This window comes from Gopherus evgoodei, chromosome 10, assembly GCF_007399415.2.
Source record: "Gopherus evgoodei ecotype Sinaloan lineage chromosome 10, rGopEvg1_v1.p, whole genome shotgun sequence".
Taxonomy (NCBI): Eukaryota; Metazoa; Chordata; order Testudines; family Testudinidae; genus Gopherus; species Gopherus evgoodei.
Genome location: NC_044331.1, coordinates 74,023,692 through 75,153,264, shown reverse-complemented (window position 1 = coordinate 75,153,264; position 1,129,573 = coordinate 74,023,692). Strand labels below are relative to the sequence as shown.

Genomic DNA, 1,129,573 nt, shown 5'->3' with positions numbered 1-1,129,573 from the left:
TCTGAGGAGTCTTTACAGACACAAAATGGTCCTGTGGCCTGTGAAGCAGGTGAGGGAATGTACAGGGATCGCTGCCCCCGCAACTGACATGCAGCTATGTTCCACTGCTTGGGCAGCTACTGTTGATGGGTGTAATAGCTGTTTAGAGCAGGAAGTAAATACCATGTCCCAGTGCTCTTGCAGTGGGACTGGAAGTAGGTGGGGTTTCATTACCCAAGCTAAAATATGGTCAAAACAAAGCTATTAACAATAGAGCTGGATTGGAAAAAATAAATACTAATCTGGAAATCTATACCAAAAAAAAAACAACTTTTCCCAAAACCTTTCAAGGGGCTTTTTGGTGGCGGGGGGAAATGAAGGCTGAAAATGCTGCTTCAGGGGCTGATAGTTCAGCTGTCTTGTCTCTATTCTCTAGGGGCTGGGTTCCCTGGCTCCATTACATCTTCCATGATGTACCATGTTCTGTATGCTGGGTGACATGCTGTGGTGAGGCCAATTGGAGAACCTGGCCATTAGAGTAGAGAACTCTGATACCACACCATGGAGGCCTTTCTCAACTGAAGTTCATGGTGTAGGCTAAAATTTTTCAGATGTTTGTTTTCCAGTTTTCCACAGAAAGCAGCCATTTTTCATAAATCCATTGAATAAAATTTCTGCAGCTTCTCATTATTACTCTTGTTCTAACCAATAGTGCTGCACTATCTAAATGCATAGAAGTTGTCAGAGCACAGTTCTGCCTTTTGCCCAAAAGACATGCTGATTCTGCAGCTGATCCAGAGTGCTGATTGCAGCCAACTGAATAATCAACGCCACTGCCTGGAAAGGTGAAGCCTTCTTGTTTAAGTAGTGACCTTGCCTAACCTTGCTTACCTTATGGAAGCTGACAGGAATTGCAGCACAAACTCCCAGGGTTGCAGGCACATCAAACCATTTTACTTAAGGGAAGGCTAGTACCTTGCAATACACATGGGCCATAGGAATTATTCCCATCTTGCCTCACCCCTGTTTCTGGGGACAGGAGAAGGGGTGGTGAACTTGGTAGACCAATAGTGGCGAAAGGCTTAGGCATCCACTACCTGAACTTCTGTGGCTGGAGACGTCTGTGTTTCTGTTCAGCCATTCACTGATCTAGAAAGTGACATCAGTAGGGGGGTATGAGCTGGGTTTGGAAAGAGTTCTAGCCAATGGAAATGTCTGGGCAACGTGTTGGAGGGAGAACATGATGGCCATGAAACCCTTGTAATAAAGAGAAATGAAGAAGGAGCCTAAATCCTAGTATGGAACAGGTGCCATATGCTCAAGAAATGACTCCATCCATGTGCCACTAATCCTCTGACTTCAGAATTAAGGCAGTATATTTTGAACTAGACTGTTTTACAAGTCCCTGGGGTAAGTCATGAGGAGTCTGGCTATTTCATGGTGGTTGTCCCTGAATAAATATCAGGATTTGGAGGGTAAGAAGGGTCACTCCTACATCTGAAGATATTACCTCTGTGCTGGTGTGTATCTCATAGAAAGCAGCAGTCACACGCTGTGCTTGGCCTGAAAGCTATTTGGCACTCTTGAACACTGCTCTGCTGTTGGGAGACTTCTTTGGAATTAGGATAATTTCTATGAAGGGGGTAGATGTTTTGCTTTTCCTGGTGTCAGTCTGAAGCTGGATGAGGATGTGAACTTTCTTTTTATAGTTCTTGTTAATATCACTGAAATCTGTATCCTTGTACTTGGGTCTCAGCTAGGAATAATCTTATAAGGAGAGCAGTGTGAGCTGAGACAGCATTAATGAGAGTGCTATGGCTTTATAGTGCAACTCTTCCAGAAGACCACCATCCCTAGCTGTATCAATTCACAGGTACAGTGTCGACTTCCCTATGTTGCCTTGCCAATAATGTGGCAGGACTAGTCTCTAGGCAAGGCCACCTTCCCTCCCTTCCCCCATAACTGCCAACTTTGCTTGATTTCATCTCATTGTGGGCCCTTGGGAAAGCACTGGTTTTATTGGAGATGAAGTGCCTTTGTTCTATACTTCCTTCCCCCCAGCCCCACCCCAATCTTCTGAGATGATTAAACCTGAGCTCATCTTAGAGAGAGTGAGAGAGTCTCTGGCTTCCAATGGAAAGTGTGAGGAACAATCATTGACGAGAGGGAGTGCCTGTCCCCTTCACTAAGTAAATATTTTACCAGGTTTGTCTCCCACCAGGGCTCAGAAAGTGAGAATGCAACCTGCGCCATGACCTTTAACAAAGCTATACCTCTCCAATCGTGCTGCCCTGCCCTTTCCCACCAGGGAGGGCTTGAATCCTTGATCCACACTTCTACACTGTCTACTCACGCACCAATGTGCAAAACGCAGCTCTATGCTCAGGAACAATCCCCTGGGAGAACTGTACAGCAAGGGTTAAGTATTTGTCAGAATAAAGCATTGTAGATGGAGAAGCTCAGTAGGAAGGAACAATTCTAAGTACTTTTTGGCAAAGGGAGGGGGTAGCTGTGATGGGGGGCGGTGAAGGGAGGTACATGGCCATGTTTTCAAAAGCATCTCCTACCTTTCGTGTGCCCCACTTGTCAGTTGAAGTTAGTGGCACTTGCAGGTGCTCTGAAAATTGGACTCAGAGGCTCAAGTTAGGCACCTAAAATTTGTGGATGTTGCAGACTTTGAAAGTGACTTGTTCTAAGTCACACACTAGCTCAGGGGCCATTATGTATCGCTCTTGGCTGTCTCCAATTACAGAAGAGGAGGGACAGGAGACATCCCCTGGCAAACATCTAATCAGAGGGGCAAAAAGCTATTTCTGTGGAGCAGGGGTCTCCAACCTCTTTCCTCCCAACACAAAATGTGGAGTATGACTCAGTTTTCTTGTCTGCCTGAATGCACGGGGCCTGAGCATGCAGCTGTGCCAGGGAGAAGGGATGGATAAGTTAGAGTCCAGGCTGTCTTCTAGAGGCCATTACACCACTTTAAAGAGAAGTCTGAAGAGAGCAGTTGGATTTGTTTGACCACAGGGTGATGCTGAAGCCCCACCGTGGAGAATGAGAAAAGTCTGAAAAGTGAGATGCCCTGAGTACAAGCCAACAGAGGCACAGTGTCACTCCCCAGTGGCTCGTCTGGTAAAAGGTTCTTTTGCTGGGGTCTCTCTCTAGGCCCAGCAGCTTGGGGCATTGCATACAGGAGTGGTAGCACAGCTACATGTTTCATTATGCTCTGCAGCACACTCCCGTTCACAAACTGGCCCTGACTCTGTGGTTTGGTCATCTGCCTCCAACCATAGGGTCCTGGCCTACAACCCTTTCTGCACTGCAGGGCTATGGTAGGTTAAGGCTGAGCAGCTAGTGGGATGCCCCACCCCACCCAATGTCTTAATTCATTACTGTTCAAACCCTTGGAACAAGGAACTGGAAGGAAGCAAAATCCCTGGTGGATAACTTCTCCAGCATCCATCTGGCATGATTCCCCTGAGCCAGCTCTAGCCCCTCAACCAGAAGGGGGCTCTATAAAACCAAGTGGTGGTGGTGGTTCAGTAAGTGCTGTCCTGGGCCTGGGCATGTCATACTGGAGGACAGCTGGGGTCCCTGCCCTGTATGCATGATGTAAATGGGTTGACAAGATCCTGTCTGACCTGAGGAAGGCTAGTGAGTGGTAGATGCTGTACTCTAGTGGCAGGGCCTGGCACAAGAAAGAGCAGGTGCCAGGCTGGTCACTGCACTATGAAATAGGACTGGCCAGGAAGCTCTCTCAGGAGCTCCTGTGCTCAGACAACCTTGACTTACATCCCACCCCCCAGGCAGGGCATGGAGCTTGGCTCCCTCCTTGGCTAGCCAGCTAATAACTGCTCAGAGCACCCTGCCCAGCATGTCTTCTCTGGCTGCAGCCCGGACCTGCCTCCAGGCTTTAGGTAGTGGCTAGGCAAAAGGGCTGTGTGTGCTAAAGGAGAACCTCTGAGTCTCCACAGGAGAGAATGAAGCTGCACGAGGACTTTTCAGAGTGCCTCCACCCCCCACGGGCTTGTAACACCACAGTGACTGTGAAGCGTGGCAGTGACACTCTGAAGTGTCACATCCTTGGCTGTCAAAGGGAGAGGAGAGCTTCTGCCTCCTTGAGTGACAGCCCCCCTGGCTGTTTGCCATGGGAGTGACGCAGGGGAGTGGGAGAGGGACCCTAGCCATGGAGCTGGACAACATCCTTTGTTCCCTGATAGGTGGGGTGGCCTGGGCCGGGCCTGCCACACCCCTGTTTCAGGGATTGCGATCCTAGTGGGGGGGGAGGGTGAGGAGAGCAGCTGCTCTGGGGCCTGACTGTATAATGATAGGCTCAGATGTAAAGAAGCGAAAATGCTTTCCATGGAGGGACTTTCTCTGCTGTGTCCAGTTTCATCTGCTCTCTGTTTTCAATTACACAAGCATTTACACTGCATTTCCCATGGCCGGTGTGGGATCCCTGTGCTGGGACTGGGCCAGTAGGGAAGTCTCCCTTTGATTGGACCAATTAAGATCAGGGTGTTCCTCACCAGCTCAATCCAGTTTAGAGACAAAAGCCCCAATTGTTCCCATTTAAGTCCCTATATAACTCAGTTTGCCTTCAGGCTGTGCCCCAAAGCTTGGTGAGGGTAGCGTCCTGAGTGCTGTACCCATGGGAGCCCCTCCCATGGCCGGTTGTGCCAGCCATGCAGTGTGAATGCTTTCTGTTAGGCTATGGGCCTGATTCAAGGCCAGGGGATGCCCCTAGTGTCCCTTTGTAATGAGTTTTCCCTACTCCTATTCAAAGATTTCTGCTTGGTTGGAAAGGGAGCCCTGTTTTTTTACACACTGCAACCAGCCTGACTTCATAAACACAGTTTATCGCACTGTCATAACTATAAAGGGAAGGGAACAGCCCTCCTGGCCAGAGACACCAAAATCCTTTTACCTGTAAAGGGTTAAGAAGCTGAGGTAACCTGGCTGACACCTGACCCAAAGGACCAATAAGGGGACAAGATACTTTCAAATCTTGGGGGGGGGGGGAGGCTTTTGTTTGTGTGCTCTTTGTTTTTGGGGTTGTTCGCTCTTGGGACTAAGAGGGACAGGACATCAATCCAGGCTCTCCAAATCTTTCTGAACCAGTGTCTCATATTTCAAACTTGTAAGTAACAGCCAGGCAAGGTGTGTTAGTTTTATCTTTGTTTTCTCAACTTGTAAATGTTACTTTTTGCTAAGAGGGTTTATCTCTGTTTGCTGTAACTCTGAACCTAAGGCTAGAGGGGGTTCCTCCGGGCTCTATGAATCTGATGACCCTGTAAAGTTATTTTCCATCCTGATTTTACAGAGATGATTTTTACCTTTTCTTTCTTTAATTAAAAGCCTTCTTTTTAAAAAGGTGTTTGATTTTTTCCTTGTTTTAAAATCCAGGGGAGTTGGATCGGCACTCACCAGGAATTGGTGGAGGGGGGAAGGAGGGTGGGTGGTTAATTTCTCCCTTTTTTTTTTTTTTTTTTTTTTTTTTTTTAAGATCCAGGGGTTTGGATCTGTGTTCACCAGGAACTTGGTGGAGAAGTCTCTCAAGGCTACTGGGAGGGAGATAGGTGGGGGCGAGGGGGAGAAGGTAGACAGAGTTTCCCAAATAACTCTTAAAGGATTTGGGTGGTGGCAGTAAAACCAGATCGAAGCTGGTAACTAAGCTTAGAGGTTCTCATGCAGGTCCCTACATCTGTACCCTAGATTCAGAGGGGGGAAGAAACCTTGACATGCACTGAGGGCTGATCAGCTGCCTCAGCCACTGCTCCCCACCAGCTGAGTGAGGCTCTGCAGTCATTTCTGAAACAGTTAAAACACAACCTCCGGCTCCTGTACAAACTGAACTCTTCTAGGCCCTGGGGTTCTTCCAGATCAATCACTTTCTCCTTTAGATTGTACCCTATTCAGAATACATACAGCTCCTTGCGCGGGTGGGCGGGCCGCTGTTTGTCATGATGATCTGCTGTACAAGACAGAGCAGTAGGGAAGGGTGTGGGGGAGACTTGCTGGTTTTCCTCTGGGCCAGCTAGCTGCAGGTCCATTTGCTATACAGCAGCAGGATTGCCAACTTCAAGAGATAAAAAATCTTGAGCTGGACTCTTAAAACTCATAAGATTTCAAAAGTGTGTGTGTGTGTGTGTGGTCAGTCTCTTGATGTTTGAACTCCCCTGCCCATCCCCAGGGCGTGTGCATGTGACAATGATTTTTACCCTCCCTCCCACCTGTACCGGATGGAGAGTTCCTGCAGCAGGGGCCAAACTCACCTTCTCTCCCAGCAATTAATCCTGTCCCTTAGTGCCCCATCAGTTCTGTCCCCTTCCTTCCCCCCTCTCAGTTCAGTCCCTCTGCCCCCATCATCACCACCCCATCCACTCCTGCTGCCCTCAGTTCACCCTCCCAGCACTCACCCCATCGGCTCAGATCCCACCTCCACCCTATCACACTCCCCCTCCTCACTTCAGTCCTCCTGCTTCCCTCTGGCCATAGTTCAACCCTCCCCCCCTTTCACCCCTGCTCCTCTTACGGTTTTTCAAAAAAACCAACCCAGGCCTAGGGGGGCTTCAGTGGTTTCCCCCCTCCCACTTCCCAGGCTGGAACCCCCAGAAGAAAAATCCTGACATTTGAGAGTTCTATTGTGAGATCATGAGTCAGGCTTAGTTTTACTCAGCAGTCACGTCTCTCCAGATGAATGTGTGAGTTGGCATGGCTGCTGCAATGTCCCTGTCCAAGCTCCCCCATACCCTGGCCTCCCTTGTCCTCGCACTTCCATGCTGCCTGGGCCTGGGTTTTGTAAATCTGTTGCTGGATTTAGGGAGCCCGCTTTTCAGCTGTGGGTGCCTGACATTGGGTAGGTGCTTCGAGGGCTCCTGTAATAATAGAGATTGTTGCTGATTTGTCTCAGGAGCTGGGTGAGGAGGCAGTTGTAGGTACCGGCAGTACAAAGCAGCTGAGTGTTTGAGCTAAACCCAGTGGTGACTGGATGGTGATTTCTAAAAGAAAGTTTTGCAGTTAAGATGTAGCTATCCTCCCCCCCAACCCAGTAATCAGAAACAAAAGAGAGAAGCCTAACTGGGCTGACAGGTTTCTAGGTCAGCAGAATATCCTGTTTCCCTAAATAATATGTTTACAAAGGATGCCCCATGCTGTGCCTGCCAGGGATTGCTGAATGGGCTGATTTGCATTCATATTTACCATGCAGAACACTGATTGGGCTCAGGCCAGTTTTTCCTGTGTGAGCTGGTGTCTGCTGCCGTTTGGGCTGCTGCTAGAAAACTCTTCCCATGGAGCCACTTGTCTCAGAATCCTAGCGGTTAAAAGGAGCTGGTGCTTAATGTTACTGCCAAAATAAGGAGCATAAAGGAAGTACTTTCTCCTGTGCTCTAGGGTGTGATTAATACTTAGCTTTAGTACAGAGTCTTTCATAGGCAACTCGCCACATGCTTTACAGCACTGATCAATCCCACAACACTCCTGGGAAACTCTTCTGCATAGGCAACTGACACAGAAAGGGATTTGATCATGGTAGGTCAGTAGGAAAGCTAGAAATACAGCCCACGTGGACTAACTGCTGACCCATGTGCCAACCACTGGACCATGCTGCCTCTAGATGTGCTTTTATATACTTAGTGTTTATAGCACCTTTCAGTCATACATCTAAATCTGTTCTAGGATGGAGGGTAAATACTATCATTTTTGCAAATGGGGCAACTCAGTAGGGTGATCATATGTCCCGTTTTGCCCAGGACAGTCCCTTTTTTAAGCCTTGTCCTGATTTTTTTGATCAGTTGGCAAGAGCAAATGGGACAAATGCCTACTTTTGTCAAAAAAGGGGGGTGCAGTACAGAGGAACATGTGGGGAGGGGGAAGCGAGCGGTGATGCCAGCCCCACACAGAGGGAGAGGCAGGGCTCAGGTGAGCAACACCACCAGCCCCAGCCTCGTGCAGGGAGCAGGAAAGGGGAGCGGGGGGGGGGTGCCTTTGAGCCAGTCCTGTGTGATGTCCCATTTTCCCTTTGGTCACCCTACAACTGAGGCGCAGAGAATTTGTGACTTGAGCCCGTCCCAGGCATAGAATCCATGAAACTGGACACCCAGCCCCTGTCCTGTCAACTGGACAATGTGGAGAAGGAAGTTCCAGCTTCACATCCCTGTAATGGGCTCTCTGGGAGGTGATGCATCTGAGACAGTGTGGGGAGACTGCACTGCAGGGGATGCCAGTGCTATTGGTTAAACCCTCCCAAAAGACAGGCTGTTCTTACACTGAGGAATCATAAATGCAGCAAGGCCAAAGGTCATAAGCCCTGCGAGGTGCTAGGGCTGGGGTGGCTAGGAAGGGCTTCTCAGTGTAGGACAGAAAGGGAAAAGCATCTCTAAAATAGAAGCAGCAGGTTTATGTAGGACATTCAGTTAGTATTAGAGGTGACCCTTCTCTGGTTTCAGCCATCAGTTGTTGTCAGGCGGCCTCTCAGAGTCTGGAGCAATAGTGCAAATAGCAATTTAAAATGTTGACATGTGCTGGTAAATTCATTGCCTCCACACCATCTCGTTGGCCTGCCTGTGTGCACACATAACCTCCCAAGGCACACTGCACCCGCTAGGATCGCCCAAGGGCCCATGACACTAGATAGCGATACGTAGCAAAGAGCAGAACGAAAAGAACCTGCCACAAGGAAAGTAACCCGCTCCACCCCCTGCCCCCCTCACAAAATTCCAGTATGTCTGCCCTGGGCCAATGCCTTGCAGCTGGCAGTCTTAACGTCTAATGCTGGAGGGGGGGGGGGTTCGGTTTGTGAATGGGCTGAAGATCTGGACAGTAAGGCCATCATCCCACTTTGGAAGCACATATGCACGCTTCAGCTTGCCAGAGGAAACTTTGATCTTTGCCCTCCTCACAAAATGCCCAGTGCAAGCTGTAATCACCAGTAGTCTATGCCTGGGAGAGCGCAGGGGTGGGGCTGGGGATGAGGGCTGTAGGAGGGGGCTCCAGGATGGGGGTGCGGGCTCTGGGGTGGGGCTGGGGATGAATGGTTTGGGGTGCAGGACGTTGGGGTGCAGGGAAGGTGTGGGGTCCCGGCATCACTGTGCTTCCAGGGAAGCAGCCACCAGGTCCCTGCAGCCCCTAGATGCATGGTCAGCCAGGCAGCTCTGTGTGGTGCATGCTGCCTTTGCGCCCCCCCCAGGCACTGCCCCCTGCAGCTCCCATCACAGTTCTCAGCCAATGGAAGCTGGCAGTGGGGGGGGCAGCGCGTGGCGCCTCTCTGGCCACCCCAGTGCCTAGGGTCCGCAGGGAGCTGATAGCAGCTTTCGTGAGCTGCACAGAGCTAGGAAAGGCAGGGAGCCTGCCTTAGCGCAAAGCCTCCGACCGGACTTTTTACAGCCCAGTCGGCACTTCGGTGCCAACTGGACCCACCAGGGTCCCTTTCGACTGGGCATTCTGGTCGAAACCCAGACGCCTGCCAACCTGAAGTTTAGCTTATCTCACGTCCAAAGCACCATGCGCTACAGGGGAACAAGCCCTCCTATGCCAGACTACGAATGGCCACGTGAGCATTATACCAGGTTAACTGCACTGCTCCAATGACACGGGTCAAAGTCCCCGTGTCGCCAAGCCCAAGAACTGCCCATCGCTGTGCAGGTTCCAGGAAGGACGAGCGAGGAGCTGGTCAAAAAGAGCTGGATTTTGCCCCATTGTCCCCCCACCCTGCTCTTAGTAACAGCCCAGTGACTCCCTTACACAGAACTGTGGGGGAAACGTTAAAAAAAAAAAAACCAAACCTCTGTGAAAGAAGAGAAAGCACGAATCCCGCCCAAGCACCCCCTTTTCTGAGATGTGTCACCATGGCAACACCTCCCGCTCACAATGTCTCCCCATTGCTACTTGGCCCAGGCTGTTAGGGGAGCTTTCTTTTTTTGCTCCCCTTCTAAGGGGCCAGTGATGGGTGAATAAAACCAACCTGGCACAGACATGCACAAACTAAACAGCGTTCCCAAGTCAAAAATCCACGTTGCATTCACAGAGGAGGCACTGCCCTTCCCAGCCCCTTGACTGGTTCTGTGGGAGGGTGTGGGTGGGGAGAATGGGATGGTTGTATAAAGTGTCTCCGGTTGGCGCTTGTGTGTGTGGGTTATTTGTTCTCCATGAACAGAACAATGGGGAATGTTTCCAGCTGTTTTAAGATGCTGCATTCAGCTCCTTTTCTCATCCCCCGCTCACTGCCTGCCAAATGGCAGCAAGCACTAAAACCTTCCTGCTGTGGTGATGAGGTCAGCCCACCGTGGATGGGTGCTGGGAACCCACCGGATGCAGGAGGGCAGTCTGTCATTCCAGTGAATGTCAGGGTACTCTTAAAATTCAAGGGGGGGAATTGTTCCCACCTAAAAGGAATGGGGGGGCATGAAAGAGGAAGTTGGAGAGGCTGGTGGGAATGTGTGCTCTGTGCAGGCATGGGAAAGCCTGGATTTGCTACATCAGCCAAGCCCCCTTGCTTGGTGTACCAGCAGGGGCTGAGAGGGAGAGGAAAGCCTCACGTGGCTAGTCAGCCCCCGAATTGGTTAAGCAGCAGCAGTGAGAAGCCTTCCCACCAGTCCCCCTTGAACTGAACAAAAGGAGCCCTTCAAAGGCACTAGGCTAAAATGTGTGTATGAGATGGAGCAAGGAAGGGGACCTGTGGGACCCGTGACACCCTGTCTGCAGGGCTTTGGGAAGTGCCTCCAGGGGAGCGAGGGTACCAGGTGAAGGGCTTAGTGGGACTGTGACTGGGCTTTCACCTTTGGCTACAGGGCTGGTCCAGTAATGTTGCATGTAATCTGATTGCTATACAGTGCAAATCATAGTTCAGAATGGTCTCAGTTTACTGTTCCTGGCAGCCCTCTCATTCCTGCTCGAAGAGTCAGCAATGAGATCACGGTCCAACCCCCACCCTCCTGCACAACACAGAGAAGGATCAAAAGGTCTGAGTAACTACTTACCTTGAGAGAGGCAGCAGTGTTATGGAATGGATTTCCTCGCTGCTCCCATCAACAACAACCTGGGTTCTGAAGTCAACGCATCCTTAGGTTGCAACGGAAATGAGTTTAGTGGCACCTGTATGGATTTGGGGGGGGGGTGTTGGAAGCTTTGTGCAGTGCATATGTGTATATTGTCTCCCTTCCCATGAAGCACAAAGGTGCCTGTTCAGGTGCTGATGACCAGCCTACTTCATTGGGTTTGAATAGGTACTTTGATGGCCTGGGTTGCCTGTGTTCTGGTTTCCATAGCACCAGGGCTTGCTTTGGAAGCACGCATACAGGTGTGCCTTTGAAAATGCATTTGCTTTCATTGCATGGGCCCTTTTGTATTCATTTCCCAAGCATAGTCTAGGGCCCAAGTTTATGGGCCAGAATGGCTGTGGAAACAGGAATTTCTAAGTAAATGTGTGAGAATACGCGTACGAAGTGATTTTTTTTTTCTTGTACTTGCAAATATTTTCACTGGCAAGCTGATGTAACCGGGAGTTATGCTCTGCCCATCAGGGAATGACAGCAAGGCCCCAATCAAAGATAACGAGCACAGCTCAGATATCACATATGCATAATAAACAGCATGTGAGCAATGGACCAGAAAGGAATTAGTTCCCAAACGTAAGGGGTGAATATTAACTCCCTAACTGCAAAGAGATAAAAATTAAGCAATTTATTTCCCCAATTTCCTTTGTTATTAAGCTTTCCTACTCTAACACTGTTATTTCCAACCTCAGCATGCGCAGCGGATAGCATACCCCCTCCCTACTATGCCCCCACCCCCCGCATGTCCCCTCCTGCAGTTCGGAGCGCTTTACCTTGGCCCAGACTGGCTGGGTTGGGTGGCCTGCCACCTGCAGGGAGTCGGTGGCTGACACTGGTGCCAGACGCGTGCATGCACGTGCGTTTGGGGAGGGGGCGGTGCTAGCAATCCTGCACACCAGGGCGGGGGGGGGGTGCTGTGACCATGCCTCTCGGTGCTGGGACTGGGGGCCATGATGGGGGTGCCCTAGGCTCCGGGGAGGGACGGGACCTTGGACCCAAGGGGAGGAACTGCTGAGTCACCAGCCACCCATGAACCTCAGTAAAGCCCATTTTAAGTTCCTCAGTGAGTGCAGTCTGAGCTCAGCCACAGAGTGAATGAGGAAGTCCTGTTGCGGTTATGGCGCCAGATAGTTGCTTGGCCACAGCAGTGGCCTAATAGCAGGCGTTCCAACAGAATGGAGCCTCTTTTAGCCAAGTTCCCAGGCACCTACCCGAAACACATGCATGTGTCCAAAAGGTACATGTTATCAGAGACAAAAATCTTTCTGTCTCCGTTGAGCCAATTAGTGTAAACAGGATGTCCGGCAGAAGAGAACAGGGGACCAGATGAAAGTGGTTGGGGCAGACACACAAGACAAGTATTTTAAAACTGCAGGCTTTATGCATGCAGAAAGCCTGGGTCAGACACTTAGGACCATAGGTCTAATCAGAAAATTGAACAGATTTTCATGGCTGTCATGAACAGCATGTCTGTGTGAACATATGAATGTGTGTGTTCATTGTGCAGCTCTGAATGTGCAGGTATAGGGTGAATGCATGTTTAGAGAAGGGTGGCTTGCTAAGGGATTTTGCAAGCTCTCCCCCCCCCCCACACAGTGCTTGCGCCCATCCTGTTTTTCCCAGCCTTTTCACACTGCATTATGCCCTGTGACGCTTTACCCTGTCAGGGGACTAGGATGAAAGGACTCGGAGCTTTGTAACTGGCTTGATGCACCATGCCCGGTACCAGTGGGAGTTGCTTTGCCTTGTTTTCTGACTGTGCACCAAATAAACCTTCAACACAGGGGCGATGCAAAGCCTACATCACATCTTTGCCCCCGAGTGGCATTTCGTGATAGAGCATACCACTGGCTAATCCCTGCAAAGCAGCATGTGGGCTGCCGGGGGTGGGGAACGAACGAACACACACACACTCTCTCTCTCTCTTTCTCCCTCCCCCACCAGGCTTTGGCAACTGGGCAAGGAGACTGGTGCTGCATAGGAGTCACTCTGGTCCATGCCTGGGTGCTGCAGGTAGATCTCAAAACCATTTATGCAACTGGTCTGCTAGTGCCCTAATTGGGGGGGGGGTGTGTGTGCACGCATGTGTGCACATTTACTGGCTCAATCTGAGAGCCTTTTGTTGCACCCAAGCATTTACACAGGGACACACCTGAGGAGACTGCAGACCTGAGGCCTGGCTAAGCCAGCTATTTGGGGGCGCGCGCGCATGGGGCCATAAGATGCAACATTTCACAACTGAGTCTAGTCTCACTGTACACACTCCTTGAAGTCTTAAACACAGTCCTGGAGAGGTGACACCTCTGCCCTGCGTACATTGATGGAGACATGATTTGTAATAGCAGCAGCATGGAGAAAAGAACGAGGCCCAGAGAGGTGTGCCAGACGTTGAGTACAAACCACACAGAGTTGAGTTAATGACTGGCACAGTGAGTGTGGCCTGTCTAAATCACACTGGCAGGATCCACTGGAAGTTTTAAAGCATATTGACTTGCCTAGTCTTGCTCTTCTGCTTGCTATTTCTGCCTGATTGAAATTTACACCTAAGCAGTTTTTGGTGGGCATGCAAGGTAGCTTCTGCAATATGTACCCCTGAGCTGAGCAGCTGGTACGCTGGGCTGTTGAAGCTGGCTAAAGTCTGTATTTCCCCCCAGCCAATGAAAAATTTTCTTCAGATGGCAAATGCCCAAACCTCACTGCTGATGGTGCTGCCAGCCACATCAATACTGATTTGGGTCACTGAGGCATTGCAAGCTTTTCACGTGAGCTACTGCACTTCAGTTTCCCAGCAGAGTCTGGGCCAGTGTTCTTACGTGTTGAGCCCTGACGAAACCACAACAGAGCGAGCAATAGGAAAATATGCAGGCAAATATAGCCTGGTATCATTTCCCAAGGATGCCATGGGTCTTTCTGGAGCCTGGAACTAGCGAACGGCTCAGGAAGACCTTGCTGCACCCACCCTGGGGGATCATTTTGATGCTCTCAAATGTGATTCATGTTCCAATAGTGCTTCTGAAGTCTGTTTCACTTGACCTTTTTTCTCCCTGTGGGTGGGTAGTGCTGTGCCCGCTTGCAGTTGGTGCTGGGTGACTCATTGCTCGGAAGGCAGGCTGGTGGAACGTGAGATAACGGAGGAGCGCGTGCAGAAAGCAAGTGCCAAAGCACCAGCCACCAGAGTGCTTTTTTTTGTTTGTTTGGGTTTTTTTTTTTTGCTTTGACACATGCTAACTTCCTGTTCGGTTTGCAGCTTAAAAATACACCCCAGGATACGCAAGAAATTCAAGTGAAACTGGAATTGACTGTGTCAGATGAAAAGTCTGACACTTGCCTCACAAGTCCGCCTGGGGTTTGGGGGCAGGGCGGGCCTGGTGAAGTTTCACTCTGAGCCCAGGGTTAACAAATGTTTCTTACTACCGGGATGTGTGTGTGTGAGAGACGTTGCTGATGGAACCAAGCTGGAGGGTTGGGGGAGGAGGCCAGCAGGGACACTACAGCTCAGAAGCTCTAGAGAGCTTTTTTTAAACAGAGGGTTGTTGGCCAACTTGATGTAGGCTCAGGGGTTATTGGTGAGTCCAAGTGCGTGTTCCCAGAGAGCAGGAGCTTTCCGCCTGTCCTTGTTCATTAGGTTGAAGTACCAGGGGTTAGCAGCTCTGCAGCAAGCCCCCTACCAAAAAGGGGTGTATGGCTGTGCCTGCTTGCCGGTTGTACACAGACTGGCAGGAACGTGCATAGAGGTGTAGGGAGGAGGGAAGCGGGACCATGGGCCTCCCCCGTAATCAGTGGGGGCACAGTACTCCTCCGACTCTAGGGCCATGGCATGGCAGGCAGTGAGCAGAGAGCGCTTCCTGGCCCTGGGGCCACAGCAAAGCCCCTGCAAAGGCAGTCAAACAAATTCCTATGCACACCCCTGCAGACTGTCCTAGTTTTGAGGCTCTTAAATGTAAGATTAGCACTAGAGTTTGCACAGCCCCCGTGCAAAGTATGGCATGCAGGGTCCCATTCCACTGCTTCCTTACTTGTAAACCAACCCTCCCTTCCCCTTGCCAGCTCCCCACAGACACTTTTTGAGAACAGCCTTCCTTCCCCTTTCTGAGGTGCTAGGAGCCAGCCTCAGCTCTGCTCATGCTGCAGCATCCTATCCCCTGCAGTTTGGAGGAGCTACAGTTCAGCTGGTGTGGTCCTAACTCCTTCACAGCACAACCAAGTTCTCCACAGGCATGAGAGAAGAGAGGGCTGTACGCTGAAACAGGACTGTCTGGACAGTCGGTCACTCGTGGGGAAAAGGGACAAGCAAACCTGCCCCCTGAGTGATGATGGGAGTTTGGCTGCATAGGAATCTCCCTGTATTTTTGGCAGTCACTGCAGGTGCAGGCTTTTGGAAGAGGGCTCCATTAGACAAGCCTCTTCTTGAGAGTTGGATGTAGGTCCAGGGTGGAGAGAATGCAACGTTGGCTCAGGTTAGTCTGTAGCCTGTGGGGCATGTTCACAGAACAGCCTTGTTGGAGTTTGTTGTTGGTCTGTCGTGTCAGAGGGGTATGGGCTGCAGAACCTTCAGCCCTAGCCATCCTTGAGGACATTTATGCAGGAAATGGTCTGCGGTACCTCTTTGTACGGGAGTGATGCCAAATACCCAGGTTGCAGTTCAAACTAGAGACAATAACCATGTGCCAGTGATCAGCAAATAAGCTGCTTTATTGAAAGCAAAGAATGATGGCTACCACAGGGTTTCCATGGTAACTATCAGGTTTAATTCCCTGAGAACACGTCATTTCTTTTCCAATCTATTTCTTTTAAACACATACTAGTTATGAAAAGCAGAGTGTGACGTTCCAGATACTGGAACACATAAATTAAGGTAAGTGAGCGTTATAAGACATTTCAATTTCATTTTCAAACAGATTTCTCAGAAGGTTTTGGTTTTTTTCCGATCCACAGAAAATGTATAAAAAAAATTTCAACCCTAGATCATTCTCAATTAAAAAAAACAGCACAGTAAAAAAAAATTACTGTCGCAATAAGATATTTACAGACGCACCCATTATGGGCCATTTTCACTCAGCCTCTCATTGGAAACATACAGTGCTGCCTCTGCCCACTTATCCATGCAGAGCACAATTAGCCCTCACCCCCTGGGCGAGGAAGGTTTAGGTCAATGTTAGTGCAGGAGCAGGGGATTTGCAGAGCCAGGAGCATCTGTCCACTGGAGCAGGTTATGCAGCGAACTACAGTTGTCTCCCTTCAGCTGCGGATCTTCCATTGACCAGAGGGGGCACTGTTGAGCAGCGCAAGGTGCTCCTTTTCCCAGATGCTAAGTACAGAGCTTCCACAGCGCTAGGACCCAGATCCTCACGGATTCAGGCTTCTGACTCCCATTGCGTTCAGCAGCTCAGCAACCATGATCCAGCATCTATCTTGAGTCTCCACCAGGCCCCTAGCTACTGGGCCAGCCCAGACATGGTGCCTGGGAGAAAGGGGTGTTTCTTGACAGCAGCTTGCCCAACTTCTCTCCTCCCCTCGAGCTCCGTGGTGAATGGGACCAATAGCTGTGGCAGAGACTTACGCATTCAGGGGCTAAGGCTGATCTCACAATACCGACGGGACTAATTCCATTGTAGCCAGCGGAATTGCACCAATGGGACACCCAAATTGGACCCTTAGTGGCAATCCTCCCAATACTCTTTATTCCCCCTACGCATGAGCATCTAATGCCCCCGGACAGACCCAGCCTGAATGTTTTCACTCCACTGAACCTGAAGTATTCATTGGTATACACAGTGCATTCTACGTACGTTAATAATTGGCCCTGATGGCTGCTAGTGTTAGGGACAAAACATTTGTAGCACTTTTCCCCCTCCGCGAAGATGCTCCAGAGGCAAGAGTAAGTGGGCAGAAACTTTGCACTGAAGGGAAACGTTATGTCTCCACATAAATATAGCATAAACATGGACACAGCATGTATGCATCTCTTTGCAACCCTCCCCCACCCTCTTTATAAATGTCTTTAAATTATCCTATATAAATACTGCATAGCTTTATAGTACTGAAAATAGTTCAGCGAGGCATAGGGAACTCCAGTGAACAGAGTCAACATTGATTCTCGGCTTCCACCACCAACCCCTCTCCTTGCTCCTCTTCCCCCAGCCTGTCTCCCTTCAGTGCTACAGTGAGCTCGGATTCTGAGAGTCCAGCTCTAAACACGACAAAGTACAAAATTCCTCCAGGGCATTTCCTGGACTCAGATCCACTGTGTCCAAAGAACTGCTCCTTGAGCCAGCAAACTTCCCCTGCTCCCCCCAGCATTGGAGGGAGACAAGAAAGGGGAGCAGAGGGGACGTATTAACCCCCCCTCCCGCCACAACTATTATCAACGAACCTTCATCTGAAACAGTATCCGGAGCCGAAGGATGAAGGGTTGGGGGAGGCAAGTGAAGGGGGTGGGTAGGTAGTGGAATAAAGCAGGTTTGGCTTTCTGGGAAGCGGGAAGAGAAGGGAGCGAGGGTTGGGCAGAATGGGATAGAGAGAACATTTAAAAGTAAAATTCCAGCAGAAAAAGAAAGCCATGGCAGTAAAGAGCTGGCCCAGGGCACACACTTATTCCACATACATTCTATGAGAATTGCAAACACTGCAAAGCAACATGTAGACCCACGCAGGCTGATGTTCAGGACAAACCCTTCACAAGCCAGCCTGACCCCTGGGCCACACGTGTAAGTGCTCAGGGCCGAGCTTTTCCCACCTACCCTCGGCCTGTCAGAGGAGGCGGCAGACAGCACCACAAAAATCTGCTCTCTCCGCCTGCAGGGGAGATGAGGGGCCGCACAGCAGCCTATAAACCACACACACTGTGCATTATCACAGCAATAATAACCATTCGCCTCGCAGCAGGGAAATCACATGCACACATACAGGTCCCACAAGCCCTTCGGATACCAGGGAAACTTGGGACGAGGTTGACGGGGACATGCGTCTCCTAGTACACCACATTCGGGGGGCACCATGGTGTGTCTGGGTACAGCAAGCAGTGAATGGAGCGGAACCTGCAAGAGAGGGAAAAGACAGCGATCAGCACCCGAGCCAAGATCTGCTCACAACACTTAGACCTCCTTCCCATAGCTGCATGCAGCAGCCGGGTGAAGGCTAGTTCTTTGAGGGTCTGTCTACACTGCAGCTCCGAAGTGGGACTGCAGCACGTGTAGACAAACCCGCACTAGAGCAAAGCTAGCTTGAGTAACAATCGCAGCGAAGCTGCACCAGCATGGGTGGTGGCCATGTGAGTATGGACCCAGGATCCTAGACAGGCAGCTTACAGCTAGCTCAGGTACATCTACAAGTACTGCAGTCCCACCTCCTGATTGCCTGAAGGTCATTTCAATTGCTCTTTGCCTGTCTTTAAACCCCAGGCTTCCTTGTTGTACGGGGGTAAAAGGAGGAACGCATCTGGTTGCACAAGAATGTTGGGGGTTTGAGGAAGATGCAGCTCACCTGGATGGATCCTCATCGGCAGAGAAAGCTCCTTTCATATGGATGGAATTCCTCTTGTTTTCAAACATGCCATAGCTCAGCGTCACCTGGAGAGCACAAAGGTGAAGGTGTTGCTAGGACAAGACGCTGCTCTTGACAGAGGGGTAGCATGGCCCAGTGATTAGGGCACTAGCCGGGACCTTGGAGACCTGGGTTCCAGATCGTGCTCTGCCACAGACTTCCTGTGTGACCTTGGGCAAGCCACTGAGTCTCTCTGTGCCCTATCCGTACAATGGGGATAACAGCTTTGCCCTGCCTCACAGGCAGGGTAGGAGGGCAAATACAGTAACGACTGCAAGGCACTCAGACACTGTGATGAGGTCCAGTAGCGAGGTCGCTGTCTCGTTTACAGTACTAGGAGAGGTCTAGCAGAGATAACCCAGGGGTTTGGAGCCTCCTTCCTGCTGAGGTGGTGTCACTTTTGGTTCAATCCCAGGTTCTCAAGAGTAATTTCCTACGTTTCTGGCCTATTGTGCACTGGGGTAAGAGGCCTGCTGCTCATTGCACACAGCTATCCTGGTTCTGTGCTCATGCAGGAAGGGGTGAGAACAGAAATAACCCCACTCTCCTGTTCTACCTGTGATCATTACCAGGGCTCTAGGATCTGTCTTGGCCTTTGCACTAACTCTAAAGTGCTTCTTGGATGAGGCCAGGTTTACCTGTTTGTGAATCTCTGTCTTGGGCACCTGGTGGAGGTTCTCCAGGTGGGAGTGGAAGAGATTACTCCGGATAAGCTTCACTCCTAGCACAGACTCTATGATGTACCCGATGGTGCAGTCATCTGGCAGGCGGATCTTCTCAGCTGTGCTCATGAAATGACCCCCACTGTAGGAGACAGAAGGGAGCATGTGAGTTCGCCCTGCACCGAGTTAACTATCCTCAACGTTGCGCCAACGGGTCCCAACCCAGAGTTGGAGACATGCCCTACCTCCTGATGGGGCAGGGGTGGGAGGAATTCAGCCTCTCTGCCCTTTCAAATGACCTCAACCCTGGCTTACAGAGAGAAATGTCTTTAGGACTAGAGCAATTTAGTCTCCCTCCTAACTTCTTCGTGGGTCTCTTCTGAACACCCAGTCGGATGATGTGGACTTCAGTCCCCTAGATGTTGGGATGGAATCAACGAAGTCCACAAAGAGTTGGACTTCAGGATGCAGTTGAATTTCAAGTCACCAGTGATCTCTGATCTCCTGTGTCCTCCCCCATCCTGACCTGCACAGAGGTAATCCAGGACTTTCTAGAAGTTTTATGAAACATCAGTGCCAAGTGCTGATTCCCTTACCTCGCCCATGGGCTCATCTTCAGCGCCAGCCCACGACTAATACAGAAACCTGCTCCCCCAGTGGCAAACCAGAAATGAACAGGATGCTGCGAAAAAGACGAGAAGCAAAACAGTGAGGCTTAAGATCGGTCCTTTTCCCTGTCTCCTCGTGGACTTCTTACTAACTTAGGCAACACAAAGAGAATTCTCCCAATTGTCGCGGCTGCTCCTGGGTGGACTGAACTGACCAAAACCTCCATCTGCACACAGGAGGCACATCCAAGCCTGGTGCTGAGGAGTGGGTCCCTGTTCAAGTCCATCTCCATTCCGAAATGATGACATTTTTCAACATATCACCAGCTCCGCGAAAGCTGGAAACCCCCCACTTTGGGCTCAGTTGGCTGCTGGACTTTTGCCTCCTGTTAGCCCAAGTAAACCCACTGTCCTACTTTCTTACCATTTTGTTCTCACTGATCCTCTCTGTGGCTTGAATGGGTCGGTCCAGACTAGGTTTGCCGATGTAGATGTCCTGTGTGTGGGGGTAGCCAGATAGCAACTTCACCAGGGTCTGGACATTCACATAGTTATCATCATCCACATGGCAAAACCACCTGGAGCAACAGAAGCAACTCAATTAGTCCGGTAATATTCAGCACTCCCAGAGCTCCTTCCAGCAGAGCGCTTTACAACGCAACCGTAGGTAGCTGTTATCCCCATTCAGCACAGGGAAAATAAGGTGCAGAGAGTCCGAGTGATTTAATCAAGGCCACGCAAGCAGAACCCGCTCCTAACCCCCTGCACCAGTCACTAGCCCATCCTGGGGAAAGGCCTGTCCATGGAAACTGAAAGAATCAGGCCGCCACATTGTAGCTGGTCACCAGAAGGTTCTGCAGCTTGAGTCCTCCCCTGCATTCCCAGCACTTTCACCTGGCCACACATGTGGTCTCGTGTGTACATACTGGCATGCATATGGACACACCCCACACACTCGCTCACTGTCTTTCTCTGAACATTAATTTCCTTCTTACTTTCTCCCGGACTCGATGAACTTGTCGTACTCCACGGCCATCTTGCAAGACAAAGCCTGGCGGCTGTGGGCGGCGGAACAGTTGGTGTTGATGACATTGGCTGCGGTGGGAAAAGGGTGGGGGAGAGAGAAGGGACAGTCAGTCCGATGAGTCTCTCTTTCGCTCCAAAACCACAATCAAGCTGCTTGAATGAATGAAACTGCCTGTCCATCAGCCAAGGCTGCCCAGGAAGCAGAGGTGGCAGGGAACAGCCCCCTCACTGAGTGCAGGGTTCACAGGCAGCAGCAGGGGCAGCTACTTTCCTCGCACATAAAAGGGAAGGGCAGGGCAGAATGAAGACAGTCCTGTTATCCTCTCTGCAGCTGGCCCAGGAAGGCCAAGACCCCCCTAACCTACAGCATGGCACGGCCGGGAATCTCGGACCCTAATGAAAAGAATACGACCGTATTTCACAGGCCTAGTCCAAGACACTGCAGTGTTCTGTACTGGGACTGCATATCCTTGTAAAAGGCTTGGCACGGCCCCTGTCTAAAGTATACAGCAGAGAGCGTCCTAGGGGGCAAATGGAATTGTTTCCAAGGCTGTGTGAGATAAAGTGAACTTAAGAGTTCTTACAAAGGAGTGTTGCTGAGTCACGAAAAGGAGAAGAAGGGATCGGCCCTATCTCAGCATTACCGTGCTAAGCACACATTTGGCCACCACATCCCTGCATTGCAAGGCTGTGCACTCAGCCCCCAGAAAGGGGGTGGGTGGAGCCTGTGAACTGGATCCTCTAGCCCCTCTGCTCAGGTCCGTTAGCCAGAAGCCTGGCCTATTCATGTTGCATTTTCCCAGCACTGGCCACCTGTTATTTGCTAGGCCATCTCAAAGGGAATTGATTCAGGGCCTGAAAGGGAATCATTTACATCAGAAGAATAGGGAGGGCCTGCCCCAGACTCGAGGGAAGGGGCTGCTGAATAAACACTCACTGAGTAAGTCCCTTTCCCGCCCTCTGGTGAAAGCTGCTTGGGTTCCAGTTAATCACAGGGCTCTGATGGGAAAAATCCCTAGAAAGGCACCTTGTTGCTCTCCCCTGCCTCAGAAGGGAGACACAGATCAAACCGCTGCAGGGCAGATGGCTGCACTGACTGCTTTACCAAGGGCAGGTGGGGGGAAGGGATGGTGGCAGTGTTGTTTGTGACCTCCATTATCTCGGACAGGGGAATCTCAGCTGGGTATCTTCCCCAGAGGCCAGCACTGTAACAAGCCGCCTCGTCCTCACCCTGAGATCCTCAAGGGGGCGCCACCACCGCATTCAATTTCTGCCCCGGCCTCGAAAGCCACCTCCTGAGTCCTGGCTTGGAGTAAGACCAGGCCAAAGGGCACAAATCGGGGTACTGTGAATTAGTAAAGGGGACAGCCAATGATTTCAGTGGTGTCACACTGACGTCACAGAGGGCCAGTCAGCCACAAGTGCCCACACCCACCAGCTCCCTTTGTGACCAGCTTTTTCAGAACAGGTGAGCACCCAAACTGCTCAGCTGGCTTGAAAATCTGGCTGCCTGTTTTGCGCCTAAATGCTGCTTCAAAAATCTGGTGCCAGCTGTGGGCACCTCTGAAAATTCCAGCCCAAGGGCAAAAGTTCGCCCCTTTTAACTATTTAAGAAAAGTTTTCTACCATCTAAAGCTCCCCCACCCCACCCCCCCAGATTGTTTAGTCCCCTCGTTCCTGAAATCATGGAGCGAGAGGGAGGGAAGTAACTTGGGAGGCCGAACTACTCCAGCCTCAGAGGGCAACAACACGTTCATCTTGCACTTACTGCTGGATTCAAAGAGCCCACTGAGGTGCCTAAACTTCTACCAAGCTCGTGCCAGCCAGAAAGGAGACCAGCATGGGACTGGTTGACTCACCTGTGCGTTTCTTCAGTTCCTCATCCTCCCCATCGGTGAAGATGAAGGTCTGAAAGAGACGATAACACGTGATTAGAGTGACCGCAGGCCTGCAGCTTCGTGCCTTTCCCCTGGGGGAATCTACTTCTGCTGCATTCCATTTTCCAAAGTTTTCCAGGCAGCAGGTGCTGCTGGAGGAAAAGGGCCGGCTACTGACCATGGCTATTGCCCGATCGCCCTAACTGCAGGATAGGAAAGAGCAGAAAGTGACTTCAGCACGATCAAGGCCTGCTGAAAGGTGGTGTTGATCAAGCTTTTTGTAATAGTTCTGTCTTAGCTGCACTAGAGGCTAAACGATTCTATACCAATCAAGGGATCGCGGGAGTGGGTGCTTGTCACTCATTTCTTCTTAAGGCCCAAACCTTAACCCTAGATCCAAGCACCCCTGAACTTGGAGGCAATCTGGAGGCCAGCTCTGAGCTCTGTGGCTCCAGCCTGTCTTTGCTTCTCTTTAAGGAAGCTATTGGGTTAAAAATCTCAGCCTAATGAACATATTGATCACAGCCCATCACAGAGCTAGGATAACAATCAATACACTCATTGGAAGTGGGGAAGAGGGTGGGCTCCAGGGCTGTGAGCTGGGATCGCTGGACTGAAGGAAATTTTGGAAAACGGAAGGATTTGAAGGATCTCACTGAAACACATATAGCAAACTCCTCCCTGACAAGAGGGAAAGGTGCCTAAGGTTTCACCCTGAAAGCAGGTGTTTTCCCTTAAAAGTAGGAAAAGGTGCACACCCGCTGCGCCTTCCTCTGCAGGGAGCCATGTGTCTTCATTTTAATCCCCATCTCTGCCCACCCCCTGTAAAAAAATAAACAGCACAGAAGGCCTGACAGGGAAGCAAAGGGTTAACGCTTTCCTTGCCTCAGGGGAGAGAAAATGAAAACAGTGTCTGTACCCTCTGCTTCCCAACCTCCTCTGTGGTGGAGGGCCTTCCCACCCCCGTTTGAGCTGCAGTCAGTTACTTGGGTTTTACTGTGTGTGTCTGCCCACATCTCTGGAACGTCATTTCACTGCCAGGGCCCAAGTATGTAACAACATGGGCCTTCAGCACAAAGCCACAGGGCAAGGGGCACAACCTAAGAATGCAGCGGAGGCAGCCGCTTGCAAAGCGGAGACCGTAGGTTCTTTAATTGTATTGAGTTTTCCAGGATCTTGCTGTTATTCACAGCATATGCTGTCAATAAGCACCAGTACCAGGCAGTGGGATTGCACCAGACAGATGTGGGGTGGAGAGGAATGTGGGGCTGAGTGGAGGGACCTACAGTCACATGCAATGAGATGCAGCTGCGCTGTGGCCTCGCTTAGCGAGACAACATGCTAAGGAACCACTCTTGCTCCCATTGAAATCAGTGGGGTTTTGTCACTGACTTCAGTGCTGGCTCAGGCCCTGAGGCTCATGAGTGGAACTGTGTCTTTCCAAAGGCTTGCTCTGGTCAGCCCACCTGGCTCTGCTAAATACTGTATGTATGGGCCTCTGCATGGCTATAAGCAGGTGTGTTTGCACTGCTTGTCCATGGTGTGCGGAGGCAGCCTGCTGGCTTCATCCCACACCTGTGTCAACAGCATGCACCCACTTGGCTCTGTCCCAGCACTCTGAGCTAGCACCCCCCTTCTGCAGCCTCCACGCCCATCTCAGAGCCTTTGTTTATTGAGCTGGAGGTCAGGTGGCAGCAGCTGCTTAGCTCTGGCACGAGCCCGGCTTCGCCCAGCTTGCTGGGGCCAGGGTGTCAGCCTTGATCAATGCAGCTCCCTGCACCTGTCTGTGCGCTCCTGTGTGCAGAGCGGGGCGCACCTCCACCCCTGCACTCAGCCAGCTTCCCAGGTAACTGAATCGCCTTCAACTGCCGCTTGGACTGGTGCCCAACGGCAAACTCCACACACACGCACCCCAATTACCTGAGCCACCTGCCTGGCCGCACTCCCTTATTTACATAGCTAATTCTCAGCGTATGTTGGCTGGCTCCAGGGGACCATCTTACTGGTTTACCCTGGACTTTTTGGGGGGGGACTGGGGGGGGAGGGAGGCAATGGAGGGGGAGGGAGGGGTGAGAAAGCAATCTCAATCAATCAGCGTGTAGCAAACAAAGCCAGAGAGAGAGAGAAGAAACCACAACCAGCTGCCAAGCGCTGTAAAAACCAGACATGCACAAAAGCGCAAAGGAAGAAAGACAAAGAGAAATTGGAAGGGGGGGGCAGAGGCCTGGGAACGATGAATTACAAGTGAACTGGAAATTCGTTGCCACTCAACAGTCAGTCCAGCCCCGCCGTGGGCTTTTTTTTGTTCCAGGAGAAGGGGACAATAGCTTAAATGCATCTGCCTGACTTTACTCAGTCCAGGAGAGTTAAGCAGCAATGTCTTTGCTCCCCCATTAGCATACAGCTGGGCTAGTTAACGGGGGAGAGAGAGGGGAAGCCAAGTTTGTTTGCTCAGGTCCCTGGGGTAGGGAAGTGGCTGGGAAGAACAGACACTGCAGGGCTCCTGAATGGAAGGACGGGGCTGGGCCCTGGACTCACTAGGGGCGGGGGGTTGCAAGTGGCCTTTTTGGTCTAAGAGAACAGAGCTGACCTGCGGCATGAAAGCCAATCTATCAACAAGGGCATGTAGCCATCGCCCAATTGCATATTTGCCAATGCTTCCAGGAAAGGCACAAGATGGCTTGGACAGACAGCACCTGAGATGGGGGGGGGGTCGAGGGCAAGAGTGCACATGGGCTCTGCTCCTTCCCTGAGAAAGGGGATCCCACATGGGGGGAACCTCAAACAAAGGGCTGGGTAGTGTTACAACACCTAAGAAGAGTTTGTTACGCAAAGCAAAATAAGGAGGCTCAACTCTCAGGCTTCACGGCATTAGCTGCTCAGTTACAGGGCCCATGGAGGAATGCCCCCCCTCATAACATGGGCTAACAGGCATGGAGCAGTAAGTTGGAGGGAGTGTCATGGAGGGCAGGGCATAGGCATCACCTAGCTGTCAGTGTCAGGAGCAGGATGCTGCACTAGCAGTGGTAGGGCCCGTGCTAGGTTCAGGGCTGGGGAACGGGACAGAATGGCTTGATCCTCCCTGGGGCACAACGGAGATCGCTCACCTGGCCTTGGGGGTGTGGAGGGAGAGGGTAGGAGAGAGAGAGAGAGATAGATACACACCCTGACTGGGATTGGGGCCTTCTCCTGACTGAAGGAGTCTATAAAGCCGCCCCAAGGAGGGACAAGGCCTGTAGCTGTGACTGCATTCTGAGATGAGTTGGTTTGGTCTCAGTCACGGTGACTGCCAATGGTGTGTATCCTCCCCCTCCGCCCACTGTCCATTTAATCAATCTCTTTGGAATGTGTCAAAGGGGGCCAGCAGACGGGGGTGGAAGACCAGAACCCTTGCAGGATGCCCACGGGGGATTTAATACAGAGGAAAATGTTTGCTTGATTAGATCAGGAATGATGTCTCCTGCAACTGTGTCTTTGCCTGCTCCAAAAATAACCCCCCAACTAATCCTCTAGCTCAGCTGCTATAAATAGACTGAAGTGGACATTTGTGTATTATTAGCCAGCATTGAAAGTTGTTATTCTGATGATGCCGCCCCTCCCACACACTGGAGACAATAACTATCTCCCAGCCTCTCAGAGGAGCACTCTGTCACTAGTCCTCACAGGCAGGGAACTGCGTGGCCCCTTGGAAGGAAACTCAGGAAAGTCAGCCTGCCCGCCTGTCTCCCTGCTGCCTGGGCAGGAAGGGTAGAGCCTGCACCCAGCCCTACGTGATACCTCGGAGGGACTATCTCGCCTTTGCAGCTTCACTGCCTCTCACCCCCTTCCTGCATCTCCGCAAAGCAGGAACCCAGCCAGAAGGTTCAATTAAAACCAAAACACTGACAGCCTCTCTCTCTTTTTTAATTAGCTTGTCTACATTTCTTGTAGATGAGATCTCCCGTTTCTGTGACCTCCCCCCCTCAAGGGCAGGTTTCCAGGATCCGCTATAGGACACAGCGCCCTATAGGCAGGTCAGTGGGAGGAAAGATGTCTGGGGAGAATAGAAGGGAGGAAATAGACCAGAAGAGAAGAGAAGTGGAAAAGAAAGGCAGATGGGGGGGGGGGGTGTTCCCTGCCAGGATTACAACAAGGCCAGGGGATTTGCTGCCTCTCAGCCACACAGTTCAGCCTGGAGAGTCCCCTCTTTCAGGCAGTTATGGTCTCAGATCTGCTATGTGGTTAGATATTCAATGGATGCAGAGCCCCATCCTTAATCCTCCCCTTCGATTTAGATCAGGGGTTCTCAGACTTTTGTACTGGTGACCCCTTTCATACAGCAAGCCCCTGAGTGCGACCCACCCTTAAATATATTTAAAAAAGTGTTTTTAATGTATAACACCATTATAAATGCTGGAGCAAAAGCAGAGTTTGGGGTGGAGGCTGACAACTTGTGACCCCCCCATATAATAACCTCACAACCCCCGAGGGGTCCTGACCCCCAGTTTGAGAACCCCTGATTTGGAGCCTCTGCTCCTTGTGGCTGCTGGAAGGTCGCTTCATTGGAAGGAGACTGGGGCAGGGAGGGTGGAGGCTGGGCATAGGGAGAACTGTGCCCACTACATTCAACTGCTAACTTACATTAAAAGCTTTTCTATTCTCTCTCTGCACATCCCAGATACCCAAATCTCCAGCTGTGATGCTCAGTTCACCCTCACAGGAACGGAGCCAGGGCATATGCACAGCTGAAGCGCTCTTGCTAAACCACAACAACAGAACCTTGCACATTCCCACTGATGACTTGAGACTCAATATGTATTTCGAAGCTGCTAGGAGATGGATACAATGAAAAGCCAGGACAGTGCCCCCCAACATGGTCTTCGTTCGTTGGGAAGCCTCATCTAACACTTGAAGAGCCATCATGGGGATCCCAGCAAATACACAGCAGCAGTGTATTGTGTAAATGCCAGTGTCCCAGTCAGAGGGAGCTCACTACAGCCTCTGCAAGGAAATCTTTGGTGATAGGTGGGGAAATGGTTGATTTTTAGTGTAAACTGTAAGCTGCGAGGATTAACCTGTGCACATGTACACACGCAGTGCATCTATCAGCTCTGAGCCTGATTCCTCTCTCCCCTCAGGGAAACTCCCCTGACTTCAGTGCAAGATGCTGGACCTGAGCAAAGTTACTCCTGATTGACAGTTGTATAAATGGAAGGTGAATCAGGCTCCCTAGCCCTCTGCTCAGTCGTGAGTTGCACCATCCCAGATCTGGGATTCAGTTCCATAAATGTCTGGAGGGCCAAAGCACAGGCCAGGCTGCTGTTAGCAGGCAGAGGTGCTCTGGGCTCTGTGAACGCTCTCCCTTCCCCTCTCATTCAGAGTCTCTCGCTTGGCATTGGTTAGAGTTACTTCTGCTTTAGGAGTGCAAGGAGTTACATTGCTCTTTTCTCCCCCACGCTTAAGTCCCCTTGTCTCTGCTTGCTCAGTGGCTGCATTGTCTGGCCAGGGACCCTGACTCGGGACACACAGGAAGCCTCATTGTTCTAAAAGCTGCAATTTAAAGAAACACAGGATGCCAAATCCTTCTCCAACAATAGCGGCCACCGAAGAATAAGGCTGGGACAATGCACTTTACCCCGCCAGGTTCCTTAAACTGCGGCATAATGGGGCTTGGAGAGAGACATCAGGCCACTGGCATGCACCCCCGCCCCCACTCCCCGCATTCTGTACCATAGGGATTTGCTAGAGGAACTCAGCTCCCAGCACAGGGTGCTCTCCCAGCCTGGCCCAGCTCCCTGCATGGGGGAAAGAGAGACTGCCAGTCCAGACTGTCACATGGGGGAAAGGTTTTTCCTCCATTTCTCTTTTCTTAGTGACTCACTTCCCCTTACTGGCAGTGAAATCCTAGCTCAGCCCTTGCAGTTGCTCACAGCTCCCCAGCTGATCTTACTTGGTGATGAACAACAGCATGGCTGGCAGGATCCAGCCATGAGGCTCCTATTCCACCCACCCAGCAACCAGGGAAAACTGGTCCCAACCATATCTACTCTTGTCCTTTGTCCAAAAGCAAATCTCAGTTTTGTTGCATCTTAAAAATGCACCAGAAATACCTTCAGGGATGACACACTCTCAGGAGACAAACGGCTGTGTCTTTCTGCTGACCCTCTCCTCACCCACTCCTGCATCAATTGCATTGAAAACAGGAACCAACATGATGCATGTTGCACAAAGGACCTCATGACCATGCATTGCATAAGTCTCATTCTTCCCTTTCCCGGTACTGGTGTCATTTCCCCTCCATCATGTGACACACTTGGCCTGATCTGGTAAGGGGCCTGCACCTTCAGCTCTCATTGAGCCCAAGAAGAGCTCAGGTGAATACAGCTTCTGGGGCCCAGGCTGGGGTCCTGGGAGCAGGGGCTTGCCAGAGTTGTGTCTAAAGCACCATGCTCTCCTGCAAGAAAGAATGCAATGACTTTAACCTGGAAGACAGTGCCTAAAAGTAGACAGCCCTCCCTGGCCCTAGGATGTTTGGGGGGGTGGGGGTGGGAGAGACACCTGTGCGCATTGGCTCATCTGTCAGGTGGCAACTGTGTCATTTTGAAATTGGCAGGGGGAAGATCGCAGCAGGTTTGGCTGGATGGTTCCAGTTCATTGCTGTATCCTCCAGATGGAAAAGTCACTACTCGGGGGAGGAAGGAGGAGAGAATTAGCAGCTGGAACAGGTTCCTGCCTGGCTTTTGTCCCCTTGCAGCACATGTTTACTGCAAACAAACACAGCTCAAGCCCTGATGGGCCAAATAGCAAGTACAAAGCTAAACAAAAAAAAAAAAAGGCAGCTGGGGAGAAAGTCACCAGCTCATTTCAATGATTAGTTTGATGGTCCTGGTCTCTTTCTTGCCTAGCTGTCTGAGCTGTGACTTTTCCCTGCTGCGGGGCTGTGGCTGGCACAGAGACCCCTAATCTCAGAACATGATCCTTTTAACCAACAGGAGCACATGAATCCTGAGGTTATAAGGCATCCCCAAACAGGAGCTGCGCTCGCTCTCGCCCCTTCGCTTTTCAGTAACAGGAAGAGTCCTCTTCTCTGTAATTTAAAATGCTATTATTTTTAATAATCCCCCTTTGAACAATGAGCTCCTTGTGCAATGAGGGACTCACCCCTCTCTCCCCCTACTTCACACTCTACACGTGTCTTTTGCAGACTTATATTTCAAGTGCTTTTATTGAAGTCTGAGTAGAAATACCTCATTGCTTGGGGCATGCAATTAACAGCATTACACTCCCCCAGATCATCGGGTGTCCAAGGATAACCCTGCCCTCCATTTAAAACAAATACCATCTCCCATAGAATACACCTCTGCCTGGAAGATCTGCCTTCATACAGGCCTCAGGAATGAGCATTTACAAGAGCTGTAGATGTCAGCTGGTGTTGCAGGGGGCTTAGCACCTCCCAGATTCAGGCCCCATGTGTGTTTGACTTTAACCTGCCCAGGTTTGAAGGGAGAGGAGCTGTGCACTTAACCCAGGGAGCTGTCATTCCCCTCTGGACAGGAACTGCAGTGGAGTGGCCAGAACAGGCTTGGCATAGCTCCGCACAGCCAAGTTCCACCTGCTGGGTTGGACAGAGCCCACACCTGTGTTTGGAGTGTAAACAGGACACAGAGCTATACTTGCTGTGTACACATGAATGCATAAGGCCCATTGGGAGCATGTCAGCACACAGCACACCCCAGCAGGCCGTTACCCCGGAGGACAGGGATTCTGGCCAAGGTGCTAGGAAAATTTGGGAACTGCCTGTGCTTTCTGGAAGGTAAACACATTCCTCTTGAGTAAACTAGCTGGAATAGGTATCAGGACCTGCAATTATCTGCCAGACTTCTGGAAATGAGAATATCCTTGCAACAGAGTTAATCACGTTGCTCTTCCACGCATCTCCTGGGAGCAAGCCCACCAAGCTGCTTGAAGAACATTCACTCCGGGCCCTGTACAAGGAGCATGGTCCTTGTGCAGTCCTGTCACTGCAACTCCGCAGCCTCAGCAGGAATTTAGGGGGTAGGAGGGCTGGATGAACTTGCATTTATGATTTTTTCACAATTTTGGGGCTTTTTTTAAGTGCAAACACTCCCCAGACCACTCTGTTGCATGCAAAGTATTCAAGTGCTGCGTCAGCCACAGCTGCAAACTCTCTTCAAAAGATGCTGGCGAGGAGGAAACAACCTCTCTCCAAAAAAACAGCCTGTCTGGGCTAGCTCATTTGAAGCAGGGGACTAGGCGCAGGATTGGGGAACAGGGGTGAAGCCAAGGCCTATCCACTCTGCTCAGATAAAAGGGGGAGGGGTCCCTACCACATGATATCATTGCAATATCTTGGATCAGACAGAACACAGGAAACCGGGGCTATTGTATGTTGAACAAAGAGTACCCATGAAGACAACACAATAGCAGTTCCCCCTTCCTATCATCTCTCCAAACTGGAACCACCTGGCAGATTTAACCCCTTCTCCCCTATTTTACTTAACTCTTTAGCCATTCATTTAAAAACAAACATGACCCTGAGTGTAATTACAAAAAGGAAGGTTCCAATCTTGATTCACAAGGGGAAAGGGGGATGGACGAACCGACAGATAGGGTTGTTCTCTGCTTTGGCAGAACTACATGTGTTTATTAGCCAAAGGGGATTCTGGGCGAGTCTCTAAGAATTTCCACTCTTGCCCTGCAGCCAGGGTGCAGAGTAGCATGAACGCTGGGAAGGTGCTGGCAAAACAAAAAAGAGAGCTGCTCCAGGACCCAGAGAAGGGAGGCCTGACTCAGATTGAGAGCCATACTTTTAGCACAGGCAACTCCTCAGCCGAAAACCCCCTTAACTAATCCAGAGCATTCTTTGTATGAAGCCCAGAGCTTCAGCCAGCTCTCACAAGCAGAAGCTTCCAGCAAAAGCACAGAGCTTACCCAAGGGCAGGAACTCACCACTATACCACCCACATCTCTAGCCGCCGCCCCCCCCACAGACACTACACGAAGGTGCACAGATAGATCATAAGCGAAAGCAAAAGAGGAACTAACGGCTCGGGAAGCCAGGGGGCCCCGAAGTTGCTGTTGCAGGGCTTCTTCGTAAGAGAAGGTCTCGGAGAGGAAACTGTGCAGGCAAGAGACAGATTCGCTTCCCCACGGCCTCTCTAGAAGGGGCAACAAAAGCTGTCAGGCCCGTTGAGATGGAGGGTCAGTTTCCTGGTTACAGCAGCCAGGCCAATGTGGAAAGACTGGGACACATTCCCACCCTGCCAGCTCGCTGTCCTTCTGCCTGCAGGAGTTTTCAGTAACTTCAACTCTCTCTCCAAGGCTTGACCCTCAAGTGCTGTACAAGAGCATCACTCAGCAGCTTGTCAGTTGGGCACCTCTCTGAGCTGCAGCCCGCCTGGCTTCCTGGCCCTCATCTCTAGGCAACCTGACCTGGACACGGCAAGCTCCAGCTCCCCGGTTCCCATGGAAAGCACCACACAAGAGGCTGTGAAGCCTTTTCTCTGCGCTAGGGAGAAAAGAGGCTTTGTTAGCTTGCCCAGGGGGACAGCGTGAGAGCTGAGACTCAGGACTCTGGGAATCCAAACGGACAAACGAAACAAAACAAAAACCCAGAAGAAAGCCAGAGCCCATGAGAAAAAGAGAACAGCCATTCCCAGGATCGTCTGTAGGTACTCAGGGCATTTCTCCACCTCCAGCCCACCCCCCTTCTCAGAGGCTACAGAACATAAAAGAGCAGCTAAGAGTTTCCACTAACTAACCATGGCAGGGAGAAAGAAGCAGAGCCACTGCCAGGCCTTTGAGATCTCCTGAGTAAAGGAGCAGGTCCACTCCCATAGAAGCCAGTGGCACTCAGAGACCTTACAGCTTGTCAGCAGCTATGTGTGACTGAAGTGTCCAATGGAAGTGATGCCGCAAGTCGGCTGCAAATTATTCCTGAGTGAGAAACATAAGTCCACCTCACCGCATGGCAGGCCCAGAGAGAGCCCATAAGGAAATGGGTGGCAATGGAAGGGGATGAATTGGGGAGAGAAAATGGGAAAGGCTCATTCTGTTAGGAACAGGCATAATCTGCTTGGGAAGCTGTTTGATGATCAAAATAATTCCAGAGTAAGGAGAGCAAATGGCAAAAGCAAGTTTCCTAAGGAAACAAGTGGATTTACCTTTTTTTTTTTTTTTTTTTTTTTTAAAGTACTAGAATAATGGACAAGACACTGGTGGAGAGTGAGAGACGATTGCTCATGAATACAGGGGGCTTGGGGGGAGAGGGAGAACAGATCAGGCTGGTAATTAATTCTCTTAGCCGAAGTATGTACTGGTGGCCAGATAAGATGACTAATAATGGTCTCTTCTGGCCTTAAACTCTACAAAATGCCACAGTATTTCTGGTTACCAAAATTTCCACCCAAACTTGACTGTATTCCATAGCGCTCTCAGCCCCAGAACCCGGGGTCAGCTGATCTCTCCCTCTGTCTGTGCATTTTGAGCACACCCACCACTGCAGTATCTGGGTACCAGAAATCTACCCAGTGCTCTGCAAATGATGTCGTAATTCAGACTTGGCCTCGCACTGAAGTATCTAAGTACATGCCTGGCTTGTGAGTGGCTACCACAAGAGGAAAGACATCTCCTTAGGCATCAGAGCCAAGGTGCTACAGTCTACAGATGATGGGTTCTATTTCTGGCTCTGCTGTTGCAACTTTGTGTGTTACTGCAAGACTGGGATAATGTTAGTCACCGTGGTAAAGTGCTTTGAGACCCACTGGTGAAAAGAGCTATACGGCTTTATTATTACTGCTTAGGCTCCATATTGAGGTATGGGCCACACGGTGCCCTCTGAAACAGAAATGCTATTTCCCGCCATGCATGCTGCTAAGACAGCCTTGTGTACAGGCTTTTAGTGAAGGTGACACGTCTCTGAAAATGGAGCTTAATTCTTTCTTTAAATAGTGAGCTGACAGCCTAGACATGGATGCTCCAGACGAAGAAAAGGGGTTTGATGTTTGCAGGGTCCCCCTCAGCAGTCTCTAAACAACCCTGAGAACTCTCAGTCCCCTCCCCTTTTCTTTATGTTAAAGAGCTCTGGACTTCAGCCCCTGTTTTACATCTGAAAAATCCAGGCTAGTGACACAAATTGCATTTCATGCTTCTCATGCCCAGTCTCCAGGGGGTGGCAGGCAGAGGCAGTGAGAGGGGGAGGAATAAACAGGCACCTGAGCACTGAATGCAAGGTCTCATTAAAGATCTCTGCTGCTGAGAGAACAAAACAGCTACGCTTCAGAGGCACTTTAACCAAAAGTGTGTAGAGCCCAGGCCCAAGATAGGAACCTGTTTCAGAGCAGATTGTGCCTATCAGCTGTGCAGGGACACTGAGTCTGTCAGGATGCACCTGAATCCTCCAGCTAGGGGAAGCAGAGGGCCCCTGCTGAAAAGAGATTAAACTTTTTTTTTTTTTTTAATACTTATCTCATAGAACTAGAAGGGACTCTGAAAGGTCATCATGTCTAGCCCCCTGCCTTCACTAGCAGGACCATGTACTGATTTTTGCCCCAGATCCCTAAGTGGCCCCCTCAAGGATTGAACTCACAACCCCAGGTTTAGCAGGCCAATGCTCAAACTACTCAGCTATCTCTCCCCCGCCTCTGCTTCAGGTTAACTCCCTGGCAGCCCGGGCTGAGGGTGGGGTGGGGAGGGGAAGAGATGATCCTCCCAAAGCCCCCCCCCCCTCTCACCCAGGTTTGTCAGTAAAGCTCAATAGCAATGGAGGAAGAGGGGGAGGCGTCATTGTTGGACTGTGCCTCAATTTCCCTTCCCCGGGTCAAGGGCAGGAGGCTCTGGCTGGAGGCGCTTGGGCGTGCAGGCACTAGCCAGATCATTCGTGCCTCCCAGCGTGGCCGGGCACGGCTCCCTGCTGCCCCCAGGCCGGGGGCTCACCTGCCGAAGGCTGGAGAGCAAGCCCCGGCCGCAGGCAGGCTGCAAATCCCCCCGCCTCACTGGCCCCGGCCCCGCCACTCACCAGGTCTCTGTTCCGGGAGATCCAGGTGTCCAGCAGCAGCTCCAGCCTGGCCTTGTGGAACTTCTTGGTGGTCTTCACCGCGATGAAGACATCCTGGGCGGTGATGTCCTCCAGGGCCGGCCTCGGGGTCCCCTCCCGGCGCGGGGCCAGGCTGCCGGCTCCCTGCGCCTCCCGCCTGCCCCGGCTCAGCTTGCTGAAGTAATCGGTGAAGCTCTTCACCTCTGGGGGGGCCAAGCCGGGCTCGCCCTCCTGCAGCTGCGGCTGGCGGGGCAGGCCCTGCGGCTCGCCCGGGCTCGCCAAGCTCTGCAGAGCTCGCCTGCCCCCTTCTCCTCCCAGGTCCCCCACCTGCCGCTTCTGTTGATCCGCCATCAGGACCAAGAGGCAGGTGAACATGCACCCGACCAGGAACAAGAGCAGTTTCCTTCCGCAGCTCTTCAGCATCTTACCAACCCCCTTTACTCGGCTCAAGGCAACGCTGGCTGCACACAGCTGGGCTGAAGCGACTCCGCCAATGCAGATCAGCTGCGCCGCTAATTCCTGGCAGGTGTCAGCCAGCGCCCGGCCCTCCGGCCCCGCTCTCTCAGCAGCGACTGCTCCAGTCCGCCCGCAGCTCAGCGGCAGCAGCAATTTAAAAACTCCTCTCCCCACGCCCCCCGTCCGAACTCCTATGCCAGGCTGCCGTGGAGGGGCGGGGCTCGCCCAGGCCTCGCCCCTAAAGGGGCGGGCTCAGAACGTAGCCGCAGTCCTTTGGGCGGGGCTTCACCCGTTCTGCTTTGGCGGCGAGTCTCCCACGTGGGCGCGCTGCCGGGGACTGGGAGCAGACGCCGCCACGGTACTAGCGCGGCCACTGCCAAGTTCTCCCTTGTACATCAGGCAGGTTGGGGGGCTGGTCCGTGACAGCCTCTCTTGAGACAAAGCAGGAGTGAGTGTTTACAGACCAGCGCCGAGGTTGTTGCAAGAGCTTTTTCTCTCCTGGCAATGCCATTTTAAGGCAGAGTATTTCAGGGGCATGGTCCAGAAACTCCAGTCCTATGCACAGTGCTTGTACATACATGTCCCCTAATGCAAGGAGTGTTATACACCCCGAAGAAGTGAGTCAAATAATAAGCATAATGATTATTAATAAACTACTTTCAACTGTAGCCTCAATATATGCAAACGTCTACCCTAAATCACCATGCAATCTTCTTACTGTAATCCTTATCCTTCCCCACCCCATCCCTTCCCTGCTTGTCACATCACTAACACTAGCTCAGATCTACTCTCACAGACCCCTCTTCCCCCATCCCCGACCTGGGTGGAGCAGAGCCCACCTTTCTGCACTCACAGATCCAATTGCAGGATCAGGGCCTTAGGGAGTAAACTCCTTGGGGTGTCAACTATGTCTTTCTATTTGTTCTGTAACATTCCTAGCACTCATGTAGCAATGAGCATGTGCCAAATCCCCAGATTTGAGCACCCCTGAATGTTGGAGGTTTTAAAAATGTAAACTTGGAGCCAGATCTAAATTTTGCAAATGGATTCTCTCTTTAAATGGGCTAAACCAAACTCCTGCTCTGAATACCTTTGAAATGTAGAGCTTTCAAAGTCCAGATTCAAATGTTGCTGCCGGAGCTCATCTCTAATGGTTATACATTTGCAGAAGAAAGGTGTGAAAATCAGTCTCGGAGCCAGCTGTATTGCCCAATCGACTTAGCTTTGTCAACTGAGCTCAGGAATTATGTAATATTATCATAGGGGGCATTTCTTAAAGTTCCTAGACACATTATTCCATTGAGGCTAGGGTGACCAGATGTCCCAATTTTATAGGGAACAGTCCTGATATTTGGGGCTTTGTCTTATATAGATGCCTATTTACCCCCCATCCCCTGTCCCGATTTTTCACACTTGCTGTCTGGTCACCCTAGTTGAGGCATCTCAGGGAAGGCCGTGAAGAAATTGCCTTCTCTACTTTGCATGTGGTACACCAATGCAGTCTTATTGAACCAAACAGTCTCTGTCTGAGCAATCCCCTTGCCTCCCACTTTCAGCTGTCTCTATCTAGCCTCCAGTGATTCTTTCCCGTTGCCTCTATACTTGCTGTTATCTCACAAAGGTACCTTCATCCTCATGATCTCTGTGGTGATGGTTGAATAGTGTCTGTACAGCCCTATTCAGTCCCTCCGTATCCCAGACTCACCATCCTTCTCCACTCACGCATGGTGATATCTTTAACTGAATGGAAGCTCAGTCTACAGTATCTTTCTCTGTGGAACTGTTCCCTGTTTCCTTGTGCAGGAGTTGTCAGCATTGCCTGCCCTGGCTTCTGTCCAGCTATTGCTGGCCCCAGACCCTGAGAATCTAAAGCTGTGTGTTGATCTGGGACATCTACATGGCTGTGTAGTGTGACCAAACCAAACAGGGAACAATCTTGTTATAAATTGAATTACCTCTTTGGTTTCTATTTCCCCCACTTTTCAATTTCTGCCTGATTTATTATGGCAGGCAGAACAGTCAATGCACAGGGACACTGATTAGCAGAGACCAAAGCAGGACTGGGCACAGTGGGGCTTTCTCACAACTGTATCCAAGAGGTTACCATGAAGCGGACCACCCAGATCACATACCCAATTCATACTGTAAAGTTTCTCACCAGCCTCTTCTAAGGCTGGTAGTACTAAACCTTCCCTACCCCCACTCCCAACACCACTTAATTTCATATTGATCAAACAGAGAATCAGGAGTTTGTTCCCATTCTTGTCTATGGGAGCCTGGGAAAAATCACAGATTAACCTCTCTGGATCCTGTCTGTACAGTACTAGGATATTTGCTGTCATTCCCCACTGTCTCAGCTTCACTTTACTGTAGGAGAGCTAGGATAGATGGTGCCCACTGGCATTTTAACCATGTCATGTTCTCCTGCTCTGAGCAACGATAGATGACCTGGTACTTTAAACACCAGCTGCCACCTGGTGCTCTGCATACACAGTGGATGGTGGGACATTTTAGCAAACATATTCCAATGCAGCTATGTGCTTTCATTTCCCCATCTGGACAACAATGCTGATCCTTCTTTGTGAAGCTCTTTGAGATCTATGGATGAAAAGTGCCATGTAAGTGCAAAGTATTGTTACTGGTGTTTAGTTATCATAATCCTCCCTGGAACTATTACTGGAATCTGTTGCTGGGTAGATAGGCAGGGTGATCCAGTGACTCGGATGTTGGCTGGCTGCATGGGATTGTTTCTTAGTGTATTTGCACTGTGCCTAGCACCAGGGGACTGAATTGGCCTGGGGTTTGTAGGCACCACCATAATAGAAATAATAATGGACTATAGCTCTTTGGGGAACGGACCTTGTCCCGTTCATTCACTGTTTTGTGCCATGTTCATCTCTGATGCCGTATAAACAATGCTACTGATATCAACAGTGACAAAGACAGGGAGAATATTTTCCAAGGCAAGCATGTCTGTCTGCATTTTCCCATATTTATGATATTCATTGCACTGCTCAACCCTTTAATCATGTTCCTGGTGTAGGGGATGCACAGGAAGCCTTTAGACATGGGTTTGTTTTGCATGGCACAGAGAGAGTCTGAGGAGGGAGCCATCAAAAAAACCCTCAGAGAAGCCTTATTTTAATACACATCAAACCAAACAAATACAGTAACCGAATCCCAAACTCATGACTAAACATTATTTCTGCAGCTTGGGGTTTTGATGAATTTTTTGGGTCTCTGAGTTGATTGCACAGAAACCTCTTGTCAAGAGGCTGCAGAAAAGCACCATCGGCAAGATCCTGAATAAAAACAGAGCCCCTTTCTAAAGGAGCCAAAAGGGAGGAAATGTGCTTTCTCCTCAGTCAGCTGCTCATCCATTCTCAAGGTCTCGGAAGTGACTGAGAATCAGCGCTGCAGACAGATGTTCAGGTCCCTGGCAGGCCAGCTGCTGCACGGCTGCCAGCCTGCCGTCCATGCCAGCAGTCGCTGCACAATGACAGGAACAATAATGAGTCTGTCTGCTGCTGGGCTCCGAATGATGTGTCGGGAGTCTGTGGAGTCTCAACACTGCAAACATCCAGACAAGGCTCCCAGTCTTCAGGGCACCATGTAAACTGATTACTGGAGCCCCCCGTCCTTGTTCGCTGCAGGCAAGTAGCTGGAGGTTTCAGCTGTATGCAGAATAGAACCTTTCCACCGAGGGTTAGTGGTCAGCCAGCTGATGCCAACTGCCTGGCAGAGGAGACGCCTGACTTTCTTTTTCATTGTTCCCTTCTTCTCTGGGGAATATGCTGAACTGCAGCTGCATGTGCACAGACTTCCTTTTCAGGCATCTCTCTTCTGATTCCATCCTCACCCACAGTAGATAAGTCTTCTGTGAGGGACCTGTTTCCCCATCTCAGCTCAGGAAGGTCTAGCCGATGGAACAGCCTCTGGGAGATTCTTCTCCTCCCACCACATTCTGCACCTGCTTGTGCCCATCCCAAGATCAACATGATACCATCCAGGCCTTGGAAGCAGGAGACTGGTGTTCGTGATAAGCTCTAAGTTAATTCTTTCCTGCCCTGTTCATTTCTGTGTAGCCCCCATGGAGTTTGGCATTCAATAGCATTAACCTGTCTCCACGTATTCTCTGTTTCCTGGTAATCAGGGAGAGGCTAGCATTGCTAACGTGCCAGCTAAATGCATGCCTTAAAGGAGAAGAAAGGAGTATTGCTTATTTGTCTAGCACCAGCCACTACAGTGCCCCTTTCTTTTGACCTGTCCTGACCAGGAAAACATGCTAGACAGACAACCTTGGAGACTGGACTCTCCTCTCTATACTCAAAACAGGTCCAGCACAGGAAGCTGGACTGCAAGTTACACACACACAGAGCCTCACCAATGTATCCCAGCCCTGATCTAGGGGAACCACCTCTTGGAGGAGAGGGGAATTTGGGTTCTATGATGTCAGCATTTCTTCTTCTGGGTTCTTGCAAGCATGATGCCATTTATGTCCTTGGTCTCCTGCACAGTCACAGCTTCCAAGCTCTCTCTTGAATACGTCAGTCACTCTATTATTTATTATTATTTTTATATGTAACCACTCCTGGAGGCCCTGGCCTCACTGGCCTAGGCTCTAACACATTAAAAGTTGGCCCCTGGAGAGGTTATAATCTAAGTATAAGACAAGAAACAACAGGTGGATACATCAACCAGGAGAGGGGAGCACAAGGTAGCAATGAGATGCAGTTTCAGGTATAGCCTTCTTCCTCCTTGGGTAATGATCTTTTTCGTCTTCTCATAGCACAAGAGACATTGCATTAATTACTGTTAGAAAAAATGGTGGTACCATATTTACCCTTCTGCACTTTCCACTCTTGATTTTAGTTAACTTCTCATCATCACTTTCTTGCTGTAGCACAATCAGGACTCCTGGGTTCTATTTCCAGCTTTGTCACTAATGTGATGTGTGACCTCGGGCAAGTTGGATTGGCCTCAATTGGGTTCAGGCCCTGCCGGTCTCAGCTTCACACATCCGTCTAATGGGACCAGTAACGCTTACCCCACAGGGGTTTCGTGTGGCGAGCTCCACATAAAGCGCTTTGAGATCCCAGGAGGGAGGCGGCTATAGAAATGCAAAGCGTTATTATTTCATCAGGCTGAAGACGAAGCCTGAGAAAAGTTGAGCAAAAGACACAGTGAGAGGAGGAACAGCAGGGGATTTAGCTACTGAAAAGAAGTTGTGGAAAAAAGCAGAAGAGTCTCATTGTGTGTTGGGCAGAGGGGGTCACAAGCAAGTTAAACTGGTTAATGTGTTGGAGCGGTTTCCTCAGCACTGCTGTAAGAAAGCGAAGCAGCACGACAAAAGGCCCAGGGAGCATTCTTGTGGTGAAAGTGGGCTCTCTTTAAAGGGATTTGATTTCTTTTCTGTCAGTTGAATGGAATTTAGTGGTGACTCCTTCAGGTCTAAGAATTTTTTTTCTTTGGTGATGGCAGGGGTGGGAGGGGATGATTTCTGCCCGCCTTCCCCCTCCCCTCTGCATTCTTCTCTGTGTGGGGACGTTTACAACCCCTTTGCCCTGAGATTATAGCCCTCATTGTTGCTGAGGGAGATTGGCTCAGGGAACACAAATGGTCCCGCCAAAACGCTGATCCCAAAAGAAAGCGAGGGGCACAGGGCCATCCCCGCTTGGCCTGGTTTCTCATGCTCACTATTCAGCCCGATTTTGGCGCGGGAGGGAAGTTAAATAGGGTGAAAGGGGAAGAAAAGAAGGTGTTAGAACATCTCCAGCTGATTAAAGGCTGCTTTCCAGCTCTCTTCAAGGCAAGGCCAAGATTGCTTCTCAAGGTCTTTGCCAGCACAAGTGTGTGTGTGTGTGTGTGTGTGTATCTGCTTTCCTTTCTTGGGGAAACTAATTTTTAATTTTAAAAATATGATTCAAGCTAAAAAAGAAGGAGGAAGGAGGGGAAGCCACCTGCAAGAACCATATGGGCATCACTAATCCAGCATTCACAGATTGTGCATTTATACCATTCCCAACAGTGACTCTGGCTGGGAGAGGCTGGAACGGACTGTCCACGGCCCTCCACACAGCATTCATTCAGCACACCAATAAAGGCTGGGGTTAGACAGAGCCAGCATTCCTGTATCATTCCCAGCAATGATACCTATTGGGAGAGGATGGGACTGGAGGAGCTGTGAGACATCAGACTGCATGCATCTTGCATCTCACTGGCAATATCTTTTTATCTCAGCTGACAGCAGATAAGTGAGGCTGGGCATGTTTTTGGGATGGAGTGTTCTAAGCCATAGCATTACCATGACAGAGTGAAATTGAAAGGCAAAGCACATTTTAAGCCAATAAAAAAGAATTGTTAATTTCACAAAGCTTAATTTACTTGTGGGACTCCCTGCCACAAGATATTAATGATACCAAGATTTTAGTAGGATTCAGAGTGGGATTAGAGATTGAGACTGGGATTTTCAGAAAAGCCTATGAGAGTTAGGCATCCAAATCTCATTGCATTTCTGGGGGATTTGGACACCTAACTCCCTTAAGCTCCTTTGAAAATCCCACCTTTCTGAATAACATGAACAGCTGCAGTTACCTGAAAAGGGTAAATGTCGAGAAGGGATTAAAATGTCCATGCTTTAGGACATACACTGATAAGTAACTGCAGGATGTTAATAAAAGAACTTCCCCAATGGGCTCCTATTAGAGCCTACTTATCCATTATAGGGGTTTACGCTTTCTCTACAGCGCCAGCACCGGCCACGATCGGACTCAGGGTCCTGGACTGGGGTGGACTGTTGATCTGACCTGTTAGAGCAGTTCCTAGGATCCCATACAGCACAGTGCTGACATTGTCCTGATAGTTCAATGGTCTAGGATTAGAGTACAGAACTGTGAGTGAGAGATGCCCAGATCTTCCACTGAGCAGGCCCAACTCACACAGCCAGTCTGTGCCTCAGTTTACTGATCTGTAAATCAAATGCAATTACAAATGTCCAGTGGAACAACCTCATTAATGCTTGCCCAGGGCTTCGAATATTTCAGATTGAAACGCTGATATTACTAATGGCTGAACTTATTTACTAATGAGGCCAACTAGACATCCCCAGAGAGCTGGAGGGGCACAAACTCTGCTTGCACACTGCATTTAGGCCACGGATTTGCTCGTGTAAAAGGCAGGGCAAAAGTGCTGCATGATGACATCGCAGTTTATGGCATTGAGCGTGGAGGATGGCCTCATTGTCATGAGAGTAATCGGCCCTTGTAACCAATGATGGGAGTCAGGAGACTTTCACTGTTGATTCCATTCAGTGCTGACTTCCCTAAATGGGGAGCCCTGGATTCCAGTTCTTCTCTGTCCTCTGCCGGACCGGTTCCCCTCCCTACTGCTTTTCCAGAGTGGAGTCAGGAGTAGGGAGCAGGGGGGCTGAGTCAGGCAGGCTGGGGGCAGGGGTCCCAGTGGGAGCTCGGGCATGTTGGCTCTTCTTCCTCTCAGCCTACTGCACCTGTCAATGACCAAATCCCTTTCTCCGCCTTCTCATTGCATCCCTGCTCAGCTCCACAATAAACATTTAAGGAAGCAGCTGGTTCCCAGGTGACGTTCACCAGTCCCCAAAGGATTAAAGGATTTGATGGCATGTGCTATAGCATGGATACCAACCTGTTGGGGTGATGCCACACTTTTGGATGCAAGTGTTAAGGTTGGGAACCTGCTGGGAATGAGTTCCCCAGCCCATTACGGACAAGGCAGAGGTAGAAGTAGCAAGAAATGGCATCTGGTAGGTTTCTGATGCCCTGAGTCCTGGACAAATGGACCCAGGAAGGGCAGGACCAGGACATAAGGGAGGGATGAAGTGGAAGCAGGTGAAGGTGCTGTGACACCACAGGCGGAGTCAGACTATTGGCCTTAGACACTCCACACTTCACCCACATGTGCTGACTGAGTGGAAGTCACAGACACCCCATGGCTGCCTGCCCTCTCCCACCCCCTTTTCTGTCAGGATGTGACATGAACTCAAGGGGTGAGGGAAGCACCATGGCCCCAAGGTCCTTCCTGGGTCCTGCACAGAGAGCAGGTGGCCCATCAGATGGGCTCAGCTGTGCCCAGGCAGCCTGCAGCTCACTGCCACATGGAAGACTCCGTTCCATCATAGGCCTGGGTCTCAAGGATCCTGCCACAATAATTTCCTTAGCAGCTACAGGCAGGGACATTGTAGGGCCCCAGCACCCTTTTGCTTTAAGGCCCAGATGTTCCTGTAGATTCACATGTGATGCAGTTGCTAGGCCAGCTCCTGCCCTCATCTACGTGCATGCGACTGAAAGCAGAATTGGTTATGCACTCAGTACAGTCCCGGTTTTGGGTATTTGCTTTGTTTCTTGGTACAGACACCATGCGCGGTCACTGAGCCAGGCTGTGTGCTGGGGTTATTTAATGGCTCTGGTCACTGGAGATGCTTTCTTGGTACAGTCACTTCCAGTCTGTCTGTGCGATTAATGGGCACAGCTTCTGTGTGTGGTTTCCAAATGCAGCTCGCAGCGTCTCCAGCGTCTCCTTCGTCACTTTCATTGGCTTCCTCTCCATCTCCAGAACTAATTCAAAATTACCCTTCTGCTTTCCAGAGCTCTCCACAAACCAGTGCTGCTCTCTCTCTTTGGCCTCACCCACCCACACCCCTGGGCACCCCCCTACCTCTTCTCTGCCACTTGCCTGCAGCTCTTGGCAGAGAGAGGCTGGTGTCCCCTTCCTACTGACCTCCAGCCCCCTGCCCTGCAGTGACCTGGAACTGAAGCCAGAGTCTCTTTAAATGCTTTAAATACTTTTGTCTCTTCAAACCCTTCCAGGAGAAAGAGGAGGCCAAGAAGATGGACAGGTCATGTTCAGACCTCAGCCTTGATTTTGCTGGGGTTGCATGTGTTTCACTGGGGTTGCATTGGGTTGCAATGGAGGTTAGAAGTCCATGGACATACAAAATAGAAGCCATGCAGATTCAATTCCAGCCTCCCTCCGGTGAACAGCACTGGCCCACTGACGCACTACCCCTACAGAAGTCCCCAGTGCAGGGGACATTTTGGGCAAGACAGGGGCATACTGCCAGAGGGAAGAGTGAGTTGAGGCATGGCTGGGGTAGTTCTGCACCACAAGCCCCACAAGGACAGTGAGAGGTAGAAGTTAGGCCACCTTAGCCTCTGCCCTGGCAGCTCCTAAATAGGGGAGACGCACACTGTCACCCTGCAGTCCTCGTGCCAGCCCTAGTGCTGGTGCAGGAATGAACTGGGCTGAAAAAATAATGGGAATCCCACTCCCAGCTCTTCCTCCTTTGAAATAAGCCTCAGTGTCTCTCCCCTTAGTGCTGTCCCACAGGGATGTGCACCTCCAGCCTGCTCCTTATGCACTGTACAGCTGCAGGGAGCTGAGAGAATCCCAAGTCTCTACTCCAGATTGCCCAAGAGTTCCTGAGTTGCCACTCTAAAGGCCCCATTCTTTGTGCTGCGATCAGGTGGGGATACTGAGTAGGCCCATGGCAGTCCTACCCTCTACAATCGCGAGTGCCATATGTATGTCACTGAGGCTTCATTATGCTCTTGACAAGCTACATCTAAATGTTGGATTCTCCCAGGCCCCTGGGATAAGTGGCTTTTCTCTGGCCCCCATAGTTCTCGGCTTCTTCCAGACTTCCAGGTCCCCAGATGGGCAGTCTGTGATTTGTCAAAGGACTGAAAATAGGTGAATTGGTGAGGTGACATTTAGTCCGAACTTTCCCCTGCTGTTCCTTTGTGGTCCCAGCAAGACCCTTCTCTGCTGCAAACCACGGAATTTGCCTGCCCCTTTCCCATTCCCCTTGCAAAGGGCCATAAAGTAACTTCATTTTTCATTGGATGTTAGTTTAAACAGGCATCTAAGTGCTCAGACTTTGCATGATTTCAGGGAGTGCTTTACTGGAATAGAAGAGAGGCTGATAATGCTTTGTGATGGGGGTAGCAGTTGTGGGTGGAAGACAGGATTAAAACAACTCATTAGAATTTCTGGTTTTGGAAAGCTCACAAAAATGTTGTATGTAGCATGACTAACGCAGTGCAAATGTCAGCCCTGCTCTGTGATTAGGGGCTCTCCCTCTGCTAGCAGCAAGCTGGCCCCCTTTTAAGGCAACAAGATACAATGAGAGGCACAATGCAGGAATTCCAATGTGGAATGCTAATTGTTCCCCATTCACTGCTGTTAATTGCTCGGCTGAAATGATTCAGTGCACTGGGCTGGAGCCCACATGTTTTTCAAATTTAACCGGAAATTAAAAGCTGACACCAGAAAATAGAACGAGCTAATAGAACCAGGAGTCGAGAACCCAACCGGAGAGAGAGGGATACTGCATCAGCCTTCCAACCTGGTCTGCAAGGGACTCTCTGAAGCTAGTAGCTGGCTAGAAAGGGACAGCAACTTTCAACATGCTAGATTTCGTGGTATGGAAGCTGTTTAGCCCCAGTGGGAGAGAGCAGAGGGTTGAGGTGCCTTACCCATTGCAGGACAGAAGGAATGGGAGAGGCTAAATGGAGACATGCTCCCTCTAACCAGAAACAGTTGAAAGAGATCAGACATTTTCTTCCAGCTGTCCTGATGACCACTATGAGGGTAACACACAGTTGAAACCTGTTTAACTCTTCACCTTAGTCCATGACTAGCAGATGCTGAGCTGTAGCAGACAGCAGGTACAATAGCCCCATCACCCCATGGAAATGGGATAAGGAGGGAAGTATGGGAAGTGGCTTAGTTTAAAGGATCTGTTTGTCTAACTGCTCACCATTTTGTACCTTCTCGGGACACTGGAAGTTTAACTATATTCTTCCTCTTGCAGGTATTCATGTAAAACAGCTTCATCAGATTAATGCACGTGGACACTTTGACCTTTGCTGCATTGGACTCCAGTGTGTGTGTGTGCTTCCTTTTTAAAGAGATCAGGGTGAGCAGATGATTGAGATGGAGACTGCATTCACCCACATTTCCTCAGAGCAGGTCCCAGGCGCCTCCCAGGGCTTCCTGGGAGTAGTCTATACATACAGTTGCCTCTGTATCCTTTGAGGTATATTTGTGGAGCTCCATCGACCGCAATGCCAATTTACACCCAGAGGAAATTTGACCTGTGTGTGAAATCCTGGCTCCATTGGAATCAGTGGGAGTTTTAGCCAGGATTTCACCCTACATGTCCAAAGCCCCAATCCACACAGGGCGAAAAGAGACTGCTGCTGAGCAGGAAAACTACCAGGCAAGGGATGGAGTTAACAACCTATCCCCTGTAGAAGAATATGGTTTCTTATCAGTACCACTGGGGAACTGTGTCCTCCCAAACTCAGTGGAAAGCCGCTTGACTATGTTTACACTCCTGCTTTTGTGATCAAAGCACAGGATCGTCTTGGGAACTTCACAGAAGCCACTCATCTCCTCCATGCAAGCAGGGTTTACTACTGACTCCCTGTCTTTCCTCCCCATCCTTCCTGAGGATAGATCCTTCCGCATCCCCCAAATATCCATGCCCCCTGGTAAGCCTGCATCCAGTCTGTGCAGTTATCTAGAGCAGAAAAAACAGCTAGTATAGAGGAGTCACTTTGCCCATCACTGAAGTGCTGCCATCTCTGGAGTGACTACAAGGTATCTCTTTATAAAGGCAAATAGGGTGGCTCCAGTAGCTGAGAATTCCTTCCATGGGGTTCATAGCTCACCTTACGTGACACCCCAGGATTACTGTTGCCTGCCTTGCCTATGCCAGAGAAACTTGATTTACCATTCGCAGTTTGGTGCCTCTTGCATGCATGTAACCCACTATTTTTCCATGTGCATAATGTTCCCAGTGGTGCACACAGGCAACCATTCAACTCTTTAGATGAGCCTTGCCCTAATCAAAACTAACTGCTGTGTGGTTCTCCCATGTGGCAGTCTCCCCGGTGCAGAGCCAGCTCTTCTCCTAGGCAGCGTTATTGTGCCAGGTCTGGGGACTAAGCTCAATCATTCAAGTGTGACACAGAAGTATTGTGGTGCTGCTCTAAATGCGAACCTCAGTGCAACCTAAACTGCAGTGGTGCTACTGACACCTCCATAATATATGTGCTTGGATGGCACCTTTCATCTGGATGCACTTTATGGAGTGATTGCACATGATATAGGCAGCATAATTCTTCCCTCTGCAACCTAGTGAGGTATCACCTGTGGCTGGCTCCACCTTCTCCTTTGGGGTGATGTGTGTGGCCCTTGCACAAGTTTTCGGGGGGCAGATGGCTCCTTCCTTCCCACCTAGCTTCCCACAAGGGCCACTGACATTCTTGCATATGGTATATAGGACTCACTTTGCCCATCACTAAAATGCAGCCGCCTCTGGAGTGAAAGCCAGCAATAGCTTCACACCACACAGCAATGTTATGAGTAGGGTGACTAGATAGAAAGTGTGAAAAATCAGGACAGGGGATGGGGAGTAATAGATGCCTATATCATAAAAAGCCCCAAATATTGGGACTGTCCCTATAAAATTGGGACATCTGGTCACTCTAGTTAGGAGGCAGTTTAGGACGTGAAGAACAGGTTATCCATTTGAAACTAGCAATGCAGAACAGACCAGAGAATAAAGTCGCAGGCTGGGCGTAAGGGAGCCTACAGGTGCGAGAAGGGCATACTTTCCTGTTCTGCAGCACTTGGCTGCAGCAGTGAATGTTTGTATACTTTGGAAGAAGGGTGGTGAAAGCAAGATCAGATGGGTGAGTGCATCTCACTGGGCATATCCGTGTTACTTATGATTGTCTCTAGACTGGATAATTGAGGCCATTAATGGAACTTACCCTGTGGTCAGATACTCCATTTTAGCCAATTACAGTCCCGACTGTGTGTGCATCCTACCAGCCAAGTAGGGCTGCCAGTTTTGGTTGGAGGTATTCCTGGAGGTTTCATCACAAGGCGAAATTCTAATTAGAGATTAATATGTAATTCCTGGAGACTCCAGGGCAATCCTGGATGATTGGCAACCCTACAACCAAGATTAAAACCAAGACTCTGATGGGTCACTGAGAGCTGCTATACCAGGTGGAAGTCTTCATGGAAACTCAGCTGGTAGGAAGTGTGCTAAATATCACTTTGCTGGAAGCTAATCTTGCATTTATCAGAGACAGAGGAAGGCAGAACACAGATCATGTTTGAGCGTATATGATCATCGGTGAATACAGTGGATATGACCGCGGAGAAATCCCAAGAAAAACCATTCATTTCTGGCTATGTGGGAATGCAGGTGATGGCAAATTCCCTTCCACATTTGTACTGTAACAAGGGTGAGCAAGTCCCTACAGTCATTAAAAGGAGCACACCCATTCCTTAACTCAATTCTACTCACCAATATGCTGTTTGCATTATAAAGGGATTTATTCCAAAGAAAGGTTCCAGAGTGGAAAAGTACTGCTGCGTGTCTCTTTTTAAAAAAAAATTCTTTGTAAATGCAAATTGAACGCTTGTAAGTCAATATCTGCTCTTGTGATATTGGCATGCACTGAAATAGTTTCTCAACAGAAACATATTGTAACGCAGCTGCTCCTGGATCTGGCTAGTTGAGAAGTACTCAGCTCCAATTGTGAAACTCCATTAAAACTGTATTCGTTTAAAGCCCTCAGGGAGTCGAAGTCTTTTACGACAAGTCCTTCTCTCCGTTCAAATCCATCAGTTAACTCAGAATAGAAGAGCCCCTTGGGGAAGGGGTTTCAGAGTAGCAGCCGTGTTAGTCTGTATCTGCAAAAAGAAAGCTTTTGCTCAAATACATTTGTTAGTCTCTAAGCGGTCCAGACTAACCCGCGGCATCGGCGGGTTAAAATCGATTGCTCGGGGATCGATATATCGCGTCTAGTCTGGACGTGATGTATCGATCCCCGAGCGCGCTTACATCGATTCTGGAACTCCATCAACCCGAACGGAGTTCCGGAATCGACACGGAGAGCCGCGGACATCGATGCAGCGCCGTCCAGACGGGTGAGTACCTCGATTTTAGAAATTCGACTTCAGCTACGTTATTCCCGTAGCTGAAGTTGCGTATCTAAAATCGATTTTAATACCTAGTCTGGACGTGGCCTAAGGTGCCACAAGTACTCCTGTTCTTTTTGGGGAAGGGGATAGTTTGAGCCCCAAACACACACAACTCAGAACAAATCTGCACAGCAACAAGATGAACTTTCAGAAAATTCCCTCAGAAAATGGATGCTTTTTGAAGAGTAGCCAAATTGAACACCCCAGAGGAAATGGGCTTGAATATTGTCTCTTGTACCTGCAGATTCCTAGGCCAAAATGTTCAACCATGAACACTGATTTGAGGTGGCTATGTTTCTGCTTGCTCTTCACCACCTAGAGGGCCCAACTGAGATCGGGGCCCCATTGTGCCAGGTGCTGTACATACATATGGTAAAATACAGTCTTGGCCCAAACAGATTCTAATCTAATCAGACAAGTGGAAGCCAGTGGGCCAGTCTGTTGGCCAGGGAAAGTAAACTAAAGCTCCAAACACCGATTCAGGCCAAGACCCTTTCCCCAGGACTAGCTTTATTTGCAAACAGTAGTACAAGTAGGGTGCATGCAGTACCGGCAAGAGATTTTTAGGGGGCACAGGGTACTGGAAAGACTTGGGGCTAGCACCGCCTTCCAGGGGAAGGGTGCGGCTGCATTCTGCTTCTTAAAGGAACAGAACACAGCTAGGAAGGGCATTAATTCTTTTATATGGCTTTAACAGCACAATGCATGTTGTTTAAGTCTTTGTTTAAGTTTGTTAGCATATGTATTGTGCTGTTAAATTGGTCAAGAGTCCTCAATGGTGTGTGTGTGGGGGGGGAGCCTGAAGATGTTTAAACAGTTTTTTTGATTCTGTTTCTCCCCATTGGTCTGAATTATCCACAACATTCATACTGCATCACATCAAGTCCAAACCATTAGAGGAATGCCTCTGCTTGCACTGACCAGAGGATGTTTGGATTCTGATGTCAGCCCAGTTCTGCAGCCTGACAGGAATCAGGTGTTGTCCCCAGTGTACATAGAATTCTTCCTTGCAGCCAAACTAGTTTAACATGAATTTTGCTAACTGGAACTGGAGAAGCAAAACAGAGAAAACAAATGCCTCATTTTCCAGCTTTGTGGGTGAGAGAACTATAAGTGACGATTATAATGCCGAACACTGATGGCCTTAAACCAGCTGCCTCAGGAATCGGCCAAGAACTTTGCTGAAAATATGTCCCTCATCTTAGCAATGGAGCATCAGCCCACCTTTATTCGATCTGACAGCTCCTTGTGATCTGATAGCTCAGGCATTGTCAGTTTCACCTAGAACAATTTACAAATTTGGAACCTAATCCTGTAAACTCTTAATCATTTGATCAATCCCACTGAAGACAATGGGACTATTTGTATGTCTATGGACCACTTTTGTGGTAAGGGTTTCAGGAGTCTGTTCTGTTCCTATAAAGGAAGTTGAATCTCCCATTGAAATACAATGTTTGGGTCCAATATCATAAAGCAGTTTAGGATACAGTTCTACTTAAAATTTGTCTTTTAATAAGTCATACATATTCTGAAATGACTCCTCACCCAGCTCCAATATTCCATATAAACAGACTGAAATACTACATATCTCGGGGGCAAGTGAGCAGATAAGCATGTTGATGTCTGTATAAGCAAACACCCATTTCATCACTGTACTGGAAAATGTAGCTGAACTTAATTTTCTGTGGAATGTGAAGAAAGTTTAACAGCACCAATTGTTTTCTGTGGTAATCAGTGTGAACCTGAAAAAAATTACCTGCCTTCTAAGAGCGAAGAATCAGTCCATACTTACTGAAAAAAAATTCTTTCCAACTGGTGTTCAGAAGTGTGCTACAAGACACACACATAACCTCATGCACAGAGGGTGGAGAGGAGACCCTCCCACATTATGACCAGCAAAAAAAAAAAAAAAAAGAAATAATCAAATCCCAAAGAGGCAGAGGTTCACAGATTTGCAAACCTGAAAACCTGTGTTACGCTTTAAACCACCTCAGCACGTACCAGGTTTATGGACATTAAAAATTAACGGCAAAGGAACACGGAAGCCCATTAACCTGAATGTGTGCCAGCCAGTATGCCCTCACGGACTAAAGGTGCTGTCACACCTGAACAGCTAAAAATTAACCTTCCCCTTTTCAGCTAAACAGAGTCATGTCACTGGCTCCCTCTCTATCATTACATAACAGATAACAAAACTCCAGTGAGGCATGGTGCTGGCAGATAGGGTCTCAGGTACTTAGTGTGATTTTTCAGAATCTCTTTTGGGAATGTAGTCAGGTAGGTGAAACAGCTGGTACTTATGATTATGCTATTTCTATGCATGTTTATTCATCTTGGTATCTAAAGTTATGAATATTAGCTCTGTTTACTACGTTTGCTCCTGTGGTAATGCCCACAAGGTATTTAGCCAGAACATGGAGGGATATGTCAAGTTGAATGGCCCATGAAGGAACACTTAGCTCACAGTGGACCTTGGAAAATGCCTGTCTACACTTAATGGACTTTTTGTGAATGTTCTAACTAGAACATGGGTGGGGGTGATGGACATGTAACTTGCCCATGTGACTCCAAACACCTCTTCCACAGTAAGAACAGATTTCCCTTTACTTGGCCCTTGGCAGCAGCTAAAAGATCCTGGCCTGGAAACATATCCATTGTGCCTCTTTCCTGCTCCAGCCTCTGGACTATGAACATCTACTAATGGGAGCATTCTAACCAAGGGACTGAGGACTTCAAGGTAATCTGAAGCCTTCGTATTTTCTTGATCCTTTGCAGATGGACTTATGAGTTGGATATGGGACTGAAACTGTTCCAGCCTCATTGATTGCTGATTTCTCCCTTACAATGGACGAAGATCAGATGTCTGCTGACTTTCTCATATGAATCAGCAGCCTTAGATACCTGTGGTATGAGCAACGCAGCCCTTGCTTGAGTGGTTTTGCTCTTTCCTCTCCAAATGTTAAAGCCCAAAATCCTTTTGATCTTAATGGGAACAGGATTTGGCCCCAAGAGATCAGAGAATGTGATTTTGATCAATTGCTTATCGGTCCAGAGACAGTTCTCATGCATGTTCTGCCAGGCTGATTTCGATTGCCTCTCCTCCATGTCATGCTGAGGAAAATAATTAAACAGTGTGGGCTGTAGTTCTATCAAGATGCACATGGCGCAGACAGTTCTATGCCTCTTTTCCATCAAACCCAGATGGTGCAGCATCTTTGCTTTCCTAGTGCTTGGCGGAGAGCGATATTTAGATAAAGGCAAGCTGGCAGAAGCTTAGTTTGGACATAAGGGAGGCACTGATAGTGTGTTAAGGGAAAGTGGGGTGATTGCCCTTCCTATCCTTCTTTTATTTACGAAGTTTTCAGTTTGGGGTGCTGCTGGATCCTCAATGACACCTGGAAGTACAGGGGGCTCCCGGGGCCCAAAGCAACATTTTACAACTGCATCTGTTACAACTGCAGTTGTAAAATTTTAGCCAGGTAAGGAGGGTGTTGGATAGGACAGAGAGAGCGTGGCGGCCCCTTATTGTCCTTGGACGAGAGAAAGAAAGAGCATCAATGTGGAATTCACAGCAAAGAGCTCAGGAGAACAGGGCAGCAGAGAAACCAGGCCCTTCTGCTTCCTTCTTGATTTCACCCAAATAATACTTGACATTAACATGAGGGATTTGTGCTTAAAACACACAGTCATACCCACTTGACAGATTCATGTCAGAAGGCTGGGCGGGAGAGCTGTGCACGAAGGAAGGATTGGTATAGTTTAGATGAGAGATTTTCAGCCTGGGACTTGCAAACCCACGAGGAGTCAGACAGGTGACAGTGGGTCATAGTCACACTCCCTTCCCTTACTGCTAACTAAGAGGGAGGATCCTGTCTATCCTTGCTATAGAAAAGGTAGGAAACCACTGGTTCAGGTCCACACCACCTCCTGCAATGGATGATGATGGTCAATTTACAACTCTCAGGGTTGACAGGACAAGCAACTCTGGTTACTTTCAGAAACTCGGGAGTGTTGTCTACCCTTCCCCAGGCTGACCCATCACAATGGCACAAAGTAGCAACAGGTACAAATAAGAAACATAGAGGACCATCGATGATAAACCTTCCCAAGATGGCTGCCATCATGCTCTGTCCGTGGGCTGCCCCTCATTCCAGTCCTCTCAGTTTAAGCTTCTGATGTCTCAGTCCCTTCTGGTGTGTGTGGAATGCACTCCTGTTAACTCTGGCCATCCAGTCCATTCATAGGGTTCCTGCACAATCTCTCAAGGGCGACAGAGGGTGTTTCTCCTCTTTTCACTTCAAGGAAACTTGTAAACTGGTTTCACATTTGTTTTTGTTTTAAACTTGAGGCTTTGCAGATATTAAAATATAATCCAGGAGAATTTGCTTTGTGAGGGAACCATGTGGGATTATTTTGGGGAAGGAGGTCAATCAGGGGGCTGATGGGGGAGGGAGGAGAGATTTTCATTTCCCCTCGGTGTCCCTTTGGGATCCATGTTTATTCTTGCCTAGAAACAATAGCAGCTGGTATGGGAACAAAGTCGGAGACATTCAAAATATTCCAGCTTTCACAGAGCCTCCTGAGCAGAGTGTGAAGCAGAAACACTAGCCCATGTCATCTGGGAGACCAGGGCTGGGAAAAGAAAAAGGAGATGGATGTTGGGGAGAAGCAACACAGGAATATCAAAGCTGTTTAGACCAGGCTGCTATTTCACAGATGACAGGGCAATAGGGACCCGGGGAAAAAAAGCATTAAAACAAAAATTGCTTCTGCTATTGGGTGCTTGAACCTGGTATAAAGAGTTAGTACTCTGTGTTATAGGTGAAGAGAGGAACATAACACTGGGTATAGGAAGCCATGAGCCCTCGCCAAATCCAGAGACATGTTTAGGAGATAAACAAAAATTCTAGAAATGTAGAGAGGCTTAAGGTGATTACCCAACACATGAGGAAATAAGGGCAAAAACCAGATTGCAGTGACAGAGGAAGCACTAAAAGGGCAGGCTGATAAGAGCAGTGAGGTCATCACAGCAGAAGTATTGTAGTAAGACTTTCCAAACATAGCTAGAAGACCAAGTTACTCTTACACCCAGCTACATCAGAAGCTGTGTCCTGTTTTTTCAGTGATATGCGGGCAGTGAAGGTCTTATTAGCCCAATATTTATATTTGATATGAACAGAGGGTCAGATTCAGCCCTGATGTGATTACACTGAAATCAGTGGAGTCATGCCAGGGTTGATCACTTGACCTAAGATCCTACTGTACAGCTCTAAGCATTTTGCTTATTTTAAAGGGAAATGGTTAGTTTGATAAAAAACAATTAAGTATTGGGTGGTGCAAGCTATTCCCTGGGTTTCAGAATGTGAGTGGCCCTGACTCGTAAATTCTTATAGTTTGCATATGGACCTTACACCATGTTGGGCAACCCATTTAATGGAAACAGCAGGATCTAGGAGCTTTGGCTACACTGTATTAATAGAGGCCCTTATACACTACACTTTTAGAAAGTGCAAGCCGCAGCCTTAGCAGACATCAAACTGTGTAGCTCTGCTGACTTCAGTACAGAGATACTGAGTGATAGCCACTAAGGGTCTCAACCCTTGGGAATGTGGATTTGAAGCCATTCAAAACAGCCATTTCTCTTGACTGAATATCAGTACGGGACATGGACCAGAGTCAGAATGAATTTGAGAAAGACAAGCTGCCATCCTGGCTGTGAATTTAAGTATGACCCACAACATATGGTGAGATCAGAGTTTCTGCTATGCTAAATATCTATTAGGACTTCAAGGCACACTAGTGGGATGGTCTCCAATCCACTCTAAAGCCAAATGAGTTTGGGTCAGATGTTTTTTTTTGGGTTCCTGATATTCCAGAGAATCAGGTTTGCTATTTATTTTGGATTCATCTAAGGTTGGCAGTTAGGATGCATTCTGCCCTTGTTGTCTGGTCAGTAGCAGTTGTATGTTCAGACTGCTCTTTCTCTGCTAAGTCAAGAAGCATCCATAAATCTCTGTGTGAAGCACAAGTTCAAGGCTAAATACACTATTGTCCCATAGTCCTCTGAGCTACCACTTTGGCCATTTGAACCTCCACTGACATTAGTAAACACAGAAGTCCTAAGTACAAAATCCAATAAGACAGCCAAAATAAATGTAATGATATTGTAAGAAGGGTCAAAATTTTCTTTGTGGTTGTTACTGAAACATTTTGGCAAAGGACAAGGGGTTTTCTTGGGTTGTCATTTCTTTGCCGGAAGTCGTCCATCAACAGCAACAACGTAACGGCCAATACTTGGCTCAGCAATGCTGTTTCAGCACTTAGCTCTGCAGTAGCCTATTTGAGTAGTCACAGCACAGTCGACGGGTTTTCTATCACAGTCCACTCTAGCCACAAGAGCGATTCATCATGGTCCCTTTCCAAAGAAGCATCCTGGAATGCCACCACCATTACCTCATTGGCAGTCTCACTACCACGTAGAATTCCATTGGGTAAATACTTCCCGAGCGCCTTTGTCTTGGGGTTTGCTACTCTGCGTTTGGCATCATTTCAGAAGTTCCCCTTATGAAGCTAGTAGAGAACAACTATATCTTTTCCTTGCAGTTATATTAGACCCATCGTCCCTCTTGGATCACATGCCAGAAAACCAGATTGAGCTTCTCAAGACTTATTCATTTTCCTTTTCAGTGAGCTGTAGGAAGAGGAATCTGATTCAGGAGGAGACTGTGTGCATTATGATTGTTTGTGCTGATTACTGCTTGATCAGATTTGCTCTTCCTCCTTTTGTGCTAGATGAATCGCTAGAGCCCTCCACCGAATGGTACTTTTTCCAGTGGTTATTTAAAAGCCCTTGAAATCAATGGAAAGACCAGCATTGACTCCAGTGAGCCTTGAATCAGACCCTGTAGCTAGTAGAAAATCCTTAGTTCTTGCCTCTTCTGAATGCTGTTGAAAGGGCTGAGCTGACCTGGGCACAAGCTCAGTACTGCTTCCCAGGAAGCATTGGGAGAACAGAGGTAAAGAGGACCACGTGTGAATGGACACATGGAACTGATCTGCTTTTCTCCACTTGGACTGAGGAGTGGGCGGTGAGGAGGACTGGATTCTCCAAGGCTGTTTGAAGCTGATAATAGCTGCACACATTAAAGTGTTTGTTTGGATTTCCAGAAAGCCTTTGATAGAGTTCCACATGGCAGGCCCCTGCTGGAACTATACAAGCTCCAGGAATCATGGGAACAGGAAGAACCATCTGTCCATCCGTGAGAGGACTCGAGACAGAGACTGACCAGCCAAACATCCACGTGACTCATTTAGCTAATCACAGATCCCTCCACCAGGAATAAGGAAGGAGTGAACAGAAGAGAAACCAAAGTGTAGCCCTATAAGAGGTGTAAGAGTTAAAGCAGCCCCCTGAGCGAGGACAAGACTGAAACAGGAGGACTGAGAAGAAAAAGAAGATTTTTCCCTGCTTATGTCCTACGGTGAGCAGATGTCCTGATTTTATAGGGACAGTCCTGATTTTTGGGTCCTTTTCTTATATAGGCTCCTATTACCCCTCACCCCCGTCCTGATTTTTCACACTTGCTATCTGGTGACCCTATTATGTCCAGGCATTATGAGAGAAGCAGAACTGAGAGCTCCACATGCATTATGCCTGGGTAGGATTGGTAGACTGAGTTTGGCAGGAAGTCAGGAGAGGGAGATAGAAGGTGAACCTGTGCCCTTGGAGAATCCTGTAAACCCTTTCACAGTCACTGTGGCAAGCTGCCCTTTATTTCCTCTCTGGCTGCTGGGTGAAGAATATTTGCTCAGTAACAGATCCAAAGAAACCAGTTATGATCCATTACTCTCAAGCCACTGGTCTAATCTTGTAGCTGCACCCATTGCTGGGCCCTGTGAGGATATCTTACCTAAGATGTCTCCTGTGTATTCCTATCATCTGCCTTCCTATTCCCTTCATCCAGGCCAGTGCAAACATTTAGAAACACCTCTCTTCATGCAGATTCGGCCTGTCATGCCTACACCCACAGAGAGCCCTCTCTGCATTCCTAGGCTGTTAGGTAATCCAGGGGATCATTCCTGACATAGAGCACCCCATTACAAATCCCTGCCTTCACAGTTCCAACCTGTTATGCACCCAGTGTTACACATTTCCAGCCCATTAGGTGTGGAGGGTGATCATCCTCTACCATCCCAAAGAGGGGCACCACTATACATGATTTTGTATAGACTGTATGCATTGCACTGTACACGCAGGGGGAGTCACTCTTCACTGAGAAGATGTTTAGACTCATTGACTTTAAGGTCAGAAGGAACCATCGTGATCATCTAGTCTGACCTTCTGTACATCGCAAGCCACAGAACCTCGCCCACCCGCTCCTGTAATAGACCCCTAACCTCTGGCTGAGTTACTCTGAAGTTCTCAAATCATGGTTTAAAGACTTCAAATTACAGAGACTCTGCCATTTACACTAGTTTAAACCCATGCCCCATGCTGCAGAAGAAGGCAACCCCCCCTCCCCCGTCTCTGCCAATCTGACCCATGGGAAAATTCCTTCCTGGCCCCAAATATGGTGATCACTTAGACCCTGAGCATGCGGGCAAGACCCACCAGGCAGATACCTGGGAAAGAATTCTCTGTAGTAACTCAGAGCCCTCCCCTTTTAGCATCCCATCAGTGGTTGTTGGAGATATTTACTGCTAGCAATTGTAGATTGGCTACATGCCATTGCAGGCAGTCCCATCATACCATTCCCTCCATAAACGTATCCCGCTCAGTCTTGAAGCCAGCTAGGTTTTTTTTGCCCCCACTGCTGCTCTTGGAAGGCTGTTCTAGACCTTCACTCCTCTGATAGAAAACTCTGTCTAATTTCAAACCTAAACTTGTTGATGGCCAGTTTATATCCATTTGTTCTTCTGTCCACATTGGTACGGAACTTAAATAACTCCTTTCCCTCCCTGGCATGTATCCCTCTGATGTAGTCATAGAGAGCAATCAGCCTTCTCTTGGTTAGGCTAAACAAGCCAAGCTCTTTGAGTCTCTTCTCATAAGGTAGGTTTTCCATTCCTTGGATCCTCCTAGTAGCCCTTCTCTGCACCTGTTCCAGTTTGAATTCATCTACTTAAACATGGGAGACCAGAACTACACACAGTATTCCAGATGAGGTCTCACCAGTGCCTTGTACAATGGTACTAATACTTCCCTATCTCTACTAGACATACCTTGCCTGATGCATCCTAGGGCTGCATTAGCCTTTTTCACAGCCCCATCACATGGCCAGCTCATTGTTATCCTTTGATCAACTAATACACCCAGGTCTTCCTTCTCTTGTCATTTTGAACCGATATGTCCCCAGCTTGTAGCAAAAATTATTGTTGTCACTCCCTAAATGCATGTATTTGTAGGGCCCAGGTCATAAATCCACCGGTTAATGGTCTGAATTGGATTTAGTGGCTGGGGTGGGCAGTATCTATGCTCACTGTGAAATATGTTTTCCATGCAAGAATGATCAGTTCAGCCACCCATGCTCATTTGTTTTCTCCCCACTGTACCCATAGCCCCCCTTCACACCCCCCGTGTCCCACCCCCTACTAAACAAAACGGGAACAGACGTATAGCAGTACTGGAGAAATAGGGCCTTAGGTAGATTAACCCTTTCACTGCCACGCCCTGTGTGCAAATCGGCTGTATTCTGTGACTTACAAAAGGAAGTGAGCAACTGCAGGCTGTCTGCACGAGGACCTCTAGGGGACTTGGCCTACATTGAGCTCCCCCAGGAACATCACAGGAGTCACAAAGACACATCGGCAGCCTCAGGCCCCAAATCAGACCTGAATAAAGGGGGTTCAGAGCCAGGACCAGGTGCCTTTAAATAGGGCAATAGCGAGCAGCCATAAGGCAGCATTGGAAGGCAGTAGCAGCAAAGAGAAGTGAATACAGCCTTGTTCTTCCTCTTTTGGCAGCCTCTGATAACCGCACTCATGTATTTCCCCTTCCCTGACATGCAGACAGGGTTGCTCACCTATCCTACAGCCGGGGTCAAACAGCTGGTGGGGAAGACATACACCACAGCCACCCCAAAGTACACCGTGTCCCTTCTGAGTGTCACTAGAGCCGTGACCCAGTTTCACTGCGGCATGTCACAACCACAAGTTTTTTCCTTTTCATACTTCCTCCCCTCCCCTCCCCACCCCCTTCACCGGCATTTTACTTTTCTCCTCTAATGCTGACAATCAGGTCTGGAGAGAAAGAGCTCACCAGGGCCTTGTGTCCTCCCAGCCTTTCCCCACCCCATTGCACCCCCCCCCCGGCATTTGGAACAAGTGTGACATTCAGAATATGCCTTCCTGACAGGAATAATACCTCAGGCAAGTATATCGGGTCTCAGCCGGCGCAGGGCACCCGGTGGCTTTTCACTGTGTCTTTTTTAGGAAGAACTTTCCCAGTCTCAGTACCTCTCAGATTAGGTTTTATCCCCAGAGAAACTTGCTGGGTCTCCATTGTATGGCAGCTGTGGGAATGCAGAGTTACAGGTTTTGATTGGATGGTTAAGACAATGGAGAATATCATCAGCATCTTTACTTTGCCAGAGATAACTCTCTTCTTTTAACCCAGATGGCCTGCTGCTCTCCCGCCTCTCACACACACACACATACACTATAAATGTAGAGATGTATCAAGATCTGCTTCTTCCTGTTCTCTTTTCTGTATATGTAAGACACACAGATTCAAACAGTTATGTACACATGCAAGCAGGAGTGCTGGAACAATTTGTATAGTGGGGGTGCTGGGAGCCATTGAACCAAATTGTAAATCTTGTATAAAAATGTGTATTACTTCCAGCCAGGGGATGTGGCAGCACCCCCACCACCTATGCATGCAAGCACACAATGCCACATGCAAGCATATACACACACATCCAGCACATGCACACACCAAGGGCGAGTCTGCCATAGACACATTCTATGTTTGCTTATAAAAAGAGAAATAATTATACTCCACAAACCAATGTTGGGTTTGAGGATGCTTAGCCCAGCAGGGTTTTATAAGGGGGAAGAGAACACCTGGAGGACAACATTTCACTCTTTGCACTCCCACTGCCCTGAGATGCTAGGAACTCTAGTGCTGACAGTGGCGCTACTGACCCCACAAAGGGCAGGGAAGGATGTGGCTCGCTCAGGATCCTGCCTCCCAGGGTGTCAGTCACATTTTTAATTTCCATAGGCCCTGATCCAGCCAAGCATTTAAGCACATGCTTAGCTTCACTTCAATGGGGCTATCCATGTGCTTACAGTTAAACCCGTGTTCAAGTATCTGGATGATCAGAACCTTAATCTTTCTGCATAGCCTGCACTCTCCAAACCTTTTGCCATCCTGGCTATTCTTCTTAGCATCTTCCCCAGTTTCTCCCCTCTATAACCAGCGCCCCAGAGAATATATAGTTCTCTATATGTGGCCTAACTGGCTTTGTGTGAGAGGGGAAAATTACCTCCTTGTATATGAGGAACCTGTTTGTGTGTCCCCAGGCTGCATTTGCCTTTTTAGCCATAGACTCACACTGAACACCCAGCTTTCTTTTCCCATCAGCCTTTCTTCCCAGAGCTGTTCCTGCATCACAGCTGTTAGCCAATGAGTTCCCCGTGTTGTGCTTATCATCATGGTTCTCCTTTCCGATTGCACTTCCCCTTTTTACAGTTCACATTACTCTCCTTTCATTTATTCAGACCAAGCTGGAGTGTTGCTGTATGTTCAAGAATGATCAGATAGTCTCACCGCACCCACACCTCACACCCAGGCACACTTTTATGTTAGTACAGGACCCAGCGGGGGGAGGCGGGCGGGAATTTGGTGAATTAAGCATTTTGAGCCATATTCAGGCTTAGTGGGGAAACTGGGAGCACACACACTCTGGGGAGGGAGCAGGCTCCCAGTGGGACCTCTGTCCTGGCACTATTGTCTTCCAGAAGTGATAGGTCTGAAGGAGTTATCATGGCTCAGAGTCAAAGGGTCGGCAATCCCATCTCGGGGTGCGGGGGGGGAAGCTGTGCCTATGCTAGTAGAAGAGGGAGATCAATCTGCAATTCTACCCTATTCTGGAATATTTCAGGGGAGGGGAGGAGACTGGATGAAGCTTGTGGTTCTGCTCCATAAGAAGCTGCTCTTTTTGGCTCAGAAGTGCCTCCTGCTCACAGCTGCCAACTTGCATGTGAGTGTGTGGTCACAGGGCAGATGTAGACCTGACACAGGGGTTTGGGAGCTGGTCCTGACTCATGCAAACTGGGCCAGCTCCTGTGCTGACATCCTCAGTGCAAGAAAAAAGGCTCCTTGGCAGAGATATGCATACGTGCCCAATGGGCAGGTCCCTGGATAAAGCCACTTCCCTCCGGCTCCAACACATCTGGAAAATTGATCCCATTTTCTGGCAAACAGACTTTCAGAGGAGGGACTGGGCTAGCAGTGTCCTCCCTTTAGAGCCAAGGTAGGAAAAAACACACTGCGAGTGGAGGATAAAGCTGTTCCTACTGTAACGCCTGCTAAATATTTACACTGCAAGCAAGGGGACCTGATGAGGAAGGGTTATGAAGGGCGTTGTCAGAACCACTGATTCCAGTGAACTTTCTTCACACTTACGAAAAGGACCCAAGGAAGAAGCTGTTTCCTAAACAGAGAGAAACTCAAAGCAAGAAAGGAATTGGGACAAAAGTGCTTGACATGAAAGGGAGGCGGGTAGGATATTAGGGAGAGATGCAGGGACTGGACCCAGGAAGGAAGACGAATCTCTGCAAACAGAAAGGAAAAGGGCTGAGGATTTCCCTGTACCCTAATCACAGCTCCAGGATGAGCAATGGCACAGAATGTGTTTAACCACAAGCTGAGGGAAATGCCAGGAAAAAGGAAGAAAGAGAGAGAGAATGGAACTAGGTGGCTAAAGATTGTTAATGAGGGGAGTTGGTCAGGAATTTCCCTCAAAATGGTTTTTGATGGAAAGTAGTTTCTAAAAAACTGAAGTTTTCCTGGGGGAGGGGGAGGGATTGGATTTCACCAAAATGTTTCAATTTTCCATTGGGAAAAATAAAAACAAAACATTCCATTCTGGGTGTCATTGACTCAGGTGGAAACATTTTGGATTGTCAAACTGAACTGCGATGACAAACAGACGCAAAGAAGCATTTGGTGGCTGTGCAGTGAGGTATGTGGAGTGAGTCTCCTCCTCGCCTTTGTTTCTAGTGGACATGTGTCCACATTGGCAAACCATTCCATTCGCTCAACACATGGAAGCTTCTGTCTCAGCCCTCCAGGCCCGCCCCACCCCCAGATCAAGTATGAAGCACATTGGTGTGGCCATCTATAGGGGAGGCTTGCCTGGCTAATGTCCCCCCTTGTGTAGAGAGAAGGCAGCAGGTCTCCAGGTGTGTCAATCTAACACTCTTTATGACCACCAAATTCAGACTCAACATTGTTTAGGATTTTTTTCAAAGCATATTCACAATAGATGGAGAAAAAGAAAGAAGGTTAGCATATAGCCTGGTGCCTGCCGCTATAATGCACCAACTGTATGCAAGCCAATGCAACAGGGACATGGAAAGAAGAAAAATTAGCTTGTTACAGAGTTGCCCATTCTCACAAGGAGAATTGGTGAGAGCGTGGTTTACTCTACACAGAGACAGTGGGGATTTGCTTAAATCCCTGGTAATAATAATTCCATTGCAGCTGCCGGGGAGGAGGCCCACAGCTATTTTGTTAGCAATTGAAAGCCCAGCTCTGGATAAATAAGGAAGCTCGAATCTCTCTCTAGAGAGGGATAAGAAAATAGCTTATTCTCCAGCTTCAGGAGACAGCTAGCCCTTCTTGCTTGACTGAGGTTCAACTCCAGGGAGGATGCTGGGAATGAATTGGCACCTTTTGTCTCAAATTCTTTGTGTTGGCCTGGAATTCTCCCTTGTGCCCCAACCCCATCAAAGCTGAAAGTGCTGCCATTTTATTGTTAATCAGCCAGAGGGCCTCTTGCAAATTACACCGGCTCCTTTGTCTCAGTCGCCTTTGGGAGATCTGCTGTACAAGGCTCTGGAATGCTGGGACAATGGGACCGGTCAGTTCTTAATTAGACTGGATGCAGAAGAGAGCTGGCCCAGAGCACTGATGTGTCCCAATCCCCTGGGAGGTATTGGGGCAAGAGGAATGTATGCTGGGAACTGGTGAGCAATCCCGGGGAAAAAAGCCAGTGAAGGGGCATGAGAGCGCATGCTGATGAAAGGAGATGTGCAAATGGGAACATGTTTGTTTCCTTTTCATGCTGGAAATGCTTCTTACAAAGGACCTAGAGTCAGTTATATCTAAGAGCTACTTGGGGGTGGGAGGCTGCAGCTCATGAAGGGTAATTTTTACATCTTGTTTTCCGTAAGGGATTGAACTACCTGCTACCTGGGGATCCAGCCAGTGTGTCATCTTCATTAGAAAACAGGGGGAGTCTTTTGAGTAATGGGGCACGAAACAGCTCGTGATTGAACATAAGAACGGCTGTACTGGGTCTGACCAAAGGTCCATCTAGCCCAGTATCCTGTTTTCTGACTGTAGCCAATGTCAGGAGCTTCAGAGGGAAGGAACGGAACAGGTAATCATCAAGTGATCCACCCCCTGTCATCCATCCCCAGGTCTTATCCGTTCTTTAGTGTCTCATAGCAAGGCTCTGCACAATGAAGACAGAGATGAATTCAGAGGTTTTGCAGGGTTATGTAGTCTGGTCTGGTCCAGTCCAGGGTACAGATGCTTAAGAACACCATGCAATGTACAGTAAACACATGCTTGATTAACCCTGCAGTGAACAGGAACATCATGGTGATGTCTTGGTGTGACATACTGCCTTTCTAGGGGCTACCAGCCCAGGAGCCTCTCTTTACAGCAAAGAGAATCCTTCGATAAAATCCAGGAGTCACCCTGGCTGTGCTCTGACCTGATGAGTTCAGCTCCAGTCCCAGCAATACAGCATCATGCCATAAATCTTTCTGCAGCATCACATAGACCTTTATTGACATGCATGGACCATACTCACACGGCCAAGGGCGCAGACGGTTCCGTGTGTCTAAGACATGCCCAAGGGAGTGAGCTCATGGAGAACAGGCTTTTCTCAGGGGAATCAGCCGATAGGATTGGGCTTTCCAGAGGAGCCTGAGGGGCAGGGTCAGCGTCTCCAGAGGAGTCTGAGGGTGCCATGCCCCCTCCGATGACAAGGTGTTATCTAGAACCTGCTGGGCACGTACAGCACTCCAGAGCCAGGATCTCAGCTCTCTGCAGTCAGAGTCACACGATCTGAGCATTTCCAGACAGCACAGCTGTGATTTACTGTTAACCATAAGAAAAAGGGACTGTGACAAGCACTAGCATGATGAGTCAGATGCATGAATAGTCAGTGGCTGGAGCAGCTGGCAGCAGGGCTGCCTCCCAGTGAGACGGGAGCTCACCCCACTGGGGCAGCCCGGAGCCCAAAGGACTTTTAAAAATATACTTTGAAAGGTTTTTAAAATGGGGGTTTGAAGCCTCCCCACCTCTCCCAGTTCAGGCCCAGCAGCGTCTCCTGTGGAAACTCTTAACAAAGGCCTTAGTTCAGCGTCAGTTAAAATGCACCACCAGAGCCTCCCCCCATCTTGCCACATGGAAGGAGGACAGGACCATCTGCTCTGGGGAGATGCACAGGGTTCCCAGGCTCCTGTGTAGAGTACCAGCAGGTTGGGGGAAGGGCTGCTTAAACAGCAATGAATCCTAAGACCAGATGCTCTGATTTGCTAAGGGGGCTGAAGAAACCCTGGCCCCAGTTCGTGGGAACGCTCCCTTCCCCACCACATGCACATTAACCTCTTCACTGCCACTGCTCGCTGCATGTGGCTCCACAGCCATCCTTAATGCCATGCCCAGAGAGGAAGGAGGGCCTTATGGTTAAGGCATAGGCCTGGGAGGCAGGAGACCTGACTTATATTCAGGGTTATGCCACACACTTCCAGCATGACCATGGGCCAGATACTTAACAGTGCCGTGCCTCAGTTTCCCCACTTATAAAATATGGATAATACTAATCCCCTACCTCAGCATGAGGCTAAACTCAGCATGGGATCTTCAGATTGAAGGTGCTATGGTCCTGCAAGGCATCATTGTTAGTGGCTACCTTTATTATCCATTCATTTGACTGAACCACTGGGATACAGGCGCCCAATTGTTCAAGAGGGGAAAGGATCTAAAGCCAATACAGTACAGCAGGAGATGGAGGAAGATAGGAAAGGGGCATTGTAACATGGGATTTCACTTTAGTGGTGGCTCACTAAAAAATAAAGCTGACTCACTCCTACTCCCCTCACAGGTTGATTTCCAAGAGGTGGTGCAGCTCCTTCTGCCCGGGCCTTTATTCAAGGATTCTGCAACACAATCAGAACATGCAGTGGGGAGGCAGAACCAGAACCTTCATCCTCCAGCTCCAAAAACAGGTCCCTTCACTTAAACTGCAGGAAAAGCCATGTAGAACATCCCATTAGTAGCGCCCATAGCCTCTGTGTGCAATTCATAAACACTCACTCAAAGAGAGCCAGTACATGACACAGTGCCCTTTATCATCTGAATTTGGGCACAGCTGGGGTGAGTGAGAGGTGGGAGGCCCTGCTGTAACCATACATGGCAAATCACTTAGCATTCCGGGCACCTTGTTACCCGCCAAGTCCTGATGAATTGGAAAGGGAGCTATTCCCCATCCCATGCAAAGCTGCATCGTAAAACCTGGAAATGCAACGAGGATTATGACGCCAGGTGTTTCCGATCTGATGGGGGAGGAGATGAGCCTGGTTGCTGTGGTAATTTCTCTGCTGCTCTGGTGTCCAGCCCAATCTGTCTGCTTGTTACCATCCCCTGCCTATTGTTCAGGGTCACCCGTACCCTAGAGAGTACAGCCAGCAGCTCTGCTCCAATTAGTGAGAGCTGGAAACAATGAAGTCTGGCGTGGGGGCGCTGGGTGCTGGTTTGGCCTCATTTGATTTCCCCATGGATCCACACTCTGGATGGGAGTTTGTCTCTGCGACCTTTCACATTCGCTGTCTTTCTCACAGGCACCTGCCATACACAAAAACACACTGAACATGTCAGCTGCCTGCTTGCTGCCTGGGGGACCAAGGGGGTTCTATCTGGGCCAGCAAAGACTTTGAAGGGGTATGTGAAAATCCCAGCTTGATGGAATGTCTCCCTGTGATACAGGAGCTGCCTCTCTCTCCTTGTGTCCTTCCTGTCACCATGCACGATGAGTGACCCTTACAAACCACTGCAAGGGACTCCCTCTCCTCTTACAAGGCCAGATCCTGCCATCCCACTGGGTCTGATTCTCCACGGCCTTGCCCCGTATGGAGCCATTTACACCTGCATAAAATGCTACAATTCTGATGCACTCGCATCTACGTTGCACAGGTAGAAACAATAATACAAAGTAAGGCATGGGGTAATCAAGCCCATTGACTTCAATGGTGCTACTTGCCTGAGCAGAGGCTACTCCTGTGAGCAAAGGTTTGCAGGATTGATTAGTTTCACTAGTAAGCCTACATTCACCAGGATCTTCCCTTTACCTGCAGCCCTAGAAGCTCCCTTACCTGAGATGAACACTGAACAGCATGGCAGTGTTACTTTATACAGCCTGAAGTAGCAAACAGCTATTCCCCTGCAAAGCAGATCTTCAGTATGTAGCAAATAGCTGTGTCCTATCAAACTGATATTACTGGTTCACAAGAGTTAAGGTTGGGGCTAGTTTACTGTTCAACAGCTGATTTTTCTAAGTTATACATCCTGGCTCCCAAGCATGTATTAGCAAAGCTGTATCTGGCACATACTATGCGAACATATCCATTAGCCCTTGTAGATGCGGCAAAAGACAGCAGGGTCTTGTGGACTGACGATGTGACTTGGAACCAGAACTGCTGAGACTGAATATTGGCTGTGCCACTGATGAGCTGAGTAGCTTTGAGCAAGACACTTAACCTTGTTGTGTCTCAGGTTTTCCCCACCCCCGTCAGCAAAGTAGGTGTAATACCACTAAAGTGCCTGTCTGAGGAGGGTGTAGTGAGGATTAGTTAACTATACGTGCTATAATTATTGACTGTGGTAGGCAAGATTTAGGTTTTTTTCTTTTGTGCCAGAGGGACCATTTAGGGGTAGGGGACATATATGGCTGGGACCTCCAACTCATGTCAAATTGGCACTAAGTATTTACCAGGGAGTTGGAAACTTTTGACTGCTCCTGAGCTGGTTTGAATTCAAACCAGTAACCTACAGGTGAAAGGCTTTTAATTCCTTTATGCAGCCCCCTAGCCAACCAGGCAGCCCTCTTTAGTAGCTCTATTACTCTCTCTCGTTTGCTTCTTTCCCCTCTAAATTCCTTTTCACCAGATAACAAAGTCCCTCTAAGGCCTTTGCGGTCCCAAGTCTCACTCCAGGGGACCTTACAGGTGGGACGTGAGCCCCTCAGGCTCAGGGTCCTGTTTGAAAAGGCCTTGACTACTGAACCCTGAAAAATCTCACCCTTTCTGCCGGCTCCTTCCATGCTGCTGGTTCCCACACAGTTCTCCAGCAGACATGTGCCTCCTGGAGAGTCACATGATCTCCCTTCTGTCTAGCTTGGTGTTGTGGGAATCCGATTAGCAAACAGCACTGCATTGGGCAAAGTTGGGCAAGAAAAGGGCTAGTTCCGGGGAAGTGTTTTCCCACAGTCTGTTCCCCCATTGCAGTGACTGCAGAGGAAATCGTCCATATCTAAATGTGTCCTGATAGCTGCACTAATCTAAGACTCAATATGCAGCTTGTGGTGGGCTTGTTGGCAGTGAATAGGGTATTAGTGGAACACATGGCCTGCATTCAAGATAAAACAATGGGATGTATTCTCTTTGCGCTGTCCCCCTCCCCAGCTCTTGCCTGGCCTATTCAGACTTTAACTTCTCAAGTGGAAACACTGAGCCGAGATCTCCATGGAAGAGGGAAGAGGAGAAATCACTGAGAAATGGGGCCGTGAGATCTGGGGCTGCCAGGCGTAACATTCCAACGTCAGGCGTCTCTTCTTATCTTGAAGCTTCAGGGAGCTTCCTCTGCCCATGCACACCTTCCATTACTGATATCACGGGGCCTCACAAGAGCCTTACTCACAGGCATGGACGCTGTGGCTCAGAGAGGGCAAGGCCAATGTGTTCAACAAGTGGCCACTGAGCTGGAGTTCCACAGTTTCTGGGAGCCCAGATTGAGACACTGGGGGTCTGTCAAAGGTGCTGAGTCCCCCAAACTCAGTCAAAGTCAATGGGAGCTGTGAGTGCTCAGAATCAGGCCCCAGAGAGTCTCAGGCTGGACACCCAATGTAAGAAGGTGCTTCCAGAAACTGCGTGCTAAGTGACCTGCCTGGAGTCCATTCTGCTGTCCAAGGCATCTCATAACCCTGCCCTGGGCTCTGTTCTCCACCTGTCACCCCCAAGACCTCTCCCTAGAGGTCCTTTTGCTTCCATTGCCAGTCTTCATGCCTGGAACATCCTCCCATCTAAGGGCTGTCACTGTCACAGCCTGTCAGGTCCCACCCTTACCTTTCTTCTGCAAACTCACCTGTTCTGCTGGGTTTTAGTGACTGCACCTTGTTGTCAAGGGCCTGTCTACTCCCTGACAAGTTGGAGCTGACTGCTTTGGTGGGGGGCCGCTTCTGGGCTGACTGGAAATGCCACAATACCTTCATCTGAATTTTGAAAATGGAGGTGTTTAATTAATTAGAGGTGAAAACGAATCACACACTCAGCACAGCACCCCCTGGCTTGTTTATTGTGAGGTTACATTCAATTTGTTTCAGTTTTCAGTGCCATAGATCATAGAATCATAGAATATTAGGGTTGGAAGAGACCTCAGGAGGTCATCTAGTCCAATCCCCTGCTCAAAGCAGGACCGACATCAGCTAAATCATCCCAGCCAGGGCTTTGTCAAGATGGGCCTTAAAAACCTCTAAGGATGGAGATTCTACCACCTCCCTAAATAACCCATTCCGGTGCATCACCACCCTCCTAGTGAAATAGTTTTTCCTAGTATCCAACCTCGACCTCCCCACTACAACTTGAGACCATTGCTTCTTGTTCTGTCATCTGCCACCACCGAGAACAGCCAAACTCCATCCTCTTTGGAATCGCCCTTCAGGTAGTTGAAGGGTGCTATCAAATCCCCCCTCACTCTTCTCTTCTGCAGACTAAATAACCCCAGTTCCCTCAGCCTCTCCTCATAAATCATGTGCCCCACCCCCTAACCTTTTTCGTTGCCCTCTGCTGGACTTTTTCCAGTTTGTCCACATCCCTTCTGTAGTGGGGGGATGAAAACTGGACTCAATACTCCAGGTGCGGACTCACCAGTGTCGAATAAAGGGGAATAATCACTTCCCTCGATCTGTTGGCAACACTCCTACTAATACAGCCCAATATGCCATTGGCTTTCTTGGCAACGAGGGCACACTGCTGACTCATATCCAGCTTCTCATCCACTGTAATCCCCAGGTCCTTTTCTGCAGAACTGCTGCTTAGCCAGTTGGTTCCCAGCCTGTAGCAGTGCATGGGATTCCTTCTTCCTAAGTGCACTTGTTTGCATAATGTTTGTATTGGCAGCACACTGCTACACTGGAGAAATTGTTCTGGATGAAGCTGGAAGGTTTGGCAGCAGGGTAGGGGCAGCTGGAGTTTCTGGAGTAATAGGAGGCAATTTGGAATTGTGCAGAAACAGATTAGCTGGGTGCTTCTGCCAAAATGATCAGCAGTGAAGTAGTTAACAATGTTGCCATGGTGAGTAACATCTTTCAGTTTCAGGGTTAACACCCATTTGAGACCATTGGGCCGTTTGCACTTGTGCGAGAGCTATTGTTTCCAGCTGTCTGCAGACTCAGGCAGACATCACTGCATCTGTTTGCATTCATGGCATGTTTTCAAGGTTCACTTTACAACCATAAGGACTAGAGACAATGTGGTTTGTTTTAAAATGAAAGCGTGGACAGCAGAGCACTGCTCTGTGTGCAGGGCTGGGCTTTGCAATACATCCCAATACACCCCCATACTGTATCCCCCTGTGCCAATGGAGACAAATCCTGTGGTCTGTACACAGGTAAAATTCCCATCCCATGCTCATCCCAGGAAGGGGACCCATGCAGTACAGGTCTGAGTCCTGGCTCCGATCCATGGGTGACCTCTGTACATAGATCGGGGAAGGGAGTAGGCCCATAGCATATATATGGCAAAGTCAGGGATGGAATCCTGCTCTCTCCTCTAAGCTCTTTTTAAGTAGCATTAGCAGCAAAGTGCTGTTGCCCGCTCTCAGCGAGAGCACTGTTGATACCACTCCCTCAGCAATACCCCCTTGTCTCTACTCCTGGCACCCTTCCCCACCCACACCCAGCCTCAGTCCCAGCTGTGTGAAATCCCTTCTGCCCACCTTCCCAACAGAGCCTGGTGGGCGTGAGCCAAGCAGGTACACATAGGGGATGGAGCCACTGATTTAATCAGTGGAAATGAAATGATCATCTCAGGATTCAGTCAGTGTTGTTAAGGGCAGGGGAAGACAGCAGGTTGGCCGGATGGTGAATTCTTCAGCATCATCCTCCTGGGCCCTGTTGAAATTCGCCTGTTTTAACTTGTCTGTATGCCTCATTGGGGAGATGTACTGGAAAACACAAGGCAGATCCAAACAGCTTTCTTCACAGGAAAAGCTTTCATCACATAATAGTCTGAGGCTTGTTTGATGCCTGGTTTGAAATGCAACTGAATAAAAACAGAGAAGGAGTTTGAATACTAATGGGCAGCTGGAATGACAAGAGGCTTTTTCTTCCCTCTCCTGCTGTAGAAAATACCACAGACATTTTGTGGGGGGCGGGGTGGGGAGGGGGGGGGTGTTGATTCACAGTTAATCTTAAGACTATGGCTTCCACTGTAAATGAAAGTAAGCACTCATATTCCAGCCTTGTTGCCATGGAGAGAGCAGTTTAATTAACCACAACCCTGATGCCCTTCATGCCACAAAAGTGTCCAGGAAAATATTACGGAATTCTCTATGAGATGCTTCCATTCTGTCATTATTTTCTTGGTTTTTGCTTAGTGCCAGAATTTGCTAGAAGTCCTTCAAGTACTTAGTACAACACAGTGCAACACAGCTTTGCTGTACATGTAAACTGAGCTGGGAGGCTATTGCAAGAAACGTGGCATAAGGGCCTGGGTTAAACAGAAAAAGAATTACATTTAGACTAAATAAATAAGACCAGTTTCCCTGGCAGAATCTCTACACTGGCTGTGGAACTTGCTTACTGATGGGGCATTCCCAAGGAGAGAGAACCTGTCCCTCTAAGCCCCCCTTTATGTTGCATTAGGACAATGCAGAATTGGACTTGTAATCTCTTTATTTGAAAGTACGCATGTGGTATAAATGTATTTGGTCTCAGCTAAATTACCTGTGGCCAGTGGAATCCATTTAACTAATCTTATGGACTATGGCTTAAACAGGACAGAGTGCTGGGGGTTCCAGCTCTTTGGAGCAACCTCCCTTCGCCTTGCATGGCCTGCACATCAAGGCAGGATGTACATCTCTGGCAGTACCCAAGACTTTACTCAAACACAGACTCTTCATCCTGAGCACAGCAGCAGAGAGACTCTAGCCTAGCGATTGCATGGAGGGGTCTGAGGCTGCCAACAACGCTGAGGTGGGAGACCTGGCACAGGCACAGGAAATACAGCTGTCAGGAAGACTCCAGCATGCTCACCCATCCCTGCCCTGCAGCTCCCCTTTTTGAAGAGGAGAAGTGCTGTTTGTGTTTTAGACTGTGCTGATCCTGTTGACCAGCCTCTACCTGCCAGCGTCTGTCAGACACTGCAATAAAGAATAACCCCGGGGCATGAACAGCCCGCCACAGGGACCCCACCCACAGAAACCTCTCCTTCCCCAGTGATGCAATGCCGTGCTAACCCAGCTGCTCTCCTTCACACCAGCAGCCCCAGGGCTCTGCTTTATAATAGCTGTCGGAGTGCTCTCCTTCATAATAAGTAAGAGCTTGGCAGATCCTCAAACATTTGCTCAATCCCAACCTTGAAACTGAATCCAAACACAATCTAAGCAAAGCCTCCACCTCATCAGCCCCAAGGAAACATACCAGGGTGAGGAGCCACATTCCACTCTGCACTGCAGCCCCTCACAGCAGGTCCGGTCATAGCACAGCACAAGAGCTGGCCGTTACTTCCTTGCAGGAAGGCTGGTCAGCGGTTAGGACGCTAGCCTGGGGTTTGGAGTTCCTGAGGGCTCAGTTGTTCCCTGTTCTGCTGGCTGCCACAGACTCCTTGTGATATCTTGGCCCAGTAACAATGTCACTGTACCTGAGCTCCCTGTGTGGCACTGCTCTGCTGCATGAAGATAGCTACATTAAAGGTTGTGAAGTGCTCAGGCACTATGGTGATGGTGGCCATAGACGTACTAATAAAGCTCTTAAAGGAAAACTCTGCTTGACCCTAATCTTCATTGCATGCTGCCATTACAGAGGAACTTTCAACTGAGGATCTGATTTAGGAAGGTACCAGAAGAGCTAGCCTTTCTGAAGGCTTGCAATTACAGCCCTGGCCCTCTGCTGCTCAGGTCCTGGACTCTTGGGACCTGTCCTAGTCTGACGGCCATAAGCCAGGTAAGATGTGCAGTAGCAAAGGCTCCCAGCCAGATGGGATAGAGAGGGTAGTGGGATTAAGCAGCAAGGGGCTGAATTTATGGCACCTTCTGGCCAGAAAGCTCTGTGTTTGCCACAGACCCAAAAGCTATTGGCTTGGAGACGATGAAAGGCTCAAGGATGATTATCCCCAGGGGCGACCGAGACTCAAGGCTGTTAAGCAGCTTGCTCAGGGTCACATGGAAAATCAGTAGCAGAACCAGGAACAGAACCCAGTTTTCCTGGCTCCCCTCCCCTCCCCTGTTTTAACCTGTGCACACACTTGTGAGTGTGGGAGCACTGCTACTAAACAGAAGAGAAGTCAACTCTCTCTCTCAGAGTGTGGGGCCTTCCTACGCCACTCGTGCCATTGTGCTTTTTAACAGTGATAGAACACTGCAGTGCTGCACAATTCTGATCGCTGGAACCTGGAGAGCTAGGGAACATACAGCCACGGAGAGCTACCGTGCAGGTCAAACCAGGAGCGGGCACAACTGGTGCTGCCCAGGCACACCTAAAACAGGTGTCAATAAACAGGGCTGTGTGCAGTCACTGGGAGCTCACAGGCACAATGGCAAAATGAAACCTGCCTGGTTGGCTGTGCTCTGCCTCCGCCACAGGAAGCAATGAGGCCAGTTCTTCTCTGACACTGGTTAGGAGTAATGCCACTGAAGCCATCGGTGTGAAAGAGAAGAACAATGGGCCCAGAAAGCCAAGCTGGCTCACTTCTAACTGGATTTCAATCTGAAGATTGAGCCCTGGTGGTGAACTAGGTAGGAGAGCCTCCCTCCACACAGCAGGAATGAGGAGAGCCCATGTTGTGTGGGTTTGACCTTTCAGTGCCGTGGGATGGCACATCCAAGAGCTCAATAGGATTAAATCAGCCAGATCATGCTCAGGGGCATCAAAACCCAGTGCTATTGCCAAAAAAAAAAATTGCCTGGTACAGTGAGGTTCTACAGGCAAGGTTTTATCAGCCAGATCCTGATCTCAGTTACTCCGGTGTAAATTTGGAGCAACTCCACTGAAATGCGCTTAAGGCAATAGAGTCGATAGACATAAGTGGGTTTATTGGAGATTTACCTCAGTGTGCCTGAGAGCTGCCTTTGGCACAGAATCCTGAGGAGAAAACTGGGGTAGCTGGCAGATGAGATGAGAGATACAGTATAAAACAGGATCCCTAGTGGGAGAAACTTGAGGTATTGCAGATGAGGAAGGGCCAGCTGGCAGCTCAGCATTTTCAGATCATCTTGACCTTGTCTGAAGGGACTCACTTCTCTACCTCAGTACGGGGGGGGGGGGGGGTAATTTTTCCCTTGGTGCTTCCCTAATTTAGAACTTCATTTCCATGCTTGCGCTCTCTTGAGAGCCTGAGGATTCCTTCACTGATTTTACAGTTTGTGCTGCTTTCTCTCTCTCTCTGTTTGCCTTTTCCTCTCACCAGTGACACGAAACTGAATTAAATCCTGTTGGGGGACAGGGGAGGGAGGGGAGACAAAGCATCTCCTGGGCTTTGTGGCTTCTTTAAATTTTCCAGAGATATAGACATGATTCAAAATGCCCCTTGAGGTGTTAGACTGAGTGGCTCAAGGGGGTTTGTCGTAAGGCCAGGAATGGGTGGCTGCAGAATTAATAATACTCTTCATTATTTCATGCCATGGGGTTCTCAGTTCTTTTGGTCAGGTTCTGATCTGATTCTGCCTGCAGCCCCTGCTGAGGGAGTGAGATGCTGGCATTGGTAGAATTACCGTTCGGCGCTCATGCTGCCAGTACCCTCCAGGTACAGGAAAGAGGCGCTGAGTTTGTCTGTAGTAGCCTAGGGTGAGCTGGTGAGACAATAGATCAGCAGGTCCAGTGCTACTGTCAGGTGAGCCAAGCAGATGGGGAGTCTATGACATTGGCATCAATGAGATGGATGCTGGCTGAGCCAGCTCTGTGGTGGGCTTGTTGTACATTTGTGCAATGGTCTGTTACCTGCACATTGTAGGGCACGCACCTTTACCCAGTTCCTAGGGCTCAAGGCATAACCTGGTTGAGGGCTTAGGCCAGTGCCACCCATACCCAATTCCTAGGGCTCAGGGTGTAATCTGGTTAATTTAATTACCCACAGATACCCAGTTCTTAGGCTCAGGGAGTGTTCTTCTGGAGGTTTGCAGGGCCTTTTACCAGTGAAAGAGCCTTACACAGTCATATCCTTAATCTCTATTTATTAACAATTACCAAAACAGAAAGCACACCCTAAGCACACAATGCTCACCCCTCCCAATAAGGCAGACAAATGTTTCCTGATGGACAGTTGGGGTCAGGTCATCCTAAGACTCCAGCTTCTGCACAGTGTGGTTGGCAGGGTGTTGCGGTCAAGCAGCTCTGATCTTGGGGCTGTGTCCTGAAGCTGGTTCCAAAGAACTTGCTTTTGGACCCCAGTTTATACAGTGAAATTTGAGTCCTGCATCATTTTACTAAAGTCTTACAAAATAATTCTTTGATCAATCCTGACATATTGTGAAACAATTCTTTACCCAGTCATACCCCACCTTAGTTGATTTACACCTTGCAAAATTAATTATGTAACAATCAGAAACCAGACAGATGAACAATAGAGAAGTAGGGACCATAAAGGTAAAAAAATAAAGTAGCTCTTTCACACTCAGAACTGTTGACCAGTGATTCCTTTCCGGACAAACTGCTATCAAGCGAAGCTTTCTTTAAACATCTTAAGAGATTCCTTTCTTATCTGGTGATGGTGGGTACTATTAGGCGGGGTAGCTTCTTAACAGCTCCATATTACATTGTTTTGATATAATTTAGATGGAATGTGAGGATGTGATTTTTCTGCCTTTCGGCTCATGGCTGCTGCTGTCCTAATGTGGCTGCAGGCCTCAGACCTTACAGGTCAGAGTATTCAATGCCTTGCGGGTGCTGCTTACCCTAGAACTGGCTAGCTTGTCTCATGTTGCTCTTGTGGTGGCCACCATCTTGGCTGACACACTTGGGACTGAAGTCAGGAGCTCCAGCAGATCAGCTAGAGCTAGACAGCCCAGCTCTGTAGCTGAGGGCTGAAACAGACTCAGATTGTCTGCGGATCAGCAAAGAATAGGACAAGCAATTCACAATGACCGGTCTTACACTCTCATGCGTGTATGTTAATGTGGTGTTTGATGTGCCGCCATTCTGTCTCGTTGAAAGCATGCATCTCTTTCCAGTGAGGTTGGCATGGAGATAGCTTGAAGACTGCGTATACAGTATTGCATGAGGAAGTTTGCATGGTAAGAGTCCCCTCTTCCTTGCCTCATTCACTAGCTCAGGGACATGGTGGGGGGGAGAACACTCTTGGGAACTGTCCTAGTTTGAGGACCATAAACCGTGGACAATGTGTAGTAACCAAGGGGTGGTGGGCTAAGTGGGATAATGCAGAGAGGGCTGAATTTATGGCACCCTCTGGTTCCTTTAGAGATTACCTCATTTGACAGAGTACTAAAAGCAACTGACTTGGAAGGGGAAGGATGAAAGGCTAAGAGAAAAGAAAGGATTAACTTTTTTTTTCCTTTCGTTTTTTTTTTTTTAAGCAGCAGAGGAAAAGAAGAAACCATAGCAACAGTGGGGGTCCTTTGGACTTAACACTCCACAGACAAGGCCTTGATGTTAACATTCTGCCTGCACTCAGTTTGGACAATCCTCAGTAAATCTTGTTAAGAGTCCCAGTTTCCCCCCGGCTTCCCCTCGGCCCAAGCTCCACACACCCACACACCCCTTCTGTTCCCTGACCTGCAGTTAGAAAAGTGGTTTCCAGAAGATGGAATCAGTCACAGTCCTGTGTTCCCATCTTCTCTGTGCAAAGGAAGAGGTGGTGGTGAAGGGCGGGGGCTGAGGGCGAGGGGGCAATCCTGTTAACAAACCTTGGCTAAACAGGCTGCCTCAGGCCTTCCACACAGAGTCTGTTCCCCTGCATTGATATTGAAATAAGGTGCAATCCATCACGCTAGGAACAGGCCCCTTTCACAGAGGCTGAAAAGAGCCACTATCAAAAGGAGGGAGAAAAACTTGTTAAGGGGAAGGCCAGACTAAAGCATGGCAGGTGTGTTATGGAGAGGGAGCCTGTTGGAATGAGAGGGTGATTCATTGCCCTTGTCAGGGGAACAGCTTCATGATCTTGCCAGGAAGGGCTCTGTCAGGCAGCAGCAGAGCCCTGTATGCAGCTCCAAGGTGGTGGCGAGGTGCCCCTTGGTATCGGGAAGGCAACAGGAGAATGATCAGATGCAGAGGAATGGGGAGACAGCTGGCTCTGTGCAGGCCCAGAGAGAGCACTGGCATGTGGGATGGAAAATCGCCTTTTTTTGTTCATATTTATGGGAATCCCCTTTCTGTAGGCGTCTAAGTAATTTGGAGAGTGAGATTGGGGAATTCTTGTACATTTGAAAAGGTGATGGGGACAAACATCTACTGAGCAGGGCTAGACAGAGCCCCCCAAACTCCTTTCACTTGTAACCAGAGCCCAGGCCTCAAGAGGCAGCTTTGTGTGTTCACTCACTGCACCTCCTGGAGCCACATAAGAGCGAGACCTTGGATTAATGGGCACTAGCAAATGCTACTGTGCGATCCCATCACCAAATCAACCAGTTCTAATCCCCACCCTAAATCCCGTTTTAATCCATGTTCCTGCAGTTCGCTTGGGACCACTTGGTCACCTCCTGTGTTCAAGCTCCACGTGGCATTAGGCTGGTACCCAGTGCTGGCGCAGCAGTCAGGGAGGTGCTGCACTCGACGCTTGGTGACACACTCACCCTGTGCTGATGGCTGGGCAGGAAGAAGTTGAAGATCACATAGCACTTTTTGAAAAGCTTTGCAAACCCTATGAAATAAATGACTTGAGCAATGCCATAGACAGTGGTAGAATTAGAACCCAGGAGCTGATGTTGCTAAACTCTGGGCTCGAACTGCTAAACCACTGTGTAGAGTCTAAAACACCTAGTATATCTTAGAGTCCATTCCCCTAATAAGGGTGGGCTATATCAGACAATCAGTGGTCTCTACAAAACAGATCCTAACATCCAATGCTATGTACAACACGAGCCACTGCTAACCACACAAAGGCAATGGCATTGCCATATGCAGTCACTGCACTCCCAGTGTCTAACTACCTGAAACCAGGTGCAATGGGAAACTTTAAGCCCTAGCAAACTAGAGATAGGCCTGAACCAAAACACCCGGATGGGAAAACCAACACAGTTTGGGGGAGCAGGGCGGTCTCTGACTCCAGATCCAGAGCTGAAATTCCTAGCAAGCCCTTTGCCTACTATGGGCTGAACTCAAACCTAGGACTCAAACACTCTTGAACTTTGGAGTATTCAAGACCCAGGTCTCAGTTTGGTAGGTCTGGCCCACCTTTGTAAAAAAAACAATAGAATTTGTTCTACGCCACTAAGGGCCAGGTCTTGCTCTGAGTAACACTGGGGTCACTCCAGAGTAACTCCATTTCTGTCAGCATAGTTACTCCAGACTCACACCAGGTTTGTTCCCAAGTCTCTATATTCAATGAACACTTGGCCTCAGTTCTACCCGCCTGGATGCCATCAATGAGCCTTCCTGAGAATGCTGAATGACCATTGAGATCCAATTATATCCAATCCACCAGCAGCTGCTGTTTATTTACTAGGCTGCTTCCTACCTATGAAAGACAGAGCAAGGGGACGACGTGCTTCTCATATCCGTTGAAGGTGCAGCTAACAAGGAGATGTGGTGCACTGGCAGGGCCATTGTTCTGAAGCTAACAGAACTGACTGTGACACTGGATATTTCCTCCTCTAAGCTGTAAACATTGTCAGGCCCTCGCTGCAGCAGGTTTGGCCTTTCCCACAGCAGACAATGCTGATATGTGGGCTAGGGCCCTGGGGAAGCCCACATCTGCCGGCAGAGGAGGGCCGCCAGCTAGAGTGTCCTGTGGGAGAGGGGGCTGGAGGAAGGAAAGCAGGAGGCTTGCAGAACTGCACTAGCCCAGGGGAGGCTGGGGGAGGGGGAATTTATTGGTTTATTTATTTAAAGAAAATCATATAAACCTTGTCATTAATTAAGCAACAAACTGAGACACTGAGATCCTCTGGCTTGCAGCTATGAGAGCATTTCTGCTTCAATGGAAAAATCACTCCTCTTCTGATAGTCTTTGTCATGCTGGTGCCATGTTCCAAATTCAGCCTGGGTCTCTCCACGCAGCAGGCAAGGATTGCAAAACACCCTCCAGAACAGGATGGATGTAGCCTCCCCATTCAAAGGGGGCAGTATGGAATGCTCTTCTTCCACACAAGGTTGTGTTGTACTCCAGGGAGCAGAGATCACTCCCAGCAGCTCCCTTCCCCCATCCCTAATTCTGGCCCACTGTGGAAGGGGGTGGGAGGAGGGACTGGAGAGTGAACCTGCCCTGTACTCACCCAGTGGTGGCTCCTGTCCTGCTGGAGTGGGCCCTGCTCCTTGCTCTGGGGGTTGTGACCTGGCGCACAGGGTCAGAGCACCACTCAGGTTTGTCCAGGCACCCCTCCGTCATGATGGAGGGGCAGCTGGGCCAAATTTGAGAGAATGCCATTGCAACCTGGCACCTGGCAGCCCCACTCAGGTTTCTCTGGGTATGACTGACTCATGAACCCATGTCGGTGCTGCCCCTGCTCCAGAACGTGTCCCATTTCACCCCTTCCTCAAACCTGCACTTTCTTCAGCCGGCACCCAGGATCTGTGTGAAATCTACTCCTAGAGCAAAGTCCCTGGGCTAGATCCCCAGCCCACACAAACAGATGTCGCGCTATTGATTTCAGTGGTGTGGTCTTAAGTTGTGCTAGCAGAGGATCTAGCTGCCTGTACAGCATATACCCAAGTGTCTCCCACCCTTTGTTCGTCTTGTCTGTTTAAATTGTGAGCTCTTTGGGACAGGGCCTGTGCGTGCAGAGCACCTAGCTCTAAGCTCTACTATCACAATAATACTAAATCCAATGAGAAGAGTCAACTGAGGGATGTAACAAGACAGGGGAGTCTGTGGAAGGAATCGTCAGCTACCACATCTTACCGGAATTAGGACATTTATATTAGGACTAGAGCTGTGCAAATAATTGCTTTTTCATTTCCCTGCCTGAAGCGAAGGACCATTTTTACACAATTCACCTGGGCTGGACCTGAAGCAAAATATTTGACCTTTTCCTTGCAAACTGAAAAATGTTGAAAAAAATGTAGTTTTGGGGCCAACAAACCATTTTTTTTACCCCAAAACAAAATGTTTCATTTGCTTTTTGCCTTTTTATAACCCTGTTAACCAACTTTAATGAAACAGAAGCAAATTTCAAAAGGCAGAGTCATTTCGACTCGAAAAATCAAAGTGTTTCGTTTCAAAATGTTGACACAAACTTTTTGTTTTTTTGGAGCATTTTCCCCTTTGACTGAAACCATCTGGTGAATTCAGTGCATAGTCTCAAAGAGTTTTGGTGGCCTCTAATTTGCATTCTTCAGTGAAAAAAGTTTCCATTCGAAAAATTTCACCCAGCTCTAATTAGGACATAGGAGCTGTCATAGTAGGCCATCAGGTCTGGTACATTCCTGCCTTAGCATCTTTCAGAGGAAGGAAAATGACCCCATAATGCCTCTGTGCCATTCTGAACATTGAAGGGGCTGGAAAATTCAGATGACACCCTGAAACTTGAGATTTGATACCCCTTATTTAGCATGAATAATTAAAAATTCTTATTAGCTATATTATCCATTCCCTTTTAAGACACAGTGCAATGTTTAGCTCTGTGACCTCCTCCTTACTGTTACATATCACTGAGCAACTCTATGTTCCCACAAGTGCTTTACCAATCACTTGAGGGTTTCACAGCAGTACCACGAGTTCATTCTTGTTCCCCACATGTCCATTTTATTGGAATATTTGACAAATGCCTTTTGATTATCTGCCTGTAGACACTACATCATCCTTTATGGCTAAGATGCGGCTTGGTGGGTGGGAGAGGGAAAGAGAGATGGGGGGGAAAGGCAAATGCCCTCTTTGCTTCTCCCTAGAGCTTGCTGCAGCTGCTGAAACACAGCATATCACACTTCTGTGACAGCAATTCCCTATGTACTGGTGGCCGTTGGAACATATCAACAGACCACTCAGGAGAAAGAGGACATTTCCAATCCATTCCCATACACAGCAATGTGCAGCCTCCTTTAATCCCTGCTGCGTGTGTGTGGCAGAGGTTGCAGGAGAAAGAGGTCACAGATGGGGTGTCCATTGCTACCATGAACCTGTGAAGCCCATTTCCTTGCTGAACTTCACAGAATGTTCCCAGGCCAGGGAAAGTCTGGCTGTGGAACAGAGGCTCCCTGCCCTGGGAATAAGCTGCATGATCTAGACAAAGAAGTATGAATGCCTCTGTACCGCATCCTGCCAATGGAGCAGACCTAGAGAAAATGAGCTGATTCTACTGTGTTAGACAAATAAACACAGATCTCTGCGCTCACTGGGTTTTGAAGGCAGTGACCGATGGCAGTTTAACAGGTCACCGGGCCTCTGCAGCTACCATCTGCTACTGCAACCTGAGGGTCCCTGAAGAAAGCAGCGGAGGAATGTGAGCCGGAATTATGAGTATCTGATCCATCCGCTTGAAGGGAGAGGAGCTTGCCCTCGTGGCCTCAGCAAGTCAACGTACAGACACAGCACGAGAGCCTCTCAGTGAAATCCTCGGTGTGCAGACAAGAGGGCAAGGAGAGTGCCAGCCCCTAGTGGTCGGGAGAGGGCACAGAGGCTGTGATGGGAGGGAAATGGGACAAGGCAGAAGGGACAGATGAAGAGAGGAATGGTAACAGGAAAGAGCGATAGAAGGGGAAAGAGGGACGGAGAAGAGAAGAGAAACCACTCGATTTATCTGGAAAGCCAGTGCTGTCCTGAGGCTTTCAGAGACAGTGTGAAAATGGACTGCACAATGGGGTGATTTCTTTTCCTCTCTGTGGTGTATTGAGGACAGAGTAGGAATAGCAAGCTGTCACTTTAACTTTGTGTGTGTGGGGGGGTGGAGGTTCTGGTGCTGCTTGGAGGCTAGGAGACTCTGTAGGGAAGTGTACAATCAATTTGTCTGCAGAGAGCCAGCAGAAAGCAAGGTGGGGTGAATTGTACTTCTTTGCTTCTTTATGGAGCAGCCTGCTTTGTCTTTCTCTGGTTTTAGTTACTGTGTGTTTTCATACTGGAGTCTAAGAATAAAAGTAGTGTTATGTTGCAGCCTTCCAAAAGAGTTATATTTGTATCTAACTTTTCTGTGAGTATGCAGAACAATAAAACTCTCCAGCTCCCTGTCCTGCTGTTCTCCCTATACGTTTTCACATCCTTGAGGAGAAAAGGATGCAGAATCCTGCGATTGGTTTCCTTTCTCCTTCCACAGCAAGTTCATCCTTGCCTGCAAAGCTCTGCTCCCACTTGTATTTCTTCCCTCTTTCCCTTTGCTCTGGGACTGCACTTCTCAGCCCCTGTCCTGCCTTTCCTCTTTGTGCCTTCTACCTTGCTGTCCTGCCACACCTGGCTCTCCCTCCAGTCCCAGCCTGCCTGGCTCTCCCTTCAGTCCCAGTCTGCCTGGCACTCTTCCTCTTGTTTTCAAATACCTTCTCAAAGCTCATGTTGGGCCTGATCCAAAGTCCACTGAAGTCATTAAGAGTTTTTCCATTGACTTCAATGGCCTTTGGGTTGGGGGCTTTGTCTTTGAGATCCACAGACATTAGCTCACCTACACATTATACTCCATGGACACTTTCTACCCCCAAAGAAGTGCTGTAGACCAGACCCCTCTTCTGAGTCTGCCAGTCACTTGGTGCCCGCTTTGTGTTTTCTGTCATTCACACTGCAGGCTGCTCAGGCCAGGAGTTGCGTCTGCTTCTGTTTCCTGAAGAGTGAGGTGATCACTGTCTGTGTCTAACAAATAGCACAGAGCAAGAGTGAAGGAAAAACGCACTGATTTCATTCCCAGGCCCATCCCCATCGCATCAGGGGGCCACTGACAAAGGGGTGCCATTGTGGTTACACTGCTTGCCCATACTTAGTATCAGCTCTGAACTGCAAGATTCAGAACCCGAATCTTTGTCCCCGGAGCTCGCTGGGGATTCACCTCTCACCCGTGTGCATAAAGCCACCAAGACTTGGGAAGGACTCCAGTGTTAGTTATGTGAGGGTAGAGAAATAAAATGCCCTATAACTGAGTAAATTATAGTGAGTGATTCCCAGCCTTGAGACTAGAAAGACTCTTACAAGGACCCAGGGTCAAAATGACCCAGAGCAAAACAGTAGTTAGCACATTTTGGACTGTGCAGAGGGACAAGGGTTTCGATAAACTGACACAAACCATTGTTTATCTCCAGAAGAACTTCTGACAAGGTAAACACACATGGAGCCATAAATTACCTGGGAAAAATCCCACTGTGTAAGAAGTGGTGCATAAAACACAACCGCAACTCACCGTTAATAATTCAAGGAAAGCCACTCTGGAGTTTTCTTTCCCTTTTGACATACAGTGCAGCTACAAGAATGCCTCATTCCTGATTCTAATGCGAGACAATCATATCCTCTCAGCCCTCAAAGCTGCAGAGGGGACCCACAGAGATCAATGGCTGAGTCACACAGTGATAAACACGTCAAGAGAATGAAAACTACAGCTTTCTTTAAAAACAAAGGTCCAGATACTCCCCTGGTGTAAAGCATCATGGCTCACTGAAGTCAATGGAGCTGCACCAGTTCACACCAGTTGAGGATCTGGCCCCGCCACACAGAGTGTGATGAAATGGTACCTGGCAATCAGATTTTCAGTGTGATCGGAAAGGTCGTTCTTTGGCGGCGTAAGCCAAATTCTCATGTTTCCTTATCCAAAATAAACTGTTTGGTGACTGTTATGGATGGGAGGGATTTAGGGAAGGCTTGAAGGCAGATAAGCTGTAGGCATATGTAAAAGGAGACCTGAATTTCAGTGATGTAGGCAAGGGAGAAGGGATGAGTTTCTAGCTGAGATCTGACAAGAGATGGAGGGTGGGTGCAGACTGCCCAATAGAACAGCAGAAGCCGCAAAGAAGAAGGCTCCTGCCAAGCAGAGAGCTAGCATGAGCTCCCAAATGCAGCTCTGCCTGCACTGTACCTCTCCCTGGACTCAGTCCAAAATTGCTGTATCATCCCCCTGTTCTTCCAGGCCTGGACTCCAACATGGCTTTGCCAAGCAAGGCTATTCTGACCTGACCCATCCCAGCTATTCCAGCCCGGGGCCCCTCTTGAGGAGACGCTGCCAATGTCGTTGAGTTGTAATGTGGAAAAATGTCTCCTGGGAGCTCGGCTGCATCAGCAGCTCCTCTAACGGGTGGCCCAAGTGGTATCTGAACCCACATCTCCAGAGGAGAAAAGCTAGCGAAATCCTTTAATAACATCTTTAACTGTTAGCCTGTTGCCCTACAGGCCTCTCTTCCTAGGCTTAGCAGCGCAGAGCTGGGCCTAGTGGAGACTGTGTGTGGGTCCATGGAACTAAGCACTCAGCACTGTCCTTCATGTTGAGTAGGAGTTAGACCAAAGCCCTTGCTACACATACTCTCTCCAGCTCAAGATCAGGCTGGGTAACAATGGAGTGAGGCATGGGCACAGTTTGTGTGGGAGGACTGGAGGGAGACAAATGCTAAACGTGATCCTCTGTTAGCAAAGGAGGCGCTTAGCTAAGTTTTCCCCTCCTAGGCCTCAGGCTGCTCAGCAGCACCCTAGTTAATGGGGGATCCTTTTGTTCCGATTCAAGCCGAAATCCAGCTCTGCATAAAATCTACAAAATGAAAAGAGGACTGGGTGTCCGAGCATGGGGTGAGACATATCCAGGAGGGTGTCTGTCGGGTGTGTACATATGTGTTTGGACTGCCCCTCAGGGTGTCTTGTGAGGGTGCGCCAGTTTTCCATGTGGAAGAAGAAGAGATGCAGAACTCCAGCCTTGTTGAAATGATCAGGGGCAGGACAGGGGAAGTAGGAGGCTGGCGGTCACCTCCTTTGCAAGATAAACTTCCCAAGCAAACAGCCTCTTTGCTCCCCATTACAGAAGCCGCTTGCACCGCTGACAAGCTGATCAGCTGCTTTCCTGTGTGCTCATGGCACTGTCGTAAGATGGGAGATTCAGTGATGACCCCCGTCAGCAGGAGCATGTGTATGTGGGATGGGGGCGGGCAGCAGTATTATCCTCAAAGATGCCCCCAGCACATTGCCTGGGTAAAGCACAGATGTCAGCTGGAAAGCTGCTGAAGAAAATGTTGTCCTCAGTCCTCTCCCCATGGCCCTGAGATGAAAGCAGCTAGCAGGCACTCAGGGCTACGGACTAGTCACTGATTAACCAGTGCTGATGGGTTATGGCTCTGTGCAGCCTGGCAGGAATTCCAGGGACAGAGAGACATCCCCTTTTATCGTATTTGCACAACAACTGGTTTACTATTCCCCTCTCCGCAGCAGATGTTTCAGCCACACTAGGCCAAGACTGGGGGACTTGGCTGGGGAAAAAACTCAAGAGACAAAAACAATCTCCCTCGCCTTCCTCCCTGTCTCCCCCGCTCCCCAATTTCCTCATTCTCTCTCTTTTCCTCTCTTTCTTCTCCCTTCCTCCCTGTTGCTTCATGGCTTTGTCTACTCCTCACCGTATCCTACATGATCTTAAGCCTTGGCATCACGGAAGGGTTTAGCTGAAAGACATGCCAGAGGGGACAAGTCAATGCACTGCAAACACACAAACGCACTAATAAGACATCACAGCGAAGTGTGTTCCAACAGCCCTGTTTTATAACTTGTTGTCCTCTATGCAGTACACTCAGTGAAACATGCAACAAACACATTAGTTATCTGCCCAGGCAGAAGGAAAGTGACAGGAAGGTTACAAGAGAGATAAATATGAGGAAAAAAGGGAAGGAAGAGGAAAAAATAAATATCCCACCAGTTGTTTAGGTAAGACACAAGACACCAGTCTCCAGCAACCACCTAGGGGGAGAGAAAATAGACAGTTGCTGGAATCAGGGGCAGTCAGATTTTTCCCTCCCTTTTATATTTTCAATTAACTTTCATTTTGTTTGTGGATTCTTTTCCTGTCCAGAGGCTGCTGCCAAGTGCTTCAGTCTCAAGGAATTCCACCGGTGCGGAGAGTGCTCAGCAACTCGCAGGATCAGGCCAGTGAAACACATCGAACAACAGATTGAGAACCATGTGCTGCGCTTTCTCCTCCCACAACTGTTTGAACAGAGCTGACTTCCACACACAGACTCCAGCCTGCAAGAGCCCATAAACATAGATTAGTTCTTATCTCTGGCACGCAGCAGCATCGTAGGCACAAGCTCGGTGGTAGGGGGGGGCTGAGGCGTGGCCCCGGGTGTTCTTGCTGGGCGAAGAAAATTCATTTGAAGACTGTAAGACAAACGAGCTGGGGGCAACGTTTCCTGGGAGAGGAACCCTAAAAAAATGATCAAACCAGAAAGTCCTCTGCTGAAAAGCAGCCCCCAGAGCTCTGGGAAGAGAAGGCAGGCAGGAGATGAAGCAGGGATTAAAAAGCCTGTGCAGTCAGGAGGCAAGAAGTGTGATCAGAGGAAAATATTTGACTGTTTTACCATTCTTGATAATCAGCTGACAGATCATCCACAGAGGAGGTACCAGTCCCTTTCTGTGGTCTCACTACTCCACATGCCCTGGCTGGGCCCACACCGTGATGTGCTGCCCTGCCTGTACCGCCCATATGGGCACACAGGACTGCTCTGTATCCATCTAGTCTTTGCACATGAAGTGCTGCTCGGTGTCCACCCTGTCATACACGATGCATGCAACACTGCTCTGCATTATATTATTTGTATTGCAGTAGTGTCCAGGAGCCCTAGACATAGACTGGGACCCCCGTCGTGCTAGGTGCTGTACGAACACAGAACAAAAAGATGGTCCTTATGCCATGAGCGGGCAGCTATCCTTTAGGGAGACGTTGCTCTGTAACCACTATGAGCTCCTCAATGAAACACACCTTTGTAGACCTCCACGCAATGTACATTTGCTGTTTATACACCCCAGGGGACACACATGCTACACTGAGCCAGTCTGGATCCAGCTGCTGAATGTGTATGCAATGTTCTGCACCTGCTCCTATGTGCAAAATGCAGGCACCACCCGTGTATGGTCCTCCAAAAGGAGAATTTCTAGCTTCCTAGAAAGAGGCATGTGACACAGCTCTGCTCTGTGCCCATAGAATGCAGTTATATCATCCAGAGTTCATCCTTTGCTATGATTTCTACCAGTCAACAGAACAGGCAAAAACACACACACACACACACACACACACACACACACACACATCTCTAACTGTTTCTGTGCAATACAGGGAGAGTGCAGGAAGAACCATTGCTTGGGACATCTAAAAACTAAAATAGCTAAAGCACTAGAAGATGCACACCAGAAAGCAATCCTACATTGACCTGGGAGAGACTAGAAATCCCAGCCATTTCTTCCATCAAGTGCCGTTCACCAAACCTAGCATCTCAGGCTTGCCCACCAGTCCCTTGCCAAGCCCTACACTCTCCACCCTGCCCCTAGACCAGCCCCAGGAGCCTGAGGACCATCCACCCAACATCATAGTTTCTTGCTGTAAACTTAACCTCATCATCCTTTGTGATGTCAAAAGGACTATGAGACTGAGTTTGGGGTTCTGGGTGGGGAAAATTGAGAACTAGGGGACAAGATGGCCACTTCCAATGTTCTATGACTCTCATCATCCATCTCTGCATCTCTATCCATGTTTGTATTTCACAATGTTGCAAGATGGAGTTGCAATAACTCTGTCAGGGCTGTGGACAGCTAACAAAGAACCAGAAGAGGTTGTCGTGGGCTATCCCTTTATTAGTCTACATAAAAGTAACATGAGCAAGCTTTTTGGAGTCCCACTCTCTTTATCAGGGCATCAATAGGACGTTGCTCTGGTTTCTAGTCCCTAAAGAAAAGAGGGCAATGATACAGGCAAGCACCTTCACTGATTTTGAGCCGTGCGAGGATTGGTGTATGGTTTGTTTAAATCCAGGCAGGAGGGAGGTTCTAGGTGGAGAAGCAGAGAGAGGTTCTGTTCAAATAAAGCTCTTTGTGCAGTGCTAGAAGAAAGCAACACAGTGATTCTCTACCATTATCACACAACAGATGGATTACTCATGCCAGTTGCCTTTGCACTTGGGAGTGAAGTCAAAGAGCCTATTTGCATGAGCAAGGGCTGGTCATGGGTGTAAATCAGGCTCCTGCTTTTAGTGAGTCCACGGAAAGGTACCACCTAGGAAATCCTTTGTTTTTATGTCTCAGCCAATTAACACTCGTTGTGCCGCAGTTATAGAAGCCTGAGTGCTGGAAGATCACTGAAGCCAGCCTAGTGTGCAAACCTGGTACAGATCACACAGATGGACAGGGGAGCCGTAAGCACAGTTAAGAACACAGGGCCAACTTTGACGGTCATTCACAGCAAAACACACTTGCTGAGCCCCTATTCTCCTTGCTTACATCAGGTTATGCCAGTGTAAGCAAGAACAGAGTTGGGCCCTCAGCAAGCCACAGATCAGAGAAGAGAGAAAGAAAGATCTTTTTGGAAAGCCCTAAACCTTTCTCTTTATCTCTCTAATCTGTATTTCCCCCTAAAGTCCCTTTCTGTGCAGGATGAAAGCGGATTCTCCCCATTATTTTCGTTTTCTGTGCCCTTTAGGAAGGCACTTGCTTGAGACTAATTGAATTTTCTGCCCATGGATAGAAAGACACGATGTGGAGTGAGTTAAAATCTGACGTCAGGATGGAGCGAAGAAGCTGTATTAACTGGTGTGGGGACAGCCCCTAACTTAACAAAAGCATTTGATTCTGTCCCCTCTTGTTAAGAAGGAGGGGATATTTATTCTGTTTCTTTCTCAAGGTTTTTCCTTTCAGGTCACAAAGTGCCCCACCATCACCAACCCACAGGCCCCACCCCTCCTTCTCCTCTTTTGTGCCAGAGGCAGCTGGTAGGTTGCAAAGGGGACAGCTTTTGTCTCTGGACACACTTTAACATTTCTTTACAGAACCAGGGAAAACCTCTTCCCTCCCCCCCTCATTCATTTTGTTGTGGGAGGAGGGAGGTAGTAGGCAAGTTGAGGCAAAGGAATGAGAAGGGATGAAATGTCACAATAGAGCCCAGGATCCAGAGCTTTAAAGTAGGGGGAAAGAGGAAATACCTAGCTTTGGTGAGCAGATGGTGCTGTGGGATGGGGGACATTACGGAATTCAGAGGAGGCTTGTGTTGAGCAGCCAGCTGAAAAAAAAAAAGAAAGAAAGAAAGACATGAAAAAGGCCAGAGCCCAATAAAAGGGGAGTTCAGGGGCAGTTTCTTAGCAAATCCAACAAAGAAACCTCTTATTTTCAATCATTACCATCCCGGGAACAGGCCCCAATTAATCTCCCGGCTGCGACATGTGGGGGATTCGCTCGGTTTGTGCTACAAGCCTGTAGGCGAGCCCTTTTTCCTGTAAAAATCACCATCAAGCCACTAGGGAAGGCGATGCAAGCCCCGGAGTCATCCTGGAGCTTCCAAAGTTATTCCAGGTGCAGGTGGCTCACTCTCTGGGCGGGAAACTGTTACAGCAAGGCGTGAACTGGGTCATTTTACAAGCATGGGCGAGATGTAGCATTGCGGTACTCCAGCTTTACGCCAAGGTAACTGTTGATTTCAGTAACTCGGTGGAGAAACTCAGTGATGGAGCAACCAGGGAGTAACACGATGGTGGAGGAACCCTGGAATAACAGGTAGATGGGGCCCATTCATTTTCTCCAGATGTCTCTGCCTGAATTCATTGTTCAGCAGCCTGAGGAACTGACAGAAAGGGAGGGATAAATTAAATACAGAGATATCTGCTTGGCTCACTGATTGAAAAAGGAAGGAGAATGATGGTCCAGTCATTAGAGTCGTAACTTCAGACTTAGGAAACATGGGTTCACATCCTGCTCTGCTACTGATTCCCCGTGCGACCTTAGTTAAGTCCTTGTGCTTCTCTGTGCCTCACTTCCCCATCTACAAAGCGAGAATAATACTACTTCCCTCCCTCGCTGTGGGGTTGTGAAAATAACTGTGTTAAAGCTTGTGAGGTGCTCCGATGCTATGGCAATAGTGGCCATAAAAGTACCTGAGCTAGTCAGGAGATTAATTTAAGAGAGCAGGGGGCAGATTCTCAGCCATGCCAGTGGATATATATTTACCTCAGTGGTCTTGTCTTCTCTGGGGAAAAAAGATGTATTTTTAATTTAGATTTGCTAACGTGAGGTAAAACCCCAATGAAAAGAAAGCAGTTGGTAACAGTCTCCTCCATAGCCTTTAACTTCGCTTTCTAACTCATGTGAAAGCTGCAAACTGCCTTGTGGTCACTGGGACTTTCCCTCAGGTTAGGTAACTCGAGTTATGAACACATCTTTATTTCATAGTGAAGATGATGCCCCAGGAGCCTGATTATAATTATTACATAGTTACATTATGGTAGCAGCTGAAGGCCTCAAATGGGACCAAGGCTCAAGGCGTGTTGGGTGCTATATGAACACAGAAGAGAGACTCTCCATGCCCTGAAGAGTTTGCAGTGTAAAGGCATGCAAGATGAAATGTGCAGACGGGGATACAGCAAATGAGCCATTCTGCTCCCAGATTAGGAGTAACACCATTAGGAGTAGTGCCATTAGGGCTTATGCTGGCCTAAAGCTGGTGTGAGTGAGGACAGCTGCAGGTCCTGGGTTTCAAAGTGCAACCTTTGTCATGCACTGGACATTTCCAAAGTGCTTTGAGAAACATCTGGTTCCCACAGGAGTTGGCTGCCTGGCCCTCAGGAAAATCCCTAGTACACAGAAATGTACATTAGCCAGATTCTCTCACTTCTGTGGTGACGCTTGCTCGAGTTAACCCACTTTGGAAGATGCCCTCACAGCTTCATAACACACCAAAGATAAATATTGAGAGAACACATGGAGCAGAAAACCACCTTTTAGCGCACCTGAAATAGCTGCTGTGTCTTGAACTACCCATGAATCAAGGTGTTTATGGCTAATTAGGCCAAAGGGGGGAATTGCCTTCTGAATGGGGAAGAATGTCTTACGTCAAAGGCATCATCACAGCCCTGCCAAAACAGATCACTTATGGAGCCTATGTGGTCGCTTTCATTTCTGCCTTCATGAAGGATTTGTAACTACTCAACCCTGGTTACTAGGACTCACGGTTGCATTTAGTCTAAGATGGCATTATTCACTTTCACATTTATATAGAAATCCCCCAGTGATGTGTCCCATGTTCCCCTGTGCAGCCCAAGTGCTAAACTAGGTCCACTTGTAAATATTTGTCTAAACTATTATTAGAACAGGAGCGTCCACCCAGACAGCAACATTTTACACGCATGACTCCGCTGAAACACACACCTTTGGAAACGGTGGTGGAGTCCTGCCATTGTTCTGCAGCATAAGTCTATAGCTTTGGTTTTCCAACTGTGGGGTGCACCCTCCATGGGAGGGCATGATGAGGTTATTAAGGGTGGTGAGGTGGGGCATGGGGCTGTGGATGGCCAGGGCAGGACAGCAGCAGAGGGCTGTGCAGGGGGTCCTTAGTGTTTGGGGGGCAGGGAGCACACCCCTGCCTTGACAGCAGCCTCTTCCCTTCCCTGATCATTGGGGACTTCCTGAGCACTCTCACAGCTGCAGCCCTGCCCAAGCCCAGAAACCCAGATAGCCACATCCCTGCATATTTTAAACCCTCCAGATCCTAAAGGAGCGAGAGGGTCTGGGCAAGAGGGAAGGAAGAGAAAAACTCTGGTCCACTCTGCCATGGGTTTCTCCAGGGACTGATCCACCTGGGTCCTGGCCCGCCCACACCCTGGGGTGTCACTTTCTGCCCTGGATAGGCAGGAGCTGAGGGTGGGGGTGTTATGTGACTCCCAGAGAGAAAAGAGGCTCAGCAAAAGTTAGGGAACTCTGGAGTGCTCATACAACCGGGCAGATGGTACAGTAAGTATCTGACAAAGGGCCTTTCAGCATCTTCCTTCAGTAAGTAGGTAGTTTTATACAGAAGTGTTGGGAATTATATGGGCAGATAAATCTATAGGTTAGCCCTGCATGCAGGGGAGTAAGCAGCATGGGCAGGTCTACATTCTTCACAGGCCCAGGTGAAAATATTTAAAAATGATTGAAATGTCTCTTGTATAGACCGTGGCCCAAACTCATTAGTGGAGCAAACAGGAGCAGCTCTATTAAACCCAGTTTTCGCTAGCGGTGAATCCGACCTCTGTTTGCTCAGAGGCACTCATTAGGCCAAAATCTGCTCTCACATACACCAGTGTAAATCAGCTTCATCAGCAAGGGAGAGCAGAATTCTCCCCAGTGTGTAGTGTTTGTGCACATCCTTAAGGACTCACCAGTGCCTCTCTCTCACCCTAGGAATGCACAAGGAGCTGCCTTTACAACCAGGCAGCAAACTAACCACAGGACCTCTATAAACTTCAGCAGAACAAGTTTCCCTTTTATTTGGGGGCTGATTTTTTTATTCATGTGAAGTTCAGATTATTATGATCTATTTTAGGCGAGTGCCTGGAAGCCCCAGCTACAATCTGGGCCTTATTATGGAGGTCGCTATAAAAATATAGTAAAAGACAGGCCTTGCCTGGAAGCACTTACTATCTAAAGAAGTGCTAATTTGCCTCTTCTGCACCTTGCAGACCCAAAGCTGGGGAATTTGCAGGGTGGTTAGCTCTCTGAAGCATCTCAGAGACAAGCTGGGGTTAGATTCCCTGACAGGGTCTATTTTTTCCATACTGACTCATGTTTGAGAAGTTAAATATTTACAATAGCTGTTAAATATTTATACTGAGCTGCCCCTCAAGTAAGAAGCCACCCTGTTGTGGGCTTCCTTGGGTCTGCCACCATGTCAGTCAGATGTCTGCACTCGGCCCATCTTGGTATGGCTCCCAAGTGCAAAAATGGATGGATTTCATTGGACTGCTTCTGGAGAGTGCTCCATAGTGATGGGATGAAGGGTGGACGGTTCCTAGGGTGGAAGAAGGGAAAAGGAGGAGTCACAAACTTCAGTACAGTAAAGCCACCAAATAACCAGAAGGCCAATTATTTAAGTTCACAGAGCATGAAAAGGACTTGAGGAATAAGAGTCGGGGGAGGAAAGAGAATCTCACAGGACAGTTGCCGAAAGAAAGAACCAAAGGCTTTCAGGCTTACAGCTGCTGGGGAGCGAGTCTTTCATTCCAGGCCCCACATGAACCAGTCTGTGTTTCACAGAGAGAACTGCATGCCTTGGTTCATATATTGGAGTGCTTCAGCCGGTCTGGCTAAGAGAGCCACGTGAAACTGAGTCATGGGGAAGGCGTGTGCGCCACAGAGCAGGACTGACCTGCATCGGTGGGTGGACGTGGGTGTGGGAAGGTGGAGGAAGACAGCATGTCTGCTTAGGGGACGCTGGGTTTGGTCCTGTGTCTGTGAAAGACAGAAGCATGTTCCTGTCTTGGGAATCTTTGCCCATTTCCATTTGCAGCAGATGCCAGCTGCACCTTTGTCTTCGTTTCCTGATCTGTCCAGCAAGCTACATCCCGGCAAAGCCAGCTTAGGTCAATTCGCCCGATTCCCCAGAATCAGGCCCCGTGTCTAAGAGGGCCCTACGCCTGAGGCGCCTTTAAAATTTTTTTTTACTCACCCCAGCCGCAGTCTGCTCCGCTGGGGTCTTCGGCGGCCCTGCTCCTCTGGCCAGAGCATGGCAAGCCCCGCGGCCCTGCTCTCCTGGCTGGAGCTCCAGCTGGAATGCGGCAGTCCCACGGTCCTGCGACCCCGGCCAGAGCGCAGCAGCCCCACAGCCCCGCAATTGTGGCTAGAGCGCGACAGCCCCATAGCCCCTCAACTGTGGCTGGAGCTCTGGCTGGAGCGCTGCATCCTACGGCCCTGTGACCCCAGCTGGAGCTCTGGCTGGAGCGTGGCATCCCCACGGCCCTGTGACCCCAGCTGGAGCTCCAGCTGGAGCGTGGTGGCCCTGTGACTCCGACAGGAGTGCGGCAAGCCCCTCAGCTCCCCTCCCCGGCCTGCAATCTAAAGTGCTGCTGAAGACTGGGAGCGCTGCCCGGTAAGTACAAACCCCACCCCCAAGAATCGGGCCCCGCACTTGCTAAAGCCGGCCCTGCATCCCAGTGCAAAGATTAGGCTGCACAGCAGCACAGCTTTTCCCTACAGGAAATCTCCCTGTACGCTTTCTAGATCAGCGGTTCTCAAACTGTGCATCAGGACCCCAAAGTGGGTCGGGACCCCTTTTAATGGGATTGCCAGGGCCAACATTAGGCTTACTGTGACCCCGGGGCTGAAGCTGAAGCCCGAGCTCCATCACCACTCAGGGTGGCAGGGCTCAGGCTCCAGCCCCTCTCCCCACAGCTGGGTTCAGACTCCCTCTCTCCCTACCCAAGGCAGCAGGACTTGGGCTGTGGTCTGATCCCCACGGGTAATGTGACTTTATTGTCAGAAGGGGGTCATAGTGCAATGAAGTTTGAGAACCCCTGTTCTAGACAACCAGTGCATGGCTCCTTAATGAGACCAAGGGGCTCGGTGCAGATGCTTGGTATGACCAACAGTAGCTTCTCTGTTTGGCTACACTTTGGATTGCCTGAAATCTGGATCCTCAGGTAGGAGGATGCTGCAGGCATCTCGGTATTGCAGTGCAGATTACGCCAGTTGGAGAATGGCAGGGCATGCGGCATGGCAAACCTTCATCATTCTCCTGATTGCTGGGCTCTGAGCAGCATGTGGGAATACACCAAATGCTTAAGGCTGGTGCAAACATAGGGATCCTCATCAGTCTCACAGACCTCTTTACATGACACGCAGCCTGGGCGTGGCACGCAAATAGTTGCTTTTCATGCAGGGAGTGTGGATGTGAGGACGCCAAAGCTGCTTGCTAGGAAAATCCTTATCATGCTGCTCTACTAAGTGCAAGCAATTCCCAGCGCTTCTGGGAGAAACCTGCTTGACCCAGCACGGAGCGAACACCAGCCGCTGGAGTTTGTTTCACTCCCGTCTTCTAAATCTGGCCTCTCTGGGGTTAATGTCTGTTCCAGCCAAAGTGCAGTCTCTCTGCTGGAACAGGGCCAGGGGAAAAGGGCCTCCATAGTTCCCCTGTTTGCTTGGAAAACAGGCCCGATGTTTTCTCCAAAGGGCAGGAGGGATGGCGGCAGAGCATTGTTTATCTTGGGCCGGATTCAATGCAGTCTCATCACCCCTGACTCCTCTGCCCCTTGCTTCATCCTGCCCTGGATCAGAAGGGAGGAGGAGAGGCAAAACCTCTCCAAGGAGCACACAGTGTCAGGCATCTCCACCCCATGCCGGGGTCAACCTTCTGAGGGCGTCTGCCTTGTGTGAGCCCTCGAAGTGCGCTCTGCACTGCCCTTCCTGTTCCTGGCCCTTTCCTTTCCTCTCTGTTCCAGCAGCAGGCTCAGGGCTGGGCCCGCCCTTTCCTGCTTGGCATCCCGCTTGTCGGGGACAGAGAGGATGCCTGTCTAAAGCCAGCACATTATTCCTGCCCTCTTCCTCCCGCCTACCACAGGATCCTACCTCCCCAGCATCGTCCCCAGGACATTTAGATTAAAGGACATTTAGGAAACTCTGGCTTTTATAAATCAGTCATTGCTACTGATCTGCCCAATTCTATCCCTAAACCTACCACTGCTGCAGGATGCAAGGTGTGTGTGTGTGTGTGTGTGTGTGCGCATGTGTGCATGTGTGTGTGTGTGTGTGTGTGTGGTTTTTTCTTGCTCCCACTGCTGCAGGATGCAAGGTGTGTGTGTTTGGAGGGTGGGGGTTGCTCGTGTGTGTGTGTGTGTGTGTGTAGTTTTTTTCTTGCTCTCCTTACCCACGCAAACCTACCACTAGTTTGAGAGTTTTGCCTGAATGAGGACATCATGGTCTGGCTTTTTCAGTTCACTATATCGACCTCTGTACCACGCACTCAGCCTGGTGGGGAGGGGAAAGGAAGATGCATATTTTGGCTCAAGCTTCCTGAAGAGACAGGGGAGAGAAAACACACACATATTTGGCTAACTTTCTAGCCAGCGATTTTCCCAGCGGAGAGATAAAACAAGACAGCAAGAGAAATATCACAAATGCAGATCTTCTCAGCTGATCAGAAGTTGTCTTTGGGCCTGGAGGGGCAGCGGGGGAAAGGAAAGCTCCACAGGGACATTTTTCAAAAATAGAGTCATTCTGGTGCAACTCCAGCAGCACTATCCATCAGACATGACATTACTGCTGCCCCCGCTGCCGAAGTAAAGCTGTGAGGAGTCCTGACCCGGCTGAGCTTGTAGCTTGTAGCTCCTTGAACACCCCCTCCCCCTTGGGGTCTGTGAGAGCTCTCAGGATGAACAGGAGCACACATATTCAGGCACAGAGCAGCCTGGGAGCCCTACAGCAGAAACGGATTGACCAGTTCACTTCTCTAATGGCCCAGCAGTCGTCTCCTCTTGCTCATCTCTCCTCTCACTAAACATGCCCGTTTCTCCCCCAGCATGGCAGTGTGCAGCTCCTGCCTCTGAGTCCTCCTCCAGAGGGCACCCTGTCTGGGCACTCCGCGGCCTGGTCCGCTGGCACGGGCAGAGGCCTGCTAGTCATCTTTGCACCAGGATGTTCCCCACACTTGAGCTATGGCTCTGAGAGCCAGGCAGCACAGAATGCTCTGGGAGAGCTCGCTAGCCAGGAGTCAGGGTTACAAGAGGTGTGAGGCAGCACTGGCAGGAACCTGCCCTCTCATCCCCTCCTCCCAGCATGCACCTATCATGACCTCTCTGGTTATGACTCTACCGCTTTGAAAGGTCATCTTGGCCACCCAACCCTTTCTGGACCCAACCCATGATCCAGGGAGGAGCTGAGACCCTCCATCAGTCCTTAAAGACAGAACTAAGATTCAGTCTTCCATGCCATCTACTGATCCCCTCCATCTCCATCCACAGTGACAAGTATCTTGATTCTCCCTCCCCAAGGGTGAGCTCCCCACCACCACTTAGCACCAACCTCTACCTACACACATTACATGGGCCCCACAAAGACTAGGGCCAAACTCCAATGGTTTCAAACACTGGCCCCCCCTAAACTGACAGCTCCCCTCTTGGGGCTTTTCTCAACCCAGGCAAATGTCCTGGAATGCTATTCACGTGGCTCAGTCTAGCACAAACCAGAAAGGGAGGAGGGACCGGTAAGCTCCACGAGAAACACCAAAACGCCTGGTGATTTCTTCTTTCCCGGGGAAATATGATGTTGAATGTTCTCTTGCTCAAGGGATAGGGTGCAACTTGGCAGCGTGACTGTGAGCCCGAGTCCAAAAAGGGCTGCTTAAAAATAACTGGGGGGGGGGGGTAACAAAGCAGAGAGGTGAGGGGAAGTAGGGGCACGAGGGAGAGAAAAAGAAGAATAAATCAGTCACTAACTGAATAATAATTAATGAAGAAAGAGAGAAAGCAGTGTGGAGAAGAACGTGTGAGTAGAGTTGCCCTTTGCGTATAGACAAGCAGAGATGAACTGCTGTTGATGTGGTAGGAGCAGAGATGGTGCGGTGCCCTCTCTGTCACACACACATATATCATGCAGGGCTAAGGAAACCCAAGGCGTCAGATGGCTTGGAGCTGGACCAGCCAAACTGCTCCGGGGCACTTCCTTTCAGGCCCAACTTCCTTATAATAATAATTTTCAAAAATCAAGAGGGGATTATGATGATTATCATCCTCATTAACCTCCTTTCATCAATGAAATTAAGCCACCCAATAATCCCCTGATAGCAGCTCCAGTAGGGAGAGATAAGCAGCAATAACAAAAGGAAATCAACCTCTCCACACTAACCTTTAAAGGGATGAGGGTCAGCATGCACTCCCAGCCTAATACAGGCAGATATTCCTGGCTATTATGCCAAAGAGAAACAGCTCCTCACGTACCTTTCCAGCTTGCTCAGCTCCCACAGCCAGTACAGTGGGATGAACATTCCTACATTACCCCCTGATGTGAGGAACTGGGACTGGAGCAGCTGGGACTCCCACTAATCCTGCCCCACCCCACCAGCCAGCACTTCTGTACAGTTTCCTACTGGGAATAGAAGAGCTCCCCACTAACCAGCACTCTTAGGCCATTCCCTGTGGTGACTCTTGTTAGGAGAAGCAAGAACTGAAAAAGTTGTAGACACCCAACAGCCAGCACACCCTACAGTCACCCCCTGTTGGGAGCCGTTGGGACTGGAGTACCCTGAGCTCCCCCACACTTGGTACTCTTGGGCCATGCCCAATAGTGCCTCCTGCTGGGCAAAATAGGAGCGGAACATCTGTGAGCTGCCCACTACCCAGTTTTCCCCATACCAGCCCTCCCTAGAATGTCTCCTGCTGGGAGAAAAGGAGACTACAACAGCTCACAGTTAGTGCTCCTGCACTATTCCCAACAGTGCCTCCTGCTGGTGCTGGCAGGGACTGAGCTCGCTGCAATTCTCCCCACAGCCATGGCCTTGACAACATTTTCTCCAGTGCCCCCTGTTGGAAGAGGCTGTGACTGGAGTGAATTCCTACTGGGTTACCTTCTTATACCCCTCGTGCTCCTAAAATTGTTCAGTGCTACCCGCACCTTATAGTCTTTCAGAATCCACATAATGAGCATCATGCGAGAGGAAGGAAAGATATTAAGGGAAGAGGAAAAGGAAGGGAGTAAACAAAGATATTTAATTAGTCCATGTCAGAGCCTACATGGGTGAACTCAGCAAATGTTACCAAGACATATTCACAACATTGACATGACAATGATATGCCAAGATCAATGTGCCTTGAATAGGTTTCAGAAAACATGTATCATCTACCCCATCTCTCTTGCCTCCTCTGCCTTCATTTGCTCTGTTTCAGCTCCTCTCTCCCCTTTCTAAGTGTGGTGCAGTGGGAAGGAAAGGTTATATACAGCAGGCATGAATCTAGCACTCAAACTGGGGTCTAGGAGGAGAACCCTCTCCAGTCCCAGCCACCCACTGCCACCCAGGTGTGATGATACTGGGGCTCTCTCAGAAATCCTATCTCCGGACTGGGCCACCTCACACTAGAGTGAGTTGGAGATCAGCCTCCCAGCAGAGGGACTCACAATGAGGTAGGACTCACAGCCCTTGGGAGAGGTTTCTGTTTTGAGGGAAGGAGGAAAGAAACAGATGAGGCCACAGGGGACAGCCTTGCTAATAGAAACCCTCTGTGTAAACAGGGAGAGGATCCGACAGAGATCAGAGATGGTTTTTCTTTCAAGAAAATTAAACATTTAAAAAATTTGAGAACACACGCCCTCACCCCCTGGACAGTAATTAACTTCTTCCTGTGCAGAATATGGAGCAGTTTCCAAAAACAGAGCTAGATGGATTATTTTTCAAAGGAAATGTTATTGAAAGAATCTTCTGTTATGTCCTAAAGTGGGGAAACAGTCACAGTGACCTAGGAAGAGCGGTCTTGATACACGTGCAGCCACTCTGGATACCCAAGAACACGGTGGCACTCATGGGGACCGAGTCTAGTGCAAGCTGGGGAGGCTCCAATTTTGTGCATTTGGTGTCTAGCCAGTGAATATGCAGCTGTTCTGCAATGACTAATTGGAAAGTCCTTGTTGAATCGTTACAAGACTGTACAAATGGATGCACGGAAAGCTCGTGGACAAAAATCAGTGTGGCTGTGGAGAAGCTCCATTGCTGGTGACTATGGGCTTGGCTACACTGGAGAGTTGCAGCGCTGGTGGTGGGTTTACAGCGCTGCAACTTACTCACTGTCCACACTTGCAAGGCACATACAGCACTCCATGTCCCTGGCTGCAGCGCTGGCTGTACTCCTGCTCGGCCTGGGGTATAACAATTGCAGCACTGGTGATGCAGCGCTGCTCCGCCAGTGTGGCCACCAAAAGCGCTGTAATTGTCCTCCAGAGGTATTCGGAGGTATCCCAGAATGCCTGTTCAGCCACTTCCAACAGCGCTGCAAATGCTGCAAATGTGGCCACACTGCAGCGCTTTCCCTACACAGCTGTACGAAGACAGCCGTAACTCCCAGTGCTGTACAGCTGCAAGTGTAGCCATACCCTATGTTTGCAGAAAATAAAATTCCATAAGAAGAAGGTTCCATTGTGCTCCTGAAAGTCAAAACAAAGGGGAGAGACTGAGAGCAACACAATTAAACCCAAGGGATGGAATCTTCAATAGAACTGGCAGGGGGATAATTCCGTGTCACGACAACTTTTGAGGTTTTGACATTTGTTTTCATTCCTCACTGGAACAAAAGCAAAATCTCTCCGATGTTTTCGCAAACCAGACTTGTGTTGAAACAGCAGTTTCCCTATCATAGCTCTTCTCCTTACCAAAAGCCCGATTGCTCCTGCAGTTCCTTTATGTGGATGTTGTCCAAACTCGGTTTAAGCATCACTTTAAGCAATGGCACAATCTAAGCCCTGGTCTACACTATGAATTTATGTCAGTATAACTAAGTCGCTCCGGGGTGTGGAAAACCGAACTCCCAGTGTGGACAGAGCTATGTGGATGGGAGAGCTTCTCCCAGGGATATAGCTACTGCCTCTCGGGAAGGTGGAGTATCTATGCCAATGGGAGAAGCACTCTTCACTAAGCACTACAGTAGCGCAGCTGCAGCGCTGTAAGTGTAGACAAGCCCTAACAGATTTCACTCCTTCAAAGCTTTTCTTGACATACAGCTTGAATTCTTCTCTTTCATCATTTGTCCTATTACTCCTCATTACAATCCTGCTGATGCTAAATAATTCCCAGCTCTTTCAGATATCTATATACTGCTATTTGCCACCTCAGTCTCAGTCCAATAAAAGATATTACCTCATCCATTTTGTCTCTCTAATATCCTGAGACCGACATGGCTACAACATCGCATACTTCAGCCTTTACTTAGCCAAGCTAGAGAGATTTAACTCTCATAATCTTCCTCTTAAAACAATCCCTACAGCCTGCTGATCGTTTTTTGGTGCCTTTCTGTGAACAGCTTCACAACTGGTCAATATCATGCTGGTAATTCGGTGCCTAGACCCCAGCTCCAAAGAATCATTTCAAACACTATGCATGTAGGTGGAAGAACAGGGAATAATGATTCAGAGAAGAGAGATTCTCCGTTGGGATTGGGACCAGGTGCATTGAGGGAGAGACTATAAGAAAGAAAGAAAGAAAGAAAGAAAGAAAGAAAGAAAGAAAGAAAGAAAGAAAGAAAGAAGGAAAGATAGATCCATTTTGTTAAGGTACAAGGTTGCTCTGTGCCTGTGAGTCTATGGAGCACAAAGGAAGGGGAATGTGCATTGTTGTCTCCAAAAGTGTTGCAAGCCAATCACCTTTGGCTCTTTGTTCTCTGCTCCCTCCCTGGGTATTATGTTCCCAATGCCTTCAGGCAACTCACTCTCAGGCTCTCTCTCCCCACCATCTGCCACTGCAAATTCCATCAAGCTTCTACTCTCCAGGAATAGAGTTTCAGGCTATTGTAGAAGTAAGTGTGAGAGAAATCCAACCTGAACAGAGCTCTACTGTATTCTGGTATATTTCCATCTCACACACAGGAGACATGTGAGTTTAGGAAGCAGAACTCCCCATTCTTTCCCAGAAGGTGGAAGGGTAGTAGCCAAGCTACCAGCAGGTGCCATGGAGCTGTGGGGTCCCCTGGCCTAAGGCCTTTGCACCTGGACTCACTGTGCCAGTCTCTTCAGTGAATGTCCTTTCTCGCTGGACCCAGGCTGACAGGCAGACGTGGAATGTCAGCCTGTGCCTGCAGCATGATCCCACTGTCTTGTACGGCTGGAGCCATTGGCCACACAGTCAATGCTAATCCCACTGTTTCGAATTACAAAGCCGCCAGAATCCCACGGAGCCACCTCCGATCAGAGGTCAGCGCTGCTGGGCTGCTTTGAAATCTAGACAGGGGTATCTCCTCCAGCAGGCAGCTTTTAAAACAACAGCTGGAATCCTTCCCAGCGGGGGACAGCGTTGGATGTTGGGGATGGGGATTTGGGACATGGAGCCAAACCCCCTGGTTTGGGCTCATCCATAGGTATAGCCATCAGTGTCAACAACAGAGTCAGCATCTTACCCCCTCCTCATTCAGTAGCATTCAGTGTTGCTGCTAGAAGCAAACACCCAAAGCCTGTTTCATTAGCTGAGATGATATCTGAGTTTCCAACATCAGATGTTACATCAGTTGTCCTGCTATGACAGGCAGAATAGTGCTGATAGGAGGCTGTATTAATTCAGCTGCAGTGGCACTGCCATATCTGTTTCTCTAAACTGGGTTTCAAATATCCCAAAGTGTGAGAGGTTCTGATCAGACTTTTGGTTTCACCTAGAGGCTATAGTAGCTACCAACCAAATTCAGATCCGTATGCCGAACCCCACTGAAGTTTGAGGGTGTTTGTAGCCAGGAATTTGATTTAGCCAGATCTCTAGTAATAGCAACTATCATTCACAACTTAATAACTAAGTCAGACCAGATCCTCTGCATAGATGTTCTGCCATTGTGCCTTAGCGAGGTTGTTTCTGGATCCAACTCCTCCAGATATTCCCTGCACATTTAGGACTGGGTACATCATAAGGAACCAGGCCCTGGCTCTGTCTGTTAGTGCCTCCTATTAGCTTCTTATGGACCTTGGTGTGTCTATTTCCCTCCTTTGGAGCCACTTGGATTGCCAGTGGTAGGCATCTTGCAGGGCACAGTGGCGCTGGGAAACCGGCAGGCTGATCCAATTCTTCATGCATTGTAACTCCTCTAGATGGGGGTCTGAGGATGAGAGTGCAGGATCATCAGTGGGACAAACTTGGTCATGCCCGGTAACATTCCTGCCTTCAAAAGGCCCCTGGGTGCAGGGATCTCAGTGGACAACAGCCTAAGAAGATCACTTTACTCAGGGGCCTTTGTGTATTTAACAGCCATGACAGAGCAGCAAAAAACTATTGGAGTGTGTGTGACTGAGCGGGAGGGTCAGATGAGAAACGATCCTGCAGTGCTCAGTCCAGCTTTAATACTTCTTACAGATTAATGACACTTACTGCTTTGAAGAAGAGAAAAAGGAGAGGGGAGACTAATTGGAAAGTGATGCAGGGGAAAGCCTGAACCTAAGCCCCATTTCCTTCAGCCAGGCCTCAGGGGAATGACTTCTTTCCCTCTGTGTCTCTGGTCCCTTATGCTGATCTCCAGTCAGCCCAATGCTAGATGAGTGTCTCGAATATCAACAGCAGTGGATTTCCGAATGCTTCATTGCTACTCACTCACCTAAACGTGTTCTCAAGAGAAAACAGACTCATTTCTTGGGTGCTGGGAATCCCTCTGAGCTTGCTGGCTGGGCCACCAAATCTCCAGCTGTGTCAGACCCAGTACGAAGAGCCAAAACATTCCTCCACTGGGATGATATTACAGACCCAAATATCTGGAAGGGTACGTGCGAGAACAGAAGGCTACAGTGTCCCTGACTGAGAAGAATCCAGATACCCCAGAGTGCAGGATGCCTGAATACAGTGAGATAAGGGCCTGGGTGAGAATTTTAGCTTGATTGCCCAGAGAAAAGGTTGGCTCTGAGAGACATTGTGCTGGAAGCAAAGGTAAGATTTGGGCACAGCCTGAATGTTAGGAGCAGGTGAGAGGGATGAGTTCAAGCCAGCCTGCAGGTTATAGACCTCGGGGATGGAGAGAATGGTGGGATTTGAGAATGAGAGGTTGGGGAGCATCTGTGAGGCAGGATAAGGAGTTCTGCTTTGGATACGTTGTTTTTAAGCATCCAGAAGGAGATGTTGAAGACACAGGTGGAGATATGGGTCAGGACGGAGAACAAGAGCTCCCGAGCGGAGAGGTAGGTTTGAGAGGGGCCGATGTAGAGGTGGTAGTTAAAATGGTGTGAGTGGATGAGATCACTCAGTAGTCAGGTGGAGAGAGAGAAAAGGAATGGCCAGAGTAGTAGGCCCACCAGGAAAGGACTGTGCGGCACCAGCCAGTGGCGGACAAGCTGTTGAGTAGGAGGGCCTGATCAGTACTGTCAAACACAACGAAGAGGCAAAGGAGGAGGAGATGGAGTGCAGACTCGGACATCTGACCAGTAAAGACCTCCCTTCAGGAGTGTGAATAGGATGGAAGTGTTGGGTCTAAACTTTTGGTGAACTTTGGAGCCAAAAAACACCCAGACTGGCCGTCTCTGCATAATCCTTTCTGAACCTTTTTTGAACAAAGCACTGACCTGCAAACTACTCATGACACCCCCTTCCTCAAGTAGCCATTAGCCTTTATCTCTATGCATTTACTTGTTAAACTTGCTCTTCCTGTAAAATCTTGATTGATTATGCATGACCATTATCTTTTGTTAATCACTTTGTTTACTTCTGTGTATAAATATTGATGCCCACCCCTAATAAAGGGGCCACACTTATTCTAAAGCTTTTGGGGTAGTGTGTGCCCGTTGATCAACGCATTTGTGTCTGGTCTCTGACAGAATTGTGGGCCCATATTCCAACTCCGCAGCAACCTCGGGTGTTGGAGAGGTGAGTGAGGACTTGCTTTATTACCTAACAATTTGGGGGCTCGTCCGGGATTCCTTCTGGTGCGGTACCTCTGTCCAGTGGTCAGACCACTCATATATGAATTGGCAAGGCGCCACAGGAGATTTCTCCTAGCCAATTCAATATTGAGAGGTCGTGTATTGGACAGCAGGGTAAACGCCAGTTGGAGGGCTCCTGTCAGACACCATGGGTCAAGGGACTAGCGTGCCTCTTGAGAGTCCGTTGGGGATTGTAAATAAGTTATGGAATGAAGGGAAACTCCCAGTACAGACAGGAATGTCTAGGAAGAAGTTGTACACACTATGTGTAAGGAATTGGACTGGGTATACCGCGGTATTGGCCGACTCGGAGATGAGGTGGCCTTCGTATGGCTCTTTCGAGCAGGCTGCCTTAAGAGGAGTAAAGAGCCAGATCGAAAAAGACCATCCGGGACAGTTATGTTACTGGTTTTGTTGGGACACAGCAGCAGAGCTGTGGAAATCTTTAAAAATTATGGCAGTCAGGTACTCTCCCGAGAGTGAACCCCCTCCAGGTTATTTCGATGAAGGGTGTAGACCTCGGCGTGTTTTGACTCGTCAGCTGGTCCCCTCTGCACCTGCCCCTATTCCTCCTCCGCAGGGGAACTCTCTCCTTGTAGCAGAGGGGAATCTGCAGGATCCCAGATTGGAATTTGTGCAGAAGGATGAGGAGGAATTGGAGGGGCCAACCTCGGGAGGAGTAGTTACTAGGCTTAGGTCCAAGCAGGTACAGCAGGGTGCATGCCCCCCCCCTGAGGATAGCCTAGAGGATGTCTCTGTCAAATCTCTTGCGAATAATAAAAGTATGGTTATAGAGATGCCTTTACAGGTGCACGATCAACCTTATATGAGCAATGATGGACAATTGCAACATGCTAGTATTGTGGAATATAAAGGATGGCTAGAATGGGATTTGAAAGAGTGGGGACAGTTGTCAGGGTCTTTTGGGGAAAATCCCCGAAAGATCATAGAACTTCTAGAAAGATTGTTTTTAAGTTATAATCCTACTTATACGGATGTGGATCAGTTGTTAAGTAGAGTTTTGACTGGAGAAGAACGTAGTAGATTGTGGATGGCAGAAAGGACATGGGGAGATAGCAATGCAGCTAATGTTACTTGGATGGATAGGCGGGATCTGGCCGCTGGCTGGAATCCCCTAGACTGGACTCAGCTAAGGCTGACTCAGCTGCGAACAGATAGAGAGCGATTGTTAGAGAGACTCAAGGAAATGGCTCGCCGCTCGCCTAATCAGGCTAAGTTCATGCAGATTCGGCAGGAATCTGATGAGCCGCCCAGAAAGTTCTGGTCGAGGCTATTGGAGGGGGCCCGAATGTTCACTCAGATGGATCCTGAGAGAGAAGCAGACCACCCTACTCTTATTTCATTTTTTGTGAATCAGTCGGTGCCCCCTGTAAGGGATTACTTCTTAAAGTTTCGCCCTGGTTGGGGAGGTGAGTCAGTCACTTCAGTGTTGGAAGTAGCTGATTTTGCCTGGGAGAAAGAAAGGGAAAGTAGTAAAAAGAAAGAGAAAAAGGAAGAATATAAGCTGATGGCTTTAGCTTTTCACGGTGGTGTTCGAGGCAAAGGCCGTGGCCGTGGCAGGGGATTCCAGGGTGCCCGGGGAAGAGGGTCCTGGCGACCCCAGCCATCAGGAAATTGTTTTCAGTGCGGACAGCCTGGTCACTTTAAACGTGAATGCCCCTGGGGACGCCCAGAAGGTCTGGCTGCATCCGCAGATGCTTACACAAGTGAGGAATACACCCCTGCACCACCAGCTCAGCCCATCCCCCAGGCCTGGATCAACTATGGAAAACAGCAGCAGCCGCAGCAAACTCAGCCTCCTCAATGACGGTACCCCGGGGGCGAAGGCAAACAATGTGATGGTCTTATTTCCTTAATGTCTTTAGCCGGCTCCTTTCTCACTTTCTCTCCTCCCAGCGAAGAGCCTCGTTTAACCCTTTCAGTCCAGGGACTGCCTGTCTCTTTCCTCATTGATACTGGGGCTACTTTCTCTCTTTTAAATCATGCCCCCTCTCCCTGGCTATCCTCTGAGGTTAAAACTGCGACTGGGGTGGAGGGCAACCCACAGTCTCTGGGACTCACTTTGCCTTTGAATGTTATTTATGCTGATAAATGTTTTTCTCACCGTTTTCTTTTTTCCCCAGCTTGTCCGATCCCTTTGATGGGCCGGGATTTACTCTGTAAGCTTGAGGCTACTTTAACCTGCACTCCTGAAGGGGTAGGATTATTGATGACAGTGTTAGGAGATTCGGCCCCTACTCAGGGTAATTGGGAAACACCCCCCTCTCTCTCCCCTGACCTCACTGACTTGCCTTCAACCCTCTGGGGAATTTCTGACACTGATGTTGGCCTGCTCCTTTCGGCAGAGCCCGTAAGGATTCAGGTAAAGCCTTCCTTAACCCCCCCGTCAGTCCCTCAATACCCCCTGTCGCTGGAAGCCCGGGAGGGCATCCGCCCCATTATTGAGGGATTCATTGCACAAAAGCTAGTCCGCCCTCAGCGCACTCCCTGTAACACCCCTATACTGCCTGTCAAAAAGCCTCCTAAAAAGGACGGAGACCCTGTTCGTTGGCGCTTTGTACAGGATCTACGAGTTGTTAATCAGTATGTGGTCCCTCTTCATGCAGTAGTTCCTGACCCAGCTACTATCATCAGCCAAATCCCCTGGGATGCTGAGTGGTTCACTGTTATTGACTTAAAATCAGCTTTTTTCAGCATTCCTGTGCACCCAGACTCTCAGTATCTCTTTGGTTTCACCTGGGAGGGACAAAGTTATGTCTGGCAACGACTTCCTCAAGGCTACAGAGACAGCCCCACGATTTTCAGCCAGTGCCTCCGCCACGACTTGGAAGGTTTCACCAGTCCGCAGGGATCCACATTGGTCCTATACGTAGATGACATCCTATTAGGTAATCGCGAAGAAGCTGCCCTCCGCATCGATGGTAAGGCACTTTTATTATACCTACACACCAGAGGCCACAAGGTAGACCCTAAAAAGATTCAGTGGGTCTCACAGAAGGTCCGATATCTGGGCTTCCTGTTAACCCCAGAAGGAAGACAGATGGACCCAGCCCGCATAAAGACTATTCAAAACTGCCCTCTACCGAACACCAAGAAACAACTTCGAGGTTTCTTAGGATTAATTGGCTTCTGTCGCCCCTGGTTGCCGTCCTGCGGGGAGTTAAGCAAACCGCTCCACCGACTCACTGCTAACCTTGCTCCTGACCCTTTGCAGTGGTCCCCGGACACTATTCAAGCCTTTCAGTTACTCAAGGACAGTGTGGCCTCCTCCATGTCTCTCCGCCCCCCCAATTACAGCAAACCCTTTCACCTTTTTGTCCACGAGAGAGGCGGAATTGCTAGTGGTGTCCTTACCCAGCTGAGCGGGCCCCACCATTTCCCGCTTGCTTTTTACTCTCAGCAAATCGACCCTGTCGCTCAGGGAACCCCATCCTGCACCCGGACTCTGGCAGCAGCTGCCCTGCTGATCACAAAGGCAAAGAGCCTAACCCTGGGTCATTTTACCACGGTTTGGACCTCTCATGCCTTGTCAGCCCTTCTGCGTAGGGGCACAACCCAAGTCTTTTCGGCCCATCGTCAGCAACAGCTAGAGGCCGAACTCTTAGAAGACACTAACCTAATTTTTGAAAGGTGTGGACCCCTTAATCCAGCTACCTTGCTTCCTGACCTGCCAGTCCCCCAGGACCAGCACGACTGTGTGGAAGTAGTTTCCAGCATCTTACAGATAAGAGACAACCTGTTTGACGTGCCACTGGACAACCCCGATTGCATCCTCTTCTCGGACGGAAGCTCCTTCTATGTTGATGGCAAGCGTTTCACTGGTTATGCTGTCACCTCTGAATGGGACATTCAAGAGGCCGCCTCACTGCCAGGCAACTGGGGAGCCCAAGCCGCTGAACTCTATGCCCTGGCCCGAGCTTGCCAGTTGGCCGCTGGTAAGACCGTTACCATTTTTACTGATAGCAAATATGCTTTTGGAGTTGTGCATTGTCATATCCACCTCTGGAAGTTTCGAGGTTTCCAGACAGCTGCCGGTAAACCCATTCAGCACCTCCCCCTCATCCACAAGCTTTTGGACGCCCTCCAAAAACCCTCCGTCCTGGCTGTAGTTCACTGCCGGGCCCATACTAAAGATAGCAGCCCCGTTACCCGTGGGAATGCCCTGGCTGACGCCTCCGCCAAGAAGGCTGCCACCTTACCTTTAGCCATGCCCACATTGGCTATTGCAACCTCCTCCTTTACTCCACCGCACCCCGTACCAGTACCCGCTGCTGAACTAAAATCATGGGAAAGCCTCGGGGCCACTCTGGTCAAAGGGACCTGGCTTATGCCAGATGGCCGAGCCTGCCTCCCTCGCTCCACATACCCTGTGGCAGTTCGCTGGCACCATGATAAAGGGGGTCACTACGGCACGCACGCCCTCGTGGACACTATCGCTCGCTTTTGGTATTCTCCAGGCATTCAACCCTATTGCCTATCAATAGTGAAAGCATGCAGCACATGTCAGCGTAATGGACCTGCTCCACCTCTTAACAAAATTAAGGGTGGAAGACCTCCGCCTGCTGCTCCATTTCAACATCTTCAAATTGATTTTGCAGATATGCCAAAGGCTTTTGGAAAAAAGCACCTCCTTGTTTTGGTTTGCCCTCTGACTTCCTGGGTCGAAGCTTTTCCTACTGCTAATTGTACTGCTGCCACAGTGGCGAAGATTCTCCTTAGAGATATTGTACGCCGTTTTGGCATCCCTCTTGTGCTCGACTCAGATCGCGGACCTCACTTTACTGGTCATGTCCTTGGCCATTTAGAACAAGGACTGGGCATTTCACACTCCTTTCATACACCCTACCACCCCCAGTCTAGCGGGAAAGTTGAGCGTATGAATAGGGAACTTAAGTTTACATTGGCTAAATACTGTCAGGAAACAGGATTAAAGCGGCCTCAGGTACTTCCCTTGGTCCTGTTTCACCTTCGTACTCGCCCAACCCGCGCATTGGGATTATCCCCCTTTGAACTGCTCTATGGACACCCCCCTTTCAAAGGCGGGGCGCTACCACGTGCTGATGTTTCACTATTGGGAGGGGATCATATGACTGCGTGTCAGTTTCTCTCCCTACAGGCTCGCCTCCGTACCCTTTGGAAAGCCTCGCAGTTTTCCCAGACCGTGCCGCTGGAGGAACAAATCCACCCGTTCCAACCAGGGGACTTCGTCTGGGCCAAAAAGTTCGTTCGTGACGACACCCTCCAGCCAAGGTTTACTGGACCCCACCAGGTTCTTTTGACAACCCAGACTGCAGTGTTCCTGGAAGGACGCAAATCTTGGATCCACCACTCCCACGTCAAGCCAGCCGTAGTGGACCACAGTGACGGACCAGCAGCTCTTGTCACCACTGAGGACACTGCCTTCGACCAGTGGACCAGCTTACCTCTCTCAGACATTAGACTTAAATTAACTCGAAAAAAATGAGAGGACCCTTTATTTTGACAACTGTATGTTTTTTATGCTTTTTCAGTTTATTTTCTGCTTATGAAGATAATGCTTTTATTAGATATTCCCATGAGGTTAAAACTCGTATTTTAGGAAATAGAAGTGATTGCTGGGTATGTACTCAATTTCCAGTAAATGCAGCACAGGGACTCCCCTTCACACCCATTCCCCTAACCACTGCTAATATGACTTGGATGCCACCGACTAGAATAAAAGATCCAGTCCAACCCAATCTTACATGGGACAAAACAGAAGTGCCAATTAACAAATATCTCAGGGTAACCAATCAAACAGGATCACTGTGTTTTGTTAAAGAAAAAGGGTCAACTTTTGTGGGAACAAGTAAATGCAACATATATTTTAATGGCACCGCCTTTAGTAAAAATCTTGGCTTCAAGCCTTGCGCATCCCACTTATCCCATATGTGGATCCCTCACCCCGATCCAACCTTTTCAACTTTTTCATGGAGGGGCAGGTTTTCAGAGTCAGTTTTTAAAAAGCCCTGCTCAGAGCTCGAGGGTGTCCAACTAATTGTTAAAGGATACACAATTGCCTTCTACAACTGCTCAAGCAGTACTACACTGCCCTTTGAGGACAACACTACCAAATTGTGCCTCTGCAGTTCACACAACGACCCCTCTGCGTTACCAGGGGAACAGTGGTACAACGGGCGGTGGGTTACCTCCTACTTTGAGAAATGGAATACCCAAAACGCATTATATGGAACATACTGGGTGTGCGGGCCCAAGGCTTATTATTTCCTCTCCCCTGATTGGGCAGGGTCATGTTATTTGGCATGGCTAGCACCGCCTTCTCGGATCTCCCTCACCCCCCCTCATTTTCCCCACGTTCGTAACATCCGTGAAACTGACAGAGATATTAATCTCCGTGATGGTTTGTCCTGGCAGCGGTGGGCTGGTCACACTAGCTTGAAGGGTGCTATCATCCGTCTACAGGGACTATTAGAATCTTTGACCAATGAAACTGCAACCCTATTTGAAAACCAGGCCGGGGAAATGTCCCAGCTGCGCCAGTTGGCTTTGCAAAACAGAATGGCTTTAGATATGATGTTAGCAGCCCAGGGAGGAACTTGCGCCCTCATAAATGAAGAATGCTGTGTTTTTGTAAATGACACCTACTCTGACACTTTTCAACGTACCAAACACCTAAGGGAAATGGCTAAAAACTACTCCTCTGGCCAGCCACCTTATGATTGGTGGGGAGCCTTATGGAATTGGCTGCCCGGATTTGGGTGGGTTAAAAACCTCTTGGTGGGTGTTGTTGGGGCCATGGTAGTCCTTATAATACTGTGTTGCTGTATTCAGTGTGTCCCCTCCCTCATAAACTCATGTAAGTCAGTTTATTCTTTTCCCACTTCAGCTAAAAGCCTTACTCTCTTCGAATTGGCCCAGGCTGAAATTGCCAAGCGGCCCTTGAGATCTTGAAATAGGGTGTAGCTTTTTGATTAATAGTTATCTCAAAGCTACAAATGGAGGAATGTTGGGTCTAAACTTTTGGTGAACTTTGGAGCCAAAAAACACCCAGACTGGCCGTCTCTGCATAATCCTTTCTGAACCTTTTTTGAACAAAGCACTGACCTGCAAACTACTCATGACACCCCCTTCCTCAAGTAGCCATTAGCCTTTATCTCTATGCATTTACTTGTTAAACTTGCTCTTCCTGTAAAATCTTGATTGATTATGCATGACCATTATCTTTTGTTAATCACTTTGTTTACTTCTGTGTATAAATATTGATGCCCACCCCTAATAAAGGGGCCACACTTATTCTAAAGCTTTTGGGGTAGTGTGTGCCCGTTGATCAACGCATTTGTGTCTGGTCTCTGACAGAATTGTGGGCCCATATTCCAACTCCGCAGCAACCTCGGGTGTTGGAGAGGTGAGTGAGGACTTGCTTTATTACCTAACAGAAGCTGGGATGAACTGGAGGAGAGGAATTCAAGGCAGTGGTTGGCTCTTTCAGAGATTCTAAGGCCAGGAGGAGGGACCATTGTGTTCCTCTAGTCTGACTTCCTGTATAGCACAGGTCATGGAACTCCTTTACAATAATTCCCAGAGCAGATCTTTATACACACCCACTGCACTGGCAAGTCCCAAATGCCCACTTGCATGGCCGGCTCCATCAGAGAGTGCAGGCCTGATCCCACAGATAATGCTGCCGCACAGCCTGCATACCCAATGCACCCTTTGACATTCCAGCATCAGAGGCACCCCAGTGCCAGTGGCTAAATTCAGAGCTTGAACATGTTCCCTAAGCCCTGGTACACTCAGGCCTCAGAACCAAGTGCTGCCTGGATAAACTCTGCCTGTTTGCTCAGTGGCTGGAGGTATGTTGGCCACCAGCCAGCTTATCTGGGACCCGACTGTCTCTCCTCCACCCACTGGATAAGACACACTCAGCCTGGGAGGGAGTGACAAGCAGGTGACTCGCTTCGCAGGTTTCTCATTCCTCTTGCCAGCTCCAGTGGCACCACTGGCCTGAGTCAGCCTCCCTGCCCCCACGTGCTTTGCTCACTCCCGATGTCCGTCGGCACGTTGCTGATGCAGCGCTGAAGAAGACAAAAAGCACAGCGGGACTGAGTCTGCGGAGGATTCGGCACCTCTTTCAGGATGCTGACACCACTCAGTTCCCCGCTGCCCGCTCTCCAAAGGAGGAGCACCATTTGCAGGGGGCAGGAATTCCCTCCTTCCTAGCCTTGAGTTTGCCCTGGAAGAGTTGCCATCTTGGCTGGCCTGGCACCAAGGGATTGAACTGGGTCCCATCAGAGCTCAAGGCATGGATTTCTTCCACCTAAAGTGCTGAAACAGCCCCATATCCTCCGTGGCTGAAGTACGCAGATGCCAGGGGGACACTCCCATATGCAAAGCTTGAAAGGCACTAAAGGATTATCTTTTGCCCACTCTTCAGCTGTATTTGTTTTTCCCCTGTCTGCAGCCACAAACATCCCCAGAGCTAGAGCTGCTGAAGCCATGTGCTGCTCCTGAAGAGGGACTAAAGGTCAATTTACTCCTGCCCTTTACAGCAGGAGAAGCACTTAAGCCTTCTGAGCTATATCTGGGCCACTGTGGGCAGGAAAGGAAAATAAACAGGCAGGGGAGCTCTGGGCATCTCTTCCTCATGAAAAAGTCAGAGGGTCAAATCTTCCAGTCCTTAATCAGGTAAAACTTCTATTGCCGTCAGCGCCTCCACTCGTAGGTATAAACATGTGCTCAATAACTATCCACTTCATGCTTAAAATATCTGAGCCCTCTTAACCAGGGCTGCACATCCTATGTGCATTGGCTCAGGATCTGCATTTTCTGGCATATGCTGAACAGTGTTCTGCACACAGATGGTGCCCAGTGAATAATACAGATGAGGACAATAAGCATTGACTTTATGGACTCTGTGGATGCAATTTCTGTTCTTTGTTCTGGATTTGGCATGGATACAGCTGAAATCTGAAGAGTTTGAGGCATAAACACATCTGATACTCAGACGACATTCTCTCATTTCTTCCTTTTCTCAAACTCAGAACAAAAAACAAAAAAAACCAACATGTTTTTCAGTTAAAACGTAACATTGCACATCAGCCATTGCCCTACACACAGCATGGGGCAGAACCTGCCACTCCTAGGGAGTTAATTGATCTCCTGTCATCTGATTCACGTTCTCTCTTTCTGCATCTTTCTTCAACTTTGTGCTGCTTTTCATGCTGTTAACCACAGGAGCACTCAAGGGGAAAAATAGTGGATGCTGAGCACCCACCATTTGCCTCCCATCAGCTCCCCCCACCCTCACAGCACCTCCCACCCACCGATCAGCACCTCCCACTCCCTCGCAGAACCTGTTTTGTGGAGTGCAGACAGGAGGCTTTGAGGGGAAAGGGAAGGAGTGAGGACAAGGCAGGCTCGGGGAGGGGGGTGGAACTGGATGGGAAGAGGCGGGGCGGGATGGGGCCTTGGGGGAAGAGGTGGAGTGGGGGTGGAGCCTGGGGCACAGCTGGGGGTCAAGCAACTCCGGGCACGTTCAAAAGTCGGCTCCTGTGCTGTCAACCATGACACCTTTCCCAATCGCCTGGGACCAGTTGCTGGAGTCTCTGAGACTTGGCCTTCTTGGTTTTGCTTCCATCTGTCAGAGTCCTCTCTTTTCTCAGCAGGCAGCAGAGAGATAGGCTGGTTGGGTGTATAGGGTGCTAGCCCTGAGAGACCTGGGTTCATTTCCTTAGTGCCCCTAGGGACTTCCTATACAACCACAGGCCAGTGTCTTAGGGACAGAGTTTCAAAGGTTTTCAGACATCTAGTGGGGTTTATGAAGAACCTGATCTTCTAGGCACTTTTGAAAATCCTACTAGCTGCCTAAATACCTTTGAAAATCTGGCCCTTAGTCTCTCTGTGCCTGAGGGCCCCCCCCCCCGTACAATGGGGATAACAGCAAAGCTCTACCTCACAGAGGGGCTGTGAGGAGAGCGAGGCACTCAGATACAATGGTGATGAGGCCACATAAATACAACAGGTAGAGTGGAAACTTCTCTATACCACTGTTCTCCCTTCTCCAGGTATTTTTGGCCCTTTCTTTTCTCCTATCCCCCTCACAGCTCCCTCCCTTCTGAATGCAACCTTGGCAGTATTTCTTCTATGCTAATATTATTAATCCCCTGAGGTCTCTCTTCAATACCCCTGTGCAGAGTGATTCCTGTTTTACAGATCTAGGAACTAGAGCGCCTGGCAATGCTTTCAGGTTCATCTAATGACTTCCAGATCCTTAATTTAATTTAATTACCAGGCCTTTCTTATCTTAATCACCCTGCCTCTGTTTATAAACAAAATACTGCCTCCCTGCCCTGGGGGCTGCAAGCTGGGAGCAGCACCTCTCCTCTGCAGAACTCATTACATTCCACACTCTGCTCATTGCCTTTGCCAGATGTCTGCATAGAAAGTCACGCAAGCTGGGACTGGAAATCCCACCCAGTAATGAATGTATACTGGCAGCTTTGCTGCCTCGGCCTAAATGTTCAAAAGTGGCTTCGTATGTTGGGTGCTTCCATTTTTGGATGCCCGAATTGAGACACATCCTTCTCCCTCCTGAACCTTGGGCCCTCACACAGCAACAGTGATATGGCTGTCACTGTGACGATTGATGATAAGACAATCCCTGTCCCAAGGAATCTAGGGCTCCATTTTCAAAATTTCTCATTACCCAGACTCTTGTATTGTTTTCCCTGGAAGATTCAGGGCGTTGAGTTCTTTTGAAAATCTGGCCCTTCCAGGCTAAACAATCCTGTCATGATGCACCCTGGCTATTTCAGTCTTAGGCCTCTTCTGAGCAGAAGTTTGGAATCCTTCCAATGTGGTGGGTTTTTTGGGAGGGTGATTTTTGTCCCCCTGTGAATCTAATTCTAATCTGGTCAAAAGTTGCTAACTCAACCACTGCCTCTATAGAATTAAAATAAATGTCCACAACCTGGAGTTAAAGAGAGAGAGACCTGGAATCAGCAGAAGACAAATCTGCATGAGGCAGAAATGGAAGCCAGCTTTGGAGTGTACGTCAAAAGCTTTCAATAAAAAAAGCACCGACAACATCTGTGCATGTGTAAATGCAGGTTTGTCCATGTGCAAATGGCTGCTGCTGTCAGTTCGGTGTGTGCATTTGTGGAAGCGATTGGAAGTTTTATTTCTAAGTTATTCAATGAGAACAAACCCAGATAAATGCTCCCTGCTCCCTGACAGCAATGCATTGCTCCAGAACCTGACCGTTCCTCTGGAAACAGAGGTGTACGGGGCTGCATGGGATGGAGGGAGACTCCCGTTGGTGGGGAGGGGAGCTGAGGAGTTTAACATCCTGCTTTTATTTTCCACCATCTAGAACCCTCTGCAGTATCTGCTTTGTTACATACGCTTCCCTTATGAATCTGCCCTTCCAAATGCCATTTACACTAGAGAGGCGACATAGTTGTCCCCTGACCTTATTACAACAAGGTATAAAGTAGACAGGAGCTAACTGTGACGTAACTGGGGTGGGTAACCAGGCTAAAGTCTCGGACATGCCCTGATTGCTCCCTGGAGAGGTCCCATCCACACTACAGCCTGCAACTGTGCTGTCACTGGATCCCTGGGCATAGCTGTATATGAAGTGCAGACTGAATCCCTTGCGGATTGTCACCAGCACACTTTCTTTGTAGCCATTGGCCAGAAATGTAAGGGAGCAGCTGGCCCCTTCTTATGGAGAACATTAACTTTTGGTTGTTTTGTTTTCCTGAAATGCTGATCTCTATTAACCTCGCCTTTCCAATCGAGAGCTCATTTTACAGAAAGTCCTGGGTCACAGATTGCCATGATTCCTTTGCATCATGCTGGGTGAGAGACGGTGATGCCTGAAGCCCAGATACTGCAGCCCAAGGGACAGGTACAGACCAGACATCACCAGACCGCAGCTGGATGACACAGCAATTACCCTGCACCAGGCTAATGCCAGTTAGATGATAGCTGGGGAAATATGAGCATATGCACTGGTAACCACTAATTCAGGAGAAAAGGAAATTCAAATGGAGACAAGGACATACGAAGTCCAGAGTGTCCATTTGTATAAAACTTTTCCATAATGCTCACATTCCAGCTCTGAGGGCTTGTCTACATCAGAAAGTTGCAGCGCTGGTGAGGGAGTTACAGCGCTGCAACTTTGAAGGTGTACACATCTGCAGGGCACCACCAGCGCTGCAACTCCCTGTTTGCAGCGCTGGCCGTACTCCCGTTTTGTCTCGGGTGTAGAGGATCCAGCGCTGGTGATCCAGCGCTGGTAATCCAATGTAGACAGTTACCAGCGCTTTTCTTGACCTCCGTGGAAGGAGGAAGCCTCTGGTAATCAAGCTGGTTTCCTTTCCCGGTTTGCTCTCTCGGTCCCGGAGCCACCCAGCAAACCGCAGGGAAGGAGACCTGCTTGCTCGGGGTTCCGGGACCGAGAGAGCAAACCAGGAAAGGAGACCAGCTTCGCCGCGGTTTGCTCTCGCGTTCCCGGAGCCACCCAGCAAACCGCAGGGAAGGAGACCTGCTTGCTCGGGGTTCCGGGACCGAGAGAGGAAACCGGGAACGCCGCGGTTTGCTCTCTCGGTCCCGGAGCCAGCCAGCAAACCGCAGGGAAGGAGACCTGCTTGCTCGGGGTTCCGGGACCGAGAGAGCAAACCGCGGCGTTCCCGGTTTGCTCTCTCGGTCCCGGAACCCCGAGCAAGCAGGTCTCCTTCCCTGCGGTTTGCTGGCTGGCTCCGGGACCGAGAGAGCAAACCGCGGCGTTCCCGGTTTGCTCTCTCGGTCCCGGAACCCCGAGCAAGCAGGTCTCCTTCCCTGCGGTTTGCTGGCTGGCTCCGGGACCGAGAGAGCAAACCGCGGCGTTCCCGGTTTGCTCTCTCGGTCCCGGAACCCCGAGCAAGCAGGTCTCCTTCCCTGCGGTTTGCTGGGTGGCTCCGGGACCGAGAGAGCAAACCGCGGCGTTCCCGGTTTGCTCTCTCGGTCCCGGAACCCCGAGCAAGCAGGTCTCCTTCCCTGCGGTTTGCTGGCTGGCTCCGGGACCGAGAGAGCAAACCGCGGGGAAGCTGGTTTCCTTTCCCGGTTTGCTCTCTCGTCCCGGAACCCCCCTTGAAGCCGCCCAACAGCGCTGCAGTGTGGCCACATCTAACACCACTTGCAGCGCTGGTTGCTGTAAGTGTGGCCACTCTGCAGCGCTGGCCCTATACAGCTGTACTAATACAGCTGTAACAACCAGCGCTGCAAAATTTTAGATGTAGACATGGCCTGAATTTCAGAGAGGATCATCCCAGATCTCTGCAGCGAGAAGACTTTCAGAGTTAGGATTGCTCCAGATATCTGGAAAGAGATCACCAGCTCTTGGAATCACAGTAAGGTTAAACCACATTCAGAAGAGAACCACCATTCCTCAAAGCTTTGGAGAGAACCTTCTGCTCCCTACAGGGCATTCAAAGGGCTGGAGTAGCAGCCAGAGGGCAAGAATATTCTGAACCACAAGTGGGGCGTTTTCCTTCCTGCGGTGCTACTGCTGGTTTGAGGATGCAGAGGTTTGTGAACAGCCATAGAAGAGGCTGTGTGAAAAGCCCCTTTGTGTTTGAGGTGAAATCCCATAGAAACTGCTCGGGATAATTCAGGTTGTTCAGCAGATCCCCTCTGAATGAGAGCAGAGTGGGGAAGGAGCATGGCAGAGGAATTCATATCTAGCCCCGTCACCAGTAGGTCACAGGTGGCACACAGGTTTTTCTTATGATAGCTTTGCCCTGGTACCAATCAAGCCTCTTTAATCACTGTTCATCACACACACAGACTCACAAAGGCACACGCAGAGCAAACGTTCAGAGACAGCCGGCACCTAGCAAAATCATTACTTGCCACTTTAGTTTATTTCAGAGCTGACAAAAAAAACCCAAAACTCACACAATAGTAAAACTTCATAGGCCACGATTAAAGTGTGCAGAGGTCAGCCGCTTTAAACAGATTCCAACCACCTTCTCCCCATAACCTTCCAGCAAAACAAACCCTGCAGCACAGGTCAGAATTTATAACACTCTACACTCCCCTCGCTCCTTGCAGCCAAGAATCGTAAAGGGTCTCACAACTCAGTAATGAATTAAGCCTTAAAGAACCTCTGCAATGTGGATAATTCTCCCCATTTTTCAGATGGAGAAACTGAGGCACAGGGCAGGCAAATGACTTGCCCCAGACTGCACATCAAAGTCAGTGGTTGAGCCAGGAGTATAACCCCATAGTCCTCACTTATAGGCCTCTGCTCCAACAACTAGAGAACGCTGATACCAAGTATATAGTGGGAGCAGACAGCTTCTCGGAGCTGGGAGGCATCTCATACCAGCATCATTCCACCTGTACAATTATATCACTATAACCCCCCACACGGAGGCTCTAATAAGAGGCCTTTTCTCAGTTTAGCTTATGTCGCTTTGGAAGTGATATTTACTAAACTGGAAAAAGGCCCTCCCATTCCAGAATACAAGTTCACAGGTGGGCCATTATAGGAGTATAATTGTACCCGGTGCTCTGACGGCCTGCTTCACCACAGCACTGGAGCGCCTAACAATTACTTCTGGATTTGATTCTTTCAACAGCCCTGTGAGGCAGAGAAGTATTGTTTCCACTGTACAGATGGGGGCCTGGAGCATAGGGTAGATGGAGTGACATCTGCAAGGTCGCACAAAAAGTCTTTGGCTGATCTGGAAGTGGGTCCCAGTTCTCTCAAGTCCAAGTGAGGAGGCCTGGCTAACGCTCCTTCCCATGCTTCTCATCCCTTATTCTACAGCTGCCACTAGAAACAGAGAGAAAAGCATCCATGCACAGAACACATTTTGCATGGGATAATCACAACCTCTCCACTCAGTGCTACATGGTGTAAACCTGGGGCAGGAGAACAGGGCCGGCTCTACCATTTTTGCCACACCAAGCAAAAAAAATTCTAAAAAAAGCCACCCGAACTGCCGAAGCAAAAAATGACAGAATGCCGCCCTGTAGCATGGCCTCCCCAGGCACGTGCTTGCTCTGCTGGTGCCTGGAGTCAGCCCTGCAGGAGAAGGCCATGACTGCTCAGTCCAGGGTGGAGACAGACTCCCTACCCCCAATGCCCGCACCCCTTGGCACAAAGCGACAAGCAAGAGGGAAACTCAGCCTATGTCTGCCATCTCCCCCAGTTGGAGCCCGCAATGATGGGGGCCATGAAAAGGGAAAACAGTCAGACAACATCCCCTCCACCTCCGCCATCCCTGCCCCATTACCCAGAAGACCCATAAACCAGACTGGCAGCAATAAAAGCTTATCAATTTGTAAAACACCCCCCCACACACCCCAGCACATATCCTGGGGCAGCTCTGTGATAAGAGATTCAAATGCAGGAAACAGGAGTGAAAACACAATACAGCGGGCTCCATAACTAGGTTCTTACATAAACAATGGCTGGTCTGCGTGTTAATAAAGGGAAGGCGTATACAGCACCCAGTTCATTAGCTGGTGTGTGTGTGTGTGTGTGTGTGTGTGTGTGTGTGTGTGTGTGTGTGTGTGTGTGTGTGTGTGTGTGTGTGTGCGCGCGTGTGTGTGTGCGCGCGCGCGTGTTCTGCACTAGCACAGTAGCTGGCACAGAGAGCCTCTTTATTGACTGCTTAGTTCTCAGCATCTGGCTTGATTTCACCCTTAATTCTATGTTCTCAGCCCCTCCTGGCCACCTAGAACCAAACTGAGCCCTGCAGTAGTGAATGCAGCTCTCACTGAAGTCAATGAAAGTTGTGCCAGGGCTGACCTTGTCCCCAAATGTTTATGCCCAAAATGTCAGCTGCTAATGGGAAGGTTAATTGAGGGTACAAAAAGGCCCCGTCTGCCTCGGAGAGTCAGGACACCGCACCCAGTAACTGTTATTTAAATATTTGCAAAGGCAGTCTGGTGTGATTAAATCTGACCTCGGCTTCGTCATGTCATTTCTCCTTGGACAGATAGACTGATTTGGAAGTAAAACATTTCATTGGCAACTCATTCAAGACTTTGTTTTTTCCCCCATGGATCAGAGAGCTGTAGGTTGAAGTCTTTCATCAGGCCTGAGGCTCACACTCAGCGTTGACACTGCAGGGCAGCACTGGTAGACGTGCCAGCCTTCAGCTGGGATATTTAACCCAGGTGCCTCTTACCAGCTCCAAAAGCTGCCCAGGTAGAAGTTAAAGACTCCCTGGTACTCACTGGACAAGTGCAGGATGTGCTGGTCAGTAAAACAGTTTGCATTCTTCAAGAATGCGTGCAAACTGTTGACAAGCTGGAGCAAATTAACAGGTATATGAAAATGATTCAGGCTGCAAGGGCATGGGCAGCTGGTTTTCTTCTGAGACACTCTCACTGCTTCACAGAATGGGAGCAGCCCCTGGATCTAGGACACCAAAGTCTCCACCCTGCCATTTACAGCCCAACTCCACATACAGGTGTGAACATGACTTAGTGTTCGTTAGAGCCAGGTATGGTATAAGCTAGATGCTCTCCAAGCTTTTCACAGAACTCTGCCAAAGCACCTGGATCCTAACCTCTAGACTCTCCTGCTGTTGCAGTCCTCATCCACCACAGGGCTGTGCACTTTAATCTTGTCTTGCAGCTGCACAGCGGTTCCAGGCCAGGCATCTGGGGAGCAGAGACTGCCAATCATACTTAGGGCTTGTCTACATCAGAAAGTTGCAGCGCTGGTGAGGGAGTTACAGCGCTGCAACTTTGAAGGTGTACACATCTGCAGGGCATCACCAGCGCTGCAACTCCCTGTTTGCAGCGCTGGCCGTACTCCCGTTTTGTCTCGGGTGTAGAGGATCCAGCGCTGGTGATCCAGCGCTGGTAATCCAATGTAGACACTTACCAGCGCTTTTCTTGACCTCCGTGGAAGGAGGAAGCCTCTGGTAATCAAGCTGGTCTCCTTTCCCGGTTTGCAGGGTGGTTCGGGGAACGCGAGCGCAAACCGCGGCGAAGCTGGTCTCCTTTCCCGGTTTGCTCTCTCGTTCCCGGAACCCCGAGCAAGCAGGTCTCCTTCCCTGCGGTTTGCTGGGTGGCTCCGGGAACGCGAGAGCAAACCGCGGCGAAGCTGGTCTCCTTTCCCGGTTTGCTCTCTCGTTCCTGGAACCCCGAGCAAGCAGGTCTCCTTCCCTGCGGTTTGCTGGGTGGCTCCGGGAACGCGAGAGCAAACCGCGGCGAAGCTGGTCTCCTTTCCCGGTTTGCTCTCTCGTTCCCGGAACCCCGAGCAAGCAGGTCTCCTTCCCTGCGGTTTGCTGGGTGGCTCCGGGAACGCGAGAGCAAACCGCGGCGAAGCTGGTCTCCTTTCCCGGTTTGCTCTCGCGTTCCCGGAACCCCCCTTGAAGCCGCCCAACAGCGCTGCAGTGTGGCCACATCTAACACCACTTGCAGCGCTGGTTGCTGTAAGTGTGGCCACTCTGCAGCGCTGGCCCTATACAGCTGTACTAATACAGCTGTAACAACCAGCGCTGCAAAATTTTAGATGTAGACATCGCCTAAGTTGGGCAGTGGTTTTGTCACATGGACAAATGGCCCCTGGGAGTAGCATGGAATCTTCAAACCCATTTCATATGTGAGCTGAGTTAGACCTTGAACTTAGGTCTCCAAAGGCGATGGTCTAGTGCATTAACCCAGCTCGGGCCCCGTTTCCACTGGAAGGAACAGATTCCACTCCAGCTCCACGAGCTGTTCCAGATGTTTTGGAAACCTCTTTGCTATTCAGTAAGAGCTCCAGAAAAATGTCTTAAAGCAGCCCAATTTAAAAAAAGAGAAAAAGAGGCTATGAAGAGCACAACCAAACCCTGGGAGCCTGGAACCTGTCCCCAGGCTGAAATCTGCCTAAAATGCAAAACAGAAGACGGGGAGTGCAGGCAGCACATACAAGCTAGAAAAAGGTTCTTAGAGGCCAAAGAGAACATACAGAGCTTTGCCATTGCTTTCAGGCCAGGATTTCACCCACACTCTTTCTCAAGGGACTGTCCCACGCATTGCTGGGTTAGAATCCTAGATATCAGTCTGGACCGAAGGCCAGAAGATGTGTTCTAGCGGAAGCAACAGGCTTGATCCCCCCACAAGGAAGGTGACCGCTGCGCTTAACTTCAACTTCCCCTGTTTGTTGGCTAGAGAGCAACATTAATAATAGCCTTGAAAATGCTGGGTTTCAACCTCCCAGATGAGTAAACCACAATGTGGTGAATGTGGGGTGGGAGGGGTAAGAAGGGAGACTGCAACATCCAAAGGGTAAAAAGAAGCACTAGTGAAGCTACCCTATACATGCCAAATAAGGACTATAACAGAGTCCTTTTTCTTTTAAATAGCCAAGGCCTGGGTTTTGTGAATTTCACAGCCCACCTTGGGCTTCTCTCTCTGGAAATAGAGGAACTAGCTCCCACTGGAGGAGAAAGCTTTAATTGCTGGAGCTTTTTGAACAATCCAAACCCTGTCCCATCAGCCACATCTCTGTGCAAGGAGACAAAGGATGGAACAGAAGGTCACCAGTGTGTGGTAGTGTAGTCAAGTGAAAGCCAAACAGCTGGAACTGCAGAATCTAGCACCAGGAGGCTCTTTTGACTTGTTTATTTTTTAGCATAACTGAAATGTAGCAAGTACAGAGCAGGGGCTTGAGTCATGGCTCACAGATTATACACCGCAGCGTATTCATTCCTGCTTGATGCAAACACAGATTCCCTTAGCTAATATTGCTCCAGGAGCAGCAAAAACTCAGGCTAGGATTTTGATTGCCTCTGAAGGAATCTGTTTGTGGCCCCTTACTGAGCTAGTCTCAGACATCCAAATCCCAAATGTGCCTCTGAACTGACCTATTTCCTCCCAGTTTCCATTGCTTCCTTTCTGTCTGAAATCCTGGTCTAGTAAGTGGTTGATTTATAAAACACCCCTTTTTGCCACCACCTCCAGCCAAAGGGCTTGGGTGCTGCACAGCAGTATCAAAAACAATGCAATCAAACACCAGAAAGCGAGAGAGACCCAAACAACACCCTGGATCCAAACACCACCAAACTCTAGAGACGTTCACAGCCAGATCTGCACTTCTTTTCAGCAATAAAATAAATAAGAAGCCAATACTCCAAGGTGCTAATGCAATGCAAATAAATAAATAAATACATAACAATACTCAGAAAAAAGTGGAGGGGCCTATGCTGGACGAAGAGAGATTAAAACCATTGAACACATGTGGAAAAAACAGTGTGTTCCAGATGTTTTTAAATTCGGAGAAGAATGATCAGAGGTGGACAGGTGGCTGCAGCTCAGCCAGAACCCCAGTGCCAGGCCTTTGACTCAAGCCATCTTTTAGCTTGCACAAAATGAGGAAAATGTCTGGGTTGCCATCCATTGAGGAGCTCCATCTTTCAAGAAAAAATGACCTACTCTTGCTCCAGGATTTGAGAAGTTGAATTTTAATAAGTCAGCGCTGAGTCACTTCATGTTGAGTCACCCAAGTCATATCAGGAAACATATGAATTCAGTTCCCTAAATAAAAGGAGATCTTTGCTAACTTTTTCTTTTTTCCAGTTTTGTTCTTTGTCAACCAAAAACAAAAAACTGAAGCTCCATCTGCCCTAAAAAGGTCAGATCCACGTCTCTCCCTAGCAACTGTTTATAGATATAAAGTCTCCAAACCTGCTGCAGAAGTTGCCTGAGCTAAGAAGCTGGATCTGACCCTCCCCAAAGTCCCAGGGCATTTGGATTTCATGCCCTGGGTCAAGCATGTCTTTAAGTGGGGTGGGGGGAGGTGTCACATGGCTACCGGTGCACTTTGAGTGGTATAACGGGGCCAGTCTCATACAATATGGAGCCTCTGGCAAGGGCAGGGCTAAAGCTGCTGGGAAAGAAAAATTAGGCCATGATTTGCCTCCTTGTGCATTGATCTTACTGCCAAGGGATGGGGAGTGTCTGATGGTGAGTTTTTGCCTGCTGTGTTCCGGTGCCAATAACTGAGAGGTAGGTAGAGCTGGTCAGTAAACGGCAGAACCTGAATGGGATACAGAACTCCCAAATGAGGGGCCCCTGACTGTGTGGCCATCTGCTTTACTAGTTGCTTAAGGCTGACCTGGTGTTTCAAGGCATTTAACTCCCAATACTAGTGCCTGTCCTAGGCTTCACAGAGCCCTATGCAGCGTAACACTTGCATCATCCCATCAAGTTTCCAGCTCACATGTGGCTAGGTGCTGCTACCGCTATGGGCTTACACCCACAGAGGTCACCTTCTGCAGGCCCGCTCTCATGGGCTTGTGAGTCTCCATGGCTTTGGTAACCCTCCAGCAACCCCACACCTCCCAGGAGAGTCTGTAGGTGTAGTCAAAGCATCACTTTACAGAGGATGAGGAGAGTGGGGTTTAGGAAAGCGTGGATCTGATTCCAAAGTGTATCTCTCAGGCCTCGTTCTGTGCTGCGCCATCTTTGTACCTCCTGAATTCCTTCTGCAGGCTGGAGCAGTTCCTGGGGTGAGTTGAAGCAACCTCAAGGGGCTGATGTAAATCAGAGCAATCCCCAGGGGCTGCTCCAATTTATGGCAGCCTTATTCCAGGCTGCCTCTGGGTTAATCAACACCCAGAATAGCTGCAGCAAAAAATGCTCCAACTATTTCACCTCCAGCTCCATCCTTGCACTAGGGGCTGTGAACAGGATGAAGCGTAGGATTGCATATGGTGACTCTATACCACAGCAGTGCCAGGAAAATTCCCCTAGAGCCATTGTGGTCCCTTGATACCACCACAGCTGATTAAAGAGGCCTCTGTTGGGTTGGAATCCAGCCTGTAATATCTGTTGCAGCCTGCAGGTGGGATCAGAGGTGGTGCTATGGGTGGGGACAAGGGGAAGAAGGAATAGAGTATGGACCTTCTGGAGGAGGATTGGTTCCCAAACCCAATTATAGCAAGATCTAAGGCTGCCGTTGCAAAAAAACACCAGTGTGCACCAGTAGCCAAGCAGCGGCTTATTGCTTAGTTCCCAGATGCTTTTCTCTTCCAGAGACCAGAGCTCATCCTCTGCTGAGCTCTGTAAGCCCTTGATGTCACTGAGTTCCTTTGTTCTTCAGATCTGGGCAGGGCTCATGCATCTGTCACCATCAGCACGACTAACAAGTCCATAACCTAAGCCACATCCTATTGTGTCCCAGGACTATCCACCGTTGATCTGCCCCAAGGCAAAACCGCACATCCTGGTCTCCATGCAGGAGGCAGGTAAATGAGAACGACTTTGTTGGAATGACAGACCTTGCCAGCAGCTCTGACCCCTCCTAGGCTGTGTGTTTGCTGGGATATTGTTATGTCAGAAGCAGCCAGGGCTCACACACCTTTCTAGTGGGTAAAGACCATTTGCATGCTGGGATGTGTGGGAAAGGCCAGTCAGGATTAGGATGAGGCTGGCATCTGATTTAATGGTGCTGGAAACCTTATGAACTAGTTATTCATATAAGGGATCAGCCTCAAATGGTGGAAGCCTCTCAAGACTTTTTCCCATCTCTCCCTTTTGGATCTGACCCAGAATCAATGCTGTAGGGCAGTTATTCTCAGCTATACCAGGGCTCCGGCTCCCAGCTAGCCAGTGTCCCTCCAACACACACACACACTTTAGTGATATCGGAAGGATAGTGTGGTCACAACCCGCTGTTGCTCGTGCTTGTAACAGCTAGGTCAATAACCAGTTGCTCTAGAAACAGATTTCTCTATCTAAGGTACTTAGATGGCCCCTTTACAGTGGTATCTGAGCACCACGCAATCTTTGTTTAAATATATTTCTCCTCACAATACCACTGCAAGGCAGGGCAGTAATTTATCCCCATTTTACAGATGGGGAACTGAGGCACAAAGAGCCTAAGTGACTTACTTAAGAAGTCTATGGCAGAGCAGACTCAAACACGTGCCCTCCCATTCCTTAGGCTAGCACTCTCACCACTGGACCATCCTCCCTCTCTGGAACCTCAATGACATAGTCAAGGTAAGAGGGACTGAGAACCTGCTCTGTTTGGGGACTTGTGTTCTAACTCACTGGGCTTCAAGCAGATGTTCAGCCATTGACATCCCAGCCACATTCCACTAGAAATGAAGAAGCCCCTTTGGCTGCAGACTCACAGAGGAGCTGAGCCTACAGAACAGCTACTTGCTTAAAGCAGGGCTCTGTGGGGGAAGGAGCGGGAAGCAGGAGCATACCGTGTAAGGAGAGACAGCAGGTACTGATACACCCCCCATTCTTGTGAGACAACATCACTGGGGTCAAAAGGGGTGTGGACAATGCCCCTCACCTCAATGGAGGAAAGAGGGCACTCTGGGCTTTGGGGCTGTACCAGATGCTGTCTGAAGAACAACCTTGCCAATGCGTCGGGGTACAGAGACAGCCCTCTCTCCATGTGGGACAGAGTGTGCTCCCCATGTGGGAAGAGGTTCTAAGAGGCTGCTCCAAGTGAATTATGTTTCACTTGAGCACTCTGTCTGTTCCACTTGCCTTTCTTGTTCTCATTCCCAGCTGCTGAATCACTAAAAGCTGCGTCCCACCTTGCACTACAGGTTCTTACAGCTCCCAGGAGTAATGAGAACAGCTGGTAGGAAAACAGCACTGGCTTAGTCATCTGTAACTTCAGAAATCCTGAAGTTACAGATGACACTTTCCATCTAATAACCTTCAGCATGATCCTTGTTGAGTGGCGAGGGGAGGGGTCCTGTCACCCAAAATACACCAGCTAGTTCCAGTACAACAGCACTTCATTCATGAATACTTTGAACCCATAGTCACATGGTCTGGTCACTTATTCCTCCCACCTTCTGACTTCCTGCTTCATCCTAAACCCACTTGCCCCAGAGACGAGGCAGGTGCAATGTATCCACTACTGCTGGGGCAGTGACCAAACAGGGACCGGACCATAGATGAATCAAACCCTTGAAAGGGTGGAGTTTAGTGTTCACAACACCCTTATGCCTGGTGCCATACGGAAAGTCAAGTTCTTTGGAGAGGTTTCCATGTTCAAGGTAAATTACACAAAAGCTGCAGGAGATCAAGTTAGCTAGAGATTGACATGCCATTATTTGTACCCACAGCTGATGGCAGGAGCAAAACTGGAGGCCAAGCCAAGGCCCGTCTGGAAATGTGCCCTTTGCCTTTTAGGTGGGGGTAAAAAACAGGATTAGTTACTAAGGGCTGCAGATCCCCTCACATTCAATATAGTCTCTCACATGCTAAATACACTAGGAGTTGTGGGGTGCCTTATCCTGAAGGGACAGGACCTATCGACTAACTCTGGCTACATACCAGTGGGAACCCAATTACCTGCCCTAGTAGCCAGGTACCACAGAGACCCTGGATAAATAGTGAACAGAGTGAATTGCCACATGGTCTCCCTCCTTTCCCAGGATCTGTCATTGTTTTAGCTCTAAGCCAGTGACCACCATGAATGGGCACATAGCACACACCCACGTGCAGCCTCAGGAACATGGCAAGGGCCAAAGCCAGCCCTGAGATGTCTCCATTACCCCTAGTTAGGAAAGACACAAACACCTCCCTAGGAGCAGCAGGAGAAATCAGGCCTGCAGGTAATAGGGCAATTATTTCAGGTCGAACAACTGTTGGCTATAGAAACCCTTTGCAATAAATGTCATTTCATCCCAGTCCCACTGTTGACTTTTCTCCAGTTCAAGCCTAACACCTTGAGCCATCAGGCTGCAAAAGGATTTCAGAAACAGCAGTAATGGCAATGCTCCAAACCCTCAGATCTACAGGACTGATTTCCAGATTATGCAAGGAGTCACCCAAATTGGGACTAGAACCTACACCTACTTGTATGAAATGATCAGAGATCCCTTGATGAAGATATGCCTCTCTAGCCTCTAACATCCTCCCCCTGTGTAACTAACAGGAGAATCACTGGTGATCCAAGGGGCCTCACCTCTTAAGAAAATATAAACAGATCATTTATCTCACTGATGTAACCCACTGACTAGAGGATTCGTGTAACAGGTCCTGTCTGTGCTGATCTGCAGAGGGCATGAATTGTTACAGCCCCAGCTTCAGAGTCCTGTCGCTTTAGCTCAAGCTGTAACAGCTGATGATTTTAGCTCCGGAGGTCCCTGTGTTTCAGCCATGAGAGTGGCCGTCACACTGACATGTTGGTAGGGATGAGGCAGAAGGGTCACTTTACCCACACTTAGGGGGAATCCTCATATGAGAGTATACATTTCCTAATCTGCCCATGGGGGGTGGAGTGGCACAGTCTTCCTTTAAGGGGAAGCTTGTCTTAAAAGAGAAACACTTTGTATTTCTCTAGCGCCTTCCATCCAAGGATCTCAAAGCATTTTAAAACACAGCTCCTGGTCAGTGAAGGGGAGTTTTACCATTTCCCTTCAGTGGGTCCCAGCTGATTTAGGATTGTGGGACTCAGGCTGCTGGGCTAAAAATTGCAGTGTAGATGTTTGGGTGCAGGCTGGAGCCCAGGCTGTGAAGGGGGATGGGTCTCAGAAGCTAGGCTCCAGCCCAAGCCTGAATGTCTACACTGCAGTTTTTAGTCTTGCAGCCTGAGCCCTGAAAGCGGAGTCAATTGACCTGGGCTCTGAGACTCTGTGCCACAGGTTTTTATTGCAGTGTACATGTACCCTCTGATCCCTAGTCACTTGTCTGAAAACAATCTTTCCTTCTTCCAGCATAAACGGAACTTCACATTCAGTGGCTTCAGCAAAGATGCAGCCTGGATGAGCCTTGGGGAAAAACAGAGCCCTTGGCTGCTGTTGCCTAACTGAGAACTCCGTGGGACACTGTAATGACAGCCTAAATAATGGAAAAGCTGACAAAACAAACGAGCAAAACCTCAACTGATGAAGCAATTTCCCATGGTTGGGCTGCCCCTTGTGGACTATGACAAAACGGACACGTTAACAACATGTTTGAAACTCCATCAATATATTTTAATATGAAGCTTGACAGATACAGGGCGGGCCTATGGGTGTTAACTCTTGCTGCTTCTCTTGCTACGTTGCATGACGCACTATTTATATGGGATTCTACTGGTCTGTATCTTAATTATGGCAACAAGCTGTCTCATTTGAAGAGAGAGAGAGACTGTTGCACACTAAGGGGCTGATCCAAATCCCATCAAAGCCAATTAGGGTAACCAGACAGCAAGTGTGAAAAATCAGGACAGGAGGTGTGGGGTAATAGGATCCTATATAAGAAAAGGACCCAAAATTGGGACTGTCCCTATAAAATCATGACATCTGGTCACTCTAAAGCCAATAGGAGTCTTTCCATTGGACCAAATCGGCATTACATTTGGCCCTTACAGCACTAGCTCTGTGTAGTATTTTTATTACTAATATTTTTTGCATTAGGATAATGCCTAGAGTCCCACCTTAGACCAAGGCCCCATTGCATTAAGCACTGTGTAAGCACATAGGATGATACAATCCCTGCCCTGAGGAGCTTGCAAACTAAAGTGACAAGACAGACAAAGACTGGGAAGTGAAAGAGAGGCAAATTGACTTGCTAGTGATCATGCAGTAGATGAATGGCAGAGCTAGGAACAGAACAGAGTTCCCCTTTGCCCCTCTGCAGCAGCTGATGAACCAGGCCATACTGCGTGAATACCTGCAGAGGAGTAGCATGTAGAGTGACTTTTTATTCTTGTTTTACTCAGTTGTATGTGTGATCACCCTGTTGCACAGGGCCCCAAATAAGATACATAAAGTAAGATCTTAATAATGCGCATGCCCTCAAATAAGGGAGTCAGGGTGCTTCATTAATGTATTATTAATAATGATCAGTGTGAATATATTGATGAGGCTATGCAGTATAAACTTGTGTGATGGGGACTGTGGTAGACTCTCCTGTACTCATGTGATACACACTCAGTGTCCTTGGAAACAGTGCAGGAAGCTTTAAGACAGTCCAAGCTAACCACCTGATTCCCACATCCCTCTATCCACAAAACCTTTAAACATATTTACACTCTCCTCCCCTAGTGGTTAAACAAACAGTTGTTAAGATTAGTTGTGCATAGGGACACAGAAGGAAGAATACAGGAAGGTAAATAAAGGCACGCCTGTCAAACTGGTCTCTGGTTAAGCATCTTTTACAGGTCAGGTGAATGGTGTTTGCTTTCTTCCCCAGGACACATCACTCACAGCAGCAGTTTGCCTGCAGAACAACAGAGACCTTTTCTTCCATTGATCTTGTCGCACAAGGTGGGGCCTGCTGGGCAGTAAATGCTGAACCACCCACCCTCTGCCTTTCAGGCCCCTTCAAGGTGTCTCAAGCTGGGTGCCCAAAAATCCGTTTAGGCTGCAACTTGGTGGATGTGTTGACTCCCAATTTCCCACTGTTGCTACTCCTCATGCACTGGGACGACAATGGTGAGCACATGAGCATAATCCCACTCCATGTTGTAACTCCCATGCCCTTTAACCCTGCTCAGAACAAGCACAGAGGACACGTTAGATTACAGCCCCAGTGAGCCGCCTGAGCCAGCTCTCCTGCCATTTCCAGCCCTCACAGAGCTTCTAGGGATTAAATGGAAAATGGCAGAATTGGCAAAGCTACCATCTGAGTCGGGAGCTTCTGCGTGCCCATGTTTTGTGTGCTAGAACTAGACTGGGATTTGATCCTTCCAAGACAGGCCTTTTGCCTGTTATCTAAACAGGAATCTATAAAGGCCTCTGATTCCAAAAAGAGGCTGCAACAGCTTGGGGCTGTGTGCAGAGAGATAGAGGTGTAGTGCCCATATGGCTGTAATGAGACTTAAATATGGCACCTCCATATGTAGTAAGAGATAGTTTCCACCATAGACACTTCCTCTGTCCCTAAAACAGGCTCTGCTAAAACCCAGCACAATGGCCTCCTTTGTTTTTAGTCTGGCCTTTTCACAGGAGAACCAGACTGAGAAGGGACTAGCTGGGACCTTTTGGAATGAGACCTGTAAGTCCCCACCAGCGGGAAAGCAGGACAAAGAGTGAATCTTATCGAGTGTATAGTCCAGCGCCTCTTCTGGAAACCAATAGGAATTATTCTGAACTGCGTGTGAATAGCAACAGGCCAGTTCACAGGCTGCGAGGAATGGACAGGGTCTGAATTTGGTAACCAGTATAGCATTGTCTTTGATACTTTGAGCTTTGCCTCATGACTCCCTCCCCTGAAGCGGTCTCAAATTCCTGCCTCTATTGTGTTGCCCGATGCTGCCATCCGTAGCACAGAACTGGTATTACTGCTCCAGTACATTTGTTTATTGTGAACATTGCCGGCATCTTGTCACAATGTGTGTATTTCTCACTGCCACCTAATGGTGAGGTGAATGGAGTCTGTTGAATAAAGATCTCTAACTATATACACACACAAGACTGTGGGGCTTGTTTCCGATCCCTAGTCCGTTCACGCATCCGGGCAGAGTTTCTCTGGGTGGCATCCACTGGCTCCCTTGACGCCTTCGAGGAGCAGTAGGCGCTGTCTGAGGTTCTCTGCTCGGTGTCCCTGTCAGGCTCCCTTCTTATGACCCTCTGACCGCACTCCTGTCCCTGTTCTTTTATTAGTTGTCCCCCAAAATCAGTTGGGTTCTGAGGTCCTGTAGATCCTTCTCTTAGGCTGGGAGGGGGGATCTGTTAGCAGTGGGAGGGCGGAAGTTCCCAGAAACCCAATAGGTACACGCAAGTCTCATTTTAGGTGGGGGTTCGGTTCCGAGGTTATCGTGTAAAGGAAAACCGCATATAGCCAAAATTATATCCCCAAGCCCTTTAAACCCCACCCGCAGCTCCTGCAGCCGGGGGGTGGGGAAGGCATTTAAAGGGCTCCATCGGGCTCCCAGCCACCCTTTAAATGCTGGCCCCGGCCCTGCCGCCAGAGCTGTGGCTGGGGTTTAAAGGGCTCTGCTGGGCTTCCCGCCGCTGTGGGGAGCCCTTAGGAACCCTTTAAATCCCTCCCGCAGCTTTGGCAGCCTGGTTGGAGCTGGCATTTAAAGGGCCCAGAGCTCCACGGTGGCTGGAGCCTCGGACCCTTTAGTTCGCCACAGGGGCTACCAGCAACCTCTGCAGCTGGGAGCTCCCTAGGTGATTTAAAGGCAGGTGCCCCAGGACCTTTAAATCTTGAGGCCACGCCCCTCACTTGAGGCCACGCCTCCCACTCCGGCCGTACACGTATAGTTGAAATCGCGCATGTTAAATGCACATAAGTTGCAAGGGACCTGTAGCTGTTTTCATACTTGCTCATGTCTCTCCCGCCAGTCACCTGGTACTCTGTATTGCTTTTCCCTGACTCCCTCCTGCCTCTTGGAGTCTTTCTTACCATGTGCTCTACAAGGGGCCGTGTCTTAAATCAACTTGGAAACCACAGCTGGAGCAAAAGACCTACTTCTTAAGTGTTATGTGACACCAGTGCTCTGGAATCTGCACTGGCTGCTTCTTGGTTGAGTCAAATGATTTTGACCTATAAAGCCCTAAATGGTCTGGGATCTCCTCCCTAAGACCTCCTCCATGCTATGCAACACTTGACCTCAGAGGGGTGAGTGCTTGAGCTGAACCCCCTGTGGTGAGAAAGGAATGAGCTGGTAGCAGGGTTCTCTCTGGAGGTGGCATTGAGCTCCCCAACTGGTCTAAAATAGCCTGAACCTGTGGGCCTATTTGGGGAGGCCTGAAATCTGCAGAGTGGGGGAGGTTTGGTTGAGGGTGTAGAGGGGACTTTTAGCTGAGGGGGTTAGGGTTTTGTGGTAGCTCTGGAGAGCACATCTCAGGTTTGTAGCTTGCCTTCTTTAGCACCGAGAAAGGTTGTTGGTTTGTCTCTCTGGTTGGATTACGTTTTTAACAATCTGTTCAGGGCACCAGAGCCTGGGATAGAAGCTCTCTTTATCTACGGGAATCAAAACAAATACATTAAACATCAGCGTTGAGGCACTGCATGCATGCAAGGAAAAAGACACCATACAGTTAGGTCATTCTAGACACAACCTGTGAATTCCTGCCAAATCAATCAAGGAACATCCCAGGCTACCGCTGCGGAAATATAGCACATGTTTCTTATGCATTTGCACCATTAAAAGAGGGCAATGCACAGCAGCCAGACACTAGCAACCCCAGCAATTGAAAGGACTTGGGGAAAGAGCAAGATGGCACAAGGCATCCCTCAGCTGACATGGAAAACCCTTCCCCTGGCATGGAAAGATCATCCACCTGGAAGGGAGGAAATTTTCAGCTGGCAGAGGGGAACCCTGCAGGTGGTATGGCAAATCCTTCCAAGTGGTTCAAGGAGGTCACCAGAAGACATAAGGAAATCCCTCACGGTGGCCCAGTTAAACATCACTGGTGCGGGAAACCCAACACCTGGCATTACTAATCCAGTTATCTAATATAGGAAGCCCATCTGAAACAGGGAAACCTTCCAGTAAGCAGAGGTAGGAGAACCCATCCGGCAGGGGAAACCTAGCCCCAGTAAAATCCCATCATGTAGCACAATATGATCCATCCTCAGTCACAGGGAACCCAGGGACTTGCAGAAAACAGCAGCCTCCCATATGGCACAAGTTACAACCCATCTGGTTGCGATGATCCCTCTGGTTTATCTGAGGTTTCCCTACCACCGGCATTGGGAACATGCAGTAGGCATGCACAGAAAGATTCCTCCAACCCCCATCTTGGCACAGGGAGTATCTGGCATAGGAGTCTAGCTGGTGTTGGGGAAAGAGGCATCTATTTGCTTTCTCCCTTTTGGGCAGGGGTGGTGGAGGCATACATCTGTGGGTTGTGCTGGTGGTGGTGGATGTTTGAATTCCTCATTTCTTACTCCAACTACCCTTGATAGCAACCAGCTGCCTCAGTGAACCACCCCATATCTGCCAGTGCTGCAGCAGCAATGACGGATAAGCAGGGGGGCTAGATAACCGTGCTTGAAGGATCACTGGTGAAATATTTAATGTTAATATTAAATGTTTTTGTTAAATGTGTTCATTCATATCATGCTGAAGTTAATGAAAACAGTTCACACATCTCTCAGCTATTGTTTCAGGCTGACTGCAGACTCAGGCAGATATCAGGCAGTACACTCTAACTGGGGGGAGCGGTGTGGCCTAGTAAACAGAGCACTGGCCTGGGATTGAGGAAAACTGGGTTTTATTCCCAGCTTCACTGCTGGGTACCTACCTATTGTTGCCTCAATTTCCCCATCTGCAAAACAGGAATAATGAAACCAACCTCCTTTGTAAAGGACTTTGAGATCTACTGATGAATAGTGCTTTATAAGAGTCAGGTATTATTATTAGTGTCATTGCATCTAGTTACCTTCTGTTCACATTTTTACGTTTATCGTTGCAACCACAAGAGCTAGGAGCTTATGTTGTAAACTTAAATACAGGAGTACATTTATGCAGTCACTTAAAAAACCCTGCAATATGCAGCTGTTATGCATGACAACCTAATCACCTTATAGACACAGGGGTATCTATTTTGGGGGACACGGCGGCAGTCCTACCTGAAATTTGGCCTGTGTAGAGGTATTCCCTGGTTGAAGTTAATTCATCTGGAGAGGTATGTTAAATAGGCAATACCTCATCATGCTTCCAGCTGAGAGAAATTGATATTACAACAGGTCAGAGGTACTGGAACTAGGGGTGCTGCCGCATCCTCTGCTTGATGGAATAATAACACCCCAAATACATGGTTTCTGCCTTCAGCACCCCCAACTATAAAAATTGTTCCTGCGCCACTGCAGCAGCCATGGGATTCCCCACAGCCAGTGCTCTGCAGCAGTGCTGCGCAATACGAATGCCCCACATCCAGCACTTCTGCGCCATTCGGAACCGTTCCCTACAGCGGCATTTCCAAAACACTGGAAAGCTGAGCCCCCGCCCCCCCAGGAAAAGAAAACCAGTTGCGCCCTATCTTAGCAGGGCAGCATGGGAAAAGCTTTCACTGCCACTCTTCACTCCCCTCCAGAGTGATGCATTCCACATGCTGGGGCAGGCTGCTCTGCAGTGACTCCTGCTAAGGGAGGCGGGGATAGGAATAGTTCTGATTCTCCCATACACACACACACACACACACACACACACACACACTCATGTACATAATACTGAACTCATGCATCATTCCCTATAGTGACCCCTGCTGTGAGACGCAGAACTGGAATTGCTGTTGGAGAGACCCTTGCAGCCAACCACACTCTAACACCAATCTCTGTAGTGGCTCTTAGTTTTCATTTCATTGTTGTCCTTTGCTTGGTGCCTTTCAGCTCTGGGAAATATCTGCTCAGCCCCAAAATACATGGATTGCACCATGCAAAGAGAAGGGTCAATGCAACGTGCTGTTACCAGCAGAGTGTTAAATCCTAATGCGCTGCTGACAATCCAGGCTTTGTCCAGTTCTGCCTATCGGAAGCAGCAAAGGGGCTGTGAGGCGGAAAAGCGGCTGTGACAGAGCTCAAATCAGCTGATTCTAAGACAGGATTACAAATGACAAAGAATGAGAAAAAAACAAATGGGCAAAATTCCTGCCACATACACAGAAATCTTCCTCCTCTGGCGGGGGCAACACAGAGGAGGGGGAAGAGGAAAAGAGGCATGGTTACTATTTTCCCCAGAGTAGCTATGTGAATCAAGAAGTCTAATATTCTCCCCAATCATGTCTCCCTCTGCAATTCAATCCTGCTCAGGGCGTGGACCACTGGTATAATCAAACTCCTCCCCCTCCAGGTAACTTTTCCCCAGGAGTCTTGTTCTAGCCTGTGGCAGAATCTCCCAGGGGATTAATCTGCAGGGATTTCTTCCACACCATCTCCCCGTCAGGAGACCCATCCTAACTAAATGGAGGCCTTGTGCAATAAAGACCAGGTGTTATCTGGGTTTGCAATTCAAACTCTCTACCCTTGCTTCACTGTAATAAAATGATGCCACCATGTCCCCATTCTGGATTGTTTTGTTGCTTTTGCTATTGTAAGCAAGAACACAAGGTCTGGATTAGTGCTGAGAGAATGAACAGTCTGACTTTGCAAGGCAGGCAGGGAGTGGATTTTTCCATTCTTCTCTTCCCATCAAGGGTCAGGAGGCTAGCTCGCTCCTCTGTCTCTGATAATTCCGCCCCCAAACACACACACACACGTGGTCAGCAGCCCTTATATCAGGCCTTGCTGGCTGCACATCCAGCTGTGGATCGGTCTGACAGTGGAAAGGCAGGCGAGCAAGATGGTACTGCGGGTAAGGGAGAGGGACCAGCAGCTGGCATAACTCACCAGCTCAAACTAGTGCTCAGTGTCTGGGGTTCTGCTAATTCAAGCACAGGATAGATAAAGAAAGAGCATTGCAGCTGGGGAGAAAACCCAGAAATCTGGCCAGAGCAAAGCTAGAAACCAACAGGTTCATGAGGATTCTGCTTATAGGTCTGCCCTTCTGTCTCAGTGATGAGCCTCAAGATGTATCTCTTTTATAATCGAGCACAGAAGGACGTTTTAGGGCAACTGGCCAGATTGTGGTCTCAGTTAGACTGGTGTAAATCCAGACTAACACCGCTGACTTCACTGCTGTTATTCCAGAATTACAGTGTTGTGCTGAGATCAGAATCTGGCCCAGTGTCTAGTGGAGCAACCTGAGCAGGTGTCTTTCTTTTGTAGGTTAAAAAAATCTCTCCCGGGACAACCAGTATCAGAGACAGAGTTGCTGTTGTGGGGATGTGGAGCACCTTTCGTTGTATGTGCTCTAGTGGCTTTAGGGTGAGATCCAAGTGAAGCCCAGATTGGGATCCAGCATGACTTTCACCCCACTTAGACCTTACAATCAGCTTTGCATGACCCAAGTGTTTCTAAGGGGGCAAAATGTGTGTGTGTGTGTGTGTGTGTGTGTGTGTGTGTGTGTGTGTGTGTGTGTGTGTGTGTGTGTTTCTAAGGGGGCAAACTGTGTGTGTGTGTGTTTCTAAGGGGGCAAAATGTGTGTGTGTGTGTGTGTGTGGCCAACCACCAGCATGAGAATGGCGGGAAAGTGTTTAGTGGGCTCCGTCTTTAGAAGTGGCAAGAAAGGAGGCTGGAGATTAACAGTGGAGCTGTCTCAGATGATTGTGTCTCAGCTCTTGCCCTAAGGACATGTGTGTCCGGGAGACGCTAGGCATGGTTTGAATGGAATCCAGTGGCAGAGTAAAGGGACTGGATAAGTGAAGCCCCGGAGAGACTGAATGCTCTACATGACTGGGAGTGAAAACTGGGAATGGAGCAGAACTCCAGGGTGTCTACCAAAACCAGGAGTGATTTCTCCCAGCTATGGAGATGAGCATCATTCAGTGCAGGAAAGGAGGTTGTATAAAAAGGGACCATGAGAGTTTGTTATTATTTATTATTTGTGCTGTGGTAGCACCTAAGACCCACAGCAACAGACCAAGATCCCTCTCTGCTAGGCACTTGACAAACACAGATGGTCAGTGGTGGGTAGCGTGGGAATACCGCTAGCGAAGAGAAGCAGGTGTCATTCCCCATGGAGTATGGGGAAGAGAGCGAGCTGTTTCACTTGAATTCATCACTTATTTCAGCTCCCTGTTCCAAATCCTTATGAGGAAAGTACACTGAGCCCCAAGCACTTCACTGGGTGAGGATCTTACTAGGGAGATTGTGACACCTCAGGTCCCATCTGCTCAGCATGGACATGACAGATCCCAGGGTATTTTCCAGAAGAACAGTGGTTTGACTAATTTTTCATAGCCAGAATTCCTCTTTTCTCCATTGTGTTGTGCTGAGCTTTGGGCCCCTTTGCTCCTGCCTCCACCCTTAGTAGGGCCGGCTGCATTTCAGTGGTGCTGCTTCTGTGTAAGGCACAGGAGGCAGAGTCGGCTCATAGGAGCATCAGAAAAGGGAGGAAATGTCAAGCCTTTCTTATGAAAAATGGGTTGTTCAACAGAAACATGAATTATTGAGAAATGAACCTGCTCTTTTGTCTTTTACATGAGTTTAACTCCTGAGACCAGACAAAGATCCCAGCCTGGAAAGCATGAGGTGCATAACAGTGAGTGAGGTGGCGCTTATCCAGCTGCCCATGTTCCACTGACTTGAAGAAAGCTGTGAACAAATAGGAAAAAGTCCAGAGGAGAGCAACAAAAATTATAAGAGGTTTGAAAAATATGACCTCTTAAGAAAGGTTGAAAGAACTGGGCACCTTTAGTCTACGGAAGGGAAGGCTGCAGGGAAACAGTTTTCAAATATGAAAAAGATTTTTATAAAGAGGATGATCATCAGTTGTTCTCCATGTTCATCAAGGCCAGGAGGAGAAGCAATCAACTTAGTTTGCAGCACAGGGAAATTTAGGTTGGATAATTGGAAAAACTTTCTAACCATAAGGAAAGTTAAGCACATAACCAGGTTGCCAAGAGAGGCTGTGGAATCTTCCTTAGTACAGGCTTTTAAGAACAGGTTAGACAACCATCTGTCTGGGATGGGCTAGGTATGCTTAATCCTTCCTTAATACGGAGGGATGGACTAGGTGACCTCTAGATGGCCCATGTCTATGATTCACTATTCCCCTCTGATCAGTTCCTGCCATTCCAGCCATCCCTCAAAGCACCTCAAAGTCTCATGCTCAGGACTCTGAAGATTTTGCACTGTTGAGGATGAGGAGGGGAAGAAGGATTTCCTTGATTTCATAACAAACAGGATTTTATGAAGGTTTTTTGCAGCAAGAGCCCTGGCATTTCTCTGCCAGTTGGTGCAGAGCAGTGATTTCTCAGCCATCAGCAGATGAAATGGGATTGGCCACCCCAAAACATCTTGGAGAGAAAGGAGAATTCTGAAAGCAAAAAAGGCTGAGCTGCTTTATGGTTATTTTATGGCATTGCTGAGTGACAAAGAGGTGGAGGGAGAGAGGAAGAGGAAGACAAGAGAAAAGAGGAAGAGAAGATGGGAAAGAGAGAGAGGATGAAAAGTGACCCAGTAATAAAGCTGTGGAGGGAATGGGAAAGGAGAGAGAGGGCAGGGGAGAACGCTGAGATATGTTTCTTTATTGCTGGAAAGCTTGTCTCTCTCACCCACAGAAGTTGGTCCAATAAAAGATATTATCTCCCTCACCTTGCCTCTCTTCATTGCTGAGTATCACTGACTTGGTTTTTCCCATTCACAGTTCGAGGCATCGTACCCAGAGGGGCTGTGTCCTGGCTGGAGCGTGATAGTTAAAGGTGAAACAAACTCCAATGCAAATATGTAAGGGTATTATCTGCAGCCATTTTTCAGAGCATCATGGTGTCTCATGGGACCCAGCTGCCAGGCTTCATGGGTTTGAATCACTCATTTCTCTCATTTTTTAGGTTTGAAATTAATTTCCTCTGCAATGCAGGAGACCAAATCGCTTTCCACTTTAACCCTTGCTTCGCTGACTCCAAAATCATCTGCAACTCCTTCCTATCCAACCGCTGGGGGCCGGAAGAAGTAACTGACACCTTCCCCCTAAAAGCAAAGGAACCTTTCCAGGTAATTCAATATCAACCCACAAATCTGCTGGGAGAGACACATGACTGCCAGCCCTGGAGCTGGGACCAGCAGTACAAATCACTCAGTCCTTCCTTCAATGCACAGTTCTGCTCAGTTTCACTGTTGTAAACCTGGAGTAACTCCACCGACTTCATTAACTCCAATGACAAAATAGGAGAACAGAAATTTGACCTAGTTAGCACTCTGGGCCATATCCAGCCTGGAGTAAAGATGCAGGTATAACTCCCTGGGCTCCGTTTAGCAGGGATGTAAATGGTAAGGTCAACTGCACATCAGTTATAAGATGACTATAAACAGATGTAAGCAGTTAAGTGGTGTGACTTGCACTGCCATGCTATACAGGTGCTGTGCAAAGCAAGTGTAACGTACAAGGCAAGTGGATGGATTAAGAGTATGTGTGATTAGCAGGAAAATCAATTAACAAGAGGTGGTCAGACAAAGCATGCCCCCCTTCATACACACACTTTAAATTATACTCACAATGCCTATGGGGAACTGCAGACCTGATTTATCCCCCCAGAACACCAAAAATCAATGTAAGCCAGTGATTCTCAACCTTCCCACACTACTGTACCCCTTTCAGGAGGCTGATTTGTCTTGCGTACCCCCAAGTTTCACCTCACTTAAAAACTACTTGCTTACAAAATCAGACATAAAAACACAAAAATGACACAGCACACTATTACTGAAAAATTGCTGACTTTCTCGTTTTACCATATAATTATAAAATAAATCAATTGGACTATAAATATTGTACTTACATTTCAGTGTGTAGTATACAGAGCAGTATAAACAAGTCATTGTTTCTATGAAATTTTAGTTTATATTGACTTTGCTAGTGCTTTTTATGTAGCCTGTTGTAAAACTAGGCAAATATCTAGATGAGTTGATGTACCCCCCTGGAAGACCTCTGCACATCCCCAGGGGTACATGTACCCTGGCTGAGAACCACTGGTGTAAGCTACATTTGTTTTGCATGCTCCCTGGATGCCAAATGGATGCTAGTTATTCTGCTTTGCCATTTCTCATCTCCATCAATGAATCCAAAGGCCCTGTGTTTGCATTCAGTCTAGTCTCTGGGCCGTGGTTTCAGCTATCATAAACAAAGGGGTGTTATCATTGTTCCCTTAGTTAGCCTGAATGGAAGGTGGCTAGCACACTCATCGGTGTCCTAGAGGATTGTCACTGACCACAGATCAGACGTGCTTTCATTTGTGCTGGATCAGCTTCTCCGGTGATGTTTCAGACCAATTCCTGGAGATCCTAACTCTCACTCTCTCTCTCTTTCAGATCGAAATCTACTCTGACCCAGACTATTTCCATGTTTCCATTGATGAAAACAAAATCCTCCAGTACAAGCATCGGCAGAAACAGCTCTCGGCTATCACCAAACTGCAGGTCGTGAATGATGTCAGAATTTCTTCAATGGAAATCACCAAACGTGGTCTTTATTAGGCACTAAAGCTGAGACAGGCTGTCCAGCCTAAACACCCTTAAGATCCCTGTCCCAGTAGGCAACTGGTTACCCTCTCTCCTCTCTCTTCCACCCATCATCTGTTGTCTCCAGCAGGAAGGATGTTGCTGGAGAAAACTATAGCACAGAGTTGTCATGCCCATGATGTACTGTATCCTAGCAATACAATGGCAATACACAGCTAGCTTGTTAATGTCAGTCAGTCCAGAGCCCTAGAGTCATTCTGACGCCATGTGCCCTACGGTGGAGAATTGGTAGTCTGGGCATTTTCATCCTTGTTTGTTGTAATGAACAATGGTCTTCCACACAGCAGTTTGTTGTGTGTGGCAGTTTGCACTGAAGGGAAAGAACATTCGAATTTTATCTGAGAAAATATTCCTACTCCGGAATAGGGTATGGACTAGTTACACTTCTCAGATGTGGAGGTATTGATCTAGGGGATGTATAAGAATGATGCCAGCAGAGAGGGGCATATGCCTACTGGAGCTTGGTACAATATCAACATGATCACCAATAAAATCTGAAAAATGGCACTGTGTGAAGTGGCTTCTACATTTGTCACATAACTAATTTTGCAAGATTTCTCGGAATAATTTTGTCCACACTGCAATGATATGCATATCTGCTCTGCTCTAACTCTGCCAACTCTCCTGTTATGATACAGATCCCAAGAGTGATTTTGTGGTCAAAAAGGGGAGGGGCTTAAAGGAGCACTGAGCCAAGGTGATTTCGTCAGAAAGCAAGGCAGACACAACTAGAGTCCATGCCAAGGGATCCTAGAAGGACCGAGTTCCAGCAATTATATTTTTCAGGATAAGCACAAGGTGCCATATTTTTAGTGGCTAGACTCAATCTCTCTCTCCTTTTCCTTCTTCCTCCCTTCTCAATCCAATGGAATCAACACAAACTCACTTGTTCTCCTGTTTCTCCTTCCCCTTTTCCTCTCTGACATTGTCCGCCTCCTTCTCCTCTTTTTGGGGTATTATGTGTATAACCCCTTGACTGCACTCCAGCAGGGGAAGGGCTGCTAACGGACAAGCTTGCATACAGTGACATAAAAATGTCACCATTGTTAAATATAAATGTGAATTAATTCAAAAGGGCACGTACAGTGCCCTCAAATCATCCCCTTGCTCCCCAGGGGTTAGAGTGTATTCCTAATGGCAAGCCATACAGGAAGAGGACAAATGGCTGCTACCTGCTATTGCTGCCAAGAGGATACACTATGTACTCATCACAGCTCCTGTACAATCTCTGGTCATTGGAAGGAGTCATTGGAATTGTTATCTTTCCACTGAAAAGTCAAAATTTTGCTCTGGCCTTTTCAGAACTCTTTAGTTTGATTGGCTGAGGTCATTCTCCTTTCCTTCTATTTATAGTCTTAATGACCTAAGAGGAAGAGGTGAACAGTCTGCCAATCACAACACAAAATACTGCAAAATCTACGAGTCTTAATAGTGTAAGATATTTCCAGACTAAAACTCGAGGACATTATGTTCTCATTGTAAAGACTGTACTGGGAACACAGGAAGGCCCAGAATAGATGTGGTCACATTAAACAGAATAGAAAATATGTTTTGTAAATGGCAACCATGCCGGTTACAAAACAGAAGGTGGAAATTGTGATAGATGTACCTGGGTGACAGGAGTCAGCACTTAGTCTCCTTGTTCATCAAGTCCTTACCACACACCAAGTTGCATCTTGACCTGGAGAATCCCTCTTTTTGGAAGTGAAACTCTCTTTCACTTTCCCTGTTCATTTCTTTTTGGAGCTTCCAACCGCTCTGAAGTAAAACAACCACTCCTGGGTCCCATTGCCCAGCTGGGGGTCAGTCTCAGAGGAGCGGGCTTGTTTCCAGAGGAGTTGCATTCATAGTCTGATCCAGATCCAAGTGACAGTGGTCAAAACCCACAGTTAACTCTGCTGAAGTCAGTGCAGTTACATGGGCATAAAACAATGCAAGTGCAATCAGACATAGGACCTTTGTGGCATAAAATTCGCCCTGTCTCTGAGAATGCTTAACTACATTTGGAAGAAAGTGCTCTTTTTATTTGTCCCTGGAGGGAAGTTCCATGATACTGATTATGCTTCATGGGGGAAAACTGACGAGGGAATTCATAACAATAATACCTTGCGCTAAGCCCCATCTGTGTCCCACCACTATATAAATATTCCATTATTCCAATTATTTCAGTCATTGAGCCTGGATGAACAGGGCCAACATATTTCAGGTACAAATAAATAAAAAGAGGTGCCATAAAAAATTAGCCAGCAACATCCGATTGCATCATGTCTCTTCTAACAAACAGGCTCCCTCAGCCGGCCCAGGAGCTAATTAGCTGATCTTACTCGTTCATCATCTGCATAGGGAAACAGAGTGCAAACTTTCCTGACACATCCGTGGAGCTGCTGTTGGGGTAGAAATGTTAACCACTTTACCCTCACACTGAAACTTTTGCTTCCCTGGCAATGAAAGGTACTTGATGACTCCTAGTTGTACCATGTCTCATTCTTGCAGATAGAAATGATGATATGGAGCAACTAATAGCCACAGAGGATCCCTGGAGGCAAGACATACACCATAGCTCAATAGGGTGACCAGATGTCCCGATTTTATAGGGACAGTCCTGATATTTGGGGCTTTTTTTATATGGGCTCCTATTACTCCCCACCCCCATCCCGATTTTTCACACTTGCTGTCTGGTCACCCTAGGCTCAGTGTTATGGAGTTGTCTCTCTCACGGCTCCACTGGAACTGGGACGTACCCTCTGGCTCAGAGTAACCCTCTTCTGCCATTTGTTCATCACTACATTTGAGAAAGAGCTTGAGAAAAAAAATTAAGCAGCCGGATGTTGATGGTGATTTAGGCTTCCTTTGTTGGCCTGCCACTACCTGCATCAGGCCTCTGGAGCAGTGTCATCTACTGCTGCTCAGGTTAGCCTGAGAGGTTTGCTGAGCCCCAGGAGTCCTTCTCAGAAGAGGATGAGGCATGCTGATGGTGGCAGGAGGCTGCTGATTACTGGTCTTTTGGCTACAAGAAAAAGAAACGAGGCCTCTTCCCCCAGCTTTAAACAGGCTTCATATTAATGGTTAGGGAGCTGAAACAGGTGGGAGCTGATGAACAGGACGCTCCCCGACAGATATATATGAATCCCTTGGAGAGTTTAAAGCCCAGTTAGAAGATAGAGGAGCACATTCAGCATATGTTCTGCAGCCCTGATGGAGATTAATTCACCCCCAGTGAACACCCCTAGTCTTATGCACCCCCCAAGCCATAGCTTCATTATGTCCCATTTAAAATGACTGCACACAAGAGCTGGAGCCATGCTTAGAAGCATCATAGAATGCTTCCAGCTCCTGGATATGTGGGGAGAGGCTATCTGTTCTTAAGCCTCCTTGGTGGGGTAACGCATGACTGTAGTTATAAAAACAGAAGCTGCTGCTGTTACTGGTTTATGTAAAAGAGAGAGAGGAAACCTAAAAGAGATGCTCAGCTCCTGCCCTAGAACAGCAAGAGAGAGGAAGATTTACAGGCTAGAAGAGACCATGTGTCTGACAATAGCTGAGACCCCATAATTTCCAGTCTGAAGAAGTCCTCTCCCTGCCTGATGCATGTTCAGACCGATTTAGCAAGAGTTTCTGGCCTGTAACTGTCTCAGGCTAGAGTTTCTTGCCCAGGAGTTTCCTTACTAGGAGGGAATGCTGAATCTCAATGTACTTAAACAGGTCGATGAGTGTCTTTTTACTGACAGTGTATTTTGTCCCTAGTTGTTGTTACCTGGGGCAATAGAGAAGAAGTCCTTATAGCTGTAGCAGGGCCTGATCTTCCTGTCATTTATACTGGTTTTACATCATAGCTCCAGCATCCCTGATCCTTGTAATGGATTCTGTGCCTGCTCTGCTCCTCTGCGGTGACCCGCTGGATCAGGGCCCCGCAGGGCTTCGCTGAGTCAGGCAGCATCACAGAAAGGAGCCCCGCAGGTGCCTGAAGGACATGGTGTCCGCTGATGCCTGTGACATTCAGTCTGGTCATGACTCAGACACTCTTAATAATTGTCACATTTCTCTGCAAACAAGCTCTGGCAGCTCCCCCACAGCCAGATGAGCACCCTGGCTCACTAATCAGTGGCAGTCACGTCCAATCAGCAGAGCATGCTGTCCAGTGACATCAGACTAAGTGGTGTTCTCTCTGCCAGCCTTAACAATGGGCTCTTCTCTGACCACATGGGTTGCTGGTTCTAGGGTGACCAGATGTCCTGATTTTGTAGGGACAGTCCTGATTTTTGGGTCTCTTTCTTATATAGGCTCCTATTACCCCCCCCCCCCCCCCCCACACACACACACACACCCCACCACCACCATCACCCCATCTCAATTTTTCACATTTGCTGTCTGGTCACCCTAGCTAGGTCCTACCTTGGGAAAGCTAGTGCAGGATGCAGGAGGAATGGGAGAAGTGGCTCACTGCCAGTGCTGACCCATTTGAAAGGTGGAGATGCAGAGCCAGCATGAGGTTTGCAGCCTTGAACAAGACTGATTTACCCCCACTGCCACTGTAATCCCTTAGCCTTGTTACTAATTCTCCAGTGATCAACTTCCATTCTGCCTTTTTTCATTCTCTGGGCAGTGACTCCTGCTGGAGAAAGCAGAGCTGACTGCAGCAGGCCACTGAACTTTAGCCAGCAATTTTCTGTGAACGTCAGCCCGTGTTTCTAAATTACTCCCTGGGCCATCGTTCTAAAACACTTGTAATTCCCCTGCTCTTCCCTCCCCGCCACACCAGTGTCACTGAACCTGGTGCTGGGGAGAGCAGAGCTGATTAGCAATAGGCATCTTCCTCACCCACCACCACTCTGATCTCATCTCAGGATCTAGCAGACTCCAGCCTGGGTTTCTCATTTACTGCCCAGGCCTCAAAGCCCCATAAATCCACAGGATTTGTGGTTTCTTTGTGAGGGAACTGAAGGAAATGTGCCTTCTTTCCAAGAAACTGGGTGGGGGGATGGAGAAATAATTCACTATTCTAGGGTGAGACAGTTCCTAGTGCTACCAGCCAGGCCCAGCTGCATGAAGTCTGCCACAGTTTGGATTAGTGAGTCTCAGTGGAGACTGTGCTGGAAAGGGGGTAGATGCTTTTTCTTATGGAGTTTGTGGGGAAGGGGATTTCTTAAAAACACAGGACAAAGCCTGAAGCATTTAAATCATTTCAACTTGGATGAGACTCTCCAGTCTCACGACTGTGGGGCTAGGGGTGAGGGCAGGTACCATCCTCAGACATTTGCTGCCTGGTGGTTCTGGAGATTAAAAGCAGGTTTAAGAGAGATTATCTGAAATCAATAGACATAATACAAAGGGAAGGGTATTGGAAGCTGAAGTCCTCAGATTATTTGACAATTGTACTATTATATAATACCAGTGACCTCGGAAATGTTATTTATTAGCCTATCAGGATCCAAGTTTATGACACACTCCAGTTCTTGTGGTCTGCTCAGAACCCTCCCCCTTCAGTGTATTTGGATGCAGCACCACATCACCTATAGGCAATAAAGCTAATCAAATCTCTTGCTTCATCAGAGCAGAAGATGATTGCTTGTTGAGACCAGGAATTAGTTCTCCATCCCATCCCCTGTAATAATAAAAATACTTAGCTCCTATATAGCACTTTTCATCGCTCTACCGCAAAATGCTTTGCAAAGAGAGGGCAGCATCATCACCTCATTTTACAGGTGGAGGACCTAAAGCACACAAAGGGGAAGTGACTTGGCCAAAGTCACAGAAGAGGTCAGGTCAGTGGCAGAACCTGAAATAGAACCCAGTTCTCCTCAGTGTCCAACCCATGGGAATACACTACCTGCCTGCAGCCTTGTTCTTCATGGCCTTACTCTGAAATCCTGGCTATCTCCTACCAGCATTTATGGACTAATACACTGGCTTTCAACCTTCCCAGATGACTGCACCCCTTTCAGGAGGCTGATTTGTCTTGCGTACCCCCAAGTTTCACCTCACTTAAAAACTACTTGCTTACAAAATCAGACATAAAAACACAAAAATGACACAGCACACTATTACTGAAAAATTGCTGACTTTCTCATTTTTACCATATAATTATAAAATAAATCAATTGGAATATAAATATTGTACTTACATGTCAGCGTATAGTACATAGAGCAGTATAAACAAGTCATTGTATGAAATTTTAGTTTGTACTGACTTTGCTAGTGCTTTTTATGTAACCTGTTGTAATACTAGGCAAATATCTAGATGAGTTGATGTACTTCCCTGGAAGACCTCTGGGTACCCACGGTGGTATGCCTACCCCTGGTTGAGAGCCACAGGACCAATATACAGACCCAGGATTGCAAACCCAATGGGCAAGATCCCATTAAGTGTGTTTTGCACCACTCAGCAAGCCAGGTCCCACACACTGTGTGTTATGCTGGACCACCAAAGTTAGAGAAGGGGCCTAAGCCTGTGAGCAGTGAATTAACCTAAGGTGCATTATCTTCTGCTGCTACCAGCTTTTCTTTCTATGCTTGGGGCTATAGTTATCCTGTCTCCTACTTCCTTTGCTGATCTAAGTGCCATGCATATCCCTGTTTACTTTCCTCACCATTAACACAACACCCTATCCCAAAAATAAGATGTCTGGGTGATTTACAGCACCAGCTGCCCCTTGGCTGTCAAAAACAGGAATAAAACAGGCTCAGCCATTTTCAGCATTTAACCTTGGCCTTTGCCTTAAGCTTTAGCTGCAGTGCTAGCACATCTTGGCTGCCACACTAAGCCCAGAGGTTGCTGCCTCCCAGAGGCCCAGCAGTAGATGACCAGCTATAGCTTCTGTAAATTACCTGGGGTGCTTGTAAGAGAACCACTTCACTAATATAGATTATGTATTATTACTACAGAGAAAAGGCAATCTCCACAGGGGATCCTTTTCTTACCAAGGACTGAAAAATGTAGATTTTGAACCTCTCAGAATGCAGGAGAGTTTGGTTCAGCCTATTAGAGAAAGCAGAAATATTCAGAACCAAAAGCTGGGTACTCAGATTCCAGGTATGTATCCCTTTGTTACCCTCCTAAAGGCTGCAGAGCAGGAATCCTCATGATTTCCTGCATTTGTACAGAAAACACATCAGGTTTTATTTGTAATACATGTCATTTGATCTCCAGACATTGTTACAAAAATGGCCCTACCACAGCAACTCTAGCTAACCTAAACCATATAAACCCCAGCAGCTCCAAGCAGAAGCAAATAGAGTCAGGGTCAAAATGTCCCCTGGGAGATAGACTTACTCTCTCCCTTTGTATTTTACTTGCTCTATTCTCCCTGAAACCATTTACTGGCAATAACATTTTTATTCTAATAGCTCTTTTCCCTCTGCCTTGCCTTTTCTTCCTGTTTCTACTCCACTTCCCTCTGTGCCTGCAGCTGGGAGTGGGTAAACCACACTGTCAAATTTAAAGCCTTTGTCATATGATGCCCCCAATTAGCAGTCAGCTGATCCAACTGAAAATCCTTTGTCATGTGATGACCTGGTAGTCAGTTGCTCATGCTTCTAGGTGCAAACAGAGGAAGTCTGTTAGAGTTTTGTAAGCCTGGAAGTGTTTAGGTAGACTGAGATGCATGTAGTGCCTTGGTGATTGGGAAACTGATGGTCTCTGGATAATCTAGTAGCTCTTTGCCATCCTGGGCTCTTCTCAGTTGTACTGGTATTATTCAGGTGTAATGCCACTGATGTGAAACCAGTGTAGCTGAGAGGAGAAGCAAAACCACCTGACTGCTGTGGTTCACTAGGTCTTGTTTATTTGGGCTTCATTTTCAGGCAGGTTCTAAGTATTCTCCCTGGTGATGAAGGAATGTGTGTTTTACTAAGAGAGTGGATGTGTCACTGGTCATCTAAAAAGAGACAGAAAAACAAACCTTCACTTCATTAGACTGACCTTAGCTGTAGCCCGGAAGAGAGAAGGTGCAAGATGCTAGTACTGCCTGTTGCTTTCCTGCTGGGATAGGAGGGACATATAGATTAATGCAACCCTTTGGGGAAATATATTTGTCCTTGAAATTAACAGGAGCTACAGAATCACAGCCCCTCGGGAAACTTGCACATAAGGTCTGAAATCGTTGACTTTCTCGGCAGGAGGGAATCTCAAAAATATCATCATCTGATTTTCATGAGCACCAAATTCACCTCCTCCTCCATGCCCCAAAAAATCCTGAGTGAAATAGGCAGTGGCAGCAAGGCTGGTCTTTGCCTGAGTGTTTGTTCCTCTGGTTTTCCCTTTCCTTCCTAGACACCTCAGTGCATTGCGGTGAGAAATTCACGGCTCCCCTTTGAAAAGCCCATCATGTTATAAAACATATTGATCTTTTGGATGGGGTCAATTTCATGAGAGAGGGGTCTGACTGAATGTGAGCTCAAGATCACTTGACAATCTTGCTTGTGTATTTGCACTGTAAGTTAGATACATACAGTATTGATTTCTACTGGCAACTAGTTTCAGAGCTAGTACAGAGTTGCTGTTTATATTCACTGGCTCGCTTTTTAATGAGGTTGGGTCAAATCCTCCCCCTCCCTCACCCCACGTATATGACTCCATTCATTTAAATAGAGGTCCTACAGGAGTGAATATGGCCCAGTATTTATCACTCCACAGATTTCTATGTGCTTTCCCTCCTCCTCAATCCAACAACAAACTATCTGGGGGGAAATCACTGTTTCAATCACACTAATGGCAACATGACACGTTGTTTGGCCTTGACTCAATTAACACTCAGTCAGACCGAGTTATATTTTTATTCCAGCCATTGCGTTTCTCCTTGATAACAAGAGTGGTAGCTGCAGAACATGGCTTACATGTATGTATGAAAACAGGCATCCAGGCAATTCACAGTCATATTGGCCATTTAAAGTACTCAAAAGGACACTCAAAAACTTAAAATTAGTCATTCTTTGATGCTTGTAATTATTCTTAGGAAATTGAAAAAAATGTGGCTTAATATTGTTCTCTTCCATTTATCAAACACTGATTTCCCATTTGTTTGTTTTTAAATAGATCTGAAATGTACTTAGCTGGATTGGTGTATTATCTTTAAATGATATAACAGAGGCGAGTCTGACCTCATGCTAGATTTACACTGATGTCAATCCATTAACTTTGGTGGAGTAACTCCTGATCAACACTGATGTGAATGCAGAATCAGGCCCACGATGTCTTATGCCAAAAAATCTTTGTGCACCAACAGCATCCATCACGCCAGAACATTTCTGGAAATGGATCATGTTTGATTAGCCAGCAGAAGGAGCAACAAACCCTAGTTTAGTAGGTCTCAGAACGATGGTTCTTTGTTTTTTTGATGGCTTGGTTATGACTTAGTATGGACTTTTTGAATAATAAGGTACTGAGACCTCAGAGGACTTACCCTGTCAGGGTAACTTTGGAGGAGGGTAACATTTAAAGCTAAAATACTGTAACATCCTCCTTAAGGCAAGATATCAGTCCATACACACACACAGAGAGAGGTCTCTATTATTTTGTTGCTGCCATTGTTCACTTTGCTTGTGTGTTCTATCCCTTCCTCCACCCTGTGTTTGTCTTGCCAAATGGATATAAACTGGACACTAGGAAGTTTAGACTTGAAATTAGATGAAGGTTTCTAACCATTAGAGGAGTGAAGTTCTGGAATAGCCTTCCAAGGGGAGTAGTGGGAGCAAAAGACATATCTGGCTTTAAGACTAAGCTTGGTAAGTTTATGGAAGGGATGGTATGATGGGATAGCCTAATTTTGGCAATTAATTTGGCAACTGATCTTTGATTATCAGCAGGTAAGTATGCCCAGTGGTCTGTGATAGGATGTTAGATGGGATGGGATCTGAGTTACTACAGAGAATTCTTTCCTGGGTGCTGGCTGGTGAGTCTTGCCCACGTGCTCAGGTTTTAACTGATCGTCATATTTGGGGTCAGGAAGGAATTTTCCTCCAGGGCAGATTGGCAGAGGCCCTGGAGGTTTTTCACCTTCTTCTGCAGCATGTGGAATGGGTCACTTGCCGGACGATTCTCTGAAGCTTGAGGTCTTCAAACCACAATTTGAGGACTTCAATAACTCAGACATAGGTTAGGGGTTTGTTATAGAAGTGGATGGGTGAGATTCTGTGGTCTGCATTGTGCAGGAGGTCAGACTACATGATCATAATGGTCCCTTCTGACCTTAAAGTCTATGAGTTTATGAGTCTATTTACATTATAAGATCTTTGGGGGAGGGACTTTCTACGCCTCTGTTTGTACAGCACCTAGCACAAAGGGGGTGCCACTGATGGTTAGACTTAGGCTCACCATAATACTAATAATTTGTATGGTATTTAACAGAGCTAAAAGAGCACATGGACCCTGCCCATAGGGTAAAAGGAAAATAGCAGCATGAACTAGATTCAGGCCAGGGCATGGAACTGAAACGACATTAGTGACACTGATGGATGATCTCCTTCTTTCAGTGGATAGAGGGTCCACATCCAATTTCAGCCTCCTGGATCGCTCTGCAGAATTCAGTACTGTAGACCATGAGACTCTTCTGTCATGCCCGAGAGAGATGGCAGGGGTCCAGGGGAATGCACTAAAATGAGCTGAATCCTTCCTGGAGGAATGCACCCAACCACTACTGATGGGAAACTGCCCTTCCACTACTAGATCTCTCACTTCTGGAGTCCACAAGGACCAACTCTCTCTCCAGACCTTTTCAACATCTACATGCAAACACTAGGTGAAGGATCAGACAGTAAGGACTCAAGTGCCAGCAATATGCAGGTGACACATATCTCTACCTACCCTTTACCATATACAACCACACCACTGCCACCAAGATGGCCTGGTGCTTGGATGAGATCAGCTCATGGGTAAAGAATGGCTGACTAAAGCTGAACCCAAGCAAACCAGAGATGTTGCAGATGGGCAAAGGAAAGCATCTGGAAGAACTTGCAGCCATGGTGCTGTCTCCTTTTATGGAAGGTACACAACTATAGTTAGTCAATTCAGTCCTCAGCTTGAGAGTTCTCCTAGATTCTTCACTGATGCTAAACTTTCATGTAGCATCTGCATGTAACGCTCTCTATCACCTCTGGCTGGCTAGGAATCTCCATCCCATCCTGGCAGATGATGATCTGGCCTCAGCTATTCATGCCTTTGTCACCTCTCAGCTGGACTACAGCAATGTGACAGACCTGGCCATGAAGACTTCAGCACTTAGGAAACTCCAACTAGTTCAGAATGCTGTAGTGAGTCTTGTCAGCAACATAGGCCACTGTGAACATACCATGCCTGACCTCCGCTCTCTGCACTGGCTTCCCATAGAATTTCAAACTAAGATTGGGGCCCTTGTCTTCAAAGCGCTTCATGGCCTGGGTATCTAAAAGACACCTAAAGCCCTGGAATGAAGACTGTGGTTGACAACTCAGCTCTCATGGCACAATAGAGCTTGCTACACTAAGAGAAAGCTCTTCTGTGTCAGAGATAGAACTTTCTGGGGGACCAGTCAAATCTGTGCAATGAACTCCCCCAAGAAGTAAGGACCACTCCAAACCTCACTACCTTCTGCCCCAAGTGTAAGGTGCATTTCCTTTACCTTGCCTTCTCGAACACAAATACATAGCAACATGTAAATTTAAAAAAAACACCTAAAGCCCTACCAAAAGAAGACACTCCACTGCACGCTCTTCTTCCCCCTGGACAGTGGATGAGAGGAAAAACAAAACTTGACAGATGTGTAGTCAAGTTGTTTAATGCACTGGAAGGCACTCAGACACTATGGTGATAAGCATGGTATAAGAACCCTATAGAATAAGGGCTTGTCTACATGCAGGGTGAAAACCTGGTCCCATTGAAGTCCATGGGAATTTTGTCATTGACTTCAAAATAGCCAAGATTTTACCCACAAACTTTAAGTTAATTCATTACTGACATAAGATAAAGAAATATAAGCTATTTCTTAACCATTTTACAGAGTGTCCACTCATGGGTTTGCAACAATTTAACTAAACTGGTGCAAGTTTGTGAGACAAGCCCTAACTAAACCTCACATCACTGCTGTGAGGCAGGCAAGGACCATCCTGTCTATTTTCCAGATCAACTCAGAGGATCCAACTGTCTATTTTCCAACTCAACTCAGCTGAGAATAACACTTAATACCCTTATATTTGAAGAGGAGAAAAGTTTAATTGTGGGGTGTCATCAACTGAGTGGTTTGCTGTAACTGTATGCTGAACCGAAGGAGCTACTCCTCTGTTGCACTCCCAAGTCTAGAAGTAGGTAGGAGTCACATTGGCCACTGGCATAAACTAGGGAAGCCTCAAGGCTTCTCTAACCTATGCTGATTACAATGGGTTTTAGGATTGCCACAGCAAATCCCATTCCAGCCACATAACTCCCCACTCTACCACACAGCCCTGGAGCACTCCTACACTATTGTGTCAGGAAAAGGTGGCATTGAGCTAGTTATGCTGCCCTTGCCCTACCCAAGGATTCCTTATGCAGCTGATCCAAAGGCACAGTTCAGGTTTGAGCATTTGTATTATGTTTACATTATATAGGGAACTACTTACTATGAGCTCTTCTGAAATGCTGGCAAAGCCCCAAAGTGGCTGAATTGACCTGGTTCTCTTTTCACACCAATCTTGCACAACTGTAATTCCGTTGGCTTTAATGGAGTTACTTCTGAATCATGCCTTTGAGAGACCAGAGTGAGACCCATAATATGCAGAGGTGAAGAATGGACTCCTGTATATTTGATTTGGCTTTCATAAACCAGGAACAGTTCCACTGAAGGCCAACTGGTGTGAGAGGAGAGAGAATTTGATGCTCAGTGTGTTCTCTTCATTGGGATGCTCTAGCAACTTCCTTCTGGCTGCATGCCACATCTTGAATTATTTGGTGATTCTAAACTTGTTATCAATATCCTTGTTCCCCTCTCACCATTATATATTCCTCCCCCCCCCCCCCGTTGATAATGTGTCCCCCTGGTCCATGAGTTAGAGATGATTAGGCACTTGTGCATCATGCCAATGCAGTACTAAGTTAGATTCACTGCCAATATCTTATTTATATTGCACCACTGATCACCTTAAAATGTTTTTTGAGATTTTAAACTTTAGATTTTTCAGGTTTCTTGACAGTGGGCCATGTAAGGTGCAGTGGAGTCTATGGCAGTTACTACAACTAAATTCATTAGTTTGGGCTTTTGGAATCCTTTAGTGTATGAATATAGGCAGACATGGTCCACGATCTATGTTTAACATCTCTTAAGGGGCACTGGCACATCTCTTTGTTCTTCACCTGGCTTTTTATTAACACCTTGCTAGAGTTGTATGTCTACTTGCCTCTGCAGTGTTAATGTTGAGTACAATGACATGTCTACCCTGGGAAAATATGTGATGTGTGAGCGAGGCCTGGGGGCGATGCACATTTCAAATGACTAGCTCTGGCCTGTTCTTGTGAACTGCCCGTTAGTGATGTAGCCGTTTGCTTTTGGCGTAGGTATGAAATTATAGCAGATGTCAGGGATCGGAAAGGGTATTTGTGTATTTCACTAGGAGGGCTGGGGGACTATAGTGTGTGTCTTGCGCTTTGAGGAAAATAGCAGAGTTCGTTTGTAGGAAGTTGTTTGTCTCTGGTGTCCTACAAATACAGGTATGTGAAACGGAGGAGAAAAGGATTTTCACATGACCAGAGCAAACACTGTTCTAAGGCATGCCAAGCGATTTATACCCAGATCACATTTCCCCCTCAGACTGGAGGTTCTACTGCTGATTTTTATTTCATTTCATGGCAGGCAGACTGGAAATATTTCCCTTTCCCTTCACAAAAATAGATGAAAATAGATGGAGGTTTTTCCACTGAGTTCAAGGGCATTTACAATTCATTGACAAACAGCTTCCACCTGTCAAAAGGGAACCTCAAAACCAGGACTGGATTATCATTCTCGCCAGCCTTCTCTTCCTCCCATGTGCAGCCTATGGGGAGAATTCATACTTTTTTTTCCTCTGGGGAGGCAAAAGGAAGAGAATAAAGACTAAACCCCCCCATGTTTTTAATTGCCTCTCTCCCCATGCCACCATTTCAACTTTACTCCGTGATAGAAACCTCACACTTTTTAGTGACTTTATTCCTTGATTTAAGCCTATGTCTTAGGGCTTGTCTACACTTGCATAGGTACAGAAGTAGGTAAAGCAATCCCTTCAAAGTCTTCAAAGTTTTGTTCAGGCAAGGACAAGATTCATCCATCCATCTACGGTGTTTCTACAGGGCCTATTTGCCATCACCCTATTTGCATGTCTGTTTATTGATCTGAATTAACCACAAAGATAGGAGTAACCCTAGTGTACAGTACAATTAAGCAATAAGCTTCCCAAGTCTCTCCCACAGGGGGCAGGGCTGCGGCTGAGCCCAGATAATCAACCATACCCTGGGCCGGTGCAACCATTTAGGCGGACTAGGCGGTTGCCTAAGGCGCCAAGATTTGGGAGCACCAAAAAGTGGCGCCCCCCAATTTTTTTTAAATGGTTGAGCAGCCGCTGCTGCTGGGACAGAGAGGGAGTCTGAGCTGCCGGCGGCCCAGGGGGTCCCCTGGGTCAGCGCACCGCTGAGGCAGCCGGCAGCCCAGGGCCCCCGCAGGTCAGTGCGCCTCCGTGGAAGCCGGCAGCCCAGGGCCCCCCCTGGGTCAGGGCACTATCGCGGCAGCCGGCAGGCCAGGGGGGTCCCCTGGGTCAGTGCGCCACCGCGGCAGCCTGCAGCCCAGGGCCCCACCTGGCTCAGGGCGCCGCCGCGGCAGCTGGCAGCCCAGGGGGTCCCCTGGGTTAGCACGCCGCCACGGCAGCCGGCAGCCCAGGGCCCCCCCGGGTCAGGGCGCCACCGTGGCAGCCCAGATGTTCGGGCTGCCCGTGGCACGCTGACCCAGGGGAATCCCTGGGCTGCAGGCAGAAGCTCAGAATCCCTCTCCCTCCCAGAGCAGGGGCTCCAGCCGATGCCATTTTTCTCGTTGCCGGCGGAGGCACCGGTGGCTGGGCAGAGCTGTGCAGCTCTGCTTAGGGCATGTGGCAGGAGCCCTGCGAGGGCAGCGTGACACCAGGGCTTCTGGAGGAAAGCGGGGGCTGCCCCCTGGCTCAGCCTCCACGTCAGCCCCAGCAAGGGGCATGGAGAAGAAAAGAGCCTCAGCGGTGGTCTGGTGGAGTGGAGGAAGAAAGAGGACCCCAACGCTCATGTGTTGGGCAAGGTAAGCAAGTGCTTCCCCTCAGCTTGGCCTCAGGTGCCTGTGCTCCTGTCCCCTTGGTCCTTGGCTGGTCCCTGCTGCTGCTCCCCTTGTGCCTGGATGGCTGGAGAGAACAGCAGTCTGCAGAGCTGAGCTTCCCCAGTGCCCCCAGGCACCCCCCTGACCCCACCCCCCCCACAGCCCTGACCCCCAGCTCCAAGCCCAGTCCCTCTGAGCTGGAAACCCCCTCACCCCATCCTCCCCACAGCCCTGACCTCCAGCTCCTAGCCCAGTCCCTCTGAGCTGGAAACCCCCTGACCCCATCCCCCCCACAGCCCTGACCTCCAGCTCCAAGCCCAGTCTCTCTGAGCTGGAAACCCCTCACCCCATCCCCCCCACAGCCCTGACCCCCAGCTCCGAGCCTAGTCCCTCTGAGCTGGAAACCCCCTCACCCCATTCCCACCACAGCCCTGACCCCCAGCTCCAATCCCAGTGCCTCTGAGCTGGAAACCCCCTGACCTCATCCCCCCCACAGCCCTCACCCCCAGCTCCAAGCCCAGTGCCTCTGAGCTGGAAACCCCCTCACCCCATCCCCCCCACAGCCCTGACCTCCAGCTCCTAGCCCAGTCTCTTTGAGCTGGAAACCCCCTCACCCCATCCTCCCCACAGCCCTGACCCCCAGCTGACAGATAGTGTCCCTTACACAGTTATTGCTCTTCACATCGTCTTGACTCTCCCAGTTTCTGTGGCCAGTGGTGAGCGAAGCTTCTGAAAGCTCAAGTTTATAAAAACATACATGCGAATATCAATGTTGCAACAAAGACTTGTTGAGCTATCTACCTTGTCACTAGAACATGACATTGCTCCCGGCATTGACTTGGAGGAACTTGTTTCTAAATTTGCTAAACTTAAAGCGCGGAAACATAAATTCTAAATTATAACATGTTACTCTGTGACCGTGTATTGTGTATAATGTATGTGATTTTGGGGGGGGGGGCGCAAGATGGAAGTTTCGCCTAGGGCGCAAAATATCCTCGCACCGGCCCTGACCATACCTGAAGAGTACGGGAAGAGGGTAGGTTTAGAAGAGAAAATAAGGAAAGAGCAAGTAAAAAATCACTTAGAAAAGTTAGATGCCTGAAAGTCACCAGGGCCTGATGAAATGCATCCTAGAATACTCAAGGAGTTAATGGAAGAGGTATCTGAGCCTCTAGCTATTATCTTTGGGAAATCATGGGAGACGGGGGAGATTCCAGAAGACTGGAAGGGGGCAAATATAGTGCCCATCTATAAAAAGGGAAATAAAAACAACCCAGGAAACTACAGACCAGTTAGTTTAACTTCTGTGCCAGGGAAGATAATGGAGCAGGTAATCAAAGAAATCATCTGCAAACACTTGGAAGGTGGTAAGGTGATAGGGAAGAGCCAGCATGGATTTGTAAAGAACAAATCGTGTCAAACTAATCTGATAGTGTTCTTTGATAGGATAACGAGCCTTGTGGATAAGGGAGAAGCGGTAGATGTGATATACCTAGACTTTAGTAAGGCATTTGATACAGTCTCGCATGATATTCTTATAGATAAACTAGGAAAGTACAATTTAGATGGGGCTACTATAAGGTGGGTGCATAACTGGCTGGATAACCATACTCAGAGAGTAGTTGTTAATGGCTCCCAATCCTGCTGGAAAGGTATAACAAGTGGGGTTCCGCAGGGTTCTGTTTTGGTACCGGTTCTGTTCAATATCTTCATCAACGATTTAGATGTTGACATAGAAAGTACGCTTATTAAGTTTGCAGATGATACCAAACTGGGAGGGATTGCAACTGCTTTGGAGGACAGGGTCAAAATTCAAAATGATCTGGACAAATTGGAGAAATGGTCTGAGGTAAACAGGATGAAGTTCAATAAAGATAAATGCAAAGTGCTCCACTTAGGAAGGAACAATCAGTTTCACACATACAGAATGGGAAGAGACTGTCTAGGAAGGAGTATGGCAGAAAGAGATCTAGGGGTCATAGTGGACCACAAGCTTAATATGAGTCAACAGTGTGATACTGTTGCAAAAAAAGCAAACATGATTCTGGGATGCATTAACAGGTGTGTTGTAAACAAGACACGAGAAGTCATTCTTCCGCTTTACTCTGCACTGGTTAGGCCTCAACTGGAGTATTGTGTCCAGTTCTGGGCACTGCATTTCAAGAAAGATGTGGAGAAATTGGAGAGGGTCCAGAGAAGAGCAACAAGAATGATTAAAGGTCTTGAAAACATGACCTATGAAGGAAGGCTGAAGGAATTGGATTTGTTTAGTTTGGAAAAGAGAAGACTGAGAGGGGACATGATAGCAGTTTTCAGGTATCTAAAAGGGTGTCATCAGGAGGAGGGAGAAAACTTGTTCACCTTAGCCTCCAATGATAGAACAAGAAGCAATGGGCTTAAACTGCAGCAAGGGAGATTTAGGTTGGACATTAGGAAAAAGTTCCTAACTGTCAGGGTAGTTAAACACTGGAATAGATTGCCTAGGGAAGTTGTGGAATCTCCATCTCTGGAGATATTTAAGAGTAGGTTAGATAAATGTCTTTTAGGGATGGTCTAGACAGTATTTGGTCCTGCCATGAGGGCAGGGGACTGGACTCGATGACCTCTCGAGGTCCCTTCCAGTCCTAGAGTCTATGAGTCTATGAAGCTCCCCAGCTGTCATTCGTTTCTGATCCATTAGCTAGTTATTAAACCTCTTTATCTCTTATTACTGATCGAAGATCCACTGCCAAACAAGCTTAACTCAGTTAGCTTAAAAGGGAGCATAGTTCGGCTTTATTAAACTCCCCTTTCCTGCCCTGATGGCTTGGAGTCAATGGCTTTTAATAGACCAGCATGAGAAGGTGCTTCAAATCGGGGGGGGGCTATTTTCCCCCCAAATGTAAAGCAAGTAAGGGATTTCCTCTTGGCGGGGGGTGGGGGAATCTAACCCCAACGAGGCACAGTCTCAACCAATCATTGAAGAGCAGGACTGGAGCCAAAGAAGCCAGTGTCCTAGAGGCAAAGCTTTGGGCACTGACTGGAGACATTTGGCAGCTCTTTCAAACCACTGAATTGTCTCCAGCAGCGAACTGATCCCTTTCCTTCCCTGCTCTGGCTCTAAACAATCTTCGCTCGCAGCGGCGCTCCCAGGTGCGCGCTGGCTGGAGGAGTAAGGGGCAGAAGGCAGCCTTGCCTGGGGCAGAGGTTGCGGCTCCTGAGCAGAGCCCAGTGAAGTAACACCGAGAGGGACAGAAGACGGAGGCTCTCAGCGGCAAGCTGGCAAGCCCTGGCTCCAGGGCCAGGGGGCAGGAGTCCCAGGGACTCAGCGCCCGAAGCAGCCCAGGCGCTGGAGCAAGTGGGCAGCAGTGGGGAGAGCTCGGGGCTGAGGGCCGGATCGGCTCCGGGGCGGGAGAAGGGGCAGCCGGGAGGAGACAATCAGCAGCAACCCACTGCCGCCAGGCGGGGCGAGCCGCAGGAGCGGATTGGCTGGAGCCAGGGGCTGGGCGAGGAACATGCCCGAGCTGCTGCCAGCCTGAGCCACGCCAGGTTCCAGGCTGCCCCGCCGGGTTCAGGGCTCACTCGGCCACTGCAGCCGGGCACGGAGCCCGGGCAGCCGGGGCGCAGAGCGAGCCCTGGCCGCTCCGCTCTTGGAGCTGTCCGTTCAGCACCACGGGGATGCGCCTGACCCTCCGCTAGCAGCCGGCCACTCCAGCCGCCAGCCGGCCGGCTGAGCCGGGGGCCGGGTCGCTGCCACCGGCTGGGGCTTTTCATGGGCAGCCCCAAACTTTCCTGCTCGGCGCCTGAGACGCCCCAGGGGTGCAGGAAGCAGCAGATCCCAGCCGGGCAGCCAGCGCAGGGACTGGGGCAATAGGGAGCCAGGCACAGAGCCGGGTGTGTGTAGGGAAGGAAGTGTGAGTGTGTGTGTGCGCGAGAGAGTGCAGGGGGTGTGTGTCTGTGTGTAGACGGTGCTGTGTGTTTGGGCGCAGAGGGGAGCGCGTGTGCATGCCGTGAAGTGTGTCTGTGTGTGAAAGAGAGTGCGGTGGGGGGGTCTGTGTGTAGACGGCACTCTGTGTTTGGGCGCAGAGGGGAGCGTGTGTGAATGCCCTGAAGTGTGCCTGTGTGTGTGAGAGAGTGCAGTGTGTGTGTAAGTGCAGGGGGAGTGTACCTGTGTGGGGGAGAGAGTGCAGGGTGTGTGTGTCAGTGTGTAGACAGCACTGTGTGTTTGGGAGCAGAGGGGAGCGCGTGTGCATGCCGTGAAGTGTGTCTGTGTGTGAAAGAGAGTGCGGTGGGGGGGGGTGTCTGTGTGTAGACGGCACTCTGTGTTTGGGCGCAGAGGGGAGCGTGTGTGCATGCCCTGAAGTGTGCCTGTGTGTGTGAGAGAGTGCAGTGTGTGTGTAAGTGCAGGGGGAGTGTGTCTGTGTGGGAGAGAGAGTGCAGGGTGCGTGTGTCAGTGTGCAGACGGCACTGTGTGTTTGGGAGCAGAGGGGAGCGTGTGTGCATGCCCTGAAGTGTGCCTGTGTGTGTGAGAGAGAGTGCAGTGTGTGTGTAAGTGCAGGGGGAGTGTGTCTGTGTGGGAGAGAGAGTGCAGAGTGTGTGTGTCAGTGTGTAGACAGCACTGTGTATTTGGGAGCAGAGGGGAGCGTGTGTGCATGCTGTGAAGTGTGTCCGATCGCGTGTGGGAGCGGGCAGGGGCGTAACAGGTCTGCGAGTCAATGGGAACAACTCTCAGGGCCACCCCAGGGTTGGACCCACCGGTCCGGTTCGCCGCTCTCCGCGGCCAGGCTCGCTGAGCTCTGCACGCAGCGTCGGGCATCAGTCCATCAGCCGAAGCCGTTCGGCCCCGCTCCCGTGTCCCAGCCGCTCTCTGCGCCAGGTGAGTGCCTTTACTGCGCCGGGACGGGGGACGGGGGACGTGGACTGCGCTGTGCGGACCGGGGAGCGGGGCTTGCCCAGAGAAGGCAGGGCTGCTGGGCACGGGCCAGGGGAGCTGGCTGCTCAGCACCGCACCTAGGGCCATGCGGAAATTCATCCGGCACCTCAAGCTGTAAGTCCAGCTGTGACACAAGGGCAGGTGGAGGCTTTTCCTCCCTCCAGGGGCATCCCCCCAGCGAGTGGGGCTGACAAACCTGGGCTCTAGTTAGGACAGGCATGGCTCTGGGCTTCTGCTTGCTCCTATTTCTGGGCAATGCGGGAGGACCCGTTTTTCCAGGGATGCAGTGTCTAGAGATAACCACAGACTCCTACAAGCAATGACAGTGTTGTCCAGGGGTCAGAGCCTGAGGCTTCTGCCCTGCATTTACTCAAGTACTTTCTATGGGAGGACATCAGCCAGCCTGTGAATACCTGGGCTGAAATGAAACCTTTCTCTAGTGGCAGATTATTCCATCGCATGCAGGTTCTTACACCTTCCTCTGAAGCATCTGGTGCCACCCATTGTCACAGCAGGATAATGGACTAGATGGACTATGGGTCTGAGCCAATCTGACAATTCCTATGTTCCTAAGGAATTAAAGGCATTGCCCTATGCACGGAGCTGATAAATTCACGGGGAATCCATTTCTGACTATGTACAATTCCCCACACATGACTGAGCAACAATTAAGAAAGGAAAATATTTACAGTAGAACATTCTGACCCTTCTTCATTTACTCTCTTTCCCAGGCTTGTATGAGTCCATCAAAACATGCTAGAACTGCTCGAGGTCCAGTGGTGACAAAGGAGCTTCCAGGTCATAGCACCATAGAGTTCAAAACCAGAAGAGACCACCAGTCTACCCCGAGAGGTGGTGTTTCCCTGGCTGCTTCTGTGTGGCTTCTAAGGAGCAACAATGAATTCCTCTTTCCCTTTCCCAGAGAGCCACCTCAGCCTGCTGGAGCTTTTGAAAGGGGAGAACGTGTCCCTGCCTGGAGTATGGAATGGGAGCCAGGGGCTGGACTGGGAGGAGCTGGAAAAGATGCTCTTCCTGTTTGCAGAGGAGCCTGTCACCATCAGCCTGACCATCCTGTACCTGGTCTCTTTTGTGGTGGGATTTGTTGGGAACATCATGTCCATCAAAGTGCTCACCAGGAAACGTAGCAGCCGGATGCCCAGTCTGAGTGCCACCAGGAGCCTCCTTATCAACCTGGCCATCTGCGACTTGATGGTGGTGTGCGTCTGCATGCCCATCACGGTGGGGAACTTGATATACAAAGCCTGGGTGTACGGGGACTTCCTGTGCAGGGCTGTGCCATTCGTCCAGGCCGTGTCTGTCTCAGCCAGTGTGCTCAGCCTCACGGTTATAAGTGTGAACAGGTATTACAGTGTTCACAACCCTCTGAATGCCAGGTCCTTCTTCACCCAGAGGAAGATCCTCAGCACCATCCTGGTGGTGTGGGTCCTGTCCTCTGGGATCTGCATGCCCCTTATATTCATGAACAAAAGGGATGAGATTGGGGTGGTGGAGGGACTGCCATTGGTGTTCCCAATCTGCAGAGAAATATGGCCTCAAGAGAAGCTCAAGCAAGCCTACAACTTCCTCCTCTTCTGTGCCCTCTACTGCCTGCCCGTGCTATTCAATATGGTCATCTGCTTCCTGACCGTGCGAAGGCTGTGGAGCTGCACCAGCCAGTTGAAGGAGTGCAACTCACTGAACCGATCCCTGCCAGCCTCCAGGCTGAAGATCCGCAAGAAGGTGGCCCAGATGGTGGTGGCCCTGGTCCTGCTGTTTGCCATCTCCTGGCTGCCCGTCTACATGATGGACATCTGGATTGACTTCAACATCCCCAACTCTTTGCAGGATGTGACTCCATCTCCCTGGGTCCTGCAGCTCAGACCTTTTGCTCAGTGGCTAGGCCTCACCAACTCCAGCCTCAACCCCATATGCTATTGCTTTGTTGGGAACCTCTATAGGTCAGCCAAAGAAATGAAGAGCAAATACCATCAGAGGATGGTCTCCCTTTTTAACTTCTCTCTGTCTGAAGGGACTGCACTTTCTTCTGTGCCTGAGCTGCTCTCTTACAGGAACTCCATGGAGTCTGCAAGGAAAGAGTCCAGCTGCACCCTAGCAATGGGAAAGAGGTGTCAGGGGGACTCTGACCCTAAGAACAACTGTGAAACTCTACTAATGTCCGGCCAGCCTCTGTCTCTAAACACCATGTCTAGTGAAAAGACTTTTCTATAATCCTGTTCAGAAAGAACACCTATTAATACATTCATCCTTACTAAGAGATGTATCAGACACAGCTGATGGCCATGTAGTAGGTTTTTCTGAATCTGATATTCTAAAAAAGGAGAAGAAACCTAGCATGCCCTCTCCCCACCTCCCCCACCCCCAAACAAAGACAGAGGAAGGAAAGAGAGATAAAGAGAAAAAATGCGGAGAAAAAGATTATTTTTCTCTTTAAACTGAGATGAACTTACCAAAAAAGACAAATTATCTCTATCAGAGACACCTGGACACAAGAAATGCACAATCCTCTCTCGTATTAAAAGCTTTCACACTAAATAGATAAATTTCCAATCAGATGTTCTCCTGCAGTTCCATCTCTGCAGAGATGCAGGTTTGATACATTAGCAATTGTACTTTGACCGCTTGCTGCTGCTTACCTTGAGCTGATAAAGTCCAAATGGAACAAGCTCTCTTGGCTCCAAATCACATCAATTGTTGTTGCAAGCAGTAAAGAAACTCTAGAAACCATATAACATAAATAGTATTAGCAGAAAATTTCACAGGCTCTGCCACTTGAGACGTCATTGTCTGATTCGTAACACACCAAGCTGCCATACAAACAAATACTACCAAAGTGAGTTGTCTGTGACATAACCATTACAGTTCTGTATTTGGAAATTCAGAAGCGATAATGTGGCCTCAGAGCCCCTCTGAGAAGTGCAGTAGGAAAATGGGCTCTTTTGGATGGGGAACGTTTTCCTTCTGGTGGTTTGGATATAACTGGATTTCTGTTAAAACATTTTACATTCAGAAAGTCAGCTCGCCCACCGCTCTACCTGTACAAAGCAAAGACAATGGCATGTGAAAAGAAAAGTAAAAGGTGTTTTATAACAATAAAATCAGAACCAAACCGTCATCTGTAGTCTTGTTATATTTCTCTGGGGAGGAGAGATTCAAAGTGCTTTTATTTTCCTAAAGAGGACATGCAGGTTAAACTGTAAGCTATTCGCACTTCTAAAGGAGTCTTTGCTAAGTAAATAGTCATGATTGTTTATTTGTACTATAGTAGTGCCTAGAACAGAGGTGGGCAAACTACGGGCCCGTGGGACCATCCTGCCTGGCCCCTGAACTCCTGGCCCAGGAGGCTAGCCCCCGGCCCCTCCCCTGCTGTCCCCCTCCCCCACAGCCTCAGCTCACTCGCTCCACCGCTGACACAGTGCTGTGGGCGACAGGGCTGTGAGCTCCTGAGGCAGCGCAACTGAAGAGCCCGGCCTGACCCGGTGCTCTGTGCTGCACGGTGGCAGTGGCGGCATGGCCCGGCTCCAGTTGGGCAGCACGGCTGTAGTGCTGCCAGCCACCGGTGCTCCAGGCAGTGCGATAAGGGGGCAGGGAGCAGACAGGGGTTCAATACAGGACAGGGGAGTTCAGGGTGCTGGTCAGGGGATGAGGGTGTGGATAGGGGTTGGGGCTGTCAGGGGAGAACAGGGGGTTGAATGGGGGCAGGGGTTCTGGGGGGGCAGTCAGGAAGAAGGGGGGGTTGGATGGGATGACAGGGGGCAGTCAGGCGCAGGGGTTCCGGGGGCAGTCAGAGGACAGGGAGAAGGGGTGGTTGATGGGGCAGGAGTCCCGGTGGGGGGGTAGATAGGAGGTGGGGGCCTCCTCTAACCGGCCCTCCATACAATTTACGAATCCTGATGCGGCCTTCAGGCCAAAAAGTTTACCCACCCTGGCCTAGAGACCCAGGCCCAAATTGTGATTTCATTGTGCTATGCAGGGGTTCTCAAACTTCATTGCACCATGACCCCCATCTGCCAACAAAAATTGCTACACAACCCCAGGAGTGGGGAGTGAAGCCTGAGTCTACCTGAGCCCTACTGCCCTGGACAGGAGAGGGTCAAATCCCCAGGGCTTCAGTCCCAGGTGGGGGGGGGCCTATAACCTGAGCTCTGCCACCCAGGCCTGAAGCCTTTGGTCTTCGGCTTTGTTCTTGGGTGATGGGGCTCGGTTTTCAGCTTCAGCCCTGGGCTAAAGCAAGTCTAATGCCAGCCATGGTGACACCATTAAAACGGGGTCACAACCCACTTTGGGGTCCAGAACCACTGTTTGAGAACAGCTCTGCTAGGGATTCTCAAACTGGGGGACATGACCCCTCAAGGGGTCATGAGGTGGTTACATGGGGGCTGCAAGCTGTCAGCCCCATAGGGCTGACAGGCCTGAACCTGGCCATGCATGGGGCTGACAGGCCCAAGCTCCCATTAAATTAAATTAATATTCAATTAAACTAACTTCCCCATGTTTAATTTCTGAGGGAGAGTCACAGTCAGAGGTTTGCTCTGAGAAAGAGGTCACCAATAGAAAAAGTTTGAGACTCACAGGTATATATTAATAATAAAAGACCCAGTCTCTTCCAATGATCTGACAGTCTGAATAGACACAACAGGTAAAGGGTGAGAGAGAAAGATACAACATACAAGTAGAAGATTGGGATGAAAGTCCAGGACCACCTCTTACAATATGTCTGCAGAGGGCCTACCACAATGGGGCCCCAAATCTGGCTGTGGCCTCCTGGTGCTACCACAATGCTTTGTTCTCTGCTTACTCACTCAGCAGCGCTTCGGAGAGTAGGGGCATTGTGTCAGAGAGCATCAAAATGCAGGAAGCAGCGTTTGTGGCAAAGGATTTCACATACTGTGAAACCTAAACTTTGGAAGACTAGAAGCAATCTTATTAGAGAGCAGGGGACTCAGTGTTCTGGGGGAACACACGATTCAAGTAACATCCCACTGCCTCCCAGGGAGCCTTTTGCTATGAGAGTTCAGAGAAAGCCAGACCAAAATAGCCATCTGTCCCAGCAGGATTTCCACCTTTTTAATGATCATTAAAGAACATTTCATATTACTAATGATCTGCCTGGAAAACAAAAGATTGTCTCCTAACAGACATTTGCATCCAGAGTCTGTTTTCCCTTCTTTGTGTTAAATGGGCACAAAAACCACAATTAAGCATTTTTTCAGCGAGTGATAAATGTCTCCTGACTGCTGCGCTCAGTGTGAAAATGCCATTTGCATTTCTGCAGGTCATAACTCAGGGGACATGGACAGCGCCTGTTGCCTGGTACACGAAAATCTGCCTTTTAATATCCTTCAGGGGAACATTTGCAGTGATTTGATTTTTTCTTTCAAAGCATATGTTAGTGTTGATGAGGCTGCCAGGTTGAGGGGCAGTAGGGGCTTAATCCAAAACCCAATGAAGTCAGGGGGCTTTGGATCAGGCCCTGTAAATTGAAATCCTCTACCCACAGACCAGGTGCAGCACAGCACTGCAAAACTCCCCTCATGTTGCCTTGATAAATGTATTCAATCTTGTTCTGAAGGATTTGTCTCTAGGGAAATGAGGGGAATATAGGAGTTGCCATATCAGATCCATCTGGTCCAGTATCCATCTTTGAGAATGGCCAGTGGTGGATGATGCAGACAATGGTACAAGGACTCCACAGTGAACAATTATGTTATGACCTTCCCATGGGAGAAGTTTCTTCCTGACTCCATCATTTATTGGGTTTATTTGTGCCCTGAAGTATGAGGCTTTATGTATCCCTTAACAAAGTCTTTAGAATCCTATTGAATGAAACTGTGGGTGTTGCCATTATTGATAAACATTTCTAACCCTTTCATGACTCCTACAAAGCTCTTTGCCTCAGTGATATCTTGTGGCAATGAGTGCCACAGGCCAATCATCCCTGCCTAAAAATATTTCTTTCTATCACTTTCAAATGCATTGCCTTTCAATTTTATTGAACATCCTCTTGTTCCTGTGTAAAAATATGAGTGTCCAGTTTAACTTCTCTGTACTATTCATTACTTTGTCCGCCTCAAGAGGAGAGGAATAAGAGGGAACATCATCAATTAGAGCCTCGGTCTTTCCACAGAGCAATCTCTCCTTGCTTCTTATCATCATTACTGGTACTGGAATCTCCTTCCCACTCCATATCCATTCACTCCTTGACCTCTCTGCTGAAACTACCTAGAGGCCTATTAATTATCCTGGCTTGTTTACATGCACAGCTGTTTACCACTGAGAACATCAATTTATTTTACTCAGTCTACCCAACAACTGCTAAATAGTAATGATTTTCATTCACTATCACCCCAGGGCAGATTTGAATCAGTGATGTAAGCGTGAAAGTCTCTGTGTCCCATGAGACACCCTGTCCCTCAACAGGTCTAGGTTATTCAGCCGTGTCTGTGTGACACACGCAAGCTCGCCGAGGCACAACCGCAGCATTTGGGAAGGTGGCTTTTTTCCTCCCTGCTCTCTGATAAGACACAGCTATTTATAGCAGACCAGATCCTTGGGGTCCCGCAATTTCCTTGTTTCTAATGCCTGACAACCTGACGGGTGTCTAAATGTCATTAATGCTTCAGGCCCTGTGAGGAATACACAAGAGACACATCTTTGTATACTGAACACAGGTGAATTCCCTGCAAGGAGCCAAAGCTAAAGGTCTTGCTCATGGTGTGTAGATTAGCAAACATCTTTCTCTGTACACATTGGTCAGTGGGGGCTGGATAGTCTGGGAAAATGCATTTTAAAGATACTGAATCTTTTCCTAGGAAAGCCCCAAGAAGTCCAAAGGAAATGTTGTAACTATCTAATAATCATTAGAGAGTCCCAGGAGAAAATGGGCCCAGTTTAAAAAGCTCTGGAAAGAAAATGCAGCCAACAGTCATCATGGTTTCACAGTCTTTGTTTCTCTTTATCCCCATCAGTCCTTGTTTGCCTCTGCTGAATCCCTCTCGCTGGGAGCAGTAGGACAGGACAATGATGACCAGAGGATGGCATTGCTGGGAAGCTGAGTTGGCCTTCCTCGTTCCTAAGGCCCGTGGGCCTTGCTGAGTCCAAACACATGAAGGCTTTGGCCCTGGACCATAAGAACAGCAGCACAGGATGCATTTTGGCTTCTTGATTAAAAGATGACTCAAGATAACCACGACCAAACTTTCTTCTGTTCCTCCCTAGGGCTCGTGGACAATTACTGCCCAAGGGTGGATTTCATCAACTGAAAACACATCCACGCTTGGATCTTTGTGCTGCATTTAGTGAAAGGCGAAAGGCTCAGAGGTTCAGCTTGAGGTTTGGGGTTCTTCTTATTTGAGCTAAATTCATTGCTGGTCCCTAGTTACTAACCTCCCATCACATCACATAGCAACTACCCAGGACATGTGGGCTTTGTGAAAGGGAAAATCTAATTATCCAAGCAGTATAACTACTAACTGTTTCCACAGGAAACAGACAGTGAAATAGGTTAAGGGCATTGACTCATTTTCCATAAACAATGTGGTTAATACACCCCATCTCCACTGTTTACCCTCCAGGACCTCACCCTATTTTGAGCTTTGTCAGACTGGCTGCAATTTTGCCATTTGAATCAATATGGGCAAATATGCTGCAAGGTGGGTGGGTTTAAAGTAACTTTATCTGAATCTCTTTGCTGCTGCAGGAAATCACAGATGGTTGCTCTGTGGTGCCTGGACTGTCTTACTGTCTCTTCCTCTGCCAGCAGTCCTGTGCTCTCAGTTTTGTCTCAAAGCCTTCAGCACCTGGGGATGTATTTTCTGCCAGTGAATCACTGAGGAGACACAAAGCTTTCACAGTAATCTTATTCCAGAGACACTGGTTCTTTCTCACTCCTATTCATAAAGACATGGGGGGCTGAATTCAGACCTGGTGTAACTCTATTAAAGGCAGAACTTTATGGGTTACATGGAACATGGACTCTCTCCTTGCCGGTTGAAATAACTGTACATTAACGGGGACACAGCAGAGACTGGGGAAAGCTCTTTCATTCATTGACAAAACAAGCGAGTGCTACTGGAGATGCTGCAGGGGAGCCCCCCCTGCTTTCCTCCCTTCACACCATTTCCTTCACTGCTCCCTCAACTCTCACCCATTCCCTCCGCTCCCTCGGTTTCTCCTCCATCATATGCCCCTCTATTCCCTTTCTCCATCCTCTTCCCCAATTCTCCATCACTGCTCATCACTGTATTATTATTTATTCCTCACAAGTATTAGTACTGATTATTAATAATAAGAAGTGTGTATATTTGAGTCACTGATGTGCATAGCCATGAGCAGAGACATTTAATATTCTGGTCTCACTTACACTGCTGTAAATCAGGAGTGATTCCTTTGGAAGCCAAAGATGTTATGTGGGTGTAAATGAGAACAGAACTGGGCCCATGATCCTGCCCCAGAAGTTTGTAATTTACTTGGATTTCCTTCAGCCTTCACCGCTTTGATTTTACCCCATAGCTGGTCTCCAGCTGCAGGCCCAGATCCTCAGCTGTGCCAGAGCACCCAGGTTGCAGACGAGGACAGCGGAGGAAGCACACATCACTGTCAGCCATCTTTCTACTCCCCTGAACTTGGGACATCTAAGAACCAGTTGAACCTCCGGCATAAATTAGCGCAGCCTCAGGAATCCCCCGCTGCCTGGTTTAAAGTTGCTGTGCTGCGGGCACAAAGCAGCCTTAGCAGAGGTCAGGATCTGACCCTGTCTTAGTATTCTCCACCACTTACTCCTCAAGAATCTCCGAGGGCCTGCCCCATGCTTGGAATAATCCAGAGCAGGGCAAGAAGAGGGTTTTGCATATTTACTTAACTAACCCCTGTCCCTCCCCAGAGATGGAAATATCAGGCAGATTAAATGCAAAGCCAACAGCACAGGGATCAGCTTTGGGTTTCTCCTTCAAAGCTCTTTTGCTCTGGTAGTAAGTCCACCACCCAGACACTTGACATACTCTAAAAGTAAATCAATAGGAACAGCAATGCCACAGGCTGGCTGTGGCCTTCTACCTTTTCTTATGTCCCATATGGTGAAGAAGGAGGAAATTCTTAGGAATATCATCTCAGTTTTCCCATTTCATATTATTCTCCTGACTGCATGGAATTAAATCAAAGGAGGCTGTTGGGAGGAAACAAACAGGAAATGAACCAATGACAAAGATATGGGACAGCCATAGCTTAAGGAATACTCAGGGCCCTTAAGGAAACAATGAGGGGAAGCTATTAATTAGGAAGTGCTCACCTGCCTGGTTCCATCCCGACTTGCATGTTAATTTTTCCCAGGCCTGAGCCTAGGATCCAGGGGACACCAGACCATTAAAGACCTCTGTCTAGAGAGGAAGTGGGGTGAGCAGGCAGCAGCGGCTGGAGATGAGTCGCTAACAGAGATAAACACTCAGAGAACCCCTGTCTCTCCCAGGTGCAGAGGGCTGGGCTGAATGGAACTTACCCAAAGCTTGCAAGGTAAGAACAAAAGTTAGGTCTGACCCACGCAGATAGGCCTTTTGCTGTTTTATCCCTATGCTCTGAATGCGATATACCTGTGAGTAATAAACAATATTTTGCATTGAAGAAGCTGTTTGAGTCACTTTAATCAGCTGCTGTCACAAGCTCCCCGACAAAGGGGTTAAACATAGTTGGGTCTGTCACCTTATCATGGTTGGTAACCAGGGTGACTGCAGCCCTAAGACCCAGCCTAGGACCACGGGGCTCTATCCAGAGAGAGGTGAAGGTACCACAACCTGGCACTAACGAGATGCACTAAAAAAGGTCTAAAGTGCAACTCTCCCTGTAACCACAATCTGTGTTGTTAGTGAAATCCTTAAATCAAGCCTTTGGATTCAGTGGTAAAGTATCATGATGCAGTGTTCTTATAACAGCGAATGCATAGCCAAAGTTCTTTCCCAGCATGCACTGGGCTCACTATAAAATCTGGGATGGACACCGTCAGAGGGAGCCTCATCTTTTATTGGTCTAGAGTCCTGGTCAGGCATGTGGAAGGGGTCCCCCGCACATTACATTCATCTCTCCATTATGCACCTTTTTGGGGGGCATTCATAGGGGACATACTTCTAAACTAACAAGTGGGGCTGTTCCTTATACTTGCATATCTCCTGCACTCCACTCCAGCCAGCAGGTGTCCCAACAGTCCCTTTGCCTTCCCTAGCAAGGATGATGCCTCCAGATTCCCTTACAGGGCAATCCAGGATTCAATTCTCTGCTTTCTTAGCAAGTCACTTAGTGTCTCAATGCCTCAGTTTCCCATCTGTAAAATGGGAGGAATGGTACTCCCCTGCCCGCAGGTGTCTTTTAAGGATAAGTACACTAGAGACTCTGAGGTGCTCAGATTCTACAGTAGTACGGCCCATATAAGTACCTAGATAGATTTAACGCTTGCAAACCAACATTTTTCCAAGTGAAGTGTCTCCAAATCAAACTCCTTCTGCTTGGTGCCCTGTGCTGATTGCAAGAAGCAGCCTGAAGAAATCAATGCCTGGAGCATTACAGTAAAGAAATGGTCTGGTGCTGGCAGGATTCAGGGGCTGGTTAGTTTGTCATCATTATCACTGAATGGGGGAGGGGAGTTTTCAGGGAGCTGAAGTGTAACCTTTGATTTTGCATGTTTTCAGTGCAGCAGCCTGTTCCCGTTGCACAGCTCCATGTTAGCCAACACACTGCATTTTGGCAGATCAATTTAAAAAAAAAGGCAAGTACAGTTCAAATATCTTTTATGGGAGATGTTTCCCGAACTCTGAAAATACTCAGGAGGTGGGAAGCCTTGATCCCTTCCATACAAGCATACAGACAAGAAACAGATAGGAGTGCACTGTTCCCACAGAACTCTTCCATGGAGAATTGTTTTATAATAGGGAAGCAGTTATCATTGGGCCTGACCTTCAGAGGTGCTGAGTTTCCATTGACTTTGGCTGGGTTTGTGAGCATTTAACACCTTTAAAAATGAGGTCTTTATTATTTATAAATGCCTCTGTGCTCACTGTGCAGTGGCTTCCTGGGTCTAAAATGGGTGTTTCTTCGTGTATGTCCAAATATGATCAGCTGTGTTTCTGATATGCAAATCTTTGCGAATCCTCTTCTGAACATAAACTGATCCCCGTCCATCTCAGGTGCAGTTAGCTCCATACAAAGTTCTCTAGCTTGACTTCCCTTCCCCATGCTGTGCAGCCCAGAATTTTGTCACCCATAGCCAGTGCAGGTTGGTGAGGCAGTGAGGCTATTAGTCATTTCTGATTACCTTAGCAAAGCTGAACTTGCGAGGGATGGTCATCCCTGAAAGCACCTTTCAGAGGATCTCCACGGCTGCCTATTGACTATGAGTCAGAGATCTACTATCTGTCTCCGACTCCTGCGTCAGATATGGATTACACATCAAATGCATCCAACTTGGGTGTTGCATAATCCATTTTCCACTTGAGGGTTTTTTATTCAATTCCCAGGGTTTTTTTTTCTCAGCTATTTGTTGCAGAAAAGTGTGGCGGCTTATGCAGGATGTGAATAAAAAAAAGAATATGATGAATGTATTGTTTAGGCAGATTTATCCCATTATCTAGCATTCACAGGCTAAGGAGTTGTTATTTCTCAGGGCAGTGAAGGAAAGTGTAATACACTATATGGAAAATAAAAGAAAGAAAGAAAAAAGAAAGGAAAGATCTAGACAGTGAAGTGAAACCATCTTAAACTAGTTACTGGCAAAAAATAGAACTGCCAATAATATTAAAGCTGACAAGTACCTGCTAGTACATTACGATAAAGATCTGGACAGTTAAACTAATAAAGCTATGATATCTGCAACAACCACACAGCCTGAAGATCTCAGAAAGCCGTTAACTCTCAGAAGAGGCCTTTCCATTTCCAGAGAGATAAGGACATCTCCAGATATTAACACGCATAAGCAGCAACAGGTAGATGGTACGTGAAGCCCAGATGACAATATCAACCTAATCCCCTGAAGCTCCAATATCTCTTTAATTGTCTTGACTTCCTCCAAAGAAGTTTGCAGGTTGACGCATGTCAAACGTATTACTAGTGATGGGTCCAAAGCACCTCCTTGCCTTCCTTCTTGTCTCTCACGACAAGTTTCATTATTTCGTTACTTCTGCCTAGTGCACAGGGATCTTTCTGCAGTTCAGAGTATACTCTGCATAATAACTAGCATGGAACCTGCTATTTTACAGGCTAACTGCCTAGATACCTAAATGGCACCATTATTGTAATTCCTCAGTGCTTTATGATCATTAATAAATTTATCCTCTTTGTGACATAGGAAATTAGAATTATCCCCATTTTACAGACAAGAAACAGAGATGCAGCGACTGGTCTAATGTCACACATGGGGTCTCTGGCAGAGCACGGAAATGAACCCATCTTTCCTTTGTCCCAGCCCAGTGCTTTAATCACAAGACATCCTTCTTCTAGACTCTCTAGGCTCTTTTGGGAGAACACAGCATTTATAAGAAGAACTGACAGGTTCCTTTACAGCTCCATAGTGCAGCTCAATAGTCAAAGCTGGAGTGGCTCACAGAAGCTCATCTGGGGATGGGGAGTATCACGTAAAAACTGATGGTACAATATGGCAGATGAGCATCAGGGAGAAGATATGCTACAAAGACAGGAAAGGCAAAAATTCTCCTCCTAGAGCCACCTTGCCAGTAGCCAGCTTTGGTATTCTGCTCTTCCTACGCATGGAAACCTGCACATGCAAGGATAGCAGCACTGCAAAGTCAAGCCTTAGCAGGAGGTTTGTCCTTTATGGGATGGTAGGTGTCCTCTTGAGAACTAGAGGTTCTTCAAGTGAAGTTGCAGGCAGAGGAGTAGCTCTATAAGGATAACAGGTTGGCCTCCAGGATTATATGTTCTCAGGAATTTGCAAACCACTTTGTTCGGCGTATAGATCAAGCAATGATTTTTCTGACTGCCAGCTCTGTAAGCTCCAACTCCGATCTGAACATCAAACAGGGATCTGTCTGCCTCCCACACCAGCATCATCAGGAATGAATATAGTCGAGCATTTTATTGATGCTCAGTACAGAAGAGAACCCAGCCTGCTTTCCCATGCCAGTGTTGGTTCTGCAGTGCTAACAGTAGCAAAAACTCAGTAAACAGATGTAATTCAGTGACTGAAAACACATAGGGCTTGAGTCTCCTGCACTCATTCTGCACCAGTGTAACCTGTTGACTTTGGTATACTTATTTCTATTAGTGTGAGATTGGAACAAGGTCAGCAGGGAACAAAATACAGTAGATGCAAAGTTTCTGTCATACTAGTTGCTGTAATTCCATTGACTTAATGTGGTTACTTCTGATTTACAAGTCAGAGCTGGATCAGGCACCAGAGGCAGAGTAAGAAGGTGCCATTTTTATATTGTCAAATTTACTTCTGAGAACAAACACCAAAACAGCACTTCCTAAGGGTTCCTAGCTTCAATGTGCTCATTATTCTGCCTATGAAAGGATGGAATTCTCATTAATGCTCTCAGGTAACCCTGAAGTCTCAATGTCTGATGGTTTGCAGCCATCCATCTGCTCTGCATGTGCCCTCAGGGACTGACAGGGGCAATCGCATCTTTAAATAAATCTTTAGGTAATTTGTGGCATTGGGTATTGAGTTGCCCTCCTGTTGTCTGGTATTTCCGGAGAACAATGTAGTGGCATGATGAGCCCCGTACAGTGATAATTCCGATAATAAAGAAAGAGAGAGATTTTCATCCAAATGGGCTTTTGTTGGAACTTTCAGGAATCTGATCCCAGCTAATAATGACCTCTACATCTCAAGTTCCAAACAGCCCCGTTCTGCCCAATTCAGTGAACACCTGCCTGACTGCAGACTCTGCAAACAAGTAGCATTTAATGGGCTATACCAGCCACACACCATAAACCAATAATCCAGCACCAAGTCGGAGCAAAGCTACTGCCTCCACACAGCTCCCTCCTTTTTAATGCCCCAATAAGGAGTATCTGGTCATAGGACACAGAAATAAACCATTGTCCTGCTGGCTACGACGCCAAGTGTGAAGCCAGTATCATAATCCCTGCACTGAACCAGTACTAGACAATTATCATGCAGAAGTAAAATGCCCATCCACATTGCCGGGGTATATACACTGCTATGAAAATGCTCCCACTGGTGGGGACATAGATGACAAAAAGACATCGGAGTGAAGCACCTCACACTGGTGGTACCCCAGCCATTAGCAGAGGCGCATACCAGATCATAATAACTCCACCAGAGAGGTCCTTTGGGGGCCATCTGCCTGTCCCAAGTCAGGATAAAGGAGGAGGGTTGGGCGTGGGGCTAGCAACTTCACCTCGTAAAAAATCAACCTGCTACAGAAATGCCAACAATAGAGACAACAGAGACTTTTACCCTGGAAAAAGAACAGTCTTCAACTCAAAGATGCATGACGCTGGGTGGTAAAAGCCGTGAGGAAGCCACTAAGCCGATTACCCATCTTGCAACCAGGAGGATTACCATAGGCACATGGAACGTGAGGACCATGTACGAGTCAGGAAAGACGGTGCAGGTCGCAGCAGAGATGAGGAAAAAAGAGGCCGTCCAAGAAACACCTGGCGACGCGACCTTCAGGCTGATAGCAAAAAAATGGGCTATACCTGGAACCAGCTAGAGCGAATGGCCCAGGATAGAGGACTCTGGAGATCTGTGGTTGGCGGCCCATACCCCAATTGGGGTGACGGGCATGAGTGAGTGAGTGAGTGATACCAGATCATAGCTGTTAGGGCAGAGAACTTCTGAGGAACATATGCTGCTTAGGGCCTCTCTAGATGCACATATAATCCAGTCTATTTCAAGTATTGCTAGGAGACCCACTACAGGAGTACCCAAGCACCCTACACACGTATTACATTTCTCATACAGATGTTTGCCTTGGGCATTGGGATGTATGCTCTTATGAGTGGAGTTAAACTGAAAAGGGGGGACTTTGCAAAATAACTAGACACCATGTCCTGGAGAAACCCATTCTACAGTAGGTAACAAGCAGATGTATTGCAGTAACTCCTCAAACAGGGACTTTTCCTTGCTGTTAAGGTAAAGAACAGTTAGTTCTCTTGGCCCCTGTCATGCGGTTCACTACCCAGATGCCTCTTTATGGCCATACCTTGGGAGTAGCTCTTGACCACTCTGACGCCCCTTCCTTTGGTTGCTCACTCTATCTCTCTCCCTCTCTGGACTCAGTTGCTCCCTTTACATGGCTTGGCCCTTTGAACAGGTCACTATAATTTTCCCCTTACAGGATACCAAAGGTCCACTGGACAATCTGTCTCAGGCAGTCTTCCGTTCCACTGCCCAGACCATGCCACATCCCTAAGGGCTGGCAGGGGAACCCGGGCCTGCCCACTACTCTAGGTTCCAGCACAGCAACCTTGGTCTACCCAATCTCAGACCTATTGCTGTTCCTTTGGGCTCTTCCTTTCTTCGTCTACTGGCCCACCACCCAGGTTACCACTGGAGCCTCCTATGGTTACTTCACCCTCTCTCAGGTTCTTGCCAGCTTCTGTATTCTGAGGCAGAATCCCAGGGCTTATGCTACCCCTAGACCTGCTCTTTGTCTCTAGCCCACTCCCCTCCGGTCTCGGAAGTGACTAAGAGTTCCTTCCTGTACCACCAATTTCCTCTCTCTATGTCTCTCCCAGCTCTTCCCCCAGCTGGGCCTCACTAGCCATTAAGCCCAGCCAGCCCTGACTCTCCTCCAGGTGCAGCCTGTGACAGGGCTAACTGGCCCTTTTTATCTGCTCACGCCTTGTCCTGTTGGGTAGACCCCCCCAACCACTGTGCCGTCCACAACATTTCCTGTCTCAAGTCCATGAAGGAGCGCTCAGAAGCCAGAAGACTGATATAACTGTCAGGCAGGCAGTAAAGTGGTTCCTTCCAGGGACTAGAGTAACTGAGCTTCCCCTCCACACCAGCATCAGCTACTTAGGTAAGGAAAACAAGAGATGATTCTGAGTCTCATCCATTCCCATTGCCTTCAGGATGTCTGGCCTCTTGTAGCTAGTAATGTTACATGGTTCTGAATACACTTCTACTGGCCACTGAGTTGTGGCAAAAATAAACTGCCTTTCAGTGCAGAGTCAGCTGGCTGTAATATGGGCAACATGACTGAATGGCAAAGACCAGAAAACTGATAAACTGATCATGTACCAAAAAAGCTTAAACAACGAGCTGTAGGCAGGAAAGTGTTACAGGAAAGTAACATCAAACAGCAGAAGTTCTTTGTCTGACTCAGGTCTATATCCTGCTTCAAGACAGCAAAGTTCTGTCAGTAAGACGGACAGAAAGGAAGTGAGAAAGAGAAAAACCACAGTGTTTCATTTATAACTCTCCATTTTCTGCATATGCTGATGAACCCAAGCATGTTCGATCAAGAGGCTTTTGTCCCCAGTGGGTGTGTTCTGATAGATTGTTTTCTCAAGTCCTTCCTCAGCTGAGAGAAAAGTTAAGAACTTTCTTTCAATATCTTGGCATTCTGTGCTGTACAAGAGAATTCTGCAACTAAATTGGTTCAGTGGGTGCTGTGTTTCCAGACACACAGACCCAAACATGCACTATGAGTCTAAAATGACTGATTGCAGATTAAGGAAAACTAGCAGCAAGAAAGAACAAATGTAACACCTCCCGGAGAGAGCACAGTTTATGCTTCTCCTCTGTTAGTAGCTGCAGCCACTCTAAGAACAAGATGGCTGAGGGAAATTCACCTGCAGAGGGCTAGTGCAATGTCTACGCATTGGGGTGAATATCCTACCCCATAGGGAGCTTGTTTGGGTAGGAGAACTCTTTTCTTAGGCTGGGTTAGCAGGTCAGCAGCATAATGTAACAGCTGCATCTTCATAAGATATAAATGCAATGTTGGAAAAAAATTAAAGCTGAAAACACGCAGATTAGAGCAGAAGTGAAGGCAAGGCCACAGAGTGGCAGGGTTGTTTTTTGCATGCTTGTGATTTTCTCCCATTCCTGCATATACAGCTGACGGTGGGTCTATTAACGATTATTAATAATGAGCATTAGGCTAGAATGGTCGCTTTACCACCAGCCCTGGCAAAGGGCAGTGCTTACTGTGCTGCCTCTGGAGCAGAGTGACATGTTACCCAGTGCACTGGGACGCCAGGGCAGAGCTCAGATCCTGTCCCTTCCCCACCGGCCACCTGCACGGTAGGGAAGGGCATAGTGGCTCTGAATTAGCTGCTCTTTTTCATGCTGCAACCTGGCACAGGTAGTGAAGGACGCCTTCCACTCCCGTATGCCGCCGGGCCATGAGTTAGTCCTTATGTAGCACTTTGAAAGGGGCTTTACAGAGATATCTAAGATGTACGGTTCCCAGCCTGAAGGGGATTGCAATCAAAAGCCTCAACCTGGCAAAGAGTGGACTGGGGCCATGCAGATCCCACTGCAGGATTAGGGCTTCTATTAATGGATGGTTGTTCACATATATTTGCAAGCATTGCTGTTCATCGTTTCCTTTCTTTTTTTCTCTCCTTTTATTGCCAGTTCTTTAAATGACAGAAATGAGATCTCCTCTGGTCTCTTGTCCATGGATCCATTAAACAAAGCATTCAAGCAATCCATATCTATTAAATAAAACAGTAAGAAAAGATAAACACATTGAAACTGCCATCCATTAATGCCTGCTGTTCCGAGGCAGACATAAGGATCAAATTAAAGTGGAAAAGCAAGAGGGGAGGCGAAGACAGTTACTTCAATATGTCCCAGTGGCATTCTCCGATAAGTGCGATAAGAGAATTAAGCATCATTTCAATATTCTCTGCAGATTTATGAGGTGTTTGCACTGCACAAAGTCACTAAGCAAAGTAAAAGAGAGAGAAGAAGAAGAAGAAAAACAATTAAGTAAATCCAGGCATCCAGGTGACTACGCAGTTCACAGCAGCATCCCTAAGTGCAGGGTCAGAACCCAGACCTCCTCTGGCTATTCTCTGTGCTCCTAGGGCCAAATCTTGTAAGGTGCTGAGAGCCTTCTGCAAAATGCTCAGTGGCTTCAACTCCCATTCATTTCACTGGGGAGCTGAAGGCACTCAGCACCTGACAGAATTAGACCGCTAAGAAAAGACTTAATGGGCCAGATTCTGATCCTGACTCCAGCCCCTTTGCACCTCTCTGGCAGGGAAAGGGAGATGGAAAGGTGAGGAGGAATCCCGAGCAGGCTCTTCCAGGTCTATGAAATGTGAATGACAGAGGGCACAAAAGAGGATGGGAATTCCAGAGATGGGAGAGGAGCTGGAGTGATCGTCAGCTTTCCGCATGGCCCTTGGGGGCAGGTACAAGTTGCCAGCACATGTTGCATCCCTGAGGAGCTTTGGAGCAGCTGAGGGTCCAGCCCTAAACTATCATCAGATTGACGGAATATATATAACCCCTTTGTATATCAACTGTAACTTTGCCTCCTGGGGCCTAGTTCCCCCCTCCCATCCCCCTTGCACCAATTTAACACTAGTGTAACTTCATTTCCCACAATGGAGCTGGTCCTGATTTATCCCAGCAAGAGGAGACTCAGACCCTATGCATTTATGCTTTTAACACAGTCCTTCATGGAGGACAAACATCTTCCTTCTATTCTGAGTATCATTCTATTTAGACGTGCAAAATATTAAACTCGCTGACCCTGGAAATTTCCTCCTTCCACATGCCGAAGCTGATCCTTCCCAATAATGGAAGAAAAATAATTAATGCAGCACCAGTAGCAGGTTACAAATCCAAGGTTATTTCCTCCAAGTTACTGGCTGGCATATAAAGGTAACTTTCCCTGACTGAATTATGAGTTTATTAGGCATGTGAGACATTCCGGCAGCGTGCATAGGCGACACGAAATGCAGACACAAACCCTAGGCCGGCGATTGTTCAGCTTAATTGATCCCTCTCCTGTCCAATTGTCAGCCCAAGATTTGTACAGTACATAGCTGCTACTTCGAATCAGAGTTTCTACAAGTTCAGACTCCTATCTCCCCCATTCATCTATTTCCCTTGTTTAGCTATTTATAAATCACCTCAGAACCTCCACTTAGTTCGTTCCTATTAAATAAAATATTTTCTTTGATGAAGATATTCTGAAATAGCCCTGATTGCAGGGCTCCCAAGAGTGAATAGAGGAAAAGGTTCCCCAAAGTATCAGGGCAAGTCGACACTTAAAACGCTGCATCGGCGCAGCTGCACCAATGCAGGTGCAGTGTTTTAATGAAGACACTCTAGGCCGATGGGAGAGAGTTCTCCAGTTGGTGTGGTTAACCCACCTTCCCGAGAGGAAGAAGCTACGTCAGTGGAAGAAGTCTCCCACCAGCATAGCACTGTCTACTCGGGGGGCTGGCTGGTATAACTGCATCGCTCAGGGGTGTGTGGATTTTTCACACCCCTGAGTGACCTAGCAATACAGATACAGGTCTGTAGCATAGACCAGACCTCAGATTCGGTGGATGTGACATCCATTCTCTCCTCTAATCCTTGGAACCTTAAAGCAAGAGTCACCTTCCTGCTCCACCAATAAATGGCTCTGCTTTTTAAAAAGACCCCGCACCCCAGCTTCCCATGTAGTGCCTGCGGTTCTGACCCCTCAGATGACTACTGGAGTGATTGATTGTATGCAGCCAGCTGCCTCCATGACTTGTGGGGACCAACCATATAGTCAGGCAGCACCTGCACACGTAGTTAATTGTGTTGCAAAACCACTTTCATATTCACAGAGAATTTCAGGCCCTTAACATCAATTAATCACGTTGTTAAATTTGCTGCTTTATATGCTGATAGGACTGGCTGCCTGGTCAGTGTGAGGTGTATAGAGGTCAAATATGCCCTGAATATATATTGTTAATAAGTTTCTATAACTCCCTTTCTGCTTCAATCAGGAAGCAATCAGTCTATTCCTTACTCCATGACAAGCAGGATTTAAGCAATCACCTCTTCACCTTAGTCAGGAATAATTGAGCGTCCTGATTTGAAAAATACTGTCCAAAGTAAAAGTAGAAAAGAACCTGGGGTTAAAATTAGCAAGCTAATGCTCCTGAACTCAAGAAAAATGATCATCACCTTTTTGGCAAATCTGAGAGGGACATGACCTCCTTGCAAATCAAGCACCAGCTGTACTGATCTCTGGTAAGGAGCTTAAGATGGTCTGATTGTATATTAAGTTTCTGTTCATCACTGTCAATCTTCTCCTGTTATTACAGCTTTTGGTGGCCACATGATCATGGGCCATGTAGAGGCATTAGGGTCACCAGATGTCCCAATAAAATCGGGACAGTCCCAATATTTAGGTGTTTGTCCCGCGTCCCAACCGATCTGTGGTCAGGAGGCAATTTGTCCCAATATTTCGCTCCGCCAGCAGCACTCAGCTTTTTTTTTTTTCTCCTCTGGCGGATCCCCCAGCCCCACATGTCCCGATATTTTCTTCCTCTCATCTGATCACCCTAAGTGGCATTCCTTGGTACACACGCTTCGGAATTCTTTGGTCTTCCTTTCTTATATGTCTCTACCAAGTGAGCCAATAAAATCAACCACATAAGGTCTTTAAAACATCTAAAACTGTCTTTCACCCATTAAATGGGATTGGCTTTTTAAAAATTCTGTACTGAAGTTCAGGGCTGGCCTCTCAGTCTGATACGGTCAAATTTTCAAAAGTGCCATAGGAGCCCAAGGCCCATTTTCAAATGTATCATAGGCACTTCAGGGGCCAGATTTTCAAAGGTATATAGACAGCTGAAAAAGCAGACACCCAGTGAGATTTTCAATAGTGTTTAACCAGCTCGGGTGTTTCTTTGAAAATCCTGCTAGGCACCTATCTGCTATTCTGACACCTAAATACCTTTGAAAATCTAGAGCCTAAAAAACCGAAGTCTTACTGAACATCAATGGGACTTAGGGTCCTGAAGGTAAAATTTTAAAAAGCATCTAAGCGTAGAAGTTTAAGTCCCATTTTCAAAAGTGACTTAGGAACATAGGATCCAAATACCTACTGATTTTCAATTAGCTCGTAATGCCCAGATTTGTAAAGGTATTAAGGTATTTAGGCATTTCTGTGGTCAGCATTGAAATTCCTAACTGATTTAGAAGCCTAAATATAATTTTCAAGAGGGTTGGAGACATTTAAGACCCTAAATCAAATTCACAGTCAATGATATTAAAAGGAGACTTAGGTTCCTAAATCAGTTAGGTGTTGCAGTACTGAGAGCCGTAAAGCCTAAATACCTTTTAAAATCTGGGCCTATGTGCTTTTGAAAATTTTGCCCCAAGTCTCTTTTGAAAATAGGTCTTAGGCTCTTTTGAAAATATTATCCCTAGTAGCTTATTTTCTCAAACTGACGCAAAATTTACCACAGGGCTTGTCTACATGAACACTTAGTTTGCGGCAAGCTGGGTGGTAAACCTACCCCGCACTAGCTTGCCATGCTCTAAGTGTCTGGGTGGACTCTGCTGCTGTACGCTAAGAGTTCCCTAGTGTGCTTTCCTATTCCTGTTTCAAAACAGGGTTTCAAACCCACTGTAATGGGTCCTTCAAATGCTTTGGCTGATTCTGCATTAGCAACTAACCCATTTTCTACACCATTTGAGGAAGCACTGGAATCCTGGTTAACACCTGTTGTCAGACATGGGTCCGTTTTCCTAGAGTAGCTGGTCAAACACTGAGGTCTGTACTTTGCTCTGTCATCTTGGTCACCCTGACTGGTAATAATGTGGCCGTGGAAGCATTTTGTTACCCTTACTAAGCCACTGCTATGCCTCTCCTTACCCAAAAGCAGTGGGGGTGCCGGAGTCTGGAAGGCAGAAGTTCTCTTGCTCTGATGCTGGCACTGGTGTCCTTTCAGTCTCTGCTGCCCAGGTTTTATTTTCACCTGCTCAGATGTAAGGAGGGAGGGGGTTGTGCAGAGCTGGCTGTCAAATGCAGGAATGAGATGGGAAGCATTTGAAATGGTTTGGGTCTCGGTGACTGGCGGGGCAGGCTCACAGCCATCCTCCTGCTGCTCTCTTAACAAGCCAGAACTCAAGCTAGACATCTCTAATGGCAGGAAAGGGATCGGCAGGCTGGATTCCAAAAGCCAGGAATAAAACACTTTCTTGAAAGCCCATCAGACGGCAGGGCACATCCCTCAGGCTTCTGCCTCTCCCAAACCAGCCCCTTTCCCAGCTGCCTTAGTACTTAATTGCTCCTGTGAATGAATTACTTTGACCTAAACTGTTGGTACCGACTGCAGACACAACACTGGGCCATAAACTGGCCAAGGTAGACCTGGGGTGCCTATGGAGTGGAATCAATGGGGACTGGAAGGGGGTCCCTGCTGGGAGGGCAGGGCCTGGAACTTGCCCCATTCACAAAATATCTGAACTGGCACCACTGCTTCCTCTGTTGTAAGGTTTTGTGCCTCAATCCCTGAGCTTTGCAGGATTCAAACAAAACACCGACAACGATTTAGTAGTGATGGTGTGATGCTCAGGGGGGCTTAATCCTAAACCAACTGACACCAGTGGAAAGACTTCACTGATTTCAGTAGGCCTTACATCAGGCCATTAATGGTCAAGTTTTATTGCCTCTGTATATCTGAGATGAGTCAAAAGGTGCATTGATTGCTGCTGCATCTTGGGTTTAGTGGGAATGTGACAGGGTGGTTGCATCATGCTGGGGACAGGGGTGAAAATCATAGAAATGATGGCCAGATGGCTTGGTAGTGGTGATGGAATTTGTGTACCCCGGGGGGTCATGGGCATGGTGATGTGTTGTTTGTTTGTGTGAGGAGGGTGGTGGTGGTGGGTCTGATGAGGTGTAACTAAAAGGTGCAATTTGAAACATGTTTAATTAAACCAGTGCAAACTCCAGTGTGGACATTTGAAATTTGATTTAAACCTAGCTCCCAGCTGTTTCACTTAGTTCTGCTGGCAAATTTACAGGCACAAGCTCACCCAAGAGAATTGATTCTAAACCCAGCTTTGTGTCGCCCTACAATGGTTTTGTGTTGATTTAAGCGCATCTTCGGTGTGTGCACATGGCTCAGGGGCGTCCATAATTCTGCCAATGCAGAGAGTGTTTTGATTTTGTGTTACGGGGACATTTTGGAGACTGTGTGATGTATGCACTTGGAATGTCACTGATCTCCTGTAAGTTCCATTTTCACTGCAGTGACCCAAAAGTTAGCAGCTGCCCAGCAACTCGGATGCTTTAGGCCTACGTCAAGGAAGAGAGATGTCAGGGCTCTAGCTGTAACTTCACTGATTATGTGAAGAAGAGACTATAACCTTCATTCAGATTTCCTTAGCAAAATTAATCCATGTTCCTTATACTATGGTTGGCAGTAACATAGAGTAACCCCAAGGCCCTAGCAGGGAGGGGACAGTAATTCACTGTGACCATTCAGCTTTCCTTATACATTATGTTAATCCAAATCTGACTGGAAGTTCTGAAACTGACCGACAGCCCCAGGCGCTCAATCAGGAACTCCACATTGCTTCTGCAACAGGCTGCATAAAACACTGCAGAGTACCTATCCGCTAGTCCTGCCTGGGTATGTGCAAAGCACCCTATCACTGTGCAGGAGGTCATACTAGATGATCAAAATGGTCCCTTCTGACCTTGAAGTCTATGAGTCTACGAGTCTCATTTGGAGCACCCTAAATAATTCCCTCCTCTAACCTTTCACATACTTGCAGGGCCGGCTTTAGCCATTTCGCCGCCCCAAGCACGCGCTTGGCGCACTGGGGCCTGGAGCCAGCCCTGCATACTTGCACTCCTGGGGCAAATCCTGGCCCCACTGAAGTCAATGGAAACATTGCCCATTTTGAAGTCAGTGGGGCCTGATCTTTAGGGAAAAGAAGGTGCTGAGGGTGTGTGGGCTGGTTTAACACAGGTTGCCTTTGCCAGGAATGGAGTCCGGAGCTGCTGCTGGGGTAGGGGTAGCCCTGTTACCCAAATTGAAAGAAGTGAAGCATCCCCATCTACTCAGCTCTTGGCCACTGTTTTTCCCCTCCCTGCGTTTGCCGTTTTCTTATTCCCCTGGAATCAGCCCCTCAGTGTGATTGGTGGATCTGGCAGTTTCAGCTTTTAATACATCCTCAATCACTTCTGGCTTCCCTTCCCTGACAAAAGCGCTCCCTCACTTGGCCATAAAACATTGCATAAAGCATTTCCACTCATAGCCTGGCTGAAGTGAACTGGAACAAACCACTGGAAATTTCATCCTGCAGGCTGTTTTCTTTAACCCTGAGCATGCCACATTCCCCAAGTGTGTCCATGTAACAATCATTCTTTGCACTTATAAAGCCCCTTTATTGGATGTCTCAGAGCACTTTATCCCCATTTTACAGATGGGGAAACTGAGGCACAAGCAAGGTAGGTGACCTTGCCCAAGGTCGGTGGCAGTGAGGACAATGGTCAGGTCTCCTGACTCCCATTGCCACCTAGTCTATTCACCAGAATACGCTACCCTCCTGGTAGTATCCATGGAGGTAACTGTGGGCCACAGGGCTGCCCTGCTGCTGGCCATTTATAATAATAACAAGTGACAGTAGTGCAAGGGGCAAATGGGTTGGGCTGGAAGGATGGCAGCTCACATATGCATCCTCAAGGACAGTAGACTTGAGAACAGGGTGAAATTAGAGGCAAAGTATCCTCACAGCTGTGTCAGGGATGCAGGAGATTCTGGAATCACTTACTCCCGAATCCATGCTGCATGACTGGAAGCCATTCAACCCTACCTGAGATGATTACAGGGGGTAGTGCTATCCATTTCACAGGTGGGCATATTGAGGCTCAGAGAGGCCACGTGGCTGAGTGAGTCCTGGGCAGAGCCAGGACCACAGCTCAGGCCCTGCACTCATTCCTTCAGGCCAGACTGCTATCAGGGAAGTTAAATTAAAAGCAAACAAAGCCATTGTCCCTTAGAGCTGGGGGGAGGAAGGGAATAATTTCACAAGGAGACTCGTTGGCCAATAGAACACTGCCTGGAACTCCCACCCCAACACATGCATGGGGAGGAAGCTCTCATCCCTGCTCTCCCCAGCTCCCGGATTATCTTGGCTGCACAGTCAATTAACCACACAGGAAGGTGAAAGTCAGGAATCATTTTGAATATCTCCCCGCTCCAACCCAGACTGGTTCTCGTTCTGAACCCAAACCTTGCGAAGTCAGAGAAAGCAGCTCCCCCCCTAGAAACCAGAGACAGGCACAGAGGTTTGGTTACTCCACATCTCTTGGCATCGAGCCAGCAGGTATATCGACTGCACTACAAACAAGGAAATGAGCTGTAATTTTCCAGCCCTACTACTGCAGCTGCTGTGAGTGCTCGATCTATGCCAGTGGGCACTTTGCACTGCGCCAACCACTTGCAGGGCCGTGTAGCCGCAGGGCAGGCAAAGCCATCTTCACCTGGAAAGATCTGTAATGCAGACACAGGAAAAGTAGTTCTGTACAGCACGAGTATTTTCGGGAGACCAACGGCACCACCCAATTCAACATGGTGTTTGGAGTGGGAGAGGCACCACTCCTCATTCCTGAAACTTTATTGGCTGTCTTGAATGAAACTCTGGCAGAGATGAAGAGAGACCTGTACTTTTGGGGTGGGCTTTGGAGACCCAATTTCCAATATAATTAGTGGGAGCTGGGTGCCCAGGTTCTCTGGGTGGCTTTGAAAAGCTCCATCTTTTTGCTTTTCTAATGACGTGCACAAAGTCACAAACAACTGTTGGGAGGGAGAATCCCTGCAACCTCTTACAAGGGCTTTAGCTCCCCTCCCCACACCACTTACTCATACAAAATTCAAGCACTGGTTTTGGGGGTTTGTCCATCGCTGGACATTTTTATGTTAATAGAACCCTTGCCGGAGCACCTGTCTCCAGAGAAATGTACCTCTCCACAGTCTAATCCAAATGATTAAGAACATCCATTGTGCCTGGGTGTAATCTGCCTCTGAGTCACCCTGGAGAAGGATCTTTGGCTTCACAGGGATCAGTGGAATCTGATAACCTTCATCCTGCATATAGATCAGGACAATAGACGTACTGCTTCTTCACCGGTAGGTACCAACCCTCTCATCACCAAGCAGAGAACAACTGACGCATGTAGCAGGTAACAGGACAACGCATAGGAGTTGGTTCTTTGTCACAAGGGGAACCAAGAAGGGCTGAGGTGAAGGAGTTTGCAATGCTGGATTTCTAACTGGCCCTGAAGCAAAGAAGCCTCTTGAATTGGCAAAGGCAGATACTATAAAGGACACTATTGGCATTGGGCACAGCTGCATTCTTTTACTACTTCTTTTATGTTTTGGTTGAATCCTGCAAAGCTCAGGGATTGAGGCACAAAAACTCACAGCACAGGAAGCAGTGGTGCCAATTCAGATATTTCTTGAACGGGGCAAATTCCAGTCCCTGCCCTCCCAGCAGGGACCCCCTTGCAGTTCCCACTGATTCCACTCCATAGGCACCCCAGGTCTACCTTGGCCATGGAGTATCCCCTCTCTCTGGTACCATGAGCTGGTACCATCAGGTGTCAAGTTCTTGACGTACAGGAACAGACTCCCTGTGCACCAGGTTCCCATACCATTTGGCCCAGGCGCTCCTCCAGCTGGACGGAGGGGCAGCCAGGCCTAACTTGACTGGCATTGCAAACCTATGTGCCACTCACTGAAATATGGCGTGCTTGTAAACTCTCTTGCTTGAATATTCAGAGAAAGTGAATCAGATACCAAGATGGGTGCTGAGAAGATTGGGTTGCCAACTCTCCAGGATTGGCCAGGAGTCTCCAGGAATCAAAGATTATGTTATGTGATGACATCTCCAGGAACTTGTCCAACCAAAGTTGGCAACCCTATGAGAAGCCCCTAAACGCATGCATGCACGCACGCACCCTAAGAGATACAGGCCCCTGCCTAGGGGACTGAGATGCATTACACGTTGCAAACCTGACAATGTCCTCAGCCCACCATCTTGCTTACCGCTAAACATCAATTCAGTGAAACACCCAAAGACACAGCTCAGACAGAAGAGGGATCTCAGCGAAGAATGATCAGACAGGGACAGGAAAGTGACAGCAGCCAGGCGGACTAGAGGAAATGGTAAGGGGGATGGGGGTGGCTCTGGCTTGCTTGGTTTCTGAGACAATTCTGCCCTCTGCTGGTCCACATCGACAGTAGTGGAGAGCAAAGATGCAGAACTTTCCTCTGGGCACGTTTCCTGTAGTAACTCTGCCAGGTTCAGTGCTTTGGGTCTAGCTTGTTTGCCATGACGAGATGCTGTGATGGACAGTGGTACATTGAATGCTCATAGGTTCAGAGGCCAGAAAAGGATCATTGTGATCATCCTGTTTGACCTCCTGCATAACACAGGACATAGCACTTTCCCTAAATCAGTGGTTCCCAAACTTTAACAGCCCATGAACCCCTTTCACTAAATTGTGAAATCTCAGGAACCCCCTCCTAAAAACGAATATTTCCAGGGATTTAAGTTTACATTTCTTCAGTGTGGTGGATGCGCTTGCTTTGCTCTGCATAGCTCTTGGAAGTCCGGAACCATTGCCGGCTTCCCCGCTGATGGGGGCAGGGCTTGGACTGCCAGCCCCAAATGCCTGGCCCCACTCTTCCTGCCACTCAGGCTGTCTGCCCTGCAACCGGGTCCCACCTGCTGCCTCCAGTGCCCAGGGTCCTCTGGCCACCATTAGTGAAAATTTTCTGGCGAACTCCCTGTAAGTTCTGCAAACCCCCAGGGGTTTGTGAACCCCACTTTGGGAACCACTGCCCTAAATGATTCCTGTGTGAACTACAGTTTCCTACCTCACTGCTGCTGCTTCTGTCATTCTGTCTCTGAAGGGCCTGGACCAACCTCAGGTGAGTTTTCAAGAGCAGAGGGGTGTGCACTTGTGACTGGTGAAGCAAGAGATACTGGATGTCTTCCTAGAGTATATTGCTGGGAAACGGTCAGCCAGCCCTGCATGTTAACATAGGTGTTTTAAAGGAAAAGAGAGAGACTTGGATCATTTTCACAATTCGGGTTTGCACAGCACTTTGAAAGTGCACAGTATCATTGGGCTGGATGCTGCTGTCCTTGCTCAGACAAACTTCCCCCTGAAGTCATGACATATTATTATTTTAACTGGGCAAATGAGAGACAGGAGAGGAACACCACTCACTGAGAGCTGCCATGAAATTATTTCATGCTCCTGGGTTTTAAATAATCCCCCTTCTATTCTCCCTCTTGACACCATTAGGGGCTACTGTGAATTTACCACATCTTCGTATAACTTTTCTGCTACTTCTCTTTCCAACACAGACCCCATCCCCATCCCCACTCCCTACTTTATCAGCTCCAACATCATATTACCTGGTAGCAGAGTACATAGGGTGACCAGAAAGCAAGTGTGAAAAAATTGGGACTGGGGTGAGGGTAATAGGAGCCTATATAAGAAAAAGACCCCAAAATCGGGACTGTTCCTATAAAATTGGGACATCTGGTGATTCTGGTCACCCTATGGGTACATGGCATTAATCTAATCCAGTCTTTCTGCCTCTTTTATCCTGGAGAGATTGTGCTTCTTGCTGTTTCCAGAGCCCTGTCAACTTATCAGAGTTCACATTGCAATGAGGCAATGATTTTAGATCTCCAACTGTTTTTACAGCTGAGGAAACGGAAACAACAACAGGTTAAGTGACTTTGCTGAAGATCAGAGCATGAGCCAATGGCAGAGCTAGGAACAGAACCCCAGGCTCCTGCTTCCTTAATCATATGCCCCGGCCGCTGAAAAACAGCCACATTCCTAATGCTCTGTAAAAGGGTAGATGAGCAGGGCCGTCCTTAGGCATAGGCAACATAGGCAGCTGCGTAGGGCACCTGAAAATTTGGGGCACCACTGGGTCTTAGTGTCCACCCTCTTATTTTCCTATCCCTGTTCTGACCCTTCCTGCAGGCTCCCACAGATGGCTGCTCTAGCCTGGTGAGTCTTCCTTGGGAGGGAATCTAGTAGTTAAAAGTGAAAAAACCTCCAGCCTGCCAGACCTATTAGCACAACATTGAAACTGTTAAAGAGACATTAAAGGGGTAATAAAGCCATTTAACAGGCATTTGCCAACCCCAAGGTATATACTGACAGGTTTCAGAGTGGTAGTCCTGTTAGTCTGTATCAGCAAAAACAAGGACGAGTCCTTGTGTCACCTCAAAGACTAACAAATTATTTGGGCATAAGCTTTTGTGGACTAGAACCCATTTCATCAGATGTCCACGAAAGCTTATGCCCAAATAAATTTTTATACTGTCAGTTTCTGACTTTACTGACAAAAACAGTTGTGCATTAATGTAATATTTACACAGAACATGTCAGTCTACAGGACCTTAGTTTAAAATTTGCTTTAAAAATATTTCATTAGTGAGCTGGTGAAGATTATAAAATCACATTTCTAAAAAATGCTTGCATAGAGTTTTAGATGCACAATCATCTTTAGCCTTAAATGTGTGGATCTTCACACATAGTTTTTTAAATAAATCCTTCAAAAGACCTCCCTTATCTAAAATACACAGTTAAATTACTATAGTTAAAAAAAATAGTGCTTCCAAGTCTTCCTGTCCTTTCTGTCCATCCCTTCACCACCTCTCCCCCCACTCCCCACTGAAGAGAGCCCTTAAAGGGACAACAGTCCTTCCCTTCCAGATAGCTGGACAAAGAGTTCCCTTTCTTTACTTCTGACTATCCGACAAACTAGTTTTAAAAGAACCCTCAAGCAAAATCAGTACCATAGTAAGATAAAATCCTTGTTATACCTAAAATCTTTGGAAACATATTTTTTAAAGTTGGTGAAATTTCATAACCATGTCTCTTGTTATGGAGATCACACAAAGTAAATTACTGTTCCCTTTTTCTAAAAGCAATGAACATTGTTATGAACACAGTAAACCTCTCTGATTAATTTAAAAGAATGTCTTTGTTTCAGTGAGTTAAATAGGTAGTAATCGGGAATGCTGGCTTAAGATTTGAGTACATTTAAAGTATAAATTCAACTTAGAAATACTGATGAAGAAAATGTAAAACAGAGAAGAGCTGCATCATGTATTCCATTATATGTAATGTTGTATTCAGCAGGAGAGCTGACTCACCCTTACTATGAAGTTTTTGCAAATAAATCTCTGACAAACTTCAGGGCATATCAAAAAACCTGTGACTGACATTTTTTATTCCCAAATTTTAGTGCTTTTAATTAGGTACTTTCTTCATGTCCATTCTGCATGAGGGAGAGTGCATGGAAGTCTCTGCGGGGAACTGTGACTCTCCGCCACCATGAGGCAGTCTGGGCATCTCATTATCCTTTGCTGTCAAGTCCCTCCTCTCCCTCCCCCATCAGGCTGTGAGCTTGGGCTGCCATCCGGCATAGGGGCACCAGTTTAATAATACTGCATAGGACCCCATAAATCCTAAGGACGGCCCTGTAGATGAGTGTGATTCCAATACACTAACACCAATGTGGGGTTTATTAGTCATAAACTGCCAGTTCAACAGCACAGGAAGGTGACTCAAGTTTCCTCTCACTTCATTTTTTCACTTAGCACGTTACAAGATTTCTCTCTGTTTACAGGGAACATCTCCCAGATGAGGATGAGAAATGTTATTCAGGGGAACAGAACCTTTACAAGTCAACAGGCTGCCAGTTAACCCATTGACTGCGAGCATTTTCCATCTTGCCAGCCCAAGGAGAGCAGAGGATAACGGACAATGTATGTCTGCATATATTTCTGAGGGGATACTTGCAACATCTTTCCAAACTGAGTTCCTGATAAGACCTTGCTTCATAGTGATAAGGAAACTATGTTACTGTTAGGAAGACTGCCTCCTAATCTGTCTCTCTTACAGCAACAATTACAGACGCCAAGTTGCTAGGGGGCTCTCATCTCAGGGCTGAACTCTGCAGACTCACCTAGTAAAACCCACGTGTGCTGACTTGTTCTCAATTCTTAGCCCAGGGTAAAGTGAAGGTTCGTTCTTTTTTAATTCTTTGTGCCTCTGAAACAAAATAATAAAAAACAAATCACCTCACTGTGACTTTATGGATGAAAGGTTACACACGGAAGACTCACGAAAGTCAAGGTTAGCCACCGCAACTCTGTTCAGGCCCCTTGCCTGGTGTTTTCTAAAGTTATGTAGAGTAAGGAATAAAAGTTAGATGCAGTGTAGCAGTTACGGTTACCATGGGAACCATAACTGGTGTGTGTGAAAATTCCACACCAATCGTTTGCATCGAAACAGTTTCTTGCATTTAAAACAACAGGAGTGAATGACCATCAACCAAAACTACAAGCCTGGCCCTACAAAGAGCTGATTTGCCTAAGGCCGGGGCTCACAAACGAGGGGTTGGGACCCCTCGGGGGTCACAAGGTTCTTACAGGGGGGGTCACGAGCTGTCAGCCTCCAACTCAAGTCCCACTTTGCCTCTAGCATTTATAATGCTGTTAAATATGTAAACAAGTGTTTTTAATTTATAAGGCGTGGTCACACTCAGAGGTGAAAGGGGTCACCAGTACAAAAGTTTGAGAACCACTGGCCTAAGGTCACCCCAAGCTAGGAGCACTGAACCCATGATACAGATTTTACTAGCCATGTTTTAATCACTGAGACATGCTTAAGAACATAAGAATGGCCACATTTGGTCAGACAAATGGTCTGTCTAACCCAGAATCCTCTCTCCCAACAGTGGTCAGGTCCAGATGCTTCAGAGGGAATTAACAGAAGAGAACAATTTCCAGTGAGCCATCCCCTGTTGGCCAGTATCAGCTTCTGGCAGTCAGCGATTTAGTGACACCCATAGCATGGGGTTTGTGACACAGCATGGCCAGAGGGCAGCAGGAGAGTGTTAGCAGGGAGCCTTATTCCCTGCAAGGGGAGGAAGGTTTGCTATAGATTAACTAGAGCACCTGGAGCCAATTAGAGCACTAGCAGTCAGTCATGTGATAAACCCCCCCCTGCTTCAGTTGGACAGTGTGGGAGTTGGAGCAGGAAGGTTTAGTTGGAGCAGAGAGCAGTTTGAAGAAGTTGGAGCAGAGAACAGTTTTGAAGAGAGACAAAAGGAAAGTTTGGAGGAGTGCTGCGGTGGGCTGAGAAATCCAAAAGAAACCCCAGGTAAGGGGCATCTGGCTTGTGTAGAAGGAGGGCAGGAAGCCCCTTCCCAAGCTGAAGGGCAGGAGAGGGAAGTAGCCCAGGGGAAGGAACTGCTAGTTCAAGTGGTTCACCACAAACCTCAGGGCCCCTGGGTTGGGACCTGGAGAAGAGAGTGGGCCCAGGTCCCTCCCTCTCCACTCCCCTCCTCCAGGACACTAGTGGGGTAATTAAAATACCAGTTCAGACGCAAGCAATGGTGCCCTGAACCTTCCCCAAAGAAGAGAGAATGTGAGACCCAGCATAACAGTACTGGCAATTTGCCACAGGTTGTGTCCCTGACCATCTTGGCTAATAGCCATAGATGGATCTATCCTCTGTGAACTTAATTCTCTTTTGAACCCAGTTATAGTTCTGGCCTTCACAACATCCTCTGGCAACAAGTTCCACAGGTTGACTGTGTGTTATGTGAAGAAGAAGTACTTTCTGTTTTTTATTTAAAACCTGCTGCCCAGGAATTTCACTGGGTAATCCCTGGTTCTTGTGTTGTGTGAAGACTCTGGTTTTGAGTTGTGGGAGGTGCAGAGTCTCTCTTTATTTTCCACTTCTGAAATCAGAAGCATCCTACGTGCAAAAAAGCAGCCAAATATTTGTTTAAAGTATGAATGAAGCAGCCGTTTTCCTCTCCATACTCTTTCTCCCACCCCAAACTAACTGTTGCTGATCTTCCTGGGGAAAATATTTTCTTTGGGTTTAGACCACGCAAGAAAAAAATTTCAGCCTGAGGGTTAATCTTTGTGGATACGTCTAAAAAAGGCTTAAAGGACAAAGCTTCCAGCTTTGACCTCAGCACAATGCAGTCAAACTGCTGCTGTCAAAAAGGCTGTCCCGAATCCAAAACTCTCTAGGTAGCCTCCTTTTCTAGGGCTCTGCTTATAGGCTCAGGACTGAGCCCAGAGAGAGAAACAAAGATGCAAAGTCACCAAATGAGATCCTGGGCAGCATCAAGCAGTCAGAATTGTAACGATAGAGACTGATTCCAGCTTTGTCAAAAGAAACCCCTGCAAGAAATACTTGGAGCTCAGTGTGACAGATGGCAATTTCCCAGCAATATCCTGGACAAACCTCACTGAATGAAGCTGAAGTATTTTGGGGTCCATTGTATTAAAACCACAATTGTTCGTGTGTTATGGTGAGACTGTATGTTATTTCGCTGGGATGAGGGGGGTCCTCCACTGAGCAGCTCTTTGAAGCTTCACCCGGGGGAGTGGGCCCATTGTCTGGCTGATTACCTATTCAACATCTGTTCAAAGGTTCAGACTGGATTCTCTGGAGACTAGCAGACAAAGAAAGGATGTTGGGATAAAGAACCTGGTGGCGAATTGACGCAAGGCTTTTGTTCTTATGCAGCCAGGCCCTCTGGTCCACAGAGGGCCCCAATCTTTAGGGAAGGCTTGGAAAGACTTTGACTGATGAAGGCCCCTTACGACTGGGTTCTCATTTTGAGCAAAAAGTGCGATGAACTTGAAAACCCAGGGGAAATCCCTGTGGGGGAAGAGGGACGTTTTGAAGGGCTGCTCCTGCCAGAGCCCTTGTCAGAGAGGGATGGTCTCTAGTAAGCTTATTCGCATGCACATAGGTTCTTTTATTGTTTCTAATATGTTTTCTCTGTAGTGCTTTTACCTTATGAATAAAATAGGCTTGCTTGGAAAGAACAGTGTGGTCACTTATAACTGGGGCAATTATCCCGTGTATCCTTTCTGAGGGGAGAGGCGAAGCAGGCCCACTTAGGCAGACTGTCTTTTGCTGGGAATTACACAGTGATGGCAGGGACCTGTTCAACCTGGAAATACCCCTGTCATAAGGGAGAAAGACACAGGCTTCCACCCAAGAGAGGTGATGGCTGGGAAGCCAGAAGTCTGCAGTGGGTGATGCCTTTAAGGACATAAGAAGGGCCATACTTTGTCAGACCAATAGTTCATCTAGCCCAGTATCCTATCCTCCAATACTGGGCCCTTTGCTGGACCTCTGAGGGGAAATAAAGGTGCAGTTGCCTACAACTGTGACACTCAGTGTTTAAAAAACAAGTCAATGGCCATTTGTTCCTCCAGGCAGAGGATAACATCATCAAACAATCAACTGTTTTAACCAAACTGGATCAATAGAGAAATTACATTTGGCAACTGCTCTATGCTGGAAATTCTCTCCCAGTCCCTGTCCTTCCAGAAGTCTTAAGTCTTTTTCAATATCTCTTGTAGAAAGAAGCCAACACTTTCAGCATCTACAACGGAGACAAAATTAGAGATGAACATCCCAGCTCAGAGGTAAACTTTGCAGCTGGGCCGTATTGCTACAAGCTGGACTAAAACCCTGGATATAAAAAAAAGGCTAACTTTCTGAAAGTTCAGAATTGTAGGCAAACCTAATGACCCTTCCCCAAGAGGAAAAAAAAACACCTATGTAACAAATAAAAACTGGGACACCTTTTGGAAACTGCTTGAATTCATATTCACACTTGCTGAGGACTGAAGCTCAGCATCATCTTCATACAAATTCACTCTCTCAGATACTGAAGTCATGTCTGCACTATAAACTGCTGTGCTACGGGAAAGCAGTTCAGCATGGTCAGCAATGGTATGGTGGTGCAATATGAGAGGCCTAAACTGTATGCTAAGATACATGTCTAATCCATGATGCATCCCTGCTAAGTGCGAGGCTGCAGTATGGATCAGCCACATGTCTGGGTTCTAACATCAATGCTGCAAGATGTTTTACTGTGTAACAACCTAGGCCCCTATGACTCTAGTTTCTACAGCAGAGGGAGAGCCCAAATGTGCAGACAATGTAAAACGAATACTGAGGAGAGATCGATACTCTGATCTGGAGGTATTAGTGGAGTTACACCAGGGATGATATTGGCCCACTGTAGAATGTATTCTTTGTCCAGCTACATGCGATGGTGATGGCTATTACAACTTGATGGGTGAATACAAGAAAAGGATGCAAGAAGAAACAGATGGAGAAGAGGAGAGACTGAGGTCTGACTCCAATATGATTTCAGCTTCAGCATTCTGAGCCAGGGACTGGCTCCAATCGCTAAAACTAGGACTTGCAGCAATACCTAAGTCCCTGAAAGAGAAATCTTATCGTGGGCTCTGCAGCCACCTACTATGGATGTTTGGTTTAATGTTTGGCTGCTAATGCTGGCTCGGTTTCAATCGGGAAAAACACAGCCAGGCTGTAAGGCCATGGCCGGAGAAATGTCCACACCCACTTATAAATACAGCTTTGACTCTCCCACACTCATTGCAATAACAGCTTGCAGCTTATGGTTACCGAATCTGAACATTTCCAGGACATGAGTATTTTTATATACAAGGGGACTCGTTTGGAGAGCGCATGCAGAAAAGTGAAACTCCCTTAGTAGAAATGTAGAAGGAAAGTCCTCATTTGTCAGTGCACTGCAATATACTAATTGCAACCCTAGATCCTACTTACAGTGATGTTATTTTGGGTGAGGGAGTGAACAGCTTTGGAGTCCAGGTGAAATTCACTCCTGCACAGAAGCTAAACCAAGGCTTGTCTATGACCCAGGCAATTTGTTGAGAGATTCTCAGGCCTAAATTGTGTTTGCCTTTTGCATAGGCATGAATTTCACTCTTTACGAAGTTCCGCTGTATCTGGTCAGGCATTTCTGACATGCCTGTTACAGTGGGATCCGAGCACTCTGTTACTCTGCATGTGTCTCTGCACAAGGCAAAAATACATATAAAGACAAATGACAACAAAGAGAAGGATGTTAATGACAAAGCAAGACACACTGGTCTAGGATTAATTAAACCAGTCTGTAATGTTTATGTAGGACAATGTAATCTGGGATATCCATGGGGAACACAAACCAGGATCTGTGATGTATTTGTATTATCAAGATTGAGGTCCCATTGTGGGAGGCACTGTACAAATACACAGGAGATGCCTACACCTTTTGAGTTAACTGATTGCTAATTAACTCAAGGGAGTTAAAGCCTTTGTAAAAGTCAGTCAGGACACTTCCAGAACATTTGTTTTGGGCTACAAATGTTTGTGATTTACACTAGAGATCAGCCTACCCCAAAGAAACACAGACCAGATAGACAAAGGTTGTGTGACATACTCATGGTTACACAGTATGTCTGTGGCACACCATACAATCAACTCCAGCTCTCCGGCACCCTTACTCTAACCGATCACCATGCTGAACCACCCTAAAATATACTACTTTTAACAAGGTGCCCGGGGAGCACACAGCTCACTACAAACTGGCTTGATTTTTTCTTTTAATATTTTTCTGTGCCATTTTCATTCCTATCAAAGGTGCTGGGTTAAACAGGCTCATCCCCTGCTTGGACTTGGAACTTGCAGAGAAGTTTCAGAATTAGCCTAGGACCTCACAGCAACTCCTAGACCAGCAGACCAGTGCCACAAACACTGTGCTTACTGCAGGTTGGGCTGGAGAAGCTGGGCTGTCAGAGGGAACCTTCTGATTCCAGTGTGGGTGAGAAACGCCCTCGACTTGCTGGCAGAGTAAATTGCTTTTTGCAGAACTGCTCTTCACTTCCAAGATCTGGAAGCCCCAGCCATCTCTGCTAAAGCAATCACTATTTCAACGGCTGGCTGCCCCAAATCCTCAGCTTTTGTGCAGTATGTTTTGGCAAACTCCAACCCAGGTCAAATTAATTAGTTAATTTCTATGCTATTTCCTTATCTGCCCTTGGCTCCCTGCTCTTAAAAAGCACAAGCCTTGATGCTATTCGAGATTCTATATGCTTTCTTGATATTCCCTCTTGCTCATCTAAGGCCTAGTCTACACTACAAACTTATGTTGGTAAAACTACGATCCTTAGGGGTGTGGAAAATCCACACTCCTGAGCAACAGTTATACCAAGCTAACCCTCAGTGTAGACAGAGCTATGTCTATGGGAGGGCATCTCCCATCAACATAGCTACCATGGGGAAGTGAAGTACCTACACTCAGGGCCACTGAAAGCGGGTTCGGGCCCCGGTGAAAAAAATTTTTCAGCTCCCCCAGCCAGGGCAGACCAGCTAAACAGGGCCGGGGAAGCCGGGCCCCAGGCCCTCTTCCGGACCGCCGACTCCCAGTAATTTGTACCGGTTTCCCCCCTTTCTCGTCGGCCCTGCCTACACTGACAGAAGCTCTGCTGTTGGCATAGGTAGCATCCTCACTAAGCATTACTACAGCGCGGTGTAAAAGTGTTTATCCATCGAGCTGTAACCCTGTTTTTAACAGCCCTCTTCATTTTCCTCCTCACCAGCCTCCTGTCAACCTCCCACAACCCCAGCCCCACTCCACTCCCTGCTGAACACTCTGTTGGCTGCTGGCCTCCTTTTGACACATTGGTTTTATTGCCTCTTCGCTATCCCCAGAGCCCCTCCTGTTTTTCCACAGAGAACTGTCCGGGGTCCAAACAAAACAAGACTCTTTTCCAATCTCATTTTCTTCCCTCCATTTTGAATTCCTGCAACCCAGGGAAATAAACACTGACACTGGGGCTTCTTTGCTGCAAAGAGCAGCTCTCTGAGCCTGTGCGTTATTCATCTGCTTGGCAAGTAAAAAGACAAGTCAAGTCACTGCACTGCGACTTTCTCATCTGCCAAGCATTCCAATCTGACTTGGGGTGAAAAGACATTAGATGCCGACACGTTTTGGCACCAGGATCCTGCCTAGATCTGATCATTTTAGTGACAAGGGTCTGAGATAAAATATGGAAATATTAAAGACTAAAAGGAATGGCCTCTTACAGTGATCAGTAATGTCTGTAGCAGGATTAGTCCCTCTGCCTTTCCCTGCAGCACTGGGGAAAAGGCAGAGCTTTGCAGCATTTCCCCGCCTTTCCCAAAGGGTGGGAGAGGGATTGGTTGCTAAGATGAAGCCTGGAAACTCATTTTTGCTGCTTAAACATCTGGGGTAGCTTGGAAGCCATCCCAGATGTGGAGTGCTAAATAAAACTCTGACCCACACATTTCCCAGTCTGCTGCTTCTCTGGGGACAGCACAAGCACTTGAGATCTTCGTGGGGCAGGCCCTTCTGCATCCGAAAGCCTGTATGTTAGACTCTCATGCGAACAGCCTTCCAAGTTCGCTCTTTGGTAAAGGAAGTCTTAACTGAGTGGTGTTGCTGCACTTTACGTAAGACCAACCCTGTTTCACTATCGCTTGCACCAACATAAAGAAGGGAATAATATAACCCCCACAGTGCTCTCTACACATTCATGAATCACACCCTACAACCCCCCATGAGGCAGGCAGTATCTCACCCCCTTTTACAGATGGGGAAACAGCACTGCACAGTTCAGTGCCTTGCTCAAGGGGAACAGCAGAGCTTGGAATATGAACAAGGCCTTCTAAGTCCCTGGTCCTGTGCTTTCACAGCTAACCCCTGGTCCTTCTCAGACAGAGAGACTCACACTAGTGTGCTAAAAAGAGCTGTGTAGACAGCGCTTTGACGTTCCAGTCTGGTGCTGAAGCGAGCCTCCCAAGCCGGAGTTCCAGCTGGAGCTGGAACGTCTACACAGCTGTTTCTAACACACTAGTGAGAGCCTGTGAACCCAGGGTGGGAGTCTTGTTCCCAGATACAGTGTACACATACCCCTTAGGACCTACTGCTGGGCAAACCAGATGTCCACATTAGGAATGTCTGGGCTTGTACTCAGCTGTGTTTGCACCAGCAGCTTCTGCTGTCGCACTCTGCCAACTAAGCCTGGGTTCAGCTCCCCATTCTCAGAAGCAAAGCTCCCCATATGCATCAACAAGGAAGATGGCTGGTGAGAGCCTATATACAGTGGAATGAACAGGGTCAGAGTTGGATAGGGGAGCACTTATCGCTCTTGACTACCCAGTTACATATTTCCCCCCCTCCCATGAAATTCTATTAGACTCTTACTCAGAGATGAAACCAACAGGGTTCTACAGAAATTACTCTACGAAACCCAGAGATATGAATAGCAATCTCCTTTCCATAGGCTTTTTGGATCCATCCTGCAGAATTCTGTAGCAGGGGTGTGGTTCTCACCTCAGGCTGACAGGATGGTTCAAACAAGCCGCCAGAAAGACCATCATTCTGTGCTAAGTGCTACAGCAGCTTTCCACAGCCTGAGTGCACTAGCTTCTCCCACACCCCACTCACTGCTCCCCACCAGGAGAGAATGAATCGTGACACTGAGGCAACAGAAAACAGGATTTATTCTGTAGAAAAGGAACTGTCAATTGCACAAAGCCACTTTTTCCTCTGCCAACTGCGCTGGCACCCTCCTGTTGGGTCTTTGGCACACTCATGGGCCTTAGCTGCAGGTCATCACCTCGGGCATACAGCACTGCTCCTTCGAGTTTAGCGGTACCTTTGCATTTGGGGAAACTGTGTTCTCTGGGCACTGGGGAGCTGGGCCTTCATAGTGTGGCTGAGTGTTAAACTACGTAGGTTTTATTTAGGGTGGAAACATTCAGCTCCATAGCTATAGGAAATGCCATGTTTTCAAAGGAGACCTGACTCTGCCAGAACCTTGTGACAGCCTCAGTGGAATTCTCTCCCCACACAACTAGAATGGCTTTCCACGTGGAGAATTCTCTCTCTTGTGGCTTTTTTAAGGCCAGGGCACCAGATCTAACATTTCCCTCACAGCAAAAATCACACACCAGTCTTGATACTTGTATGATCCTGCTGCTATGCCTGTCCACTTACATTTACTATATCATGGAATAAGGAAAGGAACCTGCTGCAAAAGCAAAGCCGAAGCAGAAAAGAGCCCCCTTCCTCCCAAGAAAGGATTAACCAAAGTGTCCTGTTAGAACTGGCACTTCCCTTAGCTCTTTGAAGGGTTTCCAGCGTAAATCCAGTGTGAGCAGATGATTAAGCAGAGGCCGCAGGGCTAGTGTGACATCAGGTCTCTATAACAAGCATTGTAACAAAGGAGGCGACCCCACCTAAGGTACCAGAGGCTGCACTGACGGAGCACTTGGGAAGTTTGTACTAGTCGGGAAGGAACTAACACCAAGTAGGTATTGGGGGGCCTTTAGCTCCTACAAAGACAAAGATGACCAGGGGCCCAATTCTCAGCTACATCCTGCAGGGATGGGAGGCACTAAATGGGGGGTGAACATAGCTTTAAACCACCATTGCATTCCCATATTTGGAACTTTATGGCAGCTTTAATTTGTGCTCTGCTTCCCACTGCTCCCGGGAAACACGAACTAGTCATAGTGCAGTGCACTCTGAGCCACCTCAGTAACGGGGGCAGAGGACAGGGAGCCTTCAGGCCAGCCAGGTACTGCCCCCTGAACAGGAGGTAGTTTCCACTCACTTCGAGGCTCCTATATGCTGCTAGAATTGCGCAAGAGGTCTTCATGCAATGAAGAATTCGACCTCAATTTCTAATAACGTCCTTGTATTCCAGAGGCACACTGCAGCGGCAATGGCAGTCTGGTGCAGACATCGTGGAGTGGGAGCAAATCTCCTACCCACTTGGATAACAGACTCTTCCCCACACTTCACAGGTGCCAGGCTGGAAGAGACCCTCCTAACCCTTTCATCCTTGAAGGCCAGCTTCAAAGTCCAGCATTATCTTTGCAGATACATGCACAGGGCTCCCCCCATCTCTGGTAGGCCTTTATTGCTCTCTAAGGCCTTATGTTACTAGTAACATCTGGTAACAGCAGTGTGCCCAAATAAAACTCCCTTGAACATTTCATCCTTAGTTCAAGGCAGAGCTTTGTTTTCTTTGGTAGTTTAACTAGCTTCAGGCTTCTCACTCTGAGAGGATGGGGAGGGGCTGCACTGCCCCATTGTAGAGCAGGGACCTAAAGTGCAGGGTGGAATGGTCAGAGCCTTGTTCAAGCAGCCACGTGTCCCTGAAAGAAGATGTTTGAGATGTACCCATTCAGGGACTCGCGCTCCGGGGAAAGCGAAGCTGTGGATAGCTCTTGGTGGGAAACAGGACTGCGAGCAGCCAGTTTATTGTGCCTGAGCCATCACCTGGCACTGGTTTTCTATCCCTGCTGCCCTGGCCCACACTGGGACCAAAGGCGAGAGGATCTGCAGCCCACATCCGCTGTCCTGAACCGTGCATTCCCCTTCCAGTTATCTGCTATCAGACTGCAGCATCTCATTACAAACCGACCAATTTAGCTGCGGCTCCCAGCAAGGTCTCACACAAAGAAATCTCTCTTCTGACTGTTCCCAATCCCATCAAGCTGTTCTGAGGACAAACCTTGCACCCCCATAATAGGAACTGCATCCTTAATCTACACATTGACTTAATTCTCTTTGTGGTTAAATTACAAGTGCGCCGCTCACCTTTTGGTCTCTCAGATACACATGATCCTCCCCTCTCCTCACTCACCCAGGATTCTCCATTCATTGTTTTCCTTGGCTGGAGAGTTTCCTAGGGGAAATAATGTGGACAAGCCTTTTAAACTAGTCACATGATCAGTTTCCAGTCACCACACACAACCACCTCCCCAGTTTCATCTCGTGTCCTGTCTGTATCTCGTGCTGCTGAGGTACGAGATGTATCTGGTAACTGCGGCAAAGGTTCTGCTTAGGCAAGAAGAACCCCCCTTCCCCTACATTCTTGGCTTCAGTACTGGCTTTCCTCCTCGGCTGATGCTCATTCTGAACCCCACCATCAGGAATTCAAGGGCACGGTCACAATCTTGTGTTTCGCAGTCTCATGTTTGTCAGCAGATCTACCCCACCTTTGTCCTTTGCTATCAGGATGGCTACTCTGCCCTCCTCCCCCTAACTCAGCAGCTGGGTAAATCTTAAATGGTTAAAGCAGCTGCCAAGTGAGATACAGACATAATCCACACATCAAGCCGGGATTTATACAGACACAACCTGTGAGGCAAATGCCTGCACAACTTCACAAACGTGGGTCTAGCCCTGCCGTTCTTACCTAGACCTTCCAATGATTTCAAGGGGAGCGCTAGGTAGGTAAGGACTGCAGGATCAGACTGTCCCCATCACGCTGCAGCAGTGCACGATACATTATGGTGCCTGCAACTGCATGGTTGCATGGAACACATCAGCTGAGATGCTAAACTGACACCGTGTATGGTCTCAGTTACACACGTCTTGGAATTCTTCAGTTAGACTGTTCCTTACAAAATCCCTGTATGTTCATGCATCTACTCACAGGCTCAGTCCAATTAGAAATGCAGCCCAGCTTCGGGCAGGTGAGCAAGCATGGTCAAACCTTACTTTAGACATGGAGTGCATCTGACAAAGCCAACTTTATTCATACATTTGAACGGGGTGGCCTGGAGGCACCCAATATTCCCCAGGAAATTAGTACTGCCATCACAGCTGTCTCAGGCACTGCAGTCGGCCAAGGTTTTAGCCCCTCTGTTGGTTACAATATCAGTACAGGTGCTCAAAAAGATTTCTTCCCCTTCCAATCAATCCTTTTCCACTTGCCAGGCCTGGCTTCCCTGGGTTTCTAATGGAGCTGAAATTAACATGCCTGGCTGTACTCCCCACAGCCCCCGTGTGCATCATCAGAACAGTCCAAGAAGCGTGTGGCTTAAACTCACATCCACCCACAAAGCAGGAGGGTCCACATCTCGGCTCTGGGAACACAGTTGTGTCACCCCAAGGTTCTTGGCGCTGTCCATATAATCCTGGGCTTTTTAACCATAATTTCTCAGCAGCAGAGCAGGAGAGGCAAAACAGCAGCAATGAACAGACATTTTGAAACTGGAGGCCATTTCCTGCCAGATGAATGTTCTACGGAAGGTCAAATGTCAAATTTTATTGTTCTACCCCGTAAGGTCCTAAGCACCCTAAACTCCCATTGGTACACAGGCCTGTGGCTATGTCTACACTACAAGCTAGGGGGCTGATTCCCAGCTCATCAGATAGGCTCACATTGAGCTGGCATGTTAAGAATAGTGTAGCCACTGTAGCACGGGCTAGTTGTGCCTGAAGCCCATGAATGAGTACTCAGCATGGCTAGCTGTGCCACCGCTCCCCTACTACTGTTTTTGGCGCACTAGCTCGAGGTCTAGCATGTCTATGTGAGATGGGAATCACGCCTCTTGTGCCAAGTGTAGACGTCCCCCTCAGTCCCAACTGGGACAGTCATCCTGCTACTTACTTGGCTTTTCCAACTCCAAGGACCTTTCACGCAGTTAGAATGGAATTAACCATAGCCACATCCTAGACTTATGGAGTGGGAGATGCGGGAATTCTTTCTCCAGCAGGCACAGCAGAAAATAAACAGCCCAGGGTGGCAAGGCAAAGGAGTCTCCGTGCCACCCTTGTGTCATTCTGGGCTGCTGCTGAGGCCACCAGCATAAACTGGAGAGCCTCATGCTGCTCTCATTTGCAGCAGCCTTCCAAGAGCTGCTAAATAACTTGGAGCAGCACAGAATCTCCTTAGCATGCCACACTATGGTGACTCCCCTGGCATCCTCCTCTCGCTCTGGGGCTTGAGGGAGGGGTGGAGAGGCAGTGTGGCGATGACTAAGCACCAAGGATAATCTCCCCTGGCCAGCTGTGCCTCCGGAATGGGGCACAGAGGTTGTAGTGGAGGGGAGAACCTCTCCCCATCTCTCTGGGGAAATACCACTTGGCTCTGAGTGGGAGGAGTAGTTTGCCATTCTAATCTTGCTGAACGTCAGCAACGTGGGGTTTGCAACTGTTTCATGAGCTCCCTGCCAATTGCAAAACCAGCCCACTGCCATCGAACGTGACACTGCACTAACGAAAACAGTCGCAACAGCAACCGCCTAGCAACCCATTCCTACTCTGTCTGTATCAAGCAATGTGCCTCTGGTGATCTTAGCTGAGACCCCAGTGGACTGTGTGGGGGAAGTAGGAGGAAATTCGTATGGCACATGTTGTCTGTGGTATGTTTGGCACTAAGTCTGCATTACATTCCCGGCCTCTCATGTTCACAAATATTTAACACCCATTAAATTCACCAGGGTAAAAAAATAATTGCCCAGAAGATGGATGAAAACATCCAAAATGTATTTTTAAAAAGCAGGGTTGACCGACTCTAGCCACCCCGCCCTCCAGAAATTAAGGAGCTAGGAATCATCAAGAGACCCCCATTACTACTCATTAAGAGAGATGAGACTCTTGAGCATCTTTCAACTTCACAGCAATTTGCTGGGGATTGAAAAAATTAACAAGTGATGAAGTCAGACTTGATTTTTAAAAAAAAAAAAAAAAGCTTGGAAACGGTGGCTTCCCTTTAACCCTTCCTTTTCGGTTCACTCTCAAACACTCCAATGCAATGGAGGGCTGAAAAACACTCTGAGGACCTGATTCTGGTCTCCCACTGGTGTAACTACACAGGCAGGATCAGAATCAGACCTTCCATTTCTAGTCTGGCCATGAGGTTTTAACCTTTCATTGGCAGGTGACACGTTTACTGCAGTGGCTGAGTATTTATCAAGAACTGGAGCCAGGAGCATATCTAGCAGAATGGAGGGGAGGGCAGGCAATAGCAGAAAATCTGGGAGGCAGCAACAGGAGAGAAGAATATGTAAGGAGGCTGGAGAGAGCCAGAGAAGACGGAAGGAGAGATCCCTGCCTGCAGACGCCCCTGGAAGGAAAATGAATAAAGGTAAGAAATAAGGTAAGATCATGAGGCCAGGCACGGTGGTAGCATCTGAGGAGCTAAGCAACAGTTGTTACCAGTATCTCTCACAGGCCTGTGAAAGGGTTAAATATTGTAGCCCATAAAACGTTTGCCAGCCTATCCAGATTGCTGGATGGCAAGTCCTTATTTAGTAAGAGCGATCAAAGAAAGATTCAGCCAGAGACTAGAATATTTCTAAAAGCATAAATGTCCTTTGGGAACAGCCCACATGCCTCTGGCATGGCAAGCAATCATCCCTCCCTGCAGCGGTGTCCATCAAAGCAGATGATTAAACCCACATCAATCATTTGGTGTAAACAGAGAGTCAGGGGACTAGGCCATCATGTCATGAGCAATGGCAACACACCTCTCTGCTTTGCTTTAACACTCATCTGGCAGCAAGCATCCCAGCCATGCACCCCAGCCAAGTTCTCTTAATGAGTTTGGGGCTGTGAACGTGTCACATCTCTAGAGATTGCATGTGTTGAATTAGAGGCCAGTGATAGGGTCAAGCGGCTTGGCCCTAAAAATAAACACCCGGACTTAGATGGATGGATGCTCCCAGGTGGCTGTTCTCTGTTAGCTGCTTTTTGTTCATTTGAAACCCGGTTGCTGATATCTGCAGATGGCGTCATCCAGGAGCAAGCTCAGCACACAAGCGCGTGGACAGGTAGGAATGACCACATAAAAGAGAAGAGTAAAGCCTCAGAGCACTGACAATGGCAGATATGAGATAACAGCCCACTCCCACGCGGCTACCACAGAACAGGATGCTGTTAACACAGCCGTACCATGCACACAGTTTGACTGAACTGCCATGCTACCGCTGAGGAAAAAGGCTTTATAAGTTATCTGGACTTCCTATGGGTGAAACTCCCGCCGATGCCTATACACTCACACAGGCCCAGGGAGAATTTCTTCCTGAAACAAGAAAGGGTCTTTAACTCTTGGGCACCAAGTGTCCCATCCCCACTTCCGGATCCGCTCTCTTTCCCCGACGTGCCTTTGCCAGTTCACCAGTCACCTGCTCTGGTCCCCATGCACCATCCTGTCATTGCTTGCACTCCAGCTGTGCAACGTCGTGCTCAATCTAACCTACTGGGGGCCAAATTCAGACCCGGCATAAGCAGGGACAAGTGCCCTAAGATCAATGGGGCAGTGCCTGCACACACCAGCTCTGAGTTTAGCCTCGAGTGTTTTGTAAACCCCAGGCACTCCTGGGAGCAGTGCCTCCACAGCACACAACAGCACTGAGACAACACACAAAGGCAGGGACTTTTTTTTTTACTCCATCTCTTCCTTCACCACAACACGCAATTTGTATTAAATATTTTAAATATATTAATTTTAAAAAAGTATCAATAAAAAGGGACCGAAGGACACAGCCGACAGAGTGAACGAGGAAGTCTTCTGATTGCAAAGGGAGGGGGGAGGGTCTTCTGGTGATGCACAGCTGGCTGGAGTATCCTGGATTCCTGCAAATTTGGAAGGAGATGAGTAGAAAAAATATACTTAATTTTATCTTCCTGGGTTGGGAGAGTAAGAGGGGGATACTGTGAAGTTTTAAATATTTTTGGTAAGCCCCCTCCCCCCATTTCCAATTGCTTTTAGTCTTTAAGCAAACTTTCTGGCTTGGGGTAGCCAAAGAGTACAAAATCAGCCTCGTAAAGTTTGTAGAGCTGCTGCCTCCAGGCCAGAGGGATTTTGGCAAACCAGTCCTCCTCCCAGCTGCTGGCAGTCCTGTTCCGGTAGCTGGGGGGGAAGTGGAGGAGCCTGTCCACATTGAGAAGCTGCAGCAGATGAGCCGCGTCTTCGTTGAGGGTCTCCAGCTTCCCAACAAAGTCATAGTCTATCTGGCATGGATGGCACAAGCGGTAAACCTGCCTCCAGTGCTCATTGAAAGGGGCCATCTTCTCTGTCCGGGGGTCCAGTAAGTACTGGATGAAGTCAGGGAAGGAGACTTTGAGGCCCGCCCTGAAGGCCTCGCTAACAGAGGTGGGGAGGTTGGTGTGGTTGGAGTAGAGCTTCAGCATGGGTATGGCAAAGCGCCGGTAGAACTCTTCATTCTCCAGCTCAAACTTGCTGCGGAAGGCAGAGATGAGCCGCACGAAGGGATCACGTACAAAGAGGAACTTGGTGTATTTCTTCAGCTTGATCTTCATGAGGTGGCGGGAGAACTTCCCGTACCGGCGCCAGAACTTGTTGAAAGTCAGGTGGGTGCTGGAGTTGTGGACGTGCTCTCGGGGAATGTCCAGGGGGTCCCGGTAGGGGACACCCTGATCCAGCAGGCTCTCACTCAGCACGATCATCACCCGCTTCCAGTTGGTGCAGGCCACTTTGGGAACATAGCAATAGATGATGCCGTGGCGGTCATCCACGATCAGGTGGTTCAGCTCGTAGTTGGGAATGTCGTCAAAGGAACGCTCCTTAGCAGGGAAGGCGAAACTGGAATTGGCGCAGAACTCACGCAGTGTCCTCCGACGCTCAGCCTGCAGCTTCTCCTGGTCCAGACTCACTCTGGCAATGCGGGTGGACCAGTCATAGCCTCTCACATTCTCCTCCATGTTGCCCAAGACGGGCCTGCTGGAGCCCTGAAGTGGGGCCTGCTCCATCTTTCTGTTCAAGGGGCCATTCTGCCTCAGGCCAGAACTCAGTAGCTTCTCTAAAAACTCATCCACGTCCAACAAGCCTTCGCGATCTTCATCCTGAGCAGCGGTGGGTGGAGTGCCCAGGGCATGAGGCCTGGAGAAGGACGTGTGCAGGTAGAAATGAGCCGTCCCCACGTTGTCCCAGTACACGATAATCAGCAGGATCATGAAGACGGAACCTAGCACCACCGAGAGGCGGAACAGCCGTGCTTTGGTCATCCTGGCTGTTGCTACGGTGGTCTCTTTCTCCTGAGTTCACCTCAGCCACACACAGTGGTGCTTGAGAAACCACATTGTGCTTCTGACAAGGAGCCTGGAAGGGTACAAAAAACAAAGTTAGTCAGTCTCCTGAACACTCTGATGTAGTGTGACTCTGCAGGGTAACGGCTTCCATGCAGCCATACGTACTCCTCACCGTAAGGTTTTGTATGACAGGTGCTGTATGAAACATCCTGTTCCCACCCAACTACACAGACCACTGGCCCTCGTGGGGTTAAATGCAGGCCTTCCCCCTTGATGTGGCCCAGCATCAGACATACAAGTCGATAGCATAACCAGTTGCTGCCACCCCACTTATTGAGTTGCAGGCGGTTGGGGATCAGAAAGTGAAAGTAACTGAGTTCTTAGGCACGGTGCTGCATGCAGACAGGTTAGTGCGGACAGGCCCTGCCAAGAGGGGGCTCTGGCTACATTACAGGATTGTTGGAGTCAAAGTCAGTTGTCATCTCCTGAAGTTTTATTGTGAGTGTTACAACAGTCGGTATTTTTCTTAAGGACTCCTGCTCCGAGAGTCATGTGATTACTTGAGACTCTCCACTTCCATTACAAAAAAATAAAAATAAGATTCCAGCCCTCATAAGAGAAGCTTGTAAACATGAACCATTAAGTCTCAAAAAGCAGGAAGAACATAAAAATTAGACAGAATTTATTTTTTAAACTCATTTTTTAAACCCATATAATTCATGTTGGGGGCCTGCCTCATGATTTTTGAACATTTGACGTAAGCAATCCCATAATGTGGTCTGACCTCCTTCATTCAGATGCTCCTAAAGTCACAATACTGTGTGGAAAATAGAGATTCTATCAGGGAACGGGCATGAAGGGTGTCATTGCTGGGGACATCAGAGGTCAAAATTCATCTCTCTCTATGGACTGTGAGTTGGCCCAGTGCTATGCTTTATTTAATCTCTGTTTGAATGTATCCCACAGATGATAACTCAGTGACCTCTCTTGGCAGTTATTCCCCTATTTGCTTTTGCCACAAGGAGTTTTTCCTATGATTTAATCCAAACTTGCCTCTAATTTATAAATGGACCTGGCCCCGATAAAAATCCTATTTAACATTCTTCAGGGTTTTACATTGGCTGTATGACTACTGAGCTCATGCAGCTTCAGGGTTGCTCCAGCCAAGATAAACCTGTCCTGCTTTTCTGGAATGTGTTGAGCAGGGGGGCCTCTTGTCTGGCCCAACATATTTTGCATTTCTGATAGCATCCAAGCCATATTAGCTAAGCCTCACACACTCCTTGGCAGGCGGTGCTATTCAGTTACAGATAGAGAAATTGAAGCACAGAGGTTAAAATATTCGCTCAATGTCTGTCACCATAGATTGTGTCAGAGTATGGAACAGAACCCAGATTTCCTAACTTCCCCTCACTAGCTGCACACATGGTCCCAGAGGGAGGTTTGTGGAAGGGAAACAGCTGTATACTCCACTCCCAAGCACAGATGCATTTTTTCTAATCAGGGTATACATGCAAGGTGAGGGCTGGAGAGCCAAGCAAGCTGAATGCAGTGGCCTCAGCTCCTACTCAATTTAGCTCTTCCTTTAGTCAGACCCGCAGTGGGGAAAAAGCTTGAGAGCTCAGGACTGTCCCACAAGCAAAGCCTCTCCAGTGGCTTAATGGAAGGTAAGAGGGAGCAAGGAACAGACAGAGGGTCAGAGCAGCATGGCCCAGTGGACAGGACACTGGACTGGGACTCAGGTTCTCCATGGTCTATTCCCACCTCTGCCACTGATCCACTGTGTGACCCTGACAGGTCACTTCACCTCCCTGGGCCTCTGTTCCCCCTCCCGTCGACTCTCTGTCTGTTTTGACTACAGAATCATTACAGCAGGGGCTCTCTCTTATAATGGGTTTGTACAGTGCCTAGCGCAAATGGGCCCTATCTCACTTGGGGCCTCTAGATGCTACTGTAATACAAATAATCAATAATAATATGCAAGAGGGGAGAGAGACACCGAGTTGCCTTTTTGCACCTCATTCAGTGTGGACGGGGAAACTGGCCAGCTCTGTTTATTGTCAATTTCACGTCTTGGTTGTGATGCCGGAGCCGGATTCTGCAGCATTCAGCTCTCACAAAACCCAAACTGTTTGCACTGAAACCAATGTATTTATTTACTTTTAAGTTTCACGATTTCCCTCCTCCCCCTAAAATTCTATTTATTTTCTGTAAACAAAACCAAGGTTTTGGGGATTAGTGTCGCTCAAAGGTCATCACTCCTGATCTTCCCCTTGCCCCCCCATCAACTGCAAATAAGTCTTCTCCTTGCCCTCTTGCAGTATATCAAGACTATTCAGCCACTCCCTCTGCTCCTTAAAGGACCTTAGAAGCATTTTAGACAGTGCTCCTTTCATGAAGGTCAACTCAGACTAGTGAGGGCAGGACAATAGTTCAAATAACTGAGCTGGGACTAAGTTGGTGACATAAGTTCAGTTCATAACCCCCAAGCAATTAGTATTATTCTTTGAATTGCTGTAGCACCTAGGAGCCCTAGTCATGGCAAGGAGCCCATGCTAGTAGGAGCTGCACAAACCCTGAACAAAATAGATGATCCCTGCCCCAAAGAGCTTACAAGTAGCGGTAACACTGTGAGCATTTGTGCACAAGTTAACTTCCTGCAAAATACACGTGATGCGTCCCCCTCATTGATATTAATAGCACTACACGCACATGTACAAAGAAAACAATTTGGAAGATAACTGAGCAGAGTCATGTTTGCAGCCAACAGGACAGCAATGCAAGTTGTTTGGCTCAGCAGCCAAGGGAAAAATGGTCTTGCAGTTAAAGGCCAGGAGTTAGGAGATCCAGAGTCTATTCCCAGCTCCCTGTGGGAACTTGGGCCAGTCACTTGCAGCCAAATTTTCAAAAGTGGCCTCTGATTTTAGAAGCTCAATTCAAGGCACCTTGAGTGCTCTCAGCGCCCACTGACTTCCAACGGGCGCCGTAGGCACTCAGCACTTATGGAAACCGGCCTCTTGTGGGGTTCCCAAAAACTGACCTACCCAAAATAAGTGACCACTCTTGAAAATGTTGGTCTTGGCCTCCCTGTCTCAGTTTCCCCACCTGTAAAATAGGTGCAATGTAGGTGAGTATTATGACAGGGTAATTATGCTGTTTAGTTCATTAATCTTTGTAAAGCCCTTTGAGATCATTGGATGGATGGCAGGCAGGGGCCAGAGAAGTGCAACTCATTAGAGTGGTTAGAAGGTTCCCAGTATTTTCAGAGAAAATAATCATTTTTCTATTTTAAAACCTCTCTCTTGGATGAGATGTTACTTAGGAAGGTGAATAAAAAGGTGTTAACTGCACAATCTCACTCCCGAGGAGCATTTAGACTATCAACAGAGAAAAGCACCAATTAAAAAACCAAAACTTCTAAAACACAAAAGCAACCCTTTCTGCTGACATCTCCATTCTGTTTAACAGCCTCAAAACAAACCATATCCATATCAGTTATGAAAACAAAACCATTTGTGCACATTAAGTAGCTCTGAAAGGAGCCTTTTCAAAACCAGCGCTGGGTTTCTTTCCTCCCAAAATGCTGAGGCTGTTTGCCAGCTAGTTCACACACACATGGCCTCTCAGGGCAGCAACAATTCCACATCGTAAAGGGAGAGAAATTAAAAATAAAGAGCATCGGCCAAATCCAACCAGCGCCTGGCAACAGTACATTTGATTTAAAATACAACATCTGAAGCGTATTGGGACTCATGGCTAGGAGGGGATTCTTCATGGAACCTCATGCGCAGCACCACACCCAATGGGCACAGAGACTGGGATTGGTTAGACAAACTCTGGCCTGGTCTACACTACGCGTTTAAACTGAATTTATCAGCGTTAAACCGATTTAACCCTGCACCCGTCCACACAACGAGGCCCTTTATATCGATAGTGAATTTTCTCTACAAATGGGAAATTTGCAGGGAAGGGAAGAATCTAAAGAAGCCAAGAGTGAGGCCGTGGGATTGTTGGCATGCAAAGTCAGCACCTGCTTTGAGACACTGCTCTCCATCCAGATGAATCAGGATAAACAAAAAACAGCAAGCAAACCCCTCCCCAGGTTGTAAACTAAACAAAAATGGCGCAGCGGGAAAACTCCACAACGAAGTGCAGTAACACAGCTCTGGATACATATGCCCTGGAGACAAGCACACTTCCCTCTTTCCCACATGCGAGCCAAAGCAGCACAGAATCATAGAACTGGAAGGGACCTCGCGAGGTCATCTAGTCCAGTCCCCTGCACTCATGGCAGGACTAAAGTATTATCTAGCCCATCCCTGATAGGTATTTGTCTAACCTGCTCTTAAAAATCTTCAATGATGGAGACTCCACAACCTCCCTAGGCCATTTATTCCAGTGCTTAACCATCCTGACAGTTAGGAAGTTTTCCTAATGTCCAACCTAAACCTCCCTTGCTGCAATTTACGCCCATTGCTTCTTGCCCTATCCTCAGAGGTTAAGAAAAACAATTTTTCTTCCTCCTCCTTGTAACAACCTTTTACATACTTGAAAACTGTTATGTCCCCTCTCAGTCTTCTCTTTTCCAAACTAAACAAACCCAGTTTTTTCAATCTTCCCTCCTGGGTCATGTTTTCTTGACCTTTAATCATTTGTTGCTCTTTTCTGGACTCTCTCCAATTTGTCCACATCCTTCCTGAAATGTGGTGCCCAGAACTGGACACAATACTCCAGCTGAGGCCTAATCAGCACAGAATAGAGGGGAAGAATTACTTTTCCTGTCTTGTTTACAACACTCCTGCTAATACATCCTAGAATGATCACTTTTTTTTGCAACAGTGTTGCACTGTTGACTCATATTTAGCTTGTGGTCCACTATGACCCCCAAATCCCTTTCTGCAGTACTCCTTCCTAGGCAATCATTTCACATTTTATATGTGTGCAACTGATTGTTCCTTCCTAAATGGAGTACTTTACATTTATCCTTATTGAATTTCATCCCATTTACTTCAGACCATTTCTGTAGTTTGTCCAGATCATTTTGAATTATAATCCTATCCCTCAAAGCACTTGCCACCCCTCCCAGCTTGGTATTGTCCGCAAACTTTATAAGTGTACTCTGTATGCCATTATCTAAATCATTGATGAAGATATTGAACAGAACTGGACCCAGAACTGATCCCTGCAGGACACCACTCATTATGCCCTTCCAGCATGACTGTGAACCACTGATAACTACTCTCTGGGAACGGTTTTCCAACCAGTTTTGCATCCACCTTACAGTAGCTCCATCTAGGTTGCATTTCCCTAGTTTGTTTATGAGGTCACGCGAGACAGTGTCAAAAGCTTTACTAAAGTCAAGATATACCACGTCTATCGCTCCTCCCATCCACCAGGCTTGTTACCCCTTCAAAGAAAGTTATCAGGTCGGTTTGACACAATTTGTTTTTGACAAATCCATGTGACTGTTACTTATCACCTTATTGTCTTCTAGATGTTTGCAAATTGATGGCTTAATTATTTGCTCCATTGTCTTTCCGGGTACAGAAGTTAAGTTGACTGGTCTGTAAGTCCCTGGCTTGTCCTTTTCTCCTTTTTTTTTTTAATAGATGGACACTATATTTGCCCTTTTCCAGTCTTTTGGAATCTCTCCCGTCTTCCATGACTTTTCAAAGATAATCGCTAACGGCTCAGATAGCTCCTCAGTCAGCTCCTTGAGTACTCTAGGGGCTTGGCTACACTGGAGAGTTGCAGCGCTGGTGGTGGGTTTACAGCGCTGCAACTTAGTAACTGTCCACACCTGCAAGGCACATCCAGCGCTGCAACTCCCTGGCTGCAGCGCTGGCTGTACACCTGGGCTGCTTGGGGTGTAGCGATTGCAGCGCTGGTGATGCAGCGCTGCTCATCAAGTATGGCCACCAAAAATGCTGTTATTGGCCTCCAGGGTATTAGGAGGTATCCCAGAATTCCTGTCCACAACAAACCGGAAGAATGGCTGAACATCGAGCTCCCCGGAGCTTCTTATCTAAAAAACAAACACAGCTGCTCTTTGCTCCAGCTAGCGACGAGTGGAGGCAGGGGAATTGCTTTGGAATGTTCACAGCTGTTTGCTTGAGGAGAGAGGGGAGTCCGTGTTGAGCAGCTGCTTATGTGGTCTGAAGGCTATTTAGGAGTGCATAATTTGCATTTAGTGAATAAGAGAGGGGTGGGGGAAGGGGTCAATACTTTTAAAATGATTAAAGGTTGGTGCTGTGTATCTTCCAGTCCTTAGAACTTGCAAGGCAGGGAGCTGAGAACAGTGTCAGCTCCCAAAATCCAATCTCTCTGTCTCCCCCACGCTCCCTGTCACACTGCACCCCACCCCCATTTTGAAAAGCACGTTGCAGCCACTTGAATGCTGGGATAGCTGCCCACAGTGCACCACTCCCAACAGCGCTGCAAATGCTGCAAATGTGGCCACACTGCAGCTCTGGTAAGCTGTCAGTGTGGCCACACTGCAGCACTTTCCCTACACAGCTGTACAAAGACAGCTGTAACTCCCAGCGCTGTACAACTGTAAGTGTAGCCATACCCTGTAGCCATACCCCCGGATGCATTTCATCAGGCCCGGCTGACTTGAAGACATCTAATTTGTCCAAGTAATTTTTAACTTGTTCTTTCACTATTTTAGCCTCTTCTGATCCTACATCGTTTTCACTGGCATTCACTACGTTAGACGTCCAATCACCACCAACCTTCTTGGTGAAAACCGAAACAAAAAGGCATTAAGCACCTCTGCCATTTCCACATTTTCTGTTATTATTCCCCCCACCACCCTTATTGAGTAACGGGTCTACCTTGTCCTTGGTCTTCCTCTTGCTTCTAATGTATTTGCAGAGTGTTTTCTTGAAACCTTTAATGTGTTTTCTTGAAACCTTTAAGGTGGCACAGTGGGTCAGTGACAGAATGGGATTAGAACGCAGGAATCTCATTACCTAGCCCCTGGATCTAACCACTGGGTTACCCCATTAGGACTAGGCTAAATACGTGCTAATAAACAGAAGAGCAGTGAAAGATTAGAGCTCTGAATCAGCGTTTTAGCTCAGTTTGTCCAAACATACTTAAAATGCACAATTTTGGGATTTTTTTAAAATGCATTTGCTTGCACTGATGAGGTATGAAAAGGCCAATGACCAAGAGTGGCTGGTGATCTATCGCTTTGCACTGCAGTACCAAGCATTGAGATATGGGTCTTGGACTCAGCCTCTTGTTCTGTACGTCAGCAAGGACTGGAAGAGGACAGAATACATTCCACTCTGAAGAGTAAGGCGGCAGGTATTACTCAGCAATTTTTCTCTAGGCAAGGTCAGTTAAGATGAGGACTGACTGGATCTAAGAGATGCCTAGGAAGATGCAAAGGGGTAAACGGTAATGTGTGTGTATGCAGGGCTGCTGGAATTAGGGGTGCTGGGCGCATGGCAGCATGCCCTGGCTTGAAGTAGTTTCCATCCTATACAGGGTTTACAGTTTGGTTCAATGGCTCTCAGCGCCCTCACTATACAAATTGTTCCAATGCCACTATGTGGATATTTATATGCCAATACTTAGGCTTGCAGTCTCAGCCCATTCATGGGAGATTTGGAATGCTGCTGCTTGGCAAATTGCATTTTTTTTTGTTTGTCTGTATCTGTTGGCCTAGCTTGTCGGTAGGTCTGTGAATTCTTTGCAGAAGGGACTGTTTTCTATTCTGGATGTGTACAGTGCCCAGAATAGTGGGTTCCCCCAATCCTGGCTGGAGGCATTAGACGCTACTGGGATGCAATTAAATAATAATAATAATGTTTCAAAGAGAATCATTCACTTGCAAACTCTACACCAATCACTCTCCATAACCTGGTGCAGACACAGCAGCCTGCCAGCACTACAGTGAAATCTCCCACGCCAGGACGCCCTCTCTCAAGTAACGGAAGTGTTAGCCTTACCAAAACACAGCGTTTAGCATTGTAACAAACACTCGCAGCCCTCTGATCATTGGAAGTATGTTCATTTTGAAAGCCACTGAATCCATGCAGCTTTACCCACCCCACCCCAAGGGCTCAAGCCTGCTTTCCAGGGTACAGCACACCATCTACCAGAGCACAGACTGATTTTCCAAGATACATAGCAATAATCAATGGAGGATCAAACCAAATCCTCTCCTGTTAACTCCGTCAGTGCCCACATTCACTGATGGGATTTCTATCAGAAACTCTTAATGAGACTTAGTTAAACTAAGCCAACTAATGCAGGGGGAAAAACAAAGACATTCTGTCAATTCTTATTTTCTCTCTTTTTCAGTGTCAGTGTGATTTTAGTACTAATAAAAGATGCCAGGCTGAAAGCATTGGAGACTAAAGGTATCTGTATATACACACAGAGAACAGGGATCTGAGACAGGTGCCTGAGCCATAACCAGAAGAGACAACCTCTACAGGTGAGTAGGGAGTTTGCACTATATGGCCCGTGCAGCCCTTGGTCTCAAAGCTGAGAATGCCAGGAAGAACATCCTTCGATGCCAGTTAAGGGGGTGGTATTTGTGACGTGGATGCCTGTCAAGTGGGACCCGGGCTGAGCACCAAACTCATTTCATACAGGCCAGTTAACAGCCATTGGATGGTAATAACTTTTAGCTACAACTGACCTGGCCTGGATTGGAACCAGTGACTGGCTCTCCCTCTCATTAGTAAGCATGGCTATTTATCTCAGGTGACAACAGTCACAGATGCCACAGTAACCACCAGAGATAGCGGCTCCTAACCTCTGGCACAGAGCCAGGGTGTTTGTCATAGGGGTCGGTGCCCACTGACTCCAGCGGTTATTATTGCAATGGATTCCAAGACCCCCTCTTCCCCACGCCTAGGACTTCTGGCTACACTTTCTCCTCCAGAGAAGCTGAAGATGCAGGCCAGGCCCTCACCAATGAGGCTTAAGAGCTTTTGCTATGACTGATTTTCTTCTGTTCCTGGTCCTTTAACATATTTTTTTGGCAGGGGGAAGGGGCTTGCATGATATAACAGGACATGAGACTTTAGAAAAATTTGTCGCTCACATTTTTTGCCAAGACTTACCACATTTTTCCCCCATGACTGCCAGGGAACTCTACTGTCCATCACCTGAGCCATCCAGCCCCGACTCATAAATCACCAAATCTCCAGTGGGATATGTTTAGTCAAGCACACTTCGGGTTTTTATTTCAATATATGGTGTAAAATGTTTGAGACCAACTCAGTGCTGAGGATCTGCTTTCTGCAAGAGGGGAAACTCAGCAGATTCTGACATCAGAGTCAGAGCAGGACTGTGCTGACTCAGCCAAAACCAAGAAAGAATTTTGCTTATTTTCCCAACATTCAAACTAAACTGCTTCTCCCACACACTGCAAAAATGTAAAGGTTTGTCTAGACAAGATAAATTTGCATCTGTGTAATTACATCAGTGTAGTCATACTGATACAAACCCCAGTGCAGAGACAAATCAGGCTTACGCTAGTGCAGCCGTTCTCAAACTGTGGGCTGACCTCAAAGTGGGTCGCAACCCTGTTTTAATGGGGTCGCCAGGGCTGGCTTAGACTTGCTGGGGCCAGGGGCCAAAGCCTGAGCCCCAATGTCTGGGGCCGAAGCTGAAGGGCTTCAGCTTTGGGCAGTGGGGCTGAGATTACAGGCCCCCTGTCTGTGGCTGAAGCCCTTGGGCTTCAGCTTTTATTATCCCCCCGGGGCAGTGGGGCTTTGCCCCTGCTACCACACCTCCCCCAGGGTGGCAGGGATTGGGCGGGCTCAGGCTTCGGTCCCCACTCCTGGGGTCATGTAGTAAGTTATTTTGCTATTGCATCTTAGCACAGTGTGGGCTATATACCTGGAGGGGGTGGGGGGAAGGAAGCGTTGCAGAAGGCTGCAATTCATATTGTCTGAATTTACACTAGAAATCCCTTTTGTATGGCCAATTTTCAATTGTTTATTGCTTTAGCATTTATAATTTACAGCTGTGATATTTTACTCCATACTGAGACTTTGCCTATTGGGTTTCAGAGCAATTAATAAACTGCTTTATAGCTTAGTAGCTTTATAGCTTAGTAATTAAGTGGGTTATCAAAGAGCAAGTTCTGATGGCAACACTAGCTTGCAGCAGCCCACATATTTATGAAACAAAGATTTCCCAGGAAAATGGTAATTTACCATTTTTCTGTCTGTCGTATCTGATCAAAGTCTGCTGTTCTCTGGTCTTTAGAGGCCAGGAGAGGGGGCACAGACCTCAGGCTATTTAATACCCTGTCCCAACTCAATAGTGAAAACTTTTTAAAATGTCAGATGGCCTATTTTAAAATTATAACCCTAAGAGTCAGAGAGAAAAAGAAAAGCATAAAAACACCAGAGTGGGGATTTCCCCATCCATTCACCACACCACAAACTCGTGAAGATCTATTAGGGACTGCCAGTTTCCAAAGCCATGGAAATGACCTGGGCTAATACAGGAAACACACAACTGAGTTACAAAACCCATTACACAGTGTATTGAAACAAACGTGTTATTCGGCTGCACGTAAAAGTGCGGAGTTCCAACACGCCCCAGCCAGCCAGGGCTAGGACTATGGAGGAAGATGACTGCACCACTGAGGTATCCTCTAAGACAGTGGTTCTCAAACTCTTTTTTCCACAGACCACTTGAAAATTGCTGAGGGTCTCAGTGGACCACTTTAATGATCTTTCCAAATGCTCTTTGTACCGTTAGCTTTGGATAAAAACACTACATAAAAAAAACCCCTTAATAATAAACTTTTTTTTGTTCTACAAATAAAAGCACACAACTCATATTTTAATATCAGTAGTCTTACCTTTCTAATGCGATTGATGTGCTCTCTCTACCCCGCCACAGCAGCCCCTGAGCTGGGAAGGAGCGGGTGGTGGGGTGGGGAAGGGCGTCTCTCTCTCTCTTCCCCACCACAGCAGCCCCCAAATTGGGACTGGGATGGAGGGGGGGTCTCTCCCTCTCTCCAACAGCCTCCTCGCTGGGAATGGGATGGAGGGGGGGTCTCTCCCTCTCTCCAACAGCCCCCTCGCTGGGACTGGGATGGAGGGGGGGTCTCTCCCTCTCTCCAACAGCCCCCTCGCTGGGACTGGGATGGAGGGGTGTCTCTCCCTCTCTCCCTCGCCCTGGCAGCTCTGAGCTGGGACTGGGATGGAGGGGTGTCTCTCCCTCTCTCCAACAGCTCCCTCGCTGGGACTAGGATGGAGGGGGGTGTCTCTCTCCCCCTCACCCCGGCAGCCCCGAGCTAGGGCTGGGAAGGAGGGCCGTCTCTCCCCAGCAGCCCTGGAGCTGGGGAAAGTCGCCACTTTCTCTGGCCGCTGCAGCCCTGCAGATCCCAAATGCCCCCCACCCCCTCTTCTCACCCTACTGCCCCCACCCACCTACCCCCTATTCCCCCCAAGGCCACCACCTCACCTTACCTGCACATCTTCTCCAGGGTCCAGGCACCTAATTAGTGGAGCCAAGCCTGCGTGGCTCCACTAATTAGGTGGGTGGCCCTTCATTTTCTTGCGTGCGGCCGCCCAGGCGCACACCTTAGAGGGAACTATCTACGGACCACCTGAAAGGAGCTTGTGGACCACTGGTGGTCCGCAGACCACAGTTTGAGAACCTCTGCTCTAGGAGTTACCAGCCCTTTTAGGCATAGTATACCTTCTGCTGATCCACTGGTGAAGGGGTGGGCTACATAAAGGTCTCATCATGCAGGCCTAGATGCATGAAAAGAAGATACATGACCTACTACAAATAGCAGTTGATACAGATTATCTTTTATCAGATTTCTGCTGCCTTCTCAATTTCCATGCTAAACCCATGCAGTTATTTAAAGACCTAATATTACAGATCTGTTGTCCCAACTGTAGCCAGACTTGCAAATATCTCATTTCATTAGCCTGATATAGGGTAGTGAGGCACTGAGCTAACCCTCTGACGGCTGCAGTATAAATACAGAGTCTCTCCACACCGGTTTGGAACCAGAATAACTTCACTGACTTCAGCTGAGTCACCTGATTTACAGCAGTCTAATGAGTGGCGAATCAAGTCCAAAGATTAGACTGGGCTAGACTCAGGGCCACAGATTCCCACATCATAAGACTAGGGCCTTACCCATCAAGGACAAAACATAAAACCCAGTCTCCACATAGGCACTTCCACTCCCTCCCCAGCTATTACTCTGAAATCTTGCTTCTATTTCTAGCTTCCACTGATTTCCGTTCAGATCCAAGCAAAGAAGGAAAAAGGCAAACGGATGAATACACATGAAGGGTGGGGAATATAGCAGGTCCAAAGTGATAAAGTACAGCTGGACTACATAAAGGGAAAATTCCCCACCTCGCACCCATATCTGTATCAAGCAAGTCCAGTCACAAGTGTAAAAGTTGCTTTAATGCCACCAACTTCCAACATCTGGGTTTGACAGAGATCAACAGAGACTCCCCATGGTCCCCATTCCTGACAGCCAGCTGCTTCCAGCACCCTTGATAGCCACAGCACTATCTCCCTCCCGACTCTCTGTCAGGTAATATCAGGATCCCCGGCTGGACTCAGGCTCCGATACTGCCCAGAGTCCCCTGGAACCATGGCCAGCAGCATTCCTAGCCCGTTCTGTGCTTTCCCAGGGGCACCCCGGGCTACACAGAGCCCTCTGAAAGCCTCACCCACAGCACCTGGCTTTCTGCCTTGAGTGCGGCTGCAGGCACAACAAGTCACCCCCGCACTGCCATCCCTCTGCACATATGCTGGCCACAAAGATCAATGACAGGAAGCTGGGCAGCTGGAGAAGGAACTGAACTGGTAGATCTGAGCTTCCCCGTTAGTATTCACATTAACAAAACCGACCCAGCATTAAATGCATGGAAATAAACCTGGGGTCGGCAGCACTGATGGCCAGCTGTGCCTAGAGGGGAGGGTCAGGTGTGCTGCACCCCAGAGGTAGCAGGAAGCCAGCCTGTGGCCTGGTGGAAGGGGCAAACCATATACCGTGGGCCAACTGTGCCCGGAAAAGAGGGGCCGTTGCACTCCGGGAATGGAGGCGGGAACCCAGCATCACTGGCCAACTGTGCCCGGAAGGGAGTCACTGCATCCTGGGGATGGAGAGGGGAATCCAGCACCAGTTACCAGCTGTGCCTGGAAGGGAGGAGGTGTTGCACCCTGGGAATGGAGGAGGGAACCCAGCACCCCTGGCCAGCTGAGCCCGCAGGGAAATGGAGGGGAGGGGCTGTTGCACCACGGGGAGGGACGGGGGGGGGAACCCAGCACCCCTGCCCAGCTGTGCCCGAAGGGGAGGAGCTACATCCTGGCGATGGAGAGTGGAACCCAGCACCCTTGGCCAGCTGTGCCCGGAAAGGAGGGGCCGTTGCACCCCGGGGATGGAGAGGGGAACCCAGCACCCCTGGCCAGCTGTGCCCGGAAGGGAGGGGCCGTTGCACCCCAGGGATGGAGAGGGGACCCGGCACTCCTGGCCAGCTGCGCCTGGGAGAGAGGGGCCGTTGCACCCCGGGGATGGAGAGGGGAACCCAGCACCCCTGGCCAGCTGTGCCCGGAAGGGAGGGGCCATTGCACCCCGGGGATGGAGAGGGGACCCGGCACCCCAGGCCAGCTCTGCCCGGAAGGGAGGGGCCGTTGCACCCCGGGGATGGAGAGGGGACCCGGCACCCCAGGCCAGCTGTGCCCGGAAGGGAGGGGCCGTTGCACCCCGGGGATGGAGAGGGGACCCGGCACCCCTGGCCAGCTGTGCCCGGAAGGGAGGGGCCGTTGCACCCCGGGGATGGAGAGGGGACCCGGCACCCCTGGCCAGCTGTGCCCGGAAGGGAGGGGCGGTTGCACCCCGGGGATGGAGAGGGGACCCGGCACCCCTGGCCAGCTGTGCCCGGAAGGGAGTGGGACGTTGCGGACCCCTCGCACCTGACTAGGGAGTCACGGCTCCATCCCAGCGCCCGGCCGGAGCCCCCGCCTCCGGGTCCCGCTCTCACCTCCGCCCGGAGCCGCTCGGCGAGCGGAGCCTCCAGCAGCGGCTGCAGCCCCGACTCCTCCCCCTGAGCCGCCGCCTCTCGCGAGAAGCCGGCCGGGGGGGTCCGGCCAGCGGGGCCGCAGCGCAGGCGCCGCTCCGTCCAGCTGCTGGCCTGTGCCCCCGTCCAGCCCCGCGCCGGCCGCTCGCTCCCCGGCTCGCCGGGGCCGTTGCATGCGGGGCTGGAGCGGAGCCGGGGCGCGCAGACCCTGCTCGGCTCCCCCCGCCAGTGCCGGGAGCCCCGAGCGAGGTTCGGCCCCAGCCCCGGGCTCTCAGGGCGCCCGCCCGGCAGCGGGACCGCTCCCCCGTGGCCGCTCCGGCGGGTAAGAGTCAGGGCGCGCCGCAGGGGTGAACTCTTCCCGGGCATCCGCGTGTTCACACCTGGGAATGACTCTCTGGGCTCAGCTCGGTTCACATTCTGCAGCTGGATGGAAGTTGCAAGAGCTGCCGCGCCCCCTTCTCCCACCATAGCGGCTCTGCTTGCAGGGGACCCTGGGGACCCTTCTCCCGGTATAGCGGCACTGCTTGCAGGGGACCCTGGGGACCCTTCTCCCGCCATAGCGGCACTGCTTGCAGGGGACCCTGGGGACCCTTCTCCCGCCATAGCGGCACTGCTTGCAGGGGACCCTGGAGATCCTTCTCCCGCCATAGCGGCACTGCTTGCAGGGGACCCTGGGGACCCTTCTCCTGCCATAGCGGCACTGCTTGCAGGGGACCCTGGGGACCCTTCTCCCGCCATAGCGGCTCTGCTTGCAGGGGACCCTGGGGACCCTTCTCCCGGTATAGCGGCACTGCTTGCGGGGGACCCTTCTCCTGCCATAGCGGCACTGCTTGCGGGGGACCCTGGGGACCCTTCTCCCGGTATAGCGGTTCTGCTTGCAGGGGACCCTGGGGACCCTTCTCCCGCCATAGCGGCACTGCTTGCAGGGGACCCTGGGGATCATTCTCCCGCCATAGCGGCACTGCTTGCAGGGGACCCTGGGGATCATTCTCCCGGTATAGTGGCACTGCTTGCAGGGGACCCTGGGGACCCTTCTCCTGCCATAGCGGCACTGCTTGCAGGGGACCCTGGGGACCCTTCTCCTGCCATAGCGGCACTGCTTGCAGGGGACCCTGGGGACCCTTCTCCCGGTATAGCGGTTCTGCTTGCAAGGGACCCTGGGGACCCTTCTCCCGCCATAGCAGCACTGCTTGCGGGGGACCCTTCTCCTGCCATAGCGGCACTGCTTGCGGGGGACCCTGGGGACCCTTCTCCCGGTATAGCGGTTCTGCTTGCAGGGGACCCTGGGGACCCTTCTCCCGCCATAGCGGCACTGCTTGCAGGGGACCCTGGGGACCCTTCTCCCGCCATAGCGGCACTGCTTGCAGGGGACCCTGGAGATCCTTCTCCCGCCATAGCGGCACTGCTTGCAGGGGACCCTGGGGATCATTCTCCCGGTATAGCGGCACTGCTTGCAGGGGACCCTGGGGACCCTTCTCCTGCCATAGCGGCACTGCTTGCAGGGGACCCTGGGGACCCTTCTCCCGGTATAGCGGTTCTGCTTGCAGGGGACCCTGGGGACCCTTCTCCCGCCATAGCGGCACTGCTTGCAGGGGACCCTAGGGATCATTCTCCCGCCATAGCGGCACTGCTTGCAGGGGACCCTGGGGATCATTCTCCCGGTATAGTGGCACTGCTTGCAGGGGACCCTGGGGACCCTTCTCCTGCCATAGCGGCACTGCTTGCAGGGGACCCTGGGGACCCTTCTCCTGCCATAGCGGCACTGCTTGCAGGGGACCCTGGGGACCCTTCTCCCGGTATAGCGGTTCTGCTTGCAAGGGACCCTGGGGACCCTTCTCCCGCCATAGCAGCACTGCTTGCGGGGGACCCTTCTCCTGCCATAGCGGCACTGCTTGCGGGGGACCCTGGGGACCCTTCTCCCGGTATAGCGGTTCTGCTTGCAGGGGACCCTGGGGACCCTTCTCCCGCCATAGCGGCACTGCTTGCAGGGGACCCTGGGGACCCTTCTCCCGCCATAGCGGCACTGCTTGCAGGGGACCCCGGGGACCCTTCTCCTGCCATAGCGGCACTACTTGCAGGGGACCCTGGGGACCCTTCTCCCGGTATAGCGGCTCTGCTTGCAGGGGACCCTGGGGACCCTTCTCCAGCCATAGTGGCACTGCTTGCAGGGGACCCTGGGGACCCTTCTCCCGGTATAGCGGTTCTGCTTGCAGGGGACCCTGGGGACCCTTCTCCCGCCATAGCGGCACTGCTTGCAGGGGACCCTGGGGACCCTTCTCCCGCCATAGCGGCACTGCTTGCAGGGGACCCTGGGGACCCTTCTCCCGCCATAGCGGCTCTGCTTGCAGGGGACCCTGGGGTCCTTCTCCCGGTATAGCGGTTCTGCTTGCAGGGGACCCTTCTCCCGCCATAGCGGCTCTGCTTGCAGGGGACCCTTCTCCCGCCATAGCGGCTCTGCTTGCAGGGGACCCTGGGGATCCTTCTCCCGCCATAGCGGCTCTGCTTGCAGGGGACCCTGGGGACCCTTCTCCCACCATAGCAGCACTGCTTGCAGGGGACCCTGGGGACCCTTCTCCCGCCATAGCGGCACTGCTTGCAGGGGACCCTGGGGACCCTTCTCCCGCCATAGCGGCTCTGCTTGCAGGGGACCCTGGGGTCCTTCTCCCGGTATAGCGGTTCTGCTTGCAGGGGACCCTTCTCCCGCCATAGCGGCTCTGCTTGCAGGGGCCCTTCTCCCGCCATAGCGGCTCTGCTTGCAGGGGACCCTGGGGATCCTTCTCCCGCCATAGCGGCTCTGCTTGCAGGGGACCCTGGGGATCCTTCTCCCGCCATAGCAGCACTGCTTGCAGGGGACCCTGGGGACCCTTCTCCCGCCATAGCGGCTCTGCTTGCAGGGGACCCTGGGGACCCTTCTCCCGCCATAGCGGCACTGCTTGCAGGGGACCCTGGGGACCCTTCTCCCGCCATAGCGGCACTGCTTGCAGGGGACCCTGGGGACTCTTCTCCCGCCATAGCGGCACTGCTTGCAGGGGACTCTTCTCCCACCATAGCGGCACTGCTTGCAGGGGACCCTTCTCCCACCATAGCGGCACTGCTTGCAGGGGACCATGGGGATCCAATCCACGGGGAGCAACACGGTGGGGGAGAGGGAGAACTGACTTCTAGTCCCCACTCTGCCACTGACCTGCTATTCATCCGTGGTCAAGCTGCTTAACTTCCATGCCTCAGTTTCCCTGTTTGTAAGATCTGGGCAGTACCAGCCTCTGTAAAGCACCTCGAGGCTCATGTGAAAGGCATGCTATAAATGCAAAGTATGGATCCAGGCAGAAGGGCCCAGAGTATTTGGAGTTCATCCATCCAGGCTGAACGGCCTCTCTGTTTAGTCTCTTTCACTGAGTGATCTATTCATACTGCCTTAAAGCCACTCTCTGCCAAGTCCCTCACCCCTGCATTGCCTACTGGGACAGCTCTGCTCCCTTCTCTGGGACTTTTCCATGTCTCTTTCAGGGTGCAAATATTTCCTAACGGAACTAAATTGTTTATCCCTGTGGGTGGCGCTCTCTCACATATTCATTTGCATCCTAATAGCAAACAAAACTTCCCCCTCTGCACTGGACTGGAGTCAGCAGGACAGTTTGTATGTTGCATCTGAGCTGAAGGGCTGTCAGTCAAGCAGCAATGGCAAGCCTGCAAAAATGCTATACAACTTCCCCTCTGTAAACCAGGCCAGAGACTGAGGGATTATAGTTGGCATCAGATTAGAAGGCAGTTTCCATGAATATGATCTGTTGCTTGTGGCTCACGTGCCAATAGCAACAGGTACTCAAAATAATTTGTGGAAAATGGGAAGCCAAAGATTGCTCATATTCTCCTCTCAAGCAGACAAAGCTAGACGAATATGGGTATAACAATTAAAAGAGAATCTTAGCTCTCTTAAAAGACATATGGGAAACCCATTGCACTGTAAAACTATATTCCAACCAGTTACTGGTAGTAGGAAAACTTAGTAGGAGTTGTATTAACCTAAAAATCATTGTTGAATTGGTTATTGATTTTGTAACCATCTTGAAGGAGAAAAAATAACTTAGGCAAGTTTATTTTGTGCAAATATTTAGTTTTGTGTGGATTGTGGAATGCCGGGTGCCTTGAGATGAACTGACAGGAAAGACCGGTCGTGCAGCAGGGTATCTTTCTGTTGCAGGCTGGTGCTTTGGTTCTGTGCTTTGGGGGAGAGAGGCCACTTAGAAATGACCTGCTCAGAGGTAGGCATCTCGGCTGTGCAAATTTGCATGGTGAGACCTGTGATCTCTGCCTGCTGCACCTCCTGTGAAGATGAAGGCAGCTACAAGCTATCCCATTTGTGCAAATTCGGTGCAGCCCTTGGGCTTCCAACAAGTTGTCAATTATGTGAACCTTAGGTGGGTGAAGTTTGAGCTCCCCTAATTTAACACACCTAAAAGTTATCACACAAAAGGCCTAGAGGAGTTTAAATTCTTGTCTCTTTCCTCATACTTAAAAGGCAAGAACAAGAGTCCGTCATTCCAGGTCACTGGCAATGTCCTTCATCTGCGTTCTGAGCATTAGTGCCCTCTCCCTCTCCCCTATGATGCAGACACTCCGCTTTAAGAGATGGGAGACTGACTCTTTGGAGTGCAGAGCAGCAACACCGAGTTACTGACTTCAAGTGTCTGAGGTCGTCTTTCTCAAATCTCTACATTCATATTTTTTTAACTTGCGGATTTTAAATATAGGAAAATGATTAAAAAACATTGCATACAATGGCTCCGATTCATCTTCAGCTGGGTGGTGTCCCTGGAAAATTAACATCAGGTTCCATTTGTTTCCAAATGCGAAACCTCCAGTCTGAGTTAAGTCCACAAACCAGTGCCTTAGTGTCAGGATTCAAAGTAGCAGCCTGGGAGGGGAATAGGATCTAGCTTCTGAACACTGACTTTTCAGAGTGAATCAGCCCAAAGGTATTTAGCAGCGATGTACACATTTGGAACACATTCATGGTATTCCATCACAGTAACTTTCTTGCTCTCATCTGGTTCATATGGTGTCCTGTAAATAGAAGACTGGCTCAAGGCCTGCTGGAATGGGTTTATTTTCACATGGTCTGGGCTTATTTTATCTAGGTGTGCTTTTTATTTCTTTGCAAGTTCTCCTGGCTTCTCTTGTCTACAGTGTGACTCATCAGGCTTTCTGCTCTTTAGCAGAACTCAAAGAGGAGTGTCCATCAGCCCTTATTACATTCTGTTGAAATAGTGAATAATTCTTCATAATACATACTTTGCACTTGTATTGCATTCCATTCAAGAATCTCAAATCAAGCCTCCCAATCCAAGGTGAAGTAGTGGATTGTTACTATCCCTAATGGACAGATGTGGAAACAGAGGGCCAGAGTGGTTAAGTAACATGCCTAATGTTGCACAGTAAATTAGTGGTCGAATTGGGGACGGTATCTAAGCATCCTGACTCCACTGTCCTGTGCTTTAGCTGCACAAAGACCCTTCACAATTTACGTCCCCCTTGAAACTGAATGAAGTCATAAAGATGACATTTCCTTACATGCTTGCACTGACTACCAAGCAGGTGGCAAAGTGGGTGTGGAGAGAAGCTATTCATATTGGGGAAATAAAGGCAACATTTATTCAATGGAATGGCCACCCTGTGCCACTTTATTTGCAACGTGAAGAAAATAACAGGGCCAAGAAAGGAAAATGGTAAGTCTAGTATTGATTTACAAAATGCATGTCCCTCCAAGAAACCAGAGGGAGAACTGCTGGAAAGAGGGGTTTGGTTTTTAAGAAGAAAAACACATTGCCTTTGTTCACCTCCAACCCAGCTCATAACAAAGTCTCTGCCAGCCACCAAACCTCTTTTTCACACTCCTATCAGATGTGAAATGCTCTGCACGTGGCCAAGCGCTTAGAATGCCGCTGGCTGCTCCCACTGCCAAACATCCGCTCAGCTGAGCAGCATTCCAGATAGGCTTCACCTTTTCCAGCTCCAAGACAATGTGTATAAACCTCGGAGAAGGGGGCAGGGGCTACTTCAAAAGAGTGTGCAATTTCTTTTAATAATTAAATAGCCTCCCACACCCCCCCACATGTGTGGGAGCTTTCCACAGAAAAGAGAGGATGTGCTGCATGCAGAATCCCACATGGTGGACTCCATACTGCTGTCTCCTGGACTAAGAGTGCTGATGGACAAATGGAGTTTCCTTTTCTTTTGCATGTTATTAACAAAAGAATCCACAGTTCATCTTAAAGGAAACTAACAGCTGGAGCACAGTGCAAAAAAAAAAAAAGAAAAAGAAAAAAAAACCTGTAGAGAGGCTGTGGAGAAAGCACCAATGCAGTGTGCACACCTCCCCTTCCACTTCCCAGCCTCAGAGCATACTGCTTAAAATGCGTCTTAAGAAAAAGCCTCCCTACTTTTTAGTACTCCTGTAGTCCTGGTCCCTCGAGAACAGATGGAATCTTGCTCTCCCTGGTGATTTTATTTTGACCTCGGCAGGTTCTTGAAGTTCTTCGGCTGGTTGCTGGCACCATCTATGGGCCCTACGTGCGAAGGAAGATTGAGATGTTTTTTATCATCATATTATAGGAGAAGTGTCTTGCCTCAGTCAGTGTCCCAGAGTAAAGGAAGCACTAAACCTTGAGCTTCACTGATCGGCACGAGGCACTCTCAGAATTGGTCAGAGCTGGAAAAAGATACAGGTAGTTTTGGGGCCAGATGGAAAGCCAGCTTTTCATTCACTTCCTTAAGCGCTTGAGAGAATCTTAGTGCAAGGCATTAAATAGCAGGAGCACATTCTCATACAGCTAGTTCATATTACTGCAGTGCTTCCTACATGGATCAGACGGGGATTGTGAACTCATCTGAAAATGTTCTCTTCTCCCCGCAAAGGAGTTAGTTTTGGCCAAAGGGAAGGAGGAATGTAACTGAGATGTTTGGAATGTTGTGAGTTATCCGCTGAAGCGTGTGGCTTAAAAGTTTGGCTGTAAGAGACATACCCACAGGATTGCATTTCCAAGCATGCAGCTTGTGTGGCACCTACAATGCATTCAGCTAGGCCTACTACAGAGCAAGCGTCATAAGGAAGTATTTAATAGCGGAATATTGATGTCTTCCATACTGACCTTTGACCCGCTTTTGTAGGACCTGGCCTCTGGTCTGACCTGCATTGCTCTGCTGAACGGTGCTTGGGGGAGTGTTGCTTATTTCCAGCACCTGTAATGGATTCTCTTCTTGATAGCATGAGAGAGAGACAGAGACCTTTACTAGAAACAGTGGGAAAGGAACATAGCTTATGTAGCAAGCAATGACCATTCAGTATAGAATTCACTAATGCACCAGCTGAAATAAATGAAAGGGCTGCAAATGAAAGGTTAACAGTATCTATCTTTGGGAAACAGACTTAAAAAGGAAAGAATTTAAACAGTGGTGGAAGGGACCAGGGTGGGGATTGAAACTTTCAAAGTCTCCACAGGGATCTGAATGCCTTACTCCAGTTAGAATTTAATGGAAATTGGGCATCCAGTTCCCCTAACCAACTTTGAAAATCTCACCCTGAAGTCCTCTGTGTTCAGCCACAGATTGGGTGTAGCAGTCCGAGCACAATGTGCCTCAAGACTGACCTGGACTGGCTAGCCCTTGGGCTGTGAGATGGTTATACAACAGGCTTATTCAGTCTTTGGCCTCTGCGGAGGATGCCAAAATGGAGGCCAGCCAGTTCCAGTTGTGGACACCTGTCTGCTGGGCACTGATCAGAAACCAATAACTTGTTTCATATATGACACTGAACAGAAGTGAGATGATAACTTTTGGTCACTATGGTATAGGGACATATTTGAGCCAGCTACTTCCAGAGGAAATGCTTCCGAAATCCCATTACTCATCAGGAGCCATCAAGTCTACCTGAAACACGGTTTTTGTGCGTAAGTATAAGGCTCCTTAGATAAGTTCATTTTCAGCATAAATGTCTGCTGTGCCTTGTTTCTCAGAGACTAAGCCACATGTTGCAGCCGTACAGATGGAGTCACATCAGGAACTTTGGGTCCTACCTGTATGGTGACTGGTGGGGAATTTGACCTTTGTGGCGGCAGGAGTGCCATGGGATAAATTGCTCATGATCTTCAACGGCTGGAAAAGTTTAGCTCGGGGCAGCTGGTCCTCAGAAACATTGTCCATATTGTGGCTCGAGGGAGTCCGATGCTTTGCTTTCGAGATCTGAAAGACACCATCAAGGATGCTGTTGACTTAAACCTTCCAATTCAGGAGATTCTATTCTCTGACCATGGGCCACATTACACCAAAACAGGTTCCCTCACTCCCTTGTCAGTCTCTTTGGCTCAGGCTGCCCTTTAGGAAGGGGACAGAAGTGGTGTTGGGAACGTGTGATGTGTCAGCGTGAGTTATTCAAAACATTATCTGTGTTATAGCTCAGTGCTCCCTCCATCCTTGGACATAGCTTTATCCTCTGGCACTACTGTATGTGGCCTGTTTCCCCACCCACCTTTGTCTGCTGCTGCACCTATCCCCAATGGCTTCCTTTCACTACTGCCTCCAAAACCACCTCTGCTAAGTCCTCCACCTGGTCTCTACCTCCTGATCTACTCATCTCCCCGAAGGAACATACAAAGTGTCTACCTTTTGCGAGGTTGGTTCAAGGGAACGAGATCTTTTCTTCCTGGCTTTCCTCTCAACTGAGTTCTCTCGTTCTTGATCCTTCTTCAGTTCTCTCCTGGCTGTGTAGTGCAGCTGCTCCTTTCTCTGAGACTCTGCTGAGAGGCTCTCAATACTCACAGTGCCTTTCACATGAGGCTCTGGAGTGAAGCTGGACTGCAGATATTTCGGCTCCAATATATCCTCCTCAAAGAAATGCCCTGAGGTGAGTTCACTCCCATGGTCTCTATGTCGGGCTCTGGAACGCCGACTGGCTGCAATGCGGGAGATGCTTTTGGTGCTAACAGCAATCTCTGTCAGGGCCTCCAGACTCAGTGGCGCAAGAGCGATCTCTGCAGCTGACTTTCTCCTATTTAAGTCCAGGGAAGTGGGGGAACATAGCTTGGAGGTCATCTTTCCTACAGCAACACCAGTTGATTTCTGCTAAAAATCAAAGCCATGGAATGAGACAACTCAGGATTTGCTTTTTACTTAACACTTAAGGCGTTTTTCATCTTCCAAGCATGTTAGAAACATTAATCAATCACTATCACACTCTAGACAAGATGGTAGATGTCAGTTTATCCATTTTTGCAGACAGGGAAACTGAGGTAGAGAGAGTAAGGGAAATACTCAACGTTACAAAATGAGTCAGCCTTGGAATTAGAACCAGGAGTAACTGCTTCTTGGTCCTATGCTCAGGTATTAGGCCATGTCATAGTCTCTCCCAAAGTGTCCACAAATTAGCCCCAAAGGAATCATATGTGATTAGATTCTTAAAAGAATTTTACAAAGGCATCATTACATGAGATGGCACCAGAAAATACCAAACTCCATCCAGCTTCAGCTTTTGTGGGGAACAAGCAACATTCCTGGGGTGAGTATTGCAACGTGTCATCAACACAAATGTCAGAGAAGTTTGACACCCGAGCAAGAGTCACTTCATCATCTTCCTCCCTCCAGACAGACACGGGTACAAATATTACTTTGGGCCTTTGATGCGCTGAGTAGAAAATACATTGGTCTAGGGGAACTGGCTATTGATCTAGAGGCATCTGTCATATCAATTCCATGTCCCAAAATTGATGATGTATCTATCAGGGTATTTATATGACTCTCATCGCAGGAGTAACTGAGCAGTCCACGAACATTCATTTATCCTTCCCACCTGTGTGGTAGGGATTACTACTGTCCCTGTTGTACAGATAGAGAGAGCAGGGGATTTGCCTAGAGATCAGATGATTTGCCTAAGTCTATCGTGGAGGTGGGAGTAGAACCCATGGCACTTGAGTCCCTGCCTGTGCCTTATTCCTTATCTTCCTCATCTAGAAAACTAGTCTTGGATTCCTCAGTGCATCACACAACTTGCAGCCACGACTGCGCCGTGCACCCTGCTCTTGCCAGAGGAAAGTGCTCTCTGTGGTAGCTAGACCTTGAACTCTGTGCCTGCCAGTACTGACCTGGTGCAGTGGGGTTCTTGGCAAGCGAAAGAATGTAGGGCTGAGATGGGTATCTGGGTTCCCCAGTTTCCTAGTAGGTGTTGTTTTAGATGATCTGTAGCTGTCACTGTGAAAAACACACACACGGAGGCGTGAATAGATTGAATTGCATGTACAAGAGCCAGGCACTGGACCCTTTAGAGAGAGAGGGGAAAGCTAGTCAGCCCTTCTGGAGTGTTTGGAGACACCTGTTTGGATTAACTCCTCCAAAATGTAGGGGAAACCTGGACTGATTTAAAAGCAGGGGTGGGGAGGGAAGATCCAGGGTGGAAAAAGAACTTCAGAACCCAGGGAAACAGAGAGGACCCTGACCCCACTTAAAAGAGCTTCATTAACATACATTGGTTAAACTCTTTCCCACTGATTGGTTTAGAATCGAAGTCCACCCCACCCCACCCCACCCACTCACTCCCTGGAGAAAATTCTAAAACACAGAGCTACCTACCAATTGCACAATACAACAGGGACTTCTTTCCTATTGGCTCCCTTTTCTGGGGATTCCTTTAACATGGTCACTTGTTTGGGGATCTGGCCTCTAGGAACCAAGTCTGGCTTGGGACTCACATTGGAGCGACTTTGGGGGGCTCTACATCATTGGGCAATGTTCACCTTAGAGGTATGTTACTACAACATCTTGGTTTCCCTTTTTCTCTGCCTTGCCCAGCCCCCATAAAAAGCTCAATGCAAGCAGCTGGCTGTTCGTACTGTCTGTCAAGTCACCTCTCACTCCTGTTTTATTCTGTCATTAGTTTGATCTCCGCATAATAAATTGCAATTTTATATTTTCCATGTCAGACGATACCTTCCTGGGCCTGATCCTGCTCATATTGAAATCAGTAGGGGTTTTGCCACTTAGTTCAATGGGATCAGAATTAGGCCCTTCATGGAACATCTGTGTTATCGAACCCGCAAAGGACTAAATTGGACAGGATGTGCGCAGAGGTTTCCGAAAGGCTACAAGATTTTTCACCTCTGTGCTTAGCAAATGGCATGTTTGGAAAGTCCAGGACTAGGGCAGGATATGAAAAGACTGCAGAGTTCAAACCAATACCAAACCCCTGTGGCACATGAGATTCACATCCCTAATTCACATGCATCCGACGAAGTGGGTATTCACCCACGAAAGCTCATGCTCCCATATGTCTGTTAGTCTACAAGGTGCCACAGGACTCTGCTGCTTTTACATCCCTAGTTATGTGTGGCAGACAGATATTCGTTTCAACCCACCAACAACAGCAGACAGTTGGTGCTTTAGCCACATTCAAAATATAACCTCAGTCTCTACACTAGCCAAACACAATCCAACTCAGAAAAGATAAGGGGCAAGTTCCATAGTATAAAATGACAGTGCCAACAGACCTCTAGCCATAGCAGCACAGGAGCACTCTGAAATTAACTGCTGAGCTGGAAGGCCCGGGAGAATGGGCCTGATTGGCACCTGTACAGAAAAGATGGAAATGCATTCACCTGTCTGACTCCAAGACAACAGACGGAAGCTCAAACTTTGCTCCAGAAGGAAGACCCTTCCTGTTGCCAGACAGCCCTTTTCTGGCCTCTTTGTTTAGGTCCAGCTGCTGAGCTATATTCAGAGCAGAGCCACCCTGGGGTCACAGAAAAAAAGGGAGGTTGGTGGGACTGTAGGCAGACACAGCATAGATTTTTTTTCAGTACAAATCCCTCTTCACTCTGTCGGCTTCTTTACACACAGATCTCCTAATGCAATAGCCACCTGCCCTCTCTCTTGAATCTCTCGTTACAACCTGTGTTTTATTTTCAGTTTGAGACATAGCTTTGGCCTGGCACTGAAGGAGCGAAGAGAAAAATCTGAAAGCAAGGGGCATGTAAGAGGATTTCCCCACTTCATCTGCATCTGTAAACCCTCCAGCCCACAAACCTAATGGGCTTTGTTTGGCTCAAAAGGCACCAATCCACAGCACAGCACAGCTTCCTACACATGCCCACTTACTGTTGGAGCCTTTGCAACAGATATAGCCTACTAATCAAATGCAGGGAAGTTGGCTGATGAAGCATGTGTGGTTTCCTTCTTCGGGATTCAAAGCCACAACCTGCCATCACCCATCAACATTAAAGAGAGTGTCTGGAATAATTTTGGTTTCTGTATATCAACAAGACTGACAGCAAGTTTATTATTCTGAGTGAAAACCAATTCTGTGTCAGGCTTATTAGAGACAAGTCATAATAAAAGTGAGGAGCTGCCACTGGGGAGTCCCACCTGTATTACAAGACATTAAGGAGTTGTCAGTAAAATATCACTATCGCAAGAAATACTCACAAAATCTGCAAAATGAGCAGAGACTGGCAATGTCTTCCCTTTTCCTTCTGACCAGGAGTTCCTAGGGGTTTGAATGCTGGCTGTGTTTTAGGCCACAGGGACGCCTTTAGAGGTGATGGACACCTTTGGTTATCGGGGAAGCAGGTTTACTCACAGTAACCCTGGTTCTCCAAACGTATTGTCTCCACAGAGCTCTGCTGTAGGAACTGACTGCCTGGCCACAGAATCTTCTGAGTCGTAGTTGTCAGTGAAGGGGGGCATACATATCCCTCAAACCCAACATGATAGGGACTGAGGGGAATACCCTGCCCCTTCCAGCTGTCTCTTGGTTCTTCTCTACCTCCAGAAGGCCTAGGCCTTAAGCTCTGAGACAAACAAGAGAGTGTAGCCACTAAATAACAAGAGTATCTCCACTTAAGTAACACCTGAACACTAGCCATTCCTCAGGAAGTGGGCTGAAGAGGACCATCTGCTGAACGGTGACTGACCTATTATATTCCCCAAATCAGCATGCGATGTGCTATTGAGGCTCCAAGCCAGAAAAGCCCTTTAGCCTGGCACTGAATGGAATTCGCTGAGCTGGGTTCAGCTCTGCCTTACCCTCAGCGTGCTGGACATTACGGAGTGAAGCAGGAGCAGGCGGGTCAGGGTCCCCTCCTCTAGTTCACGGCAGTGCAGTTGATACAGCGTCCCCAGCGTCTCTGGGACAGGGATGTCACGGCCTGGAGTGTAGGGGTGGGAAGGGAGAACGTTAGGGATCATGGCAGAAGGAACAGCTGGCTTGATTTTTCAAATGTGCTGAGCACCTGCCGCTTACATGAAAGCCAAGGGAGGACAGTGCAGAATTTGGCCCCTGAGCAGGAAGGCCTCTGGATGGAATTATTTTTAATATTCCCCATTTGTCATCAGCTGCTGTCACTCCAGAGCAGGAGTGGTGCTGGAATTTTACCTTTGATCAGCATTTGCTGCTGCTGAATGATTTCCTCGCAGAGCAGTCCGTGCTGCTGCTGCCGCTGGATGACAAAATCCTTTTGGCACAGCAAATTCTCCTTGTACAAGGCATTTGCCTGCAACTCCGTGTTCCCCACCTCCAGCTCATGAGCCTTGCAGAGAAGCCTCAGCACCTCTCGCTGGTCCTCACTGGTGATTTGTTTGGGTAACAGCTTCTCCATCTGGGAGGCTTTTTTCTTGGCATTGGCTAAGCGCTGCTCCAGCTCCGACTGAAAAGGAAAATGAGGTTTTGTGTGCACCAGTGGGTCTGCATTGAGGTTTGGTAACATTTATTTATTAAATGCTCAAGATTCAGCTCTGGTATCTGATCCGGTCCAGCTATCTGCAGCAAGAGATTACACTTCCCTCTTCCTGGAAATGGGACCTAGGCGCATTTTGCTTAGCAGTGATGGTGAAGATCATACGTATTCTGGTATTGCTCACAATGTGGCTAGGTAATGTGCAAGGACACAAGAAGAGACAGTCCCCAGCCTGAAGAATTTACCAATGTGAAATGCTGTTTAAGCATAAAGAATTACTGGAGTACCCTAGAAACACCAGCTAATGAATCCACGTAGCACCCCTGCGAAGGAGGTACAGAAACATGATCATCCTCATTTTACAGATGGGGAAAAGGAGATAGAGAGAGTTTGTGACTTGCCCAAGTAAGAAGAACTCAGTGACAGAACCAGGATTAGAACTCAATAATTCCTAGCCCCTACCTCCACTCACTATCCATGTTATCCATATTTAAGTTCCTGTAAACACCTCTGCATGACCATCTTAAATACTGGTGTGGTAATTTCCCAAAGCAACACTCCTCAATGACTCATAACAAATATCCCTCTGCTTCCCAGGGGGAAATACAGGTACAATCTCTTCCCCTTGGTTTTATCACAGTAAGTGCAGCAGTGTCCCAAAAGCCTGTGATATAGAGCCATCTGAATACTGATACCATATTCTCAATCTCTCAGCTTCAGCCTGCAGACAGGGCTCCCAACATCCATCAGAACTAGGGTTATATGCTGAGTGGCCAAAGGGTACTAGAGGACCTCTGCACGGAGTTGACTGCTCATGTGCACTTTCTGTTTCCTCTTTCAGGTCCTCTAGCGTCTGCAGTGCTGGCTCTGCCTCCATGTGATGGCCCACTATGCTGCTAACATCACTTCCACCCTGGGACTCCAGCTGGAGCATGGAACCAGGCTGTGGAGAGGTCAGGTAAGTGCTTTATGCTTGCTCTCTCACCTTTAAGGTTGCTGTTTTTCGCAGCTCTGCCAACAGCATGTTGATCTCCTCTCTTGCTACAGTGACTTCATGAGGTTCAGGGGAACTTGGCCCCTCTACTTCTCTGTCTGCCTCCTCCATGTTTTCATCTTCCTTTCCATTCACCAGCTTGTTATAACACTTCCGAGCATGCTGAGTCTTCTCTCGTTCCCAGCTGCCAGCAAAAATACAAGAGTCAAAACCACTAGGGGCCCAGCAACTGTCACTCAAACACTAGCTAGCCCATGACTCAATGCCATATTTGCCCAGTCTTCTGGTGCTTTCCCCATTTCTGCTGGCATGGCAACAACTGAACTAACTACACTAAGCCTGACAGCACCATGGTCAAGAACATCACGTATAGTAGCCTGCAAACAACCTCCTAGTTTCTGGGGTGGATATAAAGAGAGTCTCCAAAGGGAGCGCTGCCTCTGCCATCACTACAAGCTGCTGTAGCAGCAGCTGCATAGAGATATTTACTGGATGTACGTAATCTAATGGAGATTGTTTTTCTGAAACTTACCTGAATTTTATAGTGCTATAAAAATGTACAGAGGTGTTGAATAGACTGGCAAATAAGCACCGTACTCAGAACTTACCACAACTCATAGTTTGTCCAGTGGCAAAGACTGGTTTAGCTCTATTTACAATGGGAACGTGCACAGCTGCAGTATGGGAAGGTGGAGAGAACACAGCAGAAGTACAGGGCGAGATACCCCAGAGTTGAGGATGTTAAGGCCAACAATCCAGGTTTGCCATGATGAGATAACATAGATTTAAATGAAAATTCAAGTCCAGGATAGTGATCAGACAAAGGGTTTTTTGTTTGTTTGCTTGTTTGTTCTCGGTGGGGAATCTACCATTTGCACTCTCAGTTTTGGCTCTAAACTTTATGCTGGAGAAAACTGGCAGAACTACCTGCTCAGGGTAGTATCATTACTTTGTATCAATGATACCTTTGACCACAAGCAGCCTCTATGAATGAAGAACTAGTCTAACTCTTCACTTACATTTCACAATGGCAGCTAAAAGCCACAGAATTTCCCATGCTGGAGATCCAGTCCCTTTGGAAAGGCACCATCTTACGTTTCTACATATTGATGTTGCAACTGTAACTGATAATTGCAGTGTGTTGAAACCAGACCTGAACCGTGCTATCTCGCTCCCGAAGCGCTAGGAGGGATCTGGTGCTTGTGTCCAGATAGCAGAATCTCCCTTCTATCATAGTGCAGCATTAAATCACTATGCCTCTAGTAGGTTATTCTGCCCGGTGGTCTGAGACTTTCCTGCCTCAAGACCATGTTGAACTACCGTGGATGTTTTATCCCTTTTATCTAGAAAAGTCTTGTGTCCAAACAAACTCAGATACAGATGTATATATTTTTAAAGGAGTCTCTTACCCCTGCAGAGCCCTGAAATAGTGAAAGCCACCAAATTCTTGCTCTGCAGAACCCCCTCCCCACCCTGGGGAATGAACACAGGCAGGATATAAAGGGAACACTTGACTTCTTGTAGGATAAGATGCATTGTTTACAGGCTCCATTTGTAACAACCCAGTGCTGCAGTAGGGATTGAGGGCACTTTGCTGGAGATGCTCATGTCTGTGCATAATCAGGCTCGAAGGTTGTTCTCACCTTGTTAGTTCAATCTCTCTTGTGCACAGACTTCCTCTAACCACTAGTACAATTGCCAAAGGGACAGTCGTGTGTTGTTCTGTATGCATATGTATGAGACTGGTGTGTTGCATGCAGTGAACCCAAAAACCAGATCTGCAACACTGTTTCTTACTGAAAACATAGGCTACGTCTACACTGCAATTGGGAGGCAGGATTGCAGCACATGTAGACATCCCTGAGCTAGCTTTGATCGAGCTAGCTCACTACAAATAGCAATGTAGCTTTGGTGGCATGGATAGTGGCACAGGCTGCCTGCCTGAGTATGTCCTCAGGGTCCCAAGCCAGACTGTACTCAGGTGGCTAACTTTTATCGCCAACAGTGCACTGCTATATTTAGCAAGCTGGATCCATCCAAGCTAGCTTGGGTACGCTTGCACCTGCTGTAGTCACCCCTCCTGACTGCTGTGTAGACACACTCTGTGTGCCTTTGGCAGGGAGCTGCAGCTATGTTACATTAGAGTTTCTCATAGGGATGGCAGGGATCTGCATATTAACTTGGTGTTTATCAGTAAGAACCCAGCTATGCAGTGCTCATACTCACTCGGCAATCGTTAGCAAATGCCTGGAGGTATCAATGTGTAGCTCAGTGTTGGTGTTCTCCAGCTCCATGAGGCTGCGGCGCATCTCCATTTGCTCCTTGAAAGCCCCTATCAACTGCTCCCGTAACTTGTTCATCTCTTGCTGGCTGTACGCCTCCGAATCCTGATGTGCCTCCACTGGGGGAGAAAACAACATCTCTTCTGTTTCCAATCTGCCAGCATCTCAGAACAACCCCCTGGGACCGCTAAGGCCCAGAAGAGATTCCTTTGGGGGCTATCACCCATTCCATGTGTTATAAGGCATGGCTGATACGAACCTTTGTTATTCGGCACTCCAGTGGGTCAGTGGTAGCGTTGTACTTTGAAGCCAATGGGACTATTAACTTTCAACATGTACTTCAGTGCTATGTTGTATCATGGCCACTTTGCCCAAAATAGTTTTCATCGGTGCTGCTTGGGAGGGAGTGGTGAGAAGAAGCCTGCATTGCAGGGGCACTTACCTCACTCCCAGGGAGGGAAAATCAGAATCTGCTGCATTGTTTTCCCCTTCCTTGTTACCTGGGAGCTGTTTTCTCTGAAAATGGTCCAGAATATTTCTGGCTGAGATCCACTAGCCTTTGGGGGAAAGGGGGCTTGTCTATCAGACACCTTTACTATTTTCTGTTATTGGAAGGAACATTCCCCACGGTGAGATCAATTGAAAAATTACTCTGAAAACAAAAGTACTCCAGGAACTGAAATAAAGCTCTCTGACCTGACACAGTTAGTATCAGAGCCTGGAGTTGTGCGGGCAGCAAAATAATAATTACATGATATCATTTGCCCTTATATGTAGACTGTTGTCACGGGATCTCAAAGCACTTTTCAAAGGCAGATAAACCTCATTTTCCAGTTGAGGAAATTAAGACACAGAGAGGCTAAGTGTCTGCCCAGAGTCACACAGCAAGTCAGTAGTAAAGATTGGAATGGAATCCAGGTTTCCTGAGTGCTAGTTCTCTGCTCGGACCACTAGACATTGCTGCCTTTTCCACCTTTTTAAAAGCACCATATAAATGTAAATGTATGCAGCTCTGTAAATGTAAAAATGGGACAAGGGAAAAGACTTGAAAAACCCTCTGTAAAAGAGACAAAGACCACTCAGATGTGATAAAGGGACACTAGAGGGGAGAGTTTGATGAACCCATACTATCATAAGTGTATTAAAAAAAAAAAAAAAGGTTTGCTACAAATATATGATCAGCATGTGGAAAAGCTAGAGCCCGTCTGCAAGAAAGCCTTTAAAGGACACATGAAAGGGACACTATGGAGGGTGTATGATAATCACTCATCAACAAGATGATTACGAAGAGGCACAACAGATAGAAATGGAACCTTGACAAGACCAGCATCTGCTCCCAGCTCTACCTTGTACATCCCTGAGGCCAGAGCTGACGGCACTCTTCTCCTTTTCCTGATTTTCAATCTTTGCCTTCAGACCCTCAATCTCCCTGCGTAAATCTGAAATGATGCTGGTGTACTGTGCAATGTGATAGGAGACATTCAGCAGGTTGCGTTTTACCTGGTGGGTGAGAACACACATGGTCATTAATCCCACAGCCTGCTTTGTCACTTCGGGGCAGTGAGGGATTAAGTAACCCTCATTCTATGGGATAATTGTTTGTAGATCGTTATCTATCCACCTTCTCCGCACAGGCCTTTCCTTCTGCCACACTCATCAGCCTTCCATTTTCTCTGTCTCCATTCACTCCTTTCCCTCTCAGCCATTATAGTATCTGCCTTCTTCTTCTTGCCATGCGCATTGCTGTCTTCCTTCCACCACACCCCGTACACTGTACGTTGTCCTCTCGCTTTCCATTACACTTGCTTCCCCATCCTTTTGCCATGTTACTAACTCCTCACCTCATTGTAAGGCCTTCTCCCCACTGCTCTCTTCTGTGTTCTTCACCTTCAACCAGGCGGCCTTTGTTCTCTCTCCCATCAAGCCTTCCAACACGCATGCTGTGCAAACCACTTGCCCTTTCTCTCCCCTGCCATACACTGTATCCTCCTTTCCCAGCTCGGTTTCCCTCCAGCATACCTTTCTTTTCCCCGGGCATGCTTTTAGTCTACCCAGTTTAGCTATTGGATTGCCTGCTTGCTTACCCTTGTCTTGATGTTTTTTGCTCGATAAGCATAGATCAAGGTTGTTCGCGATTCTTCAAAGTAGATGCTGGCAGGACTGATGTGGGCAATCATAACTGTCCTGCTGTTCCCCCCTAATGAGTCCTAAAGGAATGCAACATTTCCACTGTTTAGCTTTAAAAGAATAGAGGCCAGGTGTGTTTGAAGAAACAGGCAACACATAATAAGTGAAAACATACAGACCTAAAGAAACACTCATTAAGATGCTCATTTAGATTCCAATGGAGGATATCAACTAAAGGCTATAGGAAAAGCTGGTCAAAACATTTTCAACAAACAGCTTTTTTTGACTACCTGGGATTTTTGCTGGAAAATCTCCGTTTCCATCAAAACACCAAAAATGTTTCACATTTTTTATTTTAAAAGTCTACACATTATTTTAAATGTTATTTGTTTGTTTGTTTTCAATATTGTGTGTGTGTTTAAATATATTTTTCAACCAGCTATAGCAGTAAGATCAACACGACGTACTTGGGCTGAGATTCATACCGAAAGCAATGAAAGCACTCTAGGATCCATAACCAAATACACCAAATAGCCATGGTTACGCAAGTCACCGCTGAAGTTCACCATGTTACCAGTAACAGCGCACTAGCACAGTCCAGGACTTCCAAACCTTGACTTTTTATTTATGTGGTCACAATAAATTACTGGGTGGGTTTGAAATCCCACACAAGATCCTGGAGTGATTTCCTAAACTTAGGAAGATAAAGGGGTCAGGACATGAGGATCAGCTCTCAAGGGCCATCTGACTTGTGCACCAATACAAGCCAGCAACCCAACGTGTCGATTCCCTTCCTAACCAGTTGCATACAGTACCTTCAACAAGCGTGTCAGTTTGCTGTCTCGAAAATTGACATACTGGGCCCGACTTCCTCCCTTCTCGCTCAAGGCACTGATGCAGTTCCCCAGAGCTAGCAGCGAGCGGTTGATATGAGCTCCCTCCTTCATTCTCTTGCCTCGGTTCCGAGTCTGCTTGGAGAGGGAGAGAAGTCATTTCAGAAAGGCAGAGTTGTACTGTGGGAATGGATTCACCCATGCAACCTTAACATCGGGATCTGCATTTCAAAGCATGAGCTTCTCTCACAAATCTACATGGAAACCAGGACTAGTCAGCTCTGACATAAGTGGGTACAGTGTCCATTGAAATCTCACAACAGAACTGAATCTGACCCACAGTCTTCATTAGAGGTTTTGCAGTAAACTAAAAATCACCCTCCGATGACTTGTTTTCTGCAATTGGGGTTGCAGAACATAGAAGATCTAACATCTTTCTGTGGAAACATCCTTCCATCCATTCATTACGATACTGGTCTTCTACTGCCAATCACTTCTGTGTATCTCTGTTAATATATTATAATAATGCCTAACTTATATGGCATTTGTCATCAGTAGATCTCAAAGCGCTTTACAAAAGAGGTCAACATCACGCTACTGATTTTACAGATGGGGAAACTAAGGCACAAAGAGGTGAAGTGACTTGTCCAAGGTCACCAGCAGGCCAGTGGGTGAGCCAAGAATAGAATCCAGGTCTCCTGAGTCCAACCAAGTATAGTGCCCTGACGGCATCCAGCCATCTGCTTATCCCACCCTTCTTGTTATTGACCCTCCCACTGATTCGTAAATTCTTCCTTCCACCAAGAGGAATCCATGACCTGGATGCTGCTGGAGTCCTTGGAGTCTTAAGCCAACGCCCATCACCAGCATCATCACACATTTTCAGGGTGAGAACAAAGCTAACAATTTGTAGATTTTTACTGCTGATTAATTCAAATAACAACAGATTTATATTAATCTTTCAGGAAGCCACAGGCAAATGCCATGGTGCGTAGTGTGTTGTGTACATCCTACCAATTGCACAGCTTGTTATACGTCTAGTTATTTTCTGTTTTAAAATTTCATGTACATTTACATGCATGTTTAGTGCAGTCCTTGGGCTCTTGGCAGATTGTCATGGTGGCCTTTAGTACTGCGAAGTGTCAGTACTTTGCTCTAACCACTGATCTGGCCACCTCTCCTTCAGTATCTCCTTCCATCCATCTAAATATCACTTATCCCCATCAAGTGGTAAAGAAGAGTACCAAGAAGTGGCAATCAAAGCCTTCAATTCTCCTGCCTGCTTGTCCACCTCTTTCCCACTCAGTTCTGTATTCAATCAATTCATTTTCACTTTCCTTTTGACATCCATCTACCATTCTGAGCCCTTTGCCTAAGAGTCCATCCGTCTTTTCAGACAGACTGCATACCAGTCTTGTGCATCCATCCTTTCTGTCTTACAGCATCTGTCCATGCAGTATTCAACATGTCTAACCTTCCAGTGATTCATTGTCTTCTATCCTCTTTTCTATCTTCTCTTCCTTCCTGCAATCCAATGTTCCACATAGGTTCTATTTATTCTAGTTTCCATCCCTTTGTCCTTCCAGCCACCTAATTATCCATACTCTCTTCATCAATGATACCAATCTACCATTTCTCCACTTTCCAAAGAACCACCACTTTTTTTAGGTATCATTTTCAAATTCTCACATTTTGCAGTGAATCATGCACATTTTGCAGATGAAACATTCTGGCTCTGATCTCCTGCATTTCTTATCTGTATTTCCTCTACGCAGTCTATGAAAAAATATTCACAGCTGTCTTTGTACGGGCCTACATGTCAACAACACACAAAGGACAATACATTTAGTTTATTCCTGCACTAAAGAATACATGGCCCACATCACCTGAATTAAAATGTTGTTGTCTCACAGGTTTTAAAATGTCAAATACTCATGCAGTCATCTTTTCCAGGAGAGTAAAACACACTTATGCTCTCTCTCTCTCTCTCTCTCTCTCTCTCTCTCTCTCTCTCTCTCTCACACACACACACACACACACACACACACACACACACACACACACACACACACACAGTTTGAGAGCTCTTTCATATCTACTCATTTCATGACATGCCAAAGAATTAAGACTTGTCTTGTGAAAGGCTGATGAACTACAAGTTATACCTGGGCTGCTCTCTCAGACCCTGCCAAGTCAACCATGAAAAGCCTTCCCACTCGCACTTCCTCATTAATATTCTTCACCCGACTCTTCTGTTTCACTGTGACCTGGAGGACTGCATGTGAGCGGGAAGATGTCTTGTTGGCAGCAGTGGGTTCCTGAGTGCGTTCTTTGTTTCCTTTTGTTAACAGCTGCATGATCTAAACAATGCAGAAAATTTAAAGATCTTCTCAGGTAATAGCATGACTCTCTCCTTCAATGACAGCCTCCTAGAGGTGTGACAATGAGTAAGCAAACAAGATAAACCATCCTGTGTGTTTGCCAGCATTGGATCAAGTTCGTGTCTCACTGAAGTCGATGGGAGTTTTGCCTTTGACCTCACTGGGACCATGACTTGGCTCATTGACTACTAATTGTATAATTATTGGGGTTTCACTTTAGGAGACTTTACAATGGGCTAAGATACGTTACCCTGGGATGCACAGGGCCTTGGCATGTTGTCTCACGTTCAACGCAAGGCAACACTGCATGACACAATAGAATACAATAACATGATGCTCCCTACCCTGGTAGCATGGCATAACCTTAGAAAAACTGCAAATCAAAAGTCAGGTTAAAGTCCTAGCATAACTACCTCACAGTACACATCAGTGAATTACAAAAGCATGTTTCAGTTATCTCCTCTCTACCTACAAAAGTTTTGTTTGATAGGGCTTGTGAACATAGGCCTTGGCCTTCCTATCCTTCCAGAAAACTGGCAATCACTTAGGGTATGTCTACACAGCAACGAAACACCCACGACTGGCCCATGCTAGCTGACTCAGGCTTGTGGGGCTTGGGCTGTTGGGGTTGTTTTATTGCCATGTAGATGTCTGTGCTCAGGCTGGAGCCTGGGCTCTAGGACCCTGTGGGGTGAGAGGGTCCCAGAGCTCAGAAGTCTAAACAGCAATGGAACAGCCCCACAGACCAAGCCCTGCAGCCCGAGTCAGCTGGCATGGGTCAGACGTGGGTTTTTCTTTTCTGTGTAAACATACCCGTAGCCTATTACTGACCCATATAGCCGATCTTGACTGCTTAGCTACGGATTTCATCCTGGTTTCTACTATTCTTGTGCCTGCCTGATTAATCCTTTCTGAGCAACTCACTTCATTAAGTAAGTCCCCATAGGATCCTGTTACATGAGATGGCTTACATCAAGGAAGGCTATGCTAATCTGTAGATGTGAGAGCCTCTTAAAACATCATTATTCTAGCGCACTGAACACCTCCCTCCCCCTGGAATTTCTTTCAGATTTACCTCCGGCGCATTTGTAGTGGAGACTTCAGTAATTCCTGCTATCTGGATGCTACCCCTAGCATCCTCTCTGAGGTCTAGGAATCCAGAGGATGGATTCAGGAGGTCACGGATCACTTCGTTATAAATCTGAATGGAAGAGAAAGGCAAAGGAAGTTTGTATGTTTGCACTGCTTTGTCCCTAGGTCAATAATAAGGTTGTTGTGCTATTTAAAATATATTGTGCGTTACATTGTCTTGGTAGAGAAGAAGAGGAGAGGCAAGCCGAGCCCCACTCCAATGCATGGCTGATACAGGAGATAACAGAGATAACATGAATGGATGATTGAGGAAATGCCTGTTACTACTGAGAGCTGTCAGAAATAATGGCAGATATACCACTTCTGCTTTACATTTTTGTTATAGGGAGTCCGAGGCAAAAAGCCATTCATCAACTCCTTTATGTATCTTAAATTATACCCAGGGTGAGTGCAATGCATTTGTCACTGTCCCCAATTGTGAGTCACCAGTAGGGAATGAGCCTGGGATTATCAGCACCAGAAGCGTAGGCTTTTACCACTTAAACCAGAGGCATAATTATTAGCGGGTAAAAGTAGTAGGTTCTTATTCTCTACGTGAACCAGCCTCTCTAGGGAGAAATGTCACATTTAGCAGCATGTTATGCATTAGAATAAAAGAAAAAAAAGAAACAAGAATTCTAGACTCAAGGTAGGAGTCACCAGTGGTGAGCTCCAGCCGGTTCACACTGGTTCGCAGGAACCGGTTGTTAAATGTAGAAGTCTTTTTAGAACCGGTTGTTCCAGGACAACCAGTTCTAAAGAAGCTTTTAAATTTAACAAAGGCTCAGGCAGCTATCTACCTGGCCTCCGGCCCCAGCTCACCTCCCCCTCTCTCCTGAATGCTCCGCCCTCCTTCTCCTCCCCCTCCCCTGCTTTCCGCAAATCAAATGTTTGCGGGAGGCCTAAAACGAGCAGGCAGGTAAGCCGGGCGGGGGCTCCAGGGAGGCATGGCGTGCGCAGCCCAGTCTGGCTCCCCCTGGCCGGTCCCAGCCGAGCGGCTCCGGCCTGGCCCGGCTCAGGGAGTCGGGCCCCGCGGCGCCGGCCTGGCCCGGCTCAGGGAGTCGGGCCCCGGAGCGCTGGTCGCAGTCCCAGCAGAGTGGACCCGGTCCAGGCCCCAGGCAGTGTGGTAAGGGGGCAGGGAGGGGGTGTTTGGTGGGTTGTGGGGGGGGGTGGATAGGGGTCGAGGCGGTCAGAGCGCAGGGAACAGGGGGATTGAAGGGGGGCAAGGGTCCCTGGGGGCAGTCAGGAAGGAGCCGGGGTTGGATGAGGTGGTGGTGGGCAGTCAGGCACAGAGAGAAGGGGTGGTTGGATGGGGCAGGGGTCCCAGGGGGCCATCAAGAATGAGAGGAGGGATTGGATGGGGCAGCAGGGGGCAGTCAGGGGACAGGGAAGGGGGGGATGGGTCAGGGGTCCCGGGGGCGGGTGTCAAGGAACATGGGGGGGTTGGATGGGGCACAACCCCTTGGTGAGGTGAGGAGAGGAGGAGGGAACCTGTTAATATTTTGGCAGCTCATCACTGGGAGTCACCACAGGGGAACCCTGGCTCTGGATTCCCAGGTTCTAGACTTATAGCTTCTCCCAGCAGGATTGTCTCTGCACTATTCTTTCAAAGCATCTTCTACACAGAATTGGTTCATATGACAAAACAAAGACACCTCACCTCTAGGTACGACATGGAGACGGTATAATCCATGTTGTCACTGGTTGCCTCAATGGCTTTAAAGAGGTCATTTAGGGTGCGGATGTAGATCCCAGGATCACAGTCTGTCCCTAGCATAGTGTAGGTTTTCCCTGCCCCTGTGAAAAATACAGGGAAGAGCAGCACAGATCAACTTCCAGAGAAAAAACATCTTCTAATACAATCCACAGCAATTTATCAGCAGCCGAATCTGCCCTTCTGTGTGATCATCACGCAGACTCAGCTTTACACAGAGAAGCCCTCCTTTCCCTCACCCTTTTTTGAAAGGAAAGATTTCTCTCCAATGTTAAATCTATTTTCAAAGTTACTACAGCTTTGCTGTTGCTTTAACTTTTAAACTAAAGATTCACATCTCGCAGCCAGAATGGTATTTTTGCTGCCCTGCTCTGAAGCGATCAATTAATTGGCCTTGTTACAGGGACTTGATCTGAAGTAATTATCACTCCCCAACCCTGGCTCCAAATCCAGTCCCTGCAGCTATTACTCCGCCTGTGGTATAATATTTTATTTATGTTACCTGTTGGGCCATATGCAAAAATGGTTGCATTGTATCCAGAAATGACTCCTTCCACCAAGTTTTTGGTCGTGGACACGTACACCTCCTCCTAGCCAGTCAGAAAGAGCGTAGGTCTTAGGTCAGGCATAATAACATTTTCCAGCTGACACAAGTATCCAGTGTCTAAACTTATCACAACATCCCTTGCTCGTTCTCTGCGGTTCACTCAGCACATTCATTTTCTCTTTACAAAGTCTGTGGGCTCCAAAACCATTTCTGGCTTCACAGAACAAAATGATTTTGCCAAATCATCAAAACAACTAACGAGGTGGAGGTCTTGCTGAAGTATCTAAAGATGCGTGCGGCATGTCAGGGTCCAAAAATAAAGTTTGATTATTTTGTTAGATATTGAATTGGGAACGTTTCATTACAGTCCTCAGTCCACCACAGACACTTTTTAAAAAAGATACTTTATTATAATATAACCACAGATGTGGAAGTTACATACAACAGAGAGAATAGATGAAGACACACACACTGCATTCTCTCTTTCACACATACACATAATATATTTTCATAAATATACAGTATACTAATTGTAATATCACGTAAGGCAGCGTTTCTCAAACTGGGGTCCACAGATCCCTGGGGTCCGCAAGGGTAACACCAAGAGGTTGCCAGCCCCACTGATCAACTCCTCCCCCTTCCTCTCAGTGCCTCCTGCACACCGGGGAACATATTCAGTGGTGTACAGGAGGCGCTGGGAGGGACTGGATGCGCTCGGGGTAGGGGGTTGGAAGAGGAGGGCCAGGGGTGGGGCCTTAGGGGAAGGAGTGGAGTGGGGGTGGAGCCTGGGGCTGAGCAGGGGGCTTGAGGGTCTGTAAAAAAATTTAAATCAAAATGGGAGTCCTTGGCTTGCTAACGTTTGAGAACCGCTGATCTAAAGGAATACTCTGTGGGGAAATATAAAGGGTCTGTCGCCACTCATCTGAGATGATTGCATTACTCACAAGAACTGCGGCCATGTGTGTAATACAGACCATCCTGAATAAGTGCCGATAAAGTCTTCATATCGCACCATAGCGTAGATGCCAAATACAGCATATCACAACATAATCATTAGCTATATGTTAAATATGTTAAGGAAAATTTATTTATAAAAATGCATTGGAACTCTTTCTTGTATCCCTCTGCCTGTAAAGCCAGGCACCTTAGCAGGAATTGGCTGTGCTGGGCTCAGAGGGAGAGAAAAATTAAAATTCATAAATGTAAAATCTTCAAAAAAAGACCCAATATAGATTTGCTTTACATAATATCACTGTTCTAAAGTCCAGTACCCCAGGCCCTTCCAGGGCTAGAAGCAGGGTCTGTGACCCACTGGAAAGCTGGAATTACCCCCTCCCAATAGTATAGAGCTCCCATTCTCCTATTTCTCTTCCCACGGGACCGTGAGTTATTGGAATTTAATGCAGCGACATTTTTATTTTAAAGCTGCGGACTGAATCTTGTCCATCCTGGACTTCAGACGAAGATTATTCTACATGCAAGGGTAGCCCTTAGGGAACCTTGTCTGGCAGGTTCTTCTAAAAGAATGAAGTTCATAGCTCCATTGCCTCCAACAGAGCCGTGACTATTTATACCAGCTGTGGATCTTCCCCAAAGTGTCTGCGTGAAGCTGCTAACAGGTTTGGAATATTTAAATAAGTCCCAGGGAGATGGATGAACAGGTGTTGCAGTCATAGACCCATGATAAACTTCACCAGGCATGTCACCTCTTCATGCACATGCGATATTTTCAAGGGGGTGTAAGTCTGGAATGGGCTATCAGTAAGAGGGACCAGTAAGCCGGACCCTGGCCATCTTCAGAACATGCTGTGATACTCACCTAATTAACAAGCCTTTTAGGGCATATCATGTGTCAGGGATACACCGACATGAGAGGGAATAAAGAATTACTCTAGAAGACTCCCTAGAACCTCCACTATGCAGTCAATTCTGAACCACATATTGTGGAGATTAAATACTTGTTGGTTGCTTAGAAGATATTATGATGACAGGCTCTACAGTAAATCCTTAGATAAATAAACTGTGATGTCTTGATATCCCTGTGATAGACCTGTTAGACATTTGCCTATAGGCAGAACAAGTAACTTCCCATGAGTCCATTATTTCATGCATTAATCAGTTTCTCAGCTCATCACACCCCGTTTATTGCAGCACACAGCTTTGTGCATCAGTCCTGCCTAACTGGACTTCGGCTCAAGAACATGCCTCCTTTTACAGAGCCTTGTCCATAAAAAACAACAGAGAAAGACGAGAGGAGCACACACAACAGAAGGACCCAAACCAGATAACTATGACCTCATTCACCAGAGGCCCCAGGAGTTCTGGCTCTCAGTTACAGAACTCTGCTTATAGTGTAGAGCTGGGTGATTCTGTCCCTAGGGAGGGAGACAGAAACAGTGAGTTGTATACTGCAGATCACAATAAAGAGAAGAGAGCCTTTGCTGCCTGCTTCTACTTAGCACTACTGCCTTTTCACTGGACACCACGTAGATTCTGGAATGCACATTATTACTCACATTGTCAAACCAAATATCCATGGGAAGGAAAGATTCCCAACTGTAAACCACACCACAAACCTTTTGGAAAGGGAGGGAATGTTACCTGGGTCGCTTTGTGATCAAAAACCACATCAAATATAAATGTCTTCTCTCGGGATCGATTGGCTCGCAAGATGTCGTCTGAATCTTCACTTGGGTCCATCAGAACCACCATCTGTGACATAATAAAGATGGAGAGAAAATCTTTATATCCTTAACTGGGTCTGTCACGGAAACCAAGTGGAAGCTGCAGTCAAGAAAAGCCAGTGGTTCTCCCAGTTATCTATCTCAGGATCTTCTATAACGTCAATCATTAGTATTTACGAATCATCCCAGAAGTGTTGCATTATGGCAATAAGTGGGAAAAAACCACATACATGCATAATACCAAGTCTGAGATGCTTTGGGGCCTAATTTAGTCACCCCGAAGCCCTACAACTCATCTGATCACCGGATGAGGTCACATGGGTAACTAGCAATTATGGCAGAAGACCACCCTTTACTGTACATAAGAGGAGAATTGGCCCCTTCCATTTTTATTGTTAGGCAACAGGGTGGGAATTGGAATATTCCCAACTGACAAGGGAACCAATAAAGAAACAAATTAAGTTCACTGGGATCAAATTGCATGAGGAAAACCCCCCCAAACCTTTCCTGTGTAGGGATCACTGGAAGTATCAGCTCTACTCAAAGCCAGAAACTTGCTCCTTTGGTGACTTTTATTAGGAAAAAAAGGGGGGAAAACAAAAGAAAAATATTTTAGGGCAGGTTAGAAAACAGGTTTTGTTTTTCCTGATTCCCTTGGGACCAATTTTGCTCACTCACATAAATACATAATTATCGTGGAAAAAGTGTTTTCCTTCCCCTCTGCTGGAACAGCTCATAAGAGGTGTTCTGGCCTCAAGGGGAATTAGAGGGGAAACTATGCACCATATCCTCCCCAGGAGCTTTTGCCATCTCTCAGATAAATACCTAATTAAGTGTTTACAGTGCAGATCATCAACCACCTGATCTACAAAATAGTTACAGCGTGTGGTTGCTAATCTGTAGTAAAATCATGTAACTAGATATGAAAGATGTAGGGCAAATCCCCAGCAGCTGATCTGGAAACTTGAAGAGCTTGGCGGGGTTTTCTGTTCCTCTGCCCCAGCCTAAAATTCCAAAAGTATCCAGTAACCATCCCAGGCTAATTACTTGCACAATTTCACTTGCTAGAGAAAAGCAATTTTTTCTGAGCTATGCAGATGAAAAAGAATTGAAAACAGTAACTATCTAGGGGCAAATGCCCAAAAGACCCTCTTGATTTATGCCCACAATCTGTAGTTGCACATGCAAAATGGGTAAGTGCATAAGCATCTGTCTGTGTGATTTAACATTAGATTCCACCCGTGCAACTGGGCACAGAGAATTTACATTAGGCGTTTTCTTTGGAAATGTGAGCTGTAATACGTTTAGGCCCTGATCCTGCGACTGATTTCATGTGGGGTCAGGATCAGTGGGATTGTATATTCCACCTCACTTTAAAGTTTATTTTTCATTAGATAGCAAAATCAAAGTTAGTTTCATTTGTCCAGGGTTAATGCCTTGTTTGACTGACAGGCACTGTGAAAACGTACACAAAATTATAAACCATTCACTAGTGGACTGAACTGCTGTGGCTTAAGACTCAGTTTTGTTTTATGCATCAATGAAGGGGTGTAAATGGCTCCAAGTAAACTATACTTAAGATCAGAACAGTAATGTTAGCTACGAAAACACCAAGGATATTCAACTGCCAAAGAACCCATGTTCACTTCATTTGTTACAGTCATTTTCATGGCTAAGAGAGAGAGATTCTCCAGGGTAAAAATTATCCTTAAACCAATGCAATATCTGAATCCTTCCCTGTCCACTGGAGGAAAATAGAGCTCAGCACTGGTGAAGGGGACTCTAAATAAGCTTTACAAAAATAAAGTTTGTGATCAAGCCAGCTTGATGGCCTTTAACGAATGATGTCTCACAAATAACTCAGTAAATGGAAACCATACTTGTAAGATAATTTGTACAGGGAAAAATAGATTTGTTCCCTTTTCACTTCTTTATGATGTAAAAGGCAGCCTGGATGTTTCACAGCAGCTCCTAGTTCCCACATAACACAGCCCTAAGGTCTACTCAGCTGGAATACTGTGTGCAGTACGGTACTGGTCACCTCATCTCAGTGAGGCTATTGCAGAATTAGAGGGAGTTCGGAGAAAGCTGATGAAACTGATTAGAGACCTGGAGAAAATGTCATACGAAGAGAGATTGAAAAGAATGGGATTGTTTGCCTTAGAAAGGTGATGATGAATAAGAGGACATGATGAAAGTCTGTATAATAATGAATAATCTAGAGAAGGTAGATGGGGAGCTTCTGTTCTCCCTTCTCATAACACATGAACCTACCTTCCTCTTGGCTCCCAGCCCTGGGAATCTGGGGACTTCTCAGGATTCTGCAAATTTTGTAGCTGCCCTAACAATCACTGCCCAGGTTTGCAGAACTTTTAACACCTCATAACCCTTTCCATGTTCAAGTGAGTCACTGTGTTTGTTCTCCATCATCACAGAGGCACCAGCACTTTAGCCCGTGGGTTCTCCTTCCAAGAAACCATCAGCTACCAGCTCAGCTGTAAACTCACCCATGCTGCTCTGCTCGAACCTCACCTGGTCACCCACTCTGTGGGCTATGATAGCAGCAGTTTCCTCCAGCTCAGCTTCATTGATTGGACGTATCCGAAGAGCCACCTGCACACATACACAGGAATTGCGCTGGTTATAAATACTCCCTCAGCCAGCTCAGACTGATCCATCACTGAGTCATTCTCTCTGTTCAAGTGACATGATTACCTACGTAGAATAACTTTATATTGATTTTTTTATTCTCCAGGATTTTTTAACCCACCAGAGAAGCTTAAAATATTTAATTCCCCAATAATTTTCATTCTTTTTTGACGAGTGATAATTCCCTACTCCCTCTCTGTTTCTAAAGTAACAGAACCCAAGACTATTCCGTTTTGCTTCCTTCTCTGCCCACCAGCTCCATTCCCATTCACAGATGTGGGAGTGTTTCTGGGGGCTCCAGAGCTATTAGACACATTCTGTTTCTATTGTGTCCCCAAAACACTGATTACAATTATGTTATTTACTTCTTGGTTTCAGAGTAGTGGAACTGAAGTTGAGTGAGCACCCAGATTTGAAGATTTTGACCTTAGAATTTGATCATAAGAAAATTCTCATCACTTAATATGTTAAAAGGACTAAAACCTAAAACCAACATTAGATTTTGTAGGTCTAATAAATTTGTTGTTGTGGCCTGCAAATGGCTTCCTATGTGCAGCTTTTTACATCAGCTCTTAAACTATACTACACAAAATACGTTTATTGTACCAAATTTACTGCCAGAAGAACACAATACCCAGTTGCTTATCCCTGTGTAACAATCACTAGGATGAGTTCTCAGTGGTTCTCAAATTTTGTACTGGGACCCCTTTCACATAGAAAGACTCTTGAGTGTGCCCTCACCTTATAAATTAAAAACACTTTTTTATATATTTAACAGCATTATAAATGCTGGAGGCTAAGCAGGGTTTAGGGTGGAGGCTGATGGCTCATGACCCCCCATGTAAGAATTTTGTGACCCCCTGAGGGGTCCTGACCCACAGTTTGAGAAACCTTGGTATAGATTGACCCCTAATCTGTGCAGAACCCCACTGAAGTCAATGGAATTCCACCAGATTTGGAGTTCATTTAAAACAGTCTTGCTATAAGGGCCCAATAGTCACATACAAAGAGTTTCTATAGAAACCAAATCCATTTCCACAATAACAAGTCTAGTCAAGTGCTGATTTAATGAGTTTCCAGAGGCAGCTTTAGGTACCATCCAGAATCACCCATACACACCACTTTAAACTCTAGCAATAAGAAAGTGAGGCTGACTTTTGGATGAGTATTAACAGGATAGAAGGAGTCACTCCCTAAGTCTGTGGGATCTTTAATATTCATAGAGCCCCTGGAATAGATTGTTCCCTTATCATCAAGTCTAAAAGACTTTGGGTAAAATTTTAGAAGCTCCTATGTGACTTTGTAGATTAAGTCTTGTGAGACCGAGCAGGGAGGGCTGTCCCTATGGGGGTGTGGGGCCCAGGACAAATCAGCCTCCCTGCTAGTCTCCTCGCCGGCCACCCAGCCGCCACTCGCCATGTGACCCCACCCCACCGGCTAGCCAGTGCACCCCCCATCCGCTCGACAGCTGTTCTCACCATGTGCCCACCCACCTGCCTCCTCACCCCCCCTCCCACCTGCTGCTTGGCTCCTTACCCGTCTTCCCGCTAGTCTCCTCACTGTCTGTCCTGTGTGCCCCCCCAACCGCCCACCCACTGCTCTCCTCCTCACCATCCGCCCGCTTGCCTCCTCACCCCTCTCCCGCCTGCCGCTCACCTCCCCATTCGCCTCCTCACCCTGCCCACCTGCCGGCCTCACTGTCCCTGAATATCGGGACAAATAGTGTCCTGATGGTCGGGATGCGGGACAAAGGGCTAAATATCAGGACAGTCCCAATTTTATCGAAGCACGGGGTCCAGGCTGGTCTCCCCGATTCACCCTACGCAAGGGTGGCTCTGGGACTGAGGCACTTTTGAAAATATTACCCTCTCTATAGCAGTTCCTCCTCATGCAGAGCGTGCAATGGTGTTAAGACTGACAAGCCTCTCTTGCATGTCTGTAACTGCTCACATCCCAAAGCAAGTAAATACAAATAATTATTTATAGCCACCAAGGGAAGACAAGAAAGCATGTGGCAAAGGATCAGACTCAGTATTAAGGACTTACTGGCAGTAAAGGGAACTCAAAATATTTTACATGCTATTAGACATTATTACAGAAGCGATTCCTGTGACGTGCGATAGTTACTATATGGTTTAGAGCTCAAAGCAAAGATTTCTGCAGATGGAAGGTCATGGCAAAAATAAGTGAATGAGAGATTTTTGTAAATTATATATATAACACACACACACTTGGGAGCAGGATTAATTAAAGAACTGTCTCTGTGCACAATCCTTACGGAAGAAACAGCAAATGATCCACACAGAGAAATGTCAAAATCTTGGAACTCTGCTGAGTGCAACCTACCTCCTTTCTGCAACAGACAATTTCAATTCAGATGGAAAAGCTCAGACGCTCAGTTGCCTTGGAAAAGTCTTATCCCAGGACTTCCAGAAGGAAACACAGGGCAAACCTGCTAGCGAATCCTACCCATCCTCTACCGCTACAGGTCTGTCCCCTGCAGGGTGCTTTCAGCCCTCCGAGGCACCAGGGCTGGAGCGGAGCTGCACGGGGCTCGCGGAAGGGGTCTGCGGGTGCAGCCGGGGATTGCATAGTAGACGGGAAGGCGGGTGCCTGGCTGCGCCCAAAGCAACCTGAATGCCCGGGGGCAGCCGGACTCACCGTGAGCTGCTGCTCCACGCTCGGATCCTTCCTGGCCGAGCTGGGGCTCGGAGCCAGGCCTCCTGCTCCTGTCCGCCTCTGCCCCGCGCTGAGAGGGCTGCCCAGGGGGGAAGCCATTGGGCTGGGCCCCGCCAGCGGGCTGCAGGAGACAGGGAGAGCCGTTCGCAGCCGCAGCCCCAGCCCCAGCCCCGGGGAGGAGACCTGCGATCCCCGGGCGGCAGGTGACATCAGCGCGCGGCTATAGCAGCACGAGGCGGCGGCGAGCAGTTTCGAGCTGCACCAGCCCCAGGGAGCCACCGGGCGGTGGAGGATGCAGGGTTTCGGCCCGACTCCCGCACGCCCCATCAGTGCCACCCCCTGCTGAGGCCGGGTACGGGACCGGCCCAGAGATGCTCAGCACGTGGGTGCGGCCCACAGCGCCACTGGGCTGTAGGGGGGGCCGTGCCTGGTCAGCGCCTGCAGCTCCAGCGCTGCCTGCTTTTACCGCAGTGAAACCCGGACTCGGCCTGGAGCTGGCGCCCTAGCAGCACAGAGCTACTCGCCTCTGCCTCACCGTGAAGACAGGGCAACTCCTCTGCCTCCAGCCCATCAGCGCCTGGGGCATGGCAGGCTCCGCTTCTGCCCCAGCTCCTCCTAGCACTGCAGCTGGGGAAGAACAACGTTCAGGGGGCCGGAACACCAGGAGCCCTGCTGGTCCCTGGGAATTATTTGAGATGCAGGGAAAATGAACCCAATCGCTAGCTGCATGGGGCTCCTTCAGCAAGTCAGGGACAGCATGGTTGAAGATGCCTGTTTTCCCAGGCATGTTCCCTACCCGCTCCCCCCGCCCCCGCATACTTAAGCACTAACCCCGCAGTTGTAGCAGTTATTGATGGTTGAGGTACAACCCCTTAGTGAACTAGCTAAGTTCAAGAGGCTATTGTCCTTGTTCCTAGTCCAAGATAGAGTGCTTAACACTGGCAGCTGAGAGGGGTAGACTTCGCGGCTCTTGGATTTCCTGCTACAGCTTGCTACACAGTGAAAAACAAGGAATGTGTGTTCTATTTTAATTACTTGGGTTTATTAGCATAGCGAATTATACCAAGCAAGCCTGAACTGGATGAAACACTAGAGCTTTAAGTTAGAGGGCTCAAGCCTAGGCCTAGCCGTAAGAGACAACCTCTAAGGTTACTTAAGAAGAAAACAAAACTTGGAATCAACTACTTCCATTTACAGCAGGGAGAAGGAAGATGGATTATTTAAAGAAAGAAAAACATTTCAGGAGAAAGTCATTTCATTTTTTATCTAAACAAAGAACTTGACTAATTTTTAATATAATAGGCCCTGAGCTGTTTGTCTTATTTTAACAGTGGTGGGACTAAAAGTATTTCAGAAGTCAGAAAAAACAACATTAACTGACTGAGGCATACACACTTTAAAACACAAAACAGGATAGAGCAATTACTAGATAAGGGGAGTCTTCATCCCAGTACAACTCTTTTAGTTGTCTAGTGCTCTGTCAGATGGAAAATATTGGGGACTGATCACACACTAAGCACACTGGACCAGGACACTCTTGAAGGAGAGGCAGGAACTACAGGAATGTAGCTGTTTCCCCTCTAGATAGAAACATTGCAAATGGTCATAGCCTCTCTCTTTAATTAAAGATTCAATGACATTTCTCAAACAAAAAAGTGTTAGCAGCACTGTTCCAGGTAAAATGACTATAGGAAAATTCAAAGCACGTGTCCAGTAATGTTGCTCTACCACATTACTGAACAGCTGCATTTCAGTGGCAGGCAGAGAGATTGCAAACTGTGTAGTGTAGTAAAAACACTTAAGGTAAGTGCTACAAAAAAGAAACCCCTCTAGAGCAGCAGCATGAATCACTAGTGACATCAGTCAATACTGAAGTTAAAAAACCCAACTAATGATTTGTTGAAGGAGTACTGACTGGACTTCCAATAAATCATACACCATGAGCATAAGTGGCAGACTTTACTACATCATAAATATTTAAAAAATACACTCCTTGTTCACTAGTGACCTGGAGAAATAAGTAGTTAATATTTTTCATCCTGAAGGAGCCCAAGGTTCTTTACAACTTATATAAAAAACTGTAGTATATAAAGGTCTCACTTCATGCATCAGATGTGTGCTCTGAGAGGGATAAGGACTAAAGAATAATAAATCCACTTAAAACCAGAAAGGAAATACAGTAGACAGGATTTTTTGGCTTGTGATTGTATAAAACAGACACTTGATATTATTTGCATTAGTCTAGTGCAGTGGTTCTCAATCCTTGGCCTGCAGTCTGCTTGCTGCCTAATCAGCACACAGTTGCAGCCCATGTGACATCCTCTGGGTGTGTGTCTCCCCTCCCCCCCAGCAGGATCATGATGCTTTAGGTTACTATATCCAAACACGTGTCCAGCAGATCTGTCTCTAGTAGTTTCACTGCTCATTATTGCCAAGTAGTATAGAATATCCTGTACCAAAAGGTATATGCATCACTGAAAAACTAGAAGGCATATTGGACAAGACTAAACTTATTCTCCAAACCCCAACAATTAAACAGAAATTCAGATCACAACAATGTGTTATGGGAGAATATTTCCCTCTTCAGAAATACTCAGAACACTTACCTAACTGTCAAAATGGCAGACAGTTTGACATTTTGCAGTAATGCGCTTCACAAGCTGAGTTCTAGGACTGTTGATGGGTAGAGGACAAAATCACCCCCACTACAGGAATTACTTCAGTCCCATAATAAATCCTGTATGCCAACCATGAACAAAATATCTTATTGGCAACCGATCTCTGTTTTCCACAAGACAGTTTCTCACTACTGAAGTGATATTAAAATGACTTCTTTTATTTAAAAAGTTAAAGTATTCCTTCAACATGCTATAACCTTGCAGAATCACTTCTGAAAGATTTAAAAAAAAATAAGATTAAGGGATAAACTTCATTATGGATTATCTAAAAAAAGTGATTATCTACATTCAGTGTGGGTATCTGGAATTCTGTTTACATCGCCCATGATAAATATTAATTGCTTATTTTTCTGAAGGATGAAAGTTGGTGGTACAAGACAGACAGTATTGATTTGTATTTTCGCCATAAAACATGCTCATTTAAGAGCTCTTATCTGCTAAGAACTAGATTCTTAAGGTTTATTTGGTTTTGCTGCTGCTGCATGGAAGTCTGCTCAAGAGGAGTTGATCCAGAAGTTAAGTACTCTGTACTTTCTTCACCACAAGGCATAGGGCTCCAGACATCAGAATATAGGCTTCCTTGTATATCCAAAGGCACACATGGAGTGTGCTCCTCTGAACAGATTTTCAACCAAAGCTTGCAAATAAAACCCAGGAAATCTCCCATAATCCTGCTGTTGCCAATAGCTGCATCTTGTAAGTGGGTCTCAGAAATTCACACACTGATCTTCAAATCATTGCACTATAGTTATTAAAAACATGTAAGCCAGTCTGCCACCTAATACACCATGGACTAAATAAAGATCAGTGCAGCCATGAAGGAACTGGGATACAAAAAACCAAATGCAGTTGCAAATTCTGAACCCTGACAGATTGATATTCAGATAACGATCAACTCTGGTCATTCAGGGGAAGATTTCTACAGAACACACGGACGGCCTGTTTTAGGTATAGGTCTGCTTTTATTTCCATGTTCAACCTGTTGAATCCTGTCACAATCTGAATGGAGGAGGGTACAGCCCACTGTAGTGCTGCTTCAGCACACTAACATACATCATAGGAAAAATGGTTCTCCTGCTGATCTTTCCCCATACAAAACAAACACCTGTCCATGCACCTGGGACATAAAAAGAGTCCTCTGCAAACAGAAGCATTGTGAGCGTGCAAGACACTGGAAGGTGCATGGATAATGCTCACCTACTGGCAACAGTTCAAAATTGCCACCTGGTAAGCAATGTACAGGAGTCAAGACAGCAAATACTGGTGGTGGATTTTAAAAAAAAAAATAAGACAACCCCCTCCCAAATGAATAAAAATTTAAAAGCAGTGCCTTTCAAATATCCCCACTGCTGACAGTGAGGTTTAAAGGCACTACAATATGTCAAAATGGAGAGAACCTGGTGCATTCACCATCCAGAGAGAGAATATGGATTAAAAATTCCGAAGATGGTGTAGACTTTCTGAAAATAAATGAACCTCTTTTCAATACAAGATATGGCGGTGCTGCAGAGAAGGGGAAAAAAAGGAAAAAGTCAAAGTCACACAAAAAAATTAGAACTCTCACAGCTGCTAACAAGGGAAAGGTAGTTCTCTAACTGCACTCCACTTACCCTTTGCTGTTGTGCTGTCCCAGTAACTCATTAGCTGAAGCCTATTTAATCCAGAAGACTGCTTCTCCCCCTTTCTTACCTCCACTCTTCCACATCCCCCAAATACTGGCAAGAGGACATACCTGGCCACTGGAACTAAAAACATATTTAGAGGGTTTAAGCGACATCTGTGCATTTTTGGATGGGTGAGGGAGTTTTAGTATTCATCCCTTACACTGTTGGGGCCGCTGCCTTAATTCCAGTCACTATGTGGTTAAGTGACTTGCCCATGGTCAGACAGAAGTCTGAGAAGGTACAGGGAACTAAACCCAGATACCTTGAGTCCTGGGCTAGTGCCATAACCACCGAACAATATTTCCCCTCTAACACAAAAGCGATTTAAGCCTTCTAAGTACACGTTTCTCAGATCTAACAACTAGGGCTATCCTCTTGTGACGATCTGGGGAATCTCTCTGTATGATTTAGGAACTCAGATTATGAATTCTATGCAACTTTATCGAGCTGTAAACTCTATTCTGAATGGTTTGCCCTTTCATTTCTCTGCCATTTTATTACCTCCATGTTGGACTGAAATTCCAAGATGTGGTGGCACAGGGCTAACAGTCTTGATAGTTCTCTATTGAAAAAACAGCATCCTGAGACAAAAGTCTGGCTCTTACCCAGGAAAAATGTCAGGGGAGATGTCGCCTCGCAACAAAGTTACCTGGAGGGGTCTGTAATCACCTGAGGAAGCTGATCAGAGGTAACTTCACAGAGGAGACTAGAAAGTTAGAGGGCAGGAGCTGCTATACGTGGGGTCTTTCTTCAGCCATTTCCCCCTCAGTTTGAGCTGGTGAAGCTGCTGAAGAAGCCAGATGAGGCAGGAGGGAATTCTACCTATCTGAACAGAGATTGTCCCTCAAAGTAAAGATGTGCTAGAGCAAAGGGTAATGCATTCAGGGTGATATCTTCTAAGTGATCAGTGCTTTCTTGCTGAAGTAAAAAGCCATGGTGTCTTCAGAATCGCACGCAAAGTCTGTGTGTTTTGTGCTACACCTCATGTTCCCCTGAAGAGTTAACTTGAAACTAGAGCACCCACTATGGCTGGAATTCTGGGAGAGGTGTGTTTAAGCTACAAGGGACCCTGAGCAGTCATCACTGGTCCCACTTGGCTCTCAGGAGGGGGTGCTAGAAAGAGGAACTGCATCCTAACAGTGTGCCTAGACACACCAAGCCAGACAAGTGCTCTGTTCAGATTCCAGAGGCCTACAGTGGGATTCAGGGTTTGGATCTCCTTCACAACAGTCTGGAAAGTATCCAAGAAGGAAAGTTCCACTAGATCTGGAACACCTATTGCCAATATTTGGGGGATATATTGGAGTATGCAGCAAAGTAAGCAGCCTTCTGGATTAAAACAGGCTTCAAATAAATGCTTATAATGAATAAGCACTTTCAGTAACACGTAATAAACACTTGTATTTAATGTTGAAATCTCAGTGGCATTTTTAGGACGAGGTAGCAGAATGCATGAGGACTTTTGTCAATTCAAGAGCAATACCTGACTTAAGAGTATGCAAATTTGTTCAGTAATTAAAACCTTCTTAGACAGTGCATGAGAACATTGTTTACACCAATTCAAGGTTATATGGTTCCAACAACCAGAACACAAAGTTTACCTCTCCTCTAGCATAATTATAAACATTTCTCATAATGCATAGGCGCTTTCATCAAGTGCCTGCAATGCATTATGTTTAAGAATTGGCTCAGATTCTCAATCTTTGAAAGGATCAAGAAGAGAAGGATGGACTCTGCAAAGTGACAGTAGATTTACAAGCGGACCTAACCATTCACTTCGAAGAAAGAAAGCCTTTATCATTTCTGGCCACTAGCACAACAACTACCAAGTACGAAAGCCAAGTCAAAGGTATAGTAACATTCATTTTTGCACTCTATAAGCCTTAAGCTTTCCTATAAAAAGTGCTTTTATGCAGGTTGGAGGTATGCTGCAACAGCTGATAGGAAAGATATTTCTCAACTGAAAGGCAATCTGTCTTACCACAGTTTTATTGGACTACTCTGGTTCTGCAATGGTAATAATTTCTTCATTGATAAAAAATTCAACAGTCTCCTCTTCCCAGTCATCTACATTGCTGTCCAGTTCATCTGTGTCCACCCCTGGAGGAAAAGAAGAGGCATTAGTCCTGAATACCTCCACCAAGGCGGCAAAAATGCCTAATGTATTTCCACAAAAGGAAAATACACATCACTGGCCTCCAGCACGTTATGTGTAAAACCATCAGTACTGACCACACTGGGCAGCAACAGTAGCCTTCTCCCTACTCACCACCTCAAGATAGATGGAAAAAAACAAAAGGATGGGAAAGAGAATAGCCGAGGAGTGAGCAAACCTGCTAGGGCATGGGTCAAGGAATTATTTTTGGCAGGAGGGGGAATGTTAAAAAGGGACCCCAACCCACCACAAAGAGCAGGTTTTTGACTCCCAAACATTGATCCACTACCAAAGACTGCTTCTATAGCCTGAGTGATGTTTGTTTGGTGTGTAAAAAAATAAACTGATAAAGTCACATCTTTACAATGCTGCCAGTGACTGGTTTACCTCCTCGCAGCTCTAAACGCTCATTCTTCTGTTCCAAATACAATTCTTGTGCCATCTTGCGGTATTTCCTGAACTCCTCCATCATTGTACGTCTTCTTTCTACGAGCTCCTACAGAAGCAAAACAAGAGGTTAATAAGCCCATCAGTAAATAAGCCCATCCTCGTGGGATGCATTTGGAAGTGATCTAGGGGTTTTTTGCTTATGAATGCAGCTACTGACAGATAATCATCAGCGTTTAAGACACCTTTTTCCAGCATGGCAAGATGGGTTTATGGTTTTTGTGTAATTTTTATGCTAAAACTGGCTAACAGGCAGCCACCAGGAACCCACAAGTCCCAGCCAAGATTACTCAAGTATCTTTACTTAACAGAAATTCTTCCCGATTCCTCCTCCAACATATATCAGTAACACCATGCCTCAGTTTCTTCAAGTGAAGAACCAGCAAATTCTGCCTTACTGCCTTCCCTACACATATGCTTGTGTTCATAATATTCCTGGCTGGGTCATGTGGGGACTGAATCTGAGAAACCTGGACCTAAAATACAATGGCCTCTCCTACTTGACAAAACGGACAATGTCTATTAAAATGGAGGCGGCAGCAGACTCAAAACTATATGGCTCAGTCAGTGAAATGAGACAAAGACACACTAGATTAGTATGGATTACAAGTGCATCAGCTGCCTTTCATCGATTGTGTCCCAGAAGCTTCTTACTTTTGAGGCTTTGGTTTGGCTTAGACGATCCTTCTGTTCAAAAATCTTGGAGTACCTCTTCAGGTCCTTCTTAATTTGCTGCAACAGAGAATTTATGTCAACCAGTACTAGAGACCACCATAATGTATAAGAGAGTGCCACTTCAGGCATGCTTTGGCATACCCAGCATTTTTGCAAGTTTCCTTATGTCTATTAAAAAAACCTCTCCTCTATCATTTATAGTTTCTCTTCCTGCTTAGGCCTATAGATACTTCCAGTATTTCTGTACATGCGCAACCACTGGAGTTTGGATAGCCAAAGTCTGCTCCTTATCCAAGTTTTCAACAGCCCTCTCTGCTCCTATTACCTTTCCTTCTAGTTTCCTCAGAACGTTCTCCTCCCCACCCCCCACACAAAAACAAGTTTGTAATAGGAAAAGAGACAACTCAAACTGAGTACTGTTACATACACAGAACCGTTTCGACATACAGATTCCCCCAATGAATTTGTGAAGAGCTCTCACATTGCCTTACCACTAAGCACAGAGAGAAAACTCTACAGCAGGTTTTCCATTCCCCAGTTTAAACCACATCCTTGTGACTCGACCACTCCTGAATTCTCTACACCAATGCCCACACCAGAAGAGTTAAACCGAGATACAACACCTTTATCTGATCCTGGCTGAGCAAGGTTGGAGGTCGGGGTCTCCACAGTAGCTGGCAGAACCGGTCTTTATTGTTTTTCTGAAGGAGACGACCCTGGAAGGTCCACAGCCAGTAGGCATTGTCCACCTGGAAAACAGTAAGTGAGAAATCTCACTCATGTCTAAGGGTTTTATACTGTGCTACCCCATTGCCATATATTTGAATGCATTCCATGGAAAAAATCAACAGGAAAGTCCCTAGTGGGACTCGAGTCTCTGGAACTTCTACCTTTTCAGAGTGAACACACTGCTTGGGGTAAGTTTGGTGTTTTGGTCCCCCCCCACCTTTCTTATTTTAAATTTTAAGTTGAAGTAATGTTCCTCCAACAAACAAACAAAAAGTTATGCTGCTTCAAAAACGAAGCACCTATGAAGTATCCAAAGCAGAGGTATCCACCAGCACTTCCAAGATATCTGAACTGCAGCAAGAAAGCTCCTGAACTAATCCCAAAGACTAAAAACCTTGTACTTGCATATAGAAAAGATACAGTACACTGACTGGAACAACAAAGAAGTAGTTCATTGACACAGGAAAGCAATGAGTTGGTATGTGGAATAGGCATGCAAGAGATTACACCAGGAGCTACTACCCACGGACAGAAATAAGCAATGCCACACACACACACACAAAAAGCCAGATTGACCCCCTTAAATACCCAGGGAGACATCACAGCAGAAACTTTAGTACCTTGTGGCTCCACCAGGACACAGATGTCACAACGTATCGGCCTGTAGGATCCCACTCTACATCCGAGGCTGTATAGTGTTCAGCAATATTCATCACGGTGCAGTCTGATGTATCAACAAATGTTAAGGCACCATTCATGCTGCAAAGGCAAACAATGAGGAACAAGATGGAAAAGTGATCCATGCCTGCTGACACTTTCCTCCGCCCCCCCCCCCCAAATAGAGGGATCTATACTAGGAGGTGACAGTCCTTATGAACACACCCACAAAATCCCATCAATATTAACAAGATTACCATTTTTTCATTGCTGGTGTTTAAATGGGTTCTCTCAAGGTTTTTAAAAATCACAGCTATTTCTTCATATTTTTGTGAACAAACAATGGGCAATAGTTTTAAACCCTTGTATCTTTCTAGGCTTAAAGTTCCTTAAAATGTTTTTTCCTCCCTCCAAAGTCATAACATTATGAATGCACTTGGGGTACAGCCAAAATTTCACAACCATGGTGTAAATATGGCTATTTCTGTAGCAAAGACAAAGTCAAAAATAAAACACATTTCCAAAGGAGAAGCAGGGCTTTTCCATTAACATGTGTAAAACGCAGTAGTACACAGAATAACCACATGGGTTTTCATAGATTCCAAGGCCAGAAGGCCATTATGGGTCATCTAGTCTGATCTCCTCTATACAGGCCATAGAACTTCCCCAAAATAATTCCTAGAGCATGTATTTTAGAAAAAAATCTTAAATCTTGACTTAAAAATAGTCAGAGATGGAGAATCCACCACAAACTGTTCCAATGGTTAATTACTTTCACTGTTAATTTTTTTTTTTTACATTGAATTGTGTTAAACCTGTTAAGACTGAAGAACCCATTGTTAAATATTTGTTCCCCATGTAGGTCCTTATAGACTGTAATCAAGTCACTCCATAACTTTTTATTTGTTAAGCTAAATAGACTACACTCCCTAAGTCTATCACTATCATAGCCGAGTGGCAGACCCACCACCGATATGGTCGATTTAGTGTACCCTCTCTACACACATGCACATCATTTGAAAGCTTATGATGTCTACATTATCTTAAAGTATGATAGAACTCTCATGTGGTGCTATTACCACAGAAACAAAGAAACAATGACACCATCAACAGGTTGAAACGACCACTTTGAAAAACGTGTGTGTTATGATCCTATGTATTATTTCAAGGCATAAAATTGAATTTCTTTGAGATTTCACAGCATCACAACAATCTAAAAGGATAAAACAAAATAATCAATTTGTACAGGTGTCACTAAAATGTAACACTGTTGGTCACATTTCTAGTCAACATTATCATCTTGTCCAGAACAAAGTGTTGAGAGCACATGGATTACCAATCTTCACTGCCTGCACAGTTCTGTGCAGGGAAGATTGTTCTGACTAAAGACAGCTGATTTTGCAGTGACCCTTTACTAGTAATGGCACAAATAAGGTTTTGTAGAAGCTTAGATGCCACTGAGCCCTTGAACAAAATGGAAGTAGTTCATCCACATTTTTCCATCCATGTTGCAATGGTGATCCAATATTTGGTTTACCTATGCACAAAGACATCCAAATCTTTGTTTGCCAAGATGCTCTGCTGACATACTCTTCAAAACCATCCTCACACAGTGGGAGTTTGGCCAGTGACTTGCCCTTTTTGATGGCTAAGCTGAAATACAAGCAATTCAGGTCTCTGTGAGTCTCCTTTTCTCTGTCTTGTAATGCAGCACTGCTACCAGATTCCTTGCTGCAGAAACTGTCACTGGTCAGTCACCGCTTCAGAGATCTCGCCAAATGGAGAGTAAGTTCCCTATGTTTCTACAACATTAAATTCAGATTCTTTCCGCAATATCAGCTAGAGAGAACAGCCACAGCCTATTAATGCATGGACAGCAGGAAATATGTTGCAGAAGTCAGGAGGGAGTGCATCTAATTGTATGCACAGGTATGAAGTGATGCTTCTCAGTGGTGCTGGTAATAATGCCAGTTTCAATCCATATGTCATCTGCATGTTCCATTTTTGGAAAGTAATGAACAGCAAGGACCAAAACATGTGTATCAATATGGTTCCTTTGACATCCAGAGACCCAAAAGCCGTACCTGGTACATAACAGCATTCAGAAGCATCGTTGTCTCTGCTTCCTCGAGTACTGTGCTAGTCTGAGCTTCTTTCAACACCTCTACTGGTGATGTATTTTACTACTTCCCCAGTGGAAAAGCCTCCAGCAAGAAGATGTGTTTGTACCCTGGTTGCTCCTACACTGGTGCATTTTGAACCATATATCCACAGAGGAATTTTACAAGTGACTGCTTTTTGGACACCAAATTTAGAATCTCTCCATATGGAAGCAGACGGCATCCAATTACTTGGTATTTCTTGCATCCCACTTTGGTACCTGCCCAGCGTGATCTGAATGAGTGAAATTTGTCTCCAGCCATCATTTGTATGACTGTCATTGTACCTCTAACGTACACTGTGAAAAACAATTTTTGGACTAATAGCTGCTCTGATGGTTGCTCCGTTTCCAGGCTTAAATTTGGTGGTCTTGGCCATGTCAGTAAATGTCTTAATGCCAGATTTCTTGACTGGGCTGAAGCTGTTTCTCCGATCACAATAAAATGCACCTCTCACAAGTCTTCCAATTTGTTTAACAACATCTGTTTTAAGTAGAGACTCTTTTATATCTCATGTTACATGCAGTTCAGTAGATATGTTGAAAAGCACCTCCAGATTCAGGGTCAAAAGGGTGTGTCATATTGTTGGTAAGAGCTGTAACCCATCTCCAGTACAGAGGCAATGACTTTGTTTTCACTATTTTTTTTTTGGTTAAATCACTTCTCTCATTGCTTTTGCATATTCATAATCTGAAGCTGTAGGTTGTCCTCTCTGACACTGACATGTGCATTGTCACTGAATTAAAAAGCTAGTTTCTATACTATTTCAAAGGTTAGTACTGCATGGACAGGCAATTTCAAACTAAAACCTTCTACCAGGCAGACTCAGTGCTATACAGTAGACACAAAAGCTTACAAATGGAGAAGCATTACATTAGGAATTCATATGCATTTCTATCTACCCACTATGCAGCACAAACTGTAGGCATGCAATCTACTCCTGCTGGTGCACAATCTTCAGTGAGACTGATCTGGTCAGTAAGTTTCAACTGAAAATACAGAAAACTATGATAATCACTTGAGAGATATTTTGACAATTAAGAACATGTGATGTGAGAACATTTCATGTTAGTATATTGCGAAATACCGATATTCACCATTTTTGCCACATCCTAAAAAGCTTAATTTTTTCTGGAGAAAAAAAAATACTACTCATGCAAATCCAATGACAGTCTTAATACATTTTCATTTGGTAGCTTTGACCAATAGACACTACATTAAGGTGTTGAATTTAACAGACATTAAAAGCTGTAGTCAATCATGTTGCAATGTTTCTGGAACTATGCACAGGATGACGACACTCACTTTGGATTCCATTGTTTCACCTTGCCTAAGGCTTACAGCACCACTTGACACCTCCATTTCATACCTCAGCTAAACGTACATAGCATAAGCTTTGAAATGACATATGATGTGGGTGTATGTAAGATGGGTACATTAAACTCTAAAAATATAGCTTTTTGGAGAATTGCTGCATGCATACAAGGCAAATTTTCTAATCCTTCTCATGGCTCTTCTCTCAACCCTCTCCAGTTTTTCCAACATCCTTCCTGAACTGTGGATATCATAACTGGACACTGTATTCCAGTCACACCAGTGTCAAATACAGACATGATAAAACATCCTTACTCCTACTAGAGATTCCCATTTATACATCCAAGGATTTTAAACAACTGGCTAAAAGAATGGTCTAAGAAAGTTACAACTAACATTAGTATAGTTAATGAAAAGGAAAAATGGTATGTACAGGGCATTTATAAGGACATACAAGAAATCTTTACCTTAAGAAGCCATGACCTGAATGCAATCCCTAACTTTGAGATCTTATATGACAGGAAGACAGACTTAAGGAAAAAGTGATTGCTCCCTTCAGTATCAGTTATACTTAGGCCCCTCACAAATTCACAGCCATGAAAACACACACCTCAGACTGTGAAATTGACTGTTGTAGGAGAGTCATGGTATTGCCATCCTTACTTCTGTGCTGCCTTCAGAGCATGGTGGCCAAAGAGTGGCAGCTGCTGGCCGTGAGCCCAGCTCTGAAGGCAGCGCGGCCGTCAGCAGCAGCACAGAAGTGATAGCGGCATATGGTATTGCCACCCTTACTTCTCCACTGCTGTCTGTGAAGGCAGCAGAGAAGGTGGCAATATTGATCACCCCCTCTCCCCACAGCTTTTCAACCCTATTTTGGGTCAGACCCCCAGTTTGAGAAATGCTGACATAAGGGCATTACATGTTTTAAATACATATTCATGATTTATGACAAAGACATTTAATATTTAAATAATATTTGTAACCATGAAATTCAAGATTTTAAAATGCTATGACTGATTTACCAAAATTGACAGGGCCTCCTAGTTATATTTAAGCCACAAAAAGTCCTGTTATTTTACCTGAGATTTTGAAAATGCTTATAAAATAAGTATTTGTATTGCTGCCGGGGGGGGGGGGGGGGGGCGGGGGGAGAGAAATCTGAGGGGCTCCCTGAATAAGTACATCTTTATATTTAAGCTAAGGAAGTAAACAGCTGAAGTGAATTCTAAAGTTAGCCAAGAGAACAACACGGTGGGCGAGATTAAAATAACCTCATTCCTCATCTTATATGATGGCAGAAGAGATAGCCAATATAAACACAGGCATCTCATTAGTTGTTTTTATAGACTAAATAAAAATGGATTTTCCGTTAGCCACAGAACAAAAGGCGTTATCTTATCTACTGCACTACCTATCTTTGCTATAAGGAGGCCAGCTACTTCAGGAAATTAAATTTCAGGCAGAAGAGGGCAAGATGCATATGAAAATAGGTAGACGTTACAAACAGGTAAATTTATCTTCAAGAAAAACCTCAATCACTTGCAAAAAAATTGAAATCCATGTAGACCTTGGAAAGGCCAACTGACAGATTACTGTATGTCAAAATTAGATTGTTCCAAACAAAGATAATCCTCTTAATACAAGCAGGTTTTTACCATAGAACTGACAGATGGTTAAGATTTTGGTTATTTGTCTTACAGATGTCTTTACATTGTAGTGTGAAGACAACCTTTTTTTTTTTTTTCCTTTTTTTTTTTTTTTAAAAGATCTTTGAGACATTACACGGACTTAAAATGAGCTCACTCAGAATGTCAAGTAGTGATACCCACCTTCTCAGGCCAGCCAATACTAAAAACTGCCCTTGCGGACTCCAGAATATCGTATTTGCTTGCTGCTTGTCAAACATTTCTGAAAGGAAACAGAATTTGTATTTATGCCAACATAAAAAGAATGGAAGTCTCCACCCAATGGTATCAAGAAGCTTACTAGCAACTACACTGACAGGCATTCCAGAGAGTCCACAAAAAAGCACCTCTGAGCTCTGCAATTAACAAGCAACATATCTACTATAGTAGTATTTTAACTGGAAGGATGAAATCCAACATGGATCTGCTCTCACTGATTAAATTGAAAACAATGGGATGATCAAACATTCAAAAAAGTGCATGTGCAGACAGGGAGAATCAGGAATCCTCAAAGCCTTAGCAGACAAATTGTACCAATTTAACTAAAATTGTTTAGAAATGGATGTAGTTAAATTGGTTCAACCCCTTATGTGGATACCTCTTTTGGCATAAAAGAGTGCTTTTTCACAATTTAGTTTAAGCTGATTCCTTGCAGACTTAAGTTAAATCAATATAAGGCATTCTTAAATGAAAATGGAGGGCAGGGAGAAGGAGAGAAATGTCCAAACTGAGAAAGGGAGGAAATCCTTAAGATACTGGGAAGGAAGTATAGAGGTAGTGAATTAATGGAGAGAGGAAAGGAAGTTTCAAAAATGCATTTTTTGCCTTGTCACAGAAAGGTGGTATTTAACTTTGCCAGCAAAAGGGGAACATTCTGCAGTCAGGCAAGGCTGTAAGATTAATATTTTACCAGTGAACTTTTCAATCCCAACCCCCAGACTCTGAATAAAATGGTAATTTGGCCCTCACTACAGAATAAATTGACACCCCTGCCCTCAGGGCTGTTCTCCCAGCCCAAGACAGGTGGAGTGCAGCATGCTCAAGACATGTTCCCTCCCATGCCCTCTGCCAGGGCCCAGAAGTATCATAATCTGTCTATGAAAAAGCAACTGTAAGAAGTCTACAGGGTAAACAGGTTGATACTATCATGTAAAGTGCTTAATGCCTAGATTCTTCCACCTGTACTTCTGCTGTCAACTCTACTTACTGATAAGCTCTATTTTCCCATTGTTTTTGACATGATAAAAGGAGATAGAAATTCTGGGAGGTTCTCCATGCAATACAGCAAACTTGCTTCCATTTGGTTCCCAGGCAAAGGCTATAATACTTTCTGTAACAGATGTAAAGAAGTGTCAAAACCCAACACTGTACAAAGAGAAAATTCTTGAGTTAAGTCAGTCATGCTCTACACAACTTCACTTCCAAGCAGTTACTGTATACAGGACTGAAGAAATCCTGGATGCAAAAAAGAGAACATCCACTATGATGAGCAATTTGGTATTAAGATTTCTACTGTTTTGCTTCTAGTGAGCCAACCAGACAAATGCTTATGGGGTGTTCAAAATCACATACCCCAGCTTTTCTCCAGCCTGGTACAGAATATCCTTAGACAGAAAGGTAAATATCAAACTTAGTCACCAGTCTTCCACTAGGGAAGCTTCTCTTTTGTTGTTAAAGTACAGCAACTGAAGCAGAAAGACAGTCTGCCGGGCAATCTTTTTAGATTAAGAAATAGCTGGGCAAAGAAAGAGAATTTTGCCACCCAGTTGTCCTTCATCTATTAAGAGCCATTAGTTGTAGCACTTTACACAATATTGTGTCAGTTTATTCATTGATGAAAACTGTACGTATAAATACACAACATCAGCAAAATAGCTAGCACATGTATCTCTAGGTCCATGATTTACCTTTCATTTCTACCACATCCACAGGGACCTGCTTCTCTCTCATTCGGAAGATCTCAAAGTTGGTCACCACACCCTGTGAAAGTCAAAGGTCAAGTATCTAGTATAATAATTGTACAGAAAGTCTTTTAAATACAGGACTAAGAGGAAGACTACGCAACTAGTCTAGTTTAGTACTTCAAGATAATAAATCTAGACTCTTTGGTGCTCATTTCCTTAGAGGGTGGAAGATAACACGGAAAGATCACTTATTTCTAAACAGCACCTTTATTAAAATAGGATTTTCTTCAGCAAGTTGTGTGTTAACAAAAAAGGCTCTCTCTGGTACAGAAGTTGAGACTATTTCAAGAGGACTGAAACGTATGGTAGCTCATGCAGCGTCACCTGTGGGACCAAAACCAGCTGAAACAAATACAACAAATGCTGAAAGAAGGGGGTCCGAAATAAGACAGGCATACTTTAATTGATCTTGCAGAACCTTGATGGATAGTGATGTCAAGTCCAATGCTCATTAAGTGCCCATGGCACCTCACACATAGCCCTTAAAAACCTAACTGAAAAAAATGAAAGGGTTTTGACACCAAGTAATTAATTTACACATTTCTATCAATCCATATTGAAATGCAAAAACCAAAGCAGAGACAGAAGCAGTTTTATGAATACACCTAGGAAGCACATACCTGTGTACCTTTAGGAGTCCTGTCTACTTTCACACACAGATAATCTCCATTCTTTTGCCAATGCAGCTTGCAATCCACCACATTGAACAGATTCCGCACACGGATTTCTTGTCTGGAGGGGAGCTGCATCAGTGTCACCCTTGCTGGGATATCTTTGTCTTCAGGCACCCAAAACGCAATTATGTTACCCCCTGGAGACCACGAGAAATCCCTACAGGATTGAGAAGAAGGAGACAAGATTTCATTAAAAAAAAGTCCAATTTAGTAATCAGTTAAAGATATGTTGCAAACAACATAAGGAACAGCATTCTGCATTGAATTTGATACGTTATGGTGAATCAATCAGTTCCCAGGTAGCTTGATACTAAAGCTAGGCTACAGACAGGAATTCCAGCTCTAAATTCAAGTGCAATGAGAATGATTAAAAATAAATTTACCAGGACCAGTTTGGTGACCCTGCAGAAAACCCAGGTTTGATTTGCCATTCACAGCTGGACAAGGAGTGATGCAGAAGCAATACATTTACAACTAGGAAAGGCAGAAAGAATACCTCATCTCATACTGCAGAATCCCAAGTGATTTGGGAGACAGGTTAATAAAATGAGTTACAAAAAGACAACCCATTAAACTATGTAAGAGAGAAGTGTACTTTTAACAATTTCTAGCTCCCTTGTTCTGGAAGCTACTTCACAGGTCCCCATTCTCTGAGAAGCCTTTTGGAACCCTGGAAAGGTGAAAAAAGGTCAGTCGTTTCTTTAGGAATTATGATGAGAATCATATAGAGAATTATACAATAAGCCTAGCTACCGCAGTGCCAGCAGGTAAAGTATAGTGCACTCTTACTTAAGACTATGGAAGGCCAAATATCAGACAAGATATCCCCTTATTGATGTAATATCCTTAACTTGAGTTAAATGCATTTTGGTTCATCAGGGAGTACCATTTTGCCAACAGTAGCAGGAACATCAAAAGTTAGGTCCTTAGATCATCAAGCAATTAGATATTTCAGGCATCATTGCTAAGTTCACAAACTGTCACCAATGCATGGAAAGAGAGAAGTAGTAACAAACAGATGTCTTTACTTCTTCCCCATAGGTAGTTTCTCCTCAGACGCAGAACACACAACAGGATCATCATCAAGGAAAGTATAAACATTGACAAGAAACATGCTATCCTATTGAAATTCTAAGTATTAGTTCTATTACTGCACCAAATGTGTAAGAGTTGAAGAGTAATATTATTCTAGTTGACTGATAGCCACCACACACTGACATAGGCATCTTCCTAAGCAAAAGACAGATTAACGACTCCTACTGCTGACCACCAATATAGGAAGCAGATGGTTCTGGACTAGATATTAATTCTTCATTGTGTAACCACTACACAAATGCAAAGTTTTCGGTGCAAATAGGTATCAGGCTGAAAGGCTGATCCATGACCTAAGAAGAGGGGATGTTCTGGGAAACAGCATTTAACACTCTCCACCCAGAACATCATCTTATAATGAGAAAAACTGAAATAGCTCAGTCTGCTTTTCTTTGAGAGGCAAATTGATTACACTGTATAAGTATATTCATGGGGAGAAAATACTGGGTACCAATAGGCTCTTCAATCTAGTGGAGAAAGGACCAACAAGAACCAAATGACCAGAAGCTGAAGTAAAAACATTTTAATTAGAAATAAGGCACACAGATATGGTTTATTTTAACAGTGAGGGTGATTACCAGTGGACAAACCATCAAGGGAAGTGGATTATCTTTCTTTTGATGTCTTCAAGTCAAGACTACATGCCTTTCTGGGTGATATGTTTTAGTCAGACCCAAGTTGTTGGCCTCAATAGAGGGATAGCCAGGTGAAATGCAATGGCTTGCAATAGATAGGAAGTCATGATCTAATGGTCTCTTCTGGCCTTGAACTCCATGATACTAGAATCCTAACACAATAATATCTCAAGAATAAAACAAAAGAAAGCAGAACGCTTCACAAGAGAATAAACTTACTTTATCCCATTGATTTTCAAACTTTTCTTGTCCAGCAAACCCATGGACTGCAAAAAGAGAAAAATCTCAAATTTGCACGTTAGAAATACTTACATAGGTAGGTTATTTAAATTAACACCCTTAGGGAGGTAGGGAAATGTCCCCATTTCATCACTATCTGGATATATAGTATAAAACACTTGTCACTCATCCCCATAATCCTAATTCTTGCATTACCCACCTAGTCACCATAACCTTACAAATTAAAAATATGCAATAGGATGAGGCGGCATACTGGAAAATGGAAAGACTGTTGCTTACAGCCTGTTCTATTAATGGATTTAGGGGGGTTTTCTGATAGTGATCTGCTGACAAGAGTTAGGAAGTAATAAACAACTATGATACTGTAAGGCTATATTTTCTATGCTCTATTAAAAAAATTAAGTTGCTCTCCTCATCTACTTCCTTCCAACCTTAACTACCCCAGTGGAAAATTAAGGAAGGGGGGGAAAAAAACAAAAAAACCAAAAAAACACAAAACCAAACCACCACACCACAACCCCTGAACAGTGGGGATGTTGGAGCCCAAGGAAAGAGCAAGACGAGAGGGTGGGTTTCTCATCCTTTAATAGGTATTTACTGGAGAGTCAGATATTTCTTTTAAACAAATTTTAGCAGTAACTAGCTTCAAAATAAAAAAAAGCAGTACTTCAGGTACAGCTGACATAAAGCAGGTTTTATGTCAAAATGCACTTACAGGAGTTTCATAGATGCTGAGGGTGTCTGATGTCATTCGAGCAAAAAATTTACCATCATGACTCCACCTGAACAAATAAGAGGAAGACGAAGCATCAGATCTATCATGTTACCCCTCTAGTAAGAAGAGGCTAGTCATTTAGTGTGCTCTGTCCTCTACTACTGTTACACAACCTACTTAAAAATGGGCCAATGAGCTGAGCTTTCACAGTGGAACCCTCGCTTCTTCTGTCCAGTTAGGGTATCCCAGATGATTATGGCCTGAGGGTCATCTTGTGTGTCCATTAAAGGGCTGAAGGTCACTAAATACCTACAAAAAGGGAAGAGGGAAAATGACTAGCTTCACTTTTCACATGGTGTAATGATCATTTCAGCACAAATATGCTTTCGTCTAATTGTGAGAAGAATCTGCTAAGCAAAGTTCAAGAGGCATACACTGAAAGAGGACACAGTCAGAACTGGGGAACGGGTAGAGTACACTTTTCTCCAATCTACCCCTACACAAAACTAGTGAGGGAGTTGAGGGATGGCTTGAGTATTAGATAGCCACCCATATACCCCTTTTTAATCGAGGGGAAACTCTCTAAGAGTAGAGTAGTGGAGAGCCTTATTCACCCACCTCATGAACCAGCATTTACTATGGAGATGTGGAGCAGTACCACAGTGTAACTGTGTTCCTGCATGTTCTAGGAGGACAGAGTCTTCTCTCTTTCAAAAGCTAGAGGGGATGAAGCTTTGCCAGCATTTAGATAGACTGTTTGATTATATCAGTGTTCCCAGGCAGGGTCCAGCATTCTTTCCAGTACCTAGATGTGTCAGGGGTGGTGTTAGGCATCCAAACTATGGTATTGCCTCTGGATTCCTCTGGCCAAAAAACCACCCAATTCAAGCAAGAAACCCACCACACCTGGGTGTTGTAAAGGGGAAACATCATCAATGTATGACAACTAATGAGGTACAGGGTATAAAACATGATGGCCTGGAAACAAGAATTTACCAGATGGGAGCTTTCAGGACAGGAACATGTTTTCCTATTAAGAGCCCAGGCACGTTCACTACAATAAAAATCTAAAACCAAAATACTCCCAACAAGTCAATCTTTTCATTCATAAACACAAGACAGAAGTTTAAGCTTCACAAGAGATAAAAATAGGTGAAGGCTTCACAAAACCATTTGCCTGACAATCTCCACAGATGCCATCATAAAACAAAAAAGCATGAAGAACTATTCATCTGAAAATTACAACCCCTGAAGATGCTGAAAGACCAGAACTCAACTCACAGGCATCGCTGACTGAGTTCAAAGATACCATCTGTGTGTGTATGAAGGTGCTTGTACCAGACAAACTGAAGTCAATGGGGAAGATTTTACTAAAAGTCATGTCAAACAGAATTATGGATACACACAAACATTCTAAAAATATTTAATGAAAAAAAGGTAGCAATTCCAAAGAGCAGAGAAATGAAGATTGAAAACCCATGATACTTAAAAGTAGGTAAGGCAGAATAAACATGCTTTGTGTTCTGTTCCCTAAGGCGTGCTCTCAAACTGCTTTTATACCGTACCTTTCACAAGGTGAGAAGTCGATAAGCTGTACGCCCTGGTGACTGAACCTCTGAATCTGTTTGAACTTCTCTCCTCCCCATAGAGCAATGCCTCTCTGATGGAATGTAGCCAGGTAAGTACCTTTTGGAGACCAGCGCACATAGGTTTCCGTCCACCGCTGCAGGTAAAGTGTACAGTATACACCAGAGCTGAATTACATTCAGAAGACTCTCAGTATGTGCAGTTTGTAGCTGCACTCCCCCCTCAAGTAATCCAGCAGCCACCATTTACACAAGCTTAAACATGACTGGAGTGCAGTTCTTATTTCCTTAGTCTGAATGTTTCCTGGAAAACACCTTTGAATGAAACTTCAAGTTTCAAAACACTCACTAACCAGAAGAATAGAACTAGTGAGCTAGAGGTGGATGGTAGTGGGAAGCCTTCAGCTGTGTCCAGAGCTAATGAGAAGCTCAGCATGCCACTTGCTCTCTGACTACTGGGAAGGGTGTGTTTTAATCTTCCTAACAAAACATAGCTCCTGATCCTCACCTAGTGTGAGGGAAAAGGCATCTTCTATATGAACCTTGGTTAATAAGCATCTGATGATTTGGAATAATGTTCACCACCCCCAAAATCAATTTCTCCTTACTTCTTGCCTTCCCCTAAACCATAACAGAGGAGCTCCTTGTCCTCAGAAAAATCATGTTGAGGTCTTCCCTGGGCTTGAGAGCAGATGACACGTGAGCTGCTGGTGATGGACTGCCTCCAGTACTGAGCCTACCACAAATCTTCAGTGCTCCTTCTCTCAGCAGACACACAATAAAGAGGAGCTAGGGAGTAGCATGCACTTGACAGCAGTAAACTCCCACTCACTACTGATGAGCAGAGATCTGTCAAACTCTGATTTTGCACATCTAGGTCTTTTGATTCAAACATCTTAGTCTGATGATAATCATCCCTAATTTAGGGATAGGAAGGTTAACTGAAATCAAAGCAAGGTAGTAGTAGACCAACTCAGTTCACATTCAACTTTATTTCCTTTGTAAAACAGGTAACCCTGCCTCTAAAATGAATGACATTATCTCCTTTAGAAGATTAAAAAAAAAAAAATACTCTGAACAGGAGGAAATGGAGAAGTTGTTTTTAATCAAAGAAAATGAGTGTTATAACTCTATTCTGCACATCCCAGCACACAACAATTGAACAAGATCATCATCATCTCACTACTACCCTGTTTCCTGAGTTCACCACTTTTTCAGACCCTTAATGACCATACTGCATTTGGAATATGCAACTGTTCTTTCAGGGACACTCACTGGTCTTTCTTCAATTGCGACTGGTTCCTTTGCATCATTCCAATAGATGCAAGTGCGGTCTCCTGACTCAAAGATGACACTGTATTGATCCCTACAGTCTGGGTCCTCCAACCAGTAGCGAAGATTCCCCTTAAAGAAAAAAAAAAAAAAAAAAAAAAAAAAAAAAAAAAAAAAAAAAAGAGTCAGGAGCTAAGGAAGCAAAATTCTCATAAATACCATATTCATGCTCCAAGATAAAAATTCTACTTTATGAGCACATGCTAAAAAACCAAAGATAATTAAAAGCCACAAGTCAGATTTCAGAAATTTAATTCTCTAGCTATTTTAGCTTAAACTTTGGAAAAAACACATTAGCAATTTGAAATATCTGGACCTCACTTCCCCTCTTTGCCCAAGAACTATGGAAAGTTCTTTGGATGAGCTGCAGCTCTCCATCAAGGGGAAGATAATTCTTATACAGTAGCAGCAGTCATTATGAAAGCAACATAGCTTTGTTCTGTATTTTTTGTATGAATGCCACAGCAATAAAGAGTTTTAGAACGTGGAATATTTTAATTCAAAGCTTCACATAACATATGCCTTTAATCTTTCAAATAAACAAAAGAAACATACCAAGTCTTTAAATGGCTGTTTCTCTGGGATGTCCCATTCTTCACTGATTGTCATGTATCTAGAAGAGTGATTTGATCAGTTACACATATTACAGATGCCTTTGATCAGAAGTAGGCCACAACATGGTCTTTATGAATAAAGACAAGAGAACATGATGGCTACACTCACTTGTCAAAATCTGTGAAAAGGTTGACTCTGAAAGTATGCTGCTTGTCCAACTTGTATCCATCTGCATTTTTCACAGCATCCACTGCATGTGCTGGGGACATGTACTCCAGGAAAATATACCTAAAATAAATGAGATAAGTGTGATTACTCAGTAGCAACCTGCCTATATAGTCAGCAGCAGCCATTCGGTGGGTGAATTAACTGAAAAGCTGGTACTCAATCCAGAAGGCAAGATTGAAGAAGTTGCCATTTCTGGTAAAAGAGAAGGCAATTAATCTCCACTTTGCTCAGATAAGTATTTTTCTGAATCATATATACATGATTTGGAACAAATTTTTCTCTGCCTTCTTGAAACCGCATGGAACAGATTCTGAAGGCATATTCACACACAGCAGAATTGCAATAAGTGCTACCATCAGGTGGATGGGTAAGCAGCTCTTCCCATTAGAATGGCAGGACATGTTTGAGAAGTGAGCAAATTCAGAGTGCTACATAAAACTTTTTATTCAGATGTTCTGGGCCTACAACTACTACTCTTCACCAATGTTCCCTCTAATTTTTTATATCCATGTGCGGAATTAATTTTGTCATGTGCAGCAATATGGAGGTGATGTGTTGCAGAGGTGGGGCTGAAGGGTTCAGAGTATGGGAGGGGGCTCAGGGCTAGGGCAGAGGGTTGGGGTGTGGGCTCCGGCTGGGGGTGTGGTCTCTGGGGTGGGGCCAAAGATGACAGATTTGGGGTGCAGGCTGCCCCAGGGCCAGGGGAGAGGTGTCTCCCCCTGGCCGTGGCCCTGCATACCCTCTACCTCTCTCTTCTCCAGTCAAAGCCCCTGTGGCTGCACAGCCCATGATAGCCTGCTGTGTGGCCATGCATCTTAGAGGGAATTTAGCTCTCCACTTAAACAAAATTATAATCAAACTCCTCCTTTCCAAGTGGAGTCAAGTCTGTAACTTAGAAAAAGCCAGAATTCATGGAACAGTGGACGTAGGACCTAGTAATTCCCACAGAAAATCATTTTCAAGGTACCTGGATTTGTTATGTAATGTTTATTCTGACTGAGCTGAAAGCCCTCCAGCCCTACGGAATTATTCCAGCCCTACAACTCTAAGAAGCATATACTGAATAATCTGACAACAAATTACATTCTCTGATCTGCCATATTAGGTCTCCAAACCCCAAAGAGAAATATGCTACTCTCCAGGCACCTTAACAGTCTCATTGAGCTGAAAACTGGGACAGTGATAATCAGAAGAGGAAAAAATAGTAAGCCCACAAATGTTTGTCTATCAGCATTCAAACGTTTCAATCCCATTTACAACAGGAGTTCTCATTACTCACCCCTTTGTCTTCCCATCTGCTTCTGGGTAAAATTCATTGGTAATTTTCCCAAACTTGGAAAAGATTTTGTGAATAACATTCTTCAGTTTCTCAAGACGGTCTGGTCCAACCTGGGGAACGTTATCCACTACAATTACTGAATCAATTCCATCTGCCTCCTGTGGCTGATCTTTTAGCACATCACCGAGTAATTCTACAAAGAGAAAAAGGAAAAAAACTCAGCACCAATCTCTGGATTGAATGGGGAAGGGAGGAAAGAGATGAGAATTCAATAGCTAGTTACCTACACCCTTCTCAAACACCTTTAAAAAGTTCAGGAGTAACAAAGCTGTATGGAACACTGAGCTTGACTGAGTTAAGTAAAACATTACCAAAATCCCCCCTGACCACGCTATTTTAACATAACGGTAATCTACCAGGACATGCTCGCTATAGGGCAATTTCCTGAAGATCACAGATGCTACCTTGACATGACAGACCATGTTCCATTGTTTCTCTGGGAAAGATCTCAACACTTTATATTTAAAGACACTGTCCTATGAGTCCCACAAATTGCTCTCGAATCAGAGCAGTACAACAGTTACCCACAAACCCACACTGAACTAAATGTTGACATCAAGAATTTTGACATCACCTTTCCTTCCACATCAAAAAAGCCTTAGCATGATTCTCCATTGGAAGCCCTGTATGTTGTAACATCACTGTAATTATGGTTGGGAAGTCATGCTCATTCTAAGCCTTTAATTAGAACTTTGGAGATGATGCATGGGGGGAGGAGGAGGGAAGAGAAGCACGTATGTCCCATCCCCGCCAAGATTTCTGCCAAGGAGGGTTCACACCAGAAGGTGGCCAGCAGCAGCCTTTCAGCACTGTGCTGGCAGGAAAAGATGGGAGCTGCTTCCAGCCATGATGAGGGAGGGGAAGAGGAGAAGGGGGGGGGAGGAAGAACTGGCCCATGTCTTTGCAGAGCTCATTCCTTCCCCAGTCCTTGCAGCTTGGGCTGGAAATTGCTTACCCTCCCAATTCCAGCACTTATCTGAGGGATGGAGAGGCTCCCCTGTGCTTGGGCTCCAGGAGGCATTGGCACATGCAGGGCTCGACTCCTCTTGGGCAGCTCCCTGGACATCGACTCGGACAGAGGGAGCAGGGGAGGAAGGAACATGCCAGGCAGGCTGCAGGTGTGTTGGGCACCCGCCAGGGGCTGGCCCTCCACACAGCACTGGAAGCAGAATATGCCCTGGCAGGGGTTTATGGAGGAGCAGCAGGGCTGGTAGGGGGCAAAGTGGGGACAGGACAGCAAGTAGGGGAGCATGTAAAGGGCAGATGGGTGGGCAACAGAGGTGACATGTGGGGTGATCACATGACCCCCTCAACCTTAATATTATTCCCCCATTATTGGGAGTTACAAGTTGCCTATGGAAGTAGGGTTGCCAACTTTCTAATTGCACAAAACTGCACCCTAGCCCCGCCCCTTCCCCAAGGCCCCACCCCCACTCACTACATTTCCCCCTCCCTCAGTGGCTTGCTCTTCCCCACTCTCACTAAGTTTCACTGGGATGGGGCATGAGGGTGGGTGCTGGCTCTAACTGGGGGTGCAGGCTCCATGGTGGGGCCAGAAATGAAGGGTTATGGGTGTGAGAGGGAGAGGGCTCTGGGCTGAGCAGGGAGTTAGATGCGGGAGTGGCTGAAGGCTCTGGGGTGGGACTAGGGATAAGGGGTTTGGGGTGCCAGAGGGGGTTCCATGCTAGGGGGTGGGGCTGAGGCAGTGGGCTGGGGGGTGTGTGGGGGGCGGTTTGGAGTACAGGAGGGGGCTCCAGGCTAGGGCCAAGCAATTCAGAATGCAGGAGGAGGTGAGGGCTCTGGGGTGGGGCTGAGGATGAAGGGGCTCTGAGTTTGGAAAGGTAGGAGGTTGGGGCACAGGCTTAACTCGGACAGCTCCCAGTCAGCAGCGCACTGGGACTAAAGCAGGCTGCCTGCCCTGGCACCGTCCACGCTGGGCCCCAGAAGCGACCAGCAGATCCAGCACCTAGGTGGGGGAAGGAGGCACCACATGCTGCTCTCGCCCACTGGCCCCCGCCCCCACAGCTTCCATTGGCCGAAATGTGGAGCCGATGCTCGGGGCAGCGCCAGTGTGTGGATCCCCATGCCCCCCCCATCCCCCAGGAACTGTACCTACTGGTCACTTCTGGAGTGCAGCCTGGTGCCAGAACAGGTAGGGACTAGCCTGCCTTAGCACTACCGACCAGACTTTTAACGTCCCGGGGTGGGGGGGTGGAGAAACCTCCCACCGCCAGGGTTCCGTTTCAACCAGGTGTTCCAGTTGAAAAGCAGATACCTGGTCACCCTATATGGAAGTGGGGAAATTTGTTAAGCCATTTTAAGCACGTGGCAACTGAATGTGTCTTCTCAACCCTTCTGACATTCTGACAGGTCATCAGTATCCTGCAAACCCTCCTAGCCTCTCTCCTACAACACCCTTTAAATTGCCTGAGAAAAAAGATTAGCTGGTAGGATGATACAAACAAACTTGAAGCACAGGCTCATTGTAAGAGGAAGTTAAAAGCAAAATAGTCTTACTCTAATATTATGGTTGAGGTTTTACATACACAGAACTCAGGAAATTCAGAGGTATAGTTTCTACAGAACATACACTACAAATTAAGTTCTCACGAGGGAGACAGTGGTAGTTCAAGCTATAACTGAACATCTATTCTAATCCTCCATTTTCACACACATATATTAAGGCATAAACATTATGTATGTGCAATGTATCCAAGGTACAATTGCTCTGGAACCATAACTTTCACATGCACATAAGTCACAGAGCTTCAACAACGTTGCATTTGTGTAGTTTTTCCATTTCATATAATGCAGGTCAGATTTCTGGGTATCTCCAATTCTAGGAGTATCTAGTGACAGCCCCCCCAAGATGAGAAATTGACAGACTCCAAACTAATCCCCAACATCAGTATTAAGACATGCACTGACATCAGATCCATTAATCAAAATGACATCACCCGGACGTGTATAGAAACAAGGATTACGTGCCAACTTTATATCTGCTTTATCTAGCAAAGCCCAAGATTTATAAACAGTGCATGCCATTACCTCGTTGCACTATAAGACTAAAAAACCTTTCAGTTTTACCAAGGGTTCTAGTTATGCTACCTATCTGAGCGGAACAAAGTCTATTGATGAAAAGGCTAAATAGAGGCAGGAAAAGGAGATCTGGAAAAAAACAGCAGAGCAGAAATAATTCTGACAATCCTGGTTCCTTCACATACTCAAATGATTATCTGAATTCAATCAATTTATGCCTGTAATTTCTAAAAAAGATGAATCATTGCAAACTAAAAAATTTAGCTCATACAGAAAGAGAGGTGGCATTTCACTTTTGAAATGCAATTTAAAGATGCAGTCTGGAGAGTCAGACTGTGTAGACAGCATTCAGAGATCAGGAAGATTTAATAAGCACCATGAAAACACTTAAATACCAGAAAATGTTACAAGGTGTTGGCAGTGCTTAGAGCTTTAACCACCAGTTTTTGCCAGTTGTCTAGTAACTGATGTGATCAGAATTTTTGAATTATTTACCCAGAGGCTGAAACTGGCAAAGAAAAGGACAGTGTTGGGAAATATCTGGCATTGATAAATGCTTACTCAATTTCAACCAATCAGAAAACAGAAAATTAGGCCTTGTGTTATTTTTAATTCAGTGAATATACAAGTTGTCTGTTAAGCCTGCTATAGTTTGTTCCAAACTGTTCAGGTTTATGCATAACATTACCAAGGTTACACAGGACTGACAGTTACTATACAGTTTTTGGCAAACTGTGTTAGCACCACCGTATTATTATAATGAACGGTTGATAAACACAAGGGCTTTTTTTTGCTTCTTTATGATGCAAGAAGTCTATCAACTCAGATTCTAAGGCCAAAAGGGACCATTGTGATCATCTAGTCTGCCCTCCTGTACAATACAGGACACAAAACTACCCTAAAATAATTCTTAAAGCATATCTTTTTGAAAAACATCCAATCTGGATTCAAAATTCACTTGCAATGGAGAATCCACCATGACCCTTGGTAAATTGTTCCAATAGTAGAGTACCCTCCCTGTCAAAAATGTACACAATGTTTTCAATCTGAATTTGTCTAGCTTCAATTTACCACCACTGGATATTATATCTTTCTTTCTCTGTTAGATTGAAGAGCCCATTATTAAATATTTGTTCCACATATAGATACTTATAGACCAACCAATTAACCCCTTAACCTTCCCTTTGTTAAATTAGACTCAAAAAGCTCAATCTATTTATCACTAAAAGGCACATTTTCTTATTCATTAATAATTTTTGTGGCTTTTCTCAGGACCCTCGCCAATTTATCAACATCCTTCTTGAATTGTGGGCACCTGAACCAGACAGTACTCCTGCAGCAGTCACACCAGTGCCAAATACAGAGATAAAATAACCTCTCTAGTCCTACTTGACATTCCTGTTGATCCATTCTAGGATCACATTAACTTTTTGACCACAGTGCAGTCTTGGGGGAATTCTGCACCACTGCGTTCGCGCAGAATTCGTATCCCTCAGCAGAATTTCTTTACTTCCCCACAGAACATGCTGGGGAAGCAAAGGGAAGCCACACAGAGTCATGGGAAGGGCTAGTGATGCCCATGCACATAGCTTTTTGGGGGGAGAGACTGCCCCTCAAATAAAGGCAAAGCATGGGGTGGGGGGAAATCATGAGGGGTCATGTGCCACTGCTCCCGCCATTTCTGTGAGTGCAGAGCTGCCCAGCTGAAGGAATGTGCAGCTCAGCTCTGCAGCTGGATGCCACCTCCTGTGTCCTAGTGCCGGTCATGCTCCCTTTGTGTGTGCTGGGAGCCATCCTATTATCTGTACAAAAGTGAGGGCCTGCAGTGGGGCAGGGCAAGAAGGGGGTGGGGGGAAATGGGGGAAGGAGGATGAGATGTGGAAGAGAAAGGGATGTGGGAGCCTAGCATGTGGCATTCTCCTGGCAGCAGCTGCTGGGGATCCCGTTAAGCAGGCCCATCAAACCCCAGTTACCCCTGCACCTGGACCACCTCAATGAACCCCCTGCATCTGGACTCCCACCCCACTGAGTCCCAAGCAGCTACATCTGGATCCCCACTCCCCCAGCACCTGGCCCGTTCCTGTGAAGCCCCCTCCTCCCATGCCTAGACCCCTGCCCCCAATGAGCCCCAACCACCTGCACCCAGAACTCCCCTCAATGAGTGTGTCTGGATGCCCTACTGAACTGCCTTCACTCAAATTTCCCCATACAGAATCCTCTCATCCCACACCTGGATCCCCCCCCCGACATTTGGGTCTTGCTGGGCTGAGCCTGCCTGCCCGCACCTGGAGTGGAGGGGCAGGCCCATCCCTTGTGCTACGTTAGGGTCAGGTGCAGCAGGGTGATCTCCCACCTCCATGCAGCCAGTGGCCTGTGCTCCCCCACTGCCATGCTGGAGCCTCCACATTTATGTATTGACAACATTTGTAGAATTTTAAAATATTGTGCACAGAAATTTTATTTTGTTGGCACAGAATTCCCTCAGGAGTAATAGTGTCACATTGGGAGCTCATGTTCAGTTGATTATGCCCCACAGCCCTCAAATCCTTTTCAGTCATTTCTTCCCAAGACAGAGTCCCCCATCCTGTACGTATGGCCTGTATTCTCTGATCCTAGCTGTATACCATTTACATTTAGCTGTATTAAAATGCACATTATTTGCTTGCACTCCGTTTATCAAGCAATCCATGTGTCACCAGATTCAGAGCACTATTTACCACTCCCCAATTTGTGTGTCTTCTGCACACTTCATCACTGAGGATTTTATGTTTTCTTCCACCTCATTTATAAAATTGTAAATAGCATAAGGCCAAAAACTGATCCCTGTAGGACCCCGCTGGGAAAAAAAACAACACTCACTTGATCACTACCTGAGGATTCCCACTTTATAAAAACATTTTGAGATCTATCAGTCAGTTTTTAATCCATTTAATGAGAGCCATGGTAATTTTATATCATTCTAGTTTTTGGTTTTTTTAAATCAAAATGTCATGTGGTAACAAGAACATAAGAACAACCATACTGGGTCATACAAGTGGTCCATCCATCCCAGTATCCTTTCTTCCAACAGTGGCCAATGCCAGGTGCTTCAGAATGAACAAAACAGGTAATGGTCAAGTGATTGATCCCCTCTTGCCCATTCCCATCTTCTGGCAAAGAGAAGCTAGGGACACTTCAGAGCATGGTTTTTTATCCCTGCCCATGCTGGCTAACAGCCACTGATGGACCTATCCTCCATGAACTTGTCTAGTTATTTTTTGAAAAAAAGTCATACACCATTGATTTTGGATAAAGAGTGCATTTGTTAAAAGATTAGACACATATGTCCCCTACAATTCAGGGGTTAGAGGTCACAAAACAATCCTGAGACCCTGCAGAGGTCCTCCAGTGGAACCTGGGAAGATTAGACAACATTAAAATAGGTAACCTTCATTTTTTTGGGGGAAAAAAATTATCTACTATACAAGTAACAACTAGTATAAGCGAGGAAAGGTTAGAGAGCAACCCCACCTCCCCTTTCCCATTTTGTTGTCTTTGCACACTTGACAGCAGTATGCATAGTCTATGTCACTGTTTCTGCTGCATAGTCAGTTTCTCCTGTTTGGTGTTGGGATTTTAAAAATAGAGGAAAAATTCAAAATACACACAACTGTAAAACCATAAATTGCCAGGAGGAATCACAGCATAGGTGAACTACATTAAAACTATTTCTAAATAATTGTTGAAACCAACTACAGTCAAGTTGATGGCACCTATTTAAAAATGACAAAATTATATATTTTACAAATTTCAGGATCTCTCAAATATGCGTACTACCCATATTACTATACATGTCAGAAACCTGGACCCTGCTACAGGCAGACTTGGAGCCGCTAGAGGCATCCTATATGGGCTGTCAGTACCGAATCCTGAGTAAAAAAAATGGTTTGACTTAGTGCAAGATGTCACAATCTCACAAAGACCTAACCTCCCTTCAGTCACTCACCATATCCAAAAGTGGCATTGCATGGTTCTCAGCCATGTCACCAGGATGAACAAAAGCATCCCAGGACACCGTGCGCTCTCCAATTTCCACTGACGTGAGAAGGGGTGCACGCACTGACCCGACCTGGCATTGCCTGTGGTGCCACCCCAGAGATAACAGTCCTTAGTAGACCGTGCATTGCATTAATTAGAATGACCATGGGCGATGGCATAGCGAATTTCTCAGAGCTTAATCCTGTGACTCAATGAATTTCTGGGACAGCATGTAACAGAACATATTAGCATTGTGAACACTGACAAGAAGAGAAACAGTACGTCACAAGTCTCTTGTCAAGTCACTACATGGTAGGTCTTTAGGACCTTTAACTTACTAGGAAAAGATCAATCAAAATTTATTTATGCGGTCTTATCCTGCTGATAGCCCACAGCTGACACAGAAGCATGTTTAGCAGTTAATTCCTCTACACATAGAGGTCTGGGGCAGTGACCATCTTTTTGTTGTGTTTGTGCAATGCATAGTACAGTGGGATCTTGATCCATGACCAGCGCTCCTAAACACCATCACCACCAGTTTGACTGCTACTTGCTTTTAAGGTAGCATTTACATTAAGAAAGTGGCCTACTGTATTGCTGACAATGGCGATTAGCAACAGGTCCCCTATGATGGGCCAGTTGCTAAAACTGATTTAACTGCCATTGAGTCAATCAAGATCACCCTCCACTGACTCTCAAAACACATTTTCTGCAGTGGTGTTGAAAATAGGTTCACCTAGTTCACATTACCTCTTAGTTCAGGACAAACTGATGCAGATGACTACTGTCAGAAACAAATTCATTTTCTACTGCATACAGGGCTCTCAGGATGCACATCCAGAGTTTGCAATACCATTCTCCTAGTAACCAAGACAGCAAAATACATGGAAGTGTAATCACTCTTGTCTGGGATTTAGGTGTTGGTAGTTTAGTTTGTATATGCAATAGACACTTCAGGCCCCAGAGTGAAAGAAGGAATTTTGAAATCTCTGCAGGGACATGACAGCTACCCAGAGAGGAGGAATTTTAATCAAACATCAATATGTTATTTTACAGTATTTTTCCTTGCCTTAGCAAGAATTAAAAAGATTTTCATATCTATAACAGATAGAAATGGAAGCATTTCCCAACAAGTAGTGACAGACCAAAGGCCAAAGAGGAGAAACTCCACGGAGAAGAAATGCAACACATGTTTATGATCGGACAGAACCACTGCCTGTATAAGGAAATCTCACAGTTAAGATTTCTGAATGTCAAAATCTTTTGCATAATCAAGTTCCCAGACATCTAGACAGACCGAGTAATGCATATTTAAATTTGTTTTCGGTAGATTCTGCCTGCTGTACTATATACACATAAACACAGCTTTACCTCGATTGAATTAGGGTTGCACTGCAGGAAAGACCTACCAGACCAGGTTCCTTGGCCTGCTCCCCTCATGAGGCTCCTAGCTAGCAATAGCTCATAGGGCACAGAGCTAGTACAGCCAGTATGTGTACTCCACCCTACAGTGCAGACAATCATGTCGGGCAGGGAGAGAGTGCTGTGCTCCTGGAATCTTCAAGTGGCAGGTATTCCCTTGGGGACCATTACCAGCTGATCTAAACTAGGGAGGACATGCAGACATTAGGAAGCCATAACTGGCTCCCTGATGTACCCCCTCCCTCAAGATACCTGACATTGCAGTGAACCAAATCCTCTGCTAAGTAAAAGGAATTAATTTACCTGCATAGTCACAATCAGTGACGTGTCAGTGGATCAGAGTGGAAAGGATGGGGACTAAAGATATTACAGAAAAAAGGCTAGCCTTTCCAATGACTTTACACAAGCACAAGATTATTCTTAGTTCAATGACTGAGTTGGACATATTACTTCCTTTTTCCTTCAAAAATAGATCATCAAGAGAAAGGGAGAACAGTTCAAGAAGCAGTGAGCAAAGATGGAAGTGCCAGGTTAGCTGGACAATAGCAAGAATTAGATTAAAATCCTGTAACCAGGTTACTTATATGACATTACCTAAACACCAGGAAGAGTTTAACCCTTAATAATGAAGTGGGAAGGGAGAGCCTACCTGGTTCTGGAATGGAAAGAAGATAAAAATTAACATAGTCATGCCAAACTCAGCACAGCATATGTATACTCCACAGTTTAAAAACTCACAGCAGTTGACTTCGGCTCACAGGGCTTAGGCTAAGGGGCTGTTAACTACCTCATAGGATCCTAGAACCCAGGCTCCAGCAGGAATGTCTATATCCCAATTAAGCAGCCCCTTATCCTGCACGACCAGCCAAAGATGTCTAATTGCAGTGTAGACATACCTAAAGGGTGTCTCCCAAGATGGGATTACAAAAAATCTAACCCAGCAGTTTTCACTGTCTGCTTCAACTACTGCAAAAGTTTAGAAAAAAAACAAAAAACATATAAATAAGTTTGTTAATCTAAAGCAATTTTTGTACAGTTTTAGAGTTTAACTGTTCTAATGCGGTAAAATAACATCTCACTGCCATGCAATATACACACCATACATGTATAGTTTACTAGTGGAAATGACTGATTTTCTTATTTCATTTATATGCAAATCAGTCACTGCACTTAGTAACTATAGGCTCTCATAATGTCTTTCTGTTTCAATACAGTAAATACAGGTACAGCACAACAGTGCTTAAAAGATTCCACTGTGTGCAGGTTCAGCTGGTTTACCAAGGTCTCACTATAGTAAAGACATGGTTTTTCAGTAGTTTCTCCACCCCTGACCACAACACAACAAATTATATGCATCTCTAGATAATTACACAGGATAGCATTCAACTATATTTTCCACATAGCCACACAGCTTGGATTCACTAGTACTACAAAAATTGCTCTTCAGCCATTGCATTCTGAAGATCACATAAGAACAACCCTATCTATCCACTCACTGATGCAATGACCCTTCTCCACCCATCTCAAAACTTTTCACTCCACCAATCACTGGTGTTTGACAGGCTAGTCTGAAAATTCTTGTGCTAGATAATGCAAAATAACTAAAGGATGCGATCTGGGAATGATCAAGTGAATTACTTCATTGTCCTAGGCTGGCAAATATGCAGATACTTGCAAATGTTAGTGGGTTTAAGAATAAAAGGCAATTAAGTGTATCAAGTATTTTATGGTGCATTAATATGAAAGGTACTTAAAAGGTTTGGTTTGAATAAGTTTTATATGATAATAAAAACACTTCTTTAACATACTTCTTGTTTAAGTGTACTCGAAATACAGCAGTACTAATACACTGTACTAATATGGAAGAGGCTCTCTACTGCTCACACAGGTACAGAAGCCATCTGCTAACACTGTGAACCCTTCATGATAGAGACTCTATCCCCACTGTGCATTTGTATGCATAACAAAGTGAGGACCCTATCCTGAAGGGGATTCTGAATATGGTGCTGTCATAGAAACACCACATAGTAACAGCGTGGCTAGCATATGCTGGATGTAAGAGACGCCTGCTCCGGGACCCCCGGTTCGAATGCCAAGTAACACTACACACTGCGCAGCAGATCACAGGGGCTTGTGATAGCATCAGCTCGAGTTGTACTCCCTCCCTCCCCTCAGTGCAATCGGACCAACGGGCACGGGGGGAACCTGGGGTCTTGAGGACACGGAGCCTCCCCCGCCCCCTCAGCGGCTCACCAGCAAGAGGACCAGGATACGCGGCCCCTATGGAGCCGCTTCAATGGTGCCCCAGCCTTGCTCTTCTCAGCAAAGGGAGCGCCCGGCGAGCCGGGCCCAGCGATCCCCGTCGGGCCGCCCACGGGCGAGACTTGGGGCAGGACACGGGCGGTCGCCTCCCTCGCGCGGCGCCGGGGACAAGGGAGGACGGGAATCCAGCGGCCAGCACAGCACGGCCCAGCTTGCGGACTCTACGCCCCCGCACCGAGGCCTGGGCAGGCACCCACGGCCCCGGTCTCTAAAGCTTCCACAGACCCGTGGGCTCTGCAGCTCGCCCCTTCCCGCCTGTCCAGTTCTGCGCGGCTCCGGCTGCCTCGGGAGGCCCAGGCCCACCCCCGGCGCCTGGAGGCCAGGCCCAGCCTGACCAGGCCGAGGCCCCCGGCGGCCCAGCCACGCAGCCCCGGCCTCCGCACCTTCCTCGCTGATGTCATCCACGAAGTCCTCGGGGTCGCTGAAGGAGATGTCGTCCTCGGGCTCGGGCTCGGCCTCCTCCCGGTCCCCGGCCTCCACCTTCTCCTGGGGGGTCTGCTGGCCGGGCGGCTCCTCCCGGCTGACGCCGCCGCCGTCCTCCGCGGCCGCGGGCGGCTCCTCCTGCGAAGTGGGCGATGGCGGCGCCGGCTGCTCCTCCTGGGAGCCGGGCGATGATGGCGGCGGCGAAGACGCTTCCTCCCGCTGCGGGGGACCGTCCGGCTGCTCGGGCTCGTCCCCGGACCCCTCGGCTCCGGCCGCCGCGGGCGCCTGGCTCTCCTCCGTCTCCTGCATGGGGAGGGGGTCGCTGCTGGGCCGGCCGCGCTCCGTCAGGCTCTCCGGGGAAAAGCAGGGGGGAGGGGAGTCTCCTACTGCTGGGCCATGTGCGCGAGACCCGGCGGGCATGGCGAAGCAGAACACACCAACTCCTAGTGTGGGGGTGTAATTTTTCACTCAGCACCTTCCTCTCGCCACACGCTCTATAATCACCCGGCCCTCTTCTCCCTCCTGTTCCCTACAGCGCCAGTCGCGACTTCAGTCCCTACCTCCCATCAAAACCAATTCTCCCTTTTTTCATACACCCGTTTGGTTTAGTCCAACATGGCAGCCCTCGTCATCAGCCCTAGGTGAGGCCTGACTGAACCATCTTGGAAGGTGGAAAGGGAGAGATACCAAATATCCCTCTCTGTATAGGTTAAAATAAAATGCACCCTGGGTATCAGATACAGCAGCATATTTAAGACAAGGGGGTAAAGTGAGAAAACGGTATAATAATGGGATAATATATCCCTGGTACTCCTACAAATGTTGTGTAGTGGACTTGTCCAAGGCGTGGACGCTACCAACGCCAATCGAAGGGAGAGTAATATGGGGCGGTAAAATTAGAAAGATTCTTTGAACCCCCAGTAAGAAGGGGTCACATTCAGGGTGGTACGGTCCAACCAGGGCCGCCACATCAGCTCGCTCTCTCTCTCTCTTTCACGTGGTCGGAAGAGCACTTCCGAGGGAGGTTTCCAGGCGCTGGGAAGAGGGATGTGTGACCGCCATGACACTAGAGGCAAAGTAGGAGCTTGAAGTGACCCTGGTGTACCAGGGTTATGATGAAACTCGGATTTCTGTCTGGGGCAGGGACCTTGGGAAAAGGGGTACGGACTTGCTCACCTCTAGGGAGTCCTCATCCCATTGCTGCACCTGAAAGGGGCTAGGGTATGGGATACAGAAGAATGAAGCGTTAGTGCATCATCTGCAATCTAGCCACAGCCTAAATAAAGTATGGGATGATGTGCTGTGCACATGGGGCCCCATGTGCAGTGAAGCCTTAGATGGATGGACATGGGGGAGTCACCGCCTCATCAGAAGCAGTAGAAACGGGACACAGAACTGTTTTCTCTGTTACTTGTGCCTGGATAAAGAGTGGCTAAAGGTACCATTTGCTGATGCAATGAGAGATAGTGACTGCTTCAAAACTATTTATTTAGAAGGACATCATCAGCTTGAAATCTAGTCATTTTGTAAATATTACAAAAGTCATTTCGGGTGACTACATCAGTTGCTCTGCCAATTTTTGTGATTTTATAATCAATCACATTTTCAGCCCTTTAAAAATATCTCCCCTGCCACCAGCAAGGATGCTGTCTGATGAAATGACAATTCAGGAGAAACACTGAATATAATTCTATGTAAAGTGCAGTCAAAGTCAGAACATAAAACTGGAAAATTAGAGAAAAACAATTTTTCTCTAAGCTCTTTTCCGTGCTCTTTAAGTGTCATTTGTAACAATATTGGGTTTTAAATTTCAGTGTGTTGCCCCTTTAATTCCCACATTTCCTACAGAGGCAATCAGCAAATGATTTTCTGAGCAAGCCCACCTATTATTTATGGGTGCATTACCTGCCAAGAAGACATGTAAATTCTGGTAGGAACTCTTCAGGCCTAAGACCAAAGGAAAAAAAATGTAAAATACCGTTTGATGTTTGTGACACGGTATGATGTATTCAGAGTGGGATATATAAGTCAGGATGTGAACATAGGCCTTAGAGTTGATTGTGGATATCTTCTCAATTTTAAAGTGACATTTAGGAGAAGAAACTTGAGGGGGAAAAATCAGGAAATCCAGATTTGTTATTTTGCAAACTAGTCACAAGATGTCACTCTAACTCCTCTCTAATCTAGTTGACTTGGTGTACAGTAACTCCTCATTTAATGTTGTAGTTATGTTCCTGAAAAATGCGACTTTAAGCGAAATAATGTTAAGCGAATTCAATTTCCTCGTAAGAATTAATGTAAATGAGGGGGTTAGGTTCCAGGGAATTTTTTTTCAACAGACAAGACATTATTTTTATATATATATATATATACACACACACAAGATAAGTTTTAAACAAGCAATTTAATACTGGTTGAGGTTTGGTTGAGGTGGAGGAGTCAGAGGGTGGGATATTTCCCTTACTGCTAAATTATGAACTAGCAATTGGCTGAGCGCTCAAGGGTTAACTCTCTCACTACAAGGCAGCAGGAATAGAGGGTGTGTGTGTGTGTGTGTGAGTGAGTGAGAGAGATGTGCATTTCCCCTTTAAGTACACTGCCTTGTTAATTAGATCAGATTGCTGAGACTAGCTGCTGCAAGCTCCCTCTGTCCTGAGCCTTGGTGTGTCCTCTCCTGCTCTATGGAAGATGGGGTAAGTGGGGTGCAGGGAGGAAGGGGACAGCCTGATATTAGACCCCCTCTTCCTTCCCCTGCCCCCCCCCCAAAGCAAGCAGGAGTCTCAGGGAGCAGCTCCAAGACAGAGGGCAGGAGCAGTACATGGCAATGGGGAAAGGAACAGCTATAATTGCTGCTGGGTGGCTGCAGCACAGGAAACTTAGGGGAGTGGGGAGCTGATGAGGGAGTTGCTGATCCACTCTGATTCCAAGCCCCCATCAACTAGCTGCAAGGGGCAGCTCTTCCTGCAAGCACTAGACAAAGCAGGTGGCTGCCAAATGAACTTAGAAGGGAGCATTGCACAGCTTTAAATGAGCATGTTCCCTAATTGATCAGCAAGGTAACAGTGAAACAACATTAACTGGGATGACTTTAAGTGAGGAGTTACAGTATTTATTTGGCAGTTACATATTCTCCCCTGGGCCCCAATCCTCAATGGTATTTAGGCATGTAAATAATAACTTTGAGGATCTAGGCCCTGAAGCTCTTAAAGAAGGAAATTTAGAATGGGCTATTTTTATGCAATGAGGGATCCAATAATAGATTTTTTTTTCAGTTAAATTGTTGATTTGCATATCAGGATCTTGACTTTAGTTTGCAGCAACATTAAGTGAAGGTGCTGGGGATGGAGCAGAGCTATCTTCAAACTAACCATTCTTTCTTTTGTTACCACTTGGATTAAACACGTGACCTTTTCCCCCTCTCTTTGCCTCTAAGTCCTCCTTCATTTGCAATAACTTTCAGCTTCTCTTCTTTTTTATGTCTTTTAATTTCTATTGAAACTACGCTGCCCATATGCCAGCAGTTTTTCACTTCTTTTTCATTGTCTCTCTTTCCATCCTTAATCAGCAGTTTCAGGATTGGGTGGGTGTGACAGAATGTACTCCTGTGTCCACACCCTACACACTGTTGTAATAATCTTTGTATAAAATGCCTTGTGAGGTATGATCTGAAAACTCATAATTTGCTGGTCCATAGTGTCCTGATAAAATGCATGTGGCAACATTGTATCTGAAGTTATAAGATTTCCCTGTATAATGTTATTAACATGTTCCAAACCTGGCAAACAGGTCTGTCTCAAACAAAGGATTTTGTGATCTGCTTAATTTACATTTCACTAGCAAACAACATCATCAGGCAGGAAGGGTAGACAAAGAAACCTCAAACAGGTGAGGAAAAGCAGCAGGGAACATCCTTCTCCATAGACTGTCTGTGTCTTGAATCTCAGCCAGGATGTTTTCCAAGAGGGGAACTGACACTATAAAAAGAAGGAACAAATGCTCCAATGTGCCCTCCCTCTCTCTATTTGTCCATTGATTCACTGCACCAGAGCAGATAAAGAAAGCAGCTAGTGAACTGCAGAAAGGGTCCTGAGATAAGAAGTTTAGTTAATAAGACTGTTGAGAACATGTGGTGAGAAAACTTTGCCTTTAATTTAACATAATTTGTTAAGTTGAGGACCAGTTGCATTTTATCTTTATTTTTTTTAACCATTTCTGACTTATTCCTCATTACTTGTAGTCCCTTAAAGCCTATCTCTTTGTACTTAATAAACTTGTTTTATCTAATGCAGTGTGTTTAAACTGAAGCGTTTGGGAAACTGTTTGGAACGTCAAGTATGTGCATATTATTTCTATTAAAGCAATAACACAAACATACAACCTGAATTGTCCAGGAGAAGGCTGGGTAGTACAGGACATACGTTTATTGGGGAGGGAGGGGGAAATCTAAGAGTGAGTTGGGGTCACCCTGAGTATAACTGAGGTTGGTATGAGCCAAGGTATGGTTGGCTAGCTACAGCACACACAGAGACATAGCCGGGAGTAATTTGCCTGCTGGAAGCTGTTTATGAGCAGTCCAGACTGGGCTAAAGCAGCAAAGCATTGTAAAGGGTACCCCAGGTTAGAGAGAAGGGATGACACAGCTACTCATTAGTCTGGATTGTACACTGGTATGTCACAGTGGGGAAGTTTCTAATGCTCAAGGTTTTAAGTACTGACAGTTGGGGCTGATCATGTAAACTCTCTGCATACAGGAAAATGTAGGTAAATACCGACTATGTTTGTAGCATTGAGCTCATTGGCCCCTGCCATCTCCATGGTGCAGATGACCCAAATCGTTTTTTCCCCTCTCTCTAACAATTATTATTATTTATATTACACTAATGCCTAGCAGTGTCCTATCCACTAGTCCATGTTGCCTCTTATTGCGTTTATCATAAAAATGAAGGGTCAATGGCTTATGCTAAAGAAGACCTTTTAAACCCTATTCAGATACCATTTCTGCAGTTGGATTACGTTTTTCCACAATATTTTTCTGCGTGACTACACCTATAGTGTGCAAAAGCAATTCTAAATGCAGAATGTCATATTTGTATTTGGGCATAACAATAGTTTACAAAGATAAATACAATCCAAGACTTATGGCTAAATGATTCTGCTATACATTTTGTTTCCAAATTATACTGTATATCTACACAGAAAAGAGCATGGGGCTTGATTTTTAGAAGTGCTGAACATTCACAACTCCCTCTTCCCTTCCTGTCTATGAAAAGTACAAATGGCCTACTAGCTCAGATATCCTCAACCAATTCCTATCACCCTGTACAGAAAAAGGCTTATCAGCTTCAAGATAATTCTACTGGTTTATTAAGAAGATGGAGTATCTGTGCTGTATTCTTTTAATTGAATAGTCAGTTTTACTCTGCTTCCTATTTTATTGGGGGAGAACAGCATAAGAAGGGCTAGGGCAAGAAGGATAAGGATAAGGAGAATTTTTGGGTCACTCACATCTTTTGGGTGGGGAAGCAGCATGAAAACAATCCAAGGGAGAGTAGCATGCTCATGATTATCGAGGTCTACAAGTCTCCCTTAGTAAAGTATCTTTCTGTGTCTCAGTTTCCCTCTGTAATAATGGGGATACTAATTACCTATCTTGCAGACGTAAAATGAAGATTAATTAGTGAATGTATGTACAGTGGTTTGTAAATTAAAAGTGAGAAGTATTACTGTACTGTAGGTTGGTAGCATTGTACTGAGAAGATTCAGAATTCATAAACATTAAATTTTACATTCCCTCTGCTTTCTTGGATGTGTTTTCACAAAGACCATTATGCAATATGTCTTATTTATTTATACTAGAATCAGCCATATAGTTCCAGACTGAGAAAGAGCTATTAGTAAAATAAGATGAAGTTATGCATGTCTGAAATCCTCATCTGATATACCTTTAGAAAATACATCTGTATGACAAGTTTCTCATGTTTGTATGCTTTATGATGCATGAAGCATACAAACAGTCTCTACTGTATTAGAATTAAAACTATATAACTATTGATACAATATTTTCCCAATACCTTTGGAAAAGACATTATTTATTTCAGTTTGTTGTTTACAGTGGTGTTGCATAGAAGTTGACATGCATCATAGGTTTTCAGTGGCTAGAAAGCAAAACTTTTTATTGAAAATGTTTAATTTTAGGGACATTGGGGAACTTTCTGATTGTGTGATCAGACAGCAACAAAACTTCTATGCCATTAACAAAAATGTAGACTCTGCAACAACAACAAAAACCAAAAGTTTTCCTGCAGTCTCTCAAAGGGCAAGGCTGTTGACATAAGAAATTTATCCCACTTTGACATCAATTACAGGTACGGACAGCACTGAAGGGGCTGAACTTTTCAGTTCATTATTGATACCAACGTATTTGTCTGCTTAATTTGTTTCTCATAGTATGTGTGGTGATATCTGCAAGGAAGTTTATATCTCCAGTAGCCATTCTGGAGACCAACCACTTTATACACCTCTACCCCAATATAATGCAACCTGATATAACACAAATTCGGCTATAACGTGATAAAGCAGCGCTCGGGGGGGACAGGGCTTCGCACTTTGGCAGTTCAAAGAAGTTTGATATAATGCCGTTTCACCTATAACACAGTAAGATGTTTTTGGCTCCTGAGGACAGCATTATATTGGGGTAGAGGTATAGTATCCCCTTCTGGTTTCCAGTACAATGTTGGTTCTACCTTCTCTGTCAGGTAACTGGTTGTTGGACTGGTCACCTACATGTTTTTTCTACCTTTATGATGTCTTATTTATTATGAATCAATATTAAAATTTAACTGCTTTTACAGTACTCCAAGACCCTCAGTCAGCAGACAGAGGTTACCACCTGTTCTAGTACTTTTGAATTTAACAAAGTTGACTGTAAGAAAGTTGATGAGTCCCAAAATTATCTTGAAGCCATGAAATGTAAGTGGGTGTGTTAAGTGCTTTGTTAAACCAGGGCCATTGTCACGTTGTGATAGGATGGCATTTAGCTGGAATACAGTGATGTCGGGATGTGATGTGCTCTTGCCAGAACATCACAATGTTGTGTTGTGGCAGGACCACGCACCATAATGGTGTTGCATCAGAAAGCCGTGGTATGGGTGTCCCCATCCCCCCTCTCTGGGCCCCCTCCCTGCCTGGGAACCCCCCCGTGCCCCTTCACTTCTCAACCCGCAGGGCCCAGCAGCCCCGGACGCCTCCCCTCAGCCCGACCCAGGGCAGGCGGAGTCGGACTCGGACTCTCCGGCCTCCGCTCCGCTCCGCCCCCTCAGACGGGCGGGCGCTGAGGAGGAAGGGGAGGGAGGCCGCTGGGATCCTGGGCTCACATGACCGCTGGCGAGATGGACGGGGAGGTGCCCGCAGGCTCGGGGGGAGCTGGCACAGGTACGGGACAGGGGGGTGGGCTGGGGGGCTGTGAGGGCTGCTTCGCCCCGGGAGCTGGGGCTGTCTCTCCGCCTCTCCCCGCCACCGCCATCCACGGGCGCAGGAGGAGGGGCTGTCGGGGTCTGTCTCTCTTCCCCCCCAAGACCCAAGGGTGCCAGGCGCAGGAGGAGGGGGTGTCGGGGTCTGTCTTCCCCACCACCACCCAAGGGAGCCGGGCGCAGGAGGAGGGGCTGTCGGGGTCTGTCTCTCTTCCCCGCCCCAAGACCCAAGGGTGCCAGGCGCAGGAGGAGGGGGTGTCGGGGTCTGTCTTCCCCACCACCACCCAAGGGAGCTGGGTGCAGGAGGAGGGGCTGTCGGGGTCTGTCTCTCTTTCCCCCCCAAGACCCAAGGGTGCCAGGCGCAGGAGGAGGGGATGTCGGGGTCTGTCTTCCCTACCACCACCCAAGGGAGCCAGGCGCAGGAGGAGAGGGTGTTGGGGTCTGTCTTCCCTACCATCACCCAAGGGAGCTGGGCGCAGGAGGAGGGGGTGTCGGGGTCTGTCTCTCTTCCCCTCTAGACCCAAGGGAGCTGGGTGCAGGAGGAGGAGGTGGCGGGGTCTGTCTTCCCCACCACCACCCAAGGGAGCAGGGTGCAGGAGGATAGCATGTGTCAGGGCTGTCTCTGCACCTCTTCCCCCACCTAAGGGTTCTGGGCAGGGAAGGATGGGGTGTCAGAATCTTTCTTTCCAAGGGAGCTGGGTGCAGGAGAAGGGGGTGTCGGGGTCTGTCTTTCCCTAGGGCCGGGTTTCCAATTAGGCACAGTAGACACGCGCTAAGGGCACTGGTATTTTAGGGATGCCTTGCCTCTCTCAAACTGTGTGCAAGAAGATGATCAGCTGAAGATGCTGTGCCTAGGGGCACGTAAGGTGTAAATCTGGCCCTGTCTCTTCCCCACCCAAGGGAGCCGGATACAAGAGGAGGGGGTGTCAGGGCTGTTTCTTCCTTCTCTCCACCAACTGGGAGATGGACATAGGTGGTGGCAGGTTTCAGGGCTGTCTTTCTCTTTCAGTTTAACTGGGAGCATCAGGGATGCCTTGCTCCTCCCCGCCTCCCCAGATGAGTTAGGCAGGGGAGGGTGTTTGTCAGGGCTGCCTTCTCCGCTGCCCTCACCCCTGACAAAATGCTGAGGAGGAGGCATGTAAGAGCTGCCTCTCCCTCAGGAGAGCTGGGCAGGGGCCATATGGTGGCGTGTACCAGGGCTGCCCCACTCCACCCATTTCCAAAGAGAACTAGACTCACAGTGTTGGTCTGCAGGGATGCCTCGGCCAGTTCCATTCCCCAGGGACTTGGGCTGAGGGGTATTGATGTGCCCTCCCCATATCTTGGTGATGACCAAGCCACAAAGAGGCAAACTGACTTGCCCAGTGACTCTGTGGATCATGGGCTCTGTTAGTACCTGGTTTACTGAACTAGTCTTTCCAAGGTTTTGATCTAGGTATGAGTCGAGTCCATTCTCATCTTGTGTTTAGCCTGCCTTCTTGTGTAGGGAGAGAGTTGGTAGTGAACTCATGTATCTTGGCTGAGGTTGGTGCCTGCCTGTAAGGGAAGCTGTTACCACTGGAGGGTAGAGAGAGTTAATGGATTGCAAAATCAAATGGTTTTTATACTGAATGAATTGTGAACAAGATCGCAGTATGTTCATGGCACTATTTGCATTTGTTAAAGATGTGGATACGTTTTTAATGGTTCCCTTCTCCATAATTTAATCTGAAAACTGAATAGTCTAGCAAACTGTGAAACACTCTCACTGGGAGTTAGAGTGGACACTTTCAAACCTGCTAAAATGAATACTTTTCAGTGTTTTGTTTTACTGTGGCTATGTAAGTGGATTCTGTGACATTTTAAACACTTGGTGAAATTTATGATGCAGTCTGCTAGGTACTGTCACCATAGACAGTCTGAGCAGACTCTTCACGATGTGGAACTTCTCCTTTCCCTATTGACGCAAGCCAAAAATAAATCCTAACTTGAAAAAGACATTCAGCTGCATTTTCTTAAAACTTCAGCATTGGGAGCTGCTCTTAAGATCATGACCTTGGGTGAAACTTGCAGCACTTTCTGCCAGTGTTGGTTATGCAATGAGAAAGGGAGGGAGCTTCTGATGTCTTATTTATTTATTTTTAATATATGTTTTTTAATTCACTAGACTCCTGGTAATTAAAGATGGGATGGGGGAGGGACAGTTGTATGATCGTCTCCATCTCTCTGAAAGGCAGGGTACGCCGCCCTAAAAGCTGATCTATTGGATATTAATCAGATATCAATTGCAGAAGGACACTTTTCTGCCAATGTTATCTTTGAGGGAGGAAAGAGAGACAGTTAATCAGAGCAGCTTTAGACAGCTGATCACTAATTATTGTTCTGTGGGTAGTGTTTTGTGTCCACTTGACAACACGCAAAGGTAGAGTTAACAAAAAGTAAGTTTTTGTGCATGAAAGAAATAATAAGTTTGGTAGGATTGCTTCCAGCATCAGGTATGTGCGTCCTTTTGTTAACCCTACAGATATGGGGTTACTGGATTTCTCCTCCTTGGTCATGTTTGTAAAATAAATCTGGGCTGTTGCTGCCAGGGACCAGTGTAAGAGATTAGAAGTGTCTTTGTGAGATGGTGTTCTATAGTACCAGAGAGCAGGCTTGGTTAGGTGTGTCTGTTGTGAAAAGTTCTGATCTGGTTGCTTTAGGAGGCTTATAATGATGGAACAGTGATGGTGTTTTGGCATAGCCTGTTTCTAATCTGATTTTCTGTCTAGTACTTCTGTAACTGACTGACTTGCTCATCTTCATTGGTCTTCCTCTGACAAATATTGTATTGTAAACTGTGGGAGTGAATCCTTATTGGGTTTTAGTGAAGGAAGCCTTGGCTGTGGAAGGGAGGGAGACTAGATGAACTTGCAAGGTTACTTTTATCTCTAGCATTGTGGTGTGGGTTTTATGGTCCCTGTTTTAGTCTGAGATGGTTGAGCTCCTCTTCCGTAAACCACCACAGTTTACATGGCTGCTTATGCTCTAGGAAGGCCAAAGTCTTCTCTTCTCTACAATAGTGAGGCTTCAGACAGGCTGTTGAGGGATTTTCTGTAGCAGGACAGGTGGACTACTAATCTATTTGCCTTTCTTTGTCCCTAGAATGAAAGGTACTTTTTAACAGAATCTAATTATAGAAGGTTAAAAAGTAACATATTATTTATGCAAGTCACTCTTTCAGAAAATAGCTGGCACTAGTAAGTTAACTTTTTGGTTGTTTATGCCTGTACTGCAGCTGTTTGGAGCTGATGATTATTATGGCTAGTCCTGAAAGCCAAGTGCACTGCTAATTCCAGCTGTTTATTTTTCTCTAGTGGTAAATCTTTAACTGTCTGTGCAGACCTTGTGCACCAGAGAGGAGAGAATTTTACTGGTTGCAGGCAAGTGGAATTTACAGTCCCCACTCCCCCTGAAGCTTTCAGTTCTGAACATAAGGTCTGTAAATGCATTGGCTAGGAATTCTACTCTTCAATAATATTTGGAAGGGGGATGAGAGATTGGTTTAATTGGTGTTGTCACCAAACTGGTCTTTTGCCAATGCACTTGTTTTACTGCATGATAAATGTATAGTTAAAATACTTTGTCCCTAGTTTTTGTCTTAGATAGCTGCTTCACGTGCAAGGGAGGAAAAAAATGATAGTAGAGCAGGATAGTTGTTTCCTTTGGATGGGGTTCTTCAGGCCTGAGTAAATAAGGCAGGGGGACTGCAGAAGCTTGACAGTTTCTAATTTTAGAACTTCTCATGGAATGTACCTAATGCAGTTTCATCTTGCTGGGGGATTCTAGCAAGGCTGCTGTGGCTTATGACTTCCTGAAAACCATCTTCAAACAGGAAAGTCTTTTGGACAGCAGTTACACGCCTAGTCATTAAGCTCAGGTTATCTTTTGAGTTTAGGGGCTAAGCTTTGTTTCAGTTACTATTTACTTTTTATCTCTTGTCTCACCCGTATGTTAAGAGCAACAGTTTATTGATCTTGAATTGAGGATTGAAATCTGCACTGGCCATGACTTTGCTCTCTCTGTAGTCCATGGGAATATTCCTCAATGGATTTTTTTCCTATAATCCTGCTATTTCTTCAATTTGTAGCTGTATCTCACTTAATTATTATTATTATTATTTGCATTATTGTAGCTGCACATTGGGACTATGATATTCTGCCTAGTTTGTGGATGGAATATGCTCTGTGTACAGTATAAGGACTCCTTGTCTTATCGAAACTTGGAAAATCACTTGGTGAACAAGTAGCATGGTTGACACAAGGCTGGGACTCAGGAGGCTTGGGATCAATTCCTTCTTCTCACACACAATCACTGTGTGAGATTAGACAAATAATTTGGACACAGGTTTCCCTTCTGTAAAATGGGGATAATGATACTTATCTTTTTTTGTGAAGCATTTTGAAGTCTGTGACTGAAAGATGCTATAGAAATGCTAATTGTCATTGTTTTATTAAACAGTCTTCAGGTAACATAGTACCCGAATGTTTTGAGTGGTGCCATTAACTCCCTGCCTGATCCACAGAATCGGAAGTGAAGGCTGGAGCAGCCCTTGCAGGTGGTGAAGCTCCAAGACACATGCTTGAGACTAAAAAGGTCATCACTAGGAATGCTTGGGTTGGACAGACATGAAAAGTGAAGAGCAAGATCTTTCTAGTCCCCACATCATCATGCTTTGTAATTATCTATTATGGAATTGAATAGGTGTCCTTTTTGGGTGTGTGGAAGGCTGGTGTGGGGTGGAGGTTGCAGGCAGCTGTAGGTTGGCGAGAAGGGAGGAGCAAATATAGTATAATTCATGAGCCCTCCGCTAACAGAAGTTACAGCTGAAGGGAAACCTAATGGATAGCTTACTTTGAACCTGGTCAGAAGAATGCCTTCTCTTTCATGTTGAACACAGACCTGCATAGTAAATAGAAGACTCTCCTGGACAAAGTGGACTGGATTCTCCTGGGTCTCACCCTGGTAGATCAGATGAATTTACAGGAGATTTAAAAACAAGAAAAACTCCTGACAGCTGAATACCAAAAGCATCCTAGGCCCCATGATGGGGAAAGGAAGGGCTTCCTTACAACACACTTTTAGAGTTACTGTTTTTTTTTCTCTTTGAGATTTCAACATAAGATGAGGGAAGGAAAACAAATTGAATTTTCAGTTGGGGGACAAGCCAGATGTTCAAGGAAGGTTGGTATGGACAAGAAAAGTGGGGAATTAAGAGGTGAAGGGATTGAGAGGGGTTAACTGATATAGTAAATAGATTATATGTTTAATCTGTAACTCCTGAGGTTTTGGTGGAAGGGAAAGGGAAATGCTGATGAATGATACTTATGTTACTGTTTCAATGCTCCTGGCTCAGAAGTGTAACTGAAACATCTGTTTTTGCCAAGGGGAAATCTGAGGTCTCCTCATGCATAAACGTACAGCTCTGGCTTCCCTCTTCTGAGATGTGAAGCCACCTCTTCTCCCTGAGGCTCTGACCTGTGATAGTGATGAGGAAATTTCAGCTTCCTTTCCTGAAGGGTTAGCTTTGTTGCTTCCAGAAATTTTTTGTCTTCTTGTAGAAAATCTGCTGTTGCTAACATAATAACTACTTCTATGGCACCTTATATTGGATGCCTGAGCCCTTTAAAACCATCAATTAATTCAGCCTCAAAACCCACTAGTGAGGTAGGGAGTTGTTAGTTTTTATCCATCTGTAAAATGGGGATAACAAAGTTTGGAGAGTTTGACTTGACAGAACTTGACCAGGAATAAAACTCCTACTCCTTGATTCTATGTCCTGTGCCTTAACCACTAGACCAGGGATTGTCAGCCTTTGGCACTGGGCCTGTCACGGAAATCTGCTGGTGGGCTGGGACTGTTTGTTTACCTACAGCACCCGCAGGTTCGGCCGATCGCAGCTCCCGCTGGCCGTGGTTCACCATTCCAGGCCATTGGAGGCTGTGAGAAGTGGTCGCCATCACATCCCTCAGCAGCACATTAACTGCGGATGCTGCAGGTAAACAAACAGTCCTGGCCCACCAGTGGCTTTCCCTGACGGGCCGCGTGCCAAAGGTTGCTGATCGCTGCACTAGACAAACCTTCCTCTTTTTAAAGTAAATGTGCATACATGCATGCATACAAAATTGATGTAGTGTAGCAAAGAGACCTGTACTGGCAGGTGAAATCTGCACAATATGGATTGCAGGTCTTGTGATCCTATGGATGACCAGTTATAGAGAGTGCAAATTGAGTCTTCCTGTCTTGTTGAACTAGGTGCATGCATGCAGGAATTTATCAGTGACTTGCCATTACTGCAATGGATGGATGGTATCCATGACTATTTTTACCCATATTTGTGTATCCTGACATAAGAGTGCAAAAAGAGCAGCTTCCTTTGAGTTATTCTCTAGGTAAAGGGATGGATTGCAGAAGGTAGCTAAATTCCTTCTGTTTGTTACTAACACTCCCTTATACTGCCATGGAGCACTTCATACCTGATATCTCTGGCATATATGCGGTCCCATATATGTAAACCTTACTATATGGTGGTCTGCTGAAATAAAGGGAATATTTTCACAGGTGTAGCTGTGCAGTTCTATACAGGGCATACATAACAAGAAGGGTTAAATATTTTATTATTTCGAAGGGGATACTTTTAACTTCTATGAGTTGGCTGAATGCAGCTTCTCGTACCAATGAATTCACACCATTATTCACTAGTTCAGGCCAAGAATCTTGGGTCTGTTCCTAAACTGGTTTCTTTGTCAGTAGAGTGAAAAATGTTGAACAGCTTTAGAGTGTATTGTTCTTTAGGGTTAATACTAATTCCCTAGTAGTGTTTTTCCCAAAATAGTGGCAGCTGTTCTGAAGTTATCCTTTTGTGTCTCTGACTGTTGGTCTGAGAACACAAGCAGCACAAGTGCAAGTTTAACCTGCTTGGTCACCCAGGTTGTATTACACATGCTGATGTTTGGAACAATTATTGTTAATACGAGGGCTGTCAAGTGATAAAAAAAAAAATTAATTGCACGATTAATTGCACTGTTAATAATAGAATACCATTTATTTAAATGTTTTTGGATATTTTCTACATTTTCAAATATATTGATTTCAGTTACCACATAAATTACAAGGTGTACAGTACTCACTTTATATTTATTTTTGATTACAAGTATTTGCACTGTAAAAAAAACAAAAGAAATAGTATTTTTCAGTTCACCTAGTACAAGTACTGTAGTGCAATCACTTTATCTTGAAAGTTGAACTTACAAATGTAGAATTATGTACAAAAATAACTGTTTTATTTTTGAATGCAATGTAAAATTTTAGAGCCTGCAGGTCCACTCAGTCCTACTTCTTGTTCAGCCAATTGCTCAGACAAGCAAGTTTGTTTACATTTGCAGGAGATAATGCTACCTGCTTCTTCTTTACAATGTCACCTGAAAGCAGAACAGGCGTTCTCATGGCACCGTTGTAGTCGGCTTCGCAAGATATGTATGTGCCAGATGCACTAAAGATTCATATGTCCCTTCGTGCTTCAATCACCATTCCAGGGGACACGCATCCATGGTGACTCACCCATTCTGGGGTTCTGCTCGATAACAATCCAAAGCAGTGCAGACTGATGCATGTTCATTTTTGTTATCTGAGTCAGCTGCCATCAGCAGAAGGTTGATTTTTCCTTTTTGGTGGTTTGGGTTCTGTAGTTTCCTCATCGGAGTGTTGCTTTTCTAAGAGTTCTGAAAGCATGCTCCACACCTCAGATTTTGGAAGGCACTTCAGATTCTTAAACCTTGGGCTGAGTACTGTAGCTATCTTTAGAGATTTCAGGGGAACCTGAAGTACCTTCTTTGCGTTTTGTCACATCTGCAGTGAAAGTGTTCTTAAAATGAACAACATGTGCTGGGTCATCATCCGAGACTGCTATAACATGAAATATATGGCAGAATGTGGGTAAAATAGAGCAAAGGACATACAGTTCTCCCGCAAGGAGTTCAGTCACAAATTTAATTAACACTTTTTTTTTTTTTTAACAAGCATCATCAGCATGGGGGCATGTCTTCTGGAATGTGGCTGAAGCATGAAGGGGCATATGAATATTTAGCATATCTGGCACATAAATCCCTTGCAGTGCTGCTACAAAAGTGCCATGCACATGCCTGTTCCCACTTCCTGGTGACATTGTAAATAGGAAGAGGGCAGCATTATTTCCTATTAATGTAAACAAACTTGTTTGTCTTAGCGATTGGCTGAACAAGAAGCAGGACTAAGTGAAACTGCAGGCTCTGAAGTTTTACATTGTTTTATTTTTGAGTGCAGTTATGTAACCAAAAAACCCTACATTTGTAAGTTGCACTTTCACCACAAAGAGATTGCAGTGCAGTATTTGTATGAGGTAAATTGAAAAATACTATTTCTTTTGTTTATCATTTTTACAGTGCAAATATTTTTAATAAAAAATAATATACACCAATTTCAATTACAACACAGAATACAATATATATGAAAATGTAGAAAAAATGTCCAAAATATTTAATAAATTTCAGTTGTTGTTTAACAGTGCCATTAAAACTGCAATGAACTGCGATTAAAATTTGTAATCATTATTAATTTTTTTAGTAAATTGCATGAGTTAACTGCGATTAATCAACAGCCCTAGTTACCACAAACATAAATGTGTATTATCATAATTGATGCATGCATGCATGCATGCATAGACATGCATGCATCGACAGTTTTGCAATTTAAACAAGCTACAAAACATTTCAGGAGAGATTGGGTCTGGGGATTATTGATGAGGAGAAGGGATTCTTTGAAGAGGTGGGTGTTAGGCAGGGGACTAGGAAAATAAGGGGGTGCTTGATAATAGATGAAGACAGGAAGAGTATTGCAGGTTTTGGGAGTAGCATGCTAAAATTGTGATGGGTAACACATGTCTGGCAGAGATCCTCAGGATGGGCTTTCATTCTGCATTTTTTCCCTGAGTGTGCAGTGTGATCTCTAAACCTCATGAGGAATCCAAGGCCATTCACATTATTAACCCTTTGGAAGCTGAATAATTTTCATAGGGTTGCTCTGAACATTAATTTGGGTGGATTTATGCCAGCGTTCTGAGGATTACAGCTAAATGTTGGAGGATTCAAGATTCCGCCTGCCGGTTCTTTTCCCCGTGGTCCTCAAATTTTGGATGCCTATCTTTCCTCTCCTGTCTGTTTCTAAGGATTGCCATTTCTTGCTGAACCTCTGGTTTGGAGGAGTGCAAGTGTCTTATTGTGGAATTTTTATTTTATTTTATATGTCAGCAAATAGGGTGATGGGGAGTGAATACTGGCATACAGAGGAGGGGGTTTTACATTAGTGTTGGTTGACCCTGTCCTCTCAGGAAATGGGTCGGTCACATTTTAACCAGTCCCTGGTTAGAAGATTGTTTTCCTGTCTTTCCTCCTCTGAACGCGAGTTACTCACATGACAACGCAGAGAACCACGGAGTTCTATGTGAGGTGCTCAGATAGCCCTGAGTCCACACGTGAAATAAGTTATTAAATACCTGAAGGTGGAAAAGGGTACTCTCTGTGAATTGGGTTTAGGAATGGGGCGGGGATAAGATAAGTCCTCTCCACAATGGGATGTTCAATTGCATGTTTTTATAGATTCACAGATTTTTATTACCAGAAAGGACCATTAGATCATCTTGTGTCATTGCCCTGTGTATCATAGGCTACTAAATTTCACCCAGTTATCCATGTATTAACTTGTGTTTGGCTAAAGGATATTTTTCAGAAAGGCATCCAATCTCCATCAAGAGATGAAGAATCCACTTACCGTAGGACAAGGGCTGAAATGCTATATTCTGCATCTGGAGACAGTTACTTTAAGCAGGCCCTTGCGCCAGGCCTCCTTACTCTGTAATTTGGAACAAGCATTAGGGTATTTGTTATGTAAATGGTGCTGCCTATATATGCTGCACTGGGAGAACTCTGCCAAATAGAAAACCGGTCTGTGTCCCAAGGAGTTTCCAGGCTAAATGCATGAGAGGGTACAAATCAAGAGAACAGACTCAAGCTGTCCCAGTATGGTCCCTATTGCTAGAATGCTTCATGGGAATAGGTGGATATTCAGAAGCCTTTTGGTGGTGGTGGTGAGTTTGGTGTGCTTCAGAAGGCTGCTACAGATGTCTGAGGCAGCATGGAAGAAGGCCTGAAGTCAGAAGTGGCTGAAGTTGCTGAAGAGTGGTTAGGAGAGAAGCTTGGATGGCTCAGAGGGTCTGTGGGGTGTGGAAGGAGAAGAAATACCCAGCCTTTTACACTCAAAGAGCTTCTGAAGCTGATCTAACTAGTGATTAGTCTCCTTGATGAGACAGCATCTCTGTGAAAGAAGCTGTGGCCCCAAATTGTACACCTCCTAAGAAGGCAACCAAGTCAGTAATTTAAAATCCCTCTTGGTGTTGGATTAGGAAAGGAGAAATCATCTCTTTCAGGGGCTCTTCTGGTTGTAGGAATGTGAATTCTGTGGATTGATTTTAACATTATGGGATGATTTGTGTCAGTTGGGTACTGTTGACTGAAGTGCTGCCTTATCAAAGATGAATGGGGGAGGCTTCTTCTACTGCATTAAAGAACTTGCCTTTTACCTCACTACCTTTGTCCTGACCTCACTGTTTTCTGCCTCTCCTTCCCTCTTTCCTAGTCCAGTAGAAGCCTTTGTAGCATCTGTCTCTTGGCTGGAAGGACAGATATGTTGCAATGTCATCCAGGAGTAAACAATATTAACATTAAATCAGATTGCACTGATTTCTTCCAAGTTACTGGCATGTAAATCTTCTAGAAGCTATTATATAGGCAGTTGCCAGGTGATTTGTTTGAGCAATGCTGAGGTTTCAAGGCTCGCTTCTTTGAGTCACATTAACAGGAATCTGAGGACTAACTAGATTTGTAGGGTATGGTCATTTGTCCTGGATTTGGTTTGCTTTACTTAACAAAAGTCAAATATCTGTGGAAAACTGAACAAACTGCCTGATCTCTATGTCCTGAAGCAGTGTGTCGGTGGAATTTCAGATGGACTAGTTTTCTGCTTTATCTGGACTTACAGCAAACAGGATATAAAACCTTATCATAAGGACAGGGCTTTCAGGTTAAGAAAAGGAACCTTTGATTCTGCCTTCTATGAATGAATTTCCTTTTCCATACCCTAGTGTTATACCCTATTCTGGGCCCTTCTGTTGAGCTGTTGCTTGAAGCCTCTATGTCGTGTCATTGGAGGATGTTAACATCTATTGATCCTAAACCAGCCAGATCTTTTCTGCTTACAAATGTTTAGCACAGTTCAGCCAGGTGGTCCAGTTCCTGCCTGCTTGGAAGGATAGCATGGTTATAGCTTCCTTTTACAGTGGGATTGGAAACAGGAAAGGAATCTCTATTTCCCATGATCTGGGAAGCACTTATATGAATTTACCTGTTGTATAGTATGTGTAGTTATGCAGTAAAGGCAAGGTGTGTAGCTGAGCTGCAGTATGTCTAGTAAGGGAGTACCCCAGATTATCACCCCCTTTCTGTATTAGTTTGTTCCCTCAGGAAGTGGTCTGTATTTCAGAGCCATTCCGAGTCACTGATAATGTATTGCTTAGAATTGTTGGGGAACCTGTCTGTCCAAGCTGCACAGCTGGGTGCTTGATTTCATTGTAAGAAGCCTCACCACCTAGGATGCATGACCCTTCCTTTGTGAAGTTGGAATCTTATCCAGAGCTTGCTCTGAGTGAAAATTTGCCCAGTTGGCTGCCCTATTCAAGAAGCCTCTTATCTGGAGCTTCAGTGGATGGAGGTGCTAAAGTTATTAATGGAGCTAATTAATTCTCACATACGCCACTATACTATCATAGAGATTAATTAAGTTCTGTCAAGTGAAGTGCCTCCTTTCTTTCTAAGGCAGGGAAAAGCAAACTTTTTGGCCTTAGAGCCACATCGAGATTCCAAAATTATCTGGAGGGCTGGTTAGGGGAGGCTATGTCTCCCCAAGCAGCAAGGCGTGGCCCGGCTCCCGCCTTCTATCTGACCCCTGATGGCTCCCACAGGACTCTTGCCCCATCCAACCACCCCTTCTCCCTGTCCCCTGACCATCCCTGGAATCCCTGCTCCGATGCTCTCTGCCACCTCATCCAACCCTCCCTGACCCCCTACCCCCATTCAACCCCCTTGTTCCCTGCCCTCTGACCGCCCTGACGCCTATCCACACCTCTGCCCCCTGACCACCCTGCCCCCAACTCCCGTGCCCTCTATCCAACCCCCCCACTCCCTGACCCCTTACTATGCTGCCTGGAGTGCTGGTGGCTGGCAGCGCTACAGCCGTGCCACCCAGAGCACTGGGTCAGGCCGTGGCTCTGCACTGGCTGCCCAGAGCATTGTACCTGTGGTATGGCATGCTTGAGGCTGCAGGGGACGGTCTGGGGACTAGCCTCCTGGCCCGGGAGTTCAGGGCCCGGGCAGGAGGGTCTCGTGGGCCACATGTGGCCCACAAGCCACAGTTTGCCCACTTCTGTTCTAAGGACATGTGAAAGTAATATATTAATTCCTACTCTGCAGTTTAAAATAACAGCTTCTTTCCTTCCACAATTTGTTCTAGACAGGATCCAAGAGTGCTGAGCGAGGTATTCACATAGCTTGGCAGATTCTGCTGTGGTGGGAGCTGCACAGACAGGAAATGCAGGCCTCACAGCTGATTCACAGAACAAATCTGGCCTGTAACAGAGAAGCAGAGCTGGTTTCATGACTAAGTGTAATAGGCGATGCTCAGGGTGTTGTGGAGAGGGAGGTACCAAGTACGCTAAGAGTGGGAGAGGTAGTTAAATGGGCAGAGCCTCTTGTGGAAGGAGTGCCTTGGTTGCTCTTCTGACTTGTGTTGAGGTGCTGTGAGAGGACGTAGCAGAGGAACAGGATATTTTAAGACCACGACTCCTTTCACTCAGTTTTTCTTTCAAAATCTGCAGTTTTCTCTTCTTTCTTTTAGACTTGGCAAAGCCTCCAGTAATTGAGCCAAAGGATCCGGAACAGCTGCTAATGCAGACACCCCGGGGAAACCCGCTGCTGCTCTCCCACACCCTACAAGAGCTGTTGAGCAAGGACACTGTGCAGGTGGAACTTATACCTGAGAAGAAGGGCCTCTTTCTGAAACATGTGGAGTATGAAGTTTCCAGCAAGGTAATGTGGGAGAACACTGGTGTCTGTGGGAGAACATGTTCCCGTAGGAGTTTCCATGTAATTGTTTAACCTGTATTCAAAAGCCAGATACTTTTTTTTGAATTTTGTTCAATGTATTGGTGATGCTGGTTTGAGTCAGGCATTCATGTAGGTATCTTTTACAGTTTTGCCACTGCAGCTTAATCCTAACCTCTGCTTTTCCGATACTGGGCCTCTCCAAAGAAGGGGCTAACAAACACTGTTGCTGTTTTGTAAGGTGAATGGTCATCTTCTGAGGACTAGAGTGTAGCTACCAAACTCACTTGAAGACTAGACTGATTATGCATGCACATACGGCACAGCCAGCAGCAATGCAGGTTCTCCCATGGCACTCCCAATTCACTTCCCCAATCCTGACTGTAGGGGCCACCTTTGGAGCAAGAGGGGAATTCGGTTTCTATGTCCCATTCAGTTTTTAGCCCCTTTGTGAGACTGCTCACTAGTGTCTTTTGTGATGGGGTGGTTTGGTTTTTTTTGTTTTTTGATAAGGCTATCTGTCCCATAAGAACTGGCCCAAGAGCACCAGCTCACTCCACATAGGTCACCAAAGAAGGAACTGTCTGATAGTGTAGCAATTTTCAGTGACCTACTGTCCTTAGCTAGAGTCGCCTTCGGATCACAGCTTTGAGAGACTTCTTATCCCATTACCAATTCCCTGAACCATCATTCTTCCAACAGTTCTCTTTCTGTGTAATGAGATTCTTCATAAAGAGGCAGTAGCTGCACCTTGGGCACCAGCTCAAATCTGCAAGAACAAATCAGACTGCTGACTGCAGATCGGATATGAGGAAGCCCTAAGAGCTGTATCCATTATGCTCCAGTTATTTGTCCCTTTGGGTTATTTCTGAAATTGCACAGCTCTGCAATAAGAACTAGCAGTGTACAATGCAAATGTAATGTGGATTGATGTGATGACTTTTAGTCTTTTCAACATGCTATTCCATCAGCCAAATGTGTTTTTTAAATGACTTGCCAACGTGCCTTTCAAGTGTTTTCTTTATGTGCTACATCACTCATTTTGGACTCAAATTAATCTCCAAAACCTGGGTGTTCTCACTGTTCATTCCTGCACCTGACATCAGAAATGCAAAAATCTTGAAACTAAGGTTATAAAGAACTTTCAAGTTGTTTTAGGAATCCTACAACCAGTGGCGGCTCCAGACACCAGCGCTCCAAGCTGGTCCCTGCGAGGGGGCAGTCAGAATTCGGCGGTGGGTACACCAAAGCCGTGGGGACCAGGGACCTCTCACAGGTGCGCTGCTGGCAAAAAGCTGGAGCCGCCCCTGCCCACAACAATTCTCCACTTTCTCATCATTCTACTGCATGACTCATTGAAAAAGGTCAAACAACTCGGTTTTGGAGGGCTGAGAATTATGTTTGCTTAAAGCTATTTTGTTTTCCCTGGCATTACACCTGGTTTGGTGAATGTTACCAGGAACTGGAATCGTGACTGGAGTACATCAGCATTGAAATGCTCCTTTATGATGATAGGGTGCTCACTGCAATTGTATTGTTCCTTTGTCTTTGTGTGATGCAGAAGAGACACTGGTTTGGTGGAGGAATTATGTGGAATCACAGCAAGTTTAGGGACATCTATCACCCTCTTCCAGTAACCCACAAAAGACATCTCCTCTTTCCTTTATAAAATGTCTTTGCCCCATGTTTTGTGTGAATGGAATTTGAAATGTACCCTTTGCTGAAACTCTTGTTCCCAAAGGGACCTAACCCACCAGCAAGATATCCAATGTATATTATGCAATCCAAGTGCATAATTGAGAGGTGGCTGAGGGTTCTGAGTGACTGTTTGTTTTTTTTTTAAACTGTTAACTTAAAGCAAGTGGTCTGCAAATCCAAGAAATGTACCAGCCACTCTCTTAAGTCCCACATGTGGCTTTAACTTTACTGAAATGCTGCTATTGTTGCTATCTGAGTGTTGAGGTTTCTTTCTCTCTTGCAGCGCTTCAAGTGCTCTGTGTACAGGCGATACAATGACTTTGTGGTATTCCAGGAGATGCTGCTTCAGAAGTTCCCATATCGTATGGTGCCTGCACTTCCTCCAAAGAGAATGCTGGGAGGTAAACCTGGGTCTTCCTAGTGACTGGATGGGCTCTGGTATGAATGTGCTCATGAGAATGCAGTCAAGAATGTATGTGTCTCCAAGAATCCATAGCATTTGTTGTTCTCTGGTTCAAAAAGCAGTGCTGCCAGTGTAGTGCATACGTTGGGGAGGCCAGCACTGCATTGCTGGAAGTCCTTTTCAGATAAGACATTAATGTAAAGTTCCACTGCTGACTCTCCAGGTGTAAGCTGAAAATCCTATGGCATTCATGAAAAGAGTAAGGCTAGTGCTAGAGTGAGGGATAGACCTAGAATAGGGTAGAGTTTCAGCCCTTTCTTCCCTAGTAAAGTAGGTTATAGTGTCGGTGGTGCTGACGCAGAATGGCTACTGTACCATTAAGCAGTTGCAGTATGTGCTGTAGCACATTGCTTTGTGAAGTGCTCTGAGTATGAAAGATGCTTTAGATACCCCTTCTCTCTTCTGTGGTGGGAGAACCATAGAGATGGAAAGTGGGGAAAATTATTTGCATATGAAAAGGTTTAAACACCCCAGGAGAAATTAGTGTATAAAAAATGTTCACATCCCTGAGAGTGTGGCTTACTCCAACTTTTCTTTCTTCAAGCTTATGGCCTTTATTTACAAGCACGGAGACTGTAAATAAATAGCTTCTCCAGGCTGTGTCATCTCTCCCGGAAATCTTTCTATACCAATATTGCCCACATGAATAAAGTAACTGTCCATATATAAAAGGTATCTTCCTATTGGAGAGATTCTTGTTCTTCTCTTACAAAAATCACCTATTTTGGGAGTAGCTTTTTTCTTGTTCTGCTTTTAAAAACAGATTGTCTAGTTATGTAGAGTCAAAATAGAAACTAAAAAGGTGAATGATGGGTTTGGAATCAGACTGTCATTTCCGTCATATTCTTACGGTTACAATGTACTTGTGGATAGTTAAATACTCCAAGCTTGACTACCCATCAAATCTACTTTGCATACATTTTTCTCTAATCTGAAATCTTGACACAGTTTTTTTAGTTTTATTTTTATTATTTAATACATTACATAAGTCTTTTATACAGTTTTGTTTTGCTTCTGCTTTATCTGCTAAAGAACAAGCCTTTCACTGTCTTGTCTTCTGCCCATATTGCCAAGCTTAACATTTCACAATAAATTATTTGTTTAATTTAAGGAGTCCACATTATGCCATAGAAAAAGAAGAATCAGAAATTAGTGAACGGTTCTGGTGCAGGGTTTAAAGTGAACCAGAACAGGCAGAATGATAATTCTGGAGCTACTCTGGTAGTGTTGTCAATCTTTGCAGAATGTAAGATGTCAGGGGCATGGGTTTTAAAAAAAATATAACTCTTGAGGTTTCAAAAATAATTGTTGAATATCATCTAATGCAGTGCAGTCTGTGAGAATTTGAAGACCGACTGCCTGAAACAATACCTGTGAGAAGAGTGACCTGCTCCTGTTAATATTAGTGGAGAGTTGACGCTTTAACCTAACAATAACTAATGGCAACAGTACTGAATGTCAACACTATTTCACTGCTGATTATTTTATTTAAGAGTATTTATCAGTGAGTACAGATATAGAAGTCAGAGATGCAAAACATCTATGAAGTTATTGTTTTCCAGCCCCATATTAGTACTGGATTATTCTCTACTGTGTATCTTCCATTCCTTTATTCTGTGAGTTTCTAAATAATCCACATGTTGGCGCTTCCATCACTTCCCATGGGAGACTATTCTGTACTCCAACAGATCTCACATTTAGGAAGTAATTTGCCTTCTGATTTTTCTCCCCCCCCCATCTTAATTTTTCCTTTTAAAAAAAAAATCTCCTTGTTGCTAGTTCTCTCCAGAGTTGTGTATGAGCCATAAAGAAAGGGAGTGACAGCAGCCACTAGATGGAAGCAATTGGAACAGAGCAGAGTTTCACCACTCTCTCCTTCCCTTCCATGCCCTTTGACTTGAGTTTGTCTTTCCATGCATGGTAGTAAGTCCTGATGACCTAGAAAACTTTACAAGAAACAGAACTACTGTTAAAATTCATCCTGGTAATTGCTGTTTCACTGCATGTTATTAGTGGGTGGCTATGTCTAGTTAGATTATTAAAACAAGGAAGCAGAATTGCAGAGCACAAAGTTTTAGTGGACTTGTGACTCGAGCAACTGAAAATCACTTGGAAGTTAAGGATCATTATGGGACTGCTGATGGCCAATAAACTCAAGTTAAAGTTGAACTGGGAGGCAAAAGACTGTGATGTCCTTCACTTGTCCCTTTATGATGTGAAAATGTTGCCAGGGACAATTCTAATAAGTTGTGGTGTGGGGTCACTAGGCTATTTGTGTACTTAGAAGGCTGCATGGTTTTCTTTGCAACCCTTTCTTCGCCCTTAAAAAAATAAAAAGTTGCTACTTTTTTGTTTTTGTTTTTGTTTAACTTTACAAATATCAGCTCTGGCCTTCACTTCTTCTTGGAAGAATTTTTTTAGCATGATGTTTTGAATTACTTGGATAAGGACATGACAGTAGTCTGAAATCTGAGCCCCTCTCATTTGCGAGAGGATGAGTTGCTGAACTTCTTGTAGCCTGACAATTAAGATCTCGGAGAACTGCACCTTAGGGTTTAGTTTATTGTGAATTGTCCTCCAAAGGTCTCAGCAAAGTCTTCCATAGAAAAGAGGAAAACCAGTTTTAACAAAACAAAAAACGCCAAAGCAAAACAAAGAAAAAAATCCCAACCCAAACAATGTATGGGGCAAGGGAACTTCTGGGGGAAATATTTTGAAGGCATCTTTCCACAACGTAAAGGAGCAAAAAAGGGTACAAATGTTAATTTTGCTTTGCACATCATCTATTAAAGATATGGGATAACTTACTTGTCATTGGACCAGAATTTGTAGCTGGTGCTTATAAAAATTATCTGTATTGCAGTAGTGCCTGAATGCGCCACACAGGATAAGAATCCCATTGTGCCAGACGCAGCATAAAAATTAATGAAGAGGAACTCTGGCTATGTCTACACTATAGACTTTGCAGCGGCGGCAGATGCGCTGCTGTAAGATCTCCCATGTCGCCGCTCTTTGCCAACGGGAGAGAGCTCTCCTGTCAGCATAATAGGATTTATTAAACCACCCACAATGAGCGGCGGTAGCTATGCCAGCGAGAGTCGCTCTCTCGCCAGCATTGCGCCGTCCACATCGGGTCGGTCAGGAGTGTGTGTTTTCAAACACCTGACTGACAAACGTTTTACTGACAAAAGTGCTAGTGTAGACATAACTGTACACAAGAACTTGCAAACTAAGGTTCCAATCCTGCAAATTCACATGTGCTTAACTTGACTCACCCGGGTAGTCCTGTTGAGGTAAATAGGTGCAGAAGGGATTGTGGAACCTAAGACCAGCTGTAACAAACCATTTGAGGGAGTAGGGGTTTGCAGTGTTCTGCTAATCAATGGCTAGAGCAGTGAACCCAGCAGACCTGTTGCATGGAGCTGCCAGAAGGCACAGGTAGTACTGTTCTTGGGTTTTGCTGCAGATGTAGATGCAAGGGAGCAGCTGGACTTGATGCTGCCTTTCCCTCTTTCTGAGCCTGTTGCAATGCCTGATACATTAACACTAATGTAGTGTTCCCTCTTTTAGCTGACCGAGAATTCATAGAGTCTAGGCGGCGGGCTCTGAAGCGTTTCATTAATCTGGTGGCTCGACATCCCCCTTTCTCAGAAGATGTGCTCCTGAAGCTCTTTCTCTCCTTTAGTGGCTCGGTGAGTACTTGTTGGTGATGATGTGTTTGCATATCCTCCTATGCACTGGGAAACAGTTACCGAGTTTAGAGCTGCCTATTGTCTGCACATTTGTCATCCCCACAATTGTGATCCTGGCTTCAAGGGGCTAGTGGAGCATATCGTCCGCACTAGGTGCCTCTGCTACCGGACAGTGAGATGTGTCATCTCTGCAATGCTGTAGGCATGATCTCTTGAAAATAATGCCCTTTCCTGTGGCAATATATGTCACACCGCTCCTTATCTCTGATACTCCCCAGAAAGGTATTTGACCAGGGGAGAGCTAAGAAACGTTGTTGTTCTAGGACTTCTGAATCTCCTAATGCAGACTTTTAGCACAGGAAGAACTTTCTCCTCAGATGAATGCAGCATTTGAGGTGGAGGATTAACATTTGTATGTGTTTAAATTTTAGGGGAAGGGGATGATACAGGAGTTGGACATACATAGAGAGAGATGGGTCAAGGCCTACAAATGGGCTCAGTATATGGAATCACTTTTTTCTGTGCCGCTTTGGCATGAGAAGTTGATTTTTTTTTTTTTTTTCCCCCTCCAGGAGGAAGGGTTAAATGCCATGAAAAGGTGGACCCTTTCCGTGTGTAATAAAAGCAACCATCAACTGTGGATTGTTGCTTTAGTGCATGAGGCGGCCCAGGTTTTAACAGGATTGAAATTGACTTTCATCGTTACTGTGAGAATTGCCAGATGGGTTTAATTGGTTGGTTGGTTTCTTTTGCTTTTCCAGGATGTGCAGAACAAGCTGAGGGAGTTGGTCCAAGGAGTGGGAGACGAGTTCATGATTTGCCAACTAGCCCCCAGGGCCAAGGTATTTTTCTTTATGGTGCATAATTGCAATCTTAATCCTGGTAGCCCATGTGCACAAGGTCTTGTATCTGTTGGGTAAAAGAGAGGGGCTATCATTGAAGAGGAAAGGAACAATTTCCACAGAGAACTATAAGGGAACTTCTTTTGACTTGATCTTCTGTTTTCTTCATCACAAAACATATAGTTGGTTATATCCAGGCCCAGAATGTCCAGCCTGGATCTGCTTAGTAAAATGGTATAAAATTAGTGTGAGAGGAGTTTTTGTCCAAATGCTCATTCTTTCAGTAACTATAAATAACCTACACAGTTTGAACATTCATCCTGTCGCTTGCTATTCCTTTGTTTCACAACCCCTCTATGTCTATGAGAGAAGCTCTGAATCTCACCATAGTTTGTTTGTCTGGGGAAGGCTGCTGTACCCTAGTTGTGTATCTTGCTTGCTGAACCTGACATCACTGCTCCCCTGAGTTGCTTGCTTTTATGGAAGTTCACCCTGGGGTAAGGGGAAAATACAGCAGCCAGTGAAGGGTTAAATGTTGCTTATGGGTTTTGTTTTTTTTAAAATAAGGCCTTTACAGCACTTAGCATAATGGGGCACTGGTCTGTGACTGGGCTCGTAAGTGCTGTCACAATACAAATTAATAATAAAGATGGTCCCTTTATTACTCAGCAGTCCTGCCCCCTCTGTGTGTATTATTATTCACAGTGCTTGACACTAGGGACTATTCAAACTTTTACTGATGTCAGCTATGGGAGACTGAGGTGGATCCTATTGTGGCCCATGTGTCACCAGTGGAATTGTTAACTAAGCTCTGGTTGCACAGTCTTTAACTGATGAGGTACAAGCCAGAAGCAGCTCAAATCAGGTTGTAATACCTGACTAAGTTTGCAGGGCTGCAGTTAAGAGTTCTGACCTGGAGTCACTGATAGGCCTGGAACATCATAATGCCATTTTCAATGGCTCCTCTCAGAGCATAAAATCATTTTCAGTATCACCAAGTTAATACTCCTAATCTCTCTGTGATTTATCATGCAATTGAGTCCATTACTAAGCTTTCTTTTGCTGCCTCAGGACTTCCTTCCAGCCGACATCCAGGCCCAATTTGCTGCCAGTCGAGAGCTTATCCGAAACATCTACAACAGCTTCTACAAACTGCGGGACCGTGCGGAAAGAATAGCTTCCCGAGCCATTGATAATGCCTCAGATCTTCTCATATTTGGAAAGGAACTAAGGTAGATTAGCATGTGAGGACTCCCTCTAGAGCACACTTCTGTGAAGGGTCTTGAGTTTTAAAGAGAGCAAGAGGTGTACCAGCAGAATGTCTATGGGGATGAGGCATGTATTTCTGAAGACGCAGGGCACAAACCAGGTTCACTTTTTCCTGTTGCAGAGAGAAGAAAACATAGTGGGTGTGTTCCCCAGGGTAAGGGAGAGAAAACAGCATTGACATTCTGGATCTGATTTACATTTGCATGAAATGGTACAGCCCCCAAGTACATGGGTGTGTGGTCGTGCACATTCATAGACCCTTTTACATGCTGTATATGTTCACACACTCCGCATTTTTGTTTTAAATTGAAAACGCTTAATGGGCTTGCTAGTGCACAGTTCCTTTCATTTTCTCTCGTGTGTGTGTGTGTACACACTCACCCACATATACATGTCCCAACCTGCTATCACTGCACTTTGCTGCTAACTTGACCCTTCTTGGGGAGTAGATAAAAACTTATTGCCAGCTGATTCCTAGGGGGACTCTATTTCCCCAGAGCCTACTAGTGACTTTTGAGGGGGGACTTCCAGTAACTGCTGGGATGGGTAAATCATCAGACCGACCTAGCTGCTTAGTGGGATCTGACTCCCTGCCTCTTCTTTCCTCTCCCAGTGCTTTGGGCTCAGACACTACACCACTTCCCTCCTGGGCTGCTCTCAACAATAGCACGTGGGAGACTCTGAAACAGGCCTTGAAAGGCTTGTCTGTTGAATTTGCGCTGTTGGCCGATAAGGCTGTACAGCAGGTGAGTTCCTCTGCCATTTTCTTCTCCTATATAATTGCAATTGCTGCATTGAGAGAGGTGTGTTTTGCCTAGTGTCACCTCTTGATTCAAAGGCCTAGGCATGGGTGCCCCAGAAATTACTCCGCCTTTCTTAGCAGCTATGCAGGCATCAGTCTAAAGCCATGTCCAACTGGTATGCTACTGGGCTACGTGTTCTGACTGGTGGAATTAAAAAACTCAAAGGTGTTCAATGAGGAGGGGAAAAGTGGGGGGGAACCTTTTAAACAGGCTTAAAGAATAAAGTAAATAGTGACTGTTCCAAGCTGTTCAAGAATCCTGCACTCTGCCTGGCTAAGATCATATGGTGAATATAGTCCAGCAAAACCTGTTTCTGTATCCAGTTGTGACCTTCACCACTTGTTAAACACTACATGAAACTCATTCAGACAGAACACAAGAGGTCCTATTGCTGTTGAAACGGCACGATGTGATGATGAATAACACGAGCACATGACAATCCAGAAAGACGAGTGATCGTTTCTCTTCATTGCAACCATCACTTCATGCTGCTAAAGATGTTCTGGGTGCTTTACAGATAAATAAAACCAGTTTCCTGCACCAAGGAGCCCAAGTTCTAGAGAGCCACATTGGTGACACCAGACATAGGAAGGGAAAAGGGGCATAAGAAACAAACAGGCAAGTGCTGAAGTTTAGCTTGTGAGCTCTGCTTTTTGTTTCATTAAGTCTTCTAAGGAGGAAGTGTTGGTGTTTATAGGTCACCTGGAATAAGTGTGTCTTAAGGAGGGAAGATGAAAACCTGGTGGATTCTATGAGTGCAGGAGTTCATGGAAAGCCTCAGAGGACTCTTGATGCCAACTTCTTGTTGCAGTGATCAGGCAATCCGAATGCTGTTCCTACTCCAGTTAGTTCTGTGTTCATTCTGCTGTCCAAGCTTAAGATCTCCAGTCCCATTGTGACTGGTGTGTCCTGGAGATTACTGTGGAGGGTCAACATACTGGGTGAGTTTGAGGAGCTGTGATGTGAGCTCTTGCCAGGCTTAAATGAAATGTACTTGTCTCTTGTTTTCTAGGGAAAACAGGAAGAGAGTGATGTGGTGGAGAAGCTGAACCTTTTCCTGGATTTACTCCAGTCCTATAAAGTGAGTGCTGCTGTTTCTCTGCCAGTGAGACAGTTGTTTAGAACAGTTTTGTGCTTTTTAGAGGGTGTAACACCAAGTGAATGGAAAACTGGCTGGACAGTCAGTTCAGAGGCAAACTGGCATCATGTAGAGTGAGGGGAGTGATTCTCACCCTTGGCTAGCTCTGAAGTGTTACTGATCTGCTCTTGGATCATGAAAAGTTTTATGGACACCAAACCTTGCAAGGAGTTGAAGATATCCATCTGCTTCACTTGTAGGAATCTGCTAATCTTTTTAATAAGTCAGTTATTTGGGGGGCAGGGAAAGAGAATGAATTAGTGGACCTGCCTTTTACATGTCAAGACATTAATTCAATTACAAGTGAAATGAGTTTTACGATCTCAGCCTACTCCTTCATGGACACCCTGCAAAAAGTATCTAAATATAGTTCAACACAGTTGGCAGCCTTCCTGAAGACGGGCCCTGTCCAGGATTGGAAGTCCCAGAACCCTTGGGCACTGCAAGCTAACCCAGGGTTAATTAGCAATGTTTAATATTGAAAAGGGATACACAGACAGGAAGTTTGGTGTTGGTAAAGTACAAGGCACATTTGACAGAGATGCAGTTTCAGATCACCTGCTGTACCCTCTGTTTTGGCTCGGAGCAGTTCTGTTTCTCATTTAAAAAAAAAAAGGCTTTATTTGAAATACTCCACAGTTTAGAAGTTTCATGGGACACCTTTCATGCCCTCAGCTGTGTACCTCCCAGATGTGCATGTTCTCTTTTCCCCACCCTCTCCCATGGCTCGCTTGCCTGTATCTAGGCTCTGATATGGGGTGAGTACTAATTGTTTCCCTTCTTCCTGAAGGATCTGTGTGAGAGGCATGAGAAGGGAGTATTGCACAAACACCAGCGAGCTTTGCACAAGTACAGCATGATGAAGAAGCAGATGATGAGTGCCACTGTGCAGAACAAGGAGCCAGAGTCCGTGGAACAGCTGGAGTCACGAATTGTGGAGGTAGGGCAGATGTTTCTGTGTGTGTGGGAGTAATGGGTAGCATGTGTGTTGGATGGAAACCTCTTCCTAATACTGCCATAATGTGGCTTATCAGTGTTTTTGGAACAGGCAGAAAGGATCACCCATAGATCTTAGTTTTATTCAAATTAATTGCAGTTCTGTAAGGAAAATGCATTTGTTCTACTGACACTTACTGCTGGTGTTTGGTGTCAAAAACAAGGTGGTCCAATATAGCTGCCTGTAGGAGGTGCAGAAATGCACAGTCTGCATGGTGGAAAGTGCTCGCTGTGTGACCTCTCCAGTTGCTGCCAAGCAAAATGGGCACAGGACTGTGTTTTTGATTTTTGGTAAGTGCTTGAGTTACAGGGTAGAGAGGAGAACTTGCGCTCTGCTGGTGTGAGTGGACACTGAGGATGATGCATTTCTTCCGGCCGCTCTTGCACCACCCTTCTGGGCAACGAGGTTAATTGGTTTTTTGGTCTCTCAGCAAGAGAATGCCATCATGACCATGGAGCTGCGGAATTACTTTTCTTTGTACTGCTTGCACCAGGAGACACAGCTAATCCATATCTACCTGCCTCTCACTTCCCACATCTTGGGAGCTTTTGTCAACTCCCAGATCCAGGGCCATAAAGAGGTAAGTTCTTCAGTCATCTTGCCTCCCTTTCCCCAGTTGAAAATACGTATTTGAGCTGTTTGTTTTTCCCTCTTTCCCAAAGAGTGGGGCTGTGCTTTGAAAGGTGGTGCTGACAAACCCAGGGGAAGTGTAAGTGTGTGTGTTTTTTCCAGTCCCTGCACTTCTCAGGGTGACTTTAGCTTTGGAGCTGTCTGAGAGAATCATCTGTGGAGTACTGGGTTATTCAATTGCAGATGCTGTATATTTGCTACATGGATTTGCTTTTTTGCTTTGTGTTAAACAGAAATTATGTAGCAAGAAAAAGAACCTAACACAGGGGTAGACAAGCTACAGCCCGTGGGCCGCATCTGGCCCATCAGAGCTTTTAATCTGGCCCTCGAGCTTCATTGCCCCACTCTGGCTAGGGAGCAGAGTTTGGGGCTTGCTCTGCTCCGGTGCCCTGATCCTGCTCCCCAGCAGGAGCGTGGGCTGGCAGGGGGAGTGGGGCAAGCCTCTGACCCCGCTCCCCAGCTGGAGCAGTGGGTGGTGGAGTGGGGCAAGTAATGGGGTGGACCTGCCCTGGATGATAAGTGTGTGGACCATGGCCCACCCAGACCCACCTGTGGCTACGTCCTGGCACAGCATGTCTTTTTGGATTAAAAAAAAAAACATTGTCATCACAGCTCTTCATTCATGGCCTGCCATACAATTTCCATACCCAGATGTGGCCCTCAGGTCAAAAAGTTCCCCGTGTCTGTTCCCCTCACCTCCTGCTCTAACAGGTTGTCTTGTTATGTGTTTAAATAAATCATTCAGCATTTCCTAGGTTCAGACTTCTTTCCATGCATTGCTTCATGGAAATGTGTGTTAGGGGAAATAGTTTCAGTGGAGGGCTCTAACCAAGCCTTCAAAACTCTGTCTCTTCCCTGCCTGCCTATTTTGGTAAGGATGACAGAATCTTCAGAGAGCTGCATTAGAGCACCAATTTGGAGGGGTGCTCTGAACTTACTGATTTTCCATATAACATTTCTGCAAATGCATTGGCTTTTGACGAACCACCAACACAGCTTACTGCTGCCATGAACTCAGACCTTTGAGTGTGCTGTGTGACAAGGTGATGACCCACTAATCGGTTTTGCTTTCTCATCTCCAGATGAGTAAAGTTTGGAATGAACTGAAGCCAAAGTTGAGCTGCCTGTTTGTGGGACCCCACAACATGCCAACACCACCACTGTCACCCCCAGAGGGCAACTTTTTTGCCAATTAATGCTCTGAGATCTGACATTGACCAAGTCAAAGTGCGGTCACGAGAGGGGTATGACCTCTATCTCCAGATATTAAAAGGAATCCTCCAAACAGCTATTTTTATACTGCTGCTTTGAGCTGCTCTCTGACTTATGGACAGACTGGAAACAGAAGCACATACCAGAGAGAGAGACAATCTCCTGATTTTTTGTTCTTTATTTTGAAGTGCCCTGGGGCACGACTGAGATTCATTGCCCCAGACGCCCTCTGCCTAAGGACTGGAAGTGGCTTGGTACATCACGTGCTGCAGTTCAGCTGTTGCTGAAGTCCCATGCTGCTCATACTAACTGCCCTTTTACAGCTATCAACACATATACTGCCAATGTGTAAAGTGCTGAGACGCACAGGATGTCTGAAGCATTCCTTGCTATTTAAGCTTGGGCCCCAATCTAGAGGCATATGTGGGTAAGAATTGCTGAAGGCTAGCCTCCCTTTCTCCCTAAGTTCATTGGTTAGGTGTTTGATTTCACATTGCTAGATCCACATGCAAAACAGGGGAAAGCTTCTGGTTGGAGGATATGATGTTTCCCAGTGTGGGAGTTGAACTCATGTCTCAGGAGAGCATAGGGCAGTAGTAATGTGTGGCCAAAGAGGACCTTGTTGAACAGCATTTCTTATGGGAGTCTGCCGGTCACGTGTAGAAAATAGCTGATTGAAACTATGATACATCCCTTAGAAAGGGATAACTTTTCATACTGTTGAAGCAGGACAGCTCTAGGGTGATCAACTTTCCTGGGAAGAGCTGGAGTCTTCACTCCTGGGTGTCTGTGTTACATGCTGGTATCCTCAGAGGACGGCTGCCTGTAAGAGCCCGACCTGGCTAAGGCTGGTGTTCCCTCTGATCTACTATCAATTGTTAACCTAACCAGGACAGGACTGAAAATGTTCAGTTCATCAGCAAGAGTCAGTATTTATCATGGTGATGCTGCCACTCTTTTTTTTCTGGCAGTACCACCATGATCGTCACCTCTTGAAGATGAAGACAAACACCTTGAGGTGAAGGAGGCAGTAAGCTTCAAGTGAGTAAAAAGGAAACACACTTAACTAGGAAGAATGAGCTGTCAAATTTGGACCATAATTATTTCCCTATTCTAGGTAACTTGCCCATTAAGGGGGAGAGGGGGCGGTATATTCAATTTTTCTAATTCGAGAATTCTGATTCTTATAGCGATGGCTAGTTTCTGCTGCAAGAGGAGCTATGATTGAAATAACCAAAGTTACTTGACATATGTCAATAAGCTAATCAGTGTTCTAGTGTCTGGGACAGGCAGGGCCCTTCCAACTTTGAGAAACCACCACTGTGGGACAGGGGCTACACTAGATTGTCCTACAAAGGACACTGAGTTTGTCTACACTGCAATCATCAGATGTGACTACAGCATGTGTAGGCATAGCCAAGCTCGCTTTACCCTACCTAGCTCAGCTACTGGGAGCAGTGAAGCCCTGGCAGTGCACAATTCAGCGCTGACTGTACAAATGTGTCCAGAACCTGGGTGATTACTTGGAATGACTAGCCCCTGCTGAAACTCATGCTGCCAGGGCCAGTGCAACCATTTAGGCAGACTAGGCGGTTGCCTAGGGGGCCGAGATTTGAGGGCGCCAAAAAGCACCCCCCAATTTTTTTTTAAATAGTTGAGCAGCCGCTGCTGCTGGGACAGAGAGGGAGTCTGAGCTGCCAGCGGTAGCCGGCAGCCCAGGGTGTCCCCCGGGTCAGGGCGCCGCCGCGGCAGCCCAGGGTGTCCCCTGGGTCAGGGCACCACTGCGGCAGCCAGCAGTCATGCCTGCGGACGGTTGTTCGCACGGCTCCGGTGGACCTCGCACAGACACAACTGCGGCAGCTCCACTGGAGCTGCGGGACCAGCGCACAGGGCGGCAAAATTGCAGTCCGCCTAGGGCACTCAAAACTCTAGCGCCGGTTGTGCATGCTGCTATTGCTTCACTCCTTCTCACACACAACCTAGCTTGATTAAACTAGCTATGTGAACTCCAGCCACACACTATTAATGCAGTGTAAACATGCCCGGTGTGTCTTTTGGTGCTGGGGCTAGGGAGAGCCATGGCTTTTGACACTCTTAAAGGGGTGAATGTAAAAACAGATTTTACACAGAATGCATTGCTTATGTGTTAGCAGCTTATGTGCTAACTCTTTCTAACGCTTGCTCAGAATATTTCCCTTGCAATTAATCTGTCGTGCTTTGCAAGAGCCTGAGAGAGATGCTAGTGACTCTTTGGCAGAGGATACAAAACAATACAGAAGAGATTCTATTCACAAACCAGGACAAATTGCTAAGACCATAAATGTATGTACAGTGTAATAATAAACCACCATCTTGAGTGGTAGACAGGAAACATTTCTCCATTTGATCTTGTTTAGACTAGGAAGATAGGTTGCTTTATGTTAGCTTACATTTGAATGTGATTTTAAACACCTAGTGCAGACAGTATCAATGCTTTAAAAAATGTGTTGCCTGGTTGTGGTCAACCCCAGCTCCCGCGCCCCCATCATAAATCTTTTTATTTGTTTTGGTAATCAAAGAGTAGCGTGTCTACTGTTAAATTAAACAATCAAAATAAGAAAATACTGTGCACAGTCTTGGAAAAGTTTGGATCTCCCATATAATGGGGAGCTGCATTGCCTGCATCAGTTGTCTGATTGATAGAGGGTGATCGTTAGCACAGCAAAGAGTTGGCTCTAGTAGAAAGAAACTTCACCCTTTTCAGAGTTATAAAAAGCCTGAAAGTGTAACAACAATTTCTAAACTGCTAAGCTCATATTAAAGTTAGCTGTCCAAGGGATAACTGCTCATTGCTGTTCTTTGAGCAGCAGCCCTTACAGGCTCTGCCTGTGGAATTCAGTAGGATAATCAGGTTAAGCCTGTGACATATATAAATGTTTCATTGGAGTGGCTGAGTGAGAATACATCCATTCATGCAGTCGCCTTGTTCTAGCCCTTGAATGAAGACAGGGATGAGCATACACTGCTTCAGTGAGGACTGCAGTTGCCATTCAACAACATCTGCTAAGTGTTGGGCAGCTTTCAAGAGAGAATGAGTGCCTCGTGTTCATATACCTGATACAGCCAATGCCACATCCTGGGGGACTGCCCTGGTTACTACTCCCTCTGTAAGCATCTTCCTTTCATACTAGGGTTCATACAAGCTTTAACGTGCAAACCTATTTTTATAGACTTAGCTATTCTGGTCTGAAATCCAAATGGTGGTGGCATGACTACTTCCAGCAGCAGAGAAGGGGCTTCTGCACTTGTATTCTCCTCTCAGTTTAAGGTCAATGCAGTTTGCAGAGACAGCGTCTATTACAACTTCTCTGCTGTGGGCGAGTGCTGGGTAGAAAAGTCAAACTGACTTCAGTTCTCTGTGTGCGCCATATGCAAGTGGAGAAAGCAGAACCAGCTGCTTCCATGGTCCATGCTATGTTCAGACTAACAAACAAAAACAGTGAAAACAAAACATAATGCATTGAATAAGCAGTTCCCAACACCAGAGCTGGTAGTGCATTAGCTTGCCAAATTTTCTCTGATGACTGGAATTAGTTTTGAATTGATGTGAAGCACAACATGAAATGAGTTGAACAGGGCATGCCAGTTAGCCAAGACCTGCTGCTGCTGTGAGCTCTAGAACCAAAGAGTTAATGTGCCTTTCTGAATGGAAGCTTTCTCTGCACATATTGACCTCATGGGGGCTTCCACCCATCTGCGATGTGACTTTGTAGATAAGGCATCCAGACTTATAATCTTCAGTGCAAGTGTGTCTGCACCAGAATGTCTTGAAGAAGCCAGGTCTGTAGATGAATATGAAGCCAGAGAGGAGAACCTGACTCTTCAGTACCGAAATTGGTCTCCTTTCCACCAAAAGAGCCATGTAGCCTGCCTCTCCTATTGCCACTGCTGTTTCTAACGGGAAGGGGACAACATGTGGTGCTACTCTGACCAGTCGCACAGAAGGTGTTTACAGATGGGGAAACTTTCCAAAATATCACTCTCCGCTCTCCTCCCACCCCTTACCTGTGACTTGCTGATGGGATCACTATGTTTAAACAGGGCCTTGCTCTCTTCTTGTCTCTGCTCCATCTGCTCTTTCTTTTTGATCACTCATGGAAGTCACTGCTGAATTTGTAACAGGCTAGCTATACAAGTTCAAGACTGTGACTTTACTCAAAGATGAAGCAGCAGCTCAGGTGAGGACAGAATTCAAAATACTGGTCTCCGCAATAGTAGCAGAGGCAATAGAGTGTTTGTAATACTGAATGAATGGCAAGGATACAAGGCACTAACTCTTATCCTTTGCCTTCAAGCCAAGGCTTGCCATGTGCATGAGGAATGGCACTTTGACCAGTACAGACTATTCAGAGCAGCTGGATGGAGATAGGAAGAGGCAGGCTTGGTTGGAGGATGTGAATTTTACCTGCTTGGGAAAATCTTGTATCTTTGCTTTGCTCAAATAGTCTTATGTATGAAGCACTTTATCAAACTGCAGGAATTAAAAAAACTATTACTACAGCTGATAGACTGGAATTGTTTACAGATTATATTACATTCCAAGATTCTATCTCCAACTGTTTAAAAAATATGTATTTATAAGACAAAAAAATACTTGTATAAGAACTTAAGAGTGGCTTTATTATTTCTGGTATGGACTGATTAAACTCACGGCCCTGCATGCTGAGTTGGGAGCAGACCCAAGCCCTGTACAACTCACCTGCTGCTGTCCTGGGATGAAACCTATTAGAAAGCCCCTGCTGAAGGTTCTGAGCTTTATAGCACATGTTCACTTGTCAGCATGAACAGCTGAGCAGGAGGGACAGTTAATAACCATTTAAACAGTGAATGAATAGTTAAGAGAAATGAGAACCTGGGCAAAGCCTAAGCAATGCTATGCAACCACATTGCTTTATTTTACCCATTGCCACAACCTCCTGCTGCTTCGAGAGGAAAAGAACTAGAGCCATGCACAGGTCCATGCCCAGCTGGCCCTGAATAAGAGGAAGCAACAGACTATCCCAGTTTGCAGGATGGGTGGGGAAGAAATTAAGGGGAGTGCTAGTTCCAGTGCTGTAGCCTGTGAAGAAAGTGGTTAACTATTACGCTCCAGTCTCTATGCTGCCTGGGGGCAGGTCTCCTGCTTCTGGGCTATTTTGAAGGGCCTTTCAGAAATCATCTTGTCACTTCCCTGGAACATGAATCAGACCATGAATGCTATATTCATTTTAGTATTTTAATGTAAAAGAGGACCATCTGAGAAGGAACAGATTATTGAGCTAACTGTTAAAGGAGAAGGGATACCATTGAATTATGGGAGCCGTTACCAAGCCATAACTGAAACACCCCACACCTTGGAACTGCACCAGCACAAGCACTGCTGTCTTTTATTCTCCCTCAAGAGAAAAACCACTTTTTCTCCATCCATCCATCGATCCAGTAAATAAGTCTCCTCTGCTGAGAAAGGAGAGCACTGCATAAAGTGATCACTACTATGGCAGGTTAACACCCAATAGTTGGGGCCTGGCCCAATATGGGCAATGATGTATTTGGTGAGGGCGGAATGCTGCTGTTTCCTCTTAAACCTCCTCCACCTGTCTCAGCGTGTACTCCTGAATAGTGTCTAGACCCTGGAACTTAAAATAGCCCCGGAACAACTTCTTTTGGAGCAGTAGTGGGAACCAGTAGACATCATCTGGCCACATGTGACTGAAAGGCACCTGATCCAGTTGAAACCACTGCGGACGCATTTCTAAAATAGGAAGGATAAAGAGGTTTGGGTAAACTTACTTCACTACTCTTTTGTTTTGATGCTGGGTGTGCTAGGAGGGAAGGAAAGCACTCCAACAACTATGATCCATAGGCCTGCACAGCTAGCTGGCTTCCTGATGGAGGGATTGTAGGGGGAAATTGTCCAGAGGAAGAAGCAGGACTCAGGGAGGCAACGGGCTGCTAATGTTGCTCAGACAACATAGCCCTACTCAGCCACCACCTGCTTTCTAGTAAACCCTGGCAGGAAGCTTCTGGTCAGGAGAAAGAGGGCTGAGAGTCCAAAATTGATATTGAGGGTAGGGGGGAAGAGAAATTCAATGTGCATCACAGAGGCCCACATAAGCATGGGACCAGCATCACCCCTTCTCCACATAAGCTTTTAAGTATTAGGAAATAGGGGCAAACAAATCTTCTTTCTGCTGCCACTTGCCCCGTGCTCCTACCATCACTTTCTGTTGGCTCTCCATGAAAGGTGTCCGCCCGGAAGATGTGGACTTCCATGAGCTCAGAGTTACCAACAAACTCAAAGGTGATCTGACCCATCTTCTGCAAGTTGTCTACGGTCAATCCGCTCTCTTCCAGCAGCTCCCTGCAAGAGGGACAGATATCTTTGCATGAGGGTGAGCAGTTGGAAAACAGAAACTCAACACTCAACATCTGCACACACATCACTTTAGGGTGAAGGCAGAGAGACAGCCTGCATCTTTTGCACAAATGTGGACAGAGACATTGAGGGGGGAAGTTGACAACTTTAAGACAGGAGTGCCTAAAACTTCCTCAGCTTATGATCACATTTGGCAACTTGTCAGGAATGTGGAGGGTGCACCTGCCAGTGTAAGATGAGAGCAAAATGTAACTTATAAAGTGCATAGGTCCCAGCAATTAATGGTCCAGCATGAATTCCAAATTGCCAGCCTACTTGGACCAAGATGGCTCGGAGCATGCTGGGATCTGCAATCTGCTGGGACCACGCAGCTGCGTTAGATGAGAACTATTAGAGCAAGGACTAATGAGCCATTCCTAAATGATACATCATGAAATCCAGAAAGCAGGGAATTGTTAAAACTTTGTGTGTGTGTGTGAATGTTGCTGATTGGATAATGATGGCGTATTCCAGAATCTACATGGGAGGACTGGCAGAAAATGGCACCCTGTGTGTAGAGATCTCAGTGGGTTTAGGACAAGCCTACTGCCCATTGCCGGAAGCAGGCTTATTAAAAATGTTGTATATACTTGTTATAAGAAAAAAACCAAGATTTAAAAAAAGGGACATTCTGGAGAAATTAGGTAGAGGAAAGATTAGGTTTAGCCTTTTGGAGTTGAACTCTGTACTTTTGTACTAAGTCAAGTTATTCAGACATTACTCCTCTTGCAAGGGGCAGATCCTTTTTAAGATACACTACAGCTGGGTGAAAACTCTCAGCATCTCCAGCCTCACTTTTAATACTGAGCAGCTCTATGGGATCCTTCCCCAAGGCAGCACACAGTGCTTTGCAAATATCAGTTAAGCTTTTAGATATCTTGGTGAGGAAGGTAAGATATATAGGGATGTCTGCATTTACCAGTGGAGTACAGCTATTGCTGAGGCTGAATGAAACTGCTGTTTAATAGTACAGGATACAAGGTAATGGTTTGAAACAAGAAGTCAATACTATATCCAGCTGAAATGCAGGGGGGATTTTGGAAGGTTGGATGCAATGATCAAAGCTGAAATTTGTTCAGAACTGTTGGGTTAGTATGCCTACTGTTATGAAAAGTGTCAATTTCTTCTCTGATGAGCACAAATAGCCACATTTACATCTTATCTGAAAACATCATGCTAGGGGCCATGCCACTGACCCAGAGAAGAGTGTTACTTTTGACTTGTCATCTCTGCTTCCAATGCGCACCTAAGGACCACAAAAGGTCTCTCATTTAAGTATTGATCTGGCTCCCCTTTTAATTCAGATATTCTGAATCTTCAGCAGTATTTTATTGGTCAAATATGTAACAGCTTTCATTTGCAGGTCTGAACTGCCAGTACAAAAACCTGTAGTGAACTGTGTTCAGAGGACAGAACTGCTGGGCTTCATTCCAATACTGATGCAGGATATCATCACAATCCATGTGATGCCAAATATTTTACTTCTTATTTAGACCAGTGTAAATAGTGTCACCATTACAAAAAAGCAGTGACTACAGTGAACTTGCTGTGTACACACTATGTGAAAGCATTAGAGGCTAAAGGATATACTTAAAATTCTGCTATGTCTTCTCTGAAGTTGCCAGCCCGCCAGTTCCCCACTTCATCACACTGGGCTTGGGCCACTTGGGGAAAAAATAGATTAATTTCTTTATTTACATAAAGGCACTTTTTAGGCAGTTTTTTGCCTGCCCCTGACAGACTAGGTATGGAACCGTGAGCGTATTCCAGGGCTCTTCCAATGTACAGCAATAACTAATAGTTCAAAAGATACTGTATATTCAGCTGCAGTATTTAATTAAAGTTAGACCTGACTTTAAAATAAATGTGCAGTTGGATTTTATTATTATTTTTGGCAGGGCAGCAACTCTCAAGTGTAATGGGAACCCTCCGTAAGGTATCAACCTCTGTCTGGCATCAATCCCATTTTAGAATTACACACTGATTTCATGGTTTGACTAGTTTTAGTTGATCTTCGTGGAATAGATAATTGTGTTTAAAATAGATGTTTTCTCAGCAATAGAACTTAAAGCTTCATTTCACAGGCTTCATTTCACGGGGTGTAACACTGCTATGGCTTTCTAAGCAGTTTAATACATCTGTGTACAGTCCAGTTCCCTATACCGTGGCTGGAAACATAATGGGTAAAAAATTAAACTAGAAATAATGAACCAATTCAATGCTCCCTTAATAAGATATGACATGATGAACAATGGTGGGCGTTTGCGGGCTCTGGGGGATTCTGTGTATCAAGTGAGGTACAGTAGCTGTTGAAGCAGGAAACATAATTTGATACACATCTCAGATTAACAGTTAGTCATTATGTATGCTAAGCCCCAACCCAGAGATGGGATGGCACGAGAGAGAGCCAGATCCAACAGGCTGGTGGTGCAATTGGTGGCTGAGCTAGTTCCCCAGAGTGCCACTGCTGCCAGCTCTGATGAGCTGCCACATGATGGCTCCAGCTCAAACTGCTACATACGGTCCAGAGCAACATCCTTTGTCAGGGTGCTGACCACGCTGCTTGTGATCGCTGAAACATTCCAAGTATGGCTAAAAACTCCTACATGTTAAAGCCAGAGCTTCTAAATCCAAAATGGTGCAAGTGGCCAGTGTACACCTATGAAATATGACATGTTGGTCTAGTAACTTTAAAACCTCAGTGCCAGTGTGAGGCTTAGTGTGTGCAGTACTTTGAGAACTTTACAAGTACTTATTTAATGTTAAATTATTCAAAGCATCTCATCGACCCTATTTTCAGCAGTAGCAAGAGCCTAACAAACTAACAGCATGCTGAAGAAAGGAGGCTCATCTTCCTCCCTCCAGAAACTATCAGTAACTTATCTGAAAGGCTATTATATAAAATGCAGCTGAAGAAGCTCTGTGAGAGACCAGTTCTCTGCAAAGTAAACTACTCTATGCAGAAGGGAGCTTTGGAATACCCAGAAACAAGCAAAAATAGCCAGTGTAACATACCCAGAGATTTACTGTAGCAATGCCAAACTCCCTGCCATTCCGAAGGAAAATTCAGGCATTTGTGAAAGGGCCGGGAGGTTGGGAGACATGGGCTTATGTCAGAAGAACTCTTCTATAGGAAGCTGACATTAATTTTTATATGAAACTACTGATTCAGCTGTCATCTGCCATGTCACTTTCTGCTGCAATCCCAACAGATCTGAAGAGAAATAGGAGTGGGCTGGTTCAATCAATAATTGGAGGGAGACCGAAGTGCTGCAGAAAGTCAGTACTGTATTGATGACTCAGTAGCTGGCACTCTTCCTTTGAGCCCTTACTGAAACAATCCTGCAACACAGCCAAAGCAACTCTGTGCTGCTTATCTTTTGGATGAAACTGAAAACAGGTTTACCAGAGAGTCTCTGGCACTTTTAGTAAAACAGAGATATTAACTTGGTATCCTGGCCAAATTACAACTCATGTAATTACATTGTTTAGCACACTATTCATCAGTCACATCCTCAACTCGTGCATAGAGACTATTGCAATAGGTCTGACTTACAGCTCAAGGCATTTTCAATGATGGGTGGAGTGATTCTCTATATAAGCCTTAGCAACCTGCCATACTTAATTAGTGTATAAAGTGCTTGGTGATCTTCCCACAAAAGGCCCTACAGACTTGCCACATAATATTTAATTGGGCTGAGGCTTTTGTAATAAATTATGTAAGGGGGGGGGGAAATCACCTGATCGGTGCTGCCAACTCTTGTGATTTTATCACAAGTCTCCTGATATTTGATGCTTCTCTTAAAGCTTCAGTTTTCATTTTTCAAAGAAAGTTTCCAGCCCTCAACATTGAAGATAAAAAACTTGAAAAACATGAACGGGAAAGATTCAAAACCCAAATGGCAAATAAAACCCCCCAGTGTTTTTGTTTTAAATTATAATTTTTAAAGCCATCTCATGATTTTTTTAAAAGGGAGGCTGACTCATGGTTTCTAAATGCTAGAAGTTAGTGATAGTCTCTTGTTACGCACCTAACTTCGAGATGCCTGGCCAAATGACAGTTTGAATAGTTCAGAGACGGGGATCACCCAGTCTGCCTGCCCCTTTTGGTTGAGTAAGGCGCCACCAACTGACCCAGCAGCGCCCCATCTGGTCTTGCCTCCTCCACCCACATGGCACACATGTGCCCATGCAGTGCCCCACCCATCTCACCTGTGGGCTGCCTGCTCTATGGTCTCACCCGCTTGCACTTTGCCCCCGAATCCATTCCAGCGGCCAGCCCCGAATCCACGTTTCTTCATGCCCAGCAACACCTGCTGGGGCTGCACCACCAGCACCAGTGTGAAGAGCTTGCTTGTGAACATCACCGTGTCTGTGCAAAGGGGAGATGGGTCTGAGCCGGGCACTCCTCAGAGTGTGATCACATACCGTAGCCTGCGCCCACAGCGCATGGGATACACAGGCCGGGGTGCAAGAACAATTTGTATAGTGGGGGAGCTGAGAGCCATTAGCCTAAACTATAAACCCTGTGTGTGATGGAAAACACTTCAAACCAGGTTGCGCGGTAGCACCCCCATTTCCAGCACCTATGTACACAGACTGCGTGAGGAGAAAGGGCACTAGTCAGTGGGTCATGCCCATGCCCAGTCCTGCCCCCTACTTAGCCCCGGAGATTGCTGATTAAAGCCAATCCCTCCCCCCCACCCCTTCAGCGCCCAGCCCATCACTGACGTATCCGTTCTCGGCCTGGCTGCTCTGCCCGCCCCCCACATCACTAAGATGGCTCGGCCTGGCCTGTCTTGTCCGCCATGACTAACCTGGTCCACTCTGCCCTGCTCTCATCATTAACCTGGCCCGCCCGGCCTGTCCCATCCCACATCAGTAACCTGGCCCAGCAGGGCTCCCCCCATCACTGCCCTGGCCTGTCCCCCATCAATAACCTGGCCCAGCAGCACTCCCCCCCATCACTGGCCTGGCCCGCCCCCATCAGTAACCTGGCCCAGCAGGGCTCCCCCCCATCACTGGCCTGGCCCGTTCCACATCACTGACCTGGCCCAGCAGGGCTCCCCCATCACTGGCCTGGCCCGTCCCCCATCAGTAACCTGGCCCAGCAGCACTCCCCCCCATCACTGGCCTGGCCCGTCCCCCATCAGTAACCTGGCCCAGCAGGGCTCCCCCCATCACTGCCCTGGCCTGTTCCCCATCAGTAACCTGGCCCAGCAGCACTCCCCCCCATCACTGGCCTGGCCCGCCCCCATCAGTAACCTGGCCCAGCAGCACTCCCACCCATCACTGGCCTGGCCCGTTCCACATCACTGACCTGGCCCAGCAGGGCTCCCCCATCACTGGCCTGGCCCGCCCCCATCAGTAACCTGGCCCAGCAGCACTCCCCCCCATCACTGGCCTGGCCCGTCCCCCATCAGTAACCTGGCCCAGCAGGGCTCCCCCCATCACTGACCTGGCCCGTCCCCCATCAGTAACCTGGCCCAGCAGGGCTCCCCCCATCACTGGCCTGGCCCGTCCCCCATCAGTAACCTGGCCCAGCAGGGCTCCCCCATCACTGCCCTGGCCCGTTCCACATCACTGACCTGGCCCAGCAGCACTCCCCGCCATCACTGGCCTGGCCCGTCCCCCATCAGTAACCTGGCCCAGCAGGGCTCCCCCCATCACTGCCCTGGCCTGTTCCCCATCAGTAACCTGGCCCAGCAGCACTCCCCCCCATCACTGGCCTGGCCCGCCCCCATCAGTAACCTGGCCCAGCAGCACTCCCCCCCATCACTGGCCTGGCCCGTTCCACATCACTGACCTGGCCCAGCAGGGCTCCCCCATCACTGGCCTGGCCCGCCCCCATCAGTAACCTGGCCCAGCAGCACTCCCCCCCATCACTGGCCTGGCCCGTCCCCCATCAGTAACCTGGCCCAGCAGGGCTCCCCCCATCACTGACCTGGCCCGTCCCCCATCAGTAACCTGGCCCAGCAGGGCTCCCCCCATCACTGGCCTGGCCCGTCCCCCATCAGTAACCTGGCCCAGCAGGGCTCCCCCCATCACTGGCCTGGCCCGTCCCCATCAGTAACCTGGCCCAGCAGGGCTCCCCCCATCACTGGCCTGGCCCGCCCCCATCAGTAATCTGGCCCAGCAGCACTCCCCCCCATCACTGGCCTGGCCCGCCCCCATCAGTAACCTGGCCCAGCAGGGCTCCCCCCCATCACTGGCCTGGCCCGTCCCCCATCAGTAACCTGGCCCAGCAGGGCTCCCCCCATCACTGGCCTGGCCCGTCCCCCATCAGTAACCTGGCCCAGCAGGGCTCCCCCAATCACTAATCAGTCCTGTCCCCCATCAGTAACCTGGCCCAGCAGCACTCCCCCCCATCACTGGCCTGGCCCGTCCCCCATCAGTAACCTGGCCCAGCAGCACTCCCCCCCATCACTGGCCTGGCCCGCCCCCATCAGTAACCTGGCCCAGCAGGGCTCCCCCCATCACTGGCCTGGCCCGTCCCCCATCAGTAACCTGGCCCAGCAGGGCTCCCCCCATCACTGGCCTGGCCCGTCCCCCATCAGTAACCTGGCCCAGCAGGGCTCCCCCCATCACTGGCCTGGCCCGTCCCCCATCAGTAACCTGGCCCAGCAGGGCTCCCCCCATCACTGGCCTGGCCCGTCCCCCATCAGTAACCTGGCCCAGCAGGGCTCCCCCCCATCACTGGCCTGGCCCGTTCCACATCACTGACCTGGCCCAGCAGGGCTCCCCCATCACTGGCTTGGCCCGCCCCCATCAGTAACCTGGCCCAGCAGGGCTCCCCCCATCACTGGCCTGGCCCGTCCCCCATCAGTAACCTGGCCCAGCAGGGCTCCCCCATCACTGGCCTGGCCCGTCCCCCATCAGTAACCTGGCCCAGCAGGGCTCCCCCCATCACTGGCCTGGCCCGTCCCCATCAGTAACCTGGCCCAGCAGGGCTCCCCCCATCACTGGCCTGGCCCGCCCCCATCAGTAACCTGGCCCAGCAGCACTCCCCCCCATCACTGGCCTGGCCCGTCCCCCATCAGTAACCTGGCCCAGCAGCACTCCCCCCCATCACTGGCCTGGCCCGCCCCCACCAGTAACCTAGCCCAGCAGGGCTCCCCCCATCACTGGCCTGGCCCGCCCCCATCAGTAACCTGGCCCAGCAGCACTCCCCCCCATCACTGGCCTGGCCCGTCCACCATCTGTAACCTGGCCCAGCAGCACTCCCCCCCATCACTGGCCTGGCCCGCCCCCACCAGTAACCTAGCCCAGCAGGGCTCCCCCCATCACTAATCAGTCCTGTCCCACACCAGTAACCTGGCCCAGCAGGGCTCCCCCCATCACTGGCCTGGCCCGTCCCCCATCAGTAACCTGGCCCAGCAGGGCTCCCCCCATCACTGGCCTGGCCCGTCCCCATCAGTAACCTGGCCCAGCAGGGCTCCCCCCATCACTGGCCTGGCCCGTCCCCCATCAGTAACCTGGCCCAGCAGGGCTCCCCCATCACTGGCCTGGCCCGTCCCCCATCAGTAACCTGGCCCAGCAGGGCTCCCCCAATCACTAATCAGTCCTGTCCCCCATCAGTAACCTGGCCCAGCAGGGCTCCCCCCCATCACTGGCCTGGCCCGTTCCACATCACTGACCTGGCCCAGCAGGGCTCCCCCATCACTGGCTTGGCCCGCCCCCATCAGTAACCTGGCCCAGCAGGGCTCCCCCCATCACTGACCTGGCCCGTCCCCCATCAGTAACCTGGCCCAGAAGGGCTCCCCCCATCACTGGCCTGGCCCGCCCCCATCAGTAACCTGGCCCAGCAGCACTCCCCCCCATCACTGGCCTGGCCCGTCCCCCATCAGTAACCTGGCCCAGCAGCACTCCCCCCCATCACTGGCCTGGCCCGCCCCCACCAGTAACCTAGCCCAGCAGGGCTCCCCCCATCACTAATCAGTCCTGTCCCACACCAGTAACCTGGCCCAGCAGGGCTCCCCCCATCACTGGCCTGGCCCGTCCCCCATCAGTAACCTGGCCCAGCAGGGCTCCCCCCATCACTGGCCTGGCCCGTCCCCATCAGTAACCTGGCCCAGCAGGGCTCCCCCCATCACTGGCCTGGCCCGCCCCCATCAGTAATCTGGCCCAGCAGCACTCCCCCCCATCACTGGCCTGGCCCGCCCCCATCAGTAACCTGGCCCAGCAGGGCTCCCCCCATCACTGGCCTGGCCCGTCCCCCATCAGTAACCTGGCCCAGCAGGGCTCCCCCCATCACTGGCCTGGCCCGTCCCCCATCAGTAACCTGGCCCAGCAGGGCTCCCCCAATCACTAATCAGTCCTGTCCCCCATCAGTAACCTGGCCCAGCAGCACTCCCCCCCCATCACTGGCCTGGCCCATCCCCCATCAGTAACCTGGCCCAGCAGCACTCCCCCCCATCACTGGCCTGGCCCGCCCCCATCAGTAACCTGGCCCAGCAGGGCTCCCCCCATCACTGGCCTGGCCCGTCCCCCATCAGTAACCTGGCCCAGCAGGGCTCCCCCCATCACTGGCCTGGCCCGTCCCCCATCAGTACCCTGGCCCAGCAGGGCTCCCCCCATCACTGGCCTGGCCCGTCCCCCATCAGTAACCTGGCCCAGCAGGGCTCCCCCCATCACTGGCCTGGCCCGTCCCCCATCAGTAACCTGGCCCAGCAGGGCTCCCCCCCATCACTGGCCTGGCCCGCCCCCATCAGTAACCTGGCCCAGCAGCACTCCCTCCCATCACTGGCCTGGCCTGTTCCACATCACTGACCTGGCCCAGCAGGGCTCCCCCATCACTGGCTTGGCCCGCCCCCATCAGTAACCTGGCCCAGCAGGGCTCCCCCCATCACTGACCTGGCCCGTCCCCCATCAGTAACCTGGCCCAGCAGGGCTCCCCCCATCACTGGCCTGGCCCGTCCCCCATCAGTAACCTGGCCCAGCAGGGCTCCCCCCATCACTGGCCTGGCCCGTCCCCATCAGTAACCTGGCCCAGCAGGGCTCCCCCCATCACTGGCCTGGCCCGCCCCCATCAGTAACCTGGCCCAGCAGCACTCCCCCCCATCACTGGCCTGGCCCGTCCCCCATCAGTAACCTGGCCCAGCAGCACTCCCCCCCATCACTGGCCTGGCCCGCCCCCACCAGTAACCTAGCCCAGCAGGTCTCCCCCCATCACTGGCCTGGCCCGCCCCCATCAGTAACCTGGCCCAGCAGCACTCCCCCCCATCACTGGCCTGGCCCGTCCCCCATCAGTAACCTGGCCCAGCAGCACTCCCCCCCATCACTGGCCTGGCCCGCCCCCACCAGTAACCTGGCCCAGCAGGGCTCCCCCCATCACTGGCCTGGTCCGTCCCCCATCAGTAACCTGGCCCAGCAGGGCTCCCCCCATCACTAATCAGTCCTGTCCCCCATCAGTAACCTGGCCCAGCAGGGCTCCCCCCATCACTGGCCTGGCCCGCCCCCATCAGTAACCTGGCCCAGCAGCACTCCCCCCCATCACTGGCCTGGCCCGCCCCCATCAGTAACCTGGCCCAGCAGCACTCCCCCCCATCACTGGCCTGGCCCGTTCCACATCACTGACCTGGCCCAGCAGGGCTCCCCCATCACTGGCCTGGCCCGCCCCCATCAGTAACCTGGCCCAGCAGCACTCCCCCCCATCACTGGCCTGGCCCGTCCCCCATCAGTAACCTGGCCCAGCAGGGCTCCCCCCATCACTGACCTGGCCCGTCCCCCATCAGTAACCTGGCCCAGCAGGGCTCCCCCCATCACTGGCCTGGCCCGTCCCCCATCAGTAACCTGGCCCAGCAGGGCTCCCCCCATCACTGGCCTGGCCCGTCCCCATCAGTAACCTGGCCCAGCAGGGCTCCCCCCATCACTGGCCTGGCCCGCCCCCATCAGTAATCTGGCCCAGCAGCACTCCCCCCCATCACTGGCCTGGCCCGCCCCCATCAGTAACCTGGCCCAGCAGGGCTCCCCCCATCACTGGCCTGGCCCGTCCCCCATCAGTAACCTGGCCCAGCAGGGCTCCCCCCATCACTGGCCTGGCCCGTCCCCCATCAGTAACCTGGCCCAGCAGGGCTCCCCCAATCACTAATCAGTCCTGTCCCCCATCAGTAACCTGGCCCAGCAGCACTCCCCCCCATCACTGGCCTGGCCCGTCCCCCATCAGTAACCTGGCCCAGCAGCACTCCCCCCCATCACTGGCCTGGCCCGCCCCCATCAGTAACCTGGCCCAGCAGGGCTCCCCCCATCACTGGCCTGGCCCGTCCCCCATCAGTAACCTGGCCCAGCAGGGCTCCCCCCATCACTGGCCTGGCCCGTCCCCCATCAGTAACCTGGCCCAGCAGGGCTCCCCTCATCACTGGCCTGGCCCGTCCCCCATCAGTAACCTGGCCCAGCAGGGCTCCCCCCATCACTGGCCTGGCCCGTCCCCCATCAGTAACCTGGCCCAGCAGGGCTCCCCCCCATCACTGGCCTGGCCCGTTCCACATCACTGACCTGGCCCAGCAGGGCTCCCCCATCACTGGCTTGGCCCGCCCCCATCAGTAACCTGGCCCAGCAGGGCTCCCCCCATCACTGACCTGGCCCGTCCCCCATCAGTAACCTGGCCCAGCAGGGCTCCCCCCATCACTGGCCTGGCCCGTCCCCCATCAGTAACCTGGCCCAGCAGGGCTCCCCCCATCACTGGCCTGGCCCGTCCCCATCAGTAACCTGGCCCAGCAGGGCTCCCCCCATCACTGGCCTGGCCCGCCCCCATCAGTAACCTGGCCCAGCAGCACTCCCCCCCATCACTGGCCTGGCCCGTCCCCCATCAGTAACCTGGCCCAGCAGCACTCCCCCCCATCACTGGCCTGGCCCGCCCCCACCAGTAACCTAGCCCAGCAGGGCTCCCCCCATCACTGGCCTGGCCCGCCCCCATCAGTAACCTGGCCCAGCAGCACTCCCCCCCATCACTGGCCTGGCCCGTCCCCCATCAGTAACCTGGCCCAGCAGCACTCCCCCCCATCACTGGCCTGGCCCGCCCCCACCAGTAACCTAGCCCAGCAGGGCTCCCCCCATCACTAATCAGTCCTGTCCCACACCAGTAACCTGGCCCAGCAGGGCTCCCCCCATCACTGGCCTGGCCCGTCCCCCATCAGTAACCTGGCCCAGCAGGGCTCCCCCCATCACTGGCCTGGCCCGTCCCCATCAGTAACCTGGCCCAGCAGGGCTCCCCCCATCACTGGCCTGGCCCGCCCCCATCAGTAATCTGGCCCAGCAGCACTCCCCCCCATCACTGGCCTGGCCCGCCCCCATCAGTAACCTGGCCCAGCAGGGCTCCCCCCATCACTGGCCTGGCCCGTCCCCCATCAGTAACCTGGCCCAGCAGGGCTCCCCCCATCACTGGCCTGGCCCGTCCCCCATCAGTAACCTGGCCCAGCAGGGCTCCCCCAATCACTAATCAGTCCTGTCCCCCATCAGTAACCTGGCCCAGCAGGGCTCCCCCCCATCACTGGCCTGGCCCGTTCCACATCACTGACCTGGCCCAGCAGGGCTCCCCCATCACTGGCTTGGCCCGCCCCCATCAGTAACCTGGCCCAGCAGGGCTCCCCCCATCACTGGCCTGGCCCGCCCCCACCAGTAACCTAGCCCAGCAGGGCTCCCCCCATCACTAATCAGTCCTGTCCCACACCAGTAACCTGGCCCAGCAGGGCTCCCCCCATCACTGGCCTGGCCCGTCCCCCATCAGTAACCTGGCCCAGCAGGGCTCCCCCCATCACTGGCCTGGCCCGTCCCCCATCAGTAACCTGGCCCAGCAGGGCTCCCCCCATCACTGGCCTGGCCCGCCCCCATCAGTAATCTGGCCCAGCAGCACTCCCCCCCATCACTGGCCTGGCCCGCCCCCATCAGTAACCTGGCCCAGCAGGGCTCCCCCCATCACTGGCCTGGCCCGTCCCCCATCAGTAACCTGGCCCAGCAGGGCTCCCCCCATCACTGGCCTGGCCCGTCCCCCATCAGTAACCTGGCCCAGCAGGGCTCCCCCAATCACTAATCAGTCCTGTCCCCCATCAGTAACCTGGCCCAGCAGCACTCCCCCCCCATCACTGGCCTGGCCCATCCCCCATCAGTAACCTGGCCCAGCAGCACTCCCCCCCATCACTGGCCTGGCCCGCCCCCATCAGTAACCTGGCCCAGCAGGGCTCCCCCCATCACTGGCCTGGCCCGTCCCCCATCAGTAACCTGGCCCAGCAGGGCTCCCCCCATCACTGGCCTGGCCCGTCCCCCATCAGTAACCTGGCCCAGCAGGGCTCCCCCCATCACTGGCCTGGCCCGTCCCCCATCAGTAACCTGGCCCAGCAGGGCTCCCCCCATCACTGGCCTGGCCCGTCCCCCATCAGTAACCTGGCCCAGCAGGGCTCCCCCCCATCACTGGCCTGGCCCGCCCCCATCAGTAACCTGGCCCAGCAGCACTCCCTCCCATCACTGGCCTGGCCTGTTCCACATCACTGACCTGGCCCAGCAGGGCTCCCCCATCACTGGCTTGGCCCGCCCCCATCAGTAACCTGGCCCAGCAGGGCTCCCCCCATCACTGACCTGGCCCGTCCCCCATCAGTAACCTGGCCCAGCAGGGCTCCCCCCATCACTGGCCTGGCCCGTCCCCCATCAGTAACCTGGCCCAGCAGGGCTCCCCCCATCACTGGCCTGGCCCGTCCCCATCAGTAACCTGGCCCAGCAGGGCTCCCCCCATCACTGGCCTGGCCCGCCCCCATCAGTAACCTGGCCCAGCAGCACTCCCCCCCATCACTGGCCTGGCCCGTCCCCCATCAGTAACCTGGCCCAGCAGCACTTCCCCCCATCACTGGCCTGGCCCGCCCCCACCAGTAACCTAGCCCAGCAGGTCTCCCCCCATCACTGGCCTGGCCCGCCCCCATCAGTAACCTGGCCCAGCAGCACTCCCCCCATCACTGGCCTGGCCCGTCCCCCATCAGTAACCTGGCCCAGCAGCACTCCCCCCCATCACTGGCCTGGCCCGCCCCCACCAGTAACCTGGCCCAGCAGGGCTCCCCCCATCACTGGCCTGGTCCGTCCCCCATCAGTAACCTGGCCCAGCAGGGCTCCCCCCATCACTAATCAGTCCTGTCCCCCATCAGTAACCTGGCCCAGCAGGGCTCCCCCCATCACTGGCCTGGCCCGCCCCCATCAGTAACCTGGCCCAGCAGCACTCCCCCCCATCACTGGCCTGGCCCGTCCCCCATCAGTAATCTGGCCCAGCAGCACTCCCCCCCATCACTGGCCTGGCCCGCCCCCACCAGTAACCTAGCCCAGCAGGGCTCCCCCCATCACTGGCCTGGCCCGCCCCCATCAGTAACCTGGCCCAGCAGCACTCCCCCCCATCACTGGCCTGGCCCGTCCCCCATCAGTAACCTGGCCCAGCAGCACTCCCCCCCATCACTGGCCTGGCCCGTCCCCCATCAGTAACCTGGCCCAGCAGGGCTCCCCCCATCACTGGCCTGGCCCGTCCCCATCAGTAACCTGGCCCAGCAGGGCTCCCCCATCACTGGCCTGGCCCGTCCCCCATCAGTAACCTGGCCCAGCAGGGCTCCCCCCATCACTGGCCTGGCCCGCCCCCATCAGTAACCTGGCCCAGCAGGACTCCCCCCATCACTGCCCTGGCCCGTCCCCCATCAGTAACCTGGCCCAGCAGGGCTCCCCCCATCACTGGCCTGGCCCGCCCCCATCAGTAACCTGGCCCAGCAGGGCTCCCCCCATCACTGGCCTGGCCCGCCCCCATCAGTAACCTGGCCCAGCAGGGCTCCCCCCATCACTGGCCTGGCCCGTCCCCATCAGTAACCTGGCCCAGCAGGGCCCCCCCCATCACTGGCCTGGCCCGCCCCCATCACTGACCTGGCCCAGCAGCACTCCCCCCCATCACTGGCCTGGCCCGTCCCCCATCAGTAACCTGGCCCAGCAGGGCTCCCCCCATCACTGGCCTGGCCCGCCCCCACCAGTAACCTGGCCCAGCAGGGCTCCCCCCATCACTGGCCTGGCCCGCCCCCACCAGTAACCTGGCCCATCAGGGCTCCCCCCCATCACTGGCCTGGCCCGTTCCACATCAGTAACCTGGCCGCCCCCGGCTCGGGCCGCTCCGACCCCCATCACTCACCTGGTCGGCTCCGCCCCCCGGAGAACCCGCCCGGCGGCCCCACGTGCAGCGGCCCCGCGGCGGCGGTTGCTCCGTCGAAAAGGGCCCGACCGGAAGCAGGAGCCATAACGGGCGCCCGAGACGGGCTGCGGCGCGCAGAGCCGGAAAGCCGCTTTCTCCCACCCCTGGGCGGGGAGGCCGCGGAGGAGACAGCGGGAGCCGGGCGGGGGCAGCGGAGGCGCTGGGCTGCGGGCCGGAGCCATGAGCCGGTGGGGGGCCCGGTGGGGGGCTCTGGTGCTACCGCCCGGGGTGGGGGAGGGATCGGGGTCTCAGCCCTGGGGTCCCTGCGCGGTTTGATCGCGTTGTTCTTCCCGCGGGAGGTGGGAGCGGGCGGGCAGGGGGCACAGCGGGGAGCAGGGAATGGGATCAAGGGCCAGCCCGGTCTGGAGACGCTGTGACTAGCCGCAGCACCGTCCCCTGGAGAGGGGTCTCTGCTGCTGAGCACAGGGTGCTGCCTGCCTGCCTGCCCCTCGTGCATTACAGGGGGCGGGGTGTGACTCCCCAGTGCTAGAATAAGACTCATTCCATATCCCTTGTTCTGTTCTTCGCTTTTCCCAGCGAGCCCCTATTTGGGCCTGGAAGAGCTGTGTGCCCGCAAACACCCTTTCCCCAAGGCCTGTCGCATCAGATAGGGCAGGGTACCACTTTTGTTGCTTTAAAGGAAAAACTTCAGACTTGTTCATATTTGAAATCTAGAACTGGGGACAGTTGGGGAGATAAAAGGTGGGGTGCAGTTGCTGAGCTCACTCAATAAACTTGATTTGAAATCTCTGGAACTGAAAGAAATTTTTGGTAGAGATGCAGAGGATTAACTGTTGTATGATAAAACAATTATGGCTGTCCCAAATGGGGAAATCAGTATGTTATGGAGATGAAATTCTACCACGAGTCTGACACTGTGATGTTGAGCTGATACATTCCTTTGCAGAATCATTACATACCATGTGACAATGGGTTATGGCCCCTGACTAATGTGATACAATAATGTGACAACGAGCAACGTCATCGAGAGGTGTCACCGCCGAAATGCCACTGAATTTTGGTGGCATTTCGGCGGATGCTCGACGGCCGCCATGGTCCTTTGTCTGGCGTCTGCCAGACGAAAAGGTTGGGGACCACTGCTTTAGAGACATATGGTTGTCAAGTGCACAGTGGTTATGCAGAAACAGATTAACTTACCTTTGTTTTTTATAGTTATCAGAGGTTGGTGAGCACTTCCCTTCAGTGCCAACGGTTCCACACTGCAGCAGGACGTCTAAAGAGCAAAACGGGGGCAGAGCACCGCTGGCTGGAGCGACATCTTAAGGATCCATTTGTGAGGGCAGCAAAACAGCATAATTATCGTTGCAGGAGTGCTTTCAAACTGCTGGAGATAGATGACAAACATAAGGTTCTTCATCCAGGGCTCTCTGTGATAGACTGTGGGGCAGCTCCTGGAGCTTGGAGTCAGGTTGCTGTACAGCGAGTTAATGCTTTGGGCACTGGTGAGTGCACATGCTTCGCATCCAGAGGAACTAGACAATGCTGACGCAACCTGCAGTCTGTGAGGGGTGTCTTCTGCGCTACTAATAGAGTTAGCTGTGCTGAAGACTGCTGAATGTGGGTGTGTGCTTACATTCAGCACAGTCATTAATAGCTGTATAAAGTTTAAAGTATGTGGAGCTTTTTGTAACCATGATGGTCATAAAGAGGAGCAATTCCTATGGGGTGAAGAGGCCATTTTTAGGGAGTACGCAGCATTTCTCAAATACGGCCACCTAGGCATTTCTTGCGACCACAGCCTCCTGGACAGTGATGGGAGTGGGAGGGGGGTAAAGCAGTGGCCCCTCCACCGGGACTGACAGCAGTGGTTGGGCCCTGCTCCCCTCTGGAGACACACAAGCTGGAGGAGCAGGTGCCTAGTGAGTTTCCCACCTTCCCAGGGGCAGTGGGGTCAGGCTTCATCCCTAGGGTGGTGGGTGGCAGGCTCCAGCCACAGGGCTTTGAGCTTCATACCCTGGCCAGGTGGTGGTGGGCTCTAGCTCTGAGTTCCTCCCCGCATCACCCTGGCTCTCGCTGCCTCCCCCAGTGCCCCTCTGCCCTGGCCCCCTCTGCCTCCAAACCCACCACCCCATCCAGGGCTTGCCAGGTGGCTGAGTAAGTCTGCTGTGAAAAGTGATATTTGTATGTTTGTTAATATCACTTTTCACACTTTTCAATATCTAGCATGTCTTTAAAAAAAATAAAAAGCAACCAAAAAAGCAAAAGAAACAACAAGAAAAAAGACAAGAATGTGCAAAGCACCTTATTTATGTTTCTCTTCTGTTTAGGTCCAGTAAAGAATAGAGACAACTGTACATTATTTTTATTCTTGAGTTTGCAAAAAAAAACCTACATAAAAATAAATTACAATGATTTGGACATGTATATGCATAGACGCCAATTTCCTCTTTACCCTGGAGAGTGCTCAACCGCCATTCTGCCCCAGACCCGCCCCCACTCCACATCTTCTCCCAAGCACCCGCTCTGCCCCAAGTCCCGACTGAACTCCACCCGAAGGCCCTGTCCCACCACTTCCTGCCTCTGCTCTGCCCCTAGCCCGATCCCCCACTCCACCCCTTACCTCAAGGCCTTATCTCTGTCCCACCTCTGCTCCGCCACCGCCCCATCTCTTCCCGCCCCCTCCCCTGAGCATCCCCCATCCCTGCTCCTCTCCTCTCTCCCAGCGCTTCCTGCATGCCGTGGAACAGCTGATTGTAGTGGGCTGGGAGGTGCTGGGAGGGAGGGGGAGGAATTGATCAGTGGGGCTGCCTGCAGGCGGGTGGGAGGCACTGTGGGGGAGCTTGGCTGCCAGTTGGTGCTAATCAACTGCCAATTTTTTTCCATGGGTGTTCCAGGGCTGGAGCACCCAGAGTTGGCGCCAATGCTTATATGTGCATACACCTCTACCTTGATATAACACTGTCCTCGTGAGCCAAAAAATCTTACTGCATTATAGGTGAAACCGCGTTATAGCGAACCTGCTTTAATCCGCCAGAGTGCACAGCCCTGCGTCCCCGGAGCACTACTTTACCGCGTTATATCCGAATTTGTGTTATATCGGGTTGTGTTGTATCGGGATAGAAGTGTATTTATTTGTTTTTTCCTGAAGTTAATTAAGTCTTTTAGGAAAAACTGCTAGAGTGGCCACCAGCAAGAGTTGGTGGTCACACTGTGAGGCCACCAAAAATGTGTTATGAGAACCCAGGAGATACCTGATCTATTGTAGAAGTGGCTAAAGCTCTTACATTGAGCTACTCTATGGGGTATTATAGAGGGTTGGGCATAGGGGAAGAGGGGGTCTGTCCCCATCTCTGCCACTAACTTAGGATATGTCTATGCTAGAAACATGCTACAGTGATGGAAGAGGTTGCTCCATCACTGTAGTAAATCCACTTCTTCGAGACTAGCTCTTAGTGGGTAACCTTAGGCAAGAAGCTTAGCTTCTCTGTATCTTAATTTCCCTTTCTGTAAACGTGGTGGTAACATTGACCTAGAGGTGTTGTGTTTTAATTCATTAATGTTTGTAAGGTGCTGTATACCAGGGAAAAGTACTGTTATTACTGGCTGACTCCGGCACAGTCTTACTGTTGACACACTGGGTAGAGATGGATGAAGAGGCATTCTGGAATATCAATCTTTAAAGAAAGCTTTGCTTTTAATTTTTTAAATTTGCTAAAAGTAACTAGAGTGAGATGAACATCGTAAATGAGCATCCTGCATATAGGAGGGCTAGATGGCACTTTGTCAATATGTGGTATAGGTTTGTGTATTGAATTCTGAGGAAACGCATGAATATGACTTTTGTATTGTTAGCAGCTCTTGTAATAAGAGTGATTAATTTGGAGGTAAGGAGGTGTCTTGCATCTTCCATTCTTGCATTAACTCTTTCTTTCCTAGATCCTAATGCCCCTGTTGGTTTTGTGCTTGGAGTTGACCTTCTTCATATTTCCCCCCTGGAAGGAGCAGTCTTCCTTCCCAATGCTGATATTACAGATCCAGTTACGCTTAAGAAGATCCAGGAGCTCCTTCCTACAGAGAGGGCAGATGTTATCTTGAGTGACATGGCACCTAATGCCACAGGGATCCGAGAGCTTGATCATCAGAAGTTGATTAACTTGTGCTTGTCCCTTTTGGATCTCTCCCAAAGTATCTTGCGGCCAAGGGGAACCATCCTCTGTAAATTCTGGGATGGACGGGAAGCCCATCTGCTCCAAAACAGACTAACGGAGCATTTCCAAGATGTGAGAACTATAAAGCCTCAGTCCAGCCGGAAAGAGTCAGCAGAGATCTATTACTTGGCAAAACTGTACAACCATGGAGTGAAACATCAGAAACACAGATGATTGTGTCTGCCCTTATTGCAGTGGTTGTCAGTCACTGACTGGATGCCTTGATCTGAAGTGTACTTGAAAAAAAAAAAATCACAGCGCTGAAACTCTGAAATTGAATTGCATTATTTTTAAGCCTAATTTGGTGAACTCTGTCATTTATGTAACACCATAGGTGTCCATCATGGTTTATAGATACAAAATAAAACAAGGTCGTTCCCCACTGAGTTTATAATCTAATTAGGCAAGTAAGGACATCCAATCTAACTCCCCACCTGGGAAGAAAGCTCTTGAAATTATATAAAACTTGCCTGTGGAGGATGGAAATACAAATAAAACACTAGTTATAGATTTGTTTACATGTGTATGTTTATTTCAAATTGCTACTCTGCGACTGTAGTCATGCTTTGGACAAAACGTAAGGCAGTTGTCAATCTGAGAGTGAAGAGTAGGGAACTCTGAGTCAGTTTTACTTCCTCTGCATTTTTCATAAAAGTTAGTGCAATGTATTAATACACTCTTTGCCAAATAATCACATGGGCTGAATATTTTCATGTCAGCTGTTTTCTGGAAAACTTCAGCCAAAATGATTAAGCTGTTTCTAAGAAAGAGGCTAAGAAAAATGCATGTTTTACCTGTATTAAAAACTTCAGGTGATTTTTTTTTGAGAAGGTCTGTTGTGCCCAGGCTTTGGAGCAGAGTCTTGAAGCTTGGAAGAGGAGTGGCCTTTTTGTCATGGCTGTGCCTTTTGTTGTCCCCAAGACAACCTAACCACATTTAACCAGCTTACAAGCCTCTGAAAAATCAGTTTTTACATGTGCTCAAATTGAGTCCTGTTAAAGCTTAGTAACTAAATTCCCTAAAGAGTCTGTTTTAATTTGGCATGCTCTAGCCCTGGGCTGAGCAGGATTTTCCCTGCAATTACAGCTCTAGCCTGCTGAGCCCCAAAGTCATAGAAAGCAAAGTGCTGGAGGCTGTCGCATGCAGCCTCAGGAAAGAGCTGGTCAGAGTCACTTGTGCACATAGTGGAAGCATAGGTGGGAATCCCAGTTTAGCAGTGTAAGGAGGTTTACAAAGTTCACAGTTTAGTTACTGTGATTTATTTTGGATTTCTGTTTAAACACTTGGTTTGATTAAACTGCACCCTCCCTTGAGAGTGGGTTGGGCATGAACGGCTGAAGCTAACAGAAGGCATCCTTAGGGCTAATGCTGGAGAGGGGAGACTGGGATGTGAATTGCTGAGTTTCTCAGCCTTGTACCCATCATTTCTAGGCAGAGGGGGCAAAGGTGCAATTGCATACCAAAAAAGAGTGAGGAAGGAAAGTGGGAGTGAGAATTCATTAATTCTTTTATCTACTTGCAGAGGGACAGCAACTGGATATTAAAAAAGGATACAACTCTTCATTCCCTCAGGCCTCTTCCAGTGCCAACAGTGCACTTTGGGCATATTCTTCTACTCCTGACAGCACTAATGCCGGTCACTGATGTGATTCCAAATCCAATGCATGCACAGTTATATTGCTACTAATGTTTTTTGTCCAGGTTACTCATTTATTTTGCTCACTTTGTAAGCTCTTGATCTCTTCTGGGAAGGAAGCAAAGAACATGCTCAGTAGAGGACAGAATGTGATCAGGTCTGGCTGGCCGGAAGTGGTGCCCGTGGGGGGGTGTATGATCCTAGGAGTCCCTCCTGTGCTTCTGTCTATGAAGAAGTGGCAGGGGAAGGTTCTCTGCAGGGGTCCGGTCCAATCTGATAGCAAAGCTGCATGGTTCAAAGGATGGAATGCAGGCATTGTTGTCATGGTGGTCAGGAGTTGTGAAGATCTGGGTGGGCTAGGTGGGTTACTCTCCCTGTGGCATGCTGGCAGCACAACTCCCGTAGCATGGTGCCTTCTGCCTCGTTGGAGGAGGGATGGTCACCTGCAGTGGGGCCTCATGCCCTTTCTGGAAAGGCTGTGTGTTTGTCCCCTACTAGCAGGGGCGGCTCTAGGGATTTTGCCACCCCAAGCACTTCAGGCAGGCTGCCTCTGGTGGTTTGCCTGCAGGGGGTCCTCTGGTCCCGTGGCTTTGGCCGCAGGCGGGAGGGCCACTGAAGCCGTGGGACCTGTGGACCCTCCGCAGGCAAACCGCCAGAGGCAGCCTGCCTGCTGCCCTTGCAGTGCCGGCAGAGCGCCCCCCCATGGCTTGCCACCTCAAGCACACGCTTGCTGTGCTGGGGCCTGGAGCCGCCCCTGCCTATTAGAATAACTATTGTTGTTAAACATTTGTATTGCACTAGAGCTGGGAGGCCCTAAAAGAAGTCCAGGTCCCAGGGTGCTAGGCACTGTACGTACACAGAGTGGGAGACAGTCCCTACCAGGAATAGCTGATACAGTCTAAAGTACCCAAGGAGGGGAGAGAGGAAATATCACACTGAAGCACAGAGTGAGCAAGGTCACAGCAAAGCTGAGACTGGAACCCAGCTCTCCCGAACCCTAGTCCAGGATCTGAATCACAAAATCAGCCTTCCACTCGGGAAGAAAGTGGCGGGTCTCCCATATACAGCGTTGCCATGACACTCACGGGTTTACACTACCGCTCTGGGGAAATAGGAATTTCACGCATGCTCCCAGCATTACGGTAAGAGGAGAGCAGAGTAGCTAGAGCTAGGATACAAGTATAATCTGAGCATTACGGTAGGGGGAGGGGCTGGTCTCGCGCGAGTTGGGCTCCAGTTCTCGTGAGATCTCGGTGTAGGACAAGGAGGGAGATCCAAGCAGGAGCGACGGAGCCGGCTGCGGCGGGTGAGCGTGAGAGGGCCGCGCTGCGCCGCGCCCCGCCCCGCTGGCCTCGCCCCCAGGGCGGTAGCTGGACTGGCCGCCCCCTCCCGCTCCGTGGCATCACCGGGCTCTCCTTCCCACAGCCACCCCCGACACTGACCCTCCCTCCCAACGGGCAGCAGCACAGGGCCCCGCCCCCCGGGGCCCCACTCCCCCCGACACTGACCCCCCCCTCCCACCGGGCAGCGGCACAGGGCCCCGCCCCCCCGAACCCCATCCCCTCCGGGGCCCCACTCCCCCCGACACTGACCCCCCCGTCCCACCGGGCAGCGGCACAGGGCCCCGCCCCCCCGAACCCCATCCCCCCGGGGCCCCACTCCCCCCGACACTGACCCCCCCCTCCCACCGGGCAGCGGCACAGGGCCCCGCCCCCCCAACCCCATCCCCCGGGGCCCCACTCCCCCCGACACTGACCCCCCCCTCCCACCGGGCAGCGGCACAGGGCCCCGCCCCCCCGAACCCCACCCCCCCTCCCACCGGGCAGCGGCACAGGGCCCCGCCCCCCCAAACCCCATCCCCCCGGGGCCCCACTCCCCCCGACACTGACCCCCCGTCCCACCGGGCAGCAGCACAGGGCCCCGCCCCCCGAACCCCATCCCCCCGGGGCCCCACTCCCCCCGACACTGACCCCCCCTCCCACCGGCCAGCGGCACAGGGCCCCGCCCCCCCCAAACCCCATCCCCCCGGGGCCCCACTCCCCCCGACACTCACCCCCCCTCCCACCGGGCAGCAGCACAGGGCCCCGCCCCCCGAACCCCACCCCCTCCGACACTCACCCCCCCTCCCACCGGGCAGCGGCACAGGGCCCCGCCCCCCCAAACCCCATCCCCCCGGGGCCCCACTCCCCCCGACACTCACCCCCCCTCCCACCGGGCAGCGGCACAGGGCCCCGCCCCCCCCGAACCCCATCCCCTCCGGGGCCCCACTCCCCCCGACACTGACCCCCCCGTCCCACCGGGCAGCAGCACAGGGCCCCGCCCCCCGGACCCCATCCCCCCGGGGCCCCACTCCCCCCGACACTGATCCCCCCTCCCACCGGGCAGCGGCACAGGGCCCGGCCCCCCCAACCCCATCCCCCCGGGGCCCCACTCCCCCCGACACTGACCCCCCTCCCACCGGGCAGCGGCACAGGGCCCCGCCCCCCCGAAACCCATCCCCCGGGGCCCCACTCCCCCCGACACTGAGCCCCCTCCCACCGGGCAGCAGCACAGGGCCCCGCTCCCCCGAACCCCATCCCCCTGGGGCCCCACTCCCCCCGACACTGACCCCCCCTCTCACCGGGCAGCGGCACAGGGCCCCGCCCCCCCGAACCCCATCCCCCCGGGGCCCCACTCCCCCCGACACTGACCCCCCCTCCCACCGGGCAGCGGCACAGGGCCCCGCCCCCCCGAACCCCATCCCCCCGGGGCCCCACTCCCCCCCACACTGACCCCCCCCTCCCACCGGGCAGCGGCACAGGGCCCGGCCCCCCCAACCCCATCCCCCCGGGGCCCCACTCCCCCCGACACTGACCCCCCCCTCCCACCGGGCAGCGGCACAGGGCCCCGCCCCCCCGAAACCCATCCCCCCGGGGCCCCACTTCCCCCGACACTGAGCCCCCTCCCACTGGGCAGCAGCACAGGGCCCCGCTCCCCCGAACCCCATCCCCCTGGGGCCCCACTCCCCCCGACACTGACCCCCCCTCTCACCGGGCAGCGGCACAGGGCCCCGCCCCCCCGAACCCCATCCCCCCGGGGCCCCAGTCCCCCTGACACTGACCCCCCCCACCGGGCAGCGGCACAGGGCCCCGCCCCCCCGAACCCCATCCCCCCGGGGCCCCACTCCCCCTGACACTGACACCTCATCCATGGGGCAGCAGCACAGGGCCACGCCCCCTCGAACCCCATCCCCCGGGGCAGCGGCACAGGGCCCTGCTCCCCCTGACACTGACCCCCCCCTGGCAGTAGTGCAGGGTCCTGCTCCCCCAGACACACTCCCCCCCCCGGGGGCAGCAATGCAGGGTCCTGCTCCCCCAGACACCCCCCCCCGGGGGCAGCAGTTCAGGGCCCCACTCTCCCCCCAAGGCAGCAGTTCAGGGACCTACTCTCCCTGACACTGACCCCCCCACCTGCCCCGGGCAGCAGCACAGAGGCCCTCCCTCCCTCCCTCCCAACACTGAATCTCTCAGGGCATTAGCCCAGGGCCCTGCCGCCCCAACACTGAACCCCCCGGGCAGCAGCACAGGAACCAGCCCTCCACCCTTTAATCCCCGGGGCAGTAGCACAGGGCCCCACCACCAATGTGCCCGTCCCCTTAGGGCAGCAGCATGTGGGTTTTGGCTCCCTCACTTCTACTGTGGCTGGCAGTTCTGGTTTTGTATGTTGTATGTGTAGGGCCCTACCAAATTCACAGCCCATTTTGGTAAATTTCATGTCAGGATTTTTAAAATCTGAAATTTCACAATTTCAGATATTTAAATCTGAAATTTCAAATGATTGTAACTGGGGGTCCTGACCCAAAAGGGGGTTGTGGAAGGATCACAAGGCTATTGTAGGAGGGTCGTGGTATTGCCACTCCTACTTCTGCGCTGCCTGCAGAGATGGGCAGCTGGAGAGTGACAGCTGTTGGCTGGGAGCCCAGCTCTGAAGGCAGTGCCACTGCCAGCAGCAGTGCAGAAATGAGGGTGCTATGGTATGTTGTTGCCACCCTTCTGTGTCGCCGCTGGAGGTGGGTCTGACCTGGCCTTGGGAGTGGCCTGTGCTGGGGAAGAGGAAGTCCCATCTCTCCACTGCCCAGCAGGGGCTAGCAGCTGGAGCCTGGAGCAAAGTAGGATCCCCTGGCTGGGGTGCCCAAGCCCTACTCCTCCCAAGTGCTTGGGTGTTAAAGGGGCCTTGGGCTGATTGTGGGTGAGTGACCATTTCCCCCCCCCCCCGGCCCACGTCATCCACCCATAAGGCCGTCCCTGTCTCCTCTCAAAAAGTTATGCCCCTCATACCATGCTACCCTCACTTCTGAGTTGCTGCTAGTGGTAGTGCTACCTTTAGAGCTGGATGCCCAGCCAGCAGCCACTGCTATGAAGACAGTGCAGAAGTAAGGATGGCAATATAGTGACCCCCCTACGATAGCCAGATTTCACGATCTGTTTTTCATGGCCATGAATTTGATAGGGCCCTATGTATATGGGAAGAATGTGGACTCCAGAGCAGGGGTTCTCACAACAAATTTGTTGGTGGCCTCAGAATGTGGCCACCAACTCTTGCTGGTGACTGCTCAGACAAACTTGTCTTTCTGTCCCTGCCTCCCACGGCCCTTCAGTGAGAGCTTCACCCCCACCCCAGGTGGGTCAGACACTCAACGGCTGCCTGTAGAGTCCCTGATTCCCCATGCCTGACTGGGAAGGAATGGAGGAGCTACCTGGAGGAGCACTCCAGCAACTGAAAGCTACAACCACCTCCTCTGACAAGAGCTGCATCCAGCACTGCACACACCATGTCTGCAGAGGCACTGCCTGGGGCCCCCGAGGAGGTTGTGCTGTGCAGGGTACCAGTCCCCGCTGCAGGGAGGAACTGCTTCTCTGCCTCCACAATTTGCCCTCCCCCCCATGCGTTGGAGGCTGTTGTGGCTGAAAAAAAATCCACTGGTGGCTGCATATGGCCCCGGTGGCCGCATTTGAGAAACTGCTGCTCTAGAGTGACTTGAAGAAAGGGGTATGCCTTCCCTGAGGTACAGCAGTGAATAAGATTGTAAGCTGCCCTGGATGTTTCACTTTTGGCTTTGTGTGTGTGTGTTTGTGTTTACAGCAGAGAGCTCACAATGGAGAACCTGGAGGATAATACAACTGTGTTCTCCACCCTGAGATCTTTCAATAACTTCATTTCACAGCGTGTGGAGGGGGCATCTGGTCTGGCCACACCAGAATCATTTCAAAGTACCTTGCATATGCAGTACCAGCAGAGGGTGCAGGTGAGACATCCCTGGCTCACTGACAGCTGTAGTGTCACTACAGTCAAGAGTTTAGATTTCATTTGATCTTGTGCATGGAAATGTTTTTTTAATTAGACGATGAGGGCTGTCCCTTCTTACATTGCTATCCCTACATTGTCATTGATGGAGATAATTTGCACCCAAAATAAAACTCTTAATTCCTTTAATTTTTTTTTTTTTAAAAGTGAAGTATGGGCCTAACTATGTGTCCTGGTTAATTAAGGGGCTCCCTTGAATTCTTCCCCATTAAGTTATCTGTAGGCCAACTCAGGCATCTGTATTGTGATTTCCCTTCGTCCTGCCTCACAACTGAGCTTAACTGATGGCTTGCTTGCAGGGTTGGACAGTTTTTCCTGGCTTGGGTAGCTCTCTCTTGAAAATGTACTGTCAGCTGGGCTAACCTATCTGTGGTGTGTTTATGATATTGACTCTGAGGACTGAACTGAGATCACCAAATTCATTCCATTGAGGCCCTCTGTCCGGGCCAGAATTGTAGCCCTTGAAGCATAAATGTCTAAGGGTATGTCTACATCTAAAATTTTGCAGCGCTGGTTGTTACAGCTGTATTAGTACAGCTGTATAGGGCCAGCGCTGCAGAGTGGCCACACTTACAGCAACCAGCGCTGCAAGTGGTGTTAGATGTGGCCATACTGCAGTGCTGTTGGGCGGCTTCAAGGGGGGTTCGGGGAACGCGAGAGCAAACCGGGGAAGGAGACCAGCTTCGCCGCGGTTTGCTCTCGCGTTCCCCGAACCCCGCTGCAAACCGCAGGGAAGGAGACCTGCTTGCACGGAGGTTCGGGGAACGCGAGAGCAAACCGGGGAAGGAGACCAGCTTCGCCGCGGTTTGCTCTCGCGTTCCCCGAACCCCCCTGCAAACCGCAGGGAAGGAGACCTGCTTGCACGGAGGTTCGGGGAACGCGAGAGCAAACCGGGGAAGGAGACCAGCTTCGCCGCGGTTTGCTCTCGCGTTCCCCGAACCCCCCTGCAAACCGCAGGGAAGGAGACCTGCTTGTTCGGGGAACGCGAGAGCAAACCAGGGAAGGAGACCAGCTTCGCCGCGGTTTGCTCTCACGTTCCCCGAACCACTCTGCAAACCGCAGGGAAGGAGACCTGCTTGTTCGGGGAACGCGAGAGCAAACCGGGGAAGGAGACCAGCTTCGCCGCGGTTTGCTCTCGCGTTCCCCGAACCACCCTGCAAACCGCAGGGAAGGAGACCTGCTTGCTCGGGGTTCGGGGAACGCGAGAGCAAACCGGGGAAGGAGACCAGCTTGATTACCAGAGGCTTCCTCAGGTAGGCTGGGATACCTGCTTATTCCACGGAGGTCAAGAAAAGCGCTGGTAAGTGTCTACACTTGATTACCAGCGCTGGATCACCAGCGCTGGATCCTCTACACCCGAGACAAAACGGGAGTACGGCCAGCGCTGCAAACAGGGAGTTGCAGCGCTGGTGATGCCCTGCAGATGTGTACACCTCCTAAGTTGCAGCGCTGTAACCCCCTCACCAGCGCTGCAACTTTGTGATGTAGACAAGCCCTAATTTACTAAACCAGTCTTCATGGATACTATGGTGATGGCATTTCAGCAGTACCGAAGATATCTTAGACAAATCTCCTGTAAAGTTCTTGTGTTCTGTAGCTTTGTTTTGGATCTCTAGTTATGTCTCTGAGTGTAAAGTAAGGCTTTGTCATGTTTATTTTAATTTCCATTGCATTTAAAGTTCTGACTGAAATATTTTAATCTCCTTACTCTTTTTTGTGTGTGACGCGTCGCTGATTGTGGAGTCTTCAGTGAATGTGGGTTGAGGTCTGGGATTCTGATTGTTTTTATGAAACATGAATATTTCCTCCATGTTCAGAGTGCTCTGTTGATTCCTTCAGTGCTCATAGATTGCACAGTAGTACCAGCAGTTCATTCTTGTAAATAAAAATTAGGTTGTACCTTATATGTCTAATTGCAGTGGGAAAAATCTTCTGTTTTGCTCAGCACTTTGTTTCACAGATGTAAGTATAGGGTCTGATTTCCGACCCTTGACTAGCTCCTTTTTCTTCTTTGAGAAGGCCAAAGAAATCTGTAATAGGAGTCTTTTTAGTTTTGTGTGTGGTAAGTGTATTCTAGAAGGGAGCTTCTGTAATGATTGGTGTAGGAAATTTGGAGTCGAGATCCCAAAATTCACCCACACTCCCATTTTTAGCTGTCACTGAGTCACTGTGTGATCTTGGGCATGTCACTTAACTCTTGGTCCTCAGTTTCCCCATCTGCTAAATGGATATGAAGATACTTACCTACCCCATATAGGACATGATGGGCTAAATATATCCAGGTTTGTAAAGTAATTTGAAAGCCAAAGCTGGAGGGCATTGTAGAAAGGCAAAATATTATTGCTTTTCTGCTGATTGTGTGTTTTGTGTCGCTCTTCACATGGAAACTGATCAGATGGAGGAAGAAGCTAGTCAAATCCGTTCCAAATCTCAGCTTCTGCAAGTGGAACGGGAGAAGATGCAGATGGAGCTGAGTCACAAAAGAGCTCGCATTGAGCTGGAGAAGGCAGCTAATACTAATGCCAGGAGCTACGAGGTAGGTACGGTATTCATGTTATCTGACTGCCAAGACTCCAGTCAGAGCATCTTGAGATCATTAAAACTTTGTTGCATGGCTGACAAATAGTCTGATACTGATCTGGCCACCGGATATTCTATAAATGTATTTATTTAGCACTTTGTTGCTTATCAGTATAAAACAAAAGGAGATTCAGGTCTGCTGCATTAAACCTTGTTTCTTCCAGAAGCGTTTAAACTCTGTTTGGCACAATTGCAAACATTTAGTATGTTTGACTGGAATGAACTGGAATGATAGCAACACCAGTCATGCAACTACCATACAAGAGAAGCTGCACTGATAAGACGCTGAGCTCTAGTCAGTGACTATTAGCTTTGTTGCCTTCTGGTTGTGTTCCCAAATGTGTTTGCTTAGCTATGTTGCTAAAATAAGCAGCAGAGTTTGTGGGCTTTGTCATCCTGTAAAGCTCTTAGCGTCTCTCTAAAGTTCAGCTGCTTAAAAAAAAAATCAATCCAGCAAAATATTATAAGGATACTGGGAGACAGATTTACTCGGTAGCTGTGAAATGGTGGGTCACTGAGTAAATTCCTGGTTCTGCCTCAAGTCAGGTGATCTTGCAATTAAGCCAAGAACATTTCAAACCTGAATCTAGCTGAGTCAGTCACAGAAACCCTTAAAATAATGGTACAAAAAGGGAGCATCACTAATCCAGCAGTGTGGTAATTACCCTGCTCAAATTCGGTGCTTCATGAGTCACATGGATAAAGGTTTTAGGAACCTTGCATTGCTTTGCATAATCCTTGCTTAGTATGTAAATCTGTGGCCCGATTTGCTTTGATTAGCAGAGCAATTTGCTTTACATTTTTCAATAAGTGCTAATCAATTTGAGTTAGAAATGAACTTGAAATGACATGTGAAATGCTGTCAGAGTGCCAATAAAATAAATAAATCTAGCTGAAAAAAAACTTCAGTCTGCCCCCATACATTGGTGGTTTTGTTGCACTGGTTGTGTATACTGTATGTTTAAGGTTGACTTATTTAAATTTAAAATATTTTAGACTTAAAATGCTCTAATGCAAATAGAAATTTCACAGAGAAACTTATTATTCCAGATATTACGGTCCTAGGCTCAGTGAAATAAACTTGTTGTTCAAGGGCAATTGATGTATCCAGGGTTTTCATGTTTAAGCCTATGTAATTTACGCTGTGCAAACCACGAAGCCAACTCTGTATGCTAACATCCAAACGTCAGTTCTAGAAGTGCTTGGAATTTGTCTAGTAATTTTCTGGCTTCATTACCCTGTGTTCCATTCCCCTGTCATTGAGAAGCTTTGCTAGTGAAGGGGGTAAAGATTTTGGCTCTGAAAAGCATTGGTTGGTAGGGTTGCCTGTGGGACTATAGTGAGGAAGGGGGCAAAGATGAAAGGACAATGTCTTCACCGTTTTGGTTCTTTCTTCTTTATGAAGTCTCTTTACATTTTCCCTTCCCTAGCGAGAGGCTGACCGTAACCAGGAGCTCCTCACACGTATAAAGCACTATCAGGAAAAGGAAGTGGAGGCTGAGGCTAAGCTGAAGGAACAAATGGAGATGAATAAATCCTATAAGAAGAGCATGGAGACTGTGAGCAAGAAGCTGCAGGAGAAGGAGAGCAAACTGGCTGAAGCTAATGAAGTGAGAGCATAGCAATTTCTTATTTCACCCAGTGCTCTAGGGACTTTGAGGGTCATGTGGAATCGGAGCAGTCCACTCTTGTTACAATTTAAACAAACACAGATGAGATGTGTCCCCTACTCCAAAGAGTTTACAGTCTAAACAGGACAGGAAACGGGGTAACAGTTCAGGAGAGGAATATATGGGGAATATGAGATGACATTGCTTGGAGAGGTGGATTTGGAGGAGAAAGACAGTTGCAGGGCAAGGACATGGAGAGTGTTCTGGGCATGGGGGAAATCAGGGTAGAAGTCATGAAGTGGAGAGGGTGGGAAAGCAATGAAGGGAGTGATAACATGCGAGGGAATGAAGGAAATGAGCAGGAGAGTTGGAGGAGCTGAGATTTAGATCGGACCAAACTACCAAGAGAGGGGACTTGCTTTACTAGCACTTGTTAGCTAAGCACCCACAATTTAGGGATCATGAGGAGGGATTCAAATGAGTAGATTTAACTTGCCAATTGGAGTTTGTGGCAATAAAAGTAGGAAGACTCTGTTAGAGGTTGGAAGTAAAACTAAACCATAATTTGGAGTCCCTGCAACTGACCTATTTCTATGGCACTTTTATCCCCACATCCCTCTCATTTGGGTCAGGGATCTTGTCTCTTTAATGCATCTAACACTTTTTGGGTGCAATCCGATAGGTTTCAGAATGCTAAAGGTGGGAGTGAGGCATGAAGGTCAGATGAATAATGGTTATTTGAGTCAGTGCGGCTTATTTTTCAACTTCGTGAAGTTTCTTCCTCTGCTTTGCTGTCTATATTTGCTATATAAGGTTCGTCAGTCAACTAGTTTATTTCAGACTTGGCAGTAATGATGTTTGTCCCTCTGTGTGTGCATTTTGAGTGAGTCTGAGGCCTGGTCTACACTACGCGTTTAAACCGATTTTAGCAGCGTTAAACCGATTTAACGCTGCACCCGTCCACACAACGAGGCCCTTTATATCGATATAAAGGGCTCTTTAAACCGGTTTCTGTACTCCTCCCCGACGAGAGGAGTAGCGCTGAAATCAGTATTACCATATCGGATTAGGGTTAGTGTGGCCGCAAATCGACGGTATTGGCCTCCGGGTGGTATCCCACAGTGCACCATTGTGACTGCTCTGGACAGCAATCTGAACTTGGATGCAGTGGCCAGGTAGACAGGAAAAGCCCCGCGAACTTTTGAATTTCATTTCCTGTTTGCCCAGCGTGGAGCTCTGATCAGCACGGGTGGCGATGCAGTCCCAAATCCAAAAAGAGCTCCAGCATGGACCGTACGGGAGATACTGGATCTGACCGCTGTATGGGGAGACAAATCTGTTCTATCAGAGCTCCGTTACAGAAGACGAAATGCCAAAGCATTTGAAAAAAATCTCCAGGTTATGATACAGAGTCAACAGCACAGTGCTGCGTGACAAGTGTAACGGAAAGCCAAAGAATCAAATGGACGCTCATGGAGGGAGGGAGGGGGTACGGAGGATTCCAGCTATCCCACAGTCCCTAGCAGTCTCCAAAAAGTATTTGCATTCTTGGCTGAGCGCCCAATGCCTGTAGGGTCAAACACATTGTCCGGAGTGGTTCAGGGTATAGCTCATTAATTACCCCCCTCTCCCCCCTGTGAAAGAAAAGGGAAAAAAATCATTTCTTGATTTTTTTTCAACGTCACCCTATGTCTACTGCATGCTGCTGGTAGACGCGATGCTGCGGCAGTGAACAGCAGTATCCTCTCCCTTCCCCTCCCTGGTGGCAGATGGTACAGTGCAGTAGGACTAGTAGCCGTCCTCGTCGTCATCCCATGAGTGCTCCTGGCTGGCCTCAGGTGAGGTCATCCGGGAGCGCCTGGGTAAAAATAGGAATGACTCCCGGTCATTCCCAGTAGATGGTACAGAACGGCTGGTAACCGTCTTCATCATAGCAACTGGAGGCTGAGCTCCATCAGCCCCCTCCCTTTCATGTGTAAAGAAAAGATTCTGTACTGCCTGGACTATCATAGCAGCGAGATGCTGGGCTCCTCTCCCCCACACTGTTTAATGTCCTGCCTGGACTATCATAGCAGCTGGAGGCTGCCTCCCCCTCATTTTATCTCACTAACAAGTCAGTGTTTCTTATTCCTGCATTCTTTATTACTTCATCACACAAATGGGGGGACACTACAATGGTAGCCCAGGAGGGTTGGGGAAGCGGGGAAGCAACGGGTGGGGTTGTTGCAGGGGCACCCCCTAGAATGACATGTAGCTCATCATTTCTGTGGGATCTGACATGGAGCGGCTGTGCTCTCTGGTTCTCTGGTACACTGGTTCTCTAGTACACTTGCCCCATATTCTAGGCAGGACTGACTCTATTTTTAGATACCATAAAGGAGGGATTGACTCCGGGAGTCACTCCCATTTTTGTCTTTGCGCCCCCGGCCAACCTCAGCCAGGAGCACCCATGACAGCAGCAGATGGTACAGAAGGACTTATAACCGTCATCTCATTGCCAATTTACAATGGCATGGCAGACGGTACAGAACAACTGATAACCATTTCTGCTATCTTGCAAAGGCAAATGAGTGCTGCTGTGTAGCGCTGCAGTACTGCATCTGTCAGCAACATCCAGTAGACATACGGTGACAGTGAAAAAAAGCTGAACGGGCTCCATGTTTGCCGTGCTATGGCGTCTGCCAGGGCAATCCAGGGAAAAAGAGCGCGAAATGATTGTCTGCCGTTGCTTTCACGGAGGAAGGAATGAGTGACGACATTTACCCAGAATCACCCGCGACACTGTTTTTGCACCATCATGCATTGGGGTCTCAACCCAGAATTCCAAGGGGTGGGGGAGACTGCGGGAACTATGGGATAGCTACAGGATAGCTACCCAGAGTGCAACGCTCCAGAAATCGACGCTAGCCTTGGACCATGGACGCACACCACCGAATTAACGTGCTTAGTGTGGCCGCATGCACTTGACTTTATACAATCTGTTTTACAAAACTGGTTTATGTAAAATCGGAATAATCCCGTAGTGTAGACATACCCTGAGAGAGTGAGAGCTGAGCCTAGTAGCTTAGTAAAGGAGTAATGGCAAATGCTGTTGTGAGTACTGTCTTAGCCATATCTGTTCCTTGTGCCAGTCACTATGGTAGCTAGACCTCTACTGAGGACTTGTTTCTGCTATTACTTGGGTTGAAAATGTTTGGGTCTCTCTTTTGAAACCCCACTGCTTAGGAGCATGTGGATGAGGTGATGGTGGGATAATTGTCAACAGTAAAACAGATCCTCTTGTGAGCACAGGTTCTGGCTTTGAGGTTTGTTTTTTGCATACCGGTTTGAGGTCATACACTTCATGAATAATGGAAATGTCAATTTGGGTGGCAGATGAAAGAGCACAAAGAATTTTCTTTGACTTTGTTCTGAGGTGGGTTTGCAGGTCTTATTGTGAATTATTTCTAGATTCAGTGTTTCACATTAGTCAGTTGTTTGATCTCAGCAGTTTGCATTCCATAATGTTCAGCCTGGAGGTCCATTGGTCTATTTGTGAGTTGTTTATTCTTCCCCCTCTTTCTGTGAATCCAGATGATCAGCGTATTGAAGGGGAAAATATCTGAGTTGCAGTGGAGTTTAATGAATCAGGAGATGCAAATGACAAGCCAGGAATCTCAGAAGCAGGAGCTGATGGAACAGCTGGATGTGCAACGCAAGTGAGTAGGGGATCAACAACTGCCAGGAAAAAACAAACCTTCAGTCTTATGCAGCTGCTGTCATTCAGAAAACGTTCAACAGCTTTTTATTTTTGCTGTTCAAAGGCCTTTTTTGATCTGGATGTGTAGGTTATAAAATTTGCCGGAAACTAGCACTGAGCAGCAATTTAATTCTACCTAAGTTAAAAAAAAATCCAAGCTTAAAACCTCCCTTACTTTTTATATTCATGTTGATACTTGATTTTGTACTATGTGTAGTTGAGAGGTGATTAGAAGATCCGATGAGGTTGTGTCTGCCTGCTGCATCCTCCTCTTTCAGCTCTACCAACACTTCATTTTAGGACCAAGGTTTAAATGACTTTTTCTATTATGTAATGTAATCATGTATTTGTTGGTATGGGCATGGGGTAACTTGATTGTGAGGATCTCTACGGATATATGGAGTCATTTTTTTTATAAGAATGAATATTTCTGCTTTCCTCAGTTGCCCCAGAACCTTAAAGAAAGGTCCTGGGGGGCAGTTCTTGCTTTTGGTCTTGGTGATAAACGATGCTTGAATAAGTGTGTGCCTCTAATATACTTCTAATATAATTGTTCCCATCAAGTGATTCTTGTATGTAAATGAATCTCCTATGTCTGTTTAAAACAGAAAATGTCAGGAGGCCAACCAGCAAATCCAGTTGCTGCAAACAAGCCAGTCTCTGTTGGCAGAACACGAGCAGAAAATTAAGGTGAGAGTGTGAGAGACCCAGGCTGAGTGTCTGCTTTTCATTTTTACATAGGAAAAGTATCTGAAAGAGTTACCCTTGCAGTAACTGAGAGCCACTCTGTCATATAAATGGCTGGCCTGTTAGGTGTAGTAGAGCTGAACTTGCCTAAATTCAGATTTCAAGGCACAGAAATTAGAAGGGTGGATTACACAGTCTATAATATTCAGCACTTATACAATAACTCCTCACTTAACGTCGTCCCGGTTAATGTTGTTTTCTTGTTACATCGCTGGCCAATTAGAGAACATGCTCGTTTAAAGTTGCGCAATGCTCCATTATAGCATTGCAGGATATTTGGCAGCCGCTTGCTTTGTCCGCTGCTTGCAGAAAGAGCAGCATGTTGGAGCTGGAGGTTGGGAACCAGGATGGACCAGCACCCCCTCATCAGCTCCCCTAAGTTCTCTGTGCGGCAACCACTCTGCAGGCTATCAATTGCTGGCAGTTCAGCTGTCCCTCCCTCCACTGCCCTGTGCTGCTCCTGCCCTCTGCCTTGGAGCTGCTTCTGGAAATCTTCCCGCTTGCTGTGCAGAGCTGGGGGAAGAGGGATACTAATGTCAGGGTGTCCCCCTCCCTCCACTCCTGCCCCACCCGCTCCTGTACCCCTTCTCCACAGAGCAGGGGGTGCGGAACGGGGCTCAGGATGGAGAAAGCTTGCTGGCAGCAGCTGCTGTTGCAACTTGTTGATCTGCTTAAAAAGGTAGTGTACTTAGAGTGGGGTCAACATACTTAAAGGGCAATGCATGACTTTTTCTCGCATGGTGCGTGTGTGTGTCTCACACACACACACAGTGTGTATCTATGTCTCTTTCTGGCATGCTGTCTTTCCTACCTCCATTCTTGCTGCCTTGTAGATTGTGAGGCTACATTAACAACATGTTAACCTTTGATGCCTCGGCCGAGTGTTAGTTCATCATTTAGCAGTAAGACATTCCCTGGGAAATATCCCACCCTCTTCCACCCTATGATTCCACCACCTCAAACAAGCTTCACAGTTGTCATTGTTGTGTACAGTATTAAATTGTTGTTTAAAACGTGTACTCTCCGTGTGTGTGTATGTGTATATGTATATAATTAAAAAAAATATATTTTGTCTGGTGAAAAAAATTTCCCTGGAACCTAGCCCCGCCCCTCCCTCCCCTTGCATTAATTCTTATGGGGAAATTGGATGAGCTTAACATCGTTTCACTTAAAGTAGCATTTTTCAGGAACATAACTACAATGTTAAGCGAGGAGTTACTTTATAACACTCTTTGTCTTTTCTGTATCAGAGTGTCCAACTGGTCAGAAGCTGTACAGATCCCTTCTGTGTAGATAACTGTTTTGCATCCTTATGTAGCAGATTATTTGGGTGCCAACTCAGCCTGGTCTTGTCTGGTCACTCAGGGCTCTGGCACAATACTTCTAGACATGTTTGCTTTTTCATGGCAAACGGTAAGATTTGCAACTCTGAGCTCAATTCCTGTTCCTGGGGAAATCTTTCCACTGGAGTCAGGGTATCATTTTTAATATGCATACAAAGTACAGTTAGCTGCAGCACTTTTGATTGCAGATGGACTTGTTGGGGAAAGTGTGGAGGACAACAAACTGCAGTTCTGCTCTAAATAAACTCTTAGTTTGTTGGAAAAAACTCATGTGTAGAGTTATACCAACATGAAGAAGTGTGGATGACTTGTTGCCCTCTGTCTCCATTGTGTGTGTGTGTGTATGTTCTGTCCACTCCTAATAAGTCCATCAGAGTACTAATTTCTCACATATATTACCTTATGCTAGATGAGAAGAGCTGACCTTTGACTTATTACTCCTTGACAAATAGGGAATTGATATGTAAGAAGGAGGGCAGATGTCCTTTTAAATGTTAACAGAACCCATTTCTGATGTTTGTTGGAGTTAATGTAAGGATAGAGAGAGTGCTAGAGAGAAAAGGATTTGGACAGGTTTAGCAGTCCAGTGGAGAGGTAGCTCTTGAGCCTTCCTGAACTAAACTCAGTTGTTGTCATGTTCTCATGTCATCACTTGCCTTCCAGGATCTGGAACAGAAGCTCTCCCTGCAGGAACAAGATGCTGCAATTGTGAAGAACATGAAAACAGAGCTGGCCCGATTCCCAAAGATGGAACAGGAACTGCTCCAGCTCAGGGAGGATAATGCCTTCTTCAGGTGAGAAGGAAAGATCAGCCTTCAGTATGGGGCATATGTCAGAAATGACTATATTCTGCTGTGGTCCATCCTCCTATAGCTGTCATTTTCTGACTTGGGTGCTTTGCATTATACAGAATGGAAATGTCCAAATAGAATGCCATGGAAGGGAGTTTAAAGGTCTTCTATATCTACTGTATATAAGGTTGAGCCAGTGTTGTAATGGTTACTAGTTATTGTGATTTGGAGGTTCTGGATAATCTCCTTTCACACAGAGTGAGGGGATCATGAAATGAGTATGGGTCATTTTGGAAGGTGAGACATATTTACCTTCTAGCTTGGATCAAAGGGAAGGTTGTGCATAGTAAAGAGGAGATTGGAGAGGGATCTGATACTAAAGATACCTGCTGATAATAAATCCTTTCTATATGGGATTTGTGATGGGCTATCTCTTCAATCTCATGACATTTCTATTGTGTCTATCCCTGTAATATCTTGGCAAAGATTTAAAATTCTTATTTTGTTACCAGCCAGTCAGCATTTCCACTAATGTTTTGAAGGCATTCTTGTGCCAGGGTGTCATTTTGAAAGAATGGCTGCTGAAGTTTATAAATTGCTTGGGTGCTGCCTCTTTTAGAATCTGTTTTGTAGGTTTCCAAAGTCCTAATGAATTTTGCAACTCAATTGTCCTGTGTTATGGAGTAATTTGGCATTACTTTGATATGCTGTTATCATGAGAGAGTTTAATTTCAATCTCTGTGTAAAGAAATGCACAAAAAGTCTGAAGTACGTGAGTATCTGTTCTTGCCAGCTTCCCTTTATCACAATTTAGAAGACTGGAGTCTAAGCAGGCTCCTTTGAGTTTGCTCTTGATTCAATGACCCATTTATCATGGAAACTTTCCAATTGCCTCTATGCAGTCCTCTCTGTGTTTTGAAATGTATTGTAGTAGAGTGGAAACAGAAGCACGTTGAAAGATTAGTGGTCTTATTTTTGACACCATTGGACTGACTAATGTACCCCCCACAAAACCTATGTTAAAATAAACTCTGGGCTGAAGAAATCTTAGTATTTGTAAACGGACAAGAGCACTAATTCTTGCCTGTTTCCCTACGTGCTGAGTTCCAGACCTGCATTCATATTGACTTTGGATCATAATGTCAAGACTGTTGTGTTACTTTAAATCCTGTTTTTGTACAATCGGTAAAATTGTGTGAAATTTTAATATGTTCGGACATAACTCAGGGCATTTTGGAGTAGGCAAACTCAGCCCAGTGAACACTGCCTTCTGTGTAACAGTCACTTTGTAGCAAAGGTTATAGAAGGTTACCACTTTGGCTCAGTGTCATAATGGCTTTTTCAATGCCTTGTGCTTCCCTATAATTGTGTGTGTATCCAGGAATTTGCACAAGAGTATTGAGTTGCTGTAGTGGCTTTTTAATGGCTTTTCCCTTTCTCTTTTTCTCAGGGAAATGAAGGAAAACAATGGGTTACTTAGAGAGGAGGTGGAAGGTCTCCAGAGGAAATTGGAGCGCTATGAGAAGGTTCAGGCAGATCTAGTGACCCTTGAATTGGAAAATGAGGTGAGAAGCCAAGACCACTTGCTGTATAAATAGAATTGGGGCTACTGCTCTTACTTGTGTGGGCTTTTAGGGATCTTTAGTTCCTCTGTGCATGGTGAGGGTATAGACAGTGATTGCTGTGGTTCATACTGGCCCAACCCCAAGATGTAGCCTACGATGTAGAATACCCATATGAGGGGAGTGTTCGTAGTGAGAGAGAAACAAAAGTCTGTCCATTGTTCATCTTAAAGACTTCTCCAAGTAGCAGCCCATCTTCATTGTGGCATCTCCCTTTCACCTTACCCCACCTGTGAATGCCCTTTTGGTACCTATGTGCTTGCCAGAGGTGCTGGTATATGATAGACACATAATGGGAGCCTATAGCATACCCTCAGATCAGTGCTGCTGATAGGAGGGGCCACGTACAGTCTTGTATCAATACAATTGATTTCTTTGTCTTGCTGTCGTCAGCAGCACCCCTTTCTCTCCACCCTCTATCAAAGGTAAAATGATTTTTCAAGATGATTACCTGGTCATGAAAACTCTTCTGGTGCAGAGCTATTATAAGGGCTAGATCTGACTTGGGCTATCCAATCTGGCACTGGGATTGAAAGCATAGAGAATTGTGATGCATATCCCTGTAGTGGGGGAGGAGAAATGGGTACAGCAGCTGGTATAGAATTGGCATGTTTGGAATACCGCTTTAATTTCTTTGATCTCTGCAGTAACCAGGATCTAGTACAGTGGAGGTTAATTCACAAGGATAGATAATGGATGGCACAGAAATGGTACATTGTGCCATGTAACTGTGGTGGTTGGGAAGATTAATGCTGCTGCTAATAGTGTCTTGGGTACACGGAATGATGTTTCAGCAGTGCTGGGCCATGCATAGATGATAAAGTCCACAGGACTAAAGTGGAAAAGGCTAAGTTGGAAGGAATGGAAAATGCAGCGATAGGAGTTGAGATGCAAGAACGCTCACTTGGGTTTCTTTTTTGATTACTTTTGCCTCCTCCCTAGAAACTTCTGGGAAAGTTGAAAAGCTGGGAAAAACTAGATGAGAGCACTGGCTTAAATATCAGGTAGGTGCTGATGGAGTTAAACCTTGTTCCACTTGCTTTACTTCTTAGTGATCTTGATGGCTTAAGCTTGTCAGGCTGTCCACCTTATCAGTCCTCAAACTTGCCTGTTGGTACTCCTCTCTCTCACTGCTGTGCAATATATATGATTATGCCTCGCTAAATACAATCATACAGTATCTTTTGGGGATTAATGTGTGAACTGGTGACTAACAGCCTGACCCAATGCGTTTGAGACTGAGGTGGGTGGGGAGCTGGTTCAGCTCGTAGTTCTCTAGACTTCTTGCATATAACTACATTCATATTAAGAAGGAATTGAGTTAGTGTGACCATATTAAGCGTGGAGTGTTTCATGAGATGTACAGCAAGTCATTTATGTGAGCCTGTGATGCATTATTGTAAATATAATTCCTGTAATGAAATCTCAGGAATGTTGCATTAGACTGACCTGACGTGTTATTTCCAAAGTAGCAACTTAATTTAACAGCCCTTTCTCTTATTATCCTGTGTTTTATATGCTGGTAGAGGTGTAATAAACATTTTTCACTTTTGGTGCTGAGAAAATTTCTCTAGGGACAGTGAAATGATTGTAACACTAGTCAAAGTGAGAGCTGACATGTAACTGTGTAGATCAGGGGTTCTCAAACTTCATTGCACTGTGACCCCCTTCTGACAACAAAGTTACTACATGACCCTGGGGTGGGGTAGGTGTGGGAGCAGAGCCCAAGCCCAGCTGCCCTGGATAGCGGGAGAAGGGGCCACAGCCCAAGCCCCGCCACCTGGATGGTGATGGAGCTCAGGCTGCAGCTTCAGCCCCGGGTTCCAGCAAGTCTAATGCTTGCCCTGGCAACAATATTAAATGGGGTCACAGTCCACTTTGGGGTCCCGACCCACAGTTTGAGAACCGCTGGCTCAGTGGTTTTAGCATTGGTCTGCTAAACCCAGGGTTGTGAGTTCAGTCCTTGAGGGGGCCATTTAGGGATTTGGGTCAAAAATCTGTTTTGGGATTGGTCCTACTTTGAGCAGGGGGCTGGATTAGATGACCTCCTGAGGTCCCTTCCAACCCTAATATTCTATAATACAGAGATTGACATCGTTTAGCATTAAACTAGATCACAGTTCTGGCTCTTCTAATTTGTCTGTGATGTAACCAAAGAGTGGGATATGATGCATCTTCCCAGGGATAGTTGCTGCTTTGCAAGAAGAGTAATCTGTGAAATTAGGGCCATACTCAAGTGTCACTTTTGCAAGGGCCATGGCTCTCTAAATGTTTCAAGTGTGATTGTGCTTATTGGTGGGAAGAGAGGTGTTTTGTCCAAAAGAACTGCTTTCCTTTGTGCATCCTTGCATTGAGAGCTATGCTTTAGACAAGAATTAGGCTTGACCTACAACTGTTACCCCAGATCAAACTTCCTCACTTGGGCTCCTGTCCTTATCCCATCAATTGCAGCTGCACAACAAACAAAAACAGTGGAAGTTGCGCATGCAAAATGATGGCATAATTTGGGCCTAGCCTTGTTTGGATTTGGGATTCTATATTGGGTACACTGCTACTTTAGGTAAAAGAGGATTGTCTCTCACAAGCAATGTCCCCTTAGTTTTCTCATAATTCTTTGTATTGTTCAATGTATATGATGAGCTACCTCTTCCTTAATGCACATCAGTAGGTAGCACTGCTGAGACTGTCTCCTGCCTTTGCTCAGGATGCATATGTTCAGACTTGCATCAGACTTGCAGGAGAATGAAATACTGAGTTCTTCCCCCCAGACTTTTTCTCTTCCAGACAGTGGTATGGAAGCTTTTACTTACCTCAAGCTGTTAAAGGTTTAATGAGGTAATTTCACAGTGGGAAAGAAATGGAACCAAGTGACTCTTCCTGCTGAAGTCTGATAATCTCTTCATTTAAAATCAGAATATTCGATGCAAGTGTTAGTGAGGTTTTTGATTGTGCACGTTGTTTAGCAGTATTAAGGGTGTTTCTTTGTACAGAAGAACAAATTGCTCTCAAGAAGATCACCTTTTGCATGTGATTGTACCAAGTGGAATTGGGGCAAGTTTTTTTTTATCCAGGCTTTTTTCAGCATGAATTATGTTCATTTTCAGCCAGGAATACAAGAACCAGTATAAAGGGAGATCATTGTCCTAATCATATTCCTGGAGCGTACCTCTTGTGAAAGCTTGAGGAAAGTTAATTGCTAGATAGTGAGTAGGAGAGAATGGGAACAGTTGAATGGTTATCCCAAAGAGCCAGTGCAATGTGCAGTCTGTCTGCTAATAACTAGATAAGCAGGAAGAAAGGGAATGCATTATGTCCCTGTATCTCTTCTTATTAGTTTCTCCATTTATACGTGGAATGCAGGGGAAGAGCGCACAGCCTCTGGCTTTTTGGGGGAGGATGGTTTCTCATTTCCTCCAGCTGTTCTCCAAGGCTTCTCTTCTGTATCTGCTCGCAATGGCTTTTGTTCACTGATTGCATGGTCCCCGCAATCAGTTAATGTCAGATTAGTTTATGAACAGGGATTTTGGTGTGTAATTTTATCTAATGTTATTTGGAAGGGGAAGGGGCATCTTCTTGGAGTGTTAAGGCCAAACATCTCTGTGCTTATCTTTTTGGGGAGTTTTATGGTAGATTTGGTGGTTGTCTTCCAGTACCGCAACTTTGGTGGAAATAAACTATGAAAAGTGCAAAAACTATATACCTTACTCAAAGGTTACTCTCCCTGTCCCATAGTCCAATGACCACAACTTCTGAATTGTTGCCATCTCAACAAGGTGGTGGGAAATCACACATTTCAAAGAAGATGGAACTGATTTCCCCCTTGCCTAACCATTAGAAATTGTAGAAGACTGGCTAACGTTGTCTCCTAGCCCTCAATTGTTTTGTGATGTCCTTCCACTGCTCCTTTTCATCCACCCCAAAGTTTTTCCTACTCTTACGGTGGTAAGAACAGAACATGCTGATTTTAATTATACCCTATCTATAATGCATCGTAACTTCAACAGTTTACCAATATGCTGGACTTATAAATTGCTCCCTTCCATACTCAGATTATAAAGTTGCACATGGCATTCTATCTGTTACAGTCTACTTATACCCAAATCATGAAGTTGTCTGCAGCCTCATATACATTTAACTAAGGATTCCTCTATATTCATGTCCTAATGCTGTCTAATTTCCAATTTACTAGACTCTGCTTCTTAAAGAGTGGTGTAGTTTGGGTTTGCAGGAACTCTGTCAGAATTTATGTGCCCCTTTATATTTACTTTGTCATGGACTCTCAGGGATGCTAAGCCTTCAGTTATCCCAAATCTGCAGTTCTTCTGCAACATTAGTTTTCATCTGCAGGATAAATCTACTTGCTGTGTATTAAGTGTATTAGCCTCTTAATTTTGCTCTACAGCCTACTCTCTTTAGAAAAGTCACAGCTGGCTGACATAAACTATTATAACTCTTGATCGCTAGGAATGAGCTGTGATTCTATTGTTCTGTGTCAGTAAAGTGTGTTCTTCTTATTCTGTCTCTCTCCCTGTGGTGCATTGATGACAGTAGATTTTTACAGATCATTGTGGATTAGGTGACCAGGTGGTTGGTTTTTTTCAGAGAAGGACTTAGTGAGGGGCACCGGTACAAAACTTTCATAGACTTCAGTGAATATTTGCTTTGGCAGAGGGCACCATAACCTCAGAGACGCCTTCTAATGTAAATAAACCTTGCAAATATCAGGGAAAAATTATTTTTGCAGAATAATAGTGTTTCTGGGTTTCTAGGTTTGTAAAAAAGAAATGCAGTTAATTTTGATGTCAGTGTGAGGAACTGCCCGCTAGATGGCACACTTTCTCTTGTTGTATCAGAAAAACATTGATTTCACTCCATTGTGGTATGCTCTGACTCCTGTACAAACATCAATTGGGCACCGTAAAAAGGTCAGGCATTAGTCTAATTAAAGTTGTTGACTTGTTAAAATCAAATGTTTTAAAATCTATTTTAAAACCACACCAATGTGATCACTTTCTGTGTGTGTGTGTGTGTGTGTGTGTGTGTGTGTGTGTGTGTGTGTGTGTGTGTCTAGTGGAGTTCCTGTTTGTTGCAGCTATTATGAACGTGAACAGAGATCCACACAGTTTCTCCAGTGACAGAGTGCAGTACATATCTGTTTCTCACCCATCTCAGCAACTCGCTTTTTCTTCCTGATTCACTGTCCTTTCTGTCTTCTCAGACTTGTTCAGTCTAGTTCTCTTCTTCTTCACTGTTACGTCCACAGAATCATCCTTGAAAGGGAAATGTTGTTTTAAATCTAATCATCCTGCCATTCTTTCCTTCCCATTGTTCTTTGTTTATATAATGCTCAGAGCCTATGAGGCACTTGAGAAAGACAGACAAGATCCTTGCCCCTGTAAATCTTCTAATCCAGTGATTTTCAGCCTGTGGTCTGTGGACCCCGGGAACCCTCTGACTGTGTCTAAGGGGTCCACGAAAGGTGGTTGTCACCATAGAACAGTGGTTTTCAAGCTGTAGTCTGTGTCTGCAGAATATGTCTACATTTTCCAAAGGGGTCTGTACCTCCGTTCGAAATTTCTTGGGGTCCGCAAATTAAAAAAAGGTTGAAAACCACTGTTTTAATCTAAATAAGTTTATAGCTCATCTGGCAGCTCCCTCTTGTACCTGCCTCATCTTGTCTATATTCAGCTGCTGTTGTCTTCAGCTACCTGTAAATCACTCACAGCTTAGTGTTTTTCACCACCAGATCTATCCCAGAATGCTAGTTGCAATAGTTCAGCACTGGAGTAAGGGTGGTGTGCTTTAGGTGGCTTGTTTTTAAAAAGGAGGTACAGCTCAAGATAGGCTGTTCCCATCTGTTGTTGCTGGTATGGTTAGTTCTGAAGTGACCTCATGTATAGTCTCAAAGATGGGAGTTTACAGTGTTTGGAAAGACTTTTGGAAGATTATGCCCATTCCTACAGTCGGATGTGGGGCAGAGGTGCCCACAAATGAGAAGCCACAGGAAGTCTAGGGTTCTGATCACTCCAGAAGTCTCTCTCTTTGAAGAGAACTGGTGCACAGAGAAAAAAGCAGACAGTTGTGTTCTGTTTTATTTTGAAATTGGTGTCACTGATTTCTGAATCACAGCACCCCAGGTAGGATAATCGTATAGATCTAAGTCTGTGCAGTAGAACGGATCTCTTAAAGCTGTGGAGGATGATGACACTGGAGGACTGACTGGAGTGATGAAGTGGGGACAGTTTAGGCTTATTCAGACTTCTCTCTAGCTAACTAGGTTTCAGAGCTGCAGCTGACCCACAGCGATTAGTACTGCTGTGTGGTTTATTGGTGGTTCCCCCTTTCATGGGCTTTGCTGTTCTATGAGAGAAGTCTGTCTGCTCAGCCCAGGAATCAGAGGGCAATGGAATGTTTTGCATTGCTCTCCAGTATTCTTTTCCTTCTTTCTGTCTCCATGCCTGGCTGACTCTGGAGGGAGCAATATCTATCTGTCTTCATAGGAAGAAAGGTTCTAGCCTGTTTGTGTCATCAAATGGGGGTGAGGGATAAATGGGGGGTAGAGAGGTATGAGAGAAGCCTGTATATTTGTATCAAATTTGAAGTGTTGTGGTGTTTGATATACTGTGATAATGCTCAGAGGTCCCAGTCAGAATTTGAGCCCCATTGATCTAGGTCAGGGATCAGCAACTGTTGGCACATGGCCCGTCAGGGAAAGCCCCTGGAGGGCTGGGCTGGTTTGTTTACCTGCTGCATCCTCAGGTTCAGCCGATCACGGCTCCAGGCTAGTGGGGGCTGCGGGAAGGGCGGCCAGCACATCCCTCAGCCTGTGTTGCTTCCTGCAGCCCCCATTGGCCTGGAGCAGCGAATCACGGCTAGTGGGAGCCGTGATTGGCTGAACCTGTGGACGCGGAAGGTAAACAAACAGGCCCAGCCCGCCAAGAGCTTACCCTGACACGGGCTGCATGCCGAAGGTTGACGATTCCTGATCTAGGTCCTATACAAACACATAGGAAGACAGGTCTTTGCTCAGAGTATTTGCAGTATAACACAAGTAACATATGAAGGGTGTCAGGGAGAGGAATGCAGGTGAGTTGAAGAGCTAATTTTTAAAAACTGAAAGCCAGGTGGAGGAGGGGGAGGCCTTAGTCTACATTGGAGCATGATGTCCCTTGGAGGTCTTGGGATTAATTATCCCCATCATTTCTAATCTTTGCATTTGCTTTGGGATGAAGCCGTCCCATTTCAGTATCTGGTGTTTAATTCAGCAGTGACAATCTCTGCATGAGACATTTCGGACTGTAATGTCCCTTTCTGTAGTGATGACCCTGTTAGTGTGCCGAAGGTACCATTTGAGTTAAATGAAAGGGGTGCCAGTGGATTTATTCTTGTACTGAAGGAATTCTTGCTTTAACTGAGTAAATGAGGCAATAGGGAGAGATCATGTGATCTTTAAATCACTGGACTAGGGTTGGCTAGCTTCTGCAATGATATCACATTAGGGCTGCTTTGCCTGCCTGGTGTCCCAGGGTATAAAGAGAAGCGCAGATTTGACAGGAATTCAGGCCAACGCTTAAGGAGCATTTTCACTTTCTATGGAGCCTGCCAGCTGCAGGCAGCAGACATCAAACTGCTGACCTGTCACCTAGAGCCAAAGAAGTGAACCTTTTAGTTCTGTCCTGGTTTTCTTCCTGAAACATCTGTGTGCTGGCTTGCTGACAGATCTTGGGGACTAGTTTTCTGCAGTGTCTGAAACCAATTAAGGAGAGGAGCAAGTGTGTGGGTGTGTGCATTTTCCTCTAAGAAAGGAGCTAATTAAGTGACAGATGTCTCTATTTAGTACACTGGCTAGCACAGTTGTAATTCGTAATTACACAGGTGCAGTACTGAATGCCGGAATTCCTTTTAGCCAGGTTACCCTTTTGTAGCAGGGTTGAGGCGGGGGCAGGAGTAGGGAATCGTGTTTCTTGATTTCTGATTTTTTGATTGTGGATTAGAGTTTCTTTTGCAGTGTAGGGGAGGGAGGAGAGCATAGGAGTATCTTTCACTTTAAATCCTGGTAATCACACTAGGCAATACTAAATTTTCTTCCATCCAAAGCTCTGAATGTACTTTGCAACCGCAAATGAAGTTTCATTATCTCCTCCTCTCCCACAAGGCAGTAATCTACCTTTCTATGAATGTCCATCTAAAATAAGTGACCGCCAGTAAAAATAAATAAATTTCTGTAGCATTATGCTTATGTGATGACTTTGCTAAAGCTGGGCGCCATTGTGTTCTGCCTAGCGAATCAGGATTGTAGCAGCTGACCCTGGAATTACTCAAACATACTCCCACTGCACTGCCAGTTTAATAGTGGGCACAGATTAGTGGCATTTCAATGGCAGCCTACCTTGCCTGTTGGCTGAGCTCCGATAGCAGCTGAGACAGAGGCACACTTAGTGGTGCTGTCTACCTAATCTTCTTGCCATTTGGCTTCAAGTTATGGCTCTTGCCATTTATGTGTGATTGGGAAGCCAGCTACCTCTAGTGACTGATCCAAACTCCACAGTATTTGGCTATTCTCTCCCCCTAACTGCTTAGCTCCTGTGGTTATATGTTGTCTTCAGAAATAATCTTTGCAATATTTTTGTAATTTAATCAGGAAAATCCCACTCTGTTTCTGTATTTAATGTATTAGGTGGAGTATTAAACTGTAATATGGGTTTATTGGTGCTTTTTTGCCTTTGGAGAAATTGTAGATAATATTTTGTGTATAATATTTATGTAAAATACTGTGGCATTTTTGTACTCTAGTTTTGGACGAAAAATCATTGTCAGTCTGAGAATATGGTCCCACAGTCTCCCTCCTTTCTAACCACTATGCAACAACCTCATTATAATCAACTGTACTGAAGGGGATGGAATACAGCCATGGTATTTGTTTTTAAAGAAAGTGTATTGGGTGATCCTGGACATCACAGACCGATTGAAACAGTAGCTTTAAGAATAGTACTTACATTAATGTATGATAGAAAGAAGAAGGTTTCTGTAAAGGAAAATTGTGCTTCCCCAATCTATTAGAATATTTTATGTCATCAAATTAATAAATAAAGAGACCTAGAAAGCTTTTGTCAAGATCCCTCAAAGCAAGTATTGTCATGAAACTCTGTATTTTGTGACTCAGAAACTGGTTAAGAGACAAAAGACAAAGAATAGGAATAAACAGTCAACTTTGTTACATGGTGAAAAATTTAACAGTAGGTTATTGTACTAGGTCGGGGAGTGTTTAATATATTCATTAATAGTTTGGAAAAAGCGATGAACAATGAAGTGGCAAAATTTTCTGAGACAAAATGAAGAACGTAAGAATGGCCATGCTGAGTCAGAGCAATAGTCCTTCTAGCCCAGTCTCCCTTCTTCTGACAGTGCCCAATGCCAGGTGCTTCAAAGGGACTAAACAGAACAAACAATCATCAAATGATATATCCTCTGTCCTCCACTCCTAGCTTCAGGCAACAGAGGCTAGGGACACTCAGAGCATGGGGCTTTATCCCTGACCGTTTAAGGATAATCAAGGTAAAAAGATGGAGGAATTCCACATGGATATCATAAAACTAGAACAATGGGAAGTTCAGTGAAACTGAAGAGCTAAACTGAAAATTGATAAGCAGAAATGTGTAATTAATGTGTAGTTAATTTGTGAAATTCATTGCCACAGAATATTGAGACCAAGAGTTTTGCATGATTTAATACAGGGTTAGATGTTTATGTGGATAATGAGACCATCTGCAGTTTAATTAGCCAAACTAACAAAAGTGCTATTAAACTCTCATGTTTAATCCAACCTCAAACTGCTTGGTGTTAGGAAGAAACTTCCTCTCGGGGCTGATCATTTCATAATTATGGATTTAGGGATTAATGCACCTCTTTGGGAGACATCTGATGCTGACTACTGTCAGAGAGTGGACCACTGGTCTGATCTTGAATGGCAATGTCTATATATTTTTTACCTCTTTCTCTGGTTGGCGTCATGGTGACCACTCTGTTTTAGAGCTAAATGGCTCTAATTGGCGAAGAAGACAGGTTACTACAGATGTAGCATGTGGAAACTTCATATAATGCATGTAATATATCCGTAATTAATTGTAATTTATGATCTGTGAACATATTGTAACTTGCCTGACTGCTGTTGACAAGGCTCCCCATCTACAACAAACTGTCGCATCACAGTGGGAATTCCCTGGGTACAGAACAGAAAAACAAATACAACATGTATGGGAACAATTTAAAAATTATTTTTGTTAAGTTACCTCTTTGCACTTGCAAAGGCTCATCTTAAAAATCCCATGGAATGAGCATTTTATGCTCTCTCCTCTCATGAACACACACTTTTGGTTAACTATAAAATATAGTATTTGTATTCCGCTATGGGTCGAGGGACAGAATAGGCCCTCTGCTCCTTCTGCGTGTCGTAGGAGGAGTAGACTAAAGGGGGCTGCCTGGAGAGGGATGGGCTCCGCCAGGTTAGAAATTTTCCGAGACACACCATTTGATGAGCAAGTCAACCATGTCTATACTGGATTGGTCACAACCTGGGTTGATAATGACCAAACCATCCATCTGCCACCAGGGCGGATGCGACAAGTATACTATTTGTGTAACCCCAACAAAGAGGATCCATGAAAGAGGTAACATCACCATGGCTACATGGAATGTGAGACAAATAGGGAAGTTGAAAGAACTCATGTGCAAAATGGAATAATACACCTGGCACTGCCTATTAATGGAAGAAGGCCATGTACTCTATTACAATGGAGAGGACAAACATGTCAGTGACGTAGGATTTCTTGTGCATAAAGGTATCAATAAGTCAGTATTAGGATGCTGCCCAATATCCATCAGGTTTATTTCCATCCATCTAAAGGCAGTACCGTTTAAAATCACAATGGTACAAGTCTATGCCCCTTCAACAGAGTACAGTGATGAGCAAATTGAAGATTTTTACAATCAGTTCCAAGACATCATCGATAAGGTACACAAGAAACATATCCTGATTGTACAGGGAGATTGGAATGCTAAAGCGGGTACTGACGCACAGGCAGATTGGCGAGGTTATTGTGGTCCCTTCTGTAATGCAGTAACCAATGAGAGAGGATTGAGACTTTTGGAGTTTGCCAGCTATAACAATCTGGTTCTTGTAAACGCATTAGGAGCGCATAAAGCATCCAGATGATCAAAGTGGCATGTGTCTAATGGTCTACATCACAGCCAAATCGATTACATCATGGTGCAAAACTGTTTTCATTCTGGGATTAACAGATCTAAAACAAGGAGGTTTCCTGGTGCTGATATTGAAAGTGATCACAACCTTGTGATGCTAAATTTTTGGCTGCGGCTAAGGAAAATAGTCAGGCCAAAGTTCACCAGAACCAAGTTTGACTTAGAAAGACTCAGAAACTGAAACATTGCAGAGTCATTCGAAGCAATGATCGGTGGAAAATTTGCCCTGCTGCTTGCTCTAGAGGAAGACGTAGAAACAATGACGAACAATTTCAAAGCTGTAATGAATGAGGCAGCAGTGGACATCCTTGGTATCTTAAGAAGACAAAACCATGGGTAACAAATGAAATATTACAAATGTGTGATATTAGAAGAGAACTTGAGAGACAAGAACAGAAATGAGGGAGCTGATAAATACAGAGCAATTGGCAGAAAGATCAAGAAAGGAATGAAGGTGGCCAATGAGATATGGATTGAAAAACAGTGCTCTAAAATTAAAGAGTGCATCAATAATAAAAATAGCGAACGAGCCTTCAAGGTTGTAAAAGATCTGAAGGAAAGATGGACCAAAGCTAATGCAATTCAAGACAAAGAAGGGAGCAGTCTTACGGAAGAAAGGAACATCATCAATAGGTGGACAAACTACTGCTCTGATCTATACAACCATCAGACAAATGGAGATCCTAGTGTCTTAGCCCAGATTCAACAGAGGAGGGTGACTTTCCAATACCATATGAAAAAGTAGAGACAGCTGTGAAATCACTCAAGAATGGAAAGGCTACAGGTATTGACAACATCCTGGCCGAATAGATGAAATTCAGAGGAGAAATAGTAAGAGATGTACTCACCAAGATCTTCAACAAGATCTGGCAGACCAGTGAGTGGTCCTTCACGTGGACACAGTCACTAATCATCACTCTGCCAAAGAAAGGCAACGTTCAATTGTGTCAAAATTACTGGACCATAAGCTTAATTAGCCATCCCAGCAAAGTCATATGGAAAGTCATATTGAACAGATTGAAGCCACAAGTGGAGAATATCATCGCTGAAGAACAGCCTGGCTTTCGTGCTGGAAGAAGTATCATAGAACAGCTTTTCAACCTTCGTATTCTATGTGAGAAGTACTTACACCATCAGCAGGACATCTACCATGTCTTTATTGACTTGAAGAAGGCATTTGACTGAGTATGGCACGAAGCTTTCTGGGCAGCCATTAAGAAGTATAATGTTGGCCATAAGCTTATTTTTACCATTAAACAACTGTGTGCCAAGGCCAGCAGTGCGGTTCTTGTCAATGGCACAATAGGAGAGTGGTTTCGCACCAGTGTTGGAGTCTGGCAAGGCTGCCTTCTTTCGCCCACACTGTTCAGCATCTACTTGGAATGCATAATGACTGATGCCCTAGAAGATTGCATATGCACAGTCAGCACTGGGGGGCGAACGATCTCAAATCTTTGGTTTGCTGATAACATTGGTGGCCTGGCAAGCAGCGAAGATGAACTTGCCAACCTTGTGAAATGATTGGATGAAACCTCTGCAAAATTCGGCGTAGAAATCAGTACAGAGAAAACCAAGCTTATGACAAAAAAAACGTGACTGGATCAGTTGGAGACAGTGAAACAGTTCCAGTATTTGGGAGCAGTTATCACTGATGAAGGATCCAAGGCAGAAATTCTGGCCAGAACTGTGCAAGCAGCAGCAGTAGCAAAGCTAAAGCCAATTTGGAGGAATAAGAACATCTCCCTGGAATCTAGTCTGAAACTGCTGCACGCATTGGTCATCTCCATTTTTCTGTATGTGTGCGAGATATGGACCCTTACAGGAGAACTTGAACGGAAAATACAAGTAGTAGAGGTGAGATACTTCTGTAAAATCCTGGGCATCTCCTACTTCGAGCATGTCACTAATGAAGAGGTCCGCAACCTCATCACCCAGTGTGCTGGGTCATATAAAGACCTCCTGATGACCGTGAAGAAGTTCAAGCTGAAATGGTGTGGCCATGTAACAAGATCATCTGGCCTATTCAAGATCATCCTCCCAGGGACAGTTCGGGGAAGAGGAAGTAGACAGGTGAAGAGATGGATTGACAACATAAAAGAGTGGACAGGAATGGACTTTACTGAGACTCAAGCACTGACACGCAGTTGTCAGGGGTGGAGACAATTGGTTGGTTGCTCATCAGTGATGGTTCCCCAGTGACCAATGCGATTATGGGAATGATGATGGCGATAGTATTTGTGCACTTCTAAAAGTAGGAAAACTTATCATCAAATGTTTTGTCATTCACTAAAAATAAAATGATACAAGCTGAGCACAGTGGTGAAATTCATGCTATGCAGAGGCCAGAAAAATCCTCACAAAAACTCTCAAAATAGATGGGGACTTTTGCTAGCCCTCTGTGCAGTGATAAGTGCTGTGCAATTCTGCCAGTGCAACTCAGTCTTGACCTGCGGTGCTCATGCTCTTCCACATTGTAAGGTAGTGGGATGGGAATATTGGGAATGGTGTTCCCACACTGTTGACCTCCCATGCAGTGTACGTCTGAAGTCACACTCCATGGAGGATGCCATTTTAAACAGAAATGCACCAGGAGTGGGAGGTCCCACTGATGGGGTGAAGTACCTGTACTTAAAAATTCAGGACTGCACCCTGCTCTGATGCAGGTTGGGGTCAGGAAGAGACTGAAGAATTGGAGTTGAACTGGAGGAACTTTGTGAGACAGAAATCTTTGGGCAGCTCTAAGGTAGACAGTTGTCTCTAGATGTATCAGATAGAATTAATTCCCTCCTGAAACTTGCAGTTGTCTAATTGTGGTTCTGCCCTTTCTACTGAGGCCATCATTCTAAATATGGAGAGATTTTGGAGGTAGCCATCATGTACAGAATGTGACGTGCTGCATCTACTGGAGGATTGCTCCAAGCCTTTTCCATTTTAGCCAGACCGTCATCTCATGCTAGAAGTCATGTCATTCTTCGCTTTGTCACTGGTAGCCTAGAATTCAGCTATTCTTTGTGGGATGCTTTTGACTTTTGAAGGAAAAAAAAAAGTCACTCAGGCAGATCAAAACCTAAAGTCTCTTGTTTTCATAGTGGTGAGAATGAAATTTTGGAAAGCATTATGCCAAAGGCTGATTAGATGGCCTAGTGGATTCATTTATTAGCATTTCATCTCTGGAGGTCTGGCTTCAAATTTTTGCTGTAGTTCACAAATGAAATAGTTTGGTCTCTCCTAGTCCCTAATGGGCATTGGTCCACATAATCAAGTACAGCACTATTTGACCCCAATGAATGCCTCTGCTCCTAGGTGTGTAAAATCAGAATGTTGTAGATCAGGTCTGAAGTGCCTTAATCAGATGTTGGACAAACTTTTCCTCTATTAAGAATAGAAGCATGTGTGCGCATGTTGTCTCTTCTATAGCAAAGAGTACCAAAATCCCCATTTTCCACCCCTGGAGGGGAACCGGTGCATCAGACACATCATTGCCCATTGCTGCTGTATTTCTTGCAAGTAACGTTGAGAGGCGGTAGAAAAGCAGTTGGGTGAAAGTAGCTTTTTCTCTTTTGAGAGTGTGGTGACCCTTGTATTATGTAAATAGCTTGAACTCTGGTGCGCACTCTGCTGTGAAAGGAAAGATTTCCAAAGTGCAGACCTTTTTAAAAAAAGCCACTTTAATGCAACAGTACTGGCTTAATGTAACTAAAGTGAAATTATCATTTAAATAGCAGAGACTAATCAGCAAGGGGATGGTATACTGCTGTCAGAAGGCTCAAATGCTCAGACTTTATTTTTATTCAGCCTTTCATTTTGACATTTCTACAAACACAATAACTGCTAAAGTCGCTAGCTCATGTATAATTTTAACCTTCCATTTCCATTTAAGTGTCTCAGTATTTCACTTTTGAACTGCACTGCCCATGTACTCTCCCCTCCCCCATGTTACAATGTGCAGCACATAAAAGTCTTCATGATAGAGAACTGTTTTTAACATAGGTGTAAAAAATTACTCCTGCAAATGCCAGTTGGACATGGTTATGCCGGATGGTGTTGGTGGAGCATGACACGTATTCTGTTCTTTAAAGCCATTCTCAAGATAGAAAAATGAACATATGGTAAAACCCATTTATTAATTATTATATACTTCAACAAAAAATGTGCCCCCACCTTTCACAGTCTATAGACACAGTTCCTGCCCCAATGACCTTGTTATTGGCCTTGACTAATCAAATAACAGTTTACCAAGGATTGTGGTGGATTCTCCATCATTGCCAATTTTTAAATCAAGATTTGAGGTCTTTCTAAAATATATGCTCTAAGAATTACTTTGGGTAAATTCTGTGTCCTGTGCTATACGAGACAAGATGATCTGCAGTGGTCACATCTGACCTTGGAATCAGTCAAATCTATGAAGTAGTGTATAGGTAACAAATAGTATGGCAGGGAATGGGCAGGATAAGGGTTGCAGTAATAATATTATATAACAACAGTATTTAAACATATACACTTCCTGATGGCTAATTAAATGTGATTTAATAAAAACCACACTTATGCTCCAGTGATGCCATCTGGCATAAACATGTTCATATGATGAAGAAACCATTTTATACTAGGATTTAAAAATGGTTCCCTAACATGGGGGAGTGGGGGAGAGAGTCTCTAGTGCAGGGATGGGCAAACTTTTTGGCCTGAGGGCCACATCTGGGTATGGAAATTGTATGGTGGGCCATGAATGCTCATGAAATTGGGGATTGGAATGTGGGAGGGGGCTCCGACTCTGGCTGGGTGTGCAGGCTCTGGGGTGGGACCAGAAATGAGGAGTTCAGGGTGTGGGAGGAGGCTCTGGGTAGGGGTTGGGACGTGAGAGACAGTGAGGGCTTTGGCTGGAGGTGTGGGCTTTGGGGTGGGGTCAGGGATGAGGGGTTTGGAGTGCCGGAGGAGTTTGGGGGTGGAGCAGAGGGTTTCGGAGTATGGGAGGAGTCTTCGGGCTGAGGCAGGGGTTTGGGGTGTAGGAGAGGGTGTGGGCTCTGGGCTGGGAGTGTGGCTTCTGGGGTGGGGCCAGAAATTAGGAGTTCAGGGTGCAGGAGGAGGTCCTGGGCTGAGGCAGAGGGTTCGGGTTCAGGAGGGATGAGGGCTGTAGGGTGGGGCTGGGGATGAGGGGTTTGGGGTGCAGGAGGCTGCTCTGGGCTGGAACTGAATGGTTTGTAGGATGGGAGGGAGATCAGGGTTGGGGCCGGGGCTTGGGAGGAGGTCAGGGGTGCAGGCTGTGGGCGGTGGTTGCCTCAAGCAGCTCCCAGAAGCAGTGGCATGTCCCCCCTCTGGCTCCTTTGTGGAGGTGCGGCCAGGCTGCTCTGCGTGCCATCCATTCACAGGCACCGTCCCCTCAGCTCCCGGAAGTGGTGGCATATCCCCCCTCTGGCTCCTGCGTGGAGGTGCAGCGCCAGCCAACCGGCTCTGTGCGCTTCCCCATCCACAGACGCCGCCCCTGCAGCTCCCATTGGCAGAACTAACCTAAGAGCTAAGTGATATGATTGAAGTTCTTTGTTTAACAACTGAAACCTTTCTTCTCCTGCAGCCTCTGTATCAGTGAATATTTTTTTAATTAAGCTCGTATGTTTACTAGATTTCCCCCTGCCACCAAACCCCCTCCTCAACCTATATTATAAAAGGGTGTGTGCACATAGATTCTTTTTTGGGAAAAACTATGTATTTCCTTTAATAGGAAAGACATGATATTTTCAAGCATATCTTTAAAGGCACATAGTGGACTTGACAACTTAGTCAATTAAAAATAATTAGAATGAGCACAAATTAGTTTGATTTCTGCCCATGAGACCCCCTGCCAATTGCATTTTCCCGTTTTTAAAGAAGTAGAACATAAGAATTACCATACTGGGTCAGACCAGTAGTCCATCTGTTCCAGTTTTCAATCTCTGATATTGGCTATATGAGATGCTTCTGAGCATCATGTAAGAATTATGTAGTCGACAATTATTGGGGAAGTGTGTTCCTAACTCCTTTCAGAATGGCTTATGCTCTGGAGCATGAACGCTGCTTAAATCCTTCTTTCTTTTTTCTCTCTCCTGCTGCTGTGTGGGAGACCCAGGCAAATGGGAAACTGACAGTACACAAGGTGCTGTCAGATGCACAAAATTAACAAACAAAGTATTTTTCACTTCTCTAATCTTTCAGCTCTTTGAGTGCTCGTCTGTATGTATTCCACTTCTGGTGTGCAAGTGCCCTATGTTCTTGATATCGAATTCTTCTGGCTAGCAGTGTCTGTTGAGCTGCACCTGTGCCATGCATTTCCTTGTGGCCTTCCACTCTCCACTCAAGGATATAAAGGGTAGAATAGGGCCCATGGCTGCAAGATAGAACTGAGAGAGCAGTGTCCCTGTGTCTTGCACTTGAGATTTAGATGTGGATTTTGTATAAAGTTAACTTCAGTGTACTTAGATGGGTTCTTAGTGGTTGGGGTAACTATTACAAGTTTTAGTTTGGATTAATGACTTTTTAATCACCTGTTACTGGCTTTTCAGCCTTAATTACTCACTAGAAATCCCATGGTTTTAAGTATTATTCATTATGCAAGGTACTCATTTCTCTAAATGACAGACTGAATTTTGTTTTTGTTTTTGGAAGGGGCATGTTACCTGAGAAATATTTTTTGTTATTTGTTCTCCAAACAAACTCTTAAAGTGAGAGATGCTTGTGTAGTGCTTGCTTAACACGTTTATAAATAAATCAATGAGACCTTCCTCAGACCCAGGGAAGCAGGATCTGACTGGTTCTGAAAAAGAGCTCTGTGTAGCTTGAAATCTGTCTTTTTACCCAGCTGAAGTTGGTCCAATAAAAGATATTATCTCACCCACCTTGGTTCTGAAAAGTCATCTTCTAAAACAGGCAATACTTCCTGGCAGGTAATACTTCTGCCTCAGCCTCCAGGGCTCCTGCATCTTCATTGAAGCAGTCCTCTGCTGCTCTGTCTCCGAAGCCTTCCTCCTTGTCAGAAAGGGGTAGGTTATAGCACTACTCCTCTGAGGAACACAAATGTGGGTCTCTGTTCCAAGGAGCTTCTAAAAGACAGGGATAAATCCCATCTCCACTTCTAAAAAGCATAGCTTAAGGCCTCATCTGGGTCCCTCTGGCACCTGGAGAGATCCTGATACTAAAACTCCAGTCTAAACCTCAGTCTTAATTTGACTTTGGTATGGAGTCCATGGTTATGTTCAGTGAGCTTCTAGTACCAGTGATGGGGGTTTTCTGCCCCATTGCTGATGTTGCTGGTACCAATAACCTTGAGCTTATTACTCTTGGTACAGACGATGTTGGCACTGAGGTCTGCAGTGCTGGTGCATTTCACTGTCCCAAATGCTGTTATCTTCACTGGTGGAATATATCTGTGTTGGTACCAGGACCTTCCTTGGCATCGAGTTCCACCATCCTCAGATTCCTGCAGAGGAATGTGCCTGAGATTGTAGTGTAAAACAGTGGTCTCCAGACATTTTTGAGCACGCACCTCCAATATACATATATTTATTTATGTGTAAATTATATACATATATATACATATGTACTAATATATTATGTACATTATGAAACATACAAAAAATAGAAATTAAAAAAGGATGAGAAAGTTGAAATAATTTTTTTAAATTTTGTATTTTATTTATTAACAGTACAAAAACCCTTTTTGCTCTCAAAAAATGGTTGTTAATATTTTTAATGAGAGCAATGTGATTGAATATGCTTCATTATTTCTGGGTGGGGGTGCTGGGTCTAGGAGGGAGTTTGGATGTGGGAGGTGGCTCAGGGTGGGGGTACAGGGTCTGGGAGGGAGTTAGGGTGCGGGAGGGCGCTCAGGGTGGGGGTGTGAGAGGAGATTCAGAGCTGGGGCAGGCAGGAGGTGCAGAGCACTTACCTGGAGAAGCTCCTGTTTGGTGCAGGGGGTGTGCAGGTGGCTCTGTGCAGTGTGGCATCGCCTCCATTCTCTCCGCTCTGTGCAGTGTGGCATCGCCACGATTCTGGGAACTGCCCTCTCTCCCCCCCCCGGCAGGCAGGGCCACCCGGAACGCGGGGGCTTTAGGGTCTGCAGGGCCCTTGGATAAGGGGGCCCCGGGGCCCTGGCCTGCAGCTCTAAAGTTCCTTTTGGAATGCGGCCCTGCGAGAACTCAGGCTGGAGGACTCAGGAGGAGTGGAGCAGCTGCACAGCCAGCGGCGGGAGAAAAGCAGCACTTTCCCCTTCAAAGCGCTGCTTCTCTCTGGCCGGCTTTGAAGGGGAAAGGGCCACTTCTTTCTGGCTGCGCGGCTGCCCCTGCTCCTCCATGGGCTGGAGGACTCAGAGCCACATTCCAAAAGGAGCTTTAGAGCTGCAGGCCAAGGCTCCGGGGCCCCCTTAGCCCAGGGCCCTGCAGCCCCTGTGTTCTGGGTGGCCCTGCCTGCCAGGGAGGGGGAGCCGCCCAGGACCCTGCAATCCCCCCGTTTTGGGTGGCCCTGTCTGCCTCCCCACTCGCTCGTTCACTCCCTCCTCTGTTTGCCCTTCTGCTGCGCCCCAATGGATCGTCTTGTGTACCCCACTTCGGAGACCATTGGTATAGAAGACTCTCCTATATACTCAACCATATGGCCCCTACTTCTCAGAAATGGATTCTAGGGTTAGGAGTCAGAGTGAGTGTACAAAATATTAGAGAGGTTTGGTTACCCCCCACCCCCACCCTAGCCACCTGCTCAATATCTGTATGGTCTTTATTCCTGGCCATACGGGCAGCCTGGAGCATGCCCCATGACAGGAAACACAGTTCTTCTGTGCCATCCATAGTTAGGGTTCTTTGAGGTTTCACCAGCAATAACTTGCTCAAATCTCCTGTTCAGAAACTTCACAGTTGCAAATTTCAGAATAGGAACACTGGCAATCTTTGGAGGTAATCTCTGCACACATTTCTTCCTAGCTGTCAGACAAGACTGTTGCACCAACTAAGTTTCTCTTCATGATGACTACAGAACTTTCCAAGACATTCTGTGCAGGATGGCGGAGGTGTTAGAGATTTCCGTATATTTCACTTGAAGGACTTGCTGTGCTGGTAAATGATCGATTTTTAGAACCTGCACAATTGCTGTGGCAAATGTCAGCATCAATCTCACTAACTTCGAAAAAAGTAAATAAGAAATACTAACTCCCCTCTGGGATTTGAGTATTTTTACTCTCACTAGTTTCTAGTAATAGTTACATAGGTCAAGAAAGGAGGAGACAGCAGACTTCAAAATCTACTCTAAAGGAAAAAGAGCTGAAAATTTGAACCTTTTTGGAAGAAAAAGCTCTTTATCAGCCAGTTTACTACTTAGAATAAGCAGTTACCAGTCTCTCCTTTCCAGGTACAACAATCTCAGTTCACATAAACTGTAGATTTCTTGGCTAGAATGCCACAGGATGCCAGAGAAGACCTTAAGGCGATTGTCACAGAAGGTTAGATCATTGCATGTTACTGTTTACAAGCTGCTATCAATGAGTCAGGCAGTGTGTGGCACCAGTGTTAACTGTGTGCTGGTCCTGGCTTCAGCCTTTTGGGATTCCTAGAGAAGTCCAAAATAGCATTGAAGACTTTTTCCTTTTGAGAGGAATGAACTTTTTCAGTGCCAAGACTAACTTGCACTATATTCTTCAAAGGATTCTAAGACTACACTTAGATCCTTGTGCATTTACACTCCTTCAGGCCAGAAGAAAACTGGCCATACTTGAGGCAACCTCCTGTTTCTTCAGGCTGCCCATCTTACCAGAGACCAAATAGGCCACTCAGAAGAAGGCAAAAGTTTCATTGCAGAAGGCTTTGTCTACTGTAACTGGAACCTCAGCAAGATTGATGCCATCTTCTAGGCAGTCCGTTATGGTTAAATTGAGAGTCCATGTTAGAGGATCCTTACCCTCTCCCCACTCCATTGGGGGATAGCTTGTTTTATTTTTAGAGAACTTGGAATGCTATTACTAGAGATCAGTGGTCAGAGGGATGTTACAGAAAGGTTATGCAATCCAGTCCCAGGAGCTTCCTATTCCCCACTCACCTTTCCCATCTCTTTTCAGGGATCCCTGTCATGAGAGACTGTTAGATCATGAGGTACAGTCCCTCCTCATTCTTGGAGTGATAGAAGAGGTTCCACCTCTGGAAAAGGTTTCTATTTTAGTTGTTTTCTAGTTCTAGTTCCTTCAAGTCAGGTTTTTTTCTAGTTTCCCCCAAGTTGGCATCCCATTCTTGACCTGCCATGTCTGAACTCCTTTTCCCATAGGTTAAAATTCAGAATGGTGATCCTCGCTTCAATAATTCCTACCTTGAATCCTTTAGACTGGTTTGCAGCTCTCGAAGACACATGTTTCCCCCCACCTAGTGCAGAGAAAATACCTGAAGTTCATAATTGGGAAGGCACACTATCAGTACAGAGCATTGTCTGTTAGTTTGCCAGCAGCCTCCAGGGTGTTTATGAAATGCCTGGTTGTAGTAACAGCACATGAAAGCGAGGCATTTTAGTCTACTCGATACCTTGACAACTGGCTGATTTGGGGAAGTTCTCAGCAGGTCACAGACAATACATCCTTAAGTTTTCAACTCTGGACTCAAGATCAACAATGGCAAATCCTCTCTTAACAACTACTCAAAGTTTAGAATTTATAGGAACGTTGATAGACTCCACAACAAAAGCATGTCTGTCTTGTATCAGATTTCAACAATGTGTCTGTTCAGCCGATCAGTGTTCAGCTGGTGGGGATTCCAGACACAGACTTGCTCATTACCAACGGGAAGAGAAAATTCAAAACCACCTGTTCCACAGTAAGTTGGAGTCCTGGATCTCAAGCAGACACATTCCTTACACCTTGGTCTTGATAGCTGAAGTATGTCTATCTACTGATTCCTCTCATTCCAAGAGTGTTGAAGAAGGTCAGACAGGAAACAGTACTGATGATCCTCTTAGCTCCAGCCTATCCCAGGCAGTTTTGGTTTCCAGAACTGATGAGGCTCTCGTTACCATTGCCCATAGACATGATCTCTCAGGATAAAGGGAAGACTGTGCATTCACACTCCTGCCCTGGATGCTGTCTGTTTAGTTGACTTAGAACGAACTTATTCTTCAGATGTGCAGAACATCTTAATCCATAGTATGAAAAGATGCTACAGAACTTATATTTTTTTTTCTCCAAAGCCACATTCTTCTGGAGGAGAAGCCACACTCCATTCTTCAGACATTCTTAGAACCCTGTCTTTTTATTTGTATAGAAAAAAGCCATTTGGGGTCTCCCCAAGACTATTTGTTGCCTTTGCTGAAAGATCAAAGGGTCAAGCAATGTCAACCCAAAGATTGTCTAAATAGGTTGCAGACTGAATCAAATGTTGTGATAAGATAGCTATCTTAAAGCCATCTGGTCAAGATTGGGCTTGTTGCACCAGAGCACAAGCAACTTCTGTAGCTTCTTTAACAAGTGCCCCTATTGTTGACATACGTAAGGCAGCTACTTGGAAAACTATCCATACTTTTATTAGGTGTTATTCTTTAGTAGAGATGACATGATCTGATGCATGATTTGGCAGAGCCATTTTACAGGCCTTAATTAGACTCCCTCTATCAGGTTACTGCTTGTGAAATAAATAGAAATAAATTACATAATATAGACAAGTACTCAAAAGTAGAAAGATACTTACCTGTATAGTGGAGTTCTTTGAAGTATGTTGTCTGTGTATTCCATGCCCCATCCGCCTTCCCTGCTATTATGGAGACTTGTAATATTTGGACTCTGTATTGGTGAAGGAACTATAAGCATCTGTTGGCCTTGCTTTGTCTTTTATGCCCTCAGGGAGCGAAAGGGTATGTAGGGCACGGACATGGCTCAACAGATGCTGCTGACCAAATAATTCCGATCTCAAGTACATATGGTATACCAGAAGTGGAATACATATAGGCAACCTACCTCAAACTTCAGTTACTGTACAGGTAAGTAACTTTATACATTTTGACTTGTTACAATAATAGAAAAATGATTTACAGATAGAAGTAGGGTTGTTAAGTTGATGGTGTCTCCTGAAATCAATCCTATTGCACTTTTAGCTGAGGAGATAAAATCAGACACACAAACCTGGCTGCAAACTTGTGATCTGATTTGTTTCTTGATGCTTTCCCACCTCTCTCCCTTGCTCTTTGATGGTTCATTTGATATGCTGTTAAGTGCAGTACTGTGGGTTTGCTGGCTTACACCTCTGTTCTTCCAGAATTGGTGAGGAAGAGTTGCAGACTAGAAAGAACAGCCTGAAGCGAGCAGGCTGAATGAAAGCAGTCACTGAACTGGGTCATCTAGGGAATTATGTCTGAGAAATTTGCAAAGATTTATGTTTTGAAAGCAACGATGGGAGATGATGAGGCCCCAGTGAATCTGTGTGTTTAGCAAACACCTGAAATCAATTAGTTTCCTATGATAATTTTGAAAGCGCTGACCTGGACTGTTGAAGTGAAGTGTTCAGGGCTACTGTTTTAAATTAGGATTTCTGAGGGACTAGAATGTTAAATGTGTAGAAAATGGAGCCAAGCCTTCTCAGCAGGAGGCAAATAAAACCTGTCCACAACTCAGTGTAGCCTAATCAATTACTATAGGAGGAGAGGGCAGGAATACCTGCTATCTCTTATGCAGTCGGGTCCAGGGAGCATACCGAGAAACTTTTTTTGCACATTTAGTGTTTTTTGCCTAATGGCTGCTGATGTACTGGAATATGTTTTGCAAACTTTCCTAGTATAGTCACTTGACAGTGGAACATTCTCATACTGAAGTCATGTTCTATACAAAGCAGCTTTGCAGTATGAGACTAATGAGCTTTGGAATGGCAGGTGCTAACTATCTAACATTGAAAGAGTTCTTAATTTTTATTGTACCTTGTTATAAAGAGAATTTGAAACTATAGAGTTCACTCTGAGCACCATCCAGTGTTATATGCCATTTTGGCCTTTCTAGAAATGTCTCCATTGTTCTTGAATCTGTCTTCTCTCCTTTTCTGGCTCCTGCCTCATTCTCAGTTCGTATCTGTTCCCCTCCTTACCCCCACCCTGATCTCTGATGATGTCAGCCTGGTTTACAAGTGCTGTGTCTTCTGATCAGTGTAAAAGAAAATGGTTCTCATCATTGCTGCGTAACTTAAGAGGTCCTTTTTGGAGTTTGTAGACTGTCTTTGAAGTTGAACTCTACTTATCATTTCAGTTCTATTCCAGAAAACCTGATCACATCAGTGATATTACATGTGAGAGATCAGGCTTCCTGGAAAAGTGAAGGTAGTCGGGGAAACTTTTCTCCATGGCAATGGAATATTTGGGGTAAGGAGAAATCTGAAATTCCAGATTCCCTCTCAAGACGCATCCTGCTGACAGGAGAACTGAACAATTTCTCCTTCAATGGGATCCCTTCAGCCATGGTAGCAATTGTCCCTCTGTTCCTGTTGTATACAAAAAACTTTTAAGGGAGGTCTTGGTATCCTGCCGGCTTTTCTTTGGGAGGGCAAGTGCAGAGCATCTTGCTCACTGTCTTTGATTGAAGATGTTAGTGCTTCATATAGATGTCCTGAGATGGGGACTCAACTTCTAGTCTGTTCATCAATTGGCTTGGGTAATTTCCTGTCCTGCAAGTGTTGACTCAAGTTGAAAGTTGATAGTTTAATCCAGTTAGGAATTCCCTTTTATTCTGTTTGGCTAATGCGTGTCCAGTTGGCCAAATTACATTTTGCAGTTGGTCAGTGATTTCTGTGTGCTACTTGTATTCCCAGACTCGCTGTTTTGTGGCAGCTGGTGGTTGCCTGCAAATTGAGCATCCACAGTGTTCAGGGCGACATTGATGACCTGAAATCTGCTGGTGATTAGCATCTCATTTAGTCCTGATCGCTTCCAGTGGGATTTTGGCAAGCTGTCTCCTGCCTTCTGCATAGCTGGACCAGTTGTCTTGGTGACAGAGTACCTATCATCTTGTCTGTTTGGAGGTGGTTGGAATGCAGTTGGCAGTGCCCACAACTGGTATATATGAAAGTCCATTAGTGAGAAATAGTTACTTGGCAAAAGAAAATGGTCTAACATGGTGGTATATTTCCACATCTGACTGTGGAGAAAGTAGGACTAGGTGGCTGTGTGTACTATTCTTAATATACCTTATGATACCTTCAATGATAGAACACCGCACTATTTCTCAACTAATCCACCATAACATAATCCAAACTTTTCTTTAACTGTAGATGTGAAAAAACATCTTGTGATATGTTGACATTTGTATATACTTGCACTGTTTTAATTGTAATGGTTCATTATATTCTTACAAACTTATACTCTTCCATAAGTTCTTTTCTCTCTAAGGTTTTTTTTCCTTAATTTTTGTTTCCATGTCCTGTACATTTTTATTTCAGCCATGATGCAGCCTTACTTAACTAGAATTCAGGAGATGTGGCAGTTACTTGTGATGCTAACATAGCTGCAAAGTAGGTGGCTTATGGATGACATACTTATAATTCTACATTGTTGTACTTAATCTGTCTATAGTATATAGTTAATTGACTATCCCCAACATAGAGTACCCAGTAATATAAAGTGCCGCACATGTGTATCTAAGGCTGTAAGAAGAATATGATATGTTTGAGAAATTGTGTGTCCACATAAGTAAACTATTTTCAGGCTCTGATTCAGGCAAGTGTTCCTACTTAAGGGAATTTCAGCACATATTTAAGCATATGCTTAAGTTCCATTTAAAGTTAAGCATGTGTTTAAGTGCTTACCTGAATCAGGACCTTAATGCTTACACTGTAGGGGGTAGAACTAAGGTTGTGCTTACAATCTTCACGTTGCAATTTACTGACTTTGGGGAGCTTAACCATGCAGTTTTAATATTTTTTTATGGTCATCTTATGTGGATTTATATAACACTACCAATTTTGTGATAATTTGCAAGAAAGAGAGAGACAAGTTCCTCTCACTAAAGAGCTTATACAAACATGACAGGAGATAAAAGTAAGGTAAATGAGATACAAAGAGATTATTGGTGACAAAGACAAGAAAGGAAGTTGTTGATTAAGAAATGAGTCCAAAGGGGAGAAAGACAGTGATTGGTCGATTGGAACTCAGTATTGTTTCAAGAGGAAGAAGCAATATGAAAAGAGGCATAAACCTGAGAGGGGGGGAAAAGGAACGAGGAGAGAGAAGTAGGGAATAGGAGCGAATGAGTGAAAATGTGTTATTGTATAGCGTTTTGACTTCTGCTGGGATCTTCCCTGCCTCTAAACAATGTTTCGGTGACTTTTCAAAATGGAAAACTTCTGGCAGCTCGTGGGTGCGTATTAGATTTGCATGTTTACATTCTTCTTACTGCTTGTACAAAGTCCACTTGTCTGTCTGACTGTGTTGGCCAGGGGATGATGGTCTACTTTTGATGTCAGATTGGGATTTAGACATGGTACATGGGGCCAAATTCATCCCCCATTGACTTTGATGTAATTACACCTGGTACAAATTTTGCCCATGATCTCTTAAAATCATCCGTGTTTCTCTTTTCTCAGAGAGGCCTCTGCAGTCGGATCATTTTTAAACCTTTCCTGTTTATAATAGTTTGAATTTCTCACATCTGTGTGTGGTGTTGCTTGCATTTTTCATTTCTCACTCTCTCCCTGGTGAGTTTAAGGGGCTTAGCTGAAGAGGGTAGGACACAGACCCCATCATTGCTTGTTTCTCCTCTGTAACCTGCTGTGTTTGTCAGAGGCAGCTTGAGAAGAGCCCAGATCATCGTGCTGTTGTAGAAGAGCTGCAGTTCCCTTCTGTCTGAACAATAAGCTTTGTACCTGTTTATACAGTAATGAACTGCTTTTGTTTCCTTCAGAAACGTGCTCTGCTGACTGGAGTGTTTCCATTTACAGACAACCCTTGCCAAATTAATTTTATTTAATTATCTCCCAGGGCTAAGCTTGAATACATTTTGTGTTAAATTCGCCATTTCTCCCTTTTCTGAACGAAATGGACTTAATATCCTTGTTAAAATCTGATTAAAGCTAAAATTGAGTTTTTTGAAGTCTGATTATCCCATGAAATGGAATTTTTAAACCTAATTACAAATGGATTTGCATACATTTCTCAGCACCATTGAAAAGAAAGTTGAAATAAATTTATTAATGAAATCCTCTTTTGCTGTCTCCTTGGGGCATGACATGATTGCAGGCAAGTGAGGGTGTGAAGGGGGAAGGAGGAGGAGAAAACCCCTCCTTCTAGTGAAAATTCTCTCTTCCCCAAGAAATTAGTTCCAGAGCAGCCCTGACCCAGTCTCATATTTATTCCTTTCTCTGTCTCATAACCGATTTGGGTAATTGATGGCTTTTCTGAGGGTGACTACACAGCTGAGCTGTTTTCATGTATTCGAAGCTTTATGCTTTTTTGAGGGGAGGCTGTAAGAGGGAGTGGGACTTGACTATTATGTTCTCTTCACCCTCTTATCTGAAGTAGCCCTGATGTGAAATCAATAAGCAGCTCCCCCTCCTTCTCTGTGGACAGCTTTATGCATAAACATTTTTTTTAAATTAGGTAAACTGGACGGCTTTACGCAAGTGCTGGTAAATGTGCATGTGGGATTTCAGTTTGTTTACATGCTGGCCAGGGTTGGAAGATGGAGCTTCCCTGAAGGAAATATTTGTATCTCCTGTAGCTAGTCATGCTTGTTGCACTAGGAGTTTGAGCATGGTCCCTCCAGTGCTAGTGGAGAACACATCTGGTTCCAACCTTCAAGGGTAGCTGCAGTTGGGAGAAAAACATACAGGGTAATGTTGGTTTTATTTTAGAGGCTAATACTTCTAGCCCCTGCCGTATTCTTTTATTTCTTAGGGCTTGTCTACACTACCACGTGCGATCGATCTCAGATACCCAACTTCAGCTACGTGAATAGTGGAGCTGAAATTGACGTACTTAGATCTACTTACCGCCGTGTCTTTACTGCGGTAAGTCAATAGCTGATGCTCTCCTGTCAACTCCGCTTGCGCTCCTCGTTCTGGTGGAGTACTGGAGTCAACGGGAAAGCGCTCAGTGATCAATTTATTGCATCTATATTAGATTGCTGCCCGCCAATCCAGCAGGTAATGTAGACAAGTCCTTAGAGGAATTGTCCTCTTAGATGAGAGGTAGAGCCCCTGAAAAGACTTGATGTCTTCTTGGTCATGTTCCTTTGTTCTGTGGGATAGATCCAGTCGTAAGAATAATACCTGCGAATAGGCCTTTTATAACTCATACTAATCCAATGCAAAGAGTGCATTGTCTCTCTTCAGTATGCTGCAGATTTTATTCATCAGTGGTATGATGAGGCTCTTCAGGACAATTCATTATCTGAGTCCAATATTCCTGGATATATTACGTGATTGTCCAGTGAATAAAGCACTAACATTTATGCAAAGTGACTCTGAAGCAAAGGAATTTGGCTTTCTTAGGCCTTTTTTTATCCTGTTTTTGGCAGTTTTGTTAATTATGAAACGTAATAGGAAATGTGCAGTACTGATCTTTCCATTCCTGAGACACAGTGCTGAAAGCAGTGGGTTTCATTAGGGAAAGCATGGCTCAGCGGGGGAGGAGGGCTGAGCTGGGACTGGAGAGTGCCTTTCCACTAACAGAGGATCAAGTTGAATTCCCAGTACTGCTGAAGTGGTTTGAAACACTCCTTAGTAAATAACAACAAAGTTTGGGATCCAAAGGAACTGAGAAAGGGAGGAAGCCAATGAAAGCAGCTGGGTACTGTTGACTCAAATCTGCCTATGGTTTCATGGCAGCTTTATTTATTCATTTGTATGTGTTCTCTGCACCCATCCTAGAGGCTGCATCTGTTACGAAATTTATGTAAAACAATTTTAATGCCCACATTCCAAAATACAGATGGTCTACAATATCTCCCCAATCTCAGACAACCTCTCCCAGCTGTGACCAGCCTCAGTTGGCCTCTGAGGTCCTGTGCATATGTGATGCACCCTGGCTTCAATCGTGAAAGTGTAGTATATGCCCTTCGTAGCCACACTACTAACATGCAGGAGCAGCAAGCCCCAAATCCCGGGGAGGCTTGGGTCTTAGTAAGTAGGAAATGGACAGCTAGCTGAAATCCAGTCTGAAGCTCAAAATTTCTTCATAGGTGAAGCTACGGTGACTGGCTCTGGAATGGCCTCCCTGCTCCCCCTCCCCCCAAAAAAAGAATAGTGGGTTATAGGTGCCTTTTTATATTGTGTTTTACAGCACACACAAATCAAATCCTAATGCAGAACTTGTGTTTATGAGCAAAGAGCAGAGAAACAGCAATGTAAAGTATAAAGCAGTTAGACTCATAGACTTTAGGGTCAGAAGGGACCAATATGATCATCTAGTCTGACCTCCTGCACAAAGCAGGCCACAGAATCCTACCCATCCACTTCTATAACAAACTCCTAACCTGTGTCTGAGTTATTGAAGTCTTCAAATAGTGGTTTGAAGACCTCAAGCTGCAGAGAATCCACCAGCAAGTGACCCAGGCCCCACGCTGCAGAGGAAGGCGAAAAGCCTCCAGGGCCTCTGCTAATCTGCCCCGGAGGAGAATTCGCTCCCGACCCCAAATATGGCGATCAGCTAAACCCTGAGCATGTGGGCAAGACTCACCAGCCAGGATTCAGGAAAGAATTCTCTGCAGTAACTCAAATCCCACCAATGGTTTCTCTTTCTCTTTACTGGGGAGAATGTGCATCTCTTCTCTAATCCATAAATACATTTCAGATTTTATAGGCTGTAGAACTGTTAAGTTTATTAGTGCCTCCCATAGTAGCTTCAGGCATTGAAAGTGACTGAAACTTTATTATAGCAGTAAGCCAAGATGGTGTCAGAGTGCTTGTGACACCAATCCAACCCTTATCTTAATCCCAGTCACAGAAGCCTATGGCAGAGAGGCAGGGAAGTTGTAATTGCTTTTGGCTGTTCTGAACCCTGTGCTTGATGCAGGCAGCTGAGCTGACGTACGGGTTTGATGGAGAGTGAGCTGGCAAAAGGAGAACAGTAATTGCTGAAATGCTGCTGTTTACATCTTTAATGCGATTACACTCCAGCAGTTGCACTTTCTATGAATGAGTCTTTAAATCTGTTTCCTTCTGAAATGAATTATTCATTATTTGTGGGTGATGGTGATGGGGGTTTGGCTTTCACTGGAGGGTTTATTATATCCATTTAGCACTGAATGCCTTTGGCACACTCCGAGACACAGTTAGTTCCCCACCATGTGTTCTTATGTCCATCACTCTTTTTGATATCGAAACTTTCAGAGTACATAATGCAAACTTTTTTATTTTTTGGGAATAGAATGCTGTGGTGCTTGATCTGTAGTACTAGGCGTAAAACGACACAAGGATTTCATTTAAATTGATGCATGCTGATGAGATGAAGTCTCTACTGGCATCTTGGGTTGGAGGATTTGGCACTAGGAGGCATGGAACTGGGGTTCTGTGGAGTGGATGCTGTGGAGATAAGGCAGAATTTTGGAACTAGATGGGTCTTCTGCCAGTGGGGCTGATGTTTTGCCCTGTAGTGAAGAGAAGAGGTTAGGGGGCTGGTAAGATTTCTGTGGTTTGTAGCACTGGATTGGGAATTGCTCCTGTCCTATCCTGGGGGTCATGTTGGGTGATCCAGCACCCCACTACAAACTCGGACGCTTCTCTGGTTCCGCTTTCTATTCTAGAGATTTGACCCAGTGTAATAGTGCTGAAACTCCTGCATTAGATCTTGCTGAGTCATTTTACATTCACCAATGCTGATGTACTAGTGGGCTTGCATAAAACTTTTGGTTTGAGCGATTATTTGTCCTTCACTTTGAATATTAGTTTTTTTGTAAACGTGTTAAAAAAAAAAAAAAAAGTCAAGCGAGACCATTACTGCATTTGTTTAAAGTTCTGAAAGCTTTTTTTAGCTAAACAGTTCAAAGAGTGCATCTCACTAATCAGAGGAATATTCTTGCATCCCTGGGGTGGTCACACTGTTTTAATTGGAACTTTTGCTTCTTTGAAGTCCTTTTAATCCTCCCTGAGCTGGGGGAGAGGGTTTGAAGGCAGCTACTGTAAATCTGAAATTTCTTCATTTTATTTACATGTGTCTGGGGATGTGTGTAATTCATTTTCCTGAAGTTATTCAGCTGAATTGTCGGCTTGTGGACAGCTGAGCGAGAACGGTACTTTGATTAAGTCAGAGGCCTGAGACTGATGGTGGAGGCGCGCTCATTGTGAGAGGCTGTGTGCACAGTGTTTGTTAAAACCAAGACCTGACAAATGGGCTGTGAATGGCCAATGAACAGAGTGGGGAGCAGCGTGGAAACCATGCAATAGCTGAACAGGAGGTTAAGGCCGTGCAGAAACCTGAAGTCTCAAGTTGAGGCAGGATAAAATGGTAGACTCCTAGAATGCACTTGAAGGGAGGGTCCTTTGGTTAAAGCATTGGTCTGAGATTTGGGAGACCTGAGTTCAGTTTATGGATTATGACACACACCTTTCAGGTGACGGTGGGAAAATCACATAATCTCGCTGCCTCAGAGGATCCCCCTCTATAAAACAAGATGACTTCCTTTCTCTCACCCTTTGTCTGTCTTGTCTATTTAGATTGCCCCTTCCCCAAAGAGCTGACAGTCCTACCTAGATGTGGGTGTTGTACCTAGCACATGGGGCCCCAATGTCAGCTGGAGCCTCTAGGTGCTACCATAATACAAATAACTATGCAACAAATATGCCACTGATCTATGCCAACAGCTTCCTTAACTGTTGTCTGTCTGTTGTTGTTTTTGTTCCACTGTTGATAAATAACAAACAATGGCACAAGCCACTGATTCTTCACATTTCCGTAAGGATTCTTACCTGTTTGCTGAAACCAGCATGATTCATGTTCTGTCACCACCAGTGGTGAAACACCTGTTCGTACAAACCTTAAAGTAGTCTGTATGAGTTGAAACAGCTTTTAATTCATAGCAGCAGTGGGCTTACTCCCATTCCCCTACCTGAAAATATCCTAGAACCCCATTTAAACCCACATAAGCACTCTATTCTTCTTTCTAAGTCTAATTTCCCCATGACTAAAAAGTCATTGGATGAGTTTTAAAAAAGAAAAGATTTTTCCAAGTTAATGTAGCTTTAACTAAAATGGTAGCTCCAACTCCTGTTGAAAATGGCAGTTCTAGCTGTGAGACAGAAGAGGTATGTGATTATAATTGGATGTAAATAAGAATAATACGGGAGATGCCAAATAATTTCATACGAAATGACTAAAAAAATAGTGTAGACTCTCACAAGGACCTGCAGACAGTCATTAATAATAGTTCCTTTTGCCCCAAGGTTAGGGATTTTGTGCTACTGCCTGCTAATATGCAGGTCTGAAAGGAGTCTAGGAACACATTATGATCAGTAAAAACTATGAAAAGAATGCAAAACTTAAGTAAATGAGTTTATTTTACAAGGATTATCTCAGGCAAATATTAACAATGCCAAACCATAAGTTCTGTGAAATCTATAAAGTAGACAATCAAATGCACGTTGCATGTCAGTTGCCAGTTTGAGTTACAGTAGTTAACTCCCTTTGCTATCAGAGAGCAGCTCTTAGAAGAATAATACTCTTGTAATCTATAACTTGAGGTCTTTCTGCCGTGGTATATTCCCTCTAGGGAAAAGTTGTGACAGAAAGATGTATGTTTGATACAGGAGTTTTATCTTAAGAAGAATTCTACTTGCTCTGTCTTGCCCTTCTAGGTTCATCCAAATAACAAGGTCTTATCCATGCTATTCTGGAATTTAACAAAACAGTCCGGGCCTAATGCACTAATACTTGATCTTTAGGCCTTCTCTAGATAATCCTAGTTGCTGCCTGAACAATAATTTCCATGTGAAATAACTGATGTTAAATTATAGCAATACCTTGTGCACCCATCAGGTCAGTTAAGTGATCTGCCTTCAAAGTTGTTCTTCTGTAGCATAAGGCAGGTATTGTCAAATGTCTTGGGAAGTATCTTTGCACAGTAGCACCATCAGAGATTCCATAGAGTTGCTTGAGGAACTGTAGGAGAATCTAGTTCCTTGCAGCTGTTTGTCATTGTCTTCCCTTTAGTTAATTTGAAGGTTCAGGAGTTAAATTTCCCAGCAGCAATCCCTCCTCAGAACCTGTAATTCCATAATGGTTCTCAGGCTAGTGGGAGTGGGCCCTGTTTACTGGCTTCTATCCACTGGTTTGAGATCTGGAGAGAGTGACTTTCATGAATGGTTCCCATTTAGTGGCATAACCCGATAGATGATGGTCTTGCAGATGCACAATTTCACCATATTCTGACTGGCAGGAGGTTATCCTGGGCTCTCATTTATCCCAGTTGTTGGCCGAGGGTCTTCCGAAGGTGTTCTAATGGCCCTCTATTCTTTGAATGGTTGGACTCATTTGCATGTGTATGTCTAGAATTCACTTCCAACTGATATCTTCAAATTCATTTTGTTCTGGGGTTTCCAAAAGCTCAACCCCTGTTATAAATCACGTCTGGAAAATTTCAGCTCAAAATCTGGACGTTTCAGAAAGTTATTAGTGCCTGATTCCAGGGGATTGGAATGACATATCATACAATATTATCTAGAGTGGTCACTGCCACTCCTGGAGTAATATATATTAGCAAAATCTTTGCAACAAAAGGCGTAAATGTTTTCCTGAACTTGCAATTTAATCTAGCAAACCTAATATTTATTAATGTTGATACTGAAAGGATATTCTTGCACTGTGGGAACTTACACCTATTATCCTTAAGATTCTAACATGAAATATAAACGCTGTGAATAATGCAATGCTCTATTGTTTAATTAAATTATTTTTCTTTGTAAAATGTACTATAGCAGCAGTCAATACCACTTTAACAAAATATGAGCTCATTTAAAATATTTAATTAATTAAAAGAAACAACCAAAGTAGAAGAAAGTGCTCAATGTGCTCCCCCACAGCTGTTCATACTGAGAGCATTTCCAAGGGCTTTGTCCCTCATTGACCCCCAAATACACTGGATTCTCCCTGCTTCCCTAATATTTAAAGAAAAAGTGCTGCAGAGATGGAAGGCCTCAAACATCCTCATGCAGAAAATAGTTGAATTAAGAACTGTTTTATCTGGCAGATTGAGAAAAGATAGCATACAAATGACTTGAGAAGTTTGAAAACATAATCTTTATTCCTTGACATGTATGATCAGTGATCCCTTGTTTACACTGTAAGCCATGTATCACACTTGCACTTTATAGGCTTGATCCAGCCTATTGCATCAGTCTGTTGTGTGATTGGCTTAATATACACAGCCCTATTTGAATAATCCATAATGTAACACTCTCATTTGGGTCTCTGGAACAATGCGTCGTGAAGTGTGATAGTTAGGGCTCTGAGTCTGTCACAGAGGTTGTGGATGTCATGGATCCTGTGACTTTCTGCGACCTTCTTGACACTTGACGGCCAGTGTGGCTGACGCCCAAGCAGCTGGTTCTGGGGCTAGCCACACCAGAGGCTGCTGGAGCGGCCCCGCGCACAGCCACACCAGTTGCTGCTCTGGTGGCTCCTGGCAGTGATCCCTGGTTGGCCGACCAAAGCAGCCACAGTCCGTGGCCCCAGGCAGCGCAGCCATGGCCTCCGGCAGCTGGTAATACTGGCTCCAGGTGCCTCCCTCCCAGCAGTGCCCCCCCGCCCCAACACCTCCACTCAGCAGCATACCCCAGGCCCTCCCCCAAATTAGTCACAGGTATTTTTAGTATGGTCACAGGCTGCAAATTTTTGTTTATTTCCTGTGACCTGTCCATGACCTTTACTAAAAATACTCATGACTAAATCGTAGCCTTGGTGACAGCATATGCTGCTATCAGGACTTATTGTCTGATGTTTCATAATATTTTAAAATTCCAAAAAACTGTTTCTTCTTGTGATGGTTTAGGGGTGGGGAGGAAACATCAGGAATCTAGAAAACTATATTTCTGGATGCTTTTATAAATACCAGGGAGAAGTGACGAATTTAGAGTCAGCAGTATTTTTTGAATTATTCATGTAATAAAGCATTAGCTTCTGTGCTGAAAAATCAAAACCCATTCACTTAGAGAGGAAAGAAGGGTTGCCCCCGTCACACTTACTAGTCAACTCTGTGCTGGAACCCTGGTAATGTGAAACAGCAGAGCAATTAAAGGGCGCTCCTGTGGGTTAGCAGTACTACAAATTAAGCTTATATGTGGATGTGCTTGTCATTATTAAGAGCTGGAGTCTATTCCTCATTTCCAGCAAACTTATCTGTGTAGTGACTTAATTGGAATAAAATCTGTATAGTGATTTAATTGGAATAAATCTAATCTCTTGAACATCTCCATAAGGTTAGTTAAACAACCTGTTTACACATTCTCACCTCAGAGGGTACAGAAAACATACCATTTCTGGGTTTAAAGCTTCAAGTTAACTTTGACTGTCAATGAAGTCCATTCTTGATATCACTAAAGAGAATCCTTAGGAGAGACAGATGTCAATGACTCTCTTTTCTCTAAATTTGAGAGTGACAATGAATATAGCCTCCGGCATTACATACCTCCCAGGAATTCTTCTTGAACATGAAAGTAGGCTTCCCAGGAGCTACAGAAAGCCAGAGGCAATATTCACTACTTAGCAAGGGAAAGAACAGTGGATATCTGGTGAAATAGGCACTGTTGGACCTCTCAGCAAAATCTTAAGAGCCAGGCTAACAGTTTGTATGGGTTTCCTGGATTTGTGCTTGTATCATCTGCCATGTTCCCTCTGCCATCTGGCCAGATGGTTCCAGCTATTAGAATACATCACTGCCAGTTTGGCTGCAGAGAGATCTGGAAGCCTATAGTGATGACTTGGCTGAGCTGCATCCTCTTTGAAGGACAAATTTCTTATTCATTGCAGCCTGAAGAGCATTGTAATCCTGCCTAAACATTTTCAAATCTAACTTTAACAGCTCTGCGTTTCTTTCCCTGTGGGGCACCTCAAAACTGAAGATTGGATGTCATGTTATGTGGAGTGCCATGACTTTCGTGTTGAAGGCAAGCATCATTGACTTCGTTGTTCTTGAGAATAAAGAGAAAACGTTGCAATCTTTATCGTCAGTTGTGTTCTGTAGTACACAACAAAATATAGCATTGTGCCTTCTTTAGGACTCTGAAGCTTTTCACTTGCAGGGCGCATTGACGTATACAATGTGTGTTCTTGCTGAGTTTTGTGTTCAACCCTTTTATGCTTGACATTTGAACACAATGACCAAAAAATAGGATGCTTCAATAAAATGCAAATAGTGTGTAGCTCCCTATTCTTTAGCTTTTTTTCCAAAATGAAAGACTAAGCAGATGCTGTTGAACCCTGGCATATACTGAAGGCAGGACTGAAACACAGGAGACCAGTTGTTGGGATGCCCATATTGATTTAACTTGTGGGATGTGGGGAAAAACTGTTTCGGTCTTAAATCTGATGCTGAGTAGAATCTCTCTCAGCCACTTGTCTGACTCTTGTTCCCAAATTATGCATTTTTTGGTTCATTGGTGCTTTTGTACTTGGTCCAGCAGAGAGTTAGCAGTTAATGGTCCTTATGTTTTCCAAGAGTCTTGCTAAAACACTTTCACACAAGTGAGTCCCTTTCCTGCTCCAAATGGTTAGCCAGACTTTCAAATGCTGGATTTATAGATGAATTCAGTTTTCACTTTTGCCAGAAGGAACTGAATTTGCTGATACTACTGTCCAAATACAGAGAGCATTTTCTAGATTAAGAGACCTCTAGACGTTGGGATTGCTTGTGGTTCCCTGTTTCTTTCAGACTAGTACTATTCCATTCACTGCTCTGTCCCCCCTCCCCCTTCTTTTTTTAAATGCAGAAATATTAAGCATGTGAAGACTTGTCGTCTTTGATTGTGCTGGAGGTCCAGTAGGAGGTGTAAGTTTAGGTGTTTTGTGAGTTCTTAAAATCTTAAATTTGAAGAGGTGACATTTTCCCTTATTCAAAATATAATCAGGCTGGTTTTAGTGCTGAAAAGTGCCAGTATAGACAGCACTTTATCGCTGGGAGCCCTGATCCTGACAATAACGCTATCACCGCTCGTTCGGGATTTTCTTTCTTTCTTTCTTTCTTTCTTTTTTTTTATCACTGGGAGAGCTCTTCCCTGGCGATAAACCGTGTCTGCACTAGCCGTGTCACAGCGCTGCCATGGCTACGCTGTAATATGGGCACTGTAGACATACCCTAAAAATCCCTTCCTACCTCAACTTTCAGTTCACTCTTCTTGTGAGATTGCCACGTTACTGTCAGATGTCAGAGGCCTGGTCTACACTTAGAAATTTTGGAACATTGGTTTACACGTAAAAATCTGATCAAACTAGCTATGATACTTGGGGCTGTGAAAAATTTCATGCCCTCAGTGCCGTAGGTAGATCGACCTCATTCCCCACTATCAGGGCCGTAGCAACAAAGAACGTGGCCCCCTCCGAACATATGTCCGGGGCCCCTTACCATGCAGAAACTGGAATGCGGTATTTATTTTATACAATATACAGGGTTCATATTATGTATACATAGGCCTACAGTGTACATATATTCCGTATTTACGCAAAGCGCTTCTTTCGAGCCTTGTTCTCCGCAAATTGGTTAATCAATGCGTCATAGTCCAGAGATCTGGCAATCTTGTTTTCGACTGAGATAACTGCAAGCGCAGAAAGCCTGTCATCTGTCATGGTTGAGCGCAGGATATTCTTGATCAGTTTCATTCTGCTGAAGCTCCTTTCAGCACCAGCGACAGTAACTGGTGTGGTCAGAAGAATTCTGATGCAAATGCAAAGATTCGGATATATCTCCTGAAGGCTGTTCTTGTATATGTACGTTAAAAAATTGTTTGCCATGACAAGTCCTCTCTCTTTCTCGATGACATAAATAAAATGATTCAATTCCATTTTTCATTCTGCTGCGGTGGGCCACCTGCAACAATGTCACACACTTGCCTGTCCGATATTATAGACGGCCAATCTCCTGGATCATCAGTCAGTGGTTCAGATTCAGATACTTCTTTCCTGGCAACAGCTGGAATATCTGTCACAGTTTGTTTGGTAGAACAACTGTCTTCACCTTCGACCTCACTTGAAGCACTTCTGGATACGATTCGTCGCTGCTAGCGCTGTCCGTTTCATGTGCCTGTACCTGTATGTTGGATTGCAGCGCAAAATAAGTTGACAACTTTGGAATTTTCTCAAGTTCCATCTCGGCATCTTTTGCTGCCTTTCGTTTACTAGCTCCGCTCTTATACATTCTCTTAGACATCACAAAGCACGCTTCTGCGTTGGAAAAGATAAAAAACTAAACAACTAAATTAATAACATTTATCTGCCGACTGCCATTATGAACGCAAATACACATTCTTTGAATGGGTCCAACTAAAATTTGAAACTAACCGACAGACAACTGATGTAGCCAGTTGCATTATGATGTATCATAATGACTTCATGGTTTTGTCAGTAAAACCGACATGGATTGTGCAATAGCGTCAATAAATGTCATTTACCTAGTTATACCTTACATTTTTTTTGCCACTTTTAGGGGCCCCCTTCCTTGCGGGGCCCCCTCTGGTCGGATGGTATGGAGGATGCTCGCTACACCTCTGCCCACTATAGGCACAGCTAGGTCAACAGAAGGCTGCTTCTGTCAACAGAGTTGCTGCTGCTTGGAGAAGCAGATCAACTACATAGACAGAAAAAATCCTTCTGTCTGTGTAAGACACGTATATACTATAGTGTAGACATGGTCATAGTTTTCCAGCCGGGAAAGAACCTGGATTTCAAAATGTAAAAGCAGAAGAAGAAGAAAAATTTTTTGTATAGTGTTGGAAATCCTTTCATGATGCCTTGAAAGAAAGAAAAGAAAGAAAGAGACGCACAAACCAAACCTTTTTTATTTTGCAAGTGCCTTTAAGGGGTGAGATCATTAGCAGGGTTTAGGGATTTGATGAAGAGAAGCAGTAGTGCCTGGTAATCCGTTTCTAATGTTTACTTCTGTTAACAAGCGCTCAGTGATTATCTTTTGTCAGTAACTGTGTTCTAGTCTGTTGAATAGGCACTGTTTTATACTACCTTGTGGAAGTGTGTTTTGTTTTTTTTTAAATGGATTAAAATAAAGTTTTGTGCCAAAAGTTTGGGCATGCCTTGCTTCAATTCAACATGATTTCAGATTAGTGAGTTGCAGAACCCAGAATGTATGTCTGTATTCCTGCAGAGTTAAAGCAATATGCAGAAATGTTGCACAAAGAGACTTTAAACCCATTAGGCATGAGCAAAAATCACTACTTTGAGCATTTTAGTACAGTGCACTGCTTTGATAAGAATCACATCCATCCCAGATGATCTGAGTCTTATAAGCAGTTGATTCTTACAAGCTGTGTATTTTAGTTAGTATAAGAGTGATTTTGTCCCAGTGGTTTTGATCACTGTATGTGGTTGATTCTTATATCAGTGATTCTTATAAATGGAGTGCACAGTATTATACAAATGTAAATATCTTGGTAGCTTCAATAGTTTATTTAAGAACCAAAAATCTAAAAGGCCTCAATCCTCAAAACATGGTAGCCTAAATTTTTTTTAAACAATTTAGTCTTATTTTTGCTTTGCACATCCATAGCTAAAGAGTAACTTCAAAGATCTAACTCAAGCCAAATCTTTTCTCTTTGCTATATGACTTTGAAACACCTGCAATAAGATATGGATGTTCTAATAAATTTTAAATTAAAAAGCATTTTATCCAATTTTACTTTTTTTAAAACCAAAAAAAGTTAGCACGTAGGTTGTTTACTGAGTCTCAGCTCAATGCTTTTAAAAACAGCTAGTTCTAAATGCCAAAGTATTGGAGTTTATAATGGAAATGCTAATAGCCTCTTTACTAAGACAGCACAACGGAGAAACTTCTTGGCAGTTTTCTACAAAATTCCAGTTGAGTGGATGAAGAAAACTGTGGCATAACGTTTGCCAGTGGAAGCCTGAAAGCTCATTGACTGAAGCAGAGTAACTTGGATGGGCATCCCATTAAGTTAATTTTTCACTTCATTTGAGCAGTTGTGGATTTTTTTTAATCATTATTAAATTGCTCCTTTTCAAATTATCTGTACTTCAAAGAAAATCGGAGTGCTTTGGTTAAGTGTAATTTTGTCTCTTGACTTCCTTACTCCAGCTCTAAGCCTTGCTGGGCTAATTTGTACCTTAGGGCAAAAACCTTGTTTCTAAATTGGTATCAAATGCTCCTGACTGTTTGGTTATTGCTTCCCAGACACTGAAAAGGAGGACTTTGCTTTGAGGTTTATTGCAGAAGAAGATTTGATCTCTGAGGGGGGGAAAGCAGCATCCAGATTTCAGTTCCTTGCATTTGGCTCAAGAGTCAGACAGGAGCTGAATGACTGGAAATCAAATACAGAAGCTGCTTGGAGTCTTTTCATTTGCCCTTCTGTCCATTCTTTATAGTCATTTAGTGGATGAGTAAACTTGATCTTAGCTCATAGAGCCGAGAAGCGATACTAACAACCTTGCATCCCAAAATCGGGTCACTGAGTCTGTGTATATAGTTGTGCAATTCAGTCAAACTTGCATTGTGGAAGCACAGGTCTGAGTTCTCCATTATTCTGTGAAAAATCCTTGTCCATGAGTTTGCGCTGGGTACATATTACACAATGTGAGGAATGGCCTGTTCCGTATGCATGCCTGGGAAATACTGGGGATAAAGCAGGGAGAAATGCTAGATGCTTTAACTTCTTTGAAGTAGCACTGGATGCTGGGAAAATATGGATATGAGGTTGGTTGCTAGTTTTACAAGGCAGATCCTTACAGAATGATCTGGCTGATTCTCTAATACTCACTGGTATGAACTGTGTTATAGTTACAGTGAGGCTAATGAAAACGCTTGAGGCAAACAAACGCAGGAGCATTCAGTGGGTACTGGGATGCTGACAAGTAGTTGCCATCTTTTCATTCACCACTATTTCCATAAACCTCTGAAGAGAGAGGACCATTTACATCAGTGAAGGTCCATTGCTAGTAGAGTGAAATGTGGGCTCTGACCTGCCCTGTTCGGTACCAAAGCTGGGCTGGTTTAGTTTTATTGCATGTGCGTATGTTTAAAAAGCAAGGTGGGAAAAGTGCGAGGAGTTTGGCTTTGATAACCTAAAAGGCACCTTATGTGACCTGGCTGGAATTTTGATGTGAATAGTTTTTGGAATCCGTAATAAAGGTGTGACAAAGTTGATTACTTGCAAGAGCCTGGTTTTATTACCTGGCTCCCGTCGTATGTTTCAGTTTCTAGAAAGCTAATACCCCTGTTACATGGCAGAAGGTAATATCTATTAACTTAATTGTCAATCTTCACTCTCCATTTTTTAAATCAAATGCTAGTAAAACATGTCAACCAAAAATAACCACAAACCCCAAAGCAGCCAGTTAATAAAACTAGGTTGGAAATTAGATTGTTGACCTGAACCCTGTGACAGAGGAGGATGATTTGGCCTCTGATTGGAAATCTGTTGGCAGCTGCTATCTCTGAACATCATTGATTTTCTGATCACTTTCCATTAAAAGACCTTGTTTTGCAGTTGCTTATAAGTTTCCCAAACTTTAACTGAAATCTTCCATGCTGGGAGTCTGCCTGCAGCTGATTTTTTTTTTAAGTTTCAGCAAAAATATTTCAGGCATTTCTCAGAATGAACTTAGAGAACTTTTTGTTTTGTTCATGTTAAAAAATTCATACAACTGTTTCACTGAGAAGTTTTAGTAATTTGGAGCAGGGACTCAGAATTTGGCAGCAGTGGTCACCTGCTGTCAGGGATTTGCCTTTTGCCATTCTTGTGAAAATCTGCCCACATTTGGATGAGATGTAAGCCTCTGAGAATTGCAGATCACATATGTTGCAATGACTTGTTAGTATTTGGCAGCTGAATTCTCTGAGGATTCTGCCTGCGCTGAAAATGCTTCATCCACTTAAAGCTCTGTGTTGAACAGTTTGAGCATACACCTTCCTCACAGAGCATGCTCCATCCCAGGGCTGAGCAGAATTTTCCCTATAATTACTCTTCCTCATTGTTGGGGTGCTCTAGTGCTGGGCACCAGAACTGAGAGCCAGGAGATGGTCTCTCCTAGTCTGTCAGTGCTCCCTGTGCTGGTGCCAAGGCAGCACAGAAAAAGATGCAGCCTGTCTGAAATAGAGAAGGTGATGAGCTGGTGGGGAGACTGAGACAAGAGCTGTACTGAAGATCTAAAGGTCACAAAGTTTTTGTGCTTGGTACAGGAGTAACTGGATGAAATTCTCTGCCCCATGTCATCCAAGAGGTTAGCTGATAAGATCTAATGGTCCTTTCTTACTTTAAAAATCTATGATTGAATTAACTTTGCTAATGCAAATACAGTATGGCTCCACATGATGAAATTTCTGATTTTAGGTTAGCTTTTTATAAAAATAGTATAGTACAGAACACATGCACACAACCTGCCTCTCCTAACATTAAAAAGAACATTAAGATTACAAAGGCAGGTGCTCAAAAATTAGAAAATTCCAGAATAAAGGTTGCCTTTACAAATGTGATTCATCTTCCTTGTGTTTATGCATTGTGATAATCTGTAATTACTTGATCACATACTATATTTTCCACGTTGGTTTTTTTTTGTATGTAACACAACAAATAATTTGCCCTCTAATTGGTCCATCTTTTTAATTGTTTAAATTTGAATGTCTTAGCTTGCATACAAAGATCCGTAATGATCAAGAGTCTCACTTTGCACCTGATTTCTTGAAACTGTCTTTCCCAGATGACATTTTTGCATGGTATGAATACAGAAAATGTTTGAATAGACAAGTTTAGATTACAGTGGTGATTTATCCTGGATATATAGCTAGCAGTGTAACTTTGCCAGTGGAAACATCTACTGCAGGCAGGCAAATCTGCTATTAGGGGGATTTGCATGGATGCAACTTATCCCAGTATCAGGCAGGGGTACAAATAGTGGCTTTCAGCATTTTTGCCTGTCTACAATGTAGGGGTTTACATTGGAGACTTGTCACTGATGGCTGAAATCCCAGAGTAGACAGGGCCTTAATACGTAGGTTTACAGATTCGTCTTTCTTGGTTCCCCTCCCTTCCTCTTTTGCTGCCACTGGAATGAATGTAGATCTTCAGTGTGTCTGAACCTGCCACATATGTGCATGTGGAGGATTTCAGTCTCTCTTGATTTCTCTGCACTGCTCCTTGTTCCCATTAAATCTTGGAAGTGCTGCCATCCCCCATCTGTCACGGGTTCTCCGTCTCATTCCTTTCCAAGTTGGGAGATTCAGATGGCTTAATTTGCTCCATTTTTGCCAAAGGTATAGTTTACTTCTGGTGCCATGTAATATGTGTGATATGTAGGAGTTCTGGTAAGACACTTTATTTCCTGGCCTTAGTTACAAGACCTGAGTCAGGGTTTCAAAATATTATATCCTTGTCATATGACAGGGGTTCATGTCTGCTGAGTCTAGTGAGTACTGTTACGGAATCACCACTAAGGATAGAGGAGGTAGTGGAAAGGAGAACATAATTGGTTTGCATGAAAGCAAATTTCCCTTGTCAATTGTAATTCTCTCTGCCTTACTCTTTTCTGTTTATTCCCACCCCAGCCCAGGACTTTCTAGGTAGACAATCAGCATTTCTTGTGAATTGGATCAGAGTCCCAGAGGCTGAAGCCTGGTTTTTGCAGATTGGAAATTAGAGAACTGAATAGCAAATAACCCATCAAGCTAGAGGAAAAGCAGTCTTTGCTATTAAATCTATTTTCCTTCAGATTATGGGGGCAAGTGAATTCAGCTCTCCACCATTTACTCACATCTGCTACCCTGTGACTCTCCTGCATGCAGCACTGGAAATAGGTGCAAAGCCTTTAACTTCAAAAACAGTGCTTACTCGATGTATTAAACTATGTCTCTCTCCTCTTCAAGCTCAGCTGTGTGAGCTAGCCTGACGTGTTCCATCCAGTAGAGGGCAGTGCTGCTCAGTGTATCAGAACCTTCTCCGCCTGCAGGCTGAAAGATTCATTTTCTGCCTCTTTTAGTCAGGAATTGAAATTCATTTACTTTCTTGAGTTTTAAAAAGTAAACCAAGCAGAATCTGCGTTCTTTGGTTATCTGGAATGTTTAGTCGGTTTGGCAACACTGTTAAGTGAATTCTGGGTCTTGAGACTATTTTTGGTATAAAATCACTGTACACCATCTACTTCCACTGTGCTGTAAAAAGACTCTCTTTATAGCATGCATTTTCCTATAGCATACGTGATCATTGGCCATATAAATAGAAGGAGCTGTGTCTTTAGGAGATGTTCTGTGGCATTTGGTACAGGCAGAGATCATTGAAATGCACTTTTTGGCAAACGCTTTTCTCAAGCAGGGAAATTTAGCTATCTTAGGATAGGAGATGTGGTCTCTTAGACCCTAAGGCTCGATTTGGTGTGAAGTGATGGGGCTGATGCCCCCTTGATTGGAAGGGGGTGAATTAGAGTGCAGCAGGTGCTTTATGTTCTAATGACTACAACTGGCTCTGCGTGCTTGACAATACACAAACCTGTAATAGTTCAGCTGTTGTAATGGACTGTGGCAGCCTTAGCCTATAGCAACAATCTTGTCTGCCTCTCTGTCATTCTTTTATTATGGTCATGTCTGGGACTTAATTGGTCAGGCACTGGCATGTCTATGTTCGTTAACTCTTCCCATTATTGTTTTAATTGTTTAGGACCCCTGATGATCTCTCACGGCAGATTGTTGCCCTGCAACAGAGGGAGCTTGTTCTGAAAGAGCAGAACTCTACCATCACAAACAGGTAGGTGCTGCCAACAAAGAATGTTGTGTTGCAGGAATTTGTTACTTGTAATACAAATAAACAGAAAATAAAAGGCTGCAATCCCAGATACTTTTTGTACTTGCTGCTCTTCATTTTGTCCTACTGCCTCCAAGAAATCTTCTGTACCATTGTCTTTACTATCCTGATGGTGAAGGTTACATTTGTGACTGTGACTTAAAGGAACGCCATGTATTTTGGAAGGGTCTTGGGGACTGGAGATATAGAAATGTGTGTGGAGCACTTTATCCATGCTTACTTCCTAGGCTGAAATGATTTCAGGGTGCAAATGGAATGTGAGCTGCTTTTCCAACCTTTCTCACCAGTAAAAGGGATATTAAAGCTAAACCGACCAGTCACCTGGATGTAGAGTAGGATTAAGAATCCTTGGATCCATGTGACTGTGATTAGGCTAGTAGAAAAGATCACTTCAAAGACTTGGAAATTTGTCTTGATGGGTGATGGGGAAAGACTTTGAATTTCTGGCTTCAGCTAGTGGCATTCTGACAGTAGACTACTCTTAGACATTCAGAGGAGCCTGGGTTACTGCACCTTCGGCCCTCTTCCTGAATTTGGGTTTGGGAGTGTTTTTTGCAAGCTAATTTGTTGTCATATTATAGCTGGTATAAAATTATCCAGACTCTGTCGCCATAACTGGACTGTATAGGCACTGTGATATTTTGCACTGATGTGGGAACGAGGGAGATATAACCAGTGCAACACTGCTTCTTGCCCCCTAATATATAGAACTGGTTTCAGAGGGACATGTCAATTCTGTTTTTTTGATTACTGAGTCTGGTCAAGCCAGGTTGGCCTGAGGACCAATATCCTGAGATTTCTGCAGGAAATACTTAAAGATCTGGTTCCTTGAAGTAAGTTGTTTGACTCCGTATCCGGCTAGATCATCTGGGTACGTCTTCACTACCGGCCGTATCGGCGGGTAGCAATCGATTTCTCGGGGATCGATATATTGCGTCTCATCTAGACGCAATGTATCGATCCCCGAACGCGCTCCTGTCAACTCCAGAACTCCACCAACGCGAATGGCGGTAGCAGAGTCGATGGGGGATCCGCGGATATTGATCCCACGCCGTGAGGATGGTAAGTAACTCGATCTAAGATACTTCGACTTCAGCTATGCTATTCACGTAGCTGAAGTTGCATATCTTAGATCGATCCCCTCCCCTAGTGTAGACCAGCCCTCTATATCAAAAGGCATGAATTGTATATTTTGCTTCTGACACTCAGAGAAGGTAAAGGATGTGTTTTCAGTTTGTTTAACCCTTCCTGGAGATATGACATGAAGGGAAAGAATTTGCTTTAACTTTGGAATTGCAGAAGTTGTTGTCTTGATTCTAGCATCCCACGCAGACTTAACTATACCTCATTCAGTAGTGGGCCTGTGATGACATCTTATCATTGATTGAACTCTTCTGTTGAGATTATTACTTATTTTGTAAGGAGCCACAATCATGCACCAGGACCCGATTGATCTCGACACTGTACAAACACAGAATAAAAATACAGTCCATTTCCCAAAGAGCTTACAAACTACGCAGTGACTTGAGTTCTTTGTTCTTGGACCCTCTCCGGAGACCTGCTGACTGTACCGTTACTGCTGCAGCCAAGAGTAAAAAAGTATATTTTGATGCAATACAACCTTTAGGTGTTTCATAAGAGGACTGAGCTTGTTTGCCAGGCTATATCTGTTTACTTTGCAGGCTGAGATGGTTACAGGTGGCAATATTTTTTAGCATGGCTGCTCGCTGCAAGAAGGAAATATGATTCTGCTGTTGAGTGTGCTCTCACCCTCAACCCATGTGCTCTCTCTCTCCTGTTTCCCAAGCCATTGTGTTTCCTTGAATCCACATGTCTGCTCTTGTTAGAAGCAATACCGCAACATGTAGCTAAAAGGTTTTTTGTGTTTGTGGCTGTGTGTGTTGCCAAGGTGTTGGCTGAGATGTCCAAGCAACAGACATGTCTGTGCCCTCCCTTACTAATGACATGCAGGATTCAAGCAGGGCAATAAAAGCTTAGTATAAATACTCTTTAAGTGCTACTGAAACTGTTTAGCTAGTTGTTAAAATTATTAACCCAGGGTAAACTCCCCTGGATGCAGCCAGCTAAATTGGTTCATAGTTTGTTGTCAAGAGGCTTAAAGGGGAAAGCCAATTTGATATCTTTTAAAAAACAAAAACAAATGACCAAAGTAAAAATAAAAGTGGTGGTGGCAATGTTTAACAGTTATTGATTTTGGAGGCTGCTGCTCACAGCCTGCCATAGAAAATGATTTTGTCTAATTTATTAATCGCCAGGAGGAATTTTTTTGTTGAGAAAACAGCTCTTTGGAAGTGCCTGTTCATGCTGGTCACAATTGGATCAATTTCACTTAAAAACAAAAACATGATCAAAATTACTTTTTGATTTTCAAAGGCGCTTTCAAATGAAACAGGCAGTAAAAACTGGCTCAGATTAAAACTTTAAAAATCTTCTAAGACACAATCCTGTGAGTTCAGTTTCTAAAACTGACAAGTTCTCCTTTCTTCTGTCTAACGTTTTACTCTGTCTTAAAATACAGGCAATCAGGCACGTTCTAAAATCTTCCATTACAGATTATTTGAAAGTTCCCAGGAGAAGATCATGAGTCTCTGACAGTAAAGTGCTTTTTAAGAAAGCAAATCTGATTTTTCTTTTTCCTTGAATGACATCCAGAATCAGCTGATTATCTATTCTTTTATTATTTGTTTCCTGTAGTGTCCAAAATGTGCATATGTAATACAATGGCCTGGTGTGTGTGATCATGACTCCCTCTAGTGGTTGGTCCCAATAATTATGCAGCCTTCTACTGTCTCACTACTAAAGTAGTTCTCTTTTAGCTTTAGTGGTAGGGTCTTGGGTTTTTGGTGCTGAAGGGTTTAGGGTTGAGCCTGCTGACAAATGTGTTACCTGCATATGCATAGGCCTATGAACTGCAAAAACATCAAGGAAGGCAGGTCCCTGTTCCAAAGAGTTTTGATGAGTTTTCTCAATAATTGCTAAGAGAATGATTTTGGGACCTCTGCTGCCTGGATATTTAGGAAAATCATGGCCAGAAGTCAGCATCCTAATCTCTTTTGGGTAGTGGAGCAGGAAATCACTTATAAGCCCAATTTCCATATTGTTATGGTGAGAGATCTGATGGCCTACAGAAGAAGGTTGAGTTTAAGGTGTGGTTAGTGATGAAATTACCTGCTCATGGATTTATTCCTCTTTAGTGTATCTAACTTTTTCTCCTTAGTACCATTGGTGTAAGAAAGGGCTTTAATAACTAACTGATCAGCAACATCCCACTTGGAGCATGGCAGCACTTTCCAAACGGCTTTTACTCATGTGATCCCATCTGCATATTCATTACGTCTGGATATGTTTGGTGAAGGTGCTATTTTGATGGTGGTAGCTTGTGTGAAATTTTACAATACTAGTATGCTCATAGTATAATTTTTTTCCTGATGCTCATAGTATAATTTTTACTGGTATTTTATTTTGATTGGGGGAATCTCCTCCCACTTTCCCTGTATACTGATTATTGTAGACATTTTTCAATTTGCTGTTCATCCTGAAATCGGACAAACAGCCCTCACTTTACTTTTAATGGAGAAGATCTGACTGCTAATGTAGTTGAGTATGAGCAGGACTGGGCTTCAGAAAACAAACCAGGCATGGAAATGATGGAATGGGGGTAATTTGCTACACGCGATCACATCTTCCCTGCAGAACTGGAGAGGAGATTTTGCTCTATATGGAGCCTTTTTTTGTTCGGTTTGCCCTGGGAGATTTAGAAAGAGGAGGGTGGAGAGGAAGGGAGAAGACATGGGTAAAATGTGTACACAATAGCATATTGCATCTCTGAGGAATGAACAGACCAAATCAATTTCACTTAGCACTTCCCTTGAATTTCTATCCCTCTAGTTCTATAGCAGGGGTTCTCAAACTGGGGGTTGGGACCTCTCAGCGGGTTGTGAGGTTATTACATGGGGGGGAGGAGTCACGAGCTGTCAACCTCCACCCCAAAGCCCACTTTGCCTCCAGCATTTATAATGATGTTAACTATATTAAACAGTCTTTTTAGTTTATAAGGGAGTAGCACTCAGAGGCTTGCTATTTGAAAGGGGTTCACCAGTAAAATGTTTTTGAGCCACTGTTCTATAATGCTCCTGTGGTGCCAGTGTTTCCATTATTAAAAAAAATAATAGGCCACTGTACCATAAAAGGTTATGGTAACATTACAGCGCTGGTTTAGCGTTGATTTTTCTGGCCTTTGGGAGTGTAAGCACAGCCAGTGCTTTGTGAAACTTGTTGTATGTCAGTATTTCAGGGAACTGTAGAGAATAGGTTATGATGCAAATCATATATATGACACTACCTAAGTAAATTGGGGCACTTGAGACACACAGAACCATAGGCCAGAATTTCCTGATCTGTGAATTTGTCAATTTTTTTTGACTGTGCGTTGATTTTTTGCTTGTCTGAATTATATGGAGTCTCTCAGAGGTTGCTAACATTTGCTAGGTAGGAGAGGAAAAGTCCTCCTCTAGTGGTGGTGAGGAGGAGAAGGAGAGGGTCGCTGCCACTCTTCTACTGGGCACATTAACTGCAGCAAAAAAACTACTTCAGCACTGCTGATTAATGTAGCAGAAAGCGCCATTAATAGCGCATGATGGAATCTCACCTCCATTTTGGAGCGTGTCGCTGTGAGTTGTGTAAATAGAGTAAATTATACTTTAGATGGCAGCAGCAGGAGGTATTGTGGAGCCTGGGTAGCTGTAGAATAAAGATAACAATCCAAAGGCTTAGAGGAACAGAGGATAATGAAGACTGCGTTGGGATCACTTTGATAGCTTGATTAAATGTAGCCTATGAGAAATTGGCCTTATTTAGGAGGAGCACTGTGTAGGTAATGAAAAAAGCAAGTTTAATTACTAGGCCCATTTAGCTACTGTGATTAGCTCCTTCCCTTTTCCTTCGCTCCTTCTGAGTACAAAATTAATGTTCTAGAAACATGTCAGTCATGGCTGCCTTCCATCGTAAGCATGTGCTGCGATAAGCTCCCATGCATGTCATCTTCAGGAGATAAAGGAGATGCAGAGAGATATCTTAGACTTAATACTACCTGACTCTTAGTGAGTTCAGTCAACCATTAAACTTTTTCCACTCTGCTTGTCCCCAACCATATTTTTTTAAACTCAGTTGGTTGCTCAGATGTTATGGTGATGATGAGTGCCAGAGAAGGGCCTATAAATCTCCTCTTCGTGTATTGCCCAGCAGTCTTGTGTGTTTATGAACAAGTGTCAGGGCATGTGTTGCTGCATCCTTGATACAAAGAAAGCACTAGAAAGGAAGGTAGCCCAAGTAAGTGCTGCGGAGGTGAGTTGCTTTGGAGAAAAGCTCAGTACTTGAAAGCTCTGAGCATAAAGATTTGCAGACTCACTATATTCTCTTTGAATAGGCCTCTGGTCATTGGCAGATCTTAAGCCACAGACTCCAAATATTGTTTGCAGCAGGTTTGCCTTGGTCTTCTCTTTTCCTGGAACCGAAGCAATTAGGTAGACATGCTGGTAGTAAGTTTAGAGAAGCCTTCCATTAAGAAGTCTATCCTATTGTTTGGCTCTTTTAAATAGCAGTTTCACCTACTCTCCCGATGTCACACCTTGATGAAATTACTTCTGCATATCTCTGCTACAAGAGACTCATAAAGTGCTTTGTGATCTGGGAACAGTTCTAAAACAGCTCAGTGGGAAAGAGGTGTGTGGACACTGACGAATGGATCAAATGTTTTTCTTTGAGTAAAAGCAGTTGTGTATTCCATGTAGGTGTGCGCACACCCAGCTCACCAGAGCAGGAAAACTTTGCCTAGCAGTACCTGGAGGGCCAATGCTCGTGGCCTGCAGCCCTACCCCTTCCCCATGCCGTATAAGGGTGGCACCCATTCAACCCCTTCAGTTCCTTCTCATCAGCCATGGATAGAGTTGTTGTGGTGTCTTCACCTCACACTTTTGGTCTCAATTTTCCTTGTATGTAGTAGTAGAAGTAGTACCTTAGTTTTAGTTCAGTGTTAGTTTGCTGCCTTATGTGATGCCCTCACCAGGGTTCAAGCATTGTCCATCAGGTAAGGTGCTGTCCCCCAATAGTGACCCTCACATGAGATGCTTGCTGTGTCTTGGCAAGACATACATTAAAGAGCGGTGCTCCATTTGTAAGTTGTTCACAAAGAAGACTCAGGTTGCAAGAGACTTGGGGATAAAGCATCACCTTTTAGAGCAGGCCATGATACTGAAGCCTTCTTCTGATCAGCAGTCGCCTTCGGATCTGGCAAGTGAACCCACTCCACACTCAGGTTCTGATGTTTCCCTGAAGATGAAGAGGGGTCGTTCCCCCTCCTGATGCAGTGAGAAGAAGGTCCCATAAAATAAGTTGGTACATTCCAGGGTTCAGGGAGACTCCTCCTCATCTTCTGAGAGAAGTGCTGACTGGCACTGTACTTCCTCCAGCATGTGGGATGGAGCAGGCCTGTCCAATTAGTCCCTGGTACTGTGACGAGACCAGCAAGAACCCATAGTGTTGACTCCAGTTCCGGCCATGGGGCATTTGTTGAGTCCGGTACTGATGACATTGGCACCAGCATCAACTGTGTCTGTGTTGGCAGCATACCAGGCGGCCTCAGGCCTGCTTTGCATCTCAGTCCCAGACTCTCCACTGGTTCAGAAGTTCTCTGGTGCCATGGCTTTTACCAGGACAGATGCCAGGAGAACAGACTCTCCATACATGGTGTTTAATCCTTACTGGGCTGGGAAAACAGGCCAGTAGCCCAACAGACTGAGCCACTGACTGCAGAAACCTAATGTTACGGTTGGATTCAGTTCAATAACAAGAGATGACAAATAGCTAGGCTTACTCAACCTTATGAATTCTAGTTTATTAGTCAAAGATGATTAGCACAGCATGCCACAGAAAGGAAGATCAATATGTTGCCACCTCTCTGGGATATAATAGTACAGCTGGCCAACTGACTCAGAAGCTGAGCTGCACTCTACCTCTGTATATACTAGGGTTGAGGGTTTTCACCATTTCTGAGCATTACTTCTTATCGTTATCTTCAACATGTTTTTCAAGACTCTTTACAAGGCTTGCACGGACCTTCAGTAAACATGACAAAGTTTGTAATCAGTTGATTATCTTGTTTTGACTGTTCCAGAAGTCAGCAAAACCTTAGAGACCTACTTCACAAGTTATAGCTTGGGGCAGGTCAACAAACGACAACAAAATTTTGTCTTGTCCTTGTTTTGTGTCTTTACCCAAAACTGAAAATGCAGTACTTCACATCTCTCCTTCGTTAAACAGCTTAATGTAAGTGAAGAAGCATTTGGTGAAAAGCTGAACATGAAAAAAATTAGTAGATACACAAAAACATATGTTCTATATATAATATTGTATATGATATTGGCTAACACTGTAAACCTTCCAAAATTTCTCTTATCTGGCTTCATACATATTTGCAGTAACAGAATACCTAAAGACTAGTCGGTTAAGTGCATTTCTCAAACCTTGTTGTATTCTCTTGCTACATACAGAGCAATCATCATCCAGAGGTTACAGCCCCTAACTGTAGTACAGTTTTAGTTATATAATTCAGCATTCTAAATATAATATACTGTACTTATTCACCATTGGCTACTTTCTTATACTGATTACATGACTTCTCATTTTTAATCACACTTATAGCTACAAGAAGAAAATTCCATGATTTGATTAATACATTTTGCTTGTCAGCTGAATGCATCTATTTTCTATTAGCTAGCAAAAAGCAGTTTACATTCCTGGTTAATAATTCTGTTTGTGAGAGCTGTTTTCCTAATATATTCTATTTATAAGAGCCAGCTCCACAAACCTTGATTACGTCCTTTCCTTCTCTGGTAACTACCCCTTACAGCATTTACCAATGTCTATAGCTAAATCTTCACAAGCTGTGTGTTTCCGTTTTGCCTTTGACCTGTGTACAAACACCATGGTCCCTGGGATTAGTTCAGTCAACACTAGTGTGTCTGTCTGAAAGTGTTCAGATGTGAGACTCCTATCACGTATTTCCAGAACTTTTTAAGCATGGCTAGAACCTTGGGTCTGTGTCTCGCTTCTTTTCCAGGTAAAGCCACAAGATGGATTTTTCTTCTTGGCTCATGCTTCCCATTGTGTTGGTTCTTTCATCTCTTCTCCTGGAAGTTCCCAACAACACCAGGAACAGAAGTGCTGCCAAGCCAGGGTCCTTGTTACAGTCCATAAGCCCATATGGCTCTTCTGGCTTCATTTTAAACCTCCTTAAGACTCCTCTTTAGAGCGTGCATTGAAAAGGAAGGAACGTTAGAAGGAAGAATTGTATATTATTTAGCCCATTGGCATCCTAAATCTGGAGTTGAGAATCCATCACATTCTGCATGTTCATCTGAGCTTGTCTACTTAAGACAGATCTTTGATTCAGAAGAGGAACAGGAATCTTTTTTCAACATTTTTGTCACTTTAACAGAATTTAATGCCATCTTTAACTCTTTATCTTCCTTCTGGTTTCAGTGAGGACTTCCAAGAAATAGTGATGTATTTAGCTGAGGGTTTGGACATTCTAGGTGCTGTCATCCAATAAAAGCTTCACAAACACTTGTCATTTTGGAGACGTGATATGGACCCTGCAACAAAGATGTGATTGATATATATATTTTAATTCCAACATCCTTCCCTGATGTCTTTGGTCTTTGCTCTGGCAGCCAAGTCTATGGGTGGAAGATATCCTAAAACAAATCTGAGGACAAAGCATCCAAGAATCCTAAATGCTGGGGACGGTCTTTCTTCCCATCTATTCTTTCCTGTAAGAATTGTCAGTTGGTCCAACAGTGATGGCATGACACAACTTACATTTTTGGAATAAACTCTTCGCTGTTGTGGATTTTCACTCTGACCCTTCCAGGCATGCTATGAAAGTGAATTTTTGGGGATCTAGGATTTGGCCAGACACACATGGTATGCAGACTACAATACCTCTGAAGCAACAGTGTGTTGTATTGCCTCTGCTCTTATGATCAGGAAGCATTCTTAACTTGGAACCTTCAAAATATCTGAAGAACCAAAGTAAAGGTGCTAGGAAGTCCATCAGTCAGAATGCTATCATCTTGAGCAGATTGAAACCATAACCAGTTCTTATGTGGAAGAGTAGGATGTCTTTGTTTAATCTATTTCCTGTTCTTTCCTCACCTTTTTCTTCATCCTAAAGAACGTAACAAATAGTGACTTTATTTCAAGAAATCTATTTTAAATGGAAAGTTCCTTTTAGGGGCATTGAGGAAAGGACTCCTTCCTACTTGAACATGCAGCTTTCTGTGAGGAAGATGATTCTGAAAATACGGCTGATTAAATTATTTTCCTTCCCAGAGTGCTCAGAAGACTTCTGTTCCGTTGGCGCTCTAGCATCACATTTCTTCATGTCTGTCACAGGCTCCATTTGTGTAAATCAGATGTGTGTGATTTACTGATTTACTCTCTCAAAGAACCTGCTCTCTCTGGTTTTGTGTATGTGTATCGTAAACAAACCAACCACTTCAATGAAAGCAAGGGATAGAGAGGCTGCAAATTCCACAGGAAATGCCTTTGAGTTAGGCAGCAGGGTTTCTTTATAAACAACAGTGAGTGAATTATAACAAGCTGGGAGCTGTCCATCTCCTCAAGTATTAAGTCAGATCCGTGTCATAAACCATCATCCACTGTCTGTTTTCCTCACTTCCTTGGATGTCCCAGAGAATGTCTGTTACGAATATAAGTGGAGCCTGTCAGACTTTCTCCCCTAATCTTCTTTAGGCTTGGACAGAAGTTTAATTACAATGAAATGTCCTTTATCTAAAGGAGGAAAAAGTGCTGGATTTTTGATAGTTTCTGTAAGTTATTTTGCTATCAGGAGAAGCAGTTAATGTGTCATATGGGCTTTAGGACAAGGACAGGCTTTTGTTTTTCTTTCTATCCATCTATCCATCCATCCTCACTCTGGTGTGGTTTATGTGTGGATGTGTGTACGCACATTTACGTAATACTAGACTAATGTTCACAGCACTTCAGGGTGGTATTAAATACTTCCCAGCATGTTCTGCAATTATATTTATGAAAAGACTCCAGTTTATATAAAGTTTTGCGCAAACCCACCCTTTTTCTAAAAATGTGCACAAAAGAGCCACTGTGGACCTGAAAATAGTTGTCTCTTTAAGAAACGACCAGCCCACTCTTCTCTCAGCAAATACATTCAGATTGTAAGCTCCGTGGGGCAGGGTTCTGTCATAGTATTTGTCTCTAAAGTGCCATGCTTAACAATAGTGCTGTAGAAATAATAAATTGTACCTTTTTCATTTCCCCCTTATCCTACATTGGTCCCTGCAAGGAGGCAAAAAAGAACCATTAAGGCCAGTATAAAGGCACTAATCTCCTTCCACCTCAGTAGGTTTCCTTTGTCCTAGAATCATAGACATCAGCCCCAGATCGTGGCTCATCATACTCATCTTCATTGTTCCCCCCTCCTTTTTTTTTCTCTCTCCTTTGAGCTTGATGCAAAGCATGTTCAGAAATCCTAAAGAAAACAGCTGGAACGATGTGATAAGTTTATCCTAATGGTGAGTTTAACTCTAAGAAGTGAGTGAAAGTTCATAAAATGTCACAATAACTTATAACAACACATGTTGCAGGGGCAAAGGTATGAATTAGTCCAAACCAAAAGGCCTACTGATATCATTCAAGGACTGTGTTAAGATTACGTCTCGTTAACAAGAACTGTGTGAGTCTGAAAATCAATGAACCAGAATTGGTGTGTTGGAAATAAAGTCTAGTTGGTGGGCAAAATAATAATGGGATGGGCCATTCCACCCATCACTCCCTTTCGGGGTCCCTTGAACAAAAGACTTGGGAGAGAAAAATTGGCTACTGGAGCGCGCTTCATCATCATGCCAGCCACCCCCACTGTCTTCTGGGACCCCGGGACTACTTCATTCTAAGAGATGTCTTGACCAGACTGGCCTGAAAGACCTCACCACCTCTACTGACTCGGGCTGAATCCCAATCACCACTTAGTATGGAGACTTTGTCTCCTCTGCTGTTTCTTATTCTTCCCTACTTTATTTCTTCTCTTTCCAATTTCTCCCCTTTTTTCCTTCTGTCTGATAAGCATTTGTCTTAGCTAGCATGGATGGTGTATTTTGCAACATTGCTATATACCAAACTCTGAACCTTGTTTAAAACTGCTTTATGTTAGGGAGTTTCAGGGTCATGTTAACATCTTTGGCTGTAAGGGACCATATATTCCTTCAAAATTAATACAGCCCCTGGTCCACCCCCGCCCCAGCCATGATTGGGGCCCCATTGTGCTACCCACCGTAGAAGCACATGAAGACATAGAGGATCATGCCTTGAGGAAATAGTGCTAGGATAGCTGAGAGTGGCCACTGTTGTATTAATTTAGATGGAATATATGGGCCAAAGGTGTTAATGTAACTCAGTCCCTGTCCAACGCTAAGCAGTGTTAAGCAAGGGTCGGGATTTGGTATACAGAGACCTTAGCATGCTTAGTAAAGTGGCAAACATGCCATTAAGTGCTCTGGTTTCCAGTCATGGTGGATAATCAGCTGACCAAGAGCTTCCAGTGTGCTGCTGTGGCTAAAAGAGCTAATACAACCTTGGGATGCAGCATTGGGAATCTCAAGTAGGAATAAAGAGCTTATTTTAACTCTGTATTTGACACTGGTGTGACTGCTGCTGGAATACCATGTCCGGTTCTGGAGCTCACAATTCAAGAAAGATGTTGATAAATTGGAAAGGATTTGGAGAAAGCCATGAGAATGATTAAAGGATTAGAAAACATGCTTTGTAGTGATAAACTCAAGGAGCTCAATCTGTTGAGTTTGAAGAGAAGGTTAAAGGGTGACTTGATTAGTTTGTAAGAACCTACATGTGAACAAATATTTAATAATGTGCTTTTCAGGTTAGCAGAGAAAGGTATAATGTGATCCTATGGCTGGAAGTTGAAGCTAGAAAAATTCAGACTGGAAATAAGGTGTACATTTTTAATGGTGAGAATAATAAACCACTGAAACAATTTACCAAGAGTCACGGTGGATTTTCCATCACTGACGATTTTAAAATCAAGATCAAACGTTTTTCCAAAAGATATGCTCTAGGAATTATTTTGGGGATGTTCTATGGCCTGTGCAATGTAGGCAATCAGCCTACAGGTCCCTTCAGACCTTAATCTATGAATCTTTTGACCTTCCATTAAAGATACAGACAAGAGAAAAAACAGTTAAATCATTTGAAATGTAAAAGTATTAAATAAGCCTTTCATTTTAACATCTCTTGTTCCTTTTCCTTTGAGCTGTAGAAAGCTTTTAGAAGAAAAGAAAATTCCTTGTACAAAGTCTCATAGATGGTGGTAACTATATTCGTTTTGGAGAAAAGAGAAGAGAAAAAAGTTAACAGAACTGGACAGAACTGTTGCTGCCACTGCTGTTAGTCTGATCCCGCTTCCTAGAAGATGAAGCAAGAAAAATAACACACAAGAAGGGAGAGGAGAACAGCAAAAATAAAAATTGCAGCTTCTGTCTCCGGTGTCTCTCTTGCAACCACACAGCTGGAGAAACAGAGAACTGGCATGTGGTCTTACCAGCCACTCCGAGACCTGGCAAACTTGTACCAGCATCTAACTATTTAGGGTATTGCTTTTAGCTCCCTCTTTGGTCACAGCAGCAAAGAGTCCTGGGGCACCTTGTAGACCAACAGACGTATTGGAGCATGATCTTTCGTGGGTGAATACATGCAAGTGGATATTCACCCACGAAAGCTCGTGCTCCAATACGTCTGTTAGTCTATAAGGTGCCACAGGTCTCTTTGCTGCTTTTACAGATCCAGACTAACATGGCTACTCCTCTGATCTTTGGTCACAGGCTCACAGCAGTGCTGTAAAATATAAAGTCTTGGCCTGCTAAGCCATACACTTATTAAACAGATGGCAAAAGAGGAGAGAGAGGAGAGAGAATAAGGTAGGCAAGGAAAAGGACACATAAGATGGGGGACAAGGGCAAGTGTGGGGGGAGAGCGATAGTTTATCAAACCAGATGGTGTTTGGGATTTAGCCAGAGCGGGTGGAGGTGATGGTGTCATTTGAGTTTCCATTTCTTTGGCCTGGTCTGGTCAGGATATCTCTCAGAATCAGGACAGTGAAGTTGCAATGGTATTAGAGTGCATCCCATGGTCCCAGAAGATGGTGGATGTGGTGGATATGATTGCACCTTACTTGTCTCTCATTTTCAGTCTGCATTCGTATTCATCCATCTGTTCTCTCCCTTTTTCTTTTTTTTATTTTAAGAACCCCGAAATCCAGACTCATTGTTTAGTTCACCAATTTTGGTCCATTAATTTCTGGTCTCAGGCTTCTCTTGTTTACTAGATATGATATTAACACTGTTCTTGAGTTATATAAGTAGGCATTTTTGTTTGGACTAATTCAGTCTGTGTCCTTTTTCACCTTTTCTCATCAATGCTTGTCGTTGTAAGTTGTTGTGACATTTAATGAACTTTCACTCACTTTTCATAATGGAGCTCACATTAAATTTGTAGGCCCAGTTATTACAACTGAGGGTCATCTGGATGTTACTGCCATATAAATATTAAGTAATAAAAGGAGCTAGACCTGATTCCGACAGTGTCTTGCGTTGTACCAGCCGCAGGAAAGTGGGGAGAGGGTGACAACAAATGATCTATGTTAAGATCTTCTCACAGGGACCAACTCTCGTCTTCTCTTCCAATTCTCTTACACACTAAGAGGGAATATGAGCAAATTTACTATTAGGATGAGGATTTTTCTCATGGTACGTTCTCTCTGAGGCCAATCTCCTTCCATTAATTTTCTACTTGTCTATACTGTAGAGATCATTGCCCTTTATTCCCTTGTGGTCTCAGCACTTTTCATGGAAATCTTCAAATGCAAAACCAGTAGAACCAATAAGGATGGTTCTTACGTTTCTTATGCAATGCCTCTTTTCAGAGATCAGAGCATTGAATGGGAGTTAATGTAGTTCTGCAGCTCTTTACTTTGGTTATTTGTGATTACCTAGCAAAATTCTTTGTAAAAGCTGATTTTTTTTCCCACTGTGATTCTCACATTTTGTTCTTAATTATCCATGTTCTGGAAGTTTGTTGATTGAAATGGTATGGGTCCACTGAGTCTTTATTCTAGCCTCTTGTGGCTCTTATTTTGTTAAAATAGAGTGAATGATGACTTTTATGAACTAGTGCACTTCTATATGAAAGTATGTCTGCCCAGCATTTACCTGTGCTATGCCTGGTTCAATCCAGTGTCCAAATCCCTTGCCTTCATGAGAATAACATTCACTAGGCCCTAGATGAAATACACTGTTAAAATTGTTCTGGAATTCCTAGAAACTGGAAATGATATTTAGAGTGAAATCTTCCTTCTTTAAATTACTTCTCTCTTCCTTTTATCCATTTCTTATTGCCCCATTTTGGTTATTACCATTGTTTTTGAATAACTATGTGTGATGATCAACCTAATGATTAACTCTGAGCTGATGAGGGAGAGGAAGACTGTCCCATGGCCAAATCATCTTTGATGCATGAGTACAAAAGGAGACATTACAATCCCCTGCTACACAGCAGGCAACAGCACAAAAAAAAAAAAAAATTGGCTCTGAAACAGCACTAAAATGTAAAGTATTGATTTCAGCCTGTCCCAGCTTTGTCTAGAGCTCTTCGAATTGCAGTGACTTAACTTTCAAACTGCCGAAGGGGTTCTCTTTTATTTCTCCAGCAAAGTTGCAAAGTAAATTCTGGGGAGTTTTATGTGAACTGCAAATGAAGAGGCCCTTAGGTTTGGTTACTACTTGAAAGTTAGGCTTGGAAGAATGGACCTGCGGATAGAGCAGTGGACTGGGATCCAAGAGATTTCCTGGCCAAACCAAACTTCTGTGCACTCTTGAGCAGGTCACTCAATCTACATTGTGCCTCAGTTCCTCATATATAAGGGAAGTAGTATCCCCATATCTCACAGTGATGCTGTGATGATAAATTCATTAGTGATTGTGAAACACTCAGATGTGATGGTTGTGAGGGCCATATAAATTAAAACAAATAAAAACCCAACTCCTCTGCTGCTTATCTAGTCTGGACCTCACTACTTAACTTTTTAAAAAAAGTAAATTAAATAACTTAATTCATATCTATCTTCATAGAATCATAGAATATCAGGGTTGGAAGGGACCTCAGGAGGTCATCTAGTCAAATCCCTTGCTCAAAGCAGGACCTAATTCCAACTAAGTCATCCCAGCCAGGGCTTTGTCAAGCCTGACCTTAAAAACATGTAAGGAAGGAGATTCCACCATCGCCCTAGGTAACCCATTCCAGTGCTTCACCGCCCTCTTAGTAAAAAAGTTTTTCCTAATATCCAACCTAAACTTCCCCCACTGCAACTTGAGACCATTACTCCTTGTTCTGTCATCTGAGACACTACCACTGAGAACAGTCTAGATCCATCTTCTTTGGAATCCCCTTTTAGGTAGTTGAAAGCAGCTATCAAATTCCTCCTCATTTTCTCTCCTGCAGACTAAATAATCCCAGTTCCTTCAGCCTCTCTTCATAAGTCATGTGCTCTAGACCCCTAATCATTTTTGTTGCCCTCCACTGAACTCTTTCCAATGTTTCCATATCCCTCTTGTAGTGTGGGGCCCAGAACTGGACACAGTACTCCAGATGAGGCCTCACCAGTGCCGAATAGAGGGGAATGATCACATCCCTCGATCTGCTGGCAGTACTCCTACTTATACAGCCCAAAATTTCATTAGCCTTCTTGGCAACAAAGGCGCACTGTTGACTCATGTCTAGCTTCTCGTCCACTGTAACCCCTAGGTCCTTTTCTGCAGAACTGCTGCCTAGCCACTCGGTCCCTAGTCTGTAGCAGTGCGTGGGATTCAGTGACTTATATAACCGAGTAAATTAAGACTAGGATGGTACCCGTAATTCTCAAACTCTTTTTCCTTAAGTGTTCAAGGCAGCACACTTGAACGGTCACAACTAGATTGTGTAACTCTTTGTTTGATCATTTGTACTGGGCTACGTGTGGTACAGTTTTCTTGAGCAGCAGAGAGATTCTGAAGTGGGACAGTTGAGAGACGGCAGAGCGTCTGTGTCGGCTTTATGCTTGCACATACCTGGATATCATGCCTGCAGTTGCTTTAATGCTAGCTGTACAGATATCTTGGACTTTGAGAAGCTTTTCAGGATAGTGTGCATTTTAAATAGGGGAATGATGACTTCCTAATGGGTTGTGAAGAATGGGGAAGGGGGAAGAGTAATAAAGTAATTCCAGAATGTGCTGAGTTACTTTGCAGAGATAAATGTCTGTGATCTGAAGGTTTTTAGAACTACTATAAAGCACCCATCCATGGGAAGGACTGGCTTCATAATATTATGTCTAAAAATAGATTGTTTTAGCTAGGGTGTCTCAAAGTATTTAACAATAATTGTGTGTAAACTTCATGTTCGGCTCTGTAGTTAATAGCTTAATCAGTTCCCATCTAAACTGTACTCATGCCAGATCCCTGGTGTGTACTAGAAACTCAGACTTACGGACACCTCGGGAATGGAGATTGTCCGTAACTCTGAAGTGGTCCATAACCCTGAAGATGTTACGGACTTCAGCCTCTGGGGGAGTTGGGGCTGCAGCCACAGGAGGAAGGGGTGGGGGAGCTGTGGCCCCAGGGGAGTCGGGGCTTCTGACCCTAGGCAGCACCAGGGCTTAGGGCTTTAGACTTCGGGAGTGTGCTGGGGCTTGGGGCTTCAACCCCGTGGCTCCGTTCCTGGCTTCAGGCCCACAGCCCTACTCTCAGTTTCAGCTAGGGTGGTGGTGGGGAACACGCTGGGGCTTGGAGCTTTAGTTATAGGGGAAGTGCTGGGGCTGAAACTAGCTCTCCCCTCGTAGCTAAAGCCCCGAGCCCTGGTGCCCCATGCGGGTCTGAAGCTGGGAACGGAGCTGTGGGCTGAAGCCCTGAGCCCCAGTTCTCCTGAGGATCAGAAGCTCCCACACACATCTCTGACCATCCCTCACAGCTGCAGCCCCAACCCTCCCTGCGCAGCTGAAGCCATGAGTTCCAGGGCTAAAGTCCCTAGGTAGCACAGTATATGTTGTTTGGTGGAGTGTCGTGTCTGTCCCAGATCCCGCCCCTAGTCTCTGCTGCCTGTTTGACTTCTGGTTTCACAGTGTGTCCGTAACTCTGGTGTTCGTATCTTTGAGGTTCTACTGTCAGGCTTGCAGCCTGATATTAGGAATGCTTGAAATAGTACGGCTCATTATATACACTTGTATATAGTATTTGGAGACCATAGTGTAATGTACAGTGTGGAGCAAATATGATAAAACATAGATGATGTGCAATGGTATTTTTAGTCAATTGTAAATGTTTTCCTAATGCCATAGTTTACCAGTCTGTACAAAAGACCTATTGCCTGAGAAGTTTCATTTAAAAAAAAGTAGGCCGTCTAGTTTTTAGCTGTTTATGGCAAAAAAACAAATGGTCATAAATTGCAAAAAAAAAAAAAAAAAAAAAAAAAAAAGCTGAATATTTGCTGCTCTGAAACTTAAATGACTAAATAGATGTGCATAATTTATTTGAGCATCTGGGCTGAAAACTTGCATACCAAGTTTCAGTTCAGTTTGATCAACAATGGCTGAAAATTGGGATTTATAATGGAAATGCTGACTGATCTGAACCATGTGTAAGCTAAACCGATGCCTGAAAAACCTTTTTATTGTGCAGTGCTGATTGTTAAATACATTTTTTTCTGCTTTAATTGCATTTTTCCACACTCTGCTTAATCTAGGCCTTTTCAAGTCTAGTTGTTTTAGTTATACTTCAGATTTAAACTCTGATTTTCATGAATCTGCATAAAACTTGTCAGGTGACTCATGATACTTCTAAACAGGAAGATTGGCCTGAAGATGTTTCATGCCTTACTTACCCCGTTGGTGGTCGAAAGAACAGCAGCTGGAATGTAACCGTTCTATTGCAGTAGCATGCTCTTAACAGAAGATGGTGCCTTCAGCCTTTGCAGGTGTTTTCTCCCTGCCCCCATTATTTTTTGTCTAGCATAGCCAGAATGCTGTCACTAGGATTATAAATTCTGGAGCCAATTAGACAAAAATATTACAAATAAAAGGAAAAAACCCAAAAAATGGGAGAATATCTTGATGTGCATATGCCTGTCTCGGAGAGCTCTTCCTGGGGAGTGCTCGAATGTGGCCTTTCACCACAGCTCTAAAAAAACTTCCATTAAAGCATGAGGCACTCTTAAGGCATCTGTTAAACTAAGCAAGAGTTAGCTGGAGAAAGTCTGGAGTAAGGGCAAGACGGGCAAGGAAATCTCACCATGATAGCTGAATGTGTGAAGTAGACTCTATTTCTAGGGTCTTTGATTAGGAATTGTAAGGATCCTAATGGGTGTATTGGTGCCTTCAAGATATTTCCTCCCTCCACCACTCATGAGATCCAGTACTGTGGCAACTTTAGTTGGAGGATGACAGGGTAGGTCACCCTTGAGAGCCCATCACACCTCTTCCTAGTTTATGTACTGGCATCACAGGGGAGCAATATGGTGACGTAGTTAGTTCCTCCTTTTCTTCTTAATTACAAGAAAAGGAATTTTAGGAGGTGGCAGTGCTCTCATACTAGTTCTTTGTTGCTTGGCCCTCTGGTAGAGTACTGTTTCTTGGATGGGATCCCTAAGATTTTCTAACTGCTCTCATACTTCTGCATACATTTGGCATTCCCTGGATTGTGTGCTGCTTTGGCTGTGAGTTTACTGGTGACAAGGCTTGTCACCTTACCGTTTTTCCAAGACATGTGCTCAGGGCTACAGTTCTTCATCTCCAATCTTTCATTTGTTACCTTTGTGTGCTGCTTCAGGGGGGATTTGCTGCCTTTTTTTTGTGTTTTAGCCTTGGCAACAGGGGGATGGCTTTATAAAGTAAAGCTGTAGACGCAGTGCAGTGATCAGCTTCCATGTGCATCTCTTCTTCTGTCTTTTGGAATGATTGGTTGGCCATCTTGGGAACCTGTCCTTTGTTTCTGCCATGAATATTTTTACCCAAAGTTCAATACTTACTTAGCCATAAATTTCATTGTCTGCAGATTAAGGAGGAATTGCTGGCAACTGGTCAAGTTATTTTGCTGCAGATGGATGTAAACTCTTTCCTCTGGGTGTCTGGAACCGAAAGATTGCATTTCTTTTTCAGCATTGTAGTGGGACCTGGCATTTCAATTCCGTTTTAAGTCTGGATGGCTGGTCAGAGTTCACAGGCCTCATAGATCATTAGAGCTAGGAATAACATTCTTGAAAAATGTAATTCCATTCCATTAATATTTATGTACTGTTTATACATATTTTCTATGTTAATATTTAAAAGATTATTTACATATTCATAGGTCTTTTAAATTATTTTTTTTTTGTTAAAGGAGGTGTAAATGGGTAAAAATATGAAACTTTTTAGTCAAGCAAAAAAATCAAATCCCCATGAATAAAATAAACTTCGGATAGCTTTTATGTTTCTTAGCCAGGAACAAGATTTTGAAATACACGGGGAAATGTCTGGTTTATTTCTGTTTCTGGTATCTGCATATGAGGAAGTATCAGACCCAACCAGTACAGTTGCAGGACATATATTAAAAAAAGAAAGTGAATGTTCACATTTTAAGACACTGTCAGAGTATAACGAATTTTGAAAGGGCTCCGTTATCAAAGATGTCACAAACCCGTATGATAACTGTAGTAAAACCCCCTTTCCTTACTCCTGCCCCCTCTGAACATGCCATGGAGTATTGTATTAATTGACTCCTGGAATTCAGTGATGATCTTACTTGTCTTCGCCAATTCCAAGACCAGAAGTCCTCCCATAGCCCCACATCTTGTATATGGCAGTGTAGTTCTGCTTGGTTCCCTTCCAGATGAAAGCTTACCCATGTGCCATTGATGGTATAATTGTAGTACAGGTTATCTGACTGGGTCACCCCTCCAAATGTAATGGTTAAATTTGCTCAACCATGTCTTGTGCCTTGTTTATCTAGCACTCTCTGGTTTTTATCGCAATCTTGCACCAGTGTTTATTCGAGCTGGTTGACCCAGATGGACTTTGATTTCATTCAGAAAGGAGAATCCCTCTGTCTAGCAGAGCATCCATGAGGCAGGTACAACATGTATCATGGTTACACTGAGGCCATCTATACACACATAACTTGGTTCACTGACTCAGAACTGATTAGGAGAGCTGTAATTTAAGGGTCTAGGACTTCAATTTTGTATTAGCTAAAAATATTCTTTTCTTTATTGTCAATGAAATCATTTTTTATCATATTGTTTGACTTATCTCCTCTGGGCACGCAGCTGCAGCAGCCAGCCTGAATCTGCCATCACAATGACTGTTGAGTGAGTCTCGCTTCGTTTGGCTGAATGTATTCTAAGGGTACGTCTACACTACAGGATTATTCCGATTTTACATAAACCGTTCTAAACAGTTTGTATGTTAAATTAAAAAATATATACTTGTGCCTGTAAATCTTTTATCTACACTTGTTACATGTAATACCTAAGATGACTAGTTGAAAATGTAGGTTAAAAAAAATAAATATTTTTCCCCCAGTTTAGTTTGTCTGTTTGGTAGCACTGTGTATAATCAGGTTCACTGTTTCAGCTTTCAAGTCACAGTCAGGGCCCTATCTTGTTTGCGACTCCTATCATGTGATTGTAAAACCACAAAAATTACAAAGGGGAATTGGGCTGGAATAGTACCTGAAACTACTTTTTGAAAAAACTGATTAAATTTCATGTTGATGGTGTTCCTGTAAAAAGTTTTGTTTTGCATGGATTGGGAGTTGAACTAGGAAATGCCTTGCTGCAAGAGAAAACAAAGTATAAGGCTGTGTCTACACTGCCACTTTCCACACTAAAACTTGAGTCATTCAGAGGTGTGAAAAAGCTACCACACCTCGTTCTGGGTGTTTATTTTTTATTGCCAGGAGAGCTCTCCATCAGCTATAAAGCGTGACTACACTGCCCATGTCATTGCAGTACTGCACTGTAACATGGGCAGTGTAGACTTACCCTGAGTTATGCACTCTCTTTAAACTGAAGTGCTGCTTCCTGCATTGGTTTGTCTGCCTATAGAATGTACATTCAGAGGCTCATTTTTTTTGAGAATGTTGTTAAAAAATGTTTGTTCTGATAACTGTAAGGAGAAGCATTGTCCTATGGAGGAAGGGGATCAGGTTGTATCATTCTATAATGTTTCAGGGGTGTGGGTGGGGTGTTAAAAAGTATCAGAGGGACATAGCTGAATTAGTTGGGCATCCACACATTAATTCTAAAAAGCCAGAGTAAGTGTGAAATGATTCCAACCCTACTGTGAAATTAGTGTTTTAATGGCAATCTTTCATTTACTATGGAATGAGAAAACACAAATAGTGGTTCAGGTGTCCTTGTAAGTTTACAGCAGACATTCTTCAGTTCTTGTAGGATCTTGTAGCTTGTAGCTAAGGAATGTTTTCTCTTTATCTTATTAAAAAAAAATCTAAAAATATCACCTTCTCTAAATTAGTGAAGAAGTAAAATCTGGAGTAGCCTTTGGGAGAATAAAGCTGGATGAGGTTTGAGTAGTCTCCCTCCTCCACTCTCTGAGGCTTTTCTTTCAGTTTTGAGTGAGAACTTGACTAAAGATGGAGCTGTGGGAGCAGCTCATGAATAGTGAAGCTGTTATCCAGACTGACAGGAGTGTAGTATCTACTCCCTGAAAATCTGGCAGTGCTGGTCAGATGTTCTCTGACTGCACTGGTATTGAGAATATAAAGTGAGCGACTCTGTTTGTGAGATATCTTTGTTAACTTGTATAGACTTCCGAAAGAATTCTTCATGTGCTTGAGAATTTGTCAGTTCAAGAGGTCCAAACTTTGATTTACCCATGGGTTGCCTGATGAGTATTAACCTGGATCAAACCAAGGAGTTAATATAGAATTCGCACTTCTGATCTGGAAGCGAGCGGCCAAGCTAGTTTTTAATTCTATTCATTGCACATATCAGGCCATCCAACAGGCTCTTTAAAAAGTACAGGTTCCTTCCTTCCCAGTAGTCTCCACTATATGAAATGTACAGGAAACACTGGTTGCCTTAAAAGTTACGTACACAGTGTGGTCTGAGAAGCATGTCCTGTCTGGAATACTCTTGGGTTTGAAAGACTGACATCTTTAAATAAGAAGCCTATACTCGCAACCAAGCCACCTTGGATGAAATCCAAAACAGGCTTTCACTCCACTGTCATTGCAGAGGTAGCAGTTGAGCACGGTGAGTATACTCTCGTTCAGTAACAATTTCTATTGTTTCAAATTGGGATAAACCATTCAGCTAACTACCAAAAAATTCCATATACCCAAAGCAGAGTTTTTATTCAAAAAGAGAGAAAAGCCAGAGACTTCATGCAATCCACAAAAAATGTCACTGTTGCTATTGAGTTTATGTGGAAGGCATTCAGATACCACAGTGATATGGTTTTATACTGCCAACTGACTTAAATAGCTGCATTGATAAAGTGTAGAAAGAAGCACACTTCATTTGGCTGGGCTAGAGGGCAGACATGGTGTCCAGTGTTCCCTCTAATTTTCCCCACCCATGTGTGGAATTAATTTTGTTATGTGCAACAATATGGAGGTGATGTGTGACACATGACAAAATTAATGTGGCAGGGTGGGGCCAAGGGGTTTAGGGTGGGGAGAGGCTCAGGGCTGGGGCAAAGGGTTAGGGTGTGAGGGCTCTGGCTGGGGGTATTGGCTCTGGGGTGGGGCTGGGGGTGAGGAGCTCAGGGCTGGGAGAGGAGGTTGGGGTGAGGGCTCTGGGATGGAGCTGGGGATGAGGGGTTTGAGGTATAGGAGGGTGCTCTGGGGATATGGTGGAGAGAGAGGACTCCTCTCAGCTCTCTGTCCCCCGCAGTGTCACCTGGGCTCAGGGGGAGAGGCACCTCTCCCCACTGGGGCAGCTCCAGGGCTGCCGGATAGGCGCCCCTTCCCCAGCTCCAGCAGGTCTGGGCTGGGGCTGGGTTCAGGCCGGGGGAGGGGTGTCCCAGCCATGCTTGGGTCCATGCCGCCCCGGCCACGCCTGGGTCCAGGCTGGGCCACCCAGGCTGCAGCAGAGTTGGGGTCAGGGGAGGGGTGTCACAGCAGGTTGGGGGTTGGGCTAGGCTGGGGGAGGGGTGCCCCTCCCTGGCTGCAGCAGGTCCCTGGGTATGTTCCCTGAGTGCCTGTGTGGTGCTAAATTGGCTGCTCCGTGGCTGCACAGCTTACAGGGAACTTAGATGGTGACCCAAACCCTGTATATATCATAGAGAAGGTTATGTGCGACAAAGCAAGTGACATATATAACATGTTATGGAGAGGTGGAAGGAGGATATAGTAGATTAAAAAAATGTTTTCTTTTATATAATTCATTTGAGGGGTAAACTGGCACCACTTCTGAATGTTGTATATCCACGTGTGCACTCTTGACTGGCCCAGCAAATCTCTCTATGGTACAGACACTGTTGTACAGTTCCTTCCTAAAGTACTCAGTAATGAAAGCCTTCATCATTGCTGTCTGTCTAAGGTAATACAGTGCTTTGTAGAAAGTGCAAGATTTCTCTAGCTTACAGGGAGGAGGAAGATATTGGGATGAAAATTCAGAGGTTGATGTAAGGATCGGGTAAAGAAATATCCAAAACTCAAGGGGCTATACCAGACAATATTGTGTTTTTATTTTCTTTTTTAGCTGTAGCTCTCGTTTAGCTTCAGTGGGGAGTTCTGGTTAAAAATTGATGGCATGATATAAGCCAGGGTTTTTGCATGAAATACAGTGTGTCTTCTGTATTGTTTTATGAATTGTTTCCTGCTGCTGTCGTTGTTAAAGGAGTTCACATGATCTATTGGTTAGAGCAGTGGTTTTCAACCAGTGGTCCATGGACCCCAAGGGGTCCTCAGGCTGTCTAAGATTTCCAAAGGGGTCCACACCTCCATTTGAAAGTTTTGGGGGTCTGCAAATGAAAAAAAGTTGAAACCACTGGGTTAGAACAAGAAGACCTGGGTTTCTAGTCCCAGCTCTGACAGACTTGCTGTGTGACCAAATCAAGTAACCTCTGTGCCTTAGTTTTCCAATCTGTAAAAAGGGATAACCACTGGGCGTGGTTCATCGCTCCAGGCCAATGGGGGCTGCAGGAAGTGGCGTGGGTCGAGGGATGTGCTGGCCACCCTTCCGGCAGCCCCCATTGGCCTGGAGTGGTGAACTGCAGACAGTGGGAGCCACGATCGACCGAACCTGCAGACGTGGCAGGTAAACAAACTGGCCCGGCCCACCGGAGGCTTTTCTTGAACAAGCGGTGGACAGGCTTTGAGAACCACTGGTCTAGAGCCCCCGGGAAGGCCGGCAGCTCTTGCAGCCGTGCTGCCTGGCAGGAGCTCGCAGCCCCACTACCCAAAGTCCAGGTGGCGTGGTGAGCTGAGGCTGCAGGGAGGGGGGACAGCAGGGAAGGGGCCAGGGGCTAGCCTCCCCGGCCAGGAGCTCAAGGGCCAGGCCGGATGTGGCCTGCAGGCAGTAGTTTGCCCACCTCTGCACTATACCATACTGCTGTACATCCTGTGCAGTTTCTGGAGTGGTGATAGAAGGGGTAAGAATGGTTGTGATGATAACTTTGTCTTGGCGCAGTAACACAATTGGTTACTACTTAGATCTATATCTATTGCTTCTATGTGAACTTGCTTGTTCAATTTGCATTGTGAAGCTTCTTGGTGCTGTATATTCAATGAAAGTGAGCATGAATAAGTCAGGGTGCAAATAAATAGAGAAGAAACAGAGATGGGGAGGGGAGCTGAAGTAATTTTCTCCTGCTCTATCTTACAAGGGAAATTGGGTGGAGTGGGAATTGAAGAGAAAATGTGCATTCATTACCACTGAACCAGTCTATGTTGAACACAGGTATGGGGATGACAAGTGATTCATAAATATTTCAGATCACCATTTCATAAACAAATTTAAGAAAACAAGCATGAAAAGCTGTGGAAGCAATGCTGGGGAGGGAAAGGTGGGGGAAGAGAGGCTGTGTGTGTGTGTGTGTGTGTGTGTGTGTGTGTGTGTGTGTGTGTGTGGTAATGTCCCCTGGGACTGGGGCTGTGGTAGGCAGGAGATGGAGAAATGATAGTTTGAATTTTAAATTGGCTGAAAGTTCCTTCGATTTTACAGTCTCTGCCTGCTCTGTATGTATTGCCACTGGAAGACAAGCAAAGGATGTTTAAGACACCCTCATTTCTATGCTCGGCTAATTTTATTGTCCTTCAATATTTTCTAGCTGTAAAGGTTGCAGACTTTATTACATTTAAACTAGTTTTAATATAGTTCATCATAAAAAAGGTGAGAAGCAGGAGAACAGAAACATTGCCCACTGCAGTGATGTACTGTGTGCAGGGCCAGTGCTCTCTAGTCATTGCAAGGCTTGCTTTAAAATCTAAATGATCAGCACCTAGCAATTGTAGGTTGTTCATTAAAAAGCAGGAGAGTCTCTCCTGCAGTCAAAATCAAGTTTCGTTTTGTGATTAAAAAAAAAGACTTCTTCATCCTTCTGCCAGTCGCTCTGTTGTCTTCTACCAGACACAGATGTGGGGTTTGCACTCTTGTGCATAAATACAAGCGTGAAGAGAAGAAGGTAGGATGGAAGAGAAGCTCAGTTTCCTTTGTTTTCATATAAAGAAGCCCAGGAAATTGGTTATAAATGGAATGAAGCTAGGGCCCTTCACAGCTGATTGCTCATTTTTGCCAAGCATCATGAACGCTTTCCCTTGGTATCTGGATTTGTTTTCCCTTTGGATTTTCCTCTACTCTTATAAGAAGTAGAGAGTCACAAGAGACTACTACTTAAAGCAGGCATAATAGGGCTGTCAAGTATCAGGGGGTAGCCGTGTTAGTCTGTATCCACAAAAACAACAAGGAGTCTGGTGGCACCTTAAAGACTAACAGATTTATTTGGGCATAAGCTTTTGTGGGTGAAAAAGTGAAGTAAGATTTTTTACCTACGAAAGCTTATGCCCAAATAAATCTGTTAGTCTTTAAGGTGCCATCGGACTCTTTGTTGTTACAATAGGGATGCTATGCCTAGGAACTGAAAGTAGACAGTGTGGAATTTCTGATTTCCTACATTATGAATTGGCTGTGATCTGTGCCAAGTACATACATCTGGCAGCTCTGTCATAACTTCCCACATAGCAGCTAAAATGTCAATATATTGAGAGGGAGAGGAATAGGGCAAGGGACAGCCCCTTCCCACAAAATACACTGTAGCCCAGGGGAATGTATACTGAGCTACAAGCTAAGAGATTGTAAGTTACAGCCGCAGCTTTTCAGCTGGCTGCTGACAATGTGTCCTTAGACTTCACAGTCCATATTAACTCAGGCTCATGCACCTTACCTGGTGGAGCTAACTATCAACCCATTTTAAAGCCAAGATAACTGAGGAAACTTAATTTAACTTTCATAGATAACCTTAATTATGACATTTGCTAACTCTGAATGCTTGGCTTTGCAACCTTACCATTTTTTAAAGCATAGATTAAAAAAAAATTCTTCTGTAGCTACAGGAGCCTGTCTTAAGTTGGTGTGGGGACCTAGTAATAGATACAGTTGTTAAAATTACATTACATTGGAAGACATATTTAGAAGTGAATGTTATATTATTATTGTTTGTCTTTTGGTTGATGGGAGCTGTCCTTTTAACAGCAGGTTGTGGTATTTGATTGTAAGATATGTTTGCAGCAACTTCAGAATAGGGTGTGAGAAACTATGCCTGTGTCCTGAGAATGGAAGATCCTGCCTGTGAGAGTTCCAAAGAGGTTGGAGCTTGATTTAATAAACTTACTTTACCAGAAAGGAAGCTTCATTCTTGAAAGTGAAACATTAGCCCTGACTGGGGATTGGATGCCTGAGAGCATTGCTAATGAGCTTTCACTTGTAGTTCACCAATTTGAGTCCAGCCCAGCTCAGCAGAAATTTAAAAGTTTTCCCCATAATGGCCTGTTTGGTGGGTCTCACTTCCAGCTCCCACATTACAAACTTGTATCCATTATCATCCACTTTACACTAATTTGCCTTCTTGGAACAGAGGCCAAGAAATGCCCAAGTTATGGAGACAAGCCTGCCCTTAGTCTGGCCCTTTGAGCAAGTCTCTTTGCCCTACCCCAGATCAAAGTGAGGCCGGCTTGCCAGGGTATCGTGTTTGGAAAATGTGACTTGTTGCTTACTGGTAGATAGAGGATTTAATTAATCAAGGCTGTTAAACCTTTCATGACACAACTAGATCCACACAGTTTTTGAGAACTGAAGTTTGATTATATGTATGTATGTTTGTAAATATGCAAATGAGCTATTTAATATATTTACATAAAATGTCACATGGAGCTGCACAAAATGTGGTGGTAGTCACATGTGGTGGGGCTGAATGGGATGCTATTAGTCCCAAACCCTTGGTAATGGGTTGGAGTTATGATGATGTGGAGATTACTGGCCCTGTCCATGTGTCTGAGTAGTTTTTGCGAATGGTTTAATATAGCTTCAGCTGTATAACTGTGTTCAGTTAAATTATTTCAACAACTGGTTGAGGGCATCCACACTATCCTTCTGGGAGCCATTTCAGGTTGGTTTTGGAATGCATGAAACAGGTATCTTGTGATTCATCAGATCATATCCCTATCTGACCAAGTAGTTGAGTGGGTTAACCTTTTCTTTCCTTTTTACACTTGCATTTTGTCCTGGTTCACTAGAAATGCCCCAATTTCCTCTGTTAATTTCCTGCTGTGACAGTGATCACTGTATTTGATTCTGCACGCATCTGGTTGCATTTTGAAGATTTTCCCCATATTTTAAAGGTTACCTGAAAGGAGAAAACAAATAGTGTCCTATTTGCTGCTTTATAAAGTCTCAAAATATCTTTTTAAATACTTTTTTAAAACAAGAAATTCTGTTTTTGTCTACTCTGTTTTTCCTGGAAGACTCTTTATGGCTGGAAAACTAGTAGGATTATTAGATCACATATAGGAAGGACGTGAACCATTAACATTTGGGAGAAGAACAGGGTTTAGACAGACTATTTAAAACATTTTGATATTGTTTAACACTCTCTAACTGATGAATACTTGGGAGGAAATACAACATTTCTGCTCTTTCTAACAGAGACTGAGAAACTTTCTTCAGCTTCCTGATCCTCCAAGGGGAACACTTTCAAAACATGAAAGAAAAGACTTGTTAGTTGTGATATTTATGAAGTATCAAAACATTTTTTTTTTTTTGTGGGAGGGAGGGAAGGAAAATATTTCAGGCCTTTTTTGTGCACACTCAAGAAACAAAAAAGGGGCCCAAACCAATTTTCTGTTGGTTGCTGCTGCTGCTTCCATCTGTTCTGTGGTGTTGAGATTGACTGTTCTTCCCCCTGTGCTAAGGGTTCTTCTGAAGGGTTCTCTTGGGGTATCTCATTGCTAGTTAATTTCCATTTGATTTCTTTATGTGAGAGCCTGTATATTGGCAGCCAGAGTACATGGTCCAAGTACATTTAGCATTTCTCATAGACTTTAAGGCCAGAAGAGACCATTAGGATAATCTAGTCTGACCTCCTTCACATTGTAGGCCAAAGAAACCCCCCCCCACATCCGTGTAATAGACCCATAACCTCTGGCTGAGTTATTGAAGTCCTCAAATCATGATTTAAAGACCTTGTTACAGAGAATCCACCATTTACATTAGTTTAAGTCTGAAAGTGACCCATACCTCATGTTGCAGAGCAAGGTGAAAAACACCCAGGGTCTCTGCCAATCTGACCCGGGAAGAAATTCCTTCCTGACCCCAAATATAGTGGTCAGTTGGACCCTGAGCATTTTGTCAAGACCCAACAGCCAGAGACACTTGGGAAAGAATTCTCCCCAGTAATTCAGAGCCCTCCTCATCTAGTGTCCCATCACTGGCCATTGGGGGTATTTGCTAATAGCAGTTGCAGATTGGCTATATGCCATTGTCATACCATCCCCTCCATAAATTTATCAAGCTCAGTTTTGAAGCCAGTTGGGTTTTTTGCCCCCACTTCACCCCTTGGAAGGCTATTCCAGGACTTCACTCCTCTGATGGTTAGAAACCTTTGTCTAATTTCAAGCCTAAACTACTGCTTCTGGTAGCAATGAGCTGCTGGTTGTGACTTCTCTGATCTCTTTGTTGGTAATAGCAGCAAAGAATCCTGTGGCACCTTATAGACTAACAGACGTTTTGGAGCATGAGCTTTCGTGGGTGAATACCCACTTCCTCAGATGCATGACATGATATGCATCTGAGGAAGTGGGTATTCACCCACGAAAGCTCATGCTCCAAAACGTCTGTTAGTCTATAAGGTGCCACAGGATTCTTTGCTGCTTTTACAGATCCAGACTAACACGGCTACCCCTCTGATATTTGTTGGTAATGAAGATTTTCCAACCAGTGCCCATAATCTTGTGTAGGCACTGTATTTTTTAAGGTATCTGGTTTTCTGTATGACATCTTGGTAAATCTCCAGGTTTTGCAGCTGTATGTTAGCATTGAGCTTTAGTTTGCATTGAAAATTCTCAGGTTTGTTCTAGTGCTTTATATATATCATTTCCATAGATTAAGTGAGTACATGCTATGGATGGATGGCTTTCCAATCCTTGATATCACTTCTTTTTTAAGATCTCTATTGGCCAATATGGTGCTGCCCAGGTAGATGAACTGCTCTACTTTCTTGATATTTTTGCCTTCTAATGTGATGGTTACTGCTTGATATCTAGGTTTCAAGGATGTTTGTTTTAGCATAACTAATTTTGAGCTCTGCTTGGCCTGCAGTTGTTGCCAGCTTGTCTGGGTTTGGGTTTTTTGTATTTTTTGGGAGGTGCTGCTCAGTAGTGGAATACCATCAATAAAGTTTAGGTCTTCTAAGCTTTTACCATCTGTCCATTCTATGCCAGTGTTCGTGTTGCTAATATACTTTGTCATCAAGTCTGTGGAAATGTCAGACAACAATGGGGATAAATTGCAGCCGTGTTTCACACCTGAACCACTCCACTGTCTGGTTTTTCACCTTTACAGAGCACTTCACATCTCTATACATGGTGTTCATGACAACTTTGCCTGGGATTCCATAGGACTGAAGAACATTCGACAGTATGTGTCTGTGCAGGCTATCAAATGCCTTTTAAAAATTGAAGATGAGTGGAGCTTGCCATTCTACACGTTTTTCTATTGTGGTCCTTATTGTGAATATCTGATCTACACAGGGTCTCTTAGTCCTGAATGCGACCCAGTCTTCTCTAAGCTTTGCATCCACTTCCTCTTTCATCCTGTGTAATATCAAGCTGCAGAAAGCTATCCTTACAACAGAGAGTAGTGTAACTCTATCCAGTTGTTACGGGCAGTAAGATCACTCTTTTGGGGTGTTCTGACAATGAGTCCATGTTTCCACTGGTCAGGAGGGGTGTCTTTTTCCTAAACTTCATTGAACAGTTCTGCCAGTTTCATTAGGATGATGGTCTAACGTGCTTTTAGGATTTCTGTGTGATTTGGTCATCTCCCACCACTTTGTTTTTACTTTCTTGACTGCAGCCTGTACCTTGAGTGTTAAGTTATTTTCCTTGCAATGGTCTAAAAGCTGTAAAGAAGGCAGTGTTTAAAGCACTCTGTGGGGAAGAGGGGGTTCTGTTGGCTGGTGGGACAAGAAGAGATTGACTTACACTTGAGCTCTATGTGGCTCTGTGGAGGTTCTGTCAGTCAGTCATTATGGTGAGCTGCCTAATACCAGACTTGCATCTTATATGTGAGTTCGTGAGAGGTGCATGCAGTGTCCTGAAGAGGCAAATGTTGCTCTGGAGACCATAGCTTGAATATAAGATCCCTGAAATCTTGTCATGAGAGGAGATTTTATGAGTGGAAGAAGGAAGATGACGTGACCGAAAGTTCAGGCCATTTGAAGGAAGACAGAAGAAAGTGAGGAGGGCATTGTTAGGGCCTAGGATTAGAATTTTGATTTTATGCTGTAGTATGGGTGGGCATAAATTGACGTCTGTGTCTCACCATTTAACCTGTTAGTGGGGTTAATTTTCTGTTGACTAGGCCAGTAAGACTGACTGCAGTAGCAGTTACCATCATACTGTTTGATAAGAGAGACTCCATGCATCTGAAGAAGTGGGGTTTTTACCCATGAAAGCTTATGCCCAGATAAATCCGTTACTCTTTAAGGTGCCCCAGACTCCTCGTTGTTTTTATAAGAGAGAGTGGAGACCCTTGTATGCTGCTATTCAGCAGAATCTCCTGGAGATAATGAATTCAAAATGGGTAACCCTCTACTGGGCTACTTTAAAATCTTTCCTTTTGAAGAATGATTTGTAATAGGTACTTTGCCATCTAATTTGTATTTTAAAAACTTTAATTATTGAGCGAAGTGTGAATTGACTTTTCTTCACCTCCTGGAACTGGTGATTTCTCAGAGTCCGTTAGTGGAGCATGGTGTTCAGTAAATGTGGAAACTGAACAGGCCCTTTCACCTCAGAAAAGTAAGTTCCCTTCAGAAGAAGGTTGAACAGTGTGTCTTGTATCCCAATGCTTACGTTTTCTGAGATACAGTAGGGGTGATCTTTTTGGCTTTGTGGTCCACTGATTGAATCATTTTCCAGAAGCCTAAACTTGCAGACTACTTTGCCAGAAGAGATTGGAACCTCCAGGATAAAGTATTTTGACATGAGGAAGTATAGTGAACTTTGCAGTCACCATTTCCTCTGGCTCCAGGATCCTGCTAATGATTCTGCTCAATGTTGCTGGGAGTGAAGTTTGCTTGTTAGTGTGATGAGCCTCTCAACACAAGTCTGAGTCCCAGATCGGAGGATCTTTTAGAATTGTCAGGGATTCCATTATGGTAGCGCACTGGATATTTCTGTGCAGATTTTCCAAACCCTATCATAGAGGTCTTGTGATTACTTGGACAAATCCCTTCACCTGTGCATACCTCAGTTCCCTCATCTATGAAACCACCTTCACCAAGATGTGAGCTCATTGCATAAAGCGTTTTAACATCCTGCAGATGGAAGGTGCTGCAGAAATGCCAGGGTAAGTGCATTTTGGAGGTGGGTGAAGAATCCTATATGCCTTAACTCCAGAGGGTGTTTGAAAATATTTGTCTGAAAAATGCTATATAAGTAAAAAGTATTGTTTATCTAACTGAACGAGCCACCACTGGAGCCTGAAATCCTCTTGAAAATATTAATCTTCACAAGAAATTTTTGCAATGAGGCTGGCTCCTTTGGTACTGATACCTTATTGTTCCTTCTGGCTGCCTCAGGTAGGTGCCATGCAAGTTGGAATTGGTATTTTCATGTGTGTTCTTTTGGTCTGAGTGAGCAGGCAAGCTTAGCAGCCTCTTATTGAGCGCCATATGCTTTGATTAGTGACCAGACAAACGCTGAAATAAACTAAGCTGCTCACTGAGATGAGGCTGTCTAGAGATAAAAGGAAAATGCTGCTTTTACTGTGGCAGTCAAACCTGGCAAGCTGATTGAAACTTAATGTATGTATGGCACCCTCCCCTTTACAGAAAGTGTGTGAGGGAGGGACATGTCCCTATTATAATGACATTATTTGTATTCCTGCCTTAGTCATGCACCAGGACCCTACTGTGCTCGGCGATATACTCCATCAACAAGAGTAGCCAACATTGCCAACCTCAAGAAATCAGAAATCCTGTCAGGCTCCAAAAAATTGACTTAAAAATATTGCTGGTTCTTTTTATTTGCTTTCTGTGTTTTGAGTCTTTAGGTTTATACTTGGGTTACATTTTCAAGCATTTTTCTGCAACTGTAAGGGTTAGAAACTCTTATTTGAAATGAAAGTTGACATTTTTATGTCATCAACTGCCTCTAGGAGCTGGGGCTATAAGAAAAACACCAAATTTTGCAAGACTTATAATAAAACCACAAGCACTGGCAACAAAGCTAGGTACAGTACACTTTCGCAAAATGGGCAATCTGCATATTTTTAGCAGTCTGGGTCACATCTGTGAGAGCTTACCTGAGTGGAATGGTTATTAAAGTTCTTAATCTTCTCTTTGAATCAGGACTTTCCTGTTTGAATGGGGGATGGAAGTGTGATGAAACCATTTCTAAGTGCCTCTTTAATTAGAGGAGAGTTTTCTCTCTAGCCTTTTGCAAAAATTGGAGCATACATTTAAATCTGAAGACATTGCTGACTTCCAGGACAAAATTCAGTGCCTTCCCTTCTGGAGTGACAGTGATAATCCAGGTTTTGGATTATTTGGGGGATTTGAACTCTAAGTTAGCCAGGAACAGGAGGTCTGGAGAGGTTACTGTATGTATTAAAAAGCGATAGAGTCCTATGGTACCGTATAGACTAAGGGCTTGTCTACACTGGAGAGTTGCAGCGCTGTAAACCCACCACTGGCGCTGCAACTTAATCACCGTCCACACTTGCAGGGCACATACAGCGCTGCATCTCCCTGGCTGCAGCGCTGGTTGTACTCCTGCTCTGCCTCTGGTATAAGGATTGCAGTGCTGGTGATGCAGCGCTGCTCCACAAGTGTGGCCACTAAAAGCGCTGTAATTGGCCTCCGAGGTATTCGGAGGTATCCCAGAATGCCTGTTCAGCCACGCTTCCAGTTTGTTGTTAACTCCGGGCTCCTGGAGCTGCTTATCTAAAAAACAAACACAGCTCCTGTTTGCTCGAGCAGAGGCAGGCAGGGGAATTGCTTTGGAATGTTCACAGCTGTTTGCTTGAGGAGAGAAGCAACACGGTGGGGGGGAGGAGGGAGTCTGTTTTGGAGCAGCTGCTTATGTGGTCTGAAGGCTATTTAGGAGTGCATAATTTGCATTTAGTGAATAAGAGAGGGGTGGGGGAAGGGGTCGAAACTTTTAAAATGATTGAAGGTTGGTGCTGTGTATCTTCCAGTCCTTAGAACTTGCAAGGCCGGGAGCTGACACAATGTCAGCTCCAAAAATCCACTCTCTCTGTCTCCCCCACGCTTCCTGTCACGCTCCACCCCACCCCCCTCTTAAAAGCACGTTGCAGCCACTTGAACGCCGGGATAGCTGCCCATAATGCACCACTCCCAACAGCGCTGCAAATGCTGCAAATGTGGCCACACTGCAGCGCTGGTAGCTGTCAGTGTGGCCACACTGCAGCGCTTTCCCTACACAGCTGTACGAAGACAGCTGTAACTCCCAGCGCTGTACAACTGTAAGTGTAGCCATGGCCTAAGAGACGTATTGGAGCATAAGCTCTTGTGGGTGAGTGCCCACTTCGTCGGATGCATGTAGTGGACATTTCTGGAGGCAGGTATAAATATGCAGGCAAGAATCAGTCTAGAAATAACTAGGTTAGTTCAATCAGGGAGGATAGGGCCCTCTTCTAGCAGTTGAGGTGTGAACACCAAGGGAGGAGGGAACTGCTTTTGTAGTTGGCTAGCCATTCACAGTCTTTGTTTAATCCTGAGTTGGTGTCAAATTTGCAAATGAACTGAAGTTTGGCAGTTTCTCTTTGAAGTCTGGTCCTGAAGTTTTTTTGCTGCAGGATGGCTACCTTTAAATCTGCTCTTGTGTGTCCAGGGAGATTGAATTGTTCTCCTACAGGTTTTTGTATATTGCCATTCCTAATATCTGACTTGTGTCCATTTATTCTTTTACGTAGGTACTGTCCAGTTTGGCCGATGTACATAGCAGAGGGGCATTGCTTGCCACATGATGGTTTATATTACATTGGTGGACGTGCAGGTGAATGAACTGGTGGTGATGTGGCTGATCTGGTTAGGTCCTGTGATAGTGTTGCTGGTGTAAATATGTGGGCAGAGTTGGCATCAAGGTTTGTTGCATGGATTGGTTCCTGAGTTAGAGTTACTATGGTGTAGTGAGTGGTTGCTGGTGAGAATATGCTTATGGTTGGCAGGTTGTCTGTGGGCAAGGACTGTCCTGCCTCCCAAGACCTGTGAAAGTGAGGGATTGTTATCCAGGATGGGTCGTAGATCACTGATGATGCGTTGGAGAGGTTTTATACAAGAGAACCTTATAAAAACAAATTGAAGAAAAGTGACAGTGTCCCTAATCCGGGGATCAACCCAGCCCTCAGAGACTTGCCTTTCCTCAAGCATTCTTCCCCTTCTTTCTCTAGCAGTACCTCCTTACAACCTTTGCCCTGAACAGTGAATACCTGTGAAAGGGGAGGGGAAGCTGGAGGTAGCCCCTTGTGTGCTAGATTCCAGGTAGTGCCGCTACACCCTTATGCCATAGATGTCATAGGAAGCTCTGTAGGGGGTGACTATTCATTATTTCACTACTCTGTTACAGAGATCAGGAGTTACTTAAATTTACCTGTCTCCTTTAATTTCTGCTCTTACTTTGAACATTCATTATCTTTAACTTTTTGTTTTTTTCCCCTTCCTTCATTTCTGTCCTTTCTTGTTTTTCCTTTGTACGAGGTCAGTCTATTGATTTTTGTCCTTTGTTGTTGTTGTTTTTTTAAGCTCTGTATTAGTCAGCCACTACTTAAAATGATCAGCAACTTCCACAACAACTTTTTTTTTTAAAGTTTCCAATATCTGATTTAAAATTACCAGTTTGAACTGACCATTGGTTGACATGTAATGTTCATTTCTCTACTGCATTAGTTAAGTATTTCCCTGACTACAAGAGCAGAAGATTAAAGAGCTTTGGTTAGTGGATTCATCCTTGTCCTCACTCAGCATGGCCTCCTATATAAATCTCAATCGTTGGCTTCCTCTAGCAGCAGGAACAGAGATTCATATGATGCTATGGTCATTCAATCAGTGTTGGAAGTACTTTAATCTTTTCCATTCCATTCCATAAATGCTTCCCTCCCTGTTCTGAATTGTAGATTTCTGGTGTCCCCATTGTTATAAGGATAGGGGAAGAAGAGAGGTCATCCCATCCAGTTAGGTGTTGTTAGTTCAGTGATGATGCACCCTGTTATTCCTAGAGATTCTGAAGGACATTTTGTACGTGGCTCTAGTGGAGAGATGCAAATTTGAAACCCTTGAGTGCAGTTGGGTAAAATGAAGTATAGGATGGAAGACAGAGAAAAATCTGGATATTGGCTGGTTACCAGTTGTGGTGATCGTGCTAAAACAAGGAAAGCTTTTATTCAGCAATTCATTTATTTTTACTTTTGATGCAACAGAAATCAAAGCCAGCTGTTGGCGGCCGCCTGCAGTTTTGTGTTCTGCTGACTGCTGAACAGTTGCAGAGCCCTACATCCCTTCATGAAAAGTGATCGTTTGACCTCTGCAGCCTCTTCACACATCTCATACAACAACAGCAACTGGCTACTTGACAGACAAGTGAAGGTACGGTCACCTCTGATACAAAGAGGTACCGCGTATGACTTGAGGGTTGGGGCAGAAATCTAGCGTTCTGTGAGGCTGAGGATACTTAATCTTTTTTTTGTTTTGCTTCATAGCAGCCACACAATAATGTAACAGAAGCATCTGCTTGGTTGCTTTATTTTGCTCTATTTGCTGTATTGACGTGAGTTAATAGGGCAGAAGCAGAAGACCGGCTGGGCTCAAAGCAGAGAGATTTTATGACAAAAGGGATTGTAAAATAAGAATTAGAGTACAAAGGGTGAGTACAGAAGGGAGCTAATGGCTGGCCAGACCACACGGTGGGCCTGCAATAGAGAGAATCCGAGAGCCTTAAACTCCTTTTGGAATGAAATATTTTTTCTTCGTTTTCAGCAAATTAACATATGTGTCAGAATCATAGAATGTCAGGGTTGGAAGAGACCTCAGGAGGTCACCTAGTCCAGCCCCCAGCTCAAAGCAGGACCCATTCCCAGACCCCTAAATGGCCCCCTCAAAGATTGAATTTACATCCCTGGGTTGTAAGGGCAATGCTCAAACCACTGAGCTATCCCTCCCAGCTGTTCCTGCCTTCTCTTCCCTATTGTGCTGATGATCCTCTTTATTGCTTATATGGAAATTGAGGTTTAGGCTAGACCTGTTTAACAACTCCCCCTGACATTCCTGGTTTAAACACACTTTAGTCATAATTTTAGCTTATATCCATAACTCTTAACACCCACCATGTACATACACAGTGCAAGAATATTAACGATCAGAGAGTTATTAGTTTCCAAATGATATTTCACGTCATTTTTTTTACAAACATTATTACAGTAGTGTGTAGGGTGTGAATGTAGTGGTGCTTAGTGTCAAAAGATTGTGGTCCTTTTTAGTACTTGTCACAAAGCTATTTCATATTGCTCTTTTATGAGTCATTTTTTGATAGATGGATCATTTTATTAAAGCAGAGAGCCTCCATTTTTAATGACTTTAGGCCCACATACTCCCAGCTGGGAGCCTAGTCCCTCGCCCTTCCCCCGCTGTCCCCCCTCTCCCACAGCCACGTCGCTGTGTGGGCTGAGCTTTGGCCTGCCACTCCCACTGGGCAGCGTGGGGAGTGCAGCTGGCTTTGGTGAGGTGTCGCGGTTGCGAGCTGCTGCTGGTAAGGGGATGGGAAGTAGGGGGGTCCTGGGGGGTAGTCAGGGAAGGAGGGGGCAGTTGGATGGGGAGCTGGGAGGGTTGGGAGTGGGAGTCCCGGGAAGCCTGTCATGAGGCGGGAATGTGGATAGGGGTTGGGAGGACAGTCAGGGGACAGGGAGTGTGGGGGGGTTGAATAAGGGGGTGGGATCCTAGGGGACAGTTGGGATGTGGTGTCCTAGGATGGGGTGGTCAGGGGACAAGAGCAGAAGGTGGTTGGATAGGGGGTGGGAATCCTGGAGGGGGCTATCAGGGGTAGAGGTGTGGATAGGGGACAGGGGTCCCAGGAGGGGGTGGTCAGGGGACATGGAGTGGGGGGGGGGTGTTGGGTGGGTTGGGGATTTGAGAGGGGCAGGCAGGATTGGGAAGTGGGAGGGGGCGGATAGGGGTGGGGGCCAGGCTGTTTGGAAGGCACAGCCTTCCCTACCTGGCCCTCCATCCCCGATGTGGCCCTTGGGCCAAAAAGTTTGCCCACCCCTGGTTTAGATGATAGATTATTTAGATAGCATGACAGAGTGCTGGGAATGAGCAAGTGTACCAGCACTCTGGTCACTGTTTAACCAGTTAGACTCCTGGAAGGGCCTGATTAAGGAGAGAAGTCATTATCAGGTAAGATTGGGGCTGGGAAGCTAATGAGCTAATTAGCCTATTAATAATGAGACTGGATAAAAGAGGTGGTGAACCAGGGGTCTCGGAGGGGGAGTGGAGTGAGTGAGAAAGAACAGTAGGACCCAATAAAAGGGAGTTTAAAGGAGACTTTCCTCACCTCACCTTTGAAAAAGAGGTAATAAAACTGGAAGATATTGTAACTAAGTGTCTGCACAGTGTTGAAGGTGATGGAGTGAAACACTGTAAATAAGCCACATGGTGGTATCTACACAAGAGAAGGTCTCTAGGCGGTCTGTGTGAAGCAAAGAGGATGGGAGCAGTAGGTACCCCATCACAGATGGATTAGGAATTAAAAAGCTAGAGCTTCTACTAAACATTAGGAAGCTAGGAGTGAATGGGAAGTTCAAGCAGCTCTATTTGATTCAAAGGATGATAAATGTATGGCATAGTTTATGGAGGAAAGAGACTGAAGCACTGGGTAGGTACAGTGTAAGGGCTATTTATTTGGCCAGGCTTTTGATTAGTTTTCTAACTGGGTTTTTTAGTTTTTGGTAGCAAGTGGTTAGCAGGTGGTTCTGTTATATTCAGGTGATTGGTAATTGATTGCTTTTATTGATGTCAGGTGCCTTGGCAATGAGCACAAATATATATTAAAAAAATATAATGAAACTCTGACTAGTTGAGCTCTCAGAATGCCCCTGCTGTGTCTGTGTGTGTGTGTGTGGCGGGGGGAAGACAATTTGGGTAGAACTAGAGGGACAGAGAAGTCTCATTCAGTGAAATGAAGAAAAAAATATTAAAAGCATGCCTCAGATTAATAATGTAATACTCCATAGTTTCTCATGTGAGAGAGAACCCCAGCTGAGTATTTTGATCTCAGTGACTATGATCATCTCAAGAGAACAGAGAGAGAGCAGCAATAAATAAAGCTTCCTTTTTACACTGCCTCAAATCTCATTTGTTCTGTGGGTGAAAACTTTTATAGCTATACATACAGTACTTGGACCCCTGCTTGGATTATATGGAGATACGATGATAGGACAATGATATAGGTATATATGTAAATGTCTTGGTGGGTGTGCATTTCACATTGAACTTTAAATGGGGCATAATCTAGTTGGAATAAAGGCTTACTGACAGGTATTGACTTTTTAAAATTGGATAGTGTCTTAGGGGAGAGAGGTTTTCAACTTGGAAAACAGCTGTTGTTGCTGAAGATTCAGTCTACAGAACTGGCAGAAATGGCTGGACATAATGGATTTCTGCAGACTCTGAGGGCATGTCTACACTTGCGATCTGAAGCGCAAAAAGTCCCCTTTTTGTGCAAAAACTGCAGGAACGTCTACACTTTTTGCTGTGAAACTCAGAAGTTTCACCGCAAACAGAAAACCACCTCCACAAGAGGTTAACTGTTCTTACCGGTGATACTGGTGCGGTGATGTGCAAGTGAAGACACGTTCTTCTTGTCTACACAGATTTTAGCCTTCAAAGGATATCCCACAGTGCCTAGGTGACCACTATGGCCAGCAGCTCTGCTGCTCTGATGGCAGGTAAACAGATGCCCACCCCTCCCTCTGTAAAGCCCCGGCAATGAATAATAGTAAATTGTATAGTGCATATCAGCTGTAGCATTTTAGGCATCTTATGCGTAACAAGATAAAACTCATTAAAACATAAAACATACTGAAGATAAAATTGCATAAATTCGGATTAAATCATAGCAAGCACCGTGGCAAATGCTTTTCTAAATAGTCACCAAACTTCTTGTAAAGTAGCCTGAATCTGTGGTGTTTCTCGCTTACGAAGGGAGGGCATGCCACAGACTGCAGGCAAGTGGTACTCAAATATGCAGAGTATCTCAACTGTCTTTGAAAATCTTACACTTTCTGCCCTTAGAGGTGAGATGGCAGGTGTGAGAAGCTCTGCAGGGGATTTGGAACCCAGTACATCTCAGTTTTTAAATGTTTTAGTACCTAAGGCTGGGTTTTTCAAAGGGCTTTATGAGATATGGATGCCTAAATCCTATTGAATTTCACAGAGATTTGGTCACTTAACTCAATTAGGCTACTTTGAAAATTCCTCCCTTAAACTCTATTCAGTCACCATTAGGCAAAGCAAAAGAATGACAATAAGGGTATGTCTACACTACAAAATTAGGTTGAATTTATAGAAGTAATTTTTTTAGAAATCATTTTTATACAATCTGTTGTGTCTGTCCCCACACAAAATGCTCTAAGTGCATTAAGTCGGCGGACTGCGTCCACACTACTGTGGACTCCGGAGCGGAGAACTGTGGGTAGCTATCCCACAGTTCCCGCAGTCTCTGCTGCCCATTGGGATTCTGGGTTAAGATCCCAGTGCCTGAGGGGGCAAAAACAGTGTCATGGGTGGTTCTGGGTACATGTCATCAGGCCCCCCTCTCCCTCCCTCCCTCCATGAAAACAATGGCAGACAATGGTTTTGCGCCTTTTTTCCTGGGTTACCTGAGCAGACGCCATACCACGGCAAGCATGGAGCCCGCTCAGCTCACCGTCACCATACGTCTCCTGGGTGCTGGCAGATGTGGGACTGCATTGCTACACAGCAGCAGCTCATTGTCTTTTGGCAGCAGACGGTGCATTATGATTGGTAGCCATCGTCGTCCTACTCCTGGGTGCTCTTTTAGCTGACCTCCATGAGGTCGGTCGAGGTACCTGGGCAGACATGGGAGTGACTCAGCCAGGTCATTCCAATCTTCTGCCGAGCACCCAGGAGATGACGGTGGCTAGCAGTCGTACTGCACTGTCTGCTGCCATCCTAAGATGTAAATGATAAATGGAGTGGATCAAAACAAGAAATAGACCTGATTTGTTTTGTGAAATCAATGGCCTGCTAAACCCAGGCTTTTGATTTCAATCCTTGAGGTGGCCATTCTGTGTGACAGTTGTTTGTGTTTCTCCTTGATGCAAAGCCACCTCTTTTGTTGATTTTAATTCCCTGTAAGCCATGTAGTCAGTCGCCCCTCCTTCTGTCAGGGCAATGGCAGGCAATTGTTTCGCGCCTTTTTTCAACGCAGAACCAGAAACTGCAAAAGCAGAACCAGGCGAGGAGGCGACGGCAGCGTGGTGACGAGAGTGATGAGGACATAGACATGGACATAGACTTCTCACAAAGTACGGGCCAGGCAATGTGCCCAGGTAATGTGCACATCATGCTGATGAGCTCTGCATGATCACCTATGCTGATCAGCTCACCACTCTGGCCAAACAGGAAATGAAATTCAAAAGTTTGCAGGCCTTTTCATGTTTACCTGGCCAGTGCATCTGAGTTGAGAGCACTGTCCAGAATGGTAACAATGGAGCGCTCTGGGATAGCTCCCAGAGGCCAATACCGTCGAACTGCATCCATGCTACCCCAAATTTTACCCGGCAAGGTTGATTTCAGCGCTAATCCCCTCGTTGGAGGTGGAGTAAAGAAATCGATTTAAAGAGCCCTTTAAGTCGAAAAAAAGGTCTTTGTTGTATGGATGGGTCCAGGCTTAAATTGAGATAACGCTGCTAAATTTGACCTAAAATTGTAGTATAGACCAGGCCTTACTAAGCCTAATCTCTCTTCCCAGTCTCCTCTAGAGTCTAGTCAATGGTTGAAATGCTGAATTTCTATCCCAGATGCAGGTGGTGGATCCATTTCTAGCAGACTTTACTATATCCAGAATGCATTGCAACATTTTTACTGTAGTGTGAAGGAATGCATTGTGATGGCAAGATCGGTATAAGGAGAAGGACTGCAGTCTGGTAACATTTATAAGATGAAAAAACAGTCCTGTCCCTCGTGGCCCAAGCTGACACTTGATTTTTCTAAAGACCGCACTCGATTGAGGATCACACCTAAAGTGTGCAGCCGCTCAGTCTGCTGAAGCTTCTTCCCATCAAAATCAGGATGCCTGGGGAAAATGTTACTCTTTTCACACCACTTGCCTGAACCAATTATCATAATTTCAATTCTTTTGAGATTCCGTCTCTGCGAGTTGTCAGCTACTGTTGAATTTCAGTAATATAATTCCTTAGATCTCATAGGCTTCCTCTCAAAGTTGGACAGTAGAGGAAATGTAGCTGGCTGTGGGTTGCATAATGATTATCCAAAAGCCATATCTTTCAGATATCTCACTCAAAGGTGGTAGAGATGCAAAAATGTATTGGAGCATGAAGTGTTTCTGAGAGTACATCTTTTACAATCTCAGCCAAGGTAGCAAAAAATTCCCCTCCATCAGTAGCTGGCTCCACTTTGTCTCTTAACCAAAACCAGTTCAGTACTGTCCCATTCATACACCTCAGATGATCAACAGAACACAGTGATAAATCATACTGAAAGCTGCAAGCAGACGATGTAATTTAACCATCTCTGTCCCTTTTGTGCTAGCCAGATCATTCAGAAACCTGATAAAGGCAGTCTTGCTACTTTCTACACATTTTGATTAATAAGATTTTGTACTTTAGAATTTGATTTTAGAAAAAACATGTCTGTCCTTAAGCCTCTGGGCACATTTACACTAATAGAACATAATTTAACATTTTGCTGCCCACTATTGGCTGCAACAAAGAACAAGTCTCAAATTTACAACTACTCTCTGCCATCACAGAATGGACACTAAAGTATGACAACCGCAGTCTGAAACTTGAGCAGTTCTACAAACAATGTATCCGTCACAGTTAATCTGTCTCTGAAAAAAGCAAAGCCTTTGTGAATAGATCGGGTTTTCATTGTGGCCTGAAGGTTAACAAACTCAAGCTGCTCTTGGACCAATAAGAGAAACAAGTACCAGAGTAAAAGACTGTCAATCTGGACTAGAATTTCATAGGTTGTTACTTTCCAGATGTTCTTGTGGCTTTATTGACACAGCCTTTTTCTAGTTCTGCATCTTAACCAAATGCTGCGTGGCAAGTTACAGACTGGTTGATAATCACAGTAATTTTCAGCACAGCTGGATAAAGCAAGCCCTCTATTTAGATAGAATAAAAAAAATAATAATAATAAAAAGCAAGCATCATAGCTATTGCCTCTTCTAAAGTCATGGCAAAATGCCCTTGCTGCTGTGGTAGCTCGAGTATTGACAGTTTGGGCATTGATGGCAATCAAAAAGGGAATTTATTGGCTAAGGATACAGGCCATATTGGAGGGATGGACTTATACCAGTGGTTCTCAAACTGGGTTGGGACCCCAAAGTGGCATTAGACTTGCTGGGGCTTTGAGCTGAAGCCAAAGTCCGAGCCCCACTGCCCAGGGCTGAAGCCCACAAGCTTGGGCACTTCCCAAGGTGATGGGGCTTGGGTTTTGGCTTTGGTCCCCCTGCTCGGGGTGGTGGGGCTTGGGCTTCGGTCCCCCTTCCTGGGGTCATGTAGTAATCTTTGTTGTCAGAAGGGGTTGCGGTGCAATGAAGTTTGAGAACCCCTGGACTAGGTTAATCTCACTGGACATGTTAATCTTGTAGCTGAATCATAAACTGGTCAGAACTAGCTCTAGTAAATCAAGAAATGTGTAATATCCCAATCTCAAAATAATCCTCTAGATTGCATGGCAGAGCACTGAATCATTAGGTCACCTTGCTGTCTTATTAAGTAACTGATTGCACTGTACTCCAAAGGCAACAAACTGTTCTGGATTTACATTCCTAAAGTTTGCCAACCCTGAAACTACCCAAGGTAAATCGGTCTAATCTTCTTTGCCTTTTGTTTGGAATTTTTGAGAACCCCAAACCATGGACATCTGAGAATCCAAGATGGTGTTAGTTATGCTCTCAGGATGTTAATGGCAGTGGTTAGTACAGTATTGTAAAATTTGTCTACTTTGTTAGCATCTCCAAGACAAAGAAGCAAAATTCAGATTTTAAGTTTCTCACCAAGTTTTATAGTTAATTAATAAATACTTTATTTGGAACCAGACACATTTTGGAAACCCCCCCAAAACATTTATAGTCCATATTCCGGAAGTTGGAATGAAGAGCATTATCATCAGATTTCCTTTTTCATGGCTGACTATATAAATTGTTTGGGTGTAACCCAGACCACCAGCAAAGTCTACGATGTTGCCCCATTGCAGTTGCTATATAGCCACGCTAAATCCATTCCAGCAAGTCCATTAGCTAGTAGAACTTGATTGCTAACTAACTGAAGTTCTGCTCTTCTTGGACACTGAATTCTCTTATAAACAGGGGTTCTCTGGTTTACAGTTACATTATTGAGATGAGCTCTGCAAGTGCTTTGATGAATGCCATGCTGACATGTGACCAATCAATCCGGAGAATCCTAAAGTTTTGTCCTACCATGCATGTAAAGGCCAGATGCTCAGTGTATCTCGTCTTACACCTGAGCTATGCTCTACATTCATTATGAGATCAGATTAAAACTGATTAAATGTTCACTGTGTATTTGTTTGTTCTATCTTTGAAGTGAGGTCACTGCTCATTTCAGTAATTTTCCTAGGAAAATTGAATATACTTTTAACTTCTCCAGTGTTTTGTAATACCCAATCAGATGCCTGAAAATAAAATTTCTCTCTACTGACTTGGTGATTTTTCTGGTTGCCAGACAGTAGTTTTTTTTGTTTCAAATGTCCAAATGGTCTAGGATTGTTCACAGGTTGACTGGTTAATGTCTCAGGTAATCTTACTAAAAGTTGCTGATTACTGGGTTTGAAAATTCATCCATTATGTACTGAATTGCTTTCTGCTAGAAAGAAGAGATTTCTGAAGTAATAGGGTATTTTTGCAGTATGCTTGCAAGTTTCCACTGAGAGAGGGGCTCATCCATGTCATCTCAGACCCTGGACAGAACTTGGTGTACATTAAAAAAAACAACAAATCCCTAGTTCAATTGCAGCGTGGGTTTTTAAAATCCTCCTTTTTGTATCTGGGAGTAATTCCGATGAAGTGGTCTGTAGCCTGCGAAAGCTTATGCTCAAATTAGTTTGTTAGTCTCTGAAGTGCCACAAGTACTCCAGTTCTTTTTCTGTTAGTGGCTTGCTTTGTTTTGCTATGCCTGTGTGTTCTTTCTTTGCTCTAAGAAGTGAGCTGATACCATCAAGTCTCATAATAGCTTATTGGATAGTGTGTTGCTGTTTGCTGCATGGTGTGTTGCTGTATGATTGAAATATGACCACATACATCTTTGTTGCTACCCCTGTTAAATGGTTGCAACAAATCTTGTACAAAGTATGTCATGTAAGGTGTCAATGGAAAAGTTATGATTGGCTAAATATGATTATCCTGTTTAAATCCAAATGTTATCACTTTAGCTGAAGTTATGAATATTGACTATGTATCTACGTCTTAAATGTGGTGTTCCTGGGATAACACCCAGTTTACATCCAGCCTAGCCAGCACATTGTGAATTGACTATTCAAGTTTAATGGCCCATTAAAGGACACTTCACTCTAACAATGGGCCACAGAAGAAGCTTGTCCTACCTGATGAGTTTTCTATGGGCGTCTCAGCCAGAATATGGATAATGGCTGCCCTGGTGGGTCAGCAGGCTGTGTAAGGACATGTGATATATTCATGTGACCTGGACTCCATTTTGTGCCAGTAATTTTCCACAAACGGCTGAGAGATTCATTTTGGGACAGTAAAATTCCAAGCACATGGCAGAGGATATAAAAGACCCTTGAATCATCTCCATATTGCCTCTTTCCTGCTCTGATTCTCTGTCTGTGGACTGACAACTAAAAGGAGCATTCTAATGTATGGACTGAGGATCTTCCAGTCTTTTGGAAATTACCATAGACTTTACAAGCCAGCAGTTTATTCCATCACTGCTACAAAACTGATATAAGAACTTTGCAATGATTGTATGTATATGATCTATTAATCATTTTAACCTGCTTCTTTTCTTGTATCAATAAACCTTTAGATTTCAGTTACTAAAGGATTGGCAGCAGTGTGATTATTGGGTAAGATCTGAATTATATATTAACCTGGATATGTGGCTGATCTCTTGAGATTAGAAGAACCCGTTGTTTGATTAAATTGGTTTTTGATAACCACTCATCATAAACTCTAGTGTGTGGGGGTTGAAATAAGGGCTGGAATGCCTAAGGAGCCTGCATTTTTGACGTCTTGTTAACCAGTGTGGTGAGGCAGAAGTTCACTTTTGTTACTGACTTGGTATATCTAATTGTAATCCTTCTGCCCGTCTGAGTTGGCAGCAATAAGGGCTGGGTTTAGTATCTAAGGGAAAATTCCGTTTCAATAATGCAATGCAAAACCGTTTCGAGCCCCCACCCAGTGACCTGGGACAATTACTTACCACCCTCCCGGGTGCCTCTAGGAGGCAATACTTGCCCTCTCGCAAGCACGGAGTCTGAGTGTAACGAAATCCTTTCAATAAAGGAGGGAAACAATGTGGCATTATGTTGGGGAAACACTACAAACGGGATTTATAACACAAACCATGAGCAAAAGACCATCCCCAAGTAAGTTTGGCAGTATCCTTTTCCCCTCAGGGTCTTAAGTTCAGCCACCCAAAAGATCACCCTGAAGTCCCAGAAGTCTCGAGTCCAACAACCCCCAAATCACCCAAAAGTCTCTGTCCCTGGTCAGTGCAGCCCCACAAAAATTTATCTGCAGAGTTCTACCCTCCCCCCCACAGGTGGGTGGAAATGGAGGAGGGAGAAAGGGGCACGTGGAGTGTTAAGGGGCACCTTACATGGTCCGAGGCCAACTGCCCCGCCTCTCTGTGGGGTCCTGCTGCAGCCTGCTCCACCAGTCGTCCCATGAGCTGCTTCAGCTGTCCCACGAACTGCTCCACTCTGCCCCGCTTTACTCCACTCACTGTCCCATGGGCTGCTCCAGTCGTCCCACAAACTGCTCCGCTCTGACAGCCACTTAGCAATAGATCTTCAGGCCCCCCCACTAGTTAACATAGCACTCAGTAATTTCAGTTGTTAGTAGTTTTCACTCTTTAGTGATTTTAGCTCTTAGTGATTTATGCTTGCAGTAGGGGAGCCCTGGTGCTGGTGCATTCTTGGCCCAAAGTGAATTTAGCACAGCAGCCTGTAATAGACTCTTAATGGAATCAAAATTAGCTCTGCTATTCAACAGTGGAGAGAGGAGGAGGTGCAATTGGTTTTTCAGGCCCACAAAAGGGGCCCATACCATCAGGTACAGATCCCTGTCCCCGGCCTTTCTCAGTTCACTGGGTTTTGGAACCTATGTCCCTTGTTTAGCAAGTGCTACTTAGTTGATGGTGAGTCCCTCTGCTGTAAAACAGTTCCACTGGCCTTGATTTACATAATCAGGATAACAACACTTCATTCTTCCTGCCCCAATAACAGAGAAATGGGGATCCCACAGCAGCCAAAGTGATCATTGGGCAGCTGTGGGCTCATGCTAGGTGGGGTGGGTGTGCCTATGCAAACAAGACCAGCCCCTGAAGTTTTTTTCCCACAATTCACCGCCAGATGTCAAGGTAGAGCTCATCTTAACTCTGCTTACATAATGATAGAATAACTATCAGTTTGGGGTGAGTCTGCCCTATTTCTCATCAGTTTGTCCTGATTCTGGTATTCTCAGCTGTGACCCACTGAGGCACGGTGACAGATAGTTACAGTTTTCTCACTGTTTGACCATGGCTGGATTTAAAACAGTCGTTTTGTTATGAAAACCCCTTGCATCTGACGAAGTGGGTATTCACCCATGAAAGCTCGTGCTCCAACACATCTGTTAGTCTGTAAGGTGCCACAGGACTCTGCTGCTTTTACAGATCCAGACTAACACGGCTACCCCTCTGATACTTGTATCCAATTGCTAATCACTAGACCCTTCCAGTTCTTCCAGAAACCCACCTGAGGATAAATGTAAGTGATGCATGCTCTTTTTATAATGTACAGTGCCTTTTCAGGTTCATGTAAAAGTGTCTCCTCTGGAGCCCGACTTGGCTGTTTTATGTTTCAGGAATTTGTGTCTAGGAACTCAAGGATGAGCTGAATCTCAGATTAGAATGATAGCTAGAAATTGTGGGTGATGTATAGATGAACCTTTACTTGCTTGCACCTGTGGATGTGTACCTTTAGCTCAGAGAATTTGCCTGTGGGTCTGGATTTTAATCTTGTCTCTATCTTCTTATATTTTAACAAAGTGTTTTTCCTTTGTATTTAAGATAGGACTTCGGGAAACTTATTCTATCCTGATACTCCCTATGCTGTACCTGCACTTCATTTTCTGGGCCTGTCAGTCCAACCTCTTCGCTTTAAGAAAAACAAAATCTATTTGAATCTGTCGGCAATGTGATCCATATCTAAGGGATCTTGTCTAATGGCTGCTTTTTAAATTGTAATATTTGTCTTGGAGAGACTTTCTCTGGGATCATAGTTAATTTTTTTAAACCTTTTTCCTATTGACTTTTTTCACACTGGCCTGTGATGTCTTAATAGCTGCATTTCAGTTTGAATAATTTCTGTGCTGTATTTTCCTAGGATGTTCCCATTGATTTTTTAAGGCTTGGCTGGCTTGATGTTATGCTAATTTTAAAGGGGTTTGTGGTAGAAAAATGTAGGGCAGAGAGTTCCTAAAGTTGTTGGGCTCCTTCTGACATATACTGTTTTACGTGTGCATTGAATTCCTTTAGCTTTTACTTTTTCATCATGAACCTTGACTTCCTTTCCCTGCTATTTAATTGCATAACAAGGTGCTTGCACTGCTTGTTTTACCCCATCCGGGTCTTGTGGGAGATGTAAACAGTTACTGTTTGCAAAGGGAAAGCCTAAGGAATTTTAGGAATGTATTGATTTATATCAGCAGGTGGGAAAGGAGGGGATAGAATGGGTTTCTTCTAGGTACATATGTACATTTCCTCTCACCTGGATTGCAAATGTCATTTTATTAGGCAGGCTGGCACAACACTTCTGAATAGCTCACAAAGTTTATGCTCCCCACACAATGTCTCCGAAATTAATTTGTGCCTTTTTGTGTAGAGAGAACACCATAAAATATCCTAGTATATAAAACAGCGCTACAAATATTTTTGGATTGTTGTATTGGAAAATTTGAGTGAGAATGTATAATCTTATGTTTATAAATTACTCTCACACAAAATATCAATTTACCAATACCAACAAACATGCAATTAGATCTATCTTAAATTGTCCCTAAAATGGTCACTCATTTATATATCTTGATAAGTTGATGACCAGGGCAAACTTGGAGACTTCAGGTACAGAAAAGACAAATGCCATCTATGCAGATTTTCCCTTGAGGCCTGTTACTGGAAGATACTTTTGTGCACACTCTCACAGTTCTGACCGTGTGCTTAGGGGCTCATCTAACAGCATCAGTTTAATAAAAAAAATAGGCTAACTATTTACACAATGTTTTCCCCAAGGGTAGATGGGAATGTGGTTGTACTCACATTGTACTCAAGTTCTGCCCACGATATCAGAGTAGCTGGATGTTTCCAATTTAGTTGTAGCAGAGGCGTAGTAGTGAAGAGGCACTTAACTCTGAAGTCTACTGATAATTTATTAGTCCCTTGAGAAGAATGGGGTATTCTACATATCTGTGTCAGGTTTTCTGTCTAAAGGCGTATTAACAGAGCACTGTACTAGACACCGAACAAAAATAAGAGCCAGTGCTTGCCTCGGAAGAGTTTACAATCCAATTTAATGCAATATTTAACAAGAACATAACAAACAAATGAAAGCAATGGGAAGGGGAGAGTGAGGGTACATCTACACTACAGGATAAATTCAAATTAGCTTAAACTGATTTTATAAAACAGATATTATAAAGTCGATTGTGCGCGTCCACACTAGGCACATTAATTCGGTGGTGTGCGTCCGTGGTCCGAGGCTAGCGTCGATTTCTGGAGTGGTGAACTGTGGGTAGTTACTGTAAAAGGATGAGGCCAATAACGTCGATTTGCGTCCACATTAACCCTAAATCGATATAGTAATATCGATTTTAGTGTTACTCCTCTCGTTTTGTAGGAGTACAGAAATCGATTTAAAGAGCCCTTTAAATCGATAGAGCAGTGTAGTGTGGACGAGTGCAGCGTTAAATCGATTTAACGCTGTTAAAATCGGTTTAACAGCGTAGTGTGGACCAGGCCTGAGGGTAAGAGTGATAAGAGATGAAGCTCCATAGATTAGATGTATGCACAACTAGATGGTTTCAAGCCTGGGAAGAGTTTGAAGATAACAGAAATCCCTGGTAGACACTCCACCATTTTACAGATGAGGAAGTTTGAGATAGAGGCTACGTCTGCACTGCAATAAAAGACCCGCAGCATGGCTGAGGTTGGTCTGAGTCAGTGGAGTCAGGCTTGTGGGGCTTGGGCTGTAAGACTATAAAAATCACAGTGTAGACGTTTAGGCTTAGGCGGGACCCTGGGCTCCAGCCTGAGCCTTGATGTGTACCCTGCTATATTTAGCCCTGTGGCCTGAATCAGCTGACCTGGGCTCTGAGTCTCCGTGCCTTGGGGTTTTTATTACAGTGTAGACATACCCAGAGAAGTTCAGTGACTTGTCCGAGGCTAAAGAAAGGAGTCATGAAAGCTGGGATCAGGGCTAAAGCAGTCCTTACTGCTAACTGTGTTCTTGCATCATTGAACTATGCAATTCTCAATAAAACACTTGGAATATTGAAATTTTTGGTATATTGTATAAGGGAAACTGTTTCCCTTGGGTTGAGGAGGTAGTCTGCCATTGGCACTAATACCTGAATGAACAAGTGCATCCAGATTCAGTCTCTAAGGTGCCACAAAGACTCCTCGTTGTTTTTGCTTCTCCAGGGAGTCTTTCGGTCATGATGTTTTGGAACTCTACTTTGAAATAATCTTCTTCCCAAGTTGGTATTTGAGTTGGTTTTTCATTTGCAATACCTGTCCCAATTCTGAAGTTTATTCCCACAAGGCTTTTTGGGTTTCTTTGATCCTTTTTTACTCATGGGATTAAGCTTTTTATTCTTTTTTAATCTCTTCTTGCATGGTTGAAGGGGAACTCCAGGACAGATACCAGTTCAATCTTATGATTCATTTGGATGGCAGCTTGGTCTAATAGATAAGGCACTGGGCTGGGATCTGAAAGACCTGGGTTCTGTTCCTGGCTCTCTACTGCTGATTTGCTGGGTAATATTGAGCAAGTCACACTCTCCTTCTGTGTACTGGTTTCCCATCTGTAAAATGGGTGTAATGATACCAACCTTCCTTGTAAAGTGTTTTGAGATCAACTGATAAAAAGCTGCATACAAATTCGGTGGTGGTAATATTATTGGGTAGGTGGTTTGTAAGAGAAGGAGCAAGTCAGTATTTTTCTCCTCGCTTTTGCAAATTCTTAGCATAGGAAGTCAGAACTGCTATTCACATTGGTGTAGTTTTAGTCGAGGTTGAAACAGGGGTAAACTCCCCCACTTTGCTTGTCTACCCTAGGGGTTTTCCCTAGTGCAGCTGCAATAATGGCTGGCTGTGAATGGATGTCAGAGTAAATCTGCACTGTAGACAAGGTCTAAGAAGTTAAGTCACATGAGTCAATGGTAGAGCTAGGAATATTAAACCAAGAGTCCAGACTCTGTCCTCTTCTGTAACCACTTAACATACTTTTTCCTTACCCATAGACATGTTAGTAAATAGTAACTTTTGTGATTTTTGTATGTTACACTTATTCTTTTATGTGTTAACCACAAGCCCTTTTATTTTGTGTCTGTATATATATTTCCTTATATGTATTTAAACTAAAAAGTTCTTTGTCCTTCAGTTGAACCTAATGGGTGAAGGAAAACTGAATTCAATAATCGAATGTGTGTAATCTTTTAACCCTGGATTTTACCCTGACTTTACTAATGTAGCCCAGGTATCCAGGGAAAAGACCCTTCAAACTAATGAAAGTGTTCACAAAAGTATGTTATAAACAAAACGGGGTTACTTGTTATTGCATATGGGTTCTGTAATGGAGGAAATGACCTATTGAAAGATGTTTTTAACTCATTGACAACTATTGGTTGTGTCAGCTGTTAGTAATAACGACTGGGTTATAGATTCCTTTTTACTAATCAATCAGGTAAACTGAGAACCATAAAACTGAACATGGTAATATTAATCGGGGGGAAAGGATTTTTCCCTCCAAAAAAAAGGAGTTTAGTTGTGTCTCATCCTATAAAAGGAAAGAGGGTTGGAAAGTTAGATTGGGAATGAACACTGTCAGCATTCCACCAGGTGCAGAAGAAATGACCCAGCCATCTTCCCTACACCATGTACAGGGGGTGGGAAAGCATATATTCTTTCTGTATTCTGTATAGTTAGAGCCTTGCAAATCCACAGATATCAGCTTTCTATCCGCATATATCCGCATCCGCTGATGCAGATATCTGTGGATCGTTTTTATAGATTGTGGATGGATGCGGATCCACATTTTATATCTAAAGTCCTGCAGATCCGCAGATAGGTGCTTTATATTCGCAGATCATTTCTGCAGGTTGTGAATCAGATCCAGATACAAATGTTGTAGACACGCAGGTCTCTATGCATAATGTTGTATTAATCTTTCATTAATAATATTTGATTAAATAATTCCATTTGAGCTTATTATTTGACTCTCTCCAATCGTTAAGTTCAAACACGCAGCATATTGTGTCTATGCTTTGTTAAATATATCAGAATGAGTCTTTTAATTCAGCACTAGCATGTGGGACAGGTTGGCAACGGCCACTTTCTCTCCAATGCTGACCTATCCTGTATGAAATCTGTGGTAAAGCATAGGATGGTCAATATTGCTATTTGTGTCCCTCTATACCAGGGGTGGGCAAACTTTTTGGCCTGAGGGCCACATCTGGGTGGGTAAATTGCATGCAGGGTCGTGAATGTAGGGCAGGGAGTTGGGATGCGGGAGGGAGTGCGGTGTGCAGGAAGGGGCTCAGGGCAGGGGGTTGGGGTGCAGGCTGCAGGAGGAGTTTGGAGTGCAGGCTCCAGCTTACCTGGAGCAGCACTGGGGTGGCAGCAGCACACAGCAGGACTAAGACAGGCTCCCTGCCTGCCCTGGTCCTGTGCCATGCCGCTCCGGGAAGCAGATGGCACCACATCCCTGCAGCCCCGGGGGCGGGGGGGGGGGGGGAGAGGGGAGGCAGAGGACTCTGTGCGGTGATTACGCCTGTCCGTGCCTCCCCCAAAACTACCTTTGGCTGCAGTTCCCCATTCCCGCCACCACTGTCCCTCAGGAGCTGCAGGGACATGGTGCTGGCTGCTTCTGTGAGTGGCGCGGGGCCCCCTGCCCATGCCAATCCCCATGGGCCGGATCCAAAGCTCTGATGGCGTAGCTTGCCCACCCCTGCTCTGTGCCTTTGAATAATGTGTGAGCAGTTTGTTTATATCTGATATTTCCTTATTTGTGCTCAGTGCTGTCATGTTATTGGTATAGGATGATATCAAACTCCTACATTTGTCTTTTAACAAAGTAGGAGTGCAGTGCAGTGCTTGCTGTTAAGCTCTGTGCGCTAATAGCATAGACTGTGGAAACAAAAAGGTGCTGCTTAATTCTGAGTTTTTAGGTATTATTTTTTATTTGTTCCTGAATTGTAAACAGATTTGCTTCCTGTGTGGGAGTAGAGCAAGGCACTTGCCTGATTGATTCGTTATTTGCAGGGACATAGAGTCAGGGGATCTATTGATTCCCCCCAGCCAGCTGAAGTCAGTCTGTAATGCACTTATTTGCCCTTTAACAGACTTCACTTTATGTACTCATTTCTGAGTTTAGAAAGAAAGTGCTTTGAATTCACAGTCTTATTTAAGATGATGTTCTGCATATTATGGTAATATCTTTAATGAGTGAAGGACTGCTGGCAGTGGCTGTTCCCAGGTATAGCATGAGCCAGTGCTATGCAGGTTCTCCATACAATTCAGCCAATCTCTTTGATCTCTTGACATTCTAGTCTTTGATTCCAAAGAGCTCTGTCACTACCCTTCTATTCTGATTTGTCCCATTATTCCCTTCTTCAGAGATTGGCCTTTTCTGAACAGACTGCCGATCATTCTGAATCTGTGGTGGTGTCTTTTGTTGTGTAGACAGATCTGTTGGAGGCTTTGTCTACAACACTCAAGTAATCTATGGCTAAACTCTAGAGTCAAATTCTGGACTCCACTGTTGGTGGCACTTACTTTCGGATAACACCTCATCCTGTCTCACAGGGCATTGGGATTCATCATATAACCCTCTCAGGTAGATTTATCGGTCTTCAAAATCGAGTAAACGCCTATTATGCTTAACTGTCCTCTTAATTTCTTCAAAGTTGTGAGTTTATTTAAAGATGTCTTGGAAAAGCTTATTAAAAATGTGGTTGTGTCCTCTCTTGCTGCTTTATAATGTGTGTGTAGAAGGCCTGAAAAGTGTTAACTATTTTGCCTGTTTTTTTTAATTTTAGAAATATCTGAAATGTAAGTCAAGGTGTTTCCTGGTGAACTGTGGAGTCTCATGTTTTTTGAGCTCTTACACTTTAACTGAAGTGAGAGCGTATTGATTTTGTAAATAAGACATTGTTTCCCTGGTGTTCATTAGTCTCTTGAGTTAAATATGTTAACAAAAACAAACAAAAGCCAGAGTTTAGGCAGTGTGACTGAAAATTCCTTCCCATCTCAGTTACTTGGTGTCTGACTCTTGTGATATCATTTCACTAGTTCTCCAATCACCAGTCTTCCAGGGTAGCAAAAGGCCTGTATTTCCAAGGTGGATACAAAAACCAACAACTTTTCAACAATCTGCCTTTACCATAAAGAGGAAACCTTCCTCCGCCCTCCCCAACACATATGATTTTGATTTCCTTTTTAGGACATCTTTAAAAATCAAATGGCCGTTATTAGAGCGGCACTGAGTAGGTTGTGATGTCTAATGGGACTGTAGGTTGCATCTCGCTCCTACCCTCTTAGGTGCTTTGTGACCTTGATGCATATTATCTCATTCTTGGCTGTGTCAGGGCTAGTGATGGAAAGAATAAAAGTAGCTTGTTAGATAAACTTCCAACTTCCAACTTTTTATCTTCTAAACTCAGTCCAGCATTGGGCGTTGTGGATAAATAGCTTGGAAAACGGGAAGATGTGCTTTTTCAAAGGCTCTTGCTGATGCTGGTAAAAGGACATTCTTTGTAAGAATAATCTATTTCGTGGCAGCTGAATTTACATAGAGCTATCTGTATTTTAGCAGAGGGGAATAGGCTTGAATGGGCATAACACTAAAATGCATTTTAGAAAGATTCCTGAGTTGGTTTGAATTACACAGCATCTTTCATGAAAGCTGGGGTGAAGACCAACAATTGGCTGCAATTTCTTGCCCAATTATTTTAAAGGGGAGCACAGTGATTTGAAGCCCTCTGAATTTCTTCATTGGCAATTCCATCAGTGTCCTAACCTAGAACTCTAACTCCGGCCCCTTTCATGTACCTCTATCTTGGGATGTAATCCTTGAGAAGGCAGGAGAAAATGTCATAAGTAAATAATTTTGCTAACGAGTTTTCCTCCTGGAACAACGAAGCGATGCCAAGCAATACATTGGGAAGTGCCAAGCAGGAGGGTAACGGCTCCTCTGTGCAGTCTGTTGTAAACGGGATGTGGTTTGTTTACAGGCCCTATCTGCTCTCTGTAGTCCTCCGATCAGAGCTGTGCAGAGATGACTCCCACTATGGCCCAGAGGAATGAGAGGTTTGTGAGCAAATATCAAATATCTAGTCAGAGGAAAATGTGGCTTCAGGATTAAGAGCAAACAAAATTAAGCTGTGTATCTTGGACTCTTCCATGCTGTCCTGGGTATTTATCATTCCGACTGCACGGCTGCATTGTAGTTGACTGCAGTGCAAAGGGAGTTTATTAAACTGGGAATAACCACTCTTGGGTGACTAACTTTATGAGATTATCTGAAGGATGGTGGTGGGTGGACATGGGCTGAGAGCGATGGCTCTTTTCTTCCTCAGAGTTGCATTAAACTTTGAAGAAACACTTTTTTGCGTATATTGCAAAAAGAGTCAGCTCTTCCCCTGCACTGTAGGTTGATCAATAATTTAGCTCATTAGCCTTTCCTTTCTGGAGATCTGGGTACAAATGTTGCATTGGTTACAAGAGAAACTAGCATAGTCTCCTACTAATTGTGAGTGGATATAGTTGGACATTTAAAAAAGGGTTTGGTATAGCTGGCAGTGTTTGCCCACCCATAGCCCAGTACTGGTGTTACAAGACACATAGTTAGAGCTGTGTGAGGGAAAATCACATAACCCGGCTCTAGTTAGTGATATTAGTTCTTCATTTTCATGAGTGCTGAACTGACTCATAAAAAACAAACTACTTCCTGTAACAAGGTGTTGTAATCTTCTGTTAATCCACCTTGTGGTCAGATGATGGAGCTCTGCATGAAAATATAGGGGAGGTGGTGTAGTGGCTTTGTAGATAGAAGGATATAGGTTCTGGGGCATGTGGATCCTGGAGGGAAAAACCCAGGAGCAGCCTCACTTAGGTTGAACTTTATACTCTTTATTTCAAATGTCAGTAATAGAACCTCCCTGGGAAGATAGGGGAATTCAGGCTCTAGCCCTAAGATGTGTGTTCTTCATTTGAGCAGGCTAAGGATTTACAGTAAAATTTTCAAAAGTGTCCAAGTGGCTTGTGAGTCTGTCCCATTTTGAAAAGTGACTTAGGCTTCTGGTAGCCAAAGTCTCATAGAAAGTCAGTTGGATTTAGGCCCTTAAATCACTTTGGCACTTTTAAAAAATTTGTCCTTAGTCTGTTCATGCAGCCAGACCTTGTACCTTGATAAGGAAGGGCTCTCAGTGGAAATCAGTAGACCCAGTATTGTTCTAAGTAATGTACGAGGTCTCCTAACTGTGTGTGTTCTAATTCACCATGTATTTCAGCCTTTCAGTACAACAGGTTGGGGCAAGAGTGGAGCCAGCAACATGAAATCTGGATCTATCCGTTAATATTGATGTATTTTAATTTTTGAGGTTTAATAGATGCATGCAGTAAATCCGTAGTCCTACTTATATCACACAACTGAAAGTCTTTATTTATGTATTTTGAAATTTTCCATTGCCTTTTAAAATCTGTTCCTTGGTTCCTAGACGTTGTGTTATCGGTTTGGGATTTATCCAGATGTCACGGTTCACATTTTATTTTCTGGGTTGCACAGACTGCTAGCTGTTCCTGTGTAAACAGAACCTTTCTTTTTGACAACTTGTCTCTCTCACAATTTTTGATAGTATGCTAATAATTCAGTGTGTTCTCTTTGCCACCTATAAAGCTGAAAATTGAATGGGTTAATTGGGGCAGGGAGTAGAGAGGAAAAATATGAAAATCCAGATATTTGAGAAAAGCACTTGTTCTGTGTGTGAATTGTGTGCTATGAGCTAAGGTGATCTGCTTGTACAGTATTTCTCAGTCTGAAACTGAGGAACAATTTACCTTCAGAATATGAACAAATTATTCATCTAGGTTCCACCTAAACTCTCTGTGGTTGCAGATCTTTTGAAGGTCTGTGGGTGAATTCAGAAGGTCTCGGTCCTGGTTTATCAGGAAAGTTTCTGTTGTGTCCTATTCTGAGTTCATTCTGACAAAAGACCAGAGGTAGAAGTATTGCGTGCAGGCGGCATTGATATGCATGTTTTTTCTTTTCTTCCCCAATAGTTAAGAATAACTTAAAATAGAATGAAGTCGTTCCCCAAATAATCTGTATTATTACTACATACTATAGCTAATAAAAAAAGATAGCTACATGCAGCAACTATAACACTACAGTAGCAAGTGCTTCAAGAGGCTATTTCTCAAATAACTCTGAAGTATGAAAAGATGCTAAGGATTTTTTAATCTGACTTGAAAGAGAAGGCTTTAGTTCAGATTGCAGCAAGCTAAAAGTGCTCATCCCACAAAAACGTGGTAGTTGCTGTACTGAACCCTTATATCAAACTACGACTTAGAAAGTGTTTGTGCTTCTGATTGCATTTGACCGCTATGCTCTCCTGCTCAACCCTGGAGGAGAAGTAGTGGTTTGGCAAGAGAAGAGTCTTCATGAGTAAATTAAACACTGCAAAAATGAAACTGTCAGCCCAGCATGGGATAGCCTTCTTTTGCAAAAACACCACTTAGCCATGAAAATTTTAAGATTTTCACATCTTAGTATAGGAAATATATGGTTTTTTACTTGTGAAGCAGCTAGCAATCTGTGGAGGAAGATATAAACCTGACTATTAGTAGTATTACAATGATTACCTGTCCTTGATTGTAGGCTGTTGATAGCTAAGGGAAGCAGCCAGGGCATAAGGTCTGAGTATGGTGTTCTGAGGATTTCTGAAGTGCATCTTGCCCCATGAAATTATAAGAGGAAAGAGAAATGTGAAAAAATAAACAAAGAATTAAAAACAAAAAGGGTGTGATCTGTTCTGCCAGCAGTGAAGGAATCTAGATGTTGATGCTGGGTTTTGAGAGCTTAGATGTTACCCATTAAATTTTTCAATGGTTTCTAATTACATTGATATAACTTGTGAGCTGCTGTTATAATGGGAAGGATCTGAGGAGAACCAGTTTATCAAAGGTTATTTGGGAAGCCTGAAAAATCAGAGTGGCTTTTTGCACTGAATATATCCTGTAGAGCAGTACCATAGATTTGTTCAAAATCCTGATATTTCTGTTAAGATAACCAGGAGATCATGAAATTTTGAATGATGATGTTCAGCCAGTATTGTTTGCTTCTGAGGCAAGGGCTAGTATGTATGTGTCATTGCTTTCATCTAGAAACTAAGGGGTGCTATAAATTAATTCAGTAACGCAATAACTTTTGAGATATCCATGACTGATTAAATAGGAACTTCGTACTGGAATAGGTCAGTTGTCCATCTAGTCAGAAGTCCTGTCTCTGTCAGTTATCTAAATCGATGAATGCTTCAATGGAATTTGAAAAACACTGTAGTGTATCTGTTCAAATATGGAGACAAGGACTGGCTTGTGTGGTAATTTCTTCATGACCCTGGAACTTTTATCCTAGATAGTGTAAATGTAGATGCTATTTAATCATAGAAATATCTAGTTCTTTTCTAACGTTTACTAGTCTATTTGTGTCAATATGCTGTAGTACTGAGTCCCTTTAATATGTGCATTGCTAAAATGTTTTCCTCTTTCGGTTTAAAATGTGTTGCTTTTTAACTTAATGAGTGTTTTCCCCTTTCCCCTTGTCATGTTGTGTGACATGGAGACCTGAACAGAGTTGAAGGTAAATTTTGGACTTTGGAGCTGGTGTGGAACCCTATTAAAACCTGCATTCATTAATGTGGGCATGTAATTTTAAAACAGTGATGGGACTCTGTAGTCTGGATTTGGTACTTTCTGTCCCTTCAATATACTTGACCTTTTCCTAACATTTTCTGTTATCTATTCAATACCCAGCTCTGCGTCCTGTTGTCCTTGGAAAATTGATTACCAGCGTAAGCAGAATTCCACAGTCTATTCTTATAAAGAGAGAAACAGAGTACTTGTACCTATTTAATAAAAATATTTCTTTATCCTTGGTAAAACTTTCAATTAAATGGCACAACTGTTTCTTTTATCCTTTGTCTCTATACCTTCTATATTGGAAATTATGTTATTTCAGGTACTTTCTGAAGTTTACTGTTAATCCTTTGTGCTCCTTTGTTTTTTTTCTTTTGGCTTTTTTAAGTTTACCAATCTTCTACTTTCCCAGATTCTTTGTATATTTTTGAAAATGTTCTTTCTTGTACTGTTATTTACCTCCCTACTTAGTCACATTGATTTATGTTGCCCTTTTAGCTTTTTCGATTTTACGAGGAAGAAGCTTTGTAGCCTCCCTAAATGTACATTAAATACTTTTCACTTACCCACTGTTGATTTTCCATACATGTTGTTATTGAATTCCAGGCAATTTCCTTTAATGCTTTAGAACTTTATAAACAGACTTAAATTTCATATTATTTTAAAGTCTCGTATTTACTTACCCTTTCTATGCATCCTCATTGACATTTCACATCTTATGATCTCTAGAGCCTAGGTGATCTCCTATCTCAATCTTCTTTACACCTGGTACTAATTCTTTACCAGTGACACTCCATGACTTGTTATATTCATTCATGCTGATCTTCATAGAGGTCATGCTTTTGTCTAGGATTTGCAGTCTATATTGTCAATAACTGCCCTGCTTTCACAGATATCATCTCTGGTCCAAGCTCCAGGCCTTCTTTGAACTGTTTTTAGCTTTCTCACTTGTATTCTTCGTGCCTTGGAGCAGCCCACATACTTCTGCATTATGTCACATGACATAGGATAATTATAAGTCCCCTTTTCAGCATTTTGTTATGAAATAGTTAATTAGACCTATAGCTTTGCATAGTACTTACAAGTGAGACTTAAGGCCTCTTATAGTTGTGTTGTACATTTTGTAGCTCAAACTGTAAAAATTTGCATGGAAATTTTTTTCCTTCTCTTTAACAAAATCTAGAATTTAGCAAAATTTGGTCATTTTTGACTGTCATAAAAGTGTGCGGGGGAAAAACCCCCAAGATTTCTATAATTTGGTTATTCTGTAAATTGAATATATGTATTGTGTTTGGAAGGGGTTTACATCATGGATTTCCCACTAACTATGTTATTTTGATAAAGCAGCTTTAAGTGCCAGCTATTTTCTTTTGAAAAGCATTGACTGATAATGCTTAGGAAAACACTCTCTCTCTCTCTCTCTCTCTCTCATATATATATATATATGAGACTGATAATTGATCCAAAGGAGCAGTCAGATCAGGGAACTAAATAGAAATGTCTTCAAACATCATTGATGCACAGGTCATAGTGGCTACTGACTCATTACAGATGACTTAAGTGAGCATGAAAACCGTAAAATTGAGAGACACTTAAAATTTTAATGAAAGAATTTTGACATCAGTGAGTTACATTTATTTAGTCCTTGATTTGCCACAGCCATTTTAATGATCTTTTAGGTCAGGCTTTGAGCCAATGGTCTAAATAGGTCTGGATTTTAAGGCTTTCATGCTCACTTAAGACTCATCTGTAATGAGTTAGGAGCCACTATGCTGCATCATTGATGTTTTGAAGACACGTTTAATTCTTCGATATGATTGCTCCTTTGGATCTGTTGTTGTCAGCGTGTAGTGTGAACAATACACTCATTTTAATAATTCCCTAATTAGACATTTACCTGATAGTCTAAATTAGTTTATTATGGGGAGCATGCAGTTATGGAATATAAAATTATATAATTGTTACGCTTTTTTAAAGCTTTCTTCTATAGATAATACAGAAGGAAATACAAATATAAAAACTAAACCCACACAATATTTTTTTTTTCTCCAGTAGTCACCCGGGAAAGCTGTACTGAGGTTAAACACAAAAACAAACACTCTCTCATATCTTTGGTACAGATCTTGTAGGAAATGAACATTATAAATGTGACACTGCAGAAATGAGTGTTGAAGCTGAAGGTCTGGGCAGACATTTGGGCCCTTAATTTACACTAGTAGCCCTTTTGTCTTAATGTACTGTGACATTTGGTTAAAGAGCCCTTCTTAAATGAGCCTTAATTCTAGCATTCTTGGCTTCTGTGAGTGTGTTGGACCTAAAAAATCACTATGTTGTACGTGTCACAGTTCAGGGAAAACACTTTTATTTCCCCTCTATGGTCCAGCAAGGGCTCTCACTCTTACACTTCTCGCTCCCCAGCCATTGCCTCTATAGGGCAGAGACGTGCTTCTCTCTCTCTTCTGACTGGGGTATTTCCAGGCTGCACAGCTTCCTGCCAAAACTATGAATCTCATGAGTCTGTGAGTTCCTTCTTTGTACAGTTTTGTTTTTTTGTTTTTTGGTTTCTTTTCGTCTGTCCTGATGTAACAGATCCTCCTAGAGGTATCCCCGGAAACCAGCTTATCTTTAAAAGTTCATTGTTGTCTTGGCCCATTTTTCAAATATTCCTTTGAAGCCCCTAACACTTCCTAGGGTTTACATTAGTCACGTTACATACGATTCCCGCAATAACCCGTAAACATTTGCATTTTTAATACCAGCTCCTAAGATACCAAACCTTAATTCAGTAAGGTTTAACTTAATTCAATAAGTTAGTCCAGGATATTGCAGGAAATTGCAATATCTGTCCCAATAGGTTTTATACTTGAATATTTTGTTCATCCAATTACTGTTAATATTAGCAGTGACTCTATCTGCTCACAAACAACCCAAGAATGGAAGAATTGCCGAAGGCTAATGTTATGCCCATAAGCTATCATTTGTATTAGTAGGGGTTCACTTACATTGCTGGTGGAGGGGGAAAATCCTTTTGTATTTTTCTTCATTTACCTTGAATACAAAAAATCCATGCAATTAGTAAAATGGTTGTTCATTTTGTTGTTTAACATCTGAAAAGTGATGCAAGGTTTTTCTTTTCAAAAGAGAACCTGGAGCAAAAAACCTAGATTACTTTGAAAAACAGGCCTTTCCTGGTAATCAAGTGTTTACAGAAAGATGTTTTGTTCAAACTCTTTCTGGGCTCTGTATGTTTAAACAAAGAGATTTTAGACTTAAACACAGCTGTTCATTTGAAAATGAAAAATCAAATTAAGCAGAACCCACTTTTGAAAGCTAATGCTGTATAGCAACTGAAACAAAGAAGAAAATACTGTGTTGTACATTTCGCTTAAATAACATTTTTAAAATAAAAGTTTTCAACTAAAAAGTGTGGTTTCAAAGCCACTCATCTCTTGCCGTATCCCGCAATAGAACATCTGCGTTCATTCTGATGCGGATGAATGACATGAATTAAACGAAAACCGTTGAAATGTTCTTTTTAACATAATTACACCTTGTTCATTTTTGAGACACAATGCAGGGATGAAATGCCAATTAAGCCTGGTATGTTAATGAGATTGAGACTGAATAGCGGATTAGAGCGGACACAAATCCCACTGGAGTTGATTTGATATAATCCCTCAAGTTTGTTCTGTTTTAATAGAAATGTTATCGTACATGTGAAAATCTCCAGGCACAGTTTTAAAAAAAGAAAAAATCTTGATCCATTTTGTTGGGATTTTACTCAGGAAATTGTAAAATTCGTTCAGTCCAGGTAAAAGTTGGTTGGTTTTGTTGTTGATATTCTCATTACTACTGAGAAAAGTTTTTCCTAGGTGGTTGACTTCTTGCCTTGTGAGTTGGCTCAAAATTTCCTTTTGCATGCACTTAAGATACAGCATAAAGTGCCAAGCAATGTAGCTGTTGTTTTGCTACGTAGCTCCCAGCTTGTGAAGGCCCGAATATGCAAATCCAAATAAGGGAAGAAATGTAAAGGGATGTATTTCTTCGATAAGAATCATGGTTTCTAAGCATCAAGAGTCATCTTTTTTAAAAAGTTATTTTGCTAAATAGATGTAGAAGAGAAAATATATAGACAAGAATGCTTTCTAATGTAATTTAAAAGCCAGGAATTGGTGCATACATATGTTACATGTTTTTGAAATTATTACACACTGTAAATTATAACAGACTAACTAACTTAATGACCTCATTAAAATTAATTAAAGTAATTATTCACTGGTCCCTATCATCTAAGGAAAGACTCCTTGTTATATTTAGAAGCATATGTCCTCTCTGATGTGTAAACTGTAAGGATGGATTGCATCCATTAGTCCATATACTCAGTCTTTCAAGTTCTGCAAAATAACTTCATAATAGCTGTCATAGCTGTTATTGATATATCTGTTTTCCGATGGTTGAGTGGTTCCTTTATGGTGAGTGGTTCATGTACTAATAGAAACATATTCAATGTTAATTAAGATTTTTATACGTTTTTGGGAAATGATCTGTTACTTTTTCCAGTTTGACAGAGTGAAAGTAATTGCTAGATGTAATAGGTAGCATAGAGTATAATATTGTACCTAGTGTCCTTGTAGATTCGTGAAGTAAGAAATAGGATAGATGATCTAGCTTTTCTGCTATGAGCAATATAAAGTACCAGCTGCTTGTGACAGAAGTAAATTTGGGTCCACGAGAGACTAGAATGAGTGATAAGCTGAGATGTTAAGCTCTATATGAATCATTACAATTTCTGGCATCAAGTGTTTGCATCCTGGCCTATTTGTAGGGAGTCAAAGGAGCAAATAAACAGACTAAGTGAATGTTGCCCTTCAGTGGTAAATAATGAGTCAAGTCTCTTAGAGAAGCCACCATCTTCCTTGGGTTTACTACTTCCTTTGCTCTATCTGTTCTTCATAATGTAAGACAACATGACTGTCACCAAGCTAGTTTGCCCAAGACCAGCGCCTGAGTGAACAGCTGATTGGTGTTGAACCTGAACATGGTAAACATTCTAGTGGTTGGCAGAAGAATACACTTGGAGGAGTTTGCAACCACTGTGCAGTCTCCTCTGATTGAAGATTCACACTCACAATTGGTAAAATTGATCCACACCTTTTCACTGCTCCTGGGTTCCTTGCTGTGGCTAAGCTCTCACCTTGCAGCTTCTGTGGGTAATACATACTACCATCCACCTTTGGCTCCTGGTGAACGATGACTTAGCCTCAGTAATGGATTCCTTCCTCACTACTTGTCTAGGCTAGAGCAATGCAGGTTACCAGAGCATGAAGCCACCAGCCCTCAGGAAGCTGTAACTTGTACAATATGCAGCAACATGCTTGCTCATTAATGTGGTCTATGGGGAGCAGATCAAACCTGTGATCCACTCTTTATGTTGGATCATCACTGAATATCAAATAAAAGTCAAGGTTGTGGGCCTTACCTTCAGGACATGAGATGTCTAAAAGATTGCTCACAGTGATAACTGAGTTCCTTGGGCACCATGAAATGTCTGCTGGCAAGACAAAGATAATTTGAAATGATAGACCGTTTTCTTAGGGGCTGGCCCAAGATAAACAAACAAACTGGATCTAAGAACCACCACAACCATATTGTACAAGTGCAAGGTGCATTCTTTCAACTTCGCCTTCACTAAGAAAACAACACACATTATGTTGGAAAAAAAATAAAATGCAAAATTTAAAAAAGTGCATGAACTGTTTTCCCATTGGGGCAAGGGAGAGAAAGGGAAAGAGCCATGTGTATTTGGTGCAGTACTGAAAGGTATTCAGATACCACAGTGCTGGTCATGGTCTAAGAACCTGAATAGAGCAGAATATATTGTGAAAGAGAAAAACCAGTTCTGTGACTCAATGCATCATGCACATGTGCAAACTGTACTGTCAACTCTTTCAGTGCTCTGGGCCTGATTCAGTGCAGGATTATTGATATACTTACATGATGCTGCTTTTGACTTGTCTCTTTATAGATTAATTTAATCGTTTTTAATTTGAAAAGTGAGGCATTAAAGTGTCCCAGTTCATGGTTACTGCCTATGCCTGTGAGTAGGATAAGGGAGGAGTAAGTATGCCCAGTGGTCTGTGATGGGATGTTAGATGGGATGGGATCTGAGTTACTAGAGAGAATTCTTTCCTGGGTGGTGGCTGGTGACTCTTGCCCACATACTCAGGGTTTAACTGATCGCCATATTTGGGGTCAGGAAGGAATTTTCCTCCAGGGCAGATTGGCAGAGGCTCTGGAGGTTTTTCGCCTTCCTCTGCAGCATGGGGCTCGGGTCACTTGCTGGAGCATTCTCTGCATCTTGAGGTCTTCAAACCACGATTTGGGGACTTCAATAACTCAGACATAGGTTAGGGGCTTATTACAGGAGTGGGTGGGTGAGATTCTTTGGCCTGCGTTGTGCAGGAGGTCAGACTAGATGATCATAATGGTCCCTTCTGACCTTAAAGTCTACGAGTCCCATTTCTGGACTTCTAATTTTCATGATGCTTTAGGGTAATGCTGTGCTTGGGAAGCTGACACATCCTAGCATCTGTATCACTTAAAAATATCAGGCTACCTGCCTGTTGTCTGCTGAGTGGAAGAACAATGATTGATACAGCTAGCATAAATCAGATTCACCTGTGTGCTGATAATTAAAATGGGATTTGGACCTGATGTCTTTAATGTAAAAAACATTAGGAAAGTCGAAATGAAGCATGTAAGTATAAAACAGTTATGTTTTCAGGCTAAGAACTTAACAAGAAATAAATTCATTTACCAAGAGAGATGGCTTAACAGGACGGCCTGATTATAAAGTGTGTAACTGCAGCTCTCTCCCTAACACTTAACATTTTTTTCTCATTTTTACTTCAGCCTGCTACAGCTGGGAGAGGTTAAGACTGGAGTGGTTATGAACCCCTGGATAGCCTGGTGCTCTTATGTTGCCCCTAGACTAGAGTAACTTCTGCTGGCAGAGGCTGGGTCTGGAGTTCATTGTCAGCTGTTTGCTTTCAGCTGCTCTCACTTTGGATATTCATCCCAGCTTGTGTTGGAACTGTGCTTATTTTCTGCTCTTTTCTAGGAATGCTTCAATACATTATTTTTTTAAACAGAAGTCTGGGAAAATGAGCAACATTTTATTCCGTGTTGAATCTTCCAGGGTTTGTTTTGTCTCTATTGAATGTAAGACATATAATTTACACACAGAGCTAGAATCTGCCACTGAACAGCTGGGGTTAAATTGCTGTGCTGTTGAGCAGTCAGACACTATTATCTGTGGTGCCTTTGTCCCCACTCACTTAAAATGGGGAGATGATCCTTATTTGTTTCAACACAGGTTTCTTGTAATCAAACCTCAGTGACTTTAATAACAGATATTGCCTGTCATGCAAGCTGGGCTGTGAAGCTCTGATCATTACTTATCTGACTGTAGATGTTTCGCTCCAGGCAGCTGGTTAGATAAATTCCTATCTTTATCTTTAGGTTTCTAGATACCAGCTACATATTCCCTTCTCCATGATTCTTTTATTGAGTGTTTTGCAGTGAAGGTTCCCCATGGTGTTTATTCACTGTTGGATATTATCAGGGTCTAGATACACTATTAAAGGGATCTGTGAGTTTTGGGATCTGGTTTTGTCAAGATTACAACTAGCCAGTAGTTCAGCTATGATGTGTGTTATTGAGATGTTATCTGTGTTTCTGAAGTACAGAGCAAACAGAACTAAGTTTAAAACTAATGGCACTCTTAACCTATTGTTATCCCAAATGAGTAGTGGAATTTTCTGCTCTAACTGAGGCATTGTTTGGAAGCTCTCTCATCAATGGCATTTCTTTATTACCAACACTTTATCATGTAGACAACTGCGAAAGCAGCCTGTTATATTTACGCCTCAACTATAATTTAGGACTCTATTACTGAAACATTTGTGCATTTTCAATTCTGGTTTAGATTTTGCATTACGGGATCTCTGCTGTCTTTGGTTTAGGTTTTGTAATGGCACAATGGTTAAAAGAAGAGGGTAGTGAAGTTCTGGTCTAACTGTAGCCATAATACTATTTTCTTGGGCATGCGAGTTTGAAGCTTTCTCAGAATCAGATGTGTTGACAGTACTAAAGCACGTAGTGCCAAATCCTGCTCCCGCTGAAGTCAGTGGTATAGTTTCAGTTTATTTGGTGAGACCATGATTTGGCCAGAAACTTTGCACCAGAGACCCTGGTATAATGGTAGTTAATAGATGGAACAGTAATAATTATATTCAACTTGTCCATGCTGATCTGAGTGCTCAGCTGTTTGGCAACACACTTCTGAAAGGACAGCATATAGCTGTATAATAAATTACATGAATGTGGAGTTTCTAAGATTGTGTTTAACCCGAGAAGGAAAAAATATGTTCATAATATAATAATTTTACCAAACCTGGATCTTCTTAAAAAATTCCTTAGATTAGGAATATAAAAATTCACCTGGCAAAATAAATAGGGAAAGTTGCTGCAAAATTTAAGTAAAATTATAAAGCCTTTCCCAAACACTTGATTCTGATTGTTAGTAAGTTATTGAGATGAGTCTGTTTACTTGCTTTTTTTGACCATGTTCTTTTGGATTAGTCATTCATAATACACCGCTGCCTCGATGTAACGCGACCTGATATAACACGAATTCGGATATAACGCGGTAAAGCAGTGCTCCGGGGGGCGGGGCTGCACACTCTGGGGGATCAAAGCAAGTTCAATATAACATGGTTTCACCTATAACGCAGTAAGATTTTTTGGTTCCCGAGGACAGCGTTATATCGAGGTAGAGGTGTATATGGTGAATATCTGTTAAAAATGGAGCAGAAATTGAGACTGTTGTTAGAGCCCGTTGAAAATGAAACATTGTTTCAGTAGCGCTTTCCCTAATTTAAAAGGAAAAGAACCTAACAATTCAAAGTTGGTGTTGAGAAATCCTGGTAATTAGAAAATTATTCTTCCAGCTCACATCTGACAGGGAATTGTAAATTGCATACATTTACAAAAGGGGAAGAGAAAGGAATGGAGTACAAATTGGCACCTCCTCTCCCCCTTTTCCTCTGCTGATGGGAAAAGCAGTTAATTAGGTGATTTTTCTCTTCCTCTGACATGTGTAAATGAGAATCTGTTAATAACGGAGCTGTAACATAAATGATAAAAATTAAAACAAAAAAGTCAACTTGTCAAGTATGCTCAGGAGGTGAAGGTGAGTCTCTGGGGAGTGCTCTAAGTGGAGTGTTCTGAGATTACCGTGCTTGAAATGCTAGGCCCAAGCCAGTACCATCTGTCCAGAAATCCCTCCCATAAGTCACTGGGGTTTACTGCTCTGGTGATGGTAGTGAGAAATCTGTCATTTGATGCAGTCCTTCTGAGCTCCTTCTGGGCTGAAATAATTTATTTTGTAAAACGTGTATGTGTGTGTTTCTAAGATGAAGTTAAAATAAAAGTGTGGTGGTGGAACTCATGGAATGCTTGGTGTGCTACTACAGTGGCAGTCTCATTGGTGTAAAAACAATATAGTGCCATAGTTGTGTTGCTCACATGGATGCCAGCAACTATCAAAATAAATTTGAGGTACATCTGAAACCCTATTACTACCTCCTTTTATTGTGGCTGGTGTTGCAGCAGCAGGAGGACATTCAAAAGAGGGGATAGAAGTTGTAGTGACCTGTTGTTGGGACCGTAGTACTGAGATGGCTAGTCCTCTCCTGCTTCTGAGTTCAATTTTAGGGTGTGGGCCCCACTCTAATACCCTTTTTTTAGGGGGCGGAGACATCCTCTCAATCTCTCTGCCTTTTCATTGTATTCTATGCTATTTTGCTCCTGTCCGGCAACTTGGAAGCCACATGGAAATCAAGGGCCTTCTCTTAAAGATGGATTTTTGTGGGTTTCAAAAGCTATCACTGCTTCACTCATTTTCACCTCTTTTGTCATAAGGGATAGGAGACTCTCATGAACTCGCCTAGCTTTCCATGACCGATGCTATAAGTTGAATGCCCGTCCTGTGACAGCAGCATGTTGGTGCTAGGATGTTGCTGGATACAGGCTTCGCTTACCATGTGGAATTCTTGCTGTTTATTGCAAATTTCAGATAAAATTTCATTTCCTTCACTCCCCCCCACCAAAAATAGTTTGAACATCTGAAGATGGAGATAATATTTCTAATGTTGGTTATCTGCACAGCCTACAGAAGAAGGCAAAAGAGGAATAGATGTTGAATGTGACCCAGGGAAAGCCATCAGTAGCCATAATGGGAATGTTTGCATTTGCTCAAGGCCTGAATTAAACCTTTCCAGGAATACTACTGGCAGAGAACCAGAGCCCTCCCCCCTTAAACCAGTGTTTCATATCATGAAAGGGATAGGCTGGCTGTTGACTCTTTATATTAGAAAAGGAGAATTACCAAGGATTGCCAAACAGTGAGTGTCATGTGATCAGAGAGACTTGTAGGTACTTAAGTTACATTAATTCTCTCCAGAGATGCACCAGCACACTTCTAGCCCAGGTCACTGTGAGACTTTTGGGAATTCACAGGTCAAGTCTCTTTTTTCACTTTTTCCTTATGATTTTGGTTGCCATTATCCATGCAGTAGGATTCATGACTCAGCAGCTAAAGAACTTGCTATGTTTTTTGAAAGGAGAGGCAAGCAGATGGCAGATTGTCTCATCAGGGTAGTGAGCTCTCTAATTGAGGATAAAAAAGCTTTCCTCAGTGCCTCTAGTTCAGCTTAATCTATAATCTTGGATCTGGAATGTCATTATTGGTGGTAAAGAGGGACATGGAACAACATTGGGCTTGCTGTCCTCTGAGCTCAGCACATGTTTTGTTTCAGTGGCAGAGCTATTGTCAGCTCAGTGACCAGTGGGTTTTTAATCAGACCTTTCCTTTTTGCGTTTGCACTCTGCCCTACTTTCCCATTAAATGGTGATCGTACATTGTTGAAGAAAGCAGTCAAGTGTAAATTTCATTTTTTGCTTCAGCTAATGCCGCCATTAGAGGTGGATTTACACAACTGTGAATATTCCCTGACTCTAGGCAGGAGGCGTAAAATCGATACAGTTTAAATGTTTTAAGAAAATAAAATATGAGAGGGGGTGGTGATCTATAGGAGTGATTTAGAGAATTCTGGCTGTGTTGATTACAGGACCTTTCCAGTTTCACATACTAATGATGGCTTCTGGTAACTCTAACCGTCATGCCCAGTTTACATAAAATAAATAGAACAATACATGTTTTCCCTCTTCATGAATTTAAGGATGCAACGGACTTTAAGGTATGGATTTATTGGCAGCAGCGGGGGACCTTGCTGTGGGTGGAGTCTTTTTCTTAGCCAAGTGTTTCATTCTTTTGCTGTGAAAGTAAAAGGGATAGAAGTGAGAATGACTTCCTCGATTGGATTCTTTATAAACTTTGTCAAATCAGGGAGAACTGCTTCACTTTTCATTGACTTCGACCTCCAGGTGGTAAGTGTTTAAGATGCCTTCTTCACATCTTGCAAATTGACAGTGCCCTAAATTTTCTATTAGGGGCTGTATGTGAGAGAGTGAGCCATAGGCTGAATTATAGAAGTTAGAGATGAAAAAGGATGTTGGATCATCCAGTCTGTTCTACCCAGTGCAGGATTGTTTCCCCACAGCATATTCCCTAGTCTCTCTTGTCCATCCTAGATTTACAAATCCAAATCCTGGGGCTTCTGTCATGTCTCAAAAGAGACTGTTATATAACCCAACAGCTAAGGACATCGGGGGTAAGTCAGGGCTTTCTTTCTTCCCCTCACCCATACTGGACCAGAAAGACTCTCCCAGTCCAGCAGCTTTTTCTCCCATCCTCTATATGAAGAGGAATATTGGCAGCTGGGAGAAACTTGCATTTGAGAGGGAAAGCTGCAGACTTTCTGAGCTCATTTACCAAAGCAGGCAGCACCACTTATGGATAAAGGTGCAGAAAGTATTTACGCACTTCCCAGCTCCCCGAGTCTTCTCTCACCTTGCCTCGCCTCCCCTTCGATGCAAATCCCCTGGACTCAGTGGTACCATCTGGGAAACCAGACTCACAGGGACCTTCATAGCCTCCTAACAGCAGCTTATTCACTTGATTCTGAGACTTGAGCTCTGGACACTTTTTTCTCATTGGCTGTTGGTTCCCCTTGATCCTCACACTTCTCCTATCAACGCAGTCCTTTAGCTGCTCAAGCCCTCTCTACTAGCTACTTCTCCCCCTCCAATTTTTCTCTCCCTTCACCAACTTCTTCTTTAATACCTTCTTCCCTGCTTCTACCCCAATAGCTCACTAATATAAATTAAAAAAGCTAAAAATATATTTGAACTGGGCAAGGAAGCGGGGAGGAATCCTTCAGAAATAAAATGCCCATTAAGCTGTATGCATGTATAACTAAGGGCTTGTCTACGCTCCAAAGTGAAGTTGACGTAAGGCAGCTTATGTTGACGTAACTGTGGAGGTGTGCACACTGCAATGCTCCTACCACCGATTCAATTCTCATGCTACGCCAGCATAATAAAACCACTTTGACGAGAGGCGTAGCACTTAGAGTGACATAATTAGAGTGCCGCAGTGTCAGTGTAGATCCTGCATTGCTTATGTTGCCCTAAGTGGCCTTGAGGAGGTGTCCCACAGTGGCCGCTCTGGTCACCAGTTTGGACTCTGCTGCCCTGCAGTCAGGTACACAGGCATGCGCCCCTCCCCTTTTTGCATTTTTGAAATTCTTCTTCCTGCTTGCTTGGCATGGAGCGCTCCAATAGCATCTGCGTAGCTGACCATGATGGCTCCCTGGAGCAAACACGCTCCTGCCTGGAGTACACCAGAAGTGGTGGATCTGCTGGTCTGTGGGGAGAGGAGGCTGTGCAGTCACAGTGCTGCTCCAGCCACGGAGCTTTGATATCTAAGGGCAGATTGCTCTTGGTGTGGGGAAGGGGTATGATAGGGACATGCATCAGTCCCATGCAAAGGTCAAGGAACTGAGGCAGGTGTCCCAGAAGGCAAGGGAGGCCAATAGTCATTCTGGTGTGTCATCAAAGACATGATGCTTCTACAAGGAGCTGCAAGCCGTCCATGGTGGTGACCCCACGTCCACCGCCAAGAGCCCTATGAACACTTCAGGGGGACTGGAGACAGTGGCCAGGTGAGCGCAACCTGAGTAGGACGTGGTAGGACAGACGACGGGGACATATGATGGCATGGTGAGCCAGAATCTTTTTTTTAACTCCAGAGGGGTCTAGCCAGTCCCAGCACTCCAGCTCTGGCGTGCCTGATGCAGGAGAGGGAAGCTCTGGTACTGTAGAGAGATGTGAGATAGTGCTCTGCTTTTTTTAATCAGGATAGAAGAGGGGTTGAAATACAAACTACACCCTATTCTGGCTATCTGCTTCTCATTCCCCTGTGCAGCTAGGCAGAGCGGATCCTGCGGAAAAGTTTGTTTATGCCACACTGGGATGTATAGTAGATAGACGCAGTTAGAGCATTCTGCTGTTATATATTCCCTTCTGCTGGAGATACTCATCCTTATTCCCTGCCTTCCTTCCTCATTACTCACTTTTTGATCATTTGTGCTCTCTTCACTCGGGAGGTAATATTTTGTGGTATCTTCATAGTATGTTTGTCTAATATAGTTTATAAGCTCTTCTGGGCAGGAATGGTTTCTTAAAAAAAAAAAAAATCCGTAAAGCTTCATGCAAAGTGTTGACAATATATAACTGTTTAATATTGCAATCCAGTAATCAGGGGTCCACCTTCTATGTAGGAGAGTATTAAGCAAGTGTCCAGTTTTCAAATGAATTCCTAAATATTGACAGGGAAAATTCATTTTACTTTAGAACGAGCTGGGATTGAAACCTTCATACCTTGAGATATAGCTACACTTCTGGCTGCATGTAGAGAGTACAGATGCTGCACTGTCAGCTAGCACGGTTCTAAATAACCGTGTCAACAGTGAGACACCGCTTAAGTGTTTAGAGGAGAGTGCTCCTTGTGGCTGAATGGCTACATGGACTCTTTTTACACCCAAGCCGTGCCTCCATGCTATTTTTAGCAGTGCAGTGCAGCCTGCTGTCAGAGCGTTTTTCCCTACTTCCCCCCAGCCAGAGCCTTCCTTTCCTTACTGCCTCCCTGCTTCCGGAGCCTTTAACTCTGGTGTGTAGCTACACACCGCAGTAAGAAGTGTAACACAGCCTGCCTTTTACTGTGGTGTGTAATGCTACATATCGTTCCTGTAATGTATGCTCTGCCATAAATGTAGACACAGCCACAGTTGTTATCCACCAAATCACCCAGCCACTTACAGCCTGACTGTGTGTTTAATTCACAAACCGTTTAAATGATCTGTCGTCCTTCACAAAAGAACCCCAGCACTTACAGCCCTTGTGCATGTTAAACTTTCATGAAACGTCTTCAATTAAAATGAATCTTTTGGAGCTCACGCTGTTTATATGCAAAAAAATGGTTATTGCCATAAAAATCCCAGGAGGGGAGCTGAGAAATGCAATAAAATTTCACACTGTTTAATACTTATCACCCCTGGGTATCTAGTTGGTTTCCACTAACTAAATGTGAATGTGAATTCCATTTTCTTTAGCTGCTGAATCTGCTTTATCAGCCAGTGTGCTTCTGTTGCTGCCCACAGAGAAGACTGTTATGAGTATCTCCCTTTGAAATGCATTGCATTTGTTCAGATTTCCTCTGTCCTCACTTACTGAGCTACGTTTCTTTAAACTGGTTTATTTCCAGTGACATGACTTAATCTCATATTTGGGCTCATTTGGTTAATTCTCGGCTGCTTTTGGACAGAACTTTGTAGAAAGTCTGTAAGGAAGAGGGAAGTTGATTGTCCTCCGTTCTCCCCTAGGGCAGCCTGAAGTATTAGCATCAGAGCTGGATGTCCCAAGTTTATGCTTAGGACCCCAAATGGGACCCTCTGTTTCATCTTCTGACAAAATATGCTTTAAACGCCATTTAACCTTTCAACTTCGCTGCAAGGCAATATAGTGAAAGTTTTGAGCAAGCTGATGCTTCTCTGGTTCCTTCTCTCTCATCCAAATCCCTCGTTCACCCAGAGTCCTACGGGAGGCTGCAAGAAGAGTGTTTAGGCTTCCTCTATCTTCAGTAATTCATCCTCAAGTGTGCTGTGCACACCATTAGGCTGGACAGAAGCAGCAAAATACTTTTCGTCATGAAGAAATCACTGTGCTACCCGTGCCACCTGATGCCACCATCTCCGCCTCTTTCTTTCCCCTCCATAAATCATAATTACTGTGTATTCTCTCTAGCTTGGCTTCCACTGAGACAACAGGGGATACCCAGTTTTCCATCCATAACCTTGAAACAGCACTAACCAGATTTGTCTGCTCTCATTTCTCTTCCGTTATCTGAAATTAAGGTGATTTTTCCCCCTAGCTGGCTGTCCAGATCCCAGGCCTATATCTCTTTTATTTATTGTATTTCTGCATTGTCCCTACAGATACTGAGTGAAGACTTTGCCCTGTCTTACTTTTGACACTTACTTTGTAATGACTTCAGTGCTTTATGAGATTTTTGCCTTTCACAAGGAGGTATTATTATTCCTGCCCTAAATGTGATTACAACAAAAGTGTGGCTTTTCTGTTGTATCCTATATATCTATTTTAGATACTGATAGGGATTCCGTTACCATAATGTCTGAGCTCCTCATAATTTTCATAATGCATTTATCCTCATGCCTTCCCTCTAGGTAGGGAAATCCTGTTATCCCCATTGTACAGATAGGAGACCTGAAGCACAGAGAGTCTTAAGTGACATGCCCAAGGTCATACAGGAAGATTGTGGTGGAGCAAGGTCTTGAACACAGGTTTCCTAAATCCTAGGCTAGTGCTTTAACCACTGGGCCATGCTTCCTCTTGCCCATGTCATTTCTGCAATTAACTTTTAATGACTGATACAAATGCAAAACATGAAAGCATGTGAGTGGGAAAGCACAAATGTAGTAGCTGTTGTCCCATCAGTTACAGATGGAGGTGACTGTCAAGAACAAGAGGTTCATTCCTACTTTTTGAAGTAAAGATTATGGCAGAAGCAAAAGTAATTGCCATTAGAGTCCTAAGTCTGGCTTCAGTCTAAATAAATCCCAGTCGCATCAGATATTGGTAGCCTATTTTGACTCATACTACAGGTATCATTTCGCTGAGGGCTTGCATGCATGCTGTTGAAAACCTGTTAAATCATTAACTTCAGTTGCAGCCAAGGTGTGAGAGAAAATCCTTCTAAAATGTGGTAAGTTTGGAATGGTATCAGTTGTCCAGAGGAACTGTCACCACCTTAGAGAAGGTTTTTGCTTTTAGAATTAGTCATTTGTAGCCATAGGGGGAAATATGAGCATCTTAAATATGCAAAAATTAAATTTTTGTAACTCCAAAACCTAATAGATTGACCACGTTAACTTTGCTACCATGCTGAGAACTCATATAATGGCACAACTTTGATTGTAGAACTGTTGCCGGCACAGATAGTGCCCGAGGCCAAGCAACAGCGGGGGGGTCCGTCGACCTGTGTGCCGTGCCAATAAACACACCAGGGTGGAGAAGCAAACAAAGTTTATTTGAGATCTCAAAGCGGTGCAAGGAGACGAACACCTCAAATCATGTATACCTAAAACAAGCGTCTTTTCTCTTTTACACCTGAGTTATTTACTACAAAACCTGTTAACTAGCTCATCCCCCGTTTCCCCCTCCCTCTTCCGTCCAGCTGTAGACATATACATTTTATCTAAAAGCGGCCTTGAGTTCATTTCAGCCCAACTCCAGTCTGTTACAACAAATCACTGGCTCTGACACTACACTTTTGCAGCTGTTAACACATTAGGTTACACAAAGTGTTTAACATGGAGGAACATTGGTTCATTGAGGCCTGAGCAGGAGGGCTTCATCGGCACTTGTGATCTTCCACCCTCCCGAGTTACCTAGGGTTATGCCTAGTGACACCAACAGAGGCACATTGTTTCATATGTGTAGACAAGTGTATGTATGGTATACAGTTAGGAGTACACTTTGTAATTACATTGCTTATAGTGCTAGTAGCCTCTATCTCAGTGGCTTTCAACTTCTTCCATGCAGTGGGTCTCCCATTCATTTCGGCATTTCTGAAAGGAAGTGGTCACACATCCCTTAAGCCTCTTTGCAACTCGCATATTGAGAGCTGATGCTCTGTTTGTTTCCTGTGTATCAGTAGAGATAGTGACTGCCGAGGAAGCTGTTTTCTTCCCACAAAAATGTAGCTAGGTGGGGAAAGGAAAGTATAATAGTTATCTGACTCTTGCATAACACTCTTCATCCATAGTTCTCAAAGTGCTTTAACAAAGTAGGTTAGTATCATAGCCCCATTTTACAGGTGGGGAAACTGAGGCACTGGCTTTCTTTGTATAAGGTCTGTGTCATGAGTGAGAATAGTTTGTATGAAGACTGCATGTAGGAAGTGTTATTTCTAAACACCAGATATGTGTAAGTGTGTTGGGACCCTAGGGGTGAAAAGTGATTTTATTTGTTGTTACTGGCAGATTGGTCTGAAGTTTTTTGGTACTCAGGGTTAAGATTCATCTTAGTTAGATGTGGCAACAAGAACGACAATACTGTATACGTTAATTGGTTAGGTATACGCGTTGAATTAATCCAACCTCGTTTTGTATAAATACCTGCTATGTATTATATATACACTATTTGAAAATGCAGCATGAAAGATCCTTTCGAGATATGAATGGATATTACCAGCAGCTGTTGTACCTAAAATAACACCTCTGGAGGGGGAATCTAAGTTAGGCTGTGCAGTACGTATTGTTTGGTTCTTTTTATACCACTCACTTGCCAGTTTTCCCCAATCTAGGGCAATTCTAATGGAAACTTGGACCTCATTTCTATATGTCCTAGCAGAGGGTAAAATCTCCTGGTCTTTGTACTCTTGTGCTGCTCAGTACAGGTTGCTTCAGAGTTGCAGTGATCTTGAATTTGGAGTAAGAGCTTTACAGTTGAGTTTCGTTAGCTGACTGCTGGCTGAATGGGTGTTTCAATGACTTTGCCTGTTTCACAGAGACAAAAGGAAAAGGGTATTTAACACCCTGCATGAGGAGATTTGCATTGGAAAATGAGATGAAAGTAGAGAAACACAAAAAGCTAAATTAATCCCCTCAGCACAGAATGGGTTTCTCATCTGATTTTAGGGTGGTTAGGCTGCTTGCCCTCTCTATTACCATGAAAAATGAAGAGTCCACTTACATCTGTAGATTTTACTATTTTGTTTCGTACTGGATTCTGTGTCCGTTTGGAAAGTGTGAATGTCTGGGCTGGTTTTTAAAGTGCTAATATCCACTTTTGGTCCAGATCGCTCTAATTAACCACTGCATTGCAAGAATCTAACAAAATTAGCAGGAGTTTTGTAAATAAATAATTCTTTCTCTCTACTCCACATTGATTAGGCCTCAGCTGGAATATTGTGTCCAGTTCTGGGCTCTGCAGTTCAGGAAGTATGTGGACAAATTGGAGAATGAGCAACAAAAATGATTAAAGGTCTAGAAAACATGACCTGTGTGGGAAGATTGAAAAAACTGGGTTTATTTAGTCTGGAGAAGAGAAGATTGAGAGGGGACATAAAAATTTTCAAATACATAAAAGGTTGTTACAAGGAGGAGGGAGTAAAATTGTTCTTAATGTCTGAGGATAGAACAAGAAGCAAAGGGCCAAAATTGCAGCAAGCACAGTTTAGGTTGGACATTAGAAAAAACTTCCTAACTGGCAGGGTAATTGAGCACTAGAATAAATTGCCTAGGGAGGTTGTGGAACCTCCATCATTGGACATTTTTGAGAGCAGGTTAGATAAACACTTGTCAGGGATGGTCTAGAGATAATACTTAGTCCTCCCATGAGTGCAGGGGACTGGACTCGGTGACCTTTCGAGGTCCCTTACAATCTGTAAAAAAATACACTTTTTTTTTTTTACTTCAGTCTTAAAATATTCCAACATAAAAAGCCAAGATAGGGAAAAAAGTCAGTGATGTAAAGAAGCAAAAGGCACCAAGTTTAAAGACGTTTGCCATTTAACTGGCCAAGATAGGAGAGGGCAAATTTGTTTCGCCTCTACTCCCATCCCACAGTCCTGGCATTTATAAACCCTTCAGAGGGACCATTGATACCACAAATTGTACTTTCATCTTGATCACTTCAGTGACTTTCTCATAGGTAATTTGGTTCCTTTTGTGGGAAATACACATTTAGGTGGCTTCTTTTCAGCATGTCTATTTTATCTGGCATTGCAGAAAGTTGCTTCTTTACTGTGTGGGGAAAATGAAATGGATTAAATTGGCATCAGTCTTGCCTGGTCTGGTAAAGCACTCAGTCATTACTTATAGAACTTTGAAACACAGTGCTATTGAGAGAGACACTCCAGACCTTTTGAATCAGTCTCTACCCTTGTCCATTTGCGAGAGAAAGCAATCAAAAGGTAGCCTGTTAGACTCACTGTACCTTCACAGATATTTTAAAGACATCTGGCTTATCAAGCCAGAAATTACACCGGCTAAAGAAGAATTTTTAGTTGACCACATGGTTGTAGCGACACCAGACAACTCACTCAATCACATGCAAAGTCATATTTTAAGTTGCAAAAGTTATGGAAAAATGCATAGCTGAGGAAAATCATGTTATTTGTGATCTTCCCTGTAATCCTACACTAGAATTTAGTCATCACTGTTCCCTGGTTTCTGGTGATCTGTTTCACCCTGGCATCTGAGATTATTTCTCTTGAAATGGACAATTTCTCTAGCAAATGGACAAGATTGGAGACTGATTCAAAAGGTCTGGAGTGTTCTAGGTCTGCCAGTGGGAGTGTGTTTGGTTTATTGCACTTGGTTGGGTTCAGATAGCCAGTGAAAAGGTCAGAATTTATGGGTGAGAGGGAGTGATTGTGCCAATGAAATCCCAGTTCCACTCTCCATGCCAGGCCCCAACCCCACAATCAGAGCAGTTGGATGTTACCACAAAAATTATCAGCTCTGAAATTTAAATTTCAATATAATTAATTATTACTATTCTTCACAGTTAACACACTAGATTAATGGGGAATTTCACATTTGTCTTTGAATTACGTGTGCAGACTTTAAAGCTGTACTGATGATATATCTGTCATGTTACCTTCCCAACCATATGGGCTATAAACTAAACATCTTTTAAAATCCTGGAGAAATGGAAAGGGCCAAGGGAGAAATTCTGTTGTGCTGTATTCCCAAGTACCATGTTTGTCTGAATCCTGCTCTGAAATGCCTTGGGTGAAGGCACACCAACCAAGCTGTCTGTGTACAAAGCAAAAAAAGAGTAAGAGAGTAGGAAATTAAACATAAAATCTGTGTACTTTTAAGATTAGACTAGAAATTCAGCAACCAGAGCTGTTCTCTAAATGTAAACTGGGGTTTAGATAACATGGCCACAGATTACTGCACCAACTGGTGAAACCAAGGCAGTACATATTTTAAATCTTCAGTTCAATTGTGCAAAAATCCAAGGCAACTGAAGTTGTTGTTTGCTCTTAGCCCTTGTTTTGCTCCCTTGATATTTAAAACTACAGCCACGTTTTCAAAAGTAACCAGTAGATCTTTGTTCCTTGGTTTCTGGGTGTCAAACCCAGGGCCTGAATTCTGGAAGTGCTGAGCACTCACAGTTCCTATTGACTTCAACTGGATTTATGGGTGCTAAGCACTTTTCAAAAACTGGGGCCAGTATAGCTTGAGCTCTCAAACGAAGGCATCCAGAATTGGCTATTGTCATCCACTGAAAATGTAGGACCCTAGTCTCTCCCATAGACTCGCACTCCTTACCTTTCAGTCAATTCAGGTGTTACTTTCTGAGCACAGTACCCCACCAGCTTTGCAGGCCTTGGCTTCCACATTTCTGTACCACCATTCACTTATGAAACAAGTGAGAATACCAGCAATTAAATAATGTGAAACTGATCTCTGTTTGCAGGATTCTGCAGGGAGTCTCATGAAAGCAAGTGCAGATTGGTCATGCTGCTGTATGGATTAGTTTGCTTTTCTCTCTTCAGGCTGCTGTTTACTGGCTGAATGATTGAGATACCAGTTAAAATACGTTGTTAATTAGTTTTATAGAAATAGGTTTGACTATATTTAATACTATTGCTTGCAGTGCCCTTACAGAAGCTTGAAAATGAAATATTTCCAGACTAATTTGTTCAATTTTTACATGACGAATATCTGTCTGTCTCTCTCTCTCACACACACACCTCTCTTGATGCTTCTAATAGAGTGAAAGCCAACATGGCTACTGTCATTACTTGCTTCTGCAGTGGCATCTACAAGGGCAGAGGAATGTGCACAGTGCTGAGTGTAGTATTTGCTATTTAACTGATTATTGGAGGACCTCATGGGGAGCTTATAATTGTATTTGCTGTTTCAAACCAAATTGTTGGCACTTCTCTTGAGTGAGTGGTGGATTAAAAAACATTTTTAAACCAAGAAGAACCTGAGGACATTTTGGACTAGCCTATAATAGTACTTAAATGTGCATGAGAAGTTGTAGACTAAATGAGAGCATCCTATTTTAAACGAAGACGCTGAAGACACTGATTTAGTTACACTTTCCCTCTTCAATTTGTGGAAGGGGGAAAGAAAATGTCATTGACTGTGTCTGTCCCAGGAGAAGATATTGGCTATTATACTTGGCATTGACAGGTCTTTTTGGATAAAAGAACTGTTGACTACTAGGGGTCAAGCAGTAGCTGTGTGTGCTGTACCAGGCTTGGGGTGTAAGATGGGAGATGACAAGGTGAAATTGTCAGATGACTGGTGACTCAGTGAAGGTTTTTCCTACAAGGAAGTTGGCAATAGGTTTGTAGTATAGAGTGGTCCATGGGGTATTGTTTTTCTGGCTTTTTTTCTTTCTGTGCATGGAGATATGTTATAAGTACTGGATACCATTACAGAGTTTTATTTTAATTGCTTTTGATCTGTCAACTGCACTAGAACGCTGAGGGCCATTTATCTGTCTTAAATTTGTATCATGTGGTTAACTTGGGCGGGAGTATTTCTTGCATTCTAGAGACAATATTCAGCTTCAGGTTGCCCAAATTAGTTCAACCTTGCAATATTGCCATGAAAATTTACCCGGGACAAAATTTACTTGTATATCCTTACCCTGTTGAAGATAATGAAAAAGCTAACAACACATTACTTGTCTGTTTTAAAAAATAAATAAATACAGTGACTTGCCTCAGGTGAGCAGAAGTTTTCAAGGATCCTTTAGTTAATGTTAATTATACGGCATTTGGTGCTATGTAAATGTTAAGGATTATTATCCATATAGGAATCTGCATTCTCTTATTTCAAGGTAGTGTTTTCTTTATAACATATACATCACCCCACTGGATGAAATTAACTATTTTAGAAAGCCCTTAAAAGAACTGGATTCACACAATTTGAGTTCTATTCAGAAAACATTAAAGGAAAAGTGTCCATTTTAAATTTGACTGTAAATAAAATTCTTTGCAAAAATAAGCTGTGTAATAACCTACAGCTAATAGAAATGTTTCCACATATTTTGTAAACAATGAAAGCAGTTGTTTTTAAACAATTTCTCTCTCCATATGAAAAACACAAATATTGGAGCTTTAAGATCCTGAAAGTGAAAGATGATAAACAAAAGTGAAGCTGACTTAATTGATTTTCATTGCTGAGAGAAGTGAAAGATATAGTACCAATAAAGACAAGTAGATTGGGTTTTTAAAATGTACATAACATAATCCAACGTTTTATAAACAACATATGTAAAGCTTGTAACACATAATTTTAAAGTTTATAGCGTCTCTTTAAAATGATTCTCTCACTTTTAAAAAACATACAATCAGTATTTTTTTTTATTGGAGCCATGAAATCATTAGCCTTGAACCAGATTTATGAATTTGGTAGAACTAGGGCTATTTTGTTAAACTGGTTAAAATAATTCTGTGTGGAACTTTTGTTTATTGAAGATATTTACCAATTTCATTAAACTGACTACATTCCTGTGAAGTTGTTTTAATTTTGACTTATCTGACCATTATGTCAAGCAGATTTGCATTACACTAAAACATCTATTTGTAGAATACATTGAACATGTGAAAAGTATATAACTTTTGTGACTGTGATTTGTCTGGTAGATAACCTTTTAAATGGTAGTAATCTACTAGGGGAAATCCCTTTGACTGGTTGTATGAATTGACAAACTGGTAATGCCAGTAGCTTTTACAAAACTGATTTCAGAGCTATGAAAAGCTGTATGCATAACTTCAGTATGTCAGTTCACTTGTGTTTTTGACTTGACCAATAGTGACGGCATTCAGAGTTGCTTTGCGAGTTACCCTTAACATTGGAGCATTTTTATGCAGAACATTTACAGGAGCATTTCACAAATCCTTGACTGCTTTCATCACAGAGCTCACGTAGAGTTTCCCAGCTGCAGAGCTCTCAGTTTGGAACATCATTTACACCTAGCATCTTTGAGATGAAGTTTAGCCATAACCAAAATTCAGTCTGTGAACAACCTCACCTGTGTTCCAGTGAGAGTTTAGTGGGGTGATGTTTTTTCCCATAGTTTTGTAATTGTCTCCTGAAATGGTTATATATGTATATAATTTGCTAGAAACCAACCATAGTTCAGCTTGGAATTGCCTTCATTGTTTTCACATAATGGCTAATTTTTTTTCACTGGGTTGATTAATTTGATAAGATGGCTGGTTTAATGTATTTGTGCAAGACTCAGAAGAATTTTAATTATTTTAAAAAATGGATATTTTCATGGTTTCATGAAACTGTTAATTCATCCATTTGTTCTGACACACATATTTTAAGGTTTAGAGTAGAGACACGCAGTCTGGCACATTTGCTGTAGCAGATATCTGTCTGTAATGTATGAATCTAAATTTTGAGAATGATAATCTCACAGACAGATGGCAATACTTTAACAAAGAAACTTTCAACTTTCAACAAAGAAATTGTATAGATTGAAGCTTTCTCCTTTTTAACTAGCCTGCTTCACCTGCCTGATTTCTTTGGTGATTGTTGTTTGAGCTCCAGTGATAGCGATATTACAATTTGCAACTGTGGCAGTAACTGTATAAATGCACCAGTGACGGAAATCGGTGCGTTCCCATGTCCCTCCAGTCAAAGCACTGTTGAATCCTCAAATTCCTCCCTCAAGGCATCCCTAATCCTTGTAGCCCTGTGCTGGGCCTCTCTAGTAGCCCTGCTCTCTGGCTTTGCAAATTCAGCCTCCAGGCGTTGAACCTCAGAGGTCTATTACTGATTGAATGTTTCATCCTTCCCTTCACAAATATTATGGAGGGTACAGCATGCAGATATAATCGCAGGGATGCTGCTTTCCCCCAAGTCTAGCTTCCCATACAGAGATCGCCAGTGCCCTTTTAAGTTGCCAAAAGCACACTCCACAGTCATTCGGCACCGGCTCAGCCTGTAGTTGAACCGGTCCTTGCTCCTGTCAAGCTTCCCTGTATATGGTTTCATGAGCCAAGGCATTAACGGGTAAGCGCGGTCTCCAAGGATCACAGTGGGCATTTCAACGTCCCCTACTGTGATCTTCCGGTCTGGGAAAAAAGTCCCGACCTGCAGCTTCCTGAACAGGGCACTGTTCCGAAAGATGCGTGCATCATGCACCTTTCCAGGCCAGCCTGTGTTAATGTCAGTGAAATGCCCACTGTGATCCACAAGCACTTGGAGAACCATAGAGAAATACCCCTTCCAATTAATGTACTCGGATACCAGGTGGGATGCTGCTAGAATAGGAATATGCGTCCTATCTATCGCCCCTCCACAGTTAGGGAAACCCATTTGTGCAAAGCCATCCACAATGTCCTGCACGTTCCCCAGAGTCATGGTTCTTCTTAGCAGGATGCGATTAATGGCCCTGCAAACTTGCATCAACACGATTCCAACGGTCGACTTTCCCACTCCAAACTGGTTCACGACCGATCGGTAGCTGTCTGGAGTTGCCAGCTTCCAGATTGCAATAGCCACCTGCTTCTCCACCGGCAGGGCAGCTCTCAATCTCGTGTCCTTGCAACGCAGGATGGGGGCGAGCTCAGCACACAGTCCCATGAAAGTGGCTTTTCTCATCCAAAAGTTCTGCAGCCACTGCTCGTCATCCCAGACTTCCATGACGATGCGATCCCACCAGTCAGTGCTTGTTTCCCGAGCCCAAAAGCAGCATTGCACGGTGCTGAGCATTTCCGTGAATGCCACAAGCAGTTTAGTGTCATACGCGTCAGGCGACTTGCTATCATCGTCGGACTCCTCACTGTAACTTTGGAGCTGAAGGAATAGCTCAACTGCCAAACGTGATGTGCTGGCGAGACTCATCAGCATACTCCTCAGCAGCTTGGGCTCCATTTCCCACAGAAATCGCGCTTCACAGAAACCATTGGGAGAGTCACAATGGCACCCAATGGGGATGGAAAAACAGTGACTGCTAGGATGTGAAGCGATGCACCACGGGGCGTTGGGACAGGAAGTGGAATGACCTGCACCCTTTCATCCCCTTCCCACAACCCACGGCGCCAAAATGGGACGAGGTGCTCTGTGGGATAGCTGCCCATAAAGCACCACTCCCAACAGCGCTGCAAATGCTGCAAATGTGGTCACACTGCAGCGCTGGTAGCTGTCAGTGTGGCCACACTGCAGTGCTTTCCCTACACAGCTGCACGAAGACAGCTGTAACTCCCAGCGCTGTACAGCTGCAAGTGTAGCCATGCTCTAAGTGTTTCCTTCTTTGAAAACTGCACTCAAGAAATTTCATGTAAGAATTATTTAACGCAGCAGACTTTTTTTTTTTTTAGAAACACCATAATTTTACCCAAACGTCCCACTCACTGCACTTTTTCTGCCTTTCTTTCTCCAGTGAGTCCAGATTCTTGTGAATAAAGTAAAATAGAATCATCCCCTCCACCCAATTTTTTTCTTGTTGCTTGAGAGAATTGATAATGGAGAGAGCGCTTGCTAAAGGAAAACTGCACTGTTATTAATCACCTTAACTTCCATCTCCAATTAGAAAGAAGAAATCTTGAAACACATCATATAGTAAGATGGCAGTTTCCTGTTGCCCTCTAATGTTTAGTCATATGTGGGTTAACACCAGGGAAATATAGTTTATAATACTTATATAATTACAGTATGAAAACTAGTGCTTTACATTGTCAAACCACCATACAGAGGTTAACTAAACTCACTATGCATCGGGCTTATGTTTTTTCAGACTTATAATTTTGTGACTTACAACAAAAGTTGGTGACTAAACACTGTTAAATCTACCATTTAAAATAATTGATTATACAACAGCTTGGAAAGTGTAAGCTTTTCTCATGCATTCGAGTGGTGAGCACCTTTTTCTGTGACGCACAGCAATCACCTGTTCAGCAGAAAGCCCAGTCTGAAGTATCAGTCAGAAAAATGGCAGTACCACACATGATCAAACAATGACAACTATTTCTAAAAATGGTGGATTGAAAAGTATTATATGTATATTCTTAGTTCAGCTCTGATACTTGGGGGAAGACTTTTTCAAAAGCACAAATAGCAGTTCGATGCTAAACTCCCATTGACATGCAGTGTGGGTTACGTTCCTGTCACAGAGTGTGGGGGAATCCGGCCCTGCACCCCTCTTCCTGGGACCCACAGTGACTCTCAGCCAGCCAGTAAAACAGAAGGTTTATTGGACAACAGGAACACAGGCTACAGCAGAGCTTGCAGGCACAGTCAGGACCCCTCCACCGAGTCCTTCTGGGCTTTCAGGGTGCTTGGATCCTAGCTAGGATACCCTGAATTCCGCCCACACAGCCCCAAGCCCAAACTCAAACTGCTTCCCTCCTGCCACTCCCTTCCTTTGTTCCCCTTCCCGGGCAAAGGTGTTGACCTTTCCCCTCCCTTACCTAGCTCAGGTTACAGGCCCTGGCATCTTCCATCCCCTAAAGTCCTCCCCTGCTCTCCCACTCCCCACACAGACAGTCCCTACTGCATCACAGTTCCACCTTTGAAAATCTCTCCCTCTGAAATAATATACCTGACTGAAAACTACAGTTTTCCTTTATGACTCTGATCCCATCTCCAGAACAAATTACCACTTCTCTTTCTCCTCTCCTAATTTTTCTTAAGGCTTCAGACTAAACTGTACAAGTGCTGACAGGTCGGTTTTATTATCAATAACTTCAGCCTATGTTGTATGGCTGGCTGGCTGTTTGCTTGGATAGTCTATAATAAACTTTCTATTTAGAAAAGTAATAACACATGTTGGCCAGAGCAGCCTTGGGAACTCCTTGGAAAAGTCACGTGTCTCCTTAAGTAGGTTCATCCTATGTTGGAAGCATTTCTTTTCTGCTACTACTGATGGCAGAGTAATACTTCATACTGTCCATTGGAGTTTTCTGAGATTACTAGATCCTTAAATTCTAGAAGGCATCATCATCTCGAACATTTGACAGCATTAGTAACCAAAAACTCCTGAATTTAAATCCCAGCTCTGCCAGTGACTTGCTGTGTGATCCTGGGCAACTCCCTTATCCTTCTGTGCTTATATTCCACATTGACAGAGTGGTGATGCCTACCTGCCTTACAGAAATGTGGTGAGGAGTACGTAGTTAATGTCTGTGTAGCGTTTTATAAATTCAAATACTATATAAGTTGTAAGTCCTATTAACATGCCAGAAAAACAAGCTTATTTGCCATTCTTCAGTATATTCCCATATCCATTTGAGCTCCAGATATGCTCTTCATGAATTTCGTTTGTCAGAACTCTTAGCCTGTCTTCTTGTTGCAACAAAACTCCTGAATTGCCTCTAGTTGAGCATCTGATGGAGTTAACTATATGGTGGGTTTGAAGAGGGGAGTGTTCTGGCTATTAGTGTGGCAAAAAGCATTATCTATTATTTGTCTCACACTTCCATAGTGTCTTTCTTCAAAGAAGATGAATGAGCATTACAGAATGTTTGCACCTCATAAAATACAATCACTCCCTTTTTACATATGGACAAACTGAGTCAGAGAAATTGTGACTTGGCCGAGGTCATATTAAGTCAGTTAACTATTCAAAAATAGAATCAGAGTCCTAACTCCTGGTGCCCTGTCCTACACTACAACTAATAATCACACTAGTCATATTTTGTTTCCTAGTTGTAGTGGTTTGGTTCCAGATTCTAGGTTCTGATGTCTTGTGGCCTAATCTACCACTTGTGATTGTCAGTCTTCCCTGAGGTTATGACTGCTGTCTAGAGTTTACTCATTCTAAATTGTATTATAGGATTATCATAATTGCACAATTCATCTTCTTTTCTCAAGCCTTGCAAGTTGGGTCATCAGGTCTCCAGTCTAGTGTCCCATAACTGATGGAACATTGGTGGACCATTGTGTTCTGCTTGCCTGTGGTGAGAAGTGGGTGTTTGTATAGGAGGTTTGCTTAGTAGCTCTCCCTACTGTGTAAGCCGAGAATACTTTTATCAATTCCTACAGGAACTAAGTCTGCCTTTTTAAAGGTCACTTCTGTCTCAGTCAGTTCTTAAAGTTCAAAAGGAAATAAACTACTTAGGGCTGGCATTTTTCAAGTCAAGTGTCAACTTTCCAGGCCCCCAAGGCAGGGAACATAGAGGCGGTAGAGATTAATAACTGAGCCGCTTGGCTGATACAGAGATTCTTCAGGAGCATTCCCTGTTTCTTCTTGGTTCTTTAGGGGTGTGGAGACTCAAATGGAAACATTGCTCAAATAGCTCACGTTCTCTTTTTCACTTTGCAATGCAAAAGGATCAGAAGCTATTTAGAAGTTTTCTTTTTTCATTAGCGCACCGACAGCGATTGGAGGGTTTGTCTGCTGCAGTGAAGTAGGTCACAAGGAACATTTTATGACAATGCCAATACTTAGAAGTGCCTTCAACCACAGAGCCCTATTATGCAGCGTGGGGGAAAAATGAGGTTTCAGGAGGCATTTGTATGGTGAGGTCTCCAAGCAAGTGCTACCCCTCACTGCATTGACTTCTTTTGCTTACGCAGGGGACAGCAAAATCAATAAGGAAATAAACAGGGAGAATGGACTTTATTAATCAGGTAGAGTGGAGACAGCAGGGGAGATTATAATGGAACACAGGTGGCAATCGAAGGGAGAGCTGAGCATAGACAATCAACTGTAGGCTTCCAAAGTGTCTGTATTGATTGTGGGAGATGTAGGGTACAGAAATATCAGAGCTGCTAATTGGGATGTTGGATAGCTCCAGAGAGTGAGCACTGTGGATTCCTGTTGTAGTTTTTTATTGCATTTTGTAACAAATTTTCCCCCTTGTGTACGTGCTCTGCTGGCACATGAACACACTCATTTAAGGCACACATGCACTCTTCTTTACATGTTGAGACCTGGATATTCCCACCTTCACACACTTCCACGATGTGAGTGAGGGGAAATAACTCTTCTTCCTTGCAATAGAGTTTTATTACAAAAATAAGGTTGGCAGCAGAATTATGTTCCTTCTCTGCTTTACCTCCAGAAAAATTAAAGAGAGAACTGTTTTTAAAGAGATAAGTAAAGGGCCTTAAAGTTTTCCAAGTTAGGCACTAATCTACTCTTAATCTTACTGTGTGGGCTGATACAAGGTATTGTGATAATGAAACAGCAATCAATACCTTGGGCAAGTAGAATGTTGTTAGTTGGGCTCTGTCTGAGATTTTTCCTTGGCTTCTTTTCTTTCCTTTGTTCATTTGTTGACTGAAATGTCTTTAAAAGAACATTGTTCATCTACACAAAATTTCATAGCGAGAAATGGATCCTGAGTAAATCTGGGGCAGGTATATTGAAAAAAAGATTGGATTCAGAGTCCTTTTTTGTCCATTAATCCCGTTAGACCAGAATGTTTGTGCTGTGCATGCAAACCTGATTGGGGGCTGCGCACAGATTAGCATGATTGATTTGAGGACAGAATTTCTACTTCTCTACCCACTACCCTTATCCTAAGTACTGTATGCAACAGAGCAGGCACCACAGTCTTAGCTCTGTCTCCTGCTGACACCAGTCTTCTATCACCCTTTTACCCGACCTTCTGCATATACCTGGTTACTAAACTCATCGCTTCCCAAACCACCAATTGTTATGCCCATCATTCAAAACTACAAGAATTGAGTAAGAATAATCTGATAAAGGGATGTATGCAGACACAAGGGGAGAATTAACAGTGTGGTGTATGTGGTTTGTGGTGTATGGTCGTCTTGGTAATAAGAGGTATGCTTATGGGTGGAGCAGTAGAGGGTATGTACTATTTTAATTTCCTGGCTTTTGTGGGTTGTCAGGGATGTTGTGTGTTGCTATGTGGATTGCAGACGGGTGGTTGGGTTTTTTTTTTTTGTATTAATAAATATACGTACATGTTTCTGCAGTAGATAAAACCACAGCAATTGACTCTAGGAGAGATTTGCATCCAGGATGCCCCGTGATTTCATCTGCCTTTAATGTTTTGGATGCTACATCTCTGAAGTTCACCTTCTTATCACAGCTTCACAGAAAAATAAAGAGCCTGGCCTTTCTGCTCATCCAGTAGAGACCTTGAAACATAAAATCTCAATGTAAGGGCTGTTTACTCCCCCACCTGACTGATTTCTGTCTGAAATATTCATTGCTGGGAGGCATCATGGTAATGTTGTTTTTTACTCATTTGGAAATATGGATGCAGTAGAATTGATGTAAGTGAGCTCTGGATTTAGTTGCTCTGACAGTTCATTCTTCTATATATGATAGTTTATTCCTGTAGCCTGGTGTTGGTTAAGGCCATGTCTACACTTACAGTTTTGCAGCGCTGGTAGTTACAGCTGTGTTCGTACAGCTGTGTAGGGCCAGCGCTGCAGTGTGGCCACACTGACAGCTACCAGCGCTGCAGTGTGGCCACATTTGCAGCACTTACAGCGCTGTTGGGAGTGGTGCATTGTGGGCAGCTATCCCAGCATTCAAGTGGCTGCAACGTGTTTTTCAAAAGGGGGGGGGTGGAATGTGACAGGGAGCGTGGAGGAGACAGACAGACAATGGATTTTTGGAGTTGACACTGTTCTCAGCTCCCTGCCTTGCAAGTTCTAAGGACTGGAAGATACACAGCACCAACCTTCAATCATTTTAAAAGTTCTGACCCCATTCCCCCACCCCTCTCTCATTCACTAAATGCAAATTATGTACTGCTAAATACCCGTCAGACCAGATAAGCAACTGCTCAACACGGACTTCCCCCTCCCCCTCTGCCGTGTGAGAGTGCTGTTTCTCTCTTCAAGCAAACAGCTGTGAACATTCCAAAGTAATTCCCCTGCCTGCCTCCGCTCGCTCAGCAAACAGGAGCTGTGTTTGTTTTTTAAATAAGCAGTTTGGCTGAACTCCAAGCTCTCCCTTTCTTCCGGTTTGTTGTGGACAGGAATTCTGGGATACCTCCTTATACCCCGGAGGTCAATAAAAGCGCTGGTGGGCATCCACACTTGCTGACCAGCACTGGATCACCAGCGCTGGAATCCCTACACCTGAGGCTCGACCGGGTGTACAGCCAGCGCTGCAACCAGGGAGTTGCAGCGCTGGCCGTGCTTTGCAAGTGTGGCCACATCCTAAGTTGCTGCGCTGTAACCCCCTCACCAGCGCTGCAACTCTCTAGTGTAGCCATGGCCTTAAAAGGCTCTTTAGGCCAGTTGGGTAGGATGAAGCTGGCAGTGGGTAGGGCTTTGTGCCCTGTGGGTAACTTGCAAGAAGTGTCAACCCAGTGAAAGAGCCAAGTAACACAGTGACCTTGGGCTTCTATTTTCTGGGCCATATAAAGCATGCTATGCATTTGGAGCTTCTTGGGGAGTAGGGGCAGGTAGGATTCCATTAACTGTTCTTTAATTTAGCATCCTAAAACGTTGGATCCTATCGTTCCATACTAGAAATAATTGCCACTACAACATGTGGTGGCTTTGAGAAGGGGTTTGTCTATGCTTAGCTATTCGGGCATAACTGGCAGCAGAGTGAGGGATTGTAGTTGCACTGTGTAGCCAGGATCTGTGAAAAGTGGGCTTGTAGAAGTGTGAGTCATTTCAAACAGACTCAACTACAGGTAATCAGTTTGATACTCATTCAGATTGTTCTCCTTTGGATAGATTCCAGCTCTCTTTAACTAGATGGCTGATACCAGACACTTAAAGCCTGATTTTCATCCACCTTTATAGCTGTGTAAAGTGGATGTGAAAAGTGGTTAAAATAGATTGCAGCAAGCGAGGTAGCTCTTGCTGCACCAGCCAAGGAGGTGGGGGAACTATTCACTCTACCTCCTTTACTTTAACCCTGGGCATAAAATGCTATTATTCTGACCTGGTAATGTTACATTCACTTTGCACAGGTGCAAATGCTGGTGCAAAGCAATATTAAATTTAACAGCGGCCCCAAAGAGTTCTGGAGTGACTTCTCTGGGAGGTATATGTTGTGAAATCCAGAGTTGCCCAGTGGTTGACAAAGCAGACTTTTAGCAGACATTTGTTTGATTGGTGGTTTTTAATAATTTTTTAATATTCTTCATTTGTTACTTTTAAATAGCACAACATCCTCCTGTGCTGCTATATTTGTGCAGTTACTGTCACTCTGGACTGCTTTGCTATAAAATTCAGGAAGTGGCTTCAGTCACTGCTGTCCAAACAAGTAAAAGCCCTTTTTGATGTTCTGGGGAGGATGAAGGGATGAGGGAGGTATGTAGTGAAATTAATTTGATGCTGTGAAAGTGAAGGATAGAAAACACTGACTATATGTAAGCATTTCTAGTAGTTAACCAGATGCTTTCCCAATCATCTCTGTACTTTGACCCTAACCATCTATTCTGGACAGATACTGTCAGTGGTGCCTAATTGTGCGCTGGTTATCTGGTTTGGACAAGTATCTATTAGGGACACGGTAATGATTAGGGTGACCAGATTTGAAAAATTGGGATGGGGGTGGAGGATAATAGGCATGTATCTAAGACAAAGCCCTAACTATTGGGACTGTCCCTATAAAATTGGGACATCTCGTCACTCTAGTTGTGATTTTCGTACTTATTGCCTCTTGAGTCAGACTTTTAGAGACAAAAGGCCAGTGTTCAGTTCTTGGGCAGCAGCCTTGCATTTTACCCAGAATTATAATTGAAGTCCCAGTTGTCAAAGAATAATTTTTCAAGTATTCTTTCAGAAAATTCTGTTTCTATAAATGCATTCAGTAGCCTAAGAAAAGCATTCAGCTAAAAAATGTGAGTGAACAGCAGTGTATGATGCTCATTTCATGCTGGAATACTATAATACGCATTGGAAATGAAATCTGATTGGAAAAGGTCATCGCAGACAGTTGTGTGGAGCCTTCATTAAGCAGTAATGAATCACGAGTCTGTAAGGGCTCCTTGTCATTAGATTGCAATTGAGGGTTTAAGGTTTTGTTTTTATCATCCAAACACTTTCTGACCCTCTCTTTATTTTATTGAAATAAGCTATTATCCTAATATTGTCAAGACTGTAGAATTTCAACAGATTCATTTACTGACAAGTCAGTTCTGTTTTCCCATTTCCCTCCTCCTTTCATTCCCAATCTCCAGGCAGATTTTCCTTCTTCACTCCTCTCTCTGTCAGTCCCCTACCCCTTTATACCCTACAGCCTCCTCAACTCTCAGACTGCCCTGTCCAGAATGATGTTCCTCCTCTCACTGTAGGTATTACTTTAACTCTATAACAGAACCTTAGAACATTTCAAGTTGTTCTTGATCTTTGAGCCCTTGCATCTCCTCTTTACATGGTGTGATGGGTTGGATCACAGAAACCCCCTTGGGACCTACCAACCAGTGTGCCAAGACTACTTCTACCCCTGTTTTCCCTGCCAGCTCAGGACTTAAGCACCGATCTTGCTGAGCCAGACATTCCTGTCTACTTCAACAAAGACCCAGAGTCTGAATTACCTGCCCCAAAGCTGCAGGTTTACCTGAAAACAGCTCACAGAAGTGTTCTTGTCTTTAGCAACCAGATGCCCAACTCCTAGTGGGGTCTAAACCCGAATAAATCCATTTTACCTTGCATAAAGCTTACGCAGGGTAAACTCATAAATTGTTTGCCCTCTATAACACTGATAGAGAGAGATGCACAGTTGTTTAATAAGTAAAAAGTGATTTTATTAAATACAGCAAGTAGGATCTAAGTGGTTCCAAGTAGTAACAGACAGAACAAAGTACGTTACCAAGCAAAATAAAATAAAATGCACAAATCTATGTCTAATCAAACTGAATAAAGATAAAATCCTCACCAGTTCCAGAATGCTCCCTTTTACAGGCTAATCTCCTTTTAGCCTTGGTCCAGCCAGGGCCGGCTTTAGGCTTATTCCACGAATTCCCCTGAATCGGGTCCTGCGGCTAAGAGGGCCCCACGCCTAGTAAGAATCCCTTCCTTGGCTAGAGGCGCCTTTTTAATTTTTACTCACCTGGCGGCGCTTTGGGTCTTCAGCGACACTTCAGCGGCGAGTCCTTCACTCTCTCCAGGTCTTTGACGGTACTTCAGTTGCGAGTCCTTCGCTTACTCTGGGTCTTTGGCGACACTTCTGCAGTGGGTCCTTCAGTGCCGCTGAAGACTTGGAGCGAGTAAAGAACCCACTGCCGAAGAGCCTCCAAAGACTGAAAGCACCGTCCGGTGAGTACAAGCCCCACGTATTTTTTTTATATGTGCTTTTTTTTTTTTTTTTTTTCCAAGTCATCCCTGCCAGGTCCCCATCGAAACTGTTTGAATTCAGCCCCGCACTTCCTAAAGCCAGCCCTGCTTAGGAACCCTAACCCTACCTCCAAGTGCCCTACCCTAAGGAACCCTAACCGTGGGTGGGAAGCTGTACCCATAGGAACCCTAACCCTAGCTCCAAGTGCCCTACCCATAGGAACCCTAACCCTGGGGTGGGGTGCCCTTCCCACAGGAACCCTAACCCTAGCTCCAAGTGCCCTACCCTTAGGAACCCATATCTTAGGGCGGGAAGCCCTAGCCAAAGGAAACCTAACCCTAGGGCAGGAAGCCCTAGCCAAAGGAACCCTAACCCTAGGGCGGGAAGCCCTACCCATAGGCATCCTAATCCTACCTCCAAGTTCCCTATGCATAGGAACCCTAACTCTCTAGCTCCAAGTGCCCTATCTGTAGGAACTATACTATAATAGGAGATATACCAATCTCCTAGAACTGGAAGGGACTTTGAAAGGTCAACGAGTTCAGACCCCTGCCTTCACTAGCAGAACCAAGTACTAATTTTTACCCCAGATCCCTCAAGGATTGAACTCATAACCCTTGGTTTAGCAGGTCAATGCTCAAACCACTGAGCTATCCCTCCCCCTAAACCTAGGGCCGGAAGCCCTACCCATAGGAACCCTAACCCTAGTTCCAAGTGCCCTACCCTTAGAAACCCTAACCTTAGGGCAGGAAGCTGAACTCATAGGAACCCTGACCCTAGCTCCAAGTGCCCTACCCATAGAAACCCTAATCCTAGGGTGGGAAGCCCTACACATAGGAACCCTAATCCTATCTCCAAGTGCCCTGCCCTTAGGAATGCTAACCCTAGGGTGGGAAGCCTTACTCATAGGAACCATAACCCTAGAACCAAGTGCCTTCCCCTTAGCAACCCTATCCCTAGGGTTGGAAGCCCTACCCATAGGAACCCTAACCCTATCTCTGAGTGCCCTACCCATAGGAAACCTAACAATAGGGCAGGGTGCCGTATGCATAGGAACCCTAACCCTAGCTCCAAGTGCTCTACCCTTAGGAACCCTAACAATAGGGCAGGGTGCCCAACCAATAGGAACCCTAACCCTACGTCCAAATGCTCTACCCTTAGGAACCCTAACCCTAGGTTGAGAAGCCGTACCCATAGGAACCCTGACTCTAGCTCCAAGTGCCCTCCCCTCTAGGAACCTTAACCCTAGCTCCCAGTGCCCTACACATAGAAACCCTAACTCTAGGGTGGGGTGCCCAAGCCATAGGAACCTTAACCCTTGCTCCCAGTGCCCTACCCTTAGATAGCCTAACCTTAGGTCTGGAAGCCGTACCCATAGGAACCCTAACTCTAGCTCCAAGTGCCCTACACAGAGGAACCCTAACTCTGGCTCCAAGTGCCCTACCCATAGGAACCCTAACCCTGGGGCGAGGCACCCTTCCCACAGGAACCCTAACCCTAGCTCCAAGTACCCTACCCATAGAAACACAAACCCTAGGACGGGAAGCCCTACCATAGGAACTCGAAACCTAGCTCCAAGTGACCAACCCACAGGAACAGAAACCCTAGGGCAGAAAGCCGTACCCATAGGAACCCTTACCCTAGCTCAAAGTCCCCTACCCATAGGAAGCCTAACTCTAGCTCCAAGTCCCCTGCCGATAGGAAACCTAATGCTCAGGAGGGAAGCCCTACCCATAGGAACCCTATACCTAACCTCAAGTGCCCTACCCATAGGAACCCTAACCCTAGGGCGGGGCGCCCTAACCCTAGGCACCCTAAGCCTAGGTTCCAACTGCTCCCCCTGTAGGAGCCCTAACCCTAGGGCGGGAAGCTCTACCCATAGGAACTCTAACTCTAGCTCGAACTGCCGTATCCATAGGAACACTATCCCTAGCTCCAAGTGCCCTACCAACAGGAACCCTAACCCTAGCTCCATGTGCCCTACCCTTAGGAACAAAAGCGTAGGATGGGAAGCCATACCCATAGGAACCCTAACCCTAGCCCAAAATTTCCTACCCATAGGAAGCCTGACAATAGCTCCAAGTGCCCTACCCATAGGAAACCTAATGCTCCGGATGGAAGCCCTAGCCATAGGAACCCTAACCCTAACCCCAAGTGCCCTACCCATAGGAACCCTAACAATAGGGCGGGGTGCCCAACCCATAGGAATTTTAACCCTAGCTCCAAGTGCCCTACCCTTAGGAACCCTGACCCTAGGGCAAGAAGCCGTACCCATGGGAACCCTAGCCCTAGCTCCAAATCCCCTACCCATGGGAACCCTAACCCTAGCTCCAAGTGCCCTACCCATAGGAGCCCTAACCCTAGCTCCAAGTGCCACACCTGTAGGAACCCTAACCGTAGGGGGGGAAGTCCTACCCATAGGAACCCTAACCCTCGCTCCAAGTGCTCAACCCTTAGGAACCCTAACTCTAGCTCCAAGTGCCCTACCCTTAGGAACGCTAACCCTCGGGCGGGAGGCCTTACTCATAGGAACCCTAACCCTAGCTCCAAGTGCCCTACCTGTAGGAACTATACTATAATAGGAGATAAACCAGTCTCCTAGAGCTGGAAGAGACCTTGAAAGGTCATCAAGTTCAGCTCCCTGCCTTCACTAGCATGACCAAGTACTGATTTTTGCCCCAGATCCCTAAGTGGCCCCCTCAAGGATTGATCTCATAACCCTTGGTTTAGCAGGCCAATGCTCAAACCACTGAGCTATCTCTCCCCCTAACCCTAGGGCTGGAAGCCCTACCTGTAGGAACCCTAACCCTAGTTCCAAGTGCCCTACCCTTAGGAACTGTAACCTTAGGGCAGGAAGCCGAACCCTTAGGAACCCTAACCCTAGCTCCAAGTGCCCTACCCTTAGGAACCTTAATCCTAGGATGGGAAATCCTACCCACAGGAACCCTAATCCTAGCTCCAAGTGCCCTGCCCTTAGGAACCCTAACCCTCACTCCAAGTGCTCAACTCTTAGGAACCCTAACCCTAGGGCGGGAAGCCCTACACATAGGAACCCTAACCTTAGCTCCAAGCGCTCTACTCATGGAAACCCTAACCCTAGCTCCAAGTGTCCTACCCATAGGAACCCTTACCCTAGCTCCAAGTGCCCTACACATAGGAACCCTAACTCTAGGGTGGGTGCCCAACCCGCAGGAACCTTAACCCTAGCTCCCAGTGCCCTACCCTTAGGTACCCTAACCTTAGTTCTGGAAGCCGTACCCATAGGAACCCTAACCCTAGGGAGGCAATCCCTACCTATAGGAACCCTACCCCTTGCTCTAAGTGCCTAACCCTTAGGAACCCTTACCCTTGCTCTAAGTGCCTAACCCTTAGGAACACTAACCCTGGGGCGGGAAGCCCTACACATAGGAACCCTAACCCTACCTCAAAGTGCCCTACCCATAGGAACCCTATCCCTAGGGCAGCAAGGCCTACATATACGAAACATAACACTAGCTTCAAGTGCCCTACCCTTTGGAACTCTAACCTTAGGTCGGGAAGCCCTACCCATAGGAACCCTAATCCTAGCTCCAAGTGCCCTACCCTTAGAAACCCTAACCCTTGGGCGGGAAGCCCTACCCATAGGAACACTAACCCTAGCTCCAAGTGCCCTACGCATTGGAACCCTTACCCTAAGGCGGGGCGCCCTACCCTTAGGAACTCTAACCCTAGCTCCACATGTCCTGCCTGAAGGAACTCTAACCCTGGGTCAGGAAGCCCTACCGATAGGAGCCCTAAGCCTAGCTCCAAGTGCCCTACCCTTAGGAACCCTTACCCTAACTCCAAGTGCCCTACCCGTAGGAACATTATCCCTAGCTCCATGTACCCTACCCTTAGGAACCCTAACCCTACGGCGGGGCGACCTACCTATGGGAACCCTAACCCTAGCTCCAAATGCCCTAGCCTTAGGAACCCTAACTCTAGGGTGGGAACCCCTACCTATGGGAACCCTAAGCCTAGCTTCAAGTGCCTTATGCATAGGAACCCTAACCCTAGGGCGGGGTGCCCTACCGATAAGAACCGTGAGCCCAGCTCCAAGTGGCCTACCCTTAGGAATCCTAACCCTGGCTCCAAGTGCCCTACCTGTAGGAACACTACTCACACCCCATATAATTACTGTCCTTTGTTCCAGTTTCCTTTGAATATCCTGGGGAAGTGGAGAGGCTCCTTCTTTAACCAGCTGAAGACCCTAGACACTCTTTTGTGGGTGGAGACCCCTTCCTCACTCCTATGCAGAGTCCAGCTCCAAGATGGAGTTCTGGAGTCACCTGGGCAAGCCACATGTCCATACATGTCTCAGTCTTTACAGGCAGAAGCCATTGTTCACATGGTATCTTGTATGTTTCTAGGAAGACTTCTTATGTGAACTGGAGCCTTCCAAGCTCTTTTGTCTGTGAAGTGTTTCCTGATTGAGCACCTAATTTGAACATTTCTTTTCCAGGAAGTGACCAAATGTTCTAACTAAGACTTCTTAGAAATCAAGAAATTATACAGCCAATGTTTATAACTTTAAACACACAAATGGTGCCTGCATACAAGTAGAGTGAACATAACCTGTAGATCATAACCTTTACATATATATGTTACATGGCATATGTAGGAAAACCCTATTCCAGTTATATCATACATACATTTATGAGCATCCCTACCCCATGAAGCCTTATGGAGTACACTGTCACACATGGACACTGTGGACTTGAGTTCTGGGTCTGACAGCTGGAGGAAAAGTAGAGTGTTCATCAGATTTGGAGCAGTACAGGGAAATTCCCAGCTAATAATATTATAATCATATTTAGTATAGTAGTGCCTAATGGCCAACCAAGAGTGAGGCCCCACTGTGCCATGCATTGTAAAGTAGTAGACAGTCTCTGCCCCAAAGAGCTTACCTTATAGATAGACAAGATCTACAGGGTGTGGGCAGAGCTAGAACACACAAGCAGAGCGAACAAAGTGATGGCAGAAAATGTCATGCTAGTTCCACATTTTTTGGGGGGTGTGTGGTGGGTGTAGTTAGAAAGGGGTTCTGTTAAGTGGAAAGAGAAGGGAAGGAAGGGTGAGGGGGACAGGGCATGGGAGAAAAGGAGTGAGAGGGTCAGGTATGGGGTGAAACTGAGGTGAGGGGATAGGGAGGGAGAGGGTGCAATGAAGAGTTATCACAGGTTAGAAGAGAGTCTGCCAAAATTGTAGAAAGTTCTCTGATTGTTTAGAGGTTTCTGCTCCTATTAGCTCAAGTCTCTGGCTGGCTCCACTCTGCAGTTTTTCCCTGTGGGAGAAAGCACTGCTTGCATCCTAGTGCCCCTAGAGTAGGGGAAGGCCCCTGCATAGTTTTAGGTCTAAAAAGGTGGCCATGGCCGGTTCCCATTTTATCCCCTCCCTCCAGTGCTGTTAACAGAGGTTTGTGAAAGGGGTGAGGAAAATAACCTCTCTGTGGGACATAGCCCTCTCAGTCTCCATTTCAACAGTGCAGTCAGCTGAGGTCCTCCAGGCAAAACGGTGCAATGGTGCCTCTCTCAGGACATTATCCCCTGAGAACTGACAGTTGGCTGGACCAGGACTGGCAGGGAAGTGCAACAGGGCTGGTGAGAGCTTAGGACAAAAAGTGTCAGGCACTGGCTCTCTTCATCTCTTGCCTGGCATGAAAATGTGTTCCTCCAGCACACAAGTGTGTGGTTACTGTTTGGTAACTAATGGGGCAAATTGCATTATTCATTATGTTTGGGATTGAATTGAAATTGCGAGTGCAATTTTCTCTCTCACACTTCAAGGTCAGATGAGAGTATTTACCGTTCTCTCTCTGTTTATCTGTGAATGCAAATTGAATTTGGTGATGTAAATTGATGAAATGTTAGAAATATAAAACTCATCAGAGGTGACATGGAGAAAAATTACTGGATAGAGCTGGCCGGTGGCTTCACCATCTCATAAATGGGCTTCTCCTTTGATTAGTAATTATTTCAGTCTTTGCTTTCTTTCATTCTCTTGGTTTTAGTTGTTTTGATTTCTTGTTTTCAAAAGAAAAACCGTAGTGACACTCTGAAGCATTTGGAATCAGAATTAGGTGGTGCAGATAAAACCAGCTGCAGAAAGGCTGCTTGTGTTACAACTGGGGAGGACAGGGTTTCTCTTGAACTTCCTTTTGTTTGTTTGCTTGAGGTGTGTTTTGGTTCACTTTCCTTTCTCAGGAATTTTGCTTTCACATGCTCAGGCTCCCAAGGCCTCCACAGAATGCTTGGTCCCTGATAGCTGGAGTGATAACTGAAAGAGAAGATACAGACGGTTCTTACTTCTAAACATGACAAACTATCTGAAAACTCCTTGTATTTCCTTATTGGCACACAGCTGTTGGGAAGAGGTGGGGAGAAGTTGGCCAACTTTTCTCTCCAATCACTATTACCTGTGGGAGTAAGTACACAGGGCCCGAAGGTTTGGCTGTCCAAAGGGACCCAGTTCAGTGTGGCCCATTGTCTAAAGCACAGGACTAGGAACCAAGGGAGTGGGTTCTGTATCTGTGTCACCTTGAACAAGTCACTCAACTCCTCAGCCGAGTTGTGTGTGTCAGATACCACTTAGCTTATTGACCAAGTCTCCTGTAAATCAGGGAGATTCCTCATTACAACCAAAAAACTCTTGACTCCTGATTTAATAATGTTATTTCCCACATACACATAAATACAAGCATCCATTTATGCCAAATTCAAAAATTCTGCTTCGTTGCTATGTATCAGCCACACACGTGTATCAGAATATGCTGTGAAGACAGAGTGGAGGGGCCACCCAGACAATGGCCTGATGAGCTTTTTGCCGGATGAAACCAGAGTGGCGCCGCAGCCCTGTGGACCAGATAGCTACGCTACACACTGAAAATTTGACCCACCCACCATCACAAATCTCCCTGAAATTAATTTGAAAATGTTGGTCAGTGTGTTCCTTAGTCCAGACTTATGTTTACTACTAATAATAGCAAAGCTTGACAATTATCTAGGGCTGCTTATTTTTAAAGAATTTCACAAGCATGGACTGATTAACCCTCACAGCTCCCACTCAGAGCTATTATCCCCATTTTAAAATTGGGTCTCAGGTTCAGGTTCCCTGTGAGGAATGGCTAGCAGTGCAGAGGTAGGACACAGGTGTTCCTGTTTCCCAGTCATGTGATCAGGCCACTTGACCACACCTCTCTGGTATAGCAAAAGCCCTTAAAAAAACAATGAGAAGTCCAGTGGCACCTTAAAGACTAACAGATTTATTTAGGCATAAGCTTTTGTGGGTAAAAAAACCCCACTTCTCCAGATGCATGGAGTGAAAATTACAGATTCAGGCATAAATATATATTGACACATGAAGAGAAGGGAGTTACCTTACAAGCAGAGAACCAATGTTGAAGACCGACTCAGTCAGGATGGATGTGGTCCACTCCCCGTATTTGATGAGGAGATGTCAATACCAAGAGAGGGAAAATTGCTTTTGTAGTGAGCCAGCCACTCCCAGTCCCTATTCAAGCCCAAATTGATGGTGTTAAGTTTGCAAATGAATTTTAGCTCTGCAGTTTCTCTTTGAAGTCTGTTTTTGAAGTTTTTTTGTTGAAGAATGGCTACTTTTAAATCTGTGCTGGGCCAAGTCCCTTAAGCTGATTTTTCCCAGAGCTGATCTCAGTGTCTGTGTCTTTCTGCAGTGGGCTGTTACCTAGCTTGTGTGTGTGCTAGAGAAGGCTTAGGAGCCTGGCGTAGCAAGACAGGTTAAAGGGGGCCCATGCTAACAGAACAGGTGGGCTCCGTGGTATCTCAGCACATCAGGTGACATCTTGAAGGGGGGGCAACCCGTCACAGGGTGCTGAAATGTCAAAGATGAAATATACTTTCTGTGCAACAGTAAAGTTCTAAATGCCAGTCTGCTCTTTATTCACTGCATCTGTCCATGTCAGTAAAAGAGTTGTCCTTACAAGGTTCCTTTATTTCTAATCCTAGTGTCACTCAAGACTTCCTTGTGTTTAGGACAATGGAGTGATGTGAACTGTTTCCTTTCAGGTAATTTGGGGTTTATGAAAGGCAGAATGATATCTGATGACTAGACCAGGGCTTGTTTAGGAAAATAGAGTTAGTATAGAGTAGGCAGGTGGGTTGTTTTTCTGAAGTTATATAATAAATGGGAGGATGAATGGTGGACATCATTCCTTTCCTCCTGACTCCTTTGCAGGTTCTACATAATGTAGTATTTATTATACAGTGCATTAGGTATTTAAGGCTGGTGTGTCCAAATCTTCTGGCATACGTTGACCGATTTTAGTTTATGATACTATGCTGCAGCTATTAACAGTATTAGTTATTGTTACTGTTCCTTACAAAGGTAAGCTATCTGAATACTAGATGGGGTGGAGTTATGGGTCTCACCGCCTGCCATTGGTGTGCAGTATGATGGTAACTCCCAGGTGGAGTGAGGGGCACCACCATTACAGATGATTGACAGCTGTATGGAGAAGAGGGGAAGCAGAATAGTGCCAATAGAAGAAACTGAAGTTGGAACCCCACCTTTGGGTATGAAGGAAATGTGCAAGCTGGAATGGTTTTAATATCAAATAAGGTCTTTAAAATGTTTGTTTTCTAGTTGGCCTGCCTTAAGATATGTTGATTCAGGCAACCTTGTTGCTTCTGCAGTATCCTGACAGTGGCATTGTCCCATTTTTTTTTATTTTTATTTTTAAAAGGCAGCATTTAACGTTTGACCGCAGAATTTTTTTTGTCATGGGAAAGATTTTCTGTCTGACTGATCTCAACCTCATGGTTTTTCCCTTATGCCCCTTTTTTCTCTATCCTTCCTTTTCATTTTCTTTGCCCTTCTCTTACCTGATCAGCACTGTTGCTTTTAAATTCCCCTATTGTCCTATGTATTGGTCATTCATATCCTGATACATTAACCAGAGATGACAACACATGCAAAAGATACAGGATTGTTGTATCTGGACTTGGAGACTGAGCTGTTTCAACACAAAATCATTGGCTCATTGGAGAGGACCAGATCTAATAGGATCCATACAGGTGGGCTACAGGCAAAAATATTCTGTTGTCAAGTTGGCAACATGAAATCTTGATAGGCTACAGTTTGGCCTCTCATGCTGTAGTGTTGATTTATAAAACAGTGAAGAAACAGGAAAGGGAATGGGACATTTCAGCTTACTTAAACCTTCTTATTTACCAGTCTCTCATTTAATTTAGGTCCATTTGTTTTCTTTTGCCATTTATAGATGGACAGACACTTTGTGAAGGATGTATCTAGCCTAGATCCTGATTTGGGGAATAACTTTCCTCTAGCAAATGTATTGCTGCAGTACACCTGGCTTTTCTTTTATCTCTGTTAGTGTGTGGCATGTGACCTGTCTACCTTTGCTTGTGTAGTTCTTGCAGTGCCTTTGTCTCTTACGTTTTCCTTTTTCTATGTCCCTGACATCTTCTTTCCCCCTGTTTTTTACAGTACGTTCAGCATCCATAGTATGCAATATGGTCAGGGCACTGTTGTTTGTCACTTTCCTTCCTGTCTGCTGTCCCTGGCAATGTGTCCCTGTGCCATGGTCTTTTGAATTGCTGCATGACTCACACTGTGTTCCTTTTTTTTTTTTTTTTTTTTTTGACATCTGTGCACTGTGGTTGGCCCTGTGATCTTCTCCCTGATTGTCTGTGTAGAACAATATTTCTAGCTTCTTGTTTGCCCTCTGTGGTGGTTTTCTCAGTATTCGTTGGGTGTTAGGTTGGTTACTGAAAAGACTGAATGATAGAAACAACAATAGTTTTATGGTTCATTGAAGGAGAGCTGACAGCTGCTTTTGTAAGTTTTTTAAGGAGGTTTTTAAAATGTATCTTAGCTGCTATATTCATTGTCTGCCTTAGCCTTTCAAAGAACAGCAAAGTATGGTCTTGAAGGTGAAGTTTTATCATTTAAGATTATATTTAAGAGTAGAAAGGAAAAGCAAAGTATGAGGAGGGCTTCATGTCAGTTCATTCAGTGTCCGGGGCAAGGAGCGTAGGGATTGATAAACAGAAACTAATTTTCCATGTGAAGGCCAAGAACATTTACTTTCAACTTGCAAAGGTTTTGGAAAGTGACAATATGCTCAGTGTTTAACTGAACTTCGGGAATTTTGATTTTTTTAAATTAGTTTGGTTTGAGTGAGTGAGTGGCATTAAAGAGCCAGAAGTGTCATCAGCATAGAAGAATGTCTGGGAGTAGTGACATAATGGAGTTTGTTGCCGTAAACCTGGCTTTGAATCCTATTTGTGTCACTGGGCAGGGTAAGTTTGATATTGTCCACCTGGTTTATAGAGGACATCTGTTCCTGTTATGATCACTGTACTACTTGGTACAATTACCAGTCTGTTCTTAATGACTCAGTCTTTGCTTAGGCAAGTCCAGATTGCAGTGTGTTGGAAGACTTCTGAGGACTTTAAATATTGGTTTTCCTATTGAGTGGTAGCCTATGAATACTAAAACTCAGTCCAGAGGAATGAAATTGCATTACTTTCCCTTGGACAATCCGCTTCCCAGCACTTAAATTTTACTGACCAGCACAATTGACCTGAGACTGAAAACCAAAACGACCTACCTCAGTTTCTCTCTTAACACCATTGAATGCAGAAGAAATGGACAATCTGCTCATGTGGCCGTTTACTTTGCTATATTCTTCCTATGCTTACTCATTTGTCTCCCATACTGCACCCGAGGAAGAGCACACGGGGCTAGACGTGCGCTCTCCCTAAAGTGCAACTGGTATATGGATTGCAAATACTTTTTATTAATGCTAACGAGGAAACTAGGCAGGAATCTATTTTTATCAAGTGAGAAAATATGATGATCAGTCAGTGCACTTAGGATTTATAAAAGCAGGTCAAAACTTGGAGGGATATACATACAGTTTAATTTAAAAAACAAACAAACCCTTCATTGGGCTCAGATCTGGAACAGCAGTCTAAATCTAGCCAGTAAATTTAGCAAGAAGGAGAGGATTTTTATATCACGTCAAACAATGTTTGAGTGTTTATCTAGTCTCCAAAGGATCACAATAGTTTTGTTAATGTGGTACTCATCATAGGTTAATAGCCAGATGTGTTCTATGCTTTCTGGGTTTACATATCTCCTTGTGACATCTTACTGGGACTCTGTTTTCCCACAGGATTCTTGAGCATGTTTCACAGTATTAGAGGACTGGAATTCTAATGTTGACGGCTGAGAATATCTTTTTGATAGAGATGGATTTCTGAACATTTGCAGAAGGCTATCATGTAATGGTGGATTTATCCAAAAAATGAACACAACAAAAATTTAGATTCTCTATTTACCATCTGGAATCCTTTATTGCTGACCAGGAAAAATGCTGATATTTCTATTAAAATCCCATAGAACTTGGGACATTTGCACTGAGCTTACGATGGAGAGGGAATCAGCCTGTTAGTGAGAGGCAGACACCATCTATGTCCCATCAACTTAGAAGATGCTGTTGAGCACTGATTTCTTTTTGTGTAACTAATTAAAATAGATCCAGGGAAATAGTGGGACTCTGGTAATTAATTTATTCATTTTCAAATGCAGATTTAAAGCCCTCTTAATGAACTTCCCACCTGAATACACAAGTGAAGAATCTGTTTCACACTGCTGGATTATCAAATTGGTCTGTGAATGGTTCCAAATTAAACTGGAACTTTAAATAGCCTTTTAATTCATCTAGAGTTTTAAAGTGCATATTTGTTGTTAGAGGGAAGGATCAGAGGTCGGGAAATTGCTGATTGGGGATTTATGGCAATTTTCCCAGTAAAATTCCCTAAGAGCATAAATTGTTCTGGCATTCAGGATGTAGGAGTGCCACTTTTCTGACATATCTAAACAGTGTCTGAATAATGGTGATATTTTATTTGTTGAAGGATATTTCATTTATTATCTTTTGATTTACAATGATAAAGAGCACCTGGTATTGGTGCTTTTAGTCTGCTTGAAGTTTTGTGTTTGGTACACTGTAATTTTCACTTTCAGGGCTTGTTCACACTGAAAATACAACTGTTTTTGTACTCTGGTTGTGAAATTCTCTTCTGCCTGAGTTAAATAAAGCTGAGTTATTCCTATGCTGCAACTTTTTTTCATTAATCATTCAGGTTTGTTGCCAACATCTACTATAATGCCTAACTGCTTGTACTGATGCATTATGGGTGAATATAGACAGCTGTGCAATGCCTCAGCAAGGAATAGAGAGTCCAGAGGATATGCGCACAGAGCAGCTCCAAAAGCATGTGGGTCAATGCTGTTTGAGATGCCTTGCACAGAGAGCTGAGAGGAAGGGGAAATTGGCTACACAGGCATGGTTGGGAGTTCTGTTCATGTTGCAAAATAAGTGCTGTTACCCAGTCACAGGAACACAACCTACGTGCCAGCTTAGGCTGCTGGCAAGAACACCACATGGATAGTTGCCACAATTACTAACCAAATATTAGCTATGCTTGAATGCATATCAGGTTTAATGGCAATCACTTCCCTAACTCGTTAATATTTAAAGGTTGTGGTGATGTCAAGATCCATTATTACACTGACGCTGAAGAGTTAAGTATTTATCCAAAGATAAAATAATCGATTTTAAGTGTAAAGTATATGTAGTGTTTTATGACTTGTATATGTAAAGCAATATAATTGTTTTGGGGCTAAGCAGTAAGTTTGGCCATTGGACATTTCTAACATCTCTTTGAAAAAAATGCTGATAATACATTCCATTGCTATTAGTACTTCCCCTAAGTTTTTCTGACCGACATGGGTATGAGGTAATATTAAGATCTGACAGGTATCTTCTGTCTTTTAGTGCCAGAATATTAGAGAAGGCTCGGCAGCAGCTACAGGAAGAGGTATTACGGATCCAGAGCCAGCTACTGGATGAGAAGAAAAAACGTGAGCAGCACGAAGGTCTTGTCAGACGCTTGCAGAAACGAGTGCTGCTGCTTACCAAGGTATGGCATCTAGGCAGAATTTAGGAATGCAAACCCTTCCCCCCCCCCCGTAGATACTGTTCCTGCAGTCCTCTGATTTCTTTCCTTGTCTGCTTCATAGTTGATGATTCAGTACTACTTGGTCTCAGTGTAGTGGATGCTGTAACAATGACTTAAGTCTTGTCTTTGGGTCTGCTCAGAGTAAATGCAAGGGTATCAGTGCTGGCCTGCTGGTGCCTGGTGCTTGTGTAGGCTGTGGTTATGTAGGTGACACACCTCTTAATGTCACCCTTGGCATCTGTGTTAGGAAAGAGAGTTAAGTCATGTTACCACAGGTGTATTTCTGTGTCTGAGCCACTGAATGGAGTTTAAAATGGCCTTGATAGCTGCCTTGCTCATTTCCCAAACTAGAAGAAAGGTGCTATACTGTGTGCAAAGTCCTGTGGAGAAATGGAACTTAGGGAAAGATGAGATGGTCACATTACCCGTATGTAAAAGTCCTTTCAGATTTAATGGTAGGAGTTAAACAATTAGTTTAGAATCTCTTTTACAGATTTTTTTGAACCAATCTATGGAGTTTGGTAGCAGGACTTTAATTTTTGATTAAATTCTATAGAATGTTTTAAAAATCTGTAGAACTCTGATAGTTTTATATTAAAATCTATAGTACTGTTGCCTAAAGACGAATTATGATTATTTATTACCTCTCTCTAGCCAAAAAGGTATGAATGGGACCTTCCAAAGACACCCATGCATAACTTCACTTGTCTTCGCAATCTCATTGCAGTCAATAGGACTGGTCACGTGAGCAAACTTACGCACATGCATGTTTTCACGATCAGGCTCTAAACTAGATGTGCCAATGCCTGGGAGAAGCAAGACAGTAGGAAGGAGAGATGAAGGTAATAAGATTATGTGGTAGCTCAGCTCAATGAGAGCTAATGCACAAGATATAGTGAGGATGCTGGTGATGCAGCTTTACTAAATAGATGCATTATTTGGATTTGAAGGTTGAAATTAGGCAAAGTAATTCTTTCCAGCATAGTATAGGGATGTGGCCCACAGAAAAAAAAAGAAAGGAAAAAAACAAGGAGATGTTGTGCTGCTACTGCTTCAGGCTTGAAATTAGAATGTTGACTGCAGGATCTTGATTTGCTTTAATTGTTTTGTGCTCAGTTCTGTAATTCTGTGTCAAAGCTGAGCCAATGAGGCTGTGATGTATGGTGTACTAAGCAGGGCTTTCTGGAGCGTGAAGCAGCTGTTTCACAAGAGGGTATTAGTTAAATCTCTTTCCGGCTGCAGTATTTGATACCATGGAGAGTCCAGTAAGTGAGAAAGAGACAGAACTGCTGTCACTTTTCTTGACACATTGCGGCAAGCATTGCATTCTGAGTGGCTGGGAACTACGAGAGGAAACCATTTCTCCCCTTGGCTCACTGAGACGACAAGCAGCATAGACAGGATTTTCCCAGCCCTATACACTTCTGGTTTTGGTATGGTCTGTAATGGGATATCTGTGGCTGTAGACATCGTTGGGTAATTCTAGGTATTGGGAAAAAGAATACAGTACTTGATAAGACATTGGAAGCCTTTTGATATCTGTATTATAATATTTTCACACACACACACACCCACCCACCCACCCACCCACCCAGAACCTCAGTTACGAATGAATACGTCAGGAATGGAGGTGGTTTGTAACTCTGAAATGTTCGTAACTCTGAACAAAACGTTATGGTTGTTCTTTCAAAAGTTTACAACTGAACATTGACTTCATACAGCTTTGAAACTTTACTGTGCAGAAGAAAAATTCTGCTTTTAACCATCTTAATTTAAATGAAACAAGAAACAGATTCTTCAGAATAGTGTCAGACTTGAGCAAGCATTTATAAAAACAGTTGCACAGTAAACTACCAAAATATTTCTTTTGTTAGCCTATTTCCACTCTTCAGCTGACAAACATGTTTTGTGGTAGAACAGTAGGATGCAGATTGGTTTTTAAAGTTCTGGATTGAAAGATCACAGACCGTTCCCTGCAACATACCATGTTGTGGTCCATATCTTAATTTCTATATTGAAGACGTGGAACCCTTTTGATTTGTTCTTCTCCGTGGTTTTATTTCTCTCAGAAAAGGACAAATCACTGGAAATGTCCTGCCTGAATTCATAGCAAATAAACTTGCTTTTTGAAAGTTGAACCTTTCAGTGTGCTGTGTAATATTTCATTTGAGATACTTCAAAGGGATATCTTTGTCCTCAGAAAATCTGTTTTGTCCAGGATTATATGGGATCCTTTGTGTAGAACCACACGTACGGTCAGAGCTAGGGCAGGAATTTAGGCATTGTTTCCTCAGTGCTGTTTCTTTTAATGGTTGCTCTGCTCATGCAAAATTAGGAAAAGGAATTTAATTTAATTAAAAAGAAATTATGATCTTGTGGTTTAAAATGAGATTGAGCAAATAGATTGCCTTTAAAAATAATAATTTCACAGTGAAAGTGTATCACCTAGAGTGGTATTTAATCATCTAATTAGTGGCATCAGTAGTAGACTGTACTGTGTCATGAATAGAAAGGAGGAGGGAAGGAAGAGGAGTTCATTTATCCAGCTCACTGGTGAATTTAGTGTGATTTTTTAAACAGGACTATAAAAATCACATTTTGGGACAAGCAATGTTGTGTTTGACATCGTCCTTATTGCTCCCTGGTAGTGTATGTTTTGTTGTGGTTGTCACCGCCTGCTCCTTTGAATAGGCAAAGAATCGGTTACCCTATTCTAGCAAATAAGGAGACCTAGCTGGTTTGATAGTAAAAATGTTATGGAATGACTATATCTTCCTTTCTTTGTGGATCAAGGCAGACCTTATGTGTCATAATTCTGTGTTTATCACTTATTTAAAATCAACCAAAAAGGAGAAGCTAGTTCTTCCCTTCCATTGCAGTAGTGTTTGATTTTAATGTAATAAAGGTATCCACTCCTGCTCCTTGATGCTGCTCTGGGAGCAACTTGCTCTGCTGCTCTCAGCCCTCCTCAACCTTTCTTGGTCATTCTTTACTCTTCCTTTAGTCTCAATCACTTTTTTGACCATTCTAGAGTTCTCGCTTCAGGAGGGCTTTCTCCTTCATTCCCCACCTGCCACAGTGTCTCAGCCTCACTTGGCTGCTCTGATCTCCCTGTTTCAGCATCTCTATCCTCTCCTCCCTTTGCTCTGGGTCTTCCTGCCTCATTTGCCCACTGGTTCCTTGGTCTTTCCTATGCACTATAGACGCTTCACCATGACTTAGTCAATAATCAAGATTAGCATAATTCTCTGCCAGCTATCAGTACATGAAATTTTCATGAATCACCTCTGACTTCCCTGGACTGCATGTGCTAGGCTTGGAAAAACAAGTGTCTGGGCATCGGTCTTGGGTCTTTAATAGAGCATCACTCAAATTGCTACTGCTAAACCACCAGTCTGGTCCTATCATTTCTATCTCTACCAATGGAGCAGGTTCCAGCATGTGATCCTGGGCTCTTGGTGCAGTCTATATTGTGTGCCTGGCAGCAGTTTTCTGGACTTGAGTTCAATTACAGTTTTTTACATGCATGCTTCAAATTAAATATGAAGGCTAGATTTGGTCGCTCAAGGATTTTTCAGATATCACTGTTGGTTTAAAGGCTTCCCGGAAGGCCACTATCCTTGGTAGACAAGAAATTGTTTGAAGGGGTATATTCATTCATTTTCTGTGTGCTACAGTTCCCCTTGGCTTAATCCTGTGTCTGTTTTGGTGGTGAAGTTTCTCTGTTTAGCTTTGTTTATGGTCATAATTTTAGAGAAATCTCTCACAACGGCTCTAACTCTGGAGCAGCTCCGTTAATGGTAGCAGTGAGATTTCCCTGAAATTCTGTGTGACACAGCCTGCCTCTCTTGTCTCCCGCTCCCGTGTTTGATTTGATGCCAAATTGGCTTTGAATGCCATATTTACTGAGGTAGCTTTTTGTTTGACTTGTGTCTTCTCCTTAAGCTTGTGTGTATTTCTTTCTCCTTTTCAGAGTTTTGCACAGAGCTTATGGTCTTTGCTTTCTTCGTAGGAAATAAAAGGCAAAGCTGCCACAGCTGGAGTTGAGTCTTTTAGATTTTTTTTTTTTTAATGACATTTAGGTCTCTCACAATTGTCCCTTTTTGAGATCCCTGGTCTGAATATAAGCTGCTTACTGAGTCAGGTTTTGATAAAAGGAGAGCCCTGAGATGCTTGTTTATTGCGTGATGTGAGGACAACTTTTGACATTAGTGGAGGTTTGAGGACAAATTGAAGCAGGAGTCGGGTTAGAAAACAGAAGGGGTGGTATACTTCATGCTTCCCAGAGTCTGCGCAGTTGGGGTGGTCAGACTGGGATGCCACTCATAGTAGTTTGGGTGGAGCTCGTGATGTGGTCATACTTCACCTTTCTTGGGTGTTTTGATCAGTAGTAAAGCAGCAATTAACTATTTTGGCATATAATGTGCCATTGAGTATCAGGAGTTGCATCCGACAAAGTGAATATTCACCCACGAAAGCTCATGCTCCAAAACGTATGTTAGTCTATAAGGTGCCACAGGACTCTTTGCTGCTTTTACAGATCCAGACTAACACGGCTTCCCCTCTGATACTTGAGTTTCAGGGTTAACTCGCTCTTGAGGGGAATAAGGACAGTTTACACCTTCCTTAGAACCATTATTTCTGCTGTATGCAGATTTGGGCAGACATTATGGCATCATTTTACATTTGGTTTCCTTTAAAGTTAGGGCTAAAGAAGCAGGGCAGTTTTTTGGTGCATTTGGCTCCTGGCCCCACTGTGGCAGCACAAAGGAGCTAGAAAGCAGCTGCATGTAGTCATCTGAGAATTCTCTTGATACTCAGGAGTTCTCAGCTGGTGCAGAGCATCACTTGCCTGCTCCTAGGCCGCCTCTTATGGCCAACCCCTGGCTCGGGGATTGCGACAGGGCCTGGAAGGTTGTGCTGAGGGTGTGGCCAGAGTGCAGTGTACTCTGAATATTCACAGCTAGTCGATCCTGGTTCTTTGAGGCCATTGCTAGCTGCCATAGGTCAGAGCTGGCCCCAGGCTCTTGTAATCTGTATGAAGACTGAGACCAGCATGGATTCTGAGAAGTAGGGACTCCTTGATGGCACCTGACCCTCACTTGCTGTGGTGAATTGAAACATGGCACAGCAGAGAATCTGGTAATTTAAGAAAAGGAGAGCTCAAAATCTGGAATTGACCACCAGATAAAAATATTGTCAAGCTCCTGCAAGCTAGTCTAGATCAATCCCTGGACAGTAGACTTTGACTTGAACTTCCACTGCCCTGGTCTTATTCATTGCGCTCATGTAATGAATTTACACCATAAGTGGATTAGACTTATTTTGCTGAATGTTGTTCTGTTTGTTTGTAGTGTCTCCTTCCTGTTTGTAGATTGTCTTCCTTTGGGTACTCTACTCTCAGCAGGAAAGACCATAAATTTCCATTCTCCTTTCAGTGTGTTCAACCAGATAATGTGTTCTGCTTATAAATCTACCTTTAGTGAGACATAATTTGTATGGGGTGGTTTGAGTTTAGGATTAAGTAAGTATTGATTAACTAACACACTGGCTGATTTACACAGATTGTCCCTAGAAGGCGTCTTCTCAAAAGTCAATACTAACTGTATGAGTGAGTCTCAGGGCGTAGAACTGCAGAGATCCATCAGAAATTGAGCTGGGTTATTAAAGTGTTCTTAAGCATGGCAGATTCAGAATTCCTGACTTGATTTACCACCTGATTTGTTTTGTAGCTGCATAGGATTCAGAATAACACTGTTGGTGTCTTTGCCACATTGGACTGTGTCCAGCTCTTCCTTGAGATAGTGAATGCACTTTTCTTGCGGCTGGTCCTAAGGAGTCAAAAAGGTTCTTCCTACTCTGGGATCTCAGTGAGATAACCCCTTTTATACTGATCTATAATTTTATCTAGGCTATGAAGATATTTAACTCTGCCAACTTGATTGTTTTCAGTATAACGGATGGATTGGTTAAACAAAAGCTCTACAACAGACTTTCCTCTGGGTCTCCCAGTGCATTTGGTGGTGCAATTCTGTTCAGACTGTAAGCTCCTTGAGGCAGGGATCATTTCTTTGCTTCTGTGTCTTGAATAGTCCCAAGCTCCCCATTGGTCCTTAATGAAATAAGCAGAAATGGTTTCTAAGCTGGTTCCCACCTTTGATTCAGTCTATGACCTCCTATGGATCATCTGGAACACTGGCTTGTGTTCTGCTGAGTCTCAGCTCTTCCTCCTCTGAAACCCTTGCCCCAGGCTTTTATTTTCTCTCATCTTGAGCCTGGCCACTCCTTTCTCTATGCCCACCATAAATTTGAGCTCTGCAGATTCTAGGAGCCACACAATGCTTTTGCCTAATTTTTTTGTAATCGCAAAGAGGCATGACCACATCAGCCATATTTTCAGACAACTCAGCTGCCTCCCCTTCACTTTTTGATTGAGTAAGAAATTCCACTCCTTATTTTGAAAACTCTTTCTGGACATGCCCCACGTGCTTCACAGACTCCAGGCCAGGGACATCCCAGGAGCCCATGTTACCCCTTCTGTGTTTGGGTGGCAGCTGCATTCAGAGGTCTTCACCCATGGGATGATACCACCCTGTCCAGGAGGATTTACCAGGGCTCCTTAGGAAAGGTACTGAATGAGATTGGCCCCTCCTCTTCTTTAATACATAGTGTGTACTCATGATTGAATCTGAAAATACTGTGCAAAGGAAGGTACACATTGTTATCCTTATTTCACAAATGGGGAAACTGAGGCATAAGGGGGCAGTGACTTACTAAAGGTAATGCAGCAGGGCACTGGTGCAGTTGAGAGTAGAACTCATGACTCCTGTCTCCTCATCCTGTGCCCTATTTCCTGGAAGATGTTCCCTTTCTTGGCCCACCAATTCTGCCAACTGGTTCCCAAGTGGAATGGGGTTGTGGGTGCCTCCTTTCCCTAAGGACTTTCTGCTGTGAGGGCTCACAGAAACCTGGCCTGTCATTACTTTTCCTCTCGTTTCTCCTTTTTCATGTGTGGGACTGGCCAATTCATCTCTCCCAACTATTTTGCCATGCTTAGTACAAGCTTATCCTCTGATGCTCCTGCCATTTGGAACAGCTTTTCTTTATCTATGTTGTTGATTCCAATTCCAAATCACTCTTCAGATCTCAGGTTTTGATATTGTCTTTCGTGGGTGTACCTCTGAATTTCTGTCTGCCTCTGTTTTGTTTAGCTTGATAAATACGTAATGGAGCTCAAGGGTAAAGCATTTGGGGATGTGGTGTGCATGGAGAATGCTGTAGAAAGAAAAGTTTTATATTATTGATGTGCATCAGTGTAATCTTTGCTCTTTTAGTATCATAGATACCACTCTTCTCAATGGCATATGGAATGTTTTTATTAAATAAAGCAGTAGAAACCAAATAAGGCTGATCTTTCTGCACCCAGTTTCCCTCACAAACTAAATTCAGCAGCCCCAGGAATCATTTTGGTTACTCTCAATGCTCCATTACAATCTGTACATTAGTCTTCTCATAATGCGGTGATCAGAATTACACAATATGCTCAATATAATCTTAGAATAGTCTTAGACAGTGCCGCAATAAATTATGCTGATTTATATTTTGTGCTTAGTTATATTCATTGCAAGTTCTTATTTGCATGCTTGACATTTAAATTACTGTATTTTGAATGTCTGATTTTTATTTTGAGACCTTTATTAAGCAATTCCAGTCTAAGGGGTTAATTGTTACTGATAGCTAAAAGTATAATTGCCCTGATAAAATATCATGACTATATTAAGCTAATGGAAATTGCTTCTGGAATTGGATGAACACAGACTGTTTTACTATTTGAAAAAGGCTGTTTCAAGAGAGCCATTAATATGATTCACCAATACATCTGCAGAATCTCTTTTTTTGAGCGAATGAACAGACGAGATGAAAGGGATGTGTTCTGGGAGGAAGCTGTTTGCAGTAATTTTGGGGCAGTATGCGAGAACAAGTATAATTGGAAGGAGGAAACATCTTCAAATTAAAAAGAACATATTGTAATGGATACCTAGTTGGAGACCTGAAGTGCTTTGAGTGGGGAAGAGAAATCAATATTCCCTGATACAGACATGCTTTTCTCCTGCTTCATTTTTCCTTTGTAAACCTAATCTGTTTGCCTGATTCCATGATGTTTGTACCTGACTCTGATTTCATTTAGTTCTTCTTCGAGTGATTGCTCACATCCATTCCAGTTAGGTGTGCGCGCCGCGCGTGCACGTTCGTCGGAAACTTTTTTACCCTAGCAACTCCAGTGGGCCGGCAGGTCGCCCCCTAGAGTGGCGCCGCCATGGCGCTCTATATATACCCCTGCCGGCCCGCCCGCTCCTCAGTTCCTTCTTACCGCCGTGTCGGTCGTTGGAACTGTGGAGCGCGGCTTAGCTGTCCTCCACGTCCCTAGCTCTCCTAGTTTTCAATCGCTTATCTCTAGTTCTATATAGTGTTAATTAGTGTTGTTAAGTAAATAGTTTAGTCAATAGTTGTTAAATAGTTCTTGGCCGGGGGCTTAGCCCTTCCCGGCACCCGGCGCCAGGCTCATGCCTGTTTCGCCGGGCTTCAAGCAGTGTGCGGCCTGCAAGAAGCCCATGCCCACCAGCGATCCCCACGAAGCGTGCCTGAAGTGCCTCGGGGAATCGCACAGGTCTGACAAGTGCCGCATCTGTAAGGCTTTCAAGCCGAGGACAAAAAAGGAGAGAGATCAGAGACTCCGAACTCTCCTAATGGAGGCGGCACTTGACCCGTCGACTTCGCGGACCGTGGTCTCGGCACCGGCACCGGATCGCTCCGGCACCGAGAAGACTCCTCGGCACCGACCTTCTCCGGCACCGGAATCACAGCCTAGGCCGTCGAAGTCTGCTACTCCGGCCAGGCAGACCCGGCTTGAGCGCCCGGCCTCGACATCGGCCGCGGCACCGCCGGCACCGTCAGCACCGTTGACTCCGGGCCAGGCGGGTCCGTTGAGTCCGGTGCCGCCGAGCTCCCCCATGAGATCTGGGGTTGAGATAGTGGTCCCGTCAACACCGGAGACCTTCGCCTCGGCTCGGGACCTTATTGCCCTGACGGAGCCCACTCGGCTGCCACCCCCGGTACCTCCGGTGCGGGTCGTGTCCAGGGGCAAGCCCATGATGTCGGCGCCGCCCAGAGACAGTCCTTCGCCATCTAGGTCCCGACGTCTTGGGCGCTCCAGATCCCGACGCCGCTCGCAGTCCCGGCACCGCTCCCCTCAGCGGCACCGGTCGCACTCGCGGCAACGGTCGACCTCCGGACGGTCGCGGTCAAGCTCCAGTCGGCGTCACCGGCACCGCGACTCCAGGAGCAGGTCCCATCGCTACTCGCCGCACCGGTCGACCTCCCGGCACCGAGCTGGTGGCAGGTCCCGGTCTCGGTCGACCTCCCGGCGCCGAGCCGGTGGTAGGTCCCGGTCGACCTCCCGGCACCGAGATGGTGGCAGGTCCCGGTCTCGGTCGACCTCCCGGCGCCGAGCCGGTGGTAGGTCCCGCTACCGAAGCGACACCCGGTACCGATCAGGATCCCGGCACCGTGACAGATCCAGGTCCCGGTCCCGATCCCGGCACCGATACGACTCCCGGCACCGGTCCCCGGCACCGAGACGATCCTCCGTGCCGACCCGCGCCGGCCCGTACCATCCGGGGTCGGCCCCGCCGTGGCCCTCGAGACAGCCGTCCGTATCTTCGCAGGCGGACAGTGCGTATGCGCTCGGCACCGACCGGCAGGCGGCGCTCTTCGGGGATCCGCCGCTGGAAGACCAAGGCCCACCACAGTGGGGATTCTGGACACCCTGGGCATACCATCAGGCCCAGGGCCCCCAGCAGCTCCCTCCCACACCGGCGAATGCGGAGCGTAGGGCCCCTGAAGCCTCCTTGTCTCGCCCCCCTCCCTCCCCGGAGGCGGAGGAAGGGTCCAAACAGCAGGACTCCGCTGTGGCTCCGGAGGTAGAGGCGAGGGCTGAGGAAGACCCTCAGTTGGACACTATCGTGCCTGGGGTCTCCTCATCCTCCTCCCCGGATGAGGCGGTGGCGGGTACCTCCTCCAACAGTCCCCCCCCGCTGGATCTCAGGGCGCACCAGGACCTCCTCAGGCGGGTGGCCCAAAACCTGAGTCTGCAGGCAGAGGAGGTCTCGGAGATAGAGGACCCGATTGTTACCATCCTCTCTTCGGATGCTCCCACCAGGGTCGCCCTGCCCTTTGTACGGACCATTCAGGCCAATGCCAATACTATCTGGCAGTCCCCGGCCTCCATCCCTCCGACAGCGAAAGGAGTCGAGAGAAAGTACATGGCCTCTTCCAAGGGGTATGAATACTTGCACCCGACTCCCGGTTCACTGGTGGTGCAGTCGGTGAACGATAGGGAGCGTCACGGCCAGGAGGCTCCGGCCCCCAAATCCAGAGAGGCCAGGCGCATGGACCTCCTTGGCCGTAAGGTATATTCGGCTGGGGCCCTGCAGCTCAGGGTCTCTAATCAGCAGGCCCTGCTGAGCAGGTACGCTTTTAACTCCTGGGTGGCAGTGGACAAATTTAAAGAGCTGCTGCCACAGGATGCTCGCCAGGAGTTTACGGCCATCCTGGACGAGGGCAAAAAGGTCGCACGCACGGCCTTACAAGCATCCTTGGACGCTGCGGACTCGGCTGCCCGTACCCTCGCGTCGGGAGTTACGATGCGTCGCATCTCCTGGCTGCAGGTTTCCGGCCTTCCGCCAGAGCTCCAGCACACGATACAGGACCTTCCTTTCGAAGGCCAGGGCCTGTTTTCGGAAAAGACAGACCCCAGACTCAAGAGTCTGAAGGACAACCGGGTCATTGCGCGGTCCCTCGGGATGCACACCCCCGTGACGCAGCGTAGACCCTTTAGGCCACAGCAGCAGCCGTACCGTAGGCCGTTTTCCCAGTTCCGCCAGCGGCAGGACCCTTACAGGCGCCGCGGCAGGAACGGCAGGCGCAGGCAGTCTGGGAACCAAGGGGGGCAGAACCAAGGCTCCTCAAAACCCCCGCCTGGTCCTAAGCCTTCATTTTGAAGGTGCGCCCGAGGGCGCTGTAGCAGTTTCCCCTATGGATCCTTTCCCCCCGTTTTCAAACCGCCTTTCGTTTTTCCTCCCGGCGTGGTCCCAAATAACATCGGACCGCTGGGTCTTAAACCTGGTGCAGACGGGATACCGCCTGCAGTTTGTTTCGTTTCCTCCTTCCCGCCCTCCTTCCTCGTCCCTCTTCAGGGACCCCTCTCACGAGCAATTCCTTCGACAGGAGGTGCAGACGCTCCTCAGCAAAGGAGCCATAGAGGCGGTTCCGGAAAACGAGAAAGGCAAGGGGTTTTATTCCCGCTACTTTCTGATCCCCAAGGCCAAGGGGGGCCTCAGGCCTATCCTCGACCTGCGAGAACTCAACAAATACCTCGTGAAGTTGAAGTTCCGCATGGTATCCCTGGGGACCATTATTCCATCCCTGGATCCGGGAGACTGGTACGCCGCCCTCGACATGCAGGACGCGTATTTTCATATTGCCATTTGGCCGCGCCACAGACGCTTTCTCCGCTTCGTTGTGGGGGCTCTTCATTATCAGTTTGCAGTCCTCCCTTTCGGCCTGTCCACGGCCCCAAGGGTGTTTACAAAATGCATGGCAGTTGTCGTGGCGCATCTTCGACGCAACCGTGTCCACGTGTTCCCTTATCTGGACGACTGGTTGATTCGGGGCACGTCGGAGCAGCAGGTCAGCAGCCATGTCCGCCTGATCACCGCCGTATTTGCAAGTCTGGGCCTCCTGATAAACACAGACAAATCCACTCTGAGGCCCACGCAAAAGGTGGAATTTATCGGGGCGGTCTTGGACGCCACGATGGGCAGGGCCTCGCTGCCTCTGCAACGGTTCCAGACCATGGCGGCGATCGTTCAGCGTTTGCGGTCAGCCCCGTTTACGTCAGTAAGGACATGTCTAACCCTGTTAGGCCACATGGCAGCGTGCACTTTTGTGACCGGCTACGCTCGGCTCCACATGAGGCCTCTCCAGCTGTGGCTTATCAGCCGTTACAGGCCGCAAAGGCAACCTTTAGACATGTTAGTCACAATCCCCCAGAAGGTCTTGGACTCTCTCGGCTGGTGGTTGGACCAGTCCGTGTTATGTGCGGGTCTTCCCTTTCACCCCTCTCAGCCATCGGTATCCCTGACAACGGATGCCTCAGATCTGGGCTGGGGGGCCCACCTGGGGACCCTGCGGACACAGGGCCTGTGGTCCCAGGAGGAGGTGGGGCTCCACATCAACATACGGGAGTTGAGAGCGGTCCGCCTTGCTTGTCAAGCGTTTTGTCATCAGCTTCAGGGTCGTTGTGTCGCCGTGTTTACGGACAACACGACGACGATGTACTATATCAACAAGCAGGGCGGCACCAGGTCCTCCTCCCTGTGCCACGAGGCGATACGTCTCTGGGACTTTTGCGTAGCCCACTCCGTTCACCTCAGGGCTTCCTTCCTCCCTGGAGTACGGAACACTCTGGCAGATCGACTGAGCAGATCCTTCCTGTCGCACGAGTGGTCCCTTCGCCCGGATGTCGCTCTCTCCATTTTCCGGAGGTGGGGTTATCCCCGGGTGGACCTCTTTGCGTCCAGGGGGAACAGGAAGTGCCCAGCATTCTGCTCCTTTCAGGGCAGGGAACCGGGGTCGATAGGGGACGCCTTCCTCATCCGGTGGTCGACCCACCTGTACTATGCATTTCCCCCGTTCCCTCTGGTCCACAAGGTCCTCCTGAAGGTGCGCAGGGACAAGGCGCTCGTGATCATGGTAGCCCCGGCGTGGCCCAGGCAGCACTGGTACACCATGCTGCTGGACTTGGCCATAGCCGACCCAGTTCCCCTGCCCCTTCATCCGGACCTGATTACCCAGGACCACGGGACCCTGTGTCACCCAGACCTGCAGTCGCTGCACCTAGCGGCGTGGCTCCTGCGTGGCTGACTGGCCCAGAGCTGCGATGCTCCACGCCTGTGAGAGAGGTGCTCTTGAGCAGCAGGAAACCGTCCACAAGAGCCACGTATTCAGCGAAATGGAAGCGCTTCTCCTGTTGGTGCGTAGAGAGAAATCTCCGCCCTATGGAAGTTTCGGTTTCCGAAATATTAGACTACGTTTTGTCCCTCAAAGGGCAAGGTCTGGCCTTATCGTCGTTGCGAGTCCACCTAGCTGCTATCTCCACCTTTCACCCGGGTGCGGACGGTCGCTCCGTTTTTTCTCACCCGACGGTGTCGAGATTCCTTAAAGGGCTGGAACGTTTATTCCCTAACGTCCGTCCCCCTGCTCCCACCTGGGATCTTAACCTGGTGTTGTCCCGACTCATGGGGCCCCCCTTTGAGCCGTTAGCTACTTGCTCCCTGCTCTACCTCTCTTGGAAAACTGCCTTTCTAGTGGCTGTCACCTCAGCTAGACGGGTGTCGGAGCTCCGAGCTCTTGTGGTAGACCCCCCATATACGGTCTTCCACAAGGACAAGGTGCAGCTGAGACCACACCCTGCTTTTCTGCCCAAGGTGGTCTCAGCCTTCCATGTCAACCAAGAGATTTTCCTTCCGGTTTTTTTCCCAAAACCTCACTCCTCAGGCAGGGAGCAGCAGCTCCACTCGCTGGATGTCCGTAGGGCTCTCGCGTTCTACATAGACAGGACTAAGCCCTTCCGAAAATCCCCCCAACTTTTCGTGGCGGTAGCAGATCGTATGAAAGGTCTTCCTATCTCCTCCCAGAGGATATCCTCTTGGGTTACGTCCTGTATCAGGACTTGTTATGACTTGGCCCATGTCCCTGCGGGCCGTGTGACTGCGCATTCTACCAGGGCGCAGGCGTCATCGCTGGCTTTCCTAGCCCGTGTGCCCATCCAGGAAATCTGTCGGGCAGCAACCTGGTCATCGGTCCACACTTTTGCTTCCCACTACGCCCTGGTCCAGCAGTCGAGGGAGGATGCGGCCTTCGGAACTGCGGTGCTCCGGGCCGCGACTTCTCACTCCGACCCCACCGCCTAGGTATGGCTTGGGAGTCACCTAACTGGAATGGATGTGAGCAATCACTCGAAGAAGAAAAGACGGTTACTCACCTTTGTAACTGTTGTTCTTCGAGATGTGTTGCTCACATCCATTCCACACCCGCCCTCCTTCCCCACTGTCGGAGTAGCCGGCAAGAAGGAACTGAGGAGCGGGCGGGCCGGCAGGGGTATATATAGAGCGCCATGGCGGCGCCACTCTAGGGGGCGACCTGCCGGCCCACTGGAGTTGCTAGGGTAAAAAAGTTTCCGACGAACGTGCACGCGCGGCGCGCACACCTAACTGGAATGGATGTGAGCAACACATCTCGAAGAACAACAGTTACAAAGGTGAGTAACCGTCTTTTCCTCTACTTCCCAGCTAAGGAAGTGACAGTGGAATGTAGTTCTGTTAGGCTCTTTTTAGCCTGTAACAGAATTACTCTTGAAGGCTTCAAGGCTCCATCACTTGCTTTCTTATCGGACTGGCATTCTGGTTCACATCTACATCTTCATGCAGTTCTAGGGCCAGAAGTGATCTCCAGACCAGAAATGATTCCTTCTACCTCTGCTTCACTTACTATAACCATTAGCGAGACAAGGTGGGGGAAGTTATATATTTTATTGGACCAAACCCTGTTAGTGAGAGAGACAAGCATTTGCGCTTACACAGAGTTCTGTATAAGCTCGAAAGCTTATGTCCAATAAAAGATAATACCTCACCCACCTTGTCTCTCTAATATCCTGGGACCAACATGGAGAGCCCTCCACAGATACAAAATGTGTATCTGCATCCGATCTGCAAAAATGGTCCGCAGATATAAAGTGGATAGCCACTGATTTGCAGGACTTGAGATATAAAATTTGTATCCGCATCCATCTACGATCTGCAAAAATGGTCCACAGATGCAGATATCTGCATATATAAAGCAGATGTCCGTGCGTATGCAGGGCTCTACCAACACGGCTACAACAACAGTGCATATAACCTTTAGAGCAGTTTGAAATCTTGGGCTGTAGCCTATTCTTCTATACTAATACTGCTCAGACTTGTCTTGGTAATATCTCACATAACTGATTCATTTTATTGTCCTAATTTTTCACGGCTAGAGGGTAAATCTTGCTCTGACTCTGACCTTGGAGGTTTCCTGATCTAGGTGTGATTGTGCAGCACAGTGGAGGGCAGGATTTGGGAGAAGCATCCAGGTGGTATCTGCTATGCTGGGAAGGGGCAAAGTCAGGGGATTTACTGCTACACAGGTCTTCTCTGACTTTCCCTGTAAGCGGGGAGCTGTGAAAGGGCCCACAGAGTTGACTCCAGCCATTGCTCTGAGAAGAGAGTTCTTCCTCTTGGCCTCTGTGCATCTGCCCAGTGCTTAGCTCCAGCAGCTTGCGCTGAGTTCTGGATTTGCATCAAAGTGTGCAAAAGTAGTTATAGCAAATATCAGAGATGATTTCTATGCAGAGAGATGCTAAATTACTGTCTCTATTCTGTTTCATAAACACAGGCTCGTACCTTTTGTCCTACTGATGGTGTATCTGACAGTGTTTTCAATTACAACAAAGGTGTTTAGAGCCTTTTAAATATGCTATAAACCGTGGGGTCTATTCTCAGGGGTTTAGAAGTAAGATTCCTTCTCCCTACATGATGACTAGGTTTTGTTTTCTCCTAGCAAAGGATCATTAATATATTCTAAGAGGCTAGATTAAGAAAATTAGAAATACCCTCATAAAAGAGGAATTTATTTGACCTTCAGTCTCCACGTTTCCCCTCAGTAAAGGTCTTTGTGGCCTCAAAAGCTAAAACATTTTATATTCAAAAAGAGAAAACTAGGTTAATCCAATAATATAGCTGAGAATTTAAACACACCAGTCAGGCAATTCAAAGTTATGGTTCTCTCAGCAACCAACCTTTTAATGCATCTCCTGTGCTTTCTTGCTACATGTTCTATGCAGTTTATTTCTTAAGCCCCCAAGTCTTGAATTATGAAAGGTGGTGAGTGGGGAGAGAAGAGAAGACTGCTGGGAAGTAGACTGGGGAGGAAGAGCTACAGTTGAGGGAAGTAGGGCAAAGAGCAGAAACATCTGGTGAGCAACATGAAGGCTGAGGGTGAGCTGGTAATTACAGTAGCTTATTGAAGTGGGTGGGGAAAGGCTTGGGCAGCATCTAAGGGCTAAGTGCGGGAAAGGAATGATTTTTGGGCAGGATCTAAAAGCATTTAGAGCATGGTTGTGATGAGATCCCTGGCGTGCAGCCTGGGACTGTGGGACCACTGTACCTGCTGTACCCCCCCTTAAGTCTCCAGTCTGGATTGTCCCTCACAATGCTTTGCTAGTGACAAGCAGCAACCCCCTCCAGGTGCTGTTATCACTCAGCACAACCATATGTGGAGCCCCACACCCAGCTAGATTGCATGAATGCTCCCAGAGTCACTCATGAATCACACAGCATAAGGCACCAGCCAAATCCCCCCAGCTCGCAGGTTCATACCTCAGGAATATACCGTTTTACACTATTCAAGACGAGCAGCGCAAATTTGTTAGTTGGTTTACCACTTCATTTGGAAAGTGGACATACACCGACCTTTGGAAACCTGAGCAGATTCACCAGACACTTCAGGCAAACTCACTGTTAAAGATAAACCGTTAAACACATTTATTGACTACAAAAGATAGATTTTAAGTGATTTTAAGTGGTAGGTTAAAAAGTCAGAGTTAGTTACCGAAATAAAATAAAATATAAGCACGCAGTCTAAATTCTCAACCCTCTTAGACTGGGAAACATCTAGATTAAGCAGTTCTTCTCATCCCACTGGATATTGCAATCCTTAATATACAGGTTTGTCCCTTAAACCTGGGCAGTCTCCTCTGTTGGAGTCTTCTCATTGTCCTTGTTGCTTGCAGCATAGGTGAGGGCAGGCGAAAGGCCAAGCATGGGCCCCTGTGTTCTGTTTTATTATAGGCTCAGTCCCATGTGCTTGGAGTACGCAAGGCCAGGCATGTCTGGTGGGCATTGCTGAGTCCCTAGGCAAAATTGAGCAATCCCTTAGTGTGGCCTTATGCTGGTGAGTCATTGAATTGTACAATGGCTATTGATGGTTCTTTGACACCCACCCGGGCATTGATTACTTTTCTTTCTGTTGTCTCTGGGGAGCTAATATCTGACCCTCACCATATTCTAGTGACCCACAGCATATTTTAGTGACAACCATACAACAAACTCTCATAACTTCATGTGCATTAATAATATACATATTTAGATAGAACAGTGACTTTCAGCAGATCATAACCTTTCCCCGATACCTCACACTGCCTGCTTTATATGCAAAATCATAATTATATATAAATAAGGAATATGGGGGTTACAGGATTCTCCCCCAAGATACAGAATGTCACAATAGCCATTGTGTCTACGAGAGGGGATCAGCTATGTGAGAGGTTACACAGTTCTAGCATAAGCATGAAAGTGTTAGTATCTGTGTACCATTTAGAGAGTTACCTTTGCTGTGAAGGCTACAACTTTGAATTCCTTGACTTCTGTGCTTCTAAGTCCTCAGACGTAAAACTGGGTTAGCAGAGTTTATTCTTTTTCTTTTAAAAAAAAAGAAGTTGGGAGAGAGACAATCAAACGATTGCACAATTGGCTTATTTCATGTGCGATAGGAGGCTCTAGTAGAGTTACATCTCACACACTCCATCTTCAGCCAGTCAGAGTATCTTTCTTTCAAACAATGTCCAAGGGTTCACTGTTGAATTTTAAGGGGTTTTAGAATGGCTCTCCACCTAGTATTGTTCAGTAATAACTTTCTTGTTCAGTTTGCAGCACCTCTTTTCGACTGTTGTGAATATTTGATTAATATTTTAGAAGAAAAATAATTCATCTTTGAGTGCACATGTGCATTCCACTCTTGGTGTGCGCTCACCGCACACACCATTCTTACCCCACCCCCCATGATGGCTGTTGGAATTGCTTGGCTTACCTTGCCTCGCTGATAAGTATTTAATTAATATTGTAGACAGGGTTAGATTCTTTTCCAATCCCTAGTTTTGGGGTTTCTATTTCTCGGGTCCAAGGGCTGCCTTGGTCACCAGGCTTCAAATCCTACATTTCTTGTGCTTGGCGGTTGCCAATGAGCAACCCACACTCAAGCTGCTTGAAGTGTTTAGGGGAAGCTCATTTTCAGTATCGTTGCCAGATTTGCAAAGACTTTAAGCCAAGGATGAAGAAAGATGACAGAATAGCCAGGCTAAAGTTTTTGCTCATGGAGGTCACCCTGAGACCTCTGTCAAAGCCTAGCCGTTCTGACTCAGCACCGAGTGCTTCGACATTGATCAGGAGTGCACCTCCTGGGTTGTATTGGCTCTGTACTTGGATTTTGAATGTTTGCTCCTGGGGTACCGCCCACAAGGTAGCTAGCCAGTACATCTTGAAGGGACTATTCAAATTAAGTGCCTGATGGGAGACACCCCTCTACACTGAGTGGACTGTCATGTAAACATGCTGTCTGGAGTGTAGGTAATGGCTTCCTGCAATGACTGAGCAAAATTGGGCATGAACATGTGACTTGCCCATGTGACTCCAAACTCCATCTTGTTGCCATAATTTTCCATAGTCGGAACAATGGGATGCCCTCCACATGGCAAAAGCTATAAAAGGTCCTGGAAACACCTCCATTTTGTCTTCAATCCTGCTTCTTACCTCTGGAGGAACTGCTACAAACTGAAGCTCTGAACAAAGGACTGAATGATCCATCCAAGTTGTGGATGTATTCCAGAGACTTGACTTAAATCAGCAGTTTATTCCATCACTGCTACAAGCCTGAACCAAGAATTTTGCAATTATTGTATCTATTTGATTTTTTTAACCAATTTTAACTTTCACTTTTCCTTCTTTTTATGAATAAACCTTTAGATTTTAGTTACTAAAGGATTGGCATCTGTGTGATTTTTTGTGGGTAAGATATAAGTTATATATTGACCTGGGAGTGTGGCTGGTCCTTTGAGATCAGAAGAACCTATTATTTGATGGGACTGGTTTGTAAAGAACCACTTGTCTCTGAATCCAGTGGTTTTGGTGGTGATATAAGAACTGGAATGCCTGAGGAAACTGCCTTTCTTTTCTTATTAGCCGGTGTGGTGAAACAGAAAGGCAGGGCCAACATGCGGCAACCTTCACATCAAAGGATAATAAAAAAAAAAAATCTGATGAAGTGAATATACACCCACGAAAGTTTATGCTCCAATACGTCTGTTAGTCTATAAGGGGCCACAGAACTCTTTGTCGCTTTTTACAGATCCAGACTAACACAGCTACCCCTCTGATACTAAAAAAAAAAACCCCTTAGACTTTCTTGGTAGAAAAGTTTATTTTACTGGCGGGTTGCAATTCAGAATTGCCAGCCAAGAAGCCCTTTTGTGACATTATGGTTTTAATGTTTGGGGCTCCGTGTTAAAGTTTAGGGACATGTTGCCAGACAGCGCTAGACAGGAGTTCTCCACTTTAGTTTATGAGGAGAAATCTGTAGTGAGAACTTCACTGCAGGCTGCACCAGATGTGGCATACTCGACTGCTAGGACCATGGCTTCTGTGGTTTTCATGCACAGGAGCTCACGGATGGAGTGCTCGGGGCTTCTGCAGGAGGTCCAACAAACAATACAAGATCAGCCCTTTGACGGACCTTCACTTTTTTCGGAGCAAACAGACTCTAAGCTCCATGGCTTGAATGACTCCAGGGTGACTTTAAAGTCTTTGGGGTTGTCATGGGACTTGATCAGGCAGGCATTTCCCCACCAAGCAAAGTGGCTTTGTGTTCCACAAGATCACTAGCTGCCTCAGTTGCGTTTCTTGTACAAGTCCCTGTCCAGGAAATTTTGTAGAGCGGCAATCTAGTCTTCATTCCACACCTTCGCATCCTGTTATGCCATCACTCAGGACTGTAGGCACAATGCTACATTTGGATGAGTTGTACTCCAGTCTGTGTGTGATTTCTTTCACTCCTCCTACCCGACAGCTTGTGAGTCACCAAGAGTGGAATGCACGTGTGCAATCATTCAAAGAATTAAAAACAGTTGCTAACCTTCTGTAACTGTAGTTCTTTGAGATGTGTTGCACGTGTCCATTCCGTGACCTGCTGTCCTACCCCTCTGCATTGGAGTTTGTCAGGCAAGAAGGAACTGAGGGATCTCTGGAGTGGCTGGGCCCTTTACACTGGTATGCAGCGGCATGAAACAGCACAGAGAGCTTGAGCCAAGCCGACAGATACCACTCAGGGAAAAATTTCTGACAATTGTGCATGGAGAGTGGAATGGACATGTGCAACACATCTCAGAGAGCAGTTGCAGAATGTTAGTAACTTTTTTTAAAGAAACACAGGATAAATCCTCTTTGACCCTAACTTGTTGTATAAAAGAGAAATTAAATGGTCCCTATTTCATGAGTATTTTCCACGCTAGTATTTCCAACAGAGAAGGCAGAATGGTTTAGTGTGCAGTGAGCTGTGTGAGGCACTAGCTGCTGGTGGTCTGTGGAGATCTGGCTAGTCATAGGATTCTAGCTGACACTCCTTATTTTCAGCAGGCATTCATCTTAAATGTCTAAGAATAAATTGGGTAAATATCTTCCTAAAATTACTTCTCCGTGTAAGGAATTGTTTAGTTGCCACAAGGCTATAGGATGAGATGGTGAATTGCACAGGAGATGATCAGTAACTGGAGAGGCAGTGCCTATTAATTTGTGAACCATACAGTGAAAATGCTTGAGAATCCTTGGTATACTGAACTGAGCAAAGGCCTGGGAGCAAAAACTGACTAAATTATAAATCTGCCTTTGATACTGACTTGCTGTTTGGTCTTGAGTGAAGGTCATGTGTACTTTGACTGCAATCAATGGAATTTACCTAGAAAGCTGGCATTTTGTTGAACTGCTGTGGCATTCCATGTTTTGGCTGTTGAAGCTGCCATTTCTCTCTGCTTCACCAGGACTTGGCTGTTGCGTCTTCATTCTGTGAAGCTTTCACCACAAGGGGGAGTGCATTGCAAAGCTCTTATTCTTTTGTGCTGCTTCCTGTAAAAGGGGAGACATAAAGTAGAAAAGCAGTTCTTCTAGAAAGTCAAGTATAAAAGTATAATAAAGCAGACCAAGAAAGAATTTGAAGAACAGCTAGCGAAAGATACAAACACCAACAGCAAATTTTTAAAGTGCATCAGAAGCAGGAAGCCTGCCAGTCGGTAGGGCCACTGTATGATTGAGGTGCAAAAGGAGCATTCAAGAAAAACCAGGCTGTTGTGGAGAAGCTAAATGAATTCTTTGCATTGGTCTTCAGTGCAGAGGATGTGAGGGAGATCCCCAAACCTGAGCCATTCTTTTTAGGTGATGTATCTGAGGAAGTGTCCAAGATTCAGGTTGTCAGTAGAGATGCTTTTTGGAACTAATTAACAAAATAAACAGTAATGATTCACCAGTACCAGATGGTATTCACCTATGAGGTCTGAGGAAACTCAAATATGAAATTGCAGAACTACTAACTGTGGCATATAACCTATTGCTTAAATCAGCCTCTGTAACAGATGACTGGAGGATAGCCAATGTAATGTGGATTCTTGAAAAAAGGCTCCAGAAGCAATCCTGGCAATTACAGGCCAGTAAGCCTAACTTCAGTACCAGGAAAATTGGTTGAGACTATAGTAAAGAACAGAATTATCAGACATATAGAGGATTATGATATGTTGAAGAGTCAGCACAATTTTGTGAAGGGAAATCCTGCCTCCCCAATCTATAATAGTATTTTTTAAAGATGTCAGTGGGTATGTGGACAAGGATGATCCAGTGGATACAGTGTACTTGAACTTTTAGAAAGCCTTTGACAAGGTCCCTCTGTGACGGGTTGGATCACAGAACCCCCCTTGGGAACTGCTAACCAATGTGCTAAGACTACTTCTGCCCCTGCTTTCCTTCCCTGGCAGCTTAGGACTCCAGCACCCTGCCTGGTTTGAGCCAGACCCACTAGCCTTCTGCGAACCCAGACCCAGGGTCTGGACCACATCCCCTAAGAGCTGTAGGTTTAAACTGAAAGGAGCTTACAGAAGTGTTTCTATCTTTAACACTCAGAGGCCCAACTCCCAAGGGTCTAAACCCCAAATAAATCTGTTTTACCGTGTATAAAGCTTACACAGGGTAAACTCATAAATTGTTCGCCCTCTGTAACACTGATAGAGAGAGATGCACAGCTATTCCCCTCCCCCCCCCGGTATTAATACATACTCTCAGTTAATAAGTAAAAAGTGATTTTATTAAATACAGAAAGTAGGATTTAAGTGGTTCCAAGTAGTAACAGACAGAACAAAGTGAATTACCCAGTGAAATAAAATAAAACACGCAAATCTAAGCCTAATACATTAATACAACTGCGTACAGATAAAAATCTCACCCTGAGAGATGTTTCAATAAGTCTCTTTCACAGACTGGATGCCTTTCTAGTCTGGGCACAGTCCTTTCCTCTGTACAGTCCTTATTCCAGCTCAGGTGATAGCTAGGGGATTCCTCATGATGACTCCCCTTTTTGTTCTGTTCCACCCCTTTATATATCTTTTGCATAAGGCAGGAGTCCTTTATCCCTCTCTGGTTTCCCACCCCCTCCTTCTCAGTGGAAAAGCACCAGGTTAAAGATGAATTCCAGTTCAGATGCCATGATCACATGTCAGTGTAAGACTTCATTACCCACTTGCCAGCACACACATATACAGAGAGAATTACAAGTAAAACACATCCATCTGCAGACAATTGTCCTGGTTAATGGGAGTCATCAAGATTCCAAATCACCATTAATGGCCCACACTTTGCATAATTACAATAGGCCCTCAGAGTTATATTTCATATTTCTAGTTTCAGATACAAGAGTGGTACATTTATACAAATAGGGTGACCACACTCAGTTGATTATAAGCTTTATGATGATTCCTTACAAGAGACCTTTTGCATGAAGCATATTCCAGTTACATTCTATTTAAACTCATTAGCATATTTTCATAAAATCATATAGAGTGCAACGTCACACCCTCACCAGAGGTTCTTAAGCAAAGTAAGCAGTCATGGGACAGAGAAGTTCCTCTCATAGATCAATAAGCTATTAAAAGATAGGAAACAAAGTTAGGAATAAATGATCAGTTTTCAAAATGGAGAGGGTAATAGCAGAGTCCCCCACGGATCTATATGGGAGCCAGTGCTGTTCAACATATTCACAAATGATCTGGGAAAGGAGGGGAACGGTGAGGTGGCAAAGTTTGGAGATGATACAAAATTACTCAAGACAGTTAAGTCCAAAGCTGACTGTGAAAAGTTACAAAGGGATCTCACAAAACTAGGTGACTGGGCAACAAAATGGCAGATTAAATTTGATGAAATTCAATGTTGGTAAGTGCAATGTATTGCATACTGGAAAAAAAACCCATCTATACATACAAAATGATGGGGTCTAAATTAGCAGTTACCATTCAAGAAGATAATCTTGGAGTCACTGAGGATACTTCTCTGAGAACATCTGCTCAATGGGCAGGAGCAGTCAAAAGAAAAAGCTAATAATGTTAGGAACCACTAGGAAAGGGATAGATAATAAAACAGAAAATATCATAATGCCATTCTATAAATGCATGGGATGCCTACTCCTTGAATACTGCACGTAGTTCTGGTTTCCCCATCTCAAAAGAGATATATTAGAAACAGAAAAGGTATGGAGACAGGGCATGAAAAATGATTAGGGATATGGAACAACTTCCATACCAGGAGAGATTCAAAAGATTTGGGACTGCCAGCTTAGAAAAGAGAAACTAATGAGGGGTATGATAATGATATATAAAATCATGAATGGTGTAGAGAAAGTGAATAGAGAAGTGCTATAGGCCCTTTCACATAACACACGAACTGGGTGGGTCGCCAATGAAATTAATAGGCAAAAAGTTTAAGACAAACAAAAGGAAATAGTACTTTACTCAGCACACAGTCAGCCTGTGGAACTCATTGCCAGGGGATGTTGTGAAGGCCAAATATCTAACTGGGTTTGAAGAAAAAATATATAAGTTCATGTGAGATTGGTCCATTAATGGCTATTAGGTAAGATGGTTAGGGCTATGGGTAGATGGATTCCTTATAATTGCCTTGTTCTGTATATTCTCTCTGAATCATGTGGCACTGGCCACTGTCAGAAGACAGGATTCTGGGCTTGATGGACCTTTGGTTTGACCCAGTATGGCTATTCTTATGGCTAGCTAGGACCACCCTTGCCTATCTTGAAGGTAGGTGCCCTGGAGAGAGAATGTGGCAGCCAGAGCTGCAGGTGCTGATTAGAAATCTGTGTGAGTGGCAGCATGAGTCACATCCTCTTGGGAACAGCAGGTGCAACAACAGGGATCCCTTCTCCCTCCTCCTATCTCTCCCCATGGAAAGGTCTGGGTGTCAGCAGGGCAGAGGGCCCAATACTTACCCAGCAGCTGGGTGGGTCTGTTTGGAGGGCTGGGTAGGAGTTATGAGGATTAATTCCATGTGCTAAATGTGAGGATTTAATTTAAGAAACTGCATGAATGTGCAGTAATTTACTCCAATTTATGCTATATAAAGTGAGCATCCACAGAGTGCATGCTGAAAGAAATGATGATCCATTAATTGTGTAAATACCAAAGTCATTTTAGCTCTAATTTAACATTTCCCATTTTAACTTTATTAAAAAAAAAAAAGCATCTAGCTACTTCTGCTTTTTGGGAGGAACACCTATGGAACAGATGGCAGACTAATTTAACATTTGCTCTACTTTGTAAGATTGTCCTTTCACTTTCACAAATGAGGAAAAGTTCCTTTTCATTTTAAAATTTAATTTTCAGGTGTTAATATATTGCCCTTTGAGGCTACCTTCCTGGGCTGACATTTCTATTATAGTCATTTTTCAAAAAGCAAAAGTCCTGCCTATTTTGTTGCTGGGAAATACCATTTGTAGTGTTATTAGAAAACTGACTTTTTCAGAAATATTGTTGCATTATCCCTCAGGAGGCCAGCTGCAACTTAGCATTGAGGAAAAAAATACAGAAAGAGAAAAGCAATTTCAGGAAATATAATGAAATCAAAACAAAATGCTTTTATCCCTCTCCGTTGTGAAGGTGTTTATTAAGATAGGGTTTGCGAGAGTTTTGGTGCCTGGAAGAGAGGTGCTTGTAAGCTGCCCCAGGCAATAGTTTAAAAATGGAAAAGGGGGACAGAGGGAGGAGTTGTGACCTTTTGCATGAAGTGAATGTGGAAACACAAATGGCATTGCTTACTCCAATAGCATCTCTTCCCCTCTCTCTCCTAATCCACACCATGATTTTCCCCTTTTTCCTTTTTTCTGACTAAGGTGTGAATATGCACTCAAGAGAGCGAGAATGATCGAAGCCTCTTATTTAAGGCTATGTGACAATATTTGACAGAATTTCTGATGCTCAGAGCAGTCCCCTGGAAGTAATTCATTCTGCAATCCCTTTAAGTAAAACCTTACCTTTAGTTCTCTCATTTGCTCCTGGCACAAATGCCAAGCTTGCCACTCTTTTCCCCCCTCTTCTTCATCCCCAGTTCGGTGCGACTGTGCCTTTTATTCTCCCTGAGCCGATGCTTTTCCTGTTTAGAGCATCTTCTTGGGGAACAATGAAAATCCTATGGCAGCTCTGTGCTTTAGGTAAGTGTGCCATTCGTGCTGAGTTAGTCAAAGAAGCTTTAGTTACTGTTTGCTATAAGGAAACTCCTATTTAAATAATTTTGTATATTCCCAAGCAGAAATGTAACACATAACGGCCATCTCTCCGTGGAATGCATCGGCTATGACGAGGCAGTGGCTGGCTGATGCCGCCAGACTCTGCCTTCTCAGTTTGATGTAATAACCACAATAGCACAGCTCCCAGGTAGGTCAGCAAGAACAGAGGAAGGTGCATAATAGGTCAGGTTTATCATATTAGAGACTACAACTTCAGCCTCTTCTACCAATCAAAAGAAACCATTAAAAAAAGAAAAGTAGTTTTTAAATAAAAGCGATACTTGTCATTGGCCAAGATGTTGAGCACTGAACATCTTTGCACATCAGTTTCCCACATGAGATGTTGATCTGTGGCTATCTTTTTGGCCACCTACCCCCATCCCTTTTTCTACTCTCATGAAGGTAAGGGAGGAGGTCGAAAATGCTGGCATTGGTGAATGTCTCCTGAGTAGAATGTTGCACAATTGTGAATAGTAGCCGCTGTATGCTGCCGTTTGTCAAACCAGGTCAATAGATATATAGCTGTCTATCTCAAGGTAATAAATATAGACACTGACTATTCTGTTTTTTACTTGATACAAAGTTAATATTATCATATAGAAAATAGTGTTAATTGGTGTGAACTCACTGGCACGGGAGGAAAGCACATTCTACTGAAATCTGCTTTCAGTCACAGTGGCACTGAGGTGGTGGAGGGAAATCTTTTCATTTGCAAAGGCGATGGGGGTATCTTTTGGGCCGTTTCACTCTTTATACTTTTTCATCCTCTTCTGTTAGAATCAAGTCCAATCTTGCTTGCTTTTGGAGCTCATTCAGTTCCTGCTTCATTTCAAGCCTCACTAAAAAACCCCAAGTTCTGTGTTCCTTATTCAGACCCTAGTATGTTCACTAACTTCTAAGAAATGTAAATCTTGACGCTACTCAAGCACCGAAGAAAAGTAGGTCATGTGAAAATTGATTGTGGCATTGAGAGAGCTCACAAACGATACTGTTTCCAGAGGTTTTCTGTTAAAATAGGTTTAATTTTTTTTAAATCTGAAATCAGTTTGAGACTGTTCTGAAATATGACAAAATGCAGCACTGGTTTAATTGGTTTCCAGCAACTGTTCAACAGCAGCCCTAGCTTATTAGCTACGTGGAACATGACAACAGATTGAGAAATTAAGACCTGTGATAGAATGTGAAGAAAGAAGTTTGGGTTTGTTTGTAGAAGGGGGTGGTATTGAGGAGTTGACACAGGATTCTGAAGTTCTTCCACTTTGTTGCCACCATTCCTGGGCTTTCTATTGTGATGACTGTTCTGTGCCTGAGCTGGTCAACGCTACTCAAAGTGATACAAATGTGTGTTTCTGGTCCAACTTACTTGAGCCACCTCTTGTATAAAGTGAAGTTAGTTAAGGATTTAAAAATGCACTTTTTATACATATGTATCATCTTGAAAGACAGCATATATCAAATTACTAACAAGCCCCAAATAGGCCTCCAAATTATCCTCAAGACATGGAATATACATTTGTAGTAATGAAAAAAGGTGTGAAGTCCATGTGTTGTTGAGTTGTACCTTTGTGCTGCACATGTCTGGTGTTTCTTTCCCATTCTTCATGTGGTTTGCACAAGGGGTCATACTGGAACATGTAGATTTACCCATTAATTTTTTTTATTAACTGTTTATTTCAGAAGTTTTGACAGATTTACAAATCTATGCCATGTAAATATCAAAAACAAAACAGTAATCATTACAACAGTAAGCTTTTGTTTAAAGAGACTTTATACAGGATTATACTCATCGGATCTGTCTAACAAGGTATTACCATATTACAGAGGGAGCATCATTACAACATCCTTGACATGTTGTTTCGAGAGAGTTTGTGAAATCGAATGGAATCTCTGATTACACATATTTAACAGACCAGGCATGTCTATCAATTGTTAATATTCAGAAAAACTGGACAGGAATGATGGTTTCTTTGCAGGTGAATGTACTTGGTTGAGTATTGAATAAATGGTTACCAAATACCTAAATATCTATTAACTGTCAGACAATTTTCTTTGATGCATTAACATTTCCATAACAACATTTTCTATATTTTTCTGAACCTTTCTTCTAGAGTTGGACTACTTTTCTTTTTCCAGGAGAAAGATAGCAATAGCCTATCAGCTATTAGCAGATGAGAGATTAATTCTTCATTTTCTTGTGTGAGACCATTTCCATTAGGCAGCCCCAGGAGGATTATTAAAGGATCGTTTGTAATAAACATCCAAGAGTTTGTGATATTTGGTTATTAATTTCATCCCAATATTGTCTAATCATTGGACATGACTACCATATTCATAAAATCTCCTATTTCTCCACAATTTTGCCAACATTTATCCCCATTCAGTATCTATATTTATATCTATAATAACCTGACTGGTCTGAGGTACCACTGAAATAATATTTTAGAGACATTTTCTTTTACTGTGCTACTGATTGAAGTGCTTGTTCTCTATCCTGCTCCTCTGGGACAATTTGTCTAATCAGATCCTTTCTCCAGTATATCAGATATGGACAATTTTTTTGTTAGGAAAGTGGTCTGAAAAGGTTTATATAAATTATTGATAATTTTCATTTACTAATTGGCAAGATGCCATTGCATCTGTTAAAGTTAGCTTTCTGTATATAACAACATTTCTAGAAAGTTGACAAACATAATACCTAACTTGAAAGTACTGGTACCATGGAAGTGTGGGCCAGTTAAATTTAGTTTTGAGCTGTAAATGAACAATGTTTCTGTACTAAATAGTTGGCCAATCATTTATATTCCATGGCTCTTCCAATCTTTAAATCCCTCTGGGTCATGATTTGTGTTAAGATCTGTATTATTTGCAATGGCGAGGGAACGGAACTTATCTCTAGTTCTAGCACAAACTCCTAGAGCAGCGTTTGTTTAAAGCATGTGTATAAGTTTCTGGAGGGTGTGATGTTTTTATTAATCCATGGTAGCCTCGTGATGCCTACTCTGCCGCAGTTTTCTTGTTCAATAAAGACTCAGTTTTTGGCTGGGTTAAAGTGCCCCCAGTCCACTACTGCTTTGAGTTGGCTGTACTGATAGTACCCTAGAACATTTGGAATACCAAATTTACACTGTTTGTTGGTCTCTACAAAGCATCTGCCCTCACTCTTGGTCTTTACACAGACATTCTAACAACATCCTCTGTATTCCTAGAGTTTTATCTGGGATGGTTACAGAAAGATTTTGAAACAAGAAAGATAACCTTGGCAAAATGTTCATTTTAATTGTGGCTATTTCCTAAACCAAACATTTGCTTACTTCCCCCCGGCACTCCAGAACTTTTTTCGTTCGCTGAAGCAGTGGTTTCACATTTAAATCATAGAGCTCTTTTAGGCTGTTGAGATTTGAATTCCCAGGTATTTTATGGAATTTGTTGTCCATTTGTACCCAAATATTTAGGAAGAATAACTTCCCTGGATCTGGAAAATTTGTAGCTAGGTTTTCAGATTTGACATGATATACTTTAAATCCAGATGCTTTCCCAAAGTCATGGATTTCTTTGGATACTAATTTTAGGGAAACGTTTGGTTTAGATAAAAATATTACATCACCTATATATAAAGTTGTTGTCTGATGTGTTCCTGCAAGATTTTTCCTATGATAGATTGATTGTTCCTAATCCTCTGAGCAAAAGGCTCTACTCATCTCCATCTTTGTAATATGTAATGGGGAATAGAGGGGAAATTTTGTACCTTATTTCACGAATACTCACTGGCATGCAGTCACTTCCAAAATGTTCATAAGTTGTCAAACAAAGCAGAGGGGAGAGGAATGTATAGGAGAATAAAGAACTAGACGGCATCAGTGTAGCAATACTTTCAAAACGTGATCTGATATGGTGTGTGATGACATGATCTAAGATAATTTTACTGTCAGTCAAATAAATACATTCTTCCCAGTGAGAAAATTCATACCTGTGCAAAGGCTCTGCATGAGATCTGCACCCCACTTAAGTCCAATGTAAGCACTCAGAATAGGATGTAAGTAGCACATAGTCCTTGAGCTGACCTTCTGCACTGAATTTTATTCAGTGTAAATAAATCAGCTTATAGCACAGTAGAACAGAAAGCTACTACCAACTCGTGGTCTGCTGTACTTGAGAAATCACTCATTTTGTGTGTTACATTTTTACAAATTAGTTAAAATTGCCACTTTCTTCATGGAAAACTTTCAGAATTGCTAGGTATATTGATCCAGCATACCTAATTCCCTTTTCACACAGCTTTCTTTCCAGTTGTTGTGAATAACCCTTGGAAAAGAAATTCCCCTTGTTACTTATCTGTCCCTTCTGTTTTGCTCCTGTGCCAGGGTTGAGTTTTTTCCATATGGTATGTCTAATGGAGGGACATTCTAGCTATTAATTTTAAGTACTTATATGGTCCCAATTACCATAGTACCTGAACGCTTCACAATCTGCTCTAAGTCCCACAGGAAGGCTGTGGTAGAGTTAAATCTGAGCTGCTAATCTTTGGCCAAAATAAAAGGTTGCTTTGCTGCCATTGATTCTCTCATGGAGCCCTATGATACTTAGATCATCTGACTCCAATTTTTCCTTTTACCTGCTCCTCTCTTGAGAAAATTGCCCTCCTTCAAGGCTTGACTCTTGTTGCATCACATACGTGCAGCTCTACATCCCTGATGTCGTCTCTTCTGCTTTGAGCCCTGTCACATCTCAGGGGAGATCCTGGATCATTTGGGGGAACCTATATTGCCATGGGAATCTTGTTTTCTTATGGGAGGATATTGTTGAACTTGGTTTGTATTTGGAGATGTTGTTTTTTTATTTATGTAGACTGGCTGGAGTCCTGTATTTGCAGTGATGAAATCCTTTGTTTTGGGCTATAGGGTTATTGAACAATTATCTTCTCAGGTCATTGTGTCCCACAGAGAGGCCTAGATCACTTATGAGAGAGATTGCACTTAGTGTAAAAGCTGTGTATGTGCACAGTGCAAGTAATGGACATTTTTTCCCCATTTATTTTTTTGCCTGTGTTCAGTTTATTTGCCTTGTTTCCCAATTGCTAGTTTTGATAGATCCTTCTGGAGTTCCTCACAATCCTCTCTAGATTCAGTTAACATTGTTAACATTTTGTGTTGTCAGCACATTTTGCCATCTTGCTTTTCACCCTCTCTTCCACACTAATACGTGTGTGTACACACACACACACACACACACACACACACACACACACACACACACACACACACACACACACACACACACACACACACACACACACACACTGAATGAAACTACTAGTACTAATCCCTAGTGCAACCTGCCATTAATTGCTTTCCATGCCAAGAAATAATCCTATAGTGCTACTTTAACTAGCTCTTACCCAGTGATCGCTGTTTAACTCTCATCCTATGGTTATCAAATCAGGGAGGCTTGTTAGTTTATTTAGACTTTAAAAACCTGTGGCAATCAGTTCTCCTTTGTTAGCTCTTCCTAAGAATTCTAACTAGCTAGGAGCCTAAATTACTCTTAACAATAGCTCATATTTACCTGTCTATATTTTATCCTATTACACTCAACTGTAGTAAAAGCTTTGTTATTCTCTGAGCCTTCTCACCTAATTTTCCTGGTTCTCAGGTAAAGTTTGCTGGTTTATGACTATAATTTTCCCAGATCATCCTTAGCTCATTATTAAAAATCAGATAGGATATTTTTCCACCATAGTAGCTGCTGTTCTTAATGACAAATTACATTTTTTGTAAGCGCCTCAGCTACTCTGGTCTTGGGTCCCTTTATAGCTCTTGGGTTATTACATCTGTTCCATACTGCAGTTTAATTTCTTGAGACGTTTTGCTATCTCTGTATCCAATAATGCTTTTTCTTCACCTTTTGTGAAGAGTAAGTATGCGGGTAGGAATCCCATCCCCTACACCACTCCTCTGGTGAAAAACATAGTGGAGAAATAATTTAGCTTCTCTGCAATCTCCTTATCTTTGATGGGTCACCTTTTATAACCTGATGGAGTAGCAACCACAGAGTTACTCAGATTGTTCTTATTTCTGATATACTTTGGAGAACTTTTCTTTATCTTTAGCTATTCATCTTAGCTATCCTCCTGTAGTGTTCTGTATCTACATTGTGGTAAGTCTGAATGCCTTTTAAATTAAAATGGAAACCATTGTTTCTGCTTATTCATTTCCATTCAAAAAATCCTTTGTTACCTAATAAATATATTTCCATACCTGCTTTTTTAGGTAGGCACTGAGACTCTCTGCATCCCTCAACGTAGATAGTCCTGCACATGAAACTGGTAACATTTTTAAAGAAATGCTGTCAATCTCGTGGGCTTGTGACTTCTTTCTAATTGAGATGTAGGTTCCAGGATCTCTTGCTATATCGTGTTTCACTATTAGACACTGATGTGTATCATAATCGTACTCACGTAGAGTTTGCAGAGAATGAACCTAACAGCCTTGCAATCAGTAGGCAAATTATGGTTCTCCTGGTCAAAGCAAAAACAGCTAGATTCGGGTGACTGCCTAACCAATATTGCCTCTCTTTCAAGAACGAAGTGATATCGGGCACTCAACAGCAACTGTAGGCAGCACTATTGGAGGACTAGACTGGTGCTGTTCTATATAATTCCATCTACATTTCAAATACTATTCACAGTATTACTGAGATCTTTGAATTTGTACTTGATTTTGAAATAATTGAATAGTCTTATTTCCGATGTACAGTCTCAGATTGATGGTGACATAGTAATTCAAAGCAGAGCAAGCAGATAGCAGAGGAATAAATGTCTTTGGACAATCAACAGTAACAATACTGTTTTTCATTTTAGTTGTAAGAATCAGACTACAGTTCAAAAATGGAAACCCCATGTTCTCTTGTCAGGAAAACAGATTATAAATCTTAGTTGCCTATGGAAAAGCAATCAAATCCCCCCCCCCCCCTTCCACTCCCAACCCACCCCAAACAACCTGGTTGTTTCAGTTCCTTCCTTTGTGTACTTGGCTGTAGTTCAGAAGCTTAATTCAGATAGAGCATGTCTTTGCTAGAAAATTTCAATCGAAGTTAGAACATGACTCCTTGAACTCATGTTAACTAATACATTAAACACGGTTTAGCAGCCATATAGATGGGGACTGTTGTGCTTCATATCACTCAGCTGATTATAGGTAAACAGCTTATCATTTAAGAATCAGCTTCTTGTTAGAGATTGTTCTCTTATACCAGCCAGAACTGGTTATGCTGGAATTCACCATGTTGGAATTCACAGTTAACTGCCTCATTAGGAGACTGTTCCTCTGAGCTTTTTTGGGCACATAATCTCTTGAGTCTGCCATGCTGTTAATCCCCTGTGCTTTTTGTATAGAAAGCTGGTGTGGATTCTGTGGATACTGTGAGGCGGTAGCTCTTGATAAAAGAAGGGAAAAGAACTCTGCAAACTTTGACATTTGGTTTTTATACTTATTGCTGGTTGAATGGCAGATAAATATGAAATGGTGATGAGACTGATGGGCTTGGTGAAGCAGTGCGTGAGACAGTTACAGACTGATGCTGTATAACTGTTTCCTGAGGGCTTGTCTACATCAGAAAGTTGCAGCGCTGGTGAGGGAGTTACAGCGCTGCAACTTTGAAGGTGTACACATCTGCAGGGCATCACCAGCGCTGCAACTCCCTGTTTCCAGCGCTGGCCGTACTCCCGTTTTGTCTCGGGTGTAGAGGATCCAGCGCTGGTGATCCAGCGCTGGTAATCCAATGTAAACACTTACCAGCGCTTTTCTTGACCTCCGTGGAAGGAGGAAGCCTCTGGTAATCAAGCTGGTCTCCTTTCCCGGTTTGCTCTCTCGTTCCCGGAACCCCGAGCAAGCAGGTCTCCTTCCCTGCGGTTTGCTGGGTGGCTCCGGGAACGCGAGAGCAAACCGGGAAAGGAGACCAGCTTCGCCGCGGTTTGCTCTCCCGTTCCCCGAGCAAGCAGGTCTCCTTCCCTGCGGTTTGCAGGGGGTTCGGGAACGCGAGAGCAAACCGCGGCGAAGCGGGTCTCCTTTCCCGGTTTGCTCTCTCGTTCCCCGAACCCCGAGCAAGCTGGTCTCCTTCCCTGCGGTTTGCAGGGTGGTTCGGGGAACGCGAGAGCAAACCGCGGCGAAGCTGGTCTCCTTTCCCGGTTTGCTCTCCCGTTCCCCGAACCCCCCCTTGAAGCCGCCCAACAGCGCTGCAGTGTGGCCACATCTAACACCACTTGCAGCGCTGGTTGCTGTAAGTGTGGCCACTCTGCAGCGCTGGCCCTATACAGCTGTACTAATACAGCTGTAACTACCAGCGCTGCAAAATTTTAGATGTAGACATGGCCTGACTCTGAATGTTGTTTCTTCTCTCTGATGCACTGTTGCACGTCATCTTTCTCTTGTTTCCTGTGGCTTTCTTCTTTACTCTGCATCTTCTGGGTGTAAAACAGACCAAGTGACATTCCAAGTGTACTGGATGGCTCAGGGTATTGGGAATGGCAGATAGAGCCTTCCATTTCTAACAGAATTGCTGCTCCCTTCTGATGGCTCTTTGGTGGCCTCTGGGTCCTGGTGGGCTTATATCTGCATCATAAACACTGCTAACACCACTGGCATAACTAGCACTCTTACTGGGCTCAGATTGAATGGTCCAAAGAGGTATAACTACTCACCCAGCCCTAGAGTTGGCCTCTTCAGCTCTGAGTTGTGACATGGTGGCTGCGCAGTGTGGAGAAGCCTGCTGCTTCTACTTCCAAAGGCCCATCTGACCTGCTTAATACAGTATTTGGAAACAGAGATCTCAAGTGACTTATATTTAGACAGTTAGATTGGCCTTTGGAAGTGGAATCCTGCTGACTTATGGGAGTGGATTATAGTTATTTAAGAGTGTCCACTGTCAGAAGGCTTTGTGAATGGAGAACTGCCCTCCATTTCTGTTTGGTCTTCCACTTCTCCCTCCCTCAAAATTTGTTTTAAATTTACTGTAGTACAGAGTAGAATGAATAATCTTGGCCTCTTAGATATGAGGAGCAATTCCAGTTTGTTGGGTTTTAGTTATATTGTCATACTTGTTTTTACCCAAGTCCAGAAGGACTGTCTACAACAGGGGTAGTGAATAGGCAGACTATGGTTCAAATCCAGACCCTCTGATGCCTTTGAACAGACCCCAAAGTCTTTTATTTACTACTTATCGTCATTATTATTATTTTTATTATTTTTTCTGGAGTCTGTACCTTGGAATTATCTTGACCAAGAAATGTGGACCTTGACAAAATATAATTGACTATCCCTGGTACAGTACAGGTCTTATCTGGCAGCATAAGAATTAAGCTGCTTCACTCTTCAGTATCTAGGAATCTCCCTTTCCTACAGGCTGAAGATGGAGGTGTAGTACTGGCACCTTGGAACCAAGGGCTGGTTGGCTGGCTGGCTGGGTATGTGCATGCGTGTGTGTGTGTGAATGGGATTTGGCACTGGTGCCCCTGAAGCAGAGGAGGACTGGATTGCCGACTGGTATGAAGAGAACTGTCATCTTGCTCATGACATCTTTGCTTCCCATCAAGACTTGGACTGATGACAGGTTTGATAATAGCAGATGGCAGTCAACAGGGCAACATTTAATAGCCGAAAAATGTCCAAATATTGTTTCCAAAGTTGCCTTTTTTGTTCTTTGCACTCGTTTTGGTCTGGCAAGGATCCACAGACAGCATTGAGGGACCTCCTAAGAAGATCCTGTGTAGAAAACTGTCAGAACAGATTGCTGTACGGATTTGCAGAGGATTAAAGTTAATTAAAGAGCTCTTCCTTGCTTTCATTTCCTCGTATCTGCCAGCTATTTACATGCGAATGTAGGGCCTGCCAGGAAGAATAGGAGAGGTGTCAGCATTGGGCATATTATCATACACGGAAAAAGAAAATAACGAGATGAGCAATTTGTGTGTGTGTGTGTGTGTGTGTATAATAAAGACTTCACAATTGAAAGTCAGTAGCACTGTACTTTTGCATATTTTTGGGAGTGTGATCTAGCTGAATATAATTCACTCCATTAAGGTTACATCTTGCACTGAATAATTTAATACATTATACATTATAATATTTCAACATAGGCAATTTTATAAATAAAGAGAATGAAGTGGGTAAAAAAAATTGCCAAGTTCTAAATGAGAAGCTGTTTTCTGCAGAACTAAGAAGTGATTCTGTCAGGAAAGTTCACTTAATTTCCTGGTGGGATTGCTCTAAGTGCTTACCTTCTGGTGGAATGATAGGGCTGAGCGCCTGGGGAGGAAACAAAGAAAGAGGAAGTGGTAGTTTTCTGCTCCCTTATGCATCCCACTTTTGCCATCATTTCAAGGGTTTTACAAACAAGCGAGTTTTTCTGCAAGTTGCATTTGAATGCTATGCAGAAAGATCAGAAGACTTGCCCACTACAGAAGTGGCTGAACAATATTGATCCATATTAACAATTCATCCTGCTCCAGTAGAAAGAAAGTACTTTTTTAAACTTAAAAATCAGCCCCTTTTCTCCCACCACCCCAAACTCTCAGAAAGAGAAGAAATATAAAGCTTATTGATTACATTTAAAAAGAAAACAGTCAAAAACCATGTATTGCAGGGCATAGTATAGTGTCTAGTATAGTGAATGCTAGTATAGTGAATGCTTACGGGAAGAGGGTAGGTTTAGAAGAGAAAATAAGGAAAGAGCAAGTAAAAAATCACTTAGAAAAGTTAGATGCCTGCAAGTCACCAGGGCCTGATGAAATGCATCCTAGAATACTCAAGGAGTTAATGGAAGAGGTATCTGAGCCTCTAGCTATTATCTTTGGGAAATCATGGGAGACTGGGGAGATTCCAGAAGACTGGAAGGGGGCAAATATAGTGCCCATCTATAAAAAGGGAAATAAAAACAACCCAGGAAACTACAGACCAGTTAGTTTAACTTCTGTGCCAGGGAAGATAATGGAGCAGGTAATCAAAGAAATCATCTGCAAACACTTGGAAGGTGGTAAGGTAATAGGGAATAGCCAGCATGGATTTGTAAAGAACAAATCGTGTCAAACTAATCTGATAGCGTTCTTTGATAGGATAACAAGCCTTGTGGATAAGGGAGAAGCGGTGGATGTGATATACCTAGACTTTAGTAAGGCATTTGATACGGTCTCGCATGATATTCTTATAGATAAGCTAGGAAAGTACAATTTAGATGGGGCTACTATAAGGTGGGTGCATAACTGGCTGGATAACCGTACTCAGAGAGTAGTTGTTAATGGCTCCCAATCCTGCTGGAAAGGTATAACAAGTGGGGTTCCGCAGGGGTCTGTTTTGGGACCGGTTCTGTTCAATATCTTCATCAACGATTTAGATGTTGGCATAGAAAGTACGCTTATTAAGTTTGCGGACGATACCAAACTGGGAGGGATTGCAGCTGCTTTGGAGGACAGGGTCAAAATTCAAAATGATCTGGACAAGTTGGAGAAATGGTCTGAGGTAAACAGGATGAAGTTCAATAAAGATAAATGCAAAGTGCTCCACTTAGGAAGGAACAATCAGTTTCACACATACAGAATGGGAAGAGACTGTCTAGGAAGGAGTATGGCAGAAAGGGATCTAGGGGTCATAGTGGACCACAAGCTTAATATGAGTCAACAGTGTGATACTGTTGCAAAAAAAGCAAACGTGATTCTGGGATGCATTAGCAGGTGTGTTGTAAACAAGACATGAGAAGTCATTCTTCCGCTTTACTCTGTGCTGGTTAGGCCTCAACTGGAGTATTGTGTCCAGTTCTGGGCACCGCATTTCAAGAAAGATGTGGAGAAATTGGAGAGGGTCCAGCGAAGAGCAACAAGAATGATTAAAGGTCTTGAGAACATGACCTATGAAGGAAGGCTGAAGGAATTGGGTTTGTTTAGTTTGGAAAAGAGAAGACTGAGAGGGGACATGATAGCAGTTTTCAGGTATTTAAAAGGGTGTCATCAGGAGGAGGGAGAAAACTTGTTCACCTTAGCCTCCAATGATAGAACAAGAAGCAATGGGCTTAAACTGCAGCAAGGGAGATTTAGGTTGGACATTAGGAAAAAGTTCCTAACTGTCAGGGTAGTTAAACACTGGAATAGATTGCCTAGGGAAGTTGTGGAATCTCCATCGCTGGAGATATTTAAGAGTAGGTTAGATAAATGTCTATCAGGGATGGTCTAGACAGTATTTGGTCCTGCCATGAGGGCAGGGGACTGGACTCGATGACCTCTCGAGGTCCCTTCCAGTCCTAGAGTCTATGAATCTATGAATCGAACTTCCAGGTGCCCAAAGCAATCCAGATGGTTTTGGGTATTCTATGTAATTAAATTCTAAGGAGCAGGGGCAGTCAAATACAGAATGGTTTCCTGCAGCTTGTTTTCCATTGTGCAAGTGAAATATTAAGTGATTGGGTTAGCAGAATAAAAGATGCAGTTATGGTAGGATAACACTGAGTTGTGATTCTTCCTAGGCTGGTATCTCCTTTGTTACATGTGATCCTTTGATATGAAGCCTCTGTTGGAATATGCCTCTCCCTTTGTTTTATCCCTCTTTGGTTACTGCCGTGGGAGGGAAAGATGATGGTTTTGCTGTAACATGTCAAATGATTTTATGGATTTCTCAGACCTTGAAAGTCAATGTGACATTTTATGAAAGAAGACCTTAAGAACGGCCATATTGAGTCAGACCAAAGGTCCATCTAGCCCAGAGGTAGAGGGCAACATGTTGCAATATATTTCTCAGAACAGGGGAAGATAGTCTTTTCAGTGTCTCTGCTGGCTAAATCCTGTGGTTACGCTGAATTCAGTGGGAGACCTTGGTTTTAATGGCCAGTGGGAAAGAAACAAGAGTTAAATTATTGATGAAGGGGAACATAGAGACAAAAGGGAGTGATGGTCAGTGTGAAGGAAACAAATAAGTGGAACCAGACAACCTGTAGAATTTCTGTAGGATCTGAGATGCAGCTGTCTGCCCTCCAGTAGGGAGGTCTGACAGTCCTTTGTGAACCCATAACTAAAGGAAGTGGGAATCAATGCAATAATAAACATAATTTATTTACAAGCTAGAACTAGTAGATCTCATCCTTCCACACCTGGTTTTTATTCACAAATTTGAAGAGGAAAGCAAATGTTCCTGCTTTTTGAACTCCAAATCAGTTTCTTAACTTGGAATGAGCTGGTTATTGAACTAGTTCAATAAGCTGAAATGATGAAAATATTTTCTCTGCACCTGCAGAAGAGAGTACTGGTGTCAAAAGCTGGTTTAGCATGTCAGCAAACTCTGATTTCAGGTATTTAACTAGTGACTTCCACCAATTCGATACAGCTGCCTTCCTGTAAAACTTTGGCAGCAAACATATAATTATCCACGAGGCCATTTTTGAACAAGCATGCAGGAGTCCAATACGCTCTTGATGTGATTTTTAAATTATTGAAATTTCATTATGAACTCACTAGCAGTTTCTTGCAGAGCAATATAAAACAGATTTTAAAAAAACGCTACAACAGGGGTCAGCAAACTTTCTTAAGTGGAGTGCCGAGTCTTCATTTATTCACTCTAATTTAAGGTTTCGTGTGACAGTAATACATTTTAACGTTTTCAGATGGTCTCTTTCTATAAGTCTATAATATATGACTAAACTATTGTTGTATGTAAAGTAAATAAGGTTTTTAAAATGTTTAAGAAGCTTCATTTAAAACTAAATTAAAATGCAGAGCCCCCGGGACCGGTGGACAGGACCCGGGCAGTGTGAGTGCCACTGAAAATCAGCTTGTGTGCCACGTTTGGCATGCGTGCCATAAATTGCCTACCCCTTTGCTACAAGATTAAGTAGCTTTACCCCAACTGAGGATAGGGTAAAGAAAATGTAGGGGCCTTGCCCAAGATTTTCAAAAGATTTTAGGTGCTCATCTTGAGAAACTTCAAGGAACCTGATTTTCAGAAACTGCTGAGCTACAAGCCTCTGATGAAAAATCAGCCCAAATCAGTTAGGTACCCAAAATTCACCCACTGTTGTCCCACCAATAATCTGAGAACGGCAGCCCATGGACTTGTTAGGCTGGGCAGAGAGAATACGCAGATATGTCACCAAGCAAGCACGATTGCATTAAACTGCTAAAATCTTAGCACGTGCAGGTTTTTAATATTGCTTATAACTTTTATTTTGTGAAACTTTTTTTTTTGCAATCCTTCCATGCTTACTGCCTTGCAGATCTTACATGGGTGTGTGCTTACGCCAAGGACAAGACTTCAGACATGTTGGATGTAGCCCCCATTTTATTACATTTTTGACAAGGGGCTAGGGGACAATTTTTCATTCTCCTGTAACTCAAAATGGCTGAAAGAGTTTTGCTGAAACTTAAAAAACAAAAAACAAAAAACGTTTAAGCAGAGCTCCAGTCTGGTCTGTTTGAGCCCCAAAGGGTACTTGTTAAGAAGCAATGTGGATAAATATCAATTAAAAAAAATTAGATTTTTTAAAAATTTCAATTATATTATTTTTCTTTTAAAAAACAAACCTGTTTAAAATGAAATCTAAATTTAATACAAAACATACTAAGGCCTAAATTTAATTTAATCTCTTAACACATTTAAGTAAAAAATAAATATCCTGAATCCATGAACCTCTATCAAAACTTTGAGTTAAAAGCTGTTTTTGTATATAAAGAAATAATTAGGAAAAACATCTGATGTCCGAGGTCAAGATTTATAATATGGCACAATAGTCTAAGTAATTTAGCAGACTACCGTTCTGAAGAGATTTAGGCATATCTGGAAGGTTTCCCAGCCTGACCTGAAATAATCACCTGAAATGACCTAGAGAAAATCTCTGGATAGCTCAAAAGCTTGTCTCTTTCACCAACAGAAGGTGGGCCAATAAAAGATATTACTTCATCCATCTTGGCTATGTCTAGACTATTCGCCGTATCGGCAGGTTAAAATCGATTGCTCAGGGATCGATATATCGTGTCTCATCTAGACGCGATATATCGATCCCCGAGCGCGCTTATATCGATTCCAGAACTCCACCAACCCCAACGGAGTTGTGGAATCGACAGGGGGAGCCGCGGACATCGATCCTGCGTGGTGAGGACAGGTGAGTAATCCGATCTTAGATATTCGACTTCAGCTACGTTATTCATGTAGCTGAAGTTGCGTATCTAAGATCGATTTCCCCCCGTAGTGTAGACCAGCCCCTTGTCTCTCTCAATCAGTTTAATTTACTGGCTACAGTTAATCCTTCTGTTTAATAAATCATTTAGTTGTACATGTGAAACATGTTTTGATAAAAAAAGCTTATGTATCCAAAACATTGAAGGTAGTTTTGTTTAATAAAAACAATTTTATATGCAGTTTTGTGTGGTTAATTAAATTCCAGTTACCATCCTAAGACAGCCTGACACTAATCATGAGCAAAAAGTTAATTATCTAGTAAATAAGCTTGTATAACGTACTAAAATGTACAATTAATAAGAATCTGAAAATATGAAGCTTTATAATTGCTTAAATAAATGTAAATAGTTTTAGCGGACCCTGCTAGGAAGCAAAAAGATGCATCAAATCTAGCGTAAACTAGCATGTTTTAGTGCTTATGTCAGTCAATGAGAATGCACCTTGCTTTAGAAAATAATTGAAGTACAAATGGAGAATTTGATTAAAATTGCTAATTTAAACTGAGGCTTTCTACTTGGTAATTTAAATCGCCTTGATTTAAATCAATCCACCCTGAAGTTACGTGCATGTGAAATTGACCATGTTTTCAGCCTTCACTAGTGATTACTGCTGATCACTGCTGTAAGAGCCAGTGAAGGGTTTGTCAGAGTATCCAGTAACCTAATGTCTAGCAGAAAAACCCATCTGACCCTGTGAATATTAAAAGCATATTTTACTTCTACTTTCTGCAACATTTCAGTCTCTGTGGAATGTCAAGTCCTGACAACCCTAATGTTTTTCCCATTGAGAGAAAAGCATAAACAAACTTTCGTAGAGCATCTCATCAGAGAACTAATAACCCATCAAGTGCCTTTGTGTCTCATTTATAGGACACTAGTTTTTCTCTCTCCCTCTCCCCCCCCCACCTCGGATACTTCTAATTGGTGCTTTTGTCTGTGGGGATTGAGGACAACGTATGGTCTTCAGAATACAGGTGGATGGAACAATTGTAACTACTTAGAGTATTTTCCATTGGCAGGTTGATCTTCTGATGGTTTTTTCATTATTTTGATTTCTGTATTTTAGGGCCAGGGGAAGTGGAGATGGAAGAATGGTCATTCACATACTGCCTGACTGATCCTCTTGAGCTGTCAGGTCTTGCATCAAGAAGAACCCTCATAAGAATATGCTTATTTAAGATTTATCATTCTAGATTGAATTGGAGGTCTTCCTTCCATTCTCATTTATCCTTTGAAGTGGGTTGTAGTACTGTTGCTGAGGGAGTTCAGCCATTGGCTAGAAACGCAGCTTGGTCCTTCGTATTATGATTTTATCGTGTTTTTTTCTATAACCAGAGTTGGTGAATCTCATGTTTTGTTTTTCTTATAGTCCTTGAATATGTCAGTGTTTCACACGTAGAGGTGCTTAAAAATCTGAGTAGATATTACGAGTTTCCAACTTTGGAATTCATTGTAGCTCTCAGAATTTTACCGTCCTGGTTGCCAGAATAGAATGCTGCTGTTATCACAGTGTCACTGTGACGTTATTGATGTAAACTGGAACCATATAGAACATGGTTTGCAACCAAGGTCTTGTAATGGCATCAAATCTTATGTAAAAAGGGTCATATAAGGTGTCTAAGACCAGGTTGCTGGTTATGATTATGCTGTCTGTATGCATGTGTCATTTTGTAGTTGAAGTTATGAGTATTGAATCTATACTGTCTGTATTTCAAATTTGTGCTGTGTTTTTGGGAACATCCCAGACAAGTTGGTGTTGCTCTGCCTAGTCTGCTTGATGGCCGATTAAGGACCATCAGCTACACAATTGACCCTTTGAGAGGAGGCAGATACTACTTGTAACTCAGCAAAGTATGCAGGGACTTGCCCATGTGACTCTGGACTCCATTTTGCTGTAATTTTCCACAGTAAGAACAAGGAGGTTCTTACACCTGGAAAAGCCTATATAAGGCTGATGCCTCGTCTCCATCTTGTCTTCAATCCTGCTTCTTTCCTCTGGAAGGACTTTGCTACAACTGAAACTCTGAACAAAGGACCGTTGACCCATCCCAGTGGGGGATGTTCTCCAAAGACTTGATTTAAACCTGCAGTTTACTCCATCACTGCTACAATCTTGAACTAAGAACTTTGCAATTACTATATGTAATTGATTCCATTTAACCAATTCTAGCTCTCATCTATATCTTTTTCCTTTTATGAATAAATCTTTAGATTTTAGATTCTAAAGGATTGGCAACAGCGTGATTTGTGGGTAAGATCTGATGTGTATATTGACCTGGGTCTGGGGCTTGGTCCTTTAGGATCGAGAGAACCGTTTTCTTTTAGTGGGGTGTTGGTTTTCATAACCATTCATCCCCAGGACAAGTGGGACTGGTGGTGAAATTGGGAGACTGGAGTGTCTAAGGAAATTGCTTGTGTGACTTGTGGTTTGCCAGTGGGGTGAAACCAAAGTCCTCTTTCTCTGACTGGTTTGGTTTGCCTTAGAGGTGGAAAAACTCCAGCCTAGGGCTGTGACTGCCCCGTTTAAGCAATTGGTCCTGAACTGGCACTCTCAGTTGGATCCCGCCAGAACATCGTCACAGTCGCATTGGGTTTGGAGTCCAGTGTTAGGATTTGTCTGTTGGATTCCCTTACTGCCTCTCTGGTACTACCCTGATTCTTCAAAGGGACCTGCTAGTGCAGGTTCCCCCGGAGTTACTATGCTGCACAGGGGTAAATGTCTGTGCTAATGGATTCCATTGCGGGTCAGGGCAGAAGTCAATATTAACACATTATTTTACCATCTCTTTCTGGGGGCCAAGTCTAAACTACCGAGCCTTCCTTCTGTTGACCTAAAGAACAATGGTAACCCCTACCCACCATCTACCCCAACTGTTGAATATCTCCTTGTTTGTCTGATTTCGTTTTACAAAGTGTTTCCAGAAGGTATCACCATATTTTTACAAGGAACATCTATTATTACAGCCCTCTCACATGTCCTCTGGATAGAGCATTAATACAATAAACATTCCAATACTTACTAGTAAATCTTTTAATCCAGCACATTATATAACCATTGTTCTCCATCATTTGCCATCTTGACTACTGCAACCTTTGCTTCTCTACTGTTCCTGACATGCAGCTTGCTTCCTCAGGTCTATTCAGAATATTGCTGCTAAGATCATCTTTCTGACCTATTGATCTGATCATATACCTCCCTTATTTGGGTTACTCCTCGTGCTTCCTCTTCTTCACTGCATCAAATACAAGTTTCTAGTTATTAACTTAGACTCTCCGCAACTTAGCCCCTTCCTAGTTAACTTCTCTTTATCATATTATGTTGCAACAATATCAGAAGTGTCCACCTATTTTTCTAATTTGCCTGTAAGAACCTTTGTGCCAAGCTGCCCTGTGTGCATGAAATACCTTCCCTGTACTACTCCATAGCTCTGCACATTGCCCTCTTTAAGATCCTTTCTCAAGACCTACTTCTACTATGATGCCTATGGGAAACTGCCCTCTGATAGAATCTAGGTACATGGCCCATAGAACTGTGGATAGTTTTTATTTTGTCTTTTTTATAAGAAATTACCTGATTCAAAATCAGTTGTGTACTTATCTGGCCTAGGCAATCAATACTTAATATTTATTATTTGAATTATTTTTACTACTGTTTTTCATATCCTCCCATCCCTAGTCCTTCTGATTGTTTTACACTCATTTGATCCATCTTGTCTTAGACAGGCTCCCTGCTCTCAGTTTCAGTGTCTGGCTGCATCCTGGTCTTGAGCAGCTAGTAGCTGCCATTACAGGGAGAACCTGATTTTGTTCCTGTTGCCCTGGATTACACACGCTCAGTCGCTCTGAGGAGCGGATGGTGCATTTGCAGTCCAATCCAGTGAAGGAGCTAAGACATGCTTGAGCATGCCCATTGAGGATGGAATCATTGGTGAGTTTAGCAGCTAAAATAAAAAATCTCTACTGAGCATGTGCAAAGTAACTTTTTTTTAAGGGCTTATATAACGTGGGCAGATTTGGGCAGATTTTCACAGAAATGGCAAAAGGCACACAAAGGTTACCCCCCACCAGATTTTAAGCTCCTGCTCCAAAGTATGGGAACACTAAAGTTGTTTAAAGAAAAAGTTATCAGAATTTTTTAACATAGGCAAAACAACGTTCTCAGAAATTCCTGAACTATTTTGGCTGAAACTCCTCACCCCACCCTCCCAAAACTTAATATTTTATAAAAGTCTGTGACAGACACCTGGCATGGAAAATTTCAGCCCAAACAATTAAAGTTTGGTTAAGTTTTATAAGCAACAAAAGGCAGGGTTTCATAATGTGAAGTGTTGGGCAACCTTAATAGGGGATGTTACCAACCCTGGCTCTAACAGTGAGGTAAGAGTCAATATGCTCCTTTGACAAAAGCCACTTAAAATATTATTTATATAGAAAATAAATAAAAATAAAATAAAATAAAATAAAAATAGCTTCATGCTGGATATACAGTAGGTATCTTTTCCCTTGACAGCGTTTTGTTTGTGTCAAGATCTGTGAGATTCCCTCACTGGTCCTTTGATTTAGGAGGCATAGCAGAACATGTGCTTCCATTTAACTTGAAGGGATGTGATCATCAGTGTGCTATGTCTGCGATTTGTAGGCGGCCTGGATGGTGGTGGAAGCTTGTTTCCTTTGACAACGAGCATAGGTGTGTGGATTTTGGGGTGGGTAGTTGGAGGCGCTGCTTTCTGGGAATTCAAAGTTTGGCAGACAGTAAGAATTCATGCACTGTGGGCCAATGAAAAGCAATTGCATCTATTATTTTGTTCCTTGGTTGATTTTAAGTCATGAAGGTCTTTCATTTTTTTTTACTCCCCTGCAAATTTTAATTTTTAATAAACTTTGCCCAAGTAGGATTTAAAGCTTATCTCACAAGACATATTTAGAGCAGTGCCATGGTGAAGTGATTTGGGAAAAAAATACATACAGCTGAAAATAGGATATTTCTGCATGCTTGCTTCAAACTCTAGCAAGAGTTTTCATTATGGAATAACTTGTCGTCAGACTAGTCACTGTGCAAGACCAGAATTACTAATTAACAGTCAGAACTTGTGCCTTTTGGGCGTGCCGCAGATGGTTTTACTGTAGCCAAGAGTTCTGTAGCCCCCGCTTCAGTGATGCGTACAGGCAAGGGGTGGTGTAGAGGGAGGGAAGAGCAGGCAGATTCTGTTTAAATTCTATAGATGAGCTGGAAAGGTTAGTCTGTTGATAGCAGGCTGTGTGTTGACTAAGCAAGCGCCTCTCAGGGCCATGAGCAGCCTTTGAGGGGGAGAGGGACCAGAGTTGGTGAAAAGTGTAGATACTGGAGGATGTAACATTTTGTAGACTAGCCTGGGGGGGCAATCTGTCAAATGGGACAGGGAATAAGGAGGTGGAATTTTGCCATAGCCTGACTGGCGAGGATTTAAAAACAAGAGTTACCATTGCTGGAAGATAAACAGAGCTTGTCACAAATCTGCCAATCCTCAGCACTTGAGAGACTTTGTAACTAATTCAAAATAGTTAAGCTTAATTGTGTGCATGACAGAGGGAGTTCAGTGCATCTGTTTTAAAACTTACTGAAAAGCTCTTATGAATTATAATCCTGCAGCCCCAAGTTTTATTCTGCTAGGAGTTAATTATGGGAAGATATGGTTTCAAAACATAGTAAGTGCTCTCAGAGATCTGTGGGCCATTCATGTTGGAGACAGGAGCAGAACCTGTGCCAGGGCAGGTGGTTTGAGCCTCTGAGTGTTATCTGCAAAACACAGGGGAACACGTACAAATGTTCTGACCTCTCTCTTCAGAGCAGCATTACAGCTATTCAAAATACTGACTGCCAGGAAGAGCTCTCTTGTTTAACCAGCCTCCTCTTAGGGTTTATCTGGGTGGTTTATTTGTTTTTTGTGTTTTGGACTAACCTCACTGTGTGCAAAATTCTTCCATGTTATTACACGTACAGCTGATCATTTTGGCCACTGCTTGGATGCTCCCAAATAATGATGGGCACTTACAGGAAACTGGAGAGGTTTTTCATGGGTGAGGATTTAATGTGCCTCCTTATGGATTTCCCATATTGCACCACCAGTGAAACCTGACCCCCTAAGTGTGTGTGGGGGTGTAGGGTTGGCCTTTTCTGGGTTTGGAGAGGAATAAAGTCTCTTTGGGCTGGTCTGCACTAGGGGAGGGGATCGATCTAAGATACGCAACTTCAGCTACGTGAATAACGTAGCTGATGTCGAAGTATCTTAGATCGATTTACCTACCATCCTCACGACGCGGGATCGACGTCCGTGGCTCCTCCTGTCGACTCCGCTACTGCTGTTCGCATTGGTGGAGTTCCGGAGTTGACAGGAGTGTGTCAGGGGATCGATGTATCGTGTCTGAATGAGACACGATATATCGATCTCCGAGAAATCGATTGCTACCCGCTGAAATGGTGGGTAGTGAAGACGTAGCCTTAGTGTAGTCAGTCAGCTGTGGGCTTTCCAGCTTCTGCAGTAAACTAGACCAATCCCACTGTTGACTAGATGAGACAATGTGAAAGGGACGAGTTGTCGAATCACTGTTGCAGTATTTAGCACATTAAAACTGTGTTTTGAAGTGTCTCCTGTTTGTTTCTTCTTAGATGAATATCTTGTGGGGCATGCAGAAAGTAAAAAATAAATAAATGAACCAACAAAACTTAATTTCCAGACTGAGATTTTTCTTTTTTCCTGAACCAGGGGCCATGCTGCAGATGATTTCCCTGTAATTAGAGCAGGGTTGCTAATTGGGCAGATCGAACTTGACCTTTGCGCTCTGCCTGACTCTCTGTCTCATCAAGCACATTGATTTCAGCCTGTAATTAGTCATTGTGGAGCAAATAACCATTAAGTGGAATCTCCCTTAATCTGTATGTTTAAAATGGCACCTGAGCCTCTTATGCTTTTTTCAGTCACTTTGGATGTATCTTCTCTGCAGAGTTAGCCTGGGCTCTTACCAGGCTGTTGTCCCTAGCTTCCTTCCTGTCCACAGACAATAATCTCTTACCTGAGTTTCATGGTGCTTTTAACCTGGGCTTTCTGGCACGACTGGGGATATAGGTTAGAGCCCAGGTTCCACTTTCACATGGGCTGATAACCTCCCACTTGGCAGTGAGGACACTGGCTAACATTTAAATCACGCAAGTCCTGATAGTCCTTCCCGCAATTCCATGTGTGCTTAGGAGGACAGATAAGTTCTCCCACAATTCACTGAGAAAGAATCACTGAATGGCTCAGTTTATTGCAGCACAAAGATCCATGGGACCTGCCCCTGGAAGGGCCTAGTGAAGCACACAGGGGAGACACAGTAACTTGGGTAGGACTTTGCAGAGTGACTGCTCACAACTGGGTACTTAGACTCACATTCCAGTCACATGATGCAGTGATGACATACCCTTAGGGTATTTCTACACTGGAGCTGGAGATGTAATTTCCAGCTCCGATAGATGTACCTATGCTAGCTCTGATTGAATTAGTACACTAAAAACAGACTGTAGCCATGGCAGTGTGAGTGGCAGGATGAGATTGCTAGGACACTGGATAAATCTGAGCTAGTAGGGTTATGTCTACCAGAGATGAAAATTATGTAACATAGGAATGGCTGCAGTGGGTCATTCCAATGCTCCATCTAACCCAGCATCCTGTCTTCTGAGAGTGGCCAATGCCAGGTGCTTCAGAGGGAATGAAGAAAACAGGGCAATTATCAAGTGATCCATCCCCTGTCATCTAGTCCCAGCTTCTGGCAGTTAGAGGCTTAAATTCACCCAGCACATGAGGTTGCATCCCTGACCATCTTGGCTAATAGCCATTGATGGACCTATCCTCTATGAACTTATCTAATTTTTTTTTGAACACAGTTATATCTTTAGCCTTCACAACATCCCCAGGCAACCATTTCCACAGGTTGATTGTAGGTTGTGTGAATTATTTCCTTTTTGTTTGTTTTAAACCTGATGTCTCTTAACTTCATTGGGTGACTCCTGATTCTTGTGTTCTGTGGAGAGGTAAATAATACTAAGGTATTTACTTTCTCCATACCATTCATGATTTTATAAACCATTATCATATCCCCTGAATCGTTTCTTTTCTAGGCTGAACAGTCCAAGTCTTTTTCATCTTTCCTCCTTTGGAAGTTGTTCAACACCCCTGATAATTTTTCTTCCCTTCAGTGTACTGTTTCAATTTCTAATATATCTTCTATGAGATGAAGTGACCAGAACTGCACACAGTATTCAAGGTGCGAACGTATCATGGATTTACATAGAGGAATCATATTTTCTGTCTTATTTCCTAACATTCTTTTAGCTATTTTGATTGCTGCTGCACACTGAGCATGTGTTTCAGAGAATGGTAACAGCTGATTTAGACCCCATCATTTTGTATGTAAAGTTGGGATTGTGTTTTCCTATCTTCATTACTTTGCACGTATCAGCATTGAATTTCATCTGTCATTTTGTTGCTCGTTCACCCAGTTATGTGAGATCCCTTTGAAACTCTGCTTTGGACTTAACTATCTTGAATAATTTTGTATTCTCAAACTTTGTTGCTCCTTTTTCCTGACCATTCACAAATGTGCTGAATAGCATTGTTTCCGGTACAGATCCCTGGGGGACCCTGCTATTTACCTCTCTGCATTCTGAAAATTGACTGTTTATTCCTACCCTTTGTTTCCTATCTTTTAATCAGTTATGGATCCATGAGAGGACCTTCCCTCTTATCCCATGACTGCTTACTTTGCTGAAGAGCTTTTGGTGAGGGATCTTGTAAGAGGCTTTCGGAAAGTCCAAATACACTGTGTCCATTGGATCATCCTTGTCCACATGTTTGTTGGTCCCCCTCAAATAATTCTAATAGATTAGTGAGGCATGATTTTCCTTTACAAAAGTCACGTTGACTATTCCCCAACAAATCATATTCAGGTATGTGTCTGATAATTCTGTTTCTATAATTCTATAGTTTCATCCAATTTTCCTGGTACTGAAATTAGGCATACCGGCCTGTAATTGCCAGGATCTCCTCTGGAGCCTATGTTAAAAAATGTCTTCACATTAGCAATCTTCCAATCAAATGGCATAGAGGATGATTTAAGCGATAGAACCGCAGAAGTAGTTTTGCAATTTCACATTTTATTTCCTTCAGAACTCTTGGGTGAATACCATACAGTTGAAGTTGTCAATTTGTTGCAAAACCTCCTCTAGTAACACCTCAATCTGTCCATTTCCTGAGATTTGTCTCCTAAAAAGAATGTCTCTGGTGTAGGACTCTCCCTCACATCCCTCTGTAGTGTAGACCAATGCAAAGAATTCATTTAGCTTCTCCACAACAGTTTTGTCTTCCTTGAGTGCTTCTTTAGCACCTCTATTGTCCCATAGTCCCTCTGATTGTTCGCAGGTTTCTTGCTTCTGATGTATTTAAAAACATTTTTGCTGTTAGTGTTTGAATCTTTTGCTAGTTGCTCTTCAAATTATGGCTTGCCTAATTATCCTTTTACAGTTCTCTTGCCAGAGTTTATGCTGTTTTCTATTTTCCTCAGTAGAATTTGACTTCCAATTTTTAAAAGATGTCTTTTTGCCTCTAACCATTTCTTACTCTGTTGTTTAGGTATGGTGGCATGTTTTTTTGGTTCTTATACTGTATTTCTTTTTTGGGTGTATATATTTAGTTAAAGCAGCAAAGAATCCTGTGGCACCTTATAGACTAACAGACGTTTTGGAGCATGAGCTTTCGTGGGTGAATACCCACTTCCTCAGATGCATGTCATCTCATATTTAGTTAGAGCCTCTATTATTGTGTTTTTAAATGGTTTCCATGTAGTATGCAGGCATTTCTCTCTCGTGACAGTTCCTTTTAATTTCTGGTAAACCAATTTCCTCATTTTTGTGTAGTTCCTCTTTTTGAAGTTAAATGCTACCGTCGTGTGTGTGTGTGTGTTTTTGACTCCCCCCCCCAACACACACTGATGTTTAATTTAATTACATTTTATTTCTTTTACTGAGTGGTTCTGCTATAGTCACTTCTTGGACCAGAGCCTGTACTCCACTTAGGACTAAATCAAAAATTGCCTGTCCCCTTGTGAGTTCTAGGACTAGCTGCTGCAAGAAGTCATCATTAATGGTATCTAGAAACTTTATCTCTGCATCCCATCCTGCGGTGACATGTACCCCGTCATCTCTGCATCCTGCCCTGAGGTGATTTCAGTAGCTGAAATCCTCTGTCACTGGGTTTTCTGTTTTTGTAGCTCTCAAATCTCCCTGAGCATTTCACAGTCATTGTTGCCATCCTGCTCAGTTGGCTGGTAGAATATTGTTACTGTTATACTCTTATTACTCAAGCCTGGAATTTTTATCTATAGAGATACAGTTTGATTAATTTAAGATTTTTACTGCATTTGTCTCTGATTTCTTTCACATATAGTGCCACTCCCCCAGCAGCATGTCTACTCTGTCATTAGTATGTATTTTGTACCCTGATATTACCATGTCCTATTGATTATCTTCATTCCATCAATTTTATGTGATGCCTGTTATTTCAATATCCTCATTTATCTCTCCATCTCCAGTATAGACATATCCTTAGTGGGAAGGGAGCTGTTCTGAGGTTTTGTCAAGAAGTTGCATGACATGGATCAAGATGCAGGTGCCTCTTGCTGGGAGTTCTTGCTTCTAGTCTCCTCTCTCCCTAGGGGGAGGAACAGCATGGAGCTGGTCAATCTCAGTTATGGGCTTTTGCTGTTGCTGACTGAGTCTTTGGATCTGAGAGGGATTGTAAAAGGGGTGCTTGTTTTCAAGGTAGGCTGAGTTAAGGGTATAGTTGAAAGAGGAGGAGTTAAACTGGTAAATGGGGAGCTATTGCTTATGTGGGTATTGGCCCAACTGAAATTTATATATATTTTTTGAATGGCTTGATCATGTGCTTCAAGCTTTGGAGAGGCTCGCTATAAACATCCAGATAAATAAATTTTAGGATCTTCCTTCATGTAGCAGTTGAAAAGCAACATTACAGGTCAACGTTCAAGTTTGTCATTCACTCTGTGGCGTCCGTGACATGGAATTAATAAAGGGTGTGTCTCTAGAGGAGAATTTTGGAGAGCAGAGATTCACTAGAAGTTCCATGGGTTTGGCGCTTTCTCCACAATCATGTAGGACTTTTCTTCATTTTCCATTTTCTTAGTGGGTAATTGTAAGATCCATGTGAGGTTCTGATGAGGTTTGCTATGGTTCATATTTTACGTGGCCTGGTGAAACCAGGTGAGCTCAAGAGCACCTGCTCCATGGACTCAAACTGTTTAACACCATATGCATCACAACAAAAAATGGGTGAGTTTACAGTAATCAACATCTGTAAGTCACCTAACGTCGCCTGGCCAAACCAGTCTTACCAAATCACAGCCACCCTTCAATAGGGTCATACAGCCTCAGATTATGAGGACAATGATATTATAGGTGAACAGCTTCTCGAATGGAACTCAGATCAAGACAACCATCTACTAAGCAGCCAAGAAACCTTCCATTCCACAAACTGGAGAAAAGACTAGGTACTGAACTTATGTTTCATGTCCTGTGACCGGAATGCATGGTCCCAAGTGGCAGAATGAACTACCCTCAATGATTTTCCACATGCCCAACACTGTCTTGTTGTCATACACGTTGGCCTCCAAGTCCCCCAATCACATCACTACCAACGCTAAACAGCAGCAGCTACACAGAAAAAGTGGTTCACCAAATACATGAGAACATAGCCAATTCAGACAGGAGCATCAACCTCTCTTCAGTATTGGACAGAACAGCTTGCTTCTAAATTTGTCAAAAATCTGGCATTGCACAACAACACTGCACCTACTAACACTTATGCTCACCAACTGCAAGTTTTACATACATCTAATGAAACAGAGCAGCTGACCTTGTCAACTAAACAATGGGCTCCCACAGAGATCCATCTTGACACCATCATCTAATATTGATATCAGCATTCAAATTTGGTTGGTCAGACGATCTCACACTCATCAGCCAATCGACCACTTTCACCCAAGCAGAACGCATCCTCACAGAAGATCTGAAAAAAACTGGAGTACTATTTGTTATGGCAACTCTGACTGACCCTCAAAAAACAGCTGTCTCCATATCTCACCTGAGTAACCACCATTTAAAGAAGCTCCTGAATGTCATCTTCTACAACAGCAAATTCATTCACAATGATTTCCCGAAATATCTCGGCATGGCTCTGGATTGTAGTCTCGCGTGCCACCCACATGACAAAGACTGCTATCAAGATAATGGCGAGGAACAATATAATCCACAAACTAGCTGGGACCAGTTGGGAAAAAGATGCTCAGACCTTGTGAACAGGCACCTTTGACCTCATCTACTCAACAGCTGAATTCTACACACCAGTACGGGCAGGTAACACACATACGAAACTTGTTGACATGCAATTGAACACTGCTATGAGAACTGTCACAAGAGCGCTGAAGTCAACATTGATGGTCTAGTTCCCCATCCTCACACATATCTTACCACCATCCCTCTGAAGAGAAGCAGCAATAATATGAGAACATGACCGCCTGAAAACAAACCCAGACTCGTCCAACTATGAAACCTCCCGAGATGCCATCTTAAGTCCAGGAATCCTTTCTAGTCAGCAGCCAAAGTTCTTAAAATCTCAAGACTAACACCAGCAGACAAGTGGCAGAGGCTGCAGTAAAACAGCAGGGTCAAGAATCAAGAGCTGATCACAGTTCCTATAGCCCATTATCTCACAAATGTTGCCAGTCTGTGTTTTGGGTGGTGGTGGCTTGATGCTGGAATGTGATATTTTGATGGATTTTTCTGTATCTGATAAGTGAGTCTCATGTAACATGACGACATTCATCTTCTGTTTGTTTAATAACTTGGTCAGGTAATCACATTGTGCAAGAGAGTGGCCTTCTGCATTGAGGCAGCATACACGAAGGTATGTTTCACTTTTGATATTTGACCTGAAAAGAGGCATTTCATTTGAAATTGTTGCTTGAATTGCTTTCTAGACTGCAAGACCTTTGATCCCTGTTTGGTTGCCATGTTGATGGCATTGGTCACGTAGAAGCACTTAACAGGGGTGAGAAGGCTTTAATATAGGACCCCTGGATAGAGCAGCAAATCCTAGAGGAAACCAGAACAGCTGAAAGAGGATGTATCTTCCCTTTTTTTGTGAGGTTGCAGTTATCTTCAAGAATCTTGCAGCATTTAATCTGTTGTGATTCTCTTAAATATCTCACTCTTCCCCTATCTTCACCTTCCCCAGGGCTGCAAGTCACCAGCACGGGTCTTTCAGTGTTAATTTGTCCCAGTTTGCAGTGATAGCATCATTAGTGGAATGATGCTGCTGCTGTAATTACTGTGGGATTTGTACACAGCAGTGCGCTATTTCATTGTGGCGTCCCAGCTCTTTAATCTACGCAGGCCATCTGCTTTATTTCTTAACTAAAAGTTGTTTCATTTCTGCTTTGAAAGAGAGAGTCTGTTGCTCCTAATTTCCGCTCTTTTAGAAAAACAATGCAGCAGGAGTAAATAAAATTGTACACTGTTACTCAAGTGGAAAAGTAAATCCCTCTTTGATAGGTCATGTTCATTTTCTGAGACTTTTTTGAGTTCATGCCATATATTTTTGCTGTGTGTAAGTTTAGCTCTCCTCTATGGCTTAAGTGACATTAAGATCAGAATATTATTAAGCCCTGTCCATAGTATGGATAGCGACGGCTATGTTTAAGGCTGACACACATGCCCATATTATAAAACCCATCCATTGACTCTTTAGGGAAACTGGTCTGTATTACAGTTAAAACAAACAAACTAACCAACTTTCAGGGGAATTCCTGCTGAAACACTGCTAGCAATAATGATTTTTTAAACCTGGTCCTAGCTAACCATTTCCGATTGTAGTGCAGCCAGAGCCTGAGATTTCAATATGGTTGGAAGATCTGCTCCTTTCCTTGAATCATGTTGGCCACTTTCAGAGATCTAATATTGGACTAAATAGAATTTGAATTCCAGTCTAGTATTTCCTATGTTCTTCAGTCAGAATGATTGGAATGCATTGGGCTCCAGCCCCTTCACTCCTGATATATATCCCCTGACCTTCTCCTGAACAGCCTCTGTGCATAGGATTGACTGTGCCAGCCATTCGTTAGCTGAGGATTTCCTTACCCTAAAGGAAATTCTCAGGTGCTTTCTTAAGATGCTTACTCTCCTTTGTGCCACACTTAAGAGGGACCTGGCTTCCAATGTTTAAGGGAATGTTATTACCTGAATTTTGATAGTCTTCCTTTGGTTTTAGGGTACAGCCGGGCCACATGATAGTGTTTTTGAGTGATAATCCTTGCCATGCTGTCAAACAAAGAGTTTCATGTGTTTGGGAAGAGTTGAAATAGTTGTAGAGTAACTGGTAAAGTATTTGTTGGCGAACTGGAATTCTGTGCTGTTATTAGCATTCTGAAAGGTGTGATGTGTCTCTGAATTTTGCTTGTGCCATCTACTATGCGTGTTAGAGTTTACATATTTGTCCCTAAATGAAGTTAGGAGTATGGTGACCCATGTCTGTAAATAGTACAGAATGTGTTTGAGGAATAATCACCTGTGTCTATAATAGTTTATTTATCTCCTAACAAGGACATAAACCTATTCCTGGAGTCTAGTCTTTCCTGAGCACTGGAAGCTGTGACAGTCTGAGACAGTAGAATAGTGACATTAAACCTCTATGGTAGGCATTTATTTTTTTTAAAAAAGACATCTTTTCTTAAAGTTTGGAGTGGAGCAATCATTCAGAAAATGTAAACCTCTTTGTTTTGGATCCTCTTTTGTTTCCGCCTTTAATCTAAGCAGCTGTCTTTCCCCTTCCCTGTGGGAAGTCATAGAGGGTAAATAAAATGGAAATTTATTTGAAGATGAAGACATCAGACGTTAGCATGGACAATTAATTCATTGTTAGACAGAATTAATTTTATTTGCTCCCTACATGGTGATGTTACTGCATATAAATGAGTTAGCCCACAAGTGAAGTCACCGATAAAAGCCTGTTGTAAGAAGGGAGTTTTGTGGTGGAGGCAGCAGAAGTCTCCCTCCCTTAGCTTAGAGTCAGGAACAGATCACCTTCAAGTAATTAACTTCACCCACTGGGGGAGAAAAGAGAACAGGAGTACTTGTGGCACCTTAAAGACTAACAAATTTATTCGAGCATAAGCTTTCGTGGGCTACTGCCCACTTCATCGGATGCATAGAATGGAATATACAGTAAGAAGATATTTATACATACAGAGAACATGAAAAGGTGGAAGTACCCATACCAAATGTAAGAGGCTAATTAATTAAGAGAAGCTATTATCAGCAGGGGAGAAAACTTTTGAAGTGATGATCAAGATGGCCCATTTCAGACAGTTGACACGAAGGTGTGAGGATACTTTAACATGGGGAAATAGATTCAATTAGTGTAATGACCAAGCCATTCCCAGTCTCTGTTCAAACCTAAGTTAATGGTATCTAGTTGGCATATTAATGCAAGTTCAGCAGCTTCTCGTTGGAGTCTATTTTTGAAGCTTTTCCGTTGCAAAATTGCCACCTTAACATCTGTCACTGAGTGATTAGAGAGGTTGATGTGTTCTCCTATGGGTTTTTAATGTTATTATTCCTGATGTCAGATTTGTGTCCATTTATTCTTTTGCATAGAGACTGTCTAGTTTGGCCAATGTACACGGCAGAGGGACATTGCAGGCACATGATGGCATATATCACATTGGTAGATGTGCAGGTGAATGAGCCCCTGATGGTGTGGCTGATGTGATTAGGTCCTATGATGGTGGCACTTGAATAGATATTTGGACAGAGTTGGCATCAGGCTTTGTTGCAAGGATAGGGTCCTGGGTTAGTGTTTTTGTTGTATGGCATGTGGTTGCTGGTGAGTATTTGCTTCAGGTTGGGGGGCTGTCTGTCTCCCAAGATCTGAGAGAGTGAGGGATCATCTTTCAGGATAGGTTGTAAATCTTTGATGATACGCTGGAGAGGTTTTAGCTGGGGGCTGAAGGTGACGGCTAGTGATGTTCTGTTATTTTCTTTGTTGGGCCTGTCCTGTAGTAGGTGACTTCTGGGTACTCTTCTGGCTCTGTCAATCTGTTTTTTTTAATTCAGCAGGTGGGTATTATAGTTTTAAGAATGGTTGATAGAGATCTTGTAGGGGTTTGTCTCTGTCTGAGGGATTGGGACAAATATGGTTGTATCTTAGACCTTGGCTGTAGACAATGGATCGTGTGGTCTGTCCTGAATGGAAGCTGGAGGCATGCAGGTAAGTATAGCGATCAGTAGATTTCCAGTATAAGGTGGTGTTTATGTGACCATCGCTTATTAGCACAGTACTGTCTAGGAAATGGACCACTTGTGTTGACTGGTCTAGGCTGAGGTTGATGGTGAGATGGAAATTTGTTGAAATCATGGTGGAATTTCTCAAGGGCTTCTTTTCCAGGAGGGAGAAAGTAAATGTTAGCTGTCATCTCCTGGGGATGTCTGACCTAAAACCCACCCTCTTCTACTGGGCAGTTGACCAATGGATCCTCAGGTTCCTCTTTACTGTTTATCATCCAAGTCAATCTACTGTTGATCACTTTAACAGAACTTAGTTTGGCTGGATCTGTTAGTACTAACCAGTGACTTAAATGGAAATACTGAAAAGGAGAACTCTCCCCTCTAATCTCCTGAGCACATCAGGAGACTGGAGATGGTGGAACAAAAAGCATTTTGGAAAAGTTTATAGTCCTCAAATATGGTTACGTTGGGTAATGGCTTGATTCTGACCTTGCCTTTCACGAATAGCGACCTCAAGAAAGGCAGCATCTCATAGATGGCCAGACTCTGGCAATCAGATTGTTCCTAAATAACCATAGTTTCAGCAATACATCAAAATATATGTTTTATTATTGCTGAATTCCATTCCTGGCTTTGCCTCTGATCTGCTGCCTGACCTTGGTCAGGTCATTTCATTTCTCTGTGCTTCAGTTTCCTCATCTGTGAAATGGAGATGGGGATATTGACCTGCTTTGCAATGTACTGATGAAAAGCACAATAGAAGAACTATTTAGTATAGAAGTTATTTAGAGCAAGAAGTTTCTGGGCATTCTCTTTAAATGTCCTTCTCTTTACATGTTCATCTTTGCCTGCTTTCTTACTCCTTGTATTTCTCCTGTTTGCCACATGCCCTGCTTGCTCTGCCCATTTCTCTCTAATCCTGCCTGTTCTCTCTCTCTCTGTCTCCTGCCTGTGGAGAGTTGTGGTACCAAAGATGAAAGGTTTTGAAAATAAGAATTATGAGATGAGGTAGGAAGCACTAAACACGGTCAACTCAGAGAGACCTGTGGGAAGACTCTTAAGTATGTGAGGAGATGTTATAAAGGGGAACAAAATCAATTATTTTCATTAGACACTGAGATCAGAAGAGGAAACAATGGGCTTATTCTATAATTGGGAAAATGAGTCCTAAAATATTTAAACAATGGGACAAATCAGGGCGTGGAAGAAACCAGGGCATGTGAAGAAATTCAAGGCTGAACTGAGCATCCATTTGTCAGAGATGCTTTAAGGGTAATGACATCAATTCTACCATGACCGGGGGGAGGAGAGGAGGAAGCAAAAGAGAGCCAAATACCTTCTGGTGTTACATCCCATTAGCTGGAGGTGGAAGAGTGGTGTGAAAAGAAGCATTAGTGTTCAGTAACTGTCCTCCCACTTGTCAGTGAACTGGAGGTATGCCCTATTTAAATGTGTAATGATTGCCTTAACCACCTAGCACAGACAAGCAATCATTTCTTGGTCAGTAGCCTTGTGATTGTATAATGCATGTTGGTAACAAATTCAGTGGAAGCCACATAGATTTTTCTTAATTCTGAAATGAGCCCATTTTATATCTGCTTCCCATCTCTCTCTCTCTGATGTGAGACATTCTGATTTGTTAGTGTATAAGTGACTACACTTGTGACATACCAGTGGCTACAGGTGCAAATCTCTACTGTGTAATTTCTACATACAAATTAATATCAAGCTGGAAATAATCACTAACATAAATAACCCGTTTACATAAACATTGCAGACAAACATTTTTCAGAGCCATCCTTTGCTATGCAACTTGATGTCTTTCATATGCGCACACATGTGCTAAAATACGTGGCGTAATTTATGTAAGAGACACTGCCCGTATATTAATAATTGGAATGTCTGAACTTAAACCAGTGAACTTCAGTCTATGTTCAAGGGTGCCCATTTCTTGTTGTGAATGGTGTAAGGGAGGTAATTAAGGTTGATAAAGGGAAGAGATGGTTGGAGTGTAGATATGGTGGTGTTTTTCTCTGTTTGCATTGCGGGATAAATAGTCCAACAACTTTAACTCAGAGTTTGAAACGGTGAGGTTTTGGGGCGGGTGGTGTTGGTGAGGCTATAGTTATAATAGTCTTTGAGGTGCTAGAGCATTGAATGTAAAGAAGAATCATATTTGCAACTCAATGCAGTGAGTGATATTGAGAAGGCAATTACGTATGATTTACAAAATAAAAAGAGCCCCGTCGCCTTAGTGCATGATACCTGCAGGGTTTAACAGCATTCTCTCTAATCTTAGCTAGTGAGAATGGTATATAATGTTAGAATTTCCCTTGTCAGAGGGCCCATTAGTATAACAGTGTGAGAGCTATGTGTGTGCTGGAAAACGAGAGCAGCTGCTTGCTGCTTGTTGCCACAGGAGGTGGTGGAGAGGCTGTTTCTAAACGGTTGGTTTCCCGACAGGGTTTTTATTTATTGTATTGAACTGTTAAGATGTAAAATTCATATGTGTCAGTAAAAACTTAAAAACAGTTATTAATAGTGTGAATTTTACAAGCTGCAAATGGAAATGGTCTTCCTTGTTTTTTCCTTTGTTCCTCTCAAGAGTCCTGCGTTTTGTAAAAAGTTTAACTTTTCTTTTGAAATGAAAAAGGGAATTGCCAAGGAGTTCAGACTCCATATTTCCTTGACTATTACCAGCTACAGGTTCTGTTCATGTCTTTATCGTTCATACCCACTGAACTGATATTCTTCTCCCTGCACAACTCAGAATTTAAAAACTCAAAACAATTGCAGCCTGCATAGTGTGTCCACAAAGAAAGATACCCGCATACAAACCACAATCAAACTTTAATTGTGAGGGGGCTACAATTAAGACTGCATTTGCTTCAAGTTCAACGCTATAATGATCAATATTAAAACCAGGTGGGTGTAACCAGTAGGATGTGCAGCTTTAAAAGCTCTGTAAAATTTGGGGCCTGAACTACTGTTTAGAATAATAAAAGCTGACACTTGTGTTCCACTTTGATTTGTAGTGTGTCTCCATGTGGTTCCTGTATTTTTCTTTATGGCAGCGTTGGTAGTCTACTCTGTGATGTGCTCTGAGTTTTCAGTTATTACTCCCCTTTCCATTCATTCCTGATACCTCTTGTTCATCGGGTTGAATGACTGTCTTTTTGAGAAACTGTAATGACTTCTCTTGGTTCCTGGAGCCAAACTAATAAATTGCTGACCATCTAATGTGGAGTACAAGCCACTCAAAGGTGATACTGTGGGTAGCTCCTGTTTTACTCCTAGTTTGGAAGAGAAGTAAATCATACAATTAAAATAAATGGGCTGTAATTTGCAAGGAGAGATCAGTATGAAATTCAAGTGGAAGTGTATTAGGAAATCTGTTGCTTCTTCTACCTGTAAATTTTGCGAACATTTTACTGGAAGATAGAAATTGCATGAACATGCCTATTAAGAAACAGGTAGCACTTCTGTGTAATCCACCCAACCATTTCAAGCATGGAAATGGGGCTTCACCAATAAAATGAGAAAGTACAGCACCATTGTACCATCTCCTAATATCTTCCTACAAGGTAGTGTGACCACAGAACTGAAGAGACCTCCTTGCTTTGAGAAAGAAAGATCAGCAATCTAGCAGATAAACGTCTGAAAATAACATTGTCGTTGAGGAACAGAAACCAAGGCAGAAGCTGAATTCTTCATATTGGTAGGGGAAGAGGAGGCAATAGAATCTTGTTTCGGAGTGGTAGTTGTGTTCGTCTGTATCAGCAAAAACAACAGGAAGTCCTTGTGGCACCTTAGAGACTAACACATTTATTTGGGAAGTGGGTTTTAGCTCATAAAAGCTTATGCCCACATAAATTTGTTAGTTTCGAAGGTGCTACAAGGACGACTCATTGCTTTTGCTAATAGAAACCTGGTCATACTGCAGCTGGTAGGGGAGACATGAGTTACCTTTTGAGCGGCTACTGTTGAAGTTCTGCCAAAAACTTGTGTTTAAACCTGGTCCTTCCCCACCTAGATAATTACTTTTATGTCTGGGGAGATTTGATATGCATAATATAGCCAAATACTGTGTACCCAAGTGACTGGCAGACATTTCAGCTATGGTGCTAGTGAGACAGTAGGGATTGGGCAAACAATTGTCCAATACTGCATGGAAACAGCCCTTCAGAAGGAGGGTCAACCTTCATTTAAAAAAAGATACACCATTCTTCAATAAGTGTCCCAAACATTTCAGAAATATGATAAGTTAAAGTGATTGCTGCTATTCCTGTGGAGTTCTGTTGAATATCTTTTAAAGGAAAAATGGTAATTCCTTTGTATAGAATAGAAATAAAACTTACTTAATTTGTGAGATAGCATTGTATTGGTATTAAATTGCTGAGTAGGCTGTTTCTGAAGTTTGGTGTGTGTGTACTGTGACACTGTGGGAGACTAATTTTAATAACTTCTAGATTGGGATTCAGCCCATTTCTGGGGTTGCTACCAAATCTAAGGATCCAGTGTTGGCACCTGCCCAATATTGTGTTACAAGCTTGAGAGGGAGAACCTTTGTCTGACTTTAGTAGGTTCTCTTCCCACCCCCACATTTCTCTATAAAGTTATGTAAACTTGTTCTAGGGCACTGGCATTAACAGATGCAGAATAGACTGATAGGAATATCATCTACAGCCACAGGAGTCCTCTCCTCTCCTCCCTCCAAACTATCTCCTTGGATTCCAGCTATCTTAAATCCAGATGACAAATCCTATGAGCTAGCCTGTCCATTCCGGTGAGTCTGAGATGGGTAGGATCGATATTAAATGTAACTGTCAGAGCTCCAAATGTGTGGTCAATGAAAGACCAGTTATTCTGATACCTACCTTTGTGTGTCTTGTCTCATTTATATTCAGTCTTGAACTTGCCAGTAATTTTTGCAGTATGTTTTGGAAATGCTACTGGAGATGTTATGCAAGAAGAGCAAGCCCAGCATATCTTCAGAAATTGTATTTTTCCAAAAAAATACGCATATACACTTTTGGTACTTGCAACTTCCTAGGGTTCAATAATGGCTACCATCTAATGTATATCTTGGTTTAAGTGGGTGCTAATTATAAACTATTTTTCAGTAACTCATCATATTCAGAAAATAACACTAAAAGGCTTAACAAATCATTGAAAACACTTTCTTGCCCACATGTGGCTTTGAAACAGATGTTTTGCCATTGGCAGGCTGTCTCAGTGCTTCCATATGGTACTGATTGAGTTTGTCATGTCTTGCATGATGTGATATGCATACAGAGACCAAAGCTGAAAGCATTTAGAACTCTGTGCTGCTTTTTATGAATTCCTTTTCTTGTGTACTTCATCAGTTGTATAGAAGTTCTAATGCACTAGTAATCTCTTCCACTGTATGGTGATGGTGGCAAAACAATGTATTAAGGTATAATGCCAAAGTTACACCTTCTTTTGGTATGCTAGTGGTTTCAAACGTGTTGATTTCAAATGTGTATTGGGGTGAGAAGTCAGAGCCAGAGTCTAAAAAATAATGGAGATCTGTGAAATAGAAAGACTTTGCTTTGAGGTGGTGAAGGGAGCTCTGATGTGGTCATAAAGTCTCCCAAAGTGATTTGATCTTATCTCCCTTTGTCATCTCAGGGCTGATCTTTGCTACCGGGGCGATCGATTCAGAAGGGGTTGATTTAATGAGCCTAGTGAAGACCTGCTAAATCAACAGCAGAGCTCTCTCCAGTTGACCCCAGTACTCCATCTCTCTGAGAAGAGTAAGGGAAGTTGACTGGAGAGCGTCTCCCATTGACGCAGCGTAGTGAAGACACTGCGGTAAGTCAACCTAAGCTACGTCAGATCCGGCTATGTTATTCACATAGCTGGAGTAGCGTAATTTAGGTCAACTTACCCCAGTAGGGAAGACAAGCCCTCAGTGTCTCTGAACTGATGTTTTTGTACTTGTGGCTTTAAGTGATTTTGTGTTGATTGTGGAGGCTTTACGAACCATTTAGGCTGGATGTTAAGGAATCCTGTTAGAGGTGTTTCAAATTAACCTATTATTAGCGCTTGGTCTTTCAAAGTCCCTCCATGTCTTGGAACGTTGGTAGGATGAAGTTGTATTAGTGAATGATACCACTAAATCACTGAATAGTTGGCTAGGCTACGTTTATCCTAAGGCACTTGGAGAGGAAGGGCATTTTATGAATTTGCATTGATGGCATTTTATGAATGGAGGTAGAGGAGACAAAAATATATTTCATTTTAAAGTAGAATTTCCTTTGAGCTGACAATAATAACAAAAAATTAGCTCTGATATGAACGTCAACACACACCTCATTGGAATCCTCTGCATCTACAGATTTGAACATATAGCAATGAGAAGGTTTTTGTGTGTGCAGGTATTGCTGTGCTAATGGGCACTCTGTTTATCCTTTTTTTTGTCCTCATGAGATCTCATGTTGTTGCAAATTGGAAGATTCTCTCATCTTGGCAAATGTTAAATTAACTGTTCTCTGCACTGGTCTCCTGGTGGATTTAGTGTTGGAAGCTAGATTTCACTCTCACCATTAATTCAGTTCTGGCATTTACCAGATTTCTCCATCCTGTCACTCATGGGGCAGGTAGGTATCCTGCTTTCTGGGGCAATGGTGGTTTTTCTTTTTGCCCATTTATTCTGGTTTTAATAAAGCTTCCTGTTTCAGCGATTACACTAGACCTGACACATTTTGCTTTTTCACTCCTGGGCACAGCTTGAGCAGACACCCCGTGTTATTCTAGATTACATGGTGGATCCTTTGATGTGTACTGACTTCCGCTTGGTATGAGAGCATGAAAGACAAATTTATTGTAACTTTTGACAAAATAAGCTTTTGAACCTTTTCACTCCAATCTCCATTGCTGTGTAGCTTTGCTGAAAGTACAGCAGAAGCAAAAAAATTATTAGGAGTATTTATAATTTTACAGTAAGATGTTAATTAAAACAAGGCTCCCATAGGCTTTGTTTTTGCACATTTAATCATAATAATAAAATAATATGCATTTCTCAACTAATGTTTTCCCTTTTCCTTCTGGTAAACTAACTTTTTTCCTGATTGTATTTTAATGAAGCTTGACCTTAGTATTGTTTTGCTTTTTGTCTGATGGTTTAAGCACAACACCCTTGATGTCCGCATAATTTTGGAGAAAGGTTTTCTTGGCTTATAGCTGCAGAACCAGTGGAGGAAGAACAAAACAAAATATTGTCTTTTGTCTGCATGAATTAGCTAGTGCTTGCATGCCTCTTTGAAAATTGAAGGTGCTCTCTAAATGCTGAGTAATGTTATTGTTAGGTCCTGCATATAGTAGCTTGTGGGTTTAATGACAATGGATTATTTTATGCAGTATTTAAAATCTGGAGGACTACATAGTATCTTTTTAATGAAGATTGAAGATTCTTGCATTTCTGTAGAGGGATAGGAAAAGGTCCAATGCATGTTCATTGTTTTTCCTGATTTATACCTGGTAACCCCTCGGATATTGTAGAATTAGAGGAGGTTGACCAAAGGGCAGTGGTAATCATTAAGGGTCTGGAAAAACTCATACGAGCAGAGATTGCAAAGATTGGGACGGTTTGCTTTAGTAAGGAGTCGAATAAGAGAGGACATCATGAAAGTATATAAAAATACTGACTGATCTAGAGAAAGTAGATCAGAAGCTTCTGTTCTCCATGTCTCAAAATAGAAGAACAAGGGGAACATTCAATGAAACTGGTAGGTAGTTGGCAAATTCAAAACTAATAAAAGGAAATACTTTTTCACTCAGTGTATAATTAAACGGCAGCACTCCTTGCTACAGGAAGTCTGGAAGGTCAAGAATTTATCAAGATTCATACATTTTTTGAAATGACTGTTAAACCTTCCTCTTAGCGGGTTAAGCCAAACTCTAACTATTACAGATGAGGACGAACCTGCCTATTTCGAGATGGTTCTTCCTCTGAAGCATCTGTTACTGGCCACTGTCAGAGACAGGATACTGGACTAGCTGTACCACGTGTCTGATCTCAGCATGGCAGTTCAATTCCTAGTTAATGGCCCACAGTTAAGTTTATGACTGGGATAGAATGCTTATACTGGCAAATGTCTGTCCTACTGTAAAACTGGCAGGCTTGTTTTGATTGCATGCAGAAGACCATTTCAGTACTGCTGCTTAGGGGGCAGGGGCCCAGAGCAGTCACGCTTCATACCTTTCACTTTGCTGTCTGTTTGAAAGCAAGCCCTGAGGTTCACTATTGATTAATTTAATAAGATCCACAGTGCTGGTGCTGAGCAAACTCTGCTTTAGGCTGAAACAATTGGAAACTGCTCTTGCAGGAGGTTGAGAAGGAGAATATTCAGACTTGCTCAGTCCTACTTGTTTTTTAACCTTTTTCAATGGCTGCACTTGGTTATTTATTCAAAGGCTCACTTTAGATAATCATTTACAGGTTCAAAATATAAACTTTTAAACATTTAACTTACTAAAGTAATGTGAAATTCTATGTCATAATATTTTAGTTGTAACTGAATTTTAAATATGAAACAATAGCTCTTAGGTTACCCCAAATAACTCACCGATATTCTCCTTAAACAGTGCCCGATAGGTCTTTGGCATGCATATGAAGTTAAGTGGCACAATGTTACTGTCATTCCCAGAGTACATTTAGATCAATTTCTTTAGTCATGTAGATGGCATGTGTGCATTACTGTGATGATGTATTGATCTTTCAGGCTTCACTGTCATCACTGCCACCTCCTACATATAATAGCACTTTACATGTTTCAAAACAGTGAATGGGAGCACTAGTATGAATCAGCTACTGGCATTTTTACCATCTTGCCATGTAACCCTGCTCAGACTAGTTCTACAGACAGCCATGGTTTCAAAACACTAGCACTGGTGGAGTTGCTACAGTAATGTGGGAAAACTTTCACAAGGCTCAGTGTTGGCAGGTAAACACAGTTAAAAACCAATGCACGGAGGATAGAAAAAGCAGTTGTGTGGGTGCACTGGACCACCTGTCAAATAAAGTGAATCGTAAATCAGTTACACTAAATAGTCAGTCTGTAGTGTAAATGGGGCTTTTCCTGTTGCAGATGAATACATCCCTAATCTGTTGTCCTCTTGTGCCTAACAGTCTAGAACACAGCCCATTTTCCTAGTCTAGATACCACCTTGTGGTTGCCCATTGCTATGACTTGAAGCCATACTCATCCAGTAGGAGAATACCAAACCCCTCCCAGACATTTCCCTGCCTAACATTCCATTTACAGAACATTTGCACAGTGGGAGGGGATGAACTGCATTTGCTGAAGAAACTAAGGGTCAGGGAGCAGAGTGTAATTTCCTAACTAGAATTATTTAAGGATAATGTAAATGTGTTGTGTGCAGTGATCTGAGAGATAATTTATCATTTATAACTTGTCAAAATTCAGATCTTTATTAAAATTACTGTACATCTGTACAATGAGGGTGAATGTGGTAAAATATTGTGAATTACATGACATATTTTGTAGGATGAATGTTTTTAAAATGTACAATTTTAAATCAGTGAATGAGTGACTAACCTTAACTTTTTAACAAGAAATCATTCTGTTGCTTAGTAGTTGTTGTATTCTGCCCACTTGAGATGGGTGACTTCCCAGCTAGTGCTGACTAGGGTCCAATCTGTAGTGATATGGAGAGCTTGGCAAGCCAAAGACAGGGTTGATCCATTCATGTGATGTCTAGGTAAATTATTTATTATTTGTATTATGATCGTGTTTAGAAACTAGGGCTCCATTGTGCTAGACACTGTATAAATGTATAGTTAAAATACTCTCTGACCTGAAGAGTCCCCTTCCAAACTAATGTATGGGGATTTTGCCCTCCGCTGTAGACTTTCAAGTGCCGTCAGTTTCCTCCAGCATTCTAATCCAAAAATATTGTGTGAGGATAGTTCATAATCACCCTCTCCCCATACCCACTTAAATCCAACAATTCCCTGTTCTTTGGGACAATTAATTCTTAAGGGTAAGAGGTAGGGAACTTTTCCTACCTTATGGCTCTTCTGTTTCCTTTAAACATCTTTCAACTGCATTTTGAAAAGCAAATGGCAACTTCTGAAGTTTGCTGAAGGAACCTAGGATACTGTCATTCTGTAAATAAAGTATCCATGGCCTTTGTTCAGAGACTTCCTGTTTTACCAGAGTATTTAGTGCTAGCAGTTTTCCACAAAATATTGCTGATTTCATATTTTTACTTAAAAAAAAAAATACTCCTACAGGGTAAATGGAAAATTAGGGCTTCTGTATGTTTGTTTGGAGAGCACGGGAAGTGTAATTATATTTATGGGAAGAGCCGAGCGTGGTGTGTAATGAGCATTATCTGTGGTAGGCACGGGGCTGTAGTCTGCTTGGATAAATAGCTGGTCTTGAGACATTGTACTCCTGGCTGGTAGTGGTGTTTGAAGCATCAATGCAAACCCTTATTTCTTTTGTCCTTTTCAAAAAGCTGCTGCTGCAGTATTTCTAGAATTGTTGGGACTTCTGTCGTAACATTTTTCCCACATCTGGACCTTAGCGTCCAAAATATGGGTGTTAGCATGAAAACCTCCAAGCTTAGTTACCAGCTTGGACCTGGTAAAGCTGCCACCAGTCAGGAATCTATACAGTGCCTGGCGCACTGTGGCCTCCCCAAAACCTTCCCTGGGGGACCCCCAGACTCAGATTTCTTGAGTCTCACAACAAAGGGGAATAAACCATTTCCCTTCCCCCTCCTCCCCTCCAGGTGTTCCCTCCCTGGGTTCCTGGAGAGATATACAGAAGCAAGCTCCGTGAAACTAAACAGAGGGACTCCACCCTCCCTGTTTCCAGTCCTGGAAAACACAAGTACCGAGATAGCTAATCTCCCTTCCCCCTTACCCAGAGGGTATGCAAAGTCAGGCTTAGTAAATCTAACACAAAGAGATTTTCCCCCTGACTTCTTCCTCCCACCAATTCTCTGGTGAGCTGCAGACTCAATTCCCTGGAGTTCCCACTAAAGAAAAAACTCCAACAAGTCTTAAAAAGAAGGCTTTATATAAAAAAGAAAGAAAAGGACATAAAAATGGTCTCTCTGTATTAACGTGACAAATACAGGGTCATTTGCTTAAAAGAAAAAAATGAATAAACAGCCTTATCCAAAAAGAATACAATTTAACACATTCCAGCAACTACACACATGTAAATACAAAAGAAAACAATATAAACCTTATTGTCTTACTATTTTTGTACTTACAACTTGGAAACAGAAGATTAGAAAGCCAGGAGACAGAAAGATCACTCTCAGAGCTGAGAGGGTCAGACACAAGACAAAGAACAAAGAACTCACACACAAACTTCCCTCCACTCAGATTTGAAAAAGTCTTGTTTCCTGATTGGTCCTCTGGTCAGGTGTTTCAGGTTACTGGTGTTACCCCTTTACAGGTAAAAGAACATTAACCCTTAGCTATCTGTTTATGACACTTCGAAAAGGAATGGGAAATTATTTTAAAAAGCAACTTAACATTCCGTATAGAGCGGAAAGGATAACTTGTTCATCTGATTCACCAGTGCTCTCAAGATCGCTGCTGTAAAAAACTCAGTCTGGTGTTTTAAGTCTGCCTGTGTATGTAAGCAAGCGTACGAACAGAAGAATGGCCAACTGGGTCAGACCAGTGTCCTATCTTCCAACAGTGGTCAATGCCAGAAGCTTCAAAGGAATGAAGAGAACAGGGCAGTTGTCAAGTGATCCATTCCCTATCATCTAGTCCCAGCATCTTGCAGTCAGAGGCTTAGGGACACCCATCTCATAGAACTGGAAGGGACCCCAAAGGGTCACTGAGTCCAGCCCCCTGCCTTCACTTGCAGGACCAAGTACTGATTTTGCCCCAGATCCCTAAGTGGCCCCCTCAAGGATTGAATTCACAATCCTGGGTTTAGTAGGCCAGTGCTCAAACCACTGAGCTGTCCCTTCTCCCCAAACATGGGGTTACATCCCTGATCATCTTGGCTAACAGCCATTGATAGATCTATCCTCCATGAACAGATCTAATTCTCCTTTGAACCCATTTATAGCTTTGGCCATCACAACATTCTTGGCCACTAGTTCTACAGGTTGACTACGTGTTGTGTGAAGAAGCACCTCCTTTTGTTTGTTTTAAACCTGCAGTGTATTAATTTCATTGGGAGACCCCTGGTTCTTGTGTTATGTGAAGAGGTAAATAACTCTTTCTTAGTCACTTTTTCCATACCATTCATGGTTTTATAGATCTCTATCATATCCCACCTTACTCGTCTCTTTTCCAAGCTGAAGAGTCCCAGTCTTTTTAATGTCTTCTAATTTTTGTTGCCCTTTTCTGTACCTTTTCCATTTCTAATGTATCTTTTATGAGATGGAGTGACCACAACTGCATGCAGTATTTCGACTGTGGATGTACCATGGGTTTTTATAATGGCATTAGGATATTGTCTATTGTATTATCAATCTCTTTCCTAACAGTTCCTAACATTCTGTTAGCTTTTTTGACTGTCATTGCACATTGACCAGATGTTTTCAGAGAACTATCAACAGTGACTCCAAGACCTCTTTCTTGAGTGGTAACGGTTAATTTAGGCATTTTATATGTATACTTGGGATTATGTTTTCCAATATGCATTACTTTGCATTTATCAACACTGAATTTCATTTGCTATTTTGTTGTCCAGTCAACCAGTTTTGTGAGATTCTTTTGTAACTCTTTGCAGTCTGCTTCAGACTTAATTATTTTGTATAATTTTGTACCATCTGCAAACTTTGCCGCTCACTGTTTACCCCTTTTTCCTGACCATTCAGGAATGTGTTGAATAGCATTGGTTCCAGAATGATCCTTGGGGGACCCTGCTGTTTACCTCTCTGCATTCTGAAAACTGATCATTTATTCCTACCCTTTGTTTCCTATCTTTTAGCCAGATATTGATCCATGAGAGGATTTTCCCTCTTATCCCATGACTGCTTACTTTGCTGAAGAGCTTTTGGTGAGGGACCTTGTGAAAGGCTTTCTGAAATTTCAAGTACACTATATCCATTGGATCATCCTTGTCCACATATTTTTGACCCCCTCAAAGTATTATGATAGATTAGTGAAGCATGATTTCCCTTTACAAAAATCATATTGACTATTCCTCAACAAATCATGTTCAGTAAATGTCTGATAATTCTGTTCTTTCCTATAGTTTCAACCAATTTTCCTGGTACTAAAGTTAGGCATACCAGCCTGTAGTTGCCAGGAACTCCTCTGGAGCCTTGGTTAAAAATTGGCATCACATTAGCAATCCTCCAGTCATCTGGTTCAGAGGATGGTTTAAGTATAGTTTACATATCACAGTTAGTAGTTCTGCAGTTTTCACATTTTAGTTCCTTCAGAGGTCTTGGATGAATGCAATCTGGTCCTGGTGACTTATTGCAGTTTAATTTATTATTTTGTTTTAAAACCTCCTCTGGTAACACCTCAATCTGGAACACTTTTTCAGATTTGTCACCTAAAAAGAATGGCTCCCTTGCATCCTCTACAGTGAAGACTGATGTAAAGAATTCATTTAGCTTCTCCACAATGGCCTTGTATTCCTTGTGTGCTTCTTTAGCACCTCTATCATCCAGTGGCCACACTGATTGTTTTGCTGGCTGCCTGCTTTTGATGCTTTTGCTCTTAGCTTTTGTGTGTTTTGCTAGTTACTCCTCAAAGTCTTTTTTGGCCTGCCTAATTACACTTTCACCCTTGATTTGCCAGAGTTTGTGCTCCTTTTTGTTTTCCTCATTAGGATTTGACTTCCAATTTTTAAAGGATGCCTTTTTGCCTCTAACCACCTCTTTTACTCTGTGTTTAGCCATGGTGGCATATTTTTGGTTCTCTTACTAATTATTTTAATTTGGAGTATACATTTCATTTGAACCTCTACTTATGGTGTTTTTAAATAGTTTCCATGCAGCTTGCAGGCGTTTGTGTCTTGTGATTGTTCCTTTTAATTTCTATTTAACTACCTTCCTTCTTTGTGTAGTTCCCATTTCTGAAGTTAAATGCTACTGTGATCAGCTTCTTTGGTATCTCTCCCCCTTCCCCCTCCCCAGATGTTAAATTTAATTGTATGATGTGTGCTGTTACTGAGCAGTTCAACTATATTCACCTGTTGGACCAGATCCTGTGCCCCACTTACGACCAAATCAAGAATTGCCTCTCCCCTTGTGGGTTCCAAGGACTAGCTGCTCCAAGAAGCTGTCATTAATGGTGTCTAGAAACTTTATCTCTGCGTCCCATCCTGAGGTGACATGTACCCAGTCATTATGGGGAATAGTTGAAATCCTTTATTATAATTATTATTGTTGAGTTTTCTGTTTTTATAGCATCTCTAATCTCCCCGAGCATTTCACAGTCACCATCACCATCCTGGTGAGGTGGTCGGGAGTATATTCCTACTGTTATACTCTTATTATTCAAGCATGGAATTTCAGTTGACAGAGATTCTGTGGTATCGTGATTCATTTACAATTTTTGCTGTATTTGACTCTCTGATTTTGTTCATATATAGTGCCATTCCCCCACCAACATGACCTCCTCTGTCATTCTTATATATACTGCACCTTGGTATTACAATGTCCCATTGATTGTTAACATTCCACCAAGATTCTGTGATTCCTGTTATATCAATATCCTCATTTAATACCAGGCACTCAAGTTCACCCATGGAAGTATTTAGACTTTCAGCATTTGTATAAAAGCACTTGTAAAATTTGTCACTCTTTAGTTGTCTGACTTCATGTGATGTAATTGAGTGAGACTCTTTTTCATTTTACTGTTTCTCTTCATTTCATGCCTGTGTTTTATATCCTCTTTACTAGGATATAGAGAATCTCTGTTAATAGATCCTCCCTTGTGGAATGTCTCTGTCTGAACCTTGTACTCCCCTGCACCTGTCGGTTTTCTCTCAGCCTGTAGTTTATAAATTCCTCTGTGGCCTTTTTAATTTTATATGTCAGCAGTCTGGTTCCATTTTGGTTTATGTGGAACCTCTCTTTCCTGTATTGGCTTCTCCTTCTCCCAAAGGTTCCCCAGCAAAGGTTCCCCAGTTGCTAATAAATGTAAAGCCTTCCTCCCCACACCATTATCTCATCCATTCATTGAGACCATGCAGTTCTGCCTCTCTAACTGGCCCTGTGTGGGAGTGGAAGCATTTCAGAGAATGTTACCATGAAGGAGTGTTGGAATTCTCTTCTTCTCCAGTGCCAATACAGTTAGCTCACGTCTGCCCCCATCCACTTTTTATGGTAGCACCTGCTCAGAATACAGCTCAGTTCATTTTCTTGATCTTCTGCCACAGAAGATTGGTTAATGGTTCTTAGCTAGTTAAAACTATATGAATCTGGTTGTTGCAGGAGAGATTTAGAGGCCATCTTAGGGGGAGGTTACTTGCTAGGCAAGAATAAAAACCAGGAAAAGAGGGAATATGTGAGTGTGAGTTCACCCTTTAGAAGCAGCTAGAGGAACAGAATTTAATGCAGCCTTGCAAAAATATACTTGTGTGGGCTGAGTAAGGTATTTTTTGAATGCAGAAATAAAATATGAGTTTTCCTCATGTTTTCCATAAATATAGATGGGTAGATTTTGTGCCTCGGCAGGTAATATTTTCCTATGTGATTCCTCTTTGCTGTAATGGGAATCCAGTGAGAAGTTATGGGTGAAGTATTCTTTAAATTTCCTTTAGAATAGTTACTTTGTCATATAAACTGTGAGAATAGTGACTGGTAACTGTTTCATAGTATAAGAGAGTGATTCTTAACCAAGGTGACGGATCAAGGGATGTGAACACACGAGACTATACTGACATGGCCAGATTAATTGTGGAGGACTTGATTGGCTGGTCTCAAACAGATGCGAATAGGAAATATGGTAGGAAGAGCTCATCTGGAGCTGAGGTGCCAGCCATAAACCGAGACAGAATCAGTGAGTTCATATTAGAGAGGAGTTAGGTCTGAGTGGGAATAGAGTCGCATGGATGGATGGAGGTGATTGACTAATAGAGGTAGAAGTTAAATGAACAAAAACACAATAAAGTTAGTTATTTTATAAATGTGGGGACTAGAAAGCACATCTAGTCACGTTAAAATGCCTATGATATAAAAAGAAGCCAAAAGAGAGAGCGGCATAGGTGATTTGATCAGATGGTATTGTTTACTGTACAGCATATAAATTGTATGACTGCTTGCCATGTGGCATATATATGTGCCATGAGCAATGTAAGGCTTTCAGAGACAATGTACAACTTCTCTGGGTGACAGTCCATGAATAGAGGATTTGTTAGAGAAAGAGAATAAAACAGATGCAGTGAGTTTACTCACCCTGGTCAGCTGCTGGGAGTGTAAGGCAGAGATGTTCCTGCAGTCATGAGGAGTCCGTGAGAGCAGAGCAGGGAAGAGGAGTAGAATGACAGTTGCCTGAACAGTCATGGTTATGACACACACATCAATGGATAATCCATGTATTTAAATAAAATTATAAACAAAAAGGAACATTAGGATTGCAGAGGCAAGCACCCAAAAGTTAGGAAAAGCCAGGAAATGCCAAAAATAAGGTTGTATGCAGAGTCCTAGCCCAAGCTCCCAATTCAAATCATCACCCCTTGGAGTCATGGCTCCAGACCCAGTCTCCTTGCTCAGCCAGTGCTACTCTTGCTCCCTGTCTGAGTCCCAGTCTCCCGCATAGGCTCCTTTTTCCAGGCTCCTTGCCCTGCTGGGCTCTTGTCTCTCACTCAGGTTCCGGATCTGATCTCAGTACCTCCCACCCCAGTCCTAGTCTCTCCCTTTTCCTGTCCCACCAGCCAAGTTCTTTGTGCCCTCTTCATTTCTTTGTCCACACTGCCTGGGTGCCAGCCAAAGTAGAATAGAGAGCACAGGAGACAGTCTCTCTTCTCACAGTTCCTGTGCTGGGTGCTACTGTGGCTCCCAGCAATGTGGAGGAGCAATTGCAGGGAAAGTCCTGCTGAGCCCTTGCAGCTGTAGGCTTAGAGCATGCTCAGTGCAGACAGAAGTATTGGAGAATTTTGTTGCCAAACTCTAACAAGTTTTTACTGAGCAGGTGGGGAAAGAGATTTTTCAGTGGGCTTATAACTTGTCTAACTATGGGTCTTTTTTCATGGGGATGGAAAAAGACACATCCCTGACACCAAGACAACCCTCCTGCCAAATGTTGTAAGATGTATTTATTTTTAAATGTGGGCAAAACATATTTTCCCTCTTCTCATTCTTGGAAATTGCAGAACCGGTTTTCTTTAAATATTCTTAGGAGAGAAAAACACAGCCTGAGATGGACACCCAGCATGGAAAATTTCCACCCAAACTGTTAACTTGGTAAAGCTATAAGCAGCTGAAAACATGGTCTTATAATGGGAAGTGTTGGGCAGCTGAAAGAATAAATGGCATTATAAGCTTAATCTCTCATTAGTGGTCCCAGACTGGATTGATCCCATGTTGAGATACAGGGTTTGTGACTCATGCATGGCAGCACCAATCTCTGTCCCTAGGCTGGGAAGCTGGTGTTAATGCTTCCTTAGTAACTATATGTTATGTTTCATAGCTAGAAAACTGGGGGATAAGCAGAAATGGCACAGGGTCAGAGAGAAGCAAGAATGTCAGTTGTGGGGTGGGAGGAGAACTTGGTGGTGGGATATATAATTTGTGGGAAAGGCTATCATGAGGATCCTCAGTTCACAGCTTGTTGGGAGAGACTGTGAACTGTTGAAGAACCCATCTGCTTGTCTTGTCACCTATCTTTCCCATCCAAGTTACAAATGGCTGAGATGGACATGGGATGATAAAAGCACATGTTCATTTGATTCTGAGAGAAGCATTGATTGAGTTGAATGAGACAGTGTATTTCAGAGTTCCCATGTCAGGTTATACCATAGCCTCAGCCCCTGAGAATAAGACTTCATTCTTCCAGGACTGAAAATGCAAGCAGAAAGTATATGTGTGGAAGGACATATATGGGAAGCAAGAGTAATCTAGAAAAAAAATAAGCCCTCTAAGTTGCTTGGTGTCAGTTCAAGGGTAGCGAGAGCTGCTTGATATTTTTATTTTTATGGGGTTAGTCTGGCTTTTTTTTTAAATACTCTTTTAATTGAGGTCTCAACTAGAGAGTCATTGATATGTATATACATGTGTGCTACCTTTTAGTTTTAATTTACAGAGTAGTGTGAATATTGTCGTCCTCAGAGAGAACTATTGAGAGGTGTCTGATGAGAAAATTATTTGGTGGTTTGTGACTAGAAACCTTTGGCTGAAAGATGACCGGCAAAAGAGGTAGAGAAGGGTGAGGGAGAAGAGAGGCTTGTGCCTTTTTTGTAGTTGTTGCTTTTATGGCTCAGGAAGGTTTGAAAGGCTTTTCTCGATTATATTTTTGTTTGTTTGTCCACCCTGCAAGACACTGTAGTGAAATTATGACATCACAAGAGAGTGAAAACTGAGAAAGGAAAGGATTTTTAGTTGGACTGGTTATTTAAAACTTTGTTTTTTGTTAACACCAACTTAATGTACTACTGGAAGGTGCACAGATACTACAGTGCTAATTGCAGTACAAGAGCCTGTATAGAATAGATTAAACTTTAGATAATGTTTTCACCCCTCAGCCACGAGGCTGAAATAGCATCTCAAGGATGTCTGTCTGTCCAACAGAAAGAAAAGATGGGTTTTATGCTCCTTTTTACTGCAAAAACAGCAGCTTGTGAGTTCCATTTATTCTCTATAACTTTGGCAATCTTTGGAAAACCAGGGCGGTACATCATAGGAGTCTGAAGCTGTCTCTGCTAACAGCGGAAAGATGTTGAGACTTTTAGGCCTCTTCTTCACTAGACTTATTTTCCTAAAATTCATTACTTCAATTTGTCACAAAAGTTCAAAAATTTTGGCCAGTGTGTTAAATTATTTCCCCTCAACTCACCTAACCACTGAATACAAGAAATAATAGATTAAACTCTTTTATAATATAACTTGTAAGTGATTGATGTGGTTGCCGCGGGGATGCTCTGTGACCACAAATGCGATGCAGATGGGAAGGTAGTAGTCTGTGAGATGATATTTCTATTAACATGCAGTCTGACCTATAAAAAGGTTTGAGAACCCCAGCCTAGGAGAAGCCATTCATTTCCTTCCCATCTTATGTTGCCTGCTGGGTCAGTTGTTGGTCATTTTGCAAGTTAATTGTTGTCTCCTCCCACTTCCCATCTTATGTTGCCTGCTGGGTCAGTTGTTGGTCATTTTGCAAGTTAATTGTTGTCTCCTCCCACTTCCCCCAGGAGGAGTTTTACTTGTTCTTTTATGCAGGATCTTGTTCCAGAAGAGCGAGTTATTAGATTTCCCTGGGAACACACATTTAGCAGCATATTTTTATATACTTCAGAATGAAATTTGCCATGTCTTTATATTAAATATTCTGTTTTGCATGGTAACTCAAGTTGTCTTGCATATGCACATACTGCAGTAGTCAAAGGGCACCTGTTACAATCTGTCCCAGTCGGTCGCTATATAGGTCACCAGGCTGTTGCGAGAGGACCCAAGCCAGCTGGGTCAAGATAGTCTTATCATTATTTCTAGCTGTGGAACTCAAGGGCACGTTCCCAGGCTCAGATCTGACACCCTTCCTTCGGACTTGGGATGCCTCCATCCAGCGGCCACAAACAGTAAACCAGTGTCTGAGACCTTCAAAGTCTCTCCTGTGTGGCCCCCCCCCTCCAGTTTCTTGCACATGCTCCCTAGTTTGTGGACAGTCTGGAGACAGTGTGGTAGGAAAACAAGGAATACGGGCTTAGAAAAGGAGTTTGTCAATCATCATGTTTTTACTCTTAAAACACTTGAGAGTTACAGATCTTTGAAATAACAAAACTCCTTGGATGCACTACTGAGAAGCTCCAGGGCCTGCCTCCCTTGTCATGCTTTCCTCTCTGTGGGCCCCTGTGTAGAAGAAACATTGCTCCATAGGGGTTGGCCAACCAGCAGTTGAGAGGCCATCAAAATTGATGGCCCCTGATTGCATTCTTGATGGCTTTTCAGTGATAGTCCATCTTTGCTGGGCAGGGCAGCTGTCTGGAATGCAGTACAATAGGCTGGTCGGCTGCTCTCAGGCCAATGCAGAGATGTGTTTAACTCAGTACAAAATTCCTAATTTGATATAGATGTATCCCACTCTATCATATCATCTAGTCCTGATGAATTGATGAGCCAAAATATGCTTATTGTTGTACCATTACTTATTCACATTTATGTTAGAAAGCATCTGACCTAAAGATTTAAGCTAAACCCCAGTTCTCTGAAAAGTATGTCATATATGAAGCCATCCCTGTATAGAAATATATATCCATCAAATATGTTGAAAAGGATTTTGTTCACTTGACATTCTACCCACATTACTTCCGTGGTGTCTGTTTTGTCTGGGCCAGGGAGATTTGCCTGTATTAAGCCCGATTGTGAATGGTGACTGTAGAGGCCTTGCTTCTTGTTTTGAAATTTCCTCTTGTTTCCATTAAATGGACTTAGGAATCTGAAAGGGGTTGAGGGGAGGGGAAGGAAAGAACTTCAGTTGATTTCCTCATAATGAAAAGGTCTATTAAAGTTCTCTTTAAATCACTGTTAATTAAGCAAAAGGCAAGTTTAACACTAGGAATGGGAAAGCTTCCATACCATCAAAAAGGCACCAAGTAGAAAATATCATTACAATTCTGCTTTCCAAAGCAACTCTTTCAGGCTTCAATCCGCACAGAAGCGATAGAGCAAGCGAACTGTGTGTTTGCTTTTGGATTAATATTTGAAGTTAACTCATGTGGAAATAAAGCGGATTTTACTGTGACTAGAATCTGTCATTAAAAAGCCATTATCAAAGCAGACCAGTACAATTCCTGCTCTTTTATTGCTAACAACAAAACAATCTCTTCTTAAAAAAAAAAAACACAAAACAAAACAACCCCCAAGCCTGCCTCTCCCTCCCCCCGCTCCTCCCCCCCCCGATATTTTCTCGTAGAGAATGGTTGAGAAGTCTAAACAGAAAAGAACCTTGGTGAAGTGAGGCAGTTGAGAGATTTATTGATCAATAAAGCAGACAATTACAGCTTGTTTATAAAGGGAAAAAACCCCTCGGCCCTGTGAGCAACACTGAAACTGTAATAAAGATAGCTCTGGCATCCAGCTTGAAACTATAAAAGTCAATAGGAAGATATAGGATTTCAATAAAATTATGACACTAGATAAACTTTATCCCAGGAACAAATTTTCCCTAGGTATGTGACTGACTCCAGTTAGATTTGTAACTTTAATTTCTATCTTATTGATTTTTTTCCCTCTACAACTAATTAGAAAGTCAGTGGTGGATTCTGTATGTGTGTTTGGGGAGGAGTTAATACGCACCAACAGGAGTAGAGTAACAGTCCAAAAATAAGTGGGTCAAATTGCTTTTTAAAAACATTTTTGTAAGCTATGTTTTACTCTTTCCTTAGCTGCCTCTCCTGTTCAACCCAGGAGTCCCCTCTCGCTCCTATGTTTGTGTTCCTTGGAGACATGGTTGGGCACTCTAGACACTCAATGTTACTATATCAGTGGTATGAGATTTCTTAATAGAGAAGACTGTAGCTATGTATTTTATATGTTAGCGTCTCTCTCTTCCTAGAATCCATCTGTAGGAGGCAGAAGGGCCTGCTAATAGTATTGTAGCTCCTAGATCACTACTCTCTGGTGCCTACACTCTAGTGGAAAGTGACCTTCCTTATCTTGAAGCCATTCTTCCTGTTATGGATTCATGTAAGGAAATAATTAAATGAGAGGAGCATGGAGAGAAAGTTGATCCTGAAGAGAATATTCTGTGAAGATGCGATTCCTTAGGTGAATGTAACTGGTTTCCAAGGGATTGAGTCCAGTTCATGTCTGGGATTACAACTCAGCTTTCCCTCCCGGTTACTCTGCATACAGTAAAGACAGAGCAAGGGTCTCTTGGGTGAATCTCTTATAATTAATCATTTCCTCTCCTCCTGCTGATCTCACAAATCTCCTCTTTCAAGCTTATTCACCAAGATGTTGCAGAAGAGAATGAAGAGATACATGGAAGCAGCAGTTGCAGGAAACAGGCCAATTTCAGACCACGATGAAGTAGAACAAATGAGCTATTTGTGATCAGACAGATATCAGAAAAATACATGGAACATACCAGAACCTGCTACAACAACTTTGTAGGCTTCAAACAGACTTTTGATAGCATTTGGCAGATGGGATTATGGCAAATTTTGGCAATATATGGTATCCCCAAGAAATAGATCAAGCCGATAGAAAACATTTACAAGAAGTCCATGAGTACAATGAGAGTAGACAAGAAGCTGATGGAATGGTTCAGGAAAACCGCAAGAGTGAGTCAATACATGCTATCACCAGATTTGTACAACTTCGTACTGGAAGCAGTGGTGGTTATAGCACTGGGAGATGAAATGGGAGGAGTCATGTTATGTGAGAGGCTTGCAAATAACCTTAGATTACAAATCTGAAACATAGCACTGATGAAGGAGGATTTACACAGAATAGCTGACAAGGTAGACCGGGAAACGGAAGATTTGGATTGAAGAGCAGTACAGAGGAGACAAAATTATGGCCATAGGAAGAAGTAAAGATCAAAGTTGGAGACAAAGAATTAGAAGAAGTGGAAAAATGTGTGTACCTTGGAGGATGAATATTGAAGAATAGGAATTGTGTAGGTGAGGTAAACAGAATATATTAGCCACTGCTGTATTCAGAAAACTTTGCAAGACCTGGGATGTTAAAGACATTTTGATCAAAATGAAAATCAGCGTATATGAAACAATTGTTATGATGACACTGCTGTATGAGTCAGAATGTTGGAGTCTGAGAAAAGCTAGTAAACGAAAGATATTGATTGCAGAAATGAACTGACTGAGGGGCATACTAAGTTTCAAGACTGGAGAAGAAAATGAAGTGATAAGAAAATGGCTAGGGCAAAAAATGATGCTGTTAGAGAAGATTCAAGAAAGATGACTGTGATGGTTTTCACAGATGTCGAGAATGGAACAGGAAAGGATACTGTACCTGGTGATTCACATCAGAGTGCGAGGAACTAGAAATAGAGGAAGACTGAGAATGCATTGGATAGACATGGTGAAGAATAACATTGAACAAAAAGGTTTAAAGATGAATGAAGCTGTGAAGCTAGCATACGGCAGAAAGTGGTAGAAAAGACTTATTTCTGCCACATTGTCACTGCTGAGCTGAAAGATAGGAATCAAAGAAGAATACGATGTTTTAGAATCCTGTGCAAAGTCTGTGTACATGTTATGTGTTACATTGATCACATGCACCTGAAGAAGAAAACTGTAAATCCATAGTGCCCTCACAGCTGGAGTACTGGGAAAGAGCGTGTTTAAGCTAGAGGGCAAGTTGGTGGGAGCGGGAGACGTCAGCCCTGGTCCTGGAGGCTGGACAGTTGGGCAATGAGATCTCAGCTCTCAGGAAGGGGTGCTGGAAAGAGGATTTTCACCCCCAAAATGTGCCAAGAGAGACCCTAAGCCAGTCAGAATGCCTGGATTCTGTTCAGACTCCAGAAGCTTAAAGTACATGAAAATACAGCATTTGGATCACTTCCCAGCAGGCTGGTGAATGTCCAGTAGGGGGAGTCAGCTAGACATGTGACACGGGTCATTATATTATTACCCCAACAGCATGGGAAAGCTTGTGCACGTTTCCCCGCGTGTTCATCAGGTCAGGGAAATCAGGTTAGAGAGCAAAATGAGTACAGTCCACTGAAATAAATCAGAGAGCAAACACTTCTGGCTGTATGGCAGCTAATCACTCTTTATGTCACTACAGTTCCTGGGTTCTCAACTGAGATGACCAGGAATCCCTCTCAGCAAAACTGGAAACTAGGTTTTATTATCCAACTATTCCTTGAACACATGGAAAGGAGTGAGCTGGAGAAGGAGGAGAGTGAGCCAACCAGGACTAGAGCAGAGCAACAGGTTGATTGGAAATGCTCTGTTGTAGGACATAGCTGAGCTGTTGGCAGTGATACGGTTAGCATGGGAATGTCTGTAGAACAAAATTATCTAATCAAAGAGCAGTCCCTGTGTACCAACTGCTGGTGACCCAAAATCCCTATTTAGTTGGATCCCAGAAATGTCAGTTCTGATGATGGGTTTTGGGATGTGGATCTGTCCCCTCAGAACTGGACTAGCAGCACAAGCTTGTTTCATTCTATTCAACAATGGCTTGATTACTACTTTTGGTGATTCTCAATTAGGCTAGACATGAATCAGTGGCTTAGAGGTGACAGGGTCCCCCTCTCATCATCTTTGATCTGAGAAACCCAGTCTTCCTTAGGGAGAAGCAAACAGCCCATAAGATATTTTACTGAGTGGATTTTCTTAATCTAAGCATTCAGAGACACTCTACAATTTTTCCTGCTGCAGAGTTAAAAAACAAAACCACAACACATGGTTCTTGGGGAAGGTATGGCTTCTCTTGACTAAGAGGCAGTGAGCCCAGGATAAGACTGGAGTACATGCCACCCAAATTAGGATCATCTCAGCTTCTTTCTTTAGTGCTGAGGTAAGGTGGGTGGTCCTGTGAACACTTATTAGAATTTTGTTATGAAATAGTAGGGTTGGGGTGATTTACCTTGGTTGAAGGCAGTTGAGGCTCGCAAAAATACCCTGAAGTGCGGTTTATTTATGTATTCATTTAATTTTTTGCTTTTGGAATGGACCACATTGTTCTAAATGTCAGGTATTTCAAATCAACTGTCTTGGCAGAGAATATCCCCTATAACAGAGATTCTCAACCTTTTTCTTTCTGAGGCCCCCCTCAACAAGCTATAAAAGCTCCTTGGCCCATGTATGCCACAATAATTGTTTTTTCTGCATATAAAAGCCAGAGCCGGCATTAGGGGGTAGCAAACAGGGCAGTTGCCCGGGGCATCACAACACGGGGGCCCCCATGAAGCTACAGGCTTGGTGGACCTCCTGAAGCCTGTTCACAGACCCCTGGCTGAGATCCTCTGCCCTACAAGGCCTCTGAAAGTCCACCCTATGTAAAGTAATACAAGTTGAACGCTAGGCCATTCTGTGCTCAGTGTGTTGTTCAGGAACAAAATATAAACATCTCCAATGAAAGGTTGCTCCTGTAAAACCGTGTTTGTCAAGTGCTGCCACCTCCCTTCTTGCTAAGAGTTAGAAGATAGTCTTTCTGTGTAAATGAGAAAAGAAATAAATGGGGTCCCTAATTCTTCTCTGGAGAGCGAACACCTTCGTGATAAACAGGATTTATCATATGCTTGGCATAGAGCTTTCTTTGGGGGCCCCGTAGTCGCCATACATCACCAACATCAGACAACAGATAGATACTGTCTATCTCAAAGATGCTGATGGAGAAAATAAATGGGAGTAGCAGTCTGAATGGCAATTCAAAACGTCGTGTATGTTTAGCGTGCAGTTTCCGTTTAAGGAGTGATATGCATATAGAGATTAGATGAGTGATAAGGTATATGATCTCCTTTTAATTGCATTGGAGAATTTTGATGTTTGTCAAGTCTGAGAATTCAGGTTATACAGCAGAGCCAAGCAAATAAGCGTGGTCCTCTGGAATAAACCTGAGAGCAAAAATTCCTCCGGAATCCTCTGCACTGATTTTTATGTTGTTTCCAGTTCACCATGATGTATAAATGCATGAAATCTGTTGGTATAGAAGCAGTTATGGGCAAATTTTATTACAAAAATGCAAAAACAGTATTAAAAATTCATTTAGCTTTATAATTGTGCAGCTTGGACTCCACACCTGGCCACTTATGACTCCAGACCTGGCCACTGTTGTGATTTGTAATCTGAGGTTGCTGTCATGGACATTGGCAACGTGAGCTTCTTCACAGAAGTACCTCCCATCAGTGCCGCTGGCAGCAAGCGCTTCCTCAGTGCGTTGAAAAGTACCAGATAGGACCTCTGTGATGTGAACTTTTTCTCACAAAGCCCTATAAATAATTGAGATAAATCTGCCAGGGTTTGCCAGCTTAACGGTGCTGAAATGCTACTTCTGTAGCCCGCTCTCTGGGGAAGTATCCAGTCAGGAGTTATCAGCGTATTTTACTTAAATGACAGAATTACAAAAGTGGTCCCCCGTCCCCCCCCCGAAAAAGGGGCAGGAAGAAACGGGCTACATTTCTGAAATAGTATGTATGCTGCTAAGAGCTCAACCAGCAAACCTGTATACCGGGACTGTCTCCTGCTTCACTGTCCAAATGTCAAACACTTAAATACAGTGTGGGGGGGGGGAGGGAAGGATGTACAAATTTCAAGGTGTGAAAGGCAAGGTGGGAGATGCCTGCTGAAGAAGCTGCAAAAATGTGTTGAAAACATTTAACATACTGAAAGGTCAGCTGAGAAGGTTGAGGTTGGTTCAGCCTTGGGAAGGGACCTTGGAACCAGACAACAGCCTAGAGCTGGAGGAACAGAGTTAATGAATGAAAACAGGTTTTGACATAAATAATGTCTGATTATTGGGCTTTGCTCAGACCTGGCTAAAAGCAAACACTTTGCCGGAGAGAGGGAAGTTCTTGCCATAAGCTACAAAAACAGAATTATTGACCTGACAGATATAAGAAAGGAAATTTGCTTTCATGCTGGCCCAGGAGGAAGGGTACTTTTACCAGCCACTTTATCTGTAAAATATCTCCACAAATACAATAGAAGAATAGCAGTGCAGGCAGTGCAGTCCTCCTCCTTAGGACAACCTGCCTGAAAACTGCCTTCACCCCAGGGAAAAGGATGATGAAAAAACTGTTTCTTGCCTGTCTATTCCAGAATCAAGGGTTAGAACACATCAGAGAATTTACTGGGATGGACAGATTTGATCTTTGGATATGCTTACAGCTCAAGATACGGTTGCAACATCCTCATCCTCTCTTCTCTAATCCTTGTTTTCCGCTGTACATTCTTCATCAGTGCCATAGTTGGGCAGAATAGTGGTCTCTCTCCATTGTATCAAGGTCTGCCCGACAACCGTAGCACTGTTTCAACTGAAAAATCAACGGAACCCCATCAGATTTAAACATCAAAGATATCTACTCTCTGGATCCTTTCCCAGAGGTCCAAGTCCATCTCTGCACTGAGAAAGCATCCACATTTAGAGATGGACAAAGAGTGGCTCTTAAGATACAAGACTTGGCCTCCAGTCCACTGCTGAATGATGTACACTTCAGAACAGATCCACAGACATGTTTTAGTAGTTTCCTACATTGTTCAGCTACCAAAGCGAGGACCAGGATCAGGGACAGCTTTTTGAGGCCTTGTCTACACTGCCACTTTACAGTGCTGAAACTTTCTCACTTGGGGGTGTGAGAAAACAGCCCCCGAGGGATGCTAGTTTCAGCACTGTACAGTGGCAATATGGACAGTGCACCAGTGCTGAGAGCTACTCCCTTCATAGAGGTGTGGTTTTTTACAGAGTTCTCCTTCTCCTAGCTCTGGTGCCGCGACTACACAACCACATTAAAGTGCTGCCGCGGCAGCGCTTTAACATTGGTAGTGAAGACATACCCTGATGGTATGACTTCTTTGCCTCTAAAGGAGTAGAGGACGAGAGGATGGGTTCTTGCCTGTCAAGACTCGTTTCTAATTTGAAAAGCAAACAAGCTATGAGGGAATGTATAATTTAAACCACAGTGCACGCTTTATTCAGTAATTCTACTGATAATAAATCAAAACAGATAGAAGTTCTAACTGAAAACACTCACTCCTGGTGCTTAGCTCTGGTCTTCATTTCTGAACACAAATACTGTAACTAAATCTATTCTCAGGCTCCCAGCAGGCTGTCCCTAGCCCCATTTTCTCAATTCCTCTTCACAAACACAACCCATTCAAATTTTCCCCATAATTTTTAAGATCATGTTAGTCTAGCTTCCCAGCCCAGTAGTCCCTGCTGAGAAATCCCTCCACTGATTAGGCAGTGGCACATTCTCTGCCTCACTGGCAATCTCTCAGATGATTCCAATATGCAAAACCTTGTGCTGTCCTGCTTGCCACAAAGTGAGAGGAGACATTGGCATCCGCTGTGCACTGCACTTCGTATAGCTCTTTAACATTCTTTCCATTGGTTATTCGTTGCTTGTTTGTCTTCAGTTATTTGCCTGAACATGTCTTTCATTGCTGACGTCTTCAACTCATATGTCCCACTCTGTTCTCTTATCTTGCAGTATAACCTCTGTGTCACATTTCTTTGTGCATAGTCTTCTGCTTCTTTGCATTGTTTGCTTATCCATTTGTTTCTGTCACTCTTCGCATTCTTTTTTTTAACCTCTCTGTTCAACCTACTGTATTCAGCTCTTAGACTTACATCTTCCTTTTTATTCTCCTTTAATTTCCTATGCTTGTCACTCAACTGCGGCACTTCATCCATTATCCACCTTGGTTTCTTTGGCTAAAACATCATTGTGCTTTATTCAGTAGAATGAGAAATATGCAGATCTATACAAAAACAAACCCTGCATGCATTTCCCTGCCTCAGTTTCCTCACCATTCAAGCATTTATTGGGCTGGGGTCTGGTTCCTCTGGGATAGTTCAAGATCCTTCTGCTGCAACTCATGGCTTAATTTCTGAACCATAGAGTCTCTCTCTTCCTAGACCTTCTTTGGTCCCACAGATAAACTGAATCCCCCTTCTACAAAAACATGCATGTCTCTTCCCTTCTCCTGCCTCAAACTTCCTGTGTCTCTCTCCTCCTAAGAGTCCTTTTAAAACCCCTACTTTGTCTCCTCCATCTCTTTGGGAATTTTCCACTCTCCAAATGCCCAATCCCCTGTTGAGGATTGGAGAAAACTGGCTCTCCTCATTTTAGCCAACCTCCTTAGCATACCCATTGTATAGTCAGAGTGCAGTCATTAGTTAACTACCCTCCAGTTGTCCCTAGTCTGATGGATACTTTCTAAAGGACCCGACAGCCATGTTGGATTCTACATTTACATAGAGACATTGAGTGATACAACAATTTTCTTAGTAACTTCATAGTATCAACCAGACTTCATAAATTGTACATACGGTTTCCCCAAACAATCATAATCTCCACTGTGGGACTGCAGGGATTTGAACCCAGGTCCTTCGTTATCAGAAAGTGTGTGTCTAACATATGAACTGAAAGAACAACTCTCTTAGCTGGGAATGGTAATAGTGAAAATAAAATTGAACACCTCCATATCTGTGTCCATTTTAAGCTTGTAGGGGTATGGACCACTTCCAACTTTGCTTGCCTCATGCATTGTTGCATTATTGATCCTAATGGAAATAAATAATTAATGTTTTCATTGGTCAGTGCTGTCTACTGGGTCCCTTTTAGTATCCATTCATTTTTTTTCTTCAGGTGTGGATTAACCTAAATTTTTAATGACCACATTTGAGAAACCCTTCATAAAATGAGAATTTAATCCCTGCACTTGGAAGGTAAAGTACTCTTTCTCCATGTAATCCTATCCAAATCCTTTTTGGTGTAGTGGATTACACTAAACACATCTATGCTGCGAGAATAAAGTACTTGCTTTATATTTAAGGGCTCTTCATTAGAAGATGTCTGCACTCATCTTCAACTTCACTGATGGCAGAATAAGGTTCCCTGATTTAGCTCCCATAACTTACTGCTATTTTCCCTGAACAGCCACGTTGAGGTGTCTACAAGAAGCATCTTCTACTTGAGGGCTCTAATTACATTTGTTCTTGGTATATACGTGTAAAATGGCCAAAGTTATACTGTGTGCATGTTATCATCTAAAAGGGATTTATGTGTTTATGTACATTTCCAACTCTCAGAGCAATAGATTTTTATAGCTCTCTGTTTGTGTGATGTGTGCATACAAAACAGTAATGGAAGAACTTTCTGACCAAAATAATGCTCTCCACCCTGTTGGAGAGCAATAGTAAAAAATGTTAAATTTAATTGGATATGTCAGTTTGAAGATGCAGGCTGCATGTATCCAGTGGAAAGTCTAACCAGTCTGTTTCTTTCTTTACAACAGGAGCGTGATGGAATGAGAGCAATTCTGGAGTCATACGACAGTGAGCTGACCCCATCGGAGCACTCGCCCCAGTTGAGCCGGCGCATGCGTGAAGCAGAAGAAATGGTGCAGAAGGTGCATGCGCACAATGCTGAGATAGAGGTAATGAGGAGGCACTGTGCTCTAACCCCAGTATAAACATAATCTGTATAGCACTGGGCCACAGACTCTGTGGTCAAGAGCTGCCCATATGTATTTATACACATATAATAGAATTGTATTCTCCGCTACCATTATTCTTAAGAATGGTCATACTGGGTCAGGCCAAAGGTCCATCTAGCCCAGTTGTCTTCTAACAGTGGCCAATGCCAAGTGCTCCAGATGGAATGAACAGAGCAGGTAATCTTCAAATGATCCATTCCCTGTCACCCATTCCCAGCTTCTGATATATTACCTGGTGCTTTACTGAGAGCTAGGATAGACAGTGGATGTGTTACAGAACAGGAGACAATAGTCCTCGTAAAAGGCCGACTAGGGTACAATGGCTTTCATAAGGGCAGAAAGAGGAAAATGGAGTAGAGTAAGAGAAGAGTTGAAATACTACAGGGAGGGAATTGCAGGTATAAGGGATGGCATAGAACAAGGCACAGAGCACTTAAATGAGGGCAGAGATAGGATTTATCCTAACATGAATGGGAATGGTAAGAGATGGTAACAAAGATGCAGACAATGGCAGAGCTGTTAGAGACTTGACCGGTTATGAGAAAATCAAGGGAGATGTAGAGTTTGGATGCCTAGGAAGTGAAGGCACCATGTATTTGGTGATTCTATGGCAGCAGAATTTGTTGCAGAATTCATGCCTTGCTGAAGACTTCTGTTCCAGAATCTCATCCTCTCAGTTACAGTCACCTGGCATACCGTAAGTAGTACAGATGACAACAGAGGATCTGTCTTTTGAACCATGTGCATTGTTTAGTGGTAAGGCTGATGAGCTGCACTCTTTAAAGGATTCTCAAGTGATTTTGAGATCTTTAGGAGTGTATATATCAGCACGAGAGAGACCAGCTAGGCTTCAACCTTATCAAAAACAGTCTTTTTGGTCATATCAGAAACCATCTGAATCACCCAAAAAGAGACACAGATATCAGAAAAGATCCTCTTCATCAGCTGCTTGTCCACTATCGTAGTCTTCATGGCAGCAGATTTAACTCCTTGGTCAGGAGTCATATATATTTCCTGAAGGAGCATCCATCCCCTCGCTGGGGTTCCCCCAAGACCTTTTCCAGGCTCAAGCTAAGGGGGTGGGTTCTGGGCAAACCACACATCCAAAGTTACACAGCAAACTTCTTCCTTTAGATACATTTACACATTGCATTGCATTTATTATACATTACTTGACACGTTTTGGGATTGGCTGGTTACTTTGCAGGGAATTATCCCTGTACAACATGCTCGGTCCATACACTGTCCATGTATGACTTACTCTTTTCTCATTTTTACGTTCCCAACTTACTTTGTCCTTTGTAAATGGTTCCCTGGATGTTCCTCCCTGTTTTACCTAGTACAGACATTCTGTTTCCAGACTGCTGATTTATATACCTCCCTAATCCTATCCCCCAAGAAATAAGGTATCACCCATGTCCAATTACTCATGTCAAGCCAGGCCAGCATTCCACTGTTTTTGTTTTTCTTTTCTATATTAGCATATGTTTTATGTGCATTGTATTTTTGATTTGTTTTGATTTTGCAACACATTTTTGAGGCTACAGTAGTTGTAATTATTTGAACCACTATTGATACCAGGCTTCAAGTATGAACCAGTGGGTACAAACTTACTTTTCATGGTACAGCCCAGTGATTCTCAAACTTTTTCCTTTTGTGGACCTCTAAAAAATTTTGAATGGCAGCAAGGACCCCTTTGGAAATTAGATAGTCTGCAGACCCCACGTTGAAAACCACTGGTATGGCCCACCAGGGTGTAATTTTCTGTTATAAGCATGCTTTGCTTTTAAAGCATTTTTGTGTAATTTAAACTTTGCTTTAGTTACATTTTAAACTGCTACAATTTTTTTTTTCATTTATTACTACAGGAAATTTAGTTGTGAAACAGCATATAGACCAATTAAAATAACATTTCCTGGGTTTATACCAAAAGGGTGTGGGTGGGTTGGGGTTAGCCACCACATCCTAACTATGCTTTTAAGCTTTGAATGGCTGTAAAGACTTCAGTGGCTTAAAGGAAAACTACACAAGAAAAAACAGTGCCCTTCACTGTTTTTATTTTGTTTGAATCTCCCCTTTCCCACAAAAGTGTGTTCATTCTTGTTGCATGTCAGGAAACCTATCTTTCCTCTTTTCATTAGAGACCCCTTGCAAGATCTTCAGAGGACTTAGTTTGTGACATCACATAGGGTGGAACCTTGAGTTGTAGTTGTTAAGCCCTATGACTACATCTACATGATGATCTCTAAGGAATTTACTAACCCAGTTCAGTTCCACTGGTGCTAGCATGGGTGACACAGAGGAGACACAGTCCCTATTGTGGTGGAGGGAGGAATGGAGGGGGGCACACAGGAGTTCTGCCATGGTGAGGAAAAGGCGAATGGGGGTCACACACAGCCTCTTGCATGTGAAGGAAGGGGGAAATAGGGGTCACACAGGGCTGCGACATGGGGGAATGGGAAAGGGGGGGGAGGAGACACAGCCACTTGCATGATGGAAGAAGTGGGGAGTTGCAGAAGGTCCCTGAAGTAGGGGAGATGGGACAACAGCACACATGGAACTTGTATGGGAAATAAAAGAACGTAAGAGCCACTGGGGGTGTACAAGTGTGCTTGGTCTGCAAAAGCAACAGAGTGCATGGCCTAGTAATTCTAATATGTTTTTTTTTAAAAAGGCAGAAAAACACTTTAAGGGGAAAAAGTTTGAGTCAGTCTCTGTACAACGCATAAAGGCAATGAGCATAACTTCCTTTATGCATTGTAGTTTACCTTTAAGAAAAAATGTGTTCTCTTTTCCCATATAAAGAATAATGCCCCTACCTACCTGTTGTGTCTTATCTCAGGGTCTTTCTTTATTAGAGGTTTTCATTTATTTAAATCTATTCACACATTCCCAGCAAGTAGATTCCTTTGTTAGCCCTATAGCTATCTGACAGCTTTTGCTTGCACACTGTAGAGAAAAGGCTGTTTTATAATCCCCCTGATTTGTTACCCGCAGCCACGCCTCCTCCAAAGAAATCATACAAGAAAAAATGGATTTTCTATACAGGCATTTTTTAATATATTTTATTTTTTCCCCCATGGATTGTATCAGCAGTTCTGGATGAGAAAAGAAGACATCCAGTGAAGATGAAGTGGTGGTTGATAATGATTTAGTGAACAAGGCCAGGGAGGCAGGAAGATTGGAGTATTATCTGCTTTTTGCTCATGACGGAGATGAGGGCTGGATACTCCTTTGCGGGATGTGTAAGTTGAGTTTAAGAGGAGGTGGTAGCAATCTTCTGTCAATGCTAAATAGAGAGAGCGCATGAGAGAGAAGCGTTGAGTTCTGGTAGTTTGAGTGAGAAGCTCTGTGCCTGGAACATGCACCCTAAGACTATGTCTACACTCAGGGCCGGCGCTTCCATTTAGGCGACCTAGGTGGTCACCTAGGGCGCTAGGATTTGGGAGGGCGGCATTTTGCCACCCTCGGCAGCAATTCGGCTGCGGGGGGTCCTTCTGCGTTCCGGGTCTTCGGCGGCAATTCTGCGGCGGGTCCTTCACTCGCTCCGGGACCCGCCGCCAAAGTGCCCCGAAGACCGGGAGCCACGGAAGAACCCCCCCCGCCGCAGAATTGCTGCCAACGACCGGGAGCGCGGAAGGACCCCTGCCTAGGGTGCCAAAAACCCTGGTGCCGTTCATGTCTACACTCTGAACTTGCGGATCTGATTTTTCAGTTCACGTACACATGCCCGTGCTAGCATGAGTCTAAGGGGACATGCAACTGTTGAAACTGGTGGGTATGTACTCGTCAGAATTCAGCTCTGCCTGCACTGCCACTACCTGTGCTCTCGCAACTGCACTGTTAATTATACTCATGCTATGTGTGTGAGACCAGGGAATCACACCCCTAGCTATTAGTGTAGATGTAGCCTGAGTTACTAGCACTCAAGAGTTAGGGGTGTGTGTACATGTAAACACACATGAATGATGGTAGTTTCCCTCCCCAAGATCATCCAGTTTTTCTGTCTCTCTCTTTATCTCCCTCTTGTGTGCTCCCATGTGGTTTTGCCCTATGAAATATTGATTGGTGGTGGTGAGAATATGACGTCCAGATGTAAATCAGAGAATTTTTTCCAGGCTCTGGGCACATTACAACATTGATATCACACAGTTGCAATAAAACATGAGAACAGGATACCCAGCCTGACCAACATCCATCAGTCACAGAAGGAGAACAGTTGGATCTTGAAAGAATATCTCTGAAGTTCATCAAATACATCATCTGGCAAACCAAGGGGGCATGCAGTTTCCCTGGTTTTCAGTGAGGCTACCCTGTTTCTATGAAGAAGATGCTGTCAGTTTGAGATGATCTGAATTGCTGAGATAATGCATGGACAGAGAAGCATCTGTCATAGCCAGAACCCAAACCAGTTAGGGCTTTATAAATCAAAAACAGACCGTATGCAAGGAGTTGATCAGTAGCCAAGGTATATACTGTGGCCCAGATGTGATGAGCTCTTGGAGCAAAACCCCACTTAGCAGGTGGGCCATGGCATTCTGCACTAGCCGCAATTTCCACATATCTAGACCCTGTAGCCCAAATGGCTTATAGCGTGAAGCACCCACATGCACTGATAAATTCTGTTTGGGCACCATCTTTAATCCAAATTGAATCAGGACTGTAGAAACAAACCTTCTCAGACAGCTAAGTGTTAAGTAAAACCTGTTTATGTTTATACACATCTCCACACCTGCAGACACAAGTCCATAAATGCACACTTTGTTCTGTATTTTTCTGTGTCCTATTATCTTGAACACGCAGATTCAAGAATACGCTTTTCCAAAGCTTTGAATGTGAAGCAGGCAAAAGAAGAATGCCATGCGGAATTGTGTTCAAAGAAACCAGCAGAATATGTCTGTCTGTTCTGAGCGGTTAATGACATGTCTTGCCATGTGTATGTGTTCTGGAGAGTACAAAGAGCTGAGATGGGCTGACTTTTCCCCTAGATACCATGCCAATTGGAGCTCTATAAATACCTAAAATAAACAGAATCCAAGCTGTGTCTGTAACTAGAAATGGATTTTCATTTTGACACTGTGACGTCAGCAGCGTCAGTGACAGCCACTAACTTGATGAATTTTTACTTGCCCAGCACCCACTAACCTAACCTCCGTGTGAATAGGACAAATCAAGAGATCCTCTGGCTAGGGGTTTCTGTTCTGGCAGTAATGATTATTCTGAGAAAGCCCTGTGTGAAATGTAGGGTTTGAAAGGTTAACGCCAGCTGCATAAAAGAGAAATCATCATAAATACAACTCCATTAATGGCCATTTTATTACAACACATTTGGCTCCTTATGAAACATTAATGAAGAGAGATTTGCAGGGAAGACTCACACTGACACCTTCAGTAGTCCCCAGCATTTTTTACATTGAGAGATTTATACTGTCTGTGAGCTCCATATGTACTCTGATCAGTTAATTATGAGCCTGACAGTTTCAGCACATGGAATGCTATATGTTCTGATTTTGTTCACCAGGGAGATTGGGAGCTGTGCTGGTAACCTTAAAACTCACTGACCAAATATCATCATCATATCTGTGCCTAATAGCTATGGCACAGCTGCTGGTCGTGCAGTCTTGGCATTGCCAAGGCTTGTAATGTTAGTCATAAAACTGATCTTTGCAAAGAGAAGTACTTAGCAGTCACTCTGTGTTTAAAGTGCTTAAAATTTACATGCAGATGCAATAAAATGTTTATTTGGATAATTAACAGCTTCTCCTTGTCTCTCAATCAGCCTCCCTCTCATTGTTTCCCCTCTTTGCATCATCTCCTTTCTCACTTGCTTTCCTCTTCCATTTAACTCACTCTTTATTCTCTTCTCTGTATTGATCTTCCTTTTATCTATCTTTCTGCTTCTCTTGGCGCCAAGGTATATGGCTTCTTTACTTAGAAAAAAGGAGTTTCTGTGATGATGGGAACCTGCTGGAGAAATTTCCTTCCTTCTGTGCAAGGGAGAGAGAAGTTTATTTTAATTCTCAGAACTCTTCTTCCTCCACCCCCAACCGCTGCCACCCCATTTTACTGCACTATTTTCCTCAATGGAAACTGACACTGGCAGACAAGCACGTCAGATGGATGCCCATAAGAAGCAAGTCCTAGTCTCTAGATATTTCTTGTCATTCCGGTGTGGCACTGCTGTCACTGAAGCATCTCATCTGCAGCTCATAAGGGAGAAAACTGACTCCTCTGGAGACTAAGTTAGTGTGCTTCATGCATCAGCTACTGCTGAGCCCTGAAGCAATCACAGAGCTGCCTACCTTCCACTGAGAGAACAAGCACCTTGCCTAAACAGCCCTCCCATCATGGACACTTCGGCATCTTCTGGTAAGCCTGTGCAATGTTTTGTGTTTCTTTCCTCTTAAGATGGAGTGCGGGTTGGATCTCCATACTTCTTCTTCGAGTGATTGCTCATATCCATTCCAGTTAGGTGTACGCGCCGCGCGTGCACATTCGTCGGAAAACTTTTACCCTAGCAACTCAGTGGGCCGGCAGGTCGCCCCCTAGAGTGGCGCCACCATGGCGCTCCATATATACTCCTGCCGGCCCACCCGCTCCTCAGTTCCTTCTTACCGCCCGTGTCGGTCGTTGGAACAGTGGAGCGCGGCTTAGCTGACCTCCACTTCCCTAGCTACTCGTTTTCTCGTATATAGTTATGCCTTCCCACTGTTCCCACTGGTTCATTAGGTCCTGCTCAAACTCCGCAGGGGCAGAGCGTGCATCATCATGATCACTCCAGAATGGTCCAGGCAGCGCTGACATACCACGTTACTCGGCCTGTCAGCCCAGACCTCATCACTCAGGGCAACGACAGGCTTCGTCACTCGGACCTGCAGCCTCTTCGCCTCACGGTGGCTGCTGCGTACCTGAGTCGGGGTGACGGGCAGCCTTCCACCTGGTCAACGTACCGGGCCAGGTGGAAGCGTTTCTTTTACAGCTGCAATACGCTCGATCTTGCTCCTGCTGAGGTCTCGATCCCCTCTGTTTGGCCTGCCTCTGGCCTTCAGCGGCAGGACCTGGCGGTATCAGCGCTGAGGATACACTCAGCAGCCATCTCTACCTTCCAGCAGGCTGAGATGGACGTTCAGTGTTCTCACGCTCTATGGGTTCGAGGTCCCTCAAGGGCTTGGAGCGCTTGCACCCTCGGGTGCGCCGCCCAGCCCCGACCTGGGACCTCAACCTAGTCTTGGCCAGACGGGTCTCTGAGATCAGAGCTCTTACGGGGGTTCCGCCGTACACTAGGTTTCACAATGACAAGGTGCAGTTATGACCGCACCCGGCTTTCCTCCCTAAGGTGGTTTTGGCTTTTCATGTTACCCACAGTTCAACGCAATGGGCACAACCGTTGCACTCCTTGGACATCTGTGGAGTGCTCGCATTATATTGTGCTGACAGAACCATTTCCTAAGGTGCCCCAGCTCTATCCCGGTAGCGGGCCAAAGGGAGGGCTTGCTTGTTCTCCTCTCAGAGGATCTCATCTGGGGTGATGGCGGACATCCCCACTTGTTATGATTTGGCTCATATTTCCCCAAGCCACATCAACGTGCATTCTACCAGGGCTCAGGCTTCATCTGCCGCCTTGCTGGCTCGTGTTTCTACCCACGAGATCTGTCGCGAAGCTCCATTGGTCCTCGGTCCATACCTTTGCTTCGCAGTATGCCCTGGTTCAGCAGTCAAGAGAGGCTGTAGCCTCTGGCTCAGCAGTTTTATTTTGCCACATTTCACTCCGACCCCACCGCCTTTGTAAGGCTTGGGATTCACCTAACTGGAATGGATATGAGCAATCACTCGAAGAAGAAAAGACGGTTACTCACCTTTGTAACTGTTGTTCTTCGAGATGTGTTGCTCATATCCATTCCACACCCGCCCTCCTTCCCCACTGTCGGAGTAGCCGGCAAGAAGGAACTGAGGAGCGGGTGGGCCGGCAGGAGTATATATGGAGCGCCATGGTGGCGCCACTCTAGGGGGCGACCTGCCGGCCCACTGAGTTGCTAGGGTAAAAGTTTTCCGACGAATGTGCACGCGCGGCGCGTACACCTAACTGGAATGGATATGAGCAACACATCTCGAAGAACAACAGTTACAAAGGTGAGTAACCGTCTTTTCAGTGGTTGCAGAATGGGTCATCTTGGATTTTCCCCCCACTTCCACATACTATATCTTTCCTTGCCCTGGCTGTATCCCTGCCAGCTCTACAGTTTGTCAGCTTCCATGACATCCCTCCTCTTCTCTCCATTACCCGTCATTGTGTGGTGTTTTGGGGGTGAAATGCTAAGACCTAATATTGCACCTTTTACTGAGGATCTCTAAATACCTAACTTCTGTTATGCTTCACAACCATCCCTGTGCAATAGTTATCCTGAATACTGCATACAGATGTGGTTGCCCCATCTCAAAATAGATATATTGGAATTGGAAAAGGTTCAGAAAAGAGTGACAAACATGATTAGGGCTATGGAATGGCTTCCTAATGAGGAGAGATTAATAAGACAGGGACTTTTCAGCTTGGAAAAGAGATGACAAAGAGGGGATATGATACAGGTCTATAAAATCATGACTGGTGTGGAGAAAGTAAACAAGCAAGTGTTATTTACTCCTTCTCATAACACAAGAGCTAGGGGTCACCAAATGAAATTAATAGGCAGCAGGTTTAAAACAAAGAAAAGGAAGTATTTTTTCACACAACATGTAGTCAGTCTTTGGAACTCTTCACCAGAGGATGTTGTGAAGACCAAGACTATAACAGGGTTCAAAAAAGAACTAGGTAAATTCATGGAGGATAGATCCATCAATGGCTATTAGCCAGGATAGGCAGGGATGGTGTCCCTAGCCTCTGTTTGCCAGGAGCTGAGAATGGGCAACAGGGGATGGATCACTTGATGATTTACCTGTTCTGTTCATTCCCTCTGGGGCACCTGGCATTGGCCACTGTCGGATACTGGTTGTGATGGGGTGGGTCACAGAAACCCCCTTTGGGACTGCCACCTGATGTGTTGAGAGTACCCCTGCCCATGTTTTCCCTGCCAGCTTAGTACATCAGTGCCCTGCCTGGTTTGAGCCAGACACGCTAGCCTGCTACAAACCCAGACCCAGGTCTGAGCCACGTCCCACAAACTGCAGGCTTAACTGACAGCAACTCAAGAAGCGTTCCTGTCTCTAACTCTCAGGTGCCCAACTCCCAGTGGGGTCCAAACGCCAAATAAATCCATTTTACCCTGTATAAAACTTATGCAGAGTAAACTCATAAATTGTTCGCCCTCTCTAGCATTGATATAGAGATATGCACAGCTCTTTCCCCCCTCCCCAAGGTATTAATAGATACTCTGGATTAATTAATAAGTAAAAAATGATTTTATTAAATACAAAAAGTAGGATTTAAGTGGTTCCAAGTAATGACAGACAGAACAAAGTAAATTACAAAACAAAATAAAATAAAACATGCAAGTTTATGCCTAATACAGTAAGAAAGTGATTACAGATAAAATCTCACCCTCAGAGATGTTCCAGTAAGCCTCTCTTACAGACTAGCCTCCTTCTAGTCTGAGTCCAGCAATCACTCACACCCCCTGTAGTTACTGTCCTTTGTCCCAGTTTCTTTCAAGTATCCTTTGCCAGGTGCCCCAGAGGGAATGAACAGAACAGGTAACCATCAAGTGATCCATCCCGTCGTTTATTCCCAGCTTCTGGCAAACATAGGCTAGGGACACCATTCCTGCCCATCCTGGCTAATAGCAATTGATGGGCCTCTCCTCCATGAATTTATCTCATTCTTTTTTGAACCCTGTTATGGTCTTGGCCTTCACAACATCCTTCCACAGATTGATTATGCATTGTGTGAAGAAATACTTTAATTTTTAAACCTGCTGCCTATTAATTTCATTTGGTGACCTATGAAAATATGCTTTAGTCAAATACATGTTATGTTATACATATGCTTCAGTCAAATATGGTTTAGTCAAATAAATGTTGTTGGACTCAATAATGAGGTAACTAGATGAAATTTAACAGCCTGAGATATACAGGTGATCGGATTAGATGATCTTAATGGTTCCTTTTAGCCTTAAAGTCTATGAAACGATGAACCACTTTCACCATCACTTGAAAGGGTGGGGGGATATCAAGAGGCTCTTTTTGCTGACAACTGTTATGTGGGGGTGTGTATGGATTAAATTACCTTTTGAGGTCCCTTCCAGCCCTGTATTTCTGATCGTACTAGTGTAGCTGGAGCCCAGGGCTCTTTGTTCCTAGTTCTCTGTTGTAATGAGTAGACCACATGGCCTGGTCTTGCCTGCACTGGGAATTTCCTCCCAACATTTCTTTCTGGTGCTAATAACTATTCATTTCCACCTATGTTAGTAGTGCTGGGAATATAGACAGGGCTCCTGCTTCTGCTAGCTTACAAAGTACATTGTATTTTGATCGTATTCAAAACAAGTCAAATCAACTCTGTGCTTCATATGTAGGTGGTGGTAGCAACACCCCTGTCTACAGTTGGCTTCTCCCCAATGTTATTGTAATCCACTGGTCAGCGTGTATTATGGTTCCCCTCTCTGCCTGATCCACAACTCTTGGCTTAGAGAGCCTGGCTCTTTGGTTCAAACTGTAGAGACACCCTTGCTTTTTGCTCAGGGGAGGAGAAAAGGGTTCAATCCCTGATGTTGGCCAAAAGTGTGGCTGTCACGCTAACACCAGTGGAGTTGAAATGGTGTTAGCAACAGTGGGAGACTTTAAAAAAAATGTCCCTGGCATAGACAGGAACCCCCATTCCTTCCACCCACCAGATAGTTTAGTGTCTAGCGATAAGGTTCCTGTAGCATAAAAAGCTGCTGCTGACTGAACTTGGTCTTCCATTATTCACTTGGTCTTTTGTTTGTAAAACAGTTGCTCCACACTTTTTGCTGTCCAATCCTGAGCTCCTTTGGGTATATCTCCTTTGAAATTATTTAATATGTAGTTTGCCTGAGTGGTGGTCTCAGCGATAATAGTGGCATTTGTCAGCAGTTGCTGACATTATGAGCAACCAAATTCAAATGAGTCTCAATCTGGGGAGCCTGGATCAGCCTTTAAATCCACCTGGCTTTGGGAGACCGGAAAACCAGATGAAGAACTAGGTCTGACTTTCTATAGAGGATTTTAAATTGGCTGCTTTTTTAGTGAAGGTTTGGATGGAAGAGATAAGTAATATACATTTATGATTCATTCACATTTACCACAATGGATGAAAAATAATTCATGTGGGGCTGAGCGTTTTGATGTGCTCTGTGTTGTAAAGTTTGTTTGCCTGTTTCGGGAGATTTAGCATTTACAATTAGTTGCCTTTATATGTGTAGGCGGGGGCGAGAGGAGAGCATATATTCTGAGTAAAACCATTCTTACAGTCCCCACCAGATGGCAGCAGATAAAGGCTTCACAGTAGAAGAGCTTCCTTTATGGAACACGGTGCATAGCTAGTGCTCTATATGGCGTTGGACAGGAGTAACCAATTATTTTTTGTGAAGGTCCAGCTTTCTTGGTCAAGGTATAGTCAAGGTCCAGACTCAATAGAAAATAATAAAAAGATGATGATGATGATAAGTAAATAAACAGATTTTGGAGTCTGTTCAAAAGTGTCTGGTGCTCTGAATTTGGCCCACGGTTCGCCTATTGACTACCTCTGGTGTAGGAGCAGGGTGGGATGGTGTGGTTGGATGCTTGATGCAAATAGCTCTCTAATGATAAGGCCTGCATAGGCACAAGTTAGAAGGAGAAAAGCTCAAATTAGCAACTAAAACACCTTTGGGGAAGGGGGCTAGGGAGAGGGCAAGGTAGTTTCCAGTTTTTAGCAGGTGAAAACTTGAAAGTGTATAGATGTGGGTATATGTCTGTCTCTGTTCTCCAGTTTCTCGTTACAGCAGCCAGCCAGTGTAGTCTGTAAACCCCAAAGTCAGACAGTTAAAAGCCTGTTGTCCACTTCCTCATGGTGTTAACAAGTGTTCTCTGCCACCATCAGGGAACTGGAGTTGCACTATTATGATGACCCTGCATAGTTACACATGAGTTCCATTTTGCGCTTAGAGAAGGGGTTCAATCTCTTTGAAACTTTTTTAAGCTAGAGACATTATGACTCAGGGACTGGGGCTGTCTTCATCCCCCTTCACATAGTGAGCGCTGTCTCAACAACACAGACTTCTCAATTAGAAAGTCAATTACAAACTAAGGGTCAGATTCAGCAATACCCAGCTAACTGGCTGTTGCCACTCTAGCTGTTCTGTGTAATTCTGACGAACTAGCGAAGCAACCCTTAAAATATGAAATTAAATATAAAACAACAAAATTGATACTGCGTGCTGTCAAATCATTAGAAGTGTTGCACAGTGGGATCATTCTTTGTGGGTTTTTTGGTTAGTATAACTATATGAAGCTTTTAATAATTTACAAAAATCAGGAAATTCCTATGAGGAGGGCATGGAACTACATTAAGATGGTGTTAAGGTTGAAAGTACATATTCAGTATACCGGGGTGGACAAACTATGGCCCGTGGGCTGGATCCGGCACGCCGGCTGTTTTAAGCTGGCCCTTGAGCTCCCGCTGGAGAGTGGGTCTGGGCCTTGACTCGCTCCAGCCAGGGAGCAGAGTTGGGGCCGCACCACGCAGCTCGCAGAAGCAGCTGCACGGCCCTGATCTGGCGCTCCAGTTAGGAAGCAGAGTTGGGGGCTGCTCCATGTGGCTCCCGGAAGCTGCAACATGGCCCCCCCTCCAGCTCCTATGTGCTCCAATGGCCCCGCTCCAATGGTCCCCTCTGGCACTCCAATGGGAGTTGCAGGGGCAGTTCCTGCAGACGGGGCAGCGTGCAGAGCCGCCTGCCCATGTAGGATCTGGAGAACGGACATGGCGCTGCTTCCGAGAGCCACTTGAGGTAAGTGCCATCCAGACCCTGTCCCCCTGAGCCTCTCCCAATGCCCCAACCCCCTGTCCCAGCCCTGATCCCCCTCCTGCCCTCCGAACCCCTCAATCCCAGCTCAGAACCCTCCTGTACGCCAAACCCCTCATCCCCAGCCCCACCCCAGAGCCTTCACCCCCAGCCAGAGCATTCACCCCCGCCCCAGTCCCCTGCCCCAGCCTGGAGCCCCCTCCCACACCCTGAACTCCTCATTTCTGGCCGCACCCTAGAACCTGCACCCCCAACCAGAGCCTTCACCCCCTCCCACACCCCAACCCCAATTTTGTGAGAATTCATGGCCCTCCATATAATTTCTATTCCCAGATATGTCCCTCGAGTCAAAAAGTTTGCTCACTCCTGCAGTGTACCTTAACAATTAATTACAACAGCCCTATTTTTATTGAGTTATCATTTATTTTTAGTCTCTTAGCTCTGCCCTGTAATGAAGCCAGGAATTGTGAGGGAGAGAGGAGACGAAAAAAAGGTGTTAGAAATCAGTTTTAAGTTCTTTGGTAGCAAAACACAAAAATGCCTTAATCCTAATAGTATTGCCATTTCACATGAGTGCAAGGCAGAGGCAGGGTTGTTTGGGTGCCTTAGCTGTGCATTTCCATACTTAAACGTGTTTAGATTTCTTTTTTGTAATTTTAACTGTGAATTTTCCTGAGATGTTTTTAACCTGTAAACTGAACTGAATTTTCATGTAGTTTTTGTTTTTGTTTTGGGGGTATGGAAGATCTCAGCTTCTACAGCTGGGAATCTGGGATATCATCTGAAAATTACTAGAATAATTAAAATAGTACTGGGCCCAATGGCCCAGAAATAATCCAATCTGGAAAATAGACAAAAGGAAAGAACCCAGAAGGGTAGAACAGGTGGAAATGGGAAGCCATAATAACTGAAGATAAACTGACCAGATTAGAAAAATCTTGCACTCAGCTTGGTTCCATCCTATTAATGCTTTATTTGTTTCTACAATTCAGGTTTTTAAAGGGACAGTTGACTTCAAAATCACACTTCTTCCTGAAATTTGTAGTTGCACATAACACCTAAAGATCATTATAGACAGATTCCTGGTGGTTTACTTCTTTTCTTTTTCGCATTTGGCAGCACTTTACATAGTTATGCAGTTTCTGAAAGATCCTTCTGAACATCCAGAAAGGAGCAGAAAAAAGTTGTCAATTTTAAAGATTTTTTTTTAAAATATCAGGTTATATTCCTTAAAGGGTACCTAAAAAAAAAAAACAAGGATTTAAAAAAAATATAGAAGTCAGTTTAAAAAAATCCTCAACTAATAAGGAAGCAAACCTCAAGCTAAGCTTTTCCCCCCAAGCCTGGTGGTTACAAGGGTCTATCTGCAGACCATCTCTGTATCTACCCATAGTTCCTTTTGCCTCAGAGAGAAACTTCAGTGCTTCTAATACTTCTAGGTCGGATCTAATTGGGCCCACCTGATCTAACATTAGAGTGACTCAGCAAAAATATCCCTGCATCTCTCTGCAGTGTTAAAATATCTGTCATCAGGATGGTGTCATGCTTAAACCCTTGCACTCCCATACAAAATGCTAGTTCACCACCTTGTTACATATCTCAGTCACATTGTGTATGTCTACGCTCCGACAAAAAAACCATGACACCAAATCTCAGAGCCCAGTCAGCTGACTTAGGCTTGCAGGGCTAAACATGATAGTGTAGATGTTCAGGATCAGGGGGTATTGGGGGGAATCCTGATATTGGGGAGGAGGGAACACAGAGAGCGGCTGAAATGGCAGGGAGTATAGGAAATCTTGGTACGGCAGGACGGGGATTGGAGGGCACACAGAACCTGTTGCCTGGGGTAGGGGGGCGAATAGGGGACCTGGTAGGGGCTGAGAGGGAAATGGGGGGAGACAGATCTCCTGGCAAGGGAGGAGATTTGGGGGCCTTCCCATGGCGCAAAGGAAGGAATGGGAGGCATTGGGGAAGGGGGTGAATGAGGGGCACATAGAGCCCCTGGCATGGGGAAAAGGTGGGAATTAGGTGGAGGCCACACAGCTTCTGCCATGGTGTGGGGGAAATGGGAGTATGCACAGAGCCATTGGCTTAGGGTGGAGAATGGAAGACCCTGGTATGGGGGGGATTATAAGGTAAGAATGGCCATACTGGGTCAGACCAAAGGTCCATCCAGCCCAGTATCCTGTCTACCAACAGTGACCAATGCCAGGTGCCCCAGAGGGAGTGAACCTAACAGGTAATGATCAAGTGATCTCTGTCCTGCCATCCATCTCTGCCCTCTGACAAACAGAGGGTGGGGAATGAAAGATGATAGATAGGGTGGTGATTGGCCATGAAGGGCCTGGAAAGTGAAAAGAATCAGCAAGTTTTAGATATAGCATGACATGAGGATCTAGAGAGTGGTCCAAGTTGAAGATTACAAGAATGGATGGAGGAATGGAGGACACCTCCCACCCCCGTCATGGGGCAGGTGAGGGGGTAACAGGGAAAGGGGGGGTCACAAAGCCCTGGGTATGAGGGGAAGTGCAGAGAGTCCCTGAAGTAGAGGGGTTCGTTGGGGAGGGCGCATGCACAGAGTTTGTGGTGAGAGTGGAGGAGTACGAGAAGCCCCTGGTGTGTGCAATGTGCTCGGTGTACAGAAGCTATGAAGCATGCAATCCCCTAGTTGGGCTAGAAGGCCCTGATCCAGCAAAGCACCTCAGTATATGTTTAAGTCCATAACTGTTCAACAAAACATTTAAGAATATGCTTAGATGCTTTGCTGACTTGGGGCCCAAGAGTGGGGATCTATTGCAATTGGTGTGTTTTGGACAATGTCTAATTATCTATACGTAATAATTGTTCTCCAGAGGTCTAGTTTGCAGTTGCTCCCATGCTCACGTCTATCTTTCCCTCAGAACTGGGGTTCTCTTTACACTGCAGCTTTCTGTTCCCCTCTCATTGAGAAGGAACTCATAATTGGGGCAGTAGGAATTTGTGCTCTGTCAGCAGGGAGCATTGTGCAGTGGACAGCACATCTCTAGCCTGGAAGTGCTAGCCTGGTTTCATGCTGAGATCATGGACCAGAGTGTGGCTTTATTGCAACTTGTACTTTGGGGAAAGAATACTTACAGGTAAGTCATTAAAAATGTCTCCCTTTTTTTTTTCCTTTGGCGTAAGGCTAGTTCTTTCGAATTTGAAATAGCCTGACTGGAAGCAGAGAAAACAGAGTGTTAGCTTATAGAGGTTGGCACTATGCCATGAATAAAAACTTAACTAAGCTGCAGATACAGATCTTGAAAACGTAGTGGTTCCAGTACATTATTACGAAATATTCAGTTCTTTCAGAGGCTTTGCAATTTATCCAGTTGATTTAATTAGTGTTAATGTCAAACATGCCCTGATTCTGGTAAAAGCTTTTCAGCAAACAATCTGAAAAAGACGGTTACTCACCTTTGTAACTGTTGTTCTTCGAGATGTGTTGCTCATATCCATTCCAGTTAGGTGTGCGCACGCCGCGTGCACGTTCGTCGGAGAAACTTTTACCCTAGCAACCCAGGCGGGTCGGCTGGGTGCCCCCTGGAGTGGCGCCGCCATGGCGCCCAATATATATCCCAGCCGACCCGGCCACCCTTCAGTTCCTTCTTGCCGGCTACTCCGACAGTGGGGAAGGAGGGTGGGTTTGGAATGGATATGAGCAACACATCTTGAAGAACAACAGTTACAAAGGTGAGTAACCGTCTTTTCTTCTTCGAGTGATTGCTCATATCCATTCCAGTTAGGTGATTCCCAAGCCTTACCTAGGCGGTGGGGTCGGAGTGAGATGTGGCGGTATTTAGAACTGCTACGCCAAAGGCCGCATCATCTCTTGATTGTCTGACTAGCGCATAGTGTGCGGTGAATGGGACCTCCTCTACCGGTAGGTTGATATTAAGGGCCACTCTATGGAGGAGGTCCTGGTGGGCCCTGAGGTCTATCGGTGGGGGTCCTGATGCTAAAGAGACCCAGCCACAGCCTCATCTGGTGAGGAGGAGGAGGAGGATACTCCGGGGATGAGGGCATCCTGTGCGGTCTCCTGCTCCTGGACTGGTTCCTGCTCAAGTTGACCCGGGGAGTCTGGTGGCGGCTGTTTATCCGACTCAACCACGGGGGGGCGGGAAAGAGTGGCCTCTGGCACCCGATGTTCTGAGGCGATAGAATGTGTCCGGGGCACGGGGCCACCCTGGGTCTGATGATATGCCCAGGGTGTCCAAAAAACCCACTGTTGGGCACCCGCGTCCTGTGGGCGGGGGTCCTGGAACACTCCCAGCGGTACTTCGGGATCCTGGTCCCGTTCATAGTAGCTGCCCGCCTGGGAGGATGCCGACGTGCCTCTAGATGGCCAAGGTGGAGCGACGAAAGTTGGCACCGAGATACCGACAGACCTTACACCTCTGGGTTGTGGTGACCGGTGTCTGTATTGATGACGGTATTGAGAGCGAGACTGGGACCTGCGACCGGCTCGGTGCTGGGAGGTCGACCGAGATCTCGAGTCCCTCTGTCTCGATCTGCTCCTGGAGGCGCGGTGCCCACCCCGGTGCCGTGAGCTGGAGCGGTACCGCGAGTACCGGGTTGATGCTCGAGATGTCCACCGGTGCCGAGAGCGTGAGCGGTACCGAGTTGATTGGTGCCGGGAGCCTGACCGGTACCGAGGTGATCGGTGCTGGGAGCCTGACCGGTGCCGAGGTGATCGGTGCCAGGAAGGTGATCGGTGCCGAGAGTCTGACCGGTGCCGAGACCGAGATCGACGTCGAGAGCCTGAGCGATGCCTTGATGCCAAACGTCCGCGGGACCGCGATCTGGAGCGGTACCGGTCTGCTACGCTGACCGAAGCTGGTCTGGTCAGGGTCGGTTTGCCCATGGAGTGTAGTACTCGCACCGGCGGTGCCGGGGGTAAGGGCAGCGGTGCCTCTGTGATCGCAATCAGATCCCTCGCTGCGGCAAATGTCTCCGGGATAGAAGGTGAAGCAGGCTCTACCACGGTGTGCACCGGGGAGGCGCCAGGTGCCGGACTTGATGGCCCTCGTGGGGTCGGAGTCAACGGTACCGGCTTAGACGGTGCCGCGGCAGGTATCGGTGCCGGGCGGTCCGTCTTTGGCGCAGGCTCTAACTGCGAGGCAGTTGATGTCGGGGTGATCTGCGCCTTCGCCGCCTTTGGCCTCGGGGAGAGGGAGCGGCTCGGAGTCAGTTTCGGTGCCAGCGGCGGCCGGTGCCGTGAGTCTTTGCTGGCAGCGCTCGGTGCGGTGGTGGTGGTGGCGGTGCCCTTGCTTACCGGCTGACTTGTGCTTGGTGCCGAGGGCGGAGGTGTCAGGGCCGCTTCCATAAGGAGCTGCCTTAATCTAATGTCCCGCTCCTTCTTGGTTCTCGGCTTGAAAGACTTGCAAATCGGGCACTTAGCCGATAAGTGCGACTCCCCGAGGCACTTCAAGCAGGAGTCATGCGGGTCTCCAACTGGCATGGGCTTGTGACAACCCGAGCACTGCTTGAAACCCGATGAGCCGGGCATGAGCTCCGGCTCCCGGTGCGGGGTGGGGGGGGGGTCCCCGATCCCCTCAAACTACAACTAATAACTACACTAATAACACTAGTTAACTAATTGACTAATAATTATATATATATATATGTACAATAATAAACTATAACTACTATATACAACGATAGCGAAATGAGCTGCTAGGGATGTGGAGGTCAGCGAAGCCGCGCTCCACAGTTCCAACGACCGACACGGGCGGTAAGAAGGAACTGAAGGGTGGCCGGGTCGGCTGGGATATATATTGGGCGCCATGGCGGCGCCACTCCAGGGGGCGCCCAGCCGACCCGCCTGGGTTGCTAGGGTAAAAGTTTCTCCGACGAACGTGCACGTGGCGCGCGCACACCTAACTGGAATGGATATGAGCAATCACTCGAAGAAGAAGTTTTGAGTTTTGGAGAAAACCAGCAGTCGCTCCATAGTTTAAGCTATAAATTTTTTCTCTTGAATTTTATTTATGCTGTTTAATAAAACAAGCAGTAATACTGAACAATACATGTGTCATGAATCCAGCTGTGATGACAATAACTGATATACAGAGCGTGACATTCGTTCGGCATATTGAGCTGATTTATGTTTTCAATTTATTTAAATGAGTATAATAGTTATAGTGAGCTTAGCTTTGACAGATGTAGATTCCAATTTCAGTTCTATGCAAGTCTGCACAAAAACACCAATTTTTTTAAAATAGATTTTTATCCACTATGCATTCCCTTGTCTATACTCCAATATTCTCATTCACAAACATTGCACCTTGCCAAACCACTACATTTTCATAAAAAGGACTGATTTTTTTTTTTAACTGTAGGTACTTGGGAAAAGTTACTAAACTTTCAATCCATTTTAATTTTTTTAAGAAAGCCAATATGTTGGAGGACATGTTATACTAGAATAGTGACTATGTATAAAATTCATTTATGAAGAGGTACAGTGACTGTGGCAGTGGACAGAATGAGTAGATCTAAATGTGAAGAGAATTCATTATATACAAAATATGCTTAAAGGGAGAGATTCTTACAGGTACGTTCATACAAATTGAGGGTGTGAGGACTGCAGCTATACGTTCATTATGTATATGGATAAAATACAATTGCCTGCAGCCATATCAATTTGTGCTGCTGTCCTGTCAGAAACGACAGGCTAAACAGGGTTATAGAGACCTCTCAGGATCACCCAGAATAGGTGAGAGTTAGGAGGTACTGTGATGAAGATTGTCATCTCGGGTCACTAAAAATCACGATACATAGAATTGTTAAGTCTAGTGTTATAGACAAATCTGTCTTGGCGACTCATAGGCTTTAAGATCAGAAGGGACCATCATGATCATCTGATCTGACTGCCTGCACATTGCAAGCCACCTTGCCCACGCGCTCCTGTAATAGACCCATAACCTCTAGCTGAGTTACTGAAGTCCTCAAATTATGGTTTAGAGACTTCAATTTGCAGAGAATCCACCATTTATGCTATTTTAAACCTGCAAGTGACCCGTGTCCAATGCTGCAGAGGAAGGCAAAAAACCCGGAGGGTCTCTGCCAAGCTGAACCAGGGGGGAAATTCCTTCCCAACCCCAAATATAGCAATCAAACCCTGAGCATGTGGGCAAGACCCAGACACCTGGGAAAGAATTCTCTGTAGTGACTCAGAGCCCTCCCCATCTAAGTGTTCTATTACTGGCTGCTGGAGATATTTGGTACCAGCAGTTGCAGATGAGCTGCATGCTGTTGTAGGCGATCTCATCATACGCTGCACTCCATAAACTTATCAAGGTCAGTCTTGAAGCCAGCTAGGTTTTTTGTCCCCACTCATCCCCTTGGAAGGCTGTTCCAGAATTTCACTCCTCTGATAAGTAAAAGCATTCATCTAACTTTAAGCCTAAACTTATTGATGGCCAGTTTATATTGTGTGTTCCTGCCTGCAGTTTTAAATGGATGCAGCACTTTTCTTCACTTCCTAAATAACTATTTCATTCTACTGCAGAGATGTCTATACATCAATGGTGGACAATGTGATCCTTGTATGTAACCTATATGGCTCTCCACATGCCCAAGCAGTGCCTCCCATGTCTACACTACTATTTTTAATAGTGCAGTTCCCCACTGCCTTCCGTTTTCCAGAGCCTTTCCTTGCCATATGGAAAGGCTCTGGCGGGGAGAGGCGGTGGGGAAAGGCCTCTGCAGCTCCCCGCTGCTGGAGCCTTTTCCTCACTGCCTTCCTGTTGCCAGAGCCTTTCATGGAAACATGGGGGTGTGGATGCAACCGCCTTTCATTGCAACGTGTAGCTACATGTGTAGTGCCTGTACTGTACGTTCTCTTGTACGTAGACATAGACAAAGCCACATGGGCTGATTCCACTGGTTCCATATTTTTTTAAACCACTGGTTGTAAGTATCCCAGTGTTGTTGGATTGCTGGTGTTCCATTCACTAAAAGATTTCTGTGAGTGGACTTCCTAATTTGTAGACCTGCTGTAGACTAAAAGTTTCTCTCTATTATGATCCTAAGGATGTTGAAAATGGAAAGAGTCATTAGTAGGAGGTGTTACGTCATCAAGTGTTGACTTTTCACTTTAGGATGAAAATAGTAAGTGTGTTGATTTCAGCCCCAAAATTGTCAATAGCCAATGTAAGGGTAATACAGTTTCCTAACTGCTATATACAAATATATAATGTATACTTGTGTGTGTGTATATATATATGTGTGTGTGTGTGCGCACCTGTGTATACTGTGTGTGTGTGTAGAAAATTAGTATCGCTTGGATTCTAATGTATACATTTTCCTTTGACTTTAAAATAACAAAGCATACATAGAAAAATGCTGCAGTCTTTTTATTCCTTTAGTGTATACACTACATTTCTGTAAAAGGCAGAAGGAGTATTCTTAACTGTACTGACAAATGGCATTTATCTTCACAGTGCAGGCATGACCTTATGACACACAAGTGGCGTATCCCCCTTTCTGAGATAACAAGGGCCCTGCTTTTCAGTCTAGACAAAGCTAAAGTTCATGGTATCTGATTTTTTACAGTTCAGCATCAGCCTCTTGATTTTAAATACACGTTATATTGTTGTATTTGGTACTGATGCTAGTTTCTGTTGTCAAAGTTAGACTCAGGACTCAGAGTTTGTCAGACCACTCTGTTTTATTAGCACAGCGCTCTGCTAATAACACCCAGATAATGTGAGCACCATGCAAGGCACAAACTATCTTATTTATACAGATAAAAGGGCAAGCACTTAACAAGATAACAAAGAAAGCAGAATCTGATAAGTTTACTTGGGCTAGGCATGCATATCTTATTTTCTTACTAACTATTACCGATCCTCTGTTAATGTTTCGCCATTAGCACCCTTGTTTATGCCTAATGTTTCTTTTCCTGGCACCTGTATTTCAACATTTCTTATTTCTGCTTAAAGGTACATACAACATTTCTTTAATCCATTCTTATTTTTACAATTTAATTCATTCTACTTTCACACTGTTGTTAGGGAGTTGAATGCTACTAACACTTTGAATCAAACGTTCTTCCTGACTGATCATGAGTGGAGAAAAGATCACTCAGGAGGGAGAATTTCACTAATCTGTACTTCCATGGGCTCCAACATTCTGAGAGCTGCTTATGCACACCTCCAGCCAGATGACTGTACATTATACATGCTTCCAAGATTACTACTTTTGCAATTAGAAAGTGCATGATGAGCAGTTTTGGCATCTGTCGAGCTAACAGTCAAGTGAAGTGGTTCTTTCCTGATGTCAGGAGTGTGAATGAGGCAGCTTACCATTCAGACAGAGGTAAAACTTTGAAGCTATTTAGATGCTTTTTTATAAAGAGAGACAATTTAAACATAAAACTGAAGATTAGCAAAATATATGTTCAAATACCCTTCCCTCCTCCCTGTAAACGTTACAACTTGGAACTAACGCAAGAACTATTTGCTTTTAGTTTGCATGGGGTATGAAGTGCCTGCTGTGTAGTTACATCCATTGTAGCTCCTAGCCACTAGTTGACAGAAGCTTGTCAAGTATGATGTAATTGTCAGTTTCTGAAAACATGCACAAGCAATAACACTGTAATACTTCTTTGTGACTTTGTGTCTTGTCCTAATGATGAAAATTGCCATGCAGTGGTGAATTCTTATCCTTTCCCCTTTTATCAAATCAGTTTGCAGGACATGGAACAGATATGTCAAAATTCAGAGACTGGATGGCTCAGAGGATTGGTAATTGGACACACAATAGAGCCTTTTTTACCATTACATTGCCAATTAAATCTAACTAGGGTCAATAGTGATTGTAAGTTGTTACTATATGTTGGCTATTTGATTGCTGCTTTGAAATGAGTTGTTCAACCCACTTCAGAGAGTACAAGTGTTCATATCACAAAAACATCATCACCCCAGTCTGTACTGCAGACCTATATTAGCAGTCCCAGCAGAAAGGCCAAGGATTGATTGGACTGCATCTAAGACTAAATACCACTGTTCGTTCTCCATGGAGGTAATTGCGCCAGATGAAAATTGAGACACACTGGTGGGGCAGCATGGAGAAGCTTGTACTTTTGTTTCTCATGCTAAATCTATTTTGTGGATAAAAACAGGACTTCGGTCTCCAGAGCCATCCATCCAACTCTTTTCCTTAGCATTAAGCTCACCCACAGTTTTTTACAAAGGAAATTAAACTGTCAGGTGAATTCATTATTGCTGGCAATCCTAGAATGTGTATTACAAATTGCCAGCAGCTAGAATTGAAAAAAAGATGGCTTATTTTCTTTTCTGTTCATGGCATTGGAGGTTGTATATGTTCCTTACGCTTTTTCAACACTTTTACAGATTAAGAATAATAAATAAATGATGGATTGTGGAGGTTAATGCATATCACTAGTTTGGTAGATGATTCTGATAACTCCACAGTCTTCACTTTCCCCACATATCATAGGTGAGATAATTTTACTCATAGTTGCAATTACAAATATGTACAGAACCACAGATGCTAACTCCATGGGGGCTCTGGGGCTGGAGCACCCTCGGGGAAAAAAAAATAGTAGGTACTCAGCACCTAACAGCCACCTGCCGATCAGCTGTTTGGTGGCAGGCAGGAGAAGCTTGGGCATGGGGGGCAGGAAGACGCAGAGTGAGGGGGGGCTTGGGAAAAGAGGCAGAGTGGGGGTGGGGCCTTTGGGCAGAGCCTCGGGGTGGAGCACCTACCCGGAAAGAAGAAAGTCAGTGTCTCTGTACAGTACCATGATAACGTTAAACATCATAGAGGTATTTAAAAATTAAGCTATTTCCACATTATAAACTTATGTGTATTCATTGTTGGAAACTTTCTTAACATATTTTTAAAAAAATGTTCCTGCCTGTTAAATCAATAGCAAGGCTAATAGATCATGAGTTGAGTATTCACTGGTCTAACAGTTTGGGTGGCATGTAAGTCACAAAGTTTTATTTCTACTCTTTGTTTGGATTACCAACAAATAGAGGCCTGTCAAGATGGCTGCATGAATTCTTCCAGCACAATACTTGAATGACTATGCCAGTGGTATCCAGGAGATTCTGAGTTAAGACTGCATTAATGCAGATGGTTTAGAGCTTTCACTGTAAAACCTCGAGGTGCACCTCGGCCCTTCCTGTTCCATTCATGTGGTAGAGAATAGTGTAGTCTCCTGTGGCTGTGATACTTTGGTCTAATTTTGGGTGTTGATTGTGCAGGTGCTGGCTGGTCCGGGTGGCCCTTGATATACAGAACGTCAGAAGAGATCACCTAGTGGTCTTTTCCGGCCTTAAACTCTGACTTTCTCAGTGCCTTGTTTTCCCCTTTCATTGCGTGGGGTTGATGATAATTATCGAAAGTGCCTCACAGGGCTGCTGTGAGGAGCAATTAGTTTATGCAGTGCTTTGAAAATGTAAGCACTAGTATTATTCTTTATCATTAAGAAAGGTCTAATCTATCATTTGGGGAAGATGGGTGTTTAGAGAACAGGTGCTTCATGATCATTGTCTCAGATGGAGAATATTACTGGTGAGAGTATGCTTGTTTTCTGCTTTATGTTTATTTGGAAATCAAATATTGTTTTAAATGAACTGTTGGGCTCATGAAAGATGCTAGATTGGCCACAGTTTTCTTTCTATCCACAGAATGGTATAAAATGACAAGCAGTAGTGCTAGCTTCCTTATTGCTAATACACCAACATTTGTTTTTCTATTTTATTCAGCCCTTGGCAACTTTGCAAGATGGTCAAGTAGGGGGCAGCAGCGGCAGTCGCAGAGTTGGCTTTTGTGATGATGTGAATATTCGGCCACTAAAAAGTGGACTGGAAATGTCAAATCTTTTCACATTGACCACTGAAGAGCCATGAGTTGGTAATGACATTCGTCACTGCTGATCTAGGCTGCATTTTACTCAGTGACAAAGTGTAAGACTCTATATCTGATTAGCTGCTAAGTTATCCAGCAACTGATGGAGTTTCAAATCTAAAATAGAAAACCTATGTCTGTTAAACTTCCATCAGCATCACAATGTGTGTAGAGAGAGTAATAAAAAGCAAGGAACACAACAAGAGTGGAGAATTATCCTATTATTTTTACCCTTCTGCCCCATGTATTGGTATGATTTTGTTCTCAATTTTACGTTCAGGTAGGTCAGTTGAAGTTAGAACAGCTGTCAGGACTGATCAACTGTAGCAAGCTTACTACCACTTTTAACATCTCTTCCATTGGTGGCAAACTGCTGGCTACCAAGACTATGTATTGTTGGAGATATCACCCTGGTAATGCAAATTAGATTGGAATACGATCCCTGTGTACATAGTGCTTTGGGGTTTTAGGAAAATATTCTAATCGTTTCCACATCTTTTGTATCTCCATCTCCTCTCTTTCCTGCTATTTTATAAATTGGATTTCATCCTAAAAGAAACTCAAGAGCTTAGAAATGTAAATTGGCTTACAAACTGGGTAATCTGATCTGCTGGTGGCAGTTCTTTTACAGTGCATCACAACGCTATCCACTTTTTCAAGACAAGAATAGAAGAAGAATCTACTTCTGCCACTAATAATAATGGCTATATCTGAAGTAGAATGTTTGCTTTAGCAGCAAAGAATCCTGTGGCACCTTATAGAGTAACAGACGTTTTGGAGCATGAGCTTTCGTGGGTATTTCCACTACATGCATCTGACAAAGTGGGTATTCACCCACGAAAGCTCATGCTCCAAAACGTCTGTTAGTCTATAAGGTGCCACAGGATTCTTTGCTGCTTTTACAGATCCAGACTAACACGGCTACCCCTCTAATGTTTGCTTTATTAAACAAATTAAACCACACAACTAGGCTAGAGATCTGGAATATTCTATTGGCTGGAGAGACCAGTCCTAAACTAGTTCTGTCTACACCTTAGAACGAGCAAGAGTTATAGGCCACGTCCAGACTACCCGCCGTATCGGCGGGTTAAAATCGATTGCTCGGGGATCGATATATCGCGTCTAATCTAGACGCGATATATCGATCCCCAACGCGCTTATATCGATTCCGGAACTCCATCAACCCCAACGGAGTTCCGGAATCGACACGGAGAGCCTCGAACATCGATCCCGTGCGGTGTGGACGGGTGAGTAATCCGATCTTAGATATTCGACTTCAGCTACGTTATTCACGTAGCTGAAGTTGCGTATCTAAGATCGATTTCCCCCCCCTAGTGTGGACCAGCCCATAGTTACAAACCTTACCTCATCCTAACAAACTGTCAGTGGCTAATCATATCTTGAGGACAGGACACTGTTTCCTAGCAACTTCTGAGAGGTGATTAACTCTTGTGGATCAGATACAGCACAGCTACGTTAAGGAGCTGAAATTGGAAGGAAATTTTAGATAGATATGTGATTCCATTGGTTTTTGAATGAGTAAATTAACACTAGGGGGAAATTTTTGCCAGGTAACTTGCAAATAAAGATGTCAAGAAATAAACTTATTTTAGTTTCCTCCAGCCATCTAGCTTAGTTGGAGCTGACTGGCACAGAGGAAGAACATATCTCCAGGAATGGGGAGGATCAAGTGCCTACCCAGTCGGAAGGAGATACAGATAAGATCCCAGAGTGGCAGAAAAGGTGGCCATCATATGGTAGCTGCTATTGTTAGTATTTTTTTCCTTCGGTATGTGGATGAAAATGCCAGTGTTGATAAGGATGCAGATTTCAGACCTGGAGTCATGCCGTCACTAATCTTAGGGAGGTAGAATGAAATTACCCAAGCTAGAATTTGTCCAGAACATCATAAACACCCTCAGTATTGCAATAAATCCTGAGGGATATTTGTAACCACAAACTTCCAGGGCCCCTCTTTTATTGTTCGTCCAAAAGAGAGTGTTCTAGCAGCACAGTGCCTTCTAAGACTGGAATGGTTTAGTACATAATGAGAGAAGAATCTTAGTTATTGCGTCGCCAAATACCATGTGCCACAGTACATACCTAGGTGATCATTTGAGGATTCCCATCTGAATAATGACCCGGCTCTCTTCAGTTTAATTTTTGAGATTTGATCACAGCACAGTTTAGAGCTAGGCAACTTTTTCTTTAGTATTTTGATTTAAATGATTTGTTTCTCTCTCTCTGTGTTTTTGCTGCTTAGAGCACCGTGAGCTGGGACTTGCCTAATGTATTATGTCATCCCCTGGCATAGACACAAGCCTATTTTGGTTCTGGCCTGAGAAGATTGATAGTTTCGTTATACTTGGAGTTTGTGCCAGACTATTCTTCCACTGAAGGGTTAAAAACTTAGCTAGATGAGGAGTAATAGAGAAGAGGACCCCCTCAATGTACCTACTGCCCAAGATTGCACATTTAGCAGCTGTTTTGCTGTGGGAATGTTTCTGTGCCCAGGAGGAGTGCATTAGCTGTGGAGTTTCTTCTGTGATGTTCCAGTGATGTGGAATGACTCTCTTGGAGTCCACCACCTTTGGGAATTCACTCATGTGTGACTGTGAGTTGCTGTGCCCGTCTACTGCATAACTCTACCAGTGGTAGGCTTGGCAAAGATTCATTAGTCAGGCTGCCCTTCGCTGTTGAGGAAGCAGCTGCAAACTCACATTTTGTTTGGCAGCATTCCTTCTCCAGGGGCTGCAGCACCGTTTGATTCGAATGGAAGACAACAGACCTACAGAAGCAGTATAATATCCCCAGTAGATCTTTGCTAATCCTCTGGTCTCCATACTCCTCCTCCCTTCCAACATCTGGAAAGAAAACACCAAGGAAAAACAGGAGGAAATGAGTTTCTCTCTTGCGTCTCTAAATTTTACTGCACTTCAGAATGCAAAATCAACAGATGCTTTCTGTGGTTCTGAGCTGTTCTTATAAATCAGGCACTTTTTGCAAACACAGGAACACTTAAGCCCCTCTGTCCATCAGGAGCTGCACCAATGTACCTTGCAATGAAAACTGTTCCAGGCTAAAGCCAGTGGGGCCTGATCTCCAGAGAAGGCTTCCTGAATGTGTTTTAGTGACCATTCTACCCTCTACCATCTCCTCTTGTTGCCTCTTAGTGCTGTGTTCCTTAGCATCTCTGAATAAATCCCCCTTCCCTCCCACCTCCATCCAGTTGTCATCTTGAGCTTTGTATTTAATGTCAGAGTTGGAGGTGGACTTGGCCTTTGGGATACAAAGAGTAGGAGAGAGGGCAAGAAAATGCTTCATTTGAACACAGTAGGCACTTCATGCACGGACCTAAAATTAAATGTTTGATGTTTTTACTAACTGAGCCATCTGGGTTGTGCCGGATGCATTTTGTGTTAGTGGCAGTAATATCTTGCACTTGGATATCTCCTTTCATCCAAAACTCCCAAATCGTGTTACAGAGTGGATGTTATCTTTTTACAGATGGAGAGACTGAGTTTCAGAGAAATTAAATAACTTGCCGAAGGGTTCACAGCAATTGTTTGAGCTGAGAATGAAAACTAGATCTCCTGACTGTTACAGAGCCATGCAGCTGATTTTGGGCCAAGGTTAAGTGCTTTCCTGGATAGTTAAAAAAATAAAATAAAAATCTCCTATTTGAAATCATTATATTCCACTTTGTCATGTGAACACGTGGGTCCCTCCTGATTCTGGATGAACCCCTTCACACAGCAGTAGCACTGAGAATTTAGGATGATCTGTAACATTATAGTAAACTTGCTATCTGCAATTCTTGACATCACCAGCTAGTGAATCTGTCACTTAAAACAAAACAGAGCAAGAAAGATTGGTCTGTCCTTGAAACTTGAGAGCAAGGGAAAGATTTGGCCATTATCTATCTGTCCAGTAAATCTTGATAACGACTTTGACAGGAGCCTGTAGCTCGCAGATGTTTTCCCTGTGTCTTCAGTAATTATAAGGGTGACTCCAGCAATTTTCCAGTTTCAAATATAATTTTTTTTGTGTTAACATCTGAGTTCCTTTTCTTTATTCATGCATCTCATGCCCTGGGAGTTAACCAGCTGCCTATATGTCTCACACTTGGGGGCGGCATTTCACTACTACGCATCATGTCCAATAAGAAGTTATTTCTCTGTAACATCCAGCAGCTCTTGCTTATATGAGGGAAATAGACTTTATTACTCTGTACAAAACAGTGTCATTCCTCCCTTATGTGGTTGAGTTGCCATTGGAGGCACAGGGAATACTGGTGCCTTGGCAGCCCTTGGGGTGACTTTTTTACACAGGTTTGAATTTCCATTGGTTTAAGTTGTTTTAGTTTCTCAAGGGACTGGCGAGGGTGGTTGAAACCAAATGACATTAAAACCCGTATAAGCAATTATCTGTGAAACCTATTTTAATTACAGCTCTCCACGTGTGATAGGTCACAACAATAAGAACATGATCTCTGTTTTGCTCGTTACAACATTCCTATAAATCAGAATGAGCTTCGCATCTACAGCAGCAGTGTATAAACTAGTGTGTTTGAAAGTTAATGGGGAATTTTCCTCCACACTTCTGCATGATTATTACAGAGAGGCTGATTCCCCCTCACCTCTGTCCTCTCCCCAACTGCTGTGAAATTACATTGGATACATTTTTGTGTTTGACACTTTGGGGACTATTAGATTTTATTTTGTGGATGTTATTTCCCACATATGTCGTGTGTGTGCTCTCAATTTAATAACCAGAAGAACTTTCCTGAGAGCAGTAAAATTACTTGAATCATTAAAGCAGTGTGGAAATTATTTAACAGTCTTTGATATTGAGCTCCTTCACTTTCAGTTTCCCAAATAATGCTGCTGCATGGATTAGCAGTCGCCAATGGAAAGCTTCAAAGTAACATTTAAACTTGTCCTAGACCATTAAATCCTGTGTAAATTTGGAGGACACTGTGGAGTGAATGAAACAGCTCCAAATCTCTGATAATCTGCACTAATATTGGGCTAAAGGATTGATGAGAAGATGTTGAATAGCATGGTATAAATGGGCTATATAACTTCAAAGGACTAAGCAGGCAAAGGGATTTTTTAGCTGTTGAAAGTTGCATCTCTTGGCTGCTATGTCATAAGTTGGCATGTTTCACTAGTGAACATTTCTTTTCATTTCAGCTTTCACAATATTTTAATACATAGGATTGCAGTATGCAAATAAACTGAAGTCTAACTGTGACTGGCTGAGTTACGTCTGTCACAATCCCTTCCGCCCACATGAATGAGCTGTTCACAGCTGTCTTGAAATCAAAGTTTTCCTCATGTTTTCTTTCACTGAACAGAATCTTACAAAAAATAGACATGCAGGAGGGCACCAGGGACATTTTATATGTGATTTTAACCCTTTCTTCAGTACAATCTCATGATACTGTTCAAGCATTCTAGATAAAATATAAACATCTTGAGATTCTTACATTACAAAATAGTCAAATATCAGTTTCGTGACCACAATGCCTCACGATCAGTTGAGTGCCTGCATGCATGTATTTTATAACCCAGCCACCTTTTTAGTGTCATCCTATATTTGGCCTAGATCCTCGGATGTGCAGAATTCTGCTTGGCTCACCTGGAGAGTAATGGGGAAGGAAGAGGTGGTGTAACACTGTCTTTCTGCTCCCTCTCTCCCCACCAAATCATGGGATATGGGTCAGTTGACCAGTGTCGCAAGCTGAAACAGACAAAGAGCACAGTGTACTCCAGCCACAAACTCGTGGGAATTTAACCCAGTCAGAGGATCTGGCCCTATATTTCTTTTGTGTATATTACACAGGTAAATATGCAAAGTTATACATAGATTTTTGATTAGCTCACAGCAAACACCAGAGTAACGATGAAGGGGTTTGTGATATCAGATCCCCCCAAAATGAGCCTTATTTAGGTTTCCTGTGTTTCATGTATTTGAAACATGATTTTAAAATAGCGTTTTTATGATCCTCACAAAATATTCCTCAGTATTTTTAAGGTAATTTGCCAAAGAAGCACACAAGGCCACCTTATATGGTGGGAATTTGGGGCCTCCTAAGTAAATTGGCCAATCACCACAACGGATTTCTTTAATGTTCGTGCAACATTTCTTGAAAATATTGCTGCAGTCAACTTAGGCTTTTGTCACATTGCAAAAAACGTTACATTTTGCAGCTATGTCATAACCCCTGTAGGCTTGGCTTCCCCTTGTTAGTTCATGAGGCAGCTGCCCTGATGGGAAATTCACCACCATCCTCACAGCCCTTCTGTTAGGAGAGAGGAGCTCTAAGGTGTGTCTGGGACTCTACATGAATCCTGGGCGAAGATGCTGTACAAAAAATGCTCTATATTAGTGTCTCCTAGGTGTCCTTTTCAGTAAGTGCTGCACACCTAGGGGTTGCAAACTACAGCTTGTGTCACTGAAACCCTAGTACCTTCCCCTGGGGACCTTGGTCTGGAATTCTGACTAGGAAAGTTGGCACAAGCCAGGAGTAATCAGCCATGTATGTGCATATGTATATTACTCGGAGAGTGCTATGGCTCCTCTTTTTTCTCCATGGTAATGAGACTTCTGTATATCTCCATTCAGCATCAAGGACAAACATTTCTATTATGAGTGTGTGGAGTTTCTTCATATTTCCTAATGAAGACACAAGGCTTGAAAGTGGTATGCCTCCAAGTCAAAGTTGTTTTGATTTCCGACCTGTGTGTAACGCACATCATTTTTAATTGTGTGTTTCTTTGGCTGCTGCTACTAGTGTGTGTGCTCCTGAATGTGAGACTGAGTTGTAAATTACTGTGGGTTCACAAAGAGAGTACTTAGATTTGCTAATTGCTCATAGAATGGAGGGGGTTTTGTAGTTGTTGTGAAAGTTTGTTCACTAGAGGTTGAGGAGCTTAATTTTCCCTGCAAGTGTCTCTGTCACTTGAGCAGCTTGTCCATAACATAGGGCAGCTGGCTCACATTCATGTCCAGAGGAGAGATTGGGGCCATTGATGTGGCCAACTTAACCACCTGCCTTGTAATTAGCAGATTGTTTGGGGCTTGATTCATTAATCCTCAAAGCTCTATAGTTCTGACTAAACACTTCCTACTCGGAGCTGGCATTAATGGCTGTTTGACAGACACAAGGAGCAGATATGAGGAGAGCAGTGATCTCAACCTTTTTGATTCACTCCTGTCTGGTATTTTTCCCATGTTTGTGTTTACTTGTGAAGGTTTGAAATATGGCTGATGTAGCTACAATTGCTGCTTTGGAAGGTATTTGAGAAGAGCCATTAACTCAAAGAGCACAGGGAAGTAAACTGAACAATTCAGAAATGTCTCCCTGGTATTTGAATTGGTTCCCATGCTCACAAACCATTTATATTATTGCTCCAAAGTCTGGATAGCAGATCCAGAATATGGTCAACTTACAATATATCATACCTCCTAGGAAGGTGATGTAATAGTACTAGGAAATAGGTTACATTAGGCAGCGTTGTCCCATTGGATGAACACTTTAAATTGACAGATACTTTTCCCCCTCCTACACCCCTGCTCCTAGGCTTTTTAAAGTGATTTGTTAAATGCTGAGCAAGATGTTTTTCTGGCATACTCTGCTTAACTGATTTTGATTGCCCGGACCACACTATATGGTTAGTGGGCAAATTGTTGGTTGGCAACTTACTTGCCTATCCAGTTCTTTAACCCAGTACCTTCACGTTCCTTAAAGCTTGAGTAATGTGCTCCATGGGAATTGAACATAGTACGTTAAGTAATGGGAATGTCTTGGGAACTGAAAGATAACACATTTCCATTTTTGTCTGAAAATTCAGTGTGCATGTCCTTGCTACTGAGAGAGATCCTCCAAACACCAGAGTGATGAATACAGCGTAAAAACCTGGATAGAACAGACAAGTCACTTAAATGTGGGGATGTTGCTTTTTTACAGGAAAAAGCTCTGAGATTACAATGGCAAACTTTGCTCCAGCTTCTGCTGTATGTTTTATTCTTCTGGCCTGAATGGCAAATCTGAGAGTGCACCTTGTTAAGGGGATGTACATATCCATTAATAAGGTGGAAAGTGGGCATGATAAATTGCAAAGAGTCTTAAGTGGCATGAGACCATGTGGCCTAAATTGGTCTTGGATCTAGGGCTGAAAATGTATGAATTGAGCAGCCTACCTGTTCTGTACCTGAAAGGCAAGCAACAGGAAACAGTACAATAACATTCCCCTCAACTCCTTCTGAGGGGGCCCTGTAAATACCCTCCATGTGCCTCATTCAAGGTCTCTCTCCAGCTGCTTCCTTAAGCTCTTGCAGTGGCTGCCAGCTTTTCTGAAGTGCTCTGATTAAGTGAGATGTTGGGTAAGTTCAGAGCCTCATTCTCCTTTATAATTAAAAAATGTGTGTGTGTCTCATGCCGCTGCTGCTTAGTTTGCATTTTCCTGTGGCCTAGTAGGAATATGGCAGTGAATGATGTTGTAAGCATCTTTTCTGTAACAGCTGAGCTAGGTTCAATATTTAATTTGGGCTAATGAAAGGGCTTGGGGGTAGGGCTAACATTTCAGGCTGTTGTGATAAAACATACAGATCAGCTATTTCACAGCCTGGTAGAATAGTTCCAGCTGACCACTACTAGATTGGTACATTCAGTGCTTGGCTAACCCCCAGTGTGTGTGGAAGAGAGAGTTGGGTGAGAATGTCTTCCTGATGTACCTATCAGGTACTTACCAGGTTCTCAAATTCTGATAAGCAGATCACTTTCTGTTCGCTTGTAGAATGCTGTCTGGGCCACCTTCTTATTTCGAGCTGCTGGGTCATATTAAAAGACAGTTAACAATACATTAAACATATCTCTATTACATTTTTATTTGAGCAACGGCTGTAGTTGCCACAGAGATGTAATATGATCATGAATTATATCTAATTCTACTCCTTTCTAGCACCCTACATAATTCCTTTCCATCCTTGATATTAAGACCCTTTAATAGTTTCTCATGGTGATTATGCATTTGGTGTACACTCATACTCCTCCCAAGACTTATGTCTCTGAGTAAAAAGAGTTAAAATGTATAGTTTGGCGTTTTTCATAAATGATTTCCTCCAGCCACCTAATCATGTTTGGTTGCTATTCTCTGAATTCCCGGTAGTTCCTCTTCCCTTCTTGGCACTGAGCTGTGCAGAAACAAATGCAGTAGAGAGAGACTATTTTGTAATTTGATGCTTCTGTGATTACAGCCCAAAATCATATTGGCCTGCCATGTCGCGCTGAAATTCGTATTTAACTTGCTGTCCACTCTTGCTTCTAGGTCTCTGTTGGCATAACAGTTTGAGAGGTCTGTTCCACCCCATGTATGTTTTTTTTAAGTTAAATCTTGTGTTATTTCCTGTCCATGTTTTTAATTTCTCTTGATGGTTTTCTTGACCTCTTCAAAAGGTTGTTTTTGCACACCTACCAAACTTCGCATCTATGTATTATGTTAATGTGCTTTGTGGATCCCCTGCTCCAAATTTCAGCCAAGATGTTAAATAACACCACACCGTAACTCCCATTCTTGTGGCATCCCATTACACAGTTCCCCTAATTGATACATTGCCATGATGACATGTTGTATGCTGCCCAAACAACAGATTAAGCCTTCAAGTAAATGAATTTCACTTGTTTGAGCAGCAAGACACATAGATACTTCCTGTTTAAAGAACAAATTTCTTTCCCCACTGTTTACTTTTACCAAGGCTTAAGAATTTGTAATGGAACACAGGGTCTTAACTGGTTCGAAACTTAGACAGTTAGTCGTTCAGTGTCATGGTCAGGTGGGGCAGAGAGGAGATGCTTGACCTAATATTATCCTTGCTGTATTTGTCCTCTGGATAAATAGTGGACTTCGTTTTCCTGAGTTCTCAGTATAGAACTCTTCACCAGCGCTGATTTCTCATTAAGCAAATTTTTTGTCAGTAAATCAAAGTTTAGAAATATTCCCAGGGCTGGACTTGTCACAGGTACTATGCTCAAGTACGTGAGAGGAATGGAGGGCTTGTCTATCCAGCAAGTTACTGTGCAGCAAGTCAGGGTGTGAGTCTACAGTGCTCCACTCGACATACAGTGGTGTCCCGTGTGGATACTGCTACAGCACAGGGAAGATACTGGAGAGCAGTTACTGCATAGCAAGCTGGTTCACAGTAGATTCACAGCCTAGTGCACCGTAATTTGTCTTATATACAAACACTTGGTTCCTCTTAGGTCTTTTTGTTTCCATCAGAACTGTGCATGTATGTCATAATTTCTTGTGAGTCGGGAACTTTGCGTGCTGTTCTTTGCTTCAGTGACTGCACTCTGCCCTGTGTCTAAGTTTTGGAAGATGTGTAGGTATCATCTTTTGCATCTTGGACAGCTCTCCTCCTAGCCAGTTTGCAGGAGCTTAATATTAGCCTCAGCCATTGTGTAGGTCAAGTTTGAAACTGAAGAAAGAAGTGGGAAAAAGAATATGTGCACAGTGTGGAAAGGGAGAGTTAGTGTGAATTCTAAGTAAAAAGCAGGTTGTACATGTGCTAAGCATCTATAATTTGTTCGCCTCTATTACTTTGGGTTGGGGACAAATTCCTTATTTTGGAAATACAGGGCTGGTGGAAAGTATCTTGTGAAACGCACACTTGTTAAAATGTTTGGCAGGGTTTGTGGTAAACGTAATTGACTTTCCTAATATGCTTCTCCAAGTACCATTTAGATTTAGAATTCCCTTGGGTTAACAGCCTACAACATCAGACTCCTATCTCGGTCAGCCTCACTCTAGCCTTAGTGAAGTGCCCTCACACCTGGACATTTCAATCTATTCATGGATTGCTTTTCGGCACTCTTTGTCTTTGGTTTGTTTGACTTTTCCTTAGTCCAAGACAGACCCTCACAGACCAGAACCAGTAGTAGGTGTAACAAGTGGTTATCAACCTATTTACCTTTGTGGGCCTCACATGCAACTTTCTATGTGTTATGTGGGCCTCATCCACACAATATATATACTACCTGCATGGCCTTGGGGATGTCACATGGGCTGCAGCTGTGTGCTAATTCGACTGTGGGTTGAGAACCACTGAGTGTAACTGTAGAGTAGAGTGTAACTTTTAATCATTTTTTAGTTTCTAACTTAAGATGGTGAAATAGTCCTTGTCTGATGGTTAAAACCCTCTTTATGTAGACCTGAGTCCATTAGAGATGTTGGAAAGTTTATTTACTACCTGTCCATTGTGTTCATTCCATCCGTGTGTGTGTGTTGCAAAGGCTATTCCAGCATATGAAGAATGTCTTTGCAAATGCAATATGTGGCTCTTTTCTGACTCTAATCTGGTGATAGATTTCTACCCGATTAAATATTTGTGGGGAAAAATCACTCCCAGGTGTCGGTGAATTTACAAACGGTCTCCTGACATTTCAGCATTCTTGTGGTAATTTCAATTTTACTTCTCTCTTGTTTCTGCTTGCTCTTTATGTCTGCACAGGGCTGGCATCTCCTGTAGTGTTTAATGAGTGTGTTTCATTTCCCTGCACCAGAACCCAGGTTTATGTTACAACCACATTCATCTTGTATGAGTGCCTGTTCCTTTAATAACATGACATCCTTATAGGGTCTGCACAGCTAGAACCTGTAACTTTCTTGGCGCTTCCACTGAGTTGAGGGCTGAGGCAGACTTGAGCTCTGCCTAATTGCAATGTTTGTTTCTTTGTTTGGGGAATTGACATACACGTTTTATGCTGAACTCTGAGACTGTAATTTTTTGTTTGCTTGTATTTCAGTGCAATTAGCTTTTGTAGCTTAATGTTTTTCATTTCATTGTCATGAACTGCTTGTCGTTCACCTCTTTTGGATACGGTGCTCGTAAAGCTCATATCATGTGGTGTAAAGATGTCATTAGAGAGATTCTGGAGGATTTAATGAGTATCTGCCAGAATTAGTTTGTATGAAAAATTTTAGTTCGTATTGGGTTGTTTAGACTGTTTAAATGTGTTTTGCTTTTCTCCTTTGAGACTATCCTTCAAGCTCTGTGCTAGTCACGGGGAGGCTGATCGGAGGCTAGCATGGTGTCATGGAACAGAAGAAGTGGAAAGAAGTGACAAAAAGTTTTGTATGTGATTTCTCTGAACTAATTCTACAATACCAGTTTCCTCTAGCATTTTCTCTCATAAAGGCCCATCATCACCGAAGAATCATAGGAGTATCTTTAACTCAGAAGAGATGCCAATCTGAACCAAGATTGCCTTACTTCTTTCTTCTGGGGAACCCAGTTCCTCTATCACTGGACCACCTTGGGGTTTCTTTGAGAGAGCCTCTGCCAGGAAAACTCTGTAAGCCTGCTTTGCAACGAGAGTTCATCAGCCCCAAAATATTCACCATGCCTTTGTCTCCTTGAGAGAACCCAAGCCACCTTCACTTCCCAGGACTCTACCACAGCATCGTCCCATCAGGGTTTCTCTACAGGCGTTCCTGAACATACCTCTGTTTAGTCTCCATGTGACGTTGTACCCCATAATGCTTCATAGAAATATGCTGATGAGTGTAAATATGACACAACAGGAATGTTTTATGCTAGATATGCCATGGTACATATCTTTGCAAAGGTTATGTTCTACTGAATGTATTCATCCTATTCATATGCATGTATCATTTTTATATCTGAAGTTATGAGTGTTGACTCTATGCTTGTATTTAAAGTGTTGGCTGTAGGAAGCACTTAAGGCAGTTTTGGTCAACATAGTATGAAGTGGTTATTCAAGTAATTGGGAGCACTCTAGCTAACAATGGACCTTGGGAGTCGCCAATCCACATCGAAGCTTTCCTGGGAACTGTTCTAACTAACCTAAACAATGGCGTCGGCCTGCAAAAAGCTGAATCATTCATAGACATGTGACTTGCCCAGGTGACTGCAAAACTCTATCTTGTTGAGGGGATTTTACACAGGAGAAGAGAGGGGTTTCCACCCACAAGAGAGTGACTATATAAGCCCCTGGAAACCTCTCCATTTTGTCTTCAGCTGGCTCAAGGGATAGCCTCTCCGCCCCAGAGAGGTGCCTGAAAGAAACTGGAACAAAAGACAGTAACTACAGGAATGAGTGATTGCAGGACCCCGACTAGGAGGAAGTCTAATCTGTAAAAGAAGCTTAGTGGAACATCTCTGAGGGCGAGCTTTACCTGTATTTAGTTTCTTACTGTATTAGGCTTAGACTTGCGTGTTTTTGTTTTATTTTGCATGTTAATTTACTTTGTTCTGTTAGTTATTACTTGGAACCACTTAAATCCAACTTTTTATATTTAATAAAATCACTTTTTACTTATTAATTAACCCAGAGCGAGTATTAATACCTGGGGGAGCAAACAGCTGTTCATATCTCTCTATCAGTGTTATAGAGGGTAAACAATTTGAGTTTACCCGGTATAAGATTTATACAGAGTAAAATGGATTTATTTTGGGTTTGGATCCCATTGGGAACTGGGTATCTGGGTGTTGGAGACAGGAGCACTTCTTAAGGTATTTTCAGTTAAGCTTGCAGCTTTTGGGGTGCATGGTTCAGACCTGGGTCTATATTTGTAGGAGGCTAGTGTGTCTGGCACAACCAGGCAAGGTATTGAAGTCCCAAGATGCCAGGGAAAACGGGTTTAGAGGTAGTCTCAGCACATCAGGTGGCAGTCCCAATGAGGTTTCTGTGACACAACCCATCACACTCAAGTTCTGCTTCACAAAGGCAGGAGCTTTTGAACTGCTCTGCCTGAAGGCTGCAAAAATATCTGTGAATAGTCTTCAGTACATGCATTTCCATGAAAGGCAATATGGTCCATTGCATAGAAAACTGGATTAGGGTTTAGGAGAGCTCAGTCTATTCCTAGCTTTGCCAGTGACCTGCTGTGTGACTATGGGCAAGTCACTTCCTTTCTTTGTGCCTCTGTTTCTGCACCTACCCTTGTATTTCATGTGTCTGTAGATTGCAAGCTCTTTGGGGCAAGGACTTTTCCTCATTTTGATTGTAGTCTCTATTCACCACATTAATACAAATAAATAATAGTAACGATCCAATATGTCACAATAGATCCTGTGTGTGTGTTAATGGGGGCTCTCTACAGTATAACGTGATTAGATATGTTCATGCTGTATTTCATGCAATTGTACTTTTTTTCTTATGGGGAGTTTCATTCGTTACAGGATAATAAATGATTACCTCTGCTCCTTGTCTGGCTACTTTCACGGTGTTTGAACTACAATTGGTATCCTATTTGGCAGGCTTGTTAAAGAGGTCAAAAGACAGAATAGGTCCGGAGACTGTCGAGCTGCACATCTCTAGAAGTAGATCCTTTTGGATTAGAGACAGGTTATCAAGGTGGTAGCAGGAAATAGCTCAGCTGCAGTCAGTTTTGTATTTGTTTTACAAGTAGCTAAAGACGTTTAATCTTGAAGGCTTGTAGCAGATCACCGACTCACCGGTGCGGCGCCTTCTGCTGGTCATCCAGGAATTAGATCTCTCAGCCCTGGAGTACCCTCTATGGCTAGTGTCTCGCCCTCTGTTACCTACACCTTTGCAGTTCCTTTATCTCCACCACGTATAGGCCCCACGTCCCTCCCGGACTACGGTACCCCTTACCTTGGGGTGATGCCCCTCACCCAGGGAGCCCCACTCCTCTAAACCCACCTCGCTTCAGTGACCCACTGCCAGTCTTCATCGAGTCCTTTTACTCAGAGGCAAACTGCAGACTGAAATGGCCACTCATCATTGGCTAGGGGGTTGCACCTGCTGCCTTTCCCTGCAGCCCCAGTACCTCCTTAGGCCTTCCTGTCAGGCCTCAGCCTGGGAGGTTGCCAGGCCTGAGCTCCTCAGCTCAGCATGCCCCTTCCCCAGCACTGCTTTGTTGAAGGTACCCTGTGCTCCCAGGCAGCCTAGTCCTTCCCACTCCAAGACAGGAGTGAGACTGCCTGCTTCCTAGCTCACAGCCCTCTTTATACCAGCCCTGGATTGGCTGCTACCTACCTTCACCTTATTGGCTCCTCGGGGCAGCCCTTTTCCAGAGTTGGTTTTAACCCCTTTCTCTCTGGAGCGAGGTGCTTACCTCACTACAGGCTATAAATGCAACATCTTTCCCCAGCCTCAGAAAAATATAAAGAGAAGAAAGTGCATAAATGTGAGTTTTTTTTCTTTAATCAAATAAAAAGAGACTTGAAAACCTCAAACTTTTAATACATCATCCAAGCAGAAGCAATCCGATGGGCCCTGCGGTGTTTGAGGTATTTAGGTGCTACTTAGCTCAGTCCACATTTCCCAGAACTGGAGTGCTGGGCACTTAGTGGTGGCAAACTATAATAATTAATAATGTTACTGAACAAAGATCATAGTGGCTAAAAACACTGTTCTGATTTTTATTTTATTGAAGGCTCAGCTGTCCCAAGTTTTGGAAGAAGTGGGGACCCAGAAGCAAAGAGCAGATATGGTATGTGTTCATTTTCTTTTACTCCTTGTTTTACAGTGGTGAAAATATGATGTGCAACTTTAAATGCCTTTTAAGAATGTGGATCCCGAATTCGAGATGTGAACAGGCAGTGAACCTTGCAGCGGGGAGAGTGTGTGTGTCCCATTAAAGAATATCACATATCTGGCCCCTTGTCTGTCTCCATATTGACTTGGTGGAAGCCCTGCATTCTGCTGAGATTACTAAATGCTGCTTCTCCTTCGAAAGCCTGTATTCTTCCTGGCAGTTTGCCTTCTATTCATTAGCAGTTCTAGAAGGAAAATAAGCATTTTACTTCATAATGAATCAGATATTTTCCTTGGGTGGCTGCAGTTTGTGTTAGATGTGACAGAATCCTCTGCAAACTAGTTTTTATTATTTTGTTAATTTTTCAGTTGCACTTGTCTATTCAGTTGACTCTAACCTTCTCAGAAACAGGAAATGGCCCAGAAAACCAGGAGAAATGAGGTTGTGCACAATTCAGTTGCTTTACTATTCGAGATCCTTCATATTCAGGAATGAATGAGACATCAACATTTAACCATTCAAGTCCTTGTGGTGTGCAAATGAGCAGGTCCCAGAGTTTCAGCTGCAGAATTTTTTTATTGTGTACAAAGCTGCATGGTCCAGAACAAAAAGATAAACAATATAGTATTGTTTTATGCTAAATTGAGTGAATTTTAACAGTCATGAAAGTGAACTTGTAGGACTGGCAACAGTCAGCAGGAGCTGAAGAAACCTCTGATCTGAAACCCAACTGCTATCCAATGCTTCTGTTATCTTGCTATGGGCTTCCACACAACTCTGCTAATGCACATTGGTCTTGATCTTCAACCCTCTTGCTATTCTTGCAATGAGTTGCCACATCTCTGTCAATGCCTCTTAGTTTGGCTGTGTCGTTCATTGCTGTTCCAATATTGCACTTTCCATAAACAGAGACTGCCAGTTGTGTCAAACGGTGTGGTGGCTGGGTGAGGTGGACAGATCTTTTTGAAGGTTTAGTCAGTTTCACATTGTCTCGAGTCAGATGTGAGCTGAGATCTCCAGAGAAAACACTATTCATTCCATTTATCATCTAGTCTCTAAATTACATGGGCTCTCAGTTTTAAATTTGGTGCATTTAGCACTGGGCCTGTGCTCGCTGGACTTATGAATAGAAAATTGTTACATCTTTCAGGTTCAGTGTGGTTTTTGTAAGCATCTCAGAAATGACTCTGGCTCCAGTTTTCAGTTGCATATCTCCCATAGATAGCCTGGAGCACTAAGTGTGCTAGCAGATAAGATTGGGAAAGTTTAGTTCTTTGTGTTTACATATGAAAAGCTGTTGTACGCTATTGTTGAGGAGGGGGATACAGGAGTAAGCAGTGCCCAGTGTATACTCTTGTGGAGTTTTAATTTAACCAAATGCTGGAGGTCTTGTGATCGTCCTCACAGAGCCTATGCCAGTCTGGTAGGAAGAGGCTCCTAACTTCTGGCCCTAGGCTATAGTAGTTTGGAGTATGGATGGCAGAGGGTTGAGATATGAGCTTTATTTAGATTGGTGAGTTTCATTCAGTAGACCAGAGAAAATTGTTCCATAGCATGTAATAGTCTGTTTTCTTTCTCCCATACTCATCCCATTTGAAAGAAGCTGACTTATTGTAGCTCCTCTTCAGAACTGGAGGTTGGCTTTGCAAATGTTTTTCCTCCTTCCACAAATAAAATCTCCCTCTCGGAGAGGGATGTGTCACTTCTTTTATTTCTTTAGAGGTGACGTGGTAATGTTCCCTTTGTATGTTGCCATTCCATTTCAGACCACCTGAGGTTTCAAAGGATTGTAGCACTCCCTGCCACTGAACAAATGTTCTCTCCTGGCATGTTTCTCCAACTCCCTCTCTCGCCTAGATGGCCTTATTTTCAGACTCATTTTAAATTGACAGGTCAGCAGATGTTTCCCTGATTTGGATTCCTTGCATCTCCTTTGCCTTTTATCCCCCTCCCCATTGTTTACCAGAGATCATCTTCTTGTGAGTTTGATGCTAAGCTTCTGTGGCTGGGAAGATACAAAAAGGCTGCTTCTTATCCTGTGTTCTGACAAATGTGGATATTGCTTTTCATCAGTTAGTCTCTGCATGAGCTTAGTCTATGGCTGTAAATAAAATGGAATAAACACCTGTCAGGCACTATCACACAATCCAGTGGGTCTTTGGGCTGCTGATTGGGATAAGATGCTGTGCAGGTGGCATCTCTGCAACCACCTTAATAAGTGCTAATAGTTCTCCCACACTGCTCACAGTGGTGAAGATGAAATGATGTGCTGTGAGTTCAGTGGTGTAACAGACTTTATCTCACCAATGGGTCTGAGTGGGTGTTTGTCTACTGTGGGCCCATGGTAGATAACTCATTCTGGACATACTGATATTTAAAATCAAAGCCTTTGCAGCATTAGTGCACTGGGAGAGTGGCCTAGACTAGAGTGACTGCATGCTCTGCACTGCCAGGAGGAGAGGGGTTAAGTTTCAGGGAGACACGTGGGCCCAGAGAATTCTAGAAGAGTGATGGCACGTGCCGCTTGCTGATACAGTGCATTTTGGTGCACTATCAAAAAGTGTAATAGACATGTTGAGTTAACTGGCATAGTGTATTGCAGCACATGGTTCAATTATTTCTCTGCTAAAAATCAGTTTACTACTGGAAAAAAAGAAATTAAACAGCTCCAGCTAATTGCAGTTGACAAGACAAAAGCAGTTTGACTTTCCAGTATTAATTAGCAAACCCATACTAATTGGCTTGTATAAGCACAATTCACGCTTCTTTTCCTAAATGCAATTAATATCGCAACTGAAGACGTCTCTCGGCTGTGCTGCTATCATTAACATACTTCCCCTTAATTAGACATGGCCAGTAGTGGCTGGAGAAATGAGTTTGTGATTAAGCCATAAAACACGCTCTAATGTTTTATACCCTTCGGAGAACTTGAACCTAGAATTTATTTTCTGATTTAATAGAAATTACCCCCATCATTGAGTTGTTTAATTATATTAATGGAACTTTGATTTTCTTTCTCACTTTCTTTAAGTTGTTTGTTTTCCCTTATTTGCTTTTTTTGGGTGTTTGTGTTCCCATTGTGGGGGTGTGTCTTTCTGCGGAAGAGTTGTGTGGCATGTGATTACAGGATGGTCGGTAGCCAGTCTGTCAGGACTTCACCAAAAACTGGGTAACCATTTGTTCCTGATTTTGCAAGAAGAAAGTTCAGCTTCTTTTGTTCTTGCTGAAAGAAATTTTTATTTTGTTCTTTTCAACCCATTTTTCTGCAGGTTTTGTTTTGTTGGTTATGTCAACGAAGGAGTTTTTGAAATAAATTAGTACTCTTGAATCGCTTTCTCTGAAACTTGCTCGTATATCAGGGGATCATTCAGTGTGCTCATCAAGACCTGTAGTTCCCTCAGTTTATGGTTCCAGGATCTTTATATGTGTGGCAATTTAGTTTAATGCTGTTTGTAGGCTGACAGTGCATAAGTCTGATTGTCGTTTCCCCTTGCTGAGGAAAGTATTCTTCGCAGGAGGTTTTGTCTTTTTGAATTCCTGACTTTGTTTCCCTTCACTCATATCCTCTTGTCCTCATAACAGAATTATCTGGCTCATCAGGCACGTTATCCAAATAGTGGCTGGGGTATGTGATCTCCATCTCTCTTTAGTCCCTTTAGCAGGTGGCATTTGTGTCTAGACCTTTTTCAACATTTAATCTCTGAGGGAAGTGGTGTTGGTGTTTGGGTATCAAAGAAGCGTGCCTGTGTTTTCATTTTCCAGAAGTGCTCCGTGCATCTCAGGCTTTTGTCTCAAAAAGGCAGCATGGCTTCCAGGGCAAATGTGAGCTCTGAAGGCTTCAGACTGGTGATTTGAAGATTCTTTTTTTACCTTCCTACAGATTAAAGGGGCCAGGTAGGGGAATCAGAAGTGTTGCTGAGCAGGGTGGGAAGCAGACGAGATTTGGAAATGTAACTAACAAAATAAATTAGAGAAACTGGAGGCCGTAACAGAAGACATTAAGAAAATGATGGGAGAGGGATAGAGAGAGAATACAGAAAGGGGAATACAAAGACAGGGTGATTTACAAGCTGGGAAATAGCCCTGGGACCAAATCGTATAATGATTATAATGAAGGTGTAGCAATGTGAAGTGCCTTAAATTTCAAAATGCTAAACTGTATTTGTGTCTTTAGGGATAACCAAAATGAACACTTAATTAAGGAAAGAACATAGAAGAAACAGGAATAGTGAAACTGAAGTGAACAGCATTGCTCTGTAATAGTTATGAACTGGAAAGAGACATAAAGACCATTACAGAAGCTGAGCTGAGAAAGAACCAGTGTGCACCAAGGGGTAGGCAGCAGAAATCCACAGATTAGAAACCTTTAGTAAATGGAGGTGCCTACAAGCCTTATCTTGGATTTGATATTTGAGTGAAATACCAGCTGAAACAGAAGAAACTCCCACATTTTAGTCTGTGTGTAATGGGAGTGATAATACAGAAGAGTGAACCTCAAAATAGAAAGACCTATGGTGGGTAGCTGGGCATTAGGGCTAAGAAATAAAATATCCATTGTATCCATATTTAATAATGAAAGGTGATCAAACATGCAGTTAGGAATATCACCAGGACAACAAGAGTGATACAGGTGAAGTTCTAAGAGACAGCTAAAGCCTGCAGATCATCTACAAATAGCTGGTAGTTAAATCCATAGGAATTAGAGCACTAAGCCCACGTCCAGACTAACCCGCGGCATCGGCGGGTTAAAATCGATTGCTCGGGGATCGATATATTGCGTCTAGTCTGGACGCGATGTATCGATCCCCGAGCGCGCTTACATCGATTCCGGAACTCCATCAACCCGAACGAAGTTCCGGAATCGACACGGAGAGCAGCGGACATCGATGCCGCGCCATCCAGACGGGTGAGTACCTCGATTTTAGAAATTCGACTTCAGCTACGTTATTCACGTAGCTGAAGTTGCGTTTCTAAAATTGATTTTAATACCCTAGTCTGGACGTGGCCTAAGCTGCTGCAGGTATAAATAAAAATGAAGCTAGTATAGAACACTGAAGATCACCCATATAGAGGGATGGCGGTAGAGTGACAGGGTTTTTTTCCTTTTGTTTTTCAGACACAAGCTGCAAAAGAGGAATGATCAGTAAGATAGCTTAACATCTGTGAGAATGCAAATCTTTGGTTTCCAAACTAATTTAGATGACAACAAATCTCTGTAATATTTCTACAAGTCCTAGTGTCTTATACAAGTCTAGCAAAACCAAGACACACGACTGCCTGGGTATTCAACTTAGCAACAATGTGATCTTAACAGACATCTAGTAAGACAGTTCATTGAACTAAAATCGGATTGAAAAGGATGAATGTGGTTATAAAAGTGCAGCAAAAACTGATCCCAAATGAGATAATATAACAGTTTAGATACAAAGGGGGAAAGAATGGATTGAAATTTGAAAAATTTTCTGATGGTTTAAGTATTTAAACTAGGCTTCTTTATACCTGGAATAACCAACACATATTTAAATTTAGATGGGCAAATTCAAGAAGTTAAGGAAGAATTAACAATATCCGTAACAGTGCCTGTGATACAAATGAAGGTCTACATGAGTAGAGCAGAAGTGATAGGATCAATCCGTTAAGCAAGTTGTTGGTTGTGCTGTAGAGATCAATACAAGAATATTGTAATTTGAAACGGAGGGAATGAACAGCAGGAGTCAGAAGACAAGGGAGAATGGTAAAGAGGAGGATCCAATATCACCAATACCATTAGAACAGCATTGTGAATGAACCCTGCTCACCAGGAGAAATGTTAACTCCTCAGTCATGTGCATTGAATCTGAAAGAGATTGTTGTTTAAGATCCCCTGGTGTACCATTACCTAACTGCCATGCTGATTGGTGGACTAGAAATATGTATCTAGAGAGAGAGAGAGATTTAAAGAAAAATATAAGAAGGCGATCTTCCCCTGCATATACTTTCTCCTGTCCTTATCCTTTAAATTAGGGGCATGATTTTTGCACTTTTCCTTGGAGTTCTGTTCCTTCAGGAAGTAAGACTGATGGGAAGGGGAAAAAGCTATGTATTGTAGGAGGGGGAACTGATTTTTCCCCCCTCTATCCATTCTACCTAGATATGGAGCCATAGTTCTCAAGATAAATTCTTTCTTCAGGGAAGGGAAAGAAATACAATGATTCTGAGAATATATCTACCCTAGTACTATTCCTAGAAAAGAGCTCAGCCTCTGTATCCATTATAATAATCATAGGAAACTTGTCCCTCTCTATTACCTGTGGAGTGGTGTATATTAACCTGTAAGGCATGGAAACAGCATCTATTTCTGACTCCTGTGTTAGCAGATTAAATGAATGGTCCCTTGCAAAATTTGTTGTGCTGGCATTTGCTTTAAGTTCCATCTCTGGAAATTCATGCTCAGCACACAAGACACTGGCAAAATCAAAAACATCTGTTGTATATTACTGGGGATGGAACAAATAGAGACAGGGAAACATCGGGATCTTGAATAGGTGAATGTGAATAGGTGAATAAATCACGTATGACATACGGAGGGGATCAACATGCTGCACTTTCACATGCTGCTGTATCAGTGCTACTTTAATTAGGTTAGAAGAGGAGACTCTGTCATTCAAATGTACTGGTTTATTTCTGTTTTAAAAATCCATCTATGCACATGGGATCAAACAGTACATTCTCCTCAAATTAAAAAGAAATAAACTGTCTGTTTAAAAGTCCCATTACACAAATGAACCTGCTGTTGGAACCATTAACATTAAAGTTTTATGGAACTCGGCAGTACCATTTGGTTTGAGCAGGACAGTTTACATTTTCTCATTGAAGACAATCACAGCTGACATGGGGTTAAGGACTTTCATGCAGCAGTGGAAAGGACTTGAGTAGTTTCCAAAGCAGAGAGAGCCTTTCTCTTTCTTCTTGGGCTCCTGGCTCCTCATAGGAAAGGCAGCTATGATATGTGAAAAGGGAAACTTGGTACCTGAACTGTATGGTGATTCTAGCTGAAATGATGCTCCTGAAGGTAAAAAATGTGGCTGTGGTGAGTCAGTCTTGCCTCAGTGCTTCATGCCCAGCCTTGGAAGCATCACTGTAGTCTAACAGAGTTGTTGCAGTGTTGGCTTAATGCTGCATTTCCATCCAGGAGTCTGGCTGTAGTATCATAGAGTTGATAGTTATAACTTAGTATTATTTACTTCTCTGATCCTAACAATATTGTTGGGGAGCCTGCTGCTCTAGAGTAATGAAGTAGTACTTGCTTTAGTCAAGATGCTTCTGATTGCTTGAGAGCTCTTTGAATCTCTGGTCATTTGATTCAGTTGTGTGGAGGTACAATTTCAGGATCCTGGTGATGCATGATTCCTTGCTGTCTTTTCGAAGTTCTGTCTCAAAATAATTCATGAGGACTTTCCTTTCTTTACCAGGTAATATTTCCCTAGTCACATATCACCTGGATTTTGAGGCTTCATTCTTTTCTGTCAAAACTTAGGAGTTTGAAGATGACGCTCTTCAGTCTTTCAGATGTCTGAGTTGATAGGCTACTGCAGCCATGACTCCAGGTTCCCTCATTATGGATGAAATTCACTTCTTCCAATGAACTAGTTCCACTGAAATCCCCTTAGGCCCTATTTTGAAGGCTTTCGTGGTGCACAGGCCTTGTGTTCTGCACAGGGGTGAGTGTCATTCTGTCAGTGCAATCTCTCTCTGCACAAGGATAAACAGGGATATTGAACATACTGCTGACTGGGAGGTTTGAGTCTGGGCTCTTCACCCATTCCTCCCTACTTGCTGAGCGTGCTTTTTGTGAAAGGTTTGTTCAGTAAGTAGTATCTCTGCATGCAAACCCCAGAGGAGTAGGAGGCTTTAATAATAAAATCCACTTTCTTTACATAGCTGATATTTCTGCCTTTTGGGAGTTTGTTATATAGTGAAACCAGTGAACTGATTGGGGTCTGATTTGTGTTCTTCCTAATGGACTTTCACAAATAAGGCAAACCTGATAATTAGCTATAGCAAAAAGGGATATTTCATTAATTAAACTGAATGAAAAACCTATAGACTTGAAAATCTGTCAACTTGGCTTTCCCACCTAGTACCAGCACCTGTAAAAGCATCTGCAGGAACTTAGTGAGGACACTGAGGTTAGGACATCCCTCCCCCACTCGTGTAGATGACGACTGATAATCTCAAATGATCAGGGCCTCAATTTTACCTCTTCTTTGAAAGACATCATCTCCTACAGCGTAGTCTGTACTGTGATTTATTCTGGAATATTTGATTCATGTTGTTTGAAAAGTTCCAGCTACTCATTCATGAACACCACTATCTTCAGCACCTAGGTTGTCCTAGATCTCTCACTCAGGTTCTGACCAAACCTGACTGTGCTGAGCTTGTGAATTCAAACAAGAACACGGTGAAATGTGGCAGAACTGCTGGAAAAGGAAGGACGCACCTGTGATAGTGGGATTAGAACTAACATCTTGGCACTGTGGTCAGATGCTGCTGATGCGATCAATGAAGTTTCAGCTCGTGACTTTTCCATCGTTGTGTAATGACCCTCCCGTTAAGGATTGTCAGTGGAGACTGAACCCTTAATCGTCAGGGCAAAAAACAGACAGATCACCACCACCTAAGGCAACAGCACAACAGTAGTTGTCGCACTAATAAATTATTACCCTCTATATAACCCTTCTCCGAGGTATTGGCACCAACAAAAGTTGCGTTCAGAGAGTTTTAAGAGGAATGCCTAGGTAACAAACACTACTGGCTCCTCCCACTACCCAGAATTTTGGCTATCATTAAATACCTTCCCTGACAGCCCATAAAGGCACTACTTTCCCACTCACAAATACTGAGTCTGCATACAAAACAAGGACAAATGTATTGGGGGAAAAGGTAATACAGCATCAACTTGGGAAAACACAACAGCATAATTATATGAATGATAAATAAAAGACTCCTCCATGATAATTTTGGCAGTAGTCCATTAAACTCTGTTCCCTACGTGCTGCTGTGAACATCCAATAGACAAATGTTCCCTTACCATGTCACTTTATCTTTTCCCCATCTGCTAAACCCCACTCGTGGTTTAGTGTAGTCCAAGTCCTGCGGTGCATTCCGACAAACACAAACCTGTCTCTAGTCCAGTCCCTTGGAAAGTGCAGCCTGGTCTTGCCCTGAGATGGCTCCACCTAACCCATCTGTAGTCATTTTTATTTGGCTGGGTACAAGGGAGTTCTCCAGAGTTCACTCAGCTCTGCTGCTGTCCACTACAGCATCAGCCAGGATCCCTGTCTACATTGCATTGCACTGAAGAGCTGCCTCTTTTATCTGCCATTGAAGAGTTTTCTCAACAGCGCAGGATACTCGGTGGTGAGGAACCGGTAGCATATGGGACCCCTGAGCAGAGTTCTTGCCACTGGCAGTACACTCCTTGTCACAACACAAGGAACGCTTTCCCCTCTTCTGTCAGTTGTAATACACAACTCTGAGTTTGCATATGGTGACTGTGACTCTCAAACTGGAGGTATTCTGAGTAGAAAGCATATGCAAATAAAACTCTCTGTAGCCATTCTTCCACTTCTTTATCCATACATTGGATGGAGAAGGGGAGGGGAGGAGGAGAGAGCATCTGCGGTTCTGTGTTGAAAAGCTTATGAAGATCAAGCAGCTCTGTGGCCGTTCTTCCTCCTGCTCATCAATAGAAGGGGCAGAGAGCTCCTTATCCTAGAATGTCAGGCCACAGGGCTCACATACATGTAGATCAGCTAGTAGAGGGAGGCATGATGCTTCTCTGCAACCTGGTGAAGAGTATTTGTTTTACTTGCGCCCATTGGTGCTGTGAGGAATATTGTGTTCCTTGCTAAGGGCAGGTGAATGTGGTCTAAAGGGTATGTCCTGCAGTGCTGAAGTAGATGATCTGTAACAGACTTTGCTTTCCACTAAAAATGATCACATTTGAAAGCCTTGCTTTCCAAAACTTCATGTCTATTCAGAAACTGGATGATCATTCACAACATGCCCTGACCTTTACAATGCAGGATTATGACTGAAATGATGCCAGAACAGAAACACCAGGAATTTCCTCCTTTGTGGTGCAGATGAGTATGGGTGGAAAGCTTTATAAGATGTTCCCTGATTTGAAAAGCAAAGTCAATGCTCTTTAAATACAGAGCCTTTCTGTTCTCCATGCACTCTCATTGACTCTGTGATGAATCATGTGCTATCTCAGGGTGACAGGGTTTGATTGTATTAGTTGGGTTAAAGCTTCCTCTAGAGAGGAGTGAGGACTTTCTGCTCTAGTAAGTTGTTTCGGAGAGGGATGGAGGAAGAAATATCAGGTGTGAGTTCCTTAATTCTTCTGGGATTTCAGTTCTGTCTGACCTGGAAGAGACAAGGAGCCTGGAGCGTGATAGTTCTGCACAGAGAACATGCACATAAACAGGGCACAACTTGAATTCCTTTGACCACTGCTCATCAGGGGAGGGGCAATAATCCTTAACTCCTTGTATCATCCTCAGGGATGAGAAACAGCTCTCAGATCCTTCTCCCTCCCATTCCCACAATACTCATGAGCTATACCAGGCCAGGGCGTTTTGCTTTCTTCAGAAAAAGATGCTTCCCCATTATTTATTTTGCCTTCCATCTGCTCTGTGTTTCTGTGGCATGAGAATAGATTGTCAGCAATGCTTTTGGCTGCCAGAGGCATGGTAGTGGTGGTCACAGTTGGGGGCGGGGGTGTGTCTCTCTGAACTGTTCTATCAGGGCAATAAAATCCTTTGGAAGAAGCTGCAATACCTCATTTATCCACAGAGACTAGAAGATCATATAGCAGAACTCTTCCTATGACCTCTTGGTAAATAATGAATGGGTTCGTCCTACCTTTTTTGGAGTCGCTTAATTGAGGCTGACAGCTCTTTGTTGTATTACAGGCTCTGGCTTGTCAGGAGAATTTTTACTTATTTATGGACATTTCATTAACCTCTAATGACTAGCTGTATAAAAGCAAGCTCTTGCCAGGCCCTGTCCTGTTGGTGCTGCTTCCAGTGCTAATATTTTCTACTGCAGATCATTTCACACTTCCCCTTCCTCTTTGTACTGAGCCTAAGAGGTTATTGTTGCTAGCAGTCAGAGCATGTGTCCCAAAGGCGGGGAAAACCCATGCTAAAGCAATGGTATTCAATGGTGTGTTGCTTTCTGGTTTTCTTTTTGTGACCATTGCTTTGGTAAGGGTAGTGTTGATTGAAGAGGGCCATAGGCACGCCTGGCAGGATAAAATGGGAAGGTATGACCCGGAAGCGCCTGCTTCATTCTTTGTGTTGTGTTCCTTTTCTTTGCTGTAGCAAGAGGGTTTTGTGATGGCTCATTTCGCTGGAAAACTTGAGTGCTTCTAAATCAACTCTTCCACAGGCTGTTCTTGGCAGGGGTTTGAGGAACAACAGGGATGACTTCAAGCATCTCTCAGTGTTTCTTGGGGGCCACTGGAAGCCCCTGCTGAGAGAGCTGCTTCTTTCACATAATGCTAATTAGGTTCCCTGCACAATTCCCCAGCTTCTTATAACAGGGAATTCAGAAAACAGGCTGAGTATGGCCCCAGCTCTTCCTCCTTCTTGCAGCCAAGACAGGAGTCAGAAGAGTGCCTCCAGCATAGCGAACACCTGCAAAATTGTGGCTGCTGTGTTTGCAGGAATGTAAAAGAGCTTTGCTCAAACTGGCCCCAGTTCTGAGGGGGCTGCATTTGGGTTCAGGGAACCACCTCAGGATGAGATGTGTTTGAAATCTGAATCAAGCACTCAGTCTGCTAACAAGGGCTTCTTAGCTTCCTATGGAATCAAGCAAGGACTGACATTATCATGCATCTGTCCTGGGAGACAGAGGAAACACAGAGCTGGAGTTTTAGACTTTTCTTTCCCCTTCATCCTTTCTCCAGGTTAATTAGTTGAAATACATATGTTCATTGACAGTTTTCTCTGACCACTTATTTGATGATTTGCTGGCAAGAAAACTAATATGGAAAATACTAAAATAAGTGAATAAGTAAGCCACCATCAAATCACAGTTCTTTGGAATGCATTGACAGTTCTTCCATCATTTATTGCTAGGAATAGTGCACACAATCTATTTGGGCAGAGCAAACTTTGTACATGAGGAGGTGGAATATCTCTGCAGCCTCATTGGTGGTTTTGATTCTGAATTAGTACTAGGAGGCTCAATTTGAGCAGACATCCCTTTTCCTTTGAGAGGTTTATCCTATTCTCTTGGGAAAAGCACCCTTTTGCTGCTTTGTCGAAAGCTGTGAGACTTACAATGCACTGGTACTCCTGACTGCATTAGATGGGATTCTGGCTTACTGACTGTGGAAGCTTTGTCAGGTTCCCTGCAGAGATTGTTATTCAATGTTACGCTGTTCCTAACCAGGGGTAATGGGAAGGAGGTGTCAGCCATTTAAATCTAATTACTCTGGAGCTTCTTTGCTCTCAGTGGACACCAGCTGTTTTGCTCTCCCTGGCGGGAGGAGCTTTCCATAATAATTAAACAAAACAGTCATCTAAAAGCTGGTGAAAGTGGTGAAGCGGGTCTGATAACAGCTGAGAGGATCTGAGCTGATGAACATGGAAATGATCCCCCTGCAGAATGAGCTGTTAGAGGCTGGAAAGGGGGCATTGTTTTGAACCTAGGTTGTTTCACAAGCTTTTGCTGACGGGGAAGCCACCAGGTCCTGCACCCCCACTTTGCAGTCAGACGTGACTCTTAGCCAGCCAGTAAAACAAAGGTTTATTCGATGACAGGAAAAGGATCTAAAACAGAGCTTGTTAGGTACAGAGAACCGGACCCCTTGGCCGGGTCCGTTCTGGGAGTCAGTGAGCCAGACCCCCACGTCTGCCCTCAGCCAGCTCCAGACTAACCACCCCTTCCAGCCCCTCCTCTCTCTCAGCTCTTTTCCCGGGCCAGGAGGTCACCTGATCTCTTTGGGCTTGTCTACATCAGAAAGTTGCAGCGCTGGTGAGGGAGTTACAGCGCTGCAACTTTGAAGGTGTACACATCTGCAGGGCATCACCAGCGCTGCAACTCCCTGTTTGCAGCGCTGGCCGTACTCCCGTTTTGTCTCGGGTGTAGAGGATCCAGCGCTGGTGATCCAGCGCTGGTAATCCAATGTAGACACTTACCAGCGCTTTTCTTGACCTCCGTGGAAGGAGGAAGCCTCTGGTAATCAAGCTGGTCTCCTTTCCCGGTTTGCTCTCTCGTTCCCGGAACCCCGAGCAAGCAGGTCTCCTTCCCTGCAGTTTGCAGGGTGGCTCCGGGAACGCGAGAGCAAACCGCGGCGAAGCTGGTCTCCTTTCCCGGTTTGCTCTCTCGTTCCCGGAACCCCGAGCAAGCAGGTCTCCTTCCCTGCGGTTTGCTGGGTGGCTCCGGGAACGCGAGAGCAAACCGCGGTGAAGCTGGTCTCCTTTCCCGGTTTGCTCTCTCGTTCCCGGAACCCCGAGCAAGCAGGTCTCCTTCCCTGCGGTTTGCTGGGTGGCTCTGGGAACGCGAGAGCAAACCGCGGCGAAGCGGGTCTCCTTTCCCTGTTTGCTCTCTCGTTCCCGGAACCCCGAGCAAGCAGGTCTCCTTCCCTGCGGTTTGCTGGGTGGCTCCGGGAACGCGAGAGCAAACCGTGGCGAAGCTGGTCTCCTTTCCCGGTTTGCTCTCTCGTTCCCGGAACCCCGAGCAAGCAGGTCTCCTTCCCTGCGGTTTGCTGGGTGGCTCCGGGAACGCGAGAGCAAACCGCGGCGAAGCGGGTCTCCTTTCCCGGTTTGCTCTCTCGTTCCCGGAACCCCGAGCAAGCAGGTCTCCTTCCCTGCGGTTTGCTGGGTGGCTCCGGGAACGCGAGAGCAAACCGCGGTGAAGCGGGTCTCCTTTCCTGGTTTGCTCTCGCGTTCCCGGAACCCCCCTTGAAGCCGCCCAACAGCACTGCAGTGTGGCCACATCTAACACCACTTGCAGCGCTGGTTGCTGTAAGTGTGGCCACTCTGCAGCGCTGGCCCTATACAGCTGTACTAATACAGCTGTAACAACCAGCGCTGCAAAATTTTAGATATAGACATGGCCTTTGTCTCCAACACCTTCAGCTGGCACCTTTGCAGAGAAGGGGCCCAGGCCATCAGTTGCTAGGAGACAGAGTGCCAGGCATTTAGGTGCACTGTCCCTTTGCTCTTCAGCAATCACATGCCCTTATCCCACCACCTAGATACTTAAGAACTGCATGGTGGACATTGAGGCACCAACACAGTATTCAGAGGAAACATCCCAACACAGTATTCAGAGGAAACATCAAGAACATTCCCAGTTCGTCACATCTCTCCCCCTTTCGAGACTGAACTGAGCCAGGTCACTTCAGCCAGTGACCTGGGGAAGTTCGAACCCACCAAGGTTCCCATGGATGCACCAGCATCTCTCCCATTCCTTGGTGAGAGTTACACCAGGGCAGTCCAGTCTCACGTCCTCCCTTAGGTCAGGTGTGCTCGATGGCACTTGCAGGCCGCATGTGGGAAGGTTTATGCAGCCCACACCCTTTGCCACCCCAGTACCCCTGGGGTTCAAGCTGGGATTGGGTCTTTTCCCAGCCCTCTGGTCTGTGATTCGGGCTCCCTTGATTAAGAGCCCTCAGCTTGGCCTTGGCCAGCCTTGGGCTTGGGCCGCCACTCCACACCTTGTGGCCCAGATAAAACACCTCTGCCGTCCCCACCTTACACTCTCCAGCTTTTACCGTCAGTCCCACCTCCTTGAGGCAGCCCAGCCCCCTTTTCACCTGGGACACCTGTTCCTCCCAGGTCTGGCTAAAGATGCACATGTAATCAGTGTCTGCCAGGGCCAAGTTCTCCATCACCCTCTGCTTGTCTAGAATCTCCCCAGGCCTAGGCATGGGGTCGGCATCAGACATTATGATGGCTTTAAGCTTCCAATAGCCCCCACAAAACCAGATCATCCTGTCTCCCTTGCGGATCAGCCCCACGGGTGAGGCCCATGGGCTGTAAAACGACTGGATCCCATCTAAAGCCAGCAGGTCCTTGACCTCTCTCCCCAGGTTCTGGGCTGCTTTCCCAGTGACTCTGAATGAGGCACACCTGATGGGGAGATTCGCTCCCACCTCAGGGAAGAGATCCCCCAGGGTGTCTTCCCCCTTTTCCTCCTAATCCTTCCTTTCCGGGTCCAGGGGTCCCCTCAATCTCCTCCCATCCAGCAGTTCAAACGGGAAGAACCCTGTGGATTCCTGGGGCACCACCAGCTGCCTCCCAATTCCCCTCAGTTCTACTTCCCCTTGGGGAGCCCATTCCCGGTACAGGAATCCCTTCTCCAGCAGGACTCTGTCCCTGCAGCCTTCCCCAAGGGGGTTTGCAGCGCTGTGGCCAGCAAGTTCCCTCAGCTTCTCCAAGAAGGGATCCTTCTGCAGCTCGGTCTGGGATTCAGCTGCTGGGGCAGGGAGTGGAACCTGTTCCCTCTCGCTGGCTGGGCCTGGGGTCACGGCCCCCCTGAGCCCTGTCCCTGGTAGCTCCCTCCCTGCTGTGTAATCACTTCCCAGCAGCACGTCTGGACCAGGCAAACCTGTTTGGCAGCTGACCTGCTCTGCCTGGGTGTCCCCGCACTCAGCTGGGGTCTCAGCTCCCCCCCCCCCCCCCCCGTGCTCAGCACTGCCCTTGCTGTCCCAGTGGGGGCAGGCAGCGAGCTCTCTGCTCTGGTCACAGCATCAGAGCCAGCATGAGCCCCCTCTCCACTAGTGTGCAGGGGGGCAGGGAACATCTCTCCTTCCCACCCAGCCCCAGGGGCTGGTTACAGGTAGGCAGGTATCCTGAGCCCAGCAGCCCCTCCCCCCTGCCAGCCAGGTCATTTGCATTTTCACTGACCATTTCCATCCTAGCCAATTCGTTCCCTGGATTTGAATTCAAACCCTCGGCTGTTACAGGAGCGGGGCCTGGATCCTGTCCCATGGGGAGACAGTCACCCCCCAACAGGGCCTCCCAGCCGATATCCTGAAGAACCCAACCACCAGCCAGCCCGACGCCTCCTGGGTCTGCACAGGGATCTGGACCATAGGCAGGGCGAGGGGCCTCACCCCAGGGAACTTTCCCAGGTCCCATAGTCCCTCAGCATCTGGGGCTGCACCACCACAGTTCTCTCTGTCCCAGGGTCTCGCCCCCGCAGGCATGTTTCCCCACTGACCCTTGGGCAGCCCCCTATGTCTCTCTGCTCCACCATCACCAGTCCACGCTGCTGCTGCTCCTCCTGCAGCTTTTCCTCGGGCTCTTGCTTTCTCTCACGGTCCTCTCGCTCTCTCGGGCTCTGCTCCCATCCCATCCGTCTCCAATCTCCTGATGGGGAACCCAATCGTGAAGACCCTCATCTGATTGGGGACCAGACTCCTGGGGATGCCTGGCTGATGCTCCAGCTGCTCTCAGATCCTCTTGTAGCCCCATTTGGGCCAGGAATCTGCTCCTCAGAGCGGTCCTTCTCCTCCAACTGCACTATTAACTGTGCCTTGGTGAATTTCCCCATGCGTAACCCTCTCTTTGTGCACAGGATCACAATGTCCTTCTCAAGGAGATGGTGATAGGCCATCATTTCACCATTCCCAAGTGGCTCTGGACTCACAGGCCTGTGTGCTCTTGGCTCCCCCATGGTTTCCAGGAAGAACCCCTGGTGAGCCAGCCCTTCTCGTGATCACCACCTCTTTGCCAGGGTCGAGCTGCAGACTCCTCCGCCCCTGGGACTGCTCCTGCAATCCCCAGGGGAACCCTGCTACTGCAAAAATCCTTCTCTCTCCCAGGGTCGAGCGGCAAGCTCCTCCGCCCCTGAGACTGCTCGCTGCAGTCCTCAGAGGGACCCCGTTACTCCAACAGTCCTTCTCGCTGGTCACACACTCCCAGAGGTTAACCGCCCCCTCAAACCGTCCCTCTCTGAGCCTTCAGCACGTGTGGTCCTCATTACCCGTCCTTTGTTTTACTGCTCCCCAGTCACTTACTGCAAGCAGTGCCATTCACGGGGTGCAGTACGTCCCGCCGCTGCCACCAGTTGTCACGGAGTCACCGGGCGATGTTCTGGAACTGCTTCCCCCAAGCCAGTCAGGACTTTGGGGAGCCTCCTCTCCCTTGGAGCAGACTTGTTCAGGGCAAGAAGCTCACACATCTTCACCTCTTGGGTCTCTCCTTGGAGCATTCAGCATCCTCTGCCCCTTCGTGCGCTTCCCACAGCGAGTCCACCCCAGCGGGGTCCTGAGGAAGCCACAGGGTCCTGCACCCTCACTTTGCAGTCAGACGTGACTCTCAGCCGGCCATTAAAACAGAGGTTTATTCGATGACAGGAACAGGGTCTAAAACAGAGCTTGAAGATACAGCGAACCGGACCCCTCAGCCGGGTCCATTCTGGGTGGCAGTGATTTAGACCCCCACGTCTGCCCTCAGCCAGCTCCAGACTAACCACCCCTTCCAGCCCCTCCTCTCTCTCAGCTCTTTTCCCGGGCCAGGAGGTCACCTGATCTCTTTGTCTCCAACACCTTCAGCTGGCACCTTTGCAGAGAAGGGGCCCAGGCCATCAGTTGCTAGGAGACAGAGTGCCAGGCATTTAGGTGCACTGTCCCTTTGCTCTTCAGCAATCACATGCCCTTATCCCACCACCTAGATACTTAAGAACTGCATGGTGGACACTGAGGCACCAACACAGTATTCAGAGGAAACACCAAGAACATTCCCAGTTCGTCACAGGCCCCTAAGCACAAGGGCGATCAGAGAAGCTCCGTGTGCTGCCTCTGCCACCAGCATCGGCTCCACAGCTCCCATTGGCCAGGAATCACAGTTAGCTCCCTAAGTTGTGGCCAGAATCAGCATGGATTGTTGTTCATTTTTTGTTGTGTTTTTGCATAACTTCTAAGACTCTGCTTATAATAGTGGTCTGAGGTTTTATGCCCAAATATTAAAACTCTTGGACAGCTAGTTTTACGTAACACACATGCATCTCTGTATGTATATGCACTCAAATTTTTTCAAGTGGAATTGCATCTCTCTGCACCAGGGCTGAATTGGGCCTATAAATTTGTTTGCAACTTTACCAATATGTCCCTGCAACATCACAGTGTAGAAGGAGATGTTTTGGGGGAAAAGCCATGAGCTGCCTTGCAGATCAGGAGCTAAGAAGGGCGTGGGTGAAACCTCATTAGGGGTCTCTTAAGTTAGATCAGCTAAACTTTATTAGTGCATGTACCACTTTCTTTAAAATTGTGAAATGAATTAGGTGACTATCAAGTGCATGTACCACAGTTTGGGAACCTCTGGATTAGATGAATTAGTTAAAACCTATGCTGTGTTTTGAAAATACAAATGCTATTTCAGTGCTAAATCTGATTATTATTATTATAATCTTCCCTTTTGTGAGGTTGCTGGGGGTGGTGGTGATGAAGAGTGACCTTGGAGCCAAATTTTAGATCACAGAGCTGTGGGTTCGTTGCTGGCAGTAACAAAACCCAGTGTTCTCTGTTAGTTCAGAAAAGCAAGGCACAGAGGTAAGGTGCATCTGGGGGGAATGTTGTTTGCAATCGATAGCTGTTCCTTGACAGCTGAAGTAATTTTGTCATTTTTTTTTTAAGACTGTCCTGGCAGGAGAAGAGGGGTTGATTCCTGCAAGTGAACGAGTCCTGCTGATGGGATGGATAGAAACTGCCTCATAAGCAGGATCCTGGGGGGTGGAAACCACATGACAATGAAGGGAGGGGAAGGTGGCTGCTGCAGGCGTCCGGCAGTGACAGCTTCTTCTCCCTTGACACTTCATTCGCTTGTAGCAAGCGCTCCTAGTAATTACGCCTCTTAATTTAGGAGAGCGAGTGGGAGAAAGGAATATAAATTTGTGTATTAGCTTTAGAGATTGGAAATAGGGCAAGCGAACCTTCTCTCCGAGAGATTATATTTTGAAATGAAATAGAGTGACATTCAGTATAAACTTGAAAAATTGCTCTCTTTAACAGCAACAGGAGGAAAAAAACACAATCCATATTGCATTGGAGAGAAGCTGAAGTCTGTGTGTGTGTATGTGTGTGTATTCGCACTCACGTCTGTTTATCTGTATGTATATATGCAATTATATAGAGATACATGTGTTTTTAGGAACCTATTTGTTGGAAGACTATTTAACCTTAGCCCTCCCTTCCCACTGATAAAGGACACTGACTTTGTTGTTACAGACCAATTAGCCCCATATAGACAGTGGGATTCGGGGCATGTCTGATCCGGTTAGCTCTTGTGTTTTTAAAACATTTATAAATGCGTTGTTGTTTTTTGCTTTGTTTCAGTCAAGTGTGAAATAGTTCTAAAGCACCATTATTTGGCCTCCAGTTTTTCTCCATGTGGTCCTCATGCTCCATAATAGCATCAAGGATTAGCTTTCCTAGGAAAAAGCCCTAACTAATCCTGTGCCTTTTAGCCCATTTCTCAATGGCAAGTCATATAATATTTTTATAGTAAATACTGCTGTGTTTCTTTGAAGAAGAGTTGGGTCAAAGGTGAGCAACTTGCTGCTCAGCCATTGAGAATCCGGTGCTGCTGGCTCTTCCCGAATGTTTTCTGCCCCTGATATTTTAGGCGACATTTGCATTCCCCTGTATGTTGAGGGTTCATGGTGAAGGTGGTAAGAAGCCTTGTCTTTGTACAGAAAAGCTGATCAGAAGGAATTGAGTATGGAGTTTAGAGCCTTAGTAGTATTGCCATGTACCCAAAGGAGTATGGCCAAATGAGAAGGAGCTGTTACCACCAGACACCTACATTAGTCACCTTCTTCTCCCTGTCATGTTGTTCCTCACCCCTAGGATCCTGCTTATGTGGCAGTTTCTATCTATCCCATTACTAGGACTTGTTCACTTTTAGGAGGCAACCCCTCCCTTCCCGCCAGGACAGTCCTAAAATGGCTGTCACAAGGGGTGTGGGATCTTTGTTCAGACACCACATTTGTTTCTTTAGAGGCAACTTGAGACAGGAGGTCACCAGACTTGCTGCACTGGCTCGTTGAAAGGGAAGTAAATAAAATTCATATTTATTGATGCATCCTTTATAGATGATTACAACTGATATTACTAGAATAATTGACATCTCAAATGTCTGTTGGAGAGTGATGCATTTCATTTTCAAAGCTGAGTGTGTGGCCCATATAAGGGCTCCTTCAGAACATTAGAATGGCCATACTGGGCCAGATCGATGGTCCATCTAGCCCAGTATCCTGTCTTCTGACAGTGGCCAGTGCCTGGTGCTTCAGAGGGAAAGAACAGAACAGGACAATTATGGCATAATCCCATCCCCTGTTGTCCGATCCCAGTATCGGGAACCCAGAGGCTTAGGGGCACCCAGAACATGGGGTTGCTTCCTGGACCATCTTGGCTAATAGCCATTGATGGACATATCCTCCATGAACTTATCTAATTCTTTTTTGAACCCATTATAGTTTTGGCCTTCACGAAACCCTCTGGCAAGGAATTCCACAGGTGGACTGTGTGTTGTATGAAAAAATGCTTCTTTTTTTTTATTTTAAACCTGCTTCCTATTAATTTCATTGGGTGACCCACAGTTCTTGTGTTATGTGAAGGAGTAAACAACACTTTCTTATTCACTTTCTCCAAACCATTCATGATTTTATAGACCTCTGTCATATCTAGGGTGCTACGAAATTCATGGTCCATTTTGGTCAATTTCACAGTCAGAGGATTTTAAAAATAGTAAATTTCATTATTTCAGCTATTTAAATCTGAAATTTCACAGTGTTATAATTGTAGCGGTCCTGACCCAAAAAGGAGTTTTGTGCGGGGTGGGGGAGGGGTTTGCAGTACTGCTACCCTTACTTCTGTGCTGTTGCTGGCAGCAATGCTGCCTTCAGAGCTGGGCAGCTGGAGAGTGGTGGCTGCTGGCTGGGAGCGCCACCAGCAGCAGTGCAGAAGTAAGGATGGATGGCATAACCTTGTGATCGCCCCCCACCCCCAACTCTCTTTTGTTTCAGGACTCCCCATTTGAAAAACACTGGTCTCCCCCGTGAAATCTGTATAGTATAGGGTAAAAGCACACACACAAAGACTAGATTTTGTGGCGGGAGACCAGATTTCATGGTCCAAGACGTGTTTTACATGGCCATGAATTTGGTAGGACCCGTATCATATCCTGTCTTAATCGTCTCTTTTCCAAGCTGAACAGTCTTCTTAATCTCTCCTCATATGGAAGCTGTTCCATACCTATAATCATTTTTGTTGTCCCTCTGTTGTCCTTTTTACATTTCTAAAATATTTTTTGAGATTAGGTGACTAGAATTGCATGCAGTATTCAAGGTATGAGCATACAGTGGATTCATATAATGGCATTATGATATTTTCTGTCCTATTATCTGTTTCTTTCCTAATAGTTCCTAAAAATCTGTTAGCTTTTTTGACTGCTGCTGCACATTGAGAAGATGTTTTCAGAGAGCTAGCCACAATGACTCCAAGATCTTTCTTGATTGGTAACAGCTAATTTAGACCCCATCATATTGTATGTGTAGTTGGGATTATGTTTTCCAGTATGCATTACTTTGCATTTACTAACACTAAATGTCATCTGCCGTTTTGTTGCCCAGTTTTGGGAGATCCCTTTGTAACTCTTTGCAGTTTGCCTTGGACTTAACTATCGTGAGTAAATTTTGTATCATCTGCAGACTTTGGCACCTCACTGTTTACCTCTTTTTCAAGATCACTTATGAATATGTTGAACAGCATGAATATGTCCCAGTACAGATCACCGGTGGACATCACTATTTACATCTCTCACCTTTGAAAACTGACCATTTATTCCCACCCTTTGGTTCCTTTCTTCTAACCAGTTACTGATCCATGAGAGGACCTTCCCTCTTATCCCATGACTGCTTACGTTGCTTAAGAACTTTTGATGAGAGACCTTGTCAACGGCTTTCTGAAAGGTCAAGCGCACTATATCCACTGGGTTACCCTTGTCCACATTTGTTGACCCCCTAAAAAACTCCAATAGATTAGTGATGCATGGTTTCCCTTTAGAAAAGCTGTGTTGACTCTTCCCCAACCAAATTATGTTAATCTATGTGTCTGATAATTCTGTTCTTCACTATAGTTCCGATTACTTTGTCTGATATGAAGTTTAGGCTTAGTGGCATGCAGTTTCCAGAATCACCCATGGAACCTTTTTAAAATTTGGCATCACGTTAGCTATCCTTCAGTCATCTGGTACAGATGCTGATTTAAGCAATAGGTTACATACCACGATTAGTAGTTCCAGAATTGCATATTTGTGTTCCTTCAGAACTCTTTGGTGAATACCATCTGGTTCTGGTGACTTATTAGAGTAGAACCTCAGAGTTACAAACACCTCCAGAATGGAGGTTGTTCGTAACTCTGAAATGTTATAACCCTGAACAAAACTTTTTTGTGGGTCTTTAAAAAATTTACAACTGAACGTTGACTTAATACAACTTTGAAATCTTACAATGCAGAAGAAAAATGCTGCTTTCCCTTAATTTTTTAGTAATTTACGTTTAAAACAGTACTGTACTGTATTTGCTTTTCTCTCTCTCTCTCTCTCTCTCTCTCTCTCTCTCTCTCTCTCGCTGCTGCCTGATTGTGTACTTCGGCGTATGATGACTGGTCAATTCGTAACTCTGGTGTTTGTAACTGCGGTTCTGCTGTACTGTTTAATTTATTCCAAAACCACCTCTAATGACCCCTTAATCTGGGACAGTTCCTCGGGTTTGTCACCTAAAAAGAATGACCTAGGTGTGGGAATCTCCCCTTTGTTTCATTCTAGTCTTCAGGTACAGACTCCTCCCTTCCAAGCTTGCCTGGTGTGAGGAACTGGGAAAGTTCTTAATGTTTTCTCTGAATACTGTATTGGTGCCTCAGTGTCCCCAATGCAGTTCTTAAGTATCTGGCAAAGCCAAGGGCCAGTGCACCTAAATGCCTGACACTCTGTCTCCTAGCAACTGATGGCCTGGGCCCCTCCTCTGCAAAGGTGCCAGCTGAAGGTGTTGGAGACAAAGGGATCAGGTGACCTCCTGGCCCGGGAAAGGAGCTGAGCAGAGAGGAGGGGCTGGGAGGGGTTGTTAGTCTGGAGCTGGCTGGGGTCAAGGGTGGAGGGCAGACCTGGGGGTCTGGCTCACTGCCCCCCAGAATGGACCCAGCCGAGGGGTCCGGTTCGCTGTATCTACAAGCTCTGTTTTAGACCCTGTTCCTGTCATCGAATAAACCTCTGTTTTACTGGCTGGCTAAGAGTCACGTCTGACTGTGAAGTGGGGGTGCAGAACCCGGTGGCTTCCCCAGGACCCTGCTGGGGTGGACTCGCTGTGGGAAGCGCACGGAGGGGCAGAGGATGCTGAATGCTCCAAGGAGAGACCCAGGAGGTGAAGCCGTGTGAGCTTCTTGCCCTGAACAAGTCTGCTCCAAGGGAGAGGAGGCTCCCCAAAGTCCTGACTGGCTTGGTGGGGAGCTGTTCCAGAGCATCGCCCGGTGACTCCGTGACACCTGGTTTTGATACATTTAAATATTTATGTATTGAAATAGCTGATTGAATTGTGTTGAGATTTGTGGCAAACACAACCTCTCAGTTCACCTTTCCATACTGTTGCCATACAAATTCACTTCTTATTTATCTCCGCCTTTTAAATTCAGCTCTTTTGCTGAGGAAGGCCTTTCAAAGGATGGTGCCTCACTAAGCCCATTATTCACCATAAGAAACTTTAGATGTTGATAATGGATTCACCACTTCCCCCTTTTTCACAATTCCCAAAATGCTGAATTGGAGGCAGAAAATCTTCATCTTCAGTATAAAGTTGTTGGATCAGCCCCTCATTGTAACTCATTCATTTAGAGCACATTGATTATTGTAACAGTAACAATGTGTCTCCAGTCGTGTAGTGTTGTATGAAATCTGTGTACATAAAGTGGGCAAATAAATCCCTGACTCTTTGTTTTCATCACCCAAACAAATGCATATTTTAACACTGAACTGAAATATTGTTTTAAACAAAATGCAAAGGCTGCTTTGAAATCCGGGATCTTAAAGCTGGGCACAGAAATCTGTATTTTGGTGTGTGTAGCTATGTATCCTGACTTTCACAGGCAACTTAATATTCAAAAATGTCCCATTTTCAAAAGTGATTGGGAAATTTAGGAGCTTGAGTCCCATGGGAGTTCCAGAGTTTGTAAGGTTACGTCTTCACTACCCGCCGTATCGGTGGGTAGCAATTGATTGCTCGGGGATCAATATATCACATCTCATCTAGACGCGATATATCGATCCCGGAACTCCACCAACCCCAACGGAGTTGCAGAGTCGACATGGGGAGCCGCGGACATCGATTCTGCACCCTGAGGATGGTGAGTAATTCGATCTTAGATACTTCGACTACAGCTACGTTATTCATGTAGCTGAAGATGCATATCTGAGATCGATTTTCCCACGTGGTGTAGACCAGCCCTAAGTCACTTTTGAAAATGAAACTTGGACCTGGTCTCCACCTAAAACATAGGTTGACCTAGTTACATTATGGGGGAGGGATAGCTCAGTGATTTGAGCATTGGCCTGCTAAACCCAGGGTTGTGAGTTCAAGTCTTGAGAGGACCACTTAAGCATCTGGGGCAAAAATCTGTCAGAGACAGTACTTGGTCCTGCTGTAAAGGCAGGTCACTGGACTCAATAACCATTCAAGGTCCTTTCCAGTTCTATGAGATAAGTATATCTCCACACTAAAACATTTCACACTGAGAGATAGTTAAGCCAATCTAAGCCCTGGTGGAGAGAGATCAAGGGAAGTTACTGCCTCTCAAGGGAGTGGATTTGCTACTGTGACAGAAAAACCCTTCCATTGCTGTAGCAAATGTGTGTGTTTCAGTGATGTAACTGGATCTCTGCCACTGTAGCACTTGTAATATAGATATAGCCTTAGATTCCTGGGTAACAGGTGCTTTTGAAAATGACTGACCAAGCAACCACACCCCAGGGAGCTGTGAGGACTTAGCACCTTGAGAATTGGGCCTTGTCTACACCACAAAGTTGCAGCGCTGGTGAGGGAGTTATAGCGCTGCAACTTAGGAGGTGTACACATCTGCAGGGCATCACCAGCGCTGCAACTCCCTGTTTGCAGCGCTGGCCGTACACCCGTTGAAACTCGGGTGTAGAGGATCCAGCGCTGGTGATCCAGCGCTGGTCATCAGGTGTAAACACTCACCAGCGTTTTTCTTGACCTCCGTGGAATAAACAGGTATCCCAGCATACCAGAGGAAGCCTCTCTGGTAATCAAGCAGGTCTCCTTCCCCGCAGTTTGCAGGGGGATTCGGGGAACGCAAGAGCAAACCGCGGGGAAGCAGGTCTCCTTCCCCGCGGTTTGCTCTCGCGTTCCCCTAACCCCTGTGCACGCAGATCTCCTTCCCCGCGGTTTGCAGGGGGGTTCGGGGAACGCGACAGCACACCGCGGGGAAGGAGATCTGCTTGCACGGGGGTTCAAAAAACACCGGAGCAAACCGCTGGGAAGGAGACCTGCTTGCAGGGGGGTTCGGGGAACACCGGAGCAAACCGCTGGGAAGGAGACCTGCTTGCACAGGGGTTCGGGGAACGCGACAGCACACCGCTGGGAAGGAGACCTGCTTGCAGGGGGGTTCGGGGAACACCGGAGCAAACCGCTGGGAAGGAGACCTGCTTGCACGGGGGTTCGGGGAACGCGACAGCACACCACGGGGAAGGAGATCTGCTTGCACGGGGGTTCAAAAAACACCGGAGCAAACTCCTGGGAAGGAGACCTGCTTGCACGGGGGTTCGGGGAACGCGACAGCACACCGCTGGGAAGGAGACCTGCTTGCAGGGGGATTCGGGGAACACCGGAGCAAACCGCTGGGAAGGAGACCTGCTTGCACGGGGGTTCGGGGAACGCGACAGCACACGGCGGGGAAGGAGATCTGCTTGGGGGAGGGGGGTATTCGGGGAACACTGGAGCAAACCGCGGGGAAGGAGACCTGCTTCCCCGCGGTTTGCTCTCGCGTTCCCCTAACCCCCCTTGAAGCCGCCCAACAGCGCTGCAGTGTGGCCACATCTAACACCACTTGCAGCGCTGGTTGCTGTAAGTGTGACCACTCTGCAGCGCTGGCCCTATACAGCTGTACTAATACAGCTGTAACAACCAGCGCTGCAAAATTGTAGATGTAGACATACCCTTGGTATTAACTCATTAGCAGAATATCTGGGGGGATGGAGCTTAAAAGTGACAAATGCCACAAGTGTAACTTGAAACCAAATATCTGAAAATGAAGGATCTGTTTTTCTTACCAGCTGGTAGCCCAGTTCAGAGTTGTGTGTTTTTCTTTCCATCTCTAAGGATCTCAGACACTTCAAGGGAAATAAAACAGGCTGAATTCCTTATTTTACTGTCAGTGTTTTAAAGTCATCAACACTTTCAGGAGAAAGATCTTGAACTCCTGTCCTCTGGCAGGTTCAAAGTAGGGGAATGAGAGGAGAGGAGAAAACCATTCCACTTAATTCTAAACGTATTAGTAATTTCCCCTCTATTCTGTAAATGATAAGGTCTGAGATGTGCTTTCTATTACTGAAAACATCATGGCAGTTTACCATTTGGGCTTGTACACACCATATACATAATGGCACTTTTAATGAATGAGTTATTTTAAATGTTGGATGTGCCATGATCTCATCCAATCAATAGCTCTAAAGTTGGCCAGAAATCGGGGATTATGGACATCAAGAAAGCGTCAAAGGAACTGGATGAAATGGAATGGAGGGAGGGGGAAGAAAAGAGTCTCTGATGTATTCTGGTTAAAAGGACATTGCATGGTCAAAATGTTAAATATCAGTTTATTTTTTCTCACCATTCACGGCCTCTGACATTACTCATGGTTCAGCCCTTTCCAGTGTCATAAAAACCTCGGCTAACTTAAAAAATAGGCTGGCTTCTTCTGGAGCTAGTAATATATTCTATGGAATGGGGAAAAATAATTAGAGGGCCTAATCCTGAGCAGTTTGAGCTCCTGAAGCGCTCTTGAAAACAGTTTGAGCTTAGCACCTTTCTGGATCAAGCCTATTGTCATCATGACAGGAGATGCAGTAACACAGTGATGCATACCCACCCTGGGCTGAGATTCCCACTCATGCTTTGGCCTCCCTGTATGCCAGGTAAAAGGGCTGGAGCAGCATAAAGGAGCTCCTGAGAGTACATCTGCACTGCAGAAAAAATACTGTGGCAGTGAGTCTCAGAGCTAGACTCAGGCTTTCTCTAGGATACTAAAAATAGCATTGTAGATGTTCCTGCTCGGGCTCCAAGACACACCCTGTCACCAAGTTTAAGAGTCTGAGTGGGAACCTTTACGCTGCTGTTTTTAGCCCCGAAGCTCAAGTCCAATTCACCTGTAGGACTGGGTTCTGAGACCTGCTGCCATGTTTTGGGATTTTTTTTGGTGAGGGGGGAAGGGTTCAGTGTAGAGGTGGGTCAGATGTTTTCAAACTGTGGGGTGCACCCCCCTAGGCAGGCCTGGAGGCACATTTTAGGGGGACAAGCAGCAACACTAGCCAGCTTGTGTCAGCCCCCATTGGAGGACTGAGAGAGAGTGCCGCCTGCACCCCTGGACTCACCTCAGCAGGCCACCCAGATTTCCACTCCTGGCAGCCTCTGCACCTGGCGCTGGCTCCACCCCCAGAGATGGTCCCACACACCACCCCCCAACCTGAAAACCTGAGGGGGGAGGGCAGAGAAGCAGGTATTGGCCTTGCACTAGTGTGCATCCTGACTGCAAGGTAGAAGCAGCTCGCTGCTGAGGAAGCCTTGGCTGTGCCATTATTAAGTATCTGTGTGTCTGAAACTTACAGGTACTTTTCATTTCATTAAAGTTGTGTTAAGGTCTGTGTTAGATTTATGAGCAGGGTATCAAGAATATTTCTTGATGTGTCTATTTTTGGCTGTGCGGGAGGGGCAACCAAATATTGTATCTCAAAGGGGAGCTTAGCTCAAAAAGTTTAAAAACTGCTGACGTAGACGTACCCAAGAAGCCCCAGATCTAGCTAGAGGAGAATTCCCCTGGTACAGGCTCTGAGTGAGACACCCAAAAGCTGTCTTCCAAGACCCCCCTTGCAAGCACAGGGGTGAGGAGGATTTTGGGGTGGGGGGGGGCAGCACGTAGCACTGTGAAGTTTCTGGCAGCATTGTGGCCCAGAAGAAGACAGGGAGAGCTGCTGGGATTTAGGCATCCTCCTCCTCCCCACAGCTGTCTAATTTACACAGGGGATTTTTGCAGCCCCAGGAGCAGCTCAGAATTGGGAGGGCACAAAGGTTACTTAAAACCCTCTTACCTCACTCCATCACAACCCCAGGTTGCTCATAGAGGCACAGCACCGAATCTCACCTGGGTTCTAATAGAGCTGCCTAGGGAGTACTCGCTGTCTAGTTACTAGAAGTGTGACGCTAACTCCTTATCAAATAGGACTCACACTGACACTGTGCCCTCCGGAACAGATATGAGCGCATGTGTACACACAGACACATCTCCCCTCTCCTCTCCCCATTATACACTCAAACCCTTTCCCTCTGCACACAACAAACACATGCAACCCCAAACCCCAGAAAACAGATTCCTAACCCCCCATCTTCTCCAAAGGAACCGGCAGTGATTTATTGGTTCATGTCAGTTAGCAGGTGGCAGTTGGACTCAAGGCTGAGGCCTCTTAGCCTTTGATAAATAGCATATTTACCAGTGCTCCATCTTCAAATGCTATCCACATGTGGCCTAGAAAGCAGCACAAAACTATAATAACAAACCTCATCCCAGCCTTCTGCAGAGCTGGGAAGCAGAGTGTATAATGAATGTTTTCCTGCTAAAAGTAGGTTGGAATTGAAGTCTGCTGCCAGTACCCGTTCCTTGATTCTCATCCCTGGAATTATCTAGAGTGCTTGCTTTATCCCAGCCATCTGTAATGAACTGAGCTGGGACAGATAAGCTCAGTAATCAGAAAATTGAGGGAAGTATTCCTCACTGTGATAATCTTGTCAGCCTGCTAATATACATGAACATTTTTACAGCATAATGATGCAGGAGGGCTTTTTGCTTCTTTCTTCCTTCTCTTTGCTTGAAAGGGTTTTGGCAAATGATGGGAGAATATCAACATCTAGTGTTCCAAAGAGGATTTTGGCTAGAACCTCTTCCCCCGTCTTTCTCCTTTGCTTTAGCCCCTGATGTATCCAAAGGGGCAGGGAATCAGGCTATCCCTGTACCTAGCTATAATGCTGCCATGTTTTTCATGCCTTTCCTGCAGCACACAGGTGTGCGAAGATACATTACACTGGAACTTTGTTTCTGGCGGAGCAGTGTGACTAGGCGTAGCCCTACAATTGAATGCATGTTCTTTTTGCCCACCTACCCACTGTCCCCTTCTTGTAAAAGCAAGAGACTGCTACCAGCTGGCTGCATTTGGACCTAGTACATCAGTGCAGAATTATGATGCTCTACACGTCTAGTCAGCACAGTTGAAGGGTACTGTTTATTAATGTGTTATCTTCCTGATGTTGAATACTGAGCCCTCTGTGTTCATATGGTTTGCATCTCTAATTAGGGTTGTGTTGCTTATTATTTCCCCTGTAAATGGAAAGTGTAGCATCTGGCCATAGATTTATGAGGGGGATTTAGCGATCAGGAGGTACAAGACAGATGCTGAAGGAAGAGCCAAAGTGTGAGGAGGGGAATAGGTGTACAAGAACAGACAATGAAGAATGAGTAGGGAGGGTATCCAGGCTGGGAGGAGACAAAGCAGGGCCGCAGGGTGTCTGAAAGTTACTTACGCTCAGAATTGGTTGTCTCTACTTAGAATGCCTGAGGCTTTTTGGATAATAGTTTAATAGCAGGTAAAATATACCACTTCTCCCTCCCCTTTGCATGGACTTTTGGGCGCTGGATGGGGGACACAGATTTGCATAGTCAAAGGAGACCGAAGCGATTTCTACACATTACTCCCTCTGCTCCCAGCCTGACAGTTATAGGGCCTGAGTAAGAGATTCCATGTGCTCAGATTGTGGCTTGGTTTCCCAGCATAAAGGGAGCTGAGGCAAACTGTTTTCTTAATTTTTCATCCATTGTTTCTCCCCCACCCCACCTGGGCAACTTGTATCTGAAAGGGCTGGAAATTCTCCCTTGTCTGATGGGTGCAGTGTAGAAGCCTCGGACAGAAGTTGGACTGGACAGGGCAATCAGCTTATTTCCTCTGGGAGTTATTGGTGCTAAATGAGGTTGCATTGCCAGTCTAGAACTTCAGGTGCTAGGCATGCAGAGAGTTCTCCACCTCGATTTACTCACCAGGGAATGGATGGGGAAATATTCAGAAGAGGAGCGAGCAATGGCTCTGCTTGAACAAAATCAGTCCTCCCTCCCCTCTCCCTCCGCTGCCCCATACAGCCTTTGAGCAAATGTTGGGAGAGATAATTGGAAGTGTGGCAAGAGAGGGTGTATTAATTGGGGAACTGGTAGTTGGTACATGTAAAACAATTGTATTTCACAAAGTACGTTGGAATGATTTCTATACTGAGAGGGAGCTGGCTGTGGAGTATGAAATGGCTGCCTCCCTGCTGTTTCTCAGCATCATATTATGAGGTGAAGTTGGTTTCCATTTCTGTTGTCTCTAAGCTGAAGAACTACATGACACTGGACACAGCTGCCTGATGGATATGAAGTCACTTATGTGCCAGTAGGATCATAGAATTTGCTGTCGTGAGATGTATTGTGAGCCATCAGGTTGTTGTAAATGCCTGATGCTTCCGAGAAGGTGAAAAAATCCATAATGCATCTGGCCAGTTGTACCTCCATGCAGCGTACTCACGATAAATTCCTTACTGCGAACTTATATTAGAAAAACCTGTGCGCCCATACTTCAAAATATTGAAGTCCCAGGACTCATTACTCCCTGGGAGTCCTGGGCATTCAGCAGTGTGCACCCGTGGCTGTCATGTCTCTGATAGATGAACTAACCTCCTGTCCTGTTCCTGCAGTTGGAAGTGGAGCTAACGAGCCTGAAGTCTCAGGCATGCACAGCAGCTCAGAGCACCTTCATAGCTACTGAGGAAGTGAACGCACTCAGGTGAGCATATGCTGGGAGCTGTTCCTTCTACTTGTTACACAATTGGGGAGAAGGGAAAGGACCAAGTTGATGTTATAAAACGAAACAAATGCTGCATCCTCACTGTTTATTATTTCTATTGTGGTAGCACCTGGGAGTCCTGGTCATGGACCAGGACCCCCGGTCGTCAGCAGGCAGGATTGAACCTGGGACCCTTGGAGCTTATGCATGAGCCTCTGCTGTATGAGCTAACTGTTAGCTAAGGCTGTAGAGCAGACTCATTAATCTCTAAGTGGTCTCGGTGCCACTACATGAGACAGAACACAACACCCAGGTGGTGTGTGGGTTACACAAACACACAACAAAAGGACAGCCCCAGGAAGCTTACAGTATAAGTAACCAAGCTTTAGGGCTGGTCATTACACTGACCTTTTCCTGATAGGATATTTTCATAGTAGAATCCTTCTTTGTCCACCTACCTTCACCTCATGCTCAAGTCACCGCCCAAAACCCCATAAGAAATTCCAAGAGTCATGGAAAAGCCCTGGGGGTCTCTCTCCTTTCTTACACGTTGTCATTTTCAGACCGTTTTTCCACCTTGGGTTTCTCCATGCTCTGTTTTGGAATCTGCTTGAGTCTCTTGCTCTCTGTTAATTCATGTTGCAGTGGCTCCTTCATCACCCCATTTACTTCCCTCCCTGTGCAACAGCTTTGCTGTTTGTTTTTTATTTTACTGGATCTGGACTTTAAGTACAGGACCTGTTAGCATCCATAGAGAGAGGTTTAGAAACAGCCTTTTGTAATACTGATGTGCTTCCAGTGCAGGAGAGAAAAGAAAAATGGTTCCCCTAGTGTGCAGTTGCAGATGGCAGAGGGATACATGTTGTGATTCAATGAGAGAGAAGTTACAAAACAGCATTTCAGCAGAGGATACGTAAGCACTTACAAAAGCTACAGTGAAACTAGACAACCTTTCAGTGTATTTATTAAAGTATTTACAGCTCCCATTCCAAGGTAGGTGAAACAATAAATACCAAGCGCAGAAAGTTCATCTGTATCTAGAATGTTTTAATAAAGTTCCTTCTTTTTAAACTGAGCCAATCTGTTCGATCTTGACAACTTGCATTTGTTGTTCTGAACTGATGTGAGATTCTGGCTGGATTTCCTTCTCTTAATTCTTTTCTATTTTCAGTTCCATCATTGTAAAAGTATTGCTGCCTCTCAGGAGCGAGAGCAGGATTTTGCAGGAGGCACAAATTATTGGTCTGCATCTTATGGATTTTCTAAATTTCCCCTTCCCTGCCCGGCTTGTTTTACAGCTCTAGAAGGGTTGCTCAGTATTAGAATGGAATGGATTTGAAAATGGCTAGTGTTCAGCTAAGCTGTTCTAATACAATAGAGAGCTCTTAAACTGCCCTTTGGGATGTATTTCTCAGGGACAGCTCCCACAAGATAGAGTGGCAGAATTTTGGAGGCCTCTTTCCACCAAATCTTTTAATGAGATGGTACCATAGGTCACACTGTGGTTTTGTTCCCTCCTCCCATGAGGGTAAATCTCATTCTGCCTTTCACATTCTCCGGGGGGCACATAGGACTAGCCTGAAGCATGGTGTTTGCAGCGCTACTGGGGTGTTCAAAATCTCTCCAGCAGCAACAAAACTCATCCCTTATTATGATTAATATTATGCTTCTCTATCAGTAAAACCAGCATCCTATTTGCTGTCTTCTGGGAGCTGGAGGCTTTCAGGATGTTTCTACAGTAACTCCCCAGTCTCCCCCCTCTCTCCTGGTTAGTATGGACTGCAGCACCCTTTCCATTTAGGAGCAATTCCAGTCTCTCTATTTTCACCTCCAAAATTCATTATTCCGTGTTTATCTTCATTAAACAGCATTTGCCGTCTATTAACTGAGCAACTTCAAGGACAGCAGAAAACAAAATGAAACTGCTGGATTTCCACATACCCCAGGACTTCATGAGATTGCTGGTGCCTTCCTTACAGTGGAAATGGATCTCATTTCTCACTTTGTCCATCTTTTCCCTGGTTTGCAAACCTAGCCCCTGAACTGAGGCAGACTTCACAAACAGCACCGTCAGATCCCTTGCAATGATTTTATTACTGAGTGCTAGTAGTGTGCTAGGCGCTCTGCAAGCAGAGGAAGCCCCTGTCCTGCTCTTTAAGGCATGGTGGTCTAAATAGAACTCCAAACTGTGGTGTTTGGGTTTTTTTAAGTGTGAGCCCTTTGCCTGTCAACCCCATAACTCTGCTTCTTTCATTTAAATTGTGCTCGTGAATTCAAATAGAGTGTCCCAGAAGTGGGCTCCTCCCCAGCAAAGCCATTTATATTCTGGAACAGTTCTCCAATGAGGAGCAATAAATTGAAGGCAGAATTGAAAGCTGTGTCAAGCTAAGGGTACATCTACAATACAGGACAAATTTGAATTAGCTTAAACCGATTTTATAAAACAGATATTATAAAGTCGATTATGCGCGTCCACACTAGGCACATTAATTCGGTGGTGTGCGTCGATTTCTGGAGCGGTGCACTGTGGGTAGCTACTGTAAAAGAATGAGGCCAATAATGTCGATTTGCGTCCACACTAACCCTAAATCGATATAGTAATATCGATTTTAGCATTACTCCTCTCGTTTTGTAGGAGTACAGAAATCGATTTAAAGAGCCCTTTAAATCGATATAAAGAGCAGTGTAGTGTGGACGGGTGCAGCATTAAATCTATTTAACGCTGTTAAAATAGGTTTTACAGTGTAGTGTGGACCAGGCCTTTGAGGCCAAGTTTCTAGGGTTGCTTCTCATAGCAGCACCGTCCAGCTCCCTCCTCCCGCCCCACCACAAACACTTCCAGGACCACACACTGCTGCAGCTAGGGTCATCTGAGACATTTGACCTATAAGATTATTTTTGGTAGATTCCCAGTGTAGCTAAACCCTCTTTGTTCAGATGGAAGTCTGTCATTGGACCATTTTTTTGTTGCAAAGGGGGTGCTGGTGTATTTAGTAAAATACAGAACATATTCTAAACCCTGATGATGGTGATTTGGCAGCTAAGCAGGCCTGAGTGGTGTGGCTTCTGCATGCAAGGATGTGAACCTGGGTTTCTTTCCTTTCCTCATCACAATGTTACAACTCTTTTTGCAAGGTGGCTGGAAACAGTATAAAGTTGCTCACTTGGTTTCATCCTTTCCTTCTTGCTGCTCAGCATGTGCAAGTTTTGTGGGCCGTGGGTTTCTAACAGAAAACACACACTGTATGAAGTGTTTTCTTTTAGCTGGAGGTGTCTTCAATCTGGGGCTAGTGGGCAACTTCCCATCCCCTTCTCCACACAAGTAGATGGACTGCTCTGCTGCTGCAGTCTGTTTTCTTCTCAGGAGCAGCCTACTCCAAATATCATTGTTTTCCTTCTACTTTCTGTCCAGGAGAACATGGACTCTCTTCTCTGCAGAATTAAGGAGAAAGCACTTTGTGGCTCCAGAGTTACCCAATCTAGGATGGGGTAGTATTCCACCTCTCCTGCTTCTGGCACCCCCCATGCACTGGGGCTGGGAACTAGTAAAGAGCTCTCTTGCTGTAAATCATGAGAAATTTTCACAGGGTTCCCCCTTGCATGGGGACCAGGAATAGTTTGTTGTGGTTGTCATGTTTCCAGAGGTAGCTGCACCTTCCTGGGCACTTATCATTCTCCTTGGGGTGGCCACCTCACTTAGATCTCAGGCCTCTAGTCCTCTTTCTTGAGGTGGGATCTCGCTATCCACTCCCTCCTGACTGGGGTCTTAGGCTGTAGACTCCTCCAAATCACTAAGATTATCACACCAGGTCTGACTTTAGTTCAGCACTTATAGTTTTGTTCTCTCAGAGGCAGTGACAGAGTTCCTGGTGACCAGCCGGGTGTCCCAAAACAAAGTACTATTTATTCAGAACAGAAGCATTACAGAGAAAAGGCACCTTACAAACAGTAAACATCTAGCTTATCAGGTGTCACCATCTTCCACATGGAAACCCTGTCAGTTTCCAAAGTACTGCAGGGCCTTCCCCTCTCTGTCACAGTCTCGTGTCCATTGTTGGATGAAATGTGAATGGCCCTCTCCAAAGTCAGGGCTGTTTTTTGTTTACCAGGCCTCTTGAACCAGGTCAGACCTATACATGCTATTTCCCTTAGGGGATGAAATTTCCACCGAGTATTTACCTGCATTAGAAATTTGCTCTAATTACCCCCTGCCCTCCTGATATTAGTTCCTGCAGAAAATCCTTTGGCTTCCCCCATTTAGCCAGGAATAAACCACTAGCCAACCCATAAAGATACATACAGCATTTGTAAAATCAATATAATCGTTTTTAAATATTCTGTGTGTCCATAGCTTCTCTCGTAGTGGACCACGGCAGAACCCTTACGTGGCTGACAGCAGGTGGGTGGGTGTGATAAGGAAGGGAAGGAGGGAGGAGTTTTGAAGGGTGGGAAGGGGAATCAGGTGGGGAAGAAATAATTGCGCCCTCCCCTCCTTCTCCATTACAATGTTAAGGTTTTGTCTACGCTATCAAGTTTTGTCGATAAAACTTATGTCGACACCCAGAAGTTGACAAAACAAAAATTGCCAAAGGGTGCTCACAGTTGCTCCCTCTGTCTACAGATCATGTCCACATTGTGTGAGCAATGCATTGTGGGTATGTATCCCACAGTGTAGTGTTGTGGGAAGGCAGAGTTGATCGCTGCACATCTTGGGAGGATTCCCTCCCAGTTCTCCCACAGCTTCCTCAGCTGCCAGGAGTGATATCATGAGTAGCTCTGTGAACTCTCCATGCTGAGGAATGTCAGGGCAACAATCTCCCCTTGCCGCCTCCCTGCGACAACAGTCTGTCTGCTCCTGTGTTCCTAGTGCAGGGCAGAACAGGAGCATTCCAATGATTTGCTCTTTGTTCCCCAAAGGGAGCAGCACACTCAGCTGTTAGGGTATGGCTACACTTGCAGCTGTACAGCGCTGGGAGTTACAGCTGTCTTCGTACAGCTGTGTAGGGAAAGCACTGCAGTGTAGCCACACTGACAGCTACCAGTGCTGCAGTGTGACCACATTTGCAGCATTTGCAGCGCTGTTGGGAGTGGCTAAACAGGCATTCTGGGATACCTCCGAAAACATCTGGAGGCCAATTGGTGGCCACACTGGTGGAGCAGCGCTGCATCCCCAGCGCTGCAATCGTTATGCCCCAGGCAGAGCAGGAGTACAGCCAGCGCCGCAGCCAGGGAGATGCAGCGCTGTATGTGCCTTGCAAGTGTGGACGGTGAGGAAGTTGCAGCGCTGTAAACCCACCACCAGCGCTGCAACTCTCCACTGTAGCCAAGCCCTTAGATACTGGTGGCAGCTTTGAAAGGGGAGGGGTGCATGCCTGCAGGGCAGCAGAGATCAAAACACTGAGCAGAGCAATCAGGGCAGGCATTGTGGGATACTGGTGAAAGCCAGTTCTGTTGGCAAAACAAACAGCAGTGTCTACGCTGGCTCTTTGACAGTAAAGGGAGGGGAAAAGAAAAAAGGCTCTCATGGGGTGAAAGTTTTTTGTTGCTGAAACCGGGCGTTTTTCTCAACAAACGTCACATTGCAGGGTGTACGCTGTCACTGTTTTTTGTTGCCAAAAGGCAGTTTTTGGCAACAAAACTTGGTAGTGTAGACAAAGCCCTAGCGGAGCTGTCCCTGTGGGGTTCCACACGACCAGTTCATGCTGCTGCTCCTTGTTTGTGGGGTGTCTCTAGTCATTGGAGTCTTGCCTGCTGCCAGTGGGGATGCAGGAACTAGGAACATGACTGTCCTTACATTCATTCCCTGTACAATTTGCCATCACAAATTCCCTGTGGCAGAAAACAGATGGAAGAAGAATACAAACTCTCCAAATTAGAAGGTGGGGAAAGAAACCCCACTCCTCATGAGGGAATTATTTTCACTGCTAACATTTACCATGGGCCTCAGCACACCATTCACCTTCAATCCAATGTGCCCGCTCTCCTGGACTAAGCCCAACCAACCCCACCAGTTAGCTGCTCTCTTGAAGGAACCTGAAAAATGGAAGGGAACCATCAGAAGCCAGGGAAAGGAGTGGGAAAGGACTGTGTGCCTCCAGGCATTTCCATATAAACTTCACTGTTAAAAGCTAACTTCTGAAAACAAATGCAGGATAGTCACAAAGGACAAAGAAATCCACGTTAATCCCCTAAATCTATATCCACATCCTGTGAGGGAGTGAAAGCTTTAAAAAAAAAAAATCTTTTGTCTCCTTTTTCTTTAGTATGGAAAGTAAATTTTCACTGAGAAGCTTGAAAGACTTTTATCAGTTTTTCTCCTTCTCCCCTCGAGAACAAAGTGCTCTTTCGTCAGCCCATTTATAGCTCTAAATGTGAAATTCTTTCCCAACTTTATTACTTCCGAGGAGACAATAAAAGCCAATATTAATGCTGTCATTCCACATACCCCTTGTCCCTTATAAATCATATTTGCCATATTCTTCAGATCTCGTAATGGGAAAGGGTGGTCAAACAATTTAGTTTGTTGACCACAGGGTATAACAAACCGTGTTTAGTCAGTAACCCGTTTTACTTGGATTGTGATAAATCTGGAAAGGCTGCTGTTTTAGAACAAATAAATAAAAGTAATACATTAAAAAACAGCTTTAGTAGAGACTTAAGTGACAACAGCTGAAGGACCTTTTCAGCTGGAACAAATCTGAACTTTTTCTTTCTGCTGTCAAACAGAAACTTGAGTAAATCCTAAGTGTTGTCTATGAATTTAGTGAGTAGGTAGAGTTACAGTGATTCAAAAGAAATTCATGTTCGTGCCAATGCCTGTTAGTCACACTTGCTGGAAATCTCTGCTCCATTCCTAACACCATCTCATTGCCATCTGGATCCCTTAATAGTGTCTTCTCCACACGTACATTTTCTGTTCCATTCAGTAATTTCCAGTTCAGCAGTAGCTTTTCTACATGGCAGTGCCCTCTTCACAGATGGGGCATACTATGAGAGATGCCCCTATCGGTGGCAGTACTGTGCTTCCAGTCACACTGTGCTGTGCTATATCTGCCAACATTTTAATCTTATAAATAAGGACAATAAGGAGAAAAACAGGAGCACCTGTTAGCTCCTTTGGACTCTGAGAGCTTTCTGGAAGGAGAGAGTTGGAGAAATACTTCATTTTTTCCTGCTTAAAAAAATAGGACTGGTCAGTCTGTCTGCCTCAGGTGTTACTATGACATCCATTACCATAGCATATAAGCACTTCACAGATAAATGATATTTGCATGGCAAGGTCTCTCATGGACTTCATGGTTCAGCCTTTCCTGGTAGAATAGGCTTTGTTGGAGATGTAGGGTTTTTTCCTTTTTGTTTTGTCCTTCTAAATTGAGACAGTGGTATATATGCTGTGTGCCCAACACCAGAATGATTCCAACTATCTGGAATTGGAAACACATGCAAGACCAAGATACTGGGGTAAATACACAGGTCAGAGCAAATGCAACTCCTTGGTGATCTTTCACTAACTAGGTCTCCCACTTAGAGCTTGGGAGACTGTCAAAATACGTTGTGCCTTTAGAGACTTCTCATTTGAGTTACTTTTAGTTTCACTGCATCTGCTCCAGGAAAGCCGTGTAATAGATGTGAAGCAATCTTGTCAAGAATTTAAACCATTGCATGTTTTCAAGCTTCTCTGTAATGAATGAATTGGTAGATATTCAGTAGTGAATTTCAGCGATGCTTCCTACACCAGTAAAACTCAGCATTTTATAGTATCAATATTGTAGCAAGTAAATGACATTTCTTTCCTCCTCCCACTGAAAAGCTGCATTTGTATTCAGTCTAGGTCAAATGTTAAATTGATAGGTGATGGTACTGAGCCTCTTTCTAGTTTACTTTTTGTCTTTCCTCATTTGAGTCTGTCCTGGGTTGTTCTACTTGCAAACACCTGTAGAACAGCTGAGGAAGAGTAACTCTGGTGCGCAAGTTGAGACCTGAGAATTGGGGATAAAATGGATGCCACATTTTTTATTGTTGGCACCTAGATGGGTGGAGCACAAGGTTGCATGTAGGTTAACACTGCCTTTTTGCCCGTTGGAGAATCCAGATACAACACTAACTGGGCCGTGAGTCAGAGTTTACTCAAAGGAAAAGTTTCCATGATAAGTAATTATCTTCTCTGGTAGTTTAACTGCCAAATGCAAATGCTCTGCTATGTTTATATATCCCGTGCCTCTCTCTCTCTGCCACTGGGAAATGCTTCCATGGGCTGTTCAGGAAAGACTAAGGAGCACAAACTGTTTGCCTATGGTTCTTAGTATCCCCCAGTGGCGATTCAGGGCTCTTTACAGTGTTAAACACAGGCTAGTAGAGGAGTGGCCTATAAATAGATATAGTACTAATGAGTCTTTAAAAATCTCTCTGGCACTGAGAACAGCAATGCTGGTCCCAGTAGCCAGCACAAGAGACAGGCCATTGCTTGGGTGTGGAGGAGGGGTGCCAAGTCAGTAAAGATGAGATATTGCACCCTGGTTCTCCATTACAATGGGAGTAGGGAGCAGGTGCCTTTGGTTGCAGTCTGTTGGGGTACTTCTACACTGCAATTCAAAACCTGAGGCTGGCCTGTTCCAGCCGTCTCAGACTTGCAAGGCTCAGGCTAAGGGGCTGTTTAATTGCGGTGCAGAGGTTCAGGCTCAGGATGGAGCCCAGACTCTAGGATCCTGCGAGGCAGGAGGGTCCCTGAGTTTGGACTGGAGGCAAAGCCTGAACATCTACATGGCAATTAAACAGCCCCACTACCCTGAGCCCCGCAAGCCCAAGTCAGCTGGCACAGGCCAATCACAGGTGTCTAATTGCAATGTCGGTATACCCTTAGATGCTCCATTGCAAAAGTGCACATCTCTCTCTTTGCAGAAGGAGGCAGAGTGAAAATTTAAACAGCTGAACAATTCAACTGGCTGAATTTCATAAGACAACAAGTGAAAAATCTCATTCAGTGACGAGAGGGGAAAAGCATTAGACAGACTGTACTGCAAAATGGCAGACATCTCAGACTATAACAAACATTCTGAACACACATTCTCTATCCCACTAGAACAGCACCAGCGTATAAAGCACCACATCTCCCTGGGCATGAAATTAAGGACAGGAATCAGTTATTAAACCTTAAACGTACATCAAAAATACCATATAAGCATAATGGCTCAACCATAATCTAGTTTCAGCTTGATCCTTTTTCAAGCCATGCTTTCTGTGGAGACACATTTGATATTGGAGGGCAGCAGGAGCCCTCATCTGGTACCACAGTGCAGAGTGCTTGTTCTGTAGGAGGCAAGAGATAAACATAACCCTTTAGTTTTGGAGGGTGGGTGGTGGTGTGAGATTTATCAGAGGTTTTGATCCAAAATATGGCATATTGAATATGAGGATGTCATTGACTCTGAACATCTTGGGTATCTGATTCTGACCTTCAGTAGCTGCTATGTTGTTTCCTTACAGAAAAAATTCTCTCTTCCTTTGGTATGTCCTGAAGGATTAAAAGCACTTTTCAACATAGTGTCAGGAGTAACTCTAAGTTACATCTGAAGATGCTGTCATATAGCAGCTTCTTCTGGAAAAAGTAGGTGCCCAGGATGTTGGTGGTTTATATGTAATGACAGATGAGAGTGCCTCTCACCCTTTTCGCCAACCACTTTTTACCTGAGTGATGTATGACTTTTCAATGTCTAGAATGTTATTAAATAGCTTAATATGTTTTTTCTCTTTAAAAACCAACCCTACACACTCTGAAAAAACACCCCCTCCCCCAAATATAAACATTTAGCAAGAACAAAGAGGAACAGAAGATTATACACGTGTGACATGGCCAAGGTAACAATGGTTTAGGAACTGTAAATATTGAATTTTCCGATGAGTTGCTCTTTTACCTGTGTGTACTTAACGGTGCAATAATGGTGTTTTATTCTTTTTTTTTAATGTGATGTCTTTCCATTGGAAGAATATTTTATGGCAGGTGTGTGATTTCTGTCTTTGGGTCCTCCTTATTTTACTCTTTCCAGTGGTGGGACTAAAGCAGGGTTAGAGCATTGGGAGTTTCAGTGTATTTCTCCCTCCCCTCTCTTTACAGGTTAAAAATCGAAGAGTTGGAGGCTGAGAGAGGGCGGCTAGAAGAAGAGAACAAGTCTCTGGAAATGAAATTGGAAAAGCTCACTCTCCAGGTAAGAGATGGGGCAGGGCCAGAAGGGCTTCTTAGCTTGGCACAGTCCAGCCTTGGTGGGTGGGTATACTGACAAACTTCCTGAAGTTCCTTTCACACTCCACAGATCTTTCCCCTTCGGTCTGGGAAAGGATCCCACAAGAAGGCCAAACCGAGCCCACCCCACACACCCTTATCTGTGTACGATGTTGTCATATTGAGATTTTGGTGATGTATTCAGGCATGCAAGAACAGATGCTTTTTCCAGTATCCTTGGAAAACCTCTTCTGTTTAGAAGTCTCTGAACTGTTGTCTGTGCTAGCAAACTTCATAGCCATAACTAACCACTGCTGCAGCTCTAGCTCTGGGGGCTGTTGTGTACACTCTGTTTTCCACTATGATGACAGGTGGATAAAAATGCCTCTGCGCTGTTTCAATTACGGCTTCCCACTATCATTACCATTAGTGCTGAGCAAAGCTCAGTAGTTGCGGCCTTATCTGATAGGATCTATTCAAGTCCAGAACATGATGATGGGGTATGGAAGGAACAGGTTGCAGTGGCTGTGATCCGCACACTCTTCCCAAGAGGAGGAAGCTATGAAATATGAAATCTGAGTGAAAGAAAAGCTAAAGTGCTGATTTCACCATGGCACGGCAGGATTTTCCTATCTTTTTGCTGAGGCTGATGCTTCAGCCACCTCATAAGCAAGAGTTTCAACTTTTTTTTATTCTGGATACAGCAGTGAAGCCTTCCGGTCCCTGAAGCTGGCAGCAATAGAAGGAGCTGTTTACTCGGGCTGCTCTCATGTCTCTAACACTGTTACTCTGTGAAGACGGAGGGGTGGGAGTGTTGCATTTAAAGCGTCTTCTGTTTGAAAGAAGCTGGAGTGAGCGAGAAGCGAAGCCTATTTTGTGTTTAATCAAAAGCCATCCTGCTCTGAGCAGTGTTATCTCTCTCTGATATGCCGAACAGCCCAGCCTTGTAACATTTCATTCTTTTAATTTTTCTTCCTTTCTCTCTTTTCCCCTTTTTCTGTAAATTGCTTTATGGTGGTAGAAAACCTGCAGGTTTGAAATTACCCGAATTTCAGACAGACCATTGATTTTATCTTGACACCTATTAGAGGCAAATCAAATCTCTTTTTTATTACCAATTCCTGGAGACGGGGGAAGTGACAGCTTTGATAAAGCGGGGAGTTGAGAGCTGCTGAGCGCCTCTGCCGAGCCGTGGTTAGCGCGAAACCTGTCACCCAGCTCTCCTTTAATTGGGTTTCTGTCATCAGAAGGAGATGAAAACATTGGGTTTGGTGTTCTGATGCTCCAGTCTCCAAACATACACAACAACAGCTTTGGTTTCAGAGTAGGTTACAACTCACTCACTCACAGATCATATTTAATCTGTCCTCACTGCTTCAGGGTAGCTGCCAGCTCCCAGCACTGGGGCATCACCATTCTGGCCAGTGTGTTCATTGTTTTGTTTGGGATTCTCAGAGAGATCTAGTGTTTATAATCAGTGTCAGCAGTGCCAGTAGCCCAGCACCAAACTTCTAAGGTCTGTCTGCAGCAGGAAAGGTTCAAAGCCTTTCATATAGTTTTACTAATTGTGTTATTTTTGACAGAAGTAGGTGTGGTCATTTCAGTAGCTGAGCTCATTTAATGTTGTGAAAATGATGTAATGATAAAGGCTGGGATCAGGACATCAAAGACAAAGCTGAGACAGAGCCTTCATGTTATAATAAAACCACTAGCCCACCATGTAAGCAGACTCTGGTGGCGCAGTATTTGTTGTATTCTTCACAAAATTCACAATTCAAATAAAAGTCATTTAAACTCGTCCCAGGCTCTAGTAGTGCACATCACAATAGTACAATTCAGTGGCAGTGCTCCAGGGCCGGTGCAACCATTTAGGCAGACTAGGCGGTTGCTTAGGGCGCCGAGATTTGGGGGTGCCAAAAAGCGCCCCCCAAGTTTTTTAAATGGTTGAGCAGCCGCTGCTGCTGGGACAGAGAGGGAGTCTGAGCTGCCGGCGGGAGCCCGCAGTCCAGGGTGTCCCCTGGGTCAGGGCGCCGCCGCGGCAGCCCGAAGTCCAGGGTGTCCCCCGGGTCAGGGCGCCTCCGCGGCAGCCCAGGATGTCCCCTGGGTCAGGGTGCCTCCGCGGCAGCCGGCAGCCCAGGATGTCTCCTGGGTCAGGGCGCCTCCGCGGCAGCCCGCAGTCCAGGTTGTCCCCTGGGTCAGGGCGCCACCGGAGGGGGCGGCAGGCAGCTCCTGTGGAGCTGCCACAGTGAAGCCTGCGGACGGTCGGCTGCTTGCGCGGCTCCGGTGGACCTCCCGCAGGGACCACTTCGGCAGCTCCACCAGAGCCGCGGACTAGCGGACCCTCCTCAGGCACCACTGCAGCAGCTCCACCGGAGCCGCGGGACCAGCACACGGGGCGGCGACATTGCCGTCCGCCTAGGGCGCTCAAAACCCTAGCGCCGGTCCTGCAGTGCTCAGAACCCCAGAGTTTAACAATGGTGCAATGCAGATCAGGGCTACATGAGGGGACTGGAGAGGAACAAAAAAGACCTGGGGATGCAGGGAAAAGGAGAAGATGTGAGGAAGACAAGAGGACAGGCAGGCATAGAGAAGAGGAAGAGTTCATCTGTCTGAGCTGGTTCAAGAAGGAGAAAGCAAGCCCCATCAGTAAGATTAGATGGAGAACCCACCTGAGGAGAACTGGATTAAGTTAACATTCTTGGTTCTAGTTTGGGAGGGCTAAGGCTTGGACTTAGTTATTTGTTTAACTTCTCCTTATCTGCTCACTCTTTGTGCATACCTTATAAGCTTGGAGTTCTGGTTCCTCTGAATCAGGAAGTGAATAGCAAGGAAAAGAGAACACTAGAGATTAACTCCTTGGGCAACTGAGATTTCTCCAACTGGAGATGGATGTGTGCAAGTCCGAGTGCTGAAAAGGTGTGAATTACTGACCAGTAACCACCCAGTTGAGTGGTCAAGAGGTCAGAACTGCCTACAAGGGAAAAACAACCTTGTTAACAGAGGTTCTGGTCCTGGAGGTGCAACAGCACCCCCTGGCTTGAAGTAATAATAGCAGCCGAATGTGCCATTCCACCATATTCTGGGTTTCTGGTTTTGTTCAAAGGTTTTCAACTCCCTCGGTATAAAAATTGCCCAGTGCCCCTGCCTGCTAATGAAGACTCATTATTCATTACTTGAGTGCCAAATCCCCAGCAGGACCAGGCTCAGAATTACATCCTGTGTAAACACTTCTGTTGACTCTAAGAACTGCTATGGACTGGGTTATCAGCTGCTGAATCCCATTAAATATGGGTTATCCCGCTATTAATCTCTTCAGTCAGATACTGCAAGGAGAATATGTTGGAAAAAGGTAATTCCACACTCCAATGGACTCACTGGAACGTGCCCAAGTCAGTTTATTATTTGTTGCTCATTCCTCAGGTAGAAATCAAGGAGATGATGGGTTAAAATAATATCTTTGTCGGAAAGGAAAGCAAGAAAGGAGAAAAAATGGCAATGGTACAAAATAACTTTTTAAAATGTACTGAAGAAAAAGTCCCCTTGTAAAATTTCAGAAGTGGAAAAAACAGAGGATCAGAGAAAATAAGGAAATAAAAGAGGTAGAAGACAATGAACAAATTAAAAAAAAAACCTCTGCCAAATCTTAATCTGTAACACTTCCTTTAAAAATATATCAATAAGCCATTATTGGAATAAATGACTGCAATAAATAAAAAGTTACTTACAAGAGAGTGTATAAAATTTGATGATGTGTTGGGGAGATGGGGTGTGATAGAAAGTGAGTGAAATCAAGCATAACACTTTAAGCGCACCAATCTTTATTTACTGAAGTCTGATCAGTCCATAAAACCATACGCGGTGAATTCAAATCTGAAGGGACATGTTCAGCCTTTAGTAGCCAAGAGTTCAGGATCATCAAGGTTTTACTGTATTGACACATGAAAAAGTTATCTTCAAAAACATCCTCACACGTTGTTACATGCCTGTGTGTCGGAGTATGGTCATTTTGCCTTTGCCTGTCCCTGAATTGGCTGCTGGCACTGATACTGCATTTCAGCTAACTGTATGGCACTAACTGGGCCAGAGGGCAGGTATGTGCTTTGAAAGCTGCTGTTGTATTAGGAGGTATGTAATTTATCCTCCCTAAGCCTGTATTAGCAAGTGAAGAAATTGATGAGTATCTGCAGCAGCGTATATAGTATCTGACGTCTCTTTGTATTCTCTTGCTTGCATGGGGACAACTTCAATTATGGCTAGAAGCTCCATCAACCTTCACACCCTTCAATTCCCAATACTCCTTTGGCTCTTGACACCTAGCTGTGGGCTGCATTGATTTTCCTTCACTGGTATAAACACAGTAGCATGGATATTACTCGCTGTTCAGATCTTTACTGCTAATAAAAAACCTCAAATTACAAAAAAAACAAGAAAAAAATGTTTGGATTGTAGGGAGACAACATCACTCCTTTCCCACGACACATGTAACTGAAATCTTTTAAACCTGAGATAGGGGGAGATCAGCTGGTATAGAAGGCAGAGGGGCCACATACAGTTAAGTAGTCACTCATCTGCATCCATTTCTGCTATGGCAACCCCTCTGGAATGGGAGAGCATGTCTGCTGCTGTGTTTTGCTTTTACATATTATGGGCAGAGTGCTGCTGCTGCCTCAGAAAGTGGTTTAGTTTGTTAAACAGTCCAGAACACTTCAGGCAATCTGCCCTCTACTTATTGGGGGAAACTGCAACTTGAAGCCAGGAACAAAAGGGACTGATCAAATCAGTGCTTTTTGGAGAAAATGGGAGGAAAGACTTCTGAAGAGTGCTCAATTAGCATTTATTACTGCTAGGAGCCTTGTGTTTACAGGCAATGGAGCGGATGGTGAAGTGTTCCTTATGCAAATACCACTCTCCTGCTTTTCCTGCTCTCCTCAGCTCTTCGAGTTGAAGGAGAAGAGATTCTTCAAGTTTGGCTGCTTCAAGGAAGATTGATTAAAATCAGCTGCAGTTTGACTTAATTGAATCCATATGTTTGGAGAGGGAGCTTGACTAGTTAGAACTTCTTGTAATTAGTTCACAGCTGGTTGGTGAGAAAAACGAAACTCCGGTTACAGTTCAGAGAAGTGGATCTGTAAAGATAAAGAACATTTTCCTGTCTTTATATTCATACATTTTCAGGCTCTGTAAATTGTCTAGTCCTCTAACTAGGCTAGCGTCTGATTCCTGTGTGAGACACAAACTGGGGTGTGCAATTTGCCTTTTTGTTTCTGGATGAAAAGAATCAAATAAAGTTGGAATAGAAATAGATGCTGATAGGCAAGGAAACGTGACTAAGCTTATATGGAAGACAGGAGAGACTCCGTGTTGTATAGGGCAGAATCAGGAGTATTTTTGGCTATTTGTGAACCTTTGGACTAGGTCAAGAGGCTCTAAACAGGATGGCTCTGGAACCAGATACTTGTTGATTGAGAGCCCCCAGGATTAAGAATTAGAATTGAATTTATCTATCTACCTTCCTCATTAAAATGTAATAGAATAACAAATATATAGTTGTATATTGTACTAATATCCTTATAGATACTTAAAAAAAACAATTGAACTTGCAAATTAACCAGGGAGGAGAGATTGAAGGGAGAGTACAAACTAAAGGGCCATCAGTGAGGACTGTGAAACCACTTTTTTGGGGGAAATACCATCATTCAAGGTGCTTTTTAAAGTGAGGATGAGTAATTTCAGAGAGGCCAGTTCCATACAATAGAATCCTCCTCAGCAAAAGTACCATCACTTACTAGCATCACACACAGTGGAAGGATCTCTAGGCTTGGTCTCCACTAGGAGTTAGGCCTTGTCTATGTGGGGAAATTGACCAGAACAGAATTCTGAAAAGCTGTCTACATGGGGAGGCTGTTTCAATAGCTTATTCTGAAATAGCTATTCCAGTCAATTTCCGAGATAGATAAGACCTTTTCGGTTTGTTTGTAGGTGTTAGCTAAAAGATGCTAATGTCTGCATTCTAAAAGTCCGATGTAGACAAGGAAGTTTAGACTTTAACACAGGCTAAACTGATCAGTTTCAAGTCTGGAAGGAGCCTCATCTTTAACTTGACCAGCTTAGCACATGTTAAATAATAAACTGCCCTGCCTGATTTAGACTCTTAGAACCTGTATGTTAGCACACGGTAGCTAGCACCTTCTAACATGCCTGTACATTTAAACCTAATCAAAACCCGTCTGATTGGTGGTGGGAGTGCACACTTACTGTCTGCATGGAGGATGCAGAAGCTGCAGAGGGATGTTTCTTCTCATTTAAGCATTAATGACTCATCATCTAGTTAGGTCTTCACCTTCCAGACAGTAACTAGTTGGGAATTAAGGGCTTAAAGTAAGTTTAGGTCACTTAATAGTCTAACTGCTCGTTATGTAAAGAATGGATGAATCATTTACATTGTTAAAAAACTTAAAGGGACACTGTCAGCCATTCTAGGTCTCCTGATTGACCTATCAAACATGCATAAATCTCATTCCCTGCCTAATTTGTCCTGGTGACTTCTCTTTCACAAACCACCTCTCTCTCCCCTTTGTCCTTTCTTACATGCCTGAGTCCACATGAGACTATCTCCACATCACAGCTTTTGACCTCAGTGAAAACGTTCTCTGTACTCACACTTAGACACCTATTCCTCCCATCCCCCTATCTTTGGCGAGGGCTTCTTGGATGCAAGAGGATTTACGCAAATTGCATGCATCTTTTCAGCCAGGCATGGCTTTTTGGATGATTTGTCATTGATGGGGCTGATTACGTGTATCCCTGGTTGAGAACCACTGCTCTAACCCTCTGTGTTCTCTCCCCAGCTCCTACCTGGAGTTTTGTTACATTTCTTATGTCAGTTATAGGAAAAAATCCTCTTTGGAGCATGACGTATTGCGCCACATCCTTCACTGTTGTAAATGGACTTAGGTCCTTTGACTCCAAGCTGTGGGTCTGGCCCTCTGTTTGTGGGACAAAATAAGTTCTCAAACTATTAAGTCACAGCTGATTAATACAGCTGTTATTTCCTTGATCAAACTTATGGTATTTGCCATTAAATATTGACCTAATTCATCACTTATTGTGCAGGCACCTACCTGGCAGATCTTTTAGTTCATTGTCTCCTTCACAATGTATTTTCAAGCATTTGCAGCTGCCTTAACCCTGTTTAAAAGTCTTCTTTTGTGACCTGTGTGCCACTCAAGCTTTCTGTAGAAAGGTAATCTGAGTTTTATTGGCAACTGTGTATGACTAATTTGCAAAGGTGTGATGCATCCCCATTTAAAAAAACAAGTTTTTAAACCTAATTTTAGTTTAAACTTGCTTTACTTCCTGGATCATCCACACAAAAGAAAACCTGTGGCCACACTAGCCTGCATATGAGTGTGTATCACACCAACAGTTTTAGGAGAAAGGATCACTCCTGATTCTGCACTAGGCCTTATTCCACTTGACGATTCCATTGGCTCAGGGAGTACTTGAGATGGGCTGCTAATAATGTTTAGAGTCCTGCTGAAGTGGATTCCACAGCCAGGCAGGAGGAGCACTGCCAGCAAATTCACTTGTGGGTTTGGGTGTTCTGAAAGTGATGACTACCAATGAATGAGGGGAGGGAGTTGAGGAAGGGGTGTTGTATGGGAAGATCTAGAACTTGTTTTTCCAAGTTCCAGGGGAAAGGGGGGAAGGGTGTTACCTTGTTAGGGATCCAACTTTCTGGGAATCATGGGTTATTAAATTAGCTGGGGCTCCACAAATGTGTACACATTAAATCTGAATGTACCGGGACTCTTGAGAATTGAGGGGAAATGGAAACTTGCTGTGGGATCAGGAGGTCCTGAGGGGTGGAGGAGAGTTCAAGTATTAGGCCATGTCTACATCTAAAATTTTGCAGCGCTGGTTGTTACAGCTGTATTAGTACAGCTGTATAGGGCCAGCGCTGCAGAGTGGCCACACTTACAGCAACCAGTGCTGCAAGTGGTGTTAGATGTGGCCACACTGCAGCGCTGTTGGGCGGCTTCAAGGGGGGTTCGGGGAACGTGAGAGCAAACCGGGAAAGGAGACCAGCTTCGCCGCGGTTTGCTCTCGCGTTCCCCGACCCCCCCTGCAAACCGCAGGGAAGGAGACCTGCTTGCTCGGGGGTTCGGGGAACGAGAGAGCAAACCGGGAAAGGAGACCAGCTTCGCTGCGGTTTGCTCTCGCGTTCCCCGAACCACTCTGCAAACCGCAGGGAAGGAGACCTGCTTGTTCGGGGAACGCGAGAGCAAACCGGGAAAGGAGACCAGCTTCGCCGCGGTTTGCTCTTGCGTTCCCGGAACCACCCAGCAAACCTCAGGGAAGGAGACCTGCTTGCTCGGGGTTCGGGGAACGCGAGAGCAAGCTGGGGAAGGAGACCAGTTTGATTACCAGAGGCTTCCTCAGGTATGCTGGGATACCTGCTTATTCCACGGAGGTCAAGAAAAGCGCTGGTAAGTGTCTATACTTGATTACCAGCGCTGGATCACCAGCGCTGGATCCTCTACACCCGAGACAAAACGGGAGTACGGCCAGCACTGCAAACAGGGAGTTGCAGCGCTGGTGGTGCCCTGCAGATGTGTACACCTCCTAAGTTGCAGCGCTGTAACTCCCTCACCAGCGCTGCAACTTTCTGATGTAGACAAGCCCTTAGTCATAGGGACCATTGAGATAATCCTCCTAGTTCTGTCATAGGCCAGGGATCAGAAACCTTTGACAAGTGGTGTACCAAGTCTTCATTTATTTACTGTAATTTAAGATTTTGCGTGACAGTAACATTTTACATTTACAGGGGCCGGGAGATGGAACCCCAGATTGGCAGCAGGCTGAGCGGGGCCAGCAGCCGGGACCCCAGACCGGCAGTGGGCTGAGCTGCTCAGCCCGCTGCCAGTCTGGGGTTCCATCCGCTGGCCCCTGCTAGGCGGGGTCCTATCCGCTGGTCCCATTCAGCCTGCTGCCGGTCTGGGGTTCTGTCTGCCGGCCCGTGACAGGCGGGGTCCTGTCCGTCGGCCCCGCTCAGCCCGCTACCGGTCTGGGGTTCCATCCGCCGGCCCCTGCCAGGTGGGGTCTGGTCCGCTGGCCCCGCTCAGCCCACTACTGGTCTTGGGTTCTGTCTGCCAGCCCCTGACAGGCGGGGTCACATCTGCCAACCCCGCTCAGCCAGCTGCCAGCCTGCAGTTCCATCCATCCAGGCAGGCAGTGGGCTGAGTGGGGCCAGTGGCCGGGACCCCAGCTGGCAGCAGAGTGCCACTAAAAATCAGCTCGCCTGCCTCCTTTGGCACACATGCTGCAGGTTGCCGATCCCTGGCATAGGCCATACAGTTTCACCAAGTGATTCCTGCATCAGGGCCCTAATTTCTGGGTGAGGTTTTGGAAAGACATTCAGTCTTGACTTACACTTCAAGCGATGGAGAATCCTCACTTCTCTAGGTAAGTTGACCCAATGGTTAATTATCCAAATTATTTTTTCCGCAGTCACCTTCATGTTTTATTTCCACCTCATCCTGTATATACAAAACATCCTTCTTTGCGTGGTCCACAAAACAACTCAAAGGTAAGAAGAGGTAGTGATCAGGTAGATCTGCCATTTGAACCACAAACTATTTCTTGGCTTGATGTTGGCCCCTCTGAATGTGATGTGCAAAATGAGTGCCTAGTAAAATAGGGACACCTGCAGTACAAACCTGTTAATGTTTGTTAACATCAGGGACTAAAACCAAGTACAGAGATGCACATTTGTGCAGTGAAGTATTGACATGCACTGACTTTTTTTTTTTTAGAAATATGGATATTGAATATTAAACCCCTGAAGTTCCCAGTTGCACTGCCAGAACCAGCACTGCATTGCTTATTACATACAGCACCTTTGTGGAATTTCTGCAGGCACTGATTCACATTCACATAATACATTTAACATCACATAACAAAAATACATAATAAATGTATTAACATTCTTCTAGTGTCTCTGAAGACATCAGCAGTCCTGCTACATCACACAGCTCATTTAATGAGCGGAAGGGGAAAGAGTGCACATTGGTTTCCTGAGCAGCTCGCAGACATGAAAAGGTCACTGTACCTATCTGAGCAGAAAGCACTGGCATGGAGAAGTCACCACACTGCACTAGTGCATGTGAGCAGAAAGCAAAGTGCATTGCCAGATCACTGTGTCTAGTGCACTCTAACAAGTGACCGAAGTGTGAAGAAGAGGTGGTTGCACTAGTGTGTGCAAATGGGATACAGGCACAAATAGAAGGTCATTGCATTGGTGCACATGAAGAGGAGGTAGTTTTGCTAGTGCATCCATACTGGATGCACAGGCATGAAGAAAAGGTCATTGCACTAGCGTACACAAAGAAGTTGCTGCCATAGTGCACATCAACAGGGGTCCCGGGTACAAAAAAAATCACTGCTATATTTAAAAGTGTGACCTGCAGGAGTGGTGGACTGAGTTTGCTCTTTCTTTTCTGATGCCTAATCACAGGGCATAGATCAGAGCTACAAAAATGTACAGCCTGTCACGTGGCAAGGATCAGTATCTACTAAGTCCAGCGACTACTGAGTACACAAGTGCAGTTGTGACTAACAGAAAGGTTATGGAAAGGTACCTTCCCTAGGGCTTTTGTACAGGGAGCAGAACAGGAGAGAAGCAGATAAGAACTAAATATGTTCAATAAGTCAAGTTACAAATAAAGTACAGAAATGAATATCGTTAGATTTGTAAAATACCCCCACACAATCATCAGGTGCGATTACAGTGGCTGTAATATTAATTAATAAATATCAACTGCAAAAGACTCCTACTCCAGAAGAAAGCTGTACCACAAACATCTCCTCAGGGTAAAGCCATGCTGGAGTAAACAAAATATAGATGCAAAACCATTTTGAAAAGAGACTTCATTTTTAAGGGTCTTTGATTTGAGTTGTAACACAGCTGAAAACAAGCAAAGTTTTAGAAAACGATTCGGAGGTTAACAGAGACTACCCTTCTATGTTTTTTTCCGGTTACACAGTCATTTGATTGCAAGAATTACTTCAATTATTGTTCCTTTATTTTCTGTTCTGCTGCTGCTGCTGTTTTGAATTCCATTGTGATGTCACAAACACAAAAAAGAATGTCATTTGGAACCTTAGGGAAAGTAACATTTAGAAAGGTTTTGTTTACTGGGACTTTGTATTTTTTGTCTTGGTTTCCATGAATAAACACCATGTCCAGAGGAAGCTACAGTTCTCTCCAAATTTGGCTCTTCGTTTTCAGTTCCTTTGATGTCATTTCAGCCTTTGTCTGGTGATCCAATTACTTTATGTATTTTTATCAAATAATTGAAAAGATGTCACAATTCCTTCCTGTTGTCGTCAGTGCTGCTGCTTCTGTTAGGTTCTCATTTGATCCCTTATTTTATTTTATTTTATTTTCCTCTGGTCTATGTGAAATCAGAGGCTTACGGTGATGTTCTCTAATTCTTTTGTTGCTCTGAAAGAAGAGCAGCCAGGACCTACCCTGCACCAGGGTTATGGGAGAAGAGTTGGCAGGGCCGTCCTTATGATTTATGGGGCCCTATGCAGGATTATTAAACTTATGCCCCTATACCCGACAGCAGCCTGGGCTCGCTTGTGTATTTTAGATAAGGGTAGTTTTTTGAAGGATTTATTTAAAAAACTTATATGTCTGAAGATCCAAGCATTTAAGGCTAAAGATGAATACCCCCCAGATTGTGCATCTAAAAATCTTTGCAAGGATTTTTTAGAGAAGTGATTTTATAATCTTCAGCAACACACTAATGAAATATTTTAAAGCAAATTTTAAACTAAAATCCTGTAGACTAACACGTTCTGAGTAAATATTACAGTAATGCACAACTGTTTTTGTCAGTAAACTTGGAAACTGACAGTACATACCTGGAGGTTGGCAAATACCTGTAAAATGGCTTCATTACCACTTGAATGGCTCTTTAACAGTTTCGTAGATCCCCTCTGGGGGGAAGACTCACCGGGCTGCAGCAGTCAGCTGTGGTGGGAGCCTGCAGGAGTGGTCAGAACAGTGGTAGGAAGTGTCAGGAGGGTGGACACTAAGACCTAGGGGTGCCTGAAATTTTCGGGAGACCTAAGCAGGGGTTCTGAATGCCTAAGGACGGCCCTTGGGATTTGGAGTCTGTCAAGTGGTCCTTAGTGGTTGAAGAGGAAGAAAGTCACTGGGGAATTTCCAGTTTCACAGTAAGGGCGAACAGGTAAGGGTAGTGTCAGAAGAAGGTGGATGAGAAAATGGGGAGGTACTTTGAACCACCTTCTCCTGTACTGAGTTATTGAAGTTTTTAATGTTGCATGGTAGGAAATGACCCCCTGGCTAAGTAAGTGGTGGAGGGTTTGGTTTTTGTGGAACATTGATCCATCTTCTGTGGGGAAAGCTGCCATATAGATTAGATCAGTAGCTCTCAAACTTTTTTACTGATGACCCCTTTCACGTAGCAGACATCTGAGTGCGACCCCCTTTATAAATTAAAAACACTTTTAAATATATTTAACACTATTATAAATGCTGGAGGCAAAGTGGGGTTTGGGGTGGAGGCTGACAGCTTGTGATCCCCCCCATGTAATAACTTCATGACCCCCTGTGGGGTCCTGACCTCCATTTGAGAACCCCTGGATTAGATGCCCTCCATCTCAGTAGAAGGGGAACTGATCTTCTCAGGGACAGGTTAGCCAGCTTAGTCAAGAGGAAATAAACTAATAACACATGGGGAGGGTAAAAAGAGGGGAGAAATGAGCACACTTTTAGCACAAAATTAAGATGTTGAGAATATAATTATTCAAGTAATCAAAGGACACAAAGAGAAGAATTATTTGCCTATACACCAGTGTTAGAAGCCTGGGTAACAAGAAGAATTGGAGTTACTCATTTGTGAGCATAAACCTGATCTAGTTGGTATTAGTGAAACCTGGTGGGATGATTTGCGTGACTGGAATGTTAAAATCAATGGTTATAACCTCTTTACGAAGGACTGAGAGCTAGTCTACAATGACAGTGCTACAGCTGTACTGGTGTAGTGCGTAGTGAAGACACTACCCACACTGTCGAGAGAGCTTCTCCTGTCAGCATAGTTTATCCACTTCCCGGAGAGGTGGCAGCTATGTTGACAGGAGAAGCCCCTTCCTCCCCGTTGCCATAGCGCTGTCTACAACAGGGGATGGCTTGGGAGAACTACATTGCTCAGGGTTGTGGATTTAAACCAGCATAAGTTTGTAGTGTAGTTCAGAGCTGAGCGGGCAACAGGGAAGGAGGAGTAGCACTTTGTCAAAAATGACATTACCTGTTTCAGAGTCACTGGCAACTCGGAAGGAAATGATCTTCAATGCTTATGTCCTAACAGATAAAGCATAAGATATAGTATTCATTTTTGTGTGCTCCAGAGCACCAAATCGCACTAGGGAACAGGATAATTGGCTCCTTAAACACCTTAACTATCATGTGTCAGGGGAAGGGGGGAGCTGCGTGATCCTGGGGGACTTCAATTTGAGTGACATGCTGGAGGTCTCACTCTGCCACTACTAAAACATCTTTGGAATTTCTAAATATTATAGATGACAATTTCCTCATTCAAAAAGTGTTCCATCCGACACAAGGGAATTCTGTATTAGACCTCGTCTTGACAGATAGAGGATTTGATCACAGAACGAAAAATTAGTGATTGCTTAGGTACAAGTGATCATGAATTGATCACACACAATTGGGAATTGTTGGGGAAGGAGGTTGTACAGATTTCAAAAAAGTGCCTGACTTAGAGGGTTAGTGAAAGCAGCTATACAAAACAGTAAGTAACAAATGGAAGAAAGGAGCAGTCAGTAGTAATGAATGTAAATCAGAAGCTCAGAACTGTGGAAAATTGATAAGTGACACAAAGTAAAATCTATGGTCAGCAAAGTTAAGGATAATAAGGAGGAATCTTTTAAGTACATTAGGAACAAAAAAGAATCCTAACAATGGCATTGGTCCATTATTAGGTGGAAGTGGAAGAATTATCAATAATAATGCAGAAAAGGCAGAATAAATATTTTAGTTCTGTGTTTTGGGGAGAAGTAAGCTGATGTCATATTATATGATGATTATGACTTTCCATTCCAATAGTAACTCATGAGGATGTTCTACAGCAGCTACTGTTGTTAGACGCTTTAAAATCAGCAGGTTGCAGATAACTTGCATCCAAGAGTTTTACAAGCATTGACTAATGAGATTGCTGGATGGTTAGTGTTGATTTTCAGTAAGTCCTGGAACACTGGAGAAGTTCCAGAAGACTAGAAGAAAGATAATGTTGTATCAATAATTAAAAAGGATAAACGGGATGACCCCGATAACTCTAGTCTGGTCAGCCTAACATAGATCCTGGGCAAGATAATGCAGCAGCTGATAAGGGATTCGATTACTCTTCTTTAATTCTTTATTAATTTCATTATCACCAGTCAACATGCATTTATAGAAAATAGATCCTGTCTTGATATCTTTTTTTTTAATGTGCTTATAAGTTTGATTGATAAAGGTAATAATGCTGATGTAATAGATTTCTGTAAGGCATTTAACTTGGTACCACATGACATTTTGATTTTTTTTTTTAAAAACCCTTAAAATGACACACAATTAAAATGACATGCTTTAGATGGATTAAAAATTAGCTCACTGATAGGTCTGAAAATATAATTGTGAATTGTAAATGATGATTATCATTGGGTGGGTGTGTTTCTGATGGTATCCTGCAGGAATTGGTTCTTGGCCATATGTTATTTAACATTTTTATGAGTGACCTAGAGGAGAACATAAAATCATCACTCATAAAGTTTGCAGGTCACTCAAAGACCAGGGAGTGGTAAATAAAGAAGAGGACAGGTCGCTATACAAAGCAATCTGGATTGCATGGTAAACTGTGCACAAGCAAACATTATGTGCCTTAAAACAGCTAAATCCATACATCTAGAAACAAAGAATGTAGGCCATACTTACAGGTTGGAGGACTCTATCCAGGGAAGCAGTGACTGAAAAAGATTTGGGGGTCCTGGTGGATAATCAACTGAACATGAGTCCCTGTGTCATGTTGTGGCAGAAAGGGCTAATATGTCCCTCAGATACATAAACAGGAGGATCTTGAGTAGGAATAGTTTCTCTCTGAATTTGGCAATGATGTGACTGCTGTTGGAATATTGTGTCCGGTTTTGGTGTCTACTGTTCAAGAAGGATGTTGATAAATTGGAGAGAGTTCAAAGAACAGCCAAGCAGATGACTGAAGGATTAGAAAACCTGCTTTACAGTGATAGACTCAAGGAGTTCCATCTATTTAGCTTAAGAAAGAGAAGGTTAAGGAGTGACTTTATCATAGTCTATAAAAACCTACCTGAGAAATAAATACTTGATAAAGATCTCTTCAGTCTAACAGACTGTCTAACAGTCTAACCACAATCCAATGGCTGGAGGTTGAAGCTAGACAGATTCAGACTTGAAATAAGGGGTAAATTTTTAATAGTGAAGTAATTAACCGGTGGAACAATTTACCAAGGATTGTGGTGGATTCTTCCATCACTGACAATTTTTGAATCAAGATTTTGTTTTTTTAATGATCTGCTTCAATTCGAAAGGAAAAATTTTAGGGGAGTTCTGAGGCTTGTGTTATGCATGAGGTCAGACTGATCACAGTGGTCTCTTGTGGCCTTGGAATCTATTGTGAGAGTAGTTCACAATTTGGTTGGAACTGTGGGTCACAATTTGGTTGGAGGCTATTAAGATGCTGCTGTTGGTATGTGAGGAATTCTGATTTGAGTAAAAACAGTAAAGTTTTCATGTCACCCTTTGTATTAGATGACAACATTCTTAATACCTAAGAAACAGACTGGTCTCTCACCTGCCTGAGTTCCAGAGAATTCCCCAAAGAAAATGTGTCCCTCTAAAGAATTCTATGTAAATTAAATATAGGGCAATGAACTTGCCTCTCTCAGATGAGCAGTTGGAAACTCAGTGACTTTATACAGCAGCTCTGCTAAGTAACTGGAGCGAAGGTCAAGAATGTATCCCAAACAAATGATGTAGCCAGGCAGTCAATGCTGAGCCAAAACACAGACTAATGCCACGTTGATTACATTCACTTCCGCACTGGAAGAGCTCTGTTGTCAGATTGGAATAAAATCTCCATTCAGCATAAACTGCCAATTGTGGATCCACTTTATCTTTCATTTCGTTTGAGGCTTTGGAAAAGCCAAAAGTGGGACCCCAGTGCCCCATCATCCAAAAATGTACATTTGCTCTCTGAAAGACTGCCTATGTTTTATTACATTGACATTCCCCTGATCTTGTCCCTGCTGTCTGTGTGGCAAATGGTGGTGCTGAACGGAAGCTGTGGAATTATTGGCCTACAATGGAGGATTTAAATGATGAAAATATTTAGGTGTCCAATCAGTTTGATTCTATTTTTATTTAAATTTAAAGAGTTAAGTATCCACACAGACCAAAAAAGGTTGTCAGGCTTTTGACAGACATTCTACCCAGATCTGATTGTCAGCGAGAGAGACAGGAGCAGCAGAATGGACAGTGACACTCAGAATCTAAGGGTATGGCTACACTTGACATTTCAAAGCGCTGCCGCGGCAGTGCTGCGGGTGCCGCGGCAGCGCTTTGAAATGTGAGTGTGGTCGGAGTGCCAGCGCTGGGAGAGAGCTCTCCCAGCGCTGCACGTAAACCACATCCCTTACGGGTGTAGCTTGCAGCGCTGGGAGCCGTGCTCCCAGCGCTGCGGCACTGATTACACTGAGGCTTTACAGCGCTGTATCTTGCAGCGCTCAGGGGGGTGTTTTTTCACACCCCTGAGCGTAAAAGTTGCAGCGCTGTAAAGCGCCAGTGTAGCCATGGCCTAAGAAGAAGGAAATGGTCCTTTTAAATCAGGATGGATACTCAGGACAGCTGGATCAAGGAATTGCTGTCTAGAGGTTGCCTTTTTCTCAATATGTAGTGAAAGATGGTGCCAAGTGTTGTGAAGGAAGGTGGTGTCCTTATAAAATTGCATCCTTAAACATGTGTTGGAGGTTCCTGGGTGATCTGACATGTCTCTGCAATTCACCCAGGCATGGACTTGGCACATCAAGTTCACCATTTTTCACTGCCAATTAATGTTTAAGCCTTATGGGGCATTAAGTAATGCAGAAGCTGTATCTCTACGGGGTTTTTTGGCAGTACACACAAAACGGAATAAATGTAAACTCCCCGAAAAATATTGGACACAACTTAGAACACTCACTCAAGGTGATGGCCCTTCAAAGCAAAGTCATTATTTCAAACATCAGGTTCATCATACTGTGGACTTTAGAGAGATCAGAAACAAACTTGAGACAGCCACAGTGTTAAGGCTCCATATTGCAGCAGATCTTCACAAAGATCCTAATTTTAAAGAGGATGGAAATGTGGAGTGCTGCAGGCAGGTATTCTTCATAAGGGATTTTCAGCTCTGGAACCACTTTCCCTCTGATCCACCACAGCTGACATTTGGTAATGGCACTGAAGTGTATTATGCGGGAAAAGATGGTTAGATATGTGGTGATCCTTGGGATTGTGATTATAGCAGTAATCATAAATACTGTATTTAAAAAACATGTTTGAAATATACCAGCAGTGTGTTTAGTGTGTGTATAATTTGTGTGAATATACGAATGTTTTCTTGTTTTAATCTTTTTCAACGCACTCTGAGTACAGTCTGCTGCTAGAAATAAGTCTAAATAAATAAACCAGGTTAGGGGCTTGTGAATCCCTTCCCATCTCTAAGATTTTCTGGGTCCAGACTCTGAGATTCTTGTAGACAACAAAAGCCCTTTACACCGTTAGAGCAATGTAAAGAGGCCCTAGCATAAATCAGAATCAGGCCTTTTGGTTTTTGCTATGTGTCATGACAAAAAGCAGGCTTTCTGCCATGGCTTAGTCTCTCAAGAATGGAGCTATTTAAGGTTCTTAGATACTGAAATGATGGAATTGATGTCATCTCACAAACTATATCTGTGTTTCTCTTCAGTGGATTGGGGGGAAATGGTGATATACAAGCAGAAGAAACATTTCCTTTCTCTAGTTGTTGTTGTTTAGCATTTACATCATAATAGTGTCCAAATACCAACTTCTAGTTCTGGGTAATTTTAATGGCTGGAAGGCCCTATGTGTTTCCGAGGTCTCTGGGCACTCCTGAGCAATATGATGCTACTAATGCTAACCACTGGGGGATTGATCCCCAGTCCAATTTGCAGGTTTCTGTGTGGAGTCCTGTTACCACTAGTATAATGCCTTGTGTCGGTTAAAAGAGTTGAGTGCTCAGGATTATAGCTGGCTGGAAATTTTCCAAAGAAATGTAGTGTAGTTGGGAAATACCAGTTTGGTAGTGTGAAATATTTCTCTGAACTTAGTAGAGATTTGACAAAACTTCTGCTGAAACAGAGGCAGGTTTCCTGGCAGGATGCGGGGTACCTATGTCTAGGGTCCTCAGCTCCAGGGCAGTCCCACCATGCAGACTGCCTAGGGACCATTGCGCTGCTAGGCTGCCTGCTTTACTGCAAACTGGCAGCCCCCGCTGGATGAAACCAAATTCAGAAATAATATAACATTCTGTGAACTGAAAACCCTGAGTTTCAGCCAGCTGTCCTCAGTCCCATGCGTCCCTTGCTGAATCCCTTCTCCACTAGAGCTTCTGAGCACACCCTTGTGTCCCCTCCTCTTCTCACCCCCATCTCCACTCACTTCAATTCAGTAAAACTTTGCTGGTGTGGAAAGTTGTCCAAGTGCTTTCAAAGAATAAAAGGGAGACAGATCCCTCAGGTATGCATGGGAAATGCAATAGGTGTCCTCCTGCCTGGCCGCATGCCCTCTGTAGGACTCCAGCATGCATGGAAGCTGTGCTCCTGAAGTAGTGGTTATGTAGCTTGCAACACTGAATTCACTGCTGCTGGCTTGGAGCAGTTTACACAACATCCCAGGGAAGCTCTTAGGTAGTCTAACTCTGCCCCACAGCCATTCTTCTTATTGTTTCAGTTTATCCGTAAATCTCCCTTGTTCTTTTCAATCCTCAATGAAGATATGACTCTTACCCTTTGGAAAGGCATCCATGCTGCTTGAAGTCCTCCTTGCAGTGGCAGGAAGAAAAACAATTGAGCTTGGAGTTTGAACAGGGAGGCAGATAAGATCGCCATTAGATTTTCACAGCACATGCAGAATACAATCCTTACTAACAGGTTTCTATCACAGTCTGACAAGTCATTGAATTGCTGAGTGAAAAGGAGAGGAGGGAGAGGGAGAAGCTGATTTTTGTACAGGTCCCAAATTCTGTAAGAGTAAGAAGTGAAAGGCTGTTTCACTGTGTGTGTGATCCAGGGAGATGTTTGTCAGAGATACAGGGAGCTAATTAAAGTGTCACTATATGTACATGAGGGTGACGAGGCGGAAAGGGCTGCTTGCCTCTTTGGTTCAAGGGGCTCAACTGTTTCTTTGTTCCTATCTACAAATTGTGTAATCTGCTGCAGCAAGTAATTTATGCTTTGGGGGTAGGAAGGAGGCCACTGTGAGAGTCTGGCCTGTTCCTCTCTCCTGGGTATGGCAGAAAATAAATTAATTTTTTTTCTTGCTCCACTGAAATTAATAGGGCAGTTTCACTCCAGCTGGACAGTTGCAAGGAGGAATTTTCCTCCTGTCCCCTTGCAATAAGCAGAACTGTACTATGCCTTGCCTGGACCAAGTGCTGGCAGAGGCTGGGGCGGGGTTGTCTGTGGACTTCCCACATCTTGCCCTGGAGCTGGAACACAGCCTAGGTACTGCAGTATATACACACATGGATGTAATGAAAGCATCCTTCTCCTCGTATCTTTGTTTAATGGCACTTAACTTAGCAATAGTGTGACTAAAGGTGATATAATCATGTACCCTTCGGTAAGTTCTTGTACAAACAGCAGACTAGTTGTTTCAGGTGGCAAAAAGAGTATAATAATATGGAATCAAATGGGAGGTGGGGGGGGAGTGTAGGTTGATCATCAGGGAAGTTGCCCTAGTGGTGAGATTAATTAGAATGCAGAATGATTGAAATTGGACTGGACAAAACATTGGACAGTGAACTGACTCAAAGACTTTAAGGTCAGAAGAAACAATCATAATGTAGTCCGACCTCCTGCACATTGAGGACCACAGAACATCACTCACCCACTCCTCTAATAGACCTCTGACCTCTGGCCGAGTTACTGAAGTCTTCAAGTCATGGTTTAAAGACTTCAAGTTAGAGAGAATTCACCATTTACACTAGTTTAAACCTGCAAGTGACCCATGCTGCAGAGGAAGGTGTGGATAAAAACCAACTGAAGTAATGTTTTTTTTTTACCCACAAAATCTTATGCCCAAATACATCTGTTAGTCTTTAAGGTGCCACCAGACTTCTTGTTTTTGTGAATACAGACTAAAACAGCTACCCCTCTGATACTTGATACAATAACCTTGTGACCACCCCAAAACTCCTTTTTGGATCAGGACCCCTACGATTACAGCACTCTGAAATTTCAGATTTAAATAGCTGAAATAATGAAATTTATGATTTTTAAACTCCTATGACCATGAAATTGAGCAAAATGGACTGTGAATTTGGTACGGCCCTACAGATGAGTGCTTTATGGCAAGAAGTCCCCTCACCTCAGCAATGCTATCCTCACCCTCACCCCTCTTCTGAGTAAATAACCATTTGATTATTTTTCACAGAGATGGGGAGGGCATTGTGCCCTTTCCCCTATGTTTGTATCTCCAGATTGTAGTAAGTAAGCAGGGGGAGTTGGGCCATCCATTTGCTGTAAGAAAAGTATGAGCTTGTTACAAAAGAATTGCAGTCACGCAGCAGTGCAGTGAATATGTAAAGATTGTTCTGAGTGGCTTGTATTTCCTGGATTATTTTCTTTCTCCTCCCAACCTGACCTCAAATGAAATTCTTCTACTTCATCTGTTTCTTTGGGCTGGGCAATCAGCAGATACAATCTGGGTCTGTAGGGAATTGCAGTGGCCTGGCATACAAAACAGTTGTGCAGAAATGAGGAGCCAAGAGTAGTGGAGAACAATACCAATAATGGAAGTGTAAGTGAAATGACAGGGAAATATGACTCAATAAGATTCATTGGGGATCAGATTCATTAAGTGTTAAAATGATGTGAAGTTTACGATCAAAGACTTACCTCAAACGTTTTAATGACAGTCATTTAATCCCTTTAACACAGATAGATAAGGAGTTAAATGAAATCTACAGCACTCCTTCTCCCTCTGAACTGTTTATGAACCTGTTACTGGACATAGATCACTGGGAAAGGCTCTGGCTGGGTGTCAGCTGTAGTAATTATTGAATTCTACATCATGGGCTACCATTCCTTATATACTGATTAGCCTACAAGGTCAGCAAAACTTAATGCAAAGGGCTAGCTCTTATGGGCTTAGGATATACCTTGAAAGCAATATGTGATGTTGCTCAGAGGTTTTAAATGTGCACATTTCAAGAAAGAGATTGTGTGTGAGAGGTTGTTTGAGGTGGGGGGAAGTCACCAGTATCTTAGGTCCTCGTTTGCAATCGAATGTTGTGTAATTCCCAAAGGGTGCACTCCTGCAGCAGTACCACCAGTGTAAGCTATAGCACAGATCAAGGTAAGCTGGGCTCGGGCATGTCATCTAACCCTGACTGAGCCAGCCTGAGCCTTGTCCTCCTACAGCTTCCATTGGTGGAACTACACTTGTTGGGAATTAAGAGATCTGAAAAATCCTAGTGTACACACAGCACAAGAGTCTCCTCGCACATTCACTGCTGGCCACGCTTTACCCCCTTTCACCATCTTCCTTCTTGACTCCACCAAGTTTGGTTAATCTCCTTCCTCTTTTTTCCCAGCATTGCTCTGAAAGGGCTTTGTATGTCTGCTAGTGGTCGGTTAGTCAGTCAACTGCTGGGTGGGGCTGTTTGTGCTGAGATTTCTTTGTCTTTCAGCCATTTGGCCACTTCTGTCTGAGGTACTTGGAGCCAATTGTTCACCCACAGCTGAAGTCCTGAGTGTGTGGGGGTTTTGTATTTTGGAAGTATTTCTTTGCCCTCCTCCCCCATACACACACACTCTGCTCATTATGCAAATGTGAACAATACAGTTGAGTCATCAGGCTCCTGTCCCCCCACACACTTCCTTCGAAAACAACCACTTTCCTCTCTCATTAAACACTTAGTCTATGTACACATATTTTTCGCAGCTGTAGAGAAACAAGCAGAGGGGGCTCTTTCTCTACTCACTGCTCTAGGCTTGTTGAGTTGCTGGAAGCAAAAGAGCTGCTGCTGCTGCATTGTTACAGCATTGTCAGTGCATGATTCAGACATACTGGCAGAGTTAGTATCAAGCGGGTAGGGAACAGGCAGAATTGCCCAGGGGCTGTGGGACATCTTGTTTTCCTCTTCCACTGAGCATTGCTATACTGTAGCCGTATTGATCAGTTTTGAAATAGATAGGTGATAAATGGGGATTTCAGGTTATTTTGGTAGCTGTCACTGCAATGGATGCAACTGTTTAAATCTAGCCTAGAATATTTCACCTTTATTTCTCTGTGTTCTCTCCTACCCTGGGAGGAGTCTGTTTCCTTACTGCTAACACACAGTAACAACTGAGCCATGCAGAGTGTCTTATTCCTCACTTCTTGTTCCTAGTGTCCCCTCTCTTATACTCTACAATGGAGCTACTGCCTAGCTTTTCACCCCTAAGTTCTCTCTCCCCTGCTAGCTCTTTCTGCCTCATGATCTAATGTGAAAGACTTTTGCCTGTCTTGTACAAAGGAGATTCTCTAGGGTGCATTTCACATCTGCTAAGAATTGTGCAGCTACGTGTTTGAGAGAAACCTTGTGAGAAGCTGCCATATCCACAAGAGTTCTGCAGCAGTCCTGAACAAACTAGTTGGCCTGTCATGCACAGGCAGTGGCATCTAACCCCTATGACATATGGGAAAGTATTTGTTTTCAAACTTATGAAGTCTCTTTAAAATATTAGCACCAGAAGTCAGTATCCCACCTCACCCCAGTTCCCTGTCATTCTTTATTGTCCTGTCATTTTCCTAGTGCCTGTTCTGAGCTCTCAGCACAGATGTTGAGCGCTTGAGATCTGACTTGTGGTAAATAATGCATAAAAGATGAAGGTAGGGGACAGATTGAAAGCGAAGTTTCTCACTCTTTGGGGTGCCTGTTACAGTCACTCACTGTTTTATTTCAGGAAGTAGAGAGTGAACAGCTACCCATGCTGGAATTGACCGTACAATGACACACACACCTGGGATAGTTTCTCATTTCCAAACCCTTGGCTAGAATGAACAAAATGGTAATGCAGTCGCCTGAATCAAATTACTCTGTGGGTGTTACTTCAGTTAGGGGCTTTAGAATCTGAGAGAGACCCATCAGCAGCAGATGCACATTCCAGCAAAAACATTCCCATCCATGAGGCATACATTAAGCTGACTCCTCCAGGAGCTTGTGGACAACAATTGGCTTGTGGTGTCTAGTGTCTCTTGTTTGCTTATTGACTTATGTCTGGGTGAACCAGCTTATTTCTGTATAGTAAAGAGCTTTACAAGTGCTGACGCAAATATCTATTCATGGGAGTGGTTGCATCAGAGGCGCTTGGGCTTCTTGGCGACTCTTTGTGGGTTGGGAGGTGGATGGAGTGAGGTTGTTACAGTGGAGCAGGAGAAAAAGATCTTCAGTAATAAGGAGAAGTGAGTGGGGGTGGTGTGTGCTGCTACTGCCACAGTCAGGCCAGCAGCACTTCATTTCCAGGGATGCACCCAAATATGAGAGTGTTCCTGGTCAAACTCCATATGGAGAGGAGGGAGAAAGTTCTTCTGAGACCTGATGACTAGTGGCAATAGAGACGAACCAGAGACTGAGGAACCGCAGTCGACAGGGGGAATGAGGGTGGCAGGCATGTGCTGGGCTGATTGGAGAATATTGCAGGAGCCAAGGTCCAAGACGTGGAGCAATGGTACCTGGAGAATAGAGCGACAAACCCCATCCTAAAAATAGATTACTGTTGAAATTAAGCAACATTAAGATTTGGGTGTCATTGAGTATATGAAGCATAGCTGGAGAGGGGAGGAGGGACGGGAGCAGAGGAACAAGGAGTATTCCAAGGCAATAAAAGAAATTAATGTTGTCATGGAATTTAGGGGTTGTTGCTACAGAACTTGGTTTCATTGTGCTGCAAGGTAAGCACATGGGGCCCTGATGATAGCAATTGCTGTGCTAAAATGCTACTTGGAGAAAGTGGTTGAGGGGGACATATTTGATGTTACACAGGCAGGAAAGGGTTCTGTGTTGGCACACATCCACAGTACCCTGTTAGATTTCTGTTTGACCATCCATGAGGCATGCATTAAGCTGATTCCTCCAGGAGCTTGTGGACAATGATTGACAAACCCAAAGCCCTCTTCTACCAACCCCCAAACTGCCACCATCACCTTGTTGCTGTGCTTCTCTGAATAGCATAACATGGGACTGGAGCCCTGCTGAATATACTCAGCCTCCATGTCAGATCATCCTTGTTTCCAGAGGTTTTTTTCTCACTCCTCAGAAAAGGAAAGGCACCCATGATATTTTTAAAGCTCACATCTATGTACTGTGTTGCTGCTGTTCACATATTTCTCTGAGATGGTAGTTCCCGTCAGTGTATCTAGCATTTGTGTGCCATTTCTGCATCTATGCTGTCGTTTTCCCTTTTACCATTAGGTTGTTCATCAGAATGACCTACCTGAAGCCTGCATCATCTCCACTGATGGGTTGGCAAAGGTCTCGAATTGTGATGTGCTGATAGAAACCCTGTGTGGCACCCTGCTGCCCAAAAAGTTAGTCCAATGTATGGCATGTGGAATTTTACCTTCACTGGGTAGTAGGGAAGTTTGTGCTTTTACTGAAGATCTCAGTGGATGTGACGTACAGTGTAAGACTAAATGAAGTGAGTGCAGAGTTTCTGGGACTGTCTCCTTTTGCACCTCCTTGGAGGAACTCCTTCAGTACCAGCCTGCTGAACTGCACAGAGGAGAGTATATGTGGGAGATGGCTATCACGCTCCACCTGCCTTGGATTTTCATACCAGGAAACCACGGAAGGGAAAGGAAGTTGTCAGCCATGCTCCTGTGACAACACACAGGTTTTCCAGTGTATCAATTACAGGGTATTGCTTCTCCAATCCATATATGAAGAACAAGGTGTGCTGGCTGACATGTTGTGCTGCTGACCCAAGGTGCCACTAGCAAATGTGTTCACTGGTTTGACCTCTGATCCACGTGGCATGGAGCCATGTCCACTGTAACTGCTTTATGACACTTCTGCAGCACAATGCATCATCCTCTTTGTTTGTTTTAGTCATCTGTTGTCTCGTTGCCTTCTAAGATTGTCCCTTCCCCAAAGAGCTGACTGCATTTTTGTTATATGTGTACAAAGTGCTTGACTTAGTGGGCCCCCAGTCCCTGGTTGCAGCCTTTTGATGCTACCACAATACAAATGAAATTGTTTGCTCTAATGAGTAATCATGTCATGTCGTGTAGAAATAAGATAAGATCTCTGCCTCAACGAGCTTGCAAATGTAAGTTAAACGTACTGTAAGACAAGGACTGAAAAAAATAACCGCAAACCCGCAATCCGTAAGGGGAAAGGACAGTATGCTGTGCCTTGGGGGGGAGAGGTATTTTTGGTTTTGCACACTTGAGCTTATAGACGTTTGAGTTCTCATCTTATAGTAACTTTTAGGGTTTGGTTGTTTTTTCCCCCAAATATAATTAAATTATTAGCACAGGAGATGCAGTTGGGATCCCATGTATAGATTAGTGGCCAGTGCTTGTTTTCTATGACAATTACCATTTTATGGTTGGCTGCTGGAGCTGGCGTTGGCCAGGGTCCCCCACATAGAATTCTAAGGTTCTCCAGGAAGATGGACTTTGAATCAAGCTCTAATAATTAATTACTATTTGATCCAAAAGTTGGTTTGATATATGTGAAGTACCAGAAGATATCTTTTAATTACTATGGCATGGTCCTGATAGAATCAAAGTGACCCAAGAATAAAATGGAAAGGTTATGCTTTTAGACTTTTTCTCTTCAAGACATTATTCCTAAGAACAATACTGTAGTTAGGCCACAAGAGTACATTCTAGAATGATTTGCAATAAAAGAAGAATGTACAGTGCGGGAAAAGCAGGAGCTTGTGGTATACTAATGAGAAGGAAAGTAGGTGAGCGATTAAGTTAGGTATGTGATAAAGACTGGAAAAATACATTGGAATACAAGGTGATGAAACAAGATGGAGTGTGATAACCCTGACAGTTCCCTCTGTGGTTTTGCTCCCCACTCACCAAAAGCCTTTTTTAAACTATAGTTTTCTAATGTGCTGGGTGGGGCATGATGTTTGCGTTCATGATAATGCATGTATTTCAGTTGCCATTGGGGTTGTGAAAACGTTATTTAAAAAACAAATCAGTGTATGTATTCAGGATCATTCTGCACTCAAGTTTTTTAACTTCTCTGAAATATTTAAATGAAGATAAATACACGTTTGAAAGCATTTTTCTGCTAGAAACATTGCTTTTCATTTAATTTGTGTGTAAATGAAAATTCTGCTACAAAAGATTAAAATGGATTTGCTGGACCATTTAGGTTATTGTTTTGTCTATTAGGAACCAATAAGAAAGTTATAGAAAACTGTCTCAAAGCCTAGAGAAGGAGAATGGATGGAGTCAATGCTGTCAGAGAGGCGGGTATAACAGATTACTCTTGGGTGTAATTAGATTTCATCGGATATTGAAGAAAGGGGAGTGGGTTGACTTAACAGATTTTAAGGCCAAAAGAGGGACCATTTATATGATTTGCTGAATAAGACAAGCAAGAAAATTCCATAGTGATTCCTGCATCTAGTCCAATAACTTGTGGTTGATCCAGAGCATGACTTTTAGTAAGTCATCAAATATTGATTTAAAGACTCTGGATGGAGTGATAGAGTATTTATCAGTGCCCTTGGTTATCCATCCCCATGGGTAATTACTCTGTTAAATAGTTGTCTTATTTACATTCTGAACTTTGCTGACTTCAGCATCCAGCCATTGGATCTTGCTATGCCTTTGTCTGCTCAATTAAAGAGCCCTCTAATATTATATATATATATATATATATAATATATATATATATATCCTCCCTGTGTAAGTAATATAGGCCATGATGAAATTGCCTCTTAACCCTCTCTTAGTAAGTTAGGCTGAGTTCCTTTAGTCGCTCGTAAGGCATGTTTTGTCTTCAAGTGAGACTCCCTAAGGGTATTCACTGTGGGCGCATGGGCACTCTGTGTGTCAGGGACTGAAAATTCTTCAAGAGCAGTGTCTGTTGGTCTGCACCTGTGCCCTGCACCTCCTTTGTCTAGGTCCCTCTGTATCCTATCCCTACCCTCCAGTTTATCTACCACTCCTCCCAGTTTAGTGTCATCTGCAAACTTGCTGAGAGTGCAGTCCACTCCATCCTCCAGATCATTAATGAAGATACTGAACAAAACTGGCCCCAGGACTGACCCTTGGGGCACTCCGCTTGATAATGGCTGCCAACTAGACATGGAGCCATTGATCACTACCCACTGAGCCCGATGACCTAGCCAGCTTTCTATCCACCTTATAGTCCATTCATCCAGCCCATACTACTTTAACTTGCCGGCAAGAATACTGTGGGAGACCATATCAAAAGCTTTACTAAAGTCAAGGAATAATACACAGACCCAGTTATCTCCTCATAAAAGGCAATTAGGTTAGTCAGGCATGACTTGCCCTTGGTGAATCCATTCTGACTGTTCCTGATCACTTTCCTCTCCTCTAAGTGCTTCAGAACTGATTCCTTGAGGAACCAGTCTATGCCTGGGACCTGAATCTCTTCCTTTGTGTCCTCATGAGACCACATTGTGACCTGTTAGCCTCTTGTTCCTTCCTGCACCTGTCCTTCAAAGTCGTCTTTCTGTTAGCTATTTTCCTCTTAGAGATTTGCATACCAGCCACCTGGGGCTCTGTGCACACTTTCACCAAGCATTATGCTCTAGTCCAAATTTCAGCTGCATATGCTTCCTTTGGCTCAGAGATTCTCCACTCTGTGGTACAGCATCCTTCCTATCACCCTGCTCCTCAATGAGTACTATTTTGGAGTTACTCACAGTGAGAATCCATAGGGATGAGTACTTGAAGAAGAAAGGAAGGTTACTTACCTTATAGTAACTGGAGTTCTTTGATATATGTGGTCCCTGTCGGTATTCACGACCCATCCTCCTCTCCCTCTGCTCAGGTCAGCTTGATTTGCAGTAGAGTCAGAGCTGGGGGAAGAAGGGGTGGCTGTTGGTCCATGCCACTCTTAATGCTCCCAGGTGGAAGCACCAGGAGGCATGGGGCACAGGCGTGGACCAACAGACACTGTCGTTTAAGATTCTCTGGTCCTGGGAGCACGGAGCATATGCATACCCACAGTGAATAGTCAGAGGGACCACACAACCAACACTTCCATGCTAGTTGGTTATTTCCCGTTAACAATGATCTTTTGATATATATCAATTCACCAGTATTTAATCAACTTAGTATGTGATGTATTAATGTTTGTACTGTGCTAATTTTAAAACAGAATGTCTTGTGGTATTAAGCCAAATGCTTTACAGACTTCTAAGTATATTTTGTCAACACCATTACCTTTATCAACAAAATTTGAAATCTTGTCAAGGAACAATATTGAGCTTATTTGCCAAAACCTATTTTCCATGAAACCATGTTGATCAGTATTAATTATATTTCAGATCCTTTAATTCTTCAGATTTATGATCTGGAAAATGGACAGGCACCTGATGACTTGATTCTGTATAAAGCTGGCTAGCTCATTTTTCATTCTTCACAGTGTTGAACTCACTAGATATACTGGTTTCTCATTCCAACTGTAGTAAATGTGAAATGTGCTGATCAATACTGCAAATGGGTGACTAGTGATTACCAAACGCTGTGTGAATTTGTCTGACTTAACGTGTCTAAAGTTAGAGGAGGTAGAAGAAAAGAAGCAATTGAATGGATTGATGTAGTGAAAAGAGAGAATTCTTCTAAAGCAACATGTAAACATCGTCAAGAGTTGTTAAACAGGAAGATAGTAAGGATTCATGCTCCTTTCAGAATGGTTAAAACATTGTTTTCTCTGAATTCTCCAAGATCACGTCTGCTACTTTTTGGATCACGTTTTCTGATGAACTGAAATTTTGCCCGTTGAAGTGGAAGAGCAGAACTTAGATGAGTTTATGCAAGTAAGACATTTTTATGCCATTGTTATGGTCATGTTGTCATGGGTGGCTCAAGACCATGAGTGCCAACCTCAGGCAGACTGTCAAGAAACAGGGCAGAGATCCCAAATTGCTTCTATGTGCTATAATTAGATTTCACCAACCAGGTAACAAAAGTGCACTCCTAAAGCACAACAACAATCGTACCATGGAGTCACAGACAGTCCCCTTATGCATTCCAGTCTATCTTGGCACCCAGGCAAGCTGGACTTTGTGATAGTTGGTTGCTATCCTACACCGAAGGTCACAAAATATTCAAGTTGCTCCCAGTCCCACAGACCACTCACTTCCTCCAGGTCAGTTTGTACCTTAGATCTCTCACCAAAGACAATGCTTGTAGCCAGTCCTGTAATAAACAAATTAAAGATGTATTTTTAAAAATGAGAAAGAAATGAATTATTACAAAGTTAATGCAGGCAAACATATATAGACAAATGAGTTACAGTAAGTGATTTTAAAAGGCATCAGAGTTGTTGTAATCTGTCAGCTCTGAATGTATTGTAGGTCTAATCCAGGTTAGCCTTGGGGATCTCTGCTTCTGTTTTGTAGTTCTGGTCCTGTCAGAGTCCAAACAGCAAAAGAGATGAAAAATTTTCTCGTCTCACCTATTTTAATTTCCTTCTTCCAGAATTCAGGCTAATGGGACAAGCCCCTTTGCACTTCATGACTGAGAAGGGGCAATTAACAAAGTCTGTGTATTATGATGTCCCACGATGGCCCATTTAGTTTTGATAGGGCTTCTTGACCGTTAGAGGGTCCCTCCTGACTGGGTTTACACTTTCAAAGCAAACATTTTTAGAGATGTAAAGCAAAAACTTTAATATTACCTTTTAGCATGTGGTAGAAATATTATACATGAGATTAATGCATGCAGAAACTTACAAGCATTTCATAAAAACGAAACACATCGTTAGAAGTTCAGTACCTATCTTAACCATACTAACATACAGTTGAAACAGACTGGTTTCCAGCAATGAATTTGTCAGTGCTTGGCTGAGGCCTAAAGCCTTGGCAAGAGCTGGCGCCTGGTCTGCCAGCATCACAGTTATTATCATAGCTACGTTTCAACTATGGTTTTTAAGTTACTATGTTTGAGGATGCCCAGCAGGTATTCGACATTGGCTTTGTTCAGGAGTTGTTTTTGTTTCTTATCAGCAGCCAAAAAAATGTCAAAAATCAGTTAGTGATTATGCCATTGAAAACAACTGAAAGGCAGTGGAACTGAATATAAAAGGTTGCAGCCTTCTTTTATACGAATACCTCCACTTCCAACGTACCACAGAATTAGCAAATAAAATAAATGATTGAAGGACTTTTAACTGGATATACTTCAAAAAGATTTAAATTCACTTCCTCTTCTAAATGCTGCAAATGAAGAAGTGGAAGAAAAATTAAACTAAAAGACATTGACATTAAGACATGATGGTTGGTCAAACATGAGGAATGACCGTGTAATGCTTACAAGAATCCACAGAGGCAAAAAGGATTTGATTCTACATCCAAAAACATTACTGGAGAGCAATATGTCCTATACTTGAAGATGCCCTTCAAGAATGGACAGTAGAATATGACAAAGAGAGCTTGCCATTTGTGCGGACAACAGAAACAAAATGGAAAAAATGAGAGAACTTAAGTGCAGCAGCCTGAATTTCTGATTTATGGATGTGCATCTTATTTAAATCTTGTTGGGAGAGAAGTGGCATTTGACACAGTACAAAAGTAGGTGGTGGAAGTTCAGAAATTTGCACAACAGCCATCTATCTCCTGGTTGGTTAGCTAAAAATAATTAATGCCCTTCTTTTCCTCATATGCACCACAAGTCGATATCTAGCTTGTTCAGCCATCTAACTGCTGCATCATCCAGGGTAGAAAGGTGTTGCTGTCCACCCTCCAATCTTCTAATTGTGCACTACTCAGCCTCATAATTTACCATCTGCATTGCTGCTCTGAAGTCACGCTGTGACGATTGTGTTAAGTCAAATTTCCACATCGTGGCAGCCTCTTTGGTCATTCCAGTCAGTGGCCCATTAAGCCTAGTCTAGGATTTGCATCCCAGGTGCAAACAGAGTGGATGTAGGTTCTAGCATCTGAAATTTCATCAGCAGGCCCATCTCTCTATCCCAGAGGTGCTGCCACTCTGCAAGGACATAGCTGTCAGCATGATATGCCATTGTTCATCTGAGGTTGGCACTGGACATGAGTGCATGAAGGGATGCTGCCAAAGGACGTTACAAAGTCAGTTTTGGCGAATCAGCAGGACCTGCAGAATGTAAGTGTTTTCTTCTGGAGGCAAGCAGATCTTTTTATAGGAAGTGTGTGTTGCTTATTTGCACCTATTGGAACCATTGTCAGTCTTGTATGAGCAGATTGTTTTCATCCTTCATAGTCCTGAATGCAGTTTTATGGGGAATGGCATCTTGTCAAAGTTTTGAGGGAGTTATATAAGCCAACACATAAATTAGCTGGTAATGTGTGGCTATGGCATCCACTAATGATATGACCGTATTCCACTCTATAGCAACAGGATGTGTGTGCTGACTTCTGCCTTAAACTGCTGCGCAATGTTCTGCTGGAGCAAATACCAGACCCAGGCTGAGGTTTGTAAAACATTTGCCTCTGTGAGAGGTGATCTTTTTCTTGAAGTATTCTAGATAGAACCAGTAAGTTAGACTGCAATCCAGTTTGATTCCTAAATAAGTGACAGCTGGCTGTAAAAGGGAATGGACTATCCTCAACATGACTGTAAGGGGTTGATTGGCCAGGCGATTGTTCAGATGGATGGTGTGGCCACCGTCTTAGGGTACGTCTACACTACCCACCAGATCAGCAGGTATTGATCGATCTATTGGGGATCCATTTATCGCATCTAGTGTAGACATGATAAATCGATTCCCAATCGCTCTGCCATCGACTCCTGTACTCCACCGCAGCGTGAGGCAAAAGTGGAGTTGACAGGAGAGAGGTGGCAGTTGACCCCGCGCCTTGAGGACACGAGGTAAGTCGACCTAAGATACGTCAATTTCAGCTACGCCATTATCGTAGCCGAAGTTGCATATTTTAGGTCCACGCCCTCCCTCCCCCAGTGTAGAGCAGGTCTTAGACTCATTTACCTTTGTCAGTGGAGACTTACATTATGTGACCAGAGCATTCATGTCCTGGCAGAGTGATCCTTGGATATCATGTAGATCCTTACCCACTTTAGCAAGATAGATGTTATCTGCACATACATACTTATCAACTTTAGTTATTGGTAGGTCATAAGTATATATGTTTAAAAGGGTTGAAGCTGGAATAGATCTTTGTTGAAGTTAGTTACAGAGACTCCTAAGCTGGCTGATTTGTCTCCAGCTTTCAAGATAAAGCTCCGATTCGTCATCATTTCTGTAATGAATCACACCATGAGCTTACAATGAATAGTAGCATTAAGCCCGTATGCCAGACAGTATCATATGCAACTGACATCCATCAGAACAGTGCCATTCTGTTCCAGTGATGCCCCAGTTTCCTACTAGAGCACCAGGAACATTGTGTATTTGCATAAGTAAGGTGAACTTTAGACTAAACAGAAAACTTGATGAAATCATAGCCTGCATTTTATACAACAAGGAGTTTTTCAGAGAGGCACTGTATTTTGAACAAGGAAGGATGTGATAGATTACATATTGACACTACTTTCATGGACTCACTGGAAGCCTGGCTTAATTCAGGGTAATTAACAACAAAACCGAAATTACCCAAAGACAAAATGGAAAAAATGATTCAGAGAAACTATGGAACCTTTCCTTTAATTTGCCAATGTGACTGATCCAAAATATGAAAGTCATGGATTGATCCCAGAAAAAAATAGAAGTTTAAAAACATGGCTATTGAATATAATCCTGAATTCAGTTGTTTGTTTCTAACACTGAAAATAATAGACCTACTACAAATCTATATTGGTGAAGATAATTGTTTCACTATTCACTGCATGCAACACAGTGGAAAATTGTGGAAGTAAAATCATGGAGGACAGGACAGTTGGGAGTGAGAATTTTGTCATTTAAAAAAAAATTGCAGTCTTGTCCACACAACTTTGCATCTGTCAAGCATGTTTTTGAGCATATTCAGGTTCATTTGGTCTAAACTTTGTAATATGCTAGGTGCTGAACAATCAGATATGTTGTTAAAGATGTATTGAGATCTAAGAACAGGTACTGGAGAAGTAGTAACTCTAGTTAGTTAGTAAATTGGGGACTCTGTTGTTGTATTTTTGTGTTTTACTTAAACTTTTCATTTTGGATAATGTGTGCCTTTTTATGTTCAAGGAATAAATATGCTTACACAGTGAATCACATAATGTGTGTGTTGTATTTCTTTTCATAAGACCTTTGTGCATGTTTTCAGTCCTGCCGTTTCCCCCTCCCCCATCCCCCCACCCCCCGGGTCTAGGTGAATACAATACAGTTACTCATTGGAAAGGTGGATAGGTAGCTAAGGCCTTGTGGAAGAATGAACTAGATCTGGAGATCTCATGGCCCTGTGTCACCCTGCCCCAGAATAGAGCAGAGGGAAGTCCTCCAGGCAGCCTAGAGTGGGTGCAGAAGAGCGGCCAATCAGAGGGGCTGATGGAGCAGCCAATCTGGGGCCAGAAGGGCCTTTTCTAAGACAAACAGCAGAGCAGAGAAGTTCAGTTGCTGTGTGAAGCTCAAGGAGTGAAGACCTGGTGACTGGAAGAGCAGCAGTACCATGGACAGCTCACTGAAAACAGGACTGAAGTGCAGGGAAAGCTGCTGAAGACTGGATGCCTGGCTGGCAAGAAGAGCAGCAGGACCAGCGGAATATCACTTTGGGAAGGCTGAAGCCCAGAGGGACTGAGTATAGAACCTGGCCAGGCCAGCGAGGGTACCGAGATGGGCCCTACTGGTCTGGTTGAAGACTGAGCCCAGGGAGGCCTGTTGAAACGCCACTAGCTGCGGGTACTGAGCTGGGCTCTGGCTGGGTGGTTGAAGAAGGCAGTGCCTCTGGGAGAAGCCTTAGAGGTACAGCCCCATACCAAGTCCATGATAAGAACTTGGACTGTGTAGCCCAGAAGGGGGGACAGTTGGTGCTGCTCAGCCAGACGGCTGAGTTGCCAAAAACCCACTGAGAGAACCATCGGCCAAGGGGCACTCACTAGAGGCAGATGCCACCCTGTTATAAGACCAAAAACCGAAAGAAAGCTAACACTCAACCAACCAAAGGGATCACCCGCAAGACTGAATGCCACCCCAAAAAAAGGCGGTGATCACAGGCATATCCGCCAGAGAAAGGAGGCACTTGTGGGAGGCAAGGTGCTAACCCTGGTACCCAGCTTTGTCTACATGGAAGATTATTTTCAGTATAAGCTAAGATGTGAATGTAACCGGACTTAATTTATATCGATACAACCCTCGTGTGGACACTCTTATTGTGGTAGGAGAGTGGGATTCTTTGGTTTAGTTTATCACTTGGGTAGTGAGGTTTAAGGTAAACCAAACACTTGCAGCAGAATAAGTATAACCCTGGTTTATATTGATATAGTTATATTGGTTTAGCTGGTAAAACTTTCCCATGTAGGCAAGGTCCATTTTGTCATCCTTGTTCTGACTGCATAATATAACCCAACATACTTCTTTTCTCACTCTCTTTTCCCTTCCATTCTCACTTTTTACATCCTGGTACGTTACAGTTGAAATTCCCTTTGTAGCCACCCAGGATTTTTCTCATGTGCTGAGGTTTTCCAGAGTCTCATCAAGATGACAGGTAAAGCAACAGTAAGTTACCAGCTCTTACTTTCTCATGCTATACATAGCTAGTAAGGAGGAGTATTGATTTAGTTTTGATGCCATGTATTTTATAAATATGCATGAGGATTTGGGGTTATTTAACTGTGCTTTTTAATTCTCCTTGCATTGCTGACTCTTTCAGTCAAGGATTTCTTTGTGTGCACAGCAAGCTGCTGTGTGACAGCCCTGTTCTCACTGGTTGGGACCTTTCCAGTGTTTGTTAATCCCAAGTCTTCAGAAACGTTAGTGTTCAAAAAATAAAAGGATGAAGTATCTCTCTTCTGTGTGAGGAACAGAGCCTGTTGCTCTCAGGAGACTGGAGCAAGAAGGCATGGAACAAGTGGCACTTCCTTCCCTCCAGGGGGAAGGAAGAACAAAAGAGGCACCTGATTCCCTTCCTCCAGGAAGAGGGGAGAGGTTCATTTAGCTGAGGGTTCTTAAAGAGTGTTTAAATGAAGGACGTAACCTACAGAAATGGAGAAAAAGAGATTCTTCGGGGGGCAGGAAAATGCAGCAGCATCCATTTCCATTGAGAAGATGGAAGTGGTAGAAGCTTCTGGTCTATATTTGGAATGGAGATTCACAGTTCCCTCGTTCTGGGAAGAAAAGAGCAGACCAAAGAGGCATCTATATCTTCAACACAGTTAAGTGAAACTCTAGTGAACAATGCTAGTAAACACTGTAGATAGCTACATGGTTAAATTGTGTATATGTCTTGTGTGTGTGTGTTTGTACACTCTTACAATAATGAGGTGTTTGGAACCGCCCTCCTGACTTCCCCAGACAAAACAATTTATTATAAGGGCAGTTTATCTCCTCATTAGGAGTGTGTGTGGGGGGGTGGGGGGGGTGGGGGAGGATAGTGGCTATGTAAGATCATGTCTTCCTGCTTGGAAAAGCAAGATTAGTGGTGCTTCACTGACCACAGAAAGTGGCTGCAACAAAAAGATTACCTGTCTGGGTGGTGAGAGTGGCTTCCTTATTAAAGATTAGCTCCATGGAACCTGTTCATATGGAGTGAATGTTTTCTGTAAAGCTCAAAAGGAAAATACTCATTGCTGACAGAGGTTGTCAGATGTGGGTCCTCCAAACTATTCAGAGTCTGTTGCATTTTCCGCAATGTTGAAAAAAGTTTAGTCTTTTCTACACTAGAAGTTAAGCCCTTTCCAACACTAGTTCAGAGAACCTATTGCTGACAACCACTGTCAGCAGAGGGTTAGTTTCTTAGTATAAGTGTGACTTAAAGGGAATGAAAGACCATTGAAAGATACTGAAACAATTCAGGACTTCCACTGCACTTCACTGCCATGCTGTAAGTGTAGACAAATCCTGAGTTCAGAGCTTCATGAGTTCCAGGCATTAGACCACAACCTAGTGAGCCTAAGCAGTATGTGATTTTCTTTTCTTTCTTTTACCCAACCATCCCCACTCTGAATCCTCTTGCCATGTGATTGTTAGACTGCGTTCCACATTCAGAGCCCTTCCCGTGAGGGGTTTACAAAGATCATATCCAGTTTGGTGCTGGGTACAAAAGAAACACCTCTATTTAAAATGGCATCTGAAGGGCTTCAGCATAGCTGGTAAAATTTAATGCATCATGAACATTACAGCAGTGCTCAAAATGTGCTACATGTTGTACAACCACATAGGAAGATCTAGTCTGCGGTTAGAGAGATGATAGTCACAGTGCGAAGAGGGGGTGGGGGTGCTGTTTATGATACATCTAGCTCCAACTGCCTCTTTGCCTAGTTGCTAATTTGCTGTAGGCACTGCAGTACGAGAGCGTCTCGGGAAGAATTTCAATGAGGAGACTGTAGTGTGGCCTTGCAGATCAACTCAGGAAAGTGAAGGTGCAGAGGACAGAAATGGCTGTGGAAGAAGCGGATGAACAAGGGTCAAGGGTGGCATCTGTGAGGGAAAGACGTGGTTGGATAAGTAAGCAGGGAAGAGTTAGGTAAGTCCATGAATGTGAGGTCAAAACTCTTAAACCTGATGTGCTGGAGAAGAGCACTGAGGGGACTTGGAGGAGGAGTGAGACACACAAGTCAGATCAACAAGGTACAAAGAACATCTTAGCAGCTGTGGTTTTTAAGGACTGGAGGGGGGTGATGTGGGTGCTGGGAGGCCAGTGAGGAGGAGGATACAGTAATCAAGAGAGGCGGGAAGAGTGGTCAAGAGTTTATATTGTCTGGACAGAAATAAAAGGCTGGATCTCAATGTTGTGGAGTGGGGAGCAATAGGATTTTAACACACTCTGGACAAGGGGAGAGGAAGGAGTGAAAGACAACTGATTCTGCTGCCAGTTTCCAGTGTTGTGACCCCTGTAGAGGATGGTCACCTCAGGGTGATAGGGAGTGGGATTTGGAGAAGAGGGAAGAACATGTGTGAAATATGACTTGAACAAGCATATCCTTTCTCGACATCCCAGGAGCCTTCTTTTCTCAGCTCTTTCTATTCCAAGCGTGTGCGCTTCTGGCAGAGCAGCAGGGAGCAGGTGGTGTGTGTTCGTGATTGGTTAGTTTCCTTTGTCTCATCTTTGCAATCCATCTCTGTGAATACTGTTCCTGTTCTGAGGGCTTTAAAGATCTCTTAGTGTGGTTATCTTCTGCAGCAGAGGAAGCAGGGGTTTGGTCAGTGTTTTGTGCTTATGTACTTTGGGTCTGGAGGGAATTCATGGATATGGTTTAGTTTGGATTTTGCTCTGATCACTTTTAACAAGCTTGAGCAGTGAAACGAGTAAGAAACTGAAATTACTTGAAAATGGTGTTTTGTGGAATGGGATAACACTTTATTTTGTGACTGTCATCTGCTAATATAAAGTGAGCGAACAGGCTTCTTTGTGCCCTTGCAGCTGAGAACTAAACAGAGACACTGCCAGAGTAACCACAAGTGGAGACCAAATATTCATACAAAAGGTTAGAGAAAGCCATTTACAGGCAAAACTGCTCACCCACACAGCCAGGCTGACTCGACTCAATGCAAGAATGTGGGATAATCTACAAAAATGGAAATGAAGCCTCCAGATGTAAGCATGAGAGTGCTGAGAAGAAGAAAAGACCATATGCAGAGCAGGGTGTTCAGGAACTTTTTCACTCCTCCCCTCTTGAAAGACCATCCAAGCTTTGTCTTGCCTTTTAGCTCTCCATTTAGAAGTAGTTTTCCCAACCATCGTCCCCTGCAAATGAGTGCAGAGGTCATTTGGGATTTTCTGCCAAGGGGGCATTAAACCATCTTTCCTATCAAGTTGATATAATTTACTAAGCAACATTAGATTCTCTTGATTCCTGCTTAAGTTCCTTTGACACGGTCCATAGATTGAATACATATCTAATTCCAGAAGCCATATGGATTTCTCTGTTAAGAACTCAATGTATGAACAGGCTCTTCAGTTGAGAAGGAATGTTGTGTGGTGTTGTTTGTATTCCGGTATCATCCACAATGTCCTAGGAACTGTCCACACAATGGCATTAACAATCCCTTTCTGAAAAGCTTATGATCTTTCTCAGTTGGGAATATTGCCATATGCTCCAGTGCAAGGTAGAAAAGATTAAACTCTGCTGTCCATATGTTGCACCAGAAAATCTAATTTTTTAAATTTTACTGACATTAAGGATATAACCAATATGTTCAATACATTGTGCCACTTGTGATAAGTGCATATCAGATTAATCTGTGCGTGTTGACTTGTTTTCTCTCCAAGGCAATGGAACATAGTTGCAATACATGGCAGTGTAAACTCAGTTGTTAAAAATGTTAAAAACTTGATGAAGTGTCTGAGTCTTCTGCATTTGTTTCATTAATGAATAACAGACCGACTAATTTGAGGTAGTTGAGACCACTTCCTTTGCTCCCAGACGTCTCTTCTCAGGAACTCTGAATATCTGCAGCATACTTGTAAGATTAAATGCATGTGCTGGGCATTCAGGGTTTGATATAAAAATGTCACATCCTTTTAAGTGCTTCGTTCATGCCCATACACCTCTCTCAATAATTTGTGAGTAGATATCATCTTGAGAGAAGCTTTTATGGCTTTAGGAGAAGGGCTTATCTGAGTCATGAGTATGTAGCTTCCAAACACTCTTACTGAAATGCCAGAACCATCTTCAAGTATAAACACGTTCAAGATGGCATCACTGGGAGTTCTCTCTCATCCACACTCTATAGAAGAGATGTCTATTTTTTAATTAGATTTTAAGGATTCTTGCCCTCAGTCATTAGTTCATCAATGGACTTGTAAAGCTAAGGTTTTCCATTATTGCAAGTCAGAACCTCACTGAGTAGCTCACCCATGCTTTTGTGTCCCTATGACATTTCAGAAGATAGAACCTGTCACTGGTCTTTCCATGACTGTTGCTTAAAATGTCTGTGTGGGACAGAGATGGTAAGGTGATTGTAGTTGCTCAGCATTCAGTGGGAAGACTTCTGTGGGAGTACACTCTTTCCCTCAACTAAATTCCCAGGCAGGCCTGTTTAGAAAACTAAAGGCAGCACATCAAAACAACGTGTTATGAGTCGTGGAACATATGAACTTAAGAAGCATCAGCTCATCTCTATGGAGAGGTCTGAGCATCATTGAGGCTACCAGAGCTGAGCCATTTGTAGAAATGGGCAAAAGATATAGATCCATTTTTGCACAGATGTGGTTTTGCTGCCTCAAGCACCAAATCAACTAGTTAGCATCTTACTTTCCAAGAATGAATAATTCATGGTACTGCTCAAGTGTCAGCCACACCTGGTGGCAATCAATCAAGTCATTTATCACTTCACTCCAAACTGACAGTCTTTGCACTTTTCTGTCACATCTGAATTACCTGTTCAACATTATTCCATGAAGGAAGATCTAGTGAAGGTCATTATTATGTCTAATTCTTTAAGTTACTTTCTCATCTCTACACTTCTCAAATTTCAAGGGCACTGAAGGGAACTGAGAGAGAAGAAATGTGGCCTGCTGGGGATCCTAGCACTAAGTGCATTGTACCCTTCACCAAGTTTATTGCACTTATTAGCAAAATGTTCAGTACATCTTCCCAGTTTGAGTCACAAAATAATGTGCTATTGAGGAGAACAGACCTTCTACCTGCACAAATGCCAGATGGACTGAGGAATCCTTATTATGTTTTTCTGTTCTTCCAACAAGAAGATTGTCTGCAGGCCTCACGTAGGGTCTCTCTTCAAAAACAAGTCTCACATTTCCCTATAAGAAATGCTCTGAGCCTGGGAAGAGCCAGTTGCTTTTGCACATTAATCCCAGCAATCCAAACTCTGAACAAGCTTTTCACAGTTCTCTGGAGAGCACAGAGCACGTTTTACATCAAACTGAAACATGTAATAAAAAGATGCCTCTTACTCTGCTTTGGTTCAGTACAGAAGCAACATCCACAACAGATGGCTCCTGAGTTGCTCAGGATTCCCATCTCTTGTTCAAAGAATCCTGTGTATTGTACATCTTCTATATCTCTTCTTGAGAGTCCACTGTTTCTCCTCTCCCCGTGGCTTAAGATTAGGTGTGGTTTGCCCTACGTGCAACCCTCCAACATTTTTTGTCCCCTAGTTCAAAGTCAAAAGAATGAAAAACAGGGTCAGCAATATTTGATAGTATATTGCAGGGGGAAAAACCAGTAAATCATGTCCTGTCAAGCTGCTGGGATTCCAGTATGTTGCTTATCTTTTTCCAGGCCCTTGCTCCTGACCAGCATGGAGTTCCAGGCTCCATTTTCCCTTCAGATGGTGCTGGGATTTGGATGCTCCTTTGCAGTCCAGTATCCTTAGCCGCTGCCTACCATGTCCGTGCCTAACGCCAATCCAGAACACTTCTGGCCTTCTGAAATTTAGAGGAAAGTTTCATGTGAAAGGAGTCATGGTACCAATTTTGCGGTCTAATATTAATGTATACACACCACTGAACCCCTGTTATCTGAAGTTATGATGTCCCCTACTATGCAAAATTTGTATTGAAAGGTTTCCCCCTTTGTCTGAAACCCCTGGTATTGTAAATAAATTCTAGATTTCCCAAATGAGCTTCTACTGAGTGCTTTACATTATTATATTTTGTATGAGAGGCAGTGTGGTCCAGTGGCCAGGAAGAGGACTAGGATTTGGAAGACCTGGGTCTGTTTCCAGCTCTGTCACTGCCCTGCTGTTTGATCTTGGACAAGATAACTCATCTGTCTGTACCTCTTTCCCCTCCCACCCTTAGTCATCTCGTCTATTTAGATTATAAACTATTTGGGGAACAGGCAGTCTGTACAGCTCCTAGCACAATGGGACCCCATCTCACTTGGTGCCTCTAGATGCTACCGCTATAGAAAACATATATAATAACATTTTAGCCCTAGGGGAAAATAGTGATCTGCACTGTGTAGAATAAAGAGGAAGCCATTGTCCCTATCCTGATGCTGGAAGGAACAGAGCAAATATGATAGTGATCTTTCCCAGAAATTTAAACTGATTGATTCTATCATGACCATAAGATACTGTCTTCATACCACAGCAGGTTTTTAAATGGGTGCCTATCTGTAAATGAAGTGTAATGTCAGATTAATGAATTCACCAACTATGTTAGGAGAGCTGGTGAGCCCCTAGGACTGAGATTGCATTCCAGTGCTGATTTAAGAATATGTTCTGGCAAGGGTAACGAGAGGGAATGTACCGGGCTGGTAGAGAAGTTTTGTGGCAATGCCTTAGAAAAGCTAGACTGTATTACACAGAAAGAAATTGGAGTAAACAAACTAGTGCCTAGCAGTTCAAAGTGGTCTCAGCAGGGAAAGTGTCAGTAATCTCCAGTATTGTCTGTTTTTTTTCAGTTTAGTATCCAGCACATGATTGTGTGAGAGGAGCTAGGTTAAGGTGCTCAGATCCTGCAGTGGTGGATGCAGCATAACATCCTAGTTGAAGAGAGTGGGAGCCACACCTTGGATCTTGTAAACATTTTTATGGGATGAGTGTGTCTGGGAATACCAGCGTCCTCTCATCAGGCAACCAGTGCGGTTAATTGTGATTTTGAACCTCTTGCCTTCCCTGGAAAGCAAAGTGAGGGCAAAGACTGGGGAGAAAACTCCTTGAATCAGGACCTGCCAGTTAGCCTGCCTGTGTAATAGGGGAGGGGAAGGAGAGTCCTGTGTTCAAATGATCTTAGGTAGGTCGCTGCCTCAGGGAACAATCCACATTCATAGATGCTGATGTGTGGTATGTTTGCCAGGGACAACTTGCCTGATAAACTGAGCGGGGGCTGGGGGCGGGAAATGTCTGAGATTCCAGCTCCTGGAGGGTCATGGCCACATGGTGTAGAGTTTGTAAGGCTATTTTCTTCTTCAATGGTGAGGGATGGCAGGGAATAGCCTAATCCTCAGCAATGTGTGCCCCAGTGGGGAGGGATAGCTCAGTGGTTTGAGCATTGGCCTGCTAAATCCAGGTTGTGAGTTCAGTCCTTGAGGGGGCCATTTAGGGATCTGGGGCAAAAATCTGTCTGGGAATTGGTCCTGCTTTGAGCAAGAGGTTGGACTAGATGACCTCCTGAGGTCCCTTCCAACCCTGATATTCTATGATTCTCCTCAACTTTGATCTGTTCAAAAACTTTTGCTCCTCAGTCTGTTCCTCCCCCGAATTCTGAAGAATCTTTACTCTTTGTCTACATGATCACAGGCTTCCTAGCCAGTTCTCAGCCCTGGCTGCCTCTCATCCTCTTTAGGAGGCAGCTGCAGGGAGTGGTGCTGGGAGATGAGTACATGTTCGTTAGAGATCAGACAGCCAGCAGGGGGCCACTGAGGAGCTGTAGGGCACTACTGGGCTCAGAGTACAGCAGCATTCCGGCTAGCTGCCTGCCAGCGACAGTGTACGCCCACACACATGCATACCGCTCACACCCAATCCCAAGCAGGCTCGCCTTCCCTCACAAACACCCCTGTGTCATACATACCCACTTACACAGATACTCTCCCCCTCCTTCCCTTCCGGGACAAAAGCTAGCAACCAATGTTCAATAGGGACAGGGCCAGCTCCAGGCACCTGCAAAACAAGCAGGTGCTTGGGGCGGCACATTTCTAGGGGCGGCATTCGGGCACCGGCCATCATAGGTGCTGACTCTGGGGCATGGGGAAAAAGTGCCCCAGCTCACCTCCGCCTGCTCCCCTGAGCGCGCCACCAATGCTCCACTTCTCCCTCTCCCTCCCAGGCTTGCTGCACGTGAAACAGCTATTTCGCGCAGCAAGTCTGGGAGAGAGGAGAAGCCAAGCAGCAGGGTGCTCAGGGGAGGCAGCAGAGGTGAGCTGGAGCAGGGAGTGGTTCCTCTATCCCCTGTTACTTCCTGTGCCCCACCACCCTAGCTCACCTCCGCTCCATCTGCTCGCCTGGGGGGGGGGAGGAAGCAGAGTGGTGGCGCCCCCGGGGGAACAGGTGGAGCAGAGGTGAGCTAGGGCGGGAGGTTGCGGGGGGCCCCCAGGAAGCAATGGGTAGGGGGAATGCGGCATGCCCGGGGGAGGAGGCGGGGCTAGGGACTTGGGGAGGATGTTCAGAAGGGGTGGAGTTGGGGTGGGGCCTGGGGCAGAGGGGCACGGAAAATGGGGGGAGGGGCGGACAAAATTTTTTTTGCTTGGGGCGGCAAAAATCCTAGAGCCGACCCTGAATAGGGAAGTTGCAACTAATTCCTAGAGGGAAAGCAGAGCCAGGGAGTAAAGTGCTTTGAGCTGCTTGTCCTTTTCCTGCGGGGAAGGAGCTTCAGAGAGTGAGGCGCATACCTGCCAAGAGCTCCAGAACACCAGGCCTGCCTGGGATGGATGTTCAGAACGTGGCACTTATATACCCTTTTACTTTGTCTGCAGAGTCCCTGTCACCAACCTGTTTTCCATGGGAATATTACTAAAACAGGGAAGCCGAATAACAGTAAGAGCCACTAGAGAGCACTAAAACAACTGTAAGATATTTAACCCTTAAAGTCCTGTTTCCCTCACTGACACTTTGCTCTAACAAGAAAGAGGGGAAAATTTGTCTTTTATTTGCTGTTTTTTTCCCTTACTGACTGTGAGATCAAGCATGTAGTGTGAATTCTAGCGGGTAAGTAGTGTCAGGAAAATGTCAGGCAACAGGTTGTAGAGTTAGTTAATAAGATGAAATTGGTGGATATCACACACAACCTTTAGAATCTTCAGTTAATACAGATCAATGTAATTGAATTTATAGAAAAATCAATGTACATAAGCCTAAAATTAAGATAAGTACAGTAAAGTGGTTCCTTACATTGTTCAGACTTAGAGTCTTACACTGGGCATATTTAAACCTTGTGGAAACCATCAGAAACAAAAATGGAAGAAAAAAGTAAGTAGAGATCCCCCACAGGATGGCGTGTGGAGCCAGACTTCCTACATGATTATCCCATGGCGTCATCCCAGTGTCCCGCCACAGGATAGGTTTGACAACCTTTTATACACCTTTCCCTATTCCACTCACATACATCCAGGACCATATTGAATCAAGTCAAGTATCATCCTTTTATTCATATTGGTATTCTAGGAGACCAATTTTAGGGTTCTGGTCGTCCATAATTACATTTCCGACAATTAACCCAACTATTTGCGTCAATCCCTTTTGCAATAATTTAGGTACATCAATACAATTAGCTCTTACTACAAAAAGCCTCTAAGATGCTACCTCTTTGTTTGTGTTTTACTTATTTATCACCAAATGCATTACTAAACTATCACAAGAGACATAGTGTAAGATTTTATAAACTTAGGTCAAACATATATAATTCCATAACCTTTGGTCAAGCTCATAATACTCATGCTATCTTATACCAACTGCCAACTTCAGTAGGGCTCACTCTAATCCCTCAACATTTAATGCTTAAGACCTATTGCCCAGCCTATTGTTAATATATATATTCTGGTTTATGTACATGTTTGTTGCAGCGTTGATAACTTCCATATTATTTTACCCAAAATTATAAATCCTCCAATATCAGGTCAGGGTCAATGGTCAACAAGATTAGTAGGTTGAACAGCCTTTTTGATTAACATGGCCAAAGAAGAAGAGTTTTTACTTTTCAGAAATGCAGACATTGGCCACTTTAGTTCCTGTTGTTTTACCAGATGAGCCTACAACACAACAGTGTCAAGCGAAATCTGGAACAGACTCTATAGCAAGCATCGCAGTATCTGTAGGGAATGTTTCTAGTGGAGAGAAAAAGTTCCTGAGAGTCAAGACTCCCGGGTTCTCTGCCTGGCTTAGCCAGTGAGCTGTTGTATGATAGTGCTCAAGTCCTTTAGCCTCCCTGTTCCTCAGTTTGCCTGTCTGTAAACTGTTTAAACATCTAGCGCATTTTTAGTGCTAAGTAAAAAATGAGGTTGGGATAATACTTACCATACACTTGGGTTGAGATTAATTATTGTTTGCAAATTCACTTTTGAAACTCAGATGTCATGGAAGTGTAAAATATTATCATGTTAAACACCTTTTTATGCAGTCCACATTTCTGGACTTCAGCTAAGCAGGATGCAGTGAGAGCCAGGGTGAGCAGAGGTTTTGCTCACTGCTTTTTGCAGTCCAGGTGAAGATCATGTCTTTGAAACCACAAGTATAATATCAGTGTTGCCCTCTCACTTTGAAGGGATATTAATCCATTATTTTAGGATTTGGCTCGCTGGTTAAGCTGCTGTAAATCTAATTCACCTTCAAGAAAAGTGTAAAATGAAATGTCTCTACTTGCTTGGGACAGACTGGTACAACTCACTAAGGACTCCAGCACTGGACTCCTGTGGACATCAGACTTGTACTAATAAATTAGGCTGGCACTGTGTGTCCTGCTGTAGTTTAAGGCTTCATTATCAACTCCTGCCATCAGGGGATTTCAAATGCAACCATAAAACTTCATTTCTGGAGTTAAACCTAACAAGGAAGGTGTCATCCAGGAGCAAGTTCTGTTCAATCAAAACATTGGTTCTCAAACTTTTGTACAGGTGACCCCTTTCACACAGCACATCTCTGAGTGTGACTCCCCCGCTTATAAATTAAAACACTTAAAAAAAAATCTAACACTGTTATACATGTTGGAGGAGAATCGGGTTGGAGTGGCAGCTGAGCTCTCATAACTTGTGACCCTCCGAGGGGTCGAGAACCCCTGAGTTAAAAGGCTTTTACTGAGGGAAAGCAGCCCCTTCTCTGACTGGTTTTCATTGCTGGAATTGTGACATCAGTGCTCTGTAAATGTACAATGTCCCATGTGTGTTACTGCTGTGTTTTGCCTCCTTGTGCAGTGTGTGGGGACTCGGGCCAGTTACACAGTTTGCATACCATCTTTGGATTTTGCAGGGTGACTATGACCGCAGTAAAACCAAAGTGCTTCACTTCAGCATGAATCCAGCAAGCCTGGCCAAGCAGCAGCGAAAGGAGGAGCAGCAGCAGCTTCAGGAGGAGTGTGAGAGGCTGAGAGAGCTTGTCAGGGTCCTGGAAGGAGGAGGCTCTATCCCTGGGAATCTGGAGATGGTTGGAAGTTTGCAGTCACCCCAAGAAGTTGCAGGTACTTTGCTGGCCTCTAGCTGTGTGTCTGTCTTATCTTATATTTATCTCACACACACACACACACACACACACACACACACACACACACACACACACACACACACACACACACACACACACACACACACACACACACACACACACACACACTAAATGAAGCGACCTTGGCTGGGCAGTGGTGATAGAGGACACAAAGGAAATATCTCCCTCCTTTCATGGCTGGACTTATTGCTGGAGGTCTCGTGGATAGCACAAAATAATTCAGCTATGGAGAAATAAGTGGCTGAAATCTTTTCTGACCTGGTTTAAAACAAATATTGTTTGTCAGTATATATGTGCCCCATTAATCACAGCGAAATTCACTACTCGTGAAAATAGTACACTTCACAGAGTCTCAGACTCTGCTGAGGTACAGCGTCTTTCTTCCATTCAAATACAGGACTGAGACCTTATAATACAGTAGCTGTGAGGTTCAGCAACCTCCCGTACACAGTCAAAAACTGTAAATCAGGGTAACAAATTTAGCAAAGTCTGACTTGTCACCTAAAGCCCTGAGAAGTGACTGGACAGAGTTGATTCACACTAGAACCCAAGAGATCTAACTATTGAAACTCAGACCCACATGTACTTGCCCTCAAAACTTCCTTGCTGTAGCTGAAGAGAAAAATAAATCAATCTACACAATGGACAGAAGAGCTGTGGGGAGCTAACGTGTTGTGATGCTGGCAGTGCATGGAAGGTTAGTGCCTGCAGGGAATGATGCTCTTTAAGGTGTGTGGCCCAGAAGACAGTGCTTTTCTCTAAGGCTGCATGTGTAGGAAATTTGTGACCCGTGAGCCTTCTCAGCCTTGGTTTAAAGAAATCCCCAATGGAAGTGGCTCTCATTGTTATTGCACTGAAGTACTCTGAAAGTAGCCTGCTAATTTTTCCATTAGCTGAAATGATAGTATTTCATTATTGGGTTTATCCCAACATCTCAGTGGATTATGGCACTAAATAAATACAAATAATTACACAGAAAATCTAGGTGTCTGAGTAAGGTGTGGCATTAACTGCTTCTCTGTGGGGAAGGAGGGTTAAGAGGTCACTAAGGTTACAGGTGCAGACTCAGTCCATTCGCACAGTTGTTTATCTATTCATGGTAGCACCCACTAAGTGCTAGGTGCTTTCCGAACATTTAAGGAGCACTGTTCCCACTCCAAGGAGTTTCCAGTGTAAGGATCCCAGAGAGAGAGGGAATTCTCAGGGATAGTGTTTGCACTGCAATTCAAATCTGGATGTTACTGTTTAAATTATAATAAGTGTGGCTGTGTAGTGCCTGTCTCCCTTTATGCTTCTGCATAGTCTAGTGCATCTAATGCTGCAGATCTATATGTGGGTGTCACTGCTCCCCAAATGCAGAGGTGGGGTCATATGTTTGGCTCTGCCACTGCTGAATGAATTTCTGAGGTATAATATAAAGTAATTATACCATTTCCTCTGGCAGGGGGTATATTTCTCATATATGCCCCCTGTGTTTTGCTGTTCATTTTTATTCCACATCCTGTCCCTCAGTTTGCTTGTAGCTGTTCGTCAGGCGTCTCTGTGCCAGAATGCTACCAAGTTTGTCTGTAGCTCATCGTGGATACATTTTTAAGTTGTTTTCTATTCTTTCTTTGGTTCTGACAGTAAAACAAACAGCTCTCTGGGTTTCAGTTTATTTTCAGCTAGTCATGTCTATGTCGTTTGTGTCCCTTCTCTCCCGAGCCTTCTGCTGCGTCATTCTGACTTTTGTTTGCTGACTTGTATGGAAGAGAGACCGTCAGTTGCAGTGTCTAGCAGGGTCAGATATGCTTTTGCCTGCAGTCTCTAGTGATTGTTTATCACAGTCACAGGAGGGATCCTTGCAGCCTCCAGGTGCATCTCAGTGCATAGGGAAGTATTCATGTAAACAAAATAGAAAAAATAGCTAAGAGCAATGCACTGAAAGGGACCCCTGGACGGACTGTGTGATCAGAGGGAACAGACATGCTATTGGTTTGCATAAAGAAAAAGAAGAGCACCCTTTTCTCATGTTTCATGACCATGTGTGAATCATTCTCATATAGAGACACTGCCGACAACAATGCAGGAATCAGTTTAACGCCTTTATTTTGCTGCACAACCATGCTTGTTTTCAGTGACGTATTCTTGTTGCCATTGAAAAGAATGACAATATTGGGATGTGCCCAGGTATGTTGGGCTAGACAGGTGGAGCGCTATTCGAAGACATGCATGATACTGTTACATCACTTAGCACTGAAAGGGCTAGTTACACCTGTTTCTCACTGTCCTAGGGATGCTTAGAAAACATAGATGACTATGTCACCAAAAAAATTAAGCCCAGGTTTTCCCCAGGTGGGGAATGAGAGATCCTCCTCTTTCTCTTTTCATGGGGATGAAATCATAAGAACATCACCTACAGGAAATGGTGGTGGAGCAGTCCTGCCATGTGTCTTCCAGTGTAGCTTGTATACAAGATGCAACTGAATGGCTTGCTGAGGAAACTCTCTTTGTTCACACTGACTGTCATTGGTGTTACTGGAGCTTATGGTGAACAGTAAGGGGCTGATTTTTACTGAAGCCATAGGGATCCGATGTTTCCATGCAAAATGTCATGAACTGAATATTTGCATCACTGTTTGGAACACTTGTTGTATCTACCTTTGCAAGGAAATGGGCAGGTTCAGCACTCTAAACTTTGGAGGTGGGCAAACTCTCCAGGTTAGGGCTGAACTGCACTGGTAGAGTTGGATAGAGGAAAACCTCAGACTGATTTCTCCTCCTACAGGAAAAGAGCGGCTGTGTAGGTCAGGGTCAAAAAGACAATGAGGGCCTGTCATAAACAGATAGTTAAGGGTTAATGTCTCTTTCCCCTGTAAAGGATTAACAAACAGTGAACCTGGAACACCTGACCAGAGGACCAATCAGGAGACAAGATATTTTCAAATCTCGGTGGAGGGAAGCCTTTTGTTTGTGTTTGTGGGTTTTGCTTTGTTCTCTCTCTGGGCCCTGAAAGTGACCAGACGTGCAACCAGGTTTCTTGCCAATCTCTGTGCTACAGTCTCTTATATATTCAGAATAGTGAGTATTAGGTAGGAAAGGCGGTTATAGTCTTTTGATGGTTTTCTGTATTTGCAAATGTGTATTTTGCTGGACGGATTTTGGTTGGTATTTGTGCTGGGGGGAGACTTCTCTCTAGTGTCTATAAGTTGAAAGACCCTGTAATATTCCATCTTGAGTTACAGAGATAAATTTTACTTTTTAATTCTTTTATTAAAAGTTTTTTTTCTTTTAAAAGACCTAATTGATTTTTTTCCCTTGTTAAGGCTCAAAGAAACTGAGTCTGTACTCACCAGGGAATTGGTGGGAGAAGGGAAGGAGGAGTGGGGGGGAGGAAAGGTGAATTTCCTCTGTGGTTTAGATTCACGGAGCTTGAATCTGTCTATCTCTCCAGGATAGCCCAGGGAGGGAAAGCCTGGAAGGGGGAGAGAAGGGGGAGAAAAAACCTGATTTCTGTGTTGTGATTCAAGGAGTTTGAATCACGGTGATCTCCTAGTGTACCCAGGGTGGGAAAGATCTGGGAGGAAGAAAGGAGGGGGAGGGAAAATGGTTTATTCCCCTTTGTTGTGAGACTCAAGGAATTTGGGTCTTGGGGTCTTCAGGGAAGGTTTTTGGGGGGGACCAGAGTGCCCCCAAACACTATATTTTTGGGCAGTGGCAGCCTATCAGATCTAAGCTGGTAATTAAGTTTAGAGGAATTCATGTTGGTACCCCATTTTTGGACTCTAAGGTTCAGAGTGGGAATAGAATACCATTACAGGGGCCATGTATAACTTTGCGTTCTAGTGCTTGGCATGTAGGTGAATATAAACTTTGATTGTCACATTCTGCTAAGCCTTGTCCTTTAGCCGTACCCATATATGCTGAATGGGTCACTGTCAGAGATGAGAAATATGGGTGGCCTTTAGCCAATCATCTTTGCTATGTTCAGCAAGCTTGTTTGAGCTGCAATTATGCTTAAGGTTTGAAGGATTATAATTACAGCAACCAAAAAAGACATTAAGGACAATGATGTTGATGGTTTTGATGATAATGTGTTAGCTATTATTAAATTTCCTCTTTGGGCTCGAATGCAGCACGTTTTCTCTGACCACGGTTCCAATTCCTGGAGAGGTAATAAGGAAATTATTATGGTGGACGCTAAAGCTCATTAAATGTGACTCTATTAAAAATCAAGGTTATATTGGACTTTAAATCTCTTTGAGCATAGCCACTGGAGGCTGCAGCACAGGTTGGCAGCTTGCCATGGAGTTCAGTGGTCCTTTTCTCTCATTTATGCCGTAACAGTCTCTATTAAAATGGATAAGATGGCTATTGCAAAGGAGAATTTTGGACAGTATGAGCTATACCCACTTATTGTCCTCTATCTTGCAGTATAAAAATGGGACACAGGACCATGTAGTATTAATGGGGCAGCCCCATTATTGGAAAGGGCTATAACTTTATGGGTGGTTTGTTTCTCTTTTGGTGCCTTCTCGGATCTGGATTGTCTAACAGTGGAGTGTGGACCAAGGTCAAGCTGCCATCTGGGGAGCTCTAATTTTGCTGTCCCAAAAACGGAAGTGTAAATGATAATAGCTTTGAGAAGGTGAGGGAAGGGAAGCGGTGCCCAGGCTTGGAGTAAATGCCAATCCTTTTACCTTTTCTGTTTCCTAAATTCCTTCCCACTCCTTTTCCTGTTCCATGCTGTGTCTGCTGCATAGCAGAGGCTTTCCCCATCATCACTGCCAAGACAGGGCCTTGTAATGGAGATTATTAATTGGAATTAAATTGGGTAATGAATTAATATTAAAATAATCTAATTTTGTTGAATTGACAAACCAGAGATGGCAAAATTTATCACTGTCCAACATTCCTGCGCTGATGATGAATGTGTCTGACTGCAAAGGAGGCCAGAAAGGGAGTGAGTGGCATTTAAAAGTTGCACCTGTCTGCCCACTGTTGGTCCCTTTGTTTCCTGCTACCTGTTTACATTAGAGGGCCTGCACCTGTAAATTAAAAACAGAATCTGTCTGACAGCAAATAGTTAGTGGATTTTTCTGTGCTTTAGTTTCTTTTGCCTGCATCCATATCATGCTGTGCTGTTTTGTCCTCGAATCTTGCTAGCTAAGTAAGGTTGGGCCAGGTGAGTGCTTCAGGAACTGATTTTGGTGCCTCAGTAGGTGGCACTCTTCCCTCTGAGTCAGTAACCAGGCAATTCCTCATTCTGATGATAGGGAGTGCCGTACTGTTGCAGGTGCCTTCTTTCTAATGAGACCTAACATCAAAGTCCAGGCCACTTGCTGTCACTTAAGGTGTCGTGTCACTTTTTGCAAGAGTAGGTTGTTAACCTTGGTGTCCTGACCAAATTCCAACCGAATTCTGCTTACCCTAAATCCCCCTGCAGTTTATAGAAAGCATTTTGTCACTTTCTGTCTTAAGCTGTTTGTAGTGCTTCTGTACGCTGATAATCTGCTGCTTTCTTCCACTGCAGAGGTGGCTGTGTTTCAGTGTTGGGGAAAATGATCCTGAGCCCTTATCTGCCTCACAGACATGTCCAAAGCATTTGGAGAACCCCGGATGAAAGATTCTATAGAAAGGCGGACTATTGGGAGACAGTGTTGCCTAATGGACTGGGACTCAGGAGACCTGGTTGTGCTACTGGCCTGCTGGATGACCTTGGACAAATCATATCGCCTCTCTGTGCCTGAGTCTCCCCATCTGTAAAATGGGAGCAATGATGCTGTTGTCCTCTGTATAGTGCTTTGAGATCTACAGATGAAACGTGCTATAACAGAGCTAAGTGTTATAATTATATTACTACTTGTGGTGTTAATTTTTCCGTTTCAAGCTTCATAGCTCCCATGTTGGTCTGAATGATACATTAGGGCTGTGAATGAGCCGATAATGGACTGTTCATGAGAGAAAAATCATCCTGATTTCCCTCCCTATCCTAACTCTGTCCCATCTTTCCAATCCAGGGCTATATATGGCTAGTTGGTATTGCTGTGTGTACCTTCATTTGCCCTATGTGGTTCCTGCATTTCAGTATTGACTAGGTTATAGTTGGTATCTAGACATTGCCTGTAAATGCTCTTCACATTATACTGAGTGATAATATGTTATAACAGCGGTTCTCAAACTGTGGGTCAGGACTCCATTTTAATGGGGTTGCCAGGGCTGACTTGGACTTGCTGGGGCGCGGGGCTGAAGCCTGAGTCCCATCCCCCGAGGCTGAAGCTTGAGGATTTCAGCCCTGATGTTGGGACTCAGGTTACGGGCCCCCTGCCAGAGGCTGAAACCCTTGGGCTTCAGCTTCTTCTCCTGTCCCCCTCCCGTTGCTGGATCAGTGGGACTCAGGCTTCAGTCCCCCCTCTTGGGGTCTTGTAGTAATTTTTATTGTCAGAAGGGGGCGCGCTTCAGTGAGGTTTGAGAACCCCTATATTAGAATGAACTTGGACAGCCCAGAAATAGGGAAAACATCTTACACAATGAAACCTCAACTTTTTGAGTGCCTTGTGCGTTCTATGTCCTTTTAACTGCACATGCTTTGCTCTTCTTTTGCTGGGACACTGAAATTACTGCATGTGCTTATAAAAACCATATCCCCAGGTGTGTATGGAAGCATGCTACTCAGAAGGGGTAAAAGCCAGGCATACGTATGGAAACCTTGCAAGATAAAGACTATATTACCTTTATGATATATAACTCCTCTCCTCCAGATGGATGCCAAAGCTCTTTATAGACAGCACAGGGATGAAGTCAACCACCACTGAAATACATCTACCTCTTCAGTGGGAACAATGCACCCATTCTATGGCAGCACACCACAGGTCAATGAAAGAAATGGGATCCAGAGCCTACCTTAGTCTATGTGCATTGAAGAACTTAGAACCTAGGCAATCCAATGGTAGCCACAGACTGAATAAATCCCAGGGGATGCCTCAGTCTTGCAAGTTGTTGGAAGTGTATGAATGATGTGAGGCTCTAGTAAGACACTGAAGGGACTGTAAAAATCCAACAGCTGTATGAGGAGTCAGAGGTCTGTAATAAATTCTGCAACTTAGTCCTTTTGTATTCACTGAATCTGTAATACTTGGCAGCAATCAAAGGTTACCCCATGGAGAGCACTTATCCTTCCATGGTGAGCAGAGGAGCTGCAAGTTTTCTTCCTTCCCCTTCTCTTCAGTAGGATTCATGTGTGGACTTTTAAAAAGCTAGCAGTCTTTTTGCTCATATGTGAGGGGGGAGGGGACATGCTGTGCTGTGTTTATAGAGCTCTAGAAATCCCTCGCCCGATATACAGAGTGTTTCTATTTTATGTACTTAATATGTTTTAAAAGCACCTGTCACCATCTCTCTGGGCATTGTATAAAAGTTAAAAACAATGATTAAAATAAAAGTGGAGCTGTTGGCCCGGAGAAAAGCAGCCACTTTGCCAGGAAAAAAAGGAAGCAAAGTAGCCCAAAAAGGAAATATAAAATAGGCGCAGATAAAGCGACTCAAATAAAAAGACCTTGGAGCCATTTACAAAGGGACTGTGGGCAGGGAAGGAGTTCCATAGACAGGACCCTGACTTCAGAATTCCTTGTTGTCGATCTAGATGAAACCTCAGAATGGAGATCTTAGCAAACATTTCAGGCATGTACTACAGAGGTGAAATAGTCACTCATTCTCTATGTAGATGCCATTTTAATCACAGTAGACTTACGTGACATAGCCTTGTTTTTGTCTCTGAAAGGGAAGGTTTGATGTTTGCCTTGGGTAGAGGGCAGGGGTAGAAGGAACCATTCTGGCTTCTAGGACCATGTAAGTCAAAGGACAGTGGGTGGATATTGCTGGAGAAGCATACACTGGGATAGCTGACTTACACCTTGCTATATGTGTTGATGTAGAAAAGACACAGTGATAAAAACTCTGCATTTTTACATCTCTGCTGTGTGGAGGCTCTCAAGCCAGGACTGATTGTGATTCCTTCCTCCCAGACCAGCAGTAGGGAGAACAAGTAAGCCCCATTCCTTGCTGTCAAAAGTATCCTTTCAGGCTCCAGGAGTATCCTCATCAGTCTCTCTGTCACTGAAGGAAGTAATGCCAAAGGGACAGGGAAAGAAGTCATTGAGCAAGGAAGGGATCAAGTGGTCTCTTTCCTCATGTTCAAATTCCCCCCTCCCCTCCATATCCGGCATCAGATGCAATCTGCTATATTGTGGACAGGACTCAGGATGTCCAATGGTTCTTGTGTGTCTGTCTCTGATGATGGTTTCTTTACAATCCACATACAAGATGTCAGGTGTCAATATGTTTAGCCTGTAGGCTTCAGTAATTTGGCTGTTCTGTTTGCTTAAGAGCTTTACTTTGTGTGTGTTTAAAACCAGATCCAAATATGCTGATTGTACAGCTCCCGTCTTGGTGTCATTGTTAGATGGCTGGATGCTTCTGCTGGATTCTTCTCTGCAGCCCTGCAGATCCCCTTAAGAAACAGAAATTCATTGTGATCTCAAACTGCCCTTTGGATCTTGTGGGATTGTAATATAAGCTGCAGTTTACATCACAGAGCAGCCTTTGATTAGGAATGATGTGCCATAAGGCTTCTGGTTGTACACAATTGAAAATGCTCTTTCATTCAACAGCAGGAATGAGAAGAAAGGCTTGTGCTGATGTCTCAGATTTGGGCCTACACAAATTCACTGACATTAGAAAAACCAGCCTGCCAATGTGGCAGAATGCTCCAGCAGGGGAGAGTCTTTGATCTTTGCTCTGCGCATTGTCATTGTATTGTTTCTCCTTGAAATTAAAGCTTGTGAACAGCCCAGAGAGGTAGAAATCTATTAGAGAGAGTGTGCTGTGGGTGTCAAAGTTACAGGAAAAATGCACTGAGACTCATACTGTCAATGAGGTGATGGTTTCTGGGGCTGGGATTATTCAGAATTTATTTGAGTGAGTGAGGGAAGACAGATAGGAAGGGGAAAATACTTGGTTTATTGACTTGATAGAAAAAGTTTCCGGCTTAACTAAATCCAAGATAATGGTGCTTCTGCATAGCAGAAAAACTTGCTCAATTCACTTTTTATCTCCAGAATCCTGAATTTCAATTTCCAGGTCAGCATTTTTGTCTGGGAGCCAAGATCTGGCTACATTCACGAATAGAGGAAATCCACAGGCCTGTAATTCCAGATGAGTGGAGATGAAAAAATAGAGCAGCTCTTCTTGCTCCAAAATCGTAAAGGAGATTGAGGGTCAAATAAACTGCATAACCCAAAGGAAAACAGGCCATATGGGCTCGCTGTCTGCTGGGTTTGCTGTGCCTGCCTGGCTGTGAAGCCATTTCCCCTGGGAACAATAGTTTTCATTTGTACGCCCAACATTTTAAAATTCTTGCTCCAATGCTTCAGGGGCTGCACATGAAGTGAAATATAGCTGGGCTCAGTATTCTAGAGGAGCAGCTGTATATAAGAAGTTTATTTTTGACAAGTAAATTGATGACACTGCATTAGGTGAATGTGATGTGCAAACTTGTCACTAAAGTGTAAACATGGTGACAGCAGGACCAACAATTCCCAGCTTAATCAAGTAAACTGAGTAACACATTCTTTGAGCTATGAGGTACTAGAGACTGATTTCCATATTAAATGAAAGAAACACCATAAATTCAACACTTAAATTCATATTTTAATCACACAAAAGTCAGGAGATTCAAAGCTATGATTCCCACAGCAATTAGGTTGTCCCTCATATGCAAATGTAGCATTTTCAATTACTTTATTTATTTTGAACTTAATGTGCCTTAAAACACATTCAATGTCAGCCAACCTACAGCCATCATGTAGAGTTGCCAACTTTCTAATTGCACAAAACCAAACTTCCTAGCCCCACCCCTTCCCCAAGGCCCTACCCCCTGCTCACTACATTCCCCCTCCCTCAGTGGCTTGCTCTCTCCCATCCTCACTGGGCTGGGGCAGGAGGTTGGGGTGAAGGAGGGTGTTGAGGGCACCATCAGGGGGTGCAGGCTAATGAACGGGGCCAGGGATGAGGAGTTTGGGGTGCAAGAGGTGGCAGTAGGGGCTCGGGGTTGGGGCATGGGTTTACCTCAGTTGGCTCCCAGTCAGCAGCACAGCAGGGGGGCTAAGGCAGGCTTCCTGCCTGTCCTGAGTCTGCGCTGCACCCTTTAAGCAGCCAGCATGTCCAGCTCCTAGGTGGAGGCGCAGCAGGCAGCTCTGCGTGCTGCTCTCGCCCACAGGCACCTACTCTGCAGTTCCCATTGGCTGCGGTTTCTGGACAATCGGAGTGCAGAGCCGGTACTCAGGGCAGCGGCAGCATGTGGAGCCCTGTGGCTCCCCCACCTAGGAGCCAGACCTGTTGGCTGTTTCGGGGCGCAGCACAGATCTGGGACAGGTAGGGACTAGCCTGCCTTAGCTCCACAGCACTGCCAACCAGACTTTTTAATGGCCCGTTCGGCGGTTCTGACCAGAGCCGCCAGGCTCCCTTTTTGTCCAGCTGTTCCTTTTGAAAACCGGACATCTGGTCACACTACAGTCATAGGAAATATAACTTTGAATATCCTTACTTTGAAACTGGACTGAGACTTTGAGGCAAGCTAAAGAGTTTCTAGTTCTGTTTCAAAATCAAGAATAATGTAAACAAGACACAGACAATCTCACCCTTAATGTTGCATTAAGCAGAGCCTGATCAAACCCCCACTGAAATCAATGGAAATTTCTCCCATTTATGTCAATAGGCTTTCAGTCAGGCCCTTAATTTCCTCCTCCTTTTTTTAAAGGAATAAACTTTATTTAATTGCCAGGTCACACAAACACACTTGCACCATTAAGAAATCCATCAGTCCATGGATTCAATCCTTGCTGTGTATATTGGTTGCAGCACTGATCATGTATTCAGGTAAACATTCAGTATACAGCTATGATTATCTCTGCGTGCTAGTGTGCCGATATATCCGTGCTTGTTCCCTATACTCACTGAAAACTATTCAAGTGACACGTCTGAAGACTTTTTTAAACTTTGAATTAGATTACAAAAGAATATGTCTGAAAAGCTTGACTGATGGATACACTTTTCTTCCTAATCATGAATAATAATTCAGACCACTGAAAAATGATCAAGCAAAGTTTTGTTAAGACTTTCCAGATCAAACCTCTTCTGGGCTGAGAACAAACAGGTGGAATTTTAGTTTAAAAGAAAATCTATTTGGAAAGTAATCAGTGTATGTAAATAGAAGATTATAATTACTGTGCCATCTTATCCATGACACTATCATCAGTACCATGATGCTGTATAAATTCATAGCTTTTTTAATCTGGTGCTGAGATAAAATGCACGTTCTTCACTTAATATATTTAGATCTACCCTCCCTCCACTGCTAATGCCAAGATGGACTTGGCAGCTGGTCCAGAAGGTTAACAAATGAGGACTCTAGAGAAGCAGTGGGAGGGGAAGTTAGTTCCAAAGTTATGGACCCTTCCTGGAGAACATCCAGACAGCATCTCCATCTCTTTTAAACTGAGGGCGTGCTCCAGCTCAAGTGCCCCTGCTGTTAGCAGCCTCATATTGGAAGAAGGCAATCTCTACACGGGTCTGCACTACACACTTATGGCAGTATTGCTGCATCACTCGGGGTTGCGGAAAATCCACCCCCCTGCGCAATGCAGTTATGCCAGCCAAATTCCTGGTGTAGGCAGTGCTGTGTTGATGGGAGGGCTTCTCCTGTTGACACAGTTGCTGCCTCTCTGGAAGGGGAGGTACCTACGCCAAAAGGAGAAACTCTCCCGCCAGCATAGGTAGTGTCTTTGCTAAGCGCTACAGCGGCACAGCTGTAAGTGTAGACAGGCCCTCAGAGACAGAGGTTTAAAACCATCTCAACACCTTTAAATGAAACCCAGCACCCCCATGAATTCCCCCTGGAAATGTATTAGCAACCAGTGCAGAGTCCTAGAGCACTTCTTTTATGAGCTCTCTGTCTGCAACAACCTAATAAGTGGGCGGCTGTTTCTGCGCTAGCTTTGGCTTCCATGTGCTCTCATCTTGTATTACAGTGAATAGTCTAACCCCAAGATGACAAAGGTATGGTTTGCTGTGGCACGGTTCAGCTCAGAGAGCAAAAGTCACACTCATCTCTGTCTGATTGATAAAAAGGCTCTTGACTACAGCTTCCATCTGAGCATACAGGAGCTGCCCAGCATATTTAAGACAAAACCAGACCCTCCTGATATGATGCATGCACTCCCTTAGTCAGCAGATGCTGGTACAGTCTTCACCAACTCCTCCAGCTGCTTCCCCCAGCTTCTCCACATCATCTCAGTGCTGTCTGGACTGAACCTCAGTTTGCTAACCCTCAGCCCCCCCAGACCCATATAGGCAATTGGTCATTTGTTCCACTGCACGAGCCTGGTCGGACATAATGGAAACACAGAACTGGATGAAATAAGCCTGCAGAATAACAGCAGCTGACTGCAGAATATCCCCTCACTGATTCTCTTAATAGCCTCATACACATATTGAATAAAAGGAGTGGCTAAATGCATCCATGCAGTACCAAGTGTAGCAGGTTCCCTAGGCCAGGTAACTGCCCAAAATTGCCCTGTTAGATGATCAGATAATACCGTGATGAGTACACAGTATAAGAACTTAAATAATATAGAATAGAGACCTCCATAAAGAAAGGATCAGAGGCACTCAAGCGACTTCATCCATCCTTGCTAGAGACTGCAGATGTGTCATCAAAACTTCATGATTAGTGGCATCAAAGGCAGCTGACAGATCTAAAAGAATCAGCATAGGCACTTTGAATAGGTTGATAATGTTGATGATGTGTAATTCCCTTATTAGACTTTGTTGTATTGTTATCTTTGATTATAATGAAATGAGATAGAATTTGAAAAAATTGTTTTTAAAAGAGCAAACTTTAGCAGAGCAGGGTTTGGAAAGTGTATTTTAAACCGGCAGTAGTGTTCACTAGATCTTCTCCCACATAATAGGGGTATGACAAGGTGGCTTCATCCTTGGAGTCCATTTTAGCCAGAAACCCGTGGTGGATGGGGTTGTTTCCCTTGACACGTGAGTCAGGTTCTATCACCTCCCCAAGACATGGGGCATATGCCACAGGGGTTTGTTAGCTCCCCAAAGCCTGGGCTCGGGTATCTGTGGTGCTCCTAGTTTGGCAATTCTTCCACACCTTCATTCTAAGCCACTTGTTTGTGCTTTAGGATCCTTCCCTTTCCACACCCCCAAAATAGATCATTGGATTTGGGGCAGTGCTAAGTTGGGACTGACAACACCAACTCTTTCCATGAGTCCCGTTAGAGTTTCCAGTCAGACCGAAAGTTTGCCAGGTCCCAAGGTTTGGTTCCAGCTGGTGACATTCTCAGCTAAATGCAGAGAACTTACTCAGTAGCTGGAAATGAATTAAAAATGGTAACTACAGTATCTTGACCACACTTTGGCTAGATAGATGGCCATGAATCCCAGCTCTAACTCCATATTGGTTAAAAATTGAGAACCATCCATGTACCAGGCCCTGCAGTATTGTAACTGTATCAGCAGCTGCCCCCTTTATTATTGTAAGCATAGGTGTTTCTTAATGGTAGGACAAATGAACAGTTAGCAAAGAGTAGGAGAAAAGTGTTTAGAAATCTGTACACTTGCACTGAAGGCTTATAAAAATTCTCCCTCTGCTGTGTGCATAGTTTAAAATTGGAATGTTTGACACTTAACAAAACCTGAATAATTCTTTGTTGTTTCCCTTTAATGTTCAGAATGCAAGGGAAGGGTTTCTGTGACAAGCTGGAGAAGTATTATAGTGAAGTTGAGGCTTTTTCTAATTAGAGAGTCCCTCGGATGACTTACTTTCTGGTGGTTGGATTGCTGGCTGGTTTGTGTGTGTCAGCAGCCTGGCCAGGACAGCGGAGTCCTGTCAGTTCAGAATCTGTTTTGCCCTTCAGAAATCAAGAGGTGCAGCCTATTTGCTCTAACAAGGAAAGTCTCTGATGGGAGAAATTATAACTGCAGCCAGCCGTGCTAGCGACTTTACCATCTGTTGTGAAGGCTGTGGCTTGAATGCCAGCACTGTCAGTAGCAAGCATAATGACAACGATATTTTGCGCTTTTGTAGCACCTTCGCTCTGAGGGTCTCAAAGTACTTTCCAGACGTTAATTAAAGCTTCACAACATCCTTGGGGAGGCAGGTAAGGTTCTCCACACTACCCTTTCCTTACTTGCAGAGTGGAAGAGAACGTGCCATGAATGTTTGGGAAACAAGTCTTTCCGGCCTTCCATTACCCAGCTCCTCAGGGAACAGTAAAGCCTTGGACACTTGGGTTAGTGCAGGTGAATTTAAGTCAGTGATGCAGTTATGAAGACTAGCCTGATGGGTTGACTGCATGTTGGAATCTGGTACTGGAAATGATCTTGACATTCCTGCCATTTGTGCTGGTTCAAACTGGAAGCATCATTGACCCCTGAGCCCAAAGATAGGTTCAGGTCTGACTTTGGAAGGGACTCTTACTCCTGACCTCAGCCTCCTGGAGAGTACTGTGGAAATGGTACTCCAGGCTTGTGAGCAGAGAGCACTCTGTACCTCATTGTCCTACACCAGTGGCAGTTGGTTTTTCATGGTTGTTACTGCCTCTGAGGAGAGAGTTTCCTTTTCCAATAATGCAGGGCGATAGAGTAGTTAGGGGGGAATAATACAGTCCAACCTGAGCCAGCCTACCTATCTGAGCCAGTTTCTGGGGAACTGAGTATCCCTTTTGCACTTGGACTTGGCAGGGCTACTCCTTCCAGTCAGAATTCAAAGTATATAGATATATTCAAAATATACTAAAGAAGTACATTCTCTTCAGCACCTCCAAGAGGAAATGCAGAGTTATCAAATAACATTATGTGATGTTGGGCAGGAAGGAGGGTGAAAGACAGTTATCCTCAAAAGTTTGTAGATAGGCTGAAATGGGGGGAGCCCACTTGTGCTAAATTATTCATAGAATCACAGAACTGAAAGGGACCTTGAGAGGTCTTCTAGTCCAGGCCTCTGCACTCAAGGCAGGACTAAGTATTATCTGGACCCGTCCCTGACAAGTGTTTTTCTAACCTGCTCTCAAAAATTTCCAATGGCAGAGATTCCATAACCTATTGCTGGGTACTGCGTGTACATCTGTCTGTTATTTACTTAATTTTAAATGCCAGGTACTAAAGGGCATCGGCATCAATTAACTGTTTAATTGAATTTGTAAAGAAATTGTGTAATTTAGTTATCCAGTTACAGATACGCACTTAAAAGAAGGGAAAAATCCTTGGCATTTCTTTTCAGTCATGCTGTTCAATACTCTTTGTCCATTATTTGCTTTTATTGTACACTAGTGTCTCTCTGGAGCAATGGCTATATGCCGTATTTCTCTCAAATGGAGGAATTCTCTTTCTCGCTTCCCACTACATGCTGCTTCTGTTGCTCTTTATTTTTGGTTGATTTAGCTACTGCTTTCTTTGTTTCCTTCTAAATTCCTTTAATTGAGTTTGGCTGAGATGCCTGCGTTGGTCACGGTGCCAGGATTTGGGTACTGCCTGACTGGGACTATGGGCAGAATCCGGCTCATACTTTCTCTCTCTCTCTCTCTCTCTCTCTTCCCAGTCCGCACACCTTTTGATGCATGCTCTGGATGTTTATTCTCTTGACAACAAAATACCTTCCCAAGCTTTCCTCTCCAGTCGGATAATTTTCATCATCAAATCCGATACTACATTGCTACAGTGATATAAATAATAAATGAAAATAACCAGTAAAATACACCTTACCAAGAAATTTTGTGGTGAGGGACCTGCTCCCTTCACTACTGATTAACAGTGGAAAATGGTCTTTCTTTAGCCCTTCAGAGCTTGTCTCCCTTCTTCTGTATATAAAGATTTATTCAAATGTGTTCATTTCTGTTTAATCACATCTTAAAATTTTATTCTCAAACTTTTCATTTTCTTTCAAGGTGCCTTAACCAAATACTAGTCACAGTGCCCTATGCTTCTGTGTCCGGTGTGGGGTTGTTTTCTTCACGGGCAGAGCTTTTTTCTTGACCCTCACTTCTTATCACTGTTCTCACACTGGTATCAGCAACGTTATGTCACTTAAGTGCATTTGTAGTTTCCCATATTTTACACCTCCTGCTTTCTTCATGTTGAGGTGCTTGAGGTTATTAACATATTTTTCTCAGATATTCCAATACCTTTCTGAAAACAAGATGTTTTTCTGCTTCTGAGCTCGGAGCTTAGTTCTTTCTTCATGCCCATGTTGGCTTTGTCCTCTCTGATAGTAATACTTATCCCTTATGTAGTACTTGACTTCTTCAAAGCACTGTATAAACATTAGCTAATGAAGTATATATATATATCATGCCCTGAAATATGATAAAGGAAAACTGCAGTGGAATATAAAAGAGTTTGCAGTCACTTGATCCAATGTAAAACCTGATTGAATCACTAATTATTTCTTGAAAATGCTGTGCCTAATTACATGTATCAAGACAGGAAGATCAGGACACAGCAACCAGAAGCCCTGGAAGCTGCAGACAGACAGATGTAAGTTCTGTATTATTACTAAGGTTATTTTGGATATGTATACTTAAATAAAAAGTAAAACAAAAAACCCTCTCCTGTGTGGCTGCGGCTTTCTGATCTTTCCTGTTTTAATACTGTCATGGTATAATCCCCACTCTGAACCGTAGCGTCCAAAAGATGGGGTACCAGCATGAATTCCTCTAAGCTCAATCCTAGCTTAGAACCTGTAGCGCTGCCACCAACCAGGAATTCCAGTGCCTGGTACACTCTGGTCCCCCCAAAACCTTGCCCGGGGACCCCCAAGACCCAGACCCTCTGGATCTCAACCCAAGGAAAGTAAGCCCTTTCCCCCACCATTGCTTCTCCCAGGCTTCCCCTCCCTAGGTTACCCTGGAAGATCAATGTGTGATTCAGACTCCTTGAATCACAAAACAGAGAGGACAATTCACCTTCCTCCCTCCTTCTCTTTCCCCCTCCCAGACTCTTCCTGAGAGAAAGTAATCCTGGCACAGAGAGAAATCAGCCTCTCTCTCCCTCTTCCCTCCTTTCTCCCCACCAATTCCCTGGTGAATCCAGACCCAGTCCCCTGGGGTCTCACCAGAATAAAAAAACAATTAGGTTCTTAAACAAGAAAAGCTTTTAATTAAAGAAAGAAAACACAGTAAAAATTATCTTTGTAAATTTTAAAAAAATGGAATAGGTACAGGGTCTTTCAGCTATAGACACTGGGAACACCCTCCCAGCCTAAGTATACAAGTACAAATTAAAATCCTTTCAGCAAAAATACAAATTTGAACTCCTTTCAGCCAAATACGCAATTAAACTCCTTTCAGCCAAATGCACATTTGGACTTCTTCCAACCAAATACACATTTGCAAATAAGGAAATCAAACATCAGCCTAACTCGCTTTATCTACCTAGTACTCACTAGTCTGAATTTATAAGAGCCTGTATTGGAGGGATTGGAGAGAAACCTGGTTGCACGTCTGGTCCCTCTGAGCCCCCAGACTGAACAACCACCAAATTCTAACAGCACACACAGAAACTTCCCTCCTTCAAGATTTGAAAGTATCCTGTCTCCTGATTGGTCCTCTGGTCAGGTGACAGCCAGGCTTACTGAACTTGTTAACCCTTTATAGTCAAAGAGATATAAAGTACTTCTGTGCTATTAACTTTTCTTATCTGTTTATGACAAATATATATAATCAAGTCTACATTTCCTGTTGGAATTTTCATTAAAGTTGCAGGCCCAGTGATTACACAGCTGCCTAATTCAGATCAGTGGGGCTCCTGAAACATTTTCAGATATTTTTAAATACTGCTGTATAACTTCCTTATTTACAGTATTATGATTAAGTGAAATTTTCTGAAGTCACCTAAGGTTTTAATACATGTGGTTTTCTTTTAATAAATCTTTCTTATTAAACAGCTGCAAACAATGCAAACCATAATTCTCCTTTTCCTTATCTATTACTTCTCAGTATGGCATGTTTGTAAATTTTTATGACTAATTAAAATATACATCCGATTACATGATTTCTTTACAATTTCTATTAAGCCATTGTTTGACTTTTGGTTTCAGAACCTTAGTACAAATAAATAAAATGGAGAGAGCAGCATGACAAAAAGCACTACTAAAGTCCAGCAGATGTCCCTTGTTTTCAGCCCACGGTACACTTTTGAACGTAATTGTTGATAATGTACATCAGCCAAAATACTTGGACTATTTAGTCAATATTTACTGACACATGCATAGCCAGAGAAAAGATCAGAATACCCAGAAGATGAAAATGCATTAAGAGATCTTCAGATGATGGTGAGGTCCTCACCTCACCATCCTGTCCTGTTGCACTGGAAGAAAATATATAGATTATATTATTTCCAACTACTTTGGTTTAGAACTTTCATGTGTAATGTTCAAGTCTGCACACATTGTTTTGTTCACTGACTTAGTCTGTTAACTTTATTTTTTTTACTGTTTCAAATCCCTTTTCCTTTGCTATTTCGAAGGCACTGATACAATAGTGCAATGTTTGAGTTGCGAACTCTACAGGAAAATATCTAAATCAAAGCATTTTGGGAAGGGATGAAGTAGCAGATGTTTTCCATCTCTAACTATCTAGGATTCTCTAAAAAAGCTAACAAGAATGAAAAGGTTTCTGTAAATACTAGATATGGTAAAAGCTTTTAGTAGTCTTGGTCCTAATCTACCAGATAGTATTCCTTTAATTTTATTTTTCATTAAAAACTCATCTTAGTTCTATTTTTTAACAGTCTAGTTTTCCTAGTGATGGTGGCAGCATGGCTCCAGAGAATAGGGCACTGGACATGGAATCTAGATACACAGTCTGTACTTAGGTCTGCAATGGCTCCCCCATCCCTTTGACTCTCCATATATTTCAGTTTACCCATTCATAAAATTGGGATACCAATGTGTGCAAAGCCCTTTGACCTCTACAGTCGGAAACTATTAAATAAAGGCTGGGTATTATTAATTATAATTTTATTAACATTAGAATAACATCTCACTCATCCAAATCTGAGTAGAGCTGTCGAAGTAGCTTACTGCACATAGAAACAGACAACTCAATATTATTATATAGGTATTGTTTTCTCTAGGTACCTCAGAACCTATGCAATTATGGAAAATTAAAATGAGTGCTTTGAATGTGCCATGGAAAGGGAATAGGATAGTAGAAGATGGAAAAGGCAAAGGGCTGCTGAGGCTTGCCCCCCTTAACACAGGAAATTGATTATATGGGACTGCCCTTTGTTACTTAGTGGGTGATTCCCACTCCGTGCTTCAGAGGAAGAGGACAAATGTGCAGGGCTGTGGATTAGAGTTACAGGATTTTTGCAGAGATTACTCGTGTATGAGCAGGCGAGCATATAGTATGGCCTTTAGAGTTAATTTTTCTTTATGTACAAATTTACTGTGCTACATCATTGCATAAACTTAGCTGAGCAAGTCTACTAGCAGTTATTTACAGATCTTGTGTACAGAGAACTTCTCTGTGTGTCATGGTAACAGGTTGTGCTCACTACTGTGGCGCCTCATGCTGGTTGATCCGGGAATTAGCTCTGTCCATCAGCAGGGCCACTCTCCATCACTGCTTCTCCACTGTCTGTGAGGACTCATGTCGCTCCTGGGCCCTCCAGCTGTGCCCCAACTCCGTTGTCTCTCCCCTTCCGAGGGAACCAGCACTCCTTCACCCGGCCTTTTGCCGCAGTGGTGAACCTCAGCCCCATGTCCAGCCCCTCACTCAGGGGCAGACTGCAGTCCTTTGACTGGCCACTTTCTTCGGCAGCTGGTGGGGTAAAGGGGGAGATGGGCCCACGCACTACTCTGGGCCCTGACTCAGAGACCCTATAGCTGGCAGCTGCTCACTGCCTCTCCTTCCCTTCTGCCCATACCTGCTTTCTCTGGGCCACTTCCCCATAGCCCCAGCACCTGCTCAGCCCCTGTGTCAATGCCACAGTCTGGGAGCCAGCCAAGCCGGAGCTCCGCTTGCTCCCCTGACCCTGCCCAGCACTGCAATGTCCCAGGTACTTCTCTCTACAGGCAGCCAGTCCTTCTCCCTCAAGCTCCAGGGAGAGACTGAGCTCCTCTCTGCCCTGCAGTCCTCCTTATAGGGCCCAGTCTGGCCCTGATTGTCTGGGTTCCGCGCAGCCACTCCAAGGGCTGCTGTTAACCCTTTGCCAGCCAGTGAGGGGTAACTGCGTCATCACAGTCATTCTCCCTCTTCTTCTTCACTCCACCAGTATGGTTTTATCTAAAACCCCAGCCGATCTGTTCCAGCATTTGGTTCTATTAACAGCGAGCAGCACTTTATCCATGATACGCAATTTCATTGACCCCATCTGGAAGAATTCGTGGGAGTGCAGAATAAAACTCTTTTTAAAAAAATAACCCCTGGCTTAAATGATTCTTGGTCTTGGAAATCTAGGATACTGAAGAGAGGACCTATGTGTGTGTGTTTGTGATTGTGTTTGTGAAGCCATTAGTGTGATGATTCTTGAGAACTAAAGAGTCGAAGCTCATGTACAGTACACAACTCTTCTCCTGCATTAGAAAAGAAATACCTTTATATTCCACAATAGCACAGGATTATGGAACTCCATGTCTGGGAAGACCTCATTATGACAGTAGTATAAAGAATAACCACACCCCCTCTCCCCTCCCCAGTGCCCACCTTTGATTTAGAGTAGGGGAGAGTGAGGTGGAGGAGACTGAAGCAACACAAGGGGCAAGCAGAAAATCATCCTAACCAAAGATGTGCACAGAAGAGAGGAAGAAAGGCGGAATCAGCAGGATGGATATGGGGAGTGTGAGTTCAGCTGGAAAACGATAACAAAAATATTCCAGGTTGGCTATGCCTGGAGCCTTCTACAACAGCTGTTGTTAGCAGAGCTCGCTGTGATAAGCATGTCAGACTCTCAAGGGATTCCCAAAGTGCTCTGTAAACTTTGCAAACTCTGTGCAGGGATTACTTCATCCATCACTGAAATACATTTACTCCTGGAGTGAAATTTAATACCATAGAGCAACGCTACATGGTAGTGAGGGCAGGAATTGAGGCATGCCTTTGTCAAGTTGAAACCTCAGTGGGAATTGAAGTAGCCAGAATGTTATTACCTTAGTTGGAATTTGTTTAGGACGTTGTAGTTAACATCCCATCTCTTAACAAAAAATACCATGGACTCTTAATGATCCAGATCCACATTATACCTCTCTGAACCTAACACCACGCTGGGACCTGTCGGTTCAGTGCTGATTCGGAATCAGAACGCCATCAATTGAATCACAGGGTGAGACTTAGTTTAAAAGTCAGAATTGTGTCTGCTTACATAAAGGCAAATGTAATCTAGTCTCTTCTCCGAAAGTGTTTATATCAGAGATATGAAAATCCATGCGCCTGAGACACCGATGTAAGGGCTGGGAGGCTAAATAGGCTAGTAGAAAAGCACAGCTTCCCAATTTGGAAGAATGATACCAACAGGGTTGGGTGAGGTGGATGAAAGCTACAGCTGTGTTCTAGGGTGCAGTGAGGGAGGAATGATTTCATGACAGCAAGAGCAGAAGAGGAGAAAAGAGGGGCTGTGACTCCCTTGTTCTGCTGGCCTCCAGGTATAATAGAAATGAGACGCTGTTTGTTCCTTGTTCTGAGAAATTCTGCATGTGTCAAGCATCCCAATGTAATGATTTCCCACTAGCACTTTCCTGATTTTTCACTCGTCTTCCATGTTCTCTGTAGCCTTCAGCAGTTTTTGAACCAAGTTTACAATCCTTTGAATTTTTCTTTTCTGCAGTTTGTGATTTAGAAGAGGATTAAAAGCTTCATATCTCTAGGGAGAGAAGAGCTTTCCCTTCAAGACATGCATTGGCTTTCATAACTATTCTGTATATTAAGAGATTTGAGATGTATGTTAAATGATTCTGCATCTGCTGTTTGGGATTTCTCCATTGTTACCAAATTCCATTACTCGTCATTAGCAAAGGGATGTTACATTGATACTGTCCAGTTTTGTAGGCCCCATATTACTCATTTGCATCTGAATTATGCTGAACGTAAATTTAATTATAATCAACTGGGTTACTAGTCCTCCATCAAACTATCTCTATTGTGTTTGCTTATCTCCAAGGTTTTGCTGCTTTAGAATTCTGCTGTAGATGTGGTTTTAAAGTTGTCAAATTCCAGGGCCAAGGTATGAGTTTTACCAGTAAGCAGAGAGAGATGTGTTGTCATAATATGAGCACAGGTCTGTAAGGTCAGGAGTTCCTGAGTTAGCCCAACTTAATTAATGCTTTAGAATTAAGCCACACATTTGATTTTTCTTCTTCAGTTTCCCCATCTGCAAAATGGGGACAGTACTTACCTGAGATTTTTGTATGGTATAATTGTTTGTCCAGCACTTCAAAAATGAGAAGCTCAATGTAAGTGTTAAGTATTTTTTTATGTATTTAAATGATTTATGATCTGTGCAAAAATGCTTATTTTTGCCCCTAACACAAGCTCACCTGGGAGGCATTGCAGCTGGAACCAACCAACCAAAGAAAAGAAAGGAGAAAAAAAAATGTCACATGGGACCTTGTGTGTTGTTACATAACAGCAGAACTAGCTGTTTCAGGACATTTGGCAAGGGAAACCCTGGGTCAAGAGTTTGGGATACAATGGCATATTTATATGCATAGAGCTAATTTCCTTTAATTCATTTCACTTAGGGAATTTCCTAGCCTTATGAGAGAGACTAGGAGCAATGATTCATTTATTCTTTGTCTTATTCAGCCCCAGGCAAGCCTGAAGAGTCCCTGCCACTTATAGTTCTGCTTTTTTAACTGATTCTATTCTTCTAGCATTAAAAGGGTTAAGAATTCTCTCTTTCTCTCCCCCGCTTTCCCTTCCATTTCCTCCCATCCTCTTTATATGGAGAATTCTTTCTTTCTTTCTCTCTCCTTTTTTTTTTTTGGCATCTCCAGCTGTTTCTACACTCTTCTCCCCCTAATCTGCCACTATCTGAGGAATTCATTACATTTCAAATCAGAAGACTTGCTGCATATATTAGCAGGTTTTAATAGACTTGCCATGACTCAAAAAGGTGGGGGGGGGGGAAGAGAGAGAAGATTTAAAACTCGGCTTGCCAAAAGCAGACAGATTGACTCAAAAATGACTCAGTCAATAAAAGATGAGTTTTGAAAAGGCTTCCCTCTGCTCAAAGGGAGCTCATATTCCAGGGAATTAGGTTTTTCTAAGCCCACTGTCAGAAATTAATAATACATACAGCATGTAAAATGGATTTAGCCCTGTACAGCCTTATACAAACATATCTTTGACTTGCTAAATGTGGTATGACTACCAGGATTTCCCAGCCTTTATCCCAAGAGTTTGTCATCTCTCCAGAGTGGTGACCTCAGTGGAATTTTTAAGCACATCAAAAACCCCTTGTAAATGCGCTTTTCATTTAGAACGTGTTCCTGCTCTTCTCCCTGCACCCAACTCCCCATCTAGGAGTGACTTTTATTTTCAGTGAAAATTAAGCCAAAAGCTCCAGTTAAATTCTCTGGCTGTCGAGACCCCTTTACCTAGTGCCTTTCAGCACCTTTGCAACTAAGTCGGAGATATAGAGCTTTCTGTAGTAGAACCCAAACCCCCAAGTCTGTACATTTTTTCACTGTGGCTAAAGCCCCGTAGCCATTACAATGTTTCTTTCTTGCAGCGGTTGAAGGAAGCTGACCTGTCCTACTAGATCTGCCCATAATGTCCTCCTTGGCTGCAAATACATAGGGTCTTCTGTGGCACAGGCTTTTGTCAGAGCTAGTTTGAACACACAGTGGTCTGATATTATCCTCTTCTCCCTTCCCAGCTTGACCCCACCTGGAATTAGTACCAATCTTAAAATATTTCATGTTTTGCTGGACACGGGCTAGCTTACTTGAGTTGTCTAAAATCCAGCTAGCATGGGTAACTATAGCGGCAAAGATAGTGCAGCATGGGCTTCAGAACAGACTGGCTAGCCAAGTATGTACCAGGGTCCATGCTGGGATTGTACACGTACACTGCCATGTACATTGGCCAAATCGGACCATCTCTATGCAAAAGAATAAATGGAGGGATGATAAACGGGAATGTGGATATGGAAGTGGATATTACCGCAACTGAGGTAGAGGCCGTACTTGAACAGCTCGATGGGACGAAGTCGGAGGGCCCGGACAATCTCCATCCGAGGATATTAAAGGAACTGGCGCGTGAAATTGCGAGCCCGTTAGCGAAAATTTTTAAGCAATCGATAAACTCGGGGGTTGTGCCGTATGACTGGAGGATTGCTAATGTAGTTCCTATTTTTAAGAAAGGGAATAAAAGTGATCCGGGTAATTATAGGCCTGTTAGCTTGACGTCTGTAGTATGCAAGGTCTTGGAAAAAATTTTAAGGGAGAAAGTAGTTAAGGACATAGAGGTCAATGGTAATTGGGACGAATTGCAACACGGATTTAGTAAAGGTAGATCGTGTCAAACCAATCTGATCTCCTTCTTTGAGAAGATGACGGATTACTTAGATAAAGGAAATGCGGTAGATATAATTTACCTAGATTTCAGTAAGGCGTTCGATACAGTTCCGCACGGGGAACTGTTAGTCAAATTGGAAAAGATGGGAATGAATATGAAAGTTGTAAGTTGGATAAGGAACTGGTTAAAGGGGAGACTCCAGAGGGTCGTATTGAAAGATGAATTGTCAGGCTGGAAGGAGGTCACTAGTGGAGTCCCTCAAGGATCGGTTTTGGGACCAATCTTATTTAACCTTTTTATTACTGACCTTGGCACAAAGAGCGGGAATGTGCTAATAAAGTTTGCGGATGACACGAAGCTGGGGGGTATTGCTAACACGGAGAAGGACAGGGATACTATTCAGGAAGATCTGAACCACCTTGTAAACTGGAGTAATAGAAATAGGATGAAATACAATAGTGAAAAGTGCAAGGTTATGCATTTAGGAATTAATAATAAGAATTTTGGATATACGTTGGGGGCGCATCAGTTAGAAGCGACGGAGGAGGAGGAGGACCTTGGGGTACTGGTTGATAGCAGGATGACTATGAGTCGCCAATGTGATACGGCTGTTAAAAAAGCAAATGCGATTTTGGGATGCATCAGGCGGGGTATTTCCTGCAAGGATAAGGAGGTGTTAGTACCGTTATACAAGGCATTGGTGAGACCCCATCTGGAATACTGTGTGCTGTTCTGGTGTCCCATGTTCAAGAAGAATGAATTCAAACTGGAACAGGTTCAGAGACGGGCTACAAGGATGATCCGAGGAATGGAAAAACTGCCTTATGAAAGGAGACTCAAAGAGCTTGGCTTGTTTAGCCTGGCCAAAAGAAGGCTGCGGGGGGATATGCTTGCTCTATATAAATATATCAGGGGGGTTAACGTTAGGGAGGGAGAGGAATTATTTAAGTTTAGTACTAATGTAGGCACGAGGACGAATGGGTATAAACTGGATATTAGGAAGTTTAGACTTGAAATTAGACGAAGGTTTCTAACCATTAGGGGAGTGAAGTTCTGGAACAGCCTTCCGAGGGAAGTAGTGGGGGCAAAAGACTTTCCTGGCTTTAAGACAAAGCTTGATAAGTATATGGAGGGGACGTTATGATAGGATTGTTAATTTGGGCAATTGATCTTGGATTACCACCAGATAGGTCTGCTCAATGGTCTGCGGGGAGATGTTGGATGGAATGGGAACTGAGTTACTGCAGAGAATTCCTTTTGAGTGCTGGCTGGTGACTCTTGCCCACATGCTCAGGGTTTAGCTGATCGCCATATTTGGGGTCGGGAGGGAATTTTCCTCCAGGGCGGATTGGCAGGGGCCCTGGAGGTTTTTCGCCTTCCCCTGCAGCGTGGGGCACGGGTCGCTTGCTGGTGGTTTCTCTGCAGCTTGAGGTCTTCAAACCAATTTTGAGGATTTCAATAACTCGGTCCTGGGATAGGGGTTGTTATAAAATTGGATGGGTGGGGTTCTGTGGCCTGCCTTGTGCAGGAGGTCAGACTAGATGATCAGATTGGTCCCTTCTGACCTATGAGTCTATGAGTCTATGAGACACAGATCTGACATCAGGGATTGTAACATTCAAAAACCAGTAGGAGAACACTTCAGCCTCCCTGGTCACTTAATAACAGACCTAAACATGGCAATTCTTTAAATACAGACTCCAACATGAAACTGCAGAACTGGAATTAATTTGCAAACTGGACACCATCAAATTAGGCCTGAGTAAAGACTGGGAGTGCTTGGGTCATTACAAAACTAATTTCCCCATACTAATTTCTCCCTTCTGTTACTCACACCTTCTTGTCAACGTTTGAAATGGGCCGCTCTCATTACCACTACAAGCGTGATTTTTCCTCCCTTGGTATCCTACTGTTAATTTAATTGTCTCATTAGACTGACCTCCCACTTGATACGGCAACTCCCGTCTTTTCACGTGCTGTGTACTTATACCCGCTACTGTATTTTCCACTCCGTGCATCTGATGAAGTGAGTTCTAGCCCACAAAAGCTTATGTCCAAATAAATTTGTTCGTCTCTAAGGTGCCACAAGGACTCCTCGCTGTTTTTGCTGATACAGACTAACACGGCTACCGCTCTGAAACCAGTTGGGATTGTATTACTTGTGCCAAAAAGCACACTGCGCTGCATTCATTGCTGTGTTACCCATGCCAGCTGGATTCTGGATTCAAACTAGCTCCATAGATTAGTCTGTGTTCAGCTTTTGTTATGTTCGCATACCTAAGACCAGTGGTTTTCACCTTTCATTTGTGGACTCCTAAAAAAAATTTCAAATTGAGATGTGGATCCCTTTGGAAATCTTAGACGTAGTCTGCAGACCCCCAGGCCAAAAAACACTGTTCTGTGGTAACAACCTTTTGCGGATCCCTTAGACCAGGGGTTCTCAAACTGGGTATCAGGAACCCCTGAGGGGCTCGCAAGGTTATTACATGGGGGGCTGGAAGCTGTCAGCCTCCACCCCAAACCACGCTTTGCCTCCAGCATTTACAATGGTGTTAACAATATTAAAAAGTGTTTTTAATTTGTATGTAAGGGTCGCAGTCTGAGGCTTGCTATGTGAAATAGGTCACCAGTACAAAAGTTTGAGAACCAGTGCCTTAGACAGAGTCCGTGAACCCCCAGGGATCTGTGGATCACATCTTAAAAGCCACGGACATAGACTATCCCTTGCTTCAGCATTAAGAATGGCCCAAGTGAGCTCTAAGTACTTTCCAGATGTGTTGTCTGTTCTAGTACACCACCTGGTGAGAATGGAGATATGTAGCTACAGAGAGTGGGACTGTAGCAGAAGCTTGCTGTTACTCAGATGTATTTCATTTAGTGCATGTTGGGCACTAGAGGGGGGGTGTTTTTTTTCTCTTCCCTCATTTTTAATTCTTTGCAAATTCCAGAGCCCTCCTTTTCACCATTCCAGAGCACTCTACCCACTGTTGCACTGTCTTCTGCATCCTGTTTATTAGCACAAATCTTCTCCCTGCCCGTTCTCATATATTCTAAATTTCCCATTGCCTATCTCTGTAAGCTGTCATGCCCTTTCTTTCATCTGTCTGTATCCTGCTAAGTATTTGCATCGTTGTCCTATGCTCACAAAAGGAGCTGTATGAAATGCATTGCAGTGATATGACATCTCTGTAAAAAACGCCACAGTTCCTCAAACACTTGAAATACACCCTCCAGACTGTGTGGAGTAACCTTTTAAAAGAAGGAGCAAATATTGTGAATGGCTCCATTTTAACTGGTATGCCCTGTACAGATATTTCCTTGGTTGGAAGTGTGCAAAACTGGGCATAGTCTCACAGGTGCTGGCTTTTTCCTCGGCCTGGGGGTCCTCAGCCCCAGGCCCTTCCCCGCTTCATCCTTTCATCCAAGCCCCCACCCCCACCCTGCCACTTCTTGCCCCCGCTCTGCCTCAGGCCCTGCCCCTCCTCTACCCTTGTCCCCAAGGCCCCGCCCTGCCTCTTCCTGCTTAGTTCTCCCCCATCCCTGAGCGCTCCCTCTCTTGGCTCCTCCCTCCCTCTCTCCCCAGTGGCTCCTGCACGCCTTGGAACAGCTGATCCGTGGTGAGTGGGAGGTGCTGGGAAGGAGGGGGAGAACAGGGAGCTGGTTGCCAACGGGTGCTAAGCACCTGCTAATTTTTTTTCCCATGGGTGCTGCAGTCCTGGAGCACCTACAGAGTCAGTGCCTATGCATAGTCTTTGTGTGTTCTCACATTCTGTAGGAGATAAAACTTCTTAGAAGTTCAGAAATGCACCAGAAGATTGCAGTGTCAGTTCTTTCTCCCACCCACTTTTCCCATCAGCACAAACAGCTGGTCGGGATTTCCTTGCGTTACTCTAGGTCCCCCAGCAGAGATTCCTGAATATGGGTGTTGGGGTGTTTGCAGAGGTGAAAGTAAGCTGTTACGGTCCAGTATAGCATACCGGCTCTTGCCGGACTGGACTGGCTTCCGCAGGCTGGCGATTTAAAGGGCTCGGTGCTCCCTGCAGCAGCCAGAGCCCCTGGCCCTTTAAAGCACTGCCAGAGCCCCAGGGTAGCGGCGGCAGGGCTCTGGTGGTTATTTAAAGGGCCAGGGGCTCAGGCTGCTGTGGGGAGCCCCGGGCCTTTTAAAGCAGCGCCTGAGCCCTGCTGCCAGAGCCCCAGGGTAGTGGCAGCAGGGCTCTGGTGGTTATTTAAAGGGCCAGGGGCTCAGGCTGCTGTGGGGAGCCCCGGGCCTTTTAAAGCAGCGCCTGAGCCCTGCTGCCAGAGCCCCAGGGTAGTGGCAGCAGGGCTCTGGTGGTTATTTAAAGGGCCAGGGGCTCAGGCTGCTGTGGGGAGCCCCGGGCCTTTTAAAGCAGCGCCTGAGCCCTGCTGCCAGAGCGCCAGGGTAGTGGCAGCAGGGCTCCATCGGCAATTTAAAGGGCCCAGAGCTCCTCTGCGGTAGCGGTGGCTGGAGCCTCGGGCCCTTTAAATTACCCCTGAGCCTCGGGGCTCCCAGCCGCCTCTGCAGCTGGTAGCTCTGGGGGTGATTTAAAGGGCAAGGATATTTAAAGGCCCCGCCTCTTCCCGATGAGGCCGTGCCTCTTCCAGTTGAGGCCACGCCCCTTGCTCAGGACTCTGGTGTACCGGTAAGTCCTTTAAGTTACTTTCATCCCTGGGTGTTGGTTCATAAGACGTCTGCATCCAAAACACAGTACCAAAAAGAATTTTTCAAGACTGGTCTCCCTGCAAGCTGGTAGAAAGAACTTGCTCGTTCAGCAACCACAAAACACTTCAGTCAGCAAAGGCTCCTCCTCAGGTTTTTGTTCTTGAGATTTGGGAGTGCATTGGTTAGAATAAGGAAAAGAAAGAAATGGTTACACTTAACTGGAAAACAAGCCAGTGCTACAGCACAGAGTGTAGTACTGTATTTTCTCTGAGGTCTTCTCTGTAACATTACCAGGTTTCCTTCCAAGAAAAAGCCCCTAAATTCATGTAAGAATTATCATCTCCTCCCCACCATATAGCCTCCCGCAACTCAGGTGCAGTCAGGAGGGTCGGGTTTCCTACTAAAGACATATTTCTGGTGAAATTACAGAGATGATCAAGGCCAAAAGAACAAGCTTTATTATTTCTTTTGTTTTGCGTTTGTTTGCCTTTCAGTTCATTTTCGCTTTAATTTGTTCCATGTTCTCTTGACTTGGGAAGGGAGTTTTCCCAGCGAATATTATGTCACTTTAGCCTCCAGCTGTTGTGCTGGGACACAGTCACCCAATAATCTCGTTGGGGATAATTGCTGGTGTCTTTTCAGATCATTTTTGTGAAAGGGGACTAACTGCTTGCCAGAGTGAGATGTTAATAACACAGAGGTGCCCCTTGTTTGAAAGCCGGTACAGAAATTACCCAATGCGGTTGTTTGAGAGTCAGAATTGTAATCGTAAGATGTGAAGAATGGATCTGTTCATTTGCATATAATTCCAGGGCTTCCGTGTCATCTTTGTGTAAACCATACAATTTCCAGCGCAGTAGGGATTGTATGCTTATAATACAGAGAGACAGGAAGATGGGCTCTCCCTCTGCATGGATCATGGTTAAAGAACTGTGTCATCTGTTTAACGAAAATAGAAGGCAAGAGCTGCTAGCGGGGAAACAGAGAGCAATATGTACTGCTCTTGTGTCCAGTTTTGTCCCATCTGAACACTATATTAGGAGAAAGGGAAGAATCTGCTTCTTTGTTGTTTCTATTGCAAATCGGGTATAATATTTTCTCTTAATTCTGTCACAGGCCATTGGGATGTTCTTCTTGTTCTTCTGGTGGACAAAGACCTCTCAACTGTCTTTAAACTGAGACTCATCTCTGTATGAGACATCTAGCTCAGACACACAGACCCTTTAAACTGAAGGATAGACCTTTCAAGCTGTTGCAACTACATATGGTTCTTCCATCCTTTTTTAAGAAGGAGAGCGTTTTTGGAAAGTGTGAATGGCCCAATTAGGTGAGGTCATTATGTGATACTGAGTCAGAGTTCTTTGAGTATTTGGTTTTTATTTCTCTCTCTCTCTCTCTCTAATAAACTAGACAGCCACTCTGCCTAGCCAATCAGCTGCCAATGATAAACTTAATAATTAGAGCCTTAGTGCCCAACTTCCAAAATTTCTAATAAAATTATATGAATATTTAATGTCCAATTATTAAATATTTAAAAATTGAAAACTGAAATAGTTTGAAAGTTAGCATGTGATGAATAATTCAGAAGTCTGAAAACGAGACTCTACTTTTGGGCTGAGCATGATTCTACCTTATCTCCCAGCGTAGCAATTAGGTTGGGGCCTACTGCTGGTCTTGGGACCGTTGTTGCAGGACCTGTGGAGACTTCAATTCTGCATTACTAAGGGAAGCAGAATTAGTGCAGTGTGTAGTTATGGGAATAGCCCTTCACATTAAACATTTACACTTCAGGATCATGTGATGGAAATACAAGATTTAAAGGCACAATAATATGATTGATAGTCTGGCTATCCAGAAGATGGCTCTGTTACCAAGCATCTTGTCAATCTCTGGGGAAAACATGATTGTTCAACCTTACATTTTTGTCACATTCCCGCAGTTTTGCTATTTGAAAGGATTTTCCCCTGTTGCTGCTTCGCTGCTCCGTGGTGAACCATCATGTTTTTCGTCCTCAGCAATATTATCTTTAAAGAATTGTTTTCATAAAGTGGACTGCAGGAAGTAAAGTAGAATATGAAAAATGGGCCAATAAAAGGGGTCAGCACCTGCTTTTCTTTGAGCTTGAGAGAAGAGGGCAAGGGCATTTTAAAGCATGCACAAAGGAAATGTCTAGTGTAGTTAATTAGCAGATGGACCCCTTCAGGGCCCAGTTACTAGAGCATGAGGAACAAAGGAGGGTCTGGGGGGAAGTTGAACTGTTTGGTGTAAAGAGGCAGTGCTTCCTTGGTGTGAAACGTGTTTGAGGTGGTATCACTACTTTTAAATAGCATCAAGGAGTTAAATACAAATAGAGGGATCTAATGAAGGTTGCACCTTCTCGCTGAAAAGTTCAGTATGTGAGAATCTCTGTTTAAAAATAAAACAAACAAAAAAGAGTTTGCAGTGGTATTTGTTTCCTGCTGGGAGGGTAAAGTGCTATGCATTTTTTTCCTCTCGATCTTCTAGGAACCACTGGCTTGCTTTCTTGCTGCTCACAGCAGCAGCAGGTCCATTAGTCTGAAGGCATGAATACAAACGAAATACCAGTCTGACCTTTTGGCAAAGCTGGCTTACCTGTGAAGTGGAGGGAGCTGTACTGGCTCTGGGAAATGAGTGCCGGAACTCGTAACGATACATACAGTCCATCAGGGGTCAGAAGGGGGATTAGTCTAATGTCTAGTGTAGCACACTTGTGTATGTCTTCAAAATTTTAATTTTACTGAGGAAAATAGAAAGGAACATAAATTCTGGCAAGTCGTATAAAAGAATAATTAGGCAGGCAAAAAAAAAATATTGAAGTGCAACTAGCAAAAGACTAACAACAACCAAAAATTAAGAAACAGGACTCGTAACAAATAATCAGTGGGGCCACTGGACAATCAAGGTGCTAAAGGAGCACATATGGAAGACGAAGTCATTGTGGAGAAGCTAAATGAATTATTTGCGTCAGTCTTCACTGCAGAGGATGTGAGGGAGATTTCCACACCTGAGCCATGCTTTTGAGGTGACAAATCTGAGAGGTGTCTCAGATTGAGGTGGTGTTAGAGAGGAGGTTTTAAACAGATTGATAAATTAAACTGTAATAAGTAACCAGGACCATATGGTATTCACCCAAGAGTTCTGAAGGAACTCAAATGTGAAATTGCAGAACTAGTAACTGTGGTATGTAACCTATCCCTTAAGTCAGCTTCAATACCAGATGACTGGAGGATAGCTAATGTGACAGCAGTTTTTAAAAAAAGACTCCAGAGATGATCCTGGGAATTACAAGCCAGTAAGTCTAACTTCAGTACCAGGTAAATTGGTTGAAATTGTAGTAAAAGAATAGAATGATCAAACACATAGATGAACAGAATTTGTTGGGGGAAAGTTGGGGGAAGTCTAGGTTGGATATTAGGAAAAACTATTTCACTAGGAGGGTGGTGAAGCACTGGAATGGGTTACCTAGGTAGGTGGTGGAATCTCCATCCATAGAGGTTTTTAAGGCCTGGCTTTACAAAATCCTGACTGGGATTATTTAGTTGAGGTTGGTCCTGTTTTGAGCAGGGGGGTTGGACTAAATGACCTCCTGAGGTCTCTTCCAACCCTAATCTTCTATGATTCTATGAACACGGCTTTTGTAAAGAGAAATCATGCCTCTCCAATCTATTAGAATTCTTTGCGCTGGTCAACAAACACGTGGACATGGGCAACACAGTGGATATAGTGTACTTGGGCTTTCAGAAAGCCTTTGACAAGGCCCCTCACTGAAGGCTCTTAAGCAAAATAGGCAGCCATGGGATAAGAGGGAAGGTCCTCTCAAGAATTAGTAATTGGTTAAAAGACAGGAAACAAAGGATAGGAATAAATGATCAGTTTTCAGACTGGGGGGTAGTATTAGTGGGGTCCTCCAGGGATTTGTACTGTGACCAGTGCTGTTCAATATGTTCATAATGATCTGGAAAAATGGGTTAACAGTGAGGTGGCAAAATTTACAGATGATACAAAATTACTTGAGATAGTTAAAATTGTGAAGAGTTACAAAGGGATATCACAGATCTGGGTGATTGGGCAACAAAATGGCAGGTGAAATTCAGTGTTGATAAATGCAAAGTAATACATACAAAATGATGGGGTCTAAATTAATTGTTACCACTCAAGAAAGGTCTTGGAGTCATCTTGGATAGTTCTCTGAAAACATCTGCTAAGGGTGCAGCAGCTGTCAAAAAAGGTACCAGGATATTAGGAACCATAAGGAAAGGGATAGATAATAAGCCAGTAAATATCATGATCCCCTGTCATCATGATGCCATAAATCCATGGTACCTTCAATACTGCATGCAGTTCTGGTCCCCCCCATCTCAAAAATATATATTAAAATAGAAAAGGTGCAGAGAAGGACAACAAAAATGATGAAGGGTATGGAACAGCTTCCACATGAGGAGAGATTAAAAAGACTGGGACTGTTCAGCTTGGAAAAGAGACAACTAAGGGAGGATATGAACAACATCTATACAATCATGAATAGTGTGAAGAAAGTGACTAGGGAACTGTTATTTACCTCTTCACGTAACACAAGAACCAGGCTTAAAACCCAATTAAATTAATAGGCAACAGGTTTAAAACAAATGTAAGAAAGTACTTCTTCACACAACGCGCAGTCAGCCTGTGGAACTTGTTGTCAGGGATGTTATGAAGGCCAAAGATATAACGGGGGGTCAAAGAAGAATTAGATCTGTTCATGGAGGATAAGTCCAAAATGGCTATTAGCCAAGATGGTCAGGGATGCAACCCCATGGTCTTTTAATATAACGATGTTGTTTAGAGTTATGGAAAATCCACACTCTGTAGCAGTATACTTATATCAACCTAACCTTCGGTGTAGACAGTGCTATGTTGACTGGAACTGGAGTACCCGCGCCAACAGGAGAAGCTCTCTCATCAACAAAAATAGCATCTTCACTAAGCACTACAGCAGTGCAGCTGTGTCACTGCAGTGCTGTAAGCATAGAGAACCCCTAAGCCTCTGGCTGCCGGATGCTGGTTCTGGATGACAAGATGGCTCACTTGATAATTGCTCGGTTCTGTTCATTTCCTTAGAAGAATTTGGCATTGGCCGCTGTCAGAAGACAGGATATTGGGCTAAATGGACCATTGGTCTAACCCAGTATGGCTGTTCTTATGTTCTAAAATAACAAATATATCGGGTCAGGGTGGGGTTAAAAGTTTTTATCAACCTGAGTTTTTGCTAGCTACATCCCAAGTGAGAGCCAATAACACCTTTATTCCACCCAACCCCAACATATGTTCTGTGTATGCCACATATTTTCCAGAAAAGCTGTTTTAGATTTCTGGGCTTAGAGAGTTGTAAATGTTTGGGTTTGGTACTATTTTTATATCCCTCTGCATATACAGATGGGCTACCTTAGTATCATAGAGTCCAACCATAAAGACCCGGGGGATGGGGTATTGAGAGAAAGAGAGAGATTATAACTTACACAATTTAGAAACCTATTAAAATGATCTAAAATAACCTATCCATAAATAACAATGTCAGAATTTTAACGTCCAGTATCTGGGGAACTTTCTGGAGTAAAAGTAAAAGTTCTTTGTCCCTGTGGGAAGCTAGAAATTGCTCCTTTTCAATGGCATCAAGCTCCCGTCCCTAACCCTGATAAGTGATGAAGCAGTGAACTTTAAACATGCCTCTGGTGCAGGATTGGCTATTGTTCACCCCGCAGCTTGGATGAGTGTGTAATCCCTGGGGGAAATTCCTCGTTTTGGAGGAGAGAAGAAAAAAATATTTCAGGTCCAGTTTATCTTTTGAAATAGCTGCTGTTTGATGCACATCAGAGGCTTTAAGTGTTGGTGGCAGTAGTAATAATAGTAGTGTCCCAGTAGAAATGAGTTAGTGGGTAGATAGAGTGTAGGGGAGGAGATCAAAGGACTCTAATGTGGTTCTGCAATGTAACACGTGTAATTACTGTGGGGGGGTGGTCCCCACAATCTCAGAACCACTGTCTTTTTCTGTAAAATAGCCAACTGAAGACATGATTTCCCCTTCTCTGCCCAAATATAGAATTCACACCTGTGTGCTCTCGATTCATATTATCTGGGACTGTAGCCCAAGAACTAGTCTCAATAGTTTTGTTTTTAAAAAATCTCTGTATTACTCTGACATAGATGGTCTGTAATGTATCTGGTACATGCTCGATATTTATTGCCTGGGATGGCTAAAAAGGTTGTATTGTGACTTGCTTAGGGTGACCTGCATTACTCATTCCCTGATTCACACTTCTGACTAGTGGGATAACTGTAACCTCTTGCTTATAAAACACTTCTACCATTTCGTACCCTCTTGTATCTAGGGTGTGCGTGTGCACATGCACGCAATTTTAATATATTAATTACTGTAGAGGTGAGGTTTGTGTTTAGGAAACTGCTGCGTGGTGGGTTGGAAAAGAGGTAGGTGCTGTTTTTTTTTCTATCTCCTGTGCATGAAATGCCCCCTCTATCCATGCTAGAAAATCAGAAGAGAAGCAAAGGGAGCAGCAAGGCAAGAAGATGGAAGGAGAACGAAGGGTGCACGTGAGGGAGCCAGAGAAAAAGGGAATAGAGATGTCCAGTGCAGCAAGGTTCTGTAGGGCCTTGAAGAGCAAGATGGGATGAAAGTGATTCTAGAGTATTGTGCAACATGCAGCAGCTGACCAGGGGAAGCAGAGACTTCATACATTAGACTTTGCAAGGACAATGTCTACTCTGCACAGTCCAGGAGCTTGCAGGGACTCTCCCCCGGCAACTGGAAGGGGGAGAGAAGGGCTGCCTAGCCCCCATTATTGCTTAACTCCTCTGCAGAGCACAGTAGGCTGATGACTCCTCCATACCTGTCATATGGAGCCACGTCAGTGCGGTATTAATTTGGGAGAGGAGGTTTGGTCTGAATCTGCTCTCAGACCTTTATGAATTGGCTGACAAGCTGAGCAGCCTCCCTTCCCTGCGCTGACCATGGTAGCCTGCTGGTCGTCAGCTTTTTCCCTACTGTGACACGCTCTGCCCCTTCCCAGATAATCATATGGGAAGGGAAAGGTGATCACGATCCTCAGAACCCTTGCAGTAGCCATTCGATCAGATGTAATTCTTCTGCATAGGTAGAACTCCATTTGCAAAGAGTCTTTAAACCTCTCTGATCTCTGCAGCTGGAAATGGAGTTTGAAGTCCTCATATATATTGGTAAGGAAAACACACAAAAAACCTCTGAACACCTTAGAGTCAGTATTCAGGCAACCCGTGGGAGTAGAGATACTTAGTTAATAAATGCTATCTTTGAAAATTCTTCCCAAAGTTATGTGAAGGGCTCGGTTGTGGCTGGAGATTGTGGGGGCAGTACACAAAGGGAGGTGGAGGCTGAGCCATATAGTATATGCCGTTTAAAAATAAACTAATGTTGACGGATAAAATAAATACCATTTAGGACTCGATAGCTGCTCTGGTGGAAGTGAGCAGCCAGTGCCGCCTGTTTAGTTTAAAACTTTCTTTTACCGCTAAGAAAAGTTATAATTCTTGGTTGTAATGTTACAAATGGCAAGTTTCCAAAGCCTAAATCAAATCCACTAGACCATGTAGTTTATAGATTCATAGTTGTAGAGAGATATAAGCATGGTCTGGAACGGCTATGCCATTCAGATTGCATGTTCTTCCTCTCCCATTTCACCCTACCCCTATGTGCAAACAGTCCCATAAAATCTAGCAAATTTTATTTCTAGAGAGCTATGATCATAAACTTGCCTGGATCAGAAAAAACTCTGCTCCTCTCCTATTAGCCTTTATTTAATGCAGTGCAATTTAGTTTTTATATGGTGTCCTTCACACAGTATCACAAACTCTTTACAGAGCATGTCCATCATAAACTACAGCTGACAAAGGTTTCAGCCCAAGGTTTAAACAAAGGAAATGACTCTAAGGGATCCAGGTACATGGGGCAGCACAAGAGGGTGGCAGAGCATTAAAAGTAGGAGCAGAGTCTAGGTAGATAAGAGTTAGAGAGGAATATTGGGGTAACTCAGCAGCAGCTTTGCAAACTCAGTATGGAAATACATAGAGGTAGTCTGGGTAAGTGATAGAGGAAAAAGCTGGTGCAGTCTTGCTTCTTGGAACCAAGAGAATAGTACCTCCGCATCTGATCCCAGACCCTGTGAAAATGAGATGGTGCTAACTTCCACTTCTCTGTTTCTAGAAATATGAAACTAACTAGTCCGTGTTTAACATAGAATAGGATTGGTAAGAACTAAGCATCACTCATAGCGACATTAGCAACCCATCCTTAATGCAGTCTTGCAAATGGAGTGGCTTTATGGCCTATATCAGAAGTGGGCAGGCTTTTTGGCCTGAGGGCCATGTCTGGGTATGGAAATTGTTTGGCAGGCCATGAATGCTCACGAAATTGGGGGATGGGATGCAGGAAGCAGTGAGAGCTCCCGCTGGGGGTGTGGGCTCTGGGATAGGGTTTGGGGTGCAGAAGAGGCTGCAGGCTGGGGATGGAGCAGAGGGGTTTGGAGTATGGGAGGGAGCCCTGGGCTGAGGAACAGGGTTGGGAGGTGGGAGAGGGTACAAGCTCTGGGATGGGTGTGTGGGTTCCAGGGTGGGGTCAGAAATGAGGGGTTCAGGGTGCGGGAGGGGGCTCCGGGCTGAGGCAGGGGATTGGGGGGTGTGGGGTGTTGAGGGTCCAACTGGGGATGAGGGTTGCAGGAGGGTGCTCTGGGCTGAGACCAAGGGGTTCGGAGGGTGGGCGGGGGATCAGGGCTGGGGCAGCGGGTTGGGGTGCGGGAGGAGGGCAAGGGTGCAGGCTCTGGGTGGCGCATACCTCAAGCAGCTCCCGTAAGCAGCGGCATGTCCCCCTCTCCGGCTGCTATGCGGAGGCACGGTGGCTGCGCACCACCCCGTCCGCAGGTGCCGCCCCTGCAGTTCCCATTGGCCACAGTTCCAAACCAATGAGAGCTGTAGAGCTGGCGCTTGGGGCAGGGGCAGCATCTGGAGCCCTGTGGCTGCCTCTATGTGTAGGAGCCGGAGGGGGAACGTGCCGCTGCTTCTGGGAGCTGCAGCAGGCACAGAGTGGAGCATGCTCCTAACCCCACTGCCCCGCAGGAGCTCAAGGGCTGGATTAAAAGGTCTGATGGACCAGACATGGCCCCCGGGCTGTAGTTTGCCCACCCCTGCCCCTAGAAGGAGGGAAGGGTATGGTGTTGAGTGAGATGCGTTTTGCGGTTAGCCTGTTAGAATGAGTGACCCCATACACTCAGAAACAGAGCAGTGTAACCTTAACCAGAGTTAGGGTGTGGAGTTCAGGCATTTCAAAGCAGCTGTTTAGATCCACCCTGGTGCCTTTCTTGCTGTTCTCCAGTTTCCAGGATACCTGTGTGCTCTTTAGGGTGGGGTCTATAGGCAGCTCCACAGCAGAGCCTGAGGCCATGTCTACCGTAGAGAGCTGACATTGACGCAGCTGCGTCCTGCACAATCTCTAGTGTAGCCACTCCATGACAACAGGAGAGTGCTCGTCCGTCGACGACAACCATCCCCAACAATTGGAGACTGACCTAACTGAACTCCTCTAATCTGGGTCTGAAGCTAGAGCCTAAGTATTTCCATGGTGAATCTGTGGCTCATTTTCAAACTTTGTGAGCATTAAAAGCAATGGAATAAAAAGCAGTGACATTTTCAATGTGAAAGACAAAAAATACCCACTCCATAATTTATTTATTTACCCAAAATAGTATGAATTATTCATTAAAGTTGATGTGAGTGTTTGAAAATGCAAGAAGTTTGAAGAGGAGGTATTATTAAAAGGAAGTTAATAATTCGGAGCTATTGATTTCTTAACAAATGAATGTGATTTTTCATAGAGGGTTTTTTTTCATTGCCCCCTTCAATATAGGCTGGATTTTGTCCCGGAGTTTGCCCTGAATGCCAAGCACTCCCAGCAATATAATTTTATAACTCGTTCCCACGCTCTTTACTCTTCCTCCCTCCTCTTAGTCTTCTCCAACCAAAATAAACGGTGTTTGCAGTGCCTGAATGAAGAAAGAAGCAAGGCTTAGTCCTATCAAATATCCTTCCTTATGCTCTTGCTATCTTGTTGTCTCAGAGCACTTCCGCACAGGATGGCCTGTTGTCCCCACTCTGGGACATGAAGTGTATCTACCCAATGTGCCATATCCATTCAAGAGCTCTGCAGAGCACATCTGCAGCTCCCCCTTGCCACTTAGTTAAAAAATACAGCATTCAAACACAGTGACTGTAACGAGTGCTCCAAATATAGGGGTTTGAGTTTTCAGACACTGTCTTTTAAAGATATAATTAAGTGTAGTTCTCCAGAAGTTGTGAAGGAACACAAGAGAATCAAGCCATTCACTGTTCTTGTCGGTGGTGGATAGTGTGGGTGGCAGTGGTAATGCTGTCACCTGAACCCTGTTCTACTAATACAACTTCACCCTGCCCTGAATGTAGCCTCCTCTCTTGAACTGTGTCTTGAACCTTGTGCAAATTGTGCCTTAAAGCAATTTTGCCTGCCTGTGATAGGGATTTGGCGGGACATCAGTGGCTGAAATCCCCAGTAGCAGCGAGGCCTAAGAATTATATGTGCACCATTGGCTTAAACTCAGGAGCAAAGCATACAATGAACTGTATTTTATGTGAACATCTTAACTTGGAGCAGAAAACATTAGAAAAGAGGTTAATTAACCTCCTAAAATCTGTTATTTATTAAGCTCCTAGCGGCCTTAGTCATGGACCAGGACCCCGTTTTGTTAGGTGCTGTGCAAACACAGAACAAAATGCCAGGCCTTGCCCCAAAGAGCTTAGTCTCAGGTATCTGTTCTCAGTGCTTATATGGCTCCCGTTACTTGGAGCACCTCAGAATGGTTAATGAATGTAATGTGTTTCCCTTCACAGCACCCTGGTGAGGAGGGGAGGTGCTGTTATCCCTGTTTTAGTGATGGGGAACTGAGGCCTAAAGATGCTAAGTGACTTGCCCAGGGTCACACAAGAAGTTTGTGGCAGAGCAGAAAATTCAACCTCGGTCTCCCAAGTCCCAGGCTAACACCCTAACCACTGTATCGTCCTTCCAAAAAGAAGGCTTTTACTGACCGAGAATCACCTGGAGGGTGGAGCTATTGCAAATGTGGGTTGGGAGCCCTGTGGGACAGCCCTTCAAACAAATATTTTTATTACTATAAAATGCAAAGGTGGGAGAGGAAAACCAGAACTGAAAATGTTTAGATACTGCACTGAACACAATCCTGAATGAATCTGGGAATCACCCAAGCAAGAGGCACCACTTTGGAAAGCAAGTCATGGCTGACATTAGTTAGCAGCAGTGAACTCAGCTGAGCTGATGCTGAATGTAATTTAGCTGCAAGTGTAGAAAAAGGCAAACAGGTTTTAACCCCCATTTCTGAAACAGTGCTGAACACATTTTGACTTTGTCTACACTTGCAGCTAAACCACATTCAGCTGCCGTATCAGTTGCTGACACATTATCAGCAATGTGTCATTTTCCTATTGTAGACAAAACCCTTTGGCAGGGGCCTTAGACGTGATAATAAGCCAAACCTAATGAAGAAATCTGAAAGCATAACAAGGCTGTGAAGAGTACAGCAGCAGGGAGGGGTCTGACAGGCAGGGTTAGAGGGGGGAGAAAAGGAGACTGCTCTCTAGAAATGTAAATCTGTTACTGTATTGTGGTTAGACTTGAGATGTACCTACCTAGCTGAAATCATGCTGTGTATGAGACTGGACATATTATGTAAATGAAGTAGCAGAGAAATGGTGCCTGAAGACTACCCCACTCAAGACTCCTGGTCACAAGTTCTGCACTAAGGAATCTTCTTCCATAAAGTGCCCTGCTTGCAGGGCTGCAGTCCAGTGGGCACACTGCACATGCATAATGATCATGATGAGAAATTATTTTAAAGGACAAAAAGGGACCAAGATCCTAACTGTTCATTATATCAGTGAGTAGCAAGAGACCTCAGTTGTATACAGAGCCATTTATCTAGTTCATGAATTAGAGCCCTGTCCATCCCCCGACTTTATAAAATACAGCCAAGACATACTTTAAGATCTGCAGGAAAGAGGCATATTTACTTCTCCAAGGCTGTCCCTGTGTGTGTTAGAAATTTTTAATTTTATCCACGTCAGCTATCCGAGATGTATTAAAGCCAATGCTGTCTCTGACAGTGGTGAAATATGACCACTGAAATGTGGTCAGTGAATTTTTACTTTCATATGTAGGATTTTATCCTTAACAGTTCTGTTGTAGGAATGCAAAGCTGAATGAAGACTGGGAGAATATTGAGGTCAGAGCTGCCAATTAACCTCTTGATTTCAGAGGCTGATTACTCCATTAATCAAGGGGCTAGAAGCAACAAAGATGACGGGAAGGGTTGTAGCTGCAGAATAACAATCCCGTGAAGGTCTGATTTATGTCGTCCAGAGATGAATGTGGAAGAAAAGGAAGAGCGGGTGGTCAGGGATCCACCGACTTCTCAAGTTCACGAGCAGGTGCAGTGTATCAGCAAGAGGGCCTCTTGTGCTTGTGAACAGGGTTTTGTAGTACTTCACTTGCTTTATCTCCCTTCCGTGATCAGTAGTTTCCTTTCATAGCTGTGCCTCAGTGAATAAGTTTTCACAATAAATGTCCCTCCTGGGCAGTTAGATTTGAAGTACAGTTGGGGCATGGGGTGTTGGATTAAATAACGTGGAGTCTGAGGGCTCGTCTACATGGGAACATGCAGAAAAGTTAAGACAAAGTAACAAAGAGTGTGACATTAAAGTGCATTAGTGTAAGCACATTATATCCTGTGTGGATGCCCTCAGAAGTAAAGTGGACTTAGGCTATGTCTGCACATAAAATGCTACAGTGACGCTCGTGACAGCAACAGGAGGGGTTTTCCCATTGCTATAGTTAATCCACCTCCCTGAGAGGCAGTAGTTAGGTTGACAGAAGAATTCTTCCCTCTACCTAGCACTGTCTACACCGGGGGCTAGGTCGGTATAGTTAAGTCTTTCAGGGATGTGAAAAATCCACACCCCTGAGAGACGAAGCTATGCTGATGTAAGTTTTTGGTGTAGATCAGCCCTTCCTTTGCTTTAGCTTAATTCACTTCTAAATTAAGCTGAATGAAGCTAGACTGAATTAAGGCCATTTTAATTCAGAATAAATGTGTCCACACAGTGATTTAATGCAGTTTAACTCAGGGCTCTAGAGCTGTGCTCCAGCTCCGCTTCAGCTCCAGGCAAAAACCTGCAGCTCCACTGCTCTGGAACTGCTTTGTGCTCCAGCTCTGGGCTCTGCTCCAAAGCCTTGGTTTAACTAATCAACTTTAAATGTTAGTTTGTTTTAACTTTCCTGAGTTGTCCTAATGTAGACCCTTTCGGCCCACCTGAGATGCTTTAATGAAGCACTGTAGAAAATAAGGGAACACTGAAGCCCAACGAGGTGTCTGCAGATGACCTGAGGTTCAGGTGAACCTTGGGTACACCTTGGTCCTTCCTAAACTGTGATTTGTGAACATCAGTGTCAAAGAGAAGGTAGGAGATTTTTGAATGAGTCTATTGGTTTGTTGTTAAAAAGCACGAGCCTTTTCTTAACCCTGGACTGCAGTGTTGATTCAACAGGCTGACTTGGGAAGCGTCTCCAGTGTATATTTAAGTAAAGCCAATCTCTGCAATTAATGGGGGATAAATTGAGGTTTAGTTACTCAGAAGGCACCTTTGGTGAAAGATTCTTGGTAATTGTTGTGTATGCTCTTGAAGGATTCACAGCGCTAGCAGTTCTCCTTGGAGTATTAAAATACATGGGTGAGTGGCAGACAGCCCCTATGGGCCTCTTTTCCAGAGACTAGTCCAGTTAAGGCAGCAAACTGGAAGAGACAATGGTGTTCTTCAGGCATTTTGTAACAATAAAACCCCCTTCCACAAATCTTAAGGGATTGCTAGACTGTTTGACAATTTGAGATCAAAACACTTGATCAGGTCAGGTCAGGTGTGCACTGGAGAGGATTTCCCCTATTACTGGCTTCCTCCAGACACATTTCTGTACAGTTGTGTCTGTAGCTGACTAAAGAATAACAGCTTTTCTACTGTCCTGCCTCTCCGAAACTTAAACCGTTGTCTTGGGATCGGTAAAGGAAATAAGAACAGAGGAGGGGAGAGTCCAGGATATCTTTGAATTTTTGTAGATTATAGCTAAAAGGTAAACCCAGCAAAGAACTCCCACCCCACCCCCACAAAAATGGTCTGTCTCTCAGATCCCATGTTACCTTTTTCAAACGACCCTAAAGCTCAGCCCCATATCATCCTTCCTGAGCTGGGAGAGGGCCTCTCAGCTCCTGACTTCTCATACCTTGTTTGCTTGTTCCTTGAGTAATTAACCCTTTCATCTCACTTGGCTTGGCCAGCACCTAATTACAATGCAAGATCTATTTTGTACTAATGTAACTTATACCAAGATACCCTTTTCCCCCTCTCCTCCCTTTCCTAGAGCTGAAGAAGCAAGTGGAGAGTGCAGAACTGAAAAACCAACGGCTGAAAGAGGTTTTCCAGACCAAGATCCAGGAGTTTCGCAAAGTGTGCTACACGCTGACAGGATACCAGATTGACATTACTACTGAGAACCAGTACCGGCTCACCTCCATTTATGCTGAGCACCAAGGGGACTGCTTGCTCTTTAAGGTAGGCCTGTATTCACCTACTCCACCTTACTCTTTGGGATGATCGTGATCAGCATGCCAGAATGCTCTCTCCACTCTATTTGCTGAGAAATGTCAAGTTAGTAGTTCCTCTTTGACTGCTCCTCTTTGACTGCCTTCTGTATTTGAATACTATGAGAGTGGAGATGCTTCCTCCTTTTAAAGAATTCTGTGAGAAGACTTTGGGTCTAATTCTTCCTCTCACTTACACCAGAGTAAATTGGGAGTAATTTAGGCTATGTCTGCACTTAAAATGCTATAGCAATGCAGCTGCAGTACTGTTCATTACAGTGACAGAAGAATTCGCCCCTTCTCTGTGGTTAATCTGCCTCCCCTGGAGGTGACAGCTAGGTGGATGGAAAAATTCTTCCGTCGGCTTAGCACTGTCTACACCAAGGGTTAGGTCAGCAAAGCTAGGTCTCTCGGAGAGGGGGATGGGTTTGAGAGACGTAGCTATGCCAATGTATGTTTTCAATGTAGACCAGCTCTCAATCAAAGTCAGTAGAGTTACATTGGTTTAAAGGGAAGGAGAATAGATGCTCCAGGAACCTAGCCTCAGAACTCACCATTTTCTACCATCAGAAAGGTGTGCCACATCTTCATATCCTCTAACTTGGCCAGAAGGATGTGTGTTTAGCAGGTTACTCTTTATGCTTGACCCTGCCTCAGTGTGGGGAGAGGACTAAATTACCTCTGAACATCTCTTCCAGCTCTACAATTCTATGATTCTGTTACCCAGGACAGGGCCTCATCCATTCATCTGCTCCAACATTTCAGGCTATTGTTTCAAGTGGAGCTTTCTCCTGGGTTTAGTTGCAATATCCGGTGCTCGAGGGACATTCTGACAATGTGGAATTACTAAAGCATTGAATGCGTCAGAGCTCAACAAAAGAAAATCTTAGTTACAGAAGATGAGCAAGAGGGTTGTTAGTTCAGAAATCAACAAGCCATTTACGTGCCATTTATTTACCCAAGATTAGTTGGAATGTAAAACCAGCTGCCAAAGCCAGCTACAGAAGTAAGTTTCTGTATACGTTGTTCCCCTTTTACAAATCTTTATGAACTGCCGGAGTACTGAGGATTTTTTAATTAGCTGGTTTAAACTGGCTGAGCAGTTTTCTGGCAAGAAGGGAGTGGTGAGGAGTAGACATAGGCACTGAGGGCTGTTTATACATTCTAGGTTAGTAGAAGGTTATTTTGTAGTGCTTTCCAATGGAAATTGTTTGATGTGGTCTTCCACCACACCACACTCTTCATCGCATCCTTTCCTCCTTACAGTCCTAAAAGTCACTTCTTTAAGGAGTCTTATAAACTATAGCCTTGTAACAGGGTAGCTGGCTCATTAAATGAAACTAGGCTCAGTTCTCCTGTTCCAGTCCAAGTGCTCCCAGTTGTGCCAGGTAAGAGGGTGGGCAGCACCTGGGGGCTGTAAAAGGTCAGTCAGAAGTCAAACAGGAGCGGGGCAGGAGATGAGAGCTGCCAGAGACGGAATGTGGTTCCTGGAAGAAGGCTGAAGGCAGGAGAGCGGCAAGATGAGTCTACTGGCTACTGTCTCCAAGCCACAGAGCTGGGGCAGATGGCTGGAGAAGGCTGAAGGCAAGAGGATCAGCAGAGGGAGATGCCTGCTGGTTCCAAGCTGGCGAGCTGGAACCAAGCAACACAGAGGACTGAAGGAAGGGAGAGCAGGAGAGGGGCTCACCCATAGCCACCTTCTTGCTGAAGAGCTGCACCCGAGGACCAGTAAAAGGACTGGGGAGAGAGTGATCCTCCCCGGAAAGGATTCTCCTAGCACAGAAACTGGGGGCATTCCTATTGGGAAGAGTGGGATTGCACCCCAGAAAGGTGGCCTGAGGTGATTGCCGCCCTGGCAGAGTGACGGAAGAGGACGTATAAGGAGCCTAACCATGACAGAGGACACTAGGCCATGGTGAGACCGAGGACTATATGCATGTGAGTGGTAGGGACAATGGTTTGGGACTTTTGTTGTAGATTCTTTGTACAAGATTGTTGTAATAAACTGTAAGTGCCTGAAGTGGAGTCCATTGGGTTACCCAAGAGGGAAACTGAGTAGAGGGTCCACTTGCGGGGCGGCCCTGAGAGGGCACCTGGAAGGAGGCCACTCATTTGCAAGCCTAGATAAATGTATTATAAGAAAACTCAAAGTGATATAGCACAGGAGGTGCATGCAGAACTCCACCATGCAAAGGCATAGCCTTCTTATGCTTTTCATCCTCGTGCCTGCCCCTGTGTCGTCATCTCCTCTTCTGGTCTTGTCTTACATTGAAATCTCTGGGGCAGGGGCTCATCTTTGGTTTTGGGAAGTGCCATGACATCTATAGGACAAATAAGTAATATAACATTCTGATTCCCTGTGATGGGAAGTGCCATCGTGCTCTGGCTATATGGCTAAGCTTTGGATACTGTTTTCCATATGAGACTGTTATCTCATAGGCAGCAGTCTTGGGTCGCTATATTAGATAGCCGAGGTGTGTCGTCAGAAGCATCAAACAGTTTAGTTACACTCTTACACTGGTTTAATACCATGGGTTTTATTTGCACATACAGTAAAACCTCTGCATCCTAATCTTCATGCTCCTCCTAGCATGGTGCATAAGAGTCTTACCGCAATTTTTTGTCATTCTGTTCTAAATCGTGAAGTGATATAATTAAAAACAAATCATGAAAAGGAGCCCCCATCTCCCCTAGTGTCTCAGTGTTGGTGATAGCACCTTGTCCATCACAGCAGGTGTTAACAGCCTATGTTTACAGTGCAAGTGGGAGCGCTTTCTCCCTTATAGAAAGTAGACAGCACTAACACATGCCAGACCCGGGAGGTCACAGAGTTTTACAGGGGAGCACTTTACCCCACTTTCCCCCACCCATTTAGCACATAAAATCATATCCACTCCCAGTTGGTCCCATGAGGGCATGTGTCTTGTTTACAGGAAGGAAGAGAATGCTGGAGAAATTCAGTAAGGAAGGAGGATGTGCAAGCAAAACTTGCAAGGGTTCAGCTTCAGCAGACTTCAGGCCAGTGTGTGCAGGCCCGAGTCTTATTTTTTAGGTCATGAGATTAATATTTTCCTGTCATTATACATTGGAGCTCCAAAACAACCCACTAGTCACAAGCCATTAACAGTGAAAATGAAGACAGATGTGAGGAACCTGGGTAGGAACTAGAATAAGGCCTAGCAACAGTACAATGCTTGGCTTCACGGCTTCTGATTTTGTCCTGGACCAGCTGGGGAAGAGAAGCTGTTGAAGGAGAACACTCTACCTCTAGGAAGAAGAAGCATCTTGTATCACTTTGGAGAAACTATCCTTGGACAACCAAGGAGCAGCCATGTCCCACTCTCCTTGGTTGGAAGGCACTTCACATGCATCCAATCCCTGAGGACACCTTCACCCCTTCCAGAGAACAGTTGGCAGCTAAGACAGAGCAATGAATTAATGTGATAACCTTAATGCCTCTGGAATCCTGTGTTCAAAGGTACCTTGTCATAAGTTAAATGAATATGGCTCATCCTGGCTCCTAATGTCTTTGGCCACATTATACCCAGCACTATATAATTTGGTACAACTAACAGCATTTTCTGTAAAGAGGGCAATGGCTTACTAGCAGAGATGTTACAGGCAGGTCAGGGCTGAGTGGATTAGCAAAGCGGTGTATGGAAAGATTGCATGTTGCCCACCTGAATTATAGCTACCCAGTGTCCTCATTCATTTACCTCTAAATTTTTCTTCATGCCGTACCAAAATAAACTGGCCAGTTGTTGCAAAATACCAAGTGAGCAGAGACGCTTATCGCTAAATACTGATCTTGCTTTACTTTCTTCACTTACGGCTTCATTCCCAAGTGTTTCCGTAGAACTAAATTGGATATCACCAGACATGGCAGGAGAAGTTTAGAGTGCCACCATTTTCAGGAGGCAATCTTCAAGAACAGTCTCACAGAACGGTTGATTGATTTATAGACTTCCCTTGCATGTCGTACCTCACGTCCCAAAAGTGAGGAATGGGTTTCCTTTGTATAAGAAGAGCAGATTTGAAATTCCTGTGACAACAGAAGCCCCGCAACAAAATCTTGGAATGTTTCTCATGTCTTAATCAGTTGCATCCCCAAATCTATTGTTCAGATTAAGAGCAAAATATATACATCAAATTCTTTCCTGCGTGAGTACAGGCTGCTGATGCCCAGATATACAATAAGGCTTGGATCCTGATTATGGCTTCTCAGTGGGGTTGTATGTTTATGCTGTAGAATCTCTGAGCTGTAACTGACTGTGGGTGTTTGTGTGCATTGCATTAAGCTGGAGAGGTCACAAGGCAGGAAACACTGTTTGTATTTATTTCACTCAGGCAATTTATGGAGCAGGTTCTATATAATTAGGACCAAACAAGTCCCTTCACACTTTACAAGGTTCTGCAGCTTGTCTGTAAACTTTAGGGCACGTTTCAGTAATACAGCTGGTGGCATTTAATTTTCATTGAAACTTGAAGAGTCAGCTATGCAAGAGTAGCTACTGTAATGGATGTAACCCCTTCATAGCAGAATGATGTGTGAGGTATTTCCAGGCAGAATTTTCCTCCGTTGCGGTTGGCCGCACTGGTTGTATGCTGTAACTTTCCAATCAGTTCATGATGTAGAAAGTGGCTGCTGAAGTATGTGTTAGAGCAGCAGTGAATGTGTTAATTCAGAATGACTTGCTATGAGAAATAAAAGACTGTCCAAAAATGAACACTGAATTCCAATGAATTTTTTATCAATGCATATTGGAGATCCCTGTAGACACAACAGATGAGCTCATCAAGATGAAGGATGTTACAATGATTTTCAGAACCCCTGGATGTGTGCATGCATAGGCTGGAGCATCTCAGACCTCACAGCCCTCTCTCTCTCTTTAATTAAATGCTATGAAAAGTCATGTACAGACTCCTTACCAGGAGTTTAGTTTCAGATGGTTTTGCAGAAGGTAATGCATTATAATCATTGGGTTACTTGGCAGTTTCATATTCCATCACTGTAGCTGGTTCATTAGATACTTTCGTTTGTAATGCAGATTCTTTGCTTTCTGCGTAAGTGCCTGTAACGTAACTCTAAGGCCACGTCCAGACTAGGGTATTAAAATCGATTTTAGAAACGCAACTTCAGCTACGTGAATAACGTAGCTGAAGTCGAATTTCTAAAATCGAGGTACTCACCCGTCTGGACGGCGCGGCATCGATGTCCGCGGCTCTCCGTGTCGATTCCAGAACTCCGTTCGGGTTGATGGAGTTCTGGAATCGATGTAAGCGCGCTCGGGGATCGATACATCGCGTCCAGACTAGACGCGATATATTGATCCCCGAGCAATCGATTTTAACCCGCCGATGCCGCGGGTTAGTCTGGACGTGGGCTAAGCCAGGCAGCTCAACAAGAGCTACAGGGGCTGCACTGAGTTTACTTACTGCCTTCATTTTTCCTGCACTAATCAATTTCTTTATAACCAATCTGTTAGCGCTTATGCCTATTTCTAAACAAACAAATATTAAATGACCAAGGGTAAGCGTAACTGAATTTTTATTAAGCTGAAGGGTGGGTCACCATAGCTTAATTGAGCACATATATATATCTCATGCTGTTTACCCTGTTCACGGGGTGGATTCTAAACAAGCAGTGGGAACAGGGAGAAAACAGCAGTGGAAATTGTTAGAGGCAAAGAAAGGCCGTGGTATGAAGCGAGAGTGAAAAGATTTTTGGATTGTTTAGAGAAGTGATGAGTCAGAGTGGTCTGAGAGGCACACACACTAACGAAAGGTACAGAGAAGATAAATTGGGGGCCTTTATTTACCCTTTCTGTATTATGTAAGAGCATGGGACTATCAAAAGAAGCAGTACATTTAAAACCGATGAAGGGAAATCCTTTCTTACATAGTGGAACGCACTACTACGAGGTGCTGTTAAAGCCAAGAGCTCAATGAGAGTTAGAAAAGCATTAGACATTTGTGCAGCCCAAATGAGAACAGCGGCCTTTACATTGGGTAAGAAAAAGGGATATATAAACGCTTTTGCATTGGGGCATAAAGCATTCCCTAACTGAGGAGATTAGGCAAAACTTCCCCAGTGGGCAGGTTATTCCAGAATTGTCTGCTGCACCATTTCTGGCATCTTTTTCTGAAGCATCCGGCCCTGGCTACTGTTGCTGATGGGGTTCTGGGCTAGATGGGCCACTGGGCTGATCCAGTATGACAATTTCCATATTCCAGTGTGAAATCTGGCAGTGTTTAGAAACCTTGATGGTTTCGGGTTCTCTGCTTGCTCAAAAAAGGCCAGACCAAATGACCTAATAATCCTTGTATTAATTATTTGGGCCCTATTTGGTTGACAAGCAAGTTAAAATCTCTCTACTTTTTTTCATTATCACAGTGAGGTTACGTTCCTGATCTGGTGAATATCAGCCTATCAGTTTCTCATTTTCTCCCTTATTTCCCATATCCTCAGAGTCTAATTCTCTAGGATGGGGAGCTCTAACTGGTTCCACCTCTCAGTTATGATGTTCTTTGCTGCCAAACTTATCATAAGCAAGCACAGCTCCCCATAGTGATTCATTGGGAAGCATCCCTGAGATGGAGCTTTTATGGGTTTAAAAGGAGACTCCCCAAGATTTTTGAGAGAAAATAAAAATGGGAGCATTGTGACTTCATATGAGAAGAATGCTAGACAGCATGGGGTGGCAGGGGGCTCTCTGCAAATAAAACCTTTATTCAAGTCCAGGTGGAGTGGGTTTCATGGAGTGATATAAAACCAGCAACTTCTTTGAACCACACTTGTTTAAGTAGTTATTTAAAGGACGGGATTTGAAGATGCATAAAAAGCAGCCAGTCCTACAAAACTTCAACGCAATTTGAAGAGTTAAAGCTGCCTTCTTGTGTGGTTTACTTTTGTTTACTGAAGCAGAGTGAAGGGGGAGGAAAGAATAAAAGTCACTTCACTTTGGAGGCTCTGTGATGGAAGGGGACAGTCGGTAAAGACAGACACAGGCTGTATGCTAATTGTAAATGTGGAATGTTGAAGTGTAGCTGTTACGGTGCTGCTAAGGACTGGGCACAGGGAGCAGCTATAGGTAGCTTAACAGAAACTAGTTTTGCTGACCTTTACTTCCGTTCCGTCTGTGGTAATCCTTGCCCCTCTAACTCCCTTCTCGGAGAGTTTCCCCTCCTTTGCTTACTGCTTATAGCATTTAAGGCTGGTTGATTTATTTAGAGATTTGACAGCTGTAAGCAGAGTCAGTCCCCTTCCCAGTAGTGCTTAATGCTAAATTCTCATCCCTTTTGCTCTCTCAGAATGTATGTGAATTCTATCGTGCATGCAATAAAGGGATTTTCCCATGTGTGATGAAAATTTCCATCAGGAGGATGAACAGTGTTGATAGCCTAGGTAGTTCACGTAAAGTCTTATTGATTGTTTTTGTTTCTGTTACCTTCACAGGGTACAACATTCCACGCAAACTGAAATAGTCCCTTTGCAGGGACGCACGTGTTACAAAGCCAAAACATAAACCAATCTAAAACTTTAAAATAACCAATAGTAAGATAGGAGATGTGATTCATAGCAGATGTGGACTTGTGTGTATTGAATGGAGAAGCCGTGAGTGAGCTGTGTATTTCCAGAGAGTGCTAATAAAACCTTTATATTGCACTAGCTAGAGCCCCTCCATAATTACTGTTTGTCTCAAGATGAGCAGTGTAATAGGTGGATTGTTTTTCCCCATCTGCCCTTCCTGTCTGAATGTTGTGCTTGTTCATTACATGTGGATGTGGGGGACGTGAGCTGTCAATGGTGTGGAAGCTCTGGGGCTGTGTACATGTGCTTAGCATGCTTGCAAGATCAATTACCTCCACTTTGAACTCACCAATAAGTGTCCTTCAGTAGCATGTCCCCAGCTGTTCATTTCTTTTTGTATCTCTCTCTTTCCTCTCCTCCTCTCTCCTGAGTGAGTCTCAAGAGTGAAAAGAAGTCACAGTTTTGATAGAGTGCTGTTCTTCCAGCAGCCGTCTCGCACTCTTGCACACACAATCAAAAATAGCAGTGGTGCTCGTCGGTGGAGCAGGACAGGCAGAGAGAGATTGATTGGAAATTGCAGGCCTCTATTAACTCCTCATTCTTGTTAATTACACGTTCTTTTATTTTTATATTTAGTTTTTCAATTTCCCTGTGTGGTTTCTGAGGATTTAGTTTCTCCTCCGCTCCAGGAGGCACAAGCCATTTGTGTGTGAGCGTGATGCATTAATGCCAAATGTGCTGCATTAGAGTTGCAGCAAAGGTCAGCCAGGAATTTTTGTGGTCTCCGAAATCAACGGCTCTAAAGCAGGATATAGCAACCAGTCAGTTGGGGTTATGAGTAAATAGTGTATTTAAACCCAGGCGGCATCCCCTATATCTGCCTCCATTCCACATTGGTACACTGCTTTAATTCTTGCCCCTGTCTTCATCTTGCTCCAGTCACTGCGTGCTCCAGTTCCTGCCCCAATCTCAATCTGGCTGCGTGTGTTTCTTCCTGAAATAATCTCCCTTCCTCCTGACTGAGTCTTCAGTGCGTATTTTTTTAAACTAGTCTGATTGCCTCAAGAGTCGCAGAATCCAAAGGAGAAACCAACAGAAATAAAGCCCGTTCAGCATGAGCTCTCAGGAGCTCAGTGTGGGGAACCACAAGCCCCAGTCATCTTCCGATCTGGTACAGTGTCTGGTCTAAGGGAGTCAGTGAAGAGTACCCTCCCCGTCACTCCTTACCATGGCAGAGGGCAGAGAGAAACCCCACGAGGCTGGTAGTCAGTGATAGTTGACATAGAATTCTTCCAGGTCTCAGTGACTGAGTCTGTGCCTACTGAGAAGAGACAGGGATGAGTGAGGTTTTCTGAAGGACCTGCCTTTTACTTTATGGTGTAATCCAGGGGAGAATGGAGACATTCAGGTTTGTCTCTCCATGTAGGAAATGGCTGTCATGCTTAAGTACTGATCCAGTTACACAGCCTTTGGCTTTAAAAGCTGAAAGCCATTTTCAGGGGGAGATGTGAGAACTAAGTTGTTAATGTGGAGTCACTCAGCATGCTCTGTCTCTGTGTTTGCTCTGTAATCTTAGCTCTTAGCCATGGAGCTACTTTCCCAAGTGCCCTGCCCCATGCTTATTCAGGCCATGATGGCAGAAGCTCACAGATGGGATTGTCGATGAATCATGGATTTCCTTGGGCATCTGGAGACCTTGCCAAGCAGCTCTGCCAAGTGGTTAACATGAGCTCGTCCCCTCCCTCCATGCTCTCCTCAGGCTGGATTCTCTCTCAACAGAGGAACCAGTAAAAACTGGGCAGCCTTGACGTTGTCCCTGTATGTTCTCTGCTCAGCCTGACTGCAGCCATCCAAGCACAATTCATGACACTCCCATTGGCTTCATCTGTGAGAGTGAGCACTGCAGACATCAGCTGGTCCAGCTGAAGGACCCCTGCCTTGTTCAGCATCTGTCTCCTCCATTCCTGGCATAACAGTAATTAACCTAATTACCAACTTGCCAGTCCTTTGCACAAGTCTGATTCTCCCTCCCCTACCCCGCCGCCCCATCTCCATTTTCTCATGAAAATGTCTCTTATTTCATGAAATGGGCTACGATGGGAGAGGTGGGGAGCATTCTGACTGGGGAGCGCCACAGGCATCTGTAGCTGTTGTTCCCCAGGGTGGAAGGTTATACTGAATGAACAGGTGTTGGGAGAACGTCACACCAGAGCAGCTGGAACTGGCATGGGGGCCTGCACAGGTGCAGGGGCATTTGAGGCTTTTGGGGGTATGATCCCCAGCTCGGAGAGACATACCGGTGCTAGCTCTAATCAAACTAGCATGCTAAAAACAGAGTGTAGCCTCGACAGGCAGAGCAGCAGGAGGGAATAGCTGCCCTGAGTATGTACCCACCTGAGATGCTAGGCATACACTTGGGGTGGCTAGCACCTTATGCCACCGCAGCTACACTCTGTTTGTAGGGTGCTAGCTCTGTCAGAGGTGTATCTTCACGAGCTGGGACTCTCATCCCCCGCTCCAAGTGATCCTGTGACGACAACAAAGACTGCAGGCGAGGCCAGGGAGTCCCAGGAGCTGAGCTGCCATCATGTCAATTATAAGTTTGAAAGAAGCGTAGTCTGTCCTAGTGAGTGCTCTAAATCAAAACAAAACACTTTTCCTGCCAACTGGTCTTTATTCCTATATGAAAATATGGTCACAATCTAGTTCACCACATGCAAGCCACCACCATAAATGTATCTACCTGGTACTTTGTCTAGCTGTCTCAGCAGAGAATGGTGTCTGTATCTATTCAATATTGTGCTTGAGCGGGGTGCTCTGTATAGGGTGACCATACATCCTGTTTTGGCTGGGACAGTCCCTATTTTAAGCCGTATTCTGGCTGTTCTTTCTTTCTTTCTTTCTTTCTTTCTTTCTTTCTTTTTGGCAAAAGAGGGCATTTGTCCCATTTGCTCTTGCCAACTTGATCCATTGGCAGGAGCAAACAGGACAAATGCCCATTTTTATCAAAAAAGCCGGATGCAGAGGAACATGAAGGGGGCGAGTGGTGATGCTAATCTCGCGCAAGGAAGGGAAGGCAGGGCTTGAGCGAGCAGCGATGCCAGCCCCAGCCTCGCACGCGGGGCAGGCAGGGCTCAGATGAGCAGTGGTGCCAGCCCCAGCCTTGCGTGGGGGTTAGGCAAGGCTCGGACCAGCTCAGGCTAGCCACGGTGACACGGTGTCTCATTTTCCCTGTGAGAAATATGGTCACCCTAAGTCTGTAAAACTCTGTGACTACCCAGGTCTGGCACGTGTTAGTGCTGCATACTTTCTATTCCCATCTATGCCACTAACTTCCTTTGTGACCTTGCGCTAATCACTTAATCTACCCATCTTTCTCCGCTTCTGTAAAATGGGTGCAGAAAAATACCATTCATTTACTTTGTGGGGGGTTGAGAAGCTTAATTAAATGCACAGCGCTTAGGGCATTTTAGGTGGAAGCAGTGCAGAGATGCCAAGTGTAAAGTGCTTTTATTAGCAGTGAGTAGACAGGGCAGACTGCTTCTTAGAGGTGCCTTCAATCCCACTCGGGGTTGAGGGTCATTGGTGGGACACTGTGAGGAAGCCTGCGTGGTTGCTTCCCAGGCTGCTCTCTTTTCTGTGGATACCTAGCACTTTTCAGCAACACTAAATTCACTGTAAACTCGGTTTTTTAAAAGATAGTTTTCAGTTGGAGTTTATGTGATCGGTTCACTTGTGAGAGGAAAGGAGATGACTCCAAGATGGCGAGTTTGGGGAATACAAAGACCTCATTACAGAGCACATGAACTGGTTGTGTTTAAAAAGCAGCTTTTGATGCCTGCTTCTATTTTCCCTGGTGCTGTTGTGAATTTGCAGAACACGCCGAGCCGTGTCACTAAACCATAACCCCACTGTTTCATTCACAGTTCTTTATGTACAAAGCGTCAGATGAAAAGAAGGAGACTTTGATTTAGGAAGCTCAGAGTTCTCTGATACCAGGGTATCTCCGCAGATTGTCAACTCAGCTGCAAATTCCCTGACTATTTCTCATTTCATTAAGGACTCCTTTGGGGAATGTGCTAAAGGGGAGTTGTGTTGGTAGCCCTTCAAGTCCTGGACTAAAAGAAGTGAGCAAGTGTTTGCTATTAACATACAGGGTAGGACACCACTGTCTATGTGGATGCTTGAACTCGGTTTCTTCCTTTTGTTGATTTATCACAACCTTGATATTGCTCAATTATTACAATATCTTGTTTATTCCAACCTCACTTAACCACGCAGCTCTGACTGAACATATGTTGTTTTAGGAATAGTCTTACTCACAAGAATAAATAATCAATAAAAACGAAGAAGAAAGAGAAATTGCATGTTGCCTGTACAGAAATGTTCTCCTGGAAATGGAGGTTAGAGGGAATAGCACCGACACGTCCCAGCAACAGTGTATTGGAGATAATATGCCAAGGCATCAAAACAACATGGGCCTATAGAAAGAACGGATATTTGGACTTCATTATGCATTGGTCCCTGCCTGAAACAGGGAGAGCGAGGAGGATAGATTCTCCCATGACTTGGTGTAGGATAGCAGCAAGCCATTCTGCTTGTGCCAAAAGGCCCTAAAGCCAGCTCAGCCAGCTGCAGCAGGATAACCTGAAGGTAGTGGCTCTTACATCATCCTTTCCTCCTTGCTGCTGATAAAGAATAAATTAGGATTGGATGACGAGGCTTCTGGCCAGTTTTGACGAGGCTTCTGGCCAGTTTTCCCAAGGCCAGCCAGCTCAGCTGGGGTTCATACAAGCAGGGGCACTTGAGAAGTAGAATCAGAATGGAATGTATGTTCTGGGGAGGAAAGGCACTGCCCGTTCAGCCCTTTGGCAGCCCTAGAGAGGCCGTACCACTCCAAGGAACAAGAATAGGGTAGGGAGCCCAGAACTCCCGAGTTTTGTTGGGCACTCTGATACTGCTACATTGACCCGGGGTTTCTAAGGATCTAGAGCACATTGCATAAACCAGCCTGTAGGCTTTGGATTCTGCACTTGGGAAAAGGGGCCCATTTAACCCATGCCTCAAAGCCTGTCCACCAGCACATGGTTTATATGAACTTGTGCTTCTCTGAAAGGTGCTGTCCCCTGCGGCCTTTCCCTAACCAGGGTTTACCCTGCATTTCCTTTTTTTGAACCCATCTGAGCGAAAGCAAAAATCCCAAATAGTGCTCTCCTCTGTTATATCATTGTGTCTTCCACTTTGCTTCCCCGCATCTCCAGTTTATTCCATGCCAGTGATTGCTGAGGATGGTTGGAAGTACACCAAGTGTTCGTTCATGGCACGCCTCAAGATTTGACGCACTTCACAGCATGGGGATTGTAGGCACAATGTACCATGCTATCTCTTCAGATTCATTTATAGTGTGCCATGTCCGTGTGTTGTATGGACCTATTAATCTTTGTGTCACACTGGGTCAGACCAAAGGTCCATCTCGCTCAGTATCTGTCTACTGACAGTGGCCAATGCCAGGTGCCCCAGAGGGAGTGAACCTAACAGGCAATGATCAAGTGATCTCTCTCCTGCCATCCATCTCCACCCTCTGACAAACAGAGGCTAGGGACACCATTCCTTCCCCATCCTGGCTAATAGCCATTTATGGACTTAACCACCATGAATTTATCTAGTTCTCTAGTTTTAAACTCCATGAATTTATCTAGTTCTCTGAGGCATTTCTGGATGTGGAGTATGGTTGCTATAATAGTAACATGAGTCCCAGGCTATGTTACTGACCAACATGCTGTGAAATTTCATTGTTACAAATATTTGTAAAGGATCTCAGTAAATAAAGTGGGTGAACTGGAACAGAAATAAGTGTCAGAATGTAATACTATTTAAGTTGATTTAATACATATACTTTGGAATTATAGAAAAACTAACCTGTTCCCATATTTCCTTCTTTTCACTGACTCATGCATGAATCAATCCAAAATGCATTTACAAGGGATCTGCGTTCAGTAATTCTTTCAGTCTATCTAAGTGTGATTAGTTATAGGAATAGGTGATTTCTCTGTTGACACTATTTTAGGACCTTGTATTTCATAAGCAAAATTGAGAACTACAGTGCCTCTTGTTTGCCAACTGCATTAGAGCATCTTTAGGGCAAGTAATTCGGGGACTTACTTCTTGTCAAGTCTGTTTGTATAACCATTGTGACAAAGTTCCTCCTCTACCTTGGTGGATACTGTGCTTGTTGGCAGATTTTGCTAGCCTCAGAGATCTTCCTATGTTGGATCAGGAGTTGGGAGGTTTAGGGGGAACCCGGGCCCTCCCTCTACCCTGGGTTCCAGCCCAGGGCCCTGTGGACTGCAGCTGTCTAGAGTGCCTTCTGGAAGAGCTACACAACAGCTACAATTCCCTGGGCTACTTCCCCATGGCCTCCTCCCCACATCTTCTGTATCCTCACCACAGGACCTTCCTCCTGATGTCTGTTAATGCTTGTACTCCTCAGTCCTCCAGCAGCACGTCCTCTCAGCTCCTCACACGTGCACCACAAACTGAAGTGAGCTCCTTTTTAAACCCAGGTGCCCTGATTAGCCTGCCTTCATTGATTCTAGCAGCTGCTTGATTGGTTGCAGGTGTTCTAATGAGCCTGACTGTCTTAATTGTTTCTGGAAAGTTCCTAATTGTTCTGGAACCTTACCTTACCCAGTGAAAGGGGACCTATTTAACCTGGGGCTAATATATCTGCCTTCTATCACTCTCCTGTAGCCATCTGGCCTGACCCTGTCACACCATCTTAACTAAAATGTGTACTTCCTTCCACCTCCTTGGGGGAAGTAGGGAAACTGAGAGCTGAGAAAGGCTTCAGACTTTAATAAGTCCCAGGATTATCATTTGGGGTTGTCCCCAGTTACTAGTTAAAGAAGATGAGCCTGTCTGTGTTTGGGTGTGTACTGAACAATGGTTTGCACAGTATAATGTGCTCTTAATCTATATTAAACTTCAGTTGAACTGAATCATTTGAACATTAGTGGTAGCACTTCCATGTAACTGGTTAGCTTGGGTCTACTTGAACCTGTTTGGAGGAACTGCCATAAACATCAACTTCAGAGTGAGGGGTTTGCCGCCCTTTGTGGTAGAACCTTAGTCAGTGTTTTGTTTTATAGCTGTGTCACTTTATGTAGTCAGGAAAGCTGGATCTGGAGAGGGAATCTCTGTATGGATGGTATTTACATGTTGGCGGGAAGTGGTGTTACTGTGTGCACAATGGAAGCTCAGTGACCCTGCACTCATGTAATCCAGACCTGATGTGGTGAGTTATGGTGCAGTTATGTTTAACGAGCATTTCTCCTCACATTTTCTACAACCTATGGTCCTTATCCTGCAGCTGTGATGAATCTTCAGCCGAGACAGGATGCAGAGGTAAGAGGAAGTTTGTGCACCGCTAGTAAAGATTTGATGCTTTGGGGGGTCAGGGTTAAGATGCCAGTTTGCAGACACGGTTAGGCGCAGGACAGCTGTCCTTTGTTGTACTTCGTATAAGGTCGTTACATCTCCTTTTATTTCTCTTCTAGGGGGAATTTTATTACATTGCACCGGGAAGGCAGGGGAGATGTCCTTGGCTTTTGGCAGGAGAGTTGCTGAAGCCCAAAGATGTTTTTCTTTGTGTAATTCCATTAGTGTGATGACAGTTTGGTGTTGGAACAGAATAAGATCTGATGAAAGGACCACTCTGTAAGAGGGAATGACAGACAGAATGGAAACAGTAACTAGCAAGGTAATAGACTGTGATGGATCTATAATCTCTGAAGCTGCTGTAAGCAATAAATTCCTAAATAGTGTCCTTTCAGCCTTAACCTATTTATTTGCAAAGTGCTAAATTTAATTTTCCTTAGTGTGCAGGAAAGCAGCATCCCAGGAATAAACCTTTGGCCCAGCCAAGAGCCTATGCCAAGCTGCTTGTTCCAGCATTTCCATTTCTTCTTGCATCTGCGCAGAGCAGCACGTCTGTTTCCGCCTTAATGTGCCATGTTTTAAGGTGTGTGTGTGTAGCACATAATTGAAGTTAACCTTGATATAAGGTAGGGAGTCTCCTACTCTGAGGCTCTTTCAGAAGAGAGGGGGATTTAACAGCCACCAACACAATGAGCAGTCTCAGTAGAGAGGCCTGAGCTGAATGAGAATGGAGAGTGAATTACCCTGTCCTGCAGCTGGCAGGGCTGGCCATGCTGGAAGCGTGTGGGGAAGCTAGCATTGCCATTACTGATGCTGGGTCTGTGCTGTGGCTAGAGGACCATAGTGCTGAGGACTGTCAGCCCAGAATCCCTTGAGTACTAAACATCACATAAAGGCCACCTATTCTGCAATTTTTAAAAGGCAACAACTTCAGGAGAAAAGTGGTGAGTGCCCCAAGCTAAGCAACCAGCATTCTGCACATTTACAACTTAAAGCATCACTAGGCAGGGTCCTGTGTGTTTCCAGTGCTCTGTGGTGTTGCAGCAGGTACTGTATGTCACTGTGACAAAGTTCCTCCTTTACCTTGGTGGGTCCTGTGCTTATTGGCAGATCTGCCCACCTCAGTGATCTTCCCCACAGTCTGGATCAACTCCTCCTGTGTCTGATCAAGAGTTGGGAGGTTTAGGGGGAACCCGGACCCGCCCTCTACTCCGGGTTCCAGCCCAGGGCCCTGTGGATTGTAGCTGTCTGTAGTGCCTCTTGTAACAGCTGCATGACAGCTACAACTCCCTGGGCTACTTCCCCATGGCCTCCTCCAAACACTTTCTTTATCCTCACCACAGGACCTTCCTCCTGGTGTCTGATAACACTTGTACTCCTTAGTCCTCCAGCAGCACACCCTCTCACTCTCAGCTCCTTGTGCCTCTTGCTCCCAGCTCTTCACACGGACTTCCTCTCCTCTGGCTCCTCCTCACCTGACTGCAGTGCGCTCCTTTTTAAGCCCAGGTGCCCTGATTAGCCTGCCTTGAGTGGCTGCAGGTGATTTAATCAGCCTGTCTGCCTTAATTGGTTCTAGCAGGTTCCTGATTACTTTAGTGCAGCCCCTGCTCTGGTCACTCAGGGAACAGAAAACTACTCATCCAGTGACCAGTATATTTGCCCTCTATCAGACTCCTGTACCCCACTGGCCTGGGTCTGTCACAGTCACATACAACACATAACCCAGCTGGAGGCAGCTGAGTCAGACAGGTCCCTGTTTTCTCCAAAAATTCAGTTTGGTAGAGCTCTTTTAATACAGACGTACCAAATTGTCCATTGTCTTGAAAGCTGACTCTAGTGTTCAGCAGCCCTCCGCATTTGGGCATTGCTGTTCCAATCTAGGGCTTTTCTACATGGAGATTTAGTGCATGGCAAGCAGGGGCATAAACCTACCTACCGTACCTTAGCTTGCTGTACACTAAATCATAGGACTGGAAGGGACCTTGAGAAGTCATCTAGTCCTGTCCCCTGCTGTCATGGCAGGACTAAGTATTATCTAGACCATCCCTGTTTGTTTAATCTGCTCTTAAATATCTCCAATGATGCAGATTCCACAACCTCCCTAGGCAACTTATTCCAGTGCTTAACCACTCAGAGAGGACATTTTTCCTAATGTCCAATCTTAACTTCCCTTGCTGCATTTTAAGTCTATTGCATCTTGACCTATACTCAGAGGTTAAGAAGAACAATTCTTCTCCCTCCTCCTTTTAGGTACTGAAAACTTGAAAACTTTTATCTTATCCCCTCTCAGTTGTCTCTTTTCCAGACTAAACAAACCCAATTTTTTCAATCTTCCCTCATAAGTCATCTTTTCTAGACCTTTAATCATTTTGTTGCTCTTCTCTGGACTTTCTCCAATTTGTCCACATCTTTCCTGAAATGTTGCACCCAGAACTGGGCACAATATTCCAGTTGAGGCCTAATCAGTGCAGAGTAGAGCGGAAGAATAACTTCTCGTGTCTTTCTTACAACTCTCCTGCTATTACAGCCTCGAATGATGTTTGCTTTTTTTGCAGCAGTGTTACACTGTTGACTCATATTTATCTGGTGATCCACTATGACCACCAGATCCGTTTCTGCAGTACTCTTTCCTAGGTAGTAATTTCTCATTTTACTGGAGTACTTTGCATTTATCCTTATTGAATTTCATCCTATTTATTTCAGACCATTTCTCCAGTTTGTCCGGATCATTTTGAATTATAATCCTATCCTCCAAAGCACTTGCATCTTCGCCCAGCTTGGTATCGTCTGCAAACTTTATAAGTGTACTTTCTATGCCATTATCTAAATCATTGATGAAGATATTGAACAGAACCGGACCCAGATCTGATCCCTAAGAGTCCCCAATTGTTATGCCCTTCTGATAACTACTCTCTGTGTTTGGTTTTCCAACCAGCTTTGCACCCACCATATAGTAGCTCCATCTAGGTTGCATTTCCCTAGTTTGTTTATGAGAAGGTCATGCGAGACTGTATCAAAAGCTTTACTAAAGTGAAGATATACAACATTTACCACTTCCTCCCCCACCCACCTGCCCACGCCATCCACAAGGCTTGTTACCCTGTCAAAGAAAGTGATAAGGTTGGTTTGATGCAATTTGTTCTTGACAAATCCATGCTGTTATCACCTTATTATCAATGGCCATTTGGAGTCTGCTGTTCAGCAGTATGTCAGAGCACACTAGTAACTTTTAGTGCATGGTAGCGTGGTCCACACAGCATCCAAACCTGGCTATGGGAGATAAGTTTTAAGTTGTGTGGAGTGCTGCTCTTCATGGCATGGGAATAGTTCAGCTCTTACTCCTACAGTCATTTGGGTGCTTCAAATGTCTTTTCAGCTCATCTAAAAATAAGAATAAAAACAAAAACATCATTTCCACCACCTACCCTTGTGTTGGATGACAGAGAATGTCCTGCCATTGGCCTCACTGAGCCCCAGCATTCCTCCCAGTCCCTAGATCAGGCTGGCACTGATGTCTGAATGGAGGTATTCCAAACTTCTCAGGGTTGGGTTAGTTGGCAGTCTTCTCTCTGTTTGAACCATACTTGAGTTTTCACTCACACAGAGGTTTAAATCTTTGCAGAAGACTATGGGAAAGGCAGTCCTTTTTTTTTCATCTGTTTTATTTCTGCCATTTTTTTACATCTTAGGAAAGAAAATTGAGTCTGTCTGGTTACTCCTCTGTCTTAATCTGGAAAGCTAATCTGAGCTTCTGGGTTCTCCAGTCCTCTGGGAGCTTTGAGAGATTTTTCTCTCTCAAGTTTGTTTTAAAATAAACAAAAAATACCAATGTTGATTATTAGGGAGTCCACTGCAGGTAACCAAGCATAATTCCTTGTCCTGCTCATTCCTCTGATACGGGGCTAGGCAGGATAGAGAGTGACGTGACCAATCACAGCTCCTCCAGATCCCAGAGGAAGTCCCACCAGGGCCTCTGCTTTTCTGGGGTGGGGAAAAGTTGCCAGCCTAACCAATGGATACTGTGTGATCCTTGCCTCTCCTAGAAATCCCCAGTACTTTGGTTGTCACTCTGGCCATTGACGGGCCCATTAGCTGGTGGGAAGACAGTCTGTTTGAGACTAGAGGCCACTTCTCTCTTATGATGCCATCCGGTGCTCTCCTCAATTTCAAAATATAGTGTCAGAAAATTTCACTCGTTGCACTGAAATTCTGTAAGCCTAAAAGTAGATTGAAAATGGATAAGAAAGGTATCTCATTTACTCATTAATTTTCATGTTGGGATTCTCCCTTGTCTATGGCACAATGTAAAAAGCCACAAGCGGTCTTGCCTGGGAAGACCCAAGGTTATTCCTCTCTGCGAAAAAATCAAGGGTTGATGAGGATGCACAAGTGAAATAGTTTCTCACACAAAAACAAAACTTGAGTAACTTAAAAACACATTTCCCTTACCAGATCTTCCCCCTTTGAATTAGATCTATAAGGGAGACTTTACATGCAAGCCTCTATTTGAGCAACATGCCAGAGGCCCCCGAATTGCCTTAGCTTCTTCCATCTCTTTGGGACTGAAATTATAATAATCGAATTAATTTTTCAGAAAGCAGTGTGTAAATTTCTCGCACCTGTCTGGCATTCATTATTAATGGAGGGAAGAGAAACATTAGAAGACGAAAGAGAGGCTCTCTGCTTTTCAGCCTGCAGATCTGCCCGAGTCTCTTCCATGCTCTATCCAGTGAAGTCAGTTTTATTTCCATCCAGGGCATCTTTCGATTATATTTTCCCTTGACTCTGCCTGAATTTATTCCACCCTCTCTCTCTCCCCCACCCCCACTATAAATAGGCGAGACATGAGTAGGCTGGAATGGCTCTTTTGTGTACACACAATCCCAGCCCTCATCTCCAAAGCATCCCTTGGAGAGTTACGGGGGCTTCAGTGCATGTGTCATCTCTGCGCCGACAAACTGCTCTCAGTGCCTAGTGAAAAACGGCAGGCTGCTTGTTCACCTGCTCCATCAGCTTTAAAGGGGACGAGCCCTGAAATGCAGCCAAGATTCCAAGTCTTTCTGCTCCGTTGCTGGCTGCTTCCCTCCTCTCACAAAGGGGAGGTGGAATTGTTTTTTAATTAAAGGTATTATATACCAGCAGATTAATTAGAAATTAAAGTGATTTTTCTGCCGTATCAGTGGAACAGGCCTATGCCAGGCTACTGCTGAGTGGACCTGGGAGTTCTCCCTTTAACGGATTACAGGCAATTTGCCTGTGGACAGCTATCTTATGCATAATGGATGTTCCCACAAATTTCCCCAATTCTCAGCCAGAGCAGATGGTCTTTATTATACCATCCAGAACAAATCAGGAACAGCCGGGCTTTTCCATCCACAGCTGATGTGCAAAGAGGGGCAATTCCTCATCCTATTTTCCAGATGGACATTTAAGACTTTTTTCCCCACTTTGAGCTCTTCAGAAATCCTGTCAGAGAAACAGGATCATTCACTACTGTCTCATGGTTGCTGTCGCATGGTCCTGCCTGTGAAGTGGAAACACAGGCATTCAAAGATGGGTAGGTATGTTTGCACAAGCAGGAAACCTCTCCAGGCCTATACAGATAAGCTGGTATTAGCATATGCTCACTAGTGTCAAAAGTGGGATAGGCACAGATGTGTGCACATTCACATGGTGACAGAAAGTCACCAAGGCTTTCATATTGTCCAGTAAGTAGCATAGTAAGTGGATGATCCTTAGCACCATTATACTAATCTTCAGAAATGAGGATATGGTTCACTGGATTGTCCTTGCTCCCTAGTGACTATATTAGAAGAAAAATCCTCTCCCAGAAGAAAGCTGCCTTGTATTACAAGCCCACAAGTGGTGCAGAGGTCTCTTACTGACCCTCTGCACAGGTTGGAATTTCACCCTGGATGCAGATGGAAATAGCCTCAGATTTGCCCTACCTGCTGTGCCTTTTACCCATCTCATCGTCTCTCTGTTAGAAGTGAAAGCTTAACTGCAAAAAGATCAAGGTGAAATTTCCTAGCTGCAGGGAGTTTCTGTGGCCAGCAACCACCAGGTTGAGCTGGAGGATGGGGATTGGTCCAACAACCTTTTCCGCAAGTCTAAATAGAGCAGTTAAAGATGCCTCCCACTCAGCGAGAAGAAAACACAATTACTAAACTAGCAGTTTGGCTCAATGGGGCATGGTAGTTTGTCCTACCAGTTTATTGCTACTATCTATTTCCAACAGCTTTTCCAGGCAGGTGAAGTCCAGACTAAGGCTTTTCATTTTAATGACTCCAACTAAACATACACTGCTCCATGGAAGGTGCAGACCCAAAACACACAGACTAAAGGATGCACATTAGCTCTCCAGTACAAAGAGGAGAATGTGCTCGCTCTCTGAGAAGTGCTGTGTGCCCTACCTTTTCAGCTGGGTACTTGCTGTGAGTATTGTGTAGCAGTGGCCTGTTCTCTTAGAAGCTGTGCTCCCAGTTCAGGGCTGATAGAGGTATATGTGTTTTCATATTATTTATTAGTCGTGTCTTATAATTTAGCTCTGTGTTCCGCAAACTGCACAGAAGTTCCAAGAGAATATTTGTGATGAATTTGGGGGCAGAGGCAGGAAGGGGATTGAAGGCATGGTTAGAAATAGCTGAATGTTTGTTTCCAGTTTAGCAAGTTTTACTGTTGTGTGCTGTGATAATTGAAGGTTTGCTGTGAAATCCTACAAGCCTGTGCTAGAGGAGAAAACTTGGTCTGCCTGTCCCCAGCCATGGACTTGTGCAAAGTCTCTTGCTGCCAGTATGAGAATGGAAGCTACTGTTTGGCCTTAAGGCAAGGGAGGCCATTTCAAAGGAAATGAGAGGAATATTAATGATAGCTTATCAAGACCTGAATGTTTTCAGGGTAAGCCATGTTTTGCAAAGCAGAGGTGCTGTTCTCTAAGGTCATGGAGGAGACAGCTCCTGAAGGTTCTGGACTTGTATGACAGTTCCCAGGTGTAGTTCTGTAGCAAAGGCTGAAATGGACCTGTTGAGTTCTGCACCCAGGTGGTTTCTTTGTATATGTAGGAAAAAACCTGCTCAAGAGAATTTTGCAAAGGAAAAGTGTCTCTCTCCTGACATCCAGATCCCAGCCCTAGCTTCACTGTGACCATGTCAAAAACCCACTCAATGGAACTGAAAAACAAACCAACAGCTCCCACATAATAAGGTCTGTTCAGTTGCCATTTGTGTAGCGAGTGAGAACATGCTAAGAGTAAAGGAAAATTCAACTGCCAGAGCTAACTGTTGCTCAGCGTTTCTTATTAACTATTTTTAGATGTCCCAGTCTTCATCAGTGGGGCTAAAAATTCCTAGGAGTTAGGTGCCCTTGGGTAAGTACTTCTTGGGCAGGGCATTTACAGTTAGACAGTACCGTGCCTTCTCACTGGGGATGAAATGCCCATGTCTTCAGAGACCCAGCGCAAGACCTGGGCATCATATAAGTCTTATTTTAAATAGATTAAGCAAAGGATGAATTAAGATGTACTTAAGTAAATTTCACCCAGGGTCACTTACAGGGGTCCTGCTGGTGTTTTGAGCTTAATATGGAGAGTAAACACCAAGAAAGGGAATGGGAGAACAGTGGAAGAGAACCAGGATGGGAGAATGAAAAAGAGAGAACAAATCTCTTCTGGATGCACACAAGATGTTAGCAACAATCTGATATCCTGAATGATCTGAAGCCCAGTTATTTGGAAGGTTGCTTCTCACCCTACTCCCTGGGTTGCTCCTGCTGTTATGCTGTTATGGTCTAGATCCTGAAAGCTTTTCTCAGCAAAAGGCCTTTGTCTTTGGGACTTGCCATCCTGGAAGTCCAGAAGAGCCAGATTAAAACAAGCCTCAAAGAGACTTGCTGACGGGATTTTTACTTAATTTGGCACATAGTTCACTTCACTTTTGCCTTACGCCACAATGACAGTGGCAGTACTTGTGCTGCTCGTTATGGGGAGCTCTGTAGTTCATGTGCTCTATATGAGTTGTTTAGATAACTGCTGAATAAACCGTCCAAACAAGGGAGCAAGGAGGAGACAATTGAGTGCAGTCAGCAGATGGGTGAAAGAACAACTGAGAAGAAGGGGGACACTTGGATGGTCTGTGAATGGAGAAGAGCTGAGAGGAGAACGTGAGAGAGACAGAAAACAGGCAAAAGAAGAAAGAATCTCAAGGGGAAGGAAAAGCAAAATGGGAGAAGGGAGAGAGAAACAAGGGAAGGCCTGACACAATATAGAGATTAATGAGATGTGTTTTTATCCATGTTCTTTTGTACATTGATTGTATCTCTCTGTCAAGCACCACACAGCTGTGTTAATGAGACGGTGGCGGCAGGCTGTGATAGCAAGGATGAGGTTGCTGATGGGGGACTTGAATCAAATCACTGTTGTCACTGTTGGACGCATGACTAAATAAACAGTACAAAATATTGCTCTGTATCCAGCCTTGCAGAGTCACTTGACTGGAGGGTCTTAAGGCACGTTGTGCTAGTTCTGAGGCATTATCTGTGCAACACTTACAATGACCTGTGTCATTGAGGTCTGTGAAGCTGCTAATTGTTGATCTAGTCAGATTTTCATACAGGCCGTCTCCCAGCCTGGGAGTTGGCTCAGATATCTGTTTGGGAGAGCAGTGCTACAGTCCTTATTTAATTGGTACTCTACAGCTTTCCTCCAAGAGATTTGTTACTGCTACCTCATCTTCCAAGAGTGGGGATCGGCAGAGGCAATTTTCAAAGGAAAAAGAAAGGTTATTTACCTGTGGTTGGAGCACATTTTGACCTCAGATGCGCTCTGTTCCCTGGAGTCTGGGAGTTTTTGCTGCATCTTTAACCACAGGCATGTGTTCTCCATCTGTGATGGAAATGCAACAATGCAGAGGTGGAGTCTTCTATTCCTGCTGATGTTTCCAGCTTAATAGGATTCACTGAAGCATTCCAATGAGATAGGTGTGATTTAGCCTAACCAGAAACTGATTTTCCTTTCCATCCCCTGTGCTGGAGAAGATCCCTTATATCAAGACTTGTTGCATTTCATCGGCTCCTTATTCATTTCCTTTTTCTTTTCCAAGTTCATTGAACAGTAATGTGCAATTTTCAACAGTGCAGCTTGCACAAGTGTCCCCGGGTTGCTGAACTGACCCTTAATAATCACTAGAAAAAACAAAAGGGAGGGGATGTTCACAGAGACCCCCAAAGCTGCCCTTTTCTAGAGTATGACTCAGAGAAGCAGAATGCTGAGATGCCCGTACCTATGCACATTCTGGGTTGTTATTATTGATGGCAGGGGAAAAACTCTGTGGATTTATTCACACTGGCTTCTAGCCGGAGTTTAAAGTCTGGTGGATTATCCACTGAGCTAGCAACAAGGTGAACAATAAGGGTTTATATTAAGGAATGTTTCTCCTGCCTTCAGCACGTCTCCTCCAGATCACAGCCCGTTCCTTGATTGCAGTGTAATCTCACTCGTTACTCTGTGGCTGTAACCTCCTTTCCCTGTCTCCATGGCTAGGCAGTAGAGAAGCAGCAGCCAATTTGTGTCCAGAATGAAGGTTCTGACCCTCTCAGCTTTCCTTTGCTCTGATTGGCTGCTGGAAATCAGAGGAAATAGACTGGAGGCTTTGTGGTAGTTAGAAACAAAAAAATTTCTGATCTCCAAATTGCTTGCTTAGATGTTTTGTTTTCCTTTGAGTATAGACACAATGCTCAGCAAGGATGGAGCGGAGTTTGAAGTCTGTTGGATTTGTCTGCTTTCAAGGAGGTGGTGGGGGAAGGACTATGTTGTTTCCATCTGTGTTTTGGAAGTGAGGCTAGAGCAATTCTATACTCTCTAGTGTGAGTGAGGTAACTATACCTAGTAGTTTCACCTGCTCTTGGGAGAGAGTGAGAGGTATCCACTGGTGGTTGGGAGTAAAGGACAATGTTCAAGTTGATACTAGCAGATAAGTGTTCAGACTTTCAGGTGCATGGCTCACCACGGAAACTAGAACTGTATTTTTTCTTTCAAAGAGGAGTTTGGGAATTTTGTCCCAGCTGAACTGAGCACATGCTGTTGGGCAGCAGTGAATCCAGTTGCACCCTACAAATGTATAGATGAGTTTTGTAGGAGGAGACACAGGCTGTTGAGGCATGTTCTTCTAGATGTCACTTTGGACTGTCAGTTTAAAGGGAAGCTGCAAAGATTCCTTGATGGTGAAAAGGCTTGTTTAAGATACCAAATCAGTAATGGCCTATAAATGTAGAAGGCACTGATCTGCTTACCCAGTATTATCCAGTGGAAACCAGATCTGGTTTCCAGCAGGAACTGGAAGTGCTGTAAAAATGGTACACTCAACAGCCGGGAAGAGTTCCTCCCCCTTCTTAAAAGCAACCCTCATTGTAGCCAGGACCAGCGTGGTGTTGCCTGTCTCTGTCTGAAGGATGGTAGCTGCATCATGGAGCCTTCAAGATGAAATATAAGTCATAATCTGGAGGAGCACCCAAGGCTTGAAGAAAGACACCAAGACCCCTTTCATAGTCCTGGGAGTAATAAGAATTTGTTGTATTTGTGGAGTGCAAAATTGCAGGTGATTATATTTTACAAGGAAATATATGAACATCTGTTCCTCTTCCACTTACCTGCCAAGTCCTGAATTCAGGAGTCTCTGTTGTTTCTGTCACAGTCAAATAATCCAGTTGTCACCTAAAATAATGCATAGAGTGCAGGTAGAAAGAAAAAATCTCATGAGGGAAAATACTTTTGATTTAAAAACATGTAACAACATCTGTAAGAAGAAGGGGAATGGGGCAGATGCGAGAAGAAATCATGTGCAAACTCCTGACTTCAGTGGAAGCTGCTGGCGCTCTGCCCCTGTGAAATTCAGGGCACCCGTACTCTATAGAGTTGGAGCATTTCATTCATTGAACTGCACTAAGTAAAGAGAAGGTAGAGGCTGCAGTAATTTTCCCCTTCGTTGAATTAGGGGAAGATTTCATCCAGTTTTGCTCCAATTTACTGTTCGGTAGCCCTCACATCTGCCCACTTTCCTCATTTGCCACATGTACAGCATCATCATATTGCCTCTGATTGCTTTAAGGTGTAAAGCTGCAACAGCTGTTTGGGAGTTTCCATGATGCGGGGGAGCCAGGGCAAACAAAAGTTTAACAAGCTAAAGCACTTGGCTCCCCTTTTTTCACCTGCTGCAGTAACTCATCAGAACAATTTAGAATTGCCCACTGAGAGGGACATTGGCTGAGTACAACTATATTCAGCTGGGTAGCAACTTCATTGGGGTTGCGGTTGTTTGCATCCAGGGTCACACCCTGCCAGTCCCTCTCACGTCCTACCCCAGTCCATCTCTGTCTCTCTAGTCTGGAGGAGTTTGTTTATATATTTTTAGCATAAATCTCAATGTATGGAGGAGTCCTGAGCTATAAATATTTATCTTAATATTTATCTTTTGTTTAGCCCATCAGGGAAGCTCTTGGGTAATGGCAGAGATCCTGTAGCAGCTGCAGCCTTTCTTCTCTTACCAGTCACTGAGAAACTCTAATGATAGTTTAGCATGTTGCAGATAAGAAGAATGTACTCCATTTAGACTAGACTTGCACAGAGTAAATTGAAGTAAAAATAGATTAAATTTTTCCATAGTTCAATAGCAAAAAATCACCCATCATTTGCCTCCTCTTCCTAGACTCATTATAAGAGAGAAATGTTGAATCTCAGAACCCCTTCATTTTTAGAGGGGCTTTATCCCTCTTCTCTCCCCACTGATTCTTTTAATTCATTCCTTAAGGCAATGCCTTGCAAGGGGAATGCAGAATCCTGAACACAGGAATTGGTGGTCTCTCACCGTGACTGGAGAAGGCCTTAGAATTGGACTAAATGCTGAAAATCCTGACCTCTCTGGAGATGCATTCAGCATGGGCGTTGGGGTTAAACAATATTAAAGATGCTTTCATTTGGAAGCTGTGCCCATCTTTCTCCTCTCCTTCCATTAAGAGGCTTCAGGTTTATTGTTCTCCTGGGAGCTCAGAATAGTTGATTAACTCATTACTCACTAGCTCTTGACACACGGAACATAAAATGCCACACTGATTAACAATTTTCATTCACCTCTCTCCCCCCACACCCACACCTTTTCACTCTAGAGACTTTTTCAAGCCTTTAGAGGTTTTAAACTTAAATCCATTTTTAATTTCATTTTTCTGATGGTGAGCGCTAATATATGAAAAATTTGGGCTGTGTGGTTCAGTGGCAGGATGTGTCTCTGACAAAGCATTTGGAAGGCAAGTGTGTGATCACCTGGAGAGAAGAGAGGTGCTAGCTCGTGGAGGAAGCCAAAGGCTAGCAGCAGGGTCTGCATGACGCAGAAAGGAAGCAAATAAAGGCAAGACTTCCCACGTTTGGCCAATACAGTGCAATGTGCTCTAGCGAAAAGGAGCTGAAATCCACTGCAACTCGCTTGGTGACCGACAGGGGGCGTGCCCAACCTCTCAGAGTGCCTCCTACCTGTGTTACTTAGAGAGTGATGGGGCGAGAGCCAAATCTTCACAGTGCTTGTAGCCAGCTGTGCAGTACAAATGGGAGGATATCAGATCTGCCCCCCTTGGGCAGCCTTACAGTATTGTAAATATTCATATTAAAGCAAAAGTCCCAAGCAGATTAGCTGAACGGCGAAATCGTTGTGTCAATTGTACTGCCACTTGTAAAGCCATTGTGTAGCGCCCAGGGTGCTAGGGGTGCAGGATGCAGACCTCCTGTTCTTACTATAGGTTTGTTCTGTATGTCTTTGTATTACCATCAAAGGCTCCCACTGCCTTCTCAGCTAAAGCCTCAGCAGAGTCTAGGTGCACTTTATCTGGCAAGCAGAGCTGGCTTTAGGACTGACTTGGTCCAGCGGTTAACGCTGGTGCATGGGACACTTTAGGTATGTCTACACTGCATCTGGGAGTGAGACCCCCAGCCAGGGTAGACAGATTCTCACTAACAGGGCTTGAGCAAGTGTGCTAAAAATAGCAGTGTGGATCTTGTGGCTCTGGCGGAGACTCAGGCTAGCTCCCTGAGCTCAGACCCATGGGGTCAGGTGAGATTGAAAGCCTGGGCTGCCACCCAAGCACAAATGTCCACACTGCAATTTTTAGTGTGCTAGCTCGAGCCAAGCTAACGCTAGTCTGTCTGCCCTGGCTGGGAGGCTCGCTTCCAGCCGCAGCGTAGAGATGCCCTACAGTTCAGTGCCTCGTGTTAGAGTGCCTGGTCCCGCAGGGCTGTAGGAGAGGTCTTCTTAGCCGTTAGGGCATAGGTTAGCTAATATCCCTCTTCAGGAAACCTTGAGATTGGGAAGCAGATGGGGGAAGGCTCTCAAGCGTCTTCTGTCCAGCTCTCTATGAGGAATTGTGGAGTTGGGGAGTTGTGGTGAGTCACAACCTCAACATGAGTCAGCAATGCAATGCTGATGCGCAAAAAGCAAATTCAATTTTAGGTTGCATTGACAGAGGTACAGCATGCAAGTCATTAGAGTTGAGAGTACTGCTCTACTCGGCGCTGGTTAGAGCTCATCTGGAGTACTGGTCACCAATGTATAAAAGGGAGGTAGAAAAACTGGAAAGGCCCCAGAGGTGAGTGACAAAGATGATCAAAGAGATGGAATGCAAGGCATATATAGCAGACTCTTGCTAGAATGCGCGTCTTTGTAGCATGTATTCGGTTATAGTGCGGGACTGTGCATGGATCCCAAATTTAATTACTTTCATTGGAATCCATGGTAACGTAGTCCCCGCATTAATGCGGGACTGCGTTTGGATCCAAAACTCTGCATTCTAGCAGGTGTCCAGTGTAAGAAAAGGCTGAAGAACTGGGCATGTTTAGTTTGGAAAAGAGGAGATTAAGGAGTGACATGATAGGGGTCTTCAGCTACTGGAAGGACTGCCACAAAACAGATAGAGAAAATTTGTTCTCTTTTTGCCACAGAGGGCAGGACAAGAGGCAGAATTACAGCAGAGCAGATTTAAGTTAAAACTCCAGAAAAACTTCTTAACTGTAAGAACAGTAGGACAATGGAAGAGACGGCCTAGAGAGTTTGTGGAAGCTCCTTCACCGGAGGTTTTCAGAAGGAGCCTGGAGAGCCATCTGTCTCGGATGATTTAGCCACTACAAATGCAGCATGTTGGCAGGGGGTTAGACTAGATGACCCTTGCGGTTCTTCTAATCCTGTGATTCTGTGAGGGGAAGCTGCTCTGATTTGGGGCTGTGAATGCGGGGAGTGGAGTTTGAGGTACAGCATTTGAGAACAAGTATAAAAAGAGTTATTTTTACCTTTGGAGTTAATACTGCTTCACACTTCATGGCCAACAAAGCAGGCCAGTTAGTCAATGAAAATGTTTCTCCTATTTCTATCCTTCCAGCAGGCCAGCAGTTGTGTTTTTTAAGTGTGTTAAAGCACTAGCCGCTTTACCCTGCCTCTCTGAAATATTGTATTCAGCTGACCTAAGCACAGGACAAGAATTCAGAAATTCCTGGATTCTAGTCCCAGCTCTGTCACTGCTTGGGTGGCCTTGGGCAAGTCACTTAACCTGTTTGTTTCCATTTCCCCATCGGTAAAATGAAAATATTATTCACTCACTCCACATATACATTATGTGACTTTGGGTTTGTCTACACAGTGCCAGCAAAGCATGTTAGAGAGGACTATGTTAATGTGAACTAGGTACCATTTAGAGTGCTCCTGCAGAGTCTACACTGGGCAGTTAGAGTGCAACTCATTAGCGCGCTTTACAAGTCACGCCCCTCTGGCGTGCTGCCATGCCAGGTAGATACACTCTTAATGTGTGTTGAGTGCTTTGAACTTGTAAGATGCTATTGAAGTGCTGAATGTTATTGCGAGCAGGAGACACTGTAGTATTCACTTACAAGAAGCAATGGGCTTAAACTGCAGCAAGGGAGATTTAGGTTGGACATTAGGAAAAAGTTCCTAACTGTCAGGGTAGTTAAACACTGGAATAGATTGCCTAGGGAGGTTGTGGAATCTCCATCTCTGGAGATATTTAAGAGTAGGTTAGATAAATGTCTATTAGGGATGGTCTAGACGGTATTTGGTCCTGCCATGAGGGCAGGGGACTGGACTCGATGACCTCTCGAGGTCCCTTCCAGTCCTAGAGTCTATGAGTCTATGAACAAAGTAGTTTAATCTCATCTTAAGATGCAAATCTCAGTGCAACCTAAACGATGGAGCCACTGTGATACCTTTGTAATTAAATTGTTCTTAGGGTTTGGTAAACCTAGCTACACAATAGAACATCTTGTGAATGTGTAATCCTCCTTTTGAATCTTTCTGAACTCTTGATTTCAGTGCTAGCTTGTGGCAATGAGTTCCACAGGTTAATTATATGTTATAAAAAAGTTGTTTTTCTTTTTATCAGTTTTAAATGTATTGTGTTTCAGTTTGATTGGGTACCCGCTTGTTCTTATATTGTGAAAGAGAGTAAATACTGTAGTAACGCCATTTATTATTTCATATTCTCATTTAGGCCTTCTCTTCACTGCTGTTTTTACCTGGAAGTAACTGACACCTGTGAGTTATCCCAAGGTAAAAACAAAGAGAATATAAGGCACTAGGTGAAGTCAGCACTATCCCTGCCTGGTAATGTCATCTGCATAATCTTGCCACCTCTCTGTTGTTCACTCTTTTGTCCATACAGTTCATGAATATACTAAACAAAACTTATTCCCTGGGGCACCCCACTGCGAGCTTCTGCTTTGTGGAAAGTTGACTGTGTATTAAACCTCCTCTTTTCCTGTGACTTTTAGCCAATTTCTAGATAACAATAGAATCTCCCCTCGTACCCCATGCCTGCTTTGTTTCCTTAATAGTCTTGTATGAGGGTTTTTCTCTCACAGAGTTTTGGAAAATGCAAATAATTAAATCTACCCTGATTTTAAAGCATTACTAGCATCCAGGAGAGAGGTGTCTCTAAATCTCTATTGCTCCTTTAACCTCTGAAGTACCTTCAATCCGAGACAGATAAATTTCTCTAGACCATCACTGCACCCCTGTGCACTCCCTCCCTGCCAGTGGATACTTAGGTAAATATCCATGTGTAGACCTACAAATGAAGTTATAATATCATGTAAGCATTACAGCAGGGTAAAGTATTTAAAACCCTATGCCCCAAATAATCCACTCTGTACTTCCTTTGTCAAACCACTTAGAACTCATGGTTAGGTTATCTTCCATTGTCATCTCAATCCAAACTGGTCACTCTGTTCTCTCTGGCTGAAGACAACTAAAGGCTCATTTTATGCTACAAGACCAAGGCCTGGCTAAACCTTATTATGAAGATCTGAACAGTTGGATGGTACCACCATTCCCCCACATCTGCCCCATAGCACCAAGAAGCAGGAGCAAAGGACCAGAGCCCAGATTCCATAATCAGTAGACGGATTTCAGATGGTAGCCATGTTAGTCTGTATCGGCAAAAAGAACGAGGAGTCCTTGTGGCACCTTAGAGACTAACAAATTTATTTGAGCATAAGCTTTCGTGGGCTACAGCCCACTTCGGCAAAGCAGCACCCTCGAGTTGCCAGGAAGGCTAGACACATCAGAGTTAATTTCAGAAATCTACTATGTTTGTCTTCAATGTTTAGGACTATTGTGTTGGAAACGTCTGAGCCCTCCTGTCACATCCAAAGAGACAGTGATGTTTTGACAGTCCGTACCTCATATCACAGCATTTAAATGTCACTGAAGTGTGGGGGACCAGCTTGGGAAAGACCATACCAGTTGAACCCACTGAGAACTAGGTTTTCTATTCCCCAAACACATCTGCTATATATCGATCGTGCCAGAGGTGCCCTGGAACATATTAGAGGCTGATGTAGATGGAGGATGAGGGGAGGGGTAAGATATGCATCTTTTTGAGAACATGCAGATTTGGTGAGTTGGAAATTAACCCCTGACTCACTAATGCCAGATGGGGAGAGCACTTCCTTTTACTGTAAGTGTTGGGTGTTTTTCTGTGCATCTTCCTCTGGCATCACAAGACACTTCAGCTCCTCTAACTTAGCTTCTGGGACAGAGCAAGAGCTTAATACAGCTCTTGGAGTAATTTCTACCTCCATTGCAGCTGACTAAATTAGACCATAGATAGTACTGGGAGTGAGGCAGAGCCTCGGCTCAAGGGGAGATGGAACGTAATTACAACAGATGCAGGGCACTCTGCCACTTTTCCAAGAGTGCTGAGATTAGACTGTAATCACTGTTTGTAAGCAGACAGGAATGAGGGGTAATCAGCCAGACAGCCTTGACATGTTATTCCAAGAATTCATATTAGCTTCCAGAAGTCACTCAACAACTCATCCTTGTGTGAAACTGTGGATCCTGTGTGCTTACAGCTGGAGTCGCTCAGTGGGAAGTGATGTGGGTAGTGTTAGCAGTGAGTGCACAGTTCACTCCAGTCTAAGCTGCTCCCGAGTGGAGCTGCTGTAGTGAATGGTACAGGGACACTGACTATGGGAAGTGTGTAGCTACTCCAGGCCAGTCTCTCCCAGCAGGCGCTGTAAGAAATTGTAGGGGAGTACCGGCTTTGGGGAGACATGCGGCTCTTCCAGTCTCGAGCTTTAGTATGAGCTCTCTGGAGAATTCAGTAGTTACTGGCTTGAAGTTTCTGCAGCACTATCCTCTCCCAGTAGGAAGCAGTGTAGATTGTTATACTAGAATTGCAGCCTTTATTTCTGCTTACAGGAACAGTGGGTTTCTGTGCAGTGAGATGACTCTTCTTGTGATGAGGAGAGGGAGGTGTTTGTTGTTTTCCTAAGCCCCCAGAGACAGTGGCAGCTGCAAAATGACCCGCATCGCTCAGAACTGGAGAAATATCCTTTTAATTTGTGGGGAAAAAAAATCTTTGCAAGTGTGCTTGGTGCTGCTTGAAACCCTGTCCCTTAATTATAAAGCCTGCTGGTATTGGTGAGCTCAGTGAGAACAGTCAGTACAGACACAAAGCTAACGCCAGGCAGTGAGCGTCTTGATGTTCCTCTGATGTGAAACAAGAAGAAGAGAGGGAATGAAAGAGCTACAAATCTGGCCAGAAACCATTAGAAGAGCAAGAAAAGGGTATTCATTGAAGTGCTCCTGTGTGTGAAAAGCAAAAGACAGAATTAGAAACCAGAGGAGACCCCGGGAGGGACTGATGAGTAACGAAGTAGATGATAATGTGCCTATATAACTCCGAGACCTGTGGGGGTCATTTGGGTTTTAGAAAAGCGATCTGTAGGTGTAGCTGCAGCTCGCTAGCAGGTGCCCGTACGGCGTGAGAATGCTGACCTGCCTCGCTGTTCTGCTTTCAGCAGTTCAGAATGCTCAGCCCTTTGCTCAGCTCCGTTTCGAATAAATCACCAAGCATCATATTGATTGTGTCTGTTCCAGCGTTTGCCACACATTGGTTTATGCACGTTGACTGTTTAATTATGCTGCAGGTTTGACAGGTCACTAATTACTACATGGCTTTATGGGCAGGATTACTAATATTTCAAGGGGCAAAGGTTAGCTGCGATTATTGTAATTCACAGTAATATCATTTATGTAACAGTAGTGCCTAAAGGCCCCAATCTGGACTGAGGCTGCATTATGCTCTGGAGAGCTTACAGTCTAAATGAAGGGTTGAGGATGGAGAATAACACACAAACCAATGAACAAGGTGGTGACTGGTGCAGTCTTGTTAATTACATGTTTTGTGGTGGTTGGTTTGTTAACTGGGGTAGAGAGAGGTCGAAGGAGACAGCAGGAATGGGACAATTAGTAAGGGGGAAGAAAGGAGAAGAGGGGCAGGCCCAGCCTTGATCAGAAGCCAGGGTTTTGTGGGGTTCACGGCCGTGGTGAGTCGTAGAGGGATTTGAAAGCAGACAGGGCAGGGAACGCTCGGTTTATATCAGGGTTTTTTCCTTTGCGCAAGGGATAGGCTTGGGAGGAAGCACAGGCATGTTTGAGATCAAAGCTGCCCAGGAGCTAGTAAGGGTTGGAATCCTTGGCAGAGCAAAGGTGGCTGTTGATGTCATGGTAAATGAGTAGGCAGCTAGGTAGAGCAGGGCTAAATGGGGAAAGCCTGTGTGGGAAACAAGAAATTTGTGTTTGAAGTGAAGAGGAGGGAGCCAATGGAACGACTCAAAGAGGGGGTTGAGGTTCGCAGAGCAGCGATCCGCAGCAGCATTCTGAACAGACCCGGAGTGGACAAGGCCACTGTAGTCAAAATTGGAGAGGAGCAGGTGCAAACGCCTGCTCCTTTATGCTGATGATTTAACTTCATGGGATCTGCCCCGGCTGCTAATTGCCATCACTCACTGTCACTGAACTGCCAATGGTGAGGGTGGATTAAATGACAGGTTTCCAAGGGAGTTTTGAGACAGTGCCAATGCAGGCCTGGTGCAGGCACGCATTGTGCAGTGCTTGAGAGCATTTCATTCCTTGTGGGCTCTCGTCATTGAGATGGCAGGTGGCAGACACACTGACCCCTCCTGGGTGTGAGTCCATTGATATGTTTAGTTCCCATCATGGTCACTGTTCAACACAGATAAAACTGGGAGGAGAGGGGCACTATTTGCTCTGGTAGGTGGCCGCTGAGAGAGGGCAACGGAGTTGGTTTGGTGTTGACTATTAGATGCTAGAAATACATTGTGTTCTCCATCCTGCTGCTGCCTTACTGAGGGCCTGGGACATAGATCTAGTTCTCAGGATCTTTCCACATGATTGTCACATTTCCTTGAAGACAGGGCAGAAGGAAGAATAAATTCTCAGGTGGGAGGGAGATTATCTTTGGGTGACATTCTCTCTGTGCATTCACTCCGTGCTCATCTCCGTCATTTTTCAGCACATAGATTTTGTATCTCAGGTTCCTGGAGATTGGTGTCAGTGTCTTTCCTGATGGATTATTAATACATCCCAAAGCCCTCGTAGCCTATCTAATAAAAGCAATAAGTGTCCTGGTACCTAGCTGCATGACTAGAAGATTTATGGCTAAGAACAGCAAAAGAGCAACTGGGGAAGTAAAGGTGTTGCTCAAAGAAACTTTAATATCTCCAGCCCCAACCTTCCATCTCTTCTATCTCATCTTTACCTAGGAATGTATCAAATTAGGGGGCCCAATGGGAGCAGAGAGGGGATGATATATCAGTGCTGCTGTAGTTGGGGTTGTGTCAGCACTTCCCATTAGAAACCCCTTTCCGAGGAATATAACTAGTCTGTAAAATCCACTCTGGGCAGAAACTTAACATAAATGGTCCCAGCCTGGGATTAAAATATTTAAATTTGAAATGTAAAAATTGTTGCATCTAAATGTTAACATATATGAAATTAAAGGGACAGCGGCATTGCCAATCTCAGGCATTCAAAAGTCATGAGAAGAAATATGAGACTAGTTGAAATATTAGATTTTTTTTTTAATTGGGGTTCATGCTATTTGTCTTCTGGTATCTGAGGTCATGTCTACACCTAAACCCCTACAGTGGCAGTGCTGCAGCTGTGCCACTGTAGCACTTCAGTGTAGACACTGAATTCTTCTGTCAGCCTAGTACTGTCTACACCGGGGGTTAGGTCAGTATGGCCATGTCGCTCAGGTGAGTGAATTTTTCACCTTTCCTGAGAGATGTACCTATGCTGATGTAAGTTCCCAGTGTAGGCCAGCCCTGAGCCTTTACATTAAACTCAGGTCACATTTTGGAGGTTTTCTCTGCAACCATGAAATCTAGCAACTTTTTTTTTAAATGAGAGCTGAGATTCTCACCTACCCACTTGATTTCAGGAGCTGGAACTTTAAGAAAAACACCGAATATTTCAAAACTCGAGATACAATCGTGAGAATTAATGAAGCTTGGAAAGTTGAGTAACGTAGGTATCTGTTTCTGGGCTTTTTTAAAGGTAGATTTATCAAACATATTAAATTAACACACACAAAAATCTCTAGGAATGTACATTGAGATCATATGGTTGGACCATCATAAGTTAGAAAGTTCTCTAACTCTAAGGTGCTCTGTCTCCAGTAACGCAATAGAACATCATACCGTTTTTTTCTGCACCCTTACGTTCACATGTAGCTAAAATAAGCTGTGATCATAAGTTTTTAATATTTAATTTCCTTGGCTGCTTAATAAGGAAAAAAAGAAACTCTCCCCCAGTCTGTAATTAAAAAAGCAATCAGCAAAGAGAAATTAGTGTGTATATATATCTCAGTCCCTCAGGCCTGCAGGTCGACTACTGTGTATGAGAATTGCAAGATTGCAAGCTAAAAGGTAAAGACCCTCCGCTGCAGCTGCATTGTTACGGAGATATACCGGAACAGCTGCAGTTCAGCTGTTATTTGTGTTACCATAACATGTAGGAGTCCTAGTCATGGAACAGGACCCCAGTGTGCCAGGTGCTGTACAAACAACAAAAAAAATTCCCTGCTCCAAGAAACTTAAAATCTAAGGCTAAGGCTATGAATTCACTTAATCCACTATAGCAGTGCAGCACTGAACGCAGTAGTTCACTGTAGTCACTCTCTACAGTGACGAGAGGGGTTCTTTTTGGCACCTTTGTGTCTCCCCCATTTTGAGGCCAGTCTGGAACCAGCCCAATCCTCAGTGTATCAGAGTGGTGTTGAAGCCTCCTGGCTGCTCTAACCTAAACCTGGCTGCCTATGGTCTGTTCTGCCATCTGCAGTTCTCCACAATGTAGACACTTGCTGGCAATGCTTATGACCTCTTGTTCCCAGCCACTCCTCTATGCTGGGGGCAGAGTGGTATATGGAGGTTCTAAGCCACTGGGATTCCCCCATCCTGGGAGAATCCTCTACCAGCTGAATAGCCAGCTCTTTTCACCACCAGAGTTGCTCAAAGCAGCCACATTGGGCCAAAGATCCACCCCAAAAAGTGTAACTCACTTCTGTAGTTTCACTGTCCGAGCTGAATGAATTGAAAAAGTAAATATAACTATTGAAAAGTAAGTCTAAGTTTACACAAACTTCACTCAGTGTTAATAATCTCTAGTGTGGTTGATAACATCTGTATGGAATTAAAACTAGGAGTTTTATCTTGACAATCCATTTTAAAAGCAAAACAGAAATGTCAGAAATATCTTTACTTGCCCTCAAACTCGGAAAGTTTCAAGTTACAAAGTTGAAATGTGACCACAAGAGAGAGAGAAATGGAATACAGGAAGCGTCCTAATGGAATAGCCGAGTTGTCTCTCTAGCCCAGTATTTTGTCTCCAACGTTGGGCAGTGCCTGATATTTCCAGTGGGAGGCATTAAAACAACACACTGCTTCTGTTGGTGAAATAATGTTTCATGGGGAGAAATTTCTCCGTGACCCCATTTGTTAATCTGTTTATGCCTTGGAATGTTGAAATTACGTAAGAGATCTTTTGTTCATATGTACATCTCAGTTGTGTAAATACTTACTCTCTAAGTGTTACTAAATATTTTCCCTCAGATATCCTGCAGCAGTGAGTTCCAGAGCTTAATTAAATTATATGTGGTGTTAAATATTTGCATTCCCTTTAAATTTTATTTCCTTTCAATCCTGTGTGCCTTCCTGTTCTTTCTTGGACAGGTAAATAAGAACTCCCAGCTAACCCTCAATATCAGAGCTGTTATTTTATACATGTTTGATGCTTCTCTTACTTTTCTCCTTTCCAAACTAAATACTCACTGACTTCTTTGTTTCCTTATATGAAAGCTGTCTTTCCCCTGCCTATCATTTCCATTGTACTTCCTTGACCTTTCCTACTCCTGTGCCTTAATTAAATGAGGGAATTATATTTCAGATGAAGAAATACCATTAATTTATTAAATGGCATTAAAATATTTTCCACACATTTCTCCATCTCCTGCTTTATACAGCCCAGTACCGTCTTTGGTGTTTTTGACCACCGGTGCACATTGAGCAGATGCTTTCATTAAGGGGTGCCTAGCTCTTTCTTCTGAGAGACACAATCCCTTGATGTTTCTCCTAAGAGGTTCTAACTATTTTAGAACCCAGGAGTGTGTTCCAGTGGCTTTAAATTGTTACTTCCGCATCCATTATTTTGCAGTTACCTGGGTTGAATTCTACCTGCCACCATGATACCCATTTGCCTAATTTAGTGGGGGAACTCTGTGGTTCCACACAATCCTTCCTACCCTTGATAAGCCCAAAACATTTAACGCGGGTAGCCATTTTTGCTGCCGAGCCCCTTCATCTGAGCAATTAAAGATACACGGGACACCACCAGTCCTAATGCTGGTCTCTGAGTGCACCTCTGCGAACCTCAAACCACACAGGGGACTAGCCATGTATTCCTGCTCTGTGTTTCCTATTGTTACCCTGTTTTTAATCCACAACAGGACTTTACCTCCTTCTCTATGATTACTAAATTTTCTTAATAGCCTCTTTGGAGGCACTTTATCAAAAAGCTTTTTGAAAGTCTAAATAAACTGTCTCCAGCAGGTTTCCTTTGTCCTCTATTTTGTTAACTCTTCTAAGAATTCTAACAGATTACAGAGGCACAATTAACCTTTACCCAAAGCCATGCTGGGTTTCCTTATTGTATTATAGTGCTTTAGATGCTTTATATATTTTTTTAACAATTTTCTTCACTACCTTCACTGGCACTTGAGTATGGCTTACTCTAGTGTAAATTGTTACGCTCTCCCTTAGCACCCTATTTTAAAAAGCCATTAGCCACTCTGTCTTCTTCTGGCATACTTAGTTGTTGCATGCTTTAATGATGAATTGCATATGTATGTGATGTCTATTTATGATGTAGCCATTTATGATGTTTAGATACCATGGTGACAGGCACACTAAAAATGCCAAGTTTACTTCTGATCTGCAAATCACCGTTGAGTTTTTTTTTCTCCCTAGGGTCTTTCCTAAATAGAAAATTTTCCTATTGTGCTGAGTGTTGCCAGCTGATTTAGCAATTTTGGGATGGGGAAGAGTATACTTCAGAGACCACAAAACTGCTTTGCACTTGCTGCCAGAGCTAAAATGTGACCACACATCCTGAGGTGTATTAAACTTGTGTATTAAACAGACTGTGCTGCTAAGCCCTGAAAAAAGAACTGGAGTACTTGTGGCACCTTAGAGACTAACAAATTTATTTGAGCATAAGCTTTTGTGGGCTACAGCCCACTTCATTGGATGCACAGAATGGAACATACAGTAAGAAGGTATGTATAAATATCTTCTTACTGTATGTTCCATTCTATGCATCCGATGAAGTGGGCTGTAGCCCACGAAAGCTTATGCTCAAATAAATTTGTTAGTTTCTAAGGTGCCACAAGTACTCCTGTTCTTTTTGCTGTTACAGACTAACACGGCTGCTACTCTGAAATCTAAGCTCTGAAAATTTAGGTTGAATTAAGACTTGCAGCCTAGAGGTTGTTTCCCATTTCACAGTTTAAAGGTAAAGAGCTAATGTCTGAAATAAGCAAGTTTAGCTTCACTATTTTGCCTGTTGTCATCCGTCTCATAACAGAATGAACAACACAGGAGGTGACTGACAGCAAACTTTTCCTGTAGTAACCACTGGCACTGCATTGTTGAACTAGATTTAGGGGCTGCAATGCAAACTGTTCTCCATTTACTAACCAATGAATGTTCTTGGTGATCTGTGGTCTTTGGTCTGCTTGCTAGATGCTTACAGGGAGTCGTACTTTCACAGTAATTAGAAAGCATTACAAGCTCTGGGAGAAGATAAAATAAGACAAGTGGCTTGTGTACGAGTCTGTATTTCCCTGGTTACTTCAACTCCAAGGCATTTGCATTTGACATCTGCTCCATCAAAAGGTCCTCTTTCCCAGAACGGATAGTAGTTGGTCGCTTGTCAGTAATTTAGATAGTGATGTTTACAGAAGCCCTGTGTGTAAAGTCTCAGATGGTGATGTTCCTGTATCTATAAACCTAGTAGTAAAAAACTTGGAAGCCGGATAGAGGGAGGTTTACATAGTGTGTCTGTAATTAACAAGATCAACTGTGCCACTTTACAGACTCCCCTCAGCTCATGTTAGAAGTGTTGTTGCTAATTGATTATTGTAATTCATTACAAATGTACCTTAATTAAATTACCCATCAGTTGCTGTAAGATTAATGATGATAACGTAGGTGAGCCCATGATTAAATTTAGGCTTGTAAACTTTCTCAGTTATTATAAAAAAGTTTATTGGGAGCAAAGAAAGGGGAGACTGCAAAGGCTGATGAAAAGGATCAGATTGGTTTTCTGGAACACAGCTAGTCCAGCTATAGGCTGTGTTTCGTGGGGTTCCTTCAGTGTGGGACAGAGCTCAGACCTCAAGTAGAGGAACGCCTTAGGTTTGTCCCACAGTATCTGAGCACTTCACAGTCTTTAATGTATTCATCCTCACAACACCCTTGTGAGGTAAGGGGTTATCCTCATGTTACAGATGGGAACTGAGGCACAGGGAGGCTAAGTAACTTGTCCAAAATCACACAGGAAGTCTGTGGTGAAGCAGGTTCATAAACCCAAGTCTCACATGGTTCAGGCTCCTTAACCTTCCCCTCTCCCAACCATTTAAGGGCTGCTTTGAAGTAGTTTAGCCCCCAAATGTATGGGATTTATAAAAGGGGGAAACATAGGAAACCAAACATCATAGGAATACAAATATTTTGGTGATTTTTCTGTTACTTAATTAAAAAAAACTTAGAAGAGTGAGATAAATGTTGTTCTTTGATGTATGCAGGTTGAGGAAGGGGTTGGTTAGCATGGGGGATGAATTTAAAAAATTGCTGCAATGCGGGAAGTCTCAATACAGCACTGGGAACGGGAAAAGGAAAGCTGAAATGGAAAGTGAAACTGCCCAGTCTAAAAGCAGCAAAGAGTCCCGTGGCACCTTATAAACCGGGGTAGGCAACCTATGGCACAGGTGCCGAAGGTGGCACGTGGGCTGATTTTCTGTGGCACTCTCACTGCTTGGGTCCTGGCCACTGGTCTGGGGGGCTCTGCATTATTTAATTTTAAACGACGCTTCTTGAACATTTTAAAAACCTTATTTACTTTACTTACAACAGCAGTTTAGTTCTATATTATACATTTATAGAAAGAGACCTTCTAAGAACATTAAAATGTATTACAGGCACACGAAACCTTAAATTAGAGTGAATGAATGAAGACTCGGCACAGCACTTCTGAAAGGTTGCCGACCTTTGTTATAGACTAACAGACGTATTGGAGCATGAGTTTTCATGGGTGAATACCCACTTCGTCGGATGCATGTAGTGGAAATTTCCAGGGGCAGGTATATATATGCAAGCAAGAAGCAGGCTAGAGATAACAAGGTTAGTTCAATCCGGGAGCATGAGGCCCTCTTCTGGCAGTTGAGGTGTGAAAACCCTAAACTGAGTCCAGTGCAGGAAGTAAAGAATCCCTACCAATAATGAAGAGAGAACTAGGTGTTTCAGGTTCTTTCACTCCTATCTCAGGTGGCAGTAGTGATACAGACAAGTAGATTTTTTTCTAAATATATGATTTTTATCTTGACAATATCTCTTTTCAATAAATTGTGTGTAGTAAGGTAGCATCGCTGTGAATCCTCTCCAAGGGTAAAGCCAATGCCTGCCGCTAAACACTTATTGATCCCTTGAAAGAATGAATGTTTTCTGATACGGCTCTCATTTGCTCCTCATATTTTGCATGGATCATTACTTGATGTTTCTGCAGAAATAGCATCCAGAAATTATATTTCCTCATTTACTTCTAATGTGTTGATCACCCAGGTATTGAGACACCAAATACACAAACTGCAAGTTTCACTCTTGCTCACACGGAATTATCTCCACAGAGGTGGTCTTCAGAGGATCTTATTTGCAGGAGGAAGAAAACTCACCAACCAGTTCATAGATTCTAAGGCCTAAAGGGACCACTGTGATCATGTAGTCTGATCACCTGCATAATAATAAACTCACCTGAAATAATTCCCATTGGAGCTAGAGCAGTGATACTCCGACTGATGCTTGTGAGCCACAAGTGTCTCTCTAACGTGTCTCCTGCGGCTCTTTGCCGCACATTATATTAAAACACTGTGTGATTTAATTATTAACCAATCTAATCACCAATTTCGATGCTTATACTATGTTGTTAACCAATTGTAGTTGATAAAATAATAATACTTGGTCAGTCATTTTGCTCTGAGGACTATAGATAGATAGATTGGATAGATATATTTCACACCACTGTGGCTCTTTTGGGTAATGTTGATTGCTAATTTGGCTCCTGAACCACTGAGGTCTGAGGATCACTGAAGTAGAGCATATCTTCTAGAAAAACATCCAACCTTGATTTAAAAATTTCTAGTTATAAATCTACCATGGCCCTTGATAAATTGTTCCAATGATTAGTTATGCTCACGGTTAAAAAAAATTAGGCCTTACTGCCAATAAGAATTTATCTAGTTTCAGCTTCTAGCCACTCATTATACCTTTGTCTGCTAGATTGAAGAGCCCATTATCAAATATATGTTCCCTGTGTAGGTACTTATAGGCTCCGATCAAGTCAACCCTTAACCTTCTCTTTGTTAAGCTAAATAGATTGAGGTCCTTGATAGAGTCTGTCACTGTAAGGTATGTATTCGAATCCTTTATTTATTCTTACGGTTCTCCTCTGAACTCTCTCCAATTATCAACATCCTTGAATTGTGGACACCAGAACTGGACACTGTATTCCAGGAGCGGTCGAACCAATGTGAAATACAGAGGTAAAATAATCTCTCTACTCCTACTTGAGATTCCCCTCTTTATATATCCATGGATCGTATTAGCCATTTTGGCCACATCATCACATTGGGAGCTCATGTTCAGTTGATTATCCACCATGATCCTGCAAATCTTTTTCAGTCACTGCTTCCCAGGTTACAGTCCCCTATCTTCTAAGTGTGGCCTACATTCTTTGTTCCAAGATATATAACTTACTTTACATTTAGCCATATTAAATATGTCATGGCTGCTAATGAGGGGAAAGCCTTTGCAAAATGTTTTGAATTCGTAGAATCATAGAAGAGTAGGACTGGCAAGAACCTCAGTAGGCCTAGTCCAGTCCTCTGCACTCAAGGCAGGACTCAGTAATAACTAGACCATTCCTGACAGGTGTTTGTCTAACCTGTTCTTAACAACCTCCAGTGATGCAGATTCTACAGCCTCCGTAGGCGGTTTGTTCCAGTGCTTTACCACCCTGACAGGAAGTTTTTCCTAATGTCCAACCTAAACTTTTCTGGCTACAATTTAAGCCCATTGCTTCTTGTCCTATCCTCAGAGGTTAAGGAGAATTATTTTTAACCTTCCTCCTTGTAACAACCTTTTATGTACTTGAAAACTGTTATCATGTCCGTTTTCTTTTCCCAAGACTAAACAAACCCAGTTTTTTCAGTCTTCCCTTATAGGTCATGTTTTCTAGACCCTTAATAATTTTTGTTGCTCTCCTTTGGACTTTCTCCAATTTGTCCACATTTTTTCTGAATGCGGCACCCAGAGCTGGATACCACTCCAGTTGAGGCCTTATGAGCACAGAGCAGAGTGGAAGAATTACTTCTTGTGTCTTGCTTACAAAACTCCTGCTGAGTTTCCTGGTGGAAAAGGGACCCTGGCGGCTCCAGTCAGCACCAGTGACTGGGACGTTAAAAGTCCCAGGAAAAGGATGGCATGTCCCTCTGGCTCGTAGGTGGAGGTGCAGCCATGAGGGCTTCATTTGCTGCCCCCACTCCAAGCACCGACTCCACAGCTCCCATTGGCCAGGAACCGCAGCCAATGGGAGCTGTGGGCAGGGGCAGTGTGCAAAGCCCCCTGGCTTCTCCTCCACCTAGGAGCCAGAAAAACATGTCACCACTTCCCAGGAGCTGCCTGAGATAAGCTCTGCCCAGAGCCCATATCCCAAACCCCCTCCTGTGCCCCAATTCCCTGCCCCAGCCCTGAGCCCCCTCCTGCACCCAGACTTGCTGCCAGAGCCTCATCCCACACCCCAACCCTCTACCCCATCAGAACCCCCTTCCACACCACCTCCCTGAGCCCACACTCCGAGCCCCCTCTCATGCCCCAACCCGTTAACCCAGCTATGAAAATCCCCCCTGCACCCCAAATCCCTCATCCATGTCCCCACCCCAGAGCCCACACTCCCAGCCGGAGCCCTCACCCCCTTCAGCACTCCAACCCACTGTCCCAGCCCGGAGCCCCCTCCCACACTCTGAAACCCTTGGCCCCAGCCTGGAGCCCCCTCCTTCACCCCAAACCCCTGATCCCTGGCTTCACCCTCCTCTAGAGCCCTCACCCCTTCCGCACACCAACCGTCTGCCCCAGCCCTTTGAAAATGAGTAATTGAGCAAAGGTAGGGGAGAGCGTATGACAGAGGGAGGGATTTGGAGTGAGTGGGGGGGTGGGGCTTTGGAAAAGGGGCATGGCCTCAGGCGGGGCAGAGGTGTTCAGTTTTCTGCTAGTAGAAAATTGGCAACCTTAGTTACACTATTGATGCATATTTAGCTTGTGATCCACTGTGACCCCAGATCCGTTTCCTCAGTACAGGGGCATCATAAAGAGGTAATGTTCCCAAATAGGAGAATAAGATGAGTTTCACACAGTAGTCAAAGTTTGGAGAGAGATGCCAGACAGTAGAGGACTGTTCCAGGTTCTGTCGTAGAATTTGGACCTTAGTGAATTTTTTCTTCTTGCTGAATACGCTTGCTGGTGGCAACTATGCCTCAGAAGTCAGAGGGGTGTCTGGAGTGTGCTAATACGGCACGTGATTCAGGATGAGAGCTATTACCACATTTGTGCTAACACTCTCCAGATTCATGGATTCTGAGGCTACGTTGTGACAGGCAGGCAGCTCTTATTAGCTGTGCAAACTTAATTAGCTCACACCAAAGTATGTGGAAGACATTTCTCTAGGGAGCCTGTGGTTACCAAGAGGCTCAAACTCTGCCTGGAGGTGGTGATATTAATATTGAAAGTAACCATCTCAGGGTTTTGATGACCTTGCTTGTGTTGATAAAAAAAAATGCATTTTCCAGGTTTAGCTGGTTATTTTCAGCAGTTTTGTATATACTACTGAAGTGATTTCTCCAGGGGGGAAAAGAAAGGGTGGAGGATGGGGGGCGACAGAGATTTGCTACACAGACTAGTCCACTGAAGGCATCCAGCCCTGCACTGGGGTTTCAGGGCATATGCTATCAAAAGCTAAGATATATAGGCCATCAATAAGCATTTATACCAGTGGTATCAATGGATCTGGGGAAAGTAGGATGGGGCTGGGGACTGACTTTTTCCAGATCCAGTGCAAATCAGTGAAGGGATCATCTGCAGTTCAGCAGCCGGATATCGGCTGTCAAATCAATAGGCTCCTCTTGCACGCAGGCAGCACAGTCTGTTGACTCTGCACAGTGTAAATGTAGCAGGGTAGCCTGCAGCGCACAATGTCCTGGTCACATGTCATTTTTCCTTCGGAGAGTTTATAGCTGCTTCCCACAATCCAAGCAATGTAAATACCTGTACAAAGCACTGCTCAGCAAAGGATAGCAACCAGCCAGCTCAGCTCATCCATCATAGGGAGCCTCACCCACAAAGGCTGATCACTGCAGGCGGATTCCGTCGGCTAACATCAGAGCACTGTGTGTTTGGCCCACTTCTTTCTCTTTGCAGAGTCGGCTGACCCTGCTCTGCAGTCTTGGTGCTGCACCTTGATCTGGCTTGTGATTGCCTTACAAAACTGAAGATTTTTAATCAGTTTCCCTTTGTTCGTTTGTTTGTTTTTTCTCTCCCATTTAGGTCACAAACCTGTGTGGGAACGTGCGTGTGTGTTACTCTGCTTGTCCTTTGTTTTTTTCCCCAGCCTCCTCCTGCAACAGGGATTGTTAGGTTGTGGGGGAGGAGCTGGCTCACCTGGGCAATCACTGAGACTGTCCTGTACAGCTGAGCTGCTGAGAAGGGGGATCAATGCATTTGGCTTGGATAGGCACCCTTAGTGGCATGCTCAGGAGAGAGGGTAAAGATTTGAATGGGCCATGGAGACTGACCTACTTGGTCAATCAAGGGCAGGGTGAGGCATGCTGTTGGTTCGTTGTGGGGAAGTTTGCACTGCTGCTTGCACCTTTCGTATGGACTTCTGTCTCCAGAACTGTCAGTCTGGCACCTTTCAGACACACACAGGCCAAAGTGAATTGTGTGTGGAGAAGGCACCAGCTTGGATGATTCCTCTGGGGCCACTCCAGAAGGGGAAAGGAATCAGACATGGACTCTTCAGCAGCAGCCGGATTCTGGGGGAAAAGCTGCAATTTCCCTCTTATAGAACTGGATTTGGGCTGTTATTTTCCCCCTCGCTGTTCCCTAGGATCATTGTTTCATGCACCAACTCAGCTGGGCTGGACATTGTATGTGGATGCCAGATTCTCGCCTCCCAAAACAAGTGTCCTACTCTCAGCTCACCCATGGTCAGAGATCCCGTGGTGGTCAGAGGAAACGCTACAAAGACACATGGAAAGCGTATCTCAAGAAAACTGATGTGGACATCACAAGCCACCAACTGACCTCAGTGGCACCACATCTTCCATCAGGCAGTGGCACGCTTTGAGGGGAAGCACTTTGCCCTGGAATCTGAAAAGACAGAGAGAAGGAGGGGAAAAGAAAGAACTTCTTCCAAGCAGGCAGCTGACACACCAGGAAATGCTTGTACCTACTGTGAACGGATCTGTGATTCCAGGCTTGGACTCCTGAGTCATTTCAGGACCCATCTGTAAATCGGTGATAGAGATCATCCTTGAATTGAGGAATTGCCAATGATGATGATGTTCCCTAGGGCACCGTGCCCAGCTTTGGGGTAAATTAAAGATGGCTTCCGGCTTTTGGTCAATAGAAATGTCCCCAGTTTTGCCCCTTCCTCCTGTCTGCTGGATGGTTTCTTTTCATTCTGTGTGTTGGCCCCATCAAGGTAGCTGTGGGAACTGGTGAAGCCCTAATCCCTCTGTTCTATCTGAGCAGCAAGCAGCAGGGAGAAGGAGCAGCAGATGTGATAAGTAGTCCTGTCTCAGGGCATAGCCAGTGCCTGGAGTCAGATATTTTCCCCCACATTGGCCTGCAGCCAGTGTGACTTCACATGCACAGGAGCCATCCCCACCTCCCTCCAAGCCTGGCTAAAGTAAACTGAAGTGCAGCTTTTCAAGGCAACACAGTACTCTAAACACCATAGGCTCATGGAAGTGAGGGTGCCTTCCATTGAAATGACACAGCTCTGCGCATGCAGCACCTGGCAGCCCCCATATTGGGTAGAAGAGCCTTGTGAGGACTGAACCTGCCAAACTCTCTATCCAAAGTCAAGATGTTTTCTTCAGACTAAATAAATAAATCTCTGCCTCAGCTGATGCCTATTTCAGGCTGATTAGCTATCTGAGACAGTAACAAAGCCTTGGCATTTGCCTTCACGTCGCAGGAGATGGTACTCCCTGTAGGGCAGAGCTGAAGTGCTTGGAGAAGCCTAGGACTGAACAAGCATTGAGACTGAATCCCCCTCTCACCCTATGTGTGCTGGGTCCCGCCAGCTTGTAGTTAACGGTTTTTGATTCTGTGGTATGTGATCTGAGCGGTCAGCAGATGGGCAGAGAGTTCAACCTGATTCTGACTGAGCAGGACTAAGGAGAAGTTGCCTCGTGTCCCATTCCATATGGTGGCTCCTGCTGCTGCTGTTCTCTTGCGGGAAAAGTTGTGAGCGGCCTTCTGGTCTTGAGTCCAGCCCCTGTTCTTCCTACTTGAATGAAAGAGTACACTGGGAACACGTGCTGTATCGCTGTCAAATGCATGTTGCACACAAGTGGGGACATTGGATATTTGGTTCTGCTGATATGTGTGAACTGATGCTTCCTCTTCCCTACTGGATACTTTCTCATTGCCTGGCAGATGCTAGCCTCTCATCATGGTGATGTAGCAGGTTAGTTCAGTCATTGAGGAAGGAGCTGAACGACTAAACTGAGGCCATTTGGGTAGCTCAAGCTTATTTTCCTTATTTTATGTTGGAAGCTGTCACTCGAGATTAATCATATGTATTCACTGTAGCTTCTGAGGGTACATCTACACTGCAGCTGGCAGTGTGCTTCCCAGCTCAGGCAGACAAACACATGCTGGCTCTGCTCAAGTTAACACACTAAAAATAGGAGTGTAGCCAGGGGTAACACAGGTGGTGACTCGGGCCAGCCACCCAAGTACATATCCAGGGGCTCTGGGCAGGTTTGTACTCAGGAAGCTAGTCTGAGCTGCCACCAGTGCTGCCCCCTGTGTGTTAGCTCGAGCACAGCTAGTGCATCTGTTTACCCAAGCTAAGCACACTGCTCTCTATGGTGTAGACATACCTTAGGCTTTCCTCAGCCACAGCTGAGGTACTTGGTAGAATGAGTGATTTTTCAGGTCCTTTTGTGGCTCACTTGGCTCAGAGGAAAGGGCAGATTTATTTCTGGACTCAGCATGCCAGTGAGGGAGTATGAGGGGCAATGCAGGATGGCCAGTACTCCAGTTTCAGGAGGTTTCCAGTGACTGTCTGCAACCAGTGTAGGTAACGCCCAAAATGGTTATGCGCCATCTTCCTAGCACCACAATGGCCACCTTTTATCTGTAGCATGCCAGAAACCCAAGTTAGATGTGATATGACCTTGAGTGCCAATCTGAAACGCTCGTCACCCTCATGCTGTCCCCCTCTCCACCACCCCTCCCGTGCTCCTCTTGTCCTCCTCCATCCTTTTACTTTCTCTGTCCCTTTCTCTGTTTCCCCCTCCTTGTTTCCCAACTCCTCACCACACACACTTGCTGTCCTGCCCTAAGCCTGCCCAGTGAGGAGCCCTCCTCATGCTGCTGCTGCACATGCTGCACCACTTGTGGCCTCTTGTGCTCCCCAGACTCTGGAAACGTGGGCAGATGCCAGCAGGTTGGCACATGGTCGCAATCCCATTGATTCATTATTACTGCTCAGACCTATTGAAATGTGAAAGGACGCAGCATGCTGTTTTGAAAGAGTTCATAGTATCAGGAAACCCTGAATGCAGGAGGTCACACTGGTTTACAAATAGCCACAACTCCAGTGTCCCTTAGATAAGATCACGATTTCACTTCCAGCTTGTCCTGCTCTCTCTTCCCCAATGAAGTGACTATTGAAATGCTGTAGAAGCAGGAGCAAAATATTGCAGGAGCTCAGAGCTACCAAGCTCCCCCAGCCAGAATGATCTAGGAGTGCAGACTGGCTTTGAAGGAATTCCTGCCTGCTTAAGGCCTAGTTCCCCTAGCAAGGAATCTTTATTGTGATGATTATAGTGCACTAGTTCTGACAGGACTTAAAAAGACTTCCCAGGTGTCACAGCAACTAGTGGTGTACGAGCTTTGGGTAAGGGGGAGCTCATACCTCTTCCTCTCCTAGCAAGAGTCCCTGTAGGAGTGCTATCGTTAGATGCAAGTATGAAAGAGGTGGCTTTACAGGGAATGGTGCTGCGTTCTTTGCGAGACTTATCAGCAGAGACTGTTGTGCCGTTTCTTCCTTTCTCCCAATTTCCCAGTATAACCTTACTGCATCTTCCTTGACAGCAACAGACAGGGAAGGTTACTTGTGCATGAATGGCTCCTGGTCCTTTGCTGATGAAGGTTTGGAGTTTCTGTTCTCATTCCATCTGGGGAAGCTGGAAGGGAGACAGTTGTCTGAAACACATCACTAGGCTACCTCATTGCAGATTGACTGGGGACGGAAAGTTCTGAAGAGCACTGTTGGTTGCCCCTGATTCCAGCAGAGGGGTCATAATGAGTTGTGTTCAGTATTGGACTTTGCAATTCAAGATAGCTCTTTAATTGCAACATTCCTCAGTCTGTAGTTGCTGGCTCAAAACCCAGGGAAAATAGTGGGTTGAAAATACAAACTGCTAACTTTTATTTAGTGCTTTCAAACTATACATCTGTTTGTTTGAAAACATTAATCAATATAATCACTGGCAAAAAATGACCTGTCTGTACTCCTCATTGTTACCTGTGTGGCTAACATGGCGGCTGTGGGTTGTTTTCTGTAGGTAATTAAAAAGGCAAAGAGCTGAGGTTCAATTATTTGACTTTTTCTTTTCCTTTATTTGCCTTTCTTCACTAAATGTAAAAATTGGCGACAGCTTTATCTGTTCTGGTTAAAAATGATTTCTCTTTGGACTGTGGCCTTCTCTGATCTCACAAGCTAAGTAGGGTCCGGCTTGGTTAGCACTTGGATGGGAAAACTCTGGATGGTGCAGGAAATGGTGTGGGTGTTTAAGTAGCACTCTTCCTTCTGAGTCAGAACTGAGCCCTAGCATGGGATTGAGAAATGCGGTGGTGTTGCAGGTTTTGCACTGTAGAAGATATAAAGTCATTTGTGGTTCTTGTGGTCCCATGGCACTTTTCAAAAGAAATGAGGAGCTAGCCCCAGCATTGCACCAAATTTTAATATAATTGCATTCTGCCTACCTAAATTCCACCTGTATGTTCATCTGGACGTAGATGGTATTCTTTGCTTCCTGTTCTAAACTCTTTTAGTGTTGATGTATGCTGTTAAGCAGGGGCTGAATGGTAAATATCATCAGTGGTATTTCAAAACGCTTTACAGACAATAACTAATTAACCCAGCTTGATGCTTATGTGGGTGAAGTGATCCCACTGTGCTATTTGTACATCAGTTTAAGTTGTACATTGCTCTGAGATCATTTGGAATGAAAGGTCCCATGCACGTGATCATCATTATTATTATTACAATGTGCAGGGTGCCAGCCACTCTTCTTGGATGCCTATTCTGTGTGAGTTCAGCACAGCTGCCTCCCGCATCCCAGATGTTCTGGTTAAAAGTGGCAAAGAAAAGGCGTAGGGTCACTGGAGGAGCCTCCTTGAATCTTGCAAGAAGCATATCAGGAAATCACCAGACCCTTCATAGCATAAAGCCTCTTGAACAGCAAGTGTGAGGCCCGTGAGTACTGTAGTTATCTGAAGCAGCTGGAAACATCTGGTTTGGATTTCTGACTGAGGATCACATGGATGACTGAGCTAGCACAAAAGATTCTGACTGGTACAATAGCTCACTCCTGCATATGCATTCACATAGACTAGATACATAAGTAGTGAAATTTTTGGGCACATTTTGCTACTATCCTTCACCTTGCATGTTTTGGGAGGGACCATTCCATTTCGCACTTGAAAGCTGCAGCATAAATGGGGGACAGATTCTCAGTCATCTTCCCACCTTTTATTCTGTCTGAGCCAGAAGAAAGGGACAACACTTCTGATCAGTGTAATTTACTCATTGTCACACTTTTGTTTGCTCCTTAAATTATACCCAGCTCTGTTTTCTGTTCCTCCAGGGGCTTGTGTTATCTGTTGGAGAAAGTGTATGGGAAGCTGGGAGAGGAGGAAGGAAAGGAATCCATGGGACATATACTTTTATTTACAACAGTCTCTTCTGATTTTTATACATCATTTTGCTGGACAATGTCATTGCTTTCTGAATGATCCCCCCATGTCTGTTATCTGTCACTCCTATTGAGTGCATCCAGACATGTCTGTCTTACTACCTGGGTGAGACCTCTTCTCTCCAGCCCATGGCAGGTCTGCGTCTTAGCAATGTGATGACTTAAGAGTGCCCTCCATTGGCTTTTCCTTCCCTCTCAAGTGTTTGCAAAGCAAGCAAAAAAGAAACTGCGGAAGGTTTCCTCCATTACTGCAGCTCTGTTTAAAGACCCTGCAAGCTCTGCTGTCCATAATTGCATAATTTCTTCTAAGCGGTTTCAACAGTCACTGAGCCACTTCGGTAGGTGAAAGCAGGCAGAATAATGCAGTGTGTCAGAGTCTGTAGGAGAATGCTGCTGAGTGGGGAATTGGGATTAAAGAGTAGCAAAGGAGGAGATTAGAATCCAGGAATTGTTGTGAGAATGGGACATAAATCTAATGAGCAAAAAGGAAGAGTCAGAGTGAAGAAACAGCCAGCCTGTATGTTTTTAACAAGTGCCTCTAATTTGTTCTATTCTTATGATTCTCCCAGCACTGATGGTTTGGTTGAGGCCTGCAATATGGAAATAAATTTAACTTTTGTTTTTCAACAGCTCAGTGCCCAGGAAAGCATCAGATAGCTTCAGTTTCAAATCAAAATGAGATTGCTGTGGTTATGCTGTTGTCGTACCCGTTCCGGAGCTGTGGTCTCTGTGAGCAGGAAGCATCTTTGGGGAGCAGGTCCGGCCAGGCTTGGTTGCTATGGTAAAGTCTCTGCTGAAGCCTGTTCTCCATCTGTAATTGTTATTCAGCAGCTGTTTCCAGTAGTAGTCTCAAGGAGCTCATGCAAGTTAGGGACATGAAGTCCCTCACGGTATCTCTGCCTTCACCAGGGCTCACCTCTGACAAGTGACATGAATTAGCTTCTAAACTGTCCAGTAATTAAGCTGGTTTAAGATGCATTTTGCTGAAAGTTAAAGCTGCGGGATGGGGGGAAGTGGCAACTTTAAAAATCAATATTGCAAATGCAATGCAAAAGAGTGTAATTAGCATGTTTTGCAGGGCCTATTAATTCCTCTGAAATGCTGTTTATTAGGCAGAAGAATTCGGGAGCCCATCAGTGGATTAAACAGGTTCTGTAATGAAACGTAAATGGTGTAATTGGGCTTGTTCTGAAAGTATTTATTCTTCACCTGCGACCTGCTTGATTGCGGTTTGACAACACGAAGGAGTGTGCATCTCTTCGTTAATGACAGCTAATTCCCCAGAGCTAATGGAGTGGGACGCCCAGCCGCCTGGTTCCGGGAACGGCAGGTCGTGTCTGGAGCTCTGCAGTGATTGGCACCAATCCGAGCACAATGTAACTTTAATTACAGTAATTCCAAATCTAAAGCAAGCATTTAGCTGCCGGAGAGAGGCTCTTAATTTTGCAAATAGATGCTGTCTAATAGGCTGACCTTTTATTAGACAAATATTGGTTTAGGTAAGAATGCCATCCTCCAAGAGGCAGGTAACATTGCTGGCTCCCATTAGCTCAGTGAGCGTGAAAGGAGTACAGTCTCACTGCCAGGTTAAGCATATGGATTGGCTCATAAAATATGACGTACAGAAGCCATGAGAGAAATGTGGTGCTGTGCAGTATTTAAATATTCTTTACACCGAGGCATGGAATTCCTTTTCCTGGAACAACTGGTCCTTATGAGTGAGTGTTTTGTTTCCGTAAACTACAGGATTTTGGTTCCTTCCAGCAAAACCATCTTATCTGAGCTGAAAGATGTTGGGATACCTCGAAATAAAAAAGGAAGTTCCTTCTGGTCTTGACTCTCTCGGACAATGTGTGCAAACTAGAGTTAAACACATTGCACTCTTTCATCTTACATTACTGCAGTTGCTCTGTAATTACCAGCACTTGTGCTTATTACTGTCTACGTCCCACTCACTTCAGCTCAGGGGTATATGCATATCTATGGACAAGCACAAAGTCTCCCTTTTACCTTATCATCCAGAACACAGCTGTGTCCTTCAAGGCTCCCCTCTGAGAAGGAACCGGTGGAGACAATGAAGGACTAATGTGGAATAAGGAAAAAAAATGGGCCTCCTTGAAGCTGATGAATCAGTAAGGAGAACCTCGCTTCCGTATGTCCACCAAACTATGCAGTGTCCAGCCATGTCTGCTATGCCATTAGCCTCCCTGAAAGCAGCGGCCTTGTTAGAGTAGAAATGAGCCTAAGCAGCGAGGATGATATCCAAACATTCCCAAAGCTAAGAAGGTGGTGTGTGGATCCAGGGCCATCTCTACCTAAGGAAGTGCAGAGTTGTGTGGTCTTTAACAATTGAGAGTGGAAGCAATACAATGCTATCAATAAGTTGCTTTCTTTTTTTTCTCCTCTGATCTTTCTCTTTAGCCTCCTTCCATCTGTGAGCAGTGTAGGAAAAGGTGGGAGGGAAGCAGCATTAGTAGATCTGTTTGCGTTGAGGACCTTTGAATCAGCTGGTGCTGCAATGAGTAGACATATCAAGGACAGTGTGGGGAGGGAAGGTTGGAATGCAGTTGCACTCCAGGTAGAGTCCAATGGAAGAAGCTGTGATTGTTCACTATTTGGCTGCCTGAACAAGTGGATGAGAATCAGCAGTCAGGAAGGATTTAATGAATGTCAGAGAGAACTGCTGCGGGATCAGATGCCATTAGGCAGTGGCATCTGATACTTACTAATTGGCTGAAACTAGACCAGCAAAGAGGAGAAGGTTGAAGGCAGAATGGTGAGTGAGAGAGGACAGGAAGAAGTAACATAACAGGCCAAGCTTGTAACCTTTTACCAGCAGATGGCTTCCACTGCAGTCTAATTAATCTTGATACAGAGACCACTATCCCTGGATGAGGTCACACTCCTATTCTGTGCTCCTGAGGACTAATTCTGTGCTTCACAAGAGTAAATCCACAAACACACTCCTGATAGCCTTGGGCTGTTACAGCAGCAGAGCCTCTGACTGCATCACAACTGCCATGGAACAGAACTCCACCGCAGGCAAACACGACTTGATGGCTGCTACCCTATTCCCTAACGTATGGAAGATATAGCTGCCGAGCCCTGGGAAGAAGTCTGACAGGAAGGGCCGAGAGCAGAGTTCCGTGGCGAGCGGAGCAGTAGCATGTTCCTGGGTCATCATTAGGAAGGTTAGTCTCCAGGTTTATTGTCACAGGGACATCCACTAAAATGTCAGCCTGCACCATCACAATTCTTTTCTCTTCTAGTCCCGTGGGGTGACTCGATGGCCTGTCCCTGCCTTTTCTGGGTAGTCTCAGCTTTGACCCTGCACTCAAGTAAGGCCTTTGGTGTGCTAAACATTTTCAAAAATTTTCTTTAACAGGTAGACTCAGACCATATGCAAAAACTAGCCAGGACTGCATCTGGCCTGTAATGCCAACAATAAACCCAAATAGGAGATAGATGTTATTTCTAGAAAGAAGCCAAATCTTCGGTGGTATTATTTCGACTTGCAGCTTCTAAGCATGCTTCTTGCCATCCTACAGAATTTGACTCTCCAAATTCAAACACTGTTTGGTACACACCAGTTGTGTGAACATTGGAAGTGTTCAGGTCCTGACTGTGTCTTGTTTGGGTATTTGGGGTTGCCTGAAAGAGAGTCATATGTCTTATTTTTTTCAATAACATATGATCAAGCCCTTTGTGCCTGAATTTATGCATAGGCACAAAACCCTCGTGCATGCAGCACAGGAAAATTACTCAAGTGTTTTGCATGCAGAAATCAGAGGAAGTAGCATTGTCCAGTGATTAGACCTGAATTCTGTTCCTGACTTGCTGTGTAAGCTTGGGCAAGTCACTTGACATAATCTATCTGTGCTTCAAAGCTGTATGTAGAATACAGATAATAAAAATGCCCTGTATCTAAAGGAGATAATGATACTTGCTTGTCTTTTTAAAGCACTTTGCAATCATCAAATGAAAAGCGATATATAATGTCCAAGTATGATCCTCGGACCTGCAGAGTGCAGGACATGAATGATCAAAAGCCAGGGCCCTTGCCTTCTGGGAATATTATATCTTGTTAGGACCTGTCTTCCTGCGCTTCCTGACCATTTATTTTTATGATTTAGGAAAAAGGAAGATTAGGACAATCCCTCCAGGAGCTCAGACTGATCTGCCATCATTGTAAAATCAGTCAGTCCAAAACGAGTTGTGTTAGGCTGATTGGGGCCAAGGCATCAGGAGGGCCTAGTGCCCATATTGTGACTCCACCCAAGGAGCCTTGGCTCTTGATGTTTGGACATAGTTGTGGCTAGTCAAACATTTGTAAGGCAGGATGATGAAGCCTAAGATTGTCGTCCTCCCTTCTTATCTCACCTTATCCTCCCTTTCTAATCTCTCTCTTCAACCCCCCCCCAAACACCACCTCTTCTTCCCCTTCTGTAGCTCACCCTGCAAAAAACAAACCACACGCTTCATGACATGTTTTAGGAGTCTGTAAAAAGCTGTTTAAAATACCCCTGTAGCCTTGTAGAAGTACAGAGCAATGGAGTGCTTTATCTGTATTCACCCATTCTGCCAACCATTACCCTCTACCCCTTGTGCTGGTCTCCCTTCATGCATTTTGTCTATTCCTAGCTGGAAAGCTCTTCAGGGAAGGGACTCTGCCTCTCTTACATTCTTGCAAGCATGCGTTGCAGTTTGGGCATTAAACAACAAATGATGACAGAGAGCCATCAACGGGATTAACTGTTGCTCCCATAAATAAGTGAGACTTTTGGCTTGAGAGGGAGCAAGTTTCTCAGCCTGTCTGCACTCAGGGCGAGCAACAGTTTCTGGTCATTAATGTGGAACTTTGATCTCTGAAGTAAGAGATTGTTCCCTCGTGCCCCGTTGGCGTGAGGCGCCAGTGACAGACTGACAGCAGTAAAGCATGGCCATTTGAGAGGCTCCTCCAGCATTTTACTGAGATTAGAACTCCGACAGGAGCCATTAGAAAGCAAGAAGTGATGGAATGGCAGGTTATGTGACCACTGTGACTCATTAATGTAACAAAATTTATGTCCAGAGTACTGAGCAGTACTGGTGGGAACCAACTCTTAAGAGTTGATTTCTTTCCCTTCCCCATGCTGCTGTTGCCTAAAGGCCTCAGTGGGAAACACACTGCTTTCTTTAATTGCCTCCTGCTTTTACAGTGAGCATCCTGGATCCATTTGTAGAGCTGTGGCTATGTTGTTGGGACTGGAGTTAACGTTGTCCTTCTGCACCTGTAAGGTTGTGCCTCTTTGCACCCGCATTTGTGAATGGCAGCCTTCTGTTAAACCAGTACATTGAAAAAGCATCACATAGGAATATGTATCTTGTAGTCTCTAATCTGTAGGTTTGTTTGTTGCCAAAGTCCCTTTTGTCGGGGAACCATGAGGGCAAGAGAAAATCACTGAGGGCTGATGAGGGAAGGCTGTTCCTTATTGAATACCAGTCTGCTTCCAGAAAACCCACAGACAACAATTCTAAAGTGAAGGGAGAGAAATGAATTCCTACTGTTGTTAGCACCGCTGGAGGACTGGTCAGTAGAGACTAGATCCTTTCAGCTGTAGGCCATCAGGTCAAATCTGGCCCAGGTCATTAGTGACAGAAAATCATTCCCATTGGACAGCAGCTTCTCTTTGTGAAAGAAGTTCCCAGAGAGCAGGAACGTACTCAAAACAGAAACCCCCACCCTGGTTGGCAGGTTGTCAACACACTACAACCCACCATACTAGCTGCTGCCAGAAAGGTTGGGGATTTGACTGAAGTAGCCTTGCCCAGACCAAGGGTTCAGGCGTGCTGGCAAGGCAGTCTGAGAAAGCAGGCACTGCTGCCACCTTGCGGCATTTGTTCCGTGGATTATTAGCATTGAGTTTCCACTGTTCACAATCAGTTCCTTCCACCAGTGCTAAATTCACTTTAAATTAAACAACCCAGACACTGCCTGAAAAGGCAGCCCACATGCTGAGCTTTATGTTTGTCACTGCTGCTAGGGAGAAAAATCTCTGCTCTTTATAACTGGGGAGAAATCCAGAGAAAATGAGCTTTGGAATCCTGCTCTTTAAACAGACTGAGATAGTGTTTTAAATCCTCCATTTCCTGAGCACTGTTAAGTCCTGTTGTGCTAAGTGTCAGTTCAACATTTACAGAAGAACACCTGAAAGACAGAGGAAAGGAAGAAAAACAGCAGAAGAATTAAGCAAAAAATCCTGTTGTCTTTGGTACCATTTTTTCAATACCAAGCCATGACCTCTGCCTTCCTTCCCACGTTTACCTCCTTCACATAAAACAGATTAAAATGATTCAGAAGAGCATGGTCCACTCACAGCACCTTCAGCATGTTTGCTGCATCCCAGTTGTTTCCTCCTTCGCTGCTGTACAGTTGGATCCTGTTCCTCTTTATCCTGAACTCCATTAATCTGAGATCAGATGCTCGTTAATTGTCCAGTACTTCCAAATATGAATTTATAAACTTGCATTGTTAGTTGCTGGACTGGCCTTCCCCTCTTCCCTCCCACTCCCATACACCTAGTATTGACCCTGGCACCCCTCTGTCTTTGTCACTCTGCTGGCATAACCATCACATGACTGCACAGCCCTGACATAGATATAATTACAGTCATTTTTGATGTCTGGAACCACCATTACCAGTCAATTTAGAGCAAATCAAAATATGGCTGCGACTGCACTCCAGTTCACAGAGTGAGGAGAGATGATTAATGATAAATGCCGCCTGCTAGTACCTACCATAGGCTTCTTGAAAAGACACACTTTTGCTACCTTGAAGTAGTGCAAATGTGGGAGAAATCAAAGAATCAAGGTGACAGCCCAGCCCAGCTGTTCCCACCCTGCTTCCCTACTCCTTCAAGTGAATAATGGAAGGATGTCCCTTAGGGATCCCACAAGGAAGAGGCAGTAGTACCAAGGAGTTGTGCTGCTGCGTGGCACTTGTTCTGTCACTTGCACACAGGCTATTTCCCTATAAAAACGATGGTGAAACCTAGAAGTGCTGAGCAGTTAGTGTTGGTGCTAGCAGGCCTGACTGAAAGAACGAAAGAGTAAGAGGGCAGTGTTGAGATGAGGTCAGAGAAAGCCGGGGTTCCAGCTACCGTGGCAAGGGGGAGAGAGCATGTACTTATGGTGAGCTACCAGCAGCAGCAGTGAGAGAAGAGAGGACTTGGTTAGAGCGGCACTGAATGGAGGGAAAAGATCAGTGCTTGTTACGAGCAGCATTGGAGAAGAGATGTCCCGTGGATAAAGAGGGGAAGGGAGCCAAGATCAATAGTCATATAAAGGAGCAGTGGGCAGGAAGAGGACATGCTGTGAAAGCAGTATGTCCAGGAGAGTGCAGGCTTGTCTACATGGTCAGCTAGTGCGCAGCAAGCCGGGGTGTGACTATAAAATACTCTAGTTAACCAATGATTTACAAGCTTGGCTCCAGGCCCAGACACAGCATCTTTTCAAAAGAGCTTCAGCCCCACCATGGATGGGATGGAGGTAATCAGTGACACACTGGGTAGAATGCTGTTTATTACTGAGAATCCTGCAGTGGGCTTATTGCTTTTGCTCTTTAAGAGGCCGCTTGCTATCTCAACACCTGTCTCCTCCTCTCAAGGCGCTTTGCCAGCTGTTCTCTCCTCCAAGGCTGTTTTGCTTTTTTCTGCCCATTGATGCCGATTACCTGAATATAATCATCTCTTCCCTTAATGCTAACAGGGCTGCTTTGTCCCAGATCTCTTGGACAGTTCTCTCCTCTTCGCCCAGTTCTCTGTCACGAGCGCTGGCCAATGTTGCTAGGCACCTGTGCTTGCTCTCATCCTTGAACAAATTCTCTGCTCTCAGGGCTTGTCTACACTGTCAGTTAGCATGCAGCAAGCTGTGATGTAAATCTACAGCGCTGGAGCCTGCCACACACTGACTGACTGCATGGACACTATTACCATGCACTAAATGCTCCAGAGTGTGCTGTGACATCCTAGCACATTACGGAGCTTTTAGTGTGAGGTGGTGGGGTCCACATGGCTAGCATCTCTTAGAAACAAACACTCAACCTTGATTTAAAGACCTAAATATGACCCAAGATGGGGGAGACAGAATAACGTAGAGAACGGATGAGTGACGCAGAGCACACAGGATATTAGTTGGCATTTTGTCTTATTACCATTTTTAACTTGGTGTGTCATGAAAACAATGGGACTTCTTGTTGGGTGGCATCCTTTTCTATTGCCTGCGACTTCAGTGCTAACAGCAGCAAGAGACTAAAGCTCAATCTATATAGCTTTAAAAAGAGACGATGAAGAGGTGACTGGATCGCAGGTTATAAGTACTTACATCAGGAGATTTCTGATAGTGAAGGGCTCTTTCATAAGCTCGACAAAGGTTTAACAAAATCCATTGGGCTGGAAGCTGAAGCTAGACAAATTCAGATTAGAAATAAGGGGCAATTATTTTTACGTGAGGGTGATTAACCATTGGAACAACTTACCTGGGAATGTGGCGGATTCTCCATTGCTTGAAGTCTGTAAATCAGGATTGGCTATCTCTTTCCAAAAGAGCTCACCCAGAAGTTATGCACTTGATGCACGAATTGCTGGGTTTATTTCAGTGGCCTGTGTTGTGCAGGAGGTCAGACTAGATGGTCATCATGGTCCCTTCTGGCCTTAAATATCTATGAATCGTTAAAAGTGCAGGAACATCACTGGCAGGCAGGGTGCCTGACAATGAAAATATAAATCACGAGAGTGAGACAAGGAGAGAGAAGCATATTCAGGCCCTTTTCTGAAGACTGACTAAACAGAAAGGCACACAGAATTGTAGCCTTTATTAACAGCTAGATAATTCTGCCAGGATGAAAGTGGCTTTGCTCTGCTGTAACAGTGACCCGGCTGCCAGCTTGCCTTCAATGGAGGCAGTCAGAGACGCAGCCTAGCCATATATTCATCTTAGTGTAAGAATGAACATTTGTGGTTTTTTGTTCCAAAAAGAGCCCATGTACGGTAGCTTTCATCTTCCAAGTATTTTCAAAACCTAATTAATCTTCAAAACCTCCAAGTGAGATTGATTAGTATTACTATGCGTGTTTTACAGATGGGGACAATAAGGCCCAGGGAAGTGAAGGGACTTGCTCCAGGCCATAGGAAGAGCAATGGTCAGAGCTTAGATTCAAAGTCAGGAGTTTCTGGCTCCCAGACCTGGGCTCAGTCCACCAAGCAACATGTCTCTTAATAAATTTAAAGGTAAAACTGGGGGGAGGGAAAAAAAAGTGTTGCTGATGTAGATTGGTTTTTTTCTTCACTAATGATAACACAAAAATGGGGGCATACTTGGAGGGAGGGAGAAGTAGAATTCTTAAGTCACGACTCTAAAATGCCTCTTAGTGAATCCTGGTAGTTCCCCTTGTGATTTGTGTCCCCGTCAGCCTGACCATGTGTTGAGGAAAATCTCATGAGGAAAATCAAGTTGAAAATTAAATTTTAGATGTTAAACCAACCAATTAAAAAAGCAATCACATAGAAACATGCATTTTTAAAAAGTTGTTGTTTACTCTGTCATAATTAATTTATTCAGCAAGTAAACTTTTGTTTGTGCAAAATGGTTGTTAAATTGATCATGAGCAGCTGAGGTGATGGAGATGCACTTCCACCCACAGAGGCATATGGCACCAGTAACAGATCCCTGCAGTCACGCTTAAGGTCTGAAGTCTGGTTTGTCTTATGAAGGCTTATGTGAAGGCTTTTAACCCGTCCTGGATGCATAACCTACTCTGGACCAAATACAGTGTGGTTTCATGGTAAGAGCATGTGCCTTGCAATCAGGACACCTGGGTTCTGTTCCTGACTCAGCCACTAACTTGCTTTTACCTTAGTTGAGTAATTTTACTTTTTTTTTTTTGCCTCAATTCAGCTATTTATTAAATGGATGCAATAGCACCTATCTGATGGGGGGTTTTGACACATATTTCATAGACGTTTGCATCGTCTGCTGAGACGGTTGGATAACATAACCATCAAAAGTGATTGTTATCATTTAATCATGGTATTTAGCATCAGGGAGGGAAAATAAGCAATAATTTCCTGTGTTCTCCTGTGTCTACAGTTCTGTAATTTTTTAGGGGTTTTTTGCTTGGATCAGATTCCACGGGTAGTTTTCCTTCTCTTAAGCCACAAACGTGAACTTTTCTTGGTGTTCAATTGTGTCAAATTCCTTTGGAGTTCAGAGGATTTCACTATTTGATTGGTCACATTTTCTTAATGAAATGGTAGGTTCCATGTCTGTCTTTTATTTCCTTTGCATTTTAATATATCAGTTGCAAAAGCAAGAAGTTTATTTAGCAGGGAATTTCTGAAAGGTGCTTGACAAAATCTTTCTTCCCACTCTCACCACTTCCAGGCCCTTCCTCCCTCACCGCCATCCTCCCCTTCTCCCCTCCAAAGCAAATGCTAGTAAAAATTTGAAAATAGCACCCATTATCCGCTATGGAGATTAACAAAGTGATCATGGAGCATGACACTTCCATAACTATTATTGCTGCGTTACATACCATCCCAGCAGCAAGACGGCTGGGCCAGGCAACACTAACACATGGATATTGGTTCTTTAACCACTCTTGAAATCCCTGTGTAGTGAAAATGATGAGTGCAAATTGCTAAAATGAAAGCAAGGAGGAGAAAGCAACTATTCAAACAGAATGTTTTGTCCAGCAGGAAATAAGAGGGCTTTAAAAATATATAGATACGCACTAGTCAGCAGCCTCGACCTACCAGTCTGAGGCCAATAGGAAAAATGCAGAAGGTGTGTCACCAGTGAAGTCCAGGAGCAATATATCTAACACCTTGACTGCTGTGTATTGTTTTCCTAAGCAGCAGCATTGTGAAATAATTCACATAATTCTTGTCCACTGCTCCCCATAGGGTTCCAAGTAACAGCAGTGAAACTGACCATCGGAAAAAAGCCTCTGAGGTTGCCTGTTCGAGGTTTGAGGTTAATGAAATAGCCAGATTGAGTGTTAAGAAAAAGCTGTGTCTTATTTCTGAAGTCTGGGTAGAAAAAGTTAGTATTAACTTAACATCTTAAGAAATGAGGTTTCCATTCCATTATCCAGGAGCAGTTAATATGGTGAGGAGGTGTAGGAATATGGGGTTCAGAGACTTGAACTTGAATCTGATATTTCTCCCCTCGCTCCTGTATTTGCTCAGCAGAGCAAGGGGACTGGAAGCAGCTATTGTAAGCTTGCAGTTGCCTGAACTTTTCTTTCTTAATTAATCCCATCTTTATTCATACGGCGCTTTCTTTGCTATAGACAATAGGTAATAAACACAGATCAAGCAGGCAGCAATGATAAATTATCTATTTAATAATTAATTAGCCCCAACAGATGGCACCAAAACAAAATCTTCTGTGCATACACATAGCACAAGTCTTGTCTTTCCTGATTCGTCAGCCATGCAGTGTTCCCATGTATTTCAGAATAATTCTGTGATTGCAGGTTTGGCTCCTTCACTTCCATGTTTGCATAGCTGGAGTTTATCTCCAGATCAGTTATGGCTCTTTCAAGATCTAGTATTCTCAGTGTGTTGAGGTAAGAAGGAATGATGTGGAATGATGTGGGGGAACAATGGAGCTATCTTGCGGACGGAGCAATGATGGAGGGAAGAGGAGATTTTAGAGATTTGCTCTAACATTGAGATGTAGTGCATAGAAAGGGAACACCTGTCCATTGTGATCAGTAACAGAATGGCAGAAATTCTGGTTCTCAGTAGCACTTCCAGCCTTATCCTGCAAAGAATAAAAAGCCAACACACAATCAACTTAAATAAATATAAGGCACTGCAGTCGTATGAACACAGTATGAGTTGACTTCCTATACGTTATTTAGCTCCACTTATTATTAGTGATCCTTCTCTAAAACCATCATGGTTCCGTCGCTTGTGAATTTATAAGGTCATCAATAATGAGTGGAAATTAATAATATATGTTTAGTAAGTCCACTGGATATATTTATAGCTTTCATAATGCATTCAAATAACTGGTTTGAAGTGTAAAAATAAAAGCAAAGCTTCTTCTGTGGGCCTTCACCTTTGTTATTTTGAAGTGTTGCTATTTTAGTAGATACTCCTCCCTGCTACCACTTCAGTGTGGCCATAGTGTCTAAGGGATGTCTACACTACCCACCAGATCGGCGGGTAGTGATCAATCTATCAGGGATCGATGTATTGTGTCTTGTCTAGACGCGATACATCAATCCCCAAACGCACTCCCCGTTGACTCCGGAACTCCACCAGGGCGAGAGGTGGAAGCAGAGTCAACGGGGGAGTGGCAGCCATCGATCCCGCCCCGTGAGGATGCGAAGTAAGTCAATCTAAGTCGATCTAAGATACGTCAACTTCAGCTACGCTATTCTCGTAGCTGTAGTTGCGTATCTTAAATCGACACCCTCCCCCTCGCCCCCCGGAGATCAGGCCTAATAGCACACCACCTTCCACCCTAATGCTTATAAAGGACTGGATCAGAATAGGAAATACCATTATGTGAAATCTAAAGGTAGATGATCCACACGTGGTTAATTATCAAAAACAGCCCCAACAGTTATGCTCTGGTAGGAAAGGGGAAAGAGACACACTCCTTTCCAGGCTCCTCTCTTGGTGGTGTTTGTTGGAGACTAAAGGATGACTGATGTGAAAGACAGAGGAAGGGATAAAAGTAACAGTTTGTCTTATTTTTCCTCTTAATTTTAATTGGTAATGGTATGTGGAGCAGTCATCAATGAAAGCTGAAGAAGGGCTGTCCAAAGTCATCCAACATATATGTCAGGAACTGAGACTCATTATTGCATTGCTGTTCTCCTTTAACGGCTCCAGGGTAGCAGCAAAAGAGTTAAATTTTAAAACCTTAATTAATGATCAGAGATGAGAAGGCATAATTGTAAGCAGAGGCCATTGATTAGATCTTCGCGGAGTGCCAAACTGTCCCCAGACCTGATTGCAAGCATTCTTCTCTAGATGCTGTGGGAAGGAATCTATTAATTATGAGATAACTAATTCTAATTTGGGACTATTCTGACATGGAAAGTAAAATACATAATAATTCTTATTTAATTTAAAAGAGCTTGGGTTCCGATGGTGGGTGGTGTGTGTTTTAAAACTAAAAAAAAGTCTCTGGAACTGCTTGCAGTCTAAGCATGGTAGATGGAAAACATCTTCTAAGCACACTGCCTGATATTCAGAGAGATGGCATTTAGATCTGGGAAATTTAAAATACTTAAAATAAAAGCTAGTTTTGTAGCAATGAGGATTTCTATTTTATCCCCCTAATAATAAGATTTCCCAATTAAGCCCTAACTGTAATGTGTGATTGGCTGACTGGATTGGAATCAGAGTTCACGCCCCAAATGGCTGTTCAGGTTCCACCAGGTGGGAGGTACTGAAGCAAGCATTGGGGGCTCAGTATGTTGCATGCATGTTCAGGGAGAATTTGAAAATACTTTGAAGAGGTAGGAGAGGGTGGGACTCAAACAGGCGAAGATAATAACATTTTTCCATTGGCTATAACCAAAGTGTGGTGATGAGAAGTAAAGCTAAGGAGAACTCTTGCCCTGATGGGCTAATTTCCAGCAGCGCTGAGCTCAGCCTGTGGGAGGGAGCCCTGCATTTCCCACTGTCCTTTAGGATAGTTGTCTAGAGCATTTGCTCCTCTGTCTCCCCTAGCCACACATCCCACTATTCCTAATCGTTGCTCTTTCTTTGGGAGGTAAATTACCAGGCTGTGTTGAGTTAAATTCTCTCTCTCTTCCATACTGTCTTGTTCATTTGTTATGCCCACGTTCAAAGCCCAAGTCTGTTGGCTGCTCTGCTTAAGTGGCCTAAGTTAGATGGGAACTTGTGCAACTGCTTTTTCCATTGGACGACATTGTCAGATCAAGCCTGCCAGTGACTGATGTAGTCTAGAGTCAGCAAGTGTGCAGAGTGGATAAATGTGCCTGACGCTTTGTGATAGAACTGGTAATTACATTTCACAATGAGTGATATTAATAGTGAAAGGAGGCTTTGGCACACTGCATGAGAATTGGTCATATGCTGTAGGGGGAGAAGGAGTAATTTTTTAACCTGACGAATTATGGAAAAACGGGCTTTCCTCAGAAAGCAGAGCAGCTCTCTTGGACACGAAGCCTTCTGAAGAGCTGCCTGGGCTCTGATGAGTGCTCCTGACACTGAAAACTGCCTGTTTATCCCAGCACAGTGTCCCTGTTATCAGTCACCTGTTACTCTCACCTCTTGATCTGTCACCCTCTGAGCATCATGCTGTTGTTTTTGGTAGTTAACCAGACAGTGTTGACTAGAGGTAAGGCTTGGCCAATGACCATGGACCTCAGAAGATCTGATGATCTCCTAAAGCTTTAAAATCAGGATTTGGTGGTAAGGGAGAGAAGGGGATGTTATCCAGGAAGGTTTTGATGTTGGTCCAGTGTAGACTCTTCTTAGACGATGGGCAGATTTTTGGAAGCCAGCACTCTGCTGAACATGGCTGTATCTCAACAGGGACTTGGTAACAAGTGTCCTCCTGGGTGAAGGATGCGCTATAATTCTAGTGAGCTCACTGGAAAGCAGCATGAGCTTTAGAGCCTCAGGTTCGTTATAGGCAGTACTGGCATGGTGGTCACTGCAACTTCCATAAACATAGTTTTTAAGAGGAAAAAATATTTTTTCTCCAAATTCCTTTCTTTATGCTGCTGTCCTCAGTCCCTCCTCCCATCTCTGCTTCCCTCCTTTTCTCTCAAGCAGCATTCTTTAATCTCCTAAAGCCTTTGTCAGCGTTTACTGTGCACCCCAACAGTGCTTCGGCTCTGAGAGCTCTGTCTCTGTTTCTTCGACACCCCAGCAGCAATGTAGGAGTGGCAAACTAATTCCATATTTTCCTGTTAGTAGGACGGGTTCTAACATGCCTCAGAGCAAAGGCGTAAGTGCTGACATGCTCAACCTACAAAGCCCCCAGGCTGCCTCACTCTGTACCATGTTTGTGTAGTCTCTCTTGGGGTTCTTGAAAGGAACGATCTGCCAACCCCAAAAGGGAAGACAACAGAACAATGGAAATAAGCCTTTGCCTGAGAGAATAGCCAAGATATGAAGTTATTAGGAGTGCTTCAGAACCAGAATGATTTAACGGCATGATTACTTCTTAGTGCAACACTTAACAGGACTTTTTATTAGATTTTCTCCCCTTCTTTCCTTCCAAATGCTGTAGAAGCATGCTAGCTTGGAACAGACACCTGGGGCTGTTATACTTTATATCACTCAGTTTAATTAACTTTTAAATCATATGTCACCCAGATACCTTTTTAAATTCCAAATTCTATGAGCTTCGGAGAAAGCAGCAGTGGCTGCAGCTCTGTTCAGGATGCTGATCCTGATAAAATTACCTGCAGGAGACAATATTATTAGTCTCCCTCACTTCCTAGCTGCCAGGAGTGCACTTATTCAAAGAATGGGCTCTAAGGACTTGAAAATATGGCTTCATCGGGTCGGTATTTGGGTAGGGTCCTTGTGTTCCCGAGCTAACAGGACAGCTCAGTGGAGTTTGACACCAACTTCTATAGTGGGTGTTTTATGACCTCTAATTCTGTTGGTTGTTATGCTCTGCGATTACTAGAAGAACATGTCCAACAGAAGGCAGACACTCAGCACCAAAAATGGGCTGGCGAGAATGCTCAAGGGTCTCATCGTGGGCAAAACTGGAAACAGGAGAGATTGTTCTTGGAATTTTTTGTCTGAAGTTGAAACATTTTTGGATTTATCTGTTTGTCTTGGTCATAAAAGATCCTGTGGTGGTATTCTCCCATTTACTAATGTTCTTCCCATCCCCTACCATAAGAAAGGGCATAATATGTACTTCCTGCCTCTCCCACCTTTGGAGCAATTAGACCTAGGAAATATATGCAGTAGTATCCATCCCTGGGGCATTTTCCAGCTATTGGGTAAGAATAAAGAGGGGGTAGTCTCTGTCCCACTGTTAAACCATAAGAAGAGGGCTAAGTTTCTATCCTATACGTAAGGTGTACCTCCTAGAGAATTCATAAAATAACTGTGAGGAATAACTCTTTGGAATAAAGTTAATAATCCAGAAGGAAGATTGTGAGTAGCGTGGAAGGATTAGGAGGATGGTGATGGTAATGGGATTTGTGCAGCACTTTACATTTTCAAACTGCAGTAGAAACACTATCAGTTAGGAGAAGATGAGTTTGATACAGCAGAGAGACATCTAAAAAGAGAGGCCAGGGAAGCAGCAGGAAAGGTCGGGGGAGAGATTTGAGATTAATTTGCAAGAAGAGATATCAGAAGGGTTAATATGCTGGAGATCTCAAAACAAAGTACTGGTTGGGGATTGGTCCTGATGATTCAGTGATGAGGGAGAGAGCATGCAATGCTGAAGAATAGAAGGTGGTGGTGAAAGCGAGGTTTGGCAATAGAAATTGAGGAGGTCTTGTTTCCAGTAATCTCACCGCTGTCAGTTGAGGCACTGAGCTGAACAGCCTCGCATAAGTTTAACTTCATCCTCTTCATCTTCTTTTAAAGTTCCTTCTTTGGTACGTCGGTTCTTTTTACTGATTCAGCATTGCACGTTAAGGAGAATGTGGTACACTCTGCTGCAGCTGTTCTGGACTCCCCATTAACAGAACAATTCTTTGGACGTTGTGACGAACTGGGACATACGGGCCCAGTGCCCCAAGCTCAGGGACAGATCAAGCAGACCCAACCCGCAGAGGGTGGACTGGGTAAAAACCCAATCGGAGGAGGGGCTACATTCCCAGGAAAGGGGGGTTGGCAACATACCACCTGTGGATGCTCCAGGTTCCGGGTTTTTGGTTTACCGGGTGGGCGCGGGGCTGCCCCTCCGGAAAGAGTGCATTGTTTCCCTGGAAGTGGATGGGAGGAAGGTCACTGGGTACTGGGACACGGGCGCAGAGGTGACGCTGGCCCGGCCCGAGGTGGTGGCCTCAGATCGGATGGTGCCCGACACCTACCTGACCCTGATGGGCGTGGGCGGGACCCCATTCAAGGTACCCGTGGCAAAGGTACACCTGAAATGGGGGGCCAAGGAGGGCCCCAAGGATGTGGGGGTACACCAATATTTGCCCACTGACCTGTTAATGGGAGGGGACCTTGAGGACTGGCCTAGTAACACCCAGAGTGCCCTGGTCGTGACTCGTAGTCAGAGTGGGCAAATGGCACTGCTCCCCGACAACGGGGAAGGTACTCGACCTGAGGTGCAGGACCCTAACTCAGGGAGCGGGGAACGCCCAGGGGCACGGTGCAGAGAGGCTGCGGCCTCAGACCCAGCCAGCAAGAGAGAGCCGGTCCCCATTCCTGTCCCAGCTGCTGAGTTCCAGGCCGAGTTGCAGAAAGATCCCTCCTTGCGGAAGCACAGGGACCGGGCTGACCCTAGTGCGGTACAGACCATGAGGAGAGGTTGCAAGGAGAGGTTCCTGTGGGAGAAGGGGTTCCTGTACCGAGAATGGGCTCCCCCAGGGGAAGTAGAGTCATGGGGGATCAGGAAGCAGCTTGTGGTTCCCCAGAAGTTCCGTCACAAGCTGTTGTACCTGGCCCATGACATCCCTCTCGCAGGGCACCAGGGAATCCAGCGCACCAGGCAGAGGCTGCTACAGAACTTTTACTGGCCTGGGGTCTTTACCCATGTCCGACAGTACTGCCAATCCTGTGACCCCTGCCAGAGGGTGGGGAAGGCCCGGGACAAGGGGAAAGCGGCTTTGAGGCCTTTACCCATCATAGAAGAACCTTTCCAGAAGGTGGCCATGGACATAGTGGGACCCCTCAGCAAGATGACCCGGTCAGGGAAGAAATACATCCTGGTGGTGGTGGATTTTGCCACTCGCTACCCCGAGGCGGTGGCCTTGTCCTCTATCGAAGCAGACACAGTGGCAGATGCGCTTCTGACAATTTTCAGCCGGGTGGGGTTCCCCAAGGAGGTCTTAACGGACCAGGGGTCCAACTTCATGTCGGCCCTGCTCCGGTCCTTATGGCAGAAATGTGGGGTCCAGCACAACTGGGCCTCAGCGTATCACCCCCAGTCCAACGGGCTGGTAGAAAGGTTCAACGGGACGCTGAAGAGGATGCTAAAAACATTTATGAACCAGCATCCGCAAGATTGGGACAAGTACTTACCTCACCTGCTGTTTGTGTACAGGGAGGTACCCCAGGAATCTACCGGGTTTTCACCTTTCGAACTGTTGGATGGAAGGCGGGTGAGGGGGCCCCTAGACCTGATGAGGGACGAATGGGAGGGGAAGGCCGCTCCCGAGGGAGAGTCAGTGGTGGAGTATGTCCTGACCTTCCGGGAAAGACTGGCCGAGCTCATGGGCCTGGCCAGGGAGAATCTGGCCCGAGCCCAGAGGAGGCAGAAGGTCTGGTATGACTGCACAGCACGAGCCCGTGCCTTCGCCACCGGGGATCAGGTGATGGTTCTTATCCCCGTGAGGAGAAACAAACTCCAGGCCGCCTGGGAAGGGCCCTTCAAGGTTATCAAGCAACTGAATGAGGTAAACTATGTGGTGGAGCTGTCAAACCGGGCACATCACCGTCGGGTGTACCATGTGAACATGATGAAACCATACTATGACAGGGGGAATGTGGTGTTGGCCGTGTGTGGACATTGGGAGGGGCAGGGAGATGACCCCTTAGTGGATCTATTCCCTGGGACAAAAGCTGGTTCCCCCTGGAGGCGATTCCCCTCTCTGAGGAACTGACCCCGGGCCAGCACGCTGAGATCAGAGGGGTGCTGCATCTGTACCGACAGCTATTTTCCAACCAGCCTGGACGCACTAATTTGACTGTCCACCGGGTGGAGACCGGGTCACATGCCCCTATAAGATGCTCCCCTTTTCGGGTCACTGGTAAAACTGCCCAGGATCTTGAAAGAGAGGTCAGGGACATGCTGGCTTTGGGGGTGATCCAGCCGTCTTCCAGCCCTTGGGCCTCGCCAGATACTTAAGAACTGCCATGGGGACACTGAGGCACCAATACAGTATTCAGAGAAAACATTAAGATCTTTCCCAGTTCGTCACAGACGTACAGAATTAAAGATCCTGGACATAGCCCTCAGCTCATACTGGGACCCCAAGCACAGCTCTAACTAGTTTTATTTGTGCTCTGCAACTCCCAGATTCTACATACAAGGATTTTCCCTGCCCCAGAAGTCAGAAATCTTAACACAACCTGGTGTGCCAGTCAAACCAAAACATTTCCAAGGCTGCTAGTGTGTAACATCTTCCTACCGTGTGATAGTGGGATGGTTGTTATAAGGCTCTTGACAGACCGAAGTGATGATAATGCATTTGTGGGACATTATTAAGCTCCCAGAACCTCTGTGCTCTAGTCAATGTGCACGTTAAAAAGCCGCCACTATCGCTGTGATAGTGAGAGAGGTTGGTGTTTGTGAAGCAAGTTTTTGTGGTGAGCTGCTCTTCAGTGATGCGTGAGAATACAATAGACTCAAAACCAGGCAGGACCATTAAACTAGAGCCTTGTATTTTGATCCCTCATCTTCAGTGCTTTTCAGGTATTTTTTTTCCATCTCTTTCTCTCTGTCTGTGAAATAGGAGTGAGCTGACGTGGCTGTTTCCCATCTCTGCATTGCCGAGCATACACTGACTTTGTCTCTTTATGTTGTTAATGGGAAGGTCAGAGGCAGGACTTGGGGGAGTAGCGAGCAGGAGCTCCAAGGAGACAATCAATATGGGGGATATGGGGGACAAGAGAGCAGGAGAAGTGTGATAACATCTAGCACATGTTTTATATGAAGGGGAAACAGGCACAGGAGTGGGGCGGGGGGAAGCCAAGTCAGGGTGATTCTCTGCATGATAATGAGTAGGTGAAAGCAAAATGACAAGTCAGCAGAATTGGACTACTTGGTAACGTCCAGCTTTTCAATTCCGGGCAGGTACTGCTGCGTTTGCCGCTATGACTTCACAGGAGCAGGAGGCGTGCATCTGTGAATACCAAAACTAGGAGGAGAGGGCAGGGTGAAGAGGAGGAGGAGCAGAAGGCTGGGAAATGGTATCTGTTAGCTCTCAGCTGTTTTTAGCTCAGGATAAGCATGAACACAGCAGAGCCCCTTGAACTAGGTCCAAACAGAATGCAGGGAAAGAGGAGTTCCCTGGATGCTGTTTTAGCCATTTTGCTCTGGTTTCAGGCCAACGGAGCTGAAGTTGCAGCAGCAGGAGAGTATGCTGCAGAGTAACTTTGAAAACACAGGATAATTGGACTAAGTTTTAGATGTGTGCTGCCTGGCTGTATTACAAGCATCCTACAGGCTGGTTATGAATAGGACTATAATGGAACTGTACAGTTTTTAGAGCCAAAAATTAATAGTCTTCTAACAGAGTGTTACAGAAAGAGCTGAATGAGTTTAAGCACACATCTTGTAAGGCAGCAGAAAAGGAGGAGGTGCGATGATGTCTGGTGGTAAAGGGTCAGTTAGATAGAGGATTTTCCTGATAAATGTGAATGAAACAAAATGATATTCCACACTGATTGGCTGGTTAAACAGCCAATTTCATTAATGTGATTTAGGATGCCTTCAAAGAAAAACTACAGAATTATACCCAATTATCTACCTAATAAACTGTCTGACTGGGCTTTATTCTGATATTCCAAAACCCCTGAGTAGTGTCAAACAGATACTGTTTAAGAAAATCTGCATTTTCCATAATATGCATCATTTCAGGGAACATCTTACAGGTTCTACACAAGTGCTGCTTCCAGGGCTGGCTCCAGGCACCAGCGAACGAAGCAAGTGCTTGGGGCAGCCAACGGTGAGGGGTGGCACATCCAGGTCTTCGGCAGCAATTCAGTGGCGGGTCCCTCAGTCCCTCTTGGAGCGAAGGACCTGCCGCCGAAGAATGAAGCGGTGCGGCTGAGCTGCCGCCGAAGTGCTGCCGATTGCGGCTTTATCTTTTTTTTTTTTTTGCTTCGTCTCTTGGGGCGGCAAAAAAGCTGGAGCTGGCCCTGGCTGCTTCCTTTCCAGCTGGTTAGTGAGGTGTATGCATGTCAATTCAGTTGTGTCTCTGGCCCAATATCCTATAAATAAGAGGAAGATGCAGGCGGTTTGCCTTTGTCTCTTCCTCTTGTGCTTTCTAGTTGCTTCCTCCATTATATTCTTTGTTCATTTGTTCCTCAGACTTCTTCATATCAGTCTCTGAGAATGATGAATGGTAAAATGAGGTATCCGATAGAGATGACTGTAGTATGTAAGGTCTTGGAAAAAATTTTGAAGGAGAAAGTAGTTAAGGACATTGAGGTCAGTGGTAATTGGGACAAATTACAGCATGGTTTTACTAAAGGTAGATCGTGCCAAACCAACCTGATCTCCTCCTTTGAGAAGGTGACAGATTATTTAGACAAAGGAAATGCGGTAGACCTAATTTACCTCGATTTCAGTAAGGCATTTGACACTGTTCCATATGGGGAATTATTAGTCAAATTGGAAAAGATGGGGATCAATCTGAAAATTGAAAGGTGGATAAGGAACTGGTTAAAGGGGAGACTACAAAGGGGCGTACTGAAGGGTGAACTGTCAGGCTGGAAGGAGGTTACTAGTGGAGTTCCTCAAGGATCGGTTTTGGGACCAATCTTCTTTAACCTTTTTATTACTGACCTTGGCACAAAGGGCGGGAATGTGCTAATAAAGTTTGCGGATGACACGAAGCTGGGGGGTATTGCTAACACGGAGAAGGACCGGGATATCATACAGGAAGATCTGGATGACCTTGTAAACTGGAGTAATAATAATAGGATGAAATTTAATAGTGAAAAGTGCAAGGTCATGCACTTAGGGATTAATAAGAAGAACTTTAGATATACATTGGGAACACATCAGTTGAAAGCAACAGAGGAGGAGAAGGACCTTGGGGTATTGGTAGATCACAGGATGACTATGAGCCGCCAATGTGATATGGCCGTTAAAAAAGCTAATGCGTTTTACGATGCATCAGGCGAGGTATTTCCAGCAAAGATAAGGAGGTGTTAGTACCATTATATAAGGCACTGGTGAGACCCCACCTGGAATACTGTGTGCAGTTCTGGTCTCCCATGTTTAAGAAGGATGAATTCAAACTGGAACAGGTTCAGAGATGGGCTACTAGGATGATCCGAGGAATGGAAAACCTGTCATATGAAAGGAGACTCAAAGAGCTTGGCTTGTTTAGTCTAGCCAAAAGAAGGCTGAGGGGGGATATGCTTGCTCTTTATAACTATATCAGAGGGATTAATATTAGGGAGGGAGAGGAATTATTTAAGCTTAGTACCAATGTAGAGACAAGAACGAATGGGTATAAACTGGACACTAGGAAATTTAGACTAGAAATTAGACAAAGGTTTCTAACCATTAGAGGAATGAAGTTCTGGAACAGCCTTCCAAGTGGAGTAATGGGGGCAAAAGACATATCTGGCTTTAAGATTAAGCTTGATAAGTTTATGGAAGGGATGGTATGATGGGATAGCCTATTTTTGGCAATTGATCTTTGATTATCAGCAGATAAGTATGCCCAGTGGTCGGTGATGGGATGTTGGATGGGATGGGATCTGGGTTACTGCAGAGAATTCTTTTCTGAGTGCTGGCTGGTGAGTCTTGCCCACATGCTCAGGGTTTAGCTGATTGCCATATTTGGGGTCGGGAAGGAATTTTCCTCCGGGGCAGATTGGCAGAGGCCCTGGAGGTTTTTCGCCTTCCTCTGCAGCGTGGGGCATGGGTCACTTGCTGGTGGATTCTCTGCAGCTTGAGGTCTTCAAACCACAATTTGAAGACTTCAATAACTCAGGCATAGGTTAGGGGTTTGTTATAGAAGTGGATGGGTAGGGTTCTGTGGCCTGCTTTGTGCAGGGGTTCGGACTAGATGATCATATTGGTCCCTTTTGACCCTAGAATCTATGAGTCTATGAGACTGTCATTCCATCAATGCACACTGGGATTCTGTGATGATCTCAGTATTTCCCCTCCTTCTGTCTCTTACGCAGTGGAGTATTCCTGGAAAAGCAGGCCCACCCCTTTGATTGGAATGTCATGGCTGCATCTCCACTACTCAGAAAGGGGAGTTGGCGCTTTTAAAAATGTTGGGTCTCTGTGCTTTTAAATATAAACCTTGGCTATTCTTTCTGTCCACTCTGTTCTTTATTTGAAATCTCACCAGCGCCAACTAATTAAAAATGAAAAAGACCAAGCTCATCTAGCCCACCCCTTGGCCAAATTGGGATTGTTCCTTACAGTATGTTTGCAGATGTTCTGTTCAGTTTCAAGAGAGATTATCCTGTGGTCAAATAGACATTCATGTTAAGAAATATCTCCAGTATCTGCCTCTTTTTTTTCCCTGCTTAATTTAAATTCCTTAGAACTAGTCATACTCCCTTGGACTAACCTCCATAATTCCTCTCTCCCCTTGAAACAGTTGTAAGGAATCATCCTGTCTCCCAAGGCAAAATGCTGAGAGACATGGTTAGCCACCAGCAGAGAGAGAGAGAGAGAGAGTGTGTGTGTGTGTGACACTACCAGAAATGAATACAGGACAGGGATCAGGAGAATGCAATCCACATGGACAGGATCCTGTTTCTTTTTTGGAAGGAGATTAAATGGATCTAGTGTTTAAAGCATGGTATATAATCACAAAAATATCACCTGGCACCAATTACATTTTTAAACCTAAAACTTCACAAACTTTCGAAATTATTTCCATTCTGAAGAATGGATTTCAATTCTCTATAAACTTCTCTAAAAAGTCATCGAGAAATCAGAAAGCCAGGTTCTTCTTCGAGTGATTGCTCACATCCATTCCAGGTAGGTGTGCGCGCCGCGCGTGCACGTTCGTCGGAAACTTTTTTACCCTAGCAACTCCAGTGGGCCGGCAGGTCGCCCCCTAGAGTGGCGCCGCCATGGCGCTCTATATATACCCCTGCCGGCCCGCCCGCTCCTCAGTTCCTTCTTACCGCCGTGTCGGTCGTTGGAACTGTGGAGCGCGGCTTAGCTGTCCTCCACGTCCCTAGCTCTCCTAGTTCTCTATCGCTTGTCTATCGTTTATCTCTAGTTCCATATAGTTGTTAATTAGTTTGTTAAGTAGATAGTTTAGTTAAATAGTTGTTAAGTAGTTCTTTGCCGGGGGCTTAGCCCTTCCCGGCACCCGGCGCCAGGCTCATGCCTGTTTCGCCGGGCTTCAAGCAGTGTGCGGCCTGCAAGAAGCCCATGCCTACCAGCGATCCCCACAAAGCGTGCCTGAAGTGCCTCGGGGAATCGCACAGATCTGACAAGTGCCGCATCTGTAAGGCTTTTAAGCCGAGGACAAAAAAGGAGAGGGATCAGAGGCTCCGAACTCTCCTAATGGAGGCGGCACTTGACCCGTCGGCTTCGCAGGCCGTGGTATCGGCACCGGCACCGGATCGCTCCGGCACCGAGAAGACTCCCCGGCACCGACCTTCTCCGGCACCGGAATCAGAGCCAAGGCCGTCGAAGTCTGATACTCCGGCCAGGCAGACCCGGCTTGAGCGCCCGGCCTCGACATCGGCCGCGGCGCCGCCGGCACCGTCAGCACCGTTGACTCCGGGCCCGGCGGGTCCGTTGAGTCCGGTGCCGCCGAGCTCCCCCATGAGATCTGGGGTTGAGATAGTGGTCCCATCCACACCGGAGACCTTCGCCTCGGCTCGGGACCTTATTGCCCTGACTGAGCCCACTCGGCTGCCACCCCCGGTACCTCCGGTGCGGGTTGTGTCCAGAGGCAAGCCCATGCTGTCGGCGCCGCCCAGAGACAGTCGTTCGCCATCCAGGTCCCGACGTCTTGGGTGCTCCAGATCCCGACGCCGCTCGCAGTCCCGGCATCGCTCCCCTCAGCGGTACCGGTCGCACTCGCGGCAACGGTCGGCATCGAGATGGTCGCGGTCAGGCTCCAGTCGGCGACACCGGCACCGCGACTCCAGGAGCAGGTCCCGACGCTACTCGCCGCACCGGTCGACCTCCCGGCACCGAGCTGGTGGCAGGTCCCGGTCTCGGTCGACCTCCCGGCACCGAGCTGGTGGCAGGTCCCGGTCGACCTCCCGGCACCGAGCTGGTGGCAGGTCCCGGTACCGAAGCGGCACCCGGTACCGATCAGGATCCCGGCACCGTGATAGATCCCGGTCCCGATCCCGGTCCCGGCACCGATATGACTCCCAGCACCGGTCCCCGGCACCGAGACGATCCTCCGTGCCGGCCCGCGCAGACCCTTACCATCCGGGGTCGGCCCCGCCGTGGCCCTCGAGACAGCCGTCCGTATCTTCCCAGACGGACAGTGGGTATGCGCTGGGCACCGACCGGCAGGCGGCGCTGTTCGGGGATCCGCCGCTGCAAGACCAAGGCCCACAACAGTGGGGATTCTGGACACCCTGGGCATACCATCAGTCCCAGGGCCCCCAGCAGCTCCCTGCTAGACCGGCGACTGCGGAGCGTAGGGCCCCTGAAGCCTCCTTGTCTCGCCCCCCTCCCTCCCCGGAAGGGGAGGAAGGGTCCAAACAGCAGGACTCCGCTGTGGCTCCGGAGGCAGAGGCGAGGGCTGAGGAAGACCCTCAGTTGGACACTATCGTGCCTGGGGTCTCATCATCCTCCTCCCCGGATGAGGCGGTGGCGGGTACCTCCTCCAACAGTCCCCCCCCGCTGGATCTCAGGGCGCACCAGGACCTCCTCAGGCGATTGGCTCAAAACCTGAGTCTGCAGGCAGAGGAGGTCTCGGAGATAGAGGACCCAATTGTCACCATCCTCTCTTCTGATGCTCCCACCAGGGTCGCCCTGCCCTTCATACGGACCATCCAGGCCAACGCCAATACTATCTGGCAGTCCCCGGCCTCCATCCCTCCGACAGCGAAAGGAGTCGAGAGAAAGTACATGGCCCCTTCTAGGGGCTATGAATATCTACATGTTCACCCGACTCCCGGTTCACTGGTAGTGCAATCGGTGAACGATAGGGAGCGTCACGGCCAGGAGGCTCCGGCCCCCAAGTCCAGAGAGGCCAGGCAGATGGACCTCCTTGGCCGTAAGGTGTATTCAGCTGGGGCGCTGCAGCTCAGGGTCTCTAACCAGCAGGCCCTGCTGAGCAGATACGCCTTTAACTCCTGGGTGGCAGTGGACAAATTTAAGGAGCTGCTGCCACAGGATGCTCGCCAAGAGTTTACGACCATCTTGGACGAAGGCAAGAAGGTCGCACGCACGGCCTTACAAGCCTCCTTGGACGCTGCGGACTCGGCTGCCCGCACCCTCGCGTCAGGAGTTACGATGCGTCGCATCTCCTGGCTGCAGGTTTCCGGCCTTCCGCCGGAGCTCCAGCACACTATACAGGACCTTCCTTTCGAAGGCCAGGGCCTGTTTTCCGATAAGACAGACCCCAGACTCAAGAGTCTAAAAGACAACAGGGTCATCATGCGGTCCCTCGGGATGCACACCCCCGTGACGCAGCGTAGACCCTTTAGGTCGCAACAACAGCAACAACGTAGGCCGTTTTCCCAGTTCCGCCAGTGGCAGGACCTTTACAGGCGCCGCGGCAGGAACGGCAGGCGCAGGCAGTCTGGGAACCAAGGGGGGCAGAACCAAGGCTCCTCAAAACCCCCGCCTGGTCCTAAGCCTTCATTTTGAAGGTGCGCCCGAGGGCGCGGTAACAGTTTCCCCTATGGATCCTTTCCCCCCGTTTTCAAACCGCCTTTCGTTTTTCCTCCCGGCGTGGTCCCAAATAACATCGGACCGCTGGGTCTTAAGCATGGTGCAGACGGGATACCGCCTGCAGTTTGTTTCGTTTCCTCCTTCCCGCCCTCCTTCCTCGTCCCTCTTCAGGGACCCCTCTCACGAGCAATTCCTTCGGCAGGAGGTGCAGACGCTCCTCAGCAAAGGAGCTATAGAGGCGGTTTCGGAAAACGAGAAAGGCAAAGGGTTTTATTCCCGCTACTTTCTGATCCCCAAGGCCAAGGGGGGCCTCAGGCCTATCCTCGACCTGCGAGAACTCAACAAATACCTCGTGAAGTTGAAGTTCCGCATGGTATCCCTGGGGACCATTATTCCATCCCTGGATCCGGGAGACTGGTACGCCGCCCTCGACATGCAGGACGCGTATTTCCACATTGCCATTTGGCCGCGCCACAGACGCTTTCTCCGCTTCGTTGTGGGGGCTCTTCATTATCAGTTTGCAGTCCTCCCATTCGGCCTGTCCACGGCCCCGAGGGTGTTTACAAAATTCATGGCAGTTGTCGTGGCGCATCTTCGGCGCAACCGTGTCCACGTGTTCCCTTATCTGGACGACTGGTTGATTCGGGGCACGTCGGAACAGCAGGTCAACAGCCATGTCCGCATGATCACCGCCATATTTGCAAGTCTGGGCCTCTTGATAAACACAGACAAGTCCACTCTGAGGCCCACGCAGAAGGTGGAATTTATCGGGGCCGTCTTGGATGCCACTGTGGGCAGGGCCTCGCTGCCTCTGCAACGGTTCCAGACCATGGCGGCGATCGTTCAACGTTTGCGGTCAGCCCCATTGACGTCAGTGAGGACATGTCTAACCCTGTTAGGCCACATGGCGGCGTGCACTTTTGTGACCGGCTACGCTCGGCTCCACATGAGGCCTCTCCAGCTGTGGCTTATCAGTCATTACAGGCCGGCAAGGCAACCTTTAGACATGTTAGTCACAATCCCCCAGAAGGTCTTGGATTCTCTCGGCTGGTGGTTAGACCAGTCCGTATTATGTGCGGGTCTTCCCTTTCACCCCTCTCAGCCATCGGTATCCCTGACAACGGATGCCTCAGATCTAGGCTGGGGGGCCCACCTAGGGACCCTGCGGACACAGGGCCTGTGGTCCCAGGAGGAGGTGGGGCTCCACATCAACATACGGGAGTTGAGAGCGGTCCGCCTTGCTTGTCAAGCGTTTTGTCATCAGCTTCAGGGTCGTTGTGTCACCGTGTTCACGGACAACACGACGACCATGTACTATATCAACAAGCAGGGCGGCACCAGGTCCTCCTCCCTGTGCCACGAGGCGATACGTCTCTGGGACTTTTGCGTAGCCCACTCCATTCACCTCAGGGCTTCCTTCCTCCCTGGAGTACGGAACACTCTGGCAGATCGATTGAGCAGATCCTTCCTGTCACACGAGTGGTCCCTTCGCCCGGACGTCGCTCTCTCCATTTTCCGGAGGTGGGGTTATCCCCGGGTGGACCTCTTCGCGTCCAAGGGGAACAGGAAGTGCCAAGCGTTCTGCTCCTTTCAGGGCAGGGAGCCGGGGTCGATAGCGGATGCCTTCCTCATCCAGTGGTCGACCCACCTGTACTATGCATTTCCCCCGTTCCCTCTGGTCCACAAGGTCCTCCTGAAGGTGCGCAGGGACAGGGCTCTCGTGATCATGGTGGCCCCGGCGTGGCCCAGGCAGCACTGGTACACCATGCTGCTGGACTTGGCCATAGCCGACCCAGTTCCCCTGCCCCTTCATCCAGACCTGATTACCCAGGACCACGGGACCCTCTGTCACCCAGACCTGCAGTCGCTGCACCTAGCGGCGTGGCTCCTGCGTGGCTGACTGGTTCAGAGCTGCGCTGCTCTACGCCTGTGAGAGAGGTGCTCTTGAGCAGCAGGAAACCGTCCACAAGAGCCACATATTCAGCGAAATGGAAGCGCTTCTCCTGTTGGTGCGTAGAGAGAAATCTCCGCCCTATGGAAGTTTCGGTTTCCGAAATCTTAGACTACGTTTTGTCCCTCAAAGGGCAAGGTCTGGCCTTATCGTCGTTGCGAGTCCACCTAGCAGCTATCTCCACCTTTCACCCGGGTGCGGACGGTCGCTCCGTTTTTTCTCACCCGACGGTGTCGAGATTCCTTAAAGGGCTGGAACGTTTATTCCCTAACGTCCGTCCCCCTGCTCCAACCTGGGATCTTAACCTGGTGTTGTCCCGGCTCATGGGACCCCCCTTTGAGCCGTTAGCTACTTGCTCCCTGCTCTACCTCTCTTGGAAAACGGCCTTTCTAGTGGCCATCACCTCAGCTCGACGGGTGTCGGAGCTCCGAGCTCTTGTGGTTGACCCCCCATATACGGTCTTCCACAAGGACAAGGTGCAGCTGAGGCCACACCCTGCTTTTCTGCCCAAGGTGGTCTCAGCCTTTCATGTCAACCAAGAGATTTTCCTTCCGGTTTTTTTCCCAAAACCTCACTCCTCCGGCAGGGAGCAGCAGCTCCACTCACTGGATGTCCGTAGGGCTCTCGCGTTCTACATAGAGAGGACTAAGCCCTTCCGGAAATCCCCCCAACTTTTCGTGGCGGTAGCAGATCGTATGAAAGGTCTTCCTATCTCCTCCCAGAGGGTATCCTCTTGGGTTACGTCCTGTATCAGGACTTGTTATGACTTGGCCCATGTCCCTACGGGCCGTGTGCCTGCGCATTCTACCAGGGCGCAGGCGTCGTCGCTGGCTTTCCTCGCCCGTGTGCCCATCCAGGAAATCTGTCGGGCAGCGACCTGGTCATCGGTCCACACCTTTGCTTCCCACTACGCCCTGGTCCAGCAGTCGAGGGAGGATGCGGCCTTCGGAACTGCAGTGCTCCGTGCCGCGACTTCTCACTCCGACCCCACCGCCTAGGTATGGCTTGGGAGTCACCTACCTGGAATGGATGTGAGCAATCACTCGAAGAAGAAAAGACGGTTACTCACCTTTGTAACTGTTGTTCTTCGAGATGTGTTGCTCACATCCATTCCACACCCGCCCTCCTTCCCCACTGTCGGAGTAGCCGGCAAGAAGGAACTGAGGAGCGGGCGGGCCGGCAGGGGTATATATAGAGCGCCATGGCGGCGCCACTCTAGGGGGCGACCTGCCGGCCCACTGGAGTTGCTAGGGTAAAAAAGTTTCCGACGAACGTGCACGCGCGGCGCGCACACCTACCTGGAATGGATGTGAGCAACACATCTCGAAGAACAACAGTTACAAAGGTGAGTAACCGTCTTTTATTTATGCAGGACCTATACAAAATCCTTAATGTTTGCCTTTGCCATCCTCCTAATTTTCATTGTGATGATTCGCTTCTAGTTGATGATGCTGGTTCATAAGTAAAATAAGCCTTTTTAATTTCAAACTCCTTCAGAAACATATATAGTGAAAAAAATGTAAAGCTTACTAACTAAAAAAGGCCAAAATCATCAGGAAAAGAGAGATTATTTTCAAAGGTGTCCTTTTAATTAGAGCAGTAATTAATTCTCTTTCTGTGACACATACATATAGACTATTCTTTTAAAATATTCCTAGTTGAAATATTATGACTTCAAGATACATACAGAAGGAGATGGGCGAATAGAATACAGATCACAAGGCTGAAGGAGGAAATCCAGTGCCAGATATGATTTGAAAATTCTTTTTAAATTAAAGTGGTCATTAGAAATCAGAGTCCTTCTGACTTGGCACAAAAATCTCATTGTAAGGAAAATAAAACCCCATGGTATAATTCCAGATCCATGCGACAGTGCTGAGAACAAATAGTGGCTCTGTGCAGGCACATGGGGCTGATGAAGCAGAAAATGCAGCTAGCATATTTTGCACACCCACATTTCAGCAGCTATACTAATTTCACAGGGGAAGCAACATTTCCTGCTTTTGGGATAGGCAGAGGTTTTTGTACCTTCTTTGACATTGTGGATTTCAGGGGCTTGTGCAATCAGAGTTGGATATCACACCAATCCAGGGGCTGGGGTCAGTGGGATCACCATCCCAGTTTTTGTGGCTGCAGTTTGGTGATGGAAGTGCTGGCTTAAGTTGTGCTCTCAGTTTAGATGGAGATGGAGCTGTACGTTTAAGCATCATGGAAATGTGCCTTGGGTACTAAGGCTGGACTGATGCATTCTTGTTCAGCTAATCCCTCTCAAACCAGAATAGGCACTGGCCACTGTTGGCAGACAGGATACTGGGCTAGATGGACCTTTGATCTGACCCAGTAGGGCCATTCTTATGTTCTAAAGGGGCAGAGCAGCACTTGCAATAATGCCAGTTGTTTGAAAGGTGCATTCTTGATTTAACAGCAGGTTCCAGCAGTGCTCTAGGGGGCCATGATCACCACCCCAGTTCAGAAAGGGAACTGGAGGGGGGACAGTGGCCCCGCTTCACCCAGGAAAGGATGGAGAGGAGGGCCAAGGCTTCCCAGTTGAGAAGTCAGGAGCTGGAGCAAGGACAGCTTCAGTTCAGACAGTGGAGGTTGGCTGGTGGGGAAGGGAGGCAGAGTCATCAGGAGCTAGCAGGGTCTGAGGGGAATCTAGACCCAGCCCAGTTCTGGTTGTGGGGGTTGGCAGGTGTGTGGGGCCTGGGAGAAGGACAGACCCATGGTTCAGGGGAGGTAGGGTTGGGAGGTGTGAGGGGAATGAGGCCGGGGTGGCCCCAGTACTGGTGGCAGTGTCTGAGCAGTGTGAGGGCAGGGGTAATGAAGCAGGGACAGGCGTTGGAACTGCTGTGTGTGTGGTTGGGGTTGCATAGAGGGGAGTATACATGGTAAATTTGGGGTGAATTCCAATACCCGTTTCTCCTGTCGTTTTGACTAAACTCTCTAACAGTTTCTTTTTAATTCTCTTGGAAGCCCCTGTGTATTGCTCTGTGTTTGAGAGCTCTGCCTGCAACAGTTTGATCCACATTAATTTTGTCATAATCCTTCATTGGTGGTTGGAGTTCAGTTTCCTGTTGCCTTGTAAAGCCAACAGAATGGATTCAGAACTGCAAGGGGGCAGCTAACGGTGTCCCTGTATTAGAAGGGTGAGGACAGCGCTGAGTGGAAGATGGGCCTATAGAGGGGGATTTTCCAGAGGGCAGATCCTCTGTGTAGATGAGGCTAGCACTTCAGAGAGGGACTCTGCGGTCACAATTGCATCTCTGAATTCTGCTACCCAAACATCCTTTGATTTCTTGTAGTGGTGATTAAAATTGCTCATTTGGGGATATAAAAGGAGTTGAGTGCTAACTGAAAATACAGATATTTCCAGGCGTAACCTGAAATAGGACCAGGAAGGTACAGTGTGTAACACGGCAACTCTGTGCAAAGAGGCCATAGTGCTGAGTGCGGGGAGATTGGAGATGTGACAAAGTGGGAATGTTCTTGCTGTGTTATGTGAATGATCAGTGGGAGTATTGACCTGAGAAGGTTGCAGAGGAGTTGTGCTGGAATGACTGCCTTGGGGAAGGGAGCATACCTGAGCCTGTAACATAACACAGGAGGGGGGTTGGAGGCCAGGTAACACCTCTGCCTGGGACACTGGACAAAGTCTGGGGGAGGAGTCGGGGGGAGGCTGAGTGAGAGGGTGGAGAGAGTTTCAGTTCTTGAGCTGGCTGGGAAATGGAGAGGGCTTGGGCTTCCCAACTGGGCTGTGGCCTCCCTGGGGACCCCAGATGGACCTAAGTAAAGGGGGTCCTGTTGTCTGTATCGGCAAGACCTGTTTTGGACCGTGTTCCTGTTATCTAACTAAACCTCTGTTTTACTGGCTGGCTAAAAGTCACGTCTGACTGCGAAGTGGGGGTGCAGGACCCTCTGGCTTCCCCAGGACCCCACCTGGGCGGCCTTGCTGTGGGAAGCGCACAGAGGGGCATATGCTGAATGCTTCAAGGACAGATCCAGGACGTGAAGCCATGTGAGCTTCTTGCCCTGAAGACAGTCTGCTCCAAGGGAGAGGAGGCTCCCCAAAGTCCTGACTGGCTTTGTGGGGAGCAGTTCCAGAGCATCACCCGGGGACTCAGTGACAGAAGGGCAGAAGTGAATAAAAGCTTAAGGAGGTTTTCTTCTCTAAACAAAATAATGGTGAGGAATAGCTACCAAGGCTGAGCCTGAGCTGCTCATAAAATAATCTGCCATCTAGAAGGGAAGTGTGAGCATGCAGGAGTGATAAAGAACTCATGTTGTGCTTGATATTTTATATATTTTGTCTGCCCTCTGCACAGACTCCCAAGCCCATGGAAATGCAGTCGACACATCTCACCAGCCTGAGCTCTAGTGCCATTAATTAAGGGAGAGAAAGAAGGACTTTCTTTTCCCCTTTGTCACAGAGAATCCTGCACACGCCTTTAGTCCCTTGTTTTTCCAGGAGGCCAGCAAGCCAGGGAAATTGTTTTGCTTTGTTTGGTGCTGTTAATTAAACTGGACCTGAGAGAGCCTTGGCGAATAGCAGGTGCCACTGAATTTGCAGAGAGCTTTGCGGCACTGAGATAAAGTGCGGTAGACCTAGCAAAGTACTTTAAGGTAAACTCCTGCAATCCATGAAAACCTCGTTTAGAGGAGACAGGAGAAATCTCACTGAGCCAGGCTCTGTCCAGATGTGCAAAGCAGAAATATTCCCCATACTTCTCCTGCTCACTAGAATGGTCCAGAAATTCCTTAAAAAAAAATTTTTTTTTTTACTTTGTGTGAAAATGTCTCATTTTGTGACCCTCAGAATTGCACATTTTCATGAAATTTTGGTGCACAAGGTAGTCCTAGAATCATGTGAAAAATGCAGGAAAACATTTTCTTGTGAAATACTGAGAAAAAGGAAGCAGCCATCTTTGAAATGTTTCTCCTGTGTGGAGGTGAGCGGGAGAATATGAGAATATTTACATCGTATGCACACACACCCCTTTTATTGATGGACATGGGAGGAAAGTGAAAAAGAAGCTCTGTGCACAGCTGATGGTCATGCAATAGGGTGTTCTTTGCACCATCTACTGCACACCCATTTTCACCCTTGTTGCCAACAAGCAGCAACCCCTTGTGTTGTTAGTGAATTCCTCTTGATCAAAAGGTCCCCAAACTGTGCCCACTCAAGAGTTCCATTGACAAGCTGCCAGAAGAAGGAGGGATGCATGTCATTTGTATAACAGGGAGTTGGTGGCTACCGGATGCATATTTAAATGAAGTCACTCAGCATACAATGCACCATCCTAAGGGAAGCTCCTACCTATAGTCTCTGCAAGCTGTACCACATATAAAGAGCCATGGGCTTCATTGTAGAGTCCCCCATGGTTTATAATTTGCCCTCCTCCCACTCCTTGATAAACATGCCTCCTCCTAACTGATACTTGTTAGATTAATTTATACCTTCAGTCCTGGAGTTTCTTCTCCAAGTGACATAGGCAGAGACTAATAATGTTGCATCCCACTCCTGTGCAATAATCTTTTTTCTTTTTCTGAATGCAGTTTGAATTTCCTTAGCATTTCTCACATGTTCTCATTCAGCACATGGTACTGAATCAGTCCAGATTTGACTTTCTTAGGATGACAGATGTTTTCTGTTAGACAGTCCTTGGTTTAGAGGGATTGTATCTATCAAGGAAGGATCCATGCAGATTCTGTATGGGATATAAATGGTTAAATCTGTCCCAGCCTGACCTCAGAACAATTATTCTTTGTTTGATGGTACTTCCAAGTTTTCAAGACAGCTGAAGGTGATGGAGATGGCGGCTTAATTGAAGAAGGTCATAGAGCTGCGTGTTGTCTTTACATTAATATTCTGTGCATATTCCTTACTAAACCCAAAGGCTCTGTCCGTTGTTCCTCCTTGGCTTGCAAAGAGAGAGCTCCTTGTAAAATGCTTAACACCAGATATTAAAGGGGGAAAAGAGAATTACAAATCCAATACAAATTGCTATCAAGTAGAAGTAATTAGCTGCATGGGGGCTGAGATTGAGTATGTGGCCAGTTGTGAGATACCTCAGCCACGGAAAGTCTGGAGTGCAGCTCTTCGCTAAGTTAATCGTCAAAGACAGGCAGAGGACACTCAGCTTCTGAAAGCAGAAAGTCAGAGATCCCCTGATATGTACTGCAGTGGTTCTGTCCCTAGTTAGCTTTGGGATACTGGTGGAGCAACAGCTGTAGGGAAATCTCCTGGTGCTTGTTCTGAAACTGTCCATGGTTCTGGAAAAAGGATGTTTTTGTAGAAAAGGAGGCAGGCAGGCTGATTTGCAGTTAGCTTTCCTTGTGTTTTGTGTAAGGATCCCACAGGACTGACTCATTCACGTGAGGTGCTGGGATTCAGAGGTAGTGTATTTGTGGATCTCAGGTTATCAGTCAGGTCTGGAGAGCTGGGGATGTTAAGTGAATTTAGTAGTTTTGAAAGATTCTGGATTGATAGCAATGAGTAGCCCTGTGATTCTTCCCATAGGCCTCAATCATCTTCTAGAGTGCCAGAATTTATGGGGGTAAAAGGAAGTTCAGTCATTATGGCCTGTACTGGGGGCATCAGCAAGGTAGCTAATACTCATGGTACTACATGCAATGTGGACGTCTGTCCACTAAAAATTGGATATAGACCATCAACTTGTCACCTTAGATTACCAACCAGCAATGATTTTTCATCACTGTTATCCTGCCCTAGATTGAACCCCGTGATGTAGGGGTGAAATGCTCCAATCTGATTGCCAAGCAGCTGGCCAGCCAAAGGATGTAACATGTAATTCTGCCTCCACTTCTTTCCTTAAGATCACCAGTATTATGGGCAGAAATGTCTTAGTTTAAACCCATTTTTTCTGTGAATGTTCCGTGTATCTATATCCTCCTTTTAAGCAGCAAAGTGGGTGGGCTTGGAAAAAGCATGATGCCGTTACAACCGCCCTCCATGCAAGGTGTATGAAGTGGCTTGTGTAGACTTTTTGAAGCTTTTCTAAGAGCATCTGCCTCCGTTTGGGGTAATTGCTAGTCCTAGGATCTAGTAGTGAGCATCTCGTTGATGGAATATAAAAGTGAGCAAAATGTCAGTTCGGCACTGCATGAAGGCTTCACTGACACACAGACTTCTTCTGAAATTGCTGGCATTTTTTTCAGTTAATTGCCTTTTTAATCATAATGAAATTGCTCCTATTTGCATGAATATTCCAGCAGCAGGATCAGTTTGCTGTTGTCACAGATTCTCGCAACATATCATATTCATAGTTTTGTTTAATATGCCTCATTTTTGAGAATCAAACTTTTTCTGTTGTTCATTCTGCCTGCCAGAGGATAAGTGCAATTGCTCTCTTATATATTATAATAAATTGTTCTTTTTCCTCTGGCACCTGGTGCCAGCACACCTATGGGTGCCTCACAAATTGGAAAACAAAATACATCTTAAAACAAAAACACAGACAACTTGACCTAATAGATACCAACACAGCACAGAAACAAAACACAGGCGTGCACACGCCAACTCCAGCCAGGCAATAACTAAGAAGCCTTCCTTTAAACAGTATAAATCTAAAAAGTGCACAAAAACAACTGGAGTGTCATGCCGAAGGATGCCAGAGATGTACCCTGATGTACTGTCTCATGTTAGTAGAAGACAGAAGAAATGGAACAAGAAGGCAAGCTGTGGGTGATTTGTGATTGGCCCTAACACAGTGAAAAGCACCTTCCAGCCCACAGGAATACCCACTGCGTCGGAAACCTGCCCAGCAGGCACAGAACTTGTGTAGTCAGCTCTACATGTTCCCAATAGGAGCTCCCAGTGCAGGAGCCAGGCATGGCTGGGGAATTCCTATGCCCTGTCTACTCTATGGAGCCATTGCTCTCAGGGCCAAAAGTTAAGACAGTCCTGGTAGCTATTCTAACAGCACTGGAGATCTGACTGGCCCCCACAGCCTGAGAAAAGGGGAGTCCAAACTGCTTCCTTTTTGATCCTGTGCAAGGTTTAGCACATTGGGGAGTGGATTTTAAAGGTGTGGGAATCGGCAGAGCTCTGTCACTCACACACACACACACACACACACACACACACACACACACACACACACACACACACACACACACACCATGGAATATTCCAGGTGTCTCAGATGAAAGCTCTAGAGTTTTGGGGGATTTACAATGAAAAAAATTTTTAAATGAAGATTGCTGTGAATGAACACCATGCTAGTACTGACCAATCCAATTTCAAGGGCTTAAAGTACTCCAAAATAGACGAGGCAGGGAGTCATATTGGGTTGTCCATTTTCAAGCAGGAAATCTCATTGATTTCCATGACGAGTGCTCCAATAAAATCTGAACTTGGATGCTTCAGTACCAGCGAATTTTAGTAAAAAGCCATTGTATGGAAGTAATTTAAAAAGTAATTTGGCTCACAGAATCAAATGCTCCTGTTTGAACTCCCCTGATCCTAATTGATCATTGCCAAAATAGCTACTTTACAAACCTGCCGTTAGAGCAGTTGCTGCCCTGGTATCTTCCTGGTACTACATTCAGCACTACGAAGAATAACATCACATTCCTTTATGTTAATTCTAAGGTCCCAGAGCGATGATGAGAGAGAGATTGAGTGAGAAAAATAAATCAAGTGCAGTCACGTGGTTTGTTCAAAGTGAGTCTTTGAGGTTCAAGCATATGATTGAGGAAAGAACATTCTCCCACAAGAAGCGGAAACTGCTAGTCTAAAATTAACTGAACCATTCAGAGCACCAATAGGCGATTGGTGAATTTCTGTGGGTTCGTCGCGCTGACAGAGCTATACATACATCTGTAGAGGACTTGGATGTAATCTGTTCTATGCTCTGAATGTATCAAGTGTAATAATTTCCTGGAATTTGGTGGGTTTTTTGTGAGAGTGATATCATGGGCAGAGCTGTGATGAGGGGCATGAATGGAAACTCTTTTTCTGAAATGTAAAATTTGCCACTTCTTATTTAATTACAGTCACGCCTGTTGCTATGTCGAAATGCTGCTTAAAAAGCCTTTGTGAGTAATTAGTGTCAAAAATATAAGATCTACAAAACCATAAACTCGCAGCTTGGTAATATTACCAAGTACTAATTAAATAAGAAAAAAGAAAAGTCTCTCTTTCATGATCAGATTTCCAGCATAGCAAAAGATAAAAACACAATTTGCAGATGATAAAGAACCAGGGGAGACAAGGGGGAAGAGGAAGAAAACAGTCAATTCAAACAAGGCTATGGAATTCTGAATGATTTGATTAGATTAGAAATTGGGGCAGGGAAGCGTGGAGGCTAGAGACCAAAAAAAAGGAAAGAGATTCTCTGAGAGGGTCCTAAGCTACAAAACAATGTTAAACTGGAAGATCTGGTATTGTGGATCAGTGGAATAAAAACACGCTTATATTTGAGACTAAACACTCTGACACAACTGTCAGCAGCCATAAAATGTTACATGGACCTTTGACTGGCATAAGTGGAGATATCGAACACAAATCAGAGGAAATTATTCTGGCATTTTATGAGGGATGGATGAGATCAGATTGGATTCCTCCGAGCTGTTCTGGACACTTTATTATAACGATATTATAGAAGTGGAGCAGTCCAGCAGAGTGCAACCAGATTGATATACAGGGACTTGGAGAACTTAGTTATACTGAGAGGAGGTGTTTATACCTTAATGAGGTCTCCTCTTATTCTCCTGTTTTCCAGAGGATAAAAAAAGCCCTGCTGGGAATAAAGGATCAAGGCTGTTTGGGTTAATGTCAGATATATATGTGTCAAAGGTCATAAAGCTAGTCCAAAGAAGGGCCAGAATCCTATGAAATGCAAGCAAAATTATTTTATGTCTATACAGCATATAATAATGCATTACAGTTATAATGTTTTGCATTTCTGTGGTGCCTTCCAACTTAAGAGCTGCAAACACTTTACAAACATGAATGAATTAAGCCTTCCAACACCTCTGTGAGGTAAGGCAAGTATTAAGAGTCTAGGTGATTTATATAAAGAGACACAGTAAGTCATTGACGTGTTTTGTTTTAGTTCAACTTTGTCTCGCTGCTTATTGATCAGTTGAACATAAGAATGGCCATACTGGGTCAGACCAATAATCCGTCTAGCCTAGTGTCCCGTCTTCCAAAAGTGGTCAATGCCAGATGCTTCAAAGGGAATGAACAGAACAGGGCAATTAAGTGATCCATCCCCTGTTCTCTAGTCTCAGCATCTCACAGTCAGAGGCTTAGGGACACCTAGAGCATGGGGTTGTATCCCTGACCATCTTGGCTACTAGCCATTGATGGACCTATCCTCCATGAACTTATCTAATTGTTTTTTGAACCCAGTTATAGTTTTTGCCTGCACAACACCCCCTGGCAACAAGTTCCACAGGTTGACTGCATTGTATGAAGAAGTACTTCCTTAAGTTTGTTTTAAACCTGCTGCCTGTTAATTTCATTGGATGATCACTGGCTCTTCTGTTATGTGAAGGGGTAAATAGCATTTCCGTATTCACTTTATCTGCACCATTCATGATTTTATAGACCTCTGTCATATCCCCTGAGTTGTCTCTTTTCCATACCCCTCATCATTTTTGTTGCCCTTCTCTGTACTATTGCCCTTTCTAATATATCTGATTTGAAATGGGGCAACCAGAACTGCTCACTGTGTTCCAGCTGTGAGTGTACCATGGATTTATATAGTGGCATTATGATATTTTTTGTCTTATTATCTATCCCTTTCCTAATGATTCCTAACATTCTGTTCGCTTTTTTGACAGCCACTGCACATTGAGCGGATGTTTTTAGAGAACTATTCACAATGACTCCAACGTCTCTTTCTTGAGTGGTAACAGCTAATTTAGACTCCATCATTTTGTATGTATAGTTGGGATTATGTTTTCTAATGTGCATTACTTTGCATTTATCAACATTGAGTTTCATCTGCCATTTTGTTGCCCAGTTACCCAGTTTTGTGAGATCCCTATGTAACTCTTTGCAATCTGCTTTGGACTTAACTATCTTGAATAATTTTGTATCATCTTCAAACTTTGCCACCTCACTGCTTAGCCCTGTACTGGTCCCAGTACAGATCGCGAGGGGACCCCGCTATTTACCTCTCTTCAGTCTGAAAACTGAACATTTATTTCTACCCTTTGTTTCATATCTTTTAACTAGTTACTGATCCATGAATGGACCTTCCCTCTTATCCCATGAGTGCTTACTTTTCTGAAGAGCCTTTGGTGAGAGACCTTGTCAAAGGCTTTCTGAAAGTCCACTGGATTCCCCTGGTCCACATTTTTGTTGATCCCCTCAAAGAATTTTCTAGTAGATTGATGAGGCATGATTTCCCTTTACAAATGCCATGTTGACTCTTCCCCAATAAATTGTGTTCATCCATGTATCTGTTGACTCTGCTCTTTACAATAGTTTCAACTAGATTGCCTAATACTGAAGTTAGGCTTACTGGCCCATAATTGCCAGGATCACTTCTGGAGCCTTTTTTAAAAATTAGTGTCACATTAGCTATCCTTCAGTCATCTGGTACAGAAACTGATTTAAGCAGTAGGTCACATACTACAGTTAGGGTTCCTTCACAACTTTTGGGTGAATACCTTCTGGTTCTAGGGACTTACTACTGTTTAATTGATCAATTTGTTCTAAAACTTCCTGTATTGACATCTCAGTCTTGAAAAGTTCCTCAGATTTTCACCTCAAAAGAATAGCTTAGGTATGGGAATCTTCATCTCATCCTCTGAATCATTTAGCTTCTCCACAATGGCCTTGTCTTCCTTGAGTGCTGCTTTAGCACCTCAATCGTCCAGTGGCTCTACTGATTGTTTGGCAGGATTCCTGCTTCTGGTGTTCTTTAAAAAAATGTTGCTGTTAGTTTTTGAGTCTTTTGCCAGTTGCTCTTCAAATTATATTTTTGCCCTGCCTAATTATACTTTTACACTTGTCTTGCCAGAGTTTGTGCTCCTTTCTCATTTCTTCCAGAGGATACATATTTGTGGCTGGAGCAGAAATTGTCTCCATCTTTCACTATTCACATTTTTGCATGGCAAATCTTTGTAATTTTCTGACATTTTTGACTTTAGATGATCCTGTCAGTGTAGCATTTATCAGTTAGTGGAGGGCAGTCCAAAGTCCTTGAGTCAAGCAGGTATAGAAGGAAAAAGGAGAAGAAGAGGGCAGCCATCCACTGGAGTGCCATATCATTTGGCAGAAAGGCTCTTTATCTGATGTTCACACATACTGCTTTCAGCACCTGATGCACTTTCAGATTTTAGATGTATTTCCTGGTCCCTTGGCACCAGCAGCTGTAGTTGTGTCTCTGTCACAGTTCTCGGTCCCAATGGAATGTGCGTTAACAGCATCAGAGGAACCTGGGGCAAAGGGAACGTTTTCAGCTCAGGGATTCCTCAGGAAAGGAGAGAATGCTATCAGCACTGCCTTAAGAGCATCTAATGATATCAAAGCACTTTCCAAGGCAGGGAAAGCCTTTTGCCCCCACCTGAATCCATATGAGTGGCTCAGGGAAGGGGGTAGATTTCACTGCCGTGATATCTAAGGCCTATCTCTTGGTCTGTTTTTCAATTTCCAAATTGTGCAATAAATGTAACTGAAGTTTCTCTAGAATGGGATGTACAACTATGCTGTGAACATGACAGTTACCCAGAATGAAGATGCTGTTTTTTCATGCAAAGCAGACTGGACCTGTGCTCTGAATTCAGAGGCATGCGCTGCTGTTTTCACCTTGGCAGTGGTCTTGCAAGGGGACCATTAGTATGGGTGGCAAGTCAGCGTGAGGCAGAATTTTCCTGCCAGTTAACGAGTCAGACCTGCCTGACCTTGAAGACATTGTTTTTTTCCCCTGGCATGGCAAATGAAGTGATATTTGGATGCAGGTGATTCAGGAGGGCAGCTAGACCCTGTAAATTGGTCAGGGTAGTGCTCAAGTAAGTGGATTGGAACATATCCAGTAAGCACTATTATTACAGGCTCTTTGGTGCTGCAGACTCCCTATGTTTTTGCCTAAATCCTGTTTTTTAAAAGCAAGTGAGGCACCTAATGTTTCTTTGAGATGTTACATCTTCTCTCTGTTGGCTTTTCTTATTCACCTACTACCCCTCGTGGGGTTATTAAAATACAGCGTAGCCATGCTTTGACAGGTACATCTTTGGGCTCCCGTGATGCAGCTCAGGTGCTTGGGAAGTAGGTTTTGCTATATGCTGTCAGTGCATGAGCAGGTAGGTTCTAAGCAAGGGACATAGAGGAGGAGGCTGCATTTATGAAGGAGACAGAGAGCCCTACAGTCGTGAGGTTGGAATCAAAGCAGTCCAGTTGAGAGGAGAATATGCTGACGTGGTCTAAATCCCACTCCTCCTCTGCCGTCTCCCTCACTTCCGCATGTGGGTGTGAGCCTGTCTGCTGGTGGTGAGGAGCATGTGTTTTATCCAAGGCCATCGTGGAATCCACAAGAAGACACAATAGTTTTTTTTCTGTGCATTGACTTCATCCTTCCTAGAAATGGTTTCAGCTTTTCTGCTGGACTTCACACATCTTATAGCAGCTGCTACAGAACCACTTCTTGGCTTCTTCTCCTGCTCTGAGAGGAGCAGCTGTGCGCAGCAGTGCTACAGCCTGGGAATTCCCCGTTGAAGTTGCTGTTTTGTTGCTTCACTCCTTTTCCATTGGCTATACCAGTGAGGCACATCTCTGCTTCCTCGCTTGCTCGTACTCAGGGGCCCACTTGGACTTTTTGATTATTAATGTGTTTTCATAAGTGAACACAACTCTCATTATCAAAGCCACCCTTGACAGCACACACGCAGTTCAATGTACAGCGAATTGGAAAACTGAGACAAGCACAGTCCCTTTGTGTGCACATGTGCGCCTGCACGTCAGGGTGTTTTGTGTATATATAAAAAATATTATTTCTGTCTACGTGCACATTGGGCTGTAATTTACATTTCGATCCAAGGCAGTAAACATGAAGGACACAGAATCCACAAATTCAAATCTTTCTTTACTCCTGTGCATGCTTAGATGAAGGGCAAAATGTAACTTCCACCAATGAGAATCTACAATCATACTATTTCAGCCCAAAGTGTTGGTGGGAGGGTGTAATCTTGTGACTATCTGTGTATTTCTTGATGCTTAGGACAAATCTTATAGAAAATATATCTGCCTTTTTGTCCTGTTTGCCAGAACATTAGGGCCATATTGTATTCCTTCCTCTGCACAGCACACCCTAGTGGCTCTGTGTGAAGCTTTAAATGCTTAATATTAGTTTTTAAAGATTAAAAAAAAAAAAGCATTGGTCATAGTGGAGTTAAAACTAAGCCTCAAACATAGTTGTAGGACTTCCTGGGTCAGAGGGGAAGAGTTCAGGATAGTCAGAGAATAACAATCGTAGACTATCAGGGTTGGAAGGGACCTCAGGTGGTCATCTAGTCCAGCCCCCTGCTCAAAGCAGGACCAGTCCCAAACTAAGTCATCCCAGCCAGGGCTTTGTCAATATGGACCTTAAAAACTTCTAAGGAAGCAGATTCCACCATCTCCTTAGGTTACCCATTTCAGTGCTTCACCACCCTCCTAGTGAAAAATTTTTTCCTAATATCCAACCTAAACCTCACCCACTGCAACTTGAGACCATTACTCCTTGTTCTATCATCTGCTACCACTGAGAACAGTCTAGATCCATCCTCTTTGGACCCCTCGACTTTTGGGTAGTTGAAACAACTATCAAATCCCCCCCATTCTTCTCTTCTGCAGGCTAAATAATCCTAGTTCCTGCAGCCTTTCCTCATAAGTCATGTGCACCAGACCCCTAATCATTTTTGTTGCCCTCCGCTGGACTCTTACCAATTTTTCCACATCCTTCTTGTAGTGTGGGGCCCAAAACTGGACACAGTACTCCAGATGAGGCCTCACCAATGCCAAATAGAGGGGAATGATCACAACCCTCAATCTGTTGGCAATGCTCCTACTTATACAGGCCAAAATGCCATTAGCCTTCTTGGCAACAAGGGCATACTGTCAGCTCATATACAGCTTCTCGTCCACTGTAACCCCTAGGTCCTTTTCTGCAGAACTGCTGCCTAGCCACTCGGTCCCTAGTCTGTAGCAGTGTATGGGATTCTTTCGTCCTAAGTGCAGGACTCTGCACTTGTCCTTGTTGAACCTCATCAGATTTCTTTTGGCCCAGTCCTCTCATTTGTCTAAGTCCCTCTGTGTCCTATCCCAACCCTCCATTGTATCTACCACTCCTCCCAGTTTAGTATCATCTGCAAAACTTGCTGAGGGTGCAATCTACGCCATCCTCCAGATCATTAATGAAGATATTAAACAAAACTGGCCCCAGGACTGACCCTTGGAGCACTCTGCTTGATACCAGCTGCCAACTAAACATGGAGCCATTGATCACTACCCGTTGAGCCCAACGATCTAGGAGCTTTCTATCCATCTTATAGTCCATTCATCCAGCCCATACTTCTTTAACTTGCTGGCAAGAATACTGTGGGAGACCGTATCAGAAGTTTTGCTATAGTCAAGGAATAACACGTCCACTGCTTTTCCCTCATTCACAGAGCCAGTTAATTCTCCCAACCCTTCTGCTATCTTATTAATATTAATTCTAAGAACCGTATTGGTCTATTACAAGACGGAAATGTTGTTAATATTGTAGAAAATGCAGTAGTGTTCAATAATTATTTCTGTTCTTTATTTAGGGGGAAAACAGATAATTTAGCCATATTACATGATGATGCTCAAACACGTTCCATTCAAATAGTAACTCAGAACGATGTTAAACAGCAGCTACTAAAGTTAGACATTTTAAAATAAGCAGGTCTGGAAAACTTGCATCCAAGGGCCTTAAAAGAGCTGGCTGAGGAGCGCTCTGGACCACTAATGCTGATTTACAATAAGTCTTGGAATATTGGGGAAGTTCCAGAAGACTGGAAGAGAGCTGACGTTGCGCCAATATTTAAAAAAGGAAAATGAGATGACCCACATAATTATAGATCTCTCAGCCTGACATTGGTCCTGGGCAAAACAATTGAATGGCTTATACAATACTTGATTAATAAAGGATTAAATGAGAGTAATATAATTAATTCAAGTCAACGTGCATTTATGGAATATAGAGTCTGTCAAAGTAATTTATCTTTTTTGGAGATTACAAGTTTAGTTGATAAAGTTAATAGTGTTGATGTAATATATTTAGACTTCTATAACGCATGTGAGTTGGTGCTGCATGACATTTTGATTAAAAAAACTAGAACGATACAAAGGCTAAGGCACAAAATGAGTTAACACCTGGCAAGGTTAATAAAAGACAATAAGAAGACGTTCTTTAAATACATTAGGAGCAAGAGGGATAGCTCAGTGGTTTGAGCATTGGCCTGCTAAAGTGTATTCAAACCTTGAGGGGACTAGTTGGGGATCAGTCCTGCATTGAGCAGGGGGTTGGACTAGATGACCTCCTGAGGTCACTTCCAACCCTGACAGTCTAAGAGAAAGACAAAGGGAAGCATAGGTCCTCTACTTGTCCGGGAAGGAGAGCTAATAACTCATGGCATCAAGAAAGCTAAGGTACTTAATGCCTATTTTTCTTCAGTCTTCACTGAAAAGGTTGATGATGGCCGATACTCAACACAGTTAAAATTGACTACCAGAGGGAAGAAATGCAAGCCAGTATAGGGAAAAGAACAGATTAAAGACTATTTAGATAAGTTAGATGTATTCAAGTCAGCAGGGCCTGATGAAATTCAGCCTAGGGTTCTTAAGAAACTAGCTGAAGCAACCTTGGCGCCATTAGCAATTATCTTTGAGAACTCCTGGAGGATGGGAGAGGACCTAGGAGGCTGGAGAAAGGACAATATAGCACCTATCTTTAAAAGGAGGAACAAGGAGGACCCAGGGAAGTATAGACCAGTTGGCTTAACTTCAATACCTGGAAGGATACTGGAGGAAAGTATTAAACAATCAATTTGTAAGCACCTGGAGAATAATAGGGGTATAAGGAATAATCAGCAGGGATTTGTCAAGAATATATCATGCCAGACCAACTTAATTTTCTTCTTTGATAGAATTGCTAATCTAATGGATAGAGGGAAGCAGTAGATGTGATGTACCTTGATTTTAGTAAGACTTTTGACACAGTTCTGCATGACATTCTAATAAGCAAACTAGAGAAATGTGGTCTAGATGAATTTACTATAGGGTGAGTTCACAACAGGTTGAAAGACTGTACTCAGAGCAGTTATCAAGGGTTTGCTGTCAAATTGGAGTCTTGACGGGGTCAGTCCTGGGTCTGGCACTATTTAATCAAAATATTGATGACTTGGATAATGGCGTGGAGAGGATGCTTATAAAATTTGCAGCTGACATCAAGCTGGGAGGGGTTGCAAGCACTTTCGATGGCAGGTTTAAAATTCAAAATGGCCTTGACAAATTGGAAAATTGGTCTGAATTCAACAAGATGAAATTAAACAAAGACAAGTGCAAAGTACTTCACTTAGGAAGGAAATGTCAAATGCACAACTACAATATGGGGAATGGCAGGCTAGGTGGTAGTACTGCTGAAAAGGATCTGGGGGTTATAGTGGATCACAAACTGAATGAGTCATCAATATGATGCAGCTGCAGAAAAGGCTAATATGATTCTGGGGTGTATTAACAGGAGTGTTGTATGTAAGACACAGAAGGTAATTGTTCCGCTCTACTCAGCCCTGGTGAGGCCCCAGCTGGAGTATTGTATCCAATTATGGGAATCTCAATTTAGGAAGGATGTGGACAAACTGGAAAGAGTCAGAGGAGAGCAACAAAAATGATAAAAGGTTTAGACAACCTGAGCTATGAGGAGAGGTTGAAAAAACTGGGTATGTTTAGTCTTGAGAAAAGAAGACTGAGGGGCAACCTAGTAATAGTCTTCCAATATGTTAAAAGCTGTTTTAAACAGGTTAGTAATCAGTTGTTCTCAGTGTCCACTGAAAATAGGACAAGAAATGATGGCTTAATCTGCAAGGGAGATTTACTTTAGATATTAGGAAAAGCTTTCTAACTGTAAGGGTTGTTAAGCTCTGGAATGGGCTTTCAAGGGAGGTCGTGGAGTCCCCATCATTGGAAGCTTTTAAAAACAAGTTGGACAAACACTTGTCAGGGATGATCTTGGTCAGTGGTCACCAACCGGTTGATCGCAATCTCTGGCAACATAGCAGGGCTGCCGCTAAGACAGGCTGCTTGCCTGCCCAGGCCCCAAGCCGGTACAAAAGCAGCTAGCATGGTCCTGGGGCCTGGAGAGCAAGGGTCTCCCTCCACATGCTGCTCCTGGCTGCAAGCACTGCCCCCTGATCTCCCATTGGCCCAGACTGGGGAGCTGAGGCCAATGGGATCTGTGGGGGTGGTGCTTGCAGAGAAGGGCAGCGCGTGGAGCCATGTGCCCCTCTATCCCGGAGGTAAGTGCTGCCCGGTGGGAGGCTAGAGCCTGCTTCATCAGATGCATAAAGGGAAAAATACAGGAGCAGGTATAAATACATGAAAGGTGCGAGGTCAGTCTAATGAGAGAAATCAATTAACAACAGGAATCATAACATTCAAAAACCAGTAGGAGAACACTTCAGTCTCTCTGATCACTCAATAACAGACCTAAAAGTGGCAATTCTTCAACAAAAAAACTTCAGAAACAGATTCCAACATGAAACTGCAGAACTGGAATTAATTTGCAAACTGGATACCATCAGATTAGGCCTGAATAAAGACTGGGAACGGTTGGATCGTTACAAAACCTAAACTTAATTTCCCCATTACTAATTTCTCCCTACTGTTACTCACACCTTCTTGTCAACTGTCTGTAATGGGCCACTCTCTTACCACTTGAAGAGTCATTTTTCCTCCCTTGGTATCCTGCTGTTAATTGATTTCTCATTAGACTGATCTCACACTTAGTAAAGCAACCCCCATCCTTTCATGTATTTATACCTGCTCCTGTATTTTTCACTTCACGCATCTGATGAAGTGGGCTCTAGCCCACAAAAGCTTATGCTCAGATAACTGTGTTTGTCTCTAAGGTGTCACAAGAACACCTTGTTATTTTTAATAGTGAGGGTAATTAACCATGGGAACAATTTACCACAGTTTGTGGTGGATTGTCCATCACAGTGAATTTTTAAATCATGATTTGATTTTTTTTTCCTAAAAGATCATGCTCTAGTTCAAACTGGAATTAATTCAGGGAAGTTTTATGTCCTCTGTTATACAGGACATCAGACTGGAGGGTCAGAGTGGTCCCTTCTGGCCTTATCTATGAATAGCACTAGTAGACTACAATTAGATTGCTTGATTTCTCCAGTGCATCTTACAGAATATGTAGCTATTGAATGCTACCATAAAGCAACAGAAAACAAGGAGGAGTGGTATCATCAAAACCACTTGCAGATTTGATCTAACTGACTTAAATGGAAACAATGTGAGTGTAGCTGCTATTTAATGGGAAGCCAATACAATGTGGAGCACTGGTGTGATGTGCTCTGTGATGTGCACAGTAGGCTGAATGGTCCATCTGAAGCTTCCATGTGTTGCTACACATTCAACTCCAGGTAGAGTGCATTGAGGGAAACAGAAATCACACTGGCTAGGTTCCCATCCAGTTGGAAGTTACTACTGCTATGTGAGTGTCTAGCACAAGAAACCCGATACTGTACATGTCTTGAGTAGACAGAGGGCATGTTCCTTTAATGGAAGATCAGAGCAAATTTTTTGCTAGGTCCTTTCCTTGCCTGCAGCACCTCTGTCTTATCCAGACTGTGCTTGAGCTGGATGCTTTTCATTCATTTCATTCATACCTATCTGATGCCACTGCTTCTGTTTAATGATAGCAGGAGATAGAGCTGGGTTTCAGCATATTGACAGAGAAGCCTTTGGCACCTCACAGTCTTCCATAATGGACTGACATAAATGTTGATTGGGAAGGTGGGAGAGGATAAAAGTTAGCTAGGACCCAGCCAAGTAAGAGTTCTGGGCAGGAGGAACAGCTGCCCATCACATTCTGCCGTGATCTGTCTAAGAACAATGAGTGGAGCCAGCTTAATGCAGTTTTATTCACTGCTGCCAGGTTTTGTAGGCCAGCCAGAAGTGTCTTATGGCCAATGGTCGCAAAAGCTGCTGAGAAATATAATCATATCCTCATTGATTCTGTGCCTGCCCCAGTGGCTATGGTGTGATCATCTGGCAGCGCTTCCCCCATATGATATCCTGGTCAGATGCCTGACTGAGAGGGCTCTTGGGTAAAAGCCGTGGTCAGGTGCATGTTGCTCCCTTCTCAAGAACATTGCTCAGTAAAGAAGGATGAGAAATAGGGAGCCAGTTGGCAAGATTGTATGGGAAATGGCTTCTTGAGCACTGGCAAGTCTATGTTGTGATTTAGAGTTGCTGGTAGGCAGCTTCTTTGTGAAGTCACTGACAGTTTTGTTCAGCAAAGGACCTAGGTGCTTCTTTCTGGCTTTCATTTACCTCTGTAGAAACAGGTTCATTCACTTTTGGCAGCTCCAGTTTCACCCAACACTTTCAGGACATTTGCTTGCTAAGTGGAGACAAATTGTGTTGAGGCAAGTCCTCTTTGTCACCAGTATATTTCACTTTCCTTGAATCTTGAGAAAATGTCCTGGATTTACCTGATCTTTTCTGCAAAGTAGGCTGGAAAGCTTTAGCAGTAAGAAGTACTTGGGTCCAGGATGAATTAAAATCAGTCTGGTTTGACTAGTAGACTCACTGTCTTGAATAGTTCCACTGGTTGGGATTTTACAGACTTTAAGGCAGCAAAAAGAAGGATCTCTAGGATGGTCACAGCCATGGTGCGGGATAGTAGGAACTCTTTGGGCTGCAGTCATTAGTATTCGGTGTGAGTCTTCCAAGATCAGAATTCTAAGCTCTTGTTTCCGTGATTCAGCTGATGTAGGTTATCTGTGAATCAAGGTGACATGTGAAGGCAAGGGGCCTCTAGGACTCTGTAACTGTGGGTGTGGATAGCAGCTGATTTTATTAGTTTTATTAGTCCATCAGCTCAGCTTTTGCAGCTAAAAGCTGTTCAGTGATAGTGTTCTGGAAGCTTGCTGGGTCTTTGAGTCTCTGGGGAAGAGGAACCAACACCATCATCCCCTCCTTCGCTTGGGAGGAAGGGAACTCCTTGACCTCTGTGTGGAGGAGGTATCAGAGTTGAGTGAGGGTTCCATCACTCCACTCCCAGTGTCTGAGACGAGTGGTCTTTTGGGCTTTGAGGATTCTGAGGGAACTTTAGCATTTTAGTCATGCTTAGAAGCTCCTCAATAATATTACATGTTTACCTGTTGGTTCCTGTTATTACAGTCCTAATGTCATTATTGCTGTTATAATTTTTGTGTCACTTTTCTGGATTTCTCTTGGAGGGACACCAGAAATGTGACACTTTTATTTAGCCCAACAATGGGCAGGGCACTGTGCATCACATAGTTTCCAGTAGCTGAGAAAGGATAGTGACTTCTTCCTTGAACCTGCCTTCATCAAAGTCCCCAGTTCAGTTTGAGTTGCATGTTTGTCTGAGCCTTTTAAGAGTTGGGAATGGCTGTTTTGAAGTCTCACATCTGTGAACATGAAAGACTTCCTTCCTACTCACTGTGCAAAGGGCAGGGCCATTCCTGTCTCTCTCAATCAAAAGTGTAATCTAAGATCTCACTTCTCGTAAAAATTTTATTAAAAAGAAGAAAGAAAAGATGCAGCATTTTTTGTTTAGCTTCACTGCTGGTTTGCTCCCATTTCTGCTTTTGTGCTGCTTTCACCCCTGCCTTCATCAAAAGAGACCCCACCTTTACTCTCCCTACATCTCTGAAATAGACATTAAAAGTTTAATTGCAAACTGTAGAGCTTTGAGAACAAAAATCATTGTATTTGATTCAAGTGAAATATTGATCGTCCTTGAGCTCCAGCACAGCAGATATTGGCAGTGTTTTGTCAGCCCGAGGACCAAGCAGCAAGATCACAGCAAGGAAATAAATATTCCAATTGAAAAGGAAGGTTCTTAGCCAGGAAAATAACTGCCACATCTCTCCCTCTCCCACAGCTGCTTCACAAGAAACGGTCTGTTGACCTGATGTTAATGTTGCCAGTTTACAGTAGATAGCATTTCGCTTAAACAAGCAACTGATGCAGTGAAACTAGGGAATCAAGGGGGTGGAGAGCAGATTTGCAAAATATACTGAGAAAATCAGAACATACCTTGTGTGTCTGGGGAATAGGAACATGCCTCGGTATGTGAATAACTCTGAAATGTATAGACATATGCTTTCTATTCTCAAGGACTGTGTGTCTTGAATCACACTGAATTATGGTGTCTTCAATAATATGGTAAAGTAAAAATATGTGCACCTACCCAGAGACCATTGCACCTGGTCCTACATAGCATCATCATCTTGCGGAGCACCATCCTTTTGAAAAAGGAGGAGTCCATTAAAGAGCATGATTCAGACTTTTCTTGAACCACTGTGTACAGAATAGTAGTTTAATGAGTAAAAATAATGCAGTTGACTTTGTCCACCTTCAAGCCACAGAAGAAGATTAATTCTTAATTAGCGGAGATCATATTTTCGTATTACGTCGGTTAAAAAGAAAGACCAAGGAAAGAGAAATCCAGAAAGCATTAGCACAGAATTGTTTGTTCATTCGGTTTTCCATTGTCTTCCATGAGACCCATTCAAACAGTCCTCCTCCTTTCTTTTGTTCCCCTCCCACCACATGCTTCCTTCCTCCTTCTCCCCTCACTTCTCTCATTCAGGCCAGGAAAAGCCACCTCCAAAGAACCAGTTTAGCATTAACAGAGATTAGCAGGAACAGTGAGTCCAACGTTTGAATGGATTTCATATGTAGGAACAATCGGGAGTTGTATAAATGCAATATGAACTGCCTGCAATTAATAAAGTGAATAATTTTCACATACACAGTGTGCTTTACAAACATCCGTTAATCCTCACAGCACCTCTAGTACAGGTAAGTGTTTCCATTCCTATTTTGCAGGTGAGGGTATTGAGACAGAGATGAAGTGACTTGTTCAGGGCCATGCTGGGGAATCAGAGAAAGGACTAAACCTCAGGATCTCCTGACTCGCAGTGCCTAGATCATGTTGTGATTCTTCAGACCATTCTGTAATATATCCATATCCTCTCTAGGAGTGCTTTTCATTAACACCTCAAAGCTAGTCACTCAGGAATGAAGAGATTACCTCATCCTATCAATTCCACTCTCCAGATACATTATCAACAAAGATAATACTAGAGCTGCTGGAGTTTCTACATGTATTTCATTACTCTACAATAATAGCTACCTACAGTAGTACCACAGATGGGCCTAAGCCAAAATCCTGTTTGTAGACTGCCATGGGGCGCAACACTCACCACTGGACTGGTGCCTTCTTCTGGTCACTCTGCAGATTAGCTCAAGGATGATGCCCCCATCCACGGTTTGCACCCCATCACTCTGTCTCTGCTTCTGCCAGCAGCCTCTCCAGGAACTGCAGTGTCCTCTTAATGACTCAGCCCTCCATCCATATCACCATCTGTGTTTCCCCCTCCCACGGGTCGGTACCTTGCAATCCATTCAGCCAGTCACTTCCTTCAGTGGCGAATGGGGGGGGACCCCGGCCTGCCTGCTGCTCCAGGTCCTGATCCAAGGATCCTGTAGTTGGCAGCTACTTGCTGCATCCCATCCAGCTGTTCAGATACATTTCCCTAGGCCATTTGCTCATGGCCCTTCTTCACCCTTACTTCAGGGCCTCTGCTACTCAGTCCCAGCAGCCAGCTAGAAGCTCCCTCTCACATAGCCGGTCCCTGCCAGCAACTGCTTTGTTCATGGTGCCAGCGCTTCATTTACCTGCTAGGAACCCAGTCCTTATCCCTGGAGCCCTAGACTGCAGCTGCCTGACTCTGGCCCCATAGCTCCTTTTATGTGAGCCCTGCTAAGCCTGGATTGGTTGCTCTGATGGTTGCAGCACACGCAGCCCCTCTAGGCCACTCGAAGGACTCACCTCCACTACTCCCTGCTAGGGTTAACCCCTCCCATGCCAGTGTGAGATAGACACCCCATCACATAGACACGGCCTAAACAAGAGGGCAGTTTGAATCCAGATCCATACTTGGTGACTCTTACCATGTCAGCTTAGTACAGTTAATAACTTCTGTTTAGCTGAAACCAAAGAATGAACTCTTCACACATGGAGTTAATGAGATGACAACACCTACTTCTGAAACCCAAATGATCCAGCCAAATGAAATAAGATTCCCCATAGAAATGTATAAACTAGTCTCATGAGTGTGAATTTAAGAACTGTAATACAGGAGTAGAGCAATGCTTCATCTAAGCTAATATCCTGCTCCTGACAGTGATCTATGTTAGATGCCACAGCGAAGGCATAATAGAACTTTGGGGAAATTTCTTCTGGAAAACAGTTGGTAAACATTTATACCCTAAATTACAAGGATTAATAATGCTTATACTTTTTATTTTAGCTAGTAATGCTTCTCTTATCCATGAACATTTCTATCCTTTTCTTAAATCCTGCTGAATTACAAACCTCAATAGAAGTGAGTTCCACGGATTAATTACACTGGTCTACAATTTTTGAGAAGTCGTTTGCTTCAGAGATAAAATGTGATATTTATTATGTATTTTGATGTGCTGAATTCAAATATGATAATTAAAACAACTGATTGGCTACTGTTTCTAAGATATTTAAGTTTTTACATTTTATGTCTATGTATATTGTGTAGATAGTAGAGTTTTAATCATAAATTGTAAACCTAGGTCTTTTCATGTGTTTATGGTTAATTTACATGATAATATTTCACCTGTCCTGTTTATGTAACATTTTAAAAATCAGCAAAAGGGTTATATAAATAAAATTTATTATGAAACAAAAGGCAAAAAACTATTATATACATAGTTTAGTCGTATTCAGTGTCTACTCGGCGCTTCTTGGCTTGTCTCTTGTATTCATTAAATGGAACATCTCTTGTCACTGTCCAGCAATAGTCTGCAAGCATTGATGGGCTCCATGTGCCCTGATAGCCTGCCAGGAGATTCCACTGCTGTAGTCTGGAGCCCAACAGCTCTGCCTTACTCTTGGGTAGTTCCAAATCCCTGACAAGGTCATTCAGTTCACCTTATGTTATGAGGTGTGGTTCAGAGGAGGAGGATGGGAGAAAATGTGGGTCCTGTGACATTGACGGTTCAGGACCAGAAGTTTCATCCTCTTCCTCGTCTGACTCAAGTGAAAATGATTCTAGTGCATCAGGAACCAGCAGTCCTTCTCCGTAGGGTACTGGGCGTATAGCTGATGGAATGTTTGGATAATGCACAGTCCACTTTTTCTTCTTTGACACACCTTTCCCAACTGGAGGCACCATGCAGAAGTAACAATTGCTGGTATGATCTGTTGGCTCTCTCCAAATCACTGGCACCGCAAAAGGCATAGATTTCCTTTTCCTGTTCAACCACTGGCGAAGATTTCTTACACAAGTGTTGCAGCATATGTGTGGGGCCCACCTCTTGTCCTGATCTCCAATTTTGCAGCCAAAATAAAGGTGATAGGCTTTCTTAACCATAGTGATTATACTGCGCTTTTGTGATGCAAAAGTCACTTCACCACAAACATAGCAGAAGTTATCTGCACTGTTCACACAAGTACGAGGCATCTCTGCTCACTTTGGCTAAACAGAAATGTGTCCCTTTGCAAAATCGAGCACGATACTGTATGATTTCCAGAGCTGATATAGGGCAATTTCTTCAGCAGAGTGATGTAAGCTTCGTTATGATTGCATCATCCATGACATCTAGGAATAACATGATGCAATTCATATCATGTATGATGCAATACCAGCTTCAGATTGCATCATTCATTGTTTTGCCTAAAAAGCAAGTACTGTCCAAACCCAGTCATAGATTTATTCATAGATCCAGTCAAAGATGTATTTTAGTCATTTCTGGTTTAAATTGAGATCCCTTCCCTTTATAACTCACGTATCCTCCGCCATTCCCAAGTCAAGGGTCGTATATACTGACCCAATAGCATATCTTGAAAACTAGAGCCAATCAACAATTTTAAGCATCTTTTTCGTTCTCAGTGACCCAGAATTAGTAAAGTTGGACTACATTTATTTCAGAAGCATTTTGGCTGCAGAGCAGTGTTATTAGAGCTAGCTGGAAAGATTCAGATGAAACAGTGTTTCAAAATGTTTCACAGAAATGGTTTGATTTCACTGAAGTTCCAACAGAGTTCTGCCTGGTTAGCTGCCAGCTTGGCCACCTTGCTCCTCAGCAGCCTGGATTACCAGGGGACGCAGTTCCAGGGCCACCCAAGAGGACTGCCTCAGAGCCAGGAGGCACCCTTACTTTTTGTGGAGAATTTCAAAAATTTGAGGTCATAATCGGAATTCAAACAAATTCAAAATATCTCTCTACTGTTAAATGGAATTATCTTTCTCCACCAAGCTGTATTATATATTGTGCAAACATAAATAAACAATTCTATTTGATTTTTGTCATCTTGTATTGGTAAATAGTAGTGTCTGACTGTCCTTAATGTCTGTTATTTCATATACCTCTGCTTTATCTCTTTTCATTCTTGTCCATTCCACCATAAATAATCCCAATCACTAATTACTGTTTTTGGAGAGAACTCCCTCTCACCTCATCCTATAGTCATTTTTGTATGCCTTCTCTAAACCTTTTCTGTTACCATTCTGCATTTTTATGAGGAGGTCACCAAAGTGTTCAAGGAGAGAATCCCCATCAACTTCTGTAATGACGATAATATTTTTCACATTCTTTTTCTGTCCTTTTCTTTAATATGCAGTGGCTGGCATCTTTGCTGTTTTTAATGCCCCTTCCCATTGAGCAGTTGTCATCTTTAAACTGGCTACAATGATTCCTAGTTCTTCTTCCTGAGAGGTTAGTCATTTCAAAATGCCTCAGCACGGTAAAGGTCCTTTAACTTGGCACTTGTCTATATTGAATTTCACCTACCCGGTGACCTACTTGTTAGGTCCTTCTGGAGTTCCTTAGAATCCTCCACAATCTTGACTAACTTAAGTAATTTTCTTGTTTCACGATTCTCCCTCTCTTCAAAGTCATTAATGGTACACTGAAGACAATCAGTCCTAGCCCTCTGATTACTGGTGTCTTCCCCAGAACCTCATAGAACTTAGCAGTAGGCCTAGTCTAGAATAGTCCTTACCCACCTGATATTGGAAGGAGAAGGAAGAGTTTGAAATCCAGACCTAAACATTTCTCAATTTAGAGTCTAATGCTCTAACGTTCTGAGCTAGAACCCCAGTTCAAAACACTCCCACGTTCTGTGCCTGATGAGAAAAGGGGTCCTGGGAAGAACAGTCAAATCTAGACTTGGAATCCTGATCCAAATTTTGTGTCTTGCACCTGTGTCTAATGAAAACAGGATGTGTGTTTCTTATGGAAGCCTTAGAGAGCAAAACTATAACTCTCAAAGTTAGAGCACTGTTCTGTGAGGCACCCCGCTATGGATTTATTTCCATGCTGAGAATTGGCCATCTATTTTTAATCTTTTTTTCTCGTCTTTTTACCAACTTTTAATTTAAGGCAGGACTGTACTTCTCACTGTGCAGTTACTAAGTTTCCATAATAGGCTTTTGTGAGGGTCTTTATCAAAAGCCTTTTGATAATCTAAATAAATTATATTCACTATTTCATTAACTCTTTCAGCTGTTCTGTTTCAGCCTTGTATTATAACTGATTTTTTTCCTCAGGATTTCCCCCCGCCCCCACCCCCATATACTGAACTTGACCAATCAGGTTCAGGAATAGATTTTTTTTTAAAAAAGGGAGAACAGCAACGATAGCATGACAACAGCAGCTGCTGCACAAAAGCAAAATAGAGAAATCGACTTCCGAAATATGAATTCTCTGTTAAATTATTTTTGTTGGTTGGTGAGTGTGTCGGAGGATTATGACTAAATAAGTGAGAAAATAGCTTACAAATAATTCATAAGATACTTAAATTGAGAAGACACCTTAATGATTGCAGCTGCCTTCTGGCTAGCCCTTGTGATGTATTAGTGTCCTCACTCTTGAAGATAAAGGTCACATCAGATCTAAGCTCTTGTACATCAGCATGTCTGTAGTAGTCCATCCAAGAAATAGCATTAAGGAAGCATTAAGGTTGAGTAATCAAGCACTTAAAAGTCAAGAAACATACAGTTGTAGTTGAAAGCACAACAATACATTTTGGTCCCTTGTGCTTCTATCTGGAAGAAAAGGCTCTTCCAAACTCTTGGAGACAGTGTGACCTGCTGTGTGACCTTGAGCAAGTCACTTCACCTCTCTGTGCCGCCTTTCACCCTTTGTCTTGGCCATGTAGGCTGTAAGTGCTTCAGGGCAAGGATTGTCTCTTTTTATGTATTTGTGCAGTGCCTAGCTCCATGGGGATCCAGTCTCAGCTGGGGCCATGAGGCAGTACTGTAAACAAAAATGATAATTGGGATTTACTGCCAGCCTGTTGTCCAGACTGCAAAATATTTTGCCACCAGCTCCCTGAAGACTTCTAATTCTAACCATGAGCAGGAGAATTTTTTTAACCTTAACTTTACCAGAAATAACTACTGATGAAGCTTTGAAAAGGAAGCTTTAAGTGTAAGGGAGGTTTCAGTATTTTAAATACATTCACATTTCATTGTGCCGAATGATCCTGTCTTCCTTGTGGGAGATGTTCCACACAAGGCAGAACAGGAGAAGTAGAGTCTTAGGCCTTTTCCAATTGACAGGCAATTGTAGTGCTGAGTTTTTCTTGCCACTATCGAAGGGAAATCCAATTCCGAGATACAGGGACAAAAGTGGGATAAGACTTTCCGCAACTAAAACTGGATTCACCCCCTAGACCAGTGGTTCCCAAACTTGTTCCGCCGCTTGTGCAGGGAAAGCCCCTGGTGGCAGTGGTGACAAAACAACAGCTTCTGGATGAAGAGGTTGGTTGCTAATTTATACTTAACCAATAGCTAGGATTACTGGTTAAAACAGTATGGTGGCCTTTAAAGGGATATGTCATTTTCTCCCCCATTTGTTGCACTCTCCATAGAACCACTACTGAGATCTGAGATTACAACAGGATGCTCACTTCAAAGGGCCGCCCCATGACATGGCTTATATTGTGTAGTTATTTGAAATCTATTAAACATTATTGTTTGCAAAAATTTACATATTATACATTTCTCACAATCCCCTCCAACCCTACCACCCGATAGTTTAGAAAAACACTGGGCTAGAGGGTAGTTCAGGCAACTGGGAGTCAGGAGTTTTGAGTTGTTTCCATGTTTCTACCACTGACTTGCTGTGTGAGTTATGGGATGTCATTCCATCTCTCTTCGCCTCTGTTTTCCTGTCTGTAGAAGAGGGCTAATGCTTACCTACCGCACAGAAGTGTTATGGGGATAATTAACTAACAGTTATGAAGAGTTTGAGCTCTTCAGCTTACAAGTGTCATGGAAGTGCAAATTACTGCTATCATAGTTATACTTGCTGCTGTGTGTGTGTTTGTTGTTGCAATTTTGGTTATACAAAATGTAGCAAGAGAAGTTATTGGTGCTCTCCAGAGAACATAAAAACGAAGAAACTACTACTAAAGTGTTTTGGTTGCCTCTAAGGCTTTCAGAATTGATGTTAAAAGCAAGCAAGCGAAACATTGGGCTTAAAACAACTTCACTTTTATCTGTAGTACAATTTCTGTTTTAAAATTACTTTCTCTTAACATCTTTGTTTACAAGTCTCAGGGATAGCCCTTACTTTTGTTTTCTCATGTGTGTTTGTCTTTCACTTGGTGTGCACAAGAGATTGAGAGAGAGAGAAGGCATCTATTCGGACACATACAAGCATTCCCAACTTGAATTGTAAAATATGATGCAGTTGGTCAGGATGGGATCATGTGTTCTAAAACACTACCCTTTCTTAACTGATTTTGTGCACCAAAAACTGACTAACCAGCTGTTTGCTAAGATCGGGTTAGTTGACCCTGTGACCTTCTATATACTATCAGCATGTTAGCTCTGTGTCTGGCGTATCTTGAGAGCAAAAACACTATAAATTTGAGATGATTAAACTTATAACAGCATTGGGGTCGTACTGCCTTGTTATTTTCTTTGCTTTTGTGTGTGTGAGAGCGAGAGGGAGAAGGAGAAAAATAGGCATTAAGGTCATTGGTAGATATATAATGACAGGAACACTTCCGGGTGCCTTTTGGGACATGCAAAGGCATTTTTGTTAGCTTTGATTTTTACATGGTGTTTCAATCCTTTAGTGCTGGAGCTGATGGTTGTAAAGTAAAACTGCTGCCCCAGTGTAGGTCTGACTTTTTGGTCTGGAAAAAAAAAATCACAGGAAATGTATTTGTAATAGGGTTACGTGACCTCTGTTAGCCAATGACAAGACTGGTCCGTGGTGTGGCAACTAGTGAAAAGTGGAAAACTATTTTTAAGCTCAACCATTTGATAGTGTTAGGCCATGCAAGGCAGGTAGACTTAGTACAGAGAGAAAAGAAGCTGTCCAGGTAACTTGCAGAGCATCAAAGAAATTATAGATAGAAGAGGTCAAGATCCCCCTCTGCCAATGCAGGATTTTGTAAGAGTAAAGGTTGGTCCTGATGAGGTTGGCCAAAATTTCTTATCCCACTGTTGTGCACTGTGCTAGTTAGTTACCATCTCTCATACCAATAGTGGCTGCATGTGAATGCTGCGGAACGCACACAGTTTGTAGAGTGCAGTTTGGGCTCCTTTGGGAACGGATATGCTGTATAACTGTTGTGACAAAGCTCTGTCCTTGTCTCCATGGGTCCTGCGTTTCTTGATGGATTTCGCTAGCCTCAGAGGCTCACTGTGGCCTTCCCCTTAACCCTTCTCTCTCTATAGACACAGGTCACAGTCTACTGAGCCATTTTCATCATAAGCCAGCGAGGGAGGTAAGGAGAAGCTATCCTCCCTTGCACAGTCTCTGTTGTCTCCCAGTCTCAGTGATTAATCGGGGACAAAGCAGGAGGAGTCCAGGCCCGCCCAGGGACCCTAATAATATCAGCTATGGTAGCTGACCTTTTAGGAACAGGACACATACAATTCCCTGGGCTGCTTCCCCACAGCAGCCCCCACTTCCTTAAGCTCCCCTTCACCCTTACCGCAGGGCCTCCTTCCTTGTACCTAGTATGGTGTGTACAGCTCAGTCTCTCCAACAGCACAACTTCTCACAGCTCCTGACATGTGCACCCACCTGACTAACTGGGAGGCTTTTTAACTAGTTTCAGCCCCTGATTGGCTTCAGGTGTCCCAATCAACCTAGCAATCTTCACTGCCGTCTGGAAAGCTCTTAATTGGTCCCAAGTGTCTTAATTGACCTAGAGCAGCTGCCATTTACTTATCCTGGTACCAGGGATTTGTTTAACCTGGGGCTAATATATCTATCTTCCATTACTTTTCTATAGCCATCTGTCCTTGCCCCATCTCACTGTAAAATGCTCGATTCAGTGCAGTGCTGTCCCTTTAAAAGTGTAGGGGAAGCATGAATTGTCGTGATGCTTTTTGCAGGTAACATTTTGGATTCATTCTTCAGACAGAATAAATCCATGCTGACGCTTTCCAAGTTTAAAACTCCATTTTGGGTTGGAGGCCCAATGCTCAAATACTGCATGCTACTGCGGTTGCAAACACAGTCTCCCATGGGTGGGGACAAATGCAAGATGATGGCTTTTGCAGAGCCCTACCAAACACTCTGCTTTGCTTCTCTGGATCATAACCACAGACTGCCCTCTGTGTATGTGTACATTAATAGTTTTGAATGGGAATTAGTCTTAGCCATAAAGTTCACTCACATCTAGATCAGAAAGGGGGTGGAGGTAAAGCTTCTTTTATTAGTGTCACATTTTTAATACTCAAGCTTCAATACCATGGTGATGGGGACCACATATGTACATAGATACCATAGTACTGTCTCTAAATTCAATTAGAACTTTAATATTCCATATAACGAGCAAGGCAATATACGAGGCCTTTAGTCTGTGGATTTAAAATGTTTGGAAACTGTTATATTTTCCTCCTGTCTATAGCTGATTTGCTGCCAAAAGAAGATTTGGTCTACAGTTAATTTTAGAAAGGTTAACTCTATTTACAAAAATAAACCCAAGCATGGAGAGATGAAAACCAGATGGATGGGGAATAATGGGCTCCTGGTCTGCAGAAATCATAGTAGAAGCTGATCTGACAGATAAACATGCAAAATATTTCCTTTTTTTCATTTAACACTATGCAAAGGGGGGATATGCTCTGAAAGCTCAAGTTTCTCCTCAAATGACCTTGCCACCTTTACAGCATATGCCACCCTGTCCTCCAAGAGCAATAGAATGTATATATGTATATTTGTAGATTGCTAGTGGGTTTTCGGGAAGATTGCTGAAAGACTTGGCACAGGGAAAGGGCAGTTTTTAAAGAGCTCCGGGGGCTGGAGAGATTGCTGTTTGAGTGGCTTGGCTGCCTCGAGGTCATTGCTAATTAGTTGCATGTTGCCTAAAGAACTGAACATTAAATTTTAATGCTGCTATGAAAACAGCCACCAATCACGCTTTCTCCCCTTTGTGTCCATGCTGCTGCTTGCTTTGCTGTGGCATCTGGAACAGAGATTAAAGTCACACCAGGAAGGGAACAGAGCTACCTTAAAGTGTGTTTAAGAAACCGAGGTAGTATCGGCGCTCTGATGACAGAGGTTGTAGCATGACAGCTGTTACTGAATCATGCATACAGGCCCGCTGGCAAAATATATCAATTTGTATGATATCTGGGTGTCTTTTCTTCTGTTTTCATAATTACCAGGATAATGTCTGCATAAATCTTCTCACTGCACCTCCAGCTATAGAAGCTGACTGGAGGATGGCAGACTGTCTGTGGAGAAACACCAGCATTGAGGAAGAGTTAAACATATGTCAGCCAGAAAGTCTTCCTACCAGAGAAGGTGAAGAGCACAGGCAGATTCTTCAGAGTCTGTTGTAACCACATGAATGCCTGAGAACCAGCAGTGCTGTCCTCCCAAATCCTTCACTGATTAAGTACCAAGGACAGTACAAGGAGCCTCTTTGGGTGTGTCTACACTTCATGCTGGTGTATGATTTCCAGCTCAAGGAGACATGCCCATACTAGTTTTGATCAAGCTTGTGTGAAAACAATACAGTGTAGCCATGGCAACATGAGCAGTGAGAGGGGCTAGCTGCCCCGAGTACGTACCGATAGCCTGGGATGGGCAGTTAGCTCCTCACACTGCTGTGGCTACACTCTTTTTTTAAAACACTAGCTTGATCAGAGCTAGCGCAAGCATGTCTCTTGGAGCTGACAATCACACCCCCAGCTTGACGAGTAGGCATACCCTTTAAGGGAACTTCAATAAATCTACCTCGGCCCTAACCTGTGTGGGCATCTTTTCAAGGGATGAAATGAAATTTACTTTCCATTCGCGTTCAGTGTTGGGCTTCCCCTGCTATTCCTTCACAGATTTAACTTCAACTGTTGTTGGGTGAGTGAGATGGGAGTTCAACTGCTCTTCAGTCAGCCATGGGCTTCCTTCCATGCATAACTGATCTTAGGTGTATCCTGGAGGAGCCATTGTCTACTGGATGATAAGGGAATTCCCTCTCTTTATATTACAGATTCACAGAATCTGTGCTACACCCCAGCTATTAAACAGTCTCTTGGGGGAACCCCTTCAGTGTGCCAGATCCGCAAGGAGCTTACTCTTCATTCAGGGTAGGCCCGGGAGCCTCACTGTTTCTGAGACTGAGCCTCTGTCCTCCAGCCCTCCTGCTTCATGCAGTGAGTTTTTCCCAGTGAGTCCAAGTGAAATAACTGCTGGTTAGAGGCTTGTACACTCTTCAAGGACCGATGCACCTCAGCATAAATTTGCAGTGACACCAGACAGTCTATTCAAAATAGTAGGTTTATTAGTCAACTGGAACACAGCCTCTGAAGTCCTTAGCACAGAGAAGTGAAGGTCAAAATAATAGTCCATCTGGCCAAGCCAAAGCAATCCTCCAGCCAAGCTGTAATGGATTTCATTTCAGGCTCTGTCTGTCTCTGAACCCTTAGTCAGTTCCAGATGAGAGAAACCAGCTTCTTCTAGAAGCTCAGTCTTTATCCCTTGCTAGTCACCTCCCAGTCCTTTGTCTCCAGGCAGGGCTATGCTGAATTCACAACCCCACCTGCTGGAGCTTCCTGCTGTTGAGTGTCGATTGTTCAGTTGTTGGGGCTTCTGTTGTCCATTTGGCCCCTCTGTTGATCTGGGTTGGTTTCAGCCAGTTCCTTAGTGACTCATTTGTTGTGGCCCAGACAGCAAGGTGACACACTTCATGTACTGCATGCTCTGCCTCCAAGAGCAGACTGAAACCTTTTTCCTGCAGTAGGTAGCAATGCAAAGTACGGGGGAAACTGAGGAACATATAGGAGTCATAAAAATATTACAGAAAATTCCTACTTCCTCACAGTTTAACTCTAGGCTTCCCAGTACACGCCCATTAATTTCAGGTCTGACTTTGAGAAAACATACAGTAACTCCTCACTTAGCGTTGTAGTTATGTTCCTGAAAAATGTGACTTTAGGCAAAATGATGTTAAGTGAATCCAATTTCCCCATAAGAATTAATGTAAATAGGGAGGGTTAGGTTCCAGGAAAAAAAATTTCACCAGACAAAAGACTATATACCTATACACACACCGTATAAGTTTTAAACAAACAGCTTAATACTGTACGCAGCAATGATGATTGTGAAGCTTGGTTGAGGTGTTGAAGTCAGAGGGTGGAAGAGGATGGGATATTTCCCAGGGAATGCTTTATTGCTAAATTATGAACTAGCACTTGGCTGAGCACTCAAGGGTTAACACATTGTTGTTAAAAGTAGCCTCACACTCTACAAAGCAGCATAAATGGAGAGAGGAGAGACAGTATGGCAGACAGAAACAGAGACCCACATCACGGGTGTGAGAGAGAGATGCGCATTGCCTCTGTAAGTACACTGATCCCACTCTATGTACATTGCCTTTTTAAGTAGATCAGCAAGTTGAGACAGCAGCTGCTGCTGGCTTCCTCCGTCCTGAGCCCTGAGAGATGGGGTAAGCGAGGAGCAGGAGTGAGTGGGGACACCCTGACAGCGCCTCCCCCTGCTCTTTCTGCAAGCAGTGGACAAAGCAGGTGGCTTTCAAACAACATTATAAGGGAGCATTGCGCACCTTTAAACAAGCATGTTCTCTAATTTATCAGCAACGTAACAATGAAACAACATTAACCGGAACGACTTTAAGTGAGGAGTTACTGTGCTGTATTTTGGGTGGCAAGTTAATTGATCTGCTTAGTGTCCCAGTCCCTAGTTTCTACTGTGCGTGAATTTGCCAGTCTTGGTGAATCATGTCATGAGTAGAGTCACTACTAACACCAACCTCATGTGTTCAAAAACCATGAGATTGGATTAAAAGGGGGGGGGTGTGTTGGGGAGGGGAGTTATTTGCATTCTGATTTGTGACATTTTAGGAGGAAGCCACCTGCCCCCAAAGTGTATGTGAGCTTTTCAGGGTCAAAATCCAGCTTCAAATACATATGCAAAACGAAGTCCTCCTTGGCTGCTCAGAGTCCCTGTCCCCTTCCCCTCTGCTACCTGCAGGTGGAGGAGCTGTTATTCTATCCCTCTTCCTCTCCCTGCCACTATCTTCTTCACTCCCTCAGTCTCCTGCACCACATTGATTTCCCTCTGGCTCCTCACACTACATCATCCCCTTTAGTCTCCTGCTCCCCCGCATTCTCCTGCAGCCCCTAAATCTATCTCCTGCTCCCTCCTCAGTCTCCCCATGCATGCTTTTGTAGTGTCATCACTGCTTTCACATTCTCTGTGTCCTATTGGGGTGTCCTCTCCAGCCCCTCCAACCATGGATTGGCAGCCATTTTGCCTCTGGGCATGTCTTTGGTCTCATTGAAAAGTAGGAGGTGGCAGTCTTCTTTATTAGTGATAGTCTCACTGCCTCATGCAGACCGATCGTAGTGAAATGGCAGCCATCTTGATTGGATAGTGATTGGAGAGGGTGGACATTTTGAATTAATTGTGAGTTGGTGGCTTTTAGTTGTTTTCATGAAACAGGTAAAAAAAAAAGCAGAATTTCTAAATTCACAATAAAATGATGAGAGTTGACAACACTGAGCCACAGAAGTTTCAAGAGTAACTGAAGTTACTCTGATGCCCAAATGAAAACTTAGCAATGGTAGACAGCGATTATATAGGAGTCATAAAGCACCAAGATTCAATTCTATGCAAGGACAACTGGTGACAGGTTGAAGTCTGATATTTCATGCCTGGAGCCTCAGAGAGGGTCAGGCTCTGAGGCCTTTTTTATATCTTCGTGTGGCTATATTTTTCTTTCTCCTTTTTGAACAGTGATTTTACTCCACGTAGTACAGAATGTGCTGCTCTGTAGTGACTTTGCATACAGGAGACTAAGGGCTTACCATTGCTTTTCTTGACTCTGGGTTTAAACCCAAATTTTGCCCAGGGAGCCAGATTAGAGCTAAATAAGAACTAGAAGAGGGTAATGAATAAACTTGATGCAAATTATCAATGTAATCTGCCATTTGGCCCATATGTTACTTCGCCCTGCACAAACCCTACGCTGCTTGGATGGATAGGAGCAGGCATACTTTTTATACACTACCCAATCCCATGGTCAAACTCCTAAGGTCTAATATCTGATTGTAGTTAAGTTAATCACAATGGATTACCTAGGACAGTGATGGTCACAACATCTTTTTGTTCAGTTCTCTGTCCTTTCCCCTTCCCTGCCCATGACAACCCATCCATAAGGCTACCAAGGAGATGAGAAAGATAAACGTATTAATCACACACTGGTGTCTGCTGGATACTAAAATAACAGTCACTCCAGTGAGACATGCCTCACAGGCATCTCATATAATCTGCTCATTTAACCATTCCCAGCCCCTCTCTCCCCTGATGTGCAGTCACCCACTGTCTCTGGCAAAGAGAAAAGCCATCTCCTGAAACAAGAGGAATTTGTTTTTCAGCTGGTAACTAGTGAATCCTGAAGTCTGCACGACCCCTGAGTCACATTAATCACTGCAGCCACAGGCTTGTGTCTATTTTTCTGCCTATTTGTTATAATTTGGAGAAGGGAAAATAAGGAAACTAGAGGCCCCTGGCAGGAACACAATGCTGAGAGGCTGAGCAGAAGAGTGGTGAGTGTCTGTGGAATCAGTGTTAGCACTCAGTGAGTAGTGAAAATGCAGGCAACGTCTTTCTCATTGGTGAGGGTTGTATGGTGTCTCTTGAAGCTCAGCAGTTCATTGCACCAGCAGCAAGGTAGTTTATGAAATGTTGCCATCTAAATTCACCTTAATACCACTTCCGTCTCTTGCACTCACACAAATATTTTGCAAGCTTTGTTCTACATGTTCTCTCCCTTGTTTTACCATTCAGAACTACAGTTCAGAGCAAAGCTAAATGGCACCCCGTTACAGGAAGCAGCAAGCACAGAGACCTATTAATCAGACCCTATACAGATCATCCTAGTCCACCTTCTTCTTTTCAGTTGTTAACCTCGTTGTTCCTGGAAGCAGGTATCCTCTTTCCCTTTTTCCTTCCAATCCTCCCAGTGAGGAAGAGAACTTTAAAAATGAATGTGCCTGTTACTGTAGCTAGTCCCTCTTCTAAACTGGGGACTCTCAGATACGGGGTTCTGTTCCCAGGCCCTATCACCTCCCTCAAGTTGTCTGCAGTCTGCAGTATGGCTCCATGCCTGTTTTTGGTCTTCTTGCAGTGTGCCTTCTGGGGAGCCAGGTGCTGGCTGGCTGGAATTGCAGCCATGTTTCTGTCTTACTTCAGAACCTCATGCTCTGATTTTATCAAAAAGGATGGAGAATCTTATCACTAGTCTCCAGAATACCTTTGGACGGGAGATCTCAGTAGGCGAGTCCACGGCTGCTATTTTCCTTTATTTACATGGAGAGGAGAAATGTAAATTTAGCTAAACAATAGCACTAGCATTGCAGTGTAAAAATCCAGAGTCATTTTAGAGGAAGTAACGAGAGATTTTTCTGTGTCTAATTTGTCTGTCCTACAGTGGGTTGGCATTCCACTTTACAGAGCACATGTGGTAGAGGCTGTTAATGTTTGTTAACCATTCACTCTGCCTTCATAGCTTGTTTGCCATTCACTCCTCAGTCTGACCATTCCGATATGGTCACTGCACAGGTGGTCAGGAAGTTGCAGCATGGACATCCTAGTAGTCCAGCTATTCAGAAGCTTTACTTTGACACCAGTCATGTTAGGACATGTATGTCCATTTCTCTGTAGGTGCAGTACCAATGGCTGAGAGGTTAGTACCTCTTCCTTGCTTCTAAAACTAAGATACTGTAGCAGCATTGATTTTTTTTAAAGGTATCGAACTCTTTACCAATGGACAAGGAGGAATTTGGTTCAAACACATAATCCCACATTTGGGATTTGTATTGGTTGGTATTTGAAAAAAGTCTGTGGATTCCATACCTTATTCTCTTAAGCCCTCATTTTCTTTTTTGATAGAAGACATTTTTAAATACCTCAGAGGTAGGTCCAAACATCAGCTATTTCTACTAGCCAGAGGCCTGGTAGGAAGTTATAACATAGGATTTTATGCTTAGCCTTGCTGGGTATGTCTCCACAGCAATAAAAGAGCTGCGGCATGGCCATGGCTGGCCCTGGTCAACTGAGTCAGGGTCATGGGGCTCGGGCTACAAGGCTATAAAATTAGTGTAAATGTTCAGGCTTGGGCTGGAACCTGGGCTCTGAGACCCCCACGATGGGGCTGGATCTCAGAGCCTGAGCTCCAGCCCAAGCCCAAACAACTACATTGCAATTTTTAGCCCCGCAGCGTGAGCCCAAGTCAGCTGACCCAGTCTCTGAGACTGTGCTGCAGGTTTTTTATTGCAGTGTAGGCATACCTGTAGGCTACCAAGAGTATTTTGTTTAGGGGAAGTCCCCTGGGTGTATTTTTATCTCATTAGAATATGGTATTTGTCTCTTCCTATCCTAAACTGCTGTCCAGTGTTTCTGTGTGCCATTAAATAATTGCCAAATTCCACCCCAGAGGTGGCTGCCTCAGTGATGGAGTAAGGTTGTGAAAATAATAGTTTGTAAGTACATCTTTCAGGATCAAAAGGTGCTATCTGAATAAACGAATGCAAGAAATCAGTAGTACTTATCAAATAATATAAATATTTATAAATTCTTCTCTTTATTTAAAGCCTGAGACCTTTCCTCTCGTTTTTGGGTGTCACTTTTTACTATCGAAACAGCAGCAATTTGTGGGAGACCTCATGACAGAAGAAAAGTCATCCATCACACGCTTTTTCTCTCCCAGGACTAACATCCACTGGTTTACTCCCCAGGAGAGAAGTGGATACAGTTTGACAAATGTTGGTATTGGTGTTTAAATTTCCCTTTTTGCCATCTCCTGGTGGCCTGCGCAGATGTATGCACATAAGTCAAAGTGCGTGGTTGTGTGAAGGAACTTGCCCATGTGCAGCGCTCCACTTACTCATTTCCTTTGACACTGAGTCAGTGTAACAGCCGGTGCTCAGGCAGTTTTTTATCACTTGTGTATATAAAACCTGGGTCATGTTCCAGATTAAAGATGGAAGTGCATGAGATGGATGGCTGTACTAAAGAGACAGGAGTTGTGGTTCATCTCAATATTGAATAATAAGCAAGAGACAGGAAGTGTTTGTCATAAATCTCGACATATGCATGGGGTTGTTCCTCCCTTACCCTGCCCCAGTATTCAATTTTCATCCTGGATTGCCAGGCACTTGGTCCACTTCGCTCAGCAGTTAAGAGCAGCTTTTTCATTACATTCCCTGGAAGGCACTTTATAGAGACGTCTGTCCCCTTCTGCCTCATAAATCCACTTTATATTTCAAGCTTGCCACATGGGGATCAGAGGTCTTGACAAGAAGCAATTATTATAAAGAACCAGTTCTCCCTTTTTTAGGTTACAAAGAGAATATTATGGGGAAAGGGAATTTAGCTGAAGACAAGGAGAGGTCATTTTTGTGAAAGGCAGTGTTCCCTGATTGATGGACAACCACACGGCCTTATTAATGCTCAGTCATTAAGTGTCCCGTAGGGCATGCTAGCATGATGTCACAGGCTAACAAAACCTGCTGGTTACTACAAAAATAAACGAACAGAAGAAATAGACTGGGAGTTCTGTAAACTCATAAATATTTCCAGGCACAACCACATCTTGTGGGCAAATTTAGGTTTTTTTTGTTTTTTTTTTAATATTTCTATCATTTTAAATGAACAGCCTCTAATTACAGTGATTTGCTAGCTACCTGGGGACCTGATATTTGAGCAGGGTGTAATGCTTAGGAGAGATTGATTAGTGAAGCATAATTCAATTGGGGGATTTTGATAATGATATTGCCACCCAAGAGAGCCAAGTCTGAGCAATTATACAGATTCTCAGTACCCGCCTGATTGAATTGTATAATTTCAGTAGTCAGTCTCCCTGTCAACGCCCCTCTCCCCCCCACCTCTGTGTCTCTCCATCCTTTAAGCTTAGAAGAGATCTTCTAGAGGCCTGTTTAAAGGGGAAAAGATACTTAGCAAGAATTACCCTCTCTACAGAGTAATCCCATGGTACAGACACTAAAGAGAAGGCAGTAGTGCACCAACTCTATGGAGAAAAATGTGGCCATCAGATCCTATCTCTATATTCTACCCTGCCCTGGCCTAAATTTAAAACATCAGCCGAGCTTTGAAGGAGGAATTGATTGTGGTATTTTTAGCTGAGCAGTCAGACTTTGCAAATACTTTTATTCATGTATGTTCCTTTGGGGGTATGCGTGTGCGCACACAGACTCTTACACATGAGCTTTGTTTTCAACATGTACTCTTTGCTGGGTGTTGGAAGCCCGAGAACAGGCTTAGGGCCCTCTCTGAGGCTGTGCTGCCTCTCTCTCTCTCTCTCTCTCTCTCTCTGACAGCTGCGTGTGGTCACTACACCTTTGACATTTAGAAAAATCTCAGAATCTAAAGCAAGAGGCAGAAAAGAAAATATTTTCTTGTTTAAAGGTCAGAGCCGACTGCTTTAAAAAATGGTTTTAAAATTGGTTTGTTGGACTGTGACAAGATTTAACCATACTAATGGATGGAGAGACCATGTGATTTGGGGTAGGCAGCAAAAGAGAAGCCCTGCAGTAGACTGGCCGAGGAAGCTATAAAAAGTAAATCATGCAAACTAAAGAACTTGAATTAGGGTTTTTTTTATGGCTTACAGGAGAGCAGGTGTCATGTCCAGCTAGGGAGCTGGCATACAGGTTGTGCAGTGGTCTATGATAACACTGATGTGTTATTAGGTGGGGTAAGAATGTTGCAGAGTTCCTAAGGATGCCCAGATCGGTGCCAGAGGAGTTTTATAAAGGGAAAAGAGTGCCACAGGGCCCTGATTAAAGGAGGGTAGGTAGTGTGGGGCTCCCCAGCTTAGACACAGCAGAGCTGGGACCTTGACGTATGAAAGGTAGTGCAGCAGGATGTTCCATCTTGTGAGTATCAGCAGATGAGTATGATACCAGGGGTTGAGGAGGGCAGTGCAGGTATCTTGGTGGATGAGTCCATAGCACAAGAGGGAAAGTGTCATGGGCTGAAGAGAACGGTGTGGAAAGCATCATAGATCCATGGGTATTAGGCTTCACAGTCCTGTCCCCTGCTGCATACAGGATTGTTCCCTGCAATGTATTCAAAGTCTTAGTCTGTTAAGAGGTCACACAGCAGGTGATTCCACAGAGTGAGAAGAGCAATGCAGACATCTTAGCAGATGAGATGGAGCAGCCTAAGTAGCTTCCCTGAGTAAATGTCACTGGGGCAACAGGTTACTTGTTCATTAAAACACCTAATAAAACGAAGCCTTGAAAATAAAGGTGCCCCACTCACTTTGGAGTGTTGCAGAGTTTCATCTGCACAATAATGAAGTTCCTCACTGTGTCAAGGGGGTAGAGAGTCACTCTGCCAATACAGTTCAAGTAACACATCCTCTTAGGCCTTAACCCTTTGTATGAAAACGGTCACATTGTGAGAACCCTGTAGCACACACTGCATGCATGCGTCTGAATGCTCAGAAGTGTGTTCCTCCTACATCGTGCATCTCTTTTGTACATCACCCATGGATACAGCAGTGGATTTTCATATGAAAAGGAGGTGATTGCCCCACTTTGTGGTGAAATCCTGAATTGTATCAAACATCATGATGGGATTTTCTCCTCTTCTGCCTTTCCCCTACCCTTGTTCTCCCCTGCTGCTTCTCCCCCCAGCCAACCTTCTTCTGGGGCCTTTGTAGCCCAGCTTCCCTCTCCCCTGCCTCCCTCTCTTCTCTGCACTCCAGGGGTGCAGCGGAGGCAGAGGGCAGTGATGTGTTTGAGTCATTCATTTGTCAGACTTTCCCACAGCAAGGTGGGAAACTGGGGCAGAGGACACTGGCCAACTCACTATGGGGTCGGGTTTGTTTATGGCTGCAAGCTTTTGAATGTGCTTGTGGTGTTTGCTGAAACAATGCTTGATTCCCTTTCCCATGTGTTGGCCAGCATTCTGTCACTGGGTCTGACCAATGTGTTGTGTGACCTCTTGCCGCCAGCTGGTTGGTCTGCTAAGAACTGATGACAGTTCACGCCAAGTTTTATAGATTTTTGTACATTTTTGTACATTATTTTGTACATTTTTGTACATTTTAATTTTCTAGTTGCAAAAGTGTTCCTGGGGACGGGGAGTGTGAATTGTTGTCCCTGTCCCATACATCCATCCGAACCATTTGAATGTCTTGTAAACAGCCAAACAAAATGTTATCAGACCTTTAACAACATCGTCACCAGGCTGGAGAGAGAAATTTCAGCCCAGAATATCACTTTTTTGGGAAGTTTATAAATAACAAAGGCTGAGACAGAAAGTGTAATCTCAACCATACCCTGTAGCAACACTGGCACGATCTGAAACCATGTATATGTCCTGCTGAAGGGACAAAGACAAGTGATCCCCCTTTGTACTTCATACATCGCTGCATCACTTACAAACACCAGCATGGTCCTGGCAGCTGCCAGGGGTTACCTCCTCAGAAGGAGACGCTTTTTGCAGCATCTAGTGTCCCTTGGTGTTGTGAGCATAGTCTGCTTTAGATCATTATTGTGCCATGCGTGAGGGGGATGCCTGCTGGAGGTGAGGAGCTAATGTTTGCTTTCCTGTGATGCTCACGTTACAGACACTTAGCCTCTCTGTAAGTGCAGCGATTGAATGCAAACCGGCATTGCTCTTTTTCCAGGCCTGCAGCAAGACTGATCATCCTGGCATTCATGAGAGGAATGGGGTGGGAGAAGCTACTCTGTTCCGACCCTTCTCCACTTTCTGTGCCTTTCCGAATGCCAAAATAAATCTGCAGCTTGAAACACAGATATTGACTGAAGTGTTTGGCGGCAGATGGAATGAGCAGAGTGTGAGACAAATAGAAAGTTTATCCTGTGACTGAAAGGGAGCCAGCAGCTCCCTCGCTGGGCTGCTCACCTCTCTCAGGCATTCGCTTTCCATGATGAGTTTTAGATCCCACTCAGGCCTTCATCTCCTGCACAGACAGATAAATAGAGTGGAACAAATGGAAATGGCACACAAGTTCCAAGGTACCTGGTTCTCTTAAAGGACTGAGTGCTGACACAAGGCTTTATCTCTCTCCCTTCAAAAAAAATATAAAAAACTATAAAGCCTTGAATAATTTACCAATTTCCAGAGTTAAAAGGAAGATTTATGATGTTTTCTTCTGACTGGGAACAGCTAATCTTCTCTCTTATGGAAAAACAATTGTGCTAAAGACTCCTTTCTCTGAGGAGGTTGAAAAGCGACTGCTGGAAGTTCATGTCGCCACATAGTAGACGGATCCCACTTATCCCGTTCTTACCACATGGCCAAAAACCTGCTTCTGATTTTGTAATCACTCAATAGGGCAATGCACCCTAGAAGTACAAAGCCTAGTAAGGTTCTTGGAATTTCTTATCCTGGGTCAGGCACATACCAGTATATAGTAGAGAGTGTTTTGCCTCATTTAAATTGCTTTCCTGATAAAGATCCTTTATATTTCTGAACGCAGAATGGATTGATAATGGAAACAGGCCAAAACTGAAATGTCTGTTCCCCAAAATGTTGGTGGGTTGGATAAAATAGAACCTGGATCTGAACTGCCCTGGCTTTGGTTTTGCAAACCCCAAACAAGCCACCTTGATTTGCCCATTAACCAAAAGTGGCAAAACTAGGCCCATAACTTAGGTATCCTCTTTGACTCGGCCCTCTCAGTGGACCCACGTATTCAGTCCAGCTCTAAGTCATGCTGCTTTTTCTTACACATCTCTGAAAGTAACAACATGCACACAACTATGAATAAAACATTGGCCCCAGATTAGATTGAGCTGATTTTTAAAGACACATTAGACATTTTTTTCCTCGCATCTGCCATCACTACTGAGGAGATTTAAGGTTCTTTAGGTCCCCTACGCATTTCCTTGCCTGACTATGTTTGAGTTTGGCTTTAGCTCCAAATCTCCTGGTTTTTTAATGCTTGCTTTGGTGATAATTACATTCCTGTAATGTATTTTACCCTAAATTACTGACATGTAACCTCTCAACCTTAGCCCTATCACACCAGTGTTTCTGTCTGGCAATTTCCTTGTTTATCTGGGGATTACTTTTTAGTACTTAATAGCATTTGTGAACACTAAGAAATGCAAAGAGAATGTCGTGTGATATTTCTTGTGATTTGAAAATACCAGTTATCAACTTTTAATTCATTTTTATTTCAGCGTTTTTGTCCAGATTCATTGGTACACTCTGGCTGCTTTATGTCACTGGAGAGCCGTACAGAAGCAACCGAAGTGTACTAGCAAGTTAAGCCAATGAGTAAACTACTTTGATTCACCAGAAGGACCAGAGCACTAAAAAGAAGCAAGATTGTTCAACCTCAGTTTCTTCGTTCCTCTTGTTCTCCAAATTCCTGCTGCCTCTCGCATCTTTAGGATTATTATAGTCATTTTTTTCCATTATTTTTCATAAATGAAAGTTTGTGTCAGCTGAGGTGAGTAGGTAAAATTTTCTCCTCCTCTTCTCCCATTGTTCTCATTAAGACTGAAGTTACAAACTGAGCTTAGTTAAACTGCTCTCTTTAAAAGCAGGTACCACCTCCTCTTGTTCCCAATCAAGGAAGATGGTGTCCCTCTATGCTGTCAGGAGGCCAAGGAACACTCAGTCTTGTTGAAAACAGTTGGAGATGACCATGGACATTTTGAAAGAATTAAGCTCTTTATGGAATTTTCTGTAGTAGAACATGATTATTCTGCCTCTGCTGAGTCAGAAACTTTCAGAATAATGGGGGACAAATGACAATTAATCCTCAGTAAATAAACAAGTATTCAAAGTAGCTTGCACACAAAATTTCACTGAGTTCTAACTATACAGAGTTTTGAAACATTTGGGTAAGTCCATTACTGAGCTCATAAGGAACAAATAAACAGTCTGACAGTGGGAGCTAAACTTCTTAAAGCCTACATGGGTTTTCTTGTAAATTCTCAGAAAATTAATTCTGTGCCCAAAGAATAAGGGCAATAATTTTGGGGAGGAGACACTGTATTTTTCATACATAGCAAAGAGAGTTGCAAATTTCAACTCAGCTTGACTATAAAGACAAAACTTGTGCCTCCATAATATTTGGCTCTTCCTCTCACCAGCCTAAACTTTAGTGTTCCAGGTCACATAGAACCAGATCCAACACCCATGGGCTTGGATTTGCAAAACCAAAATCTGGCCTCCTCGGCACATCTCTGATTGATAGCATCTGGCCTATGGTCTAATTCAAGGCTGTGAGAGAGCTCCACACTGTGCCTGGGCTTGTGCATAGATTGCAAATGCATATCCCTCACTGACCTAGTTCCCTTTCTCTCTGCCATTTGCCAGTTTTTCATCTTTCCTAGTCTCTTCAATTTGTCCCTATCTGACCCAGTTTCACAGTGGATGCTCAGAAAGCAAGGCGGGTGGCTCCGCTAAACAAAGGTTTAAGGCTCTAAATTTCACCATCTGGAGTAGTTCATAAAGAGAAATGAACATTAAGCTGAACTGAAGTGGAAGAGCGTTAAACAAACTCTTAATTTACTTTTCCACTATAGAATCTTGTTTAAATCCCCTCCCCGGCATTGGTGTGACAGAGGCTTCCTCTGTGCCTTGCACGCTTCACAATCAGAAGTGACATTTACATGAGAAGTTCATAATGAAATTAATCCTGACTCCTGAAAACATGAAATTGGAAACAAACAGATCCCTGGGGCCTTTGGTGCTTCCCTGACATTATTGCTGCCCTTCTGGCAGGTGAAGATACATGCTGCCTGCGTGCACAAACACCCACAGCTCAAGGCATTGATATCCCTTTTGAGAGCGGGCGGTTCCACCTGAGCTGCTTCAGGGTTGCCCTTCTGCGGCATAGACTGTGGATAGGGAATGTCCTGTTACCAAAGCAGGTTGGACTGTTAGGCAGTGCTTGTGTTGTCTCTAGCTTTGCTTCATTAAGGGGGTAGATGAGGAGCAGTAATTGTTCCCCAAAGGGAAATGTCTGGGGAGAAAAATTTGAATTTCCGTTGTGATAGTTTTGCTGGTTTATTAATAAGCAGATTTTGTTGTGCCTGTGGCATGAGGGGCTCTCAAAGCATCCTTTGCCTCCTCTTGCATTTTGCTTCTTTATCCGTTTTATAACCTATGTTACGACGAGAGGAGATTTTCCCCGTGTATTGGGATTCCACCCTTCTATGTGTGTGTGTCTGGAATAATTTCTTCCATCAGCAAAGCACCTGGGTGTGTGAAGCAGGGCTGTCTGTACTGTGATAAATAACTCACAGCACTGAATCTCAGAGCCCAGGCGCTTGGCTTGCAGCGCTATGAAATTGCAGCGTAAATGTTCGGGCTCAGGCTGGAGCCCAGGATCTGAGATCCCACTAGTTGGTGGGTAGGTCTCGGAGCACGGGCTTGAGCCCAAGTCTGAATGTAGACACTGCAATTGTATAGCTCCTCAGCCCGAGCCAGCTGACCTAGGCCAGCTACAGCCATGCTGTCAGTCTTTTATCGCAGTGTAGACATACCTGAACTAAGGGGGCTAGTTAAAGGTAGATCATTGGCTCATTTAAAGGGAATGTTCATTGAAAACACGTCTCCTTATCCTCCAAGAGAGAAGGGGCTTAAGAACTTTGATTCTTAATGGAGAAAGAGCTCTTTGAATATTTCCTGCCTCCTAAGACCAGGCTATTCAAAGATTTCTCTTCTAAAGCATCCCTGGTTCTGCATTTTCTGCTGTGACTGCATGTGTTAATTGTTCAGACCCTTTAAAGTTTGTTTTCAAGATATTTTAAACATTCTTCCTACTGCCTTATAATTCATTATTCATTTGAGGCTCACACGGGGAGTATTGTTCAGAGTTTTTGGAAATGCAGAACTTAATAATGGTCCAATTAAATCATGTGTTGAACACCTGCTCTGCAGTAGATAACATTACTTTGATTAGAATAAGATGCACACTGAAGGAGACTCCACAGCGAGAGTGCTAGAATTCATCAGCATTTGGCGTGAAATAAAACCCTAATGTATTAATTTCTTTTCCTTTTCCCCTCCCTCTGCCTCTTCCTTCTCCCCTCAGGCCTCCAGCTCTTCTGGTGGGAAGATGCAACTTCTGGAAACTGAATTCTCTCTCACAATCCGTGAGCTCATTGACCTGCACCTGCTGCATCAGGACAGCATACCAGCATTCCTCAGCGCTGTAACCCTCGAACTCTTCAGCCATCAGACCTGTGCTTAGCCCTCACTGAATCCCAGCCTTGCACTTTGGACGTGTGACTATCATTGTTTCACCACTGACCAGTCTAGTGCAATGGAAAGGGGTTCCATGAGCTAGCCATGCCAAGTTCTTTTTGTTTCTTCTGCTGCATTCGGTTGCTTCCAATTTCTTTTGAAGTCCCATCTCTCCTTTTCTCCCCAAACGCTTCATGTCTGTTTGAAGAGGCAACCAAGGAGTCTGAATGAAGAAGGCATTTCCTGCTTCCTCCTGAGCTGAAGTCACATTCCTTTGGCCCAAAGTCCAATTATTCCTTGGCAATATTTGTCCAACCCAAAGCCCCATCTTTTTTTATGTTGATTTTACTAACCAATCTCTCTGACAGCTCTGAGCCCACCACACACATGCAGATTTCCACAATAATATTTCCAGGGGAGAGCATGTATAACTCCAGGTCAGAGTTCCCTTTTGCCAACTCCCTACCCCCCTATTTATGAACATTGAGACCTTTTTATTAAATTGCCAGCCTCTTATGTAGCCAGTCTCAACAGGAGTCGCTGTCAGGAAGAGCATGAGAATGCCAGCTTTGGGGAGCTCACAGTTGCTCAAGTCCCAGCTTCTTGCAGGACGATCCTGTTGAATTGGGTCTCAACCTCTCCCAACTGAAAGCTCTTTAAAACAGAGACCACAGGCTCTAGAGGAAATGACAGCTCAGGCTGCCACCAACTAATGAGGACTAAGGGTTGCCTTCTGGGAGTGCAGGACATTTGTGGAGGACTGGAGTTACGGATGGATAATTGGGCCCTTTGGATACAGCCTGCTCTCATAGACAGCTCGCTGATCAATGCGAGTTGACAATCTTTCAAGACATAAAACTTGGCGAGATCTAGTCCTTCATAACTCCAGATCCTGGTTTGCCAGAACTCAGCACCCATCTCTCTTTCTCCCTCTTGTGCTGTATATGCCCAGTGCTTAGATGTCGCTTCAGTGCTTTTCCTTCCTTGCGCAAGACTCTCAGGGGTTGCTTGGCTTATCTCAGGAACACAGGGAAAGGAGCAGGGAGTGGATGGCCTCTATGGGGTGTATTCACTGAATTGCTGTTTTGTAGCCCAGTGTCCATAGCCAGGGTTGTCACCTTCTTGTATTACTGGGTGTAACTCTCACCACCACCACCTTTCTCTCCTGACTCTGCTGAGGGACCTTTCTGACAGCTCTGAAATCTTGTACTATGATGGCGGGGGGTTGTTTAGTTTGTTTTTCAGAATAAAGTGTCACTTCCCCATCTGGGTGTATGCTTCTTTTATTGAGCATTTGCACCTTCCTTGGCGTCACTGATATCTGTTTGATAATGGATGGTCAATCAGTGATGCTTGGGTTGATTTTACCACAGGAAGGGAGGGCGTATTACCCAGCCCTTCGGTTCTCCAGGCACATCTCATCAGTACCAGAAACGATATTAGCCTAAGACATTATACAACAAAGATTCCTGCCAATACAATGGCTTCCCCTTGCCATCCCATTATACTTTATTCCGTAACCCTGTGGGAAGGCAGTACTGCATCTCTCCTCAGCAGGAATCACATAGGAAAGTTAATTCTGAGGACAGTCACAGCAACTCTAGCCCCAGTCTTTCCCCCTGGAGTAACTATAGCAAACAAAGTTGGCGCTACAAGCACAAGAAGAAAACAGTTGCTCCAGACCCAGCTTATCATAAATGATGGAAGGAGCAACTGCTGTGAAGGGATCACAGCTCTCCCATTTGCACAGTGGTTACAGGCAGTTAGCGTAGCCATTTGAGTGAAAACCAATAGTAAAAGTTTGCTGTTTTCTCCTGGTTGAAGATGGATTGCCTGGCATTCTGTGCCAGGGGAATGCTGTCTGCTTCGTATGCGCAACATGGAACCGAGAGTCGCCTTCATCAGTCATGGGGAAAATGAGTCATGACATCAACCGCACTCAACTTCTCGGCCAACATAATAGTGGAGCCTAGCTGCTTCTGGAAATCTTTCTCCTGGCTCCTCGCAGGAGAAATGAAGTAATTAGTAAGTTTACAATAAACCCACTATCTTAGCGAAACAGAGGGGATGTGAGAAGCAGTGCTGGATACTGGCAAGGGAAGAGAGCCTCCTGCCCATTAGAAATTTGCCTCGCAAGGGTGAATGGATAATAGGCTGAGTTAGAAGAAATATCTCTCTTCCGAGACTCCCTCAGTGTGGGGGGGAGACATTGAGATGAATTGCTGCTTTGAGCCATGTGTTTCCAAAGAAGCTAGTGTGTTCAACAAGGTTTAATAAACCAGCACTCCAGTGAATCATAGCCTCTGCCCCTTATTGAACAGGGCTTCTGCCGGGCATCCAGGGGGTACTCTGGTGTCTAAGAGTCTGCTCTCTGCAGACAAGAGCTGGTGGCCACAGGGCAGTTCATTTGTACATACACTGCCCCTGCAAATGGCATGTATTAGCTCTCCCGTTTTCTTCAAATAGCAGCTCTGGCCTTGGCACGCAAGAGGTGCCCTGTTTGGAGGTTCCCCGTGGAGCAGGGCTTTGCAAGTGAGTAGCAATTAGCTCTGCATCGGACAATGACCTTTGGGAAACTCAGTTCCTGTGTGGTTTGCTCACTGGTGCAGGAGTGTTCAACGGAGAGTGTCAACTGCAGACAGCTCTACACTGAATGAGAGAGAAGCGTTGTCTAGTGGTTAAGTGTCAGGGATGGGAATTACGAATTCTGACAGCCTAGTCTTGGCTCTGACACTGATTTGATGTGGAGCCTTGGACAAATCACTTAACCCCCCTGACTTAGTTTCCTCCTTGTGTAAAGTGAGGATTATAATGCATACCTATCTCACAAGAGAGTTGGGAGGAATAATCCTGATGCTAAGAATTGCAATGATTATTTATTACATGCTGAGCCACTTGAAGCTAAACTCATCATCTAAGAAGCCCCACTGCTGTGAAATCACACAGTGGCATTGCCTCTCTCACTGCATTACTCCTACTAAAAGGGGAGGCAAAATAATCACGTAGGCAATAAAAACAGAGGCATGGAATGGGCCCTGATGTACTGTAGCTTTAAACCGCTCCTGGCTCTGTCTAAGTGCCAGGTGTGTCCGAGTCATCACCAGTGAAACTTGGATCCCGTTTGGAGAGCAGTCTCAAAAGCCTTGGCTGATCAGTAATAAAAGTACAGTCGGAGGGGAGTGGAGGGAGTTTTAACAAGAGTTTATGTATCCCACCTGGGGGTAGGTGCATGCTAGCTGGGTGTATGTGCTATAAACTGTAAAATATGCGTTATTAATGCACGCCAGTGGGGCCTCATGTTCAGAGCATTGATTTGGTGGCAGCTTTACCTAAAGTTTCTCTTCCTTGAACTGCTTGCAAGACTCTGTGCTTTTCCACTTACCAACTCCTTTATCCACATACATGTATAAATATTTGACAGGGAAAAAGAACCTGGAAGTTCTGCCAGAAAGTCCCTGAAAAGCAGGAAGCTCCTAGTTAAGCAGCCACTCCAAACTTCATGCCTCTCTTAAGAAGGCAAGTTGCACCTGTGGAACTTCAGCCTTAGACTCTGGCTTTGTGTTTTTTTCTGGTTCTTTGTTAGCTTGCGAGTTTTTGCTTTGTTTGTGCACTGGGCGGTTGGCTTTGATAAATGCGTATGCCGGAGAAAAAAGGAGTCTAAGGACCACTGCTGGAACGTTCCAGTTCAGATCACTGGCTCATGAAACCTAATTACAGATCACATTTGTTGGATGTGTGGTGCAGGAGAATATCGAGGTAAGAGAGGCTGGGGAAAGAGGGCGGTGATCAGGACCAAAGGAAATGGAGGAGGTGAGGGAGGCGGTGAAGGGAAAGGTGGGGCAGCACGGCAGCACGGCTGGTGAGGATGATGGAGGGGGTGGCAGAGTGGGGATGGTGAGGAGCAGGAGGATGGGACAAGTTAAGGAGGGTGACGAGTGGTGAGGAGTGGAAGAAGCGAAGAGGAGCGATGATGAGGGGCAGGAGAACCTGAGGGGCACGGCAGGTGGGTGAGAGAAGCTGATGAGGGGAGCGGTTGGTGATGAGTGGGGTGTGAGGAGGAGCTGGAGGATAGTAGGGAGGAGGGCTGTGGGAGATGATTAGGAGGAGGCGAAGATGAGAATGATATTGGGGGCAGCAAAGCAGGGTTGGTGAGTGGGAGAATGACGGAAGATGAGGGGTGGTAAGGGAGGGGTTGGTCATGAGCAGGGGATAGTGAGAAAATGATGAATTGGGGTGGTGGGAATGGGATGGTGAGGAGGTGTTGAAGGAGAAACTGGGGGACGGGAGGGGGCATTAGGTCAGGGATTGTGAGGAAGAGGAGAGGTGATGAGAGAAAGGTGGAGGAAGATGGGGTCAGCAGGCCATGGATGGTGACGAGCAGGAGAATGGAAGAAGCTGGGAAAGGATCCATGATTTGTAAATTAAGAGGAGAAAAACAAACTAAATGAAGGCTGTGTCTACACTTACACTGCTACAACAGCATGGCTGAACTTTAGTACAGATACTTATAAGAGTGACCAGTTCTCCTGTCACTGCCACCTCCCTGAGAGCCGGTAGCTAGGTCAGGGGAAGAATTCTTCCATTGACTGAGCAGTGGCTATGCCGGTGGTTAGATTGGCTTAACTGAGTGTGGATTTTTCATGCCTGTGAGAGATGTAACTTTTCAGGGTAGACCAGGCCCTAAATGCTCTCTGTCCTACTGTCCTAAGAGATCTGGGGAAATCAGCCATTCCAGGCTTGGCCTCTCCCAACAGGAGACAGAGTCTATGTAGGGAACAATGGAGGAATATTGGCTGAGAGAGGCTCGCTAACTCCAGTCACCGCCTCTCCCAGCAGGGGCCACCAGTGAGGATGGTTTGGGACGGGTCACTAGCATTGGGAAAGCTCAGTCACTCTTGCCCAATCCTCTCACCCTACTGCTCTGAGTGTAAGGAAGAGTGCAAGAGTTCCTGGGGAGTTCTCAGCTACTCCTGTCCCAGCCCCTCTCAGCAGAAGTCTCTGAGAGAAGTGGGGTGAAATGCATCAGCCATTGCTGAAGTACACACAGTGGATGCCAGTCTCCAGCTGCATTCGTTGCCGTAGAGATCAAGTTGGAGAATACTATTTTCTGTGCAGTGGTTGAAACAGCCTGAATTTTACATCCTGTCTCATTCCCCACCCTAAGACTTTAAAAGTCTCTCTGAGTCTCCAGTTGGGCTAATTCTGCAAAGGGCTAACCACAGAGTGGGGTGGAGAAGACCGGGCAGCAGTCGCTTTATTTTCAGAAGCCAACAGAGGAGGAAAAAGCTCCTATTCTCCTTTTATTCTTGTCATACAATATTGGGAAGGGAGAGGAGGCAGAACATTGAAAAGCTTTCATTCCAGGGGGTGTTCTTTCTTGTCATTTTGGCGCAGGGCAGTGAAAGATCTTTTTCAGGCTCTAATGCAACCTCCCCCACTGTATGTGGTAGCGAGAAGCCTTGTTTTCCTGCCTCCATCCTCTCCATACGCAGATTAAAGACCAGCTCTGTTGTAAGACTGCTGTTGCAATATTTAGAGCTGATTTGCAATAGGAGCCCAGCCTTGCTTGCCTTGGGAGCATGGCACATTGGCCATGGTTGGTGGCAAAATGCCACCACTGAAGGGACGTGGTTTAATCCAACCCGGAAAGTTGGCATGTTCCCAAAGAGACAGACTCATCGCACGTTGACATAGCATTGAGATGCTCCCAATGATTCAGACAGAGAGGAGCAAAGTCTCTTTAGCTTCTCCTCCATGTAGGACTACGTTCTACACCACACACCTGCAGTGAACACTCCAGTTCCTTTCATTAGAAATATGAGCTCTAGTTGCTGAGCTCCTTAAGAACGCCCAGCGTGTGTGCCTGCTGAATTCTAGCATGTGGCTGGCTTTTCATTTGGTTTTGTTGTTGATATTTATGAGTGGATTCTTAAATCTTTGATAGCAGGGCAGGAGCAAAGCACTGCCATGCCTCTGAACTCCAACTCTGTTGCAGTTAGGGCAGTCTTATTATCTGAGCAAATTTGATCTGGAAACCATTGAAGGATAGTGCCTACCACACAGGATGCCCAGATGATATTTGTTCAGACACATTTTTCTGATTGTAACTGCATTTTTAAAGACAGAGCTAGGCTCAAGTACAAGTGATGGGAGTGACTGCTTGGAGCACAGGGACATAAGAATATTCAAATAGGCTCCCAAATGCAAATTCAATGTGCACCCTTCTGCAAGCAAACTACAAAGAGCCCTTTTGCCAGTCACCCAAATGTGTCTTAACTCCCACCACCCTCATCATATGCCATTGGGCCCTCAGCCAGTGGTGGCACTGTCTTTCTGCACCCCACTTCCATTACTAAAGACCCTAGTAGTTTTCCTGACTCCCCTAGGACCAAGAGAGGTCTAACCCCAGGTATCTTTGCCCACCATTCCACTGAAGCTAGAGGCTCTCATTGTGAGCTGACTTTGCCTAGGTTTGTTGTCGCAGCAGACAGATGGGCAGACAAACAGCTTCAGAGGAGGAGCAGCAGCCTCTGATGACTGCAGGGCCCTATGTATTCCCGGGGCTTACAAGCATCGCTGAGGTGGGATTAACACCCACATTGAGACCACTTTCTGGGTACGTCTACACTACGGGATTATTCCAATTTTACATAAACTGGTTTTGTAAAACAGATTGTATAAAGTCGAGTGTACGCGACCACACTAAGCACATTAATTCGGTGGTATGCGTCCATGGTCCGAGGCTAGCGTCGATTTCTGGAGCGTTGCACTCTGGGTAGCTATTCTGTAGCTATCCCATAGTTCCTGCAGTCTCCCCCACCCCTTGGAATTCTGGGTTGAGATCCCAGTACCTGATGGAGCAAAAATCATTGTCGCGGGTGGTTCTGGGTAAATGTCGTCAGACATTCCTTCCACCGGGAAAGCAACAGCAGACAATCATTTTGCGCCCTTTTTCCCTGGATTGCCCTGGCAGACACCATAGCATGGCAATCATGGAGCCCGTTCAGCTTTTTTTTACTGTCACCGTATGTGTACTGGATGCCGCTGACAGAGGCGATAATGCAGCACTACACAGCAGCATTCATTTGCCTTTGCTTGACAGCAGAAATGGTTATCAGTCGTTCTGTACCGTCTGCTGCGCCATTGTAAATTGGCAATGAGATGACGGTTATCTGTCGTTCTGTACCATCTGCTGCTGTCATGGGTGCCTCTGGCTGAGGTCGACCGGGGGTGCAAAGGCAAAAATGGGAATGACTCCCCGAGTCAATCCCTCCTTTATGGTATCTAAAAATAGTCAGTCCTGCCTAAAATATGGGGCAAGTGTACTAGAGAACCAATGTATCAGAGAACCAGAGAGCACAGCCGCTTCGTGTCAGATCCCGCAGAAATGATGAGCTGCATGCCATTCATGGGGGGTGTCCCTGCAACAACCCCACCTGTTGCTTCCCTCCTCCCCAAACCTTCCTGGGCTACCGTGAAGTGTTCCCCTCATTTGTGTGATGAAGTAATAAAGAATGCAGGAATAAGAAACACTGACTTGTTAGTGAGATAAAATGAGGGGGAGGCAGCCTCCAGCTGCTATGATAGTTCAGGCAGGACATTAAGCAGTGTGGGGGAGAGGAGCCCAGCATGCCGCTGCTATGATAGTCCAGGCAGCACAGAATCTTTTCTTTGCACATGAAAGGGAGGGGGCTGATGGAGCTCAGCCCCCAGTTGCTATGATGAGGATGGTTACCAGCCATTCTGTACCATCTACTGGGAATGACCGGGAATCATTCCTATTTTTACCCAGGCACCCCGGGCCAGCCTCACCTGAGGCCAGCCAGGAGCACTCACAGGCTGATGATGACGACGGATAGCAGTCATATTGTACCGTCTGCCACCGGGGAGGGGAGGGGAGAAGATACTGCTCTTCACTGCCGCAGTATCGCGTCTACCAGCAGCATGCAGTAGACATAGGGTGACATTGAAAAAAGTCAAGAAACGATTTTTTTCCCTTTTTTTTCACGGGGGGGGGGGGGAGGGGGTACATTGACAAGCTATACCCTGAGCCACCCCGGACAATGTGTTTGACCCTACTGGCATTGGGAGCTCAGCTAAGAATGCAAATACTTTTAGAGACTGCTGGGGACTGTGAGATAGCTGGAGTCCTCAGTACCCCCTCCCTCCCTCCATAAGGGTCCATTTGATTCTTTGGCTTTCCGTTACGCTTGTCACACAGCACTGTGCTGTGGACTCTGTATCATGGCCTGGAGATTTTTTTCAAAGGCTTTGGCATTTCGTCTTCTGTAACCGAGCTCTGATAGAACAGATTTGTCTCCCCATACAGCAATCAGATCCAGTATCTCCCGTACGGTCCATGCTGGAGCTCTTTTTGGATTTGGGACTGCATGGCCACCTGTGCTGATCAGAGCTCCATGCTGGGCAAACAGGAAATGCAATTCAAAAGTTCGCGGGGCTTTTCCTGTTTACCTGGCCAGTGCATCCAAGTTCAGATTACTGTCCAGAGCAGTCACAATGATGCACTGTGGGATACTGCCCGGAGGCCAATACCGTTGATTTGCGGCCACACTAACCCTAATCCGATATAGTAATACCGATTTTAGCACTACTCCTCTCGTCAGGGAGGAGTACAGAAACCATTTTAAAGAGCCCTTTATATCGATGTTGTGTTGTGTGGACGGGTACAGCGTTAAATCAGTTTAACACTGCTAAAATCGGTTTAAACGCGTAGTGCAGACCAGGCCTCAGAATCATGGTCTGGCCCAGTCTCTTCTCTGTCCAGCAGAGGGCCTGAAGGAGAAGCAACACCCTACCGCTTTCATAGGAAAGGTCATGTGGGTTAACCAAGAGCTGGGAGATAGGAGATCAAGATTCTGACTCCTGGCTCTGGCACAGCCTTGAACAAATCACTTAACTTCTATCTGTCAAGGTCTCTGTAAAATGGAAATAACACTTCCCCGTCTCTCAGGGTTGTTTTAAGACTTAATTAACCAATGTTTGTAGAGCGCTGTGAGCTTCTCAGACTGCAGCTGAATTGTTTATTAGCATCATCTCATTGTTCCACTAGTGAGATTGAAGGTGAAGGCAATTTGTGGCCTGGATTTCTCCTGCTCTGTCAGCCTGAGCCCGGGCATATTGTAAGAGCTAGCCTCATGCAAAGGGAATGACAAAATAATGCAGCCAGACATGGGCACAGGTGGCAGTGTTACAGCTGTAGAATCCCTTCATGCCTCCAGGAAGAGGGATTCTGCATCCTCAGCTGATGGGTGGCTTTAATTTAGGGAGGACTCCGGTTTTTAGAGCCATGGCTAGTTCCAGCATGTCAGAGAAACAAGGAAAGGAGATGCAACCAGAGTCCTTTCCATTTTCACACCCCCTGCTGAGGGCTTAGAGACCACAGAGAACAGTGTGACTTGGGCTGACGGGAGAACACGTTGAAGCAAGATGGGAGCGGGGGACATTGCTTTCTTAGGACATCACCAAGATAATACTAGAGAGCTTGTCAGCCAACAACACATGGTACTGTTGGTGATGCAATGCAGGCAGGTTTGGTTCTGTTACAGTCGTTCACTATTGAAACATGTTAGGATAGTGACTGTTATGTCGGATATGAAGCAATCGTAGCTAAGAGCTGTAAATCTCCAGCAGGAGAGCCCAGTGGATTGACAGGAGAGCAAGAAAAGTGTGCTCTGTTTTGGTGTCAGTCAATTTGTGCTGTCTGCCATGACGGTGGATTCAACGACAACGCTAAAAATTGCATGATATTTAAAAGCTACAAAATGCACCCACTCTTACCAGGAAAGGGACATTTAAAAAAATCAGAAAAGCTTTCTCACTAGATCTTTTTAAAACATTAAAATCCCCTCCTTTCCAATGGAAAAGCTTTTTCGGGCTGAGAGGAACGACTGAATGGTGTATGATGACATCGGATTGACACAAGTGTCTAGAAAAATAGGATACAAACTTATGATCCTTTCTGAAAAAGAGCCCTGGCTAATATGAAATGTGCTGATGCTGCTTTTAACTTAGTGACTCAGGTTTGTTACAAAATTGATGGAAATCCGTATTTGAACTTGGTTGCATTATGGGAGGTGGGAGTTCTTCTTTTACATTTTTGTCAGAAGATTTTTGATTACTTTGGAGAATGTCAGAAGTTAGTCTGAAGAGGACAAGGAGTTGCTTTAATTGGTTTTGATCTAAGAACTCTAGCATCCAAAAGAACTGAGGCAGATTTCTCTCCAGAAAGAGACTCTGAGGGGAAATCATTGGAGAAACCCTCCATTAAGCTGGGCTGTTGGTGACCTGGGTGGTGGAATGTTGACCCTCTGCAGAGAGATAGGAAGAGAGTGGTGGCCTCTTCCTCGTCAGGCTAGGCATTCAGTATTGTAAATTCTAGGGCACAGGACAAGATTTGCCTTATTTGTATGACCTTGCCCTCAATGTTGCACGGCAGCCTATCAGTGTAGACCCTGAAAGACGACTCCGTTGAATGATACCATGTAGGAATGCAGCTTAAAACAAAGGGCAGAGTGCAGACTATGGTCTTTCCCTAGACAGAAAGAATGCTTCTCTACATTTTGTATATAGTACTTAGATACTGCGGCAATGGGAAATGCCCAGAGTCATTCCATTAAGTAGTGCTGGACACTGTCCCCATCCTCTCGCTCCCCATGGTAATGGAGTGCAGGCACATGACAGAACTCCTAGTGGAGCTGAGGAGGAGGAGTGGGATATAAAATTGCTTCCTGCTGGTTGACCTTGCTGATTGACCCTTCTGGTGAGACTAGAGAACCTTTGTGGCAGATGGCTCCAAAGGGAGCATCGGGACATAAAGTTAGCAACGTAAGAGTGTTTCTGAAAGTGGGAGCTGGAGAACCTTGGAGAAGCCACATGCTCAGATGACAGGCAGGACAAGCCATCCCCAAAACCTGAGAGAGTTGTGGGGGAGTTTCCATCTGGCCCTGTTTCCCGCATACTGTATAACACTGGCTGAGGCACATGTCTGCTCAGCGCTACTCTACTTCACTCTGTTTCATGACCCAGACTCCATCCCTCTTAGTTATTAGTGTTACTAATTATGTCTGATACTTCTTCCATCTCTCTTTGACACTTTCCCCTTTTGAAGTCTCTGGCTGATTGATTGATTTCTCTTTAATATGTTTCTTTATAATTGATTCCTTCTTTGGTTTGTTTGTTATTGGGTTCGGGGGCGGGGAGGGTTGGATTCTCCCATCTCCGTCTGTTCTCTCTGCCTCCTTCCCTCTTCCCTCCCCAAGGCTGGAATGATGCCAAAGCCCATCAGGAGGTCATCAACACACAGACGGTAGCTGGATTTAAGTAAGGACTGGATAATTTTATGACCATTAGCAACATTTGCTGCTATGCAAGCTAAAATAATAAGGGCAATTATAGCCTATGCTTCAGGGACCAAGCTGATTGCCTGCAGGGATTGAGAATGCAATTCTCCACCCCTCCTTCACCCCCCACCCCCAAATATTACACGTTTAGCTAAGTGCACTGGATGGGCCTGGGAAGAGAGGATGCCAACCTCTTGGGGAAGCGTCAGGCACCGGCCACTAATGTAAGCAGTTAAGAAGCCTCATGGGGGCTCCTCGGTTGCAAAGCTGAATCCTCATGTCTGGGAATAGTGTACTTAATGGTGGCATCTCCCTGTCAGTGCTCCCATCTAAACTTCTGGTAGATGAATTCTCTCCCCTCCCCCCTTGGTGATTCTCTTTCTCTCTGGCCTCCTCCGTCCCGACTCCTCCTCAATGTTGCTTCTCAATCACTCTCTCCTCTCCGGTGTGTGCACCTCTCTCATTGCTGGGCTTGTTTTAGGAGTCACGCTCCAGCCCTTTGTGGTATACATGCTCCACTCTAACTTTGATCGCACTGTTACCAAACAGCTGCATTTGATTGGCATGCTCTGAAGTGACAGCGCCCGGCTATCATTACTGGAATTCTTCTTTCTTGAAAAGAGGGAGGGGGACGGGATTGGGATGGTGAAACAAGCCAAAGGAAAAGCCTGACAGACACGTTGAAGCGAGAAGGGTTGATAAAAGGTCCCCAGACAACATCTCTGTCTCTCTCGGGTTGATTTAATAAACCTGCAGTTATAGTTTGTCAAACCCTCCTCATGCTGGCTGCCAGGTGAGATTGAAAAAAATAATATACCGAGGGGAGGGCTAGGAGTTTGCCTTTGGATAACAACAGTTCCATTTAAATGCCAAGAGCCACCAGATATCACAGAGGCTGGCTTCTGGCCTTTCTGAAATTGACACAGTATCTTTTGTATATTACTCAGTCAAGTGCCTGGCCCTGCGATTCATTCACCCCGAAAGATATCAGGCTGGATCAGCAGATAGCTCCACTGCATGCTGCCTTTTTTTAGTGAACAACCCTGAGGTGATGTTGAGAGGATTACAGCTCTAACAAATCACTCGTTAAGTACACTAACTCATTAGAATATGCCAAATACAGAATAGTTCTCAAGCAGGCTAATGACTGATTTTAAGGGATTATTGCTGTGGCAAACCATAATTAAGTTTATAACAGCAGTTCTTATATAATTATACTCAGGCAGAGCTGCACGGTTGTGTAAGGTTGGTGAGTGAATGAAGAGCCATGCACCAGGACACCAATGCCAGGTTCATGCTCCCAGCCTGTGAACGCAGTGGGGGCTGCACAGTGGTATACTGGGTCCTGCCTCTTGCTGCTAGGTTGGTATGAATCAGGAGTTAATCCCCTGAAGACGATGGATTTACATTGGTGCAAAATATATATATATATATATATAATTTATTTATTTATTTAACACCATTATAACTGCTGGAGGCAAAGAGGGGTTTGGGGTGGAGGTTGACAGCTCACAACCCCCTGGATTGAGGTGACCATGCGTCCTGTTTTGGCTGAGCTTTAAGCCCTGTCTCGGCTGTCCCGACTTTTTTTGTTTTGCAAAAGTGGGCATTTTTCCCACATACAAATGAGCCAGTTGGCAAGAGCAAATGGGACTTTTGTCAAAGAAGTGGGGTGCGGACGAATGTGCGGGGAGCAGCGATGCCAGCCCCACACAGGGGAACAGGCTGCACTTGGGCAGGGGGCAGGCAGGGCTCGCGTGAGCAGCAACTCTAGCCCCAGCTTCGCACCGGGAACTGGCAGTGCTCCGGCCAGCAGCGGGGGCCATTGGACGAGCAGCTCAGGCCAGCCCCACAGGTCAAGGAGGGCTCGGGCTAGCCCCATGTAGAGTCCCATTTTGCCTTTGGAAATATGGTCATGCTAGATAGGAACCACACACACAGTACTAGCGCCAGGCCTGGACCCAAAGGGTCTAAGCACCATAGACTGATTATATAGCACAGCACTAGTGTCACAATTTAAACTCTTGGGCCACATTGGCACAGGGAGGTGTGATTTGCAAGCTGGCAGCTGGTTGATCCCCTAGAATCCCAGGGCAGAATAACCGCCCTGGGGAGCAGGCACTGGTACCTCCACTTGCCTTTTTTCTGGGTTTCTGTCGAGGCAGGGCAGGTTTAAAGCCTGTGCTCAGAAGCTGCTGCAGGCTGTGCAAATGCAATGCATTCTACACTGCCCTGGCCTCAGCCCTTCTCCAGCCAGCCCTACCTATATTTAGGGGGATGCTGGATCTCAGCCAGTAACACACCTTTTGCTGTAGCAGCCACAATTGGGGTGGCAGGCTCCAGTGTTTTGCACCTGGATGTTCTGCTGGTGGAAATCTTGGCTGACTATGGCTCTTCGGGTATATTTACACGGCAGACTGTCAGAGGTGTGATTGCAGCAAGCGTAGGCATAGCCGAGCTAGCTTCGATCTGGCTAGCTCCAATGACAATGGCAGTGAAGCTGCAACAACTTGGGCCTAGCCACTCAAGTTCTGGGTGGGCCTGCACAGCCTGTTCTGCCCGGGCATCAGGGCCAGGGCCAGGGCCAGGCACCAGCGCAGGAAGCAGGTGTTTGGGGTGGCCAATAGAAAGGGGCAGCATGTCCGGGTCTTCAGCGGCAGGTCCCTCAGTCCCTGTCGGAGGAAACGACTGGGCGCCAAATTGCCGCCGAAGAATGAAGGGAGCGGTAGAGCTGCCCCCTTCACCACTTGGGGCGGCAAAAAAGCTGGAGCTGGCCCTGCCGGACATCATTGTGCTGTTAGTTGAGCCAGCAAGACCAGAGCTAGATTGGGTAGGTCGACAAGTGCAACACTCATTCTGTTGGACTAGATTGATAACTATATATTTCTGATATGGGAAATGTAAGAAAGTGACTCCACAGAAGACCCTGGGATTTGGACTGACCATTAGAAAGAAATGTGTCTCTTGGCCTGCTCTCTCAACCTGCTGAGTTTGTGCTAATTGAAACAGGCCTGCCAGTTTGCAAGGTCTGAGCTAATTTCAGAAAAACATCCAGAGACAAAGAGTTTGCTGGTACAACTTTGTTTTCCTGAACTCTGGAATAAGATGTGTGAACTCCCCCCACTCTTGCATACTTAGCTTGTTCATTTCCTTTTAGATATAAGAAATGGGATGAACAGACTTATTGAGCTCTGCCACGTCCCAAAACAAACAGGAGTACTTGTGGCACTTAGAGACTAACAAATTTATTTGAGCATAAGCTTTTATGGGCTACAGCCCACTTCATCGGATGCATAGAATGGAACATATAGGAAGAACACACACACACACAGTCATAGACTCATAGACTCTAGGACTGGAAGGGACCTCGAGAGGTCATCGAGTCCAGTCCCCTGCCCTCATGGCAGGACCAAATACTGTCTAGACCATCCCTAATAGACATTTATCTAACCTACTCTTAAATATCTCCAGAGATGGAGATTCCACAACTTCCCTAGGCAATCTATTCCAGTGTTTAACTACCCTGACAGTTAGGAACTTTTTCCTAATGTCCAACCTAAATCCCCCTTGCTGCAGTTTAAGCCCATTGCTTCTTGTTCTATCATTGGAGGCTAAGGTGAACAAGTTCCTCCCTCCTCCTGATGACACCCTTTTAGATACCTGAAAACTGCTATCATGTCCCCTCTCAGTCTTCTCTTTTCCAAACTAAACAAACCCAATTCCTTCAGCCTTCCTTCATAGGTCATGTTCTCAAGACCTTTAATCATTCTTGTTGCTCTTCTCTGGACCCTCTCCAATTTCTCCACATCTTTCTTGAAATGCGGTGCCCAGAACTGGACACACTACTCCAGTTGAGGCCTAACCAGCACAGAGTAAAGCGGAAGAATGACTTCTCGTGTCTTGCTTCCAACACACCTGTTAATGCATCCCAGAATCACGTTTGCTTTTTTTGCAACAGTATCACACTGTTGACTCATATTAAGCTTGTGGTCTACTATGACCCCTAGATCTCTTTCTGCCATACTCCTTCCTAGACAGTCTCTTCCCATTCTGTATGTGTGAAACTGATTGTTCCTTCCTAGGTGGAGCACTTTGCATTTATCTTTATTGAACTTCATCCTGTTTACCTCAGACCATTTCTCCAATTTGTCCAGATCATTTTGAATTTTGACCCTGTCCTCCAAAGCAGTTGCAATCCCTCCCAGTTTGGTATCGTCCGCAAACTTAATAAGCATACTTTCTATGCCAACATCTAAATCGTTGATGAAGATATTGAACAGAACCGGTCCCAAAACAGACCCCTGCGGAACCCCACTTGTTATACCTTTCCAGCAGGATTGGAAGCCATTAACAACTACTCTCTGAGTACGGTTATACAGCCAGTTATGCACCCACCTTATAGTAGCCCCATCTAAATTGTACTTTCCTAGTTTATCTATAAGAATATCACACACACACACACACACCATGAAAAGGTGGAAGTTGCCCTATCAACTCTAAGAGGCTAATATCTTCTTACTATATGTTCCATTCTATGCATCCGATGAAGTGGGTTTTAGCCCATGAAAGCTTATGCTCAAATAAATTTGCTAGTCTCTAAGGTGCCACAAATACTCTTGTTCTTTTTGCAGATACAGACTAACACGGCTGCTACTCTGAAACCTGCCGTGTCCCACTGATTTTAGAATGGTTATGTTAAAGGATGGGTAGATGATTAAAATGCAGATCTGACAAGATATACTTTGGAGTGTGATTGTATGTATCTGTGATTGAATGAGGAATGAAGGATTAAAGGTTGAGGTGCCAGCTTTAAAATAAGATGGTCTGCCTGAAGAAAGCAGTGGACAAGATAGCCCAGTAACCCTGAGGGCATGCTTGGCTCCAGGACGGGAGGGCCGAAGAACAAGATAAAACATACTGTCATTTCATCATTGCTGTGCCATCTGCATGATTGACTGTTACCTCAAATGTGAGAACAGTGATTGATTATCACTTCAAACATGAAAACAGCATAATGAAACAAACCCTATAAACTCGTATGAGGCTAAATCCCTGTAAGAACAGACCCTGAAGACTGAGGACTTTGAGTCTGATTCTGCAAAATGACTTCCAGGAGCATCGGATGCGCATCTGACAAAGCCCTGCTCCACCCTCGTGTCCAGGCCACCTGGCCAGTGACTTGGCACGAGCAACTCCTAGGCTGGTAACTATAACAACTTTGCAGAACTTGTGTGTGTATGTGAATGTTGTAGCTTTAACTGATTGCTTACTGTGATTCTTTCTGTATTCACAATAAACGTGGCATTTTGCCTTATCCCCTTTAATAAGATTCTGCTGGTTTTTATTTTATTGGTATAACAATACCTCTGACTGCAGTGTAGACATCCCCTGTGTGTGGGAGAAACCTCACACCATCCCACTAGTGCCAGGATCACAAACTCCCAACCTCTGCTGCACAAGATACCCAGAAACCCACACACAGTGTCAGGAGCTGCACTAGTGCAAATTTCCTGACTTTCCTTTTCACTCTGGACTAAGGCTATGTCTACACTATGGAGTTTTGTCGACAAAAGTTACACCACTTTAGTTAAACTGCTGTTGCAAGTCCACACTATGCTCCTTGTGTCGGCAGAGCGCATCCACCCTAGCAGCTCTTGCAACAACACAGAGAGCAGTGCACTGTGGGTACCTATCCCACTGTGCAATTGGCTGTAGGGTGCTTTGGGAAGGGTTTGCAATGCCTCATGGGTCAGGGACAGCATCACATGATGCATGTTTCTCAATCCCATGGTTCTGTGGGCATCCTACTTGATTGCCAGCGGCTTTTCAACTGAAGTGTGTAGGGGGGGAGATGGGGGAAGAGTGTATGACAGGGAAAATGTGTGTTGGGGAGGGAGACACAGAAACAATGTGCGTGTTTGGGAAGTGTGTGAGAGACGGGGCGGGGAGCGTATATGTGAGAGAAAGTATGTGTGTGTTGGGGGAGAGTGTGTCGGCATGCTGTCTCTTTAAGTTCAGACAGCAGCTTCAGCAGTCTCTCCACCCCTTTGTTGCCAGGCAAAGTACTAACAAACTTCAACAGAACTTTATTTTTAAAGTGGAAACCTCTTTACCAAGCTGCTGCTGCAGCCGCTGTAACTCTCACTCTGCCTCCTCAACTCCTCCCTTCCTGTTTCCTGTCCTTTCAGACTCCCAACAGCCAGTGTTCCCAGTTCTAATAATCACAAGCAACATCTAAACACCACACTCTTCTCCCCCACCCCTCGCTCTGCCTGCAATAGCAGCATTCCACAGTAATGGTTCTGATTCTCTGCAGTTCTCCCACAGCCTCCTCAGCTACCTGGAGCAGCATCCTCAGCAGCTCCGTGAGCTTTCCAGGCCAAGGAATGGAAAAACTTCCCAGAGCTTTGAAATGAGAGGGGTGCATGCCTTCAGGGCAGTCAAGTTCCAAACAATGAGCAGCGCAGTCACGGCAGGCATTGTGGGATACTGGTGGAGGCCAGTTATGTTGACATAACGTATGGTAGCAAAAAGCTTGATGCCTCTCGTTGAGGTATTTGGTCGGCGAAGCAGCAGAGTGGTGCTGCCAAAAGTAGCTTTGTAGTGTAGACACCTCCGCCTTTGCCGACAAAACTGTGTAGTGTAGACAAGGCCTTAGACAATCACTGTAACCAGTGTTCAGTGTACTGAATGATCTTGTTCTCCTTGTTTGTCTCCTCTTTAGAGTAACACTGTAATTAGCTTAATTAGCAACAGATTCATTTTTTGTAACTTAAAATGGAAATTAAATTTTGCAGCAGGCTTACAGGCTGTTAACTGGAATCGAATAATCAAGCCCGACACCAAGTCCTTGAAAATTAGAATTAAAAAAGGTCTGAATTTGCATATTCATGTTTTTAATAGGGTTCAGAAGGTATATTTGCAACTGATGAAAAGGATTAATTAAATCTAATTTGCATGGGAAGAGTTGTTTAACCCTTTGGATCCCAGCAAGACTGACATTAGTATGAGCAATGCTGCTGTAGGCTGAAGGGGTATGACCGAACTGCAATGAATCTCCTAATAAAAAAAGCTGTGATTGTGCTCAATGTTCTCCTCCAAGTTGATGAGTTGCCTTCATAGCAACATCTTTGAAGAGTTGAGAGCTCCCAGAATTACCACCACCTCTGGCCATTTGGCCCAGTATCATAGGGCACTTCCCAGATGTTCAGTGTCTGATCATCATGGTAGCAATGCTGCAGCTTGTTTTCAAAATCACATGATGGGTTAGTCTGGAGTTAGCTTCTGTTTGGGAAGTTTGAAATAGTGGCAGGTTCACTTCTTCCTATCCTTGTCCATTAACATCGAACACCAGCCCTGGCCTAAGGCCACAGGGCAACCCTGCCAACCTCAGAACAGGGACACTCACAACTTTTGATAGCAAACACAAACTACACACCCTTCTTGGCAATCCCCTGCAGTCATGAGATCAGCAGGTGCTAACCTTGCCAACGCTGTCCAATCTTGATTCTTCTGTGAAAACTCAGAGATATAGTTGCTCGCACACGCACAGAGACTCCTGCACGGAGTGAGAATGTGTCACCTCCCAGGGTGTAATATATGTTATATCTGCCTGAGTTACGGCGACTGCATCAATCACAAGTCTCAGATGAGAGCAGAGCCCTGAGTCAGAGACTGGGTCATACTAATAAGTGAAAATAAGGCATGCATCTCACTGCAGCAAGCGGTGTGCTGCATTTTCCTGGTAGCAACTTATTATTTTGGGGGTGGAAGTTGCTGTATACGGTGCACTGGCTTCATTAAACAGATATGGCTTTGAAGTGGAATTTGGAATTGATGTCGGCATATGTAAATGTATCTGGTGCCACAGAGAGGATAGGTATAAATGATGCATGATGTCCAGGGAGTGAGTAGCTTTTTGTTTATACACCCCCATTGGGCTTCATTATGCCTGAAATCTGCTGAGAAAAATTAGCCGCATATTGTATAGTGCACAGATGTGTATGAAGCGGTAATGCATGAGCCTTTAGCAAAAGCTTACACGATGCCATTAACGGATCTCACCCTAAATGTCCCTGGCTCCTGGAATGTGTGTTTGGAACCTAAATGTTTCCTTAACGTACCAGTTCTTAACATCTTTCCACAAACACACTCACACACAAAGAGCGTACCATGTACAGTAAGTCCTGTCCAAACCCTGCAATCTTAACGCAGGTACAACTCCCATCAGTTGGCATTTGCCTTGAATAAGATGTGCAGGATTTGCATGCAGGATTTGCTCATGATGCTAAATTCATGGAGGTAGCCAGTATATAGTCTCTGCGTGTGCTTTTAATACAATTAAATATTTCAGGGCAAGGTTGGAGATTTTAAACCCACACATCAGCAAAATCAACTTTAAGGTCACTAGGGCCTGACCTTTACCCCCTTTGTGTGATTGAGAGTGGGTTTTTTTATGTAGCACTGGGCCATGTGGCATGCTACGTGCTAGGCAGATATTTTAATTCTAAGTTTGGACTGTGTGTGTGGATGCATAGTAATGGGCCATTGATTAGAGAAATGAGGCATTCCTCCAGGGATATTAGAAGGAATGTGTTGTTACAAACGGCCAAATACATTCAAATATGTCTTGTAAATGCACATGATTTGTCGACGTTAATAGTAAAATGTCTGACATTATTACTGAATCCTGAATCTCTTCCAATAAATATTTTATCCTGTTGTGAATGGGCTCATTTGTATGTGAGGCACTGTCCTCTACTCGATGGAATCTGCACTGCTCAACTGGATATCATAGACCCCATGCTGCTAGTGGCTAACACAGTCTCTGACTCCAGTGGCAAGGGCCTGTGATTTTGGAGTGGGAGGAGCTGGGTTCTATCCTGCTCCCCCTGGATGGTTCGAGTGATCATGGTAGTAGTGACAATCTAAGTTTTTAGGCAAAGCAGAGAGGGCACATTGCTGAGGTGAGGTGACTTGCCTGAGGCAAATGAATCAGTGGCAGGATAGATGTTGGAACTGAGGATTTTCTCACATTCATTCCTCTAGGTCACACAGTTTCCCTGACCTCGATTTTATATTACCAGGGACTTCAGTTGGAAAACTGAATTCATAGGCCTGAATCTCAGAGCTCTTGAGCACCCACAGCTTCCACTGACTTCAACTGAAATTGTTGGAGCTCAATTCCTCTGAAAATCAGACCCTATGCTGCTAAGAGTCCATTGTCTCCTGGCCCTTATTCCCCTCAGGTTTTGTCTGCGATATCTCTCTCAAAATTTTGCTCACTTTTTCCATCCATGTAGTTGTAGTCTAACCCTTCTGAGATAAAACTCCAATCTGTGTGTTTTATTATTAAAACCATTAAAAAAATGCAAAGAGAATATTACGGAAGAAATAGTGGCTGCCATTTTAGGAAGCATTACGTTCCAGGGATCACAACGGGAGCCATTTTGGAAAGCCTTCTGTCCCAATGGCTGTCATTTTGGATTAAAAGTGTAAATGAATTTGTTCTTAGTTCTCAGCTATTTCTTCAGGGTAGTATGCTGAGAGGAGATGTCAGAGCTGGATGTTGGGTGGTGGGCAATATTGCCAGGAGGTGGTTGTTTTGGGTTGATGTGCACAGTGAATAAAGTAGAGATGAGTTGGTGGGATGGCTGTTGACCTGGGGGAATGAATGTGGGGTAGAAGGCAGAGCTATACAAGGTATTCAGAAGGAATGGCTGCTCATTCTGGGCTATATGATGGAGGAACTATACCAGAGTGAATGGTATGTCATAGGCAATGAGGAGAGGAATAGCTATGTTTTGCTGTAACTGCCTTTCAGATCTTTTTAGTCTCTCATTCACGTCTGGTTTCACACGGTCTGGTCTCACTAGAACCTTTTGATTGACATCAGGACCAGCATTAGCACCTGTGCATTGTTCGCTTCCATTTAGCAAGCCTGAGCTAGTGGCAGATAATCTAGGAACTGACACTCCTCTACCCTTTGGGTTCTTATCTCTGCCTGCTTTGCTGCAGCTGTGAAAACAGGCTGGAAATTACTGCAATGAAACTTTGTAGTCCATTTTCCCAGCAACATTTATGAAACCGCTTGCTCATCAAACACTGCGATCTGTTTACTTTTTCAATAATACAAACACAAAATACCTCTGTTTTTTATTGTGGTTTGAAAAGCTGCCCGGTAACTCTGGTTCCTGTGCTTGCAAAGCAGGGGAGAGAAGAAGGCTGCTTAATCAATCTACATCACCAGAGGCTGAATCACTTGTTCCATCCATTACAGGGGATGTAAATACATTTGGATCGGTATTCACTGGACTGCCTAGGAATCCAGCCAGCACACAGCCTGCCAGCAGTGTTCACAATCTTGTCACCCTTAACCCTGACTGAACGGTACCTCCTCAATTGGTAACATTTCTCCTTCCTCTCTAGTCCTGAAGAAATGACCCCAGCAGAGTCCAGCTGTCTTCTCCCTTCGCTTTCCCCTTTTTTTTAAATAGTGGCGCACACATCCTTATCTGGGGTGAATTTGTGCAGTTCCATTTACTACACCCGGTATACAGCAGCTGTGAACCTAACCTTTTCTGTGACTCTTCCTTGAAGCCTTGGCAGCAACAAATACAAGATAACGCCCAATGAGGCGTGCACACACATCACGTTGTGTATAACTTTGTATCCTAAAAAACAGTGGTGAGGGGCACTCCTGTGTCTATGTACGCTCCTGAGTAAACTCCGCCGTGTGGAAACGTGACGACTACAGTTGGGTCCCAGAATAAGACACCCTGAACGGTGGGTGTGTTTGAAACTTGTATCTGAAGTTTGCAACTCAGGCCTGTCTCAGGTCTCTGATAAATTAAAGCATCAGATCTGCCATAGGCTTCTGTGTAGTTGACTGGGTCAGGACAGATACTAGGCCTGGTCTGGACGTTGCTGTATTGGAGGGTATGATAGAACATGCCAGGCTTTCTTCATTTTTATTCTTCAAAATGTTTATTAGCAAAAGCCGTTATTTTCCTTATACTTTACTGAGAAGCTATGAAATAACCAAACCAACCCTCATTATCTTTTGGACAAGCTCAAGAGCAATTAGTTAATGGCTGGCCAGGATCTGAAGTTGTAAAGCACACAGTAAGTGCTAAGTAGTAGTATTTTCCATGAAAACATTTTTCCGAGTATTTAATTTAAATAAACCCTCTAATTACATGAACTTTTTCCATCAATACCACCCAAGTTAAATGCAATGCCAGTGACAGTTCAGCCATCCCACTTGATTTCTGGCTCTTTTAAATCCTGTCCATACCTTTTTCCTGCAATATTAGGCTGAAGTGGTCCTGTTTCTGGGTCAAGTGTCCACTCTCTCTCTCTCTCTCTCTCTCTCTCTCTGCTTTTGCTGCTTAAAATCAATCCCATCCCCATCACAGGTACATGCTGTACTTTGACGTGGGATTCTTTTTTGTTCTTAAACAAATTACCCCCCTAGTAAAGCTGTCTCCACCGGCTGGCATCTCGCGTCTGTACCGTACGCTGTTTTGCTTTCCTCTGTTCTGAAAAGGGCGACGCGTCAGCTGCCGAAAGGATGACTTGTGTGCCCCATGCCCTTTATCGCCTCACTCTACGTAAGTCAACAGCTCTGCCACTGAGCCCAAAACTGCTGGAGATAAAGATAGGACAGCACTGGCTCCTATCTCAAGAGTGGAGAATGAATCCCATTAACCACCCATTCGGCTAGCAGGTGGGAGCTGTACACCACTGATTGATAGATTTTGTAAAGTGGGGAGGCCAGGGGCGATTGTTCCTTGGCTCTAAACCTTCAGTAAGAGGGCATATATATACCCTTCCTCTGTGTGGTCTGTGATTCACACCGTCTTTTGATAAATGGATAGTGACGTGGTATTTCCTGTGGGAGCAGCTTCCAGACCTCTGTGTGGGCTCTCCCAAGCTCCCACACCAAAGCATTGCTCACATCATTCTATGGAAGGCTGGACATTTACCTACTGAATGGTACTTAAATGTATCCTGCCTGTTCCCTGCCCAGTAAGTTGCATTCTGCCATCTCCAGTCTCCCAGTTAATGTCTTATGCAGTACTTTGGCGTCTGCCTGTGAAAATGGTCTTTTAGGGGCTGTGACCTCCCCTCAGAGCTGGGACACACGCGGTTGAACAGCTCGGAAGGCTTGTCAGATGGCAGCAGTTGAGTATCTCCTATGCAAATTTGGGGGTGGGGAGATAGTCAAGTTTGAAGTCCCCATCCACCAATAATGCTACATTTCCTATAACCCCATAGGTTGTCCATTCTGCCAGCCACTCTCACCCTGACTGGGAAGAAGTTGGTATGTACTGGGCAGTGGGACACTCTGGAATGACCAGCCCCTCACTACTACAGATCACATATCTGCTTTAGAAAACGAGTCACTGATCAAGACTGTCTGTCCCCTGGTAGTGGACCTGCCCCTGTTGTGTGGGTTCGGGGCAGTGTTTGGGCCTCGCCATTATGATACATTGTCTCCTGCAGCAGATTCTGTGCTGCATTGTGTCTGTGCCTTTTTCACCTGTCTTTACTGGGTAGAATGTCTATACTTGCCTGTGTGTATGTATGCGTGTGCGGCAGGGAGGCGAAGGGGTTACCAGGTTGATCCAGGAAAGATGAGTTTGGTACATATTGGCTCTGGCTAATTAAAGAGTCACTACAGATATTTAGATGTCCCCCTCCCATCACCATTGCCTCCCCTCCACCCTACGTCCCCTCCCCCCCAGCTGCCTCCTGCCACTCTGGGTGTGGCCTCCTCCGTGGCTGGTCCCTGAGCACCAGCAGGGGTTCTGGAGTGTCAGGCTTCATTCAGAGAAGCAGCCTGGGCTTCCACAGAGGCATGTAGAAGTGATGGGATTGTTTTCCCTACATTGTCATTCCTCGCTCTGATGAGCACTCAGAAATGTAAATAAATTCTGACTCGGGTTTCCAAACTCCTGCTCTGCTGGCTGCACTAAAAATAGACCAACGCAGTGCGCACTGTCTTCAGTCACCCTCATTGATCTGCCTGTTCGTGGGACTGGTCCAGCAGCACAGCAGCCTGCGCCAGGACCTACACTCCCTCACCCTCCACCCACCTTCCGCTTTGTGTGATTGGGCCACAAATCTCTCACCCTCTGCCTCCTCTGCCCATACTAACTTGCTTCTCATTCACACACGGTGATTCATTGCCGTGCACACAGTGAACGCAATGTGGAGCCAGGCGAGAGTACCAGCGTGGGCTCTCGCAGCAGTGCATTGCTAGGTTTGTCACTGAAATGAGTTTGGTTGCCAGCCCCTCACTTGGCAGTCTCTGTCTATGGAAACCCAGCCCTGGTGCAGTGCGGGGGTGGCAGGGTCCAGGAGACTAGGGCGGAGGTGTATTGGCAGAGCTGTAAGAAGACTCAGAGCTGGAACAGCAGAGTTTGCAAGACTCAGGATGAAAAGATCAGAGGGGACTGCAAGTCAGGGCTGATGTGAGCGAGAGAAATGCTGGTTCCATGGGCAGAACACTAGCCTGGGAGTCAGATGACTCAGGTTTAAAGCCCTGCTCTGCCACAGACTTTGTTTGTGACCTTGGGCAAGTCACTTAACACCCCAGTTCCTCATTTGTAAAATGGAGATAACATTTCTCTACCTTCCAGGCAGGTTGTGAGGCTATGTACATTAAAGATTGTGAGGTGCTCAGATACTAGGATTCTGGGGGTCATATAAGCACCTAAGCTGGTGAGCTGGAAGTGCATCGCAGAGCGATCTGAACTTCAGGCTAGGAACAACAGGGGTGCTTCAGGTTCAGAATCTGATGCATTGACAGACCTGTTTTGAGGAAGCCTGCTAGGCACGTGTCCACCCTATCTCTACCGCATGTGCGTCTACTCAGAGGGAACAAACAATGGGATAGAAAGAGGTGCTGCAGATTGCCCGAAGGCCTTGGCAGAGTCAGGAGGGGAAGAGGGCTCTGTGGTGATCTACATTACAGACCTGTGTTCCCTCCATGTCTGCACCCTGCCCTTAGCCCCAGCGCAATTGCTTGGGAGGCCCGAGACCCTGGAACACCTGAGGCTGTATCAGCTGGCCTGGCAGATATGTGGAAGGGGAAGCTTGAAGAGTAATTTCCACCCTATGGCAGGCTGTAGGCAGTGCTCAGGGAAGCCAGAACCTTCTCCAGCTATTAGAAAGCAGTGGCACTCGACTGTCATCACAATGGGTGCAATCAAAATACCCAGAGAGTCACTCCCCCCCCGTGTGAGGTGGGTGAGATGGGGACTTGCTGGGGCATTACAGAGCTGTCCCCTGACCCCCAGGTCACTGGCTTGATTTGATGCAAGTTAGCAGAGTCCAAATATTGCTGGTGTCTGCCTGGTCCCTATGCAGCAGCTCTCCATGTGTCCAATGAATTAGTGACCTTCCTCCATTTCCTAATGGCCATAGCCACTGTCACCATTGGCAGACTCAGCTGAGAGGACAAGGCCATACCTGGAGACTCAACTACTCTCCAGCCCCTGCCCCCCCAAGGGTGCTCTCCAGGAAGGGGCTGGCGAAAGAAGCTTGTGCTTCTGATTGCTGTTCTGTATCATCTATGAATAAAGAGCCGACTTCCCTCTCCAGAGTAACCAAATTCCCATAACAAAATGAAATGAGAGCGGCAGCTGCTAGCGCTGTTTCCTTGGGGACGATGGATAAACCCCTTGGGTCCTCTCTGTTTTCTCTGTGGTGATCAAGGAGTAGTCTCACAAGATACGTTTCAGAGTATCAGCCGTGTTAGTCTGTATCCGCAAAAAGAATGAGGAGTACTTGTGGCACCTTAGAGACTAACATATTTATTTGAGCATAAGCTTTCGTGGGCTACAAGATATCTCACAAGATAGCATCCGACTGGTAACTCAAACTCCCTAGCCATGTGTGCGTTGCTTGCTACCCCCCCTGCTGGCCAGCCTGTAGTTTCAGCCAGGAAATTTTACTTTAGTAACTTACAGTGGGACCCAAACTCCAACTAACAGCCACAACCCATGGTTTGCACATGTATGTTGTGGGATGGAAATGTTTTGCGTGTGTGTGTGTGTGATGGGCCCAAACAGGGGCATGCACCTTTTGGAAAAGCTGGCCCTAAATGTATCTCTACTTACATGCATTTTGTCTGATTTAGATCCCACTTGAAAATTGTGGGTTTCAGATTTCGAACGGAACTTGAAACCTGTAAGGTTTGAGTTCCTTTTGTCTCTGGTAACATGTGAGTCCTGAGCTGTCGGCTGCAAGGCACAAATTACCTTCAGACAAGAACCTTTGCTGTTTGCCTGACATGGGATGTCAAGCGGTTAGAATGAGGGGGCTTTCCATTTGTTTTCCTAAAGGAATGATGCCTTAAATCAAAACTGTGTTATACATATTTTGAAAAAGTTTCACCAAAAGCAAAAACTTGTGAAAGGTTTTGCTGCTTCCCAGCCGCTGCTGGGTTCCAATGTTCCTTCCTTTTATTCTTACGGAAACGGAGCAATTTTATAAAAGCAAAGGACCTCTCAGGAGAATTGGAAATAGGGGAACTGGGTTTGAAATAATCTGGGTTAAATAGCAAGATGCAGGACAGAGTAGGGAGAGGGGGCGGACTGTCTGTTTCAGCCTTTGTGGAATCAGCTGCGCTAATGACCTAGCCGCCACCAAGATTTGTCCTCGTTTCTCTCTCTCTCCAGAATTTCCTCACTCTTCTTTCTGAACCATTCTCTGAAAAGACCCAAAGAATCGAGGCCTCGTTTTCCCTTCCTCTTTCCTTTTTTTCTGGCCTACCACCCCGACTCGTCTCCCTCACCTCATTCTTTCAAACACACATTTCATCCCTTGCCCCCGACCCCCAAATTCTCCCCTCTTCCAGCAAGGGGCTCGATTGTCACAGACCTCACAGCTGTCAGATATTCCCTTTACCAGCTCCACTGGGACAGAACTCAGGAGGACGTTCTGCTCTGAAAACATGGGCCTTTGCCACATGGGCTAAAGGCTGTGAGCTGTGGAAGAATGAGGGGCTTCTCTCCTGCAGCCTTTAGTGCAGAGGTTCCCAGGCTGTGCCCTGAGGATCACTTTCTCGTTGTTCATGGACAAAATGCCTGGTCTTATCCCAGAAAGGCAAAGCACTGATCACAGCTGAATATACATTAAATAGTTTCCTGGTGTTATTTACCATCAGCCCTGTTGCTGTAGTTTCAGAGGATGCATTGAGCTCACCAGTTGGAGGGGGGTGTCAGTATAGTGGTGAATGGGGGGTGTGCAGACAGGCCCATATTGAGGAGAGTTGTCCCGGTGATGACAAATGAGAGAGCAGAGGAGGAGAGAGGAGCCAGGAGTTAGTGAATAGGAAGAAAGGTGGGTTCATACGACTGCCTCTTTGCTCCAAAAGGGAGGTAATCTCACTCTTGACCACATCTGACATTCTATCCAGTAGGGAGCGGTGTTGCGTTAAACACACCAGCCAGTTCAGTCAGGTGAATGGCTAGAGGATTTGTAACATGGTTTGCATCCCTGCACAAGATTATGGTTGTCACCAATATGTTCACATTTCCCTCGCGTGTACACCCTGCTCCCGAGCCAAAGCAGGTAAGGGTGAATCTCGGTTTTATAGCCACACTGGAGACTGTAATTACATGGCAGGCTGTTGTACAGTGAGGGCTGTTGGAACAGGGACATCCTTCCCATTGGTGGCAGAATAGGTTTGCTTAGCAGGGAAATCTCTGCCCCCTGCAGGCAGCCCAGTACCAGAGCCCCTCACTGTGGGTGCCTCTGTCCTCACTATTCCTGTCCTCTGCAGCTGGCAGCACATCCAGAAGAAGAGCCCCCTTCCCAGCGTTAGTGATGACTGAAGTCAATGCCCTTCAAATTCATCCAGGAGTCAGTATTTCTGTCCCTGTCTCTCCCCCTACCTACACAGGTCAGGAAATTTCATGAGGCCGTTCAAGAAAAGCCAGTGATGGGTCCCTCTGCTCCTTTTCTCTGTTTCCTAGCCTCAGGGAAACAACTGCTCACTCATAAAATCTCTCTTTTGACGGCTTTACTCTGTGCCTTCCCCAGCCTCTCAGGAGACTGCCTCCTGTCGAACACACAGGGCACAGCTGTTCTCTTTCGCTTCCTCTGGCTCTCCCTTTGTCTCTCCCAGCCTCTCTCTCTATCTCTCATCTCCCTGCTCCTTTCATTTCACTCCCTTTCTCCCTTCTTGGCTTTCTTTGCTCTTTCCCTCTCTCCAGTGGCACAGTCGAGACTGCAAAGCTGAGTGACAACGAGCAGGCACAGCCGCATGGTTCTGCTCTCTCCATAGACACTGAGAAGCCATTGTCAATCTGGGGCCTCTCTGTGGACGTTTATGCTGCTGTAGTTGGCAGCAGGAGCCGACCTGCTCTGTTTCTGTTTTGATTCAAAGGCCGCTGCCCCCCAGGTTCCCTTCAGGAGAAGCCCAAGCCTGAAGGAGATAGTGGAAGAAGCCCTTCTCCAGGCTCTCTTTCTCCTGGGCCTGTCAGAGCTTCCACACCAGGTGGCTGACATCTGCAAATGGGCGATAGGGCAGCAAACCCTTAGTAGATCTGGCTCCTGACATTCTCTTGCCTTAGCCATTTCTTTCTCCGCTCATTTATGTGTTTATTTTTAAATTAAAACACTGGAGACATCGTGTGGATTTGGTGAGGGTGGAAGTTACTGTCTATGCTGGAGTCCTTTAGTTGTCCTCATAGGATTGGAAGGGACCTTGAGAGGTCAGCTAGTCTGGTCCCCTGCACTCATGGCAGGACCAAGTATTATCTAGACCATCCCTAACAGGTGTTTGTCTGACCTGCTCTTCAAAACCTCCATTGATGGAGATTCCACAACCTCTTTGGGCAACTTATTCCAGTGCTTAACTATCCTGACATTTAGGAAGTTTTACCTAATGTCCAACCTTAACCGTCCTTGCTGCAATTTAAGCCTGTTGCTTCTTGTCCTATCCTCAGAGGTTAAGGAGAACCACTTTTCTCTTTCCTCCTTGTAACAGCCTTTTATGTACTTGAAAACGTATTATGTCCTCTCTCAGTCTATATACATAATATCAGTTTTGGAGCAACCCTGTAAACTTTGCATATCGACCATCGGCTGTTAATCTGCCTCAACCCTGCTCTGGAAGGACGTCATCTAGCAGTAAGAGGGAGCATTCAGCCTCCTTCCAACCCTTGGCCTTTCTGCTGAGGGTACAATAAGGTGGTGGGTTTTGGGCTGTGGCCAACTCCCACAGTTGGAGTGTAGGGTGCTTGTCTTCTGGCTGGTTTAAGCTGCTTCTCCTTTCTGTGACTCCCTCGTACTTCTTGTGCCAGGTCTTGGTCCCAGAAGGCCGTGGGATTCCTCTGGGAGACTGACAGGAAGGATTGCTCACAAGGCCACAAGACCTCAATGGGTTTTATCCCATCACAGCCCCTGCAGCATGGGGGCTCCAGGCTCTGTGTTCCCTTGTGTATTAAAACTTGCTCAGGAAAAGCCCCAGTGAGAGGTTCCAGGATCCTGGTCCTTCATCTTGTGCATGTGCATTTGCTGTTGGACGTGCAGGAGAACTAGCTGGGATACTACCCCGGGGCACTGCTTTTTCCCTCTGAACCTCACCATTGCCCTAGGGGAGGAGGAAGGTCAAGTGAGGAGAGGGGGACTTTTAGCTGGAGTCCCCTGTTGGGTCACTCTGTCTCTGAGACACTTTGTGCTTTGGGGTGAAAGAAAAGCAAGTAAAATGAACTAGGCCATGGAGCAGGCTTGTACCAGAGACCGGGATCTAGTGCAGTGCAGGGCAGGGGACTGGCTTATGGATAGACTCACCTGCTGTAGTGGTGGGGTAGTGCACCTTCACGTGTGCCAAGGTCTGAGGGAAGCATTTCTGCTAGCGACATCTCATCTGTGCAAAGAACCAGGAGATGGTGCATCCAGATTATCCACCACGGAAACGTGAATAAGGACTGCATCCATGCTACCGGCCAGGGAACGGATTATGGGGCACGTACCTTAACACTGTGGCCAGGAACTGGAATGTGGGACTCAGACCTTTGTGCTGAGGACTGGGCTCCGGATGGTGAGGAACACCAGTGCCTGTGTTGTGGCCGGGTTTTGGGAGTGTAGCTTTGCTTTTGCTCAGGCCCAAAAGAGAGAAATGGCCCCTTCATTAGTAACACCTGTGCTGTAGGGAGCTGGGGACAGTGCAAAGTGGGGCTTTCTCCTTGGCCCCAGAGTCCTTGAGCCCCATCACTCACTGGCTAGAACTAGAGACTGGGCTGTGAGGAGCCTTCAGACTGTGCCAAGGCCTGCTATACCTGGAGTGCCATGGCATAGGGCACCAGTGTGTGCTCACTGGCGCTGACATCTGACTGACATTGACTACACCCTGGCAGCTGCAGAGCCTTGGCTTCATAGCATTTCCTGCCTTGTAACTGCCTGGCTAGCTACAGCTCCTTGACTTGGGTTGTGGCATGAAGACAGCACATGCCCTTAGGCAGTGCTGTCTTCCTTGCCACGTACTCACAGCTCATCTTGAGCTCTTAGGGCCAACTGAGTCTGTTATAAACTCCCCCGTGACTGAATGCCCCAAATCCATGCACCTCAGGAGATGCTGCAAGCAGGCCAAGGGTGCCCTGCCCTCAATCAGTGTCTCTCTTGTTGATGCATCTCTCTGCAGTCCCAGTTCTCCAGGAGGCCCTCAGTAGATGTGAAAAAGGAGGGAACTTGGGTGACAAACTCACTTAGTCGTTAGTACTAAAGCAAGTGATGATATTTACTTCCATGGGGAAAGGGGTTGGAGCCAGGGATGGGATTCAGGGGGTGGGTGCTTTTCCCTGCCCTACCCCCAGGGCTCACCTCTATGACAGGTGAATAAGATGCACTGGGGCTTTGAGGAGCTGATGAAACCTGCTTTTATTTATGCTGAGTGAATATATTCCTGGGAAAATGGTCTGTCTTTTATAATGAAACCCCGGTAATGGCTTGTTGTCTACACAAATAACCAAGGGGAATGAACTCGTGCACTTCTCAGCCTGCTCCGTGTCTCCCTCGCTCAGCTCACTTCTGAACAAACATAACCTTTTGCAAGAACGTGTGTCAAAATAACTCTGAAATATTGAAATAAGACAATAGGACACAGCCTGTTCCTGGGCCCTAGTGCCTGCCAGGTTGGGCTAAGTGTCCTCCTCAAAGGTGACTCAACAATGACAGCCAGACACATGTTGTGAATAGAACACAGTGGGCTTTGCTTTGGATGCAATATGCAGGCTTTTTCAAATCACTCTGTCGCATAGCTGCAGGGCAGTGACTGTGTCAGCAAATGTGATGGCCATTGTAGGCTTAGGCATGGTCTACACTTAAAATTTAGGTTGACTTAGCTACTCCGGTCAGCAGTGTGAAATAGCCATCCACCACGCAACCAAGGTAGCTTTGCTGACCTAATCACAAGTGTAGGCACAGCTAGAGCAAAGGAAGAATGCTTTGGTCAACCTAACTACTGCCATTTGGGGAGGTGGTGGTCCTAAACTGATGAAAAAAAAGTCTTCCATCAGTGTGGGCTGTGTCCACACTATGGGGTGGTGCCAGCACAGCTACAGTGCCGTTAACTATGTTGCTATGGGCCCTGTAGTGTAGATGTACTCTCAGAAAGAGCTCACAACACAACCACCATCTGTAGAAGCTGTTGTAGTAACAGAGGGCACATTGGACAGAATTCCAGTGTTACTACCTCAGGGATGCCCAAGAGATGACAAGCTTGAGTTAATGTCTCATTTGAAGCACGGTGCCTCCATGAAGTACAATCTTATTCTCCACTGAAATGTCAGTGTCAGGTGTGAGCCCAGTGCTTGGTGTGGGACTTGCACTCACAAGAGGAGCAGGGAGAGAGAGAGAGAGTACTAGCCATGTTTTGTATCATGCATGTTGCATTCCGTCCCCCATGCTTGTCACCATGAAAGATCCTGAGATTATCCACTCCTCTTCTCCTATAAAGGGCAGAACTCATTCCCTGTAAGTTATAGTGGGTCTGAATTTACACTCAGAGGCTGCTCTTTCCCCTTCCAGCTCAGCCCCTTCCTCACAACAGGGACTTCTCCATCGGCCCTGCACGTGGGCTTAAGGCTCAGCAGTGGTGCCTGTCAGAGTGTCCCAAGGTCCAAGCTAAAGGTGGTGAGGTCTATCTCTTGGAGGTTTTCTTGGGGCTGAAGAGATGTTGTTAATGTAGGTCTTGGCTTATTGGATACACTCAGGTGTTAGATACTGGCCCTGTAGCAGGTGTGCAGAGAAGCCCTGATACAGTCACTTGGGCCCTTAGCACCTGTTCTATGTTAGAGCAATGGCTGGTTGAGACACAGACTATCCCCTGTAAAGAGCCACTGGTGCTTTAATTTCCACCTGGACATTGTCTCAGTACTAGTTTGTCCTGCTGCAACTCGTTCCCGTTGAGCTTCTCAAAGGGTATTACACCCATTTATGGAATGAGCCTCAAAACATGCCCCACATCAACCAAGTAGGGAATAGTGCAGCCTCATTTTAGAGCTAGGGAAACTGAGGCTCAGAGCTGTTATTCAGGCCCAAATTTTCAAAATTGACTGCTGCTTTGGAGTGACTCAATATTTGTGAGCTCAACCAGAGACACCAAGAGCCTGACTTCTCAGAGCAGCTATGAATCTACGGCTCCCGCTCAGCAATTCAAAAATGGGCCCCAAGGTGCCGCAGGGCAGACAGTGAAAAAAGAGTGGCCACATCTACACTGCAGGGTATGTCTACCCTGCAGCTGGGAGCGAGCCGTCCAGCCCGTGCAGCTGGACGTGTACCAGGGAGGCTCATGCTAGTGCACTAATAATAGCTGCATGGACGGTGCAGCCCTAACAGATGCTCAAGCGAGCCACTCTAGCTCAAGCCCACCCTAAGCCTGGGTCTGAGCTTGGTAGCTAGCCCAAGCCTCTTCCAGTGCCACAGCATCCACGTAGCTAGTCTCAGCATGCTAGCTTAGCCCCACTATCATGCGTCTGTCTAGCCGGCCCGGGAGGCTCCAGTCCCAGCTGCAGAGTAGACACAGTCTAAGTCACTCCCCCAAGGTCAGCATCTGAGCTGGGCGTAGATGCCTGGTGTCCTGCCTCCGTGCTCTGTACTAGACCACATGGTATCACCTTGCTAATGCCACTGATGTCACTAATGCTGATGCTGCCAAAGTCAGCTGCTCTTCAGAGTGTGATAGTGACCTTCCAAAGCCATGCGAGAGACTCAGTGGTGCCCAGGTCTCTTCCTCTGCCGCCCCAGAGACACCATAGAGGTGCTCTCCTCGCCGATCTTGCCTGGGACGCTGCCCTTTGTGTGGCACAGAGCTCTGGACACGAGAGGGCTGTTTATTGCCCTCAAACAGCCAGGGCTGCCTCATGGGCATGGGCAGGGCTGGGACGTACCATTTATTTCCCTTCCCATTCATGTCCGTCCAATTTAGCTACCCTAGCCAAGACTGAGACGCCAATACCCATGGGAGCTACACCATGCAGCTGGAATGGCAAAAAATGTAAGAGGCAGAGCTGAGGTTTAAGGGGTGCACGGGTCTGAGGGCCTGAAGTCGCTTTCACTTGGCACAGGAACAGGCTCTGAATGTTTAGCACCTTTTCATTCATACTGGGGGAAAACCCGCCACCTGACTGCATCTCTCTTGGAGGAAGAGATGGGGAGACCATTCACTTCCACCCCCAGAAGCACAGATGACTACACTACAGAGTAAGGGGGTGAGGCAGGCTGACTCATTCACAATAATCACTACCATCCACTAGCTATGCAGTACACTCTTGCTGGGAAATAGCAGATAAGTCATTCCTGCCGCTGCCGCCTCCTATGCTGTAGACATGCAGGAGGAGTATTTCACCGTCACCCAGGGCAGGATCATTCCAACAGAACTCGCAGGCTGCAGGAGGACCAGTAGCAGGGGACAGGGCCCATATCTCTGGGACGGGCCAGTAGCTAGCAGTGCTAAAACATGCTCTGGGTCCATCAAGCTATTGTCTGGATGCAGGAATCACTGGGTGAGACCCTCTGGCCTGTGTAGTATGCAGGAGGTCGGAGTAGATGGTGTCATAGTTCCTCCTGGTTTTAAAAAATCAGTCTATACTCTAGTACCAATGACTTACCCCTACCCTAACCTTCTGGCTACCACTGCCCCTTCCCACAGAGACGGGTTCCATTTGATGTTCAGAGTTTCCACTGCCTTCTAAATATATCCAGCTAAAGAGAGAGAAAGCGAGAGAGAGACTGGTGTGTTTATTTGGCAATCAAATGGTGACTAGTCGTTTGCACCAAATGGGCAGAGAGAGCTCCCTCCACTCCCGTCCCCTTTCCAGCTCCTAGAGGAGGTAGGCTCCCATCACTTGAATGGAATAATGAGAGGGACGCTGGTTTTCTATTAGAATGTGCCTTTTTTCGTAGTGCACTTGGAATCAATCAGAACTTGAGACACAGACATTCACCGGAGGAAAAAAACAAAATAAACAAAAAACCAACGCCTACCCTCCAAACTCCCACACCAGCATCAACCCCCGCCCAACAAACAAACAAACAAAAACACCCTCCAAATCAAATCCAACCTCTTTGTCTAAAATCCATGATTAAAACCTGGTGCAAACAGGTGAATATATATATATATATATATTTAGTAGATGTAATATTTTTTCTCTCTCTTTCTTGTTATACAGCAAACATTGCAAATATAGAAATTTTCTCTGTACAGTAGGACAACTTCGGTTTACAATGCAACATGTGGTAAAACCTCCCAGTGAATAAACACATGAACGAGCCTTCGACTGGATGAAAGTCTAAGCTGGAAGACTCCATTTGCAAAAAGCCCAAAGGAACTTTCTCCTTCTGGTCTCTTTTTGGTTTTTGTTTTGTTTTGTTTTGTTTGGAAGGGAAGGAGAAAGAAGAAGACAAACTGTACACAAAGGATCCACAAAATCACGGAATAGGGAATCATGCGATGCAACATTGGAATACTCCAGACCTGAAATCTCTGTCCAACCTCCACTCCTTTTTATATATTTTTTCTTTTCTTTTTTTTTTATAAAACAAACAAAACAAAACTTTTTTTTCACTCCACAGGTTTGTTTTTTTTAAGTCCCTTTGTGTTCAGATTTGGTGCGTATCTCATAAACATGAGATCTTTGTAATGTCTCTCTCTCTCATATATTATATAGACTAATTATAGATTTTTCTCATAATTTATGGTTTGTTTGTTTGAAAGACAGTCTGGATAAAAATAGCTGCTGTGGGTTTCTTTTGGTCCAGTTATTGTTAAGTCACGAGCTGCGTGAGGACTCAGGACTTGTGCTGGGCAGACACACCTTTCCAGTAGTCTAGGATGTCGTGAAGATCCTCGTCTTTGGCAAACTGGACCTTTTTGCGCAGGGCATGGCCGGCCGCCATATATTCATCCTCGTCTTTGTGTCGCTTCCGGTTGAGTTTGAAGCGCTCCCAGATGCTGTGTGATGGTTTGCATGTGTACTCTGGGCTGGAGCTGTAGCTCAGGTTGTGATACTGGGGAGAGAGCTGTGAATAGGTCAGGTCTCTGGGGCGGGGTCTGGTCAAAGGTTCCAGAATGGAGGGCTTACGCCCACCCAAGCTGTCAAGCTGCTCCCCCTGATGTGAGCCCGGGTAAGAGTGCCGATGTTCGCTGTACTGTCGGATCTTCTCGGCCTCTGCTCGCAGAATGGCCGCCGCTGGTGTCACAGTGAGGATGGTGTCTGTGGTCGGGGATGTCTTCTCAATGTACTTGGCTTCTGACTTGTGGCCGGAGCCCTCAGAGCGGAAGGATCTGGGGCTCCGTATGGAGCCGCTGGAGGAAGTGCTGGAGCGTTTGGGAGGTGCCTCCATGCTGTGATGTCTCTGCAGCGGGTGGCTGTAACTTTCCTTGTACACAGGGGACAGGAAGCCATGTTTGCCAGAGATCTGTTCTGATAAGAGCACCAGCTGAGGCTCAGCGGTGGAAATAGCCCCTGATTTCACCCCCTGGAAGGAGGTGGACTCTGATTTCAAGGCATCAATGCAGTTGTTGATAATCTGGTTGACCTTGTCCACCTCCTTGGTGATGGTGGAGATCTCAGCCACGGAGCTCTGGCTGTCAGGCGGCATGGATAGCTCACACTCTTGCCTCTCAGGCTGCTCCCCTGTCCGCACTTCCATGTAGTTCCCCTTGGTGGCCTTGGGGGTCTCGCTGCTGTCTATCAACTTGTACTGCTCGACTTCCCCAGCAGAGGGCAAGTAGGGGATGCGGGTCACTGTCTCCCCACCCAGCATCTGCCCCTGGGACAGCTGAGTGATACTGGTTGTTTCCATCTCTGGCCCATACTTTAGCTCGATGATGGTCTTCTTCATGCTCCCAGCTGCCTTCTTGTGCTTCTCCTCCTGCTGACGCCTCTTACGGAGGCAATAGTATACCACCCCCAGAACAATGACCATGCCGAACAGACAGCCCAGGATTGTCATGATATAGTGGGTGGCAGTGGAGGGAGTGGGCACTGGGTCCTCTCTGCTCATTTTGTTTGGGGAGAGGGTGAGGCAAGTGTGGTTGTACCTTAAGATGTGGTGGAGGGAGACCACACAGTAGGTATAGTCTCTTTGTGCTACAAGGTTAGTCAGCTCAATGTCCTCCTTCTGTTTCTTCAGCTTGGTGACGACAGAAGAGAAGCCGTTCTCGTACTGCGCAAGGATGTACATCTTGCTGAACGGGTACGGGATCTGCACTGTCAGCGTGGCCGAGTTGTGGGTGAGATGCTTCACCCGGATGTTGGGACGCATCTCCGTCTCACCCATGGGCGTGTGGAGGGAGACCTGGGGCGTCGTGCCGTCCCCGGAGAAACACTCTTCCTCAGAGCATGGGCTTTCTGACGGAGCTGTGGTCACTTGGTACCTGGGTGGGATAAAGCGAGGTATCATGGTGTAGGAGCTGCCAGTGCAGAGAGTGGAGAGCATGCCCAGAGCATTGCGGTAACCGGTCCGGCCTTGGCCTAGCAAGAAGTAGCCAGTGTAGTCTGGCGGGGAGTCGCACTGCATGCGGTCATAAGTGCGCGTCATGTTGGTGAAGCCTTCCAGCCATTGCAGGAAGCCTAGGAGTTCACAGGAGCAATAGAAGGGGTTACTATAGAGTTCACAGACTGAGAGTTTGTTCAGGCCCCTAAAGGTGTTGCTGTCCAGTCTCTGGATCCTGTTCATGGACAGGTCAATGTTCACTATGTTGGGGCACTCCCAGAAGGCATTGGGGGTGACTGCCTCAATGAGGTTAGCCTGGAGGTAGAGGTACTCCAGCTTTCCTAGGCCCCGGAGGATTCCCTCGGTCAGGTTCCTCAGGCGGTTGTAGCCAAGCTGCAGCACCTGGAGGTTAAACTGTCCTGAGAAGGCACCATCCTCGATGTAGGAGATTTCGTTCTTCGTCAAGTTGAGGTATGTCAGGTTACCGAAGCGGCTGAGTGAGGAGTACTGCACGCTTTTGATCTTGTTGTCATTCAGTCGCAAATCCACAATGGTGCTGTTGATTTGCTGAGGGATGGACTCATAGGGGGGCTGGTTCTGGCTGCAGATAGCCAGCCAAACGAAGCCCTTGTCGCCCTCGATCAGCCAGCAGTCTGCCCGCACCCCGCCAGCGTGCAGCAGAGAGACAGCCGCCACGCACACGCACAGCGCTGACGTCACTGCCCACTGACGACCTGCCATCTGGAAGGGCAACGCGGAGAAGGAGTTTCCTTATCTGCTGGAAGCGGGGAGGGGTGCTGAGTTGGAAAGCAGGGAAGCGTTGGGTTAATGTTCCTTGGGCACCTTCGCTTTTCTCTCCCTTCTCCTCATGGTTTGGATCCAGTGGGAAGTGTCCAAAGGAAAAGGAGCACCTCGTTGTCCAAGCTGCCCAGTGACCACCCACAGGGTGCCACTACCACAGGCTTATAGGGGGCGATCCTATGTCATTGGCCCTTCTGGCATCTTGTCGGGCTTCCACTGAAGTCAGGCGGGTCTGGGTAGGTACTTGGAAGGGGACTCCCTCTGGTTTAGAGACACGCTTTTCTTTCACTTTCTACAGTGCCTCTCCTTGTTTTCTTTTTGCTGCCCATCTCCAGGTTGGCACCAGGCTTCTTCTCCATCTGCCTCTCCGTGCATCTGTCCGTCCGTCCGTCCCTCTCAGCGCCCTTGTCTGGTCAATGGGCTCACCTGCAAAAAAACCAAACAAAACCAAAAAACACAAAAGCGAGACAAAATAATGTTTAAGGGAATTTGTCACACTGCAGCAGCTTCTGGGGCAGCGATGGGGCTGGCTTTCCAAGCCCTGCTTTTCCATTAGCACTAGGCGCCGGGTTTTTTAACATGGCTTCCATTATTTATTTCTTTGCGGGGGGAGGTACACATAATTGAGCCTGCAGTTAATTTTGGGCACAGATGCTGGAATTTAGATGTCTAATGATGTGACATCTGTATGCAAAAAGCTGGTAGTTAGCCATCTACGTCCTGGCATTTGTGACCTCAGTTATGGCAGCATTTCACCCACTAATTGGATGCAGGTTGAGGCTTCTTTCAAATTCTGCCTCTCTCTAACTATGCCTGTATCTGCTTGGTACCTAGGATAAAACCGAGCACTGGAATTCTAAGCTGTTTCTAGGAACTTGGGTAGTAACTCCAGGATATGTTTGTTTCCAGGGAACATCCGAGCCCCACCACTATCTTGATCCTCACCACTCCCCATCACACTTGTCTTTGGGGGGTGACTTCCAACCCTCCTCCCCCTTTTGCTGTCTCCAGGATTTCCTCCCTTGGATGTTCAGTGTCAGGAGTGGAGGAAATTCCAGGTGGTCACTCGCCCAGTTTTTTAGTAGCCTAACACATATGCAAAGGGCAAAGAGAGACCCTTCCTCACCCACTATAGCTGTCTCTGCTATAAGACTCAGGAGAGTGGACAGGGAACCCTCTGGGGATCCCAGTGACATCACAGTGCTAAGGAAAACCTCAGAATTCCTTGTTAACGTTTGCTACAGAGTTCTTAGTAGGACTCCTCAGCATTTTCCATTGAAATGTTTTCTGGGTTTTTGAGTGAAGGAAAATGTTTGTAGAAAGTGTCTCTGCTTTCCTCGAAGAATGGTGTCTCATTGGAAAATGGAAATTTGGAGATTTATTCAGTTTCTGACAGATTTTGGCCAAAAACATTTAGGTTTTAGCTTTTGAACAAAAAGTTGAAATTTCCAGTGGGAAAAAATCCCATTTTGAAACCAGCTCTACCCCTGAAGGACTCACTAGCTAGTGTGTTGTGCCTTATGGGTCACTAACCGCCTCTGAGCTTACTGCTCTTGAAGGAGAAAGAGGCTTTCCCTTTACTGCTGACCTTTGGGTGAGAAAGCTGCTTCCTGGCTCACCTAGCTGGCCCTTGAGATTTGGTGGGGCCAAAGCCATGTCTGGAAATCTTCCATCCCAGGAAACAGTAGGAGGAAGAACAGAATCTACCAGGACCTGGTGAAGCCATCATTGGTAAGTAGTGGGGTGTCCTGGGCCTTAATGTGGGTGGTAGTTTGTGAATTTATCTCCTGTGAATCTTCTTCTGTCACATTTGCAAAATTTACCAAATCTGGAACCCGGGGCTCAGGTAGGGTGGGCCTGGGGCTCAGAGTGCGATCAAGGGTTGCTGTGAATATTTGCCAGCTAGAACACTAGTACTCACGCTGCTGTCTGGGAAACCCCACCCCCCCGGCCCATGAAGCACTTCCTGAAACTCCACACAGTGAAATATCTTGAGAACCACACGGGAGGGAAGGGGGTCCAGAAGAGAGTCTCTCTCTTTCACCAAGGGCTCTGCAGAACACATAGGTGGTTGCCCCTAGGAACAGACATGCTCCCCGGATTTCATATGCTCACTATTATACTCGCACCAAAGCTAGTCTACAGCCTAGGCTTGGCTAGGTCCTCTGCTCCTGGGTGTTAGGAAATGACAACTGGGTCATTTGAAAGCAGCCAACAAACTGGTTCATAACTCACAAGTGGACAAGAAACCAGCAAGTTGCCTGGCTTTCAGACCCAAATCCGATCCATGCAGGTAGAACCTGGTTGCATGGGAGAGCAAGAAGTTGCCTTCTTCCCAGGGTAGCTGCATGCTGCGTGGGCCTGTCCTTTCCCAGATATTAGGAAATAACAGATTGAAAAATTAAGCTGCTATTACTCCCTAGGACTTGTCTGGCAGTGGAGCTGTCACTCATTAACGTGCACTTCTAACTAATCCAGTCTGTTTTCCCTCCTCCCACCCAGCACTGGGGTAGCTATATGACTCTGTGCGGGTGGGGCAGGTCGATGAGTTGTATGAAACATGGCAACTGTGGGAATTTCGGGCCAGATTCTGCCTCCTCCCGTTGAGCAGGACCTGATGCTGAAAGCAGTCCCGCTGAAATCTGGCCCTTATTTTCCATCTCAGATTCACAGAATATGAAACAGAATGTTTTTTCAAAGCTGAAGACCCTGTTAACCAGTCACACTTTATAGCCTGGTAAACAGGCCAGTAATAATGAGCAGTGAAACAGTTTTTGTCCTTACTGAATAGCGAACAATGAATATTCCAAAATGGAACGGTTTGTTTTACGTTACATGAATAACAAAATCTGCTCAAACTTCAGCTGTTTGTGACAGGAGAATATCCAGCCACAAGTCCCCCCAGCTGGAGAGATGTTGATAATGTCTTTGGAGAAAGCCAAAAGCTACTGACCATCTTGTCCCATATGTAGGCCAGGTCTATCCAAGAAACTTTTGTCCATCTAGTAATGTTAGGGGCGGTTTTTGTGACATTTCTATACCAGTGAAAGCCCTAGAGCGGGCGCAGTTAAACTAGCAAAAAAGGTGCTTTTTCTGGTAAAGCTTATTTTGTTTGGTGCATGGTGGTATAATCTGCACTGGGAGAGTTTGCCAGCATAACTATGCCAGCAACCGTCTTCTAGTGTAGATTAGGCCTTGGATGCAGCACGGAATGGAAATGGAATTCTGCCCTCGGGTGTTTCAGTGATTAGCCTCAAACACCTTACATCCTCCCTTCGCTAATGGAAGGAGCCAGAGGTTAATGACTACAGCACAGGTCTGGGAGTCACGTAGATGATAGTCTCAGATATGCCACTGTATCCCTTGTGGGCTTGGCCAAGTCAATTAACCTTTCCATGCCTCAATTTTTTCTTCAGTAAAATGAGGACAATGAAACTACTTCCCTGGTTCACACGGTGGTGGGAGGCTGAAGTAAAGAGCTTGGAGCCCTTGATGAGAAAATGGGGAGCTCTCATCTGGAGCTCATGTTGTAAACACACGCCACTGAACGTAATCTCTGTTCACATGTTATGTGGGCTCTGGGCTTCCTCTCTGAGTCCATCTCCTACCCTGTAAGCCCTGCACCGCCCCTTTGCATCCTCTCCTGATACAAAGCAGACTCGGAAGAGAAGCTCACAGCTTGTTCCCAGTTGGGGTTGGAAGCCATGACTGATGTTCTTTACGTTGTATATGACACCTTTCACCCAAAAGCTCTTAATGTGCTTCACAAGCCAGTTGGCTGACTAGGCTTAGATTTTTGCTTACTCATGTGGTTAGATTTCTGCTGGCCTAAGAGCCTTCTCTGCTCCATTTATGGACGGCTGCCAGCCACAACTGCAGCTCCTTGCTTTCCCATGTCTAGAGATCGCTCACTTGTTCCCTGGGGAAAAGCCACCCCGAGAACGGTGTGAGAAGTGCACCCCCCCCAGCCATGCCACACTCCAAAGGGGTGGTGTGGTGGGTGCTCTCTCCCCATCCCCACCCCTGTGTGCTGGGACCTCCCTGAGACCCAATACCTCCTGGAGCTCCTGCTGCCTTGGTGCAGCACAATACTGCCCCCACACAGGCCTGTGCATTAAAGGCACAACCTGACCATATACACTGAGAATATCCCTTCACTCCCCACTGTTTGCCCATGACACAGCAGCACCACACAGGACATCAGGGCAGGGAATGAAGAGTCCTGGCTAGTTCCTTCTTTCTCTTTGGTGGGCAGAGTCTCTGCCTCCTCTATCTTCAAGCTCCCACTTCAGCCTAAACCAGCGCTTCTGAGCGGAACCCTCAAACTCTGGGGATGTCTGAGCCTGGATCTATCCCCCAGAGTGGCTCTGAACCCAGCCCTTGAATCTTGGAGAGGTTCAGCTCTGGATCTCCATGTTGGCTTATCTCTCAGCCCTGGGGCATGTGGCCCATGGAGCTGTACTTTGGCTATAGTAGCAGGAGCTTCCAGGGAAGGAGAAAGTGGAGACAAGACCACAGCGAGGATAACACAGCTGACCTCAAGGTGCCTTCTCATGCAGCCTGCCCTCCTAACCAGGGTGCAGAAGGCTGACTGTAAGTGACTCGAACAGGTTCAGTAATGCTCATGCTGGGTGTTTGCTTTTGCTGCCTGTGTGCTACCTCTCAGTTGAGTTCTCTCCAACAACAGAAACGGAAAAAGGCATTCTATCAGCGGCAGAGTTTAATTCCCGCTCATTAAAGCAAGCAATTTGCTGGTTTATTTGCTTTGCAAAGTATGAATAAAATGACAGCATTAAGGAGATGTAACACAGGAAAGAAGGGCTAATCTCCCTTTTTATTAGATTGCCGGGACATGACTAGGGAGCTGAGACACAGGCTTTGCTGTTTTGCACCAAGAAGATAATTGCTCATCTTGCTGGCACTTGGGAGCGTCCTTCCTGACACTGTCTTTGGGGTGGGATCCAATGTCAGGCGAGGGACAGAGCATCTTGCACTAGAAAGGAAGCAGTTAAAGGAGACCTGCAAAGGGTTACTCATTTTGTTTTATTATAATGGATAAAGAAGGTGTATAAGTGTTCAGTTTCTGCTCTGCCCTGGGCTGTTCTTCCCACAAGAAGCATTTCCTTCCGTTTGCTCTTCCTTTAGAAATAGTGGGCTGGATTCTCAGCTGACGTAAAATGGCGTAAAATAGCTCATAGTCTAGGCGGCCCCACCAACTTCCACCAACTAGTAATCAGTTCTGTTATATTCCACCTGCCGTCTTTTGCTGGAGATCTCCTTGGAGGCCTGGGGAAGTAAGCCCTCCACTGAAAGGGTACGGGGTGTTGAATCTCACTCTGTGATCTTTGCTCCTTGCTGTTTGAGTTGGTGTTGAGAAAAAAAACAACAAAATCTCCACAGGTTTAACCAGCCTGACTAATATGTCCCTCCTCCCTGACCCTGGCCGACTCCTCTTTCACTCTCTTGGTACTTGTGAGATCACAATTCTACCACTTTTGCAATCATCCATAGAGTCTTCCAGGAAAAACAGAGGAGAAAAAACTTGCATTTCTAATGTAAAAAACAACCAGAAAAATAAAATATTTTCATAAAGAAACAAAAAAAAAAGGAAGAAAGACACTGTCTCCCTAGGGTTGGGATAACAATACCCACTGATTTGACATGATTCATTTAATCTACACCAGAGATGTCTTGCCCTTTGGTTTAATATGGCTTCATTCTGTCAGGTGTACGTTGTCAGTGACACCTTGGCTATCTACTAACTGGTGGTCAGCCAATGGAGCACACGTCATACAGTCCCCCAGCTTGCAGATGGACTCTGTGAACAAGTCCTGTACATTACCACAGCCAAAAGTCTAACCCGGAGACACCAGCTGTTAAGCTCCTTAGCGAAAACAGCTGAAGCCCTGCTAAGCTTGTCTCAGGAGGACTTTACTCAGTGCAGGTAACAAAGCATGGATACTGCTGTATTTCTATTTATGAGGGAATATGTTTAATTTCGGTGCTTGAGAAAATGGAATGCTAAAGCCAGGAAACAAGCTCGGTACATTTCCCTCACACCCTTCTGCTGATGCACCTCACTCCTGACCTGTGATACACCCTGGATCCACACACAGCTTTGCTGCTCCTCAGTCCTGATCTGCAACACCCTTATTATTCTGTGCCTGGGCCTTTACACATCCCTGTCAATGGCACCTCCTACAACCAGGGACTGCTGTGGTTTGTGGTTACAAGTAGGGACTGGGTGGAGAGCATCAAACTCATCATTTCTGATATCCTAGAGCTCCAGAACCAGAGTTCTTGAGACTGAAGGGGCATCACCTAGGCTCTAGAAACAAGTGTCAGGGTGGTTTGATTTTGTTTCCATCTCCTGACTTATGGCATCAGTAAATTAGACCTGAGTAGCAGCTGCAAGGAGAGCCATCACTGAAATAAACAAAGCAGCTGAGAGGGGAGTGGCGGGGAGAGGGATCTGGGCCGCAGATCTAATAACACGCAGTCTTTGGCACTTGTTTCTTAATTGAATTATTCTACTGAATGAGTTATTTCAAGCTGTGGATTAGATTTACTGACTAGGGGCAAAGAGCCAGATTAGCGCGCTCCCTCTCTCTCTTTGGCATATCCTTTCTTCCATACCTCTGTTTGCCTCCCTACCTTCTGACTCCATCTGGCCATATGTCAGCTTCTCTTAGATCCTCTTTCACAGTCGCACAGGTCAGGTTATCAATAAATGAAGGAGCCGCACTAAAAAGAGAGCAATAGCGACGCGGCAGTGATACATTACAAATGATAAATGTTTAATCATGCAAAGAGGTGGAGAGGGAAAATTTGGCTAACGGGGACCAAATGTTAAAATGAACCCAAGCTATTCATTATGTGTAAAATAATACGAGGAGACAGCTCTAAGATGGCAGAGAAAACATTTATTAATGATGAAGTTTCTCCTAAATGGCTTAATGTCCATTCCGTATATGTCAGGTGCAGAAAGAGTGCTCCCAAGCAGGGTTTCCTCTAATTCATATTCCCAGCATCAGTTGACACTCCTCCTGCCTGGTGATATCGGTTAGCATTGCCACTCCATCGAATAATAAAGGTGCCCAAGCCAATCAAATCCAGGTTCCTCTTCCGTACAAAGGCAGCATTTGGATTCCTTGCTAAGAGCTCAATACGGCACAGCTTTGGTTTGCATCATTGTACTAGTAGAATTTTATGTTTGTATTTTGTATAATTTAGTATGAAGGATAAAGAACAACAGGATAATAATGTAGTTTGTATTAAATGTATTGATCTATGATTTGCCCATATCCTGCCAGCCACTCTTTTTGAGCAGCAGAAAGGAATGGCCTAACAGCCATTGGTAGAGATGCATCAGCCAGCATTTCTCTGTGTCTGGATGGATTTCAAGGCAGTAACAGACCTTTGAGGGTCACTACTTTGTTGTAGGTTTAGCATTTTAAAATAAATAAAAGAATGCCGTGATTGTTTTTCTTTTGCATTTCAACTTGATGTTCCGGTTCAAAATGTTCTGTGTAAATTAATTCTGTTTTGTGTGTGAATGAGAAATGGATGTTAAGAGATAAGTGTGAAGGCCATCACTGAACCAGATATTCTAGGGAGAAACCGGAGACAGATGCAAGGGCGCCAGGAGGTTGCAACACGCTCCTGTTGAAATGTCAGAGGAGGGCAGATTGATGACTCTAAAGATGAGACAGGCACCTACCAATGGGGACAAGATAGCTGTGATCAAAACCAGTATGAGGTAACTCCCTGAGAGACTTGATGAAAGAACAAGAGAAAGGATGAGAAGCACAATTTAAGAAAATGAGCACTCATCGAACAACAATTCATTACAGCATGATGGTAAAAAACTCATTGGTCCCAGTGAAGGAAAATCACAATATAAACGGGGTGCTGTGCCATGAAACTTTGGGTTCGTCCTGCCAAGACGTCCCCGGAGCATCGTGTCATGACCGAGAGAACCCAGTTCCTACCTACCCATGATCAACCTAGCTGGCCACTAGATTGATCCGGACTCTGGACTGGTAACTACACCTCTACCCCGATATAACATGAATTCTGATATAATGCAGTAAAGCAGCACTTCGGGGGGCGAGGCTGTGCACTCCGGTGGAACAAAGAAAGTTTGATATAACACGGTTTCACCTATAACACAGTAAGATTTTTTGGCTCCCGAGGACAGCGTTATATCGGGGTAGAGGTGTATAACATCGAGTGTGTGTGTGTGTGTGTGTGAATGCATACGCTAATTGTTGTATCTTCAATAAACACGGCGTATTGCCTTTTCCCCTGAAAAAGATCCCATGTGCTTCTTATAAGCATAACCTCATGGCCTACCATCTATACTTGATCCCCAGGGCTTTTGGGCCAGGGCTTGCCAGGGCTGAGGCCCGGCACCTCAAAGCTTGGCAGTTCATAGCCCCGGCACCTCTGAGTTTGCCGTATCGGTTATGAAAGTAAAAAGATTGCTTGAGCACCTCTTTCATTACAAATTAAGTACTGTTGATCCCCAAATGCTTCACAGAGTCAGATAATAGCATTCCCCAGTCAATTTCACTCTCTCTCCCTGCTATTATTTATTAAAGAGGTAGAGGCAAGGGAGGAAAGATATGTTTTCAGCTGAGGTTTGAAGGGAGATGAAGAGGCAATGAAGCAGAGAGATGCAGGGAGGCTGATGCACGAGAGAAGGCTTTTAGTGAGACTGTGGGGAGGAGCACAGAAGAGGTAGGGGCTAGAGAGGTGGAGGCAGCAGGGAGGTGGAACAGAGACAGGCCAGTTCTGTTGCCCTTGGTCCGTATGCAGAAGTGCCATGGACACAAGCAGGTGCTCTCTATATAGACTGAGGGCAATATATGGCCCAGTGGGTTATTTCGATGCATTGGAAGTTCAGAAGAGCTGGCATTTTGGACTGTCATTGACACATGTGAAATGAGTGCCGAGCGGAGGTCAAACGCTTCCAGTCTGATTTGGAATGGTGGCCATGACTCCACTCTGGGCAGGTGGTGGAGAATCAGGCCTAGTGAATGCCAGTTTGTGGAGCTCAAAACGTGTCCCTTTCCACAATGGAGGGTACAGTCCACAGAAGTTTCCATAAAATCAAAATTTTCAGCAAAAATTTTTTGATTTTGCTGAAGTGTTTCTGAACTAAATATTTCATTTTGGGTCAGCGCAATATTAAACTGCATCTGCCTAATGTGCTGCAATGCCTTATGGGAGTTGAAGTTCAGATGCTTCATGCCCCCATTCTCTCCTTGGCTAGACTACAACTCCCATGAGGCACCAAAACAAAATATTTCCATTTAGAAATGACTAGACATTTCTGCATGGGTATGTTTCATAACTTTTCCTTCCATGAAAAAATCAGTAGTTCAACTTTTCATTCCAAATCAGGATGAAAAAATGTCAAAATATTGCAGTTTCCCAGGCAATGGAAATGCCGATTTTCTCGGCTCACATCTGCAGTCATTGATGCTGCTGTATTCCTCCCCACATTGCTTAGCTTTCCAGGTCTAACAAGATTGCGGCCCTAGATAGTACAGCTGCAAATCACTGAGTAGAATAATATGCAGTGTTCCGATGTCTTCCTGGGTAACTGACCTTCTAAAACCAGCTGGTTACCTGTGCATTAAACCAACCTCCTGAAATATCACAGTGGGCAGAGTAAATGTCATATCGAGCTTAGGGTAGAGCAGCCAGCCCTTAAAGAAGCAACAAACATAAACATAAGAAGAAAAGAATTAGAGGAAGGTGCAAAGTTTTCAGCGGATGAGAAGAAGCCAAGAACTCTAATCAGGGAGATGGAGATATAACATTTACAGAAAGGAAAAACATCTTTCAATAGGGGAGAATTCCCCTAAAATTGACCAGACATGTCTTGTATTTAGAAATAATGTGCCTGATTTGCCACTTCATTACTCTAAAGTATTACTGAGGTTAAACAGACATAAAACTGGAGTAATGGAGTGGTGAACCGGCCCCAATATTTCCCCCAGAATAACACAATGATAAAGATTAAGGCAATTTACTTAAGGCTCCTCCAATGCCTCAGTACAATGGAGCGAGCTAAGAGGTAAACAAGGGAACAAATGCCCTATTGTTCTTTCATGGTGAAAGAAGCTAAACTGTCCCTTTTCTCTGTGCTGTCGTCTTCGCTCAAACCTTTGCTGTTACTTAATAGTGTTTTTACTGCTTGAATTTTTAAATCTATTCTTTTGTAAAAGGCCCATATGAATCATTCACACTCCTGACAGTAAAGTCTGCTTTTGTTCAGAAGAAAAGCTCTGTGTGAGCTACAAAAGCTTGTCTCACTCACCAACAGAAGTTGGTCCAATAAAGGATATTACCTCCCCCACCTTGTCTCTTTGGTCAGAAATGATTTTGGCAATGGAGCTAAAATATTAAGAGCTAGTCAACTTTTAAAAAAAAAATTTAAAGCAGATTTCAGTCCTATATCTGCCCCTGAGTTGTCCTGCAAATGTGTGTGACTTTTATAATCACATTTTCCTAGTATTTTACAAAGTGATTCTCTCTCCTCTTTTTTGCTGAGTGAAAGATCCATAGGATATGGGGAAACTGTCTGACACAGGCTGTAATCCCACAACTGGATCCATAGGTGTGGATCCTTGTGCCTATACAGGGGAAACAGTGAAACTGATTATAGACGAAGTGTTAACAAATACACAAAGGAAGCAATCTGAAATATCTTAAATCTGCTAATCTCTTTCAGTTCTAGTATTATCAAGGGTTACCTGTAACAAAAGTGTCAGACCAAAGTCTGATTTCTAAGTTGATGGTGTCCTTTTAATGTTCTACTTTAAAAGAAAAAACAAAAACAAAAAAATCTTGCATCACAAACAGATATATAAATCCTGGACAGAATCTGATACCAAGGTCCAAACTCAGGCACAACTGGGGAAACGAAATTAATTCCTTAAAGGGATACAGTCATGATAAAAATAATACTTAAGAAACTTCTTTCCTGTGTTACTAATACCCGTGGAGCTTATTATAACTGAAAGAACTGCAGACAGCTAGTTTACTTGTCTTGCTCTTGCTGTCTTTTGTGTGTTTCATTCAGCTTGTGCTAGTCTAGTTCACTTTACTATAAGCTGAAGTTTCACTGTCTGGGTTTTGTTTGCTAGCACAATGCTATTCTGTTTTGTGTTGGACTAAAGCTGCAGAGGAAAATTTAAAAAAAAACAAACACTTTTTTTTGTCTTCTTTTCAAATCTTTCTGTTCTGTTTGCTAATCCAACCCACCATCATATTTAGCATTTTACAAAAACCTGCCTTTGGGGGCTGACCTAAATTGATAGTGAACCATTAGGTAGAGGAAGAGAAGAAAAAAAGAATTCCCTTGTGTTAAATATTTACTAGTCAAGTCCTGACTGAGTCTCCCCACCCTCTCCTTGGCAAAAGATATGATTGTGTATGTTAGGACAGAGTTGCAAATTATGGGGTAAGTCATGAGCCCCCATGTGTCCCCATATGAGGGAACAACAAAATATAAGGTTCACTTTTACTCCTTTACATAAGTTACCTGCATCCCAGGTTCCAGCATGGAGAAGAGCAGCCAACTGGTGGTGGGGGGTGGACGGGCAGGGGCAGGGAGGTGCCTTGACTCTACCCCCCACCTACCCCCCTATACAGGTACTTGCCAGCACATAAGGGGAAGTGAATGGTACTAGGGAGAGGGCTAGTTCAGCTCACTTCCCCTGCGGGAGCAAGTGTGAGCAGGGATCTAGTTGCAGAACCGCCCGGGGGGGGGCGCAAGTGGGGCAATTTGCCCCAGGCCCCAGCCAAGAATCCCTTTCCTCATCCAGCGGTGCTCCAAGTCTGCAGCGGTGGCATTTCGGTGGCGGGGGGGGCCCTTCAGTCAATCCTAGTCTGCAGCAGCGGCATTTTGGTGAAAGGGGGCCCTTCAGTCGATCCGGGTCTTCGGCAGCATTTTGGCAGCGGGGGGGGTCCCTTCCGTGCTGCCAAAGACGCGGAGCGACTGAAGGGCCCCCAGCCACCAAAATGCCACCACCAATGCCAACTCAGAGTGCCTCCCGGTCAGTATAAGCTGCCCCGCTTTGCCCCAGCCCCCCTGAATCCTCTGGGCAGACCTGCCTAGTTGTGACTTTATGCCGCTGACGTGTGATTCTGTCCTGTTCCAAAGGCTGCACAACTGTGCTCTGCCCCTTACTCAGAGCTTGTGGTAGCCCTGTGCTCTTGCCCGAGGTCGGGGGCTGCTGTGCAATTGCGTGCCTAGCTTGTAGGAAGGATGCTTAGTTGCACTGGATTGTGCCAGCCCCATCCTGTTCCGTGTGTGTACAGGGTCATAAGGCGACAGGGGCTGAGAGGTTTCCAGTCTGCTGATGACACCCAGCTTTGCATCTCTAGCTTGTCTGGTCTGGATGTTGAAGTTCAGCGCTTCTGCCAATGTCCTGGATCCTGGATGAGAGCAAGGTGGCTGAGATAGAACATATTTAATTGTGTACGGAGGCGGGGGGGAAAGCCCACCTTTGCTGATGCAGATTAGTTAGCTGTGAACGCAGCTGTGCTGAAGGGTACTCATAGCTTGGCAGCCGCATGCAAGGTTCCCCATCTTGAGGGCGCAAACCCAACACACCTGCAAAAAAGTCAGGTTGGAAGCAGTGGCCTGCTGAAAGTGTGGCCATTTGTGTGCCAGATTCCAGCCTAGGGGACGCCGGTCTGGTGTAAGTTAAAACTCTGAAAAATGAGGTTGTATAGGAAATGCTCGCGATACCTCAACCAGCGGTGGGCGCGCTGCTACAGGAAGTCAGTGTGGGCTGGTGGGCTGGGATTCAGTTGACTAGAGAGCTAGTCCTGCCTCCGCCACATGGTCTTACACAAGTCACTTCACCTCACTGTACTGTTTTCCCCTCCTACACATTGTCTGCCCTGTCTATTTAGTCTGTAATCTCTTGGACAGCACGGACTGGCTCTTACTGTGTGTATGTACCGTGCCTAGCACACCGAAGCTTGTCTTGGCTAGGACCTTTACTGTACTACAAAAAATGCATAATAGAGAGGAGAATCACACTCCATGCCTCTTTGTATCCCTGCTGGGTAACAATAACTTCCAAAGGAGGTGGAAAGCTACAGGACAAGGTACTGGGATATGCCCAGTATGCTGATCATTTTCATAAGTATTTCATATGCAGGTAACCCAAGATTTAAAAACCAAGCTAACCCAGAACACCCACTCTCTCTGGAGGAATGGAGTTTATCATTAATAATCTACTGCTAAAAGGGTAACATCTGTTTTGGACAAATCATAGATTTCAACCCCAGGTGGAGGGAGGATTCCACAGTAATAAATGACTTGCTGTATGTCTAAATAGTTTTAATTTTTTTTCTGGCAGAAAGAGCTGCTTTTCACCTCGGGCTTCCGTTTGCCAGCTCCTTTTGTTTAATGATTGCTATTAATTTCCAGGGTGGCAGATGGATTCTAGGCTAGTGGTGTTTGAAACAAGAACAGCAGCCCATGAAGATGTGTGCTTGCCATGGGTCTGTGCATGCCATGCGTGTCTATGCGGGCAGGCCGCACATGTGTTTGCTTTGGGGGAAAGTTACCGCTGCCTGATGGATGCTCATGCTTGAGTCTTGATCTGTTTCTCGCCTTGGAAAGGGAAGGAGAATTGAATTCTGTGTGCCCTGTCACTGGATCTGCTAGTTTAGGCCCTGATTCAGCAAAGTACATTGAGGTCATTGAGACTTCAGGGTGTGCTTAACGTTAAGCACGTACTTAAGTGCTTTGCTGAACTGGCGCTTTAGTGACCTGAGAACGGTCTCATCAGAGTAGGGTAAATGCTCACTACCAACACATTGAACCAGTAGTTCTGCTCTCAGTGGTTTGGTGTCGTCAGGTAGGATTTTTCCTGTTGGGCAGAGAATGTGGTCTTATCCCATTTGACAACCATTTCTGTAGCTCGGGGTGGGAAAACTATGGCCCGTGGGCTGCATCTGGCCCTTCAGATGTTTTAATCCAGCCCTCGAGCTCCTGCTGGGGAGCAGGGTCAGGGGCTTGCCCCACTCCACATATACCATGCCTCTTGGAAGCAGCGGCAAATCCCTTCTCCGGCTCCGACACGTAGGGGCAGCCAGGGGGCTCCGCATGCTACCCTCGCCCCAAGCACTATCCATGCAGCTCCCATTGGCCAGAAACCATGGCCAGTGGGAGCTGCAGGGGTGGCACTTATGAACATGGCAGCGCACAGAGCCGCCTGACCAGAGTCTGCACCTCTGACCCCCTCCCGTGCCCCAAAGCCCTCCCCCAGCTCTGATCCCCCTCCCACCCTCCAAACCCCTCAGTCCTAGCCCAGAGTACTCTCCTGCACTCCCAGCCCCATCCCAGAGCCTACATCCCCTAGTAATGGTCACAACAAGGTAGCAGATGGGCCACACCCCATCCTGCCCTGCCACAGTGCCTTGACCCTTGTCTGGAGTCAGAGGGGAATTCACAGGCCACATCCCTTTGTCTCCTTACTGTGGCGGTGCCAATTAATGCCAACTGCATGAGAACTGGATTGAGTCCAATACCTGCCTGTCTGTTTTGGTGCTCCTCACTATCTAAGAGCCAAACACAGGACATCCAATAGCCATCAGTCACAGCTTTTGACCACAGTCAACTTGAGCTGGATTTGAACTGGTGACCAAGTGCTAAAAGCCTCTGGGTGCTGGCCTCCGTCCCCTGAGTTAGCCAGTCTGCCAAAGCTGGGACCGTCCATGGGGCTATGTCTACATTACGCAGCTTTTAGCGACATGGCTGTGTCACTATAAGGCGCGCAGTGTAGCCGCTCTTTGTTGGCTCTCCTGCCGACAAAAATCTTCCACCCCCAACGAGCGGTGTTAGTGTTCACCCCAGCGCTTGTCGTCAGCAAAACTTTTGTCTTTCAGGGACCTCTGAAAGACAAAAGCCTTGTTGTTCAGTTGCCAGTGTAGACAGAGCCTGAGTCTTGTAGGTCGTGGGGGATGGGCCCATCAGACTGATCTGGACCTGAATGGCAAACGCCCTAAGAATGGAAACTTCTGCTCCAGTCCCTCTGCTGCTGCTGGCTCTTTCCTGAGAGTTGCTGGAGAGAGATAATTCTGATTAATGCCAAGATGTGACAGCTGGGTTCTCCCTCGTTTCCCATCCCCTGTCTCAGAGCCATTGCACAAGCCCGGCTTCCCATCAAGCCCGACATGAAGTGCTGGGTAGTGGACAGATGCCAAGGGCCATGTTGTGTATTGGAGCCGGTATGACAAGGAGCCTGGCCTAAGTCTTTTAACTAGCTGACCAGTGCTAGTGTCAGACAGTCAGGTGCACGACTGTACTAGGATATCAGCTGGCCTAAGGGGGGGGGCAGAGGGAGGGGGCGAGGAGGTTTCTATGAGGTAGTGAGCCAGGCCCTCAGGAACTGATGACAGGGGGCAGAGATAGAAAGTGCAGCATCTCAGGTGATGCAGATAATCTCCTTTAATCTCCTGCTCAAAATAACCCAAAGTCAAGTAAAGGAGGGATTAGATGGCCTAACACTGTTATCGCTTGTGTGTGACAGACTTAACTGCCTCTGAAGGCTTGTGGAGGGGGAAGAGGTGGAGTAGCATTACTGGCCTTTTGGAACTGCTATGTCTATGAATAACCTGCGTTGTGAGCTGCTCCCTCAGCGGGGAGTAACTCTGGCTGGTGCAATCCACGGGGCCTGTTCTTGTAGAACGCACAGGAATCACCCCTCGCAGAGGGCAGCAGAGGAACCAGAGTCAGCGGTCAGCTGGCAGAATCTCAGGTCTGCCATATGCCGTCAGAGCCTGCTTCCCTCACTCCCTGGGTCTGCTGGGACCAAGAGCCCAATCACAGCAGTACCTCACCTTGCCTTTGAGAGACCTTCTGGCTGGGCAAGCCAGAGTGGCATTATGGGGTGAGTGTCAAGAAAAACCTGTGTATTGGGAGAGAGGAACAGCTGGGTATGAACTTCAGTACTTGGAGAGGGAGGAGAGAGATTCCAGATAAAGACAGGGCTTTCAGACCAACAGCAGCATCTGATCCTACATGCCGGGGTCTGTCCATTGGCTCAGTGCTACTTACATTACTTTGATCTGATCTCCTCAGGACACAGCAATAGCCCAAAGCTGGGCAGGAATTTTCTGACAAAACATGTTTTCACTGGAAAATTCTGGTTTGTCGACAGCAACACTTTTGTGACATTGTCACTGGAGAAGGTGTTTCGGGTCCAGGATGGAATTGCTGAGCGAGAGAGAGAGAGACACCTCCATTCCAGAATAGCCATTAGCGTGGTGGTTTGGGCACTCATCTGGGATGTGGACGACCAAGATGGTTCCTTGCTCTGCCTGATTCAGAGTAGGACCTTGAACCTGGTCTCTCACACCCGAGGTTAGAGCCCTTGCCACCAATAACTTCAAAAGGCCCTGGTTTTGTCCCCATGTGGAATGGGAATTTTTCTGACAGCTCAATAAGCTTTGCAGGATGGGGAGACTATTTCCCACCCAGCATTAATCAACACCCTCGAGGAGCGAGAACTATCAACACTTCCATTTTACAGATGGGACAACTGAGGCACAGAGCGGTTAAATAACAGAGTGAGTGATGGGCAGCATCAGGCACAGAGCCTGGCTGCTCATTGCTAGTCCCCCGCTCCAACCACTGGCCCATGCTCCTTCCTTGCTCTCTGCCTCCTTTCATCTGTCATGAGCCCCTCTCCTGGCGCTGTCTGTCTCAGTCATTCTCTCTGCATCCTAATCAGGTGCTGGCAGGTGACTTCCTGGCCCTCCCAGCCCTCTGGGGGCATACTAGCAATGTCCACCTTGGTGTCAATCACCTCTGTTCTCCAGCTGCTGGGAAAAATCACAACCGAGCAGGCTCATTCATAAGCTCTCAAGGCCTCTCAATAATGGCTGCAAGGCAGCAGCAGCGTGGAGCTGGCCTTAAGCAGGTACTGGCAGCGGGGCGGGGGGAGAGCGTCTTCATTTTAATGATACTGTCCCTGCTTAAAAGAGAGAGCAGGAGAGAGGCCATGGCAGTTTAATAAACTCCAGCATACAGATTTAATCAGACGGCTCATCGTTCCTCTGCACTGGGATGAATATATTAAAAACGATTCAAACTTTCCCCTTTTGTTTTTCATTTGTATTATGTGCTTCAGTGCGATAAAACATCCCGGGGCCAATGCATGAAACAATAAAGGAGAGATATTAAAGGGAAGGATAACATTCATCTAGTGCAATGCAGCCTTCTCCTCGGGATGGAAGGTTGCACACAGGCGCAGAATTAGACGGCACGGTGCTATCAAACCCAGCACCGAAAGCAACACTCTGCTTGGAGACACGCACAGGGAACATTCTCAGGGCTGGTGGAAGGCGTCGGCCTACTCAACTGCCAAGAAGTGGGTGGCTCCCTTTTGGGGCTCCATCCTTAGGCCTCAGAGGAGGGGAGGGACCACAAAGACACAGAGGGCATCTTGGGACAACTGAAAATATAACAGGGATGGGGCTGCGGTGCTGAAGGTGTCTCGTGGACAGTGCTGGAGGTGGATGGCTTGTGTCTAGCTACAGACAGGTTCGTGGGAGTGAAGGGCTCCTCATGCTGCCCCACACTACAGCTGGGAGAAATTTTGGGGTCCAAACCTTCTTTTTTGGAAAAGAATGCAGGTTGTGTAGCATCAGACCCGTTTGTGACTGTGTGTGGCTTTTGCCTTCGCAGACAGCAAATTGTTTAAAAAAAAAATCCAAGTGTTGCCTCGCGACGCTTCCAGAATGAAACTTTTTTATTTATTTTCGGTTTGAAACAACTTTTGGTTCCAAGCTTTTCTTTAGTTTGATTTTTAAAAGTCAAAAAACCTTTGGAAGCGGTCAAAAGTGAAATGAAATGGTTGTGCCCTCAGTCCAAGCGAGACGTTTTGTTTGACTCAAAACAATGTTTTGAACTTTTGGATTCCCTGAAAATTTCAAAAATTCTCATTTTGGGGCTGGCCCCAAATGATTCATTTTCCTGACTTTTTGAAATTGCCAATGAACTAAAAAAAAAAAAATGTTATTCACCCAGCTCTATGCCACCCTCCAGACCTGGAGAGGCCCCTCTAGAAGTGGGAGGGGAGAGAGTTGTCTACCCAGTCGTGGGCCTTTCTGCTGAGTCTGCCAGCACAGGGGCCAATTTGATGGTGTTTTTTGGCAAGAGGGGCACCTGCTGTCTAGGAAATGAAGCACAGCCCTGAGCTCATTGCCTATTGGCCTCCACACAGTCAGCACATGGTGCCAGCCAGGGCCTTTTCATGAAGATGGAGGAGTTGGCCATGATTTATGCTTATCTGCTAATCAAATCTATGTTGCAGTGACCTTTCTATTAGACAGGAGTTGAAGCTTCACTCAGGAAAGAAACGCATGTCCTCTTCCTAACCCTGCTCTCTACAGGGCTCCCACCCTGCCCATCTCTGCATGGCTTGGCTTCCTCAGTCGGAATCTCTTCCCTCTTCCTTCCTCCTTCGCCACTTTCATGAGCTGACTTGCTGAATAACCAGCTTCCCATCGCTTCAGAACTCTCTCACCCAAACAGTTTCCTATTGTCTTTCCCTTCCGTTTGACTTCATTTGCTGTTTGTCCTCCACTTGATTTCTTTCTCTCTCTCCCTTCTACCATGCACCTCTCCTCTGTGACAGCATTTCCTCCTGGTTTCTGCTCGCCATTAACTCTCTCATTCTCCTGCACTCTCTCCTCTCACTCCTTTCTTCTTCCCATCAGTCGTGCTGTCACTCTTCCCCCATCTCCATCACACACTTTCACTTCCTGCTCCCTTGTCAGGCTCTGACTTTGAGCTGGAGCTAGAAACTGGATCCCAGGTGCTGTTTTTTCCTAATTAAGCGGAAATAAATGTCTGCGTTTGCAAATTGGAGCTGCAAACCACCCAAACATTCCAGTGAACACTGAGCGTGGGAGTTCTGAGCAGGAGGGGAAACGCTTTCGTGCAGCACCCCTTGCTGCCTGGACTGCACACCATGCTGGGCCTTTCATCGCCTCAGAGAAACCGGGGGTTGATGCTCACTGGGTGTGGTGTCCGTTCATCATTGCGAAGAGAAAAAAATGAACAGCACTTTATAAAATCCACACTTGTGTGTGCTTACATTCTTTTTGTGTGCACCTGGATACATATGTGTGAGCAGGCCTTCATGATGTTTGTGTCTCTGAGGCCATCTCTGTGTGTGTATATGTACGTACACATGTACATACAGCTCTGTTCATGACTGTTTGTATGCATGCGTCTGTGTGTGGGTTCGTATGTGAGAGTCCAAACAGTTCATGGCTGGCTGGTTGTGTATGTGTGCCTGCGTATTTATGTATGCATACGTGTTTGTGTGACACTCTGCATATGTGCATATGTCCATGTGAGAGGGCATCAGTGTTCCTGTCATCATGCACCCGTGTTCGTCTGTAGGTCTGAGATTAAAGCCGGGTCAGGAAGAACATTTCTGTGGCCACTCCTGGGCACATCACTGTGCCAAACAACAGAGAGTGGCTGGTGCAGTTTCCGAAGAACGACTCCCCCTCCCTCCCTCTCGCTCCTGTTCCTGCTCAGGGGGCCTAGAGCTGCCAAATGGAAACCTCACCTGCTCCCTGGCAGAGAAGCTTGGCTCACCGTGGCCACTGCTCAGCTAGCAGGGTTTGTTTTAAGCAGCTGTAACTCCTCACCCTTTTTCTCTTTTCTGCTCACTAGTGGGCTAAACCTCCCCGCATCCCTGAGCAATGTGAATTGAATTGGATTGAATTCATGTATTGGGCTGTGCGGTTTCTTACGCAGCACCTGTATGTTTATAGTACGGCTACTCCTCCCGCCCCTCCCCCTCCCCACCAGCCTGGTGCTGTTCTGGATGGGCTGGCTGTGCTTATAGCTTTTAATGGCACTTTTCCTGTGGGTATACATGTCAAAAGTTGTTCCTACATGAAGAAATAGTGGATGATTTCTGGCTCAGCTATTTGTTCTGCTCCCAGACAAGAGGAGTTGGTTTTAATAGGCTGGGACAAGGTGTTGCAAGATTGTCTTAATTTTACACAGTATCCTAAAAATTAAAGCCATACCTGCAAGTCGGCTGCCAGTTGCATTAGTACCGGGTGCATTAGCTCCTGGGAGGAGCTTGTATATGGTCTCTCCAAAGTGCTATAGATGGGCAGGCTGCATGCCTGGGCTAGCTCTGAAATCAGAACTTTGGCAGACTGCTACATTTCCCATTTCAAGAAAGTAGCAACAGCCTTTCCTGACTGAAGTGGAAGGCAAGATAGTCTTGTGGCTAAAACATGGCATTAGGAGTCAAGAGATCTCGGTTTCACTCCTGGCTCGATCACTGATTTCCTTTGTGATCTTGGGCAAATCACTAAACTTCTCAGTGCCCGAAGGTATGTCCACACTGTGTTTGAAAACCCGGGGCTGCGAGTCTCAGAGGCTGTGGCTACAGACTCAGGGCTTGTCTACATCAGAAAGTTGCAGCGCTGGTGAGGGAGTTACAGCGCTGCAACTTTGAAGGTGTACACATCTGCAGGGCACCACCAGCGCTGCAACTCCCTGTTTGCAGCGCTGGCCGTACTCCCGTTTTGTCTCGGGTGTAGAGGATCCAGCGCTGGTGATCCAGCGCTGGTAATCCAATGTAGACAGTTACCAGCGCTTTTCTTGACCTCCGTGGAAGGAGGAAGCCTCTGGTAATCAAGCTGGTTTCCTTTCCCGGTTTGCTCTCTCGGTCCCGGAGCCAGCCAGCAAACCGCAGGGAAGGAGACCTGCTTGCTCGGGGTTCCGGGACCGAGAGAGCAAACCGGGAAAGGAAACCAGCTTCACCGCGGTTTGCTCTCTCGGTCCCGGAACCCCGAGCAAGCAGCTCTCCTTCCCTGCGGTTTGCTGGCTGGCTCCGGGACCGAGAGAGCAAACCGCGGCGTTCCCGGTTTGCTCTCTCGGTCCCGGAACCCCGAGCAAGCAGGTCTCCTTCCCTGCGGTTTGCTGGCTGGCTCCGGGACCGAGAGAGCAAACCGCGGCGTTCCCGGTTTGCTCTCTCGGTCCCGGAACCCCGAGCAAGCAGGTCTCCTTCCCTGCGGTTTGCTGGCTGGCTCCGGGACCGAGAGAGCAAACCGCGGCGTTCCCGGTTTGCTCTCTCGGTCCCGGAACCCCGAGCAAGCAGGTCTCCTTCCCTGCGGTTTGCTGGCTGGCTCCGGGACCGAGAGAGCAAACCGCGGGGAAGCTGGTTTCCTTTCCCGGTTTGCTCTCTCGTCCCGGAACCCCCCTTGAAGCCGCCCAACAGCGCTGCAGTGTGGCCACATCTAACACCACTTGCAGCGCTGGTTGCTGTAAGTGTGGCCACTCTGCAGCGCTGGCCCTATACAGCTGTACTAATACAGCTGTAACAACCAGCGCTGCAAAATTTTAGATGTAGACATGGCCTCAGGCTTGATGGGCTCGGGCTAGGACGTTCAGGTTTGGGGTCTGAATTCCACTACCCTCCCTGGCCCAAGAAGGAAAGTGAGGGAGAGGGAGAAGGGTTCTTTCTTTGGAAACAGCCCTGAGCCCCATGGCTGCGCAGCTGTTTTTTTGCACCATGGCACGAGCCTAAATCTGTAGACCTGGGCTCTGAGACTCACTGCCACCAGGTTTGAAAACTCAGTGTGTAGGTGTGTCCTCAGTCGCTTCATCGGTAAAATGGGCCCGATGATGACACTTCTTTAAGAGGTGCTATAAAAATTCCAAGGAATTCTTTCCTTTAAATTGGAAAGATGCTTCTAACCTAAGCCATATATTGCCCACTATAGGAGCTGTTGCTAGCGTCCATTGCTGGTTAAACAATATTGTCACATTTAGCCTCTAGCACTCACATATGTTATTGCATCGTTATTTCTTTGTGTATTTGAGTCAATAATTAATCACGTTTCTGTTCCTGCTGTTATTTAACTGAGTTGTTAATTGTGTTTTAAATGCTATCTTTAGGTGCTTATGCATGATAGCATCTTTGTGATCCCTTTCTTAGTTGTGATGGATTATGCATTTTAAAATCAAATTACAAGTTTGTACACTAAAAGGTACAGTATCTTTCAGTAATGCTCTTGCACATTACTGTTTATAAGAGTCACTAGAGCCTGGTGGCTCGTTACCATAGAATGCTGCAATAGTTCTTATAAAGGGTTATGTAAATATACATATATGTATGCGTGTGTCCCTGTGGTTTGTTCTTTGCTTGTGAGTATTGCATAGTATGTTGGTGTGTGCTGGGGAGGAAGTGTCAGTGTGTTGGTAAAGTGTCAGTCAGTATCCTCCCCCAAACACGGGAAGTTGTTGCTGGGTTACTTTCCTATTTCAAGAGACTGTTTCTCCTAGATCAGGGGGACTTAACCTTTTTCTTGCTGAGGCCTCCCTCCACATGCTATAAAAATGCCTGGGCTCAGTGGGGGTGGGGGGACCCTTGGCCATCGGCATAGTTTTACATCTATTGGGGGGGGGCGCCAAGAGTTGGTGGGGCTTGCACCAGGTCCGCACAGCGGGGTCCAGGGAGGAAGCACCATCTCCTCCCCAACTCACTCAGGAGGCCACCCAGCCTGTCTGGGCTGTGGGGGGATGCAACCAAAAATATAACTCAAAGTGGGGACTTGGTTCAGAAAGTTTGAAAACTACTCAAGGTACAGGGAGGCGGTAGCTAGGGGCTGGGTGTGGGCAGGGGGTAGCTCAGGGTGCAGGGAGGAGGCATAGCTGGGGCTGTGTGCAGGGGCTGGGGGTAGCTCAGGGTACAGGGAGGCAGTACCTAAGGGCTGGTGCAGGCAGAGGCTAGCTCAGGGTGGGGGGAGGGGGCTGTGTGCTGGGGCTGGAGATAGCTCAGGGTACAGGGAGGGGTGGCTAGGGGCTGGTGCGGGCAGGGAGTAGCTCAGGGTACAGGGAAGGGGGGTAGCTGGGGCTGTGTGCACACAGGGAGTGGCTGTGGGTTGAGGGGCTGGCAAGGGGCTGTGTACCACTCAGGTTACAGGGAGTGGGTAGCTAGGGGTTGTGTGCAGGAAGGGGGGTAGCTCAGGGTAAAGGGATGGGGTAACTAGGGGCTGTGTGCAGGCAGAGGGGTAGCTCAGGGTACAGGAAGGGGTAGCTAGGGGCTGTGTATGGGCAGGGGGTAGCTCAGGGTGCAGGGAGGGGGCTGTGTGCAGGCAGGTGGTAGCTCAGGGTGCATGGGAGGGTAGCTCAGGGTGCATGGGAGGGTAGTTCAGGCAGGGGGTAGCTCAGGGTATGGGGGGGTAGCTAGGGGCTGCGTGCAGGCAGGGGGTAGCTCAGGGTGCAGGGAGGGGGTAACTAGGGGCTGTGTGCAGGCAGAGGATAGCTCGGAGTATGGGGGGGTAGCTAGGGGCTGGGTGTGGGTGGAGAGGTAGCTCAGGGTGCAGGGAGGGGGTAGCTAGAGGCTGTGTGCAGGCAGGGAGTCGCTAGGGCAGGGGTGGCCAACCTGAGCCTGAGAAGGAGCCAGAATTTACCAATGTACATTGCCAAAGAGCCACAGAAATACATCAGCAGCACCCATCAGCCCCCCCATCACCACCCCCATCACCTCATGCCCACTGGCAGCCCTGCTGATTGGCGCCTCCCCCTCCCTCCCTGTGCCCCCTGGCTGGGGCAGGATGGGGGACTGCCGGCTTGAGCCCTACGCTGCTCCGGGTTTCAGTGCTGGGGCTCGGGACACTGGGTTTCAGCCACGAGGCTCCATGGGCCCCCTGAAAGGACTTGCGGTTCCCCAGGGGGCCCTGGACCCCTGGTTGAGAACCGCTGTCCTAGATCTCAGTTCAGCAGAGTTGGCATTCAGGACTCCTGGATTCCATTTCTGACTCGCCCATTGACCTGCTGTGAGGCCTTCTCTCTAACCGCTGAGGCTAGGCCAAGAAGCAATGGGCTAAAATTGCAGCAAGGGAGGTTTAGGTTGGACATTAGGAAAAACTTCCTAACCGTCAGGATGTTTAAGCCCTGGAATAAATTGCCAAGCAAGGTTGTGGAATCGCTATCACTGAAGGTTTTTAAGAACAGGTTAAACAAACACTTCTCAGGAATGGTCTAGTTATTATATAGTCCTGCCTTGAATGCTGGGGACTGGACTAGATGATCTCCTGAGGTCCCTTCCAGTCCTACACTTCTATGCTGCCACATAATAGCACCGTGCCTCAGTTTCCCCATGTGGAAAATGGAGATACCTTTCAGGAGTGTTGTGAAGCTGATGTTTGTATGATACTTTGAGTGCTGCAGCGGCAAAGTGCTGCAGAATTGCAAAGTATGGCATATATACACCTCTACCTCAATATAACGCTGTCCTTGGGAGCCAAAAAACCTTACCGCGTTATAGGTGAAACCGTGTTATATTGAACTTGCTTTGATCCACCGGAGTGCATAGCTCCACCCCCAGAGAACTGCTTTACTGCGTTATATCCAAATTCATATTATATTGGGTGGCGTTATATCGAGGTAGCGATGTAATTCTATTCTATTATCTGTATGCGTGTGTGTGTGTGTGTGTGTGTGTGTATGTGTGCGCGCGCCTCTGTGTAAGCACTGGTATGTGTGGTTAGGGGTCTATGTCCATGCCGTAGGGTGAAGATTTGTGTGTGTTTGTGTGTGTATACACACGCACACCTCTGCAGGTGCTGTTGTGTGGAGATATTGGTTTGTAAATCTCTGGGTTTTTGTTGGTAGGTGTGTTCCTGTGGGGGTACCTGACATGTTTGTCCTGAGTGGCGTGTAGTGTGAGGGCAGGTACAAATACATACATGTGTTTGTGCAGCTGCTGTGTATGCAGGGAGATGGTGTCAGTAAAACAGCTCAGGAAGATGCTGGGATTCCTGCAGACTCATCTGTTCAGAGACATTTGTCACTCACCACCCCCCTTTCTCCATTCGCTCCATGCAGCATAAAAAGCCCCAGGTGCCCCCAATATAGCTGTTGTGAGCATTCATTAGGGGAAATCACCAATCTTGTTAAATGATAGAGGGACTGTTCGTATCAGCACCGGAATAGGTTCATATTAACTCTCCCACTTGCATTGATGTTAATGAAATAAAGAAATATGATGGTTCCAGACTTTTAAACTTCTTATGGCTTGATTTGCATAATGGCCACCGCTACCCTGAGTTAGGAACTGATCTGTCTAAAAATATTGTTTCACTCCTCTATCATTCAGTTCGAGTGGAAGGCACAGATTGGCCCACAGGGTCTGTTTCCTTACTGATGGAATAGAGCTTGCCAAGCACTGAACATAAAAAGCTAAAATTAGGACTCAATCCAACACTGTCAAAAAGAAATTGGTTAAAAGTTATAGATCAATAACTGTTAACGTGACTATATTTTACAGATAGATCATGTTTACTGCTAATGGTTTAGACGTTCTCTTACTTATTACATACAAGAGGGTTCTTTCTTGCCGAGTGAAGCAATGGAATGTTATTTCTACAAAGAAGCATTCGCCTGTGCCAGTTTGCTTGTGATACTGGACGCAAAGGGCTTGAAGTCAACCACTCTTTGCTCTGAGTGAAGGGAGGCAAGAGAAAGAGATCTGGCCAGATACAATTTGAAAAGTCACTTTAATTTGGGGTAAAGATTCTGCCAGACTATTAGGAAAGATTGGACAGATTTTGTGGTGAAGGTGTTAAACTAGGACTCTAGGGATGTGGGTTCAATCCCACCTCTGCTTCAGGCTCCCTGTGTGACTCTTGTCAAATCAGTTAATCTCTCTTTGCCGCCCTCCCCCATCTATAACAACACTTCCTTTCTCTGGCTCATCTGTTTACACTGTGAGCTCTTTAGACCAGGGACTGGCTCGTATTACATGTGTGATCAGCACCTCGCACAGTGGAGCCTCAATCCCGATTGTGGTTTTTAGGCTCTACCGTAATATAATTAGGGGGGTTGAGGTATGGAACAGCTTCTGTATGAGGAGAGAATAAAAAGACTGTGACTATTCAGGTTAGACAAGACAACTAAGGATGGGGTTATATAGAGGTCTATAAAATCGTGAATGGTGTGGTGGAAGTGAATAGGGAAATGTTCTTTATCCCTGCACATAGCACAAAAGCTAGAGGTCACGCAATGAAGTTAATAGGCAGCAGGTTTGAAACAAACACAAGTACTTCACACAGTGCACAGTCAACCTGTGGAACCAGTTCCCAGAGGATGTTGTGAAGGCCAAAAGTAAAATTGGAGTGAAAAGAGAACTAGATCTGTTCATGGAGGACAGGTCCTTCAATGGCTATTAGCCAAGATGGTTAGGAACGCAACCCCATGCCCTGGACATCCCTAAATCTCCAAATGCCAGAAGCTAGGACTGGATGACAAGGAATGGATCACTCAAAATTGCCCTGTTCTGTTCATTCCCTCTGAAGCAGCTGGCATTGGTCACTGTCAGAAGACAGGATACTGGGTTAGATGGAACTTTGGTTTGACCCAGTATGGCCGTTCTTATGTACAATAATATCATGGATGCTCTGATGCTGGGTGGTGGCTTAACTTTTCAAACTGTTTGTTAACATTAGATTTCCTGCTCTAAACTCAAGTGTCCTACTCAGAAGCCTCAGGGATAAGGCTTCTGAGTAGGACACTCTTTCTTTCTTCCTTCATCCTCCTCCCCCTTTCCTGTACACTGAGATGCTGGAGCTGCTTCCTACCCAATAGAACCAGAGGAGAAATTTTTATTTTCAGAATATACAATTCAATTAGAGCTCTGAAATAGAAAAGCTGCTAGTCTGTAAAAAGGGGAGAATCCCCAGGCCCAATCCCGAACCTGGTGAGCTCAGTGACAAAATGCTCATTGACTTCACTCAGAGCAAGATCACTTCTGAGAGGAGTGGACACCAAAGCCAGTACTAACCAAACGGTGGTTCTTCACAATATAGAAAATGTATGATGTGAAAATAGCCCCAATTCACATGTTTAAGTGCTTTGCTGAATCAGAGACAATATGACTGCAGCCTTGGTTATGGGAAAAATAGCAACATGGAAACCCTCTCTATGTAACATTCAGCTGAGTGAATTAGCGATTACCCACAAAACTGATAATGGTGTAGCTGGCTCTGATGCCGGCTTTGTGGCGAATTCTCTCCAGAGACCTGATATATGTTTGTCATGCTAGAAGGCTGCTGGAATGGGCCATGCCCAGTACTTAATTTGTGCCAGACCTTGCCAGGGCTGAGCCCCGGCACCTCCGGGCTTGGCAGTTCAGAGCCCCAGCACCTCTGGGCTTGGCAGTTCAGAGCCCCAGAACCTCTGGGCTTGGCAGTTCATAGCCTCGGCACCTCCGGGCCCGGCAGTTCATACTCCCGGCACCTCTGGGCCTGGCAATTCAGATCCCCAGCACCTCTGGGCCTGGCGGTTCAGAGCCCAGGCACCTATGGGCATGGGGTTCAGAGCCCCAGCACCTCTGGGCTTGGCAGTTCAGAGCCCCGGCATCTCCTGGCTTGGCAGGTCATAGCCTCGGCATCTCTGGGCCTGGCACCTCATAGCCCTGGCACCTCTGGGCCTGGCGTTTCAGAGCCCCAGCACCTCTGGGCTTGCTGCATCAGTTATGAAAGTGAAAAAAATTGTGTGAGCCCGAGCACCTAATTGGTTGAGCCCCAGCACCTCTTTCATTATAAATTAAGCCCTGGCCATGCCCATCTGCTGTTGGTAAATGGACTTCCCTCTGTCTGGGACAATGTAAGGGAGGCTCAGGCCCAGGAAAGGCACCACCAAGATGCATAGCTGACCACATTTCTTGCCTGTATTTGTGTCTTCATTGAAAGCACTTACTGTGCTGTTGCTCACTAGAAGTGAGACAATACTAACAATTCTCATAAACAGCCCTTTTAAACGAAGACCCTAATGTGCGCTTGCCCTAGCTGAAGTATCTGCTCTGTCCTGCTGCTCATCTACCTTCCCTCTGCATCATCCAGCCTGTTTGTTACCCCCGTTTGCTGCATCACGGCTCAGACGAAAGGTCTTTTGGGTAGGGGCCATGTCTTTCTGTTTATGCTGTACAGCGCCCATGGCACGAAAGCACTGTAAAAATAACCAGTGATCGTTCTAGTCGCATAGAAATGCATGCAATGCCCAATGCTAAATATGAGGGCGCACTCGATGCACAGGAAAATGTTTGATTAGCTCTAATGGATATTGTCTGTAGGGAGCCTAAAGAAATAGGCTGTTTCAACACTTATCATCCCTGGATTTGGCAAGGTTGGGGTGTTGTGCCACTGACCAGACCTGGCTTTGGCTGGGCCTGCATTTGGCAGGATGGGGTGCTGATTGTGCATAGTTACATTAGTGGGTATTAAGAGAGGTCGTAGTCTCAAGATAAATTAATACTACGCCTGGAATCCAAAGCAATTCTTTATTCTAAAACCTGCCTCCTAATTCATTTCATATTTATCCATAAAAGCTTGGCTTTTGTTTCTGAGAGCTGCAGTCTTCTGTTAAGGCCAAGTTCCACATAGACCTGACTCAGCAGAACACGGTCGATTGAACCTGTGCCTGAGCGAGTGTCCACCGCTGCTGGTCCTGGATTAAAACCGAGACGCTGAAATCAGACTGACCGCTGGCCTTGCATTCTTAACGCTGTCCCAGATCAGGGCAGCTGCTCCCAATGGGATGGGAGAGGGGCCGTCAGAGGAACAAATGGAGAGATGGACAGAGAGATTGATGGGGAGAGGAGAGGTGGCATTCCCAGTGCGTGCCCTGTCTTTTCTGTTTTGTGCAATCCACACTCTGTTGACTTTAAGTTCAGTAAATCTGTGATGGGGGGAAAAGAGCAAAACCTCTCTAAATAAACCCCATAAGCTATTAATTTTCAGCTTCATTGCTCAGCAAAACTCTGGGTGCGGGGGTTTACTAAAACTCAGCTGATTAAAATATCATCCTTTATCCCTCCAGGATGCTACAGGACAGGTGCAGTTCCCCTTACACCAGAACAGAGACACTTCTGGTCAGAACTTTGACTAAGTGTATCTTAGGCCTTGGTGCACAGCCTGCCTCTGTGTTCCTTTTTCAGGGCTGCCTGCTGCACTGGTTCACAGCCATACTGTATTTTAGCTTCTGGGCATTGCTACATCCAGCATCAATGTTTGTGTTCATGGTATAGCCCTGCCCTAGAGTGTCTGTCATTCCAGAGGCCTCTACCCATTGTGAATTTAGCACCTGATCTAAAGTCTATTGAAGACGCTGAGAATCTTCCCATTGATTCCCATGGGTTTTTAATCGGGCCCTTACTGTTTGGTCCTCCATGAGTGTCTAGGCTGGGTTTTTAATTTCATCTTCCAGTTTGGAAGCCCAGTGCTGCTCATTCCTGATTGCCTTATGTGGGATGCTGAGCATGCTCAATCCCAATGACACCGGGCCCCTCGGCGAATTCAGTACCTCTCAGGATCAGACCCTGTTTATTGATCTGTCTTGTGCTCCTCACTGTGTAGCGCTCAGAGTCTGGATCCCCCATTAAAGTTTCAGATGCAGCCAGGTGTGTGAAAAGGCTCCAGAATGACCTGGTTTGTGCTACGGGGATAGATGAGAGTCTAGCTGACCCGGCTGAAATCCCTGCCGATGTAGATGGAGCTGGGTGTTTGAGAAACCCTGTTCTAGGGCAAGGTTAATGTCATAATGAATGGGGAAAAAGAGGGGAGCGGAAAGAACATCGCTAGGACTTTGCTAGACACTCTCGCTCTGCAGATGATAACTTTCATCCAGGTTTCACAATAAGACAGAGGTCCCATGGATCACCTCTAGCCAACAGAGACCTTGCTGGTGATCTGCAGAGAGCTGGCTAGTAACATGACACTGGCTTCTCCCTATTTTCACCTATTTCAAGTGCACTGACAAACAGATTAGCAACTGCGGCAGTTGCCACAGGGATCGGTGTGGTGTGAATGAGAGAGGTGCTCTGGGCGGTCAGACATGGGAGTCAGTTATGAAGAAACAAATCTAACAAGAACGCCAGCGACTCCCAACTCTAGCTTTGTGTTCGCAGGCAAAGGAATAAGAGGTCAGTCAATTCACACACCTTGGCCAGAATGGGCAAGCCAAGGGGGACGTCCAGAAAGAAATAATGTCACAAACTGGCAAGGTGCCAGTTGCCTTCACCAACTTAAACAAGCTTATTTGGCCATCACAGACCAAACAATGAATTTTCAACTCAAATGTTATCTCCACCTCAACATATGGATGTGCATGCTGGAAATCCACCACAGGTACAGACGTCTAATTGCCTTCCAGTGCAACCGCCTCTGGAAAGTACTAGACATTAAATTGAATGAATTTATAACGAATGCCAAGGTTGTCAGAAAGTGCAGCAACCCCCTTATCTCTGAAGTCTTATCTACGCTATGGAGTTTTGTCGACAAAAGGCATCTGTAGTGTAGACAAGGCCTCAAGCTATCCAGAAGAGAAAATGGAAATATCTGGGACGTGTTCAGAATGAGGCATGCCAGAGGCAGCTGGAAGAACACCGCGGAAGGGCTGAATGAAAGAATTCCTTCATTGACCAGTGCTTAGAGTCGGAAAACTCATGAAACTGAACACCACAGTGAACATACAAAGAGAGGCCCAGGATAGACAGGGATGATGGAGCCTTCTTTGTGCCCAAAGTGAAGTTCGACAGCGCAGGGAGGATTCAGATCTCCAGGGCTGAGCATCTGCCCTCTGAAAACCAGGACCCTCGAAGGTCTCTGAAGTTGGGCATCCAAAAATTGTGGCACCCCAAATTTTGGCCTAAGAATATAAGCAGAGGCAGTTTAAGAGTGATTGCAGGCGGGACCCTCCAGTCAGATGACAAGTGAGATGGATGGAGTCACACAGCCTCTGACACACTGAAATTTGCCCAAGAGCAACTGCGACTGGTTTTACAGTGATGCTGTGCCATGTGAATGAGCAAAATCTGTTCTTGGAACCTGAGAACAACAGCCCCTCAACTCTTCCAGCTCTGTTTTATATCTCAGCCTGCCCTTTCCCACCTGCAATAGGCCATCCCCTCGCCTGGCACCAGCACAGATCAGAAGACAAATTGCTTTCTCTGTGTCCTTTATTTGGGGTGGGGGAGGGGTATCAAGCCACAAAAACGTGCCCTGAGTTCCCAAACAAGTTTCATTGTCTTCCTCCTGTTTTAAAGAAGGCCGTAACAATTGCCTCTCTTCCATGCTGAGGGGAGTTTCTCCTTCATTAGTCTGATCCTTGTGAGAAATGCCAGTGGCACGTTATCTTTTTCTTGCTGTTTGTACCACTGGCTGAGAAAAGCAGTTGCTTTATTTACATGCAGCGATTTGTTTTGGGGGAGATTGTCTATTCTGTATCGGTTCTTATCCAGCCCTCATCTGGGTGCTTTCTACCCCTGCATTAAGTGACATGACTGACATGCGTTTCATTTTCTCTCATCCTCTCCCCAGGGGCAGAATTGTGTGTGCTTGGTATGGTTTTGTTTCTGCAAATGTTTTGCAAATGGTCCAGATCCTGCGCTCAGCTCCTGGAGGAAGAGGTGCAGGAGAGGAGTGGCCCTTCCCTCAGCTAGAACATTCTGAACAGAAATGAGCCGATACTAACCTGGTGGAACTCTGAGTAGCGCGGAGGTATTATTCATGTAGCGGCTAATGGAGCTCGCTCAATCCATAAAGATTTTAAGTCAGGGGTTTGATGTTAATTACGGATCCAAACATTTAATAGCCTGTTACGCTTCCACCAGGCATTTTTTAAATTAAAAAATGATATATTGTAAGGGGGGGGAACAGAAAGGAATAATTGGATATTGTTTTATTCATAACTGCTGGCAATGGGTGCAACATAGGGCAGGGGAGACATTGACGAGATAGCACAGTGGCAAGGGTAATGCCAGTGTGGAGAGCTTCCCCACAGCAGTGCCCTGGTGACAAATGACCCTGAGCATATATGTGCACAAAAACAGACATATTAGGGTTGGGAAAACCTGTTAGACCATCTGGCCCATCCCCTGCGAATGCAAGAATTTCCCCTACAGAATATTCACGAGAGCTTTCTCCAGTCCAGTTTTAAACGACACACGCTGTGGGGCTTCCGAGGGGAGAAGGAGGGTGCGGTTTAAGTGTCAGAGGTGGCTAAGAGCATCTATAAAAGGATACAACTCAGCAGTTCTTGGCGGTGTGGGACCAGCATCTTGGCACCACACACCTTGGCTGGTTAAAAGTGGTTTAAGTACTTAAAGGACCAACACTGATTTCCTTCGGATGCACGTCTTTGTTCTGCCAAGCTACACTGTCACACAGGATAGACTGAGCTGGCCTGGGCCGATGATTCAACCCAGTGGTCCCTGAAGTCACAGAAGAGGTAAAGTCTCACCCTGATCTCACTTCCACCAGTTCTACAATGGTGTAATTCTATTGAAGCTACTCACAATTTATGCTGTTGTCTTTTACTCTTATGCCACAATTTTGCTGGAAGGCAGGAAGTATTGCTCAGTGGTTGCAGTGCTAACCTGGCCTGTGGGAGACCAGGGGTCCATTCCTGCTCTGACATCCTGGGTGACAGTAGGCAAGTCACTTAGTCTCTAGATGCTTCACTTTGCCATCTCTAGAATGAGGAGGATAATATTTCCCTGCTGCACAGGAATGTTGAAGGTGCTCCGTTACTATGGTGATAGTGGCTATAGAAGTGCCTAAGATAGCCAGAACAGTACAAATACCGGGCACAGTGTTGGGCAAATAACTTTGCCAACTGAGTATACGCAAAATGCAAACACAGTGAGTGCTATGAGAGGTCTCTCAAACTATTTAAAGAGATATACCCAATTCCTATATGCTACATGCACCCAAGCGTAAAAGAGAGGAGAGTCGGGCCCAAGAGCTAGGACTGCATGAGCAAACACTCCTCGTCTACACACCCACGGGCAAAAGGCCCAGTGCCAATACCAGAAAGCAATGTTCAGAACAACATTGTAACACAAAGTCCCCGCAGATGTTTCGCCGATCGCATTGTTTGACCAGCTGAACGTTCCGATGCCCAGAAGAGAGAGCGTGCCCAGCGCCTCGCTAATGATGGATTGCTCCTTTGTCTTTGCAGAATGCGCAGCTTGTCTCATGATTTTTTTTTTCATTTAGGGGCTTTTTAATTGAAAAATATCTAACATCTGTGGCTGCTGAATAACACCTGTGCACAACACGGTTGCTTTTCATCGTCGATTGTCATAGCGCTCACCGTTTGGGCAGCCCTGGGCTTGCTTTGTGGGCTCCTCTGAACTATTCGTGCGGGGAGGATACTCAGCGGGCCTATAATTAACAGGCAACAAAACAAAATATAGCTTGGGAAAAGAAAGAAGCTATGAGAGGCAGCCATTCTAACACGGAAGAGCCCAGAGGCAAGCAAGAGACTACTTTGTGATACTGCTTCTTAAGAAAAACAGGTTTAGATACATATTAAGGGCCTGACTGTCATATTTATGCATGTGCCACTGAGAACAACGTCTGGCCCATAATCTTTATGGCACCATGCAATAGCAAGGCCAGAGAGGTACCATTCTCTCCTTTACGCCAACTCATTGTGGGACCACCAATAGCAACGTTACCATTTTGGCATTTGCCCCAGAGCTCTCTGGGATCATTGGCTCCATGGATACAATTCCCTTTCTGTCGTTTACATGAAATCTCCATGGTAACCATCCATAACTCAGAGTCATCACTCTAGCATTTGCACAAGGTCTCTGTGGTATCCCCACCCGCTGCAGTAAGTTACTACCACACCAAAGGCTGCAGAGGTACGTGAATGGTCTGCACGAACTTATATGGTGGAAGACAAGGTGTGACTAACCCATTTGCTGTGGACAACTGACAAAATTATTAGCTAAATCACAGACAGCCTTGGATGGCAAACAGCCAGAACCTTGATTTTTCACTTCCCCAAACTACAGCCTAAGAGGAACCTGGGTAGTTACTACTACTAGTAATAGGCCCCTAATTCTCATCACGGGTACAGGCACCAGGCGGTGCTGACATTCACTCATCCACATCTCTAGTCAATGACAAGAGGCTGCTGCGAACACCCGTCAGCTGGACCATGTGATGAAACACTAATGATCGCGTCTCAGTTCCCAGTTCTGCATCGCCTGGTTGGCTTTATGGAGGGGGAGACAGATGCTGAACAGCCATTGACTTTCACTGGCAGTCTGAGTCAGGAGCCTAACAGCCCGCAGGGCCTTTGAAATCCCCTCCCCCCAGGAAAGCTGCCTGCTGCCAGTCGGTTTCAGCCAGGGCTCATCTCCATTGCATTGTCTAGAGGCAGTTCTGCTGAACACCGCCGAGCCTTCTATACCTATGGTTGCCTCTGACATTTACTTACACAGGAACAGAATGACACTGCTTACAGCAGCGAGGCGATCTCACACATTTGCATATGGCATTGCCAGTGGCAGGAATGAGCAAGAACTACAGGGAGTGAATAATACTCTGTCTAGCCCATACACAAGATGAGCAGTTGGGTAGCTGAGAGGTTTGTTGCTGTCAGTAGCCAACTTGCCTACAGCTCTGTAGGTGTTGCATGACTGCTTGTGCCTGTAGCATAAGCCTGGAATCCTGTTTGTGTTAGATTGCAAGCCCTGTTGTCGCTGTATCTTGATCCTGCAGCCCCTCCCAGGCCATGTCTACATCTAAAATTTTGCAGCGCTGGTTGTTACAGCTGTATTAGTACAGCTGTATAGGGCCAGCGCTGCAGAGTGGCCACACTTACAGCAACCAGCGCTGCAAGTGGTGTTAGATGTGGCCACACTGCAGCGCTGTTGGGCGGCTTCAAGGGGGATTCCGGGACCAAGAGAGCAAACCGGGAAAGGAAACCAGCTTCGCCGCGGTTTGCTCTCTCGGTCCCGGAGCCAGCCAGCAAACCGCAGGGAAGGAGACCTGCTTGCTCGGGGTTCCGGGACCGAGAGAGCAAACCGGGAACGCCGCGGTTTGCTCTCTCGGTCCCGGAGCCAGCCAGCAAACCGCGGGGAAGGAGACCTGCTTGCTCGGGGTTCCGGGACCGAGAGAGCAAACCGCGGCGAAGCTGGTTTCCTTTCCCGGTTTGCTCTCTCGGTCCCGGAACCCCGAGCAAGCAGGTCTCCTTCCCCGCGGTTTGCTGGCTGGCTCCGGGACCGAGAGAGCAAACCGCGGCGTTCCCGGTTTGCTCTCTCGGTCCCGGAACCCCGAGCAAGCAGGTCTCCTTCCCTGCGGTTTGCTGGCTGGCTCCGGGACCGAGAGAGCAAACTGGGAAAGGAAACCAGCTTGATTACCAGAGGCTTCCTCCTTCCACGGAGGTCAAGAAAAGCGCTGGTGAGTGTCTACATTGCATTACCAGCGCTGGATCACCAGCGCTGGATCCTCTACACCCGAGACAAAACGGGAGTACGGCCAGCGCTGCAAACAGGGAGTTGCAGCGCTGGTGATGCCCTGCAGATGTGGACACTCTCAAAGTTGCAGCGCTGTAACTCCCTCACCAGCGCTGCAACTTTCTGATGTAGACAAGCCCCCATTCAGGGCCCTAACATAAGATCAGAATCTTACTACCCGCTGTACGAGAACAGTACTGCTGGCTCTAGTAATGACCCATCCTGCCCCCCTACCCAGCTTGCCACTCGAGGCATCCCCAGGGAGAACCGGGAAGCTGCAGGCATTTGAGAAGAGCAGCAGCACCAAACCAACAACATAGCGGGCAGACATGCAGTACCTTGGCAGCAAGAGCAGCAGGCAGTGATGTTTCTAGCCAGTGCCCCACCTCCATGGTACAGAGACGTGCTAGAGCTCTGCTCGGTCCCCAGGTCGGTGACACCTACCAACCTGCCTCAGCTCATCGGCTGCAGCTGGAACCCAAGTTCTCAGCCATGGGCTGACCCCTGAGGTGTTTCAGCAAGCAAACCCTACTGCCCCTTTCTGGCAGCAAATAAGGATGCCTCAGTGTAAACACCCACATCTCACCACTGCAGCTGCCGGCCGTCGAACATGCATTGTAAACACAGTGTATCTGGGTCCCACCACCAACCCTCAACCAGGCTTCCAAGCACTCTGCCCTGTCCCGATGGACTTGGACTATCTGCCTTCTCTCTTCTCCCACCACACTGCCCCCATCGCCGGACCCCGTCTCCCTCATACTTTGCAATCTCAGCAGCAGTCCCCAACCTCGCGCTCAGGCTGTGAATTCCCCTCCTCTCTCCGAATACATTAAAAAAAATCAATCTAATTATACAGCAAGCATTAATTATAGCTGAAAGACTATTGAAAGGGATTGAGCTGGTGGAGAACGCTAGTACTTGGTTAGTTACAAAAACTGACTAAATACCAAGCAGCCAGGGATGGGGCAATGAGGGGAGGGGTGGTGAATGGGTCTCCCAAATAGACGGGAGGTGGATGGTAAAGAACTCAGTTTTCATGATGACTGTAGACTAATTCAGGAACAGATTGTTGAAGGGGCCCATCCCTTCAGAGAGAGCGCGTGTGTCTGTATGAATGCCTCACCTCGGTGTGCATATGTGGTTGTGTGTAGGAATGCAGCACTTGGGCAGGCATCTGATGAGCGTGGGTAGAAAAATACACTGCTTCACCGGGTGTATGAGAGAGAGAGAGCGAGCATATTTGTAGGAATGCATCACTTCAGTGTGCATGTGTATGTGTGTGAGGGGATGTGTAGAAATACATCACTTTGGGGGGGTGTCTGGGAATGCATTGTGTCAGTGTGTGTTGGCACATATATAAGTGCATGTAGGAATGCAGCACTTGGGCATATGTGTGTGTGGTGCATGTGAGCATGGCTGTGTGTAGGTGTAGAAATACAGTGCTTCACCGTGTGTGTGTGTGTGTGTGTGTGTGTGTGTGTGTGTGTGTGTGTGTGTGTGTGTAGAAATACATTGCTTCACTATGTTTGTGGGGCATGTGAGCATAACTGAGTATGAGTTTAGAAATCCATTGCTTCACCCTGCGTGTGTGTGTGTGTAGAAATACACTGCTTCACCATGTGTGTGTGTGTGGTGCATGTGAGCATGGCTGAGTGTGGGTTTAGAAATTCTTTGCTTCACTATGTGTGCATGAGACTGAGGTAATAGTTGATGCATTCTGCAGTTTTTAAAACAACAGTGTCAAACTGTCCCCAAACCCTCACACTGTTGGAGCCCTGCTGCCTCATGGATCAGGGCCCCTGGAGCTTTATTGATTTACAGCTTTGTTCCCTGGCCTCATGAGAGTCACTTCTTGTTTGTGGGGGAGATACCAGGGGGACCCCAAGCAAACTGACTGTCTCTAATAGCCCTCTCTAGAGCTGCTGATTCTCTGGGCTTTCGCAGCGCACTGGAGGAGGATCTGGGAAATGGGCTTGCAAAGGACATAAAAAGCCTCTTGCTACAAGCATGCTGGAGGAGCCTGACCCTAAAGTGTTCCCTGTGCTTCCTGAGGGGCTGCACACCCTCAGCTCTCACCGACTACACTGGGGTTGAGGGTGCTCAGCATCTCACAGGATCAGGCCCTAAATTTGCAGTTTTGCGAGGTGAAATGCAACAGGTGCCCCTTGGATCCTGCCTGCACCTGGTGCCCGGGGTTATAACAATAGAATCAGACAGGTTTCTGGAGGCACCCTGGGGTGCTCTGGCATGGGCATGCCCTCAGCCTTTCTCATATGTCACATTCTGTAGGGACAACTCAGGCCGGTTATATGCATTGTGTCCAGAGTAGTGCTGCACTCATCTTCCAGACCCCAAATGGGCTTTCCAGGAGCGCTGTGAGTGAGACAGCTGAAATCACCAGGACCCAGAGGAGCGAAGCCTCAGCTGGAATGTGGCAGTGAACAGAAATCACAGGGACCTCTGGAAGGAAAGCAAGGCAAGAATCTCAGATGGACAGGCTGGTTCAGGTCATCAGCAAGGAGACAGGAAGCTTTTGTCCTCTAGTCCACCAGCCTGAATCCAAGTTGGGTTGACCATGACCATCCAGCAGGTGTTCAATAGCTAGCGTGAAACAAATAGCTGGTCTCAGCCTGAGACCCAGTGGACAGGAATACCCTGCATCACAAATGCCATCATCTCCCATGGGCTGTTTACTGGTGGTCCCAGCAGAGAGGCCAGTGAGACTGAAGGCCTGTCTACACTGCCTTCAGGAGATGAGATTGCAGCAGTTAGATCAAAGCTAGCTCGAGTAACAATATTAGTGAAGCCACGGGCACAGCCTAGCTGAGCCTGTGCTACTGTCATTGCTGCCAAAATTAGCTTGGGTATATTTACATGTGCTGCAATCCCACCTCCAGATTGCAGAGTTGACATACTCTGAGTCGGACTGGAAAGACGACTCTGCTGGTAGCGTTAGAGGTGGTTCTTCTGAATCTTGGCAAGAATCTTCACCATCACTGATCTGTGTTGACAAAAGGACTTTAGGCCCCAGGGCTGTCATCCAGCACCTTGTAGCAGCCCTTATCTAATGGGAAATGCAAAGATACAGGACAGTCTGTCTGGTAGGCTAGTACTGACGGAGGTGGACATGCCAGCCAACTGAGCACCAAGAACAGTATCAGATGGAAAGAAAGTTTGGAGAGCGTGAGGGAAATGTTAATGGGTCCTTGTGACACTAAAGCATTGTTAACTGCTGTGGTTCAGTGGTAGGGCCGGCTGCCTTGGGCTTTCAGTAGCTTCAAACCTTAACCCCTTGACAAGAACCAAGCTACTGATCTGCAAACACACCACTACCTCAGATTGCTTCCCTATGCAAACCAGATGAAGGGAATCCAGGGCCTCATGTATTCAACTCTTCCCATTCACTTCAGGTGATCCTTTCCCTGAGATCTGTCCTGATATCCCAACCCCTCACTCATGTGGGATACTGTAGTATCAACTCTGCAGACAATCCTAGGCCTTCGGTCATGTCTATCCCCATCACTGCCCCAAGCACCCTTCTTGGAGACATCCAATCTAAGGAGCAAGTTACTCCTCCCACCCTTCACTTCCACTGTGCTAGACAGGCCCCTTGCCCAGGCAATCTCATGACAGCCCCTTTCCATGGTTCCCCCAGGGCATATAAACCAATCAGCTCCATTGCTCGTTGGCCTGGGGAGTGTTTGAACCAAGTCCACAGTGGTTCTTCCACGGCCCAGTGAGGAGGTGGACACCCCCACTTCAAGACTGTTCCTGAAACAGAGCAACACCAACAACTCCCCAGATATCCATCTCATCTGTTTTGGGGGACATGACAAACCTGATTGGAATCTGCCATGACTTGGATGGCTAGGGGAGCCGGGCATGCGGCCTACACGAGGAGGGGAAAGGAAGGAGGAGCTTTAAGTCTTGATTACTGCTGTCACATCACAGCCCGGATGTCAGAAAGCTCCATTATTTATAAAGCCTGTAGCTGAGAAAGATGCCTGAAGTGCAGTTCCTGTCCCAGCCATTCTCAGGGGTAGAGCTCTCCTCCTGACACCTCCACTCTGGCCTGTTTATGGAACATGCTAGCCTCCAGCAGGCAGCTGGCTTCAAGGGATAATTACAGACATATGGTTGCTCCCCATGTCTTCCTTTCTTCCCCCCTTCTTCTCCTGACAGCTCGACAACAACATCCCCTGGGTGAGCTCAGGTTCAGGGAACAATTACCCAGGTGTGGGGAAGCTCTACCTCGCAAACTTCGCAACAGCACCTGTTGCTGAGCAAATGCCTATCAAGTTTCTACTCTTCCACCTGGGGCAGGGGAGCCAGATCTGCTGGTGCTGCTCTCACACCGGCAGGGATGAAAGACAGCAGGGAGAAAAACTCTCAGACTCTGTGGGAAAGAGGCTCTGCAAAGACATCGTGTCGTGGCCTGGGTGGCTAATCGGGCTGGGATCTGAGTTACTACAGAGAATTCTTTCTTGGGTGCTGGCTGATGAGTCTTGCCCACATGCTCAGGGTTTAGCTGATCACCATATTTGGGGTCGGGAAGGAATTTTCCTCCAGGGCAGATTGGCAGAGGCCCTGGAGGTTTTTCGCCTTGCTCTTCAGCATGGGGCACGGGTCACTTGCTGGAGGATTCTCTGCAGCTTGAAGTCTTCAAACCACAATTTGAGGACTTCAGTAACTCAGACATAAGTTAGGGGGTTGTTATTGAAGTAGGTGGGTGAGATTCTGTGGCCTGCATTGTGCAGGAGGTCAGACTAGATGATCATAATGGTCCCTTCTGACCTTAAAGTCTATGAGTCTATGAGTCTATATAAAAGGACGAGCTGATGAGACTCAGCACGAAAAGGGCAGCATGGGGTAGAGCCCGCTTCCTGCTGTAGAAACCCACGGAAAAGAGAGCAGGGCGGGTGGGATGATTAAGGGAAGGCCTCAACGGGCCAGAGAGGCTTGCCCTGGCAGTTTGACATGCCAATGGTGCAGAACCAGACACAAGCTAAGCCCTGCTCTGCATATCCTTTCAAATCTAAGTAGTTTATGAATAATTAATAATCCCTTATTCCCAGTGCTATAATCTATATTTAATTAAGAAAATGACTAAACAAGGGGAGCAGGGGGGTCGGGGAGACGAACACTGTGAGATAAGATACAATAACTACTGTAACAAAAGGCACATGCTGCGTGGCAGCTCCCACCATGGCCAACCGCCCCAGGGACCTCCAGTGACCTCACTGCAGCCAAGCCGATGGTAGTAAAGTTCCCAGCAAGGTCTGGCACAAAAAGCGTCTTCAAAGGGCAGGCATGCTGGGAATTCAATTTGGGGTGGGTGTGTGGTACAGGAGGATACACAACTAAATGGGATCCCGTGTTACCTGTTGGACACATTACCTCAGTTGGGTCACAGGTTGGTGCCTATTTCAGATGAAGGGCTGTTGGTTGGGCACTCAGACTGTGATTGTTTTCCAAGGCATCAATGCACCCAGAGCAGCAAAGTGTTCCATGCCAGTGTACCGGAGTATTCAGCACCAGCAAACCAGGGCATTCCATGCCACCCCCATCAGCACGTTCCCCTCCAGTGCCCAGAGCATGCTGTGACTCTGTCTATGTCACGACACCGAACATTTTCACTCCTGCAAGTGAGAACATTCCTTGCCACTAACGAGAGTTATATACCATTGTGCCCAAGCATTCCATGCCATCCCACTGCAATTTTCCATGCCCATAAACCAGTGTTCCGTGCAAATGCCCGTGTCAGCACATGGGGCATCCCACGTTAATGTGCTGACGATGCTATGCCAACACACCAGAATGGTCCATATTACCATTTAACCGCTGCACATTACAGCACCCGGCTGGAGCGGTTGCCAACCTAGTAGCCCAGTAATGAAGTTCTCTAGTGCCAGGCAAAAGACAAATGTTTGATTCTTTCTCTGATCACCACCCTTCTGTGTGCACAGGGCTGAGAGTGCTGGGCATGCAGCATATGTCAGTGCTGGCCAGGAGAGCTTATCTTACCCCATGCAAGACCAAACCTATAGAGAAATGAGAAGGGGCAGGGTGGAAAGTTGGAAAATGAGGGAATGCAGCAGGTAAGAGAACCCTAAAACGTTTCCAAGTATTTTGCGTCTATGCCCCTAGACAATTCCCACCCACACCCTGGCACACTCCTCACATCCACTGCTGGACTGGTCCAACCTACGCCCCGGAGAGCTCCCAGACTCACCATTTCTGCCTACACCCTAGAGTGTTCCACTGTGAATAGTCCAAAGACTTCCTCCTGACCATGCCAAAGGACTTCCTGTCCCCATCAGAGCACTCAGGTGCCATTCATGTTGGAAGCTGCAGGGTTAAACCCTTCGGGCTGCTTGGTTTTTCGTAGTAGGATGACAGGTTTTTGCCTCTGCTTCCCCAGATTGTCAACAGTGGAATTCAGCACAGATCTTAAATGTTTGGTTACAGGAGGGAAAAAAATCCCTTAATCCATATGTAATACATTATAAATAGGCCTTCTGGTTTTAGGTTGAAAAACAACAATAATCACCGCTAAAAGCCTGCCGAACAAAAGCACCATATTGCTACTGGGCTAGAGACATTTTTTTACCTAAAGAAACCCAAATATTTTTCCAGCTGTTCCTGGACTCCTCAAGCTGCCAGTGTCTTGCTGCTTCTAGGCACTTTCATAATGGGGAGCTGTGTGAGGCTGACACATGTGGGTGGAAGCACCGGGAAAGTTGTGGGGCCAGCGGTTAAAGCAGATGCTAACAGCAGGGTAGAACTCACTGCACAGCGGAGGAAGATTAATGCAGGGGCCCTGCTTACCCCAGCTGGGAAGGGAAGGGGGGACACCCCTCTGCTTTTAGCTGCACTTCCCCCGCTCCTCCTATTGTGACCCCAGATTAGGGCATAGCTACACCCTGACTGGAGCAGTTATGCAGATTCTGGGAGCCGTGCGGAGCTGGTGACTTGAGTGCATGGATAGTGGGAGTGGTGCCAAACTGGCGGTTGGGCTGGGTCAGCTCCACCAGGGAATGGTGTGGGGATGGGGGCCAAGCTGGCTAAGTGACCCAGGAAGTAGCCATACAATGCCACGCTGAATAACGTTTTTCCTTTGGATAAAGGGAGAAGAAAACAACTCAAGAAAGAACAAAAGTAAAGTTTATGTGAGAGAGGGCAGTGTGTGTGGGTGTCTCCTCTGTAACATGCTCACATAATGGCAGCTGCCCCTTCAGACAGCAGACTCCGAGAACTTGAATGGGGCAGTTCAGAGAAATTTGATTCTTCACAGTTATGTAATTAAAATATATGCAATGCCTTGGCCTTGCTATTGATGCAGCTGGATGAAAATCTTTGTCCTGTGTTATATAGGAAATCAGACTGACCAGCTACATATACAAGGCACAGCAGATACAGAGCAGTCCAGACATGGGCACTACAAATGACCAAAGGCCTGGAAAGACTTCTGTGTGCAGAGGGATTGAAGACCAAGGCTGTTTAGAGAGGCAATGAATAGGAGGGGACATGAGAGAGCTTTGTAAAAGAATGACTAGTACTGCAGCGAGAAGGTAAAGCACAAGGAAAGCAGTGTAGGCTGCTGAATGGACAGGTGCCTCTGGCCAGCAGAGAGCAGGTGCCCTGTGTATTTTGCAATTCTGTGGGCATGGAGTTTGCACTGTGCTCCAGGACCTAAACTTGCTGGAGGCAGGTGTCTAGCACTGATCATGCGATACATATTTAAACGTGACTTACCTGTGCACACAAGGTGCAAAGCCATGTCTATAGTAATGCTAGTTAGAATGTCTTCAATAAAACAGCCATTTCCCCTTGTCTAGACCTGCCCAGATGGTGTGAGGGTCTGTCGGCCAGGCTGGGTTCACACTCACCAGGAACAAGGAGGGGGCTGGTGGCCAGGAGCAAAGATACACTGAACACTAGACTTTTCGTGTCATTTCTGGGCAATCACTCCCTTCCCTGCTTTGTTCCCACAGCCTAAATGACCACACACTAGCAAATATTAGCAAGCAATCCCCAGGCCTCCTACTCCCACCTGCCTCCACCCCCAAGAGCCAATGCAGCAGAATGAGGCATGAGATGGCTGAGCCCCGCAGCCTTCCAAACTGCCTCCTCTGCCATTGTGCCATGGCAGGTAGAAGCCACCGAGGCAATGGCAGATAATAGGGAACACAGTTTGCCCTGGGAAGAACTCAGCATGAAGGCTGGCTGGGTGTATAAGGCTCTGATTCTTAGTTACACTTTGATGCCACTCTGGCATTGTAAAAGGGCCTTACAGTGGGCAGAAATGGCTCTCTGAGAATATCACTGTGCACAAGGCTTCTGTGGCTGGTGTAGAATTGGAGTAAGGGCCCTACTCCAGTCTTCTCCCCAGCCCCTGTCATATGGTATCTGCTTCCCAGGGCCTGATGGGGACTCTGGGAAGCAGAGTGTAAGTCAGAGCAGCCTCAGAGTCCAGGGCAGGGTCTGGCGAAGCTCAGAACACACAGAGTGCAAAGGTGGCTTCAGGCCATATTAACTCCTCTTCCTTTCATCTGTGCACAGGAGCAGAGTAAAGGAGAGCCAGGCCCCTCGGAGAGTGCCAGTAACTCTCATGGCCTGACAGCACATGCCATGTTTGTCACACCAGGATTGTGGAAATATCCCGAAAACAAACAGCAACTTGGCTTCTGGTCAGGAAGCTGCATAGACACAGCAAAGCCAGAGGGTGCATGACAGAGCCATCCCAGCGACCAGAGGAAAGGGACTGTCTGGCAGAGGTAGCTCCAGGCCCCAGCACGCCAAGCACGTGCCTGGGGTGGCAAGCCACGGGGGGCGCTCTGCCGGTCGCCACGAGGGCAGCAGGCAGGTTGCCTTCGGTGGCATGCCTGCGGAGGGTCTGCTGGTCCCGCGGCTTCAGTGGACCTCCCGCAGGCATGCCGCTGAATCTGCGGGACCGGGGACCTCCTACAGGCAAGCTGCCGAAGGCAGCCTGCCTGCTGTGCTTGGGGCGGCAAAATACCTAGAGCCGCCCCTGCTGCCTGGCCATGTGTCACCCCCCCCCCCAAGATTTCTCCCCCAACTTTGCCTTGAATTCACTCAGGCCGGTATTGTCTGGCAGGGAGGAGAGTGAATGCCTGGGCTTGACTGCCCCCAGGAATCTGCAGGAATCTGTCACTGGGCTCCGTTGGGAGTGCTGGGATCTGCCAGGCGGGCACCAGGCAGATTGATTTTTCACACAAGTGTCAAAAATAGAAAAAAAAAAGTAACATTTTGAAACTTCCAAGTAAAGCTGATAAATTACAGGGCCCCAAGGCATCACTTCTAATTTCCTCTATTGCCAGGACATTGTACGGCACTCTTCCAAGGAGCCTGGAGTCCGCCGGCTGGCTGCTCCATCTCATCTGTCATGTCCTTAATAAAATGATCATTTCCTATATAGCACTTTTCATCAGCAGATCTCAATGTGCTTCACACTCATAAAAGTATTTCTCAGCATAGAGCTGCTGTGAGGTAGAGGAGCGCTATTATTCCCATTTTACAGATGGGGAACCGAGGCACAAGGGGCTAAGTGGCTTACTCAGTGTCACACAGGAAGTCCAGGGAAAATCAGGGAACTGAATTTGGTTCTTCCACATCCAGGGCCAGTGCCCTGATCCCTGGACCATCCTACAGGCACAGCACAGCACCCTGGAACCAAACAAGGGCAAGCAAATGACTCAAGCAGATTGGATGCTGAAGCTGGTGGAGCTAATGTTGTTTTGTCAAACTCTGAGTCTAGGCGTTTTAGTCCATGAGTCACAGGGCTGGAGCCTGAATCCAAATTACACCAGAAGCAGCTCCTGATGCTGGATTCCCACCCGGGTGCTGTTTCAGGAACTGCTGTAAGGAAGCTCCTGCTCTAAGCCTGCATCAAAAGCAGGTTTTCACACTGTGGTGCTGAAAATATTCTGCACCCTGTCCATACCAGTGTCCACACCATTGTTAGCACTGGGTTCCTGGTCTGAGTGGAGATGGGTCTTTGCAGTTTTGCCTGACACTGGCTGGGCACTGCTGGAGTCTTAGCATGGCACTGCTGGGAGGAAAGTCACACCAGAGAAGACTTATCTAGCACTGAGTGCTGAATATTCCATGCTGGTTGTTGTTACGGAGCAGTAACAAAGGAGGAGCTTTAGAAGAGGGGAAGGGAAAGAAAGGAAACCAATTTAATAATGACTATATTGTATAGACCTGCCATACCACTTGCCTGCTGGCATGGATTAATATCCATAAATCAAAGAAAGAAGGGACCGTTCTTAATGCTGGAGATGGAGGCTGGTCCTCAGAACATTGCTAAGGGGGTATTAATACAGAGAGACATCTGGAAACAGCTTCAGGTGCATTGGCTGCATGCATGGGAAATTCTTCAGAACTGCTGTCAGCTAAAATTTATTCCCGTGCTATGAAGTACACATGGTCTGAAGAACTAGAGCTGTGAAATCAAGGATCCAGATATAAAGGACCTCATCTGGATCAAATGTGCCCCCAAGGAGAAGGAATCGGATCGCTCAGTCTCTGTTTCATGAGGAACTTCTAGCCTTCCTTTATCAGGGCAGTTGCTGTTGAGCTGGTGGGTCAATTCATGAGAGTGAAAGTTGGCCCATCCTATTGACCTTTTGCCAGGTCCAAAGCAGTGGGAGCATTCTGGGTAAGAGGCAAGAGAATCTAAACCTCATCCTCAGGAGGCTGCTAGCTGGGTGCACGTGGGATACTCTATAGACTGTCTCCCCTTATTGAACAGGGTATGCAGCAAATAAATAGTCTGACATTAGGCATAACCGGAGTCGTCCAAACCCCATCTCATCATTGTGCCTGCAATTGGAAAACAGAGGCACAACGTTATTCGCATTCAGATACCTGATATCTTAGCTTACTGCTCAGTGCGGTTTACAAAGCCGGGTTTTCCTGCACTAGCCAAAAAGTTGTGGTTATGTTTCTAACAACACAGGGGATTGCTCAGTGCACACTAAAATTCAACGTCATCAGGCTCTGGACACTTGCTCTACAAATCAACACCTGGCAGCTCTACAAGACCTGGCGCTTTATGCACAGATCCTGTCATGGAGCCGGGTGCAATGTTCCTGTTTTCTGTTCTAGGTTGCTGTATCAGATGACTAAAGGGACAATGTTAAGTCATGTAGGCCCCAAAGCCAAGTTTTGTTTAACAAGGGGTTATTGGGGGAGGTAGAGGCTGCAGAACCCAGTGTGGCTAGGGTGGTTGTGGTATTGGGAAGACACTGCAGTGATCATTGCATTTCTAAAGAATTGTATCCTGACCCAGCGGGGAAGAACAAGGTGTCACCCCATGAAACTGGCAGATGGTGCATTTAAAGAGAAAATGCTTATTTACACAGCACAGCATCAATTGGCTGATTTCACTGCTACAGAGGGGCACTGAGGGCCAAACTACATGTCAGGCTTTTTTTCTTAAGGGCTGGAGAAGTGTTGGAATGGTATTAACATCTCCCACTGTCACTAATGACAGGGAAATCAAACCTCATGCTTCAGGGAGTGGGCTGGTTGCAGGAAGGAATAGCCCCCTCTCCAACTGCATTGTGGGATGTTTTCAGCTTTGGGTACTGACCATTGATAGGTCAATGGACTGATCCACTAAAACGTTTGCTGTAACCTAATTCTGGCCCAAGATTTTCAAAAGTGACTAGTAATTTTATGTGCCTCATTTTTTGGGGGGTGCCCAACTTGAGACCAGTTTTCAAAGGGGTGTGGGTTGGGTATCTAAACACTGAAGCACCCCACATCCCTAGTCACTTTAGTCCCTATATGATTGGGCTCTGATGAGAGATGCTCAAAATGCTCCTACTGAAACACAAGCATTCCATATCTGTGGCTGGTACAGACAGACATTCCTTATAGTACATCTGCTGAGTAGCACCTGTAACTTCTGCAGACTGTAAGTTGGTTTTCTTTCTCTGTAAATACTTGCCGTTAGAAAGGAGATATCCAGGCTACCTTCTCCTAAATTGCTATTACTAGAAACAGAGAACGGGAGCACCGATAAGGGTGAAAGAAAGTTCAATTGTCCCACCATGCAGATGCTGGGTATCAGCCATATAGGGATTACTACTACCAAAGTTTTTCGATTGCACCCTTAATTCATCTTCCATTAGAAACTGGAGGCCGACATCAGTGCCCAGGCATTATGGTTCTGTATACCCTAGAAATAAAGCAGGCTGGTTTCTCAAGCCTTTTGATAGCACAGACCACATCTGAACAGCAACAGTGTGTCCTGAATTATCTCCCCTCCCATTCATGCAGACAAGGTCCTCTCCATGGCTGGCCTTACCATGAGGCGAACTAAGGCGGCCGCCTCAGGTGCCAGACTGTGTGTGTGTTTGGGGTGGGGGTGGGGGGGCACCACTAGGACCCAGAGTGTAGAAAATTGTGTCTGTTGCTGGTGCATATGTATTCTCTCTGCTCTAGGTGCACAGAGATGGTGGAGTGCTGTGCTGGAGGAAGGAGGGCACAAGAGACATAACAGGCAGGCAGGAGAAAAGGTGAGAGGGAATAACAGAAAGCAGCAGGTGCTACAGGGAGAGAGAGGGGGAGAAGCCTCTTATGTATCTCTCCAGCACCCCCAAGAACCTGGACTGATTAACACCAGCTTCTCAGGGAGCTTCCTGTTTCCTGCTGCTTCCCTGGATCCACTTGAGGAGAACAGGCAGTCTTCTGAAATAGTAGGAGCCAGTTAGGCCCTTAAGATGCTGATATCTTCCCTCACTCAGGCCCTGCTACCAGCCTGCTTATTTGTCCCCTTCAATTGAGTGTTGAGAGCCACTATAGCTGGCACAGAACAGCAGTCATGAGTGAAAGAAGATGACGCCTCTCTGGGGCAGTATTCAGAAAAAGAAAGCAAGCAAAGGAAGCTTTTCTATCTAAGCAGGAAGGAGCTCTCCTGAGATACACAGACACAAACATTCACGGTGAGCCTTCCGGCCCCAGTCAGGATGCGAGTGGTGAGAAGATGCCTGATCTTCCAGTTAGTCAGAGTGTAGGTGACCTGGCAGCTACTGCAGCATCCATAGCTCCATCTCAAATAGATGTAACCATGCACATTCTTGAAAAAAAGCGTAGATCAGAGAAGAGTGTGGTGGAGGTGCAAGAAACAGCTGCTGCTGAGTTTAGTTCCTTAAGTCTAGATGATCCAGGACTGTGGACCTAATTGAGCAGTAGCCTGAGGGATTTCCTTGTACTGCATGGACCACAGCAAGTGAAAAACTTCATGTTCCCCAAAGACAATGAAAATAGATATTTCCATCGAACACATTACTGATGTGAAATCCCCAATGGTGACAAAGTGGAGAGGCCATGGCTTATGTACTCAAAAGCTCAGAATGCTGCATACTGTTTTTGTTGCAAACTCTTCCATTCTTATGTTCTAGCCATATTGGGTTCTACAGGAACAAAGGACTGGAAAAATCTGGCACGCCATGAGAAGGCAGCAAATCACCAGAGAGCATTCCATAGGTGGAAAGAGCTTGAGATGAGACTAAGGTTAAAGGCCACCATAGATGATCAGCATCAAGAGAAGATTGCATCGGAGTCTATTTACTGGCAAAATGTTCTGAAAAGGCTCATTGCCATTGTAAAAATGCTTGCCACCCAAAACCTAGCACTGTGTGGCATTTCAAATCAGCTGGGTGTGCCCAACAATGGAAACTTCCTTAAAATTGTGGAGCTGATGGCTGAGTTTGACGCTGTACTACAGGAGCATCTAAGAAGAGTCACCATTCAAGAAATGTACACACACCACTACCTTGGAAAAACAATTCAAAATGAGATCATACTGTTACTGGCAACAAAAGTCAAACAGATGATTATGGCAGATCTGAAGTCAGCAAGATATCACTCTATTATTCTGGACTGCACACCTGACATCAGCCATACAGAACAAATGACTTTAATGGTGTGTTTTGTAAGAACAACAGAACCTAGTGAAAATGTCTCTGCAATCGTGACTGTCAAAAAGCATTTTCTAGAATTTATTGACATTGATGATGTTACAGGAGCTGGTATGACAAATGTGCTTCTTAAAAAGCTGGAAGATATGGGCATTGCGATGGCTGACACGAGAGGTCAGGGCTACGATAATGGTGCCAACATGAGAGGAAAGAACAGAGGAGTGCAGACATGGATCTGAGAGTTAAACACTCGAGCTTTTTTTGTCCCATGCAGTTCTCATGGTGGTCAGTGCTGCAGCATCAGCTTCTAGTGAGGCTGCTAAATTTTTAATGTAATTCAAAGCATCTATGTATTTTTCTCTGCATCAACTCATCGATGACAAATTTTGAAGTAACATCTGGGAACATCCTCTCTGACACTGAAACCACTGAGTGCCACACGACGGGAAAGTCGAGCGGAGGTGATAACGCCTATCAAATACCAAATTGGGAAGACAGATGATGCCATAGTTGCCATTATGGAGGATAATGCTATGACAGGAACTGTTCGTGGGAGAGCAGTGGCAGAGGGAAATGGAATAACCAGAAACATACATAACTTCAAATTTTTATGTGGCTTAGTGTTGTGGCATGAGATACTGTTTGAAATAAATGTTGTAAGCAAGAGACTCCAAGGTGTTGACCTTGATATCTGGAGCAATGGAACAACTGGACAAAGCGAAGTCATACCTACAGTCTTACCGGTCAGATGAGGGATTTCAAAACGTTCTGAAGAGTGCCGACAGAAGTTGGCAGAAGAACTTCACACTGAAGCTATATTCCCAACCATTCAAGAATACAAGAGTCACCGGAGAAGAAGACATTTTAATTATGAGGCACAGGATAATCCCATAAGAGACCCCAAACAACAATTCAAAGTTGAATTCTTTAACCAGGTGCTAGATTGTGCAATACAGTCGGTTGAAGAACATTTCATGAAGCTCAAGGAACACAGCAGTATATTTGGGATGCTTTATGATATTCCAAAACTCCTCACTATACCTGAAGAAGACCTACACCAACAATGCAGGGCCCCAGAGACAGTGTTGACACATGATGACATGCGCAATATTGATGTGAGTGATTTAGGTGATGAACTGAAAGCCCTTTCAAGATACAATTCAGCAGGATCAACTCCAAAGGCTGTTCTGGAATATATGTGCAGAAATAAGATGACCACTCTCTTTCCAAATGCTTTTGTTGCTCTGCGCATACTTCTAACACTTCCTGTAACAGTTGCCAGTGGAGAACACAACTTCTCCAAGCTGAGGTTAATAAAAACACATCTACGCTCCCCAATGACACAGGAGAGGCTGGTTGGCCTTGCAACCATCTCAATAGCGCATGAGCTGGCTCAGACTGTGGACTTTCAGCAGGAAGCAGTTCAAATCTTTGCAGCCAAGAAGGCACGGAAAGCACCCCTTTGATTATTCAAACAGATAAAAATGCCAGTGTTTACAATGCAGACAAAAAAAGTTACATTTGTGTTCAGGCATTTGAAAGTTAAATGTTACTTAAAATTTTTGAACAAGGCATTTTAAGTTGTTAGTTCTCCTTTATTGGGGTAGGTAGCAGAGCAGTACCATGAGAGGAGTAGAATAGGAAGAAGGCAGAATTGAGACCTTTCAACGTTTTGGCCCAAGCCAGAGGGTATGGGGGCATAATTTGAGCTCCCCGCCTCAGGTGCCAAAATGTTGTGGGCCAGCCCTGGTCCTCTCTCATTCACTATCATGTAGACTACCTCCTCTACCTTCTGCATCACCCACCTTCTCCTTGTCACAATCATGTCCTCTCATTTGCAGTTACCAGACCTCCCAATGGATAGTGCAGCAATTGCCTGCATGCAAAAGTAATATTAGAAACATGATTTAGCAGCTGAGCCCAGGAACGAGGAGGAGGGACCAGGACCATGTTCTCAGCTAGCTTTCCACAATCTTGCAGCAAGGGACATCAGCCCAGACAAACCCTAGAATTCCACTGGGCTCAAAATCAGATATTTACAACTCAATGGATTCAAGTATCAGGGCTGAATCTCGGTCTCAGCTACATCCAGTGTAAATCTGCAATGACACTCAGTGGAACGACTCTGGATTTAAACTGGTGTAACCGAGAGAAGAACCTGGCCTTCTACAGCCATGTCATAGAAATGTTCAATACCCCAGCTGCCCACCCAAAACATCCAAAGATGTTCTTATGTTCGAAAAGCAGGAACTGTATCCAAAACCACAGTCACCAATGCCCTAGCCACCCCTTCCCTGGCGTTATGTCACATCTGCCAAGTCTGCAGCTCAGCTTCAGAAGAGGAACCCTCTGAAGGGACTCTAAAGAGAACGAGCAGAACATCCTCAGAACCATGAAAATCACCCAGCCATTATGCTGGAGCCTCGGTACATAAATCTCTCTTCCAAATACCAAGGAAGCAGCACTGGGGGTAAAAGAAAGGGGGTGGTGGCCTAGGGCTAGAAATTCAATTCAGAGACAGCCTTCCACCCCCCATTCCCTTGCCAGGGCGTGGTGTCCCCTCAGCTAGCCCACCCTACCCTTTTTCATTATCGAACCACCCTCTGTATGGCAACGCAGGACTAGTCCTGCACTCCTCTCCCTTAGGAATCAGAGTGGACTAGGGTTAGAAGCATGGAGTTGACCCACTGCCACAGTAGGACACCTGAGGATAAGGTGTATGGAGACAGCCCTTCTCAACGTGGCTGGATAGCAACCTGGCCTGGAGACAGCCAGCTTGCAGTGTGAGACCAGGAGCCTGAGCATTAACACCAGGCATTGCCCTCTCCAGCAGGTTTTCTTGATATAGGGATTTCCCAGTGACACTAACCTCCATTAACATGACACAGCCCCACCTTTCAATAGCCCTTGGAATGCTTTGTACCTAGGGCTGATGTTATGCCGAGGGTCAGTTCTCTCCATGGCAGCTAAGAAGAGGGCCCCGAGTGCCAGGATTTCATTAATCGTAGTTAGTACAGTTTTTTTTTAAAAAAAAAAACCTTGAAATCTTAACTTTCAGAACATCCTCATCTCACTCTCCTTCTCTTTTCCCTCCCCTCAGCTCACTCTGTAACGTGCCAGTCGCCATCTCTCGCATTTGCTTCGTGTCTCTATTCCCTGGGCCGCCTCCCTGCATACTCACTGACCCACTTTAACTGTCAGATGTACAGCTGAGCGGCTCGCTGGAGGGCAGGGATGGATTCACAGAGTACATTTACAGAGCCAGTCAGAGAGGAGTGAAGTGAAACAGTGTCAGAGAGAGATACCCACGAGGGAAGAAAGAGGAGACTGACACAGGGGAGGAAAAGGAGTGAGAGATGGAAGTGAAGGAGTTAGTGGTACAAATGGAGCTGGGGATATGGGAAAAAGGACAACAGCGAGGAAGAGAACGACAGATGAGGAGGAGGGGGCAAGCTAACGAGGGAGAGGCTGGGTTAGTACAGAGTCCCTCAGAGAGGCCAGCCACACAGGCGAAGATGAGGGAACAACACTCACAAGGGCAAGCTGCCATTTTGGGTGTTGTGCAGGTGGGGGTAGATGGTTCTGGGACCCTCACTGGAGTTGGGAGTGCGGGGAAAGGGAAGGTGCAAACATACTCTAGCTCAAGGGCCTGGGGCTGAGCAGGTCAAGTAAAAAGTCCTCGTCATGTTCTACAGAGTGACTGTGACCAAATGAATTGTTCTTGTTCTTTCCACAGGGCCTGCACAGTGCTTGGCTATTTATCTGGAGTGGCTGGAGTGGCCTGGTACCCTATATATCTCCCTACTGCAGCAGTGCCTGCTCCATACACATGTCCCTCTAGGCCCTCTTAACTCCACCTCGTGTTTCAGACTGAGCTCAATCAGCTTCTGTCTGCAAATCTTGTAAGCGCTGGGGTTGTGAGGTGTGGGGACACTATGCATTCTGGCATGTCTCTGGCCATGGGGGAAGGGTCTGGGAAATGCGAAGTCTGGAACAGAGCATCTGCCCTGATCCGAGCAGGGAGTGGGAAACCTGGAAGCCGTTGACAGGATGACAACAAAGGCAGGAGTTGGTTGGGGTAGGAGCGAGGGAGTCAAGGTGGATGCCTGCTTGAAATTAGGAAGAGACAGTTAAGGGGCTATGGAAACCAGTTGGATGTCTGGAAAAGGAATCTGAGGGTGGGGGAGACCTCTTGGGGGCTGAAAGGAGAGAGCTGTGAATCAGAAGAAGGAAAGACTCAGGATGGTACCATATATGGAGAAGGAAAAAACGGAGAGAGAGAAATGGGATGCTTATAGGAGCATCCAAACATCTTAGGGCTTGTCTGACTGAAACCACAGAACTATTTGAGGTTTGCCCTCACTAGATGGACCAGCCACAGGTTCAGGCAGTAAAGCTGGCAGGAAAGGGAGCTATTGTACCAGGGTCCTGGTGGAATGAGTTAAATTCAGTCAAGAGATGCAGAAGGTTCATAAGAGCAAACTAGAGCACTGTGAGCTGGCTGTGCCAGGACTGCACTCAGAGCGAGAGACAGATAGAGCCTTCGGAGAGCGGAAAATTGCCACTTGCCTGTGTCTCTTTCTGGTTTCCCTGGTTTTACTGTGTTTTGTTTAATTAAGTCACATGAATGTGGTGTAAGTTCTATAAGGAAATGAGAAGGTAAATTAACATTCCAGAGGAGGCAATGCCAGCAGCACACGTGACGCTGAAACAGCAGAGGGACGTGGAGAAAGCTGAGACAGGAGGAGGGAGAAGAGAAGAAGCAAAGAGAGAAAGTGGAAGAAGGGAGCAAAGGGCAGGGGGAAAGAGAGAAGAAACTTGCAGGGTGGGCATAGAAACATAAAAATCGGGAAAGGGAAGAGGAGGAGAGGGGGGATTGAGCAATGGAAAAGGGGAAGAGAAAACAGAGAGAGAAGGAGAGAGAGGCAAGGGGAAGAGGAAGAACTGAGGGGGAAGTGAAAGAGTCTGGGGAGAGAGAGAGATTTTTATCATTGCTATTTCTACTGCACTCATGTCCTAATTGTCCAGAGTTCTTTCCTAACAGAGAGGCAACTATAGTCCCTGCCCCAATGATCTCACATTCCAGCGGTAGCCATGGCACAAGAACTGAGCACTACACTAGGTGTGGAGAGATAGAGGATGGGGGTGAATGGAGAAGAGATATAAACACAAAGTCATGGGGTTACTTGGCTGTTCCCCAATGTCCGGTTACAATCAATGTTCCCTAAGACGTACAAAACTCCACCCCCCTCAGTCACCCACGAAAGTCCCCTGCCAGGGCACAGTGCCCCCTAAGCTAGCCCACTCTACCTTTATTCATTATCCAACCACCCTCTGTATGGCAATGCAGGACTAGTAATCAGTCCCTCTCTCTGTTACGTTCACGGCATATACACAGACAAGTTATATAAAAACATAAAATATTCTTGCTGGAAGGATGCAAAGTAATCCTCCTTTATTTCTTAGAATTCAGAACAACAACACACAAGCACTCCAAAACAGAGAGAGACAAAACAGGCTGCTCCCCAAAGAAGCCCAATTCACCCACTTCATGCTACGCTGGCTCTCTGCAGACGAACTGCTCTACCAGTGCCTAGATCACATTCTTCCCTACAGAGCTCCCTAGCCTGCAAGCGGGACCAGAAAACCTGTTACAATTTAAAATGACGGTTTGTAATTTTAAACACACTTTTAGCTGGGCTAGTCTCCCCTGGGCCACACTGGAGTAATCACTGTGGCTGATGCTATTTCTGGCTCTTAGGAGGCTGTTCTTCTCTCCACCCCCAGAGAAGTCCTTTCTCCATCTGACAGAGGATGTTAGACACGCAGCCCAGAGAAATTCATATGTGATATAGGGTTGCCAATTTTGGTTGGACGTATTCCTTAATTCTTTAATTAAAGATTAATCCTTAATTCCTGGAAACACCAGGATAATCCTGGAGGGTTGGCAACCCTAATGGATATGTAAAAGAATGTTTATCTGCAACAATGGGAAATAGATTGTGAACAGACTTGCTAATCAGGGTCAGCCGGAGTAGCTTGAAGAAGCTGAGCAGTGTCTGAGATTTCCTTTCCAAGGACTGCATTCCCAGAAGCCACAGGCTCTGAAAGAGGAACTACCCCTGCCCAGTTCTTAGGCTTCTCTTCCCTTGTTTACACACAATGCTGGACTGCTCAGATAGACCCTAAGAAGGTCCTGTTGAGTCTAACCTTCACCCTTAACTAGAGACTTGGCCTGGATTCTCTCCTGCGCCTCCGCTCTACTTCGGGCAGGGTGGGAGCGGGAGCTGGTTCCAACTCCCTGATTCTCACACTCTCCTGAGAGCCTGAGCTGCTTCCTAGCAGTTTCGACTTGGCTCACAGATGTCGGGGATTTAATGCACTGCACCTGTGGAGGATAGTAGGCCAAGCTGCTCCCTCATGCCCCTTCCAGGGTTTTGAACTGCCACATCTGCACTGCCAGAGAGTTCCCCTCTGACAGGAGGATTTTCTGCTGGCTTATTGCAGCCAGTTTCTCACCTACTGGGTGGCACAAAAGCAATGGAACTGTGTAGAAAGCCTGCTCCTTAATCTCGTGGGAACAACTGATGGGTCTTCCAGAAAGCTAAGTTTACCCCACTCTAGATGTAGACAGGGAGGACAAGGCATAAAGCTGGGGGAGGTCGGGGGGCGGCGGGAGTGGCTTCTGCCACTGTGTCCCTACCGTGGTGGGCTCACTTTCTGAGGGATGGAGTTTCACTAGCACCAGTGTTCGTGGACACCCAACTTTAAATTTGCAAGTGTGTGTATTTGCATTGGGAGTGCCCGCGGGCTCATTCAGGCAGGGAACAGAAATGATACCATGTGATTTGTCTGACCAATCACAAACAAACAATGCTGCTGGCATTTGGAATGTTGCGTATCCTATGCTCCCAGCAAACTGTTTGCCATCAATCCACAGAGTGAAGCAAGTTAGAGGGGGAAAAGTGTCCAGTGACTGTGACTAATGAAATCTGCTCACAGAGTTCCTGAAAGGTGCCGAGCACCTGCAACTCTCACTAAAGTCAGAGAGGTAAATCCAGAGGTCCTCACTCAGGCAAACTCCCAGAGCTCATCACCTCTCCGGATCAGGCCCTCGATGACTATTCCTTTCCTGATTATGGGATATGCAATTATAAACCTCAGCCATTGGCATGTAGAGAGAAAGTCTGAAGTGTAGCTTTGCCAGTGGTGGCTAGAACAGTAGGCAAGAAGGCAGGGGATCCAAAGGAAGGTTTGGAATATCTTGTATAATTGTGGAAAAACAGAACAGGTGACATTAGAGGCTGCTAGCAGGCCCATTTCAAAGAGGAAGGCTTGGATCCATGTGAAAGGCGTGACTGAAGCTCTCTGGCCTCAGTTTGTCTTCCCCCAGCTCATAGTCCCTGTTGAGAAGGAGACAGTATTGCCTAGTTTCCACCCGGTGAGACATGGCAGTGTCTGTTCAAGGGATTAACCAAATACTCCAGATTGTTGTGTGAACAAACCGAAGGTGAATGCTGAGCACCAGTTTGTAAGATTAAATCTCTTCTAATGCTGGTAAGTGAGAGGTTATAGGACATTTGTATCCACGGCGAGCTGCCTTTCACAGGGCTTACAAATGCTGAGTCACATCTAGCTATGACGCCACTGTGGTAACCAAGACAGTTATTAAAGTGAGCATGAGAATCGCACGCACATCAGGCTGTGTGAAGGAGAACTTCAAAAGGGCTGACAGTTAGGGAGCCCAGCAGTAACCTTTTGCTAATTAGCTGTCTTGATTTCCCTGCAGTTTATTTTTATACATCTCAGGCTCCAAAATGCATTTACAGTAATGTCATAAAGGTCACGGTAAGTAAAAAGTTTCCTGGCAGTTATTACCACCAATCCCACAGGCCTTTCAGGAATGATGTGGCCATGGTTTGCTCAGGACAGGGAAATTGATGATACCACGAGCACATCTTTGTCCTGCAAGAGGATTTGCTGAGGCTGTGGCAATGGTGAGGGCAAAGAATGACTATTCCCGTCAAGTGGTAGAGCCAGTGAAGAAGATGAGAACTTGTTAAGGGTGTGGTGAAGGCAGAGGAGGAGACATCAGGCCACGGAAGGAACAGCAGCACAAGGCGGGTGTAAAGTTGTGAGATGCAGGAGGGTGTGGTCAGAGAAAGGAAAGGATGGGAAAAGATAAACTTACTAACTATAGACTTGAGTCCTGAGAGAGAGAGAGAGAGAGCGGGAGGGAAGGGCAGGGTGATAGAAGAAGACCAGGCATTACAAAGCCATGAGGAAGGACATACGTAGAAGACAACACATGGGAAAGGAAGAACGTACATGGACACTGATTTTGTGGCTCCAGGCATATGGAAGAAGCCACAAAGATGGGAGTGAGGCAAGGAAGGAGAGGCAAGAATGCCTTTTGAGGGGACGGCTCTTGGAGGAGTTTAAGGAAGAGATAATGTCAGGGGTCCAGTTCTGAAGAGCCTTAAGATGTGTCTACACTACACATTAAGTGCAGGCTCTGGCTCCGGATTGAGCTCAAGGCCCCCTTCTGTCCACAATAAATTGGCCTGACTCAAGTCGGCAAGCACTCGGGGCCTGGGTCTTAGTATCTTGGGACTGGAGTCAGAGCCTGAGTCAGAAGGTCTGCATAGTGCAGCATGGATGCATTAGCACACCGGTGAGACCTGGGTCCAGCAATCCAGGGTTACAATGCAGTGTGGATGCTCACGCATGGGCTTGAAAACACCGAGTCCACAAGCCTGGGCCCCACAGCCCTGGCCTTAATATGAAGTGCAGACGTACCTGTAGAGGCACAGAGCTGATGCTGACTCTTCATATAGGAAAAGATGGAACGCCATGTGGTGGAGCCACTTGTGAAGTCAAGTCAGGATCTGAGTGTCACTACAGTGCCTAGCCACCCTGCCTCACTGTGCTAGTCTAGCTAAGCCAAGCAGTCTGGTTTTGCATCTTCTTTGAGCCAACCTTACCCTTCGTTCTATTCACTGTTACCACTGAGATCCCAGTTCTCTCTTTACGTTCATGGACTATGACTTACGAGAGTACCAGAAGGTGGTTGGTTTGCTGTGATGTTTCTCCCATGGGCATAATTAAACCACACCCAATGAGCAGTGGTAGAAACTCTCCTGCCAACATAACGTTGTGCACACCACCACTTATGCCAGTGTAACTTAGGTTTTTTTTCAACCCCCTGAGCGACATAAGTATTGCTGACGTATGTGGTAGTGTAGACATGGCCTTAATGTTCCCTGCTATCTGAATCTATTCCTAGAGCGTCCTCTGAGATACAGCTTAACTGGTGCTAGGCCAAACCCCAGGCCAGAAGTTTAAAAACATGGACTTTGACCTCATTTATACCAGTGTAACTCCTTTGACTTCAGTGCAGTTATTCCTGATTTATACTGAGTGACAGCTGCTGCTTCAGGCCCTTTGTCTTTGAGAAGACTCCTCATCTTGTGAGTAATGACTAATGGTCATGGGCATGGCACTCAGCTGGTGGAACTGACAACCAGTGACTTGGGATCAAATGACTAAGGCCCACAGTTTAAAAAAAGAGTGCACAGAAATGTGCACGGACTTTTGAGAGGTATTTTGTTTTGTTTTTTTAATTGACCCCAAGTCTTTCTCCATTGAGCATCTAGAGTTAAATACTAAGAGAAAAGGAGGAGGCTGGAAATTTTGCCTTTCAATCCTAGATGTTATTTGAAATCCCAGGAAAAATTGGGAGATCCTCGAGATGGAAGATGGCTGTGGAAATTAAATTGGCTTCACTCATTGTTCTCTCCACCCAGGCCCGCTGTGGATCTCTCTCTTTCTCTCACACACACACACAGGATTGCATGATCTCATACGGATTGTTCTGATCTCTTTGGCTCCTTTCTCACTCCTGCCCAGCAGCACAAAGAGCCATTTTTACCTATTTGGGGCTTGGTGGCTGCTAGGGATAGGCAGGAGAAGTGAAGATGGGATGTGCAATTAGCAGAAGAAAATACAAAGGGTAAGAAAACAACTTCATTATTACAGTGCTGTTCTTTCAAGCACAAACCACTCAATATTGGGTCCCAATGGATCCCAAACACAGAAGATCAGTTGAAGAGAATTCAGAGTTGAAAGGAGAGCTGTGGTTGTTGTATTAAGAATAAGAACCTGAGCAACGCTCATCTGCCCCCCAGGATCACTAATATTTTACTCAGGATGTCTCCAAATAGCTGTAGAGGGGTGGCAGGCACCTGAGGTGAGCTACAAAACACTTCAAGCAGAACTCGCCCTCCTTTTCTACTCTCCAAACCTGTCTTCCTTGGTAATGGTGCGAAGGGCTGCCCTGAAGACTTGTCAGAGAACTCACTGCTAACTAAACTCCAGGCTGCTATTTTCTTTGAACTGGAGTGAAAAAAGCCCCTTGAATTTGACCTTTGACTCTTTTTTTCAAAACAAGTGTCTTGAATTGAAGAGACAGATCAACATGAAGTGCAATTTCAGCAGAAAAGCTTTCGCTTGCTTCATTGTACTGCTTTGGTCCTGCTGGCAGCAGCTGGGTCTTAGAGTTCTGAATCCCAGCTGCTTAGCTCTAGACACCTAGTTCTAAGGGTCACACCATGACATCCTTACTCAAGCAATGTCAATAGGAATTTTACCAGTCTAAGGGCTGAGTAAACATGAGAGAGATTTCCCAATTGACTCTACAGTGCTAAACACTCTAAGCTCGCTTTCCAAATACCCTTTCCTAAAAGGCTAGATCTTGATATTTTCCGTTCTCAATCCCATTCTTACAGTTAAAGGTCACTGGATTCTGGATTCATTGCTCTTAGCCCTGGTCTACACTTATGAGGGGGTCGACCTAAGATATGCAACTTCAGCTACGCAAATAGCGTAGCTGAAGTTGGCTTATCTTAGGTCGACTTACCTGGCCGATGGATTGATCACTACCCGCCGATCTGGGTAGGTCAACTTACCTGACCGATGGATCGATCACTACCCGCTGATCCAGGTAGTGAAAACCTGCCCTGCGATTATATTTGATCATGAACTAGATTGTTAATGAGATACAGGGCCTCATTTCCAGCCTGACCTTAACTAGACTTCAGATTTTACTCTCATAATTTTGCTGGTGCGCTATAAGTCATTTAGGGACCAATTTTCTGGAGCAACCTGCAATTATGCTCCTGCATCTTTGCACCTGCAAATAACTGCAGATGCATTTTATGGCACTTAGGTATCCAACTAACGCATCTGGATTGCACCAGCAAATCAGCCACACTGACACCCCAAGTGTTATAAAATGTATCTACAGTTATTTGTGCCACCATACTGCAGCAGTAGCGAAAAAATCACATGGCTATAACGTAGCCATGGCATGGCACAGAATGGACTTCCACCTCAAATGGTCCTTTACAAGTCTTCCTTCATCAGGAGTCAGTGTGAGAGGATTTAGGCTTCTTAAATCCCACCAAACTGCACCCATCTTTATTTGCAGGAGCAGGGTCTCGAGACACGGGATTTATGGCTTATTATAACTATAACTCACTAACAACTCCCCACAGCTGCCTTCCCCCTCCCGCTTCCTTTCCCCCTATGACCGGAAGAGTGTTAACGGGCCACTTCATCTTGAGTGGTCCCTTGAAATATGTGTTAACTACTTACTCTAGACAATCTGTTCTACTTGGTATCGAGCGGTGACACTGTATGTTCCCCAGACCCGAAGAAGAGCGCTGTGTAACCTCAACAGCTTCTCTCTCTCTCCAACAGAAGTTGGTCCAATAACAGATATCACCTCCCGCAGTTGGTGTCTCTAATATCCTGGGACCAACACGGCTACAACAACACTGCATTGTCATCCGATGGCTGTTTATTGGCTACTGTGAAATAATTAGTTGTCTCACTTCAGATCCCAGCAGTTAAGTAACCGCCTCAGAAAACATACCACCCCACATGGCCCCCTTGTTGGCATTCTCCTAGGACCAGGCATGGAGACTGAACAGAATCAAGACAGGAGGTTTTTCTAAAAGACCTGCTCTAGCAAAGCTGAAAGTTACAGGCCAGATGTGGGAATCATTGGCTGGGTTCTGTGGCCTGGTACCAGTCAGGAAGGGCTGTTCCTGAGATCCAAGGTTATATGTACAGTATTACCAAGCACATAATGGCTGCTGCATATGTCTATCCAAGCTCTGCACCACCACCTGTCTGAAATCATTACTATGTGAAGATTGTTGGTAGACTGAAGTATGAGAGACGCTATAAAATCCCCAACTCAAACCTATTTTAATAGTCAGAGGAGACTGGTTATCAGACAGACAAAGAACAGTGGTTTCCACTGAATTTCAGGGGTGGGGAAGATAACCAATGCCTTCTTTCTAGGGTACAGTAGAGATACAAGCAACACACACAGAGTCCATTATCTTTGTGTCTGTGCGCCTGCATCGCTTAAACAATTGATTAGCTGTCTAAGCACTGCAATGGCCACCATCAGCTTCAGATCAGACAGGTGTAAACCACAGTGCTGAGCAGAAAGCTGGTGGGTGGCCAAGAGTGGGATTTTCTGCCTGCACTGAGAGCTGTGACAATTCTGCACACATGTCGGACTGCATAACTCACTCTTCATTTGGCTGACACACCAAAAAAATAAAAAAAAGACATTTGGAGGATGTTGCATCTAAATGATGTGAAATGGCCCCGGTGTATCCAAAGGGGCTGGCCGTATTGAATCTGACACCATGACACAGTGCTGTGGAAAGCAAAGAAGATTCACTGGGAAAGTGTCAGCCCGGTGCACCTCCATCACACTTCCCCTTTCCTGACAGGTTCCCCTCTCTCATTATTGCCTCGGCTATTTTCTCCAGGACTGACTTTCCCCTGCCCTGAGATTGCTGCCAGCTTGGCTTCCAAAGATACACGGGTGATACAGGAACACCTTGACGGATACAATACAATAACCATTACTGACAATGGAGGATTAATGAGGCAGAAGCATCTGACCTGCTGCTATGGCTCCGACTCCTCTCTCTGAGCATGCCCCTCTCCTTTCTCTTTGCCATCCAGGAGGGCAGCAAACACTCTCAATAAAGGACAGATACTAGACTTTACACCATTGTATTGACTAGTTATCTAGACTGCATGGGAGTTCCCCCAGGACCTATCCCTCAACATCTCATTTGGAAGGAGGCAACACATTGGTAGCATGATGGAGCCCCTGCGGAGCTGGCATTCTGTACAGTCTGAAACCTCCATGGAAGCTGGCTAACATGTAAGATGGCACTGGAAGAACTTAGCTGCTTTTTCACCCTCCCCCAACTCTGTCTACTCCTTCAGTTCAGGGTCGGATACTGTGCCTCCAAGTGTTTCCCAACTGTCTCACTGCATGTACAGCAGGAGAGAGCCAGGCAGTGGCACCAAGAACTTCAGGGACTTGTTTAACATCCAGTGGTCAAGACTCAAAGCAGTCAATGTACAAAACGCCCCCTCCATTCGATCTCCCCCGTACATCCATGCAACAGTGTCCTTAGACCTTGGAAGGAGTGTGTTTGGGGGGCTTCCCTCGTCATTTGCTCATCCACAGGCAGTGACCTGCCTCTAGCGGTATTGAATTAATGCATTTCATACACAGCGCATCTGTTGTGCTGGGTGGGGGCAGGGGGGGGAGGAATGCTATTGAATATTAATTTAATGGAGCAACATGTGGGACTTTGCCGTGAGCTAGATGATGGAGGACAAGTCTGCTCCATCCAATTCCAATTTCTCCCTCTCTAGGCCTGCTGGTCCCACCCATACCAATTTGTTCTATTCAGCCATTAGCATGAGGTCATTTCCTGTCAGGGAGGGGACACAGCCAAAGGCAAAAAGAATAATAATATCTCACCTTTATATAATCCCTGCCATCTCCGAGCAGTTTATTTTACTAACACATAGACCGAGTTAATTATCATTACCACTGTATTACAAGTATTCTTAGACTCAGTAAAGGGAATACCATGTAATGCTATGGCAAGCCCATCACTTTCACCTTTTCTGTTATTTCTACAGAGTCATAAGTGCCAGGCACTTTACAGATAAATAAAAGACACCATCCCTGGCTGACAGACATACATTTCAAAATAGGGGGTAGGTGGCATTTTACTTTCAGCCATTAAAGCTGAGCATTTCAAAGCTGCCTCTGGGATTTGCCATTAAAGTTAATCAGGACTGGGTATGTGACTCTCCATGGTGGCTCTGAAAAATCTCAACCTCAGAGTCAGCCTAAATGTTTTAACGGCCCTCACTGTGCATGTGTCGAGCTCACTCCACTCACCAGACATGCAGCCACCTCTAGGTGGAACACAGCAGCTGTTTACCAGTGAACAGCCACACCATACATAGAATACTGTGTCCTATTAAAATGGGAGGGGAATATCAATAAACAAGAAGCAATTTACTTATTACTCAAGTTGTGATGGGGCAAAAACTGAGGTTACTATCGCTACGGTTGCGTTAATGGCTACAAGTGATAAGGGTCTGCTAGATTTTTATATATCCTCCAACAGGCAGCATCTCCCTGCAGCACCATGCACCTCAACCCAGTACTAGAGCCTGAGTTCAGTCCAAACTCAGAGGAAAGACTGCACTTCCATACACAACACTTCCAGTAGCATCTGATTTTCTCTTGGCATGCTCCCATCCAAGCACTGCCCAGGCCTCACTCTGCTGAGATGATGGGAGGGAGTTTTAAAACTTCTAGGTATCAAAATCCCCCTTTGAAAAATTACTCTAATGGCTGTAAGGTGGGAGGGAAGAATAGGGAAGAAAGACGACAGGTGGGAATATAGAAGGGATGAGACAGGAAGACATGAAAAGAAAGGGAGGAATTGTAGAGGAAGTCTAACTTCTTTAATAAGGCTTATTTACTTCCCTCAAAGAGAGAACTGTGGAGTAAAAATAGCACCATTTAAAGGCAAACTAGCAATAATAATCATTGTCAGTATAATCATAATTTCAAACTGCTAGCTCTTTATGTGCTAACGAGCTTAACGGAAAATGCTTTCCACACATCAAACTATTTTGTATATACTTAGGGCAAATGTGCCTCTTTAATATTACTTGGTAGTTAGCGCCAATTTCTTCTTTAAAAAAAAAAAAAAAAAAGGAGGCTCATTTGGGCCAAAATTTTCAAAAGTGACTAGTGATTTTAGCTACCCAATGTGAGGCACCCTAAAAGGGTCCAATTTTCAAAAAGTTAAGGTGTCTCATATTGGGCACCCCAAACCACTGCTTACAGCTGCATGTTATATGCCATGATTGGTTACATATATAGAATTCAATACCAACTAGAAACCACCATAGCCTTGCTCCCAGGCAACACATCCATTTTTAAACTGGCCCCACCAAGGACATATAATTTCTGGTCAAGTGAAGTTGCACTTGGTGCAGGACAAGTGACTTTATAACATGTTTGCAGTGCACAGGACCTGGGCCTGGCCTGGGGCTAGTTCAGTCCCCAGCACGATTTAGAGCAGCCTTAACTGCTCAACCATGGAAGTCTTTAGAAGAGGCATCTCTTTTAAAAATCTGTGGAACTTTGCTCTCAGAAGAGGAAGCGGAGACTCAGGAGAGCATATGACAAGCCTGCAGTTGAAGAAGCCAAGATACGAGTGCTCTCTGCAAGCCCTTCGAACGGGGCGCCTCATTCCCTCCAGTCCAAGCAGGCAAGATAGAATGTAGGGTATCAGCAAGGTGGTAAAGCAGAGGCTGATACTGCAGCCTATATTCATCCCGATCAATGAGTGTAGGCAACTCCCCTAGGAAAGCTAATAGGATCACGTCTAGGCCAGGGGCACGTTTAGTTCTTATATCTCTGGACAGTCTCAGAAGAGGTTTCAGCATCGTCAGTTCTGGCGCTACACGATTGTCAGGTACTGCATCAGGCTGTAAATAAATAAATATCTTCTTCTGCCTGGGGACATCTTTTAATCTTCCTGTTATATTTTATACACTGTCCCCGCATCTCAGCTGGGTTACACTATCTAATTTGAACATCTGACTTATGGGGTTGTATTAAACCAAGGCCTTCGTTTTATTTTAATCATCAATTGTTAGCTCAATCCTGCTTCTCAGGCACCAGGCCAGAGCTGCTCTTGCTGCTTCCACTTCCTGACGCCAACCTGAGAGCTGCACCGTAGGGGAGAGGCTCCCACTAGCAGAGGGCAGCTGTGTTTCCCAGCTCCACCTACCCTCTGGGTTTCTGCATCCTATGGGGGCTCCACAGTAGCCCAGATGGTGGAGGCTGCAACAGACATTAGCCAAAGCAATCATGCCCCCACTCCTGGCTGGCCCCACTCACTTAGCAGGCCTTGCTGGCCTCTTATAGGCCCTCTGGTGGAAGGACAGGTGCAGATTTGTGCAACCACAACCTTTCTCCAGTGAACTTTCTGCCTCCAAGAGCCCTATGCCAGGGTCTATGCTGGCAGAAACTGCCATAAGTGAATCTGGCTCTGTATCCACAGTCAAGATCAAGGGTAGTCAATTATTTTTTGTCAACGTCCAAATCTCTTGGTGAAAGTATAATCAAGGTCCAGTCTCCAGAGAAAATAAATAAATAATAATAATGATGAAAACAAGTAAATAAAAAGATTTCAGGGTCTTTTCAAAAGCATCTGGCAGTCTGGATTTGGCAGTCCGTCTATTTACTACCCTGGTCTAGATGTTAGACTAAGGTAGATACTCAAGTGTGAGCGTGATGGGAGAGATGACAGATGAGATAGACTATTTCTCTATCGCCATATGTATCTTTCTGTCTATCTGACAGGCAGGCCAATGTACATGTTTTATAGCCACATTTCCAGAAGGCTCATTTTCAGCTACTCCGTGCTGCTTTCACACTGGTTTATTAATATAGGCTTGCATGGGGTTATTAAAATCCATTCAAATCCAATGCAGGCATTCCGATGTTAATGTCAATGGCTGGGAGGCACAGAGGATGGGAGTGGGAGAGAAAGGTGCTTTGATGGCTAATTTCCAAACAGGCTGGTTTAACAAATAACTCAGAAAAGCTCAGAGGAAGATTCAGGCTGTGGGGAAGAGGTGAGTTATGGATGGTGCCCTTCTGGGGCACAATGCCTTGCCGAAATCCCCCCAAATTCTCCGTCTCGTTGTGGGTCTCCGTGTGAGACCATGTGCTGCTCCTTCTCCAGGTGGGAGCAGCAGTTTAATCTAATCAGCCAAACCATTCTGTCTGAATCTTACTTGTCAGCATTGACTCTTTGCCTTTTGTTTCAGAGGCACTTTCGCAGCCAGGCTCAGGCTCTCTGCCGGTGAATCTGCTGGAGTGGTTGGCTCTGGTATGATGGTCACACCCTTCTTGTCCAGGTTTGATTCACAGGACCAGAATGTCAGGAGGGACCGGGTTACTGCACTGAGAACCTTCCTATTGCAGACATTTAAGATTTCACACATCTCCTCTTCTTTTACTGGTGCAGGGAGGTAAACTTCCTCTTAGGGGAAGGGACTGTGTTTACCTGTGTGTCCATGCAGGGGCTTCTAGGGGCCAGGTCATAATAATAAAGGCAGCTGTAGAATTTGCTCCCATGGGAGGTCAGCGAGTTCAATAGCGTGGCTGCATTTTGAAAAGATCTGGGTAATTTTAGGAGCTATATGTAGTTACTGTTAGGCAGGCTAATATAAAAACAATCAGCGCTTCAGGCTGTAAGCTGATTCCTTGTGAGTATCAGGAAGGAATTATCCCCCTCTCCCATATACACTATTTGCATATTTGGCTACATGCATCATGGGAGATTTCATGTTCCTATTTGGCATCAGGTACTGCCTGCCTGCGAGATGCGGGGGAACAAGAGTCTGATCCGGACAGCAAAGAAAGTCTGACTGCAGAATATGAGGTGTGTGCATCAGAATCTGAAATCCTAACTCTCAGTGAGGGTGGTTGTGGAGCAGCAAGTCCAGTTTCTGCTGTTCTCTACCTATGATGCCCCAGTGGCAGATATTTGCCCTAATATTTTACATATGGATGTCAGATCACACACTCATTCAACTGATAGAGGAGAAAACTGAGTTCATCTCCCTTCCCCACCCCTGGCAATGCAGGATTGTCCCCTTCAGCACATCTTTGTCCAGGCTGGTTTTAAATGTCTCTAATGGTAGAGTTTCCACGTTTTGGTCAGAGATTAATCCCACACTCTAACAGATCTCTGCAGCTGGAAGATTTCCTGATGCATACAGTAGTGGCCTAATTTCATACTACAGAAGTGCATGGGACACAATTAGGCCTATATATACATAGGGCATACATGACTTAAATAATACTAATTTAGTATTTGTCACTTCATAGAATTTTAGGCCAGGCGGGACCCTTATGACTAGGGTCCTACCAAATTCTTGGTCCATTTCGGTCAATTTCATGGTCATGGGATTAAAAAAACTATAAATTTCATGATTTCAGCTATTTAAATCTGAAATTTCATGGGGTTGTAATTATAGGGCTCCTGACCCAAAAAGGAGTTGGGTGGGGGGTTGCAAGGTTATTATGGGGGGGGTTGAGATACTGCTACGCTTACTTCTGCACTGCTGCTGGCGGCACCGCTGCCTTCAGAGCTGAGCAGCTAGAGAGCAGTGGCTACTGGCCAAGAGCCCAGCTTTGAAGACAGAGCTGTCACCAGCAGCTGCACAGAAGTAAGGATGGCAGGTATGGTATTTCCGCCCTTACTTCTGCGTAGCTGCTGGTGGGGTGCTGCCTTCAGAGCTGGGCGCCTGGCTAACAGCTGCTGCTCTCCAGCTGCTCGGTTCTGAAGTCAGCGCAGAAGTAAGGGTGGCATTACCATGACTCCCCTAAAATAACCTTGTACCTCCCTGAAACTCCCTTTTGGGTCAGGACTCCCAATTTGGGAAATGCTGGTCTCCCCCGTGAAACCTGCGATGTTTTTGACCTAGCGACATCTGGACTGAGCCCATCATCTCATTTCCCGCTACAGGCTACCAAGCTGCTGCCAGAGGACAATGATTTTTAGCCAGGCCTTTTTATTTCTCTGACTGCTCTCCAGGACACCTACGTGGTTCAGAACCTCCAGCAGCCAATCACATGCCTCCTTCCTTCCAGCCCATTAGATAAAGAGGTTATATTCTGAGGGCTCAGCACTAACTGGTGCTATAACCTTCCCTCTACTAACGTCACTTAGCAGATGGAGTCATTGAGAGATCCTTCAGTTTAAATGAACGGCTTGCACTGGAAGGGCCACAGTCTGGGCTACTGGCAGGGTTTTCACGGCTGATGGCCTGGAAAGAGCGGGGGAAGAAGAGATTGGCAGTGAGATTTCATGGCTGTGGCGTTGGTCCCTATGCCAGCAAAATTACCAGGCTGAAATCCTGGAGCTAGATAGGGCAAAGCTGTTCATAGCAAACAATTTAATTGATGAATGTAGCAAATTCCCCACAAGAAGGCTTCAACTTTTACTAATCTGTTCATTGCGTGAAATCATCTGGCAAACAGTTTAAGCAAACATCTCAGCCTAGGGGTTATTCCTCAGACTCCTGTACGTGCTATCCAAAATTCACCTGCTTGTGCTGTGCAATAGTCACATGCTATTCTTGCTGTTTTCTGATGGATGACTCCCAAGACACTGACTGCTCTCAGGGTGGCTCTGCTAATACTTGTGTAAATACTTATCTGTGCAATTATTCATGGCACTTTCCCTTCCTGCTGCAAAGAGCCTGTGAATACAAAGTTGCTTGCACAAATGTTTGCGGGAAGTGGTAAGAGAGACTACACATTCTGCCAAAGCCAATGCATGGTTTTCATTGGAAGGTATGTTCCCAGACATTAGGTTGACAACATTTGGCCAGCTCTGCTAGGCTGGGGCAGAAGGGAGGTGGAACAGATAGAGGGAGAGAAAGGCCGTTCATCATAATTATCCAGTCTGCAGTAAGCAAAATCCATCTCTTGTTGTGTCTAAAGAGACCCATCCCAACCTGTTCAGCTTAATAAATCTCAAATCGCTCGTTTTCTCCTATTTTGTGGCAGGAATAAAGCCCTTATCCTGCTCTTGCTGCAAGTTCCATTTTACATCCTTGATAACTCAACATTAGACTTTATAACAGTCAATTAAGAAAGCCTTGCGGGAGTCTTTGATATAAATGCCTTCAAGATGCAAAGCTTATAAACTGAGATAACAAAACTGTCTTTTGTCCTTCCTGTCCCAAGCCTGCTGTCTTAGCACTGATGTTTGTAATTCACTGCCTGGGTCTGGGTCTGTCTCCGACAATACACAGATTGCTGTCTGTCTGTCATGCCTAGCCAGTAGCCATGTGTTTGTGACCGGGGGTAAATTTTCAAAAGCACCTAATGGGATTTAAGTGCTGAGGTCCCACTGACCTTTCACTTAAACAGAGCCTAAGCCCTGGTCTACACTGTGTGTATGTGGTGGGGGAGGAATTGATCTAAGTTACGCAACTTCAGCTACGTGAATAACATAGCTGAAGTCGACATACTTAGCAGGTGAGTTGACTGCTGCTGCTTCCCCGTCGACTCTGCCTGAGCATCTCATGGCGCTGCAGTACAGGAGTAAATGGGAGAGCGCTCTGGGGTCGATTTATCACGTCTAAGCGATAAATCGATCCCCACCGGATCGATCGCTGCCCGCCGATATGGCAGGTAGAGTAGACATACCCTAAGTGGCTAAGTCACTTTTGAAAATGGGACTTAGGTGCTTTTGAAAATTTTGCCCTTGGATTAGGAATTTTCCTATCTTTTCCTGCCTACCCTCCCTGACTGTTACCTCTTGGTTCCATCTGGCCTCTACCTCTGTCTGTGTGTTTCCAGGACTTCTGTTTGTCTGTCCCTAGGACTGCTGACTCTATAACCATCTCTCAGAGTTTGTCTACACTACAGTGGCACAGCTGTTGTGCTGCAGCTATGCTGTTTTAGTGCTAATCTAGACACTTGCTATGGCTACGGCTTTCTTTATCCCTGTAGTAAATCCACTCTCTCGAGAGGCGGTACCTAGGTCGATGGAAGAATTCTTCCATCAACCTAGTGGTGTCTATACTGGGGCTTAGTCAGCTTAACAACGTCTCTGAGGGATGTGCATTTTTCACAGCCCTGAGCAATGTAACTAAGGTGGCCTACGTTTTAGGTGTAAACCAGACCTGTCTCCAGGGCTGATGATGCAACACCTTTCACCAGTGCTCAATTTACTTAAAGGAATAAAAAAGTGGAGTTTGGTAAAATAAGGTAGTTGCCATAAACCTGACTCTACTGGAAATGGAGGCTCTAAGCAAACTTATTCCTGAAGTCGTTATTCTCTTCAGTCTCAACAACCCACTTAAGTAATGTTTAAGCTCACTTTTTAATTCCATCCTTGCTCAAATTCGCCTGTCTTCCCAAGCAATAATGCAAAAAAAAATCTTTTTATCCAGCTGTGCATTTTCCTATACAAATTTGTTTCCATTAAATTGTTCCCTTTTGTCCTCTTAAAAAGCATATTTTAAATAACAGTGCAAAAAAAATTACACGCTGCCAAAAAAAGAGTACTTCAGTGTGCCTTTATACAACAGTTATCTCTCTCAATGGATGGATGAAAACCTTTAAAATGGTTTTGAGGTGGAGACAAGAAACACAAAAATTCCTAGAGCTCCTCACAGCCAGACATTTCAGCAGCCAACACATGGCAAAGACTAATCTTAGAAAACTAAATTATAGAGGTGATGTGAACCTAATGTTCTCTTTCTGCTTTGTGAAAAACCACAGGTTTGTGCAAGTTGGGGTGAAGGCACATACTGCACTTCAGTTCTGGAAAAATCGTTTGTTCCGTAATCCCTAAATTCAATGAAAGAATGTAAATTCAATCTTTAAAAAAGCGCACCCAACTTTCTCCTCCAAAGCCACATTTTAGATAGAAGGGTCATAATTCACGAGTCAGGATGTATCCACCGTTACTGCACGGCAGAGCTGATTGAATACTGTGTGTGTGTGTGTGTGTGTGTGTGTGTGTGTGTGTGTGTGTGTGTGTGTGTGAGAGAGAGAGAGAGAGAGAGAGAGAGAGCGAGACAGAGAGGAGGAAAATGAATGAGCATTTCAAGAATTCACTTTGATCTGTCCTTTTTCTAGCCGATTCATACTCAGTGAATACACGTACTTGACAATGAACTAACGTATGTATTGTAGGCCATGTGCAGCTACCCATTAACCAACTGGAATGACCAGCTTGGAAGCTTACAGACTGGCCACCTTCATGTATAATGCATATGCTGCTGCTTCTTCACTTGTGAGTTCCTTTAAGTGCAAATAACAAAGGCAAAATTTGCCAAATGCGTTTCTCGACCGCTATTTCAACTAGCTGCATCTCATATTAAGGCAGGGGAGTCTGCAGGGTTTCTCTAAACTCATCAGAGACAATAATTTTGAGATCTCCCCACTCTTTTGTTTACTATGGGGATGACTGACTTCGTAAAAGTGGCCACTGTACCTGGCCTTCAATTGAGGATTGGCTCAGAGTTTGACTATAGAACACCGCCAAACTTGTGGGGTGTATGGATTGAGGTGTGGGCCATCTCTGATACTCTGTGGATGTGGTTCCCTTGATGAGCAGAGATAGATGCAATGATTATGAGGGTTGGTTAGAGGGTAGCACACAGCATGTTTTTGAAAGTGCTTTGTTTAATTCTCTTTGAGATTCCACACTGGCCTGGCCCAGTAGATGCTACCCAGTTTTCAGCCAATGTAGCCAAGTACATGGGTTACGGTGTTATTGTCACCATGACACTTTCCAGTCCTAGCAGGTCCAAGCAGAGTACACAGCTAATCAGCTCACCATTTCATTGCTTCCCTGTGGATGTGAGCATGGTCCATAGTTAGACTGCACACATAGAAGAGGCCTTCTGGGAACAATCCCAGGCTCTCAGGGTTTTCAGAAAGGAGTGGGAGAGAAACATATCTGGTTGCTGCCTGCATCTGTGCCAGGATACAAACTGGCCCAAGGTTTCTCGTTTGGAATCTAAAGCTGTCAAATAACCCTCAGGCTCTATTTCCATGTACCTTACCTCTACCAAGAATGGATTTGACCTTTCTGGTTTGTTACATCTGCATCATCCCCATACACTGCTTCTCCTTCTTCCCCAGCTGTCCCACATCTGCCTGTTCATTTCTCCTTTGGTGTGATTGAAAAAGTCTCCTCTTACCTTTGTGCCTGTGTCTCACCGCTGGTTCCTGACGTCAGAAAGCTGCAGCTCATTGGATTTTTCCCGGCTGATGTCATGAGTGTTGCCTAATCATCATGTGCATTTGCTGACGGGCACAGGGGACTCGACATTAGGGATCCTTGAGGATGGGTCACCAAGCCCAATATTTGAACTGCAAGAAAAAAAAATATGAGAGGGAGATACATCAGGGACATACAGGAGGGCCAAGGAAAGCAATGGCTCAGTCATCGTAGAGAGATCAGAGCTATCAAACAGTGGATCAGACACAATGGCAACGACATCCCACATGAAACAACATAGGACAAAGGGGACATCAATTAGCAAAAAGATCAGCTGTTGGACCTGGTAAATTAACAGGAAAGCACGCCAGCCCTTAGAGGAGGAAGAAATCGAAAGAGACCTTTGGAGCTAAAAGGAGACCTGGGACAGACCTAAAAACAGGAAATATTTCAGAAAGAAAAACACATTATGTGCAGGATTTAGGAAAACAGGGCAGTGATTAAACATCAGAGCAACAGATAGACCTGGGGCAGATCAACAGAGAGATCAGCAGACATAGAACAAATATCAGAGAGATGGACAACCTGAGACAGGCAGCGAAACACAGACAGATCTGGGACAAGTACTAGGCTATATCCAGTGGTGTCAGAAGCATGCTAGTTACAAGCATGTTTAAATACAGTTGTTGCTCACAGAGTTCTGGCACAGTTCCTCTGACCTGTCTGGATGGTGATTTTTTCTGTAAATTCTGCCTGCCAAACCATGCCATTGACCAGATCGTCTGCAGTATGATTTTATTGTATACAGCCATAAAATCCACATCCATACTTGTCAGAGCAATTGGGCTAGAACTCCATTAGAAACAACTGTGTTTTAAACATGGTTTTAACTAGCACATTCCTGATCCCATTGTGGACAGGGCTCTAGAGAGATAACATACCTCCCCTCCTCCCGAAGGAGAAAAGACAAAAGAAAGGCATCTGTGAGATGGATGGACCTGAGACAGAGATCAGCGACGTGGGACAGAGGCTGGAAGACACCAGAGACTTGTGAAAGACCAAGAGCTAACATTACAGAGCAGGAGCAGGCCAGTGACATATACCAGGCAAACTGCAAGTCATCAGAGCAATGGAGAACACAGTTGGATAATCAGTCAGAAAGACAAGATTGAGAGGTATCAGGAAGGCAACAGATACTTGGAGGTCAGTTCTGAAGTCTAATATCAAAACTGGAAATAGGAGAACAATAACTCAAAAGCAGTGACTGCTATTTAACAGTGGAACCAGTATTGGCGAGGCGAGGCAGGTATTTGAATGCAGGATCAGTGTTTGAAGTGTAGCAAATGTCAGTGAGGAAAATCATAGACGAGATGAGAACGACTCTGGAATAATGAATCTAGTATCTGGGAGACAGATACACCTTATCTGGAAAAAAAGCTGAACGAGAGAAACTTTGAAGAGTGGTTTCATTTTGGAAACAGCCCTTAAAAATGACCCGGGGGAATTCCACATGAATTACCTCACAGGGATTCCATACTATGTTTGCTTAGGAGAGAGGGACAAAGATTTGCAGGCCTTGCGAATTCCACCAGGATCTGAATGTCATGCTGGGTATTTTCCACCTCATGCTTCATCATCAGTAACCTTGACTCAAGAGAGACCTAATCTAGGTGTAATTAAGCGCAATAGAAGTGCTTACCTCTATATACCTCAACATCTAGATTCTGCAAGTAGAACTTAGTAAGTAATTCTGTTGGAGATGTGCAAGCCAGAATAGGATTTATTTCCAGCTCACTCTGCCACAGCGGGATGGGCGCAACAGAGACGATAGGAGTTCAAGGTAGTACAATTTATTACTGGTACTAACCTAAGCAGAATACACCCAGGGAGCAGATCTGTTGAGCACAAAGTCATTGGTATGGTCACTATATGGAACTTAACTGCACTTTACAAAGACTTTGCATAGTCTTTTTAACAATGGTTAGATCTTAGCAACTGGAGCTGAATGAACAATTCACAGTGAATATCTATGTCAATGTTCCCCTCTTTTTCAATCCATGGGATGTTCACACATAGACTTCAAAGTCCTCATATTTATTTGTTATTAGAACTAATTTGCAATTTCCCCCCTGTGCAAATATCACTGTAGCACAGAGGTGGGCAAACTACGGCCCACGGGCCACATCTGGCCCGCGGGACCATCCTGCCTGGCTCTTGAGCTCTCGCCCGGGGAGGCTAGCCCCGGCCCCTCCCCTGCTGCCTCCCCTCCCCAGTGCTCTGGGTGGCGGGGCTGAGAGCTCCTGTCTGGCAGCGCGGCAGCATGTCTGGCTCCGTCTGGGTGGTGCTGCTGCGAGACATGCTGCTCTGAGTGGCATGATAAGGGGGCAGGGAGCTTGGATAAGGGGAAGGAGGTTCCGGGGGGTAGTCAGGGGACAGGGGGCGGTTTGATGGGGTGGAGTTTCAGGGGGAGGCAGTCAGGGGACAGGGAATGGAGGAGGCTGGATAGCTGTGGGAGTCCCGGGTGCCTGTCAGGAGGTGGAAGTTTAGAGAGGGGTCAGGGCAGTCAGGGGACAGGTAGCAGGGGGGTTGGATAGGGGGTAGGGTCCCAGGGGATGGTTAGGTGTGGGGGGTTCCAAGAGGGGGCGGTTGGGGACAAGGAGCAGCGGGGGTTGGATGGCTGGTAGGTTATGAGGGGGGCAGTCAGGGGGCAGGAAGTGAGAGGGGTCAGATGGGGACGGGGTCCAGGCTGTTTGGGGAGGCACAGCCGGGTTCCCTTCCTGGCCCTCCATACAGTTTTGCAACCCCGATGTGGCCCTTCGGCCAAAAAGTTTTCATACCCCTGCTCTAGCATTTCACTGGAAATATTCTTCATTTGAAATTCACGCCCTGTTGATTAGTTACAACACCCAGATGGCACAGTTTCTGTTCCCCCGTTGGATGATTTATGAAACAGACCGGCACAGCACTGTGAATTTCAAATCCAGCAATCAAATGGCCAATTCGAAATTTGCTTTTGGCGATCAGGTCAGCATCTGAGCATCATGTTTTTTTTTTCCGGCATAGCAGTGCTAGTAAAGCTTGGCAGCCGGACCACACGTGGAAGGCAAATATGAGGAGGCCATGAGTGTGACTGAAATTAAATTCATTTTCATATCTGAATGAACATCCACAGATCATTGCCCACCTCCTCCCCCACTCCATGATTTGCTTAGCTCTGCCACTGACATGGCAAAAATGGGCAGTGAAACAAGGGGCTTGGCATCATAACAACGGCTTAAACTAAAATGACAGGCATTTTAACAGGACGAGCCATGCCTTCTTCCCAAGAGTCACGGGGAGAGAGGCTCTTGCTGGCGTGATGCTGGAGGTCTGGGTGGGCGTGGCTCCTTCTCGCCTTAAACTCTTCATAGTTCTATGGGATCGTCTAGGTCCAAGTTCGCTCCACACAGGACCTGCTGCAAGGCCGCTGTGGTAACTCCACCCACCCTCACTGGGACACGAGGCACCAGACTGGCCCAGGGAAGTGTGGTTTACCTCTCACTGCACCAGCTTCAGGGATCTGCCCCACTGCCCAGGAATACAGCAATGCCAGATTCAACCAACGGTGTCCTGTCTTGGGCAGTGGTGTATGACAGATTGTTCAGAGGAAGGTGAACTCCCACCCCTCATATAATGCACCTGGCCCTTGCGCAATGCTGTACCCGGGGCAGCGAGAACTTCCTGCCTGACTGCTGCCAGAGACCAGAACAACGGGTCGTAGGACAGAACAAGACACAAGGCGTGAAGCAGAGATAAGAAAGCCAGAGGGTGAGAGAAGCCCCAAGGCAATAGGAGATTGAAGGGACAGACGTTAGACTAAGGGAGCCGGCAGCAAAGAGACAGGATCCTTTCCATTCCTCTCTCTATCTGGACAGTGGTAAAGAATGTTCTTTTCATTTAATAATACCTTATTGTTTGTAAATGAGCCACCAAGCTATCAGCGTTCCCCTGGCATTAGCGATGTATTTGTGAAGGGAAACACTGGTGCAGACGACTGACTCCTAGCACGATTTTATGGAAGACTCTTCGGGCTCCTAGTGATTTGCAGCTGTGGAAAACAAACACAGACTGATACAAACACAGAGAGAAGCAGAAAGAGCTTTCTCTCTCTCTCACACACACACACACACACACACACACACACACACACAAAGCAATTCATCAGACCAAGTGAACTTGAAACTTGACAAACTCTACCTGGATTCAATTATTTTTTAAAAGTCTATAGATGAATAATACTCTGTGATACTGAGAGAACCAGACTAATTTTGTGACTCTCCAGTTTCAGCCTGGAGAGGATGGGAGCTGTTGCCCTTAGTATGTTAGTGGGAGAAGGCTGAGGGAGAGAAAGCCAACCAAATTGCTCTTGCTCTTTCAAGGTGATCTGAAAAGGAAAAAAAATGGTGTGTCCTTTTTCATTCCTGCCTGTGTGATGCATAAAGAAGGCCCAAAGGGTTTCTTTTTCCTTCTCCTTTACAAGGTTTTTCCCTCCTTGTTTCTTAGGCCTTGGCTACACTGACGCATTACAGCGCTGCAACTTTCTTGCTCAGGGGGGTGAAAAAACACCTCCCTGAGTGCAGCAAGTTACAGCGCTGTAAAGTGCCAGTGTAAACAGTGCCCCAGTGCTGTAAGCTAATCCCCACGGGAAGGTAGAGTACCTGCAGTGCTGGGAGAGCTCTCTCTCCCAGCGCTGGCGCCATGACCACACTAGCACTTCAAAGCGCTGCGGCGGGAGCGCTTCCGCGGGAGCGCTGTACAGCTGCGAGTGCAGCCATACCCTTAGACTAGAAATTCAACTCTTCTCTGCCTTGGAAAACTCTCTGCTGTTTTGCTACTAGCATTTTTGATACTGTCTCCCACCGCTGCATCACCAGCAGTGCAGCTCCACCACTAGGAGATGACTTGGTAGCTGCAAAGCCAGTGGCTCGTGCATGCTAGCGCTTTCAACATGGAGCAGTGTGGTGACAGTGCAATGGTGGGAGAATTTAAGGAAAACCCTAGTGTGAAGAAGAGTGATGGAAGCTGGATAATTAGTGAAATGATAACATCACGAGAGTGGAGGGAGAGCTCAGCTGCTGAGAGGCTGCTGAAAACAATCTGTTGCTTGTTTTTGTTAAAACCTATTTCTCTTCAATGCCTAATTAACAACGGAAATGATGTCTTTGGGAAAGACTGAACACTCCCAAATCTTTCAGTGAGGTCTGAGAGCTCCCAGTACTCATCTCTGAGACATCCACAAAGACCTTGATATTTCTGAGGTGAAAAACCTGCAGACAAGAACCTATCTCCCCAATCCTCCATCCCATTCCCACCATTCCAAAATGTGCGCACCAGATGGGTGACCAGATGTCCTGACTTTATAGGGGCTTTGTCTTGTATAGGCATTTATTACCCCACACCTCCATCTCAATTTTTCACACTTGTTGTCTGGTCACCCTAACGGACACACACTCTCCTCTTTCAAGAAGCCAAAAAGGGCACACACCCAATTTTTCAAAACCTCTTAGCGGGTCCTTATGGCTGCCCTGAATGCTGTTAGCAGACTGGTCTGGAATGAGCCCAGAGTTCAGTACTGGGAAGGGCTCATCCTGTCTTCTTTTCTACCTTGTTTATCTTCTGGAGGGGCTGGGACAATGCAAATGGATGGAGGTTCCAGCCTCATGCTGGACCACTTCCGTTCAGCAGCAGGAAGAGCCACTTCAATCATCAATTGCCTCTCAATGTGTATGAACTATACGTGACCCAAAGGCACAGTATGCTGCCACCATCTCTCTCTCTTTTTAGCCTTACTGGGAGAAGAACTGAGCCCCTAGTTCCTTCCTGGATGCCCACCTCTCTCAGCTGCTACCCGGGGCCTCCTCCCAAGAACGCAGGAATTGCTCACATGCTGGCTGGCTATTGCACACACAGTGAGCCACGAGGCTGACGCCAAACCATTTAAAAGCACAGCAGGAATTTTAATTATGCCCATGCAGTGGGCCCTGATCATTATATACACCACAGAGATGTAGTTACTGGCTTGCAGGTGATAAGAGCCCTGTGATGTACCCCCTCTTGGTCAGGAATGGTTTGTGCTCCAGGGGTTAAGACCGGGGCCTGAGAAATTAGAAAATTAAAACTAAGCATCATCATTCAGGAGTCAAAGGGCAAAACCAGCATTTAAATTCTCAGATGGTGGGCACTAAAGACAAGAGATACACGGGTAGATATTCACCTCAAGCTCTCGGCAGAAACCACCCTGTGAATACAAGGCTACCCTGGGCTCCTGTGATGACGTTTCTATTATACATGCCTCCTCCAGCAGTTTCAGGCCTGAAGTATCTGTCTAATGTTTGTGTAATGCTGAGCAGCTCCACTACCCCATGCAGTTAGATTAGCTATCATTATATCTTGAGAGCACTGGAATTACCAAGTTGCAAAGTAATAGATTGGTACTTATAAGGCACAGCTGGACAGCTTTAGATTAAGTCAAAAATTGAGATTTCTTGTTCTTAACTGCCTTGAATGATCCTGAGCTTGACATATGAACAGCAGATTGTGAAACTGAGCCCTGTCCCTAAATCAGTGGAATGTCCCCTTCCCCATCTTCTCCCCTCCCCACTGCCAATGCCCGAGCCATTGCTTCAAATCTACTACTATCACCTAACCTCTTCTGGAGTGTAACCAGATGCCTCCAGAAACAACCAATCACCCAAAGAGACAAATTCAGCCCTGCTGACTGACACCAGGCATTAACTTGGCCCAAGGTAACCAGCTCACTTTCTGAGGGAAGAAATCGCTACCAAAAAAAAAGAAAAAAAAGCAACCTCCAGACATGCTTGGAAAACAGAAAGCTCAGATTTAATTGAGCCTTGCTTATGTCAGGCCGAATGAGCCAAAGCCATTGCCGTTTCTGTTATTCGGCATCTATCAAAGTGCAATTGTGAGTCAGAGGAGAATATTCCACATGGCTGAAAGATCAATGGGTTTTAGCTTTTTCCACCTTGACATAAGCAAGGTTCCATTACATACGAGCTCTCTCTTTGAAAACATCGAAGTGGTTTTGATTTTCTTACCGAGGTGATTCTTTTCCTTGCAAGGCTGTGCTAGGTTGTTATTTGTTTATTTCTGACACTTCTTAAATGGCTGTTCTGCCAACCTGCTCGACTACGGCTCTGCTGTCGGGTACACTGCTACAGAGCTGGAGTGATTCCAGCTAAATCTACCGCGGCACCAACAGTGGGACTAAGAACAGAATCTGGCCCAGCATCCTGAAGGATATTTAGGACCAAATCTTGATCCTGTTGAAGTCAAGGGGAGTTTTCGATTGATTTCAGTAGGACCAATGCTTGGTGCTTAGACCCCTTGACCCATGAGCCTATGCAGATCCCCATCAATGGTGTGTTGTATAGGCACAAATTGCAGGGCTGAAGCCTTAATTACAACTTGACTGGGGAGTGGCAGATGTTTTGAGCCAGCCTCTGTCTTTATAGGATTGTATATTTTCCAATACTGATTTCCATCACATGCCTGACTTGAAACTGTAACAATGAACAATTGCTTTCTCCCTTCCCTTCTGATCTCAGTCGTGGAGTCAGGGTCCACTGGCACTAAACTCAAATGCAAAACGGAAATCACTGCACAGTGACATGTCTGTGTAGCTTCGCTGTCCATTTATTTGCCTTTTCAAAGAGCTGCTGTGTTAAGCAAACATCTTCGCCTGGTTCCTACCGGGAGGAGTTTGTCTGGTACGGCATGGTTCCTGTTGGGGTGGGGGAGAGTGACTGAGTGTGCGTGTGAGATGATGATGGGTGTGTACAATTCTTCTGCTCTGTGTGTGTGTGTGTGTGTGTGTCTGTATTCTCAACCTTTTCTTGAATATTTGCTTGAATTCCAGCAGGGTGGGTACACGTAGTGGCTGCCATGCTGACATACCAGTGATTGAAAGGGGGACTTCCAAAGCTAAAAGCACAAACTGCTACAATTTGAACTAAAGAGTCAAAGTTGAGGCTATAACAGACTCAGATTTCTGCAGACTGGACGCAGAGGGGCACCTGGAACACACTCGCCCGTGGCTAACACTGTTGTGTTGGCTTTCAACAAATAATTGAACATTCCTGCCAGTGAACCCATTTGCTAGAGTAAAGAGCAAATTTGAAGCGAATAATTTCAGACCATGACATATGAATTGCAAACGTGAGTATTTGCACTTGATGAGCCTATGGACTAAGCTCACCCATTCAGGGAACAGAAACCTTCCACTCAGAACTAACCAACACAGCTCAGATTTTGAATATCAGTGCCACACAACAAGCTGCATAGCAAGATTTAACAGCGAAAATTGGTCAGCAAATAATTGCCGATAAAAATATATTTTTGAGACCATCATAAACGGTTTGTGGACAATTCCCAAATTAGAAAGAAGCTAAATCAATCTATTTATTTAACTACCTATGCTAGAAGTTATTCACTGATAGTAATATTTTCAAAAGCACCTCAGGGCTGGATTTTTAAAGGTATGTGGGCACCCAAATATACAGATAGGTGCCTAGCAGGATTTTCAGAAGTGCCTAGGCCCATGGGAGTTAGGCACTTACATGCTTCTGAAAATCCCACTAGCCATCTATCTGCACCTCTGGGTATCTAAATATCTGTGAAAATCTGGCCCTTAAAGCCTAAGTCTCATTTCAAAAGCGACAGACTCCTAAGTGCCGAAGTCATTTTGAAAATAGGACTTTGCTTCCTATGTCACTTTCAGAACTTTTACCTTTATCGCTAGTGAAAACTCATCATCTTTCACGAGCATTCTAGGAAACGGCTGTACAATGTCAGAACTGTTTACAATTCACCCCAGCATGTTAGAGAACTTTGGCCAGGTTCTCCAATGTTTTACAATGAACTGGCACAAGGGAGACAGAATAGAATTTAAAATATCTGTCAGACAAGAGGCAGAGATACAGAAATTCTTTATCTCCCCTCTCTTCTCTCACACACATTCACAGCTGTGGTCTGAGCATCTGACTGAGAGCCGGGAACTCCTGGCACCTGATTGTCTCATCTGATCCACAGCATTCTCATTCGACACAAAACTGCATCTAATCCTCTCCAAAAGAGAGTAAATTATATCAAGATAGTTGCCACTTCATAATCCCGGGGGGAGAAAGGGAAGAAATAATGCAGTGCATGGGTCTTGCCTGTTTTTCAAGTGTGCCCTAGGGAAAGTGGGTGTGGCCATTCATTAAGGCGGTGTGGTCAGGGCCAAGCCTCTTACTAAGTATGACCCTTTCCAGTATTGTCAACCCCAAGGATTCAAAAATCCTGGGTCAGGCCCACCCTAATCATGAGATCTAAAAAATGATAAATGTTGGGTTCTTTTTATTTGTCGTCTAGCTTTTGAGCCATTAGGGGCCATGTTTTTATGCTTTTCTCTGCAGCCATGAGGGCTAGAGACTTACTTTTTTTTTTAAGTGAAAGCTGAGATGCTCACATAGTCACATGACTCCAGAGCCTTAGGAAAACACCAGTTAATGCAACACTTGTGTTAAACATCACAAGAGTTGGCAGTACTGCCTTCCAAGAGTAGTATAAAAAGGGGAACAAGTGAAAGTGTTTCTCAACCAGGGGTACTCAACTCATCTAGATTGTTTTTCAACCTGAGGGTTGCAGCCCCAAGTGGGTTCCCAGGGCTGGCTTAGGAGGGGTTGCAAGTGCAGGGCTGGCATTGAGGGAGACAAGCAGGGCAATTGCCCAGTGCCCCATGCTAGGGAGGTGCCGTGAAGCTAAGTTACATGCTTCAGCCCTGGCTGGCAGGACTTTGGTTTCAGCCCCACTGCCTGGGGATCAGAGTTCAGACAAGGCTCACAAGTGATAAACAGGCTCAACTATTACTCTGAAATATAAGTACAATAGTTATATTCCAATCAATTTATTTTATAATTATGTGGTTAAAATAAGAAATTAAGCAATTTTTCAGTAATACTATTAGTGTGGCTGTGACGCTTTTGTATTGTTAGGTCTGATTTTGTAAGCAAGTAGTTTTTTAAGTGAGGTAAAACTTAGGATATGCAAGACAAATCAGAGTCCTGAAAGGGGTACAGTAATCTGGAAAGGTTGAGAACCACTGGCTCAGGGCATTTTGACACCCCACAGGGGAGGCAGTGTGGGCCAGGGGCACTGGACTACCACTCAGAAGATATGAGTTCAAGTCCTGCCTCTGCCATTGCTTTGCTACATGACCTTGGGCAAGCTACTTCCCACCTCAGTTTCCCCATCTGTAAAATGGGGATAATGATACTGCCCTCCTTTATAAAGTGCTTAGAGATCTATGGCTGGAACAAGCTAGGTATTATTATTCACACATAACCTACAGCAGATATAGTCAATTACTTTTTGGTGAGGTCCAAATTTCTTGGTCAAGGTACAGTCAAGGTTCAGACCCAGAGAAAATAATTTAAAAAATTAATAACAAAAATGATAGTCCATTCAAACGCATCTGGTGGGCTGGATTTGGCTCATGGTCTGGTCTATTCACTAATCCGGCCTAGAGATTGGGACTGGCACCTTTAATACATCAAAATAAGACAGGCATAAATAGAGAAGAAGTCATACTGCATGGGTCACATGATCCAGGATGGTGTCCAGAAGATAACTAGGCAGTTCTGCTTACCAGGACGTGGGGTGAAATCTTGGCCCTATTGAAGCCAATGGGAGTTTTGCAACTGTCATTGGTGGGGGCCAAACGTTTGCCACCAGGACACTTTGCATTTCTAGTACCACTGCTAGATCAAGAACATGGTAACCTCTCAGAGCCCAGGGAGAAGAGCTGGAAGTGCAAAGTTGCTACGGAGTCTGCTGCCAGGAAGAATTGCCCCCCTTGCAGCCTGCTCATGGCAATATGCTCAGGCCTATAATGGTAAGGATTTCATGGGAAAGCCTAAGCTGCAATGCTGAAAATCCCAAAAGACACGCAAAAAGGTATAAGCCTGGTTAGAGGACAGCCTACTTCTGTGCACAGCAGAGCAAATGATATTTCAAATGGTGTGGAGAACTTCCAAGAAAGGCTTTGCCACATTAGGGGCACAAGGACAAAGACAGTCCAGCTCAAATCAACAGACAGCAACCTGAAATTGTAAAGGTGCAGGAAAACCTGGGCACTATGGAAAAAAGGGTGAGAAGATTGAATCTGAGGCTAGTAGGTCTGCCTAAGAGGGGAAGGAAGAGGAAATAGATGACCTTTGATAAATAGCTATTTAAAGGAAATCTTTGCCATAGAGGCCTTTGAGCTTGTATTTGAATGAGAAAGAGCACACCACAGCCTTTTGCTAAAACCACCTGATGACAACTGACCAAGAGAGGTGGTAACAAAATGTGTGAAATTCCAAGATAAAGAGGCAGGTTTTCAAATTAACCACAGTAGCGGACGCTAATTTACAAGAGGGGTGGGATTGGTGGGGGCAGAATCATATTTTTCCCTGCTGTCTGTGGTGCCATTTAGAGACTAAGGATGAAGTTTATTCCTGTAAGATGAGAACTGAAAGACAAAGGATCTTCCTTTGCTTTATGTTCTCCTACAAGACTCTTACAACTCTGCTTCTCTGGCACAATGGAACTCTCCACAATAAGGGCAAAGTTGTCTGTGCAGGAGACAGAACCTTCCCAGGAGCTGGTATAGGATACTGGGATGAACTCCCCCAGTAGCTAAGGACCATCCCAAATCTCAACACCTTCTACCTCAAGTGCAAACCTCATTTCTTTGTCCTTGCTATAAATACAAAGCAACATGTACATTTAAAACAAGCAACCCCTTCCCTCCCCAAAACCAAACCAAACCAAAACCTAAAACCCTACCTAAACAAGCCACACCACTGTACATGCTTCTCCCGCTTGGGAAGGGATAAGAGAACAAATATGTGACAGTTGTGTAATCACATTCCTTAATATGCTCCTGGAAGATGCTCAGATGCTAAGGTGTTGAGCACAATGTAAGAACCTAGATAGAGTGGAATAAAACTCTATTTAGGGAACTTTTGAAATTCTTCAGAAGCTGCTGTGGTTTCCTGGATCTTCTGGAAAATAAAGATGAATCTAAATCATTCATCGTAGATCCAGTAGATCTCCACTACAGAGAGAACCCAGAGGATGGGAACAGAGGTGAACTCTACGGATGGGATTTTCAAAAATGCTCAATATTAGCTTCATTCTATTCCCATTTTATTCAGTTTTAATAGGAGCAGAGGAAGGCCAATGCTGAACGCTTCTGAAAATCTCACCCTAAAATCTGGGTCATATATTCTCTGTATAGTCCAGGTCAAGTAGGGATTTTTTTAAAAGAAAAGATAGTAGTGTCACCGCAAAGCTGTTGGATGAGAATGTGCTGCGAATTTATAATTCTACTCTTCTTGTATATTGAGATATGTTAATGCATGGGGAAGACAAATTTGTTCCCCTTTCTTTATCATCTATACAAAATCTGCATTGGATCAGTAACGAACATCTGAAATAGAGCTACTGGTATGAAAATGTTGGGTGCTGTTCCAAGTTACTGTTTCAAGTTACTATTATAATATCCCTAGTAGTGAGTGAAAGGAAGTGGCTAGTTGGCCAATATTCATATTGTTTAAGAGTGAGCAATGTAGCTGGTAGGCTGGGCCAGTAGCATTGCCTATAATTAAGATTGCCTTACAACTCATTACAAGATCCTCTTTCAGTTACTGATAACTGACACATTTTAACCATTTGGATTTCAGTCAAAACAGTTCAATCATTTCTGAAAACAAGGCGAAGAACAAAAATGGTGTTTTGCCCATGTTAAAAAATTCTCGTGACCCTTTCTTTAAACTGCTCTAAAGCCCCCATGCTTTGGAATAGGGGCTTGAAATTTGCCAGGGGAGTGACCTTTGTGTTACGGAAGTGTCTTTTTGCTGTTCTCATGAAAATCTGCCCAAATTTGGCCAATTTATAAGCCTTGAAAAATCACCATTCACCCACATTCAGGAGAGAATTCTTAGAGAGTTTAACAGCTAAAACCTCCATAGATTCCATCCCTACGGAGCACGCTCCAGCCTGTTAGAGCTCCTAGTGCTGACCATCCCCACAGGGCAACTAAAAATGCTCCAGCCCAGAGCTACAGGGGTGAAGCTGAGTTTTCCCTGCAATGGCTGTTTTCAGCTGCTCCAGACTGGGGCGGGGCTGGGCACTGGAACCAAGAGCAGGGAGCCTGTGTCAGCTGTCATCTACGCAGCATGGAGGAAGAAGTTAAGCCAGGCCAGGGGGAGAGAAAGGAAAAGATGTGGACAAGGAAGCTGGTGGACTGGAGGAGGAGGAAGAATGGGAGCTGGGGGTGCAGGAAGAGGTTTGGACTGGGAGCTGGTGAGAGAAACAGGGAGTGAGTGGGAGCCATTTGGCTGGAGGAAACACACTGAAATCAGATGAGGAGCTGAAGGCAGGGGGAGAACTGGGACAAGGAAGTGAGGGGGGAAGGTGGGCATGACTGAGATTGGATGAGGAAACTGAGGATAGAAACTAGAAACCAATAGGCAAGGGAGAAGAGAAAGACCAATTGGAAGAGGAACCAGGAGTGGGGAACTGGTGTTACCCAGGGTTTTCGGAACCCAAAGCAGTGGTAACTTAATTGTTTCACTCCGTCTGTGTCAGGAATAAATCAATGGGAACACAGAGATTCCAGCTGATAAAAGATTGATACCAGTAAGCGTGCTCTTATCTAAAACTACTATTTATTAGATTTAAGCACACTCAGACATAAGCAATAGGTTTAGAACATCCCAAATATATACCTAGAATCTGAGATGGTATTGAGTATTTAGCAGCAGGTCAGTAATGGCCAGGGCTGCCCAGAGGGGGGAGAAAATGAGGCAATTTGCCCCAGGCCCCAAGCCCCGCAGGAGTCCCCATGAGAGTTTTCAGCGGGTCCTTCAGTGCTACCGAACACACTGGGAGTGAGTGAAGGACCTGCTGCCGAAGACCCAGAGCTGCTTCTGCTCCAGGTCTTCAGCGGCAATTCGATGGAGAGGGCTTCTTCCACTCTTGGTCTTCGGTGGCAATTCGGTGGTGAGAGCTTCTTCCACTATGGGTCTTCAGTGGCAGTTCGGCAGTGGGTCCTTCTCTCACTCCGGGACCCGCCGCCAAAGTGACCCAAAGACCCGGAGCAGAAGGACCACCTCTGCTGAAGACCCCAGGCTCCTTGAATCCTCTGGACAGCCCTGGCGATGGCCGGTCACTTCCCTACTGGGGAGTATGGTGTCAGGAAAAAATCTCTCAGGATAGCTTCAGAGAACAGTGCCAAAGTACACCCTAACATCTAGTCTTTTTATAAATATTTTTTACAAAACACACAGCTCAGAGTGACCCTTACTGTGTCATCACCTCTCCTAACTTCAATACATTACTTACCTATAAAACATTCCTAATAATCTTAGTCATAATAAGCTTCTATATCAAAGGCACCCCAAATCAAGGTCTCTATCCACTTATTTTCTTTCAGTCTCAATTTGTTGACTCTTTTCTCCCTTCCTCCCATTCTAATTAGCAGAAACTGCAAGCCTGCAACTAATATTTGACCTTGTTGCCAGAAGCCCTGCTTGTCGAAATTAACCCTGAACTGTGTGGAATTCTATTTTATTAATTCATGTGGCTGAATGCACAGATATGGTTGCTTGATCAAATTCTGGGGTAACATCCCTATCAATTCCAAGGTAACTCTGGGACTGGCTAGACTTGGAGACTTGGACCTTGATGAGAAGCCTGGGGAGTGGAGACTGGGACTATGTAAGCCAGCAGAATGAAACTGGGACATCAAGCCAGGAATGGAGAAGAGAAAGGTACAGGTTAGAGGGGTGGGAAGGAAGGGGTCAGGCTTGGGGGAATGAGCAGAAAAGTCTGTGCCTACAAGGGAACACTTCCCGCCACAACCTCAAATGGCACTGGAGATTCCTGGGTCTCACCATTCCTCTGCTGTCAACAAATAGCTATGAAACCTGCTTACAAAGTATGTTTCTCATCTTCCCCTAGTACTGGTCCACAGAGACGATGATAACCTACTGTTGCTATCATTGACTACATTAGCTCAAGCGGCAGAGGTCTGTGTGGTGGATCTAAAGAGTCCAACTCAGCTGATGGACCATATGAATGCCAATCAAGACACATAAATTAGGCAAAAAAAATGTTAAAATTGAAAGTTAGGAAATGCCAGAATTAAAGTGGCACAGGCAACATTGTCTGCATATATTATGATACAGTCTTTAATTACATGATCACATACTGAGTGCTTGACTTTGCAACCTTAGTAGTGTTCTATTAACATAGTTGTTTTGAGTCTATGTGTGTGTGTGTGTGTGTATATGTATATATAAAGTATTATTTAATCCTACCTACTTTCTAAAAACAAAAAATACCTAAACCCACTCTTAAAAAATAAAATTATTTTACAGCTGGGAAACTAGCCAGATCCATTTGTTCACCACCAGGGATATTCTATCTTTAGCAAGAACCCAACTATTCCATCCCAGCAGCATGATTTCAGGATGGATAGATAGAGAGTGCTTCTATATAATGCTGTCTCCACTGACAAGCACTTATCTGGGAACAGATATTCATTCTTTCTATCAGCTTGGCCTGATACTCGTTAATAGCAGGCACACAATTCTTGTGTTAGCGAGTCATAATATTGACTCCCCTATATATATATGTGAGACCAATAATACTTATTAAATAGTCTCTTGGAAGTCTAATAGACTTAATTAACAGAGGCAGTGTTGTTTAGTGGATAGAACACTGGACTGGGACACCGAAAAGCTGAGTTCTATTCTTGGTTCGGCCACTGACTTGCTGTGTGACCTTGGACAAGTCACTTTACCTCTGTGTGCCTCAGTTTCACCTCTGTAAACTGGGGATGATACTGACCTACTTGGTAAAGCTCTTTGAAATCTACTGATGAAAAGCAGTATATAAGAGTGTAGGACTGTTCTTATTTTAAAATATAATGAGTACTAGTCAAAAGGAAGCTCTCAAATGCAGCTGGTGGATATATGGACAAAATTAAATTCTGGAGAAAGACTCCACAATTTCATTCAATATCCAATATTAATCTTCCTTAACAGAGATTAAGTATGTCGATTGAAAAATTCATAGAAAAGTTTATAAAACTTACAAAGACAATATTATTTTTCTCAGACAATCCCATGTAGGCTATTGAACACAATATAAAGGAGGAAAAGCAAAGAATGCACTAGATATTAAATGGTGCCCTAATACAGAACACAAAGCTACTGTCACAGATTTATAAAGATGTTCTGGAATATATGAAATCAAATGATTCTGGGTTACCGTATAGAAAGCACTGAAGGCTGTAATTACAGGAAGATTTCTAGGAGTTCAGAAAAACAATTGTAGAGGATTGCCTTCCTTGAGAAAGAAATAAAAAGACTGGAAGCTCTGCATAAGGCACAGGAAAACAAAAGCAACATAGAACACTAATAAGTGTAAAAGGAGATCTCAATATATTGCTGAGTAAAATGGCAAAGCTGCAAATAAAACTAGTCAAAAGATTTTTCTATGAAAAGGGGATTAAGATAAAAGGGGTTGGCTTACCTTCTAAGAGGGATGCACCCAGGAAAGTTATCTGTCAAATTAAATTCAAACGGATATGGCAAAATAAATAAATAAATAAATAAATAAATAAACCTGAGAACTATGAAATCAATTTTTTGAAGATTTCTATGCTAATTTATATATATCACAACATGTAAATTCTTCCGAAGAGATACATTATTTAGAAAAGAAGATGCAATTAGGTCTGAGAAAATGCTATTCCAAACTAAAATTGAAAGGACTATAAATAGCTTAAAACTAGGCAAACACCTGGGACCAGATGGCTTCACTGATAAGTAGAGCAGGTCAAAAAAATTTCAGAAAGAATGTTTTTCTGGTCAGAAAATACTGAGTTGTCAAAACCAAAACTTCCTGTGAGAACAAATTAATTTTAATGAAATTACATTTTGGAAAAAAAATAGAAAAAAATAGTGTTTTGATGCAGTCAAAACATTCCTCTGATAATTTTGGAACAGAACATTTCAATTTTTGTTTCCATTTTTTCTTTATAGAATATATTTAAAAAAAGTAAATGTCATAACCAAAATGAAACATTTTGATTGATCCCAAATAATTGTATTTTAAAAAATTCTATTTCATGGGAAATGATGAAATACTTTGTTTTCATTCCAATTCACAAAAAAAAAACAAAATTTGAAATAATGGAATTTCCTGCAAAATGTAAACTCTGTTCCTGAACAGTTCTAGCGCTAAGTTTTAAGAAAATGTTTCCCAGAAACAGATCTCCTTATTGAACAGGGTTTGTAAAGAAATACCAAAAAGGGCAGACTCCTGGAAACTTAGAAGCATGCTACCATTTCTCTGATACACAAAGAAGGAAAACCAACAAACAAATATTGGTTCTATTGGTTCTAATGTCTTCTAAACATAGACATTAAAATTTAGGACAAAATATTGACAAAGAAATTGGATACCATAAACAAACAATTGACACATAAAGGCTGGTTATAGTTCTGGAAGACCTTCAGAGAATTTACAATGCATAATGGTTTACATCCACTCATCCTGGATAAAGAAACAGCAACTTAGCAGTATCTACAGACACACAGAAAGCCTTTGACTGGGTTGAGTGGCTTTCCTAATGAGCTCTCAAATTATTTGGATTTGGTCTCAAATTTAGAAACTAAATAAATACCATATACTTTATCCAAAGACCTAATGTGTTGGGAGATGGTTCCCTCACCAAATAAACACTTCCCAAGAGGACACTTCTATTTGCCTTTGCAATGGTGCTACTTGCAAAGAAAATCTGAGCAAATGAGAATACTACAGAGACCTGTATTTTAAACCAGATATATAAAGGTGCATCTGTTCTCTTGCACATCTACAAAATATAACTTTTACTGATATATTTAAGTCATTCAACAGATTAATTCCATAAGCCTCCCTCACAAAAAGTTTGGGATGAACTGGATATATCCCAGAATCAAATGTATGTTACTTGGCTAAGTGGATGATGTGTCATTTGTCTGAATTGGCTTCTGTCTCTTTTCTACTAATGTTAGATACTAACTAGGAGAATACCTAAGATCTTCTTCAATAAGTTAGAAAAAACTTCAAGTAGAATTTTACAGGCCTTTAAAATACAAAGTCTTTGAATCAACAAGAATGTATATGGCCGCCTGTGGAGCAGGCTGGTACAGTATTAGGCTTCCCAAATTTAAATATTAGTATTGAGCTGCAAATTTAAGAACAATAGCTGACTGGCACAAAGATGAAAAAGGATTCACATTAATCCAAAAGGAGAATCTCCAAATCTCCCCAGGCTTTACCATGACCAAGCCTAAGGAATCTAGTCTTGAGAAGCATCCTTTATCTCTGGGAACACTAGAGATCTGACACCTGATTCCCTGTTGCCCAGTGTGGAGTCAATTACAGCAGTGTAGAGTGGGTATAAAATGCCACCAGAACCGAACAATAGTGTGTTATACCCACTTTGTACTGGGGCAAATGACTTCACAAAGTGCAGGGCGATAGAGAGTTAGGCACTTGAATTCTCATACAAAATGAAACTGAAATAATACACAAGGTAAGACCAGTTACCACAGTTACAGAGCCTCTAGTCTTTGCCCCAGAAGGCCTCAACAATTGGGAAAGTAGCCTAGCTGAGAAAAGTATACTATATTAATTCTTATTTGTATGGTGATAGTGTCTGGGAGCGACAGTCATGGACCAGAAGCCCAATGTGCTAGGTGCTGTCCAAACACAGAACAAACATCTTACAATCCAAATATAAAACAAATGACAACAGAAGAATAAAGACAGACGGGCAAGTACAAGAAAACAATGAGATAATATTGGTCAGTGTGAAAGGCAGTGGTCTCAGCACACCAACAGCCTGACCATTGTCAAGATGTTTGTAGGTATCAGAAAAATATTTTAAAAATAAAATTAAAAAACAAACAAATGAGAAGGCTCTTTATAACTCCCTTTTGGACCTCTCTCTCGCTGTATAACAGAAAAAATTTAATAAAATGGAAATATACCAAAATCTAGCTGATTTGGAGACAATTTTACTCCAGAGTTCTCAGTGGAAAGGACCCATAGGTAGAATTTATAAATGCATAGCCAGTTTGAGCAGAATTAACAGAATAAGCCATCAAGATAAATTGAGGAAAAGCAATTGACTTCCAAATGGAAGAGGAAGAATGGAGTGAGACAATAACATGCGCCAGCAGCAGTGCTATTGCATGTAATTTGATAGCAATACAGAATAAGCCTTAATATAGCTTCTATTATACTCTTTCAGATTATGGGCCTTGATGTTACTGACTCATAAGTAGCGCTGGAGAAACAGCAATGGAGAAGGGAGCTTAGAACATGTAATTTGTTTCTGTCCTAAAATACAGATGTATTGTCAGAAAATAGTAACGATTACAAAAAAATATTATTGGAATGAAAAGTATTCACTTCTCTCCACTGGAAACAATCTAAGGAATAAGCGATACTGAAATAGCAAATGCTAAAACACAAAGTTTTATAGAGATGTTGTTCCTGTCAAGAGAACGTGCCCTGATTCAGAAAACCTGTTAAGCACTTTCTTAAATTTAAGTACACGTCCTATTCAGTAAACCACTAAGCACATGCATAAATTTAATCATGTTCTTATACCCCAGTGAAGTCAATGGTTCTATAGCCTTTTTGTGTGTGTGTGTGTGTGTGTGTGTGTGTGTGTGTGTGTGTGTGTGTGTGTATGTGTGTAAGAGCTCTGCTGACTCGGATCCATGGTAAGGACATGGAAGGCTTTGCCTTCCTGCCGCGATTTATGAAACACCATGCAGCAAGTTGTGGAAATGGACCCCGGACTTAATTTCAGACCAAACTGCAGAACGTTAAAACTCGATGGTCTCCTTTCTTAGGTTACATGACAAAATATCCTCACACCCTGTGGCAGTGATGAAGGGAGATGTGGATGAATGGACAGTTTAAGATGAAATTGGGCTCAGTCAAAAAGTCTGCCCGTGTGCACTTGTAGAGATTCCTTGGGTGCCCTTCTGTCGGCATTCTTTTGTGCACAGGTAAGGATACTAAAAGCTGCATAGGGTGAAAGTCCCTCCCTATACGTCAGGCCCATGTATTCAGGCTTATGTGGGTGGAGCATGGGGAGACAGTTGCAATTCAAATCTATGGGTAGCTGGAGTATTAGGGTCACTGGATCGAGTAAACACAGACATGTGGCCCCTCCCTTCTCAGCGTGGCCTTTCCTGCTGGCCCATGTGGGACCATCCTGCATGGAGACTCTTTCTGTGCTGTGCAGCTGCTTAGCCAGAACATCCTTTCCTGCATCCCCTCAGCAGTGCTAAGGTGATGTAGGGGGCGTTGCCCCTGCCCGCCACATAAGAGGGGAACTGCACCCACACTGAATCCCAGCTATTAAGATGGGCCATCGAGCATTTATACTCCCTGGGTTCAATTCACACTGTTTGATCTTTTTTCCCACTTTACCTCTTCTTTGTTTTTAGCTCCATCTCACAGCTGCTGTGTAGATGTGTTAAAACTTAAAATGACAGTAGCTGGGGATGGGATTTTCTAAAGCACTCCGTGTTGCCCTGACTCTGTTATCTTTGAAGTCAATGGGACTTTTATCTTGTCTTCAAGGGGAGCAGTTAGGAAAAGACAGAGCATTTCTGAATAAAGCAAATGTACATATTCAGGCAGCTAATGATATCTGCTAAGAGTGCAAGAATGGGATGTATTGATAAGACATCCGTGAAAAAGTTACATTCAAAACATTTAGCTTTGAAACAGAGAAGTGGGCTTCAAACCTGTTAAACAGCCAGATACCATGAGACAGTCTGCTCTGGAATTCTGAGAATCTCCGATATGTAAAGAGAAGAGGGATTAGTAAGAGAAGAGGATGAAACAAGGGATTATCCACAGAAGAAGACACTGGGGGAAACTGACAGATTTATTAATGTACCAGGCACTCTTGGAAAGAAGAGATTTTTAAAAATGACTAGTGATTTTGGGAGCTCATTTTTGGGAGCCCAACTTGAAAGACTTTCAAGGGAGCTGACTTCCAGAGAGTGGATGCTCAATACCTCCCAAAAATCAGGCCCTCTTGAAGTGTCTTAAGTTGGGTGCATCAAAATACATACTGCATCCAAAATTACTAGTCACTTTGGAAAATCTTGTCCTCCCTGTACCGTACCATCAGAAGCAGCACAGTGGGAGGAAACACTGACAGAGACACACCCTACTCCACAGCAGCAGTCAGCTTTCCTGTCATGTGCTTAAGCACAATGGCACCACCAGAGGCTTAAGAGGCAGGCAGACAGCAGGATCATTTCTCTTTTCCATGCCCGCTTTCCACATCACTGACAACACAGAAAACAACTTAAGAGGGAATTCAGAGGATCTGCTGAAATTTACACAGAGGAAAAAGCCCCTTTCGGTGAGTGAGTATGTAAATAGAAAGAACGAGTGGCACATAATCACTGCAAATTGTTACTTAGCAAGAGATGTAAACAACTAAAAATATGTAGAGAGGAAAAATGGTGATGAATTAGGACTAATTACTTAAACCTAATTAAAATAAGAATGGTTCAAATTGAAATATGTTAATAGCACTGAACCTGTCGCTTATGAGGGAATTTAAATACAGATAGGTAGAATACTAATGTAGCTTCAGCCCTCACCAGATGGGGGTAGAAAGTCAATGTTTTCTTGTGCATATTGACTGCAACAATGCATTATTTATGATTTCTCCTGGAGATGGAATTTCCTAGCAGGCTCCGGTCTCCTGGTCACAGGTAGAAATAGATCGGTTTGGATAATGGACATGAAGTGGAGACAATAATGAAACAAATACAGCTATATCCCTCAAAGCCAGATGAATCCTGAAATCATTCCTCTGACTGGAAAGCAGCTGAACTGGGAGAGCGAGTAAGACAGAGGGCATAGAGTGAGGCTCAGCCGTACTGAAAGCATGAGCGAGAGAAGGGAGAAGGGAGAATCAGAGAGAGCAAGAAAAGGAGAAGGGGGGGAGAGATTAAATGAACCAGACGGAAAGAGATGGAGAGACAAAGAGGGCTTGCGGCCTTGACAAGTCATCGCTGGCCCCAGTTACATGAGTCTGCTGGGGTATGAAATCTGCCAAAGGTCACTGGATTGCTGTCTTTGCAATTAAGATAAGAGCAAGCCTCGAGTTCCAACCTAGGGCCTGGTCTTCCAGACCATATGTATCAGGAGCCAGTGGCAATGCTAGTGGTTATAACTGTTCAGATTCAACACCTGAACCTAGAGCGAGGCACTGACTCTGTAGTCTCTGTAGTGGGATGAGGACTGGGTTTCAGTGCATGACTACCGACTAATGCTCACAGCCTCCCAACGCACTGCGATTCACAAGCTCATGAGTGCCAGGTGCACAACAGTCACCAATTCCCACGTGTCAGGAGCTTGCCTCTTTCCTGGTACGCCAACAACCAATCATCTCCTCAGTGTACCACAAATTGTATCTCACAACCACTCAGTAAACAACCATGTGTCACTGCACAAGGGTCACAGCACCAACTCTCAGATGCAAAATGCACACCCGATTGTCAGCTCAGGGAGACTGTTGCTACCAGTTTTGGAGACCTTGCCTTTCTATATGACAGGTCGTGTACACTGGAGTTCTGGGTACTCAGCACTTCTGGAGATCAGATCCAAAGAGTCTCATATTGGGTACCTGAAAACGGAGCCATCCAATACGAGAAGCCCCATCTCATAATATTTGCCTAAGGCAATGAGATTTTTCCATCACATGGTTTTTGTACTGGTATAATTATGTTGCTTAGGGTTGGGACTTGCTGCCCATAGTAACAGAATTTGCTGTGTGTTTCTCCCTGTGCTTCACAGGGTCTCTGCTGAGTGGGAGGTGAATGCATTCTGCTGGGACTGCAGGACACGAAGCAGTTAGTTGCGTTTGCTTCTTTCTGCCTGGTCCCCAGGCTCACACTCCTGTTGGTGATAATCCCTGATACTGTCTTTAAAGCATGAGATCCCAACCCTAGAAAGCACACTGAGAGGAGAGAATTTGCTCAGGAGACACAGGGTGGGACATAGCTGGATGGAAGCCTGAATAATGACACAGTCTTCACTTTCACTATAACTGCAGGGTAATCCATTGAGGCTAATCAGACCTGCACAATAGCGCCAGGTCCTGGATGGCATGCCTCCACTTTATGAATCCAGCAGATTAGTATTGGGAATGCAGTTACTGGGAGCTCCTGAAATCAAGGCACTTCCAAAGTCAGGGACACAACGATGACCTCTAGCAACTATATAGTCTACACTAGCCTTGTGTGTAAAAACGCCTTACTGGGAGGGGCGGGGAGGGCCTGGTGCACATGCTGCTCCAAGGGCACTGCCTTTTTAACCTCTGTGTCCCCTAACCCTGCTCAGAGTCGGTTTACATGACACAGAGGTAAAAGTGCTGGCAGTTGTGTGAGCCCTGTTTATAGCAGCACTCCCAGCACTGCTGCCAGTGGGGAGGCGGAGCCACTGGCAGCTAACCTGGGAAATTTTAGGCAAAAATCTCTAGGGTAAAAGAAAGCCCAAAAGACTGACTAAACTCCCCAAGTCCGGTCCCAGTGAGCACTGGGCTCAGGAGAAAACCTGCAAAGGATTTCCTGGGGCAGGGACTGAACTATGGTGATGGTGATTGATAGATTAGGTTGTTGAATTGGTTGTTCCAAAATGCTGGTCACGGGCATGGACGGAGGATCCCTGGCATATAATCATTACTACACCTGAGCGCTGCTGTAAGGACTCACACACTCTGCAAAGCCCACAGATCAGCATGCCAGTAATGTGATTCTAAGTCTCAACCCTCCAGCACAGAAACAGTCACCTTCCAGCGAACTAGTGCTTGCTTTAAAACTCCCTGCCTTTCCCCCTGCACACTGGAGCTGTAAGTGACAGGTCCCTGTGAACCATTACATGGGGCCTGGCACTGTCAGCTCCACTCTGCCTGACCCCATGACTCCTAATGAGGGGAAGTCCTGAGCATGGCTGTGAAGGAGATTCCTTCTACAGACATAAAGCAGTCAAGTGAAAGACATTTCTTCTGTTTTTCTGCTGCGCTGTAATGAATCCTTCCTCCCACTCAGGTCGGCTAAGTAAGAGAAGTTACTGTGAGTAATCCCTTTTTTTTCCCCTTGGAAAAGAAGGAACTCATCAAATTGCAAACAGTACGGAAAAAAACCCCAACAAAACCACCAAGAAATACACAACCCCCCACCAACTTGATATTTGCATTTCAAACGCTTATATCAACTAAACAAATAACAGTAATTATACTATTTGCATATTTTGTTAAATAATTGTCTAAGTTAGGTGAAGAGCATGTGTGCGTGTGTGTGGAAGAAGAAAGAGCTGACGCTAGCAAGCCTGATGAAGCAAAACAGCTGTTTCGTCTCTCCTCAGGTCCTGTGCTTGTTTCACAAAATGGTGATGAGATTAAAAAAAAAAATAGCCCTTCCTGTAAAGTGAGTGACATGAGAGAGTGCGGAGTCAGCTGGGAAGTCTGGGGAATGGGGAGTGTGTGGCTGTGCAGGTTCAGAGGTGATTTAATAAGCCATTACATTCCTCGCTGTTTATTCAATTTACCTATGGAAATCAAATAGCAAACTCAGAATACGTGGGAGGCTCTTTGACATGCCTCCTTCTACCAGGAGCTCCTGGGGTGAATATCATTTCCCTCCCTTCTCATGCTCCAGAGGCTCAGGGTCTGTTGTGAGCTCACCCCGGTTACACTGGTTACTGAAAACTTTCCCTGGTGGGTTTGCTAAATATTGCACCAAGAATAGAAAAGGTTTAGCAAAGCATACTGGAGAAGTGTGCCCGGGAGAGGGCGATTCTTGCTGGAATCAGCGTGGGATCTGCCACACACTCACACATACTCACCGCCGACTCATCCAGTTGTGTATTCACCTGTACTCCATGCGCATGCACACACACACACGTGCAAACACAGACTTGCCTTTCCATTCATTCTATCCTTACTCATGGTAAGTTCTGAACATCAGTTCTAATGCTTTCTTAAACACTTGGTGCCAGATTGTGCACTGGCTATCCACTGTGCCGCTCCACTGAAGTCGGTCAGAGCAGACTTTGGCCATAAGGCACTGGAACACCCCTTGCACAAAAAATATTCTACAGCCCAGGTCCACAACACAGCAGTACCTCTATTGCAAGCTGTGGTGTTTTGCACCATTGCTGAAGAACTCAGTGAGAGATTATAGTGTAGCTCAGCATCTGAAGACTATAGGTAAGAGAAACACCATCATTTTGGGATCCCTTCTTAAGAGAAAGACCCTCAGAATCCCCCCCCAATCCTCAAAACATCTCAATCCTCATTACTTAGGCCCCAAAATATGTCATCCTGAGGGTCACCAGGAAGGGATGTCTTGTGGTCCATGGACCCCAGTCTAAGAAGCATGATGAGAGAAAGAGATTATTGTAATATTTGCATTTGTCCAGACTGTGAGGAATCTGCTTTCATGGCATGTTTTGCCAGATTTGTAAGTACCCATTGTAACCCTTACTCTCACATCCCTATTCTCTGGCTTTATACTATGTCCCATGATATTCTGTGAATTCACATGAAGGGGACATGACTGAATCTCTCCGGAGAAGAAAAGTGACTCCCCCTGGTAGCTTCTGAAGAGTTGCCTCTTGGGACTGGGCAGTTAAAAAAAGTCTTGGCCCAAAGCAGCTTTGGTTCCCAGTTGTCAGGTGAGCAGGATAGCTCCTTGTTAACCATTACAGGACCACAAGATCTTGCTCAGGCAAACTTCCATTGAGTGAATCCTGATTAAGGACTTCAGGATCTGGTCCACAATGAGATGGAAGGGAGATTAATACCAGGAGACAAAGGGAAGGTGAAAGGATGGGCTTAAGGTTCCTACCATCCCCGCAGCAAAGCCCCTTGCCTTTCTGGAACATCACACTCAGGCTGCCAAAGTAGCCTGGTGGATTTCTTTTTTCAGCCAGACACATTCTTTTCTATCTATCTGATGATGCTGCCTGGAACCAGAGCCTGTGAGTCCCTTTGCTGCCAGTTATTTTCCGATCTCCATATCCCCTGGAATTGTGCAAAGCCCTCTCAGCTGTCATCCACCTTCCTGCTCAAGTCCACAGGCAGATGGCTAACTGAAGGGGTTTTCTCTAGTTCCTAGTACAGAATGCCCTGTGAATGCTTTTTAATCGGCAGAGCTCTCCTCCTGACAGCCTCTCTCTTCTATCCTCTATCCACTGACACCCTCTTTGTATTTATTTATTTTGTAAGTCGATGGACATGAATTAAGTGAACTAGAGGAGGGGTGAAGAACCTTCTGCCTCTCCTCACAGGGTTTTAAAAGGTGGAATTGAGCCAGAGCCAGTGAATCTTTTCATACCTGGCTGGAACCAGGTCAGGCAGTTAATGTGTTTCTCAAGCTCAGCAGCTACTTGCTGGAAACACCCAAACACTGCTCAGCCATTTAAGCGCTGGAGGCAGGGTGAAGAAATTCCAACAAGAGACATATGTGTAGGAAAGCAGAGAGGGATATGATGCATGGAAAACTAAAATCAGTGCAAGTGTGGAAAGCAATAAAAAACAGGCAGAGCAATAAAAATAGTTGTGGATTAATAGGAGAGCCCAGGAGAATCTCCCTGACTTTCAAACTGTCACTCACAGCCCCAGCCAGGATGAGTAGTTTTATAAACCGCAGGGGTGAGCATTTGTGCCCTTCGGAAATAAGAAATTGCAAATCTGGAGCCTAAAATGATCCACATGCATCCAGTGCATTAGGAGGGAAAGCAACACCAACTCAAATTCCAGTTCCATATGACCCCGCACCCGTTTGTTTCCAGAGCACAGAGCAGAACATCTCAGAGAGGCTCTGAAATTTTCTGTGGTTGAGATCTCTTTCAGGTTACACCTTTTTATTATGGGGAGGGGGTGGCTATCCCACTTGAAAATGTGTAGAAGTGGTCAAAAATAGTCATTTTTGCTTTTGGCAATTTTCACAGGAAATTAAACAATGTTTGCTTCATTCAAATCTTTACTGAATTGATTTTTCAGTGAAATGAATGTTTTTGGTTTCACTTCAGTTTGAATTCTAATGGAAATGAAAAGTTATCAGGTTTTGGGGGAAGGGGGGATGATTCCTTATCTCCACCCCCTTTCTTTCCCTTCCAATAGAAAAATGGGGGGCGGGTGGTAGAAAAAAGGAGGAAATGAAAAAATTCATTTAGATTCAAAGCTAATCAAAACAAAATGTTTCATTTTGATGAAAAATACTGAATGATCTCCCCCCCCACACACACCCAAAAAATAACTTCCAGCAAAAATCTTCAGATAGTTCAAAGGAAAATACCTGTTAGATGAAAAAAATTAGTCCAGCTCTGAAAATAAGCTACCTTTGTGGTGAAGGCCTTTCCCTGGCTAACCGCACAATGGCCTGGTCTTTCACAGCCTTGCACCATCCTTTACACCTGTGGGAAGTGAGTGCAAAGCAGGAATGGTATGCTAAACACTCAGAGCGGCACTGTGAAAAGCAGTGGTGAATTAAAACAGAGTAGCCACTGCAGTCAGTGGACACTGAGCCATGTCATGTTGCCATATGTGTTACCTTTCGTAACTCTGAACCAGGGCAGCCGACTGGGGCCAGAAAATGAAGTTTGCTGCCAGTGCTCCTGTGCATCACTCTTTATTTTGAGACAATCAGACTCTTTGTCTTTCGTTTTGAGAGTGGTGGTTTTGGAACCACTCCTCTGCAATAGAGCTGATTTAGCTACTTAAATCTGGAGGATCTCATCAAGAAAAACAAAGGGCAGCTGAAAGTCATTTTAACTGGGTGGCCTGGACCTGGCATGTTGCACTTTGCAGAATGAGTGCAATAAAATGGAGTGAAGGGAGTCCTGGTGAATGCAGTAGTGGCAAGCTACAAGCTAGTGCCAGTCAAGGAAAGTTAAGATAAGCACAGAGTGCATGTGCTGTGATTGAAGAGGGTGCCTAGACAGAACGGCTAGAGTGCCAATGACCTCAACAGAAGGAGGATTGGGCCCAGTTTGGGGACTGCTAGGGTGGCAGTATGGCTAACCAAGCATCCAAAAATGGTGAGATTGCTTTAAAAATCAGGAGATGGTAAAAATACACAAAGATTGGGTTCTTTATATGTGTTTTCTGGTTTTAGAGTCTTTATCTACCTTTCCCCCATAGCCACGAAGGTTATACATTAATCAGCATAGACGGATCTTGCAATTCAGTCATGAATCTTGTGATAGTTGGTGTTCTTCTCAAAAGCCCCACCTCCTGGAGTCATGTGACTGAGAATCGCAGTGTTTCTTTAGAAACATGTTTGTTTTTAGCACTCATAGACATGGAGGAAAGCTTGAAAGCATGACATGACCTGAGTGCACCTTCAAGGTGCAAAACCCTGAAGGCAAATAAAAAGAATCCCAAATTTATTTATTTTTAAATTGATTGTTTTTAATCTAATTTCATGTTCTTTGGGGGGTCTGACTCACTATTTTTTAACACTTGGTGTTGGCAGTTCTGAAACTTATTTTTTAAAATGAAAGCTGAGATTCTCACATATTCATGTGACTCCAGGAACTAGAGCTTTAAAAATGTCCTGTGTGTGTGAAATGTAAGGATCCAGGGTAGAGTAAGTGGCAAGTATAGAACAGATGGCTCTGGCAAATGCAGTGCCTGTAGCATGCAGTGCAGTGAACTCAGCCTGCGTGAGTTCAGTGCTTGTATAATGAGCAGGTTTGCTGTGCAGAGAGAGTGTAGAGTGACTGGCCATGGTGACTATGCAGTGTGTATGGTCGCTGCAGTGAGCAAGTGACAACTGGACTGACAAGCATGAGTAAAGCCAGCTCTGCATGCAGTGGCAGAACAAGGGACTGTGGAGAGTGGGAGTGACCCCTGCCGCAGCAGATGCAGCGACTGGTGGGAGTGTAAAGGCACTGGGCCAAACTCTGCTCTCAGGAACACCAGGGTAAACCGGAGAGGACTCCCCTGAAGTTAATGAGGTTACCCCCGGGTGAAAGAGCATGAGGTCAGAGTCACGCCCAAGGCACCAAGTGAACAGAGTAACCAAAGTGCTAAGGCTGCAGGCCTGGCAAGTGTGTGTGCGTACTGTGTACACAGTCACAAGACTTTGGCTTCAAGCATGTTGGTCTTCTGCAGTTCATAGTAAAGCCAGTCCTTTTGGGGGTGGGAGGGTCAAGCTGAACATAGCTGTCTGGGGGTCAGGCTAATATAGCCGTGTTTTGGGACGGGATGTAGGGAAGGCAGATTTGAGGAATTCCTGAGGCCTCAAATAGCAACAATGACACTCTTACAACAAAAGGTTTATTCCCAGGTGCTTGGGAGCCGTCGCTTCCACAGACGATGAGCCATTTAAGAAGATGATATCCTGAGAAATATTTCAGGAAATCGGATTTCATTCAACACCCCCTATGAATAATGAATCAAATATTTGACTCTTGAACACTGACCTCAACAAAATGATTCAAAGGGGAAGAGGGTAATAGAACAGGTGACCCCATCGCCAGTGGTTCTTCAACTAGATGAGCATGTTGCTGTGACAGAGGGCTTTGTGCTCAGGCAGCTGAGGGCTGGGGGGGACAAAGGGTCCCTAACGCAGCGACGGCTCTGCAGACTCAGCAGGGGAGTAGCAGAGACTCAATCTGGCTTGGAAGCATATCCAGCTGGGTTGTCTCTCCAGCGAGTTCTGAGTTTAACAGCACTGTACTGTCCCGCCCCACCCGCCCGCCAAGCGGGGAGGACAACACGGAGAAGAGAGAGCGGCACAGCGACAGAGAAGGGGAGACAGAGAGAGGAGAACAGACCGAAGGAAAGAAAGGCAGTGTTAGAATTAGGCCAAGGTCTGATGGGCTGAGTCCATGTACTTCTGATGGCTGGAGAGCAGATGTGCACTTGAGTTACGACAGCTCAAATCTAGCACTGGGAAGAGCATCAGAAATGGGGCTGTTTGCCGAAAGCGGTGACATTGGTCTGTTCCGCTGGGCCAAATGTTGCTCTTGGTTACGGTTACCAAAGTTAATGAAAAGTTACTCTGGATTTACACTGGAGTACAGACTTTTGCCCAGTGTCTTTAAATCAAAGAGAACTTTTTCTTCTCCCAATTAAGGGTTGATAGAAGAAGCAAGCTCCTAAATTTCACCGAGACAGGATCAGCCGCACAAGCGCCGCCTCTAGAAAACACCCAAACACCCTTTGATAGAATGGGCCATTCAGCACCCGCCCATGCACACACAGCCAGTCACTGACAGAGGGGGAGGCTACTTGGTGGCTAGCTCAGGAAGGCAGGAAAACACACCAGTAATGAAACACCGCTGTGATCCTACGCTGACAGACACAAAGATCTGTTTCTGCAGAGCTTACGGGCAATGTGGGATCTGAACAGATAACATCTCCCAAGCCAGATCAGTGACCTCCGTGCAACTCCAAACTAATCGAGGTCTCTTTTTCAGCTACATGTGCAATGTGTCCCTCCTTCATGCATGTAAAGAAACATGCGTGAATAGAAAGTGTGGCTATTTTCACATGTACGTGGCTGCCACCCTTTCACAAATTCCAACATATTTTCCTTCCTGTTCAACCAAGAGTTTCCCAGCTTGAAATGAATTCTATGTTAATCTCTTTTCAAGGAGCCATTCTAGCTTGTGGTGGGATTAATCCTGACAGATACCCAACGTTATTGCATCTGGATAGGGGAAGGGTTGCCTGTGGAGATGTAGGATTGGCAGATTGAGTGAAGTGCAGGTGTGCTGGAGAATACAAATGTTCTCCTTTTGTGTTGGGACCTAACACATCAGTACTGAGAGCTGCGTGTACGTGGGCCTATGCATGTGTTTGCTGAAGGTATGTGAGTGTGCAAATGGATGTGCACACTTATTTGTGCGTGAGCACAAATGTATACTTCTGAATGAGGCTGTTTGCCCGCCTTTGTGTTTAAGTGTGAGCATGTGCATCTTTAGGTGTGAGTGTTTCAGCGTGTGCAAATGCTGCACTCTCTTCTAAACAGGACTGGGAAATCCACTGTCAGGAGTGAGTGCACGTTGCCTGGAACATGTCAAGACACTAAAACATGCATAGAGAGGGGACGACAGAGGAAGAAGATGAAACTCATTTGGGATGGAGAGGCTAATCTGACCTGACCCTCTACACTTTCATAATCCCCAAGCACAAACCCTAATAATATTTCTTTCATAAGTCCCCTCGTAAATCCATGTCTATCTTTTCTCCTTTTAATTCTTAATAAGTTCTAACTGGCTGAACACCTGCTTTAGCCGGGAAGAGGCAGTTTTTGTGAGTGATGAGATGAAAAGCACTGAGCTGGAACAGCCGGTTGATGAAGGACTGTTAGTACTACAGGCAAAAAAACACACTTTGTCCTGCTTCCGAGACTCTGCTGTGGTTTCACACTGAAACAGAGTCTCTGGAAAGGGCATTCGGTGGAAGGAGCAGTCCTTGTCAGTTGAATGCCTCATGACAATAGGAAGAGCCACAGTTCAGAATAAGACGTTTGATGCAATGGATTCCATAGGGCATTGCATGGATGAGATGGAAGAACACAATTCAAGGGCAGACACAGACTTCTCAGAGCTTAGTCTGGAGATCGCAGTGTGAAGTAGAGATGACATTTTGGCTGTATTTCTTTTTCTTCACAGCTAACTGCCCAATTCATGTTCTAATGACAGAACTAACTCCACAGGGAGCTGTGCGCTCCACGGACCAGCAGCCCACATGGAGTTGCGGAGAGGGCTAATATGGGAGGCAGAATACAGAAGTGAAGAGGCTCAGAAGACACCTAGGTCAGGGTGGCTACCATATCAATACTCCTCTCAGATCATCCCGACAGAAGGAGCAATCCTGCAGGCCTTACTTGGTGAAATTCTTATTAGAACTGGTCGAATACTAAAAAAAACTGATTTGTTTCTATTTCGTATTTAAAGTGCTGAGTTCAGCTAACTTTTATCAGTGGGACCATATCATTTGTTATTCATGCATATTTACATAATCACCTGGCATGTGTCAAATTGATGGTGGATAGGGCTAAATGTTTTACAGCTTCTAGCTGCTATGAATGAATCCTTTGATCACTAGGACTAGTGGGAGGGTGGCATTTGCTTTTCCACTCTTGTGCTCTGTTCACTATTCATTTTTTCCCTAGATAAAAACGTTTCAGTCTTCCAATCAGGGATGAGAAACAGTACCACATGACTTGCATTCCCTACCATGTGCCCCAAATAATGCGCAGTTGTATTGCAGTGAACAGGTCTCCATAGGCTGCACCAGTTGTTCTGCAGACATTTGGGAAGAAAAAAAAGTGCTAAGCTGGTGACGAGTATCATTGACCATGTGACTTCAGTGAGTTTTGACTACCAAGTCTTGCACTACTGAAACCAATGGGAGTTTTGCCATTAAATTTGATGGAAGCAGGATCAGGCCCTCCAGGAGTAAGGATTGCAAGACTGGGTCTAGTATCTATATTAGAGAACAAGGGATACAGATGGGGAAAAGCAAAAGACTGAGAAAACTAAGAGAATGTAAGAACGGGAACTCTCGTCTAAAACACTCTGTGGCAAAGTCTTCCTATGCTGCTTTGTGCTCTTAAGTGAATGAGGATAATTAACTAATTTCTTAAATGATTAGGGCTATTTTTACCCTGGCATGAGAAGTTGGCAACTCAGCGACAAACTCTTGCTTATCAGAAAATTACTGAATCAAACTCATTGAAGAGAGAAAATGTGAACAGGAGAAGCAGTTGACATAACATGACTGGAGAAGGGGTGTGAGGGAAAGGATTTTTGTTACAGGGATAGCTAAGAGCAGGAGTGGTCAATAGCGGACCATGGGCCAAATCCGGACTGTCAGAAACTTTTGAACGGACCATGAAATCTTTTTATTTACTTATTAATTTCATTATATGGTGTTACCAGGAGATCTTCAAAGATCTAAAAATAAAAAATGAGTCCTATAAAAAGTGGAAACTAGGTCAAATTACAAAGAATTAATATAAACAATAACACAAGTATGTAGGGACAAAATTAGAAAGGCCAAGGCACAAAACAAGATCAAACTAGCTAAAGACATAAAGGCTAACAAGAGAACATTCTCCAAATACATTAGAAGCAAGAGGAAGACCAAGCACAGGGTAGGACCGTTACTCAATGAAGGGGGGAAAACAATAACAGAAAATGTGGAAATGGCAGAGGTGCTTAATGACTTTTTGTTTTGGTTTTTACCAAGAAAGTTGGTGGTGATTGGATATCTAACATAGTAAATACCAGTGAAAATGAGGTAAGATCAGAAGAGGCTAAAATAGGGACAGAACAAGTTAAAAATTACTTGGACAAATTAGATGTTTTCAAGTCACCAAGACCTGATGAAATGCATCCTAGAATACTCAAGGTGCTGACTGAGGAGATATCTGAGCCATTAGCAATTACCTTTGAAAAGTCATGGAAGACGGGAGAGATTCCAGAAGACTGGAAAAGGGCAAATATAGTGTCCATCTATAAAAAGGGAAATAAGGACAACCCAGGAAATTAAAGATCAGTCAGCTTAACTTCTGGACCCGGAAAGATAGTGAAGCAAATAATTAAGCAATCAATTTGCAAACATCTAGAAGATAAGAAAGTGATAAATAACAGTCGGCATGGATGTGTCAAGAACAAATCATGTCAAACCAACCTGACAGCTTTCTTTGACAGGGTAACAAGCCTTGTGGATGGGGGCGGGGGAGGGAGAGTGGTAGACGTGGTATATCTTGACTTTAGTAAAGCTTTTGATATTGTCTCGCATGACCTTCTCATAAACAAACTAGGCAAATGCAACCTGGATGGAGCTACTGTAAGGTAGGTGCAAAACTGGTTGGAAAACCGTTCCCAGAGAGTGGTTCACAGTCATGCTGGAAGGGTATAACGAGTGGGGTCCTGCAGGGATCAGTTCTTGGTCCAGTTCTGTTCAATATCTTCATCAATGATTTAGATTATAAGTGTACTCTCTATGCCATAAAGTTTGCAGATGATACCAAGCTGGGAGGGATTGCAAGTGCTTTGGAGGATAGGATTAAAATTCAAAACGATCTGGACAAAGTGGAGAAATGGTCTGAAATAAATTGGATGAAATTCAGTAAGGACAAATGCAAAGTACTCCAGTTAGGAAGGAACAATCAGTTTCACACATACAAAATGGGAAATGACTGCTTAGGAAGGAGTATGCGGAAAGGGATCTGGGGGTCATAGTGGATCACAAACTAAATATGAGTCAACAGGGTAACGCTGTTGCAAAAACACCAAACTTCATTCTGGGATGTATTTGCAGGAGTGTTGTTAGCCAGACATGAGAAATAATTCTTCTGCTCTACTCTAATTAGGCCTCAAAAGGAGTATTGTGTCCACTTCTGGGCGCCACATTTCAGGAAAGATGTGGACAAATTGAAGAGAGTCCAGGGATGAGCAACAAAAATGATTAAAGGTCTAGAAAAGATAAACTATGAGGGAAGATTGAAAAAATTGGGTTTGTTTAGTCTGGAGAAGGGAAGACAGAGGGGACATGATAACAGTTTTCAAGTATGTAAAAGGCTGTTACAAGGAAGGGAGAGAAAAAATGTTTTTCTTAACTCTGAAGATAGGACAAGAAGCAATGGGCTTAAATTGCAACAAGGGAGGCTTAAGTTGGACATTAGGAAAAACTTCCTATCAGGGTGGTTAATCACTGGAATAAATTGCCTAGGGAAGTTGTGGAATCTCCATCATTGGAGATTTTTAAGAATAGGTTAGACAAACACCTGTCAGGAATAGTCTACATAATTCTTAGTCCTGCCATGAGTTCAAGAAACTGGAGTAGATGACCTCCCAAGATCTTTCCAATCCTGTGATTCTATCATTATTGTTATTGCAGTGTGAACATTTTTCCTCTGGAGTCTGGACCTTGACTACCTTGATCAAGAAATCTGGACCTTGATAAAAAACAATTGACTACCCCTGGCCAAGAGCATCTCTGACTGAAGGATCTGCATTTGGTTTTTGCCACTGACCAAAGAGCGCTACCTGCAAGTGTCCCGGTGCTGAAATCCTCCTCTACCCAAATCTGCCCACGGGCTAAAACCAGAAGACTTTGTTGGATGGATATCAGTGACTGATGAGTAACAAGAGCATTTCCTATTGGATCACTATTACCAGGCACATAAACAGTGTCCCCAACAATCCCACTCTGTACAATGCTGCCAATTGTGTATCTCAGATGCTTTCCTGGGATCTTATACAAAACATGGTGTGCAGGGCTCCATCCACCTATGACTCTCCCCTTCTTTGGGTACCCACAAATGCTCACCCTCCCCAGACAACCTGCTGCTGGTAGCAGTCCTCCTTGGACTGTGATGCCGCCTTGTGGCCCAGGAGCAGACCGAGCATCCATCCTGCTTCCCTGACCTGGGATAGAGGCTGATTTGGGAGCAAAGGTGAATATTGGAGAAGAAGGATTAAGTTTAAAGGCTAAGTCAATTTTCCAAGCTCAGATCTCTTGAACCAACATCAACAAAGGAAGGACCCTCTCAATGTAAAGAGTGCCAGCCCTCTTAGAAGGAGATATGTCCTGCATACCTAGACACAGCAAAGGCTGTGCACTCTGCATCAGACCATGAAAACAACCCATTTTCAAGCCTTGTTTCCTTGATGTTGCCTTGGGGAGTGAAATCACTGCAAGCTCAAGCCTGTGTGTGCGGCTTCCAGAACTAATTGGCGTTTGCTGTGTTACAAACACTCAGTCTTGCAGAGCTTGTGAAAGTGAACAAGAACCTAATTAACCAAAACATGATAGTCCTTATTATCACGCTAGTGAGCTAAAGGAAGCACATGGTCAGGAACGGAGGCTATCCAGGACCCAGACACTGACCTGGCTGTGACTATATTTATCACAGTGCGCCCATTAGAGATGCTCTGGAGTCATGTGCAATATATACAACAATACAATAAAACTTGTCAGCCCAAATGGTCTCCCTTGAATGACAGCCGTAATTTGACCTCAAGAGTCAGAGCAAACAGATGTGACTTGCACCGAGCCCTCTAGCCTCGTACAATTGTTTTTGTTTTGCTAGACCAAAAGGGGAAGTGAATTCCATGAAGAATACATTGAGTGTTCAGTCCCCCACAGTAAAATACCCAGGCTTGTTAACAGACGTGTCCATGCTGAACCCAGTGGTATGGAGGGAGAGAGGTGATCAGCCAGGAAATGACAATGTGGGGATTTATGAATGAAGATCAGCACCTTGACTTGCAAATTGAAAACCAGATGTTATACGGCTCATGTGGCTAATAATATTAAACACACAAGTATCTGTGTTCCACACATACACGTCTCATGTCACTTGGGTCCATCTTCCTGAAAGTGCCAATCTGTTTGGCACAACAAAGACAGAGAAAATATGCCACCATATCCATAGGCAGCCTTAAGATTCCCCTTCCAGTGGGGAGCAAAAGCTAGTTCTCCAGTGGATATTCCAGTAGACTCCATTAGAGTCCGCCAACTGATGTCTGTTAGTTTCTCCTGAAGGATCAGTACCCTCAGGAAAGCTCCTTGCACTCCATCCACATAGTAAGATAGCTGAGTTTTGCAAAAGAGCAGCAGGCCTATCAGCTGTAACCAGATGGAATTCCCACTAAGGCTTCCTGCTCAACCAACACATGCCCAAAGTTTGGGCTTCATTGGTTTGTTCTGGGGTGTGACTGAGGGTAAAAGCTTTTATTTTGGCAGTACGGGTGTGCTCACTTCTGGAGCTGCCAACACTGAAATGGAGCATATAGAGGATTAAATTAGAGTCCAGTGTCCCAGCCACCAGCTCAGTGGGCAGTCAGAGGAGACTTATGGCACACAGTATATGGGCTTAGAGACAGTTGGAGACTTGGGGAAGATTTAGACACCACCTTGCTCCAAAATTAAGAAATTGCATTAGTAAATAATGTAAGCACCAAGTTTGGAATAGCTCATTTATTTCACTTTATTAAAAGTGGACAAATGTAACCATGGCACAAAGCTACTCCTTAAAGGTATATTCAACAGCTGTTATTTTATTAATCTTTAACTCTAGCTTCCCCCCTGAATAAAAATTTGTTGTCTCCACACCTGCAGTAGTTCCCAAATACAAGTTGGTGTGATTTGTTAGTGGAACTACAAAGCTCCAATGTATTATATGGATCTGTGGGCCAGATACTTAGCTACAGTAAATAGACATAGCCCCATTAACCCCAATGGATCTGGCCCAACACTTGCAAAATTTCTGCTAAACCATGCACCAAAACAGACCCTTGCCCACCCACCAGCAGACTGGAGCAAGACACAGCCTTCTTTGGGCCAAGGTTCTGCCCAGAAAGTTTGCCCCTCCTGCAAACTCAGTGGGAGTCTTTCCATTGACTTCATAGGGCTGTGGATTGTGTCCTTAGAAATACGAGCTCTTGGGGGCAGGGACTGTATCTGACTATGTGTGTGCAGCACAGAGCCTTGATCTTAGCTGGGGCCTCTAGGCACTCCTGGAATAACCAATAAGTGCTTAAAGCACAGAACTGAGTGTCATGAAACCTAGAGTCTAGTCCCAATGCATGACTTTGGGCAAGCCATGTTGCTTCTTTGTCCTAGAGTTTTCTGCGCTGTCCAATGGAAATAGCACTATCCTCGTTAGATAAAAGAGCTAGGCAACTCAGTTAAATGTTTGTGAAGTGCTTTGAGATTCTTTACTCCATCAAAACTGTTCTTATTGTTTCTGAAACCGGCGATCTAGCAAAGAAATTCTAGTCCAGATCTGATCTGCCCAGCCAAAAGAGCTGCAAGCCAAGCCTACCCCATTAATGCCATCCTTTGCCATGGCACTCAAAGCAAAAAAGAATGCACTGCCAGATATGCCACCTGGCCTGCCCACTGCCATTGCACTCAGTGCAAAAGCAAGGAAACTATATTACCAAGGCTGCTCCAACCTTTGCCCCATAGCAAAGAACCATCACCCTACAGCTAATATTGCCTGCTAAGCATGAATCTGATGACCCAGCAGAGAAATAAGGACCACAATGGGGCTTTGAAGACCACTTGAGCAGAACCTTATCACCAGCAGCTGCAGACATTCTAATGCCTCTGAAGGCACCAGGGGAACATATGCAGGGGCAGAAACTGCAGCACCCTTCAAAATGGTCCAGCCTGCTCTCCTCCAGAGTGACAGCCAATTCTCAGCTGGTGTAGAAAGGGGGCAGAGCCATATGCCCACCTTCCCCCCTGTTGTATGGCTATTGGCTCTAGCACCCCAGCATTGCGCTAAAAGAGTGGGAGCAATGGGATTTCAGCTGCCCTTGCGTAGGGCTCCCTGAATGCTTACACATCTCCACAAGGGAGCCAGGATCTACTCCAACATCCATATGGTCACAGCCGTCCTCTGCACCTGCAGTAGGGTGGCAGAGAGGCTGTAGAGGCATTGGTGTCACCTAGCAGAGAGGATGCCAGGAAGGTCTATCACTGTTTCAGGCTAAATACAATACAAATCCACCCAGTCACCGTCAGACGAGGCCAAGAGCACCTCTCTTTTTCGTAGTGTATGTAATGCTAATGAAAGATGCCAGAGCAGGTGCAGAGGAGAGGTCTGCTTATCCCCAGACCGGATACAGCCCAGGCAGGGGCAATGCATGCAGCCCCCATCCTGCCCCCCAGTGTGCCTGCCCTTTGACCTGGCAGCTCCATGGGTTGTGTTAGTACTGTGCTATAAGCAGGCACAATCCCACAGGGAGCTAGGTGGTGAGGGTGGGGCAACCACACCTTCCCTGGAAAGGGTGGAGTGTACACTCCCCACCACCCAGGATCAGTTCTGTTAGCCAGTGCAGAGGAAGGCTCTGATCCTCCCCGCTCTATGGAGGCTTGCACCGCTGTAGGCAGCAACTTGGAGCAGTCCTTGCATTCACAGATGTGCAAGGATTACCCTTGCATGGTTTCCCCACACCTTTGTGCAGGGCTGGGAGTGCATTTTCTTCAGAGCACAGCACCTATGGTATTGCGGGGAAAAGATTTAATAGATCAGACTCCAGCCCAGTGCTGACTGAGAAACCAGAACTTCAGCTCAAATCCAGGCACAACATGCCTCTAGAGTGGGGAAATCCCTTAGATACCGCAGAAGTTTCATGGGAATAACCTGCTGGGTAAAATATAAGGCATTGGGAGATCTCTGTGCAGATACAGGAGAACAATGCAACGCTTTCAAAGACACACTTGACAAAAAGGAGCACCGTGTTACATGATTAAATCCCCCAAGTACCTGCAGGAAGTGGGAAATACATCCTGCTCATCAGAGCTGTAAAATGTATTCACCTGTTGAAGGAATTAATCCTTTTTCTGCCAACAGAGAGTGGCAGAGCTGTGCACGAGGAAATCCTGTCTGAAATGAATCCCTGATAAAGAGGAAACCAAGTTAAAAGGAGAGTGTTCCTGCCTGCCAAGGCTTTAGGTCTTTAAAAGGACTCCAGTGGAATTACTGTATTAGCCAGCTATTGTGAGCCGGGATTTCAGAGAAACTACTACTCGCGGCAGCAGCAGCAACTGGAAGTGCAAGACCAAAATGACCCGCATCTAGAAACTGAGGAGAGGGGAGAAGAGGAGGAAGAGAACGGAGGAGGTGGAAAGGAGAGAGAGAGACAGAGAGATGCAGAGGAGTAAAAGAGAGAGGGCAGGATATGTAGACAAGGAAAGCAATTGGGGGAAAAGAAGGGGATAGAAAGATTGAAAGACCACCCGATGGTTGCCAATCGCAACACAGAGAAGACTAAGTTTGATTTCAGGAGATTTATGGATGAATGCACAGACAGGAGATGAAAGGTGGCTATCAACCCATCTCTGGATAGCCCTAAATCCCGGCACTCTCGGACACGTGTCCAAAGAGCACACAACAGGCGGTACAACAGGAGGGCAAAAGGAAGGCAGGCAGACAACGGGCCCTGCCAGCTCTCCAGACACACAGAGGGGCAGCCCAGCCAGTGGAGCGCAGCAAAGGGAAAGGAAAATGTGTGTGCATGGCTGTGATGAACCTGTGAGGATGGGGAGCTCCTTGGAGAACAGGTGGACACTTTGCTTCTCCCTAGCAGATCCCATTGCTAAAGATTACCCTCCCCCAAGGCCCCCTTCCCCCAGCATGTCCTCCTGATTTCTCTTCCCATTGCTTTTCAGGCCCTGAATGCCATTTATTTTTGCTTGCTTGATTCACTCATTCATTGAATAAAGGCATCATCATTATTATTATTATCCTCGTCATCGTCCTCCTCATCACACATTATATTATTTGCATTGCAGAGCTGGAAGATTTCAGGTTGAGGCAGGAAATCTGTGCAAGTTGTTATTACCGCAATCAGATGAAGTGAGAATTGGATCTGCGAGGGGCTGCCAGAGTGCAGCTCTCCCAGCGGGAGGTGGAGGCTCTGGCCAATCACGGGAGGCTGCGGCATCACTGCCCAGGGCCTCTCCCAGTCTCAGACATGTCTTAGGCATCCAGCCCCGCCTCCCCACCCAAAGCTCCCAGCAGAGAATGGGGAATGTGTAAATGGGGGGAGGCTTCAGAAAAGGCTCGGCGAGATTGCACATTTTCTGCCTTTCTGATGGTATTTATTAGGCAATGGAAAATAGCTATTTTACCATCTGCCTTGTAAAAAAAAAAGAAAGAAAGAAAAAAACAACCACCCTCATTAAATTAATGGAATGTGCAGCTGCTGCACACTGCGTTCTTCTTCCTGCCATTGCCCCCGGAGAATCCCTGCTCTTGGAATCACACTGATTGGAGTCGCTGACAGTAGCGGAGTCTAGCTGGGAGCTGCTGGCTCTGAAGCCAGGTCACACATACTTGGGGAGCTGGAACTAGAAGGCTGGTCCACTCCAAGGCCACAGCGTCTACTCCCACCCACTAAAGGAGAACTCTATTAGCTCTCTCTAACGGAAGGCCCCTGGTCTTCTCAGTAAGCCCAGTCACTTGATGGTAACATCACTCCCTCACAGATACACACAAAGGGCCTGGTTCCATCACAGGCTCCCACTGCTTCGTGCCACTCCAGCAACATGCCGCAGGTGTCAACTAATGCCAAGTGGCATTGCTCTTGCTTTAACTGGCCAGCCCAGCTCACCGGAACAGTACAAAGCAATCACAGCATGACGTTACGGCGGTCGTCATTCCATCTTTCTGTTCTGGGCTGGTACAGAACCTAGCACAGTGGATTCCTGGTTTGTGACAGGGGCTTCTAGGTGTTACAGCAATGCAAATTATAACAACAACAACAACAACATTACACATTGCACACTCCTCCCCTCAAATGCAATTGTCCAGTTCTTTCACGTGGGACTGGTTCCACTAGGCTAAAAGAAGTCTCTTCTCTGGAGCTCAGTCTGGTTTTTGTGTTTTTCACTTCACATCTGATCCTCTGAGGTGCTGATCACTCTCAACCTCTCCCAGAAGCCAATGGGAGTTAAGGGTGCTCACCAGCACCTCACCTGACTTCATCCACAAAAGTGCCTGCGCCTCTCTCTGCGCCATGCACCCAGGAGCTTTCGTGAAATCCAAGGTGGCATACGTTGTATCTATCACTTTTGAAGGAATAATCAGCTGTGTGCGCAAAAGTGAACATGCAAATTTGGAGGCTGGCTGAGAAATATGTTCCAAAACGTCCTTCACAGATGAGCCTTCCCTCTGTGTTCTGTGTCTGGGAGAGTTACCATTATTATTATTTGGCATATGCAAACCTTTCAGCCAAAGGATCTGAGCCATCTTCTCACTTGCCTCCTCAAGTCCAGGAAGATTTGGCTTATACCAATCCTAACTTCTGGAGAATTTTTCATGGCACTGATTAATGCACCCCTGCTGCCATCAGACCTATCAACTCAATCCTTCTTGGCATCAACCACCTGCTTCAACACTGACTGGTTTAAAATCAGCTTTTCATTTTGTCTGTCTGTGGAGTCTAAAAGGGGGAAAAAATATTTGACTGTGAGGACTGGTTCCAGAAATCCCTGTATCTGAGGACACAGGGGAGCAGTTCCAAGGTTTCTGCATCTCTGAAGGCTTCTAGGAGTTACAGATGCCACTAAGCGCTTTCCTAATACAAAATGACTTGATGTGACAAAAGGTGCGGCTCTTGATGCAAGATGCATACCTGGATGTTAATATTTCCTGATTCTTATTTGGCTCCAGCAATTCATTCAGCACCAAAGACAGTGGCCAGCTAGTTATTCTTCATCTGAACCAATAAATCCAGCTCAACATGATACCTCAGTGCTGACACAGCATATTGCTCATGTGCATCTCCTGGTGCTGTAAACTCTCTTGCTTCCTCAAAGATCTTCTGGGCATTTGGGTTCCTCCTTCAAAGCTGTGATCAATCCCCCTGAGTCCTCCCCAACACCCATTTGTGAGGGTCTCTTGCTTCTTATAGGTAGATCCTTGACCAATATAGTTCTTTATAAGCCTTCCTGGGTTTGATGACTTGCGGGAGGTGGTCTTATCTGTATGGCTTCTGTAGATGGTTTTATGAACTTGTATCATGAAATTACTGTGTTGTGGAAAGTCTATATCTATGTGGACCCATTTTTAGTTAACAGGGTTGTGTCATGTCTCTGCCAGGCCAGACAAAATGGTGAGCCATCAGTACTCAGTGATGGTCTATTCAAAATTAAACACCTTTGGACAATGGTTTTGCTCTAGCTGGGAGAAAACACTTCCTCCTCTGGTCTGAAGGGAGAGGGGGGTTGGAGGTAAGGTAATGGAACATCATCGGGGGGGGGGGGAGAGGGAGGAGACAAAAGAAGCCAGTGACCCCAGCAGCAGTCTATAAAGGGAGGAAGTAACTGCAGGGGGGAGCCATTTTGCACCAGAAAAGAGGCGGGAAGCTCCTGCAGGGACAGGTTTGGCAAGGTTGGAGGATTCTGCTTGCCTGATGGAACACAGAGGATCTCCCAAAGGAAGGGTGAGCTAGTGACAGGCTTTGCATTTAGCATGTTTGATTGTTTTCTGTGATCTGTGCTCTCCTGTGCTTTATGTGATTAAATACAGAGGAGCATAAAGGTGCTAGCCTGGCAACATGAGTGTATTTGGAATGCTTCACAACTGCTGTGTGCCCCTAAGGGAGTTACACTGTCAACCAGAAACTTCCCTCCTTAGGGGTGGAGTTCTGGGAGAGGCAGGTATTTAAGACTGGGGTGTGTGAAGGGTCAGCACTGTGCCCAGAGGGGCTAAGTGGCTGGAGGTGGGTTCTGACACTTCATGTGGGTGGGACCACAAATACAAGGCCTGTGCTCTGATAGTGTATCTAGGGACCCCGAGACTGGGGGAGCGGCTGGACTCTGGCCACACTCCAGGAGCCTGAAACTCCCCAGGGTCTCAAGCACAGAGGCTGGGATTCCATTCAGAGCAGTCCTGGCGGGTGGCCAGAAAGGGGAGCTTGCTAGGATCTGAGACCCTGAGAGACATCGTTAAGTCAACCTAAGCCCCCCTGTAGACACTGCTAGATTGACAGAAGAGGGGATGGATTTATTACAGTGATGGGAAACCCCCCTTCCCTTGCTGTAGTAAGTCTTTGCACTACAGCGGCACAGCTGCAGCTGTGTCACTGTGGTGTTGGTAGCACAAACACACCCTGAGGAGCCTCCTGCTTCTAAACCTACTGCAACATCCGCGAGGGAACCTGTGAAAACCTGTTTGGAAGATCCAGCCCTGAGACAGCGAAGAGACACCATCTTGGTAGGCTTGGCCTGTTGGAGAGACGCTGCCTCAGAATCAGCAACAGGGAAAACTAAAAGTGAAATGGCCTCTTGTATTTCACTTTAGCAGATTGAAATGGTGCCAGTTATACGCCTGCAATGTGGTCCAATTACTTTGTGCCTAAATAAATCCTGACATAACAAACCCTAACACCGCCAGAGAAGCTATTACTATCCATCATACAAATAATCTACATTGAAAAGCAGAGATAAACACCTCTCCCCAGCCGAATAACATGGCTCTAGAGGATCAGTTCCAGTCAAGGACCATAATTTCATGTTTACCCAATCGATGAAGGCAGCTCCGAAAGGAAACTCTCTAGTTCCTTGCAACTTGCTTGTTTCCTCTGTTTTTTCTCCCTTTCCTTTATGTAGTTTCCTTAGACAACCATGATTGGGAAAAAGAGAAAGAAAGACTGACCCTAAAAACCGGAGATCAAACTGAAAATTCAGTAGGATGCGCTCCCATCTTGATTTACACCCGTGTGTCATTCCATCCTTAAATGGCCTGAGCTAAGGTCAGAATGGCAATCTGGCTCTTTCACCTCAACTCTGCATTCCCTGGGCTGTTGCGTGTTAATAGCAGAACTTCATTGCAACTTTCCTGTCATTGGTAACGTAAGCTTTTTTGACAGTTGTGTGTAGGTTTTGTAACTGCCAGGCCAGCTGCAGGCACCAGCGAAGAAAGCAGGTGCGTGGGGTGGCCTATAGAAAGGGGAAGCACGTCCAGGTATTTGGTAGCAGCTCAAGCACTCTACTTTAGCCTCCGGCAGCAATTGGGCAGCGGGTCCTTCACTCCGTTTCTTCCTCGGCAGAACTTCAGCGGCAGCTCAATTGGGTTTTTTTTTTCTTTTTTTCTTCACTGCTTGGGGCGGCAAAAAAGCTGGAGCCGGCTCTGGTAACTGCATATATATGTACAAGCATGTGTGTATGTAATACACAGGCACACATGCGTGTGTGTGTGTGTGTGCGTGTGTGTCCATCCATGTGTATAGGTTTCTAGCAGAGCTGATCAACATTTTTTTGTTGAAAAGACCAAAACATGGCTTTTCAGGGACAAAACAAAACCTGGAATTTTTCTAAACATTTTCAGGTTTTTTTGGTAAAAAAATTCTGTTGGTGGATTTTGAAAAATTAAACATTTCTGCCCACACTGAAAATCCAAAAAATTTAAGGGGAAATTTAGAAGCGTCTCATTCACTCGCTTGCAAGAATAAATTAATACATGCTTTTAAAAATGTCATCTTTTAACCAGCTCTTGTTTCTTGTATGCAAGTACATGGCAAATACATATTAAGTATGTATTTGTGTGTGTGCCCACACATGTGCATTTTGGCTGTTGTGTGTGCAGAAAGACATGTTTCGTGGCCTGGCATTCAGGTGCATGTTGGTAACTATATGAGTGTTTTTCATGTCTGTATTTGAATATATCGCATGTTCATATGTTTTATATGCATATCATTACTGTGTACATATATGGTAGTGACTGTGCATTATATGTATTGTAGCTGTGTGTGTATTGTCAGTTATGGATGCGGGTGCATTTTGTACATGTACCTAATGTTTTCAGAGGCAGTTGGATGTGGATACACTCAGTCTGTGGCCATGTCTACATCTAAAATTTTGCAGCGCTGGTTGTTACAGCTGTATTAGTACAGCTGTATAGGGCCAGCGCTGCAGAGTGGCCACACTTACAGCAACCAGCGCTGCAAGTGGTGTTAGATGTGGCCACACTGCAGCGCTGTTGGGCGGCTTCAAGGGGGGTTCCGGGACCGAGAGAGCAAACCGGGAAAGGAAACCAGCTTCGCCGCGGTTTGCTCTCTCGGTCCCGGAGCCAGCCAGCAAACCGCAGGGAAGGAGACCTGCTTGCTCGGGGTTCCGGGACCGAGAGAGCAAACCGGGAACGCCGCGGTTTGCTCTCTCGGTCCCGGAGCCAGCCAGCAAACCGCGGGGAAGGAGACCTGCTTGCTCGGGGTTCCGGGACCGAGAGAGCAAACCGGGAACGCCGCGGTTTGCTCTCTCGGTCCCGGAGCCAGCCAGCAAACCGCGGGGAAGGAGACCTGCTTGCTCGGGGTTCCGGGACCGAGAGAGCAAACCGCGGCGAAGCTGGTTTCCTTTCCCGGTTTGCTCTCTCGGTCCCGGAACCCCGAGCAAGCAGGTCTCCTTCCCCGCGGTTTGCTGGCTGGCTCCGGGACCGAGAGAGCAAACCGCGGCGTTCCCGGTGTGCTCTCTCGGTCCCGGAACCCCGAGCAAGCAGGTCTCCTTCCCCGCGGTTTGCTGGCTGGCTCCGGGACCGAGAGAGCAAACCGCGGCGTTCCCGGTTTGCTCTCTCGGTCCCGGAACCCCGAGCAAGCAGGTCTCCTTCCCTGCGGTTTGCTGGCTGGCTCCGGGACCGAGAGGGCAAACCGGGAAAGGAAACCAGCTTGATTACCAGAGGCTTCCTCCTTCCACGGAGGTCAAGAAAAGCGCTGGTGAGTGTCTACATTGCATTACCAGCGCTGGATCACCAGCGCTGGATCCTCTACACCCGAGACAAAACGGGAGTACGGCCAGCGCTGCAAAGAGGGAGTTGCAGCGCTGGTGATGCCCTGCAGATGTGGACACTCTCAAAGTTGCAGCGCTGTAACTCCCTCACCAGCGCTGCAACTTTCTGATGTAGACAAGCCCTGTGTGTGCATGCGCACATGGGCCTGGCTCTGTGTGAATGAGTCAGTACTTGGTGATTGTATGTATGAGTAGGTACTGTGAACACAGGAGCTTGTTTTCACATATGTTTGAGCATATGGCAGCTAGCTGAGGGAGTGAAAGGCAAAGCACATCTCACAGATTTCAGGTGACTTGCTAGCTCTGGGAGGATTGGTGGAGTAGAGGTCTTATGTAGTAACTAGGATTCTCTGACACCTTCTCCAGTAATCAGGTCATAGTCATTGGCTGCCTCTGCTCAGAAGAATGTTTCCACTTAGTGCTCCAGAGGCATTTGCCAAAGATGAGCTCCACTGATTAGTCTGTTTATAAACTTTGTAAACATCATCTCCTACTCTGAGACTCAGGGTTGTGAAAGAGGAGCTTCTTAACCTTCTGTGGGCTCTGTCCAGTAAGGTAGGATCCCGCATCCACCCACTTTCATCTGAAGAGACGGTAAACTAAAGGCCTCCTTCTTCACATCTCCCTGTAGGCTGAGACATGATAGTGGTAATGAAGCACGGAGCTAACAGTGATGACCCCGCTGACCCCGCTGCTGGACCTACAAATAAATAATGGAAGGGCTAAGGAGCTATTTCATTTCATTACCGAGCTCTAATTAAGCTTCCTTTCCCTATGTGCGTAGGGGTCTATGTGTGTGATTCTCCACAGATTTGGCAACACTAATAAATGTGAGTGCCTGCTGATGATTAAAGGCAACTTTCCCTTTTAAATTGCTTTGATTGGGGTTGATGGCTTTGTGAAGTCAGATACTCAGCTCTAATGATCTGTGAAAGTCTCCCCGCTGTGACCACTGCTTCCTGGCTGCAGTGAGAAAAATTCCACAGAGAGACTCAGATCAGAGAGAGAAGCACGTCATTTGCAATGAGACCTCACATGCTCAGGAGTTTGTCTCTGTCTGAAAGACGAAGCCCTTGGTCTGTAATAGGCATGAGGGAAAAGATCATTTTCTGCTGGCTTTTGTCTCTCTGCCGGGGGGATGAAAGGAATCAAGCTTGCTTCTCGAGCTGGTTGGCTTGGTTACTGGGAGGATCAAAGGGACTAAGTGATGGCAGACAGTCTGCAACAGTTGTGGACTTCATACATGGCATCTGTCTATCCTCCAGGTACATCCCTCCTGATGCTTGCGACATGTCCTCTCCCAGCACTCTTTTCAAATGCAGGAATTATTTATTACTGCAATACCATAGGTGTGCATGGCTGTTTGCAATGCAGACATGATACATAAATATTATTCTTTTGCGGTAGCTCCCATAAGCTACATTCAGGATTGAACTAGGCACTGTGCACACTTAGGTGAAGACACAGTCCTTGCCCAGAGGAGTTTACAGCTGGAGCAGAGATGAAATAGCATAGCAGTGGGAGCAGAGTTGGGTCAGAGCTGAGCACTAAGAGTCAAACAGGTAAAGGACTGATTTGGAGACCATTCATTCACATGGAGAAAGAGACAACAAGACACATATTGAAACAAACAAAATCATTACAACACATGTATGCATGGGAGTTGTTCCCCATCAAATATCTGCAGAGCCACAATGCTGTCCTCCTCTCAAATCTCTCCTCAGCTCTGCCATGATACCTCCAAACAACCCACTGATGGTAAGTGGCTGGTTTGCTGTAACCACGGCTTATCCTGCTATTCACAACTGTCTTATCAGTGCCGTGTTCCCTCTCATCTCTTGTTATAGCTAGTCTTATATTGTACGCTTTTCAGGGCTGTATCAGAAAGCTGTACTCACCCCTGGACAGAGCAGCCTCTTGGTGGCTCTGGGGAGTGGGGATTAGCCCTCTCTCAGCTGATGCCCCTTCTGGCAGTGGCACTCCATCTTTCCCTCTCTTTATGCCCCCTCACCCCCCATTCCAGGAACTGCAGCCTCCTCTTCATGACTCTGCCCTCTGGCCCGGTCACTATGCGGTTTCCTCCTCCGGGGGTATCAAAGTCCTTCCACACGAATAGTCTCAGGCAGTCTTTTCTAGCACTGCCCTAATGGTACCACTTCCCCGGCGGTTGGTAGGGGAACCCAGGCCCGTCCATTTCTCCTGGTTCTAGTCCAGGCACATTATACTTAGCAACGGAGGGCTGTTTTTACTCAGACCCTGTTGCTCCTTTCTGGACTCCTTCTGGTTCCTCCTACTCTCTGGTTGTACCAGCTCAGACTCCATCCTCTAACTACAGATTATAAACTCTGTAGCCTCATATACATCTTCCAGGGAGTAACTGCAGACTACTTCCCTGCAGCCCCCTTCTGTTGCCAGCTTCCTGGCTTTATAAACCTGGCCCAGCTCCTCCCACAGCTGTAGTTCATCAGCCAATTAGACCATAACACTCACTGGCTGTCCTCTGGGTATAGCCTATAGGTTAAGTGGACTAATTTATCCCTTCAGGCCTTGTTTGGGGTGGACACTCCATCACTGGGGAAAGGATCACCACTTTGTTATCTAAGTGTACAATGGCTAGCACAATGGGGCTGGGGCCTCTAAGTGCTACGGCAAAGCAAAGAGAAAATAGTAGGATCTGGATGACTTGTCTCTCCGAATAGACACTGTACACCTTCCAAGTCACATGATGTTATTGATATACACTTCTTCATCACTGTTGCTGATAGTCTGTTCTTACTGGCAGGGCTGCAGAAACACCCACCTTTTGGTATGAATGGGACTTAAATGGAAGCAGCTGCATTTATTGACTCCTTTATTCACCACCTTCTCCCTGTCATTGCATTTCCAACAATGCCTGAATTCAAAGCAAATGTGAAACATACACCGACAGTTCATCCCCTCCCCTCAGACCAATGACCTTTTCTGGGATCCTGTTTCTGAGGTCTGAGATTTGCCTTAGCAGGGGAAGAGTGAAAGATCCATTGCACAAAGCCAGACTGGCCTCTGCTGGCATCACAGTTCTTCCTCCCCAGAGGGGTCTAAAATGGGATGACCAAGCAGCATTGGCACAAAACTCTGGACAGTGGGCCTGAGGAATCCTATGGAGAATGACCCTCAATATGACATTGTTGGCTCTTAATTCTTAAGCCTGCTTTGGAAGGATTTCAGCAGATCCTATTTAATCACTGTAGTCCCTTCATCTCCTCTGTCTCTGTGGTGTACAGTGTTATGAATTTTCCTCAGCCCTCTCATCAGCTAGTGTACGGCACCCACCCAAGTGTCTCCTCCTAAGAACTGGAATGCTCTCACAGGTTCTTTTCTTCTACAGTATCCAATAAGCAACAGAACGTGGGTGATTGCTCCCTCTATTTCAAACCAGTGGCCGTACAAACACAGCGAGAGACACATGAATCAACAGAAAGCGCTAGCTCTGCTGTTTAACTACAGCAGTGGGCTGAAGGGCTGCACTTTCAGTTCTCAGTCCTTTTAACTCACAATGCCTGGAGTGCTTGTTTACTAACGAGTAGCTCAAATATCATTTGCTTAATTTTCACCCTATGTACACAAGGGGACTCTATTTCTTCCTAACAAAGGGCACAGCTTCCTGCAAGCGTTCTATGAACTCCCAGCCATTGGGTTTCACTGTGCATAGCAGTAAATATTTAAGCGCTTGTCAAAATGTTGTAACAATTTTTTTAGTTTTGTTCCATTAGCTGTGTTTGCAAAAGCCACCATTGGAACTAACGAACATTTATTTCTGTTGAATCCAGCTTAGAAGTTATGATCTGAGAAGCTGTGAGACAGGACAATAAGTTCTGCTGCGGTGTCTATTTTTCCCCGTTACTGCTTGAGTGAGACGCTGCTGGCTTTGAAATATTGTTTTTATTCCTAACTTAGAAAAAATAAAATAAAAGGATTGATTCTGCTGTCTGCTTGATTCTCTATTGCCTGCTAAAGAAGTTACACGGGGAAGCCAAATAACTGATTTTTATGTAAGTTTGGGGGTTGTCATTTTAGATGTCTCACTTAATTTGTGTTACTTAGTTGCTAGATTCATTCTTTCTCTCCTGATTTGTCCTGAAATGTGAAATGAGGTATTGTCCTAAAGTTATTTTCATGTCAGCTGGGAATGTGTATATGGCATTACATTATTTTTAATACTATAATATAAGACAAACACTAAAGAAAGCAAGGAATGAATATATTTGTTCACATTAGGAGATGGGACTATGTGAATAAGTGGTTAGATCAGGGGAATGGAGATTGTAACTCCTAGATTCTTATGTTTATTATTAATACTATAGCACTCCCAAGCAATATCAGGAGCCCGCTGTGCTAGGTGCTGTACAAATACATAGAAAAAGACAGTCCCTGCCCTAAAGAATTTACAATCTAAATAGGCAACTTAAACAAGGAAGGATGAGGAACAGAGGAGGTAGGTGACTTCCCTTAGGTCACACAGCAGGTCAGGGGCAGAGCGGAACCCAGATCTCCTGAGTGCCAGTCCAGTGCCCTACCCCAGGACCATGCTGCTTCTCTATAGCAGGCTGACGTGTCACTATGAGTACGTCACCACTGCAGTAAAACACCCGTGCCTGGCCCATGTCAGCTGACTAGGGCTCACAAGGTCAGGCTGCAGGGCTATGAAATTGGAGTGTAGCTATCCAGGCTCCATCCCAAGCCCCAACATCTACACTGCTGCTTGATAGCTCCGCAGCCCAATCCCCATGATCCTCAGTCAGCTGACATGGGCCAGCCGTGGGTGTTTCATGGCAGTATAGACATACCATCCTGAGATCACTATGGGTAAGAACCAAGGGGAGCTTTTCAATAGCAATCGGGGGCTTAACTCCCATTCACTGCCACTCTTCCAGTTCATTCTTTGCTATGCTTATCTTAAATCTATGTGACATGCCTGAATAATGCAGTGACTGGAGACCTGAAAATACCAAAGATAGATAAACCTCAGGAAAGTCATTTTCCCATCCTGTGCCTCAATTTACCTCCTCTGTAAAGCAGAGACCACGCTGCTTATCCAGAGCCTTGGAAGGATTAGATTTGTATTGTCAAATGTCCGTAAATGCTGATTTCACCACACACGCACAAAAATGTCCATCAATAATCATTGAAATTTGAAGATAGGCAAAGTAAGAAACATGTTGCTTGAGGACTTACTACCATGTGATTTAAGGATATTTACTTGGTGTAGTTTGACATGTGATGTTGACAATTTGTGTTTCAACAGGTATAAGGCTTTAACTTTTTGAATCTCAAGGTCTGCTGTAATTAAAGGAATACTGCAGGACACCCACTATTGTCTGACCACTCCTATCATTTCCTGCAATAGTGGCAATTTAAATGGATAAAAATAAAAACTGCTTAAACCCCCGGATTTTGCACAACTGTGAAAACTACTAAAAACATTAAAAATGCTTAAAAATAAATCGATATTAAATTATAAAAAACAAAAAATAAAATTCTGCCAAGCCTGCTTATCCAGGGGTATTAGGAGGTGTAATTATATTGTTTTAAAAAAGTGCTTGGAGATGCTCAGACAAAGGGGTCTATGAGTTTGATCCTGCATTCCTGATACACTGGAATCCAGGAGACCTTGTCACCTGTATTCATGAAAAACTCCCAGTAGCTCTCAGGTGACAAGAGATCTAGACGGATTCCACCACCTGATGAAATTAACAGCTGGTTTAAATGGAATATAAAGTCTTTTTCCTGGGCCTCAGATAGAGCCATTTATTGGTCTAATTTAGGGGAAAGAAGAACATTAAAAGAGCAATTTATTTTCCCAGGAACTTTCAGAATTCTCAGTTCTCTCCCTTTCTCACTCCTTATTTCAATATATCTGCGTGAGAATAAAAAAGTGTTTCATCCTCCCAGCCCCCTTGTCTTTCTTTGATCCTCTGGCAAAGTTGTAATCCCCTGTTTGTGACATCACAGTCAGTTGCTATGGGAATGTCACAAACTCAACCTTATGACTTCACAGCTGGATTATCTAGGAGAAGATGGAGGGCAAGGGAGACAGCACTTGTTTAAACAAAACATCTTGGGTAATTAGCAAAACTGGCAAGGAAAATTGTGATAAAAACACAAGATAGGAGCATAAATCCATTTTATAAGCATGATCCATTTGAAAGTGATCCCGAGTGAGAAAGAGCTCTTTAAAGGCTCTTGCATTCTTAAGTAAACTGAAAAAGTCAGGGAATATAAGTATGAAATTATAATGATTTGTTTTATTGAGCTTTTCACTGGATAATTAAGGAGAGGATTATAAATTGGAACATTAAAGGGCATTGGAACACTCAGTCCTGGTCTCCATTTTAGTGATTCCACTTTTGGATCGGCAACTGATTGCATCTAATTTGTGTATGCAAACAAGAGGTTTCCGTGTGCGTGTCTGATGCACACCTACACTTGTGGATTCTAGCTGGTGCACACATGAAGCAAAGTGCACCAAACCAGGTGTGCCGGGGCTGAAAATGTGCCCCTGTGTGTACACAGATAGCAAGAATGGTAACCAATGGAAGGTGAAATATGGTGGCGGTGGCGATTAAGGGTGGCCAGAACCTGACATCACAACATCTGATGGCATACCAACTGTCTTGCTGCTTTTTGTCACTGGCATTTCATCATGCCACATTTAATTAAAGAGGTTGTGTGTGCTCTGCTACTGCTCATAAGAGGTTTGGATGGAGAAAACTAAAACCAGCTCTGGCTGTCTAAGGTCCATCTATGCTGAAAGAAACCACCCTGCAACAGAGAGTCTCAGACCCTGGGTCAACTGACTTGGGCTCATGGGTCTTGTGCTATAGGGCTAAAAATAGCAGTGTACGTGTTCAGGCTCAGGCAGGAGCCCAGGCTCTGGGACCTGCCCACCTCACCAGGTTTCACAGCCTGGGCTCCAGCCCAAGCAGGAATGTTCACACGGCTATTTTTACCCTCTAGTGTGAACCCGAGTCAGTTGACCCGGGCTCTGAGACTCGCTGTGGCAGTGTGGACGTACCCTTAAAGTATAAGGGGTAAAAGTGCTGTGAGGAGAACACGTCATGGATGAAATACCTGGTGATGGACCATCACTGTCCTGTGGCTATTACAGAGGGGAACAGTGGGAGAGATCTGAAGAGCAGATCAAACCCAGAGGCAGTAAACATGCCCCTCTCTTGTGGGGAACAATGAAAGTATTGCTCATTATTCCAGCTCTAATTCCCCCTTCTCATGCTCTCAGAAATTATGCACATACATATCCATAAACAGTAAAGAAACATCCACATAGACAGTCACCCCCTGCATATTGAAGACATTAATAAATAATGTATTTCAGAACTTTATTACCAGTGAGGAGATTACTTTATGTAGTCGCTGGGGGAACGCCCCATCCCCAAAGAAAAAAAAATCTCCTCTGTACACAGCCAACATGCTCTCCTTCCAAATCATACTAAAACGAAACATGGTAGGATGAGCCACACATGTAAATTGAGATGCAACTGGAAGGCGACAGGCCAGGATAAGGAGTAAACAAAAAGAGGTCTGCACCTAGGGTCCTTGATTTCAAAAGGGCAGACTTTAAAAAATGATCGGACTTACTTAGGGAAGTGGACTGCTCTGAAGAACTCAAGGATCTGAATGTGGAGGAGGCTTAGAATGACTATAAGTCAAAGTTGCAGAAGCTAGCTGAAGCCATCACCCCAAGCAAGGGAAAAAATGTGTGGGGGAGGGTTGCAGACCAAGCTGGATGAGCAAGCATCTCAAACGGGTGATTAAGAGAAAGCAGAAAGTCTACAAGGAATGGAAGAGGGGAGGGATCAGTAAGGAGAGCTACCTCTTGGAGATCAGAAAGTGGAGGGATAAAGTAAGAACTGCCAAAAGCCAAGCAGAGTCCGCCAGGGGCTTACCCTGAACAAGCCGCGAACCAAGTTTGGGAACCCCTGCTCTATAGTCATATAAATCAAAAGAAAACAAGGAAAGAAGAAGCATTCAGGATGAGATGGAGATTAAAGTTAATTTATGCAAGGCCCAACACCTAAACAAATACCTCAGGAGAAGTATTTCCAGCACCATTATACAAGGCACTGGTGAGATCTCATCTGGAATACTGTGTGCAGTTCTGGTCTCCCAGGTTTAAGAAAGATGAATTCGAACCGGAAAAGGTGCATCTGAGGAATGGAAAACCTGCTTAATGAGAGGAGACTCAAAGAGCCTGGCTTGTTTAGCCTAACCAAATGAAGGCTGAGGGGAGATATAATTGCTCTCTGTAAATACATTAGAGGGATAAATACCAGGGAAAGAGAGGAGTTATTTAAGCTAAGTGCTAATGTTGACACAAGAACAAATGGCTATAAACTGTTTGGGCTTGAAATTAGAGGAAGGTTCCTAACCATCAGAGGGGTGAAGTTCTGGAGCTGCCTTTCAAGAGGAGCAGTGGGGTGAAAAAAACCTAACAGGCGTAAAGGCTGAGCTTGATAAACGTACGGAGGGGAGGGGATGATGGGACTGCCTGTGATTTGTGGCCCATTAGCAGCTGCCAGTAGCAAAAATCCCCGACAGCCAGAGATGGGAAACTAGATGAGGAGAGCTCTGAGTTACCACAGAGAATTCTTTTCTAGGTTTCTGGTGGGTGGGTCCTGCCCACCTGCTCAGGGTCCAACTGCTCACCATATTTGGGATTGGGAAGGAATTTCCCCCCTGGGTCAGATTGGCAGACCCTGGGGGTTTATTGCCTTCCTCTGCAACCTTGGGCAGGGGTCCCTTGCAGGTTTAAAGTAGAGTAAATGGCGGATTCTCTGTCTTTAAATCACGATTAGAGGACTTTAGTAATGTAGGCCAGGGTGAGGGGTCTATTACAGGAGTGGGTCAGAGAGGTTCTGTGGCCTGCAATGTGCAGGAGGTCAGACTAGAAGATCGCAATGGTCCCTCCTGGCTTTAAAGTCTATGAGTGTCATGGCAAAGCTTAGCCCCCTTTCAGCTTAACCCATTTCCTTTCAAGTTCTGCCAACTGCCCCACTCACTAAAACAAAGAGCCTGTTTCGCTGATCACCATCATGAATTCTTCATGCACCTGTGTGTATCTATGGGGCTGTGTTGGAGTTGATTTCAAGCAGCAAAATCCACAGATGGATTTCAAACCCCCAATGTTTCCCCAAATTAATCTATAAATTTGGTTCAGAGGAATGTATTATACGTTACGGACACTCGTAGCCTCCTCCACCAATTTTCAAACAAGGATATCTTAATAGGATGAAGAATACTTTACTTATCTGGGTGTTAATTTGGGTTTCTATATGTGGGATTTACATGTCCTACTAAGCAGCTCAGGTTTGAAAATGGGGCCAATCAGTGGAATCCACTTAGAGTAGATGCAGATATAGGGAACTCTGTTTATAGAAAGTCCAGGAGTGTTTCAATGCATTTCAATGACCAGATCACAATTCCTGTCAGTGATAGTGATCTCCAGTTTAGAGTGATACTGCTCAGTGAAAATTACTTTCAGATATGGGAGTTCCACCGTATGAGTGTTCTCACAGACAGACCGACAGGGAAGCGTAAAGGAAACAAACTAAAGCATTACATATTACCTACAAACCATTTGTCTGAGAGATAAAAAAACAAACACACACACAAAACCAGGTAAAATTTGTCTAAGAGAAACCTGATTCTCTTTGACATTTCAATTAGCAGTTCTGACCATCTTCAGGGAATAAAGCAGCTTGAAGCTGTTAGTTCAGTCTGGGGCCCATCTAGCTGATTAGGGAAGGGAAAGTAAAGAGTTCACAAGACAGAGTCCTGCTCAGTACAGAAATACGTTTGTTTGTTTTAAGCAAACCGGTATGACTGTATTATAAGGCTGAAGAGACACCATTCCCAGCTTGTGATATTTGCTGAGGTGCCAGTTTGCCTTATGTTACCTATCTCCGAGAGATGAGGCAGATCATAGGCATCATCCAAATATCATTGTAAGGGTTTCTTGCAGGAGTTAGTGGCCAAAAACATTCAAAGCTAGAACCTTAAAGCTGGACCCAAAATCCATATTTGGGTACCTACAGGAAAGCCACGTGGTTCTGAAAGGTCACTGCAGCTCCCAGTTCAAGCTGAATGCTCAGCTCTTCCGAAGAAATGGGATGCTTTTATTTAGGTGCCTCTATGTGAATCTAAGCTGTGATTTTAAAGGGCCTGGAGAGTCCGTGTGAGTTTTAAGGCATCTAACTCATTTAGGTCCCTTTTGAAAATGCCAGCTGTAGGCACCTGTGTTTGAAAATGTAGTTCAGTGAGAGCGGCATGCATAGCTCTGTCCGTTTAACCTTTACCAGAAACTGTAAGTGGTTTCTAGGTCAGAGGGGCAGCAATTTTAGATGGGATGTTCCATTTGACCTCAGGAAGGTGGTAATGGCAGGGAATGTGCAATGATAATGATGCGGCAGGGAGTAAAGGTAAAGTAGTATCAGGCATTGGTCTAGAATGGAATTTTCAGAAATGGTCAGCCTTGCTCTACCTCAGGTCCTCCTAGACAAGCACAATGGTCCCTCCTGGTCTACACTCTATGCAATTCTGCCTCTATTGTCATCAATGGGAATTTTACCATAAATTCAACTGGGGCAGATTAGGCTAATATTGAACGCTTATGAAAATGTTGCCATTAGTTTATATTGTCGTTCAGAAATGACAGATACATAAGAATGGCCATATTGGGTCAGACCAATGGTCCATCTAGCCCAGTATCCTGTCTTCCAACAATGGCCAATGCCAGGTGCTTTAGAGGGAATGAACTGAACAGGCAATCAAATGACTCACCCCCTGTCATCCACTCCCAGCTTCTGGCAAACAGAGAATAGGGACACTCAAAGCATGGTGTTGCATTCCTGGCAAACAGCCATTGATGGATCTATCCCCCATGAACTTATCTAGTTCTTTTTTGAACCCTGTTTACTTTTTTTCCAGGAGATGTTGTGAAGGCCAAGAGTTCCACAGGTTGACTGTGCATTGTGTGAAAAAGTACTTCCATTTGTTTGCTTTAAATCTGCTGCCTGTTAATATCATTGGGTGACCCCTAGTTCTTGTGTTCTGTGAAGGAATAAATATCACTTCCCTTATTCATTTTCTCTACTCCAGTCAAGATTTTATAGACCTCTATCATATCCCCCTTTAGTTCTCTCTTTTCCAAGCTGCAAAGACCTAGTCTTTTTAATCTCTCCTCATACAGAAGCTGTTCCATACCCCTAATCATTTTAGTTGCCCTTTTCTGTACCTTTTCCAATGCCAATATATCTTTTTTGAGATGGGGTGTCCAGATCTGCACACAGTATTCAAGGTGTGGGTTTACCATGGATTTATATAGAGGCATTATGATATTGTCTGTCTTCTTGTCTATCCCTTTACTACCATTCTGTTTGCTTTTTTGACTGTCGCTGCACATTGAGCAGATTTTTCAGAGAACTATCCACAACCACTCTAAGATCTCTTTCTTGAGTGGTAACAGCTAATTTAGACCCCATCATATTGTATGTATAGTTGGGATTATGTTTTCCAATATGCATTACTTTGCATTTATCAATATACAGAAGAAAGATCAGCTCTGTTCTCATTGGAGCAGTACTGGTCAAAGTGCTTCCCAAGTATTTTCAAGGGCCCATTGTCATCCCCATGAAGAGTGACCACGTTTGCTTACATGTTGTATGAGCCAGTTTTAGAGATTCTCTTCAGCGTTTGTTCATGCTGCTATGAACAGCCTCTTTTTGTTGTTGTTGCAACTAACAGGCTTTGTTTCTCGGAGAGGAGGAACGTAGAATTGGACAACACATAACAGTTTGTACCTGAAGCCGCATCCTTCCTTTCACACCCAGTGGTTGTGAGTATGCGGCAGTCTCTCAGTAACTTTCCAACATCCTGTAGCTGCGGACAGATTTATGTACTGATCATGGTTGGAGGAGCTGATCGAAACAGTGGAGAGAAATAGGATTTTTAATATTGACTTTTGGATGTTTTTTATTCTGATTTTGCTTTCTTTCTTTTTAAATTTTCTTCTACATTTGTATAAATTTGGCTCTTTTCCCTTCTGGTATTATTGTCTTTATTAGAGGCAACTAATCTAATCCCATACAAATGTCAGCAGGATTCCTGAATCTTGCAACACCCGGGCTGCACTGGCAGTTTGCTGGGAGTCAGAGGGCCGTACCCAATTTCCAAACAAATTTGCATGCTATTAAAAAAAAACTGCAATGGACCCATTTTTTCTTCCCCCCTAAAATGAAGTCACAGGACACATTAACACCTCAGCACTAGGATGATTGGAGCTGTAGAAGCATCCAAGATAGGCAGGCAGACTGACCTATTCCTCACGTCACATTTTAGAACTCAGTGGGATGTGCTCATTTATCAGGTCCTGCTTTGACCACCCCAAAGGGCGAGAAGATGCCTTTTTCCCTTTAGCATCGTGAACTCTTTCCCTGGCGAAAACGAAGCCGCGAAAGTCTGCAGTGTTGCATTGCTACCGTGAATTGTCGACTGATGATTTTGTGTCTCACATATACACTGAGAAAGACGAGCTAATATCATGCAATTTTCCATGTTTAGTGCATTATTACAGTGGCTGCCTCTGCTGATTAGTTCCTATTTTTCTTGCCATCTCTTCCTGCACAGCCCTTTTATTCTGGCCTGTTTATCTGCATAGCAAGCCACCTAACCATACGGCTGGCGTAGCTGCAAGCAGGCTCAGAACCATAATTTCTCTTCCCTTCAGAACTAAATCTTGCAAATCTCGGTCTTGCTGGTATCACTATTATTTGACTGTATCTGATTTAACAGGAACCTGCCATTATTTTCGCCAGACTTTCTGCCTCAAAAGATAGAGAAAACTAATCTGACTGGAGGATAATGATGGCCCTTGCACTAATGATCCTCGTCATATTTTCTTGCAATGAAGCCAGTGTTAAAACAAGGACTTTCTGTTTACCTGATTCTCTACAGAATTGCAAAACTCTGACCCTTCAGCACATGAGGCTCCCCGCCAGTAAACAATATTGTACTGATATCCTTAGGGATTCATTTCACTGCCAAATAGCACAGCACGCTTCCTCATTGTCTTAACTTATTACTCAAACAGCGAATAAACAGCCGGAGCAGAGTCAGTGGCTTTCCAGTAACATGACTTTAACTGATTCTTGCATTCAATGTACCCCTATAAATCAGGAACGTACTCTCTCATTCATAACTATTATTGACTGAAAGGCTTGCAGGAAAGAAATTACCTATCTCATATATATGTTTCTAATCATCCTAAAATATGAGAATGCAACAAATATTTCTTACTGTGCAGTTCTCTTAATACGGTGACAAGGTATTTTCCCCATGTCTAACATCTATGATTTCCATTTTAACTCCCATTTTCCTGCCTCTGAGTGAGTATTTCACCAGCTAGAAATCATTCACAAAAGCACCACGCAAAATACGATAAACTCATGGCAAGCAGACCATCAAGCAGCAATTTATTTGTAGGGGTTATGGGGAGCTGAGCCTAGGAAATCCCCTCCCCTCTAAGTTATGTCTTCTCAGGTTCTAAATATCCAACAGTTTCCCAGGTAGGGAATGTATTTTTCCTTCCTCCTCTCTCTATTTTCCTGTGGTTTGTATTATCATTATTTGTTTAAAATATTATGACGTGCTATTTGCCTTGATCTGTGGCTCGGAGACCTTTGAGTGCCTTCATCCACCCAGTTAGGAATTTCATAAATGAAATTACCAGGCCAAATTCTGCTCTCAATTACACCAGTGTAAATTCAGAGTAATTGTACTGAAGTCCATGGAGCTGCTCCAAATGAATACCACTGCAGCTGGGAACAGAATCTGATTCACTCTTTTCAAGATCTGAAAGATATATTCAGACATTCCAATATCCCCTTTTTTATGGATTTTTTTTTTGTCCATTACAAAACATAACCCCACATTTCAAAACTCATGCATCATTGCCCAGGCGATAGGCACTTACACAGAAGAGACTTGTAGAAATCTAAACAAAATGCTATCGAGGATATGGAGAGTCTGCTACTCTGGGATTAATAGAGACAATAGTCATAGCTTTGATCAATAGGGTTTGGTAGTATTTGTAGAGCCTCTGAGTTCGCCCTCTGATATCTGTGCACAGTTCTCATTCAGCCCAGCATGAGTTGCATACAAGTACCCATGGTCAGAATTTAGACTGCATATACCAAGTAGATGAAGTGGGAGAGATTTGGTACTTTTTGTACTAATGAACAAACCATAAAATGGTCCCCACTCAAAGCCAAGATATTTAGCGTTATGAATGGAGTAACCCTTTATTTATGAGATCTCAGAGGAGAGGGGCAGGTTGAGGTTAAGCCACTCAGGGAAGGGACTGTCTACTACTCTGTGTTTTGTACAGTGTCTATAAGGGGTCCCCATTCTTGGTTGGTCTTAAGGCACTATTGTAATAAATATGATTAATACAGAAAATAATAATCTATCCCTAATGCTGCTCATTAGGCCTTGGTCTTGCAGTGTTTTTAAAAAAAGGCCTGACACAAAATCCTAGATATGAGCACCTCAGAACTTTGGATGTGCTCAATTCTGAAACCAAACTCTGCAGTTCATGGCCATGGCCACGTTCCATTCTTAGAGAAGATCCTCTGTTCCAACTTCTTAATATATGAATAGCAGTAGATAGGAAGGGCAGGGAGGTAATAAAAATGTTTCTCTGTCTTCAGCCTCATCGAAGAAAGGGACCAGCTCTGTATGTATGTCCCATTTTAATTATTTATCACGTGTATTGGTCAGCAGCTATCTTACTGGGTTTATGCAATGGCCTACATTTTCAACAGTGATTAGTGGTTTTGGATGTCCAGTCTGAGACATCTAAAAGGAGCCTGATTTTCAGAAACTGCTCAGCCCCAGCCCCTTGCAAATCAACCCTTTTAGAGTGTTTCAAGATGGACACCCTAACAATTGAGGCTCCCAAAATCACTAGCCACTTTTGAAAATTTAGGCCATTGGTATCATCAGTGCAATATGACCGAGTGTCAGCAAAAGCACATTTAATTTAGTACAGAGCATGTCCATTCACTTGAATGGGATTTTGCAAGATTAAAACAACAACACTTATTAGGAGTAGTAGAAAGAGAAGGTGGGTGAGGTAATATCTTGCCTTTCTCATCAACAGAAGTTGATCCAATAAAAGATATTACCTCCCCCACCTTGTCTATCTAATATGCTGGGGCCAACATGGCTACAACAATATTGCATCAGAGGTATTCCAGTAGCACCAGCTGAGATTGGGGGGTCTATTGTGCTAGGCACTGGCCAATACCCAAAGTGAGAGAGGGTTTCTTCCCTGAACATTTTATAATCTAGGTAGACTCAAGAGAGACAAAGGAAGAGCTCATATCCCCATTTTGCAGATGAAAATCTGTGACTAGTCCGAGCTCAGCCAGGGAGTCAGCATCAGGAGCCAGGAACTTACCTCAGAACTCCCCAGTCCCCATCCATCCCATCCCAAACACCATAGACTCATAGACTTTAAGGTCAGAAGGGACCATTATGATCGTCTAGTCTGACCTCCTGCACAACGCGGGCCACAGAATGTCACCAACCCACTCCTGTATCAAACCTGTGTCTGAGCCACTGAAGTCCTCAAATCATGGTTTAAAGTGCACCTCTTCAAGGTGCAGAGAATCCTCCAGCAAGTGACCCATGCCCCACGCTGCAGAGAAAGGCGAAACCCCCCCCGGGCCTCTACCAATCTGCCTCGGAGGAAAATTCCTTCCCGACCCCAAATATGGTGATCAGCTAAACCCTGAGCATGTTGGCAAGACTCACCAGCCAGACACCCACGAAAGAATTCTCTGTAGTAACTCAGATCTATCCGATCTAACATCCTATCACAGACCATTGAGCATATTTACCGCTGATAGTCAAAGATCAATTAATTGCCAAAATTAGGTTATCCCATCATACCATCCCCTCCATAAACTTATCAAGCTCAGTCTTGAAGCCAGATATGTCTTTTGCCTCCACTGCTCCCCTTGGAAGGCGGTTCCAGAACTTCAATCCTCAAGCACTTCTACTAATGACGCAAAATAGACCAAACTCCATAAATACAGAGTAAAACCGACACCACCTAATGATGCAGCGTCATTGCAAAGCAGGAAGCACTGCGTTTGCTTGCACACACATTTTCTTCCCAAACACCCCAAGACCTGACCTGACATCTGAGTGCCAATTCTTTAGGCCCAGTGCTCAGCGAGAGAAATCTGAACCGGGGTGAAATATGCCCATTTGTGCTGCTCTCTCTGAACCCAGCAGAACTGTGTGTTTAGAACAATGGTCGGCAAGGAAATGATATGCTAAGTTTCAGCTCAATGAGATTTGAAATGGCTAAACCCTTAAGCCCTGACAGTTAAGTTTAGTAAAAGGGAAAAAAGGAATAGAACCCATTGGCAGCTGCTCTTCAAATGTCAGTATCTCTGCATTCTTAGAACATGGTGGTTTTCATTATATCTGGGAAAAAACTCAGACTGAGAGTCACCATTGACTAAACACACCCGCATACCCCCTCTTGGTAAAAAACACTGCAGGGCTAACCTTTGGGGTATGCCTCATCCAGCCCCTTCCCCTCCACCTCATGCATAGGTAACACGGAGTGGCAGGAATTCACTGTATGACGCCAGTCCTAATGCTGATATTATGGTGGGTGCTGGGCATGCACAGGGTCATGGTGGCACATGGCCTGACCATCACCACCTCTGCATGGTATGAGCATGTCTGGATGCTGTCAGCAGCAAGCTGGCACCATGGCATTGCCGGTGATCCTAGACATGGTTGTATATTTACAGTGTTCAGGGCTTGCAAATCCCAAACCGCAGTGGTTTTAAATCAATCCTGAGATCTGGGAGTTCAAACAGAAACCAGAAAAAGGGAGAAATAGATAGAAAATATCTATTCAGCAGGGAAAATAACCAGTCCCTCTTGTTGCCAGTGCAGGACTGAAGCTCTGGGGCTTCCACTCTCTTCCTGTTACACAAACAACAAAGCTCACTATCGGGAATTCTATTCTGCCTTCATGTGTCCTTTCTGAATCCCACCCCATCCCATCCCACTCTGTTATTGTTCCCCACTGCCATATACCACACTGAGTGAGTCCTTTCAATCACTGGCATTTACAGCCTTCAAACATTTCTAGACTGTTGTCACATCCCTCTACATCGGCCAAACTATAGCCAGTTAGTATTTTTAGTCTTCCCTCATAAATCACACTCAGCCACCTCCTGATCCTTTCTCCAGCTCTTTGACCTCCAGCTCTGTCTATGTGGTGCCAGAATTGAATGCAATGCGCCAAATTCATCCGTCAAGTAACTCCACTGACATCAGTGGATTTACAAGGACAAATCTGGCCCACCATGTAGGCATCGGGGTGAAATCCTATGTGCATCGGGGCAAAACTCCCATTGACTGCAATGAGACCAAGATTTTACCCCAGATCTGATAGCTTTTCTCTATTACCTCCTTGCTCCATGAAACGATGCCCTCTCATTATGCAGTCCCAAGTTATTTGGGCCTTTTCTGCTTCCAAGTCAACCTGCAAACTCAAGTCGAATTAGGGTGACCAGCTAGCAACTGTGAAAAAATGGGACAGAGGGTGAGGGGTAATAGGCGCCTATATAAGAAAAAGTCCCCAAAAACAGGACTGTCTCTATAAAAACGGGACATCTGGTCTCCCGAGCTCTAATATGCTGTCGACTATCGCCAAGAGGCCTTTCCCAGAACTGTTGCTTCCTATGTATCTCCCTGTCATTACGGGTATGTCTGCACTGCACAGTTAACTTGGGCTCTTATCCAGGTTTTAGCCTCAACCCCTCTACGATGCACACAGAAAAACCCCTGACCTACGTTTGGAGGGGCTATAAACCCAGGCTAGCTTACAAGGCTGCGGGAGGTGTGCGTTGGTGGGTGGGTGCTAGAACCCAGGCTCCATTTTAACTCAGGCTGGAACCCACCCACTTTGCAGTGAGGATGCAGCTAAATCACTCAAGTGCTGATAGTTCTCTAATTAGGAGCGGCACCAGAGTTTCTGGTGCCCTAGGCAGAATTCGGGGGGCGGTATTTTGTGCGCTTCCCACGAGGCGCGCGGGAGCTTCTGGTTCTGCTCCCATCGCGCCGCTGAAGAAGGACCCACTGCCGAAATGCCGCAGGCGACAGCGGCAGTCATTGAGCTGCTCAATTGCCTGCTGCTGCTTTCCGCGGCACGTCGGCAGAAGGTCCTTCCTTGGCGGCACGACGGGAGCGGAATCGGAAGCTCCCATGGGAGCGCACAAAATGCCGCCCCCTGAATCCTGGCGCCCTAGGCGACTGCCTAGGGTCACCTAATGGAAGCGCCGGCCCTGCCTCTAATACCTTCCTGCAACTCCCCCTGAATGACAGACAAGTTCTCCGGCAAAGGACACAGCTGACTAGGAAAGAATTCCAGAGCATCTCAGCACAAACAATCATGGAATATGCCCCCAGTACATACATGAGTGAGTTCAGGAACAGTAAGGACACAGTGACACAGGTAGGGTGCTGCAAGGTGGCTGCTCACACCCAGGCTAAGCTAACCCAGGCGCCAGTCACTCAGGCTAACAGTGCAGAGTAGATTTAGCCTAAGTAAACGTGTTGCAGATTATTTCCCCACAGATTCGCTACCTTCATTTTTTGTAGCTGTCTCTCACTTGGTTATTTTCTGTTGTCTTTAATCACTCAAAATTCCTTTGCATTGTTTCTCTGTCCAAATGGGTATTTGCAACTCGCCCCAGTGTTGCAGCATCTGCAAATGCCATTCAATGTCCTGTTTCTTTCCTCTCATCCCTAATGAAGATGTTCAATCAGAGCTACGTAACACTGAGCCTGTCTTGGCCCCCACTCCAGACACTTCCCCACAATTCAGTACATTGCTAGTCATCATTGCTCTTTATTTAGGGTCATTTAGCCAGTTTTCAATCCGCACAGCAGTGCTTCTACACAAGCCAATTTGAATTGATTTTTCATGCAAGATTTCATGAGACACAATCTCAAATGCTTTACTAAAATCCATATATATGGTGACAGACCTCATGGCTGCAGTGCCACAAAGTGCTAATACAATGACAACCTAAGTAGTGCTTGTTTCTGCTACTCTGGGCTGAGACAACAGGCGTGACAGGGCTGAGACAGTATCATTCTCCCAGGTGTGGACATGTAGAGATGACCACCGTGAAGTGTCTGCTATTAGAGAAGTACTTAGAAGTGAAAGATCCCTTCTGAGAAGACTTTTGATCATGGAGATTCTGTTGGGCCACATTTAAAACAAAAGCTAGGAAAACCTCAGTTCCCTGCCAATACTCTCATTCATTCACATCTCTACAAAGAGGAAGTGCATCTTCGTCTCCTGATAAGGCCGTTGGTTATCCTATTCTGTGCTTTGACTCTGCATCACTTTGGTGCCACGATAAATTGGGATAAATAGAAGTGGGACAAAACCTAGTCTCCTTGATGCTTTCTGAATTTTTTATTTTTATTTTTTGGTGGGGAGAAGGCAAAAGAGATTTTGAAGCCCTGGTTCTGAACCAGCCCCTGTGCTTTTTGGTTCCAGGAGACCCGGATTTCTGGTCCTAGTTTGTTTGTTTGCAGATGGAAATCTCCTGGGATTAACTGTTCTCAGAGTATTTCAGCTCCTCCAAGGCCAGGCAACAACTAACTCTGAAACAGTCATCCGCAAGCAGAAGAGCATGGACGATCCAAGCAAATCACTCCAGTCATTTCTGCTGTGCTTATTGTAGAGTACAGCCTTTTTCTGCCTGCATAGCCACTGCGCTGGGCAACAGGTTCAAGGTTACTACGCGCCATAATCAACTGCAACTAGGAAGCATTTCTCACCACAAACTGCTGTATGAGAACACAAGCATTGAGGTGGCCAAGTGCCAGTCAAATGGTACAGATAGAGAGAAACGACAGTCACTGCACAGTGGGTACCACTTGTCACTTTTGTATCTTCCCCCGCAGGTAGTTTGCTTCTGGGGTCTCACAGTCCTTTCAGAGGTGCGATCATTATTGCTAATTAGTCTGATGAGATCACAGCCCCCACTGTGCTAGGCACTGTACACACACAGCAAGCGACAGGCTTAGTCCCAAAAAACTTGCTATCTAACAGAGTGGGAGGGGAAACAAAGTCAGGGAAAGTAATTTGTCCAGGTTCACTCAGCAGGTCAGTGGTAGAGTTGGGAATGTCTGGGGAACTTGTAATGATAATGAAATGATAAATTATCATGTTATTGCAAGAGTCCAGGAGTGGCGATTCCCCTGAGAATGCTGTCACAAAAGGGAGGAAAGGGGATTTATTTAGCTCTAGGCACCCTGACACCTCATTATTGATCCAATAAAATATCACTAGCATTAAAAAAACCATTTCACACCTACAGAACTTCTTTTCCATCCCTTCATCATTATGGGAAGCATTGCCTTAGGCCTCTCCATAAACCGTATGGAACAGATTTTGCAGCGTGCCTCGCAGGCCATCGAATCTGGGCTATTTTAGACCAAGTGGGGGAGCAAGTCCCAAAGTCCTGGAGCTCTCACATAGAATGACTTGCCTGCCACCCAGGTTCTTTTAAAACTTGAGGGAGGGGACAGGAAATCCATCTCAGTCACCCTCTGCTGGCCACATCACAGGGCAAACACTCCGTTTATGGTATTGCCAATGAAGATATGTATCAATCCGAGGAACAGGTTTCCTTAGAACATTGAAATTATCAAGCCTTCTAAACTGCAAGTCCAATCAGAGACTTCATTGCTAATTTAAGGGACGTTATCGTCATCTCCTGAGTCTAAGATGAGCTCGTGTGACAGGCACCACCTCATTCCCCATAGTCTCCGGCCTCAACATCAGGAAAGCTGCTAACTCTGGAATAAACTGAAGCCCAGAATCTTGTTTTTAAACCAACTGCTATACAAAGCTAGGCTGTGCAGAGGAGCTTAAGGGTGTTAGGAGCAAGAAGATGACTAGGGGTTAGGAGCTTAGCCTAGGACTCAGGTCCAATTCTTCGCTTGGCAGCAGACTCCCTGTGTGTCCTTGGACAAGTCACTTAATTTCTCTGTGCCTCAATTCTCCATCTGTACAATGGAGATTATAGCATTTCCCTACCTCATAGGGGTGCTGTGAGGAGAAATACATTAAAGATGGGGAGGCACTCAGATACTGCAGTAATGGGACCATATTAATACCATAACTAGTTAGCTGGGTTCCCAACTCCCACTGAATTTCAGCGGTATTTGGGCATCTCACTCCCTTTGGATCCTTTCTGATTTTTAAACATATCTTTGTTTTTTAAATGATTTTCAAGGAGAGCAAATGGAATCTATGGAAATCACAGGGTTAGCTCTTTAGAGGATATTATCAGACACACAAACCAGGCGTATCTTTTCTTCTTCCTTTCATCGTAAGTGCCAAATTCTCAAAAAACAATGCTCTTTGTAAAAATTGCAGCTACTGTAAAAAAAATGTACCTGCCGCAGTAGGGCAAAACAAATGAACAGAGGGTGAAAATAAATAGGCTCCTCTGGTGTCTATAGGCAGGAGATGTTGTCTCCCTTAGTACTTCATAATTTTATGGCATATACGGAAAGTATTGGCGTTTCACCACTTTGGACAGCTCCATAAAATATGAGCACAGAGGCTAAGGCAACCCTGGAGGACAAGTGAAGACCATTCCTGCCCCCTCTTGATTTACATGCATGCCGGCTTGTGTTCTCTGCTGGATGTATATTTCCCCTGGTGAGAGGCTGCTGATCATGTAAACACGTAAGAACAGATTTGCCTCTCAGAAGACTTTCAGCATCTCTGTACTTTACTATGGATCACCAATGGGATCACAGGGAAACAAGTCTTTTCATTGTTGTTACTTCCCTGTGTTGTGGTAGTGCCAGTCATGGACTGGGATTCCAGTGGGCTACGTACTGCACAAACACTGATCAAAAAAGACGGTCCCTGCCCCAAAGATCTTACAATCTAATTGGCTACCTCTCCATTCCTTATATTCCCTGGGTGTATTGCAGCAGAAGTCCAAAGAAATGAGAGTGGTTACCCATGGGTCATTATAGGCCGGGTACTATGATAGCATATTTTCCCTAAAATTTTAGAAAACTCCTTGCCAAATGATTATTCACCTAGACACTAAGTATAACCAAAATTTTGTAAATGCAAAAAACACTGTACAATGGCCATTTCAAAGGCAAATTGGTTTAATCCATTGCATTGTACATCTTCCTGAGTGTATCAAATATCACAGGCCAGATGTTCAGCCATTCTGAGCCATTCTGTAGTGCAATGGGCACTTAACGCTGCCTTGGGCAGCCAGCTGAGTATACCTCAGCACAAGGCACCTGGAGGGTGTGGTCATGAGTGAGAGGGACAAGGCCAGAGTGCACAGTGCTCTGCACAATCCTCAGCCAGTGGAGAGGATCCTAGAGAACTGCTCTAACCAGTACAACCTGGAGCAGGTTGCTCTAAGCTATGCTGAAGTTTATTTTGGTCTCCAGTAAGGCCAAAGATCAGGGGAAATATAAATGTGGTATATGGCACAAGTATGCATTTAGAGCAAGTGTGAGCTTAAGCACAGCTCAGGACTGAGACTCACATATTGTCTAATATACATCATATAGGGCTGGATTCTGCAAAGTACTTGGCTCACATGCTTAAAATTAGGCCTGTGATTATCATATGACTCACATGCTTATGTACTGACCTGAATTGGAGCCTTTGACTGTCTTCTTATCATAGCCAGGGCTCTCAAAACATTTTTTCTACATTTTCAAATCCTGCACCCCGCCTCCTTTCTCTTCCCTCCAGGACAAACAGCCAGCATTTTTCAGTCCGTCATATTGGACCTACGGTTGTTGTACTCAGTTAATGCAATTGATGGTAGGTCACATCCTTTTCAACCACTTTTTTGTAGCAAGAACAGCTGTATTATGATACACATGTTCTTCCCACCAATGTCTTCTAACTATGGTACAGTTGTGTACATGGGAGGTCCATAACTGGTGGCATAATGGTCATTTTTGAAGAACCATTGATAATCACATTCAACATCTTTATCAGGATCATTTGCAAAACAAAAAACACTGATCTAGACAACTTTACAGAAGAGATAGTTAATCCCAGTGGTACACATTATATGATGAATATACTAGAAATCCTAGACCATGTATCATGTGCTTCACTGGGATTAAATATCGCTTCAATCAATGCTGCTATTCATAGTACAGTGCAATAGATGGTTTCTCTAAGTAATGCTGGAGTGGAGTATTGTTTTACTATTAATCATTAGCTACATGCAGGGCATCTGAATTCTATGGCAATTTCCGAGATACGGGGTAGAGAATTTTGAGGATGATATGTACAGTCAATAAAGCATGTTTTGTAATGCTACAACCACAGAACCCACAGAACCCACCATGAGGTAGAGCATTCCAGTGATCCTGGATGCTCACAGTATGCACAAAGGGTATGATATTACACAGCGCTAGGCTGGGAATACCAGTAATTTATAGACTCCTTTCGGTAGTGATGCTGTGTACTGGTTGAAGGAAACCATATCATTATTTATAAAGCAAAAGAGGCATAAATGGTGCTTTACAAGCATGTAGGAAGAAAAGATGCATAGCTCAGGGAGCTTACAAACTAAGTGAGATTGATTATGCGATCTAAGGCCTGGTCTACACTATGCATTTAAACCGATTTTAGCAGCGTTAAACAGATTTAATGCTGTACCCATCCACACTACGAGGCCCTTTATATCGATATAAAGGGCTCTTTAAATCGGTTTCTGTACTCCTCCCCGATGAGAGGAGTAGCGCTAAAATCGGTATTACCATATCGGATTAGGGTTAGTGTGGCTGCAAATCAAAGGTATTGGCCTCTGGGCGGTATCCCACAGTGCACCACTGTGACCGCTCTGGACAGCAATCTCAGCTAGGATGCAGTGGCCAGGTAAACAGGAAAAGCCCCACGAAATTTTGATTTTCATTTCCTGTTTGCCCAGCATGGAGCTCTGATCAGCACGGGTGGCAATGCAGTCCCAAATCCAAAAAGAGCTCCAGCATGGACTGTATGGGAGATACTGGATCTGATCACTGTATGGGGAAACAAATCTGTTCTATCAGAGCTCCGTTACAGAAGATGCAATGCCGGAGTGTTTGAAAAAAAAATCTACAGGCTACACAGTGCTGCGTGACAAGCGTAACGGGAAGCAGAGACTCAAATGGACGCTCATGGAGGGAGGGAGGGGGTACTGAGGACTCCAGCTATCCCACAGTCCCCAGCAATCTCTGAAAAGTATTTGCATTCTTGGCTGAGCTCCCAATGCCTGTAGGTTTAAACACATTGTCCAGCGTGGTTCAGGGTATAGCTCGTCAATTTACTCCCTCCCCCCACCACGTGAAAGAAAAGGGAAAGAAATCGTTTCTTGACTTTTTTCAATGTCACCCTATGTCTACTGAATGCTGGTGGTAGAAGCTATACTGCAGCAGTGAAGAGCAGAATCCGCTCTTCTCCCCTCCCCGGTGGCAGACGGTACAATATGACTGCTATCCATCGTCACCATCAGCCCATGCTTGATAACTGCTGAATACCCCTGGCTGGCCTCAGGGGCGCCTGGGTAAAAATAGGAATGATTCCTGGTCATTCCCACTAGATGGGACAGAATGGCTGGTAACCGTCCTCATCATAGCAACTGGGGGCTGAGCTCCATCAGCCCCCTCCCTTTCCTGTGTAAAGAAAAGATTCTGTACTGCCTGGACTATAATAGCAGCGGGATGCTGGGTTCCTCTCCTCCGCACTGCTTAATGTCCTGCCTGGACTGTCATAGCACTGGGAGGCTGCCTCCCCCTCATTTTATCTCACTAACAAGTCACTGTTTGTTATTCCTGCATTCTTTATAACTTCATGACACAAATGGGGGGGACACTGCCATGGTAGCCCAGGAAGGTTGGGGGAGGAGGGAAGCAATGGGTGGGGTTGTTGCAGGGGCACCCCCCGTAAATGGCATGTAGCTCATCATTTCTGCAGGATCTGACACGGAGCAGCTGTGCTCTCTGATACATTGGTTCTCTAGTACACTTGCCCCATATTCTAGGCAGGACTGACTCTATTTTTAGAAACCATAAAGGAGGGATTGACTCGGGGAGTCATTCCCAGTTTTGCTTTTGCGCCCCCAGCCGATCTCAGCCAGGGGCACCCATGATAGCAGCAGACAGCACAGAAGGACAGATAACCGTCATCTCATTGCCAAATTACACTGGCAGCAGATGGTACAGAACAACTGGTAACCATCTCTGTTATCATGCAAAAGCAAATGAATGCTGCTGTGTAGCGCTGGAGTATCGCCTCTGTCCGCGGCATCCAGTACACATACAGTGACTGTAAAAAAAAAAAGCTGAACGGGCTCCATGGTTGCCGTGCTATGGCATTTGCCAGGGCAATCCAGGGAAAAAGGGGGCGAAATGATTGTCTGCCGTTGCTTTCCCGGAGGAAGGAATGACTGACGACATTTACCCAGAACCACCCGCAACAATGATTTTTGCCCCATCAGTCACTGGGCTCTCAACCCAGAATTCTAAGGGGTGGGGGAGACTGCGGGAACGATGGGATAGCTACGGAATAGCTACCCACAGTGCAACACTCCGGAAATCGATGCTAGCCTCGGACCATGGACGCACACCGCCGAATTAATGTGCTTAGTGTGGCCGCGTGCACTCGACTTTATACAATCTGTTTTATAAAACCGGTTTATGTAAAATTGGAATTATCCCGTAGTGTAGACGTACCCTAAGAGTGAAACACTCTACTGAAGTCAATGGTCGCTTTGCTGTTGACTTCAGTGGGGCCAAGATTTCACCCCAAGTGTTTTAATCCCATGGCAATAATTGACTGATGCTGCCCTCAGAACCAGGCAGGGGGTTATTGCTTGACCTGAGAGGTAAGGTGAGGGTTGTGTTGGGACCCAGCAGGAGTCAAATGAGGCACAGAGGAACAGGGGTAGAACGTTGCTGTCTGTATGGGCACTATTGACCAGTAACAGTGAAGAGCACTGGGACCAGATCCTGCAAACTGGAGTATGGAGCTACATTGTGTACAAATAGTCAAATAGTGCGAAAAATGACATACATACATATTGTATTGGGCTCTCTCTCCCCCATTAGCACATGAGTGTGGGAGGGAGAGGCTGAGGGAACAGGACTGAACCAATATGTTCTTCTGGTGGATGCTGATCCACCAGCCATGAGGGAGGCAGGTGCTGCTGGATTACAGCTCTGGCTCCATTCAGAGTTTGGAGTTTTAGACTACGTGCCCTGACCTCATTCCACTGATGCTCCAGTGTATATTTAACAATGGGGCACTGGCCACAACCCACTGTATTGAAGGTGTGTATACGGGAATGAGATGAATACATATGTGTACCTGTGTGGGTGTATGGTTAATAAGAGCAAGGCAGTGTGATGATCTAGTGAGCAGAATAAGAACCAGGAACCCTTGAGCTCTCAGCTTAGCTCGTGGCCAAGCCACTTAGTTTCTCTGTTCCCTTAAGGGTACCGAGAAGATTAAAATTTGAAATAAATATGGCCTGGTGTAACTGTGCGTTGAGTGCTGGACAATGACCTCCAGCTCAAACGTATTCTGTTTATAAGTCAAGAGAGGGTTCTTCCTAACCATCACCCTTGCAAACTGAATCTGGGCTCTGCCAGTCACGCTGGCTTCTTTTGAGTGAGCAATGACTAGTCTGCCAGCCAAATCCCTGTCCTTGATTCCAGCTGGGTGTCCCCCAGCGCTTTCCATAGGGTCATTCAAGTGTAAGCAAGGATAGGACTTGACCTCCAGTTGGAACATAGCTAAAATTTCTGGTGATGGTGTGTGAGCGAGAAGCATTCAATCTCCCTCCCAAAGTGGCATTTACTGTTTGGGGTTAACAGCTGTAAAAAGTACCAAGAACTTAATTTTGTTACCAGACTCAGCAATTTAGACACTACTCAATGGATATGCTTTTTGTGCATAAGGAGGTACCATTTTTAGACAGTCCCTCATCAGAACAGAATCACACTTTAAATGAGTTTGTATCTGTAACATGCTATAAAGGTGCTAAGTGTTATTATTAAGCAAGCTATGCCGCTATCTGGCTCCTTATAACAAAGAAACCTTAAAGGCAATAAACAATAGGTCAGTCTTATTTAGTACCTTTATATTTCCTTCAGTGTGTACCCACTACCAGCACTAATTTGGAGGGTATTCCCTAACTTTATTGGTCTACCCTGGCATAGAGCCAATTTATTTTAAGTATATATATAGCGCCACTGTTGCCATAGTATCTTCCTGCCTGACAATCTTTAAAGCATTTATCCTCACAACACCCTTGTGAGGGAGGGAAGTGTTGTGATCCCCATTGTACAGATGAGGAACAGAGGCACAGAGAAGCTGAAGGTTACATAAAGTCTGTGGCAGATCAGGGAACCACGGTCTCAGAGTTCCATAGGCTGGACCATCTTTCCTCTCATGTATATAGTATATGGCTGTGACCGTCTGGGGGATGTGTGTGTGCAGTTATGGATTCCATGTGGTTTTATGAACACTATTTGTACTTGTAACAGTCATTCTAAATCAGATCATCCGTTTGGTAGCAGGAACCCGGCATGCAGTGAGGAGCTAAGTCTGGAAAGGTGTGACAAAGCACTCAAAGGCTCCTCAGCCTTGAATGGCTCTCACCTGCTTCAACAAGGAGGTTTCTGCTAGTAGGGCCTTTTTTGTAGACTAGCTTTTCACATAAACCTGCTTGGAGAGTAGCTGGCGGGGGTGGGGGAGAGACTTGGAATCCTTCTATGCCTGAGCACGTCTGGAAGAGCTGGTGCAATTTTTCTCCAGCTGACAAAGTGCCAGAGCCTGCTTTAAAAAAAAGACATGCTGTAAGCCAGGAGAGCCATTCCAAAGGAGTGGGGGCAGGAGGGGCTTTGGCACTCCATCCCCTAAAGATACTGACCAAACCCAAGGACTCTCAGGAGTGGTGAAGACTCAGGTCAGGTCCACACTACAGCATTAAATCGATTTAAACAGCGTTAAATCGATTTAACGCTGTACCCGTCCACACTACAAGGCACTTAAAATCGATTTTAAGGGATCTTAAAATCGATTTCTGTACTCCAGCTAAACGAAAGGAATAACCCTAAAATCGATATTACTAAATCGATTTAGGGTTAGTGTGGACGGAAATCGAAGTTATTGGTCCCATTCTTTTACTGAGCTACCCAGAGTGCACCGCTCCGGAAATCGATGGTAGCCTGGGACCATGGACGCACACCACCGAAGTAATGTGCCCTAGTGTGGACGCGTAAAATCGATTTTATAAAATCTGTTTTATAAAATCGATTTTATTAATTTCGATTTTACTCTGTAGTGTGGACGTGGCCTCAGAGAGGAGATAACTTGTAAACTGTGCAGGGGAGTTAAGTGCATGGGTTTAAGTAGTTCCTTTGCAAAGTCCGTGTTCAATACTTTACCTGACACATGTCCCTAGAGAGTTTAACTATAAAGCAGAAGGCCCACTAGGGTGGAGCCCTGGGGAAGAGTATGCATAAGCTACTGGGGAGACTTAGGACAGCACTAGTCTTGGGACTTAAGGTAGTTCGACTGCAGAGAATCATATCCCAGGCAAGAAGGCCAGACAGAGAATCTGCATGCCAGGAGTGTGCCTCAGAGGCTGGGCTAGAGACAGAGTCTGGACTCTGCCCAGACTCGGCTGGCTTGGAAGCACATGGGATCCAATGGCTGGGTCCAATATAGCAGGCTGGTGACTGTCCACACACTGGACTTAACCAGGGCTATATCTGCCTGTCTGGGAAAAGTCATTAGACCTATAGATAAAACATATATTTAATCAAACCAAATTTAGTGTCAAGCTGTGCATTCAGTTATGAAACTAAATGTTTGAAGCCAAATCTTCAGTTTATGTAAATCAATTTCACTCACTGACCCTGATTTATACCTACTAAGGATCATAAACTCCCCCCCTTGATTTGAAATCATAGCACACAAGAATAGCGTGTTCCTTGAGTGAACTTCCTTCTTTATCTTCGCTTCCCTTCTCCTTTCTGATGATTGGCAGAGCACGTCTAGCTTATCTATGCTGCAGATACTGACTTATGCAGCTTCTTCCCCTGTGGTAGATTTTGGGGGTAAGTTAATTTACTCAAGAGAACAATTTAAATATCCCCATCACGTAGGTTTGCCAGAAAGCCTTAGACATCTGTTGGGTATCTCAGGGCAGGACTGCACATGCAATGTATCATTGTATACAGGCAGGTTTCTGAAGCATGAAATCCATATTTAAATTTTTCACATGGGTTTCTGACTTCTTATAGCTCTTAGTAAGAGCTGTATCTCAGTATTTGCAGCTGGAGACCCCTTTAACAAAAATCTTCAGCTCCTATTGATCTGGAAAAATTCATGCATTTCTATTCTCATGTAAGTATAGGCCCGGTATTCACAGCACTTCCCACTAAAGTGCAGTACAGTCGGTGATAAGCCCTGAATCACTCATTGCTAGGAACCCTACACTTCAGTAAGAATGGACAGAATTAGGATAAAAAAATACCCTTAGACCCTAACTAACCACTTTAGCTTCTGAAGATTACAGAATCCCATTTTAGTGATATCAGAGTGCATTTTCCACAGCAGAAATGGGAAACATCTATTTAATCCTGGCTATAGAAAACCAGTAAAACTAAGTATTTTAGGAGCAAGAAGAAATCTGTGCAGTTTCTATATCCATTTTGTTTTAGACTTACAAGTGTGTTTTATGAAGGTAGATTTTATCATCTAAATATATAGATATACACACACTAGGCCAAATTCTCCCCCATTTATACCAGAGTGACCTTATTAATCTCAGTGGGGTTGCGCAGGTGTGGCAGAAAGAATTTGGACCATTGATTGTACTTTGTTGGTACACTTTTGAATCCAGGAGTTTGCTTAATATAAAAGCTTTCTCTCCCATAAAATTTGCATCTCATCAGCCTGCATCACCAACAGCTCCCCAGAAACAAATAAAAAGAATCATCGTAATTAAATGCCAGCAGAATGCTCAATGCTGTACAGATGATGGCGGATGACACAGTCCCTGCCCACACTGAAGGACCAAATCCTGTGACGTTCGAAGCACCTCCAACCAGGTGGAGGGCAACATCAATCCCCACTGACTTTAAGGTGCTCAGCACCTCTCGGGATTGGGCACAAAGGGCCTCATTGTTTAAGGGACTAAGCTCCTCATGAGAACCTGCAACTCCCATTGAAATCAACGATGCAAGATGTTGAGCATCCTGTTTTGAGTGATGCCAAGCACCCTCATCTCCCACTGAACTCCATGGGAGTTGAGGGCACTCAGCATCTCAGTCAGTGTCGCTGGGGAGTGTACGCTAGTTAGTCAGACAAACCATTTCAGACACAAAATGACAGGAGGGAGGGTGACCTCTTAGAGCGCGGCCAGTTGCTTTGTCTATTAGGTCCATCAGAGCCTGTTTACTAAGGCGGGCAGGCATTGATGGGCTTGGTAGAAGACCTGAATTTTAAGGAGGAGGGATCTGAATGCAGAGGGCCTTGCAGGCCAGCAATAGGAGGGAGCTCTTGGCACAAATTGCAGCATGGGAGGAGAAAACAAAGAGAGGGAACGGGGCAGGGCAAGAATGGGAGGTGGGAGATACAAAGGCAGAGATCTAGGGTCTGAGTATGACTACACTGAAAAAAAGCTATGTTCTTAACTCGGGTTAGCAGCAGGAATTCAAGCCTATAGGGCAACTGGGGTCAAACTCAAGCTTCTAACCCAAATCAAAAGCCCAGTTGCTCTGTATTCACTGCTATTTTAATTCCAGGTAGCAAATATGGGTTAGCTAAGCCCAGTTAGAACACACTTTTGTTTGCAGTCTAGACATACCTATAAGCAAAAGAGTAGTGCAGGGCCTTGAACAGGAGATGAGGTGCTGGAACCAGATGATGTGAAAGAAGAGAAGAAACCAGTGGAGGGATCTGAAGATGAGATAGACATGTCCTGGCCAAAGAACCAGTCATTCAGTGGGTCACCCGGCTTTTGTTCTTCACTATGAATACAGTGGATTGGATTAAAACAAAAAGTTACTTTTGCTACTGCACCATATCCACAGAACTCTGCCATTTGCTCATCACATATGCATGCATATTACGATCTTCATTCTGGGCTTCTCCAAGGATGAAATATTTAAATGGTTTATACACAACTATCCATTCTCATTTAACTGAGTCATAGTCACGCATAAATCTGACTTCATTTTACTTTATCTTCCTTCCTTTTTTATTTTATTACTCTTCCATCCTACAGTCTCACCACTATGGGCTCTGATGAGATGGCATAGCCTAAGCAGCATGGCCCAGTCAGTAAGTGGATGGGAGACCTCGGAGAAAACCCAGATGCTGCAAAATAATGAAATAGCTCTCGCCTCTGTGTCAGTATTGAACCAATACCCAGTCATGGTGTGTGGGGGCACGGTGTGATTGAAGGTGCCATCATGTGGAAGGGGTGTAATACCACGGGTAGTCATTTAAGAGCCCATGACAATTTTAGCAAAGGCATCCTGACCAAATTTCAGTGTAGGGAACTCTATGCCTAACAATTACCCCGCAGTTTCAAACAGTAAAATATTCTTCACCACATGCCCTGATCCACTGGTATTGTCACTGAACAATGTTATACAGCTCCTACATTCCACCCCACAAGAAAGTAGCTGCATTTTAGTGGTTAGTGACATGTTATAAGAGCAAGTGCAGGAGAAAGTGCCAGTCTGTATAGTGCTTTAGGATGTGAGGTGCTGCATAAGTGTCCATTTTCCTTTGCTAAATGTTATTAACTGATATAAGGGGGAGAGGAGGTGGACTCATACTAGAATCATGGAGTACAAGGCTGGAAGGAATCACCCAGATCATTTGGTCCAACACCCTGTATCTAATGGGAAGGGCCTCAGAGAATTACCCACCTCCTATCTTCACCGTGATGCTTAGACCTAGATGTTCCAATGAAGGCTACACTGAATTCATTACACATACCCTGATCTGAGATTATTTTCTGTTAAGCAGCCCTGGCTGAATCCCACAATAGCAAACAATCCCCCAGAAATGTTACTGACTTGTAAGTACTTTTATTGCTATGGTTTCAGTGATGCATTTATGGTCACAAAGCCCAGCTGTACACAACTTAGGGTTTTGAATGCAGAAAACCCACTATTTCTGAATAATGCCAATTTGTGGTTTATGCAGCATAATTCTCCTTATGTCAGCAGAAAGGAAGCTCTTTACCATTGCTAACCTTGTGCCTTAGAAAACCTAGGGGATTCTTGACTGGACTTCTTACTTCATGGTTTCATTTTCTAAACCTTCTTTAAAATGCAGATCAGATTAAAGGAGTACAGTAAGGCAATGTGCACGTATAGATCACTTGTGTCAGCGAGAAATGACTTGAGCAAAGCACTGGAGAATGTGTTGTAGGAAAAAAACATAAATTGGCAAAAGGATTAATCAGAGGAGCAAGAGGATCCATCCAGTTCTAATTTCTGTTATTCTGCATAGCACTGCAGAGGTTCTGATGTTATATCCAGGGATGACCAAGGCGGACGAAGAAAGCGGAGTATTGGGTGGGGAAGGGAAGATCTCTTGCTCACTGGTCTACAGAATCATAAAGCTGAAGAGCCACTCTAACAGTGTCCATGTTAGTATGTGCACAAATAGGGTCTCTCTACGTGGCTCACAGTACCAAGCCACATAGACAGGTTCCTGGGAGTGGTCTAAAAATAGCTGGGTAGACAGCGCTCCGACGGTGTGGCTTGATCTGGTGCTTGGGCACTGAAGCCTCCCTCCCTACCTAGGCTTCAGAACCAGAGCCACAACTTCAAAGCACCGTCTACACAGCTATTTTTAGCACTAGGGTGAGCTCTGCAAGCCTAACTCTATCAACCTGAGCTGGGAGGTTTGCCCCCACGCGGGCTGTGTAGACATATCCATATTGGCCTCAGTTAAATCCCATTGAAGCAAATGCAGTGTTCTGCAGAATCAGAAACAAAGAAAGGAAGCATCTTTGGTGGTTAAAGTGCAGAAGTGGGAGTCACAAGATCTGGGTTCTAGCCCCAGCTCTGTTACTGGTTCACTGCGTAACACTGGCCAAGTCACTGCTCCTCTCAGTTTCCTGTCCGTAAAATGGGAACAGCTGTACCTACATCACAGGGGGCGGTGAGGCTCAATTCACTATTGTGAACCACTGAGACTCTCAGAGAAGGGACGACATAACTTAAAGGCTACTTCTAAACTCTTCCCTCTGGCAGGCCATTTGTGCACTACTTAATGAGTGGGCTGACCAGTAGAGGAGGGGCTATTCCACATGCAGCTTTGGGCTGTATTTGAATGTCTGTCTTCATATTATTCTGTGGCGTATGATCAGGCTTTACAATAATACACAGGAATTTCCCCTTCAGAAAATAGAAGTCACAACATTGAATGGTGGGGAAGGGAAGAACAAGGCCACGAGTGTGCTTGGTTCCAACTCATCCTGAACTAATTAAAATGAAAAGTGCATTACTCTGCTCACCCTAGCAAATTAGATTTACAGTGCACCAGAGGTTGCGTTCTCAAAGCAGCTAAGGGGTATGTAAACATTTTAGTATTTTTATAGCTGTTCCTGTTATTAAGATCATGGTTGTGGGGGGGGAATCAAAACACGACGGGACACAACCAGTAAATCTTCACAGGAAAATAAAATCTCCACATTTTTTCTTAAAATCAGTAGGGAGGAAACAAGTTACAAATGATTTTGCAACTAAACAGGGAGACGAGAGTTTAGTGGAAGTGACCTTCCCCAGAAAACTATTAGCAAAATTTAGGTTTAGCAAACCGATCCTAATAGCAAGTAATGTTAAAAACACCTCCAGTGTTTGGTCTCTGTGGTGTCATCGGTTTTGCTTATGACTGGTTTGCTTAGAAGTTTTAAGAATTCCAGCCCACTCTGATTTCTTTTAATGTGAATCACTTATGTGAACTCTGTGTTCTGATTTGGGTTACTTGGTGAATTAGGAAAGCTGATGAAATGTTATGATTTATTGATGTTCCTTTTTATTTCCCACTCTCCAGACTTCAGAACACTAATCTCTGTGGCTCATGAAAAATGTTAAAACAAGGGAATAGTAAATAGGAACCAGGTCAGGCACCCTAAATTTTCCACCCCACTTCAGCAGGAAGAAGGGAGAAAACCGGCAGATCCAGGGGCAAGGAGTACAGAAGGGAGAAGCCCCTCTATGGGCATCAGATTACATGGCAATCATGGTTTAGGCTGTGATTGCAGTGGGGGAGGTTTAAGTTGGATATTAGGAAAAACTTTTTCACTAGGAGGGTGGTGAAGCACTGGAATGGGTTACTTAGGGAGGTGGTGGAATCTCATTCCTTAGAGGTTTTTAAGGTCAGGCTTGACAAAGCCCTAGTAAGGATGATTTAGTTGGTGTTGGTCCTGCTTTGAGCAGGGGGTTGGACTAGATGACCTCCTTCAACCCTGCTATTCTTTGATTCTATGTATAAAAGTAGCCAGTGAAATATATGATCAGGTGACAGAGGGTATTAGTCTTTGGAACCCTCATCTCTATCATCTGTCTGGGGCCAGGACAGCAAGTTTCAGGATCCGATATTCATCTGGCATAATTGGGTGCGACCCCACTTCATATTATATAGTGATTACATGTATGCAGTCAAATAAAGTGTTAGTCTAAGGGCAGGTCTTCACTACTCCCGGATCGGCAGGTAGCGATCGAGCTATCGGGGGTCAATTTAGACGCGATAAAAAAATCGATCCCCGATCGCACTCCCCATGGACTCCGGAACTCCAGCTCTCGAGAGGCGGAAGCGAAGTCGACAGGGGAGCAGCAGTGATCGACTCACAGCTGTCCTCACGGCCAGGTAAGTCGACCTAAGATACCCCAACTTCAGCTACGCTATTCGCTGTAGACCTGGGCTTAGTGTCTGAACCATCCAACAGCTGAGGGAAGAGCACCGTGCAAGTCCATGAGGAAACCAGGCAGCACTCACTGATGGGCGCAGTCCGCTATATGTGACTACGTCTTATAGACTCTAGGACTGGAAGAGACCTCGAGAGGTCATCGAGTCCAGTCCCCTGCCCTCATGGCAGGACCAAATACTGTCTAGACCATCCCGGATCTTCTAACTGACCACAGTGGCAAAGGTGGGGAGACACAAAAGCCCCACTTATAGTCATTGGATCACTCCACATCCGAAGTGATTGAGCTTTACCCAAAGATGGGACAGAAGATCAAAGCCAAGGGGCTGGGCTGTTGGATCTATCACGAGATGGAGACTGGCTAGTGGTGATAGCGAGGTTCCTTGGAGGAATTGCCTTGAGCTAAGATGGTGGCTTGGTGGATTCAATAGATCTTTAAAACAGGGCTAGATGCAGCACATTGTACATGGGGACTTGGCATCAGGAGAAGAGATGTTGGACAGAACTGGCAGCCTGGTCAGGTTGATCAATCAGACCTGTTACTATATCCATGGTTTCATTCAGCCGAGCATCTACTCGTCCTGTGTAAAAAGAGCTGAGGCATGCTGGGGAGCAGTACAGCAAAAGACAAGCTCAGAATTTCTTGGGGCCTGTGCATTGGCTCAGGTAGAACCAGCTAGTTTGCTGATCAGGCTGTTTTTTTTGGTCTTTATTTTCAGTGAGATCTTGGTAGTTTCAGTGAGGGGTTCCATGTGAGTCAAGGTACGGTCCAAAGTAACTCCTAGATACACAGGCTACAGGCCATGGTCCGGCCCGTGTCCATTCAGGAAGATGTTAAACTGTTTGTTGGTATAATGCAGCCACATTCCTGTTGGACATGCTGCAAGTATCAAAGCTGTAACTAGCAGGCCACATCTTTCAGATCCTGGCCAGCACGGACTCTCAAGCAACCATTAAAGTCCTTGGAGCAGCACCCGTTTACACCAGCTAAGGATCTGGTTTGCCTGCACTCCTGTATGAATGCCGGACACATAACCAGCAGGGATGGATTGAGTTGAGGACAGAGATGGTTGCTTTCTGTAATATCAGATGAACTTTAATGCTGACCCTGTCTGTATTTCATTCTGTTGGTTCCCTTACCACAGTGTGCAAACCTTCCTCAAGATGGGGGCTGGGGAGCGTTGACAGCTGTGTAACTCTATGGCCTTAGCAGATGAATTCAGGCAACGTTAAAAGTACACGGGTTGGAGTTGCATAAAAGGAAAGAGGTTATATTTTATTTATTGGTTTTAAACAGAACCTGTAGCGTTACCATCGAGGAGCTGAGAGGCATCTCCTCTCCTCTTCCCCTGCGTGCTGGACGTGGGATTTGCTGTTCCACACAGCTTCCCTGAGAGAAGATGAAGCTCAAAGCAGCATTATCTCAGTGTCTTTTTCTCTCCCTTTTTGCAGGAGTTAATCTGTTCAGTGACAGCAACATGAGCAACTCTGTTCCTTTAACCTCTGACGGATGCACTACCTGCTGTTAGGATGACCAGATAGCAAGTGTGAAAAATGGGAACAGGAGGTGGGGGGTAATAGGTGCCTGTATAAGGAAAAACACCAAAAATCAGGACTGTCCCTGTAAAATCAGGACATCCAGTCACCCTACCTGCTTTCCGTGCCACAGCGGGGTATGATTCCATAGGGGACATCTTGCCTGGACTTTGGAGGCAGAGGGGATCTGGATTAAGTGCCTTTTTTTTTAAGTGTCATTTGGGTTTAAGGTGACGCTATAATCATCTTCTAACCCAGAGTTTCTGTTCAATAATGCCAGCAGTACCAACAGAGTTGCTCTATTTTGTATCAAAGTCCTTCTTGTGATGCTCAGCCTTACCCAGGTTAGACATATTAGCAGATTGTGGGGATGGCTTCTTTTGTGCTCCAGGAAGAGTAACCATATTTGCTTAGGAGCTGATTTAGGATTCGCCTCGGATGGTCACTATGCTGGTGACACACTTGCTTTTCCTCACCAGAGCAGCCAACAAACTCATCTGCCTGGGTGTCAGGTGAGTGAACACTAAAGAGATCCCAGCGATGTGGCCATGGGCACACACAGAAACAGAAAAGGTCGGAATGTTGATAAACTGACTGCATTGGCTGCCCCACTGGGAGATAGACTAGACACTGTGACAAAGTTCCTCCTCTACCTTGCTGGGTCCTGTGCTTATTGGCAAATTTGCTCACCTCAGTGATCTTCCCCACAGTCTGGATCAACTTCTCCTGTGTCTGATCAGGAGTTGGGAGGTTTGGGGGCAACCCAGGCCTGCTCGCTACTCTGAGTTCCAGCCCAGGGCCCTGTGGATTGCAGCTGTCTATAGTGCCTCCTGTAACAGCTGCATGACAGCTACAACTCCCTGGGCTACTTCCCCAAGGCCTCCTCCAAACACCTTCTTTATCCTCACCACAGAACCTTCCTCCTGGTGTCTGATAACGCTTGTACTCCTTAGTCCTCCAGCAGCACAGCCTCTCACTCTCAGCTTCTGGTACCTCTTGCTCCTAGCTCCTCACTCGCACTTTCTCTCCTCTGGCTCCTCCCCACCTGACTGGAGTGAGCTCCTTTTTAAACCCAGGTGCCCTGATTAGCCTGCCTTGATTGGCTGCAGGTGATCTAATCAGCCTGTCTGCCTTAATTGGTTCTAGCAGGTTCCTGATTACTCTAGCGCAGCCCCTGCTCAGGTCACTCAGGGAACAGAAAACTACTCAGCCAGTGACCAGTATATTTGCCCTCTGTCAGACTCCTGTACCCCACTGGTCTGGGTCTGTCACAATACATAATAATGTTAATGGACTAGAACATGGGTCACAGTTGCCTGCTAAACATCTTGGCTAACCAGCAGCATTTAACAGGAACCAGCGCTGAGGTGAAGCCAAGACGTTTATCCTGTGACAATATTCCATTGCAATGACTTTATTTTGAGGAGCCCACATGATTGATGATTACAGCTGCTGTCATTCGGTTTGATTGATTTTTAGTGCTGTAGAGTGACATTTGCTCAATGTAGCATTCTTGAAAAGCCATATTCTGATTAGCATACAGGAGAGACTTGCTCTGTGAGGTCAGCCAATCAGATGCCAGCTCATGCATAAAATGTACACAATCAAGAAAGTTTCTAGTGCTTTGAGGAACACAGGGCTAGGAGCCAGATTCTGTTGTGGAAACTTTTTTTAATGGTAAAGATGGGTGAATAAAGACTATGACACTAATATTATATGACATATGGAATTTCAACTGTTTATGTTAGCTGGCAGGGAAATGGATTGCTGATTAAAGCACAGGACGGGGAGTCTAGAGACCTTGGTTCTAGACTTGGCTGTGCCACTGACTTGCTGTGAGACCTTGGTCAAGTCCCTTAGACATAAGTCTTCAAAGTTCTCTGCTATTTTGGGGTACCTAAATGTTGGGATGCCCAACTTGAGAGACTTTGGGCAGACTTTTGGACACACTGAGTAGCCACAACTCCTGAAATCAGCATACTTTAAGAAAAAAAGAAAGAAACAATCGAGCCCCAGTCAAGCTTCTTAATTTGGGCATTTAGCTTGAAATTGTTGGCCTTAGCTTAGACACATAGAGGTTATTTCCATCTGTAAAATGAGAATAACAACAATTGTCTACCTCACAACGGTGTTGTAAGGTTTTCTTTACATTAATTAATAAGTTGATTAATTAAAGTGGTTTCAGATCTTCAGATAGAAGGCTTTATAAATTTGGAAGTCATTATTCTAGTCAAGGGCTCGGTAAATCACACCTGGCTTCTAACTTCACTGGAGGCCTCTCTGTTTCCTCACACATACAGAAAAGCTGCCAGAACTACATCACATAGAGACACGTATCTTCACGAGAGACGGTCACCACAACATTTGTGTCTAGTGTGGGCCCCAAGAGGGATCCCCAACTCAGTGCTGGTCAGTTCCTGCTCTTCACTATACTTATTATAGATTTGAATTTCATCTTGCCATATTTGAAAACTGTCTCTGGAGTTTAATGATTTGAAATTCACTCACCACTAAAGTCAACTGAGTCACTGCTGCTGCTCGTTTCTACCAGCAGCAGGCTGTGATGTTCTTTAGAGATGGGCTTTCCTTTCCTGACACCCAACTGGAGGAAGATAATAGGGGAAGAAAACCAGAGGAAGGATGTGAAAGGGAGAAGATCGGGGAGAATACAAAAGATGATCAGGAAGAGAGATGCAATCTTCTTACAACTGAATTATGTACGTGCAGAGTGAACATTTATATGGCTATGTTGCATGTATGCCAGATATATAGCTATCTCAAGCTATTTTTCCTCAGAGGAGGCTTATATAGAGCAAAAATATAATAGCATGTCTCTGGAGGACATTTTTTCTTCAGGAACAAGTGGGTAAGGGATAATTCCTGAGTGATGTAGGCACTTGTGATATTTATCTCCACTTGGGAGGAGAGGAGGGATAACTCACAACAGAAATGAGATACAGTGTATTATGCATGCACAATGCACTGTTCTTTTCTCCCACTCTTTTTTCAGGACTCAAAAAGCTTCAGGTGACAGTTATGGAGAGAAAGAGTGAGCAAGTGAGATATTTTTCTGGATTAAATAGGAATGAAAGGGTTTGATAAACTGAAAGTGAAGGAAACCGCTTTGAGAGACCTTTGCGGGTAGGTGAACGTCGCTGTCAGAAGAGCCAGAGTTAGTGATGTTGCACAGGGCTTTGCTTTTTAATGAAGCTACGACTAGGCTGATTTTCAATTGGTCTCCAAATCTGCACCTGTGAGTCACAAATATCCCTCTTGTCTTGCACATGTCAAGTGTGCATTGTTGCAAGCACAGAACTGGCGGCTGCAGCCAAAAATTTGGCCCAAGCTTATAACTTGCAAGTAGTCTTCATCAATAACAAAGGGGTATGGTATACTAGAGAAAAAAATAGAACGTGAAACTCCCTCTTGCTGAGAATCTGGCCCACAGGGGTTCATCTCTCTGTGCCTCATGCTGTCAGAGCCCAATCCTGCAAGGTGCTGAGCGGCTCCTGGGAGCTGCAGAGCACCCTCGTCTCTCATTGAGCTCTGTAGGAGTTAAGGCCACTAAGTAGGAGACATTCAGAATCTTGGAAGACTGGGCTGTCTCTCTAATGATGGGCTTTGCTTCATGCTGTATAGCCTGCTAGCACAGAAATATTCACAGCACATCATTCAGATATTATCAAAGAAATGGCAGTTCATGTTTTGCACATCACAGCTGTATATTACGAGTCTCACTAAGCAAGGAGAAAAACTGGAAACAAAATCCACAAACCAAGCAAAATAAATATAAAAAGGCAGTAAAAGTAAGCTGATGGTGTTGCTCTAATTTGAGCAAACATTAATTTAAAATATGTAATTAAATTAATGCATTTTTTAAAAAACCCAGCAAATCCTGACCATGGATATAAATACATTATAGGGTTTTCCTTTGACATCACATCTCTTTCACAGTTTATGACTCACAATTTATTTTAATGTCACCAGAATCCCAAGGAATTATTTATGTCCTTGTCACTCACCACTGTTTTTTTTTATTTATCCTCTATATCTATATCCTCTCTCCACAATTACACATGCCCCATATGTAGACATCACTTCCATGTGATACATTACCGAGCTGTGTAATAAGTTAATTTAGTATGCGCCTTTGACTGCCTTGCAACACTAGGCCAATGAACCCAGCTCCACGGGACTTATTCTAAGAATCCAGACATCTGAACAGCTTCAGATGCTTCATTTTTAAAATATTAAATCATGCTACCACGAATGTATTTCCATTCTACACCCCCTGCCTGCAAAAAATGTGAATCACTCCCCAGAACTCTGGCGCTGGGCCCAGAACAGATAATATCCAAGTCTGAAACAGAGCAGTTCAAGGACCAGTGTCTTGGGACTCACCAGTGGCTTAAGGTTCTTATTTTAGGACAGTAATGGGTGATTCCTAGGTACCCAATGGTCCTCACAACAGTTGCTTCTACCCTTGGAAGGTCCAGAGATAGCAGTCTTTGCATCTGTGACATTTTTAGGCCTATAAAAACTACTTCAAGCTATTTAAGGAGAGGCTTCACCTGTATCACCTGTCTCCGAGTACTTCGGAGTTGGGCTCATGGCAACTAAAATACACCATGCTCTGGAGGAGGAGAGTCCCAATTAAAATTGTTTAAAACTTCTTCCACTTGCAAAGTAATGTGGCAGAAGCAAAATGTATTATTTATATATGCACACACACACGCAAAGTGTATGACAAAATACATAGACAATGCCAATGCATCCAATGTACATGAGTACACACATATACTATACCAATTTATGAACATAGTTTGTAAAAGGATATTGGGAACCTTTGCCATGAACGATGCCACCAAGTGTAAAATGTTATTATCGCTACCTGCCCATTTTCAAAGGTATAGAGAGAAACAAGGTGCCAAATATGCCTGAGGTTTAACTCAATTTAATTGGATGAAGGATGAGTCTGGCACAAGAAATCTATGCATTTACTGTAATAAACCTAAAAGCAGATAGAAGCCGAAACAGTACATCACATACGTTTCCATATACTTATTACCATTGATTTTTAAAATGACGTAGCTACAAAAGATTACACTTGTCCAACTCCTACATTTTAATGCTATAATAGGATGCAAACTATGTAACTATTTTTCAAATGTATTGGGTCGTAGTACCTGATCCTCAGCATTTGTAAACTGGCATAATTGCATTGAATTCAATAGAGCTACGTTGATTTATACTTGCTGAGGTTTTGCTCATTAAGTGTTAGTATGAACACTGGACAAATCTATAGTGTATTTAAAATGTTATGTGTGTGTATTGTGTTCTCTGAAGCATTAGTTATAAGTCCTACAGCCCTCACCACCATGTTAGTCCGATTGTCTTCAGTAAAACTATTCATGATGTGCACCAGGGACTATTCACATGTGTAAAGGCTGCAAGATCTGGGCCTATCAAATGCATATTCTTCAGAGGGTCATTCTGGTCTGTGCCAAGATGACTTCTCCTCCCTTGGTCACCAGTATTGCAGATTGTCCATCTCTTTTTACACCTCTGTCTTCAGTTCTTCCCTGATGCTATCCAAAGCTAGAGATACCATTCAGCCTTGTCGAAGTGAGGAGCTATTCTGACAAATGCAGCTCGCCATGATTTTATTTCCACAAAGGGGTTTCAGAATATTTTTTCAGGCTGCTGTAGAATGTTTACATTTAACTCCCATGTTGGGGATCATGCCAAAAGGGTATTACAGAAGGTTCTGTCTTAGCCAGGCTACACTGAAATGGCAGATTGAGAACCTCCAGCTGATTTGGTAGATTTTTCTATATGCAGATTGACATGGATACTCTACCTCTAGCTCCTTCACCTGCCCCTGTTTTCTCCTGACCTTCTTGCCCCATTTAACCTCTCCCTTCCGGTTTCTTCCCCACCCCATACCATGCGTATTCCAGTTTCTCCAACCTCAAAAAGCCAACCCTTGGTCCCTCACCTGCCTCTCCAGCTATCATTCACTTCCTTTCTTCCCATTTATTTGTGTTACAGTAGCATGGAGCCCCAGTCATGGAGCGGGACCCCACTGTGCTAGGTGCTGTACACACATTCACTTCCACACTCACCAAATGAGCGCCCATCTTTCCCCTCTACTCCACCCCGTCCATTCCTCTGAAATTGCTCCCACCAAGATGTGTAATGCTCTCTTCCTGGCTAAGTCTCAGGGTCAGTGCACCATCATTCTCCTTGATTCCTAGCTGTTGTTAACACTGTTGGTCATGCTCGACCTCTTGCCCTGCCTTAGTTTCCCATAGCTCTGCTCCTCTGTCTTTCTCCTACCTTTCCTCCATCCCCCTTCACTGTCTTTTTGGTGGGTCATCCTCCTTCTCCTGCTGCTGCTTTCAGTGGCAATCCTGCCAAACTCTGCTCTTAGGTTTCTCTTCCCCTTCACTACCCTTTCCCTGGGTGAGCTCTCTGTTCACCCACATATCTATTGACCATCCCAAAGTGGATGACTCCCAGGCCTACCTCTCTCTTTCATTCTGCCATTTACATCTCCTTCTGGGAGTTTCACCATCAGCTCATACTTGATGTAGACAAACCCTAAACTCCCAGTTTTTCCCCTTCCGACCCCCCACTTCGTGCTCTGTCATTGTTGATCACACCTCTGTTATCCCTGTCACTCAGGTTCTTAACCCTGAGGCCAGCTCAGATGCCTCACTCTAGTTCACTCCTCCCATGGCGTGGTGCCCAAGTCCTGCCGCTTCTGCCATCAAAACCTCTTCTTTCTATTCAGATAGCTAAAACTCTCATTTCCTGCCTTGATCACAGGAATTTCCTCTCCTTCCCCTTTCCAGTCTATACAATATGCAGTCACCAGGAAGATGTACCTGGCCCCTCAGTCCATGTGACATACACACACCTTTGAATCCCTACACTGGCTTCTCCTTCTCCATTGAAAATTCAACCTCCTTGTCCTTGACCTCAAAGCCCTACCTACCCCTGTCTCTCCCCACTTCTCTGAGTTTCTCTCTGACTGCATAGTCCACTCATTCCCTATATTCCATCAAGGATGCTACTCAGGTCATCCTATTTGTCTGCTTTTCACACAGGCCCAATCAATGGGATTTCCTTCCCTTCACTCCACATGGAGCAGCTTTCCTGAGCCGACACATCAGACCATTATCCTCTCATTTCAGTGCCAGGATACCTACCAAAAAAGGCTCTGCTAAGACATTTCTATTATATTTAATATTTTAAGTCTCTTTGTTCCAGCCTGTTGTGCACTGACTAGCCTTTGCTAGGTAACCACAAAATCCCAGGCCTTGTCCGTCCTTGGGATTAGCCTCAGTTCAGTAGCAGGTGGCCAGCAAAGGCTAGTGCTGGTGGAACAGAGAGATTTTAAAAGAGACTTTTAAAAAAGACACCCCCCCCCCCAGGAGTTTGCACTGATGCAGCTGCACGGATTGCTGGCCACCGAACCCTGCAGCCCAGGGACAGACAAGACTTTATTGATGCTGCTTTGTAAGCCGCCCCACACTGCAGCATCACATCCAGATTTAGATTATACAAATCTTTGAAGCTGTGACCAAGGCTTTTGTTTGTTTGCTTGTTTCTGCTTGGACTAGGGAACAAATAAATAATCCCCAACATTCAGAATACTCCTCCTCACACATCAAATGAGCGCAAAATCTGACCTTTCCTAGTTTATCCTTCCTGGTGAGGCCTTAGATCTTGTGCTGCCTGATGATCAAACAGGATTGCATTAAGCAGACATGGAGAACAAGCTCTTATCTAGATATGATTTCTCTCCTCTCCAGGGGATCCTGTTCTCTCTTTCTCGGACTCCTCCCTCCCCCAGTTGCATGAAATCGGCCAAATCCATAATCTAATCTGGCTGGGACTCGAAGGTGGAAAAAAATCAAGTCCTAATTCAGTGACTGCTCCATTGGAGAATGAAGCCAATCAGAAGAGCACTAGCAATCCCTTCTCAGGGCACCTCATTGAGGGAAGGGCAGGAAGCTTCTCATCAGCAAGCAGTTGTGCTCACTGAGCTGGTGCACGTTGATTGCCACAGCCTCAGCCTGGGGCTTTGGCTGGAGAAATAGCAGCCGGAGTGCCCAGGACTGAGTTCACCCCAGGGCCTCGGAGGGGTTGGGAAGGTGACCCCTTCTCACGCATATCCCCTTAGTGTGTGTTCATGTTACTTTAAAAGGTTCCATATTGCACAAAGGGGAAGGAGTGTGTATTTCAGTGTCACAGGGTGTTTGAGTGTGAGACAGTTGGGTTGTGTGTGCCAGTGTCATGTTGTTTTGGAGTGTGAGAGAGTGGGGGGGGGTTAGTGTCACAGTGTGGGTGTGTCACTGTCAAGGTGTGCTGGAGTTTGAGAGTCTGGGTGTGTATACCAATGTCACATTGTGTTGGATTCTGAGAGAATCGGTTTGTGTCAGTGGCACAGTGTGTGGGTGAGAAAGAGTCCAGGTGTGTGTGTCAATGTCATGGTGGGTGTGAGAAAGAGAGTCCAGGTGTGTGTGTCAGTGTCACAATGTGTGTGTGTGAGAGAGAGAGAGAGAGAATCCAGGTGTGCGTATCAGTGTCACAGTGGGTGGGTGTGAGAGAGTCCAGGTGTATGTGTGAGAGAGAGTCCAGGTGTGCGTATCAGTGTCACAGTGTGTGTGTGTGTGAGAGAGAGAGAGTGAGAGTGTCCAGGTGTGTGTGTCCGTGTCACAGTGTGTGTGTGAGAGAGAGAGAGTTCAGGTGTGCGTGTCCGTGTCACTGTGTGTGTGTGTGTGTGTGTGTGTGTGTGTGTGTGTGAGAGAGAGAGAGAGAGAGAGAGAGACAGAGAGAGAGAATCCAGGTGTGCGTATCAGTGTCACAGTGGGTGGGTGTGAGAGAGTCCAGGTGTATGTGTGAGAGAGAGTCCAGGTGTGCGTATCAGTGTCACAGTGTGTGTGTGTGTGTGTGTGTGTGTGTGTGTGAGAGAGAGAGAGAGAGAGTGTCCAGGTGTGTGTGTCCGTGTCACAGTGTGTGTGAGAGAGAGAGTGTTCAGGTGTGCATGTCCGTGTCAGTCTGTGTGTGTGTGTGTGTGAGAGAGAGAGAGAGAGAGAGAGAGAGAGTCCAGGTGTGCATGTCAGTGTCACTCTGTGTGTGTGTGTGTGTGTGTGTGTGTGTGTGTGTGTAAGAGAGGGTCCAGGTATGCATCTCAGTGTCACAGTGTGTGTATGAGAGAGAGTCCAGGTGTGTGTGTCAGTGTCACGGTGTGTGTGTCAGTGCCATGGTGTGAGAAAGAGTCCAGGTGTCTGTGTGTCAGGGTCACCGTGTGTCTGAGCGTGAGACAGTCGGTGAGTACTGTGTGTCTGAGGCACAGAGAGTGTCTGTGGCTACAGAAGCCAGAAAGTGCAAACCAAACACTGCTGTGAGCACCACTGGCTGCAGAGGAGAGAGAAACAGAGGGGCCCGGGGGAGGCGGGGAAAACCGGCCCCTGAGGAAGCGCTGCCGGCCAGCGTGTGGAGCACGTGTCGGGTCCTGCACTGGCTGCAGACAGCGCGTTTGCCTCTCGGGGCGGGGCAGTGTTACAACCTTCCCCGGCTCCATGTCTTCTCCCCAGGTACAACAAGGGGCTCCCCAGGCGCCGGCCCCGGGCCAGCTCTGCCCAGTCCCTGCGCGGTGCTACAGACCAGGCAAAACCACACTGCTCCATAGCTGTCCCCTTACACGCGCCTTGTCCTGCCGTAACCTTGGGGGGACGCGGCTGCACAGGGCCGCGTCCCCACTCTGCAGATGGCAGGGGCGAGCTGGAAGGAGCCGTCGGGGGGAACTTGCAAAGCCGGGGCCCGGAGCTGCGGGCCAGGGGGGCACTACTGTCTCCCCAAGGCCGAACACAGGCCTTCCCAAGAAGGTATCATCCGCCGGGGATTAGGGAGAGCTGCCATTTCCATCCCGCTAGCCAGCTCCGCCTGGCATCTGGGGCCTGGCCGTGGGATTCCCGCCCCCCCCCTTCCCCTCCGCCACCAGTCTGCGCTGTGCAGGAAGCGGCCGGCTCGGTAAATCCCTGCAGGGTCCGGAACCCAGCAGGTGTCTGGCCGAAGCAGCTTCCTGGCCGCCCAGCGACCCCAGGCCCCTAGCCCTACAGATTAGCGCCCTGGCGCCGTCGGAGAGGAGACAGCCAGGGGCCCTGCTCCCAAACGCCGGCCTGCAGCCAGGCGAGGAAGAAGCGCCTTTCCTCCAGCTCTCCCAGCCTTTGCGCTGCGAGCCTAGGGACCCACAAATCTGCGCCCTGGAGTGTAATGAAGATGCAGCGAGTTACATGCGCAGATCAATGCCTTTGGGGAGCCTTGGGGAGCGTTTTCTTCGATCTCGCATGGTAATGAGATTTCGCCTTTAAGATCAGTACAAGTGGTTTTCCCTTCAGAAGGGAAGGAGCTGCCTGTTTATGGCTTCGTGTGAAAGCTCCAGCGACTTGTCCCTTCGGCTTTGTATCGCCAAGGGTGCAAATATCAGCAAACGCGCGAATACAGCGCTGGGAAGCCTGGCCCCCGTAACCCCCCACCCGGATTGTTACTGAGAATCCACCGTGGGGCCCCGCTCACGTGTCGGAAGGACGGAAGAGAGCCCCCAGATCTGACCGCCTCTGGCGAAAGCAGCACCCGCTCCCAAGCAAGTCCGGGGACTTGCACCCCTGTGGGAACTACCTGTGTGAGTGAGGACAGCCCTGCTCTTCCTTCCCCACAGGGAGCCCTGCTCCCTGGCTGGGTGTCTCTCCCTCCCCCGGTGCTTTGCCCTGCCAGGCAAGGGGAGACTTCCTGCCCTGCCGGCAGTGCCCGAGTGCCGCTGAGACAGGCTCCGTCCGTGCCCGGCACACAGCACTCAAATAACTGCGGCTCTAGACACACACGCACCCCGTGCACCCCGGAGCTCACCCCCTGCAAAGCCACTTCCATGCCGGACGGGTAGAAAGAGATTGTTCCGCCCTTGGAGAGTTAAAGCCGCGAGCCTCCCTGCTAGTCCACTTCGCCTCCCCTCCGGCTTTGTCTTTCTAGCTTAAACATAGCCCCCGGGAAAGGCCACGAGGGGACGGAAGGTGGCAGGGAGAAGGGAGCGAGTCAGTGGAGAAACTTCCTGGAAAGTTTTTGCAATTCCACATTTTGAAGGGGGAACCCCTCTCCCCCACAAACGTCTATGGGGCCTGGCTTTGCACAGAGCCCAGCAGCCCCTGTTGGGAGCAATGCAAACCTGCGGCGAGCTCGGGGCTTTAGAAGGTCTGCCCAATATCCACCAACAGCTGTCAAGCCACACCCAGCCCTGGGGACACCAGCGCACCTGATGCCTTCGCCTCCCTTCCCCTGGGTGTGTGCGAGGAACTGCCCCGGGGTGGAACCGGAGCGGACCTGCGCTGGCAGCAGGAGTTACCCGCCCTGGAGCCGTCTCCTTACCTGCGCTTCCCGCCAGCCCAGGTTTGCTGCCAGCTCTGCCTCCTCCGCGCTCTAACTCCCGCTCAGGGCTCTTTATGGAGATTCGTTCATTCATCGCGTTCCCATCGGGCCCTCCGCCGGTCCCTGCCTCCCGGAGGCAGAGCGAATGAGGCCTCGCCCATTCGGAGCGACTTTCTCATTAGAATGAAGAGTGCGCTCACAGCCCGCGCCGGAGAGGGGGGGACACGCCGGCCAGGGAGCAAGGCCCCCTCCGATCCCCCCAGAGAGGAAATGGGGGAGGGGAGGGAAGCACAGACCGGGATGCTGAGTATGGAGATTACCCTGGGGGCGGCATTAGTTGGCGGTGACCTGTCCCGCTAGACCTGAGAAGGGTGGGGGGTGTCCCTGCAGCACAAGGACTAGATCTGGGGCAGATTCTCTCCCCAGCTGATTAGCCCCTGTCCTGGTCTCATCCTTCTCTGTCCATCTCTTTCCTTTCTTCATACCGCGCCCATCAGCGTGGTCGCCCTAACTCGGACTTGCCTCTCCCTTCCCCCAGCGGTTCCCAACCACCCGCCTGATGAGCACACCTCGGGGGCTGTAAATACAGCTGGCCCCAACCCCGACCCCCGGGAGCCCCTAGCGCTGGCCAAGGAGAGGGGCCTGCTCCGGTGGGTCACTGGCACTCGCCTTTCCAGGGCCAGTGGGTCTGTCCGTCTGCCTCTGGGCTAGGGAGGGAGACCCTCCTTTGCAGCCCCTCTCCCTGCGCCGGGAGCCATCTGGCCGGCTCGCCAGCCAGCTCCCCAGAGAGCTCCCCTTCCCTCGCTCTTTACTCTTTGTTTTCCTCCCCGAGCTCATGCTTCCTGTCCCGTTTTCAGCCCAGGCTTTGATTTTTTCCTCTTTCTCTGTACTCCCAGCACGATCTCAGCCTCTCTCCACAAAGCAGCTGGCCAATTCAAGCGGCATACAAAGGAGCTGACTCAATCCCAGAGACCGCGAATGGAGATAAAGCCTTATGCATGGGGGAGAGGGCGAGCCGGAGGAAGAAGAGCCCCCAGAAGAAATGCACTGAAACCGGTGTGTGTGTGTGTGCAACAATCACTAGGCATCCTACCCCAGATCTGCACAGGCACAGCGGTGCTGGGCGCAAAGGCAGAGCAGCTCTTACCCTGGTCCCCTTCTTACATAGCGCTCAGTGACCGCCACCAGAGTTTCGTGCAGAGCTTTGAGCGGCCGGTCAGAGCGTAAAGGGTCCAAGCAAGATCATTTCCAGGTTCAACAGAGCTGGGGAAGGGGGAGTGGGTGTGGAGGGAGGAGGAGGGGACAGGGATATGCAGCCAGTACAAAGCTGGGAAGTGTCTGTCTGGCGGGTATCCCTGTCCGTTTCCACGTGGCTCCCTGATTCCCGGCCTTTGACCTTTCCCTGCGGAGTCTGGACAGCCTTGGGTGCTGTCGGATGTTCAAGAAACGCAGGGATTTGTGGCCCGTGCCTTGTCACCTGCTTTATGAGACGTTTCTTGGCTGCAGTCCCTGCCTTTGGAAATCCACTAGATGTGGCTATAAAGATGTCAAGACAAGCCAACGCGGCAGGCCCCTCGCTTCCTGAGACAGGCCTTTCTCCCAGCGCCGCGCCCTGAGCATTGGACTGAAAGCCTCTGGGTGTGGCTGAGGGCAGAGGGGTGCAGATGAACTCCGCTTTCCCCGCAGACCCAGCCAGGCCCGGATCAGCAAGCACAGCAGCATCCGCTACCCACCCCGGTTCGGTCCTGGCCATGCAGCTTCCTCCTAAGATTGGGAGAGCGAGAGAAAAATGCTGCCTAATTATTTATACAGTAAATGTAAGGTGAGCTGCGGAACCTCTAAAACAAGCCTGCCGCCTGCAATCCCTTCAAGGCGTCTTGATTACCGCCCTCCCCTTCACAGCGTCTGTGTTTTGGCGCTGGCGGAGACTTCAGAGCGACAACCCATTAATCTGGGAACATTCTGAAATAATTCGAAACGCACCTCGCCAGGCACCGCCTGCTCACTCTACTCTCCCTCAATAGCTGTCATTTATACATACGGCGGCACCCCCTTTGCAACCCCGGAATCAATTTATATTAATGATCTCTTTATTCACCACGGCAAACTTGTGAATGTTTAATACGGTGCAAACTGGCGACGACACGCATCAAACTAAGGGAAGGAGGTTGGTCCCGGTGCAGAGAGGGAAGGTGTCTGCTGCTCAATCTTGAGGACCGTAATTACCGAAAGGGCAAGTAAAGTGTACTCTAATGAAGAGTGAGCTGAAAGGTCACTATCCTCTGAGTTGCTGTTTGTACCGTCCCCCCACTGGGCAAGCCTGTTGCTAGCAGAAATTGAAAACCTGACAAAAAGCACCTTTTTACGAGCGGAAATCAAGAGACGGAAAGCCCTCCAGCTGAGAGTAACAGGGCTGAACCGCTGGGCCGGGTGTTCTCAGCCTACTCCAAGCTATGCATTAGGAAAAGCGATAGCTAGCTAGATTGAGCCGGCGTGGCTAATGCAGCAATGATCAGCTCAGAGCTCGAATGAGGGCGAATAATTGATACAGAGTTTAATCAGGAGCAAAATACCAAGCTGAGCTGGAGAGAGATGGACGATGGGAGGAGATGGGGATCCAACTCTGGATGCTGTCTGGCTCTCCTAGGAAAGTGTCTACAAGAGCAGAGTGACATCACCACAACAGAAAAGCCTGTGTGGTCTGTGACATCACTAGGTGCCAGACCTTGGGCTCAGGTCTTTAGGAAGCTGGGCGACTGACAGGCTAAAAACTTTGGGTCAGGCTGATTTGTGAGAGGGGGCCCAAGGCGCTGAGAAATAGAGGGAAACCTCTGGCAATTCGAAAGTCCCCACATTATAAGAGAAAGAACAGACTGGATTATCTTTGACAAGTCAAATCCAAAGCGCCCTGCCACGGAGCAATGATTTAGGAAGAGAAAGAGTCTCTCGCGGGTGGATTTGGGGGTGTTGTAGGCCGAGGGAGAAAGCCCGGGCTAACACTAGGCGATAAGGAGCAGTGGTGTAGTTTGGAAGGTCAGTGGTAGCAGCTTCCCGGACAGCTCGGAGACGGAGCAGAGCCGGAGAGGATCAGCGCGCAGCGCGCTGCGTTTCGGAACGGGAGAAGTTCATCGTTCTTTGTCATTAACCCCGAGTCCCCAAGATTCCTACTCCCGAGTCCCTGGCACTTGTCCCCAGCAGTTCAACAGGGCGCACATAACAAACCCTTCGGCCCAAATGAACCCCCTGGCCGGACCCAGGGCAGCTGTGAGCGCTGCAGACAGGAGCAGCCCGGTTATTTAGTCAAACCGGGCAAGTTACGCGTCCGGAGCGCTGCCCCTGCAAATGGAGCAATGCAAAGTTTGGCGAATGCGAGGCCGGCTGATGATCCGGCTGGAAGGAGAAGGCGAGGGAGGCCCTGAGAAGCCAGGGAAGGGGTAAGCCACGGGCGCAGCCAGCCAAGGACGCTGGACAGCAGCAAATGCTGCTCTCCCAGCGATTCCTTCCGGGGAAGGGGGGCACGGAGCGGCCAGACAGAACGTTATCTGCACCCCCCGCTGCGAAGTGGCTCAGCCCCCGGAGCTGGAGCAGCGGAGGGGATGCAGCCCCGTCCAGGGCTGGAAGGAATTGGATGCGGGCTGGGCTGGGTTTGCATCCCTGCATAGAAGTCGCTTCCCTGCTCCTCGCGGGGAAGCTGACATTTCCGGGGAGAGGAAAACAGCAACCCGCGAGCCGAGCGGGTCTGTTTTTGCCGAGGATGGAGGGCGTTATTCAATCGAAGGCAGCTCCGAAGTGAGGACTCATGGGGGGGTTGTTATTCCAATGAAACGGAGTGTGAAGGAGAGTAACAGTAACAGTACAGCGGTCTCTTCCTCCCCACCCCCCCAAGCACAGCCAGGCCGACCAGGGACAAGCGGCCTTCGCCGCACACCAGGGAAACCCAAGCTTTAAATAATAAATAAAGAGCAGGACCGGCATGACTCGTTTAGTGCATCAAGTACAGCAACTCTGGGGCTATCGAGCTGTACAGCAACAGAGATTTTAAATGGACTGGAAGAGATCTCAAGGGTCCATCCGTGTGCAGCGCCTGGCCAATAGTCTCCCCGAGCCCAGCCTAAGCGTGTGTGTGTCCAGGCCTGGTTTAAAGATCCGGTTCACGCTGAGGTGGGTTCTGGGCACTGGGCTAAGGGGGGACTGGCCTGGCTTCGTTAAAATGCATCATGAACATTACTTGGCAACTCTGGTTGCGGCTTAACAATGGGCTCCCTGATTGGCAAGCTACTCGGCCCTCTGTGTTTATCATTAATTCTGTTACGGAGATGGGACTTTGCAGCAACATCTGTCATTATAATTAAAACTGCAATGCATTCATCGGATAGCAACGAAATCTCCTGTACAACCTGAAAAGTCTAATAGAGGAGAAAACCCCACTGGAGACCAATCAAAGAGATTGACTGTCCATCTGTCCAGCCTGGCTTTTATTATTATTTTAAAACTTAGCCATTCCAGGGGACTCTTCGGGGGAGAGAGGACGAGATGCCAAGAAGAGAGGAGCATTTAGGTTCAATAGTACCGTTTTTCCTTTAACAAGGTTCTAACTCTCTGCAGTCCTCATTTCAATTAGAGTCACATATTGTTGGACCGGGGATAAGAGGAGATTAAAATCCAAGCCCACATTTGCGAGAGAGGTTCCCCCCCACCTCCTGCTTGTTCATTTAATTAAAACTATATGTGTGGCACGTTTTTGGCTGCAAAAATAGAATTCATGTTAAAGAAGACGTGGGGAGTTGGAGCGGAGAGCCGCCAACTCAGAAGCAAATTAGCAACGTGTGATTTCAAGAAATCTATTGATACACACACACACACACGCCGAGAAAGCCCAATTTTAAAACCCAAGCAAAGCCTCCCCTGATTTGCAGGACTAACAATCGCTGAGTTGCAGTCTCTCAGGAATAGTAACCGTCAGGTCATTAGTCATTTTCGACAAGTTCCAAAGCGATCAGTATACAGCTTTCTCTGAGCACAAGTTAACCTGTCAGGAAGATTTCAATCGGCTGTTAAGAAACATTTGGGCATATCGCTATTATCCACCCACCCCACACAGGCGCACACACTCACGCGCGTACACACACATGCACACTTTAGTGGGGGTTGCAAAACTCTTCCCTCCTCTGCCGGCGGATAGTGAGCCCCGCGAAGCCTTGCGAGCTTCCGCCTCCATAGGGCCACAACATTCCCCCTCCCCACTCAGCACTGGGCGCCGGATCCCACTTAGCTCCGGATCCCACTTAGCTCCGAATCACCAGACCTCGCTGAAGGCAACAGTTGCATTAACCTTCCTAGGGGCGAGGCTTCAGGGAGCTACTTCAAGGCTGACTAAAGTGCAGGGAGAGGCAGGCGGAACCATTAGCTTCACTGAGGCTAGGGAGAAACCTAACTCCGGCTAGGAGCGAAGCGGAGCGGGGCCAGCCTCTGAGCTAGGGGTGGGGGAGGAAGAGGAGGGCTGCAGGCAGCGGCTTCGCAGTTCTTTATACTCCACAGCCTCCGGAACTGGGGAGCCCTGTCGCTGCTGGGTGGGGGGATCCCCTCTGCCCCGGCTTGGGCTCCTGGCTTTTGCCAGGGCGCCGGGGTTCCGCGCGGGGGTAGGGGCGCTGGGAGCTGTCCGCGCGGGGGTAGGGGCGCTGGGAGCTGTCCGCCGGCCGCCAGTGCTGAAACCTACCCGCTCGCTCCGGAGCCAGGACCCAGGTAGCCGCCAGGGACGCCGCAGAGCCCCGGGGGCTCCAGGCGGGGAGCGAGCGGAGGGCGAGTCGAGTTCAGCGCGCAGCTCGCCCCGCCAGCCGGGCCGGGCTTCGGAAAGTTGGGCCGGCCGGTGCGGCCACCCGCGGGCTGCACCGGGAGTTCGCAGCGTCCCTGCCGGCAAAGGGGGCGAGCTCGGGAGGGGACCTGTCCGGCGGCTGGGCGCCTCTCCCAGGGCGCAGGGGCGGCTCGGCAGGCGTAGTGCTCGCCTGGGAGAGCCCCGGGAGACAGGGCTTATCTCCGGCAACATCTGCCGCGGGATGGGACGGGGAAGGGGGAAGGAGGCAGCGCTGGCCGGCGAAGGGGTCGAGTTGCAAAGGGAGCGCGGAGTTGGGTAGGCGGGTACCGGGGCTGGCGTGTCCCGGCGCACCGTACAGAGCGGCCCCTTTAGCCAGCCGACCCCGGAGCCGCATGGGGAAGGCGAGCGAGCTCGCGCCCGCTGCCCCGGTACTGCGGCAGGGGAGGGACGGGAAGGGAAGCCAGGCACACGGCGTCGGCTGCTGGCCCCGCTCCCTTCCCTCGCAATCCCACCCCGCCCGGCTCACCTACCTGCCTGTGACATGCGGGGAGGGGTCCGTCGGCCGGACCGGATGGTCCTTGATCTCTGCCCTGGGGGACACGTTCTCCGGCCGATCCACACCCCCTGCGCCGGCAACTCCCACTCCAGACGGCAAATTTCAAACAGACAAATCCCAGGGCTGGACTTGGCCTGAGAACAGAGCGGGCTGCAGCTCCTCACTGCGTCAAGCAAGGAACCTCCAAGATCCAGGAAATGCAACGGGATTCATGCAGGCGAGCCTCGGTGGAAAGCGCTGGGCTCCGCTATGGGGTGGGTGGGGGGTTATTTCAATCTATTCCAAGGCGGTCTGGGGCCGGAGAGGGGCCATCCAGCAGCCGCGATGCCCCGCGCTTAGGTAGTAGCACATTCTTGCCGAGCGTGATCAAAGGTTTAATGTAGGAGTCCGAGTGGGGGGAGGGGCTGGGAGCGGGGCGGGGGAGGAGGGGGGGCAGGGGGTGTGTAACTTCAGCACAAGGCGCGGGCTGATCCAATGGAGCGTTAGGTGAAGTTGAAGCATCAAAGCTTCTAATCAGATTGTTTGGCCGAGGCGGTCTGTAAATGAGAAGGGGGGGAGAGCTCCCCACGGGGAAAGCCTCCTCCCCCAGTCCCTAGCCGCAGGCTCCCACCCCTGCACCAGACTTCTCCGCCTCTGCTGGCTGGCAGGCTGGGCTTGGGTTCCTCACGCGGCCTTACCTTGCAGCTGGTTGTAGTAAAAACCCCACGTTAGGAGGGAGGGAGATTAACCTGAGGCCGGGCCGGGCTTGGGAGAGGCACAGACGCGGTGCTCAAGCCGCAGCACAGGCTCTGGGCTCCCTGCAAACTTTCACGGTAACTTTTTAGGGCTGCTGCTTCCTTTCCGTTCCGAGCCTGGCTGGGACCCGGGAGCCGGCCGGTTCCGGGGTAATTAGCGACCCACCCCACTCATCCGGCAGGCGCAGTCTGGAAGAGATGCCAGGCTGAAGCAGCTGCTCGTTAATTGTCCTGGAGAGAAGGGGATTAGCCGGGGCGAGAGGGAAGGGATCACCAGCCTAACGCAGCAGGGGAGTCGCCGGGGGCGCGGCGCTGGGGGTGGATCTGGCCCGGCAAAGGGTAGGCTGGGTGTTAGGAAGGGGCAACCTTGGCTAGGGGAGTCTTCGGGCGCAGAGCCAGAGCCTTGGGCTGTAGTAGTATCTCGGCCCCTCCAGCCCTGTCCGGAGCCCCAGCGCCATCCCGCAGAGCTCTCCTGGGAAGCGAGCTGCCGGCACAGCCCAGCCGGGGCGGGCGGGTGTCGCCAGTCACCAGCGCGGGGGCGGAAGTTTCGCCGCACGCGGAGGAGCAAATGACACTGCAGGGATGTTGCCCAGCCCGCTGCAAAGCCCGGCGGGACCCGCGCAGCCCACAGCGAGCCCGGGGGTGGAGGGTGACTTGTCCCCGCGCTGGGTGGACTCGCGATGGTCCGCCTGGGAAAGGGAACAGCTGGGAGGCCCGGGAACGGGCCAAGAGGTGGAGCAGTCACAGGGTGATTGATCCCCAGGCCCGGGTCTCTAATAACTCCTGAGGTGGGACGGGGGGGAACACATATTCCCCCGCCCCCAGGTGAGGAGGGAGTTTCTTGTTAAACCCAAAGTCCCACCAGGCCCGTCTCACCCCAGGAGGGGAAATCCCCAGCAGCTCTGGCTGCAGCACCTGCTGGAGCAACTCCCCTCCCTCCCCCGGGAGGAATCTCCCCCCCACTTCACTGCCTGCTGGAAATGCTGCCTGCTTCTGTCCCACGCGCTTCAACAGGTGTTGGGGGCCGAGCGCAGCTTTGCCGGCTGGGGGCAGATCTCTACTGATGAAGCTATTGGCCTCTCCCAGCCCGCCCTTCTTTCTGTCCCCCCCGCTGCAAAGCAAGCGGGCCCCTTCTCGGTGTGGTGAATTGCCTAAGCGCCTCTTTCATAGCCAATGGCCGAAATCAAACCGGGATCCCAAGAACAATTCACCCCACCGCCGCGGATCAGACACGTGCATTGAGACTTACTAGTAGCGGGAACCAAATCAATAGATACACCTTTAGCTGAGAGAAAATGCATCCCTCAGGGAAAGGGGCTCGTGGCTTGCCTAGGAGCGAAAGAGCAGCTTTCCTCTCCATTACTCCTCTCATTTCCCGAAATTAATGAGCTGGAGAACTTGTGTCTAGCGCAGAGAGGCCTCCACACACATCAAAACACGCGCAACGCATTTGCCACACAAGCCTTTGAGTCAGGCATGTTGCAGCATTAGCTCTGGAAGGGGAGGGGGGGGGATGCAAAGAGATAGGCGAGATAGTGGAGAGCTGGGCTCTTCCTTTCTTTCGGCTCAATAATAATAATAAAAATACAGCCAAGAAATGAGGCAAAAATGTAATAAAGCTGGGAGACAGCCTGGGAACAAGTGAGACGGTGGGGGGTCTCCAGCTGACAACCTGGCTTGCTACTTAGTCAAGTTCAAAACACAGGCTTCTGAAGGCAGCATCCAAACAAAGGGAAGGAAATTGTATGGAAACCGGAGGGGGGTGATGGACTGGGGCAAGGCTGAGTCTGTCCAGCCAGCGGTTCTCAACCTATTTACCACTATGGGTCACCTACCTGGCTCACAATGTGTTATGTGGGCTGCATCCAATACTACCTGTCTGACCCTGAAGATGTCACATGGGCTGCAGTTCTGTGCTGATTGGGCCACAAGTGGCCCACAGGTTGAGAACCACTGGTCCAGGAAGATGCACCCTGTCCTATTCTACTTGAAAGGGCTTCTCTGCTCCAGGACCCCGGCTTGACCTTCTGGCCCTATTGGAAGCCTGCTCCTTGTATTGCTATTTGAGATCTTTGGGCTTCGGTGTTTCTTCTCTCTAATTCTTGTTACTGAAACTACTAGAGGAATAGAATTAATCATTGCAGTTTGTACTGCAGCAGCACCTGCAGGGTCAGGGGCCTTTTGGACTGAGCATTGTACAGACCTGCCTTTATATGCCCCTTTTCAGCACCAAGCATTTCACAGAGCTGGGCAGCTATAATTATCCCCTTTTTGCCAGAATGGGGGAGGGAGACAGAGATTAAATGACTTGCCTATGGTCTCATGCATGGCCTGTCAATGGTAGAGGCAAGAGTAGACCTTAGCTCATACCCATGGGATCATGCTGTTCAGCCAGAGGCCTGAAAGTACTTTACAGATGGGCTTGGCCCCACCTTTAATCTGTTAGCCTCATTTTACAGAGGGAAGAAACCAAGGCCCAAAGGAGTTCATTGTTCTTCCTTTTTCCCAATTAAGTCAATAGAAACCCCCCAATCAACCCAATGGGCAACAGATCCAGCCCCTAAGTAACTTGCCCATAACCTTTCTTCCAGGCAACATAAGCAGCTGAGCTAATTTTGGCCTGTTGCTTGGATCCACAGATCTCTGAGGCATTTGATAAATGCCTTGGTCAGGGACAGGGGGAAAAGTTAAATGAAGTAGAGTGAAACCCCTTAAGAATGGCTGCCACTGGGATTCCACCTGGCCTGGCCATCAAAAGATGGCTGCACAAGCCCCTGTTCACCAAACCACCTTTCTGAGTCAAGTTCACGACTCAGTCTTCGAGGCGTTCCAGGTTTGTGCGTGTGCATTGGGGGACAGAAGGCTGGTTTTAGGCTGCGTGGGGAAGGGGGAACAGAAAAGGGTAGATGGATCTCTGCATTCTCAGCTCTATGTTCTAAGGAGGTGCATAGATACCTGTGCGGTTTTAGCTGGCCAGTCGGCTGCTCAGTGCACTTTCTTGTGCCTCTCTAGCTTTACCTGCTCTTAAAACAGAGAAGTCTGTGGATCCAGGCCTCCTTTTATGCAGATCCCACCTGTGGATATGGTATAATGTGAATGATGTAGTAATGTTTTCATTGAACCATGCGCCCTCCCCCACTGAGCACTTTTTCTTTGGCATCTTCCTCTTTTGTCTCCCCTCACCACAATATGATATAGTGCTGGCTAATCAAAGCCTAGTTTGGTACAGCAGCTTCCCTTCCAGCAGCATTAGTGGGTGGAATAATACACCAGTGCTGCTTATGGGACTACTCAGGTGAGAAAGGGCAGGCAGGATCAGGCCCTCAAAATGGGAGATCTGTGAAACCCCATGGGACGCTGCCACTAGGAGGTGACCATAAAGCAGAGGTATTACTTTAGTGCCATGCTGGAGCTCAACAGGCTGCAAGGCCCATCTTTTCTCCCAGCCATTTGAAGAAGTAGGTGGGCTGGGGAGTTTCAGCCAAGGTCAGTGTTTATCACTCACCTTATTTATCCCTGGACATGATCAGTTTGTTAGGGGTGGAATTTTCAAAAGGTCAGGTTTGTACCTAGCTCCCATGGGCTTTCAATGCTTCATCCCCTATAGGCATTTTTGAAAAACCCATCCGCTGTTCCCCTAGATAAATGAAAACATTTTACAAGGACATCATCTGTAAGCGTTGCTAGGCTGGCAGATGCACAGAACAGGGCCTGTTGGTAGAACGTTGTTACAAATCGAGATAACTGAAGAAAGAAAAAGAAATAGAGACTTCTAAATAAGCTGCTCCAAATGCATTCATCCAACAGGAACTGACTACTGTACAGCCTTTAGCCCTATATTTAGTAAGATCTAAATCAGGCATTGATAATATTATTAAAGACAGGAAGAAGTAAAATAAAATATAGTCTGGTTCAGATGACTGATCTAGTTACACTCGCGGAGGGGAGGAATGATGTTACAATGAAGATATCAGGGATCAGAAAAAGCTAGATTGACAGTTTCCCCTTAACAGCAGAATAGACACACTGTTGACACAGCAGGTTCTAAAAAGTCCTAACCCAATTTAGCAAGCAATAACCAATAGAAGGTGATTAATAAAACATTCGCTGTTTCACCTGATTATGTGGAAGTGGAGTAGCAATGAGAGAGCTATTTGTCACAGCTCTCATGCAGGCCTCTGCACATCAACTGGTCCACGTGAGACTGGATAAAGTAATTGGCAAAGAATGTACATGATGGACCAGTGGCTAGTCAGTGGCCCATTTAACTGTGCAAAGTGGGTTTTGGATAATAAATTGGGTAGAATAATGACATTGATCTGTAGTGTGACCTCGGGCACCTCTCTGTGCTTCTGTTTCTTTTCCCATCCTTTGCTTGTCTTGTCTGTTTAGACTGTAAGCTCTTCAGGGCAGAGACTGTCTATTACCCTGTGTTTATGCTGCACCTAGCACCGGCCCTTCCCAGCCCCCAATCCAGATTGGTTGGGATCAAGGTGCTACCATAATAATAAAAACCTCTGTGCTCAAAGAAAAATTAAAATGGTTAAAAGTTGACACAGACAAAACTAAAAAGGGGATATTTGTATTCCTTATACTTTTGTCTGCAGCGTTCACTCTTATGCTCTCAAACTGGAACTAACCCAGTCTGGCTACCACTGTAAATCAGCAGAATAGCTGTGTACCTTCAAATTGGGTGAACCTCACACTCCATTACAGAAGAGTTTCCCCCCAGAAGCAAATGCTTCAAGTAATTTAAAATAATAAATGTCAAAAGGCAGCACTGGTGAGATGCATTACAATAGCAAACCATTATATGGTCCCAGCAGAGGAAAGTCAAATTGGCCTTGCCGCAGATTTTAGTTTCAAGAGGCTAATGCATAAAACTACTGATTGTGTGTGTGTACAAATAATAAAAAAAATTGACAATGTGCTTTAACTAAAAAATGGAAAACGCTGCTTGTGACATAATAGTAGACACCAGCTCTAGAGCAAATAAAAATGCAGTGGGCTGGATCCTCAGCTCTTGTAAATTGACAGCACTCCAATGATGGATGTTGATGGAGCAGTGTCTATTTACACCAGCTGAAGATCTGGCCTTGCAACTCGAATCTCCACCAGTCACTTTCTTCTAAGAAAAACTGGGAATAGAAACACTTTTCTGTCAGTGGAAAGAGTGAATGAGCCCATGTTCTGAAGCCAATTCTCCTCTGCCAGTAGGAGGTGCTGTTACAGAATGAAAGGGTCAAAGTTCAATCTTCAAGGAGGAGGAAGAGAGCTATGCAACATCAGAAAGATGAGTTTTTTCCAATGTTAGATGCTGTGTGTGTGAGAGAGAGTGTTTTAGGCTCTATCTTAAAATCATCAGCTTAATTGGAAAACAAAAGATGACATTTTACAGGCTTTTAATCTTCTGAGTGGACTAGAGCCTTACAGAGCCAAGCTCTTTCTGTTGGGGAAAAGAGTTACCATGTCTTCACAAAAAACTATATTTCAGAAAACTGTATTTTAAGATGCTCAGTCTTTGTGAGGATAAATATTTCCACACATCATTACTCCAATTTTTCAGCATGCTAATATTGCACCTAGGGCAAATCACATCTGCTGGAAACTTGACAGCCTGGATGCGTTTGTATAGCTTTTAACTGGTTTTGATTTTATTGTCCATTGTGTATTCAAAAACTTTTTTAAAAGTCAGTTTGGAGCCAGTGAAAGAGGCCAGGTGTGGCAACTGCACATCTCTGTTTAAGCACATCATGGGCAAAGACAAGGCATGCTTTAGCACACTGCCCTGCCAATGTGCCCAACCATGACCTGGAAGGCTGGTTAGAGGATGATTCAGTCTCTACGGATATAGCTACACTTAAAACTGTACAGTGGAACAGCTGCAGCATTGTAGACACTCATTACAGCCATTGGAGCTGGTTTCTCACCCTGTAGTTCATCCACCTTCCTGAGAGGCAGTAGTTAGGTTAATGGAAGAATTCATCCATCAGCCTTGCACTGTCTATACCAGGGGTTAGGCTGGCATTTCTGTGTCTCTCAGCAGGTGTGGCT

General features: G+C 45.6%; 11 protein-coding genes and 4 long non-coding RNA genes across 25 annotated transcripts; 8 read left to right on the top strand and 7 right to left on the bottom strand.

Annotated features, from left to right (window-relative positions):
- Nucleotides 1–15,701: 15,701 nt before the first annotated feature.
- LFNG (LFNG O-fucosylpeptide 3-beta-N-acetylglucosaminyltransferase) lies at nt 15,702–35,400 on the bottom strand. 3 transcript variants are annotated; one of them, XM_030576707.1, is made up of 8 exons: nt 34,762–35,400; nt 22,728–22,776; nt 20,838–20,937; nt 20,267–20,420; nt 19,831–19,916; nt 19,211–19,376; nt 18,513–18,598; nt 15,702–18,067 (listed from the first exon to the last, which is right to left on the bottom strand). In XM_030576707.1, exons 1-8 carry the CDS (start codon nt 35,200–35,202, stop codon nt 18,001–18,003), a joined length of 1,149 nt encoding a protein of 382 aa, XP_030432567.1. In that variant the 5' UTR covers nt 35,203–35,400; the 3' UTR covers nt 15,702–18,000. The 3 variants fall into 3 exon arrangements, with proteins under 3 accessions (XP_030432567.1, XP_030432569.1, XP_030432568.1); XM_030576709.1 differs by lacking the exon at nt 34,762–35,400 and adding an exon at nt 31,791–31,913; XM_030576708.1 differs by lacking the exon at nt 34,762–35,400 and adding an exon at nt 28,835–29,158.
- A 37,210-nt stretch (nt 35,401–72,610) lies between these two features.
- LOC115658771 lies at nt 72,611–78,928 on the top strand. The gene is made up of 3 exons (XR_004002385.1): nt 72,611–72,956; nt 76,178–76,240; nt 76,544–78,928. It is a non-coding gene; the product is annotated as an uncharacterized LOC115658771 (long non-coding RNA).
- Nucleotides 78,929–85,749: 6,821 nt separating this feature from the next.
- LOC115658379 lies at nt 85,750–90,187 on the bottom strand. The gene is made up of 3 exons (XR_004002255.1): nt 89,379–90,187; nt 89,184–89,260; nt 85,750–86,238 (listed from the first exon to the last, which is right to left on the bottom strand). It is a non-coding gene; the product is annotated as an uncharacterized LOC115658379 (long non-coding RNA).
- Nucleotides 90,188–136,771: 46,584 nt separating this feature from the next.
- On the top strand, nt 136,772–141,501 carry GRIFIN (galectin-related inter-fiber protein). Its single transcript, XM_030579196.1, has 4 exons — nt 136,772–136,783; nt 139,679–139,758; nt 139,863–140,025; nt 141,337–141,501. The coding sequence occupies exons 1-4, from the start codon at nt 136,772–136,774 to the stop codon at nt 141,499–141,501; spliced, it is 420 nt and encodes a 139-aa protein (XP_030435056.1).
- A 19,431-nt stretch (nt 141,502–160,932) lies between these two features.
- LOC115658376 (galanin receptor type 1-like) lies at nt 160,933–163,950 on the top strand. The gene has a single exon (XM_030577172.1). The coding sequence runs from the start codon at nt 162,603–162,605 to the stop codon at nt 163,932–163,934; it is 1,332 nt and encodes a 443-aa protein (XP_030433032.1). The 5' UTR covers nt 160,933–162,602; the 3' UTR covers nt 163,935–163,950.
- Nucleotides 163,951–205,674: 41,724 nt separating this feature from the next.
- LOC115658378 lies at nt 205,675–220,147 on the top strand. Its single transcript, XR_004002254.1, has 3 exons — nt 205,675–205,753; nt 206,272–206,478; nt 217,701–220,147. It is a non-coding gene; the product is annotated as an uncharacterized LOC115658378 (long non-coding RNA).
- On the bottom strand, nt 207,761–223,464 carry CHST12 (carbohydrate sulfotransferase 12). Of its 2 annotated transcripts, none has more exons than XM_030577174.1 (2): nt 223,391–223,464; nt 207,761–209,454 (listed from the first exon to the last, which is right to left on the bottom strand). In XM_030577174.1, exon 2 carries the CDS (start codon nt 209,358–209,360, stop codon nt 208,101–208,103), a length of 1,260 nt encoding a protein of 419 aa, XP_030433034.1. In that variant the 5' UTR covers nt 209,361–209,454; nt 223,391–223,464; the 3' UTR covers nt 207,761–208,100. The 2 variants fall into 2 exon arrangements, with proteins under 2 accessions (XP_030433034.1, XP_030433033.1); XM_030577173.1 differs by having other exon boundaries at nt 223,323–223,429.
- A 150-nt stretch (nt 223,465–223,614) lies between these two features.
- LOC115658550 lies at nt 223,615–247,048 on the top strand. The gene is made up of 3 exons (XR_004002332.1): nt 223,615–223,748; nt 237,983–238,099; nt 246,828–247,048. It is a non-coding gene; the product is annotated as an uncharacterized LOC115658550 (long non-coding RNA).
- LOC115658545 (kinesin-like protein KIF19) lies at nt 228,506–260,711 on the bottom strand. Of its 2 annotated transcripts, XM_030577650.1 has the most exons (21): nt 259,769–260,711; nt 257,145–258,154; nt 254,367–254,447; nt 251,752–251,862; nt 249,106–249,193; nt 248,550–248,686; nt 246,834–246,959; nt 245,543–245,737; nt 243,360–243,512; nt 242,502–242,624; nt 241,764–241,917; nt 240,362–240,536; nt 238,127–238,319; nt 236,841–237,111; nt 236,492–236,613; nt 235,066–235,199; nt 233,560–233,665; nt 232,085–232,543; nt 231,499–231,664; nt 230,575–230,682; nt 228,506–229,992 (listed from the first exon to the last, which is right to left on the bottom strand). In XM_030577650.1, the coding sequence occupies exons 2-21, from the start codon at nt 257,487–257,489 to the stop codon at nt 229,931–229,933; spliced, it is 3,309 nt and encodes a 1,102-aa protein (XP_030433510.1). In that variant the 5' UTR covers nt 257,490–258,154; nt 259,769–260,711; the 3' UTR covers nt 228,506–229,930. The 2 variants fall into 2 exon arrangements, with proteins under 2 accessions (XP_030433510.1, XP_030433511.1); XM_030577651.1 differs by lacking the exon at nt 257,145–258,154 and having other exon boundaries at nt 230,575–230,715; nt 243,360–243,515.
- A 95-nt stretch (nt 260,712–260,806) lies between these two features.
- EIF3B (eukaryotic translation initiation factor 3 subunit B) lies at nt 260,807–293,651 on the bottom strand. The gene is made up of 19 exons (XM_030577652.1): nt 292,869–293,651; nt 281,626–281,818; nt 280,287–280,406; nt 280,119–280,176; nt 279,507–279,635; nt 278,211–278,368; nt 276,823–276,954; nt 276,646–276,712; nt 275,910–275,956; nt 273,910–274,120; nt 273,233–273,305; nt 272,533–272,655; nt 271,470–271,548; nt 266,131–266,269; nt 265,405–265,530; nt 264,761–264,838; nt 264,047–264,155; nt 263,486–263,604; nt 260,807–261,343 (listed from the first exon to the last, which is right to left on the bottom strand). The coding sequence occupies exons 1-18, from the start codon at nt 293,326–293,328 to the stop codon at nt 263,501–263,503; spliced, it is 2,406 nt and encodes an 801-aa protein (XP_030433512.1). The 5' UTR covers nt 293,329–293,651; the 3' UTR covers nt 260,807–261,343; nt 263,486–263,500.
- A 6,605-nt stretch (nt 293,652–300,256) lies between these two features.
- Nucleotides 300,257–327,957, top strand: SNX8 (sorting nexin 8). 2 transcript variants are annotated; one of them, XM_030577653.1, is made up of 11 exons: nt 300,257–300,339; nt 313,377–313,567; nt 315,564–315,681; nt 319,314–319,435; nt 320,197–320,277; nt 321,349–321,509; nt 322,160–322,292; nt 323,362–323,430; nt 324,278–324,427; nt 324,915–325,064; nt 326,197–327,957. In XM_030577653.1, the coding sequence occupies exons 1-11, from the start codon at nt 300,282–300,284 to the stop codon at nt 326,308–326,310; spliced, it is 1,347 nt and encodes a 448-aa protein (XP_030433513.1). In that variant the 5' UTR covers nt 300,257–300,281; the 3' UTR covers nt 326,311–327,957. The 2 variants fall into 2 exon arrangements, with proteins under 2 accessions (XP_030433513.1, XP_030433514.1); XM_030577654.1 differs by lacking the exon at nt 300,257–300,339 and adding an exon at nt 304,985–305,072.
- Nucleotides 327,958–331,559: 3,602 nt separating this feature from the next.
- NUDT1 (nudix hydrolase 1) lies at nt 331,560–347,023 on the bottom strand. 2 transcript variants are annotated; one of them, XM_030577657.1, is made up of 4 exons: nt 346,900–347,023; nt 336,972–337,131; nt 332,560–332,705; nt 331,560–332,096 (listed from the first exon to the last, which is right to left on the bottom strand). In XM_030577657.1, exons 1-4 carry the CDS (start codon nt 347,003–347,005, stop codon nt 331,924–331,926), a joined length of 585 nt encoding a protein of 194 aa, XP_030433517.1. In that variant the 5' UTR covers nt 347,006–347,023; the 3' UTR covers nt 331,560–331,923. The 2 variants fall into 2 exon arrangements, with proteins under 2 accessions (XP_030433517.1, XP_030433518.1); XM_030577658.1 differs by lacking the exon at nt 346,900–347,023 and adding an exon at nt 346,857–346,880.
- Nucleotides 347,024–347,064: 41 nt separating this feature from the next.
- Nucleotides 347,065–351,646, top strand: MRM2 (mitochondrial rRNA methyltransferase 2). Its single transcript, XM_030577656.1, has 3 exons — nt 347,065–347,147; nt 348,133–348,422; nt 350,857–351,646. The coding sequence occupies exons 1-3, from the start codon at nt 347,140–347,142 to the stop codon at nt 351,300–351,302; spliced, it is 744 nt and encodes a 247-aa protein (XP_030433516.1). The 5' UTR covers nt 347,065–347,139; the 3' UTR covers nt 351,303–351,646.
- A 2,339-nt stretch (nt 351,647–353,985) lies between these two features.
- MAD1L1 (mitotic arrest deficient 1 like 1) lies at nt 353,986–912,546 on the top strand. 4 transcript variants are annotated; one of them, XM_030577083.1, is made up of 18 exons: nt 353,986–354,070; nt 357,889–358,048; nt 360,503–360,643; nt 362,118–362,297; nt 365,871–365,995; nt 366,645–366,726; nt 368,790–368,920; nt 370,368–370,482; nt 371,482–371,543; nt 415,575–415,661; nt 522,877–523,021; nt 610,509–610,649; nt 650,995–651,051; nt 682,153–682,241; nt 692,353–692,443; nt 738,945–739,152; nt 783,001–783,191; nt 911,130–912,546. In XM_030577083.1, the coding sequence occupies exons 2-18, from the start codon at nt 357,899–357,901 to the stop codon at nt 911,286–911,288; spliced, it is 2,154 nt and encodes a 717-aa protein (XP_030432943.1). In that variant the 5' UTR covers nt 353,986–354,070; nt 357,889–357,898; the 3' UTR covers nt 911,289–912,546. The 4 variants fall into 4 exon arrangements, with proteins under 4 accessions (XP_030432943.1, XP_030432942.1, XP_030432944.1 ...); XM_030577082.1 differs by having other exon boundaries at nt 357,886–358,048; XM_030577084.1 differs by lacking the exons at nt 783,001–783,191; nt 911,130–912,546 and adding an exon at nt 744,709–745,464 and having other exon boundaries at nt 357,886–358,048.
- A 33,488-nt stretch (nt 912,547–946,034) lies between these two features.
- ELFN1 (extracellular leucine rich repeat and fibronectin type III domain containing 1) lies at nt 946,035–1,123,077 on the bottom strand. Of its 2 annotated transcripts, XM_030579042.1 has the most exons (4): nt 1,122,760–1,123,077; nt 1,021,850–1,022,021; nt 956,053–956,142; nt 946,035–949,824 (listed from the first exon to the last, which is right to left on the bottom strand). In XM_030579042.1, exon 4 carries the CDS (start codon nt 949,336–949,338, stop codon nt 946,948–946,950), a length of 2,391 nt encoding a protein of 796 aa, XP_030434902.1. In that variant the 5' UTR covers nt 949,339–949,824; nt 956,053–956,142; nt 1,021,850–1,022,021; nt 1,122,760–1,123,077; the 3' UTR covers nt 946,035–946,947. The 2 variants fall into 2 exon arrangements, with proteins under 2 accessions (XP_030434902.1, XP_030434901.1); XM_030579041.1 differs by lacking the exon at nt 956,053–956,142.
- Between the last annotated feature and the right edge of the window lie 6,496 nt (nt 1,123,078–1,129,573).

What these genes read in the sequence shown, in the direction of transcription:
- EIF3B (XM_030577652.1), bottom strand. Translation starts at nt 293,328, where the DNA reads ATGCCCGCCGGGTCTCGCGCACATGGCCCAGCAGTAGGAGACTCCCCT. An exon ending in CTTTTCACAGATTTTGACAA is followed by an intron (nt 280,177 to 280,286) that starts GTGAGTGTAGCC and finishes TCACTCTTCTAG; the next exon opens with ATACATGACAATCAGTGAAG. An exon ending in GCTCATTGGCCCATTTTTAA is followed by an intron (nt 276,713 to 276,822) that starts GTAGGTTGTGTA and finishes TTATTTGTTCAG; the next exon opens with GTGGAGTCATGATGGTAAAT.
- NUDT1 (XM_030577657.1), bottom strand. Translation starts at nt 347,005, where the DNA reads ATGGCTCCTGCTTCCGGTCGGGCCCTTTTCGACGGAGCAACCGCCGCC. An exon ending in ATAGAGCAGGCAGCCCACAG is followed by an intron (nt 332,706 to 336,971) that starts GTGAGATGGGTG and finishes TCCCTCTTGCAG; the next exon opens with GGAGCTGCTGGAAGAGAGCG. An exon ending in AGAGCCAACAGAAAGTGATG is followed by an intron (nt 332,097 to 332,559) that starts GTAGGAGCACGG and finishes TTCCTATTTTAG; the next exon opens with AAATGCGTCCGCAGTGGTTT.
- ELFN1 (XM_030579042.1), bottom strand. Translation starts at nt 949,338, where the DNA reads ATGGCAGGTCGTCAGTGGGCAGTGACGTCAGCGCTGTGCGTGTGCGTG.
- MRM2 (XM_030577656.1), top strand. An exon ending in AGTTAATGCTTTGGGCACTG is followed by an intron (nt 348,423 to 350,856) that starts GTGAGTGCACAT and finishes TTTCTTTCCTAG; the next exon opens with ATCCTAATGCCCCTGTTGGT.
- LOC115658545 (XM_030577650.1), bottom strand. Translation starts at nt 257,489, where the DNA reads ATGGGGCGTGCGGGAGTCGGGCCGAAACCCTGCATCCTCCACCGCCCG. An exon ending in GCGTGGAGCAGCAGCTCACG is followed by an intron (nt 254,448 to 257,144) that starts GTGAGTCCGGCT and finishes GTATGTGTGCAG; the next exon opens with GTGGCTCTTCGGATACGTCC. An exon ending in CCCACAGAGTGGGTGACCAG is followed by an intron (nt 251,863 to 254,366) that starts GTGAGGTTCGAG and finishes ATTATGTCACAG; the next exon opens with ATGGTGGTTCTGATGGACCC.
- MAD1L1 (XM_030577083.1), top strand. Translation starts at nt 357,899, where the DNA reads ATGGAGAACCTGGAGGATAATACAACTGTGTTCTCCACCCTGAGATCT. An exon ending in CCCTTGAATTGGAAAATGAG is followed by an intron (nt 370,483 to 371,481) that starts GTGAGAAGCCAA and finishes CCTCCTCCCTAG; the next exon opens with AAACTTCTGGGAAAGTTGAA. An exon ending in AGCACTGGCTTAAATATCAG is followed by an intron (nt 371,544 to 415,574) that starts GTAGGTGCTGAT and finishes TTAATTGTTTAG; the next exon opens with GACCCCTGATGATCTCTCAC.
- GRIFIN (XM_030579196.1), top strand. An exon ending in ACAAACTCCAATGCAAATAT is followed by an intron (nt 139,759 to 139,862) that starts GTAAGGGTATTA and finishes CTCATTTTTTAG; the next exon opens with GTTTGAAATTAATTTCCTCT. An exon ending in AAGCAAAGGAACCTTTCCAG is followed by an intron (nt 140,026 to 141,336) that starts GTAATTCAATAT and finishes TCTCTCTTTCAG; the next exon opens with ATCGAAATCTACTCTGACCC.
- LOC115658376 (XM_030577172.1), top strand. Translation starts at nt 162,603, where the DNA reads ATGAATTCCTCTTTCCCTTTCCCAGAGAGCCACCTCAGCCTGCTGGAG.
- CHST12 (XM_030577174.1), bottom strand. Translation starts at nt 209,360, where the DNA reads ATGACCAAAGCACGGCTGTTCCGCCTCTCGGTGGTGCTAGGTTCCGTC.
- LFNG (XM_030576707.1), bottom strand. Translation starts at nt 35,202, where the DNA reads ATGCTGAAGAGCTGCGGAAGGAAACTGCTCTTGTTCCTGGTCGGGTGC. An exon ending in AAGATGAGCCCATGGGCGAG is followed by an intron (nt 19,377 to 19,830) that starts GTAAGGGAATCA and finishes TGTCTCCTACAG; the next exon opens with TGGGGGTCATTTCATGAGCA. An exon ending in AGACAGAGATTCACAAACAG is followed by an intron (nt 18,599 to 19,210) that starts GTAAACCTGGCC and finishes TGTGCTCTCCAG; the next exon opens with GTGACGCTGAGCTATGGCAT.
- SNX8 (XM_030577653.1), top strand. Translation starts at nt 300,282, where the DNA reads ATGACCGCTGGCGAGATGGACGGGGAGGTGCCCGCAGGCTCGGGGGGA. An exon ending in CCGATAAGGCTGTACAGCAG is followed by an intron (nt 322,293 to 323,361) that starts GTGAGTTCCTCT and finishes CTTGTTTTCTAG; the next exon opens with GGAAAACAGGAAGAGAGTGA. An exon ending in AGATCCAGGGCCATAAAGAG is followed by an intron (nt 325,065 to 326,196) that starts GTAAGTTCTTCA and finishes TCTCATCTCCAG; the next exon opens with ATGAGTAAAGTTTGGAATGA.